This window comes from Acanthochromis polyacanthus, chromosome 14 (genome assembly GCF_021347895.1).
Source record: "Acanthochromis polyacanthus isolate Apoly-LR-REF ecotype Palm Island chromosome 14, KAUST_Apoly_ChrSc, whole genome shotgun sequence".
Classification (NCBI taxonomy): domain Eukaryota; kingdom Metazoa; phylum Chordata; class Actinopteri; family Pomacentridae; genus Acanthochromis; species Acanthochromis polyacanthus.
In genome coordinates this window covers 11960292-13113724 of record NC_067126.1, presented here as the reverse complement: position 1 = coordinate 13113724, position 1153433 = coordinate 11960292, and the positions used below count along the sequence as shown (strand labels likewise).

Genomic DNA, 1153433 nt, shown 5'->3' with positions numbered 1-1153433 from the left:
AATCTCACAAAGGAGAAATTTAACATTACAGGGCTCTACAGGGCAAGGTTTGTTTACTCCCGTTTGCTCCCGTTCCAAGATGGCAGCGCACTGACGCATCGCTCATTGGCCGGCGAGGCATCTAGTATATCTATGACTGTTACTATGACAAGTGAACGCTACGTCAGCTACCTGCCGACAATCACATGATTGTGATCCTACTACAAATCCACCGCTGCAGACAAATCCATCGGAAATCATATAGCAGCCTTTGCAGAGTACTGCAGTCTCTGAGTGCTTTTTTCGTTTCTGTTTTTTCACAGTTTCTGGCTCTCATAAATTGTGAAATTTTGACGATTTTTTTAAAGCACAATATGCTTTTCAAACTTCCTGGTAAGTTTTGGAATTCAGATGGTTAAATACTACTACTTTACCACACTTTAGTATAATACTATTATTCTAATATTATTACTACAGATTCATGAAAATCTAGTCCAATGTACATGCATGTGTGTTCACAGGCTAAACACTGATTAGATCAAATGTACTGAAACAAAGACACTTTCTCAAACTTTTTTTTAGTACAACACAACAATAAATCCTACAGTCTCATCTTGAAATGCTGCTTCTGTGACAAGATAACTGGATCGACCATTTAGCTGCAGCTTCCTCAATTACTTTTCATACTAAAAATGACACTTTCTAGTTAAAGTGTGAGGCAAAATTTGTGCCTAATACAAATCTGATAAATGTGGCTAAAGTGGAGTTTAGCATGCAACAGGTTTAAATAAATCTACATTAAGGCTGTTCTGTGCTACAAAATGCAGAAACAGAATCTGCTTCAGATTTGCACAAAAAAAAAAACAAAACAACAACACGAGAAGCCAAATGTGTCTGCTTTCTGCTTGTCTGCTGGTGTTTACTCACACGTTGGTAGTGAAGATGCCGTAGATCAGGTCTTGTTCGGGCAGGTAGAAAGTGCTCTGCAGCTCGTTGTAATAAAACGGGATCTCTCCGGATCGAGAGCAGTTGAGTCGGGCCTTCATGAACGTGGTCCAGGTGTCCTCCAGCAGAAATCGCCCTCCAATGTCATTCTTGCAGACTCTTGCCACCCGGGAATAAACCGTCTTGCCACAGTCGTGCTCCACCGCGTTCTCCCTCAGGAAAAAGAAGGTGAAGAGGCCGATGTCATAGGCCGAGATGAAGTGAGGCTCTATGGGGAGGAGCAGGGATGAGAGATGATCAGTAATCTGACTCGAGGGAAACGGAGATCTTTGCAGCATTCATCTTCTTGATGCTGCTGCTTTGACCTGTGCGCTTCTTATTGACTACAGTCGGGTGGGGGGGTGACTGAATAACAGGGACAGTACTGTTATCTGTTATTCATTCTAAACACGACTCATCTGATACTAATTCATTGCTGTGAGCATTCAGAGAAAGAAGCTTGAACGTGTATGTCTGTTGTTCAGCCTTCACAGCTGATTTAACCTCCACATGGAGCTTTCGCATAGCAGAAAAGGATCTACATTCCTCATAAATTCATTATGACCTTATACTAGTGTCTAGTCATGCAGATTGCTGTGGCTCCTTGCGCTGCCATGCTGACTTATTTGTATCCGACATTCCTGCAGACACTTCAATCGATGCTCATTTAAAAATGCATGAAAAAAAGCAACAACAGTAACGACTGACATTTAACCCATTTAACCCTCTGAACCCTAAACGGCTTCTGGGCGTTTTTTGCTTCTGTGATATTTTTACTCTTTGAGAGCTCTTTTTTCACTGCAACATAAAGTCCTGCCCCTCTATGGAAACAACAGAACCATGGCTGGAAGTAGAGCAAATCCATGGTATGACAGAAATAGAATGCCATAAATCTAAACTCTGAAAAACTAAAATCAAAAATTGATTTTCTTTGATGAAAAATACCTAGAATCAACATGTACAACGCTCTTCCAGTTGCCGACATGTGGTACGAATAATATAAAAAACATAGCAGCTTTACATGCAACAGATATTTTACTCCTTTTCACTATTTTTTGATTCCTTACTTGTTTCCTACCTGTTCTGTAAACATGGGCTGCACTTCATTGCATTTCAGCCAAAAAGTCACTGAATTTTTGTCACGTTTGCTAATCACAGCTGAGTCATTCATGTCTTTATAGTTGTGCAAAGGACTGCAGAATTTTTGTTTTTTGACAAAATCTAATTACTGCAAATAGATTATTTTTTAGTGAATTTTTAAAAGAGATGTGCAAAATAAAGTGATATTCATTAAATATCCAGATTTGTTTGTCCTGTTTAGAACAAGAAGGGTTTTTTTTCCATAATTTTTGGAATGAGGCATGTAGAATCAAGAGATTTTGGTTAAATATCAAAACTTTAAGGTTAGAGTTGGTTACATTTGTTGACAGAATGGCTGATAATATGATTACAGGTTTAAGGACTGTTGCTGTTGGAAAGACGAACATCTAATGCGTCTCTCTGTTTTTATAATTTCTGGTTCTGATAAATTATGTAATTTTATTGTTTTGTTTTTTTTAAAGATATTAGGCCTTCCAAACCCACCAACAGATTTGATTTCAGAGGGTTGATATGTAAAAATGCTCCTTTACGGTTTGACCTAATTTCGCCTAAAAATCAAACCATCCATCCATTCTCTATACACCGCTTTATCCTCACTAGTGTCGCGGGGGGTGCTGGAGCCTATCCCAGCTGACTCTGGCAAAGGCAGGGGACACCCTGGACAGGTCGCCAGTCTGTCGCAGGGCTACATATACAGACAAACAATCATTCTCACATTCACACCTACGGGCAATTTAGAGTTATCAATTAACCTCAGCATATTTTTGGACTGTGGGAGGAAGCCGGAGTGCCCACAGAAAACCCACGCATGCTCAGGGAGAACATGCAACTCTATGCAGAAAGATCCCAGGCCCACTCCGGGATCTTCTTGCTGCAAGGTGAAAGTGCTAGCCACTACTTCACTGTGCAGCCCAAAATCAAACCAACTGAAGTATTTTTTAAAAAAAAAAAAGCATGGTTACTAACCAGATTGTAGCAGCTCATGAAAACATGAAAATTCAGCCTGCGCTGAGTTTCAGCCAGCAAGTCCTCTGTTGAAACATCATTGAGAAAGAAATTGAACCTGTGAATACTATGCTAACATACAATACTGAATTTGAAACTATTTATTGATAAGAATAAAATAACTGAGGCCAACAATAGTAACAACGTAAAGCTATGTTAACCTCTAGTTTCTTCTTGTGACATTTCTGACTTCAAATATGTAGAAAGACACTGAAAATATTAAATTAAAAAAAATCAAAACAACCCCCCCAGCCCTACAAATCACAAACAAAGTCACAAACAAATATTTAAAAAACACAGATACAGCAAAAATGATCTTTAACAGTCACCAATATGACAATATTTTTTTTAAACCAGCAGAAAGAGACCGAACTGCTTTCTGATTCCATTTTACATCCAGTAGTTTCATCCAAGCACAAACTTTGGCACTTATGGCATTAAAAGAAATAAAAGCGACAATCAGCAGAGGGAGGGATTTGAACTTTTGGAGGCCATAATCAAGTTTTAGTAAAAGGACAGCTGCTGCAGAAGAGTTCACACTCTGACAACTGCAGCTAATCTGCCAGAATAAGGAGCAAACATGAAAATGAAGCAGCTGCGGCTAATTCAGCAGGTGATCTAATCAGCTTATCCAGTATACATTTAATGAAGTGCAGGTCTTTGGAAGTTCATCCTGTTCAAATTTGAGGCACAAGGAGTAAAAAAATAAATAAAAAATGGCAGAATAAACCCGACATATTATCAATGTTATTACGAATGAAAGTCAAAGGTAAAGAAGGCAAAAAACTTCATCCAGATCTCATTATTGTGCTGGACGTCCCCATTGAGGCAGTTAATTAGTGTTAACAAGCATGCAGATGAACAAGTGAGAGGCGTCACGCCTGCTGGGTCACTGGTGATTACTGCAACTGATGCTGCAGATCTCCATCCGGACACGTTTTCCTGCAGCTAAAGACCACATGAAGGACCCACTTGTGTTTATGCATTTATGAGCTCCATAATGTTCGTGTGTTCAGCGTTCCTACCAGAGTTGTTCTGTGTTTACATACCTGTGTTTATGCGAACCATTCGTGTGTCAGCCAAAGGCCAGGTGGAGCCGACAGATTCTGCATAACATTACAGAAAACTGTGTGGGTGCAAATGTGATGAACAGAGTTTTCTTTCTTTCTATTTTTTATTTTATTTTTTTTGCAGAATCTTGCTGAGTGGTAAACAGATAGTTCAATCTGGCATGATGGTTGGGTGCTGCAGGATCAAACAGGATCAGAGGAGAAGGAGCAAAGTGATTTAATATTTACACTGAGAGATGCTGCAAGAATGCAGAAACGATCTGGTGAGGAAAGGGGGGGTGGTGTGATGATGTTTAAACAGGACAGATGGGGTGATGTGCACTTTTGTAAGCTGGTTAGATGACAACACCCAGATTCTTTTTACTTTTGTGTGTGCATGCGTGCGTGCGTGCGTGCGTGCGTATGGCGTCAGAATCGTGTCACAAAGCGTGCGCAGCTATCAACTGAACTTGTCACACGCGCGCGTACTTTGACGCGTGTGCGCCTGACGCGTAATGCAGTTTCCCCATTGACTTATAATGGCCTCCCGTTCACGCGTGCGTTCACGTGTGACCATTGCTGCGCACCGGCAATCACACAACGCGGAGCGGTCACGCGTAAAATTCATGCGTTTTTTTTACAAACGCACGCATTAACGCTCACATGAAGATAATAGAACATTTCGGTCACGCGCTCACACGTACGCGGAAATGACGTGCAGGAACTCTGTCACGCGTATCAAGAAGCTGCGAGTGTATGAAGCAGCGTGTACACGCCTGTCTGTCACTGTTTGACAAATACTTTTACGCGCTCACACACGCGTGCGGTCGCAATTTCTGATTGTACACAATAGTTGTTGATCTGCACCGTGCGCAGCATAACGCGTAACATGAGCGCGTCGTGTAGTTGTTCGGTTCCAGCTGGTGGCGCTATTGTTCCAAAACACGGGGATAAACTTACCCAGTTTTTATTATTATTTAAATTAGGTTCTCAGGCTGCAGTTCTTCTGACGTTTATTATTATTCCATAATTCATTTAGCTTAGCTACTTAGCCTCAAATACGTTTGCATCCATTAAGTAGCGGTTAAACTTCTTTTCCTTTCGGCTTTTCCCTTCAGGGGTCGCCACAGCGAATCAATTGCCTCCATCTAACCCTGTCTGCTGCATCCTTTTCTCTCACACCAACTACCTTCATGTCCTCTTTAACCACATCCATAAACCTCCTCTTTGGTTTTCCTCTAGGCCTCCTGCCTGGCAGTGGGAAACTCAGCATCCTTCTACCAATATATTCATTCTCTCGCCTCTGGACATGTCCGAACCATCTCAGTCTGGCCTCTCTGACTTTATCTCCAAAGCCTCTAACATGTGCTGTCTTTCTGATGTACTCATTCCTGATCCTATCCATCCTGGTCACTTCCAAAGAGAACCTCAGCATCTTCAGTTCTGCTACCTCCAGCTCTGCCTCCTGTCTTTTCCTCAGGGACACCGTCTCCAGACCAAACAACATGGCTGGTCTCACCACAGTTTTGTAAACCTTTCCTTTCATTTTAGTTGAAACTCTTCTATCACACCTGACACTTTTCTCCAGCCGTTCCAGCCTGCACGTACACGCTTCTTCACCTCTTTTCCACACTCTCCATTGCTCTGGACTGTTGACCCGAAGTACTTAAAATCCTCCACCTTCTTGATCTCTTCTCCCTGTAACCTCACTCTTCCACTTGGGTCCCTCTCATTCACACACAGATACTCCATCTTGCTGCGGCTAACCTATATAGCAGTTAAACAAACGCAATAAATTGATGATAGTATCTATATTTACCTTTATAGATGATCTTAATTACGACACAGAGGTCAGCTGTTGTCTGGGAACATCTGTGACCATGCTACTGGTGGGACACAACTGTACCGGATTTCAGCTGAAAGCTGCTGTTCTGTGCAAACTGTCATGAGACATTTTTATTGTGATATACCCTTCACTGCTGTTAGCTTTTGTTTTAATAAATTGTTTGAGATGAGGAAATCACTATTGCATGTTTCTACTTAAATGCCCTGCTTTCATGATTTAATATCACCATAGCATTAATTTTTACAATTTCCATAAATGTCACCTGAAAGTTGAGTAACTTTTTGTGAGTAGTGTATGTAGACATGTAATGTAAGCACACTTCAATAATATATCTGCTGCAGTAGTGCAGTTTATCTAGCTTGGTGTGACATATGTTGTAAGAAACAACATACTGGTATGTTGCTGATATGTTTCAGATTGAAATCTGCTTGAAAAGCACAACTGATTATCTGTCAAAATGTGTGTACGTAGAAGTGTGCACTTAACACTGAATAAAATCTCTGTAGATTACAGACAAAACACGCATCTTTCATCACAAATATATTTGTATTCACCCAAAGTGCAAGAGTAAAATACCAGTGTACTTAAATAGCTAAGAAGGAAAATAATTTATAAAAAATATGATTACTTTTTCTAAAAAAAGGCAGGAATAGTGGACAATGCAGTTTATTTCTGTGACAGTCGCTCCAGCACCGACACCATGCGTCCCATCAGTCCAGCCAAGGTGTTTGAATTTTCATCCGTCCTCTGGATGTTCTGGAGCATGGCAGTGGTCAGGTCTCGGTGTCTTCAGATCTGTTCCAAGAACCGTTCCTCTGACGTCCCCAGATACTGCAGCAGATCCACAGTAGCATCCTGGTTCCTTTATCCTGCATAAAAGCACCCAAGCAGCATTAGTTGTCAGTAATTATTTTCTATATTCATGAACACAGTTAACTTATTACCTCCGCCAGGAGGTTATGTAATCATCGGAGTTTGTTTGTCTGTTTGTCTGTTAACAGCATAACTCAAAAAGTTATGGACGGATTTTGGCGGCCATCTCTCAATTGTACAGAGTCCTTCAAAAAAATCCTGGATCCAGACGGTGATCCGGATCACCTCCAAAATCTAATCGATTGTTACTTTTGCTCTTCCGGACATTCTGTAAAAATTTGGTGAAAATCTGTCCCTAACTTTTTGAGTTATGCTGTTAAACAGCATAACTCAGACAGATGACCTGGCGGAAGTCTGCGCTCTCTGCGTGCTTTTCTAGTTATTTCTGTTGTAGAAGTGTGTGTGTGTGTGTGTGTGTGTGTGTGCGTGGCTGTATGACTGTCTGCGTGTGTATATGTGTGTGTGTTGATAGGGAGCATGATGGGAGTTGAGTTGGGAGGGATGTGGGGCATTGTCTTTTTATTGTTTGTTTTTAACTTGTTAAGCACTTAGTGCTACTTTATGTAAGAAAAGTGATATAGAAATAAACTTTGATTGATTGATTGATTGATTAAAATAAATGTTGTACTTTGTGATTTTAGGATGGGCCAAAAGATAACATATTGATCATGTTGATGTCTGCATAGTCTAAACAAATCTTACTTGATTTTTTTTTTATTGTAAATGTATGGTGTTTATTAATTAAATCAAAATCTTACTTGATTTGGTCTGTAGCGAGGAGGACAGCATGAAGGAGCTGCAGGACGGAACCAGTAAGCTGCAGAGTAGTGATCCTGGTAACTGGACCTCATCATCCTAGGCTGACAACTAAATAAAATTAACAAGAAATGTTGTTGATAGCATCTGTAATTTAAAACCATTTTCTCCATTAATTATTAATTTGTCCGTACGATGTTAGAAAATGTTACAAAAAATGCCTGTAATAATTTCCAGCAGTGCTAAATGCCTTGATATATTTGAGTAACAACTAAAAACCATCAAAGAAATCTGTGTATAAGTAATGAATGCATTGAATTTCTACATCTGCAAAGCTGGAAAATCACAGAACAATCAGCATTTTACCTTGAAATTATAAAAATAGCTGCACATTACCAGTATTCCTCACTTCATTGTGTTAATTTGATCTTTTGAATAAGTTTTAGACTCGTATTAATAATGTTAAACAGTTTATTGGTTCTTCAAGGGAAATTTCAATGATTATCATATAGTTCAGCAATATTAGTAATGGGCCATTGTGTAACAACATGGGAGGTTCTGAATACAGGTCTGGTAATGAAATATTGCTGCTGCTTTTCTCAGGTTTTATAAGACGGTTTTCATAGCTTGCTAGCTTAGCAGTGGCTAACTGGTTAGCAAATAGTCGACCTCTGATCCTGTGTCCGGACCACGTTCGCTGGCGTAACGTTCATAATATTGATGTGGATCTGTTGTAGCTGGCGTATTCATAGTCGACTAACAGCAGGGTGTTTAAGAAATAAAACTTACCTATCAGGATCGGTACTGCGGCCTGCATCAACTCCTGCTCAGCTGTTGCGTTCAGGGACCCGGTTGGAATCACGCAATGCTCAGCTGTTGCGTTCAGGGACCTGGTTGGAATCACGGAATGCAGCCGGAAAAAATTGGGGCTCTTTTTGGCCAAAAATTGCTGCATCCCGGCTGCCTTTTCTGGTTCTTGTCGTCATTTCTGAACTTTTTAGTTGTTGAGGAGTTAGTCTGGCTCCGTTCGTACAGCTGTAGCCGTCTCCCACTGGATTGTTTCGAACACTGGTGTGGTCCAAGAGGCTCCCTCTAACTTCCACTGAATTTAATATGAAGACCACAGTTCCAGGAAGCTTTGGGTCTCCTCCTCAGACCGTTGCTGCTTGGATTTTGCTTCTATATTTACCGGTTTTTAAAACACAAACATTGAACATTACTGCTGCTCGCTCGGCTGTTTAAAAACGGCGCTTCTGTGTTTCCGCTGTTGACGGTCGGACTGTAACCCCAGCCCCTGACGTACTGGGCTCTCACCTCGGGCCACCTCTGGCCCAGCAACAAGTTGGGGCCGGTGCGAGTCCCAGCTTTTGGAGCCCGGAGGCGGCCCACCGCCTGTTGAAAAACAAAAAACCGGAGCCGAATCGGCCACCGACTCCAACCTCGAACCGGAACTGCCTCGGTCGAAAAGGGGAGACTCTTCTTCGTCTTCTTCTTTTCCGCCAGTATGGCTCACTGCTGCCTCTCCTGGCTGACTAAAATGAAAAGGCCAATTACACGACACGCTCATGTGAGGCGGACTGGTACGCACGGTGCAGAAACGTTCTATTGTGTATGGCGACCGCACGCGTGTGTGAACGCGTAATAGTATTTGTCAAACAGTGACAGACAGGCGTGTACGCGCTACTTCATACGTACGCAGCTTCTTGTTACGCGTGAAATACAATCTGCACACGACAACGCACGCACACACGCATAAGAAAATAATCATGCGTGTACAGACACGTTGCTGCGAGTTGCTTTGATTGTTTTGACACGATTCTGACGCCATAGCGTGCGTGCGTGCGTGTACTTGTTTATCTATACCGGTGGGGACCCAGTGGGGACTTAAACCTGACTATTGCTCTATAGGTGGGGACTCGTATCACGTTGGGGACCTAAAATGAGGTCCCCACGGGTGGCAACAGCGTTTTCTTGGCCATGTTGTTGTTACTAAAAAATGTAAAAGTGCAAAAACGTTTCTTTAGGGTTACGCATTGTTTTGGTCTGGGTAAAGGTTAAGGTTAGGGTTAGGGTAAGGGTTAGGGGTTAGATATGAATGGGAGTCAATGGTATGTTCCCACCAGTATAAATACACAAACGTGTGTTTAGCTCGATCTCCTACAAAGCAACCGTGTATCCAAGTAAACTTAACTAAATGAAACTATTTGATGTTTTTAAAGAAACTTATTTTCTCCTGGATTATGTTGAGTGTCTCATCTCTTTGCAAGCAAAGAAAGCACATTCTGTGAAACCCTGTGAAAAAGAAAAAACAAAATAAAATTGCTACAAAGACACCATTTATCTGTGAAAACAATGAAAATCATTGGATTTTCAAATGGTTCCTGAACGATACCACTGATGGTCCCTTACATCGGAAAAATCTAAGCTTTTACTCTACTTGTCTCATTTAAAATAAAATAAAAAGTCAAAAATAAACAGTTGTTTCACTCGCAGTGCTGCTTGAAAGATGACGAACCCATTTCTGATTGGCTATGATTCTAAACATCATTAGATTTTCATATAAGTCCTAAAAGTAGACAAAGAAAACCTGATTTAACAACAGAGACATAACTACTAGGGTCTCATTAAAAAAAATGTCAAAACTTTCCTGTCATTTGACCAGATTCTGTAAAAAACACAAAATTCTGCTCTTCTCGGTGCAACCAAGAAGCCACGAATGATTCAGCTGTGACCGACAGTCATATGGCAAGAATTCAGGAAACACAGGCAGTGTTTACACAGAGCAGACAGTGTTTACACAGAGCAAAGAGTATGCAAAATATCTATAGCAGGTAGAGACATTTTCCCCCAGTATTGCTAACACCTCCGGACACTTGGAAAAATGTTGTGTATGTTGATTCCAACATATAGAGTGAATAATCAAAGAAATTCAACTGTCATTGTTCTTTTACAATTTATGACATTTTAATGGTAACATGTTTGATGTCTCTCATCTTCTAAGCATGGTTGTGGTGTTTTCATAGAGGTGTAGGGCTTTATATTACAGTGAAAAATGAGCAGTGACAAATTTGAGGTCTGATCTGAACTTGGAAACACTCCTTTTTAATTTTCATGCTTCTGACTCCTGGAACAAACTGCAGCTCTTCCTTAAAATTAATTTATTTACAGTGGACTTTGAAAGTTCATGAACTTTTTGGAATTTTTTACATTTCTGCTGGACTATGGCCTTAAACATCATCAGAATTTCATACAAGTCCTAAAAAGTAGATAAAGAAAAGTAGATCTAGGCCAATGCAGTAAAATATTTGGTTATTATTAATAAAATATCATTTTTTTAAAAAGTCAGCTTAAAACGTGTGTTGTATTTGAAAAGGAAAAAATAACAGAATTGCCATAATGACACCATTTATCTGTAAAAACAATAAGAATCATTTGATTTTCACTTTTCCAACGGTCCCTGAACTATACCTCTGATGTTCTCTTACATCGGAAAAATCTAAGCTTTTACTCCATGCGTCTCATTTAAAATTAAAAATTTGCCAAAAATAAACTGTTTCTTCACTTACAGTGGTGCCTCAAAGTTCATGAACCCTTTGGAATGTCAGCTTTAAACATTCTCAGATTTTCATACACGTGCTAAAACCTGATTTGAAAGCTTGAATTTTTTTTACATTTCTGCTCGAATATGACCCTTAATGTCATCAGTATGTCATACAAGCCCTAAAAGTAGATAAAGAATGTGAATATGTTTACAGTAAGTAATACGTAGATAAAAGTAGACAAAAGAAAACCTGATTTAACGGATGAGACAAAAACATCAGACTTAGTCGTTTATTCATAGTGGAAAATGATTTAATACTACATGTCTTAATGGCTAAATTATGTGAATCTCTTTGATTAGCAGCTAACTTAAAGTTAAAATTAGTTTTCAGGTATTTTCAGGATTTTTAGATTTCATAGCTCTACCATAGTCTGATGTTCACAACATGCCTGTCAAAATGTATCATGGCTTTTAGAGGACCTCAGAAAAGTAGTTGTTGATGCTCATCAAGCTGGAAAAGGTGGCAAAATCATCTTTGTAGAGTTTGGACTACACTAATCCACATTAGGACAGAAGACTGTATATGAATAGAGGAAATTTAAGACCATTGACTCTCCCTTGGAGTGACTGAACAAAGATCTCTCCAAGAACAAGGAGTGTAATATTCTAGGAGGTCTCAGAGGAACCAGGGGAACTTCTGACCAACTGAAGGCCTCTTACTGTTACGATCCCACTCCAGCTCCTGCCTTTCCTTCTCCTTTTCTCCTTTTCCATCTTCACTCCCCATTTTAACCTCCCTACTTGTCTTGTTCCTCTGGCTCCCTCTGTCTTTTGTCTTACCCTCCTGTTTTTCTCTCCCTGTCACTCGCCATGTCAACTGATCACTGTCAGCTGCAGTCAATTTGCTCAACACATTTCACCTGGTTCACCCCTCTGCTACTTAAGCTCTGCCCTGTCCCTCTGTCTTTGCTGGTTCATTGTTGGACATTCACGTCGTCACTGACTCTGCTAACTCGCTTCCCCTGCATTTCTGGATTACATCAGCTTATGGACTTTGATTCCCCCCCACACACACCCCCACCCCCCACCCCCACCCCCACCCCCTTTGTGAATTACACCTTTTGGATTCAGTTGGACTTCAGTTTGTTTTCACCTACAGTTTTAGTCTCCCTCATGTGTGAGTACCTTCCCTTAGCTCTGCCGTTTTTCAGTTATTTGGTTGTTTGCTTCGCCTCCACAGTCTAGTTTTCATTTTTTTGTAGTTTGATCCTTATTTAATAAAACTCCTTTTTCTTTAACCCCTGTTGTCTGCCTGTCGTGTCTGCGCTTGGGTTCTCCACCCCCACATCGTAACACTTACATGTTAGTTAATGTAAATTTTCCCTCAGAACAAGAACACTGAACGTTTGTGTGCATGGCAGGGCTGCAAGGAGAAAACCACTGCTTCATAAAAAAAATTACATGCACAAGCCAGAAGACTGCTGGAAATATGATGAGACCAAAATAGAACTTGTTGGTTTTAACAATAAGTTTGGGGAAAGCAAAACGCTGTACAACAGCATAAAAATCTTGGAAAACATGGTGGTAGTATCATAAACTTGAGCCTATTTTGCTGCATCTGGGCCAGGACAGCTTGATGGAACAATGAATTCCAAATTATAGCAGCAAAGTCTGAAGGAAAATGTTAGAACTCCTGTCAAGAACTGAATCTCAAGAGAAAACACACCAACCTTCTATCAAAGAATGTTTAAAGAAGAAGAAAGTTAACGTTTTTGAATTGCCAAATCAAAGTTTCAACCTTAATGTAATAGAAATGGGGTGGAAGCAGCTGAAATAAGCAGCTGATGTGAGGAAACCCAGAGTGGAAGTTGTGTGCGGAAGAATGAGCTAAATTCCTGCAAGCTGATGCATAGGATGCATCAGAAATGTTTATTTGCTGCAAAACAAAAGCAGCCATTGAAAGCAAAACTTCACTAATTGGTAATATTGGACAACTTTCCTGAATACTTACTTACTGACCAAGTATAACATCTCTGTCTTACTTGTAAATCAGATTCTCTTTATCTACTTTGTGTACTGTTTAGGTCACATATAAGCAGAAAATTCTATAGGTTCACAAACTTTAAAGCACCTTCAGTTTCCAACTCCCAGTCTCCACTTATATTTTCTTTCACATCTTTATTACTTAATTTTATCTATTCATTATTTCCCACATTTGCAGCTTTCATGGTTAATCATATTACTGTATTTTGACTTGTAGTCTCACTACTTTATCGAATAAATCCAACTCCTTGAAACAGAAATTTGAATGTATTTATGTAACCAGCTGTGTTAATACCTTTTCTGTTAGTGTGCCTCTCTCTTTGCTTTGAAATGTGACACGATGTAACTGAAAGAGGGTCACCTCGCAATGATCTTCGGAGTATAAATGAAGGTTGAACGACTGAATGAATCTGCTGAAGTATTAACCACTTATATTATAAAAGGGAGACGAATCTACAGTTAAAGTTAACAGAAAAATCTTTCAGTGTGGTGAAAAAGATTCTGCTGGGGAAATAATTCACCTTAGTAAACTCTTAGTTAAACTCATTCCATCTGAGTGAAGTTAACATGCAGCAGTAACATGAAAACCTGTGGAGGTATCAGCAGAGTAAGAAGTCCAGCAGCCTGCTTGTAAAGCCTGAAGTGTATGAAAATGACGGGATGCTATGAGTTGGTCGGCAGAGCAGCAGCTGGTGAATGAGTCACTGATGGTGAAGCACGAAAGAAGCACTTCATGCAAATCCATTAACACACCTGAGCTAATGCTGCACTCCGTTTGCCAGGAGGAGATATTGTAAGGAAACAAATTATGCTTCAACATTTGGGAGATATTCTCCATATTTAGCTTACAGAGGCAGTTTGATAACTATCCTGTATGAATATTTGTTAAATCAACCCCGACGAACCTAAGAACCTACTGGTGGGTTTGAAAAGGCAAGGTATCTTCAAAGAAATCACCAAAAATACACAATATATCAGGGCCATAAACTGACAAAATAACAAGAACTCTATCAGCAGTTTAATGTTCTCCTGTGTAACGGGCAGCTCTCGGCTTAAAAGCTGATCTGAAGTCAATCTTAGCTTATATTCCATGTGTCTCATTAAAAAAAATTGTCAACAATGTTTAGTTTTGAATAACCAGATTCTGTAAAAAAAAATAATCCAAAAAAATCTGCACTTTCAGCACAACTTGGAAGCCATTAGTGACTCAGCTTTATCTAATAGTCATGTGACAAAAATTCTAGGACTACTTCACTAAACTAGGCTGAACTGCAGGCTGTGTAGCAGACAAGTATGGAGGCAAATTAAGAATTTCAGTAATAAATTATCTTTAACATATAGAGCCACCATGTTTTTTATATGAAAATCTTAGCACCGCCTAATTTTCTACAAGAGTTGCTGATGCTAATTAAAAATAGTTTTTTATTTTCGACCCAAAAGTTTTAATATAGAAGTTGAAATATCACCTGTCTTTGCATGATTATATAATGCGGTTGAGACTGTTGTTGCCTTCATTTGATTTCTGTTCATATACACACACCAACAACACTGCTTTTTATGACAGCTGAGGCTGAATGTGAATAACGGAACTATAAATAAATATGGGCTTCATAAGAAGTCCAGGGGGGATTGTGTGAAGTATGCAGACATTCTGTAGATTATTTCTGTATAGCTCCTTGTGGCATTTGAATGCATGATGGAAAACAGTTAGTCACCACCTGGCAGACGACCAATCGAATAAGGGAACAGATTGATTAGATCCAAGACCTCCTCCCTGCCATCAATTCTCCTGAACTGGAGCTGGAAACGAGATTTTCATTCACACCCCAAATCCAGCAGGAACACAACTCGGTAGAGCTCCAAAATGGCCATGAAGCAGAGTGAGCTTTGAGTGGAGGGTAACATGTGTGCAGCCAGCTGTGATTATGCTGATGAGAACACTATCTGCGTTGTTACTCGTCTTTTTGGGACATATATGTGTGGTTTTATAAGCACACATGCATCTGGGACACGCGTGGATGCACATGCAACCTCTGTACAGTACAAAAACATATCCATACATGAGCACACACACAGGCAGAGTGCATGGTGGGAAGCATGCTGTGTGTTGTAATTTCACCCTCTCCCTGCAGTGAGGAATAATTACACCGCTCGCTGACTCCTCAGTCTATCTTCCCTGCTTCCCTCTCATCCTTATCCCCTTCCCTTCCCTACAACTCTCTCACCTCCCCTCCATCACAACCGCACACAAATACACAAAATCGCACACGCATACCTTCAGACTCCCACATTTGACTGCACTCCATCTCCCTTTTCTTACGTCTTCACTCCTCCCCCTCCTTTATTCTTTCCAACTCCTCAAAGTGCAAATCTTTCAAACCTTCTCCTTACTATAATGCAGACGTGTGAATATTTATTTCTTACACTAGAGACTAATTATTTGATTAATGCATTAGTCAAATAAAATGAATCGTAACTCAGAAACTCTAGTGATGGATTAATCCATTAAGTTATTCATCAAGCAGAAAATGTTGACTTCTTGCTTCTGGATTTTGTGGATTTGTTGTTTTTCTTTGTGTAGTGCCATTGTAAATTCTACAAATCTGCGTTTCATTTGGCTGCTCAGGCAAAAAAAGCCATTCATAGATGTCACCTTGGACTCCAGTATACTGTGATTGTTGAGCCTGTCCTCATAGAAAAAACGACCACATAGGTCGTCTGTACATGCCCGTATTACGACCGAGTGTTACGTTTTGACGTTAAGCGACCTCTAGCGGTTGAGTAAATATCGACACTCCGGTGTCGCAGCTCAAACGTCACCATGAACAAACTTTTACCTAACACTATCCCTAACCCTAACCCTAAACCCGTGTTGCGAAAGTGAGGAAAAAGCCGTTTCACGAGGGAAAAGCCGTTTTGAGAATTAAATCCCGTAATGTGTTCCTTTTCCCCATAGGGATGCTAATGTAAATACACTCTCATGGGTCGTATTCTGGTGCACGTTACATACGACCTGTGTGGTCGTATGAGTTGGAGGACTTGTTGTGATTGTTAAAGTTGTGATATTTTTGACATTTTGTAGACAAAACATTCAACAGAATAACTGTGAAAATAAAGGAATATAACTCTTTGTATCCCAAGCAGGGTATTTTTTTTTGCCCCTGTCATACTTTGTCACTGTGGGCTCATTTTTCACGACAATATGAAGTCCTGCATCTCCATAGAAAAAAACACAACCATGGCTAGACAGAGAGAGAACTCAGAAATGTCTCTTTGTTCAACAAAGTTTTAACACCAGAAATCATTACAAAAGAATAAACACGTTGAATTCCTTTGATTACTTGTTTTCCCCCCAAAATTAAAAATCTGGAATCAACATGTACAACATTGCTCAAGTGCTCACAGGTGATATGGACACAGGAAAAATATATGGACTCAATCTCTTAGATGTGACATGGAACATAAAGTGATTTTGATTTGGTTTTTTCTCGATTTTTAGCTTAAGGTTGGTTACATTTTCCAGTATATCTGCATTTTAGAGATGAGTAGTTCAAAGGCAGTCTGGAACTTATTAATCCAATGATTCTGTTTTTAGAGTTTCTTGCACTGATAAATGTTGTATTTTTGCCAATTTCTTTGTAAGACAACATGCCTGTGAAACCTATTGTTTTATTTTGTTGTTGTTTTTCGAGGTTGTACCCACTGATACTGAAAATAAACCTTAATTGCAGCATTAGCTATATTATCAGAGAACCAGCCATTTACTTACACAACTGCTCATGTTTTGTGGTGATAATTAAACCTGGAGCCTAATATATCCATCCAAGCTTTAAAAGTGCTCTAACATTTATGACACAGAAAATGGATCTGACCTGTACTTCTACAACCACAGGTGCTCAAGAAACTCCTCCCACTTCACTCCTCCATAAACCTTCATGAATCCAGCTATCTAAGTCTTTCTGCATATCAAAGGACCTCATGCCATCCTCAGTGGAGGGGCCGTCTCCATTTCTGATGGGGTCAGGATGTGTGCAAAAGGATTTCTGCTGCACTGTGTTCACGGGAAAAGGCACAGTGTCAGCAGCAGCGAGATTATTGACACCAACACTAGCAGGATTGACAGCATTTCATGTTGTCCGCCATTCCATAAATCCCACCAATTCCTATGCCTAACCTTTACTGCGTTCCACTCACAACTTAAAATAAAAACAGCCTTTGTAATCCTTTGAAGAAACCCCTGTCAGATTGATCTGTCTTGGCTGCAACAAAAGAGCTGATTGTGTTGGAAGCAAAAGTGCAGAGTTGGCCCAAACCGCTGCTCCAGACAGGCCTCAGAAATTGTTTGAAGAAACAACAGGAATTTTGAGAGGTTGTTTGACATGAGCCTCCGCAACTTAACCTTTGTGGATTATTTGGAAATCCAACAAAACTGCAGGCCGGATCAGGTTACTGCTCCTATTAGATAATATTACTCACACCTGATTTAAAAAAAAAAAAAAAAAAAAACAGTTCCAAAACACTGAAACTTGGAAACCCTAACAAGGATTAAACCACTCAATCTCCAGTTTATTTTTCATGCATTAAAAAAAAACAATTCAGAAATGTATGTTTCAAAAAGTCTAAGAGGAACTAATAATTAATTGCCAAGTTATCTGCTGCACATTAAATACAGATCAAATGGTGAAAAGTCAAAAAAAAAAAAAGCAAAAAGAGTCAGTGATTTTAATCCAATACACTTACTGTCGCATTCAGTGAATATCTCCTATTGGTCCACTAGTTGCCTCCTATGTCTATAAGTATGGGTTTTGGGGTTTCTGAACTAAAGAAAAAACACCAAAATTACACCATTTATTTGAGCCAGAAACTGTAAATATAGAGGGAATCTGATTTTCAACATTGCAAGAGTTATTGAACAACTCATCAGTTAGATGCAGTTCTGTCAGAAAATGGAATCAAGCCTAAGCTTAGAGTATTGCAATAGTTCATCAAAATCACATTAATATTCTACAAAAAATGAAACAAGAAATCTTCTTTGTGCAAGCCAGTAGGGACTCTGCTGCAACCAATGGCAGTGCATCACAGAGTAGATAGGAGACAATTATTGAAACATAATTAAAATCTAAGTAGCAAAACATCTAGAGTATGGTGATCCACTTTACCCCAGTGTTGGTAACAGCTGTGGGCACTTGTTGTACATGTTGATTCCAGGTTTATCCATCCATCCATCCATCCATAGATGATAGTATCTATACATAGCTTAATCCTCTGTAGGGGCAGGTTTTTACATTTTTTGTAAAATAAAGAATCGAAAAAACTGAACTTTTTACAGCACAGAGGCCTTTTTTGGTTCTCTCTACTTCTAACTATGGTTGGGCCATTTCTTTTAGAGGTGCAAGACTTTAGATTGCAGAGAAAAATGAACCCACAGTGAGTAAAAATGCAACAGGAGTAAATAAAAAAACAACCTAGAAAATGCAGAGGGTTCAGATGGTTAACCAACTAACTGGAGAAAAACTAATAATCATTGTTTAGTGATACAACATAGTTATTAGCTGCAGCATAGACTAGAAAAAAAGACACTTACATAAATAAGGCTCAAATTAAGTTTCAGTGTGATAGTTTGGTGCTACTTTACCGTTGAGCCACTTGGAGTTGTACTGGGCAGTCCGGAGTGGCGGCATCCCCCCCAGGCTACGGTAAATGACGGGATCACGGCCGGAAAAGTCGATGACAGTGGCAGCATACAGCTCTCCGCTCTCTGTCACCACTGCCGTAGAGTTGTGTCGAGGGTCATAGGGGCATCGAGCCACTCCGTTCACTCGCTCCAACATGCTGCTCATGTTTCCCACCTGAGATCGGACGGACACGGAGTGGAAACAGGACAGAGAAGGGTAGCAGGTTGAATCCACTGAGGTTTCACGGGAATTACATCAAATCACACAGCCAAACAAACACTTGACTGTACCTCTCTGGTAATACATAGCGGCTGGAAGGCATTAGTTCCACAGGTCATGACCTCAGTCTTGTTCACCAGCAGGACTCTGATGTAGTTCTGACATTCAATCTGCACAGATGCAGGAGGAAGAAGATAAGTTAGAGCAGAGAACAAGCTGAGGTAGCTGAGGAGCTAAATACTGAGAAGAAGAATAGACCAAATCTTCTGGTAACCGACTGTCGCACAATGAAAAGCAGAGTAATTCAGCGCCTGCAGCTTTCGCTTCTTAAGTATTGTTCAAATATATGAATGTTCGTTTACAGCTAAGTGGAGGCCTATTTGTGACATCACTCATTCTACAATAAGTGAAGTACATGTTTCTATAAAAATAAAATCTGTCTCAACAAAAACCTGAAATTGCTTTACTGGTCTCCGCAGAACTGAGGTAATTGTTGTGATGCAGGTTGCAAAGAGAATTGTCTGTTTTGTGTATTTGGTGTTACTGTTCACTCTATAGGAAGTGTGGCAGATAAAAACAACGTTCTCAAATCTGACCGCTACAGTTGTTATTGGAGATATTTGAAAGAAAGTCCTTCTGAGTGTCTCTCTTGTGCATAGTTTCCTTTCCTTTTTCTTTTGCCCTCTCGCTTCACTGCAAGAAAAACAAATCTTGATTGAAGGGTCTGAAATAGCTGTTCTGTACCGAGCCCTCCCCCGAGACCCACAAGGGCCACAACAGCCAGAAGATATCAAAATGGCCCCTGTGGAAGCCAGGCAGCGCCAACATGAAGTGTTGTAATTGGGGGCGTGATGGAGGTTACCTCTGTTTTGCCTTTGCTCTGACAGGACCTCCTGGTTTCCTCGTCCGGTGCCCATTCTGTCGCCTAGGAGACAAAAACAAGAGAAAAGTTCAGGGATGACACAGAGGGTCGAGGCAGTCAGTTGAGGCCTTCAACAACAGTTACACAACAACTGACTGTTGCTAATACTGTAGGCATGCTCAAAAAGATGCATGAAAAGACTTTAACCTCATTGCTGTTTGTTTATTGTGTAAACATGGTGACTGGCTCGTCAGCCAAGAGCTTACTGGAGGGTAGCGGGTGAGGAACGCAATGAGGCAGCTGAAGGACTGAGGACAGCATTAGCATGTAAATGGCTTCTGCCCTATCTTCTCCCCCCTTTTCTTATGCTCTCTATCTGGAAGTTTGCGACGTTCACCTCCACTCCACCACCCCGCCATCACTCTTACCGGCCAATTATATTACTGTTGATGGATATGCTGCTGGCTTAATTATGGATGCAGGCGGCGCTGCAAACACACTAATGCACACACACAAGCTGCTTGACCACCAGAGCTGCACTGGCTCTTGTTAAGAGGGTCGGGAGATGTCCCTCACTTGGCATGAAGAGCATATGAGCAGGTGCCAGAGGACCCCCTGTTGTGTGTCACTGACCTCGTTTTACTCATCCTCCCACTATCTCTGCCTCCTCTCTGATCTCCTTGCCCAAGAAGAAAGATTAGCTAAATGTCTTAAAGTAAGAAAAGACAGCCATTGTACGGTGTCAACCCATCTCCAGCTTTCTGTTTGGGTTTATTTCTTCCCCTCCTACAGAGATTATTATCAAGAGATAATTATCCAGATCTTATGGATTCCCAGGACGATCGGCCAAATTGTGACCAAAATCTTGCCAGTGGAGGCCAGACAAGAGTCAACACGAAACTGGGTCAAACTCCAGAGTGAAGAAACAAATATGATCCATCAATTTCTGTGCTCTTTTGTCCTCATGTTCTTTATCTGGATCTTTATTTTGCTTTAATTAAAATACACAAAAAATTGGATATTTCTGCAGGGAAAGTAGAATTGTGAGTTTTTTGCCCTGATCCTCAGTGCAGAGAATGAAGCTATTTAAGAATTTAAATAAAACATTATAAGCACCTTTAATGAGAACTTAAGAGAACTGCCAAGACTTCTCTGCTTAAACTCACCGAGTGTATTAATATATCTCTTACTCCACAGATCATGGAGTCTGTAAACTGGGCTTGCAGGAGTGGATGCTCATAATTTTGGATGATTAGCCTCTGCATAAATTCTTGCTAATGAGTGAAAACACCAGACTGAACCGTGCTACCCACAGCCTAATGAGCTAGTCAAACAGCTGCACATTGTCCTGGGATTTCTTTTTCTTGTTTTAATACTAATCTGATATTCATGGGCAATTCATGACTGTCTGATTGTGTTTTGATTGCGCTGCCAGAACCATTTCTACTGCCAAAACAATGCGGAGGAAACTGTTCCTCCACATTTTAAATGCCTGTCTCAATTGTTTTAGATGCAAATTAAAGCACATCTTGTCAATATTGCTTGTATATTACCGTTGAATCAAAATACTACATCAAATTTAGGATATTTCCTGTTGTGCAGATTCAGATCCATCTGCTTGAGTTCACTGTACTGGAAATAAATGCTGGATTTTTGTGGTTGTGGACATTTTTATGTATGGAATGTGGGCAGGTTTTACATTTACCGTCTTTGAGTTTCTTGGTGTCATGTCACGGACTAATAACAGTATCAGTGTCATCAGCATCATTTCCAACAGCAGCAGACAGTTGTGTTCACCAAACACGCTCTGATAAATCCACTATATACTACCAACATTAAGGTTTACATGCAGTTTTTTTTTCAGAAAATTTAACCAAATCTAAGCTTGAGTTTGTAATATTTCATCAAAAACAATTTTTGCTACAGGTTACTGAAAAAATTGCCAAAAATAAAAGTAAATTAAACATCTGTGCTCCTTGGTTGACAACATAAAGCAACTAACTAGTAACTCGTGTGACAAACATTCAGGGACTTTTCAGTTGAACTGCAGGCAATGTTTACGCAGCACAGATAAAATACAAGTAAAAAAACTCATTAAAAATTTAAGTAGTAAAATATCAATAGTTTGGAGAGTCATTTTTCAGTTGTGGCAACACCTGTATGCACTTAGAAAAAAGTTGCATATATTGATTGCATGCTTTTTATTTTATTGTAAACTAAAATTTAAGACATTCAACTTTTTTGTTCTGTTTTTATTGATTTATGGGATTCTAACTGTCCTACTACACAAAACACAAATTTGAAAAACAAAGTTTAGAAACTAGCTGATGAAAAAAGTGAAACTTTAGCAGCTAAGGAGCGGAGTTCACTGTTTTTTGAGATATGGCATAAGAATTTCCTTCAAGATAAATAGAGATTTATCTTATCTTATATTTCTTTTTATCAAGATCTGTAGGTGATAAAGTCAGAGCTGAAACCTGGACTTCCATTTATCCTGCAGACACAACAAATTTGCAAACTTATTTCTCAAACAATTTGTTAGCTGAAAATATAAAATAATGCACCTTTCAATCTATATAAAATCAATGGTGGCCCTTGGGCATAGTACAGATGGTATGTACATGCTTTCATTATTAACCCTGACAACTGAATTTCCCTTCAGGGATGAATAAAGTAATTCTATTCTATTCTATTCTATTCTATTCTATTCTATTCTATTCTATTCTATTCTATTCTATTCTATTCTATTCATCAACACTGAGGAACATTATTATACATGTTGAAACTTGTTAACTATCACCTCATGGTGGATTTTTGCTTATATATTTTTTTCATCTGAACCAACTAATAAGACAAATATTGGTTTCTTTAACTGCTAGATGCTCCACTGTGATTCACACCGACTCCCACTGCACGTGCCATTCGTCTTAATTGTAAAATCAAAGCTGCTACTGTTGCTATTGAATGCAGGTAGAATGTCAAAAACCACAATTTCTCCTCTTGGGAAGCAATGGCCCTTCAGAGCAATAAAATGATGGATTGACACTCAAATTCAGCAAGTTTTGTCACCTTTGGCACGACGTCAGTGATAAAATCTAAATGCACACTATGGTGAACCAATTGCTCGATGGTGTCCTACGTACTCCAGAATGGTTGGTTAAATATTAACTTAAAAGTTGCAGAAAAGTATTGCAAAAGCAAAAGAAAAGAAAAACGATTAAAATAAAACTCATTTCACATTCTATTTGTGTGTGAATAGTTTTGGTACATTGCAATGAGAGATGTAATGTCGTTTGAGTTGTTCTTTGTGCTGCATGCAGTAAACTAGGTTATAGAAAAAGGAAATATGAAACAAAACAAAGGCACTAAAACACTCCACATAGCAGAAGGAAACTGCAGCAGAGTCCACTGACAATCTGTGAAGATGTCACCGCAAGCAAATCATCAAAAACTGTCACTTTCTAATATAAAAATACAGAATAAAGCAGCTTCAACTGTTAAGCTGAGCAGAAAAAAGCCTCTGCGACAACATGTAAGTGCAGGTGAGATGCAAGATGGAGACAAATTCATTAGAGTTATGAAGCTATATAAAGCCGCTGCAGTCGCTAGAACACCGGTAAGTGGGCTCTGGCCCATATTTATAGTTACAGCTCATCTCTCTGTCTCCCACAGCTGCTCCCTTCAATTAACCTGCTTCAGACTGCACTGGAGAAAGAGACGGCAGGGGATAGCTATATAAAGTAAACTGTGATTAAAATGAAATTTGAGGTCCAGACGCTGAACATGAAGCTGAAGCTGAAATAAAAAAAATGTGAAAAATAGAGAAAGTACCTAATGTGCTCTGCAGGAAGCTCTACTTTCCAGTCACACTGCCACAAGCTAAAAAAAATCCCCCAAGCCCAGCAAACAGCGAGGCACCTGCCAGTTACATCTAGCCCCGTCACCTCACTGGGGACGTGAAATGCACTGACGTCAAAAAAACATCACACATTTGTGTCACTAGTTACTGAAATTTAAATTGTCAACTAGATGTTTTCGGCTCAGCTTAGTGGTCGAAACTGCTTTATTCAGGATTTTTACCTGAGAAACTGATAGTTTTTGATGAGTTGCTTGAGGTGACATCTTCACAGATTATCAGTGGTCTCTGCTGCAGTTTCCCTCTGCTATGTGGAGTGTTTTAGTGCCTTTGTTTTGATCCGTATCTCCATTTTCATCAAGCTAGTTTTCTATGGCAGCAAAAAAGTTATGGTCTGCCCTGACTGTATGCATCACAAAGAACAACCCAAACGACATTACATCTCACGTTACGATGTTCCAAAACTATTCACACAGAAATATAATGAAAAACGTGTTTTTTCTTTCCAATTGTTTTTTGCTTTTACAACCTTTTTCTGCAACTGGAATGATTGTACTAAAAATTACATGGCATAATTTGAATTTGGAGCTGCACAGTGGCTCGGTGGTTAGCACCGTCGTATTGCAGCTGGAAGATCTCTGATTCTCCGTGGGCCTGGCATCTTTCTGTGTCGAATTTGCATGTTCTCCCTGTGCATGCATGGGTTTTCTCTGGGTTCTCCAGCTTTCTCCCACAGTCCAAAAACATGCTCAGGTTAATTGGTGATTCTAAATTGTCAGTTGGTGTGAATGTGAATGGGATTGTTTGTCTCCATGTGTAGCTCTGTGATAGACTGGTGACCTGTCCAGGGTCCTGCCTTCACCCTAAGTCAGCTGGGATAGGCTCCAGGCTCTCCGCAACCCTAATGAAGATTAAGTATATGTATGCATAATGGATGGATGGATATTTTGAATTTGTCAACTGAGCAGCTGTAATATACTGAATTTGAATCACATAATTTGGATTCATGAACTTGAAAAATTGTATTAGGAAACTGATTTCGAATCACATAATTTCAGTATATCAACTTGAATACTGTATAAATCTGTTTAAATCACAATTTGAATTCAGAAACTCGAATATGTGTATTTAAAAAAAAACTGGATTTGAATAAATTTATTTGAAATTGTCAGATAGCATTCAATTTGAATTCAAATTCCAAAATCCAAATTCAGTTCACTGCAGCAAACTACTTGATCAACGGAGCTCTACTTTCCAGTCACGCTGCCGTCGAAGAGACAGTCAACAAGCTAAACCCCACCCCCTGAGGCCAGCGAACACCGAGGCACCTGCCAGTCACAGCTAGCCCCGCCCCCTCAGCAGTAGTCCATCACTCTGAGCGCTGAAATGAAAACGCAGCTCCTCCACAACCCTGCCTGACAGCCTGTGATAGCCGGGGGACTGATGGGGTGACGTCATTGTAAACAAACACACATCAATGGACGTACACACATACACACAGAGATGGATGCCTTTGCAATGAATCATGCCTCTAAACATTACCATATTTTCGGCAGGGCCTCATCTCCAAGGATTCCCACTGGCTTAACCTGTTGACCTTCACCACAAACCCTCCTCCCTCCTTTGCTCTCTGTCCATCTCTTCTTCTTCACACCACTCAGGAACAAAGCCATACTAAGACAGAGCCTGTGAGAATACCAATTCTGCCTCAACATGCTCTCCCCTGAAATTCCTTCTCCTCTGTACCAAATCATGAATGGCTCCGGCCGCCATTGACTGAATGAATAAAAGCTGCACACTATGTGGACAACAGAGGGAAAGAGATACATTCCCTGCTGCTGCGGAGAGTTCTCATTTTTTGCTGGATAATTCTTTATATGTGATGCGGACGAACACCTCGACATGCTCCGTTGCTGTAACAGTCAAATCTTCATTTGTTAGTGAGAAAGCTCAAACTCATTTTAACCCTACTCATACTTTCAAGCTCTCATTTTGGTCACTATAAATACAAGCTAAACATGCTGCATCTTATTATTCAGACTATGCAGATTTTGCATCACTTGATCTTATAAAACTTGCTGATTTTTAATATTAGCCTTGTAAGCAAGGGAAAATAGATTATGTCTTATTAAATTGTTGTGTTTTTACATGTATCTCACCATAAAATGCTGGCAGGAGAGATATATTTTCATAACTGTGCAGCAGAGATTGACTGGAACCATGACAGTCAGATCCTGTATGACTTAGAAAATGGATAGAAATGGAAATAACTGATATTATGTTACTTAAATACAGCAGCCTATTTGCAGACATAGTAAATCAGGCAAATGTTCAGCCCAAACAAGGTTTCTCCGAAGCAACTTTGCCCGGGACCCCCCCCCAGATTCTTGGATTATCACTGCACAGATGACCTATGTTCGTCTTTTGAATCATTACAATGCAAAGCAAGTCCATTATTATTTGTGCTTATTTTATATACAAAGGGAGATGTATTGTCAGCTCTGTAATGCAGAAATCTGATGCAAATTCAAAAGCTGATTACTCTTTGGTCACAAAGAAACAACTACATTATTACCATGATGTCAGGCCAGCTGCATCTGTTTCTAGTTAGCGTCACTCTCTGCGCTCTCCCCCTCTCTCTCTCTACCCTCTTCCTAGGTTGGCTTGGCAGGCAGGAGTGTCAACAGGTGTTTTGCATTCGTGATCATGATCAATTGGCGCAGGAGCAGCTGGGGACAACCAATCACACCTTCGTCTCTTTCTTTATAAGCAGATGCCACCCACCTCTCTGTGTCGGATTGTAACATCGCCTGTAAATTCACTCAGTCGGTCACTCTTGCTACCACCACCATCTGCACTTGCATTAACTCCGTTCTCTGCTCTTTTGTCTCAGTTCCGGTCCAGCCGTTCCTGTCCGCATCTCGTCCAGAACCGCCTAGTCACTCCGTCTGTCGTCAACTCGAAGATACTCAGCTGTGCTGTTCCAGTCACCCGGCGTCCTTCCCAATCACCTGTGGCCGCTTTCCACCACCAGCCACCCAGTCCGAGCATCCTAGTTCGTTATTGTTGATTAACTGAGAAAAATCCATTCATTTGTCTAAGTTGAAACTAGTACTAAGCAGTTAGTAACTAACTATCGACATCTGTTTAAGTTTTGCCTCGCTTTAGCGTATTTTCGAGACTGAGGTTCTACAGTAGTGCTTCGTATTTGCTTCGTTATGATTCGTAGATTGTGTATATGAGAAACCACTCAGATTTGCAGGCTTAGTGTAATTGAGAATTAGAGCGCCGACCCTCTACTCGGCGCTATTTCTGTTTTGGGCTGTTTAGCCAAGTTCTGTTCTCGCTAACTTCCGGTTGTGATTCCCTGCATGGGATTTGTAGTTTTCGTTTGTGATATGCAATGAATCTCCTTAACATCTAAACCCCTGTCTGTCATTTTCTGCGCTTAAGCTCCCTTAACAAATCCTAACATTACAATCCGGCCAAAACATGAGCTCAGCAGGAGATGTTACAGATGTAAAATTGGATTCTGAAACAGCTCTCCAAAACACGTCAGTTCCGAACCTTGGCGGCAGAGGTCGACTGGAATGAGTCAGCCCTAAGATACACCTTCTACAGTGGTTTGAACGAGGACATGAAGGATGAACTGACTAGCCGCGACGAACCGGCCTCCCTGGAGGCTTGGATTACTTTAGCCATTAAGTTAGACAATCGCTGGAGAGAGAGAAAACGTGAGAAGAAGGGTCGCACTGCTGGGGGCACTGTTCGTCGTTTTTCCAACCACAAGACCAGCTCCTCTGAGGCGCCAGCTGAGGAATCTGAGCCAATGCAGTTGGGCCACTCCAACTCCCCAGGAAAAGGAGCGCCGGAAAACAGCCAGGCTTCGCCTATACTGTGGAGAACTCGGTCACTTCATCGCGACCTGTCCACAGCTAGCGGCAAAAGGGAAGGCTCACCAGTAGGAAGGGAGCTACTGGTGATTCCTCTCCCCTGCACCGGCTCCAGCTGAAAACCACACTTTGCTGGGAGGCTGTGTCTTTGCCTGTCTTTGCCCTGGTGGATTCCGGGGCAAAGGAATGTTTTCTGGATGATAATTTGGTAAGACAACTGAATATTCCTACTGTTCCCCTGAGCCGACCATTAGTAGCTCGTTCATTGAATGGTTTAAACCTAGCTAACGTCTCCTGAAAGACTGTTCCTGTAGAAGTTCTAACGGCTGGCAATCATAGGGAGAAATTAGCATTTTGTGTGTTAGTGCATTCCACACCTCCCATGGTACTGGGTTACCCTTGGCTAACTGCACACAACCCACAGATAGACTGGCAACATGGAGAAGTCCCCTCTTGGAGTCCGGCTTGTCACCAAAGTTGCCTTTCCTCAGCTCTCTCGCCACCAAGCTCAGCCACCCCGTCACCTCCTGAACCCGTTAATCTTGAATCCATCCCTTCCCAGTATTATGACTTAGCTGCAGTTTTCAGTAAAGTTAAGGCCTTATCTCTCCCACCACATCGTCCTTATGATTGTGCAATAGAACTATTACAGGGTGCTACGTTACCTACAAGCAGGCTGTATAGTCTATCAAAGCCAGAGCAAATGGCCATGGAAAACTATATACGAGACTCTTTAGCAGCAGGCATCATCAGGCCATCTTCTTCCCCTGTAGATGCTGGTTTCTTTTTGTTGAAAAGAAGGATGCATCTCCTCGACCCTGTATAGACTTCCAGAGGTTAAACAGCATCACAGTAAAAAACTCATACCCTCTGCCCCTTATGGACTCTGCTTTTACTCCGCTCCAAGGAGCAAATGTTTTTACTAAACTGGACTTACGAAACGCGTATCATCTGATTCGCATAAGAGAAGGTGATGAGTGGAAAACGGCGTTTAACACCCCTTTGGGACACTTTGAGTATTTAGTTATGCCATTCGGACTTACAAACGCTCCAGCCGTATTCCCAAACCTCATAAATGATGTTCTCCGGGATATGACCAATCGATTTGTTTTCGTATATTTAGACGACATCCTGATTTATTCTCGAAACCTGGAGGAACATGTCACCCACGTACGCAAAGTTTTAGAAAGAGTCCTCCAGAACCGACTTTACGTTAAGGCTGAGAAATGTGAATTCCATGCCACTTCTGTCACTTTTCTTGGTTATGTTATTTCCCCAGGTCAGATTCAGATGGAGCCGGGAAAGTTGTCAGCGGTTCAGGAATGGCCTGTTCCGGAGAACCGAAAGCAGCTTCAGCGATTCCTCGGTTTCGCAAACTTTTACTGCAGGTTCATCCGCAATTACAGTAAAATAGCTGCCCCCCTTACAGCCTTAACATCCACCCTCTGGAGGTTCCAGTGGACTTCAGAGGCCGAACAGGCATTTCAGGAACTGAAGAACCGATTCAGCACCGCACCGGTTCTCACCCAACCAGATTCCTCCCTTCAATTTATTGTTGAAAGGACGCATCAGATACGGGGGTAGGGGCAGTCCTGTCGCAACGATCACCTGTAGATAAGAAACTTCACCCTTGTGCTTCCTTTTCCAGACGCCTCTCAGCTGTGGAAAGAAACTACGACATTGGCAATAGAGAACTGCTCGCCGTTAAATTGGCGCTTGAAGAATGGAGACACTGGTTGGAAGGAACAGAAAAGCCTTTTATTGTGTGGACTGATCATAAGAATTTAGAATACGTGAAGTCAGCTAAGAGAATGAACTCCCGCCAAGCATGGTGGAACTTATTTTTTGAATGTTTTAATTTCTCCCTTTCCTATCGCCTGGGGTCTAGAAATGTGAAGCCGGATGCCCTCTCACGTCAGTTCTCCGCAGCTGAAGAGCCTGGAGAACCGGAGCCCATTCTGCCTAAATCCTGCCTAGTGGCATCACTGACATGGCCCGTGGAGGCAGCGGTTCGTCAGGCTCAGGAGCAGGAACCAGACCCAGGTAACGGCCCTCCTGGAAAACTGTTCGTCCCCTTTGCTGTACGTTCCCAGGTTCTGCAGTGGGGAAACGCCTCGTGCATCGCTTGCCATCCCGGAACTCGCCGGACTATGGAGGTCCTCCGTTCCCGGTTTTGGTGGCCAACTATGGAGGGACCAGGGAATTCGTCGCTGCATGCACCACCTGTGCAAGAAGCAAGACCTCAAACCAGGCGAGCCCGGGTCTTCTACAACCTCTCCCAGTCTCCAGACGCCCTTGGTCCCACATAGCAGTGGACTTTGTTACAGGTCTACTGATATCCAAAGGTAACTCTGCAATTTTGACTATAGTTGACCGTTTCTCGAAGGCTGCTCACTTTGTTCCGCTACCTAAGCTTCCCACAGCCAAGGAAACAGCAGAAACACTGGTGCAGAACATCTTCCGCCTCCATGGAATCCCTATGGACATAGTGTCTGATCGTGGACCACAATTTACATCAGAAGTATGGAGAACGTTCTGCAAAGCTCTGGGAGCTAAGGTCAGCCTTACTTCTGGGTTTCACCCCCAATCTAACGGCCAAACCACAAATCAGTCATTACAGGTTTTTCTTCGTGGTGTGGCTTCTGAAAACCCGACTTCCTGGTGTGAGAGACTCCCGTTAATCGAATATGCTCACAACTCTCTGTCTAATTCCTCTTCTGGTTTGTCTCTGTTCCAATGTTCTCTGGGCTACCATCCTCCCTTGTTTCCCTCCCAGGAGATGGACATAAATATCCCCTCAGTCCAGGCTCTGATCCGAAGGATGCAAGGCACCTGGAGGAAAGCGCAGCAGGCTCTTCTACGGGCAGGCCGACGGATGGAGACGCAGGCCAATCGCCACCGTAGGCCGAGCCCCATCTATTGACCTGGGCAGAAAGTCTGGCTCCGAGCAAAAGACATTCCCTTTCGTGTGGAGTCTAAAAAATTGGCACCCCGATTCATTGGACTTCTTGAAGTAGATAGGTAATAAACCCAAGCTCTGTACGTCTCCACTTGCCTTCGTCCCTCAAGGTTCATCCCACGTTCCATGTCTCCCAGCTAAAACCTGTGGTGAACAGCGCTCTGGCCCTCCCTGTCCGTCCCCGTCCTCCACCCAGGCTCATCGATGGGGCACCTGCCTATACAGTTAAGCGACTGCTAGATGCCCGTCGACGTGGCCAGGGGGCTCCAGTTCTTAGTTGATTGGGAGGGTTATGGCCCTGGGGAACGGAGCTGGGTTCCTCGGGGTAGGATTGTAGATAGGACTTTGATCGCCGATTTCTTTCGGCGCCATCCAGGCCACCCTGTTCGGGCACCTGGGGTTGCCCGTACAGGGGGGTGGGGGGGTGGTACTGTCAGGCCAGCTGCAGCTGGTCCTAGTTAGCGTCACTCTCTGCACTCTCCCTCTCTCTCTCTCTACCCTCTTCCTAGGTTGGCTCGGCAGGCAGGAGTGGCAGCAGGTGTTTTGCATTCGTGATCATGATCAATTGGTGCGGGAGCAGCTGGGGACAACCAATCACACCTTCGTCTCTTTCTTTATAAGCAGATGCCACCCACCTCTCAGTGCCAGATTGTAACATCGCCTGTAAATTCACTCAGTCGGTCACTCTTGCTACCACCACCATCTGCACTTGCATTAACTCCGTTCTCTGCTCTTTCATCTCAGTTCCGGTCCAGCCGTTCCTGTCCGCATCTCGTCCAGAACCGCCTAGTCACTCCGTCTGTCGTCAACTCGAAGATACTCAGCTGTGCCGTTCCAGTCACCCGGCGTCCTTCCCAATCACCTGTGGCCGCTTTCCACCACCAGCCACCCGGACGGCCAGCCGGCTGCAACCCGCTCCATCTCACTGGAACCCAGTCCGAGCATCCCAGTTTGTTGTTGTTGAGTAACTGAGAAAAACTCATTCGTTTGTCTAAGTTGAAATTAGTACTGAGCAGTTAGTAACTAACTATCGACATCTGTTTAAGTTTTGCCTCGCTTTAGCGTATTTTCGAGACTCAGGTTCTACAGTAGTGCTTCGTATTTGCTTCGTTATGATTCGTGGAGTGTGTATATGAGAAACCACTCAGATTTGCAGGCTTAGTGTAATTGAGAATTAGAGCGCCGAACCTCTAGTCAGCGCTATTTCTGTTTTGGGCTGTTTAGCCAAGTTCTGTTCTCGCTAACTTCCGGTTGTGATTCCCTGCATGGGATTTGTAGTTTTCGTTTGTGATATGCAATAAATCTCCTTAACATCTAAATCCCTGTCTGTCACTTCCAGCGCTTGAGCTCTCTTAACAAATCCTAACACATAAAGTTATTTTTGATATGCTTCAGGCCAATGTTATGAAAGGATAAGGATATTGTGACTTATTCAGATGAGAAGTATGAAAATATGTGAAGGAATGAGTAAAGATATCACTTCATAGATGTTTGATCTGTCTTCATAATATGAGATTTTCAGTACGTACATGTAATTTAAACAAAAATAAGGTGAACACAGCTCTATGCAGGTTGTAACTTTGATTAAATCTGATGTAAATTCAAATTATTCTTCCTCATTGACACTTATTTGCACACACAGCTCCTAGCATTCTTGAAAAGGTCAAGATATGTGGCTTCATTTGACATTTACTACACCAAATTCAAGATCCTTTCATCGTGAAGAAAGGGCATAAATTTGGAAGCAATGTGTGTCCTAAGGGTTAAAAAGAGAAGTCGGTTTAAATATTGTACAACAGAAAATACATGCAACAAGTCCTACTTTTTGCGTTGCCCACCAAATTCATCCATTTTGACACATCACTTGTTGTTATATTGTTATCCGTGCTTGTATTTGTATCATACTTTATTGCTTTTGTGCAAAGCATTGCATTTTTAATTGAGTTTTCCTAGCAACATCTGGCTTTACAATTTTCTCTGAATTATTAAAAACTTGCATTTTATCTTATGCATTGGGTAGGCACATAAACTCTGTGCAAGATTTTGGAAAATAAACTTACTGGCTTTCTTTCTGATTAGATACAACTCAAAATATGATGCCACTCCCAGCAGCTGGTGCAGAATAAAGAGGAAAACTGGCTCCGTCCAAATGAACCGGTGTAGCCCAGCCTAAAAAACCCTTTAGACTAAGTTGTGTATATAATTAAAAAGAATAAATAGTCAAACTGTGTTAAAATGTTTATTTTAAATGGTTGATATGTATTTAAGAGCAATGGAGATCATTTATTGTGTTATGTTCCTTTAAGATGGATGCAGTTTGTTTGTAACACACATTGGGATAGCGTGGTCTGCGCTCAATCTAGTTTGGTTTTTCTCAAGTCTTGTCAATCATTCCTGTTCTGTTATTGTTGTTGGTTGGCATGACCTGGGCAGTGAATCACAATAGATGTGGGTGGGATGAGCAACGGAAACCCCGTAAAGTACGAAGCACGGGCACGGTAGATGAAGAAACAGTGAGGAGCTGTATACACGTCGGGAAAAACACTTATGGTGGAGTATTGTTCATTTTGGATGAATGCAGAGTTTATCCGCTGGATTTGGACTTACTGTAACCTGTCAAAGGTCAATAACCCCCGTGTGTATGTTTCATGACGAGTGTATTATATATAAAAGTGTGCGAACTTCGGTAGCCTGCTTAGTGACGTTAGCTCCTGCTATCATGTAGTAGCAGACTATGCTACTACGTTAATTGTTGCTAACTGTAGCACCACTGTTAGTTTTCCACCAGCTTTGTTTGGTTTATGACGGAGACGATCAGACATTTTAGTAGACTGAGGACCAGGAAGCTCTCCTTGGACCCGGTAGAAGTGGGTAGCTGTCGTCACAGTCCTGCTATCGTTCCTGCTCGTCTGAGATGTTGCCGCTGCTGGGAATCTGCCAGTGACCTCGCTCGTTTCCCTCACTTTTCATTGCTGGTTTGCCTGTTTCGCCCGCTCATCCCGGTGACTGTGAGTACTGAACTGAAAGTGCACTGTTTTGTTTTCTGCTTGTGTAGCAAGTGAAACGGCCAATTGTTTTGGGCCTCACCGCTCCCAAGCATCGATACAAGCCTGCAACAGTTTTCCATTTCTTTTGATTTTAAGGACATTTCTTGTTTATTTGCAGCCTGAGTGTGTGGTGTTTATAACCACTGAACAGAGTATTCAAACCATTCGTTGGGACATTACAAATTCTCTTTATTGAATTTTATTTTACATATTATTTCTAGTATTTTTCTACTTTTTACTAAATGAGATTTTGAATTTAAAGTATTGTGTGTGTGTGTCATACTTTACTTAGAATTAGAGGTAACTTGAGTTTAGTAAAGTTTAGTGGTAGAAATTAGTAACTCAATTTCAGTATTTCATTACCACTTGGAGGCACCGTCATTTATTCTTTGTTGTTAACTGAGTGTGAATTGATAACGTTTGTTAGCTCTTCATTCATGTTATGTTAGTCAAGTACCCAGGACCCCGCCCATAGTACTACCATCCCTACAATTTCATTAGAAATATACTTAGCTACATGGGACGGGTGTTACACCGCTGGGATCTTTATTTTAAATGGGGTTTTATAGACCCATTTACTGTTGGTAAATAAAGAGGGCTGCGCGCGCACCCTGGAGCCAGAAGTGTGGCGCCTCGCAGTGGCTTGTCAAGCCATGCAGGTGCATTATCAGTAAAAGATCACGAAAAATACTTTAAAAAACTCACTTTAACAAATGGCAAGAGGCTCCCACATCCCTGTACACTTACCAAATGGGACTATGACTTTAGTAAGTGGCCCAATATTCAGTGGCCTGATATTTATTTATATTTAGTTGAAAAACCTAGCATGTACACTAGAGAGAAGCTGCGAGCATACAAATCTATAGAGGCCTATGATTATGCAATTTATACAAGGACACTGACTAAGAGTTTTGTGTTTTGATGTCTGAAATCTTACCCAGCCAAAGGCAAGGGCAGAAGACTACGATGTATGAGGCATGGGTGATCATCAACAAAGTGGAGAACTACATACACACAGCAAACTGTACCTGTATGGCGGCGACTCCAGCCACATTATTGTTTATGTCCCCCTGTCACAACAGTCGACAAGGCTTTTATTAGTGGCTCTAATCGTGTGGGAACCGACAACTCGTCAGTATATTTTGCACTGATTTCGCTTTATTTGCCACAACAGAGCACACACGTGCATTGTTGATGGTATCCTCCGTCCAATCCACTCGCTTGATAGGCTGGAGCCACAGCCGCCTTCAGTTGCTCTGAAACGGCTGAGAGTAGGGCTGTCAACTGTCCCGTATTAGCCGGGACATCCCGTAAATTGGACTAAATTGATTTGTCTCATACGGGATCTCAAATGTCCCGTATTTGTGGGCGCCGCCATTACTGTGGTGTAACAGCGCGTCTACTCCTAAATGCTGCCTGCTGAGACAGCGGCAGATATGCTTGTAATCAAAACGTTACAGAACCACAAGAGTACTGTCAAATATATAGGTCTAGAGCTCACGCTACACTCTGGCAGCTGACCACACTCCAGAATTCAGTCAATAACAACTACCGGGCATAATCAACAGCAACAAAACAGAAACAGGAACACTGATCCAGCATCATGTCTTACAAAAACAAGGCTGGAGCCACATATTTTAGTTTACCAGAGTTTAAGACGATAACAAACCAAACCTCAGTCTGAGCTGACCGTCCTGTTTCTACAGCCCGTCTGTGAACACAGAGCACACACAAACACAACTCCAAAATGACTGGAAAAGTCATAATTCCATCTATTTGCTTCCAAGTTGGATAGAATAGATCATTCAGCATGACAATCTGCTTCATATCGGTCTTTGGTTTCATTTCACACATTAAGTAACCAAGCCTGAGTAAACTCCCAGTTAGCCCGTAGCCTTTAAACTCTGATTAGCAGCTCACAGCCACATATCCTCCAAACAAAACACCAACACAAACTCTGCATTTCAAATGAACTGTGTCGCTCACCCATTGACGATCTTACGATCTTCTTAAGCCAATGAATTTAGCTGCAGCCGCTGTTCATCTTAAACTTAAACATCCAGCCATGAAAAATGGCTCCTCCGGTCCAGTAATACTTAGGTGTTGTCCTCTGGTCCAGTAATAGTTAGGTGTTGTCCTCCGTTTGTTGGTAGTTTTGTGCTGTCCCTATGTTTTTTATCCCTCCATCAGCTTTACGTCTTCACCGCTGCTAGCCTGGATAGCCTTTAGAATGATAACCGGCTCCACCGTGCTTATCTCATGAATATTCAATTAGCCATGTGCTGCTTATGCAGATCAATAACTTTAGCACTGAACAGGAAGGAGTATCGCTACCTGATAGTTACGATAGAGAGTTGAGAGGATGTTTTTGAGTGGCACTGTGCACCTGTCCCTTATTTAGTTGTGAGAAAGTTGGCAACCCTAGCCGAGAGCCCCTTGGTATGCGGTAGAACTTAAGTCCTTCTTGAGTATTTCGGTTCATACAACCAAAAACACAACAACCTAACATTATGATGCCGATAGTTCAGTGTTAGCTTTTAGTTTTGCTACTTCATGTGGTGCGAACAATGCCGGGTAAATGATATGAAGCAGTACTTCTGGCTCCATGATGCGCACGCAGCTTGTTGATAACGTAGGCTCTGATGGGGTCTATTTTTTGCAGAAATGTGTATTTTGTAACTGTGTGACTGTTCTTTTGTGAAACCAGACTTTGCATGTCTTCTGGATTTTTGGAGCATTTCAAACTGTGTAGATTATGAGTAATCCTTTGTTACCCGAGTCGACTAACTGGTGTAGAGGTGAAGGAATGGACCTTGCTCATGCGTTTATGGTACATGGAATTCCAGAAGATGAAGACATTTCTAGTATTGAAGAAACGTTAGAAACTGTGAAAGCTTTTGGCAAAGTTAAAATGAGGGGAAAGATGTTTGATGCTAGACATGAAACCTTAACAGTGCTATGCGAGTGTCGAGAGGTGCTGGATCTGACAACAGTTCCACCTGAGATTGTTCCACCCAAGGGAGGTGATAGATGGAAAACAGTGATAGCTCAGCTTAATGCAAGTTCAGACAGTTTTTCAGAGAAGTTGGCCAAATTTCTTGTGGATGAGGGAAAGACTATAGATGACATCAAAAAGCTGTGTGTCCCCAGTCAGTCATGGAGCGATAGACCAGAGTCCATCATTCGTGCTATGGGTGATGTATTATACAGAGCCCCAAAACCCACTGACACCAATGTGTATAGGCGTCTGCGTACGTTTTCAGGAATCAGCCCCACTCCGCTAGGTGAAGAAAGCCTAGATAACTGGCTTCAACAGGCAAAGCTCATGGTAGAGGAGTGTGAGTGTTCAGACAGAGAGAAGCGAAGGAGAATCGTGGAAAGTCTTAAAGGTCCTGCATTAGAGATATGGCAAGCAGTTCGTATGTCTGATCCTGAAGCTAGCCATATAGAGTACTTACGGGCAATGGAAAGTGCTTTTGGAACATTAGAGTCAGGAGAAGATCTTTATCTTTCTTTCAGATCCCTTCATCAGAAACCAGGAGAGCGTTTATCAGAGTTTTTGCACAGACTCGAAAGACTGCTCGTTAAAGCTGTACAAAGAGGTGGTCTCCCCAGTAATACAGCTAATAAGGCTAGGCTAGAACAGCTCATTAAAGGTGCAACAGTCAGATCTCATGTTATTGCAGTTAAACTTGAGGGACAGAAGAGACAATCCTCCAGCATTCTTGGATTTGCTGAAAGACATTCGAGAAGAAGAAGAGCATGAAGCAGTTAGACGTAGATTTAGAAAACCTTCAAGCCGTCAACAAGTACATACAGTGCAAGTTGCAAAAGACTCAGAATTAGACAAATGTCATGTTTCTGAACTCAGAGCAGAAGTCCAAGAGTTAAAAGCAAAGTTAAGTGAACAGATGACTAAGTCGTCGCAGACAGTAAGTGATGACTGCTATGAGAAACAGTCCAAGAAAGACAGAACAAAAACTGATGTGAGTAGTGAAGTACAAACACTTCAGAATGAAGTAAAAGTCCTACAAAAGCAGATAAACGTAATGGCAGTGAAGTCAAAACTCAACCCGAGAGACATAGCTAGCCATCCCAAATCTTCAGCAGTTTTAGGCCATAAACCTGCTCAGTTTAAAAGTCAGTCTACCAAAGAGCCTACTGAATTTTTCTGCTATAGATGTGGTGAAAATGGGCACATTGCACCCAAATGTACCGCACCAGAAAATACCCAAAAAGTAATCAAGAAACTCATACGACAAGTTCGAGGAAACACTGTAGAAACTAAACAACAGACAGAAGATAGAGATGAGCACGTAGCTCGGATTCATAAAGTAGAAACTTCCGATGCAGATGTTGGCTTGCCCGAAGGACTTGTAGGTCCGCCTTCAATTGCTACCATCAAAGTTAACGACCTTCCTTGTGACGCCGTTATGGATTCCGGTTCTACTGTAACCATTATCTTTGAGCACTGGTACAAAACACATCTGTATCATGTTCCCGTTTGCCCGATTTCTCGTCTTGCTATTTGGGGATTAGCAGATTCAGAATATCCTTACAGGCGTTACGTCACTGTGAACATGGAGTTTCCAGAGGACATAGCTGGTGTTAAGGGACCTGTCGTCGTGCTTGCTCTGATCTGTCCAGAGTTACAACACGGTCACCAAGCCCCTGTCATCGTAGGTACGAATGCAAATGCTTTCTTGCTTCGCAGACTGTTCAACCTCTCCAGAGAGAATGGGCATGAACACAAGGCATACATTTCAGTATTTCATTACCACTTGGAGGCACCGTCATTTATTCTTTGTTGTTAACTGAGTGTGAATTGATAACGTTTGTTAGCTCATCATTCATGTTATGTTAGTCAAGTACCCAGGACCCCGCCCACAGTACTACCATCCCTATGATTTCATTAGAAATATACTTAGCTACATGGGACGAGTGTTACACCAGTATCTCCAAAGCTCACTATTGACATATCTTGTTTGTCTAATCTGTACAAAAACTGAGGTTGAGCAGAAGCAATTTCTGCATTTTCACAGTTTGTCTTTACTCTAACCAGATTAATGTGTTAACACGTTCATTAGGGAGCTACAATGAGCTAAAAAAAAAAAAAAAAAAAATCAATATCCTCGCTACATGAAGCATCAGACAATTAAAGTCTCATCTACTTACTAACTCACTGCTATTTTTCATACTCAAATACAGTTTGTGGCACCGAGGTTTTATTATTGGTGCCTGTAGTCTCAGATGCACACCAGAGTTCATTTCCATCTGTTAGTAAGGCCAATCAATTCCGCCTCCAAAACCTGAGCCTGACACACCATTTCTCCCAATTTCAACACTCTTTAGACACAATAAGAATATCTTGCCCATGGCATCTTTCTTAAAGGCACAGAGACGATGGGGTAAACATGAATTTGTTATGGGCAAATAAAATTGTAGAAAATACAATTAGTGGCAGGATAGAATATTCATCACTTTTACGGCATAAAGATGGTGTCCAGGCTTGAAAATGAATTCTATTTTTACGAGAAAGAAGAAGCGAGAAGGCGAGAGGAGAGCGCTAATGAAGTAAAGTGAGTCTGCGAGCGGCGGCAGCTGCAAATGTGGTTGGTCCTGAAATGTGCTGCTGTGGGGATAAGGCCGCCTCTCACAGACACACTGCTAACATCATGCATGACGATTAATTATAACTCATGAATATTGTAAATAAGTGTGTCAGGAGAGTAATGGATGTTTGAATAGGGGCTGTCTGACACTTGTTACAGTCAAGATAGATTTGTGTACCGCTGCGGCTCAGCCCAACTGGCTTAGTCTGGGAAAACACTAAAAATCCACCGGACTGTTTCTTTACCATGGAGCCTAATAATTTAAACATCTGGATGAGAGCCTATAATAAGAAATGGCTAAATTATTACTCCAAATGTAAAGCTTAAATAACGGCTTGAAATGCAGAATAGCCCATTCAGGCTAATGAGTGTGACAAAATATTAGCCTGAGATTTCTTTGAAGTGAAACCTGAGAACATTTTTAGCAGAAACATTCATTAAATCAACCACTGGGGCTTAAAAGCTAATAGAAACTTGTATTTATCAGTCGTCTAAGCGGGTTGTTTGCAATCGCTGGATTCAGAGATATTCATACGATGGAGAAAATGCCCTGCATGTTGTCTCAAAGTGGCTGCACAGTGACGTAGTGGTTAGCACTTTCGCCTTGAAGCAAGAAGATCCCTGGTTCATATCCAGGCCTGAGCCTGGGATCTTTCTGCATGGAGTTTCCACGTTCTCCCTGTGCATGTGCATTTCTCCGGGCACTCCAGCTTCCTCCCACAGTCCAAACTAGAAAAGCACTCAGAGAGTGCAGACCTCCGCCAAAGATAGAGAGGAAAACAGGAAACCCATGCAGTAAAAAATCATGAGCTGGAATTGAACCTGTGTCTCTGACACAGTTCTGTTTATGAATCACCTTCTTAACCAGTTGAGTTAATTTGTTGGATGACATACTAACCTATGATGTTTTTGTCATATTTTGGACCACATACTAAACATACTAAAAAATTCGAAGTGATCCAGAATCCAGGATCCTTTCCAGATTGCCACCAAAATTAAATCAGCTCTTCCTCTTACCATAGTCTACACCCCATCAAAATTTCATGTGACTCTGCCCAGGCGTTTTTGAGTTATCTTGCTAACAGACAGACAGACAGACAGACAGACGCCGGGTGTCACATAACCTCCTTGGCGGAGGTAAAAATATGCTGAGCTTAATTGGTTACTCTGAATTGCCCATAGGTGTGAATGTTTGTGTGATTGTGTGTCTGTATACAGTGGGTACTGAAAGTATTCAGACCCCTTGAAATTTTTCACTCTCTGTGTCATTGCAGCCATTTGCCAAAATCAAAAAAGTTCATTTTATTTCTCAATGTACACTCAGCACCCCATCTTGACAGAAAAAAACTGAAATGTAGAAATTTTTGCAAATTTATTTAAAAAGAAAAACTGAAATATCACATGGTCATAAGTATTCAGATCCTGTGCTCAGTATTGAGTAGAAGCACCCTTTTCAGCTAGTACAGCCATGAGTCTTCTTGGAAATTACGCAACAAAGTGTTTCACACCTGGATTTGGGGATCCTCTGCCATTCTTCCTTGCAGATCCTCTCCAGTTCTGTCAGGTTGGATGGTGAACGTTGGTGGACAGCCATTTTGAAGTCTCTCCAGAGATACTCAATTGGGTTTAGGTCAGGGCTCTGGCTGGGTCAGTCAAGAACGGTCACAGAGTTGTTCTGAAGCCACTCCTTTGTTATTTTAGCTGTGTGCTTAGGGTCATTGTCCTGTTGAAAGGTGAACCTTCGTCCCAGTCTGAGGTCCTGAGCACTCTGGAAGAGGTTTTCCTCCAGGATATCTCTGTACTCGGCCGCATTCATCCTTCCTTCAATTGCAACCAGTCGTCCTGTCCCTGCAGCTGAAAAACACCCCCACAACATGATGCTCCCACCACCATGTTTCACTGTAGGGATTGTATTGGGCAGGTGATGAGCAGTGCCTGGTTTTTTCCACACATACCGCTTAGAATTAACACCAAAAAGTGCAATCTTGGTCTCATCAGACCAGAGAATCTTATTTCTCATAGTCTGGGAGTCCTTCATGTGTTTTTTGGCAAACTCGATGAGGGCTTTCATGTGTCTTGCACTGAGGAGAGGCTTCCGTCGGGCCACTCTGCCATGAAGCCTCGACTGGTGGAGGGCTGCAGTGATAGTTGACTTTGTGGAACTTTCTCCTATCTCCCGACTGCATCTCTGGAGCTCAGCCACTGTGATCTTTGGGTTCTTCTTTACCTCTCTCACCAAGGCTCTTCTCCCACTGTGCTCTTAGGAACCTTGAGTACTGCAGAAATTCTTTTGTAACCTTGGCCAGATCTGTGCCTTGCCACAATTCTGTCTCTGAGCTCCTTGGGCATTTCCTTCGACCTCATGATTCTCATTTGCTTTGACATGCACTGTGAGCTGTAAGGTCTTATATAGACAGTTGTGTGCCTTTCCTAATCAAGTCCAATCAGCTTAATTAAACACAGCTGGACTCCAATAAAGAAGCAGAACCATCTCTCGGAGGATCAGAAGAAATGGACAGCATGTGAGTTAAATATGAATGTCGCTGCAAAGGGTTGAATACTTATGACCATGTAATATTTCAGTTTTGCTTTTTTAATACATTTGCAAAAAATTCTACATTTCTGTTTTTTTCTGTCAAGATGGGGTGCTGAGTGTACATTAATGAGAAATAAAATGAACTTTTTTGATTTTGGCAAATGGATGCAATGACAGAGTGAAAAATTTCAGGGGCTCTGATTACTTTCCGTACCCACTCTATATAGTGAACACAAAGTTATTTTTGTTTCTATCCATGGTCCTTTTCCTGTAATTTCAAATGCTTTGCACAGAACATTGCATGTATTTACACATACACTGCACGGCCAAAAAAAAAAAAAGTCACACTAATATTTTATTGGACTGCCTTTAGCTTTGAGTATGGCACTCATTCGCTGTGGCATCGTTTCGATAAGCTTCTGCAATGTCACAGCATTTATTTCTGTCCAGAGATGCATTAATTTTTCACCAAAATCTTGTATTGATGATGGGAGAGTTGGACGATTTCAAAGTCGCAAAGTCTTCTCTAGCACACCTCAAAGATTCTCAGTGGGACTGAGGTGTGAACTCTGTGGAGGGCAATCCATGTGTGAAAATTATGTCTCATGCTCCCTGAACTACTCATTCACAATGTGAGCCCCATGAATCCTGGCATTGTCATCTCAGAACATGCCCGTGCCATCAGGGAAGAAAAACTCCATTGATGGAAAGACTTGGGCCACGGTTACATGGAGTTTTTCATTCGGAATTAACTCATTCAGAATCAACTCTTTCGGAATTAAAGTTTTGTTCTTCGAGTATACATGGAAATATTAATTCTGAATTACGGTTTACATGGACCACACGTTTTTTCCCCTTCCTTAATTCCGCTGTAATGCTTGGGGGTTGGAAAGGATTCTGATTGGACAGTGAGTATCCTTGTTTACCAAAAGAAAACAAATTCCATTTGCCATGGCATTTCTTTTCCCTAACAACATGGAGGAACAACTAATAAGCATGCTTTTCTTTTTTTGTTTAAAGTTATTTTTTTGGCTTTATTTGGTAGGTGAAGCAAGAGACTGACAGGAAACGGGAGAGAAGAGTAGGGGGAAGACATGCAGCAAAAGGCCGCAAGTGGGAATCAAACCCAGGCTGCTGCATCAGGGACCGGCCCCTGTACATGGTTCACCTACTTAAACAATTGAGCTATACAAGGGCTCTTCGCTTTGCTTTTTATTGTAGTTTTGAAACAGCAACTCGACAAAGGTCGCAGAACGTGTACATCGCTACGTGAGGAGTCAAGCATGCGCAGAATAACCGGAATTAACTAAAGCGGAATTAACTGTATACATGCATAGAACGTACACAGGAATTAGTTTATTCGGAATTCACATCGGAATAAACCAGGTAGTTTGTTCGGAATGAAGTTTATTTGGAATGAAGTTTTAAATTCGGAATTAATTGTTTACAAGGACATTTTAAAGCAGAATTAACTTTTATTCAGAATGAAAGAGGAATAACAGGTCCCATGTAAACGGGCTGAAAGTCATTCAGTATGTTCAGGTAGACAGCTGATCTCATTCTTTGGGAACATAACATTGCTGAATCTGACCAACCCCAGATCATAACCTTAACATCTACAGGCTTGTAGGCACTAGGCATGACGAGTACATCACTTCATCAGCCTCTCTTCTTACCCTGATGCGCTCATCCCTTTGGAACAGGGTAAATCTGGACTCATCAGACCACATGACCGACCACATTTGTTCCTCAAAGATGATGGTTCACCACTATCCTTCCAGGTTTTAATAATGCATTGGACAGTTCTTAACCTGACTTTAGTAGTTTACGAAATCTCCTTAGCTGTTTTTTTTTTTTTTTTTGCTTGATGCAGGCCAATAATTTGATCCTTCTAAAACAGATTAATGTCCTTTTCAAGACCACAGGATATGTCTTCCGACATGGTTGTTTAAGAAGCTCCTTACTGCATCAGCTAGAGTTAAATAAGTCATTGTGCCAGCTGAAATGTATCCATCACTGCAGTAATTATCCTATTTGCTTAGGTAAATCCAGGTGGCAACTTTTTTTTTTGGGCCAGGGAGTGCATGAGAAGAGTGAGGTCGAGTTTTCTTCCCTCCAGATGAATCTATTGTCTGACAAGTGAAACACAGCTGCTGTCAAAAACTGTAGTCTTCCAGAAATAAGGATTTGGTCAAAATGATCTTTTGCCATTGGTTTGAAGGCTGTTGCTGCACAAACAAAACACTGAAATTTTCAAGTAGCTGACAGTGATGCAATCCAACAGGTCACATATCTGTTCTGCTGTTAATTCATTCTGTTCATTTGTTTTCTGTCAAATTTAAGTGGACTGAAAGAAACTATTCATATCAGACTTACCGCGATAGAACCAGGTTTAAAAACAACCTGTATTGATCTTGATCTCAACTCTGTGGAGCAACTTCATTTACTTTTTGTTTATAGGTTTTTGCAATGTTAAAATCTTTTCTTACTAAATATATTTTTATTTGATAATGCTCCAGATTTGGCATTGAGCAGTTTTCAAGTGATTTCTGCCACTGTATGGGGACCTCATCTTTCAATGGCAAAATGCAAATACGTGAAGGCGTGACAGAATAAATATATATGAAGAGTTCATTTGCAAAAACAGGTAACTCCGTTTTCAGAAAACTCATTTTTTTATTGTTTACTTGAGATAATAATAATAACACTAATAATTTATTTTTTCTCTATTTTGTCATGTATTTTTCTACTGAGTCAAATCCGCTCAACTTCAGTTTGATTGATATTATCTCAAGTAAACAATAATTTTAAAAAAAAGTTTTCTGAAAATTTATCAAAAAGGAGTTATCTGTTTTTGCAAATGAACTCTTCATATGTATTTCCATAAAAACACCCACAGGTTTACACACACTTTCATAAACACACGGATATAATGTTTCCGAAGCCACAGTACCACAGATGGATGAAACACAATTTTCAGCAACCCTTTGTCTCGCGGCTCATTGTCTCCAAACACTGATCTGTGGACACACCCACATCCTCTTCTTTGTCTTTTGTTCCCACATTTGCAACAACAGTGTCCATTCACTATCTTCAGACACACACAAAGACACACACACCTGTCAGCCACCAGCTCATGTGTTCATACCTCCTTCTATCAAGCAGCACCTTCTGACAGGCTCAATCAGTGCAGCTGGAGGTCATTAACCTGCAGCTTTGTCTGCATGCTGCAGCAGGGGAGCAGTTTTACAGAATGGGGAGCCACATGCGACACACTGTTTTTAAAACATGCACAATATTGCTTGTGCTGCTAAGAAAAACATTAAGGTGTAGACATCGGCAAATAGCAGTGGGAGACGAGATAAACAGATAGCAGTCAGTCAGCCATGAATACGAAGCTACAAACACATCCAACAACTTGTACTGTTTCAGGCTGACTTCAAGCGTGAAAAGCAGCATTTAGACAAATGTATTCATCCTAAAGCACTACACATCCAGTGTAGCTTAAATTACAGATTTAAGTTCAACAGATATGGCTGACTACTCTCTTCAGAATGATTCAATTTCACAGAAAGACAATATATGATGAGGAACAGTGACACAGCTGGATACTGAACAGTGTGTGTGATACTTTTCAGATGTAACTAAAAGTATGTGTCGACAGCAACAATTAAGTAAATGCAAAATGCTTTGCCAGATTTTTGTCTTGAGCCCCGAGCCCCAAAGCCTACCAGCAGGATTTTCCTTTACTTCTATAAATCACAGCTAATCTTAGTTAAAGCTCTTCTGTGAATGTTTGTTTTACCTGTTGCTGTGAGATGTTTGGAGCATCTGGTTTAACTTTCTGAACCCCCAAACCCAACCCGGTCTCACGGGGATTCGTGAAACTGTCACGTAAGTTTTAGTTTCGGTTTCGTGTGCACCAACACGATTTCGTCATGTTTTTCGTGCCGCTCACCACGAAATGTTTTTCGCTGTGGTAATCACATCTGAAAGTGGTTTATACCGGCGGATTCATGACGATCTAAGCTGTCCATCGGCGTATACTGCTTGTGTGATCGCGTTTGCGGCCGCCGGCCGCCGGACATTCTTGAAATTCCTATGCAAATTGGTAAGTGTACCACCGGCTTATGGTTAGGTTATGGTTATGGTTATGGTTAGGATTATGGTTAGGGTTATGTTTAGGAACGATGTCATGCAAAATATAGCGTTGGATTCGCCACGGTTTTACATTAAAAATATAATATACACATTCTTTTGAAATACGTTCTGAGTGGCACGAAAAGTCCGCCGTTTAAAATACATTGGTGCGCATTTCGTGGTGAGCGGCACGAAAAACATGACGAAATCGTGTTGGTGCGCACGAAACCGAAACTAAAACTTACGTGACAGTTTCACGAATCCTCGTGAGATCGGGCTGTCAAAACAACTGGCATGTTTATAAGGCATGTTGTCTTTAGAAAAAAAAAAAATCACCAAAATAATACCATATACCAGAGCTAAAAAATTGTAACAAGAGATACTATTGTTGGAATTTGAACTTTTATAACAGTCCTTGAATTACTCATCTATGACATGCCACTCACTGGGAAACTTAACCAAATCTGAGCTTGAAATCGTGATTTCAACAAAATCATTGTTTTTCTGCAGGCCTCGTTAAAATTTCGCCAAAAAATGAATATTTGCTCCAACCAGCATCTGTAAAAAAGCTACATTTTGCCTTCCTTGGTGCAACTGAACAATCATTACTGACTTTGCAGCAACCAACAGTCACATTGCAAAAAGTTGGTGATATTTTAGTTTTTACTGCGCAAGACCAGGAAGAGCAAAGAGGACCCACATGCAGATAGGCAAATCCCTTTGAATCAAATGTACTTTCTGTCAATAAACAGGCTTACAGCCAAATCTAGCTATAGATACAAACTACCAGCAGGTTTTCTCAAATAAGAATAGGACACATACATGCAGTACTACTGCTTTGCAACATGCAATGTGGCAAATGGTAATGAGAAAATGGCCAGCAAATATTTACTGGAGATTAAAGGACAGACAGATGTGCAGAGAGGAGCTGAATCAGGTGACTGGCAAACAGTGGGAGACTCTGAGGTCACCTGGTGGACAGGTGAGGAGTGGCAGTGAAATCCAGTAGAACAGAAGAATGGGGGCAAATCTTGGGTATGTTTTCTGTTGCTACATATCTTGAAATACTTGAACATCTTGAACAGTTTGTTCCATATTGAAAACATTCTGAAGGTGCAATACAGAGCCATAACTGAGCACAACCTCCTCCCCAAGAAACTCTTAAGTGCACATACAGTCCTCAGTTCAATATGAAAACAAATCTTGAAGATAGTAAACATGTTATGGCTGCCATATAAAGGATTGTAGATATAAAGGAAATGAAAAGCTCAATATGTCCCCAAGTTAAATATTATTTTTCGGCTGGAGAATGTGGGCGCAAAAAAGAAACATGCTGCGAGTGATGATATTCTTACACCATTAAAATGTAAATGGAGCCGTTTTGTAGTCATAGTAGTGGATGCTTAACAAGAAAAAATATTCAAGTAACTAACTGTTGTTTTATCCTCCCTTTGATGTTAAAGTGTTGAGCTGAATTCATTGTTTGGTTCAGTGTATGCTAACAGCCTGTAGGTTGCCCACTCACCATGATGCTGCCTCCTACTTACTGTAAGTCCACATTACTGAGGCTGGCAGGTGAAGGCAGACAGTCTCTCAATGACTGACCGAAACCAACCAGCACAGTGCAGTTTGCAGCTTTTCTCGTCTTCCCCAAATATTTACTGTACTGTGTGCTCCCACACATATACAAAGAAAAATGCAGGTAAAGCAGGTGAATGTGAACACCAACACAGTACTAAAGCACCTAGAATAGAAACAGGACACCAATGTTTTTGCAAATTTATTAAAAAAAGAAAAACTGAAATATCACATGGTGCAATCTTGGTCTCATCAGACCAGAGAATCTTATTTCTCATAGTCTGGGAGTCCTTCATGTGTTTTTTGGCAAAGTCTATGCGGGCTTTCATGTGTCTTGCACTGAGGAGAGGCTTCAGTCGGGCCACTCTGCCATAAAGCCCCGACTGGTGGAGGACTGCAGTGATAGTTGACTTTGTGGAACTTTCTCCTATCTCCCGACTGCATCTCTGGAGCTCTGACCAGCCAGTCATGCACCAACAACCAAACCAACCCAATCAACTTTTTGTCCCTCATTCTGATGCTCGGTTTGAACTTCGGCAGGCCATCTTGACAATGCTTAACAAGCCTAAACGCATGAAGTTGTTACTATTTGTATGGCTGATTAGATAATGAGAAGTTGAACAGGTATGCCTAATAAAGTGGCCGTTGAGTGTAAAGCAACAGTGTACCAAGTATCTATCTCTCTTGGAAGTTTCCAAATTGAAATTTGTGGTTGAAGAAGAATGGGGTATAATTGCAGTGTCCAGATGTGCAAACCTGAATACAAAAATTGCGGTAATTCCCTCTACTAGTTACTGACTCTAAGGCGGTAAATACTTATGCAATCACTTACGTTTTGTCTAACATTTTTGAATAACTGATGGTACTGTGCATACATAATTTTTCACTTTTTTTTTGGTAATTTCTTGTCAAAAAAGAACAAACATACTAACCATGATTCAGTGCTGAAAAACAACAAAAACCTTTCCCTCTTCAAAGACACCGTGCATGCAGGTACCATTGCATCCTGCACTGATGCCAGTACAATGGTTTCCCAGCTGGCTGCAGCACATTACATGGTGACAAGCAGCACCCTTTTGCACTCAGCTCTGTAGCTCAAATTATTCCTTCATTCTGACAAAGGCAGCATCAATAATTAAATCTCCAGCCAAAACACAGAAATGAATGAAGTGTGTGAATGAAGTAAGCCATGACTCATTGAGCGCTGGGCACGAGAGGAGCTTGATACGGTGAGCAAAACGAGGGGTATGAATATCAGATGGTCACCTTAATGTCCATCCCGTGACCTTTTGTGTATTTTGATACCCTGCTCCCTGTGACTGTAACAGAATGTGATGTGCATAATGTACATGGGAACGTACCCCGCTTCAAACCACCTGCATGAAAAATGTCAGTGTGTCTTCTGCATAGCCACGTCATTTCCTCCCATCCCAAAGGAATCCAAGCATCCTACAAAAACACCTACAATAACACGGGGATTTATTTTTCTTTTAATGTGCTGAGATTTCCCAGCCATCTCTGTTGACAAGGGAGATTTCAAAAGACATTTCCTGTGAAGAAGGAGCCAGCTGACCTCTTCAGATCAGCTCGGCTCTCTTGACCTCGATCAGCCGCAGGGAAACCCTTTACGCTGGGACCAAACAACAGTAAACAGTGAAACCAGCTGTATTCCACAATAGTAAATCTTCTGACGAACCCACTGTTTCTGTCATCAGACGAGTCCATTTTCTAAATGGCACCGTTGCTGTGGTTAACCCTCTGAACACATAAACTAACAAAATTACACCGTTTAACAAAAAACACTTTCTGAGAGTCATCAGACTAATCATGTGAGACGTTCAGCTCCATTGAGCGAAATCTGCGCTTACAATCATGTTTCATTACAGTCATTTTGTTCTACGCGTCTCGTTAAAAGATAGCAAAACCTAGATTCTGTAAAAAAAAAATTCAATTCTGTAATTCTGTGGGCAGCTATTAATGGCTCAGTACAATTAACATTCAAGTGACAGCGATGTAAAACTACCAACATTTTCAATGTTAACAGAACCATCTTTTGTAAAATGTATATATACGTGTGTGTGTGTGTGTGTGTGTGTGTGTGTGTGTGTGTGTGTGTGTGTGTGTGTGTATGTGTGTGTGTTAATCATCAATTAGCTAACACAATGTACCATTACAACACAGGAGTAATTATTGCTGGAAATGTTCCTCTGTAGCCCTATGTAGATATTCCATGAAAAATCAGCTAGAATAGTCATTTACCCCATTAACAATGTCTAGACTGTATTTCTGATTAATTCAATGTTGTCTTCATTAAAAAAAAAAATCTTTTCTTTCAAACATAAGGACATTTCTACGTGACCCCAAACTTTTGAACAGTAGTGTATATATACCAAGGCATACAATAATAGAATGGCTAATTTAGATTTTTTTTAAAGTTAGTTCATTATAAAACACCTAATAAACATCACACTATTGCTGAAAAAACGTTGTTCTAAAAGTCATTCTAGTTTGCTGTAAGATGTTTAATTAAATGTAGTAGAAGAAAAAGAAAAGCTGCAAATATTCACAACTGAGAGGTTACAATCAATAATGAGTTTAATTAGTTCTTTCTTTAAAAACTAACATCTTATCAAAATTGTTAAATTGTCTTTCAATAGACTAATTGATTGACTGTTTCAGATCTGTTTCTATTTTTGTTTGAGCAACAGATTTGAAACAACAAAATCACATTCTTTCAATTCCATTGAAGCTAACATATGACAGTTCTGTGTTATTATCGGAAGCAGCGTTTTATGCAAACACAAGTACACAAGTCTGTGCACTAACAGAACATGATGTCCACAACAAAGTCATGAATAAGTAAAATTTCTGACCTAACAGAGCAACAAAAAGAAATGTATTATAAAACTCTGACTTCAGATTTTCTCAAAATTAAAAACACATATTACAGTGTGGCACCACAGTGCAGTTTCTCTTGAATGCCGGTGTCAGCGTGTATCTGAAGAGACAGACCATCATGTCACGCAGTGGGATGACCACTTGGGAGATGCTCATCATCAGCTGGCTATGGGAGCAGGAGACCACAGCTCACTCCAACAACCACAAACACAAACATCATGTCAAGGTGTTTGTGTTTGCCTGGGAGCCTGGGATTTGTCCCAGGCCCCAAACACACAGGGGAGCCACTCCTGATGCAGAAATTCTAACAATTTCCAGCAAGGAAAGTATGAAAAAACTAAAATTCTGCCACATGGAAAATAAGGGCAAACATAGAGGTGACCTGAAGTCTGGAAAAAGGCAATAAAAAAGTGGGGCAAAAAAAGACCCGAAATTCACGTCAGGAAGAATGGCTAGTGGATCTCAAAAGGCTGCAACTTGGAATTTAAGGACATTAAAAATAGAGGTGACCAGAAGCTGTGAAAAAAGAGGTAAAAAAAAAGACCCCACTTTCAAATCAGGAGTAATGACTGGTAGATATCAAGAAAGGAATAACCAAGAAGCATTTCTGGAAAGTGTGAAATCACCAAAAAAAAATTACACCATTGTTCTTTTTAACAACCCCATTACCCCTCTATCATTTACAGAAAGGGCAAACCAATCAGAGGGAAATTCTGCTGTACTCAGCCACATGGAAGACTGCAGTTCAACAGCAGAGCGCCTACGGGATTAAACAAAAACACCAAGAGTCAAGCTATACTATTTTCACTCTGGTGACGTGAGACACCGGTTTGCATGAATGAGTAGCTTTCACGTTGCATGGACGTCCACACTTTTGTATGTGAAGCAACTGTGTACAATATGGAGTAAAAGCCTGCTTACTGATGTACAACCAGATTATTCAATACAATAGAAAACCAACAGAGCAACATAATGAAGAAAGATTCTAAGGAACCTGATAGAAATGCCACAGCAGTTCCACATCAGGAGCAAATATAATGTCCTCCTGAGAGGAAATGTCAGAGGGAGAGGCCTGGTGTTTTCTTCAGGGGCTTGGATTTAGAAAACGGAGTGATATACAAGTGATAGAGGACAGAGTGGATGGCAGAGGGTTAAGACTGCTGGATGGATAGATGGATACGTGGAGATCCAGACAGTTATATGGTGTTTACATTCCACCTTCGTGTTGCTGCGGTCTTGTCTATGCAGGGATTATCTGATGGACTGCCAAAAACCTCTGCTTCTCCTCCCGTCACCTCTAACACTCGCAGGTATTGCCGAAGGAAGAACATGCAAAACATATTTTTTCCTGTTGTTGCCATTAACAAGCCGGTTGGCTCAAGTGGACTTCTAGCTCAATCGTCCACATAGTGAAAATAAATTATTTCTCTGAACATTTCTTGCTTGTGGAGCCTCTTCTTCACCTTTTTTCTTACATGTATGCTTTATTTTAGAGTGGGTTTATGGCTATATTTTCTAACAGAGATCCACTAAAGCTTGGGTCCGGAGTTTCCGTTTGTTTTTAATTTATGTATCATTGTTTAACAAAGCTTAAATGTGTTAGTCTAGTTCGATACTATAATATAATGTTAGTATGACGCGATATGAAAATTTATTCTTGAGGTCCGCCTTCCTCTCATAGACCCCCATGTTATTCCAAAAAGCGCCGGTCGCTGCCGACCAATCAAGTTCGAGCCTCCACTTTGTCATGCTGTCAATCAACGGTTACGCGCACAGCAAGCAAGCCCATGCAGAGGTGGGCGAGCTACGCACTACGCAACCGCGCGCACATTTGTTTTGCTTGTGGAGGAGAGAGCATTGGGGATCAGCAACTTCCAGAAAAGTTGCCAATCCCACGGCTTGTCAGGCCAAGAGACTGCAGGACGTTTTTTGGCTCGGGGTGCTCGCGTCGCTCCCCGACCACGGCCTCCATAGCCCGCCTGACGGCTTCGTTTAGATGCCCGACCTCTGGAGGAAGATGTTGGGGCGTCTGGGACATACTCTTCGTCAGAGGAGTCATGCAATTCTGAACTCTAGATAGAAATAAATAAACAATGTAACACATATACACGCGTAAATGCACTAAGTTTGATAAACAACGTCATCGAGAGGAATACACGAGTGTAATCACATATTGAAACTTTACTCGTTCGTCCTAGCAGATTCATGTTATTTTGGTATTAGGACAAGTTAGACTCAATACAGAATTCTAACGTAATTCCTTTATTATTTACTAAATGTACTAAATGTAGAAGAGTGGAAAACAGCAAAACAGGCAAGATGCTGCAGCACTCCGGGCACTCCTGTCAGGTACTGCGCACGTGCACAAATAAAGGGGCGAAATCAGAGGGTGGGTGGGACCAACAGTGTTTTGGGAGACGCTGCGATTCAAACTCTGGACACGAGCTTTAATATTACTCACGTTACATATTTAATGCTGCTGTGTTAAAAGGGACATATTATACTTATATAATACATATTTTATACATATTTTCCAGCGCTATATTTTTATTTTGTGACTCAACCAGAGTAGTTCTGCATGATTAACAGTTGTAAAAAAGTTTCAACTTATCTCATACTGGATGTTATGCAGCATAATCTAAGATATTAGGTCTGGGTTCTTTAACCCCTCCTCCCTAAAAATCCACTCTCTTCTGATTGATTGGCTTGAGGAAGCTTTTGCTTGTGAGCACTGCCTCGTCCTCTAATTAAACTGTAAACTTAATAGGATAATTTCATCTTAAATCATCCAGTTTTTTTATAACAATTTCTGTTTGATCATCTCTGATTTGCCTCATATTTTAAAGAATAAAATATGTATATTTATATTCCTAATTTTAGATTGATATGTCAGTTACTTTCTGAGAGGGTTTTTTTTTGTGAAATTCCCCATCAACTTATGAAAATTTAACAAAAATTACTTTTTTCCCCCATTTTAGTGACTAGGTTTTGTATTGTTAAAAGTATTCTACATGTTTTGTTTTCTATTATAATGACATTCAGTTTTATATAGTTCAGAAAATAACACGATTTAGCTTGTACATTACCTTTTTTTGTTGCTGTTGTTAATACATGCTCGAAGATGAGACTTTTCATGACTCCTTCAATAGCATTTTCCATATTTCAACTCACCCATAATCAAAGACTATTTGATCTACTTGTCCAAAATTGTAGATTCTGAATGATAAGAAATAACAGTAAACCTTCAGGCTTTTATCTTTAATAGTTGTTGAGATATTGTCATCTTCCTGCACTGTCTGTTACTTGCATGCTAGAGTACATCAAATATATACACTATATTGCCAAAAGTATTCGCTCACTCATCCAAATAATCAGAATCAGGTGTACCAATCACTTCCATGGCCACAGGTGTATAAAATCAAGCATCTAGACATGCAGACTGCTTTTACAAACATTTGTGAAAGAATGGCTCGCTCTCAGGAGCTCAGTGAATTCCAGTGTGGAACTGTGATAGGATGCCACCTGTGCAACAAATCCAGTTGTGACAATTCCTCGCTCCTAAATATTCCATAGTCAGCTGTATTATAAGAAAGTGGAAGTGTGTGGGAATGACAGCAACTCAGCTACCAAGTGGTAGGCCACGTAAACTGACAGAGCGGGGTCAGCAGATGCTGAAGCGCATAGTGCCAAGAGTTTGTCAACTTTCTGCAGAGTCAATTGCTACAGACCTTCAAACTTCATTTGGCCTTCAGATTAGCTTAAGAACAGTGCGCAGAGAGCTTCATGGAATGGGTTTCCATGGCCGAGCATCTGCATCCAAGTCATACATCACCAAGTGCAATGCAAAGCGTCGGATGCAGTGGTGTAAAGCACGCTGCCACCGGACTCTACAGTAGTGGAGACGCGTTCTCTGGAGTGACCAATCGCGCTTCTCCATCTGGCAATGTGATGGACAATTTTTTGATTTATTTTATTTCATTCATTTGTAAAATAAATAAAAAAATGTTTCATGTAAATACAAACAGGCTCCAAACAAGAATGAAAGGGAGCAGAAAGAAGACAAGTCTTATTACTATGTCTGCCCCTTTATCCCTAGAAATCAATTACAAAAAGTGAACTTAAAAACAACAACAAAAAACATAATATACACACACATATATACAGTCTGGGTTTGGTGCTTGCCAGGAGAACGATACTTGTCGGACTGCATTGTGCCAAGTGTAAAGTATGGTAAATGGACTTGCTCTTATATAGCCTTTTTCTACTCTTCAGAGTACTCAAGGCGCTTTTACAACAATTGCTCCCATTCACCCAGACACACACTAATGTGCAGGTTGCTAATCAACCTGCAACATCAGTCAGTATACATTCATACACCAGTGGAAGAGTCACTGGTAGGCAATTCGGGGTTCAGAATCTTGCCCAAGGAAACTTCGGCATGCAGCACATGACTAGGCGAGAGCGGGAATCGAACCGCTGACCCTTCGATCATTGGATGACCTGCTCTACCACCTGAGCCACCCCCCGAGGGGGGATTATGGTGTGGGGTTGTTTTTCAGGAGCTGGGCATGGGCCCTTAGTTCCAGTGAAAGGAATTCTGAATGCTTCAGCATACCAAGACATTTTGGACAATTCCATGCACCCAACTTTGTGGGAACAGTTTGGAGCTGGCCCCTTCCTCTTTCAACATGACTGTGCACCAGTGCACAAAGCAAGGTCCATAGAGACATGGATGACAGAGTCTGGTGTGGATCAACTTGACTGGCCTGCACAGAGTCCTGACCGCAACCCGATAGAAAACCTTTGGAATGAATTAGAGCAGGTACTGAGAGCAAGGCCTTCTTGTCCAACATCAGTGTGTGACCTCACAAATGTGCTTCTGGAAGAATGGTCAAAAATTCCCATAAACACACTCCTAAACCTTGTGGACAGCCTTCCCAGAAGAATTGAAGCTGTTACAGCTGTAAAGGGTAGACTGACGTCATATTGAACCCTATGGATTAGGAATGGGATGTCACTTGCATTCATATGCAAGTCAAGGCAGGTGAGCGAATACTTTTGGCAATATAGAGTATTACTACTTCAGTATATTGTACATCTGACTTTGATTTTGACAAAAACTTGTAAATTAGGTGTTTGAAGCTTTCTGAAATTTGAAAGTTTTTCCTAACAGAGCTTACCTTTACATTCATTTGTGATATTATTTCAAACTCTGGCTACATTTAGTGCAAACACTTAACACTGCACCTTTATATGCTAGACAGAAAAAATGAAAAGCACAATATGTCCAACTTTTTATTATTGACCAGTAAAATCTGAAGGTTTGTTTGCTCTGTCTAAGCATTCCTGGAGGTCTAGGAAGAAGATACTTGACGTATAATTAATTGGATGGCCTCAGAATCTTGACCACAGGTAGAAAGACACAATACCAAAGTTGCTCTTTCTTTTTATAATTTACATTATCTGTAATTGGTTAGAAAATTCAATTTTTGAACGAATGCCAGTCAAAAGCAGAATATTCTTTCCCTTAGTGCATATTTCTACCTACACTCACGTCCTTCTTATTCCTTCTCCTCTCCCTATATCCATACAATACATCCTCTATCTCTAGCTATGTCAAAGCTGGTTCTTGGTAAAACAACAGGTTAGTACATGCATGACCTCGTACCAGCTGAGCGCCTGATACTAGGAGCTTCAATCTTTGCCATCTTCTCACAGAAGGTTAATGCAGGAGGCTTTGATACTTTGACCCTGTCAGATAACTGCACACCTGTAAGTGCATGTGGAAAAAAGAAAAAGTTAAGTGGAAACACATCAAGGATGTGATTATGTGACGATATATGTGTGTGCATTGCTTGGCATGCCAGAAACTACAAACCATCTGACACAAACTGACAAAGGAAACTCTGGAAGCTGGAAAAAAATTATAGAAAAAAATAAACCTATCCAAAGACAAGGATATTTAGTACAATCGTGCAACTTTGTACAAATATGTTAGCGGGACACAAATCAATATTCTATCTCCTGTTAGTACCTTGCAACACGTGGAAGAAAGAAAGATCCTTTTAAACAGGGCTCTGCTTGTGTTATTTTCTATTATTTTGAAGCCACTAAAGGAGGTGAGAGAAAAAGGGAAGCAGGCGAAAGAAGAATGGAGACCGGTGAGACATGAAAAGTTTGCCCATCAAAACTTGCTGTTATTTCTTAGATTTTTTTCCCCGTGACAGTACCAGAATTGCTCATAGGCAGATCTACATCCTGCAATACAAAGAAAAGTAAACAATGAGAGAAACGGATGACAGGCAACAGAGCTCTGGCTTCAGCTCTCCTTTTCCCACCCATCAAACACTTGAGCTTTTCTATACCTCTGCTGTTTTCGCCACTCTCCCACTCCTCCGTTTTATCACCCACCACTCACACACAACTACCTCCCACCACATTCCCCCTGCTGCTCTGATTGCGTCGGAGATCAGGCCAACCAGCATATCAGAGAAAAGCGAAGTGAGAGAGAGGGCTCAGTCAGTGGGTGCTGCTTGGACAGAACATGTGGGTGGACTGCAATCAGGCCCACCACCAGCACTAAAACGAGCACTATATCCCATAAGCAGAGACAGAGGGAAGATCTGAAATAAAGAAGAGAGAAGGAGGGTTGAGAATGGAGATGCCAGACTCCAAGAATATACTGCAGAATAGGCAGCAGCCTATTCATTTGATGTTCAGAGTTCTTCCTGAGTTGGACGCCCAAGTAGTCCCATTGTGAGGGAGCTGGCGTTGGTGTCAAATGTAGCAAAAGAGTATTAACGTCCTATTGTGTGTTTTCAAACATGTTCAGATTTCAAGACAATAATAGAAGATGGTACCGATGGGGATTATTGGTGCGCAAGAAAGGCTGACTATTTGGAGCCAACATACACCAATCAGGCATAATATTATGACCACCTGCCTAATATTGTGTTGTTTCCCTTTGTGTGGTCAAAAATACTCTGAAACATTGGGCATGGACCAGATAACCTCTGAGGGTGTCCTATGGGGTCTGGCACCAGGACATTGGCAATGGATCCTTTGGGTTCTCTGGGTTGAGTATTGGGGCCTCCATGAATGTAACTTGTTCCACTGCATCCTGTTGATGCTTGATCAGAATGGGGTCTAGGAAGTTTTGAGGTCAAATCAACATCTTGGTCAACTGTCATGTTCCTCAAGATGTTCCTGATTATTTGATGTTTTTGCAATGTGGGGGAGTGCATTTTCCTGTGGGGGTATTCCAGTGACTTTAGGGATTGTCATTTGCATGAGGGAGTGTGCTTGTTCTGGGACGATGTCTATTTAAGTGTCTAGGTCTCATCAACATGGATGCCAAAATCAAAGGTGTTCCAGCAGAATGCCACATAATACCAACATGATCAATGTTATTTACTTCACCTGTGGCTGATTGGTGTACTAATAATATTTTATAATGTTTTAACAGTATGTGATACCAGAGAACCTGTCATTCGTTGCTAGACATCTTCATTAATATGGGTGACTATACCTGAATATGTAAAACAGAAATAGGAGTGATTAAAATGTTACCTCTGTTTATGTGGGATCGACTCAGATTGATCAGTTTGTCTGTTCTTCTGAGTGTTTTTTGGCTGTAAAGTGTCTTTTAAGGTCAGTCACCACCAAGGAAGGTCTGAAGGTGTGGACGGTGGTGATGAGAAGTCCAGGTAACAGGTGTGCTTCGGGATTCCAGCAGGGAAGCCAAAAGGGAAACCAATGGCGTGCAAAGGGGCCTCATCATCAAGGGATATGATCATAAATGAACTTAGTGGTTTTTTATATGCTTTGACGGCAATTAGCACCTAATGCATTGAAGTCAAATTAACATTCTCCAAGACAGTTTTCTTACTGCTACTGTTGAAGTATTGCTATAATGTCATCGCTCAGCCTCATGTTGCCACCCAAACACAAATCTCAACAATTAACAATGGACAGTGTAACAATGGTCCAATATTATAGATGACTGAGCCAATGACACATACCTAAAGGAAGCGACTTTTCATAGTAAATTGTTCAGTTAAAACTGAATATAACAGACTCAAACTCATATCAGAAGTCATCACTAAAACAGCACATAAGGCCTTACCATCAATATATAGACACTACTCTGTGTTGAGAAGAATCACGATATGAAGGTCACTGTGTAGACCTGTATAGCTATGATTGGATGTAAAAGGTTGGTTGGTGCTAAAATTCATGACAATTGACAGTGAAGCAGCCAATCAATTCTTTAAATGATTGACAAAACAACAAAAATAAGATCTAAATAAACTCTACGTATGCGAACTGAAGGATATATATGCAATGCTGTGTCACCACATAAATATAATTATAATTATATTTCAATATTTTTACGCAAGCAGGCAACAAATCCAAAACGTATGTGTCTATGGGCATTATCTAACTTATATTTCAATTTTTATAAAAATTCAAGAAAATGTCATCCATTCTGTAAGACGTACCCAAAAGAGAGGCTCTACTCAGTCGGTTGAATTTAGTTGTCAAATTATCTTTTTTTTTTTAATTTTTCTTGTCAGGCAGTAGGAAAATATTCTGCAAACTTATTCATCTGTTGAAAATATCAAGGGAATTTGCCAAAGTCTGCTTCCTGCTACAAAAACATAACGGGGGGGGGGGGGGGGGGGGGGGTCGTCTCAGAGAAATCATCTCTCCGTGGACACACCTGTGGGTACTGTACACTGAGGAAACTATTTTGTACGAGTCTCACTGGAGAAAACATCCAGAGATAAAAAGCTGGACAAGAGCACAATGTGAGGTTGTCACCTCGATAATACCCTCTCTCATATTCACTCCTCCTTTTCTTCATTTGTCTTCATCTTGGCACTACGTGTGCGATTGTCAGAGTTGTTCCTTTGCTCTCCATTTCTTTTTTCTCTTTTCTGCTATCTCTGCTGTCTTTCATTCTCCTGCCCACCTCTTTATCCCCAGCTCTGCTCGTCTGTCTCCTCTCCCTCACTCTTCCTCTCTCCGCTGATTGCCTACGCATTCATTCTTCTACGCTTGCCTGCTCACTAATGGCCGTGGCAGGTGTTCTCCCTGGTGTCTGAGCAGAACGGCCGGGGCTGAGCCTTTAAAAGCCCTGGCATCAGCACCTCGGCGGCAGCCACCCCCCATTCCCCTCTCAACCTCTTGTGGCATCTTCAAACACCCTGTGCTGCTGAAAGACTGCAAAGCTGGCATGTGTACTCTGTTCTGTCTCCACACACATAAATATACAGTGAGGAAATGTCAAATCCTCTCGCCTCTGCTGCTTGAACTCGGTAGATGTGTCGGCTCCAGATGTGTCTGGGCTACAATTTGGTGCAGCCCATTTGAGGACAAGCAAAAAAAAAGAAAACTATGACAACTACTGACAACTACAATCTCTAATAGGACAGCATTGAAGAGGAAAGCCGACACTGGAAGGGTGGTGTGTGGCTACAGGCTGTGATAATGAAGAACCAGTCCATGCAGATGAATGCAGCATTGTGATCAGGCAACCCTCTTTGGTTTGCTTTTCAACCAATCAGCAAGTTCAGGGCTCCAGACTGCGACTAAATGGTCGCATTTTGTGACTAAAATTTGAGACAGTGCGAGTAAATTTTTCATCTACTTCCGCATGTGTGACCAGTAAATGTCCTTTTTTAAAAAATTATTATTGAATATATTTTTGCTGCTGACAAATTTCTGCTCCACACTTCAGTTCAGTAGTTGACAGTAATGCGCAAATGAGCTGGTTTACCAACCGACAACTCCAAAAGAAGTAGTAAGGAGATGAACACGGCGAAGAAGAAGGCAGGCCAATGTGTGTGAGAGCGGGGGTCGAATGATGATGATGGTGAAGCTCCTGATGTTTCACAAAGCCTTTATTTACGTTAAGCTGTCAGCCTTATTTTGAACACAAATTCACCTTTCTGTCCTTTACTCATTTTTTCACCGTAAGAGCTTGTCCCCATTCCAGCTAGGTGCTTCTAAGTTTAGACACATCCTTTGCTAGACAGCAACAGTGTGGAACCATTTTCTTTCATCTTTACGTGAATGTTCAAACTTTTCGGCAGCATCTTCATCATGTCAAGAAACCGCTTCTTAGATAAATACTTTTTGTGCCGCTGGAATGGTGACAAAATAAAAGGCAGTAGCATTAAAAATATGCCTTCACAATAAAAGCCTGGAGGGAACGGTTATTTTAACACTAGCAAAACAAAGGCTTGCCAAAAATGATGAACTGATCAACAGACCTTTATAAGAGCAATTTAAACGCAATTCAGTATCCATACATAACATGCACATTCATAACACATGCCTGTGCTAGGCACAAGGTTATTTTTTATTAAAGATTTCATCCATCAGAAATGATACGTCAACTGAGCAGCCTTGGCAGAGTACTGCACTCTCTAAGTGCTTTTTTTGCTATATTGTGTACTGCTGCACAATAAAATGTGGATTGAAAACATTATAGTTGCTGCATTTATTGTTCAAGCGTTTATCAGTAATACAATGAAAATGAGAGGAAATATGAATATTTACTTTGCAAGTCGATTTTACTGTGTGCCCCTAAATTTTCTGCTTGTGCTCCTAAAATTTTAAGTTAGGGGCCACTGTGCTCCTAGGAAAAAACGTTAGTCTGGAGCCCTGAAGTTATTTCTAAATAGTGTCGGTATGACTTTCACCTTCTCTCAATGGACGACCTTTATTTTAAGGTACAGCCAGTGATGCTTGCATCCCTCGGGGGTTAGCTCCATTTCTGCAGGTCAATTCGGTTTCTGAGCGGAACGGCTGCAACTTTCAGACGAGGCAGCTGTCAAATAAGGTCACATCTTTAACTTCAGAAATTGGGGTACGCCTAGCATCAAAGCGGTTTGAGTTGCAGAAATCATTGCAGAGTGGTTGGCAAACAAACCTCACCTTGGTAACTTTATAGAGGTGGTTTGTTCTTTATGTTTGAATGACAAGAAAATTGTAGAAAACAATCAAATGAAAGTGGCATGTGTGGAACAAATTATTTGTCCCAGACAAGCAGACATGCACATTAAGAACTCTCATAGGAAAGTTCATTGATGTGACTTTAATTTTAACTTTAATTTTTGGACTTTAGCTCCCTGTAGCAAACACTAGAACCTACACAGACAGACTGAGGTGTGATAATGGCAGATATCCCACAGTCTAGAGTCAAAGCAGGTGGATTCTGGGATTCATTACAGAGGTTAATTAAGCAGCAACAGTGGTGGAGACACTTGCAGGGGAGTGAAGCAGCTGCAGCCCTGGAAGAGCAGAGGGAGAGCAGTGACTTATTAGAGTTTAAATTAACTGCTAAATTGTAAGAGTGCAATGTGAAGGTGTTGCTGAGAATGAAGCATGTCACAAATGACAAACCTGACTCCCAGAAACTTCTTTTCTTTCTTTTTACACAATGAAACTCCATTTTCAGACACGTTTTGAGGGAAATATATCTTTGTTTTTCGTCAACGCACTTTTTGGCATGTATTTTATTGCTTTACTTTCTTCTTTTCAAGCAACTGATCATGCATTAGATGGTCTGGGACTTCACTTTTCTGGTAACCCGGAAAAGGAAGGAGAAGCGACAAACATGTAGTGAAAGAGTCATACTTTAACTAAAACCGAGGTGTTTTCCTAATCCTAGCCCTGTAGTTTGGGTGCCCAAACCTAATCAAGTTTCTAACAAGTAGTTATTTTGGCAAAAGTATCAACTAAAGAGTGATATCCCCCCTGTGTCCTTTCTCTGAATGTCTCTGGTCCCAGAGCGGGATGCTTCAGATCTGTGGTTGCTGTTCCACCAACTGACCTAGTTTCCATCATGTCCACTGTGGGATGCTGCTGCTGACCTTACTCCCGCACACTGCTTCTAGCTGTCCATTTCCACCAGTCTACTCTGCATTGCCCTCACTATACTTGATATGCTCATCTACATACTGTTTGGTTCTTCTACCAGCTATATATGTAGTATATTTAATGCCAGAGCCTTACACCATAATAGCAAACTTATAAATCAATTTCAATGTTAGCTTGTACTTTGTACGTATCATCTATCTTCTCATGAATGTATCCAATTGTGTTATATGTTCCTTGTTCCCCATCCTCCTCTTCTCATATCCCTCCCCCTTTCCATCTCTCTACCCTTCTACTTCTACCTCTTTACCCCTCTATCTCTCTACCTCTCCACCACTTCTGTCCCTCTCAACCTGCCGGCCAGCAGGCAGATGAGTCCCCCTACATAAAGAGCCAGGTTCTGCTCAAGTTTTCTTACCTATGAAAAGGGTGTTTTTCCTGCCACTGTCGCCTTAGGGCTTACTCTGGGGGTCAGGCATATGAGTTCCGTAAAGCATCTTGAGACAATTTGACCTGTAATTGTCGCTATACAAAATTTAATTGAAAATATTTTCTTAAATGCAGCCATGTAGTTTCTGTGCCTAAACCAGAACAGCAAGTAAAAAAGAAAATTAAATGAGAATGACACACAAATCCCAGCAACCTGGGTGAAGGTATGGATGCTGACTTTCAAACTGGAAGTCTTTCCAATGACATCACAGGTGCAAAAGTGTCTTTACAAAATAGGCTAAATCACACCATTTATCACAGAAAGAAAATGTAAAAGCAGAGAGAATTGTCAGATTCTAAAGATTGATTAGACTAATCATGCTGTCTTTTCAGAAAAATTAAATTAATCAAACCCAAGATTTAAAATTGGTATTTTATTCTACATATCTCATTTAAAAACCTACCAAAATTAAACTGCTGCAACCCCAAAATTTTGCCTTTCTCTCCCCAATCATGAAGCCATCAGTGACTCAGCTGTGACCAGCTGTCACATGACAAAAAATCGGAATGTTTCTGTTCAAATAATTCCTTTCAAAACATAAATGACAAGGCTGTTTCGTGGTATAAGAACGTAATTTTGTACAGACAGGGATGCAAATGTGCATAGTGGTGAAACTCTAGTTGTCTGTTCTTTAGTACTAATATTCTATTGAGAAATACGATAATAAAATGCCTTATTGACAAGCAGCATAAATACTCTTTCTCTATATCATAATGTCAAAAGGTCTTGTCCTTATTATGGTATAAACCTGAACAGAATTTTTCTAGGAGTGTCGTGGAGTCCAGGTATTGAGTAAATGAACAAATAAATCTTTATTACCACATTCTAAAGATGAACTCTGTGCACTGAGTTCTAATCACTGATGACTAAAATATCAGACACTTAGCTGTCACCTCAGTCATAGTTCACAGTACCTGCATACAAGCTTACAGAAGGAGCATAAAATCCACATACCAATCCAGATATAGCAGAAAAACTTGCTGAGCTACAGATGGACTCTTGCATTGTCCTTATTTTGTACTGAACTGCATGAGGAATCCAAGGCCAAATTGAGGATAATCACCTTAATATCATGCCATTATGAGCAATGCAGTGTAGCTTTGACATTGCTGCTGCCATTTTTCTGTTTGTAATTGTAAAACTAATAAAACATGAAAATGAACTTCGAAAGATAAACAGTTACATAGTCAATAAATATGCATTTTTTACACCAAAATGAGTAAAAAGAACCTGTCAATTCACCTCTACCGCACATTTGACATTGGGATGCCTGAGGGTCCTGGGCCTGGGATCTTTCTGCATGGAGTCTGCATGTTCTCCCTGTGCATGCGTGGGTTTTCTCCGGATCCTCCGGCTTCCTCCCACAGTCCAAAAATATGCTGAGGTTAATTGATGACTCTAAATTGCCCGTAGGTGTGAATGTGATTGTTTGTCTGTATATGTAGCCCTGCGACAGGCTGGCAACCTGTCCAGGGTGTCCCCTGCCTTCGCCCAAGTCAGCTGGGATAGGCTCCAGCACCCCCCATGACCCTAGTGAGGATAAAGCGGTGTATAGAGAATGGATGGATGGATGGATGCCTGAGGGTCATATAGGAGTGCAGACAACTGAACTCATGTTTCAAATGGGAAACACACAAACCCAGTGTGCACAATTTAATAGTCTCTGATAGGTAGTTTTGATATTCATGCTGTATATCGCCACTTTTGGAATTCAAACTAAATGCCTTTTCAGCTGCAGCAGAGTCTCCAACTGGCAGGTGAGACATTTGTTTTTTAGTGGCTCACACAACAAAATATATGGGAGTATTTAAGGATGCCGCCCTCCTCTGTCTTTTTGGACAGGTTTCGTTTACTGGCAAATGAGCGCCGGGGTACAGACCCTCCTCTCTGCTTCAATGGGCAGTTTGTATAATTTTCTCATTGATTTCAGCTTTGGCATCCTTAATGACACCTCCACATTGGCCAGAGTGAAGAAGGATCTACCTCATTTAGCCCTATATAGCTCACAATAAGCTGAGGAAGTGTATGTAGGAGTGTGCGTGTGTGCAAAGGAGAGGGAAAATTTAGAGAATTTAGTATGTTACAGTGTGGGTATTTCTGTGTACTTGCATGTGTGTTTGTGTGCTTGGAAATGTCTTAAGGGTGTTAAGATGCCAGATGCCTTTTTTGGACAAAGAGAACAGCTTCATGGAGCTGCAGAGAACAACACAAGCAGGGTGAAAATAAATGAAACCCCACACAAGTCAACTTCTCCCCTCCAGAACGCGACAACTAGTACATGCAGACAAAGCGCGCATTGATATCTGAAGTGACACATGGGTGGCAGCTGTACACATCATGTCATTCTGTCATGGCTGCCGTGAAAGGAGACTTTGTTTGACAAAGTAGAGTGTGCTGACATGATTTCACGTCAACACACTGTGTGGAAACATAGTGTAAAATAATGCAAGGGAAATAATAACTGATTCTATAAGCTGTTCTTGTTTGTTTTAGATTAAGAAATTAATGCTACACAAAACTGTCGACAAAAGACCAATGATGGTGCCTCACTTAGGATAGAATCAGTAGATCTAAGCTGCATACTGTTCTTGAGAGCACCGTTTACATCTTTAGACTGATATTGGATATCAGTACCTTTATTTCAGTACACAATCGTCATACACCATCGCATTGACCATTATGTCTCTTCCTGTCTCTTCTTTAACTTCTGCAACTTTTAAAGTGGTCAGTGACTCAGCTGTGACCAACAATAACAAGACAAAAATTCAGAGACTTTTTGGGAAAACTATGCTGAACTGCAGGCAGTGTAGCAGATAAGAGACAAGTAATTAACAAAACAAGGGAAACCCTAAAACAGTCATCTCCTGCTACTGTCCATATAACAACCTCCGAGTAGAAGGTTTAAAATTGAACCAGAGACCTAAACCTGATTACAGCTCATTTGAAAATCTCACTCTTAGTCTCTCTTATCCAAATTTGAAAGCTCAGGAACCAGTTTTATTTGTTGTTATATATCGTCCTCCTGCTCCTTATTCTGAGTTTTTATCTCAATTCTCAGACTTTTTATCTGAATTAGTGCTCAGTTCAGACAAAGTTATTATTGCGGGTGACTGTAACATTCATGTTTGACATAGACAGTGACAGCCTTACAACAGCTTTTAATTCAATATTAGACTCAATTGGGTTTTCTCAACATGTAAATAAACCAACTCATAGTTTTAATCACACTCTTGACCTTGTCCTGACTTATGGCATAGAAATTGAAGAGTTAACAGTATTTCCCCAGAACCCTCTTCTTTCTGACCATTTTATGATAACATTTCAATTTAAAGTAAAGGATTGTATAGCAGCTGAGAACAAATATCATTACAGTAGGTGTTTGTCTGACAATTCAGTAACTAAATTTAAGGAAATAATACCCTCTGTTTACTTCAGCAACATTTACTGATAAATCAGAAGGCAAATATTATAATTTTACCCCCACAGAAGTGGATTATTATGTTACTAATGCTTCAGCCTCACTGCGTACAACTCTTGATAGTGTTGCACCTGTAAAAAAGAAAGTTATATCTCAGAGAAGACTTGCTCCTTGGTACAATTCCCAGCTGCGGACTTTAAAGCAGGCATCCCGAAAGCTGGAAAGAAAGTGGTATTCCACTAATTCAGAGGAAGTGTATGTGGCTTGGAAAAACAGTCTAGTAATCTATAAAAAAAAAGCTCTTCGTAATGCTAGGACAACATACTATTCATCTTTAATAGAGGAGAACAAGAACAACCCTAGGTTTCTCTTTAGCACTGTAGCCAGGCTGACAAAGAGTCAGAGCTCTGTTGAACCTTGCATTCCTTTACCTCTAACCAGTAACGACTTCATGAGCTTCTTTACACATAAAATAGTTATGATTAGAGATAAAATTAATCTGGCCCTTCCTACAAATGTCACAGATGCTTTTGAATTGGCTGTTAGACTTGATGAATCTTCAGAATTCTTCACTCCTATATGTCTCTCTGAACTAATTTCAACAGTTTCTACATCCAAACCATCAACATGTCTTTTAGATCCTATCCCAACTAGACTTTTCAAGGAGATTTTACCTTTAATTAATTCTTCAATGTTAGATCTGATTAATCTCCCTCTAGTAACAGGCTATGTACCACAGGCTTTTAAGGTTGCTGTCATCAAACCTTTGCTTAAAAAGACCACTTTAGATCCAGATGTGTTAGCTAACTATAGACCAATATCCAACCTACCATTTCTCTTTAAAATTCTGGAAAGATCAGTTACAAATCAATTATGTGGACACTTACAAAGGAATAATTTGTTTGAAGTGTTTCAGTCAGGCTTTAGAGTGCATCATAGCACAGAAACGGCGCTGGTGAAAGTTACTAATGATCTTCTCATAGCATCAGATAATGAACTAGTCTCTATACTTGTTTTGTTAGATCTTAGTGCAGCGTTTGACACAATCGACCACAAAATTTTATTACAGCGTCTAGAACATTCAATTGGCATTAAAGGGACAGCACTGGACTGGTTTAAATCCTACTTATCAGATAGGTTCCAGTTTGTGCATGTCAACAATGAGCATACTAAAGTTAATCATGGAGTTCCTCAGGGTTCTGTCTTAGGACCGATACTTTTCACATTATACATGCTTCCTTTAGGCAATATTATTAGGAAGCACTGTATTAACTTCCATTGTTATGCAGATGACACACAATTGTATTTATCTATGAAGCCAGATAAAACTGATCAGCTAGCTAGACTGCAAGATTGTCTTAAGGACATTAAAACCTGGATGACTTTTAACTTCCTACTGCTAAATTCAGACAAGTCATTATATTTGGCCCCAAACATCTTAGAAACCCGCTTTCAAAGCAAATAGTTATTCTGGATGGCATCACATTGGCCTCCAGTACTACTGTGAGGAATCTTGGAGTTATTTTTGACCAGGACATGTCCTTTAACTCACACATAAAGCAAGTCTGTAGGACTTCCTTTTTTCACCTGCGTAATATTGTAAAAATCAGGAACATTCTGCCTCAGAGTGATGCAGAAAAACTAGTTCATGCTTTTGTTACTTCCAGGCTTGACTATTGCAATTCCTTATTATCGGGTTGTCCAAATAGCTCTCTCAAACATCTACAGTTGATCCAAAACGCTGCTGCGAGAGTACTGACAGGAGTTAGCAAAAGAGATCATATTTCCCCTATACTTGCTTCTCTTCACTGGCTTCCTGTTAAATCCAGAATAGAATTTAAAATCCTTCTTCTGACATATAAAGCTCTTAATAACCAATCTCCATCATATCTTAAAGATCTGATAGTACCATATTATCCTAGTAGAACTCTTCTCTCTCAAACTGCAGGCTTACTTGTTGTTTTTAGAATTTCTAAAAGTAGAATGGGAGGCAGAGCCTTCAGTTATCAGGCGCCTCTCCTGTGGAACCTGCTCCCAGTTTGGGTTCGGGAGGCAGATACCCTCTCTATTTTTAAGACCAGGCTTAAAACGTTCCTTTTTGACAAATTTTATAGTTAGGGTTGACTGGGTGAACCAGAAGGGTTCGGCCTGTGTCTTCATTTCCACAGCTGACTCCCTCTTGGACGTCCCTTCGTTCTGCCCCTAGTCATGCTGCTATAGGCCTATAGGCTGCTGGGGGACTTCTCTTGATGCACTGAGCCCTTCTCTATCTACCTTTACATTTAATATGTATACCGTTATTGCATTACATTCACTCTGTTTGCCCCTGTGTTATTTCTCCGAGTGTCCCTGGTCCCAGAGCTGGATGCTTCAGATCTGCGGTCGATGTTCCACCAACTGGTCTAGTCTCCACCATATCCACTGTGGGATGCTGCTGCTGACCTTCCTCCAGCCCTCCGCTTCCAGCTCCCCTTTTCCACCAGTCAACTCTGCATCGCCTTCACTATACTTGTTATGCTAATCTACATACTGTTTGAATTTTACTGCTAGCTATATATGTAGTATATTTAATGTCAGAGCCGTACACCATAAGAGTAAACTGTGAGTCAGTTTTCAATGTTAGCTTATACTTTGTTTGTGTCACATATCTTGTCATACATGTATCCAAATGTGTGTTGTACTTTCCTTGCTTTCCCACTCCTCCCTCTCCTCCCATCCCTCCTCCTTGCCCTCCTCTGTCCCGCTCAACCCGCCCGGCCAGATGGGTCCCCCCTATATAGAGCCGGGTTCTGCTCGAGGATTTTTCCCTGTTAAAAGGGTGTTTCCTTGCCACTGTCGCCTTTGGGCTTGCTCTGGGGGTCAGGCATATGGGTTCTGTAAAGTGTCTTGAGACAATTTGACTGTAATTGATGCTATATAAATAAAATTGAATTGAATTGAATTGAATTGAATTGAAGAAGTAGAGGAGTTTACCAACAGTTGAGTGATACAGTCGGAACAATACCACCGCATACCATGCTCTTAGTTGGAGGAGACTTCAATGCTAAAATTAGAGAAAAATTCTCATATCACCAGTCAACAAACAGAAAGGGCACCATGTTAGAGGACTTCCTACAGCAACATAATCTCATCGCTGGAAACCCAGTGTTTCAGAAACCTTCTCACAGGCTATGGACCTAGAGACACCCAGCTGGCCATCTGTCACAGATCGATTTCATCCTGTACAGGAAATGCTGGAGAAATAGTATTCCTGCTACTGTCCAACTGAGCCTCTGTACACAAAAGAAACTTAGGTTGAATAATCTCAACTGGCAGGCTTTGAAAGAAGACGACAAGCTAGCAAATACAATTGATTATTTAGTATCAGAGAAACTGAATTCCATCCCTGAGGCTGAAAGATCATACACTTCTTTTGTGTCCATATGCAATGAGGTTGGGAAGGAGCACGTACCAAAGAATGCCATGTGCAACACGTATTGTGGATATTTCACTGATGAGAAAAACAAGAGAAGAAACTCTCAAAGCAGCTTCTTCAAATATAATAAAGCAGCAAAACAGGCAACAATCAACTTTTGACAAGCTTGAGAATGACCGTATTAACAAAACTCTTGCTGAATTTGAGGTCAACAGATCTGGCAATCCTAGAACGGCCTGGCGATTAGTGAAAGAATTATATGAAAAAAGGAAGAACGTAATCTTCGTTCAGGGAAATGACAAGTTGGCTACATAGAATAATCACTTCCAGAAATTATTCAATGCGGATCATCCCAGCCACCCTAATATTCACATAAACCCTATCTTTGACATCAACCCTGAAACAAGCACAGATGCATTTTCCCAAAGTGAAGTGGACAAAGCTTTTGGTGCTATGAAACCAGGGAAGACTCCAGGACTGGATGGTTTGACTTTGGAGCTCTGGAAACATCCAAAAGGAAGAACGATCTTAAGGATATTCTGCATCCAGATGTTTGTGGGAAAAAGACCAGATGAGTGGCGAGTGTCAGTGATTGTTCCAGTTCCAAAGAAAGGCAACCTTACTATATGTGACAGCTACAAGGGTATCAGGCTCACCCGGGTTGCTGAAAAGATCTATAATCAGATGACCCTCAACAGAATTAGACCAGTCATTGATGATCTCCTCCGCTCTGTATAAAATGGATTTAGGCAGTCTCACTCAACCACTGCTCACATCCTAGCTCTGAGAAGAATTGTTGAGGAGGTATTAAAGCACAAGAAAAAAGAAATACTGGTTTTCATTGATTTCAAGAAGGCTTTTGACTCAGTTGACAGAAACAAAACATTCCAAATTCTACAGGCATATGGAATCCCTCCTCCTATTGTTGAAGCAATAAAAGTTATATATATGAACACTTCTGCGGTAGTCAAGACTTCTAAGGGCAACACAGATCTCTTCTCCATAGACACTGGAGATGATTTCCTATATATTGGAGGCTACACCAACACAACACACAATATAGAAACAAAAATTGGTAAAGCTTGAGGAGCATTAAACTCTCTATCAAACGTATGGTTATCTCCTATTAAAACAACCAAAATGAGAGTATTCAAGACATCAGTGGAATCCATCTTACTCTATGGATCTGATTCCTGGTCACTAACGAAGATTCTCTCAAAAAGAATTGATGGGACTTATACTAGAATGCTACGGAAGGTACAAAACATTTTCTGGAAATCGCATCTCACCAACAAGTTGCTATACGGTCCACATACATGCTTGTCAGCTATCATTAGGCAATGTAGACTAGCTCTGGCTGGACATGTGGTGAGACACAGCAAAGTAACTGGTCGAGTACTGCTATGGAAACCTGATGCAGTCAAAAGGGTTGGCAGGCCTAACACAACATTAGGGAAGGTACTAGAAGAAGACACTGGTCTGGAAGGCAAAGAATTTTTGACTGCAATGATGGACAGAGGAAACTGGATGAAGAACTTTATTCACGTCACTGATACCGTCGGATGCAACTGACTGACTGATATTAACAAACTAAAAATAATACTAAGATATCTATAGTATGTAGAGTCACCCTTTATTGTCCCCTGCCTGTGGGCACATAGAACAAATGTTGTCATTCCAGGTTTTATCATTATTGGTAAATAAATAACTCAACTTTTTTTTTTTCATTTTTCTGATTTATGGCATTCTAACGTTCGTATAAGGGACACAAGAGTTCTATTTCTAACCATGGATTTGTGTCCATAGAGGTGCGGGACTTTATATTGCAGTGAAAAATGAGCCCACATGTTTAGAAACTGCTCAGAGTTCAAATGGTTAAAACAGACGTTTCTGTGCTGGTTCACCTGCAGCAAATCTGGCATTAGATATTTTCTAAGTCTAATATTGAACAGTAGTATTTTTAATGAAAGAACCTACCAAATTCCCATTACCCAAGCTGTTTGCCATCCAATCTTTAATATCTAATGCAGTTTTTCATATGTATCAGCAAGTAATTGTGTTACGGTGGTACACCAAGGCTCAAGTGCAGGAAACAGAGATCGTAGACCAGGGAAATTTAGAAAGCTTTTATTTACAATATGCAGAATATCATACAAGAACTACAATAGGAAACCGGAAGTATACGTGAACCCGGAACTAACTCTAACCGCCAAAGGCGGACTGAATGAGACTCCCTCTAAGGGACAGGAAGACTAACTACACTAAACCAACTGAGAAGCGTAAACCTCGGCTTGGTACTACCAAGAGAGAAATACTATCAGAATACAAAACCCAAATGAAAACAAAACCCTGACTAACAGTAATCCTAACAGAATCCCCAAAACCTGATAATACTAACAGAGCAAACAGCTGATGGAAAAAAGACCCAAATCATTACCTTAGCTGGTAACTACAACCTACACAGAAAATAAAAATAAACAATGAAGGAACATTAGTTCATCATAAATAACTATAGTCTGGTAGTGTTCGGTACTGAGACTTAGCTGACTGGGCAGGGGAATGGAGTTCGTGGTGAGGTACAAGCTCCAACCATTCCGGTAGGGAGACGCCCACCGAGGAGAAAGGAAAAGCTTGGACCGGAGGAGGGACAGAACTGTCACTGATCACAGCCTGAGGCTTGTCAAATCTCAAATGGCAGAGCTTCTCATTAAAAGCTCTTAGAAACAGATAACAGGCACAATATGTTCACAGAACAAGAAAAAGTTTGCGATCTTGGGACATTTTCACTAGCATCAATTACAGCAAATTTTTGCAAGGAACGTGGAGAATCTGTGTTGTTACACGGCATGTGCTTTAGAAAATGTATACAAGAACAAAAGCACACATCATTAGTAGTCTAAAACATTCAAAAACAGCACAATGGTAAAAAAGACCAAACATGAATCACTGCTTTTTAACTGGCTAAGGATATAGAGCATGTCGTTATATTTAACACCTGTGTCCCTTTCACTTACGTACACTTAAAAGGAATTTCAGTAGCTTTAACGAAATCAGAATATGTAATTAAATTTACCTTGCAACAGTGGAAAACTGGCAAAAAGAAGATATCCTGCAGTCACTTGAAGCACAGAAGCTATGCACTATCTGGGTTAAACAAAGGCTGCTTCTCTTTACTCTGTGACAGTGATATACCGGTTTAGATTACACAGTCCCATGGAGAATATGGAGCCTGTCATTTCTGATGTGTGATGCAATTGTGCGGCAACCCTGTGCCCCAGAGCTAACGTTTCTGACTACGGCAAAGTTCCGTTACCACACAAAGCACACAATACACTCACAGGTGGAGGACACAAACAAGTGCATGTGTCTGAAAGCAACATTAAATTTTCTGCAACACAGAGGATGATTAAAAAAAGATTTATGTTGATTTTTTTATTTCGGCATAAGCACTGGAGATAGTTTAACCTCGTAAATAAATATCACTATCATTGAGTTTTACAACACAACAGTGGTTTTGCCCTGTCCCCAATCCGGTAATATTTGAGTCCTACTGAAAAGCAGTTTCAATTAGCAACTGCAGATAAATGGTTGTTGTGAATCAACAGACAAGAAGTGTCGATGGCAGAAAAAAAAAAAGAAATGAGATTCCGCATTACTGCCAATTATGTTCAATTTGAAATGTGATGTCTTTATTTTTTAAAGAAAAACTACAAACAAAACTACTCAAAAATTATGAAATTGTATCAAAACATATTTATGTTACATTTCTCATTTTAAAAAATCCACTAAAAATAAACCATTTGCAGTAAACAGGTTCTGTAATTATATATATATATATATATATATATATATATATATATATATATATATATATATATATATATATATATATAAAATTTTATTTTTTCTTCGTTTCTTGGCACAACTAATAAATCATTTTTGTTTCATCCGCTACTTACAGTCATGTAACAAAAATTCTGAGACTTTTTGGCTAAACTGGAGCAATTATGAACAAAATATGAAAACATTAAAAAATGTCTTATGGCTTATTTAGTCAACCTTTTTCCAGCATTAGTAACAACTGTTGGAAAAATGTTGCATTTCTCCAATTTTTGTAAAATAAATAATCAAAGAAATCCAACTTTGGTAAATTCTTATTAATGATTTTTTCAATATATTTCTTTTTCTACAGCATCAAATATATTTCTATTTTTTAAGGCTTCAAACCTTTGCTGTGTTGTTTCCATATACACACATGAACAAACTTGTTGGTACCCCTTGGTTAATGAAAGAAAAACCCACAATGGTCACAGAAATAATTTGAATCTGACAAAAGTAATAATAAATTAAAAAATCTATGAAAATTAAAGAATGAAAATCTGACATTGCCTTTGAACCGTAGTTCAACAGAATTATTTTAAAAAATAAACTCATGAAACAGGCCTGGACAAAAATGATGGTACCCCTAGAAAAGACTGAAAATAATGTGACCATAGGGACATGTTCAATCAAGGGATGTCCTCTAATTAGCATCACAGGAGTCTACAAACTTGCAATCAGTCAGTGGGCCTATTTATAGGGTTACAAGTAGTCACTGTGCTGCTTGGTGACATGGTGTGTACCACACTAAACATAGACCAGAGGAAGCAACAGGAAAGAGTTGTCTCAGGAGATAAGAAAGAAAATTATAGACAAGCATGTTAAAGGTAAAGGCTATAAGACCATCTCCAAGCAGCTTGATGTTCCTGTGACTACATTTGAACATATTATTCAGAAATTTAAGATCAATGGGACTGTAGCCAACCTCCCTGGACATGGCCGCAGGAGGAAAACTGATGACAAATCAAAGATACGGATAACACAAATGGTAACAAAAGAGCTCCAAGGTCAAGCTACATCAGTGTCAGATCACACTATCCGTCGTTGTTGGAGCCAAAGTGGACTTCATGAGAGATGAACAAGAAGGACACCATTGTTGAAAACAAATCATAAAAACGTCAGATTGCAATTTGCCAAACTGCATGTTGACAAGCCACAAAGCTTCTAGGAGAATGTCCTATGGACAGATGAGACAAAACTAGAACTTTTTGGCAAGGCACATCAGCTCTATGTTCACAGATGGAAAAATGAAACATATCAATAAAAGAACACTGTCCCTACTGTGAAACAGGCTTTGAGGAGGCTTTGATATGTTCTGGGGTTGCTTTGCTGCATCTGACACAGGGTGTCGTGAATCTGTGCAGGGTACACTGAAATTTAATGACTATCAAGGTATTCTAGGGAGAAATGTGCTGCCCAGTGTCAGAAAGCTTGGTCTCAGCTGCAGGTCATGGGTCTTTCAGGATTATAACCCAAAACACACAGCAAAAAACATGCAAGAATGGCAAAGAGGAAAACATTAGACTATTCTGAAGTGGCCTTCTATGAGCTCTGATCTAAATCCTATTGAACATCTGTGGAAGGAGCTGAAACATACTGTCTAGACAAGGCACCCTTCAAACCTTAGACAACTGGAGCAGTCTGCTCATGAGGAGTGGGCCAAAATACCTGCTGAAATGTGCAGAAGTCTCATTGACAGTTACAGAAATTATTTGATTGCAGTGATTGCCTCAAAAGGTTGTGCAACAAAATATTAAGTTGAGGATACCATCATTTTTGTCCAGGCCTTTTTCATGAGTTTATTTTTTAAAATAATTCTGTTGAACCACAATTCAAAAGCAATGCCTGATTTTCAATGGTTAATTTTCATAGAATTTTTATTTATTATTACTTTTGTCAGATTCAAATTATTTATGTGACCATTGTGGGTTTTACTTTCATTAACCGAGGGGTACCAACAATTTTGTCCACGTGTGTAGCAGCAAGACTTTACATTGCTGGGAAAATGAGCTCACAGTAAGTAAAAATGTGACAGCAATAAAAAAAAATGCCCAGAAACTGCTCAGAGTTTCAGAGGATTAATGTGACAAGCCACTGCAGTAAGTGTTTCTGGCATAACTGTCAATTAATTTAGCAAACAAGATTCTCAAAATGTTCAACTTTCAACTAATCCAGCCAGCACATACAGTATGCTTCTGTTGTCAGGTAAATTTTCACATTTCAAAATTGTAAATTTCATTTTAAAGAACTGTTTTATGGTAACGTCACATTTATATGGCTGACGAATAAACCGTACTAAAATTTTCAATTGGCCTCATTGAGATATCGGATCTGACTGACAGGATGGTCATGGAAAAGCTTTTTGTAAATTCTGGGAACCTGATAAAAGCAAAAGAGGAAAGGACCGCTATCGTGCTGCTATGCTGCTCCCAATGTTTGTCTCATTATCAGAAAGTCTTTGTAGTGTCAGTAAACATGTTGGGTTTTAAAAGTTAATCAAAGCCATGACACAGAACTGTCTGCAGAGGGTTCAGGTTGAGGCTCTTTTAATTCTTTCTACTAGATTTCTGGGATGAACTGTTCCCAATGCATCTAATCAGATAATGTTGGGCTCACCAGAACTCATCCAGAATAACAAACTTGTAATGAATGAATGAGATTTGCTGCTCTTTTCGACAGACACAGTATGGCACGCTTCAGTCCTTTATGGGCTTCTCCTGAGTACATTCAGACTTTTAGCCAAAACTTGACTTTTACATCCTAAAAATACACTTAGATACAAACCTATAACAGGCTAAAGAATTGTATTTATTCACTCATTATTGTAAAAGTAAGTTGACTTTCTGGTTAACGTCTATTGTACAATGGAAGTTAAAGCTAAAATACTGAATTATGACTTAAAAATGATATTATTACAGGCATATTGCTGGATTAGAAGTTACTCTTGATACTAAACTTGGGTCAAATAAAATAAATAGTGTAGTGTAATATCCAATAAAGAGCCCATACTGTGATTATTGGGATTTTCCCTTTCTTTTAGTGCTTTTTTTATGCATGTGAAAAGTCTGCAAACTTACAAAGCTGAAGTCCATGACAAAGAGAGCTGTTCTCTCCTACAGAAAACACTTCATTTCCTCCGAAACACCTCGTTTAAAGTTCAGGCTTTTCTTCTGTTACTTATCTACATCACTGTGTCATACATTTGCATAACGTTTTCCCGTTTAGCTAGTTTAACTCATCCTAACACAAAGAATGAGCAATTGCCTTGCAGTTCGAAATTATTTTCTCAATAAGATACTTGTGCTCATCTTTCTGTCTTTCTATCTAACCAACCAACTGTGTTTCACTTTTGTTGGGGCAGCTGACCAATCAGAGCAGGCTCACGGTTTCTTAAAGAGACAGGAGTGTACAATAATGTACAAAATGAGCAAAACAATGTGCTATCTGAATATGGCAAATAAATCTATGCTAATAGATCCTAAAAATGAAATGAAGGACCTATAAATGTGCATAAAGTGTGCTCTATAACAGACGGTAGGACAACAAGTGGCTTGTGTAAAGCAAAAGAGAGAAGATACTTCAATATTCCAGCATTTCAATGAAATTCTGGACCTCAAAACACGCATGCAAAGAAGATTTTTTTTTTAGCAAAATAGCTGCATGTGACTGCAGGCAGTGAACAACACAGATCAGCACTACGAAAAACAGAATAAGATTTACCAGAGAACCATTCAGGCACAGTAAGACTGGTTGTTCTGAAACCTAATACAATACAATACAATACAATAACTTTATTCATCCCTGAAGAGAAATTGAATTGTCTGGGGTCTCATCTGTTTACTTTTGAATTAAACAGTCTAATTACTGATGGTAGAAAAGATGCTCTGAATCATTCTGTCCTGCAGCGCAGGGATAGGAGCCGCCCACCACCGATGTTTCGTTGTTAATAATCATAATAATCAGTTAATAATGACTTTCACAGTATTACCTTCATCCTTTTAATCGTCATTCTGTTATTTAAACGGTTATAATCGAATAATCTGACAATGTGAGAATAAATTTAGTCAAGAAAAGAAGAGAGAGAGAGAGAGAGAGAGAGAGAGAGTATAGACACAAGAGAGAGCTCCTGAAAAAATTACTAGAAAAGCTATAAATTAATACTAATTTGGATTAAAACTGGATAATTTTGCAAGGAACTAAAAAGGATTACAACTTTTTTACAATTTTCACCAACTATCAGGATTTTCACACACTTTTTGGACAAAATCACCTGAGGACTCTGAACCAAGGACCACACAAAGGATCTCACCCTACCAATTCGGATTAAAACTGGATAATTTTGCAAGGAACCAAAAAGGATTACAACATTTTTACAACTTTCATCAAGTTTTCACCAACTATCAGGATTTTCACACACTTTTTGGACAAAATCATCTGAAGATTCTGAACCAAGGACCACACAAAGGATCTCACCCAAAGACTGTTTTTCTACAGGAGAAACAGAACTAACATCTGGGAATAACACAGAACCTGAGTGAGTACTGCTGGTTTTGAGGCACAACTGAATAATACCCAAACTATCCAGCCATCCATAGTTTGAAAACAGTCACTAGTTTTATGCCTAAACTGGAAAAAAAAAGACTTGTATAAAGAGCCTACAGTATATCAGACTGAGACCTCTAACCCAGAAGTGTTGAGAGAAGAACAACGGAAGATGAGCACCACAACCCCCACAACCCCCCATCCACACATGCTAATGGCCCAACAGACTCCAAACACCTCCACACAGAAGCCATCAAGATAGAGTACCCAGGCAAATGCACAACTGACGCTGCAAGAAAGAAATTCAAAGAGGATCTCCTGAAGAGCAGCCCAGAAACACTCTTTGCAGACTGTGCCAAAACCGGGAGCATAACAAACTTTATCTTCCACACCGACCAGCCCCAGGCCTGGCATGCAGCCTTCAAAAACCACTACCCCTCTGTTCTTAACAGTGGTTTCAGTGTGTGAAAATAAATCCCAATGACAAACAGACCAACATACACTTTTACAAGGAGGGCAAGGTAATGATTCAGGGCAGCCTGAGCATTATTGAAGAGGACTTCTCCAAAATTAGAGAGAAGGCACAGGAGAAGACATCTCACACCTCCACCACAGACCAAACGACCATCCCTTTGTCTGCTGATAACCAAACGACCATCCCTTTGTCTGCTGATAACATTCCAGAAGCATCTGAAGACCAGCCCCCCACCACAGAGCCCAACTTGCTCCTGGAGCTAAGGGAGAAGTTCACACAGCTGGAGGTCAGACAACTGGAGCTGGAGCACATCATCATCTCACTCCAGACTGGGCAGACAACAGCCACAAACACAAACACATCCTCACCCAGAATAAGTGACACAGAGGAAGAGAGGGGCACATCTGCACTCTGGGCTGAGATAAAAAGAATGAAAGAGAAAGAAGAGTCCTTGAAGCAAGAGATGCAGCAGCTCTGGGCTGAAGTTAACCGGCTCAAGATCAACGGGGAAGCACTAAAACAGGAGAAGACGCATCTCAGAGATGAGCTGGAGAAGCTCCAAGAAGAAGTGAGGAAGAACAGCGAAAAACCTGAGAGCGCACACCCCACAGCTCCACAGGAGACACCTGAACAGCAGGACATGCACAACAGCCAGACCCAACCGACAGCACAACAAGACCAAGAAACGCAAACCCAACAGCCTCTTCCTCAACCAGACACCACTGCCACACCTACACACAGCAACCCAACACAACATCCACAAATCGTCCTTCTCATGGAAGGTACGTTGAGGAGAACAAACTGTTCCCAAACCACAGAGTCTCAAAAATTAAATGCCGGAACACAAGACATGCCATGGAGCTGCTGACAGAGGACCACCTGGGATCCCCCAGCCACATAATTATTCACACCGGCACAAACGACCTGAGGACACAGGGAGAAGAGGTGGCTAAGTCCATGAAAAGAGTGATAGAAAAAGCCACCTCCTCATTCCCAGACACAAAAGTGGTCATCGCCACCTTGCTTCCAAGGAGAGACTTCCACCCTACCCTCATCCACACAATAAACACACAAATTTCCAGAGACTGTGCAACAAAACCCAATGTCTATGTGGTACCCCACCCCACCCTGGACCTGCACAGCCTGTACGACCAAGTGCACATCCTTAAAGCAACAGTCCCAATCTTCGCAAGAACCCTGAAGGATGTCGCACTCAACCGGAGACCAAACACATCCCACAGAAGCCCACCATTGAGGCCAACACCCAGAGGACCTGCCCCCCTCAGAGGTTTCCCGGCTGCATTCAGAGGACCTGCTCCAGCCAGAAGTTTTCCCGCTGCTCCCAGAGGACCTGTCTCACCCAGAGGTTACCCTGTTACACCCTTGCCCAGCCCCACCCCCCTCCTGCCAACCTCACACCAAGCCAGCCCCACCCCCCTCCTGCCAACCCCACACCACACATATGCGCAGGCTGTTAGCAAAGCAAGCCCCAACCTTCCACCTAACAGAGCCCCACCCTGCGAGCTGAGCATACACCAGATGCTGAGTGAGCTCTACACAATCATGGTTAAGGCCTGAAACCCCACACACCTCACAAGAAAATGGAAAGTACATCTCTCACGATTTCATCCTGGAACATACAAGGCCTCAGGTCATATGCCTTTGGCCTTAAAAGCAAGAACCCAGACTTCATCAAGGAGATCACAAACACAGATATAATCATCTTACAGGAAACATGGCAAAGAGGAGAAACCCAAACTGGCTGCCCTGCTAGCTACAGAGAGCTTGTGGTACCATTCACCAAGCTAACAGGAGTAAAACAGGGAAGAGACTCTGGAGGTATACTAATATGGCTCAAATCCAAGCTGTCCCCCTCCATCAAACTAGTCAAGACAGGAACTTTTTTCATCTGGCTGGAAATAAGCAAAGACCTCACCTCCACTGAGAAAAACGTCTTCCTATGTGCCACCTACATCCCCCCAGCTGAATCTCCATACTTTGAAGAGGACATGTTCTCCATCCTAGAAGAGGAAATCAACAACTTCCAGGCTCAAGGACACATTGTAGTTTGTGGGGACCTCAATGCCAGGACAGGACGAGAACCAGACACTCTGAGCACCCAGGGGGACAAACACCTGCCAGGAGGCAGACACATCCTTTCCCCAACATGCCCCTCCAGACACAACTACGACAGAACAACCAGCAGACACGGATTACAACTCCTGCAGGTTTGTTGCTCGCTGGGCCTCTACATAGTCAACAGTCGAGTAAGAGGGGACTCCTACACGGTCTCACGGGGATTCGTGAAACTGTCACGTCAGTTTTTGTTTCGGTTTCGTGCGCACCAACACGATGTCGTCATGTTTTTCGTGCCGCTCACCATGAGCGAAACCCGCTGTGGTAATCACATCTGAAAGTGGTTTATACCGGCGGATTCATGACGATCTAAGGTGTCCATCGGCGTTTGTGGCCGCCGCTGCGGCCGCCACTGCGGCCGCCACTGCGGCCGCCGGACATTCTTTAAATTCCTATGCAAATTCGGCGGATTCATGACGATCTAAGCTGTCCATCGGTGTTTGCGGCCGCCACCCCAGCCGCCATTGCGGCCGCCGGACATCCGGCCGCAACAGCGGCCGGATCACATCTGAAAGTGGTTTATACTGGCGGATTCATGACGATTTAAGCTGTCCATCGGCGTTTGCGGCCGCTATTGCGGCCGGATGTCTGGCGGCCGCAAACGCTGATGGACAGCTTAAATCGTCATGAATCCGCCAAATTTGCATAGGAATTTAAAGAATGTCCGGCGGCCGAAGCGGCGGCCGCAGCGGCGGCCGCAAACGCCAATGGACAGCTTAGATCGTCATGAATCCGCCGGTATAAACCACTTTCAGATGTGATTACCACAGCGGGTTTCGCTCGTGGTGAGCGGCACGAAAAACATGACGACATCGTGTTGGTGCGCACGAAACCGAAACAAAAACTGACGTGACAGTTTCACGAATCCCCGTGAGACCGGGCTGGTATACATACAGCTCATCTCTGGGTGACAGCACAGTAGATTATTTCATCACAGACCTCAGCCTAATGTCCATTAGAGCGTTCACAGTAAGCAGACTAACCCCCCTTTCAGACCACAGCAAAACTACACTATACCTCAAAAGACCAAAATCTAACCTAGAGGAACCACAGCAATCCAAACTACACCCAATAAAAACCTGTTATAAATGGAGGGAGAACAGTGCAGAAACATACCAAAATGCCATTAGTCAACAAACCGTACAAACTCTCCTAGACCAGTATCTCAGTACATCATTTCAACTTAGCCGTGAAGGCATAAACGAGGCAGTAGAAAGCCTGAATAATATTTTTGACCTTTCAGCTTCCTTATCAAACCTCAAGGTCTCAAACAGAAAACCTGCAAACAATAAAAAAACATGACAAATGGTTTGATAATGAATGCAAAAATCTGAGAAAACAATTAAGGAACCTGTCAAACCAAAAACACAGAGAACCAGACAACCCAAACACACGCCGGCAATATAATGAAACATTAAAACAGTATAAAAACACAGTAAGAAAAAAGAGAGCCCAACCTGTTAAAGACCAGCTCCATGCCATCGAGGTGTCCATAAATAAAAATAAATTCTGGGATAATTGGAACACACTAAATAAACAGAAACAAGATGATCTACCCATTCAAAATGGTGGCGTGTGGGTAAATCATTTCACAAATCTATTTGGACCAATAGAAACAAATGAAGACCAAAAACACATTCTCAATAAACTGCACAGTTTAGAATCAGCTATAAAGGATTGCCAAAACCCATTAGACTCCCCCATCACACTAAAAGAGCTACAAGACAAGATAAATTCTCTAGAAACCAAGAAGGCATGTGGCACTGATGGCATCCTAAACGAAATGATTAAATTCACAGACCACAAATTCCAGCTCGCCATACTGAAACTTTTCAACACTGTCCTCAACGCCGGGATCTTCCCGGACGTTTGGAACAAAGGACTAATAACACCACTTCACAAGAGCGGAGACAAACTGGACCCCAACAACTACCGTGGAATCTGTGTCAACAGCAACCTCGGTAAAATCCTCTGCATGATTATAAACCACCGGTTCCTTCACCTCCTCACACAAAATAATGTCCTGAGCAAATCTCACATTGACTTTTTACCAAATTACCGCACAACTGATCACATTTTTACCCTCAGCACCCTGATAGAAAAACAAACAAGTAAAAAGAAAGGCAAACTATTCTCCTGTTTCGTAGACTTCAAAAAAGCATTCGATTCAATCTGGCACCAGGGTCTGCTGTACAAATTACTACAAAGTGGAATATGAGGGAAAACTTATGACATTATAAAGTCAATGTACACACACAACAAGTGTGCCGTTAAGATCGGCAACAAACACACAGGCTTCTTCCCTCAGAGAAGGGGGGTCAGACAGGGATGCAGTCTGAGCTCAACCCTCTTCAACATTTACATCAATGAACTGGCAGAAGCTCTGGAGCAATCTGCAGCAATCTGCAGCACCGGGCATCACACTGGCAGACACAGAGGTCAAATGCCTGCTGTTTGCAGATGACCTGGTGCTGCTGTCACCAACTTAAGAAAGGTTACACATATCTTGGCCTAAACATCAATTACACTGGAAATTTAAACAAAGCTGTGAACGATCTGAGGGATAAGGCGAGAAGAGCTTTCTATGCCATCAAAAAGAACATTAAATTAGACATCCCAATTCTAATCTGGCTCAAAATTCTGAATTCAGTTATAGAACCAATTTCTCTCTATGGTTGTGAAATCTGGGGACCAATCGCCAACCAAGATTATACAAAATGGGACAAACACCAAATTGAGACTCTGCATGCAGAACTCTGCAAATCTATTCTTCACATTCAGCGCAAAACACCAAACAATGCATGCAGAGCAGAATTAGGACAATACCCTCTAATTATTAAAATCCAGAAGAGAGCTCTAAAATTCTATGAGCACCTTCAGGAGAGTGAGCCCAGCACTCTCCACTACAAAGCCCTCACCCACAGATGGGCTGTGAACACATGCCCCCTCAGCCAGCTGCTTCTAGGACTCTGCCCACAAACACAAGCAAAGCCACCAAACAGACAGCCAATCAGACCCAACCAAATTATAAAGAAACAGAAAGAGAAATACCTGAACCACTGGACAGAATCCATTAAACACCAGAGCAAACTGGAAACATATTCGGCCCTAAACAGAAAATACATGGTGGCAGAATACCTGAGCACCGTAACCGACCCACAGCTCGGGAGATCCTTGACCAGGTACAGGCTCAGCGAGCACAACCTGGCCATCGAGAGAGGCCGGCACAGACAGACCTGGACCCCCCGAGAGGACAGACTGTGCCTCCACTGCAAACAGGGTCAGCTGGAGACCGAACTGCACTTCCTGACCGCCTGCCCCCTGTACCAGGACCTCAGGGACACCTACTTCCCCCTCATCACACACACACACACCGACTTTCAGAGCATACCTAACATGCTCAAACTGCCATACCTGCTCGGGGAAGTACGGCAGTGTGCAAACACGGCAGCCAGGTTCGTACACGGCTGTGACAGAAAAAGAACAGAAAAACTAAAACCCCCATGAACACTTTACAGCCCTACTGCACACTTGTACTTTCAGCACTTAGAAAGTACAAAGAGACTATATATTTTTATTCTTTTTAATTTTATTCTTATTTTATAGTATTTGCACTACTGTCTTGCACTCCAGTGAAGTGTGTTAAACTGTTTATTTTGTGTGCTTTTTTTATGTAATGCTTTGGCAATGCGAATGTGTGTTTGTCATGCCAATAAAGCCTCTTTGAATTGAATTGAATTGAATTGAGAGATTTACAAAAAATGATAAGTTTAAAGTCAGTGGAATAAAAACAAACTTTGCACTTACCTGTATGAGCGACATGTTACTGAGGTGCAGTCTGAACAGGTAGTTCCTGGATTGATTAGAGAGGAAACGTACATGTGTGAGTAACTGGCCTCCACACAGGAAAATGTGTTTAGCAATGCAGATTAAGAGTTACAGAACAGCTGTTGTCAGCTTAACATGTAGTCCATTAATGGACCATTAGTCTTAAGTTATTGTTTTTACTTTTATGCAAGTCTGTAGTTTTACATGTTCGTGCAATATTTGTTGTATTCTCATGCCAGGTCAAACCAGGCAAAAGTTTAACTTCTATATTCTTTTGAGAATGTGAACACACAATCGCACACACTATTGCGGCATGACATATCTTCCAAATTCATCCCTCCTGCCAAATCCAAAGCTTAGCGAGGCCTCAGCAGAGCACTTTCGAAGCGTCATTATCCGAAAACCGCATTGTATGAGTGAGTCAGAAAGGATATCACATTCTCAGTAATGTGCTCTGTGGGGTGAAAAGCTGAGTGGATTTACAGTTTCTTACCTGGCACCCACAATAAGCTCATTCCTAGTCAGGTCAAGGGTGAGCTGGGAGTAGTCTCTCACGCCAGGGTGGAAGAAAGTGGAAATCCACGGGCTGAGAGCTGCATGAACGGAGGAGAGAAAAAAGATTACAAGAAGCTACATCATGTCAGAAGATGAGAGTAGCAACATTTAGAGATGAGAGTTTGCTACCTGCATACAAAATCTTTATCTGTTGGTATTTTCATGCCTTGCTGATAGGTAAAATTCATAATTGAAGTCATTTATTGAGCAAAAAATTGAAGGTATCTTATTGTATCTCTTAAGGTTCTGGATTGTTGGTCAGAATACACAAGCAAACTGACGTTGTCACACTAGAAACATAATATAATGGGACATTTTTCAGTTAATTTTTGATATTTTTCAGACTAAATGGTTAACTGATTATCTACAAGAATGACTAATGAACAAGTCATCAATGAGAAATATTGCTATTTGGCAGCTGCAGCGGTGAAAAGTGCAAAACCATTCCTGCTCTGTGATAGCATTTCCTACCGAGAGGGACAAAGCTGTCCAGGGTCACATCTGGCACAAAAGTCCAGATCCAACCTGTCATTCGGACAAACAAAGCTCTGCATGGTGCACAAGGTGGAGACCTCAGCGCTATTTGACACTGGCATTTACAAATCAAAATTTCAAAGCAGCGGAGCTGAGAGGTCGCCCAGCAGGGCATTCAATGTCACATTGAAAACTGCTGGAAAAGAGCATTTTCTCTTGAATCTCCGTGTGACCCAAAGTGCAGACCTTTAAACGGATTTTGCCACATGGAAGCTTGTGCAGCATAAAGGGATTTGCTGCATTTCTTGTGCTGTACACAGCATCACAGTAGTTAGCTCAGACTGAGATTCCTTTAACAAAACTTGAAAAGCTGAGTCGAGTAAAACAGATAAAAACTTTGCAAAGGGGGAAACAATGATGATTCCGATACCTGGCACCGCTGTGAATTAATATTAAACAGCATTAATTAACTTTATGATTGTATTGTAGTTTCCTGTACTGTTAGATTATCAGAATGTAGAAAATCCAAACCAAAAATCTCATCCCAACGACCACATGACAGATTTTGCCTCACCGCTAATAACTATTCATTAGGGAAGCAGTCATCAAACATTTAAAACCTTAAACCTTCATTTTCTTGAAACATTAAAGTAGATGGAAAAATTTTGAGGCTACGGGCCCAAAATTACATCAAAGCGTTGAGGAAAAAGTCAGAGCGAACAGTAAAATTTCTTACGGCGGCGGTGATTGAACCCAAAAGCAGGCACTCAGACAGGTGGATGATTACTGTAATATGGATTTAATAATGAACTCAACACAAAAACACTCCACATGGGAGGCACAAAAATAAACAGGGCGGGGTACAAACTGAACTAAGGGGACTGGCCGTGGTGAGGGCAAAAACTAAACTGAAACAGAGGGTGACTCACGTCAGAAGTCCGGGGGTCGGGAGACGAGGCAGGGACAGAGCTGATGAGAACTGGTGGCGGGGTTGTGGCAGGGACAGCGGGGTAGGGAGAACCAGAACAGACGGGGGAGTCCAGAGCGGAAGGGGAGACTGGAGCGGACGAGGGATTCCAGGGCAGGAGGGGAGACGGAGCAGACGAGGGAGTCCAGGACCGGTGGGGAGACAGAGCCTTGAGCAGACCGGTGTGACTCTTGCAGGGGAACCGCAGGCAATGACCCAGCAGAGAGTCATTGGCAGTGCCAGGCTTTATCTGCAGCTGATTGCAGATTCGGGGCAGCTGCGCTCCTCCGCAGCCGCTCTTAATCAGCCAGAGCGCAGCACAGGAGAGGGAGGGGCCATGACAAAATTAGTCTCCATCATGTACAGGGATGGATTTGAGGATTGATAGGGCCCATATGGCTCCATCATCTGGAAGCATAGCTGCATATATGCATGATAGAAAGACAGAAGGCCGCAGCTACAATACAGTATGCTTCTCCTTATTTAAGATACAGATGCAACACACACAGTTAGAGGAGAGACGCAAAAACACACACATTATTGTGAAGGTATTGACAGGAAACTTGAGTGAAGTGAGTTTTCTGCCAGATGTGGATCTAAATAGAGGAGCTGTTGTCAGACTGAACTTTTGTAGTTGAGAGGCGATCAAGGCTGAATGAGTGGATTATTTTCAGAGTAAATTAAATGGAATTAATAAGAAGAAATGAAAGGAACTGTATTACAGTTGTAATGAGACCTCTGTTAATCTATGCTTGTCAAATTGTCAAATTGCTTGTCAAAATAATGTGCTTCTTTCAACCATACAAGCCCTGGGTCATTGTCAGGGTAATTTTATGACCTTTACTTTCAATTTAGACATTGTAAGAGTTAGCCACACATGCTGCATCTTGTTTTCACCTTTTTTGGTCCCTTAATACATTTTGTTTGTGCTATTTTTGCAGTCCTTCATGCCCAAATAATGCAACAACTGATTGGATTTGCATTGGTAATAAACCCGAACAACTTCACACAGCAGTGAATGTGGATTATACTGCCTCTGTCACTAATGACGACGGTGTGACACTGAGCCCGGAACAGCCTGCGTTTCCCCTAGCCGTCCTCCAGAGCAAGGATGTGGACCCTCCCAGATTGTCCTAAAAAGTAGGACTGGGACCCAGTCGTCCTCTTGGAGAGAGGACGTGGACTGGGATGTAATAGCAGACATACAGTTGTGGTCAAAAGTTTACATACACTTGTAAAGAACATAATGTCATAGCTCTCTTGAGTTTCCAGTTATTTCTACAACTCTGATTTTTCTCTGATAGAATGATTGGAACAGATACTTCTTTGTCACAAAAAACATTCATGAAGTTTGGTTCTTTTATGACTTTATTATGGGTTAACAGAAAAAGTGACCAAATCTGCTGGGTCAAAAAAATACATACAGAAACATTAATTAGCAATTTTGGTGACTTAGAAAGTTGTGTCAATGAAATGAGCTTCATAGCATGGCCTCTTAACTTCTTGTGAGTGATTATGAGTGACTACAGCTGGTGACTTCTGAGTTCATTTAAATAGGGCTTATTGGATACAAACGCCCACAAATGATATAATGGGAAAGTCAAAGGAGCTCAGCATGGATCTGAAAAAGCGAATCATTGATTTGAATAAGTCAGGAAAATCCCTTGGAGCCATTTCAAAGCAGCTGCATGTCCCAAGAGCAGCAGTGCAACCAATTGTTTGTAACTAAAAGGTGCATGGCACTGTTTTTGTCACTGTCACGATCAGGGAGAAAATGTAAGCTATCACCTGCTGCTGAGAGAAGACTGGTCAGCAGTGTGAAGAGTCAACCGAGAACCACCAAAAAGCAGATCTGCCAAGAATTAGAAGCTGCTGGAGCACAGGTGTCAGTGTCCACAGTCAAGCGTGTTTTGCATTGCCATGGACTGAGAGGTTGCCTTGCAAAAAGGAAGCCCTTGCTCCAAAAAGTGGCACCTTAAGGCTCGACTTAAGTTTGCTGCTGATCACATGGACAAAGATAGGACCTTCTGGAGGAAAGTTCTGTGGACAGACGAAACAAAAATCGAGCTGTTGGGCCACAATGCCCAGCAATATGTTTGGAGGAGAAAAGGTGAGGCCTTTAACCTCAAGAACACCATGCCTACCATCAAGCACGGTGGTGGTAGTATTATGCTGTGGGGCTGTTTTGCTGCCAATGGAACTGGTGCTTTACAGAGAGTAAATGAGATCATGAAGAAGGAGGATTACCTTTAAATTCTTCAAGATAACCTAAAATAATCAGCCTGAAAGTTGGGTCTTGGGCACACTTGGGTGTTCCAAAAGGACAATGACCCCAAACACACATCAAAAGTTGTAATGGAATGTCTAAATCAGGCTCGAATTAAGGTTTTAGAATGGCTTTCCCAAAGTCCTGACTTAAATCCCATTGAGAACATGTGGACAATGCTGAAGAAACAAGTCCATGTCAGAAAGCCAACAGGTTTAACTGAACTGCGCCAATTTTGTCAAGAGGAGTGGTTAAAGATTCAACTAGAAGCTTGCCAGAAGCCCCCTCCAGGCCCATTGCCAGAAGCTCCCCTCCAGCATTACTGTCTAGCTTTAAAGTCCAGCAGTAGTCCCATGTTGCTGGATTTGAGCTGGTTTTAACTCCTTTTTTTACCTGTAGTGGTGCAAGTACAACTTATCGGTGCTGGACAGAGGACACAAGTTTAGAATAACAAGTAAAATATGTCCACCACACTCAAATGACTAGATCCATGTTTGTGTTCCTCGTGGTTTGCAAAGAAGACTGAGCTACCGGTCTATTTAGTCACTGTTCTGGTGCTTAATATCTCCAGAATTCATACTTGTGAGAATTATATAGTGCATACTGTAGTTATTTGTAGACAGCTCACACACTCATTCAAAATAATCAATGTGGCCCAAAATGGCTACCAAAAGCGCCTAATTGAAGTGAAAATGGCCAATGGACGTGTAACCAAATACGAGCATTCCTGCATGTATATTTTTGACCGAGCAGATTTGGTCACTTTTTCTGTTAACTCCCAATAAAGTCATAAAAGAACCAAACTTCATGAATGTTTTTTGTGACAAAGAAGTATCTGTACCAATCACTCTATCAGAGAAAAATCAGAGTTGTAGAAATAACTGGAAACTCAAGAGAGCTATGACATTATGTTCTTTACAAGTGTATGTAAACTTTTGACCACAACTGTATGTCTGCTATTACATCCCAGTCCACGTCCTCTCTCCAAGAGGACGACTGGGTCCCAGTCCTACTTTTTAGGACAATCTGGGAGGGTCCACATCCTTGCTCTGGAGGACGGCTAGGGGAAATGCAGGCTGTTCCAGACTCAGTGTCACACCGCCGTCATTAGTGACAGAGGCAGTGTAATCCAACATAGTGTAATCCAACATCCACTGCCGTCTGAAGTTGGTCTTTATTGCAGGTGATGGGATGAGCTACAGGTGTGAGGCTCTCACAGCGGTACCTAATCTGCTGAACTTTTGACCACAACTGTATGTTGGAGATGATGCAGAAATTTCTGGTAATTTCGAGAGCAGCTTTCTGTCTGCTGCACAGAACAAGTATCATCAGAGGACTAACTTTGGCTGTTCACTTTCATATGCAGTAGGCCAACATTATGAAATATTAGACTTTGTGACTTATTCATCAGAGAAGCTGAAGTGTGAACATGTTCAAAGATGATTACTTTATATAAATGCAATCCATCTCCATACCGTTATTACCTCAGTATGTACAAATATGTAACAAGCATAATTACAAAGCTCTAGTTTTGTTCTTTCTTATGATGCGATAATAACATATGATTACAGAGGTCTGCACTGCATAGATACTAACACTTCTATTTAAGTTCAGGAGTTACTCAGACAAATAATAATGGGTGTGCAGATGGAAGTAAACTCAAAAGGATTTTTTCTCGCTGACACTGTCGCAAAGATGAGCAAATAGCAGGTCAAGCTGATACACGCTGCACATCGCTGCAGTAAATACTTGGAGAGTAATTCAACCAAGAAGAAGAGAGGTGGATGCAAAGTGCATCTATCAAGCTTTAAGGGTTAATACTTTCTCAATTCTCTACTCTGTCTGTGGCAAGAAAAAGCTCTGTAGTTCCTGAAAACAGTAGCACAGTGCAGTTTTGACCCAGTGTTACACAAATAGGAGAAAATCAGTTTTATTAGTCGACACACTGAACACCTGCTCAGTAAGATCTGGTGTTCTGACTGCAGATGACCCAATAAATCCTGATAAAATGCACTGTTACATGTTCTTGCACCTTGTGCACTGCCAATAGTGCAGTCAGACATGGTTAATTATATTACCAGGTCCAGCCTCATTAAGAACACAGGAGGAGAAACATGAGCAGTGGATTACTGTGAGGTACAAATTTATCAAGCAGCCAGTATAGAGAAATAATATAGTCTTTAACATTTAACAACAGACTGAAAAACATTTCTATTGGCACAGGACAAATCTCAGATAATCACACAATAAATCATTGCATGTCCCCATGTTGTTCTAATACGATGCAAATTCTGCAAGAGGCCACCTCTTACTCTCACTATAAATATTTATACTACAGATATGCACATAGATTATTTCCATTTCTCACATTCAAGCATGCATTGATGCTTCGACCCTCTTTGACATACAGGGCAGGTGCAGAAACCATACAAGGCCAGTGCAAAGAGACGAGCAGGACCATCTGTGCATCGGCTGTCTGATGAATGGCTGCAGAGGCCAAAATTGGAAGAGCAGAGGGGAGTGAAGGTCCAACTTTAACCTCACAATCTTATGTAGACAGACCTGAAGTTGATTTAAAGAGTCCAGGATTCGCATAAAGATGCAGCATGTGTGAACAGAACGAGGATGTGTATGTACAGTGTAGCCCACAGTAGACTCCTAGAAAAAGAAAGAAAGAAACTACAATACATAAAATCTGACCCTTGAAACTCTAGCAAAATAAATAATTATTATACACAAAAACAGTTAAAATCTTTAAATAGTTAGAACTATGTACATTGAAGATAAAATTGCATTACAACAGATGGTAAATTTGATTTGTCAGGAGTGTGTGCTTTGAGTAAAAGCGTGAGTGCACAACCAATTGTTGATGTGAACGTACTTAACATTGTCCAATTAGATTGTTTGTCCCACCCATGTTTGGTTGCTCCGAAATAAAGTTCTGTTGCCAGTGTTGCCAACTTAGCGACTTTCTCGCTAAAATCTAGTGACTTTTCAAAGCTCCTAGCGACTTTTTTTTTTCGTCAAAAGCGACTAGCGACAAATCTAGCGACTTTTTCTGCCGTTTTGGAGACTCTGATATGAAAACTCAGCTCATTCTGCAGTTACTGTTTTCAACAAGCAGCAGGTGCTGCTGTGAGCTTCTCCCCCTCCCAGAGCACAGGCTGTCAGTCCAGTAACCCCGCAGCAGACCCAGTGAGGGGAGGGGGAGACCCACATCACTCCGCGGCCAGACGACAGATGAATCGTGCATACGCAAGGTCACTACAGATCCCATCAAGACTTACGGAGCCATATAAACGAAAATGTTTCTTCACTGTCATGCTAAAATAAACCACAGAATTTAGCCTCTAGTGAAAAAACATATTTTTTATATAAAACATATTATTTATTGATACTCACTTTTTGCTCTCTTCCACAACATTATTCCTCTCTCCTACAATGCTGATTACAATTACATGCAAACTGGGAAATATGCAAAATAGGCGATGATGTCATTTAGCGACTTCTAGCGACTTTTAGGACGGCTAATAGCGACTTTCCTTACTGAGGAGTTGGCAACAGTGTCTGTTGCATGCAAAAATGGCACGCGGCAAGAGGGAGAGCCACCACTGTGGGAGAGATACACTGTTCTTGTTTGGTACAAACGTTAAAAATAAGAAAGCAATATATCCATGTTCCAGAGTGAAACATAAGAGCTGGAGGAGACTATTTCATCAATTATTGTCTGACGCTTTGCTTTGATGAGCTGAAATCGCCCTACACAATAGCCGCTATGCTAATTTTTAAACCACTGTAAGTTACATTCACTTATGCTAAACATGTTACCATTCTAACACGTGTTCATTTGGTAGTTAAAAGAAGATGGAACGCGGTGTATTCATGTTTTATACATTCATATTTTAAGGTGAACAATTATGATTGTGTGTTTGTGTGTTGTGTAATGTTGCACAAGGTTACTCACTTTTCTTTAAGTGTGTAAGTTAAATATGTCAACCTTTAACTTGAAAAACTAAAACTGGTAATGATATTTTCGAATTGAATGTGTGAAATAGTAGTATGTTTGACAAGATGAGAAATGAAATGGCAGATAAATTGCAATTATTTTGTTTTAAACACAAATGTAATTGAATTCTGACCTTGCCCATGGGTCAAGTTTTTGAGTTGAATTCCAATTAGGGTTGCCACCTTTCAGAAATGAAAATAAAGGACGCCTTTCACAGCTCCTCGAACCCACAGTTCAGTAAAGTTGGAAAGATATTCACAGATTCAGACTTCCAACTTCAATAACTCATTAGATATACATTGTCAAAACACAAATAATGCCTCTTTTCCATTATTGTAAGGTAGACAATCTGCTACAAGCCCAGTTTTTTTTTTTTAAAGTAGCTGTCTTTCAAATTGCAGGAATAACATTGGTGTCAACAGGAGCCAGCTGAAAGCTGCAGTGATTTTGGTGACACTACAGGGTATAAGAGTTAAGTTATTGCTAAAGTTTGATATGTTGAGGGTGCACCTGCTCTGCTGTTTGAATCATCACTACACAATCATCACTACTTACAGCTGGTAAACCAAAGTGTTCCTGCTGTTAGTTTGCTTATTCTCATTTTTTTCCCCCACTTACATCTCCACTACTTTGCAAAAATCCTGGTTGGATGTACTGCCAAATTCTGTGAAACGCCTTTGGAGACAGCTTATGGTAGAGAAATGAACATTCAATACACGAGCAACAACTCTGGTTGACATTCCTGCTGTCAGCATGCCAATTGCACGCTCCCTCAAATCTTGCGACATCTGTGACATTGTGCTGTGTGATAAAACTGCACATTTCAGAGTGGCCTTTTATTGTGGGCAGTCTAAGGCACACCTGTGCACTAATCATGGTGTCTAATCAGCATCTTGATATGGCACACCAGTGAGGTGGGATGGATTATCTCAGCAAAGGAGAAGTGCTCACTATCACAGATTTAGACATATTTGTGAACAATATTTGAGAGAAATGGTGATATTGTGTATGTGGAAAAAGTTTTAGATCTTTGAGTTCATCTCATAAAAAATGGGAGCAAAAATAAAAGTGTTGTGTTTATATTTTTGTTGAGTGTAGCTAAAGAACCTACGCAGAATGCAGTGTAGTTGCACAGGAGCATAATTTTATGAAAATAGTTGCTTTTTTATTTCCACACATTACTCCTGTCACTTTGTCTGTGGACACAAGAGCATCAAACACCTCGAAGGAGAGACTGTCTGAGAGGCTGCATCATTACTCCCATCTGAGCAATTACTGTGTCTTAGCCCTCTCTCTCTGATAGCAGACTTTTTGCTCTGTCTTTGTAAGCAGCCAGAGAGAGCTGGTTGCATCATAGGAATGTGTTCAGTTCAAGCGAACCCTGGTATGAAAATCCATTGAGCTTGTAACAACATTAGATATAATAGGTTATAAAGAAAATGTACCATCTGATGTTATAACTGTAAAACATTTATGGAAAACATAGATATCATAATTGGTAACAAACTTTGCTAACTTTGTCTGGAGACAATACCTCTTTAGCAGCAGAAGTGTTAACACCCAGAATGTGTGTTTGGAAATCCAATCAACAGCAATAACAGTGGACCAATTAAATAGCTCTGTCAGAGGTCTCCATTACTACTGCATGCAGGTAGAAGTGATGTCTCAAGGCTTTTCTCCTCGTCTTCCAAAGTTGTATTACCATGCAGCTTGAGGTGAAAGCACATAGGATATACAACTGGAGAAATCTCATGGCACAAATTGAGAACAGACACAGAACTATTGCTTATAAAAAGTCGTCTGTAGGGGTAAAATACAGCAACCATCACTCCAGAATCAAGACCAGCCTCCTACATTCCAAACTAAATATATTCTGGATGTAGAGAATTATGCCATATTTTTAAAAAGTGACAGACTGTTAAAAATGTGACTTATTCTGCCTATAAAATAAGAGCATATGACATGAACCATAAAATACGAATGTGCAGTGGAGACGCTGATAACGAGAATAATTTCCACAGGAGCATTATGCACGTAACAGTAAAAAACAGGAGCTGTTAGTGTTCAGTTCAAAGAGTTTAATGTGGGGCATAAATAACTTGGAATTCGTACTGTGAAACACTATGTGCATATAAACATTTCTCCACATCCTGAATATATCTTCAAAAACTTGAAAAAATAATGTGATTCAGTAGGAGAGCTCATGAACCATGAGCTTGTTTACTCTCTTAGAAGGGGCTCACAGCAGTGAGGAGTCTTTCATTGACTGACATTTATCCTCCTGCTTGCAAGTGGTTTCATATGCACCGGTCACTCCTCTCATAACTGTCTGATCGGATGGTGGAGCAACGAAGGGACAGTAATTCAGAATGAATATGAAAGCATCCTCCCTCATGGTTGACTCAGGAGCCCCCAAGATGGACATGATGAATGGTCATTGTGATCGTTATTTCCCCCCATTTGTGCAATTAGTAGGCAGATGGATTAATGCATTAGTTTGTAACTGCCACAGGGATGAGAATGACGGCTGGGACACACACATAAATCATAACCTTTCCGTCTTCTTCCATCTCACAGTTTAAAATTCAGCTTCTTCCCACACAAAGCAGTATGTGGAAAGAGCGAAGTGGCACTCCATCTGATTTGACTCACTACTAGGGCGAGTCTGGGTGAGGAGCAGTCGAATTTGGAAAATGGCAACATATTAGCGACAGCCATGGAAATGAAAGCACAACAAACAGTGGATCCAAAAATCTCCTGTGTCTGCACAAACTAACTTAGACACACATAAAACCTCACAGCTTAAACCCAGTTCGATACATTTATCGTTTAAAACCTGATGGAATGTGAGATTCATCGAAGTCAGAGCTCAGAGAAATAGCTATTTGATAAAGATCCAATCTTACTTCCATCTAATCCCTCTAAATTTGAGCCACTGGGCTCGTCTTCTAGGTGGCTCATCAAACTTTATCAGTCTCTGAGCTGGGCGAATGGTGTCCATTTTTAAGGGCACGGTGCAAACTCAGATAGAGGAATGATTGCAAAAAAGTGCATTTCACATAACGGGCATGTAATGAGGCCTCTCAAGACCAAATTTGTCATAAAATGGTACAAAGCAGAACCTGACAGTTGGGAGAACAAACTTGTACCAATTTGGGCTGAAGTGAAGGAACACTTAGTGGTGTCTGATAGCGACATTCAGTCAGCAGAGCAGAAATATAGATGCAACCAGACTTAATACAGTAAAAGTTGCTCGCTGGAAACTTGACAAATCATTTGCCAAGCTTCCTCAGACTTCTATGTTTTTGTGACAGGAAGTTCTCAAATTTTATTATTCCAAGACACCTTGGAGAAGAGAAACCTTTTAAAACAAACCCCTTCTAGTTGCTTACACCAAGCACAACATGAATATACTACAAAATATATTTTCCAAAGCACCTAGATCACATTTCACATTTCTTTTGTCCTTCACGATGACGACACCTAAGATCAGTGAGTTGTGTCAGCTCCTGTAGTTCAAGCTGACAAGCAGACTCCAGGACTCCTAGCGTCATTTTCCACATGCAAACTTGCCCTGTTCTTATGAAATTGATGATGGTTCATGCAGGTACATCATTGGGAAGGGGAAAAAATTCCATAACCAGAAGTGAGTTCTGGATCGTCCTGCAACAAGCTGTGCCAAAACTCTGCATGAAACATCTGCTGGAATTTCACCTTCAGCGTCTGGTCACACTTAATGTGTCCAGCAGCTGCTGCTTCTCTGACTGACCAGTGAGGCGACTTGAAGCTGCTGCAGTTGGGACAAAAGCCTCAAACATCCAAATCAGAGACATTAGTGGACTCTTCTCCTCTGATTGCCTTGTTTGGGGTGGTTCCTGTAAATACCCCCTTAGACAGGTATCAAAGAGATATGATTGCTTTTTGCTCATTGTTAGCACGAAGACTCATTTTGTTTAAATGGAAAGATTCATGTCCACCAACCTATGGTCACTGGATGAAGGAGGTGATGAGCCATTTACATTTAGAAAAGATTAGATACACGACAAAGGGTTCAATTGGAAAATGTTATGATTAGTGGCTGCCATTTTTGTCCTACTTTGAAAATGTGTCTGCTGACAGGCTAACATGATTTTATAAGTGTAATATATATTGGGGCTGAAACAATTAATCAATTATTCGAGATTGACTGATTGTTGAAATGACCGTCAGCTAATTCGATGGTCGGTGATCGGTTGTTGGTGGAGACACCCACTCTGGGGCAAGTTTGCAGTTCTGAAGGGGTTTTATATGAGTGGCAATCAGAAAAAAGCGGTTTGGGAGTCATGCATGAACTGAGTGTCCCAAGGGAGGGGTGTTTATTTGTAAATTTACCCCATCCACGGGGCCTGTAATGGCATATTTGGGGCTTCATGCAGTTCAAATTTCGTCAGAGGTGTCATATTTACACACTTTATGTAATTGACCGATTACTCGATTGATCAACCAGTATTCAACGAATTGATCAATTACCAACATAATCGTTAGCTGCAGCCCTAATGTATATTTTATTTTTTTATATTTTCAATTGTGTAGTTTTTCTCTAGATCCGGTATAGCAGGGTGGGGTTTTGTTTGTATGTTTGTTTATTTGTTCCTTTAATTGTTGAAAAAAAAGAAAAGACATTGATCAAAAAAACATCAAAATCAGAGAAGTATGACCAGGGACAGTGAATCAGTGCAGAGAGGCAGCTTCTGCTTTCAAAACATGAGAAGAAAAATTGACAGCTGGGAAAACCTGCCCTTGACTCCCTCATCTGTTTCTCCAGAGGTCTTTTTTCCAATAATTCAGCAACTTTGGAGCTGAATTCCAGGATTGATGCTACCTTTGTGAATTGTATGAGTTAATGCTAACCTCCCTCAGCTTTGCACCTTCATATCTTTTGTCTGGTTTGTTTGTATTTCGTTAAACTAATCACACTCTATAGGAGGAGCTAAGCGAAGAATGTGGATTCGGTGTTGCCTCAAAATACTGACGAGTGGAACAACAAGTCCTCCAATTCATACGACCGCATCGGTCGTTTGCACCGTGCACCGGAATACGACCTATGCGGTCGTATGAACGTTTGCGCCCCTACGGGGAAAACGAACGCATTACGGGATTTAATTCGCGAAACGGCTTTTCCGTCGCAAAACGGCTTTTTTCTCACTTTCCCAACACGTTTTTAGGGTTATGGTTAAGGTTAGGGTTAGGGATAGGGACAGGGATAGTGTTAGATAAAAGTTTGTTCATGGTGACGTTTCACCTGCGACTCCAGAGTGTCGATATTTACTCAACCGCCAGAGGTCGCATAGTCAAAACGTAACACTGGGTCGTAATACGGGCGTGTACAGACGACCTATGTGGTCGTTTTTGGTTTGAGGACAGGCTCAGTGGAACATTTACATGCAGACAGACAAGTACTTCGATTCTAATGGACATTCCACAGAAAAACACTAGCAGACTGCCTGATTGCAAGATCCAAATCTTCTGCAAAAACTTGGAATTTTTACTGTGGTTGGCTGCTGCCAGGACGTGGCTGTTGTTTCCTGTAGTGAAGTAGATTTTGAAAACAGTAACATGCAGATAGCAGAAAAGAACTCCAAAACCACCTGCTATAAGCGAAAAAAAAAGGCCGATTTATACCTGCATCCTGCATCATAAGTCAAACTAGGGTCAAAACTGATGAATGAGTTGAATAAATCTGATAAATACAACATGGAGCAAATAAGCCATGAGATCTTGTTGCATAACTCCAGCATCTGCACTAAACCAACCTTCCCTTCAGACCACTACAGACTGACTTGTAAATGGGTCTCAGCCTTATTAAGTTTTATAGTCTGGTAAAGTTGTATTTTTGACAGGCCCTCAAGTTTTGACAGGCCCTAAAGTTGTAATTTTGACAAGCCCTCTGCCCCTGGAGCCAGGTAGTGGCAGCTTGTTTTCCCCTCTTTCCCTCCTCCCTCTATCCTTCTCGCAGGTGCCGTGTGTGCTCAGGATTACGGGTGGGTGCTGCCATTCCAATCAGCCATAACTGGCAAGCAGGTGGGAGCAATCGGCCGTCTCCTCCTGCATTTAAGCAGACGCTCAATTCTCAGTCGACGTTGGACCATTGAACTAGCCTTGTCATGTGCTCATGTGTGGCTCACTTATCTTTACCTGTATTCACTGAATTAACTTGTATAACAGTTTGGACTCCCAGCTGCCTGTCATTACCTGAATCCACCATCTCGGAACTGAGTGGAACTCTGGCCTTATTTTACTTGCCTAGAACTTGGTGTCGTGTCTCTTTACCCTGCTTTTGGGCCTCTGTACTGGGGATTTGTAACAATTTTGTCATTTTCAGGTTTAAGTCCCTAAAATGTAAATTACTCGGGTAAAATCACACCATAAATAACAATATAGAGTCTTGATTATTTTATCTGTCCTTGGTCTTATGAGTTGTCATATTTTAAAGATCCAAACTCACTTAATTTAAGAAAAAAACCTCACCAAAACATGGTAAATATGCCAAATCTGAAATTTTAGGTAGAGACCAAAAAAGTACTTAAAGTGATTTGCTATTAAAAAAACCAAAGGTTACTTGGCTTGACTAGATCAGGCAAATGTGACTGCAATGTTCGAAGCTGCTATGGCATACTGTGTTACATGTGTTACATTCCAAAAGCCACAGAAAATAGTTGAAAGCTAAAGTGTAAAATAAATCAAGACTTAAAAAATAGACTAACTATTCCATGTGGAGTGAACGTGCACAATAATGTAGATGTAGTTAAGCAAAATGAGAGATACCATTAAATGGATGGCAATGGGGAATATAATGAGTTTGAGAGTAAAAAAAAAAAAAAAAGAATTCTGGTTTTATATTGAATCTGTTCACTGGAAGAAATCTTATGAGGAAACAGGAAAAGAAAGATGTTCACATGACCTTTAACACCAAACTGTGTATCAGAAAAAAGTTTGCATTTTTGCACTTTATTTTTGCATTTCAGTGTGAGAAACTGTTCACCTGACATGTGTCATATTTTTTTTTTGTCATTAATATTATAATCAGGCATCTAGTTTTCTTCCCTCAAGTGCTGCACTCCTTAATGAGCTGTGAATGAAAAATATTATACTAAAGGTGGACATCTGTCGTCTTCCTTCAGGGTGGAACACAACGCAATGTCTCGCTAATGGAAATGAGGCCTCGCTGAAAAGAGGCAATATTAAAAATGGTCCTCTTCCAGGCAATGTGGTTGATCCAATACCATTAACAAACCAGGTCACACCTAGACTCGCCTCCTACTGACAGATGATTCTGTGAATAAAGGATCACCTCCAGTGTTAATTACCTCATATGATTGTATACATTTATGGTCCAGGAATGGCATAGGAATCAATCAGTCCTGCAATGTGCAAATTTACATACAATATCCATATACAGAAAGGACATTTTGTTGTAAATAGAGCCACATTTACTCACATTTTCTAGTCTTGCCAAGTAAAACTTTCCCGCAGTTTCACTCCTTGGCCTTATCTGGCTCAAATCCCTTGAAATATGTTTTGTTTGGTCTTGTTCATATCGTTCTTCCTTGCACGCTAGTCTCCACCCCTTGTTGGTCCCATTCTTCACTATCTCTCCTATTATAAGTTTCGATTTTCACTGCAGCTGACTTGATAGTTTGAGAGAAGCTGCTGTGCCTCAGTGGAGCACGACTCCCCTCTATCCCTGCGAGCTCCTTCCTTCCCTCCTCCTGCTCCCACTTGACTGAATTCAGAGGGGTCTGCAGATTACGGGCAGAGCAGGGAAGGCACCTGGAGAGAACCGGGGACTGAGCAGCCATGGCAGGAATGGGGCCGGGGCAACGAGGCTAATAGCCTCTCAGTTAGTGACCAGTAAAGATGTCTGTGTACCTTTCACAAAGCCAGCGGTGAAGCAACATCCAAAGCTACTGACAAGTCTGCTGCACTTTGGTTGTGTTAGAAATCTGACTTTAATATTCTCAGAAAGAGGCAAAGGTAGGGGAGACGGCCAGCAAAAGAGACACTGTGTACATTTGCTGCACTATATTTAAGACAGGTGCAAGACAAGGGAGGCATTAACCCCATTTTTCAGATGCGAGTTACGCTTCATCAATCTTTTAAAATAACAGTGATTCAGACACTGGTCACAACTATTGTTCCTCACGGCTTCATTCAGACATAACACCACAGTTACTGACAAAGCTATGGAACGCATGCAGTATTTGTCATACACAGATTCAACAGAATTACGTTTAATAAATATTATTGCACTAACAACCAAAAAAACTACATCTAAGCAAAGAGCAAGCTTAGCAACTTGCACAAATATCTGAAAGTTTACCGTACTTTCCAGACTGTAAGCCGCTACTTTTTTCTCACGCTTTGAACCCTGTGGCTTATACAAAAATGCGGCTAATGTATAGATTTTTACGGGCGCATTTCATGCCGTCAATACGTTTAGCCTTGTCACATCAGAATGAAATTACCAAACAGGTCACAGTGAACTGATGAAACTGTTTGAATTAAATCAAATGCACTGACACTAAATTCTTCAAATCAGTCATTTTGCGCTTCATGTACACACCCTTATCATGGAAAACGCATGAAGAAATGCATATGATGCAACTTTTAAGTTAAAGACAATCGATCTGCCTGTTGAAAAAGGAAATAGAGATGCTGCACATTAGCTTGGCATCAATGAATTGATGGTGAGACGTTGGAGTCGCCAGCGTGAAGTGACTCAATGCATGTTACTGCTGTGTTACAGGCACTGTTCGAGGAGGGGGAAAAAAGCAGTTATTTAATTCAAAGTAAAAATAAAAACTTTCTGTGTAAATATCTCACTACACGTGGACAAAACTTTTTTCTTTTTAAATTTAGTGGGCGCAGCTTATATTCTGGTACGCTCAATAGTCCGGAAATTACGTTATTTTTGATTTCCTAAGCAGTGAATAATTTGCTTAATTGTGACAATATTCTAACTACTAGAGTGAAATAAACTCAATCTGAGGAAGACCGGTTAACAACAAGTACAGTAACTGCAGCTGATTAACTCTGACTGTATGAAACAGTTCACCTGTCTGGAGGAAGAAATGTACTAGTGAAGTGTACTAGTCCTGTCTCCATGTCAGGGATTATTTATAAACTAATTAAGCTGCTCTGTTCTGCAGAAACTCTTGCTTTCAAAAACACTCCCGCAGATTTTGATGCTGCAGGTATTTAGCTCAGAGGAAATACTCCCACAGACAGCTGGAACCAAAAAATAAACTTTAACTTATTATTGGTGAGGCTCAGCAATCAGGCCTGTCTGTTTTGTAATAAAGTTTTAATTTTTACACATTTTAGTTTCTAAAAGATTTTGTACAGCAAAGTCAACAAAAATTGATTTTTTTGTGTGATTTTGGCACCTTTGCGCTCTCTTGTAGGTTTCTGGACTCATTTTGGTGCTGCAAGGTGGGAAAAAACATCCAGTTTTGCTTTATACCACTTCAAGTACACTGCTTGAGATGGCCTATCTGGAAATTTTATTAAGTCCAACCTGGTCATGACTTTAATGGCGACATGAAGACGATACACTCAGAAGCTCCCATCTTAATAGAAAGTCTAAAAGGGGCTAATAAAAGAATAAAGGAACAGTGACCCCACAAAATTACAGGTGCTGAATATTTATTTGACCTCAAGGGGCAATGTCTTAACCCTACTTAGTCCTCATCAGTCAAGAATTATCAATTTCCTTAACAGTGCATTTTTGTGAGCTGTAATTTGAGTTCATTCAAGTTTTTCCTTAGAAGTAGGAACATCATTAATAGAATCAGTAAAAAAGTGTATATATTAAGCTGCTGGCTTCATCTATCCATTAAAGAAATATTTTTGATATTAAAACACAGCTATCTGTTTTGTAAATGTGCAGCATTAGTTTTACTCAAACAAGACAGAATTACATATTTAAACATTTGGCCGCACGTATAAAAGACTGTCTAGTAGCAGAACAGCTGCAAGTTGGGAAATAACATCAGTGATGAAGACTGTGCTCATTTCTCAAACAAGCTGCATCAGTGATGGATTTTGAAACCCATTTTGTAGGTTGATGAATGCGTATGCCTGTAACTTAATTTATGACGATCATGCAAGGAATGGACGCTCTCACATGATTCTTATCAGCCATTTACATGAAACTCTAATGGGGGCACTTGTTGAAATGTCAGTGAACAAAATAAAATTTGGGCCACATTCTTAAACACTGCTTCTCTCACAGCAAGTTTAAGTTTTCAACCCTGTGGTTTTTGCTTGTGATAATACATTATATTATATAGTCATGTTAATGGTGTCGAAAAATGGCCAAAATGAACATGATGCTTTGTTGTAGGAAGCCCAATGAATGAGCAGTTTTCGCTTCACTGCTCAGAAATTGCAGCAATTTGGAAATGTTTAAAGACAACCACTTTAAAAATCATATTCACACAGGTCTTGAGTTATTTTTGAGCAGATAAGCTCCACAAGTTGAACTGATTCCAGTAATATCTCGTGGTGTGAGAAAGGCTAAATCACTGCTGTGCTACTGTAGCTTTAACATGAAAAGACAGAATTCAGTTCAGACATTATCTATCCTAAGGAAATATCACCAGGCAGGACCGAGCCATGTTGTAGGCTGGGCTTTTGTGGAAATATAACTGAAAGTTAAAAATGCATTCACACAATAAGATGCATGCCTGAAAGGGTCTAAATTATCTGAAAGGGAGCAGACACAGCATGGGCACAGGAAAACGTAAAAAGAAGAATTTTCCTGCTGCTTTCCACTTTTTGAAGTGGCAATAAAGCCTTTAAATGTTTTCCATTTTCTGATCCTCTTTGCTATCTCTTGGGCCTGCATCACATATTCTGACACGCCATCAGTGGAGGCCGCCATGTCTGACTTAGCTCCATTCAGCTGCCTGATTGATGGCTGCAAACGCACCACATCTCTCATATCACAGTTCCAATTACGCCTACCACTGTAATCATGAATGAGTTGAGAAACAAGAGATAGGTGCCGGTAAAAACAAGAATGCCGAGAGAAAAGATCAGAAATTCACAGCGAATACCTTAAGTGAACCATTATGTCTCGAAGTAACATCATTCGAGCTCCTCAAGAGCTTCTTCAAATGGCAACACGACAGCATCGTTACTCAAACAATGAAAGAGATGGAAGGATTCAGACAAAATGTGCAATACATTTTTGTCTGCCTATTACAGAGCAAAAAGAAAAAGGGAAAAGAGCAGGCTGTGGGAGGAAAAAGTGATGGATAGTGATGAAGAGAAAGTGAAGGAGAATGACGAGAAAGAAAATATAAGAGGATGAATGGATAGTACAGCAGGCACAATTTATTAGGAATAAAAAGCTATAACACAGTTAAAGAAATTAGGGTGTCAAGCTAATTTAATCTACTTTAATGTACCTGGATCTCAGGAATACAATGGCATTTGGAAGCTAAATAAAGTGGCACCAGCTCATTTATAAGCTTATAAAATGGCAATAACATCTAAAAATGAGTCCTGAAGCAGATTGAAAACCAGTGTTTCTTGTTAAACTTCTTGAAAATAGAAATTTGGAAGGGATTTCACATTAATTTAGCAACAACATTGACTGTTTATCTTCATAGGAGCAAGAATTGAGCCAAAACTCAAGCACAAAATCTCCTTGCGGTGGAAAAACAGGTGTCGCATAGGTCTAATTATTAACCATCATTTTTCTCCACATCTTCCCATGTGTAGCTTTGATACATATTTCAGCTCTGGGTGTGATGAAGGTGCAGTCTGTTGCTTTGACAAACCAGCCTGACCCACCTAAACAAGATCTTTGGGCCTCATAACATAATCCATAACATCTAAATTCTTTAAAAAAAAAAAAAAACAAGCTCCGTATCTCGATTCAGAGAATTCCAGCTGCTGCCCTCATGCCACGCTCGTATCAGACCTGTAGTCTTCTGCTGTGAGTCGCTATCATCCATCTAAATCATGAGCTGGCAGTTCATACAGTCTGTGGGCGGAGTTTACGTGATGCCAATGCTGTATTCCTGCAGTAATGTGTGGTGGGGTTGACATGAAAACCCATCTAGAGGAAACGCAGTGATGCAAACATAGGGGCTGCAGTGTTCATGGTGGGTCCTAGCAGGAGGGAAAACACGATGCTGCTGATGCCAAAGTAAACTGTACAAAGCTTAACAGAAGTTGGATTGAATGTTGACATTTTTTTCAAATTTATCTGATCAGCTGAGTGGTCAAAACTTGATTTTTTTTCAAGCAAGAATTTTATCACAAAGTCTTGAGTCTCTCCTAAAAACTTGCAGTTCTTTGCATGTGGGCGTAGAGCTGTCGTCTCTTTTTAGCAACCAGTACAAAATTCAGAAAAAATAAAGCATGAACACACCACACCAGTATTGTTCTCCCTTCACTGATTTCAAGTCAGCTTCAGGATTGATTTTATTGCTTGTTTTAAATGAGTTAGTGACTGACCAGAACTCTTCTATCATCACATTCAAGTTGGAGCATTGAGGTCAACAAACCAGATGCTGTTGGGATTCCAGAGATCCAGGTGCAAAAATAATGTAAAAATGTTGCTAATCTCTGGAACAGTTCACCTCTTTGTCACTTTAGGTCACTGCTGAAGATGCACCCAATCTAGTTTTTATGTAACTCGTATAGAACTTGACTCCATGATTTCATCTGCTACTGTATTTAGTCATAGTGTTTTAAAACCTACTACTTTAATTGTTGGTTCACCTCTTTGTACTCAAATGTGCTGTACAAATTTGAAAAATTGACTTTCAGAATTTTATAATTATGTATATATATATATATATATATATATATATATATATATATATATATATATATAATAATATAATATATATATATATATATATATATATATATATATATATATATAAATAAATTTTATATATATATATATATATATATATATATATATACACATGTGGACAAAATTGTTGGTACCCCTCGGTTAAAGAAGGAAAAACCCACAATTCTCACTGAAATCACTTGAAACTCACAAAAGTAACAATAAATAAAAATTGATTGAAAATTAAATAATCAAAAACAGCCATTACTTTTGAATTGTTGATTAACATAATTATTTAAAAAAACAAACTAATGAAACAGGCCTGGACAAAAATGATGGTACCCCTATAAAAGATTGAAAACTATTTGACCAGAGTGACATGATTAACTCAGGTGTGTCATTTAATTGACATCACAGGTGTTTCCAAACTCATAATCAGTCAGTCTGCCTATTTAAAGGGAGACAAGTAGTCACCCTGCTGTTTGGTGAAAAGGTGTGTACCACACTGAACATGGACAACAGAAAGCGAAGGAGAGAATTGTCCCAGGACATCCGAAAAAAAATTATAGACAAACATCTTAAAGGTAAAGGCTATAAGACCATCTCTAAACAGCTTGAAGTTCCTGTGACAACAGTGGCTCATATTATTCAGAAGTTCAAGACCCACGGGACAGTAGCCAACCTCCCTGGACGTGGCCGCAAGAGGAAAATTGATGACAAATTGAAGAGACGGATCGTTGGAATTGTATCCAAAGAGCCCAGAGCAACCTCCAAAGAAATTAAAGGTGAACTCCAAGGCCAAGGTACATCAGTGTCAGATCGCACCATTCGTCGTTGTTTGAGCCAAAGTGGACTTCATGGGAGACGACCAAGGAGGACACCACTGCTGAAAAAAACTCATAAAAAAGCGAGACTGGAATTTGCAAAAATACATGTTGACAAGCCACAAAGCTTCTGGGAGAATGTCCTTTGGACAGATGAGACCAAACTGGAGCTTTTTGGTAAGGCACATCAACTCTATGTTCATAGACTCAAAAACCAAGCATACGAAGAAAAGAACACTGTCCCTACGGTGAAACATGGAGGAGGCTCAGTAATGTTTTGGGGCTGCTTTGCTGCATCTGCCACAGGGTGTCTTGAAAGTGTGCAAGGTACGATGAAATCTGAAGACTATCAAGGCATTCTGGAGAGAAATGTGCTGCCTAGTGTCAGAAAGCTTGGTCTCAGTCGCAGGTCATGGGTCTTCCAACAGGACAACGATCCAAAACACACAGCCAAAAACACTCAAGAATGGCTGAGAGAAAAGCGTTGGACTATTCTAAAGTGGCCTTCTATGAGCCCAGATCTGAATCCCATTGAACATATGTGGAAGGAACTGAAACATGCCATTTGGAGAAGACACCCATCAAACCTGAGACAACTGGAGCTGTTTGCTCATGAGGAGTGGGCCAAAATACCTGTTGACAGCTGCAGAACGCTCATTGACAAATACAGAAATCGTTTAATTGCAGTGATTGCCTCAAAAGGTTGTGCAACAAAATATTAAGTTATGGGTACCATCATTTTTGTCCAGCCCTATTTCATTAGTTAGTTTTTTTAAATAATTATGTTAATCAACAATTCAAAAGTGATGGCTGATTTTGATTATTTAATTTTCAATAAATTTTTATTTATTGTTACTTTTGTGAGTTTCAAGTGATTTCAGTGAGAATTGTGGGTTTTTCCTTCTTTAACTGAGGGGTACCAACAATTTTGTCCACGTGTGTAATTTATTTTTTGGTATGTTTTGCTTTTATTGTCAATGCTGGTGTTTTTTGTTATTTCTAATTTTTTTTCCCTTCTATATGTATGTTAGGGGGAGGAGTTGTTTTGTGTGAGATGTTTTTGTATTCGGGGAAAAAACACATAACTTGGTTGTATATCCCTTGAAAAGACTGTAAAAAAATGCAACTGCTGAAAACCCAATAAATACATGGGGAAAAAAATACTTATGTCGTATGCCTAATAATCATTTGCTTTTCTTTTAATACTATAATTCTTCCTCTTAAAACCAAGTTTCTTATTTATCTGGCAAATCAGAAACTTTTCTTGGACCTTGGCACCGTATTTCTGTCATTTTGGTTTCACTGTACTCGTTGCCGTTTCTACATCATAACTGTTGCTAAACAGCTCTTTCACTCTGATGAGTCTGATGAGTCACTCTGATGAAGCCTCAATGACTGGAAGATATTAGTAGTATTAGTTCTTGACCAAGCTATATATGCCAAAGCTCAACAAATCCGCTGGAAAAATGACGATTTCATGAAGCGGCTAGTGATTCGACTAGTTGAGTTTCATACATGCATGTCTTTCCTAGGTATTTTTTGGAAAAAGGTTTGGTGATGCAGGATTGCAAGATATACTCATTGAGTCAGAAGTTGTTGCCCCAGGATCCATCAATGGGGTGATCAGTGGTCATCAGTACAACCGCAGCATGAGGGCACACAAACTTATGTATGAGAGTCCACAACGTATTTGTATTTGTATTAATCTATATTTTCATATTCAGAGACACTGTCGTATTTGAATAAATGTTTTATACCATACTCAGGGCTTAAAGTGAGAAAAAATCCTGAGCCTGAACTTCTAAGATCCAATTTATAGTGTCAATAAACGTATTTAAATGTGTTTTAAAACTCACTAAAACACAATATATATGAGATTCTATTAATTCAGAGCAAATATGAGGTCATCTGGTGGAAATAATGCCCATTATGATCCCACTATTTTATTGATGCTCAAATGTAAAACCTTACTTGGCCAAAACTCAAGGCATTTTAGAAAGTGCCCCAAGTCAGATTTTTTTGTGTGTTGATGTTTCAATACCACATCACTGTAATTGCAAAGATTTGTTTTAGTCTTAAGGGGAAAAAATCATGAAAATCAAGTACATGTACTATCAATAACTTTTAATATTTTTTATCTCTTCAGTAGATTTAACAAGAACTCAAAACAACACCAACCACAACAAAACTGCTACAAAACTAACTCAATTTAAATGTTTCCATTTTTTATCTATATTTTGGGAAGAAAAAACGGTGAAAAGCAGGCTAAGAACACTCTTATTTAACTATCTATCCATTATTCATTTCACACAACCCATACGTTCGTTCTGTTCTTACTAATAATATTTGCTTAAGATTGGAGATCTTTTGTTTGTGGCTAGACATCATTCGGATGCATAAGGTCACAAAATCTGCTGAGAGCTATTTAACTCATTATTACAAACATCCTATATGTCCTCAAATAAAAAAGGTTCATATCACCTAAGCTACATTCAGTTTGTGCATATTTAACTAAGCAGATGTTCTGAGTAGAATAATGGGACAAATCCGTATGGCTTGATCTTTGATTTTTTTTCCTTTCAAAATAAAATCCAGCAAACTAAATAGCTGTTTCCTTTTTTCCTTTTGCCGTGGTAAAACATAGAAAATGTTTAAAGATTAAGAAATCAAACAAAATCAACACCTTCTGTTTTTGTTACTTTTTTTTAAATTCAATACCTAAGCCCGTTTGTTTTTATTTTGTGGTGAAACCATGGGGACTGTGGGGCGTGCACACGCATCGCCACTACCTGCAGTTCTCCACGGCACGCACTTACACCAGTGGGGCGAGTCAACACACCGCGGCTCAGGGATCGCGGCAGCGGCTGCTCTCTTTGTTAATCAGCAGAGACACATCCTCTCTCATCTGTCACACAAAGTCTGAGCAAACTTTAGTATCTGCGTCTTTGGGCTAAACACGAGCTCCAACGCTATTGACCAGTGATCAGCTGCTCGATTCTTCACCGCACCACTCACAGATTGGAGCTCCGTGCGCTCTGGAGAGACCAGGCAGCCACAGGGCTGGGACACATGTGGAATGGGTATACAGTCCAAGCAGAAATAGAATAAATAATATGCAATATATATCAATGTGTTTCCAGTAATTCCCTTTAAATATAGTTACAAAAAACACCAACAAATATTGCAAATTTGGATTTTGTTTGTGGGATACTGTTATTTCTTATCAGCGGCTCAGCAGCACTGACGATGCCGAACCAAGAGGGCGCAGCCTATCGTGCGCCCAGCAGTCGATGCGCACTCGCAGTTAGAAAACTGTAATTGGATAAAAGTTCTATCAGAAAGTCGCATGCCTGGACAGAAGGTGTATATTTTTTAATGTAGGATTTGGAGTTTGATTGATTAAAGCGGAGCAACTGAATGCACAATGACGCACATGCTTGGAGCCTTCAGGACGGAGATCATTTTTTAAAAATGGTACACTTCCATGCGCCGGAAATCCGGCGCGGCGCCGGAAAACTTTAAGCCCTGCATACTTGTGAATGACTCTGACCTTTTGTGCATTTATTTTTTTGTCTTATTCCATTTTTGCCATTATTCCGATTTAGGAGGGCGTGGTAGCAATTCGGTTGATTTTCAGCCATTTATGGCCATGGTGTGCATTTTTTATTTTATATCTTTCATTGTGATTCGTTGTGATATTTTTGATATATGACACATAAGCTTTTAGCTAAATGTACTATATATTTCATTGTGCTAGGTGCAAATCACTTAAGTTGAAGCGTTTCCTTCAAGAAATTAGCTACATTTCTCACTCTGAATTCACCTATATGTACACTAAGGCACCAATACTTGTTTCAAATGTTTGGTAGATGTGTTTATGACATTTGATAAAGATTTTGTGTTGCCAGAATTAACATAGCACTTAAAACAAGCAAAAACAGCAGCACCAGATTTTCGTTTTTTGGGTATTCTCATAAAGATACATTTCTGGCTGGTGACAAAGTTCGGACAAATATTCTGAGTAGAACTTTTAACCCAGAGTCTAGAAGGGTATTGCCTATGAAAAAATGCATTGAACAAGCAAAATTCACTTTCTAGGCACTTTTTCCATGGTCCCAATACAGCCTAAATGCAGGTTCTGTGAGTTTCCCACTGTTTCCGTGTAAAGTCCTGCACGTCTTCGCCCTGGACATCTGTGAGATGCATATAGCATCGTTTCGATCCTTTTTTAGTAACTTTTGAAGGCGGTTTCCTTGTCTTTTCGTCATCTTTGCTCGTATCTGTGGTAGATCCAGTCGATGCCATGTTGTTTTGATCTGATACCACAGCAACAGAACTCGGCTCCTATTGGTCCACGTGACCAAAAACCGCTGCATGCACTGCAAATCCTAGTCTGCCCGTCTAAATATCACTACGCCACAGTAAAAAAAGACAGACACAAAAACGCTAATTATTAAAAAATGACTGGAAACGGTGAGTAGAAACTTTTTTGGGTACTAATTAGCAATAGATATATCTCATAAAGCAGAGTTCATGTAGATCCACGTGAGTGGAACGAACCAACACAATCATGTTCGGCCAATACAGCCTATCTGGAAGCAGCACAACCAGAGGAAAAGCTATGAAGGGAAGCGGACAGACTATTTGGAATTATTTAACAAGTATTTATGGACAAAATATAATAAACATCAGTCTGTGATTGAGATAGTTTTTTAGGCCAGCAGAGAAGGCCTTGCAGGCCCTGACGGCCCACCACTGATGGGATGTTATTTATGTTCATATGTGAGTCAAGGCAGGTGAGCGAATACTTTTGGCAATATAGTGTATGTCTAAATACTGTACTTTAAAATAAGTGAGTTTGTTTCAAATACATGGTGGACTTGTTTTTTTGATGATCGGATTTAGCTGATTTAATTTTAACATTAAACTTTTATTATAGTTTATTGTAAAGTATTGTTGAAGCTTTATTTGGTGACTATGTTAAGAAAAATGCTATTAAGAAGAGAAAAAAAAGTTTAAAAAGTTATCAACAAGTGGATGGACATTGTATATGATTTGGAAGCTATCAAGGCGGACATGGCACTAAGGAGTTGGTACAGATCAAAACAGCTAAACTAAGCTAAAATGAAATAAATAAAACATTCACTGAGTGGCCAAAAATATGACCCCAAACCACATCAATCAATCAAATGCTAATGTTGTTCTGTATCTGCTGGATGTAGATGTGTGACTCTTTGCCAAGGACCTCATCATATATCAACCTAAAAACTGATGATACATCAGTTCAGTGTTTTTTCTACGCTCTCCAGTGGCCAAAGACTCACTTATTCCAGGTTTAATAAAAAATGAAGCTGATTGGTGGCATTTTTGTCCAAACAATCAGTGGTAATCATCCATCATGATGAACTAGAACTGTCAAAAAAACTAATCTGTAAAGTTGTTAAGAAGTTTTCTTTTTAATACATCTTTATTTAAAAGCCTTGAAAAGGTTCACTAGGGATTTTCTGTTCGCCAACTTACATTAGTTTTATCAGTCATGGATGTATAAATACATTTCTCCCATTGCATGACACATTCAGGTGGGTTAAAATTGCTTAAAAAGTCCTCAAAGCCAAAGTGGAAATACTTAAAGCCGGATAATACAGCTGGGCTTTAATGTGGATAACATGCTCCAGTGGAGAGACTGACTCAGGGCCAGAGGACTGCGATCCCTTCACCCTGCGCAGACACACAGAGACCAGATAAAATCTCACTGCAGCACACAGATTCAATAACTGCGAGTTAGGAAGCTAAACATATTTATTTAACATTGTAGGTGCATACTCTTGTGTCGCATCGATACACTTGCATATATAAAAACCTTCTTAGCTGACTCCCCGGTCTCCTCTAGGTGACTGAGGTAGCGCTTCAGTAGGCTCCTACAAAATGCTCATCAATCACAAAAGCTAATCTCAGGTTCTCACTGGCACTTTCATTGTGCAGGCCTTCTCCATAAGGCTGCCCCCACATAAAGCCCTATGCTGGCTGCTTTGACAGGCCAGCAGCCCTGCAGCTCCCTGCTATGCGAGCCATTTGAGTGGCACACTTTTGAAGTGAAGCAGCGACCAGGCTTGGGCTGATCTGGACATCTGGAGACCCGGTGGGTTGAAGTAGGACAGGGGGCAAAGACCCAGCATATATGTGACATCAGCTGGGCTTTGTGGGGAATGAAAACGACCATTTCACTGCTTCCATGGATTGGAAATCCAAAAGAAAGAGGCTCCAGTTTTTAAACTTGAAACTGCTTCTACGCAGAAAGTTGAACTAGAAAGGACCAAATGGCACAGGTACTTTATGTCAATCTTCAGTTACATTAGGCAGAGTTCAGACCTGCAGCATGGATAAGGTGACTTCAGGGCACAAAGGGAGAACAACACTGCATTCTTAAAAAAAAGAAAAAGAAGGAAACATCTGCTGTATGGAATAGAGGGGCAGAATGTATTTCAAAAAAACGTCCAGTCCAATTTTTGTGTTTCTGTACTCGATATTTTCTTTTTCCAATCTTCGTCACCACTCGTGGCAGATAAAACACAAACAAACCTATTCAAAAATAAACACAGCAATTTTGCAGGTGTTTACCTTTCATTCTGCCATATTTATTGCTTATTCTGTGCTGCAAACTGTTCTTTTCCATTTCATGCCGTGAGGAAGACTCTGTTTCTTGGCCCACTGTGCAGATGAACGGGTCAGATAGGGAGCACCGTTATTATACAACATCATTTCAATCCTGTCTCCACTGGCTTGCTGTTGTTCTTTTATGAATGCACGCTGACCCGACTGTAAGGTTTTATCAGAGCTGGTATGAGGATGCGTTTATGAAAACAGTTTATTTGGATGCTGTGAAAAGCGGCGTATATATTTCTACTTGTATACAGACACACAGCATCACATCCAACTATCTACAAGTCTGCCAGGCTCATATTCAGAGATCTGTGCCCCTTGAGATACATGATAGCAATAATTTACTGCATTGAACCTCATTTAAATCAGCTCACACAAATGGTTTCATTGATTCTTGAGAGGGATTAAAGGTAAATTTGCTCTCACTTGTCTTTATTTTTTTGCATTAGTCTGCAGCGCTGAATGCATTAAGTGTTTGATTTCATAATAAACTCTGTAATGTCTGCTTCTATGTCAGTTACTGTTTCCAAAAAAATGTATCTGCCTCAGAATTTACTGTGTAATAATGAACAAGTAAAAAAGCCAATCATTACTATTTTTCACACAAATAGTGTTAATAGAGCCTTTCTTTTCCCCTATACAATTGTAAAATATGGGTTCCATAGATCCAGAGAGAAGTCCTGAGACTAAATTGTGATGCATTGTTTAATTTTTTTTGAATTGTTGAAAACTATATATTAACCATCTGAAACGCGAAACTTACCAGTGGGTTTGAAAGGCATTTCATTGAAGGAAAAACAATGTTTATCACAACAAAAAAAATGCAAAAACAGGGAGCATTGTTAGTTTTACTACTTTCTGTCAGTCATTAAACTAATTGTGTGAGTTGTGGCTTTTATTGAAAAAATAACCATAAGTAAGCTTGAAAAATGGATTGTTATCTACTTTATATACACGTCAAATTTAGTTTGTTTTATGTACTTCATTTTAAAAATAGCCAAAAATATCTGTAAAAACAAAAAACAAACAAACAAAAAATTCTGCACAATTCAGTGCAACCAAGAAGCCATTAGTGACTCAGCTGGAAAGAATAGTTACTGAAGGAAAATTCAGGGACTTTTTGCTGAACTGCAGGCTGTGTGAACACAGAACGCAATGAAGATCCAGATGTAACAAATTAAAAATCTAGTGGTAAAACATCTACAGTATGTAGTGTTGCAACTTTTTTCCAGCGTTGGTAACACCTTGATTTTATTTATTTATTTATTTTCATTTGTATGTATCTCTTCTATTTTGATTAATGACAATTTAACTGTGTTACACAGCACACATTACATTTTTGAGTTCACTCTACTTCTATTCATGGTTCTGCTGTTTCCATAGATGTGCAGGACTTTATATAATGCAGTGAAAAATGAGCCCAAAGTACACTACTCACAACAAGTTAGGGATATTGATATTTACATGAGTGCTTTTCCTATTTGGTCTGAATTTTAATGAAACAAGTAATAGTTCCCTTTGATATTAAGCAGCACCATTTTGTAATAGTGCAATATTTATTAACCCAACAATTTAGACAATAACAAAGATAGCCCCAAATAACCCAAACTGACAAAGTCAGTAGCAGGTGTTTCCACCATTTGCTGCAATAACAGCTTGACAGCGACGTCTCATGCTCCTAACTAGCCTCATGATGTTGTTCTGAGGCAATGCGTTCCACTCCTCCACAAGTGCTACATGTAGTTCTGCCAGGTCACGTGGGGGTTGGGTACGAGCATCCAGTTGCTGCTTCAGCTGGTCCCAGATGTCTTCTATGTGGTTCGGGTCAGGGGAAATTGCTGGCCATACCACATGAGGCACTCTGACTTCCTGAAGTGGAGCTGTGACACTTCTGGCACCATGTGGTGGAGCATTATCATCCATGAACAGTTGGGGGTGTGCTGGTGGAATTGAGGGATGATGATGAGTTCTACAATGTCTCTGAGGTAAGAACGTGCGATGACTGAGCCCCAAATCTGTTTTGCGCTGACTGGTGATGCTTGCCCAGACTGTTGTATCTCCTCCACCAAAGCCAACCCTGAGGACCATGTTGACCTCGGCGTATCGCTCACCTTGTCTTCTCCAGCAACCATCATTTCTGTGCAAGGAGACCCAACACTCATCAGTGAACAGGATGGTAGACCACCGCTGCATTGTCCAGGTCACATGGTCTTGTGCCCCCAGCAAACGGTCACGGCGGTGTCTTGGTGTCAGTGGAGTCACCTGCAACGGTTGTCTGGTATTCAAGCCAAAGCAGTGGAGTTGGTTGTGAATGGTTTGTCTGGAAACCCTAGTACCCCTCACTTCTTGTAAACAGGCCTGCAGCTGTGTGGCAGTTGCATAACGGTGTCTGAGTGCATAGGTCCTTAGGTACTGGTCATCATTGCTGCTCGTCCGTTAAGTGACATTGTGTGTTCATGGCTGCTTGAATGATGAACTGAAGAATGTTGAAATTATGCCACATTGAAAAGGGGTTGTCTTTTGTATTTTTTGGTATTGGCCCCAATATGTAAGGCACACTGTACACAGTGAGACCATTATGTGAAAAACATAAAATGAGGTGTGTCTGACACCCTGATACAATTGCCTCCCTATCCCCAAAATCACTGAAGTGAAACAAACACCTTATGTATGAAATCCACTGAGGACCTCATAATATTCCTAACTTATTGATGAAAGTATGGGCAGCAGTGGAACTTTTCCAGAAATGGTGTATTTTCTGGAAAAATCCCAGGGGTGCCAATACTTTTGTCCATGACTATGTGCATCTCAGTAATGAAAAGGTGAACTCAGAAATGCAGTGGCATGCACCTACGTCACCAAGTTAAACATCAGTTTTCCACATTAGAAATCCAGACTGTAACAGAAGTTATGAATTATAGAAACTCTGCTAGATTTCAGCTGGAGATGCTCAATTTCTCCACCATGGGTACATTTAATCCAAGTGAATATACATTACAAACAACTATGTTGGCAGCAAAGCAAAGGGATGAAAATCAGTGTCCCTCTATAAAATTATTAAACAAGAAGTCTGACTAAAGCTGAAACCTACACCAGAATAAAGAGTAGCTGCTTCTGTTAGTCTAAATAAATCAGCAGCTACAGCCGAAGTCACACACATTTCTCACTACAAAGTCTGTCTTGTCACTTTGCTGTCATTCCAAATGCTTTGGTACAAAATAAATGGTGATAAATGTAAAATTTAAACCAAACTGCCTGTAGTCCAGGAGAACAGAAAGAATTTTCTTTCATCTGTGTATATAAAACACAGTTATAGAAGATGCCTGACCTTGGATGGAAACCTTTGGATGCTCTTTCTTTGTGCACTCCGGTTGGGTCAGCAGGTCAAACAAGGATGGGCTTGGGGTCGTTGGGACCGCAGAGTTCTGCGTTACAACAGCTGGGGGGAGGATGAGGAGGAGGAGGAGGAAGAGGCCAGCCATAGTCATGGTGATGACTTCTCCTCTAACTGCCAAGGTGGGCCTCTGGGATACAGCTGCAGGAGAGGAGAGACAACTTCAGCACCTCAATGCAACATTTTTACACTTGACTTCAAAGAAAAGAAATTCTCCCTGAGTCACTTCAAAATCATTTCTTTTCCCTTTCAAACTTTGAATTCCTCTGGGTTTCCTGCTCTGAATCCAGCACAGAACAGAGAGAGAATGAAAAAAGTGATGCAAAAGAATAAAATTTTGGTAGAAAGGACATCACCATGGGATGGAGAAGAAAAAAATAACGGATGTTAGATAACTGGAGGGGGGCTGAAGAGACGAGATACAAAGCTGTGTAAACTAAAATACAGGAAATAAAGGGAGAGAATAGAGAGACGGAGGGGTGTGAAGGACACAGAAAAGTAGAAAAAATGTCCAAAAGAGTTTTACACTTCAAGCAACGAGGCATCTCAAAGATGTACCTAACCTCTGACCTTGGGATAATCGCTTCAAATGTGCAGATAAATTCTAACAGTTAATTTAATGGCTGATTAAAATTGAAAAAAAAATATGCAATCTTGGACTGTTCAATGAGGCGGAAGTTTGTACAAGTCAATGAAGCAGAAATTAGTTCACATAAAATGTGAATAAAATGTGGCTCTTAAGAGGTGGGCTGAAAAAATGTTTGCACAACTTCAGACGCTGCAAATTCTTGGATCTTCACTGCATGTGTGATGCATCTCAATACACCAATGACCTCCAATCAATCTTTCCCTTCCATATTCAAACATTATGTAAGAAGACTGAGGCAGCAGAGCAGGACATACACACAAAACACACTGTCACATTTCCAGCGTAAATATAATCTCCTCCACTTGTAGCATATGAGCCTACAGTGCAGAGCTGAAATCAGCAGTTCATCATCTCCCGCACTGCACTCCTTACGATGTTAGCTTAGCGAGGTGTAATATCATCAAAGTAGATTAAAAACTGAGCGCATCAACTTTCTGCAGCAGTTTGGCTGGGTTACATCTCTCTTTAGTATTTTCCTCACTAATGCTTCAATCAATAACAAATTATTAGCTTGGTTGAGTTGCAAATCAACCATATTGCCCTGCAATCAATTATCCCTCTCTCTACAGCTGGTAACTAATTAGGCAAATGCACACAGTGCCCATGTTTGTCATTGCAATATAGTAGAGTCAACAGGCCCCACAGCTTATGCCAACTAAAATACTGTTGATAAAGCAGGTGGAAGTGTTCAATGTACTCAGCACTCCATTTGACTCACTCTCATTCTGGATGTGTTTCAAGTTTAAGTGCTCACTGTTCAGACTGCAAAGAGCAAAAAACACTAAAGATGATCCTAAAGATGCAAGTGACATGATGATTTTGATCCAGTTTGAGTAATAAGTCTGCACGCTTCAGGTTTCATGGTTGGCTCTGAAAATGCTGTTTTGGTGCCTCACAGCAAAACAAAAAAACTTGAATCTCATCTATGAGGTGCATATAGTCCACTTCAGTTGGCAGATTTATGCCACTCTTGTCAGAGAGATGTTTGGTTTTTGTTGAATATTGGAGTGCATCATCAAGTCGAGACTCTCAGAAGTGCATCACAGCGTTGTCTCATCTACACCATCTCTCCCTCTCCTCTACCTTTGTTTCTTTCCCCTTCTGAGTTTTTGTATGTTTCCTGTCACTGTTTTCACGACTGAGTGCTTCTACTCTGAGACCTCCAGCGCTGCAGAGTTTCCAGCTTCGTCTTGCTCGGCCCATATTTGTATTCTACGTGAAATATCATGTGTTGAAAGAAGATGAGAGTTAGTCCAACGTACCATCATCACCTGTCCACATATATGACCTGCTACCTGAATGCATGACTGTTTGCTTCATTAGTTTTTGGCTTAAATTTGCAGCTTAACATCAGAGTAAACTGCCTTTTAGTGGTAACTGCTGCATTTGGATCCTTTTACCTGCAACCGAAACCCTGGCAAGATCACGCTGCCCTTCCAAATGATCCCCTTTCTTTTAACCAGAAGGTCAATTACAATGATAAACATCTCCTTACCTTCTTTTCTATGAAGAAATAAGCGGGCTAGGCTGAAGCTTACTGTACTGCAACGCCCACTCGAGGAAGGGGGGATGGCTGTGCCTGACATCAAACATTATCAAATTGCCTGTCTGTCTAGCTACCTGTGGCATCGGTTTAGGGAGGACCCAGAATCTACCTGGCTTAGCCTGGAGGCCAATTCGGTGGCCCCTATTCCTCTTCGTAACATTTTATATGCCTCTAAAAATTGGGTCAGTAGTAAGGTAAATGGTAATCTCATATTGCAAAACACCTTGAAAGTATGGAGACTGACTAGGAAATTAGAAAACCAGGAAGGCCAGGTCTCAGTTCTCACACCCCTCTACTTAAATCCTGATTTTCCACCTGGCTTTACAGACCATACCTTCTTTCTATGGCATGAAGGAGGGATACGGACTGTGGGCGATTTAATACTGGATGGCAATATCATGTCTTTTGAACTGCTCAGAGAAAAACATAATCTCCCTCAAAATAACTTTTTCAGGTACTTGCAAATACGTAGTGTCATTACCTCCATTACTAGGTTGTATCCCGGGGGGTTCTCTCTTTCGGCTGTGGAGAGGGTTATTCAGAATCCCGTCCCCAGGAGAATTATCACGAGGTTCTACTGTGCCTTATCACTCTCTGACAATGACTGTACAGCCAGGGTCAAATCTCTGTGGGAATCTGATTTTGGGAAACCTATCATGGATGATGATTGGAAGAAGGTGTGGTTGTGTTCTACAGGTTGTTTATTCACTAACAAAGCTAGGGAACAGCAATTTAGGATTATACACAGACTTCAAATGACTCCAGCAAAGTGGCACAGGTTTAACCCTTCACTCTCAAAATACTGTGTTAAATGTAAGACTGCTGAGGGTATATATTTTCACTGTATTTTTGATTGCCCTGTAATCAATGATTTCTGGGTTAAGGTATGTAATGAAATCAATAATGCTTTTGAGCAAAGTTTAGACATTGATCCTGCCCTATGTATTCTTGGCATACAATCTGCAGCTCTTAATCTCAGCCCTGCTTCGCTGAAACTGCTCAAGGTGCTAGGAGATGTGTCCTCCTTCAGTGGATTTCAGATGCAGCCCCTACAGTGATGCAATGAACTCGGAGTGTTATGGAGCTCATCCCTTTAGAAGCTATAAGCTTTTGGCTCAAGGAAAACCTTTTGAGTTCTTCCATATCTGGGACCCCTTTCTGAACTACATTGGAGATGATGGGCCCAGGCCCTGAGGTCTGGACTCTGTGGTCTAGTGTGGACTGAGATTTCAAGAGACACCGCCTTATAGGCTTTAATATTTATATTAATTGCTCTGACGCTTATCTGATTCCCTATCAAATACAATCTAGCTGTACCACTCCTCTTGTTTATTATTGTTATAAGTTGTTTTTTTTCCCCCTGATATGTTTTGTGTCGAGGGGAAGTTGTTTTAGGGCTGGTGAAAATGGGTGTAGTTATAATGTGTATTTGCATGCGAATGTTAAATGGCAAAACTAATAAATATATGTTCAAAAAAAAAAAAAAAAAGATCACCCTGCAGTGTTAACTATGCACTGGGGCAAAGAGGAGTCTTCCTGCTTTACACAACAAAAGGGAGACTAGAGGGTTTTTTTCTACACTATCTTCATTATCAGATGTTAGTAGGTTGTAACTCATTTCATATATACATATATATATATATATATATATATATATATATATATATATATATATATATATATATATATATATATACATATATAACAGTTAAGTAAATAATATAGAAATGAAGAATTTTAAAGTAAGTAAATAATTAGAATCATAATATCAAAATGGAACATATAAAATACAAGTCAACAAAAGTAAATGTCACTAAATACAATGCCAGATAATGCTAGATAAATACATTACTTTAAGCAAGTCTCATGTTCCCCTCTGTCAACATGGCCATGTACAGTTCCCAGAGTTTATTGAAGTCTTTGCTTTGCCCTTGGTGATATATGTCAACCATTCTAGTCCAATGCAACTCAGCAGTTCTTATGTCCATATTTCCAATGTAGGAGCATCAATACTTTTCCAACAGAATGCAATGGCTCTCCTGGCCTGCAGGAGTCCAAAGTCCAGCATTTGTGTCTGATTTGATGGAAAAGGAAAGTCCATTGGGCATATTCCAAGTATGGGAAAACTATTTCCTCCTGCATGTCTATTTTCCAGGTATTTAGCTTATCTATAGTTGTTTCAGTACTATGCGCAACTAATAAATTATAATATTTAGAAATATAACCCTTCCCTACTATGTCAGAAATTGTTGTTTCATCCAGTTCTGATGATGGTGGTGGACTCATTATTTGTTTATTCCTTGATAATATGTAACTTTTAAATTGGAAATATTTGAAAAAGTGTTTTTTTGGAAGTTGATATTTCTGACATAATACATCAAAAGAAAGCAGAACCCCATCTTGATAACGGTCTACTATTTTCTGCACTCCTTTCTTGTTCCATAATCTGAATCCTCCATCTTTAATACCAGGAGTAAACTGTTCATTGCCCCAGATAGGAGTGAACTGAGAGATTATTAGTATGCAGTTTAAATGTTTACATGTTGAGTGCCACACCAAGATAGTATGCCTGAGGAAGAGGTTTTTTGTGCGTTTTCTTCATTCCCCAATGTCTGAAGAGTACAAATACAAATTACAAATTAAGTGGTCACCCTGAGGTGGAGTCTTGCTCAATGCTTACCCTGGCTGGAGGTTTTGTTGTACAGAAATAGTATGATGCTGAGGCTAGTTGGGCAGCCATATAGTACAAACCGAGGTTAGGAAGTTCCAGCACTCCCTCTCATAAGGCAAGTATAATAGTTTAAGATGGAGTCAGGCTCTTCTTCCAAATGAATCTGCAAAATAATTTGTTGAGTTTGTCATATACACATGTGGACAAAATTGTTGGTACCCCGCAGTTAAAGAAGGAAAAACCCACAATTCTCACTGAAATCACTTGAAACTCACAAAAGTAACAATAAATAAAAATTTATTGAAAATTAAATAATCAAAATCAGCCATCACTTTTGAATTGTTGATTAACACAATTATTTAAAAAAACAAACTAATGAAATAGGGCTGGACAAAAATGATGGTACCCATAACTTAATATTTTGTTGCACAACCTTTTGAGGCAATCACTGCAATTAAACGATTTCTGTATTTGTCAATGAGCGTTCTGCAGCTGTCAACAGGTATTCTGGCCCACTCCTCATGAGCAAACAGCTCCAGTTGTCTCAGGTTTGATGGGTGTCTTCTCCAAATGGCATGTTTCAGCTCCTTCCACATATGTTCAATGGGATTCAGATCTGGGCTCATAGAAGGCCACTTTAGAATAGTCCAACGCTTTTCTCTCAGCCATTCTTGGGTGTTTTTGGCTGTGTGTTTTGGATCGTTGTCCTGTTGGAAGACCCATGACCTGCGACTGAGACCAAGCTTTCTGACACTAGGCAGCACATTTCTCTCCAGAATGCCTTGATAGTCTTCAGATTTCATCGTACCTTGCACACTTTCAAGACACCCTGTGCCAGATGCAGCAAAGCAGCCCCAAAACATTACTGAGCCTCCTCCATGTTTCACCGTAGGGACAGTGTTCTTTTCTTCGTATGCTTGGTTTTTGAGTCTATGAACATAGAGTTGATGTGCCTTACCAAAAAGCTCCAGTTTGGTCTCATCTGTCCAAAGGACATTCTCCCAGAAGCTTTGTGGCTTGTCAACAGGCATTTTTGCAAATTCCAGTCTCGCTTTTTTATGAGTTTTTTTCAGCAGTGGTCGTCTCCCATGAAGTCCACTTTGGCTCAAACAACGACGAATGGTGCGATCTGACACTGATGTACCTTGGCCTTGGAGTTCACCTTTAATTTCTTTGGAGGTTGCTCTGGGCTCTTTGGATACAATTCGAACGATCCGTCTCTTCAATTTGTCATCAATTTTCCTCTTGCGGCCACGTCCAGGGAGGTTGGCTACTGTCCCGTGGGTCTTGAACTTCTGAATAATATGAGCCACTGTTGTCACAGGAACTTCAAGCTGTTTAGAGATGGTCTTATAGCCTTTACCTTTAAGATGTTTGTCTATAATTTTTTTCGGATGTCCTGGGACAATTCTCTCCTTCGCTTTCTGTTGTCCATGTTCAGTGTGGTACACACCTTTTCACCAAACAGCAGGGTGACTACTTGTCTCCCTTTAAATAGGCAGACTGACTGATTATGAGTTTGGAAACACCTGTGATGTCAATTAAATGACACACCTGAGTTAATCATGTCACTCTGGTCAAATAGTTTTCAATCTTTTATAGAGGTACCATCATTTTTGTCCAGGCCTGTTTCATTAGTTTGTTTTTTTAAATAATTATGTTAATCAACAATTCAAAAGTAATGGCTGTTTTTGATTATTTAATTTTCAATAAATTTTTATTTATTGTTACTTTTGTGAGTTTCAAGTGATTTCAGTGAGAATTGTGGGTTTTTCCTTCTTTAACTGAGGGGTACCAACAATTTTGTCCACGTGTGTAATGTTATTGGTAGTGGCAAAGGAAGTGTTTGAAAGTAGTATAAGCATTATGGTAAAACTGTAATTTTTATTAAATTTATTCGTCCAATCATTGATATTGGTAATGTACACCATCAGTCCAGTATTTCTGCTGTTCTTTCTATCAGGGGGTCGTAGTTTTTTGGGATTATGTCCTTCAGTTCAAAGGTGACTTTAACACCAAGGTATTTAAATCCTTCAGTAGTTGTCACAAATGGAGTGTTTATTTTGGGGCTATGTGTTTCTTCTTTGTTAAGGAACATTAATACTGATTTTGTGTTGGTAATTTTCTACCCAGAAAATTCTCCAAAATTCTCAGTTAACCTAATTAAATTGGGAATACTGATTTTTGAATTTGTCATGAAAAATATAATATCGTCGGCGAATAATGAAATGCTATGGTTCCTCCTACCAATGATCACAGGTGGGTAGAGTAGCCAGAAATTGTACTGAGGTAAGAGTAATGTTACTTCAAAATAATATCACTCAAGTAGAAGTAAAAAGTAGTCATCCAAAAAAGTACTCAAGTAAGTAAAAAAGTATTTGGTGAAAAGACTACTCAACTACCGAGTAATTGTTTGTGTTTCTGATTGTAATATCCGATTTAATTTTTAAAAATGATGTGATCAGACAGACAAAAATGTAAAATAATGTACAAATTCTGGTATTTCCAAATAATGAAATTGACAAAAATAGCAAAAACAAACAACATCTTTACAAAATGACAAGTTATGGCACAAGAAACAAATTTCCAATTCTCAGTTTTCCACAACATAAAGCTTTTGAAACAAATACCTGAAGTAAGGTAACATTTTATATTTGAACAGTGCAAACTACTTCCAGTGACAAGATAGACTGCATGCTCATAGAGTCCATGACAGTGCTATTCAATTAATTTGGAATCAGGGCCAGTTCATGAAACTGAGGAAAAATAAGGGGCAGGACACTGTGAGTAATCGCGATATGAAATAAAGAAATCACAACAACATACTGAAGAACTCAATACAATGTTTTCTTTAAATGCTAAACAATGGACATTGTGATACAGCGGCACAAATACTCCCAAAGCATTGTTGCATATAAATTTTCAACAATGGTCAAAATCAGACCAGGGGCCTATTTCACGAAGCAGGTTTTACAAACTCTGACTTTCTGCCACAACTCTGAGTTGATCTACTCTGAGATAGAAAACTCTGAGTTTTCGGTTTCACAACAGCTGATTTGACTTGGGTTAATCAACTCGGAGTAGTTTGACCCGGAGTTACGCGCGTGCACCGCAAGTCTGAAAAGAAAGCATCAATGGAACCCCGATTCGACGAGTCACCATGGAAACGGGGAAAAGAAAGGCTGCGTTTTTGAACTGGAAATTTTTAACGCGCTCATATGGCGAGTTTGAACACGTTTTTAGAAAGAAGTGCAACACCGCTGCAGCTGCAAAAGAGAGGGAGACGGCGTGGAGAACACTGCTGCCCGGATCAATGCGTAAGTTTAAATGTAGTCCTTTGTAATTGTAATAATATTACAGGGAATAACTGTCTGAATGGCAGCCTAGTAAGTTATTTCATTTCGGTGAAATCCCGACGGGGCAGCAGCTTAAGATGAAATATAAAAACATTGTTCAAACAGGTCAGACCTCGGCATTATTTCATGGAGGTACTTCATGTTGATCATGTTTTACATTGTAAAGTAGCCTAAATATTAAGTGCAATAAGTGTTGTACTTGAGAGTACCCCATGTATTCGCAGATTTTTGTGACAAAAACGGCAGTAATCATTCACTGTGACGCTTTCTCGGCTGCATGCCATTGTTGTTTGGACTACATGGACTTCAAGGTCGATTTGTTTGTGCGTCACATCCGTGTTACGCTGATTGGTTCTTTCTCGTTCAAGCTGCATTCGTTAGCCCCTCTTTTTTGAAATCGTCTCTTATCATCACAATGCCAGACTGCCTTTATTTGTATTTATATTAATACATAAATAAAGTCAGTCTGGATTTTCCAGGCAAGCATTTCTCCATCTGAAGTGCTTTCCCTTTCCATCCATCCATTATCTATACATCAGTTTATTCTCACTAGGGTCGCGAGGGGTGCTGGAGCCTATCCCAACTGACTCGGGCGAAGGCAGGGGACACCCTGGACAGGTCGCCAGTCTGTCGCAGGACTACATATACAGACAAACAATCACACTCACATTCACATCTACGGGCAATTTGGAATAATTAATTAACCTCAGCATATTTTTGGACTGTGGGAGGAAGCCGGAGTGCCCGGAGAGAACCCACGCATGCACAGGGAGAACATGCAGACTCCATGCAAAAAGATCCCAGGCCCAGGCATGAACCAGGGATCTACTTGCTGCAAGGCAAAAGTGCTAACCACTACTCCACTGTGCAGCCCAGTACTGAACATGTGAACAAAAAAAACAACCCACTTATAATTGTTTTTTTTACATTATATTGAACATTATGGTGGTCTGTAACCGATCATTTATTTCTCCATCGGAGTTCAGTATATCACGGCAGTAAAGATGTCTCCAGCGGTGTGGCGTCCACATCACTGGCATACATATATCTGTTGAGTTTACTTCAATGGCTGGATGCTGTTGTAGAAAAAGCCTCTTGTGATGCAGAGAAGAGGGGTTGTGTTGGAATCCACAGAAAGCCTTTATTTTGACAAACAATGTGGTGACAGAGTTGAATTCACAGCAAATCCGGACCATCTCTGCAGAGAGATCCTGTACAAATATAATCTTGACCCCATTGTGTGTGATGTCCTGCCACCTTGATTCCCGATAGACAAACTCTTTCTCCGGAAACTTGAGGAAACGAATGAGAACCGCTCTGTTTTGGTTGCCCAGAGGAAAAGAAAATTCAAAAAGAGATCTCAAAAATGTTTCATTTACTTCTCCTAGACAACTTTGAGATCTGTGTGACACCAAACTGAGACTAAGATTTATTTCTCCTGTGTCTCATTTTTTTTCTCCAGAGCAATAAGATGCACTAAATCTCAGTTTAGTCTCCTTTAAAGTTTCAGAAGAGATCTCAACAAGCTCTCATATAATTCTCAGAGTTTCTCAACTTTTGTGTCTCTTTGTGATCTCAGGCAGAGAAATCAGAGAGCTCTCTCTAAGAACTCCACATGATATTTTTTTTTAAATTATGTATTACTGTATGTAGAATGAATTGATTGAAAATTTATGCTTGTAGGCTGCAAAGACCTTCTGCATTTATAGTAATTACATTTTCTATGAATAATCTTAACTATTCCACTACACGTAATTCTTTTTTTTTTCATGAACCACATAAAACACATTGTAAAATAAAAACAACAGCAATTTACTGGTAACTTGAGAGTAATAAAGTTACTATTTCAACAAAGCACAATATCAGAATAAAGCCCTGTTTATTTGTCACTTAAAAATACTACTACCCCTACCATTGCCTCCAATAGCCGACACATTTGTGAATATAGTTAGGACAATAACTATCAAAAAAAGCAAACAGAATGCCACACTTTTGACATTTGCATTGCGGAAATTTCATTTAACAAAATTCCAACAAAAAACATTTTAACAATCTGTTTCACTGGACATCTCAAAATCAATAATCTAACAATATTAACACACGTATCGCCATGGTGGGCGGCATGGCTCAGTGGGTAGAGTGGCCGTCTTGCAACCGGAGGGTTGCCGGTTTGATCCTCAGCCTGTTGTGCTCATGTCAAGGTGTCCCTGAGCAAGACACCTAACCCCTAATTGCTCCTGATGGGTCGTGGTTAGCGGTGTGTGTCAGTGAGTGAGTCTACGTATTGCTCATTTTCTTTTCCAGAGGAGAAATAAAGGAGCCATTAAAAACACTGTATTGAGATTAGCAAGGTATCTCCCAGAAGTCTCAAGTATGACTCCCTCTAATTATCCTGTCTCACCTATTTCTCCTAGTGAATTTCAGGAGAAACATATGAGAAACATTTTAGACAAAATAGAAACTAAAATGAGGCTGACATGAGAATCTCAAATTTGTCTCCTGAGCTGTAGAAGAGCAAGCTTTGAGCAGTAAAATTTTCCTCTGGGTGGGCTTCCCAGATGCCAGCTGGCGGTGCACCTACTCCAGTGTGAATGATGTGTTGGGGTGTCCCAGCCATCGTGGTAACGTGTCTTTAATGAAATCAAAGAGTGAGTTTTGCCCCTCGTCTCCCTCTCGTATACTGAACAGTCATAGGTTCTTTCTTCTGCCCCTGCTCTCCAGGTCATCAGTCTTATTTTCAAGATAAGCGATGCGCTTGGAGGCAGAGTTGAGGGCAGCCTGAGACTTTTCGAGTTATTTACTTTTTCGGTTATCTGTTTGTTTCTTGACTAATCTGAACATTTTTTTTACTGATCTTTGAGCACCAGTGTTGGTGCTGATCTCCACAGTGGCAGACAAGGACTCCATGTTTGAAGTGATCTATTTGGACTCGGCTGGGTAGATGTGCCAATTTTTCTTTTCAAACTTTCAGTATAAACACTCTTATTTCTTATATTCTGTTTTAGGTTTTTTATTCTGAGGTAGAAGAAGAATTGATGCAAAAAACCCACCAGTTTTGTCATAAAGGCAGCGAAGTACAACCAGATATATTCACGAAAGAGCTACTACAGCTACACACGTGGACAAAATTGTTGGTACCCCTCAGTTAAAGAAGGAAAAATCCACAATTCTCACTGAAATCACTTGAAACTCACAAAAGTAACAATAAATAAAAATTTATTGAAAATTAAATAATCAAAAACAGCCATTACTTTTGAATTGTTGATTAACATAATTATTTAAAAAAACAAACTAATGAAACAGGCCTGGACAAAAATGATGGTACCTCTATAAAAGATTGAAAACTATTTGACCAGAGTGACATGATTAACTCAGGTGTGTCATTTAATTGACATCACAGGTGTTTTCAAACTCATAATCAGTCAGTCTGCCTATTTAAAGGGAGACAAGTAGTCACCCTGCTGTTTGGTGAAAAGGTGTGTACCACACTGAACATGGACAACAGAAAGCGAAGAAGAGAATTGTCCCAGGACATCCAAAAAAAAATTATAGACAAACATCTTAAAGGTAAAGGCTATAAGACCATCTCTAAACAGCTTGAAGTTCCTGTGACAACAGTGGCTCATATTATTCAGAAGTTCAAGACCCACGGGACAGTAGCCAACCTCCCTGGCCGTGGCCGCAAGAGGAAAATTGATGACAAATTGAAGAGACGGATCGTTCGAATTGTATCCAAAGAGCCCAGAGCAACCTCCAAAGAAATTAAAGGTGAACTCCAAGGCCAAGGTACATCAGTGTCAGATCGCACCATTCGTTGTTGTTTGAGCCAAAGTGGACTTCATGGGAGACGACCAAGGAGGACACCACTGCTGAAAAAAACTCATAAAAAAGCGAGACTGGAATTTGCAAAAATGCCTGTTGACAAGCCACAAAGCTTCTGGGAGAATGTCCTTTGGACAGATGAGACCAAACTGGAGCTTTTTGGTAAGGCACATCAACTCTATGTTCATAGACTCAAAAACCAAGCATACGAAGAAAAGAACACTGTCCCTACGGTGAAACATGGAGGAGGCTCAGTAATGTTTTGGGGCTGCTTTGCTGCATCTGGCACAGGGTGTCTTGAAAGTGTGCAAGGTACGATGAAATCTGAAGACTATCAAGGCATTCTGGAGAGAAATGTGCTGCCTAGTGTCAGAAAGCTTGGTCTCAGTCGCAGGTCATGGGTCTTCCAACAGGACAACGATCCAAAACACACAGCCAAAAACACCCAAGAATGGCTGAGAGAAAAGCGTTGGACTATTCTAAAGTGGCCTTCTATGAGCCCAGATCTGAATCCCATTGAACATATGTGGAAGGAGCTGAAACATGCCATTTGGAGAAGACACCCATCAAACCTGAGACAACTGGAGCTGTTTGCTCATGAGGAGTGGGCCAAAATACCTGTTGACAGCTGCAGAACGCTCATTGACAAATACAGAAATCGTTTAATTGCAGTGATTGCCTCAAAAGGTTGTGCAACAAAATATTAAGTTATGGGTACCATCATTTTTGTCCAGCCCTATTTCATTAGTTTGTTTTTTTAAATAATTATGTTAATCAACAATTCAAAAGTGATGGCTGATTTTGATTATTTAATTTTCAATAAATTTTTATTTATTGTTACTTTTGTGAGTTTCAAGTGATTTCAGTGAGAATTGTGGGTTTTTCCTTCTTTAACTGAGGGGTACCAACAATTTTGTCCACGTGTGTATGTGGTGTAGAAACTATTCTTTCAGCAAACTCTACATTCATTTTTATTTTTGTGACATTTTCAATTTTTTTGGACATCTGATAGCAGAGTAACTGCCAGTCTGTGCAGGATGACATATAATTAAAGTCTCATGGTGAAATAAAACCACGAACATCATATTTTACGGGCATCAACCTTAATTCACAAGACCACCCTGATTTTTTGTTATTTCTATTATGTGCAGGAGAAATGTTGGCAGGTGCTTAATTCACATTAAATCACTGAGTCCTGAAAGTCAAAGGCTGACTCTACAAATCCTCTCATTAGTTTAAAAGCTGGACCGAGAGCCGGCAGGGCAGAGATCATGACAGATGAGCAGGACTCTGCTGCAAGTTCAGAAGTTTGGTGGATGACTTATCCTGGCTTAGAAACACTCAGAGGGAACAGTGTTGTCAGCAGCATGGCAATGTTCATGTGTGGATGTCAAAAAAATTCTGTACAAAGTCATGTCATACAACAAAGCAAACATAGATGCGCCCAAATCTCAGCTCCAAAAACTGGCAAAATCCAGCTATGGACAGCTGGTCGCACTCTATATTGGGTCACAGCATGTGGGCAGAACTGATGCTTGCTGTGTGCCAACATCAACTCTGGAGTGTGTGTGCATGTGTGTGCAGTTGCATGCCGAAGTGGGCCGCTCCAAAGAGCCCTGTAGAGTCCATCCAATTTCCTGTCCTGGTGTGTTCGGGATTAGCAACAGTTTGTCAGTAAGGAACCAGGACTATCTACTATAGCATTAAGGAAACTCTCTCTGCAAACACACACATTCATATACACACTTTTAAAACACAGAGTCACTGTTTGCCTGTCTGTCGGACATTCAGTCGGATACAAAGAGTCGATTAAAGGTACACTATTTGTAGAGAACTTACAGGGTACCTGTGTGGATTGGCCTGATAAAAGCCGGAGCACGTCTCTATCTATTACTTTGTGATCAGTGCAGAGACTTCCGTACTGCATTAAACTGTGAAAATGGTATTTGTAGAGAAAGGATACATAGTAGATGCTATGACAATGCAAGTAGTTTATTTCCTTGTTCTTAAAGTAAACACCCTACAGCTAAATGTATGAGCTGTAAATCTAGTCAAGAACAAATTTCCAGCCTCTGCACCGGTGGTTTGTTGTGAAGAGGCAGCACTGTCTCATATACTGAGGGAAATACAAGACAACATTGTTATCAAAGAACTGCAGACCTCAATTAAGGTCCATCTACATGATTCCACAATAAGGAAGACACTGGGCAAAAATGACGTCTGCACTGTACACACAATTACGGTTCTATAAATCACATCTTACATGTTCTCCTTTGTAAAAAAAAAAAAAAATAAATAAATAATAATAATCTGTTTTAATTTTTCATATGAACAACAGAGTGCAATGCTATGAATGTCTTCCAGGAGGGTCATTCCATGTGGTTTCACCAGATGGTGGTTGCCGCACCATTTTCAAATTAGTCCTAAATTTGCATGCCATTAGATAGTCACAAAAGTACTTTCTATGCAAAGTTGTAGGCCTGTAGCTCAAATAGTTTCTGAGTTGTGGGGGTCTGAAATTTTCAGAATTTGGACTATAAAAAGTCTCGCCAGCATTTTTTGCATCTTTAAGTGGTTATTTCTCAGCCTCTAGACATACCAGAGAGCTGTGAGTTGGTAAACAAGGCCTCTGCATGTAGCTAGTGCTACACAAACATCCCCAGGTGTTTCCCTACACTCTGCAGGCCATGGGGGCTTGCTAAAAATGCTAAAAATTAAGAGATACTTACTCACCAGTGGGGTTTGGGACCTTAAAAGTACTAGAAATACTGCACAGAAGTGTTCTAACACCCCTGGGTTCCATTCTACACAGACTTGTGTGATAACTTAGCAAACTGGAGCTTTCTAGGTACCTCAGTTTGGAAAATATGAGCTCCCAAAGTTGGACGAGATTTATAATTGGCTATTTTTGGTGTCAAAAATCTCAGTGTGGGACAGGTACCAGAGACCCCAAATTTTTCTACAAGACAGTTCCATCTGTCTTCTATCACTGTACAAAAAAGCAGCAGGGTTATATTTGTAGTTACTGAGATATTCTTACTCAAAATGGCATGGGTAATGTCAAAATCGTTTTTTGCTTTTCAGTACTTTAAATTGGGATACAAGTATTAGTAGTCATTCCAATGGTAGTAGTATGTATGTTTTGTTCTTTTTGAAATGTTAGTTGTTAAAGGTGACTACCTTCAAAAAGTGTAATGTATAACTTAGGTATACCTAAGTTATAACATAGGTATGGGTTCTTTTGCTTGTAACATGACATTGTACAATTAAATTTAACATGTTTAATCCCACTGCACCGATACTGTAAAATTCAACATTATTGCTGTTATTTTTTAAATTCATCAACCATAAATTACTACAGAGCTCCCTGAATTCAAGTTAGTCCATGTAATTTGTATGTATATGTTATAATTACATGTGTGCATTACAAATGGGTGTCCCCCACAACTCAAACTATTTGAGCTACAGGCCTACAATTTTGCATAGAAAGTACTTTTGTGACTACCTAATGGCATGCAAATTTAGGACTAATTTGAAAATGGTGCAGCAACACCCCCAAGGAATATCTGGTCATTTCACCTGGAATGACCCAGGAGTAAATTGATATCTACTGCTATCCCTATACTCAAACCCTGTGAGGTCTCCTTGGAGCGTGGCTGCTTAGTTCAGGCCTGATCTTTTGATTTCCAATGGCACAAACTACGGTACTCTTTTTCTTATATAACTCACTTATTATGATCTGATATGGAAATCCTGATTCCACTGTTGTGGTGGAGTCACTGGAAGGAGGTTCTAAATCTTTTTAACCATCCAACAGAGTATACAGGCACCATGACTTTGCATATAAAGAATTATGATTCCCAATATGTTCTGACAACATTTGTGTATGACCTGGAAAATGTTCCAAATGGTCACTCCAAGATCCGAATATTCGGATCTCAAAATTAATATTTGAATACCGTCGTCACGACCGAATATTCGGTTATTCAGGTTTTCGGGTCCAGCCCTAGGAGATATGTGTGTATATTTCATATTTATATATATTTAGATTCAGATTTGGGATAACAAAGACTCTGTTCACTTGTATTTTCTCCTTCATATCATGCTGTTGTAAATTTCTTCTGCACAGGACAAGCGAATCACCTGAGAGTCCTTTCACCTCAGGTTAACCTGATCTCACCAGATTTCCATCACTAGGGGTAATCGACCGTATCATTATAAAGCGATAGCATCACCGTTTCATCATCAGTAGACATCTCCCCGATGATTGAGTGGTGCCTTGTACTTTAACCAACAACACATTAACCTTCTAAAGTCTCCTTTTACCTGCACAAGGGATCAACCAAACACTCGCCAAGGAGAAGTGAACTGCTAATATCAGTTTGCACACTCGATAGTCAATTAGCAGCACATTGAACAGCATGTAAATGTAGCTTCAAGCGAAAGTTAAGTCTTTTTATGCGCTACTATGATCCTTATTTTTCTGCACCACTTCTAAGAATGCCCCTTATAAGCTCCAGTGGAAGTTTGCTTACTTTGTCTTTTGCCGTGTTCAGCCTGCCAATCAAACCAACCTCCAGCTCCTCAAGCAAAAAAAGTCAATCTGATATTTCCCTCGAGACCTTTTATTCTCCTGAAATTCTCTCTGAATAGTATAAAACTATTAACAAGACATTATAAAAGATGCTGACATCATTGATGACTGCAGGATGCCTGGCTAAAGGTAGTTTCAGGTCAAATGGGGCCTTAATAAGTCATTTTTGTTGCTGTATTGCCAGAATGAAAAGAAAAGCTTTTTCCAGTCAAGTAAAAATCTATTTTCGCTCGTTTCATAATGCCAACAGCTAAAACAAAGAAAAAATGTCTGAATCCACTGTAAATCATCTTAGCCCTCTGATCCCCAAAACCCAGAGGAAGGATTGAAGGGCATGTTTTCTTTTGAAACATTGCCAAAAACACATGAGTATCTATATACTTTCTACTATATATATGTACTATAACTTTCTCACGATCCTTGAACTTATCACAGAGAACCAAATCTGAGTTTAAACTAGAGATTTTTACTTAAAACAATTTTATTGTTCATGTCTCATTTAAGAAATCACCAAAAAAGCCCTACATAAACTGCAACTGGGGAGCTAAGGAACCTTTTGGCCGAATTGGGATGAACTGTAGGCTGTGCTTAAACAGAGCGACAAGGGTCATTCCATGAAATCGGTGCCTTTTGCGTCCCCAAGAAATAATCAGTCATACAATTATGATAACAACAAATTAATATTTCATTTAAAAATATAACATTACCGTCTTCTCTCCTTAATATAACATCAAATTAACCTCTTAAGCCCAGTCGGCCCATGGGTGGGCCGAAGAAATCCCGGCATTTTTTTCTGAAAATATGGCCAGGGCTTAAGAGGTTAAAGTCAGTGAAATGTTATTTTAATCAATTTAAATTACTTTCATGCTGAAGAGGGTGAGGTTTTTGGCCTGTCCCTCACTGTTATTGTTGTATGTGAACAGGACTTTTCATTTGTAAAATGTAGGCAAAATGTTAAAATTTTTACATTTACATGTAGTTTAAAGTATGATCTTATTGTAAAACAGTGTTTTTGGTAATAATAATCTATATTAACCATTATAAATTACCAATTTATCAGCGTCCCCTGATTTCGTGTCAACCCTGTTACCCTAACTAAAAAACCCTATAAAAATAATGGTACATTCCAGATTTGACAGGATTTAAAGGAGGTTGCATCATCTTGGAACCAGGATGCTAACAGCTCATTGACAAGTAAGTTTCTCTCATCTCTGATTTGGTATTTTGAAGTTTTTTCAAGGTTTAACCAGGGGGACAAGCATACAACGTCAATCCTGTTACCAGTTTTTAACATATAAACATCATCAATTTTCTATTTTTCAAAATATAATCAATATCTACAAGTAATTATCTTTCAAAGTACATAGCTTGCACTTTAACTAGCATTTATTTTAGCTAGCTACAAGCAAATTAGTTTAAAATGGTCAACCCTGTTACTGTCAACCCTGTTACCTTTCCACAGTAACAGGATTTGACATAATTAACAAATATTAAATAACACAGCCTGAGATGGCACAATATAGTTTCCTGTCATTTTAGACCTTCTGTGATTCCTGGCTATTTAAAAAAATAAAAATTAAATATAGTTTAAATTTTACATTTTCAAAGTTGAAAAGGCACCGGTTTCGTGGAATGACTCAAGTATTTCAGACAAGTACGTTTAAGTTGTACAATATAACAGAATGTAGAGTCATAATTTTTTCCCCCAAGTTTTGATAACACCTGTGGGCACTTGGAAAAATATTGTATTTGTATTTCAAACTTTTTTATAACTTGTAGTTTTTAATTATTGCTTGGATTTTAGAATCAGTAGATCAACATACAAACCATCAACACACAAACACCCACATCCCACCCACAACCAAGAAGGGTCCGTCACTCTCAGAAGCATCTCAGTACTCAGCATCTCCTCTAAGTGAGGAGATATCGCCATCTCTTCCATATTTCATCAAAATCATATAGTATTTAGCTGTTTCATGACCTTTACCCATTATCATAAGAATTCTATTTAATTCATCCGATGACCTTGGGGAGTGTAGCCCAAAAGTCTGTCCCACTAAACGACGTAATTGTAGATACCTCCAGAATTGGGTTTTAGGTAAGTCATATTTATGCTTTAGGTCATCAAATGAATGAAGTGAGTTACCATTATATAGATTTTCCAATACCACAATTCTTTTGTCTACCCACTCTTTTCACCGAGTTATCCCATCCCCTGCTTGGGCTATCTGAATCCACCAGCCTGGAAAAATGTAGTGGAGCAAAAAATTTAAGGGCAGAGCCTCTGATTTATCCCAATTTACCTTGTATCCGGAGAACTTCAAAAAGTTGTTGACTGCATTTAGCAATGATTATTGCTGTGGCATTGAAATCACAGGGTCCAACACTAGTAAAAGAATATCTTCCGCATACATAAATAATTTGTACCCGTTGCTTTGTACTGCTGCTTCTGTCCACTTATATACTGTAATACACAAACCCACTTAATGTAAGTTTCTCCAAAGCCACATACTCCTAAATAAATAGCCCCATTCCACCCTATCAAAGGGCTTTTTGACATCAAGTGAAACAGCAGCAACTGGCGAATTGGAATTTGACAGTGCCCACATAATTTCAATAAACCATCTTATGCTATCTGCCGAACTACGTTTGCAAATGAAAACCACCTGATCTTCATGCACTAAAGAGATCATGACATTTTTAGCAAACCTTGGACAAAATCTTGGTATCCACTGGAATAAGAGAGATTGGGCAATAATTTTTACAATCACAGGGGTCTTTGTCTTTTTTAAGAATAAGCGTAATTAAAGCTTTTAATAAGATATCTGGTAATTGCCCCTTTTCAAATGCCTCATGGTACATACTCAGGAGTAAAGATGTCAGCTCAGAGGCGTAGCATTTAAAAAATTTGGCTGTGAATTCATCTGGCCCTGGGGCTTTTCCACTCGGCAACTCTTTAATCACCCAAATAAATTCTTCCCTGGTTATTGGGCAATCAAGGTTGGCTCTTTGGGAGTCGGACAACTTGGAAAGATTTAATCCCTGCAGAAATGTCTCCATACATTCCCCATTTTGTTGGTTATCAGCTTTATACAAATTTATGTAGAACTCCCTAAACTTCCCTAAACGATTCCTGGCATTATAACTTTGCTACACTGCACAGAAGTCATATTTGAGATGTATCTAGATGCTGTTTTCATAGAGATGTGGGAATTTATATTGTAGTGAAAAATGAGCAAGCGGTGAGTAAAAATGGGATAGGTGCAAAAACATACAGAAACTACTTAGACTTCAGTGAGTTAAAGTTTGTGGGGAAACATGATAATTAGCTGCTCATCTTAAGTTTGTCTATCAACTAAAACTGTCAGAGCACAAAGTACAAAAAAATTTCCAGACAAACAAGTCTGGAAAACTTGATTACAAAAAGTATTGCAGTACACTATTTGAGTAAATGCATTCTCTAACCGTTGGCTGTGTACTTTGACAATGTATTGCAGGAATGCAGTTTGACCTAAATGTTTGAAAGCTAGAGGTGGTGTATTTCCCGTTTGGGTGTACTGCATTAATATATCACTGGGATTCTTCAGCATGGTGCAGCTTGTTGTAAACAACCCAGAGCAACTACTCGGCGCTTTCTCCCAGCAACGTACAATACCAACAAAAAAAAAAAAAAAAAAAAGCAACCACAGTGACTCGATGTTAGGACAATTTTGGAAAACTTAACCTAGATAAACAAGGTAACCAAAAATCCTTTCCCTATCTCGATCCAGATGGTAGAACCTTTTCCTGCGCAGCCTCTCGTAAGTCCCTGCCAATGCCAACATGTATCTATGGCAACTGAGCGGAAAGTTGGTAGTCAAGCAGTGGGAATCAGGTTGAGTGTGTTTAGGCACAGACCTCAACAGGCTCCTCGAGGGGGAGCTGGATGGCGGATTGCCCGCTGATGCAACACAGTGTGAGGAGGCGAAGTGCTTAAAACAAACAAAAATGTCAAGTAGGTGAACACCAGAAATGTGCATTAAATTTTGTAACAATTCTGCATGCTTTTACTGTAAATAGCGACAAGTGGCAAAAAAAAAAATTGTAAGTGGAGAAGAGGTTGAAGACAAAATGAAGAAATTATCTCTTCATTTAGTTGAATCTATGGTGTGAAAAGATGGTTCAGCTTCTGGGAGTTTTCACACTGTCACATCTGGGGTCACTTTTTAGCGCAATATAAAGTTCTGCACCCCCATCTCCATGGTAACAACAGCTGGATGTAAACAGAACTCAAAAATATCTTTGGTGCAGTGTGGCGAAGTTAAAATATTGTATTAAATATTGGATGAAAAAATAAGAGTTGAGTTTCTTTGATTATTTGTTTTACAAAAATGGAAAAAAAAAACAGCATCTACAGCACAATACTTGGCATCTCTACTCATTTTAGATACTTTACTTCTTGTATTTTCATTTTGTTTCTATACTTGTCTCCTCTCTGCTCTGTGTAAACACAACCTGCAGTTCAGCCTAGTTATGAAATGCCCTTCAATTTCTGTTGGTCAAATTTTAAGTTTCTTAATGGAAGAGATTACAACAGTATTTTAGGTAAATTTTTAAACGAGTTAAAATGTTTTATTAAATATCATGGTTTTAAGCTTAGATGTGATTCATTTTCTCAACAACATTATTAGGACCATCACAAAGTTCAGCTTTGTCATTTTCTTTCTGTGTTTTAAAGGACCAATGCAGTTTATTGGTGATTAGGAAAGGCCAATAACCCATATTTGGAGCAGATACAATGTGCCATGTTTTAACAGTATGTGATAGCAGAGAACCTGTCATTCATATTAAGACTTTTTTGTTAATTAGGATGACGAGAACTTATTATGTAAAATAGAAATAGGAGTGTTTAAATTAGAACATTCTCCTCTGTTTATGTTTATCGACTAAGGTTGATCAGTGTATCTCCTGCAGTTACGTCTGATGTTCTTCTTCATTTCCTTAATATTTCACTGTTTTATCACTTTTATTGCCCACTAAGGTTCAGATCTTAAATCATTATTAATCGTTGTTTTCCAGACCCTGTTTTTAGCTTAATCTGTGGCTGCCTTCTAACTTAGCAGCTAGCCACTAGCATGGCATTAGCTACTGTGACAGAAGCTAATTTGTTGGTTTGTGTTCTTTGTTCAGTTTCTGCAGTCTCTGATTGAGAGGTATTTCTGAGTCCAGTCAGAGAGAGGAGGCTGCATCAGACCTAAATAGATAAATATTTAATTTATCGACAATCAAGCAATAAAAACAATGATAACTGGAAAAAATGTCAACTATCAGTCATAATAATTGGCCTATCCCTACTCCAAATGCTCCCATTCACTTTCAGCTAAAAGAAAAGAAGCCGGGCAGGGGGCCATAACTTTTGTTTTTTCCAAAAATGGGTTTGTCAGACCACATAACATTTTTTTCAGACAGCCGGTCTCTCAGGAGGTGAGCACTGATCTTGACCATACCGACCTTAAATCACTCTCCCCAATCTCACTCCTAGCCTTCCCCTCCTCTTCCTCTTATCGCTTCTGTTTTGCTTCGCGCTGTTTTGACCGTAATAGAGCAGGAGCTGTCAGAGTCCACTGCACCTTTGCTGGCCGTTTGCCTCTTAATTTCAACCTTGCTTGCAAAGAGGGATACTCTAATTACAACTCAATCCAAACTCCACCGAGCACAATCTCATCAGAGTCTGTTACGACTGACTAAATTGCTTCTGGCCCATTGGGAAGCCGCCTGTATAAAAAGAACTGCCTATTTTGTGTCATATTGTAGCAAGATGAGGAAGGAAGTCTGTGTTGCCAGAGGGGAGGATAAAAACTGGAAGAAAAAAAAAATCAATGTTTGTTGCTTTTCGAGATATTTGTCATCACAGATAGGAGATAAGAAATGTAATAGGTAATTTTTTGCAGCCAGGCTCCCTCAGGGGGGGATCATTTTCCCTTTTTCTCTGATTCGTTAGAAGTGATTAGACATCATTGTTAAGCTTCTTTTAGCAGCATTTCAAGTTAAGCCCGTCCAGAGCTTTAAGTGCCTGAAAAATGGTACTGCTTCTACAGAGCCTGCTTTGATTCTCCCAATGCTCATCATTAGCTTTTATGGCAAAGGAATACCAATACCTCCTCATCCAGCAGCTCACAGGAATTCTCTCCTTTGCACAAAAATGAATTACAACAGAAGGAAATAACACCTGTTTCCTCAAGGAACTAAACACAAGATTGATGTCTCCAACTCTTGAGTGTAAATCAAGCAGATTTTTCAAACAGAACAGAACGCAGCAGAGCTCAGTTCACACTTGTCATTTTACCTCACTATCATTTCTGCTCACTTGAAGAAGAAAAAAAACACTACATATGCAGCATGTTTACTCTCTGTTAAATCAAACCACACAGACAGGAACACCACGGATGCATATTGCTACCACATTCCCATTGTATTATTCCTTTTTCAGTCTTGCCCACGGGGGTTTCGGTCCAGTCAAAGCTACATTAGCCATGTCGAATTCAACTCAATAGCTCAACCCCACCAATCTCTCTAATGTCGGCATTGTGATGGAGGGGGGTGAGTCGGGTCTCAAGGAAACTGGGAAGAACATGCAGACAACAGCGAAGATGGGGTGAGATGGGGGTTTTTTTCCCTTTCTTTTCACAGAAAGAAAAGGGTGACGGAGGGGTCACGACGAGCGTCTCTGGTTATTGAGTCGCTTCAATCATGCTTGAGAAGGCAAGAGAAGGGATCCTCTATAGGAGTGAGAGCAGGCTGTCCACAGACAAACACCCAGTGTCCAGTGTGCGTGTGCGTGTGCGTGTGCGTGTGTGTGTGTGTGTGTGTGTGTATGTGTGTGTGTGCGTCTTTGTGGTGGACATTTCGGGGTAAAATTGAGTGACAGCACTGATGAGGTGGAAGTTGGCAGGATTGTGTCCGATATCAAATCAGAAGGCTGCCAGTGTCTTTGTGCTACCTGAAGGAAGGTAGCATCTGAAATACTCATAGCTGTGGGACTGTCAGCAGAGGTGGAAGAACACAGTGTAAAAGAATATGTGCACACACTTGTGCAAACCTCCTGGAGAATTTGTGTCTCTGGGTTAGTGACAGATAAACAGGGTCTGTAGAAGACCTCACTGCTGCCTTTAGTGCATTATTTCCAATATTTCTCAGGGAACTTTCTTCATTTTCTTCTCTTTTGTCATCAAAATGCATTTTTTAAAATGATATATGTGTAATCAATTTAGTTTGATGAAATACCACAATTTAAATGTAAATTTTATTCCTTTTCACAACAGAATTGCACATCATAGTTCAAGGACTGTTGTAAATTTGAAAATTCAACGACTCTGTTTTCACAGTTTCTTGCTTTAATAAATGGCGTAATTTTGGCAAATGGTGAAACCCTTTCAGACTTGCCTGCCAATTTTTTGGTTCAGAGGGTAAAATGGGCTCATTTGCAGTGTTTCATTAGTTTATTAAAGTGACTTTCTGTATAATAGATTGAAAATTATCTAAGAAGACAGTAGAAGACATGCATTTTTCTCTGTCTTGATACATGTTTTTGCTGCTACAGGTTTCATTTTTCTTTGATGACGTTCGGATCCGACTTGTGCCATGCTGAAGCTCTTGTGAGAAAGTTATTAGGTGACCTGAGACTGTGTTGGGACTTTTATTCAAACACGACCAATACACTATTTTTTGGTGTTGCTTGAGAACAACTGAGAGCTCTACATAGTCGGATTTGGAGGCCAAAAACACAGTACCAAGTACTTAAAGTGCACTGTGAAGCCTTCTGAAATCATGGGCTGCGGTTTTCATCACTTTTTTGCTGATGAAAACTGAGAGACGCAGTCAAAAGCACCCAAACAAACAAATAAGTAGAGATTGTTTTGAAAACAAAGCCTGGAAGGGACCAAGGTCGACTTGTTTATCAGTTTGGTGCATAAACTATTAATTTGTATGTTCAAATTAAGATTTGGCGTACGCTAATTAGCAATTTGTTCCATTTATTTAATAAATTGTGCCCTTGACTCACTAAATCATGCTTTTACATTACATAATTCACACTCAAATTAGGCTAATGGTGTTAAGTTCAACCCGGTCTCACGGGGATTCGTGAAACTGTCACGTAAGTTTTAGTTTCGGTTTCGTGCGCACCAACACGATTTCGTCATGTTTTTCGTGCCGCTCACCACGAAATGTTTTTCGCTGTGGTAATCACATCTGAAAGTGGTTTATACCAGCGGATTCATGACAATCTAAGCTGTCCATCGGCGTATACTGCTTGTGTGATCGCGTTTGCGGCCGCCGGCCGCCGGACATTCTTGAAATTCCTATGCAAATTGGTAAGTGTACCACCGGCTTATGGTTAGGTTATGGTTATGGTTATGGTTAGGGTTATGTTTAGGAACGATGTCATGCAAAATATAGCGTTGGATTCGCCACGGTTTTACATTAAAAATATAATATACACATTCTTTTGAAATACGTTCTGAGTGGCACGAAAAGTCCGCCGTTTAAAATACATTGGTGCGCATTTCGTGGTGAGGGGCACGAAAAACATGACGAAATCGTGTTGGTGCGCACGAAACCGAAACTAAAACTTACGTGACAGTTTCACGAATCCTCGTGAGATCGGGCTGTTAAGTTAGTGCAGCAGTAGGAACTGAATCAGCCTGCTGATCAATTAAAGAAGGAGCAGACTCAGTAGAAGATTAATAGAGTTTAAATGTAGCGGTGTCCTGAAACTGCTGAAAACATTCCCTAAGATGTACCATAAGTCAAATTAGTCAGAGGTTTGATGAGATGGGCTGAAAAAAATATGTGCTATTTCAATTCAATTCAATTCAATTCAATTCAATCTTTTATTGTCATTGTCAATAAAACAATGAAATTTTGTTCAGAGCATTCATACACTGCATAGCAATGATATAAAGTGCAAAGATGGTGGAAGTCCCTTCTCCTAGTCCCATAAACACCCACTGTGTAAAATTAACACACAATAACATAGAAATTAATTATTTAGTGCAGGCACAAATGTATAAATATGAACAGTAACAGTGGTACTGCAGCACACAGAGGGAACATACAGTTTTTTGAGTAATGTTTGATTAATGCAACAATGCAGTCCAGTTCACAGCTATTGTAACAGTGGGGTATGGTGAGAGTCTCTGGATGGGGCAGAGAGAGGCAGGGGTAACAGTTTAGCAGCCTCACTGCCTAAGGATACAGGCTATGGGCTAGTCTGGTGGTTTAGGCTCTTATGGACCTGTACCTTCTACCTGAAGGCAGCAGGTGGACCAGGTGATGCGCCGTGGGGTGTTGATCACACATGATCTTATGCACTCTCCTCAGACAGCAGGTGGTATAGATGGTACTGGTCTCTGGGAGAGTAATCCCAATGATCTTTCCTGCTGTTTTTACCACCTGCTGGAGTGCCTGTTGGTCAGCCTTAGCACAGCCGGAAAACCACACTAAAAATCCGTATGTTAAAACACTGCTGATGGCACAGTTGTAGAAGATCACCATCAGCTGCTTTGGGATTTGGGCACAATTAAAGTTCCGCCCCCTGCTTTCCCCACAACTGAGGAGGTGTTAATGCTCCAGGACAGGTCCTCCGATATGACTACTCCCAGGTATTTGAAATTTGTCACTCTCTCCACCACCTCACTGCCAATGGAGAGTGGAGATTAGCTTTGTTGTGTGTTCCTACGGAAATCAACAATAATTTCCTTGGTCTTTCTGATGTTCAAAGCTAAGTTATTGTTCTCACATCATGACAGTAGATGTTGTACGTACATCAGTTTTGTATGGTGTCTCATTGTTATTATTGATGAGGCCAAGCACCGTGGTGTCATCGGTGAATTTGACAATGAGATTTGATGGAGAGGTGATGTAACAATCATGTGTGAACAAGGTGTAGAGCAGTGGACTGAGCACACATCCTTGGGTAGCTCTGGTGTTAATGAGGAGTGAAGAGGAGGTGTGCCTATCAACTCTCACACTCTGTGAGCGGTTTGTTAAAAAGCCCACAATCCAATTGCACAGGGTGGTTTAATCCCAGGCTAAGGAGTTTGGCTTGGAGTTTAAAGGGCTGGATTGTATTGAAGGCCAAGCTGTAGTCAACAAAGAGCAGCCTCGCATAGGTGTTTTGATGCTCTAGATGTTCCAGCAGTGTTTGGAACACAATAGCAATGTTATGATACCTGCTTCAGCCTCTGCCTTTCTTCCTCTTTTTCCTTCTTTCTCCCATTGTTCCTCATCTGTTTGTGTTTTGTCTTTCTTTGGCTCCCTCTGTCTGTCATCTCTCCCTCCTGTCTCTTTCTCCCAATTCACTCGCCCTCTTGCTGTTCCCCCTCTCACTGCTGGCACTGCTGATTGCTGGGATGAAAATCAGCTGCAACAATCAGCTCACCCAACTCACCTGTTCACTATCACACTTCCCGGTATATAAACTCTGTTCATTCAGTCACTCCCCGGTGGACCATACAACTTGGATCCCCACATGGACTTCTGCATCCTGTGTCAACTTCCAACCTCCACAGTTTCATGGACTTTATTCTGCCCCTTCAGTCTAGTTTGTTCTTGTAGTGAGTATTCAGTTTTGTTGGTTTGGTCTTAGTTTATCCTTCTGCGAGTTTCTAGGTTTTCCCCTCTGTAGTTAGTTTAGAGTATTGTAGATTTTATGGTCTTATCTGCTTTCTGAGATATGTCTGGTTTGTCAGATTGCAGCCCAGTCGTTCCCCGTTTCTAGTTCCACCTTAGTTTGTACCCTAGTTTTATGCTGTTAAATAAAGATTCCTTTTCTTGCCACAACCAGTTTGTCTGTTTCTGTGCCTGTGCCTGGGTTCTACAAGGTGGGGAAGAGCCCAGGCCTAATATGCATCTGCTACATTGGTATGCATTGGCCCAACACCATCAGCAATGCAGACCTGTAGCAGCGTACCAACCAGCTGCCAGTGGAGGACGAGATCCAGCGCATAAGATGGGGATGGATTGGGTACGCCCAGAGGAAGCCAGCCGGTAACAGCACAAGGCAAGCACTCCCCCAAGAGAAGTGGAAGAGAGGAAGGCCAAAAAACATCTGGCGATGAGACCTTGATGCTTACATCAAGAAGATGAGAGAGCAGTCCAGGACAGAGCACTCTGGCAGACTGTTGTGGGCGGCCTGTGCTCCAGGAGGAGCGATGGGCCTAACTAACATTGGTATACACCTGATCCAGCGTCTTATCTCCTCTAGTAGCAGACTTCACGTTTCGATGGAATTCGTGAGGAACTGTTTTCAAGTCAGCATAACTAAAGTCCCCAGCTGCAATAAAAACACTGTCCTGATGTGCAGAGGTGGGTAGTAACGAGTTACATTTACTTAAGTAACTTTTTGAAAAAAATGTACTTCTGAGAGTAGTTTTTCTCTGCCATACTTTTTACTTCTACTGGAGTAGATTTATGATGAAGAAACACTACTCTCACTATGTTACACTGGGCTTACACTCCACTCATTTCTTTTTATTTACCACATTAGATCTGCTTTATTTTGCCAGAGAGATGTCCCCAGTGAATTTACCACATGACTGTGCTTCACAAATCAGATGAAGCAACAATAATCGTGTGACTCCGTTTCACAAGACGTCGCTCGGCAGTCACATTAGCGGTGTAGCGGCACAAACTCTTCACACGCAGCAGACAGGGAATGAGAAAACTGAGGCATTTTCGAGAAATTTGATCTTGCTTCGGAGTCCAAAAACATTAGCATATCATTAGCATGGATATCTCCGTCTTTTGTCTTCTGTTTGCTAACAAAGGCAAAGTGAAGAGTGATGTCAGGCTTGACAGGTCTGCATGATATGGGGGGGATACAGCATTCACATATAGTCTATGTCATAGACTATGAGTATGCTGTACATCTTGTCACTGGAAGTAGTTTGCACTGTTCACCTCCGGAACCTGCACTTGTGAACGTGGCTGCAAAGTTTGGTGTCTCTTAAATGTTTTCAGTTTTTGCTGTATTTTTGCTATATTTTTTAAATATTTTGTCGTGTTTGATCGACTGCTGATGGAGGTTTCTGCTGGGAGAAGAATCTATTCAAGAGAGGAGCTTTTTTCATTGAGACAGAACAAATCTGGACTGCAACATCCAATTCCAGTGGACATCTTGAGGTGTTTTCGTGGTTGCCGTGCTGGTGCAAAGGTGAAGGCTAGGAAATGGAGATACAAGCCCTTTCTTCCATCAATCATCATGGGAAACGTGAACTCTTTGCCAAACAAATGTGACGAGCTGGAGACATTGGTGAAGATGAACAAAGCATACTGTGAATGCAGTCTCCTGTGTTTTACTGAGACCTGGTTGAATCAAAACAACTCAGACTCAACTGTGGATCTACCTGGCTTCACCCTCATAAGGTCAGACAGAGATGCTAAAGCTAGTGGTAAGAAGAAAGGAGGAAGTCTGGCTTTTTTTGTTGACCAGAGATGGTGTAACTCCTCACACATAACGGTTAAGGAGAAATTGTGTTGTCCAGATATTGAACTGTTGGCATTTGGACTTCGGCCATATTATGTCCGTATGTATATTGGTCTATGAAACTCATCAGGACTGGACTCTGACCAATCATGTAAAGTTTGAGGCAGATTGCAGCATGTACAGGGGATTTACACAAGACGGCCTGCTTCGTGGCGTAACATTAAAGCTCGTGTCCGGAGTTTCCGTTTGTTTTCAATTTATGTATAATTGTTTAACAAAGCTTAAATGTGTTAGTCTAGTTCAATACTATAATATAATGTTAGTATGACGCGATATGAAAATGTATTCATGAGCTCTGCCTTCCTCTCATAGATCCCCATGTTATTCCAAAAAGCGCCGGTCGGCAGCTAGCCAATCAAGTTCGAGCTTCCGCTTTGTCATGCTGTCAATCAACGGTTACGCGCACAGCAAGCATGCCCATGCAGAGGTGCGCGAGCTACGCACTTCGCAACCGCGCGCACATTTGTTTTGCTTGTGGAGGAGAGAGCATCAGGGATCAGCAACTTCCAGAAAAGTTACCAGTCCCACGACTTGTCAGGCCAAGAGACTGTAGGACGTTTTTTGGCTCGGGGTGCTCGCATCGCTCCCCGACCACGGCCTCAGGGTGCTCGCGTCGCTCCCCGACCACTGCCTCCATAGCCCGCCTGACGGCTTCGTTTAGATGCCCGACCTCTGGAGGAAGATGTTGGGGCGTCTGGGACATACTCTTCGTCAGAGGAGTCATGCAATTCTGAACTCTAGATAGAAATAAATAAACAATGTAACACATATACACGCGTAAATGCACTAAGTTTGATAAACGTCATCCAGAGGGATACACGAGTGTAATCACATATTGAAACTTTACTCGTTTGTCCTAGCAGATTCATGTTATTTTGGTATTAGGACAAGTTAGACTCAATACAGAATTCTAACGTAATTCCTTCATTATTTACTAAATGTACTAAATGTAGAAGAGTGGAAAACTGCAAAACAGGCAAGATGCTGCAGCACTCCGAGCACTCCTCTCAGGTACTGCGCGCGTGCACAAATAAAGGGGCAAAATCAGAGGGAGGGTGGGACTAACAGTGTTTTGGGAGACGCTGCGATTCAAACTCCGGACACGAGCTTTAAAGTTCAGTTGGCCGCCATGGCCACGCCCTTTGAGTTTTGTGAACAATTTTCACAAATATTCAACCTGAAGGCATGTTGTATTGTCCCAATTTGAGGTATTTTGGAGTTATTGCCTGTGAGAAATCAACTGTTGAAAATGACCAAAAACACCAAAAATCTGACATTTAATTCAAAATGGCTGACTTCCTGTTGGGTTTAGAGAATGACTCCAAGAGACTTTTTTGTTTGCACTGACGTGCTACATATGCATGCCAAATTTCATAGTCATAGGTGAAAGTCTCTGTAGAGGCTATTTTATTAAATGCTGTCGGGGGCGCTATGGCACATGCTGTGAATGTATTTTGGTCTATAAATGTGATCAGGACAGGACTGTATTTAATCATGTAAATGGTAAATGGTTGTACTTATATAGCGCTTTTATCCAAAGCGCTTCACATGATACATCACATTCACCCATTCACACACTGATGGCAGAAGCTGCCATGCAAGGCGCTAACCAGGACCCACCAGGAGCAATTAGGGGTTCAGTGTCTTGCTCAGGGACACCTCGACATGAGTTCGACGGGCCGAGGCTCGAACCAGCAACCTTCCAGTTACAAGATGGAACTGGAAGGTTGCCGGTGGAACATCAGTCACTTTTCTGATGTGCTCTATATGCCTCCCAAATTTTGTGAATGTAGCTGAAGTGTGCTGGGGGGGGTTATTAAACATACTGCAGGGGGCGCTATAGCACATGCTTTGCTGTGATGCATACAGTGTCATTCCTTTGACCGACTGTGATGTGTGTGGTAGTTTTGGTGAAGTTTTTAGCATTCTGAACCTGTCAAAAAGCACTCAGTTTATCACATCAACAATGTATTGCCACGACAACAGCGTTGCATGAAACGTCAAAATCTTCACATTGTAGCACAGTCATGGTGTGAAGACTTAGCTCACCATTTTTCAGAATGATATGACAAAATTTAGGGCAATGGGACATGCAAATATAATGGCAAAACGTCATGTTGCCAGTTGGTGAAACTATGATGACTTCCAAATTTTTAAGTGTGGATATATTAAGACCCATAATCTTGTCCAGCACACGAAGTTTGGGGCAGACAGAATTTTGTTCAGCTGGGATATAAGCACTTCAGTTTTCATGAGGAAACATCAAAATTCGATGCGCCATCACAAACACGCCTTTTGATGACCAGTCACCATTTTCGCTGTGATTTATCATCAACATGTTTAGGGTTTCATCATCACATTTGAGATGAATCTGGCCAATGGGCTGACAATAGCATATCAAACTGTAAAAAATGTCAAATTTCGTGATACCACAAGGTGGCGCTATGACTGTGATTGAATATTAGCATATAGATGTGCTCAGGGTAGGACTCTAATCATACATGTAAAGTTTCAGGCAGATTGGAGCATGTTCATGAGACTTAGAAAGCATTTCCTGTTTCATGGCGAAGGATCAAAGTTTAGGAGGCCGCCATGACCACACTTTTTAGCTTTGGAGGAAGCTTTTGATAACTTTTCATCCTCCAGGGCCCTTTTATGTACTGAGCAAATTTCAGTTCTCTTGGATTTACCCTGTAGGAGGAGTTCGTCACCAAAAATTGACAGTAATTTACAGTTAACGCAAGACAGTGCACTTCCTGTTGGGTTTAGAGAGTAGCTGTCACTTGACTTTTTTATGCATCCTGATGTGCTGCATATGCCTTCCAAATATTGTAGCTGTAGATGAAACATCCTTCCAGTTGGTCTAGTGACCAATTTTTGCACTTTTGTACGGGGCGCTCTGGAGCCATTTTGCCATAGACCTCCATAATTCCTTTAAAAAATAAAATTTTTCGCCGGTTCTGGCACATCTGGAAATTTGCACGCGAATTGGAGCACGTTTAGGCCCTCAAAAAGGCACTTCTTTTCGGAGGAGAAGAATAATAAAAAACCCTAGGGTTTCAATAGGGTCCGAGGCACCGCTGGTGCCTTGGACAGTCAGTGCCCTTGCACCGCCTTTCCTCGACACCCTCAGTGCTTGGACCCTAATAATAAACCGTAGGGTTTCAATAGGGTCCTAGGCACCGCTGGTGCCTTGGACAGTCGGTGCCCTTGCACACCTGTCCTCGGCACCCTCGGTGCTCGGATCATAAAAACTCTAGCATTTCAATAGGGTCCAAGGCACCACTGTCCGAGGCACCCCCTAATAAGTCAGTAAATACATGCATACACACATAAATAAGTAAATACATTAACCATGTAAACACAGGATTGAGATGGGAAAAATATCTTTAGAGAATTTCTTTGTACAGTATTCTGCATTCAGTTGTTTATGTTTTTTGCAGAATCCAGTATGACACACTGGCTGGCCATTACATTTTATTAGTATGGTTTCACTGTTTAAAATGATGCCACATCTTTTTAGACAGAACCTGTGATCATAAAACAATACCAAACTCTTAGTTTTGTGTTAATAAAGCACTTAAAGCTTTAAGTATAACTAAATGTTAGCGTCCGGTTGCAGAAATAATGTTGGTGTCTATGGAGGGAACAGGCAGGGTCTGCAAATTGCAAAACGGCTGCAACATCGAAGAGAGACACAAATAGTCAATAACCTCACTCTAATACACTGTACTGTCACCAGAATAACTGCAGCCTTCAACTGTCTCCAGTTGACACCAGTGTTATTCCTGCAGCTTGAAAGACAGCTACTTTTGATAAAAATGGGCTTGTAAGCACATTGTCTGCCTTACAACGATGGGAAAGAGGCATTGTTTATGTTTTAACAATGTATATCTAATGAGTTATTGATGCGGGAAGTCTGAATCTGTGAATGTCTTTTCAATTTTACTGAACTGTGGACCCGATGAGTTGTGGTGGGCATCCTTCATTTTCGTTTCTGAAAGGTGGCAACCCTAGTCATAGACCTGTGCTAGCGCTAACTTGCCGTTAGCGTCCGGTGGAATATACACAGCACAAACGTAAACAGCAGTAAACTCCCTTGGGAGATAAGATGGCCGACATTTCAGCAGCGTGATTTCCGCGTCTGGACTGCACACCTTATCCAATAATGTGATGTCCGTGCACCAGGAGTTGTTAATATGGATGCATAGTCCCCCGCCAGTATTCTTGCCGGAATCCCTGCTCAGTAGGTGGTGCATCCCGCTAACTCAATCCCTGCGTCCGGAGTGGTTCTGCCCAGTTAGGTCTCAGTGAAAATCATGCAGCAGCAGTTGTAGATAGCCCTCTGCGTGATGATCTGTAGTCGTATTTCATCCATCTTGTTGCGAATTGGGCGTTTAAGAGGAAGATGGTAGGAAGTGGAGGCTTGAAAGGGTAAGCCTTTAGCTTGGTCCAGATACCAGCACGCTTGCCTCTCCAGCGTTCACTCCCTCCTCTGGCCTGCTGCGGGGGCTCCCGGGAGATGGTTTGGTGATCTCAGAAGGGATAAAATACTCCAGTGACAGGTGGAATACTACGACTGTACTGTAGTGCCACAGCACTACTGTACTGTAGTGCCACAGCACGGTGTGAAATTATACACAGTGCCACCATTGCAGTGCAAAAACTATGCCAGTTGTTAGAGCTCCGAGTCGCTGTGTCTGTGCACATCAACATTTTACAATCTTTGCAGTTTTTTGGAGGATATGCAGAGGAAGTGATGGTAAAAGAACATGGAAATATATTTATTTTGATCTTATAGTAGAAAAAATATTTAAAATCTAAGTGACAAAAAAACACCATGACCTGCAACTGTCCTAGCTGGTTATTGTGAAGGAATTTAAGTCAATTTTAAAAACATCAACAAAACAACTCTTTGTTAGTATGATTGCTGCTAAATTCGCACTGAAATTATTATGGGAATTACACCCGTTTTGATTTTTTATTGCAAGTAAAGTGGATATTGTGCTCATTTGTTTGTCTATATTGTTGTTTGCTGCTTTCTTTAACAGGTCGCTCTAGGAAGAGAGATTGATTTAAATCAAAAAGAGGTTTTTACCCGATTAAGCACAAGCTAGAATGAAAAAAATATTTAAAAAAATGAGAATAACTGTGTAATAGCTGCACATATTTCAACATACTGCAACAAATGGCATCACTTCAGTGAAACAAAACCAAGTGGCCCCAGCTCAGATAAAAAAAACAAAACAAAAACAAAACCCTGAGATACAGCACCAATGTCTGGTCTCAAGTGCTGTCTGAATATGTTATATTATTTTTCAATGAATTTTAAATAGCCAAGCAGTAACATTCAGAAGAGGAATATGGTTGGAGCCGGAGTGATTGGAGAAGAGTTTGATTGAAGGATAAGGATCAGAGGCCGGGGAGACAGCTATTCATGCATGCTAAATGGCAAATCAGGCTCAAGTATTTTTAAATAATTTGATTGACAGACTCTGCTGAGCAGAGGAGAGGTTCAGTATTTCACTTTTCTTTCCCGTCTTGCGCTCATCAACACATGTACAATTACATGTACTTTCTATGAAATACTCTGGGAAATCCTGAGCCTTGCGCACACAAACACTGACCCGAGCCCCCTGTTTCATACACAAACCTGTATCAGTCAGCCATTTCATACCTCTGTACAAGCCTGCTATGTAACAATACACTGTGTCTAGCCCTCAGAAACTCTATTATGATTTCACTTGGCACTGTCATCCGCAGTCTCACACCTTCATTCACACACGCAGACACCATAATGTGATATTATCGACTGCATTTCTTTCCACCTCTACCTGATACTGTTTCATTGTGTGAACTGGGCGCCCCTGGGCCTGTGTTGATTTGAACTCACCCAACTAGTTCAGAGAAGCTCGGGGAATAAGAAACTGTTCAATTCTGGCTACCAGCTTCACATTAGAGAATTACTACAGAGGCAGTGAGCTCAGGTGCAATACAGATAACAAGTTGCAGCGAGTCTCAAACTGGGTTCAAGACATAAAGTACATGGTAAAGGTTAAGCATGAGACGCTGCTGGACGGTGTTCCTCAGAGTGAGGAATATAGAAAAGCAATTTGCTGGTTAAAAAGTGAACCTAATTGCCATAGATCTCTAGGTCCTGAAGCACTTTTCATCCAATTTGTGAAAAGAGGCAGAGCTATAAAATTAGTAGTTTCATGAATGCTAAGTATCTTTCTCTGTCCATTTTCTCCAATTTAATTCATACTGTTTTAACTTGATGTTTAACTGTTTTAGTTTTTCAGTGTGCCCTCCAGAAATATTAACTTTTTCCAGTCAAAATAAAGCAACAGATGGTTTTCCTTCACTGGAAAATGTTAGTTTTTGTATTTGTTTTGTTAGTTTTTTCCTCACAAAAGTACAACATAAAATGGCAAACATCCCACTCGAGGATCTGTGACTGAACCAGCCATAAAAAAAATTTGTCTTTGTAAAGTGTCTATAATAAATCAGTTCAAATAAAAGAAATGTTAAAATCATACATTTATAAACAGGGATGTATTATTATATAACTGTACACATATATATTCTTTAATTTCAAATCAGGTAAAATGGTGTTAACTGATCCAAAACATTACACAAGTAATATTTATATATATCACATTGGACTGAATTGGAGAATAGACCAGAAAATGTTCAGACCAACATAACTACCAATTAATAGAAAACGAACAAGACCAAAATGTTTGTTTAAAAAATTACATAGTTATGTCCTTTCTTCCCCAACCAAAACCCTAAAACCCACAGATATTAAGTTCATATTGACGTAAAAAAGTAAACATGGCATATTCTCAAATATGAGCTGGAACTGCTGAATGTTTGCTTGATGAAAGATTTAACGGATCAAAATAATAAGTTTTAATTAAATGTTAATCTTTGATTATTTCTTGTGGACAAGTAAACAACTGTACCAAATCTGAAGAAGGTAAAAATAATTTTTTGGTAGAAATAATTAAAATTCAATGCCACATGGTGTTGTACGCTAGAGCTATAACATTAAGTTGATTGATTAGTCCACTACTATTATATTAAACATCATCAATCAGTTTGAGTATTCCTTTAAGAAAATAAAGTACAAAACCTTTGATTCTAGTAAGTTAAATTTCATTTTTGGTCTGGTCTTCTTCCTCCTAAATGACTACAATCTCAATTTATTTAGACTGTGGACAAAAAAAGGCATTTAAGATGATATTTTAGACTTTTTCTGATATTTTATAGACTAAAAGCTTGGTGATTAATATAGAAAATGATCAACAGATTAATTGACAACGAAAATAATCATCAGTTGCTGCTCTATTAAACATATTCTAATGGAACCACAGGACCAATTAGTCAATCAGTTAAAATCAAGTCCATCAAACTAATATTTCCACATTTGTTAATTAAATTCAGCTTGACTGCTGCAGCCTATGGTGCATTTAATATCCCATCAGAACACACTGATGTGATTTTTGCTAGGTTTCCAGCCTTCCAGAGTCACATCCTTTTCCTTGTTTCGCAGAGTGACACGTCAGCAGGTCAGAGGGACGGCGCACACATGATGGGCAATTAGGGGAACAAAAAGGCAGGAACATGAGTAAACCACTCAAACAAAAGGTTTGTTCCACATATTTCTGCCTTGACGCCGCCACAAAGGACGGGAGTCAGATGCTCTGAGCAGAGGTTGTTAACTGAAGAACCAAAGGTCACGGAGAAAAGAAGGATTTTCACTTGTTTTTCACTTTCACTTTCACTACACATTTCTGAACATGATGGAATGCTTTTGCCTGTTTTAATGAATTATCTGTCAAAATTTGTCAAATGTTCTCATGAAGTGCCACAAAAATAGGATCAATCAATCAATCCATCAATCAATCAATCAATCAATCCTTTATTGTCATTGCACACTTTCATACACACGTGGACAAAATTTTGGTACCCCTCAGTTAAAGAAGGAAAAACCCACAATTCTCACTGAAATCACTTGAAACTCACAAAAGTAACAATAAATAAAAATTTATTGAAAATTAAATAATCAAAACCAGCCATCACTTTTGAATTGTTGATTAACATAATTATTAAAAAAAACAAACTAATGAAATAGGGCTGGACAAAAATGATGGTACCCATAACTTAATATTTTGTTGCACAACCTTTTGAGGCAATCACTGCAATTAAACGATTTCTGTATTTGTCAATGAGCGTTCTGCAGCTGTCAACAGGTATTTTGGCCCACTCCTCATGAGCAAACAGCTCCAGTTGTCTCAGGTTTGATGGGTGTCTTCTCCAAATGGCATGTTTCAGCTCCTTCCACATATGTTCAATGGGATTCAGATCTGGGCTCATAGAAGGCCACTTTAGAATAGTCCAACGCTTTTCTCTCAGCCATTCTTGGGTGTTTTTGGCTGTGTGTTTTGGATCGTTGTCCTGTTGGAAGACCCATGACCTGCGACTGAGACCAAGCTTTCTGACACTAGGCAGCACATTTCTCTCCAGAATGCCTTGATAGTCTTCAGATTTCATCGTACCTTGCACACTTTCAAGACACCCTGTGCCAGATGCAGCAAAGCAGCCCCAAAACATTACTGAGCCTCCTCCATGTTTCACCGTAGGGACAGTGTTCTTTTCTTCGTATGCTTGGTTTTTGAGTCTATGAACATAGAGTTGATGTGCCTTACCAAAAAACTCCAGTTTGGTCTCATCTGTCCAAAGGACATTCTCCCAGAAGCTTTGTGGCTTGTCAACATGCATTTTTGCAAATTCCAGTCTCGCTTTTTTATGAGTTTTTTTCAGCAGTGGTGTCCTCCTTGGTCGTCTCCCATGAAGTCCACTTTGGCTCAAACAACGACGAATGGTGCGATCTGACACTGATGTACCTTGGCCTTGGAGTTCACCTTTAATTTCTTTGGAGGTTGCTCTGGGCTCTTTGGATACAATTCGAACGATCCGTCTCTTCAATTTGTCATCAATTTTCCTCTTGCGGCCACGTCCAGGGAGGTTGGCTACTGTCCCGTGGGTCTTGAACTTCTGAATAATATGAGCCACTGTTGTCACAGGAACTTCAAGCTGTTTAGAGATGGTCTTATAGCCTTTACCTTTAAGATGTTTGTCTATCATTTTTTTTTCGGATGTCCTGGGACAATTCTCTCCTTCGCTTTCTGTTGTCCATGTTCAGTGTGGTACACACCTTTTCACCAAACAGCAGGGTGACTACTTGTCTCCCTTTAAATAGGCAGACTGACTGATTATGAGTTTGGAAACACCTGTGATGTCAATTAAATGACACACCTGAGTTAATCATGTCACTCTGGTCAAATAGTTTTCAATCTTTTATAGAGGTACCATCATTTTTGTCCAGGCCTGTTTCATTAGTTTGTTTTTTTAAATAATTATGTTAATCAACAATTCAAAAGTAATGGCTGTTTTTGATGATTTAATTTTCAATAAATTTTTATTTACTGTTACTTTTGTGAGTTTCAAGTGATTTCAGTGAGAATTGTGGGTTTTTCCTTCTTTAACTGAGGGGTACCAACAATTTTGTCCACGTGTGTATATAATGAAATTTCATTTGAGCTGCCCTGCCAATGGCAGCTCGGGCCAGGCTCGTCCTAGTCATGTTTCTGTAAACACACTCTTAGGTCAGGCCTTCTAACTTTACTAGAACATTTTCAACATGGCACAAGTTCATGTTTGAATGTCATAAAACAATGCAATGACAAAAGGACAAAACACATCTTGTATTGCCTTGTAAGATCACCTCTGATCTGTTGTACAAAAAGTCAGTTTAATAAAAAAAAGGGGAAAAATACGAATGAGGAAATTTTAAGCCTCTGAAAGGTGCATCATTTCTAAAAAAAAAAAAAAAAAAAAAAAAAAAAAAGAAAGACCAAAATGACACTATTATTCAGAAACATCCATCCATTCATTCTCTATACACCGCTTTATCCTCACTAGGGTCGCGGGGGGTGCTGGAGCCTATCCCAGCTGACTCGGGCGAAGGCAGGGGACACCCTGGACAGTTCATTATTCAGAAACAGACACTGTAAAATCATAAAGAATCATCAGATTTCCTACAGTCCATGAACCACATTCCAATGAAAAACTTACCTATACCGAAGCTTAGAATCACAATATCTCATCAAAATCCCTTTATTCTGCATGTCTCATTTTAAAAGTCTTTTATGAATTAAAAAAACTGTAGGAAAACAATCAAATCCGCCCTGCATACTCATATGAGGACATTGCATTTTTGCTGTTCAACACCATGATACTACATTTGTAAGAATGCTGACCCATTATCCTCATCCAGGGGCATTACCTGTACCGTCTACTGGTCTCATAATGAAATTACACTCATTTGGGAAAAAACAAGAGGGTGGGAATTCTCGCCAAAGTTTTCTACAGCAGCTCTTGACAGAAATAAGAACAAGGTAAAAATCCTACTTGAATATTATGACTGAAAGTAGTATATTTATGAACAATAACGTCTGCAGCATCACTTGGCATGCTTATTTAATAAATTTGAGTAATATTAGCAAGCAACAATGTCTGTAAACATAACGTACTTGTTTGAGGACATCAGGTCTAGCTTTACTGCAAAAACATAAAATCTTACCAAGAACATTTATTGTATTTTATTTATTTTCAGTCAAATTTTTTAGTCAAAAGGTCTAATTTCTAGTCAAAAAATTGATATAATAATTATTATATGTATATAAATACATATATATGTGTATATATATTTATATTAGGGCTGCAACAACGAATCGATAAAATCGATAATAATCGATTATCAAAAGCATTGGCAACGAATTCCATTATTATTAATATTATTATTATTTGTGTCACTTGATTCATACGCCACTCGCCATGTCGCGGAGTCGTCTACTTCACCTGCATTGCGAGTTGAACAGAGCGAGGTGGAGGCAGAGCAGAGGCGGTGTTTTCAAAGGAAGAGTAAATTCAACAAATGAAACATGACTGACATGGAGAAAACAGTTTTTCAAAACAAAAAAACATGCCACTTGTCCACGACGTGATCTTCCCGCACGGTAACGCACGCATCTGAAAATCGCACGGATGGTGGACGGTCACAAGCGGACCATCACGTAGTCACATGACCGCGCTTTCAGCTTGACCGTCCAACAGATGAGTGTGATAAACACAGCGGCTTGGCAGCAAACTTTCTGTATTATTTCCTTCGTGTGATGGCGCCGACGCAAGTGGCAGCCTCTCCAGCAGCAGCTCAGTGCACTCTTATACTTTATTTGTATTTTCTCTTTCTGGTTCTCCTGGAACGTATTATTCTACCTATGGATATCGTCTATTCTATGCCGAGACTCGTTTATTCGAGGAACTTTTTACTCGCTCTGAGAACAAAGTCTTGCATTGGCGCGGGCGGTTCCCTGCTTACCTGTGGACGTAAGGAAGCCGTACCAGGGCTGCAGAGCCGGCGCAATGCTAAAAGCTAAGCGGCTAGCAAAGAAGTGGAGATTCAAGCCTACGGTGCCTTCAATGATCAAGGGAAACGTCAACTCACTACCAAATAAGATCGACGAACTGGCTGCACTGACAAAGAACCTAAAGACCTTCAGGGAGTGCAGAAAATAGAAGAAAGGATGCAGACCAACAACATGAGGGAGGTGTGGGAGGGGATGAAGACCATCACTGGCTGCAGCTCCAAGAGAAGTGCTTCCACTGAGGGGGGTGTGGGAAGGGCAAACCAGTTTAACCACTTCTTCAACAGGTTTGACCACCCCAACCCATCCACACCTCTGAACACAGCAGCCCCCACTCCCCCACAAGTCAACACCAACACAGATGAGGACACCACCCCTCCCCCCATAACACCTCCTATACAATCACAGCAGCTCAGGTCTGTGGAGAGCTGAAGAGGCTGCGCCCCAACAAAACAGCAGGACCTGATGGAGTATCCCCTAGACTACTGAAGGCCTGCGTGAGGGAGCTGGGACACCCCCTCCAATGCATATTCAATCTGAGCTTAGGACAGGGGCGGGTTCCCAGCTGTGGAAGACCTCCTGCATCATTCCAGTCCCAAAGAAACCACATCCTGGTGAGCTGAACGACTTCAGACCAGTCGCCCTGACGTCCCATGTGATGAAGACCATGGAACGGCTGCTGCTACACCACCTGAGGCCACAGACCCACTACGCCCTGGACCCTCTGCAGTTTGCTTATCGGGAGAAGACCGGAGTGGAGGACGCTATCACCTTTCTGCTCCACCAATCTCTCTCTCACCTGGATAGAGGCAATGGTGCTGTGAGGATTACATTTTTGGACTTCTCCAGTGCCTTTAATACAATCCAGCCACTGCTCCTCAGGGACAAACTGACAGATATGGGAGTGGAAACACACCTGGTGGCGTGGATTACTGACTCTCTGGAGAGTCCTCAGAACAGACCTCAGTATGTGAGGCTGGGGGACAGCAGGTCTGACACTGTGGCCAGCAGCACAGGAGCACCGCAGGGAACTGTACTCTCTCCGGTCCTGTTCACCCTGTACACGTCCGACTTTCAGTCCAACACGGAGCTCTGCCATGTGCAGAAGTTCGCAGATGACACAGCCATCGTAGGGTGTATCAGGAGTGGACAGGAGGATGAGTACAGGAAACTGATCCAGGACTTCGTCAAATGGTGTGACTCCAACCACCTGCTACTCAACACCACCAAGACCAGGGAGATGGTGGTGGACTTTAGGAGACCCAGGCCGCATCCAGAACCGGTCATGATCAAAGGGGACCGTGTGGAGGTGGTCCACACCTACAAATACGTGGGAGTGCAGTTGGATGACAAACTGGACTGGTCTGCCAACACGGATGCTCTGTGTAGGAAGGGACAGAGCCGCATGTACTTCCTCAGAAGGCTGGCATCCTTCAACATCTGCAAGAAGCTGCTACAGATCTTTTATCAGTCTGTAGTAGTGAGCGCCCTCATGTAAGCAGTAGTGTGCTGGGGAAGCAGCTTGAAAAAGAAGGATGCTGCACGCTTGGACAAACTGGTGAGGAAGGCGGGCTCTGTTGTTGGCACAGAGCTGGACAGTCTAACATCAGTGGCAGAGCGACGGACATTGAACAGGCTCCTGTCCATCACAGACAATCCAAGTCATCCTCTGCACAGCAGCATCTCCAGACAGAAGAGCAGCTTTAGTGACAGACTGCTGTCATTGTCCTGTTCCACAGACAGACTTCTCATCTCTAGTATGTTGTGGGACACTCGTTGAGACTATCCGAGCCAGTCAGTGTGGGAACAAAAGCACGTTGGGGCAGACTTTGACGCGGGGGGGCAAGTTGCCCCATACTTTTCGCTAGCTGAGCTGCTAGCTGAGCTGCGAAGCTGCCTGCCTGGTTAAATACTGGAGCTATGTCGAAAATTCATTTCTCCATCACTCACATGTATGAAAAGACATATGAAAACAGACCCCAGGTTGAAAAAAAACGAAGTTCCCTTTTAAGCATGGTTTGGATATGTATTATAAATAAACGTAACTTGCACACGGGGTGGTAATAATTTAAAGATTGAGCCTCAAGTTTTAAATTTTCTGACAAAGTCAGAGTGAAGACACTGGTCTCTGTTGGAGTGAGGCAGGATGAATTGCACTGACAAGCTTCATGATGAGAAAGACATCATGTACACCACAGCAAGCAGCTGTCTGACTGAGAGCATCCTCAACATGAACATCACTGACATGACGCCTCTGTCGATGGTTGAAGACAAAGGCTTCCCTACAATGATCTTATTTGCTCTGTCATTCCAAATCTTCGATTTCTGAATAAAGAAGCAGAAATTAAAAATGTATTTTTTCCCGATTCATCGATTAATCGAAAAAATAATCGACCGATTAATCGATTATTAAAAGTAGTTGTTAGTTGCAGCCCTAATTTATACTAAAATATATATATATATATATATATATATATATATATATACTACTTTTAAGCAAACAATATATGAAGCATTTTCAGTGCAAAATGAGACTTTAAATAAGAATAAATGATAAATAATAGTAAAATAAAATTTGCCCAAGAATTTCAAATTTACGAAGTGCTAACTGAAAAAAAATGTGCTATTCAAAGTGCAATCACAAAGTGCAACTCAATGGAAACAGTTACACTTTGGAGAAATAATTGCGCGAGGGGATTCCTGTGTTTTGATTATTTTTCTGAAGCGAGTGAAGTGAGCAACGACTCACTGTATTTATTGGACACATTTCTTTGGCCAAATGAAACGATATTGTGTCTGTTAACTCTGTGTGTATTTGGGAGGTAGCTGGATACGGTGTTGCCCGATGCAGGGTCGCTGTAATGGTAGTCTGGGTTGCCGCTGGACACGAACGGGGATTTTGTGAATCAACGTTAGCTTTAGCCTTCATGCATTCCTCGTATTTGTGTTTGCGATGTTTTTTCAGATGGTTAAACAGATTAGTTGTGTTACTGTGCGGGGCAGACACAACTCTGCTACACTCTTTACATATGACTTGTTCTTGTTTAACATGACTTGCCCTGAATCCAAAACAAGTCCAGACGATGGATGTTGATCCGTTTCGAGGCACGAGCTCCTCACCATGATGCTCCTCATCTCCAACTGCTGCTGTACTTTCTTCTCTTGACATGACTCGCCATCATCAATTTGAGGTTGCCGCTCCAGGGTGTGGCAGTGCCCTAGAGATAGTAAGAGTTGCGACACTCATGCTCTCGCAGCGGGGCGGTCACATGGTTCATGTAAGCCTGAGTAGTTCCAAACAGGCAGCGCTGTCATTTCCTTCTATGGGACTGAGAGCGGAGATTATATTTCACGGTAAAAAAGGAATAAAATCACACCTCGAAGTACTTGTTTGATTATTAATTCAGTGGAGTATGTATGTAAATGTCAGTTTTACATTTTGAGCCGTAAGGTGACAAATTAACCCTTCTCACCCGAAAAACGCTCTGGAGCGTTTTCTTGTTGCGCCGCTGTAATCAAAACAAAGCAGGAAAATGAAGCGTCGGCAAGTCTCCCGTTAAATGTGTGCTGAAAGTGCAGATTTTGAACTTTCTACCATTTTTTGAATCATTTTGATCGGCCAAGTAAAACCAGAGATATGATCAATAATTAACGCCACATTTTTTACCGAACTTCACCGGAGCTATTTCCAGCGTCTTTTATGCACAGCAAAACTTTGAACTTTGGACTCAGCGGAGAGTCCTCTCTGCTGAAAGCATCTGGCGAGAAAGACAGACCTTTGGAGTTATGCTTGGTGTAGGAAGGAAAATGTGGACCAGATTTTCACAAACCTGGCGTTCTCTGGAGCAAAAACGCGAACTGGATTTCCCCAAAGGTGACTGAGAAACTTGGAGCGGAGTGACAGAAACGCTCTGACAGGGAGCGGCCATACAGACACGCCCCCAGTCTCTGTGTTCATAGTAAGAGAGTGGAATGTTCTAAAAATACACAGAGGAGAGATGGCCAAAGTGCAGATTTGGAACTTTCTATCATTTTATTATTATTTTTTTTAGTCAGGTGATAGTTATCGCTCTTTGGGAGAGCAGCACGTCCTTCACTGGCTTTGGCCACAGATCACTCTCTCTGCTCGACACCAAAGATGCACAGAAAATGAAGATTTTATTTCAGATGTAGTATATTACTACTACTACTACTACTACTAATAAAAAAATAATAATAATAACAATAATTATAATAAAAATAAAATAATAATAATAAAACAACAACAATAATAATATTCATAATAAACATATTCTGGCAATGGAGAACACCAGGACTCTGGATTCTCCCTGTGGTCCTAAAGCCTGTTTCCATTGTTTTTGTCATTGTATAGATTGTGGCGGACAGAAAAAGCTTTTTGGAATGGTACAAATTCATTTACGTAAAATTTTATTGTGACTCCTCATGATTTTGTAAATACTTGTGCAAAAATGCCTAAAAAAATCCTGCATTTTAGTGCAAATAGTGGTATATAACTGTGTTAACTGCTAAATTTGTACATTATTTTATAACAAACAATTTATATTTACATTATAAGTTATGAAAAAGATTCATTACACATGTTTATGGTGTCAACAGCAAAAAAAAAATCTAACTTTTTTCTACTCAGACTTTGTATTTTTTCTGCTATTTTAGGTCGTGTGTCCATACATTATATCAAAATGTCTAAATAATTATAGAATCACACAGATGAGGTTGTGCTGAAAAAAGATACCAAGCAAAGCAAGATCAACAGCTTTTAAGGTGAAATATAAAGGTAAAATCAGAATTTGTCAAAAACGGACCTAAACCCCCCTAGGGCCCTAAGGGTTAAAGACACTTTTGGGGTTTTGGGGGGAATGTTTCACATTCGTGTTAGCATGGAAAATCGACTTTTACACAGAAATGTAAGATGATTGAAGATGTTAATTTTTGCCCAGCTGGATTATTGTATTTCCAGACAATGTCTATATTTCTCTGATTCACTTACCCGTAGTCTGGGAGTTATTGAAAAGCAGAGTAACAACAGTCCATTCAGCAGATAGTGTCCAGCCACTTCTGATGAGGTAGGAGTTGACTCACTATAACCATTTTAAGACATACACAAAATATATATTCAAGAATAACAACTCATTATGCTTTGATGAATGAAATAGTATGTTTTATTGACAATGGGAGAAACAACATGTTATTTTTTACAATTATTTTTGAAATAATAAAAAAAATAATCAAATGACTTGTGTGTGGGGAGACATCCTCTTCATGTGTGTCCTGGACACTAAAAAGCAGATGAAGTAAAATAGGGAGAGAACAGATTAAGATAAAGGGTCTCATATAAAGGACGTAGTCTTGACAATTAAAAAGAGGTAGCGATGTAGCTAGGTAGCTTTCAAAGAAGAACTAACAAGCACATGGCGATGCCTGAAAGTCGGTCATCTGCCAATATTCACAAATACAGATAAATGTATGCACCACAAAGGGCTTCTGATATAATATAAAGACGTTAAAATTAAAAAGAGGTAGCGACTCATCAACAATTAATCCATCAATATATCCCTGGAGATAACTTCACAGCTAACAGCAGAGTCGAGCTAAAAAAAAGTAGCAGAAATTCGGTCGTCTACCAAGATAAAAAATATATATAATTACGCTGCCCAAATACAAATAAAGCTCAGCATATGCATCATAAAGAGCCTCTGATAAAATATAGGCAGTTGACAATTCAAAAAAGGTAGGCATTTCATCAACTTACCTCCACATATACTCAACGACCTGCAGTGCAAATGAACGGTGGCTATCACTGTCGAAGTGGTGCTAGGAACTAAACAAGCCTCCACAACCCGGAAGAAGACCGGAAAAAAGCGTACAACGGCACCCTATGGGAGTGTCGCAACTCTTACTATCTCTAGGGCTCTGGGGTGCGCTTGCTTGTTATTTAGGTAGTTTAATGAAGCCTTAACCATGTGTTCGCCTCCTTGTGGTTGGCTGACTACTGGTTGACAAGGCGCTTGATAAGATATGCATTTTAAATGTAAATATCGACAACAATCAGGTTAATTTTTAATTGTGGCAGCCAAAATCGTGATCGCGATCAAAATTTGATTAATTGTGCAGCCCTATATATATATATATATATATATATATATATATATATGTATATATGTGTATATATATATATATATTATTATTATTATTATTATTATTATTATTATATAATAATTGAGTAATATATGCAAAGACAGACCCATTGTCCTCATATGAGGGCATTGGTTTTGACATGGTTCAAGAGCACATAGAAAGCTAAAATTTAATTTCAATTAAAATTAGGTCCTACTAATCCCAAAAAGTAAGGAGACAAAAAATGCACATCAAACAAAAACCCGGGTCTCAGGAGGTTAAAATCGGGTAACCTCGTCAAAATCTATGAATATTACATGTCTCATTTTTTATCACTAAAAATCAACCGTTTGCTGTAATCAGATTCTATATAAAATAAAAATAAAAAAATTCTGCGCTCTTTGGTGCAACCAGGAGGCCATGACTGACGCAGCTGCTACTAAGTGTCAAATGACAAAAATTCAGGGACTTTTAGGCTAAACAGCAGGCAGTGTTTACACAGAGTAGACAGCGGACAAGTGTGGAAATGTAAATAATAATAATATAATATGTAGAGCTACTGGTTATTCCAGTTTTTTTGTTTTTTCAAATATTGGTGGCACATATGGGCACTTGGAAAAATGTTTCACATGTTAATTCCAAGTTTTGCCATTTTTTGTAAAATAAGAATGCAAAGAAATATTTTTTTTCAAAATGTGAAAAATGTGTCCACGGTGAGAAAATATGTGACAAGAGTAAAAAATGTGTCAGTAATAATGATGTTTCTTGAGTTAACTAATATTGCTTCACCAAAACTGTGTTGACAATAGAAAAATACTCTGATCAAAACATTTCCTTTTTCTCTTCACATTGTTGACATTGCAAATATAATGCTATCTGTCCACAACAAGAAGTACACAGTTCTCAGTTATTGTTTCTAGTCCCAGAAATTACACATTTTTGCATCAGTGGCAAACACACTAAAGCTCATCTTGCTTGAGCCTTTCCTCAGTCTCCTCCAAGGACATTGGTGGTCTTTGGACTTTTTTCCAGGACCCAGCATGCTTTCAGATATTTCATTGTTTGGGCTGCTAAACTCCTTAAACATGTCTCTGTGATGAGTTACAGACACACGACTGTAATGGAGGCTGGGCTGATAACAGGCGATAATATGAGATAGTGGCATGATCTCTTTGCTGCAAACATCAAGGAGCTGTAACACCACAAAACATTTGAGGAATCCCAACTAGCTGACACACCAACATAGCAAAGAGTTCATGTGAGGTCTAAGAAGAGAGTAAAAACACAGGACCGACTCTTGTGTCTCTCGATGCAGAAATGACCTACTGCCTGTATGTTATTCGCACCACAAACCGAATTATCTTTTCCATCCTGCACACTATTCCTTTCTGCTAAGAGAGCAAAGCCAGCATTAGGAGGAAGGGATTCCAACAGCTCACACTTATTAGCAGCTATCTCAAGGACGACACAACACGTTCTGTTCTAATTAACTGGTGCGGACACCAAACAAAACACATATAGAGGGCCGAGCCAGACGCTGTAATTGATGAGCAAATTTAATACATCCGACTTCAAAGAGAGCTCGGATCAAAACATATCACTCGATGAGCAAAAAGCAGCACGGTGTGGAAAGCATGAAAAACAAACACGAAAGCAAACACGAAACTGTGCTGCAGTTAATAATCAGGGTGCAGCTGCTAATATGTGTTTGTTAATACTGTTTCCATGACTTTTGTAATGATTATTACAGTCTTATCTGGATATTCATGTGTGATAAAAGTGACACGAGTATTTGAAATGCTTAAACAACAAATATGTTAATGAAAATTTGTGTAATGTTTATGTAGTCATAATACAAGCCAGGCCTGGCGAGGAGCTCGTCAGAGCACGTCTTGTGGCCGAGCCTTGGGGCCCCGTGTGGCTCGGTTGGGCACAGCCCAAAGAACAAACACAGGGCCATCGCGCAGTAGGCCCACCACCTGCAGGGAAGTTTATCGGGGTCGGGTGCTAGTAGTTTGGCTCACCTCCACACACAGCAAGGATTCCAGACCAAAATCCTTGTGAGGGGTCGAACTCTCTCCATTTCCGGAGTTACACAGCGTGAGAGGCGCCAGGCGGGTGTGGGGATACTCACGAGCCTCCGGCTGAGCGCTGCTTTGTTGAAGTTCTCCCTGGACAATGAAAGCGTTGCCTCTCTGCGACTTTGTGTTACAGAAGGGAGAACTCTAACTGTTGTTTGTGTTTGTGTGTGTGTGTGTGTGTGTGTGTGGGGGGGGTGATTGGGAGGAACAGCTTGCCCGATCTGAACGTGAGTGGTGTTTTTTTATAGGACTTCTGTGCTAGTCATAGATTGTCCATAACAAACACCATGTTCGAGCATGAGGTTGCTCATAAGTGTACTTGGTACCAGAGCCCCTTAGGCCAAAGGTCGATGATCGACTTCATAGTCGTATCATCAGACCTGTGACTGTATGTTTTGGACACTCCAAAATGAAGAGAGGTGCAGAGCTGTCAACTGATCACCACCTGGTGGTGAGTTAGATCCGATGGCTGGAAAGACTGTCAGATTGACCTGGTAAACCCAAATGTGTAGTGAGGGTAGGGTTGCCACCCGTCCCTTAAAATACGGAATCGTTCTTTATTTGACAATTAATTGTAGCGTCCCGTATTGATTCAATACGGGACGCAAATTGTTCCATATTTTCATAAATGTCCCATACATGTCTGTCACACACGCATCAAAACTGCATAATAAACAAAATAAAACAGGAAATATTAAGGGGAGCCAGTTTTATCTTCCTTAGACCTATGTAGCGAGGACCCGATGCGAGGTCCAGCGGATACACTTCTCTGTTTGCTAGTCCTGTCACGGGTTTCCTGGTTACAGACGCTGCTGCTCCCGTGTGTTTAAAAATGTCTACACCCGAAACTCCACCACATCTAAAGAAGCAAAAACGTTTTCAAATGCACAGACTGGAAGACTGAAACCCCTGGCAATAGGTACAGGGCAAACTGTGTTTTCTGTTGCTCATAGACTAGCTGAAGTAAGGCAGCATCAGGAGACCAACATGTAAGAAACATGAGAACAGAGAGAACCCAAACAGCAGGTCACGGTTTATCATCATCTAATCATCTCCTGAAGTCTCTTTGGTAAGAGACATCAGTACATGGTTGTGAATTTACCAGAGGATGAGTATAGGCAGACTAATGTGGCCGTAGACTCTACATTTTTTAGTGACTCAATAAATGCCTAAGTTGTTTAATAGTATTTTAAATGCTTTTTACTTTTTAAATATTATTTATTTAATAGCCTATATGTGATCAATAAATGGCCTTTGCCTATCTAAAGAAAAACTCACTCAGAACTCTATGTTAACGGTACTAAATAAATAAGTCAGTAAATACATGCATACACACATAAATAAGTTAATACATTAACCATTTAAAGATAAGATTTAGATGGGAAAAATATATTTAGAGAATTTCTTTGTACAGTATTCTGCATTCTGTTGTTTGTTTTTGTAGAATCCAGTATTACACACTGGTTGGCCATTACATTTTATTAGTATGGTTTCACTGTTTAAAATGATGCCACATCTTTTTAGACAGAACCTGTGATCATAAAGCAATACCAAACTCTTAGTTTTGTGTTAATAAAGCACTTAAAGCTTTAAGTATGACTAAATGTTTTTTTCAAAATTAAATATACCACTCCTTGGGTGGTTGTGGCCCCGCGTTTGGTAAAGTTGGAAAGATATTCACAGATTCAAACTTCCAGCATCAATAGCACATTAGATGTAGGTTGTCATAACATAAACAATGCCTCTTTCCCTTCATTGTAAGGCAGATGATGTGCTACAAGCCCTGTTTTGTTCAAAAGTAGCTGTCTTTCAAGTTGAAGAAATAACGTTGGTGTCTATGGAGGGAACCGGTACGGTCTGCAAATTGCAAAACTGCTGCAACAGCGAAGAGAGACACAAATATTCAGTAACCTCACTCTGATACACTGTACTGTCACCAGAATCACTGCAGCCTTCAACTGGCTCCAGTTGACACCAATGTTATTCCTGCAGCTTGAAAGACAGCTATTTTGATAAAACTGGGCTTGTAGCACATTGTCACCTTACAACGATGGGAAAGAGGCATCGTTTATGTTTTAACAATGTGTATCTAATGAGTTATTGATGCCAGAAGTCTGAATCTGTGAATGTCAATTTTCAAATTCAATTTTACTGGCCCTGAGGAGCTATGGTGGGCGTCCTTTATTTTCGTTTCTGAAAAGTGGAAACCCTAAATGAGGGCAAACTGGGAACGTCTGGTGGAGGACCCTGGATTTTCAATTCCCACCTCCATAAGAGTTATTCCTGCATCCCGGGGGAGGTAATTACATGGAGTCTCAGTGGGCCATGTTCAAAGTCTCCATTGCAGAAGCAGACATTAGGAGCTGTGGCTTGAAGGTCACTGGTGCCTGCTGCACCGGCAACCCAAAAATCTGCTGGTGGACACCAGCGGTGAGGGAAGCCGTCAGGCTGAAAAAGGAGGCTTTTCAGGCCTGACTGGCTTGGGGGTCTCCTGAAGCAGCTGACAGGTACCGTTCGGCCAAAAGGGCTGCAGCTAGGCTTGGGCGGTATTACAGTAATACCGTATACTGCCGGTGTTTAACAATAGCAGCAGTATCAGTTCCAATACCGTCATGAAAAAAAATGCAATGTTCTTATACAGGAGATAAGTGTTATGAGAGTGTGTGGCTCCGTTATGAGGCTCCTAGGAGAATGAGATGTCCGAGCGACCCTGAATGCAGTGCGAGTGAGGAAGATGGCAGTCGATTCGGGGAGTAAGAGAGAAGAGGTGTGTAGCTGCTGGGTTAGCGCAACTGTATGGTTCAGCCGCTGTTAATTTACAATAAAGGCTGCAGTATTCTTAAATAAGGCCGGGATTCCTGTGTCGTTGCCTTCTACGACTGCTGAGGAAGTGAAGGGGGTTAACCCCGAAGTAACAACAGTAACTTCGGCCCTGGAGAACTGTCCTCCCCCTGCTCCTGACCGTGCTCAGCTCCTGACCACGGTCGGGAGCTGAGCAGGAAAGGTTAACATAAGGATTAAATATTAAATAAAAGTAATTTAATTCCTAAAATTGATTCTCTGTCCAGTAGCACTTAAACAGTTATGTTTTAGCCTACTTTTGGAGACTTTCCATAAAGTGTATGAACGTGACGTCATCACGTGACAGCGCAGAGGAGAGAGAGGGGGGAAGATGGCAGATCCCGCACGGACTGACTTGGTGTCAAAAAAGAACACAACTTCTGCAGTTTGGGAGTATTTCGGGTTCCAGGCAAACAAGAAAAGAGAGCCGGTAAATACTGATGAAGCAATTTGTAAATTGTGCAATCAAAAGGTGATCATGAGAGATGGAAACGCCTCTAACCTAAGGAGGCATCTCCGAATCAACCACCCACTCACTGCTGCGAGTATTCAATTTCCGAACATGAAGGCACAAGCCAGTAACAGTAATAGTCACGGTAATACGGTATACCCCGGTAAAATGTGAAGGAAGTTTGACGGTATCAAAATCTGGATACCACCCAAGTCTAGCTGCAGCTGCCGCAGTTGTGGAAGCTAAAACTCGGTTGTGGGAGGAGTTTGGGGAGGCTATGGAGAAAGACTTTCAGTTGGCCTCGAGGAAGTTCTGGCAAACCATTCGATGCCTCAGGAAAGACAAACAAGGTTCTGCTCAGGCTGTGTACAGTCGGGGTGGAGAACTGCTGACCTGTACTGGGGACATTGTTGAGCGGTGGAAAGAGCACTTCCAGGAATTCCTGAATATGGTAAACATGTCCTCCGTGGAAGAGGCAGAGCCTGAAGACTCAGAGGGATCTTCGTCCATACCTGTGGCAGAGGTCGCCGAGGTAGTTACTAAGCTCCTTGCTGGCAAGGCGCCAGGTGTGGACGAGATCCGCCCTGAGACGGTGAAGGCTCTGGACATTGTGGGACTGTCTTGGTTGACTCGTCTCTACAATGTCGCATGGGCATCCAGTACAGTGTCTGTGGAGTGGCAGATCGGGGTGGTGGTTACCATTTTTAAAAAGGGGGAATGGAGAGTGCGTGCCAACTACCGGGATATCACACTTCTCAGCCTTCCTGGGAAAGTTTACTCTAGGGTGCTGGAAGGGAGGTAGCGATCGACTGTCAAACCTCAGATTCAGGAGGAGCAATGTCCCAGTCGTGGAACAGTAGACCAGCTTTTTACCCTTTGTGGAGCTGCTGAGGAGGTCATGGGAGTTCAACCTGCCAGTCTACGTGTGCTTTGTGGATCTGGAGAAGGCCTATGACAGAGTCCACTAAGCGGCCCTATAGGGAGTACTATGGGAGTATGGGGCACCGGGCTCGTTGATATGAGCCATTCAGTACCTGAACAACCAAAGGGAAAGCTGTGTCCGCATACTCGGCACAAAGTCAGATGTTTCCAGTGGGTGTTGGACTCCGCCTGGGCTGCCCCTTGTCTGTGATTCTTTTTGTGGTGTTCATGGACAGGATCTCAAGGTGCAACCAGGGTGAGGAGGGTGTTAGGTTTGGGGGCCTCAGGATCGCATCTCTGCTTTTTGAAGATGATGTGGTTCTGTTGGCTTCATCAGACCGTGATCTTCAGCAAGCACTGGAGTGGTTTGCAGCCAAGTGTGAAGCGGTAGGGATCAACACCTCCAAGTCTGAAGCCATGGCTCTCTGCCGGAAACCGGTGGACTATTCCCTCTGGGTTGGGGAGGAAAGTTCTTCCCCAAGCAAAGGAGTTCAAGTATCTTGGGATCTTGTTCATGAGTGTTGGGAAAATGGAGCGAGAGATGGACAGGCGGATTGGTGCGACATCAGCAGTAATGCGGGCGTTGTACCGAACCATCGTAGTGAAGAGGGAGCTGAGTCGCAAGTCAATGCTCTTAATTCACCAGTTCAATTACGTTCCAAACCCTCACCTATGGTCATGAGCTCTGGGTAATGACCAAAAGAACAAGATCATGGATACAAGCGGCCGAAATGAGCTTCCTCCATAGGGTGACTGGGCTGAGTCTTAGAGATAGGGTGAGAAGTTCAGCCATCCAGAGGTAGCTTGGAGTAGAGAAACTGCTCCTTCGCATCGAAAGGAGCCAGTTGAGGTGGCTTGGGCATTTAATTCGGAGGCCTCCGGGGAGACTTCTTTTGGAGGCTTTCCACACACGTCTGCCTGGAAGGACACCCCGGGGCAGACCCAGAACCCAGTGGAGGGATTATATATCTCATCTGGCCTGGGAATGCCTTGAGATCCCCCAGGAAGAGCTGGAAAGCATTGCTGGGAGGAGAGATGTCTGGAACAACCTGTTTCGCCTGCCTCGGATAAGTGGAGGAAATTGGATGGATGGATAGAGTCATTTCTGCGCCCTTGTTGAATGGGATTTCTTTCAGTCTTGTAAAGAATATCTCTTTCTTACATCTTTTACACCAGCCAGGTTCTAACTTCACCTGTGTGTTTAGTGAGTGAGTTTATTAGAGCATTATTTTAATTTGAAAATAGCTGCTGGAAGCGAGGTTGGTACGAGTGCCAAGACCTAAATGCTCCATAAAAAAATAAAAAAATATGAGCTTAAAGGAGCTGAAAAGCTCTATTGTGCTACAGCGTTGGCAGAAGAAGGCAGATTTTGTCAAAACAATAACCACTTTCATGTTGCATGTGAGTATTTGTTTCACTGATACTAGAAAGATCTGAGCTTTATGTAAAGTATGTGTGGCAATATATCAAAGATGAGTGACAAATTAAAGGAAAACCCAAAATGAAGTGTCTTAAAATAGGATAAAATAAAATTTTAATGATCTGAAAGGAAATTCTTGTGCCAGATATTACTCAGAAAATGTATAATAACATGAGTATAAACCAAGAGCAGCACAAATAAAGTGTAGTACAATACATATACAATAAATGAGGATGTTAAATGAAACTAAAATAGGAAAATAAGCAGTACTCAGGCAATTATACTGAAGTAATAAATAGGGCTGGACCCGAATATCTGAATATTCGTTCGCTATGGCGGTATCTGGATATTAATTTTGGTATCCGAATATTTATGCATTTTCACTATCAGTCGATTTACTGTTTGCTCTGTCTGACCAACAGTCCACAGTCAATATGTTTTCCATTCTAAAAGCAGCAAATCCTCACATTCGAGAAGAATTATTGAGCCAGGATTTTTGCTTTGTAAATGACTGTAAATATTGATCTACTACTTGTTTCTGTGCAAGAATAAAGCAAAATCTGTACAAAAGATGGAAAAAAAGACTCCAAGAAGCTGCACTTTCCTGTTGGATCTTCTCAGATCATGATGGTTCCCGCCTCTGCTGACATGACAACTAAGTGCTGTGTTTGTGAGAGCGAGGCAAGTTGCATCCCATAGCAATTAAAGGGAGGAAGGACATCGAGTGTTATCAGTGGTGGTGAGCTGCAGCCATGATCCCATCAGCAGCAGTCATGCTCGGGGACGGACAGCAGGGCGATGAATGCTGCAGAAGCCTGGTGTTGGAGCAGAACCTGGTTGGATTCAATCCCAAAGACTGCCCCCAATCGCTCACCCTGCTCGACAGGCAACGGCACATTAACAAGCATCCTATATTGCCAAAATAATAAGCATTGCAATGCTGACATGGAGGTGCACAAACACACACATACCTGAAGGTGTAATTACTGCTGCTGTCAGTCCCTTTGAGAACCACAACAATTTTCACAGCTGACACACAGCTCATGACATCAGTAATGGCAGGAAAATCTCCAAACATCTCACGGCGGTCGTGAAAATTTTGTAATATCTTCGAAATACTGTCATTGAATAAAACAGAGTGCATGCATGCAAGCAGCAATAGTAGAAGACATACTGTAAACCCTTTCTCAGGAAGCACGCTTAATTGAAATACATTCAAAACCACAGATTGGCAGTTTGGAGTGAACGTGTTGCTACTGTCCCGGAGTACAACTGTTCTCAGTGTAAGAATAAAAAAAAACAAACATTTTATGTGCAACGGAAAAGAACTGCTGCTGCAATAAAGACAATAAAAACGGAGCAGAACCATGATACATGACAGTACAGTAAAACTATTTGAACTACTGGTGAACACAGCTGTAAGTCTTTGCTAACAAAATCCAACATTTCAATTCAGATAAGATATCTTTGGAAGTATTGCACATCCTATAGTTCATTCCAGTAATTTAAATTGTAGAATAAATGTAAATATTGTACTCGTGTAAAGTTTTCTTTAAATTTCATACATGCTGGTTTATTCTTAAACTACAGTTTTTAGAAATAAAACAATGGCTGCTGATGCATGTAAGAAAAAGAAATTTGACTGAAAGAGTATTTACATTGCAATTTTTAATCTCGTGGATGTGGTGTCAAAGGTTTAAGGTCATGATTCATATGACATTTTCATCCGATTTGAGTTGTGACTTGAATTTTAATTATCAGGGCTCCAGTCTAACTTCTGTGTCTCTATTTTTTTTCCATTTAGGTGTACCAGTGCATTATCTAGGTGCATACACATGATCGCTGCAAATAATTTCTGGTTTGCAGCTGCCTGGTTCTTAAACACTGCAGGGAGACAGTCTGTTGTCAGCTACATGGCTGTCACGGCACATTTTCTTGGCGAGATTGACAGATTTTTTACTCTGTCAATCCATAATGTTGATACAGCAACACCAAAAGCAGTGTTCCCAGTCATGTGTTGGCTGCAGTTTTTGCAACACATGCAGCGCATATTATTGGCCACTTCATAGCTGAGGGTTTCCCATAGGTTGAGAATTTAGTTGCAACAGTGAGTGGCATGGTATTCTTAATGTGCAAGCAGAGACTTCTCGTTGAGGAGGAAATAGTGTAACTCAGTTGGTTTTCTGAAGCTACACTTCACAAATGTTCCTTAAATGCCTGAAATGCAGAGTATCGGTACATGCTATGATTTATTAATGGTTCCTAAATGCCTCACATGTGAAGGTAGATGCTATTAAGAGGCTGTGCACAGAGAAGCTTCTAGTCTCCACCCATTCACTGAAGCTGAGACATGTGTTGGACATCTAGTAGCAGAACAGAACATCAAACGTTCTTCAGGATCAGTCCAATCCTGGACACCTTCTGTTTGACCCAATAGACCCATCAGGTCCACATTACAGACAGAGTGAAAAACAGCTTCTACCTCAGAACTGGCTCAGTGGGTAGAGTGGCTGTCTTGTAACTGGAAGGTTGCCGGTTTGATCCTCGGCCCGTCGTGCTCATGTTGAGGTGTCCCTGAGCAAGACACCTAACCCCTAATTGCTCCTGGTGGGTCGTGGTTAGCACCTTGCATGGCAGCTTCCGCCATCGGTGTGTGTGAATGGGTGAATGTGATGTATCATGTAAAGCGCTATATAAATACAACCATTTACCATTTTTTAACTATGTATCACAACTGCCTTCACAAAGTGCAGACTGATTCATGTAGTATGTATACTACAGGGACATACATCTTCATTGTAATATTTCATCCATAACTTTGACTGTCACAGTTTCTAGTCTGAAATGAGCCATCATCTGTCTTTTACCATGACAAACTATTCAAAGGATTGTAGGTAAGAATGTCTAGAAAATCATGCTGACCTACAAACAGCAAGTTCCAACCGGACGTAGGCGACATCCTGGTATTTCTGGCATGCTATATTTTAGGACATATGAAATCTTTTCTGGAATACTGTTGCTAATTGTTATGTTAATTTGGTTATTAAAATGCATTCTAAATGTCAAGCACACCATACCGTTTGTACTTGACAGATTTTTCAGTTGCACAACCAACCATAATGGTCACATTCTGGAGGCCTGATTATAGATTTATTAATATGCACACCTTTCCTCTGTCTTTTCTGTAAAGGGCCTTTGAGATTTCTTCATATAATAGCCACAGTGATAGACAATGACCCTTCATTTACGCCAAAAAACTGTCACTATCACTGGAAAAAATAAACCCCTCATTCAAACTTCTCCTTGTCATCAGGTGCTTTGAGTTGTTCATTTATTTTCATCATTCAAGTTACATCCATTTCATGAAAATGTCTTATATTTACAAGGATATTTCTGTATCTCTTTTGAGGTTGTTGGAAAGCAAGCAGACTTTCTCTTCTGCAGCAGTGTCGCACCGCTTCTTTACGTTCTATTTCTGTGACACTGAGCAGAAAGAAGAGCACTAATGAACTCGCTCCTTGCTCCTTGCAAGTTCCCTTCCCTTTCTTTGCTGATTGATGTGAATTGTAACTTCAGAACACCACACTTCCTCTTCTCTGCAGAAACACACCCTAGCCGCTTTAATCACTAGGAAGCAGGGCAGGATTGGAATTCATTGGAATTTAATGCACCATGAACAGTTTTACGGCCGGGCTGGAGGTTTTTTGTCCAGTTTTCGGTCTAATGTTTTATTTCTGAAAGCAAGAGGACCTGCGGATGAGATAGTGAAGATAACCGAGCTTGCTTTTTTTTCTGACTGTATCTCATTATTAATTCTATTATGGATCACCTGCTTGCATGGAGCCCCATTAGGCAGAGTTTGTCTGCTAGAGCACAGCAGACCTTAGGTTTAATGACACCATGGCACACACGGGACCGTTGAAGAAGGAATGATCTGAGTGCATGACTGATCAACGCAAATCCCAGCCTTCTCTCGCCGGAGTATGAATTTCAAGGAGGAATGAAGCAAATGTTTAAATTAGTATTCCGACAGGAAGAATACAAAATTAAAGGTTAAAAAAAACCACAATATCTTAGCAACTTTAAATGCCACAAAGCCGCAACGACACAAATTTGGCATCCTTTTACGAGCATAAATCAGAAGCTTCAACTGAATTGCGCTACTCCTTAATAACATTTCATTCGGAATGATGGCTGACATAAAAAAGAGCCACATTCAAGAGGTCTATCATAATAATGACACACTATTGAACTGTGTCAAAGTGATCAAACACAGGCAGGCTGATGACAAGCTTGTGCCAAATGTTTAAAGAGCCCTTTGTGCTACAAATGAGCTCAGAGCTTTGGTCATCCAGATGCAACACAGACCACTTGTCTACCGCTTTACATGCTGTTCTGTTATTAACAAGCTCTCCGTGCTGGATGGAAACAAAAAAATAAATATGCAAAAACAAACTATTTGCATGGACACTGTGTTGTGCACCTAGATTGGATATTTTGCTTGTTTACAACCCTGGGTGGCAGCACTTGAAAAAAATAACAGTCAAACAAACCAGCAGTAACTAGAAGAGTCAGGGCACCAATCATTGGAAATACAGCACGAGAAGGCCAGAAAAGATTTGCTCATCATAGCATGCACATCAAGACACGTGGAGTTAAACCAAACACACCACATTTATTCTCATTCTGACTCAACATAAAAGTACAACATGAACCCTTCCAGGAAATCATAAGGATTATTCAACATCTTAGAAAAAGCCGAAAATCTCACGACTGATGGGGGGAAAGAGCAGATGGTACAATAAATGCAATGACAACCTTTTAGACTCTTACATGAACATGAACCCTGCAGAACATTAAAGGGCAGCAAGCAGCCAAAGAAGCAAGAATCCACAAGAGGAATCCAGCATTACAGAGCAAAAACTAAAAACAACTCTCCTCCCTGATTCAGTTTTATCTCATGGTAGTGTCTTTACAGCACAGCACAGCACAACACTAATGAAATTTCACTTTTTTTTTAACAAGTACAGGATAATATTGAACAACGATGCTGCAATCATGAGTTTCTCTGTTGTTTTTTGTGTACCTTAGTCTCAATTATTTTCCAATTTACCAAGAAAATCTCAAAAGCATAACACTGTATAAGCACAATCTTAGATAGAAAACTAGGCAAGTACAGCAGCTTAAAATTGACTGTTGAATATTGGAAATCTGACCAGATATATTGCCCAGAAATAGCAAAAATCAACCTGAGAACATTCACAAATTACAGATGAACTACTTTCATGGCTGGAGCCTGAATAATAGAACAGAGAAAATGAAAGAAATAATTGATTTCCAAAAACTCTCCTCTTAATTTGTAAATGTTAAAACAACTGACCGTGCTCAAAAGTATGGAATTATGATTGATGGTAAGCTCAATTTAAATGCCAGCATTAACGCTAAAACCGCAGATACAACACTCCTCTATTGTTCCTTATAGAGAAACATAATGTTTTTAAAGATTGACGACAAATATCACACCACATCGATCTTTGGAGTATCCCAGCCAGGACAATCAAATCAGGTAATCATATTACAATAAATTATTTTAGTGTTTGAACTGAAATGAGATGTCAGATTGGGTAGTAAGGTAACTGTACCATTGGAATGACGTTTTTTTTTATATGTTTGGTCATAAGATTGAAGCAGATCCTTTAAAACCTTTGCTGTCTTTAACACTTTATTGTCACGCCTGCTACTGCAGGCTCTGGATAGGGCCCCTCCTTCCTCCCGCCTTTCTGTTTTCCTTTTTAGGTATGCCTGGCAAAGAGGCTGCGACGGTAGTAATCCACAATCAGCAATCAGCAGAAGCGTGAGCAGGTGGATTGAAGCCAATCAGGATTGGACCTTACTTCATTATAACCAGACCTTTCATCATTTGATGCCGGACCATGAATGACACTAGTCAGTCTTTGACTCATTCTATCCAGCCTGTGTTTTTGAAGAACCTTTGTAACCTGTGTTTCTATTTCTCCCTAGTCTGGACTGCCATCCGCTTGTGCTGTGCACAATTTGTTGCTGGCTTCTTGGACTTCACAACTCGCCGGTCTATGATTCTCAAACCAGTTTCCCCTTCCGGACTATCAACTCGTTCATCTAGCGCTCCCTTCTGCCATCTCTCACAACTTCCCCCTTCCTCTCGGCTGCCGTCGCAGCCTCCGACTATCAGCCACCCTCGTAGTATCCCTCGCTCTCCTGTCCATCTAAACCCCTTGCTGCCAGCTGAGTCTCAGTCTGTGCATGTTCTGACTAGGATTAGTCTTGTATTGTAGTTTTCTGTAAGTTTGTATAGCTCAAGTTCTCCTGTGAGTGTTTGCACTCTTTAGTCTTTGCCTGGTATGCCAGATTTGTTTGCTGTTTTCTATTCTTGTTCAGGTTAGTATTATGGTCTTAGTAATAATTGGTCCTCTGTATTTCTCGGTGAGTGTAATCACTGTTTGGTTTTCACGTATCTCATAGGTCTAGCTGTTCCTGTTTCCGTTACCCATGTTTTATACTTAGTATTACTTAGAGTGTATAGTTCAGCTTTCCTGCCCAGGTTATACCTGCAGTGGGTTAGTTATCTTGTTTCGTTAATATCTCTTCGTATAGTCTGCCAGCCACGAGAGCAGGGATTGTTACGATTCGGGGGTAGAGAACCCAAGCGCAGATACAAACAGGCATTAAAATAACTGGTGACACTGAAAAAGGGTTTTATTTTAGGAAAATTCCAAAAACGCAAATACTGTGACCAGAACTGGGGAAGCAGGGCAGAAACTAAATTAACCAATGCTATGACACCAAAAAGCTCAATATGACAAAACTAAGGGAAAGTACTCACACCTAGGGAAAACTGAAAATCCAGAGAGCAAAACGGCTGAGGTCAGAATTCACACAACAGGGTCCAAGGGGGGTAATCCAAACAGAGGGAGAGCAGCAGAGTCCAGAAACTGATGTAATCCAAAAGGAGGTGGTGTGGGGAACAGCATGTGGGTCTGTGCAGTAATACTCCCGCAACAACTGAGGGGAGCAGGTGAATGAAGTTGGCTGATTAATCCCAGCTGAAGCCCATGCAGCACTCAGCTGACAGCCAGAGGGCGAGCGGCCAGGAGAGAGAGAGACAGGAAGGGAAAAACAGGGCAGGAGCTGGAGTGAGACCATGACAGGGGTGTCCAAACTTTTTTCAAAGAGGGCCAGATTTGATGAGATCAACATGCGTGAGGGCCAACCATTCTGACCGACATTCTTTGAACCATTAAAATCAAAAGCAACTTGGCTATTTTATGGAAATTTCATGGCAAAAGATACATTTTTCATTTTGTACATGTACAAAATGAAATATTTCCATAAACTTTAAGAGGAGGGATGAGAGAGTACAGTGGACAGATCAGCACTTCTCTCTGCATAAAGAGACATCCCATCATTAAAGGTGACCAAAGCACTGGGCGTGCAAGGTCAAAGCATGTTGATGAAGAGAGGTTTTTTCCTGAAAAGTTTTTGACTTTTTATTAACAAATGCAGTTTATGTATTGCAAATCTAAATGGGTCTGACCAAAATCACTCTGTTTTTAATATCTAAATGCCAAATAAAATTAAATGAGCTGAACTGAGGAAATAAAAAAAAAACAGGATTCAGCTTCATTTTTAACATTAAATGTTATTGGTAATTAATGTTGCCTAAGACATATGAACAGGAACAAAACACCAACATTCAACTTATGAAGTGCAAATTTCATGTGTTCATATATATTTTTAACTGGTTTTGACCAACACAAAACAAATTAACTGCAATTTTACAATATATTCTTCTCAGATTACCAAAAGAAATAATTTTCTTGCATTAATGTTTTGTCAGTGAAAAGAAATGTAATTCAGTCACAAGAACACAGAGTGCAAAAGGTGCAGAAATACATCAGGAGCAAAGAGAAAAGGAGCAGAAGGAGAACAGAGGAACAACTTTACATCATCCCCACACACAGTAAGCATCTGACAGCTTCATACAACACCATTCAGACTACTAAGCTCTGAAGTGCCACATATACACAATCAAAATAAAGAGTGAGATGAAGGGCTTTACTTAGCTGGGACAGGAGAGGAGAGATTTAGAACCAAATCTCTGCTTCAATGTGAAGGATGATACTGAGCTCTGGACTGCAGCACATGGGCCAGGTTTGGTTCAAAGGCTGTGGTTTTGATGCACAAAATGTCACGCAAGTGAGAGTCAGTCAGTCTTGTTCTAATGCGGTTCTTATTAAAGTTCATCACAGAGAAGGTTTTCGAGCCCAGATATGTTGAGCCAAATAAGATCAGCATTTTCTTCGCAAACGTTTAAATACCTTGAAATCGGCCTTTTTCAAGTTGACGGTAAAAGTTGACAAGCAAGAGCTGTTGGTGACTACTGCATAATTCGCTGTCACACTGCAGCTCAATAAGTTAGAACAATAATAATAACAATGATAATAAGCACTTTCTAGTTTTAATATATTGTTAAACAGCTCAATAAGCTCCAGCTGCAGGTAATCTGGAGCATCATCGGGGTCAGTGGAGAATGGAGAGGAGAAAATCCTGATCTCCTTTTCAATACCTGCAAAATCTTGAAAGTGCAGTTGAAACTCCCCAGCCAGAGATGTCTGCTGCATTCTTCCTCGTTTGTGCACTGATACTGTCCAGAGGAAAACTGTTCATTATTTCCCGCAGCGGTGAAAAATGTGCGGTATTAGGCTGTGTTTGTGACAAGTGATATATTATATGACAGAGGCCGCGGGCCATATAAAATTCGACAGCAGGCCACATTTGGCCAGTGGGCCGGAGTTTGGACATGCCTGCTCTTGAGGCACTATTGAGTGATCCGTATTTGTTTACATCAGTAATCTGATTGTGCTTCTGGTTGTGTCTTCCAGTTTAGTCTTGTAGTTCCTGTAATTACTTTCCTTGTAAATAAACTGTTGTTTCTGCATTTGCTCGTCTCATCTCTTTCCTGCGCCTGAGCCTCACAGAAATTTTAACACCATCACATGCAGCATCCACCTGCTTTAATTCTGTAACTGATTTAATGCCTAAAAACTAATTTCTTTTTTTTTAAAGTTACATATCCAGAAGTTTTACTCCATGAAAACATCTCCTTCCTGCCTTAAAATGGCTTAGATGTCACTATATACATCCATTTAATCCTTGCTGTAGCTCGAGCACACCAGCTCTTTGCACTACAATTGTGTAATACTGCTGTACAGCTGTACAAGCTGTAATACTGCTGTACAGAAATACATGTACAGAAAGTCACATCTAACGTCCAACCCTGCAAGTTGACAGCATTGTTTTCTTAGGTTTGTTGTGTGTGAAACTGCAAAAGTCTGTGTTACTGATTCAAGGTGGAGATGCTCAGCAATTATGTGCACTGCTTTTTATCATTTATGTCTTCTAGCATTAAAAAAACAACTAGAAAAACACTCAGAGCGCAGTACTCCATCAAGGTTGCTCAGTTGACGTATCATTTTTGATTGACAAAATCTTTAACAAAAAATTAACTTGTGCTGAGCACAGGCATGTGTTATGCATGTTATGGATACAGAATTGCATGTAAATTACTCTTATAAAAGTCAGTTAGTCAGTTCATCACTTTTGGCAAGCCTTTATTTTGCTCGTGTTAAAATATTTGTTCCCTCCATGCTTTTATTTTGAAGACATATTTTTAATGTTGCAGGCTTTTATTTTGTCACTGTTCCAGCAGTACAGGAAGTGTTCATCTAAGAAGAGGTTTCTTGACATAATGAAGACGTTGCTGAAAAGTTCCATTCACATAAAGATGAAAGAAAACAGTTCCATGCTGTTGCTGTCTAGGAAAAATAAACTTCTAAACACCTAGCTGGGATGGGGACAAGCTCTTATGGTGAAGAAATGAGTGAAGGAAAGGTGAATTTGTGTTCAAAATAAGGCTGAACTTAACGTGTCTGGCTGGGGTTTACTGCATTGCGTGACCTAAATATGTAATTGGGCGGCACTAATTGATAGGACTCAGAAACACTCCACAGTTTAATCAGTTGTTCCTTGTATGATTTTCAACTGACAAATCATGGTCATTTTGCAATCATGTGATCGTCAGTGGGTAACTGACACTGTTCATGTCATGGTTACAGCGACACCGTGCCAGCCACTGTATCTGGCAAGGGGAAATCCTTAACAAAGCCATGGATCCAGACTATAAGCCGCATCAATGCCCAAATCTAATCACTTGGTCCTTGTGTCATTTCTGACCTTCCCTGAAAATTTCATCCAAATCCAAATCCGTTTTTTTGAGTAATGTTTCGCACAGACAGACAGACAGACAGACAGACAGACAGATGCCGTTCCTTGGCAGAGTAACAACATATGGACAGGGTAACACAGTTAGGAACATGAGCTGTGTTGTTGTTGTGTCTAACTTGAGTGGCATCAGAAGAGTCTTTGTATTGCTTCTCAAAGCCAGCCTTTTTGCATTTTGTATCCATGTTGCTTCTCTTTAGTACAATGGCTACTGCAGATATAAAGTGGGTTAAATTTTTATATACATGCTGTGGAAGACAATTTCCCTCAAGGAAACAGGAAGATTTAATGAAGTTTCTTAGATGAGAGCAGAAACGTCTTTTAAGAACCAAAAAGAGAAGTCCTGCTGCATTTTACTGAAGCTCTTAAGATTCCCTTAAGGGCAACTGAGCATTCATCCATTCATTCATTTATGCTTTCATAATTCTTCCACTTAAACTTTAAACACCATTCGGCACATACTTAAATGTACAATCACTGCCAGCAACACGGGAATCCAATATAAATCTTGTGTGAAAGTAATTAAGTCCGGGCTTATTGCATTCACGCTGCTGTTTCTCAAAGCCTTTGCAGCAGGTTGCAATCTCTCAGCCTTCTATGGACCTACACAAAGGAGACAACAGACAACTGATGTGTCTGTCGCTGTGCCTTACTCTGTTGATTACTGAGCACTGATCCAATGTGAACAAACAACTGATTTGGAGCATAGGCAGATCATGCGGGGGCGGCATAGCTCAGTGGGTAGAGTGGCCGTCTTGTAACTGGAGGGTTGCTGGTTCGATCCTCGGCCTGTTGTGCTCATGTCGAAGTGTCCCTGAGCAAGACACCTAACCCCTAATTGCTCCTGATGGGGTTGTGGTTAGCGCCTTGCATGGCAGCTTCCGCCATCAGTGTGTGTGAATGGGTGAATGTGATGTATTCTGTAAAGCGCTTTGGGTACCTTGCAGGTATAGTAAAGCGCTATATAAATACAGACCATTTACCATTTTACCAAAAGAAGTAAACGTAGCCACTGTGATGTGAACCATTGGTTTGTGAATTAATATTAAAAGGGCACTGACTTTGGCATTTTCTGTTGGTTCTTTGGAGCCACAAGTGACCATACTCTGGTGAGAAGGTGGAGGTTTGCTAAAGCATACACTTCTTTATTGTCTGTTTTACTCTCAATTGGATAATATTTTATGAACTTAACATTTAATTGTGCTGCAAAAGACTTCAAACTATGAATTGGGGCCATAAGCCTAATATAAAAATCTTCACGAAAGGTAACAAATCAACTGAGAAGTAGGGTCATTTTCCTGTACATGCCTGAAATCAGATAATTGGATTCACCCCCTGTGGGACATTGGAAAGACTGTATGCTTAAAGCCACTTCCACACTGACTTCACATTTCACTGTATTTCGCAGCCACTGTGATGCGAGTTGAGTTTGACATTTTTGCCATCGCCTTCTTGGAGCAAGAAGTGACCACATTTTGAAGAAAATATAGTGGCACGTTAAACATACACTGCTTTATTGTCTGTTTTAGTCTCACTGGGACAATTTATAAAATATACATATTTTGCTGAGGAGGACTTGAACCTAGCAATTGAGAATATGAACTCAATAGGAAAATGTTTCTTGAAGTAATAAATCAAGTGAGAGTAGGTGCATTTTCCCACAGACTCCTATACAATCGGACAATTGGATTCACCCCCTGGTAGTCATTGGAAAGATAACAGGTTTGAGACACTTCAACAGTGACTTCACATTTCACTGTATTTCATAGCCACTATAATGTATTTTGTTGGTTTGTGAATCACTATTAAAAGAACATCAAGCTTCCCATTTTATATTGGTTTTTGGGAGCCAGAAGTGATCATATTCTGATGAGAGGGTGAAGCCACCCTAAAACATACACTGCTTTATTGTTTATTTTACTCTCAATGGGACAATACCTTATGAAATTAAGAACACATTGTGGTGAAAAGGACTTCAAACTAGCAATTGGGACCATAAACTCAATATGAAAATGTTAAGTAAGGTAATAAACCAAGTCAGAAAAAGGGTAACCTTCTTATAGAACTCTATTTAATTGGACAATTAGACTCTCCCCCTGTTGGTTATAGGAAAAATTGCAAATTTAAGGCACTTCTGCATTAGCTTCACTTTTGAGACCAGGAGGCTACTTTTATTCAGTTATTTGGAAGCATCCCGGGGGTTAAGCGACTGAGTGTGTAATAGAGGGAGGTAGAGGCAGCATTAGACAGGAAGCAGAGAGTGAGCGAGTGAGCGAATGCTTCTATTCCTACCAAATCCATCTTATTGGATTTTTGCTGTGGGCATTCATCACTCTCTACCTTTGTGCTACTTTGGGGATTTGCTACAAAACTTTAATAAAAAACTCACACACCAACTACACACATAAACAGACCATCTGTTGAGGGCACCTTTGTGAGTCCAAAATGAGGAATTGTAGCAGTGGCATTAATTTTGTTGTTGGCGGTTATATAACAATCAGGCAAACAATTGCTTTCAAAAAGCCTCCAATTACACACACACATACACACTGTGTTCAGGACAACACAACAATGCAGGCACTATGTGACACTGAACAGGCCATCACTGGTAGCTCAGTGAATGTCTGAGGAAGTACAGTGTTTGTGTGCAGGTCCCTTCACTCTCCGGAGAAAAATCAATTGCCAATGATGCAGCACCTTGAAAGAGCAGCTCTTTGCTTTTTAACAAGTCTCCAGTCGCTGCTCTGCAGGCAAAATGGATGCAACAAGTCAGCTGCAGCACTGCCTCGGGAAAATCCAAACAGTGTCACCATCTCGTTAATTGGTCTGATCTGTGATATAGGCATCCGTGTTGTTTTTAGCCGCCAGCTGTAGCAATACTGACACAGAGACTGTATAAACCAACACAGCTCTTTTGTCGGACATTTCACATTAAACATAAATACAAAAACAGGTGAAACAGATTCAAAAAGCACTTTTAGCTGCACAAACAGTGAATTCTGCTTTGGTAGAAGGGGCTTGCTTCATAACTAGCTCATTTGGGCTCTCTCACCATGTTTCTCATTGGTAGTGTCTACAGATACGGACCCGTACCCGTAGCCTGTGGCCTACGGATACGGAACTTTCCCTTATCATAAATAATAATGAGCCGTACATAAATATTAATGAGCCGGCTGATGAACGCGCTTCGTGATTGGCTGGTAATCCGACGGACATAAATATTAATGAGCCGGCTACGCTGACGAAGGCGCTTCCTGATTCGAGGTGAATCTGCGTGCGGAGCCTGTCATGTCAGTCTTTTTCACGGACATTTGGGGGTTGAAATCAGCACTACTATTAAAAATAGCAAAACTTTTTATTCACGTGACCCTGTTCTAATAAAGCACAAACAGCAAACAAAACAAATGGCGCAACTAACAGCCAGCAAACTACAAGTATTTTTTTACCTTCAAAAGTAGCGACAGACTATTACATATTAACAACCTAAACAAAACCCTGACGTATTTTCTGCGTCTGTCAACACAGACACTGTCACAGTCACTTTAATGTTAGTGGACTCTGTTGAATGGCTAATTTACATCACCACTAACAAATCTCACAATATCACAGTAAATCGAGTTTGTGGTTTTTTTAATTCATGCCGAATTAAAGAGCTGCTCCTCACCATTCACGAGTGTTTGTTTCATATTCGACATCCTTAATTTTATCTTGTAAATTAGCGTCCGAAATTAAATGGGAACATTTGCAATGGAGTTCGTCAGCCGCTTCCACCACTGAACGCGGTAAACTAATTAATAGGAACTGGACTTCAAACACTTTAGACACGGCGTCTAAAAGCGTAAAAACTACATTGTCTAAAGTGTGAGAGGAGACGGTGTATTTTTGGTTAAATTATACAATGTTCACCGTCAAAGTCATTCATATAAACTGCCTGTAATGTGCAGCAAATAGTAGTTAACCGGCGCCAGCTCTTCAGTGACCTTAACGGGTCCGTATCTCTAGTACAGATGCTACGGGTACGGGTCCGTACCTCTAGCATCAACCTTTCTCATTGCCTTCTATAGGCAGATGCATTTTTGAGCTCCAGGGAAGAACTAATCGGCTGCACAACCACAGTCAATAGTCTCTTCACTCTGGAACAGATAAAACTATCGAATGTATGAAGACAAAAATCCCCCCAAAAAAATCACTTTTAAGAAGTCTCCTTTAGAAAATATTGCATTTTTTTCAGTGGAATTGATAATAAAGAATGAGTATTAGATACAAATTGTGTTGATTAAAAAAAAACAGTTCTTTCCATTTAATATATATATAAGTCTATAAGATGGAGAAAATCGTTATTGTGGCTCAAGAATACCAGTAGTTAACTTGTACTTGTTTGGTTCAGAACTTTTCTTGTAAGTTTAAATTTAAACTTTTTGATCTGAGTTTGTGAGAAAGGTGTTTTGCTGCATTGATCTGTCCTCAGTTCCTCATTCAGACTGTTCTTTAGTTGAATATACTTCAGATTTCTTCTCTTCACATACACCTGACACACTCAAACACTGAAAGTCACATTTAAGGGAGACATCTCTTTTATCTTTTATCTTTGTAAATAATTGTCTTGCAGCATCCATTGCATGAAGTAGCATCCTTCTATCTGCTTCTTCACACCTGCATGAGGCAATCAGAACAGAACATTAGGTTTGGAAGTGGAAACTAGTGGTACTAATGGTTGGTCAACATTTGGACTACAAAGACACAATTTGGACCGATGGAAAGGAGAAAGTGGATGAATAAAAAAATACACTACTCTTACTTTCTGGCCTGTAACCTTGTGAAAATGTTGGCTACCAAACATGTTCAGTGATTGGAGACCATCATGGCCAACTCTTCCACAGGCAAACCAGTTCATCCTTACACTTTAAAGATGTGGCTGCATGGAACACTGCTAGAGGCTTTGCAAATGAAAGTGCATAGCTCTGTGTCAATATAGAGTAGACTGTGAAGAAGACAGTAAAGAATAGATTCAACAATAACAATCAAACATGTCTCTGAAATGCAGTTTTTGGACAGCAAAGTGGCCAAAATTATAACCGGGAACACAGTGAAGACTAAGAATGCAATCAGCCAAATTGTATCAGGATGGTTTAGATTGCATGTAATTGAGTATTCAGTGTTCAGAGTCAAGACGTGCAGTTAGTCTGATCACACTGGACAATCTTCTTATCTTTAGACTATCAAAACTGTCTCACCTGTGGAACTCAGAGGTGGCTATAATAGGTTACACTGTGACAAAAGAGCCCATTTATCCATAAAGGAAGAATACTCCACTTGTCTTCTATCCAGTTGAATGCTCAGCATGTTTCAAAAAGCATGATGCAACAAAAAGCACATCTTTGGCAGGACTTCAGAGATTCAGGGGAAACAACAGCATGACACAGAAGCAGTGTATTTGTCCCAGTATACAGAGACTACAGAAATATATGCTGGGTAGTGGAGAAGTGGATTATGTCTTAGAAGTGATCAGATAATTTTCTATGGAAACAGACGTTTTTTCCAATTATGTAAACCATTTTGCAAGGGAAGAGTTGATACCTCAAAATTGCATTTTATGTTCATGCTTTTATCAAACAATGCAGCTTAGCTTGCAGCAAAGACTAAAGAACTGTAGTAGCATGTAACAAAAGAGCGAAATTACCAGACTTCATTGAATAAATGTGCATGGTTGTAGGACATGGCTATGGCCACTTTAAGCTATTTTTTTTTCTCTCCAGTGCCGCTTACAAGTGATTTTTCTTGCCGATTTGGAGGGTTTTCTGAGTGTTTCCTTACGTTTAGACTTGTCTAAATTTAAATGTCTGTTTATAACTGAGCGGGAAACAAGTCGTTTGGAACATCCTTAGTGGACAAGACATTGCTCCAAAATCTCCCGTACAGTCATTGTTCAGTGAAGTTTAGGTTTGGTAACTTTGCTGGTTGTACCATACGATTCACATCTTTTTTAATGATATCAGAAAGCGATAGCCCAGATACATCTACATTTGTTCCTCCAATCCTAAGTTTTTCTTTAACACCTTTGGAAGGTTTCAGAGAGTGATCTTGCTATTTTGGCTACTGCAAAATAGCTGCTATAATGAATGCTCCAGGAAAAAAAAAAAAAAACACATTTGTCTGCTGTAACAATGGCTCATGACCTGCCCTGTCCTACGAGGGAAAATGTTGCTGCTTGCACAGAAACATTGTGAAAGTGATCTTGTTTATTTGTACACGGGGCAGGAAAGCAAAATCTGATCACCAGTTGTCAGAGGAGATGGATTTTCAGACAAAAGCATTCCGTCTCACAATCTGGACACATCCAGCTACATCTGAACAATGTCTCAGACACGTACAGACACAAATACACACACACCGGGAGATAACATGGTCAGACGTTTAGAAGGAACTGCAAAGCTATTTCCATTTCACAAACTTCACACCATTTGGCTCGGGGCTGTCACACCCTGCTGTTCTCAAAGAGACAGAAAAGCAAAGAAGGAAGATGAAGTGTTTGGGAGAGGGATTTAAGATATAAGTAGTAAGAAAGCAATGGTTTTCAACTGACAGAGACTTGGCTTTGAAGACATAAAACTCCCATTGTGCACAGGCTTATTGATGTCTTGAAGATTGTTGTGGATGGGTAAAAGAGCTCTTTGTGAAGCATCAACCTCAGAGGTCATCACTGTTTACTGGTCATTAAGGTATCATTTAAAAGATCATTAAATATTTTAGATGTCTGATAATGACATTTTTTGCCAAAAACCGATATGCTGATATTGTCCAACTCTCAATTTCCGATTCCAATGTCAACTGATACCGATACCGATATATGTATACTTGAAAAAAAATTCCAAACCACTGACATCGTTACCTCAGCGGTGGTTGTTGCTCCTGGTAAACCAGTTGTGAGTTTTCAGAGGACAGCAGCTGCAGGTCTGACTCATGACGTCACGGCACTTTTTGCTGCTAGATGTGGCATGAGTTTTTTGAGCACATAGTACAGAAGCAAGCACCAGGCTCCTTCAGCTTTTTTGCACCAGCAACCGAAGGGCTTCATGTCTCTGTTTAACTCTTCCAACTTTGGAAAGCGGCATTTATTTTTATTTACTCTGCCAAGGAACGCGGCGGAGTTAAGTGACGATTGGCTTACATTTGTTTTTCCATCTATTTGTCTGTGCACAGCATTACTCAAACAAAAGACGAATTTGGATGAAATTTTCAGGAAAGGTCAGTAATGACACATGGGCCAAGTGATTCGATTTTAGCAGTGATGCGGCTTATAGTCTGAATCCACGAATTTGTTAAAGATTCCTGTATCACTGCGAGATCGCATCACAGCATCACTATAACCATGACAACAATGGACTCATCCGCAGCTGGATCTCAACGTCTTTTTAAGACCCGCCCCCACTCCAGATCCCATTGGCTCGTGACACTAGTTTGGTTGAGAGCAAAAACTGCTTCCCTCTCATTCCATTGGTAGACGAACTCGACTGGCAATGTAGTCCTATCTTTTTTTTTAGCCAAACGCCAGCGCAGCACACCAGAAATCCGGCGTGGTTGTTTACACACTTCAGAAAGCAGTTTCATGATGTGATCATGAAATGCCAATGAAATCAAGGCATTATGTTATTGGTTTTCACGATGGGCAAAAAAACGACAACAATATTGACTGATAATGCATTTTTATACTAATATCGGGCCAATAATATTGGTGAGCCGATATTATCGGACATCCCTACTTACAATTTAACACTGACGTACAGAAAAAAGGCTGTAGTGGATTATTTGTTCCCCGTAATAGTACCAGTATTCGGTTTCAATATCACAGCATCTTTTCAAACACTGATAACAGTCCAGTGAGTGACAAGACACCCTGCCACAGACAAAAGACACACAAGTGAGCCCCGATGTTATTTGCATCACTGTTGCTTTGCAAAACATGTGGCTATAATTAAATCCATTGTGATGTAATTAGAAAAAAAACATCTTGTATCCTATTGTAATTGCTATGTGGTCTCACAACACAATTTCTCATTATGGTCTTCTTGATGCATGACCCAGGCATTATGCCAGGAAATTTGATGATGAAAATGAAAACAAGACTGATCGCTGGTGGCATTGTTTACCGCCTTGACACACAAATACGCTCTGATGCTCCATTTGTAATTCCAAAGGGAGCCATGGCACCCAACAAGTGCCTGAAGGGGACATTGTGTTGAGATTATGATCTAATCGCATCCGGCCGAAAAAAAAAAAAAAGGAATGTCTTCTCTTGATGGAATACAACAACCAAATTATTCCTTAATTTTTGTTAATTTTCTCATTAGTTTTGTAAATGAGCTGTTTGATCAAACTGAGTTCTAAACTGTGAGCTGCAGGACCAAATGTCTTCATCAAAAGAGTGGATGCGGACGGTTTTATAATGTGCCAGAATCTAAGCATCTGAGATATCTTCTGGGGAACATGAAAAATTCTTCCAGCGCAACAATCAATCACCTGTAGGCTACAAAGAAGATTTTTCAAAGATATAATTAGCAGTAGGGCTGCAACTAATGATTATTTTAATAATCTATTAATTGGTCGATTTTTTTTTTGATTAATTGATTAATCGGATTTAAAAAACAACAAATTTTTAATATCCGCCTCTTTATTCAGAAATAGAAGATTTGGACTGACAGAGTAAATCATTGTAGATCATTGTAGTGAAGCCTTCCTCTTCAAGCATCGACAGAGGCCTCATGTTAGTGACGGTCATGTTGAGGATGCTCTCAGTCAAGACAGCTGCTTGCTGTGGCGTACATAATGTCTTTCTCATCATGAAGCCTGTCATTGTTTGCTGTTGATGAAATTAGAAAGATAGTATAGTATGATTATGTATTATAGCATAATTTACAGCAACTCAATAATTATCTTGTTTTATTTGCAGTATAAATCCCAGCCTGGGCCTGGGATCTTTCTACATGGAGTTTGCATGTTCTCCCTGTGAGTGTGTGAACGTGAGTGTGATTGTTTGTCTGTATATGTAGCCCTGTGACAGACTGGTGACCTGTCCAGGATGTCCCCTGCCTTCACCCGAGTCAGCTGAGATAGGCTCCAGCCCCACAAATCCGCGACCCTAGTGAGGATAAATCGGTGTATAGAGAATGGATTTATTTGCAGTATTAGGTTAAGGCAAGTGAGTAGTCCAAAGAGCAAAACACAAAGCACACTATGTTTTTCTATCATTGTGGGGACATACCATTGACTCCCATTCATATCTAACCCCTAACCTTTACCCTAACCCTAACCTTCACCAAAACAATGCGTAACCCTAAAGAAAAGTGTTTGCACTTTTATTTTTTTCAGTAACAACAACATGGCCAAGAAAACACTGTTGCCACCTCTGGGGACCTCATTTTAGGTCCCCACCATGAGACGAGTCCCCACCTATATAGCAATAGTCAGGTTTAAGTCCCCACCGGTATAGATAAACAAGTACACACACACACACACACACACACACACACACACACACACACACACACACACACACACACACACACACACACATATAAGTAGACATTATTGAGTAGACATAATAACTTACTTTAACCCTGTCTAAATGCAATGGGGTGTCTTCACTCAGACTTTGTCAGAAAATTAAAACTTGAGGCTTAGACTTTAAATTATTACCATTGTGTGCAAGTTATGTTTTTTTTATAAAGCACATTCAAACCCTGCTTAATTTTTATGTCATAAACTGATGTGTAGAACCCAAGCAGCAGGCACAGACAGGCAGGTGAATTTAGTGATGATTTAATAAAGAACAATATATATTTAAACCAGAAAATACTTAATCAGGGAAGTAAGGGGAAAATAACAGAATGGAGAAACTAACTGAATTGAACTAAGGGCGGACCGAGGTAAAAACTAAACATAAATCTAACCTAACCAAGGAGGGAAACTCACTGAGAAGTCCGGAGAACAGGAGACGAGGTCGGGGGGAGTGGAGCAGAGGGAGACAGAGATGAGGGGCGCAGCGATGGCTGAGGAGCTGATTGTCCAAGAGCAAACGGAGGTGGGAAACGGAGCTGGCAAGGTAATCTAACTAAATGAAGCAAAATCCAGGTAATGGTGAACATAGGGAGAGAAGCATGAAACAGAGTCCAAACAGCAAAGTGTATATGGCGGAATGGTAGGCTCCGGTGTGCAGAGTACAGAGTCCAGGATATGGCAGAGTGCGTCATGGGCATGGAAGGTGAGGCAATGAACCAGCAGAGAACTGTGCCGAGAGTCAGGCTTAAATGCTGCACTGATTGTTTATTTCTGCCGGCTGAGCTCTCCGCACAGCCGCTCGTCATTACGCTGATGAGCCAGCGCACCAGTGCCGGAGGGTGTGACACTTTAAAAGATTAAAGTGAAATAAGATTAAGATAAAAGATTAAAGTGAAATAAAAAGTATCTCTCTCACACACACACATGCCCTATCACTGTCAATAATCAGCTAACAAGCAAATGCTAGCATCAGGCGAGCTACCAGAGAGGCTAACGTTACGTTTCCTCACTTTAAAATGGAACAAATGTAGGATATTGTAGTGACTTATCCTGCTGTTGCGGTCCCTTCACCCTCAACGGTGAGTCCAACATGTTTCTGTTTCAAGGTCTGTATTATCATCATGGTGCTCCCATGCCATCTCATATTACTTTTGCAAAGCTTGCATGTTACGCATGTTTTTTGTATTTTGTATCTGAGGACTGCTGTCAAACAGTCTTCTCCATGTTGGTCATGTTTCATTTGTTGAATTTACTTTTCCTTTGAAAATACTGCTTCTGATCTGCCTCCACCTTGCTCTGTTCAAGTTGCTCTGCAGGTGGAGTTTTTTTTTGTTTTTTGTTTTGTTTTGTTTTTTATTTATTTTATTTTATTTCAGTCAGCCAGCATTGACAAAGCTCTGCAGGTGAAGTAAACGGCTCCGTGACATGGCGAGTGATGCATGAATCGTGCAACACAATGAATAATAATAATGAAGTTTGTTGCCAACGCTTTTAATAATCGATTTTAATTGATTTAATTGATTTGCTGTTGCAGCCCTAATTAGCAGTCTAATTATGAGCTAATTAATGTAGGATGTTTAGTTTGACATATTCACACTTTTCATTTAAGACTCTTGTGTGTTTCTTTGACTCATTCTTTACCTCATTCTTTACCTCAATATTCACAGGAAGCAGCACTAATAACACCTTTGGCTGTTGATACTTCTCCCTAATGTTGGTGTGAGGGGACACAATCAACCCAGATATTGGATATACAAAGAAATCCTCAGCCCCAAAAGCTATTAATTAATTCTGAAAAGACACCAAAAAGAGGGGGTCACCCTGTACAAGAACGAAGATTACATGTAAACCCACTTTGATATGTTGAAGTGAATGTAACTGCAGAAAGTCGTCAAAAAAAAGAAGAAAATGGTTGAAATAAAATTCAGATGCCCTTTGTACTCATACAAGAACACAAAGTCACTTGAAAAACACATGGGCAAGAAAGAAAGTGGGGCTTGAGGTGCATGCTGTGAAATAAAGAGGAGATGCGGAAATGTGACTTAATACACAAATGAAAAGGAGAAAAACTGGAGGTTCTAAATGTTAGCTCCCTGCTGAATAACACTACAAAGTCTTGCTGGCTAACTGGGACTAGCCTAGCCGCGCTAGACAACCCACGGCAACGAATTTAATTCTCTGCCAGGGTGGGTCTAGTTACCCTCCATAAGGCTTGAGGCTGGATTCTCCTAAAACTGGCCGGACCAATCACCATGAAGTGTAGAGTCAGAAGGCGGGCGTAACGAAGGGACGACAGAGGCGTGACGATTCTGACAGAAACAACCAGCGCACAATAAACAGTTATCTTTCGACTTGGCTTTGGCCACAGCCCTTAAAGATTTGAAGCTAAAATTCAACTTGAAAGATAAACAAAGGACGGCACTTAAGTGTTTCATTGAGAAGAAAGACGTATTTGGACTTATGCCGACGGGATATGGCAAATCCTTAATATACCAATTGGCTCCGCGGCTCTGCTGGTTGGGAAGCTAATGGGACTTAGCCACAATCCGCCGGTGCTCTCGGAACTACGTCAGCTTATTCGTTGTGTTGATTGGTTGTATACCTACCCAATTGCTGCAGAGGGATTTGATAGACAACCTTTTAGCCCGCCTCCCTCCCTGTCGAGCTTCCCTAGACCCTTGTGCCGTCAGAAACATGGGTCTAGCATGGCTAGGCAAAACTGGGACCTTTCTGGAGTGTAAATGTTTATCGGGTTTCTGTGTTAGTTTCTCCCAAGTGATTCTGCTTCCTCGAGGTGAGATTAAATTTGAAACTCGCTTGTAGTTGTGAATGGTTGCGTGTCCACCCAGTTTGGATGTTATCACACCAATAAATGGCTGATATGACTGAATATCATTCCCATACATATGGCCCAGTGTGGACCTCGAGTAGGTTCAGTAGTTTTTCATGATCCATTCTGATCACTGATAACAGAAAATAACCGTGATAACATAGTCAGCCTATCGCGGTTGTGTGAATGAGCGCATGTAAAATCTCAGGTGGAGTTATCACAATGGAAATGTGGGGGAAAAAAATATCCCAATAGTTTTGATGCTTAAAATTAATCAAATGTACTTAACAAATGCATAAACACAACTTCTATCCATTCTTTTTAACATAGGGGAAAAAGTATTTGTCGTTTCAGCATATGACATGTCTACAACCCAACCGACATCATGAAACAACCAAATATGCTCTATACTGGAAGTGATAATGGGCTGATTCAGATTGAGGTTGCAGATCAGAAATCACAAGTCAGTAACGAGTCACACACTAGTTAAGCCTCATTAGAGTTAATGACATTGTCAGTGTTGCTTGGGGAATGTTGGTGTGTATTTTGAGGAAGTGTCACTATGATCCATCCAGAGCATCACGTGTCATATCATGATTTCTTTAAAGACAAATGGTGGAGTTGCCTGACTATGGCTCCAACTGAAATCTGTCATCTCTGTAGGGCTGCAACTAACGATTATTTTAATAATCAATTAATCAGTCGATTATGTTTTCGATTAATAAATGAATCGGATAAAAAAATTTCCGCCTCTTTATTCAAAAATAGAAGATTTAGACTAACAGAGCAAATAAGATCAATGTAGTGAAGCCTTCATCTTCAACCATTGAAAGAGGCCTCATGTCAGTGGCAATCACGTTGAGGATGCCCTCAGACAGCTTCTTGCTGTGGTAAACATGATGTCTTTCTCATCATGAAACCTGTCAATGCAATTCATTCTGCCTCACTCCAACACAGACCAGTATCTTCACTCAGACTGTCAGAAAATTAAAACTTAAGGGTTAATCTTCAAATTAAAGCTGCAAGCAGCATTCGACGGGTCCTCGCATCCTTGCTGGTCGGCGAATCCACGCATGTTCACCAGGTGTCGCTGCGACAGAGTGTGTATGTAGACCTGTGGATGTGATGAGGGCTGGCCTCTGATCACACATTTAAAATTTTGGCCAGATTGGAGCATGTTCAGACTAGTTATAGACCATTTCCTTACCATCCACCAGGTGGCGCTGTGACTGAGAGTGTATTTCAAACAGTGGATGAGGGTTGGACTCTGATCACACATGGAAAGTTTGAGGCAGATTAGAACATGTACAGGCTAGTTATACAGCATTTTCTGTCCATCCAACAGGTGGCACTGCCACTGAGAGTGTATGTTGGCCTATGGATGTGATCAGGATTGGACTGTGATTAAATATGTAAAGTTTGAGTCATATTGGAGCATGCAGAGGATAGTTATACAGCAGGTGATGTTTCATGGCGAAGCATCATAACTCTGATGGCCGCCATGGCCACGCCATTTGGCTTCTGGGTAACATTTTGATAACTTTTCATCACTACGTCCTGCTGTGTGGACTGACAAAATTTCAGGTCTCCTGGAGTTACCTCCGAGGAGGAGTTCGCTGTCAAAAATGACAAAAATCATCAAAAATCTCACAACTAATCCAAGATGGCCGACTTCCTGCGACTTCACCGCGCTGCCACAGACATGCCTTTTGATGACACGACAGCATTTTCACTGTGAATCATCATCAATGTGTTTAGGCTTATGTCACCACATTTGAGGTCAATCTGAGCAACAGGCTAAGAATAGTACATCAAAGTATAAAAAGTGACATGTCCTGTTGCCAGCAGGTGGCGCTCTGACTGTGAATGTATTTCATCATATGGATGTGATCAGGACAGGACTCTGATCATACATGTAAAGTTTCAGGCAGATTGGAGCATGTTCAGGGCATTTACACAGCACCTGATGTGTCATGGCGAAGGATCAAAATTCCAAAGGCTGCCACAGCCACGCCTTTTGGCTTCTGCAAAACATTTTAATAACTTTTGTTCATTAAGGCCTGCTGTATGTACTGACTGAATTTGAGGGGAATTGGAGTTATCCCCAAGGAGGAGTTCGGTCTAGAAAAAAGTCAAAAATAGGCAAAATCTGACATTCAAAGCCAAATAGCTCACTTCCTGTTGGGTTTGTGTTCACTATAAAAATTTAGCGTCTTATTTAAGTGAATAATTTTATTGATAAATTAAAATAAAAGTGTCCATTCCTGAATATGTCCGTGAACACACCTTTCACATGACTTACGCACACATGCACAAGCAAGCCTGATTCAGCCAATCATGAGCCTTGTACCTTCCTATACAAGCTACTGCCGCGCTGCTTACTACAGACTCGGGAGGAAGGCAACACGAATGGCTGCAACAGGTTTGTCTCGCTAACTCCACTAATCGTGCTTATTTTAAATCGTGTGTTTCTAATTGAATGTACAATTTATAGAGGTCGGACACCACCGCGGATAGGACGCTGGGTACTCGCTGGGTGACTCATTGTGGAAATTGGTGAGTCTGTTGTCCTGCTATCAGTCATGCTATTAGCATTAGCCACACTCATTTACCTTAGTGCAAATCTGCTGCTATTGTGATGCTAATGCCAGTAGGCCTTGGGTTGTTTATAAGCCGCATCGGCAATGTTTTTACTGATCCCTTTTTGATTTCAACACTGTAACCTAGAAGCACTTTAAGCAATGAGCTACAGTAAATGGATTGATTTATTTATGAACGTTTTTGAGTGTTTTGAACTGTTATTTGAATGTGTATGCACTGAAATAAAATAACTAGCTAGTGTTAATAGAATTGAGTGAACTTAAGAATTAATAGTCGGCCCTGTTTTGCAAACAGGCCAGGTGTGCCTGGTTGGCACAGAACCACATGAGGCGAGCTGACCCAAAAAGGAGCCTGAACCAAAGTCACCATCTCAACTCAGTCCTGCGGTCTGGTAGGGGCTGTTGCAGCCAGTCCTCCCCTGTTCTCTCTGTCCCCCGCTGTTCGTATATGAACTGTTTTGTGCGCTATGGACTCTGTCTCTCATATCCCAACCCGTGCGTTCCTCTATGGACAATAATACAAAACTCTCTCAACCTTATTGCGGACAGTAAACATTTCCACCAACAAGTGGAAAAATTGTGGAGGAGAAAAAGAGAGTATTATACTCTGGTTGGTTGACTGTGTTGTCTATTGTGTTTGATCTATGTTTTTGTGAACTGTAACAAAAAGGGGAAATACTTTTTTTTTTTGGTTACTCAAGCTTGAGAATATTCTTAAATCTCTGCAGATTGTAAATATGTACCATTTCAACTCACTGTAAATAATAATACACGAGCTACTTTAAAATCTATTCAATTGTCTGTTTTTATTATACTGATGCACGTACCTCCCTAGTGACGAATTCTTACATCTTCTGAACTAGTCCATATTCATAACTTCAGCAACACAACTCGTACTTGGTACATTTGGAGTGTAGTTGTCACTGACTTTTTTGTTCAGCCTGATATGCTGCATGTGTGTACCAAATTTGGTAGCTGTAGCTGAAACGTGCTGCCTGTGGGAAAGTGTAGGGGGCGCTATGGAGGCATTTTGCCACACACATGCGCAACTCCCATAAAATATCAAATTTTTCGCCAGTCCTGATGTGCATGCCAACTTTCACACGTTTTGGAGCATGATAAGGCCGCCAAAAGTGCAACTTTAAATACGGTAAAATAAAAAACCCTAGGGGTTTCAATAGGGTCTTAGGCACCACTGGTGCCTTTGACATTCGGTGCCCTTGCACCGCCTGTCCTCGGCACCCTCGGTGCTCGGACCCTAATTATGACCACCATTGTGTGCAAGTTACGTTTATTTATAATGCATATCCAAACCACGCTTAAGCTGATTAAAGTGAAATAAAATGTCCTGTCACTGTCATTAATCAGCTAACAAGCAAACACTAGCATCAGGCAAGCTACTAGAGATGCCAACGTTACACTTCCTCACTTTAAAACGGAACAAATGTAGGATAATGTAGTGACTTAACGTGCGTGTCCACATCACATGTGACATGCTGGTCCGGTTGGTGCATTTCCAGTTGCAATCTGGTGTGTTTACCTGGAACTCATTTGCATAAAGTAGACTCGACTTCTACTGTCCTCAAACATGTAAGGTAGCTGTTGGTGACCTAAAACAAGGACAGATTCAGCTGCTGTGCAGCTTATTTCTCGCCTCAAATGCTTTCAGAAATACTTTTCGCTGAAGTGTTTTAGACATAAACGAGAAAGTTTGCCGCTGAGCCGCTGTATTTATCAGACTCATCTACCGGACTGTCAAGCTGAAAGTGCTGTCACGTGACTACGTAGTGGTCCGCTAGTGATCATCCACCGTCCGTGCGATTTTCAGATGCCTGTGCTGCCGTGCGGCCAAATCGTAAGTAGTGGACACGCGGCATGTTTTTTGTTTTGTGAAGCATGAAATGCTCCCACATTTTCGAGGACTTCGATCAAACTGTTTTCTCCGTGTCAGATATGTTTCATTTGTTAAATTTACTCTTCCTTTGAAAATATTGCCTCTGTTCTGCCTCCACCTCGCTCTGTTCAACTCACTCTGTCGGTGAAGTAGACGCCTCTGCGTCATGGTGAGTGACACATGAATCGCGCGACACAACGAATCAATAATGAAATTCGCTGCCAACGCTTTTCATAATCGATTATTGTCGATTTTGTCGATTCATTGTTGCAGCCCTAGATCTGTGGGACTGTGTCTTGTGAAAAAGCTGCATTTTAAGGTGAACTTTTGCAGTCACTGCTTAAAGGAGTGTTTGTGTGCTGGTCAGAATCTGATCATTGTCCTTTAAAGCAACTCTGGACCAGTGAATGACATAATTTAATGGTTGAGAATTTGTTACCAATTAAACAGTTCAAAAAAATTTGATGCACAAGTTTCTATATTTAATGCTTTTCTAACCGCAACAGTAGAAATGAGATTTAACATTTTCTTTAAGTCCGAAGACAAAAAAGCAAAGAGTTAATATGCATATTTCATTTTAGTGTAGTTTTAGTATCAAATCTTCACCATAAAACAACTGAAAACAGAAGTATACAATGAGTGAAAAACAGCAAATATCAAGGGAAAGGCAAAACAGCACTTAATGCAAAAACATATTAATGATTAAGGACAGTATTTTAACTGAAGTCTCCTGGCAGAAAGTTCATCAACTTATGCTTTTCATCTCATTTGATGGGCACCGATGGTTATAAAAACAATCCAACTCATGAGCTGAAAACACAGTTAATCAAATACTGAGTTCTATGTATGGATTTGTTGTTTAATGCTTTAATTCTTGGGGCTAAACTGAGCTAAAGGCCACCCGGGCTGATGTCTGGACACAAAGATAATGCTAGTATCAGTCGTCTCACCTGGCTCTGGGTAAAGCTCAAATTACATCATGTTCACGTAGCTGCGAGGGTTTCCTAACATTAATTTTCATCTAAACACGTCTTCAGGATATGTGGAGCTACAAAGCATGAAAATGTACACAAATGGAGATGCTCAGTTTAGTATAAAAACCACAACAGCCAGCTGTGTCCACATAAAAATATCCTTCAGACGGAAGACGGCATTTGTCAGAGGGTTCATTAAAGCTTCTACATCACAACATATTTTATGCTAAAGAAATTATTTTGAGTTTTTTTTCACTGCCAAAAACGTGGTTCTGCATTACCGACTGACACACGACTCTGAACTTTAACTTTATAAAAAGCTTTGATTAAAAGTGAATTGAATTATTTCCTCAAATGATTGATTTTAAAGGACTTTGATAGTAAAAATAAACTCATCTAATTCAAGTCCTACCATTCCAGCTCATTTCATCCTTGCAGAGTGGCAGAATAAAGCAGTTTTAATGTGAGTGGGTGTCATTAGAGACAATAGCAGAGAAAAATAAAGAATATACTTAATACATTTCTGCAACTGCTACCGAAAACACTTCAAGTGTTTCAGTTCGGACACAAATCATGATCAAAAACACATCGCTGATGTCTACAAAGCAGGATGCACATTTGGCCTGTTGTTGAATCAGATGCAGAAGATGAGACTGGCAGCCATCATTTTTCTATTATTGTCTTTCAGAGCTCAATATATTCCTTTGATGTGTGTTTTTTTGCTCAGGCGTTTCAAATCTAAAGTGTCTTACAAACACCTTTGTAATGGAAATGGATAATGAGGTTTCCCAGAGGGGTTAATCAAACCCATTGTTCGCCAAGAATGAAAAGATGTGAAAGGGAACTGATTGATTGTGTAGGAGAAGAGAGAATTGCTGTCCATTTCTCTCAGGCAATCCCTTGTTTCCTCCTTGATATGGGAAGTGATTTATTTTGACAGCTACCTCATTGAGTTTTATTTTATCCAAATGAAAAGTCTTTCTTGTGAACGCAAGAAAGAGAGAGAGGGGAGGGGGTTGGAGAGGCAGACAGACAGAAAGGAGAGTGGTAAAAAGAAAAATAAAGGATTAAAAAATGGCAGGTTGGGAATCCACAGTTGAACAGTAGCAGTTGAGAGTTGCAGTAAGCTGCTGGCTGAGAGCCTGGTGGGCTCGATGTGACCCCACAAAGGAGGAGAGAGCACAGTCCAGGTCTATAATTAGAAAACACACAGTGCCACTAATCCTTACTGAATGATTAAACAGCAAACGGTAAGTTTAAAGCTAGGAAACCCATAACCGACTAGTTGTGGAAAGTGGTTCTTCCCCACAGAGTGAAAAATTCGACAGTGGAGATGGTTGAGTTCCGCTTGTAGTTCTGATTCAGGTAAGGCTGATTCAGCTTAAAATAAATCAATGGTTTCTAATAGGATTTCAGAGATGTGAACACACTAAAGCTGTATTTATGGTTGTGCAATGGTGGGCTACAAGCTGCGTTTGTAACCACAAGTCAGGGTGGCACAATGGCAGGACACAAAGACCGACAGGTGCTGCGAGTGATAATCTCCAACAGTTTCTGCTTTTTCGAAGATATTTTTGAATCATGTAAAGGTTTTTAAAGTAAAAATAAGAGCAACTAGTTCAAGACAGACACAGTAACCTTCCTTTCAGTGACACCAGTGTCTCTAGGAATTAGGTTTGTTTCCACTGTTTAGTGCCGGTGCAGGAAGCAGTCTGCACCCCAGAGATAAAATGTTGAAGTTGGTTGGCCAAACTCAACACCAAACGCTAGAATTTGCATCAAATCGCAGACCAAAATCTCTTTATGTCTATACAAGCCAAAATTACAACTTTTCTTTAAATTTATATAGCATATAGCCTGAAATGTCTTTTTCAATGTCTGTTAGTACATAGTTGTTGTAGTAGTTCCACTCAACAATGCAAACCCTCTGCCATTTCTGGACGTTTCTTTGCTCACATCACATTTTTACTCACTTTTCACTGCATTATAAAGTCCTGCACTTCTATGAAAACAGCACAAACATTGCTAGAAGTGGAGAGAACTCAAAAAATGTTTTTGGTGAAATGTAACAAGTGCAATGTTGGTTGTAACCAAGTCACTAATGGTCTCACAGTTACATAGAGGAGGTTTTTCATAGAATCTACTTTAGGCAAACAGTTTAATTTGGCAAATTTCAAAGTGAGACATGCAGACAAAAGAGATGTTTACTACATATCTGAAATTCTTTTCAAGTACCCTGCTAATGTAAATGCAATTAATTGGGTAATTAATGTTTGCACAGCAATCTCCAGTGTTTCCCCTACCATTATATTAGGGGGGGCGCCCCGCCCCCCCAACGGCACCCCCCGCCCCCCAGAAGGTCAAGTTAAATTAAAATAATTGTTACTTTTTTACACACAAACTTTAGTTTTCCTGCATAAAGGCCGCTCCACATGCTGTCCTTACAGCACTCGCTGCAGCACTCCACTGTGTCTACTCCCCCCTCCCTCCGTCTTGTAAACAGTCATACTGCCCCCCACCCCACAGTCACCACACACACAAACACTAGTTTGCAGTGGCGCGTCTCGTGTTTTACTTTCTACAACAAACTACGGCCAAAATATAGAGTTATTTCAGCCATAAAATAAAGAAGCAGAAGAAAAGCCACCTCTGATGACAGTGACGCGCGCCATGAGGTAATTACGACCGTATAGCGGGGCCATGTGTTGTTGTTCTCAATCGTGTAGGAGTGTTAAAAATGAAAAGAGAACGAAGGGAAGTGGGACCCGTGATGAAACTTCAGAGAGATAAAAAAAAATAAAATGAAGACGCTCTTTTAAACAGCATGACTTCTTATGATGCAAAATTGGTCCTTTGAGACGACGTCTGTCGTAATATTGGGCCTAAAATAAAAAAGTATTATTATTATTATTATTATAAAATCATAAGATGAAGCCTTTCAACACCGTAACGTAAAAATGGGCTAAAAATGATTCACACGCTCAATAAGTGGTACAAAATGGTGAAAATTATATATTTTAATATCGGCGTGCGCGCACACACACAAGCGTGAGCGCACATGTGAGCAGACTCCCGCCAGCGACTGTCGGAAAATGGCACATGAAAAACAAAGCAAAATCTCAGCGTTTTTTTAAACGCTCACAGTCACAGGGTGATAATGGCAACACCAGCCGCCCCTCTGGCTCTTCAAGCAGTAGCACCCAGAGCAGCTCTGCCTCTCCCGGGCCAAGTGACAGCAGCCAAAGTTCTGCACGGCAAGCCCCCCCACCTGCCCCGCAGCAAAAGTCATCATCTCACCACCGCATGTCGGGCTTTGAGCCATAGACTGTATATATAGTGGACGTAGCATCTGGCTCCTGAATTGAAGCCAACCCGGAAGTGTCAAAAACTTGCAATATCACGCCGTCCGCTAGGGTTGGCTCCAAAAAGCTTTTGCTCCATAGACCCCAGTTCATTTTTGGAAAAAATAAAATTTGATAGACTGATTTTCTACAGCTCAGGATTTTTTTCCCGTTAGTTTTCATGGTCAAAATGAGAGATCAGGTGGCCGATCTTAAAATAAATCAATACTGAATTTTAAATAAATCGTTAAAGTTGGCGGAACCAGGGGGCGTGGCTATACTTGATAAAACATATTATGACTCAAATTCCTTATTTCGACTTTTTGTACGACGGCGACAACAACCGACGCGAAAACACCCCCCCCCCCCCCCCCCCCCCAAAGGCACCAATCCTAGGGGAAACACTGATCTCCTTTTGAAGAATTGACACAAAGTCATGTGCAGTCATCCAGAAAAAAAGAAAATTCAAATTAGAATTTCTTCTTTGGTCAGCCTATTTCTCCAATCCCATAAATAAGCTCAACTTCACATCAGTATGAGATTTTGACGATTTTCTCATACTCCTCTAGTGAATAATGGTGTTTTTTTTATGCTTGAAGACAATAACATGAGCGAAACAAGCACTCAAATCCATGACTGTGCAATTCCACTTTTAAACTGCATTGAACTGTCAACAGTCTGAAAAACACAGATTCAGACTTCCAGGATTTGATATGTCACAAACCTCAGGAACCAATTCTGTCAACTTCTAGGGTGGAGCTTCTTGTATCATTATTGTTCTTCTAAATCAACATCTGGTTTTGACATGTGGCTGAATTACTCCAGTATTAAAACTTGCAACTTGCCATTGTGTAGCATCGAGTAGTAGGCCCACGAGATGCTGTGAGATCACGAGATTCTGCGAGAGAGACGAAATTCAACATGGCGGCCCCCAGCTGCTAGATTAGAAGTAAATAAATCGACGTTTTCTCGACTAATTTATATTAAAAAAACAACCTAAGTAGCCTGCTCAAGATCGCAGAAGTAGTGCTAAAAGTGGAGGACCTTGAGAGATTTATCGACGACTACTTTGTCCGGTGCACGATGGAAGAACCAGTCACCCAGAACCCAAACCCAAACAAGAGGAAGAAAGCCGACTCCGCGACTGACACACAAGACCTGCAGACCACGGATATCCAGGTAAGTGTCCTCGAATCTATTAATAAAAAACTCGATATCCTTGGTCTGCTTCACCAGGAGATTAAGGACCTGAAGGCAACCCTGGAGTTCACTCACCAGCAGATAGAGGACCTGCAGAGAGACAACTCAGAACTCCGTTCCATGCTGACATCCGTCACTTCAGAGGTGACCACACTTAAAAAAGAAAACAAAACCCTGAAGGAGACCGTTCTGGACATTCAGTCGAGGAGTATGCGGGAAAACCTGATCTTCTCTGGCATCGCTGAATCCACACCGGATAATCCAGAGTTCCTTGTTAAAAACTTCATGGTGTCAGCACTTAAAATCCCTGCGGATACAGTTAAAAACATTACTTTCCACCGCGTCCACCGGCTCGGACCGCGAGGACGAAACCGTCCCCGTCCTATCATCGCAAAGTTCGAGCACTTCCAACAGAAAGTGCTCGTAAGGAGCAAAGGACGCGAGCTGAAAGGTATGTCTTACGGGATGAATGATCAGTTTCCCAGAGATATAAAAGAGAGGTGCAAAGTTTAGGTAAACGGACTGCACTAGTTGTGGACAAACTATACATAGATGGGCAGCTATTTCGGGAATCTTCCATTACCCCCTGGCACTTCTAATAACAATAATAATTAAAGCTGCAAGCAGCGTTGAACGGGTCCTCGCATCCTTGCTGTTCGGCAACCCCAAGCATTTCCACCAGGCAATGCTGCGACTGAGAGTGTATTTAGGCCCACGAATGTCACGAGGGCTGGATTCTGAGCACACAGGTCAAATTTTCAGGCAGATTGGAGCATGTACAGGCTATTTATGCAGCACTTTCTGTCCATCCACCAGGTGGCGCTATCTGTGTGACTGTATATTGGTGTATGAAACTCATCAGGACCGGTCTCTGATCAAGCATGTAAAGTTTGAGGCAGATTGCAGCATGTAAAGGGGAGTTACACAAAACGTCCTGCTTCATGGCGTAACATTAAAGTTCAGTTGGCCATAGGGCTGGACCCGAATATCCCGAATATTCGAATATTTGTTCGCTACGGCACTACCCGGATATTAATTTTGATATCAGAATACCCCCCCCACGTCGGACGTCACCGGGCAGAAAGAATATGCAGCCTTACTGTTTTCCATCCGCTTTCGGCCCACATCGGCTCATCTCGTCCTGTGATCACATAAACACATACACATATGTCTATAACATATACACACGTGGACAAAATTGTTGGTACCCCTCAGTTAAAGAAGGAAAAACCCACAATTCTCACTGAAATCACTTGAAACTCACAAAAGTAACAATAAATAAAAATTTATTGAAAATTAAATCATCAAAAACAGCCATCACTTTTGAATTGTTGATTAACATAATTATTTAAAAAAACAAACTAATGAAACAGGCCTGGACAAAAATGATGGTACCTCTATAAAAGATTGAAAACTATTTGACCAGAGTGACATGATTAACTCAGGTGTGTCATTTAATTGACATCACAGGTGTTTCCAAACTCATAATCAGTCAGTCTGCCTATTTAAAGGGAGACAAGTAGTCACCCTGCTGTTTGGTGAAAAGGTGTGTACCACACTGAACATGGACAACAGAAAGCGAAGGAGAGAATTGTCCCAGGACATCCGAAAAAAAATGATAGACAAACATCTTAAAGGTAAAGGCTATAAGACCATCTCTAAACAGCTTGAAGTTCCTGTGACAACAGTGGCTCATATTATTCAGAAGTTCAAGACCCACGGGACAGTAGCCAACCTCCCTGGACGTGGCCGCAAGAGGAAAATTGATGACAAATTGAAGAGACGGATCGTTCGAATTGTATCCAAAGAGCCCAGAGCAACCTCCAAAGAAATTAAAGGTGAACTCCAAGGCCAAGGTACATCAGTGTCAGATCGCACCATTCGTCGTTGTTTGAGCCAAAGTGGACTTCATGGGAGACGGCCAAGGAGGACACCACTGCTGAAAAAAACTCATAAAAAAGCGAGACTGGAATTTGCAAAAATGCATGTTGACAAGCCACAAAGCTTCTGGGAGAATGTCCTTTGGACAGATGAGACCAAACTGGAGCTTTTTGGTAAGGCACATCAACTCTATGTCCATAGACTCAAAAACCAAGCATACGAAGAAAAGAACACTGTCCCTACGGTGAAACATGGAGGAGGCTCAGTAATGTTTTGGGGGTGCTTTGCTGCATCTGGCACAGGGTGTCTTGAAAGTGTGCAAGGTACGATGAAATCTGAAGACTATCAAGGCATTCTGGAGAGAAATGTGCTGCCTAGTGTCAGAAAGCTCGGTCTCAGTCGCAGGTCATGGGTCTTCCAACAGGACAACGATCCAAAACACACAGCCAAAAACACCCAAGAATGGCTGAGAGAAAAGCGTTGGACTATTCTAAAGTGGCCTTCTATGAGCCCAGATCTGAATCCCATTGAACATATGTGGAAGGAGCTGAAACATGCCATTTGGAGAAGACACCCATCAAACCTGAGACAACTGGAGCTGTTTGCTCATGAGGAGTGGGCCAAAATACCTGTTGACAGCTGCAGAACGCTCATTGACAAATACAGAAATCGTTTAATTGCAGTGATTGCCTCAAAAGGTTGTGCAACAAAATATTAAGTTATGGGTACCATCATTTTTGTCCAGCCCTATTTCATTAGTTTGTTTTTTTAAATAATTATGTTAATCAACAATTCAAAAGTGATGGCTGATTTTGATTATTTAATTTTCACTAAATTTTTATTTATTGTTACTTTTGTGAGTTTCAAGTGATTTCAGTGAGAATTGTGGGTTTTTCCTTCTTTAACTGAGGGGTACCAACAATTTTGTCCACGTGTGTACACATATGTCAATGTGATCAGCCCCTCCTCCCCCCAGACGAAAATATTCGAAGCTCGTCTCTTCCCTGCGCCTTCGGCCCATTTCAGCTCATCCCACCGTGTTCTTCGGCTCATTTCGGCTCCTCCATTCGTGTTTGTAAACACCACCCGAATGACCGGGTGGCTGCCGACTCTGACGTCACGCTTCACTTCGTTGCATAAACACAAGACAAGATGCTGAAGACCGGTGTTTGGGAATTCTTCAGTTTAACTAAAGACTAAACAAGGGCAAAATGTGGACCCGGGAGACCAGACGAATGGATCCGACTATTCGGGCCGTATCCGCCGCCGCCGCTGCCGCGCCGCCGCACGAACCACACAAACGGATCCAAATATTCGGGCCTTCTCCGCCTTCTGCACCCCCCCCCCCCCCCCCGCACACCCACCCCACCCCCACCCCACCCCATTAGGCTTATGTCACCACATTTGAGGTGAATCTGAGCAACAGGCTAAGAATAGTACATGAAAGTGTAAAAAATGTCAAATTGACTTTTTCCTCTCAAATAACTCTAGTGTACACAAAGCTACTACTAAAATTCACCCAATCATTATCAGCAAACATGCACCAATGTCTCTCAGCCTGCAAACAGATTCCATCCCAAAACTTCCTCAGACTTGGCGCCTAAACATCTCTCTACTCGAAGACCAGGAATTTGATCGAATAATAAGAAGTGAGTGGGCAGACTTTCTAATAAACAATGACTCTAATGATGTATCTCCATCTTTACTTTGGGAAACTGGAAAAGCTGTAATCAGAGGCAAAATAATATTGTACTCCTCGCACAAGAAAAAAAAGGATCAACAACTACAGGAAGAAACTGAGGAAAAAAATAAAAGAACTTACAGAGAACTATGCAATAAATCCAAGTGATCAATTATGGTCTGAACTACAAAATGTTAAACTAAAACTCGATAATATCTTCTCAAAGAAAACGGAGTTCTTACTACAACAGCTGAGATATAATGATTTTGAACACAACAATAAATCAGGAAAATTTCTTGCGAACCAACTCCAGCGCAATAAAGAAAAATCCTTCATAACAGCAATTCAGGATCCCTCAGGGACATATACTCAGTCACCACAGGAAATTAATCAGACTTTCTATAATTATTACCGAAGTTTATATTCATCAACAGTTAACCCAAAGGAAGAAGATATTCATAACTTTCTTGACAATCTAAACTTGCCCGAATTAACGTCAGATTACAGAGACACAGGGATCAGGGGTCGGCAACCTTTAACACTTAAAGAGCCATTTCGACCAGTTTCCCACAGAAAAGAAAACACCGGGAGCCACAAAATCATTTTGGCATTAAAAATGAAGACAACACTGCATATATCGCTTTTTTTTTACCTCTGTACCTTTGTTAATCAGTCGTGATTGATTAATTAATTACAAAGCCTCCAATTAGATTCATTTTTTAAATTGTGTCCTTCCGTTAATATTTATCTTACTTGGTTAATGTCATTTTTGCTCCTGGACCTCATATGTTACGTAATGTTAGCTGGAAATCAATATTTTGCGAATGTCTATTGAACTTGTAAAATCTATTTATCTATTTATCTTAAGCTAATAACTTTTCTCCGGTAAGTCGCTGCCCTATTTTCCAAGACGACATTCCTCTGACTCTCTGACCTGCTGCCTGGACATCGAGCTGTGTGAGCGAGTAACGTGTATTACCCTATCATGAGTACTTTTGTCTCAAAGACAAGATGTGTCTTTCTTGGAGTGGAGCTTTAATATACAGGCTTGCCATTCTTGAGTACAAAACGATGTGAAACTACAGGCGTTGCTTCTCCATCTTCCCTGCATCAACTTTCCACTCTCATGTCCCAGCCAGGGGAAAACCCCAGCATCACATCCGGTGGAGTGACACGTCAAAATAAGAGTGGTAATTCCACAATAAAACTCTCTATATTAAAATGCATTGAAACACGCCTGAAAGGCAGAACAATTTATTTTCCAAAGTTACAGGGCGCCACAACAGAGGGCTGAAAGAGCCGCATGTGGCTCCGGAGCCGCGGGTTGCCGACCCCTGCACTAGATGCTCCATTGTGTATCAAAGAATTACAGTGTGCATTAGACAGTATGCCATCAGGCAAGGCACCTGGTCCTGATGGCTTCCCTGCTGAATTTCTTCAACATTTCTGGTCAATGTTAGCACCCCTTTTCTTCAGGACAGTGACAGAGATAAAAAAAATAATGGTTATATAAGTTCGCACATGAATACAGCTGCAATTAAATTATTATTGAAACCAGACAAAGATCCTACACTTCCCTCCAGCTATCGACCTCTGTCACTAATCAACACTGACATCAAAATTATCTCAAAAGCACTCGCCTCTTGGTTGGAGAAAATGATCCTGTCAATAATCCACTATGACCAAACAGGTTTTATAAAAGGCTGACACTCCACCAACAATATCAGAAGACTTCTTAATCTAATCTCTTTGATGCAACACCACAGCAAAGAAGCTATCGTTATGTCACTGGATGCAGAAAAAGCCTTTGACAAAGTTAATTGGTTTTCTCGACTTTTCGCTGTTCTCCACAAATTTGGCTTCGGAGAGTTGTTTTCGAGAGTGGATATCGGCTCTGTACAACTCACCCAAGGCTACAGTAACCACTAATGGAATCACTTCACAAAGTTTCAGTTTGCAAAGGGGAACGAGACAAGGATGCCCACTCTCTCTTTCATTGTTTGCGATCTTTAGCGAACCATTAGCAACAGCTGTACGTCAGAGCACTGATATCAAAGGTATCTGCGCTTTGGAGTCTGAACACAAAATTAATCTATACGCAGATGACATTTTACTTTACCTACAAGAACCAAAAACCTCAGTGAAGGAAGTATTTAACCTCATTACAACCTTCTCATGTCTTTCAGACTACTCCATCAACTGGTCAAAATCAATCATATTACCTTTAACAGAAAACTCATGGAATCCCACAGTCCAAAACTCGAATTATTCTATTTCTACTGGCAACATCAGATATCTGGGCATAAATATTTCCTCCAAACTCTCAGAGCTAGTTCACCTGAACTACACCCCACTTTTGGACAAAGTCTGTAAAGATCTAAGGCGATGGAATAACCTCCCCATCTCCCTTTAGGGACGAATAGCTACAGTCAAAATGAAAATATTACCTAAAATCAACTATCTCTTTTCCATGATTCCGTTTAAATCTACATCAAAGTGGTTTCAATCGTTAGACTCTGCCATTGGTAAATTCTATTCAAAGAACAAAAAGGCTAAAGTCAGTCTTGCCATCCTCCAGAGGAACAAACTCGAAGGGGGACTGGGAGCCCCCAACTTCATGTACTATTATTTAGCCAACCAACTACAGTATCTCACCAAATGGATTCACCCACATGAAGAATATGACTCCTGACTGGAACTAGAACAGTTAGATTGTAACCAGATCAAAATCTCTGACCTGCCCTTTATCACTTCTGCCCTTAAACATCACTCCTGCTTCAAGAACCCAATGATCGCTTCCACCTTGTCTGCTTGGTGGAAAACGTTGGAGGTCACAGGCTCCCAATTAAAACTCAGTATACTGTCCCCAATCTGGCACAATCCTGATTTTGCAAACAATAAAATAGCTTTTTATTTCAGGACATGGGTAGAGAGAGGAGTCACCCACCTCCATCACCTTTTTGATATTAACATATTTAGGACATATATAAACTTATTCCAAACATTTGAAATAAGAAATGGAAACTTCCTCCACTACCTACAGGTAAAGATGACGCTTACAAGTAGCATTCCATCGCTTCAGTCTACTTCACAGCGAACTGATTTACAGCCACCTGAATTTGTCAAATACATTACGAAACTGTCTCCAAGAAACAAAAAGAACCTCTCAAAAATTTATACTTTACTTTCAAAGACAGACTCTATTCACCTACCAACTCACAAATGGGAAAAAGACTTATCCAAATCCTTTGACTCCGATTTTTGGACCCATATCTGTGAAAACACATTTAAAATGACAAAAAACACCAACTTAAAACTGATCCAATTTAAGGTTCTTCATAGAACACATATAACCCAATATAAATTATATAAAATGGGCTTCTCACACTCAGACACATGTACTCAATGCACCCAAAACATGGCTGACACATACTTTCACGCTCTTTGGCTATGTACGCCCGTCTATCAATTCTGGGCACTAACTGTCAGGATTCTGCCCCAGCCTCCCCTTTTGTTGTTTGTCCCTTTGGTTCCCTCTGTCTGCTGTTCCCTGCCTATTCTGCACCTGGCCTCTGATTGTTGTCACCTGATGCAATCAAGCTCAGACTCATTTCACCTGGTCCTCCCCTCTGTATTTAAGCCCTGCCATTTCACTCAGTTGTTGCTGGCTCATCGTAGTGGATTCACTTTGTTTCAGACTCCGCTCCCTCCTTGCCTCTGGATTACACTTGCTTACTGGACTACTCTGCCCCCCCCCACACACACACACACACAAATGGAAAAATGGTCTCCATTTATTAATTCATTAAATATTAATCTATAGCTTTTGCTTGTATGTGGGCGTATGCCACTGCCCTCATAAAAAAAAAAAAAATTGTACCTGTCCTGTCTGTGCGTACGGTTTAACTTTCCTCTGCTCTATTTCAATTTATTAACCCTCCAACTCTCAAAGATTGATAGCACCATGGACTTCAAGGCCATGTGCATGCACTGGTGGTGTCCTTTCCCTATGGTTACTGGGGTTGCTCTCTGGCTCTGCGTGCCCGGGGTGGCTCAGGCCCCTCTCCCTGGGGTGGGTGTCTCCGGCATCTCCCCTTTTGAGCTCTGGGCCTGCTGGGTCTGCACGCTCTCCCGGGGCCTCGGGGGTGTCGGCGGCTGATCTCTTCTGGGGCATCTGGCTGGTCCTGGGGTTTGGGGTGGGTCGGTCCCTCCATTGCTCCCCTGTCCCTTCCTGCTCCGCTTCCCTCCTCCTCCCTCCTCTCCTGCCTGCCCGCTCCTCCTCGCTCCTCTCCCTCCCCTGCAGGGGGCCTGGGGCCCTCTGCGGCCGGGGGATCTGGCATGGGGGCTGGGCGGTCTCTCTGGAGGGGTGGCTCTGGCTCATCTGGGCACAGGCCTTGATCCTGGCCTGCGTGCCGCCACTGGAGTCCAGTTTCTGCTGGCTGGAGGCCTCCGTCTGGGCCTGGTGCTGTCCTGGGGTGCGGTGGGGTGGGTGGGGTCTTGGGGGCGTTGCGGGGTGGGCGCCCCGCGTCCTTGTCGTGCCTGCTCCTTGGTGGGCATGGCAGAATGTGGCTCTCGCTTCCTTGTGGCGCGGCCTGGTCCCCCCTTCAGGGTGGGGTGCTGCATGCGGCTGGCCCGTGTTGGGGCTATGGTGTCTGTCGGGGCGCTGCTCTGATCTGCAGCTTCCGGGGGTTGTTGTGCTGGCTGGGCCAGTTGGTTCGTGTGGGCCCTCCCTGGCCCTTGCCTCTTGGCTCTGGGGCCCCTCTGCATCAGTACCGGTGGTCTTACTACCTGTCTCCCCCACTGCTCTGTCCTCTTGGACCGGATCCACACCAGACTGCCTCTTATTGTGCACTTCACATTTTTCACACCTCACTGTAAATAGCAACCTCTAGGCACATATAGGGACACAACAGTTAGGGCCCCAAGGGCAGGTGGAGGCGGGAACGATGGGCACTGTGTTGGGGCGGGTGGCAGGGCTATACGGCCCTGTCTCCCCCTCATCACCCTTTTACCTGCCTCCCCTGCTCGCCAATCTTTTTTTTTTTAATGCACCACACACACTTACCTTGGGAGTAGGTCTGGGATGGTTGACGCCTCGCCCAGCCTCCCCACTTTTAATGCACCACATGACACTCAGGGTTACACTATCACGGTGCTGGGATAATGTTTCCCGTCAGGGATCGGGAAACGTATTAATAGGGGAGTAATGGGTGGGTTTCACAGCTATGGCCTCTCTGGTGGGATCCAGCCCCCTTACGGCCATGGGGCGGCAGGGTGTACCATCATCCATGTCGCTGTGGCGGGTGGGTCCTCCTGCCCTGGGCTGCCTGGGTTGGTTCTGGCGTGCTGGGGGTGTTGGTAGCTGCTCCCTCTTGTCTTCGGGGTCCGTGTGGTACACGGTGGCCCCGGTTGCTCTCTGGGGGTGCCGCCCCGTGGCTCCTGCGGCCTAGGGGGGAGGGCACCCTGTCAGCCTGGCCCTGCCTTGCCTTGATAGCTGTTCTGGGCTTCGGGGTCCTTCACACTTGCATGTGCATGTTTGTTCAGGTCCCACCAGCTCCTGTCGAGTTCCACTGTTGAGCAGTGATGGGACCCGCCAGAATATGCTGAGACTCTCTCCAGAGTCTAAACTCACACTAAACCCACTCTCCTTTTCTCTAGTATCTTCTTTTGGCCTATTCCACTCTATACTGACATGACACCCACAACTATGGTGTTCAGTACCACTGGTTATTTATTAATTTGTTTATCTTTTTTGTTTGTTTGGTTTTTCTGTTTTTTGTGTGTGTGTTTTTTTGTTTGTCTTATTGATGGGTAATTAATAGTCGGGAATAACACAGCACCTCTTATTCTTCAGATGTAATAGCATCGCTTGCTAGTTCCTGTCCCTGTCCATCCTATCTCGTCCTGTCCACCTTTTGTTTCCCTGCACGTCACCACTGAGGTGTAGCACTGCCCTCCCTGGCTCTTAACAGGGAATTGTAATAAAGAGTGTCAGCTTAGCTTTCAGGGAGGGCTGGTGATGGTCACACGCATGCACTAAATAATAAAATATTTGGCTGCAAGACTAAAATATGCATTAATCTCATAAAGTGTTGACACCCCTTCTGTGGAATTAAACAATGAGAAAAAATGCAGACAAAAAAAGAAAAGCATCGAGTAGTTTTACAACGTGCGAACACAGATCTGCACATTTAGAGAAGCCAAGGGTGCAGAGTTGCATCAAAACCATTTCACAGCATGAAAGGATTATATTATTGAAACAAACAAAAAAAATCTTAATATATAACTGATAACCGTAAGATGAGTTTTCAGGGGTTAACAACAACAACCAGAGAACGGCTTTGAGTTCTGATAAACAGCTTTCCTCTCATCACAGCCTGATCTCAATTGGGTTTTTTCTTACTCCCAGTTCTTACTTTATTGATCTTTATTTGTTTGAAATAATCACCTCTTGAGAAAACACTAGGATTCAAAGGAGAAAACCTTGACTGGCTTATAAATGAGCCTGCGCAAAATCAGAAATTTGTTTCAGTGATCAAATTCAAATTTTCATCCAGCTTTTTCTTCAGCTTCTCCTGTTGCTCTCAAACTGGACGGCATAAGTCATCTTGGATTTATTTTTTGTTTTGATTTTTATTTCTCTTCAGGAGGGTCTCAGAGAGAAACAAGTCATAATTCAGTAAATCTCTAAACATGAAGCTGATTTATTTCTAAGTCAAAGAAAAGACTACTGTGGACGGCAAAATGTTCCCTCTGAGGTGCCATGATCTACAAATAAAACTCTGCATTGGACTGTAGATCAATTCCTCTGCTAAATGAGAGTATAGAGCTGCTGTAACATCTGACAGAAAACTATAATTCTGCAGCTTATCTTACAAGCTCTCCTTTCAAAACTCGTCAGTTCACAATCAACTTTGCAAGACTATGATCATTACTTCCCATTTTTACTTCAAAGCCCAGAGATGCATCACACTTAGGTGCATGCAAAGTTCTTGAATAATAAAACATAAACAAGGATTTTTGATAGAAGAAAAGACGATCATTAGCCAAAACACTGCTACTCTGTCTTTCATGGAAGCCAATCTTCCTGTTCTCAGTGCCGTCGAGCTTGTTTAAAGACAATCTGTTCAGCAAAGAGGAGCTAAAATGCTGTTTGTCAAATTAACAACCGCATTTACACAACCCAATCTAACATCTATTCAGAAGTTGCAGCTTAGAACACACGAATCAACAGCAGCTTGAATCAACATAACTTCAGAAAAAACATGAAACATTAACAATTAACCCTGGGCTGTGTAGACAATAGCTTAAGATATTAAGAGTCAGATTAAAAAGAGGAAGTATTTCAATGTTTTCCTCCCATCAGACTGGCAGCAGCTGCAGAAGACAGCTAATCATTAGCCAGTTAGCCTCTATTATGGCCTGGGATCCGGGCCTGGTGATAAAGAACCAAAGGACTCAGGGCTCACAGCTTAATGATCCAAAGATCAGTGCAGGATTTACAGGCTCGGGGTTGGTGCCACGGCCCCCTGGACAAAAACCTCCTCCCTTCTTTCATCTACTTCGGTGGAGGGATTGAGTTCATAAAGCTGGGAAACAATGTAGGAAAATAATGCAATCTTCCACCGATCGTGGAAATAAAAATAAAATGAAGGAGACATCCATCGCTGGGGTAAAGCCTGCAGTTGATTAGATGATAAATAAAAGCAAAGTGCCAGGAACAAATATTTCACACACTAGGAGTTTTACTGTGCCTTCAGCTGTCCTCTTATTTAGTTTTCTTTGAACAAGTTATAGCTCTTGGTGCACTCAGAATTTATGGGCATTTGGGAAAAAAATTTGGTTCAACTGTTTCAGGCCCAGAGGATCAACTGTGATCAGTCTGAGCTACCTGCTGATGTTTGAATTAAAGCATGAACTTCAACTAAAGCTTCTCGTGGAAGCCATTCCTAACAGAGCAGACATTTATATGTTGCAAGTACTTTGCAACAGATTCTGAAGTGTCTGACCTTCCTTCTCATCTCAGATCAACTCCTACAACTCTCTCTTCTTCTCAGTGGTATAAACAAGACACCAGCATTCACAAAGTCATCTTAACATTAAAGCAACGTCAATGCATCTCCAGTTCTTTCTTCTTTACTGCATCTGCTCATTTCTTTACATCCTAAAGCAAGACCAGTTTTCTCATGTTTTTGAATTATGGATTGACCAATATTGGCTTTATGAGGGCTGATGCAGATTACTGATGATCAAAAAAGGACAATAACCGATATTTGGAACCGATATACATTGAATTTAATGTTTGAACAGCATGTGATAGCAGAAAACCTGTCATTCATAACTAGACTTCTTCATTAATAAGGATGACTATAACTGAATATGTTCCATAGAAATAGGAGTGATTAAATTAGGACGTTCTCCTCTGTTTATGTGGGATTGATCAGTTTGTCTCCTGCAGTTATGTCTGCTGTTCTTCTCCATTTTTTTAATATTTCACTGTGAGAGAAGCTAATTTCCTGGTTTGTGTTTCTTGTTCAGTTTTTTAGTTTCTGCTTGAGAGACATTTCTGAGACCACAGAGTGACGAAAGACAGAGAGAGGAGGCTGCATCAGAGCTGACGCAGAGCTTTTAATTTGTCAATAATCGGTCAAATAAATTAAAGACACCGATAATTTGAAAAATGTCAACCACGATAATTAGCCAGACTGATGATTGGTCTATCCCTAATCTGAACCAACTGAGGAAATAAATCAGTAAAAGGGATCGAAGGTTGTCCAAGAACATTTTTGACAGTAACAACCAGTTTGGCTCTTTCTACAAAATGTGGATTTGGTGTTCTATTATCGTCTGTCACAGCATCAATATTTTATAAATCAGCAATTCACAAAATTATTATTGGACATTTGTCTTGTCAAATATGTGCTTTTTAGGTCTCCAGTCAGGTAAATGTCAGACTAAAGCCCAAGTTTTTAAATTTATTACAGATAATTTTTCCCAGTTAACTGCAAGTTTATCTAAATACTGAAATAAGTTCCATGAAATTAAGAAAAACTGTAGCATGACATAGTACCTGAAATGATATATTCAGCTGAAAAAGAGGTTTATTAAATCAGATTATGTACTACGAGTTTCAATGAAGGTTGAATGGATGAATTAAGAAAGAAAGGTCACTAGAGTGCAACTAACTGTTAGATTTATCATAAATTAATTTATTATTTCTGCATTGAATAATTAAAAATCTACAAGACCACAGAAAAAGGGTTAAAATGCTCAGACCAAAACTCAAGGTGAGGCTTAAGATTTTTAGTTTACAATGACATAAAATAGAAAATCTTCTCATTTCAAAAGGTGCAACCGAAGAAAATTTTTGCTCAAGAGTTGTTTAAATCATTATCAAATCAAATTTCACGTTTTTCTGTTGACTGTAATTGTTTAATCACTCGACTGCAGTCAAACGTCATTGATGGCATCAAGAGGAAACAAAATGCTCACTGTGTTTAAAAAAAACATACAAAAAAGCAGTTGCAAGAACAAACCAGGCTGTTTTACATTAATTTAACTACTTCTGTTGGTTTGTCATAAATTTGACATCTATAATAAACCAATAATATAACCCGAACTCTTCTTTTCCTTTCCTTCTTCCTTGAGTAATATACAGAAAATTTTGTCCAGTATTATACTTTACCAGATAAGACAAAGATCTGACAGCAGCTGCAGCCTTTTTTTAAGGTTAAGACTTAAAAAAAAAAAAAAAAGATTTGTTTATTCTTCATTTGCTGCAAGCTAATGTTTCATTGCTACACAGTTAATTAGAAATTAGCGGACTGAAAGAAATCCTGGTTCAGGTAATGGATGAACACATGCAGGTCTGACAAAGTACGCTAATTGGCGTGGAAATGGTCATGAGTCTCCATCACATCCAGCTGATCAAACTCTGAAAGAGGCCAAATGATGACATCATGAGCTGGCAGCGTGTTGTAAGATGGTCAGAGCGGCGTTGGCCCGAGTGAGTTTTTACTCATCTCAGGAGAAGCCCTCCATCAGCGTCACCATCCCCCCGATGGTGTGAATGCCTCTTCTGTGAGTCGGGCCAAGGATCTGCCAGCGGCCCCTCTTTTTGTGAGCTGAATGGGCACGGCTCGGCCACGTTTTAACACACCCTAATGTACCATGGCTGGACCACAAAGGGAGCGTGGTAATTTGCCAGGGATAATGACGCTCCCTTAATTCGGCCCGAGGGGCCACAAACAGAATCCTTTAAAGAGAATCCCCATCCAGGGATGAGTCCCCTGTCCCCCACTAGATAGGTCTCTCACTCTCTCTCATTGGCCTGAAAGGATCTTGTTTTCTTCCGGCCTTATTGTCATTCTGAACTAAATATCAGCAAACAGCAGTGGGACTGGAGGAGACGACATGCCAACCTCGACTACAGCCCCTGATCTCGAGGAGCTCCGGGACCAAAAACAAACCCAGCGGAGCTTCTTCACTGCTGCTCTACTCCAATGACACATATCTGGGAAACATATCAAGGCCACAAATTGAAGTGAGCAGAGTAGGTGAGAAGGAGGCGATTTGTGAGCAAAAGGGAGAACAGAACACAAGCAAATGCCAGGGCAAGCCTTCAGGGATATTAAACACAGAGAAAGAAGTGGGGGAAGATTGGAGTAAAAGTGGTCTGTATTTTTCTTGATGAATTGGTTTGAGGTCTGGAAGGTCTTTAGTTTAGTTTTTTGCAGTCTAAGTTTATTGGTTGAGCTAAATGTTGCAGCTCAGACAGAAGAAGAAAACAGTCGGTGTTTATTCATGATCAGGTGACAAGGCTGAAGATTTACTCTATTTGTGATAAAGTTGATCTTCATCTCATCAGATTTGAAATAAACCTAATAGGAGATGGCATATGGCAACCAGTGATCTGCAGCAGATAAATCTAAAGGTTATTTGAAGGTATAATAACATTTCATTGCCTTGTTTTGTGAGGTTTATGGGTTGGGTAACTTGGCTTCAAAATGTTTAAAATGCAGTGTACGCTTGGCAAAGGTTACTCAACTGATCAGTATACAGCTGAAAAGGTAAAAAAAAATTAAAGTGAAACAACATATCCCAGATAGCAAACTATGGGTGAATCTATGTTGAGACCTAACGTAGAAATTATACAGAAAGTGCAAGGTTGATAAAATGTTGAGTCAACGTTTGCTTACATAGATTACATGTTTGCAAACATAGATTCAACATTAATTAAAAATTGACCTGTCAAACATTTTAATTAAACCAAAATACAATGTAGATTCAATGGCATCTTTTAAACACAAACTTCAATGTTGACAAAATGTTGTTGAATCAACGTTGATCCATCCATCAATCTTCAACCATAACCACAATTCAACCTTCTTAACCCTAATTCAACATTGATTTAACATCTTTTGCTATCTGGGTAAAGTGTGATTTATGGTTGAAAAGCAAACGTTGACTCAACATTTTATCAACCTTGCGCTTTCTGTATAATTTCTATGTTAGGTCTCAACATAGATTCAACATTGATTCACCCATAGTTTGCTATCTGGGATGACAATGGATTCAGAAATTATGTTTGATCATGGCTATAAACATAATCTCCTAAAGGAAGATAATAATGTGGGTGATCTATCAATCTGCATAAAGTCTTAAGAATGGCATTTCAGTATAAGATCCTTGATAAATGAATGCTTAAATCACAGACCGATGACACTGATGACTGATTTCATGAGTTGTTTGGCTTATATTTATTGGTGAAAAGAAGAAAAGCACTTCCCTTAAAAATTCTCAAATTTGTTAGTGTTTGTCACCTATCACAAACTTCCCAGCAACTATTAACATAACAAGACAAAATAAAAAGGAAGCTAATTTCCTGTAAAACTGTTTCTGGAAAAAAAAATCATTATTACTTCCGACCTCTTCTTGTAGTAGAAGGTATAAACTTAAAATCTGACCAATAAAGTCCTCAAAACCATAATCACGGGGAGACAACTAGGTTAACCAAACAAGTGTTCACTCCCTAACTATTAGTATTAACCATTATAACCCAAAAGTTCTGAAAATATCTGATTCCTTCCACAACAAAACAAAGCAAAAGAATTTGTAATATAGTAATTTATTTGGTTACCACAACACACCAAACAAACATACAGTATAGCTATGGCTCAGCTTTTGAAGTTTCTATTTAAAAAAACAAACATTCACTTTTTGAATATAGAAAAATAATTCAGTGATATAAAAAAATTAAGTTTTAGGAGTACAGTATCGTCATTGTATGTGCCAATGCAATTAAACTGTATTCTTGCTGACGTTTTGAGGGTTTGAACCTATTTTCTGCTGGATTTGTTTATGATGTCACACAAATGTGTCGGCGGACAAAGCAGGGTCATGAGTGCAAAAAAAGAAAAATTGATGCTTTGTAGGGAAAATCTGAGAAAATTAAGGATTCGTTGTTAATTTCAGAGGGAGATTAAGATTTGTGCGCATAGAATAAGGTGATTTATTTTTTTATTTTTTCGGGGGGGAGAAGGCTGATAACTTTCATCATCACCCTGAATGGACTTTTGAATTACTATCTTTGACCAGCCAAAGGTCTGAGGATGTGTTCAGTTTTTACAGAACCTGCACGCAGCCTGCAAACCGGCCACTGACTGACCCCTTTTTTTGTTTTCCTACTCGTGTGGATGAACTTTACAATACATTTTTAATGATTCGAGATCTGAATCATAAAAAATGTGTTTCAAAATAAGCATAACTTTGCCATTTATTTTACAACTTTACTATCACTCCTTGTCATTCAATCAATCATATATCAGATGGGACGGTACTCACCACCAACGACATTTTCCTAAACTTGATCACAAAGTTTTGTTACCTAAAATTAATCCTCTGAACCTCAAAATGTGCCAACAGGTTTACCAAGAAGCCATGAACTGCAAATAACAATCACGTGACAAAAATTCAGAGATTTCTCAGCTGACTAGCAGGCAGTATTTACACAGAGCAGACAGGAGATAAGTAGGAAATAAACTGTAAAACTGTGACAGGAACTAAAAACTGCTTTGAATTCAGAGGGTTAAGGTGCTACATGCGATTCCCTGAATATTCCTCACTCTTGCATTTTCTCCAAGTTTGCTAGAAAACCTTTCAACCAATGTGAAAAAATACAGAGAAAACCCTTCAAACCTTAAGTGTTGAAGGACGTAATAATGAGTATTTTCCTTTCTCTTGCTACAGTCAAACTAATAACGAGCATGCAAACGGTCTGACTGAGGCTCCCGTCTGCTCTGGTTGGAGGTAATTTCACAAGGTGATTGTTCGCTCGCATCACACGTATAATGATTTCACTGGCGTAAATTAGGCTCAAGGCTGTCTGCGACAGGAGAGATTCATGATTTGCTTTCACACAGCAAGTGAAAGAGACGGGGGTGGAGGTGGAGGGGGATGCAGAGGTAAACCTCATCTATTAGCAGCTTGTATGAAGCCCCCTCCACCCGATCAACCACCTCTCCTGCTTATCCTTTGCCTCCACTACCATACTGCTTTTCAAATCAGCCAGAATAAAGGGCTTTCACCAAAAAAAAAGACTTACTTTTACTACAAAGGCCACAAAAACGTGGGGGGTGTGAGGAAGAAATACACTGAATAGAGAGAATAGAAAATAATTGCTATCCACACCACCAGAGAGAGAAGAGGGAAAAAGTGATATGAACTGCGCAACAAATACAAAGTAGAAACTTAGGTAAAAGATGTGGAAGGAGCCAACTGAAGAAGTGCATGAAAAGTGGCACAAAAGTTCTGCAAAACATTAAATTGTACTCACCAGCTAAGCATCACTGAGGTGGAGGGATGGGGCTTAGAGGGCCATCTGTCCTTTTCAAATTGGTTCTAGACGAAGATAGAGAAATGGGGGAAGGGTGAGTCTTTCACTAGCTGCTCGCCTCCTTCTCATAAGCAAAGCGCCGAGTCACAAAGGACTGCCGGCGCTCCCGTAAACAAACCGCCGACTTTTCAATGAAGTGGGAAGGCAGAGCAGGAATAGCATTTAAACTCAGATTTCACTGGGTTTTTTGGGGGGTGAGATGGAGGAAAATAAGGACCTGTGAGGTGCCTTTACATCAACCAGAGGCCTAACTGGACAATAACAAACCACAGAGTTCAACGTAGTTCAAACATATTAAACCCTAAACCCCACATAACATTTTAAAAAGACTTGAATCGCACAGAAAACATGTTTGACTGTAAATGAACAATATCGATGTAAATGAGGCGAGTGGATGCCTCGCAGTGTTGAATCAAACATGGATGCTAATATGCAGAGAGCACGTTTGATTCCAAGCTTTTTGATCTCAATGCCACAGAGCAAATTGGAACAAATAGCCCTAGTTGGTTTCTACGGCAACCTGAAGGAGCAGCTCAGACTTCCCTCTTGTGGCGTCAACTGCCGTAATATGGCTGCTGTTTCCTTCACGTTCACGCAGAGCAGCAAAAATGAATAAAAGGGGGATTGATTATTATTCTGCAGTGAGACTGATCACATCTGCTCATATATACAGAAATACCAACCAACTATAAATTCATGCAGGGTGCTGCTGTTGATTAAAATGCAGACCTCAACAAACATCCATCCAGCAGATGTGTTTTACAGTATTTAGGGCTAAAACTGAAAGCCATTTGCCAGATTGTTTATAAAATATCTGAAAACACTGAAAAAATACCCATCATCACATAAGGAAACATCCAGTTCAAAGCTTTTGAATTTACTCTACTTCTTGCCATGCTTGTTCTGTGTCCACAGAGGTGCAGGCCTTTATATTTCAGTGAAAATGGGCCTACAGTGAGCAAAAATGTGACAGGAGCAAAGAAAAGCACTGAAACTACTGATGCTAGCCCATGTAACTGCAGTTTTCCTAAATCTCTGAGGTGTCATCTCCCTCCCTCTTGCTTGCATTTTCTCCCTGTTTGCTGGTACAGCCCGATCTCACGAGGATTCGTGAAACTGTCACGTAATTTTTTGTTTCCAACACGATTTCGTCATGTTTTTCGTGCCACTCACCACGAAATGCACACCAATGTATTTTAAACGGCGGACTTTTCGTGCCACTCAGAACGTATTTCAAACGAATGGGTATATTATATTTTTAAAGTAAAACTGTGGCGAATCCAACGCTATATTTTGCATGACATCGTCATTAACCATAACCCTAACCATAACCTAATCATAATCTAACCATAACCTAACCATAACCCTAACCATAACCCGGTGGTACACTTACCAATTTGCATAGGAATTTAAAGAATGTCCGACGGCCGCAAACGCGAACACACAAGCAGTATACGCCGATGGACAGCTTAGATCGTCATGAATCCGCCAGTATAAACCACTTTCAGATGTGATTACCACAGCGGGTTTCGTTGTGAGCAACACGAAAAACATTTCGTGGTGAGCGGCACGAAAAACATGACGAAATCGTGTTGGTGCGCACGAAACCGAAACAAAAATTTACGTGACAGTTTCACGAATCCCCGTGAGACCGGGTTGGCTGGTAAAGACAAACAAAATGAACAAAAATTAAACAAGAGGGAATGATTATTCACTTGAAAGACTGATCACATCTCCTTATATATACAGAAAAAACATGCTGATTAAAATGCAGAACTTGACAAACATGCATGTATTTTATAGTATTTAGGGCATAAAGTAAAAACTTATTTTCCAGGTAGTCCATAAAACCTAAGAAAATATTGAAATATGCACCGTTAATTAAAGATCCTAAACCCCTATACACACACACACACATACACATATATTTGAACATGCTCATCTGAAGACGCTGTCAGCAGCTACATCATGGAGCGTAGATATTAGCTTAATTTTATCAATAGTTTACTCATGTGCGACACTGAGTGGGCACCGGGTCCAATTAACTGAAGGTACTGACATTTTATGTAATGTTAGCTGGCTATCAATATTTTGTGAATGTGGTTGTGTGCAAATTGTGCTACAAAGACTTTTCTTATCACAGCAGCACTTCAAGCTGACAGCATCATCTCATTGCAAAACATGCTGCTGTTAGCACCAGACCAAATGTTAGCTACGATGGTCCTGCTAATGGCTAGCGGTGTAGCCATTCCATATAATAGTCGACCACATTAGAAGACACTGAAAGTGCTTGAGTTTACAAAAAGTCTCAAAATGTTGAATATAATGGCTATAATTGTACTTTGAGTGTGCAGTAATCTGTGAATATAGCAGACAGATGAAAAACGCAGATAAGTATAAATGAAACAGACATTTTTGTGGTTTAAATTATTACTCCTCCAAGTAATAACTTAAACCACAAAAATGTCTGTCTTTTAATAGCTTAATTATAAACTTTTAGTTTATGGAAAAAATACTTTTGTTTATAAATAAAAATGTATATTCCTAAAAAAATAAAGAACAATCAAAATGACGCCATTTATCAGACCCAGAAAAGATGAAAACAGAATGAATATATGGATTTTCAACTTTTTGAAGGTCCTTGAACTACTTAGGTTTATGTTATTTGCCATACAATGGAAAAACTTAACTAAATCTAGGTCTCTAATAATTAGAATCACTTTTTTCTATATGCCCCATTTTATTCGTCTCATTTTTATTGCTCTTATAAATTTTAAATTATAAGCATGTATATGTCTATTCATTGATTCAGCTGTCAACCAAAATTTATTTGAATTGAAAAACTTTACCTATTGTGTCAAATATTGCTATTTGACAAAAATGTAAATTGTGATTAATTAATTGCAAAGCCTGTAATTAATTCAATTAATTTTTTTAATCGCATCCCACCACTAATACTAATACTAAAACTAACACTATGTGTTTATGCAGGATGTTACTGCTGATTAAAGTCAAATGCAGAAATTGACAAACATCATCCAACAGATGTATTTTATGGTATTTAGAATTAAAAGTAAAATTTATTTACCAGATAGTCTCCAAAATATCAGATAATACTGAAAAATGTCCATCAGAAGATGCCAGAGTCCATAGTGACAAAGACAAAATATGGATTTAAGCTGGAACCAAAGACTAAAAGGCATTTTATTTCATAAACAGCAGTTATAAATGCTTATCAGAGCCAGTGTCACTTCAAACAACATCAGGTTCAAAATTGTTTTAATTTTCTTTACTTCCTGCCACCTGCCATGGCCTTCTGTTTCCATAGAGGAGCAGAACTTTGTAGTTTCAAGAAAAATGAGCCCACAGTGAGTAAAAATGTAACAGGAGCAAAAAAAAAGGCCAGAAACTACTGTTGTGAGAAGATACAATTGCAGTTTCTCAACATCTTTGTTGACTAAAATACCTGAAATAATCAACCAAAAAATAATAAAATTGGACAGACTGATCACAGGGTGGGCTGCACAGTGGTATAGTGGTTAGCACTTTTGCCTTGCAGCAAGAAGATCCCCGGTTCAAATCCCGGGGTGGGCTCTTTCTGCATGGAGTTTCCATGTTCTCCCTGTGCATGCGTGGGTTTTCTCCGGGTACTCCGGCTTCCTCCCACAGTCCAAAAATATGCTGAGGTTAACTGATTACTCTAAACTGCCCATAGGTGTGAATGTGAGCGTGATTCTTTGTATGTGTAGCCCTGCGACAGACTGGCGACCTGTCCAGGGTGTCCCCTGCCTTCGCCCAAGTCAGCTGGGATAGGCTCCAGCCCACATCGCGACCCTACTGAGGATAAAGCGGTGTATAGAGAATGGATGGAAGGAGACTGATCACATCTGATTATCTTTACAGTATAATCAACTGTGCATGCATGGAGGATGCTGCTGCCAATTAAATAAAGAACCCGATATACACCTAGCAGATATATTTTACAGTATTTAGGGCTAAAGCTTAAACTTATTTACCAGAGAGTCTATACAGTAAAACATCAGAAAATAATGAAAAATGCCCACTGTCCCTTAATTAAACTAGAATTGTTTGAGTTGTCTCTTCTTCCTTCCGGAGTTGCGAAGTTTACATAGAGGACCAGGCCTTTACATTTTTGAGGAAATTGAGCCCACAGTATGTAAAAAAACACCCAAACTACTGGTTCCAACCATGTAACTGCAGTTTCCTCTCCTTTGTACTATCTTGTAGTTTCTCAGTGTTTACTCGTCAAGACTAAAATACCTGGAACAATACTAAAAAATGATTAAAAATAAATAAGACGGATTGATTTTTGTCCGATATCTCCAGTGAGACTGATTTCTCAGATTTACTGTATAATCAACTGTGCATTCATGTAGGATTCAGTTACAGACAAATGTGCAACCAGCAGATGTCTTTTCCAGTATTTAGACCTAAAACTAAAACTTATTTGCCAGATAGTAGATAAAATATCAAAAAACTGTCCATCAGAAGATGCCAGATTCCAAAATAGCGAAGTAAAAATATGCATTTAAGCTGGAACCAAAGACTAAAAGGCATTTTTGTTCCATAGACAACCGTTATAAATGCTTATCAGAATCGGTGTCACTTAATTAAACATCCAGTTCAAAGTTGTCCTCCACCAAATTCTCCGGCTTGACGCTCAGACACTTAACAGCCAGAGAGACAGGTAGACAAATGCAGTAAAGAGGATTTTCTATGGAGCTGAGCTGAGAATTTAGACCTGAGCAGCGGGAAATGTCCGCTCAAACAAAAAACTCTCCATAATCTGCAGTGTGAGTGTGGGATCAGGCTTTATTCACTGCAACAAGTGAGGAGGAAGAATTCTCATAAACTGCTTAGTCTGTGACCTTTCTCTGGTCGTACTCTCCCTTTCAGACGCAATCACCTCCTCCTTCAACGTCCTGCAGGAAAACCTCAACAGACACTCAGACAGTCGGTGTCTGGAAAAACTAGGCCCTCTTTCCATCCATCCATCCATTCTCTATACACCGCTTTATCCTCACTAGGGTCGCGGCGGGTGCTGGAGCCTATCTCAGCTGACTCGGGCGAAGGCAGGGGACACCCTGGACAGGCCGCCAGTCTGTCGCAGTGGGCCCTCTTTAAATTCACTAAAACTTTATTGAACATAACTGGCAGGGATGTGAAATTCAGCATGAACCAAATCACACTGCAATCTGATGAACACACATGACAAAAGGTAACATCAGAACTCAGAATTAGTGCCCACATCTCACTTTCTGACAGTTGATATTGGCCTGGTGTTGCATTCACTGACAGCTGCAGTTGGAAAAAATGTCAGTCTGTCAGAGCTTTGTAAGCACCATTAAGAAAATTTATATCATCATCCTCCTCAAAAAAGAGGGACAGAAAAAAAGAGCAACTGGTAGCAAATTTGAATATTTCTTGTATTTTAGCAAAAATTGGTTTTGTCAGAAGAGTATTTTATTCAAGGTAGGAAGCACATTGAAATGACAACCTCTCACCAACACAAACTGTCTGCAGATTGCATCAATAAAGTGAAAACTAAACAGTTATTTAGCCTAATTATTAGGCCAACGCAATAAAACAGCTGTTCTATAGCTACGCTGGCACATCTGGGAGGTTGTTTAGGAGGAAATATCCTGCTGGTTAGAATACATGTTTACCACATTAACCAGGAATGTAACAATCCATCGATTTTCAATCATCAACAATCCAGTATTATAGATACGTGAAAGCATGAATCTATAACACCATGTTTAACTGAACTGACAAAGAACATTTGAACTTAAATGTGGAACTTAGAGTAAACTACAGAAATGTTATTTTTGTTAAATAGGTTCCTGCATAGTTTTCCATTTACAGTTTTTTTTCAATTGCTAACACGCATTGGTCCAAACTGAAGTCACATGTTCAAAACTCTTAACATAGCCTGCATTTCCACCATGTATCTCAGCTAAACAGTAAATCTTGTCCCCAAAACTGTTTCTCACCAACAAAACACTTCATACATGTCTTAAATAAGCTCATTCAACCACAACACTAGCAAATAGTCTCACTTTGGAAACAAATGCTGTCAGTCTTAGGACACTGAACTGCAAAATACTAACAACAGAGAGCATTACATGAAATAAATTGTAATCTTTCAAGTTTGAATGATTTCTTTTTAGATAAATCAGTATTTTATTATAAAATAAGATCTTTGTACTTTGAGTTTTCTAAATTATTGTAATATATTGCAACAAGAATGAATCGGGAATGCAGCAGTTTACTTCAACAACATTGACGTATTTTCTCTGTGCCTTTGCATAGGTACTTTGGGACCTTACAAAAATAGAAAGTTTACTGCAAACAAAAAAAAAAAAAGCAGAATCTCAGAATTCAGGGGGCAGAATAGAAATCAAGAGATAAAAGTCAAAAAACAACATGTACATGTATACTGTAAGATTCACACCTGTCGTCTGCATTTGGCCACGTTTCCATCCACGACACATCTGATGTCTTCTCTCATGATGCACTGTGGGTAGAACCTTTTTGAGTGTCTGCTTTCATATGATTTCTGATGAGGCCAAACACAGATCACCTGAATCGGTTTTCAGCTGACAACTACACTCAGCTGTGTTTGGAATTAGATAATCTTTTTATTTATTTTTATTGTCAATATTTTGATATGACTTTCTATAGATTTCAATGTGGCTGCAGCAGAAATCCCCCCCCCCATCATTCTGTTTTGATTGTGGTTTTAACTGTTTTGAACACAGTGTGTTAGCATTTGAAAAATGTGCTGTAAAAGTCTAGTGTTTTGCAGGTGGTGAACTAGTAGCTGAGAAAAGAGTTCATGAATTTTGGTGACTGGTCACTGAATGCATTGTGTGTGATAGCAATGGAAAGTGATTCACAGTTCAGTCCACACGGACTGCTGTTTTGCAGACTGTGTTAAGAGTTTTGAACATGTGACTTCAGTTTCGACCAATGCGTGTTAGCAATGGAAAAAAATTGTAACTTTCTTGTAGGGAAACTATGTTTTGCACTCGTTAGATAAAAGGAGCACGACCCTGGATTATCCAGGGAAATTAATAATTTGTGCAGAATCTCAGGGAGATTCCTGTCGAAATACAGTCGATTAGTAGCCTAGCCGTGCTAGACAACTCACGGCAACGAATTTAATTCTCTGCCAGGGTGGGTCTAGTTACCCTCCATCAGGCTCAAGGTTGGATGCTCCTAAAACTGGCCGGACGAATCACCATGAAGTGTAGAGTCAGAAGGCGGGCGTAACTAAGTGACGACAGAGGCGCGATAATTCTGACAGAAACAACTAGCCTAGCCGCGCTAGACAACCCACGGCAACGAATTTAATTCTCTGCCAGGGTCGACAACAAAAACGACAACAGTCGTTGAGCTCCATTAGCACCGACTCTGAATAATCTTTCTGTTAACATGTCTGTAATATACTTGAGCTTCACCCATTGACTGTATAAATAAGGCTTTACCGAACTACCGCATCCTCTGATTGCTGCAGAGTGATTTGATAGACAACCTTTAAGCCCGCCTCCCTCCCTGTCGAGCGCGCCTAGACCCTTGTGTCTTCAGAGCATGGGTCTAGCGCGGCAAGGCTAGTTGATCAGTCTAACATCTGACAGTCCAGAATTCTCGGTTGAAATTGACCTCATTTCTCACACCCAGAAAACGCACAAGACGGTGGATTGGTCTTAAGTGAAAACATTTATTTACTATTCTACCAAAACAATACAGTAAGCTATGTACAGTGAGAAATATGACGTGTGCACGTGCGTGAATACAAGTATGTGAATATGAGTGTGTGTGTGTGTGTGCGTGCGTGTGTATGTGGGATTGTGTGTGTGGGTGTGGGTGTATGTGGGATTGTGTGTGTGGGTGTGTGTGTATGTGGGATTGTGTGTGTGGGTGTGTGTGTATGTGGGATTGTGTGTGTGGGTGCGTGTGTATGTGGGATTGTGTGTGTGTGGGTGTGTGTGTGTGTATGTGGGATTGTGTGTGTGGGTGTGTGTAGATCAGATTCAAATCGGCATATTAAAAGATGAGGATTATGGTGACAGAAGCCAGATAGCGGACGACCTGACTCAATGAAACGGTAATTTGGACTACGATCGATACGTAAAAGAATAAACGGAGTGGCTGAATTTAGGTAATCAAGTGGTTAGTGACATAAACCCTAATCAGAAAGGAGAAAGCTCAGCTGGTCTGTTACTGTCAGTAGAAATGTCACTCAGAGTCTCCTCCTGGCTGGGACGTGCGGGCCGGTGACGTCTTTACAACACCTGGACTTCGCTGGTTCCGGAGCGTGGTATCGTCTTTATGGCAACACATTGACGTCCTGCCGTGGGAGTTCGGTTCGGCACAAGTGGATCTGGGCCAGCAGATCTCTGGGGTTATCAGCTGAGGGAGCCGGTGTACCAATCTTCTTCTTGGGTTGATGAAAGAGTCACTTGATTAAAAATGATGGCTCCTGTTCTAATTTAGCAGGCGTTGGCCAAGTAAAAAGAACGGATGTTGACTGGAGCCACCGCAATACTTAGAAAAAATTGAAAACTGGTTCTTAATCAGTTCTTGTCAAAATCACGGCTCAAGGAAAATAAATAAGTTCAGGCTTATGTTAAAAGTGAGCAAAAATGTCTAACTTAAATTACAAAAATGGATAACTAGTTACCAGAGACCAAACTCTGGAACAAAGAAACTTCAGGAGCTAGAGAAAAGAACGCATCTTAGACAAGAATATGAGAGGCTCCGCCGTGGAGCACCTCAGAGAGAGAGGACAAAAGGAAGAGAGCGAGCAGGGGCGCTGTCCGGCCTTTATCTGGCCAGGAGGCCCGTAGGCGGAGGAAAGAACTTTCACGCGATTTTTCCTAGTAATCTGATCCCTTCTTTGTCTTCAGGGGAGAGGGATGAGAGATGATCAAGAATGGATTGAAATATGATATTAAACGCGCAAACGTGATCTGTTTATTCCTCACCATAATCCCGTTAAGCAAAAGTGCACACATGCCCGATTATACAAACTAACAAATATGTTAGTTATTTAATTCAATAAAACTATATGTGAATGTGCTCTATATACTAAAAATACATGTCTCACTGAAGATATGATAACATGTCATACATATGGTAATGAATAACACAGTTTTCACCTTTTCCAACCTGAATAACACAAGAATTCACAATTAATATCAGGAATTCATTCTGACATTACTGTGTTCTCTGCTGTCGGTAGGGGGCACTGTGGGACTGTGGAAGAAATTGGATTAAACAAGAAATTTCATTAACTTGGGTTCTATTCTATATAAAAGCACAATTTTTGAATATGTTATAGGTGAAGTCCTTTCTGTAACTTTGGTAAACCTGAAACCATAAAATACATCTTAGAAATACGAATTTTGAGGATGTTCTGTTTCAGTTAAGTTCCTTAAGTTGGTATCAGTCTCCAGGAGTGGTTGTAAAATGTTACGACCTGTCTTATCTGATCCTACTAAGAGGAGGCAGAGATGACATTCCTGAGGGGGGAAGTAAGATTTTAGCACGAGAGTTGATTAAAAAAACAAAAAACATTCACAGCATAAAGTGAGAGTCATTGTCTTTCAAGGTGTCAAAGTTCTGCAGGGAACTCCATCCCTCTGCAGGAGGTCTGAATGTCCTTTACTGTAAATGAAAGCACACAAAGAAATGCATGTATTCCAATTTTCCTCCAGAAACTGGGGTGTTTTTCTGTGGAAGGAGGAGAGAGTTCTGGGCCTGTCCAAAATGACAGTTTGATGTGGGTCCTAGACCCCCATCCTAAGAGAGTGAGTTCTTATCTGAGTGTGTCATCTCCTCTGGAATTCCAAAGACCAAGCGATGTTCCTACATTCTCAATAATCATCAGGTGCTTTACTCATTGTGTTCCTGCTTGACAGAAACTTCCACATGCACACGCACCTATTGACGGATAGTTCAATATATATAGCAGCAATTAGAAGAGCTTCTTTCCATCTAATCTTGAATTAGTCCTTGAAAGTCATCTGTCTGCTTGGCGATTAGTCTATGTGGTGAACTGGAGATGCTCTAAAACCAGAACTCCCTCTGATAACAGCAGGAGGCATAAAAAGAAGTCAGAAGTGGAGATCACAGTCTAGTCCTCCAATACTTTCCTTTGGTCTGCTGAAACTTTCTGCAGCTAACTGCAGAGCACCTCGCTCCTCTCTGTCCATAAGAAGTGCTCACCGACGGCTGCCATTACACCCAACTGTGAAAATCTAATTCTGCTAATTAAGCTCCAGTTATTGGTAACCAAATCAGATAGTTTAATGAAGACTTAGCGGGAAGTAAATGAAGAGGCGGAGGGTCGCAACTCGACAACTCCTGATGTTTATCTCTCTCACACACATACGGACGCATTGTACTTAAGGGTGCTTTCACACCTGTTAGTCCGTTAGAGTGGTTCGTTTGGACCCAAAAGTTGTTACAATGTTGCTAATTTCAACTGGTTCGGTTCGCATTCACACCAGTGTTTTCGCAGTTGAACCAATTACGATGAATGTTATATCTCCCCCCAGTCGTTTGGCGGTTCACAAAAATAATGACGTAGGTGAACGCTGATTGGCACAGCATGTGAAGAGGGAAAAATCCCAGAAGAAAACAACAGGCTGTGTTTATTCCATGGATCGAGGTTTATTCGTAAACAATGAACTATGTTCTCCTGTTCCTTCTTGTTGCCATATATTCGTATCACTGCTTTATGCAGCAAGCACAAATACTGCTGTTGTTCCAGCATGAAGCTCGCATTCGGTACGAGAACATTACACAGTTGTTTTTGGCACGGAGAAGATGCATTGCAAGACGTTATTGTTATCCCAAAATTCCCCGTGCAGGTTGCTACGGAAGCTCCCGTAGACCAAAACGTCTGCTGCGCCATCAAGCCGGTCCGAATGGAGACAGGTTTGTGTTCTCACCAGGAGCGAACCGAACTGGAGTTCACATAGAAGCGGACCGAGACCACCTCTCGAAGGTGGTCTCGGTCCGGTTCTTTACTCCGCACCAAAAACATCTGGTCTGCTTTCACACCAGCCCAAACGAACCGTACTTGCTGGCGTTGCGGACTCCAGTCCGCTTTAAGCGGACCAAAATGCGTATGTGTGAAAGCACCCTAAGTAAAGCAGTTCAACGTTCAGCAGGGCAGTAAAGAAAACACATCTAATTAGGTGCAAATTACTGCCTGTGGATTTTCTACTGAACATCAGACTGTAGCGGTGTGCTGCTGCTAATCAAACTTTTTCGTGAAGGCAGCAGATCATAGTTGTTAACTTCAACAAGAACAAACTACGTGAGATGAACTGCGTAAGTGGCACGTCAAAGTCATAACTGCCAAAGACCTCCAGTGCTGTTGTAATATCATCTGATGTTACCGACAACAAAAAGAATGCCTGCCGCTGATTTTTCTTCCCAATAACCACAAACAAAATTGGTGTGACTGCTACTTCTAAATTTAAAATGTCTATAGCTTAGTTTTAAAAACAGTTCTTGGGTAGTATTACATGTTTACTGCACAAACTGACAAAGTTCACCAGAAAACAAAACCTGCCAGCAGATTGAAAAAAGTGTTATATTTACAGAAACAAAGAGTAAATGGCATCATTTATCAGAGGCAGAAACTATAAATTTGAAAGAATTGTCAGATTTTCCACTTTCCAGCAGTTTTTGAACTACTCATTGTCATGGACTGGCGTGTGAACCCAAGCAACATGCATAGACAGGGTGGTGAAATTAATAATGATTTAATGAACATAAGAATATTTTTGAACAGGGGAAAAAAAACTCTTAATAAAGAAAACCGGAGGGAAATAACGGGGAGGAAAAAAACTAAACTAAACTAAACAAAGGGCGGACCCGAAGGCCGAGGTAAGCTAAACATAAACTAAACTAAATTGCGGGGAAGGTGACTCACAGAATGTCCAGTCCAGTGTCTGACGGTCAGAAGAGGGGGAGAACCGACAGAGCCGATGGAGGAAGTGAGCCGATGACAGGGAAACAGGCAAGTAATCCGAAGGAGAAAACAAAGTCCGGGAAGCAATGTGCAGGAGATGGTGAACGGAGAAACGGAGTGCGTCATTTGGCATGAACATGAGGCAACGAACCGGCACTGGAACTGTCGGCGCATCCAGGCTTTATATGGCATTGATCGTTTATTCCTTCCGGCTGCGCTCTCAGCACAGCCGCTCGTCATTACTCTGATGAACCAGCGCATCTGAGCAGGCGGGGCGTGACACTCATCTGTGACTTACTGTCCTATCAGAAAAGCTAACTACATTTAAGCTTAGAAGTTGTGATATTTAGTCTAAATCACTTCATTCTACATGTTTAAACTTTTAAAAAGCCAAAAACGAGCCATTTGTTTTCACCACCGTCTGTGTAAAAAAAAAAAAAAAAAATGCATCCTCTAACACTACCCCCAAAGCCATCAGTGATTCAGCTACTACCAACAGTCACATTATTAAAATTCAGGGATGTTTTGGCTTAACTGGATTGAATTGCAGGCAGTGTTTACTTGAGCAGATTATAAAATATGAGAGCACATTAAAAATTTAAGTAAGAAAATCGGGTCCCTATTTATTTTCCATGCATTGTTAACACATATGGGCACTTGGAAAAATGTTTTATATGTTGATCTAAGTTTTCATTTTTTTCATTTTTGTTTTAAAAATAAATATTGAAAGAAATTAAGAGGAAAAAATTAATTCACATATATTTTTTTTCTCTTAAACACATTTTTTCAGTTCTGTCTACTTCAAGCCATAGTTGTGCTTTTCCTCAGAGGTGCAGGATTTTATATTGGAGTAAATAAAAATGAACCACAGTGAGGAAAAAAATGTGACAGGGGCTAAAAAGAAAAAAAAAAACACCAAAAATTGCTTGAAATTCTAAGGGTCAAATATATGCTGTTTTTTTTCTCCATATTCTACACTCAAGCATATAGTTCAATTAAAACAGCTGCCAATTCCAGTCACATTAGTTGTGCGCCTGTGAAGGGCTGCAAATTCTAAATAAACATGCAGAAAAATCCAAATCTAATCTGTGTATTTTTTGTCACCAACTGATAATGCTGTGCACTCGAGAGAATGCTACATTGCATAATTAACCAACGAGTCGTGACGTTTCACCACGGCTATCTTCCTATCAAAGTGTGTGAGGTTTCTGACAGGGTTTAGAGGCAGAGATGACATGCAAGCGGGGCTAACTTCTCAAGAATGATCCAGATTTTTAGACACAATGTGCAATGAAAATGTACACAGAAGCACCAGTTTTGAACCTTACCACACACAGAATAAACTCCAGAGATACACAATGCATTACAACTAAATACAGAATTTTCTATGGTGTTTCATTTGTGTTCACATTTGTATCGTCTGTCATCACAACAGGATAAAACGACAATATTTTCAATCATGTTTAGCGTTGGGGAAAAAAAGGCAGATTTTTGATGCTCACTCAGATGTGTGTGCCAATGTAGTTTATGTGCTCAAAAGATACCAGTGATGATAAAACACACTTCTCTGCCTATTCACATGCAGAACAACAAACAATAGGTCTACCAGGCTAGACTTTACAACCTTGATAAACTAAAACGCCTGACAACGTTTCCCCTCCGATACACATTTGCTTGTACTTTCTGAATGCAGCGAGAAAGTTAAAAAAATATAAATGCAAGGAAAGACATTGGCCATTATCCAGTCTAAGCAGAAAATAGAAAAGAGCAACGACATTTTATCAACAAATCTACAAAACAATGACCTCTGCCTAAATTACTATCAGCATATAAGCATGAAGGGAAAAACAAAACTCCTCGAACACTTAAACCGAACCTTTACAATTTATAGCCATGGGACGAATTTAAAGCAAACAGAAAAGATTACGCTCAATAGCAGCTACAGGGAGGACAGGAGGGACAAAGGCTGGAAGAAAACCATTAAAGGATGAGGATTTATTCTTATGAAAAAGAGCTTCTTCACTGTTCTTCTCCATTTCCACTAAACAGACTCAGATATGATAAGTCTCTGAAACTTTTCACCCAGTAATGACCATCTCTACACTGATAAGATAAGGTGGGCTCACAAGTGTTCCAAATCTGTTAAGTCTAAGTCTGCTTCTGCAAACATTCAAACAGTTTTTGAACCTTTTACACACGTGGACAAAATTGTTGGTACCCCTCAGTTAAAGAAGGAAAAACCCACAATTCTCACTGAAATCACTTGAAACTCACAAAAGTAACAGTAAATAAAAATTTATTGAAAATTAAATCATCAAAAACAGCCATTACTTTTGAATTGTTGATTAACATAATTATTTAAAAAAACAAACTAATGAAACAGGCCTGGACAAAAATGATGGTACCTCTATAAAAGATTGAAAACTATTTGACCAGAGTGACATGATTAACTCAGGTGTGTCATTTAATTGACATCACAGGTGTTTCCAAACTCATAATCAGTCAGTCTGCCTATTTAAAGGGAGACAAGTAGTCACCCTGCTGTTTGGTGAAAAGGTGTGTACCACACTGAACATGGACAACAGAAAGCGAAGGAGAGAATTGTCCCAGGACATCCGAAAAAAAAATTATAGACAAACATCTTAAAGGTAAAGGCTATAAGACCATCTCTAAACAGCTTGAAGTTCCTGTGACAACAGTGGCTCATATTATTCAGAAGTTCAAGACCCACGGGACAGTAGCCAACCTCCCTGGACGTGGCCGCAAGAGGAAAATTGATGACAAATTGAAGAGACGGATCGTTGGAATTGTATCCAAAGAGCCCAGAGCAACCTCCAAAGAAATTAAAGGTGAACTCCAAGGCCAAGGTACATCAGTGTCAGATCGCACCATTCGTCGTTGTTTGAGCCAAAGTGGACTTCATGGGAGACGACCAAGGAGGACACCACTGCTGAAAAAACTCATAAAAAGCCAGACTGGAATTTGCAAAAATGCATGTTGACAAGCCACAAAGCTTCTGGGAGAATGTCCTTTGGACAGATGAGACCAAACTGAAGCTTTTTGGTAAGGCACATCAACTCTATGTTCATAGACTCAAAAACCAAGCATACGAAGAAAAGAACACTGTCCCTACGGTGAAACATGGAGGAGGCTCAGTAATGTTTTGGGGCTGCTTTGCTGCATCTGGCACAGGGTGTCTTGAAAGTGTGCAAGGTACGATGAAATCTGAAGACTATCAAGGCATTCTGGAGAGAAATGTGCTGCCTAGTGTCAGAAAGCTTGGTCTCAGTCGCAGGTCATGGGTCTTCCAACAGGACAACGATCCAAAACACACAGCCAAAAGCACCCAAGAATGGCTGAGAGAAAAGTGTTGGACTATTCTAAAGTGGCCTTCTATGAGCCCAGATCTGAATCCCATTGAACATATGTGGAAGGAGCTGAAACATGCCATTTGGAGAAGACACCCATCAAACCTGAGACAACTGGAGCTGTTTGCTCATGAGGAGTGGGCCAAAATACCTGTTGACAGCTGCAGAACGCTCATTGACAAATACAGAAATCGTTTAATTGCAGTGATTGCCTCAAAAGGTTGTGCAACAAAATATTAAGTTATGGGTACCATCATTTTTGTCCAGCCCTATTTCATTAGTTTGTTTTTTAAATAATTATGTTAATCAACAATTCAAAAGTGATGGCTGATTTTGATTATTTAATTTTCAATAAATTTTATTTATTGTTACTTTTGTGAGTTTCAAGTGATTTCAGTGAGAATTGTGGGTTTTCCTTCTTTAACTGAGGGGTACCAACAATTTTGTCCACGTGTGTATAATCATGTCTCCTGCTGCTCATCCCTGTCTGAGGCTAATATGAGGTTTCCAGAGTCAGAAATAGACAATTCAAGAAGCGTTTTTTCCACAGGTCTTTGTAGGTAAATTCCCTCCAGCATTGCTGTCCTTTTATCCAAGAAAACGCTGTCTAAAAGAAAGATTAAGGGGGAAAAATTGCATAGAAAACTCAACTCTAAAAGATATCCCTCTGATTTATCTCAACTTAACCTCAGACAAAAGTTGATTTTGTCTCAAATCACTGTAGAAAGAGATCTTTTAATCTTGTTTTGACCAAAAGACTAAAGCAAAACATGCTTTAGCGTTCAAATAGGCACCTGGTTATAAAGAACCCAAATCTTCAGTTAATTCATTTAACTAACTAGCGAATACTCTGCTTTGTTTTAGCTTTTTCACAAGTCATGCACAAACAGAACTATAAGCTTGTGCTAATTCTCTTTGCCACACAAGCTATTAATTGACATTTTAACTGAAAAAAAGATTGAAAATTTTTACTGTTTAGAAGTTAAACTCTGGCAACAGACTGGCGATCTGTCCAGGGTGTCCTCTGCCTTCTCTCCAAGTCAGCTGGGATAGCTCCAGCTCCCCCGCGACCCTAGTGAGAATTAAGCGGTGTATAGAGAATGGATGGATGGATGGAAATTAAGCTGAAACGATTACTCAATCAGTTGTCAGCCATTCAAATAATCGACAATGATATGGATGAATCAATTGGTTAGTGTACATTTTCCATGAGAAAAGCTCTCAAAATTCTCTAATTCCAGCTTCTTAAAGGGGGATATTTCTGGTTTCTTTCTTCCCTCTATGATAATAAACTGAACATCTTTACATTTTGACTAACATGACATTTAAAGACATCATCTTGGGCTTTGGGAAACACTGATTGACATTTTCACCATTTTCTAACAGTTTATAGACTTAACAACCAACTCATTAAGAAACTAATCAACAGATTACTCTACAATGAATAGAATTATTATTTGCAGCCTGATTTTAAGGTGACTACTCTTTTTTCTGGCAGTTTTTCTGACTATCAGTGGCCTTTTTATTGCCATAGAACGGATGTAACCATAAACAAGGACGTGACATTGCTTACATCTAAATCTAATTATCATGTCAGGTCAGATCATGTCAGTTAGGTGTATGTAGCACAGAATCGGCTGATTGTCTTGGAGGGGCTTCACTTTCTGAACAACAGCACTGTCAGATGCTGAGTCAAAAAGGAACACCAGCAAAAAGCAAAACAAAAAGGGAAAAATCAGCTTAAAAATTCTCAAATGTCATTATAAAATCTAATAATTAGACAAGAAAAGACAGAAAATAGCTGCAATTGTTCTGGGTCAATAATGAAATGCATCCCAAAAGAGAGCGGCCATGGTGACATGACTAATACGTCTGCCTCCTGAAAGGTTGCATGGTACATACAAGGCAGTTTAATTTGCACAACCTGAAACCATGGCATCACGTTGACGGTCAAAAGTCATCTGTTACCCTTTTTATTCCTCCTACGTCTCCACAGCAGTGTCTCAGGCAGCCCGGCTGGGTTTCCATCCCCGGTTCATGTGTCCTTGGCTTTTCATCATAGCACTTGACACCTGTTTATACGCTGCCACCTCCGACCCTGGCTCCTACTCTCAGAGTTGGTCAGTGGAAAAAAGGTTGCTCGTGTTTTCCTGGACAATTGCTAAAAATGGTCAATGTTGAGGATGCAAACAAAAGACAACAGGGGGATGAGAGCATCATTAACATTCTCGCACCACCACATCCACTCCTCCGTGTACATGCTGGCTAGATAAATATGTGCACTTCCGAGCTTCTATCTTCCTGAAAACCAATTCAGATCTGCGAGTCTCCATCTGATTGCTCGCCATGCCGAGAGTGGGCCTTTGGAGTAATTAAGTGCCACCTCCATTAAAGGAGATGTTAATACGTCAGTGTTACCTTTAATGCTACAAACTGCATAGCTGACCACATCGCTTAGAGAAGTGATGGAGAGCTAACAAACGTGATTTAATCCTCAGAAATGTGTCATACAGACTGTAGTCTAACTGGAGCACGGTGAAATACTGACGGCGTGAGGATGTATTTGCAAGACTTTATTAGCTTAATTTGGTTGTAACATCTATTACTAAAATCTATCATATACAATCTCTACTAAGCTTGACTAAACAGGTGCATCACAGTCGGGATGCATAATTGTTAACAATGCAGGAGGTGCGATTTTTCAATGCAAAAGGTAAAATTTGTCAGAACATACCATTAAAAATGAAGCATTATGATGTTACAGAGATGCCCTGTCCTACAAATCACATACTTCAGACATTGCAATCATGTCTCCAGTCCTTGGGCCAGGTTTTTCACTAAGCACTGAGAATTATTTCTGGCTGTAGTTGTCTCACTCATCATTGTGAATTGTATTTCAAATCGAACTTGCCTTCTTTGAATGCACACAGAAACACACATTGACTGAGTCTAGCTCTTTTAGGCCTAATTCCTCCCAATTTGTGCACTTTTTCCCCCCTTGTCTGCATTATCTTTCCAGCTGGCCACTGTATCCGATGTATCCAATTTGTGCACTTTATTACAAAGAACAAACAGTTGCTATGGCTGACGCTCCTGCACTACTATTGTTTTATCTTTTCCTTGTGTAAGGACTGAATTTGGAAAAACAGCTTTCAGCTTTGCTGCCCCTTGGCATGAAATACTTTGCAGACTGAAATGAAACTGTCTGAATTTATTCCACTTGGAGCGTTCTGTTCTATCCTGAGGGATAGGCAGCGGGAGACCATTGAACAGTGTTTGTGTTTTTAAATCTTAAATTGTGGTTTGTTGTCTGTGCTACAGCTCCCACACTTTTTACTGAAAAACACTTTTGCACATTTAAAATTGTATGTTTTAACTTATACTGTCACCTCCTTGTAATTGTTTTTATGATGTGTGCTGATAACCTCTTCATTCTTGTAAAAGAGATCCTGATCTCACTGGGTTTTTATCTGGTTAAATAAAGGTTAAGAATGTAAACAACCTCATTTCCAAAAAATAACCTAAATAATCTCAGTTAGAACAAAAGCACTTGTACAGGCTGTCAAATTTATCATATCCACCCACAGAAGCTACCTGCAGCTGCATTTGACACTAGATGTTTGATGTTTCAGTTTTGTTTCTGTCTTTGTGGCGGTTGGAAATGTGTTATTACATTCAGATGCTGGATAATAATTCCAGGAAATGCAATGCAATGCAAACCTCATAATGCAGGTGTGCACAATTTCCCTACTGAAGCCTGCAAAGACCACTCCACCAAGAGGCCATATTCGGTTGAGGTAATCACCAAATTAGGGTTAGTTTAAGAGTACAAAAACGTGAAATTTACTGCACTTTCAGCCAGCATTAGTGAATCCAAAATCGGTTTGTTTCCACCGCAGTGAATGATAACTAGGCACTGAGTAACATCGATGCAATGAAGTATCCGGTTCAAGTCAACCTTAAAGAAATATGTTTGTTTCATACAATCCACAGGAAAATCCACAAGTCAAGTAACTGTAACATTTTCTTCATCTTTAGAGGAAAAGATATGCCAAAACGACGACTTCTACTGAAACCACGACCCAAATTGCAACTGCAATATCTGTCAAAATGATAAGTCTAATTTTTGGCACATAATTCAAACAAAGCATGAGTTATCCAGTATTTAATTCAACCATTTAACTGGTTGAACAAAATTAACAGCTTAAAAACTAACAAATTTGATCTTTTTTTTAAATTTTATTTTCACTTAAACATGTGTCCTGTGACATCTACTGTCTATAAATTTAACTCATATTCCGCCAGGTGCAAAATGCAGATTATTTGACATTCAGGAGAAAACTCCCAGGTGGAATCAATATATGAATAAATTATAATTATAAGTGTATTTTGAGACAAAATTAAAATCTGTAGTTCTGTAGTCCAACAAAGTAAATCTTAGTCAAAACTGCGGGAAAAAACATTTTCTCTGAATTAATTAAACTGAGTTGTACATGAGAGCACTGTATTCATCTAAATTGGTACTAAATACTTATAAAAAGTGAGTAGATTGAAGGATATTTAATTATTTCACCCTCGTTAATAAAGCTGACCAACGTGCACCTGCGCATATTGATATGTTTCATCCAGTGATTTCAGCACCAGAACTACAAGGAATAAAACAAAGAGAAGTTTCATTACAGCGTATACTTCACATGCCATGCTGGTTGTTGTTGTGAAACAGAAACGCTGTTTACAAATTTTACTCTTCACTGATTGATGAGGGGCTGCACAGTGGATAGTGGTTAGCACTTTCGCCGTGCAGGAAGAAGATCCCTGGTTCGAGTCCCGGCCTGAGCCTAGGATCTTTCTGCGTGGAGTTTGCATGTTCTCCTGTGCATGCGTGGGTTTTCTCCAGGCACTGCCGGCTTCCTCCCCACATCCAAAAATATGCTGAGGTTAATTGATTATTCTAAATTGGTCCGTAGGTGTGAATGTGAGTGTCATTGTTTGTCTGTATATGTAGCTCTGTGACAGACCTGGCAACCTGTCCAGGGTGTCCCCTGCCTTCGCCTGAGTCAGCTGGGATAGGCTCCAGCACCGCCCACGACCCTAGTGAGGATAAAGTGGTGTATAGAGAATAGATGGATTCTCCGGGATTTAACCGGGGATCTTCTTGCTGCAAGGCGAAAGTGCTAACCACTATACCACTGTGCAGGCATCAATGAATCAATGATCAATAAAAAATGTACTTCAAAATACACAACTTTACACTTCTTAACGTATTAACTTTATAACATGAGGTGTGGACTGGGTCTGGATGGACTTGCTTGGTCCAATGGGGACCTTTGAGAGGTCCTGGAGGCTTTTCTAATTATGAAAGTAATACCAGCAATGAGAATTTGGTTGGATGAGAAGCTATAAACCAACAAGTCAACCTGGTGAGTGCAATCCTACAAATGCTGGCTTTGAAAAAGTTCATTCAGTTTATCTTTTTGATAAAAAAAGAATTTCTGGACTTGCATATTGTAAATGTTTATCCACAAGATTAAAAAAAAAACAACTTGCAACAGTAATGATAAACCATTTGTATTTGCAGAACTTTATGTAAATCTTAGAACAACTTCTTTTCTTCTTCGTTTCTTCACAGGGGATCCAAACCAAAGCAAAAGAGAACACCTGGATCCTTCACTGTCACCTGTCTGTATTTAAGCACTAAATCTGCTTTTCTCTGCTCTCAGTGATGTATTGATCTTCTGAGTGGTCACTTTTCATCTGCCTCATCCTGCTTTGGTTACATCTTCATTCCACACAGTGGTGTCATGCATCACCTCCCTTTATAAACCATCAGTCTAAGTATGATCTGATGCTGAGAAAGCAGCTCTTTGCTTGGAAAAATAATTTAACTTGTGACTTACATGAAAATATAACAGATTTGGACCCTGCTTTACTGTTCCATTGAGAAATATCTACATTAAATCAGTTAATATGAATGATACACTATACATATATATATGAACAGAAATTAAGTTTTCTCAGCCTTAAATATACTTATTTTACTCCATTATATCAATTAAACTGATTTCAGAGGTGCACTTAGACTTTAGTTGCAACAAAGAACTGAAATTGGAGAAAATAGACCATGAACGCAGCAAGATTGGATTCAAAAAAAGAACACAGAAAAGAGCTGCAGCACGGTGGAGATTCCACTTTATGTATTTTACACCCGTTGTGTAAATCCTGGCGGGGGCACAGCTTGACCGAGTCCCTTCACTCCCCTGGAGCAGGTGGTTTTCTGTGAAATAAAGTCCTTCCAACAGCTTCTTCACAGGGTCCCGTTGATTAGTCTGCTGCTGGAGAAAATGTGGTTCCTCTTTTCTGAGTTTACACGAGTGCTTCAGGTGTGCACTTCTCCCCTCCACCCTAATTCTCTGCTCCTGTGTCCTTGAGTGCTTATTTGTGGGAAAAAGCGGCTCACATGCTTGAGTCTGTAAGTGAACTCCAGATGCAGCTTGCCGTGATGGTTGTGGAGTGAGGAGAGGGATGAATAGTCTGCAAGCAACCAGCAGCAGCAACCTCACCTTCAGACCGGTGTTCTGCTCATTGAGCCAAATATTGATCCACATGTCCAAAGTGTGCAGCAGCCAAATGGCCTTGCTGGTTCTTGCCAAGTCGGTGAAACGAGACCTGGATCCTTTTTTTGTTTTACCGCATTTGACACAAACATGAGCAATTCTCACATGATAAATTTAGCCAAAATGCCAGAATCATCAGTTATTTTTGCAGTAATTGTTTCCCCACATTCTGCCTGTGCAATTAGTAAAAACAGCAAATATGATGTGACTCTTTATCGTAGCCTCAAATGCATTTAAACTGACTTTTTTTTTTTTGCTTGACATTCAAACAGCATTTTCAAATTTGCACAAAAGCATAGATGAGCCTGGTCATGAATGGGAGGAGAATGACAAAAAATCCAAGAACTGAACATCAAGGGAACAGGAGCTTTCAGAATGTTTAAAAGAGTCTAATCCTCACACTCGCAGGAGGAAAATTAATCCTTTTCTTTATTTAAACAATCCAGGCAACACAACAGCTGAAGCAGGATAGAGCTGCATTCAGATAACCAGAACCGGTGCTTGGTAAGCCTTGAATTAGCACATTTATCCTTTCTTTCTGTTTTATTGGTAAAAATGTAGCTCAGAATATTAGGTAATATAGCTGAAACATGTACTCCAGCTAGAAAACTGATCTCTGCAGAATGCTCAGTGTTTTTTTTAGCAATCAGCTTACTATGAGTGATGACAACAGTTGGAGAGATTTCATGACAGATTTTTTGTGTTTATGCATTTCATTGACCTTTTGCATATGTTGCCAACTCACTGCCAGTCAATTGAGCAGCAGAGCTGAAGTTCTGAGGGCAAAATTTGTTGGAAAAACACCTGAAGGTGTTTTTTTTCCCCAATGTCTGAACCCTTTTTTTTTTTAAGCTTGTTTAGTCGTGGATATTTAAAATAAATAGAGACATACTTGAGTTTTCAAGCGCTTTAGACAATTTATAGAACATTTGTTGCTCAAAAGCAACAATATTTGCTAAGGTTTCAGTTGCCATTTTTCCTGTTGTCTCAGGTGAAAAGCTTTGAGATCCACAAATACCTTAAAGGATCTTTAACTGTCTTTTTGTCCCCCACTATCAAACAGAAAAGTGCAGGTAATGTTCTAATTTTCAGCAAATTGTAGTTTTTCCCAGTTGAAATGACAAATACACCATCTGTAATCAATGTTAATTCTGTAAGTTTCTTCAAAAACCAAAAACAAACACGGATTTTTCTGCTTTATGTGCTTTTGTGGATCTTACAAAATGTTTCTTGAAACACCTAAACCCTGCAATTGTGATGATTTTATAGCATATTGTGTGCAACTCATCTCATTTTGAGGTTATTTTTACAGGTTGTGCAGCTTTTGCTATGCAAATTCATAGAAATCTCAAAGAGTCAAAAAAAGAGCTTGAACAGAATCTTTAACATTTCTTCTCCATTTTATATGTCATGACTTTTTGTTGCTTTAAATGTTTCTTAATCCCTTAAACTTTATTATATGGTAAATGGGACGGCATGGCTCAGTGGGTAGAGTGGCCATCTTGTAACCGGAGGGTTGCCGGTTTGATCCAGGTCTGAAGAGCTCATGTTGAGTTGTCCCTGAGCAAGACACCAAACCTCTCGCTGCTATTGAGGGGTCGTGGTTAGTGCCTTGCATGGCAACTTCTGCCATCAGTATGTGAATGGGTTAATGTGATGTATAATGTAAAGTGCTCTGGGTATTGTTTCAGATATAGAAGAGCACTATATAAATACAGACCATTTACCATTCTTATTATACACATGAAAATATAACAGATTTGTACCCTTCTAAACTGCCTTATGGAGAAATATCTATATTGAATTACATAATATGTATGGTACATAAATTAAGATCCTGCTTTGTGGATCCCTGTGTGCCACAAAATGTTTGTTGAATCACCCAAACGGTGCAATTGTGATGATAACATTTTGTCTGCAGCTCATCTCATTTTCAGGTTGTAGCAGGTTGTGTACATTATGCAGCTTTTGCTATAAACGCTCCTGAAGCTTTTAGCCTCTCAGCTGCCACACAACAAATAACTTGTTCAGTCAGAATATGTGATTTTATGTTATTCTTTTAGCTCTAGTAACTTGAAAACGCTTAATTAAGTCTTGATAAACTCCATTTCTACCCCAAGCTTAGCAAAATCCAAATAGATAGTGTAATTTGTTACAGACTCAATTAAAAGCTGCTCTTACACCAAAGTAGTCAGTAAACTATCCACACAGGAGTCTAACTTGGCTGCCTCACAGTGTGCAGCTTTTGCTATCTATCCCTGATCCTGAAACCTGGATCTTTCTAATGGGAGCTTTGTAAAAATATCCCCAACAGCGCAAACCGAAACCCCTTGACCCTCATTATCCAAAAGACTTAACATCTGTTTCCCCTCCCACTTTTCCTTCTACCTAACATCTCAATAGAAGGAAAAAACTCTGACAGTAGTTGTATCATTAAAAAAAATGCTGCAATAAATTCCTGCTTAAACCCCCCCCCCCAAACTTTGTGGGTGGAGAGCAGCTAAAAAAAAAAAAACACAGAAATGATTCTTTCATGAAGTTTCTCTTAGGAGGTATGTGGCACTGAAAGGAGAAAAAAGCCTTTTCCACCTGCCACTCACATGCATATTTATTGCAACAGACTCTAAACTCTGAAGCTAAGGTCCCTGAGGATAAAGAACCTAAGGACTGGGGTAAAGAATTATTCATCAAGCAGAGGGACACTGGCTTCTTGAGGGATGAGGGGAACGGAAACTCCGTTTTCCCTGATGGTCAGATGCCATCAAGGAAAGAAGTGAATTGAGCCGAGCAGAGCAGTAGTAAGCATCAACCAAACGGAGGAGGGTAGGAAGAAAGCCAGTGGGCGATGAGAAGGAGGAAATGAGAGGGATGAGAGGGGGATTGCAGCATTGCAGCATCCATGCAAATTCAGAGGGAAAAAACAGCATATTTTTGGGAAGAAGTTGCTGGCAGAAGTCTTACACAGAGCTAAAAACTAAATTATCTGCTGTGTGCAACTGCATTCAATGCAAGTCCTTCACAGAGAGGGAATCAGCTGTATTATGGCAATCAGCAGGCCTTTCAGCTGCCAGAGCCGCACAGCTCATATGCTTTTATATCCTCCACTATGTAAATTACAAACAGAAAATTGAGTGAAATGTCCCCATCAGCCTAATGTAATATGTGCATTAAGCTAAAACAGTTTCCAGTCTACAGTGGTAAAACACAGTCCCTGTCGTAATGTGACAAAGAAACTCAGAACCAAGTATATGTAGGAAAAATGACAACTGCAAATCCTGGGCAAAGGATGAAGCAACATGAGGTGGTCTGACCTTTCACACAACCTCTGATGTCTTTGTGACTTTTAATAACTCCCCTGAATCTGGCATTACAATGCTCAAAAGTAATGCAAACAATTACAAACACTAAATCTCCGATATCATGGGAGTTAATTTGCTGCTGTAACACTTGTGAGGTCCAACACAGATACTTAGAGAGTTTTTTCCAACTACTCCAATGTTGGCTGGTTTTGAGGTCAGAGCCTAATGTTTTGCAGCATTTAAAATGTTCTTCAAACTGTGGCCACAAAGCTGGAATAACCAATAATATCTTCCTCATTACAAATGCAGAGTCTTGGGCCAAACCCTGAAAAAACAGACTGGAAGTGCACTTTCTATTAGTTTTTTTTTCTTTCCTTTGGTACATCAAAACACATGCATCCTGTAGGCTGAAAGGTGTCTAACATGTTCCTGGCTCACTTCTTTGTGAAGGATGTAACTGTGAATTAAAATAACACAGCTCAGAGTCAAGACAAACTAGAGTCAAGACAAAACTTCTCAAAGCACATGCATCATAGTGCACTTTGATGCTATTGATTGACATGTTCTGCATTTTCCAGATAATCACTGCCTCAACAAATTAATTAGAAATTGACTTAACAGACGAGCATTAAGGCAGTAAAAGCTCAAGAATGAACTCTAAAAGATCAAGAGGCAATTCAGAAAATCTATTCCCTCTATTTGATTAAATGCATGACTGCAACATGACCAATTTCGTTGCAAACCACAATGACATAAAAGATATTCAATACTATGTTCAAATATTAATGTCACTAGTTGCATCAACTCAGTATCATGCAATTTGAACTCCATTACATGCATTACTTGTCAGAAACTAGGAGGGCGAACCCAAGCAGCAGGCAAAACAGGCAGGGGGGTGAATTAATATGAGTTTAATATAAATATAATATAAACAGAAAACCCTCCATGAGGAGGCACAGGGAAATAACAGAACGGGGAAACTACACTGAACTAAAGACGACGGCTCACGGCCGCGGTGGGGCTAAACTAAACGGGGAAAGGTGACTCACGAATGTCTGGGAGGGTTGGAGACGAGATAGGAAGCAGAGCTGATGAAGCCAGTGGCGGGATGTGGCGGTGATAACGGAGCAGGCAGAACCGAGCAGACTGGGAGGGGGAGTGCAGAGCGGAGGAGGAGAGGCGAGCAGGCAAAGGTTCTTGGGATGAGGGAGGAAGACAGAGCGGGCGAGGAAATCCAAGGGTAGACAGAGTCCAAACGGAGATGTGTGCATGACAGGGAATCACAGACAATGACCCAGCGTCGGAGGTGCGGGAGAGCCAGGCTTTATACTGCCGTGACTGCTGATTATGGGCAGCTGTTCTTCTCTGCATCACTTGAGGCAGAGCACAGGAGTGGGAGGGGGCGTGACATTACTTGATATTAAACTACATTCACATTGAAGGTAATTTTAAAAAATTAACAAAAAAACATTTCTTCGCTTTGAGGTCAAGATCTCAAGTTTGTTCTTCTACCTATTTAACACTGGAACAACTTAATTTCTTAATTTGACAACTTAAAAACTTGTGTTAATCATGGTAATTATTAGGAAAATTCAATATCACACAAGTCTTTTAAATAACATGGAAATACTACTTGGAACAATTAAACTTCTATAGTTAATAAACTTAACATGTGTGTTTACATTAGTAAGTGGTAATTCAAAATGTCTTTAATTGCATAGAAAAAGCTATTTCCCTTAAGTCACTATAGTTTGTTGCTTAAACATAATTTCATTGGAAGGTGTCATAAGTCAAAAAGATTGATGCACACAGTTAATTTTTCTTGTTAAACATTATTTTTTTTAGAGCGTTGCAACAGAGAGGTAATGTTTTAATTATGCTGTGTAGAAACTATCAATATGTTCAGCATCTTCCAAATGAATTACCAATTTCAATACTTGTTCTATCTGACAAAAAGTAGCCAAAGACTATATATGTGCAGAAGTGCCATAAACCTGGAATTTTTTTGCCAATGTCCAGCAGGGACAACTCACTGACTGCAAAAGAGGTCCAATTGTAGAGAAGTCAGTGAGAAAATGGTCCAACTTCTCTCTTCATTTGTTACATCAGTTAACATTTTAAGAATGAGTATATGTATTTATCATTAGTTTCAAGTCTCCTTTAAAACCCTTACACTGTAGTCAATTTTCGCCTGAAATTTCTACTGAAGATGTACGGAAAGTAAATTGAATGTTTGTTCTTGAACTGTTTTGGAATACAGGCATGGTTGGGGTCTCCTTTGAAAGCTGACAACCTGAAGTTTCACCCAGTGCAGCAGAATTACTCTAGGTGCTACTGGCACAGAGTATTTTATGTTGGAACACACTGAATTAGGATGAATTTTATTTTCGCCTAATTTTTCTCCCTAATAAAAACACCTGAAAATAAGTGTGGCAGCACTGTGACAGCTTGAAAACACAAAAAGGCAACAGCCTGGGGTCTTACATAGTTCAGGTCAAAATTTCAGAGCAATACTACAAGAAATGAGTGTTTCACACATGTATTTGTACTGCTATGGCCAGGCGCTGTCAATTTTGGACACCCTCTGTACACCCTCTGCACACCCTGGGCAAAAACGGTAATATGTTTGTTTTTCAGCCCATTATCACATTATTTTCACTCCAAAAACTCAAAGAACTCAAAAAAGGCACTTCAGAGCAGCTCCAGTGTGGATCAGACAGAGAGGCTCCTGCTGCAGCCAGAGCCGAGGAGTGAAAAGTCACAGAACCCTGCTGGCAGAGGCTCTATTTATATCCTGCTATTCAGCACGCGCATTGGCTCATTGGCTACAATCCCTGTCAGTCAAACGTTTCCTCCGACGTGATTTCTCAGAATTTACTGACGAAATGAGGTAGGTCCAGATCGGTCAGTCTCGGCTACGGTTGGCCGTTTAGGCCTTGGAAGCAGGCCAGAGTCACTTGATTGGTTGAAATGCAGTGTAAACCAAAAGGATAGCGTTCAATCGCCATTTTAAGTGCAAGACCGCGTGGATTTGTGCATGCTGTATAAAAATATGGACAGAAATACAATGAATATGAAACGCGCAGCGCCACCATGCGCTGCGTGTGCGCGCACGGAAGCCGAGCTATTGTGATTATTTACTTATTTCAAGACATGTTTTGGACAAAATATTATGCGTGGTAGTTTTGTCTGGATGCCGAAGCTTGAATTCTGACCGGTTTTTGTGGATTATTTTCATCTTTGACCAGTAAAAGAGCGTCCAAAGGTGAGTTGTGCCCTTTAAATGTTTTGTTGTTGTTGGAGAAATGTGTTTATATTACCCGCTGTGGTAATCACATCTGAAAGTGGTTTATACCGGCGGATTCATGAGAATCTAAGCTTTCCATGGGTGTATAGTGTTTGTATAATCGCGTTTGCAGCTTCAGACATTTAGTGAAATGCTTATGCAGATCTCAAAGTGTCCTGCGGGCGGAACACTGAAGCGCAACGGGTTTAAAGCATGTTGATGGTCAATTGTGACCCCATATAGACTAAAATATACTGTAGAAGCTATGAATTAATTGTTGTTTTATTATAAGGTTGGGGCTATTAATTGTTGTTTGTGTTTGTTTGGTATGATATTATTTTGTGATCATGTTGAATAGAGAGATAGCCAGTTACTTGGATATGGGTGGGCATAATTAGTGAATATATTCACCTGTTCACCATTTTCAGTCAGAGACAAAAGATCAAGGTGGTCAAACTTGAAACTTTGAACACTATTCCACAAACAAGAGTTACATCAAAGTCGCTACATCTATGATTTATATAAAATCGATGGGAGCACATTAGTGTTTTACTGGCAAAGCTAGGTTTCTGTTACATGGATTCCAGTGATACAGAATGCTACAGAAGTGGACTGATAAGAGTTTCCGGGCCAATGTGGAAGCCCATTGTGAATCAAAGCTCATTGCCACAGTGGTCCTGAGTTCAACACAAGTAAAAAACACATGCAACAGACAGCACAGAAGCAAAATCTGAAAACATCTTCACCAATCAGACAAGCATTCAGGAAAAAGAAATGCTGATAAGTGAAAATGCAAAACCAAATGACAAATGAGCTGCAAAAACAGGAAGCAATAAGATACTGAAAAGAGGCTAAATACAGAAATGCGCAGGATTAACAGCAGATATGTGTGGAATACTTTCCTGAATCAAGCTTTTCGAGTCCCATCACTTACACTTGCAGCATTTTCTGTATAGTTTTTAAGTATTTGAAGCACGTTTCAGTATGTGGTTGCCATTTTGGTGCATGTATTCCTTCTGTTTCCTCTATTTTTCTGTGTTTTCTTAATGCACAGAGACCTCAGAGCCACTATAGACTGCAGCTGCTATATCCTGCGAAGGCCCAAATTTTTGAACCCTGCAGGCTGTAGGCTTTAAAGGGGATTGTTTTTTTAAATTTGTTTAAATTTTTATGTCTTGAGACTCAAGCCAAAGAAATGCACCGACCCCGAACTGAGAAAACCACAAGCACCAACTAGTTGCCTGGACTAAACCCCGCGTGCACACACTAAACCACCTTAATGTTCCTAAACGTGCACACGATCAGTCTGAGCCTCATTTAATTTTGAAGCTGACAGCCAGGAGACTAAAGGGATGATATGGAAGCAGCGTGGATGCATAGAAACGGGCTGTGGGTGATTCATCTTATGAGCCGGACTTGGTCAGTCGGACACAAAAGAGCAGGCCACGTCTGGTTTTAATCAATACAAATTCAACCTGGAGAGTGAAAGAGAAAAAATAAAAAATAAAAAATGGGGAGAGGAGCTAAAAAATTTGTAAGAGAGAGACATCAGCGAAGGAGTAGAAAGAGTGCCATGGGAGGGAAAATAAGAGATGTTAGGAATTACAAAGCAGTTGCTGAACGATAAGGACGGTACACAGCAAAGAGGGGGAATAAAATGACAGAGATAAATGCTGAAAGTGTGACAGGAAGAAGGGCAGAAGACAACAGGAATTAAACCATTTAACATGCGAGGGTTGGGCTTGGAATCAAGCTCCCAATCCATCTTTTAAAGTGCAGGAGTGAAACCCCCATTCATCATAGTGGTGTGAGGATATAACTGAAGAAAGAAAGTGGCAGGTAACCAATGCCCTGGCCTTTTATCGAATTCCTCTCAGCAGAGAGTTCCTGACTTTGTGAAAGGCAGCAGGGAGATAGAAGAAGCGCCTGATGAAGTAATTCGCTGTTTACTGCAACACACTCATCCGTCATATGCGCCGTTTGCTTAACAACTCTTGAAATGGAAGCACTTAGCAATTAAGATTGAATTGTGGAACAGAGAGACAGGTTCAAATTATATGTGACGCAGTAAAAGAGGCTATTAATTTGGGTTCCAAGAGATCACGGCCTGTGGGGGGAATAAAAGGAGGCACTATAGCGTGTCACATCGTCTGAATGTGTATCATGCTCAATCAACATAATTAACTTACTCGGGATAACACATTAAATAAACTTCAGGTGCCCTCAGCACAACCTGCGCTGGTCAGCACAAGGTGGTTCTGCAAGCGATACATTATTAACTTAGACTTCATCAGCCCAGTGAGAAAAGAAAGAACATTTCTGATCACAACTCCGCGAAGCAATCAGAGTTGCGATTCAAGCCTTCCTCTTCTGCCAGCAGCAGATCAAAGCTTACTGGGATACAATCTGGCGTGAACGAGACCAACGCTGTCGCTGCCAACCTTAACGCCATCTTTATTATATTTCTGCTTCATTTCACTCTACAGCATCCATGAGAAGAAAAAAAGGATAAATCAATCTGGGTTTTTGAGGACACAAGGAAGAAATTCATTCAGAAGTGCCTGAAAGCTCCATTTGTTATTGACTACAAATAATGTAAAACCAAGTCTAAAAGTACAGATTCTTGTATTGTTCTGAAGGGAAGTTCATCTCTTTCCAACAGAGTTCTTTGAAAAAATATTGATAAACAGAAATTCCAGCTTTGAAACAGCAAGTACACCTCTAACTTTGACACGATAAATGAAGAAATGAGCTGTCGCTATAAATGGAGAAGCTCTTAAAATGTTAGAAAGTGGAGCTCGGGTCAAAGATTTTTAGTCCAATTTTTTTATTACAACAGTATCAATTTTAATACAAAATCTGATTTCTGCATTGATTTTACATTTATTTGGTTCTTCATTCTTTCAACCATATGCCACACAGAAGCAGCCTTATCTTATTTTAAATAAAAAGCTTTAAATTGTTTAAACCCTGATTTAAAATTGCAATTTTCTGATCATGAAGACTGTAAATACATATTACTGATCTCAATAGTTTGTGCATTATCAGCTTCCGAAGTATAAGATCTCATTTTTATGTGCAAGATTTCTCAATCATGTACAACACTGTCAATGTAATGTGCAATATTTCATTTTCATCATTTTCATCTCATTTTGAGGTGCAATATTTCATTTCATCTATTTTTTCATGTGCAATATTTCATTTTCATATCATCTTTCTGGTGCAATATTTTCCTTCAACAAAATATTCAAGTGCATTACATCATTTTCAGATTCAATATTTCATTTTCATCTCTTTTTCCAGTTCCAATATTTATATTATACGTGCAGTATTCCATGTACATGAACAAAATGGTCAATGTAATGTGCAATATTTCAATTTCAGCTCATTCTTCAGGTGAATTATTTAATTTTCTTGTGCAATAATATTTTTAATATAATTTTCATGTGTAACATTCAATTTTCATACCTTTTTTCAGGTACAATATTTTATTTTCATATCATTTTGAGGTGCTTCATGTTTCATTATCAAGTGTGATACATAATAATACCTCAGTATACAGTGGGTACGGAAATATTCAGACCCCTTGAAATTTTTTCACTCTCTGTGTCATTGCAGCCATTTGCCAAAATCAAAAAAGTTCATTTTGTTTCTCATTAAACCATCTCGAGGAGGATCAAAAGAAATGGACAGCATGAGAGTTAAATATGAATGTCGCTGCAAAGGGTCTGAATACTTCTGACCATGTGATATTTCAGTTTTTCTTTTTTTAATAAATTTGCAAAAATTTCTACATTTCTGTTTTTTTCTGTCAAGATGGGGTGCTGAGTGTACATTAATGAGAAATAAAATGAACTTTTTTTGATTTTGGCAAATGACTGTAATGACACAGAGAGTGAAAAATTTCAAGGGGTCTGAATACTTTCCGTACCCACTGTAATTGCCAAGATTTTTCGTTTTACTCTAGCCTTATTATAGCTTATTTATTCTATGTCAGTAATGTATCATGCTTATATCTTTTTGGATTTCTTCTTCTTATATTACGCAATTTTATTTTTTCCTGGACAATATCTGGCACAAAAACACCCTTCAGGATTAATAAAGATTAATCTTACCTTATCTTAAACAAGTTTACAAGTCTCACTAAATGTTTGATTTCAGCTCTTGGTTTCTGAAATTCTTCCACTTTTGTTGCTCTGACACATTTCTTTCAGTGCCAAAACATACCGGTAATTTCTCCCTCATTAACTTAACATCAAGCCCTGAAAAGATGATAAACAAAATCATTTTAAATGAAGAAATAACATAGACACAGCGGAATCAAGTGCCACTGTGATTCATGTAACTAAACCGGCAAGCAACTGTGGAGGCTGGATGATGTGCTCTGACAGATGCACCGCAATTAATTCACTGTTATGAGTCACTTATGGACAGAACAGCAAGCCTGGAATGGGATTGACTCAGTTAGCGAGAGAGCCCGTGAAAAAGCAGGAAGAATCTGCTCGTTGAGACATTAAAAACCCCAAACAAGATATATTAAATCTTCACAGCCAAAAGCATTCATCACAAAATACGAGCTCCAGAGTGCATATTCTGCATGAATCCACTCAGTGGTGCTTACAAACACTTCTGATCGAACGGAAAGTAATGCCTTTTTCATCCGCCAAAAAAATTCCCCTTTCACTCTTGTCAGTTTTACACTTCTTTAGATTTGTTTCTGCATAGCCTTGGGTTTACAGTCGGCTTTGAAATCGTCCACCTGTAGTGCATTTGAAAAGAGAAAAAATTTGAACAGTGATGGCACCAGAGAAAAAGGAGGATGGCTTGGGGTGGCTTAAGTCTTTTTAGTCTTCATCACATTCCTGTGCCAGCAAGCTGTCTCGGAGTCCCTGGAGGCTACAGCCACCACACTAGATCACAGGGAGTATAAGAAACACACAAACACACAGCAGAAGAGCCTCCTGTCCGCCGCCCTTACTATCAAATGGCTGTTGTCAGCAGATGCAGGGCCATTACGCTGGATCCAAGCCAGGTCTTCTCATTTCACAAAATTTTACAGCAGCCGAGGTCATTCTGCCACATCTGAGAGTTGAGCTGCCTCAGTCATCACAAAGTCGCCATTATGGTTTTTTAAAACTGATCCAGAACTACGATGCAGAGAAATTATGAAGCCGTGCCTGCTCGACGAGGTACTAGTATTTTTAATTTTCAAAGGTGGCCTTCCTTCACTTTTTCTGCCTAGCTGAAAGCATGATACTGGTGATTTGAGTCTTTATTTCAAGGTAAAAGGGATATCTGCTACTGGACTGCACAGTTGTTAGCATTCAACAACTATTTTTTAACAGTACCTACCGAAGCAAAATGTTGTTGAAAGCTAAATAAAATTATTGTTGTTGTACCATTTCAAAATTCAATACGTATTATTTCATACAGAGACAGAAAATCAGAAAATATCATGTTGGTGCACTTAAAGTGACAACACAGCATGTGGAGCTCCTCTAAAAAGAGATCTTATCTATTTTAATCTCAGCCTATTTGACAAAAAGTAGCCAAAGACTGTACATGTGCAAAAGTGCCGTAAACTTGGAATTTTTTTCCTCCTAATTTCCAGCAGGAGACGACTCCACTGGCTGCAAAAAAGGTCCGATTGTACAGAAGTCAATGACAAAAGAGTCCAACTTCTCACTTGGTTTGTAACATCAGCTAACATTTTAATAGTAAGTTTATGGTATATATCATAAGTTTCAAGTCTCCTTTCATACAGCATGTTGTTGATTTTGGTAAATTGTGGCCCCACTTAGAGTAAAATACACACTAAAGTAAGGTGTGCACTAGGTTGTGGCTACCTTGGGATTGACAAATTGCTACTGTTTTCAGTCAGAGTCACTTTTTGTTCATCACGTCCCATTTCATAAGATGAAGATGGCCAAACTTGAGAATTCAAAACACTAGTCCACATTGCAAGAGTTAAGTCACAGTCACTACATCTATGATTTATATACAGTCAATGGAAACAGCATATAGTTAGCAGAAAAACTAGGGTTCTGTCATATGGATTCCTGTGGTACAGAATGCTAAAGAAGTGGACTGATAAGAGTTTCTGGGCCATTATTGAAGTCCATTGTGAATCAAAGCTCATTACCTAACTGAGTTTTTCTGCAAGCCTAAATCATGATACTGGTGATTTCAGTAAGCTAAACAGGTATCTGATGCTGGACTGCACAGCTGTTAGCATTGAAATTTATTTTTCATGAAGTTTTAACAGCAACGAGGCTAATATGGGATATGTTGTTGTTGTTGATGTCTAAATAAAATTACTGTTGTTGCAGCATTTCAGAATTTAATAGTTATTATTTCATATAAACAGGGACAGAAAAGATTCAAGACCTTTTTTAATCACAAACACAATTATACATAGTATAATGAGCAGTGAAATGCATTGTGCACCTGTTCCAGACCGAAACAATAAGAATAATAAGAATAAAGAATAAAAACACACACACACGACAGACAGACAGACAGACAGACAGATAGATAGAAATAAATAAGGAAATATATATAAATGAAAGTGAAGTGTCACATAGTGCAAAATAACATATATATATATACAAGGCAAAGTGTAAACATTATTGTGGATAGGATTTGCAGATTGATTGTCTATTGAGTCTACTGTTTCAGGTTCAGCAGGTGGACAGCCTGTGGGAAGAAGCTTCTCCTCATCCTCTCTATGTCTGCCTTCAGACAGCGGTAACACCGCTCTGATGGCAGCAGAGAAAACAGTCTGTGGCTTTGGTTGGTCGTTCTGATGTTGTGCTTAGCCGAGTGGGTCACCCTTATTAGGGCCAAGAAGTTCTGCTGGGTGCTGTTGCCCATCCAGGTGGTGATACTTCCAGCCAAAACATTCTCAATGGTGCAGGTGTAGAAATTCCTGTGCACCTTGAGAGGGAGCTTAAAGTCCCTCAGGCGTCTTAAGTGGTAGAGACGCTGTCAAGCCTTCTTCACCAGGGTGTTGATGTGATGGGACCATGTCAGGTCCTGTGTGATGTTAACATCCAGGTACCTGAAGCTTTCTGGTCTTTCCACCTCTGTCCCACTCATCCTGAGTGGATGGTATGCCCTCTGCTGCTTCTTGCTGTAGTCAACATTCAGCTCCTTGGTCTTGCTGATGTTCAGCAAGACCAAGGCTGTTGTCTCTACACCAGTCCTCCAGGTGGGTGATTTCCATCAAATAGTCTTCCTCATTGTTGTTGGAGATCAGACCCACCAGAAAACCAGAAAATATCATGCTGGCACACTTGATGTGAAAACAAACAACACAGCATGTGGAGTTCCTCTGATAAAAAGATATCATCCATGCAATTCTTTTTTTTTTTCTTATTTTAAGATACTTTTTCTTGTGTTACTGCTTATATAAAAAGGCTCAAAGAATAAATGTTAGGAAGTAGGATTTAATGTAAAACTTACATATGTTTGTGTGAAAAATTAAATAGAAAAAGTTAAAATTATACCAACTAAACAACATTCTGATATACTGTATAGCTCTGTTCAATACAGAGTGGAATAAAGCAATTTTTCATTTACTCAGATACTGTATTTAAGTAGAATTTTTTTGTGTTTATACTTGACTATTTCCATTTTCTGCAGAGCTATATTTATTTTTACTTGTTTTATACCTTACACTATTCTGGAAATATTGAACATTTTAATAAATTACATTGATCTGATAACTCTACGTACTATTTATTGCACATATTTGCAATTAATAGACATTATGATGTAGTATTATTGGAAAGCCCCACAGTGATGCCTTAGTATTAGATTCAGATAAAATGTTATTGATCCCCAGAGTGACATTTATAACTAATATAGTCATAAAAATCAGCTTCACCAGCTGCAACATTAAAGTGACAAAACACATTAGGCCATAGTTAAACCAATTCATGAAAATTATAAAATAACGTACGGAAAATAACCAACAAACTTTGTAGCTTTTTCTGTTTTTTTGACATATCTATTAAATGTCTTTGTTACCCAATCCACTCTGTTTCGAAATGCTGGGTTTATTTTTGCAACAGGTGGAGTGATGCTGTCGACGGCACCTTCCCTGAAAACCTTCTCTGAAATTCTCAGAAAACCACCAACACTATACATGGCCATATAAGTTCTTTTTAAAAAAGCGAGTCGCTGCGTAAACAAAATACTCCAATATAATAGCTGTCATATTGTGTCTGCAACACCTACAGAGCAGCGTGACTTCATGGAAATTACAAGACAAAATAAACCGTTAAAATGTCAGACTCCTCAGATCTTACAGAGTTCCAAGATTCCAAACACATTACCTGCTGGAAGGTTGTGAAAATCACTTTGGGTGAGACTAAAATAAAACTAATACAAGGCACGCACCTCATGAAAGAACAAAGAATTGGAGACTCACCAGGAGCTTGCTGCTAAAACAGATCTCTTGCAGAAAAATGCAGCCACAACAAAACACTCACATCACCTGCACCTTAGTTCTTTGTTAATACAAAATCACAACAAAAAGGAAAGACACAGTCAGAGAGAAGGGGAGAAAACTAAAGGGACAGACAGAGGACACCTTAAGTTAAATGCTGTCTAACTGCCACAAATTGGCTATCCCCCCCTAGACCAACAGGGCCGTATTTTATGTCTTTGTTATCCCTCTCATCGCAGCACACAAGCAACCCTCTGTTGTTTGTGCAGCCTTACTGAATAGGAGCACGTCTTCAGCAAAGTCAAAGACACGTGGGCACAACTGCCATCACTGGTGGTTTGTAAATCGCTGAGGGTGCCTGGGCATCGTGCCAGCAGTGGCATGCTGTCGAAGCAGCAGGGGGCATCCAGGGTGGCGGGACCAGACTACTGGGCTCAGAACTAAATCTAAGAGGAACTAGTTTCCAATCCCACTGTAACTTGCAAATTCTCAAGTATAATGGACATTATCATGTTGTGACCATCAGTCACAACATTAAAACCACTGGCAGGTGAAATGAATGACAATGATCATATTGGCACGATGTGGTGTTATGCTGGAAAACCTTGGATTTTGGCATCCCATGTTGATAGATTAGACACCCGTTGTCCCAGAACAAGAACCCTCCCTCATGCAAATGGAAATCCCAAATGTCAGTGGCCTCCCCCCCACAGAAACATGCACCACATCACAAAAACATCAAATACAACTTGAGGGACATGACAATCGCCCAAGATGTTGATTTGACCTCCAAACTTCCAAGACAACATTCTGACCAACATCAACAGGATACAGTGGAACAAGTCTGATTCACAGACACTCCACTGCACAACCCAGAGCACCCAAAGGATCCACTGCCAACGTCCTGGTACCAGACCCCATAGGACCATAGGACCCATAGGACTTCTGCCCTAATGGTTCACAGCATTTTTGAATACATAAGGGAGACCAACACAATATTAATAAGCAGGTGGTCATACTGTTATGCCTGATTGGTGTATACACTGTATACAAGGGTACTTCAAAAAGTTCTCTTCCTCACAACAAAACATCATAGGAAAAAGATTGTTCTTACATTGTTTTTCAACATAATCTTTTTTTTAACTTCAGTGCACTGATGTTCAAGCTTCAGGTCAACATGACATCTTGAGCCTCAAACAGCATACATGACCTTTTCGTCAATATGAAAATGGCGACCACACCAGAGGGATTTCAGTTTGGGAAGCAGAAGTCAGACAGTGCAGGTCAGGTAGGTAAGGTGAAAAATACAAAGACAAAAATGTCAAGAATGCTTAGTGTCGCTACTGTCTTTTCATGTGCTGTTTGTCTTACTTTTATTGCTTCTCTTACTGTTTCTCACAAACTGACTTTGAGAAATGCACAAAGAATTCCAATGTACTTATACTGTAATGTACCTGTGCAAATGGCAATAAATCCTACTCAGTTCTATTTCATTTGGCTGCTTCTGCCACCTGATGCTGTGTTGACGGACGCATTGTCCTGTAGCAACAGCAACCAGCTCAAAGCTTTACTCTCCTTTATTCTCTGATTGCTTTAAACAATTGAGTTTTTGTAGACAGTGATATAGGACTTTACAGCATACATGTATGCCCCATAATCTGACTTCCACCTCTTGCTTCCAGGTAAGGCCCACAACCTTTTGAAGTACCCTTGTAGATTAAAGTATGTGGACACTGCAGTCTACTTACAAAACTTTTGCCCCCATTATGGGCTGTTCTCAATCACTAGGGCTTGGTCTCCTGATTCCAAATCTTGCAAATCTTCAAAATATTAGCATTCTAGGTTTTCCCACCAGCCATATCCATATGTTTATTAACATCTGAACCCTTGAGTCTGGCCAACATTAATTTTACTTTCAGATGACACATCCAAAGAAGTCTCAGTTGAACATGCTATGAAGCCGACGTCAACCTGCTGCAGCCCACAGATTACAAGCCAACATCTCATACATATTGCAAACACCAAGTCCTAAATCAATCTGTTCTCTTAAGGTAAGGTGATGTAGACATCTTCAGCCCTTCCATACATAAACTGACATCTGCATGTAATAACAGCTTTGGAGTTTTGCCAGTCTGCTGCTGGAACTCCAGCCCTTTAGTCAAAAGGCCCAATTTTTATGACCAGTGGAAGCAGCTTGACAGTTTGACACCAGGCTGCAGAACAACCAGACACACCTCAGACTGATTGGTTATAACCTGGTCTTCTGTTGTTTATGTTGGACACTTAGGATTCGAGCAGCTCATAAATCCACAGCCTCCTTTCAAATTTTTCTGGCAATATTCTTGAAATGCATTATGATGAAAATGCTGCCAAGTCACATTTTACGATAATGTGGCCATTTACCCTATGAGATGCAGGGCTTATAAAAAGGCACACTTTTTTCATCCTTTGAACATGTCTGTATGGTGGTTTTTATATCCTGGAACACAAATCATAAGAGAAATAAGCAGTCAGCACCATTGCTGAGCACTTCCACCTTCAGGCTGCAGTGCACTAATGACTCAAAACCACAAAAACAAGAAATCAAAGACTTTTCATAGGGTACCAGGATGGTACTTGTATCATTTTTTGGTTTATACAAAAGAAAAGAATCAGTTTTCACTTCAAAGATGTCTGGTTGAGCTACTCCAGTTTTATAACTAGCCATTGTATGCTCTGTAAAAAGTACATTTGAGCTGTCGCTGAAGCACAGCACTGTTTCATATAAATCTCACTTAATTTTCTGCTTTGGCAAAGGAAGTTTAAGATTTCAGCAAAGTCTAAAGTTAGTCCACATTTCTGCTCTTTTTTTCTGTTGCAACTCACCTCCTGTTTACTTCTAGGTTGCAGAGTAAAGAGAAGGTTGGTCTAATGACAACATCATGTTTTGCATTTTACATTGGGGTAAAGTGAATAGTTAGGTTGGAAAATTCCAGTAAATCTAACTCCATTGCATGTTATGAACTGAAGCAATTTCTTTAAGATGGTCCAACAATTCTCTTCGTCCCACAGTGTTTGAGCAGTCATAGGTGAGCAGGTGTGCCTGAGCTGCAACAGGTGGTGAGAAAGAATTTGATATATCTGCACATTCTAATGGAAGCAAAAGCCAAACTTACATCTGAGCCATTTTAAGCAATGATTTTTAAGGGTTCAATCAATGACCACAGAAGAATTTAATCATTTTCTGTTATTTAATTCTACTATCATCGTCATACGTCACTCTGACTGCCACAGCTATTCCAGAGCTATGAGACTAGTATTTGCTAATCACCACAACTTCAATATTGCATTTTGTGAGGGTGCATATAGAAAGTCTGCTTGGAAACCCTGAAAAGCTTCTGTGCCCCAAACATGACTACAATCCGGTCCATAGTCTTACAACCTCCAATACTCTAAGGTGCCACATCTGCAACCTAGAAGTTGTCTGAGAGAGGAGTATTTCTCTCCTGTTGTCTTCTCACTGTTCCCTGAGGGCATCATAATTCACTGGAGTCGAAATAAGAAGCGAAACCACAGCGCTGGATTAAATGAGAGAGCAGCGTGTGTCTAAATAACCCACAGACCCGTCTGACCTCGACGTAATTGCAAGTGCTGCTGCAATGAAGTGACGTAAGTATTCAGCTGTCCACCTCCATCATCCAGTCAGGTGTTGGTGAACGGACCAAAACACTGTAATGTAATCAAAAAAAGAAAGCCTGGTGGGTTAGATGTAAATTGGATTTAGTTCTGCTGAGAAGAGGTGAAGAAATAAGGTCGTATCTGTGGACGCTGAAGCAGTTCAAGAGACTACAAGAACATATTGGAATGAGAAGGGACAGACAGGGCGTCGGGAATATATTCATACCTGAATATTGACCTAAATACAAAAACAACATCCCTATGTTACTGTATTCGCAAGAAAACAAGTCTTTTCTTCTTCTGAAGGATAAAAAACTTTTTAAAGCTGCTCTAATCAATATTGTTTACTCTAATTATGTTGATATTTGATGTATTTTGTGTATGCTTTGCCGGTTTTCGTCTCGGTGAATAATTCCTCAGTTCTGTCTCAGATATAAAACAAATCTCTTCTTGTTATTTTCTGATGGAATTACATAGAACCTGTGAAATGTGGATGACAAATCCACATGCTTACATTTTGTACCCTCCCTCGTGCAGGACGCTGACAACACATGTAATTAAATAAGGCTTTCATAAACATATTAATAAATGACACATTATACACACGACTTCTGAACAATAATTTAACATAGTAGTTCCCAGTGTACCACATCTGTTGAACTGTCTGTTCAACTATAAATCTGCCTTTTAGAGATGCAATATACATTCAAGCCACCATTGGGACCTCAGCCATAGCTTTAAAAAGGGCTTCACTAAAGCCGCTCGTGGTGGGGGATGAATGGGGCAGCTGGCCAAGACTAGCAAGAGTAATCTGCTGTGAGCAGGACTAGACGTTTACTCTGTCATCCAGCTTCCAGCAGCTGATTTACACATAACTAGAAACCGGTCCCCTTGCTTCCTGCTGAAATGTACCTGTGGTCCCTTCACATTTTGTAAATAGACGTGTGAAAACAGCTCCCATTTATTCCACTGAAGTGAGGTGAAGAAGCCAGATGAGGTGCAGAAAAATGGCAAAGTAATGTTACCTCCTGTAGTTGGACTGAATACACAAAGAAATGCCTGGAGGCCATTTATCATGCCTTTACGAAGTCCTAACATTCAGGATTGCATATTTTTTGTACTGGGGACTCCTCTATGCAGCTATCGATATATGACGGCAGGGGCAGGGAGTCGGATCATGAAAGTAGAAAAGTGTTTGGACAAGGGTTACAGGTACAGATGTGAGGGAAAAGGAGGAAGAAAAAGCTCCTTTCTTCCCCCCTGAGCTTTAACCACAGTACAGGGCGCTCACCCACTGTGCAGTATAGCAACCCAACAGAGGCTCCTTTCAGCTGGAGGAGTGGAGGAGTGGTGGAGCGATGCAGCGATGTGCGAAAACCCACCCAGAGACCGAGATCCTCAAAAGGCAGCTTTAATGGACCTTGAGATCCAGGTTGGGAGGACATGAAAGGGGAACAATGCTTTCAGGTTGCTTCTTTATACAAGAATAAAGTGCAATTGTGTGTGCGGTATCCAAATAATGCAACAGCTTTATAAGGCCCACAATACACTCCTGCCATCCTCATTAAATATCAAGACACAGTGTTTCTAAAGTGTTTTTCGGGGGAATGGTGGAATGAGGTTGGCTGCTTATCTCTATCATGCAGACGTTTGGCCCTGCAGTCTTCCATCACTTCCCTTCCTTGTTAACAGGCTGCATGGTAGCCGAAGCGCCACGTGACTCTCAACAGTCGACTACTTCCCCCTCCAATGCCACCTGGGAAAAGGCCACTTGCTTAATGTTTCAGAACGAAACATTTCTTTTATTCCTTCGTCCATTAATCAGTAGCACGGAGGGTTTGATTTTTTTAGCACAACACAAAGGTGAATCTCATTTCCTTCTTGCTTAATCCAACGTTTCAATTTATTTTCATCCGCCAGATTTTTGTACTATAAATAATTCACGTGATTGTGATTAAACTTGCGACCCACAAGATGAGGTGTCGGGGCGTGGTGGTGCCTTCTAATGCTCTCTGAGAGTTGACTGTCTCCGTGTCTGCCAGGACATTAATCACTGTCACACTCCTCTCTTTCTACGTCTTGAAACAGACCCTCCTGCCCCCGCCAAGAGCCACTTCCATCGCCATAGTAACCACAGATGACCGCAAAAACCAAACTCAGCAGTGCCGGAGAGGTAGTGGGTCACGAAAAGTGTGTTTACGATTTGAACACTTGAAGCTTGAGAGGGCAAAACTTTCTGTTCCAGTTTGTTGACTCACTTGTCAGGCTGGCAAAAGACAGAGCAACCTTTGTATGGAGCACTGCAGCCGATCCTCATGCCAAACATCAGACGAGGACAAAAGGGTCATACTCTAAAGGCTCAAGCACTTCACTGTTATGCTCATTTCAGGGACATGTAGGCACACATATTCTCCAGTTCAGGTCCTAATGAGCTCTTAATTACAACTACTTTTGCAGCTCCAGAACTGAGCATGCAGCTCTCATGCAACCTGAATCACAAACCAGCTGCTATAGTTGAGAAAAGGGAAACAGCAAAACAAAAAGGTCAAAAGACGTGGCGGAATCATTCTTCCTGAATGCCTGTCAGGTTAAGCTGGAGTGCAGCTAGGTGATCATTGCTACAGGTCAAATAGAAAGAAAAAAATAACTGCCAATGAATCACAGCTTCCATGAGAATGTCATGCTGCATCTTGGGCAACTACAAAGTCTTTATGCTGATTATCCAGGGAGAAAATTAGCAGCAGGCTTTGATTATTTTGGATTGAGAACAATGAACAACATAGCAGTGAACATCAGGTAATGAAAGGCTGTTCAGATTTCAGTGATGCTTCCTAGGAGTACGTGATTATCCAACACATGCGCTTTGTATTGTCAGGTCAGGCCAGTAATAATGCATGCAGCATAAAACATTTAGAGGCTCCGGATTTTAAAAGGGAAAGAAGAACTTGTGACAGAAAAGGAAATAAGACAAAACAGAGGGTCAACATAATGAGAAAGAAGCCGTCAAAAAGCATGAAAACAGCACAAGCTTTGTGTGTGTATTGCAGTGTATTTTTGGGCCTCCAGGTGTTCTGGACTTGTCAATATTGTGTTATCCTTTATGTATCTAAAAGGTTGTTTCTGATGCTCAGCAGTTTACTGTAGGGCGACATCTATAGTAAATGGGAAGGCAGTCATCCACTATGAAGTGAATAAGTAATTTTGTAGTGGTTTAAGTTCTCAGTTGGAAATAGTATCTATTATATTACAAGCTTTATGATTTAAACCACCTGCCTAATACTGTGTGGGCTGCCCTTGGACCATCAAACCAGCTCTGATCTATCAGGCCATGGATACAGGAGCTCTGGGGATGTCCTTTGGTGTCTGGTACCGGAACTTTAGCAATAGATTCTTTGTGTTCTGTGGGCTGCAGGATGGTGTTGTGGATCTGCTCAACCATATAGATACACAATTGGATTAGTATGTGGGATGTCAGACTCAACAGACGTAATATTGTCCTCTCATTTCTGGCGACTTTGTCCTTCCCTTCCACTATCTGTGTGTTACCATTTTCTTCCCCACAGGAAATCACTACATCAATCTCCGTGCAGCAAACTATCCCACTCAAAATTTCAAGTTTTCCCAAATTATTTCCCCTATAGCAAAATGATACTGCAGTGCTGCTAGACCAGTATGTTCTACAGAATGGGCTGTCAAAACAAGACTGTTCTGGGAAGCTTGAAAGTTGGTTTTAACACCTTAGGCCCTTTGTCATGTTCCTGAAACCATTCCTGAGCAGTTTTTTGGTTACATTGGGAAGCTGCAGCTGCTAAGGAGTGTCATTTCCAAGTAGGGGTGTGTGCTTGGCCTACAAAGTCCACACGAATGCCAAGACTATGGCATATGGCAGATTGTGGCATTGTAAGCACATGATCAATGTTACACATTTCCCCTGGTTTCAGTGTTTTGGCTGATCGGTTTATGGTGCACTGCAAAATCATCATGAGGCAGGCTAAACTGTCTGCAGATGCTGTACTACCTAACAATCAATGTAAACCATCTTGCATTATTATCTGTCTCTCTGTAGTCAGAAAAAGTAGAAGAAGAAGAAGGTTGGGTGCTAATGTTACCTGTTTGATGGTCCTGGTGAGCACCATACTCCTCATATGTCTAAATCGTGCAGTGGTTCATTTCCTCCTCTGCCTGAGCAGCAGGATTTCAAGCACTGTCATTGAAACACTCATATATGGAATTTACTACCTGAAAATATGAAAAGAATTAAAAGCAAATACTTATTTAAACAATCTATTAAAAAAGTATTTATGAGTGAGACCACACAATTAGTACAATTAGAATAATCAATCCTTGTATGTTTGTATTTTGTTGTTTGTTTGTTTGTTTTTGAATTTTAACAGAGATAGGTATATTAATATAATGTAGTTTTTATCCTGACGACATCAGTTTTTATTTGTATGATTAGTGTATGTATATGTTGTGATGTTTTATGTGGACCCCAGGAAGATTAGCGACCACGACAGTGGTAGCTAATGGGGATCCGAATAAAGAATAAGAATAAGAATAAGAATATATAGAAGATAAGTATATAGAAGATAAGTATATAATGGCATAGTTATTGGCGCAGTCCCCTTCATGCTTGTGTAGATGGACATGTTACAACCAAAGCATGACTTACATACAGTTACGTGTGCTCAGATATATCTCAGTGTTGTGATGAGATATGTCAATAACAACATCCAAAAATAACAACACTGTTGCATCCGTGGCTTGAAATATGGTGCAGATGTTGGCGTTTGTTTTAAATTATTATCCGGCACATTATTACGTAGCACCATCCAAATAGTGTCTGACATGTATCAACAGCTTTCTGCATTTCTTCTATGTAGGAAACAGCATATAGTGAGTCAGTGAGCTGACAATCCGAATGGCTTGTGTCAGAAGGAAATTGCACTCAAAGTCCGCAGAGAATAGCTTCCTTTTGGTGAAGTTCTGTTCTGCTGAAGTTCTTATTACTGCCTTTCCACTATGGTAACTTAGAGAACTGAATTCGTATTTATTGTCCTGGGTCCTGCCATTGTTTCCACTGTTTTCCACCTGCTTTAGAGAAAAGTTCAGGAGGTTGTAGCGAAAGTTTCGGGCAATTGTAGAGGAAGGCAGTTAGTGCTTGCAAGGCTGTCACTTGGGATTCTTAACTTTAACCACCTTTTCAATTTTTTTCCTACCAACAAGTGCTTTTTATATTATATTGTTGAAAAAAAGCACACTTTGGATGCCTAAAAATGATGATGCATGTCCCACATTTCCTTTTCAGGTTTCCAATTGAGCTTAAAAACAAAGACTCTTCTCTGTCAGCTGCTACTCTCCAGTTGCATTACATCTCTAGCCATCATCTGGCTGTGGGAAAACTGACTCTGAATCATATTTTGTGCTACCGAATCATTAGCCTCATCCTGAAAATCGTAGCCTGACATGTGGTTGTCCAATTATGTATGCTATCACAACTTTGGGGCTGTGGGTAACGAAAGTGGAGACCAGCTGCCTGCTTTTTGCTAACTGCGGATTTCCCAGCCATTACTACAAATACACACAAAAAAAAACAAGCAAAGTAGACACACATATGCACGGGTGCACACACATGGATATTCAAGCAAACAACCAGGCGTATTTGCAAACACCAGATTGCTGACTGGCAGAGATGCATGCGCTGTGCTCTCTCTAATGAGCCAGTTTTACGACCTATCAGAGGCAGTTAATCAAAGTCTCATACCGAAAACCAACCAGCGCTAATAAAACCTTAGGTAAACACATCAGAAACTCTGATCTGCTGTAGCTAATGGCTTCCAAACACAGTGGTGCTGTTGCAGCTGAATCATGAGAGCCTGTTACAAAGACAGGAAATCTCAACACATAGGTAAACTCATATAAAGATATTGTAAAGTCATTCCATTTCCCATCACTGTGTCAGTAGGTAGCAAGATAAACATCCCGAAGGTTACCAATGTCTCCTAATCCAAGCCTTGTTTGGGGGGCTTCCTGCAAACCTATTACTTCACTGAGCACAGACTCAAGAAAGGACTTTAGCTCTCACCATGTGACTCCATTTGGAAGAGATATAACCATTTTAAAGGGTATGCTGGAGTAAAGAAAAAGGAGCCTTATTCCATTAGGAGAGTTTCAAAAAGCAGCTCACAATGGGTCTTTTCAAAGTAAAATACCTGAAGCCCAGAGATCCTTGAGAGGAATGCAGTGGATTCAAAGCAAAACTGAGGGTTTGATGTAGCCACTTAACAGCACCTGCACATTTTACACAGCCAAGTATAGTTTTTATAAACTATTATCAGGTGAATTCCACCTTTGTAGTGTATATGATAGAAGCAAAGCATGCATTTATGTTAAAACAGGGCTCCTGTTACCCCAAACATGATTATTGTTTCTGACTTGTGCAATCAAACTATTTATTGGTAAAGGAATGTGCACAGTTTATATATTAACTACCCATCTATTCCATTATAAAGATATGAAATTTTCATCTGTATTTCTATATGACAAAGTGACAAACTAGAAATCTGCATAAATGAGTGGAGAAACCAAAAACATGATGGCTCACAGAAATTATATCAATCATACTTGTGCTTTTGCCTTCACAGATCTCGCTTTGACAAGACCCCTACAGAAAAATTTTGCTGCAACCTTTCAGACAGTGCTCTTACTGGTTATATAAAAACCAAATGAGGGGATACATTTTTCAAAAAATACTGATGTCCATCCCTCCAGTACAGTGGAGACTCAGAAAATATGTTGCAGTGAATATTATAGCTTTACATTACACAATTTGGAGATCCTTTAAATTTTTGTTGATTTGATGTAACAACATGAGTTTTGAGGATTTGGGATTATATTGCTACTTCAAAACCACTTTGTCTGCTTTGTACTTAAAGACTTATGTTAATTAAAACCACTTATTTGTGTCTTAAGGGAAATGTTGTATTCACAGATAAAATAAATCATTGTAGACCAATTTGGTGTAAAAGAATAAGCAGGTTTTCTTACTGAATGAAAGATAAGGATAAAGGGTGTGTGATTTGTGATTTCTGACATGAATTATTTAAATACAGTTGACTTAACTGTTGGTAAAGACACAAAGACCTGGGGCCTCATTTATAAAACATTGCGTAGGATCCATACTAAAGTTTGCGTACGCCGAAAATACGAAAAGGGCGTATGCCCCTCGCCCCTGATTTATAAAACTTTGCGTAAGCACAGCTGCATGCAATTTCTTGATAAATCACACACCAGCTGGAAGATTGCACAGGTGGATCCACCTCACATTCCGCCCACAACACACCCACATTTTACCATGAATGGTCAATGCAAAGTAACTCATGAATGTATCTGTATATAAATAAGCTGCTGATCCACGGCATTTCACGCAGCGCCGGCCGGCAGTGTTTTCACTGCTGTGCGTCAGGATGAATGAATCATGTGTTGACCCAGGCCACCCTGCCACTAAATTTGCTATGACCATGTCTGATGTACAAATAATTTGTAAACTGATTGAATGTGCATTTTTTTCGGTTCACATAGACAAATTAATTTTCACTTGGAGGTTGTGGTGTGAAGCATGCGTGCCTGTACAGGACTGATTAATGGTTGGACGCTCAACCCATTCGGCCGCATATGGATAAATAAACAAAATTCTTTACTTTTTTTTGCCTTTTTACTGTGATAGTTGCAGTGAAGAGTGACAGGAAATGGGGAGAAGAGTAGGAAAACATGCATAAAAGTGCCACGGGCAGGAATTGAACCCGGGACACTGCGTCAGAGACCACCCCTGCAAATGGGTCTTCTGCTTTCCCCGATGAGCCATACGGGCGCCGGGTGATCAGTAAACAATATTATTTAATAAAGATTACCGCACCTGCCCCAGCTGTGGACCAGCCCTTCGGTCAAACGACCGAATGGAATAACGTTCAATCCGCTCCTGTTAATATATGAACATAGTTCTGCAAATACAGTCGTCGGCCAAATGACGCACTATATGAACATCTACAACAATGAGGGTTTATGATTATCCGGCTCTACAAGTCTAATATATGATAACAATAAAGGTTTGAGATCAATCTGGTTTCAATTCGCCGCTTCACCCTCCGGCATTGCCGTTCCCTCTGTCTCCAAAATGTGCTTAAGCAAGCATCAAAGTTGGCGCACCGGTGCGCACATTCTCACGCCAAGTTTGTTTTAGAAATCACAACGAACACAGCGTACGCCACTTTCTACGCAAAGTTTGTGATTTACGCCCTGTTTTGTGCGTAAGGAAGCATCAAGAATCAAGGTTGGTGCACTGGTGCGCACATTGTCACGCCAAGTTTGTTTTTATAAATCACAACCTTTGCGTAGAAAGTGGCGTACGCCACTTTCTAGCCCTGTTTTGTGCGTACGCAAGCTTTATAAATGAGGCCCCTGGACATTAACCTAATCTTTAAGAATTTCTGCATTGCTATAGCAACATCACTCTTTCTTCTCTTTTGACAATGACAAGAGGTTCAATGTAAACTTGAGTGTGAAATGATTAGAATGAATTACCAGTTCTGCTACTATAATGAACTATTTCAGTCTTTTTTTTTAAACCAAAGAAACCACTTATTAGAACATTTTTTCATATTACAACATTTGAGTCTCAGGATACTGGTTTTATATTGTGAAAAAGCTCAGCTCTATTCTTTACTATATAATTTAATACATTAGACTAAGAATCGCAAAATAATCTCTCATGTGAATTTATGGAATATGTTCCCCAGATCTCTTTAATAACTGTGGGGCCTCTATCATAAAAGACCACTCCAATGCCTTTAGAGCAAAACCAGATAACCTGAGAATCCATCCAGCTCACAGAGGCAGCAGTTCACAGTGATGTTAAAGCAGTCGAACAGGAACAATGTTCCCACCTTCCCCACAATGGGCTCAACACCCATCTTCCAACCCAGTCCTCCGGGTCACATCAAGCCTTGAATAAGCTCCCTTCCTAAAGCTTCTGGGGGTCTCAGCCATGCATCCACAGCATCAATGGAAATAGTGTTCCTCCCCTCTACAATGGCCAAATCAACTGTGGGAGTACTTTCTTCTCCTCTCGTTCCCCTTTTATTCTCGCCCTGCTCAGACCTTGCCGGGGCTGAACAGAGGAGGGATGGGAGAGAAAAGGCACATGCCTTCACGTCCGCTTCGCATGCACACAAAGAGAAAAATCAAATTGCTTAGACATGCACGCATGCGCACATGCGTGTATGAGCGCATGCTTGCACACAGCACACACACACTCTCACACACCTCATCCAGTAGCAAGAGGGATAACAATGGGAATGTGTGAAAAGACATAAATCACTGAATGGTTTCACGTCTAAAAGCCTCCAGTCTAAAAAGCCGTCTTTCAAATTAGGAACACTGTATCCTCTCAGGATGATTTTCAAGCAGCTGGTGCAAGTTTAGGAATTAGCAGAGCTGCCACTCATAAGTATTTTTATTAAAGATTAATCTTTTCCCTACTTGTTTTTTGTTAAATGATTAATTGCCCAGTCTGTAAAACATCAGAAAATAGTCAAGACTGCCCATGACAAGTTTTTAGTGACCAAATTGGCATCTGCAGATTACAAAATCCAATTATGATTCCAACAATACTAAATTTCCGACTCAGAAATTATTTGCAAAACCTCACATGATCAACAAATTGCTTAATCAAATCATCATTTTAAGGCTAAATAAATCCTCTTGAGTTCAATTTTCTTGACACTCTGCTTGCTATTTTCCATTTTTCTGTAAAGATACAGCAACAACAACACAGGGAAATGGAGAGTAAACAATGCTGATAACTTTCCAGACACAATTGAGACTGTTGGGTCGCATCAAGCATCAAGCAGGGCTGGAGACAGAGTGCAGAGACGCTGCAGCCATATCAGATTTCACAGACAGCAAGGATGCATGTTGAGGCAGAGAAAGGCCAGGTTACAAGCAGAAAGACACAGCGAGCGAAGGCCACACCAAGTGCACTCTGCATTCAGAAACAATGAGATCCTGGGGGGATGAGGGGACCCAGACAGACACTGTGGAATTATTCATTTCCACCAACAGACTGCTAGCTTTCCTCTGCTGACAGCTCAAACTGTCTGGTTATCATAAGTGCACATTTTCCCTCAAACCCAGTCTGTCATTAGCAAAAAAAATAAATAAAAATTAAAATTAAAACCAAAGTCAGATTCTCATCAGGATGCTGTTGTGTTGAGCCTAAGTGTATCTGTCAAGCTGCAGTTTGTTGCAGTTGACAGTAAAATTGGCCACAGAGGCTACAAAAAAAAGGAATCAAGCCTGAGCTGAAATATGCATGTTTCCACAAAAGTTGTCAAATAGCTAAGGAATGATTTCATTTCAAATAAAATGAGATATACTCAGGCACAGGACCTCAATCAGGCTTCGGAGTCAGAGTGAATGGGAAATGGCAACATTTATGTCAGCACTGTGGGACAACATAATCACAATCATGTGACAAGGTTGTGCAGCTCTGTATTCTCAGTATAAAGACCACAGTGAAGATGGAGGCGAGGGCTGCCACCTCAAGTCACAGCGTCTGGAGCTGTGATTTCAAATCTGGCACTGTATTTATACAGCAGAGCAACAGACACTCCAATGTGGCCGCAGTATACAGAAACACTTTAGGGAAGCATCTCTTTCTGCATGTATCTTCGCTTTCCTTGAAACGTCTCCACAAAAACGCAGTATGTTTCCTGCTCTCGCTGCATGTGGAAAGCTTTGTTTTTCCTCAGCGCGCCCTGACCTAATTACCATGTGAATCCTGCTCAAGAAGGCCACTTTAAAAGTCTAAAATCTCTCTGCTTCACTCTCACATACCAAGCTTGGGCTTTGTGGAAAAAGGGAGCAAAATCAAGATCAACAGTTGACAGGGTGCACTCGCTACCTCATAGCAGTTAGAGCATCCTGTGATGGATTTCTTAAAATGTCAAAATACTATTTTGCTGTGAGTTAGGATTGAAAGATATGTAGTTGAGATGAGTGGCACCAGATGTCCTGGAGAGCTTGTTTGACATGCATGAAAAGTCAAAATGCTGAATGACAGACAGGCAGAGCTATCATTGTCAGTTTTCACTTTCTGGATTTTGGCTGGTGTAAAGCTGCACCTTGAAATGGCAAAACACTTTGTTAACAATGGAAAAAGCATTATTTTTCCTTCAAACTTGTTTCTCAGCCTTACAGAACCGAACTAGGTGAAGGGTAGCTGCATGAAGAGTGTAACATCAGACCAGCCTAAATCCTACTTCTTATCTGTTTGTGCCTGTTATCTATTTAGACAGCCACAGCAACACACTTGTGGAGGTCAGACCATATTGGACATGCCATCCTTTGCTCAAAGAGGTAATATCAGATGGAGGAGAGAACAGATCAAGTTCTCCAAACATTAAACTTTCATATCCATTTGTCCCCTCTCAAATGATGCCCCGACAACAGACACAAAATTTTCATGACACAGTTTAAATATGCATCATTAAAAATTTGATGAAGAGGCCTCTGGTTCATCTACTCCACACTGATCATATTTGTTCATAGAAATTAATAATTCAAGTCAACATCCAATGACATAAAAATACTGACCTCTGTACATCATTGAAAGCAAAATACTTTCACACACTACACCTATAAGGAGAAAAAGGTTAACTAAAATTAGGAGGAACATAGAGGTGGTCTGATGGGATATGGGAAAGGAAAGTGGGGTTGACTCCTTTTTTTTGTTTGTTTGTTTCCGATCTCTTTTACTCTGCTGCTCTGGTTCTCGCCTCACCAGGATCTGTCAAGAGCCCTCATAAGTTCTTCAAAGATGAAAACCTGTTTTCCATTTGAAAGGACTGACCCTGGATACTAAAACAGCTCTTCAAATGACAAAAGCATTAATCATCCATAAGACAAGCATGTGGGCCTGACAAAACCTGCAAGAATATATGAATATCAATCAAACGATGGAGGAGAGGGGGAAGAGTTATGACACTTTCACACGTGTTGATGGATGATGAAAACAAAAACAAGAGTTCTTCCAAGAAGCGAAGAATTGGCTGAATAAAACTAGATGATGGTTGTTTGCAGTCTATGAAGCGAGATATTAGAAATTAACAAAGCGAATATTTCTTTTTTTTTGGATCACTAGCTACCCAATAACACTAAAAAGTGGTTTAAAACAGCAGAACAAACTTATTGTGTCATCTGATATGGTTTCCTAAACTTACACCAACCGCACTCAGTTGCATTTGAGAGCCATTTGAGTGTTAATGAATAATACATTAATTGATGATGTTGAAGACACGGAGGCTCAGTAAAAAAAGAGTGCAGCTCTAAAATAGCTTCTAAAAGCCCAGTGTTGAGGGGTGAGTAGTGGTGGAGAATAGCTTTCAAGTGAATAACTTGTTTGATTAATTTAGTCAAGTGAAAGTAATATTTTAGGCCTTGAAAATTGGCAGCTATGGGCTAAATTTATCTGAAAGCTGTTTCCAGCAAAACTGCCTGCAGATAAAAGCTTGTTCAAAAGTGCTTGACATTTAATAACCTGAAACGGGGGCGGGGGAGGGGGGGGAGTAATACTCCATTAAAGGGACGTCCTTATGTTGTTTCATGTGCCCAAACTTGAATGAGCGCTGCACTTCTGCGCACAGACACGAAGCTCGTCTGCAACACTGTTTTCTGCTCTCCCTCTCCACAGCTGTTCCAGCACATGATGCAGCAAACTTCACCTGGTGAGGTGTTATCACAACTGTGCAAAGTGCTGCTCAACACTGCCCTCTGTTGCTAAACTGCAGCACATCCCGCTCTAACAATTCATTTCTAGAATAATCAACGTAAAACACAGGAAAGAAGGAAATGTCCTATTTTAGAATGCAGCATTTTCTTGCTCGACAGTTAGGAAGGCTTCCTGCTGAACATTTATCCCTCTGAAGAATTTAGAATAAAGCAAATCTGCAGTGTCTGTATGTCAGAGAAATGGAGAAGCAATTCACCCATGCTCATGAATAATGAGTTGCTGAGCTAATTTCGAATGTTTTCTAGCAGAATTAGTACCACAAACGTTTGCTGAGGTTTGGAGACAATAAAAGAACGCTCGTAATGCCGTGCGTAAAGCTGCACATTCCGTGCGTAAAGCTGTTAGTCTATTTGGAAGTAATGAGCAAAGAGGTGATTGTTGGCTGTGTGAAGTCGGACAACAAAATTCATTTGCACAGTTGGAAAGAGGACAAAAAGATACTCGAGCTTGCGCCGCATGTTTGAGCCCTAAATTAGGTAACAACAATTTGGAAGCAAAACATGCAATTGTGGCGCACAGCACTCACACAAAGCACCTCAAGTACCACATCAGGAAAGTCCCCTTCCAAAGATTTTTTTTTTTCCCCCTATAAACTTCATATCTTTCCAATATGCGACTACAGGGCAGCACAAAGTAAGTTTAAGACGGTGCTAATGTGGCAGGAACAGGCAGCTCCTGCAGCCCACAAATGCGCCTCTGATCCTGGGATGAAACGTGAGTGGAAAGTAAAACTGGCGAGACATAAAGGACCTGAAAAACACGCTATATCAAAGGGCAAAATCACACTCGTCCCCAAGCAAGGACAAAGTTGGCAAAAAGGGGGGTTTGAGAAGTGTTTGGCATTTAGAACGAAAAGACGCCACATTGCTCAAAACCCTGAAAAACGGACCACAGAGAGAAACGGATCCCACAGCATGGCTGAAAAAAGCTTTCGAGTAACCCATCCATTAGTGATGGAGGGTGTTTTTCTTTAATCATTTAATTTATATAAGCAGGTTACTCAACCCAAAAGCAGGCAAATTGCCCAAAGTATGAGAAAAATCGCATTTAAACTTCAATCCGTTACGCTCGTAGCAGCAAATCTGAAGCGAGATACGAGCTGGAAACTGGTGCACAACACACCCAAAAAGTGCTTTGTATTAGTCATTCCAGGTATTTTGTGAGAAGAAAAGCAAGAAAAAAGTAATTTTTCTTTTACCTTCAAAGATGTTTGTATTCCTCCAAGTTGAAGAAAATGCCAGGTAGAAGAGAATCAGACTCGCACTTACAGCAGTGGAGAAAGAATAGAGACGTTTTCTAGTGTTTCCTCCGCGGCTGTGCGTTCCTCTCCGAGCAACCTGCAGCCGACAACTGTGCTCTTGCTCTCACCGTCGGACGATACCACCGGACCGAGGTTGGGAGGGGGTGGTGGAGGGGCGATTTTGCAAGTGCAATAGAGGAAGGAAGTATGCACGGACACCCTAGAGAAAGAGCTGGAGGAGTGTCGCAACTGCGCATACGCGTCTGTCCAGAGAGCAGGGACCAATGACGTACATCGTCATTGGCAGGGACAGCCAGACAGAATCACGGCGAGGACCTGAGAGAGTCACGGAGAGGCTGCTGTTGTGGTGTGGGACACCACAGAAACCTAATGTGTGTGTGTGTGTGTGTGTGTGTGTGTGTGTGTGTGTGTGTGTGTGTGTGTGTGTGTGTGTGTGTGTGTGTGTGTGTGTGTGTGTGTGTGTGTGTGTGCGTGCAGGGTGTAACCTGGCAATAACTCCACTGGGCATCTCAGTGTTTTCCTGCTCTGCTGGTTGGTCCAAAGTGAAGCTCAAACAGTGAACACAAGTCATGGTTATATTCTGAGCCAAAGTTATTCTATTCTATTGCTAATATGACTTATATTGGAAGATGAAGAAACTCTGTTGTATTCTATGCTCTGTTAATTTCTATTCAGATAACTTCATTGTGCTTCTTTCCTTCTTTCTTTCTTTTTTGAATCTGATAGATCAGGTATTGCAGGTATGGTATCTCACTTTAAACCAGATACCAGAAACTGAAAGATCATTTTATGTCTTCTTCTTAATCATTCTGCTTAATCATTCTATTGTATTTGTTTCATGTTTCATTTCCCTGCAAAAATCCTTTACTTATGCCTGTCTTTGTTTTTTTCTTTCTACTTTAATTTGATATAGTCTACAATTGGATCTAATAGAATCCATTGTATGGTATTGTATTGTATTCTCTCTCTCTCTCTCTCTCTCTCTCTCTCTCTCTCTCTCTCTCTCTCTCTCTCTCTCTCTCTGTATATATGTGTATGTGTGTATATATATATATATATATATATATATATATATGTACATATATGTATATATGCATAATGAGGATGAGGAAACACTCAGCTTAAACCAAGCCCATTTGGAAGATCCCCTATTTATGCTTTTTTCTCTAGTTTAAGCAAACTTAATGTTCCCCATCTGTTCTGTGCTATTCAGTGCTATGCTATGCTATGCTATGCTATGCTAACATGAATATGAGTGACACCAGTCAAACCAAAGTCCATTCAGAAAATCTCTTATTCAAGCTTTATTCATTTTTTAGTTTTATTTAAGGAAACAACAGCTGGCGGGCGTACCAAAACTGAAAAATGAGGTATATTTAAGTTAAAGTCCTCTATATTATGCCATGCTATGGTAACAGGTGAGTGTGAGTGATATGAGTACAGACCAAAAGTCCATCCTCGTGTTTTGTTCATTCTCTGAGTTTGCTATAGTAAAACTATACCTAGTAGCATACTAAAACTGATAGAATTGGTAATTTTACATTAAACTTCTTTATGCTATGCTATGCTATGCTAACAGGTGAGTAATGTGATACCAGCTCAAATTATAGCTTATGGATAAAATCTCTTGTTTATGCTTTGTATGTTCTTAACTTTGATGTAACAATGCAACTGCACCTTTAACTGAACTGAAAAATATAGTTTTAAAAAGATTTTAAATGAGTCTATTGCTCATCCTCATTGTTCATCCTTTTTCTACAGCACAAACACTATTCTGTTAATAAAAATTTGTACTGTACTTCCACTATTTGTAATATTTTATATTCTCAGTCCTGCAACACTTGACCACTTTACTTTGTATATTGTACTTTGTTTGAGTCTTTTTTTTATTTTAAGAGTTTTTTTTAAAATCTATTTTTAATTCTTATTTGCATTTCTGCTAATTGTGGTGTTCTTCCATATAAACGACAATAAAGTCTCTTTATCTTTATCTCTATTATTCTTTTCTATTTAAGCCTTTAGTATTGCATTTATTTCTCTGCATCTACTTTGTCTGAGGCTATTGGACCAAGGCGATATCTCAATCGGATGCTGAGGAGCATATTTCATCAAGCCAAGTTTCCCAGACGAAAAGAAGTCGAATTGATAAACAGCTAATTACGAGCCATTCAGTCACAAGCCAATTTACTAATTACTCTCTGTTGTAATTAGTTGTCTTGCGATGTGGCTGAATTATGCTGATAAAAGCTAAATCGTGTGGACCGTAGTGCTTCTACACCCTGCTGCTCAGATAACACGGAGGGGAAAGAATATCTGGGAGCTTGGAGGTTGCAGGTGCATTGACTAATTCCTGGAACTACTTTTCCCGGGATGCTTTGCACCGCGCCGGAGAATCCGTAGAAAACTCAGTGCGCATGCGTATCCAGACGTGGCAGCGGCATCATGGCCTCCTGGAACCGCTACGGGAGTCGGATGAGAGAGGCGAAAATGTTCGTGTTGCTGGTGAGTGAAATTAACCTGTTCTGTGTTTAAATTGAAACGGGGCTCCGTGACATCCCGGCAGGTAGTGTTCGCGTTCGTTACCGAATAGAAGAGGTGTAATTTAAAATAAACAATCGTAAAGCCCTCCGCTCTCCTCACCGCGTCTCCTAGCCTGTCCGTACTGGAGCTGCAGGAGGGAAGTTGACAGCCCTTGACTGAACTTGGTGGCCGGATTTAATGAGCTGCTAGGAGCATGGAGGCACCGCGGAGGGAACCGGACGGAGTTTATTCGTGTAAACCGCCGGTACCGAGCGGTTTTCCGGCCAACGGTCGTCCGTGTCAGCTTCCCGGGGTCCCTCCCCTCTTAAGTCTGAACCGCAACTACCGTCCAGTGTGGAGCCAGGACAGGCTCACCTGAGGAGGGACGTTACCTTCCTGTCAAACCTGCCTCCTTTCTATGCCTGAAAGGTGTTGTGCTAAAAAGTGATCGTCTGCCAAAACAGATTTTAGTCCACAAAAAATCCCTGCATAATTTTACCACCTCTGTTTTCGACATGAACCAATTCAGTATTTTTTAAACCAGTTCAGGTAGCTTTACAGAACAAGTTAAACTTATTTAATGCTATCTTCCACTTGTCAAAAAGTGATTTGAACAACTTGATTTTGACAAGCATCAAAATGACTTGATTTCATTCATTATTTTTTTCACTGTTATGATTATTTTCTGGATCATTCATTAGTCCTTTGGTTTGTAAAATCTCAGAAAGTGGTGAAAAATATCCAGAGTCTCTCAAAGCTCCTGATGATGTCCTCATATGTCTTCATAAGAGATTCAATTTTTTTTCATGAAGAATGAAAGAAACTGTAGAATATTCCGTTTTAAAGAGGTGCAATCAGTAAACTTTTCAAAACATGACTCAAACCAAGTAATCAATTATCAAAATGTTGACAAATTTGTCATTTTATTTATAATTATATATGTGTGTATCCATATATATATATATATATATATATATATATATATATATATATACATGTGTATATATATTTTCTATCGATCTGTTCTTTTTTATAATTCTCTTTTCCTTATTCCTAGAGTGACACCAAAAGCCAAAACCAAATTTCTTGTATATTGTGTAAGTACTTGGCCATTGTAGCTGATTCTGATCATCCTTAACATCAGGCTTGATTATAACTTTAAACATTTCTTTGGCCACAATTATTCAGTTGAAGAAACAAGTGTTGCAAGAACAACATTTCACTGTCACCACAGATGCAGGCATGTGTGTTTGCATGTTAAGGCTGTTTACACACAACACACAAGTAGCTTTACATGAATGTCAACTGGGTGGTTATCAGTTTTTGGCAAAGGATCAACTCTGGTTTCATTTTTGCAGCTGCTCATCTGCATTGTCATCTGTCAAGGGGAACTGAAAGTTAAGCAAATCTAAAATAACTTGTTCAAAGGTGTTGGCCACTTATTGTTTGATGTGGTCCTGGTATTGTCTGTCTGAAGGGACCTTTGGAGGCAATACAGGAGGTTTATTCTGCTTTCTTGTGTGACTTTCACAGCTGGATTCTTTAAGCAGAATAATAGATAGCCCTTTATTAATCCCAAAGTGGGGTAATGTGCAATGTTACAGCAGCAAAGATAGTGCAAACATTTCAGGAATGTAGTATAAAAATCAAAATAAACCCAAATATTAGCGCTGGGACTTTAACATGTTAATTTTGATTAATTAATTCCAGAAAAAAAGCGTTAAAAAATGCGCGCATTTAATCGCACCTTTCTCAGTTCCCTTATTTCTGGCACACAAGTAACTCTGATGAACACTCCAGCACAGTAGGTGGCGGTAATGAACCTGAAGTCTGTTTGTAGCCTTGAAGAAGATACGCAGGAGTGATGTCAGCACAGAAGAAAGTTTTGGTGAACAGTGAAGCAAGATAAGATCACATTGAGCTTGCTGGGCAAAAAGTTTTCTTTTCAAAATCCTTCCACTGGCAACTTGGATAAAAGCGTGCTTGTGTGCAAATTGTGCAACAGAGTATACTTATCACCGCAGCACTTCAAGCCGACACAATCGCCATGCAAAACATGGTGCTGTTCGCACCAGAGGTAACGTTAGCTACGGCAATCCTGCTGCTGACTAACGGTGTAGCCATCCCATAATAGACCACTTTAGAAGACATCGAAAGTGCTTGAGTTTGCAAAAAACTTTAAATGCAGAATATAATAACGATAATTGCAGATATATATAAATGAAGCAAACAATCACTTAAACCACAATAATGTCTGTCTTGTAATAACTTAATTATAAGCTTTTAATTTATGAAAAAATATTTTGTTCATAAATAAAAATAAAAACAGAACAATCAAAATTACATCATTTATCAGACCCAGAAACTATGAAAACAGAATGAATCTATGGATTTTCAATGTTTTGAAGGTCATTGAACTACTTATGCCTGTGTTATGTGCCATACAATGGAAAAACTTAACTAAATCCAGGCTTTTAATTATCAATATAATTTTTTTTCTATATGTCCCATTTTAAAATTGTATTAATTTTAATAATTTAAATTTAAAATGATAAACATGTATATGTCTATTCATTGATTCAACTGTCAACCAAAAGTTATTTGAATTGAAAAACTTTACTTATTGTGACAAATATTGCTATTTGACAAAAATGTTATTGCAATTAATTAATTACAAAACCTGTAATTAATTAGATTATTTTTAATCGCATCCCACCACTACAAAATATACATTATTACTAATGTTAAAATAACATTGTTGCACATTTTAGTGGCATTGCATGGATTTGATGCATAGAAATACTGATGGCGTAGTATTATTGCACAGATTGTAGAAAACCAAGGAAATACCATGTTTTTAAGTGTATGTAGAAAGAGATGTTGCGCAAGGTTTTCAAAGTGAAAAATATTCGTAATTCACAGAATGAAATAATAGTTGTCTGGCACAGTATATTTTATTTACAAACTGCAATTAACAACTGATTTTACCTGCATCTGCATAAAACAGGAGCCTAGTTCAGCTGTCACATTAAAGTGTGAAGATGATCTTGTCAGAGCTTATTACCAGAATAAAAACTAACTACTGAGGCGAAGTAAATTCATTCAGCTTCCAACTGTGACTGCATGGAAAAACCAAACAGCTATAGGCAGTAAAACTTGTTTCAAAGGTTGCAAAGTACAAAGTATAGCAGTCAGTAAACAGTTAAAGTATAAACTGAAATTAGGGCATCTTAAAAGCTACAATTTAGGATTATTAAATAATCAAGCCCAACCCTATCCGCTTTTATGGACACTTTATGTTGCAGAATATGGATGTTAAACAGCACTCACAGGACTCTTGTTATTGATGATTTGTTTTTAAAAAACAGACTTTAATGGCATTTGCTGGTATCGACAGCTGTTTCAGACATAATGCACGCAGACACTGTCATAATCATACTTTAACAGATGTCCACCAGTGTCACAAGTCCAGTCTTGTTCTTGTTGTTAATAGCCACATCTCATACATTTTATCTGATCCAGGGTTTAAAATGTCATTTTAATAGTTGTACAAATTGTGTGACAGTCACACCATTGATGGTATCTCATGTTGTAATGCATCACCGTGTACACGGTGAATATTATACTATACTTATATACTTGTATATGAAAAATATTTATTTCAAATCAAATTGCAGTATCAATCTGAAAGATGCGATATTTGCCTCCAATTTTTCAGCCCTCGTTTTCCCCCAATAAAAACTCTAAAATGTACAACTTGCAAAGCAAATGTTTGGTGTTTTAATTTGATAAATGACGATGCATGAATGAACTCTGCTGGAAGGATGAATACTATTCTACCAAAAGATGTGTTTTGATGATATGATTTCCATAATTTTCATACTCATCAAATAATTTAGTGACTCCTCATGGCCTGTGGAAGAGGTTGTCATCCTTGAAGAGATAGTCCCATCAGCATATTAATGTTTAATTACAGGATAAAACCGATCACTCGGAACGACTGTATTGATTTGCGGTGACCCATATCATGCCAGCAAAATGTCCCCCACAGCATAACAGAGCCACCAGATCTCCTTACTGTAGAGGTGAAGAGTTCAGGCTCTTCTTTTAATCTTCTACCCATCTGTATGCAGCATTTCACACAACTTTCATCTGCATCTTTCAGCCTTTTTTCCCCAAGAAGAACGCTTGAACTTTGTGTTTGGGCTTATTTGTATAACACAGTTTCTTGCAAGAGAATGTCAGCATTCTAGTTATGGCCCAAAAAGAGCCGAAATGTACACAGCTGAAGCACTGTTAATTAAATGCAAGACTAAACAAAAAATGTCTTTGGCTATTCTTTAGGGAAGATAGTGATAGATATTCTGTGCAGATAAGTGCCCTGCTGTCTGTGTTCACTTTTATCAGTTATATTATTGTTTTTAATCATTTCACTGCAAGTTCTAAAAGGCTTACAGTTAATTTTCATACTGTACTATGTAAATGGAAGATAATGTACGTGAAACTATAACGAAAATACTATCAAAAAACAAAAATAACATAAAACAAAAATGGCGATATTTTGTAATGCAGGAGCTAACATCTGCAAACACATCCTTGTAACAATTAATCAAACATTTCAGCCCTATTAGTGAGCTAGCTTTAATATGCATAGTGACATTCACGCCACTTTAGGTACTGTTTGATACTGATGCAGACCTTTTCTTGCTCCGCTTCCTGTTAAACAGCAGCCTTTACAAACAAGGGTGGTGTTAGGGTGTGTATGTGCAGTGTATACATTTGAACTGTGACACTAGCTGGAAGTAAATCAGGACTTTGAGGTTTAAGTGTTCACTCTCAGCAGCAATTTGACTGTAGAAATTGTAGCCGTTTTTCAAATAGTAACACAATTTTAATGGGTTGCACGTGATGAACATGATAATATAACCTGTTTAAGTAAAGGCAAGATAAGGCAAGTTTATTTGTATGGCACAATTCATACACAAGGTGCTTTACAATGGCAAAGAAATACATTCACAGAATTGATTATGAATATGATTTAGAAGTAGACATCAAGATATTAATATATTAAAATCATGGAATAAAACATAAAAGTGCATTAAAAGTCAAGATTAAAAGTCAATAAAATAGATTTGGCATCTAAGAGAATACCATAGTAAACAATATGCTTTTAAGGCCTCATTTAATTTTGTTTTTTTGCTCCAAGACTAAAATATGCATTAGTCTCATAAACTGTTGACACCACTTCTGTGGAGTTAAACAGTGAGAATAAATGCAGACCTAAAAAAAATAAGGCCTCATTTAAAAGAGCTGACAGATTGAGCAGACCTCAGGTGTTCAGACAGTTTATTCCAAAGGTGATATATCCTGGACTTATGTCCAGGATATATTTTGCCAGGGCTCCAGACTAACTTTTTTCCTAGGAGCACAGTGGCCCCTAACTTAAATTTTAGGAGCGCAAGCAGAAAATTTAGGGCCGCACACCAAAATCGACATGCAAATTAAATATTCACATTTCCTCTCATTTTCACCGTATTACTGATAAATACTTGAACAATAGATGCAGAAACTATAATGTTTTTACTTCACATTTTATTGTGCAACAGTTGACACAACATAAGAAAAGCACTTAGAGAGTGCAGTACTCTTCCTCAGTCGACGTATAATTTCCAACGGATGAAATCTTTAATAAAAAATGACCTTGTGCACAGGCATGTGTTATGCATGTGCATGTTATGTATTTATACCAACTCGTGTAAATTACTCTTATAAAGGTTTGGTGATCAGTTCATCACTTTTGGCAAGCCTTTGTTTTGCTAGTGTTAAAATAACCGCTCCCTGCAGGCTTTTATTTTGAAGGCGTATAGTACGGGCTTTTATTTTGTAACCATCCCAGTAGCACAGGAAGTGTATATATAAAAAGCGGTTTCTTAACGTGACAAAGGCGCTGCCGAAAAGTCCAAAAATTCACGTAAAGATGACAGAAAATGGTTCCACGCTGTTGCTGTCTAGCAAAGGATGTGTTTAAACTTAGAAACACCTAGCTGGAATGGGGACAAGCTCTTACAGTGTTTCCTGAAGAAAGGAGTGAAGGACAGAAAGTTGAATTTATGTTCAAAATAAGGCTGAAGGTGGAATGTAATTAAAGGCTTTGTGAAACATCAGGAGCTTCATCGTCATTTGACCCCAGCTCTCACAGACATTGGCCTGCCTTCTTCTTTGGTGTTTGTCTCCTTTCTTCTTCTATTGGAGTTAATGTCGGTTGGCAAACCAGCTCATTTGCGCATTACTGTCAGCTACTGGGCTGAAGTGTGGAGCAGAAGTTTGTCAGCAACAAAAAATATTCAATATTAATTTTTAGAAATCGGCAAATTTACTGGTCACACATGCGTGAGTAGATGAAAAATTTACTTGCACTGTCTCAAATTTTAGTCGCAAAATGCGACCATTTAGTCACAATCTGGAGCCCTGTTTGGTCCAAGACCATTCCATGCTTTGTAGACCAAGAGTAAGATTTTGAACTCTATCCTTTGACTAGTAGGACGCCAAATAAACTCATCATCTGTAATTTTTGATTATCAGTTCTTTACGTGTAGTCACTGTTTTAAGTCTCTGATCCACTCGTTGGTTGTAATAGATTATTATTAACAGTTTGAACTCCAAGCAGTTTATGAACATACTTTACCTCACACTGATATGAAGTCCTGCACTTCTATGGAGACATAACAACTATATGTAGAAGTACAGGGAATGCAAAAATGTCTGGTACAGTGTGATAAAATTATATTGCCATGAATCACAAAAGCAAAGCATTAAGCAAAATTTGAATATCTTTGATTCTTTTGTTTACAAAAAATAAAAAATCTGGAATCAAATGCCTATAGATGTAACCAATAGTATGAAAAAATGGCAGCTCCACGTGCTGTAGTTATTTTACTACTTATCTCCTATCTGCTCTGTGTAAACACTGCCTGCAACTCAGCCCCTTGTCGCTACAAAAGTCGCTTTTGTCATGTGGTTGTTGATCACAACTAAGTCACTAACAGCTTCTCAGTTGTGCCAAGAGGCGCAGACTTTTTTTTGTTTGTTTTTTACACATTCTGCTCAATGCAAATGGTTCATTCATGTCAAGTGTTTCAATGAGATTAGCGGAATAAAGAGATTTTTATGAAACGTCATGATTTGTAGCTTAAACTTTTATTTTTCAACAGAAATGGAAGTCAAACATGTTGAAATAGAATTTGTCACTGTTTTTAAACATTTTATATTTCAAATTAGGGCTGAAAAGTCATATTCTGATTAGTTTGATAGATCTGACTACGATATGAGTAATTATTTGACTATTTTAGTGGGAATTGGCAACTTTTGCTTTTCTTTCCCACTGAAGAAAAAAGATGATGTGATTCTTTTTCTTAAAACTATAATTTCGTTTCAGCTGGAACATCTCTGTAGCACCACGATGCTTCATTTAAAATGGTACGGTGTGACACATTTTAACTTTATCAAAAAAAATGCAGCTCCTGCAATTAGGCTACTGCACTTGTCCATTTTGTGGCTCTGATAATATTTTAATTGTCCAGCCCTACATTTTAATTTAAAAAAAAAAACAAAAACAAAAAAACAGATGACTGAAAATAACCTTCAGCTGCAGCTCTAATCGGCACATCATTACTGTTACCAATTTTATCCTTGCTTTTAACCTGTGTTGTGTGGATGCATATTTGTCAGGTGTGTTTAGTAGCATTGTCGCCTGGATATAGGTGATTCTGCATGGAGGGTGATAAACCACTGCAGCACTGTTAGAGGGCAGCTGTCTGAATGGTAGAGACTTGCCTGTCAAAACAATTTAATCCTAACTTCCTCCTCCGCAGACACACACAAACACACACACTTGCCTATGGCTGGTAACCTCAAAATGCTGTCTCCTTGTCAATGATACATATATTTTCTGGCCAGAATTATCAGCACGTCCGACACTACCTGCTTTCAGTGACATTTTCGTTTACAGATGTACAGAATGAGCAAGATGAGCAGCAGCCATGGAACTAAGGGGCCCTTATTGATGATGTGTTCCCCAACAACAGATTTCTGTGATATTTGCTGTATTGGCAGGTGTTTTAGATAATATGGACACACAAACTGTCGTGTTAACACTTAAATAAAGGTCTACCGATATTTGCTTTATTAATGAATATAAATATTAATACATCTAGGAGTTGGTGTCAGTTTATCTGAGGAAGATGGTTTGATTTTGGGGAAATTTCCTTGTTTTTTGTTACTTACGCACAGGCTGGCAAACTGGCATATCATTCATGTCTGTTTGCATTTTACATGTGTGTTACTATTACTATGCCTATCTCTTCAGCATTGACTGTTCATTTTGTTTTGTTTTTAAATAAAATGTGTTGAAGGTAAAGCAGTTCAAAATTCAGTGTTTTTTTAATTACATTAAACAGAAAAATCAACAGCATGGTCTTCTAGCAAACTATGCAAGTGAATGTGCACCATTTTCTATGTAATAAATGGCTTAAATGATTAATTGGCACGATTCCTGAGTTTTCTGAAAAATAACCTTTTATTAAACAAATGATAGCACAAGGAGCTCTTAAGTGGTCCTTTAACAATAAAACTTTTATTTAAACCAGTACATTTAAAGAATCTAACAAGACATTCAGAGCCATTTTTCAGCGCTTGGATCTGTGGTCATGCTCCGTTTCCACTGAGACATTCTGATCGGTACCAGAAAAGCATTTAGGTTCCATAATGAGTCTTGTTCAACAACAGGAGCTTGGTTGTGTGTTAGTAGGCTAAGCCTCTCCTATGACTTCCATAGCTGATAGCTGAAATGTGATAGTTGCAAAAGCCTCTAATTGATTGCCCCTCTGCTTATTTGAGAGCTAAGAAGTTTTTAAATCAGCATTGTGTGTGTGTTATCGCTTGCTGCGTAGCTTCCTTTGCAATCAGCCAGTCCACATGCACCTGACTGGCTCATTAGTCAGAGGAAAGTCAAGGCAAGTGCTTGACAAACACTGTTGTTTTTTTTTTTTTCTTTTTTTTTTGCTGATTCAGTTCTGGCCTCAGAACTGGATGCCATTTATTAAGCAGATTTGTCACAGGAGATGGAGGGTGTGGGCTCGCAGGCAGGGGCCAGGCACCTGCTGCTAACTAAGCGCCACATTCTTTACAGTGATGTTATGGGACATACCTTTATGGCAGACATAGGAAGATTGATGTATAAAGCGGTAATGGATTTCATCAGGGTTCGCCCTGCACCGACTTACTCATGTGGTCATCAAATGCCGTTTTGGCGGAGGAGATCACGGGCAGGGTCGCATGATAAAAGAATTTCAGGTAGATTACAATTATGAGAGTGAATTTCATTGAACTTGGTACGTGTCAGTTGACATTTAAGCTGTTGTCTCATTATGACCGTTAGCAGTAAGAGCTGGCAGCTTTTGTGGTATTTGAACAAAGCCCAGGTTTTGAACTCAGTTGCAACTCTGTGGATTTGAAAGGGTATTTTTTTTAGTTTTCTCTTGCTTTTAATGTAATGGAGCTGACCATTGGCTGATATTGCTTTAGCACAGAAATATCAGTCATGCACATTCTGCTGAGAGATTCTAACAACCCTTCAATGAATGCTGTCTTTTTTATGCTTCTGAGTGTTCAGTGGTCTTCGAGATTGTCTCAGAGATCTTTTTAGAAACTGATTGTGGTGTTGCCAAATTGTCCCCAGATTGTGTATGCCAAAATCAAAGTGGTGAAGAAAAATAAAACTTTCTGAATTGCAGCTACGCCAGTAAATCACAGCATTAATATGCAGACGTGCAAAAACCCCTGCCTTTTTCCCTGTTTCTCATTCGTGATGGAGCCGGACACCTGTTTAACTGTGTGAGAAATGAGTTTGTGTGTCTTTAGTGGAGTACATCTAAGTACCAATTGGTATATTCAGATTTGTCTTTTAGCAATAATATTATTTCATGGTTACTAGCTGAATTTTGCTTTAAGATGCACAGAGAACCTAGCCTAGCCGCGCTAGACAACCCACGGCAACGAATTTAATTCTCTGCCAGGGTGGGTCTAGTTACCCTCCATAAGGCTCGAGGTTGGATGCTCCTAAAACTGGCCGGACGAATCACCATGAAGTGTTGAGTCAGAAGGCGGGCGTAACTAAGTGACGACAGAGGCGCGACGATTCTGACAGAAACACAATAAACAGTTATCTTTCGACTTGGCTTTGGCCACAGCCCTTAAAGATTTGAAGCTAAAATTCAACTTGAAAGATAAACAAAGGACGGCACTGCAGTGTTTCATTGAGAAGAAAGACGTGTTTGGACTTATGCCGACGGGATATGGCAAATCCTTAATATACCAGTTGGCTCCGCTGGTTGGGAAGCTAATGGGACTTAGCCACAATCCGGCGCTCTAGTAACTAAGTCAGCCTATTCGTTGCGCTGATTGGTTATATACCTACCCAATTGCTGCAGAGTGATTTGAAAGACAACCTTTTAGCCCACCTCCCTCCCTGTCAAGCGTTCCTAGACCCTTGTGTCTTAAGAGCTGGGTCTAGCGCGGCTAGGCTACAGAGAACCCTGTTTCTACCTGATGGTACATATTCCTAGCATTGTATCGCCTAAGCCTAATATTACCTTTCATTTGTGACACTTTTGATTATCTGTGAAATCTGTGAAGTCCTTAGACTGTCACGCTCATTGATAGTATGAATAGGTTATTTTTTTTCATTACAGTCTGTACATTTTTTTGACTGAATGTCCTGGCAATGTGATTCTTGCATTGCTGACATTCTACTCCAGTCATTCACATACAGATCTTGCAAATTTATCCACATGCTTTGCTAGGACATGCTGTGATTTTGCTAAAAGCCTGTAAACAAGCCAATAAAAAACACCCTAAGGTGCAGCAATTAGTCAAGTAATGGGTTCAAACTGTGTGTCTCATCTATTAGGATTGTTTTTTTTCCTGTTTGACATCATTGGAACATTTCCTTTGTGCGTTTCACCTGTAATTAGACAATAGATAGATAATACTTTGGAACTCTAAATGAGCGCTTGTTTGTATTTTTGACTTTGTACAGCCAAACAATAAACTGAAAAATGATAAGAAATTAATGCATCGAACAATAGAAAATGATAATTTGTTTAAACTAATTGTAAAATATTAATTTCAGTGCATGTCTTTCTTACAGCAGCATCTTGTTTGTGTTCCATTTAAGGCAGGTTCTAGTTGTGCCTGTTTACCCATGAGGTTTTTTTAATGGATCACAGCAGACTGATTGCACGATGGATTTGGTGTCAGAAACATGGACACACAGTGGATTTGCATCCCACTTAATGATGGTAATGAGGGTCAGTTATGAGAAATTTAAGGAAAAAATAAATCAACATGCTCTTGTGCTTATTAAGTATATAAATCTGCATATTGGCTTTTCACGCACCAACCCAGATTGTGCTGTGAAAGTCAGTGGGGTCTTAGATGTGAGAAAGTGCACCATTTGATAATTATTTTTCATAAAGCAATAAATTGTTTTGCTTTTATTTAACAGAAACAGACTTTCATTATGATCCTTGAGACTAGAGCCATGAATATGCTAATTTCTTTCTGGTACTGATACTGAATCATGATGCACACTCAACTCCATTTTGACCTACTTGGGCTTTTTATAATAATAATAATAATAATAATAATAATAATAATGTATTAGATTTATATAGCGCTTTTCAAGGCACTCAAAGCGTTTTACAATAAATCCATTATTCATTCACTCACACATTATCTGGCGGTGGTAAACTCCATTTATAGCCACAGCTGCCCTGGGGCAGACTGATGGAAGCGTGGCTGCCAATTCACGCCAACAGCCCCTCTGACCACCACCAACATTCATACACCAGTGTGAGTAGCTGCACTGGAGGCAAGGTGGGTAAAATGTCTTGCCCAAGGACACAACAGCACATGACTAGGACAGAGCAGGAATTGAACCTCCAACCCTTCGATTATTGGACACCCCGCTTTACTACCTGAGCCACAGCCACCCCAATTGTGAATTGCAAGAGTTTTATGTGGAACATATAAAGGACTCTGAGCTGCAACTTTTCAACAACCTTGAAAGAGTAAATTAGTAAATATTCTTTCGTGACAATTTTTTTGTCAAATGGGATGTTTTGAAAATATATAAATGTGGGACAGAGAATCTAGAATTTACATTTTTACATTATTTTACTGCACACAAAATCGTTATCTGTCAGGCTCAAAGTTACAAATCTTCTTGTCTCCATACAAAACGAAAAAAATTCCAAATGATGAAACTGCTTGTGAGCTGTGCTAGCGAGATAGCCAGACAAGTGTTTTGATTAATACTTCTGTTATCGGATAAAAATGGAGTCATGCTCTCTAGTCGTGTCATCGCTGACTGACATTTATCATTTGAAGTTTATTGCATGATCCTGGAAACTCCAAAAAGGAGGGCAACACCAATGTTTAACAGATATTCCCAAGGCCATGAAAATACATCAGAATCTCAATGCAGCTGTTTTTTTATTATTTAACTTTTGTAACTATCACCGTTCATATCATTGGAATGCGCCCTGAATCACAATGCTCCGCTGCTCATGTTTTCTGCGCATGTACTTCATCAGTAATAAAACTCCAGCTTAAATTGTCAGCAGTGCAATGATACTGCTTCTGAAAGGGCCTGTAACTTAGGATGCTTTGTGGGGGAAAATGTCAGCACAGTCTAGTTATTTCTATTATTGTACATCTGTCACGGGGAGATGACACACACTTCAGCTGGTGGAAGACACATTTTATCACAGCTATCTGCACTGTTGGATTGATGACGGCATCGGTGTCTCTATCTGCTGCCTCAGCTGCAGAAGAAGGTACCAGTCTAATTATTTCATGCTACTAGAAGAATTTCGACAGGTGTCTGTTTTCGCATTCATGTAACAAAGCAATTTTAAGGTGTGTTCGCACTTGGCAGGTTTGATTCAATTAAACCAAACTCGGGTCCAAATTCTGTTCGATTTCATGTGAGTAAGTCTGAAAGCGCCCATCTACTAAGCCTTGAGGCACACAAACTTAATCTTTTAAACAAACTGTAGTGTGATTTGAATAAAATATGAATCACAAAGAAAAGCATCTAAACAAACCAAAAACAAGACCAAATATTCAGGCTTATGTGGCTCTTGTCATCATAGGAGCTGTGTCAAACAGCGCATCTCTGTTTGTGTTTGCAATGGAGCAATACTTGACTGTATTTTGACTCAATACATTTTGCAAGTTCTTTGTGAGTCAAAAAAAAAAACCTATACTTTTTTTAAAAACAAAATAAGTTACAAATGTGTGAAACTCTGGCAGCACAGGTGCTAGAAATAATAGATCAAAAGGTGCAATACTATAATGTTCCAAAACTGTAAAAACAGCACAATAATGGCAAATATCTGTAAAATAATTTTATTCTTGGCTGATTTAAATTTAGTAAAACACTTGATGGTCACATGTTGTAAAAGAATATATTGTTTCTAAGAACAGAGATTCTTGTTATGTAGTGATTTTTTTTTAGTTTATAACTTTTTTGAAATCAAGTAAATTTATATTTTTTTCTTAGTTGTAATTTAATGAAATCTGTAAAGTAACAGTAAAGTAGTTTAAAACTGTTACAACACTCCTTTTTTCCAGTGTAGGGCAGAGAAGGTTTGCAGAAGAGGAACGATGGCTGTGGGAGGGAGTGTGGCGATGAAGCAGGTCTCTGAGGTATGGGAGGGCTTAGTTATGGAGGGCTTTGTGGGTCAGCAGAAGGACTTTGAACTGGATGCGTTGTGGGATAGGAAGCCAATGGAGGTTTTGGAGGACAGGAGTGATGTGTTCACAGGTTGGGGAGTGGGTGAGGAGGCGAGCAGCAGAGATATACTGAAGTTTATTGGAGTTTTGAAGAATAACCATAAAGAATGATGATGCAGTAATTCGGGATGTGATGAATGCATTGTTGAGGGTTTCAGCAGCAAGGAAGGAGAGTGACTTGTGGAGGTGTGCAATGTTCTGGAGGCGGTCCTGGTGATCTAGTTGTGGTTATGTGATGTGTTGTTGGAAGGTGAGGTTGCTGTCAAGAATGATTCCCAGATTATGGATGTGAGGTGATGGGGACAGAGTGGGGTTGTTGATGGTCAGGGTGAAACTGTCAGTATGCCAATGATTATTATGTCTGATTTGTCACAGTTTAGCTGTAGTTATTTTGCATCCATGTTTTTATTTCACTGAGGCAATTGGTAAAGGTGGGGCAGGTTGATGGGGTGATGGATTTGGTTGAAATGTAAATCTGTATGTCGTCGGCATAGCAGTGGCAATGGAGACCATGTTTGCGGATGATATTGCCAAGATGGATCATATAGGATGAACAGGAGAGAATGAACAAGCACTGAACCCTGGCGTATGCCTTGCAGCAGAGGAGCAATGGGGGAGGAGCAGTTATTGATGCTGATGAATTGCTGCAGTGTGGGACCTTTGCGCTCGTCCGCTCGTCCGTAGCGACCTGAAACTCGGCCGAACGACTCGTCATTACGATATCTACATTCTTGCTCGTCCGCCCGGACAACCGCCGCTCAGAAAGACATATTAAACTAGAAAAGCACTCGGAGAGTGCAGACCTCCGCCAGGCCATCACTCAATTGTACAGATGACCAATCGGAGTTTGTTTGTCTGTCTGTTTGTCTGTTAACAGCATAACCCAAAACGTAATGGACGGATTTAATTTAGTTTTAACAGTTTGTGCACAAAGCATAACATGCATGTACAGTGTAACAGCACAGTGTTTTGACGCACGCACATAACGGTAGCGTTGCGCGCGCGTGTGACGGTACCGTACGCGTCGCCGCCGCTTCGTTTCGTCGGTCCTGACTTGCTAGGGCAGCCCGAACCGGCCGCGCAGAATTCGGCCGTCGCCCGGGATCTTTGTGCACAAAGCATAACATTCATGTACAGTGCAACAGCACAGTGTTTTGACGGCGCCGTCGCCGCACGCACGTAACGATAGCGTTGCGCGCGCACGTAACGGTACCATACGCGTCGCCGCCGCTTCGTTCCGTCGGTCCCGACTCGCTCGGGCAGGCTGAACCGGCCGCGCCTCGAATCGATCCGGCGACCTCTGTCTGTACAATTGAGAGATGGCCTGGCGGCCATCCCTGCAATTGTCCTTCGACCTTCAAAAAATCCTGGATCCAGTCGGTGATCCGGATCACCTCCAAAATCTAATCGATTGTTACTTTTGCTCTTCCGGACATCCTGTAAAAATTTGGTGAAAATCCGTCCATGACTTTATGAGTTATGCTGTTAACAGACAAACAGACACACACACACACACACACACACACACACACACACACACACACACACACACACACACACACACACGTTTGTTTTTCTATACCGGTGGGGACTTACCATTGACTCCCATTCATATCTAACTCCTAACCCTAACCCTAACCTTAACCATCACCAAATCAATGCCTAACCCTAAACAAACGTTTTTGCACTTTTACATTTTTTATTAACAACAATATGGCCAAGAAAACGGTGTTGCCACCCGTGGGGACCTCATTTTAGGTCCCCACCGTAAGACAAGTCCCCACCTTTATAGCAAATAGTCAGGTCAAAGTCCCCACCGGTATAGCAGAAACAAGTACACACACACATACACACACACACACACACACACACACACACACACACACACACACACACACACACACACACACACACACACACACACACACAAACTCCGGTGATTACATAACCTCCTCTCAATTGTCCTTCGACCTTCAAAAAATTCCTGGATCCAGACGGTGATTCAGATCACCTCCAAAATCTAATCGATTCTTACTCTTGCTCTTCCGGACATTCTGTAAAAATTTGGTGAAAATCCGTCCATGACTTCTTAAGTTATGCTGTTAACAGACAAACAGATACGCACACACACGCACACACACGCACACACACACACACACACACACACACACACAGACAAACGGCATGGCGGAGGTATGCGCTCTCCGAGTGCTTTTCTAGTTCTTATTGTTCGATGTTTGGAGGTTCGATTCCCACGTCTCCACACAGGTCTCAGTTTGGATCACACAGGTTATTAGGGCAGACGCTTGGGTTTTGTTATCAAGGAATATTCTCAGGGATGATGTGGTCTTAGGACTTTTTTGGTATGACATTTTTGTGATATTTTTGTACTAACTAAGAGACTTTGTGCTAACTTGTCTGTCATATTTGTTCTTGTTGGTCAGAGAGACTATTTAATGATAATATGAAGATATTAGTATTGGATATGAAGATATATAGACTTGGTATGATGATGATGATATTATAATATCTCATATTTGCTTATCAGAGATAAGTTTATTTCAATGTTAGATAGATGATACTAGTAATAATGTACATCGTTGTTATGTTAAAAATTATCTCAGGATGATGATCTCAGGATGATGATCTCAGGATGATGATCTCAGTGCTACTGGAGGACTTGATGCTACATTTAAATTTTCAATGTTATTTCTGTAGAGTTGCCATATTAAAAGTGATCATAATGATCTCAGGATGATGATCTAAGTCTTACTGGAGTGTAGTATTAAAGTTACACAAGATATAATTAAAGATTTTTAAAAAAGTGACTTTTTAATCAATTTTATTTTTTGCTTCAACTAAAAAAAAAAAACGCCGCAAATTATGGATGACCAGAAATTTGTACGGACTACCAAAAATTTGGATTTGGCAGGAGTTGGTCGTCCGTAATTTGCTGTACGGACGACCAAGGATTTTGACGAAAGTCCCACACTGTTGTTTTCTGGTTGAAAGATACAACCTGAGCCAGGAGAGAGCGGAACCGGTGATGTGGAGGGGTGATTCCGGGTGGGAGAGGAGGATGGAGTGGCTGATGGTATCGAAGGCTATATTAGTTTTACAGTGTTTGTCATAGGTGAGCTGGTGTGCTCCAGGTGCATCCAAATTCACAAACTTTCTTATCGGCTTTGATGCTCTCAAAGTATTTATTGAGTTGTAGCGCGTGCCAAATCAAACTTAGCCTTTCCAGAAATACCAGCTGCTTAAATTTCCGTCTTCTACTTGTATTTCTTAGCTTTAACAGGTCAGAAATAGACAGTAGGGTGTTACAATGCACGGCGGTTTTGAACCCAAAAAGCAGGCACAACAGGCAGGATAAGTAAACAGGGATTTAATAATAATTCAAACATAAACTCTCCACATGGGAGGCATGGGAATAAACAGAACGGGGATAAAACTAGAACTAAGGGCGACGGCACAGCGGCCGTGGTGGGGGTTTAACTAAACTAAATGAGGAGAGGTGACTCACGTAGTCCAGGGGGTCGGGAGACAAGGCGGGGACGGAGCTGATGGAAGCCGGTGGTGGAGTTGCGGCAGGGACAGCGGGATAGGGAGAACCAGAGCAGACGTCCAGAGCGGAGGGGCAACGGAGCAGATGGGGGATTCCAGGCAGACGGGCCGACGGGGCAGATGAGGAATTCCAGGCAGACGAGGCAACGGGGCAGATGAGGGATTCCAGGCAGACGAGGCAACGAGGCTGATGAGGAATACCAGGCAGACGAGGTGACGGGGCAGATGAGGGACTCCAGGCCGACGAGGCAACGGAGCAGATGTGGGATTCCAGGCAGACGAGGCGACGGGGCAGATGAGGGATTCCAGGCAGACGAGGCAATGAGGCTGATGAGGAATACCAGGCAGACGAGGTGACGGGGCAGATGAGGGACTCCAGGCAGACGAGGCAACGGAGCAGATGTGGGATTCCAGGCAGACGAGGCGACGGGGCAGATGAGGAATTCCAGGCAGACGAGGCAACGGGGCAGATGAGGGATACCAGGCAGACGAGGCGACGGGGCAGATGAGGGACTCCAGGCAGACGAGGCGATGGAGCAGATGTGGGATTCCAGGCAGAGGTGGAGCTGAGCAGGTTGGTTTGGTCGTTACCGGGGAACCGCGAGCAATGACCCAGCACGGTGTAGTGGGAGAGCCAGGCTTTATTTGATGGTGATTGCAGATTCCAAGCAGCTGCGCTCCGTCACAGCCGCTCGCAATCAGCCGGAGCGCAGAGCAGGAGAGGGAGGGGCCATGACATAGGGCTGGCCCGAATAGCGGTTTCTGGTCTCCGGATATTCGGGCCCTATTAAAGACGAATATCCGAATATTTGTTCCACCCGGTAAAGTCCGACGGGGGGTGGGGGCGGAGACGGCCCGAATATTTGGATCCATTCAACTGGTCTCCCGGAACAAAGGAGACCCGCCTGAGTATTTGGATCCATTCGCAAATTTTGCGCACTGCCTTCGTTTTGTCTGTTAAACTGAAGAATTCCCAAACAGCAGAAGTCTTCGACATCTTGTCTTGCGTTTATGCAACGAAGTGAAGCGTGACGTCAGAGTCGACAGCCACACAGCCATTTGGGTATTGGTAACAAACACGAATGGATGAGCCGAAGTGGGCCGAAGGCAAAGGGATGAGACGAGCTCCAAATAGTCCTATTTTTGTGTGGGGGGAGGAGGGGGTGATCACCTAGACCTACACCTACTGTATATGTCATAGACATATATGTGTGTGTGTGTGTGTGTGTGTGTGTGTGTGTGTGTGTGTGTGTGTGTGTGTGTGTGTCGGGGAGCGAATATTCGGATACCAAAATTAATATCCAGATACCGCCGTAGCAAACGAATATTCGGATATTCGAGTCCAGCCCTATTAGACAGAAAAGAGTTTTTAGTGTTTAAGTTTTTTAGTGTTTAACCCTTTAAGCTTCAGTCAATTCCAGCCGTTTTCAGTAGAAAAAATTGCTAATATTCTATTTTTAATAAAAAAAAAATGACGAAAAATACAGGGAATATTGGACGCACATCGCGAGGTGCATTTCCTTGAAAACGACCGATTCGTGGATTTTATACCGACTTCAGGACATGTTTTGGACAAAATAGTTTACTGGCTTGTGTTGTCTGGATGTAAAAGGTTGGATTATGGCCGTTTTTTGTGGAATCTTTTTTTCTGTGTGTGATAATGAACCCGGAAATGTGAGTCGCGCTGTGTGCGTTGAAGCCGTGTATAGAGAACGGATGGATGAATATTTGTTTTTGTCGGACAAATGTGTTTTTCTCACCCGCTGTGGTAATCACATCTGAAAGTGGTTTATACCGGTGGATTCATGAGAATCTAAGCTTTCCATCGGCGTATAGTGTTTGTATAATCGGGTTTGCAGCCGTCGGACATTCTTGAAATTCCTATGCAAATTAGTAGGTGTACCACCGGCGGTACACCTACTACGCACTGAAGCGTAAAGGGTTAAATCAATGGTTAGAGAGGGAATTTAAAAATGCCAGTGTGAATTCAAAGCACACCAAAACTATAATGCATCATTTCTGCTTTGGTCTGGACCCAAAAAACTGAACTGAACTCTGAGAGACCTTTATAGTGGACTTAGACTGTTTATCTCTCCATAGCTAGAATTTGTACAAAAGCAGCATTTGCAAGCAGATTTTTGTCAATGTTCAATAATCCCCAGATGAAAATACCTTAAATATCTGAGCTGGCTTGGACTAACATTTACTAATCGCTTAGTTGCCTGCAACATCCACATTAGCAAATGTCCCTTGGAAATCTGTCACAGCAATATCTTAAAGTTTGAAAGGCATCTACAGTATGTAAAGTTAGTAACTTTCTTCACAGAAAGCGGCAGCTGCATGCATGTTGGACTATCAGAAGTTATAATGGATTGTAAAGGTGAGCCAGAGTTCAATCAGAGACTGTCAGAACATCCATAAAGCCTTTTTAAACCACCCCCATTTCCGCTGGTTGAAGCACATAGTATTCACTAAATTAGAGGGGGAAATAAGTATTCCCTGGAACCTACTGAACCCTTTCCAGCTGTATAATCCACTGACAAGTGGATTATACAGCTAGAGTGGTTTGAAACACTTTTTTATTTTTTTTGCCGTGACTCTTGATCATCATTTGGTTCCTTTCTAACTCAAATGTGAATTAGAAGGCTGTACACTTGTCAGAGCCACTTTTCCAGCCAGCAGGAGGTCAGTAATTGTTAAAAGAAAGAACTCAGAAAAACTGACTGTCCTTAAATGATATTTGTAGTCCAGAATAAGGATATGTAATTGTACCATCTTTTATGTAAGGCATGGCACCAATGTAACTTGTTTTGATTTATATTGTAATTTATGTTTTAACTCAATTATGCATCTTATTACTTTTCATTATTGTACCAAGAAGAAAGAAAACTGCAGTAACCGTTTCATTATTCAGGGAGAAAGTCAGTGTTTAAGAAAGAATCCTGTTTAGTTTGCATAATTTTAATCCTTCTGGGCCTGTGCTTGTGCTAGCCATTCGCCACTCCACCATAGGCGAAGCCTTCCTCAGGATGGTAAAGCCATTTTTAGCATGTTTACCCACGGTGGCGAAGCTAATTTTGCCTAATAAATGTGAAAAAAGGGTTAACTTACAACTTTTTCGTAATTTGCCGAGCGATAATCGAAGAAAATAACAAACCGCGTCTCCTTTGAAGAGCGCTACCGAGTACAACCGGAACGACCCGAATGCTTCCGATCATTAATAGATGCACACTGTCACGTGTCTCGTCTCAGCCAATCAGAAAAAAGGATTCGGACTACAGCTCTCGCTCTCTGCACCTGGCTTACTCCATTTCCACCAACACTCCTCCCCCTTTGCTACACACACACACACATATACACACACACACACACACACGTGCACATACACTTCCCTCATCCCCAATCCCCCGGTCCTTGTGCATCCCAACTTGTTAACCCATGCTTTTTTTTCTTGCTGTATTATTGCTATTCAGGCCTTCAGCTGCTATTTGGCTGGCAATTAATTGGTCATTTCATTATTTTTGAATCTGTCCATTACTTTCTCAATTGAGTGATTAATTATTTGTTCTATAAACTGTCAGAAAAGGGTGAAAAATATATTCTATCAGTATTTCCCAAAGCCCAAGATGATGCCTTCAACTGTCTTGTCTTTTGTCAACAACTTCGCGCGCCGCAGTACAGATACTGAAAAAGTGTGGCTAAATGTGGCTGAACAAAATTCTAGCACTTTAGCCACAGTGGCTAGAGACAAATTTTCTCTAGTGCAAGCACAGTGGGTGTCCATCAAGCATCACATTTCCTGCCTCACTTGGACAACTAAGACAACCTGCCACCTTTTCTTACGTCGCCCTAATTTTTGCCTCGACCTTTTCACTCTCATAACCACTGAATGGCCACATTGACAGATTAGTGTCACCTAGCCAGCCTCTAATTAGCCCACCCATGTGTCTCCTATGGGCCTCAAACAAATACCGACAGAGCTTGTATTTATTGCATCAACCTAATCAGACTCATGCACAGGTGACAAAACACCAGCACCCCGACTCAGCACAAACAGTACTTATCAAGAATGACAATATGCCTCACATATAATATACATAACTGTGCAGTGTCTCAGTCTTTTGACTTGTCTGTGTTAATATTAAAATTTACCAGTGTGCAAAGTGCAACGTCTCCCAATCCGGATCAGTCTCACCTCAGATGAACATCAAGTCGGGAATTAGAATTAGAATATGAGTCTGACAGGTGCTTGTTTTCATTCCAGGTGATATCACTCATCAGGCTGGATCCATTGAGCGAGCAGACAATGTTTGGTGTCTAATTTAGTTCTCTGTAGGCAGAAATGAAGAGCTTTTTAATGAATGGTGATGGCACAGAGAGAATTAAAATTCATGGAAATAGCTTTATATGGCTGGAGTGTAATCAGTCTTGTTTTTGTTTTGTTTTTTTACCCCCCTTTTGTCGCCTTTGATTAAAGTGCAAGCCTCTCAATGTGGGCTTTGTTTGCCATATTAGGCATTTCACAGTATTAGCTGAACAACTCATGTTTACAGAGTCGAAGGGGACGTTTGGAGTAATGGTGCAGATGTTGCTGTCTTTGAAAACACTTAAAGTACAGGTTGATAATTGAAGTTTCAGCTTGTCTTGTTTGTACCATGAAGAATCTGCAATTACATCAGTGCAGCACTGAAGAACGCATATACAAGTTCAGTCAGAGGAATACACTTAGTAAATATTAAAGCAATCCATTCAGATTTTTATATTTCTTGTGTACTAGTAGAAGTTAACTCACCCTGCGGTTTCTGTAAATACATATAAATAACAATCTAGCCATAAATATTTGTTGGAATAACATCACCTGAATGAAATTGACATAATATTGGTTTCAGTCTGGAACTGAGTCTTCAAAGTATAATTTAAAGATGGCATTCAATAGCAGCTTCTGATACTTGACCTTTTTCTGCACTATTCGGTGGTAAATGGTAAATGGTCTGTATTTACATAGCGCTTTACTATACCTGCAAGGTACCCAAAGCGCTTTACATGATACATCACATTCACCCATTCACACACACATTCACACACTGATGGCGGAAGCTGCCATGCAAGGCGCTAACCACGACCCCATCAGGAGCAATTCGGGGTTAGGTGTCTTGCTCAGGGACACCTCGAACACGACGGGGCGAGGATCGAACCGGCAACCCTTCGGTTGCAAGACGGCCACTCTACCCACTGAGCCATGCCGCCCCAGTGTGGAAACTACACCATGACTTTCAGTGGAGCTCACTTTATTAATTTTATTGTGGCTAGACACAACAGATACAAGATTTATAAAGCATTTATTTGATCTTTTTAAATAATTATTCCTATAAATAAGGATATGAATAATAATCAATTTATTACATTCAGCACCACAGAAGGTTTGGCTTCTTCGGTCAAGAAAGTTAGTTTTTTTTCTGACCTTTGAGTTAAAATGAGTGAAGTTGAAGACATTTCACTTCCATGCTTCGATAGTGAAGAGCAACATGCGTGCCGGTATCTTTATTATAAAGTGAATCAGTAATGAATCACCCTCATCTCTGAATCATACGTCAATAATCGCTTAAATTTGTGCATGGTCCATGATGGAGTGAAGATACAGAAAAGACGAAGTGCATATCGTAAATGGCATACTGCCAATATTTTAGAGACAACACTTCACAAATCATTTTTTCAATTCAATTTTATTTATATAGCGTCAATTACAGTCAAATTGTCTCAAGACGCTTTACAGAACCCATATGCCTGACCCCCAGAGCAAGCCCAATGGCAAGGAAAACACCCTTTTTACAGGGAAAAAACCTCGAGCAGAACCCGGCTCTAAATAGGGGGGACCCATCTGCCTGCTGGCCGGGCGGGTTGAGAGGGACAGAGGAGGGCAAGGGGGAGAGATGGGAGGAGAGGGAGGGGTGGGAAAGCAAGGAAAGTACAACACACATTTGGATACATGTATGACAGGATATGTGACACAAAGTATAAGCTAACATTGAAAACTGACTCATAGTTTACTCTTATGATGTATGGCTCTCACATTAAATATACTGCATATATAGCTAGCAGTAAAATTCAAACAGTATGTAGATTAGCATAACAAGTATAGTGAGGGCAATGCAGAGTTGACTGGTGGAAAAGGGGAGCTGGAAGCGGAGGGCTGTAGGAAGGTCAGCAGCAGCATCCCACAGTGGACATGGTGGGGACTGGACCAGTTGGTGGAACATCGACCGCAGATCTAAAGCATCCAGCTCTGGGACCAGGGACACTCGGAGAAATAACACGGGGAAACAGAGTGAATGTAATGCAATAACGGTATACATATTAAATGTAAAGGTAGATAGAGAAGGGCTCAGTGCGTCAAGAGAAGTCCCCCAGCAGCCTATAGGCCTATAGCAGCATGATTAGGGGCAGAACGAAGGGACGTCCAAGAGGGAGTCAGCTGTGGAAATGAAGACACAGGCCGAACCCCTCCGGGTCACCCAGTCAACCCTAACTATAAGATTTGTCAAAAAGGAACGTTTTAAGCCTGGTCTTAAAAATAGAGAGGGTGTCTGCCTCCCGAACCCAAACTGGGAGCAGGTTCCACAGGAGAGGCGCCTGATAACTGAAGGCTCTGCCTCCCATTCTACTTTTAGAAATTCTAGGAACAGCAAGTAAGCCTGCAGTTTGAGAGTGAAGAGTTCTACCTGGATAATATGGTACTATCAGATCTTTAAGATATGATGGAGATTGGTTATTAAGAGCTTTATATGTCAAAGGGGGAAGCCTTGGTAATAACTGTATGTGTTTTTGTTTCACCAGTTGTGGCTTCTGTCGGTTCTGGAGGCAGTGAAGGTATCTCCTCTCATAGAGAAAGTCAGTGACCACAAAGACTTCAAGAAGCTGCTCAGGACGAGAACCAATGTTCTGGTGCTTTACACCAAAACAGGTCAGTGAAAACACTCTGAATGCATATTTATTGGATGATGTTGTAGATTTTACCACAACATATGCTTGGTTGAAGGGTATGATATTTAAAAACGAACATTTGTTTCGTTGTTTAGGGACATTTGCTGTTGGAAGTGTTACATTCTGCTACGACAGCATCAATTTCTGAATGAACATTCATTGTTTGTCACAGCAGGAGGCAGGGACAGCAGTCCAGTCTGACAATCATAGTAATTCTTCAGAGATAATGCTGGTATTATCTCAATAACTCTCAAACAGCTTGTCATTTTAGAGGTCGTTGTGGAGTGATGGAAACCCAAATAACATTATTGTTATAATGTCACTGATTTATCATAGGCATACAATATGTCAGCCAATATGGCCAATTACTAGAAAAATGCCACCTTTACCAATAGACATAAAGGTTAATTCATAGTTTAATCATCACTGTTGTACTATTTTCGTAAGAGTAAAGTGCTGCTGTGACAATATGCTTATACAAGGGCATGATTATGGACAATTTCAATCACTTAAGTCAGAAATTCCCATTTTCAAATGGCTCAGTAAATAGCAGTCAGCACTAAAATATTTAATTGTGAATGACAGCACAATTGCAGTCAGAGCTGAACTTGCAATTTGATTTCTTACACCGTTCTGAAGAACTTCAGTTCAGTATTCACTGTACAATAGATTTAGTACATAATGGACAATTATGACATGAAATTGCACCAAAAGTGCTGCAAAATGTGCATGGTGTGGCCATTAAGTAACATGACTGGGCTTCTGTTAATCAAACCACAGTGTGCATGCCTTAACCATGTAGTATACACTGATCGATGTGCGAGCATAAGCAAACCCTAAAAGTTTCAATCTGCTCCAATTAAATAAACTAGAGCTAGTCTCATTACTTAAAAACCACCGCTCGTTTATTCCCTAAATTGCAGTTTTTGCAGTTTCCTAATTACATTGTTTCAAATTTAGATTTGAAATTGATAAGCTGCTCAGCGCTAATTGTAGCTAAGTTCTTTTTTAAAGCTGCAATCTTTAAACCACATTTTTTTAGCCGCTATCTATTTATCTTGATTTAGAGATTTATAGAATACAGATTTAAGATGCCATTTCCCTCAATTGTGTGTGAATAAGTACAGTACATGAACAAATATACAGGAAACCAAAATTATGGACACATTCCAGGGTTTCCTCTACATGTAATTGATTGTGGTGCACCGCCACAGCAAAATAAAAGCCGCCACACCTTCAGAATAATGTTTTTTTTTTACCTTGTTTTTATGTTGTTTTATGTTTATATTATTGACGATTACTGTATTAAATGTGATTTCGGCACAAAACGCGGTGTTTATCGTGAAATGTGAGGCTACGCTGCAAATACCCTACCCTTATTTTGAAAAACCAACACCGGAACACCGGAGACACTGCCTGGCACTGCCTGTCTAACTGCTGTGCGCGAAATGCGAAGAGAGTAGAGACAACAGTCCGACATGGAGGGAGAGAAAAGGGTGAAAGAAAGGTACCTAAACTAGATTGTATTTGATACAGTTTTTTTCAAAACGGTGAAAACGAAATATAGATGGATTAGGCTACAGAAAAAAATCCTGAGTCGTGATAAATGTGTTATTCATTGTTTAATACAGGATATGCATTATCATTATTTCAGAGAGATTCTTATTTTTATTTTATTTTTGTACCATTGACACTTGTTAAAGAGAGATTAATCTAGGCCTAATAAAGCATGTCGAGTCTTTGGTTATACAGTAGAGAGATAATATTTTGTTGTCGATTATTTTTTAACTGTAAAATTAAATTTCCTGTTGATAGAGGAAACCCGTTACGTTTCAGATAGACGTTTTGAACAGCACGACATAACGTTAGCTTAGGTCATGCCCAGGTAATTTCCTGCCATGACTCTTTTCTGGTCACATTTTCAGATGAGTATATTAAACTATTTTCTCAAGAAGAGAAAGGTTCCAGAGGAAGAGACTCAGGTAACCTTACAAGCTCAATGTTCTTGAGACTTTTGTCGTGATGTATTTCCCTCAAGTCAATAGAAATGATAATGAGGAGACAGAAGGGCACAGTTGTACTGGCAGATTGACGCCTCTTCTAGATGCTGCTTTAATTTGTTGTTGTGTTCGTTGTTACTGCAAGATAGTCTTTTCAGTTATTATTTTCAATTAATGTACTGGAAACCTGATAATAAATAATGTATTTAGAAAAACGTTCAGTTTGAAATAGTCATATTTTCACATTTCAAAATTTGTCGTCCCCCCCCCCCCCCCCCCCCCCCCCTCCCCCGTCTTCCACTCGGGCAGACCTCCCCCACAGTTTAAAAAAATCCTGGAGGAAACCCTGCATTCTCATGACTAATGTTAGTTTGCCATGAGCATGTGCTTATAAAATGCATGTAAAGTTAATCGTTGCTTTGATTACTGGAAATTGTACAATTTTGAGGAACTAAATGTTTGATTGTCCTCTGTTAGAACAAAGTGCCAATATGCAGTGCTTAAATCAGATAAAATCCATAACAGAACATTCTGCCACTGTATCTGAAAATGTATTTAGAATTAATGTTTTGTGCAGCTTTAGCCTACAGCATGCTCTCAAGGCATGATCGCAGTGGGCTGTCTCAGTAAATAACTTGGAAATACTTATCTTATAGAATTAGAGAGTAGCTGTTAAGTGGACAGTAAAATAGTCAAACATTGTTATACACTGCGACTCGTGTTTCCTTCCACCTAGTTTAAAACCCCTAATGCATCCCAGTACATTTTCATTCCACTTTCATTTGCATATATCGGTGAAGGAGAGGAATATACTCTGCAGTCTCACAGAAGGAGCTGCTTTATATTACTAATGTATCCATTCAGAAAACCCTTACAGGAGGTTAGAAGCTGCGCAGGACTATCAGAGCCACACAGCCACAGATTTGTTCCATGATTCATGACCCATATCTTTCACATTACCTCGCTGGATATCGAGCTGTGGCTCCGATTGATCACCGACTGTAGCTTCACACAGGTCTTCGTTCTTTAAGGACACCAAAGGTTGCTCTAATGCAGGTTTTCTGCCAAGCTGGTTTGATGTCGTCCTCTCCAACCAATTATCTGACTACCTCTATAGCTGCTTAACTTTCGTTCTCCCTCTCAAGTAAACACAGTCTGTTCCTTACTCATCGCCAGCCTCTGAAGCCCTGCAGTCAATCACATCCCTATTAAGTTTTCTCCTGGTTATTGTCCATCAGACCGTAACGATGAACAAACCAGTCAGTGTCTGGTTACCTCCTGCTTCATACAAGGTAATAAACTGATACTGAACTGCCAGATGTTTATGTTGCCAACCCTGTATGAGGCAGGACCCTGGGGAGTCATGGCAGTACCCCTACATCTAAATATAGACTTGGCCTGAAGCATTGAGAGGAATTGTTGTCTTTACGCAGTGAATAAAACACGTAGTTTCGGAAGGCATATAACAATGATGTACGATGTTACACAAGGACTGGAATATTACAAATTGTTTACTTTACTCAAAGGAATCTGCTTTGGTTGCCATATCTGATGAAAATCAGTGATGTTACAATGAGTATTGCTGTAGCTGGTACATAGTAGATGGCACTAATTTCTCTTTCCTGACACACTAACAGCTCAGCTATATTTTGTCTCTGACACAGGAGGTTGTGAAAGTCACCAGTGGTCATGAACTCGTGATATCGTCCTTGAATGAGCTCACACATGATGTCTTTATAACAGCTCTGAATATGGTAGTTAGCAGTGTACAGCAGGTGGAAACTGTAGTTTCTCCAAACGTACCTGCTGTGCTTCCCCGTTTTCAGAGGAATTGGTGTGCTTCAGCAGTCGCAGAGTCTTTGTGTCACCGTATAATCCCCCCATCTCCTGCTTAGTCACACCATTGTAAGGTGTTGAAAGCTGATGTAACTTAAGCACCCCCTCTGAAGCCAACCTCTGAGAGGTATTAGAAAACGCTCTTCCATCACCCCTCTGACCCAAACTCAGTGATCTCTTTCTTCGTTATTTGGTTCTTCGGTAAGACACTGAGCTCCACTGTAACTCAATTCCTGCTCACTGTGTTTGTCATGACAGTGTCTTCAGTGTCTGGGTTGTCCTGAGCGATGGGGGCGGTTTTGGTAACAAGGCTAACCGTGCTTTATTCTCGGTTTGCAGCTACATCAGGGGACTCCCACCTGAAACTGCTGTCTGATGTTGCCCAGACAGTAAAGGGCCAAGGGACTATTGCCTGGGTCAACTGTGGGTAAGTAATGGGATGATTTTAAAAAAATGATACATATTCTGAGACTTCTTCACCCTCCATCATTCCAAGACTCCCTGCCTTTTTTGACATTATGGCCTCTTTTGTCCAAGGAATTCTCTGACAGCAGTTACAAAGGCAGAGCAATTTACTCCTCCCAAGAATGTCTCTGTTGCCATCAATCTGCACAATTTATGGCTTTTCCACTGGGGTGTAAATGGACTTGTACCACTGGTTCTATTGTACGGCCACAATCTGACAGGAGGCCACTCACTTAGTAGAGCTATTTGAAGCTCTGAGTCTAATGTGTTACATCTCTTTATGCCATTTTTATTCTCCTTTTTAGTTTTAGGGTTTTTAGTTGAAAGGTCTTTCTGAAATGGGTAAATGATAATGTAATGATAGAAACTGATTCAGTGGTGAAGCAGCTAAAGGATGAAAGATCATATTTTAGAATTTCTGAATTTTTGAGGTTTGTCTTTTTTTTTACCTAGATTTATTCACTTCCAAGAAACTAGTTTTTTGAGTCATGCTTTGCAAAACCTTTTCTCCTGCTCTGAGTTGGCTCAGACCGTCATGTACACCAGTGTGTGATGAGCCATTGTGAGAATAAATAATTCAAATTAGTAGTCATTTAATCTATTAGTCAATTCCATTTCTTCATTTAACATATGAGACATTTCTCTTGTTCAACCATCTGACCCTCAAGCTGTTTCTGGCCATTTTTTTTTGTTCCTGTCTCATTTGTATTTGCTGTTGGCTTGTTTTTCACTGCATTATAAAGTCCTGCACATCTATGGAAACAAAACAACCATAGCTAGAAGGAGAGGGAAATCAAAAAAGTCTTCTGTGCAGTATAACGAAGTTATAATGTGTATATAAAATTTATAATTTAAGAAAAAACGAAAGTTTATTTTCCTTAACTGTTCATTTTACAAAAAAAAAAAATCTAACAACCTGGTGACAGCTGAATCTCGAATGACTTAATAGTTCTGCTGAGGAGCGCAGAATTTTGGGATTTTAACATAATCTTGTTATTGCACATTGTTTATTCTTGGCAAATTTTTAAATGTAGCTTATAGATAAGAGTGGTTTTAATGGAATAATACAATTTTAACCCTCGTGTTCTCCTTGGGTCATTTTGACCTCAAATAAAATCTTTTGCCATTGTATATTTTTATGTAAACAAGGTCTATTTGTTCCTAAATTGCCACAAATTTTTGGAAAATTTGTTGCAGTGAGTTGGACTGAAGTCAGACTAAAGGTGTAACACAGATTTGATTTACAACTGTATGCTTTATACTATATGCTTTAACCCTTTAAGCTTCAGTGTACCGCCGGCGGTACACCTACTAATTTGCATAGGAATTTCAAGAATGTCCGACGGGTGCAAACGCGATTATACAAACACTATACACCGATGGAAAGCTTAGATTCTCATGAATCCGCCGGTATAAACCACTTTCAGATGCGATTACCACAGCGGGTGAGAAAAACACATTTGTCCGACAAAAACAAATATTCATCCATCCGTTCTCTATACACGGCTTCAAAGCACACAGCGCGACTCACATTTCCGGGTTTATTATTACACACAAAAAAAAAGATTCCACAAAAAACGGCCATAATCCAACCTTTTACATCAGATGACACAAGCCAGTAAACTATTTTGTCCAAAACATGTCCTGAAGTCGGTATAAAATCCCCGAATCGGTCGTTTTCAAGGAAATGCACCTCCCGATGCGCGTCCAATATTCCCCGTATTTTTCGTAATTTTTTTATTTAAAAATAGAATATTAGCGATTTTTTGTACTGAAAACGGCTGGAATTGACTGAAGCTTAAAGGGTTAAAGAACGGTCAAAGCAGGCGGTGTCATTTAAACCCCAGAGGACAAGGTTTTGGCGTTCATAGGTTTAGTTATCTAAAGACAGAAATTGGACCAGTTTCCAGTGGAAATTTAATGTCAGTTTAGGTGTGAGACGAAAAAGTACCATAGATGAGAAATCATTCAAGTTACTTTTTTCAAGGATAAATGCCACACATTCTGTAGGTACAGCTTCTAAATTCTAAAAATAGTTTCATCTCTGTGTTTGAAGTGACAATAACCACAATCAGCAACCACATGTAAACCTCCGACACCTTAAGTGAATACCATTGATTGTTTCCTTGCAGTGACACATGTCAAGGGTGAGATATTTTAGACAGCAAATCAACAGTCAGTTCTTGAAGTTAATGTGTTAAAAGCAAGAAAATTGGCAAGTAGCACATTGGCAATGGCACATGTGCAATCACAGAGGTCTTGTGGAGTCCATGTCTCGACAGGTCATAGCTGTTTGGCATAGCCGTTCAGAAAGTATTCAGTGTCCTCTATTACAATTCTAAAATTGAAATATCTAATTCCTGTAAGTAATCAGAGTGCTAACTCTGACTTTTGTTTTGCAGAAATCTATTTGACAGCAATTATAGCTTTGTGCAGTTTTTCATTCTTCCTGGCAGATCTGTAGCTCAAGCTTTCATCAGATTGGATAAGAAGTGTCTGTGAACTCCCATTTCTCTCCACCGATGTTCTATGAGGTGTAAGTCTGGGGTTTGGCTGGACTGCTCAAGGACCATCAAGAGAATTTTCTGGAAGTCGCTCCAGTGTTGTCTTGGTTGCGGGCGACTTGAGAGTTGTAAAATACTCATGTTGCGTACAGAGTTTTTTCATGAACCTCTTTGTATTTGGCTGCATTTTTCACTCATTTCTGACTGTTCTCTGACTGAGACTGGGATGGCAGAACCAGAACATGAGTAATGCCTGTTGTTTTTGGGGTTTCGATGTTTTGACTCAACAATAGCTTGATCAAATCAAGACATCCATCCATCCATCCTTTAGCTATACCCACTTGATCGTGCTGAGTTCTGGGGCAGGTTACATCCTGGACAGGCACCAATCCGTCGCTATCACAAAAGAGCTACCACAAACAGACAGGCAACCATGGACACTTAGACTCATGCTTATGGCCAATTTATATAACCAATTAGCCATCCATGCATGTCTTTGAACTGTGGTAGGAAGCTGGAGCACCCATGCAGGCACCGGGAGGCTGAATTTTCTCGCAATGAAAGTTCTAACCACTGCCTACCAAGCCTCTCAAGTAATAACCAACATATATTCAGCAAAATATAACTATAAATATAATTTAACTCTAAGACCTAACTGTGGCCTTAGTCATACAGAATGTTTTTGTTCTCATTCTTCACTCACACTTTTCCCTGAAAAGCAGACTTTCTAATTCCTGCCCACACTGTGGAAGAACTAAATGCTACATTCTAGATAACAACAGGAGTGTTTTCTCCAAGCACAACTTACTTCTCTCCCCAGTGTTCTTACTTTGACATGTTCCCCTTGCCCTTCTGGTGTTCAGATCCTCTCTTTTTTTTTATACCTGTCAACCCATCAACTGCATGAACTGTTTTCCTCAACAGAGAGGAAAGACTGTATCATAAAACAGGAAACAATGAGGAAGAGAGTAAGTCCCCTTTGATACCTAGTGCACATTTCAGCATTCACAATCTTTCTCAAGCTTGTCCAGGATTGAAAACCGTGTGGATTGAAAGGAAAAGATACCAAATTCACAACAGTTTGAATGAATTATCAGAAATATTTGACATCCATGTTTCTCTACAAGGACGCTCCATGATGCATGTCCTTTTTCAGTGTTTACTTTTTGACTCACTTACTGTTTTTTTGTCTGTGAGACTATGGTATTATCTGTCTTTTCCTTCTCCAACAACTCTCAGCATTCTAGAGAGTGTGCTAATACGAGGCAGAGATTTATACTGGGCCAGAGTCCCGCCAGGGGAGCTAGAGCAAGCAGGGTTCATCACTACAGGACACACGGATCTGGTGCCAGGCTCTGTAGTGAAACATTGTGCTATTTGGCATATTTCTCCATCGTCTCAAATGGACCGGGTCCAAATTGAAGCTCCAGCTGAGAGCTCATGGTGGACAGAGGGAGAGAGAGAGTTGAGTGAATATCACAGCGTGAGAATGGTCATCTCTGCCAAGGAAGAGAGCCACCAGGACCAGAATGACACACTTTGAACAGATGACAGGGACCTGAGTGTTGGCCAACTGGGATCTACTAGTGGGATGCATGATCTCATACAGGAAGGGACAACAGGACTGGGCTGCCCCTCCTTCGTTCCTCTGGAAATGTAAAAGAGAGAGAACATAGTAAGACATATGGTCTTGTGTGGGGCAGAAGGAATAGTGGAGCACAAACAAGCACAGCACAGATTAGGATTTGTGTTTTAGAGGAGTCATAATTAAGTGGCATGCAGGGCTTCATCCTCTTTGCATGATGAATCCATCATTAATCCATTACACACTGGTTCTGTTGACTTTGGCCTCATGCAAAGTTTTGGCTCTTCCTTGTTTCTGTCAGTCTTAAGTCTTAAAGGTGTAACTTGCATAGCCACCTTGTTGCATCAGGTATTTTGAGTTGGACATGTTGAACCAAATAATTTAGCATATTATTTTTCAGTATGCCAAAGTAAAAAAGGTAACATAATATTATATAACATATAAAATAATATGTTATATTATTATTATATATATTATTATTATTATATATGCATATGTCAGTGATGTCAATGATTGTTCTGTTTCCATTTATTCTTTCATTTTTTCCATATTTCAGCTCACCCATAACCAAAAACTATTTGTTCTGCTTTTATCTTTAATAGTTAATTGAGGTATTGTAATCCAAACATTGCACAAAATTTTAATGTGCAAAAAAAACATTTTGATAATTGGTCGATGGGTAATTAATGTGACTGTTATCTGTTAAAGTACTTGACATATCGATCAAAAATTCACTGGTCTAAATTTCAATATCTCTAGTTTATCATTAAAAAGTTTAATGCAAATTAGAGATGGTCAAGCTCCTGATGATTTTAGTTAAAATTTCCCAATTATACATATTTTGGTTACATGTACAATGGAGTTATATGAAACCTGTCTAAATCTGTGGCTGCTTTTTGGCAGTTACAGTTTCCCTGAACTACCCTTATAAGTGCAGTGTTATCATGACTGATAACAGCAGCCAGAGCTACAGAAATAGGACCCAAGTTCTGTTAGGTGAAGCTGTCATTCACATAGCAGTTTGTATTCATGTGGTCAACCACAAAATCCTCTTCAGTCAAATCATAATGTTCGTTTACTCAGTCAAACAGCATGTGAGTTTCAATGCTGACAAACGTGATGCTGCATAAATCCAAAGCATTCAAGTCTAGATAAAACATGGACCATCTCACCACACCAACCATAGACTTCCTTCTCACTACAATGTTAAACCGCTGACGCACTGATTGACATTATCCTAGGGATGAATAAATGCAAAACATTGATGCTCATCCAGTGGACAAATTCTCTGATGAACTGCCATTCGCTGTCTTTGTTCTCTCTGTATGAAACATTAGCTAGTGAGTCATTCTTTAGTAACTTCTCCAGGCTTGCATTTTTTTTTCCAGCCGTTGACAGACACTGTAATTCAGAAACATAATAGCATGCTGCCTTTTTTTCTTCTCTGAGTCATTATTACTTTGAATGTTGACCAAATGAGTAATAAGATGAAAGCCCCTGTTCATTGTTCCCTTGGCACATACCCAGATGTGTAGCCTATACACAGTCTTCCAAAAAGTGCCATTTTAACAATACCCGATGTTATATTATTCCTACAGTTCAGCTCAGTTTTCAACTCTTTAAAAATACGCCGTGTATTAGCAGAGTTTGAAAAAATTAATTGAATGTTTATCTATGTCTAGAAATAAGTAAATGTTGCGACATTCTTTTGTTGTTACTACACAACCTCAGTGTTCTTTTGTTGGCAGCAGTGTGTGGTTAGAGAACATACAAGTAAATCCAATGCCACAAAAAGAAACCAAAGTTCATAAAGCAGGAGACTGAATGTTTTCAAGGTCAGCACATTGTATTTCAAAAGAAAAAAAACAAGTGTTTTCATTAAACTGTGTACAGCTATGTGCACAAGTACACTGAGGTAAAGTGTTTGTGCAAGCTCTCAATGGATAAAATGCCACATAATACTCTTGTGATTCATCTGAAGCCAGTCCAGGTATTTTAGTTTTTCATAATGGATTAGTATTGGTTGTCCAGTGGGGATTTTGTATTAATTTGCTCCGGGAACTTCATCTTCTCTAAAACAGTTCCATTGCACACATTTTAAAGCATTGCAATCATCAGTATAAAGTCTGTCTCCTGTTATTGAAGAAAACTCTATATACTCATTTTTGTGTGTCAGAGTTACATATTTAGAAGTTTTTTTTCCAGGAAAATATTCCCCTCTTGTCTTAAAATGGCTTATATGTAATCCTGCAGCTACACTAAACCTGTACTGAGCCCAATCCCTATATCAGCGCTGACAACAGCAAATTTTAATTGATTTATTTCCACAGGAAGCTTTGCCTGATTCACTGATATTTGTGATCATTTGACGCAGCCTGCAAAATATGGCTGATTCATCTACCCCTGGAATAAAGGAGCTTTGTCTTAGTGTATTCCCGAGATTAAACATTTGTGCACTACCTAGAGGTCATTAAGCCTCAGAAAGAACTTCATCTTGATGCCCTCTTACTTGCTAAACTCCCGCAATGCTCTTTGCTTGTCAACACATAAGTTGTTTGCTCTGGTCGCTCCACTATTAAACATTATGAGGCTCCAGATGGTGGCGCAACCAGGTACTACAGCCTATGTACAATACAAGACACAAAAGATTGAATAACTTGGATTGGATATAAAGTAAAAGAAAAGCTTGATCAGGGCATCCCTAGCCACAGTGCATCTTTTAGTAACTTTCATTTCACATTGTTGTGTTTTCAGTTCCCAACACAGCACTATGAAACAAACTTTTTGACCATTTTTATGTAATAAGTTGACATAGATTACAGTAGACTCTTTAAACTTAAAAAGCCACCATCTGCTGGTACTGGCAAATAAATGCAGATAGGGTGATTATGACTTTGAAGTGGAAGCCCTGTTTGATACAAAGCAGTCATATTCTGTATAGCATGTAGTTTAACAAAATATGGACACTTTAGGACGTGTTTTTGCACCTCTGACAGGTTGTTTTCATGTCCGATGCAGCCACTGTCTTTGATTATCATGAAAGTGTTGAGTTGCAGCATCTATCCCCATTACACTGTTGCTTTCTCAAGAATGTATGTATCTATGAATTTCTCTCCTCTCTCATCCCCTACGTCACCATTACTAGCAGCAGCCTGAACACACCAGCTCCCCTACGACTCAAACAACTAATATACGTAATGCAATGGCAAGTTGTAATATTATGTTCGAACCACACACCTATTCTAAGCAACAATAATGATACGAAAGTTCTAGCCTGCAAGTTGACAGGATTGGGTCTTTTGGTTTGTTACATATGAAACCCAAAAAACCTGACTCAAAGTTTTTAAGACTGTCATTAGTACACTGCAATATCAGGTTGGTTCATTTAAGGTGTTGAATGTGTATTTTCTCATGATATATCTTCCAGCATATAAAAAAAAACACCATATGGTTATGTTAACAAGGCATAAAAAATAGATTTTGACAGATGGGGCTCTTCAAATTAACAACCTGTGGCATGACATGAGAAAACCAAGCAGAGCTGTGATTGGTTAAAATAAAAATGTTTTTCATATATGGTTTTGAGTATGTATGAACTGCATTTGCATTATTTTAACACACTCTTTAAAAACGACCTCTGCATTGTTACCTCTATACTGTTATTAAGTTGTGAGTATGTGAGGTTGACTCTCTTTGCGTAAACATTTTATTAAAACATTGTAATACATCCCACAACAAAAATATCTTGGGTAGATTTCAATCTACATGAATGATCGTCCCTTCTCTACTTTTTCCAGGTTTGGGATTTCTTTGACGTGACATAGATTTTAGGACCCCTTTTGAGAGGCTTTGTGGTCACATTACTGCCTTTCAGCATTTGTCACTTGTGGCAATTTTTCAAAAAGTTGAAAGCAGCAGACTGGTTTTGAATCAGGTGACTGCCTGTCATCTCCAAATACGTGTCGAGGTCACATCTGCTCCTGGTGTGCCCTGAGTGGTACCATCTGCCACCATGAGTCAGCCGAACGTGGGATTAAGCACACAATCATCACCTGAAATACTGCTGAGCAACACATACACAGACACACACAGATTTATCTTATTATATTGAAAAACTACACTCAACATAGACTGCATTGAGCTTGTTGTGGGTCTGGCAGATAATTGAATTCCACCTCTTTGAATTGGCGTACATCGGACCTTCTCCCAGCAAATACTTTCATCCATCTCTCTCTCAATTAATACATATTTTCCGTGCTTTTTATTAGAAGAGGAAGAGCACTCCATGCCTACTGATAGCGTTCCATTGTAGCAAGTGTGAAATATGTGTAGGTGGCTAGATGCATATTTATTTCCTTTCCAACTAGTCTTATTTCAATTACAGAAACAAGACTCACAACAGAAAATCTGTTTGCTGACGCATTGCACAATATGAACATTCTTTCCACACTGCAGATCTATGTGTTTGTGTATGCACACCTATAAAAGACAAACTAATAATGGAGCGAGGAGCCTCGCTTATACAACACCATATATTAGATAAGATTGATCTGAAGGCAATGCCGACATGTCTTCATGCAGAATCTTCTGTTCACCTTCTCCTAATTTCAGTTCAGTGAAGTTACAGTTGCAAAAAACATGCTAGCAAAACATATTATGAAGAGAAATACCGTAAATACAAAATACAAGCAATGAAAATATAAACAATGGCAGCAGTACAATGAACTTCATGAGCATCTATAGCATGGGGGGAAAATGTGTATATTTTTGTATGTAAAGAAGACATAAAAGTAACGCCTTATTTGAAAGCATACTTGCACATAATTGGTTTCTCAAAGAATTCAAACAAGCTTTTTTGTCCGAAGAAACAGATAAAATTGGGGGAATATTCAAAATGTTTCACTGACGACATATTAAAATTGATCTTTTGTGATTGAAGTCTGTATTTAATTAGGATTTCTTTGCGAATGTAGTAGAAAGTTTTAATTGAATATGGTTGTAGTTATATTTGTATAGATGGGTTTTATTCCAAGAATAAAATACTTGTTTTATACAGGGTGACACAAAAAAACGGGAACTTTTTAACAATCCATTAAAACCAAGAGTGATGGAAGAAAATATTTTATTCATAGTAACTGAAACATTAAAACATGCCATTTAAGAAACAATGATGGAATTTTCATTTTTTAAAAATTACTTCCTGTAGATGGCGTCCTCCTGTACGAATGCATTCTTGAAATCTTCCTGGGGCTATCTCAAGAGTAAAGTGTACACGACTCGACCAAAAACTCTGGATGAGTTAAAACAGAGAATTCAGGATGAAATTCACAGTATCCCAGCTGTGAGATGTTGCAGAGGTCAATGAGGAATCTCAACAGCAGATTTCAAGAATGCATTCATAGAGGAGGACGCAATCTACAGGAAGTAATTTTTAAAAAATGAAAATTCCATCATTGTTTCTTAAATGGCATGTTTTAAGGTTTCAATTACTGCGAATAAAATATTTTTCTTCCATCACTCTTGGTTTTATTGGATTGTTAAAAAGTTCCCGTTTTTTTGTGTCACCCTGTATATTTTGATAAATGTAATCTTTGTTGCAGTTTATATGAATGTTTAAATGAGGAACGCATTGAAAAGCGATTTTAAGCCTAATTTTTTTTTTTTAAATGGTGCTATATAAGTGTTTGGACTATTGTGCCAATCTCTATACAGTTTTTTGTGATTAACGAATCTGAGTTTGCTTGAGATTCCAAAATCTGACTGTTCCTCCTGTGTCTTTTAATCTTTCAGAGATTCAGAGGGCCGTAAACTGTGCAAGAAAGTGAAGGTAGACCCGAGCCCCAAACGTGGAGGAGCAGAGCTGCTGCATTACAAGTGAATAACCAGAAATTCAACACGCTGTCAGGAAATTTTTCCACACCTCAGTGCTTTTTGGAAAGTAATGCTATACTGCAGTTTAAGAAGTATGTTATTCACCATTTACTCCCGGTGTTGTGTGCATTGTGCCTGGTGTGTCTTGCAGAGATGGGACGTTTCACACCGAGTACAACAGGCCCGCTACCTTCAAGGTGAGTGATCTTCTGAATGCCTGCATTGTGTAACACAGTTGTCTGCTGTTTAGTATGTACTAATGACTCTTCATATTCATAATGTTAATTATTTTGCCAATGATTAACAAATATTATCTCCTGTGGAGAACAGTGTGTCTGTGTTCATTTAATTTATTCTTTTACTGAGATAACTGTTGCTTCACTCTGTTTATTAAGAATATGGAGGAAATGTATAAATGGGATTTCTCTGACTAATACTTTAATGAAGTTTAATCATATCTTCTTTCTGCATTGAAAGAGGTAAGATACAGTGTTAAGGCCCTCTTTGATTCTCCTATTCATACCAGTCATTTAATGAGAGAAGTGAAAGTATGCTAGCTAGATTTCTGTATAAATAAAGTTAGCATCAACTTAGGTTGCAGTGTACGGCACATCAAATAACAGTGTGAAAACAATGATGCAATGAGAAAATGTGAATCATTTGTAGTGATAAACTTGCAGAGAGTCATTAGGTGAACCTGCAGCTTCTTACTGAGTTTCAGCTCATTGTTTATCTGTCCAGAGTGCAACTGTACTCTGCTGGTGCGCTCTTACTGCACTCATGCTGTTGTTTCTGGTCACAGCAGGCAGCTGTTTCCAAAAGAAAAACTTATAAAAACTGACTCTACTCTACTCTACCGACAGACAGACCCAGTTGGAGACTTGTTTGCAGAGTCAGAACCAGATATTTCCCTCGAGATTTGGAATAGACACGTAAAAACCAAGGGAAATAAGCGGGAATTTATCAGGTAGCCATAAACATGATTTCAAAGGTTTGCCATATCAGCTTAGAGTCTGTCGCTGGTTTTTTATTAAACCCCTAAAACTCATCTCTGTGTGCCCCATTTGCACATTCAGAAGTATTTATTCGGGAAAATACTCCCTCCTTACTTTAAAATAACTTTGATGTTATTCCACATGTTCAAACCTGAAACCAACTCTGATGAATAATGATACAGAAAGACCCACCTAACAAGTTGAGAGAACTGGCTCTTTTGATTATGTATTAAACCACAGAAGTGTGAATCTGTGTTTTTGAGACTGTCATTAGTATACTGCATTTTCAAGATGGAAATTCTCAGAAATGCCATTGACTGCTTATTTCACTCATGATGTGTTTTTAGCATTAAAAAAGACATGTTAACAAGGTAAAATAAAACCTAGTTTTCACTGGAGGAGCGTGTCAGTCATATCAATTGAAAATAAGATCACTACATATTTTTAATAGTGAAAAACTGTGGTGAGCCACATCTGACAAGTTTAAGATTTGATGCGTGTTTGACAACCTCTAATTATATTATTGACAGAAGAGCGCGTCTGCTAATGTTGACATCCTAGACTGAGGCTGCATCTACAGTAATATGTTTTAATTGTAAAATGAAAATTCAAAAAGAAAACAATCTATATCCAGACAAGCATTTTCAGAAATTACAGCTATGGTCATAAATGCCTATTTTCCTGACGATCCATGTTCACAGGACATATGGATGCCAGTTATACGAGAGGTTGGTAGCTTAGTTGAGGAAAATACTTGCAATTGCCATAAGTCAGACCACAGATTTCATACTGCACAGCAGCTGCTTGCTTGCAGAAGAATGTAATTCACACCTGTAAGTCATTACCCATGTTGCATTAACCATAGGGATAGATCGATTAACCCCTGACCGATTACTGTGGCTAATATTTGGCATTTTCCAGTTATGAGTATGACCAAATATTGATATAGATGTGCTACACTGGGTCTGATACAACCTTCTTTCTCTGTCTGGAGTCACTCTATAATATCAGAAATGTCTCTCAAGCAGCAAAAACTGAAGAAGAAACTCAAGCTGTTGACACAAACCAAGAAATTAGCTTCTTTCACAATGGGTGAGGCAGATTAACAGCTAGTGACTAAGTTAGAAGACAGCCGTAGATCACAGAGTCTGGAAAACAGTAACTACTAATGCTTTAAGATATGGATCTTGGTGGACAATAAAAGTGGCATAACCTTGAAAGATTAAGAAAATAGAGACTGCATGATCAATCTCAGTTGATCCCTAATCAACAGAGCAGAGCATCCTAATTTTGTCACTCCTATTTCTGTCTTACATTAATCCATCCATCCATCCATCCATCATCGATATGCCACTTCATCCTCACTAGGGTAGTGGGGGGGCAGGAGCCTATCTCAGCTGACTCGGGCGAAAGTAGGGGACACCATGGACAGGTCGCCAGTCTGTCGCAGGGCTACATATACAGACGAACAGTCACTCGCATTCACACCGACAGGCAATTTAGAATAATCAATTAACGTGTCAATGTGTGTGTGATTCTGTCTGTATATGTAGCCCTGCGACAGACTGGCGACCTGTCCAGGGTGTCCCCTGCCTTCGCCCGAGTCAACTGGGATAGGCTCCAGCGACCCCGCGACCCTAGTGAGGATAAAGCGGTGTATAGAGAATGGATGGATGGATATTTTTGGACTGTGGGAGGAAGCTGGAGTACCTGGAGAAAACCCAAGCATGCACAGGGAAAACATGCAAACTCCATGCAGAAAGATCCCAGGCCCAGGCCAGGATGTGAACCGGGGATCTTCTTGCTGCAAGGCTAAAGTGCTAACCACTACTCCACTGTGCAGCCCACTCTATCTTACATGTTCAATTATAATCACACTTATTAATGAAGAAATCTAGTTATGAATGACAGGTTCTGTGCTATCAAATGCTGTTAAAGTATTAAATTTGTTGTACATCGGTATATGTAGATCAAATATAATAAAATAAAATATGTTATTGGTCTTTACTGATAACCAATAATCTCCATTGGTACCAGGCTATATCCTATACTGGTCGATCATTAACCAGTGGCAAATTCAGCCAATGTCTGGATTTCTTGATAACTAAATGGTTACACAATAGTAACTTGTCTAATCAGGGAGCAGTACATAGAGACAGAAGCAAGACTGTATGTCTACGTCCTTGACGAAAAGTCTCCATTTTCTTGCTTAGCTTAAAACCCAAACTATAATTATAACAGGGTCAGCAGTGTTCCATATTAGAGGTCGTAAAAGTGTAAGCTTGGCAGAAGTTAAAGTCTTTAAAATACAAATGTGTTAGTGCAGATGTAGCCTGATTATAACTCTATAGCCCTCAGACCCATTTTAATGTAATAGCTCCATCTGTCACTCCATAACTCTGTAGCAAAACTAACCTTAAAAAACACATTTATTTTCATAACCCATTTCCCAGCATTGTGTGACATCTATAGGTACTGTCATGATTTCACAGATCTCTCTAGTCTGCTAGGAATGTTCTGTTTCAACATACAGTTTAGTTAACTGACATAATCAGTCCCCAACTTCGTCCATTTACAATTTACTGAGCTACAGCTAAGTGATACAGTTGGTTTCCCACTAACTATAAGGTTGGTGGTTTGATTCCTGGCCACTTCACTTGCCAAAGTGCCCTTGGCCGTGACACTGATGGTGATTTAGGTGTAAAAATGAGCTCTAATTAAGATCCTCTTAGGATTGGAAAACTAATGTCATCGCTTGTTTTGTTTTCCAACAAGTTGCAAGAGAAACTCAGTATCAGTGCTTGGTGGTTGATATCACATTGGTGCAAATGCCCTGAGTAGCAACTCCCTGATTTGATTCCCAGCTGTGGACTATTTGCTGCATGTTATTCCCCTTATCTCCTTCCACACAGTTCCTGTCTCTGTCTGCTATCTCTGTGACATAAAGCCTTAAGAATTGCCCAAAAAACGGTTTTATAAACTGTCATAAAGAAATGTGGTAACCATCACTCTTTTGTATTTCCTTGCCATGATTATATTATTCTGTTTACCAGCGTTTGTCTTTCCCTGACAGATGGAAAAGCAGTCGCAACAATAAAACACCAAAAGTCTCCCTTTATACTATTACAAAGTAGTAACATCAAGATCATTAAATATTCCACCCATGTCCACGCATCATTGTTATAGCACTGCACAATGAAATATTTCCTGCTGTTGCTTCCACAGACATATGGTTCATTATATTTATCGAAAACTTTACCAATCCCATTACTAGACACTTAAAGGTACTGAAATAGCTTTGACACATCTTGGATGCATGAACATGCTAATCTATATGAGCTTCCATCTGGCATTGCCTACTTCACTGCCTGAACTAAATTTAGGAACAACTTCACAGTGCTCTTGTAAATCATCATCAGTCATCCTGTAGTTCATGGGATGATTCTCTGTCAGTAACAAGTTACTGCATGATTTAAGTGTTGCCTTTGTTTTGACAGACTGTCACTGATGCATCACTCTGACTTCTTTTTCTTTTCTTTTTTTACTCCATTCAGTCGATGGTAACATTTTTGAAAGACCCATCAGGGCCCCCACTGTGGGAGGAGAACCCTGAGGCGAAAGATGTCATCCACATAGAGACAGAAAAAGTAAGTAGTTAAACAATGTTTTGAGCCCTGGATGATTTATAAAGAAGCCTCTGCTGCACTACTAATTGAAGCCAGAAGATTAATGTTGACATACAGTTGCTGTGATTGCAAGACCACGACAATCTGAGGGTACATCTCTGCTCTCGTTCCCTGTTGAGGGTTTGATTATCTTTTGAAGCTGACACAGCAGCATGTCCATCTCTGCAACACAAAGCCTGGCACATAAAAGCAAAAAATATCAGAGATTGGTCATCAAAGAGCTGCTCAGTATATTTCATTAGACCAAAAAACCCACAGACCCATCCTTGCAGCCTGGAGATGTTTCCAGACAACTTTCGTGCAGTCAGGTCAGTTATCACCCCCAACGTGTTGACCCACAGCCTAACTACCTTGTAGATACAGTGCTTCGAATGCCCTTTAACTTAATGAACTACAGATCTGACAGTTTATGCCCATTCTTGCCTGGGGGCTTGGTGAAGGTGTCAACAAAAGATTGTGCTGATGTGCTGTTTTTGGAAGCCGCTGAGCTCATGAGGGTGTTTATGAAGAAGAGAAACTGTGTGGGAGCTGATCTACCTGCTGTCCACAGAAGAAAGTCCCTCTAAGAAATGGCTGAAAAAGCAGAGATGGTGTTTTGTTACTCTAAACCTTTGTATGCTGAGCAGAGTAATACTACACTAGAGCAAGCTGTTGTATGTGATGATACCACACTAGGGATGTCACCGTAACAGAAATTTGACAGTTGGTATTAAGATCACCAAATTTCTACAATTTTTGATGCCAATTTTAATATAGCAGCAAAAAACAACCAAGAAATTTCTTTTATGACAGCACAGTATTTGTACTACAGAGCTCTGCTAAAGGATACATGAAATAATAGGTGTGATAATTATGTGAGAAAAATTTCCCAAATACTACAAAACCAGTGGAATGTAGCCTTCAAGTATTTGAAACTAACAATACTGTGTTATGAAATTCACTCATCTAGTCTCCTTGTACGAACTTTGATTGGATTTTTTCTCACAGCTATAGTTGGTGTGAGTGTGAGTAGGTCTACTTTGTCTTTATTTCTTGGCATCCTCTTCATGCTGATGTTGTGAAAAGACCATTAGAAAAACCACAGAAATTGCTGCACACAAACACTCACATTGCTTTGTGTTAATAGGCTGAAAGGTAATGTTGATGGCCTCCTGAAAGGCACTTTTCTACTGGAAGCCCGTTTACAGGAACTGCCCCCTTTTAGCCTTTCTAATTTAATAGCAGTCTCAGTTCCAGCTTTGATCGTGATGTTAACTTTGACCGTGAGGGTGTCAAAACAACAACAAATTATGATTAAAAGCCCTAAGTCAATTTGTGCATATTTAGGAGACAGAACAGTGAATTATTAATTTTCCATGGAAATATTCAAGAGAAGACCGCTACTTGATTTCAAGAGCACAGAAAATAATGACGCTTGTTGTGTCTTGATCAGAGTCAATAAGAAGATTTCCATTGTGCAGAGCACACAGAAAAGTTTCAGGCTGCATTAAAACCACCTACAAATTCCTCCAGTAGAGAACAGCCATAAGTTATCAGTAACACCCAGCTCACATTATAAGCTACGTTAGCTTAAACAAGATAATGTATGCCTTTGTGAGCATTGTGTGTGGAGCAGTGCGAACACAGATATAGTTCACAAATAGTAACATTGCAGCATGTAAACATTGTAATGCAATGTTGAGAAATACAAAGAAACAGCTGAAACTGTGTGTGAAATCTGTGTACAGATCCAGATCTTTAAAATGCTTAGATAAGGTTTAGGGGTTTCCCATGTTATATCCAAATGTGACACAGTTTGCAATCTCGCTTTTGGGCATCTGATCATTGCCTGAAACATTAAAAATCTCCATAAACTACTTTTTAGATGTTTTTTTTTCCTCCAGCATGTCATAGCTGACTTGTTGCTCCACCTGTTTCAAAGAAATTACAAGGACTTCAGTATGAATGATGTTCTTTGTCTCTTTGCTTTTTACATACTTCCTGCAGCTGCCCTCATAAAGTATGGAATATTTCATGCAGTGTACATGAAATTGGGACATACTACTAGCATAATAATGCACCTAAAATTTTGACTGTTGCAGTCTGTAGTGCAAAATGAGCTGCCATCTGTCTGTGATCTTAGCGGCTCAAGTTTGTTCATACTTGCACAAGACACTGCTAAAAGCATGCTGGCTTGCATTCTGCAAGATTCAATTGGATGTAGTAGAATATCTGAATATTTTCTCATACTGTGTTTAATGTAGCATGTATCAGAACATATAGAAAACATTCACTGTGTGCTGTATTGTATAGCAATATGGATATTGGAATGCACCCAGTGTTTAGTAGACTGCTGTAACATAAAATTAATATCATGACAGTTTCAGAAATATGGTTTTGACCTGGTACTGAAGTATCTGTATGTCTCACAACATCCCAAATTTCATCAAAATTTGTGATATTTTTCTTGTGTATGTTTAGCTTTTTCACTTTATCTGAGCCATTTTATTTACTGTACACATGTTTATGCAAATTACAAACCTCCTTAACTTTGTCTTCATCTGCTCTCTTACTCTTGAAGGACTTCAGGAAGCTGTTGAAGAAGGAGGAGAGGCCAGTCCTCATGATGTTTTATGCTCCCTGTGAGTCTCCGAGTCTCCTCATTATTACAGCTTGACTGCTAGTAGACTGCTTGAACATGTTGTAGTCAGTACATAGTATTCCACAGTCTGTCAGTGGCTTTTATTGTCATCATGAAAATATCAAATTAACTCGCGTCATGATGTGCTTCATTTGAAGAGAGAGATGTCTGCTGTGTCAATCAATAAAATAGAGCTTACCAGGTAACACTGCACCGTTAAAATCAATAATGTGATGAGATTTTTGACATCCATCATACATGACGTGCTTTTTAAAATTACAAATAATGTTTGAACTTAGGAGTGCTTTCTTCTTACTGATGAACATCTCAATTATTTTTTGTAATTAATTCTAAAATATCAGAAATTTGCTCCTCACTTTTTCATACATCTCAATGTGGCATCTTCAGATTGATTGTTTTGTTAGAGCAGCAGTCCAAACACAAGGATGTTTATTTCCAATAGTGTAAAACAGAATAAAGCAGCAGACTGTCACAATACTTAACTGTCCAACAAAACTGTTGTCAATTAATCTCTGTTGAATGACTGAAGGATAAACCTACTGATCATTTTCCCATCTTGAGACATTACTTTTGTTCAGTCAATGAGCAATTCATTATCCACTGCTATTGTTGCTCAACAGTAAATACTTTACAAGGGTTTTTCCATGTGTTGTGCTCAATTATTATGGTCAGTGGTTTTCAGAAAGTCATATCTTTTACAGCATGCTTCAAGCTGCTATTTACACCGTAATAATAACTCTCCTCTAAGATGATGGGAAACAGTCCTATTGATTATTGTATACTTGTCAGACTTCCCATTGAGTTCCCTGTAATAACCTCTGGGGTTCTGTTTTGTGTTTTGGTTGCAGGGTGTGGTGTTTGCAAGAGAATGCAACCCATTTTTCAGCAAGCAGCCACGGAGACAAAGGGAAAATATGTAAGTCTGCTAAACCGACCTCCCGCACACTTTCTTATTGCATTAACCATCTCCAATCTGCTGCTGTTCGTCTCTCATGTTTGCAGATGAAATGAGTTGTGTGAGCGATGAATGTCTGCATAGTTAGCTTGGCAATCCACAAAAGTGCAGACATCCAGTCTAGATGAAAGATTCTCTTTGTTGTATTTCCAGTAAAAACATCTCCCAAGTATAGCACCTCGTCAACTTTTGCACCATAGGGTTTGATTTAGTACAATAATAACCCAGATGGCCTTTAAAGCTCTGCTCTTCTCACTGTTGGACTTAATTTATATTTTACCTGTGTCTGGGTTCACATCGACCCACCACAGCAATTACAATAGTTCATTCAGAAGTCTGGCTTAGCAGTCTGTTTTAATGATTTTATTGCTTTACAATACTGCACAGTTATATAGTCATAGACAGTATTAAATATGTCACTTGTATGGGTTTTATCTGGTACCTTCAGCCACTATTAAGGGCTGAAGTCCCTCCAGCTGAAATTTACAACATCTACACAGTGTAAATGTCAGTTTAACCTTCCCAGAGTTTGTGTTCACTTCCTAACTTTCCTTTTCCTCTCATTTTTCTGGGGCGCTGTGTGATGTCTGGGTCTGTTTTTAACTGCACTGGAGAGCTCATCCGCAAAAACAACCGGAGGCCTGTATTATTACCTGGGGAAACAAATGCTTTGTGCTCACACAGTCTTCTCCTCAGTCACCAGAGGGAGAAATAAGGAAATGAACGAAAAGATAATTAGTTAAATTTGTTTCAATGTCAAGCGAGTAGTGAATGTTTAAGCCTTTTAACTGGAAACTGTGGCATGCGTTACAAGCTTTCTGTGTTTGTGTGAGAGGCTGAGATAGATGCTTGGGAGTGTGCCTGCTATTCCAAGAGGCCAATAGTGCAGCTTAGAAGTGAATACTGAATTGGTGGTCAGCCAAGTTGTGTAACACATGTCTCGCCTCAGTATCATGGACACAGGAAGGTGTAAAGGTCTCATCAGGCTGCAGTAGCTGGAGGCAAGTTTTTTAAACACATCGTCGCTGTTTTTTAGGTTTACTGTGTTATCTCTTAATACCAATGTCGGCGCATGATGCACAGCAGAGATCCTGTTGAAGAACGGTGTCTTAAAATAGGTGGAGAAGGCACAGAGCCTGTTATGACTCATGGACCTTCTTCCAGCTATTTTTGTCATGAACAGTGTGGTGTGGTGTGAATTATTTGCTCAGAGGGAACTTGAAAAGTTGTTGGATTTGTATCAAAGAAATTTATGTATTGGAGGAATGTTTTCACACATTCATCATTTATTACCAACAAACAGAACAGCGGTGCAGGTATTGAACCTCTGCCTGCTAACTGAGTTAAGGTTCCTCGGTATAAACTTTGTCAAGGGGATGATTCTTACTCAGGAGATCACTTATTTTTGATAAACACAATATTGTCTCATATTTCCACATACAGAGATGTTCCAGCATTTTCAACTTTTTACTTATCTGTCCTCTCATAGTCCAATCCGTTGCTCTGCATTGGGTTAGATGTGAAAAATTTATTGTTTTTAGATCAAAATTGCAATTTGAAGTAATGCATTTACTTAGGATATACCTTGTGCAACACGTTTGACTCAAGAGTTTATTGATTTTTTTAAATGATTATTATTATTTAATTGAACTTGATTGCAGAATGTTTAATTTTTCAGTGCTTCCTCTTAGCTATGGATGACCAATGATTATTTACAGAAAGATCCTGATATTTTCTTATTGGAATTAGTTTTTCTTTTTATTATTATTATTACTTTATTTACAATAATTGCTCAGTCTTATTTCCCCTTTACAAAATGTAATACATACAAATTGGAAGCAATTTATACCTTTTAGTTCTCATCTTTGCACTAGAATATAGAGTAGTTAATATGTTGATCGTATCACAAGTTGAACTGCTTTATCACACGTTTTAAATCATAACATAGTGTTGAATTAATGTTTGATATGTGTCAGTAAAATCAGGAATATATAAATGCACACGTCATATTTTGTAGCTGCACACAAGTTAATATGTTAATGTTTCTAAAAACTGCTCAAAATGTTTTTTTAAGAAAAAGTTCTAACAGCCAATAAAAGATGGTTTTTGTGATTTATTTGTTGTTGTTTTTAAATCTGGTGTTAGGCTATTTCAATATGACTAAGTCAAATATCTTAATTATTTAACCCAAAATTTAAACTGAAAAGTTGCTAACATAAAGTTAATCCAGCTCCTCTAATCAACATTCATACATTTTACCTGACGTGATACCTAGTTTCACAGTGCAGAGTCCTTTCTTACTTGGAATTCACCAATCTTTTTTTCTGGATCCCTCTGATGGTGTCTAACCTGTATTTGATGTTTGATGTCCTTTCTCTTCCTTGTCTGCCTGCCTTCACTTCACTCCCTGATGACCTATATCTAATTTTCTATTTTATTTCATTTTTTTTCAGGTTCTGGCAGGGATGAATGTGCATCCGGCAGAGTTTGATGGCCTCAAGCAGGAGTTCAACGTCAAAGGCTACCCGACCTTCTGCTACTTTGAGTGAGTTGAGTCCTCTTATCCGTCTCACTTCAGGCTCAGTCTGCACTTCCAAGGCTCAGAACATCAGAGTACGGCCACTTCACATGGAAGTCTGGGCCTCTTAAACACCAACGGACATGATGGCAGCAGAGCTGCAGCTTGCAAAGGTGGCCCTCAAGGTTTAGAGTTGCTTCTACCTGGTGTGAAGGAGAAAGTTTTTTGGGCAAACTTTGGGATGATCTGCTATTCTCTTTGAAAAATGTTAACTCACAGAAGGGCGTCGAGGATGCTGGGTGCAGCTAAGTGCCACTGTCAGGCAACAAGGAGAACAAACGGTTGGTGCTGTACGATTACCAATGAAGGGGAGCTAAAATGATTAGTCAGGTAACTGATTAGTCGATAGATTAAAAAAAAAAGATCCTATTTCTTTATTACTGATTCCTCATTCAAGTCATTGTTTAGACCAAATTACCAAACGTGACTGTGTTCCTGCTTCTCAGTTTTGAGGATTTACTGGTTTTCTTACTCTCACAGAAGAATGAACTGCACGCTTTTATGCCTTATTTCCACATAGCTCAATGTATGTTTGTGAGTCTACAGGAAGGCCATTCATTCTTTCATTCCTATGGGACCCTCAAAGATCACAGATGTGTTTGTGAAGCTTCTCCTTTTGTTTTTGGGTATTTTGGGGGGGGTTTCTAGAATACATCAAAAACTTCAAACTTTTGCCGTGGGGTTTCAAGAGACCACGCTGTATGACAGGAAAGAACGAATGAGCTAACACAATATTCCGTTTCTTGACATATGACAGTCAAATTGTGTAAATGTATGATTAAAATGAAAATGGTTTGACACATGCCAGCCATTAGAGTCAGTTTTATTGTCAAGTAGGTTTTCATATAGAAGGAGTTTGACTTAGTGTTTTGCAAGTCAAATAGCAAATCGAAGGTGCTGTAAAATTAATTAAAGTAATATTTACAAAAAGTGATGAAAGTATTTACAAAGTGTGTGAATGATGGGTTTTATGTCTTGTAACAAAAATAATTCATGAAACTGGCTCTACATCTTGCAGGACAAGCTACTCATTTATTTTTCACCATGCATCATTGGACCATTGTTTGTTATAGTAATGCTCCATGTGCATATTCTATTAAAGAAACACAAAAAAGCAAAACAAAAACAATGAAATTAGTCTCTCTGCCATGGCTGCAATGTAGTTCCCATCCTACCATTAAGAAATGCATTTACTTCGGTTGAACGCTAGAGATGTAATTTACACATTATGTGGAATTACAAACGCCAAACAATGCTCTGTGGGAAAGAGGCGTCAGGCTGTGGAGTCCTGGTCAAACAAATGAGCTATTTAGACTAGGCTGATTTTGTTGGTGTTCAAGATCTCCTGCTGTGAAAATTAAGTGTTTTTTCCCCTTATTAATACGCTCCAGTGCAGTTTTTTATATGCTACATCATGGCCCTTAATCATCACATGTGCCAATGACAGTCTCCAAAATACAGATTTAGACACATCAAGGAATTATCCACCCATCCATTCTCTATACACCGCTTTATCCTCACTAGGATCGCGGGGGGTGCTGGAGCCTATCTCGGCTGACTCGGGCGAAGGCAGGGGATGGGATTTGAACCGGGGATCTTCTTGCTGCAAGGCGAAAGTGCTAACCACTACGTCAAGGCATTATATGTAACCAAAAAAGAAACCGAACAAAAAATAATCATGTCAACTTATGGGGTACAGGTCACCATTGTGCAGTGCAGAGTAGTTTTGCAGTGTTTGAACAGGGTCATTGGTGAGCTGATGTGCTTGAGCTATTTAGAAGTGAAGTTGGATCAAAAGGTAGAGACTTCGGCACAATCTAGGCAAAGCAATGGTGTAAACTTACATCTAGTCCCTTTTAAGGCAGGAAGATAATATTTTCATTTGGAAATAAAGTTTGAATATGCATCTTTGAATTGATATACAGATATGAGTTAGCAGAGGCTAAATCAATGACCGAAGTGGTACTTCAATTCATAGTCAAAGATTGTTGTAAATATGTTTGTATGAGATTTATAACTTGGAGGACTGGAAATTCTGACAGAAAAATACACTGTTCAAACAAAACAAGAAGGCTGCATTGGCGGAATGTGTTTCCTCAAGTACTAATGATCCAGGAACACTAGTTTATATATAGAAGATGATATCTGAGTTTCAAGGCTCATTAGGCACTTATAACTGCGTAGGGGTTCAAAGTATTATGACGCAGGATTGTAAAACAGAAAGTTTTCACAGCAAGATAGATTCCATTTTTTGTAACAACATCAGGAACATTTCTTTGATCAGATTTCATTGTCTAATATATCTAATCTGGATGGATGTGATGGTGTTATTGGCATTTTTGCTGGACAACCTTTAGAGCTTGTTCAAGAGCCACACACTCATGAAATTCGTTGAGTGGGTAAATTTTCCCACACAATGATGTTGTCTATGGGAAGACTGTCGTAAGCTACAAAAAAAGAGTGTTTTTAATGATTAACACGCTTGGCTAAGTAAAGGCATTTAATATACTCTCCCAAAGGTCTGTCATCTTCAAAAGCACCTTAAGGCCACATGTGACATTGATTTAGCGCTTTACCTCCACATTTCTTCAGTGCCGGGAAGAATTTTAATGCTGTTGATAATAATAATAGTAATAGCCTGCATTTATATAGCACATTTTAAGCTACCCAAGGATGCTTTACATGTTTAAAGAAAAAAAATATATATATATATATAATGGTGGCGGTGTATGCCAGGTAGGCAGCAAGACCTTGGTGAACAGGTGGATTTTAAGGGAGTTTTCTGAAGATCACAGTAGAAGTAGCTTTGTGAATTTCTGTCAGGAGAGACTTCAAAATGGTTGGAGGGGCTGCAACACTGAAAGCTGTGTGGGGTGGTGATTTCACAGTCGAGCATAGGGATGGATAAGGTTTGATAGATATTGAGGACCAAGGACATGAAAGGAATCTAAATGAGGAGGAGGATTTTGCTTGAGATACAGAACCTGACAAGGAGCCAGTAAAGGTGAATGAGGGTGAAGGTGGTGTGTTGCTAGTTTGGTGCAAGTGAGAGCCCTGGCAGCTGAGTTCTGCCCATACTGGAGCCTTTCTATGGCTTTTCTAGGTGGGACTTCATTGCAGTAGTCCAGATGTGAGGTGATGGGGATGTACAGTGGGTACGGAAAGTATTCAGACCCCTTGAAATTTTTCACTCTGTGTCATTGCAGCCATTTGCCAAAATCAAAAAAGTTCATTTTATTTCTCATTAATGTACACTCAGCACCCCATCTTGACAGAAAAAAAACAGAAATGTAGAAATTTTTGCAAATTTATTAAAAAAAGAAAAACTGAAATATCACATGGTCAGAAGTATTCAGACCCTTTGCAGCGACATTCATATTTAACTCACATGCTGTCCATTTCTTCTGATCCTCCTCTAGATGGTTCTGCTTCTTTATTGGAGTCCAGCTGTGTTTAAGTAAACTGATTGGACTTGATTAGGAAAGGCACTCACCTGTCTATATAAGACCTTACAGCTCACAGTGCATGTCAGAGCAAATGAGAATCATGAGGTGGAAGGAACTGCCCAAGGAGCTCAGAGACAGAATTGTGGCAAGGCACAGATCTGGCCAAGGTTACAAAAGAATTTCTGCAGCACTCAAGGTTCCTAAGAGCGCAGTGGCCTCCATAATCCTCAAATGGAAGAAGTTTGGGACGACCACAACTCTTCCTAGACCTGGCCGTCCAGCCAAACTGAGCAATGGTGGAAGAAGAGCCTTGGTGAGAGAGGTAAAGAAGAACCCAAAGATCACTGTGGCTGAGCTCCAGAGATGCAGTCGGGAGATAGGTAGGGCCCTATAAAATCTGTTTTATTTTTTCCCAAATTCCGTTTTTTTCCATTTTAATTTTTGGAAATTCCATTTTTTTTCCATTTTAATTCTACTGCATTTTGCTCTTTTTTTTCACGACCAAAAACAGTGTGTTATTAATGTAAATGACTAAAATGTATGCAAATTAAATATAAATTAACTTACATTTATTGAGGTGACAGACAACACATTTCCTCAATATGGCAAAATTAAAGTGCATCAAAAACAAGCAGCAAGTAAAAAAAAAACATTTGTTGACTTGTAATAAAACAACAACCAAACATTTGAAACTTCTTTTAAAGTGACTTAAACAAGCTATTTAAGCTGTAGGACTAGTTAGTCCTTGTGAGCTACTCTCTTCAAGTTTCCCACCTATCAGAGACATCACCATTGAAATACCATTGTGTTGAGTTCAGTGAGTGTCTCTCTCTTGTCTGTGAGAAGAATTTTGTATTTGCTGAAGCTCAAACACTCGCGGCAGGTGAATTTGGCGAAGGCTGCTAACATTTTCAGGTAGGGCTCCTCCCTGTTTGCAGTGCTTCAGTAGAAACGGACGCATCTTTTCCAAGTGGATGTCAGCCTCAGCACACATAGCCACAAAATCTCCAATAAAATCTTTTCTTGAGTCCGATGAATTGAATGTAGACGCAGTAATGCACGTTTGTGGGGACTTGGTTTTGCTAGCATTACTATAGAACTTTTCCTTGTTTCTCACATGGCTTTTGGACAGTATGTGGTCACTGCACGTATTTTTACGTTTCCAGTCAATGGAATGTTGACAAAATCTGCAAAACAACTGTTCACCTGACACAAAAGTCGTTCAGGAACTGCTCAGCTCCGTGCTGGGGGGGTTAGCGTCGAGTTTCGCAGTTTTTTCACCGACTAAGACAGAACCACAGGGAGCCACTTTGCCATGCTTACAATGTTTTGAAGGGGGAGGGGCTCAGTCTTTGGAAGGGACCAGGCGTGAACTAACCGTGACGTCACCCGTTGGTTTCAACACAGAAAAAATGAAGTCCGGATTTTGCTACTTCCTGGTCGCCATTTTGGATTTTTTGGAGCCAGTGACGTAAAAAGCGTCATCAAACAGGCTGGACCGGAGAGCAACTCGGGGCAGGACCAGTCAATGGGACTGTCTATCAAGTATAGCTACGCCCCCTGGCTCTGCCAACTTTAACGATTTATTTAAAATTCAGTATTTATTTTAAGATCGGCCACCTGATCTCTCATTTTGACCATGAAAACTAACGGGAAAAAAATCCTGAGCTGTAGAAAATCAGGCTATCAAATTTTATTTTTTCCAAAAATGAATTGGGGTCTATGGAGCAAAAGCTTGTTGAAGCCAACCCTAGCGGACGGCGTGATATTGCAAGTTTTGACACTTGTGGGTGGGCTTCAATTTTGGAGCCAGATGCTACGTCCATCTTTATATACAGTCTATGGAAGGGACTTGCTGTGTCACCCAGATTTGCTTCCCTCCATGCTGTTTTCCCAAGACTTACATTCCTGTTCCACATGAAAACAGCATTGTAGTGAAATTATGTCAAATTCCGTGATATTCCACATTTAAACATAGATTCCGTTTTTAACGGCGAATTCCGCGATTCCGTCCGCGATTCCGTGATCGCGGAAATCATAGGGCCCTAGATAGGAGAAAGTTCCACAAAGTCAACTATTACTGCAGCCCTCCACCAGTCTGGGCTTTATGGCAGAGTGGCCCGACGGAAGCCTCAGTGCAAGACACATGAAAGCCCGCATAAAGTTTGCCAAAAAACACATGAAGGAATCCCAGACGATGAGAAATAAGATTCTCTGGTCTGATGAGACCAAGATTGAACTTTTTGGTGTTAATTCTAAGTGGTATGTGTGGAGAAAACCAGGCACTGCTCATCACCTGCCCAATACAATCCCTACAGTGAAACATGGTGGTGGGAGCATCATGTTGTGGGGGTGTTTTTCAGCTGCAGGGACAGGACGACTGGTTGCAATTAAAGGAAGGATGAATGCGTTCAAGTACAGAGATATCCTGGAGGAAAACCTCTTCCAGAGTGCTCAGGACCTCAGACTGGGCCGAAGGTTCACCTTTCAACAGGACAATGACCCTAAGCACACAGCCAAAATAACAAAGGAGTGGCTTCAGAACAACTCTGTGACCGTTCTTGACTGGCCCAGCCAGAGCCCTGACCTAAACCCAATTGAGCATCTCTGGAGAGACCTCAAAATGGCTGTCCACCAACATTCACCATCCAACCTGACAGAACTGGAGAGGATCTGCAAGGAAGAATGGCAGAGGATCCCCAAATCCAGGTGTGAAAAACTTATTGCGTAATTCCCAAGAAGACTCATGGATGTGCTGGCTGAAAAGGGTGCTTCTACTCAATACTGAGCACAAGGTCTGAATACTTCTGACCATGTGATATTTCAGTTTTTCTTTTTTAATAAATTTGCCAAAATTTCTACATTTCAGTTTTTTTCTGTCAAGATGGGGTGCTGAGTGTACATTAATGAGAAATAAAATGAACTTTTTTGATTTTTGGCAAATGGCTGCAATGACACAGAGAGTGAAAAATTTCAAGGGGTCTGAATACTTTCCGTATCCACTGTAAGCGATGATCAAGTCTCATAATTTTAGTTCGTCCCCAACGTCGAAATATGCATAAAAACTCACGCATACAAACACTCCTAGTTTGTATCCACAAACCCAGTCAAGGCTGAGAGTGTGACTGATTGTGTTTGCAGACCCCCCTCCACGCTGGAGCGTCTCCGTGCTGTCCTCATATTTACAGTGCTGTTAAGTGCTTGCGCTCTGTAGCTTCCGCTCTGTTCTCTGCTTCTTTGTGTTGTTGTTTTTCTTGTCTGTAGAAGTAATGGAGATGCAGATATAAAGATGAGACAGAGAAAAAGGGCTATGACATGCAGCAAGGGGTCAAATATGGACATTGCGATTTTGTGGTATGCACCCTAACCATTAGGCTGCTGAATTGCCACTGTGCTCTGCATCTTATTTCTCCTTCACCGCTTTATAAATCCCCATTTCCACATTAAACACTCTCTCATTCTAGCCTGGCCTTTTAATTAGACCGGGACTGATTAAGTGCCTCTGTGGTTAGTCAGTGTGTGTGCGCTCTTGCCCTCTTCCTGTACGTGTGGACTTCTTTCTTGGTTGTGTAGTGTATGTGCAGGTACACGTGCATGCCTGTGCACTGTGTGCAGCTGAGCCGGAGTCAGTCTGTTAGCTGGAAGTGCATTAGTGTCAGTGTGAGGCTAGCTAACGACCATTCAAGACCATTGGCTTCAGTAATGAGCCCCTCACTGATAAACAGCAGCTAATCACAGCAGGGTAAATCAGCATCGACACCGCCGGAGTTATCTCGCCATTGCACCCGCTGTAGGACTAAGTTTTCAAGATCTTTTTACATTTTCATTCCTGCAGATTCAAAAAGCTTTATGATCCAACAATATGGCACACCTCAGGTTTGTATCAAAACAACAAGCAAAACTGAAACTATTTCAGCTTCTTTGTCCTTGCAAGGTCCTTAACTAAGAAAAACACCGACGACTGTCGGCTAAATGATATTTATTTAAATTTTTTTCAACGTGATTCTACAAGGTTTTGGTGTACTTTATAGCACCAGAGATAAAGCAAGTGAATGTAGGCTTGATCATAAATCTCACTGAGTGAATTCCGAGCAGCCACTCTTGGCTACAGAAGTCAGTTCACTTAAGATGCAAGTGTTGAGCTTCAAATCCAGTGTGTGTAATCATGTATCACCTTTAATAGTGTCCGCTCTGTGTCTCTGGAGCTGTTACTGCAGTCGTCACCACCCTCTGTGTTTGCAGAATCACTCTGCCCACAGCCAGTAACTACTGACACTGATCCTTCAGCACTGGGCTGAGACACCATGTCCGCTTTTCAGCCTTCACTTAGTTACAGTGGATGGAGTAGATTAACTCATTCCTACGAGGAAAATCTGCTCAAATTTTGAATCTTTTCAGACTGTGGAGCTGTGAGAATGCTCCTAGCTCATTCCAAATGCATTACAACAGGCCACTCACATTCTCTGTATGCACTTTTAAGCTTAACATATAAAATACAAGACAGAGGGAAGCATATAAATCATTGTCAAACTTTTGGTCGAAGCCTTTTCCAGATTTACAAAACACTTCCTTTTGGCTTTGAACTGTTGTTTCTAAGAGGTCTGACCCAGCTGTTTTTTAAAGCAACTGGACTATTTTAGGTTTGTTCTGAATTGTTGAAGAATCTATCTTTGTGTTCCTTACACATGACCTGCATTACTGGGTCTCTACAGTGTCAATACAGTAGGAATATCAAACCTCACCGCTTTTGAGTTCTGAGATGTGTCCTCAGCATCACATATTAAAAATAGTTGAGAATCCAAAGTTGTCCTTACAAAGCTTACTTATGAATATTTTGACCAGACACATTGTGATTTAAGTAAACAATTTAATTTGCAAAACAAAAATAACACTTATCTAGAAACCATCAGTTGCTCCAGAAACATTGTTTTTTCCTTAAATTCCCTGCCCTTTTGACTGTATATACAGACTGATAGGATTTTTGGGACCGATGCCAAATATTAGTAATTAAGGATGCCAGTGTACATCAAAATTTAGAATAAAAGCATTCAACAAAAATTTGCTTTAAAAAACAAAAGTATTTTGTGTAGCAGACTGTAAACATGTATTTCTGAATTAAAGTTGGACATTTTTATATGGGTTTTGGAGCCTGACTCAAGTGATCATTAGAGGAACTGCAGTTTTTGACGCTTCTACATTAGTTTATTTATTTTTTTGCCCCAGAGGTTGCTGTCCTTATGAGTCCATCCATCCATCCATTCTCTATACACCGCTTTATCCTCACTAGGGTCGCGGGGGGTGCTGGACCCTATCCCAGCTGACTCGGGCGAAGGCAGGGGACACCCTGGACAGGTCGCCAGTCTGTCGCAGGGCTACATATATAGACAAACAATCACACTCACATTCACACCTATGGAGAATTTAGAATAGCCAATTAACCTCAGCAAATTTTTGGACTGTGGGACGAAGCCGGAGTACCTGGAGAAAACCCACGCATGCACAGGGAGAACATGCAAACTCCATGCAGAAAGATCCCAGGCCCAGGCCGGGACTTGAACTGGGGACCTTCTTGCTGCAAGGCCAAAGTGCTAACCACTACGCCCCTTCCTTATAAGTCATTGCTTCTTATTTTGCATCTTTAATGTTCTGTCGACTGGTCTTAGAGTACTGAAGCCCTTTTGCTACCTGTTGCCACTTCCTAGTGTGTATGTCACCTAGCAAAGGGATGGTTGAGGTGGAATTTGCCAACCTTCTCTGATTTATACAGTAATGGCCTATAAATTGTCAGCGTCCTTATGTTCAGTATTCGTTCATTTTAAAACAAGAAACCTATCAGAATATATTGTTTTGTAAGCTGATTTCATGTTGAAATTTATTTGATAGTAGTGTAACATACTGAACATACAATATTAAATAGTGCAAAAGTATTGTGCTGTAGGGAAAGCTTGAGAAATGCTGGTGAAGATGTTGATGATTAATCATTAACTTGATTACATTTCGTTCAAAATGTGACCAATTAGAAAAATGGTAACCAATAAGGCAGAATGTAACATGAAGAAAATGTATAGGAGATTATATGTAGTATCTGGTTATACCACCACGTGGAGCCTTCAGTCATTTAACAATGGAATGACTTGAGGTGGTTATTCAGTCTGTTGGCGGTTTCGTATTGGTGAGCTAATAAGCTAGCTCATAAAGTGCCACTATGAGCAAATCTACTGTGATGCTTAATTAATACCTGTCAGATAAGACAGGCAATTATCTATGTATAAAACATGAGTTGTTGATAAAAGAAAAAAAATTATTTGAACGTATAAAGTTTTGCAAATAGCATTGTTCTGTTGCACATGAATGATATCATATTGGAAGTGCTTTCAAAACTCTGTGAGCAGTACTCAGCCATAACTCTATCTTTTACTGATGGGTAGAGACAGTTTAGAGATCATCTTGTTCTTTTGCTCTTTTCTCATTCTTAGGAAGGGGAAGTTCCTTCACCACTATGAGAATTACGGAGCCACAGCCAAGGATATCACGGACTGGATGAAGAAGTAAGTATACTCCTAGCCATGCCACTGTTTTTCAGAGGGTGATGCTGGAACAAAATGTGTTAGTGAAGGCTTCCAGATGTTTGTGTCCAAAACAGTTTAAGTGAAAAATTAAGACAAAACTGGGCCTCTGAACTAAATGCTTCCCACCTTAAATGTTGGGCATCACCTTTTCCTGCTACCGTGGTCTTCATCACACCTCTTCTTGCCTCCCCTCACCTCGCCTCACCTTGCCACAGTGTCATCAATCTACACCTGCTCTGTCCGTGTCTCATTTTTCCCTTCTCACCTTGGCTCACTCTGTCTGCCCGAAACCCCCTGTCTCTTGCTGGCAGAAAAGCCACAACTGTCCACAGGGCTGCAGCCAGAGGGCACAGAGCGAGATTTTCACAGCTATCGGGAAGCGAAGCGAGACAGGCGGAGGATGTATTCCAGCTTTTTCGCCCAGAGGCATAACAACTCCTTCCCCAGTCCTAAGCTTTTACTGCTCTGCTTATTTTAAGACCCAGCCGTATTATTTAAAAGAAGTTGCCAGGTTTGTTATCTGGTAGCCAAGTTGACAGAATAGTTAAAACTGAATGATAACCCTGAGTGTAATTACATCTCATATTTTAGTAAAAGAAAGTGATAAACAGGGTTTAACAAACACACATTTCAGTTTTATATTTCACCTCCCAATGTCTGGCAAGAAACCATGTAATTTCCCATCAGTGGACTAGCTATTGACCACTAAATTTAGATTGGTCTCGCACAGGAATCGTTCCAAATGGCAAAAAAGGTGAATGACTGGCCTCCTGCAAGCCTCATCACATTTTCAGTTTGTCGTGTCAGAGCCTTTTTTCCCCCCATCTGCAGATGCTGCCGATGAGGAAAAGCTGAAAAGGGTTTTTGAAGTAAACGGTGCTGAAAGGTTTTTTGAGAATAGTCCATTGTGCTCTTTTCGCAGCACTTTCTACCTCTGATTTTTTTTATCTCATCTCCCCCATTTATCACCCCAACTTCGCTTACCAAGTTTTGATGAAGTTTCTCTTATGTTCTGAATCAGCTGTCTCAGTTTTTTTTCTTTATACCCTCCTCAGTTTCACTTGTTCCACCCTTTTTACCCGACTAAATCATTGCCCTTTTCTGTTTACAATGACAGGAAGTTATATACCAAAGGCAAAGAATACAGTTATTTTCACTTTTTTTGCCAACAGGAGTAGTAGCAGTCAGAAACTGTACTGTACTATTGAAATAGTGATACTCTTGCTTTTGTACACTGCACATCATAGCATCTCTTCACATCTACCAAGTCCTGCATTAATTATTCTAGAGTCTACTGACATCGGCAGTACTTGGACACAGAGTAAGAGTTAGTATCCTTGGTGATTATATCTCAGCAGAAAGATTAAATCTGATAAGGTCTAAGTGTTGCTTCACTCACTGATATACCCTGATCCTGAGCTTTTTACATATATCACCCTTGCATATTGGACTGGTGACATTCTGGTTACATATGTGAAGACTTCTTAGCTTTCCAGTTCTGCAATTCTGGTGTTTTTAAAAGCTTTCCAACCTCATGCGGCTTCAGGGCATTAGTTTAAGCCACAGTGTGTGATGGGGAGAAAAGATTACAAAGACGAGAGTGATTGTGTCTTTTTAAATGACTTATGTGCACAGGGAGTGTGCACTTGTTTATATCTTTGTCGACTCGTTCTTGGCAGTGCAGTGCTGTGCTCTGTCATCAAGGTGGAGCTGCTTCAGTCCAGATGTGTGTGTGTGTTGTGTGTGACATATTGGGTGGAGTGTGGGATACAGCTGTGTCAGATTTTTCCTTGTTTCCATACAGATTACACACCAGCTGCAATGTGTCTGCTTTTTAAAATATTTCTCACCTCTGCTGACCTTCCCGTCTTCCTTTTTCCTTTTTCAGTCCCCAGCCCCCACAGCCGAAGACCCCCGAGGTGCCGTGGTCGGAGACGGACTCACCAGTCTTTCACCTGACCGATGAGTCCTTTGACAGCTTCCTGGAGGAACATCCTACAGCGCTGGTCATGTTCTACGCCCCCTGTGAGTAGGAAAGCACAATGAAAAAGAGCTGGGTCTTTTATCAAACTGCAAAAAGCAACGTTTTGGATGTACGTGTAGGATTAAAGTACAAGTCTTTCAGTCATAATTTGACTTAAGAATGCTCTTACATTTACTACAGAGAACTCCAGAAGTGTGTTCTCTTGGTTATAAGCAAACGTGATTAATTCTGTTCTCACTTGAAAGCTGTTCAGCTGTTTATGTTCATGAGTATGTTCAGTCACAAACTTTTGTCCTCTTAAGATGATACCTACTTTCTGATGCTTGCTTCTTTGATGTTTGATATACACTGCTCAAAAAAATTAAAGGAACACTTTTTAATCTAAGTATTGCATCAAATCAGTCAAACATGTGGGATACTGATCTGGTCAAGTAAGTAAAAGAGGGGGTTTTTAGTCAGCTTCAGCTGCTTTGGTGTTCATAAAATTAACAACAGGTGCACTAGAGGGGTAACAATGAGACACCCCTCAAAACAGGATTGGTTTCACACATGAAGGCCACTGACATTGTATTCCCTTCTTCTGTTTTCTGACTGTTTTTCAATAGTTTTGCATTTGGCTAGGGTCACTTGTCACTACTAGTAGCATGAGGCGATACCTGGACCCTACAGAGGTTGAAGAGGCAGTCCAACTCCTCCACGATGGCACATCAATACGTGCCATTACCAGAAGGTTTGCTGTGTTGCCCAGCACAGTCTCAAGAGCATGGAGGAGGTTCCAGAAGAGAGGCAGTTTCTAGAGGAGAGCTGGACAGGGCTGCAGAAGGTCCTCAACCCATCAGCAGGACAGCTATCTGCTCCTTTGTGCAATGAGGAACAGGATGAGCACTGCCAGAGCTCTACAAAATGGCCTCTAGCAGGCAACTGGTGTGAATGTCTCTGACCAAACAATCAGAAAGAGATGTAATGAGAGTGGTCTGAGGGCCTGACATCCTCTAGTGGGTCCTGTGCTCACTGCCTGACACCGTGGAGCTTGATTAGCATTTGCCATAGAACACAGGAGTTGGCAGGTCTGTCAGTGGTGCCCTTTGCTTTTCACACATAAGAGCAGGCTCATCGTGAGCACACGTGACAGACATGGAAAGGTCTGGAGAAGCCATGGAGAACGTTATGCTGCCTGTAACATGGTTTAGCATGACCAGTTTGGTGGTGAGTCAGTGATGGTCTGAGGAGGCATATCCATGGAGGGATGCACAGACCTCCACAGGCTGGACAATGGCATTCTGACTGCCATTAGGTATCAGGATTAAATCCTTGGATCCATTGTCAGACCCTACACTGGTGCAATGGTCCTGGATTCCTTGTGATACATGACAATGCCTGGCCTCATGTGGCAAGAGGATACAGGCACTTCCTGGAGGATGAAGGAATTGACAGCATTGACTGGCCCCAATACTCACCTGACCTAAATCCAATAGAACACTTTTGGAACATTATGTTTTGTTCCGTCCAACACCACCAGGTTGCTCCTCAGACTGTCCAGGAGCTCAGTGATGCCCTGGTTCAGATCTGGGAGGAGATACCCCAGGACACCATCCATTGTCTCATTCGGAGCTTGTCCCGATATTGTCAGGCTGCATACAAGCATATGGAGGTCATGCAAACTACTGAGTACCGTTCTGAGTTGCTGCCAACGAATTTCAGAAAAAGGACCAGTCTGCCACATCAGTTTTTCACTTTGATTTTGGAATGACTTGAATTTAGCCCTCCTGTGGGTTGATAATTTTAATTTCCATCAAACAATGTGGCATCTTTTCATTCCTAACACATTATCCAGTCCATATCAATGCTAATATCCAGTTTGTTTTTCCCCCCTCATTGAAATATGATGTGTTTTCAAAGTGTTCCTTTAATTTTTTTGAGCAGTGTATATTGGCTTAGGGCTACAATATTTTCAGACAATTGTATGTTTAGACTCAGGAGTCTCCGTCCTTTTTTGGGATGAGAGCTACTTTCAAACAATAAAACAAATCGCGAGTTGCTTGTAGTCCCCCATTTATTTATTTATTTATTTGTTTATTTATTTATTTACACCGGGTACATATTTAGCACATTATTATATGCATACCTTCACTAAGATGTTTGACACTGCATGCTGTCAACCAGGGCCTTGTAATTTAGTGTGTATCCTGAGAGGTTCACTCTGATGCAGTCATCCAGGTGGGCATCAGTGAGACAAGTTCAGAACTTCAACTTGATAAAGTCAAAAAAGGAAGATTCATAAAAGATATGTTGAGCCAAACGGGGTAACACATTTCAGGACTCCTGAGAAGATGTTGGAGAACTTCTGTGCATCCTCAAGCTTCCAGAAATCAGCAGCAGACTTGAGTGACCTCAACTGGATGTCATTTTGGAGGATGAGAATTTCCATCTCCAAATTGACAGTACTGAGTCACCACCTAACCCATCTGTTCATAAATCTCAGAAATGTCCATATCCATGAAGGGGTTTGAACATAGACTGTATATAAAGATGGACGTAGCATCTGGCTCCAAAAATGAAGCCCACCCGGAAGTGTCAAAAACTTGTAATATCACGCTATCCGCTAGGGTTGGCTCCAAAAAGCTTTTGCTCCATAGACCCCAATTCATCACCGGAAAAAATAAAATTTGATAGACTGATTTTCTACAGCTCAGGATTTTTTCCCGTTAGTTTTCATGGTCAAAATGAGAGATCAGGGGGGTATTCCATGAAGCTGGCTTAGGTCTAAGCCTGGCTTATTTCGGTCAACTTCGCTAACTTTAGTGAGAGTTTAGTTCCACCAACAAGGCTTAGGGCTAGCCTGGCTTGGTAACCATGGTAACTCAGCCAGAGCGACAAGCCTGGTCCGGGGCAGGCTAACAGTCAAGCTTACTTTAGCTCCATGTCAGAGAAGGTTCTGACGAGCTTCAGAAAGATGCATGTGAACCGCATGTTACACATTAAATTCATCTTGATCTGTAATCAATGATGTTCTTGTTCGGTGACATACATTGAGACCTTTTTTAAATTTTCTTATTTAAATAACGCCGGAATAACCGTGAATCAAACTATATCATATTACACTACACATTTTGTCACAGTGCGCAACTGTAGCTCAGTGGTTAAAGTGTAGTTAAGTGGATTAAATGTGGTTTCACTTTTCATTGCACCATGGGTTCGAATCCACCAGCGGTAAATACTTGGAAATATCTGATTTTCTTTCTTCTTTCACCCTCAAAGTGCAGTCAACACGTAACAGGAATAGGCACAGATTGTCTTAAAATAAGCAGGACACAACAGCCACAGTTTTCCATAAAGAATACCTTCGTTTTACCAGCGGTCCAATGTGATCATGATGATAATCCAAAGGTGATGCCAAATGATGAGATAACTATTTTGTGTACAAGCTCATTTGTGTCTTCTCCCTTATTTAAATGTAGGGCACAGTAGCACTATCACCTCTAATAAAAATGACATCTCCTCTATAGGCCTACATGTTTTTTTCTGCTTTTTCATTCAAAGTTTGAGTGTTTGATGAAACATCTCCACATGAAGTTGTCCCTTTTTTCCAAAGTATTCCTACTTTGGTTTTAGGTGTTACCTGCTGCTTTATTCATCTATGGTGGATATATATTTGTCCAATCAAGAACATGAATTAGGCTACCAGAGTAAAAAGTGAAAACCACCATCACATTATACAAAACCAGACTATGTTGTAGCCTCTTTCTCTCATATACACACGTGGACAAAATTGTTGGTACCCCTCAGTTAAAGAAGGAAAAACCCACAATTCTCACTGAAATCACTTGAAACTCACAAAAGTAACAATAAATAAAAATTTATTGAAAATTAAATAATCAAAATCAGCCATCACTTTTGAATTGTTGATTAACATAATTATTTAAAAAAAACAAACTAATGAAATAGGGCTGGACAAAAATGATGGTACCCATAACTTAATATTTTGTTGCACAACCTTTTGAGGCAATCACTGCAATTAAACGATTTCTGTATTTGTCAATGAGCGTTCTGCAGCTGTCAACAGGTATTTTGGCCCACTCCTCATGAGCAAACAGCTCCAGTTGTCTCAGGTTTGATGGGTGTCTTCTCCAAATGGCATGTTTCAGCTCCTTCCACATATGTTCAATGGGATTCAGATCTGGGCTCATAGAAGGCCACTTTAGAATAGTCCAACGCTTTTCTCTCAGCCATTCTTGGGTGTTTTTGGCTGTGTGTTTTGGATGGTTGTCCTGTTGGAAGACCCATGACCTGCGACTGAGACCAAGCTTTCTGACACTAGGCAGCACATTTCTCTCCAGAATGCCTTGATAGTCTTCAGATTTCATCGTACCTTGCACACTTTCAAGACACCCTGTGCCAGATGCAGCAAAGCAGCCCCAAAACATTACTGAGCCTCCTCCATGTTTCACCGTAGGGACAGTGTTCTTTTCTTCGTATGCTTGGTTTTTGAGTCTATGAACATAGAGTTGATGTGCCTTACCAAAAAGCTCCAGTTTGGTCTCATCTGTCCAAAGGACATTCTCCCAGAAGCTTTGTGGCTTGTCAACATGCATTTTTGCAAATTCCAGTCTGGCTTTTTTATGAGTTTTTTTCAGCAGTGGTGTCCTCCTTGGTCGTCTCCCATGAAGTCCACTTTGGCTCAAACAACGACGAATGGTGCGATCTGACACTGATGTACCTTGGCCTTGGAGTTCACCTTTAATTTCTTTGGAGGTTGCTCTGGGCTCTTTGGATACAATTCCAACGATCCGTCTCTTCAATTTGTCATCAATTTTCCTCTTGCGGCCACGTCCAGGGAGGTTGGCTACTGTCCCGTGGGTCTTGAACTTCTGAATAATATGAGCCACTGTTGTCACAGGAACTTCAAGCTGTTTAGAGATGGTCTTATAGCCTTTACCTTTAAGATGTTTGTCTATCATTTTTTTTCGGATGTCCTGGGACAATTCTCTCCTTCGCTTTCTGTTGTCCATGTTCAGTGTGGTACACAGCTTTTCACCAAACAGCAGGGTGACTACTTGTCTCCCTTTAAATAGGCAGACTGACTGATTATGAGTTTGGAAACACCTGTGATGTCAATTAAATGACACACCTGAGTTAATCATGTCACTCTGGTCAAATAGTTTTCAATCTTTTATAGAGGTACCATCATTTTTGTCCAGGCCTGTTTCATTAGTTTGTTTTTTTAAATAATTATGTCAATCAACAATTCAAAAGTAATGGCTGTTTTTGATTATTTAATTTTCAATAAATTTTTATTTATTGTTACTTTTGTGAGTTTCAAGTGATTTCAGTGAGAATTGTGGGTTTTTCCTTCTTTAACTGAGGGGTACCAACAATTTTGTCCACATGTGTGTGTATATATATATATATATATATATATATATATGCATATATATGTTCATACACATAAAAAAATGTCTTCAATGGGTTTTGAAAAGCTTTATTTCATCAAGATTGATCTCCTCTGGGCCACAGTAGTGTGACAAACTTCAGAGTGAGGAAAAAAAGTCATCAACCACTGCAGTTGTGGGTTATCCCTAATCGGTGTCAAAAACTTGCCCTCTGAAAATTAAATTTTCAGACGTGTGCGTGTGTACGCTCAGACTAAGTGCTTCATTAAAAAGAAAATAAACACGCATTTAAACGGTCGGCAATGCTTTGCCAGGCAGCGTCTCGAGCTTTATTTATCGCAACCGTGTTGCCTTTTCTTGTGATAATCTCCCTGTAGTCCTCGTACAACTCCGTGAGAAGTTTCTGCTCCGCCGAAGAGAAAGTCTCCGCTCTGTTTTTGGACATAATATCATCATTTCGACGATTGACACGTCTAGGCTTTTTATCTCCCCCGGACGCGCGCTCAGCCTGGCTTGGATCAGCCTGGCTTGAATAAGCGTCTCTGAAAAACAGCTGAGCCTCGTTTGTGGAACTACTTGCAGCTGAGATTAAAGTTGTCGCTTGTTCAAGCCACGCTTACCGGCGTAAGCCCAGCCTGTTTTAGCCAGCTTCGTGGAATACCCCCCAGGTGGCCGATCTTAAAATAAATCAATACTGAATTTTAAATAAATCATGAAAGTTGGCGGAGCCAGGGGGCATGGCTATACTTGATAGACAGTCTTGTCTGGAATGATTGACAAATCCTTTAGGGCGAGGTTTTCAGCAGTCTGGCTTCAGTCTGGCCCGCCCATAGACTGGTCCTGCCCGTAGTTGCTCTCCGGTCCAGCCTGTTTGATGACCTTTTTACGTAACTGGCTCCAAAAAATCCAAAATGGCGACCAGGAAGTAGAAATATCCGGGCTTCATTTTCTCAGCATTGAAACCAACGGGTGACGTCATGGTTAGTTCACGCCTGGGTTTAAAATAAATGCGGTTAGTGTGTTTGACTATTTTCTATGTTGTCAAATTTAGACAATGTAGAAAATAGTCAAACATCACTATTACAAAGTACCTATAACCCAAGTAAACCCTTGAAAGTGCTTGTTTTGTTGACTAACAGCGACAAATTGAAAAAGAGTTCATCTATAATTATAGTAAACAAAAGAAAAGTGGCAAATTGATTAGAGGGGAAATTTTCTAAAATCATTTGTCAAAATTGCTCATTAACCCCCTGAATCCTAAAGCCTGCTGTCAATGTTGGAAAGTATTTTAATGGATCGTTTTTTGAAATATTCTCAAAAATTGTAGTAATAATCATAGGTGGTACACCACAATTTTTATAAAATAATAGGATAAATTCAACTTCTGTTATTTGTATTTTGCGATTAATGGCATTATAACTTTGTTATAAAAAACTGCATGAAAGATGTGTTCGAGTTTTCTGTACTTCTTATCACAGTTGTGCTGTTTCCATAGACATCCAGAACATTATATTGTAGTTAATAATGAGTTCACAGTGAGGAAAAATGTTCAAGGGGTACAAGATGCATAGAAACAGAGGTTCAGAGGGTTAACATTTAGTTGATTAAATACTGGATTATTCATCAAATCATCTCTGTGCTATAAGAAGAGTTGTAGAATCCACTTGACAGTGTTTTTTGAAGACAATAAAGACTATATTTTTTGTGATTGTCAGCAATCCCGTGTGCGTGTGAAAGTGAATCAAAATGAACCACAGTGCCCATGTTCATCATCATAATGAAGAAACATGTCATCAAGTGGAACAGTATGGCTCACTGATGTGCCTTTTAGACAACAGTAAAGCACAGAGGAATGAAATACGAGGCTGTAACACACACAGTGCTCGTTAGTAGGATCAGGTCATTTTTTTGTCTTTTAATGAAACGTATTTACAATTTAAAACTAGATGAGCCCTCAGTAGAGGGCAGAACCACGCCCTCTGCTGGCGAAAAGCCTGTCCTCCCTATACAACTGATGCAATATGTATCAATTTTGATCATCGTACGTATCTCCCTCCCTACTTGATTTGCTGACCTGTAACTCCACAACTGAGCAGGGGACCTTAGACTGATCTTCAGTGCCAAGTTTGATTATCCTGACTTCAGCGGTTGCAGAGATATCGGACCGGACATAGCCACATACATACATACATACATACATACATACATACATGCATACTTACCCAGCCAGATATCACACCGAATGCAATAACTCCGCCGACGTACCCGTCGGGCGTGGTTAAAATACAGCATTTCTCTGGTTCTGCCCATTAAAAGTCCTCTTCACCATCAAATACATCATAGTGCAAAGACAATAGTTTTGGTTGTAAAACGTGCAGCAGCGTGTCAGAGGTGCATCTTATTCCTTTGTGTCGATGAAAACACTTTTGGAGATTCTCTTGGCTTGAACTGTTATTTAGTCACACAAATAACATCACTTTTTTACAATCGGGCATTAACAGTAAGCTGACAAAAGTAACCATAGGAAAACTGGAAATGGAAAACAAACCCAGAGACAAGCTGGCTGCAGTAACTTCAGCTTTTGGTGTCACACGCTCACACGAAAGCTCATCCTCACAAAGAACACTTCATTGTTGCCATATGCTTCACATAAGCCTGCTTGTCATTTTTATTCACGCACCATACTGCTGTTGTTACGCAGAACTTTGTAAACATGCCAGAGTTTGTCAGTGGATTAGATTCTCTTTTTTCCGCTTTCAGATTGCTTTACTTAAATCAACCCCTGCATGTAAAGAAACTGTCAAAAGGAGATTTTGCAAGTTGATAAATGTGAAATGAAGCTGAAACACCATGCAAATTGATTCACTACATTCTGAATCACGCTGAACCACTGTTTGGACATAGTTCCCTCTGTACTTCACCTCTTTCTGCTTTTTTTCTTCTCTTTACCTGCTTCTTTCCCCTCTGTTCTTGTTTCAACCTCAACCCTGTAAATTAATGAATAAATAAAAACAGGAGAATTTTTCTCTGGCTTTTCCCATAATGATGACACATTATTTTCAACATTTTATCACATACTTGCTGCAAAGTTTCATACCTCCAGGTTGCTGAAAGCATTGCATCCTAAACACACACCACAGCTATTGAAGTGGCCAAAACATTCTTAACATTCACACTGCAGTAGGACCTGCTGCGTTCACTGTCCCATTATTCACTGCTTTTTGGCAGAAGTGAGTAACATAATTTAATTCATCAGATCAGTCTGTTTGGAATGTAAAACATCCCAAACAGAACAGATTGATTTTGCAAGCACTGGCTGACACAAGCTAAAACTTTATGTATTGTTTTTACTGCTGCACATTTAAATCTGAACATATAACATGTATGGCAGCATAGGACTTGACACAGATGGACACAGACAGACAAGCATCATTAATGATGTAAAATGAGGTCATTCGTGAGCCCGAAAATTAACCTTGTTAGGATGGATTGCTGTAATTTGTATATATTCTTCTAAGTCAGGGGTCGGCAACCTTTAACACTCAAAGAGCCATTTCGACCCATTTCCCACAGAAAAGAAAACACCGGGAGCCACAAAAACCTTTTGGCATTTAAAATGAAGACAACACTGCATATATCGCTTTTTTACCTCTATGCCCTTGTTAATCAGTCGTGATTAATTAATTACAAAGCCTCTAATTAGATAGATTCATTTTTTTAATTGTGTCCTTCCACTAATATTTATCTTACTTGGTTAATGTCATTTTTGCTCCTGGACCTCATATGTTACGTAATGTTAGCTGGAAATCAATATTTTGCGAATGTCTATTTAACTTGTAAAATCTAGTTATCTATTTATCTTAAGCTAATAACTTTTCTCCGGCAAGTCGCTGCCCTATTTTCCAAGACGACACTCCTCTGACTCTGTGACCTGCTGCCTGGACATCGAGCCGTGTTCTTGCGAGTATCGTGTATTACCCTATCATGAGTACTTTTGACTCAAAGACAAGACGTGTCTTTCTTGGAGTGGAGCTTTAATATACAGGCTTGCCATTCTTGAGTACAAAACGATGTGAAACTACAGGCGTTGCTTCTCCAGGAGTAAAACCAAAAAAAGGCATGAAACGTGTGGGAATCGGAAGCTCCGTGTTGTCTCTCTGCATCAACTTTGCATGCTCTCTGTCACAGGGGAAATCCCTGGCAGCACATCCGGTGGAGTGACACGTCAAAACAAGAGCGGTAATTTCACAATAAACTCTCTATATTAAAATGCATTGAAACACGCATGAAAGGCAGAACAATTTATTTTCCAAAGTTACAGGGAGTCACAACAGAGGGCTGAAAGAGCCGCATGCGGCTCCGGAACCGCGGGTTGCCGACCCCTGTTCTAAGTTATGCACAATGTTACTAAATGTTTGAACCATGTAATGTGTTTTACCTGATGCAATATGGTTTAAGACATGCAATATTAGGCTTTGGAGTTGAAGTACAATATATTGTTTTAATTTTCAATAATGGCAAAGTAAGTAACATTGTTTAATTCATCAGACAAATCTGTTTAGAATAAAAAACATCCTGAACAGAACAGATGGATCTTTTGCAATCACTGGCTGAAACAAGCTAAAACGTTGTTTTTTTCTTCTTCTAGGCATTTAAATATGAACATGTAACATGTAAATCAGGCAGAGTAGGACTTTGAATTAAGCCATGATAGAATGTATATATTATAGAGAAATGCAGATTCAAGCAGAACATCATTAATGATGTCAAATAAGGTCATTCTTTAGCCCGTAAATGAGAATTGTTAGGATGGATCACTGTGATGTATTGTCCTAAGTCAGCAAAATGTTGCTGAATGCTTGAGTCATGTAATGTGTTTTACCTGATGCAAGATGGTTTAAGACATGGAATATTAGGTCTTGCACTTTAAGTACAATATATTGTTTCAGTTTTCAGTAATGGCACACAAATGTGTGTATGTGCCCTGCTCTGTGTTTAAAACATATGGTAAATGCAGCTGCTCTAACCTATGAACAATTTTTTTTAAGAGAGACTAAAGTATATTGTTTCTGACATGGTTTCTGTATGTTTAACTTCCAATAATGGGCCTTATTTGATTTTTCAGTGAGAAAAAGTTGATAATACAGCTTTTTTGTCACTCATTGATAGACTCTTTCCTATGAGAATCAAATTTTTCTACCTTGCTTACTCGTACAGATGGTGTTTTTTTTAATGCTGTATGTGTCATGGCCCCTCCCTCTCCTGCTCTGTGCTCTGCCTGATTAGGAGTTGCTGTGCTGGAGCACAGCTGGCTCAAATCTCCAATCAGCGGCTGATAAAAGCCTGACTCTGCCACAGCTCCGACGCTGGGCCATTACATGCAGTACTCCGTCACGCACACATCGCCGTCTGGACTCGGTCACACTGTGGATTATCTCGCCTGCTCCGTCTTCCTCTCCTCACCCCAGAAACCCTCATCTGCTCGTCACCCCTCCTCTGCTCTGCACCCCTCCTTCGCCTGCTCCTGGTCTGCCTGCTCCTTTGTCCTCGCCACATCCCCGCCACCGGCTCCCTCAGCTCTGCCTCTGCCCCGTCTCCCGACCCCCGAACATTACGTGAGTCACCTCTCCCCGTTTTTGAGTTTAGTTAGCCCCCACCACAGCCCCGCGCTGTCGCCCTTAGTTTAGTTTAGTTCCCATTCAGTCCCTGCTCTGTTTATTCCCCGCGCCTTCCTTATGGAGTGCTTTTCTGTTTGAGTGTCTGTTTAATAAATTCTATATTAAATCACCCACCTTCCTGTCGCCTGCTGCTTGGGTTCTCTCCGCCTGTTCATAACAGTATGATACATCATGGGTGAAATAAGCCGTCGGTGCCTTTTTCTGAGCATTTCCCCCTTTAAAACTGCAGCAAGCTCGGTCTCAAAAAAGATAGACTTCTCCGGTTTCCATACATAATAACCATAAGGAACCACTTGCGGTGTACTGATTTCCATCATTATTCCTTTTCAGAATCATGTTCAGTTTTGAATACATATGACTGAAATCCCCAGTATCACACCTTGCCATTCTGTTACATAGAGTAGATTTAGAGTGTTTTGGAAGAGTTGTAGGCGAACTGGTGTGCTGAAACTGCAGCAGAAGAGTGAGTTTAAATAGAGATGGGAATGTTATAGTTCTGTATTCTAAAGGAGGCAATGATGTAGAGTTCCATCTTAGCCATTTTAACACATTAAAGGACCATTTTCATGGAAAAATATGCCTACATATTGTGGTGAATTTCTCATATGATTACCATTTTCGCTGCATTTCTATAACACAAAATAATCGTACCACATTTAAGAAAAGGAAAAATGGAACAACGTCTGTGATCTTCAGCTCACTTAGATTGATTCTACATTACACAGAATAGTGAGCTGGTCTCAAGTTCAACTGAAGTAGTTGCAGAACTTTAATAAGATTTTTTACCTGCCAAGCATGCATCATCTCTCTCGCCAATGTCTGATTATCACCTGGTTCTCACCTTCTGTCACATTGTGTGTGATCATCTTCACAGGCTTTTACTTGCATTTAAATCCCTGGAATCTTTATTTCCATGATATTTTGTGATTTGAATGTTGAGGTCGTCAGAATGGCTCCTGTCAGTGAGCTCACAAAACATCCTTATCGAAGCATCTTTTCAGATTTCAGCTACTGACCATCTATTTTATGAGTCACAAAATCTTACCCATATGGCCTTGTCTTTTCTTCTGCACAGATCATCAGAACATTTGATCTGTATGATTTTCATTCAGCTTAATTTCCAACATTAAAATTTGGTTTATAATTACATATTTAGAATAGAATAGTCAAAATAGCCTGCATGGAATTTGCAGACAATGTGTAGCTTGAATACACATATGTATGTTTAGGGGTTTAATCAAATAGGGATAGTAGCTTCTGGAAACAAAATCTTCACTCATTGGAATTAGTTGCTAATCATGTATAAAACAAACTTATGTGTAATTTCCCAAAAGGTGAAATTTATAGTATCAAAACAGCTCACTTTTGTAAATTTTGTAGGTTTTAACTGCTACAAATACTCATAATTTTACTTCTGAAGCACCATCTACTCCAGCATTAACAGACATTACACTTCACTGAGAAAACTTGTTAAGATTATTTTGTCATTAGTCAGTGATGTTTTGTAGAGAGGAAAACTTGACTGAACAACTTGGGATAAAATTTGTGTCACCATTTTTATCCTGAATGTGCAGAAAAAATGTTGGCGTCATCTCTTTGAACAATGCAGGAAACGGACTAGTCCTCACTCTCTCGATGTGGTGTCACAGCTTCACAGATGCTTGTGCTGCACTCAACTCACCCTGCGGACAGACACTCAAATCAAGGGCAGTCAGCTGAAACAAGCTGCATCAAACATTTCCAGCTCTCACACACACAAATATCTGCAAACCCGTGACACATCAAACGCATACTTCACACCATGACAAAACATTTATTGCACACAATTCCACTGCATATCTGTCTCCATGCACACACACACACACACCGATGCCTAGCCTTGCTGCTTCAGTGCAGTTTCTTAATGGCCCTGCTGTCAGAGTGAGATTAATGGTCTCCCAACAGCCACCATCAGCTTGCATTTCTGTCCACCTCTCAGCTAGGCCGTTCTCGCCGTCCTCTGAGCAGCACACAGCGGGGGGAGTTTTGCATACAATTCCTTACGGTGGCAAAACCTCCAACTGAATGCTCAGTTTCTAAAAGGGAGCCTGATGACGTCCAAGAAAGTTCTTCTAACCTGTGTTGTTTGAAGAAAAAGCAATGTGGACGACAGAGTTGGTCCACCAGAAATGGCCTTAAATAATGCGATAATGCTTGCTCCCGACAAATTTGTGCTTCGGCTGGTGCATCGGGCCGTCATTAGACCTTCTTGTTAAATCTCATCTGACTGGCCACTTTGCAACTAGCCACAGGCTCACTTTGCAGCTGCAGTGGACACAGACAAGATGACCTTACAGCGTCCTAACAGCTAACTCACCTCTTCCCTTTTAAGTGTAAATCAGTTTTTATTACAGCTACAGTGGGCTGTAGCCAGTTTGCTCATTCTCTTCACACTGAGCTCTTCTCCCCCACAGTCAGTCTGAGTCAGCAATATTTCAGTGTTTTCCTGTAAGCCCCCTCCACACATACTGACCAGGCCTCTAGAGACCACGTGTTTCAAATACGGAGCAGGACTGATTCAGAGCACAGGATGGACATTTGGTTTTCCTCTCCTACTCATCACTTTGAGGGGTCACACAAAGTCCTTTTGGTCACTGCTTCTCTGCTAAGCCTCAACACAATCTGCACGATCACACAGTACAGTGACTCAGTTGAAAGAGAGGCAGCTTTTCTTTCCCATAAGGCATATTGCTATTGGCTCTTGATTTATAGCCTGTGTCAGCGCTGCATTGTGTGTTGACGAAAGGAATTCCTGAACTGTTATGACAAGGGCAATTTACCAGGTTTGGAAAAGTACCAAGTTTGTTTCATGCATCTGTGCACAACAGTGCTGTTAGCACATCCGCCCACTGCTCATCCCTGATCAAACAGCATATTCATCACATCTTCAGACAAAACATCTTGTACGTTGTGTAAGACAAAGATTGTGTTATGTATTTTTAAAGAAAAGACAAAAATTGTACCTTGCTTTTTAATTAAAGAGGCTGATAAAAACAGAAGTACAGTATTCAGCTGATGGTGAAACACTGGTATTCTTTTTTTTTTTTTAATTTTTGCCCTTAATTTGAGAAAACCCCAACAAGCTATATATTTTAAAAATATATAAATAATGTTTGTATGTATATACACTACCATTCAAAAGTTTGCAGTCACCCAGACAATTTCATGTTTTCCATAAAAACTTACTTTTATTCATCTGCAAGCATAATTGCACAAGGGTTTTGTAATCATCAATCAGCCTTTCAACACAATTAGCTAACACAATGTACCGTTAGATCACACAAGTGATGGTTGCTGGAAATGTTCCTCTGTACCTCTAGATTTTGCATAAAAACTCAGCTGTTTCCAGCTAGAATAAGCATTCACCACATGAACATCGTCGACACTGTATTACTGATTAATTCAATGTTGTCTTCATTGAAAAACAACTACTTTTCTTTCAAAAATAAGGACATTTCTAAGTGACCCCAAACTTTTGAACAGTTGTGTACAATGCCTCTAAAAAGTATTCAAACGCATTCAGAGTTTCCCTTTTTATTAATTTTCAATGCTGAATCATGTTAAAATTTTCTTTTTTTTTTTTTTTACTGACTACAAAAAGTCAACCTCTCCACCCAAGAAAGGAAGGCAGTGACGACACTGAGCAAGGACTGGAACATCACCATTCTTCCAGCAGATAAAAGAAGCTGCACTGTGATCTTGAACACAACGGATTACCATACCAAGATAATGTCTTTGCTTAGTGACAACAGCACTTATGAGACCAACCAGCAGCTCCAAAAAGAAGGTTGTGGATTGCCTACAGAAGGAAGAAATAATAAACCGCTTGAAATATCATCGACTGTACCCTGGGGGTGCCATTCCATGCATATATGGCCTCCCCAAAATTCATAAAGAAGGAGCCCCCCTCAGACCTATCATCAACAGCATAAACTCTGTCACCTCTATCATCGCCAAACATGTAGCCACCATCTTGGCCCCATTGGTAGGGAAGAATCCTCACCATGTACAGAACTCCATGGACTTTGTGGAAAAGGTGAGAGGACTGAGACTGAATACAGATGAGACCATGGTAGCCTACGATGTCACCTCCCTATTCACATGTGTTCCCACAATGGAGGCGGTGGAAACAGTGAGACAACGGCTTCAACAAGACAACACCCTCAGCGACAGAACAAACCTCAACCCAGACCAGATTTGCCAACTTTTGGACCTCTGCCTGAACACCACCTATTTCCGGTACAGAGGGAGCTTCTATAGGCAGAAACATGGATGTGCCATGGGCTCGCCAGTATCTCCTATTGTGGCCAATCTATACATGGAAAAAGTGGAACACAGGGCCCTGACCTCGTTCAATGGAGTAACGCCGAGCCACTGGTTCCGATACGTGGACGACACATGGGTCAAGATCAGAATTCATGAGGTACAAACTTTCACTGAACACATCAACTCTGTGGACAGCAACATCAAGTTCACCAGAGAGGATGTACAGGACAACATTTGGCCCTTTTTGGATTGTGAGGTCCGCATAGAAGAGGACAGAAGTCTGAGTGTTGGGGTATACAGGAAACCAACACACACGGACCAGTACCTGATTTTTGACTCTCACCATCTCCTGGAGCACAAGCTCGGAGTCATCAGGACCCTGCAACACAGGGCTGACAAGTTACCCACAAGCACCCAAGGCCAGGAAAAAGAACACAAACACCTGAAAGGGGCACTGAAAACTTGTGGATACCCTGACTGGGCCTTTGTGAAGGCTCACACAAGATCCAGAAAGGAGAACAACCCAGTGAAGACGGAAGAGAAGAAGAGCAGGCGCAACAATATAGTGATCCCATATGCGTCTGGTGTGTCTGAAAAACTGTGGAGGATTTTCAACAAACACCAGATCTCTGTCTTTTTTTAAGCCAAATAACACCCTCAGGCAAAGACTGGTCCACCCAAAAGACCCCACACCACACAGCCAGAAGTGCAACCTGGTGTATGCAGTTAAATGCAGCGAGGAATGCTCAGATCTCTACATAGGGGAAACCAAACAGCAACTTAACAAGCGCATGGCTCAACACAGGAGAATTCCTCAGAACAGGATTCGGCAGTCTCCTCTACCTTAAGGAAGAAGGACACTCGTTTCAGGACACCAATGTTCAGATTTTGGACAGGGAGGACAGGCGGTTTGAGAGAGGAGTGAAAGAAGCCATCCATGTCAAAATAGAGAAGCCATCTCTGAACGGGGGGGTGGTCTACGACATCATCTTTCGCTGATTTACAATCAGGTCCTTTCAAAACTCCCCAAAAGAACTACTCAGCAGACTCGTGCTAATGACCACCACTAGTACACGAGGGCTCAGTGACATCTGTGCATTTCAATGACCCCCACCGATACTCACAACGAGTCTGTCAGACGAGTCTTGGTATTGGTCGTTGGAATAATAGCCCTGAACACACCTCAAAGAGGTTTAAATGCTGAGGCAACACCAACCACCACCAGAACTGAAGAAGCCTCTTGGATGAGAGGTGAAACATCTTCAAGGAACTTTCTTAAAAGTCCAGTGGATTGATTTAAACAACTTTGGATTTATAAAAATGACCTTTTCATGTCAAGGTTAAAACAGATTTCTACAAAGTAAAGTAAATTAGTTAAATATATAAAAGATGAAATAAGTAATTGTGGAAGTATTCACATTCTTCAGTGTTTAGTAAATTAACATTTGGCTACAATTTTGCATCATTCTTCTTGCATAACTGCTGAAGCTCTGTTAGGTTACAAGGATCATGAGTAAACAGCCACAAACTCTCATGTATTGAGCTCTGGAGTCTGACTCGGCCACTGCAGAACATTCAACTTGTCTTTAAACCCATTTTTGAGTATCTTTGGCTGTATGCTTCGGGTCATTGTCTTGCTGAGGGAAAAAAAGTCTTCCAACAAGTTGCAGTGCTCTTGCAGACTGTTGTACTTTGCTGCATTTACTTTACCTCCATATTTACAAGCCTTTCAGGGCCTGCTGCCGATTTTGTGATGACTGGCAGTGTTTGGTGTCTCTTCCGATTACCCAAAAGCTCAAATCTAATCTCATAAGACCAAAGAACCTTCTTTCACTGATTTTAGAGTCTCCCTCGGATCTTCTGGTGAAGTATAGCTGAGATTTAACTTCTTCACAGTGGTTTTCTCTTTGCTGCTTTGAGCCGCTAGAGTCAACTTATACATGTGCCATATTACTTCCATTCTCAATGACAGAATTAATTGTACTCTAAAACGGTAAATCATCTTGCATATTCCACCAGACTCATGATTTTCAATAACCTTTTTGAAGAGTCACTTGGAGTTGACTTTGCTTTTGTAGTGTAGTCATTCACCAATGACTAGACCTTCCAAATGCAGCTCTTTATTGTACAATCACTTGAAAACTCATTCGCTTCACTCAGATTAACTCTATTCACAAATTTTGTGACTTTTACCACCAATTACCTGCACCCGTGTTGAATTAGGTGACTTGCTTAAAAGGAGGGGACGGTTATTCAATCACTTGTCTTAGATTTTATATTTTATTTAATTGACAGTACTTTCCAGAAATCTGTTTTCACTTTGGCATAAGTCTGTTTTTTTGTAAATTCCTTTCAAAACAGCCAAACTTTATACAGTGGTCCCTTGTATATCGCGGGGCCCGAAAAGCCGCGATATGGGGACATATTGTAACCCTTAAATATTGGTCGTCTCACCCATCTCCAAGGCTGTAGGTCAGGTCGGTTACAATTAGTTTGTGTTTTTATGCTCATGTCTTTTGCTGTCTTTCATGCTAAACATCCCCAGCATAACAGGACAGTTTTCTGCAGGTTTTATTCACCACTCAGCACAACAACACAGACCGCTCTTACCGGCACAACATAAATAAAAACAAAATAATAAACAAAATAAAGTAAATGCAAATGAACACAATAATTAACAAATCCGATGCTAGAATGTTTACTTGATGATATACTACCTAAAGTGTGAAAAGATCAGACTTGATGTTTGTGGTGGTCAGGACAATTTGCTAGAATGTGGAATCCCTTCCTAAATTACGTTCAGAAGATGACAGTGTAGAATGTTTGTGTTTATTTGGAGAATTATATTAATGTACGCTCTCCCCTTTTTCTTTTTTTTCTTTTTTTTCTTCCCAGTCAGTTGTGCAGAATTTAGCATGTACAGAGTTTCAGGGCAGTGGCTTAAGCTTTTTTTTTTGTTTTTTATTTTATTTTTTTTGTTGCTGTTTTGTTTTTGTTTTGTTATTTTTTTGGGAAAATATTATGTCACTCTTGTTATGACTGTATTTTTTAAAATGGGATAAAGCTTTAATAAAAAAAAAAAAAAAATACATTTTATGATAACTCCACCAAGGAATGTGGTGGAATTATATGACGATCAGTGTATGTTTCTCTGTGAATCTTGGTCTGTCCCTGGCTCATTATACTCAAACGGCCAACGGATTTGGATGAAATTTTCAGGGAAGGTCAGTAATGAACACAAGACCAAAGTGGTTAGCATTTTGCATGGATTGTGGCGTATAGTCCTGGATCCCGGGTTTGTTAAAGATTTCCCATTACGAGGATATTGTGGCTGGCACACGGCATTTACTGTAACCATGACAAGAAATAAACGTGGCCCAGCCCTTGCTGACACTCATGTGCTCCTTCTACCAAATCTGCCGTTGACGACTTGTCGGAATTGATACAAGGAACAATTGACTGATTTTTTTAAATTGTGGGGGTGTTTCTGATTCTCATCACATACACTATATTGCCGAAAGTATTTGCTCACCTGCCTTGACTCGCATATGAACGTAAATGACGTCCCATTCCTAATCCATAGGGTTCAATATGATGTCGGTCCACCTTTTGCAGCTATAACAGCTTCAGCTCTTCTCGGAAGGCTGTCCACAAGGTTTAGGAGTGTGCTTATGGGAATTTTGACCATTCTTCCACAAGCGCATTTGTGAGGTCACACACTGATGTTGGACGAGAAGGCCTGGCTCATCAGTCTCTGCTCTAATTCATCCAAAGGTGTTCTATCGGATTGAGGTCAGGACTCTGTGCAGGTCAGTCAAGTTCATCCACACCAGACTGTCATCCATGTCTTTATGGACCTTGCTTTGTGCAATGGTGCACAGTCATGTTGGAAGAGGAAGGGGTCATCTCCAAACTGTTTCCACAAAGTTGGAGCATGGAATTGTCCAAAATGTCTCAGTATGCTGAAGCATTCAGAGTTCCTGTCACTGAACTAAGTGGCCAAGCCCAGCTTCTGAAAACCACCCCACACCATAATCCCCCCTCCACCAAAACTTTACACTGGCACTTTACACTTTTGGCAAGCACCAAACCCAGACTCGATCCATCAGATTGCCAGATGAAGTGCGATTGGTCACTGCAGAGAACACGTCTCCACTACTCTAGAGTCCGGTGGCAGCATGCTTTGCACCACTGCATCCGACGCTTTGCATTGCACTTGGTGATGTATAGCTTGGAATGCAGCTGCTTGGCCATGGAAACTCATTCCATTAAGCTCTCTGTGCACTGTTCCTGAGCTAATCTGAAGGCCACATGAAATTTGAAAGTCTGTAGCAATTGACTCTGCAGAAAGTTGGCAGCCTCTTGGCGCTATGCGCCTCAGCATCCGCTGACCCCGCTCTGTCAGTTTATGTGGCCTACCACTTGGTGGCTGAGTTGCCGTCGTTTCCACACACTTCCACTTTCTTATAATAACAGCTGACAGTTGACCATGGAATATTTAGGAGCGAGGAAATGTCACGACTGAATTTGTTGCACAGGTGGCATCCTATCACAGTTCCACGCTGGAATTCACTGAGCCCCTGAGAGCGACCCATTCTTTCACAAATGTTTGTAAAAGCAGCATGCATGCCTAGGTGCTTGATTTTATATGCCTGTGGAAGTGCCCCATGGAAGGATTGGAACACCTGATTCTGATTATTTGGATTGAGTGAGCGAATGCTTTTGGCAATATAGCGTATATCCCGCTACATATCTAGGTCACGCGATTCACGCACACATGCATAACACACGACTGAGTTCAGCACATTTCAGAGAATGAACAGTCTTGGCAGACTATTGCGCTCTCTTAGTGTTTTTCTTGTTGATACCATTTTTAAGGCTTTATAAACCCTACCCACACACCTCACATCACCGCAGAACAACACTATGCAGCGATCAGACGTCTGTGTGAAATGGACAGGGCCAGAACTGAATGGCTCTATACCGTATGTGCTATTACTCAGGGCGGACAGAGGAAACTGGTTGCTGAGCCAATCAGAAGCCCAGCACTGTACGCTGGTCACTATGCACCGTGGGAGTTCGGGGTGTTGGGGATTTAAATGCCATTATTGTGGTTAATGTTAGTGTTCTAGTGTTATTAGTAATTTATGTTTATTGTGTTTTTGTGGTGTAGTCAGCCTAGGTAGTTTGATTAAATGCTGTGTTGTCAGGACTGTGAGTGTGAAGTGTAGTGTGTTTGATGACTTCCTGCCACATGTATATCATAGTCTGTGTCAAAATGAAAGCACCAGGCACCCAGGCAATTATAATGTATCTAAAGAGTAGGTACGTGTTGTCTAGTGTTACTTTTGAATGCAGCTTGCCACAGTAACTACTGTAGAAAAAACATCTGTACTGAAAAATTCTGCGATATAGTGAAATGTCTGTGGAACCAAACACAATCCATTAATCGGCAATATAGTGAGATTGTGAGAAGTGAACAGCGATAGAGTGAGGGACCACTGTATATATTTCGGTATACGTATATGCAGCTGTACACACACCTTGTTTTTATCTTTCATTGCAGTACTTATCCATAGTCACTCGCACTGAGCTCTGAGTCTTAACTCAGTTTGTCAGTAGCATGCTTCTCAGACACAAACATACACCCATGCCCCATGCAACATGTAGTAAATAATCAGACAGGACTTACCTCTCCTTGTAAACATGAGAGACTCTTGCTGTCTCATTTACTGTTTCACCCTCAGCATGCCAGCAAAAAACCCTCTGACAAACCAGGGTGAAACGGCAAGACACCAGAGATTACAGATGTTGACACATTGATTCAACGAGACAGCTCTGAGGATGTAATACTGTGCAAAAATTGCACCATTAAACCTCCTAGCGTTGGCTCTATAGAAGTCGGCTCTTCAGATATATGATTATTCTTAGCGTGTGTGTTTTGCAAAAACTTGGAGGTAATTCTGAATCGAGAAAATCTCTGTATTGGCTGTGAGTATTTTACATAATGGGCTCCTTGACTGGAGCTGGCTGATACTTTTTACAGATTCACTGGTTTAGATTTGTTAGTTGAACTGAAATTAAAGTACATACAATACACATTTTATACAGAACATTTTTAATTAAGTTTTGCTCCCATTCTGTTGTGTTTTTATTTTGTAATTCTATATATAATGCATTCAGTTTGAACTTTGAATGTAATTTGATCCTTATATAGGTTTACATTTACTTGCATGTTTTCTGTAGGACATCCTGCCTCACTGCATATCTATACTTCCAGCGTTTAATACAAAATTCTGTGGCATTACTACGCAAAAGTGTTTGTTTAGTGCTGAGCTGAAAACTGTCAGATATGTTGTTATGAAATATTTTTTACTCTCAGCACCAAATATTATATCAGCCTCAGAAGTGCCTCATACGGTCTGGCTCTAATGTGTGATTTGTATTCTTAGGGTGTGGCCACTGCAAGAAATGAAGCCAGAGTATAGATGAAGCTGCCTGAAATACTCACAAGGGCGCAGATGTAAGTTTCACGACCTTTGCTTGTGTTTACATGTGTACAGGATTCATGTCTCCGTGTATTTTCTATCACAGCTCTAATGAACACTCAACATTACACTAGCGGTGCTGCATTAGCAGATCCTAATAATCCTCCTCTTGGCTGAAGGTTGTTGGCTGTCGCCACTGAAATGCTGGTCAATCTTTCCAAAAGCCCAGCTTTTGATGTGTTTCTGATTAGTTGGGTGTGCTCCTCACCCTCCCCTGTTCATCAGTTTGTCCTCTGTGGTATCTAACACTCCTCAGCCAGGGGCAGGGTCTATAAACTCCAGCCTGGTGACTGTCACAATTATCTCATCCATGAGCGTCCCCAGCCCGATGCTTGGACCTTGTCCTTGTGGCTTTCTGCCCAGTGCTGGAGGTCAGTGGGAAGAGCCTGGCCATTATCTAATATGGGATGGACGGGAGCCACTCTAACCCTAATCTCTTAAGACCCAGCATATCATTTGTTTTCTTTCCGTGCTCCTCTACTACTGTTACTGATGCACTGCTTTTATATCACAAACGGTGCTCACTTGCTACTAAAGTAGTCAGTGTCATGTATCAGATTTCTTCTCAGGAAACTTTAATTGTCTAGTTGGAGAGATACCTCTGTAGCTATTATTTGACTGAAGTCCTATGTGACCTAAAGTTTGCCATTATTTCTCAGCAGAGTCCTGGCGTGTTGGCAGCAGTGGATGCCACAGTGCACAAAGCTGTAGGAGATCGTTCAAGATCTCCGGTTTCCCAACTGTTAAGTTATTTTGAGGAGTGGCGAGGAGAAGTACAGCACCTGCCACAGCCCGAAGCCAAAGAGAAGATCATCGAGTTCCATGCACAGTGAGTCACTCACCTACAGGCAGCTCAATCTGTGCTAATACAAACCTTTCATGTGCAAGGTTAACATATTAACACAGGCTCAAGTCCTGACCTTAAACATTTCAACTGTGCTCTCTTTTTTCCTGCAACCAACTATCTCTCAGTTGTTATATTTGAAAACAGTTTAGTGAAGCAGTGATTAGCTGCAAGCACTGTTTTTCTAAGACTTCATCCACTGTCATGGAGTAATTCTTCGAAACAGTAACTGAGAAAGTAATGAGCTGCAATGGCACAAGTCCAGCTGTGGCAATTACAGGTTCTATAAAGGCATCGTCTGCGATCAAAGGTCAATGGACATTAATTTTTTAGTAGGCTGACATCAGTCTCACTCAATAGAGTGTGATTATGTCATAGTAGTCACATGTTACTCTTGTTTCTCTTTAGAAAAAACAGTATATAATGCTATATATGCCTACTCCATACCTCTATTTATGCACTTTAATACAATTAATGTAAAGCAATGTTTTTGCCTCTTTGTATTGTACATAATAGTTTTTCTCTATTTCTCATCTGCAGTCCTCAGGCACCTCCTCCACCTGAGCAGTCTTGGAGGACAAGCCCTCAAAGTGTCAGCCATCTTGGATCAGAGGACTTCGAGAGCTCTGAAGAAGAAGAAACACGCTTTGGTGTGTTTTACGCTCCGTGTAAGAACCTCCAATAATCTATATGCACTCTACTTAACCTCTGTTCACAGAACGGTTTGAAAAGTACTCCACTATCACAAAGATCTGCTCCTGAAGTTCTCGTTTGTAATTGGCAGCTTTTACAAACCGCTGAATTTCATATGCTTGGCTGTTTAGATCAAAATTCTAAGTGTGAACGAAGTTGTTGCAACCAGGATGATCACAGCTCCACTCTGTTGGACTTGGTGCGATCATAGCCGGGATTTAAATTCAGTGTGCATACGTCACTCTGAGGTTTTGCCCAAACTCCTTATTGCACAGTATATACACCCCACCCAAGCCACAGGGAGTGTGAGGAATGATTCATATAGCTGAGAATAGATTTAACAGGTTTAAAAAAGAGAACAGATCACTTTTCCACTTCTTCTAGAAAGGGCATTATATTCAGACCTGAGAAATATCAGAATTGACCAAAATGTCCCTGTAAAATTCTTATGTGCAAGGGGAATTTGAACCAAAGTGAGAGCGACACAGACCAATGGCAGGCAGACTGAAACCAAACAGGGCTTTATTAACAAAATACAACAACAATATGCCAACGTTGGCCAGAACTCACAGCGGGTGAGGGAGGGGAGAAGCAGGCTCCCAGGGGCGGTAGTCGAGGGGAGGCACGCATCTTCGCTTCCAGCAGCTGGTGGAGCGCGGCAGCAGCGGCTTGAACGACCCGCAGGTCCTCTTCAGGAAACGGGTAGACAGGAGCAGGGGGGCAGGCCAGGCTCCTGCGAATCCAGGGGTCCGGAGGGCGCGCGTTTGTGCCGCAGGATGCGCCGCAGCATGCAGCGGCAGACCTGGGAGGGGCAGGAATGGAGCTGCTTCCGAGGGGGAGTTCCTCATCCTCTTGAGGAGGACGGCTTGCAAGACCTCAAACCAGAGGTTTGCTGGGGGATTCAAGTCCTCTTCTGGAGGACCTCTGGCAGGGAAGGCGGTTGCTCCGGCATCTACAGTCACACCGCGTCTCAGAGACAGAGAAAAAAATGATGAGCCGACACCACATGCCATGTGGGGCCGGTCTATATAGCAAGGTAATTGGATGAGCTTCAGCTGAGTTGGTCTGGCACCTGCTCTGCATCCTCTCATCATATATATTTCTAAACCTGAATTAATTTGTGAACATGCAAACTTTTAAGCTAGTAGTATACACTGAGTCCTATCTTTGCCACCAATTAGCTCAGCTGTTTAACTTTTTAATGAGACTTCTCTAAGGGAAATGCTGTAGTATCTGTCATTAAACTCTAAAAATGATTGATTTAACCTTTAGAACTGCCAAAACTGCAATAGTTACAAGAGCAAGGAACTGTGAAACAAAAAGAATTGTTGGATTTTTAACCTTCCACCTGAAGTACTCATCAATGACCTGCAGTTCAATCAAGAAAATTAAATGAATTTAGCTAAGAATCATTGTCGTACAATCAATTTATCCTACATGTCTCAATTATAATTTGCCAGAATTATATAGTTTGCTCAAAGAATTAGGAATTCTTGAAAAATTCTGTATTTCTTTATGCAACCACAAAGCCTTAGTGACTCAGCTGCAACTAGCAAACAAGTAACACAAATTCAGGTATTTCTCAGCAAACCTACAGGCTGTGCTTACAGAGTAGAGCCCACAGAGTCGATAGGATAATAGGAGATAATTAAAAATGTAAGGAGTTAAATATCTATGTCACATTTTTTTCAGTTGTTGGTATCACCTCTGGACACTTGGAAACATGTTGTGCATGTTGATTCCAGTTTATTCTTCGGTTTTTGTGAAGCAAGTAGTCAAAGCAATCCTACTTTCTGTTTTTTTTCTGCTTTATGACTTGAAAACTGTGTTATTCTGCAGACATTTTGAAGGTCTCTGTCCTTCTAGTCTCAAATTTTTTCACTTTTTGTAGAATAGGTAATCAAAGAATTCTTACTTTGCTTTTTCCTTTTTGCTATGATTTTGGCATTAAAACTTCGCTAGACTGCACAAACACGTTCTGAGTTCTCTGCTTCGAGTCACGGTTGTGCTGTTTCCATAGAGATGCAGAACTTTATATTGCAGAATGAGCCCACAGTGAAGAAAAATGTGATTGGAGCAAAAAACACACCCAGAAACTGCTTGGAGGGTTAAAAGGTTGGGGTCCAGTGTCCATAAAACTAATCATCTGCATTCATCATAAACAATACCAAAAGGCAGTGGGAATGCAGTGCCATGAGCCTGCCTAATTATCAATGCACATGTAGACACAAACGCATTCACCTCTGTCCCTGTTTTTTTGCCCTTTGTATGGTGCCATAATTGGGTCAAAAGTCACGAGCACGTAACTCTCTCTCGCATGAGAGAGTGTTACGCGCGCGCGAACACATACCCCACGCGAGCGGGAAAAAGTCTCCATGGGTGCAAAAAACGTAGCAATGTCTCCGCAGCGCGTAGGAGGCTCCTCGCGCGTGGAGACATTGCTACGTTTTTTGCACCCGTGGAGACCTTTTTCCACTCACGTGGGGTACGTGTTTCACGCGCGCGTAAGACATTCCTACGCGTGTGCAGACCAAGCTCCGTGCGCCCAGTGTCTCACGAAACTGTCCTCCTGCGTGGGTGAAGCTCTGATCTACGCGCGTGGGGAGAAGACTTTTGAACCTTTGTGGGCGGATACCAGTGCTCGCCACAACCTCCCTATGATTGGCTGTCTGCGACAGCAAGAACTCACCCCCCACATGGATGCCACTGTATACCAGACGGGAAATGGTTGTGGAGCAGGAATAACACGGGCATCAAGTCTCGTAACACATCTCAACATACACTCAGGAAACGAGCTAACACCATGAAAGGAGCTAAGCGTGGTTAGTAACTAACACCACAATCTCACTATTCTCTGGACGCACACATCTCCGAACACCACACGAACGCGATGATCTCCGCCTCTATGTCTCTCCGCGACGCAGTCTGCCGTCAACATCGGAAGTCAAGCTTGTTGGTGCCAGCATAGACAGGGATGAGAATTTTCCGCGGATCCGCGGAATTCCGCGGATTTTATCATTGCCAGGGTCATTCTTGTGAATCGTCTAAATTCGAGGAGAAAATTTTTTGGGGGTGAGGTATGTTTATGGTCGCGAGTCGTAATATCGAACGGCTGCTAATATCCACCGCGCTGAATGCTAGCTGCCACTCAGTGAGAGCAGTCATGTACAGTACTGTAATCAAATCACCATGAAGTGTAGAGTCCAGGGATGGGAATTTTCCGCGATCCGCCGATTTCATTTGAAGTTTGAACACTTTATTGTCGCTGATACTCCCGTGAGATGGTAACGACATTAACGATAGCTTGTTAACGACGTTTGTAAACGGCCCAGCAATTGGAAGTCGCTGCGCCGCCGCCGCACACAGTAAAGTGGAATTTCCTTTAAGTTTAAAAGGTCTAATATTGATTAATATTCTGTTGGACCATTAATCTTCTTTATAACAAGCACATATATTGTCATTTATGGGTCATCTTAATGCTGCAGCATACAGTTATATTTACATTGTACTTGGGCAGTCTGAGGAATGTTCTTTTCATTTTCAACATGCCCAAATGCATAAATTGAGGTCCATAAAGAAGGAATTCTCCCAGTTTATTGTGAAAGAACACCTTATCCTCATCCAGCACCTCTGGGACAAACGTCAACACCAACTGTGACACAGGTCTTATCTCCCAACGACAGTGTTGAACCTCACTAAAGCTCTCATAGCTGAATGGGAGCAAATCCTTGAGGTCGGGGTCCAAAATCTGGTGGAAAAGCTGAACCCAGAAAGAGTGGAGGCTGTTGTAGCAGCAGATTTATGATTTCAGAATTACATGTTCAAAAATGACAGGAGGGTTTAATATTTTCCATATGTACACTACCATTCAAAAGTTTTGGGGTCACTTATAAATGTCCTTATTTTTGAAAGAAAAGCATTTTTTTTCATGAAGACAATATTAAATAATCAGATAGACAGCCTAGACATTGTAAATATGGTAAATGACTGTTCTAGCAGGAAATGACTGATTTTTAATGGAATATCTACATAGGGATGCAGAGGCCCATTTGCAACGACCATCACTCCTGTGTTCTAATGCTACATTGTGTTAGCTAATCGTGTTGAAAGGCTAATTGATGGTTAGAAAACCCTTGTGGTGACCTCAAGCTTTTGAACAGTATTGTATGTGAGAGGAGTTTTATTGCTAAAATGAAATAAAACAGGATTCTGCTCAATACAACTCCTCAAGTTTCAGTCTGGGTCAGCCAGAACTCTGTACCATCCAGTCGATCAAGACAGAGCCTAAATTTATCCCACAATATATTTTCCAAACTCACCAGCAGACGTTACATTAGTGTTGAAAAGCTACCACAGACAGCTTTTGAGAAAAAGAGATATCAAAGCAATAATCTACATACTTTCTTTTAAATATTATTTATTAATGATCGTTTTTGGAGGGCTGATTTTCCTGTAATTTAACCTACTTCAGTAAAGTTTTTATCCAGTCACTCTCAGATAAGCTGCTTTCCTCTTGAGAGGCCTATTTGTCATCACAAGAGTGTTTTCTGCCTTTTCACTTTTCTCATTTCATATCCGGTTGCAACAACTGTTTGATTGCAGTGAACAGTAGAAGAAGAACCGAGCACTTAACATTAGCAGCAAGAGAACAAAACAAATGAGCGGCGCCTGCCAAAGTTGAATGTCAACAGATGTGTGTGTAGAAAAAGATGTCATAACAGCAATCATGCTGTTTGATTGCCGTGTAGTTCAGAAACATCACTCTCTGATGAACAAGATGTAGCCAGAATCAGAAAATATTCCCCCTCTCACATTTATAGTTGTGATGCAGCCTGGTCAACTCTGCATATTGTTTGTCATCTTGTGGAAGTTATCTGTTAATGTGATCTATAGGTACTGGCTTACTGTATATGGATGGAAGTTACAGTAGAGCCAGAGAGAATGTGTTTTACGTCAGCACAAAAGACTGACAATGTCTTAAAACATACGAGTGACCTTGGTAATAACTGCCTGTTTGTAAGATTGTGACTTGACCACCAGCTTTATGTATACATTGGAGAAATTATTTACATAGAAATGATTTTATTTCTATTCTGTACATGTTTGTGACATGAATACCTGTATGAGCTTTTTTTTAGGGACATGAAGATACATATTGTGGTGTAAATGTATAATGAAGAGCTGTAATAACGTCCCATCTGCGTTTCCTCTTCCAGGGTGTCCACACTGTAAAAATGCCGTCCCCCACTTCACCACAGCAGCAGAGCTCTTCAAAGAGGACCGCAAGGTTAGTGGTGCTTTTTCACATATTCAGTTACATATACTTGTGTAACGAACAGTAAACCGCATTGCAAACATCTGTCAAAATTATGACTCTGCGCTGGTGAGAGTCCAGAATTGGAGGAATTATGTTTTCAGTTAGCATCCATAGATAAATACAAATCTCAGTAGCACTTTGAGGAATTTCTTAATATTTTATTCACTGAATTAATTGGATTTCGGTGGTTAAAGGTCACTGTGACATCCCCAGACATGTTTTTCGCTTTACTTCAAAGAACTAGTGCGCTAATTATGGCAAAATTTTTACGCAAATTTCTAAAAGGATAAATACGATAAAATGGTGACATTTATTCCACAAGAGCAAAGTTCAGCTTCATTTTGTCATCATAATGTTCTGCAAAACACTTTATTGGCCATTAATTTTTCATTTGTTATATTCTGTTCTTTGATTTAGCACTCAGCAGTCTTGTGTTCATTGCTGTTACTTTTATGTTTCCTTTTCCACTAAGCAATAAATCCCTTCACCTCAACCAACAACATCCTGGTTATTTTTGTTACATCCAGCCCACCCCTAAAGGTTGGATCCTAACACTATATATTTTACATTTAAAACTGTATTGATGACAATTCATTGATGGGTATCATTAAGATTTTATATTGCTTATCAATCCAGTACTTAAACCGCAACTCTTATTGATTCCTTTTGTTATTTTTTTCAGAGAGAAATGAAACACATTAAGATCAGAATAAATTTCCTCTTTCACTCTTCATTTTTAAATGAAAAATTGAATGCAGGACTTTCTCCATGACAGCATTTTATGGTATGGTATTAATAGTTATAATTAAGAGGTGCTTTTTCTACCACTGAGTGTAAAACATCTCTCTCTGAATTCAGAGTAGCAAAAATATATAATAGAAGAATTAAAAACTGACTTGGTGAGATACAATGTGCAGGACAACATTTGTGTAGCGGGTAATAAATAGGACTAATTAATCGTCCAGTCTTGAATGTTTTGTTTATACCAGGTTTCAGTACCCTCCCCGAAACACAAATCTTGGGTACTCACCTTGTAACTGTGGCACTTGTGTAGATCTTCTGTGCTGCTCGGTTGAATATATGTGCAAGCATCTACTTTTTAGAATTTGTAGAGTTTTTTGCAGCAACCAACTATATTTAAAGCATCGTCTGCTGTCAGGGCTACATCTTTGTCCTCACTTACATGTATGAGTCTGGACAAACATGGATGTAAACCACTTGACTGGTTGGCAGAGGCAAACAACTGTGAGGCGGTAATTCTAGTTTTCTGTCATGACCCACACCCAGAAAGAAAGATCGATATTGATCTCATCTCTGTGTGTGTTTGATGCACTGCTCAGCCTAGAATATATTTAGTTTGGGTTAACATAAGACTGGAAGACCGTTACCCTCTGTTACAGGTAAAATAAACATCACAATTTTAAGATATCTTACTTGTGTGTTTTATTTATTTTTTACAGCTAGCAGGTCTTTGATAGGATTTGATATACTTCTGCATAAACAAAAACACAAATTCATACAAGGAAAGGGACCTCGTCATGCAGGAACAAAGCATGAAATATATAATGAAATAACATTTCTATACTGTTACTGGCAGAATTCAAATCAATGAAAGCAACAAAGTCCACTGTGCATCTGCTATAAGACATTATTGCATCAGTCAGAGTCTGTAGTGCAGCTCAACCATTAATATCTCTCAAATCTGTTATAATTTCTTCAGTTACAGCCACAGTCAAACCTAATAGCCATCTGAAACCGTTCAGATGCTGCATGTTTTCAATTTGCCCCTGCAGTTGTTGCTTCATGAAATATTTTTAATTATAAGCCAAATGTGCCTAAAGCAAGGTCCTGTTCTCCATTACTATGTTACATGTAAAGGGTTGTGAGAACACTGCAAAGCTTGTTTCACTGTGCACAATATTACTCGAGCAATTTTCCGCTTTTAACAGCATTTATGCAAAGTTATACCAACGCACCCTGGACGCACATCTGACCAGCAGTGCGTGTAGTGTAAAAAATTTTTGGGTATGATGTGCTAAAAGTAAGAGATGGTATAATTATGGCAAATGCTATTAGACTGAAGACCAGAAGTAAAACATATGCACTCAAAACATAATGATGTAAATGTACGGTATTATAACTTCTAACATTAGAATAATATACATAAATCTATCACGAAATAATGAGGGTAAGATGTGAAGCAAAATTTGACCCTGTCTGAGCATGTTCTCTGTAAAAGATGACCTAATGATAACTTAATGCACATGTCTTCTGTAAAATTACATGTAATAACCTGACGTCATGATACGACCCATAGATTTACAAAGGTATAATGGTGTCAAAACTGTCACTCCTATCACACGCCTATAGGCTTGGAAAAATGACCATCTCTCACGAAATAAAGACGGTGCAAGCTCAGTATCTTCAGTTCTTCTTGGGGTGTTATCGGTGCTAAGAATTCCTCCTGGATTTTTTGTCGGCAAATAAATCCTGCTGCCTCTGAATGCTGACTTCTCTTGGTGAATTTTTTAAAGGTCAGAACACGCTCAAGTCATAGACCCCGGACCTCGATTTGTAACTTAATTTACACTTCAGGGGACAGTTTCTATCCATATTTTCACACGACTCTGACGTGACTGATAAAACTACTCGAGTGTCTGAGCATTCCTGAAACTTGGATCCATGGAGTTTGGTGTCATCAAATAATCATTATTTGCAACATGGACCACACATTTTATTCTGTATGTAGTGGGCAGTCAGATCTGAACTGGACTTAGATTAGGAGTCGACTGATATGGGTTTGGTTCTTTGTTTGTTTTTTTGTTTTGTTTTTAGGGCTGATAAAGGTCCATAACTGAATATTTGGAAATGATGCTGTAATGTTTTACCAGCATGTGACAACACAAAATCTAATTTATATCGAGGCCTTTTCATTATGAAGTGTGACTATAACTGAATATGTAAATATAAACAGGAGTGATTAAATTAGGACACTGCTCCACCAGTCAACTCTGCATTGCTTCACTATAACTGTTATGCTAACTTACATACTGTTTGAATTTTACTGCTAGCTATATATGGAGTATGTTTAATGTCAGAGCCGTACATCATAAGAGTAAATTATGAGTCAGTTTTTATGTTAGCTTATACTTTGTCTGTGTCACATATCCTATCATGCATGTATCCAAATGTGTGTTGTGTTTTCCTTGCTTTCCCACCCTCCCTCTTCTCCCATCCCTCCCCTTGCCTCTTCTGTCCCTCTCAACCCGCCCGGCCAGCAGGCAGATGGGTCCTATATAGAGCCAGGTTCTGCTCGAGGTTTCTTCCCTGTTAAAGGGTGTTTTTCCTTGCCACTGTCGCCTTTGGGCTTGCTCTGGGGGTCAGGCATTTGGGTTCTGTAAAGCGTCTTGAGACGAGTTGACTGTAATTGACGCTATATAAATAAAAATTGAATTGAATTGAATTGAATTGCTCTGCTTATGTCAATCAACTGCAGTTCTAATGTTGTTCTTCTTTTTTCCCTTCATCTTTCACTGTTCTGTTACTTTTATTCCCCACTAAGGTCCCAATCTAAAGTTTTATTGTTGTTTTCCAAGCTCTGTTTCAGGTTAATCTGTGGCTGAATTCTAACTTAGCTGCTAGCTGTTAGCATAGCCTCAGCCACTGTGTGAAAGGATAATTTCTGGTTTGTGTTTCTTGTTCAGTATTTGCAGTTTCTGTATGAGAGACATTTTTGAGACCACAAAGTGACGGCAGACACAGAGAAGAGGCTGTGTCAAACCAGAAGTAGAGCATTTAATTTAGCACTAAATCGGTCGATAAATATCCAGATACAGATTTGGGATAAATATCAAATATCGCCATGATAATTGGCCAGGCCGATTATTAATCTGTCCCTAATTTAACTGCTCAAATGTCATCAAAGTTCATATTATTCTTTCATTCTTTGTACTCTGCGCACATGCTCTTCAGATTTTTCTGACAGCTCTAAAGGTGTTGTAATAAATCTAAAATAGAAATAAGTACCGGCTTTCTGCAGAGTAATTACAAATGTCTTTAAACAGAGAATAACTTGCAATCTAAACTTTTCCCACATTGTTCCTAATATTTGTCTCCACGTGCCCGGTGAGGAGTTTGACCAAGAGTCTTTTCTAATCTTCTGCTTATTTGTGGGGTGTTGAGGTTACTGGAGGTTCATGTAGTCCACAACAGGACACACTCATCCTTATCCTCCCATCATCCCAACTCCAGCTCATTACTTTCCCTCAGGGACTCGTGTCCTGACACGCTTCCACTCCTGCTTCTCCTAGTTAATACCCTCTGACTGCAAGGCTTATTTCCAAACTTCTCTAACTGAGTGTGAGTCACTTTCTCTCAAACACACATTGAGAGACTTTGGGCACTTGCTGGCAATACTCACAGCTACTATTTCTTCTCACAAAGTTTCAAAAATCCAACAAATTGCTGTCTTTTGATTGGAAAGTCTCATGAAGATGTTGACTGTGAATTGTTTCAAGAATGCTCAGGCATATTGTTCTCTCATTTGTTAGAATTTTTTCAAAATCAATATCAGATGGTGAGAAAGTGTGACATAGTCTTAACACTTAGTCATCCTTTTTCTGAGGCAGTCTTTTGTAACATTTCTCATAATATTAAATCACAACAGATGAGACTGAAAGTGGGGTTTTTTTGTTCTTGAGTGTTGCTTATCAGCTGAACTACAGAAACTCTTACATACCTACGTAGATTCTTTCATTTGTGATGTAAACACTGAAGTATATCTATGCAGTATAATAACTTATTTCAGTTATATACGTTGTTTTTACATCAGAAGTATTAACATGCATAAGCCTTAAAATTTCCTTAAGGGATGAATAATTCTCACAATGCCCACCAAGAAACACAAACTATTGAGAATCTAACCACATATTCAAATGTTGACTTTGTATTGAAGTAGAAAAGTTGAGACTATCATAACAGTCAGAAATGTTTTTTGAGACTCTGTATGTAGGGGGCCACAACAGCTTTCAGGCACTTTGGCATTGCTGCACTGTTCAGCTGTAGGGTTTGGATCAGTATCCTTGTGATAAACCTCCACAAGCTGCCAAACCAGGGGACTTTCATATCAGTAAAAAAATAAATAAATAAAAATGTAAAATGCACAAATTTAATACTTCTTCCCTCTTGCCGCTTTTGCAGTGACAAGAGGAGGTTTTTCAGTTTTTGAAATGGAGTAGGAGGGACATGTGTTTACTTGGGCAGTCCTCTCTATTTATAAAAGCCGAGCCCTAGTGTATTGTACCAAGCCGGTGTGATCACAGTCTATTAGCTGCCCTTGCCTCATTTACCAAAGGCAAACACGAGCTTAGCTGCAGCTTTGAGGATGCAAACAATTAAAACCCGGCATTGTGTTGTATGACAGCGTGGGAGCTGTGTTCAGGTTTTGTTTGTCTTTTTCCCCGAATTCCAATCAGTAACAGCATTAAGGTGCATGGTGGCTCAAACAGCCTGTTTCCAAAAGCTGTCTGTTGTCACTGCTTTGAGAACACAGTTTCAGGAGAGAAGGCTTTGCCAAACAGGCCTGAAATGCTGCTGCTGCTGTGCAAGTAAAGTCAGTGTACTGAACAGACCCATCATGACCCAGCGCTGTGAAATATCATGATCAGTTTCTTCTCTCCCCGATCCTGTTTAAATCACTCTAATCCACTGAATGTGTTCACAAAGAAGAGTAAACCGCTTAGGTACACCAGCGGAGGCTTTAAACTTTCTGGAATATTGTCATCCTCGGAAAACAACCCTTATTTAAAGATTCCCCGTGGAGCTTTTGAACTCTAGCAGCACTATGCTAGTCTGTGTGTGAGTTTCTGTTTTTTTTTTCCTGTGCACATGGAAAACTGAGCGCATACGTCTGCACACTGTTGATGAAATATTACTGATTGAGCGTTTAATCGGCCTCACCGATTATCGTGACTGATATTTGCCATTTTAGCGATTATTAGCATTGTTATTTTTATTGATTTGTTACTGATACATTTAATCTCTACTTCAGGTCTGATGCAGCCCTTCTCTATCTGTCATCACTGTGGTCTCAGAAAGCTCTCTCAAGTAACACAAACTGAACAAGAAACAGAAGTTGTTGCCACAAACCAGTAAACTCTCACAGTTGCTAAGGCTTTGTCTACGGCTAGCTGCTGAGTTGAAAGGCAGCCACAGATTAACCTGAAACAGAGTCCAGAAAACAATAATTTAAATAATGCCTTTAACATATGAACCTTAGTGAACAGAAAAGTGAGAGATTTATCAATAGACAAGAATGCAGATGTAGCTGCAGAAGACAAACTGATTCAAGCTCAGTCGATCCCAGAAACAGAGGAGAGCATCCTAATTCTATCACTCCTATTTCTATTTTACATATTCAGTCATAGTCACCCATATTGCTGCAAAAGCCTAGTTATGAATGACAGGTTCTGTTCTATCACGTGCTGTTAAAACATTACATGCACCATATATAGGTTCCAATATTGTTTTTTGGCCTTTCTCGATCACCAATAATCCACATCATTATCGACCTAAAAACATGCATGCACTCTAGTGATGAAATCCACAGACCTTCCAATGGTGTCATCCTGTTCCTCTGATCAACAGGTTTGTAATGAAGCCAAGGTGCTGCAATGCTTCAGCAAGAGCTGGAACGAATATTTGATTTTGTGTGTTGCTTCATTTATCTGCAGGAAATTTCAGTTTTCATTTAAAAGTACATTTTAGTTCCTTGCCATAGTCACTTGTTGTGTTAATTTACTGTGTTTTTGTGTTAATTAAGCAGTGTTTTGGCCCTATATGGTATCTTCAATAAGTGCTTAAAATCAAAGGCAGAGTGTGTTACAGAACCTCTTGTCTCTCTTTAATATAACTGATCCTGCCTGACCAGCTTGTAACACATTAATATTCAGTGCTCTAAGAATAGAGTCTTGTATTGTGAACTGCCTCCGAGTGCATCAGTGCAGTTTGATCACTGCTCTACTCTTCAGTGTGACGCCAGCAAGATTGAAATCGGTCCAGCTGGTAATATGCTGGCTCTCTAAAATTTTACCATCCGATCAATAATATGATGTGGGGCCCCCTGTCACTTGAAGATGAATCAATAACAGAATTGGCCATGGATCTTTTAAGAACAACAACTCCACAAGTTCATTTCTTCTGTCATTCACAGCAATCCTGATTGATTACACAGGAAAGAGCAATTGGATGGCACCTGTAGTTACATTATGTTGCAGCTACTGTCCTTACTGCAGCTTAAAGTACTCGCTGTGTGTTTTCTCAGGCTGTCCTAACTTAGAGCTTCTCAAATATACTAAGACTTTGCATTGTAAGCTTTTCTCTGGATAAATCTGCAGATGTATGGATGATATAGGAGGATTTCACAGTGCTGTCTACTAAATTTCTGTTGACTATTTGCCTTTTTAAAGGTGAATCACCTCAGTCTTGCTGAATATGCACCGCTTGCTGCAAGTCTGTGAAATTCTTTTGTACTGGGAGCACAACGAGGCCTAGTTTAAGACACGTTGGTTAACAGACCATAGAATAAGAATATCCCTTTATAGGCTCTCTGTTCTTCCCCTGAACGTGCACTCTTTTTCATCTCCCTTTATGCTCATATATGTCTGTGGCTGCTGATGCAGATGAAGCCAAGTCTCAAAAGCAGCGTATTCATTTAATTACATTTGGTGTTTATGCAAATTCAGACAATAGAGTTTTTTACATTTGCATAAGAAAAAAACAAGGTGGATGTATTTTGTAATTAGGACAAGAAGTTTTTCGAGTCACTTCATACTTGGATGCATAGAGAAAGTGTCAAATATTTCTTCCTTCCCCAACATATCTGTCAGTTCCGCATTCATTCTCAAGCAGACAGATAGACAGGGAGCGATGATTTGTAGGTGACAAATTCAATGTGCAGCGCTCAGCACCCTGAGAGAGGGTGACATTTCGGCTGTCCAAAAGGACATGCTGAGTGAGCCATGGATCAGTGAGTCGCATTACGCATCATTGGGACGGCTTGTCACTAATCGATGCAATAGCCACGCAACATAAATCTCCTTGCTACGGGTACGGGTCCGTACCTGTAGCATCAACCTTGTTTTTATGTAGGACTTACTGTTGTGGGGAGGGTTTTTTTCTTCACCACCCACTCTAAGTGGCCTCGCTGAAGAGCAATATATCAGTCATTTTTGTAATCTGAGCAGAGAAAATGGGGGTCTAAATTCGAAGAAGGAAAATGTGTCGAGGCTGCTCATTAGCAAAGCAGTTGACTACATGAGAGCATGTAAATGACAGTTTCACAGTTGTGCTCTTTGTGCGATTAGCCACAACATTAATACCAATGACAGGTGAAGTGAATAATATTGATTATCTTGTCAGCAACTCCTGTCAAGTGTGGGATACATTAGGCAGTAAGTGAACAGTCAGTTGACTGACTACTTGATGTGTTGGAAGCAGAAAAATTGTAAGAGCCTGAGCGACTTTCACAAGTTTATCATGAATAGATGACTCTGTCAGAGAATCTCCAATATGTCAAGTCTTGTGGGGTGTTTTTGGTATGCAGTAGTTACCAAAAGTGGTTCAAGGAGCGACAACTAGTGAACTGACGACAGGATCGTGGCCACCCAAGGTTTACTGATATGTGTGGGAAGCTAAGGCTGGTGTGTGGGGTTTGATCCAACACAGTACCTACTGTAGCATAGTTTCCTAAAAACCTTCATGCTGGTTGTGATTGAAAGGTGTCAAAACACACGACACATTGCATTTGTTACATATACGTAGTTTTCTTCAGAGTGCTATACTCACTCTCTTCCGTGGCCATGAGTGTCAGAATTGGATCATGGTGCAATAGAAGAAGATGGCCTGGTCTGAGGAATCAAGTTTTCTTGTACACCATGTGATTGATAGGGTACATGTGTGTTTTTTACTTAGAAAAAGATGCCACAATGGGCAAGAAGTAGGCCAGTACAGACAGTATGTGATGCTCTGGCCAATGTTCTTCTGGGAAGTCTGGTCTTGGCATCCTGAATGTACTTAACACGTATGACCTACATAAGTATTGTTGCAGACCATGTACACCCTGTCATAGCTCTCCAGCGTCTTTCAGCTGGGTAGTGCTCCCTGCCACACTGCAAACATTGTTAGAATAGTTTGAGGAACACATTTAAGTATTGTCTGGCGTCCAATTCTTAGATCTCAGTTGATCAAGTATCTATGATTATGCTGAGGAAAACAAGTCCGAATTATGATCCATCTCGGTGTCTGATGCCACAGGACACCTTTAGAGGTCTGTGGAGCCCAGATCTCGACTGGTCAGAGTGTTTTGCGCATGAAGACCTGCGTGAGCATTTGCCCATGTTCATGTATATGACCGAGATCTTTAGATCAATAAAACAAAAAAATAATTAAACCTAAATAATAAATATTGGTCTGAATAAAACAGTTGAAACAAAATAACAAAGAATGTGAAACGTTAATGAATAAAACATGAACATATATACGTATAAGCTGCTGTCAAAGGGTTTTAAGATATAAACGTCGCAGATCGCCAGCTTTAATATCCGCAGCACTGCAAATGAGTACCTAAATTAAACTTCACATGGATAAAACTGTTTTCATTATCACAGACAATGACTTGCAGTTTTCCTACACGTATAAATATGATCTTATTACAGTCTGTGATGAATATGCACATAAATTTTCTTTAACTTTCTCCATATAGATTTTTTAAAAAACAAGCTTCTTAGGAAGTTTAGCACACAAACAATTTATGCCATAAAGTATGCTATATGCTAACTACATTTTATTAAAAAAATAATGTAATGATCAGAGAATCATTTATTTTACTACTAAAATTCTTTAGGCACTCAGCAGGAACTGAAGGTGTGATCTGACATTGCAGTTTGTCAAACACCTCTCAAATTAGGTGAATCTGCAATATGCTGTGTTATACTTTGTATATTAACACACTTAAAATGAATACGGTGCTCCTTTTCAGATTGTGTATGCTGCCCTGGACTGCACAAAAGGACAGAACAATGAACTTTGTAAGCAAGAAGGTGTGGAAGGATACCCGACGTTCAACTACTACAACTATGGCAAGTTTGTGGAAAAATATAACGGAGATCGTGGGGTAAGTGGTGTTACATTATCTCACCTGCTCTCATATTTATTTCTGTAACTCGCTGCCTCTAAATCTGCACACTCGCATATACAGAAAACCAACCCCTTATTACTCTGGAAAAAAGAGGATGCTGAACTTAATTTGTCTCTTGTACTTGAACTCAGGACTAGTATATGCTTTAGAAAAGTAATAACAAACACTTGCTAATGCTACAGAAACAGCACAGGTACAGTATAAATAAAATATATTTATACTTTAATACGATGTTATTATACTGTAATACTATAATACGAGCTGGAACCACTTTAAACTCCACAAAAATATCAACTTGCCCACAAAGAAAAAAAAATAGAAAAAAACATACATATACATATATATGTATCTACTGTATGTATGTATGTATGTATGTGTATATACTGTATATATATATATATATATATATATACACACACACACACACACACACACACGTGTGTATATGTATATATATGTATACGTGTGTGTGTGTGTGTGTGTGTGTGTATGTATATGTATATGCATATACATATATGTATGTATATATGTGTATGTATATATATATATATATATAGTACACAACGTGACAAAATTGTACCCCTCGGAGTTAAAAGAAGGAAAAACCACAATTCTCACTGAAATCACTTGAAACTCACAAAAGTAACATAAATAAAAATTATTGGAAAATTAAATAATCAAAAACAGCCATTCACTTTTAATTGTTGATTAACATAATTATTTAAAAAAACAAACTAATGGAAACAGGCCTGGACCAAAAATGATGGTACCTCTATAAAAGAATTTGAAAACTATTTTGGAACCAGGAGTGAACATTGATTAACTCAGGTGTGTTCCATTTAATTGAATCACACGGTTTTTCCAAACTCATAATCAGTTCAGTCTGCCCTATTTAAGGGAGACAAGTAGTCACCCTGGCTGTTTGGGTGAAAAGGTGTGTACCCACACCTGAAACTATGGAAACAACAGAAAGCGAAAGGAGGAGAATTGTCCCCAGGGAATCCGAAAAAAAATGATAGACAAACATCTTAAGAGTAAAGGCTATAAGACCATCTCTAACAGCCTTGAAGTTCCTGTGACAACAGTGGCTCATATTATTCAGAAGTTCAAGACCCACGGGACAGTAGCCAACCTCCCTGGACGTGCCCGCAAGAGGAAAATTGATGACAAATTGAAGAGACGGATCGTTGGAATTGTATCCAAAGAGCCCAGAGCAACCTCCAAAGAAATTAAAAGTGAACTCCAAGGCCAAGGTACATCAGTGTCAGATCGCACCATTCGTCGTTGTTTGAGCCAAAGTGGACTTCATGGGAGACGACCAAGGAGGACACCAACTGCTGAAAAAACTCATAAAAAAGCCAGACTGGAATTTGCAAAAATGCATGTTGACAAGCCACAAAGCTCTGGGGAGAATGTCCTTTGGACAGATGAGACCAAACTGGAGCTTTTTGGTAAGGCACATCAACTCTATGTTCATAGACTCAAAAACCAAGCATACGAAGAAAAGAACACTGTCCCTACGGTGAAACATGGAGGAGGCTCAGTAATGTTTTGGGGCTGCTTTGCTGCATCTGGCACAGGGTGTCTTGAAAGTGTGCAAGGTACGATGAAATCTGAAGACTATCAAGGCATTCTGGAGAGAAATGTGCTGCTAGTGTCAGAAAGCTTGGGTCTCAGTCGCAGGTCATGGGTCTTCCAACAGGACAACGATCCAAACACACAGCCAAAACACCCCAGAATGGCTGAGAGAAAAGCGTTGGACATTCTAAAGTGGCCTTCTATGAGCCCAGATCTGAATCCCATTGAACATATGTGGAAGGAGCTGAAACATGCCATTTGGAGAAGACACCCATCAAACCTGAGACAACTGGAGCTGTTTGCTCATGAGGAGTGGCCAAAATACCTGTTGACAGCTGCAGAACGCTCATTGACAAATACAGAAATCGTTTAATTGCAGTGATGTGCCTCAAAAAGGTTGTGCAACAAAATATTAAGTTATGGGTACCATCATTTTGTCCAGCCCTATTTCATTAGTTTGTTTTTTAATAATTATGTTAATGCAACAACTTCAAAAGTGATGGCTGATTTTGATTATTTAATTTTCAATAAAATTTTTATTTATTGTTACTTTTGTGAGGTTTCAAGTGTTTCAGTGAGAATTGTGGGTTGTTTTCCTTCTTAAATGAGGGGTACCAACAATTTTGTCCACGTGTGTATATATATAATATATATATGTGTGTGTGTGTGTGTGTGTGGTGTGTTTGTGTGTGTGTGTACGTACGTACATATATTTGTGTGGGTTCACGGTGAATCTCCTTAGTTTCTGGTAAAAGCAAATAATCACGTTCAGTCAGTCAGCAGATGTTTACCTGCAGTATAGATGACATCTGGTGACTGACTGCGTGTCTGTATACGGAATTTAAATGTATGTCCTTCCGGCAGAGCCACAAGAGTCCAGTTATGTTAATCTAGACGATACATAGAACTAATTGTAATTGTGTGATGCCACAGCTGGAAGGAATTTTCAATAGTGGCGTTTCTCTAAGTGCATTCCAAATGGTTGGACCATGAATCAGTCTTGATTGTAGTTTAAGGTGTGAAACTGCTCATCTACGCAAGAGAATCCATTCTAGTTTGGTGCTGGAGCAGGAAGTTACACCAATAAATGCTTGTGAGGCAACACTCCTGTGCACCCTATTTGAGTGATGCTGCAACGGATGTTATTGTCAGTTGGATACATTTGTTTTTCTTTTGTAGAGGAGGTATCAGACGTTAGAATAACTTGTTCAGGGTAATTTTGGCATTTGTGTCTGTCTGACCTCCTGCTTATGATCAAGTTTTTAGAGATCTCTGTGCATATAAACTCATGTCCTTGTTTAGAAATTGAACAAGCACTTATCTTGCACCACTTATTTGGAACAAACAAATTGATGCCTTTTTTATATTATTTTTTATATTGCCTTGCTTTTTTATATTGTGTCCTTTCTGTCTTATGTAAGCACTTTGCCTTTGTGTGATGCTAAAATATGCTATAGTTACAAGTTTGCCTTGCCTAATTTGATTTTGTGAAGCTCATATTTGCTGCACAGAGGAAACTGAAATTTCAATACTGAACTGCAAATCCAAATGAAAGGGCAGGAGAATCCACAAAGTAGAAAATCACGTATTTACCTGAACTATTGAGAGAAACCAGCTGGTAGAGAAATAAGACAGAGAAAGAATTTAGACTCAAAAAAGTACAGACAGCACAACCTTGATGTTGTTAAAGCATATATACGGGATTATGACGGTTTCTCTACCTTCCATGGGAGTGTCATATCGTGAAACTAAATCAGATGTGGGATGCTGGAGTGCTGTTGGCTTCACTGTCTGTGTAAACCTATAATGGTGCATTTTTTTCTCTCAGAGCCATTTTCTTTTTCCTTTTGTCAGAGGTGCTGTCCATCATTTTGTTCATTCAAAGAGAGTGCATGTTGTTGCAACAAGACTGTTTTTCCTGTGCAGAGGTGGTGACAACTGGACGAACATAGTATTTTGTCATCCTTCAGGGTGGATTCTGCAATTATGCAGAAGGATTTTTGATATTTAGCTAGTTTGCTACTTTACAAAAAATAGATGTAGTTCTGGGTCTGTGCAGTGAAGCATTAAGCCTGCATCCTCTCTAAGAGCCAGCAGGAAGTGTCTTCTCATTTGCAAAAAAAAGAAGTCTTATTGTATAGAAGTCAAGGAGAAAATTACCCTACTTATTGCTTGATTTGTTACCTCAGTATACATTTTCCTAATGAGTTCATGATCTAAATTGCTACTTTTGAGTCTTTTCCAATGCAGCATGGTGTTCATTTTGTTAATCATTGTCCCATTTATCATGAAATAGAGGATAGAGTAAGGTATTTTTAGGGTGGAGCTACCTTGCAATTGACTGTTCACTACATTATCACCTCAAGTTTACAGTCAGATAACGCTGTGCTTGTCTGGTTTCAAAAGAACACCAGACCAACACATTTTAAAAATGAGGCTTGAAAATGGTTATCGACAATGGGTGATGTTACGATGCTTATGCTCATTTTTTATGTACCGTCTATGATTTAGGTAGTTAAGCACAAACTGTACAGGACAAGCTAAAATAGTGTTTTGTGGATCGGTCCAAATCTCTTTGTTTCCCATTTGCAGAGCTGACGTTGAATACAAACACTAGGATAGACAGCTAGAGGACCATACGCATGTATTTACTGAATTTAACAGCAAATGTATTGGAATACAATCGCTGACTCCACCTTTACTCCATTATTGTACAAGTGGCAGCAGAGAATAACACAAGCAGTTCTTAATATTTTGAATGAGGCCAAACAGATTGACTTTGAACTTCTAAACAATATTTAGATTCAGTGTTTGCTTCTCTCTATCGGTGCTGCCAGGCTGAGTTGAGATAATTAATGACAGGTCTCTGTTGTGAATGTGCCTTCTGTCCATCCCTATCTTCACAGGAGGCTGGATTCACGGGTTTCATGCGCAGTCTGAGAGGACGTGACCAGGAGAAGGTGGTGAAGAAGAAGGAGGAGCTCTGAGGGCGGCTTGCACGGACGACGAGGGGAGCAATGCACTGTGACCCTTCAGCCTTGCAAAGGGCCCTATCAGCACTGACATGGGAGACTCGATGACCTCAGTGAAAGGCTATTTTTTATACCGTGTTGATCCCATTTCTAATAATACCAACAGAGTACATTTGAGATTTTTGGTTTTCACGGATGTTCTGATGGGCAGAAAACACACTAAAAAGGTGATTGTTTTTATTTTTATTTTTTAATTTTTGCCCAATCACTGTGACTGAATATTTGAAAAGCTACACCCTATACTGTATCTATGCAATACTGACCCCTACTTAGCCCTGTGAGAGGGTCTGTGTGACTGACTGATGGTGGTTAGTTAAAGTCCATTGCTCCACAAGGGTCCTCATCCAGTCCCATCAGCTGCACTCTGCCTCGAGATGAGACTCACACTGTTCATTCACGATGTGGTTCCGATTTCTATGTACAGAACCTTTATGTCTTTAGAGCCATCAAGAGTACTGCTGTTATTCTCACAGATCATTTGGAAAATAGTTGCATTTAACACCAACATCATCAGAAAAAAGTTGTTGTACAGTAAAATGTGAAGTGCTGCAGTAGGTAATAAGTAACTGTAGCGATGTGAAGTAGGTAAAATTGTGAGTCTGCACTATCATGATTGGTTTTGCTTTTAGAAAGGACTTGAACAAAGGTTTTGTTTGCTCAAAACTGTGGCCTTAAAGATAAGACATATAATAATGAGTGGAAGGAAATCAGAGGCCTAGAGCCCTTGGAAAGTCTCTCATGATGCAAACCAGTCCACATATAAGGAAAAAATATAACATGAAATGCCAAATATTACTGCAAATTGCCCTTCATGTGTTCATGCTTTGTACATTTCCAAGGATGACTAACAGCGGTAGTGATGTTTTACCTGTTGTACTGCCTCTGTTGTTTCTTCAGACTGGAATTGCATTAATGTTTTACCAAGGATAGGGCTCATTTGCATAAGCATGGGAGATGCTCAGGCGTGGCGGTTAAATATTGCATGTTGATCATAAAATGTCCAAATCATGAATCTTACTTCCATTTACTGAAGCAATCACGGATTCTGCTGAACATCCCGCAATCCCCCCTCTGCATTCACGCATTGCTGGAATATTTCAGACCTCTGGTTTACTCTTCTTTGGCATTCAGGAATTTTTTGTTTGTTTGTTTGTTTGAGGCTGCCCAATCTGTTTTCTGCCACTTTCTCCTGAACCGATGCAACACCAAGGAGTGAAGTGCGAAGTAACAGCTCTCTGGACATTTTTCGCCTCAGTCTGCATCCACCAGCCTTGCCTTCGGCCTGGAATTACTCTGCTTCAATTAGTCCAAACAGTGCTCTCCCATGCCTTCCATCATATTTAAAATGGATGACTTCAACATACATCCAAGGAGTAATTAACTATTAAGTGAAGTCTCCTCCAGGCCCTCTTCCATTCCTCGCAGCATAACACCATCAATTTGGGGCCATAATCATCATTACCTTTTTTTTGACAATTATTCTTTTCTTTTTTTTTTTAATTTTGTGTTTTCAGCTCCCATGCTTCAGCCTCAATGAATATTTAAAGGCTTATCTGTAGCTGAACTTGTCTTTTATTATTCATGACTTTGGTTTCTTTCATTATGAATAAGGTTCTCAGGGATAGCGAAACACAGTTAAAGGGAACTCGTTTGTTTGTAATTTTGCATTCCAGCTAAATAATTTTTGAGTCCTAAGATCACCAAATTGAATATTGTTTACATTTACATCCCAAGGAATAAAAAAAAAATATTGAATTGTCCTTTCTCTGTGCTACATCATGACAACATGTATTGAATAATACTGTCAGAACACATAACTGAAGCATTTCAAATTGACGTTGTGATTCTTGATGAATTCATTCCAAGTGAAACCATCTTAAATGTTCTGGCTGGCACCAAGCACAACCTCTGTGTTCAGTGTTCAGTGTGGTTATTATCATTTCATGATATGCAAGAGCATTTTTGCAGAGTGCTTTCTATAGTTAGGTGTTTGGTGACATATCGCTGTAATTACGTGTCCACTCTCCTCTCTTGGAGCAACAATTACCTTTGATTACTTTGTTTTTGTTCAGGAGCATCCGCAATGGCATCATACATTTGGTGAATAATAGAAAGACTTTATCCCTTATCCCAAAGGTATCCATGCTGTGTGGGAATTTTTCACACTTATGCCAAGAAGTCATTGTTGCCTTTGTTGATTTTTTTTTTTTTAGTTTAGTTTTGTTTATTTGTTTCTGTGCCCAGCCATATGTACAGTTTTGCCCCTTGCAGTAAGGAAAAATAATAAAGCCAAACATTTCCAAAAGGGTTTTCCACTTACTTTTATATAATATACAAATATCTGGTGTGTTTCTATTATTTTACAACCAGTTTTCATTGAATAATTTGTGAGCCATATTAGAAGTGTGACAACAACATGTTCAACTGAATTTGTTTGAAATTGTGTGCGGGCATTCATGATTCCTTGAAGAATTATCCTTCTCTATGTAACCTATACCATGATGGTGACAATTATGGTTTTATGGTAAATGACTTAGCAACTCATGAAGTAATTATCATTAAATTTGGATGTTAATATCCATGTTCAGAGTTAAAAGCAAAACAGAGTTAACACAGCAAAACGGAAACAAAATCTATATACAAACATAACATCCTCATTGAGAGGAATATATGAGGACCTATTTTAAGTTCATTTGAAATAGATCAGCAGGACCAGCTTTTGCAGGTGGAACCATAAAATAAATTGCAGTTGACCTTGTCCATTTGCTGCACTAATGGACAGTCCTTTCGGAAGCAGTTTTTGTGCTTGTTTGTTTTGACTGCTTTTTTTCAGGTCTGCATTTCAGAAGGGAAACAAAATGGAGCACGAGCAGCTCTCAGCACATCTGACTCTGATGGCTTTATTATGAGAAATGGCTGGAAAGCAGCACTGAACCTAAATGTGACTGAACCTAAATGTGACCCTGCTAGGAGTCACCTCAGTGGAAATCTGCTTCACTGCCTGAACTTCTGCATTTCAAAGATAACATTATAAAGCATTAGTTCTAGACTCAAGGTCTTAAAAGTAACGTGCAGTTCAGTCTAACGCCTCAAGACTCGGTCTAAACTGAGGCGTGACTTTGAAGTTTCTTGTGTTGGTGGTCTATGGGTCATGCAGGTCTGCTTCAATAAAGTGCTGTTGTTGGGATGCATGCAGCGTTTAGCCTTAGCAGGCTGATTAATGTCTTTGAGGACAGGCAGAAATGCCATCTCAATCGCAATTTGACTTCCGAGGATTTTCAAAGGGGCGGAGCGCCTTTTCATGCCTGGGAGGATTGCTTCATTGCCTCTTTGTGAGTTTACATGGAGGGGAGGGACGAACATTTAAACCTGGGGAAATGAGCATAGGAAATGGAGAGCGTGGGGTAATAATCAGAAAGTCAAGGTCTGCTCGGATTCAGGTTCAGTCTGCAGACGCCATTTTGCCTTTATGGATAATTGTGTTTGGGTTGTTGAGTATTTTATCTCTGTGACGTCAGTCTGCATTTTGCCTTTATCCACCCACTCATCCGCCAACTCACCTCTCCTTCTTTGTCTTCATTTTTCCATTTAAGCCCTCATATGCCCCTTTCCTTTTTCAGATGTGTCACCTAAAAGCCACCACGTTGATTTTGTTGATCTTTTCTGTATATATTTTGTTTCTCTTTTTCCTTTTCAGTTTGCCAATGTTGTGACGAATTAGTCTTAGCAGCAAAAGTCAATAAAATAAATATCTGCCAAGGGGAGATAAAACAATTTTCTGTTTCTTGTTTCTCATGACATGGTAATCAAACTAATTTGCATCAACTGATACTGAGAAGAACAACATCCCTTCAGTAATATTGTTGACAGAAACTAATAAATTATAGTTCAGGAAATCCATATGAAAAATGTTATGAAAATACAACTTACACCCATGACTAAGGTGAAACTATCATGAGACAATGAATTAATACATTCCATGATTATTGACTAAAAATACTGATGTTTCTGCAATTTAATGTGAGTTGGATTTACACAAAATCCATATTCCATGTCACTATGACTGCTGACTGCTGTCTGAGAATTACAGACGAAAATGACCTTTCAGTTAAAGATCAAATGCTTTCCAGGTATTTACTCTTATTTGGCAGCAGCCCATGAGCTTTATGCAATTTTAATTTGGTTGTTAATCATTTAGAAGGTAGACTCAAGACATTTACTGTCAGTTATTTATAATCAATCCTGTTCAAGACCCTCACTATCCCCATACTGAACATTCTGACCCATTTGTCATTTTTGTCAACACCGACACATCAAATAGACTAAACTTTTTTTTTTACATGTGTAACAGTTGAAGGTGTTTAAAATCTCAGACATCCTCATGATTGTCTTGAGTAAGTCTCCACAAACTGTCACTGAAGGACAAGAGCAGATTATGTTTAAGAATCTTTCTGTATATGTTTACATTAATCCTTCTGTCACTTCTGTCCACTTACCCCCTAAGCATGATGCTGCCACCACCATGTCTTGCTGTAGGTGTTTTAAAAGTTGGAGTTTTGCCCAATGTGTTTAATTTTTGCTTCATTAGAACAGATAATTATTTCATTTTGCTGTCAAGGTCCTGTAAGTGTTGTCTGGCAAACTCCAAGCAGGTTATCATATACCATTTGTTCGAGAGCGGCTTCCATTTAGCCACTTCAGCATAAAAAGCTGAATTGATGGGATGCAACTTAACTTTCCTGCAGGTTCTCCCTCCTCTGCAGGACTCCTTAAATTCTGTCAGTGACTGGCTGGATGCATGGTCTCCTACCTACCAAGGCCCTTTTTACTTTGTCACTCAGTTTACCAAGCATATTTATGGTCGTTCCAAATGTATTTCATTTCACAGGTATTGAAGTCATTGTCCTCTTGGCAACACTCTAAGGACCTTTCAGAACAGGGTTTGTAACGTACAAGGCATGGGTTAGAAAATGACCAGAAAATCATGAATCAAGTACAAAGAAAAAATAAATTATAGTAGAATGATTAATTTAATTTATTTGAACAAAATTGTAAAAGCCTGTTTTCATTTCGTTTGCCTTTGTGGGTGATTGGGTGCAAATGAATAGGCAGAAATCAAAATTTATCCATTTCAAATTAAATCTGTTATGCAGTAAAGTGTTCGAAAACCAAAGGGGTCAGAAAACTTTGTGAACCTACTGTACTTGTAGTGCAAGATTAGAAAAACAACATCTGAAAGCACTCCAGACCAGTACTGTTGTAGTTCCAGAAATTCTCAAGACATAAATTGAAGAAAAAATATGAAATTTAATGCCACAGAGCAGGACAGTGTTTCTCATAATGTAGTTTGTTGGAGTAAAACCCAACAAACTACATTTGTTTAAATGTGTATGTCATTGAGTCCAAACTCCAGGCTTGTAATACAGATTCTGTGAGGTACATAGTCACCAAGTCAAAATTATATGGACACCTCACCATTAAACTTAGAATACTGAACACATTTCCCCAAAACTGTAAACTCTACTGTTCTTCCTACTGACTCTTCCTGCTCTAACTGCAGGTATTTGCACGCAATTAGCCACAAGAGTATTAGCAACATTTTCTTTATGGATCTGAATTTGATGCAATTTCCCTGCTTCAACAATGCCTCAGTGCACAAAGTTGGAAGCCCACTAGTGTCTAAAATATTACTGTATGCTGTTGCGTTGAGATTTTGCCTCAACCAAACTAGGAGATGTAGCCCAAATCATGAAAAACTGCACCAGACAAAAAGTAACTGGGTTTTTCACAGATGAGCAGTATTAAAATCTAATGTTTAGCACCATCCTCAGGGCAAATGCTACTTTTAGAAACAGTGTTTGCATGTTGTTCAGTCTCCTGCAGTGTAATTGCAAGGTGTAATGAACTATAGCTTCTTAGAAGCATCTATGAGGCCTTGTCATAATTTTTTGCCCGCAAGACAATTCTATGAGAAAAGCTAATTTCCTAAATTTCCTAGAAAGATGTCAAATGAAGCCAGAAGCTGTTCCATGGATATATTTTTAGATGTGCCATAGTATCAAGATATTTCTCAGTTGAAATGTATAATGACGACATCTTGGGAAAGAGACAATTGGCACTGATGCATTTAAATGCAGCGAATGTGTTTGCACTTCTGTTAGGACGGTGTCACCATGAATGATGACACTGTCTTCCACCAACTTGACATCTGCTGCACTAAACACTCACTGAGACCCGTGGCTATTTATCAAGCTGTCAGCAGCAGCAGACATCCATCATCCCACTTTCTCAGTGTTTCTGTCTTACACACACATACACACACTGAGGGCTGTGAAGGTACAGAGGAGATTCTTTCACTGACACACTGCCTTAGCTCTGTGGTGATTACATGTGATGTGTGAGGGATGAAGCCACTAACCGTTTCTGTATTGCTGTTTTTATTTCCCTTAGCCACAGTTGTGTTTTCTTATAAATTCTAACAGGAAATGTATGACATCTGAGGAAAATGCTGAAGTCAGTGAATGGCCTGTTTCTGGTCTGAGTGGGACAGTAAAGCTCAGCAGGCTCCGGGTACACGTTATTCATTTTTCATGTTTTAATTTCAACATTAAAAGAAATTTTAAAAAAATCAGCATCAGATGCTGGGGAGCAGAGCTAATTTGTCACTGGTCTTCTGTGGGAAAGTAACAACTGAAGCAAGAAGAGATCAGAGTCAAATGTGGTGAAACTTTAAATTATGAAACAGTATCTATTACAACGATAATGAACTCGTGAATAATAGCAATCTCAACTGAAGAGAAATTAAAGAATATTCTGCAGGAGCACCATATTTATTCAACCTTATTGAACTGCATTATTTAGTAGTAATTTTTTGTATATTATTATCAACGCTTACATAGCCCTTTTGATTACGTTTTCTTTTATTTTGTCCAGTTCGTGATTTCTTTCTATTTCATTGTGTAATTTTGCTTAGGAAAGTGCTATAAACAATGTCCTAATGGCCATGTCACTTCAATGCCCCAATATGAGATCTCACCAAAAACTCCAGAAGAAACCTTTAAAATTGATCTTCCTAGTATCTTTATTAAAATGTAATGTCATGTATTTCTCATTAAGAAATGGCAGTAAAATGGAACTATAGGAGTCAATAGAAGTACTGTAAGACCAAGAAAACTTACAAATAAAACAACACACCTTCTGTCAAAGAAAAACTTTCATATGACTGTACAGGAGCTGCAGGAAGGTTTAATTGATGTGCCCTATTGTTGGTGCTCAAATAAGTCTTACATTAAAGATTCATCAAAAGGAAATCTTCCCGGCAATTTTTTTTTTTTTTAACAAAAGTCAAAGTCTAAAGTCCGCAAAGCAACACATGAGCAAGCCAGATGATACAAAGAAATATAAGCCACAGTACACTAACATTTGAAGAAATGTAAATTTTTAATGTGTCTTTGAGTTACAATTCTAATTTATATTTAGGATTGCTCAAAGAACATTGTTTGGATTTCTTGGGTTTTTCACTTTATAATATAATGTAAGGTCTTGACCTTACTGTGTTAAGTGCCGTGAGATGACCTATGTTGTGAACTGGTGCTGTGTGGATAAAACTGAATTGAACTAAACAGAAATATGAAGAAAAGCAACAACATAGAATTTGCATACAACTGTATTTCAAATATACACATAAACAAACAATTATTATTATTATTAAAGAGCTGCATAATAATAATACTACTAATAATAACAATAATAATAATCAAAATAATAATAAGAAGAACAACAACAACAATGGGCTGCACAGTGGAGTAGTGGTTAGCACTTTTGCCTTGCAGCAAGAAGATACCTGGTTTGAGTCCCGACTTGCCCGTGATTTTTCTGCATGGAGTTTGCATGTTCTCCCTGTGCATGCGTGAGTTTTCTCCTGGTACTCTGGCTTCCTCCCACAGTCCAAAAATATGCTGAGGTTAATTGATTACTCTAAATTGCTTGTAGGTGTGAATGTGAGTGTGATTGTTTGTCTGTATATGTAGCCCTGCGACAGACTGGCGACCTGTCCAGGGTGTCCCCTGCCCTCGCCTGAGTCAGCTGTCAGCTGGGATAGCCCCCCCATTATTATGGATAATAATAATAATTGAATTCATATGGATTCACAATTAGGATCATTCATTGTTGTTTGTAGAACAGAATTACATAGAATTACAGAGAGACAAAGTAGTAAAAACCCTCAAATTGTAAATGCTACTAATGTTTTTTTTAAAAATTAATGCAAAGTAGCAGCGATAAAAAGTAAATGAGACATTAATTACTTTTTGTATTTAAAATTTTAATACGAATTTCTCTAGGGTTTTAGTATAGACTGTATATACAGTCTATGGGTTTTAGGTAAACAAAAATTTGTAAAATTCTGTCCAGATGTTAATCTGGACAGACAAAATCGGGACAGAATCAGGACAGAATACAACAGTGATGCATGTTTTATTTATTTCAAAACAGTCTGAAATTTGTGTTTAACTTAATTTATTTTAAATGTATTTTATTTTCTTTTATGTTATTTTATATTTTATTACATTTTGTGTGTGGAACCAATGAAAGCTGTCTTTACCCACAATGCACAGCGAAACAGCCACGTAAACGTGAAGAATCTGCTTCCTACCATAGAGTCTACGCTTTCTACACAGCTCCAGAGCTTCATATCACGGATGTCCACATGATGCCACACTTGTTTACCAGGTATTGAACGTCCACTTTAGTGGAGTTTGTCAGATATGTAACTTTTGTTCAGGTTTCTTTATAGTTTTGCTTTAAGCTGTAGTTATCCAGGCTAAGTCGCTAGCTGTTAGCTTCACAGTGTGATTATGCCAACGTTAGCTTGAAGGAAATGTTGCCGATTAAGCTAGTATAGCTAGCTGCTAACAGTGGCTAGCAAGCTAACATGTTCTGTAGCGAGTGTCTAAACTGGTGTTTAATGTCACAGGAAAACTTTTAGTAGCGCTACCTAATGTACCAATCAGTCTGCTGACAGAGTTTTAGCCTCACTGATATTAACAAAGCTACTCCTTCCCTAGTGACAAGCAGCTACTCAAGTTAGCATTAGCTAGCTGACTTAAACGTCTTAGTCCTGTCAATTGTCGCAACGTCTTGTCGGTGTTGTTATGTTCAGTTCCAGAGCTGCTTCTGAAGCATTGACATTTTTTTTTTAGGTTTTGCCACTAGTGCAGTGAAGACACGTCGAGACAGAACCTCCAAACACCTTCCTTAGACAGTGTTTGGAGCTGTCCATGGTTCTCAGGTGTTGGTCATCAATTAGAGCAGGTTCTCAAAAGCTTTAATTTGGGGATCATAGTTTAAAGAAACCGAAGCTCATTAATGCACAGTTAACCACTACTAAATCTAAATTAGCTTGCAACCAGTGAAAGAAGATGCATGACCTAAACTGGTATTTTAATTGGCTTTTCCCAAATAAATGAAATTATTGGAGTTTTAGTAAATCATTTCGCTTGTCATGAACCTTGTTTGACGCCTTTAGCATGTCTCACTGCAAAAGAGCAAAACATCTCTCTTTAGACATTACATTTTTTTATTCATTTATTTTTACAGAAAACCTCACCTAACATATATTCTTACTGTATTTTGAAGGTTTCTGCTAATTTCTCTCACCTCTCCGGTCTACTATTGTCATGCCATGCACAGATGTGAAATGCTTAATTGCTTTAGATTGTTTCAAAACTTGTCTCCTATGGTGATAAGAACATGATTTGATAGTGTGTCTGTCTTCTACTATGTATATTAGGGGTGTAACGGTACACATATTCGTATCAAACTGTTTGGTACAGAGGTGTACCGTGGTACGAAAATTTTAAGACTATAAATATGTACCGAACCGTGATATTTATATACCATTACACCACTAATGTATACAGATAATGAAAACACAAACTTCAGGTGCATGAACAAACCCCATGTTTGCGCCTGTCTCTGGCACATAAACACCCTTCTATACCCTAATAGCGGAGTTCCTTTGCCTTCCTTTGCTCTCCATGTGGCTGCTGTGCGGGTCTCCTAAGGTGTGCTAGTCTGGGGGGGGGCCCTATCTGCACCCACAAACCTCTCTTTTTTTCGGTTGTGGCTGGCGAAGACCTTTGATTGCCCATGTGAGATGGACTTCACAACCAAAAAAAGACCCATGACATTGGGTTGCAAGAATTATAAAACACATATATATCAACTCATAATAAATATTATAAGAAACTTTTCAAGTATATGGTCCAGCCCTAGTATCTCCTCATAAAACCCTGTTGCACTTGTTGTCTTTTCTCAGTGACAAGACAATGAGAAAGCTATTCTATGTTTATGTTTGAATTTGGCTTTGGTTTGGATTTGAAGATGATGCTTGATCGTGGAGAGCCTAAATCTGACTCCCACTGACCGTGCAAAGATGTCACTCGCATCACAGCACGGTCTCTAAGGGATCTTGAGGACCTGTCAGTCAAGCACCAAAGAAGTTGGCAGGCATTCGAAGCACATGAAGGGGACAAATGATGAAAATGTGCTGCTGAGGCAAATAAGAAGCAATATCAGTAGATGGCGATAATTAGTAGAGTCACTACAGGAGCAGTTTGAATTTGAATACATGCTTAGATCTCGTGTCAATACCATCCAAAAATGTGTCTGAACCCACAGTGGAATTGCGCTTTAGTCGTGAGTTTGAGAGCACCTGAATGTTGCACATTTGTTGCTTGGATGCTAATATAAACTGTTCAGTTTTTCACATTGGTTAGTGGGAGAATTAGCAGTACATGAGTATGCAGGCATTTTCCAGTAACCTTAATACAATAATTTAGATTATTCAGACAGCAGAAGAAACGGTATGTAAAGTCCAGTTGAGTTTTACTTGACTTGTGTAGTATGTCCTCTTGAGGGTGAAAAACAGAACACTAATGGCAAGTTGGGTCAGATTAATATGAGTATAATATCTGTTTTTAAGTGGGATTGGAATGAGAACTTAGATGACAACTTTGGATAGATTTTTTTTTTGGTCTTACTAAAAATGTAGCATCTGCAATTATTTATTAAATTGTGATTTAAAGCAGAGAAAAATATTTAGTTGCTCCATTCGGAGGTTAGAGGTGTCTCTTGACAGAATTTATTCCTTGTTTTATGTCTGTCTGCAGGCCTTCAGTGAGACTGCCACAGCTGTAAGATGTCAATGGTGTTGTTTGCCTCTGTGGTTCGGGTCGAAGACGGCCTGCCTCTCTCTGCATCCACCGACTATGAGCAGGACAAGGAGCTTCAGGAAACAAAGCGGCATCTCAAAGGTCTCTCCAAGAAACTCAGCCAGTTCCCCGACCGCTGCACTCTTAAAACTGGTCCATACAATGTCAAGTAGGTCCTCTTTTATACAGATTTGAATTACAAATGCCATTTTAAAGGAATCGGTCACAATAATTAAACAGGCATGAATGAGAATAACTGTCACGTTGGACAAATAACATTATATCCGGCATGGACTTACGGTGACGTCACGCTGAAGCCACCACACTAAAGAAAACGCTCCGTCCGTAAATATTTTATATCCTAACAAAAACAACAGAAATTGTTGGCAAAACGGCATACTTGGTATGGCATCATCTACAAGAAGCAAAGGTGCAAACAAAGGAAAAGGCACAATGGAAAAAAGCGACAATTTGAAACAGCTGACACTACCGGAGACTATGGCTAGCAGTGTCGAAGCTAACGCGACTAACAGCATGAGCAACTCCGAGAGCCAAATACTGTCCGAATTGGAGAAACTAAGACAGGAAAACAGAGATGGGCACACTCAAACCATGGTGTCATTAAGTAAGCTGGAGACAACAATGCAAGAACTGAAAAGTGACATGGTTCGGCTTGAGAAGAGAACTACGGAGGCCGAAGACCGCATTAGCAGTACCGAAGACACAACACTGAGACACGAGAGAGCCATCAGATATCTGCTGCACAGGGAGATGGACTTAACAGCCAGACAGGAGGACTTGCAAAACCGATCTCGTCGGAACAACTTAAGAATATATCGTGTTCCTGAGAACAGCGAGGGAACTGATATGATAGCCTTTGTTAAAGACCTTCTTTGAACAACCCTGCAGCTTGGCCCTGAAGTCAACTTGAAAATTGAGCGCGCCCATAGAGCGCTAGCAGCTAAACCAAAGAGCCAGGCGGCTGCCCCGCGGTCAATAATAGTCAAATTTTTGGACTTCACGGTTAAAGACATGGTTCTGCGACAAGCCTGGGGACAGAGACAGGTCCTCTACAAAGGCAATCCTATCTTTTTTGACCACGATTATTCCCCAGAGCTTCAGAAGAGGCGCTCCCAGGTGTGAGAAGCGATTAAACAACTAAAGCAAAAAAACATCAGGGCCAAATGAATCTACCCAGCGCAACTAAAAGTACTTACTGAGGAAGGAGATAAGACCTACTCCTCGCTAGCAGAGGCAACGCCGATGTTGATGGAGTTGGGAATCCATGTGCGAGTGGATGAGAGGGAGCAGATAGAGCATGAGCTTGCCTGATTCAGATGGAGCACGGTAGGAGGAAAGCGCACGAACACCGCCAGACTATCCAGCGCTGATGCCAGAGTCCTCTTTGAAGACAACGCGTAATTACTGCCTACGCCAACTACAAGCGACAAAGTTTAACCTTTAAATGTTAGGACAACATCATGATGTTCTTGTATGCTGGACGGAAGTGAAGAACTAGCGACTAAGTGAGCGTTAAAGGTACATTGGAGCCACAGCACCCGCTCTACGAGATGGATGCCTGCAGCCACACACGAACTGTGATACCTGCGGAGGACTCGTCGCCACCCGTTGTTGAGACTATCGGATTCTTTTTCTGCAAAAATGCAAGGAAATATAATCTGCTTATTTGGAAGTCCGCAGATGTTGGTACGTTCTATCTTATTCGATTTTGTATTCAGTTCTTGTTGAGATTGGCTCTTATTTACTATAATTTTGTGCATAAGATAATTTGTTTTGGGTTTGTGCTATATGCAGAGAGGAGGTTAAAATATCACAAAATGTTTGTTAATAGATGGGTAGCTTAAGTTGTATTAGTTATAATGTTAAAGGGGAACTTCGTTTTTTTTTCAACCTGGGGTCTGTTTTCATATGTCATTTCATACATGTGAGTGATGGAGAAATGAATTTTCGACATAGCTCCAGTATTTAGCCAGGCAGGCAGCTTAGCAGCTCAGCTAGCAGCTCAGCTAGCGAAAAGTATGGGGCAACTTGCTCCCCCCCGCGTCAAAGTCCGCCCGAACGTACTTTTTTCCCCACACTGACCGGCTCGGATAGTCTCAGAGTGTCCAACAACATACTAGAGATGAGAAGTGAACGAAACCCTCCGCATTACCTGGCGATCGCTCCTTGTTGTGGTCTGTATCCAAATCTCAGGACATTATAAAGCAAATTGTTCTGAAATCGCGCGCGAGCTCGCGCCATTTTGCAGACACTTAAGACCTAGAATTGTATTCAAAAACAAACTAGAGGGATGTCGGGGCTTTCTCGTGCTATGCCTATTGTAGGAAATATAGAGTTTTTGCCATCAATGTCAGATGGAGCTTTTAAAAGATGGGCAGAGGAGGGCCTGATTGTCATTAATCATTTATTTTGTGGGCAGACAATTAAGTCATTTGCACAATTACAGGAACAATTCTCTCTATCCCAGCAGCAGCTGTATAGATATTTACAGATAAGAGATTTTCTGACAAAGCATGTACAATGGGAGATGGTTAAGAGAGAACCTACAAGTATTGAAGAATATTTTGTTAGGTTGTCTGACAAACAAGTAACAACAGAAAAAATAATATCTGTAATGTATAAAAATTTGATACAGGACATGTAGGATGACACTAGTCATATTAAACACCAGTGGGAACTTGAGATGAATGTAATTATTACAGATGAGTTATGGCGAAAAATGTGTTCTCAGTGTCATAAAGGGATTAATAGCCAAAATTGGAGAGAATTTGACTGGAAAACAAAAATTTGCTTTTTTCAGACACCATTAAAGACTCATATATTTAAAAGTACCACCACAGATAAATGTTGGAGGAAATGTGGCACAGTCGGTAATCATACCCATATCTTCTGGGACTGCCCTAAAATTAAGATATTTTGGGAAAACGGAAGATAATTGAGGATATTGTAAGAACAGGTCTCCCATGGGATCCCCTTGTGTTTGTCCTTGACATTTATCCCAGTGATATACTGTGATATACAGTGATGACAGCGTAACGACCCGTTATGCTGTCATAACGGCCCGTTACACTGTCTAACGGCCCGTTACGCTCAGTTTAAAAGATTACGCTGTGATTAGGGCCGCTACGCCAGTGCATTTCAAAGATTACGCTGTTGTTATGAGAGTGTGTGGCTCCATCATGAGAGTGGGAGAGAGAGCAGCGTGTGTGTGGGAGGGAGGGGGAGAGCGAGTGAGAGAGACGGGCAGTCGGAGGAGGAGAGAAGGTGTGTAGTTGCTGAGTTGGCGGTACTGTGCGGTTCAGCCACTGTTTATAGACAATAAAGGCTGCAGTGTTCTTCGATACGGCTGGGCTCCTGTCTTTGCCTCTACGGCTGCTGAGGAAGTGAAGGGGGTTAACCCCGGGCTTCCTGACCACGGTCGGGGGCCGAACAGGAAGGGTTAACACTGTGATTAGGGCCGCTGCGCTGTTATTTTGACAGATAACGCCATGTGCGTTTGTTTTTATCAACTGGGTGCCTATCTAGGTTAATTTATGTCTCTCCACCTCAGCCGTACTTTCCTGTCGATTGACCCGTTCCCGTCTATTGCACATGTGCGCACGCGCGTTCTCGTCTATTGCGCACGCCCGTGCAGGAGGACCTGCCGTTACGCTGAAAAAAAAATCCTGGCGAGAACCCTGCTTACTGCGGATCAATGCTACATGCTCCATATCCTGTTGATGGTGGCACGGAAGATGATTACATTAAACTGGCTTAAGCCCTGCCCACCCACTGTAGCCCAATGGATACAAAAACTACAACATGTTTATTTGATGGAATGTCTAACTGCCCAACTACAACTCAAAATGGACATTTTCTCAAGATGATGGTCAGGTGTATTAAAATTTCTTAATTGAAGTGCAAGTGTATGTATGTGAATGTGTATATATGTGTGTATATATATATTTTTTTCTTTTTTCAATTTTCTTTTTTCTACTATGCTTATACCTCCTCTCTGTATTCAACTAGACATGTACCTTCAATTTGAGCCAATCTCTACATTATTTGTTGTAATATGAATTGCCTGTTGTGTTTGTTTTAAGGCAATAAAGTAAAAAAAAAACATTATATCCATGTGAAGATGATTCAAAACATTTTGCTTTCCTGTTTGCATTTCATTAATACATCTTCAATTCCATTCATTCTTTATGAACCATGGGTGCTCAGATAGTCTGCCGCTGTTTTCCTGCTTTCTTCTTGACCTTCTAACCTCTACCTTGACCTTCGTGACACAGAAAACTCCGGTTTTATGATCAACATACCTCGCTAAGTAGTATGCCTACACCTCTCAGCTGTTCTTGAAAAGTGTCCTGATATGTGTGCTAGGGCTGGACCCGAATATCTGAATATTCCTTCGCTACAGCGGTATCCAGATATTAATTTTGGTATCCGAATATTCGCCCCCCCGGGCAGAATGAATATTAGGCGTTACTGTCTTCCCTCCGCCTTCGGCCCACATCGGCTCATATTGGCTCATCCTGTCGTGTGATCACATAAACATGTACACATATGTCTATGTGATCACTCCCTCCTCCCCCCAGACGAAAATATTCGGAGCTCATCTCTTCCCTTCGCCTTCTTCCCACTTTGGCTCATCCCGCCGTGTTCGGCTCATCCATTCATGTTTGTTACCACCACCTGAATGGCCGGGTGGCTGCCGACTCTGACGTCACGCTTCACTTCGTTGCATAAACACAAGACAAGATGCTGAAGACCTCCGCTGTTTGGGAATTCTTCAGTTTAACTGAAGACAAAATGAAGGCAAAATTTGGACCCGGGAGACCAGATGAATGGATCCGAATATTCGGGCTGTCTCCGCCACAAGCCCCACCCCCCGCCCCCCGTTGGACGTTATGGAGCGGAACGAATATTCGGATATTCGTCTTTAATAGGGCCCGAATATCCGGAGGCCGGAAGCCACTATTCGGGCCAGCCCTAATGTGTGCAGGACTGCAGCTCCTACAGACACAAATGAGTTTATGGCTACATATTGGCACAACAAAACAACCTATGTGTAGTAACAGGATGAGGATAAAAAGTTTGTAAATCGGGTGACACGTCAGCAGATAGGCTACCCGTTGCATCAAAGTATCAAACATAGGCCTAAATAAATAGCTGCCTAAATGCAGGATAACAAGATATGGACTAGAACAGCTAAGAAAAGACACTCATCTTAGAAACATCACGTAGGTATGGGTACCCGTAGACAGATTATTGCATGTTGTAGAGACTGCGCTCGATTTGTTTACCCAGCTGTCCAGGAATGATATTAATAGTATTGGTTAGTATTTCGTGCGCACGTTATCAGTCTGCACGAATGGGCACAATTTATTACTGGACCGTGGACCAGTAAACAGTATTTTTTTACTGGACCGAAACAGTTTTTACTGGACTGAATATTTTATGCACAAATGTACCAAAAGTTGATGTATAATTTAATTTTAATAATTGTTATACAAATTTACTACTTTATTAATTATGTCCCAGATACAACACGATGCCATGGGCGAAGAGAAATTACCATTTTTATATAGCATAAACCATACATAATTAACTATTGGATAAAGAAAACCACTCATTTGAGATCAAAACATAAATCGTGTACTCAACCATGCTAGAAGTACTATAAATCACAGAGCAATGTGGCTGGGTCAAGCAGAGCGACCTTGTAGAAGCGAAATGAGGTGTGGTTTATTTATTTTCTGTTTATATCATGCGTTTTTATCGCGTGATATCGCTGTTCACACGAGAGCCTCTCTGAGGAGCAGCCCTCCCCATCCGGACGGCGTGCCGCTGTGCTGCGCTTGCTGTGTGCTTTGACTTTCGGAGCAAGACAGTTGCGCGGCGCGATCGCATTATGTGGAACTTCGGGGTTACAGGAAAAAAATTACACCGGACATGAGACCGGTAATGTAGTAAGTTTTACCGGACTTTTGGTACACAAATCGGATTGACCGATGGTCCAACGTCATTGGCGCACACTGCGTTATACCTATTTTGTAGCCACAAATTTGTATTTCATGTGCATGTTGTACCTAATTTTGTGCGAACAAATGAGTATTTTGTGCGAACGAATTAGTGTTTCATGCGAACAAATTAGTGTTTCGTGCAAATGAATTAGTATTTCGTGCGCACGTTATAGCTATATCGTGGCCACAATTTATTTTTTTACTATGTCAGCAGAGGGGCTCCGTATTTTTCAACTCAGATTTGGGGGGAAAAAAATCCTTCTTAATTTGAGTGATTTGACAGCTTGGTCTTCATTTGAGGTGTCCAACTGTTTTGAAAAGCACAGCTGCTGAAAAGCCTTTGAAACCCTCCCCAGCAGTGTTTATTAAGAGCTAATTAGTCTTATTACGACAGAGGGCATGCCCTTAAAAGAAACTCGACATTAGTCATCAGTGATCCGGCTATACCTTTCAACATCTTGAGCCTGCTTTTGATAAGAGTTTCTTTAATCCGTGAGAGCCTGAAGCATCTGAAGAGTGTCAATGTCAGAAGGCAGTGAAGCTCAGATGAAGCAGCAACTGTTTAAAGTCACAGGTTAATGTGTTCTGTGATATTCTTCAGTTGGCTGATGTATTAGTGTGTCATGAAAGCAAGAGGAAATTATTAAAATCATTCTGTGGGAGAATTACGGTACTCAATACGAACAAACCTGTTGGCAGATTTCATTTTTGGAACAGTTTCACATGCTTTAAAATCCCAAGTGACTTTTATCTGGGGTTTTAGGAAATACCACATCTGATAAAATTTATGGACTTTGCAGTGACCTTGGACAGACTTTACATTTTAGAATTTTTTTAACAGACACAGGCATAAACTCATTTGTGCACCATCAGGGATAACAGTTGGAACTTATCCAACTTTATTTGAGCTTTTACTCACAGTGAGATTATGATTTATTTCCTAAAAGGTTATCAGGACAGTTGGTCTGTGCATCCTGTACGGAGACTTTGAAGATAACAGGAAACAGATTTGTCCCCATGTAGGAAGTCAGACATGGTGATACAGGAGTTGAAACATTCTGAAAACTGTCATGACACCAATTTTGATTATTGTGATTAAGTTCATTGCTGTGCATGATTGCACACTTTCCTGTGTCGGAGCGATAGTACAGCCTTCGGTGTCAGATTTTTTTCTGATTATGGCTTGTTTGTTGTTTTTCTCTCCAGGCTGAAATCTAAAGCAGACAGGCTTTGAGTTAGGAATCCAAACTTTGGCATTAGTTCCTTTTAGATGCTTTGAATTTTCCATTTTCTGTGTGTTTCATTGTAAAGCACATTGTGGACTTTATATAATTTAGCTTCACTTACCTACTATAGGTATAGTATTCATTATGGATTTATGCAAAATTGACTGAGATTGATAGGCTTGTCTCCTGCATTTGCATCTGGTCTTCTCTGTTTTCTAAATACTTCACTGTTCTGTCACTTTTATTTTCCACTAAGCTCCAGATCTTAAACCATTTATTCATTATTGTTTCCCAAACACTGGTCAGGTAATTTACAATTGCCTTCTAACTTCACCGTTAGCATAGCCTTAGCCACCTCGAGAGGAGCTAATTTTCTGGTTTGTGGCAACAGCTTTTGTTTCTTGTTCAGTTTTTGCTGCATGAGAGACATTTCTGAGACCACAGAGTAACAACAGAGAGAGGAGGCTTCATCAGGCCTGAAGTAGCACATTTAATGTATCAATAATCAGTCAGCGAAATTAACGATACCCATAATTGGAAACATGCCAAATCTGAGCTATGATAATCGTCCAGGCTGATAGTCATTCTATCCCTAGTACTCATAACACTCACATCAGTAATAATTCAACCAACTTGTGAAAAAGAAGGATGTAATATTAACTGTCTTTGAACTTTCTGAGAATAATCAGCCACCACCTCTATCTGATATTTGTAAATGAGCCAATTGTTTGAATTTCTGAAGCTCCACAGCTGGTGTGACATGCTGGTATCAGATTCCCTCTCATTCCTTAGATATCATCATCACAGGATTTTTCTTTTTGTCTAGCTCCATAATAATCATCATGCCAGTCTGTTCTGTTTGTTGACATTTATGCTCCACATCCATTTAGATGTCGTCATGATAACTGGCTTTTCCCTCAGTTGTGCTCTGAGCTATTCAGATAATGTAAAAGTCTTTGTAGGCGGGGAATTTAATTTCTGCTCAGTGCATCAATTAACACCGTGAGAGCAATAGATGGTGCGTCTGCAGAAGTACACTTGAATGTGAATGTAGTTACTGTGTTTAATTAAGTGTGACAGTGTGATTTTTAAAGCAGAGATGTGCTGAAATCTTGTCTGCACTGTGTTTTGAGCAGCAAGCAGAAGAATCAGAAATGCCGTTGTGCCCCTGTGTATAGCTTGGTGTCCTAATTACACTGTACCAATGTTTCTGTCAGCAAAAATGATGTACATTAAAAGCAGTATGTGTTTCAGTTTCACAAGCTCACTGGGTGTTGGATACCTGATGGTCTGCACTGCGAACTACCCCAGTGTGCTGGCCTTCTGCTTCCTGGATGAGCTACAGAAGGAGTTTATCGTCACCTATGACACCAAACGAATCAGGAGCGCCGTGCGGCCGTACTCCTTCATTGAATTTGGTAAGCTCCCAGAGTTTTCATCAGCAAGCTATCACACAGTAAACCCTATGATGTTAGCTGTTCAGATTCAAAGGGCAGGAATGTCTTTGTTCATCAGTAAGATGGAATTAGTTTCAAAATTAGGAGACATACCAATTTCTGCTCCATCATTAAGCCCCAAAATGAATCGTATTTTAAACTTTAGACTCAGGATACGTTGCCGTGGGTTCTGCAGTTCAACAAAGTTTTGATACACCAGAGAAAACTTAACCCTTTAGGCGCCAGAGTTTTTTCAATCAAATATTCAGTTTTGATACCATTTTTTCTAAAGATTGTAACTTAAAAATGGTTGGAGATAAAGGCAAACTGTAAATGAGAAAAATCATCAGTATGACCCAAAGTTTATGATGGGAGTAAATTCACTCATCTAATATTATGACGTCACCAGGCGACGGACATATGGATTACATAACTTTATTGATGTTTATCGATCAAAATGGCATTGTTTGGCTCAGAATTTGTCAGATCCCTGTCTCTATGGAGTAAGATTACTGTCAAAAGTATTCATCCACGATTCTAACCATTCGTATTCGTAATGTTAAACATTTGTATGTTAATAAAAAATTTGTACACAAAATTCTGCTGTCATATGCATGAGTTTGATAAATTAAGGGTTAGGATTGTTTTTACGAGTATGAACCTAAAAGTTGTGAGTGCAACTCTAATTTCTACGACTACGAAGTCTTCCCTGTGAGGACGAATTCAAGTTTATGGGTACGAGTAGAAAAATACTGGAATGACGTCACATAAGTCACAGGGGAAGGTAATCGAACACCGATTGCTCCAAACGCGCATGCGCCATTTATAAAGAGTAGACGCCGAGTGGACCCGGTGGACCTACCGGGGCAGGTGACGCCTCACAGGTCAAGTAAATAACACATCCAACTTCTTGTAATTTATTTATTTCATGAAACTGTACTGTTTTAATTGATATACAGTTTATGGACGAAAGACGGTACTGCTTAGCTTGCACGCTAACGAGCCGGGCCGGTGACACATTAGCCGCCTTCTAATGCTAGGAGGCTAATGAGAAGGCTAAGGAGGCTTAATAACAAAACAAACATAATTTGAGATTATGAATCGTGGCAATTGGCATATGAATCAGCCCATTGTACAGCCTAAATTGCTGTAAATTAAGTCCAGTTTTAGTTCTTTGCAAACTCAGACACGTGCATTAGTTTAGTTTACAATGAATCTGGCGGAGTTCGGTAAAGTTGGAAAGATATTCACAGATTCGGACTTCCGGCATCAATAACTCATGAGATATATGTTGTCAAAACATGAACGATGCCTCTTTCAAATTGTTGTAAGGTAGACAATGTAACAGCGAAACGAGACACTACATATTTATTGTATAACTTTACTCTTGTACCCTGTAGAGCCACTAAAATCACTGGAGCCATGAATCGGCTGCGGCTGGTCATACTACAACTCTTTGTTTGGTGCTAAATGAAAAATTGAATTTTAAGGATTTTTTATGATTATTTTATGAGTATTAAAATTCAGTAACTTCACTCTTACACACTGTACAGTCACCAAAATCACTGGAGCCATCAATTGTCTCCTGCTGGTCATACTACAACTCTTGCTTTGGCGCTACATGAAAAATCTGAATTTTAAGGAATTTGTATATTTGTATGCCATTTTTCCTGTGTGTTATATAAAATATACCACATACATGAAGAAAAGTGCCATTTTAATACTCATAAAATAATCATACAAAACATAAAAATTTCTTAAAATTCAGATTTTTAATTTAGCGCCAAAGCAAGAGTTGTAGTTTGACCAGCAAGAGCCGATTCATGGCTCCAGTGATTCTGGTGGCTCTACAGTGAAGTTATTGAATATATGTGTAGTGTCTCTTTTCGCTGTTGCAGCGGTTTTGCTATTTGCAGACGGTCCCTGTTCACTCGTTGCACCACCGGCTGCTCATAGACGCCAATGTTATTTCTGTAGCTTGAAAGACAGCGACTTTTGATAAAATTAGCCTTGTAGCACATTGTCTACCTTACAACAATTTGAAAGAGGCATCGTTCATGTTTTGACAACATATATCTCATGAGTTATTGATGCCGGAAGTCCGAATCTGTGAATATCTTTCCAACTTTACCGAACTCCGCCACGATTCATAATCTCAAATTATGTTTGTTTTGTTATTAAGCCTCCTTAGCCTTCTCATTAGCCTCCTTGCATTTGAAGGCTAATGTGTCACCGGCCCGGCTCGTTAGCGTGCAAGCTAAGCAGTACTGTCTTTCGTCCATAAACTGTATATCAATTAAAACAGTACAGTTTCATGAAATAAATAAATTACAAGAAGTTGGATGTGTTATTTACTTGACCTGTGAGGCGTCACCTGCCCCGGTAGGTCCACCGGGTCCACCCGGCGTCTACTCTTTATAAATGGCGCATGCGCGTTTGGAGCAATCGGTGTTCGATTACCTTCCCCTGTGACCTGTGTGACGTCATTCCAGTATTTTTCTACTCGTACCCATAAACTTGAATTCGTCCTCACAGGGAAGACTTCGTTGTCGTAGAAATTAGAGTTGCACTCACAACTTTTAGGTTCATACTCGAAAAAACAATCCTAACCCTTAATTTATCAAACTCATGCATATGACAGCAGAATTTTGTGTACAAGTTTTTTATTAACATACAAATGTTTAACATTACGAATATGAATGGTTAGAATTGTGGATGAATACTTTTGACAGTAATCTTACTCCATATGTCTCCACGATACCCAACAGGCTTATCAAAATGTCTGATCCACTTGTGATACTCTTCCTCATCTGTCAAGCAAACCCAGCCATCATCATCATCGTCATTTACGATGGGGCCGTGAACGCTACTGCAGCCTCCACCATTATTATCAGTGCGTTTTCTCCCATGTCTGCTGCTATTTCCGCAGTTTTTTTTAAACCCCCGCTATCCCCCTCATCATTAGCGGTGTTTTGACCACTCCAGCTACACCCACCACGTCCCCTCCTGCCACTCCGGACCCCGTGAAGCAAAGCATCGGCTCCACTATGTGCTGCTTGTGGACTGTCATGGCGCACCGACCCGTTGCCATTACGCACAGACGCAGCGTCACTTTCGCTCTCACTGGACGACTGAACATCTTTATCGGAGGGTGAATATTATGGAGTAAGATTACTGTCAAAAGTATTCATCCACGATTCTAACCATTCGTATTCGTAATGTTAAACATTTGTATGTTAATAAAAAACTTGTACACAAAATTCTGCTGTCATATGCATGAGTTTGATAAATTAAGGGTTAGGATTGTTTTTACGAGTATGAACCTAAAAGTTGTGAGTGCAACTCTAATTTCTACGACTACGAAGTCTTCCCTGTGAGGACGAATTCAAGTTTATGGGTACGAGTAGAAAAATACTGGAATGACGTCACACAGGTCACAGGGGAAGGTAATCGAACACCGATTGCTCCAAACGCGCATGCGCCATTTTTAAAGAGTAGACGCCGGGTGGACCCGGTGGATTTACCGGGGCAGGTGACGCCTCACAGGTCAAGTAAATAGCACATCCAACTTCTTGTAATTTATTTATTTCATGAAACTGTACTGTTTTAATTGATATACAGTTTATGGACGAAAGACGGTACTGCTTAGCTTGCACGCTAACGAGCCGGGCCGGTGACACATTAGCCTTCTAATACAAGGAGGCTAATGAGGAGGCTAAGGAGGCTTAATAACAAAACAAACATAATTTGAGATTATGAATCGTGGCAATTGGCGGATGAATCAGCCTAAATTACTGTAAATTAAGTCCAATTTTAGTTCTTTGCAAACTCAGACACGTGCATTAGTTTAGTTTACAATGAATCTGGCGGAGTTCGGTAAAGTTGGAAAGATATTCACAGATTCGGACTTCCGACATCAATAACTCATGAGATATATGTTGTCAAAACATGAACGATGCCTCTTTCAAATCGTTGTAAGGTAGACAATGTGCTACAAGGCCAGTTTTATCAAAAGTCGCTGTATTTCAAGCTACAGAAATAACATTGGCGTCTATGAGCAGCCGGCGGTGGTGCAACGAGTGAACAGGGACCGTCTGCAAATAGCAAAACCGCTGCAACAGCGAAAAGAGACACTACACATATATTCAATAACTTCACTGTAGAGCCACCAAAATCACTGGAGCCATGAATGGGCTCTTGCTGGTCAAACTACAACTCTTGCTTTGGCGCTAAATTAAAAATCTGAATTTTAAGGAATTTTAATGTTTTGTATGACTATTTTATGAGTATTAAAATGGCATTTTTCTTCATGTATGTGGTATATTTTATATAACACACAGGAAAAATGGCATAAGGGCATAGTGTACTTGCTGTGACCTGTGCTGGTCAGACCGTCAGGTTTATTACCTCCAAGTATTGTCTGTACAGTCCTTAACTAGAAAAATATTACTCTCAGTTTAACATTATGGTATAAATGAATCAATTGACACTGAAACCTTGCAATAAAGTGTCTTATCGTCTTTCTTCTCAATCATCAGTACTTGAGGTGACAGTCTAAACAGTTTGTTTGGTATATTGGCGTTATCTGATACTCTCTTTGGTAAGGATTGTAAATTCCATTACTATACAGAATTATGTGTTTGGACAAACAAGTACATTATGCCCTTATGCCATTTTTCCTGTGTGTTATATAAAATATACCACATACATGAAGAAAAGTGCCTTTTTAATACTCATAAAATAATCATACAAAACATAAAAATTCCTTAAAATTCAGATTTTTAATTTAGCACCAAACAAAGAGTTGTAGTATGACCAGCAGGAGACAATTGATGGCTCCAGTGATTTTGGTGATTGTACAGTGTGTAAGAGTGAAGTTATTGAATTTTATTACTAATAAAATGATAATTATAAAAAAATACAAATTCCTTAAAATTCAGATTTTTCATTTAGCGCCAAAGCAAGAGTTGTAGTATGACCAGCAGGAGACAATTGATGGCTCCAGTGATTTTGGTGACTGTACAGTGTGTAAGAGTGAAGTTACTGAATTTTAATACTCATAAAATAATCATAAAAAATCCTTAAAATTCAATTTTTCATTTAGCACCAAACAAAGAGTTGTAGTATGACCAGCCGCAGCCGATTCATGGCTCCAGTGATTTTAGTGGCTCTACAGGGTACAAGAGTAAAGTTATTGAATAAATGTGTAGTGTCTCTTTTCGCTGTTGCAGCGGTTTTGCTATTTGCAGACGGTCCCTGTTCACTCGTTGCACCGCCGGCTGCTCATAGACGCCAGTGTTATTTCTGTAGCTTGAAAGACAGCGACTTTTGATAAAATTGGCCTTGTAGCACATTGTCTACCTTACAACGATTTGAAAGAGGCATCGTTCATGTTTTGACAACATATATCTCATGAGTTATTGATGCCGGAAGTCCGAATCTGTGAATATCTTTCCAACTTTACCGAACTCCGCCAGATTCATTGTAAACTAAACTAATGCACGTGTCTGAGTTTGCAAAGAACTAAAACTGGACTTAATTTACAGCAATTTAGGCTGTACAATGGGCTGATTCATATGCCAATTGCCACGATTCATAATCTCAAATTATGTTTGTTTTGTTATTAAGCCTCCTTAGCCTCCTCATTAGCCTCCTTGTATTAGAAGGCTAATGTGTCACCGGCCCGGCTCGTTAGCGTGCAAGCTAAGCAGTACCGTCTTTCGTCCATAAACTGTACATCAATTAAAACAGTACAGTTTCATGAAATAAATAAATTACAAGAAGTTGGATGTGTTATTTACTTGACCTGTGAGGCGTCCCTGCCCCGGTAGGTCCACCGGGTCCACCCGGCGTCTACGCTTTATAAATGGCGCATGCGCGTTTGGAGCAATCGGTGTTCGATTACCTTCTCCTGTGACCTGTGTGACGTCATTCCAGTGTTTTTCTACTCGTACCCATAAACTTGAATTCGCCCTCACAGGGAAGACTTCGTAGTCGTAGAAATTAGAGTTGCACTCACAACTTTTAGGTTCATACTCGTAAAAACAATCCTAACCCTTAATTTATCAAACTCATGCATATGACAGCAGAATTTTGTGTACAAGTTTTTTATTAACATACAAATGTTTAACATTACGAATACGAATGGTTAGAATCGTGGATGAATACTTTTGACAGTAATCTTACTCCATAGAATATTCCTCTTCAGAATCTGAATAAGCCATTATTTGACAAAGTACTTTGTCAGCGTTGACCAGACCTCTCGTTATGGTGAGTTTTCTCGCTCTAAAATGCGCCGTCTTGCGCTGTTACGCTCCGACGAAGAGTCTCGTCTCCTCGGTTTTACTCCTAAACTTTGAATGAAAATGCCCACAAATGATGCTCAGGTTGAAGTTCCAGGTGTCCGCCATCTCCTGGTATAAAGTAGTAACTGCATGAGGCACTACATTTGAAGCTGTGGCTTGTTATGTTCAGCAATGTTGCTTGGCGCAATATTGCGACTTTGGCGCTTAAAGGGTTAAGTATCAAATGAAATGTCCATTAAGGCAACTACAACACAATTGTGATTAAATTAACTGTCAGATCAATTAGTGTAATTTAATCTTTAGAGCTATGCAAAGTAGTGCTGCCTTACTGGTTGCATAACTTTAATGAAACTGCTGCAACACGGAGAGTGGACGTTTGATATTTACTTTCAGTGTTATTTCCACATATAGTGGCTGCCTGATTGACCCTTACAGTGTAAAGAGAGAAGTCAAAGGTTCTGGCTGTAGTGATAGGTTTAATTGCGTATTCTGACCACCAGAGAGCAACGATATATGTTGAGCTACGTATGTGCAGAGCGTAGAAGAAGATGACTAACCGTGAGTGCATGTATATTTTTAGTGAGAGCGGCTGAATAAAGTTTAACTTCGTGAACCCAGTTTCTTCATTATAGTCGAAACAACCCGCTGGCTACTCAGGAAAACTATTTAAACATGTAGTATGAGTTAAGATTAGATTCAATTAGAAAATCTTTATTGTCCCAATTTGGGCAATTTGATTTGCAACAGCAGTCAGCAACCAAATTCATACCATAAAAAATAGTGCAGTACAATACACAGAAACATAGAGATAAATAATAAATATCATCAGGTAAGTTATCATGGCTATATATGTTGCCTACAGTGCAAGGACACAAGCATAAAGCTTATTTAGAAGCCCTACAGCTGATGGAACAAATGATCTGAGGTATCTGTTTGACTTAGCCCTCTTAGGGAAGGTATACCTTTTTCCAGATGGCAAAAGTCGAACTCAGCATACAGAGGGTGACGTGAGTTGGCTAAGAGGAAGTTAACACACTGTACAGGATTAATAGAAATTACACAGTGGCACTCAAGCTTGCTATCATTGAGAGGCAACAATTGCTGTTCTGCCAAAAGGTACCAGGTGGAACTTGCATTCTAGACTTTCTTTTCCAGGAGTACGTAGATGTAAATAGACTTCTGACTGTCACTGTTTGGACCAACAGAAGTCTTGTACAAACAAAACAACCACATACCGTTGCACACACTTTGGATATTCTGGGAAATGCAAAAAATAAAACTAGAAGGTGCAGGGCTCCAGAGTGCAACCGTTTTGCTCATACATGCAACCAAAAATCTGCCAACTTTCTTCATTGGTTGCACCGGTGCGTTCGACATTTAGCAGCTCTGTTTCTGTTTGTGTAGATTTTTTTTTTTTTTTTTTTTCCCCCCACCCGCACTCTGTGTTACATCACAGATTGGCAATTGTTTGCTCTTTGAGTTGCTTCACCTGAGTCCTCCTCTGCTGCTCTGGGTGCTGTTAAACTGCTGCTGTGCCCTGTGCTTTGACTCACAGTTGTTTTTATAGCTTGTGACTTGCCTCTTAGAGTGAGTCACGACAGCTTGGTGTTCTACTTTAACTCATATTGTACTGCATATATTGGTGACATTTGAGTAATTTTCACCTTATTAGAGACAATAATGAATCACAGTGTGCGCCTTTCTTCATGCTTTAATGCCCTTTGTGCACTTTCTTGCTGTTATTCCATTCTGGTGATGGGGTTTATTTTTTATTTGCCAACTTCTGGTGCTCCTGCTGTTTCCTGCTGTCACACAAGATTATTTAATTTGATTTGATTTGCCAGTTGTAAACACTGTCGATGTTCCATGTTTGGGATAACTCATGTGGGGCTTTAGGTTACCCTGGGGTTGGGGTGAGGTCAACAGATTGTTTAATCTGGGAGGGGTTGGCCGTCTGGCCCTAGTAATTATGAATGCACTGTTACTCAGTCATAAACCTAGAACCGGTCTCTGCTAAGCTACTCTACGCTACTCTGCACCCATTGTCTGTGCACATTCTCAGCCCTTTGGTACTAGCTGATGTATGCAGCTTATTAAAAAGTGTTTTTTTCTTTATCATTTGTTAAGAAATCACAGCACAACACAATAGACCACCTTTTTCACTTGTTATTACAGCATCAAAAGATGTAGTTAAAAAAAAAAAAGGGCAAACCTAAATTCCTTACACTCTCATCATGATGACAGTACTCCTGGTTCTGGATTACAGCGACATCATTTTACAAAATGACCCCAGCTCAAAAAATTGGACACTCTTTCGGGGTTCTCACCAGGATTTTTTTACAGCGTAACGGCAGGGACGGCCCAACACTATGCGCATGCGCAATAGCCTTCATTAAATCTTGCAAGCGGCCGGCCCAGATGTCAGCCAATGAGCGTCACGCAGATGCTCCAGTTGCTCGTGATTTAGGTCACTGTTCACCATACATTGCATCACGGAAACAACCGAGACATGCTAATTGTAACCCTGAGATTGGAAACGACTCTTAATTTTAGACTGGAACGGGTCAATTGACAGGAAAATACGGCTGAGGTGGGGAGACATAAATGAACCTAGATAGGCACCCAGTCGATAAAAACAAACGCACATGGCGTTATCTGTGAAAATAACTCTCTTTCACAGCGCCAACTGCCGCAATAAAGAAGTTTTCTCACATAAATATGTAAATATTACGCATGCAAATGTGCTCAAAACACAATACCACAACTTGAAAGGCAGCTTAGCGGCCCTAATCACAGCATAATCTTTTGAACTGACAGAGTAACGGCCTGTTACGCTGAAATGCGCTGGCGAGAACCCTGTCTTTATCACTCAGCCATCTACTTTGCCACCATGACACCCTTCACACTCACCACTGCGATCTTTATAAATTGGCACGGTGGCCCTCCCATCATACCTGGCAGCTTCACCAATTGTTTCATTTTGTTTATGTTAATTCTGGAGAAAACACCTCCATACCTTTCTTCTCTTCTGCACCTTGCCAACAATTCATATGATAATAATAATAATAAAAATACATAGAGCTAAAAAAACCATACATAATGAAAGAGGCAATCACACTAGGTCTAGTTAATACATCAAACTCATCATCCCCAGTACGTCTATTTTTGGCCATAACTCCTTTCACTTTGCAGCAGCTAACAACTGGAATACCGTACAAAACACCCTCAAACTTGCAACTTTGACTCCACTCACCACCTTCAAGCTTGAAGTCCAACAGATTGTAGTTGAATGTTGTTCTTGCTGATCACTTCAGACCTTACTTACATGGATACATATATATATTCTTGTTGCATTTTGGACATGAGTGTCAATTACAGTTTTGTGTGTCTTGACGAGTTACATATGTGTGTTAAATTTCATAAGTCTAGGTAACACCTACTGCCCGTGGTTCCTGTTTAAAATTTTCTGGGTGGTGTTGTGGAGTCATTTTGCCACACACATGTGCAATTCTCCAAAAATGTCAAATGTTTCACCGGTCCTGATGCGTGTGGCAATTGTGTTGAGCTTTTGAGCATTCCAAACCTGTCAAAAAGTACTTTGCTTGTTATAGCAGCAATGCGTTGCCATGGCAACCACATTTTATGAATAGTCAAAACACAGTGGCATTGCCAAAGTGTGAACACTGAGCTGACCAATTTCCAGAATTACATGACAAAGTTTAGGGCCATGGCAAGTGCAAATGTACTGCCTCAAAAGCAAATCCTCGCATTTGACAACTTCTTCTGTATATAAACTTTAGAAATAACTCAATGACTAATAATTTTAACTTCTGTTTATTAACAAATCATTTCAGAATTAAACCAGAGTTTGAAAGATTGAAATCTTGCCCTGTCAGTGACGTTGTCTCTGATACAGAGGAACTTTTCATCTCCCTTTATTTCCTCCCTGTATTACTGTGGGATTGTTGTCCTGACTGTTATCCCTCAGACACCTTCATCCAGAAGACCAAGCAGCGCTACAACAGCCCTCGTTCCCTGTCAACCAAAATCAACCTGTCTGATATGCAGACGGAGATCAAGCTGCGGCCGCCCTACCAGCTTTCCCCTGAGGACCTACAGGCTATCAATGGATTCTCAGTGCACACAACCTCCAAGTACAAGGGCATCGGTAGGACATGAGCCGACACTGCACACACATACACACCAAATACAAGATAGATTCCCTATGTAATGGACTACTTAATTAATTTCATGTCCGTCCGGGGGTCAATAATGTTATCTCATTTAATCTTTTCATCTACCTCTCATTACTTGGCACTATTGACACTGGTACTATTGGCTTTGCAGCACTGTGACATAGAAGGGTCACTGGTGGTTTTCCTCAAAATATCTCTTTAAAAGTATGATATTGAACGCACCCGTCTTTGTTCGTATTGCTTTTGAGCTGCAGAGTTTTAGAGACACTCCCACCTGCAGATTCTATCATCAGCTTAAATAAAAATATTTAAGCACTCTACCAAATGAATTCCCATCTGTGCAGCCTATTTAATTACACTTTTTGATTTATCGACCACTTACAGTATCATTTTTTAAAAAATTTTTAAATAAACAGTTATCTTACTGAAGGATATTATAGGCTCATTGTTTTTAATATGAAATAAATTATAACATTCCAATGTAGTAACTGTGTAATTTTAAACTGGAGATAGACCGATTTTCGACCTGGCTGATTATCACGGCCCATAATTTACATTTTTCTGATTATCTGTACTTTTATTGGCCAATTACAGATCCATTAAATGCGCTACTTCAGGTCTGATGCAGCTTCCTCACTGTCTGTCACCACTCTATGGTCTCACAAATCTCTCTCAAACAGAAACTGCAAAAACTGAACAAAAAAGACAAACTAGGAAACTGGCTTCTGTCACAATGGCTAAGGCTATGCTAACAGCTAGCAGTTAAGTCCGAAGACAGCCACAGATTAACCTGAAACAGAGTCTGGAGAATAATAATTATTAATGCTTTAATATCTGGAGCTTAGTGGACAATAAAAGTGAAAGATTAAGAAAATAAAAGAGCAGGAGACAAACTGATCGATCTCAGTCGATTCCACATAAACAGAGGAGAGCTAATTTAATCACTACTATTGCTATTTTACATTTTCCTTATTAATTACGAAGCCTAGTTATCAATGTCAGTTTCTCTGCTATCACATGCTGTTAAAACATTACATGTAATGTATATTGGTCCCAAATATCAGTTATCAGCCTTTTCCAAAAAACAATTATCAACGTTGGGCCTAAAATTTGCATGTTGGTTGATCCCTGTTTTAGACACTACAAAACTGAAAGTCTCATAAGTTAAGTTTAATTCAGAAATGCAGTATGAAACACAGCTGTTTCTTGTTTTCATCATTGCTTTATTGAGGATAATACAGGAAAAACGGTGAAACTGGTAATCAGATATCCCTTTCCTCAGTCAAAAATTTCCACTTGTTGTTCTATGGCTCAGACCCCGTACTCTTTAGATGCTCCAGAAAACAACCTTTTAGTACACACTCTGTCACACCTCAGTTGCCCCTAGCTAAATGATGCCACCTCAGGTCACTTAGTGCTTTTGTGTTTTCCTGTCATATTCAGAGCAGCTCTCCACGCTTTGTTCGCTCTCGGTGGACCTTGCCAGTCTCTGTTTTCTCAGAACATAAATCATTTTGTCCTGAGGGCTGAAGTATGCTAATCTGATAATGGTCGCTCATCCTTTTCTGTCAATGCGCCACAATGCTTTTTGAAATTCAGAGGATTTAAAAAAAAAAAAACAGTATATGCTTGGCTTATGTCTGCTTTTTAGGGATTTATCCCTTTTTATGCTGCATTCAGACTTTTCTCTGGGGTTTGAGGTGCTATCTAGCTTTGGGAGGTGGTGGTTAAGGAGGTGTGATTGCAAAAGACTCTGTTTTGATAAATTTTCAGCAAACTTTTTTTATTGTTTACTTGAGATAATATCAGTCAAACTGAGGTTGAGTGGATTTGACTCAGTAGAAAAATACATGACAAAATAGAGAAAAAATAAATTATTAGTGTTATTATTATCTCAAGTAAACAATAAAAAAAATGAGTTTTCTGAAAATGTATAAAACGGAGTTACCTGTGTTTGCAAATGAAGAGTTTTGGCCTGTTTTTTTTTTTTTTATTACACTAGATATTGTCTAAAACTGAAATAAAATCTGTAAATGAACTACTTAAATATTCGCTATTATTCAAATCTTAATATACATAATTTTATTTGAATATTGATATTTTTATTGCTTTAAATACTATAACAACAATTTATTGTCTTGGTAAAACCTACAAAAAAAGAACGTGTAAAAATGTTGATTTTAGATGTGGACATTATTTACAGTTTTTGTGTGTTCTTTTATGGGTCACATGCAGTTATTTTTTTTAATTAATATTTATATATTTTACTTCCCCCCCCCCCCCCCTGTGATTTTACTGGGTGTTATCATTAATTTGACAAATAGAGAAAATCAGCAAAATAACATTTGAAGAAATTATATTTTTCAATTCAGAGCACAAATTTTATGAAGAGATAAAATGTATTGATTTATTTCATTTGCAAATATTACAGCTTTCATTTGACCACGTCACTTTCATAGCTTTGTTTGCCCTTTAAAATCTTCTAATTAATCTTTTGTAGTCCATCATCCTGAGGTTTTTTGTATCGACCACCTGACAACACTTTGACCGTCAGTTTCACTGACTTATTTAATTCAGTGCTATAAATCTAGTTTTTTAATTTCTTTACTTGTGAAAAGGGCTACATTTGTTATATCTCCTGTCATCTAGCTCTACTGTTTACATCCACAAGAATTATTCCCTAACCAAAATTAGTTGATGGTTTCAGTCAAATATCCATTGAGCTGTTTGATTAGTTTGACAATGAACACACCAACTACACTAGCATTTGTCCAAACACTGATTGCTGATTGGCAGGTCAGGTCATTCCTGTTGTGAGCTTACATTTGCATTTTAGATCAAGCCAGTCTCTCAGCTTCTGCATTATGTGTCAGCACATAGAAATCTCGCTGTTGTTTTTACTTTTATTCTGATATGCTGCTTTATATGTCTTAAAGAGCTCTGAAAACATGTAGGTGCCATGCTTAAGCGTTTCTATGGGAAGGCCCTGGTATACAGCAGATTTTTTAAAGAAATAAATAGTTATTTTTCATAAAATGCAGATGATTTTTTTTTACACTGTATACTTTGGGGAGCAGAATTTGCAGAGTCTGTAACACTTTATCCTTGTGCTCTTCCAGCTCCCACACAGATGCTGGAACCAGTGACTCTCCCAGGCATTGTGTCCTGTGTGCTCAGTGTTCTCTGTGGAGGCCTGAACCTGCTGCGAGGAGTCCACGCTATAGAGAGCATACTACAGGTACAGATGACTTTCAGGCAGATTCAGATTCTCTTTAAGGGAAATTTGACACAGGGCTGGTTTTTATAGAATTCACTGTCCGTTATATTGCTAATAACATTAAAGTTCATTAATTTATTCCTGGAATGTGTTGCCGAACAGAAACAATCAGAGGATCCACCCGATCAGACAAACTTTCAAGTTAGTTAACTTATTTGTTAGAGGAGATGAAGGCAAACGTGTCATTATAAACATTCATCTAAGCTTAATATTCCACTTTCTTGCTCAGGTTGGACATCCTGTATCAGTGTTGTTGAGTCTGCAATCTGCAGTAAAAAGGAAAAAAGTGTTTGACACTTAGCCAGGCTGTTTTCTCCTGACTAGATTCTTGCTTCTGTTGTATCTACTCTCAGATGTATGTTGCTTTGGATAAAAGCATTTGCTAAGTGAAATTGTAGAACTGTAGTAGTAAGAGGTGATAACCAACATCATGCGTGTGCTATTTCCAGTTTACCTACAAATGAAGAAGTTTACATTACCTGACCAATTCTCTGAATCCTCAAGTTTCGTGTTCCTTCCTTGTTATATGATATAGATTATCATTATTGATTAAAATAATGGTTAATACTGCTAAAAAATGACTGAAATTGTCATTGACTGTGTTTTTCCATTAATTAAAAATTGCAGAATTGATTGTGCTTTGGTGCAAGAACATAGCTTAGTTGTATACCTACAATTCTATTCCTTAAAATCATAAATGTCAGATCATATCCCATTTATGGGATTTAGGCTATTTCAGACTAAATGGGTAAAAAAAATAAATCTAGGAACCTCTGAATGTTCTTGTCATATTGGTTTTATGATGAGTTCTTTAGACTTGAAAAATTAGCTATTTCTCTGTTCTCTTTTCTTCTTACATGCAGAATGACGATGAGGACTTTAATTATGTGATTGCCTTCTTCCTCGGCACAGCAGCCTGTCTGTATCAGGTAAGTGAAAGTGCGGTAAGGGCAGCCAATCACTGGCTGTCTAACAGACCTGCACTTTACAGCTCAGCAACTTGTCACCTAGACTAACATTAGCAAAAGCTCAGTGCCTTTCAGCCCACTGCCTCCTCTGAAACATTTTCATCAGGTCCTTTTTTGCAGCTCCTTATTCTAAATGGAGAACTGCGAGTTGGTGGGAAACAGATTCATCAAATGGGATTTCTTTTCAAAAAAGCTATTGACCAATTTGCAGTCATGCAGTGTTCATATTCTCCTTTGCCATTCTCTTTTCAGTGCTACCTGTTTGCCTACTTCTCTGTCTGGAGGAACAGTAAATCCTTCCTGGCGTTTGCGTTGATCTGTCTGTCCAACATGTATCTGTATGAACTGAGGAACATGTGGCAGATCCTCTTCCATGTTGCAGTCGGGGCCTTCATGACCCTACAAATCAGACTGAGGCAACCGCTGGGCAAAGCGCCGGACTACAATGTCTGACAAAGACCTTAAACACAACAGACAAGTGGACCTTTTATTCAGATATCCTGGAAATACTGGAGATGCTACTGGGGACAAAGTGGACATGAAAAACAAGCAGAGTACAGGAAGAAGAAGAAAAATTTAAAAATGCAACATCACATTAGTCCTGTGTACTAAATCCTAGCACTAATGGACAGATCTCACTTTGGATTTTTAATAAAACTCTGGTACAGCCTGAACCATATGAGGACATTATTGGATTGATTTTGGAAGTTATCTCCCCGTCTGATAATGATTTTTACTTTCTTTGAGTGCAGCCATTATTTTGGTCAGAGTCCTGCTTGCAGGTAATCCAGTCTTGCAAACTCCCTGTACATCCAACATTAAGTATTGGAACTAGCCTGTTACGAATAACCCATGACCCTTCTCACAGCAAAATGCAACTGTTTTAAAGTTATTTTTTTTACTTAGGAATGTATCAAACAATATTTGCATTCCAGTTCTAAAAATGATAGTTTTGCAGTACCTTACTACGAGGACTGTAAAAAAAAAAAGTCTTTAAAGAAATTAACTGAAGCTTAATACATACACACCTGATCAAAGTATCAAAAACAAGCATCATTCACCCTAGACAGTAGTCAAAATATGCTAATGTAGTATGAATATGATCAAATCTGCTCAATGCTGATGCACGTCAGAGCTGGAAAATGAGCAGTAGTGCGATTCAGTGGGTCACCAGAGCATGAATTTACATAGAAAAGAGAATTTGACCAGATGTTTGATTAGAGCTTGTGGTTATTTGAGATTTAATGTTTGAGCTAAAAAGACATTTCTGCTCGTACACATGCATCATTTATGTTTGATATTCAGCGACATCAGTTCCTTGAGCTCCGTCAACAACACTTGAAGTCCAAAGATACCCTGTGGAGTTTTCTTGTAAACAAACACAAGAGATGTTTCCATTCAGTTTATTCTTTACAGCCTGTAAGAAAACACAGGAGGTGCATTTCATTCCTAACAAAACACCTTACACAATTTAATTATTTTGAATCCAGGATTCGTGAAGTCACTGTTTACTAGCTTGCATTCTTCTTCCCTGGTGCACATCTTGGCATATTAGTGCCACCATTAGACAAATGGTATGGAGTCACAACACTGGCAGTGCTGTATGTTGCATCACCTGTATGACTGCATTTAATGCATGTGTGCTCTTGTGAGTACACAATGTAAACACAACAGGGACACATTTAGAAAAATCCCTTTTTAGGGCTACCAGAGATTTAATAAAAATTCCACAGGGAACCTTTAACTGTGAAGTGTAAAAACATACAACAGAAAATAAACAATCGCAAATTTAAGAAAAGTTTAACAAACTCTAAACATTTACATAAATTCTTAGACTTCATCTATGTCCTCACATACAGTTATTCTTTTTTCTTCTTTTTTGCATGTGTACCCATGGATACCTGACCTCGTGCACTACTCTGGTTTAGGTTTTGGTTATGGTTATAACTATGCAATGCTGCCTTGTGTGTGTGTGTGTGTGTGTGTGTGTGTGTGTGTGTGTGTGTGTGTGTGTGTGTGTGTGTGTGTGTGTGTGTGTGTGTGTGTGAGACCCTCCTTGAATTATGATGTTCTGTAGCATCAACAGACAACAGTCATATCTTACTAAGGGTTTGTCATTATGTACAAGTTTCATTTTGCTATTTATTTACATGACTGATTGTTCTGAGACACATGGTCACTGAAGATTTATACAGATTTTATGAATTTTGTTTGTTTTGTGATTGCTCCATGTTTATGCTGACCTAAGTTTTTACTAAATAGCTCCTGCTTCATTTGCAACAAATGGCCTGTTAGCATTCATACCCAACTTCCTAGCCTACACAGCCTCGAGCATATGCCATTGTGAAGTGACTATATTAATAAACAGGTCTGTGTTGGCAGCAGCAAAGATGCATAGTTGAGTTGTGGAGGCCAGATGCAGGCTTCCTTTTCCTCCCTCTAAACCCCTCACTTTAGACGTGGCTACATCTGCCATTTATGACAACAAAATTTCAATCTCTCCTTTTCCCCTGTGTTGTGGATATTTTCACAGCATAATTACTATCAGGAGATATGGTGTGAGATTGTTCAGGGAATTATAGCATGATTTCTTGGCTTCCTGCACCATCAATTGCAAACAAATGAGAAGGGTAGAGAATTAAGTCATGCCTTTATTGTTCATAAAAACAACTGTGCCAAGATTGTCATGTCTTTTTTTTTTTTTATAATCCACTCATTAAAAGAAGTTAAAGAGTAAAGTCACACAGCTATACTCTATGTCCATCTGGTATCAGCACTACAGTTCTGTCAGGAGACTACTTCATTCTTGTATGATTCATCGTCGCCCTGTGAATGTTTTTCTGCTTTCCAACAGCAGTGCCACACCTATATGACCTAATAGTTTTTTTCCCCCACAATATGGTTCAGTCTTGATTGGGGCTGAATTGTGCTTCACTGACTCAGATTGCAAACTTTCTCCTTTCTATTAGCAGTTACCTTTAATTTGTCATGTGAGTGTGCTGTATAAAAATGGGAAAATTGAAATCTAAGTCTTTTGTACTGATTTTCCAGGTATGCAAAAAGAATGTGATAGTTTTTCATTTTCTCTGAAACTTTTTTGACAACACAGCTGAAAACATTTTTAGATTTTGTTTCACGTTACACTAGCAAAACTGAATTCCTTTGTCATTACAATACAAAAATACTATGGAAAAACTATATCTGATGTTAAATGGAAGAAATTAAAATCTGCTGAAAATGGGTTAAAACGCTGCTTTTAAAGCAAATCTGAATACTTACATTTTGTGCAGTTTCTGTTGCAAACAGTAGTAAGAATTCATTATGATGCAACCTGGTCCTCTTCAGTGTATTCGAATCATGTCTACCATCTGTAGAGGAACTTATTTTCTCTGTCAGCCATGAAACACTGAACATTAAAAAAAAGACCATACTATTACAATGATATTGATATCTTTTTGTCATAGTACTGTCTGGGCTTAATCTGGTATTTGATTGTGTCTGACTAAGTGATTCACAGATTCCAATGAATCAATGAAAAAGGAGCTGCAGAACTTCGCCTGGAGGAAGGGAAATGAGGTTTCTACGGGAGCAAGAAAGGAGCTTCGGGTGGCTGAACCTTGACCCATGGTGCATTTTTTAACATACCGAATGCAGATTCCGGGAATAGGACTCCCACTGGCTCTCTCCATCCCTTTTGCTTTGCATGTGTTAGTTTTCAAAATCCCCATACAACTACTGAGGATTTGGATTACATAGTATTAAATTTGACAGTTTAATGACAGTCCTTGCCTCTCTGTGTCCAAATGTTCCACCAAAACAATGCCCTCTGTCACTATTTTGATGGGACACTTGCTGCATCCTGGGCTTAGCTTTGTAAAATGCGACTGTGATTGGTTTAAAGAACTTTAACCAAACATAAGTTATATAATGTATTGTCACTTATGATAATGAGGTGCAGCCAAACTATTGACCGAGCATGGTCCCCAAATAGCAACGTGAAGCTGCTGTCATGTGGGGTCAGGTCAAATGTACGTAGTCACATTGGCATGCTGACCGATGGTATCCCAGACTAGTCCAAGGACTGTCACCTCTCTGACAAGGAAAGAATGGGAAGGAGCAAGAGGTGGAGCAGTACCAATTACAGTAGATATAGTTGCGCTCACCTCAACACATAACCATGTATGAGTCGCTGGTCAGGTGTAGTGGTACTTACAAACCCCCTGCTTAGTGCTGCCATGTTGGAGTTTAGGGACCCCACAATTCAACTGAGATAAGAGAGGGGGAGATTGTGCGAGTTGTGTGTTCTTATGGTAATGAGCAGCAGTTCAGAATACCCAGCCTTCTTGGAGTTTTGGGGAGGCAGTCGGGAACAGATTCTGTCTTCTGACTGTATAGTTCTACTAGGAACATTTTAGTGCTTATGTGGGCAATAATGGAGAATCTTGGAGCAGGGTGATTAGGAGGAACAACCTGCCAAATCTAAACCAGAGTAGGTTTGTTTTTGGAAATCTTTGCTTGGCTTCAGTTGGCCTCAAACATCCCAGACAAGCATAAAGTAGCTCAAAAATGTACTTGTTTAAAGAGCAAGAGTGTCTTGGACACTGTTAGGTAGAGGAACAGAACTGTCAATTGATATGTTTCTTGAGTTTGATCACGTATCGGTGAAGCAGAGGTTTCAGAGGAAGTCAAGATAAATCCTCGTGGTAATGTACCAAAAGTGGATGAGATTCACCCTGAGATGCTGAAGGTTCTTGACATTGGTGGGCTGTTTTGGCTGACATATCTTTACTGTTTTGTGAACGTTTGGGACAGTACCTGTTAAGTTACAGACGGGTGATGGTTTCCATTTTCCAGAGGGTTTGCTCCAGTTATTGGGGTATCACTCTGCTCAGCCTCACTGGAAAAGTTTATCCCAGGGTGCCAAGAAAGGAGGCAAGGAGAAATGTGGATTCTATCCTGGCTGTGGAACAATTTACCAGCTCCTTACCCCTTTGGTGTTTCTAAAGCAGTCATGGTAATCAGATCATCCAGTCTATGTGTGTTTTGTGGACCGGGAGAAAGCCTACAACTATGTCCCCCAATGAACCCTAGGGATCCTTGGGGGCATCTTGTCTCTGATTCCATTTGTGATATGTACAGACAGGACCTAGACATCCAGTGGGAGTTGAGAGTAGCGATGCTGCTCTTTCACATCAAATGGAGGCAATAAACGTGATTTGGGTATCTGATTACGATCCCTTGGTGCCTTCTTTTGGACATTTAATAAGCACATCCACCTGGGAGGAACTGCAATGATAAACCCTAAACTTGCTGGAAAGATTTTTTTAAAATTTCATTCGTCCGGCGCTGCATGGAAGGACACGACAAACCAAAGGAATAAACACTGTTTTCGTCGGCTGCTGCTCTTAATTCATTTACTTTGACTTTGGGCCTCCCACGATGAACTGGAAAAAGTTGCTAAATAAAGGGATGTCTGCAATATCTGCTTAGTGTGCTGCTCCTGCAGCCAGCTGTGGATAGGCAAAAGATGGATGATATCTGATGTATGTTATTGTAAAAAACAAAAAAACTTGAATTGTGGTATAATGATTTGATAAATGCAAGTATCATGTAATAGACAGGAGAACAGGTACAAGTTCTTATAATTTAAAGATTATATCCACTTAATCTTGGATCTTGAAGCATCGAGAACAGTGTATCTTACTGTAAATGAGCACTGGGGTTTTAGTTTCGAAACATAGTGAGACTGATGAGTTTAACACCGCTTTGAAAGATTATTATATTCTCTTTGGAGCAACAGAAATCAAACAGAAATCAAAGGTGTGATGTTCAATGTTGTTAGTGGGTATGTTCCACAGGTAGGATGTGAGCTGGAGGAGAAGGAGAAATTCTGGTTGGACCTTGATGAAGTGATGCAGAGCATCCCTAGAAGTGAGAGAGTTGTCATTGGTGCAGACTTCAATGGACATGTTGGTGCAGGAAACAGAGATGATGATGAGGTCATGGGCAGGTTTGGTATCCAGGAGAGGAATGCAGAAGGACAGATGGTGGTTGACTTTGCAAAAAGGATGGAAATGACTGTAGTGAATACTTTCTTCCAGAAGAGGCAGGAACATTGGGTGACCTATAAGAGTGGAGGGAGGAGCACACAGGTAAACTACATCCTGTGTAGACGGTGTAATCTGAAGGAGATCAGTGACTGCAAAGTAGTGGTAGGTGAGAGTGTAGCCAGACAGCATAGGATGGTGGTGTGTAGGATGACCCTGGTGGTGAAGAAGATGAAGAGGGCAAAGGCAGAGCAGAGGACCAAATGGTGGAAGCTGAAAAAGGAAGAGTGTTGTATGACTTTCAGGAAAGAGTTGAGACAGGCTTTGGATGGTCAGGAGGTGCTTCCAGATGACTGGACAGCTACAGCAAATGTGATCAGGGAGACAGGTCAGAGAGTACTTGGTGTGTCATCTGGAAGGAAAGGAGATAAGGAGACTTGGTGGTGGAATGAGGAGGTGCAGGAGTGGATCCAGAGAAAGAGGTTAGCTAAGAAGAAGTGGGACACTGTGAAGACTGAAGCGTGTAGACAGGAGTACAGGGAGATGCAGCGTAAGGTGAAAGTAGAGGTGGCAAAGGCCAAACAAGGGGCTTACGATGACTTGTATGCTAGGTTGGATAGTAAAGAGGGAGAGACTGATCTGTAAAGGTTGGCAAGCCAGAGAGAGAGATGGGAAGGACGTGCAGCAGGTTAGGGTGATAAAGGATAAGGATGGAAGTGTGTTGACAGGTGCCAATAGTGTGATGGGAAGATGGAAAGAGTACTTTGAAGAGTTGATGAATGAGGAAAATGAGAGAGAACGAAGAGTAGAAGAGGTGACTGTTGTGGACCAGGAAGTAGCAAAGATTAGTAAGGATGAAGTGAGAAGGGCATTGAAGAGGATGAAGAGTGGAAAGGCACTTGGTCCTGACCTGTGGAGGTATGGAAGTGTCTCGGAGAGGTAGCAGTAGAGTTTCTGACTGGGTTGTTCAACAGGATCTTAGATAGTGAGAAGATGCCCGAGGAATGAAGAAGTGTGCTGGTGCCCATCTTTAAGAACAAGGGAGATGTGCAGAGTTGTGGCAACTACAGAGGAATAAAGCTGATGAGCCACACGATGAAGTTATGGGAAAGAGTAGATGAAGCTAGACTAAGGGCAGAGGTGAACATCTGTGAGCAGCAGTATGGTTTCATGCCAAGAAAGAGTACAACAGATGCAATATTTGCTTTGAGGATGTTGATAGAGAAGTACAGAGAAGGTCAGAAGGAGATGCATTGTGTCTTTGTAGAGCTGGAGAAAGCTTATGACAGGGTGCCCAGAGAGGAACTGTGGTTTTGTATGAGGAAGTCTGGAGTGGCAGAGAAGTATGTTAGAGTGGTGCAGGACATGTATGAGGACTGTAAGACAGTGGTGAGGTGTGCGGTAGGTGTGACAGAGGAGTTCAAGGTGGAGGTGGGACTACATCAGGGATCAGCTTCTTGTTTGCTATGGTGATGGACAAGATGACAGACGAGGTTAGGCAGGAGTCTCCATGGACTATGATGTTTGCAGATGACATTGTGATCTGTAGTGAGAGCAGGGAACAGGTGGAGCAGAAGCTAGAGGCGTGGAGGTTTGCCCTGGAAAGGAGAGGAATGAAGGTTAGCTGCAGCAAGACGGAGTATCTGTGTGTGAATGAGAGGGACCCAAGTGGAAGAGTGAGGTTACAGGGAGAAGAGATCAAGAAGGTGGAGGATTTTAAGTACTTAGGATCAACAGTCCACAGCAATGGAGAGTGTGGAAAAGAGGTGAAGAAACGTGTACAGGCAGGCTGGAACGGCTGGAGAAAAGTGTCAGGTGTGAGGTGTGATAGAGGAGTTTCAGCTAAAATGAAAGGAAAGGTTTACGAAACTGTGGTGAGACCAGCCATGTTGTTTGGTCTGGAGACAGTGTCCCTGAGGAAAAGACAGGAGGCAGAGCTAGAGGTAGCAGAACTGAAGATGCTGAGGTTCTATTTGGGAGTGACCAGGATGGATAGGATCAGGAATGAGTACATCAGAGGGACAGCACATGTTAGAGGCTTTGGAGATAAAGTCAGAGAGGCCAGACTGAGATGGTTCGGACATGTCCAGAGGAGAGAGAGTGAATATATTGGTAGAAGGATGCTGAGTTTCCCACTGACAGGCAGGAGGCCTAGAGGGAGACCAAAGAGGAGGTTTATGGATGTGGTTAAAGAGGACATGAAGGTTGTTGGTGTGAGAGAAGAGGATGCAGAAGACAGGGTTAGATGGAGGCAATTGATTCGCTGTGGCGACCCCTGAAGGGAAAAGCCGAAAGGAAAAGAAGAAGAAGAAGAAGTAGACATTAATGCCGTAATGGACTAAGTGGCAGGCCGGGTGCTTGTTGGCACTTTAGCATTTAATTTCAATATCTTCCATCATATATAAACTGTAATCATGATGAAAAGAAGACAAAGGTCCTGCCTAGCATCAAGTGAGGAATGTAGTGCTCCTGCCCTCTGTTGGTGAGCTACATGAACATGTAATATGAATGTCAGTTTAAACACAAGACACTCGTGCAGCACAAAGCTGGCTCATACTCAGAGGTTTTAAACAGTATTGCACAACAACGTTTCTCATTTGGAGCAACCTGCTTCTAGTAAACAAAACTGTAAATGGCCAAAAGTATGTGGACACCTTATCTTAACACATTTGTTTATGGACTTGGCTGTGCTGTGTACACAGAAGAGTCTTTATATTGAAACAAGAAAAGTGATGTTAGGGCTTTTTTAGATGATGTTGAGCCTCATTAGAAAGATCTACTAGATCAGACCCAGTAGCACTGCCTAAACCAGGGGTGTCAAACACACCGACTGCGGTTCAAAATGGCTGGATGACTTTGCAAAAGACAAAAATTACACAGAAGACATTCACTGCAAACAGTAAATTTGTTAAACAATAAATTTCAAGTAATTTCTAGATCTTGACAAATTGTTTTGGTCATGAAGCAAAATATATTGTCGAGTTCTAGATACAATGTGATCTGTAAGTTGTGATACACACATCTCAATAAAATGAGGCATAATATTGTCAAAATTGGGCTTACCTTTCTTAAGAAATTTCAGGTTGTTCATAATGTTTTATAAAACAATTTTTCATTAAGTGTGAGCATTTTCAGAATGTACTTTTTTTTGCACTAAAACAAAGGATAAAGTTTGGTGTTATCCATTATTTATTGGTTACTGTGCTATGTTTTTATGGTCCGGCCCACTTGACATCAAATTGGCCTGCATGTGGCCCCTGAACTAAAATGAATTTGACACCCCTGACCTAAACTATAGCATTGCCACAAAGTTTTGGACACTTCTTGTATGTCTTGTCTATAGCTATATGAGTATGCTGAGATAACAGCTTTCACCAATAAATAGGCACCAGTCTGAATCCATCCAATATAGGCAGAATATGCAAGAAAAAAAATAATCTGAAATCATGTAATACCTGTGAAACATCTCAGCAGTTTATTTTACTGTAAAAAAAAAAAGGAGCATAGTGTTTAGCATGACAACAAAAAACAACCCATGGTTTTGTCTCTGAAGCTGTTTTTGTCAGACACTGCTTCACCTTCATCATGTCATTATGAGCATCCTCAGCTGCAGAAATAAAAAGCATGTGATCTTCCCCTAATCTTCCAGAAAGTACAAACTCATCCCATCATCTCTGATTTGTGCCTTCTCTCCAACACCTCACGTTCTCCAGTGGCACATTCATGCACAGCAAACAGTACAACAGAAAGGGGCTCACATGGGCGCAGAAGGGCACTGCAATCAATGGGTCAAATGGGGTGAATTTTTAAATAATGCGTGTAAAGATAATGGTGGCAACAGTACAGTATATTAACAAGACAAAAAACCACCAGAGCAGACCAGTGCAGAGTTTTCCTCATTCCACAGGCTCAAAACAAACATTGTGGACAAATGCCATCCTTCTTTAGTCCTTTTTTAATAAAGGAAAGTAAAAGAAAAGCCACCAGGATTTTAAAGATAAGTGTAATTGATAGCTTCTTCTTTTTTTTTTTTTTTTTACTGTCAACAAAATCCCATGAAAAGACCAAACTGTAAAGATCTTTTAAATAAGTATTGTCAGTGGAGTAATATACACTGCTCAAAAAAATTAAGGGAACACTTTTAAAAAACATCATATTTCAATGTGGGGGAAAACTGATAGACTGTATATAAAGATGGACGTAGCATCTGGCTCCAAAAATGACGCCCACCCGGAAGTGTCAAAAACTCGCAATATCACGCCGTCCGCTAGGGTTGGCTCCAACAAGCTTTTGCTCCATAGACCCCAATTCATCACCGGAAAAAATAAAATTTGATAGACTGACTTTCTACAGCTCAGGATTTTTTTCCCGTTAGTTTTCATGGTCAAAATGAGAGATCAGATGGCCGATCTTAAAATAAAAAAATACTGAATTCTAAATAAATCGTTAAAGTTGGTGGAGGCAGGGGGCGTGGCTATCTTCAGCTCTCAGTCTGGCCCGCCCATAGACTGGTCCTGCCCCGAGTTGCTCTCCGGTCCAACCTGTTTGATAACGCTTTTTACGTCACTAGCTCCAAAAAAATCCAAAATGGCGACCAGGAAGTAGTAAAATCCGGGCTTCATTTTCTCGGCGTTGAAACCAATGGGTGACGTCATGGTTAGTTCACGCCTGGGAAAAACGAAATGGATATTTACATTGATATGGACTGGATAATGTGTTAGGAATGAAAAGATGCCACATTGTTTGATGTAAAATGAAAATTATCAACCCCCAAGAGGGCTAAATTCAAGACACCCCAAAATCAAACTGAAAAACTGATGTGGCAGGCTTTTTCAACTTTCTGATATTCCTTGGCAGCAACTCAAAATGGTATTCAGTAGTTTGTATGGCCTCCATGTGCTTGTATCCATGTCTGACAATGTTGGGACAAGCTCTGAATGAGACAACAGATGGTGTCCTGGGGTATCTCCTCCCAGAACTGGACCAGGGCATCACTGAGCTCCTGGACAGTCTGAGGAGCAACCTGATGGTGTTGGATGGAACAGAACATAATGTTCCAAAGGTGTTCTATTGGATTCAGGTCAGGTGAGCATGGGGGCCAGCTAATGGTATCAGTTCCTTTATCCTCCAGGAACTGCATGAGTTCTCCTACCTACCACATAAGGCCGGGCATTGTCGTGCACCAGAAGGAATCCAGAACCACTGCACCAATGTAGGGTCTAAAAATGGGTCCAAGTATTTCATCCTGATGCCTAATGACAGTCAGGGTGCCATTGTCCAGCCTGTAGAGGTCTGTGCGTCCCTCCATGGATATGCCTCCCCAGACCATCACTGACTCACCACCAAACCGGTCACAGTGAACAATGTTACAGGCAGCATAACGTTCTCCACGGCTTCTCCAGATCCTTTCATGTCTGTCACATGTGCTCAGGGTCAACCTGCTCTCATCTGTGAAAAGCACAGGGCGCTAGTGGTGGACCTACCAGTTCCTGTGTTTTATGGCAAATGCCAACCGAGCTCCACGGTGCCGATCAGTGAGCACAGGGCCCACTATAGGACGTCGGGCCCTCAGACTACCCTCATTAAATCTCTTTCTGAGTGTTTGGTCAGAGACATTCACACCAGTGGTCTGCTAGAGCTCATTTTGTAGGGCTATAGCAGTGTTCATCCTGTTCCTTACTGCACAAAGGAGCAGATACCTGTCCTGCTGATGGGTTAAGGACCTTCTACAGCCCTGTCCAGCTCCCCTAGACAAACTGCCTGTCTCCTGGAATCTCCTCTATGCTCTTGAGACTGTGCTGGGAGACACAGCAAACCTTCTGGCAATGGCACACACTGATGTGCCATCCTGGAGGAGTTGGACTGTATGTGGAACCTCTGTAGGGTCCAGGTATCGCCCCATGCTACCAGAAGTGACTCTGACCCTAGCCAAATGCAAAACTAGTGAAAAACAGTCAGAAAACATTAGGAAGGAAAAAAATGTCAGTGGCCTTCACCTGTAAACTCATTCTTGTTTTGGGGGTTGTCTCATTGTTACCCCTCTAGTGCACCCGTTGTTAATTTCATGAACACCAAAGCAGCTGAAACTGACTAAAAACCTCCTCTGTTACTTACTTGACCAGATCAGTATTCCACATGTTTGACTGACTTGATGCAGTACTTAGATTAAAAAGTGTTCCTTCAATTTTTTTGAGCAGTGTACTAATATATCTTACGCCTCTGTACTACAAAATGTCTTTGTTCTGAAAAAATACATTAAAATTCATTAGTGAGCATTATACAGTTTTGACAATGACACAGAAAGCATGGAGTGTGTCACTGAAAAAAACTTGAATAAAAATACATTGATGAGTCTTTAAAAGCTAACTTTTTGGATTATATTTGCATTAATATTATCCAAATCTAACCTCAAAAAGATCAAATATTTTAATTTTCTAACTTCTATTTATTAATTATTCGCAAATTCTGCCTTTAAGCAGTTTCACAAAATATTTTTTAAAATGCTTCTAAATTGTTTGTGATTCCATTTATCAGTACATGGTAAAATGTTTGCTTCTTGTTTAAATATGTACTGTGTTCATTAAAAATAGTCAATATATTATATAAAAATACACTGAAATCCAACCGACTGAGCAGCAGCCGGGGTCTGACTGGCCTGACTCCTGTCAACACACTGCTGCTGGCAAATCAGAGCATAAGCTGCTCCTCTTTGCATTCTAATTACCTTTTAATTATTGCCTCTGCCAAGGAGGTAACATTTTCATTGTCAGTCAGCAGCATTATGCAAAAACTAACATCCCAATTTTCATGAAATTTGATGGAAAAGTGGAAGAAACAACCCGTTAAATTTAGGTGTGGAAGCAGTTTGGGTTGTGAAATCGCACAGAAGAGTGGACTAATGGCTTTGGCGGAGGTCTGCGCTCTCTGAGTGCTCTCCTAGTCTTTTATTATTGCATATGCATCATTTCAATTCAAATTTAATTAATTTCTGGCAAGTGTGTAAAAATTCACTTTATTTATAGGCAGCATTTAAACAGAACTAAGCCTAATTATTACAATGGCACTGCAGTTCATTCTGAGTCACAAATAACATCCCAGTGCAGTAAATAATTACCAGCCTGACACACCAATATGGATTTTATAGCTACAGTCCTAATTAATATGCACAAATCCAGTGTGAGCAATGTTTGTTTTCACAGGAAATGCAGCATATGAAAATGCATAAGGGATATCAGAAAGCATTGAAGATTTTGCATGTAGATTTTGGTCTTTTCATGAGATCCTTTGAAGCTTTGATTGAATTATTTTTGAAAACCTGGCATGAGATAAACTAAGATAGCCAAGACAAACTAAACCAGATGCAGCATCTGGTCATAACATTGCTAAAATTGCTCAAGTCTATACAACAGGTCAGTTTGTCTGATGACATGCTGAGAAATGATGTAATACTGGAGAAAACTGCTTGGATGAGAAAAGAAAACAGCAGATGAAAGGGCACATTTCCACACGAGCTCATCTGTCCACAGGAAGAGAATCTTCACCATTGTCAGAACAGAGTCCATATTAAAGGCCTCATCGGAGATCATTGGACATTCATTGGGTCGTACCATCTGATTGAGCAAGCAAGAGTGGGTCGGTGGACAGGTGGACGGCTGAAAGCACTGCAGTGCAAAATGGCTTTTTTGGGCACCAGAAACTGATGCATTTCCATCCTCCAGTCTGTCATTCAAAGCACACCTTTGCTCAATTTGACACTTTCTTCTTACCGTGAGATTGAAACACATCAACGATAGGAAATCATCATGAATGGCGTCTAATCAACAAACGGCGGGCTTCCTGTCGATCGAACATGCTCAATTTCGCTGAAAAGAGCAAGACAAAAAAAAAGGGCATTCAGGAGTGTCGATCTGCTAAAGCTAAATGGCACATTAGCTGTGGCTGTGATCAGGCAACACCAGTGAGCACTACTGAAATCCCAACATGAGAGTTATACAGTATGTACATCTGAATACACACTGGTGTTAATAGATAGCTCTCTAATGTATTAAGGTACAAAATATAGAATCTTAAAATATCTCATAGGGTTGGTGTTCCGAAGTCAAAATATAAAAATTTTGAAGATTAGAAAAAGCTCTTCGCTGACATCCTCTTAGTGTGTTTATATGCTGTTGATACTATCATAGCAGGTTGTGATTTCACACGTCTGATCGGAAGCTTTCTGTAAACACTGGGTAGCATCTTCTCTCTGTACAGTCGAAGAGGGATCTCCTCATTTGCACTCTTCAGCAAGAAGACATAACTTGCTGCGACTCCATCAATCTGTTAATTACTTGATGTGATTAGATATCGATAGCAGGACGGATAGTGCTGCAGTGCTGGCTTAGTGTCCACATTTTCGAGATTTGTACCTGGATCACAACAACATGGACAAAGTGTTTTACAAACAGTATATGAAATCAAATACATACACATAAAACCTTCTGCGTTTTACATGTACATACTATATATACTTCACCAGGTGAAAGGCAGAAAGAAAGAGAGGAGGTGATGTAGCTTATGTCCTCCTGCAAGGTTTGTCCAAAAACCCTTCGGTAGATTGAAGTGAATCAAATTTCTAATAGAACGTTATTCCTTCGTGACCGAAATTTGTCTTTGCGCTCTGATTGGACATCTTTGGTCTCAACGGCAGATTCAAGCTAGCAAGGCCTCTGCCACCCGTAAGCTCTTCCGCAAGCTGAGCTTTGGGATGAAGGCTCTCATCCATTGTGGGCTTGAGAAGGGTTCGGTGCTGCGAGAAGAGAGTAAGTCTCCGTCCGCCGAAAGTTATCAGAAGTCTGTGAGCCTGCTTGTTTTGTCATAAGGCGCTTAACCTGTTATGTGTCTGTCACTCAATGTGGGTTAACTGCTGGAGGGTCCATTGGTGAGGAAGTAGGTCATCATCTCCCCTTTGCCCTTGACTGTGACCACGCCTCTGTATTCCAGTGTGTAATTATAGGAGCTCAGTACCTGGTACAGATCGGTGGTCACCTGAGGGCAGACAGCAGATAGGATACTTAGTGGACAGATTTGTATTCTCAATTTTATAAGACTGCAAGATATGATCAAAAAGTTTCAGAACTCATCCTGTTTTGCATTAATGTAGTACAGTACGGTCATGCACATGCAACTGATGCTAGCAGCAACTCTAGTAAATCAGGATTCTATGTCATGTCACGTGATTAACATTGTGTTAGATGCATTTTTATGGTTGCAGAATATCTGCAGAAGAAGCACCATGTTAAAGTCTGCAAAGATCTTCATTAGCAAGTGCAGGATGACTCAGTTTTCATATCAAGCATTATCATCGGTGATGAGTTTGATTTATGGCTACAATCCAGAGATCCAAAAGCAGTCTGCACAGTGGAAGAGTGTACAGTGTTTTAGAAAGCAAATCATGTCAGGAAGGAACCAAGAACATGTTTTCTTTAACATTCACAGAGTTGTGCACCTTGAATTTATCCTCCAAGGTCTAATCATCAGTACAGAGTTCTACTGCATGTCCTGATCTGTGTGATAGAGACCATTTTATTCAAATTATCAGAGATGTGTGTGATAGTAAGTGGGTGCTCCATCATGACAACACATTAATTCACAGTGTGAGTTTTTTGGTCGCACAACACATACAGTGCCTTGTGAAAGTATTCGGCCCCCTTGAACTTTTCAACCTTTCGCCACATTTCAGGCTTCAAACATAAAGATATAAAATTTTAATTTTTTGTCAAGAATCAACAACAATTGGGACACAATCGTGAAGTGGAATGAAATTTATTGGATATTTTATACTTTTTTAACAAATAAAAAACTGAAAAGTGGGGTGTGCAATATTATTCAGCCCCTTTACTTTCAGTGCAGCAAACTCACTGCAGAAGTTCAGTGAGGATCTCTGAATGATCCGATGTTGTCCTAAATGACTGATGATGATAAATAGAATCCTCCTGTGTGTAATCAAGTCTCCGTATAAATGCACCTGCTCTGTGATAGTCTCAGGCATAGGCGTCAGTTTAGGGGGGGACAGTGGGGACGTGTCCCTCCCACTTTTTGTCAGGGGTCATTTTGTCTCCAACACATTCAAATTCTTCACATGTAAGCCGTTGTAAACCCAGTTATTTTCAGCAGTATAGAAAATTCCGACGCTCCTGAACGCACCATCCGCACTCGGCCGAGAGTTGCACAGACACGCAGCACACCTTCGTGAGGTTAAAAAAAAACTGTGCAGATGCTAAATTTGCGCCCGTGCCAAGTGGAAGCTCCGACCAGAGGCGTGCAGGGGCAAAATTTCGGCCCGGGAGAATTAGTACTATAGCGGCCCACAGACCCCTCTACCTGTATGTACCGATAGCTCAAAACGTTAAGCCTCCGCCTTTGGTGTGGTGGTTGTGAGTTCGAACCCAGCTTGTGGCACTTTGCCGCCGTTCTTCGACATTTTCTCAAAGTGCTGTGGTCTCCACCCCCCCACTTTTAAAAACAAACTGACGCCCTTGGTCTCAGGGTTCTGTTTAAAGTGCAGAGAGCATCATGAAGACCAAGGAACACACCAGGCAGGTCCCAGATACTGTTGTGGAGAAGTTTAAAGCCGGATTTGGATACAAAAAGATTTCCCAAGCTTTAAACATCTCAAGGAGCACTGTGCAAGCAATCATATTGAAATGGAAGGAGTATCAGACCACTGCAAATCTACCAAGACCCGGCCGTCCCTCTAAACTTTCACCTCGAACAAGGAGAAGACTGATCAGAGATGCAGCCAAGAGGCCCATGATCACTCTGGATGAACTGCAGAGATCTACAGCTGAGGTGGGAGAGTCTGTCCTTAGGACAACAATCAGTCGTACACTGCACAAATTTGGCCTTTATGGAAGAGTGGCAAGAAGAAAGCCATTTCTCAAAGATATCCATAAAAAGTCTGGTTTGAAGTTTGCCACAAGCCACCTGGGAGACACACCAAACATGTGGAAGAAGGTGCTCTGGTCAGATGAAACCAAAATCGAACTTTTTGGCCACAATGCAAAACGATATGTTTGGCGTAAAAGCAACACTGCTCATCACCCTGAACACACCATCCCCACTGTCAAACATGGTGGTGGCAGCCTCATGGTTTGGGCCTGCTTTTCTTCAGCAGGGACAGGGAAGATGGTTAAAAATGATGGGAAGATGAATGGAGCCAAATACAGGACCATTCTGGAAGAAAACCTGTTGGAGTCTGCAAAAGACCTGAGACTGGGACGGAGATTTATCTTCCAACAGGACAATGATCCAAAACATAAAGCCAAATCTACAATGGAATGGTTCACAAATAAATGTATCCAGGTGTTAGAATGGCCAAGTCAAAGTCCAGACCTGAATCCAATCCAGAATCTGTGGGCAGAGCTGAAGACTGCTGTTCACAAACGCTCTCCATCCAACCTCACTGAGCTCGAGCTGTTTTGCAAGGAAGAATGGGCAAGAATTTCAGTCTCTCGATGTGCAAAACTGATAGAGACATACCCCAAGTGACTTGCAGCTGTAATTGCAGCAAAAGGTGGCGCTACAAAGTATTAATGCAAGGGGGCCGAATAATATTGCACGCCCCACTTTTCAGGTTTTTATTTGTTAAAAAAGTTTAAAATATCCAATAAATTTCGTTTCACTTCACGATTGTGTCCCACTTGTTGTTGATTCTTGACAAAAAATTAAAATTTTATATCTTTATGTTTGAAGCCTGAAATGTGGCGAAAGGTTGAAAAGTTCAAGGGGGCCGAATACTTTCACAAGGCACTGTATTCTTGCTCTCCATCCAACCCACTTGCCAGATTTGGCTTCTTGAACCAATTTCCTTTTCCACAAACTGAAATTCAAGTTGAAGGCTTGCCGTTTTGACACACACACAGAACAGTACTTTCAGAGAGTATTGCAAGCATGGCAGGAGCAATGACAGCAGTGTATAGCTACACAAGGTATAGTAGATACTTTGAAGGGGATGGGTGAGCAAATTTAAATCAGGTACGATTTTTGTCTCTTAACAGTGCACACTCAGGTTTCTGATCACACCTAATATGTTGTAATTGTTTAGTACCCAGTAATTATAAGTGACCACTGATTTGGTGACTTGAAGTTAAAAGATTGGCCAGTAATCAGCCACTCCAAGCGATCTTGTAACACTTGTAATACTCCAAGAAATTTAGGTATGATAACACGATCAGCACCAAATGCCATTTGTGCTGAATCTATGTCAGCTGTGTCAAAATACCGAGTCTTCAACTTGAATTTAATTTTGGGAGAAAAAAAAAGTTGCTGTTTTTGAGTAATGTTGTGAACAGATAGACAAAAAGACAAACTAATGTCGATCATTACATAACTCGGCCATGTTCCTTGGCGGAGTAAGTATATTCTTTTTTTTTTTCTAAAGATGCAGTGGAGACATTAAATTAAATCAAAGGGTACAGCTCTGAGTAAGCAAGTTTTAATGTTCTGGATCAGATAGAACAAAACCAAAATGGCAATTTGACTGATAATTTTTCGTAAGTTTAATAGACTTTTTCCCAATTTAGCTATCAGCTATGTGTGACATGGTTTTACACAACTTAGGAACGCTCTCAGTTCCATTTGTCTTTATTGTATTTTGACAAGGGAGCTTTAAACTATTTAATATTGACCTAATGCAAATTTTATTCATAGTAAACAATTAAAATGTTTAATCAGATTTATCACATGGTTGCTGTGGATTATTTTTTATTAATCACAATTAAATATTATTCATTTTTAATCTATATTAATCGCGTTTCATTCTGCATGCGCAAACAGACTCAAGAAAGAAGAGAATATATATGCACTTAAGGTGTTTATTAAACACCTTTAAAGGTTTATAGTAGAATCCCTGACTAACGCATGCTTTGCATTAATGTGGTACAGTGATCCCTCATGATATCACTGTTCACTTCTCGTAGTCTTACTGTATCGCGGATTTTTAAGTTGTGTTTGGTTCAACAGATGTTTTGCTATGTCATGGAATTTTATGGTACAGATATTTTTTCTATATTTACTATTGCAGTGAGTTGCATCGTTAGCTAGCACTGGAGAATAGTTTAGTGTTTACTTGTATGCATTATGTCAATTCTAGACGCTTTTACTTTGACACAGAGAATACGGTACAAATGTAGCAGGAAGTCATCAACACTTCACACTCACGGTCCTGACAACATAACACTTAACCCAACTAACTAGGCTGACTAAATCACAAAAACACAATAAAACACAGACACTAATAACACTATAACACAAACATAAACCACAGTAATGACATTAAAAGTTGACAACAGTGGATTTGTAGTAGGATCACATGATCGTCAGCAGGGAACTGACACACTGTATATTTGTAAATAGACTGTTTGCACTATGTTTAAGATTTCTTTGCACTGAAAAGGAGAAGCTCTCCAATCTCGTTCTACACTGTACAATGATGATAAAGCATATTCTATTTTATTCTATTCAGATGCATTAAAATTTTTAATCAGATTATTCATGATGCAGGATTAATCCATGTTAACACATTAATTTTGACAGCCCTAGTTTTTAGTATTGATTTGTTGTTTGGACTGTCCTGTCATCAAGCTGATGGGGCTCTGTTTAAAATGATCAGTGTAAATTTGGCTGTTGGGATATGTAAAAGTACAGCACTCAACTTTACCTGGATCCTCTCCGGTACACCTGTGCTGTCCATGCGACTCGCCACATTTACAGTGTTCCCCCAGATGTCGTACTGAGGCTTCCTGGCTCCAATTACCCCAGCAACTACCGGACCAATGTTAAGACCTAAGAAAGACATGAATGTAAAATGACACAAAGGACTTAATTACTGCCAAACAGTGATATAAAAATAAAGATGTGGCAGAACAATTAATCGTACTGTGTTACAACGCTTGGATTAAAAAAATGATATTCTTTGTATAGGGTTGTTTAGATCAGGTTTTCTCTTCTAAATCAGACACTCTGTACAGTACATCAGTCTGGTAATTGACTCTTCAGTTTCAATAAGACAACTGAGCATTAGTCTCTTTTCCGACCGCTACCAGCCGCTTTCATTTCAGTCTCAGTCAGTAACAATCTCACAACCTCTGTTCTCTTGGTTGGATTAACAAACCAGCAGTGCCTTTCTTTTCTGTTCTGCTGCTCACCTATTTTCATCTTGAAGTTGTTAAAGGAGTGTTCATTGATGTATTTCATCTGGTCCATCAGCCTCATGGCGTAGTCAGCCAGTGCTCGGATGTGCGAGCGCCCGGCCTTGTCGTACGTGGAGTCGTTGAGGCCGGACGCTGCCATATAGGTAGAGCCGATGGTCTTGATCTTCTCCAGCTGGCGGAACTGATCCTCGCTGATGATCTGGTGATAGCAGGAAGAGAGGTTTAATCGTTTTATTTTATCAGTGGCTATATTTAGCAGGGTGCAGGCTCACTGAACCCAATTCCAAGTTAAAATGGCTCTTTGTCCTTTCTATTTTTTAATGGCAAAAGCAATTTACAAAATATTTAATAGTCTTAAAGTTTTGGATCAGAAAACAGCATTTAAGGAGGATTTTTCTTTTTTTTCAAAGTTTGTTGATGAAACTGCAGGAAAGCAGGACACAATGTGGTGAATGTAGTAAAGGAGCATCTAATGGCAAAAGAATCAGATGTTTTTCCTATTAGTGGTGGAGACCAAACCAGAGTGACTATTGGACTTTTTCATCATCAGGCTGTGTCAAACATGACTCCAAATGAATTCCAAAATTGCTCCATGTGAACTTGGAAGCATAAATAAACTTTTTTTTTTTTTTTTGGCGATATTTGCCCTTACACAGCATTACAAACTACAACTCCAATGCAGTCCAATTAGATCCTCCTAGATCCTATATCTCCTCCCATAGCCGTGCATTCTCTGTGAGCTGCAAAAAAATAAGTTTTTCGTACGCAGCAATGTTTCTGTAAATAGGAAACTTGCTTCGATCCACACAATGGTTGTCCTGTGCACATTTGTGCACATTTGTGCTTGTGCACAGGACTGGAGAAATGAGAAGGGAAGGAGAGATGATGTAAAACGGAGGCAGCAGAACTCAGAGAGTCAGTTAATCTGTCACATCCTTATTATCAAAATCTGCAGTCTTTCTCCAGAATTGCAGATTTCACCTTTAAGTGTGTAAAATCAGATAGAAATGTCTACTTAAGTAACTGAGAAACCACAGCCTCTAAAAGCACCACTGACACCAGTAGATCCCACAGAAAAAGCCACAGATTCACATCCTCCCACATCCATCCTTCAGTTGGAATAGTTCCCATCTTACTTCATCAAAGTCGGCAATGATTTCATTGAGCAGCCGAAGACACTCGACCCCCTCGTTGTTGGCTTCCAGCTCCACGTAGAACTCAGAGAAGTTACTGATGGAGGCGAACATGACAGCGACACACTCACAGGACTGGTAGTAGAGCTCGTCGTTTCGCCGCTCACGCTGCAGGAAGTGAGCGGCCACGTCTTTGGGCAGGATGTTGTGGAGGAGACGCCGGTTGTAGGCCTGAAGTTCCTCCATCTCCTCCTTCTCCTCTGTGGCCTGATGAAGAGTTTGATGATCAAAGAATAAACTAGAAAAGCACTCGGAGAGCGCATACCTCCGCCATGCCGTTTGTCTGTCTGTCCGTCTGCGTGTCCGTGTGTGTGTGTGTGTGTGTGTCTGTCTGTATGTCTGTTAACAGCATAACTCAAAAAGTTGTGGACGGATTTTCACCAATTTACTCGATTGGAGTCTCTACCAGTAGAAACTCCAATCCTACCGGTAGAGATTTGTCAGGGCTAAGGTCAGGCTTTTAAGGTTAGGGTCAGGGGTCAGGGCAGGGGTCAGATTTAAAGTTCCATCTCTACTGGTAGGATTGGAGTTTCTACTGGTAGAGACTCCAATCGCAATCTCTACTGGTAGAAACTCCAATTCTACCAAATCGCAGTCTCTACCCTGACACACATATATATATATATATATATATATATATATATATATATACAGTGGGTACGGAAAGTATTCAGACCCCTTGAAATTTTTCACTCTCTATGTCATTGCAATCATTTGCCAAAATCAAAAAAGTTCATTTTATTTCTCATTAATGTACACTCAGCACCCCATCTTGACAGAAAAAAACTGAAATGTAGAATTTTTTTGCAAATTTATTAAAAAAGAAAAACTAAAATATCACATGGTCATAAGTATTCAGACCCTGTTCTCAGTACTGAGTGGAAGCACCCTTTTCAGCTAGTACAGCCATGAGTCTTCTTGGGAATGACGCAACAAGTTTTTCACACCTGGATTTGGGGATCCTCTGCCATTCTTCCTTGCAGATCCTCCAGTTCTGCCAGGTTGGACGGTGAACGTTGGTGGACAGCCATTCTGAGGTCCCTCCAGAGATGCTCAATTGGGTTTAGGTCAGGGCTCTGGCTGGGCCAGTCAAGAACGGTCACCAGAGTTGTTCTGAAGCCACTCCTTTGTTATTTTAGCTGTGTGCTTAGGGTCATTGTCCTGTTGAAAGGTGAACCTTCGGCCCAGTCTGAGGTCCTGAGCACTCTGGAAGAGTTTTTCCTCCAGGATATCTCTGTACTTGGCCGCATTCATCCTTCCTTCAATTGCAACCAGTCGTCCTGTCCCAGCAGCTGAAAAACACCCCCACAACATGATGCTCCCACCACCATGTTTCACTGTAGGGATTGTATTGGGCAGATGATGAGCAGTGCCTGGTTTTCTCCACACATACCACTTAGAATTAACACCAAAAAGTTCAATCTTGGTCTCATCAGACCAGAGAATCTTATTTCTCATAGTCTGGGAGTCCTTCATGTGTTTTTTGGCAAATGTTTCTTGCACTGAGGAGAGGCTTCCGTCGGGCCACTCTGCCATAAATCCCCGACTGGTGGAGGGCTGCAGTGATAGTGGACTTTGTGGAACTTTCTCCTATCTCCCGACTGCATCTCTGGAGCTCAGCCACAGTGATCTTTGGGTTCTTCTTTACCTCTCTCACCAAGGCTCTTCTCCCACCATTGCTCAGTTTGGCTGGACGGCCAGGTCTAGGAAGAGTTGTGGTCGTCCCAAACTTCGTCCATTTGAGGATTATGGAGGCCACTGTGCTCTTAGGAACCTTGAGCGCTGCAGAAATTCTTTTGTAACCTTGGTCAGATCTGTGCCTTGCCACAATTCTGTCTCTGAGCTCCTTGGGCAGTTCCTTCCACCTCATGATTCTCATTTGCTCTGACATGCACTGTGAGCTGTAAGGTCTTATATAGACAGGTGTGTGCCTTTCCTAATCAAGTCCAATCAGTTTAATTAAACACAGCTGGACTTCAATAAAGAAGCAGAACTATCTCGAGGAAGATCAGAAGAAATGGACAGCATGTGAGTTAAATATGAATGTCGCTGCAAAGGGTCTGAATACTTATCATCATGTGATATTTCAGGTTTTCTTTTTTTAATAAATTTGCAAAAATTTCTACATTCCTGTTTTTTTCTGTCAAGATGGGGTGCTGAGTGTACACTAATGAGAAATAAAATGAACTTTTTTGATTTTGGCAAATGGCTGCAATGACACAGAGAGTGAAAAATTTCAAGGAGTCTGAATACTTTCCGTACCCACTGTATATACATATATATATACATATATATATATATATATATATATATATATAAACATATAACGTATACATATATATATATATATATATATATATATATATATATATATATATATATATATACACGTGGACAAAATTGTTGGTACCCCTCAGTTAAAGAAGGAAAAACCCACAATTCTCACTGAAATCACTTGAAACTCACAAAAGTAACAATAAATAAAAATTTATTGAAAATCAAATAATCAAAAACAGCCATCACTTTTGAATTGTTGATTAACATAATTATTTAAAAAAACAAACTAATGAAACAGGCCTGGACAAAAATGATGGTACCTCTATAAAAGATTGAAAACTATTTGACCAGAGTGACATGATTAACTCAGGTGTGTCATTTAATTGACATCACAGGTGTTTCCAAACTCATAATCAGTCAGTCTGCCTATTTAAAGGGAGACAAGTAGTCACCCTGCTGTTTGGTGAAAAGCTGTGTACCACACTGAACATGGACAACAGAAAGCGAAGGAGAGAATTGTCCCAGGACATCCGAAAAAAAATGATAGACAAACATCTTAAAGGTAAAGGCTATAAGACCATCTCTAAACAGCTTGAAGTTCCTGTGACAACAGTGGCTCATATTATTCAGAAGTTCAAGACCCACGGGACAGTAGCCAACCTCCCTGGACGTGGCCGCAAGAGGAAAATTGATGACAAATTGAAGAGACGGATCGTTGGAATTGTATCCAAAGAGCCCAGAGCAACCTCCAAAGAAATTAAAGGTGAACTCCAAGGCCAAGGTACATCAGTGTCAGATCGCACCATTCGTCGTTGTTTGAGCCAAAGTGGACTTCATGGGAGACGACCAAGGAGGACACCACTGCTGAAAAAAACTCATAAAAAAGCCAGACTGGAATTTGCAAAAATGCATGTTGACAAGCCACAAAGCTTCTGGGAGAATGTCCTTTGGACAGATGAGACCAAACTGGAGCTTTTTGGTAAGGCACATCAACTCTATGTTCATAGACTCAAAAACCAAGCATACGAAGAAAAGAACACTGTCCCTACGGTGAAACATGGAGGAGGCTCAGTAATGTTTTGGGGCTGCTTTGCTGCATCTGGCACAGGGTGTCTTGAAAGTGTGCAAGGTACGATGAAATCTGAAGACTATCAAGGCATTCTGGAGAGAAATGTGCTGCCTAGTGTCAGAAAGCTTGGTCTCAGTCGCAGGTCATGGGTCTTCCAACAGGACAACGATCCAAAACACGCAGCCAAAAACACCCAAGAATGGCTGAGAGAAAAGCGTTGGACTATTCTAAAGTGGCCTTCTATGAGCCCAGATCTGAATCCCATTGAACATATGTGGAAGGAGCTGAAACATGCCATTTGGAGAAGACACCCATCAAACCTGAGACAACTGGAGCCGTTTGCTCATGAGGAGTGGGCCAAAATACCTGTTGACAGCTGCAGAACGCTCATTGACAAATACAGAAATCGTTTAATTGCAGTGATTGCCTCAAAAGGTTGTGCAACAAAATATTAAGTTATGGGTACCATCATTTTTGTCCAGCCCTATTTCATTAGTTTGTTTTTTTAAATAATTATGTTAATCAACAATTCAAAAGTGATGGCTGATTTTGATTATTTAATTTTCAATAAATTTTTATTTATTGTTACTTTTGTGAGTTTCAAGTGATTTCAGTGAGAATTGTGGGTTTTTCCTTCTTTAACTGAGGGGTACCAACAATTTTGTCCACGTGTGTATATAACAATGCAAATATCGATGTCACCCCACCTTTTAAAGAAAAATTGAACTCAAAAAATGATGATACCTTTGACCCCAGATATTACGCATGGTTGACTCAATCAATATTCACCACTTTACAAAAATCTGTCAAACTGAAGATAGTCTGGCATTTAGTGAATTGATGCAGAATTACGCTTATATAGATTGTCATTCAGTTTGGTGCATATTCAAGATCCCTACAAGACTAATAATAATCTCCTTTGCTTTCCTCTAGTGTCACCAGCAGGTCAGTCATGCAGGAATACATCACTATCCTGACACCTTCAAAATGGGCTGGCTTGATATTTGGTTCAGACACTTGAGGTTTTCATTTGGGTGCACAATTACTGCTGCAGATATTATTTTTATAGACTGTTAATGTGACACCACCCAGCTTTTACACTTACTTGACCTTCAAAATCAAATGAATTTTTGTATTTCTTCTTAAATATATTGTACTTTCTTTTTGGTTCCATTTGAGTCTCACACAGCTGCTAGTGTGGTTTGAGAGTCTTCATCTTGTTATCTACCAACCATCTGTGACAGCAGCAGGCTGCAAAATAATAAATACCTCCAGCAGCAGTTTTTTTCTTTAGATAAATCTAACTTGTTTATCCACTTGACTGGATGACAAACGACACGCAGCGCAGCCTCCTTTACTACCTCCATTAACGTCAAAGAAATGTCCCTGAAGAGACGCTATTATTAAATTAATACTTCACTGGAAATCACTTGATTATTTAACACACTCAGCCAATAGGACTCTGAAAGGTTTCTGTTTCTCCTTCTGTGAGGACCAACTAAACAAAGCTGGACACATTCTTCAGTGTTATGCTATTTAGTGTCACATTGGTGAAGCAGTCATGCATGAAGGAAGAAGATACAAACTTTTCAAAGCCACATTTTGAGCGCATAGATCAGTATGTGATGCTGATAAACATGGATTGGAATAAAAAGTAGAATCAATCTTCACATGAATGACTGAATTTAGTATTACACATCAAACAAATACTGTTTTATCTATTTAAATCTCTACAGAAATAGTAGTTACCTGTGTGTCTTTGAACATGGACAGAAAACCACATGAATTTGATTCAATTTTTCAGAAATATTAATGAAAAATATCAGAAACAAGAGGCATTTGGATTGTTTTGAGCAACAGCAAAGCACCTGAAAATCTAATCAGATTTTCTGTTCTAAAAGAGGTACTTGTTGTGATCTAAGTGTGAAGTTTCTATTATGTATTGTTATTAAGGTTTTCTGTCCACAAGAAAACTCAATTTTATGCTATTTAAGATGTTTAACACATTAGTAATCACTTTTTAAGAATCTGAGCACGTTTGTTTTTGCATGCTAAGTACCTTGTATCAATTTTAAACTGTTTAGGTGTGAACAGCAATTTTTGGGTAATTAGTGTTTAATCAGCACAACAAAACTCTGTAACAGAAAACTAGCATGGCGATAAAATATCACATATTCTGTCTACCAGGATCTCTGAGCATGAAAACAATGTACAACACATGAAAAGATGCAACACATCTGGTTACTTTTCAACAAACACCTGAAAGAATTCTTGGATCTTAAAACCTCTAAAAACAGACCTGCAGCTTCCAGAGGAAGTCCAGCCTGGCTGTGGACTCCACCTGCTGGGCATGAAGGTAGAGAGCCAGAACGAACACTGTGATCACCACTGGAGTCATGATCTTCAGAGGAACTTTGGTGTCGATCACGCAGCTGGAAATAAACACACACATTGACCAGGGTTTCAGATGTTTTATGCTGAATACTGAACTAGCAGAATAATTCAGAGGTGTTTGTAGGAACGTTGTAACAAAAAAACCCCCAAAAAACAAGGTGCCCTCTAAATCTTGGCTCATTAGTGTTAACATCTGTTAGCAGCAGGTCATTATAGTTGCATTTGTGCCAGCACAGTGATAATGATGCTGTTAGCTTAAACAGATTACAGAGATGATGCTCTCTGTCTCTGTGGTAATAGAAGCTGCCATCAGGCTCACCTTGTTCCATTCAGTTGCTCGCTGTGAGGGGAGGAGAAGAGCTGATCAGCATTTCCAACATCTACACATGGTTACAGATTTAAGCCTTACAAGTGGAAAAACACACACACAGACGACGGTAATGAGAAGACTCACACAGGGTTGATGGCATTGGCCATAACCAGTAGGTCCTGGTTGTCGAAAAGGCTCACTTTGGGCACCTCCATGATGAGCAGGTAGAGCAGCTCAATGAAGAGCATGAGGAAGAGTTTACCAATGCTGCTGACCTGCAGGAACACTGAGCAGGCCAGCAGGCTGAGCAGCACACAGGACGAGAAGTACTGAGGAAAGAAACACATGCAGACATTATGGATGGAAATGTGTGTTTGTTTTATGTTTCAGGATTTATATTCTGCATCAGGTCTGGCTGAATCTGGAGGAGTTCAGCCCACTATTTGACTACCTAACTGATAATTCCAACATCAGCAAGCCAAATTTTAAGATTCACAACTGCAATTACCCTCACTTCATACCATTTCCCTGAGAGTTGACTTTTTTCTCAGATTTCTGACTTTAATTTTGACCCTTTCCCCTAAAAATTCTGACTTTTTTCTCTGACTTCTGAGTTTAATTTTGACATTTTTCTAACTCACTCATATGCAGACTTCAAACTATAATTTGGAGTTTTTGTTTTTCTGAGCAGTTGAATTGTGGCTCTTTTTTTTAGAATTCAAAATGAGCTTTTGAATTTTTTATTGTTTTATAAATCTTTTTTAATGTATTCTTTAAAAAAACAATCTCAGATATTTATTTTTTCACTTTTTTCATAATTCACATTTTTATCTCTATTTTTTCCTGAATTCTGAGTTTAACTCTGATTTTTTTCTCACTCACTCACATTCAGATTTTAGAGTTTAACCTCAGATTTTGAACATTTTTCAAAATAGTTTTTAATGGTAGAATTCTGTAGAATTTTTTTTTATCGCAACTCGTATAAATTTTAACTTCAAACTCAAAAAAATCTGAATTAAACCCAGAAGTCTGAGTTTTAAGTCAGAATTCAATGGTTTTATAGAACCTCTAATCCCCTCTGTATTTGTGCATTAAAAAAGATGCCTTAGTTGGATATTTTTAGTCTAGTGTGTAATATTCCATAGATAAAGTGCATATTAGTAGCAGAAAGTTCAATAGACACCCTTCTGCAAATGTTCCCATCCAGAGGAGTTATAAAACAACTGCTGAACCCACTATTTGACCATATGACTGTTAATTCCAACATTATTGTGAAAAATAAATGTGGACATTCGCAGCTGCAATTAACTTCACTTAGCACCCATTTGATTCTGCTAGAAAAAATTATATCACTTGTTTGAGGTCTGACATTGAAATCGTGCAATTGCATTATAAGCACTTCACTAATATCCGGTTTTGATTCTTTCTTTTTTTTGTTGCAAGAGCATGTTGCTCTAAAAGCAATAAAGCTCTTTGCAGACACAATTTCGAGAGAAAAAAATAACATTTTACTCATTAATTAGAAAAGCTTAGAATGAATCGGCTGGAGTGTTTCAGAAAAACGTTGCTCATCTCAGTTAAAGATTTTAAAAGCTTCACTTTGAAATCCATTTGATTTATATGCTTCATTACTTCAACATTTATTGTCAACATAAATCAAAAACAATAATCGGTGCATTTTTTTGCTTCCAAACACGTCCATGGAGGGTATTTTGAGTCAGAAATGACACTGGAAAGCTAAAAAGCTCACACACACATTGAGAACAGAGCACACCAGCACCTCAGGAAAGCTGCAGATGAGAGCATCGTCTTCACAGGGGCTGTTTGAAGCGTCCAGGCTGTAGTTGAGGAGGTGAGCATGGCAGGCGTTCACACTGTCCAGGCTGATGTTCAGCTCCGCTTTGATGCAGCTCCGCAGGTCGTTGCTGCTGCAGGTGAACTGAGGAGGGTACAAGGTTACAGAGAAGCACGTCACAGTAGAAACGGGTAACTTAGAATCAGAATATTTCATGTTTCTACAAAATGAGAAGATTAAAAATTACTCAGAGCTTTAAACATTAAGTTATGGGTGAGAAAATGATTCTCAGGTCATTCCACCTCAATTCACCAATAATTTGGCTGATTGCTTTTTCAAGTGTTAAATATTGATTGAGTTGACCATGTGTAAAATCTGAGGTCAGTAGTTAGTTTCTGAGTTAAAAATTCTTCAAGAAGATGGCTCATGTCAATTTTTTTGCATTGTTTTTTTTTTGTGCCAACCTGTGGATCAGTGTTTCAAGTGCCATAACTTGAGAAATAATGTAGACAGAGCCCTGAAATTTTCTCATTTATACGTACATCTGATCTTCAATGGCACAACTCTACTTTAATAGAACAATACAAGCCAGTTGCTGGTCTATGCACTAATTGAACATGGACCAAATGGCTTATGGTGTTCTTTTTGCCCAGTTACAATCTTGCAAAACTCTTCCTCTATTGAAATGATTTCACCATAATACTTGCTCAATGCATGTTAAAATATTAGCCATAGATGGATAAATTTTTTTTTGACATAATCTACATTTTTAAAGCTCCCATTGGTGCCAGTCACAGGGGAAAAAAACTCTAATGTCAAAGAATAAGGATTTATGGTTCGATTTAATATCACAGTTTACAGAAACATTAACATTGTTGTAACACCAAATTTGGACCATCACATCCTCGGTTGTTTTTGGAAAATTTTGAATCATTTTGTTTCAAAGCATTTTAGACCAATTTGTGCAAGTTTTAAATCACTTAAACAGATTTGGGTTCTTCTGGACAATTCATCTTGGACAAGTTTCAAAGCATTTTGGAAACTATGTTGAGTCAATTTAGAGAAGTTTCAGATCGTTTTCAACTCATTCTCGACATATAATCTGCCTCTTAGGAGTGAAAATACAGGTTTGTGAAATATCGGAATTGAAAAAAAGCATGGACATTTTTTTGACCAAATTTGCACCATCATATAACTGGTTGGTATTATTCTGTCAAAGCAAGGTTAGCCATTGAAGACCATCTGTTCAATAAACCTGCAAAATTTCAGGACTTAAGCTACATTATTTCTAAAGTTATGGCACTTCAAACACTGATCTACAGACTGGCGCAAGGGAAACAACGCAAAGATCAACATGAACCCACCATCTTTAAGAATTTTTGACTCAAAATGTTACCTGTGAGCCCAGATTTTACACGTTTTACTCAATAACATGCACAAAAAAGAAAAAATCGAGAAATGTGAAACGGGTAGGTGTGAATTTTTCTTCCAATTTGGTGAATTAAGGTGGGAGTTTTTTAATGAGAACTTACAATGTTAATGAAAGCAGAAAGAAAAACGACGATGATGGTGAAGACGCCGACCAACGTGCTGTTGAGTCTGGACTGGACAATCCTTTTCGAAAGAGTCTGCAGAGGAACCGGAAAGATCTGGGTGGATGGAAAAAACAGGAAATCATGGAGAGTTGAAGGGTACAGAAGATAAAAGAGAAATCAGTCAATGAATATATATTTATTGCAAACGTTATGTATCCCTAAATGCGTCCAACAAAGCTAAAATATGCAGGTCAGCTTGAGCAGATGGAAGACTGACAACACAGAAAGTTCACCAGATGTAAATAAGTGTTTTTGTCTAAGCAGAACCATGACTCATTGTACAATAAAACTCAAACAGCAGCTCAGTTTTTCCTTTTTCAATCTTTCCTCTTCCTCATGACTCATTAGCAGCAGTGAGACAATAGATGGACCAAACTTTTATGGTTTGGCTGCAAAACGTATTTGATTAGAACAACGTTTTCTTCACAGAAAGTTGTGGGAAAAGTTGCTACATTAGTGACTTTTTCAAAGCAGGAAAGAGAAAATAATATATTTTTTGGAGACAGCACAAAAAAATGCAATAAGTGAGATACACCAGTGTTTTCTCACATTAAGCTTCTGCTATAGATGCCTCTCTATAGATGCATTTAAGTACTTGGAAGATCCTCCATGATAGCAAAGAAGGATGATCACAGGAGGTCACAGGAGGTGAGAGGATGCAAGGGAGCCTAAGTTATCATAATAAAAAGCACCATCGCTTCTGATCTATTTATCAAATAAATAACAATCAGAAAGTGGCAGAAAGCTAAGTAACCATAGAAAAAAATGTCACAGAGATGATATTTTACTACATTTGTCTTAAGAGGTACAGTAAATCATAAAAAGTACTTTAGGTTATGCTGAAATCACATCATAAACAAGCTGTTTATAGAACCTACTGTACCCACTGTTGACTTAAGATGAAAATTGCACCTCATTTGACCAAGACAACCCCAAGAATTGTTCTCATAAAAATCTGTTTAAAAGATTTTACATTAAGGTGCCAAAGAGAGCTAAGACCACAGTCAAAAACAAAACAAGACAAAACAAGACAACACGAAAATTATATCAAAGGTCCTAGGTATTAATATTTGCATGACATTCGTAGCCCTATAAGGTACAGTCAATTCCAGCCATTTTCAGTACAAAAAAATCGCTAATATTTTATTTGTAAATAAAAATATGACGAGAAATACAGGGAATATTGGACGCGCATCACGAGGTGCATTTCCTCGAAAACGACCTATTCGTGGATTATATACCGACTTCAAGACATGTTTTGGACAAAATATTTTACTGGCTTGTTTCGTCTGGATGTCCAAGGTTGGATTATGGCCGTTTTTTGTGGAATATTTTCATCTGTGTGTAATAATGAACCCGCAAATGTGAGTCGCGCTGTGTACGTTAAGATTTTGCTGGCAGTAAGTAAAAAAACTATCACAAAACACTGGCTCCAGAAAAACTGCCCACCACAGCCCTCTTTGTCAACATTGTTAAACAGCTGCATACTCTTGAGCAAATGACCTTCTCGATAAGACTCCAAAAAGACCAAGGAAAAAAACGATGGAGAAAATGGTCTGTGTATTTGGCCACTGAAACAGATAAACATTAACTACTATTGTCATTGTGATACCCTGTTATTGTGAAGCAAAGACTTGCAATTCATTCCGAGACCCTCCCCCATGTTTTTATTTTTCTAATTTACTTCATAATTGTTTTGTTTAGATTTGTTTTCCATTATTATTTTATTAATTTTAATTATCTTTTTTGTCATTATTAATCTTGTTGATGTTGGGGATATGGTTCCTGGTTCCTGTTCCTTATTCTGTAAATGTTCTTTTAAATAATGTTATAAATAAAAAGATTTTTAAAAAAAACTAGAGTGAACTGAAGAGGTTTGTAATTGACTGCTCAGTCACAAAACCCCAAATACAAGAAACACAATCTCATATATCAGCTCATTTCGCATCATCAGACTCACAAAAATATCAGAATGAGATATAAAGCACCTGCCAGGAGGTCAAGAGCAGCGTATGTGTAATATTTCAGATCGCTGATATAATCTGACTATTATTCATGGCAACCACAGCCTGATAAAATATTAACAGATTCGCCTCTGTGATGTCTGCCTTTATATGGAATAAAGGAATCAGTAAGTTAAAGTCCTTGTCCGTTCCTGACGTTTGAGATAAATATAATGCAAGTCTATCTGCAGGTGTAGATCCTGCAGATAGACTTCTTCTATCTGCAGGATCTACACCATCAGAAGCATTGGAGCTTCTATGGCAGCTTCATTCATCACAGGTGGCGACTTCTCACCCCGAAACAGCAGTAAACAGCCGAGACGAACATGACGGCCGTCAGGATAATGAGGCAGGTGATGAAGAAGCCGATCATCAGCCTGGAACTGAAAAAGAGACAAGAAGCGTTTATGGACGTGTTATTTCTGTCTTTATTTAATGCTTTACTCTCCAGTCTGTTTTGTTGGAGAGGGTGCAACACCGGAAGCATCATCTGCTCGTATCAATGTAAATACTATACATGTGTGGGTGTGATAGAGAGGATAATGTACAGTAAACGGAGGACAGAAGGTGTGAAGAGGGTTAAAGAAGTGATGAGGGAAAACAGATTAAAGAAAGAGAAGGAGGTGGTGTTTTAAAACATTTTAGACCAATTTAAAATAATTTTGTGCAAGTTTCAAGTCAATTTGGAAAGCTTTGGATCCTTTTGGACAATTTCCAAGTCATTTGGGATGGATTTCAAAGCATTTTGGATTATTGTTCAAGACATTTTATACAAATTTCTAAGCATTCAGGCAGTTTTCAACTCATTTTGGACACACCTAAAGTAATCAGCCTCTTAGTGTGAACCATAAAAGTTTTATGGTTGGTGAAATATGGGAATAAAAAAACACATGGACATTTTTGGACCAAATCTGCATCATCATATAACTGGTTTGTATTATTCTATCAAAGTAGTGCTGGTCTATTGAAGACCATTTGTTCATATCAATGAACCTGCAAAATTTTAGGACTCTGTGTTTCTTCTCAAATATTCTTCAAACATTATACCACAGAAAACAGGGGAGAGAAAGTGTGAAGACAGTTAAAAATGTGATGAAGGAATACTAAATAAAGAGAAGAAGGAGGCGGTGAGGACCCGAGGGTCTCTGAGGAGTTGTCTGTGGGAAATTTGGAGTCATTTTGTACATGTTTCAAAGCATTTTAGACTAAATTAAACCAATTTTTTACAAGTTTCAAGTCAATTCGGTCATGTTTGGGTCCTGTTGGATAATTTCTCAGTCGTGGATCGGTTTCAGTGCAAAGACCATTTGTGCACATCAATAAACCTGCAAAATTTCAGGACTTTAGCGATGCTATTTTTCAAATTATGTACTTCATTCATTAATCCATCAGTTGGACTGAAGAAAACGCAAAGATCAACATTAAACCCATACCTTTTCAAAAATTTCAACTCAAAAACTAACATGATCTATGGATTTCATACATCCATCCATTCTCTATACACCGCTTTATCCTCATGAGGGTCGCAGGTAGTGCTGGAGCCTATCCCAGCTGACTTGGGCGAAGGCAGGGGACACCCTGGACAGGTCGCCAGTCTGTCACAGGGCTACATATACAGACACACAATCACACTCACATTCACACCTACGGACAATTTAGAGTAATCAATTAACCTCAGCATGTTTTTGGACTGTGGGAGGAAGCCCACGCATGCACAGGGAGAACATGCAAACTCCATGCAGAATGATCCTAGGCCCAGGCTGGGATTTGAACAAAGTATCCTCTCACTGCAAGGCGAAAGCGCTAACCACTACTCCACTGTGCAGCCCCTGTGGAGATCAATGAACCTAAAAAAAATCAGGACTCTAGCTATGTTATTTCTCAAACATTCTTCAAACATTATTCCACAGTAAACAAAGAAGAGAAGGTGTGAAGAGGGCTAAAAAAAGTGATGAAGGAAAACTGATTAAACAAAGAGAAGAAGGAGGTGGCTAGGTCATGGCGTGTGTGTGTGTGTGTGTGGGGGGGGGGGTACTCTGAGAAGACTGAAATGGGAATAAAACACAAAAGGGGAGTGGAGAAATGAGAAGGATCAAGGAGAAAGGTTAATAAAGAGGCCGGCTAAAGAAGATCAATACTAAGAGATGAGCAGGGAGAGAAGTCTGAGAGCAGGAGGGGAAGAAAAAATAAATGAAGAGGGATCGCTTTGAGACCAAACCTTCCAAAGCTGTTTGAATCTGGTAACTGCTCGCCTGCAATTACAGCTATTTTGATTTGATATTCTCTTTTATGACTCATCTTTTATTACTCGTCTATTCAGCTATTCATCATTATAATTCTGGTTTTAGGGCAAAAGATAGGAGAACTTGCAGGAGACATTGAAGAAATGTGGAGGGTTTGAGAGGCTGCAGAGATTAAAGACCAGACTTCAGAGACAAAATATAGTTTAAATGTTTGTTCAACTGTAGGATTTTTTAATATACTGTATATTGATGTACTCGATGTTAGTAGATTAGATGTATGGTATTAACAGGGAAAAGTTTGGGGTTATTGGATTGTAAAAAAAAGTCAATTTGACTTTGAGTTTGTTGTCTATCAGAGTAACTTGCTTTATCATCTGAGTGGACCTTTAAAAGGACAATACTAATTTACTGCATCTTTGGACTTACTGGTCCTTCAAAATATAAAAATATCATACTCACAAAGCTAGATGGTAAAAAAAAAGAATGAACTCAAGTTTTAATTATGAGCCTTTTCTTGTATTAAAGGACCCAGTGTGTAGGATTCAGGGGGATCATCTAACAGAAATGCAATATAATATCCAGAACTGTGTTTTTAATCACATATCACCTGGAAATTAGACTTGTTGCTTCTTCTTTTTTTGCAGAGAAATTATTCAAAATTCAAATCTGAATTTTCAGAAAATGCAGAGAACAGGTTAAAAAAGTCTGGTTAAAAGCATTTTTCTGTTGTACCTTTTATGTTTGGATGTTCTTTAGTTATTTGTGCTTCAGAGATAAATGTGGGATTGTATTCAACATTACAAAGTAACTGCGCAAAAAAATTACTGTAAAAATGCATCTTTAAAGATATTTTCCTATTTCAGTGTACAAATAGTGACTTAACAGTCAAAATGAACTGTTTAAGAGGTTATCCTGTCATTGTGATGTCACTGGTAAACTAATAATAATGTAAGGTGAAGGTAAGATATCGCTAAAAATAATAAAGAGGCTGTAAATCTGAAATGACAGAAAGAGAACTGTAAAATGACAATAATCAAAGTATCTGGGAGAAGCCAAACATCTGTCATTGAATATTTTTATAAAATGTGATGTATTTCATTGGATGACTGGTTTCAAATTTGCTGCATTATTTCAAACTCACAATGGCATGATGATGATCTGGATGAAGCAGATGAAGAGAAAGACGAGGGAGGCGCAGGCGACGTAAGCTCCAAACCTGGAGTCCACCTGTTTAGAATACTGCAGGAAGAAACCAGAAGAGGAGAAAAGAAAGAAACAGCAGTTCAGCATTTGACAAGAGACTTTTCTTAGATCCTGCCCCATTGAGCACAAGATGCAAAAATCAATCAATTAAAACAGGTGAAAAATCTGACTTATTTTTGTCTCTGCAGGTGTCAAAGCTCGTATTTTGGCATCAGTACATGAATGCAACACAAGCATGTAGCAGAACTGTTCTCTTGACACTCAAGACAAGTCATAAAATGGAAAAAAGCACTTTGAGACCTGAATTTTTATTATTTTTATATTTAAAATCTCATTAAATCTTTATTCTCGTCACCCTCAGTGTTTGAGTCTTTTCAGTTCTGGTTTCATATTTGAAATTACAAAGAAAATACTTCAAAATCTCAAGTTTTGAGCTGATGAATAATTAATATAAAACAAGATGTAAATAAAACAAGATGAGAACTTCAACATTTGAGTGTCTGCACTGAAAGGCCTTGGACTCAACACAGTAGGCAGAGCTGCTTTAAAAGGAAAATATTTGAAGGCTGGCTGTCACTTTATTAGTCAGCATTCCAACTTGAAGGACTCGTTCTTGACTTCAAATTTATTTGTGAAGACTTGATGTGGATTCGGGAACTTGTAGCTGCAGCCTGAATGACGAGGCCAATATTGATATTTAGGAGTTTAAAAGTATGCCGGATGAAAATTGTTGCCTGACTTTGGTGAAGATCTGTTACTAAAAACTACGACAAAGACATGCACCAAGGTTAAGAGACTGTCAAGTGTTCTCAACTGATGGAGAGACTTGTTAGAAACTTCAGAAAAATGATAAAATATTTAGTCATTTCTGTATGAAAACTGGGGCTGCACAACAGCGTAGTGGTTAGCACTTTCGCCTTGCACTGAGAAGATACCTTGTTTGAATCCCGGCTTTCCCAGGATCTTTCTGCATGGAGTTTGCATGTTCTCCCTGTGCATGCGTGGGTTTTCTCTGGGTCCTCCGTCTTCCTCCCACAGTCCAAAAATATGTCGAGGTTAATTGATTATTCTAAATTGCTCATAGGTGTGAATGTGAGTGTGATTGTTTGTCTGCATATGTAGCCCTGCTATAGACTGGCGACCTGTCCAGGGTGTCCCCTGCCTTCGCCCGAGTCAGCTGGGATAGGCTCCAGTCCCCCCACGACCCTAATGAGGATTAAGCGGTGTATAGAGGATGGATGGATGTATGTATGTATGTATGAAAACTTCTTATTACCAAATGACAAACTGACAGACACTGATACAATTTACTGCTGCAGTTGCTAGAAAACATGTATTTCTATATCTCTATATAATAGACCCCTTGCAGTGTTTACTAACACAAGGTATGCGCACGCAGACCCGGTGCAGGAGCTCCTCCACATTCCACTTTAATTTAATGGGTGAGCCAGTGTCTGACGACTGGGGTGTCTCGGAGTTCCCTGAGCAAGAACAGAAAGATAGCGTTTAGGAAATTGCATGTCTCGGCTTTGGCCGCATCAATGGGCTCGCTTTGAGAAGGCGGTGGCGGCTGTTGTTTGGGGCTGCCGCCGCTGACAGCCGCCTCCTGCTGCCTGCCGGACATGGATGCAGCAGATGGTGTGCTGTCCTGTTGCTGCTGGCCTGGTTCGGCATGTTAGGTATTAAAGTAATCCTTCAATGCGTTATCAGGCACTACTTTGACATACTGCACTGTCCTGCTAACGGGCTCAGGGCTTCTCCGGTATATCAGCAGGAACTGTAATATCAACATAACGACTACTCCGGAGAACGCGGAAATCAGTATTAAGTAAACCAAACGTTTAGCCGCGGTAACAAAGCAAGTTCCACCTGGTCGCTCTCACAGCTGCCATATCATCTGCTTTACTATGATTCTGACAGCCGACAGCACAACAAGAAGCCATATTTAGCGTAATATGTGCTTGCAATATCATGCCATGGCCAGGTAAACAGGCTTTGTTTTGAACCGGGTCTGCGCGCGCAGCTGCCTAATTAAGTATGCATACGTTATGTGAAAGGGGTCTATAGGGCTGGGACTTGAATGCGTTAATTCTGATTATTAATTGCAACAAAAATAACGCATTAAATAAATTAACGCATTTAATCGCACTTTTTTCAGTTCCCTGTGGCACACCAGTGATTCTGATGAATACTCTAGCCCAGTAGGTGGCAGTAATGAACCTAAAGTCTGTTTGCAGCCTTGATGAAGATGCAGAGGAAGAATTTAGTGACGTGAGCGCACTGGTGAACAGAGAAGGAAGACGAGATTGAGCTTGTTGGGCAAAAAGTTTTCTTTTAAAAATCTTCCTGATGGCAGCATGGATAAAAGCGTGGCTGTGTGCAAATTGTGCTACAAAGAGATTTCTGATCACTGCAGCACTTCAAGCTGACGGTACCACCTCAAGAGCTAACATTAGCTACGACAGTCTTGCTAACGGCTAACGGTGTAGCCATCCCATAATAGACCACTTTAGAAGACACCGAAAGTGCTTTAGTTGACAAAAAGTCTTAAAATGTTGAATATAATCACTATAATTGCACTTTGATTTTGCAGTAATCTGTGAATGTAAGAGATGGATGAAAAATACAGAAAAAAAAGAAATTAAACAATTTTGTTGTTTAAGTTACACTGTTGAGGCTCTGACTCCTTGGAGGAGGAATAACTTAAGCAACAAAAATATCTGTTTTTTAATAACTTAATTATGAACTTTTTGTTTATAAAAAATTACATAAATAAACATTTAGTTTCCTAACAAAAAGAACCATCAAATTGACACCATTTGTCAGACCCAGAATCAATGAAAACAGAATGAATCTCTGTATTTTCAACTTTTTGAACATCCTTGAACTACTTATGCTTAGGTTATATGCCATACAGTGGAAAAAAACAACTAAATCCAGGCTTTAAATCATCAAAATTTGTTTTTTTCTATATGTCCCATTTTAAAATGTTTAAAAATTTTAAATTATAACAAGTATATGTCTATTCATTGATTCAACTGTCAACTACAAATTTGTTTGAATTCAAAAATATGTCAAATATTGGCTGTTTGACAAAGGTGCAATTAATTGGGATTAATTAATTACAAAATCTCTAATTAATCCAATTAATTTTTTTAAAATTGCATCCCACTACTATATATATACACTGCTCAAAAAATTAAAGGAACACTTTTTAATCTAAGTATTGCATCAAATCAGTGAAACTTGTGGGATACTGATCTGGTCAAGTAAGTAACTGAGGGGGTTTTTAGTCAGTTTCAGCTGCTTTGGTGTTCATAAAATTAACAACAGATGCACTAGAGGGATAACAATGAGACAACCCCCAAAACAGGAATGAGTTTACAGGTGAAGGCCACTGACATTTTTTTCCTTCCTAATATTTTCTGACTTTTTTTCACTAGTTTTGCATTTGGCTAAGGTAAGTGTCACTTCTGGTAGCATGAGGCGATACCTGGACCCTACAGAGGTTCCACAGACAGTCCAACTCCTCCAGGATGGCACATCAATGCATGTCATTGCCAGAAGGTTTGATGTGTGTGTTTTTTTTTTTTTCAGGATTTGGTTAGTAGAATAAAGCAACACTGTAATGAAATATCACAAGTTATATTTAACCATGGTTGACGTACATCAGTGGGGTAACTGCATTCGCTTCGGTATCTGGCTGGGTAAGTATGTATATGTGTGTGTGTGTGTGTGTGTGTGTGTGTGTGTGTGTGTGTGTGTGTGTGTGTGTGTGTGTGTGTGTGTGTGTGTGTGTGTGTGTGTGTGTCCGGTCAGATATCTCTGCAAGTGCTGAAGTCAGGATAATCAAACTTGGCACTGAAGCTCAGTCCAAGGTCCCCTGCTCAGTTGTGGAGTTAGAGGTCAGCAGATCAAGTAGGAAGGGATATACGTAGGATGATCAAAATTGATACAGAGTATCATGCATGGGCGTGGTTCTGCCCTCTACTGAGGGCTGGTCTAGTTGGTTTTGATTTCGTAGAGATGAAAATCCAAGCTCTGTTTTTACAGTTTCCGAGTGTAATAAATGGTGTAGTTTTGGAATTTCTTTTAAAGGTGACATGCCTTTGTGACTCACTGGTGGATTTAGGGTTCAGATTATTAACAGAAGGTAACATTTTACAGCTCTGCATGTTGTTGCTGGATTGATGGCTGCTGGATGCCGTGTATCAAAACTGTCTTATCAGAGAGGAAAAAAGAATGAACTAAGGTGTGAATCAATAGTGTGATGAGGCTATACATGAGTCAGGAGGCAGAATCTGACATACAGAACCAGAACTGATCTGCTCCAAGTTTCCACTTTCACCACAACAGAAAGAGAAAAGTGATGGAAACTTGAAAACAGGCTTCAACTCTTTTACCCCCTCCGCCCCAAATTCTTCTGTAACAACACAAACTTTAAGCGCTTTTCTCAACCCATCCTTCACTGTCTGAAGCGGTTTACTTGTTCTTTCCTTCAGGAGCTGTCTTCCCCATTTAAAGCCCACTTCCTGCATTTCTCTGTTACACTTCCCTTTGACTGACTTCCTCCAGGGACAGAAAAGAGAGGAGCTTTTTGCACGGCGAAGATTGCTTGTCACGGACAATTATTTGCTGCTATATTGGCAGTGTGTGTGTGTGTGTTTTTGTGTGTGTGTGTGTGTGTGTGTGTGTGTGTGTGTGTGTGTGTGTGTGTGTGTGTGTGTGTGTGTGTGTGTGTGTGTGTGTGTGTCCTGCCGTAACCTTCTTCTCCAAGTCAGGCTCTCTGAAGGTGAGCAGGAACTTCTTGACGTGCTCCGATCGCAGCCGGTCGATGCTCCGGGCGTCGATGGCTCGGCCCAGGAACTCGTCCACCTCATCCTCTGGGTTCAGGTTTTCCTGTGTGTTTCTGAAAATGAAATGCCTGAATAAAACAAAATGAGACCAATTGACGTTTGCATCTCCTGAAAAAAGGCTGTTTTAGCTTGAACTGTTTGTTTAGTTGTTTTCCCAACTATAAATAAAGCACAAGTCCATGATTGCTACACAGTCACCTTGACAATCTCCTTAACCCGGAGGTGCTTTCACATTTAGGTAATCATATGCAAACCAAGAAGGAGCAATTGACCAAAAAGACCCTTTCTACCCTCAAACCCAAAGATTGAATCTGCAAAGTGGCACTTGTGCTGATTTGAATTGTGCGACCTTGTTGACGAGCACTAATCAGCGGATGGAGACGCCGTTCTGCCCTAATCACAGTGATTACTCTGAGGATGTTTTACTACCTCAGAATTAACAGGATCTTAAAGAAGATACTCACTGAGGAAAATAAAAAGTGAGTGAAAAAATGCACATAGATTAAATGCACATGATTCAATGAGAAGTTGACTGGGACAGATTGAAAGTTGAAGCAGGATTTTCTGTATTTAGTAAGTCTGGAAGTGAATTGTGGTGAAATATGCGACATGATTTGAACTTTAAAACCAGACAGGTGAAGTGAACGACACTGAAAAAAATGCTCAGGAACAGATTGAGGAACACAACCAAGAGCTCAAAGTGTTGATCCAACTTACAAATTGCCCAGGGGCCTCATTTATAAAACATTGCGTAGGATCCATACTAAAGTTTGCGTACGCCGAAAATACGAAAAGGACGTATGCCCCTCGCCCCTGATTTATAAAACTTTGCGTAAGCACAGCTGCATGCAATTTCTTGATAAATCACACACCAGCTGGAAGATTGCACAGGTGGATCCACCTCACATTCCGCCCACAACACACCCACATTTTACCATGAATGGTCAATGCAAAGTAACTCATGAATGTATCTGTATATAAATAAGCTGCGGGATCCACGGCATTTCACGCAGCGCCGGCCGGCAGTCTTTTCACTGCTGTGCGTCAGGATGAATGAATCATGTGTTGACCCAGGCCACCCTGCCACTAAATTTGTTATGATCATGTCCGATGTACAAATAACTTGCACACTGATTGAATGTGCATTTTTTCGGTTCACAAAGAGAAATTCATTTTCACTCGGGAGTTGTGGTGTGAAGCATGTGTGCCTGCGTGCCTGTACAGGGCTGATTAATGGTTGGACGCTCATCCCATTCGGCCGCATATAAATAAACAAAATTCTTTACTTTTTTTTGCCTTTTTACTGTGATAGTTGCACTGAAGAGTGACAGGAAATGGGGAGAAGAGTCTGGGGAAGACATGCATAAAAGTGCCGCGGGCAGGAACCGAACCCGAGCCACTGCGTCAGAGACCACCCCTACAAATGGATGAGCCATACAGGCGCCGGGTGATCAGTAAACAAAATTATTTAATAAAGATCACCGCACCGGCCCCAGATACCGGCCCTTCGGTCAAACGACCGGCGTTCAATCCGCCCCTGTTAATATATGAACATAGTTCTGCAAATACAGGTTGGCCGAATGGCGCACTATATGAACATCTACAACAATGAGGGTTTATGATTATCCAGCTCTACAAGTCTAATATGTGATAACAATAAAGGTTTGAGATCAATCTGGTTTCAATTCACCACTTCACCCTCCGGCACTGCCGTTCCCTCTGTCTCCAAAATGTGCTTAAGCAAGCATCAAAGTTGGCGCACCGGTGCGCACATTCTCACGCCAAGTTTTTTTTAGAAATCACAACAAACACAGCGTACGCCACTTTCTACGCAAAGTTTGTGATTTACGCCCTGTTTTGTGCGTAAGGAAGCATCAAGAATCAAGGTTGGTGCGCCGGTGCGCACATTCTCACGCCAAGTTTGTTTTTATAAATCACAACCTTTGCGTAGAAAGTGGCGTACGCCACTTTCTAGCCCTGTTTTGTGCGTATGCAAGCTTTATAAATGAGGCCCCTGGTCTTTATCTGGGATACAGGATGAACCAGAACAAGTCCAATCCCAGAGGACCCAAAGGATCTGCTGCAGATGTTTTGGAGCAAAATACCACTGCACATGCCCAGATGTGCTGCATGTCCCAAATGATTCACGTCTGTTTTGACAGATTTTAAAGTTGTGCGCTGAATTTGTTGGGTTTTCAATGTATAATTCAAGCCTAATATTTAATTTGATCAGGCAAATTTCAATTTCATTTAATACTGGAAGGTCTTAACCTTAATGTTTAACTCATTCAGGCAAATTTGCATTTTAAATTGTATCTATATAAACCTTAATACTAATTTTAGCCATGTAAATTGCTTCAATATTTAAATTGGTCAGGTGAATTTGTATTTCATATTAGATTTATATTGACCTTATTATTTAATTTAACAAGATAATTTGTACTTTATAAAATATTGGATATTCCTAACCTTAGTATTTCAATTATTCAGATCTAATTTTATATTATATTTATATTACCATAATATTTGGACAAATTTGTATTATATATTACATTATATAATTTATATATTGTATATTTATATAATATATATCATGTAATATATATAATATATATTTATATAACATATATAATGTATATTTATATAATATTGCAGGGTCTTAACCCTAATAATTCAACTTGTCAGGCAAATTTGTATTTTATATTTATATTATATTTATATTAATCTTAATATTGTATTTTGGCATGGAAATTTCTATAATAAATAATATTGTAGGTTCTTAACCTAATTATTGTATTTGGTCAGGTAAATCTGCATTTTATATAATATTAACAATTCAATATTAAAAAATATTCAGATTAGTTAGTTAAATAAAGTTAAGTAAACACATAAAATACATAATAATACAAAATAAAATTATATAATAAATAGCATGGTAGGGATTTAATCCTAATATCTAATTTTGTCAGAAAAGTTTGTATTTAATATTATATTAATTTTAATCTTAATATTTAATTTAGTCAGATAAACTGTAATTATAATATTGTAGTACCTGTATCTTTTTTATTTAAATCTGTTCTACCTAATAATAGTTGAAGTTTTGAAGATGTAATTTTGTTAAGTGAAGTATTTTTAGTCCGGGAGCCTGGATGGTCTACCATGTATCCTCCCACAACAATATACTACTTGATTTTTTTTTCACCTTTGTGATGTCCTAAATGAGACTTTGAGTGGTAACAGTAAAATAACTCATTCCCACTATAATTTTTGATGCTATTTTTATTACTTTATTATATATATATATATATATATATATATATATATATATATATATATATATATATATCTTGAGATGTGTCCGGATTTATGTTCAGACAAACAGAAAAACATAAAAGTCCTCAACATAATATAGAAGAAAAAAGAAATGGTTGTTTACAGTATAAGTATAACATTTTTCTCTCCCTAACTGTGTCCCTGATGTCCTGCTTTACATTCAAAGTGTGATGTTGGTCCAAACTGTGTCTAGAGGTGATGTTTTCTAGCTGAATATGACGAAAACCGCAGCATAAACTTCCTCTCAGTTCTGCAAACTGTTAGCGAGTCTGAGCACCGAGATCTGTGCTGCAGCCCGAAGAAGAGTCTGTCAGCATGGATGGTTCGGCTGAGCGTGTTGTCAGAACAAACCCACAGATACTGAACGGTTGGAAGGATGAGAGGAGGACAAGTTCTCTGCAAATGAAGGCAGTACTTTGATCAGTGACAAGTGCAAGGTTAAACATCCCCTCCGCTGAATTCTTAATATTCGGCCTGGAACGCTTGTTACTGTAGCACATTATGAACATCTCTGTCTGAGGGGGAGACCTCAACAGAGACGGAAAAGGAATGTAAATGAGCTCGCTGTGCAGGTGGGTCATACCAAATTCAACGGCAATTAGAGGTATTTATCAGCAATAAAACTGAGCCCGAAAATAATTTTTGTGTGTTTTTCAGAGCGGCATAGATGACTAATAGCAAACAAAAAAGGGACAGAAGCAAATTTGTTGTTGCATAAGCTACAAGATTTTCTTATATTGTCAACAAAAGTGGACTCAAAAATCAAGGAAAATCTAAATTATGAATATTGCAAGTTTTTGGTTTCAGGTTCAGACCAGAGACAAGAGCACAGAAAAATCAGCACAGGCAGAAATATTAAAAACTGTTGCAAATTTGCCTTTTGTGTAAATATAAATCTGCAAAATGTTGAAAATTTTTACTAAAATAAATAAACTTCAGGTATTTTGTGTCACTAAATCTGCTTGGTAACCAACTCCACAAATTTTAATGTTAATATAAGAGTTTTTTAAGTTTTGCAAGTAAATTAATATGAGTTCAGTGAATGTTTGATCCTGAAATTATTCTATCAACATAAATCTACAAAATGTTTAAAATTTTAGTAAAATCAGTAGATTTCAGGTATTTAGTGTAGCTGAATTTGATTGATGACCAACTTCACAGTATTTAATAATAATATAAGAGCTTTTTTGTGCTTGTGGGCAAATAAGTAATAGTCTAATGAGTGTTTGCATTTAAATTTTATAAAGCTGATTTTATTTCTTGTGTTTAAGCCAAGAAAGAATACAAACTGTTCTAAATTTACCGTTTGCGTTAATATAAATCTGTAAAATGCTGAAAATTTTACTAAATCAATAGATTTCAGGTATTTTGTGTCATTAAACCTGCTTGATAACTAACTTCACAGTATTTCATATTAAGATAAGAAAGATTCTACTGAGTGTTTGCTCCTAAAATTAATACAACTGATATTAATTGTAGTGCTTTTTTTATATCCACAGAATGGACATTAGTATGTGTTCACACTGTAATCTGTTAGTAAAAGTAAAAGAAAACAGAGGTGTCGTTAGATCCCATAGATTTGTTTGGACAATTTAAATAGTCCTAAAATTGATCTAAATATTGATCTCTTACTTGAATCCTGATTCATAAACATTCCAGTGTTCTTGCATAGTAGCAGCTTGTGACTCAAAGGTCTTATTTAACTCACACTTACAGTGCTGATCACACTGACTCTCACTGATTCTTCCTTTTCGGTTTCTTTGTTCGAGATCACTGCTTAATGAATGTAAGAACAAGTCCTGATTCATAGCACACAAAGAAAAGACACAACACAGTGAAGACACAATAGCGTTGAGGTGCTACTCACTTGTCCTTGGGGTCCTCAAAGCCCTGAAGAGAGAAAAGACAACATAAAAAGTAGGGAGAAAAAAAACACCTGATTAGTAGCAAAACTGGCTTCAACATTTCAACCAATTGACAGAATATGACATTTTTTTTCAATTAAATAAATCATAAAGCAAAAATCTTTTCAAAATTTTATAGCATTTTTCTCAGTTTTATATAATTTAAAAAATAACTATCTTCAATTTTCTACTACTGCTTGGGAAAAACAATCAGTTTTAAAATTTTAGTAAACATCCCCTCTGCTGTATTCTTAATATTCAGCCTGTGGATGCTAGTGATGAGTACTTTTTAAAGAATTGTATAAGTAGAACTGCTCAGCTTTAATCTACATTTGAGTAATTGCTAGCTGCAGCTCAAGAAAGCATGTAAATGAATTATTTAACTACAATACATACATTCACTTTATTTAAATCACACACTGGTGCATGATTGATATAGTATTTACAATTCTGAGTTACGAAAACTTCTGTTTAACCTTGCAACAACTGATCTTTTTTCATAAAGTTTTTCTTTTTTCTTTTTAAATTGCATTATGGAGCTTCAGCCTACCAATCATCTTGTGATTGTAGCTTGTTCAACTTAATATCAATGATCGACCACAGTTCTGCCATTGTAATTTTGGAAAATAACAAGTTATCGAGGGCCTGAAGACATAAAGATTAGTCCAAACCAAAGAAAAAGTATGACTGAAAGAAAAAGTTCCCTGTAGCTCGAAGCAGCTGAGTAGAAACTCCTGCAGGTTTTGGCTAAATTAAAGATATTTGTGTCAAACTGGGCCCCAGATTTGCGCTGCTCCGCCGATCTCAGCTCTGCACAGCAGGAAACGTAGGATGAATTAAAAGTTTACTGCACAGTTTTCGAGTTTAGATAAAGGGATGGAAGAGGACATGAAAATTCAAGGTTATGCCAGTGGCGAGAAGAGGCAGAAAGGATGTTATTTTTATATTTTCAGCACTCAAAAGACCACTGAAAATATTCATAAGCAAACAGATGAAAAATAAACTTATGTATATGAAATTCCCTGCAAAAACCTTAAACTTCTATTTCAGCACAATATTAACTGTGCAACTTTCATTTCCTTGAATTTCATATTCCCTCCCAAATTACTCCATGATCCACTGATCCATATTAAAATATAATCATCTGCTGTCACACAGAGCCTCAGAAACTGTTATCTACTTACTCCTCAATATTGTCATTAGATTTCAATTCACATTGTTCTTCTGAACATAATTTCAAGTGAGCTAATGCACCTCCAGCTCCCTCTTGTGGACAAATCTATAAATGTCAACACAAAAGGCAGCTCAGCTAACTTTCAGCTTTCCTTCTCGTTCCTTTCCGCAAAAGCAAGCAGCTAAATCAAAAGCAGAAAATTAAACCACATGTAGAAAATCTCAGATGCTGCACAAGTGATTCACTGCTCAGAATATAAAGTCACAAAAAAATTCTCTGTGCACATCTTCATCTCCTCTCTCTGTTTCTTGCTTAATCTTCAGCTGTGTGATCAATGAACAGTGCAGCGATAGGGACGGAGACGATGACAGGCAGCTGGAAAATAGAGACCTAGGATGAAGAAAACCTGCTGCACATGAAGCTGATGGGAAAATCCTTAAAACTCTGAATGTGAGCCAGGATGTACCAAAAACATATTTACATCTGATATTTAGAAAATTAAAGGAAGAAGTGCACCAAAGTCACTGATGTGATGTCAGAAAGAAATAATTGTACCCGCTCATCCAAGACAGAAACAGATAAGCCTTATTTAATTTTGATTAGTGTTTCTTTAAGGGCCAAAAAAAGTCAATTCTAAACCAGTCTGGCATCACTTTGTTGTTGTTTTTTTATTGTATAGTGTTAGTGTGGTTTAAGTTTCAGCAGGTGGTGCTCTAATAAAGCCACTTGGCCACTCGTTTTATTTATTCTAATCACAATTGTAAAGCAGCTCCAGAGCTCCCAGTGGATCACATAAAAATTAATGATGTAGAAATCTATGCTCATGGATTGCTTAACGACGCACACAGTTTAAAAAAGAAAAGTGTTAACTATTTTAAAGACAGGCACCTTGAGCCTTCAGAATAAAAGCACACAATGATAAATACCATTTGTAAAGTAGTGTTTGCAGAATTTAACCCTCTGAAAGGCAAAACTTGTCAAGCAGTTTGAAATGTACGTTTTCTTTTCTTTCTTTTTTTTAATGCATCAAAAATATACAAGTTGTCAGAGCTGGAAACTGTAAAAACAGAAAGAATGGCTGAATTTTCCAACAGTTCTGGAAGTAATCATCTGTGGCATGATGCTCTGTCAGAAAATCACTTTCTGTCACGTGTCATTTAAAATTTTGCTTAAAAATAAATGGTTTGCTCTGCACAGATTCTGTAAAAAATAAAAAAACTCTTTGTTTCTCGGTACAACTGAGAAGTCGGCTACAATAAGGTCATGTGACAAAAATTCAAGGAACTTTTCAGGTGAACTGCAGGTTTTGTGTACACAGGACAGATGTTATGAAACAAATGAAAATATGCAAGTAGTAAAATATCTAGAGGACATAGAGCTACCTGATATTTTTATTAGTCCTAATAACATGTGAGGGCACTTGGAAAAACGTTGTACATGTTGATTCATATTTTTTTTCCTACAATAAATAATCAAAAAAATAAACTGTTTCTTCTTTTCTTGTATAATTTATGGCGTTACAATTGTGTCATATTGCATGTAAGTTCCGCTACTCACATTATTCTTCTGTTTGTTTAATTAAATTAGTTGGTCCTATAAGCCGACCTGTCCAGGGTGTCCCCTGCCTTCGCCCGAGTCAGCTGGGATAGGCTCCAGCACCCCCCGCGACCCTAGTGAGGATAAAGCGGTGTATAGAGAATGGATGGATGGATGGATGGATGGTCCTATAAGCTCTTGGCTATCTTTATTTAACTTTTAGTTTAAGCTCTTCTCTTGGTCATTTTAAGGACTTGTCTCTTATCTTGGTCATTTTAAGACTGATCTGAAAAAAAAACAAAACAAGATACAGCATGTATGCTGTATGCTGTACCTTGTTGTTGTTTTTTTTTTTCCCAGATCAGTCTTGGATATCCAGATATTCCATTATTTGACACGATGATCCTTGTAGAATCTCTATATTAACACTTACTTACACAGACTTGTAAGTTATGACCACAAGAACAAAATAATCAAATAAAAGATAATTAAAATATTAAATCCATATTTAATGGCTGCAATATTCAAATAGTAAAGCTGATTCTAATTATACTGTATATATTGAGACTTTTGATGATTAAAAATGTTCTAGTATGAAACTGTTACATTTTGACATGTATCTCACTATAAAATGCTGGCAATAGAGCATTTTTATATGTGTAATGAGAAGATTGTCTGGAATCTGGTAATATTAGAACCATGATGGCGGGAAACTATATGGCTTAGAAATTGGGGAAAATGTGCTTAGTACCCAACAGAAATAACTGTCTTTAATTTATTCATGGGTTCACTCTCTATGACATGCTTGCACAGCTTTTACACTGTTCAGTGGTTGCACTGCATAGAATATATCTAAGCAACTATGAGTTTTTGAGTAATTCAAAAGAGAAAAATTGGGGTGGAGCTGCATGCAGGTTGCAACTATGATTATATTTAGTAAAAAATTTAACAATTTTTTCCTTGCTATCACAGAAAAACAACTGTGATTGCTGGAAAGGTCAATTCAGACAGTTTCATTCAATATGTGCTATACCTCACTGCAATAAATACTTTGAGAGCAACTCAACTGAGAAGAAGGGATACAAATTTGGATGCTAAGTGCTCTTCTCTAAGGGCTAAAGGTTCCAGTTCACACACAGTGAATAGTTTAACAATCAAACTGAACTTGCATAGTTTGACATTTAAACTCTGCTCTTCCTGTATTTATAATATTGTATTTCACTGATTTGCACATGTTTATCCAAACTAAGTAAGCTTAAATGATCTAAAAACAAGCACTAGTGTGTCTATTATAAATCATTTGCATCTCCAAGTCCCTAATTTATTTTTTTTACAAAATTTCTAAAAGCAAGTATTAAAGGGGGACTGCAGTTATTTTTAGTCGTGTATATTAGTTGTGTTATATATAATTTTTAGTGATATTTTAACTCCTTTATTGCCCTTCTATGGAAAATTTCCACATCTTGAAGGCTAAATAAAGGGTTTCTCTTACAATATGTAGCATTAGAGCCAAGCTGAGGTAACCCACAGAAAACATGTTACTCCCCAGAATAGGACAACATAATGAAGTTCCCCTCTAACCTGTGTATCCATGAGTGTTACCAGTATCGATATAGAGCGAGTAGAAAAACAATAGAATACTTATTTTTCTCCCCTGTAATAGATTCACAGAGAAGTAGGTGGTTCGGTGATTTGAGAAAAAATATTTTGTGTCTTTGTGTGGTATGACAGCAACCATTCACTGAGTGAGTCACTGCATGCAGGGAGAGCTACAGTATGTAAAAAAAACTTAATCTTGATTCAGTCACATCATCAGTGCTGCAGCTGGATTTCTCACTTCATGACGGCCGCCTACATGTAGCTATTATCCTCCTGAGAGCTCCTGAGAGCCTCTCAGAGCCCGGTCGAGGTGTGAGGCCATTGCTGCTGCTTATCAGGACTGCAGATCAAAGGACTACGGGTATTATGTGCTGGCTTCATCATGAAATGAGAGCTAAGATGAGATACTGGCATTAGAGTCACCTGGCTGTGGGGCTCTAATAACACAGACTGGCAGAGTAGCAGCAGAGCAGCAGGTCAGGAGAGTTTGAAAGCAACAATATTCAGCTTTGACTTGTCCTCACCATCCTCTTCATCTCCTTCGAGACTTGGTTTCCGCCCAGATGGTTGTAGAAGGGACGGTCGGTCCAGTGGCCACTGTTGTGGGTGACAGAATTGGTCCTCTGTCGGTTCATTTTGGCAATCATTGCCTTTTCCTCTTTCTATAAGAGATCAAGATACAAAAATGGGTTTTAGAAACACATGCTCATGAAAATGAAATGTATTTACAGACACAAAATCTCTTTGTTTTGTTTATTCAGAGTAGTTCAGGAGACAGGTTTACCTCTAAAAGATGACAATGTTTTTATTTTTACACCATTTATGCACCCCAAGGACTAAAGTTTACTCCACTATATTTAGGAGGTACTTTGTACCAAAGCTCAACAGATGAAATATTTTTACAAACATGAAAACTCTTTTTTGTGATTATTGTGAGTGGTTCAGTTGAAAGTTCTGCCTTTGAGTTACTTTAATCACATTATCCATGCTCCCGAGACTAGAATTTTTATATTTTATTTTTTATATTCTATTCTAAGACATTTAGGAGGAACTTTTTACTGGAGTTCAACTGATGCTGCTCCCAGCTTTTAGGGCGTAAAGAAATTCAGATATTGATTTACTAGCTGATTTTCTCGATATAGTACACAAATGTACATAGAGTATAGAATTTAGATTTTAGAATGATGTTGGAAAAAGGAAACTGCTAGGGTCATTGTTTATCAAATTCAAAGCTGATGAGAAGACACCGTTTGACTCTGTACCATTATTTGCACTGCTACATGTGCTGCAGTCAGTTCTGAGATTATTGCAAAGAATGGAGTTGAAGCTGCTCTGCAGAATGAACTATGTGATGACACCATTTCTAAATTATCCTAAGCAACTTTTCTTCATTATATCACTTGATAAAATTGTTTTGCTATTGAGACATATCACTAATTCCAATATAGCTATGATCGTCCAGTATCAGTCTATGTACTTTTGACCTGTCAGCATTTATTAGACAGCTATTTTATTATTTTCAAAGCTTTTTAAAAAAAAATTTCTTTACAGTTGATGCTTTTATGACACTGAGGAGACCTTCAGTCTTCAATGCACAATATATTTATTTATAGACAACAATATACAGTCCTTGTTATTTGGAATAATCTTCTGACTTCATTGTTAAACCTGCTAAACGTTCTAACATCTTATTAGATTGTATTTATTTGCTGAGGTGTAGTGAACAAGTTGTTTAGGTTTAAATGGAGCTTTTCTTTGAAGGAAACCTCCTTGGAAACAAAGAAACTACCGTAAAACGGGGCTATAAGGGACAGCGGGGTAATAAGGGACACTTTTCTGGAAAATGTTTTAAATGTAATTCTGCGGTTTTTATGTTGAGCAGGATGCGGTTTTGTGTTGTTTTTATCAATTATCCATGAATTCTTAAAGAAATCTAGGTAAAAACCGCAGAATTACATTTAAAACATTTTCCGGAAAAGTGTCCCTTATTACCCCGCTGTCCCTTATAGCCCCGTTTTACGGTACCTCCATTTTCTGTATAATTAGGAGAAAAAATGCATGTTTTTGTTGCAGAAAACCCTATTGGAAACTATTAACTAGTGAAAATAAATGGCATGAAGTTGCACCTGAAGGAATCTTTTTCCTGCAAAACAACATGACCAGAAGAAGCAGCAATCAAAATCAAATCAACAGCAGCAGAAAGCAAAGACTCTTACTGCACACATTCAACATTCAGAATGGTTTGATTGGAACAGCAGCAACATCATGGTGTTGTACAAAATTCAAAGACCAGAAAACAGTCTCCTCCACCAGTGATAAACATTTGTTTACTCCTCAAACTGTAAGTAAATAAAAGCATCCATCGACTGTAATTCTGTTGTTCATTAAAAATAATAAATTTCTGCTCCTGGTGTTGTGTTGAAAGATGGTTTCCTTAGGTGGTAACTATTTTATTTCTTTCATATCTGATAATGCAATAGGCTCCTGGCTCTAGCATGGATTTGTCAGAAATGAAAATATGAAAAGTAACCGAGATAATTAGATCGCACAATCTTCCTTCTGTCTCTTGGCAAAATGAGAGTTATATATCACTTCACATGACAAGCTATCTATAGTCGCAGCTTGTGATCCTGCTGCAGGACAGACAGCTGATTAAGAAAACAGTGCAGTCATAAACAAACTGAAGCAGAAATCTTTCCTCTCCAAAATCCAGTTCGCATGGGACAGAAGCAAAGTTTACAAACAACGATAAGTGCGACATGGACTGTTTGTGTGTCTTTTTTTTTCCCCAAAGACGGTGCCACAAAAAGCTGCATGTAGTTGCTATGATTTTCCAAAAATGTCAGATTCTAATAATTCAATGCCCAGACGAGGAGGGTCTCAGGGGAGTCGTGGAAAGTTAAGTGATATTTTTTAGCTGTAATACACACGTAATAGTATCCCTGTGTTTTATATCAACATACTGTCTAGATAATGGAGTTGTAGATGTGTTTGCAACATGGTTAAAGCTCTACTTTTTCAGTTTTCAAGGATGTTTACTAAAAACATGTGACAGGTTTTACTGATTATTTATGTTCCTAAACTTCAACAAGTTGAATAGTCATAGATGCTGTTTTCTGAGCACATTCTATAGCAAACAGTAAGTAAGTTATAAAAGCTTATAATTGCTTGAACTAACATTAAGAGAGGAGATAAAAATGAGGAAAAATAAAGCCTGTTGTTAATGCTGCAGATTTTTTCTTCCAAACCAATAAATGGTGAAATGACAAAAGTCTGCACTGCAAATGACATTTAAGGAAGAAAATTCACCCACATTTTTTGAAATATTGTATTGATTTCCTCTCCGATTTTTAAATTGTGTGATGTGTAATGTGAGACCATAGAGCATTTTCCCTCAAATTCTACAACTCTTTGAAGCTTTTTAGCTTTTTTACACTCTGAAAACAAATATTTGGGCTCAAAACTTTACTTTACAACCTGTAATTTACAGCTACAGTATGTCATATGTCACTTATGGGGTTTATCTGCTTCTTGGTGTTTACAAATTAGCTGTCACAGTGTTAAAAAAACTACAACAGTGTGTTCTAAATTCACTAGTAGTGACTCTTTTTTACAGTACCCTTTTTTGACTGCAGCCAACAATGAGGTAGGTTTCTATGCTGTTCTTCTTCAGGTAGGTGTTTCTTTCTCCTCCTGCTCCTGGTTCCACATCGTAGTCGCCGTTCAGGTAATTCAAAGTAGCTTTAGTGATGTGGATACGCCTGAAATAACAGAAAAAAACACATTAAAGTTCATTATTTAGATACAGTATATTCAAATCTACAAACTTTCAGGCAGCTCATACAGTTTTAGCAAAACTAACTTTTTCGTAGGTGGTTTAACTTGAGCATAACCAGACAAACATACCCAGCTTGGCCTCCAGCTTCCATCTGGTTTGCTAGTGTGACATCGTTGGACCAAACATCAAACTGCCACTTCCTGAGTCCCAGAACCCCACAGTGAACTCTGCCACTGTGGATGCCCACTCGCATGTTCACATTCACCCCCGTCACCTCCCGTACCAGCCTGCAAAACACACAAGACAAGCTTTTCAATCATAATCTGCAAAGTTATATCTAATTTCACCAACATCTTTTCTGATTGACGCTGGTGTTAAGGTTGCCTACAGAACACTGGTCCATGATTGTGATTTCTTTCTAGCTGGATCTCTTATCAAAGTTTCCATAAGTGCCACTTTCATAATTTAGTTATTTTTTCTTATCGCTGTAATCATTTCCCATGGCACAGAAATACAGGAGAAGATAAATCCAGATTCTGGAAAAGGTCTGTTAATTCATTACTTTCCCAGAACCTGTAGTATAGTTAATATATTAACAAGTAATTGTTACATTTTAGAAAGAAAAGGATATTTTATAGTTCCATTTCATCCATAAAACTGAAACTATCTGCCTGTTTATACACCACTAAGACTCAGAAACTGTGTGATTTAGGTAAAAATACCCTTTAACCCTCAAGCGACCGAGTGGGGTCATTTATAACCCCAGCCATATAATTACATTTGCCATTTCCATATCTTTCATGCGAAAAATGTTTCCTACCATGAATTTGTCAATCTACTTGTCCTACAGCTGCTCATAGTTTTTTGTAGAGATCGGCCAACTGGTGTGACAAGGATAATGGAAACTTGTCTGGGGTCACTTATGACCCCAGAAAGATGTATAGGTTTTTCACTCTTGTCAGCCTTAGTTTTATTTATTTATTTTTACCTCTAATCGCTATATTTCAGTGTTTTGCAGTGCACTATAGCTGGCAGACCTATATTTTTAGCCACAGCTGCCCTGGGGCAGACTGACTGGCTGCCAATCCACTCCTACAACCCCTCTGACCACCACCAACATTACACAGCATACACATTCATACACCAGCGTAAGTGGCAGCACTGGAGGTAAGGTGGGTAAACTGTCTTGCATTGGACGAACGGCTCTGCCACCTGAGTCACAGCCGCCCCTAATCTAAATACTTCTCTGCATGTTACATTGCACACATACAGACAAGATGTTTGTGTAGATTTTGTTTTTATGTACTTTTGATTTACTATTGAGGAAACAAAAGGAATAAACTTTTAAAAGAAGTGGCAGACAAAGTGTGTCTAAATAAATACTATTGCATTCTTACAATGCATCATATTGTTCATATGGTTTTACTTTATCTCTGAGTCAAAAATGATTAAAATCCATGAATAATTACAGAAAGTTATTTTAGAATATCCATCTTAAACTGCAGTGGAGTGGAATAGGTAAGAAAGCACAAAAAGAGGCACTAAAGTAGACATATTCCTGTGTAAAATATAGTGGGGTCATAAATGACCCCAGTCGGTCATTTTAGTCGCTAAAATAGCTTGGTCGCTTGAGGGTTAATGACAAATCCAGAAAATTTAACTGAACAGATCCCTTATGATATCTATCAGTAACAGACACTTACTTGTTCTAAAACAGGTTGCAGATTATTAATCTTACCCAAATAATCAATCAGCTTTAAAACATACAGTGAATTTTTTCAGCTATTTTCTGACTGAAGTGGGTCACATCCACTGATGAGAACTGGCATAGCGGTCACAGACTGTAGATTCAAAGATAAAGACTGACAGAAATGGTTTTGCTGCTTGTCTTGTGCAATAAAAAACAAATGTACTGTGATCCAGTGGTCTGAATGAAGACTTTCTTAGAGTTCATTTCTGCTTTGGCACTGTCATCTTTCCAACTTCTAAGAGGTTTGTGGTGCAATAATAAAAAGATGGATATTGTTCATGTAAAATAGAGGGGGAAAAGGCAGCAAATCACTTGTAGCTTCCAGCTTGTCCGATGTGACAAGCTGAAAGCTACAAATGTTTGACATTTTTGTTCCATAAATGACTTAACAACTTGCTCTTTTTAGGGGAAAGTTCAACAATTTGGGAAATGCTGACTGCTGGCAGTAGCTTCATATTTACTGCAAAGACATGACAGTGGTATTGATTTTCTCATCTAACTCTTGGCAAGAAAGGGAGTACATTTATATTGTGTAAAATATCACACTGATCCCTTGAGTAACGGCCCAGTACATGCAGGGATAAAGGACAGATGGATAGATGAAGTGATAGTGGAGATAATGCTAACAGCAGAGGAAGGCTGATCAGAACTTTAAAGCTCTTTTGGGAAATAACAAGCACTGAAGAGTGGCCAACCCCTTTAAAAAGTTAGTCTCTACAATCGTGTCAGCCTTGAACTTCAACCCCAGAGAACAAAAAAAAAAAGATATCAGTTTTAATCTCTGATACTTTACAGGAGATAACAGATATGAAAAAAGTCTGAAAACACCATTAATATTTGGATATGTAACAAAGAACAAGTGATATTATTTATTACCACTCACATTCATGGGAATTTACATTTAAAATAACTTAAACTGCGTCTGTAAATCATTATTCATTCATCTAATGGGTGTCCCACTGACTGTCCTGCTACTGTGCAGCACTTATTCATCCATTTTCTTCCACTTATTCAAAGTGTGTTCACAGTGGCAGCAGGACAAGCAAGTTATTTCTGATGTCCCTCTCCGCAGCAGCATTTTCCAGCTCTTCCAGGGAAATATAAAGTTGTTTCCAGGCCAGATAAGATATGTAATCCCTCCAGAGAGATCTGGGTTACCCCATGGTCTCCTTCGAGTTGCCCAGAAAACCTCCAAAAGAAGATGCTCAGGGGGAATCCCAATCAGATGCCTGAACCGGCTTAGCTCCTTTAGATGTAAAGGAGTGTAGCGATTCTTTTCCAAGCTTCCTTCCCAATGTATGAACTCCTCACCCTATCTCTAAGGTTGAGCCTCTAAGGTTGACCCTACCTCTAAGGTTCAGCCTTAGAAATAGGGTCAAACTTAAAGGTGTCAACAAGTAGATTGAATCATTCTGAACAGAAAACAACCTTTTGAAGGGGAAAATGGCAATTTGAGCTACAACTTAATTTTCTGGCAATGAAGAAATGGCACAGGGAACAGATAAAAAGAAAAAGTAAAAGTCAATTTTGGCTTTTGCACTTTAACTGGATGAGGTTTGGTAGAGAATTAACTGAGGAGAAACACAAAAACACAGCTGATAAGCCCGAGGATTAAAAGAACTAAGCAGTGCAAGGTGGCAACAAGATTATGAAAAGGTTAAAAACAAAGGGCAGGTACCAAATAATACCAGTTAGTCTTTTCTTGCACACATTTGACAGGATCTGAACACAGACCAGTCTGTTTTGCGGTAGATATACTTATACTTCAGTATATTATTCAGCATTTCTGTTGGAGACATGTACCCATAATCCTCAAGCAAAGCTTGCTATAGTGCAGTGTTTATGAGTATTCGGGTGTATGGTGGGCTTACCAACACAGAGCATGAGTCTGTGAAAGTAAGTCCACCCAGAACATTTAGTACAACATTTTACACAGCTGGTCAGACAGTTGGGAGGGGACAGCATGACAATACCGAAGGGAAAGTGGCTCATTTTCATATAGTTGTTAATTAATGGTGATGAAAACAAGTGGTCTGCTCAACAACAAAAAATTATCAATATCAATGGGTAATGGAATAAAGGAGTGACACTAGGGGGTGTTTCTAGCAAAGGACCAGGCGTGAACTAACCGTGACGTCACCCGTTGGTTTTAACGCTGAGAAAATGAAGCCCGGATTTTGCTACTGTGACATTGTCACCTAAGTAATAAAATTAAAAGAAACATTAAAAGAAATAAAGAACCATAAATAACATGATGAAAACAAAATGAAAGTTTTCTGGTCTTTGTGCATGATGTTCCCTGTGCTAAAAATGTATTTAGGTAGGTGGGATAATAAACAATTCCAAAATAGTAATTAGAAAATGTGGTAAACAAAGGTTATATAAGGAGGATGTGGCGTAGAGGAACGGGGGAGACACGGCGTGAGCGGGAGTGACAGGAGGCTGCTGAAAGGAAAGGAGTGTGTAAAGTTAAAAAAAGAATGAACGAAGGCCTAAGACATTTTAATAAGGTTGGAAAAAGACTATTGAACCTGTAAAGAGCCCAGATCCTACCGGAGCCGACCAGACGTACACTCCCGGCCGTCAACATCTTGACGCGGACGCCACCCCAAGAGACAAAGGGATCCTTCACTTAAGGATTATCTCCTCTGCACCCGGGATATTGGTGAGATCCACCCTGTTTGAAACTCTTTTTTTTTTGGTATACCAGTATTTTCTTTAACGATCGATCGCTTCTTTTTTTTGTTAGCGGAACTTTCTTTTTTGGGTCGGATTACCGTGTTGTTGTTGTTTTTTGCATCGAACGGACGGAGGAAAAGCCGCCGGCGTGAGGACCTTTCGGGATAGAAACTTTCTTAAAAGAGTATCTGAAGTGGACCATTTGACTGAAAACTTTGTATTTCGTTAGGGAAGGACTCTTACTTAATTTAGAAAGCATAAAGGTTTAGTTTCTATTTGTAATCTTGTGGCAATGTATTTTTTTGTATGGGGAAACAGCGGGTTTTTTTGGAGTAAAAGATGGAAGTAAAGAAACTTAAGAAATTTTAAAAGAGAATCCGATTGTGTTTATCAGCTGCATTACTACTGATAGTGACAATTAACTTTTATTTTTTTCTGAGATGAACCCCTTGGTGAAGTGACCTCTGCTTGGAAAAGTTGGAGTGTTACAGATGGTGGCCCGTACGGGGAACAGAAAAAGGAAGTAGACTAAATAAAAGTTTACCCGAACTGTAAAAATTGCTGTTTAAATTCTAAGCAAAACGAACATATTTTTTTTTCGTTGGACTGAATATTGTTGACAACTTGTGCACAACTTGTCCTTCAGAAATTTGAGTGGGTTTGACACAAGACATTTTGGAAAAATAAAAATAAATAAAATAAATCAACATATAGGTAGATATAAATATATTTATTCATATATATACATAAACAAAGAAGGAAAAAAGAACAAACATGGATAATGAAGAAGCCCTGATAGTACTTGATAATGCATCTAGTCCTATAAATGTTGACAGGAATATAGACAATGACACCAGAGTTTCTACTCCAAATGCTGGGCTTGAGGACAGGGAGGAGTCTCTGAAGAGAGCTTCTGATGCTTGGGTGACTAGACGGAATCCTGTAGGTGAAGTCACATCTTTAATAAGTTCTCTGTATTTATCTGACCAGGATGAGCGAGATGAGAGGGATGAACAGGAGATAGAGGCAGATGTTTCTGCTTATTTAAATCTCCCAGTTTTGACATCCATCAGCACAGACTTAGGAGTAGTCATTGATAAAGTAAAGTCCCTGGAGGTTGATTTCAGAGATTCTGTTAGCAGTGCCATTAACAGGGAAGAGAACATCAGAGGTTATATAGACAGGAGCTTGGAAGCGCTTGAACATCGCATGATGACCACCCTGAGGAACTTTGAGGAGCAGCTGGTGGAGTGTCTGCAACGACGGGATGAGAAGTGGAAAATGGATCTTGAAAGGCTGAAGCGCGCCAGTCTCAATACAATCCAAAGATCTTTTTACAGCACAGGATTGCGTTTCCAACCAGGTAATGTGCGTTCCTCCTCATGCCAAACAGCTCCTGATGACCCTGTCTCAAAAGCAAACAAATACACGGGATACTCACCAGCAGTAGTTAGTCCAAGCATGGCCTCTGTGGATACTCCAAACCCCATCTCTCTGCATGGAGGTTTAGCTGCAGGACCTACAACTCCCTGTTCTGCTGTAACACAGCCTAGCACCAGGCCTACATGTGCTACTGATCAGATGCAATCTCAGACTGCCTCTCATTCCATCAGCACCAGTCCCGTTATTCCTTCAACCAGCCAAGCTACTAGGGTAGTTTATTCAAAGCCTGCTGTACATATGGATTTTCCATCTTTCAGTGGCAGCAAAGAAGTGGCAGATATCCTAAATTTTATTGATCAATGCGAAACTTTTCTTGCTGTTAGACCTCTGAGTGATGCTGAACTGGTTGGAGCTTTATCAAGTGTTCTTAAAGGCCCAGCACACAGTTGGTGGACTGTTGCTAAGTGCACTGTTCACAATTGGGCTGATTTCAAACAGGCCTTCAATGCTGCTTTCCTGCCACCAGATTACCTCACAGAAGTAGAGGAGAAGCTCAGAGACATGATTCAACTACCTGATCAGTGTGTAAGGGATTTTGCTTACGATTATCGGGCTCTCTGTCTAAGGTGGAAGCCTGATATAACAGAGGCAGAATTAGTGAGGAAAATTCTCAATAATTGTAACCCCAGAATAGCAGGTTGCCTGAGAGGCACTGTCACCAACGTGGAGCAGCTAGTCTCCATTGGTACTTTGGTGGAAAAAGACTGTACAGCTGCCAAGGAGTATTGGGGCAAGGTGGATCAACAAAAAGCAAAAGTGAAGATGTCAAAGAAACCCCAAGAGAAATGGTCCACAAAGAAACAGGCTGATGTTGTAACCATCGTACAGCGGGGAAAGAAACAGCCTCCAACTCTCCTGCATGTCCCCATAGAAGTGAGGGGTGTACAGTGTAAGGCCGTTTTTGACACTGCTTGTACATTCTCGCTCATGCGACACAGTCAGTGGCTGGAGCTGGCCCGGGAGGATGAACAACTCAAGCCAAGTGATAATCAAAGCTTTGCCTTTGCAGATGGGAAAACGTCCCATGAGGCCATGGGAAAGGTTCAACTTCTTTACAGTTGGCATGATGTGATGTGGTCATTAGAAACGTACATCATTGCCGACAAACACCTGGCCTTACCCATCATTTTAGGCTTAGATTTCTTGATCAAGACCTCAACTATTATTAATTTGGGCGACAACACCTATGGAGTGAAAGGACCTCGAGGCTATACCTTTTACCCCTTCCTTACTCAGCCTACAGAGAGCCATGACACCCGTCCCAGTGTAAGTCTCATTATGGCCCTTCCAAGAACTGAGACAGCTGTCAGTCATGCTGAGACAGTCCCAGAATTTATAGACCATCCCCCAGAGGTTAGGGAACTCTTGAAGGCTTGGCCGAAGGTGTGCTCTGGTAAATTAGGTAAAACCACCGTGGAGGAGCACAAGATCTTTACCACAGATGAGGTACCGATCCGCTGTAAAGCATATCGCGTATCTCCTTTCAAACGTCAGATCATCATTGAACAGGTAGAGCAAATGCTCAAGGATGGCATAATTGAGCCTTCCCAATCACCCTGGGCCTCTCCTGTGGTCTTAGTCCCAAAACCTGATAAGACACCTCGGTTTTGTGTAGATTTCAGGCCTCTGAATGCTAAAACTCTTCAGGATGCGTATCCCATGCCCATTATCCACGATCTTTTGGAATCTATGCATGGAGCAGCTGTCTTTAGTACCCTTGATCTAAAATCTGGGTACTGGCAAGTGGCGATGGCTGAAGACAGCAAGGCTAAGACGGCAGTTATCACACCAATCGGGCTCTACCAATTCAGATCAATGCCTTTTGGCTTAAAAAATGCTGGCGCCTCATTTCAGAGACTTATGGAGAAGGTTTTGGGTGAGCTGAGAGGGAAAATCTGCTTTGTGTACATTGACGATGTGATCGTGTTTTCACCCACTCCAGATCAGCATCTAAAGGATTTAAATGCAGTGATGGAAAAGCTCCACAAGGCCAACCTTACACTAAATCTTAAGAAATGTCACTTTTTTCGTCAAGAACTGAAATTCCTAGGACATGTGGTGTCAGGAAAAGGGGTCCAGGTGGATCCGGAAAAGACACTGGCAGTGACGGCATACCCCACACCAACCAATATCAAAACATTGCAGCGATTTCTTGGTCTGGTGGGGTGGTATCATAAATTTATAGCACATTTTGCTAATATCGCTTCACCCTTGCATCGGCTGACAAGAAAGGAGGTGGAATGGTCCTGGACAGAGGAATCTCAACATAGCTTTGACCAGCTAAAACAAGCTCTGGCCGAGGCTCCCATTCTTATACAGCCTAACCACTCACTTCCATTTGAAGTACACACAGATGCTAGTGAGGTAGGCTTGGGAGCAGTCCTGGTGCAAAGGGACGAGGAAGGTGAAAAGGTGATAGCTTTTGCCTCAAGGGGGTTACGAGGAGCTGAGTGTAATTACTCTACCTCAGAGAAGGAGTGTCTGGCTGTGGTCTGGGCAGTTGAAAAGTGGCATCATTACCTTGAAGGGAAAGAGTTTACAGTGTACTCAGACCATGCTGCACTGACGTGGGCCTTCAATTGTCCCAAAACAACATCACGCTTGACACGTTGGATCCTGCGTCTCCAACGATTCCAGTTTAAGGTCTGCTACAGAAAAGGTCTGCAAAACATTGTGCCAGATGCACTGTCGAGGGCAGTCTCTCCTCACGACAACTCTCCTGCTTATGTAGCCGTTAACATCTCCAAAAATTCCTCTGATCTCCCAACATCGTTGGCGGAGATTCACAAAGCTCAGGAAAAGGATCCTGATATCATGGACATGGTTAAAGATCTCACCAATGTCAACAGACCTGGAAGGGTAGTCTTCACTACTTGTCAGGGACTTCTGTACAGAAAGTCCCCATTGAGAGATGGAGGTGATAAATATCAGCTGGTGGTTCCAAAGGATCTGGTACCTTGTTTCCTTGATTATTTTCATGATCACCCTTTAAGTGGACATCTGGGCAGACTAAAGACTCTGCTGCGCATTCTTGAGGTGGCTTGGTGGCCAACGATCAGAAAGGATGTCTGGGCTCATGTCAAATGCTGTCGTACATGCCAGTCCTACAAAGCTGAAAACCAAAAACCAGTTGGTTTCATGCAATCAACCAAGGTTGAGGCACCTTGGGAGAAGCTTGGGATGGACCTCATGGGACCTTTTCCCCGGAGTAAAAAGGGAAATCGGTTTCTTCTGGTCATTGTGGATTATTTTACAAAGTGGGTTGAAATGTTTCCCCTAAAAGACAGCAAGGCTCATCGCATTACAACTATTCTGAAGGATGAGATCTTCACCCGCTTTGGTGTCCCACAGGAGCTAGTGTCAGATCGTGGACCTCAGTTCACTGGCCATGAGATGGCTAACCTATGCAGGTCCTGGGGAGTGACCCAAAAGTTCACCACAAGTTACCACCCCCAAGCCAATCTCACAGAACGGTCCAACCGCACCATCAAGACCATGATAGCCTCTTATGTGGGAGACCAGCATAACAACTGGGATAAGTGGATTAGAGAATTTCGTTTTGCCATTAATGCTGCACAACATGAAACTACTGGTAGAACTCCTGCAGAATTGGCACTTGGAAGGACGCTTAAAGGGCCCCTGGAACGGATGATCTGTACATCCCCTTCTCCTCACCAGTCTCCTTACAAATTGCTAGAGAGGCAAAAAGAAATGACAGAACAAGTCAGAAAGAGAGTGGGAGTGTGTCAGGCCAGACAAGCCAGGTACTATAATACCCGAAGGAGAGGTGCACAACTCTTTCCGGGAGACCAGGTCTGGGTCCGCATGCACCCGCTATCTAAAGCATCCGATAGTTTCTCAGCTAAACTTGCGCCTAAATGGTCAGGCCCAGCTACAATAGTGAGAAAGCTAGGCCCAGTCAACTACCAAGTACAGTGGAATGACCTAAACAAGAGGTTAGACACAATCAACACGGTCAATCTGAAACCCTACTTTGGGGTTCAGCCTCCCTCAACCTCGGCTGGGGGGGGGGGATCTGTGACATTGTCACCTAAGTAATAAAATTAAAAGAAACATTAAAAGAAATAAAGAACCATAAATAACATGATGAAAACAAAATGAAAGTTTTCTGGTCTTTGTGCATGATGTTCCCTGTGCTAAAAATGTATTTAGGTAGGTGGGATAATAAACAATTCCAAAATAGTAATTAGAAAATGTGGTAAACAAAGGTTATATAAGGAGGATGTGGCGTAGAGGAACGGGGGAGACACGGCGTGAGCGGGAGTGACAGGAGGCTGCTGAAAGGAAAGGAGTGTGTAAAGTTAAAAAAAGAATGAACGAAGGCCTAAGACATTTTAATAAGGTTGGAAAAAGACTATTGAACCTGTAAAGAGCCCAGATCCTACCGGAGCCGACCAGACGTACACTCCCGGCCGTCAACATCTTGACGCGGACGCCACCCCAAGAGACAAAGGGATCCTTCACTTAAGGATTATCTCCTCTGCACCCGGGATATTGGTGAGATCCACCCTGTTTGAAACTCTTTTTTTTTGGTATACCAGTATTTTCTTTAACGATCGATCGCTTCTTTTTTTTGTTAGCGGAACTTTCTTTTTTGGGTCGGATTACCGTGTTGTTGTTGTTTTTTGCATCGAACGGACGGAGGAAAAGCCGCCGGCGTGAGGACCTTTCGGGATAGAAACTTTCTTAAAAGAGTATCTGAAGTGGACCATTTGACTGAAAACTTTGTATTTCGTTAGGGAAGGACTCTTACTTAATTTAGAAAGCATAAAGGTTTAGTTTCTATTTGTAATCTTGTGGCAATGTATTTTTTTGTATGGGGAAACAGCGGGTTTTTTTGGAGTAAAAGATGGAAGTAAAGAAACTTAAGAAATTTTAAAAGAGAATCCGATTGTGTTTATCAGCTGCATTACTACTGATAGTGACAATTAACTTTTATTTTTTTCTGAGATGAACCCCTTGGTGAAGTGACCTCTGCTTGGAAAAGTTGGAGTGTTACACTACTTCCTGGTCGCCATTTTGGATTTTTTGGAGCCAGTGACGTAAAAAGCGTCATCAAACAGGCTGGACCGGAGAGCAACTAGGGGCAGGACCAGTCTATGGGTGGGCCAGACTTAAGCCGGACTGCTGAAAGCCTCGCCCTAAAGGATCTGTCAATCATTCCAGACATGACTGTCTATCAAGTATAGCCACGCCCCCTGGCTCTGCCAACTTTAACGAATTATTTAAAATTCAGTATTGATATATTTTAAGATCGGCCACCTGATCTCTCATTTTGACCATGAAAACTAACAGGAAAAAAATCCTGAGCTGTAGAAAATCAGTCTATCAAATTTTATTTTTTCCGGTGATGAATTGGGGTCTATGGAGCAAAAGCTTTTTGGAGCCAACCCTAGCAGACGGCGTGATATTGCAAGTTTTTGACACTTCCGGGTGGGCTTCATTTTTGGAGCCAGATGCTACGTCCATCTTTATATACAGTCTATGCAAAGGACGTGGTATTTTCTTCATCATCACCCAACAGAGGACATTAGTTTCAGCTGCTAGCATCCACAGTTGCAATCTCTTGGTCACTAGCCAGAACTCATGACTATAAGTAAATGTTGGAACAGAGAGCGACTTGTAAATCGAGAGTTTTTCGTTCTGGTTACCCCAGAGGTCTGGCTCAACACCCATGTTACTGCAACAATAATCCATTTTTCCAACTCATGCTCCATTTCCTGTCACTTTTAATCCATATGTGATGACATATTTGTCATTTAACATGACTGTTTGCTGTCTACTGCACATACTTGCTGACTATTGCACATACAGGTGATTTTGCACTACTGTTTATTTTGTATAGTCCATTCCCTCTATTTATGTTGTTTTTTTGTTTTCTATGTTGTCTATTTTATACTTAGATTTATATTGTTTGGCATTCGTTGTGGATAGCAAAGAAAGAATTTCATAGTACAGGGAAACATGTTTCCTTATTGTGCATATGACAAACACTTGGAACTGAATTTGAATTGAATATTTTAATTTCTTCGTTTGAGGCACCAACTCACCCCACCACAAAGGGAGCAATCCTCCAGTTCCTGGATGAAACAATAGCCGCTTACTGCTCGCCACTGCAAACCAACTCAGTGCACAATATAGCTCATCGTCTACTAAAGCCAACAGAACCACATCATCTGCATAAAGCAGAGACACAATTCTGGGGTTCCTACACCAGACAGAGATTCTATCCAAGATGTCGAAAACAAGATCGAAGATGAGGACCAATCCTGAAGGAGTGTGACATCCACCTGAAAACGAGTTTCCTCCAAGAATATGAACACTTACATTTCCATATTTACAAATTGTATTCCAGTCACATGCTAAGCAGGGACAAGTTTTTAACTCGGTGGACAACTTACGAGATGGCCTCTATCATGTCCAGTCCCATCTCCACACAGCAGTGGGCATGGTCGGCTCTGGCCTCTGGCAGCCCTGATACACAGTAGTAGCAGTCACCCAGGATCTTGATCCGCAGACAGTGGTTCTCCTGTCACAGGAAACAGGAAGCAGAAGAAAGAACAACTTACTGGTGGGTATTAATTTAACGTAACTTCTTCTGAGGTTGTGGGACGTGTGTGCAGTGAGGACAACAGGATACACCGAAACCAAAGTATCTCCTATAAACAAGGACTGTACAACTCTTGAATTCCCACCTTGAAATACTTGATATAAACAAATCTCAAATGTTGAAAGTGCAGACAGACAGGAAAACATGAGGAGAAAAGTGGGGGAAGGACATGCTGCATATGGGAATATAGATACTGTTTATGAGTCGGCATGTTCAACCAATTGAGCTACTGGGGCACCCAGTATCAGTATTTTAAATATTGATATTGTCCGCTTAAGGAGCAATCTGAGCAATATTAATGTTTTAAAAAACAATGTCTGCTTAAGGATCAATTTGAGGATTATGAGTGTTTTTGAATCAAAGAAAGACCTGTGCAATGTCAGTGTTTTTGTGAAATACCGTTATTTTCTACATTAAGAGACATCTAAATTTTCCGCCATTGCATAATTGGTACATTATAAACAGCACTTATGTAGATTTCATGTTTATTTTTTATTGTTTTGCTGGGACTTCGACATCGGAGTGGCATCGTCTGGAGAAAGGCATCATGACCGGCTGCATGATCTTTGTGTCCCTGTTCGCCCTGGCCATGAACATGCTCGTAAAGTCTGCAGAAGTGGAGTGCAGAGGCCCTTTATCAAAATCGGGCACCTGACAACCACCCATTAGAGCATTCATGGACGACCTCACGGTAACCACAACATCAGTGCCTGGATGTAGATGGTTCCTGCAAGGTCTCGATCGGCTCGTTACTTGCCCACGAATGAGCTTTAAGCCTGCGAAGTCCAGGTCCTTGGTCCTGCGTAAAGAAAAGGTAACCGATCGTTTCCGCTTCACTCTGGAAGACACAGAAATCCCGTCGGTGTCTGATAAACGAGTGAAGAGCCTAGGCAAGCCCTTCACCTGTGACCTGAAGGACACCGCTGCACGTCACGCTACCAGCAGTGACCTGACACATGGCTCACAGCTGTGGATAAGTCGGGGCTTCCAGGGAGGTATAAGGCCTAGATATACCAGCACAGCATCCTGCCCCGTCTCCTTTGGCCTTTGCTAATCTATGAAATCCCAATTACCATTGTGGAAGGCTTTGAGAGGAAGATCAGCCAGTCCCTGCGCAGGTGGTTGGGCCTGCCACAGAGCCTAAACAGTATTGCTTTGTTTGGGCACAACACCAAGCTGCAGCTCTCCTTCAGCAGCCTGACAGAGGAGTTCAAGGTTTCGAGAGCCAGAGAGGTCCTGCTCTACAGAGATTCTGCGGACAAAAAGGTCTCCTCAGCGGGTGTAGAGGTTAGAACAGGAAGGAAGTGGCGTGCCTATTATGCAGTGGAGCGGGCAGAGGCGAGGCTGCGGCACAGCATCCTTGTGGGCAACGTGGCTAGTGGTCGAGCTGGGCTGGGTAAGCAACCCAAGACCATGCATCAGCCAAGCCCTGAGCTCTCGTAGGAGGCGGTCACATTTTTCCTCTCTCCATCTCTATCTCTGTTCTTCTCACCACACCCTCATGTTTTCTGCTTGCTGCACTTTTTGTCTTGTCTCGTCTGACTTGGAGTGACTTGGAGGCACTGGACCTTCGAAACACCAATCATGGAATTGATTAGCTGGTCTCTCAACGCAATTGACAAGATTGTCGCCACAAAGAGCACAGGCTTAGGGGAGCCTACCTGCCCGGATGGGAGTTTCGCCTCTGGTTACGTGATCGACACCTGGGGGAAGTGGAAGGGGATCATGTGCCTGGCACCCCTATCCGTGGAGGATGTGGAAGATGTTTATATATTTGGATTTATGATGACAGGTCTGCTGATAATTGGCTTGATTGCGCGCCTGAGCTTCTGGAAAATTAGGATGACCGCAGATAGAAACGATGTCCAAACTCTGCTGGTCTTTGCAAACGATCGGATCAAGGCTGCTGGTGACCGGAATGATGAACTCAAACGTAAGATGGACAATTTGCTTGGTGTGACTGTTGATTTGAGTCACATAGTGGATGCCATCAAGGTGAGGATTACCACAGCTGAGGTCTAAAAAAGTTGAGAGCAGCTAAACAAGAAGGCGCCCCTGGAACAATAACAAACTCCTCTGGAAGTTTTTCTTGGCCAAGAGATAGCTCTCCTAAACCCTCCCCACTTTCCCAAGGACACCTGTTGACTTCTGGTCTGGTCCATCCGTGGACGTCTTCATGGCAACTTGCTATGTTATCGCGCTTCCACCCTTGCGAACTGAGACACCAGGGTCTGGGACGGAAGGAGATTGGCTACATGCATACACACACACTTGGACTCATGAACTGAGGACTGAGCTCACATTCACACACACATGCCCATCCCCCCCTCCAAACCGCCTCCACCAGCTTCCCACTCGTGATGCACACTGGGCAGGAATTACGTGCGCAGCGCGTCACCGATGACGCAGCAGCGGCATAGGAGACCGACTATTGTGCTGAGCAACCCTCCCATTACCCCCCATCCTTATCCCATCTGACCTTGTCTAATATCATGCTTTGCCTGTTGCGGGTTTTTTTTTTTTTTCAGGTTCCTTCTCAAATTGAATTTCCCAACTTGGAGGTTTCATTTGGTATATTGAACTTTTTTTCATTTTACCCTCTGCTATCCCTACCCCGATTCCAAATGTCTTTGTTTTTCCTTTTCCTCAAGACAGGCGCGCTCCTAATGGTGCTGCAGCCCGAGCTGCCATCGGCAGGGCAGCTCAAATGAAATTTCATTGTATATGAAAGTGTGCAATGACAATAAAGGCCTGATTGATTGATTGGTTGATTGGTTGATTGAAGCCAGAGGGAAGGAAAGGTGTAAGCTTATCCAGGAGGAGGTTCGTGCTGAGATGGAGGAGGCCCGCTTTAGCAGAGTGGTGGGCATGAGCAAACAGGGGATCTGGACCAAGTGGGAGCATTTAGCCAGCCTTAAGATCACCAGGGCCGAACTTTGGAAGGCAGAGCCACACAATTTGAAGTTCTTAGTGCAGTCAGTGCATGATGTCCTCCCAAGCCCTGCCAACCTGTTCACCTGGGGCTTGACAGACTCACCTTCGTGCCTGCTGTGCCAGAAGAGAGGATCATTAGAACACATCCTCAGCTGTTGCTCAAAGGCCCTGGGAGAGGGCAGGTATCGGTGGCGCCATGACCAGGTCCTGCGGGCAATAGCAGACACCATCTGCACTGGCATTAGCAACAGCAAACTGCAACAGCCAACTAAGGGCAGGATTGCCTTTGTTCGAGAAGGAGAGAAGCCTCAACCCTCCAAGAAGACCCAGGGGGGCCTTCTTACAACATCAAGGGACTGGCAGCTCCTGGTCGACCTGGGGAGACAGTTGAGGTTCCCGGACATCATTGCATCTACAACACTCCGGCCGGACATGGTCTTGATGTCCTTGGCCAGTAAGTAGGTGGTGCTCCTCAAGCTAACTGTACCCTGGGAGGACAGAATGGAAGAAGCACAAAAGAGGAAGAGGGCAAAGTATGCTGACCTTGTTTCTGAGTGCCGGAGGAATGGGTGGAAGGCCCGCTGTGAGCCTATTGAGGTGGGCTGCAGGGGCTTTGCAGGCAAGTCCTTGCACCGGGTCCTGGGGCTCCTTGGCATTGGTGGACTGTACAGACGAAGAGCCATCAAAAACATCTTGGAAGCGGCAGAAAAGGCTTCTCGGTGGCTCTGGTTGAGGAGAGGGGACACATGGCGTAGTGCACTACCTGGACACAAGGCGGGGGCCTCATCACCCCTGGCTGGGTCGCCTGGGCGAGGGTGTCTGATGTAAGACCTGAAACACCCATTGACCCCAGGTACATCACTGACGATGTGTCCAGGTTGCACCATAAGGTGTATAATAGCGCTGCTGAAGCTCCCTTTGTTTGCTTTGTTGTACTGTCCCCCTTTGCTACTGTAACACTGCAAATGCCAGTGCTGGGGGAATAATGTAAGGATTATCTTGTCTCATAGCTTTCATCAATATGAACTAAAAAATATTCTTAGACGTGAGCAGGCATTTCAGCACATTTATTTCTCCTAGAGCAGTGAAGTTACTTTATTCAGTATATTTAACCCTTTAAGCTGCAGTCAATTCCAGCCGTTTTCAGTACAAAAAATCGCCAATATTCTATTTTTAAATAAAAAAAATTACGAAAAATACAGGGAATATTGGACGCGCATCGCGAGGTGCATTTCCTTGAAAACGACCGATTCGTGGATTTTATACCGACTTCAGGACATGTTTTGGACAAAATAGTTTACTGGCTTGTGTTGTCTGGATGTAAAAGGTTGGATTAAGGCCATTTTTTGTGGAATCTTTTTTTCTGTGTGTAATAATGAACCCGGAAATGTGAGTCGCGCTGTGTGCGTTGAAGCCGTGTATAGAGAACGGATGGATGAATATTTGTTTTTGTCGGACAAATGTGTTTTTCTCACCCGCTGTGGTAATCGCATCTGAAAGTGGTTTATACCGGCGGATTCATGAGAATCTAAGCTTTCCATCGGCATATAGTGTTTGTATTGTCGCGTTTGCAGCCGTCGGACATTCTTGAAATTCCTATGCAAATTAGTAGGTGTACCGCCGGCGGTACACCAACTACGCACTGAAGCGCAAAGGGTTAATTTGAACATTTATCAAATATCAACATATAGTTCAATCAATCAATCAATCAAAGTTTATTTCTATAGCACTTTTCATACAAAAGTAACACAAAGTGCTCAACAACTTAAAAACAAACAATAAAAAACAATAAAAAGACAATGCCCCACATCCCTCCCAAATCCTGCCGCACAACATACTTCCTAAGAACACACAGACATACACACATAGACAGTCACACAGCCACGCACACACACACACACACACACACACACACACACACACACACACACACACACACACACACACACACACACACACACACACACACACACACACACACTTTTGTAACAGAAATAATAGTGTCTGTTGGCTGACAGCAGAAGCACCAGAAAGAAGAAACACCATCAATGAGAGCCGCCCGCACCCGGGGCAGCAGCAGGCCCCGTCAGGCCCAACAGCCCAGCTTGCTCCAGGGCCATTAGGCCAAGGCCCTGCCAAAGCCCCAGATGCAGATGGCTCCCCACCGAGGAAACACTGGAATCTAAAATAGACGTGTTAAAAATAACAGGTAAAACTAAAAACTGAAGAATAAAATAGCTACTAAAAGATAAAGAATAGTAAAATAGTAAATAAATAGTAAAATAAATGGTAAAACAGATAGTAAAATAAATACTAAAATAGTGAAATAATAATATAGTATACAAAATAATAAAATAAATGTATAAATAAAAGCAAAACCAGGGAATAAACAGTATAAATCAAGGCATTAAGATAAAATAAAAGCATTATGTAAAAACCAGTTTAAAAAGGTGAGTCTTGAGCCTGCGTTTAAAAGTCTTTACGTTCTCTACAGCCCTCAGGTCCTCTGGCAAGCTGTTCCACAGGCGAGGGCCATAATGTTGAAAAGCTGCCGTGCCATGTGTCACTGTATTCGCCTTGGGAATTGTTAAAAGGCCAGTGCCAGAGGACCTGAGGGTCCGTGAGGGTTCATAAGGTAAAAGTAGATCAGACAAATATGAAGGCCCAAGACCATTAATACATTTAAAAACTGTTAGAATAATTTTAAAATCTACCCTGAAGCACACAGGGAGCCAATGCAGTGATTTTAAAACTGGTGTAATGTGGTCCCGCTTTCTGGTCTTCGTCAGGACTCGTGCAGCTGAGTTCTGCAATAATTGGAGGTGAGAGATAGTTTTTTTGGGAAGACCAGAAAGCAGGGCATTACAGTAGTCCATTCTACTAGAAATAAAAGCATGCATTAACATGTCTGTGTTTGCTAGAGAGAGAAATGGGCGGACTCTGGCTATATTCTTTAAATGGTAAAAACCTGTTTTAGTTACTTGTTTAATGTGAGGTATAAAATTAAGGTCAGAGTCAAAAATGACGCCCAGATTTTTTTTTACAGAAACAGCGGGTTTAAAAGATAGCAAAGACAGTTTTGATAAATGTTTCTCTCTCTTGGCTTCAGGGCCGATAACTAAAACCTCAGTCTTGTCCTGGTTGAGCTGCAAGAAATTCTCTGCCATCCAAGATTTGATGTCTAAAATACAGTTAAAAAGGACATTGACTGGCCCTGTGTCATCAGGAGACACGGCAATGTAAAGTTGAGTGTCATCAGCGTAATTGTGAAAACTGATTCCGTGTCTCCTGATGACATCTCCAAGTGGGAGCATGTATAAGTTAAAAAGAATGGGACCTAAAATTGAGCCTTGAGGCACGCCATATTTCATTTTGTGGACATCTGATGAGCATGTATCCAAACTTACCAGAAAACTTCTGTCAGAGAGATAGGAGTAAAACCATTTAAAAACAGTCCCAGAGAGGCCGACCAGGTGTTTAAGTCTAGATAAAAGAGTTGGGTGATCTACTGTGTCAAAAGGCTGCACTTAAGTCCAGTAGCACCAGAACAGAAAGTTTATGGGAGTCTAAATCACTCCTGAGGTCGTTAACAATTTTTAACAAAGCTGTCTCTGTGCTGTGGTTCGTCCTAAAACCTGACTGAAATTTTTCTAAAATATTGTGTCTTTTTAAAAAAGCATTCAGCTGAGTAAAAACAATTTTCTCTAAAACTTTGCTTAAAAATGGTAAGTTGGATACTGGTCTGTAATTATTAAAAACAGCAGGATCCAGATTAGTCTTCTTCAGAAGGGGTCTCACCACTGCTGTTTTAAAAGCAGCAGGGAAGACCCCTGTCTGAAGGGAGCAATTCGTGATGTTTAAAAACTCATCTTCAAGATGCCCACAAAATGCCTTAAAAAATGAAGTGGGGATGGGATCTAAAAGACAGGTTATTGGGTTCATTTGGGATAAAATTCTACCAAATGTGCTTGCATCAACCAGGTCAAAACTGTCCAGTGTTTCCTCAGTTAAAGACAGAGTCGCGGAAGCAGTAAAAGTAGAGGCAGTTTTCAGATTTGATAAAATGCTAGATCTAATCGACTGTCTTCCTTCCGAAGTGGACTGCAAATTCCTCACAGAGTGTGTTACTTATGATGCCCTTATAATTATTGGAAGTGGGGTTGAGTAGTTTGTCGATGGTTGAGAAAAGAAATTTTGTATTGTTTTTGTGGCTGGCAATCAGTTTTGAGAAGTAGTTGTTTTGGGCTTGCTTAAGTGCACTGTTGTATGTATTTATGAGATCACGAAATATTTGATAGTTTACTGTCAATTTGTTTTTCCTCCATTTTCTCTCCGCTGCTCTGCATTTCCTCTTCAGTGTTTTTGTTTCCTCAGTCCTCCATGGTGGTATGTTTTATATATATATCTGTTTTGTTACAAAGGGAGCAGCTGAGTCGAGGCTTGACTTGAGTTTACAGTTAAAATAGTCAACAATAAAATTGCAGGGAGCTGGTAGAAAAGCAGGAGGATAGTTCTCTAAAATGCCTAAAAAATTTGCAGCCACTTCAGAAGTCAAATAGCACTTCCTCACAGTTCTCACAGGGGCCTCCTGTTGGATAAAACCAGTGACTCCAGAAAACACACAGAAATGGTCGGACACAGCCAAGTCAACAACAGAGGACACACTGATGGACAGAGGACCGTGACAAATGACCAGGTCCAGAGTGTGTCCCCTGTTGTGAGTCGGCTGTGTGACGTGTTGTCTAAGTTATGTTCATAATAATAGCAGTGTGTTTAAAAAGGTGAGTAAACCTCAATTTTCTTCAAATAAATTGTTTTAATAAAATACAAATGCATTGGGGACACTGCACATTCTATTTCAAAGCAAGAAAATTGGAAAAAATAATTGAATTTGATAATCTTTTACAGAAAGTCAAGAAATATGTTTAAAAAAATAGCAGTTTTGTCATCTTTCTTTACAAACTCAAAAATGTACTGCATAAACTAAGAAATGCTTGAAGATTCAACTTTCCTGAAAATCATAAACTAATATTTAGTTGCATAACCACGGTTTCTAATAACTGCTTCACATTTGTGGTGCATGGAGTCGACCAACTTCTGGCACCGGTCAACAGGTATTGCAGCCTAGGACAATTGTACTACGTTCCACAGTTCCTCTGCATTTCTTGGTTTTGCCTCATGAACAGCATTTTTTATGTCAGCCCACAAGTTTTCTATGGGATTAAGGTCCGAGGATTGTGTTGACCACTCCACTACTTGAATTCTGTTTGTCTGGAACCATGATTTTGCTTTCTTGCTGGTGTGTTGGGGTCATTGTCTTGTTGAAACACCCATTTCAAGGGCATATTCTCTTCAGCATACGGCAACATGACTTCTTCCAGTATTCTGATGTACTCAAACTGATCCATGATCCCTGGTATGCGATAAATAGGCACAATACCATAGTACAAGAAACATCCCCATATCATGATGCTTGCACCACCATGCTTCACTGTCTTCAATGTGTACTGTGGCTTGAATTCAGCATTTGCAGGACGTCTGACAAACTCTCTGTGGCCCTTAGACCCAAAAGAACAATCTTACTCTCATCAGTCCAAAAATATTACGCCATTTCTTTTTAGGCCAGTCAAGGTGTTCTTTGGCAAATTATAAGCGCTTCAGCACGTCTTTTTTTTTTTAACAATGGGACTTCGGGGAGGCTTCTTGCTGGTAGCTTGGCTTCACGTAGACGTCGTCTGATTATTACCAGTACTCACAGACAACCTTAGATCTTCTTTGATGCTCCTGGAGCTGATCATTGGCTGAACCTTTGTCATTTTGGTTATTCTCCGATCCAATCGAATAGTCGTTTTTGTTTTTCTTCCTCCCCTTTCTGGTTTTGGCTGCCATTTTAACTTGTTTGATATCATTTTAACTGAACGGCCTATCATTTTCTGCACTTCTTTACAGGTTTTCCCCTCTTTTACGAATGTCTTAATCAACGAACGCTCTTCTTCTTAACAGTGTCTTGAACGACCCATTTTACTCTGTTTTTCAAGGACACAGCCAGCATATGCAGCATCAGTTGCCTTGATCCTTAAATAAGAACCACCTGTTTAACACCTATTTTTTTCACATAATCAATGACCTCAGTAACTGAACTCAGCACTGCTATTTTTTTGAACACGCCCCTTTCAGTTAATGATTCAGTTTCACAGAATCAGCAGCAAGCATGACAAGCCTGTTGGGTCTGTTGGTTTTCTATACCTTTACTAAACCTTGTAGAAACTTACTTGCATTGTAGAAGCTGAAATTCTAACAAAAACAGTGATTTATCTTGCTATTGATGTGGGACTGCTATTATTTTGAACACAACTGTACAGTAAAGGTACTGCTCACAGTGACAAATTCGCTCAAATCTGCAGTTGCTCTTGAGCGTTTTCATAATCTTCAACTGCATTGTTTTCCTTTTATGCTCATAAAAATGTCCTGAAAACTACGTGAGATATCTTTTTAATCAATTAACCTTCAAACCGTTGAGACAAGATTCTATATTTGCACCTACAAAACCGTTATTTGTATACAGATTGCAGGATTTCTACAAAAACTGTATCTGATTGTAGATTTTTACACATTTGTCTTAGATTTCAGATATCTCCTAGCATCGTGTGGGACAACCATAATATGCTCTGTGTGTGTTAACATCAGGGATGAAAGTAAGCCGGTACAGTCTGGTACTGCGTACCGGCAAAAGATCTGGTGGCGGTACGCAGCACTGGTAAAAGATCCGGTGGAGGAACGCTGCTCTTCCACCGGTACGCCGCCCGGCATTTACGATCGACCGTTCACTCAGCATTACGTGAGAGCCCATGCGTGACTACTTTCCATAACACAGCGACTGCTATGGCCAATAGCAGCCAACAGCAAATTGGTATGTTTGATTTATTGCACTGGGACATTTTCCACAACTAGTCAATAGACATCAACAAGCGCCGCTTGCGCCGGGATGGGGTGAGAAACAAATTACACCTGAAATTCAGCACTTTCTTGTGATTGGCTGAAAACGATTAACAGGATTTACAATGTTATCATCGACAGACAGATTTTTATTTTTTTTTTAAAAACGGAGAGAAGCACTACAAAACAGTCAAGATTTTTTTTGTCAAAGTAATAATGCAGAGGAAAATAACCTGTTTGTTTAAAAGAAAAGGCAGGGACACTGAAGATGGGTTACCACAGAAAATCTGAAACTTATGGAACCCCTCTGATGACATGGTAAAAAAAATAAATTGTGGCCACAACATAGCTGTAACGTGCGCACGAAATACTACTTCATTCCCACGAAATACTACTTTATTCCCACGAAATGCTACTTCGTTCCCACGAAGTAGGTACAATGTGCGCACGAAATACTAATTTGTGGCTACAAAATAGGTATGACGTGCGCACGAAATTCTAATACTATTAATATCATTCCTGGACAGCTGGGTAAGCAAATCGAGCGCACCCTCTCTATAACCTGCAATAATCTGTGTATGGGCTGTACCGACGTGATTTTCCTAAAATGAGTGTCTTTTCTTAGCTGTTCTTAGCTGTTCTAGTCCATATCTTATCTCGCATGTTATCCCGCATTGAGGAAGTTATTTATTTAGGCCTCTGTTTAATACTTTGTTGCAATGGGTAGCCTATCTGCTGATGTGTCACCCAATTTACAAACTTTTTATCCTCATCCTGTTACTACACGTTGTTTTGTTGTGCTAATATGCAGTCATAAACTCATTTGTGTCTGTAGGAGCTGCAGCCCTGCACACATATCAGGACACTTTTCAAGAACAGCTCAGAGGTGTAGGCATACTACTAAGTGAGGTATGTTGAACATAAAACCGGAGTTTTGTGTGTCACGAAGGCGCCTCTGTGTTAAATTCTGATCACTGATAGGCTGCGGGTTCCCTTGGCAACGTATAACAGAGAGCGGTACCGTAACTGCACGGCTTCGTCCGGTAGCATCATTAAACGCTGCGGTTCATATAGCCTATTTATTTCCTCAGCTGAGAGTCTGACACACATAATGTCACGCAACAGAGTAGAACCCAAGAGGCAGGCACAGACGGGAGGGTGAATTAATAAAGATTTAATTGAATGCTGGAACCGGCAGCAGGCCCGACGGGAACCCTCTGGAGGCCGGGCTGGGAACCGGCAGCTGGCCCGACGGGGCCCCTCCGGAGGCCGGACTGGGAATCGGCAGCTGGACCGACGAGGACCCTCCGAAACCGGCGACGATGGAACCCCTCCGGGGGTCGGGCCGGTGGCTGGACTGGAAACCGGCGACGGTGGGACCCCTCTGGGGGTCGGGCCGGTGGCTGGACTGGAAACCAGCGACGGTGGGACCCCTCTGGGGGTCGGGCCGGTGGCCGGACTGGAAACCGGCGACGGTGGGACCCCTCCGGGGGTGGAGCTGGAACCGGTGGCCCCTCCAGGGGCGTAGCAGGAATCGGCGGCCCCTCCGGGGGCGGAGCCGGAACCGGTGGCCCCTCCGGGGGCGGAGCTGGAACCGGTGGCCCCTCCAGGGGCGGAGCCGGAACTGGTGGCCCTTCCGGGGGTGGAACCAGAACCGGTGGCACCTCTGGGGGCTGAGCCGGAACCGGTGACACCTACGGGGGCGGAGCCGGAACAGGTAGCCTTACTGGGGGCGGAGCCGAAACCAGTGGCCCCACCGGGGGCTGAGCTGGAGCCGAGGGCCCCTCCGGGGGCTGGACTGGGTTCAGGATTGGGGACCCCTCAGGGGACAGGACAGGAGGCAGAACGAGATAAAAGACAGGAGTGACTGAAAAGACCGGAGGGACAGGAGGGATTGAAAGGACAGGAGGGACTGAAGGGACAGGAGGGACTGAAAGAACTGGAGGGACAAGAGGAACTGGAGGGACTGGAGGGACAGGAGGGACCCCAGATAGCAAACTATGGGTGAATCAATGTTGAATCTATGTTGAGACCTAACGTAGAAATTATACAGAAAGTACAAGGTTGATAAAATGTTGAGTCAACGTTTGCTTACATAGATTACATGTTTGCAAACATAGATTCAACATTAATTAAACATTGACCTGTCAAACATTTTAATTAAATCAAAATACAATGTAGATTCAATGGCATCTTTTAAACACAAACTTCAATGTTGACAAAATGTTGTTGAATCAACGTTGATCCATCCATCAATCTTCAACCATAACCACAATTCAACCTTCTTAACCCTAATTCAACATTGATTTAACATCTTTTGCTATCTGGGTAAAGTGTGATTTATGGTTGAAAAGCAAACGTTGACTCAACATTTTATCAACCTTGCGCTTTCTGTATAATTTCTATGTTAGGTCTCAACATAGATTCAACATTGATTCACCCATAGTTTGCTATCTGGGACTGGAGGGACAGAAAGGACAGGAGGGAATGAGGCGGTGTTGACCTGCTCGGGGATAGTGGCAGCGTCAACCCGCTCAAAAGGTGAGGCGGCATCAGGCCCCTCTGACACTGCAGGCGAGGTGGCACAGGGCCCCTCCAGCACCGCAGGTGAGGTGGCGCAGAGCTCCTCAGGGACAGGAGTATGGAGGCTACATCGTCTATGAGAGCCGCGCCTACGGCGACCAGCCTTTATGGTGGCAGGCTCTGCGGCTAGCGGGGAACCAGGAACAGGTGGGCTGTCAGACTGGGGATTAATGTGGTGAGAGGCGGGGGCTGGAAGGGTGACGTGTGGCACAGGTGTGTTTATGAAATCTCTGATGTAATCAGGCAGGTGGTAAATGAGCCAGGGTTTCTGAGCTGCCAGTCTTCGACCCTGAGTGACCAGAATGTTTCTACTGTCCCCCCACCAATCCCAGTACAAGTCACTCAAAGCATAGAAATACTCCCTATTTTCCTTGCAGGAAAAAAATATCTCTAGGGAGGTAGTTGGGGACCCAGTCGGAATGCCTGCTGGGTTTGGGGTTGGCAGGGAACCCTTTCTTTGGGAATCACGTTTTCCCCTGGATGGTGGCTTAATCGCCAGCCGGGTTCCTCAAAAGGGAGAGTTCAAATCTTAATTAGCCATGGCGTCTGGGGGGAAAAGAGTAAGGGAGAAAAAAAAAAGAAATCAGGGGGGCCTGCTGGGTTCTTGGGGTGGCTGCATCATTCTGTCACGCAACAGAGTAGAACCCAAGCAGCAGGCACAGACGGGAGGGTGAATTAATAAAGATATTGAATTAACCAAGGAGACAAACAGACAAACTCTTAATAAATGAAGCAGGAGGGGAAAAGCAGAAAGGAGAACTAAACTGAACTAAACCAAGGGCGGACCCGAAGGACGAGGTAAAACCAAACATAAAACTAAACTAGATGGAAGGGAAAGATGGCTTACTGCTAGTCCGGAGTATGGAGGACAGAAGAGGGCAGAGATGACAGAGCCGGTGGAGGATGTGGCGATGGCTGGGAAAACTGGCAAGATTGTCCAGAGGGGTGACAGGGTCCGAGAAGCGGAGATGTAGCAAAGGTAATCCAGGGGAAAAAACAGAGTCCAGGGAGAGGACGATGTGCAGGAGACGGTGAACAGCCAGTGTCAGGGTGCGTAGTGTAGCGGGGAAGACTGTTAATGATGCAGCGCTGGACTGTGCCGAGAGTCAGGCTTAAATGCCACACTGATTGTTCATTTGTGCCGGCTGTGCACTCAGCACAGCTGCTCATCATTGCGCTGATAAGGCAGCTCATTGGCGCAAAAGCGGGGCATGACACTTAATGCTACTTTCAGATTAGATGATCAGTGAAAAAGGCACTTTTGAAGACGATTTCAAGCTGAAACTCTGAACAGAATGTGGTCCGGACCAGGTTTGGTCTGCAGCATAAGTTAGCATGGTGATCTAGTCAGGTTAAAACAGAGACGCCTTCATGACACAGAAAATTCCGGTTTTATGCTCAACATACCTCGCTTAATAGTATGCCTACACCCCTGAGCTGTTCTTGAAAAGTGTCCTGATATGTGTGCAGGGCTGCAGCTCCTACAGACACAAATGAGTTTACGGCTACATATTAGCACAACAAAACAACGTGTAGTAACAGGATGAGGATAAAAAGTTTGTAAATCAGGTGACACGTCAGCAGATAGGCTACCCATTGCAACAAAGTATTAAACAGAGGCTTAAATAAATAACTTTCTAAATGTGGGATAACAAGATATGGACTAGAACAGCTAAGAAAAGACACTCATTTTAGGAACATCACGAAGGTATGGCACGTACACATACTATTGCAGGTTGTAGAGAAGGTGCGCTCGATTTGCTTACCCAGCTGTCCAAGAATGATATTAATAGTATTAGTCAGTATTTTGTGTGCACGTTATACCTATTTCGTAGCCACAAATTAGTATTTTGTGCGCACGTTGTACCTACTTCGTGGGAACGAAGTAGCATTTCGTGTGAACGAATTAGTATTTCGTGGGACCGAAATAGTATTTCGTGGGAACAAAGTCGTATTTCATGCACATGTTATAGCAATATCGTGGCCACAATTTTTTTTTTTTTTACCATGTCATCAGAGGGGCTCCGTAGAAACTAACTACTACTACTATAACTACTTTAGGGCTCTGTGGAAAATATTTTAGGTGATGTGTTTTGATGTTCAGTTCCATTTTGAGTGTTTGCTCTTGACCTCATGTCTGTTCTTAGAGCCTTGTATTCTGGATTTTTATCAGTGTTTCAATTAAAACAAAAAGTTCACCATATTTTCAAGTGTTTTTAATTCCTACCTATTCCATTGGCCAACAGTAAAATATTAATATGTTTTTATTTGTTTGCGTTTTGACTTTGCTATTTTAAAATGCATGAAGTTAGAGCGAGATGAGGGTTTTGGTATTAGTACCAGCAAGAATTTAAATCTACTTTCACCCCTGGTTATAGTGTATGATTGTGTGGATCCTCAGTGCTCGGGAGAATATTGTGTCTCATGATAACCACCTGAGTGTCTCTCCAGCACATGTCTCTGGGGAAATACAGCCGCTGTGTTCGGAGCTCAGTGTGTGTGTGTGTCTAAACACACTAATACAAGGTACATTTGGCACAGACATAAAAGTGTCAGTTGCAATGTTGCTGGTTTTATAACGCCATTATGGCCCGATTCACTCATAAATATTGATCAGCGTATCATTTCATCTTTCATAAACAAATGACATATATCGAGCATTAGCTGGACAAACAATGACACTTTCTGGAGAAGACAATTATCAATATTCATGAAAGTGCTGCTGATGAAGCTCAGATATTAGAAATGTGCTATAATCGGATGTGTGGCTGCAGGACACTAATGACAGATGTAAAAATGATATTTTAAAGGTGCTCTAAGAAAACTGAACTTCTGTGTACATGTCTAACTCTGAATTTTATGTTTTAACTGCATATTAGCTGCCTGTAAATTAGAATTAAATCTGTATTTTTCAAATAAATTAGTAAATAGATTGAACTAAGAACCAAAAAAAAAAACAAAAAACAATAGTATGTCCATGTAGAAAGATAAATTGTGTTAAAAATACGTATTTTCTGCTTCCTAATCTTATTGTCTTGTGACCCCTAAAAAATGTATCCTCTTGCTTACCAGTGTATAAAGCCTTTGGTTCACCCAAAGTATGATTATTTCTTCTTAAATTGTCTATAAAAGCCTAAAGGGATTCTTCTACAGTAATTCATTAAGATGCAATCAAAAAGTACAATTTGCATGTATACATCAAAGGCTGACATGTCAATTTTTTTCCTCCAAGGCAAGACTTGTCTAGTTTTTGAAGTGGCTCCTTGATTAGACCTCAAACTGTGACCTGAGGAGGTCTCATATGAAATATTCCACAACTCTGGCTGAATTTTAACAAACAGGACAATGACATTTGTCATAGATCCAGTGTAGTAGATTATCTCTATTCATTCTCAGGTCTGCATTGTCCAAACGCTTTGCTCTGAAAGTTACATTCATTTTAATGGAACACTCTAATGCCTGGTGTCAGCTGCCTTGGATTTGTTCTTCATGATTTGTCTGATGATTGTCTCAGCACCTCCTCAGTCAACATATACTTAAAATATTTGGCTTACACTCCTGCAAGATAAGAAGAACTAAGTCAGATTATTCAGCACTACAGCAGCAGCAGCAGCATTTCAATAATACAGTATAATCCTCATCAACTGAGTTATTCACCTTTTTCATCATCACCAGGTGGAATAAGAAAAAAACAACAAATGGAATCAGGCACATCTGACCTCACACTAATGTTGCACATAATATAGCTGTGGATGCTTTCCTAAGTAACACCCAGAGGAACACAGGATCCTGACTGAACACGTCAGGATCTGATAGTATTGCACTTAAAAATTGAATAGCACATTTCACATCTGTGCAGTGTTTCTATCATAATAAGATCATAATTTTTTGTACCTGCACCAATTAAATTGCAGTTGCTCTCAAAACTAAATATTATCACAATTTTCTTTTCAATTAGAAAAACATATCAAAATGAAAATATGTAAATGAAAATCTGACTAAACTAATAATATGGCTTTGTAGATCCTCAGTCACCCGGGTAATCCATGGGAGTCTTAAGAGTCTCAGTAGAAGGCCAGTCCATTGACTGGACAGAGAAGGAAATCGGCAACACCAATCATCAGGTACTTATAATGTAGTCTTGAGCTTCCTCCGCAGACAGTTTCACCACCATTAAAGTCTTGAGTCATCCCTGACCTTGCAGTTTCACCATAATTCTTTGAAGAGGCCACCGGTCATTGGTTTTGTAAAGATGATCTACATCTGGGACTATCCATCAATCACTTAGAGCTAAAAAAAAAAAAAAAAAAAAAAAAACCCTTTTGGACGACAAGTTAAACGTTTCAAAGAACAAAAGAGAAGTCCAGTTGCTTTCTACCGAGGCTTTTCAGATTAAAATATTTGGACACCTTGTAGATGTTACAGTTTTTCTCAATTGATAAGGCACTAAATTCCATTCACTGCACATAGCCACCAACTGACTGCATGCATTTCTCAAAAACAGGACTCTGCTGTCCAAATTTTGGACACTGTTCATGGTTTGCACAGTTTTGAAAACTCTTGCACTCTTTTTGCAAAAGACTGAACACCTTTTTTTTGCTCATTTGAATACACTTTTTTCACTCATTGCACACATTTTTCAAAAAGTGAACACTAGGAAGCAGAACTGGGACACTGTTCCAACACTGCTGTCACAATTAAGACACAACAGGTCAAAACTGAAAACACTTTTGCCAGTGAACTGCACATTATAAAACCTGCTGGGAAACAGCATTATCTCTTCAGAATGCAATCTGTTGTTGAGGTCAGCAGATGGTAAGGATGGTGCATAAAGTAAATGGTTTCAGGTTTATTGTGGTTTACTTTACATGGTATGTAAATGTTGTTTGTCACTTCAATGACATGTCTTTACTGGAACAATACAAGCAGTCAGAAATGTTCTGAGAATACTGTAAAAAATCTAATGCATCATTCTGGTTCACAAGTGCTAGTAAAATTACAGAAAGTGTACATGACTGACTTTTTCTCTGTTTTGTGTGCGTTTGTTCCAGAGAGTTTTTCAGTTGGATTCTGATGATATACATGAATACATCTGGGGCAATGTTAGTTTTCATAGAGGACTATTGACTTGGGAATGGTTCAATACGAACCCCCAAGTTATTGTGGTTTTTCTACTCTCCCTTTCTGAAACCTGTGGAAGAATTCTTCTCTACATGGAGGTGGAAGGTATATGAGCGGCAGCCATACTTTGGGAAAATCTCCTGCAATCAATGGTCTTGGCATCTTCTGCTGATGCATGTCAGGGCTGGATTGGACACACTAGGTCCTTGTTTCCACAGAAAACATAGCTTGTGATGTTGATGAGGTCCTGTGGCCTGACCAGGCTGAAAGAATTGATGCAGATATGGTGTAAATATCGGCATACTGTACTGTGTACAATACAGTGCTGTATTTTTTTTTGTCTAACATTATTTTTATTTTGAAATGTACAGTCAACCACTGCAGTGGCCCCCTCTGATTTATTTATAGGATGCATTTGTGTTTCACTTGTCATTTTTGAGGACTGTATCATTTTTTTATACTTCTTGTGAAAACACAGTGAGAGCAGTGTTTTGTTTTTAGCAGTGCAGTGTCCTAGTTTTGCTAGTGTGTCTTAAATTTGAAAACAAAGTTCACATTTTGACAGTAAAGTGCGCAGTTGACACAAGTGTGCAGTGCTTTGTGAATTGTGTTCAAATAAAAAAAATAGTGTGCAGTGTGTTGGGCAATGTGTGCTATTTTAAAGTAACAATGTCTTATCAATTGAGAAAAATTGCATGTATGCATCCTTACCGCTGCCAGCTTGTCAAACCGGGCGAAAAGTTCATTGAGAGTCATCACCAACTCCTGTGCTGTGCACTGGGAGGCCAGACTGGTGAAACCCTCGATGTCTGCAAAAAGGATGCTGCAGAAACACAGACAAGAGAGACAGACTTCAGCATTCTTTATTTAGAACTTTTTCCTAATTTTATTCCACTGTGAAAATCTCATTTTGCTCCATACTGCAGTCCGTTTCCTTTCAAACTTTGTTTTTTACCTGGTGCTTACAAAGGCAGTACAGGGCAGCTTTTCACATGCTGGAATTATGTTTCTTTAAAAATACACAGCAGTGAAGATTGTGGGTGATTATAGTTTGCTGATACTCACAAAGGAGCCCAAAGCAATTCTCAAATAGCATCCTGCAAGTTCATTGGTTGATTCAAGCCTGTTCACTTCTTTTGTCTCAAAGAAAGCCTCAAAAGTCGAGGCAACCCGGTGTACATCCGCCAACGTCAATTTACTACAACTTTTTTGCAGGTTTCCAGTTCTGCAACAACAAAAGGATCCCTCCCTGCCTCCCCACATGTGAACTCAATCAGTTATGTTTGATGGAACACACAGCCAGAGTCTGTGTGTAGGAAGCAAGTCAATGCATAACTCTGGACTGCAGAAGAGACCAAAACCAAAAAAGTGCAATAATGTTGAATTGAGTGACGTAGTCCAACACTCTGAGAATAGTTTATCCTGAAATAAGTCTGCAGCTGTCATTGTGACTTGAGTTTCGATTTTTCACATTGCACCCTGTACCTTATAATACTCTGCTTTACTGTGTCCTGTACTCTCATAATATTCTATTTATTTTAAACATTTTTAAAAAAATAAATAGAATTGCACATTATTGTAAATACCAAGCATCTTAGGCACCTTATTGCTGTTTCTTCAACCAGCTATCTATCCATCTGTCTACCGTTCAAAATATTGGGGTCACACTGGCAAACTCATGTTTTCCATGAAAACTCATACTTTTAGTTATGTGCCAACACAATTGCACAAGCGTTTTTTAATCATCAATTAGCCTTTCAACACAATTAACTAACAAAATGTACTATCAGAACACAGGAGTGATGGTTTCTGGAAATGGGCTCCTGTTAGCCTAGCCGCGCTAGACAACCCACGGCAACGAATTTAATTCTCTGCAAGGGTGGGTCTAGTTACCCTCCATAAGGCTCGAGGTTGGATGCTCCTAAAATTGGCCGGACGAATCACCATGAAGTGTAGAGTCAGAAGGCGGGAGTAACTAAGTGACGACAGAGGCGCGACGATTCTGACAGAAACAACTGATGCACAATAAACAGTTATCTTTCGATTCGGCTTTGGCCACAGCCCTTAAAGATTTGAAGCTAAAATTCAACTTGAAAGATAGACAAAGGACGGCACTGAAGTGTTTCATTGAGAAGAAAGACGTATTTGGACTTATGCCGACGGGATATGGAAAATCCTTAATATACCAGTTGGCTCCGCTGGCTGGGAAGCTAATGGGACTTAGCCACAATCCGGCGCTCTAGGAACTACGTCAGCCTATTCGTTGCGCTGATTGGTTGTATACCTACCCAATTGCTGCAGAGTTATTTGAAAGACCTTTTAGCCCGCCTCCCTCCCTGTCGAGCGTTCCTAGACCCTTGTGTCTAAAGAGCTGGGTCTAGCGCGGCTAGGCTAGGCTCCTGTAGAAATTCCTTTAAAAATCAGTTGTTTCCAGCTAGAATTGTCATTTACGACATTTGTAGTGTCTAGACTAGTGGTTCCCAACCTTTTTTTCAGTGATGTGCCCCCTGTGAACTATTTTTTCATTCAAGTACCCTCTAACCAGGGCAAAGCATTTTTGGTACAAAAAAGAGAGACATAAAATACAGCACTATGTCATCAGTTTCTTATTTATTACAATTTAGAACGGCAAAAAAATTGATCATTTGTAGTTGTCTTTCTTGAACAATTTGTGAAAAAGATTTTGCATGTAAAGACTTCTGCGATGAACAAATGCCTAAATGCTGTGGGGTGTGCTGTCTTTAAAGTTAAGTGAACAAGTTAAATAAGATAAAAGTTTTTTTTTTTCAAGTCAAGTCACAAGTCATTAAAACAGCGACTCGAGTAGACTCGAGTCCAAGTCATCAAGTCTCAAGTCCCCATCTCTGCAGTTATTGCAGAGTAGTATGTCAGTGAACACTTTGCAGTCGGTTTCAATATGTGTGTAATACGTACTGATTTATTTTATTTTCTCTGTAATGCTTCAGTTTTACAATATTGGTACAAGTCAAGCTCAATGTTTGCTAGCTGTCGAGTTCTGTGCTAGAGCACGCGCTGCAAGAGCAACATTGGGGGCGTGAGACTATTCAACAGAGACCCATTATGATACATTATGATCAATATGACAGAAAACATTCTCTGCTGTAGAAAACAGCAGAGAATTGTACAGAATCATTTGCATGGATGCACCAAAGCATTTGCAATTTGTTCAAAGAAATGAGAAACTGTGTTTTTGATGTGCATAAGTGACACAATGATATGAAGATTGAACAAGTAGTTTTGAGAATTTCAATTCTGACCTGAGAAATCTACCAAAGCGACTGAGAAAAACTGTAATAGAGATCTGCCCTCCATCTGGATTCATGAACTTAATTATAAACATTTCCTCACACAAAAAGAAACCTTCAAAATTAATATTTGTGGAAAATGCTCATAAAAAATCTAACCGTCAACACTGAATATTGCATTGTTGCATTTAACGGAGTTCTTTTTCATAGACATTATGAGAAACCTGAGCTTGCTTCACTCAAGACCTTTGTCTTGGTGGCAGGGAGGCAACTGCTGTGATCAAGCTCTTCTCCAGGCACTGTTTCTTTGCTTTGATTTGATCACAGTCATTGTAGGGAAAGAAGTCTCACATAAATATATGGGAGCAAAGGTTAATAGCTGCTCCAAAACTTTCTGTCCCAGTAGGCTGTGTTGGCTGAACGAGATTGTGTTGGTTCGTTCCACTCAAGCGGATCTACATGAACTCTGCTTTATAAGAAATATCTATTGCTAATTAGTACCCAAAAAAAGTTTCTACTCACCGTTTCCAGTCATTTTTTAATAATTAGCGTTTTTGTGTCTGTCTTTTTTTACTGTGGCGTAGTGATATTTACACAGGCGGACTAGGATTTGCAGTGCGTGCAGCGGTTTTTGGTCACGTGGACCAATAGGAGCCGAGTCCTGTTGCCGTGGTTTAAGATAAACACACAACATGGCGTCGACTGTATCTAGCACAGATACCGGCGAAGATGACGAAAAGAAAGACAAGGAAACCGCCTTCAAAAGTTACTAAAAAAGGATCGAAACGATGCTATATGCATCTCACAGATGTCCAGGGCGAAGATGTGCAGGACTTTACACGGAAACGGTGGGAAACTTACAGAACCTGCGTTTAGGCTGTATTGGGACCATGGAAAAAGTGCCTAGAAAGTGAATTTCGCTCCAGTACGCTGGATCTATGTGTTCAATGCATTTTTTCATAGACAATACCCTTTTAGACTCTGGGTTAAAAGTTCTACTCAGAATATTTGTCCGAACTGTGTCACCAGCCAGAAATGTATCTTTATGAGAATACCCAAAAAACAAAAATCTGGTGCTGCTGTTTTTGCTTGTTTTAAGTGCTATGTTAATTCTGGCAACACAAAATCTTTATCAAATGTCATAAACACATCTACCAAACATTTGAAACAAGTATTGGTGCCTTAGTGTACACATAGGTAAATTCAGAGTGAGAAATGTAGCTAATTTCTTGAAGGAAATGCTTCAACTTAAGTGATTTGCACCCAGCGCAATGAAATATATAGTAAATTTAGCTAAAAGCTTATGTGTCATATATCAAAAATATCACAACCTACTGTGTAATGAAAGATATAAAATAAAAAATGCACACCATGGCCATAAATGGCTGAAAATCAACTGAATTGCTACCACGCCCTCCTAAATCGGAATAATGGCAAAAATGGAATAAGACAAAAAAATAAATGCACAAAAGGTCAGAGTCATTCACAAGTATGGTATAAAACATTTATTCAAATATGACAGTGTCTCTGAATATGAAAATATAAATTAATACACATACAAATATAGAAAAAAATGAAGAAAGAAAAAGAAAAACTGTACATGGTGACATGGTGCGTATATTACTCATCAATATCACTTTCATCAAAGTCATCATCCCATACAGCTCTGTCCTCTGTTTCTTTTGAAACATTCTCGCATGCTTGGCACCGACATAAATCTGTACAAGACAGTCGCGCAGACATACAAGAACATCTTTCAGTTTCACATTTGGTTGTCTTGCAACTACAATGGACTACCTGCAAAACACTATCAGGGGCAGGATTTTTAGTCATCCAGATGTTGTGCTAGCCATGTGTTCCCTGTCACTTTCAGTTTGGCTTTCAGCTTGGCTTACCTCAGTGGACTCAGTAGATGTAGCTGACTGTGGAGGTATCTTTTGTAATAGCACTGGTCTACAATTTTTTAAAAGTTGCCAGCTTCTGAAATAAATTGTATCAATTCTTATGTATTTTGACGTGCTGAATTCAAATATGAAGACCGTTTTTTAAGATTAGCTACCATTGTTGAGATATCTGACACGTGTTTTTTTTTAACCTTTTTTAATGTGCAAACAGTGAAATTTCCCAACAAAATTGTTACTTACGGCTTTCTGAAATCTGAAGCCATGATGCTTATGGGGGAATGGCCTCCTCAATTAGATGATCTGGTCTCTTTTAGACAAACAAAGCAAGGATTTCGATATCTTGGTGTCACTCTCACACCTAAAACGACACAATTGTTCTCCTCTATGACAACTTGATTACAGAAATTAAAAAGGACCTAAATAGATGGAATATGCTTCCCCTGTCGCTGTTTGGCAGAATAGAATCTGTGAGAATGAATATTTTGCCAAGGTTATTGTTTCTATTTCAGTCACTTCCGTTCTAAGCCCGTCTGGGCTACCTGGTTGATCCTGCCAGTAGCATATGCTTGTCTCAAAGATTAAGCCATGCAAGTCTAAGTACACATGGCCGGTACAGTGAAACTGCGAATGGCTCATTAAATCAGTTATGGTTCTTCAAGCTACTGAATAAACTAATATCAAAATTCATATGACAAAACCGAAGAACAAGAATACAACTGAAAGTATTAATGTTGGCAAAGGAGAAAGGAGGTTTAGGCTTACCGAATCTAAAACTTTATTACTGGGCAGCACAGCCCAGCAGTGGTGTCATGGGTTGTCAAAGATACAGAGACTGGATGGGTTTCTATTGAACAGAACTCTCTACCTGGGATACCTTTGTCTACACTCCCATTTCTGAGCCATCACGTACAGAAAAAAATCTAAATTGACAATTTATGGATCAAACACACACTGAGAATTTGGACTTCGATACAGAAGCAACTAAAAGGAGTGATAGCTTTGTCACAGGCCATGCCCATAGTAGGTAACCTAGAGTTTTTACCACCCATTTCTGATTGGACCTACAAAAGATTAGCAGAGAAGGGTCTGACTATAATAAATCAACTCCTCGACGGACAGGCATTTAAATCTTTCTCCCAGCTTAAAAAAAGAATTTACTATACCTTCAAGTGATCATTATAGATTTCTACAGTTCAGACACTATGTTACAAAACATTTAGACTGGGAGAACATTAGGAAAGAGCCGACAAGTATAAAAAGTTATTTTATACATTTGATTAAAAACCATTTATCTACAAAAAAAACAAGTATCCCACATGTACAGGAGACATGTCAGATGACACATTATATATTAAACAACAGTGGGAAATGGAGTTGAATACAATACTGGATGAAGATCTATGGGAGGACATATGCTCCAAATGCCATACAGGGATTGGAAGCCAACACTGGAAAGAGTTTGACTGGAAAGTCAAAACAAGATTCTTCAGGACCCCACTGAAGACTTTCATATCCAAATCCAGCCCAAATGTTAAGTGCTGGAGAAATTGTGGAATGGTAGGCAATCAGACTCATATATTTTGGGATTGTCCAAAAATACAGATATTTTGGAAAAACATCAAAGAAGAACTGGAAAAAATTCTGGGAAGAGACCTACCCATGGACCCTTTATTGTTTTTACTAGATGTGCCCCCAACCACTTGTTTATGACAGAACAATGTTATATATTGCATATTCTGCTGGTGATTGCAAGAAAATTGATTACTATTAATTGGCTGAAGCCTGAACCTCCTATGATAATTCATTGGTTGCAGAAAACAAAGCATGTATATATGATGGAATACATGACTGCTCAGTTACAGCTAAAGGTACCTATCTTTCTGAACAGGTGGACTTTAGTCACTGAATATTTGGGTTAAGACTCTACCTTTGTTGTTTAAGTTTTATTTAAAATATCTGTATAATGGTGGAAACCCATGTATGTGTGATTTTTTTTTCTCTTTCCATGTATACAGCCTTTATATAGCTGGAGATTTATGTTTATAATATGTGTGTTTTATCTCTAATTTATTCTCTGTTAATGATGGATGAGGCCCAATCTCAAGATTTATTTTATTTTTCTATATCTTTTTTTATTAAAAGTTTTATTTCTATACTTTTTCTTTTCTTATTCATAAATGGTGTTAATTGCCTGTTATGGAAAAAGTGGCAATAAAGTTTAAAAAAAAAGGATTTTTAGTTTTAATGTTTTTTTTTTTTAATCTTATGTATCCCCTGGCATACCTTGAAGTATCCCCAGGGGTAGGCGAACCCCATTTGAGAACCACTGGTCTAGACTGTATTTCGGAATAATTAAATGTTATCTTCACTGAAAAAAAAAATGCTTTTCTTTCAAAAATAAGGACATTTCTAAGTCACCCAAAACCTTTGAACTGTAGTGTTCCATCTATCTATCCATCTATCTATCTATCTGATAGAGGTGAGAGATTTAATGACTCTGGTCAAGATGTACCTCGGAGTGAGAGGTGTGAGATTGTGATTGAGGCAGCTTTGTACAGTCATGTGTACATGTAATACAACACCTGCAATCTGCTGGTTAAAACCTCTTGATATAGCATTTTGTTCTAATGAGGTCTGGGCAAAGAGAGTGTGAGAGTGTGTGTAATACATTTGCAGCTATTGTGCGCTTGTAAAAAAAAAAAAAAAAAAGTTAGCTGGGAACACAGTAAACTGATATAGCAAAGGCCTTTTTTGTGACTGAGGCATTTTCATTACAATACTGACACTTGCACAACAGCAGGGGCGGTGATCTCACCAGGCTGAATCATTTCTCTCTGAAAGAAACAATGACAAAGGGGCCGGGCTGGCAGATAAAGGTGGTAATAGACTCAGCATCAGTGGTGGAAGACAGTCGCTTTGGCCTCACGTACACTTGCAGATTAAAAAAAAAAAACATGAGAAAGATCGTCCTGAAAGGCTCAAGTTGTTCTGAGAATCATCATAACTTGCTACCACACAAAGTCACATCTCACGCTTGACATTTGTTTCTTCAATGAGCATATTTATTCTCTGGCCACTGATTTGCCTCCTGGGATTGAACATGTGAAGAAGTTCATTAGTCAAAGTCTGAAGGCTATAACAGGCCTCGTGTGTAAACTCTATACTGTTCATCTTTTCTTGCAGCAGCTTGAATAATCACTCACCTGAGCTTGGCTCCCTGTGGGACCCCGTTTTTATTTATTCAGTCTTGATAAGTTTGCACTGTTAAACTGATGTTCACATTTGCTGAGGGAAGTTTCATTGCTCAAAAGCACTACCGGAACTTTGAATCATCGAAAGATGGTAAGATGTGTGCTAGAGGTGTTAATGATATCGTTTTAACATATTTTCCATTTAAACTAAAAATGCCATGACTAAAATTATTCACAGTAATCAGTGATGAACCCTTGATTTGTCACTACAACAATCAAATGTTTCCTATATTTGCAAAAACATTTTCTGCATGTCTCCACTGGGATTTTGAGTTTTTGTGACAATCTCCTGGTCTCTGAGTTTAAAAGGTTTCCTCACCATCGCTCTAGTCTTCAGTTTCCTACCCAGATTCTTGATGGGACTCAGATCTGGAATCCAACATGATGATATAAGCTCCAATGCTGTTCAATCCAAGTTGTTACGCAGACTGCTTGCTGTTTACCTTTATAATCTTAACATTTTCCTCTTTTCTCATGATGCTGTTTGTTTTGACAAGGCTGCTCGACCCATCAGCTGAAAACTACCCCCTAAGTGCTCCCACATCAGTGCTTGACTATGGGGATGGCGTTCTTGGGGTTGATTGCTTTTCCTTTCTTTTGTTTAAAGAGAGCCATGTCCCTATGTTCAAATAACTACTGTTTCAGCTCATCTGACCAAACATCTTTTTCTTTCCTCGGCTTTGTTTTCTTGTCTTGGGGAAGTGGATTGTGGTTGTGTCCAAGACCACTATCCTTGTGCAGTGTCTGCTAGATGGCCAATTACTACTAAGACTAGTATTACGACAATTGTTTACATTCTTTAGGATGGTCTTGGTGGTGAACCTTGGACTCTTCTTGGCCTCTAACTATATCTTTCTTGGAAAAAGCAGGCCTTACCTTTGCTTTTGAGATTCTTCACAGTGTGGAACTCTTTGAACTTCTTCATTATGCTTTGCACTGCAGCCACAGTACTTCAAAAACGCTTTGCTTTATACACTTTCCCATCTTCTTGTGAGCAACCACAGTGTGCAGCTGTCTTAATCATGGACCCTCACAGCAGTTTATTAAGTGCTTTGGTTTTTGCCAGGACTTGCAATTGACTAACAATTGATTACAGAACCTCTGCATTGGTGGTTCTTATAGCACAAACTACAAGGACCATTTGTTGTGGGATGGAAGCTGCACTGTCTAAAAATTTTGCAACAATTTAAATTGGTATGAAGAATTTTGGACATGGCATTATTATGTAAAAATATACATAGAAATAGTTACAATTTGAAATTTACATCTCTAATACAATGTCATACCATCTTTTGTCTTTTGCTTAAGTCATTTTTAGCCAGAAAACAAACTATTAGTCTCAAAAAAAGTCAAAATTGGCATCAGTATCAATAATTTTGCGCTCAGCTGTACACTGTACAACACATTTCAAAATATATAGATGCAATATACTGTACATCCTATTTGTTAGAGTGTAGTTGTCATTGTATTGAAAGTTCTTTTTGTATTGCTTTCGCCTTACTTTCACATATAATGTCAGATAAGTGGAGCAACCTGATGTCAAGCTACATAAGAACACCTCAGTCAGTCAGCGTCATCATTGTTTGAATTTGTGAAGCAGATATTTCAGTTTCCCAACTATGTAGAAGTGCCATTCTGAGTCAGACCCCAGAGGAGAAGAGAACACTATAAATAAGCAAATGTTTCAGTCCAAACAACCTCACATGAATCTCACAGTGTAGGAGCCTGTTACACATCCAAGAGAACATGGATGTGTAACAGTGAGTGTTTAGAGGTTTGTCTGCTGGATATGTGACATTCATTTTATTTAAGTGTTGCTGCAGGTTTATTTTTTTTCATGGTTCCTCTTCTCTTGGCTCCTCACATGTCAAGAGCATTAACATGTTCTAATGAATCCAGGCATCAAAATGCCTAAATTTACTCAATTTGGTTCTGGGGCTGAAGAGGATTAAGAGTCCCCACACTGGGGTACACATTTCTGAGAATAATTGATTGCTTTCTGTGAGCTGCTGCTTGGGAGGTCGAGTGAAACCAGACACTTTTGACTGATGTCTGAGCTCAGAAACAGGTTTGTCTTGCTGGGTGGAAGCAGTGATGGTCTAAGATGGAGGAGGGAAGAATGGCATGCTCTAGGGACTAGAAAGGATAAGAATGCTTCAGTTCGCTTGTTTTTAGTTCCTAGAGTTTTAAAGTTTTAAAACTGCCTCTTTGAACTATCAATTTTATCCTTTCGGTACAATAAAAATGTGAATGTTTAAGTATGTACCATTTTTACATGCTTAGATTCAACTAACTTAGCTAGAAAGGGAACATTAATCACTATTTTTATGGACTTAAAAATGTTTAAATCCAATGAAAAGGACATATACTGTAAACCTTGTGATGGCATTTCATTGGGGTGTCATTGCAGCATTGCACTGAGTTTTGCTCACACATCAATATGCGTTGTAAACCTAGATGCTGAATGGCATCCATTTAACAGTCTTACTATTGTGTCCTTTACAACATTGGTCAAGGGTTAAATACAACCAAACTATCAAATTTAGTGAGCCCATGGGCAAAGCAGGAAATTAAAAAGGTGCTCTCAGTCCTGTTCACACTTGACACTAAAATGTGTTTTGGGGGGCGTGGCCATGCCACTGAACTGAGTAGACGTGTCTCTGAGAGCTCCCGGTGAAATTCGGCTAAAATCCTTCATTACTTTGTAAAAAACACAAACTCAACAGTTAACCAACACCGACAAGATTGCAGACTACGCCACGTTGAGAATGCCGTCGAGAAAAAATAAGAGTAAAAACGCAGCAGACTTTGCCGTGGACGACGACAAGTGGGATGCTAACAACATGACTAGCCCGACAGAAAATGCTAACCCTTCGTCCCAGCCAGCTACAGCACCTACCGATATGAACCCAAACCTGGATGTGATTCAAAGACTGGACCTGATGAGTAACGACTTTGCCACGAAACTGGACGGTGTCTTGAAAGCAATCCAGGATGTTAAGAGAGATGTGAGAGACTTTTCTGGTCACATGGACGAGGCAGAAGAGCGGATCAGCAAAGTCGAGGACGCCATTTACTAGGGGAAAGGCAAGACCGACGAGCTCATTAAACAAGTGGAGCAACTCACTTATAAGGTGGACGATCTTGAAAACCGCTCGAGGAGTACAAGCCTCAGGTTGGTTAACCTACCCGAAAAAGCTGAAAATCCTGATGCAATCGCTTTTCTCGAGAGATGGCTACCGGAGGTTCTGGATCCGTCGGCGTTTCCCTCGCCTCCCGTCATTGAGAGAGCACACAGGATTCCGACGAGAACACAAGGCGCCGGATCCCCCCGACCGAGACTTCTCATCATTAAATTCTTAAACTTCCAGGACAAAGTCAGAGTAATGCGTGCTGCCAGGTCCAAAGGAAAAGGTACTTTACGGCGAGCAAGAGGTCATGTTTTTTCCAGACCTATCTGCAGAGTTACTGCGGTGGAGTAGCGCAGGGCCCCGACCGCCCACCTGATTGCCAGGCACTCCTTCTCCACTGTGCTGTAGCGAGCCTCCCTCTCAGACAACTTACGGCTGATGTACACTACCGGGCGGTCGACACCCCGCACCTGCTGGGACAAAACGGCCCCCAGCTCTCTGTTTGACACATCAGTCTGCAGGGTAAAAGGGAGAGGGAAGTTAGGTGTGTAGAGGAGAGGCTCCCCACAGAGGGCTTGCTTTATCCTCTGAAACGCCCACTGGCACTGCTCCGTCCACTGGACCGGATCTGAGGCACTCTTCCGAGTCAAGTCGGTCAAGGGGCTGGCCAGGTCCGAGAATTTAGGGATGAACCGCTGATAGTAGCCCGCCAGCCCCAAGAACCACCATACCTCTTTTTTGGACTTGGGCCGCGGACAGGCTGCGATTGCTGCTGTCTTGTCCACCTGTGGGCGCACCTGCCCGCCGCCCAAGTGGTGACCCAGATACCGTACCTCCCTCCGTCCAACCGCGCACTTCTTCGGGTTGGCCGTCAGCCCCACCTGTCTCAAGGACTCCAGCACCGCGGCCACCTGCTGCACATGCTCCGCCCAGCTATTACTATGGATGATAACATCATCCAGGTATGCGGCCGCATATGCTGCATGCAGCCACAGCACCTTGTTCATGAGACGTTGGAAGGTGGCTGGGGCTCCGAACAACCCAAATGGAAGTGTCACAAATTGGTACAAACCGTACGGCGTGGAGAAGGCCGTTTTTTCCCTGGACTCCGGTGACAGGGGAATCTGCCAGTAGCCCTTGGTCAAATCCAGTGTCATGAAAAAACGCGCAGTGCCCAGCCGATCCAAGAGCTCGTCGACCCTGGGCATTGGATAGGCATCAAATCGTGACACGTCATTCACCCTGCGGTAGTCCACACAGAACCGTATAGACCCATCCTTCTTGACAACCACAACAATGGGGCTACACCAGGCACTGTTGGACTCTTCTATCACTCCCATCTCTAGCATTGCTTTCAATTCCTTCTGAACTAGTTTTCTCTTATGTTCAGGCAGCCTGTAAGGTCGGGAAAAAACACTCACGCCTCAGGGGGTCTCAATGTGGTGCTGTATGAGGTCGGTACCTCATACAGCACCACATACAAACTGCTCCTGCAACATGGCAATGTCGGCTTTTTGGGACTGTGAGAGGTGGTTTTCAAAGAGGAGTGAGGTGGAACTGCCCGGCTTTGGAACTTCAGGCCCTAACTCGTCTTTCTCTTCAACCACAGTCACCAAAGAAACCGACTCCGCCTCTCTCCATACTTTTAGGAGGTTGAGGTGGTAAATCTGTGGTGCTTCTCCCCTGTCAGAGCGTGCCACCTCATAATCCACCTCCCCTACTCATCGTGTGACCACGAAGGGTCCTTGCCACTTGGCGAGTAATTTCGAGCTAGAAGACGGGAGTAATACAAGCACTTTGTCTCCCGGTGAAAATTGTCTGAGCTTTGCCCCTCTGTTGTACAGGCGTTGTTGCCGTTCCTGGGCCTTGAGCAAATTCTCCCATGAAAGTTGCCCCAGTGATTGGAGTTTTGCTCTAAGGTCCAGGACGTACTGAATTTCATTCTTACTTAGGCTTGGACCTTCCTCCCAGCTTTCTTTAACCAGGTCCAAAACCCCACGTGGCTTCCTGCCAAACAACAGTTCAAAGGGAGAAAATCCCGTGGAGGCCTGGGGCACCTCCCGCACTGCAAACAACAGAGGGTCCAGCCATTTATCGCAATTGCTACTATCCTCGTGAATGAACTTACGAATCATGTTCTTCAAGGTCTTATTCAGACGCTCCACCAGACCATCAGTCTGTGGGTGGTACACACTAGTCCGAATAGACTTGATGCCCAATAATTTGTAGAGTTCCTGGAGTGTTCGTGACATAAACGAGGTGCCCTGGTCAATCAGAATCTCTTTGGGGATTCCAACTCGGGAGATGACCTGAAACAGTGCTTGAGCAACACTCCTTGCGGAGATGGTGCGCAACGGCACTGCTTCGGGATATCGGGTTGCGTAATCCACTAGGACCAGCACAAACCGATATCCTCGTGCGCTTCGGTAAAATGGCCCGATGAGGTCCATGCCAATTCTTTCAAATGGAGCCTCCATCAGTGGTAATGGGCGCAAAGGTGCCCGTGGGATGGCCGGTTGGTTAACCAACTGGCATTCGGGACAAGAAGCACACCACCGGCGTATGTCTCCCCGAATGCCAGGCCAATAGAATCGGGCCATGATCCAGTCGAGTGATTTTTCATACCCCATGTGACCAGCCATTGGGTTGTAATGTGCTGCCTGGAAAACAGTTTCCCGGCGGCACCTTGGTACCAACAATTGGGTGGTTATATTCTGTGTCTGAGTATCACGAGTCACTCTGTATAATCTGTCTCTGATCAATGCAAAATGTGGATATGTAAGTGCTGTGCCCGGGTGCACCAGCTGACCATCAATCCTTATCACTTGGTCGAAAGCTGAGCGCAGAGTATCATCTCGAGACTGTTCCAGAGGAAAATCTTCCATGGGGTGGAGCACAGGAACCCGTGGAGCCTCCTGCCAAGGCCCCCCAGATTCCCCCTCCCCTTCTGCAGTGTCGGACAACCTCGCGTCACCACTGAGCACAGCACACATATCACACGTCCCTACCTCTCGTGAACGCACTCCCACACACTTCGCCACTGCTCCATGGAACCCAGGCCAATCCGTGCCCAAAATAAGGGAGTGCGCAAGGCGGGAGCTAACCGCGGCCTTTATAATATGCTTTTAACCCTTAAATCTAATTTCCACCGGTACAATAGGGTATTCGTGAACATCCCCGTGCACACATCTTATCCTCACCCAGGATGCCTCCACCAATGCCCCGGGCCGAACCAGGTTTTGGTGAATCAGGGACTGTTCACAGCCCGAATCTACCATAGCCCAGTGTACACCCCCCTGGATCCTTACAGGAACGCTGTATGTCCCTCCTGGACCGGGAGAGGGTGCTGGCGTGCCGGCAACCCGAACCACCTGCCCGACCTCCATGAGCGGGCACTCTCGGCGGAAGTGGCCAGGCTGCCCACACCTCCAGCACTCCTGTCCTGGCGTTTGAGGCTCCCTCTGTGGGTTGGAAGCAGCGTCCGTAGCGGCTGGAGCCTGGTGGGGAGAGGGAGCAAAGGGAGAGTTAGTGCGGGGAGCCGGAACAGGAGATGCCAGCGCGCGAGGCGCCGCCTTCAGCTGGGCCAGGGACTTCCTGCGTGGCGCCGGAGTTGGTCGAGTCGCTGGCGACGTCCACTCTTGGCCCCCCGAATGAACCGCCAGATGGTCCTCAGCCAGCGTCACAGCCTCGCTCAGGTCCCCCGGACGATGGCATCTCACCCAGTTGCCTGTCTCCGTTGGAAGCCCCTCCATGAATGGCACCACTACTACTTTCTCCAGCAGCTGCCTCTCCCCCACGGTCTCTCCCGGCTGCAGCCACCTGATCGCCGCATCCTTCAGCTGCTGTGTGTATACAAACGGGCGGTCGCCCGTCCCCAGCCGAGCACCCCGGAATCGGCGGCGGTGGTCCTCCGGCGAGAAGCCCATCCGATTAAGGACCGCCTTCCAGATGTCGGCGAACCTCCCTCGGGACGCCGCTGGCAGGCTGAGTGCAGCGGTCTGGGCTTCCCCCGTCAGCAACGGAAGTAACTGCACCGCCCACTCCGCCGCCGGCCATCCGCAAGCCTCCGCCGTCGCCTGAAACATGTCCAGGAAGGACTGTCGCCGTCATTTTCTGCATGGCCACCCCGGAGATGGAGGAGGAGGAGGGGGCCGAGGAGCCAGGCAATCCCCCTGGCCAAGACAGCAGCTGCTCCAGGACGCGGGTCTTCCTTTCCGACTGCCGGTGTAGAGCATCGAGGTGCTGTCTATGCGCCGCCGCCTGCTCGGAATGCATCGCCGCCAGTTCTCTCAGCATTGACAAAGGCGAAAGTGATGAATTGATCAACAGACTCTTATAAGAGTAATTTACACACAATTTGGTATCCATAATAACATGCACATGCATAACACATGCCTGCGCTCAGCACAAGGTCATTTTTCATTACAGATTTCATCCATCGGAAGTGGTACATCAACTGAGCAGCCTTGGCGGAGTACTGCGCTCTTTGAGTGCTTTTCTAGTTGAGAATGCAACACATTCACAGGTGGTCTGGCCAGCATATGGCCACATATTTTTTGAGCAGCGTGTAACCAAATGTGTTGTGGCCCACAGCAAAGTAGCACCTACTCAACTGGCATCTTCTTCGTAAAAGGAAGTATGTATTAATGCACACGTCAACACATATTAAAGTTCAGAAACAGACAACAAAGATATGACAGTGACTCTTCTATTTTTTCTTTTAAATTCGGGCACAGTGGGCATGAAAAATGCACTGCTGCCTCCCACCAGCTGAAACAAAGATTTCTTGTCTTAACTGTCAAAAATTGTCCGTGTGACATGTTAAGACAGAAAAAGGGACTAAAATAATGAACTCAGGGTGAAGAAAAATTTATGTCAAGCCAATTTCATTATATTATCTTAACTTGAATTTTGAGTTTTGAATCAACCAAACATTTGACTTTAAATTACACATAATAATAAGTTGATGCAAATTCCAACATTGTTTTGTCAATCCAACCAATCAAAATAATGTTTGTAACCTAAAAAATGATCTAAACTTGTAAATCAGACATTTTTAACATGCTATCAAGCATTGAATTAAATGGGGGTGTGTTTCTTAAATCCTTTTTTTTGAGCGCTCAAGTAGAAAAGAGTCCCAAAGTCAAGGAATCAATTAATCAATCAATAATGTCATGTGCACACAATTTAAAAAAAACAAAGACTAATGAGATAAAACATGTTAGTGGGCTGAACTTTTATGGATGCATCCACTCAAAAAATTACATAGGCCTTTGAAATTTAAGGTTTTGCATGTTTCAGCAGCAAGGCAGCATGACGGAGGAGGGTGGAACTGAGGAAAAACTCCCTGACAAAAATCTAGTTGCTTTGCAAAGCTTCGGATAACTGATTCAACTTCAGATTAAACAATTTAGAATGAACACAGATTAGCAACAACATTGAAACCACATACTGGGAAAACTTGCATCCTGACATTCATATGGATGTCACGATGATTCAGAGCTATTATGGTTGCACAAAGGGGACCTATACAACATTATTCAGGTTGTTTTAATGTTGTGGCAGACTGGTATATCTCATCGCAGCAACAAGATGCACTCTTCATTATGGGAGCTGAGGCAATTTCTAGGTAAATCCAAAATGTACAGATATGCTGACGGATTATCAGTTCACTCCCCACTGACCCAGAGAAGCAGACAGCGAGGCCACTTCCGAAAGCCTGGTCTGACGTCAGAGGCCACAGTGGGTGGTAAGCTACAAGAGCAGTGGAGGGAGAGAGAGAGTATGAGAAAGAGATCTGGGGTCTTTAAGTCGCACTTAATCGTTAACGTGGTGATGAGTAACTCGTTAGTACGCAACATTAACTCCCAGAGATCCTTAATTTTGTAACTCACAGATGCTGGACAGAGAGACCCTATAGTCTTACATATAAATTTTTTTAGACATTTTAGCTAAATAAAATTGTCTAAAGCTTTGTTGAGGTTAACTTCTCACAAGCTTTTGATGTAGTGATTAAACAAGTGATTAAAAACAATAATTTTACCCTCTGATAAGAACACAGAGATGAAAGAGTTTGAAATAATAACCACACAGTAAGTTTTGTGAAAGAATGAATGCCTGAAATCTGTATTTGGTCTTAGATCAGTTTGTACTTTGGGTTAGAGATAAACAGAGTCAAGAGTAACTAAGGAGGACTGAAGAATTAAAGATGAATGCACAGAGTCCTAAAACCCACAACTGCTCTCAGTTGTTTATGGTTAAGTCCACAAAATTTGAAAGTTTAGCTGTGTAGACTGCACAGAAAAACATCCACAGAACCTACATAAAACATGTGCTTACATGACTGGATTAACCCTCTGAACCTTTGGGGACAATATTGTAGCAAAACTATTTAACCACGCCTGACGTACACGTCAGCAGGGTTACTGCATTCGTTATCTGGCTGGCTGGGTAAGTATGTATGTGTGTATGTCCGTTCAGATATCTCTGCAAGTGCTGAAGTCAGGATAATAAAACTTGGCACTGAAGATCGGTCTAAAGTCCCCTCCTCAGTTGTGGAGTTAGAGGTCAGCAGATCAAGGTCAAGGTCACAAGGGTCACTTAGCCCATTTCTTGCATATTGTATCAGTAATCACGCCTGACGTACACGTCAGCGGGGTTACTGCATTCGCTTCGGTATCTGGCTGGCTGGGTAAGTATGTATGTGTGTATGTCTGTTCAGATATCTGGGCGTGGTTCTGCCATCTACTGAGGGCTGGTCTAGTTGTCAATGCGAATGGAGAAGTGTGTCTGTATTTCAATCTGTATGTCTGAAATGAGATTTGTCAATGTGTAAAAGAATTTGTCTATGCAAACTGAGATTTGTCAATGTGAACCAGAATTTGAAAAGTCGCCTCAAACTTTGTCTGTCTGTAACTAGGTGTAAAAAATCTGCTAATCTGTATTAAAATTTGTACATGTAATAAGATTCGTCCATGCGTACAAAGAATTTTCCAAGTGTAAAATAATATTCATAGTTAAAAAGTTTACATATTCGGCTACGCAACTGCTGGAAATACAGACAAATCATCAATTATGAGTCAAGCGGCTTCACAATTGACTGTTTTTTTACACGACTTTTGCTACACTTCTGCCATGAGAGAGATTCATATCTGAAACGTCAGGGTTTCTGTTCCCTGAGTTCAGACTCACAAGCTTGTTCATACTGGCTGCGTTCCGCTCTGCTGTCCTGTACCTCAGTAGTTATGCCGAGGACTCTGTAGTGTTTTTACAGCAAGAACCTCTGTTGTCACTACTTATCTCACACTCATGGAAAAGAAAGCTATTGATTTCCAGTAGGGCTGTATTGTTAACTATTTACCACCCAGTGAACCATCTGCAGGACACTAGAACAACAGAGCAGAATTTTTCTATCTGAAAAACTGAAAAAAAAAATCTTGAATTTGAAAACTGCATATTTTGTTCTTCCAACACATTAAACAACGACTTTTTAAGATTCCGGTTCGCACTGACAAATCTCAGTTCACATAGACAAATTCTTTTACACATTGACAAATCTCACTTCGGACACATGGATTGAAATACAGACAACTCCCGATTCGCATTGACAAATAGTTTTACTACAATAATACCCCCATACCAGAGGGCCTCCTTGAAGTACTCCAGTGTCTATGGAGGAGAGATCTGTGTTGCCCTCAGGGGTCTTGACTACCACAGAAGTGTTTATATATACATAACCTTTATTGCTTCAACAATAGCTGTAATCTGAATTCATCATGAATTTCTAGTAGCAGAAATACTGTGACAACTTGCCAAGACTATCACAGGAGCAGTTCCGCACTGAAGGGGCAGAGTTTCCTGACCGTTGACTCTTTACAGTTCGTCCACTTAGCAAACAGGCATCAGTGACAGAAACAGCTGTCTATCAATGTTCACCCACCAATGCTATCACCAATGTTCATTGAGGCAGATATGAAGTGGATGATCCACGTCTGTCAGAATGGCCTCCATCTTGCTCAGTGTACATCTCACCACCTCATCCTCCAATGTATTCAATCTGATTTCAACCAAAGAGCCAGCTTTTTTAATCAGTTTGTTCAGACAACTTGCATCCTTGTTTTTTTATACTGCTTCCCCAGCAAACTGTAGCATAAAAGAGGATACTTGCTACCACAGACTGATAAAACATCTGCCGCATCTTACTGCAGAGGTCTAATGATCAAAGTCTTCTGAGGCAAAACACTCGGCTCTGGCTCTTTTTGTAGATGAAGTCTACGTTTTTTGACCAGTCCAATTTTTTATCAAGGTGGATAATTATAGGATGCCACCACCTCGATGTCCACGCCACAAGGGTTGACTGGCTGAAGAGGGGGTTTGGATCTGCGGAAAGTCTATGATCATTTCCTTTGCCTTTGAGGGGTTGAGTAGCAGGCAGTTTTTGTGACTCCAGTCACTGAAGGCATTTATCAGATCCCTGCATTCGCCTTCATGTCCATTTCTGATACATGCCACAATAGCAGTGTCATCAGAGTCTTTCTGAATGTGGTAGGACTCAGTGCTGTATTTGAAGTCAGATGTATATAGTGTGAACAGGCTAAAATAACAGGCTACTAGGCTAAAAATTGTTTATAAAGGCTAAAAATCTTTTAACTTTGCATGATTTTTGTTGTTAGATGAGTGATGATAGCGCAACTTGAGCAAAAATGGAGGAGAAGGTTCAAACATGTTGTGGTTGTATTTAACTGAAAGCATCTCATTTTCCTAAAACTCACTATGCAGTTTTGGTGCCTAAACTTAACCAAGCTTCTAATAAGGTATCATTTCATAAGCATCGACCAAAGCGTGACATTTTCGTAAACCTAATCACATAGTGTTGGTGCCTAAACCTAACCAAACATCAAATGAAAACCAGAGTCAAATGAGTGAAAACATAACCTAACTCACAAAAATTAAGGATCCACACAGGACATGAATCTCAGTATCTTGACTGAAAGTCATAAAGATTCTTCAAGCCGAGTTCAATCTTCTAAGTACAGAACTTAACCCTCAAGCGACCGAGTGGGGTGACCCCACTCGGTCGGCCATATAATTATATTTGCCGTTTTCATATATTTTATCCGAAAAATGTTTCCTACCATGAATTTGTCAATCTACTTGTCCTACAGCTGCTCATAGTTTTTTGTAGAGATCGGCCAACTGGTGTGACAAGGATAATGGAAACTTGTCTGGGGTCACTTATGACCCCAGAAAGATGTATAGGTTTTTCACTATTGTAGGACTTAGTTTTATTTATTTATTTCTACCTCTAATCGCTATATTTCAGTGTTTTGCAGTGCACTATAGCTGGCAGACCTATATTTTTAGCCACAGCTGCCCTGGGGCAGACTGACTGACTGACTGCCAATCCACTCCTACAACCCCTCTGACCACCACCAACATTACACAGCATACACATTCATACACCAGTGTAAGTGGCAGCACTGGAGGTAAGGTGGGTAAAGTGTCTTGCATTGGACGAACGGCTCTGCCACCTGAGCCACAGCCGCCCCTAATCTAAATACTTCTCTGCATGTTACATTGCACACATACAGACAAGATGTTTGTGTAGATTTTATTTTTATGTACTTTTGATTTACTATTGAGGAAACAAAAGGAATAAACTTTTAAAAGAAGTGGCAGACAATGTGTGTCTAAATAAATGCTATTGCATTCTTACAATGCATCATATTGTTCATATGGTTTTACTTTATCTCTGAGTCAAAAATGATTAAAATCCATGAATAATTACAGAAGGTTATTTTAGAATATCCATCTTAAACTACAGTGGAGTGGAATAGGTAAGAAAGCACAAAAAGAGGCACTAAAGTAGACATATTCCTGTGTAAAATATAGTGGGGTCATAAATGACCCCAGTCGGTCATTTTAGTCGCTAAAATAGCTTGGTAGCTTGAGGGTTAATAGGCTTCAAATCTCTTAAATCTGCATATGTTTTGTTGATAGATGAGTGATCATAGAACAACTTGTGCATAAAGTCACATCAGCATAGTAAACAGCAAACATCAGCTGATTTTTATGTTGTATGCTACATGCATGTGTGTTGTTGTCTGCTCACCAAGGACAGACTACCAGGTCAGACTGAGCCCCAGCAGCATCAACCTTATGTAAGACATGTAAGACGTGTGCATAATAACTGCACCGATCACACTAAAAGCATGTGTGTTTGCTTTGTGTTCGGCTTCAGTTCTTGTTCTTGCGTCAACTGGAACACAAAGAACAAAGATAGCGTCAGTTCCTCTAATTTATGCAATGTCCGTTTCACGTCTTTCTCTTCGGGGTGTCGCTGGCCTACATAACAGCAACAGCAGCCACAGTTATGATGTTCTGCTTCAGAATGTTTCTCTTACATTTACAGGGCAACCTAGGACAGGGCAGCATCAAAACTTCCACCCCAGAGCCCTCTTTCATAATCCCTTCATCAGCTCACATTTTGGCCTCATTGCTAAAACCACAGGACATAACTTTGTTCCGCACAAGAATCACTTATTGAAAGTCTTCAGTGCCCTTAATTGTACCGGCTACGCCGTCAAAACTAAGGTCATGTACGTACCTTCCTTAAGGGATACAGATTTAACTTCAAGCAATGCAGTAGACATTCATTAATATGAAGCAATCCAGAGTGATGTCTTTTTTGTTCAGTTGCGAAATCACTCCAGGCATTGGAGACCTTCTTGTTGCTAAATCCCATTCTTGCCCAAGAAACAGTGTAGACAGACGGAGGCAGTGAAGCAGAGCTGGTGCAATCAAAACTAAAGCAAAATGATGGTTTGAGAGTAGGGTAGGAAGCTAATAAAATACCTGCAGATTGCTCAATAACTCAACATTCTAACATATTCACGACAGTGTTAATGGAGATGTCACAAGAAACGATACTTTAGTTCCAAGTCGATGCCAAAAATTTAGAAAATGTGACATATTTTTCTGTGGTACCACGTTAACTTCCTGTGCATGGTAATGCATTACCGCGGGAGTCTGCGAGATCTCGTGGTTGTTGTTTTACCCGGCGGGGAACATGGCGGAGGAATAGAGTTGGTCGGAAACCATGAACGTCGTGTTTTTGGCATTTTCATGGTAGCAGAGGATGGTTTCCAACTACAGAGTACCGCCGAAGTTTGACAAAGCCAGGCCTTACGAGTGTTGGAAAAATGGAAGTCAGCATTTGGTGACTTGTTACGGACTTGGACAAAAAGAAGCAGGCACTCGCGGTGGCACTGGGGCTCGAGGGGAGAGCCAGGGAGACTGCTTTGGAAATACCCGCGGACGATCTGAACAAAGATAATGGTATGGAAATCTTGCTTGCTAAGCTGGAAGCGGTATTCTTAAGAGAAGAAAACGACCGCATTTATGAAGCATATTCCTCTTTCGACTCGATATCGAAAGACGGAGCGGTGTCCATGGCGGACTACATAATAGACTTCGAGCAAAGATATAACCACATGAAGAAGTACAACATGACCCTGCCTGACGCTGTGTTAGCGTTTAAACTCCTGGACACAGCTTGTCTTGAGGAGAAGAGTTGGCAGCTAGCGCTCACAGCGTGCACGGATTTAACATTCGCCTCTATGAAGTCAGGCTTGAAGCGGATTTTCGGAGGAAAAACTACCGGAATAAGCAACGGCAGTGAGACTCAAGATGCGGCTTTTTTCACGGAGCAAAGACCACCGGGCAAATTCAGGCGGAGCCCGCCACAAAGTGGACAGCTGCAGCCACTGAAAGGTACTAATCCACTCGACAAATATGGTAAGCAAACAAGATGCGTCATTTGCCAGAGCACGTACCATTGGGCTAAAGACTGTCCTCATCAGATGAATGACGTTAAATTGACAGAAGACGAAAATGTAGAGGAATGTAATATTACACCATTTACCAAAGCAGGAATTACAGACTCCGAGGTCTTCCTAGCTGAATCACTGGGATCAGCTATCATTGACACCGCATGCACGCGTACAGTTTGTGGTGAAAAGTGGCTGGATAGTTACATAAAGGACCTGAGCCGAAGCCAAATTACCAAACTACTACAAACAGAATCTCCAAGCTGCAGACCTTTTAGATTTGGAGATGGTCAAGTGATTCACTCTAACAGAAGAGTGACGCTTCCTGCCAAGATCGGGCAAACAAAGTGCCACATCAAAACTGAAGTTGTTCCTGCTGATATTCCCTTATTGCTGAGCAAACTGTCTCTGAAGAGAGCAGGAACTGTTTTAGACATGGAGAATAACAGTGTTGTCATGTTCAAGCAACCAGTGCCTCTTGAGCTCACTCGTTCGGGACACTATTGTGTGGACATTAGAGATGCAAATGCAGAAGTTAGCTGTAATGAAAGTGAAGTTCTCATAGTCACAGCAGAGATGTCAACAAAAGAAAAGCGCAACATTCTCCTCAAACTTCACAAGCAGTTTGGCCACGCCTCTGCAGACCAGCTGCAGAGGCTCATCCAAAGCTCTGGAAATACTGACAAAGACTGTCCAGTCATTCTGCAGGAAATCATTCGTGACTGTGAGATATGTCAGAGGTACAGCAGGACCAAGCCCAAACCTGCAGTTGGTCTGCCCTTAGCCTCAGAATACAGTGAAACTGTGGCAATGGATCTACATGAACTGGAACCCAGCGTATGGTACCTCCACATCATCGACCACTTCACACACTTCAGCGCTGGAAACATTGTGAGGACCAAGAAACCCTCAGAGATCGTCAACTCCTTCATTCACTCATGGATTAGTGTCCACGGTGCCCCCAAATGAATCTACACGGACAACGGTGGAGAGTTCAACAATGAGGAGATTAGAGACATGGCAGAGAAATTCAACATTGAGGTAAAGACTACAGCGGGATACAGTCCTTGGAGCAATGGGCTGCTGGAGAGACACAACTTGACATTGACTGAAATCCTCCTGAAGGTGAAAAAGGAAAACAGCTGTGGTTGGCCAACTGCTCTAGACTGGGCTCTTATGGCTAAAAACAGTATGATCAATGTACATGGTTATAGCCCACACCAGCTTGTGTTTGGTCAAAGTCCTAATCTCCCTTCTGTTTTGGTTGATAAACTACCTGCTCTAGAAGGCACTACTATGAGTACTAGAGTAGGGCACCATTTAGCAGTATTACATGCTTCCAGGAGAGCTTTCACAGAGATGGAGTGCTCAGAAAGAATAAGGAGAGCACTACGCAAGCAGCTCAGGCCTACAGATGAAAAGTATGAGACAGGAGACAGAGCGTACTACAAGCAAGCAGACAATACAGAGTGGAAAGGTCCTGGTGTAGTTATTGGTCAGGACGGTGTTGTAGTGTTCATAAGACATGGTGGGATTCTTGTCAGAGTACACCAGTCCAGGCTGAGCAAAGTAAATACACAGGATGAAGTTAAACCTGTACTGCCCAGTATTCCTGAAAATGGTACAGAACATGAAAGCATGGTACACACTGATGTGTCAGAGGAAGAGAGTGTTAATGGAGAAGAGCAAATCCCTGAAAACACAGAGACAGATGAGGGAGAAAACGTGAGACAAACTAATGAGACGTGCACTGAAACAGAGAGTGATACAGCTAATACAGTGGGTTCTACTAATGTCAAACTGAGAACAGGTCAGACAGTCACATTCACAAACAGAGATGATGGTGTTCAGCACACTGCCAGAGTTTTAGGCAGAGCAGGAAAAGCCAAAGGGCAATACAAAAATTGGTACAATGTGCAGTATCTCGAACCTGATGGTAGTGTGGGACAAAAACAAGCATTAGACATGTCACATGTTGAAAACCTTCACACTGAATGTGAAAACACTGATGCTGATGTACTCATTACCATAGACATCTCTTTTGATGCTGCTAAACAGCAAAAGATTGAAAACTGGAAAAATAACAATGTTTACGAAGAAGTCACGGATAAAGGTCAAAAATGTGTTTCAACTAGATGGAACACATTGGATGGAACACTGAAAGAAACTTCTAATGGTATTGTTCCCAAAGCACGCCTTGTGGCGAGAGGTTTTGAAGACGTCAATATTCATGAGTTACAGAAAGATTCTCCAACATGTGCATCAGAGTCACTCAGGCTGTTGTTAGCTGTGATATGTCAAAACAAATGGAAAGTTAATTCTATGGACATTAAATCTGCCTTTTTGCAGGGCATGGAGCTGTCAAGAGACATTTACATTCGTCCCCCACTTGAAGCAGGCGTGGACAATGTTCTGTGGAAACTAAAGAAATGTGTGTATGGACTTGCGGACGCTTCCCTCTACTGGTACAACAAGGTTAAAGAATTCATGCTAAACACTGGTGGTAAAGTGTCACAAGTTGATCCTGCAGTGTTCTATTGGCAGGATGAGCAGTCTGAGGTCACAGGAGTACTGGCATGCCATGTTGATGATTTTCTTTGGGCAGGATCAGAGTACTTTGTAACCAATGTCATCTCTGTGCTCAAGTCTGCTTTTCATGTGGGTCGTGAAGAACATGAGATTTTTTCATATGTGGGAATGGACATTGCTACTGTTGATGGTGAAGTGCAGGTACATCAGCACAGTTACATCGACAACCTACAGCCAGTTCGTTTACAGACAGCATGTGCTGTACAGAGAGATGCTCTGTTGAACGAGCCAGAGAGAGAACAACTCAGGTCCAAAACAGGACAGATTTTGTGGGTTGCTAAACAAACAAGATCAGATGTTATGTTTGATGCATGTAGCCTGGCATCCAACATTAAAAATGTTACTGTTCAGTCCATACATGAAGTGAACAAAGTGATCCATAAACTTAAGTCAGAGAAGGTCACACTTAAGTTTCAACACTTGGGCAACAGTGATGACTTGAGTTTAGTTGTCTTCAGTGATGCTTCACTGGGCAATCTTCCAGATGGAGGCACACAAGGAGGAGCTTTGATTGCCCTCATGGGAAAAACAGGAAAGTTCTCCCCTTTGTTTTGGCAGTCTAAAAGAATTAGACGTGTGGTAAGAAGTACAATGGCAGGAGAAACCCTTGCCATGTCAGATGGTATTGACAACGCCATGTTCTTAGCTACGCTCTACTCTGAACTCACCACTGGTGAAGCTGGTCTCAACACTCTTCCCCTTATCTGTGTTACCGACAATCATTCCCTGTTTGACGTTCTTAAGTCCACAAAACAGGTCACAGAGAAGAGACTCAGATTAGAAATAAGCAGCATTAAAGAACTACTGCAGGCTAACAGCATCAAAGAGATGTGTTGGTCAGAGGCTAAGTCACAACTCGCAAGAAAGGTGCTTCCCCACTTGTGCTTCTTAGAGCACTGGATGAGGGTGTCTGGCTGCTGTGATGTTATTTGCACTGTTAAGCATTTGTTTGGGTACAGTTTTTGTTTATTATGAAATCTACTTACCTAAGCATACTTGAAATATTGCTGTGTTCTGATAAGCATTTGTTTATGGTTACTGAATGTTTGTCAGTCAAGGTAAACCTTTTGTTCATTAGCAATTTCTTTTTATTTTTTATTTTTAAGAAAGAGGGAGATTGTTAACTTCCTGTGCATGGTAATGTGTTACCGCGGGAGTCTGCGAGATCTCGTGGTTGTTGTTTTACCCAGCGGGGAACATGGCGGAGGAATAAAGTTGGTTGGAAACCCTGAACGTCGTGTTTTTGGCATTTTCACAACAGTTACTCTAGATGCTGCAGGTACTTTCTATAAAGCTAAACAGCATTTTTAATTACATTTGGATTGAAACATGCTTTCTGGATTATGTTGATTTGTAAAGTATCACAGACACTTTTGAAATCAATATTTCATTGCCGTTTATTTTATTCCTTCACTGTTGCTTCTTTTCAACAAACCAAGCCAACCAATACATTAGATGAGGTGGAACTCATTCCCCTGGTAAACCATAAACCTTACCATGTAGTTTTGGTGCCTAAACTTAACCAACCGTCTAATAAGTTATCGTTTAGAAAGAGTCAACCAAAGCGTGACATTTTCCAAAATCTAACCACATAGTGTTGGTGACTAAACCTAACCAAACACTGAGTAAAAATCAGAATGAAATGAGTGAAAGTGGAACTTAACTCACAAAAATTAAGAATCCACATAGGACATGAATCCCAGTATTCTGGCTGAATGACAAGTTGTTGGTTTATGCCTTCCTCCTCGTGTGGACTTCAAACTGGAAGCCTTTCTAAGACGTCATGTTTTCAAGCTTTAGTGAGAAAATCCATTGGTTAAAAATATGATAATACAGTTTAGTTGTATAGGAACATAATTTGAGCTAGGCTTACTAGACAATAGTAACGTGGAGCGGCAACAAGTCGGCACAACTTGTAGAAAACAAAAATACACACCTTTGTGCATAGAAATATTTCACATCAGAGTCAACTCTCACTTTTCTCCAGATTCTTTTTGCAAACAAACTGCCTGCACATGGGCTATTTTCTTGGATGGTAGATCCTGGACAAACTGGCAGTTATTTGAACTCTATGCCACATTCAGATGACTTTCCCAGCGGTGGAATAGTTTAAGTGATTCAGGGATCTTTTGAAATCTCTTATAAAGACTCATAAGCATCCACGATCTATTAATTCTGACAGTGTCAGAATGCTCTTTAGATCTGGGCATATTGACACCACATACTTCAATAGGAAATAGAATACAAGAACCTAGATGTCAAAAGTTTAAGTTAAACAAGTTCCACATGGGCCTTCGAGTCACTGGCCCCTAATCTGACTCTAATATTATTGATGTGAAGATGGGATAAATGTTCTTACTCTTCTGTGTGATTTGTTTGGGTTTTTTTTTCAAAATGAATTTAAATAGTAATAAAAATTACCATCAAATGCCAATTTTATATAATTTGTTTGGATGTTTCACCTTCAGGGACTAATTCAAAGAGGATCAAATGCTTGCTTGTTCACACATTTTTTAAAAAGTAAACAAGTTCCTTTGGCCTTTTCCACATGACTGCACTTGCATCTGGACTTGAAACTTGCTTCTGAAGACCTCCTTATGTGGCCTGACTTGCCCTCAAGAATTACAGCACCTGTCAAATACAAGATTTGTCTTTAACTTGGCTCTGAAGCTTAAAATGTTTTTAAGCTCTGCATTGTAAAAAGACAATCAGTAGTAGCACCACAAGGACCTGACATTATTAATCCCCAAAGGGATATTCAATTGTCTGGGGTCTCATCTATTTACTTTAGAATTAAATAGTCTAATTGCTGATGGCAAGAAAGATTTCCTTAATCTTTCAGTCCTGCAGCGCAGGGATAGGAGCCGTCCACTGATGTTTTGTTGTTCACTGAGACAGATGTGAAGTGGATGATCCATGTATGTCAGAATGGCCTCCATCTTGCTCAATGCCCATCTCTCCACTTCATCCTCCAATGTGTTCAATCTGATTCCAGCCACAGAGCCAGCCTTTAAATCAGTTCGTTCAGACGCCTTGCATCCTTGTTTGGATCTGCGGAAATCTATGCTCATTTCCTTTGTCTTTGAGGCGTTGAGCAGCAGGCAGTTTTTGTGGCTCCAGTCACTGAAGGCTCTTATCAGATCCCAGTTAAATAACTGTCTGAATTGGTACAAATGTGTACCCTTAGCCATCAGAATCAATTGTGAACCTGTGCGTTGGATCAAAGGATTTAATTAAGTGCCTTTCATGGTTCATTTGCTTCTCTGTTACTTCTGTTTTTGAGGGCTCACGATCCTGAATAAAGAACATGCAGATGAGTAGAAACACGCTAATACATTTCTACAGCAGTAACGAGCTCCGAACCCTGAGCGATTCCTTCTCGACCTCTCTGCCTCCTTCTGTTTCCCTCCTGCTCTTTAGTTGTAGCAGTGGGAGCTGTCACTTCTCTTCCTGTTGCTACTCGGCCTCTCAGCGGAGCCCCAATTACTGAAAAGCCACCGGCCTGCTCCCCCCCGATCAGCCCGGTCACACCTGGTTAGCGAGCCACTAACCACACACTCATCACCACAGACAGAACTCAGTCGAGCTTAGCGGATGCTGATCATGTGCTGCCTGCTGCCCTGCAAGTCACACAGAAAACTTTCAGTAGGACACCAAATCTCCACCTTCAGTTTCTTCTGTTTTTGTTTGCTCCAGCTGAATCTGCACACGTCTGTCAGTTTCTCTCTTCTGATTATGTAAAGCATTACTTCTGCAGAGGGTTACAGGTTACTGAATATAGTTTAATCTTGACCACTGCAGTAATGAACACATGTACTGTGAACTGCTGTGAGGTTTGTCTCTTAACATCCTGAACTTCAAGCAACTTCTGGGCACTTCCTGACATTTTCACTCCCTGTGGGCTCATTTTTCACTGCAATATAAGGTCCTGCACCTCTACAGAAACAGCACAACCATGACTAGAACAACAAAAAACCAAAACATTTATTTTGGACAATATGACAAAGCTATGATGCCATCAATCATAAATAAAAGAAGTTGAATTTCTTTCTTAATTTTATTTTTTTAAAGGGAAACAACTGGAAGAAACATGTAAAATATTTTCTAAGTTTCCACATTTGAAACTAACACTGGAAAAAAAAATTGTGTCGACATACTCCAGGTATTTTAGTACTTTGTACATTTGTACTTCGTTTCCATGCTTTTCTACCATATGCTCTGTCCAAAAAAAAAAAACAGCCTGCAGATGAGCCAAAATGGCCTGATTTTTTGTCAAGTGAATCAGTGTCGGTCACAGCTGAGTCACTCATGGCTTTTTGTTTGAATTGAGAATCTCAAAATTTTTAGTTTTTTACAAAATCAGATTAGGGTAAATGGTGTATTTTTGGCAGAATTTTAAATGAAACAGATAGAAAAAAGCAATTGTGATAAAAAATAACTATTTTAGCTAACATTTGTCCAATATTTGTGTCAAATAGTTAAAAGTCTGAGTTTTATTTCTGTTTCTGTACTGTTTGGTTCTGATTAATGGTACCATTTTGGTGTGCAGAGGGTTAATTGCAGCCATAATTTTATTATAATGACTAAACTAAATCAATTGCTGCAGTCTGCTGGGGAGGCAATATAAAAAAAAAAACGAGGATGCAAGACGTCTGAACAAACTGATTAAAAAAGCTGGCTCTGTGGTTGGAATCAAATTGAACTCATTGGAGGATGAGGTGGAGAGACGTGCACTGAGCAAGATGGAGGCCATTCTGACATACATGGATCATCCACTTCATATCTGCCTCAATGAGCAACGACACATTGGTGGTGCACAGCTCCTATCCCTGCGATGCAGGACAGAAAGATTCAGAAAATCTTTTTTACCATCAGCAATTAGACTATTTAATTCTAAAGTAAATAGATGAGACCCCAGACAATTGAATATCCCTTTGGGGATTAATAAAGTTATTGTATTGTATTGTAAACATCCATGTTTATTCATAAGTGCTCATGTGGCTTCATGTACATCAGATCCCTTAGCAGTAACATCCATCACATGCTCTGAACATTGTCTAAATGTTTATCCCCTTACATATAAAAAAAAACCCACACTGTTTCTTAAACTGAACTATTAAAGTCAAGCAACATAAAAAAAGGATAATTTCTGATAATGATCACATTAAGAGTGATGAAAACACCTTTGTGCACAAGAGCACAACTAGCCTACGTGACCTCATGCTCTAACCCGTGAGGTTTCAAAGGGACACATCAAAGTGATAAAGGCCTTTAATAGCACCTATTATGTATTGAAGTTTGGGCTTCCACCTGACTGCAACAGCTACAGGCCATGAAAGTCTGACCGCACAGTTTGAGACTCAGGCTGCTGCAGTTGCTACACACAAACACACTCACACAGTGTGTTCAGAGGGAATTAGACTGATGTGCATTATTTTCCCGGAAACTTACCCCAATCATAGCTACTGCTTGTCTTAACCTTAATGTCAACACCGGGTCTTTGTACTAAGATTTAAAGATTTACGTTAGGGTGACTTGTTTTTTGTGTGCCTGTGATCACAGGAGAAACAAGACGACATGGTCATCAATATCCCCCGCCACATGTGATGTCTATGAGTCTACATCCAAAATAGTGATCAAGGGCCATAACTCTTAAATATTATCGCACAGGTCTCATTTTCGAACTTGATCAAGGTGTCCATGGTGTGAAGCTACACACTAAATTTCGTAATCCTAGCTGTAATAGTTTCCGAGAAAAGCTGTCCCCTTCATGTCGGACGTACGTACGGACGCACGGAAGCACGAAAGCACGGAAGCACGGACAGACAGAAGGGCGGAGGCCAAACCTATATCCCCTTTTCCACTTCGTGGAGGCAGGGGATAATAAAACTACTCAAAGCACACCTTAATACAGTGTTTTCTAACTCCACAAGGCGGTGCCAAACCAAACCTCTGCTGTCCAGCTGCATCTGTCCTGCAGGGTTTACACAGTTTATAGCGATTTCCTATTATGAGCTGAATTTAATGCTCTGTGTTCACAGTTATAAGAGCAACACACAATTAAAGCTAAGGTAAACCAATGGTTCAAAACTGCATCACTGAAACTGAAAGACACAAAACAAATTGCATCTACTGAATGTAAACAGGGCTGCACAGTGGGGTAAGTGGTCAGCACTTTCGCCTTGCAACAAAAAGATCCCCAGTTCAAATCCCGGGGTTGGCCTGGGATCTTTCTGCATAGAGTTTGCATATTCTCCCTGTGCATGCGTGGGTTTTCTCCGGGCACCCTGGCTTCCTCTCACAGTCCAAAAATATGCTGAGGCTAACTGGTGATTCTAAATTGCCTGTAGGTGTGAATGTGTGTGTGATTGTCTGTATATGTAGCCCTGCGACAGACTGGTGACCTGTCCAGGGTGTCCCCTGCCTTCGCCCGAGTCAGCTAGGATAGGCTCCAGCACCCCCCGCGACCCTAGTGAGGATAAAGCGGTGTATAGAGAATGAATGGACGGATGGATGAATGTAAACATCAAGAACAAAACTGGTCAAAGCATAGATTAGAAAAAGGTCAAACTTTAGATCAGAAGAAGACCAATTCATGTCTGATATCTGTTGTTCACATGATATGAAGTCCAGATACACTGGGATTCTATATAAAGAGACAGAATAGTGATGTGTAGAAACTACTCACTTTGCGCATTAATTTAATTCACATTAACTCGGATTGTAAAGGCCCTTAATGAAAATTTGTTCTTTATGATATTTAGCTAAATGAGCCAAACTGACTGGGCCATCAATGAGAACAGCAGTCAGAAAGTTACAGATGAAAAATGTTTTCCATTTAATCTTGATTATAGGATCTTTTATTGATTTTAATTATTGCGTCATCTAACTACCCAAATTCCAATTTAGTGCACAGAGGAAAAAAAAGAGTGCAACAAAGTGAACACCTTAATGGATCTCTATAATTACTGTTACTAAGTTCACAGAACCCAAGCAAGATGAAATCTGTGGGAAGTGAGCAGATTCCTATCACGAGTTGAAAATAAAGACTCAAATTATGGCTGAATAAATAATGAAAATATCAAAATCACAGGAGGTTTTCAGTTCTTAAGCCAAACAATTATTACAGTTTTTCTCAATTGTTAAAACACTAAACTCTATTGTCTGAACCAAATTCTCAGTTGCCTGAACCCACTTATTGAATCAGTCACTCTTTTGGCAAAACCATAAGCCATTTTCACCTGTTTAGTCACATCTTGTCAACACATTGTCATTGTGATGCACCTGTGTTGCAAAATGGTGAGCACTGGTGAGCAAAAGTCAAACACAGTTAAAGCTCAGGCGTCACCGGTTGAACACAACAACTCAAAATTGATCACACTTGTGGCTAATGATGTGAGGGTACATATAAGCCAAAGCACTGGTTTATGAGGCACTACAATGGATAGAAATCTAAGAAGAGGAGCATGGATACGGCATGCCAGGGTTTTTTTTCCCCTGTTCCCTGGCCAGAGAAAATTCTGCTTCACAAGTGCTGGTAAAAATACAGAAAGTGTACATGACTGACTTTTCCCTCTGTTTTGTGTGTGTTTGTTCCAGAGAGTTTTTCAGTTGGATTTTGATGATACACATAAATACACCTGGGACAATGTTAGTTTTCATAGAGGACTATTGATTTGGGAATGGTTCGATATGAACCCTCAAGTCATTGTGATTTTTCTGCCTCCATATTCTCCCTTTCTGAATCCTATAGAAGAATTCTTCTCTACATGGAGGTGGAAGGTTTATGAGCAGCAACCATAGTTTGGGAAAGTCTTTTGCCATCAGTAGTCTTGACATGTGGAGATGTTTCTGTTGATGCATGTTAGGGCTGCATCAGACACACTAGGTCCTTCTTTCCAGAGAAAATGTGGCCTGTGATGTAGATGAAGTCCTGTGGCCTGACCCAGTATGGAGAAATGATGCTGTGGCAGAGTAATGCACTTCTTTTCTTTGTACTTCATTTGTAATTTTTTGTGCTTTATTTTTACGTACAAGTGCTACATGTAAATGCACAGGCTTTCTTTTTTTTGCAAATTCTTTTTTCTATCTACAAATGTTACAAATGCTCAGGTATTTTGTTTTGCAACATGCATTTAGCCTAAATAACCATTTATTTCTACCGCTTCATGTCCTGAGCATTGTGTTTTCCTTTTTTCTATGTAGTGTTTAGTGACTGCTCAGTAGAGTATTTAATTTTGATTGACTTGAGGCATGATTTGACAGAAAAGTTCAGTTTTGAGCACAGATTGAACTGTTTTGGGGTGAAAGTTTGGTTTTGCAACAAGAGTCAGAGGTTTTGTGAATGTAGCTTAAAAATTGTGTTTTGTGTTCACAGTTTAGGGAAAAGGAGAACAGCTTTCCAGAAATGTGTCTTAACAATCAAGAAAAACTGTAATGAATCTGTGTAGATTCTCAGTCATCCAGGTCGTGATAATCCTTAGAGTTTCAGTAAAAGCAAGTGGATTTTCTTAAAGCTTTGTGAAGATGTTTCAGCGCACATCCAAGAGGTTTCTTCAGTTCAGAGGTTTTAGTTTTCTTTTAGTTGTCTTTTAACTGAACCTCCTGGGATTATAAATGAATCTCTGTGATGCTATAGAGTTTCCCAGTCTACAAGTGATATGAGGGAACGTGCCTGTTTCACACAAAAAACAATACAGTGGTCCCTCGTGATATTGCGCTTCACTTTTCGTGGTCTCACTGTATCACAGAGTTTTTGGTATGTATTTATTTATATACATATATATATATATATATATATATATATATATATATATATATAGTGGTGAGCTGTGTTGAAGATTGATACTGGAGAAAGAATATCTGTCCTTTAGGCTCTCTGCAACTGACAGATGCTTTTATTTTGACACGCACAAAGTGATACCATTGAAAATGTGTCAGGAAATAATCATGCACACTACACTTCACACAAACATAAACCACTATAATGACATTTAAACCCCCAACACCCCAAACTCCCATGGTGCATAGCAAAACAGTTAAGTCATAGACCGGCTCTGCGATCGCTACATTATTTTAATTATTTTTGCGGTATTTTCTTGCCTAAAAGACTGAAAATAATATTAAAAAATAATAATTAAAACATATTTAAAGAATATTCAATCGAAACAAAATGCGTAGCGTACAGCACTGGGTGCATCAGTCTCCTCTGTCTCCCCTGTGTAGCAGCATTCAACATCTCGTCTTTTCCATTTCACATAGACGTCTGACTGCTTCGCATAGTGTTGCTCTGCGGTGTTGTGCGGTGAGTGGGGAGCGTTTAAAAAGCCTTAAAATGCATATAAATAATAAAACATGGTCCCTACTTCACGGATTTTTTTCTGTTGCAGGGAAGAGGGGGGGTCTGGAACGTAACTCCCACAATAGATGAGGGATCACTGTATAAAAAAAACAGTGGGGGGAAAAAAAACGCAAAAAATTACAATTCCCACTAAGATTGTTCCTTATATCACAATATCTGCCAAACTAATTGCATTTTTTCTGCATCTCATTCAGCCCAAACTCAAATTCAACAGCAAACATTAGTAAAATGTATGAAATCCCACGGTGCATGCCAGTACCTGCACCACAACACCACATAGTCCTCCAGAAAAAGATTTTGCGTTGTATGTTGAATGCAGAATGCCAAAAACATCTGGTTACATTTTTGTACTGTGCCTTTGTTGCCATAATCTTTACTACAGTGAAACATACAGTTTCTGCACACATAGAAGCAAGTTTACATGACAGATAACAGTTCATTTACAGATGTGACAGATGTGTGAGTGACATAATCAAAGCTTCAGGGGTAATATTATCACTAAATGCCAGCTGTGTGCAAGCACGACAGACTTTGTAAAGGCAGCTGTAGTTCATATTGAAGTAAAAAGAAAGCGATTTGGAGTCCCAATGTATTTGCTATTTGATCAAAATAGCTCTCCGTATTTGCTGCTTTGTAGAACACATGTTAAGAACTGAACCATCTCTGTGACAACTGATCAAACTCCTCCAATGAAAGCATTAAGATGTGGCTCATAACTCTGCAAAATTTCCATTAAGTGCTGCTTGTGATGAGAGGGTCGATGTCAAACTACTATTAGATAATGAGCCTACAATTACTTAATGGATATTCAGCAGATACATGCTTCATCACAGGAGTGAAGTTTCCACTAGAAAGAATAAAGTTATGATTTATGTTTCAAGCTTAATATACAAATTAGCATCAGGATTTTTTGGAAAATGACTAGTTCAGGGGCGTCAAATATGTGACACACGTGCCAAAATGACAGCTAGCTTTGCAAAGTGTAAAAATTACAGAGATGACAAAACTGCAAATTGTACATTTGTGAAACTGCAAATTTGAAATAATTTCCAGATCTTCACAAGTTGTTCATCATAAAGTAAAATACTACATAGTTCAGATCCAGATACTTGTGATCTGTAAGTTGTAATGCACATATGTAAATGATAAATTGAGGCATCATATTGTTGAAATTGAACTTATTTTTTTGAAGAAATTTGAGGTTGTTCATAATGTTTTGTAAAAAGATAGTACAGTTGTGAACATTTTCAGAATTGTACTTTTTGTACCAAAACAAAGGGGAAATATTGGGGTTGTGGTAATTTATAGGTTATTATGCTCCGATTTGAGTGGTCCTGCTGTATGTGGCCCCTGAGTTTGATATCTCTAGATTAGTCAATTGCTCGACTCAAGTCAACAGTGGTAGTTTGTAAAGGTGAACACCAACACCTCAGCTTTCTGAAAGCCTTTGGGTCGCTTTTCAAAAATCTTTTGCATCCAGAAATGGCAAATGATTGTAAAACTGCACAATTCTTAATTCCAAGAATAAGAAACGACTCAAAATGGCCCAAATTTTCTTACAAAAGGAATCAAATCATTAAGAATATATCTTAACAATTTGGGCTTATAATATGGAACAATCTTTGCAAACACTGAAGAAATACAGGAAAACTGGATATTCACAAATAATCACTGTATCTTGAAATGTGTAACTACTGTATATAGACTTTTTGGTTCACATTTAATATTTCTACAGATATTAAAAGAAGAAGTTTTTTGTTTATAGTATTGTAGAGCATGTTTTTTAGAGTATATGCTAGCCTTTAATGTCGGTGTTAATCTTGTTACTAACCAGCCTTTTTGTCGTATGTAAGCTGCTAAACACTTGAATTTCCTTTGGGATTAATAAAGTATCTACCTATCTATCTATCTATCTATCTATCTATCTATCTATCTATCTATCACAAGTCCTCATCTTTGAAATACATTGTACACACTTTTTAGGTTTAAAAATGGGCTATAAAGTGACAAATCCACTGTATTTGCTCTACAAATTCCTGATTACATCGCATTATAAGCTACATTACTCTCTACATGCATACTGTATGTAGAGACAGAGTTGACAGTATGAAAAATATTCTGGGAAAATACCATGCAGCCTGTTGTCATGGCAACATCTGCACTTATCCCTCCTCCTCTGCCTCTGTCTGTGGGTGGGCTGCACCATTCAGGATTAACCTGAATTAAATCATCATGTATTAAACAATTCTGCTGCCACAGAAGTTCAAACTTAGTCACAGTCTACACATGTGTAAAATACACATCTTATATGTACCTCTACCTCCGTCTTAGGATCATTTAAAGGGTATGAATTTGACATGAATGAGCTTGAAACAGCAGATGTAGTTATGTTAAGTGGTGAGCTTACTTAGAGGCTGCTTATAATGAAGTGCTCAGATTTAGTCAAAGCTGTGTTGCACACTTTCAATAAGCCCCTGATGTGATTTATTGACTTAAACTATGATAATGAATGTTGTACATATCAGAATAGCAAATAAAAATATTAATTTCTTATTAAAAATGGCTATAATTTGGTTGTTTTTAAACTTTTCACAACAATTAACGCAGAAGAAAGCTTGCATTTAATAATTATAAAGATATTCCACCTCATATTACTCTCATTTCCATGTGTATTATTACATAAGGTCCAAATTTCATGAGTGATCTGCATAATAATTAACAGTTGTGACTTTCATGAGTGAAAAAGTGACTATTTCTTATTGCTACTCTATTCAAAGACTTACGTTTTAATCCAATTTATCTGGTTCAAATTCGACAAAAGCTGCCTCAGACAAGTGGAAAAGAGTAGAAAAACTAAAGTTAGCATTGAATATTCATTTTCAGATCATGCCTCATAACAAAAATATACACCAGTACGTATTTTCATGAGCCTGTGAGTCGTTTTTAACGCGTAGCCTGACCGGATCTGTACAGTGTGGAGGTGTTGAGAAAGCGTGTTGTTTACACCAGCTTCAACCTGCTTCCCCTCATCGTCACACTCCAGCTCCCCCTGCCAAGCTGCAGCATCTGATGTTACCTGACATTGTCGTGCTTCTGGATGTAGATCTTGTGAAACATCATGTCTTCCTGCTTGGCGTTTATGTCGGCCTTCATCTCCATGGCAACATGGCGGGGAAGTACTGAGAGCAGGAGACGCTCCTGCAGGAAAGAAGATGGAGGGGAATGAGTTCAATGAAAAGATGGGAGGAGACTTGTAGTTATGTGTGATGAGGCAGAGCGACTAATGCACTTGAGTAGCGGTGATGCATAATGATGTACTTTAAACCATTGTGTTTATACAAATTACATAGTGCTAGTCTTAGAATCATGAAAGTCCTGCATAAAATGAAGGAGGAAGGAAAAAAGAAGCAAAAAGGTGTAAAATGTATAATTTGAAAATATAATAATCTGTTAATGTGTATGGAGAATATTGGTGTGATGTGTGATTTCCTGGTGGCGTTGCCAAATTTTCTGAACTCCAAAACCCATCCACATCTTTGAAATCCATGACATCTACAAAATCACCAAAATGACAATTTATCTGTGACAGTACCTGTAAAAACACAGAAAATTGTTTACAACCTTCTGTTCGGTCAGAAAATTTAACCAAATAAAGCTAAATATGATAATATTTCAACAAAACTGCCTTATCCTACATCTCTTTTAAAAAACTGGTCAAAAATAAAACCTAATCACTAATCAGTTACTGAAAAAAAAATTAAATCCTGCTTGGCACAACAGAAAAGCTGTTGGTGGCAGGCTGTGTTTACAAAGCCAACTTAAGAAAATATAGAAGATAAATAAATGTAAAATCAGTGATATATCTATACTAGATAAAGTCCCCATTTTTCCACTGTTGGTAACACCTGTGGGCACTTGGAAAAATGTTGATTCCAGATTTTTTTTTTTTGCAATTTTGTAAAATAAATAAGCAAACATCTTCAGCTTCATTATTTTTTCCCTTTTTATGAATTATGGCATTATACCTGGGTCATAGTGCATAAAACACATTTTAACTTCTCTCTACCTCTAGCCATGGTTGTGCTGTTTCCATACAGATGCAGGACTTTTTTAGTACAGTTCAAAACAAGCACACGCCGTGAAAAAGAAACCGCCTATGGCTAACCTGCAAAGTAAAATGTGGATCTCAACTTGTTCTGCTTATTGAAAGAAAACAATGCCAGGGTTGAAATATTCTTTTTCTACACTACCATATGATAGCCAGGGCTCCAGACTCACTTTATTTCCTAGGAGCACAGTGGCCCCTAACTTAAAATTTTGGGAACGCAAGCAGAAAATTTAGGTGCGCACACCAAAATCGACTTGCAGAGTAAATATTAAGGCTGGACCCGAATATCCGAATAGTTGAATATTCAGTAGTGATGGTGGTATCTGGATATTTATTTTGAGATCTGAATATTTTCTTACTTTGTTACGGCCTGTTAAAAATAGCAGTTCTATTGTACAGTACACGTACCAGTCTTACTTTTCATTGAATTCTAACATACCTGTTATAGACTTGGTGGCTTACGATCCTGACGGACGCCTAAATTGTTTGTATTTGCTTGTTACTCACACAGCAATGTACTGAGTGCATTTTTGTTGTTTTCCTCTTAGTTTCACTCCAATTTAATTTTGTTGAAGATAAAAGGGGAGCAAGACGCTCATTTTTCTGGCTCTTCAAAAAGGAGTTTGGCTGGCTGTTTACCCATGTTAATGCTTACCTAGTATAACACATAGCGAGAACAGTACAAACAGGCTTGCCTCGGGTATGATGCAAATTCTGGGCAAAATTGTTGTTTTGCACTACCGTGCGTATATATTCTTTTCTAGATGTGTATATATCAATATACACTACTGTTCAAAAGTTTGGGGTCACCAAGGCAATTTCATGTTTTCCATGAAAACTCACACTTATTCATGCACTAACATAATTGCACAAGGGTTTTCTAATCATGAATTAGCCTGAGCTAACACAACCCTCTGAACTGAAGTATCTGCCTCTGAAACCCTATGTAGATATTCCATTAAAAATTATGTTTCAAGCTAGAATAGCCATTTACCACATTAACAATGTCTACACTGTATTTCTTTTTTAAAGCATTATTAGAGAGAGAGAGAGAGAGAGAGAGAGAGAGAGAGAGAGAGAGAGAGAGAGAGAGAGAGAGAGAGAGAACATGGGTAGAAGAATGGGGGAATGACATGCAGTAAATTGCCATGAGCTGGACTGAAACCCATGACTGCTGCATTGGGGACTATAGCCCCTGTTAATGGGTCCCCCTCCCAGCCAGCTGAGCTATCTGGGTGCTCTCTACACCATATTTATGATTGATTTAACCTGCTCTTCAATGAAAAATTTCTTTTCTTTCAAAATAAAGGATATTTCTAAGTGACGCCAAACTTTTGAACGGCAGTGAATATATATATTATTTTTGTCTGTAGTTATTTTATTATTCTCTTATCCTTTGGCTGTTAGTAACTCAAACAGCCGAAACCAAATTCCTTGTATGCTGTGTATGTATTTGGCAATTGAAGCTGATTCTGATTCTGACAACAGTGTGGTAGGTCGTTCAAAATTGTAACAGCTGAAGAGGATAAAACTGCATTAAATGTGCAACATAAATGGCACTTTTAGTCTCAAAGTCTGCATTTGGTCAGTAAACTATTATGTAAGTGTTGGATTATTTAGAACCATTTCCTATTATAAAATGCTCAGATGTTCAAAACTAATGACGTCAACTATAGAAACCTGCAGTATGATTCCCTCCAGAAAAATGCGGCCAAGAATCCTTGATTATGCAGGCTAAAATCCTTGATTATGCGAATAAATATGCGGGGTTTTTATGCCATTTTATGCGGGGAAATTGTGGAAAGTTGCAAAGTATGCGAATAGTTGTGAAATATGCAAAAATATGCGTGATTAACCTGCCGTCTGGCCGCGGAGGGATGTGTCCTCTAATCAGACACTGGGACTGCTGCAGGGTTACTGGACTGACAGCCTGTGCATTGGAAGGGGGAGAAGCTCACAGCAGCATCTGCTGCTTGTTGAAAACAGTAACTGCAGAATGATCCGAGTTTTCCTGTCAGTCTCCAAAACGGCAGAAAAAGTCGCGAGATTTGTGGGTAGTCGCTTTTGACAAAAAAAAGTCGCTAGGACGCTTCGGAAAGTCTCTAGATTTGGCAAGAAAGTCGCTAAGTTGGCAACACTGGCGCCGCGCTCCGCATCAGCTCGTGCTTCTGGTGTGTGTGTGTGTGAATGCGCGAACTGATGACGTCAGGCTGGGCGTCACATAAAAACTCACTCACAACTCCATTTATATTGGTTATAGTTTTCTCATTTTATGCGGAAATTGTGAAATCAAGCGGGACCCGCATATTTCTCTCTTTTTTCGTGGAAATGTGAGATTCTTGTGGGAATTATGCGTTGTTTTGTGGAATAAAGTGTACATCTAAAACTCTACTGCACTGGCTGAGAGGAGTTCATGCAAAGATGTGCAATAAAATTATGGAAAATGTTCATTTCCAAACTAGAGTACAAGCTTTTCAGTAAAACACACATTTGAAACTGAGTCGTCACAAACTGTTTCTCTCTGGTTTTGGAAGTATTAAGAACAAAAAAGAAACCAGAATGATTCAGTGATGTCTCAGCTGTGGCACATAAATCAGATCAGAATGTTAATAAGCTGGTAGATTCTTCAGATGTTAATCTGGTGTGAAGAAACACATGGTATATTGTAAGACAGCTCGTTCTTTTATTGCATATTAATGCTGAAAAGTGTAACAGTTTGTAGGACTAATCATCACTTTGCTGATATTTGGATTCATGTTGAGTGTGGACAATCCATGTCCACATCTGTGTGAAACTTAGGTGCCACTTTGTTGTAATTCAGGTTTGACGGAAGAGAAATTAGATTGGAAATGCATCATTTTTAAACAGATGTATGGTCTAGCAGGTGAGTGCACACTGCATTCAGCTGCTCAAATGTTTTACTTATAGCTCCTGAATGGAGATTTCAGATGTTCGTATGTGCATATACACATTGCTGCACATTCATTCTATTCTCTATTGTGTGTGTGTGTGTGTGTGTGTGTGTGTGTGTGTGTGTGTGTGTGTGTGTGTGTGTGTGTGTGTGTGTGTGTGTGTGTGTGTGTGTGTGTGTGTGTGTGTGTGTGTGTAAGGGGGGCAGGGGCAGGCTGCATATTATGCTGTGATACTATTTTACAGCTTCTCCCCTCCACTGTACAAGCTTACAGAGCCATCTTTTAAGCTTGAGTCTGATATTTGGGTTATCTGTGAGGTATTCAACACAATATTAATTCTTCTCCAGTATTCATGCATCCAAATCTCTCTCCTACCTGCTGCTGGTTTTCCCTCTGCGAGTGCAGGCGAGCCTGGATGCACTCTCTGGTCTCCTGGAAGGCCTGCCTCTGGGAGCCCTCAGCAGGGTAATGGGTGCAAACTCCCACAATGTTGGTGCAGGAGAAGATCAAGACATTGGACACTATCTGTGGAGGAAGAAAGAAGGAGCATCTTTGTGATTCAGAGGGTAAAAACTTCTGTACTGTACAAATGCAAACACAGGCATATTTCAAATCCTACAAGAGACATTTGTTACATTTTTCATTTCACTTTCTCTCTTGTCCTGTTTATCTTGGTCAGCATAAATTTCAAGCTTGCATTTGGTCAATTTTGACTCAAAAAAGTCACATGCGATTAGCTCAAGAACCATTAGAAGGCTAAAAAAACAAGCACTTTTTTTGTTTTTGCAGAATGTACTTATTGCAGATGGTTATTTTTTGAAGATATGTAAAAATAAATAAATCAAGACCAAATCAGTCAAAATCAGGATTTCAAGCTTAGATTTGGTCAATATTGATTCAATTTTTTGTTTTTTTGTTTTTGCAGAATCTACTTAATGCAGATGGTTAATTTTTAAGGACATGTTTTTAAAAAGTGATTTTAATGAAAAATTATGATTTCAAGCTTTGATTTGGTGATTAGCTCAAGAACCATTGTAAGGCTGACAAACAATTGCAGATTCTTTTTGCATTTGTATAATCTACTTATTGCAAATGGTAAATTTTTGGAGACATGTTAAAAAAAAGTGGTTTTGACGAAATGACAATTTCAAGCTTAGATTCGGTTTGTTCTGACTCAAAATAGATATGTGTGATTATCTCAAGAACCATTAGAAGGCTGAAAAAGAAGTGCAGATTTTTTTGGTTTTTGCTGAATCTACTTATTGTAGATGGTTATTTTTTGGAGACGTAAAAAAAGTGGTATTGATGAAATTTCATTACTTTAAGCTTCAATTTTGATTCAAAAAAGTCACATGATTAGCTGAAGAGCCAGAAACTGACTTTTGACAAATCAATCAATACAGAAAACAAGTAAATGTTCAGTTTTGCCACGCCCCCTTCTGCTCCTGTGAGCTGGCTCGTTTGACTAATGACGAGCGGTTGTGCTTTCCAGCACAGCCAGCCGTGATTAACAATCAGTGCTGCTTAAAAGCCTGGCTCTTTCCACTACACCTTGCTGGGCCATTGACTGAGAAACCCCATTTGGATTACACTGCTGTCTGGACTTCTCATACCCTGGATATTCTTCGCCTGCTCCGTCTTCCCCCTCACCCCGGAACCCTCATCTGTTCGTCTCCCATCCTCCGCTTCGGCTCTGCCCATGGTTTACTCGCTCCTCAGTCTCCACCATATTCTCGTCTTCAGCTCCCTCAACTCTGTCCCACCTCGTCTCTTGGACATTCAGTAAGCCACCTCTCCCCGTTTAGTTTTAGTTTAGTTTTCAATGCAGCCCTCGGCCATCGCCTTTTGTTAGTTTAGCTTACTTGTTTAGTAGTTATTGCTCAGTTTATTTCCCGTGCCTCCTGTTAAATATTCTCTGTTCATTTATTATTATAACCTCTCCATATATCATCCACCTGTCTGTCTGCCTGCTGCTTGGGTTCTACACGCCAGTTTCCTAACAAGTTTACTTCTATTTCTGTAAGAACAATCAGAATATAGTTAGATAAATTAATTACTGATTATTCTACAGTTGTAAAAATTAACAAATTTTGTCCTATTTTTTGGCAACTACTAAATTCATTTATTAACCTTTACTTAACCAGGAGAAATCCCATTGGTGTTAAGAACCTGTTTTTCAGGGGAAACATAGTCAAGACAGGTAGGAGCAAATACAAAACACAGTCAGAAAATTACATAGTTAAAACACATTTAAACCACGAGCAAAAAACTAATAAAATGGATGAAATTTAGTAGACTCAAGAACTTGGGAGTTTGGATTTAAAAGCACTCAGTGAGATTAACTCAGTTAGTTTCCAGCCTTTCTGCAACGTATTCCATGCAAAAGGTGTAGCGTAAGCAAATAAAATATCACTTCATCATTTCAGTCATTTTAAAGAGCAAAAAATTCTCTGAATGCAGCATCTTAAATTTAAAAAAAATAGTTTATTTACTCTTCTGTAACAGTAAAGTATATATTTTTGAGTTGTGGAGAAAAATAGACATTTGAGGACATAATCTTCATGCATCATTGATCCACATTTTTTTGTTAAATTTTCTAACATTTTACAGACCAAAAAAAAGAAATCAAATAATTGAGAAAAAAATACAATAATCATCAGTAGAGTGCACATGGAAAAGAAGGCATGCAGAGATGAATATTTTTTTGAGAATACATGCAGCTTTACTGTTTTTTTTTTTTGAATGTGTCTCACTTTGAGGGAGTTGTGGACTAGAACATCACAGAGGGTATCTGGTCAACATTTTTTTCCAAGTATTTAAAAACAAAATGTCTCAATATTTAAGCCCTAAATATGCATCAGTGCACATATCCAATCAAGACCATCCTGCAGTAATGTGAGAACAGAACACATTGTAAAACACATCTAAATTTCATCTATTAATGTGTCATCGGTGAGTAGCCTGTTAATGACGTGCAGCTCACTGTACAGCGCAGATGGAACAGAACAGGCAGAACAAGTTTATTAATTTGTTTATTAATGCAGGACAAGACTGTGAATGTGGATTTTGCTTTCAGTCTACTCAGAAGTTTTGCATTTCAGCGGTAATAGCTGGAGAACAAAGCACAAAAGGAAAGTTATCCACACTAACTCAACCCTTACCTACTGTAAACTGAAGCTGCAACTGGAATATTAAAGGAAAATATGCTAAAATATGTTTAGAACTTCAGCTGCTAAGTGTTCAGTGAAGAAAATGACAGCGAGCACTTAACATTTGAAGACAGACTCATAACTTACTGAAAAAAAAATATCAACATCTAAGAGACTCAAGAGATTAGAGTAGTTTTATGACTCTGGTGTGTTTAGTCTGTAGGTGCACAGATGCATTAGGTGACTGTCTTTTCTGTGGAATAGAGAAGACAGAACTTCTGCACACTGTCCTTTTACTTACTAAATAAGTGCTGGGTTCTGGACCACCTGACTTATTCTACCCCTAAGGTGGAGTCGGATTAAGTGCCTAGGTGTTCTCTTAACAATTGAGTCTTCCATTGTCTCTTAAAAGTAGAAAGGGACTCAGCAGAACGCACAGAGTTTGGTAGTTTGTTCCACCATTTGGGAACAACAGAGGAGAAGAGTCTGGCTAGAGATTTCGAGCCGTGCTGGGCTGGAAGCACCAGGCGTCTCTCACATGCAGAGCGACGTGGGCGTGAAGGGGAGTAGACCTGGATCAGGAAATCCAGGTAGGCTGAGGCCATTCTTGTAAATGTTTTGTAAGCCAGGAGGAGAATTTTGAATTTGATTCTGGCTGCAAAGGGAAGCCAGTGAAGGGAGATGAACAGGGGAGTGACATGAGCTCTTTTGGGCTGGTTGAAGACCAGACGTGCTGCTGCATTCTGGATCATCTGTAGAGGTTTGACTGTACATGCAGGGAGACCTGCCAGAAGAGAGTTGCAGTAGTCAATGCATGACATCACAAGAGCCTGAATCAGAAGTTGTGTGGCCTGTTGGGTCAGGAAGGGTCTGATCTTCCTGATGTTGTAGAGGGCATAACGACAAGATCGAGAAACTGAGGCCACGTGAACCTTAAAGCTCAGCTGGTCATCAATCATGAGACCCAGGTTTCTGGCTGAGTTTGGGGGCACAAGTAGGCTCGAGTGAAGTTGTACACTGATCTGAGGCTGAACAGATGGACAAGCTGGAAAGACCATGAGTTCAGGCTTAGACAGATTTAGCTGAAGGTGCCGTTCCTTCATCCATGTGGAGATATCAGCCAGACATGCTGATATCCAAGCTGAAACTGTTGTGTCGTCCGGTGGAAAAGAGAGGAAAAGCTGAGTGTCATCAGCATAACAGTAGTAGGAGAAGCCATGGGAGCGGATCACTGCACCAAGTGAGGTGGTGTACAGAGAGAAGAGCAAGGGACCAAGCACCGACCCCTGAGGGACCCCTGTTGATAGGCCATGTGATCTTGACACCTCCCCTCGCCATGACACTCTGAAGGATCTGCCTGTGAGGTAGGACTTGAACCACAAAAAGACAGAACCTGAGATGCCGAGCTCAGAGAGTGTGGAGAGGAGGATTTGATGGTTCACGGTGACAAAGGCAGCAGACAAGTCCAGCAGCAGTAGGACAGAGGACTGACCAGCAGCTCTCGCCAGCCGCAGAGATTCTGTGACTGATAGGAGTGCAGTCTCAATGGAGTGGTCGCACCTGAAGCCTGACTGAAAAGAGTCAAGTGGGTTGTTGTTCCGCAGATGTTCAGAGACCTGGTTAAATACTGAGCGCTCCACTATTTTTGACAGGAATGGTAGAAGTGAGACTGGCCTGTAGTTTTCAACCTGGGCTGGGTTGAGATGAGGCTTTTTGAGCAGTGGGGTGACGCGGGCTTGGTTAAAAGTAGCAGGAAAAATGCCAGTTTCCAGGGAGGAGTTGACAATGTGTGTGACTGCAGGTTTGATTGTGGGCAAGATGGTCTGCAGGATATTGGTGGGTATTGGATCGAGAGGGCAAGTTGTAGGTTTTGAGCTCAGAAGAAGTCTGGAAACCTCATCCTTGCTCAGAGGAGCAAAAGAGCAGAGTGAAGGAGCAGTAGTGGGTTTGAGCTGACTGGACTGATCAGGCTCAGAGAACTAGTTGCTGATTGCAGGCACCTTTTCAGTGAAAAAGGAGGCAAACATGTCTGGAGTCAGCTCAGTGGACGGCTGAGCAGCTGGAGGAGAAAGCAAGGAGTTGAACGCCATAAACAGTTTTCTGGAATCAGAGGGTGCCAGAGAGGAACAGAGTGTTTCAGTAGCCTCATTATCAGCAAGTGAGGAGAAGTGTGAGTGGTCAGGCATGACAGAGCTCACCTCCTCAGACAGCTGAGCTGCTGTGAGGGACTTCAGGTTTCTGTGAAAGGAGACCATCTGTGCTGGTGTCTGCAATTGCAGAAAGGCAGCCACAAATTTTACCAAGAAATGGTCTGGCAGGTGTAGTGGAATAACTGTCACCTCTGCTATGGAGCAGTTTGTCACGCAACAGAGGTGTGAACCCAAGCAGCAGGCATAGACAGGGTGGTGAAATTAATAATGATTTAATGAAAAAATAAGGATATATATGAACAGAAAACACTGAATAAAGAAAACCAGAGGGAAATAACGGGGGGGAGAAAAATACACTAAACTAAAGGCGGACCCGAAGGCCGAGTTAAACTAAACATAAAACAAAACTGAATTACGGGGAAGGGAGACTCACGGAAAGTCCACGGTTTGAAAGGCGGAAGCGGGCAGAACGGATGGAGCCGATGGAGAGAATGTGGCGAGGGTAGGGAAACAGGCAAATAGTCCAAAGGGGAGACAGAGTCCAGGAAGCGGCGTGCAGGAGACAATGAACGGAGCGCAGGGTAAAGCAGAGTGTGACGAGTGGCATGGAGGATGAAGCAATGAACCGGCACTGGAGCTGTCGGCAGATCCAGGCTTTATACTGTGTTGATTGGTTATTTGCGCCGGCTGTGTTTCTCCACACAGCCGCTCGTGATTGCGCTGATGAGCCGGCTCGTTAGAGCAAGAGGGGCGTGACAGTACCCCCCACAAGGTGCGCCTCCTGGCACACACTGGACCGGTTGGGGTGCCGGCGGGTGATTCCAGGACCAGCAGGGATCTGGCAGGAGGGGCCGCTCCTGGGGGAGGCCCGAGGAATGGGTGGGCTGGGACAGAGCGGGTGGGAGGGACAACGTCGGAGGACGGTCCAGGGGCTGGACAGGCTGGAGTCGAACAGGCTCAAGGGACCGGTCTGGAGGACGGCCCGGGTGCAGGACAGGCTGGGGCTGGACCGGGAACTAATAGCCAGGCCAACGGAGGTCCTCCGGCAGCTCGACTGGGAACCGGCAGCTGCGTCGGTTGGGGCCTTCTGGAGGCAGCTGGCCCAACGGGAACCTTCTGGAGGCTGGGCTGGGAATCGGCAGCTGGCCCGACGGGAACCTTCTGGAGGCCAGGCTGGGAACTGGTAATAGCTCCAATGGGAACCTTCTGGAGGCCGGGCTTGGAACCAGTAACAGGACTGACGGGAACCCTCTGGAGGCCGGGCTGGAAACCGACAGCAGGCCCAACAGGAACCCTCTGGAGGCCGGGCTGGGAACCGGCAGCTGGCCCGACGAGGACCCTCTGGGGGCCGGGCTGGGAACCGGCAGCTGGCCCGACGAGGACCCTCTGGGGGCCGGACTGGGAACCGGCAGCTGGACCGACGAGGACCCTCCGGGGGCCGGACTTGGAACCGGCAGCTGGACCGACGAGGACCCTCCGGGGGCCGGACTGGGAACCGGCAGCTGGACCGACGAGGACCCTCCGGGGGCCGGACTGGGAACCGGCAACTAGACCGACTGGGTCCCTCCGGGGGCCGGACTGGGAACCAGCAACTAGACCGACTGGGTCCCTCCGGGGGCCAGACTGGGAACCGGCAACGGTGGGACCCCTCCGAGGGTCAGGTCGGTGGCCAGACTGGAAACCGGCGATGGTGGGACCCCTCCGGGGGTCGGGCCGGTGGCCGGACTGGAAACCGGTGACGGTGGGATCCCCCGGAGGTGGATCAGGAGCCGGTGGCCCCTCCGGGGGCAGAACTGGAGCCGACGGCCCCTCCGGGGGCAGAACTGGAACCGACGGGCCCTCCGGGGGTGGAGCTCGCGCCAAAACTCTCGCGCGATTTCGGAACAAGATTTGGTTTCTAGCATCCTGAGATTTGGATACAGACCACAACAAAGAGCGATCGCCAGATCGCTGCTAGCTGAGCTGCTAAGCTGCCTGCCTGGCTAAATACTGGAGCTATGTCGAAAATTCATTTCTCCATCACTCACATGTATGAAATTACATATGGAAACAGACCCCAGGTTGAAAAAAAACGAAGTTCCCCTTTAACTGCGGACTGACAGTTCCAAAGACCAAAGGTAACTGAGTGTGGGCTGGGACCACTTTCAGAGAGAGCGGACAAGTTGTGTGGATTGCATTTGTGGAGGACTACGCGTCTTTTCCGGTTGCCGACAATGACTGGGATGCGTGTGAGACACATTGTGCATTAGACTGTGACAGACAGAGCTTAGTGGTAGCCGGTGTTCGGTGTCCTTGCTCGGTGGACTCATGCAGGTAGACTCGTCGCAGGTCTTTACCCTATGTGGGCTGACACTCAAGCGCAGTCTGTGCCGTTAAGTACCTGACAGAGTCACAGCTGAAAGAAATAAAAGATGCCAGAAAGATAGAAGAAATAGATTTTTTTAAAAAAGATTCAGCTTATTAGCTCTTGTAGCACCCTAAATGTTTTTTTTAATTGAACTGAACTGTAGTTGTCGGTAGTAAAGTGTATTTACTTTCTATTTTCTTATTTATTTCTGATTATTTAAGTTACCGGTTCTTAGAGTACTTTGTTTTTTGATGTTATTTAATCTGAGCTATAGTTTGCTGTTCTAAACTATATTTATTGATTTTGTTTTTTGTTTTTTTGCATTGTAACTGTTTACATAGTTGTATTTCAGAATAAATAGCGCAAATGGTGCACATATTGTTGAAAGGTGAATCAATGTCCTTTTTCCATGTCTTTGACTGATTGGTTGCTAAACAAAATATTTGCACTATGTTGTAGTCAGATGGAGTACCTACCATGATTTTGCTCATTTGTTCTGGCAGCCTCTGTACTGAAAAAAGGTTGTTCACATCAGACTTTTAAGACTGCTTGAAGAATCTTTCTTGAGAACTTTTTGAAGACTCCAATTTTTGATCCAAAATTTATTTTTGAATACATGTTTGACAGAGCTGCCTGATCATTACTGGCCTTTGGTGGGCAGGCTGAGTCACAACAGTTGCTTGTTGACCCACTTTCAGCATGTGTTTTTCGCACATTGAAATTTGAGGCTATGTTTAGCCGAGAATATTCCATTAAAGACAAAAGCATGACATTTTTCATTTCTATTGGAGAACACTTTTGAACTTCCAGGACTTTCAGTAGTTCTACCAGTATCTACCAGAACTTTTGTTGTTGCTGTACATCTTGTTATACTTGCTCGATCAGTTATGAAATTTTGACAAAAACAACTTTCTTTTCATGTGTATGACCAAGTATTTCAGATTAATAACTATATTCGGTATGTTTTGTGTTGTAAATTTGTGGCACGCAACTACATATGGTTCAGACATAAAGATCAAACTTCTGCATTGTCATTTTTCTAGTTAATGTATTCTCAAAGATGGGATAATTCATGATGGCTTCAGTTTATTCATATTTCAACTCACCTATAGTCTACTGCAAATTTTTAATTAATGACATGGTGAGAAATAACAGTGAAAATATCAAGCTTTTATCTTTAATACTCCCTCAGATATTGTTGTTCAAACATATCCTCAAATTTTGATGTGCAAAAAAAATACTGAAAGTGGGTCGACAAACTATCTCAAAAAGCATTTGATATATCAAGGTAAAATTTCACTGTTTTATTTTACAGAAAATAAATAAGGCAAGTCAGAGATGTTTTAAAAATTAGATGATTTTGGATAGAATAACCCAAATGTTAGCTACTTTCACAATCTACCAATAATTAAAATCCTTTGGAGGCAAAAAAATTCTAAACTTTACCCAGTCCCAGCCTCTCAGTTGTGCAAATTTGCAGCTTTACAATTTCTCTTGTGATAGTAGTCTGATCTTAAACTGTTGATTGAACAAAAAAAAGACATTTAAATGCATCAACTTGCATTATGGCAGTTAAACTGTTGATTATTTAACAAAATTTATTTAGTCCACAACAGGAAATAAAAACACATGAAAAGTTACTATGGTTATTAAACATTTAGTTCAGAATGCACTTTTCAGAGGACTATTATGGTGTGTGAGTCTGAATGAAAATGGAAAGTGCTGTATATTTAAAACTAAAACAAGCAGAACAAAGATATGAATGGCTGGACAAAGGAGGTGTGACAGAGACAAAATGTTTTCGATACATGTTTTCCAGGCCTGCAGTTGTTTTTCCTCAAACTAAGAGTAAAGTGCTCTTTGGTTCAGCTCCCTGCCTGCAGATGGGACAGAGTATATCAACCCTCTCTATGATTTTTACACAGCAGACACCAGAATGTCCCTGAAAAGAAAGTGGCTTTCTTACTAAAAGCCTCTGCAGAGGTACAGCCGGCTAACATGCTTCAAGAGAGCCATTGTTCTTATCAGCAAAACTGAACAAACTTAAAAAAGCCCAAGAAAAATGAAAGCAACCTGGTTTGTTTTTGACTTTTTGCACAATTATATTTAACAGGTGTTTGCTGTGTTTCTACAGTTACTGAGCATTATAGCACACTTTTTGGATGTTTTGTTTGTTTTTTTGGGCGCACTTCCTTCTCCTTTTATGGTATTTTTTTGTTTGTTTACAGTGCAAAATTTCTTAAATATTTTTCAATTTGTGGTCTTAGTATTTTTGTGTTCCTCTCTTTTTCTTATTTTTATTGTGTATATTTAGTGTGTATACCTCACCTCTTTAATTTATAGTTGTGTTTTCTTGTTTTTCTTGATGTCGTGACATTGCAAAATTTCTCTTTGTGGGACTAATAAAGGATATTCTATTCTATTCCATTCTGTTCCATTCTATTCTATTCTATTAACTCAGTTTCCCTGATATGACTGTTTTTAAAATTGCAAGGAGGTAGAGGAGGATACACCTGATTGAGACAAAATAACCATCGACCAGTGGCAGTGTCTTTTTTGGTTACCTGTACAGTCAGTACAGTTACCCAAAAAAGGCTCTTGATTCCCAAAGGAATAAAACCAGCCATCCATTCAGAATTGCAGTAAGGAAAATCGGGATATCATGCGTAGAAGATGGGTATACTACTCCAAACACTGTGGGGTTGGAACGTATCAGTGTACATTGCTGCAAACAATACAACATGTAGGGCACAAAGGGGATATATTCTGTAATTTTGTGTTCACTACTGTTGTTTTCGCTATTACTTCAGGCCTCTAACGTACACAGCTCAGGAAGCAGCATATTATATCTGAACCGCAGCTAAAACAAGTGAGTAATGCTTCCAAAATAAGGTGAAGGGTGAAGAGAAAACTGATGACCGACCTGCTGCATGAGCACACACATTTATTACCATAACAGACCATCCAATTTCCTGAGTATCCTGCTTTCTTGTGTGCATGTAAACATACTGATTACATAAGTCGGAGCAGAGGGGGCGGCTATCTGTGGGAAACCCAGTGCTGGGGAACGCTCGCTTTCAAAAAAGCTGAATTTTTAATGTGCAGCGACGAGGTTTCACAGGCCTCATCCAAGTTTCCACCTATCAAACAATTTGTGAGTTGTCGTGTGCCCAATGCAGCAGTGCTAACAGATTTTGTTTCTGTTCAATCCCAGCCGTACAGTGAAGCGCTGGGACTAGTAGCCAGCAGCGAGCCAAAAATCGTCAGCACCATTCTTTTCACAGAGCAGCTTAATGGTCTGAATCAGCCGGCTGAATCACATTACCACAACGGGCCTCTCTGTTGCCGGAACAAACTGAACAAATACAGCAAGTCTTTATCAAGTCAAAAACCCCTCAGCAGGTCTCCAAGCACACTCGGGACGTTTGGCGACTGGCGAAGGATTAACCTGGAAGTGAGGCATGACCGATGAACAAAAAGAAATGAGGTGTGAGACAGAGAGAAGTTGGAGGTTTTAGAAAAGGTCACTCTATTGTTTCGGCTTTATATCTGTCTGAAACACTGTTTTGTGTCCAGTCTTGTGAACTGGACACAAGACAAGTGAAGATAAATAAAGATCAGTCATGCCAAACTATCTTTCTCAAAGAGGTTTAGTTCCCATGATATTCTTTATTTTGGCTGCTTCAGTATTAACTTAAGCAGTGTTGTTCTTATGCAAGAGCATTTCCATCAGAAATACCTTCTCAGTAACAAACATTTACCTGTAAATGATGGGAAAAAAAGTACCAAATTTTGAGATATATCTTTAAAAATGCAAATATTTTGATAATCCTTCCTTATGCACACACAAATTATCAGCAATCTTGACAAAGTTAACAAAAAGAAAAGCACTCAGAGAGCACAGTACTCTGCCAAGGCTGCTCAGTCGTGTGATTTCCGCTGGATAAGCCCCAATAAGTCTGCAGTGCTGGATTTGTAGTAGGATCAAAATCATGTGATCATCAGTAGACAGCTGACGTAGTGTTCACTTGTGGTCATAGTTACAGTGACGCTGTGCCGCTATCTCACAATGATACAGAAATCTTCAACAAATACGTGGACCAAGACTACAAGCCATATTATTGCCAAAATCTACTGAGGTGCTCCTTATGTCATTTCTGACCTTCCCTTAAAATGTCATCCAAGTCCGGATTTTGAGTAATGTTGTACACAGACAGAAAGACAGACAGGAAGACAAACGTACGCCAATCATCTCATAACAAAAGCTTTAACACAGATATCACTCTAGGGATCAATTAATTAGTGGTAAGGCTTATAGTTAGGGCTATGTTCTTTATTTATTGTTATTTTAAAGCTTGTAATAGCATAATTAAATCTAAAATACTTTAATGTGATATATATCGATTAGAATAAAGCTAGGATGAAAACAAAAGAAGAAATATTCCATCAAAGTGTCAGACTCACATCAAGTACAAGAATTTTTGCAATAATGTCCCTTTTAAGAGGCTACATTGTTCCAAATTTGTTAATCTCTTAACTAATAGTATTTTAGCTGCTTCAGCATTTACTTTGACAGTGTTGTTCTTATGTAATTTCCATCAGAAAATCTTTCAAGTTACTGACATTTATGGTAATTGGCGGAAAAATTCCAGGTGTTTGTGGTAGATCTTGAGAAAAGCAAGTATTTTGCTAATCCCTTGCAAAAAACACACAAACTATCAGCTGACTGTGAATATTATTTTGACAAATTCAACACTTACAAAGGCTTTAACACAGACATCACTTTAGGGATCAGTTGATTACTGGATCTCAATTTTTAGACTTTTTCCGATTATTGGAACTATAATTTAAGTAGCAGCCTATTAGCAAGCACCATAGAGTAAATGTGACAAAGTTTTCTTTTTAGCTAAACATATTACTGTATAAAACACGAATAAACAAATGCAATTTAATGATATTTTGTGTTGTTATTCAAACTTTTGACACCAGAAATTTCATTTTTCCTGCAAAGGTAAAACTGTTCTATTATCAGTTTTATGTCTCTTTGATTACTAATAATCAGCATCAGCCCTGAAAAAAATAAACAATTTGACACCCAGTTTGACTGTTAAAAGACAGCAGTTAGGCAATAAATTCAACTAACAATGAGCCTCTGATGGTTAAGCATGAATGAAACGCTGATGCCTCATCAGCTGATGCACAAGAACGAAGGCAAAATTCCTTGAAAAAAATGTATTGCTTGCTTCCACACAATAAAAATTTAATGAGGTACAAAATTAGAGAACGAATGCTGAATTAAAAAAATATTTTAAATATTTTTTTATTAAAAAAACACCAAAGCCCACAAAAAGACAATCTATGCACAACAAATTACCAGAAATAACCCACAGAGCTCTGGATGCTCTGGAGAGTCACGGATAATATTTATTGAAGCCATCCATGGCTCAAAAATCCAAATATATTTTACACTGTGAAGAACAAATTTTAATATTTTTGACAGTAAACAATTTAAAGACAGTTGGAAAACCAGCAAAGCTACATTATATCTGGAAAAAAAAAACTGTCCACACAAAACATCAGTATTTTTGCAGATAATGTGTGTTTTTGTATTGTACAATAAATGAACAATTCCATAATTTTAATATGATTAATTCAGCTCAAGTTATTGTTAGTTTACAACCTTAAGATCATAAACAGCATAATTCAATTTAAAAACTGTTCAAAATTGATATATGCAGATTAGAAAAAAGCAAGATAGAAAAAAATAAAAGGAAGTCTAAATAAGAAACTCTAAATCCACACAGAACATCAGTTGTGTTTTTCTTTTCTTTTCCACAGATGATGTGTTTTTATTTTGCAATATATGTAAAATTCTATTAATTTAATATGATTAAATAAGCCCAAGTTACTGTTATTTTACAGATATTTGCTGCTATTTAAAAAAAATCTATAGTATTTTAAAGTTATTAACAGCATAATTAAATTTAAACATAGTTTAATATATGTTGATTAGAATAAAGTTAGGTTGAAAAAGAGAAGAGGAAATATTCCATCAAAGCATCAGACTCAAATCAATTGTAAGAGTTTCTAAGAAACTCTTACAATTCATCGTTTGTCCTTTTTAAGAGGTCATATTGTTCCAAATTTGTTAATCTCTTAACTAATATCATAATATTACTGCACATATTTTGAATCTCGTGCTAGTTCAACGGTACTCTATCCATTAAAAAACACAATAAAACTCTAAATTTGTAGATATTTTTTGATCGTTAAATTATATGAATTTAACATAATTGAATGAGACGAAGAGACAATTACCGATATTTGCTGGTACAAAAAAATGCATTTTAAATTATATTTTTATTAACAACATCACATCAAATGCAAGGATTTCCAATGAAAAGACATTTTGCATAAATTTAGTCAATTAAACGTCCTTTATCACACTCCACATTGTCCCAAACATGTTTTCAACTAACATTGTTATATTATTGCACACATTTTAATCTTGTGCTAGTTAAACTACAGTTCAGCTACACTACATCCATGAAATACAATATCTTTTTACCTGTAAAATTGTATGATTTTAATGTAAATAAACAAGCCCAAATTATTTTAGCGATATTTGCTGGTAACATAAAGAAAACAATTCTATTCAAGACTATAAAATGTTATTTTTTAAATTATTAATTTACAGTCATTAACAATGTGACTGCACTTACACTATTCACAATAAGTTAGGGATATTGGGAGGTCCTCAGTGGATTTCATACATAAGGTGTTTGGTTCACTTCAGTTATTTTGGGGATAGGGAGACAATTGTATTAATGTGCTAGACATGCCTCATTGTGTGCTTTCCATGTAATGATCTCACTGTGTACAGTACCCCGTACATATTGGGGCCAATATCAAAAAATAAAAGTAGACAATCCTTTTCAATGTGGCATCAATTTCAACATTCTGGGGGTATATAAAGCTGGTATTGTCAGTAAGTCATTTCCAGTTCATCATTCAAGCAGCCACGAACACACGTCAGCTTGGTAGCAGGCAGTCAGATGTTGCTCCTGAACTTGGTGTGTCTCAAAGTGTCATCAGCAGACTTGCAGCAAGACACAGAACCACTGGCAGTGTTGGTGACAGACCCAGGAGTGGAGCCACATGAGTGATGGACCGCAATGATGACCAGTACCTAAGGACCTATGCACTCAGACACCGTTATGCAACTGCCACACAGCTGCAGGCCTGTTTATGAGAAGTGAGGGGTACTAGGGTTTCCAGACATACCATTCACAACCAAATCCACTGCTTTGGCTTGAATGCCAGACAACTGTTGCAGGTGACTCCACTGACACCAAGACATCGCCGTGACACTTTGCAGTGGGCACAAGACCATGTGACCGGGACAATGCAGCGGTGGTCTACCGTCTTGTTCACTGATGAGTGTCGGGTCACCTTGCACAGAAATGATGGTCGTCTGTGTTGCTGGAGAAGGCAAGGTGAGCGATACGCCAAGGTCAACATGGTCCCCAGGGTTGGCTTTGGTGGAGGAGATGCAACAGTCTGGGCAGGTATCACCAGTCAGCACAAAACAGATTTGGTGATTGTAGATGGCTCAATCATTGCATGTTCTTACCTCAGAGACATCATAGAACCCATCATCTTCCCCTTAGTCTGCCAGCACACCCCTAACTTTCTGGTCATGGATGATAATGCTCCACCACATGGTGCTAGAATTGTCACAGCTGGAAGTCAGGAAGTCGGAGTGTCTCATATGGTATGGCCAGCAATGTCCCCTGACCTGAACCCCATACAGCACGTCTGGGACCAGCTGAAGCAGCGACTGGATGCTCGTGCCCAACCCCCACATGACCTGGCAGAACTGCATGTAGCACTTGTGGAGGAGTGGAACGCATTGCCTCAGAATAATATCATGAGGCTAGTTAGGAGCATGAGACGTCGCTGTCAAGCTGTCATTGTGGAAAATGGTGGAACTACCCGCTACTGACTTTGTCAATTTTGGTTAGTTGGGGCTGCCTTCGTTGTTGTCTCAATTGTTGGGGTAACAAATATTGCACAATTACAAAATGGTTCTTCTTCTCATTCATTGACAGTAATATCAAATGGAACTACTACTTATTTCAATAAAATTCAGACCAAATAGTAAAAGCACTCATGTAAATAACAGTATCCCTAAATTATTGTGATTACTGTAATTATTTCAATGTAAAGTGAGGTAGCAAAAGAAAAGAAGATGTATTAGTATGCATTAGTATAATCAACAGTAGTTAATGTAGCCGCAAGGGGACACAGGCCAGTGTCTTATTGTGCCGGTCCCAAGCCCGGATAAATACAGAGGGATGTGTCAGGAAGGGCATCCGACGTAAAACTTTGGCCAAATCAAACATGCGAATCAAATGTATGACTTCCATAACGGATCGATCGAGGCCCGGGTTAACAACGACCGCCATCGGTGCTGTTGACCTACAGGGTGCCGGTGGAAAATGGACGACTGTTAGTCGAAGAAGGAGGGGAGGAAGGTGTGTTTGTAGGAAGAGAGAGAAGAGGAACACCAAGAATCTAGGACTGAGAGTAGGGACTTTGAATGTTGGAACTACGACAGGAAAAGGAAGAGAGCTGGTTGACATGATGCAGAGGTGGAAGGTGGACATACTGTGTGTCCAGGAGACCAGGTGGAAAGGTAGTAAAGCTAGAAGTTTAGGAGCAGGGTTCAAATTGTTCTACCATGGTGTAGATAGGAAGAGAAATGGAGAAGGAGTTATCTTGAAGGAGGAGTTTGTTAGGAATCTCCTGGAAGTAAAAAGAGTGTCAGATCGAGTGATGAGCCTGAAGCTAGAAATCGAAGGTGTGATGTTCAATGTTGTTAGTGGGTATGCTCCACAGGTAGGATGTGAGTTGGAGGAGAAGGAGAAATTCTGGTTGGACCTTGATGAAGTGATGCAGAGCATCCCGAGAAGTGAGAGAGTTGTCATTGGTGCAGACTTCAATGGACATGTTGGTGCAGGAAACAGAGATGATGAGGAGGTCACGGGCAGGTTTGGTATCCAGGAGAGGAATGCAGAAGGACAGATTGTGGTTGACTTTGCATAAAGGATGGAAATGGCTGTAGTGAATACTTTCTTCCAGAAGAGGCAGGAACATAGGGTGACCTATAAGAGTGGAGGGAGGAGCACACAGGTAGATCACATCTTGTGTAGACGGTGTAATCTGAAGGAGATCAGTGACTGCAAAGTAGTGGTAGGTGAGAGTGTAGCCAGACAGCATAGGATGGTGGTGTGTTGGATGACCCTGATGGTGAAGAAGATCAAGAGGGCAAGGGCGGAGCAGAGGACCAAATGGTGGAAGCTGATAAAGAAGAAAGAGTTGAGGCAGGTTTTGGATGGTCAGGAGGTGCTTCCAGATGACTGGACAACTACTGCAAATGTGATCAGGGAGACAGGTCGGAGAGTACTTGGTGTGTCATCTGGAAGGAAAGGAGATAAGGAGACTTGGTGGTGGAATGAGGAGGTGCAGGAGTGGATCCAGAGAAAGAGGTTAGCTAAGAAGAAGTGGGACACTGAGAGGACTGAAGAGAGTAGACAGGAGTACAGGGAGATGCAGCGTAAGGTGAAAGTAGAGGTGGCAAAGGCCAAACAAGGGGCTTTCGATGACTTGTATGCTAGGTTGGACAGTAAGGAGGGAGAGACTGATCTCTACAGGTTGGCAAGGCAGAGAGACAGAGATGGGAAGGACGTGCAGCAGGTTAGGGTGATAAAGGATAAGGATGGAAGTGTGTTGACAGGTGCCAATAGTGTGATGGGAAGACGGAAAGGGTACTTTGAAGAGTTGATGAATGAGGAAAATGAGAGAGAACAAAGAGTAGAAGAGGTGACTGTTGTGGACCAGGAAGTAGCAAAGATTAGTAAGGATGAAGTGAGGAGGGCATTGAAGAGGATGAAGAGTGGAGAGGCACTTGGTCCTGATGATATACCTGTGGAGGTATGGAAGTGTCTCGGAGAGGTAGCAGTAGAGTTTCTGATTTGGTTGTTCAACAGGATCTTAGATAGTGAGAAGATGCCCGAGGAATGGAGTAGAAGTGTGCTGGTGCTCATCTTTAAGAACAAGGGAGATGTGCAGAGTTGTGGCAACTACAGAGGAATAAAGCTGATGAGCCACACGATGAAGCTATGGGAAAGAGTAGTTGAAGCTGGACTAAGGGCAGAGGTGAACATCTGTGAGCAGCAGTATGGTTTCATGCCAAGAAAGAGTACAACAGATGCAATATTTGCTTTGAGGATGTTGATAGAGAAGTACAGAGAAGGTCAGAAGGAGATGCATTGTGTCTTTGTAGATCTGGAGAAAGCTTATGACAGGGTGCCCAGAGAGGAACTGTGGTTTTGTATGAGGAAGTCTGGAGTGGCAGAGAAGTATGTTAGAGTGGTGCAGGACATGTATGAGGACTGTAAGACAGTGGTGAGGTGTGCTGTAGGTGTGACAGAGGAGTTCAAGGTGGAGGTGGGACTACATCAGGGATCAGCTCTGAGCCCCTTCTTGTTTGCTATGGTGATGGACAGGATGACAGACGAGGTTAGGCAGGAGTCTCCATGGACTATGATGTTTGCAGATGACATTGTGATCTGTAGTGAGAGCAGGGAACAGGTGGAGGAGAAGCTAGAGGCGTGGAGGTTTGCCCTGGAAAGGAGAGGAATGAAGGTTAGCCGCAGCAAGACGGAGTATCTGTGTGTGAATGAGAGGGACCCAAGTGGAAGAGTGAGGTTACAGGGAGAAGAGATCAAGAAGGTGGAGGATTTTAAGTACTTAGGATCAACAGTCCAGAGCAATGGAGAGTGTGGAAAAGAGGTGAAGAAGCGTGTACAGGCAGGCTGGAACAGCTGGAGAAAAGTGTCAGGTGTGAGGTGTGATAGAAGAGTTTCAGCTAAAACGAAAGGAAAAGTTTACAAAACTGTGGTGAGACCAGCCATGTTGTCTGGTCTGGAGACAGTGTCCCTGAGGAAAAGACAGGAGGCAGAGCTGGAGGTAGCAGAACTGAAGATGCTGAGGTTCTATTTGGGAGTGACCAGGATGGATAGGATCAGGAATGAGTACATCAGAGGGACAACGCATGTTAGAGGCTTTGGAGATGAAGTCAGAGAGGCCAGACTGAGATGGTTCGGACATGTCCAGAGGAGAGAGAGTGAATATATTGGGAGAAGGATGCTGAGTTTCCCACTGCCAGGCAGGAGGCCAAGAGGAAAACCAAAGAGGAGGTTAATGGATGTGGTTAAAGAGGACAAGAAGGTAGTTGGTGTGAGTGAAGAAGATGTAGCAGACAGGGTTAGATGGAGGCAATTGATTCGCGTGGCGACCCCTGAAGGGAAAAGCCGAAAGGAAAAGAAGAAGAAGAGTATAATCAACAGTAGTTAAAAGAGCAATAAAAGAACAAAATAAATAGAGACTGCCTGAAGAAAACATTCAAATACAACAGTGGAGCAGTGTAGTAGTTGTAAATAGCGACAGAGACTGAGTTATGTTTGGGTTGATTTAGCACCGATCCACTAGTAATGCCTTAAATAATGGCCGCCTGGGATACAAGTGCTGTTAGAGTTGAAATGTGCACCGATCCACTAGTAATGCCTTGGGGCTCCAGCAGGGTGAGAGCGCGGAGTTTTTCCCTCACTCAATACAGACGAGTGAGCGGATGAACAGCGTGCTGTGTGTGTTGTCTAACAATTTCCCTCGCTACACCCCTGTTTAAGGTAACTGCTTTCGTGTGACGGTGCAAAACTAAAAACTGAAATGTTTCTGACATATGTTCTGTAACTGAATTGTGGTAGGAGTTTGTGTTTTGTGGTTTGCATTACCTTGAGGAGTTGAACGCGAATCAGTCGAAATGTAAGCTAGATGCTAGCATCCTCGTGGTCCTGGGTTAAAGTATTACTGTCTACTCAGTGGTTAATAATGTTTAGATAATTCATGTTTAAAGTAATATCTGTTATGGAATGTTAATGTGTAGTTTTGGTCTGCATTCGTTTAGTACAGAAGTGTTTTCTGTGTATTTGAATGAAATCACTCAATACAGACGAGCGAGCGGATGAACAGCGTGCTGTGTGTGTTGTCTAACAATTTCCCTCGCTACACCCCTGTTTAAGGGCGCAACAGCAGCACAAACAAAATTGTCAATCTCTTAACCAATACTGTAATCACACTCATTTTTAATGTCCAAACTTTTAAATCATCCTGACAGGTTGTGAAAAACCCCACAACTCTCAATGAACAAGAATTTTCTTTAGGGGGTTAAACGGCTCTTGAAAGAATTACAGAGAAACCATTATGTTTTTGTGAGGTCTCATGAGCATAACAAACATGTCAGAATTAACAGTGAAAGACGCAGTAGTAGTTTGTTTTGTTTTGTTTTTTGCTGTGGGAAGAATTGTTTCATGCTACAAAACTCCCAAGAGGCAGCAGGAGGCTATTGTGTGAAGCTCTGAGTATTTCCCATGACTCTGAGTATAAACATGGAGGATTAAAAAAAACAGAGTCTTGGTGTAAATCTGACATTTAAATGTGGGCTCCAGCTACCTACAGTGGAGAAAACAGAACAGCATCCCTCCCCCACACTGCCATAGAAACACCATTCATCTGATAAAGTCTTTCAGCAGGTCAATACAAATATTCCACAGTAGCAGCCTTATTCTATTAATACTGCCGCCACTCACCCAGGCCTTATTTGGAAACCTATGGGGCTTTTCCTCAACACAGGCCAGACTCTTCTCCTCTGTTGTTTCCAAATGGTGGAGCAAATTACCAAACTCTGTGCATTCTGCTGAGTCCCTTTCTACTTTTAAAGACAATTGAAGACTCAATTGTTTAGAGAACACCTAGGCACTTAATCTGACTCCACCTTAGGGGTAGAATAAGTCAGGTGGTCCAAAACCCAGCATTTATTTAGCGCTGACAAAGATTTAAAAAAAAAAGGGGTGGGGGGTTGGTTGGCAATTCTTCTGCAACCTTTGACCAATCGCACTTGAAGCACTTTTTGCACTTACTACAGGTTTTTCCTTATGTCTGAATTCTTGCTTGTGTTGTACGTCGCTTTGGACAAAAGCGTCTGCCAACTGAAATTGGAGAATTGTTGTAGAATTGTAGACAGGCAGAGAGTGAGAGCAGAAAAAAAACAGAGCTCTCATGTTTAATATCATCACAAAGCTGCAGAGAGGGAAAACTGATGAGGGCCAATTATGTGCAGCTACATCAGCGTGTTCTGACACTTATACATAATCAGGGAGCATCATTTGCAGCAACTTCCCTTCAGTGATTCATGCATATTGTTTTGCTCACCTTGTACCTGCTGACTCATTTTTATACTTTTCAGAGCCTGCAGTCAAGAGCACGGATGATTTTTTTTTTTTTTTTAAAGCGGTTAAAACACAGAGCGGAGATCAACTCTAAAGACTGAGCTGCTGCAGAAAACAGCCTCATGCACAAACAGGTGAATTCCAGCTGAGGAAAGAAATGGTGAAATCCATTTGCCTGAAGACAGTCTCACAGGTATGTTGAATTTACTCCTGTAATTCCTTGTTTCTGTTATCATTTGACTAATGGAGGCCACTACAGCCATCAGCAGCTGTAAGCAAACATCTGGACATGGAAGAGCGAGAACACACATCGCAATATGTGTCTCTGCACTGTGACCACACCAACACCAGATTTAGACATTTATGGAGAGAAGGGAGCACGTGATATGGGATTTTTAGAATTTTATTAATACATTATATACATTAAATTTTTTTTACACATTCATTTTCAGTTTAACAGATTTATCTTTTACTTATTTATATTTTTATTCATTTATTTTTTATTTTTTTAAAACTATTTTACTTATTTATGTTTTTTACTCATTTTTTTAACATATTTATATTTCTAATCATTTAATTTTTGACTGTTTTGGACTTCCTTTCTTTCTACTTTTTCTTTTTTTAAGCTTTTTTATTCATTAATTTTTTGACATTTCTTCTAAATTATTGTTTGACTTTTTTGACGTCTTTTTAAAAACGTTTTATTTAACTTTTTTCACATTTCTATTTTTATTAATTTATTTTTTCACTTTTTTAAAACTTCTTTGTTTTTGTTTATTTACTTTTGAAACTTTTTTTTTACTTTTTAATGTTTTAACAGCATGTGGCAGCAGAGAACCTGTCATTCATAACTAGACTTCTTCATTAATAAGGGCATCTATAACTGAATATGTAGAACAGAAATAGGAGTGATTTAATTAGCATGCTCTCCTCTGTTTATATGGGATCAACTGAGATTTATCAGTTTGTTTCCTGCAGTTACGTCAGCTTTTCTTCTCTACTTTCTTAATATTTCTCTGTTCTGTCACTTCTATTGTTCACAAAGGTTCAGATCTTAAAGCTTTTTTAATTACTGTTTTCCAGACTCTTTTTTACGTATATCTGTGGCTGCCTTCTAATTCAGCCACTCGCTGTTAGCTGCTAGCACAGCCTTAGCCACTTTAAGAGAAGCTTATTTCCTGGTATCTGTTTTTTGTTCAGGTTGTGCTGCTTGAGAGATAATTCTGAGACCACAGAGTGATGACAGACAAAGGGAGGAGGCTGCATTAGACCTGAAGTAGAGCATTTAATTTATCAACAATTGGTCGATAAAAATGCTGATAATCTTAAAAATGCCAAATATCTGTCATGATAACTGGCCAGGCTGATAATCGGTCTATCACTAATGGTAAGACAAGACGTAATGAAGTCACATTTTTGCAGTGTTGTATGCATGTGATTTGCCAAAAAAATGCATCACTTCCTCAGCATTGATACCATATTTCAATCTTTAGAAACCATTTCCAATTTTGAAACCTCAACATTTTCAAAAAAATCTTTAGGAATTAAACTCAGAGCCTTCAGTTTCTTAACAAGAGGTTTTTTCCCCCACTTAAAGATGCAGCTTAGATGGATCTTCTTCACATGACATAGTGGACATCATGAGATGCAGATGACACACATCACAGCTTCCCTTCAGCTATAACTGATCATCAGGAGGTTACACAACAGAACACAAGTTTTTCATTACTTCTAAGCACTAAAGTGCTGCCTGTCTTGGCTTCTTGTTAAAGGAATTCTTAACCACAAAGAGATTTTTCCTTTAACAAAATGTAAACATTTGCACTCAAGAAGCCATAAGTTAGTTATTGTCCTAAGTATGTGTGTATATGTATATATATATGTGTGTGTGTAAATGGTAAATGGTAAATAGTCTGTATTTATATAGCGCTTTACTATACCTGCAAGGTACCCAAAGCGCTTTACATGATACATCACATTCACCTATTCACACACACATTCACACACTGATGGCGGAAGCTGCCATGCAAGGCGCTAACCACAACCCCATCAGGGGCAATTCGGGGTTAGGTGTCTTGCTCAGGGACACCTCGAACACGACGGGGCGAGGATCGACGGGCCACTCTACCCACTGAGCCATGCCACCCCGTGTGTGTGTGTGTGTGTGTGTGTGTGTGTGTGTGTGTGTGTGTGTGTGTGTGTGTGTGTGTGTGTGTGTGTGTGTGTGTGTGTGTGTGTGTGTGTGTGTGTGTGTGTGTCCATGTTTTTGCTATATTGTGGGGACCAAATGTCCCCACAACTGTAGGAAAACCAAAAACTATGTCACTTGTGGGTTCCTCATTTTGGTCCCCACAAGTTTAAAGTGTTTTCTTGGCCATGTTGTTGTTACTGAAAAAAGTAAAAGTGCAAAAACGTTTCTTTAGGGTTAACCATTGTTTTGGTTAGGGTTAGGTTAAGGTTAGGGTAAGGGTTAAGGGTTAGATATGAATGGGAGTCAATGGTATGTCCCCACAATGATAGCAAGACACACACACGTGTGTGTGTGTGTGTGTGTGTGTGTGTGTGTGTGTGTGTGTGTGTGTGTGTATATATATACATACACACACACACATATGTGTATATAGCATGTGTGCGTGTGTGTGTGTTATATATATATATATATATATATATATATATATATATATATATATATACATATAATTGTCAATTGACTTTAATGCAATTTGTTTTCCAGGTCTAGAACAGCAGGTACCTAATGAATCAACCTGGAGAACTCAAAGTCTACAGCTTCTGCCAAACGTCAGAGGCTGTGCTTGCGCTAGTCATTCGCCACTTCGCCATAGGCGAAGTGGCGAATGGGGTTACTTCGCCATAGGCCATCCTCAGGATGGCGAAGCCATTTTTAGCATATTTAGCCACAGTGGTGAAGCTAATTTTGCCTAATAAATATGATGTGTCATTCGCGAATGAAACGGCTCTTAGAGTCGGATCTTTCAAGTGACCGACGGGAGCTGGCTCCTTATTGGGAGCCGTGTTGTTGTTTTTCTCTCTCTCACCCTCGCTCTCTCACTTTTTTTTTTCTCTTCAAGCCAGACGTGATTGGTCAATATGTGTTTGCGCTGAGCAGAGGGGGGAGGGGCAGCAGTTACACTCAGACGCAGCAGAGGTAGAACCATAGACTGTATATAAAGATGGACGTAGCATCTGGCTTGATAATACAAAGTCAGAGTGTAGAGTCTGCAAGAAAAGAATATCCTACTGAGCCGGCTCCACAAACAACCTTCACAGGCACCTGAGAACTGTCCACCCATCACTGCAATGGGTTGAATGTGGTATTAATGAAGGTGCCAGTGTGTCTACTACAACTATTGTTGCTGCTGCTGCAGTATCTACAGCATCATGTAGTATGCCACCACAACCACCTCAACCTCCGACCCAGAGCTCTATGACACAGTTTTTGCAGAAGTCTGTGACCACAGCAAGACAGAACTCAATTGATGAAGAACTGGCAAAAATGATTGCCCTTGATTTTCAACCATTTTGAGTTGTGGATGATAAAGGATTCAGGAAGTTTGTTCATGCACTAAATCCAATGTATGCAATTCCAAGCAGGAAAACACTTTGGGGTTCAAGTCATCTACCTCCGCGTGGTGAACCCCGGTAACTGGATCCAGTCGAACTGACTATGTCAGTTCTATGTCCAGGCTAAAGATGATAACCAGGAGAGGCTTTCGGGGTGGTAAAAGGATAGACCCTCGGCCCCGAAAGCAAAGAGGTGATAAACCGAAGGATGCTGCTTGTGGGCCATTACTGCCCACAACCTTACAGCTTAATGCCGAGGGCCTTCACGCAAGTAAGATCTGCGTGATAAGCCAACTGGCTACAAGACACAAAGCTCTCGTCATCCTGCTCCAGGAGACCCACTGCACCAACGCAGACCACCTAGTCATTCCACATTTCACACGAGCTGGAGCGGTTCTCAGCAGGAAGCATGGCCTTGCTATGTTTGTCCACGAAAAGTTGAAATGGACCCTTATTGACCAGTCTTGTGCTGGTTCAGCAATTGAGTGGCTCTCTGTAGACATCGACGGTGTCAAGATTGTCAATGTTTACAAGCCACCACCCTCTCGACTGATACCATCAGCCATCCCGGTGCTCCCACACCCCAGCCTCTATGCTGGTGACTTAAATTGCCAGCATACCGAATGGGGTTACAACTCTATCAGCCCAGATGGAGAATGCTTGGTTGACTGGGCAACCAAGAGTGACCTTGTGCTGCTGCACAATCCAAAGGATGCTCCTAGCTTCTTCTCTGGTCGCTGGAACACCGGAACCAATCCAGACTTGGCGTTCGTGAGCACTGGTCCAAACAGCTGGCACCTGGACAGACGTGTCCTTGAAAAGTTTCCGAGGTCCCAACACCGACCCTCGCTTATCACGGCCTCAAGAATGATGGTCCCAGTACCAAGTGAGCCATATAAGCATTGGAACTTTCGCAAGGCCAACTGGAAACTGTATCACCTCATCACAAACAAGCTGGCTCAGGACCTTCCCTCTCCTGATACCAGCCATGCTGATGAGGCATACCAGGACTTTTGTGAATCCATCTTCACAGCAGCCAGACAATCGATCCCACGCGGTCGTAGAAACAACTACAGACCATGTTGGGATGCAGAGTGCGAAGACCTCTATCAGGCTTTTCTACAGGCACCACAGGGCGAGGAATCAAGTAATGCTGCCTCTGCTCTGCACGCTCGTCTGGATGAAAAGCGGAAAGAACGCTGGTCAGAGGCTGTCAACTCCATCGACTTCACACACTCTAGCCGGCTGGCATGGAATATCATTAATAACCTAACGGGCAGATCCAGACAATCGCAACGTGTTTGCCCCATCTCTTCTAATTCCATTGCTTCGCAACTGGTAAAGAACGGGGTGTACACATAGACTGTATATATAGTGGACATAGCATCTGGCTCCAGAATTGAAGCCAACCCGGAAGTGTCAAAAACTTGCAATATCACACCGTCCGCTTGGGTTGGCTCCAAAAAGCTTTTTCTCCATAGACCCCAATTCATTTTTAGAAAAAATAAAAATTGATAGACTTTTTTTCTACAGCTCAGGATTTTTTCCCCGTTAGTTTTCATGGTCAAAATGAGAGATCAAGTGGCCGATCTTAAAATAAATCAATACTGAATTTTAAATAAATCGTTAAAGTTGGCGGAGCCAGGGGGCGTGGCTATACTTGATAGACAGCAACAGAAGCCTCTGAGGTAAAATGTAGGCGGGATAAGAGAGTCCTCAGCCAATCCTGCCCCTAGTTGCTCTCCGGTCCAGCCTGTTTGATGACGTTTTTTACGTCACTGGCTCCAAAAAATCCAAAACGGCGACCAGGAAGTAGCAAAATCCGGGCTTCATTTTCTCAGCGTTGAAACCAACTGGTGACGTCACGGTTAGTTTACGCCTGGGTGTACAGGACAAAAGATCGCGAATCGGCCTATCTTGTGAACAAAGAGGTGACTGAACTCTGGAAAATTCCTACGCCCCCTGGTGAAACTATCTCCGAAGACTTCACTCTGGAGGAGTTTACCAATGCTCTCCAGCTACTGAAGCCTGGAAAAGCCCCGGGGCCTGATTCCATCTGCCCAGAGCTGATTATCCATGCCAGAGCTGCTCTAAAGTACTGGTTGAACAAGTTTCTGTCTTCCTGCCTGCACACACTCAAAATTCCCAAAATCTGGAGAAAAGCGTTAGTAGTCGCCATTCCAAAGCCGACGAAGCCACTAGGGGATCCAAAGAGTTATAGACCAATCTCTCTTTTGTGTATCCCCTTTAACCTTCAGTGTACCGCCGGCGGTACACCTACTAATTTGCATAGGAATTTCAAGAATGTCCGACGGCCGCAAACGCGCTTATATAAACACTATACACCGATGGAAAGCTTAGATTCTCATGAATCTGCCGGTATAAACCACTTTCAGATGCGATTACCACAGCGGGTGAGAAAAACACATTTGTCCGACAAAAACAAATATTCATCCATCCGTTCTCTATACACGGCTTCAACGCACACAGCGCGACTCACATTTCCGGGTTCATTATTATACACAAAAAAAAGATTCCACAAAAAACGGTCATAATCCAACCTTTTACATCAGATGACACAAGCCAGGAAACTATTTTGTCCAAAACATGTCCTGAAGTCGGTATAAAATCCCCGAATCGGTCCTTTTCAAGAAAATGCACCTCGCGATGCCCGTCCAATATTCCCCGTATTTTTCGTAATTTTTTTTATTTAAAAATAGAATATTAGCGATTTTTTGTACTGAAAACGGCTGGAATTGACTGAAGCTTAAAGGGTTAAGATCATGGAAAGACTTATCTATGCCCGTATGGAACCCATCATCGATCCACTTCTCCCTCAGGAGCAAGCTGGATTTCGACACGGTAGATCAACCGTAGACCAAGTCACTCTTTTGACTCAAGAATTTGAGGACAGCTTCTCGACAAAGAAAAAAGCAGGTGCTGCGTTTGTTGATCTCACAGCAGCCTACGATACCGTATGGCATCGTGGCCTCACCTGCAAGCTTTTGCGCCTTCTGCCTGACAGGCACATGGTCTTTATGATCATGGAACTTGTCCGAAACCACAGTTTCACCCTCACTACCGGTGATGGCACAAGAAGCAGGTTGCGACGTCTCCGAAATGGCGTTCCGCAAGGATCAGTCCTTGCCCCTCTCTTGTTCAACAACTACACTCACGACCTGCCAGCACTTACTGCTAAGAAATTTGCTTACTCAGATGACTTGGTAATTGTGCACTCAACTGGGGACTGGCAGGCGTTAGAGGGGGCACTCACACAGGACATGGCGTCACTATCGAACTACCTCCAGAAATGGAAGTTGAAGCTCAGTGTAACAAAAACAGTAACGGTAGCCTTCCACCTGTACAACAGGGAGGCAAAACGTAAGCTTAACGTAACTGTTGATGGACGCTCTTTTCCGCTGAGCCTACATATCTCGGCATTAAATTGGACAGAGCACTCACGTACCGTCAACATTTAGAGTCACTGCGCAAAAAGCTTACAACACGCGTCAGGCTTTTGAGGCGATTGGCTGGCTCAAGCTGGGGCGCTGGCAGTAAGACACTCCGCACAGCCACCCCAGCACTGGTCCATTCTGCCGCTGAGTACTGCCCACCAGCTTGGTGCCGCAGTGCTCACACTCGTTTCGTAGATAAGCCGATCAACGATGCTTTGCGTTTAGTGACTGGATGCCTTCGCCCCACACCAACGGACGACTTATATATACTTTCCGGCATCCATCCATCTGAGCTTCGCCGCAAGAGAGCCACATTGTCTCTGGCTCGCCGAGCGCTGGAACCTGGTCATCTTTTGCATGACCGTCTCCATTCTCCTCCATCTAGAGGACACCGGCAGCTCAAGTCGAGACACCCATTTGTCCCTGCTGCACTGGAACTGCTGAACAATGCAAATCAGTTAGGCAGTAACGCAGCTAGCTGGGCGGACGGCAAATGGAACACAAAATGGAAAGAAAGTTCTTCCAGACTTTGTGGATTCATTGCAGAGGCCAGCACATCACCACCTGGAATATCTTTTCCTAGACCCGCCTGGGTCAGGCTTAACCGCCTTCGAACTGGTGTTGGCCTCTTCCACTCAACTATGCATAAATGGGGTATGGCCTCCACTGCGGCATGTGAGTGTGGTGCAGAGGAGCAGACTGCAGACCATGTGATAACATCTTGCCCCATATACCACCATCCAAATGGGGTTCATGGTCTGACTAGTGCAGATGAGACCTTAGTCAGTTGGCTGACTAACATCTGCCCAGAGACATAACGGTTCACACCTTCTGCTGCAAGATCTTTCTCCAAACGAAGAAGAAGAAGAACACTTTCCCAAAAAATCATCCCAGGCCTGTATGACACAGAACATACATTACTGCAAGAGAGGGTTAAAAAAGCCACAGGAGTCTGTCTAACAACTGACAGCTGGACATCCCAAACCAATACATTCTTCTTGTCAGTTACGTGTCACTTTATTGAAAATTTTAAAATGGTGTCCTGTCTTCTGGATTGCTTTGAGTTCAGCGACAGACACACAGCTGAGAACTTAGCAGTGAATAAAAAAAAGCATATTTATATAATAAACATATATAAATAAAAAAACACAATCTTTTACATTTGTAATTTATTTTGTGCATAATTTTATATTGTTGTTGATAATAAATTAATTAAAGCAACAAAACAACCCGAAGAGCCGCTTGGGAGCCGAAAGAGCCGGGTCTTTTTACTGAGCCGAGCCAAAAGAGCCGGCTCTCTAAAAAGAGCCGGATTTCACATCACTAGAAAAAAGGGTTAACTTACAACTTTTTCGTAATTTGCTGAGTGATAATCAACGAAAATAACAAACCATGTTTCCTTTACTGAAGAGCGCTACCGAGTATAACCGGAATGACCCGAATGCTTCCGATCATTAATAGATGCACACTGTCACGTGTCTCGTCTCAGCCAATCAGAAAAAAGGATTCGGACTAACCCCGGGAAGGCCTACAACAAGGAGGACAAGGAAAGGGCGATCAAAGAGTTGAAAAATCATTTTAAATAGAAAGATACAGAATTTTTTAAAATAAAAATGTCATATGTACAACAAATGGTGAATGCTGGGGAACTGTACAACAAATGAGAGGTAAGATTATCAGGAAAATATTGTTTAAATAGTCTAAGACTCCTGATCCTGCACATATCTGGATACGAGGACATGCCTTCAAACCCCCCATCCCACCCCCCCACCCCACCCCGAATTATTACTATTTTTAAAATATGGCATTTTTGCTTCTCTTGGCTATCACATGGGGGGGGGGGGGGGGGTAACTTTCCTTTTAGTAGCATTTATATTCGCTCTAAATTTAATATAACTGTGTGTGAGTAACTTTTTTAATTAAAATGTTGAAATAAACTGAAACAATATTGAACATAACTTTTGGCCCCAAAATGTACCAGAATGCAGGAAAAGGACTCCATTTTTTCAAAATTTCGCGCACCACAGTACAGATACTGAAAAAGTGTGGCTAAATGTAGCTAAACAAAATTCTAGCACTTTAGCCACAGTGGCTAGAGACAAATTTTCCCTAGTGCAAGCACAGAGAGGTCTTTTTCATAGTATATTTCTAAACAGACAGCTTCATAGGATACAAAAAGAATGCAAATAGAAAGCTGCATTTTCCTTGCAGACACCTCATCAAGTACTCTTTGTGAACAGTGTGCAGGACTGGACAAACATTTTAATAAAGCTGGGGAAACATGTTACTCTTCATTTCTATAAATAGTACTTATGTATATGTTCGTATTTTATTTTATTTTTGTATGACATTCCTTAAATGTTTGCACTATATTTGCTGATATAACACTGCAAATTTCCCCACTGCAGGATTAATAAAGGCTCATCCTATCTTATCTTGGGTGTGCATCGCATCAACAGCAACAAAGTTTTATAAATCCAAAATTGCTTGATTAATTGATTTCCAACTGAGAGTCAGAGAGTAAGACCACCATAAATGCAAATGGGAATATGCAATGGCAACTGCTGAAATGCTGCATTTTCTTAGCAAAGAGGGATTGCAAGAGCACAAAGAAAGTGAGAGATCAAGAAATTGAAGAAGCTGAGAGTGAAAAAAAGAGCACTCGGCAGCAACAGAAACTACCGATGCTCACAATGCCAAAGCACAACATCAGACACGAGTACATTAAGGTACAACAGAGATTTATTCATCAAACTGAACAACAAATGTGGCTGAATTTAAAAATCAGATTCCAGCAAGATCAGAAAACCTCCATAAATTATATCTTGAGCAGAAACAAAAAAAACAGGCCTTTGGTCACAGAGACATTTTGCTAGTTAGATTTTTATTTTTACTTTTGATTAGATTATCAAATTGATTACAAGTGAACACCTCCTTTAGCACACTGAGGCACATTGTGTGCTGTAAGGATAAATGCAGGTCATGTGCTGCATGCTGATTACTGCAAGCAACCCACTGCCTGCCGTACTATGCAGGCCAATGTACAAGAGAAAGTCTCTCACATGAGAGCCTGCAGCCATTTGTTGCTGTATTTCACCTCAAAAGCTGTCAGCTGGTTTATTAATGCCTCTGGAACTAGGAACAAACCTTAGAATCAAACTGCATGAGCCAAAGGTGGAGTCTGCTGTTTGAGGCTTGTGCAGAGAAAATGACTTATATCACTATAACAATCACATATAATTGTGCTTAGAGTTATGTCTGCTTTAGGAAGTTTGGAAGAATTTCAGCATTCTACGTTGAATTAAAACTATATAATAAAAGCTGAAATATTTTCATTACACAAGAATCACAACTGTATCACTTTCATTTACTTAGATTATGTTTGCTATATTTTAACAGGAGTGAATCTACACAGTCTGTATTATTGTGACCGATATTTGGCATTTTTCCAAATATCAGTATTTTTATTGGCCGATTATTTATCAATTAAATGCAGCCTCCTCTTGATGTCTGTCATCACTGTAGTCTCAGGAGAGAACTGAACAAGAAACATAAGCTGTCGCCACAAACTAGTAAATTAGCTTCTCTCACAGTCGTTAAAGCTATGCTAATAGCTAGCAGTTAAGTTAGAAGGCAGCCACAGATGAACCTGAAACAGAGTCTGAAAAAGAATTATTAATATTGCTTTTAGATCTTGACCTTAGTGCACAATGAAAGTGACAGAACAGTGAAATCTAAGAAATTAGAGAAAAACCGCAGACATGACTGCAGGAGACAAACTGATCAATCTCAGTCGATTCCACATAAACAGAGCAGACTGTTTCATCCCTATTTTTCATATTCAGTTATAGTCGCCCTCATTAATGAAGAAGTCTCGTTATGAATGAGTTTTCTGTTATCACAAGCTGTTCAAACATTACATATTACGTATATCAGCTCCAAATATTGTTTATCAGCCTTTCTTGATTACCAAGCATCAGCAATAAAATGCCCTCATATCAGTCAATCCCCAGTCTGAACTCGTACGTTCATCCATCAGCCATCAAAAAGTGCAAATAAATGAGGCGCCTGCAGTAGTCCTAGACAAGGTGTTGCTTCTCTAAAAAAAAAAAACAGATTTGTTTGTTGAAAAGTCACTCATCTATTTAATCCTCAAAACCCCAAATCCATCAGCAGGGTTGAAAGGCATGAATCTTTATTAAAAAAAAAAAAAAAAGGCAAAATATTGCAACTCATCAAAACCAGAAACTTCAAAACAGATACAATTGTCATATTTCTGACAATCATTAAACTGTGACATACTATTTTAATCTGCAAAATAATCAAATTTAAGCTCAAAATCATGAAAAAGTCATGGTTTCTATATGTCTTCTTTATTTATTTATTTTTTAATTTGTCAAAAATAAAGCATACAAACCAACTAGATTGTGTAAAAAGCAAAAAATTCTCACTAAACTGCACAACAATGAAGTCATTAGTGACTTGTGACAAAAATTCAGGGACTTTGTAGACTGAACTGCAGGCAGTGTATGCTCAGATAATTATCTACAGTATGTACAGTCCCCATTTTTCTGTATTGGTAACACTTTTGAACACGTGAAAACGTTGTACATGCTGAATCCAGATTTTTGTATTTTTTGGTAAAATAAATAATCAAAGAAATTCAACTTTTTAAACGATTTCTGTCATAACTGTCATGCTGCATGAAAGACATTTTTAAGTTCACTGTAAGTAAAAAGGCAACAGGAGCAATCAACTCAGACAGACTGCATAGGGTTTAATTCAAAAGAAGTATTTCATATGCACGCAACCATACAGTGAATATACTCACATATATGTAAATTTGCTTGTCAGTACTTATTAAAATAATCAATCTGAATAATATCAACTTTACAAATGTTATTAGGAGACCCAAAGATTACTAGAGATTATTTTCGCAGTAGACTGTACCTTTAATTTACTTTAAATAAACAAGTAAACTTCATTTGTAAAGCATGCAAGATAGTTTTTCTGTTTATGTGATCTCCTAAAGGATCACTTTAAGGGTATTTCCAGTTCAGACCACACCAAGCATTCCTCCTTGTGATGGGGAGTCCAGAAGACCAGACATGAACTACGAGTCATCACAAATTATGCAAGTCAAATTGATTGCTGTACATTTTAAAACTGTCAGTCATTAAATATAAAATGAACTGTGGCGGCCAACAAGACATCAAACAAACAAAAACATCAACACTAGAATGTGACCGAAGTAAATATAAAACGCCAAATTCTTAATTTGTGATCATTCTGAAATCTTTAACTTTATTTTTAACCATTTGAGGTCACAATACTGACAAATGAAAACATTTTCCTTTTCATAAATCCAGCAACATTAGCATTTAACAGGAGTCATGTGAGCCGTTTTGATATCTGCATAAGCATTTTTCGAAATAGAACGACACTGCCAACTCGATGATAGAAACATTATACACCGATGGAAAGCTTAGATTCTCATGAATCCGCCGGTATAAGCCACTTTCAGATATGATTACCACAGCAGGTAATATAAACACATTTGTCCGACAAACAACGAATATCCATCCATCCGTTCTCTATACATGGCTTTAACGTACACAGCGCGACTCACATTTGCGGGTTCATTATTACACACAGATGAAAATATTCCACAAAAAAAAGGCCCTAATCCAACCTTGGACATCCAGACAAAACAAGCCAGTAAAACATTTTGTCCAAAACATGTCTTGAAGTCGGTATATAATCCACGAATAGGTCGTTTTCGAGGAAATGCACCTCGCGATGCGCGTCCAATATTCCCTGTATTTCTCGTCATATTTTTATTTACAAATAAAATATTAGTGAATTTTTGTACTGAAAATGGCTGGAATTGACTGTACCTTATAGGGCTACTAAGACAGCAGAGAAACAACATGGAGAAAGAGAGCAGCCAAAACACTCATCTGGTGAAAGTCTGTATTGATTGGAACCTTTTCAGAAAAGAAAAACAGCTTGTTTGGAGGTGTGGTTGTATCACCACAAGCCAAACACTTGATTTTTATATATTTTACTCTTTTTTCCAACAAACCAGACTGGTTTAAGAAGCCCTAAATCATGCCCCTGCACATCCTCTGACCTCCATCGTCTTGACATCTCAAGAGCATAAAGACCAGTCAGAATATATTCCCAGAGTTTGTCTTTTGACCACCAAAATTTATGGATTTCTACTTCAACACAGTGTCACCAAACTGCTTTCAAGCAGCCTCACCGGAAATGCTGAACTCCTGGTAATGCAAAGGTCATTCGGTGAGTCATGCCTTTGAAGAAGAAAGACAAGCCCACCGACGAACAGAAGAAAAAGCATGTTTAATTTTTCATCCCTGTGCTTCAAAAAGAGACAAGGCAAAGAGGGGACACTGACTGATGAACTGGAGATTCTTCCAAATATAGAGGCCTGCTTTTTCACACAGGTCATATGGAAGACAAAGCTGCTTTGATGTCAACACCTCCACTCAAATCTATTTCCCCCTCCCTTGATGCTTTGAAAAGTCTCACAGGAAACAAATCCATTTTTAATAGCAAGGTCAAGTCAGCCTTTGCAAGCGCCAACATCCACCTTGACAAAAGGAAGAAATGACAACTGGGATGGAATTCTCTTAAAGCCGGGTAGCAAAAGATTTCAGTCTGGAAACAAAACAGAGTTATGGAAATGCTCTAAAACAACAACACAAATATCCTGCAACATACAATCCATGTTACTGGAGGGGTCCGGAGCTTATGAAGAGAAAAGACAAGACGGCGTCCTCTAGTCTGCCTGAATTATGAAACAAGATGAGAAATGCGTGTCCTGGGACAGGTTGTTCTGTCTTTATACATCTACTGCATCCTCCAGGCTGTAAACATACCTTTTAATGGCAAAAAATTTCAATTTGGACAGTGTTAACATAATTATATAATAAAATGCGAGATATGCTCCGGAAACGAAATGTGGACGTAAGTACGGACGGACGGACGGATGGACATACGGACGGACGTGCCCACGCCAATATCCCCCTCTGTGCCTACGGTCGGCGGGGGATAAAAACACATCAGAAATTGTTTCTATAGAGATGTAGCTTTAGAATTAGTTCAGCTTTAAAGGATAATTTGTCAAGCACAATCTCATGTCTTTAGGTTTGTCTCAAAGGTACAGGCAGCACATGGTTAGCTTAGGTTAGCATAAAGACTGGAAGGAAGTAGGAACAGGAACAGTAGCTCTAATGTTTAACTTTTTTTCTGTGATCAGACATGTAATTTTGTCAAAAACGCACCTGACATGTTTCAACAGAGCCTCCATCGAAACATGTCAGGTATGTTTTTGACAAAATTACGTGTCTGATCACAGAAAAAAGGTTAAACATTGTAGTAACTTTAGACACTGAACTTCATTGGATCAGCAGCAGCTCTAATCAAAAGCTAAAATCCTTATAACTTCTCTTAACATGATATAACATCTATTATCTATACACCGCTTAATCCTCATTAGGGTCTCAGGGGCTGCTGGATCTATCCCAGCTGACTTGGGGCGAAGGCAGGAGATACCCTGGACAGGTCACCAGTTTATCACAGAGATACATTTACAGACGAACAATCACACTCGCATTCACAACTACGGGCAATTTAGAATAATCAATTAATCTCAGCACCAGGGGCCTCATTTATAAAACATTGCGTAGGATCCATACGAAAGTTTGCGTATGCCGAAAATCCGAAATGGGCGTATGCGATTCGCCCCTGATTTATAAAACTGTGCGTAACCACAGCTGCACGCAATTTCCCCTTTATAATCACACACCAGCTGGAAGATTGCGCAGGTGGATCCACCTCACATCCCGCCCACAACACACCCACATTTTACCATGAATGGTCAATGCAAAGTAACTCATGAATGTATCTGCTGGATCCACGGCATTTTACGCAGCGCCGACCGGCAGTCTTTTCCCTACACTGAGCGTGGTTGTGGTGTGACACATGTGGGCCTGCGTGCCTGTACAGGGCTGACTAATGGTTGGACGCTCATCCCATTCGGCCACATATGGATAAATAAACAAAATAATTTACTTTTTTTTGCCTTTTTACTGTGATAGTTGCAGTGAAGAGTGACAGAAAATGGGGAGAAGAGTAGGGGGAAGACATGCATAAAAGGGCCACAGGCAGGAATCGAGCCCGGGCCGCTGCATCAGAGACCAGTCTCTGCAAATGGGTCATCTGCATAACCCGATGAGCTATACGGGCGACGGGTGCTTGGTAAACAAAGCTATTTAATGAAGACCAGCACACCGTCCCAGATATAGACCGGCCCTTCGGTCAAACGACCGAATGAAATAACGTTCAATCCGCCCCTGTTAATATATGAACATAGTTCTGCAAATACAGGTTGGCCGAATGGCGCACTATATGAACATCTACAACAATGAGGGTTTATGATTATCCGGCTCTACAAGTCTAATATGTGATAACAATAAAGGTTTGAGATCAATCTGGTTTCAATTCACCACTTCACCCTCCGGCACTGCCGTTCCCTCTGTCTCCAAAATGTGCTTAAGGAAGCATCAAAGTTGGCGCACCGGTGCGCACATTCTCACGCCAAGTTTGTTTTTAGAAATCACAACGTACACAGCGTACGCCACTTTCTACGCAAAGGTTGTGATTTACGCCACTTTTTAGCCCTGTTTTGTGCCTACCCAAGCTTTATAAATGAGGCCCCAGGACTGTGGGAGGAAGCCAGAGTACCCGCAGAAAACCCATGCATGTACAGGGAGAACATGCAGACTCCATGCAGAAAGATCCTGTTAAGGCCGAGACGTGAACCAGGGATCTTCTAGCTAAAGTGCTAACCACTATTCCACTGTGCAGCCCACACTCACACACGATATACCTTGTTTTTAATCAACACACAAGCAAAAGTGCAAATATGACAAGTTGGTTGAGTTGTTTACTTACTTATATGGGACCAAAAAATATGTTCTGTTGCATATTTTAGCTGAATTTTAACAATTTCATATGTTTTCAAACCTGGAATTTTTAATTTTCACCCTCAAAATACATTTTGCCTTAGAAGCCATTGCAAAGGTTCAATATCTACAGAGATTACCACTACCACAGCCATAAAATTTGGTGAGGACACACAAGTAGGTACAGCAGATTTTATGGTTTCAGCAGTGGCCAAAATTCTCATCATTGGCCCTTGAAAACACAATATAAAAAAAGTTCCACATTTTCCAAACAAGCCTGGTGCTTTGGCACCAAAAAGTTCCTGTAATTGTATACTGACAGTCAATAGAAACTTTGAGGTAGAAACGTACGCAGAATTCTACTTGTAGGGGGGTTGTAATTATTATTCATTGTGGATTTACTGATGATCTAGTGCCCTGGTAGTTGAGATAATGATGAGTTGTCATTTTGTCATGATTCATTGCACATGGGTTGGTCACTTTGCAAAAGTGAACCAAATACACACAAAGCAATACTCAGTGAGTATCTGCACAATTTGAGAATTGGTTTTGAAGGCCTATATAAAGGCCCAAAAAAGGCCACCAATGTTAGTTCAGTGAACAGCATCATGGCGCGTCTATCACATGAACAACGTCTCCGGGCACTGGGTATGGTGGAGGCCGGTTTGAGCTACAGTGATGTAGCCAGGCGTATGGGCTGTTCCCAACCCACAATCAGAAGCCTGGTCCAAAGCATGCGCCGACGGATTGCTGCCTGCATCGAAGCAAATGGAGGCCATACTCGGTATTGACTGTTATGACTTTGTGTTTGGCAGGTGCCGTTTTCTTTTGTGAAATTCTTTATTTTGAAATCATTCTTGAAACTTTAGATTTTTGTTTCTGTATGCCAATATGCTAAACAAATGATTCATATGAAGAAAATCCAGTTTCGGGCTTCAAAATAAAAATTATGTTGAAAAATATGGTCTCAAAGTTTTTAATGACTGTCAGTGTATATATGTACGTATAGGGATGCATCCACATTTCCTGCTAAAAAAATACAGTCTTTGGTTGACATTTCACCAACTTTTGAGGCTTACAAACACCAGCAAAATTTGATATGTGGAAAGTTTGGGAAGCCAAGGTTCAAGTTTTTGCTATTTTGAGATGCCAAAATGAAGATGTGGACTCATTCGTAGAACCAGAAAAACTGGTGTTCAGCGGGGTCTACATACTGTCATCCTGTGTGCAAAGTTACAGGTTGCTTTCATGATGTCTTAAAATTGATGTGTTAAAATTTCAGAAAAACCGGTGATAGTTTTACACACATCGCAATAAATCTCATGTTTACTGAAACACATCAAACTAAAAGATGTAACAAGGCAAGTGAAAATAATGCATTTTTTCCCATTTTCAATGCCCAATAATTAAAATTTTGGCCTGTGATAGAGCCATTCAGTTATTTGAATCCTGCAGAAACAATTCCATCTGTGTTCTCACCAAATTTCAAGGCTGTGGGGGTTATACTTCTGGAGATATTGAACCCTTAAAATAGCAAAATACATCTTTTTTTCCCATTTTCAAAAGCCAATAATTAAAAATTTGGCCTTTGCTGAAGCCATTCAGTCACCTGGATGAGCTATAAAGAATTTTCTCTGTGTCTTCATCATATTTCATGGCTGTGGGAGTTACATTTCTGGAGATATTGAATGGTGAAAGAGGCAATGGAGCCTTGGCTTAGCCTTGGCTGAAGATCAACTCTCATTTCATTTGACATCCTGAATTAATTTATTGATTTGTAACTTTTAATTCTTATTACTTTATTGTCTCTTTTTTCTCACATTTGTCCTTTAGTCACAGTGCTGTATGACCTGTTGTTTCGCTACAACAATTTGGGTAAGACTGTTGTTGTTCCGAAATATACTTTCTAAATACATTTGACAGTTTTAATCCTAGTTTTCCACCCTAAAAGCTCTATTTAGCTGCTACGAGAAGAAATAGTCATTCTTCCATCAGTTAATTAGAGCATACTATGCCTGAAAATTAAATAAATATTCCAATGTAATACAACATAATTGGGTTATGAGGATTGACAACTATTGTGCTGTTTTGTGTTATTTTTTGCAATTTACAAGTTAAAGAAGTTAAAATTATTATCTCATGAGCAGTTGTCTTATTTATGCAACTGTATTATTCATGTCAGAAAATAGCCAAAAAAGCACCACAAAAAATCATACATAAATTATGACACCTGTTGACAGTTATAAGTTTGTTTATGTCCAATATGAGAACAGACAGCTGCAGTGTATTTAATAGAAAACACTAGAAGTACTTGAAATATAAAGAGTAGTTTTACGTGCAATTGTATGAATCTGCTTATCATATGTAGTAGCGTTTCCTAAATAACTCTGTAAACAACGAAGCCACTCAGATGCCAGAGACATGTCAGAAATTAAACAGCAGCTGAGCTTCTCAAAAAATATTCAATGAACTGCAGTGAAATTTACAGAAAATCATATCAAACACTGAATCCTGCTGACATTGATGACCCTTTGGCCCAGCTTTTTAGAAGTAATCTTATTGGTTTTCTGTGATTGAATTGGTTAAGCTCTTGAAAATAAGCTGTTAAAAAGAAAGAAAATGACTGGAATTGGACTAAATAACATAATGGAAGCTTTCTAAATTATTCAGTAGAATCCCTACTAGAAGTTTGGATCTTGGTATCCACATTTCCTGCTAAAAACACAGTCTTTGGTCGACTATTCACCAATTTTTGAGGCCTCGAACATCAATAGATTTTCTTATTTTGCAAGTTTGGCAAGCCAAAGTTCAGTTTTTGATATTTTGAGATGATGATTTTGTCCCCTTAAAAAAAACTCCCAAACAGTCAGTATCAAAAAAAAATAAAAATTTTAATCTTAACTGTCATTCATCATTACATATTAATTAAAATGGCACAACCATCAGAATAATGCTTCCTAAAATCAAAGTCTGAAAAGCAATTTTTTTGGTTCTTTTTTTGCACAAAAGAACACAGAGTGTTCTTAATTTTGCAAACATATTGGATGTTATATCCTTGTCTATGATTTAAAGCACATGTTCAGCATATCATAATTGTGAATGAGGTCTATTGTTGGCATGTATATATTTGCTTTGGGCCAGAGGAGAAGTTTGATGTTTGATTGTTTAAAAGGCAACAGAAGGGGATGTTTGCATTATTTTACTGTGCCCTTTTCTCCCTTTATAAACCCATAAAATGGTCGCATGCTGGATGTTATACGTGTGTGTGTGTGTGTGTGTGTGTGTGTGTGTGTGTGTGTGTGTGTGTGTGTGTGTGTGTGTGTGTGTGTGTGTGTGTGTGTGTGTGTGTGTGTGTGTGTGTGTTTTAACACATCTAATAGCCTACAGTGTGATATTTGCATTACATTAGGCTGATACAATCCAACATTGCTTTGAATATTGGGCACAAAAGTAAAGTGGATCACCTGATTCTGAATAGCAAAACATGAGATTTTAAGGTTTTTGTATAACTGGAGTTTATTATTTTGGTTTCAAATAAAGTATTTCATTAACAAAACAAAAGATTGTAATAAAATGTGGCTAAAAAATCTCCATAGTGGCATGAGGATGAAGCCTAGCTACTTCTGTGATCCTGTTACTGTTCATTTTCACTTTCTTTTAATTATCTGGTAAAATATCTCAAAATCTACAGGATGGACTGGCACAAACTTTGGCAAACTTTCCAGATGAAGAAACCTTTAGACATCAATGATTTCTTGACACTGTGGTGGAAAAAAGTTTTGGATACCCCCAAAATTTTACACAGTCTTAAATATTATCATGAAATATTTGTGGCAAAATCTTTTTTGTGTTTCAAAAGGTGTGGATGCATTAGACAGACAAAAACAAATACAAATTCTATATTTTTTTAATGCTTACAAGAAAAACAAACAAAACTAAATTTTACCAAAATTACCCAATACTCAAATGTTTTTTTATTTTTATGGAATTAATCAATTTTATATTTTTATGGCTTTTTAAGGATTTGCTTAGAAATATGACTGCAATTGTACTTAAAGAAACTGCACTTAAAAGAGTACACCTAAGTGATTTTTAATGCATGTATGGGGTGTCAGAAAAGTTTTTTTCTACCACTGTATTTGCTGCAGACATTCATGTTCCCCTCAGGATATACTGCCGAGCTTTTGTGATCCATTGCAAGGTCAAATCTTTAATTTAGTTTACGTCATAACCAAATTGCTGCAAAAATAGCATGATGTTTGTAATGCAGAAAAAGCACAGAATTTTTTTCAAAATGTCATTCAAAGCTTCTAAAATCACTTTTCCACATAATCTCCTCTTTGCATCTTGCTAATACTGAGCCTGTACTTGCTGTTTAGCAACCACTTTGCATGACTGAGACAAGCATTTAGTTTAGTTTAGTTTAGTTTAGTTTAGTTTAGTTTATTTAAAAAAGGACAGCGTGCAGTTACATTAAAAAGATGGCTGCACCAGATTTAGCATCATGCTAATTTCCATCTGTAGTCCTTGGTCCATAAAAAACAAACATTCATATTTAAAACAATGCATATACAACACATTTAAGAGCAAATGAGAGAGAATTAACTTGAGCTACAGCAAACAGCTGCTTATTTCTGATGGTTTGTTTACACAGAAACCAGGTCTTTGAATGACATGCCTGAGATCGGCCAATTGCAAGAGGAATTCAGACCAGCTAGTCTGCGTTTTCTCATAGAAGTCCTGGACCAAGATGTGAAAGAAGAGGGGTGAGAGCTTCCTGGTCAAAAGATGAGAAGGTTTTCAGTGTTAACTGCATTAAATATTGGCATTAAACTGTGTGATACAGTGAATTTAGAGATTGTTATTGAGAAAGTATGAAGTCTACAGCAGCACAAGCCCATTAAAGAGTCTTAAGAAATAAATATAAATGTGGCTGCAGCCTCAGAGATGATGATGTACAGTATATTTAGTCTGGATGTCTATTTTTAAGTACATCCATGGAGTAAGGAACATTTGTTCTTCTGTTTCTGTCTCTTGTCCAAATAAGAGCCAAATGCAACTTCCAATTCAACAGAGCAGAAAGCAGAAAACAGATCAAATCAAAAGTCTGTCATTTCTCTGAGAGAAAGAAAGAGTTGAATAAAATTACAAAATGAGAAAGCCTGCAGTGGATCAACGGAACCAGTGTGTCCAGCTAAGTCCTGTTCAGACATAAACTGTGTGTGATACATAATAACAGGATGCTCAAGTCCTTCAGGTTACTGCAATTCCAACAGTCTCAGGAGCTGAATGAATCAATAACTCCTGCTTAAAGAAAACAAACGATGAAAGTGTGCAGCAGAGGAGGAAAAAAATGTCTGCATGTGTGTGAGTCAGAGAGAAGGAAGCTTAGTGGGAGAAAGTAGCTCCAACATACCAAGCATGCCATCCCTGACCCAGCACAGGATAAATACTAATACTCAGCTGCAGTTTACCATCTCCTGTGTATTTATGTGACACCATTTTGATAAACAAGGCCAAAAAAGGTGGTCTGGGATGTCAATTTGACTAATGATAGATTTAGAGGCAAAAAAGAAAAGTAGCAAGAGAGCAGCACTGTAGCAATTAAAAACCTGAATGAAGATAACATATATCCAAGTATGCAGTAAAGATGGATTAAGTGACATCGTTGTATTCAATTTGTTCATATATTCTGGAAAGTTAAAAATATTCAGAGGAACAAACACAACTGACAAGAATGCCATGAGAAAACACTGTTAAAAAATAGTTTTTAACTATAATTTTTTTTTGAACAAAGTACTGTTTTTCCCTGTTTTGTTAAACTACAGAAAATAATTAGTCAAATCACAAGGAGAAATTTTTATTTTTTTTTACATGTTTAGCCTAAAATTGGAACTGTAAAATCAGGCCTAAACCTTTTGAATTTTTTTTGCTATTATTTAAAAGAAAAATATATATATTTTAAGGCTTGAAAAATAATAAACAGTTTTTAAACTGTTATTTATATATTCTTCCTGTTTAGTTAAAATATGGATATTTAACCCAATGTTAACCATAAAACCGTAACTGAAAAAAAATAGGCCAAAACTAATAAATATAAATAGTTCTTTTACAATGTTTGAACATGAAATTGTCCTCTGTATATACATCAGCAAAAATATAAATTTTTACAGATGTTTGCTGCTAAAAATTTATTAATTATTTAATTAAACATATTAATTTACATGTTAGCAGTTTTAAAAAAATGCCAACGTTATAAATAATGTCCACATCAAAAATTTGTCCTTGTAAAAATTTGTTCTTTTAAGTTTGAATGTATTTTTTTTTAATTTAGAAAGAAAAATTACATCTATTAAGAATTTTAAAAATGGTAAATAATTTTTATTAAGTTTACATATTTTCACTGTTTTTGTAAATTACAGATAATATCGAGGAACAATCACAGAAAAAAAACTGGTATAAACTGTACAAAATATCTACATCAAAAGTCTTCAGGGTATTTTTTTTCTGCAACTGGGACTGTAAAATTTGCACTGTTTGACTGTATTTATGATCAGCTAAAATATAACAATTTTACAGATATTAGCCATTATTTTAACGTTGCAGTACTCCACCCTTGCTGCCAGATGTTCAGGGTGTGTTTTTTTTTTTGCTTTTGTTTGTTTTGTTGTTTTTTTACAGAATTTCTTTTACAGTTCATTGAATGTTAAAAAAAAAAGACTGTTGACCTTGCAAGAATTTTATTGAAATAGCAGTGAATATAACATTTTATCAACTATGAAAACAGATATTTTGCAAAAATATTCTCAACTCACAAAATTTCTGTTTCAAGAATCAAAGCCATGCGTCACTGTGGGCAACAATGAACAAAAAAGTACTAAGTCCTTGTTTTTCCACCTTTTTCTGATATGTTCAACAATGAAAATAACCATTACTTGAAGCAATACAGTCAAGTTAGCTGCTGAAATATAATAAAATTGTATTTCACTGTAATGTTTGCATGTTTTTTTTAAATTATTTATAATCTCATCTTCTTATAGAGGTTTCATCCGGTCAGTGGCAGTGCAGGTAGGATTAGAGTGTCTACTAGAGGTGATTGCAGGTCAGAAAGACAACCTTTGGTCAATCTGCTTACTCAGTTAAACCAGTGAGGAAGTGGAATTCCAAACCTGCAAACATTAGAGACTAAGGAAGCTTTGCAGGGTTTAAAACCAGCCTCAAGTTTTTGGCCAAAGTCAGCAGTAAAACATCAAGTGTGACTGTCTCATTTTTATTGTATTTAATGCATAAATTCTGACATATTGTCCTGTTTCATGCTGTGCCGCTGTCCAGGGACAACAGATGTTAATTACCTGATAACTCTGCTGCTATTACATTTAACTGTGCCTTGTCCCAGCATAAATAAGCAATAAAAAAAACAGATAAAAAGCAGGATCGCCTCTGGCAGTGTGGGCAAAGTTCAGCCTGAATTTTCCATTTGCTCACCAGGAGGTTTCGACAAACGCAACAACAAAAGTACTGCTGATGTAATTTCAACTGGATGCAAATTTTTTGGGCCATTAGTTTGTTTTTGTTGACTAATAACAATACAAAAAATTGAGATATCTGGAGAGGTGGCTGTGGAAGTGGTGCAGTTTGTGAACAGTGGAATCAGAGGAAGTCACTAATTAATAAGAATTTCAGAGATCCAAGACACTTAAAGCAAAAAAAAAAAAAAAAAAAAAAAAAAAAAACAAAGAACACACAGGAGAAGAAGGAAAACAGACTACAAAGACATTAAGTCCAGCTCCGTGTTTGCTTGAAATGGGGATGTGTCTCGGTGTCAGATGTCCCCTGCTCGGCTGCACTGCCTCTGCTCACTTCACAGTTTTATCCACACGGCCCTTGTGATGTTCTGCGTCTGGCCGTCTGTTGTGTTTGGGTGTCTGATAGCCATCCGTCTGGGGGCCAGTGAACAGTTCTGTCTGAGTGATCAAACACGCCTACGCTGTGATTTCCACAACGCCGAGTCAAAACAGACTGGAGGCCCTCGGAGGCTGTTGGACTGAGTCTCAGTTACAACTGGCCTGTTCAGTGACAGTTTACACCATGACACCTTTCAAAATATGCCAACTGCACTGCTGAGCCTGCCAAAACCCTTCAGACTGTTGTTTGCTAGTGTCAACATTCCCCTAACAACAAATCTGCACATATCTACAACACAGTATCAGCAGGATGAAGAGCAAGCCGGTGTAGAGGAGAAGCTTTATAACAACCTACTGGTTTTAATAAGATATTGTTCTCTGATGTCATCATCTGAACAACTGTTTTGTAAGGACACCAGCTACAAAATTTCATTACATACAATACTGGTCAAAAGTTAGGGGTCACTTAGAAATCTCCTTATTTTTTAAAGAAAAGCAGTTGTTTGAATGAAGATAACATCAAATTAATCAGAAATTTAGTGTAGACATTGTTAATGTGGTAAATGACTGTTCTAGCTGAAAAGGACTGATTTTTAATGGAATATCTACATAGGGGTACAGAGGTCCAGCAACCATCATTCCTGTGTTCTAACAGTACATTGTGTTAGCTAATCATGCTGAAAGGCTAACTGATGATTAGAAAACTCTTGTGCAATTATGTTAGCACATGAATAAAAGAGTGAGTTTTCATGGAAAACATGTAAATGTCTGGTTGACCTCCAACTTTTTGAACAGTAGTATATGATTGCGAATACATCTCAACACCATTTGCACGGCCATATTGATGGGAGACACTAGATTTAAAATTGGAAATGCTTTTTGGTTTTGTAACTGAAACATAATTGTAGTTTTATGTATCTGTTTATGAGTTGTTCATGTCAAAAATTGAGTCCTCAACCAGTTCCCAGCAGAAATCAAGTTGTCTAAAAAAAATCCCAGGAGCCCTGTTAAGCTTTTGAACCCCAACATTTTGAAGACGTTTTTGCTACGGTTACATTTTTCCTCACTGTATGCTCATATTTTAACTGCAATATTAAGTCCTGCACTTCTACTGAAATAGCACAACCATGACTAGAAATAGAGAGAATTCAAAATTGTCTTTTGTGCAGTATAACGTGCTTTTAATGCCAAAAATCACAAATAAGATAAAAACAAAACTTGGCTCTCTTTGATTTTTTTGCATTTAAAAAATGCTTAAAATAGTTGGAATCAATATATAAACTCAAAAGTGTGAACAAGTTTTAAAAAAAATAGAGGCTCCACATACACTAGATACACACGTGGACAAAATTGGTGGTACCCCTCAGTTAAAGAAGGAAAAACCCACAATTCTCACTGAAATCACTTGAAACTCACAAAAGTAACAATAAATAAAAATTTATTGAAAATTAAATAATCAAAATCAGCCATCAATTTTGAATTGTTGGTTAACATAATTATTTAAAAAAACAAACTAATGAAACAGGCCTGGACAAAAATGATGGTACCCATAACTTAATATTTTGTTGCACAACCTTTTGAGGCAATCACTGCAATTAAACGATTTCTGTATTTGTCAATGAGCGTTCTGCAGCTGTTAACAGGTATTTTGGCCCACTCCTCATGAGCAAACAGCTCCAGTTGTCTCAGGTTTGATGGGTGTCTTCTCCAAATGGCATGTTTCAGCTCCTTCCACATATGTTCAATGGGATTCAGATCTGGGCTCATAGAAGGCCACTTTAGAATAGTCCAACGCTTTTCTCTCAGCCATTCTTGGGTGTTTTTGGCTGTGTGTTTTGGATCGTTGTCCTGTTGGAAGACCCATGACCTGCGACTGAGACCAAGCTTTCTGACACTAGGCAGCACATTTCTCTCCAGAATGCCTTGATAGTCTTCACATTTCATCGTACCTTGCACACTTTCAAGACACCCTATGCCAGATGCAGCAAAGCAGCCCCAAAACATTACTGAGCCTCCTCCATGTTTCACCGTAGGGACAGTGTTCTTTTCTTCGTATGCTTGGTTTTTGAGTCTATGAACATAGAGTTGATGTGCCTTACCAAAAAGCTCCAGTTTGGTCTCATCTGTCCAAAGGACATTCTCCCAGAAGCTTTGTGGCTTGTCAGCATGCATTTTTGCAAATTCCAGTCTCGCTTTTTTATGAGTTTTTTTCCAGCAGTGGTGTCCTCCTTGGTCGTCTCCCATGAAGTCCACTTTGGCTGAAATAACGACGAATGGTGCGATCTGACACTGATGTACCTTGGCCTTGGAGTTCACCTTTAATTTCTTTGGAGGTTGCTCTGGGCTCTTTGGATACAATTCCAACGATCCGTCTCTTCAATTTGTCATCAATTTTCCTCTTGCGGCCACGTCCAGGGAGGTTGGCTACTGTCCCGTGGGTCTTGAACTTCTGAATAATATGAGCCACTGTTGTCACAGGAACTTCAAGCTGTTTAGAGATGGTCTTATAGCCTTTACCTTTAAGATGTTTGTCTATCATTTTTTTTCGGATGTCCTGGGACAATTCTCTCCTTCGCTTTCTGTTGTCCATGTTCAGTGTGGTACACACCTTTTCACCAAACAGCAGGGTGACTACTTGTCTCCCTTTAAATAGGCAGACTGACTGATTATGAGTTTGGAAACACCTGTGATGTCAATTAAATGACACACCTGAGTTAATCATGTCACTCTGGTCAAATAGTTTTCAATCTTTTATAGAGGTACCATCATTTTTGTCCAGGCCTGTTTCATTAGTTTGTTTTTTTAAATAATTATGTTAATCAACAATTCAAAAGTAATGGCTGTTTTTGATTATTTAATTTTCAATAAATTTTTATTTATTGTTACTTTTGTGAGTTTCAAGTGATTTCAGTGAGAATTGTGGGTTTTTCCTTCTTTAACTGAGGGGTACCAACAATTTTGTCCACGTGTGTAGGCTTCACTATGCCTGTTTACATCTTTACAATATCTACAAACTAGCCAGTTTTCACATTACTCTGTATATCAACTATATAAACATGTATCTCCATGCTGATTGTATCTTCCAACAAATTACTGCACTGTTTCTGAGCCATGTTGCATATATTTTATTGCTCAAGTACTTTGATTTTCCTCTTGTTTCTGCATTCTGCACTCAAATGTCTTGAGTGAAGAGCTCAAGACATTTTAAGATGTCTTCGCTTGACATCTTCAAATGTCAAGTGAAGAGCTTGACATTTGATTCTGTAAAAGCCTTGCTGCTTTGTTTCTGCACTGACGGATTACAGAGGTTCCATCCATTCTCGATACACCGCTTTATCCTCACTAGGGTCGTGGGGGGTGCTGGAGCCTATCCCAGCTGACTCGGGCGAAGGCAGGGGACACCCTGGACAGGTCACCAGTCTGTCACAGGGCTACATATACAGACAAACAATCCCACACACATTCACACCTATGGGCAATTTAGAGTAACCAATTAACCTCAGCATATTTTTGGACTGTGGAAGGAAGCCGGTGTACCCGGAGAAAACCCACGCATGCACAGGGAGAACATGCAAACTCCATGCAGAAAGATGCCAGGCCCTCCCCGGGATTTGAACCGGGGATCTTCTTGCTGCAAGGCAAAAGTGCTAACCACTACCCCACTGAGCAGCCCTGATTACAGAGGTTCATGTTCAAATTTACAGTTTGAACACTTTTTCAAATGCTGTATAATGCTATTTTTCTTCAGTTCAACCAAGAAAGTGTTTTTTTCTGTATGCAGAATTTTTGGATTTTTTCCACAGGATTTCATATAAATTTCAGACATGTGGAATAAAAGGATTTTAATGGAAATACTACATTTCTAACAGACCACTGAAAGCTGAAAATCTGATTCTTAAGACTTTTTTGTGGCTCTGACAAAAAGTATAATATTGGAGCTGTTTTAAAAAAAAGAAAACCACCTGCCAGCAAGTTTTATGGTTCAAACAATTAACTGATCTGATTGCCAAAAGGACACAAAATGAACTTACCCTTGACTTTTTTTTTCTGTAGTCTTCTTTTTGGTGTCCTACTGTATTTTGCTGACTCTATGTTGTATTATTTTTTATGTCTTTTGCATTTAAAAAAAGACACAAAAAAAATACAACATAGAGTCAGCAAAAAAGGCTAAACTAGTGTCTGTGAGTTAAGAAGCAACACATTAGCTGCATTTCAATCAAGATGAGTGGCACAAAAATTCATGTTTTTTGGTTGAAATCTCAGTTACAGACCAAATCAGTTTGGTAAAAAAAATGAACAGACTCATACTCAACATGCATCAACATAAAACTAAATCTTATCTAAACAGACTGGAGCAGGAGTCTGAGCTTTTAAAGCTCATAATTCAGGTGAGGATCCGGTTTCTGTTTTCTCCTTCAGTTGGAGTCTTTGATCCAGCACCTGTAAAAGCTTTTCATCTGTGTGTACGAATACCCTTGATAGACCACTTGATATGAAATTCTAGATATAAATCTTTATAGTTACGACTCAAGAAGACATTTATGCAGCAGGTTTTATTATCAGGCCTGTTTCTCAGTTTTATCCTCAATAAATGTCTTTTAAAACCTTGCCTTAAAAGCACACTTGTGGTGTTTTTCTTTAAAATAAACACCATCTGCTTTGACATTTTCCTGTCTTCAATTGAGTACATATATTTTAAAGCAAAAAAAAATCCAATATTTTGGCACCTCTGAGCCATAACAAAAGGATGCGTTCCTAAAAAGTACAACAAGGCGACTAGAAATATTAAACTATTCCTACCTGAGTCAAACAAATCTACGTATCAAGATTAAATATGCTTTTTAAAAGATATGCAGGCTGTGTGTGGATCATGTTTGAGCAAGGTTGAAGAATTTTTTCGTAAAAAAAAAATGCAGAGAAACTTTCAATAACAACTGACTTAAAATTGAATAACTGGTGCAACACTTTCGAGGTTATTCATTTTTTTCATATAAAAGTTAATCTGCTTGTGTCACTACAGGTAAATATATGAATGATTTTAAATTAACTGGTATATTTACCTGATTGTCTACATATGTTGATGCATTTCTGAGACTGTAAATGGAGAATATCTCAACTTTATCAACCGAATTCAATGAATTACAGCTCATTCTAATAGACACAACTTACTGAAAAATAATGCGATGAAATTCTACATATTTTGATGCATTTCTAAGACTGTAAATGGAGAAAATCTCAATTTATTAACCAAATTCAGCGAACGACAGCTTACTCTAATAGATGTAATACACTGGAAAGCAATGAGATGATACTTTTGCTGAAGTTTATGCCTTTTTTCTTATAAAAATTGATCTGCTTGTGTCACATAAAGTAAATATATAAATGGTATTAAATTAAGTCCTACATTTAGCTAATTGTCTACATATTTATATGCATTTTTGAGATGGTAAATGGAAAATATAGCAATTTTGTGAACCAAATTCAGTGAATTACAGCTCATTCTAATAGACATAACTCACTGGATGGACATGTAATGCACTGGAAAGCAATGGGATGATATTCTTACTGAAGTTTTTTCCTTTTTGAGACCTTTCAAACATGGAATCTTGTGAGTAAAATCCTTCACCAAATCTACTGCATCAAAGTCAGAATCCATAAAGTTATCCACAGATAGACTCTAGTCTGTGAATGCTGTCATTTAGCCTGAGACTCTTTAATTTACATGCCCACCATTATGGTTTCTGGTTTGAATCTTCCCAAACATGCTATGCAAACTCAAAGCGTGTGTGCGAGTTCTCCCCTTTGCAGACAATACCTAACCCAAGCCCCAAAGGATTAATTATGCTACACTTATTTATAAGCTCCTCTTCATTCATTTCATAAATAACGTCAGCCTTTCTTTACCTATGAGGAAAAGCTTTTCACCTTCTCCCCTCCTGAGTGAGACCTACAGCGAGGCACTGACCGCTTATACATTATGTAATCGTTACATGATATACTGTACATACTCGCATCCCCATATTTAAGCTCTGAAAGCCTTTCTCAACCTCCCCGAGGCAGTTTCATTTGTCTCTCTTGCAAAACGTTTCATTTCCTGGAACTTTTAAGTCCGAGAGTTTCTTAAATACCTATTTTTTGTATCCAAATAGAGCTAAAGACTCACTCTAATACATTCCTAAAGGTATGTTTATACATTACAAACCGATCTGTGTGAAGGTAAAGCACTGCAGCTCCATTCCACACAATTAAAACAACTAACAAGACCACTTTTGTTGTAACAGTTTGTGTAAATTCTGACATGTCAGGCTGAAAATGCCATTAACTAGATGCAGGCCATGAAGGACATGATAATATGAAGTCTTGAGATTTCATGGCAACAGCTGTCTGAGGACACAACCGCTGGATCAAGAAAGCGAAGGTGCATTTTTAGATGTAATAATTGCTTAATTTACTCTCATAACGCACATCTCACACCTTTCAATGACCACTGAATTAGAATTGCAATGTGAAAAGGAACATTATGCTTCATTGTTCAAAACTTCCACTAATGAGCTGTTAGAATGAGGTCTGCAACAAAGAAGAGCTTCTAGTAGAAGTCGCAAAGCAGGACATTTAGCTGTGGAACTTTTAGCAGTGAATGAATTCTCAGTTTACATCAAAAGGTGCACGTCGGTGTAAAGAGTTTCCACAGAGCTTCCACACAATAGATCCCATTTCTAAACACATAGTGTGTTTACAAGAGCTCAGGGGCCCAGAGTCTGTTCTTGCAAGAGTATACAGGAAATTAAACTTCATGTGTCGGGAAAACTATTAAAGTTAGTCATCGAATTTTCTCATTTCACTTCTATGAGCGGAAAATATAAAAGTATATGCAATCGATCCAGCAAGGGGCCGTAGTCCTAAACACTGCCAGCCATTCAGCTTTGGAGCTTCACAAATCTGGAGTTTGCACCAACAAACTGAACAAAGTACTCAGAAAACACCTTTTCTTCTTCAACTATGTCATAAATTTAACATGCAAACACCATTCTGGCAAGAATTTTCTCACAAATATGTAAAATTTATATCTTGTATCAATTTAAAAAATGTCTGTGGTGCAGAAAAACAACTTTAAAGTGACCTAATGATGATAATAATATATGTTTTATTCCCTAATCTCTTCATCTTAACAGTTGTACAAAACAGTTACTAGTTCAACTATTGGATATTGTCTCAAATACACTATTCTGACTAATGTGCCTTTAATTTAGCCATTTATTTGCATAATATGGACTCCAGATGGTTCTTGGTCTTGATTTTGTCTATATTACACATGTATGTTGCAAAACGCTGAATCTAATCAAGTTGTTCCTGGCTGTAATTAGATTATAAAAATTATTATTAAACCGTCTCTGCATTAGAAGAGTCGCTTTCACTGCTTTCTATAGAATCTGCAAATCTTCTGCAACTAAAATTGCACATAAACACTGTTCAAATTACAAACATTGATTATTGTTCATCCTTTTAGTTGCAGACCTGGATCTACTTCGCTTGAGACCACACAAGATCAATGAACATAATTTTAAAATAGATAACGCTACTAGTAATCATGAGGTTGTATTTCACTGCTGCTGAATGAAGCTCTTCTACTTTGAACCATGTAAGTGTCACTACTGAGACTCTCCTGTTGTCTGTAGCTGTTGCCTTCACCACAAATCCACTGATACATTTACAAGCATGAGTTTACAAGCAGACACAGGGATGAGGGAAGTTCCACAAGGATGACAGCTACAAACTAATCCCTGACCTACAGCTCGTGAGCAGTCATATCCAGCTCGGCTTACAAAGCGTCTGAGATTCAAACTCCTTCCATATAAGGACCGTTGGGGAGACTGCAAGCCTTATCACACCCTGCGTTACTTTACCGCTCCGCCTTGCAGTCATAACACATGTGGGATGCATCGCTGGAAAGGGATCTTAGCACCGAGGCTTCTCTTTGACAACCAGCCACAGAATAATGATAACCTCAGAGTTGAGAGACGGCTCTTCTCACCCAATTTGGACCATCTGTAATTTTCAGAGCCAGTTTTAGCTCAACGTAACCAGTCCTCTCTAAATAAAAAAAAGAATAAATAAATGTGCAGACACATTTCTCTTTCTCTAGTGAGAATAAATACACTTGGACGACAGTTTGTTTCTCTCGTGGAAACTAGTCCGTTTGTATAATGTGAGGATGCTGCAGTTTGAGTCATCACACTTTAACCAGCAATTTAAACACACACTGATGACATAAATAGAAGAGTTTCTATTTTTAGATTTACGCACTAATTAAATCTCTAAACTGCAAGCAGTTCCTGTCCGCTTTTTGTTTCTGTCACTTTTTTTTTGCTTATTCTGGCCTCATTTTTCACTGCAATATAAAGTTCAGAACCTCTAGAAGCAGCAAAACCATTGATTAGAAGTAGAGAAAACTCAGAAAAATATTTTGTTTTACAAAAATAGGAATGAAGATGTCCAACGTTTTCCCAAGCTTCTACCGATGTTATACTGTAAAACACTGTAAAAAAAGACATCTTACTTTTTTCAATCATATTCTGAATCTGAATACCTACCTGCAGGTTTTGGGGTTCAACAAACAACAATCTGAGAATCAACTAATATTTAATAAAGGTTCAGCATTCCTGTTTTCAGCTGTCATGTAAAAATGTGCTGTTTTGCTCTGTTTTCTATCAAAATAGGTAAATCAATTACCTTTGGGTTACCTTGTGCTCTGGGAAGTTGTGATTAGCATTTTTGTATATTCCCTGACATTTTGTAGACCAAAATTATAGATTATACATTTAAAACACACAAATCTACACAAAAAAAAACCTATTGTGAGTCCTAACAGTAAAGAGCAGGCAGATTCTTGCATGCCTGTTTTCCATATGGGACATATGTGTCCCAAATGGTCGAGCTTCAAGTGCAGGAGGAGTAATTGACGATGGGCATGTTGCCCCACATCCAGCCTCTGTCATGCACTCTCGCTCCAGAGCAGCCTGCCTTTATGTGTCTCTCACAATGGTGCCTCTATAAAACTATGAGAGGGTCTGTGGGAGCCAGAATGAAACTTGGAGCCAAGTAGACTAAATCTGTTGCTCCAGGAAGCTGAAACAATTCCCTTTAGCAAGATCTGTGGCAAAATGAAACAAAAAGACCTTTGCCTATACATGAAGTTTCACAGTACTGATCTGTAAATAGGCTGCGTGATCAGTCCTATAATTATCCTTTTTTACAGTCACATTTTATCGGTGAGTCATCTGTAAATGTGCAAGGGAAGATCTTGTATAAGACCCAGAAAAACATCCTATTTTTCTATTTCTATCCATCAGCCACCTGAAGACATTCTGCATTCATTACCAAAGATGAGGAAATTACTTTCCACAATTAGTGTAATGGCTCATAATGGGCTCAATGGACGCTCCGTGCCACCTTGACAATGGCAGCCTGTGAATAACACAACGTAACTGTGCGTGCAAACACACTGTGTGCACCGCATACATGTTTCAGATGAAATTGTCAAAAAAAAGTTAGATTTTAGAATACTTTAACCTGAATATGCTTTATGTATATGTCCTTGCATTTGAAATCACAGAGTTGTGCAAGAGAGATGACTGTCTTGTTCTTTACAAATGATTTTATTTCAGGGCTGAAACTTAAAGCAAATGTTAGTGTCTCAAGTTGCAGTTCCTCAAATGACCACTAGAGGCTGCAAACGTAAGTCAATTCCCAGAGCCCCATGTTAAAATATGCAACTATATAACTGAAATAAACAGGTTTACATCCTGGGGCAAACAACTATTTCGGTCTCTTCTGCTAATTCCTTTCTTATCTATGTGCATGTAACATGTATGAGCTACCAGATATCTTGAATTTCCTCAAGGGTATGAACAAGGAAACTATCAATCTCTCCCTCCATCTATCTATCTTCCCTATTCATGACAATTGTACAGATGGTGAATTTTCATTTAAATCACACATATAAATTGTATAAAGACTCAAAGACATGCATAATTAAGGGCATAATCACTCTGAGTGACAGGTGGGTACCATCATAGGACAGTCAAGGCCCTGCTTCAGCTTGACTTACACTCCACCTTCTTGGTTATGATTATTCCGCCAAGGAACGGCGCAGTTATGTGACGATTGGCGTCTGTCTGTCTGTCTGCTGGCACGGCGTCGCTGTAACCATGACGTGAACACTGTGTCAGTTACCTGCCGACGATCACATGATTGCGATCCGACAACAAAATGACTGATTTATCAATTGGAAATCATACAAGGAACAAATGATTAAACTGTGGGGTGTTTCTGAGTCCCGTCAATTCCTTCCGTCCTCATTTAAAACATACAGGCAGTGAGTGTTACATAACCACATGACAGATTTTGGGTGGAGCATCACTTTTCAACTGTAATACACAGTATTTCTATATTAATAATATGATCTGCACTTATACAAAGCGCTTTTTAACCTTAGTTTGGTTCTGCAACGTGCCTTACAATGTGTTTCTTGTGTTTTTCTCCAGTGTTGGCAAAGCTGCGATGCATGTGATTCAGTTTCTTTCACATTTTGACACATAAAGAAGTCAACGGTCAAACCACCAACCTTGCATTTTAACAAGCTGTTCTACCACCTGAGCCCAAGTAGTATCAATAGATAATAAGTCAAACAACTGAAATGTGAGTGTTCCTAGCAATTAATCTACAGAATATTATTACCAGTATTGTGTTTATGGTATTATGTTATATGTTGTACCTAAGCATCTTGGTTTTACTGTAAAATTCACTCACTGCTCTGATCAAACCACATTTCAATCAGCAGCAAGCAAAAAGTTCTGATTATCAAACTGTACCTGTAGGGCCACACTCACAGAATTTACAACTAGCAGGTAAAAATAGTAGAGCACTTACCAGAAGAGCCAGATATTTGGGACTTGCATTCACAAATATGATTTCAAATGCATGATAGTGTTGCCACGTAACTGCTGCATGTGTAAATAGTTCAACAAGCTGACTATCTTTATGCATATATTGTGTTTACAACTTGTTCTGACATCTACAAGAGACAAAAATACAATTAATGCTATTTTTGTGGACCTCAGCATTGGCGTAAACATTGAAAACAGGGTAAAAGAGCAAAAACAGCAAAACAAAATCACCAAATTAACCACAAATGTGAGTCTTGAAGGGCCCAAATGACCCTCAGTACATCTCCTAAGTTGTTTCTAAAGAAAAAAACACAGACGCAGATCTACTGTGTCTAATCTACTGTGTCTAATCAAGGGCTCTGGTTACACTGGGAAACACAAGGGCAGGTGGAAGGTAAAAAAAACACAGTAAATCCAGCCAGATGAACCGTTTCCCTGGATATCATGTCCTCTGATGGTTTAAACCACAAAGCCGGAGACACACACATCACAATTCAAGTCATATTCATGATTTTTAAGCCAGGATCTGATTCCTCCTCCAGCTGCAGCTGTGACCGACGCAGAGATTTACTGTCTCTGTTCATGGAGTGGCTCTGATTCATTGACTATGAGGCAAGCCTGCGAGACGGGAGAGGAAAACATCCCCTACAGCGGCCACCAGAAAGAGGGAGTCATCTAATAAAAATGGATGTGGCACTAAACACAGCAGAAAAAAAAACAATACATAATGTCCTGGTTTTGTGCCGGATCACATTAAAACACATCAGCTGTTGCTATTTTTAAACTGCCGCTCTTTGTTTGCACTCACCACAAAATTTCTCTCCAGCTAAAATTTTACAGGTCAAGAATTCTACTGTGGACTAAAGTGTTGATCTGTTAGGTCACTCCTGCACTTGACAAAAATGGCAAAAAAAATAATATCAAAAATAGTCATATTTCCTCTGGCTGGCAGGTCAATGCATGTAATCTTCCTCTCAGAATGCAAAAACAGTTGTGGAATAGTATCTGCTTACACATGAAGACCCTAGGAAAAAAGAAAACACTCCTCTAGGAAACAGCTATTCAAATAGTTTTTCAAATCCCTCGATGGTCACTAAACGAAAAAACTCAATTCTGTGTATCAGAGTTACATATTGAGAAGATTTTTCCATGAAAATAGTCCTGTCCTGCCGTAAAATGGCTTAGATACCAAACTACACAATGGTAAGTTGTATTTCTGGAGTATTTCAGTCGTACATGATTGACCAGGAAGCTGATTCTGAAGAATAATAATGATATAGAAAGTCCAACTTGCCAGGCACCACTAAAGGTTTATTATCTGCAGAATACAATGAACACAACAAAAATGCAGCTGATTACATAATAATACTTGCAAAGGCCTGGGGTGGTTTCCTGCTTACATTCAAGCCGTAACACAACTCAGAAATTATCAGCTCTCACATAATGCCTAAAACAAAAGAATTATGTGAAGCCACAAAGGCCATCTTGGTACTGCTGGAAATTGGCATGAGTGAAAGACAGGTAGTGAAAAAACTGAAGATCTCCAAGACAGCCTGTCATTACACCGAGAAAGAACAACCTGAACATGGTACTACCAAATGGCTAGCTGGTCCTGACAGGAAAGGTCTTTCTACCCCATGAGATGGCTGTGCACTCATCCGTTCCTGTGTCAGAAATCGTCATCAGACCTCCAGGGACCTTAAAAATGAGTGGGCACTGTGTGTGTGTGAGTTGTTCAGCAAGGACAGTTCGAAACCAAGTTCTTGAAGCTGGTCTGAAGTCACACAGAGCACGGAGAAGCCCTTCATCAACGGAAGGCAGAAATATATGTACACATGTATACAGAAATAAGTAAGTAAAGTTTATTTATATAGCACCTTTCACAGACAGAAAAAAATCAAAGTCCTTTACAGTAAAAGAAAACGTAAATAAGAAATAAAAGTACAGTAAAATAAGGCCCCACAATATAGAGTCACATTGCTCATAAATTCACACATAAAAATCACACACGTAAAATTCCACACATAAAAGTCCTTGCTTAACCCTTAGGGCGCTGGGGGGTTTAGGTCCATTTTTGACTAATTCTGATTTTACCTCTATATTTCACCTTAAAAGCTGTTGATCTTGCTTTGCTTGGTATCTTTTTTTTCAGCACAACCTCATCTGTGTGATTCTACAATTATTTATACATTTTGATATAATGTATGAACACACTTGACCTAAAATAGCAGAAAAAATACAAAGTCCGAGTAGAAAAAAGTTTGATTTTTTTGCTGTGGACACCATAAACATGTGTAATAAATCCTTTTCAGAACTTATAATGTAAATATAAATTGTTTGTCATAAAATAATGTACAAATTTAGCAGTTAACACAGTTATATACCACTATTTGCACTAAAATGCAGGAATTTTTTTAGGTGTTTTTGCACAACTATTTACAAAATCATGAGGAGTCACAATAAAATTTTACATAAATGAATTTGTACCATTCCAAAAACCTTTTTCTGTCCACCACAATCTCTACAATGACAAAAACAATAGAAACAGTCTCTAGGACCATAGGGAGAATCCAGAGTCCTGGTGTTCTCCATTGCTAGAATATGTTATTATGAATATTATTATTATTATTGTTGTTGTTTTATTATTATTTTATTTTATTATAATTATTGTTATGATTATTGTTTTATTATTATTATTATTAGTAGTAGTAGTAGTAGTAGTAGTAGTAGTAGTAGTAGTAGTAGTAGTATATTACATCTGAAACAAAATCTTCATTTTCTGTGCATCTTTGGTGTCTCGCAGACAGTGATCTGTGGCCAAAGCCAGTGAAGGACGTGCTGCTCTCCCAAAGAGTTATAACTATCCCTTGACTAAAAAAAAAAGTTCCAAATTCGCACTTTGGCCTTCTCTCCTCTGTGTATTTCTAGAACATTCCACTCTCTTACTATGAACACAGAGACTGGGGGCGTGTCTGTGTGGCCGCTCCCCGTCAGAGCGTCTCTGTCACCCAGCTCCAAGTTTCTCAGTCACCTTTGGGGAAATCCAGTTCACGTTTTTACTCCAGAGAACGCCAGGTTTGTGAAAATATGGTCCACATTTTCCTTCCTACACCAAGCATCACTCCAAGGGCCTGTGTTTTTAGGCAGGCTCTCAGCAGAGAGGACTCTCCGCTGAGTCCAAAGTCCAAAGTTTCGCCGTGCATAAAAGACGCTGGAAATACGCTCAGGTGAAGTTCGGTTAAAAAAAAAAAAAAAGTGGCATTAATTACTGATCATATCTCTGATTTTACTTGGCCGATCAAAATGATTCAAAAACTGGTAGAAAGTTCAAAATCTGCACTTTCAGCACAAGTTTATGGAGAGCTCTAAAAGTAAGAACCAAAATTATAAAATGAATTCTAAAATGAATGGGTAACCAGTAGAGGGATGCCAAGACGGGAGTGATGTGCGCTCTTTTGTGAGTGCGAGTTGAAAATCGAGCAGCAGCATTCTGTACAGACTCAAGACGCCCAAGCTCCTTTTTATTGAAACAGGTAAAAAGGCTGCTGCAAAAATCCAACCTAGAAGAAATAAAATCATGTATAATCATTTCTAGTTCAACTTTTGACACTAGAGCTCTCAATTTGGCAAGTTCCTGAGGTGAAAGAAACAATTCTTAGTTATTTGCTCCTAAATTATTATCGACTCCTAAATTCCTGAGACTAGGTTGAACAAATGAGCCAAAGTCTCCAATATGCCTCTTTATTTCTAGAGCTTTTCCTTCAGGTGCAACTATTAAAATTTCTGTTTAAGCAGAATTTAGCTGCAAGTAATTGTCCGTCAATCACTGCTTGATGCTAGTCAAGCAGTCGGTCAATGAGGACAGTTTATAAAGCTCAATAGGTTTAAAAGAACAGTAAAGCTGGATATCATCTGCATAAAAATGGTAGGAGACTTCTCTGAACTGCCTGATTATGTCACCAAGAGGGAGAATATACAAAAGGAACAGACTAGGTCCTAGGACTGAGCCCTCGTGATAAGGCTGTGGTGTCAGACATAATCTGGTTCACGCAAACACTAAAAGTTCTGTTTGACAGAAACGAAGAAAACCACTTTAAAACCAAACCAGACAACCCAACCCGATCACAGAGTCTGTTGTTAAGAATAGAATAATCTACAGTGTCAAAAGCAGATGACAGACCCAATAAGGCCAGGACTGTACAATCTCCTGAGTCAGCTGACATCATAATGTCATTCGAGACTTTCAGCAATGCTGTTTCAGTAGAATGTTTTTTGCGGAAACCAGACTGAAATTTGTCAAAGATGTCATGATCTTGCAGAAAATCTGTCAGTTGCTCTGCTACAGCCTTTTCTAAACTTTTTGCCAAGAACAGAAGCTTAGAGACAGGCCTATAATTCTTAGGAAGTGATGGGTCCAAACTGGGCTTCTTAAAGCTGCTGTCCGGAGTTTGAATCGCAGCGTCTCCCAAAACACTGGTGGTCCCACCCTCCCTCCCTCTGATTTCGCCCCTTTATTTGTGCACGCGCGCAGTACATGAGAGAAGTGCCCGGAGTGCTGCAGCATCTCGCCTGTTTTGCTGTTTTCCCCTCTTCTACATTTAGTACATTTAGTAAATAATAAAGGAATTACGTTAGAATGCCGCATTGAGTCTAACTTGTCCTAATACCAAAATAACATGAATCTGCTAGGACGAACTAGGAAAGTTTCAATATGTGATTACACTCGTGTATCCCTCTGGATGACGTTGTTTATCAAACTTAGTGCATTTACGCGTGTATATGTGTTACATTGTTTATTTATTTCTATCTAGAGTTCAGAATTGCATGACTCCTCTGACGAAGAGTATGTCCCAGACGCCCCAACATCTTCCTCCAGAGGTCGGGCATCTAAACGAAGCCGTCAGGCGGGCTATGGAGGCCGTGGTCGGGGAGCGAGGCGAGCACCCCGACCACGGCATCTAAACGAAGCCGTCAGGCGGGCTATGGAGGCCGTGGTCGGGGAGCGACGCGAGCACCCCGAGCCAAAAAACGTCCTGCAGTCTCTTGGCCTGACAAGCCGTGGGATTGGTAACTTTTCTGGAAGTTGCTGATCCCTGATGCTCTCTCCTCCACAAGCAAAACAAGTGTGCGCACGGTTGCGTAGTGCGTAGCTCGCCCACCTCTGCACGGGCTTGCTTGCTGTGCGCGTAACCGTTGATTGACAGCATGACAAAGCTGAAGCTCGAACTTGATTGGTCGGCAGCAACCGGCGCTTTTTGGAATAACATGGGGGTCTATGAGAGGAAGGCGGAGCTCAGGAATAAATTTTCATATCGCGTTATACTAACTTTATATTATAGTATCGAACTAGACTAACACATTTAAGCTTTGTTAAAAAATGATACATAAATTGAAAACAAACGGAAACTCCGGACAGCAGCTTTAAGTATAGGTTCAACAACAGCATGTTTAAAAAAAATGTATGTATACGTAGATGCAGACACATAGCTACGTCTGCATCTACATATACATACATTTCTATCTACGTACATCATACGTAGATACATATATTAGGGCTGCAACAACGAATCGATTAAATCGACAATAATTGATTACTAAAAGCATTGGCAACAAATTTCATTATCAATTCGTTGTGTCACATGATTCATGCATCACTTGCCATGTCACGGAGCTGTCTACTTCACCTGCAGAGCTTTGTCAATACTGGTTGACTGAAATGAAGTTTAAAAAAAAAAAAAACTCCACCTGCAGAGCGAGTTGAACAGAGCAAGGTGGAGGTAGAGCAGCGGTGATATTTTTAAAGGAAAAGGAAGTTCAACAAATGAAACATCACAGGCATGTAGAAAACAGTTTGACCTTAGTCCTCAAAAGTGTGGGAGTATTTCACGCCTCACAAAACAAAAAACATGCCGCGTGTCCACTAGATGCAATTTTCCCGCAGGGCAACGCACGCATCTGAAAATCGCACGGACGGCGGACGGTCACTAGTGGACCACTACGTGGTCACGTGACAGCACTTTCAGCTTGACGGTCCGGCAGGCAAGTCAGATTAACACAGCGGCTCAGCTGCAAATTTTCTCTTTTATTTCGAAAACACTTCACTGAAAATATTTCTGAAAGCATTTGAGGCGAGAAATAAGCTGTGCAGCAGCTGAATCTGTCCTTGTTTAAGTTTACTGACAGCTAGTTTAGATGTTATGCAAATGAGCTGCAGGTAAACACAACAGATCACAGCTGGAAACACACGACAACCGGAAAAGCATGCCACATGCGGTGTGTCGCATCTAGTGGACACAAGCCTTAAGTCAATACATTATCCTACGTTTGTTCGGTTTTAAAGTGAGGAAACGTCACATTAGTCTTTCTGGTTGCTCGTCTGATGCAAACATTTGCTTGTTAGCTGATTAATGACAGTTTATTTCACTTTAATCAGCTTAAGCAGGGTTTGAGTATGCATTACAAATAAACGTAACTTGCACACAATGGTGGTAATAATTTGAAGATTAAGCCTCAAGTTTTAATTTTCGGACAAAGTCTGAGTGAAGACACTGGTCTGTGTTGGAGTGAGGCAGGATGAATAGCACTGACAGGCTTCATGATGAGAAAGACATCATGTACACCACAGCAAGTAGCTGTCTTGACTGAGAGCGTCTTTCGATGGCTGAAGACAAAGGCTTCACTACAGTGATCTTATTTGTTCTGTCAGTCCAAATCTTCTATTTCTGAATAAAGAGGTGGAAATTAAAAATGTGTTTTTTATCCAATTCATTGATTAATTGAAATAATAATCGACCGATTAATCGATTATTAAAATAATCGTTAGTTGCAGCCCTAACTTTTTTTTTTCTTGTTAACCTGATTTTATATACATATTGTATATAAAATATGTATATAAAATCAGGGCAACAATTTCATACAGCACTACAATTAATAACTGAGGAGGAATAAACTTGAAAAGCACATACATTACATGTGGCTTCTTGGTGGTGTTAACAATAAGACATACGAAAAATCCCCCAACAGCAGCAGCAAGATGTCTTTTTTTTTTAGGAAGTATCATTTCCCAGGGGAGAAACAAATTGGAACGACAAGTCTAAACTACAACAGAGGATTCAGAGAGGAGGAACAGTATGTTGCACCGACAGTTCTGATTGAACTTTCCCTTCTTTGAAAGATGCAGTATTTCTCTAAAACTGCCCACAAATGACTTTACTGTTTCCAGAACGACTCAGTTTTACCTTTGTTTTTGTATAACCCTCAAACCCTCATCCATGCATTCATCACATCCCGAAATGATTACTGCAACAGCATTCTCTATGGTTCACCTTCAAAAGTCTTCAATAAACTTCTGTAAAACTCTGCTGCCCGCCTCCTCACCCACTCACGTGAACACACCACCCCTGTCCTTCAAAACCTCCACTGGATCCCTATCCCACAATGCATCCAGTTCAAAGTCCTCCTTCGGACTCACAAAGCACTCCACAACCAATCTCTCCCGCACCTCAGAGACCTGCTCCACCACCACATTCCCTCCTGCAGCCTTCGTTCCTCTACTGCAAATTCCCCCCTGCTCAGAACCAAGCACCGAACCTGAGGGGACAGAGCATTCTCGGTATCTGACCCCACACTCTGGAACTCCCTGACCCAACACATCTGCGACTGCACAAACCTGACTACCTTCAAATCACTCCTCAAGACCCACCTGTTCACAACTGCTTTGAATACATAATACCAATTTATTTTTATGATGTATTTTATCACTTGTTTAATGATGCTCCCCTATTTTAGTGTTTGTTGATTGATTTGTTGACTTTATATGATGAAGTGTCTGAGAGTGTTTTGAAAAACACTATACAAATAAAATGTGTTATTTATAATAATAATAATAATTATTATTATTATAATTATTATTATTAGTAGTAGTAGTAGTAGTAGTTAGTGGTAGTAGTACAAATTTTCAGGAAAGACCACCAGTCAGGCTGAGTCAATCAGTCACTACTGCATTTTCTCTCTAATTCATATGAAGTTCATCGTCACCTTCTCCTTGAGGGCAATATCAAGAGGAAACAATCTCATGTCTAATAAATGTTTCAGATGTCAGCACCGTCATATGGGGGACATTTCAGAGATCACTTTCCCTGATTAAAGCAGTGATTCATTCATGAAGGTAAAAAATCATGGGAGAAAACATCAGCTACCATCTTCTTATTTCCTTATATGAAAGGCTGAGCTGTCAGCAGCAGGCAATACAGCAGCCACCAGTTGTTATCATGAGAAATGACTGTTTGCTTCCTGACAGTCACTCACGATAACAAATAAACTGAGTCAATACTGAGGTCATGAGACGGTGCTAATGTAGTCAGCTTAAAGGTGTCTTTAGCAGTAACTAAATCAACATCACATAAATTGAAATACAGAATAATGAAGCAGAAATGTTCTGATAAAAAGTAGCGTGTCAAAGTTTTAGGCACGTAAACTATCAGGGAGTCATCTGAAAATATTCTGCAGATTTTATGTATCATTTTAACATTGATGAATGTACAGATGTGCAATAGTTATATCACAGAAAGTGCGATGTGACATCACCCTACATTTTTAGCTGCTCGATGCAAAACAAAAACTCACATTATTCTCATTTTCGGTGACTAATCTTTAAAAGAAAAGTTTATCTGATAGAAAATCATCTTAACTTACAACTTAAGTTCATAATCTTAACTAATCTTTAATTATTAATACAGTTAGTCTCTGTGTATTATTGCTGTAGGGTCTTAGCCTAAATAATTAAAATTAGGTAATAATGCTTCAGAATTAATATAATTGTAGTGACTCAGTCTTAATTTTCATTTCATTTTATCATTTATTTCATCCACCAAAAAATAAGCAACAACAAAAAAAAAAAATATATATATATATATATATATATATACATATATATATATATATATACACACACACACACATACATACATACATACAGTGGGTACGGAAAGTATTCAGAGCCCTTGACATTTTCACTCTCTGTGTCATTGCAGCCATTTGCCAAAATCAAAAAAGTTAATTTTATTTCTCATTAATTTACACTCAGCACCCCATCTTGACAGAAAAAAACAGAAATGTAGAATTTTTTGCAATTTTTTTAAAAAAGAAAAAACTAAAATATCACCCAGGTGGGCCTGGGATCTTTCTGCATGGAATTTGCATGTTCTCTCTGTGCATGCGTGGGTTTTCTCCGGGCACTCCGGCTTCCTCCCACAGTCCGAAAACATGCTGAGGTTAATTGATAACTCTAAATTGTCCGTAGGTGTGAATGTGAGTGTGAGTGTGATTGTTTGTCTGTATATGTGGCCCTGTGACAGACTGGCGACCTGTCCAGGGTGTCCCCCGACTTCGCCCGAGTCAGTTGACAGAGGCTCCAGCACCCCCTGCGACCCTAGTGAGGATAAAGCGGTGTATAGAGAATGGATGGATGTATCAAAACAAACGTCTGTACTCAGTTTGATTCATGCACAGCAAAATAAGTGAGGAATGGGTAAAAAAAAACAGCAAAAAGAAAGATCTGGCTGCACTGCGAAATACATCATCAGTTGCATGAAAACATTTCAGCAATAGAAACGATGATGTGGAGCAAAAACGGATTCTCTCTTGGCAGAATCTTGCACCATGTGAGGCAATACAACTAATTTGTTTGACCATTTGCATGGACACTACTAAACAAACACAATTTTGGATGTATTTGCAAGTAAACTTTTGACCTCATGAAAGACATGGTACCAGTTAACACAGTTACCAAAGAGAGTTTAAAAACGTGATCCAGTCGCCTGCCAAGCGGTTTGTAACACCATCTTATTCTGCCTCAAGTTACCAGCCCAGAGCTGTGTGAAAAACAGAGGTGGACACAAGTGGAATAACAGACAAACTTGATAGACTTGTGGTTCATCTGGACAATGGAGCTTTACATTCTGTCCACTTTATTAATGAGGACTTCCAACTGAAAATCTCCATGAAACATCTGTACAAACAGAGAAAGCAGTGAACACGGTGAAGGCTGCCAGACTGCATCTTTCATTTGGGAAATGTTATATTTGCAAAATATTTTTTCCATATTGAAATATATACATATTGCAGAAAAATCACAATATTGTCATAACCCAGCTCAATGGCCATGACAAAAGGAAGGGAGGAGTGTGCTTTCCAAGATAACCAAATAATTTATTACAAATGAAAGTAAGACAAACAAAGAATAACTGCAGGTATGGAGTGTGTCTTGTCTGAAATATCAGCAGTGTATATGTGAGTGTGTGAAAATGATGGGGTGCGAGGTGTTGAGAGGTGCACTAACAAAGAAAACTAAATAAATTGTGCGTGTGGATCAGGCGACGGGAGCAGGGAACAGAGAGCGATGACAGGTCACTGGAAGCCAGCATATATCGAGGAAGTGGAGCAGCGGACCCAGGTGCTCCACATCTAAATGATTTCTCATAACCTATCAGCCATGAAATTTTCTGTCCCTTTATTATGCAAAATGGTGAGGTCATAGGCCTGCAAGAAGAAAGACTACCTAACCAATCTCTGATTTGGTCACCTAATAGACTTCAAGAATGTAAGGGGTTGTGATCGGTATATACCACTAGGGGTGCCTCACTCACATATACATCAAAATGTTGCAATGCCCAGATCAAAGCCAGTGATTCCTTCTCGATCACAGAATAATTGCTCTGATAACAGTTGAATTTTTTTGAGAAGAAGCTAGCTGGTCTCACCACCCCATGGTCATCCCCACAGCATAAACGGCCGGTCAAAACACGGAGCTGCTAAAACAGGAGAAGAGCAGAGCAGGCGCTTCCATTTTCAAATGCTTGTTGGTATGCTGAAGACCAGATAAATTTTCCTTTGCCTTCTGCAGCTCGGTTAATGGAAAAATGACAGATGGAAAATTTTTGCAAAAACTCCTATAATAACCAACCCCAATAAACACACTCCGCTTAAAACATCCCCCCGCCTTATATATAGTGCCTCTAAGTGCAAGAAATAATAATATATACTGGACGATATACCTACAAAATGATACATCTTCACTACAATAAAAACAATCAGGTCAAGGTCATACACCAAAAAAGGCAGATCTACATTATGCACAGGTGGCGTTGGTGCAATATGCATGAAATCCTTCAGGTAGTTTCTGACATATGCTCCAGAAACGGAATCAAAAAATATTTGAAGTGCCTCACAATGACCTTGAAAATAAGGTCAAGGTCCTGCACCCGAAAAAGCACATCTACATTACTAACAGGCTTAGTGTGTGCAGTATGAAGGAAAACCTTCAACTGGTTTCTCAGATATGCTCCGGAAACAAAAAAAAATATTTGAAGTGCCTCACAATGACCTTGAAAATCAGGTCAAGGTCATGCACTCCAAAAGGCACATCTACATTACCAACAGGCTTAGTGTGCGCAATATGACTGAAATCCCTCAACTAGTTTCTGAGATATGCTCCAGAAACCAAAAAATATTTGAAGTGCCTCACAATGACCTTGAAAATGAGGTCAAGGTCATGCACCCCAAAAGGCACATCTATACTATATAGAGATGGCCTGGGTGCAATATGACTGAAACTTTTGCCTCAACTGGAGCAACGCAACCTTGACCCACCACACAGCCAAGATACGTTACCTTCGCCATCACAAATTCACATTTGGCTCTGTACACCAAGAATTTTGACAATTCTTGGTGTACAGAGTGGCAATCATATAGTTTTTTCAGAGGTGTAACGACGGTATAACGACATCATCTCCACTGTTCGTCACAGCCTTGTAACAAACATGAGCCTTACTCATGGTACATGTAACCACACAAGCTGGAACTGTCTCATGTAACTCAAGAGAACCCTTCATGGACAAAATATCAACAAAACCAAGTGTCAAACGTGAAGGAGCTGACTTTGACCAAACTCTGCTACGAGCCAACCCATTACCCTATATAAAGTGAATTCCTTCTACGGGCGAACTCCAACAGATACCTCACCCTGCATCAGTTTGCAATCAAGTACCACCTTACGTAACGACATGGGCAACACCGTCAAACCCATCCCACGACTGAGAATACTGTCCCCCGCATCAATCTTATCAGAAAATAACAGTACAGAATCCACAATACAGGAATCATAAGCTCCCGTATCCCTCAGAATTTTAACTGGAACCCTTGACTCACTACCTACCAGAGACACAAAACCATCCTGAATGGACAGCACATACACAGCCAAAACATCAGGTTCACAAACATTGGAAACAAGAGTTTCAGAAACTCTGCAGGTAACAACGGGCGCTGCTGCAGCTGCAGGCTTTACATTTGATTTTACAACTTCATTTCTGGCTTGTAAAACATGACAGTCAGCCTTCCAATGCCCTATTTTATGACAGTAGTTACAAACCTTACCTTTATCAAAGACGCGTCGTGTTCTAGCCTCTGATTTAAATGAACTGACCGTCCCTGAACGCATCTGCTTCACTGGAACGCACGGATGCTTTCCCCGCCAGCCAAAAATCATCTCGTGCAGGACCGCGCTCCCCAAAGTTTTTCTTGTGACGCAGCTCAAACTCATCTGCTGTCATAGTAGCCTGGGATGCAGTCTTTATGTTTCTTTCCTTAACAAATGCGGCAATGCGCGTTTAAACTGTTCTAAAATCAACTCACACAAATCTTCAAAAGTTGTGACATCAACAGCAGTTAACCAATGTTTAAAATGCAAGGATAAATCTCTGGCAAATTCTACAAACGTCGGGCCAGGACATCTTTCCCACAACCTAAATCGCTGTCTGTACACCTCCAGAACAAGTTCTTAAGCCTTCAGGACAGCCGCTTTAACCTTCTCATAGCTACAGCTATCCTCAGCACTCAATGAAGAATACACCTCCTGCACTTTCCCTATCAGAACGCACTGTACCATTAAATCACAGTCTGCATCAGGCCAGCCTCTTGCTTTTGCCACCCAGTCAACACAAAAAATAAATCTGGGTCTCTGTCATTAAACATAGCAGTAATCGAAAATCATATATATCAAAAGGACGCCTAGGATCCTGCTTACCCTTTCCATCACCATATTGCTCACCTGTTTTACTCCGAGACAGACGACTCACCTCAAACTCCAACCAAACTCTCGATTTTTGTCTCCTCCCGGATGCGCTCAATTTGAAACTGTTGTATAACTTGTAATTCATGTTTTCACTGATCGTTCTTAACAAGAGAAGCTCCTTCTGTTGCTCAAATGTTAAGCCCTGTGTTTGCACAGAAAACGACGAAACAGCAGGACACTCTTCCTGATCTATAGCCATTTCCACTAATTTTGCTTTTAATGTCACCTTAGCATTTTCTTTTAACCGTTTATCCGCTAAACTAATACTGTAATACTCAGCAAGTCTCACCAACTGCTCTTTCGTGCACTTTTCTATGTTCTCCTCGGATGGAGCAACAATAAATGACAACTTCTGACATTTTGACAATTTATTCAAAAACAACTACAGCATAGGACAACGTCACACTCGATCAGGACGTGTCAGGCATCACAAGGCCATCGTGTGCACTCAGAGGATCACCCCGAGCCGGTCTGGAGTTCTTCCGCTATCTAATGGACAAAACCCCTCCCTAGTCTTCACGTAACGACTAGCTGCAGGTTCCTATGGGCTGTTGGCCGCTGGCCCAGTTGGGCGACTAGCATGCTAGCTATCCTCCCGAAACCCCGGACATGCTCACAAGCAAAGCTTCAACCGCACATGTCACAGCACTACCAACCCCTACGCAACCAACCCAAAGGGGAACGCTGCTACAGCCTGCAGGGGAAAACTCCACACCACCATAATGACAAAGCACACGAGGATACCTTACTTGACTCTCCTGCTACACGCGTAACCAAAAGCTGCAGCCGAGGATCAACGCCTAGTCCACAGGGTGGGTAAACAACTAAACATAAATATGGTTTAGAATCTAAATTAACAATATACCAACTAACTTACCCCGATCACCAGCCAAAATAAGCTGTGCTCTTCTCCTATGTACCCACAAACGCATGTAAAAAAAAAAAAAAAAAGTTTACTGTCAATGTAAACACGGAAACAAAAGGAAACGTGCACCAAACAATTTTATCGATGTGAGGTCTCGCCGGCACAAAGCATCAGTTAACAAACATCTAATCTGAATGCAACAACAAACAGGCAAACAAATCACAGATTTATAAAAAGCGGACACCCCTAACAAATATCTTACAATGTACAATGTAGAGCTGGTCAGTTGTGTACTATGGTGAAAAGATGACGGCAATGAGTTACTATTCTTGTTTTATCAAGTCAAGAATAGTTGATGATTAATACTTAGGTATTAATCATCAACTCAAGTCCTGACCGAAAAAGAAACAAACTGCGCAACAAATTATCCAAATGTTGCAAGTAATCAACTCTTCAAACAAGGCAATTTACTCACTTGCGCAGCCAAAACGGGACCAAAACGGCTGGTCGAGCGCCCTTTAATAGAGGATCTAATGATCCTCTATTAAATATATACACAGGGGCTGTCACAATATCGATGTCATTTTTTGCCAACAACGTGCAGAAATAAGATAAAAACACTGCAGAAGTTCTATGTAAAGACCTAGTGTTTCAGCAGATACTGCAACTCAGTCTTATTTTCAGCATTTACAGTCACGGAAAAAAAATATTACACCACCCTTGTTTTCTTCAATTTCTTGTTCATTTTGATGCCTGGTAAAAGGTAAAGGTACATTTGTTTGACCAAATATAATGATAAAAAGTGCACGGCCATCTCATGGGGTAGAAAGACGTTTCTTGTCGCTACCAGCTAGCCACTGGGTAGTACCATTTTCAGCTTGTTCTTTCTTGGTTTAATGACCGGCTGTCTTGGAGATCTTCAGTTTTTTTACTACCTTTCTCTCACTCATGCCAATATCCAGCATTACCAAAATGGCTGCCTTTGTGGCTTCACATATTTTTGTTTTAGACATTATGTGAGAGCTGATCATTTCTGAGTTGTGCTACGACTTGAATGTAAGCAGGTAACCATTCTAAGCCTTTGCATGTGTAGTGCTGCTTATGACATGAAATGGCGTCTTATATACTCTAAGAATACAATTGCGTGTAAACATGTAAAATAGGACATAGGACACTGTCATGTAATCAGCTGCATTTTTTGTCATGTTCATTGTATTCTTCAGGTAATATATCTTTTGCGTTACCAGGAATTGAAATGAATAAGAAATTGAAGAAAACACAGGTGATCTAATAATTTTTTCAATGACTGCATTTTGAAAGCATCTTCCTTTTTCTGCTAAATGTTTTGCACAGCACCGCACATATGGAGAACATGTTTGTCCAGTGCATTATCACTCTTCAACCACAGCTGATGTCATATCCTAGAAAAGAATTTTCTATTAACAAAGCCATCTTAAGTTGGTCAGAAATGAAATGATGAAACATGACAGCAAGAGGCTACACTGAATATTATTATGATTAATATTCAATTGGACAAAATTGTTGGTACCCCTCAGTTAAAGAAGGAAAAACCCACAATTCTCACTGAAATCACTTGAAACTCACAAAAGTAACAATAAATAAAAATGTATTGAAAATTAAATAATCAAAAACAGCCATCACTTTTGAATTGTTGATTAACATAATTATTTAAAAAAACAAACTAATGAAACAGGCCTGGACAAAAATGATGGTACCTCTATAAAAGATTGAAAACTATTTGACCAGAGTGACATGATTAACTCAGGTGTGTCATTTAATTGACATCACAGGTGTTTCCAAACTCATAATCAGTCAGTCTGCCTATTTAAAGGGAGACAAGTAGTCACCCTGCTGTTTGGTGAAAAGGTGTGTACCACACTGAACATGGACAACAGAAAGCGAAGGAGAGAATTGTCCCAGGACATCTGAAAAAAAATGATAGACAAACATCTTAAAGGTAAAGGCTATAAGACCATCTCTAAACAGCTTGAAGTTCCTGTGACAACAGTGGCTCATATTATTCAGAAGTTCAAGACCCACGGGACAGTAGCCAACCTCCCTGGACGTGGCCGCAAGAGGAAAATTGATGACAAATTGAAGAGACGGATCGTTGGAATTGTATCCAAAGAGCCCAGAGCAACCTCCAAAGAAATTAAAGGTGAACTCCAAGGCCAAGGTACATCAGTGTCAGATCGCACCATTCGTCGTTGTTTGAGCCAAAGTGGACTTCATGGGAGATGACCAAGGAGGACACCACTGCTGAAAAAAACTCATAAAAAAGCCAGACTGGAATTTGCAAAAATGCATGTTGACAAGCCACAAAGCTTCTGGGAGAATGTCCTTTGGACAGATGAGACCAAACTGGAGCTTTTTGGTAAGACACATCAACTCTATGTTCATAGACTCAAAAACCAAGCATACGAAGAAAAGAACACTGTCCCTACGGTGAAACATGGAGGAGGCTCAGTAATGTTTTGGGGCTGCTTTGCTGCATCTGGCACAGGGTGTCTTGAAAGTGTGCAAGGTACCATGAAATCTGAAGACTATCAAGGCATTCTGGAGAGAAATGTGCTGCCTAGTGTCAGAAAGCTTGGTCTCAGTCGCAGGTCATGGGTCTTCCAACAGGACAACGATCCAAAACACACAGCCAAAAACACCCAAGAATGGCTGAGAGAAAAGCGTTGGACTATTCTAAAGTGGCCTTCTATGAGCCCAGATCTGAATCCCATTGAACATATGTGGAAGGAGCTGAAACATGCCATTTGGAGAAGACACCCATCAAACCTGAGACAACTGGAGCTGTTTGCTCATGAGGAGTGGGCCAAAATACCTGTTGACAGCTGCAGAATGCTCATTGACAAATACAGAAATCGTTTAATTGCAGTGATTGCCTCAAAAGGTTGTGCAACAAAATATTAAGTTATGGGTACCATCATTTTTGTCCAGCCCTATTTCATTAGTTTGTTTTTTTAAATAATTATGTTAATCAACAATTCAAAAGTGATGGCTGATTTTGATTATTTAATTTTCAATAAATTTTTATTTATTGTTACTTTTGTGAGTTTCAAGTGATTTCAGTGAGAATTGTGGGTTTTTCCTTCTTTAACTGAGGGGTACCAACAATTTTGTCCACGTGTGTACAGTGTTATGAAGCTATTTATCATGAAGGTGAATTATTTCTGATCAAAATGCAGCTGAGCCCTGAGCTTTCAAGTAAAATTTAAAAGTGAAAGTTACAGTCAGAGTTTTCCTAAATGCATTTTGTGCATCTATGAAGTCAAAAAGATATGTTAAAGGCATTTCAGTCATCAAACATTTACAATGCTGAGTTTTCTGAAAAATTTGAAATGTTTGCGTTTTCTTTGCCATCACATTGCTGTTTGTTGGGTCATCTCCAGCATTTATAGATGAGTGTGAACAGCATGAATATAGGTCAGAATGTGTGTCGTGTCACCCCCTGCTAAGTGCATGTGTGTCCTTGTGTGTGCGAACAAGCAAAACAGGGACCTAGTTATGGAAACAATGCTTTATAGCAGCACCGGTTAACTGCTACTGGTGCTTTTGTTCTGGTCACAGCAATGTGGAAGCAGAATTTCTTTTCCATACTGGAGTACAGCTGAGATGGTCACTCCATCCTCCCTAACAGAGGACTGATGAAGAAGAGGCTGTCAAGTACGTTTTGATCCATGAGTGTGAACAAAAACTGCAACTTTAGCCTTAGTAATTATGAAAAATAGTTCGGCTTATATCAGAGTATATATCGTAGTATATCAGAGGGATATACTACGAAGCAAGTTCAACATAACTAGGCTTTCTTTGTGTAATTTGGCACATCAAAAACTAAAACCCCACTCAGAGTTGACAGGTATGACAAAGGTGATTATCAACTTTCTTTGTCAACTCAGGCTTTCTATTTCAAACGCTCTGCGCATTCACCTAAAAGAAGGCGTGAAACGTGTCATGTGGCCCTTTGGGTAGTTGTCACCCAAATAGTCGCTATCACATACACCAAAGCTTGTTTCATTCCAACCAGGTTTGTGGTGTATCTATGTTTGCGGTCAGTCAGACCACAGCCGGACTGTGCATCTTTTATTCATGTATGTTTGTGTTATGTTGCTCTTGTGATGACTGCTTCCATTGCACTGTGTTTCATTTCAGTTCAGGAGTTCTCACACTAATATTGTAAGCAATACACGTCAGTAATCATCAATAGAAATTTCATTGTTTCTTTCATATTTTTTGTCTATAGATGACACATGTTTTAGGGAAATGTATATTGAGAGGATATGGACAGGTACAGAAATGTGAAACAGCTGAGATACTACTGTACTTATACAAGTGCACAGAATAATAGGTTTTGCCACGTGTACTGATGAGGGTTAATGACTTAAGGTATTGAAACTTTCTTTAACTGCATCAGAGGCATTTCTGAGTCCTTTCTACTTCTTGTCATGGTTGTGCCGTTTCCATAGAGGTGCAGGACTTTTTACTGCAGTAAGAAAAACAGCCCACAGTGACTAAAAATGGGACAGCAACAAAAAAAAAAAACACAAAGAAACTGGTTGGGGTTCAACTTCTGCGGGCTGAAAAGCTTGGCCAAAAAGCCCAAACCTTTTTTAGTTATCTCTCTAATCCTGCTCTGTGAGGCATGTTTACTAAACTGGACAATCAAATGGTAGAAATACGGTAAACTGAGAGACCAGAAAAAATTAATCTGGTTGAGTTTTAACATTTTATACAGCATTAAATTCCAACACAACATTGAAAAGGGACCTGTAGTTGAAGTAAACCGTTTCAAAAACAATGCTCTTTTGTATGTGGCCTTTAAAGTATTTTCAGTACACAGTCTTGAATTCATCTTGATGGCATGCTGCAGTTTATGTTGATTATTCAGTTGGCTATAAATGCTGCTGCATTAACCGTAAAAGCTTTCACATGAAGCTTATTAGAGGCCACATATTTTTATATGTAGTATTTATTTTATTTAGTATTTATTTATTTATTCAGATGCATAGTTTTAAAAGCACAACAGCCATATGAAAGATATTTTCAGTATGGGCCTTGTGTTGGGCCAGATATTCTATGATATGAGAGGAGTTTTTTATTTTAAAAAAAAAAAAAACATTCTCTGGAACAAAATTCATGTCACTTCCTTTAAAATGGGATATTTATCCACCAAAGTTATCTAGACAGCTAAATTTTACTAGCATTTTAGGTGAGCTGAAAATTATTCTTTTTTTTTTTTTATTCCAGAGCATGATTAATTTGCTGACACTTCACTAAGAATAACGGGTTTCCCCTCCCTTAGAGAGCATATCAAAGAACTGGTGGAGCTTTGTGAACCTCGCACAATGAACCTTCAGTGCAACAGTCCCATGTTAAGAGCCCTGAAGGGGAAACTAAAAGGCCACTGCACATGACAGGCTTATTTTTAAAGAGCCTATATTGCGCTTTTGGGGTTTTTCTCTTTCCCTTTAATGTGTTATAGCTTTTTAGTGCATGTAAAAGGTCTACGAAAGCCTGAACTTGAGATCAAGGCTTTTCTTCTTCTACTAATTATTGATTTCATCAGGTCATTTGCAAACTAGCACCTAGTTTAACATCTCTACCATTATTTCCTCATTAGAGCTCTTCTGTTGGAGCTAACAAATATTACTTTGTTGTTATTGGGCTAACTGACCAATCAGACCAGTAGTCATGCATCAGCAGCGTGAACAGTAGTGGGCTCAGAACACGTCCCTGTGGGGATCCGATGGAGACAGAGATGGAGCTGGTGATGGTGTTTCTCACTCTCGCTGACTGGCCTGTTAGTAAGGAAGTTGAGCAGCCAGTTACACTTGGAGGTGCTGATACCCAGTGGCCTCAATTTGCTTACCAGCTGCTGGGGGATGATCGATTTGAAAAGTGTAACTGTGACATTTGTAGAAAACACGCCAAAGTCCCAAAGAGCTTATTAGGGGAGATTTTTGTGAAAAAACTGCTTTTGCAGTGTAGGCTGGAAAGACTCTCATAAGAGGTGGAAAATGCTAAATATCCCAAGAAGAAGACTTTGCTTTCAGTTCCAAGTGCAGAATTAGCTATATATTAACTACATAATGTCAGGGGAGATTGCTGTGTTAAACAGTGTCATGTGGTGTGCTCTGTTGCCATAGAAGCCTGTTTCAATGTGCAGCCATTAAAAAGGCTTATTAGGGAGAGTGAGAGGTGTGAAAAGGAAAGGGAAGTAAGCATGTTGCCATGTGCCATCTTTTCATATGCTAACTACTGGCACTCTTCTTCCACTTATTATACAACTACTCTTCTTTTGTCTGTTTGATGGCAGAATTTGTCTCCCTCTCCCTATATATATATATATATATATATATATATATATCCCCCTCTCTCTCTCTCTCCCTATATATATATATATATATATATATATTTTTTTTTTTTTTTCCAATGATAGCTGGAAACAGCTGATTTTTCATGGAATATCTACATAGAGAGACAGAGGTCCAATTCCATCAACCATCACTCCTGTGTTCTAATGGTACACTGTGTTAGCTAGTTAGTTAAGGCTAATTGATGATGAGAAAATCCTTGTGCAATGATGTCAGCACATGAATAAAAGTGAGTTTTCAAGGAAAACATGACATTGTCTGGGTGACCCCTAGAGCACACTTGACGACAGTATAAAACATCTGTCGTCATATCCTCCTCTTTTACATCCATTTTTCTACATGACTATGACGACTTTCAATCGATCACCCTTCAGAGGTATAAACTGGGTAAATATACAAAAACATGAGAGAACTAGACACGTGAGGACAGAATGAAGAGGTCAAGGTTAAAACAAAGCTGGATTAACGTCGTTGAGATGAACATGCCGAAGTCAGTCCACAGTCTACTTTCAATTCACACACCTGGGAATCGCTTGTCAAGCTGTCAATTTCTAAAACGTATTAAAATTGCAGAACCAAATCCCCACTTGTGAACTTTCCATTTCACAATCTGTTTAACCGCTTTCTGTGAAATCAACAATGGAACACGCAAATTTAGAACCTGTAAATACATTTTCTAAAATTACAGCAACAAGACCTGTGCTGTCTTTAAAGTTAAAGTTAAAGTTGAAAATTGAAATCAGTTGGGTTTTGAAAAACAGAGTTAGAGTGAGCACTCTTTGTTTTGGTTTGGTGTCAGAAATGATGGCGGTGTGAGCGCTCTCACCGCTCTGACCTATCTTTGCAGTTGCTACGTGCCTCATGCTCGTCTCTAGTAGAGAGCCAACAGCCGCAACGAACACAGCTAACTTTTGCTGCAAATGTTTTGTCACGCTTCTGCCTTGGAGATTATTTGTCTGTGAGTACAATGTGTACATAAGCACCAAATAAGACTGCCATGTTAGAAGTTAGAAACCGTGTCATACAGTGCAGAGTTAGCAATCGGCTTCAGCATGTGTAATACGTGTGTGTTCATGAATATGTCGGCGCTCATATATTGATTTATTTTCTTTTCTCTGTTGTTGTCTGTTTCAGTTTTACAAAAAGGAAAAAAGAGAAAACTGTCGCTCAAGTAAAGCACAGAAAAGCAAGCCCTGTGTTGTTATTTGAAGACTTTAAAATGTTAGCTAGCTGTCTAGTTGCGCAGTAGAACACGCGCTGCAAGGGCAGCATAAGACCCAACTTTCAAACTGTCAAAATTTTCTCTAAACACTCCAATAATAAAAAAACTGTCACTAATTTATGTGCTTAGAAAAAGCCAAAGTCAGAAAATATCATAAAATATTTTAAAAAATTAGAAAATGCCTTTGATCAGAATAATGAAGACGAACAGGATCATTTACTCAAATAGTGAGAAGAGGAAGAAGAACAAGAAAAAAATAATCACCACAACCTGGTCTGGTCAGCACACAGCAGTATCCGCTACTTCATCGCAATCCAGAAACTCTCAAAGGAATTATCTCTCAAGACAAATAACTGCATGCAAGAGATGCATATTGTAATTATTATTTATAATTTCCCCTGAAAATAATATCACTATGAGTCTGAATTTCTACATGGCAAACAAACTAATTAAAACTAATGAATGTCAGATGAGGAGAGTGAAGTAATCAGGCCTCCAGCGCAGTCCAAGTGTTGCTCATCTCGCCACAGTGGAAACAAAGTGGAAACTATCCATCAGTTTTAGATTTAACTGTCAAATAGAGTTTCTGTAATTACAGCAACACGCTGGCATCAAAAAGGAGAGGACATTTCCACTTTATTACAATCCCTAAAGGGAGAGCTGAAGTGTCTGTGCAGCATTTAATCCATATTTGTCAGCCTGGATTCAATTCAATCAGGAATGCATTCAAAAATTAATTACATATCATTCCTTTTTGTACTTTTTTGGGGAGTTTTATGCATTTTTATGCACACCAGTTTTCACTATTTTAGTTCTTAAGCGCCCCCTTTCTCACTTGTCTTTGTTAGAGTGCAACAAGTTGTTTGACAAGAAAAAATAACTGAGGTTTTACGAGCTTTTTTCAAATCTTTCATCCATATCTCTTCATCTTGCTCAGCAGAAGCAGTTTTCTCGGTTGCACATTCATTTCAAACTGACAGACACAGTGCAACTAAGGATAAAACTGTCAAATTACTGAAGCAGAAAATCTTAAATCATCCTGCTTAGCTTATTTTTGGGGGGGTGGGGGGTGTCAATCACTTTAAATTGTTTGGAATGTCTTCTATGTCTTTTAGATGTCAAATAGTTGGAGATATCCTCAGTGCTGTTCAGATTTTAAAACTACCTGCATCCTGACAACTGTGTAAACTCTGTCAACTGAAATATATAATATATAATTGTTATTAATGACAGAAGTGGATGAAAATCAAGTAAGATGAGAGCTAAGGTTTTATCTGCTGTTACATTTATGTAACTTAGATGTTAATTTATGCAGAATTATCAAGCTTTTCTCTCATTTAAATTAGTTATGGACATAAAAGCATACAAATGAGGTGAAAGTCAGGTATGCTAAAAGTTCAGTCAGATGGTTCAGTTACACTGTGTGTTGCTATGAAGCTGCAGAGTATAAATTTAACCTTCACATTTGTCAAGGCATTGGATTTGAGAAACAAAAACATAATTACATGTGGCCGATTCCTTCTGTGGTGCAGTTTTGATTTAAAACATTGCTTTGCATCTTTAACAGACTGTGCAGTGTGCATATTCATAATTTTTTGCCAGTTGAACATCACGTTTTGTAAATTTTTTTTAAATAAAGTTGTAATATTTAATATGTTTTGCTGGCATTTCGGGAACTTTTGGGTTTTCTATGGATTTGCACTTATTTTTTCCATTAAATGACAACAGTGTGCCTCCAAATGGTCCAATATGAATAAAATGAATGAAAAAAAAAAGAGTCTGTTAATAAATCTGCTCCTTCACCAGGTGACTTTTCTTTACAGTCTAAGCTACATCAGCTCCGACATACAAAACACTGAAATGCTGAGTTTAGAGGACACTGGAACTAGAAAATCACCTAAAGGTGGAACGATTCTCCAAAAACTCCACATTAAACTACAGTCTGGTGAAGGTTACAGTAGAACTCTGGGTACAGCAAGAATATGGTTACAATTCGTCATCTAAAGCATTTAGCTTGGTTTGTTGTAGTTTAGGAATATCTCTTTGAGTCTGTGGCAACTCTCAGATAATTGCACCAGACAATTATTGACAGACATTTACCAACAAAGCGCTCCAGAAGACAACAAAATACACTCACTCTTCTGGGTCATACTGGAGGACATGAAGCACTTTTTGGCATTGAGGCAGTTCCCTGTATCACCATGCTGGTGGTAACAACTCATACACCAAAGAAAGGGTGTGAGCCATCACCAAGGATTTCCCCTACTTTCCTCACCACTTGACTCAGTATGAGAAATTATTGTGGTTTTGGTTAAGAGCAAAACAAATATTAATTGGTGGTCTGAGACTCCTGCACGAAAGCCAGACATACACACCCATCCATGGTCCCGACCTCCACTCTTTCTATAAGTCTGACTGCAAAAAGACCAAACTGCTTCCTGGACTTATGCAGTGTGAGTGTAACTGTCAGTAACACGGGGCTGAATGAGAACATCTGCTGGAATACAATATTAATCAGAATCAGAAGAAAGTTTGTCTTTGGGGCATTTGGTGTTTCTGCCACTGTGAACATGATTAGAGGTTCTGCTTAATATGTTTTCTTTTATTCTACATTGAGGCAAATTTTCTCCAGATTTGTCCTTTGGTTTGATTTCAGGCAGTTCAGTGCAATACAGAAGGGGGAAAAAACACTGCAGACAACATAAAAACAAAGTTTGAGTCATGAGGGATGTCATGATATTTCTATTAAATTAGAGTTTGTTGCTATTTTCTTTGTATTATTATCACTGATGCCATTATTGCTTATGCTATTTCACATAACACTTACCAATCAACACTGGATGTTTGGAAGATGGACTGACTACATGTTGCATCAATTCTGAGTTGCTGTTTTTTTTCCATCATATACATATAAAGACTGAAAACATAATGAGATTTTCTGCCCAGTATATTCTCTTTCTTCTACATTGAGACAAATTATTTCCAGATTTGTCCTTTGGTTTGATCTCTTCAGTACAGTATATGTAGTACAACAGTACAACACAGAAGTTAAAAAAAAACCACTGCAAATACAAAACTAAGTTTGTGTCATGAGGGATGTCATGATTTTTCTGTTAAATTAGCATGTGCTGCTGTTTTCTTTGTATCATTGTTAACATCACTGATGCAGTTACTGCTCACGGTATTTCACGTTAGACTGCAACACTGGAAGATAAACTGAGCACAAGTAGAATCACAACTGTGTCTTTTTTATATATCATACTCAGAAACAAAGAGAATTTTTTATATATTAAAATATGATTAGATAACATATTTTAAGATGAACACTGGAACATTTGGGGCTGTATGAATGGATGTAGGGAAGCAAAACAGTGCACAGGGGCAAGAATGAAAACATGATCAGAGGTTCTGCTTAATATGCTTTTTGCCCACTACAATCCGGGTGAATTTTCTTCAGATTGATCCTCTAGTTTGATCTCTGCCATGGTTTGAGAGGTAAATGCAATGCAGGCAGAAAAAAAAAAACATAAAAACACATTTTGAGTCATGAGGGATGTCATGATTTTTCTGTTAAGTCAAAGTTTGCTGCTGTTTTTATTTTTTCTTATTATCACTGTTCACACTGTTTCACATAACAGTAACCAACACTGGATGTTTAGAAGACTGACCGAGCACAAATTGCATCATTAATGTGTAATTAAAAATAAATAAAGTCATATACAGGAACAGCGATAAAATCATCAGTAGCATCACTGTTATGTTCTGTTTTTAAGTAGTATACACTAACAAAGAGAAAAACATATCTGTGTAAAGACTGAAAATATGATTAGAGGTTTTTGCTTAACTTGCTTTTGTCGGCACTGAGGTTAATTTTCTCCACAATGATCCTTTGGTTTAATCTTTGACGGTTCAGTACATTGTAGAAGAGTGAAAAAAACACTGCAAAATACACACAAACTAAATTTGAGTCAGGAGGGATGTCATGATTTTTCTGTTAAGTTGGAGTTCGTTGCTCTTTTCTGTTTCTTATCACTGATGTTTCCACTGATCACACTATTTAACGTGGCATCAACCAATACTGGATGCTTGCAAGACAAAACTGAGAATAAATTGCATCACTAATGTGTAATTTAAAGAAAAATCCTATACAGGAACTGAGACAAAATCATTTTGTTTTGTAGAAAGGCTGAAATTCGAGAAATTGGACAACCAGAGTTTCTGCTTAATGTATATTTTGTACTCCACTTGTGAAATTTCTTCAGATTTATCATTTGGTTTGATGTCTGTGATGCTTTATGATTAAACAGAATGCAGAAGGAAGAAAAAAAACAATAAAAAGAGAAAAACTGGATGTCTGGCACGAGTTGCATCACAATAGTTTTATTTTTTATATATCATATTCAACAAAGAAAAATCTATTTGCATAAAAACTGAAAATATGATTAGAGGTTCTGCTGAATATGTTTTTTTTTTCTTCAGCTACAGTACTGATCCTTTGGTTTGATCTCTGGCAGTTTAGTGCAATGCAGAAGAATAAAAAACACTGCAACACACAAAAAATAAGTCATGAGGGATGTCATGATTTTTCTGTTAAATTAGAATTTGCTGCAGTTTTCTTTTTCTTATTATCCACTGATCACACTATTTCACGCAACACTTACCAACACTGAAGATAAAGTGAGCAAGGAGCAACATTATAGTGTCATTTTTAAAATCATACTCAGGAACAGTGAGGAAAAAAAATATGCCTTTTTGTATAAGACTGAAAATATCATTAGAAGTACTGCAAAATACATTTTCCTTCTTCTACATTGAAGCAAATTTTCTGCAGATCGATCCTTTGGTTTGATCTCTGGTGTAATGCAGAAGAAGAAAAAAAACACGGCAAAAGACAAACTAAATTTGAGCCCCGAGGGATGTTATGATTTTTCTGTTAAGTTAGAGTTTGCTGCTGTTTTCTTTTTCTTTCTTTTTCAGGAACAAAGACAAAAAACATCATTTTTTTATGAAGAGTTGAAATATGATTAGAGGTTCTGCTTAATATGTTTTTCATCCAGTGTATGATCTGGCAGTTAAGTCCAGTGCAGAGTCATGAGGGATGTCATGATTTTTTTGTTAACTTTTCTGCTGTTTTCTTTTTATCACTGATGTTGCTACTGCTGATGCTATAAAGACTAACCAACACTGGATGTTTGGAAGATGGACTGAGAAGAAGTTTCATCACTACTGTTATTGTTCTATTCATTTACAGGAAAAAACATCCTTTCTGTATAAAATGATGAGTACCATGTGTAGGAACATTTGGGCCTGTATCTGGGGATTAAGGTAAACAAAACGGTGCACAGGGACCATGATAGAAGCTTTCTACAGAAGCTGTGCATCCCAGGTTGACCCAGTGCACACAATGATGTCTGCGGCTGCCAGTAAAAATACACAGGTGCTCCCAGGAAAGCACTGAGAGAAGTTGGTGTTTGTGAAATAGAATCTGTTGCTAAGTTACGGGAGTACTGAGCACCGTTTTGTGGACTCACAAGAGAATGCGTCAGCAGTGGTCTCTAGAAGCTACTCTGGTCTGCCCTGCATCAATGTGTGGTTCAAATAAAATCTCCCAAACAGCAGCATCCTCTTTCCTCAGCCTCTGCACAATCTAAAACACAATATAATCGAGCAAACAGCTGAAACCATACATGTGGATGTTGTCTCAGGGGACGACAGACAAAGCAGTGAAGCTTATGATGTGAAAGCTGATGTGTAGATTCTGATTTAGACGGTTTCCCCCGAGGACCACTTCTATCTCATCGGCCTGCAGCTCATTCTGAGAGAGGAAAGCGGTTAAAAGCCCGTCCACAGGGGTCGAGTCTCACAGGGAAATTAAAAGCATGTCCAGAAACAAGTCAGGGATGAGTGTAACAACAGCCAGGTAAAGAGGAGGAGAGATGATGCAGACATCTGTTTTGAATTTCCACACACTGCAAGCAACAGGCAATTAAATTAGACAGGCAGAAAACCCTGTTACCACTGGAATCCTGCCAACTGGGACTGGTCTGCTTACATGCCCTCCTCAGTGAATATGGAGAGGGAGGGCAGAGAAGAATGGAAACAAAGTCTTTCAACCCCACAGTCCCAGAAACAAGCTCAGGAAACAAACCCAGGAAGTAACTTATCTCAAGAATGGTGCAGACAAGTTAAAGCAGTACCAGATCAGATGGGAAATAATTCTTCTACAACACAGTCAGAAGTGATTTGTAGAGGTGATGTAAGAAGTAATGTTTTATGCCTTTTGTGGCTCCAGAGGGAGCTGTGTGAAGTCTAATAAATCACCCGAAGTGGCGTCGGCTAGGACGGCTGGGACGAAAAAACTGCACGTTTTAAAAATGGAAAAAAAACTTGAAGGAGCGTAATTAGACAGAAATGAGCTCATTGAACGTCTGTGGCCTGTTTCACTTCTCTGTGGGAGGTGATCGGCTCAAGGCTACATTAGTTACTACTAAGGCAATACATCCCAATCTCTGACCAAACTGTGGGTAGCCAAGCTGCAATGGTGGGTAATGGTGGCACCAAGATTTTGACAAGGAGTAAGTGAAAAGTACTGCTCCACCTATTTTAACACTTCTTTAAAAAAAAATCTTGCAATCATAAATCCAACAATTAATACCAATCCCTAACACTGACAGCAGCACCAACCACTGTCCTGTGGACAAAGATTTTTGAGGAAACTAAAACTGGAAGTATAAATGATGAGTTGCAAGTTAGAAGCCACCAAGATATGTTTTAAAACTGGGATGAACTTGTGTGAAAAGGTCAAAGATTTTTAATTGTCCAATCTAAACCTTCACTTTATGCTTGTAAAAAGCAAAAAGTGGACTGATTTAAAATTAACTGACATCCTCTTTGAAGTAGTAGCAGTCTCCTTGCACAGCGACACACTGGTCCCATTGCTCCTGCAACACCTGAAATACTCTGTAGAAGTCTTGTTTTTTAAGTGTGTCAACACCAGGCGTAAACTAACCGTGACGTCACCCGTTGGTTTCAACGCCGAGAAAATGAAGCCCGGATTTTGCTACTTCCTGGTCGCCGTTTTGGATTTTTTGGAGCCAGTGACATAAAAAGCGTCATCAAACAGGCTGGACCGGAGAGCAACTAGGGGCAGGATTGGCTGAAGACTCTCTTATCCCGCCCACATTTTATCGCAGAGGCTTCTGTTGCTGTCTATCAAGTATAGCCACGCCCCCTGGCTCCGCCAACTTTAACGATTTATTTAAAATTCAGTATTGATTTATTTTAAGATCGGCCACCTGATCTCTCATTTTGACCATGAAAACTAACGGGAAAAAAAATCCTGAGCTGTAGAAAATCAGCCTATCAAATTTTATTTTTTCCAAAAATGAATTGGGGGGGTCTATGGAGCAAAAGCTTTTTGGAGCCAACCCTAGCAGACGGCGTGATATTGCAAGTTTTTGACACTTCCGGGTGGGTTTCAAATTTGGAGCCAGATGCTACGTCCATCTTTATATACAGTCTATGGTCAACACCATCTGCAATGCATGCTGGATCTCGTGTACTAAATAAAACAGTGACACTTTAACTTGTAGAAGAGAAAGAAGTTGCAAAGAGTTGATCAGGTGGTGAAAGCCAAAAAACTTTTCAAAGCTTTCATTGAATTTGCAAAGTTCCACAAAGGCACACCAGTGTGGAGTGAGAAAAACATGTGCAACACCAGGGGATCAATGTGTGTAAAGGCTGTCTAAGCTACACATACATGGTGCAATCAAAACTTTTGCACTTATAAAAAGCAAAAATCTGACTGATTTAAATTTAACTGATATCCTCTTTGAAGTGGTCGCCTCATGCAGTGACACACTGCTCCTGCAACACTTGGAACACTCGCTCAAAGTCCGGTTCTGTAAGCATAAAAAAAAAAAAAACATCTATGACACATGCTAGATCCTCTGTCCCATGTCAGAATAGTGACACTTCAACTTGAATTTCATTTTGTGGGCGAGTAAGAAGTCTTAGGGAGCTAAATCTGGGTAGTCGGACATGTGGTGGGGCCCAAAAAAAAAAAACTTCTCAAAGATTGAAAAACTGAATTTGCAAATGCACACCAGCCACCAGGTGATCAATATGAGTGTTAACATCAAAGATTTTTATTTGTCTAAGCTACATAAACAAGGTGCAATCAAAACATTTAGTGTGCCGTGGTAAAAAGCAAAAATTGGACTGATCTAAATTTAAATTTAGCGATACACTGCTCCCATTGCTCTGGCAACACTTTGAATAATCCCTGGTAGGTCCATTCCTGAAGTGTGTCAAAAACCCTCTGTGATGCACTTCAACTAGAATTTCATTTTGTGGGGGAGGAAAAAGTTGCAAGGAGCTAAATCTGGAGAGAGGAATCGGCTTGTATGGAAAAGGTCAAAGATTTCTACAAAGTGCAATGAAAAAGTTCAGTTAAGAAGCAAAAACTGTACCAATTTAAATTTCGCCAACATATACTGTAGCAACATGTACTGCTCCTGGTGCTCCTGCAACACTTGAAATACTCCCAAAAAGTCCAATTCTGTGAGTGTCTGCAATGCATGCTGGCTGTCCTGCATTACATCAAAACAGCGACACTTCAACTTGAAATTTCATTCAAGAGGAGGAAGTTTGAAGGGGCCAAAACTTTTCAATGACCGAACCACTGATTTAATTTGCAAATGAACACCTGCATGTGGTGACAAAATTGTGTGCAAAACTCGTCCTGATGCTGATCACCTAACATCACACAGAATCCTGACTCTGAAAAGTTACTGTTCGCATCTGTTGCGTGTGCATGACGGTGCCACCATTCATTTGTACATAACAAGGACATAGTCAGCAGTTAGTTCCTGCATTACAATAAAACATAGACTTTAAAATACACACAGCTGTTCTCTTTAACCAAATTACATACAAAGTTTACAAAAATTTCAGATTTCAACCAAATTCAACCTCTTGGGTTCCTGGAACACTTCCAATGGACAAAAACAGCCTTCTATGTCCTAACAAGATTTATCTGCTCACCCACATCAAACCAGTTACATTATGCTGTAAGGTTGCTTCCTCTTCAGGTTTCAGTCCTGAACTTATCAAAAGTACCGCAACACACATCCATCCAGTGCTATTATCTGGCCTGAGTATGAAGAGCACTATTTTCAAGCCACATTAACACACCACAATCCAGTGGAGAGCTGTCCTGTGGATGCTCTGAAATGCTTGAAGGTTCAAAGTCAAAGTGTAAAAATCATCCGAATTTTGCACTGTTTTCCGGTACACGCCAATATGATCAAGAGCATGGGGAAAATAAAAATGTTGTGGTTGACTGATTCAAAGACTTAAAGAAACCCAATACATCCCTGGGAGAACCTGTACAAGAAACGGCAATATCATGGGATCTTACACAAACAGCAGTTGTCTAACTCAGCAACAAGCCGGGTCCTATGTAAACAGGGGAGACGAGATATGCTAAAAACAACAGCGGAGTGAGGAAAGAACAACAAATACATCAGCTCGTTCCCACACACTCGCATCAGCACATCAAATGACAATGTAGCTTTTGCAGAAAATATAAACAGATGCGGGGTCACATGCCATTCACGCAAAAGAAAAACCAAACTATCAGTCCGGCTTTTTGGTTATATAACCAAACATTAAATTCCAAAGAGAAACAAAAGGGATGAAGGATTCTACGTCCTCTTCCGGTGTTTGACACATTCTTTGCACATTTTCACTCCTGATGTACTTGCAAGATGACTAAAGGAATTGACATGTTACAAGGCTGTTCCTGCAACATCAGTGTTTTTAAAATGGTGTTCAGATAAAATATTCTCTTTTAAAAGTCGGATGCACTGCTGATGACCAAAGATATAATATAGGACATTTGCTTCTTTAAATTTCTAGAGAAAATAGCTAAATAGCTCATATTCAACAGCTTCAGACATATATTTACTTACAATTTATGGCCAAAAGTAAGCGGACACCAGAACTTTCCGGAATGTGAAATTGAAATTATGGGCATAATTCTGCGGCTATTCCGCTCCAGTTTCAATGTGTACCACAGGATTTTAGACCCTAACCACCGGTATCTGCACCTATTGAGCCACCAACGATGTGACTGTATTGCATTGTGCTTCATTAACAGCCAACAGATGTAAAACACTGCCCATCTAACCAGTGTGGCTATCCATTTCTCCCTCTTTTCTCGCTCTGCTTTCTGGGTATTGTCACAACAGCATCTCGGAAGTGCACATTTCATTTGCTGCATGCAGCCAAATAAGTTCCTCTTCTTTCTTCATTGGACTTCTCCTAAATCTGAATTCAGACAAAGAATGTTGTGATGATTTTTCTGCCAATAGATCACAACTTATGCTATACAGATCCAAAATACATACAAAACTGTGTAAGTTTCTCTTCCATGGCCACACTGACTACATATGAAATTGTGCACTTCATAGCTTTGTTGACAAACATAAAAATACCAGTAACTTTTTTCAGGGCTTATGCTGATCAGGGGTAATCAAGGAGAAGGAACTGGTATTTATTTGCAGCAAATCTGAAAATCATGGGGTAAAAATTTTGAATAACAAAACACAGCTCTGAACTTTATTTGAAGTTGTTGCATGTTTATACTAAAAAAAAAATAACTTTTCAATGTTGTTCCTGAGTGCTGACAGGCTAATGCTAAAGAGAGTGCTATGGGTGAGAGACTGCCACATATGGAGACAAAAGCAGCTTCATCAGAGCCAGTGGAGAACATTTGCAATTAATTTATTTCATTGACAATCAGCAAAGAAAAATTACAATACCAACAATATGAAAAATGCTAAGTATCAATTGACTGATTCAAGATTCATAATTTCTTAACAGCTTCAGGTGAACAACCTCAGCAGAGACAACAGAGCTGTAGTTCTCAGTGCAATAAGATGGAGCAGATGTGATGGGTGAAAGCAGATTTATAGTCAACACAAACTGTAGCCAACTGTGAATCAAAATCTTTAAGGAGCTCTCAGGACTTCTGCTTCTTATATGCATGTAATCATTCATATAGAAGAATATCGGTGTTGTGGGAGCAGGTTTGCAGAATAATCTCTTTTTTTCAATGTGTAACTGAAAAGGACAGTCTTTCAGTAACCTTAATTTAGTTTTTTCACTCCCAAGAAACTCCACCATCATCACACAAGCAGTTAATCACACTTTGTCCTTACAGGGCATCAGCGCTGTGGCCAATACATGTAGCTCCATCTTTCAGGAGGTACAAATTTCCTACAGTATAGCCCATGACATGACTTCAGGGCCTAAACACAGATGCAGCAGAGCCATGACAGTGCAGAAATATAAATCCAGCCTCATGTTGGGCGTTAAGTCTGGAATCACACAGGGTCAGTGGTCCAAAATTTCTTCAGACAAAGGGCCTTCCACAAACTGTTGCCACAATCTTGGAGGTGCAAAACAGTCTAAAACATCCCTTTATCACTAAGAAATCCATCATCTGGAGCCACTAACATCCTCAGGAAAAACTACTCAACTAATTTTGGCCAGGGCTGCACAGTGGAGTAGTGGTTATCACTTTCACCTTGCAGCAAGAAGATCCCTGGTTTGAGTCCCAGCCTGGCCCTGGGATCTTTCTGCATGGAGTTTGCATGTTCTCCCTGTGCATGCATGGGTTTTCAACGGGCACTCCGGCTTCCTCCCACAGTCCAAAAATATGCTGAGGTTAATTGATAACTCTAAATTGTCCATAGGTGTGAATGGGAGTGTGATTGTCTGTCTGTATATGTAGACCTGCGACAGACTGGCGACCTGTCCAGGGTGTCCCCTGCCTTTGTCCGAGTCAGCTGGGATAGGCTCCAGCACCCCCCGCGACCCTAGTGAGGATAAAGCGGTGTATAGAGAATGAATGGATGGATAATTTTGGCCATATGGTGCAGTTCATAAGTATTTTCAAGGAGGTCCTGATGCATAAAAGACATTACCAGGCAGCTCTCTCCATACTCACTCTTTGTAAAGGCACCTACTGTATAAGAGCTACACTGTTAAAGAACATGTTTATGGGCAGCACAGGGCCTGATTAACTCAGCAAATTGGGTTAACAGCCAAAACCCTTCAGTGGGATAGAGCAGCTACCATGTTAGAAGCATTATAAACACGGAGAACATGTCAGGGTTAACAACTCCAAGTTGAAGAACTCAGCAGACGATGCAATTAAATGCACCTTTAAATAAAGGTGGAAAATTAAACCCATTTGTGCAAGCACCTTTATTGCAGATAAAGTCCAGCAGCCCTGGAGAAATTTTTGGGCGCAATATTGATGCTGTAAAAATACTACCAGAGGCAATTTGGATGTTATGAGGAACATGAAGGCTCAGCAGCACATTAAAACAATATCCCCTGAAAGCATCGACGGTGAGCTTATTACACGTCCCAATAAAGTTAAACAGATGACCTGAAATAAGTCTTTCGAAAGCCATGAATGTGTTTTTGTTTTGTTTGTTTTTTGCCTCCTGTAAACTAGCTGTGAATTCAAGCATTTAACCAGCACTTTACAGTGGAATAATTAGTGGTAAATATGATATACATCTGTGGTTAGGAATGTGCTGTAAGCTACAGTAAGAGGATGCAAAGTTAAATAAGCTGCATGACGAAGCTGTTGATCGACTGGATACACTTGTAAAAAAAAAAAAAAAGTCAGATAGACATCCTCTGCATTGAAATGCATTCTCAGCAAGTAATTTTGTGGAAGCATTTGTTACAGGATCTCCATAATAAACAATAAATAGACAAAATTCCATCTTAACAGGAGTCATCTGGTTTTTCTTCAGAAATACAATCAATTCTGTGGCAATTACTATTCATTTTGAATGATGGAAGCTCTAAAATGTGTTGCTACACTGAAATATTTCATTTGCAGGTGTGTGTCATGACGTATTTTGACAAACAATGAGATGTTGCAGAAAAATTAAATGGTATACAATTGATTGCATGACAGAAAATCATGTGCTATTTGTTTTTCCAACTTGTGGTCATTATAAAAGTTCCAGATTGCAGTTCTACACATGTAATCAAATTCTTTTCTTATATTATTTCTGTGTATAAATTAAGTCTGCTGGATTTTGTTGAACAAATTGCAATTGTTAAAAAGAAAACATGACTGGTCTGTGTTTAGCACAAGTGCAGCTGGTACTTGTGCTAAACTTACTGCTGTTGGCACACCTGAGGTGCAAACAAACCAGCTGTGGTCTCCATGCCAACCAGCAGGTGCATGTCACAGTCGAAGTGTATCTACAAATCGCAGCCTCAAGTTGTCAATTAAGAGCCTGATGCCACAACAAAGAACTTATGAACAGAAAGCTTTGTTTGTTACATCTCAGTTCCCTCCGGTGTTTCTGTTTCCAAAAAACTTCACTCATTCAGGAGTTTTTAAGACTGGATAAGGCTCTTAAAGCATCGTTTTTACCCGTTTCCCCCCCCAGAATGCACCTCTGGCTCAGGTCAGTTATTTCTCCAGTCATTTAACTCTGATCAGTCTACATGCTGTTTGGTTAGCACAATAAACTTCGTCCAAAAATTACGCTTAAATTCCTTCAAGTAATCCATTTCAGACCACATCTGAAAGTGTTTATACTTTTAAAGGCGTGGTGCAATACTTGAGTACTTGTCATTATAACCTCCTTTTCCTTGTGGCTGCATTACACTGTTTCCCTGATCTCTCTCCAAAACGTTCTTTTCTTTTTTGTGTGTTTTTGTTCGTTTTGATAGAACTGAACAGATGAATCACACACTTTTGGACCTCAAGAGCACAGAAAAGGTGATTCAAGCAGCTGTGGTGCCACTTTCTGGTTTTCTTTCTGCGCAGGCCTCTGCTGGGGGGTTGAGAGCCAATAGATCCACTAATCCAATACAGACCACTCACTTACTAGCATAATCTCACTGCTGTTAACTAATTTCAGCATGTGGGAAAATAAATCGAGTGACAAGAAACTCGAAAGGAAACGCTTCGCTGTGCATTTTTGCGCACCGCGAATGCGTAAAATCCCAAGTTTACGCACATTGGTATGGAACTTTATAAACAAAGTAGGTTCTTCCACGTACCTGTTTCCACAGAAAGCTGTCCATTCCGTTTAACATCCAAGAAATAGCCACGTGGACGGCAGAAAGTATAACTCCAGTGATGACTGCGGCGCGCATCCTGACGGGCAGCAGAGTGTAGATGACATGGATGAAGAACACGGTCCACCAGATCCCCTCCGAGGCACTTCTGGGCTGAACGAGCAGTACTCCGATCACCTGGATCACCAGTACCACCAGGATGACCACATAGCACACCACCCACATATGGTCCTGGTGGAAGCCGTTCCTGTTGCACACCACCATAAGTACGAGCATAAGGAAGATGGCCACGGAAAACACCACAACGAAAGTGACGCTCGGCCCCGCGGTCCCACCGGAGCAGTGAAAGCCCAGCATGACTGTGAAGACCAGCACGAGTACTGCCATGAGCATAGTCAAGCTGCTCTGGTTGAGGCGGAAAAAGTAGCGCTGGTAGAGTCGCTCCAGCTTCTCCGACTGGAATTTCTTGGATTTGAAAATGTGCATGACACTGGTGCAGCAGGCCACCAGAGAAAAGTTAACTTCAGGCATGACCTCCTCCTCGTCGGTCCTCGGCTTGGCTCTGCGCTCTTCTAGACCCAGCTCCACGGACTTGGGTCTCACCTCGCCGTCTGGACGCTTGCTGGATGCGCGGTTGTTGTCTCGGCTCTCCTCGCCATGGTCCTGCCAAGCCGATCTAGACCTGAAGCTGACCCTGCTGACTGCGGTGGAGGTTCGCCCGCCCGGCCGGTTCTCCAGATCATCCTCCTCCCTCCACCGGCTGTTGGTCCGGGTGAGCTTCTTGCGCGGGGATCTGGCCGAGTATGGGCACCCGTTGGCCACAGACTCAGATTCTCCCCAAGCTGATCTGTGTTCGGTCCCTCCCCTCAGCCCGGGCGCACCGACTCCGGGTGGGCTGACACTGTTTGATCTGGACATGTGGAGAGCAGAAGCACAGGGCTGCGCCTGAGGAATTAAACTCTATGGGAAAAGTTTTTGTTCCACTGAGAAATAAAGTCAGGGAACTATTTGGTGCCAAGGATGAGGCACATTAAACATCTTTTATGAACAGAATTTCCCATGTTTTGCGCATGTGAAGCCAGTACAGTTAAATCTCCACTTTTTGAGGCAAATTCTACAATATCTGGAATGGAATAATCCAAAGCAACAACCTCGAGAGAAGCTCTGGGGACAAAAACAATTGAACATGCGCAAAAGTCACGGGGGAGCCAGTTTCGCCACAGGAGGAGGGAACATGAGATCCAGGTGGATTTGACTCTACATCATTGGGCCCAATTAAGCATTACCCGTGGAGAGATTGTTGTAGATGGAATAAAAATCATTACACAACTCAGATAGTCCCCAGAGATCATAGCGCAGCACCATCAATTACGAATCCGTTATACATCTGCTGACATGTTTCCTGTATTTATTGTACCCAGAAAAGACGAAGGTGGATTGAAATACTAAAAAGAAAAAAGGAATCTCATGTTGACAAGTCTTCATGCACCTGTCTCGGCCAAACATTTGAGGCTGGACGGCAGCGGGAGCCTCACGTTTTGACCAAAAAGCATCATCACGAATCCTCTTCACACTTGTGCTGATCGGAGCAGAGAGGAGAAGTCAGCCGCTCCTCCTCCACCTCCTCGTCCACTTCACGCAGCCAGAGAACACAGCCCCTCGGTCCATGGTGTGATCCTGAACTACCGCACCTTTAATTCATCCCTCAATCGATGTCCAACAGCTGTCCATCATTGCTCAAACCCCCAGAGAGCGACCACTGATCTGATTTTCAGCCTCCTCCGCGGCGGTTACGCACAGCAGTAGCAACAGATGCGGCATTTCGTGAAGCGCCTACCCGGTGCAGAAGCGCTCTCCCTCGGCAGCCCCGGACAATCCTCTCGGTGTCTGTTTGGAGCGTGGCATCATAACACATTTACCGCTGATTGCTGCTTTAATGGTCTTTCAACCAAGTGTGCTTCCTGTGGCCCGCCTCTCAAGAGCACCGCCATTGGACAGAGAGAAGGGGTGAGTCACGCCGGGACGCGCGTTCATTGGATGACGCGCTGGTCAATTCGTAACCAAAGAGGCTAGGCGACCCCTGGGCGCTTTCGATGAATGGGCGGGTCCGTGCGCACAGCTGGACACACACACACACACACACACACACACACACACACACACACACACACACACACACACACACACACACACTCACACACACACACACACTCTCTCTCTCTCTCTCTCTCTCTCTCTCTCTCTCCAAAGGGTGAATCTTCCCTCACTGGACCCCTATTTCTCTACTGGTTCCCATTTCCAAACTGAGTACCAGTATTCCAGGACTTTGAGTTTTTGCTGCATTTATTCTCCTCTTCATACAACATCTGTCACTTTGTTAGACAGATATATTTGCTCATTTGTTTACGGAAATCATATTGTATTTTTTGGTTTCTATCATTTTTCTGCCATGTTTGATTTTATTTAATTGCTTATTTGTGAAGATTTTTGTATGTCCACATTTTGTAGATGGTGATGGTTTCTTTACTTTATGATTTGTTGAAGTTTTAACAACTTGTAATGGATTTTTTTTTTTGCTGCATTCTGCTGATTTCTTGTCATTACTCACATCCCCTCATAAATAATATATATACTTTTAATCTACTCATATTTTAAACTGGGTCGCAGTAGTCCAGGACTTTGGGTACTTTACACAATCATTCTCCTCCTTCAACACTATATTTTTAATATTATTTTGTCCAAATTGAAGCTTTACATCCCTCAAAAAAAAAGACATTTTACAACTTACTTTTCTAGACAGATGAATTTGGTCATTTGTTTCACAAAATTATATTTCATTTTTTTTGTTTTTTATTACTTCTCTGCAATGCTTTATTTATTTATCTATCTGTTTGTTTGTTTGTTTGTTTGTTTGTTGTGAAGCATTCTTTACATATTTTGTTTAGGATAAACATTTAGTAAGATGAAGTTAATGACGGTTTCTTAAATTCATGAGTTCTGAAATATTGGAAGCTTGAAATTGAATTTTTTTCTCCATTCTTCTGCATTCATATCATTACTCTCATCCCCATATATATAAAATAACATAAAATAACATCTATGCATACTTTTCTACTTTTGGTCATGTTTTTTTGGATATATTTTACATCTGCCTTTTACACAATCATTCTCCTGTTCCAGCATTATATTTTCTGAATTGTTTTGTCCAAATTATAGCTTTGTCCTTAAAAAGACCTCTTATGCTTTTCTAGATGGATAAATTTGCTCATTTTTAACATAAATTATGTACTATTCTTTTGTTTTCATCAGTTTTCTGCGATGCTTTATTTTGCAGTTTAATTGTGCAGCATTCTCTATAAACATATACATTTTGTCTTGAATAAACATTTTGTTGATATAAAGGTGATGATTTATTCTCAAATTTAATATTTTTTGAAGTTTTAAAATGTTGCATTCTTCTGATTTTTTTTGTTTTTTTTTTTTTTTTGATTACTCACATCCCCTTATTTTTTACTATAATACGTATACTTTTACATCTACTCATGTTTTAAACTGGGTCCTTTGACTTTGGGTCCTTTACACAGTATTTCTTTCACCTTCACCTCAAACCCTAACCCTAACCCTTAAAACTATTTTCTCCAAATTGCTGCTTCAGAACATTCAAAAACACCCTTTAAGGTTCACTTTTCTATACAGATGAATTTGTTCATTTTTAGCATAAATATATTCTTTTGTTTCTATCACTTTTCTACCATGCATGATTTTGCTAGTTAATTGTTAAATCATGATCCCTTCTTTGCATTTGTATAAATTTAGTTTTGGACAAACATTTTATTAGACAGAAAGTTGATGATAGTTTCTCCAATGTATGATTTTTAAAGATTTTTTTTTTAAATGCTGGGAACTTGTAATGTATCTTTTTTTTTTTTTTTTTGCATTCTGCATTTGTTATCATTACTCATATCCCCCTTATAGTATGTAATATAATAGATATACTTGTCTGCATTTTTAAAATCTATTTGTTGTACTGATTAAATTTCTTGTTTGAATGGGAGCAGTTTTAACGTAAGCAGTATCTCCTCAAGGACCAGTGAAGTATTTCTGATTCTTTTCCTGCTTTCCTTTAAGTTGCACGATTGAGTCCAACGTTTCAGTCAACTTGTTGCCCCGCTGCAGGCAAAAACACGGCGTTTGTCCCACTTTAGAGCACGTTGTGTGCTAATGAATGTAAATTGGGAGGCATGTGACCGCAGCCTCCTGTGTTTTTGCTGTGACCGGCTCACCTCCAGCTGAATTTTCTGATGCCCTTTTTGGAATTCATCAGGGGTGAAACATTGTTAGCGGAGAGAACAGGGGATTCTATTCAGTGCTGTCCTTTAAATCAGATACAAAATTATCTCAACTCCAGTAGTGCAACTTATTTTCTCTGCTCGTCTCATGACTGCTTGTTTGTGTGTTCTCTTTTAGTCTTTCTCTCGCACACATCTGACACTGTTTAGTCATGTTTAACGTAGGAAGACAGAGATCTAATCATTGTAAATTCCCCATTTTTGATATTCTAACTGCTCTTTTCCTTGTCTGCTTTTACAGAAGTGCTGTATTTGTGTTTGTCAGTTTGACAACATACAAAATTCATTCAAACTACACTTTTCGTTCCTTTACACTTACTCTACATAGCCAAAAGATAGATAGATAGATAGATAGATAGATAGATAGATAGATAGATAGATAGATAGATAGATAGATAGATAGATAGATAGATAGATAGATAGATGTCTAAAAGAAATGTAAAAAAGAAGCAAAAGCCAATAAAAATACATAAATAAATAAATATATAGTGCTCATTGTCTTATTTTATTAAAGTATAAAAGTTATAAAAGTATGTGTGCACTCAAACTGTACTACTATATGTGAGTGTTAATCGTCTTATTCCAAAACAGTGGACATTAATCTGATGCCATTTAGCAGCAGCAGCCTTTCAGTTTCAGGCTTGATATCAGGTTTTGGAAAACCGGCCAGCAGGATTTGCAAAAGGCCCTTCTCTGATGTTGCTGATAAGACTTGTAGCAAGGCCAGTCAAATTCTTTCACTTCAAACAAAACCATTTCTTTACCGGTCGCACTTTCTGCAGAGTGGCTTTACCAAACTGTTGGCACTAACCTTGAAGAACATTATTGTCTAAAATACATGTCATGACTTTTAGATTTTACTTAACAGGAAGAAAGAAGACAAGCCTAAACCTATAAAACGGCCCCTGACAAAATACGTCTGTAGAGGTGTCCACATACTGTAATGTACATACACCACCACCGTATGAACATCGTCTTAGAATATAAGCACACAAAACGTCTGAAAACAGTTCAAACACTATTAAATGAGCCTTTTTCCATAACAATGGTTTAACATCTGACTATATGTTGGTATTAAAGCTCTAAAATATAATCACTTTTAGGTAACATACAGTACTTTCATAGTACTTCTAGACAGGCAGTGCTGCTTTAACTTGACTAAATAATTAAAGTCTGTCTTCCTCTCTTGCCACTGTTAATCCTGTGCAGCACAGAAGTCACCATATGTATCATAATTCAATTAAATACTGAAAAGACCAATAACTTTTCTCACTCATCTTGCAAGGAGCAGAACCTGAGCTCACAGTGGAATCTAAAATTAAAACTTAATGTAAATTGCTTTTTTATATATACCAATAACATTTATGCAAAACACTTAAGCTATTTTACATATCTTCACAGTCTGGTGGAGAATATATGTGTATATAAATGCTTCCACTCACCAATGTGGACATTAATTAATTTAATATATTAAGTAATTGTATAATCTCTATAGTGAACATGAGCTACAGTTAAGAAGATGCAGATGTCACTGATGAATATCTGTAGAAATCAGCACTGGGTGATTAAATACAGTTCAAATTAAAATATACACATGTAAACAATGTTTCACTGTAATTAAAGTCACACACATTTGCATTTCAGAAAGTCTGATGCTCGTGTTGCCAGAAGATTTATATAGAACACTACTGCCATCATCTGAGTGTGAAATGAACAGTTTATCGTCCTGTACATAAGAAAATAGAGTACGAGACATTCCTAATCTCATCACTGTCCTCTAATTTGCTTCTATTATATAAACTATCGTTATTTAAGGGCCTTTTTTCCTCATAAATCTCCATGCATTTAGTCATCTAAGACCTCTGATCATCACCTTTAACAAAATCTCACCTCATTGTCTGTTTACTGGCCTTTCTGCAGCTGATGCCACATGATCTTCAGTCAGCAGATGAGCTTCAAGTTCAGACTGCAAGTGATTTTAGTTTGTTTGCTTATTGGTAAATAATGTTCTATATTTTGTTCATGATAGTTTTTTTAAAGGCTGTACCCACAGGAATATGAAACCTCAAATCTAAAGCAACAAAAAGTCTTTGAAGTACTCACACTGAAAAAAGTAAAAACAAAAAACAAAAAAACAAACAAACAGTGAAAATCAGGCAGCAAGGACAACAGAAAAAATATGAAAAACAATGGAATACTATAACATTCGAAAACAGTAAATAAATAAATACACAGTAAGAGGAATGACAAATATTTGTAAAATAATGAGCTGTACTAAATATAGTTTCACCTGTATTTCTTTTCTATTACATATTATTTAGCATTCTTCAATTGTAGATTAAAACATTTTTTCTGTGATTTTTCTATGTTTAATTTAACAAAACTGGTGAAATCTGTAAAGTAGTTTTGTTGTTGTTGTTGTTTTCTTTTTTCTTTAATCATTTTCCAGTTTTTAATATGTTTATTTTTATGTTAAATAACAGTGACTATCTGTAAAATAATTCGATTTTTATTTTTATTTATTTTTGTTTTGTTGATTTGAATATAGCAACAAAAAATAGGGTAATTTTACATGTAAACATTATAAAAGAATAAATTCCCAATTCTGACCTGATTTTATGGTTAATTAGTACAATAAATAAGTAAATAACATTTAAAAATTATGTTATTTTACTAGATATCATTTGTAATTTAACAAAGCAGGAAAAATCTTTAAAATAAATATAAATTGTTCAAGAAAGCACCGATAATGATAATGATAATGATAATTTCTAACAGTGCAGAAAAAAATGACAAATTGAGAAATTCAGTCTGCTTATGAGTTTTCTTTATACAATTGAAACCTCAGGCACCATAATAATATAAAATATGCGGCTCATTATGAAAATCCCACCTGGAGCAGCAGAAAATGATCCACTGATACATTTACTTATTATGTGTGTTGGTCGGATGTTTAACTGAACATCGTGACAAACACATAAACGCTCAGACACTCACTGCATTTGTGATGAATTCATTGAAGCTGCAGAACAATGAACGAGAGGTGAACGTTACGACACCTGCATGATGAAGACAATGAAGAACCAGAGCAGCCTGAAATAAAACACAGAATGAAACGCAGGAGGGAAATTCAGTCTGCATCAGAGCAGCTTTATTCTCTCCTTCATAAAAAGGAGAAAATGACGAGGCTTGCAGTGCCGTGTGTGAGTCATCCTGTTGGGGAGCAATTTTTACAGCCAAACACACACACACAAACACACACACACACACACACACACACAAGCCATGGACAATCTGCTATTGTGCTCAATAAATGAATAAATGGGACTCACGATCAATCACTAATGTATCTTAGATGATGTATTTTGTTTGAGTCACAGCTTGAGCCTGTGCCTGACACACTTCTTCAAAAAGTGTTGTGTAACAAAGAATCATATAGACTATCATGAGGTATATTTAGTCAATTTCTAGTTGTCACTAACGTTTTTTAATTGGGTCGCAATGAAAATTTAGCCAATTTATACCATTTTATAGGCACAATTTTATTTTATCTATTTTATATTTTGTCCATATATCTATATATTCATATATTAATGTGTTCACAGTCCATACTGTTGTGTATTGTTTATACTGTAACATACTGTACATACCATACTACAGATTGAACTTTGTTGCCTCTTTTGCACCTCTGGTTCGATGCTAAACTGCAGTTCAGTGTCTTATGGGCTATGGCAGCTTGTGTAAACAATATTTATCACAAGGCTGTTGATTAAAAAAGTTTTTTTTTTTTTTTTAAAAAGACATTTAACTCATATAATTAAGTTTTTGGGTTCTATGTTTGTTATGGTTTTGTTTTCTAATGTTGTTTGGCAAAATCACCTCTCGTGTGTTTCTGTTTGTCTATGTATACTTGCACTTGTAGTTGGCAGTTTGTCTGTTTAGCTGCCTGTGTTTCCCATGAGTTCTTTCCAATTGTGTTTTCTGTATTTCTCTTTGTAGAAAAACCCCCATATTCATAAAGTGACTAAATATATTTTGCTTTCAGCACTAAAACTCTAATACTGTATTGTACTGTGTAGTCCTATATTGTAAGATCAACTCCTGTGTAATTGTATTTGTCTGAGTATACATACTATATCCCTTTTTAGTTATTTACTTTGTGTGTTCGATGCGTGGGCTTCCTGCCTTTGTGTGTTTTCCTACCTTTTTAATTGCTGATCTGTCTTGGCTGTTATATCTCCTAGTCAGCCCCTGTGTATGTATATCAAGTCAGTCTTGAATTTCAAAGGACTCCTATAACTCTGAAGTTTCTGTGACAGAATCATGCATCTTGGCTTCTTTAATAGATTATTATTTATCTTCTGGAAACATGGCAAAATATGCTGGGTCAGAAATATACATACAGCAATGCTAAGATTTAGTTTAATGTCCTTTGGTCATTTTCACCTTAACTAGGTGCTCTTGGTAGCCATCTCCAAGCTGTCTATGTAAACCTTTATTCATAACTGTAGATGTATTCTTCTTTTTTCTTGTGATAGATAGGTAGATAGGTAGATAGATAGATAGATAGATAGATAGATAGATAGATAGATAGATAGATAGATAGATAGATAGATAGATAGATAGATAGATAGATAGATAGATAGATAGATAGATAGATAGATAGATAGATAGATAGATAGATAGATAGATAGATAAAACCTTTGTTATCCCACAGCAGGGAAATTTACAGGGTACAGCAGCAAATAGAACATTTGAATCAAAAAAAGAGTGCAGCACACAATGCACACAGTGAAAATAAATATTTTCTTCTTCAGAAGAAAAGAAAGCAGTATTTACAGCAAAGTTTTTATGAAATTACACAGCATCATTATTTACATTTTTATTGCACAGTTTGTAAGTGGGTGAACTGAACTACTGGGAGCAGGCTTGATTGTAAAGTCTGACTGCAGCAGGAAGGAAAGACCTGCGGTATCTCTCCTTCAGACACCGCGGGTGAAGCAGTCTGTCACTGAAGGAGCTGCCCAGTGATCTTACTGTTTCCTGCAGGGGGTGGGAGGTGTCCTCCATGATAGACAACAGCTTTGTCATCATCCTCCTGTCTCCCACCACCTCCACAGGATCAAGGGGGCAGCCTAGGACAGAACTGGCTTTCTTTACCAGTTTGTTTAGTCTCTTCCTGTCTGCAGCCATGCTGCTGCTGCTCCAGCAGACCACTCCATACATGATAGCTGATGCCACCACAGAGTCATAAAAGGTCTTCAGAAGGGCTCCCTGCACCCCGAAGGACCTCAGTTTTCTGAGTAGGTGGAGTCTGCTCTGACCTTTCTTGTTAAGTGTGCTGGTGTTAGTAGTCCAGTCCAAGTGAACACCCAGGTACCTGTAGGAGTCCACAATCTCAATGTCCGTTCCTTGGATGTTCACTGGTGTAGGAGAGGTGCGTCTGTTCCTGCTAAAGTCCACCATCAGTTACTTGGTTTTCACCACATTGATCTGGAGGCAGTTCAGCAGGCACCAGTCCACAAAGTCCTGGTTAAGTTCTCTGTACTCCTCCTCATCTCCGTCCATGATGAGGCCCACGATGGTCACTGCATCATCAACCCCGATGGTGGGCTGGTAGGCAAACTGCAGCAGGTCCAATGATGAGCTCACCAGGGGTCGCAGATGGCAGAGGACCAACCTCTCCAAGGTCTTCATCAGGTGGGATGTTAGTGCCACCGGCCTGTAGTGGTTGAGGTCCTTGGGGTGCGATATCTTCAGCACCGGTACCACGCAGGACGTCTTTCACAGCTGTGGTACTCTCCCCAGCTTCAAGCTCAAGTTGAAAATATGTTCCACAATGTTGCTCAGCTGATCTGCACAGGACTTGAGGAGCCTGGAGCTGATGCCATCTGGACCCGTAGCCTTCCTGATCTTTAGTCTGCTCAGTTCTCTCTTCACCCAAGATGTTGATAGGGACAAGCAGCGGCAGGGGGCTGTTTGCTGGTTGTGTGTGGGGCCCTGTGGAGGAGGGGGAGGAGAACTGTGGTGGAGCTGTAAGGAGGGGGGATGCAGCGGGGGTGGTACAGTCAGCAGGGGGTGCAGACAGATGCAGTGGTGGCTGCTGCAGGATGGAGTGGTCCGGGGGAGGGGTGGCTGACTGTTCAAACCTGTTAAAGAAGGTGTTCAGATCATTCACCCACTCCTGGTCCCGTTAGTTTGTCTGTTTACCTGCCTAATTTCTTCCTTTGTTCTTCTGACTTGCACAGTTTTTTTTAACCAGCTTTGTGTTGCTTGGGTTCTTTCTTCAGTTTGTACAACATTCTTTGTTGCTTTTTGGATTTCTGGCTAATCTTTGTCTGTCGCCTATGGTTTTTGGAATTTTTTTTAGGCTTTTCTGGTTTTTAATCACCTTCAGTAATTAAAACTTGGCTTTTGCTTTTGTAACTTGTCCACTGTGTTTTGTATTTTAGCCCTACGTCCCATATAGCATATTTTAGACTTGAGACAAAACTCTTTTATCATTTATTTGTGATCATATTCACAATGGCTGTATATCAATTCAAATAGCTGGATGTAGCCTTTACTGTTGCAAACAGCTGCTAAAAGACTTTAATAAAACAGATTTACATGCAAATTCTGCTTGTTAGGGCTGGATTGGGGGGAAAAAACCTCCCTGACCAGCCCAAAACATTCTATCACATTCAATTTTTTTGGACTCCCTTTCATATGTACACCAACTGTGTAATGAGAAAAGGTGACTGAAAGAAGATAAAGAGAGGAGAAAACATGACATCCATCCATCCTCTATACACCGCTTTATCCTCATTAGGGTCGCGGGGGGTGCTGGAGCCTATCCCAGCTGACTCGGGCGAAGGCAGGGGACACCCAGGACAGGTCTCCAGTCTGTCGCAGGGCTACACACTCGCATTCACACCTACGGGCAATTTAGAGTACTCAATTAACCTCAGCATATTTTTGGACGTGGGAGGAACCCGGAGTGCCCGGAGAAAACCCACGCATGCACAGGGAGAACATGCAAACTCCATGCAGAAAGATCCCAGGCCCACCCCGGGATTCGAACCAGGAATCTTCTTGCTACAAGACGAAAGTGCTAACCACTACCCCACTGAGCAGCCCGAAAACATGACATATACCTTTTAAAAAAGTGGAATTGTGATCCTGTAATCTGTATTGGAGTGAACTTAAAAACAACCAATGTTATCCTGCGAGATAGATAGGTAGAGAGAGAGAGAGAGAGAGAGAGAGAGAGGGGAAATACACATGATAAGTTATTGATCAGATGATTAATGTTGAATAAATTATAAACTCATAATATCAAAATGACAACTGTGAGCTTCTTGCATGATTCCTTAATAAATCAAGTGAGGGCATCCTGTAAATGTGAGAGAGAAATGGCTGATTGGATGATCAGCGTCTTGCAGATATAAAAGGAGCATTGCATAAACTGTTAAGTCACACTAAAGCTGGCGTCCAAACATGTTTATTTCCAGGTCCTGAGAGACCACTGCTCACCCTACAGCTTGATAAATAAGTGAAAAAAAGGCCCACAAGGCATGTCGGCCCACCAGAAAGTACTGATCAGCCAGATGGCCGGTTCAGCTCTGCATTCTGTTAAAACACTCGTATATATTCTTTTTTTAAAATCAGAAATACCTTTTTTTTTCTTCTACAGAAAGTCTTTTACAAACTGGAGCTGGAACTGTAGGTTCCAGCATATTTGAGCTTCAGTAAAAGTCAAGCTATTGCGACTCTCTAGTTAGATTTTGTATGCTCATTAGAAATCAGTTTTTCCTCAGAGCTCAAATATATAGAACTGTCCTTCCCCAATCATTTTAAAGCACAAAAATTTTATTTCTATCAGAGTTACATATATAGAAGTTTTTTTCCTTGGTCTTCATGATGCTCTCTGCACTTTAAACAGAACCCTGAGACTATCACAGAGCAGGTGCATTTATACGGAGACTTGATTACACACAGGTGGATTCTATTTATCATCATCAGTCATTTAGGACAACATTGGATCATTCAGAAATCCTCACTGAACTTCTGGAGTGAGTTTGCTGCACTGAAAGTAAAGGGGCCGAATAATATTGCACACTCCACTTTTCAGTTTTTTATTTGTTAAAAAAGTTTAAAATATCCAATAAATTTCATTCCACTTCACGATTGTGTCCCAATTGTTGTTGATTCTTGACAAAAAATTACAATTTTATATCTTTATGTTTGAAGCCTGAAATGTGGCGAAAGGTTGAAAAGTTCAAGGGGGCCGAATACTTTCACAAGGCACTGTACCTCTCCAAGACACTTCCATACCTCCACAGGTATATCTTCAGGACCAAGTGCCTTTCCACTCTTCATCCTCTTCAATTGCCTGGAAAATCCAGACTGATTTTATTTATGTATTAATATAAATACAAATAAAGGCAGTCTGGCATTGTGATGACAGGAGACGATTTCAAAAAGGAGGGGCTAACGAATGCAGCTTGAACGAGAAAGAACCAATCAGCGTAACACGGATGTGACGCACAAACAAATCGACCTTGTTAGTCCATGTAGTCCAAACAATGGCAAGCAGCCGACAAAGCGTTGCGGTGAATGATTACTGCCGTTTTTGTCACAAAAATCTGCGAATACATGGGGTACTCTCAAGTACAACACTTATTTTTGAAAAGTCTACGCAACAAAAGACTCCTTCCGGACGATTAGCGGTGTTAGGAATAACTTTAAATCGGAGCCAAACCAAGTCGGTGCGTATGTGTAAAAGTTGCTTAAATTTACTCACACGTTTGGAACGGGATTTTCCTCTGTACAAACAATGGCAAGAAACCGAAAGTAACGAGCCATCCACTGCCTCCTCATCGTCGGAAACGTCAAGTGAAAAGAGGCAACGACTAACGCCATCCAAAACGCCAAGAGACCACAAAAAGATTCGCTTTGGCCCCCCTCCTCCTCTTCCAGCGCTGAATCCAGGTGCTGAAGATGACACAGCATTAACTCCTGCCTCCCGTGCTATGATTGGTCGTACCAAACTGTCCCGGGAGAGAAACGCGATTCAATTTGCCCAATACCAAACTGACTCTCCTGTATCTCCGAACATGGAGATAGGAGATTACATGGAGATTCAGTTTGGATTTTCCAAGCTACCTCTTCAATGCCCTCCTCACTTCATCCTTACTAATCTTTGCTACTTCCTGGTCCACAACAGTCACCTCTTCTACTCTTTGTTCTCTCTCATTTTCTTCATTCATCAACTCTTCCCATCTTCCCATCACACTATTGGCACCTGTCAACACTTCCATCCTTATCCTTTATCACCCTAACCTGCTGCACGTCCTTCCCATCTCTGTCTCTCTGCCTTGCCAACCTGTAGAGATCAGTCTCTCCCTCCTTACTGTCCAACCGAGCATACAAGTCACCGTAAGCCCCTTGTTTGGCCTTTGCCACCTCTACTTTCACCTTACGCTGCATCTCCCTGTACTCCTGTCTGCTCTCTTCAGTCCTCTCAGTGTCCCACTTCTTCTTAGCTAACCTCTTTCTCTGGATCCACTCCTGCACCTCCTCATTCCACCACCAAGTCTCCTTATCTCCTTTCCTTCCAGATGACACACCAAGTACTCTCCGACCCGTCTCCCTGATCACATTTGCTGTAGTTGTCCAGTCATCTGGAAGCACCTCCTGGCCATCCAAAGCGTGTCTCAACTCTTTCCTGAAAGTCATTACAACACTCTTCCTTTTTCAGCTTCCACCATTTGGTCCTCTGCTCTGCCTTTGCCCTCTTCATCTTCTTCACCACCAGGGTCATCCTACACACCACCATCCTATGCTATCTGGCTACACTCTCACCTACCACTACTTCGCAGTCACTGGTCTCCTTCAGATTACACCATCTACACAAGATGTAGTCTACCTGTGTGCTCCTCCCTCCACTCTTATAGGTCACCCTATGTTCCTGCCTCTTCTGGAAGAAAGTATTCACTATAGCCATTTCCATCCTTTTTGCAAAGTCAACCACCATCTGTCCTTCTGCATTCCTCTCCTGGATACCAAACCTGCCCATGACCTCCTCATCATCTCTGTTTCCTGCACCAACATGTCCATTGACGTCTGCACCAATGACAACTCTCTCACTTCTAGCGATGCTCTGCATCACTTCATCAAGGTCCATATATATATATATATGTATATATTCCCTTCAAAATAATTAGTTTTGTGCTTGAAGTACAGAACATGCATTACCAGTCAAACGTTTAGATACACTTTTTCATTCAATGTGTGTTCAAACTTTTGACTGATAGTCTATTTAGGACTGCATGTCATAAATGCCATAAACGAGAGTGACAGTGCTGTACATTGCCAGACGTTCTTGAATGTCTTGAATGCACCTCAAGCATTTGCACTCTGGACTTAAAGCTGTTTTACATCAAAGGCCTGGATGAAATCTCAGAACTCAGACATCTGTGAAGTGCAAAGCCTGACCTGCTACATGCATCAAATTCATTTTCATTAAAGCCTGAAGCAGTGCGACTAATGGCCTTTCAGATATCTGGAGTCATATTTGGCTGGTGAAGCCTTCCAGTGCTGTTAAACTGTACAGCTGACAGCATTCCCACCTACATAGTACACCACCGAATGACTCACTAGTACATTAAGGCATGCATAAAAATTAGACATTGCTCCCCCAGAATTATCAGGAAGGTGTTATAATTCACAGGATTCATCAGTCTTCCATGAACTGTATTTGTGCACCAGTGCATGCCAGTAAATATATGAAAAAAAGCAAATTTGCTTCCCATATTATAGTTTATTGTAAATATATATTCATTATTCATACCTGTACAAAGTCTGCTGGCCCCATGCAAAACAATTGTATCAAAACTTTACTCACTGGAACCAGTTCTGGAGTAACATATACCATGCTTGTGCACTTTTTTTTGTTTGTTAACTTAGGTTATAACACAGATCGTCATTCCAGATATCCAGATCTCCTCTTTCATGCAGTTTTCTAATGAGGTGCACTTGTGCTCCTGCAACACATTTCCAACAAGAATCCCGGATCATGCTCAACCATTTATGAGGAAAAAGGGGAGAAAGAGGAGCACAGAGGTCTGGAATTGGCCACTTGGTGCTCATTTTGCGAGAATAAAGGCGTGTTATGATCGTGGCAGCAAGCAGGACTTCAACAACGCAATTTGTTATTTGTGTGTTATCGATGATACTGAGTTTAAAAGATACAAGCTAAAGGAGGTTCTGCTTCTGAGGTCACATTTTAAAGACCACAACAGTAGCAGTGGGGCTTGGAAAACATTAAAGGGTCTAAATTGCAGCAAAACCTGCAAGTTACTTCAGCGGTGGTCACATTAGAGCAAAGAGGCTATTGCTGGAATTCACTTCACGTCCCATTTACGGGTTTGGAGGAAAAAAATCGAAGAAATGAGACTGAATATTTTAAAATTTTTCCAAATATTAATACATCTTTGCAGGTAGATAGAGGTGTGAGAAACAACATTATATTGGGTGAAAAGACCATTTAAAAGACAACTTCAGCTGCAAATCTTATTTTTGCTGAACTCCAGTGATGTAAAAATGTATGCAGAAGGGTGGTGTTGCAGCAAGCATCAACTAAAAATGTTCAATAAAGGAGCAGCTGCAGCTCATTCTAACACAATATCAAGCATTCAGGATTAGAACTCCAAAATGTATAAATGTAAAATGGCCCCAAAAAACCCTACTAATCCTACATGACAGATGCACATCACTTGGGAATAGTATTTCAGCTCACACACTTCTAGATAAACCATGTTATGCATCAAACAAATGATTTCACTTTCTATTTTTCAAAATAAAAGTCCTCAAACATTCGACACGTATTTGGGCTACAATGCAGTTTTTGTTGGTTACATATCAAAGCTTATTTCATCTGAAAACACTGTTGCTACTACATGTTGTGCTATCTGTTCTTTTTTTTGCTAAAGTGTCCCACAACTTATGTTGTTCTTTTGTAATAAATGCTTTTGTAACATCCCATTTAAATGACACGCTGTTTCTTTCGTTAATTAGAGATGTGAAGAAGTAAAAGTGTGCATGTTTTTAATCGAGATGGTTAAATTATCACTTCAGTGGAGCTAAAAATGCTAAAAATTAGTTACTTTCGATAGATTAAAGTAAGAAAATGCAGTCATGTTAAGAGAAAAGGGATACTAAAAGAAAAACACGACTTGTCTCGCTATTACTGTTAATGTGTACCTGAACATCAAACAGTGAGGAAATCAAAAGACACAACTCAATCACCACTGGGGGAAAGTCAAGAAATTGAAGCTTCTAAGGAGTAAATATAATCAGTGGAAATTCTTTAAAAAAAAGCAACTGAGACAGATATCACAACCACAGCGAAGCAAACACCAAACAAACAAGATAAAGGATAGAAAACCAAGCATGCAGGCGTGGAATGAGAAAGGTTTATTGAACTAAATGAGGAATGTAACCAAATCTCTGAATTAAAAAAAAAGAAAACAAGAATCTGAACCACAGTTTGCACTGACAAACACACTGTAGATGTCTACAAACCTACTTCCAGTACTAGACTTCACATTATTCTTTCTACTTGCTTCCTATAAAGAGACCAAAAGACAAGTCACAGGGAGGTGAGGAATCTATTCTATTCTTCTCCATAGTGTCATTTAAAAGGAGGTCATTGGTTCTACCAGTGTATCAATCACTTCAAGTTTTTTGCTCAACCTGCTCAAACAGCAGCTCAACTGTACCCGAGTCAAAATACAGTTTGTTTACAGCTGCAAACTAAACTAAAAATACCTGCAGTTTGTTCATAAATAAAAAATAAAACAAAAAAACATGACGCCAGTTCGTTCGTGATTGGTGAGCAACCTACAACCTACACGAGGGCTGTAATAAAGAGTAAAAGTTGTTTAATGATTGGATTGTCTGCCAGGTCAGCTCTGGCAGCTTGAAAACTGGTTGGGCTTTGTGTGTGTTTCATTTAGCAGACGTTGATTTTTGTTCCCCATTTGTTGGATGTTTTGGTTTCTTCTCTCTCGCTTGGATCTTTTCCAAACCCTGCTGGGATCACTCCACTTTGCTGTAGTCTTCTATGTGGCCCAACACCTTCTTCCTCTGTCGGATCATGTGGAAGTAAAGCTGAGGAAAGACTGAACACCCACAGGAAGATAAGGAGAATAATCAATGCAGTGCAGTTAAACAACACATTTAGCTAAGATCTCACCGTTACAGTGTCAAGAAAAGATATTGCATTTTAAAACTTAATACATTATTATTATGAAGAATTTTTCAACAAATAAATAATGATACAGGATTTTAAAAAGGCTTAAAATGAACCAAATGATTGGTGATCTGTATCAGTATCAACTAATGTCGTTTCGGTGATTAAACCAAAAAAATAAAAAATCTGATCAGAGAATCCCGAAGAACAAACTTTGTAAAAGCAGAGACACGCACACTAACATTCAAAGGTTTGGGGTCACTTCGAAATGTCCATATTTTTGAAAGAAAACTTTTTTTTTTCCAGTGAAGATAACATTAAATGATTTAGAAATCCAAACTAGACATTGTTAATGTGGTAAATGACTATTCTAGGTGGAAATGGCTGACTTTTAATGGAATATCTACATAGGGGTACAGAGGAACATTTCCAGCAGCCATCACTCCTGTGTAATGGTATATTGTGTTAGCTAATTGTTGTGAAAGACTAATTGATGATGGGAAAATCCTTGTGCAATCATGTTAGCACATGAATAAAAGTGTGAGTTTTCATTAAAAAACATGAAACTGTCTGGGTGACCCCAAACTTTTGAATGGTAGTGCATTTTTGAAGCAAAGTTAGGCAAAGGCCTTTTCGTGAGAACTCTAAATATTTCAGTTACATGAAAAAATTAATTGCTCTCCAGAGGAATTATGACAAAAAGAGAGAGACTGGATCAACATAAAAAAGTCCCTGCAAATATTTAATGTGTAATATAGAATACAAAGATATTGTAATAATGAGAGATCTTCAGACATGGCTCAGAAAGGGTGAGTAACATTAGCATGCTGGCGGATACAGCAGGGTATTTTCAGCAGTATCCTTGTTATTGTGCACATAGATGCATTCCATAACTATAAATACAAATTGATCTTGCTAATGATTAAATAACTACAAAAAAAACATGCTGCTTGTCGAATCTGTACACCTATCTACTAACATGACGACATACAGTTCAGCGCTGTTTTGGGGTGAAATGAAAACATCCCTCTTACTACTGTATTGTAAGACTCTCATTACACAACAAGCTAATGAAGCCATTATATTCAGATGTTGTCAGACTAATGAAGAAAAGAAACACATTAAATCATAACTGCAAGATTTGGAAGTCAGAATTACAAAACATGTCCTCTAGATTCAATTTCCCAAATGCTCCCGATCCGATTCGTCATTATTTACCGATACCTGATACCATTTTTAGAGATAATACACTCTTCAAGTAATGCATATTAGCTGCAGCATTTATTTGAGTCGTACTGTTTAACACGGTATACCACAGGAGACTGGCACTCCCGTACTGGAAAGCAGAGAGCATTATGTGACTTAAGCTAGTAAAGGAACACCGCGACAGACGTTTACTGAGATCAGGCCAACGAATGAGTGTTAAAATAAGCCGGGATAGCATCCCAACCTCAAAAAAATCAGTCGTCAATAAATGACGACTGATTTTTTTGTATTTCTGTGTGACAACAGATGTGAACAAAATAAGTTTTTGCCAGTACAGATCAAAATGCCTACATCATCCCTCAAGACATCTTTACTAAATGCTCTTCGGTATATTTCAGATATAAGCAAATTCTTACTCAAAGTACAGTTTTGTTGATGTGTGTTTACTGTCACTACAAAACGGACACACAAATAGGGGGTGCCCTAGGATTCACAGCTTCTGGAAGATGATCAGAGATAGAATGGAGAAGGTTTTAAAGATGAAGATTGCTCTTCATTTTCAGGTCTTGTACTTTGTAAGATGCCACCACAACTTATCGGTTACCCTAAGACATACTTGTCTAGAATTCTACCACTACCAAAAAAAATGCCTGTGTCAGGACCCACCTTCGATTGTTGGATTGAAACTGGTACAATGTGGTGCACGATATTTTTATAATGGAGAAAATAACATTTGCTCCGAGACGTAAAACATATATGTTTGACAAATGTTGGAATGGTTGGATTGAGTTCATCAGCCCATATAGATCAGACTTTAAATGACATAGGTTCTACTACGACACCCTTGGTTCTCTGCCACATAGTTACTCGGCTAAAGAACACAGTGGAGTTGGGTGACAATTGGCGTATGTTTGTCCTTCTGTGAATCTGTCTGTGCACAACATTATTCAAAAAGGGACTAATGGATTTGGAGATTTTCAGGGAAGGTCAGAAATGACAAAAGGACCAGCTGATTAGATTTTGGTAGTTATGCGGCCAATAGTCTGGATCCATGGATTTGTTAAAGATTTCCAGATCATTGCGAGACAGCGGCACGGTGTCACCAAGACTGAATGCTATGTCAGCTTCGTGCTGACGATCACATGATTGCGATCCTACTACCAATCCAATACTGCAGACTTTATTGGGGCTTATCCACCAGGAATAATACAAAGAACTATTGATTAAATTGTGGGGGTGTTACTGAGTCCCGTCAATTCACGCCGCCCGCTACATATTTAGGTCACGTGACTTGGCATCTGCACATAAAGTACACATGCATAACACACATCTGTACTCAGCGCAAGGTCACTTTGTTTGTGGGTACATCTATATTAAATGGCCACATTCTATGTTGTCGTGCTTTTTCTTTTTTGTTTTGTTTTGTTTTTTCTTTTTCCGGTGTGTATGAGTGTGTTTTATTTTTTTCCTCTTGTTATGTGCTTGTTCCGTATGTCTGTTTGTTCGCAAAATTAAAAAACAGTTTGTAAGTTACTGTGTATCTGCTAATTTTTTATGGAATAAAAACAGAATTTCAAAAAAAAAAATTTAATGGACACAAACACTCAAATCTGACCATCAACTTACGGGGAATGTAGGAGATCATGACGAGGATGAGGAATGTGTAGTAGTCGAAGGAGAAGTTGTACTTGTTCGGTAGAGTGACGGAATACAAGCCCGTCTTCTGCACATATGGCAGCGCTGCATAGATAGTCAGCAGTTCTCCAGTCACTCCCATGGGATAGAGCACGATGAAGAAGGTGTACCTGCAGCATAGAGGTTTGTAAAGGAAATTGTAAATCACTTTATTATTCACTGTCTCTGCAAAGAGGGAGAGGAGGTGTGTATGGCATGTATAAACAGCAAAACATTGAGGGGAAATATGCATGATATAGGATATATTTTTAGAAAAAGGATCAGCGCAGATAGGGTTTTTTTGTTTTTTTTTTAAAGTGGGTGGACAAAGCTACGGAGGCAATGGAAACAAGAGGTCTATAAAAAAGCCACTTCATCCATAGTTTGGGTTGGCTAAAAACGCATACAGAGCAGAGGAGAATAAAAATGTCTTTTGCCAGCGGCAGCAACACCAGAAACAGTTTTATCTCCACAAAGAGGAAAACAGAGTCTGAGAATGTGCTCACACAGGCAATGATTCAAGCAAAACAAAATAGTGAAAAGGTTCCAATCATGGCACTAAATCTTTGAAATATTCACCATGATGTACATTACTGCATGAAATTCTGAATTTATTAGATGACAGAATCTGCTGCTTGACAAGGAAATGTGAAATATAAAGGAAGAATCTTGACACTGTTAAATTCTTAATCACTGAACAATCGAGGGGAAACAGGCGAAAGCTCACATAAAAATCTGATTCTGAACTCCTTTTCTTCAACATGAAAGACAGAAAAAAAACATCTGTCATGTCTTTAACCAGCACTCCAAACACAACGACTGTCTCTTCAGATCCCTCGCTGCGTTTTCCACAGATGCACGACCAATTTTTCTGTCTCTCAGGGTGCAAACTGAAAGTCAAATACCAATATAGCAGTGGTCTCATTTGCTACCTAGCAACAAAGGCCGCGGGGAGGGATCCACTTAACAACTGTTGCCGTGGTTGGAGATGCAGAAAAATCCTATTAGGCAGATAGAGAGATGACAATTTTTTGTGGCGATTGCACAAGATTTTCTGCAGATCTGATGGTTCTGTCTTTGAAATCAACATTTGGAGTCTTTAAGGAGAAATTATTCACCGACAGTGGTGCTTTTTATCTAAAGTGTCACACTTATCATCTAATTTAATCTTTTCATAATCATTATATCTACAACAGCTGTTTAAGGATTTAAACAAGGTGACAAAAACAGCATAATAACAAACTATGTTTTGCATAAAGTAATAAAGTAATTAATTGAGCAATTTACTACTGTTGCGGCGATCTGCCTCGAGGTGTGTGTGGACGCACTGCAGCCGACTGCGGAGCCGACGTGTCACTCTGTGCCGCGCCTCAATAGGTGGGCTCAATTTGAGGAAATCGGCTGCACACGTCGAAGCCAAGCAACATAAACGCCAGACCAGTCGTTCTGGCTGGCAGACGGAGCAACAGCAACAGCACGGTGGCAAAGAAAGCATTAACTAAACGCAAGGGAAAAGGACTGAGACCAAAAGAGGCCACTGGTAAGCATGTGTCTCTCACATGGAATTTTCATTCAGGAGGGTTGTTTTGAATGCCTTTTTGTAAATGCTGGTGAAGTGCTCAATGCCTGCGTAAATTATGTTAGAAAATGGCAGTGTAATTTATGTCAAGTGCATGTAAAAATTAATTCAGGTGAAATTGGTTGATTTAAATGACCTAAAATGTAGAACTCAATTTGTTTACTTAAAACCTGATGGTATATTTACTTAAGGTGTTTATTTGCTCATTTTTGTGTTTAAGGTTTTTCACCTACAGCCATGGCCATAAGTTTGGACACAAGTACCATGACGCTTGTGAATCTTAGAAAATACCACAAAATTGTCACTTACAATATATAGTCATGGTCATAAGTTTGGACACAGCATGACTTATGTCTGTTTTGATGTCTGTTACAGAACATAAGTATATTGTAAGTGACAATTTTGTGGTATTTTCTAAGATTCACAAGCGTCATGGTACTTGTGTCCAAACTTATGGCCATGGCTGTACCTCACTGCTGTATCACTACTGCCATCATTTCATGGAATTAAATAAAAGTGAAAAGAGTGGAATCCTGTTGCAAAGACCAGTCCTTCCTTTTCAAGTGTGGGAAGCCATGCATTAAAGACATTTCACAGTGAAAAACTGTGACGGTGAAAGACACTTGACAACTACTAGTAAACAAGAAGTAAGTAATGTGTGATTTCTTTTTGTTCTGTGAAAAGCCATGAAAATACACATTTTAATGTTCCAATAGGAAATGAGGAATAATACTTTTCAGAATTTCCGTCGTCTTTCATCACCCAGTGCTTTAACCATATTAACTTGCTTACTATTTTATGTGGCAAAAATGGTAAAAAGGAAAAAAAAATACAAAGTTAAGAGTATAAAATAAAGTCTTTACATTTCTTGTTTTTTTTGTTTTGTTGCTTTTTTTTACAATCAACATTTCAAACAATAGCATAGAAACATGGCAGAAGTTTATTTAATTTGAAATATGAATGGAAAACAATGCAAATGCTCACATGGGAGTGTCTGGAGCCACTGAATGTTTGGTATGTTTATTTTAAAAGTGACTTCTACAATCAAGTAAATTAATTTCTGGCAACAAACTAATGACTTAATATAAAGAACAGAGCATAAACAAAAATAGCTGTGTCACGTAAAAAAGTAATCAATCATCTAAAATTGATCAGAGATTAAACGATTTCTGTATTTGTCAGTGAGCGTTCTGCAGCTGTCAACAGGTATTTTGGCCCACTCCTCATGAGCAAACAGCTCCAGTTGTCTCAGGTTTGATGGGTGTCTTCTCCAAATGGCATGTTTCAGCTCCTTCCACATATGTTCAATGGGATTCCGATCTGGGCTCATAGAAGGCCACTTTAGAATAGTCCAACGCTTTTCTCTCAGCCATTCTTGGGTGTTTTTGGCTGTGTGTTTTGGATCGTTGTCCTGTTGGAAGACCCATGACCTGCGACTGAGACCAAGCTTTCTGACACTAGGCAGCACATTTCTCTCCAGAATGCCTTGATAGTCTTCAGATTTCATGGTACCTTGCACACTTTCAAGACACCCTGTGCCAGATGCAGCAAAGCAGCCCCAAAACATTACTGAGCCTCCTCCATGTTTCACCGTAGGGACAGTGTTCTTTTCTTCATATGCTTGGTTTTTGAGTCTATGAACATAGAGTTGATGTGCCTTACCAAAAAGCTCCAGTTTGGTCTCATCTGTCCAAAGGACATTCTCCCAGAAGCTTTGTGGCTTGTCAACATGCATTTTTGCAAATTCCACTCTCGCTTTTTTATGAGTTTTTTTCAGCAGTGGTGTCCTCCTTGGTCGTCTCCCATGAAGTCCACTTTGGCTCAAACAACGACGAATGGTGCGATCTGACACTGATGTACCTTGGCCTTGGAGTTCACCTTTAATTTCTTTGGAGGTTGCTCTGGGCTCTTTGGATACAATTCCAACGATCCGTCTCTTCAATTTGTCATCAATTTTCCTCTTGCGGCCACGTCCAGGGAGGTTGGCTACTGTCCCGTGGGTCTTGAACTTCTGAATAATATGAGCCACTGTTGTCACAGGAACTTCAAGCTGTTTAGAGATGGTCTTATAGCCTTTACCTTTAAGATGTTTGTCTATCATTTTTTTTCGGATGTCCTGGGACAATTCTCTCCTTCGCTTTCTGTTGTCCATGTTCAGTGTGGTACACACCTTTTCACCAAACAGCAGGGTGACTACTTGTCTCCCTTTAAATAGGCAGACTGACTGATTATGAGTTTGGAAACACCTGTGATGTCAATTAAATGACACACCTGAGTTAATCATGTCACTCTGGTCAAATAGTTTTCAATCTTTTATAGAGGTACCATCATTTTTGTCCAGGCCTGTTTCATTAGTTTGTTTTTTTAAATAATTATGTTAATCAACAATTCAAAAGTAATGGCTGCTTTTGATTATTTAATTTTCAATAAATTTTTATTTATTGTTACTTTTGTGAGTTTCAAGTGATTTCAGTGAGAATTGTGGGTTTTTCCTTCTTTAACTGAGGGGTACCAACAATTTTGTCCACGTGTGTATATTGCGAGAAAAGCTGCAAAACACACTAAAGGAAATGCATAATATGAACACTTTAAGTATGGAGATCTTGTATTCCGATACCACTCTGAGGTCGGTATTCCTACCTTGCCCATTTGATGAGGTATGGCAGGTGATTGAGCAGACTGAAGGTGTAGAAAGAGTAGCGGATGATCTCTGTGATGGTCCAGGCTGTGACAAACAGCAGCACACTGTCTTCACTCTGAACCTGCAAAAACAAGCACAAAGCATGATGGGAGGCGGATGGAGGACCAGTCAGGCTTGCATCATGCTGTCATAGCTACCCAGCCATAAAATAGTCCCAACATTTCATCACATGCTGTTTGTTTCAAATGCTCACACTGCAGGCCGATGGTCACGAGCCTCAGATATTAGATCAAAACAATACAAATAAGATGTTATAAAGAAAAGAACGCTAATTAGCAGCTCAAAATCTACAATGCACGAGACAGGAGAATGCTTGAGAAAAAAATGTGAGTTTCATCCAACAAACACACAGAGGAAATAAAACAAGTTAAATTCAGATTATGTGCAGGAATAAAACTGAGCAGATTCATTCCTGCAACCCTTCAGCAAGACTGTCCACTGTTACTTACACTGTTATTGCTCTCCAATCTATAAACAGGGCAAACGGTACATTAACTCCTGAACATGAATACATATTTACATGTCTGTCCATTAGAAAGACTGTGTAAGATTGATGTATATTTTAGGGTGTGTAGAAAGTGAAAACTAACTCAGCGTACCTCCCTGATGCTGTGTGTGACGGCCCAGGTGAGGAAGACCCGTGACATGACCTGGAATCCAGTCAGTACCACCGAGGACGGTACGATTCCTGGAATCAAACACAAACACTGAAAATATAAAGATGCAAGACACTGAACACGTGTCTGAATGTTTGTTCATATATAGTTTCAATACATTTCAAGGATATTTTCAAGAACCTACAGACTAGAAAGTTGCTTTTATCAGAAGTCTTATTTAATATTATTTAACAGATTTTTATACTCTAACAATTCAACCAGTCCTTATATGTTCTGAATCCAATCCAGTCCTTAGAGTCTCAATTCAATCCACAGGAAACTTTGGCTTTGTGGGTTTCTCTGTTGAAGATTTGTACAGTGCATTTCACATTGTAGGACTATGTGAAATACCATGAGATGACATGTTGTGAATTGGCACTATATATACAAAATTCAATTTAATTCAACTGAAGATTGCCATAATGGTTGATTAGTTGCTGGAAATAGAGTCCAACTGGTCTTGAAAAGTGTATATTAAGCTAAAACGCAGAACATCTTTGGTTCAAGCTTCTCAAATGTGAGGAACCTGAGAAGCTAGAATTAAATCTTCACATCTGAACCACTTAAAGATATCCAGAAGTCTGTGTAATGGAAATGTCAGAAAGTAACTATTAAACTATGTAGGACCAGATCATGGAGTTATACCCATTAAGCACTTTTTCTTCATGTTTGTCTCAGGATTTTTATTGGGCGGGCCAGATATCATGGCATGGGGATGCACTGGATTCCTACTTTGCATAACCTTTCGCATAATGTTATAAAATCCACACTATGGTAACATCAGTGGGTGTCCTGCCTGACTGTAAGTTACTACACCTGCTACAGTCCAAAATATATTTGCTAGCACTGTCTTCATCCAACAAATCCACCTTACCTGAGTGACAGAATTTGCAAAACAGTAGGGCTGGACCCGAATATCCGATCGTTACAGTGGTACCCGAATATTCATTTTGAGGTCTCAGACCCTGACATTTATGACTAGTTGAAGCACATTTGAATTGTTTCTTTACTATTTTCCAGTATTTTCTAAATTGGAAAAATGCACAAAAACATTTAAAGCTTTACGAGAAGTGAGTAGACACAAGAAAGTACAGCAAACCCCAAGGCCCTCATTTAATTCCAAGAATGAAAGTTTTATATCAGCAGTGGTGTTGAGGAGAAAATTAGATCGATGCATCCCCATAACTGGGTTGCTGAGCCCAAATTCATATTCACAGCCAAATTTTGCTATAACAACTAGAAAAGCACTCAGAGAGTGCAGACCTCTGCCAAGGATAGAAAGGAAAACAGGAAACCCATGCAGTAAAGGATCATGAGCTGGAATCAAACCTGCGTCTCTGACACAGTTCTGTTTACGAATCACCTTCTTAAGCAGTTGAGCTATCTGGACACCTTGCTCCAATTTGTTGGACGACATACTAACCTATGATGTTTTTGTCATATTTTGGACCACATACTAAAAAATTCAACGTGATCCAGAAACCAGAATCCTTTCTGGATTGCCACCAAAATTAAATCAGCTCTTCCTCTTACCATAGTCTACATCCCCTCAAAATTTCATCTGAATCTGCCCAGGCGTTTTTGAGTTATCTTGCTAACAGACAGACAGACACACACACAAACGCCGGGTGTCATATAACATCCTTGGCGGAGGTAATAAATGCTAAGTTAGTCAACACAGTATACAGGGTGTTTACAGCAAATAGCTCTCAGACAGATCCAGACGAATAACGATGTAGTGTTTTCCCCAGCCAGTAGAAGGAACCTCGAGCTCAGTGTGTGTATTCTACTGTGTTTTAGTGTGTGTACTCTGAGCAGACAGCAGCTGCAGGAAGCCTGTTTACAGTGGGGAAAGGTCAGCAAGCTTTAGCTAGAAATCCCAGATAATGAAGACAATGGACTGTGCAACGTAGCGAGGCAGCCAGACGAGAGCTGCTTGCTCCTCATCGCGTTAACACCACGAGAGCCAGCAGCTTCTGGGCTTTGTCTCTTTGACAAACACTTGAAATATAAAAAGCCTTTGTTTGACTGCACATATTTACATCTATGCTACACCCACAAGAGTTGCAAGTTGTAATCATAGCGTTAGCAGTCAGAATCACTATTTGAGATATTAACCACTGATTTGTCACAATGAGTTCAGATACTCTGCAAACACAGTTGACTGCTACTACTAATACTTTTAAGATAGTTGTAAGAACATTACCGGTTCTTTTAGGTTCTGGAGTTTCTGTTTGAAGGGACTGAAAAAAGGTCGTTCTGAGGAGATGCTTTAGTGTCATCAATAGGAAGCTGTTATGCCTATATACAGAACAATATGATAAGGTTTGAACTTGACTTTTCTCCCACACATAATAAAATAATATAAACAGATGGATGACAGAGTTCTTCTAAATGATCACTTTATCTAGTAATGAAACAATTCTATCCTGATGGGCGCTGTCTCTTCTATGATTAAAACACTCCCATTAATAAAGCGAACGCATGATTGGTGAAAAACAGTCCCCATATCTCAAGTGAGCATCTATATATGGCCACGAAATGCTTTCAGAGCCCATGTGTGCACGTCGATAAGGCAGACTCTTCATACTACAAGGTGACATGCCGGTCTGCCAACAACCAGTTGCATTTTGAATCATACTTTACACCGAAAAACACACAAGAAAACAGCAGCTTGTACACCACATCAGTGATTATCCCTGAGGTGAAGACTTCCTGCTGTATATTCACTTGTTCATCCAAAGACTGGCAGCAACAGCTTAAATTACAACTCCTTTATAATAAATTATAAAAACATGGATGACAGAAAATCTTCATGCGGATCCTTGTGGACTTGGATGAACTTTACATAACACAACCCTTAAGGACATGGAAAGCATGAACTGGCCTTTAGGCAACACTCTCCATCATCATCAAAATACCAAATGAAGGAATATCTTTTGGAAGAATCATGTTCATCCTTCCAGTGGAGCTCCAGGGATTTGAAGAATTAATGCCAACCTTGATAAGACACTTTAATTATTTTTTCCTTTAATTTGTCATCTTATTTTACAACTGCTATTTGGTTTCTTCAGCTACATTGGAATCAAAGTGGCAGATTAAGATAAATTTCAATATGAGACTATGGTAACCCAAAGGCAAGTATTTGCAAAATGTAATAAATGTGAACCCCTGCAGGAGTTCAAATGCATAAAATCTTCAGGTTTGCAGAACTATATTACAGGGATAAACACCATTCTCCCAGAAGATGTGTAGGGATTTGATAAGATTGCTGTCTGAAGTACATGAAATAGTCCAACAAATGCTGTTTATATTATACACCAAGTGACTGTCTCTCAGATATAGAAATTTACATAACGCCGACCTCAATGGCTGCATATGTGGGGAGTGTAATTCGACTTTAATGTGCAGGAAGCTTGCGCAGGTGTTTGTTTAGGGTGAGATCTGGTGACAGTAAAGGCAAAATCATATGACTCACAACATTCAGATCATCATTTAAACATTCAGCGAACCTTCCTGCACAGCACAGACTCCACAATTCCAGGTTTTTCCTTTAAACTGTCACCCATCTGTACTTAAATGTAAAATTAATCAATTCCAGCTCAAACAGCTTCACTTAAAACTGTACCTGAAGTGAAGCTATTTTGAATCTAATAACCACAGATGTATAAACGGACTATTTTGACAATTTAAAGTGCTTTAACAGTTTCACTGTCACTCAAATAAATAGCAAAATGATTTCTGATCCTGTCCCTGAAGCAATCTGTGCTCGACAGAAAGGAGTGGAGGTAAAGGTGGAGCCTGAAGGAAACTCACCGACAGCACAGTGCAGTATCTGTGAAAGGAAGAGACAAGAGAAAAATAATCAATATGGCTCTGGAATAGTTTATTGTAACTCATAAAGCAAAGTTCCGTTGCCTCTTAAATTTATTTTTTTACCTGTATACCCAGAAACTATTCTACATTTGGATTAATGCTGCAAAATCCAATTAACTGTCACTATTTTTCCAGTAATATTGTCTACTTCTTTGAACTGCACAGCTCTGGAATACAAAATCTGTCTCAGAATCTCTACATAATGCATCACTGAGCTGTAACTGAGCACACATTACTTGACAAATTGAATATACTGACATTAAAATTGAGTCTCGGATCCCTGAGCTGCAGTTTGTCTGGACAGAATCACTTAACACTTCCTGCTGCTCAACTTCTGCACTGAACATGTGTGAAGAAAACAAAATTACGCCCTTTCACCGAGTTTTGCAATTCTCATTCAGAAAAACATCACAGAGTTTTGTTTATCTGCAGTGTCCATCAAAATATATTTTCAGGATCTTAAAATCCTATAAAAAGTGATGGTAAAAGCCTGAGTATTTTTGGCTCGGTGCCATTAGCACAGTGCAGTGAGGCATGTTGGGTTATCGTGCTGATATTTTACAGAGGACATACCGAACGCCATACAGATAACAAAGACAAACTCTATTAGTTCGATAGTTTTTTTTTGCTCTTGCAGCATATTGGATTGATAAAAATATAACTAATTGCTGCATCCCTAATACCTGTGAATAAAAAAATGGGTACTGTGAGTTTTCTCTGTCTCTCTCTTTGCCATTATTGAGTGTTTCTCTCACCTCCAGAATAGCTCCAGTCTGAAAGAACTTCAAAGGCTTCTCTATGGAGTAGTACAGCCCATGGTAGCTTCCTCTGGCCAAGTACGCTCGGACCAGACCCACAGCTATCACCAGCCACCTGGAGAGCAGAAAAATATACAAAATCACAGTGGAATTATTTTAAAAACTACCAACAGGAAACAGAAATCTGTGACTTGAGGTTTTTGTGGACGGAGGTCCAGCGTGTCAGATAGTTTCAGGCCACGATTCGATGATGACAAAATGAGCCTAAAACTTCTTTCTGCCAGCTTTAATATTGAGCTATAGGGGAATTATGATGCAAAACTGACACACATCTCTGACACTCCACATAGAAAAGAGTTTACCTAAAAATTTAAGAAGAAACGCATGTGGAAAAAATTGATCTCTTTAACAAAAATAAATCAGGTTTTCTGCTGCATTGTAGAAAAACTACTTTTGGATAGATTATAATGACATTTTATACATGCATGAATGTTGATCTTAAGCCCCAGAATACTGTATATCACTCTGCATTAATGTACTACTGGTCTTGTGAGCTATATGTTAAAGTTGTGATGCCTCCCTCTGTAAGGTAGGACACATACTAGTCCTAATTTATGTTTAAGGCCCTTACTGATTTTGTACGCCCTTTTACTGAGCTTGGAAAATCCAGTTTAACTCCCTGTAGACCTACAACCTGGAAAAACCTGAAATAACCTGCAGTACAATCGACAGCTTGCCTAATGTTCATCCAAAGGGCAACTGAGCACTTTAATTTCATCTTATTTGACTTCCAGTTGTTCATGTTTTAGTTGATTTATCTGTTTTTAAATCTTAAATACTCTAAGTATTGTTGTACTATCTTTTTAACTTTGCTGTTTAGTAATTTGTAATGATATTGCTATTCAAGTTTCTTATGTATGCACCTATGTTTTTTTAATTTTCTTACTTGGCTACTTAGCAAATGAGGCCTCCATGCTCGATGCTCCACAAGTTAAAATAAAGGTTGAGGATGAACTCAATTTTAAAGAGCTGTAATTGAAATATTCAAAGGCTGACAGAAAAAGGAAAGAAAATAAACAAATAAATAAACAGAAGTAAACATCACTTCAAATTTAATCATTTCAAATATAGATTTTAAAGAAACAATCGATATATCACATTAAACATATATTAAGACAAAAGAAGTCCAGGTATAAAATGCAGTAAAAGCAGCCTTTCACACATTTGTTGCTATAATTATGGTTTGCAAGGCAACTTCATTTTGCATATTTTGACAAATACAAATGGAGGCAAACATTTAATAAACTAATATTGGTCAAGTGTAATCAATACAGTGAATTATTAGCCGCTGCCAATCATCTGGTAGAAACTATTCTCATTATTTTGCTGAAAAATAATAAAATTGGGTGTAAAGATCATATTTAACCAGACGAACCTTTTGTAACAGACTGAGGATTGCCACATGTTGAAAAATTATTAGAATGATGTAATGTCTTTCTCAAAACAGAGGTCAAAGGTCAGCTGCAAGTATGAGCTGTTTCTAAAGATTTTCAGTTCACACTCTGGTTTGACTTCTATCTATTTGGCCTCGAGCTCACACTGCAGCAGTGATGAAAATCAAGATCAGAACCAGTTGGCCAGAAACTAAGCAGCTCTGCTCTTCAGCTAAGGCAGCATTTACAGAAGTGTGCGTGTTCGACACTCTAATTTGTGCTCAGTACAAAGCAACCACTGTATATCCCATCAATACCGAGCGAACCTAACTGGTTGGAACGGCGAGTAAACAACGCCCACATTTCAATTGTGCAACAGTCTCACAATCAGAGCAATAAAAGAGGTGCTGAGAGATTTCATAGTTCACAGCTCAAGATAACTGCTCGTCTGAGATTGCTAAATAATGCACATCGGATTGTAATTACTCAGAAAGCAGAATGCAATATAATTAAAAAGCCATCAGGTATGGTTTTATCCAAACATGAGCTTTTAGAGAGGAAAATGCCTCTTCTTCAAAACAAATGCACTCTCAAAATGCCCAAACTCTCACCGGCAGAGGTCAGTTTTGAAAGCAATTAATCCAATAATTTTTATTATTGCTATTTTCACTTAATTGGTTAAAGGGAAAAATTCAGCTCATGATCATAACCACACAAATAAATGCAGTTGCATGTGGGGAACTACAGATCATATTTACCATTTACTTTATTATAATTAACAGCTGGTTTAAATTTAATGTATAAATTCAGTCTTCAACAAATTTTTGAGCATTTTTTAGATTAAATTACAGTTCAATCAAAGTCTACGTCTAAAAACATAGGCACAGATTTTGAAAGCATTTGAGCCTTTTTTAAACATGAATACTTAGCTCATACAACAACTTAATCTACTGTGGCTAACAATTATTTCCAGATATATTCCACAATATTTTGAATTATCACCCGGTTCCTGTATTTTGTGCTTGTCTTGACATAAATAAACTACATTGCAACTGATGATGAAGTGACAAATTGGTGCAAAAATTCACTAAAATGCATTAGATGATGCGTTCAAGCGCTGCAAATTGCCTTCAAATTATGGTATCACGTTCTATTGGTGTAATTTTACTTTGTGCAAACAAATAAAAACCCAATTATAGTCATTGCCCTGCAAAACCACATGACAATGCACGATGAAGACGAGCACTTGGTGGCACAAACGTGCAGACAATGAACCATCTGTCTAATATTAGTGCATTGTATGCAGTTCATGTGGACGCCAGGTGGTTTGTCTGTTGCTCATCTAATCTCTGTAAAGCCACTGGGTGCCGAGATTCAAAGTTATTCCACTGCACGGCATCTCAGCTGCGTTCACACTGATAACTGCATCAAACTAGCAGATTAGAACTGAATAATATCCTCCTTCATTTCAGTTTTGCTCCCACACAAACACACAAACACGCTCCAGCAGCACAGCAGCGCTAGCACGAGGAGACACGCTACATACCCCGCTGTCATAACTACGTTATAGATGACCAGGTAGGCCGTAGCCAGGGCCCCGGGGCCCTTCTTCTTCTTCGGCCCCACTTCGCTGTGGGCCGCCTTGCTGGCCCCCGGAGCAGCTGCCGACATAACTGCAACCCTAAACGCTCTTCGGTGCTGGACGACAGCGGCTGTCGGGCTGAAGCGAGCAGGAGCCACACCGGGAAGTGTCGCGCTGAAACAAGAGAGGTAACTCCTTCCTACTTCCGGCTTCGCTTCAAGACGCCGTGAAACAAAAATCAACTTTAAAGCTATTATAATACCCTGTTACTTTAGTTATTCATTTTATTAACTTATTTAGGCAACAAACTATATATTCACATATAGTAAATTCCTTCACACACTTTAACTGGACTAGTAGAACCATATGAATAGAGCATATTTTCTCTTGATATGACACTACAATCTTTGTCACTTCCCCTGACGGTATCCTGAGCAGTGCCCCCTGCTGGCAGCTGCCATACACGATTTTCTTACATATTTTTCTTGCTTTTTTTTTAAACTAGAGAAAAAAAGTTAAAAATCACCGAAAAAATATATTATTACTTTACAGAGGATAAAGCAGTGTACAGAAAAGGAATGGATTTTACAGAGTTTCATTTTTTTCTTGAGATTTGTTCAAACATCTGACAATATTTGAAAGAAGCATTGTGCGTATTAGGGATCTAACTTTTTTCCCTCGAGATTTTCCCTTTAATGAAAAAGAATCAAATTGCAGATAATAATTAGCAAAATCATGACCAAAAAAGATATTTGTGTGCTTTTATCCTTAGAAAAACAGGCCAATAGTGTAAAGAAAAAAATATCCAATAGGTATTTTTACAGATACAGTGCCTATCATAAGTATTCACCCCTTTGATGTTTTACACTTTTATTGCTTTCATAAATCAATCATGGTCAATAAAATTTAGCTTTTTTTACAAAAAAATTTATTGGAAAAAACTCTTTAATGTCAACATGAAAACAGATTTCTATAAAGTAATGTTAATGAAAGAAAATTATATAAATGAAAATAATTGTTTGCATAATTATTCACCCCCTTCAAGTCAGTATTTAGTAGATGCACCTTTGGCTGCAATCACAGCAGTGACTCTGTGTGGACAGGTCTCAATCAGTCTTGCACATCTGCCCACTGAAATTTTGCTCCATTCTTCTTTGCAAAACTGCTCAAGCTCTGTCAGGTTGCGTGGGTATCGGGCATGAACAGCCCTTTTCAAGTCCAGCCCCAAATTCTCTATAGGATTGAGGTCTGGGCTTTGACTCGGCCACTCCAGAACATTTAACTGGTTCTTTTTAACCATTCCTGTGTAGCTTTTGCAGTATGTTTTGGATCATTGTCTTGCTGGAAAATAAATCTTCTCCCAAGAAGTAGTTCTCTTGCAGACTGAAAAAGATTGTCCCCCAGGATTTCAGTGTATTTTGCAGCATTTATTCTGTCCTCTATCTTTACAAGCCTTCCAGGTCCAGTTGCTGAGAAACATCCCCACAGCATGATGCTGCCACCACCATGCTTCACAGTGGGGATGGTGTGTTTTTGGTGATGTGCAGTGTTTGGTTTCCGCCAAACATGACGTCTTGTCTGATGGCCAAAAAGCTCCATTTTGGTCTCATCAGACCAAAGAATCTTCTTCCACTTGACCAAGGAGTCTTCCACATGCTTTTTGGCAAACTCTAGTCGAGATCTAATATGACTTTTCTTCAACAGTGGCCACTCTCCCATAAAGCTTTGACCGGTGAAGAACCCGGGCAGCAGTTGCTACATGCACAGTCTCTCCCATCTCAGCAGCTGAAGCTTGTAACTCCTTCAGAGTAGTTGTAGGGATCTTGGTGGCTTCTCTGACTAGTCTCCTACTTGCACGGTCACTCAGTTTACGAGGGCGGCCTGATCTAGGCAGATTCACACAAGTGCCACATTCCTTCCATTTCTTGATAATTGATTTCACTAGTTGCAAATGCTTTGGTAAATACTTTTGTAAGAATTGATTTGGGAAATGTACTTACTGTTTTGCAAATGTCAAGAATGATTCGAGAAAGGTACCAAAGCAACTGAGAAAAACTGTAAAGATGCTCTTAGGATGACAATCTGGAATGACTGAAAATCTACACAGACACATGAGTATTACAGTTTTTCTCAGTTGGTTTAGTACATTTCTTGAATCATCCTCGACATTTGCAAAACAGTAAGTTCATTTCTCAGAACAATTTGTACAAATAGCAAAACACCGTGGATTACCCACAAAAGCCAGTCTCTTGTTCAGAATCATTAATTCATCTCTCAAAAGTAAATATCCGTGTCAATGAACATGTCAATGCCATCAGAATGACAAATCCTTGTGTCATTGTGTATGAATAGTACAGTCAAAGTGAAGACTTCCAACATGACTGCATTATAGGGTTACAGGGACTTTGTTGTTAGCCAAAAAATAATGATTTTTTTTTCAATCTAATGTCGTGTCTCTGTAATCACAATCACAGAAACAGAATTATTTGTTTTTTGCCAAGTATATGTTCACACAAAGACTCACTGGACTCAGCTTTATCAGTTTCTCTCTGTTTTACAACCAGATCCAAGAACAACTTCAAATAGATGAACCAAAATAGACACACAGTTAAAAACAAAAACAAAAAGTTTAACAAAATAGGCTGCCATGTGGAGGAGCCATGCTGTCACAGTGTAGCTACAATATCTTTAATATTTCTATTGTTTTTGCTTCTATTGTGCACATTCCTAAACAAATGCAATTATATTTCTTCTAAACACTGAAAACCTGGTGTAGGATAGTGTTCTATAAAAGTATGACTGGTTGATTCCTAAGACTTTGGGAAAAATATTACAAAGCCGCAGTTTGCACTTTGCATTATCTATTTGCTGCATCTGTAGGGGCTGCACAGTGACGTAGTGGTTAGCACTTTTGCCTTGCTGCAAGAAGATCCCCGGTTCGCGTCCCGGCTTTCCTGGAATCTTTCTGCATGGAGTTTGCATGTTCTTCCTGTGCAGGCGTGGGTTTTCTTCACCTACATTTAAATGTAGGTGAAGGTTCAGTTCTGTCGTAAACTACTTTGTGACTGCTTTTGACATTAAGATGACCAACATTTAGAAGTTCTTGTTTTGTCCACTAGATGACAGTATTTTATTAGCGTGCAAAATAGGTTTTAAAATTATGTACCAAATATTGTATGGAATATTTTTAAGACTTTATATCCACGTGCTGTATTCTAAATAACAATGATAATAATAAATATGATATATATTTTCTAAAAACCCAAACAAACAAACAAACAAACAAAACGGGCACACGCGGTAAAAACATACTCCGGTATTTTGAATTCTGTTCAGGCATTATCGAAGACAGCCCAGTTTCCGGAAGAGCAACTGGTGCAAGTTTAATGGACAAGGAAGCGATATTTGTTTAGGTTTAGTCCGGAGAACACGCAAACCTTTCTTTTCTCACATAGTCTGGCTCTTTTTTAAAAAAAAAATCGTTAGGATGCCTTTATTTGCCCAAAATCCTTTTGACCAAGATGTCGGTAAGTGAAATGCGGGTTTTCTAGCCTTTTCAGTGAGTCACAGCTAACAACACTTGATGCTAACGCTAGCTTTAGCATGAGCTTCAGTTCACTTCAAGTTATTTCGACGCTGCCAGTTTTTCACCAACAACATACGAAAGTCTTAGACGCTTTCTGAATGTTCAATGTTGTTGTTGATAAGCTTAAAGGATGTCAATAAGTTTATCGATATATTTGTTCCCCAGGATAAGCGACAGCTTGGCAACTAACTTTGAGTCTGATTCATGTAAACACACAGAACAACGTCATTTACAAGCTAACCTGACCCCATTTCAGGTCATATTGGCTCAACAGTGCGATTATGTTCGATTGGAAATATTTTAAATATGTCTTAATTTGATATGAATTAATTAATTAACCGGCCACTTTTTAAAGTTAACGTTAAGCAGTCAAAGTGCCCACTTCAGTTACCTTTAACAGAGTTAATAAGCGGAGATCACTGATCGTCATTAGGTTCGTTAATGGGAAATACATCTGTGACTAATTTGATAAATCGTAATAGTAGATAATAGAAGCAAAAGTGCCAGACAATTCCAGTTAGTTTTGCCTGATTTTACTTTGTTTTTCTGTATGTCCTAGTTTTGAAAGTCGAATCAGTATGTTACGATTTGATATACTTGTTAGACAATAGAGTTGCAATGATTGATCTATTAATAATTTTTAAAATATGTCAATTAGTCAGTTAATTCTTTGTTTAGATAACTGTTTAATTGGTTAAAGTCATTATGAAAAGAAAGAAATTCTAATTTTAGAATCAGCTTCAACTTTATTTAATCTGAATAATTTCTCTTCGCACCCCACCCCCTGGAGATTAATGGATGCTAATTTAATAGTTAATTTATTTATTTGAGCCTTTTGTGTCATCTAGTTATGTCGTTTGTCATACTCAGCTATGTAAATTTTCATGCAAACTTTCCAGGCCACCAACTTTATCAGCCCCTGCAACACTGTAATTCTGGTATGACTAGACAATAGTTCACTGTTGCACTTAACTGACTCAGTCATGTGGGTCATGACACTATGAATTGGAAATGCTCACTGGAATGATTTCCTGCTAACACATTACTAAGCAGTAATGTGCTTGGTCAGTTAACATGAAGTCAAAAAGACCTCCTCTATTACCATCATAAAAACTCATACACTTAAATGAAATGTCTTATAACTAAGTATGAACTTTTAATGGCAAAAAAGGCACATGTAATTTTACACAATAGAGTTCATGCCATTTTGTAAATTAATGTGACGATTGTTTAGCCTGTCACATACTAAGCTGATCACGATTTACAACATTTACGCTGGGATGGTCTCAACAGTTCACTGAGGTGACTCTTCGCATTTAACTAAAACTGGAAAATTTAGTGGATTGTAGGACTCTCTCAAGACTTTTTTCAACTTTAATCCTACATTAATCATTTCTAATATGTGGCAGTTCAGTGATAGCTAATCATTACTTCCCATTGTGACTGGCATGCCTTCTCATGAGTATATAATGTTGTAAGACAAGCAAGCAGCCATGATGCCATAAGATATTTTTTCACTGTTTCTCACTTACTGTATCTTATGTTTCATATATTTCCAGAGAAGGCAACCAATGAAACCAACACGACAGATGACTGGGGGCTAATTATGGACATTTGTGATAAGATTGGAACAACATCCAATGGGTAAGCTGAAAAAAAGCTTTTCCTTTCATTAGTAAGAGCACATTAGTATTTCGCTGACATTGTTATTCAAATGATCCTGAAGTAGAGTATATTTGTTTGAAACTTTGAGATGTTATCAGGGTCATCTTAAATGCATAGACACTGTTATTGGACTCACAGTTTATTGGCTCTCTTTCCTTCTATTTCAGACCAAAGGACAGCTTGAGATCCATTATGAAGAGAGTCAACCACAAAGTGCCTCATGTTGCCATGCAGGCCCTCAATGTAAGTTTCTTGCTCCACCATATGAATAAAAATGTCTGAAAATATCATCAAAAAGTAACTTGTAATTGAGATGGGAAGAAATTCTCCTTAGATTTGGACCGAAGACCCAGTAACTAGTATTATTTAGTTTATACTGAACATGCGTCATATACTGGGATCCCAGTATATGACGCATCACAGAATAAATTGATCTGAAAGTGTTTCCCAAAGCAGATAGATAAAGATAACAAAAATCTCAACATGTTGCTCTCTCAGTGTTAATGTTTTTTGTAGACGCAATATTGCCCAAAACATAAAATGACTGTGGCAGTAGGTACTGGATTTAAACATACTTTGTGCATTTTTCTTAGACTTAGACTGACTTTATTAGTTCTCACAGACAAATTTAGTTGTTACAGTGGCTGGATATTCAACAAAAGGGCAAACAATAAGACAACACAGAATATTAGGGTCGGATATAAAGTGAAGGTACACTAAAATAAGATAAAATTAAATAAGATAAAAATATAGAAAATAGAAAGAAAAATCAATAAAGTATACAAGAATATACATGAGTGATACAGAAATGTGCAAATGAGAATGTGCTTAGATGTGAAAATGAAATAAATAGGTGCAGGTAAGTTTACAACAGTTCTGTCACCAACAGCTGTTCAAAATAGCATTTCAATTCTAAAATTTAAAACCTACAACACAAAAAAACATCATAAAGGTGATTAGATTTTTGATAGGTCAAACTCTTAAGTCACATTTATGTGTAACAAGTGCAGTGTTGCTGTAGTCAATCTGTAACTGATGTAGTATGTCCATTTTTAAAGCAAGAAAGTGCAAGATTTTTCCACTGGGGGCTTTATCTCCATTGAGCAGTGTGAGAGCTCTTTCTCTGTCTGAGTCATCATGAGCAAATACTGTCACATGGCCTGTTCTATTTTTAGATGTCTGTATTCAGTCATTCTGGCAATTAAAGCCCTATTGTCACAAAAACCATTCATAATTTCAAAAGCTTCACCTGCTATTAATATATGCTTTAAATAATTCAGTAATGTGAGTGGTGGGGGAAAAAACACCGATCACATTCAAAGAATCTCTTTTTAGCCTGACTATAATTTCCACTTCTTTTTATACAGTTGCTTGGTGCTTGTGTATCAAACTGTGGCAAAATATTCCACTTGGAAATCTGTTCGAGAGAGTTTGCCAGTGAAGTACGAGGAGTGCTGAGCAAGGTATGTAAACTCGTCCGTTTTTACCCTCACTTCACATCTGTCTGTGACCATTTTGTGCACTCCCAACCACTATAATTCTCTCTCCAGTGCAACACATGAAAATGTGCTGAAACATCACAAAGAGATTCCTAAATAGTTTTTCTACTGCTTAAACTGAGTTAGAGCCCTTGTTATTGGGCAGTCATTTTAACCTCCTTATGGCATAAAAACACAAGAGGGAGCAACACAGCTGTCTGTTTCTGTGTCCTATGTAGGCTCATCCCAAAGTGTCTGAAAAACTAAAAGCTCTGATGGTGGAGTGGGCAGAAGACTTCCAGAAGGATCCACAGCTCAGCCTCATCGGTGCTACGATCAAGTCTTTGAAAGAGGAAGGGGTCACCTTTCCCTCTGCATCCTCACAGGTATGTTAACAGCATTAACACAGACTTTGAGATGGTACGCAAAGCAAAGTGCACATCAAACACTATTTTACCTGTGTGGTATTTGAGTTCTAATTTCTTCATATATAAACTCTTATTTATTGTATGACTTTATCAGACAAACATGCATACATGACAAAACTTAGAAGACCGTAGTAAAGTCACAGCTTCAAAATATCAGATTTACTGTGGGTACAGTAAGTATTTGAACACTCTGCAATTTTGCAAGTTCTCCCACTTAGAAATCATGGAGGGGTCTGAAATTTTCATCGTAGGTGCATGTCCACTGTGAGAGACATAATCTAAAAAAAACATCCAGAAATCACAGTGTATGATTATTTAACAATTTATTTGTATGATACTGCTGCAAATAAGTATTTGAACACCTGAGAAAATCAGTGTTAATATTTGATACAGTAGCCTTTGTTTGCAATCACAGAGGTCAAACGTTTCCTGTAATCTTTCACCAGGTTTGCACACACTGCAGCAGGGATTTTGCCCCACTCCTCCACACAGATCTTCTCTAGATCAGTCAGGTTGCTGGGCTGTCGCTGAGAAACACGTTTGAGCTCCCTCCAAAGATTTTCTATTGGGTTTAGGTCTGGAGACTAGCTAGGCCACTCCAGAACCTTGATATGCTTCTTACGAAGCCACTCCTTGGTTATCCTGGCTGTGTGCTTCGGGTCATTGTCATGTTGGAAGACCCAGCCACGACCCGTCATCAATTCTCTAACTGAGGGAAGGAGGTTGTTCCCCAAAATCTGGCAATACATGGCCCCGGTCATCCTCTCCTTAATACAGTGCAGTCGTCCAGTCCCATGTGCAGAAAAACACCCCCAAAGCACGATGTTACTACCCCCATGCTTCACAGTAGGGATGGTGTTCTTGGGATGGTACTCATCATTCTGCTTCCTCCAAACATGACGAGTGGAATTAAAGTTCCATTTTGGTCTCATCTGACCACATGACTTTCAAACTTAAGATGGGCCTGGACATGTGCTGGTTTAAGCAGGGGAACCTTCATGCCCTGCATGATTTTAAACCATGACGTCTTAGTGTATTACCAACAGTAACCTTGGAAACGGTGGTCCCAGCTCTTTTCAGGTCATTGACCAGCTCCTCCCGTGTAGTTCTTGGCTGATTCCTCATCTTTCTTAGGATCATTGAGACCCCACGAGGTGAGATCTTGCATGGAGGCCCAGTCCAAGGGAGATTGACAGTCATGTTTAGCCTCTTCCATTTTCTAATAATTGCTCCAACAGTGGATCTTTTTCACCAAGCTGTTTGACAATTGTCCCGTAAGCCTTTCCAGCCTTGTGGAGGTCTACAATTCTGTCTCTGATGTCTTTGGCTCTTTGGTCTTGGCCATGTTAGTATTTGGAGTCTTACTGATTGTATGGGGTGGACAGGTGTTTTTTATGCAGCTAATGACCTCAAACAGGTGCTTCTAATTTAGGAGGATAAGTGGAGTGGAGGTGGACTTTTTGAAGGCGACTAACAGGTCTTTGAGGCTCACAATTCTAGCTAATAGACAGGTGTTCAAATACTTATTTGCAGCAGTATTATACAAATAAATTGTTAAAAAATCATACACTGTGATTTCTGGATTTTTTTTGATTATGTCTCTCACAGTGGACATGCACCTACGATGAAAATTTCAGACCTCTCCATGATTTCTAAGTGGGAGAACTTGCAAAATCGCAGGGTGTTCAAATACTTATTGAACCCACTGTATATAGTATAGTAATTTACAGCAAGACAGTCAATGGGCAAAAATAGGCAGTCTCATAACACAGTCTCTTAGCTTTTATTGATTGCGCTAAATTATTTCTAAGTAAATCAACAATGTCAGCTCCGAAAAATACATTATTTTTAAAAATTCACAGAAATTTATGCTGCTGTCTTCAGATCAGGTTCCTCATTTAACCCTCAAAGCCTTAAAGAGCCCAGTTTCAAAATCCAAGGTGTCTCACATGTTTGCAAACAAATTGGGACATAATTTCCAACTTGACAACAGCATAGTAAGCCTCTACGGACTTCCAATTTGGTGAAACAAATTAGTAATAACTGTAAGCCATTACTGTTAGTCCACCTCCTCAACAAACATATTGTGTCTGCCACTTTCAGTACTATCCCAGCCTGCTTTTATTTTTTATTTTTACAGACAGGAACAAACACTTTGCTTGCCAGAGTGGCTGTTTGCATGGAAAACATCTCACCCACAGCCAGATTTAGCAGTTGGATCCTAACGCTAGAATGTTGAATGAAGCACTGTTTGTAGTATCATTAACTATCACTCCTTGTGATAGTACACTCCTTGTACTTTGTCACATTTCTTTGTTTTGTTGGCTCTCTTATCCCGATTACAGCATGTCTGCAGACCACAGTAACAAAATATCTTTGTGTGTGGGATGTTTTTTTGCCTAGTATGAGGACATCATTATGGCTGCGGTTTCAGTGCGGACCAGTGTGGAGGTTTGACTTGGGTGGAGCTCTTCTGTCAGAGTTTTTATGGCAAATTCTCACTGTGGAATTTCCTTTTTGCATTTTTCTCATAATTCTGTGGACATGTGTGGGTCCCAGGAACTGCCTATGTAGTGGACAGAGCAGTTGTCTGGTTGGGTTTTATTATATAAAGCCTGTGTGATTTGTTATGCAACAACCCTTTTTGTGTCGCAATTTGAAGTGAACTTTGTTCTCAGGTTGTTGTAAAGCAACTGACCTACAATTGTGTAACCTAGGAATATTGTTGTCTCTGTAAAGATAGAATTTATTGCTGACCTGATTTCACTCATATCTAACAAAGTGGGACTGAGTATATAACAATCTAGACTTTACTTTACAACACCAGACACAAATGTAGGCCACAACAAACAGTTTGACCCATTTCCACCTGTTTGGATTATAAACTGACAGTTTAGAATATGGATTCATAAACAGCATTGTGGCTTTAGGCAGGAAATTAATTACCTTATATTTGCTTTCTCATCCTTGCGTTGTCCCTGTGTGCTGTATATTGTGTTGTGGGAGGGTGAAGGAAACCTACTTCAATTGAGAGCAGGTGGCACAAGAGGCAGCAGGTATGACATTTAATCTCTATCAGCTGATGAGCAAACAGCAGCAGGTTGTGTGACTCAAGCTGTGACAGTTTTTACCTTTTACGATCATTCACTCTGAACTTTAATGTCATTGCTTAGACAGGATGCAGGCTAGGCTTAGGCGGTATCCAAATTTTCATACCGTCAAACTTCCTTCACATTTTACCGGGGTATACGGTATTACCATGACTATTACTGTTACTGGCTTGCGCCTTCACATTCGGAAATTGAATACCAAACACTATTACTGAATAATAACATAACATGCATATTATAAACAACTCTTATTAATACAAAAATGCAGATTAGAAAAAAGTGCAAAATACAACAGGACCTGCGGTGCTGAAAACCCGCTCTGATGATGAGCTTGTGGCACAGACGCACAGGTACTTTCAGGCCAGTCGCGACATCTTGGGAAAATGACTGGCAGCATATTTCCACCAGAGAAATGGGTCCTCGTCTCTTTGAATGACAGGCTCCAAACAATAGGCTGTTAATTCAGCGCTGGCTCGCTCGTCTGCAGTGCCGACTGGACCGGCTGCTGCAGGTCGTTTTTGCAGGAGGGTTCCCAGAGACATCTTTTTCGTGGGGGTCTGGGTTGTGCCTCTTCCTCTTCCATTCTGATGGCCACTGCTGCTGGTGCTGCTTGCCCCTCTAAGCTCATGATGCCTGTAATTCAGCCTTGATTTCACTCAGTGCGTTATCATCAGTCTCATATCCTCCACGGTAACGAGGGTCGAGGAAAGTGCACTTTCGGATTAATTTGCGCACTGAATCAGTTTCTTACTTGGTCTCCAGCTTTTTAAGAATTGCAGTTTTTATTGACTTTGTTAGCTTTCTAATGTAGCCAACACATTCTCCCAAAATGCAGAAGTTGTCTTCTTTTTTGACAGCAAGTCAACCCGTGCGGGATCTGCCACCCCCACCCCCACCCCCCCACCCCCTCTCTCTCCTCCGCGCTGTCACGTGACGACATCACGTTCATAAACTTTATGGAAAGTCTCCAAAAGTAGGCTAAAACATAACTGTTTAAGTAAAACTGAAAATTCAACCACACATAAGTGCTACTGGACATAGAATCAATTTTAGGCATTAAATGACTTTTATTTAATATTTAATCCTTATCTCCTGTATAAGAGCATTGCATTTTTTTCATGACGGTATTGGAACTGATACCGCTGCTATTTTTAAACACCGGCAGTATACGGTATTACCATAATACCGCCCAAGCCTAATGCAGGCATTTATTCCCTGTCTTAATTCAGCTTTGCACTATAAAGCTGTTTTTATTAAAACTGGTTTTCCTTGTCATATTGTTGACCTCTCAGTTGGTACATGTTGGGTTTGGCTTTCTTATGGCACAGTCAACTGGTTTAAATTTGCACAAGCAGCAATTTTAGGTGGTAGTTTTGGATGAAATCGATCGATTAGGAACAAACTTAAATCTGCCACTGGATGTTAGATTTACACGGTGTGATATTTTCTGTCTCACTAACAGACAATATTAGCATTTACCAGCTGTTAATACAAAGGTGTGGTGAATAGTAGCTGTTTAGCACAGACAACAAGGTCCAGTTGATCTTTCAATTGCACTTTTACCTTGAACGGAAAACAGTTTTCATCTGTAGTCTTTGTGCTACACCTTCACTCAGTTCCTTACACACACACACACACACACACACACACACACACACACACACACACACACACACACACACACACACACACACACACACACACCTGCATACACGCACACATGCACAGAGTTGTGACCTTATCTTTCTATCCTCACTACAGGGGTCCAGCACAAAGGGCAGCACACCTGCAGCAAGCAAAGCATCAGATGATGATGACCTGGCCAAAGGTAAAGTTAGGTGCTGTCATTCAGACTTCTTGGCTTCTTGTTAAAGTCAATGTTTTTCCATCACATAAATATGTTTTATACTACATTCAAATAGAGCTGCAGCTTTTTTTAAGTAGTAGAACAATTTAAATTGGTTGCCAGTGAGATTTTCTGTGCTTCAAAAGGTGATTTTGCTGCCTTTAAGCACTCCTCTGAGAGCTGTGTGTTCTGAAAATAAGAAAGATGAATCCTATGTCTGTGCCAGGCCCATATGTGCTGGATATTTGACAAGCCTCCTCTTCTCCTTTCCATGTCTCTTCTGGACTCTCTATTTTCCATCCAAATCTTTTGGCCTTCTCCCAGCCATCGAGCTGTCCTTGCAGGAGCAGAAGCAGCAGGCAGAGACGCGACCCGTGGCCGTAACTTCCGACCCCCCAAGCTACGCTAACGGAAGTGGTGGGCAGGAGGCCCGGAAGGTGCGAGCGCTGTATGACTTCGAGGCTGCCGAGGACAATGAGCTGACCTTCAAAGCTGGAGAAGTTATTCTCGTTTTGGATGACAGGTAATGTTTCATAACACATGCAATCGTAAGATAAGACAAGAGCAGCTTTTATTAGTTCTACAGTGGGGGAATTAGCAGTGTTAGCGCAGCAAAAGGGATAGTGCAGACATGGAAGGAGTATCAGTAGAAAAATAAAATAAACCAAAAATATACATAAGCACTGATTCTTCCGTATGTGGATATTTACATGTTACACTGAGTCTTATGTATGTGGAAAATAACAAGCTTGCACATATTGTGCTATATATTGCACAAATTCTTCCATGAGTAGAAATACTAATCTCAGAAAAATTGGCATTATTTAGTTTTGTTTCCAAAGACCAATAGACGGGTCTCTATGTGATGTCCCTGCAGGTGTGGGCTGAAAATGACAATAAGTTTAATGTTGATGAGGCAATTGACATGAAGAGATGTTTTTGTAGCTAAAATGGCTTGTATCTCAAAAGTAATGTGGAAACTATTCATTATTCCAAGGATACCTACCTGTTAGGTCAGACTGCATAATTAACGATTAGTTTCAGTAATCTGGTCAGAACAACAAATCTATAAAGACATTCATAGTTTAGTGCTGAAATTGCATTAATGGAATAGCTGATAGTGGTTTATGTAGTCATGGCTGCTAACATTTGTTTGGCTCTAATTTGACATTTAGAGTTTCAGGGTGGGATTCGCTTGTTCACAGTTTAAACTGGTGTGCAGAGTCTCTGTATATGAGCTTTGGTGGTTGAATGATAATATTGTGTAGCCCTGTGTTGACACATTTTATTAGAAGAGAGACCTCCACCCTGTGCAATGAGCAAACCCTGTGAAAACAATGCTTTTTTTATGCTAACGTGGCTTGTTTGATGGAGATTCTATGCTTTCAGTAAATGACTTTGACTGTTAGGACCATTACTGAGACGCTGAGTGTAAATGAGCTAATTCTCAGAAGCTTATGCATTGATATTTATTCATATTTCATACTTTTGTTTGCAGTGATCCAAACTGGTGGAAAGGAGAGAACCACAGAGGAGTTGGGCTTTTCCCCTCCAACTTTGTCACAACCAATCTGAATGCAGAGCCAGAGCCAGGTTTGCATTATTATTCCGTCTGAAACTTAATGCTGTAGCCCTTCAGTATATCCTGTTTTGTCACATTATAAAGCATGCCAGCCTCTCTACTAAAGTCATTTGATTTGACTTGGAACAGCTTGGTTCAGAAAGTTTTAATTCAACTTAACTTTTTCCTGCACAGTGGCTTATGTTGAGAAGACAGCCAGTCCTGAAGAGACAAGCCTGGAAACCAAAGTTGAGCCCGAGCCTGTCTTCATTGATGAGGTGCGACCTTTTCATCGGTGCACTTTCATTTATAGACCACATCACCTCTCAGTCAAATTGTCAACCCAGGTCTGCTCTCTCCTTTGTGCAGGGGAAAATGGACAGAACGCTGGCAATGCTGCAGAATGCAGATCCTGCAGATCCATCCCCCGACTCCCCAGAGCTGATCCAGCTGGAGGGTATAAACTCTAATTCTGGTGTAAATGAAGTCACACTGTTTGTGACAAATGCAGTCCCTCTGAGCCACATTTTTGTTGTCTGACTCTGTTTGTGTTTTCCTTCCCATCTGTCAATATCTGACTGAACAGGTGCATGTGAGCAGATGAACCCGATGATTGATGAGAAGTTGCAGGAGATTGACAGGTAATATGTTAAATATACAACCTCTTTGTGGTAAATTCTGATCATAGAAAGCAGTGTAGTGTAAGATCTAATCAAATCAATATATTGGTCCAACAAGACCCTTCTAGGTAATGTGAAATTTACGATATGAACAGCAATGATTGAGTCTTGGCTTCCTTGAAATTTCTACAAATAGAAAGGATTCTTCATCCAGTGTATTCAACAAGTGTCTCTCTCTATGTTGCAGGAATCACTCAGAGTTGTCAGAGTTGAATGTGAAGGTTTTGGAGGCCCTGGAGCTTTACAACAAGCTCATGAATGAGGCTCCATTCTACTCAGCGTACAACAAGATGCAGTCGCAGTACGCACCAGCCGGCTCAGCTGTGGCCATGCAGGTCAGAAAAAATACATTAAAGTTGACCTGTATGCTATCTAAAATCTCTGAGCTGAACAACCTTTTACAAAAATCTAGAGCTACTTACACACGTGGACAAAATTGTTGGTACCCCTCTGTTAAAGAAGGAAAAACCCACAATTCTCACTGAAATCACTTGAAACTCACAAAAGTAACAATAAATAAAAATTTATTGAAAATTAAATAATCAAAAACAGCCATTACTTTTGAATTGTTGATTAACATAATTATTTTAAAAAACAAACTAATGAAACAGGCCTGGACAAAAATGATGGTACCTCTATAAAAGATTGAAAACTATTTGACCAGAGTGACATGATTAACTCAGGTGTGTCATTTAATTGACATCACAGGTGTTTCCAAACTCATAATCAGTCAGTCTGCCTATTTAAAGGGAGACAAGTAGTCACCCTGCTGTTTGGTGAAAAGGTGTGTACCACACTGAACATGGACAACAGAAAGCGAAGGAGAGAATTGTCCCAGGACATCCGAAAAAAAATGATAGACAAACATCTTAAAGGTAAAGGCTATAAGACCATCTCTAAACAGCTTGAAGTTCCTGTGACAACAGTGGCTCATATTATTCAGAAGTTCAAGACCCACGGGACAGTAGCCAACCTCCCTGGACGTGGCCGCAAGAGGAAAATTGATGACAAATTGAAGAGACGGATCGTTGGAATTGTATCCAAAGAGCCCAGAGCAACCTCCAAAGAAATTAAAGGTGAACTCCAAGGCCAAGGTACATCAGTGTCAGATCGCACCATTCGTCGTTGTTTGAGCCAAAGTGGACTTCATGGGAGACGACCAAGGAGGACACCACTGCTGAAAAAACTCATAAAAAAGCGAGAGTGGAATTTGCAAAAATGCATGTTGACAAGCCACAAAGCTTCTGGGAGAATGTCCTTTGGACAGATGAGACCAAACTGGAGCTTTTTGGTAAGGCACATCAACTCTATGTTCATAGACTCAAAAACCAAGCATACGAAGAAAAGAACACTGTCCCTACGGTGAAACATGGAGGAGGCTCAGTAATGTTTTGGGGCTGCTTTGCTGCATCTGGCACAGGGTGTCTTGAAAGTGTGCAAGGTACGATGAAATCTGAAGACGATCAAGGCATTCTGGAGAGAAATGTGCTGCCGAGTGTCAGAAAGCTTGGTCTCAGTCGCAGGTCATGGGTCTTCCAACAGGACAACGATCCAAAACACACAGCCAAAAACACCCAAGAATGGCTGAGAGAAAAGCGTTGGACTATTCTAAAGTGGCCTTCTATGAGCCCAGATCGGAATCCCATTGAACATATGTGGAAGGAGCTGAAACATGCCATTTGGAGAAGACACCCATCAAACCTGAGACAACTGGAGCTGTTTGCTCATGAGGAGTGGGCCAAAATACCTGTTGACAGCTGCAGAACGCTCATTGACAAATACAGAAATCGTTTAATTGCAGTGATTGCCTCAAAAGGTTGTGCAACAAAATATTAAGTTATGGGTACCATCATTTTTGTCCAGCCCTATTTCATTAGTTTGTTTTTTTAAATAATTATGTGAATCAACAATTCAAAAGTGATGGCTGATTTTGATTATTTAATTTTCAATAAATTTTTATTTACTGTTACTTTTGTGAGTTTCAAGTGATTTCAGTGAGAATTGTGGGTTTTTCCTTCTTTAACTGAGGGGTACCAACAATTTTGTCCACGTGTGTAATTGTCTTTCTTAAATGACATTTGAACAACAAGGCTGTCCGTTAAATAATCACTTGAAAGTTGCAAATGATAGGAAGCACATTGGACAAAACACAGTTACAACTTCATAACCCTGCTTTATTAGATTCGGTTTCTACTGTATTTTTCATCAGGGAAATAATGCAATCTGCACTCCCATTGTTCAAAAATTAAGGGTTGGTTTAGGGTTGAAGAAGCTATTTGGTTTGAATAGCTTATTCAACAGCAGGATAAAAATAGCTCGAGGTAATGACACTGCTCTTTGGAATCTGATCAAATGATGAATACTGATCAAAATGGCAAAAAGCTGAAGATATATATAGAATTCAGGTTTGCTTTTAAATACCTTGAAATGTAATCATCTACTGCTATTGTTGGTGTACTGCAGCTCTGTTTTCTCAGTCTTGTCACATGCACTCAATCAATAGACAGCAGAGCGAAGTCATACATAATTTAATGATGGATTCAGTCAGAGGTTTGGTTCACAGTTCAGTCAAGACTGAAGAGGTTTATTTTTGACAGAATGTGTTTTTGCTACCAGTGTTTCCACTTGAATACACCTTGTGCAATTGGATAGTTGAATTTCAGCACTAACACAGGATTGATATAAAAGCATTTGTAGCAGCAACAAAAATGTGCTTACACTGCTGTTAGATTTAGGTGACTTTCTCCTCCCAGACCTGTCCTGGTAGCTTGACATTCCATCAGCCTTTTTTATTCCCTGGAGAGTTTGTAGCTGCCCGAATTTTCTTGGCAGTGGCTGTTTTCTTTGCAATGATTGATGTCACTGTCTCTCCCTGAAGATTTCGAAAAACTGTCCACTTCACCGGGCAGGCCCACACCAGCATGCTGCTCAACCTATTATTCACCCTTCATGTTTTTTGCAGAGCTCAGTTAAACTCGCTACCAGGTTGTTTTTGCACCTGCAGGAACAAGAATTTAGTTTTGCGTTTGAGATTACAAAATAAAATCTTTGTAATAAATTAGTATTTTATAGTCACTTCTAAATGTGTGAAAAATAGTGTAGCAACACTTCCTGATTGACTGGAACAGCATGAATATTTTATATGTCGAGTTCTGTGTCTAGCTCCCAGCAGAAAGGCATTTTCTGGAGATCAAGCATTCATTGGTGAACCTCTCTGTTGTTAAAGTGTTTCTGTGTTTAACCAGGGCCAGACAGAATATTAACTTTTTGCGGAAGTGGACGAAAACTTTTAACTTAATTTTATTTAAAAAAGCTTAATTACTTCAAATTTTGTAGTTTTGTACCAATATTCTGTGTGTGTGTTGGGGGGGGGGGGGGGGGGGGGGGTAAATATGAGACATGGCTAAATATACCATGTCTCATATTTAGCTATAGCTAATTGCTATTAGCTAATTTTTGCATCAACAGTGTGTGAAATGTGAAGCTAGTCCTTTAGTTGCTGTTTAATTAATTTACTGTGTTGTGTGACAGTTTACCGGGCTTTGCAAAAGTTCTGTTACACTCGGTTTCATGATCTTTAGAGACGTTTACATGTCAGAGTGAAAAATTCCATTAAATAAACTGAAAGTTCTACCTTATAGGCAGGTGTCCTTAATACAAATTTTTTCTCCGGTGAAGTTGTATCAAGATGGAAGTCAAAAGAGTTGAGATATCTGCTCTCCTTTGTGCTGAACATCAGCCGGATGACCGTCCACAGAGTCGTGGAGAGGCTAAAGAATGGTGAAGATCTTTCAGGTCTTCACCATTCTTGGAAGATCACTGAAAGATCTTCACCATTCTTGAGCCTCTCCGCGACTCTGTGGACGGTCATCCGGCTGATGTTCAGCTGCTTGGCTCTGTCAGACTTGTTGTGGCCAGCATGAAGGAGAGCAGATATCTCAACTCTTTTGACTTGCATCTTGATACAACTTCACCAGAGAAAAAAATTTGTATTAAGGACACCTGCCTATAAGGTAGAACTTTCAGTTTATTTAATGGAATTTTTCACTCCGACATGTAAACGTCTCTAAAGATCATGAAACCGTGTAACAGAACTTTTGCAAAGCCCGGTATGTGTGTTGGAGGTGCAGCATCCTCTACAAGCTGGTTGTTTACATGTCTGGTTCTCTATAAATAATTGCTGTGTTGTGTGTATATGTACTGTATATTCTGTGTTTTTATGTTTTCCTCAAAACACCATGACGAATTCTTCAGCAGGTCAGTTAGGGTCAATAAGCTTTTTTTCACTCTTGACTTTCAATTTATACATGAAGAGTTGGCTGGTGACGCTTTCTCTACATCATTTAAATTAAGAAGAATTGCGCGATCAGTCATGTTTCTAGCACTTGCTAAAGCTGGCTTGCTTCTCTCTTGATCTTCTGCTCCATTCAGGGCTACCTCGGACCATCTGCTGGACCTTACATGCCTCCAGCGATGCCCCAGGTTCCCCCTGCTCAGCCCTACACTTTACCCAGTGACCAGCCCGGACCGCTGCATTCACTCCCGCCCAATGTCTCAGCACCACCCAACACCCAAGCTGCTCAGCCTCCCTACATGACGTAAGAAAACAAAATTTAAAGGCAGTTTCTGTGGAAACTCTGCAGAGACTTCCTCTTTAATTGCTTTATAACATTGATTTACAGTCAATTGAATTTAGGTTTTCTGATAAGAATTTATGAATAAAGATTCTTTCATGTCAAAGTGAAAACAGGTATCCACAAATAATGTCATTTAATGAAAAATTTAACAGGTAAAATACGTGATTGAAGAAGTGTTTAGCTCTGTCAAGTCAGTGTGTAGTAGATGTACTGCTATTATATCATTTAGCCTGTGGGGTTAAACCTTCTGTGGATGAATATTTTTATAGGTACTGCAATTAGAAAACTACTTGTTTTCAGTATTGGATAGTTAACAGAACAGGTAGGGTTTTGGTAATGTCAGTTGTATATAAAAGCGAGCACTAGGTGGCACTAGGGCTGGACCTGAATATCCAAATATTTGGTTGTTACAGTGGTATCCGAATATTAATTTTGAGATCCGAGTATTCGGACATCCCTCCCCCCATTGGACACTCAGATTATTGGGCTCGTCCGTTCGTCTCCACCGTCGGCTGATGTTGGACAATCTGAATATTCAGCTTCACTGTTTGTCTCCATCTCACCACCACACCACTGCCCCCCATCCCTCCCACCGCCATTATCGGACCATCCAGAAATTTGGATATTTGTCGTTAATTGGGGCCGAATATCTGAAGCCCAGAGATTGCTATTCGGGCCAGTCCTAATTAGCACTGAGAAGGACCTAACTTTGTCATTTTCAAAGATTGAAATTATGGCAAATGTGTGTAAACATTTGAAATTTATCCATTACAGAATCAGACTTAGAAATACTTTATTGATCCCTGAGGGGAAGTTGCTCATGTTACATTTGCTCTCATTCAAAGTCTCAGAAATTTATGCAGTAGAAAAATATAAGATGAACATGAGTTGTTTTTTTTTTTGAAAAACTATGTTGTAAAAATGTAAACTTGCGTGGAAATGTATTGGCATGAAGTATGAAAATGCACATTGTTACATTATATCAGAGGACAATTTGTCACAAGAAAAGCAAAAACATTTAGTAATTTATTCAGTTTTAATAACAGTTATATTTACATCATTAATTAGGGGCAACAGAATTTTTCAAGTATTAAGATATTATCGTATTGCAACAAAAAAAGTGCACTAAATGAGAATTTTGTTGAGGAACTTCTCAGCTGAGGATCTTTGTGACGCTAACTTTACATATATGTTGTTGTTTCTAAATGTCACATCCGTATTTCCTTCACAGCAGCACTCAGTACATCAACCAAGCCGCCGGAGCTCCTTACCCCCACCAGGCGGGTGTGGCCATGGACATGTCAGCCTATCACAACTCCAGCATGCCTCCTGTGTCATATCCTGTAGCTGTTCCACCTCACCAGGCTCCCCAACAGCAGCAGGCAACGTATTATCAGCAGCCTCTGCTGTAGGACTGACTAATGGCAGACCTGACATGAATACATACTTGAGATATTTCAGTTGTTAGCTGTGTATTCAGTTGACTTACCTTGTGTGCGTGTGTGTGAGAGAGTGAGATTCTTGCTTTCAGGTAGTACCTTCGGCTTTATTGTGCCTGTCAAGCAGGACTGAACACACCCAGGAAGGTTGAAATAACTGAAGCGTGTCCATTACGCAGGTCTGCTGTGCTTCTGAGTCAGGAGTCATCAGCTACTGTATGTGAGGCGAAGTTTTCTCCTGTCCTTGAGCTCTTTTTCTATAGAAGACTGAAAGCAACGCTGGTTTTCACACGTCACAGGTCAACACAAAAGAAGAGTTGGGTGCAGTGTAATGTGCAGCGATTGTCTGATTTATGGAAATGAGCATTTTACAATCCATAGTCTATCATAGCCTCTCCCAAACAGTGCTGGCCTCTTTTAAAGAATCCACACAACATCCTCCTATTCTAAGGTGGATAAAGAGGGTTAGGTTACATTAGTGTAGGTAAATTTGAGGAAACAAAAGAAGCTTATTTTCCTTCTATTCACACATCCTGGTCATGTAGCAGCAACTGCAGTCTCCTGTCACTGTCTATTTGATACATTCAGTCACTATACTTATATTACTATTATTATTATACGGCACTTACAGTATTTTGGCAGCGCTACCAGCAAAAGATAAGATAAACTTAGTTACAAAGTGAAGTAAAATAGACTAAAATACTCCTTGCAGCTCTTCAAGTGCAATTGCGCGAGTAATCAAAACTGAAGCATATCTTTTCCCTCAAATTACAGCTAAACTGTGTCTTCTACTGGCAGCCTGCAAGACAATGTGTTGTGCAGAGTAAACAGAACTGAAAACACCAGTTGCATGTCATAACGTGGGCAGTGGAAACACTCCTAGAAGGCTGTTAGCTTTGCACGATGAGCTAGTGTGAAATTGACCTCATTTGTTTCAAGTTTATCTACAATAATGGCCTCACTGTTTTTGTTTTTGATTGTAATCACCATCCATGTTTTTAAGTCCCTGAGTGAGTTTTATTCAGATCGTCTCTTTGTTCTGTAGTGCTGAAAACACTCATCTTTCTGCAACGCCAGCCAGCTTGTGTTAAATCTGGGACACCCTTCAGGGCGAAGTGTACAGTTTCTCAAAAGGCAGAAGCCTTCCCCTTTTCTTTTTCTTTTTTTGTCACCACCAGCATCCATCACTATAGCTGATCTTGAGCAGAATGACTGAAGTGCAAACTCTTATATTTCACCTGTATGTTAACAGTTAGTACAAATGGTTCAAATATGACTTCTTTTCCATAAACCCACTGCCTTGTTATACATTTTGTGGCTGCATTTGAGATTTTCAAGTGAACTGTCCATGTGTGGGGTTTTATCACGTCTGCGTGTGCATGTTTGTGGACTTTCACAGAAAATCATTATTGTGAAAAAAGAAGAAAAGACACTGATTTTCAAAGGATTATCAAACTTTAGGGTGAAATCCTTTTGTGTGCTTGTTACTAATCTGACGAAATGCTGCATCTCCTCATGACGTCTTTTCTGCCTCTGTTTATGTCTGGGATCTCTTCCATTTAGTGGAAACCTGCTAGGAATCCATGTTTTATGCAAATGAAAAATACTGAGATGTTTCACGTCTGTATACTTTCAAATCTCAAATCTTGTCGATGACTTTGCCTGTACTTTGATTTATATATATTGAGACATTATACATGTGTAATTTACAAGGTTGGAGAAAATGTGTAATTATTATCATTCATACGTTGCTTCTGCTTTTACTTTAATTTGTCTTGGTAAAATGTAAATGGAGCAAAAAATGTAGTAAATCTTTAGTTGTTATAAATGAAGAAGGAGAAGTGAGGCATCGTGTTTTAAACCTACTGTTGTTTTTCTTCAGCTACACTTAAAGTAGCCCTCATACAGTCCTGTTGCAGTAACTCCATAGTTATGATTTTAGCCAGAGCTGTTTATGCTTCCGTTGAGCACCTCGTGTTTAAAGGCATTGTATATTAGATGTAAAATACCTGGATTTGTCAGTGACTTTGGCATCGCACCTTAGCTTTGTAAACATTTATTTACCACTGAATGCCTTGTTTTTCTGTAGGAATAAAAAGAAGCAAAGAATGACATAGACTCAACTTTGGCAAGTAACTTCTGTCTCAGAAATCCTCTGGATATGTATAATTCTGTATATTTAAAATATTCCCGGAGAAGTTCATTTATCCAGGATTTTAAAATGGCTTTTGTAACAGAGCAGACTTATAAATATTCTTTGAAATAAAAAATTACTTGTACTGAGGATGATCTTTTGATTCCCCCCCCGAGTGATCTGTTGAAATAATTACATTTCTACAATTAAGTAGAACATGATTAAAATAGTCCACTCTTCGTAATTACCCTCCTCTAGTCCCTTGCACATATCAGCGGCAGCATGAGACGTACAAGCCAATAATATGATCAACCCAGAAGACGTGATTTATTTATTGAACTCTGCCTTTTTATACTTTCTGCTCTTTTCAAATGGACACACTGGGGAATCTTTAAATGCCAGTGCTGTTCTGATGCAGATAAAGACATTCTTTTTTTGTAAATGTACAAGGTCGAATGATTGCCAGGAAACCTACAGAGTATAAAGGTTTTCCTTGGACCTGCTGTGAGGTTTTCTGAAAACGACACAGCCGGTAGCTCGGTCTGCTGAGCAAGACAGAGGAGATTTTATCATCTGCTGTTTGTCCTGGTAAAATGTGGCAGAGATAAAACTGGCCTGAATACAACCCTGAATGAGCCAGAAGTAGCTGTGTAGAACTAAAAAAAAATGTGTGTGTATATGTATGTGTATATATATATATACACACTGACAGTCATTAAAAACTTTGAGACCACATTTTTCAACAATTTTTATTTTGAAGCCCGAAACTGGATTTTGTTCACATGAATCATTTGTTTAGCATATTGGCATACAGAAAAAAAATCTAAAGTTTCAAGAATGATTTCAAAATAAAGAATTTCACAAAAGAAAACGGCACCTGCCAAACACAAAGTCACAACAGTCAATACCGAGTATGGCCTCCATTTGCTTCGACGCAGGCAGCAATCCGTCGGCGCATGCTTTGGACCAGGCTTCTGATTGTGGGTTGGGAACAGCCCATACGCCTGGCTACATCACTGTAGCTCAAACCGGCCTCCACCATACCCAGTGCCCGGAGACGTTGTTCATGTGATAGACGCGGCATGATGCTGTTCACTGGACTAACAATGGTGGCCTTTTTTGGACCTTTATATAGGCCTTCAAAACCCATTCTCAAATTGTGCAGATACTCACTGAGTATTGCTTTGTGTGTATTTGGTTCACTTTTGCAAAGTGACCAACCCATGTGCAATGAATGATGACAAAATGACAACTCCTCATTATCTCAACTACCAGGGCACTAGATCATCAGTAAATCCACAATGAATAATTACAACCCCCCTACAAGTAGAATTCTGCGTACATTTCTACCTCAAAGTTTCTATTGACTTTCAGTATATACACACGTGGACAAAATTGTTGGTACCCCTCAGTTAAAGAAGGAAAAACCCACAATTCTCACTGAAATCACTTGAAACTCACAAAAGTAACAATAAAAATTTATTGAAAATTAAATAATCAAAATCAGCCATCACTTTTGAATTGTTGATTAACATAATTATTTAAAAAAAAACAAACTAATGAAATAGGGCTGGACAAAAATGATGGTACCCATAACTTAATATTTTGTTGCACAACCTTTTGAGGCAATCACTGCAATTAAACGATTTCTGTATTTGTCAATGAGCGTTCTGCAGCTGTCAACAGGTATTTTGGCCCACTCCTCATGAGGAAACAGCTCCAGTTGTCTCAGGTTTGATGGGTGTCTTCTCCAAATGGCATGTTTCAGCTCCTTCCACATATGTTCAATGGGATTCAGATCTGGGCTCATAGAAGGCCACTTTAGAATAGTCCAACGCTTTTCTCTCAGTCATTCTTGGGTGTTTTTGGCTGTGTGTTTTGGATCGTTGTCCTGTTGGAAGACCCATGACCTGCGACTGAGACCAAGCTTTCTGACACTAGGCAGCACATTTCTCTCCAGAATGCCTTGATAGTCTTCAGATTTCATCGTACCTTGCACACTTTCAAGACACCCTGTGCCAGATGCAGCAAAGCAGCCCCAAAACATTACTGAGCCTCCTCCATGTTTCACCGTAGGGACAGTGTTCTTTTCTTCGTATGCTTGGTTTTTGAGTCTATGAACATAGAGTTGATGTGCCTTACCAAAAAGCTCCAGTTTGGTCTCATCTGTCCACAGGACATTCTCCCAGAAGCTTTGTGGCTTGTCAACATGCATTTTTGCAAATTCCAGTCTGGCTTTTTTATGAGTTTTTTTCAGCAGTGGTGTCCTCCTTGGTCGTCTCCCATGAAGTCCACTTTGGCTCAAACAACGACGAATGGTGCGATCTGACACTGATGTACCTTGGCCTTGGAGTTCACCTTTAATTTCTTTGGAGGTTGCTCTGGGCTCTTTGGATACAATTCCAACGATCCGTCTCTTCAATTTGTCATCAATTTTCCTCTTGCGGCCACGTCCAGGGAGGTTGGCTACTGTCCCGTGGGTCTTGAACTTCTGAATAATATGAGCCGCTGTTGTCACAGGAACTTCAAGCTGTTTAGAGATGGTCTTATAGCCTTTACCTTTAAGATGTTTGTCTATCATTTTTTTTCTGATGTCCTGGGACAATTCTCTCCTTCGCTTTCTGTTGTCCATGTTCAGTGTGGTACACACCTTTTCACCAAACAGCAGGGTGACTACTTGTCTCCCTTTAAATAGGCAGACTGACTGATTATGAGTTTGGAAACACCTGTGATGTCAATTAAATGACACACCTGAGTTAATCATGTCACTCTGGTCAAATAGTTTTCAATCTTTTATAGAGGTACCATCATTTTTGTCCAGGCCTGTTTCATTAGTTTGTTTTTTTTAAATAATTATGTTAATCAACAATTCAAAAGTAATGGCTGTTTTTGATGATTTAATTTTCAATAAATTTTTATTTATTGTTACTTTTGTGAGTTTCAAGTGATTTCAGTGAGAATTGTGGGTTTTTCCTTCTTTAACTGAGGGGTACCAACAATTTTGTCCACGTGTGTATATGCAAGATAATCAGAAATATAGTCTAGACATTGTTAATGTGGTAAATGACTAGGTGGAAGCGGCTGATTTTTAATGGAATATCTACATAGAGGTACAGAGGAGCATTTCCAGCAGCCACCACTCTTGTGTTCTAATTGCCTGGAAAATCCAGACTGACTTTATTTATGTATTAATATAACATGGAGATAGGAGATTACATGGAGATTCAGTTTGGATTTTAAAAAGCTAGTGTTCTAATGCTACATTGTGTTAGTAATGGTGTTGAATAACTAATTGATGATTAGAAAACCCTTGTGTAATTATGTTAGCACATGTATAAAAGTCTGAGTTTTCATGGAAAACATGAAATTTCCTGGGTGACCCCAAACCTTTGAACGGTAGTGTTTATGTTCTATTTACAATATTGTATATTGTATAATATTACTAAATTATATTATTAATAAAAATTACAACTCTTTAAAGATATCACTCCTCAACATGAAAACAATATGTAAAAGAGAGCATACTTGAATTACTCAGTGTACCATAATATGCAGTATCTGTAATGGGACAGCATTCACTTATTGAAAATGTTGCTGTGATTCTACATTATAATGGTAATGAGCTGCCATACTTTTCTGTTATTTTATGGATTTATTTAACATTTGCAGTTTTTATACTGTTGATATACGATAACAGATAGATAACAGAAAATGACCTGTAGTTCACAATTAAATCATTGAACGTGTGAATTCCTGTTACTGATTTACTATAAGAAGCTTTTCTTTTCTTTGTTTTTAAACTTTTTGTACCCCATTGATTAATCGACAATGTCCTGTTTTTTTTGTTTTGGACAGATTGTTAGCATAAATCATTAGTATTTAAATAATGGCACTAAGTCTGGGAAAAGTACAGCTCCCTGCACAATACCACAGATTATATATTAACGAAAAAGTGTTTTATTTACAATATAATTTATCTGTTTAAAACTACCACAATTATCATGTGATTTTTTTGGAAAAAAACCCCACTGGAATATTTATACTTCAATCATTCTAAGAGTGTGGACAGAACCTGTAATCAGCATTATTGAATTTTTATGAGTGTTGTAGCATTTGTAATGTAGATATACTGTTAAATGATGGAATATGTCCTGTTTTTCACTATGGACACATAATTAAATGGCAGGAAAAAGACAAATAAAATCTGTAGATTTACCAATAAAAGACAGAAAATGCTTTTTTATTTTTATTGTATTTTACTGTGAACAGATCATTTCAGTGTTTCTAGTTATCATCATGACAAATGTTTGAAAAACGGCGCTGCATTATTTATGCTGCCTAACATAATATATACAGTATTTGTAATGGGACAACATTCAGTTCTTATGAGGGCTGCAGTGGTTTTATATATACTATCAGGAGGATTAATTGGCTGAACTCACTGGATGTGAGGGAGAGTTTATGTTGCCTTCAAATGCTCCTTGTAAATTCTATCTTCAAAGATATGAGACATTTATATACATTCATATTGCTTTGTCTAATTGATTCACCCCTTTTACTCTTCTTGTTTTTATCAGTACATGATTACAATGTTCTGGTGGTTTAAATTAATAATTAAAAATCTTTGATAAGTCTATTTTGAACCTATGTGGAGAGGTCTCACATATAGACCCTGCAATTCCAAAACTGCTCAAGCTCTGTCGGCGCTTGAGACTGTGACTGAAGAGCATTTTTCAGATTTAACCACAAATTCTTAATTGGATTACAGTAAATGTCAGCATTTTAGCCGTGATATAGAATTAATCCTAAGTCAAAGTGTGCATCCTCAATTAGTTCTTTGAAGAGATGCAGACTTAGACATTATACAGCAGGGGTCACCAACTATATTTGCCAGAGGGCCAGAATTTTACCGGACAGTCACTTTGGGGGCCGGACCCTCAAACAAAAATTAAATAAAAATCGAATTTTGGCATAACATTATTATTTGATGTTTATTTTTTATATTTTTTCCATTTCATTACAAAACTGAAGACATTTTTAGCCTTTATGAGTCAGTGCTCCTATCATCTGTACCACAGTCAACCACTAGGAGTGATAGAGATATTTTGCCTCATCTCAAGTCAACTTTATTCACAGAGCACTTGAAAAAGAAGCACCACAGAAGTGACAGGAAAAGGCCTCTTAACACGGGTAAAATGGCACTCTCTAAGGCCACGAAACGAAAAGTTGATGTGGAAAACAGATCCTTTAATAATGACTGGACTGACTGCTTTAATAGTGTGGACCACATGATATTTTCTCTTTGATCCTCACAATTTTGGAATCCAGTCGCGGGCCGGATTGGACGGTTCGGCGGACCGTATTCGGCCCGCGGGCCGCCAGTTGATGATCACTGTTATACAGGGTGGCCCAAAAGTTTGGAAACAAATGAAAAGTCTATAATCCAAATAATATAATGTTATTTCAATAAATTAGTACCACAGATATATTCAGAAGAGTAACAGATTAGTGTAAAACAAACATATTTTTGACATGTTCATGTTTGTTTCTTATACAAAGTTGTGAACGTTTCCACCAACTGGTTACACTGGTATCTTGTGGAATGTATCTTCATTCGTGCTTATGAAGGTTCCTCAAACTGGCCAGTAAATGTTGCCTCATAGTACTTTTGGATGTTTAAAAAAATTAAAATTGTCAGATACTTTACCATCAAGAGTTTTGAAATCTGACACTGATGGCCTGCATTTTGAAGTTATGTTCCAGCATACCTGTACCTTATGGTTATATGAATTTTCTTCCGTGTTATTGCACTCGGCAAATACTATGCTTTTAAGTTATTTTATTATGCTATCACAAAAATGGGGAAAATAAGAGTGAATTCATGCACCCCCAACTCAAATAGACACTGCAGTTAAACTTTGTTTCCAAACTTTTGGGTCACCCTGTACATTCCATTCTCTATTTGTATTATTTTTTTGTCCAAAAAGAAGGGTTAGTAGACAGCTCTGGCTAAAAAATTAAATCGACAATGATTTGATGCTGAAAAGAAATAAAAGGATAAAACTTCCAAAGGGATGAATGCTTTTTTTGAATACTAGGTAAAGACTGATCAAATTACTGCACAAAACTGGTTCTCATAGTGTCCCTATCATTGTGTCCATTATCTGTTGTCTTTTTCTTGCTTTCTCTCAACAGGAAATGTTATGTTTTTCATGAATCAAAAAATATTTTATCAAAATCTGTTGCCATTTTGGCATGAAAGAGTCTTTATTTGGACATTTTTGTCCGAAAAAGGCAAATTGGTTTGAACATGATTCAATGTTGAAAAGCAATAAATATAAATACTTTCAACAGGTACTGCATGTTTAAATATAGCAACAATTAGCTTGCACAAATTAGTCCAACATCTGATTTGAGCATCCTGCGCAGCTGCAGAGCCGAGATGCAGAAGTTCACAGTTGTCCTTGAATGCAGCACCACTGAGGGGGAGGGTTGGTATCAGATAGCTACTCGGGCATCTTCCGTCCAGATTCGCAGCAGAGTAGGACAGCATCACTTCTTCTTTCTCCCTCTGATCTGTTTCTGAGAACCGAAGTCAAGCTGGAGCCGGCGGTCCATTGTCCGCCACCGGAGCAGCAGTTCCAGTGGAGCGGCACCGAGCGGCAGCCTCCGCCCTGGACCGACGAACTGGCCGAGATGTCCCGGCACATCTACACCCGACACGGGATAGGTGACGGGCTGCAGAAGCCAGTGTTTCAGGTAGGAGGAAACTCTTCACATTAAACAAATCCAATGCAAATCTTATTAATAACACTGATGGGGATAATAATGCATCCCTAATATTTTTCAGCTTCTCACTAAAAATGAACACAACACATTAAAAGTCATTATCCTGCCCTCTGAAAAAGACGATGCATTTTTCATCATCTCTAACTACTCCCCGAGGTGTCATTAGTCAAACCAGAGTCTCAGGTCCTGCACAGTGCTGAGAATTTGATTTATGCAAAAGAGAAATGAAACTGAGTGCTCAATTATTCAGCATTTTCTGATTGAGCTGCACCCGTTGATGCATGAGGTGGCTCCAGTCACTTTTCGACACAAGAAAATTGAGTTTTTTGCCAGAGTCAGTTTGTAGTTGTATTTTTTTTCTTTCTGTTGCAGATTTTTAATGTTATTTTCCATAAGGTATTGGTTAATGCGAAAAGCTGAAGCGATGAAGTGATTAACAGAAAATCAGTCAGTATGTTGATTAAAGTGTAATTGTAGTTACTGCCTTGTTCCTGTGAGAATTTCCTGTTTGTCTTAGAGTATCTCTGCAATCTACATGTAGCTCAATGGCAACTGAACTAATTCAACCTGCTCCTGATAATTAAACACTCCAGAAGTATCAAATATGTAACGCTCAAGCTGTGGGTGGTTTACCAGTTGAATATCTTTGGCTTTGGGACTAAATTAACAATTTACAGGTGTGACATCGGGTGTTCAGACACTGTGATAGCTTATAATTAATGAATTGATCAAGAAAATAATTGTCAATTTATACCTAATTAGGATGATATAATTATTGAGCACATTCCTAGATGGATGTAAATACATAACTGAGTAAGCTATCCAAGAAAAATCCAAGTTTTCACCCACATAATAGCTGCAGTTTTGGCACAAAGCTGCATTGTAAACATTGTAATGACACATTTTGTGCTCATCTGAGATCTCAGAGCAACTTAGAGAGAAGATTATTGTGAAATTCAACTATTAAATTAATCAGACAATCTTGAGTATATTTTTAATTGAATAAAAGTACCAATTCTGAGTCCAGCTTCTGAAATGTGCTTTTCTTTTCTGGTTTCTGTGTTCTTTTATTACACTAAACTGAATAACTTTGTGTTGTGGACAAAACACAACACTTGAGGATGTCATCTTGGGCTTTGGGAAACACCTTTTCACCATTTTCATACATTTTATTGCCCAAGTAATAAATCGATTAACCAAGAAAAGCATCATCCATCCATCCATCCATCCTCTATACACCGCTTTATCCTCATTAGGGTCGCGGGGGGTGCTGGAGCCTATCCCAGCTGACTCGGGCGAAGGCAGGGGACACCCTGGACAGGTTGCCAGTCTGTCACAGGGCTACATATACAGACAAACAATCACACTCACATTCAGAAAAGCATCAGCAGAATGAAAATAGTAATTATCCGCAGCCCTGATCCACTTCGCCCCAGAAAATCTCTTCAGATTCCCAGGATGCCACACTTGCAACGTTAGCAGAGTCAAGACGTCAAGCCATTTATCATAATTAATTCCTCCTCCTGTGTCTCAGGTGAGATGTTACCTCAATGCACCCAAAATAGGTCGGCGGCGTTCATGCAAGAATAAATCCATTATGGATTTTTTTTTTGTCTCGGAAGGCAACAAACGATGGACTTGATGTAATCAGGTCATCACAGAGGACAAGAGACAGCTAGATGGAGGGATAGAGCGTCGACCCCAGGGCCCGAGATGTTGGTGTGAGTGGGGGCCGCTGAGAGGAAGGTGCCCTCTAGTTTGTGTAGGAGGAGAGGAACAGGGGCAACCACAGGGAGGAGGCAACACAAATACATAAAATGAAAGAGAGGATTTGATTTCTGTGTTTGTTTCTGCCTCAGCAGGCAAACAGAGGGACGTACTCAAGACGCAGTCGACTGAAGAGGTCCGATGGCAGCACAACATCTACCAGCTTCATCCTCAGACAGGTAGGACTGGTCATTTATCAGCATTAGTCAATATGTACAATTATTATTCGAACTTATAATGTTTTTGAACATTCAGTGTTGAAATACTCTGTAGCCGCAGTGTTTAATGTGTGTTGTTGATTGGGACACGTCACCCTGGTGACCTCAATATGGTATCTTTTATTTACAGTCCATGACTGACACCAATAGTGATCTAAGAATTTTAAAAATCTGGTAGCAATAAATTAGCCAATGTTCATGTGTACCAAAAAAATATTTTCTGTGTATCAATTTAATTCAGTTATCAGAACATGCTGCCGAGAAATGTACAAAGCAGGAGTTCTTATGGTTGAATAATATACTTGCTTTTTGTTAGACGAACCAGAAGGAGTTATCTGAAAAACACTCAGCTTAATTTATATTCAGAAAATATGGCTGTTTATGCAAAAAAAAAGTACACTGGCTAATTTACTGATCAAACCAAGGTTACCAATGACTTACAATGTTTTTAATGACTGCAGTTCACTTCATTTGTATTGCTTTTTGGCTGAAATACAGTAAATTCCATAAATATCTGCAGTAAATAGAGTGGTATTTAATATTGTGTGCTGTACATAAAAGATTCGCATTCAGGTGTGAAAAATGAAACCAATCTAGAAGTGCCTTAAACCTGCATTCTCTCAAATATCCAGCAGGGGGCCACTCTTGTGGTCACTACTGTATAGAAGTCTTTCAGAAAAAGACCCAACTTCTCACTTGATTTATTCCCTCAGTAAACATTTTCTCATTGTTTTTTTGGTTTCTAGTTTCAGCTCTCTTTCAATACCACGTGATGTTAATTCTCTAAATTAGAATCCCATTAAGAGTAAAATGGAAACTAAAGTAGGGTGTAAGTGTGAAAAGTATCCTCGGGTTCTTCATATATGTCAACCCCAGTAACCCCCTGATAAATACCTGCATCACCCAGTTGAAGAATTTATAAAACCCTGATAAAAAGGGTTGAGGCTGTCCCTAAAGTGGCATCTGCACAGGGTATAAACATTTTTGATTTGGACAAAAACATGTCATCAGCCACAGGTCAGCCTCAATTTATTCAATATCTGAAGAAATAGTTGTAAAAAATCTGTCTGTGGCACCTGAAAAAAACCCTAATTCAGTAACAAAGGGATCTACAACTGTTCCAAAATGAACAACCCTGGGCTCTTTGGGTAAGAGACACTTGGAAAAAGTATCATCTCCACCTCCATTAGCAAACCAAAATGAGATGAGAAAAACTCTAAATAAGCTAAAATGTGAATTATTGTGAAGAATAGCTTTGTAGACATTTGACAGGAAACAGTGATGCCGTTGAACATTTCCTAAAACCTGTCAGCTGCATCTTTATTAAAGGGGAACTTCAGTTTTTTTCAACCTGGTCTGTTTTCATATGTCATTTCATACATGTGAGTGATGGAGACATGAATTTTCGGCATAGCTCCAGTATTTAGCCAGGCAGGCAGCTTTGCAGCTCAGCTAGCAGCTCAGCTAGCGAAAAGTATGGGGCAACTGGCCCCCCCGCGTCAAAGTCCACCCTAACGTGCTTTTTTCCCACACTGACTGGCTCGGATAGTCTCAACAAGTGTCCCACAACATACTAGAGATGAGAAGTGAACAGATTACCTAAGTTTTTATGTCGAAGTGCATCAACTGGAGTTTCAGGGTCCATTTGTAAAACGTTTAGCCACAACTTTAGCGTTTCCTTATCTGAGTATGGTAGTCCGTGAAAGCTGCGCGAAGTGTAGCGCACCATTCTGTTGCCACAACTCGGAAATGCGCACTGGCGACCCATTAGTTTTACCAAGTTTAGAAAAAACTAACTGTTCTGTAATCTGAAACAAAATCGCTCCACTCGTCTCTCTTCACCTGAAGCAAACAGCTGTTTCCCCCACTAGTGTTTTGGCGCGAGCTATCGCGCAATTTCGGAACGAGATTTGTTTTCTAGCGTCCCGAGATTTGGATACAGACCACAACAAATAGCGATCGCCAAGTAATGTGGAGGTTTTCGTTCACTTCTCATCTCTAGTACGTTGTGGGACACTCGTTGAGACTATCCGAGTCGGTCAGTGTGGGAAAAAAAGCACGTTAGGGCGGACTTTGACGCGGGGGGGCCAGTTGCCCCATACTTTTTGCTATCTGAGCTGCGAAGCTGCCTGCCTGGCTAAATACTGGAGCAATGTCGAAAATTCATCTCTCCATCACTCACATGTATGAAATGACATATGAAAACAGACCTCAGGTTGAAAAAAAATGAAATTCCCCTTTAAATTTGATGCAGCAGCAGTGAAGCACAACAAATCTTACATCACTTTTTAATTACAGTCAAACCAGAAACCTCCTAAAAATGGGAACAGGTTGCGTTTTAATACCAGATCCTGCCTGGTGCTTCGGCACATGAAGCTCCAGGATAGAAGGAATTAAGGAGCTGTAAAATATTCTGAGCTGAACGAAGCAACTTTTGCATTTCAGCATGACAATCTGTGCAAACTCCTGTTAGAGCTTGTAATGAGCCGTATACATTAGACTAATGTGAATTTTGGTTCTGACAGTGAATGACGGAGCACATGTGGGGATTTATTGTTTGAAGAAAATGCTGGAAATCTTATTTTATTCGTGACTCGAGAACGAGGCTCTGCTGCTTCACTGCTGGTATCTGACCTCAATCCTTCACTTCAACTTTCAGTTTGACTCAGAAAAGTGAATGTCAAGCGAGAAGCGAACAAAAGCATCGTGACATCCGATGACGTGTTGCAGCGAACGGAAGCTCCTTGGCCTCGGCTGTAGTTTAGGGGAATCAGTGAATGGCCTTGATTAGTGTTAGCCGGGGAGTTTAGCGTGCCGAACTGCTCATGAGGCGTCCAGTAGCCATGTATAATTCATTAAGGCAGGCCTGTTTGAGCGCCGCCTGCTTTATACATGCCACTGTAAAACAAATTCAAATCGATTCTCTGTGTTAAGTCCTTTCTGTACTTCACAACACAGAAGGGACTTAACATGGACTTTGACATCCCGCTAACAAGTTACCAAGGGAACTGAGGCTGTAGAGGCCATTCAGCGACACAAGGACAGTTTGTCATTGGTTACCTTTGTCCCAAACACCCCCTCTTTTTTCCTTTTCACTGCCTACTTGATTTTTTCTCCGTACCTGACCTCAGAGTCCTCCATCACCATCATCATCATCCTCATCATCATCGTCATTATCACGCCTCTCTCTGGAGACACAGTAAATCAGAACAAATCTGACTTTTTTCTGCGAACACAAGCACATGACAGCTTGTCAAATCCAATAGCCAGATGTGAATTACGAAAGTGCCGTTGCTCTGGCCTGCTGCTGGTTGTGTTTTCCACTACATGTAGGTCAAGGCTGTGACTAGATGGAGGGTCTGGGTCACAGAAACCTTGCATCTGAAATCAATGTTCCCTTTAATTTTGTGCCTCTTTGAGCTGATTCGGCTCGATGGATGCTCACACTTCTTTTGCGCTTTAATTATAGCAAATGCACTGTATGTTCCAACTGTTGACACAGTTGGTTAATTATTGCTGCATGAACTCAGCCTGGAGTTATTATGGCTTGCAGGAATGAGGAAAAAACAAGATGTAGTCGACTATTATCTAAAGAAACTGCAAAAAAAAAAAAAAAAAGTAATGTAGAAGGACGGAAAGAGAACGTAAAAGCACTTGCCCACTCCTTTTTCCTTATTAGACGCTCACAGATTTCTGTAACACCCCCGCTGTGATTTGTGTCATCCCCGGTGTGATCGTCATCAGGTGAGAAGAGGAGCAATAGGCTCTCTTTGATTCCCTCATGTATCCATAGTAACAGCCGCCCTTCAACAACAGGGGTCAAGCCCGGAAGGTTGATTAGCAGGAAACGACACCTCCTCCTCCTTTTCAGCTTTTTTTTCTTTTCTTTTTACTGAAACTGCTAAAATGAAAGAAAAGAAAGCAGAGATGGAAGCAGTTTGTACAGAAAGTTATGGAGTCTGAATTTATGTTCACCTTTTTACTCTTTTTGCACATCATTTCCTGTCCTTCATGTGGATTTTATACTGAAAAATCATGTCTCAATCCTCATTTTGTGCTCTTAAGGAGGACTGGCACTTTTTCTCTTTATTCTCTTTATTTGTTTCGGAGGGACACTGCACATTAATAAACATTTTATATACATAAAAAAAAATGTAAATGCACCCGAATTAGCCAAAAGGCTAGTTTGCATCGGCTGATTTGCTCTTTCATCTCCTAAATATCTCTGTGTTGGGAGCCACCATTCAAGCCCCTAAAAACAGTCATTTTCGTCATGAAGTAAAGGAGCACAAATCAAAACTACTTTTTCTTCCATCAGGACTGTGTAGGTGAGGTTTCTTGAGATATGACTGACTGTTCTGGCAGCAGCATAAGCAAAACAGCAATTGTCATCAGATTGGGATTTAAATACTGGCCTTTTATTCGCTTCACACCAGACGAAAGCACAAAAATCCTGAAACTCTCTTCTGTGAAATGAGCAAAACTGCTTACTTTGGCAGAGAATAGTGCGTTTGTGTCGAAACCCACCACGAATACAGATTCTGATTGGAAAAATTGTGTTGTTTCAATGGAGTTTTGCACCTCAGATTAGCTGTAAGTATTAAGGTTAAAGGAGGATGAGCGTGGCAACTTGTCAGACTTGTGAATGAAAAGAAAGTTTAAAAAAAAGACGGGAATCTTCAAAGCACAAATAATTGTTTTTAAATGCCAGCATGGTCCCTATTTCTGACTGATTCCTCTATAAAAGGACAGTATATTCCAGGAGAGGAGTCTGAATCACTGCATGAGATGCTGTTACAGGGAGGTGGTGGCAGAAAGCTGATTCTGCCAGATGGTGCGGTGAACATTTACATGCAGCGGACAGATGTTTCTCTGCGTGGTTGGCGATCAGTTTTCGGAGGCCAACCTATGAGATAAGAGGATGCAAAATGTCGGCAAATGTTTGCTGGGGAATAATCCAGAACTGTAGTGCTGAAAAGGCACCAGGGAACCTTTGCTCTGTTCCTCCAGTACTTGTGTTTGTTGATTTAATGAGCTCATATGCATTTTTTTTATTTTGTGCATTTGCATGTGACTCACAAGTTATCTCTATGCATCTGCAAGATGACAGTAAGCCTCCTACTAACTGTGGGTGGCAGTATATCAATACTTAAGTGAACTGATAGATTCTGAGGTAATGGCAAGACAAACAGTGGGAAATTTTGAAGATGCTTTCAAAGACTGACAACATCCTTGAAAGTGATCACATTTACTTTGCAAAGTTAGACCCAGAGGAAAGTCTTATTGCTAAAAGTTGTTTTAGTGTCAATCTTGTCTAATGGCTCCATTCTTTCTCAGTTGACCTACATATGGGCTGCATTTAGTCTCGAATGTCAAGTGCTCCTATCTCACATATTTCGCCTTGTTAATTTCAGAGAAAAATATGACAAACATATCAGGCAAATTAAAATGAAGCTGAAATGAGAATCACAACTTTATCTCTAGTTATAGAAGAGCAAGTTTTGAGCAGTAAGATTTTCCTCTTGGGAGTTTCTGTTGGTCTTACCTGACACCTAATTTCATTATTTTGAATCCTATTGATGAACATAGAAGCAGACTGTCAGGATTCTGCATGTGTTACTGCCTTTTGGTACCTTTTCCTGTTTTTTTCCTCCTGTGTTGTCTGGTCTCTCGGTCTCCCTCTGTCTGCTGCTCCCTGCTTACTCTGCACCTGGCCCCTGATTGTTGTCACCTGATGCAATCAGCTCAGACTCATTTCACCTGGTCCTCCCCTCTGTATTTAAGCCCTGCCATTTCTCTCAGTTGTCGCTGGCTCATCGTCTCAGATACCCACCTCGCTTCTGGCTCCGTTTCCCAGTTTTTGGATGTCTCTGCTTGCTTCCCTCTTGGATTATCTCTTTTGAACTCTATAGTTGGACTCTAGCTTGTTTTTGGCTTGCCCTTTGTTTCTCTGTATATGTGAGTATTCCTCTGTAGCCCTGCTGTTCACCACCATTAGTTTTCGCCTTACCAATTCAGTCTCGTTTTCTGTTGGTTGAAGCTTTATTTAATAAACACCTTTTTCATTATGCTCGGTTGTTTTTCAGTCTTGTCTGCTTTTGGGTTCCTCACTGCCGCCTCCCTGACACGGACTTGACAACAACACAGCTCATATCACAGCTGCTTGTTCATCATATGTATTTCAGTATAAAGGAACCTAAAAAGCATCTTTTGGGATTTTTGGCCAGTAGTATGGCCAGTTAAATTCATAATGTGAATAACAATAGGAGTCATTTAATACTTCCATTGACTGCACAGAGTGGTGTCATTTGGTGAAGATGTTATAAATAATATAATAAACTCATGGGGTGATCTAGAGTTTTGCGGTCCATTTATTTAGCAGTACTTACTCCTTCCACCTATCGGAGGTCTTCCTTCCCACCACACCTACCTCACCTGCTCCCACTTCATCAATCACAACCCTGCATCCACTTCCCTGATTCCTGCAGCAATGTTACTGTTCACAATTTACTGGTTTGACTTTGTGTTCTTGTTTTCAAACATATCAGCTTGTACTTTGTATAGCTCTTGTACCTAAACCCTGTATTTTTACTCAGTCTGACGCCTCTACTACAAGGAAAGTTCAACATACTCTGGATATCTTTTTGGTAAACAGCCACATTCAGGTCGGTTTAATGAAGCTGGTTATTATCTGGTAAGTAAAACCAGCATTTCTGAACCTGGATATTAGTGTGTTTACCTGAAAGAGGTAGAACTGGCATCGGATGACCAATCAGGTCTATTTCTTGCAAATGAGAGCAAACTGTAATGTTAGAGAAATACAGCCTTTTAAAAGTAACACAGCTGTAAGAGGGAAAGCTGCAAACTACTACATCATTACCTAGCTATTTGGGCACGAGTAGATCAATGAAGAAGCAGAACCATCTCGAGGAGGATCTGAAGAAATGGACAGCATGTGAGTTAAATATGAATGTCGCTGCAAAGGGTCTGAATACTTCTGACCATGTGATGTTTCAGATTTTCTTTTTAATAAATTTGCAAAAAATTCAACATTTCTGTTTTTTTTTTCTGTCAAGATGGGGTGCTGAGTGTACATTAATGAGAAAATAAATGAACTTTTTTGATTTTGGTAAATGGCAGCCATGACACAGAGTGAAAAACTTCAAGGGGTCTGAGTACTTTCCGTACCCACTTTATGTTCTTTCATCTGCTTGGCAATGGTCAATGGAACAGATACAAAAACATTATACAAGTAGATTTACTGCCAAGATTATAGGGTTAACATATGGTCTATAAGGATTCAGTGTTTGTCAGTTTCAGTTTTAAGATTAAATTGCTATACAAAGGAATATAGGACAATGAAGTGGTTTGAAATCGGTGCAGATCTTAAAACTCTGTTTCCCTTTTACTGTCTGCTCACTGAGCTTTATAGCATCTTCAAGGAATGCTAATGATATTTTCTAAGACAACTGAATGGTCAGTGGATCGTGTTTTAGTACATATTGATCTGTTATCTGGAACCTGACTCTGAGCAGCGTAGAAGTTCAGCTTAAGTTACCATGGTAAGAAATTAACCACTGTCGTAGAGTTAAACCTAAATTAACCTTGCTAACCTCAAATCCTGCTTCATAGTACCAGTCTTAGCTCTCCATATCTTTGTAACCTTCACCAGCTTAGTGTTTATGAAGCTTGCTGTTTGCCTTTGCACCCTGCCTTTGTTATGTGCTTAGGTTCTCTTTCTGAACTTTGACAATATCAGCTAAAGTTTAGTGAAGTAGATGTCTTCCAAAGCAGAGGAATAGTCAGGTGGCAAACCCAGACAAGAACTTGTTGAAACCAATCTCCTCTGCTTTCATGGAAGCAAATGCACTAAACATTTTGTGCAATCAAATCAAACAGTTTGTCCTTATCAAAGTTCAAAAGTGAATTCATTCATTAATTCTTTGAGACTTGATTGAAGTCTCAAGGAATCACTGAGGCCAAGCCCTCATTTACGATGATGTCGAGAGTACACTCAACAGGTGTAAAAAGGTGACATTCAATAAAACAACAAAGAAAGAAGCACAGTTAAATACAGTCACACTGTCAAAAAAATTTCCGTTAAAAAACGGAAAAAGTACTGGTAATTAATTGCCATTACTTTTTCCGTTATTCTACGGACACTGCCGTAAACCCTTATAACGGATATTTCCGTATATTTACCTGACTTCTTCTGTATCATTTACGGACACTTCCGTCAATCGTAATATGGATAATTCTGTACTTTTGCAGTAGTTTCTCCGTTTTTCAACGGACACTTCCGTAAACCTTTATAACGGATATTTCCGTATATTTACCTGACTTCTTCTGTACAATATACGGACACTTCCGTCAATCGTAATATGGATAATTCCGTACTTTTGCAGTAGATTTTCCGTTTTTCAACGGATGCTTCCTTAAACCTTATAACTGATATTTCCGTAGATTTACCCTACTTCTTCTGTACCATATATGGACACTTCCGTCAATTTTAAAATTGTGTACAGTTCAAGGCCTTTCCCTTCAACATCCCCCAATCTGAATAAACCAAAGATATTGAAAGAGAACAGTTATTTATTTTGTTTTGTTCAAACAGTTGTATGTATTTGCTCCAATTTCTTAAATAAACATAAACATTAACGTTCCAACAACATACAACTTCTCTATTAAAAAAAAAAAAAAAGTGCAACAAGTTTTCTATAAAACATTAGTGCAGCAATACATATCCATGAAATTGAGGTTATGGTGCCAATCGTCCATAGTTAAAGACATTTCAGGAAAACGATAAAACACTGCATTTGCCATTGCTGTTGCTGGTTTGCCTCTCAGTGGAAAATGAGGAACCCCCTCCAGGAGGAAGTAGAAATCTACCCCTCCAACTCCACATTCCACACTGACAGACTCAGTTCTACCAGTTGTTTAGCAGTGACAAATATCACTCAACTTCCCTCCACTTGAACATGGGGGATTGGAACCCATAGAATTTATGCTGTGCTTATTTTTACATAACCCCTCCACCACCTGTATATCATACAAACTGAATGGAGACATTTGCACAAAAACATAAAATACAATAGAAAATAATGGAGCTCCCACTTTGAAGTTTATCAAGCATTGTCATTATGTTCAGTTGCCTTATTTAAAACTTTTTCACAATGGAAAATATTTTCCGGACTATTGAGCGCCTTCACAAACATCCCACTAGGGATGTCCTGATTCAATCACATGGCTCCAAGTTCGTCCTCAATCAAACCTTTAAATTTTCTGTAAAATATACATATATTCAGATATAATATTTAGTTATTTACAGAATTTGGACCTAAATGTTAACATTTCCTACATTTTTATTATGGTTCAGTGTAATCAAATTTATATTAGTTATTTCTTCAAAAGTACTTTAAAAAGTACTTCTTAAAGTTTAAATTTACAGAAAAACTTCCTGTATCTTTATTACAGAAAATATCAAATACTTGACATAAATACTTGATGCTTGAAAATATCAAATACTTGACATAAATACTTGATGCTTGAAAATATCAAATACTTCATATTCATTCAAATACTTCATATTTATATTTTCAAGTATCTGATTGGGACTCACTATGGTTTCAAAAATCGAATGACTGACTCGGGGACAACAAAAAACAAAAAAAACAACGGGCCATCCCTGGCACCATCACCATTTGCCACTGTTGATGTCGGCTCACCTGTCACGTGCAAAATGAGAAGCCCCCCCGGGGAGACGCAGAAACTGTCCTACAACTCCCCACTCCCCATTCTCCACATTGACAAACTCAGCCCAATTTTAAACCCTGCTGTGGCAAAGATCAATCTCCTCACCCAAGTCCCTCCACTGAACTTAGGGACACAACTGATTTGTTTAGGACATACAGTATTCACAAAATAATGACCCTGCAGAAGAAGAAAGTCACCCTCTCGACTCACAAAGTGTGTGGTGAGCTCTAGAGGTTCAAGTGCAATCAATATTGAGGACAGTCATGTAAAAGAACATTTATATTATGGTAAAAGACTGTTTTACTTCAGAACTCCATTTTTTTGGATTCACCTATTCAAACAAATATTGTGTATGCATGTGTGTGTTACTTTCAGTCCACAAAGTTCTGTTTTGCGCTTCGAAAAAAGCTCAAATCGCCCATTCAGATTCCTTCTGCTTGCATTCGAACTCCTTAAGCTGAGTCACCAGCCTGGACACCTTTGGAGGAATGCCGGTCTGTTTCTTCCCGGTCACCTCAGCCTTGGAGCCTCGCTCAGGATTGATCCCAAAGAAAACCCTGAGAATCAATAGAAATATATTAGCCACATATGTAACTACTGTACTTGAATGGCAAAGATGTGGGGGAAAAAAAGTATCTGAACCCTTTGAACTTTTTGCCATATTTCAGGCTTTAAACGTAAAGATATAAAATTGGAATTTTTTTTGTTAGGAGTCAACACAACAATTGTGAAACAACTGAAGTGGAAGAAAATGTTAACCTTGTATGCAATCTGAATTCTCGCGGTATTTGTGAGTTCACAAATGACGAGAATCCATCTTGCCATGGTAATCTCACAGAATGCTGCATTATTTAAACATTTGATGTTGCAATGTTGATCTTCAATCATGCTAACTAATTCTATGTGTGATAAAGAGTCAGTGAGTGACTTGAAATGTCGCTGAACTAAAATCTGTGTGCAGTTGCCTTTATTAAACCTTTTTCACTATGGAAGACATTTCATGGACTAATGAGATCATTCATAAATAAGTATCAGTTTTATATTATTCAATGATAGAATACGTGATTTGGTCAGTATTCGTATCTGAATACTGAATTATAAGTACCCATACTCTTACCAGTTTTGAAAAAACTTGTGTCTGTGCAACCCTATCAGCAGCGCAAAGTGGGTCAAATATGATGGTTCATTTACATTATCTATACTTCAATCTGTACTGAGTACTGTATGGAGTGTTTAGTCTATCACACTGTTAAATTTACCTCTTTCTTGGTGAAAAGTTGTTCAGGGTCTTCCTTGAAGTATTTTGCAATGCCACAGACCAGCTGTATTGGACCTTCACCAGTCTTCATTCCTTTTGAGTCAAGGAAGTCAGTAATGCCCTTTTCCTTTTTGGAAAGTTCCTGTTGAAGATTGAAGATGTTACTTTATTGTGTGCAGGTATACAAGAATATAAATTATTTTGGTTTTGCTTCCTCAAGACAGTGCAGCCGCATAAAACAATAATGACAGTGATAACACACCTGTGCCAGCTTGTCTTGTACGGAGAAGCCAAGGAGTTTGGATGCATGGTCAAAAAGGTACGGAACATCAAACAGGAACGGCCACTCGTCCTTCATGACACGAACATCTGTTTCATTGTTGATGGTTTCACGCTGGAGGGGATATGTCTCACTCATCAATTTTCGAACCGATGACTCCTAAAAATATAAGACAACAGAATATTAATGCAAATACATTTCTGTGAGAAGTCAAAAAAAACAACAAAAAAAAACAACATTTAATAGCTGATCTGCAAGTTCACAGTGCGTCCAATTGTACTTTTACTTCTATATTACTCAATCAAAAAGTTCTCCATAAAACACAAGTAAATAATGTTAACAGACCCACCTGAAGATCACTGGTTTCGAAGGCACGTTTCAATTCTTCTTGTTTAGACAGCAGGTCTTCCCTCGACACTGTCTCCTCAATGACAGGATCCCACTCCACACATCCATACCGCGCTGAACTTCTGGACTTTCTCTTTGTTGGACCTTCATCTGCTGCTCGTGTCTTCTGTGAGCCCTGTGGCCTTGCCATATTTTCAACTCTGTGTTCCAGCTGGCGAAAGAGAGTTTCTGAACCATCTTTTGCAAATGGTTTATTTCCAAATGGCTCTGTCAGCTTGAAGGAGGCAGGATATTGCCCTACAATCATACTTGCGATTTCCCTCAGCTTTTGTCTACCAGGTCTTCCAGGGTGTTTATGGAGGTAATCATCAGCAATTATGCGAACTATTTCTCTCCTGTGTTTCCCCATTATGTACTTCTTTTTATGCAGGTAATCCATGACTTTAGAGGAAATTTTGTGCCATGGTACAGAATAAGTCTCATGGGTTGGGGAGTCTGCCGTTTCAAGTGATGTTGGGGGCAGATGAAAATGCTTTCGCTGAGGTGTAGATGAGCATCCAGGTGAAGAGGGGCCAGGTGAAGAGGGGCCAGGTGAAGAGGGGCCAGGTGAAGAGGGGCCAGGTGTAGAGCGTCCAGGTGTAGAGCGTCCAGGTGTAGAGCGTCCAGGTGTAGAGCGTCCAGGTGTAGAGTGTCCAGGGCTTGTGAACTGTGGTGCAGCTTGTGAATCTATAAATACACATATCTCCATAAATGAACCACATCAACAATGTTGCCAATTAATTTATAAGAAAAAAAATTATTAGGCAAGTTACTGTACATTGAATAAATTACATATTTCTAAATCAAATGTGTTTTTAAATCAAATTTGTCAAAAATTCAAATAGTATTTTTGGGGTTACTATTTGGATGTTAACTTGAGTGTAATATGTCACAATGTGAGCTTATGTGCCATTTTATCTATTTCACAACAAAAACATTGATTGACTGTTTCCGCAGTCAATCAAATAGGATGAACCATTTATGCCATAGTATGTAAAATAAATAACCCAATAACCCTAAAAAATATAAATTATATTTACACACTGCCAATGGCAGTTTGCTGTCTGCCAAGACCCTTAGGGAATGAGTAACCTACAAGTGGAATCAAATGGATCCGCAATTGTCTATTTGGATTTATTTGTACACTAAAGTGCAATTCAGAAGTTGAAGTATGAAATTCAGTACTGTGCAGAATTGGGGAGTGTGAGTAAAAAAAACCCACAAAAATCTTACCTTCTTGTAAACCTTGGATAGCTCTGACGAATCGTTTGCACTGAATGAGTGGCAGAGTGTCTTTAATCTCCACAGCATCCACAAGGGCCAGGTCATCTACCGATAGAACTCCTAATTCCTCCAGTCTAGCCATGAGGGCATCCATCTGGTCGCTACCGAGTGATGGCATGGCTTTCTTAACTACATCTTTTACAAATTCCATGTTGGTGTGTGTTTAAGTGGAATCAGCCACCTTGCACCTCTCTGGTAAGAAGAAAGTGGATAATAATCATCAAGTGTGCTCAGATTACGGCAGGTGAACTGGTCAGAATCTTTTTCATGAACTCCATAGAGTCCAAGCTCAGGTATCCAGCTGGCAGTTTTCCCTCGAAGCAAAAGTAGGACAGTAGTTTCATTTTTTACAAAAATGCTTGCTATTTGTCCTAACTGTAGTTGTCCTTTGGTATATCTCAGTAAGACAAGCATACCATTTGCATATGTAGTGCCTTTAACCTGGACCTTCTCTGTGACAACTGAGTTACTTGAGTTCAAATCAAATTCTTCAACCACTGTCTTTATGTTCTGCTGATAGAGCTCTGGGTAGAACCGTGTAGAGTCCGAGACATGAACCTGGGGCCCAAACAAAGTACCAGTAGACTGATAAGCCTGAAACAACTGGTGTCGATCAGCCAGAGACTTTGTTACATTTATGAAGTTTTTGCTTGCCCTGATGCACCTTTTAAAATAAGAATGCTTTGATTCAAAGCGCATAGTCCATGTATGTATGAGTGGACCAAATTGTAAAGTCAAGTCTGCATAGTGCAGCAGATAGTGATGTTTCGGTCTAAGTGGAATTCTTGGGAATAGCTCTTGCCTCAACTCCACATAAAGTTCAATCAGTCCCTTCATAAAAGCAATCTGTGACTCTGAGAGCCGAGGTGCACACACAAATTCAACAAGCTCTCTAAGAAGTAGTACCAGTTCCCATACTGCATTGTCAGCATCTTTAATTCTGTCATGCACTAAAATAGGCAAGAATCTCAAAAGCCACCTGTTTTGGGCTGCATGCCCTCCAAGCCTTGCTCCTGTAGTGGGAATCATATTGAGCTTGTCACTGGTTTCACTGGGGAATGAGTGGAGTCTTTCATTAAGAAGCTCATAGCTGAACCACTTTTCTGTTTTGATTAAGAACTTCAAGCAAATTGCTAAATCATAATCAACAACCCCTTCGAACGTGTCATGTGCCAGACACGGAGGTAGCCCTGGTTGACAGACATGGAAGTTAGACAGTTTGTTGAAAACACTGTTACGTTTCACACCATGATGAGTGACTATATCATCGTTACTTTCCAGAAGCTGCACAGTCTCTTTGTAATCAGCTGGATTTCTATGAGTGAAAACTGTGAGAGGATTAGACTGAAATTCCTTTTTTGTTGCTAAACAGTATCTACAGAAATATTCTGCTGAGCTGAAATTTTCTGTGAAGCCACCAATCATGTGGGAACCCAGATTGTCTCCCATTATGCATGCAACAGTGCCCTTATATATCTTTCCACCAAAAGATATGCCCTTTTCCTCCAGCATACACAAGTCTGACACAAGCTTATTGAAAACCTTATCAATTCCAAAATATTTACAATCTTTCTCTGCACAGAGTAATGCCAACTGTATTTGATCAACAGTTGATCGCTGATGTGGATGAAAATTTCCTAGAGTGAAGTAGACACCTAAAACTTTATGCTTTGTCTTGGCAGACCCCAACGGATTAGCGACTTCAAACGCATCCTGAAAAAGCATGACCTTTAAACAATCTGGGTCTGAGGAAAACATGGCATTATTTTTGATAGCCCACCCATCATTGACATCAGAGAGGACATCATCTTCAACATTAGTACTAGAACTGTGCGGCTCTATACCTCGCTGTTTAAGAATTACTCTGAGGGTTTCCAGCACTGGAATGTAATGATAATGTCTCTTCTCCCCATTGCTATTGCGACCGAGATAGACCTCAACAGGCTCAACATAGTCATAGTGTGCCTTGTAATATTTCAGTCTTCTGTGCTGTGTAGTTAAAGGACCGTTTTCATGTAAAGCCTTGTGCATAGGGCTCTGCTCATATAATCTATTCCCAAGACATGTTAATGTCTCCTTTGGAACACCATACTGCTCAAGTTCACGAGCTAGCACATCCATTGTATATTCCTGTTGAATATCACTGAGAGTTCTCATTTCATTTACCATTTCTGTTATTGTTGAGGCTGGGACCAAATATTTAGCCTGCAAACCCAAGTAAAACTGAGCAAGACTCTCTGTGTAATTGTCTTTCTGTTGATCACTTTCAAAATTATCACTGTGTCCTGTATCTACATTAAAACTTTCAGGTTCTTCAGGTTCTATGTGTGATCCTTCACCTTGCAAAGACTGTTCTGTGACTTCACATAAATGTACAGGGGCTATCTTGGTAACATCCCACCCTTTATGGTATCTGGACAGATGTGATAAAAAAGATGACTTAACATTAAATGTCTTAGAGCATCTATCAAAGGGACACATTACAGTCAGACCCTCTTCTATATGACCACTCATATGACACCTAAGACTTTTCAGATCACCATATTCACTGCTGCAAAAAATGAATGAGCACTTTAACTGTACAGACACATTGCGGTTCCATGTTTGAGTGCTCCTTCTGTCTACATGTGTTCGTGCCATATGCACAGCAAGGCTATTGTATGTGCTAAGCTTCCTTCCACAATCTCTGTGGCCACATAAAAAAAACACATTACTATTATTTCTGTGTGCTCTGCAGTGTTTCAAGTAATCCGTCGAAGATTTGGCATTAAAGCCACAAATGTTACAAGCCAACATGTTTAAGAAGAGATAGACATCTAGCCTTCAAAATAGCATAAGCACGCCAGGTATTATGACGCGTTTCGCCGACGATCAAGCAAAATGACACACACGCACCTCCAAATGCAAACAAAGCCACCACAGAGTGATCCGTGAACCCAACATAGCTTCAGACTGGATGAAACACACTGAGCCCCTGACTAAAGTAGACAACCACACGAAGCTAACAAATGCAAAAATGTTTACTCTGCCGTATGACATTGATTTCTTGCACGGCTCGGCGCACGCGGGCGGTGCAGCTACACCGGAAAGATATGGGAAGTCTGGGGAGACCGCGCGCCCATTAGCGGGCTAACACGGACTAATGACTCATTAATGACCCACGTTTAACAATACCGCACACATTCAAGACACGATACTTACTAGACTACCAACTGACCAACAAAACCAGTTTAGTGTGTGAGGGGGCCAGGGGGGACACAATGGTCTTGTTGGTCCTAAATCGCGCCAGCTAATGCTAACGAAGCGAGCGGCTACTGGCTGCTACTACTACTACATAGCATGCTAACTGCTCGGCTCGGATGCCACTAAGCTATCATTTTAACATTAACACTCTTCCATATACTTTATATATTTTTTAAAAAATAACTCATTGCACTAACCCCTAAAATAAAATGAACCAACGATAAATTATCTTACTTTTCACCGAGGGAACGGGGGCTGTCTGACTAGCAAGGGGAGCTAGGACAGAAAGCCCGCCAGCCAGCCAGACACATCCATCCATCCTCTATACACCGCTTTATCCTCATTAGGGTCGCGGGGGGTGCTGGAGCCTATCCCAGCTGACTTGAGCGAAGGCAGGGGACACCCTGGACAGGTCGCTGGTCTGTCACAGGGCTACATATACAGACTAACAATCACACTCACACCTACGGGCAATTTAGAGTAACCAATGAACCTCAGCATATTTTTGGACTGTGGGAGGAAGCCGGAGTACCCGGAGAAAACCCACGCATGCACAGGGAGAACATGCAAACTCCATGCAGAAAGATCCCAGGCCCAACCTGGGATTCGAACCGGGATCTTCTTGCTGCAAGGCGAAAGTGCTAACCACTACACCGCTGTGCAGCCCACCAGCCAGACACAAATAAATGGAAAATTAACTCAACATTTATATTTTGTTTGAGAAATTGGACTCGATTCCAGTTCATTAAACACACAACCAACCTTTCTCCTCCAATGTGACGCTAAAAGCCAGGGTGTGTGAGCAGGCGGGCAAACAGGCAGACGAGCCGAGGCGAGTAATGGCCGACGCTGAGCAGGTGCTGAGGGAAAAACTACCCATGATGCTTTGCGAAACGGAAAATGTTCTGTATTGTATTTAACAGACCGGTTCCGTCACAATTTCACATGAAATATGTCCGTTATTTTACGGATTTTTTTTACAGTGCACATTCAGAAGCAGTATCGTCAACAATCATGGAATTGAACTAGTCACGAGATATGGCTGCACCAAGCTTTAATGTTCCAACTATGTATGTCTGAAAAGCTAAAAGCAGTATTAGCACCTGCAGTGTAGGTACTGTGTGTGACTTCAAGTGTTAGCCAACTGCTTGAGTGAGTTGAATAGTTATTTTGAGATAAATTAAAGGGAAGTGATGTATTGTGGCTTTTTGACAATCAGTGTTTTCTAGATACACAGAAGCCAATGCCTGTTTCAGCTGCTAGAAGTGGCCAGCCAACCTTTTTATACAATAAGGTGTTGGGTTTTGTTTTCCTTGTCTTGGACAAAAGTGCATCCACATAGGTTGGAGACATTTCCATTGTGGATTTGGAAGCATTTATTTTGAGATAGCCCATGGTTTCCCAACAAAATTAATTGATGTAGGTTCAAAAATCAACTTAAAAAAACCTGCCTCATTTTGCGAAGGTCCCTCTAGTGCCACGGGACTTTGGACATGGCATCTCTTGAGGTGTTCTGTGGTGTCTTGAACTGGGATTTTGGCCATTGATCCTGTGGTTTCTGTGAGTTGCACTGTGGTGTCTGTGGATCAGGTTTGTTCTGGTACATTATGAGGATGAGACTGGAGAGTTTGGAGGCTGAATAAACATCATGGGGTTGTGAGCTGATCCTGAGAAGTTTTTGGGGTACGGTGGGTCACATTGCTACTGAAAGAGGCCATCAGATAGTGCTGTTGGGTAGTCAATGTCAAAGTAACATCCATAGTAGTGTCAGGACCCAAGATTTCTCAACACAGCTTTGTTTTTTAACAACATGATCAATGTTACACAGTCAACTTGCCAGTGGTTTTAATGCTGTGGCTGATTGGTGTTTTGTTAGAATCCTACAGTGTATTCTCATGGGAAACTTTGTTTGTGATGGAAGTTACACACTGAACACTGCACAGTAATGAAATCTGGAGGGCTGTTAAGTGTTTCACTGGTCGCAGCCTCAAACGACCTTGTAGTCGTTTTCCTATTCCTATTTCAACTGAAATAGTGTTGAACCAAAGACCTTCTTTTTAACGAACAGTCTGAATTAAAGTCTTAGCCCATATTTCCATCCAGGGTCAGTTTAAGTTTAATTCCCTGCTGTCTGAAATGTAAATCTGGAACTTCTCCTATTGGGATGGTAAAACCTACAATGCCACCCCAGAAATGTAATTTAATTTACATTTCTGAATCGCAGTACATCAGAGGCATCACTTTAATATATTTCTTCAGCTTGCAGGCTGCAAAGTGATAAGGAGGCGACTTCACACTGCTAATCCTCCTTATGTAGGTCACATGGCTCAACTCGGCAGCCGTTAATTCGTGAATTACTTGGTGGGGTTTGGCCACTGCTGTCATAACTCATTGCTGGTGGCACACACTGGTCGTCTGAGTAAATCTGTAACCCATGGAGACCAGCTAAAAAATTACACATGAACAGCACAATTATGGAGGGAACAAAACACTGTTAGATTGTGAATTTCTGTCTGTTCTGGGCCTGATTTTGTTGGTGAATCCCAAGTTTAAGCACTAAAAGTGACAATGTACACATAAATCTGTACATAACATTAAGGTGTGATAGTATAAATTACTTTATTTAATCATTGGATAAAAATAATCAATAGATTATATTAAGGTGTCAGCTATTACCTGCAGTGCTGTTTGTATCTTGGATTGGGATATTTGTTAAATTTTATTCCTCTGTTTGTCTTTCTTTGCAATGTTATCTGTCATATCTTCACTGAGCGTTGTCTAGTAATGACATAAAATGCTTGGAAAATATTTTAAGTGATCATAAAAAGTGAAAATTTAGTTTCTAAAAAGCTTGTTTTGTCCAGCAATAGGTTGAAAATTCAAATATATTTAGTCATAAAAGCAGCAAATATTTAACCTTTTATGGTGTTTTTTTATGCTTTTTGTTATTAAATGAGTCATCAAGTATCCAAATTGTATTAAATTAATTATTCCATTATTTTATCTCTGATGTATTCAATTAATGAATAGTTTTAGCTCGACCTCTGGTAACAAATTTGTTATGGTAGACATTCATCTCCTTGTGGATTGCCCAAAGCTTAACGGTAACTACTTTCTGCAGAACTCTAACCCTAATCATAACAATAAATCTAGTCATAATTCTAACCTTGGTCGATATAGCAGGTCTTAAGCCTAAAATTGTTTCTTAACTTGTAGAGAGTGAATGTTTGTCCCCACAAAATGACAGCTTTCAAGTATGCAATCTTCTCCATTATTGTGGTTGAATGTACTGAATGGCACTGGGAAATTTACAGTATTAATACAGTTTGGACAGAAATTTACTCAAATTCTAATATTTTAAGATCTGGAATTCTGATTTTCATGAGCTACAAGCCATACTAAGCAAAAGGAAAACAAAAAAGAGACATGCATATATTCTATTTTCATTATATGTAAAGTGAAATATTTCATGTCTCTTTTTGTTTACCTTTTTGAAATAAATTATGTATAAAAATGAGCTTTTTCAGAATATTCTAATTATTTGGGATGTACCTGTTTAGAACTCTGGATAGAATCACTCACAGTTCTCTATAGAATTATTCCAGATTGTACACATCTTTAAACTGTATACCTGATCTTGTTGTGAACCCATTTATTTTACTCTCCAAAGCCATAGTGCTTTGAAACATGTTTCAGATTGTTAACCTTTCTACCGAGTGCTCAATTTAGACTTTTGTTTCCGGTAATTTACATCACTTTGATAATTGTCACAATGGATTTTCTAGTTCCCAAATGGTAATTAAAGAGAGGTTGTTGTTTTTTTGTTTCCTTTTTAAATATGTGTTTAGGACATTTTGTGGTTTTATTGAAGGACAAATGGGAGATACATGGAAAGAATCAGGGGAGTGATTTGCTCTTGGGTGTTTAAACCAATGTTGCTATTCAGCGCATCAGCGCTGTGTGATATACACCCAAATCACTTAGATATCAGATTTTCACAAGTAAAGAGCTCTAGTTGCAACCTTAATTGATGCTTTCCAGATCACAAAAACTCACCTGAGCTCCACTGTGCCTGCTCAAGATCGGACTAAAAGCACATTTACCCTGTTACCGTTCCCTGAGGTGTGAGCTGAATCTATGTCAACTAAGTGCTGAGTGGTTTGTTCTTGATTTACTTTGGTGCGATGCTTGTGGTTGCGATTGTGTGTTTATATGCTATAAATAATTCCAACACTATAGCTATGTGGTACGGAATTCTCCAAAAATCTCCTAAATACCTCCTTAGAAAGTTTCTACTCACCTTCTGTGCTCTTCTCTTTAGCCCTTCATCTTTCTTTATCTCTCCCCAAAATACATCCCCTATGTATGATTTCATGCACCTGCAACCTGAATGAAACAGAGTGCAGTATTTTATTCTTAAAGGCATCTCTTTGATCCACTGTTGCACACCTTAATAGGCTGAAGGAGGCTGTGTTCTGTCTCAAGACTTACTGTAGATCAGAATCAGAGTAAATGATGGCAAAGTAACACTCAGCTCTGGTGTGTTACATCTGTTTCTTCACTAAAGCATCTGCTATATAGTAATGCAGCCATTGAGTGTTTGGAGAATTGCTTGTTAAATGGAAGGAAAAAATAGGAAAACTGTGGTGGGTTTGATGAAAATGCATCATTTGGTAACAGCAGTAGCATCTTTTGTAACATGTTTTTCCAGGAGAGGGTGCTGGTACTCTACTTTATTCACAAAACAGCAACAAAGCAGAGTTGATTTCACTTAAATTAGATCCAACAGGTTCAGTTCTTATAAATTTTGGTGGATGTATGTTTAATAGAAATAATGTGGACTTTTTAGATCTTTTCTGCATTAAAGATGTAAAGTAATAGTAGAAGAAAGATGCAATAATACTGACAATTAAGCTTTTACTTAGTATTTTACATGCATTTTACCTGTATTTCTTTACCTATTAATTATATTTTTGACTGCCAGTCTGAATAAATAACATTTTTATTGCAGTGAAATCAAACATTTTGATCTTCTCTGCAACTTCTCTGCAGAGATATTTAACTCTTGATAATTTGTATAAATGATCAATATTGCAGGAGAACAGAGCACAGAAAGCACTTTGTCCAGAATGCTTGAAATGTCAGAATGCAGAGTGAAAGATATAAAGTAATAGCAACAAATGCAAAGAGACTGATAATTCAGCTTTTATTTAGTGTTTTGCATGTGCTTAACCTACATGTTCTTTACTTATTTATTTTTGACTGCCGGATCCCTAAATCTGGACGAATAACATTTCTATTGCAGTGAAATCAAAGACCTTTATCTCTTAACTCGTTATAATTGACATAAATAATCAGTATTGCAGGAGAATGGAACACAGAAAGAGCTTTGTCCAGAATGCCTGAAATGTCAGAATGCAGAGTTTTTGGGTGGGTCTTCAGGAAAGATGTAAAGTAATAGCAACAAATGCAAGAACGCTGATAATTCAGCTTTTACTTAGTGTTTTGCATGTCTTTAACCTACGTTTCTTTACTTGCTCGCCCTATTTTCGACTGGCCAATCCCAAAATCTAATGAATAACATTTGTATTGCAGTGAAATCAAAGATTTCATTATATTTGACATAAATGATCAATATTGCAGGAGAACGGAACACAGAGATTTTTCCTGAATGCATGAAATGTCAGAGTGCAGATGATTTTTTTAATGCTCCGGACAGTTAAAACAGCAGCAGGTTTACCGTTCCTCCATCCTCCTGTGATTTCATTTACCATATGTGCTCCATAAAAGGTGTCAGACCTCATACTTCTACATTTCTTCTCCACTGATTTTCGTACGTGATCAGTTTCCCCGTGACAGACGTTTATGGATTGATTTTATGGCCCCAGTGTGTTCATGAAGCTATAGAGACATGAGCATTGTAGCAGCTCAGCGGCTCGATAGCAAACACCCGGCTCTGCCTCCCATTTAAAGCATCATCACTCTGTTGCTCACCTTTTGCTGTGGTTCTGTAAATCAAATGTCACTCTTTTGCAAATGGGTGTTTAGTGTAAGAGAACACCTCACACTCATATCCACACAGCCTGCTGGTTAATGATGCTTTCAGGCTGCCGACTCCCCCACCTCCATCCCTCCCTCTCCCTCTCTCTCTTCCTTCTTTCTTCCTTATTCACATCCAGCCAGGCTGACTGGAGCCTCCACCGGCCAATCGGCAGCCTGCATCCCACCCCTGTCATCAGCCAGTGCTGGAGGAAGGGATTGGCTCGTGCGATCTGAGCTTGGAAGGCAGATGAAATGCCAGGTTTGCTCTGCCTCTGGGGATAGCCAGGCTGCCTTATAATGGGATCCAACACTTGCTCGACTTTTGGGCAATAACAATTCATCATCAGGAAAACTCACCAGGATTTCCACCTGTGTCTTTTTTCTTTTCTTTTTTTTCTTTTTCTTCCCCAAAAATCTGTTGCTCTGGTGTGGTTCTTTGTGGTCTACCTTCATGTGGAGACTGGGCTCAGTCACTCCCCTGTCCTCCTCATCCTCCATCCTCCCCAGAACAGGTTGATCGATTTCTGCCCCAAAGAGCTGCTTTTTGGAACCTCACACCTCCATGTACGATAACTTGTACCTGCATGGATTCGAAGACTCGGAGGCGGTGAGTTGGAGGGGTGTCTGACACTTGTGAACCGTGCGATTGTGTGTCGTGTCGTGGCTTGCTCGCTTGATACCTCCCCCCCCTCCAACACACACACACACGCACACTGCATAAACACCCACGGAAAACGCCGAGACTCGAGTGGGCTGCACTTTTCTCGGGGGAGTTACGAGAGGTTGGGGGAAGGGTGTGCATGAGTGTGTGTTTGAGTCATGAAGCTTCTCAATCAGGCAACTGTACAGTTTTCTCACAGCCAGATGACTGTTTCTCCTCCTGTCTGGGCTGCACAAGTGTTTCTTTACTGTCTCAACATCCAGTATTCCTGCTGCTCAGCTCTGTTGGTGAGCATTGTGTTCCCAGCATCACTATCTTCTGCCTCTCCCTTTATCACTTCCCACTGAACATCATCAAGGTTTACTGAGGAGATCAACAAATACAATCATTATCATTCATCACAGCCGTCTGTGTGATGTGCTGTTTCATCTGCGGAGAAACATTCCCTTGTTGCTAAGTATGAATTTTCATCTTTACTACATACAGGTGCTGGTACACAGACCTTTTGATATAAACATTAATATTGATAGAGAGAATGGGCATCCATGGCAAGAAAATGTGTTGAAGCAGCAGAAAAATGCTTAGAAAGGCAATAATTGTGACAGCTGCTGCCGGGTGGAGGGGATGAGGGAATCCCACTGAGGCAGAATCTGTCAAGACCTTTCTGTAACTCCACCTAACACACTGGCTGCCTCCCGGAGATGAAAAGTGGAGCAAATTTTTGTGCACATTGAGTTCAATCCAGAGTAAATTTCATGGGCATGTTCTGTCATTGCAAGAAAGAGGAAAAATAGTACTTTTGTTGGTTGTGTTTTGGAAAAATTAGCAGATTCTTGTCTGGTTTGGTCCTGTCAATGTGATGTTATTATTCTTCAATTTCATTTAGCAGACTCTTTTATCCAGAGCCACTCAGGTCTGAGAGTAGATACAACACAAGCAAGGATCTAGTCAGGAGAAAACAACCATGATAAGTGCTGTAAAACAAGTTCAAGTATGATAATAGGACCTTGGATTATAGAGATGTTTGTCTTGCATCTATACTCTATGCAACCATTCAGCATCTCAGTCCAACACAACAGGCTGTGATTTGCAGCTTTATCGCCCTCAATGTTTAGTTTCAGGGATTTGTTCTCATTCAGTCTCAAGAACTTTTTAGTGGCTGATGGTAACATTTCCTGGTTCAGAATTGGGTTTTCAGTTCTTCTCTACGATTTTGGATGAAGGTTAAGGTCTGTCGAGGTGATGTCTAGTCAAGTCCTTCCACTTTATACTGAGAAAGTTGTTTCTTTAAGGGTCTTATGTTATCTAGATATTGTTGTGTCCATCATGAAGTTAAAGCCACAAAACAGAAGTATACATGATGGCGAAAGTGTCACATACTTTTGGTCATCTGAGTTCGAGTTTAATGCACAGCAACCATTGATTTGACAGTTCATTATGGCCATTTGGAGAAAAGAAAAACAGCTGAATTTATGTGAAATTGACCTTATATCTGAACCTAATTTGATTTAAACATCTGAAACTTTCATACTGAGCTTCTGTTTGCCATCTGAACAATCTGAACAATTGTGAAGTGTGAAATTCAGTTATTTTGCACATTGAGAGTGAACTTGGCTCAAACTTTAATCATACTTTCTACTTTTATTAAAGAATCTGACATTTTCTCACAGTTTTACGATGTTCTGGACTCATGATCCATACCTGTCCAGGCCATCCAAGCTGTTCTCTGAGTCCTGGATGCCCAAAATAACTCAAACCTCAAATTTGCTTCTCTATATGTGTCTGATGGTAAAGCACAATCCAGACATTCTTTCTGTTTCCTGTTGATTCAGCTGTTGTTTTAAGTGCAATTGTTCTATTATGAGTCTGAATAACTGATTAGCCTCTATAGATTGTCTGTAAAATCCCTGTTTTGTAGAAAACTGTCTTATTGAACCTACCAAGATGTTACACAACTGAAATAATTCATAACTACTAACTTAACTGCCGGTTTCATTTATGTTTTTGGTTTCAATCAGTCAGTGCCTCCAGTCACGTTTCTTCCAGTAAAGTGGGCATATTAATCTGTTTTTGGTGCACTTTCTTGTCACTTATTGGCTTCAAACTGAGACAACCATTGTTCCACATTGTTCCATATTTAGAGCCATTCTGGTAGCGCTACAGGAGACATCTGAGCCTCTTACTCTCCTCGTGGTTTGCTATCAGCACTTGTCATTAGCTTGTGGGTGTCTGGTTTTTTTCGGAAGTGAGACTTTTATCCAGGAACTTCTGAGGCAGCAGGCAAAGAAGCTAATGCGTTTGTGGCATCCTTAACCGATAATGACCCGTAGGCTCATTGTGACTCATTTCCAGTTGATTTTCTGGTAATGTGTTAGAAGATAAAGCCACATGAGAACATTGTTTTGTGCACTGACCATCTGTAAGATCTGTGTGTTTTTAACACAGTCTTGTAGTGCAGTTTAGGACTTTCTCACCTTTGTAAGTTTGGTTTTGCAGTAAAAATTTATTGCCAAGCTGCCTGTGAAAATGATTTTTTCCTTGCTTTATACAGCTGCACATTTTCATCACCAGTGTCAGTCAAGTCATACTGTAGTTGTAGAGAAAAGTCCAAAAGAACAAGTGTACTGCTTAAAATCAGCTAGAAATGAGCTATTTAAGTGCTATTTCATCACTTTATTTACTTTAATAATTGCCTCACAGAATGAGAACTTTCATTTAAGGGGGCTTTATCCAGTTTTTGGAATAGAATATCCTTTATTAGTCCCTCAAGGGGAAATTTGCAGGATTTGATTGATATAATACTTGTAACATGAATTGCAGTTCTCCTTAATATTATCAAGAGGAAAGTTAAACATAGATGTTAGTGGTAGACATTTCCATATTAATATCTTAAATGCAAAGCAGGTCTCCTTCCCCGACTTGCAGCAGTGATGTAAACCACTTACTACAGCTCTGCATATAAACAGTGTTGTTTAATGTGTGACTCACCTTTACAACAGCTATTATGTAAAATAAGTCTAGTAAACCTGTTGCACCAGCTTATAGTAATTGTGCTACTGCAACTGCAAGAGTTTGTGTATTTCTAAAGTCTGAAGTTTTAGAATGAAATAGTAACTGGTGTTTTGTGAGTTGAAGCCCCATGTTTGAAGATGTTTAAACTTCAACCTTCAGGCTGCTGGTTGCACTGATGGCTGCTGCAGAGAGACTGAATGCTTTTAGTCTCACAGGTCTGATAGGCTCAGAGGTCAGGGGAGGAAAAAGGATGGAGATGGGAGAGCAGACCGAGCTTTGGCGTCTGAGCAGATAAGCTTTGAGTGTCGCACGATGGACTCAAGACTGGCCACTTGACACTGTTAGATAATGACCCACAAACAGCTCATTGTCGGTGTGTGTTTGTGTGTTGTTACAGAAAAGAAGGGGAGGCTAGTTGGCAGAGTTGTTGCGAGTGTCTGTGCACATGATAGTAACTCTGGGAATATTTTTAAATGCCTTGCGCTCTGAATGACATCATCTTTGCTATTTGTGCATTCATAGTTTTAGTGATGTAAAAGTCAGATTTGCAAATTTTTGTTGTTGTTGTTTTTTAGATATTGTCTACCTCATGGTTGTAAAGATGTGAGTAGATAATAATAATCATGTTTTTTTTTGTAGTCTATAGCCAAATTTTCTTCAATTTTTGCGAAAATCTGCTTTTGGTTACTGCTGAGATGATTGCTGCTACATTTGTTAAGAAACAAACATTTATCAAAACACACTTTACCCTGTAAGACAATCTCTAATTTTACAATATGTCTTTCTTTTTATTTGACAAAATTTACATTTGCAAATGCCTGTTTTTTTTATTTTTTATTTAATACGTTATTGAAAATATTAAATTCAAGTTCAATGCTGTACATATATTATACAATTATATGCAATTAGTGACAGCAGAAAATTAAGTATTGGCTATGTAATTTTAGTTTCACCATGGCATCAAACATCTTGTATGATTAGTTCAGAAGTTTTCATGACAATGTTAAATGAATGCGTATAATAACTATAAGCATCAACAATCTGTCATTTATGCATGTAAATATCCTTCAGTAACTTTAAAGCCCCATAAATACTGAGATCTCATGTAAAATTAAGTCTGGAAAATATATTTTATTATGAAAATTACTATGTTTTTACAAGATGGTTAATTTTTGTTATTTTAAAATATTTTTTGACACCACAACTGCTAGAAAATTCCATTATCCCAGTGTAGTTGCTCCTCTCAGCTTCTTAAATGTGAGCTCATGCTGCATTTTTTATTTTATTTCATTATAAGTTCAGTTGTTTTGCTGTTTGTCAGACAAAATAGTCAATTTAAAGAGTAACCTAGGGCTTCTGATACTGTTTCCACATTTTCTAATTTACACTATTAACTGAGAAAAATAGCCATTATAATAATTGGCTACATTCCTAACTCTGATATCCTTTTTTAGACAGGACTATAAACCAGTCTCTATGATGAATGTAAAACTGTACTTGCTGTTTCTGAACAGTTAAACATTAAGCAGGTGTTCATCTATAGTGGCTGGTGGTTTGGTGCTTTAATTTTCCTTTTCTCTCTCTAGCCCTCAAGTTATAGATTTCATTTGTAATGAGACAGTAAATAACAGTAATTTGTATCAAGGAAAGACTCCCCTGGCTCTGAATGGATCATTAGCAGAGACGCCTGGAAGCCCTGGACAAAGGTATTAATCCTCACTGTCCGGCCTGGCAGGTTGATTTCAGAGACTTACTGCAGTACAAATCCTCTGGTACACATTTTGGCATTTATTTTCATTAAATTATTGATACGTAGTGGTGTCGCTATGATATTTCACCCAGTACATGGAACAGGTTGTCAAAAATGCTTCCAGTTTCAGGACTAGAACATGCTTCTTCTTATTTGATTCAATTTGTCAGAGTAGTTTTCACTTTGGATAGTTGGAATTTTGACCAAAAAATGAATTGTATATATGCTTTTCTTACTCTCTTGTTTGGTGAAAAAGTTTAGAAAGATGCCACTGTAATACATTATGTGTCACTGCCATTAGTCAAGCATGTAATTGATTCAGTATTGACAGACTTACAGGACACACATACATTGTCATACATATACAGTGGGTACAGAAAGTATTCAGAGCCCTTGAAATTTTTCACTCTCTGTGTCATTGCAGCCATTTGCCAAAATCAAAAAAGTTCATTTTATTTCTCATTAATGTACACTCAGCACCCCATCTTGACAGAAAAAACAGAAATGTAGAAATTTTTGCTAATTTATTGAAAAAGAAAAACCGAAATATCACATGGTCAGAAGTATTCAGACCCTGTGCTCAGTATTGAGTAGAAGCACCCTTTTCAGCTAGTACAGCCATGAGTCTTCTTGGGAATGACGCAACAAGTTTTTCACACCTGGATTTGGGGATCCTCTGCCATTCTTCCTTGCAGATCCTCCAGTTCTGTCAGGTTGGATGGTGAACGTTGGTGGGCAGCCATTTTGAGGTCTCTCCGGAGATGCTCAATTGGGTTCAGGTCAGGGCTCTGGCTGGGCCAGTCAAGAACGGTCACAGAGTTGTTGTGAAGCCACTCCTTTGTTATTTTAGCTGTGTGCTTAGGGTCATTGTCCTGTTGAAAGGTGAACCTTCGTCCCAGTCTGAGGTCCTGAGCACTGTGGAAGAGGTTTTCCTCCAGGATATCTCTGTACTTGGCCGCATTCATCCTTCCTTCAATTGCAACCAGTCGTCCTGTCCCTGCAGCTGAAAAACACCCCCACAACATGATGCTCCCACCACCATGTTTCACTGTAGGGATTGTATTGGGCAGGTGATGAGCAGTGCCTGGTTTTCTCTACACATACCGCTTAGAATTAATACCAAAAAGTTCAATCTTGGTCTCATCAGACCAGAGAATCTTATTTCTTATAGTCTGGGAGTCCTTCATGTGTTTTTTGGCAAACTCTATGCGGGCTTTCATGTGACTTGCACTGAGGAGAGGCTTCCGTCGGGCCACTCTGCCATAAAGCCCTGACTGGTGGAGGGCTGCAGTGATAGTTGACTTTGTGGAACTTTCTCCTATCTCTTGACTGCATCTCTGGAGCTCAGCCACAGTGATCTTTGGGTTCTTCTTTACCTCTCTCACCAAGGCTCTTCTCCCACCATTGCTCAGTGTGGCTGGACGGCCAGGTCTAGGAAGAGTTGTGGTCGTCCCAAACTTCTTCCATTTGAGGATTATGGAGGCCACTGTGCTCTTAGGAACCTTGAGTGCTGCAGAATTTCTTTTGTAGCCTTGGCCAGATCTGTGCCTTGCCACAATTCTGTCTCTGAGCTCCTTGGGCAGTTCCTTCCACCTCATGATTCTCATTTGCTCTGACATGCACTGTGAGCTGTAAGGTCTTATGTAGACAGGTGTGTGCCTTTCCTAATCAAGTCCAATCAGTTTAATTAAACACAGCTGGACTCCAATAAGAAGCAGAACCATCTTGAGGAGGATCAGAAGAAATGGACAGCATGTGAGTTAAATATGAATGTCGCTGCAAAGGGTCTGAATACTTCTGACCATGTGATATTTCAGTTTTTCTTTTTTAATAAATTTGCAAAAAATTTCTACATTTCTGTTTTTTCTGTCAAGATGGGGTGCTGAGTGTACATTAATTAGAAAATGAACTTTTTTGATTTTGGCAAATGGCAGCAATGACACAGAGAGTGAAAAATTTCAAGGAGTCTGAATACTTTCCGTACCCACTGTATATATAAATATATACACACACAATGAAATTACAATTTGCAATTTGCCATGTTCTAATTATAATACAGAGAAAGAACACAGCGCACCTCTGTCTCTTTCTTTGTCGCATGTAAACATCAGATTGTGAAAGAATATGCGAACATGCGAAACATGTGTTCTGCTGTGGATGATAATTGGATGAGATGGAGACCCAGAAGAAAGGAGAAGAAACTGATGAATGGGGCGGAATTTGAAGCAATACATCATGCCTTAGTCGTGATGTCAAACAAGCCTTTGCAAGCATGTTTCCTGCTCCCATGAGCTTTTACCCCACTGTTTGTGTGTATGTGGGTGTGAACGTGAACCACAGATTGGACGTTTTATGTATAAGATCATGGAAAAATGGTAAAATAAAGCAGAAACTGTTGGCATGAAGTCACAAACACCCTCTTATTCAAAGTATCATTGTGCTGTTGTGTTTAATTCAGTTGGAACCAATGAAACTTTGACGAAATCATGAAAAAGCTCACCAGCACCAAAGTATGAATACATTGTATCTGCATAGATTTGCCCATTCAGTACATAAAACAGAGAATATTAGAGGTACAAAAGTGTCAAAAGTTTTAGGACACTTTCCCATTCAAATAAAGTAGAACCTGTCGTACAACTTTTGACAGGGGGTGTATCTACCAAATTTGGTACACATATGCAGCACATCAGGCTGAACAAAAAAGTCAGTGACAGCCACATTCCAAACCCAACAGGAAGTGAGCTATTTTTGCGTTGAATGTCAGATTTTGTCCATTTTTCCTTTTTTTCTAGAGCGAACTCCTCCTAGGGGGAAACTCCAATTCACCTCAAATTCGGCCAGTACATACAGGAGGCCTTAATGATCCAAAGTTATTAAAATCTTTTTCCAAAGTCAAAGGGCGTGTCCGTGGCGGCCTCTGGAATTTTGATCCTTTGCCATGAAATTTCAAATGCTGTGTAAATGCCCTGAACATGCTCCAATCTGCCTGAAACTTTACATGTATGATCAGAGTCCTGCCCTGATCACGTCCATATGATGAAATACACCCCCTGTCAAAAGTTGTAGGACAGATTCTACTTTATTTGAATGAGACAGTGTCCTAAAACTTTTGACAGGGGGTGTATATGAAATGTTCCTCCGATGTGATGAATGAAGTTGGCGTATCTGTGTGTCCTTTATGGATGGATGCTGTTAATGGCTTGTGTTAAACAGTATGTGGGGAGCATCCATTGGGGCAACAGAGTGTGCTGTCATCTGCTCGGTAAACATTTGTGCTGAAGTCCAGTTTATCACCCCATTTGGCTGAGTTCGCAGGACTACCAACATCCACCAGCTGGCTTTCTGGGCCAAATTGAAAGCAGAGGCCACCTGAATTGATGAGCTGGTGTGGCTGCACAAAGCAGCTCCACAGTGTAATCAATCACATAGCACATAGGAATTTAAAGAGACTGTCATGTTAAGCAAGATCTAGTTGAAAATCAAAAGCCAAAATTAACTTTGAGTTATCAGTGCAAGGATCTGCCTTTTCAGACTGAGATTTTGTTGTGTTTTCTCACTATGATCGGTTGTTATAAGGAAGTTAACAGGCTAAACTAACAAACACAGGGTTAAGATAATGTACATCAATCAGCCAGCATTAAAACGACCCTCCTGTTATTATCTAGTTCCCACTCGTGTCTTTAAAACCGCTGTGACCCGTTGGGGCATGGGCATGAGATCTCTAGTGATGTTTGGCACTGGCAATGTATCCTTTCTGTTCTGTTCTGTTTTCATTCTATTTCTTGCTAGATGGGAGCTCTGTGGCTCATGCTTGTTCCAGTGCATGCCATGGACATTCGATTGGATTGGGATCTGGAAAGTTTCAGCCCTATCTTCCAAAAAAATGGGGTTTATGTACAATTTAAGTGACCTTTCAATTATATTTTGAGGGAAACGTATTTTCTGCATGATTACATTTGTTAGTGACTGTGACAGGTTCGCTGTCCGTGGGTCCACTTAATACACACACGCCCTGGTTGTCGAGGGAATATTGTTTATTACTGTACTACTTAAAGTTCTCCGCAGCCCGGTGCGCAGCCTCCGCTGCCTCTCAGTCCCCGCGGTCTCCGCTGTCCCACAGTTATGCAGCCTCCGCTGTCTCTCCGCTGCTCCTCAGTCCATGCAGCCTCTGCTGTCTCTCCGCTGCTCCTCAGTCCATGCAGCCTCTGCTGTCTCTCCGCTGCTCCTCAGTCCATGCAGCCTCTGCTGTCTCTCTGTCCGCCCGGCTTTTATCCTCCGCTCCGGCTGCTACTGCAGGGATAATTAGGTCAGCCAATTACCATCACCTGTGCCAATTACCTTGACGCTGCTTCCATGCTCTCCTCCACACCTCTCTCCCCTGCAGCTGAGCTCTCCCACGCCCGTCGCCACATATCCCCACCGCCCGACTTAGGCCGGGGAGCCATCCGGCCTAACCAACTCCCCCCCCGGCTCCAAGGAGCGGGAGAGGAAGTCAGCCACAGCCATCTGCGCCCCCGGCCTATGAATCACTGTGAACTTAAAAGGCTGTAGGGCCAGATACCACCGTGTGATTCGGGCGTTGGTATCCTTCATGCGATGGAGCCATTGGAGAGGGGCGTGGTCCGAACAGAGGGTGAATGGGCGTCCCAGGAGGTAGTAGCGCAGGGCCCCGACTGCCCACCTGGTTGCCAGGCACTCTTTCTCCACCGTGCTGTAGCGAGCCTCCCTCTCAGACAACTTGCGGCTGATGTAAACTACAGGGCGGTCGACGCCCCGCACCTGCTGGGACAAAACAGCCCCCAGCCCCCTGTTCGACGCATCAGTCTGCAGGAAAAAAGGGAGAGAGAAGTTAGGTGTGTAGAGGAGTGGCTCCCCACAGAGGGCCTGCTTTATTCTCTCAAACGCCCGCTGGCACTGCTCCGTCCACTGGACCGGATCTGAGGCACTCTTCCGGGTCAGGTCGGTCAAGGGGCTGGCCAGGTCCGAGAATTTAGGTATGAACCGCTGATAGTAGCCTGCCAGCCCCAGGAACCGCCGTACCTCTTTTTTGGACTTGGGCTGCGGACAGGCTGCGATTGCTGCTGTCTTATCCACCTGTGGGCGCACCTGCCCGCCGCCCAAGTGGTGACCCAGATACCGTACCTCCCTCCGTCCAACCGCGCACTTCTTTGGGTTGGCCGTCAGCCCCGCCTGTCTCAAGGACTCCAGCACCGCGGCCACCTGCCGCACATGCGCCGCCCAGCTGTTACTATGGATGATAACATCATCCAGGTAGGCGGCCGCATATGCTGCGTGCGGCCGCAGCACCTTGTCCATGAGACGCTGGAACGTGGCTGGGGCTCCGAACAACCCGAACGGAAGCGTCGTGAATTGGTACAAACCGTACGGAGTGGAGAAGGCCGTTTTTTCCTTGGACTCCGGTGACAGGGGAATCTGCCAGTAGCCCTTGGTCAAATCCAGTGTGGTGAAGAAACACGCAGTGCCCAGCCGATCCAGGAGCTCGTCGACCCTGGGCATGGGATAGGCATCAAATCGTGACACGTCATTCACCCTGCGGTAGTCCACACAGAACCGTATAGACCCATTCTTCTTGACGACAAGAACAATGGGGCTACACCAGGCACTGTTTGACTCTTCTATCACTCCCATCTCTAGCATTGCTTTCAATTCCTTCTGAACTAATTTTCTCTTATGTTCAGGCAGTCTGTAAGGTCGTGAAAAAACCCTCACGCCTCGGGGGGTCTCGATGTGGTGCTGTATGAGGTCTGTACGCCCTGGCAGGGGGGAAAACACATCAGCAAACCGCTCCTGCAACATGGCAATGTCGGCTTTTTGGGACTGCGAGAGGTGGTTTTCAACAGGGAGTGAGGTGGAATTGCCCGGCTTTGGAACCTCAGGCCCTAACTCGTCTCTCTCTTCAACTACAGTCACCAAAGAAGCCGACTCCGCCTCTCTCCATGCTTTTAGGAGGTTGAGGTGGTAAATCTGTGTTGCTTCTCCCCTGTCAGAGCGTGCCACCTCATAATCCACCTCCCCTACTCGTCGTGTGACCACGAAGGGCCCTTGCCACTTGGCGAGTAATTTCGAGCTAGAAGATGGGAGTAATACAAGTACTTTGTCTCCCGGTGAAAATTGTCTGAGCTTGGCCCCTCTGTTGTACAGGCGTTGTTGTCGTTCCTGGGCCTTGAGCAAATTCTCACGTGAAAGCTGTCCCAGTGATTGGAGTTTTGCTCTAAGGTCCAGGACGTACTGTATTTCATTCTTACTTGGGCTTGGACCTTCCTCCCAGTTTTCTTTAACCAGGTCCAAAACCCCACGTGGCTTCCTGCCAAACAACAGTTCAAAGGGAGAAAATCCCGTGGAGGCCTGGGGCACCTCCCGCACTGCAAACAACAGAGGGTCCAGCCATTTATCCCAATTGCTGCTCTCCTCGTGAATGAACTTACGAATCATGTTCTTCAAGGTCTTATTCAGACGCTCCACCAGACCATCGGTCTGTGGGTGGTACACACTTGTCCGAATCGACTTGATGCCCAATAATTCGTAAAGTTCCCGAAGTGTTCGTGACATAAACGAGGTGCCCTGGTCAGTCAGAATCTCTTTGGGGATTCCAACTCGGGAGATGACCTGAAACAGTGCTTGTGCAACACTCTTTGCAGAGATGGTGCGCAACGGCACTGCTTCGGGATATCGTGTTGCGTAATCCACTAGGACTAACACAAACCGATATCCTCGTGCGCTCCGGTGAAATGGCCCGATGAGGTCCATGCCAATTCTTTCAAACGGAACCTCTATCAGTGGTAATGGGTGCAAAGGCGCCCGCGGGATGGCCGGTTGGTTCACCAACTGGCATTCAGGACAAGACGCACACCACCGGCGTACGTCCTCCCGAATGCCAGGCCAATAGAATCGGGCCATGACCCGGTTGAGTGTTTTTTCATATCCCATGTGACCAGCCATTGGGTTGAAATGTGCCGCCTGGAAAACAGTTTCCCGGCGGCCCCCCGGCACCAACAATTGGGTGACTATACTCTGTGTCTGAGTGTCACGAGTCACTCTGTATAATCTGTCTCTGATCAATGAAAAGTGTGGATATGTAGGTGCTGTGCCCGGGTGTACAAACTGACCATCAATCTTTATCACTTGGTCGAAAGCTGAGCGCAGAGTATCATCTCGAGACTGTTCCAGAGGAAAATCTTCCATGGGGTGTAGGACAGGAACCCGCGGAGCCTCCTGACGAGGTCCCACGGGGTCCCCCTCCCCGTCTGCAGTGTCGGACAACCTTGCGTCACCGCTGAGCACAGCACACATGTCACACGTCCCTACCTCTCGTGAACGCACTCCCCCACACTTCGCCACTGCTCCATGGAACCCAGGCCAATCCGTGCCCAAAACAAGGGGGTGCGTAAGGCGGGAGCTAACCGCGGCCTTTATCATATGCTTTTTTCCCCTGAATCTAATCTCCACTGGTACAATAGGATATTCGTGAACATCCCCATGCACACACCTTATCTTCACCCAAGATGCCTCCACCAATGCCCCGGGTCGAACCAGGTTTTGGTGGATCAGGGACTGTTCACAGCCCGAATCCACCATAGCCCGGTGTACACCCCCCTGGATCCTTACCGGAACGCTGTATGTCCCACCTGGACCGGGAGAGGGTGCTGGCGTGCCGGCAACCCGGACCACCTGGCCGACCACCGTGCGGGGGCATTCTCGGCGGGTGTGGCCAGGCCGCCCGCACCTCCAGCACTCCTGTCCTGACGTTTGAGGAGCCCTCTGTGGGTTGGAAGCAGCGTCTGCGGCAGCCGGAGCCTGGTGGGGAGGGGAAGCAAAGGAGAGGTTAGTACGGGGCGCCGGAGCTGGAGGCGTCGGTATACGTGACGCCATCGTCGGCGGGGCCAGGGTTTTCCTGCGTGGCACTGGTGTCGGTCGCGTCACTGGAGGTGCCCGTCCTTGGCCCCCCGACTGGACCGCCAGATGATCCTCGGCCAGCATCACTGCTGCCCCCAGATCCGCCGGGCGATGACACCTCACCCAGTTACTCGTCTCCCCTGGCAGCCCCTTGATGAACTGTTCCACCACCATCTTCTCCACCAGCCGAATCTCCCCCGCAGACTCTCCCGGCAGCAGCCACCTGGTTGCCGCATCCTTTACCTGCTGGGCAAATACAAACGGGCGCTCACCCGTCCCCAGCCGAGCGCCTCGGAAACGGCACCGATGGTCCTCAGGCGAGTGGCCCGTCCTGTCCAACACCGCCTTCCTGACATCCGCGAAGTTCCTCCGGGCGGCCGCTGGCAGGCTGACCGCTGCCGTCTGAGCCTCCCCCGTCAGTAGGGGAAGCAGCTGCACCGCCCACTCCACCTGCGGCCATCCGCACACCGCCGCCGTGGCCTGAAACATGTCCAAAAACGACTGTGGGTCATCCGCCGCCGTCATCTTCTGCAAGGCCAGCCTGGAGACGGAGGAGGAGGAGGAGGAGGAGGAGGGGGAGGCAGACCGTCCTCCCGCCCGGGACAACAGCCGTTCGAGGACGCGGGATTGCCTCACCGCCTGCTGGTGCAGCGCCTCCAGGTGCTGCCGAGTCGCCGCCGCCTGGTCGGCGTGCATCGCCGCCAAGTCCCGGAGCATCTGGGCCAGCGCAGCCACAGGCTGCACCGGTTCCGCCGGAGGCGCCGACATCCCCGTGTATCAAGTGCCGGTTGGGTGCCAATGTGACAGGTTCGCTGTCCGTGGGTCCACTTAATACACACACGCCCTGGTTGTCGAGGGAATATTGTTTATTACTGTACTACTTAAAGTTCTCCGCAGCCCGGTGCGCAGCCTCCGCTGCCTCTCAGTCCCCGCGGTCTCCGCTGTCCCACAGTTATGCAGCCTCCGCTGTCTCTCCGCTGCTCCTCAGTCCATGCAGCCTCTGCTGTCTCTCCGCTGCTCCTCAGTCCATGCAGCCTCTGCTGTCTCTCCGCTGCTCCTCAGTCCATGCAGCCTCTGCTGTCTCTCTGTCCGCCCGGCTTTTATCCTCCGCTCCGGCTGCTACTGCAGGGATAATTAGGTCAGCCAATTACCATCACCTGTGCCAATTACCTTGACGCTGCTTCCATGCTCTCCTCCACACCTCTCTCCCCTGCAGCTGAGCTCTCCCACGCCCGTCGCCACAGTGACATATTCGACTCAGCATATATTTTCCATTTATTGTATTCCCTTCCAAATATTGCTTCATTTCAGCTTCATTAGATGGAATCAGATTTATTTTCCGGCTAACCAAGAAAATGGAGGAGAAGCTTCAAATATGTTGTGAAAGGATTGTATTTAACTCAAATTGTGCATTTTCCCAAACTTATCCCTGTATTTTTGGTGCCTAAACTTAACCAGGTACCTACAACTAAAAGTAAACAAGTGAAAACACAACTTAAATCTAAGAATGTTGGTTCCTCGTGGGTTGTGAATGCTGGTCTTCGGGGTGAAAGTCCTGCTGCTGTTTGTCACCATCCTTCAGCCTCATGCTGAACTTTGTTGCACCTTCAGAGCGGAAACATCAAACTTTCCTTTCGAGGAGAAATTATGTTTCTTGCAGGTTTTGTATAGCTGTATTGGAACGTAAATTTTTTGAGACATGGTTGGAAGTTTGGAGGCTGGACCAACATATTGAGCTCTTGGTCGTGCTCCTCAAGCTGTTACTAAATAGCTTTTGCAGCTGTTACCGTGTGGGGCAGTGCTAGATTTGCAAAAATGTTTTGGTTGATGCTACATGTCTAAGTAACATCCAAATTAATGCCAGATTTAAGGATTCCCAGCAGAGTATTGCTTTGTAACAAGATGGTCATTGTTATTCACTTACCTGTCAGTGGTTTGATTGAGAAATTGTTCTCCTATTTAGTGAATAAACTTTAAAACTACCAAAACAAACCCATTTTCTTTGCCCGTTAAAAGTCTACACATCAGAAATACAAGTTTTCTATTTTACGGCTATCAGCTGAAGTACAAAAATCGGAGCAACAGCAACATAGAAGTCGGCATCCACTTATTCTCTGAGCTGTCAGTGACACTTAATGCTATTTGTTTGATTATCACTAGCTTTACAATTGTAGCATGAAGGTCCTGATTCAAGCACATGAGTGTAGTCAGAGACTGAGCATTTCCATGATTTCTAGCTTCAGCAGCTGAGTGGTGGCACAATGCAGCCACAGCCGCCATTTGGACTCTGGTCAGTGAAGATCACGACTGTAAAAAAAAAGCTGAATTCGACAACTGGCGTGACTAAAGTTAGATTTTTTTTTTGTTAATGTTTAAAACTAGACATATCTGTATTTTATTGTACATAGTTTGTTTATCTAGCATCTAGTCAGTACCGTAATAGACAGAGCTGCTTCTTCAGGGCTCATATTTTTTGTCATTGTGTTTAAACCCTTGCAGCTCTTGACTTTCTGTCATTTTGCCAGAATTTGTGTAATAGTTGCTTTGCACAAGCATAAATTCATGGCGATCCAAGTGTTGGAAACAGTCCAAAGCCACTCAGCTAATGTTCAATTGCTACAGCAACTCTTTATATCATCATAATTCACCATATATATCATAGTAAGATGAAAACCTTAGAAGATGTATACAGGGAAACCCAACAAATCCAAAATTTCAGTGGCATTTTGGTGGTATTTAGGGATTTAAGTAAATCAGACTTACCTTTTTTTTTATCAAAACTTACTGTTTGCATTGTATGTGTAACTTTAAAATAGCATAACAATCTCACAAATCCTTCTCCAGCTTCAGCCCTACTCTCAGATTGTTCTAAATCCTTCTTGTATACTTTATTCAATATGACTCATGCAATATCTCAAAGCATCTGCTAACAGTTCTCATAATGCACGTCAGCTGCTGATTATGTTAATGGGTCCTATAGAAAAGAGTTGGAACATCAATGTTTACATAGAAAATTGATCTCTTGTACACACAGAAACATGATATCCAGAATTCTGTACTGTACTGTTTGGTAGATATAAGTCAGAGAGGACACAGCATCACCTGCTCTACTGTCAACATGATGTTGTTATATTATTATGCGTGAGTGTTAAGGATTTGCACATTAGGTTATTTACATGCATAGACTGTGGATTAGGATTGTGAGAATGCAGCAAAGGGTAGAATGTGAAGAAGTTCACATGACAGAAAAATGTAATATTTGTTGGACATTTCACATTTGTTAAAGGGAAAATAAAGAATTTATTCTAAAGAAGAAACTAAACAGTTTTCTTATTCGAAGAAAAAAAATCTGTTTTAGTCTTTCTGCTGTTGAGATTTGATTGGAACACAATATTTGTTTACAGGAATATACTTTAATTACTTCTATGTTATAATTTAGTTGTTCATCTGTTTTCGATCTCAGTGCAGGACCCGTGTTGTTCAGTCTGTGTGCAATAAACCGCTTTGCTTATATGACATGAAAGGAAAGAAGTCATTAAAATTCAAGAGCACATTCTTGTAGTATTATGTCATGCTGCATGTCACGGTCGTTGCGTTATATAGTGTACAGCATTATGTCATGCCATATGGTTCGATAGCACAACCATTTGAACATGTTATATAGTATTTATGCACTAATTGCTGCATGCCTGAGTGTTACCTTCATTTCTGCACTGCCTATATTGTATCTCTATAAATTTAAAGTGAGGAAAAAATGGCAAAGACATGCTAAATGACATTTAGAGGTAGCAGACAGACGGGCAAACAGAGAGGATTACAAATATCTGTCGACAGGTGGGTCACAGACGCCGTGGAGGCCAATGAATCATAAAGGATATTGATATCAGTGCTGGTAACTGTTGTAGCAGCCGTGCTCCTTCGCATCATTCAGCCCTTCCTCTCATTTGATGGCAGTGATGAGGGGAATAACCGGCTGCTGACCCCAGAGAGGCTGCTGTGTACAGTCAGCCTGCAGGCCACAGTGCATTCCCGTTACCTGTACTAGAAAACAATGATGAGCAGTAATTAGCTTTGGGACCCCTGAGACCGAGCACCAAGCACTGAGCTAGTCGTTGCTTGCCTGTGAGGCAGACGTCCAGTGTTTATGCTAATGTAGTAATTAGCTGTGGTGTGGCATGAAGTGCAGACTGGAGAATAACTGTCAACTGGACTGCAAAGAGAGCGACGGAGAGAAAAATGCTGCTATGATGTGAATTCATGTCAATCCATGAGTTATAATGATACAGATCAGTCAGGCCCAACATTAAAACCATCTGAATAATATTGTGTAAGTTCCTGTTGGTACATTGTTTCAGTCCAGTTTGGATAAGATAAGATAAGTCTTTATTAATCCCACAGTGGGGAAGTTTGCGATGTTACAGCAGCAAAGATAGCGCAAACATTTAAGGAATGAAGTATAAAATAAACCTCGCTTAACCTCTAAAGACATTAACATTATTGCACATATCAGTGGTATTGCATGGATTTTTTTGATGAATAGATTCAAAATTCGAGATTCAAAACTTTTATTTGTCACAAGCACAATTATACACAGTATAACGCACAGTGAAGTACATTGAGCACCTGTTCCAGACCAAAACAATAAGAAGAAGAAAAAATAATAAAAACATGATAGATAGATAGATAGATAGATAGATAGATAGATAGATAGGAATAAGAATATTAAATAAAAGTGTCAAATAGTGCAAAAAAATATATACATACAAGGGGAAACAAGGATAGTGAACACCGTTTGCAAGTTGATTGTCTATTTAATCTCTGCTGTATATGTATGTATGTCTATATGTATTTCTACATTTAGTCTTTAGAATAGAAATACTGACACTACTATTGTACAGATTGTGCTTGGGTAGAATACTAAATAGCATGTGTTCTGGTGTACGTAGAAAATAGTGCTGCACAGGGGTTTTAAAGGGCAAACTATTCATAATCCACATGATATTGTACCAAAGAGTTGCAGGGTGAGGTCTTTGCAGATCAGAGCTACTCTGGTGTTGAGTTTGGAGGCCATGTGAATGCTTACAACTCTTGGTCGTGTTCTTCGAGCAGATTCTGAGAAGTATGCCAGGACCCAAGGTTCATCAGCAGTCATTTAACGTGACTATATTAGTCTATAATACTGGTCTGTGTTTACACTCTAAAACACATGGATAGCATCTATTTTAGAGTTAAATTGTTGGATTGGCTTCTTTAAAATCACTGCTCACTGCAAAATACAAATGCTTAAAATTAGTTTGACCTTCTCCAAAGAATTTCAGTAAGTAGTATTATTGTTATATTGTTGTTTCTTCTGATTACTGTCTGACTTTTTGAGCTGGATATCTATAGAGACTCTAAGGCTGCTGATGTCCAGGAGCGTAATGTTTACAATATGGCCGTTATGGATTATATATTACCTGTTAACCTTTTATGCTGTATTTACTGATGCATATAGCTGAGATTGTTAAAAACAAACCAAAGAAACAAATGTTGGCACCCATGAATTTTATTTTTCCAGTTTTTTGTCACAGATTTTTCTTTTTTTTACTCTTTCTTCCCTTTCATCGTTATGTATAAAGTTACATAAACTGCTTGGACGACAGTCTTTTTGTGTGAAGTTTTAAGTGTCCCTGAAAAGCAAAAGCTGTTTTTCTGAGCTCCAAGCAAACAGTGCGTCACCAACACTGACATTTTTTTTAACTGTGCATTAATTTGCTGAGAAAGAAAAGCGTAGCAGCTGTGGGCCGCCACCACACTGTACTATATTTCTCTCAGTGGCCAAACACACAGAGCAGCTCTTCTTCCCTGTTGCAGTTGTAACAGATTGGACCCGAGGCCAGCTCTCCCACATGGCAACACAAACAGCTACAGGACCGGTCAGCCAAAGGTGAAGTCCTCTGAGCCAAGACATGCATTATAACCGCGTGTGTGCAAACTATAAGTCAGCACTGTTTGACAGTAGCAGAACTGCGCACTGTAAATCAACACATCTGTGATGATTGATGGGTTTATGGTACAAGTTCACTCGACAGGCTCCTTTTGATTTCATGCTCCAGAGCCAGTTACATTAAAGTGATGTATTCGTTTTGCTACTGTGCTCGGAGAATGTTGGCAAAATCAAATATTACTAATAATTAGTGGGAGAGTTGCAGGAATGAGGATCCAAGTGCAGAACACCCAGACAGGCAGGAACATTTTTAGGCGATTTATTTTCAGAATAATAGAGGCTGACTGGCAGATTGGACAACAAGCAGGCAGGCAGGTAACAGGAACAAACAGGAACCACAAGAATAAAAAACAAGATCAAATATGGGGATGAGTAAGCAAAATCTGCCAGAGAACAATGGATAGATGGCAGGTATAAATACACTCTGAGGCTGATTGGTGGACGGGAGCAGGTGAGGTTTGTGAAAAAAATCAGGTCTGGTGACAATAGGTGGAATGAGCTGCGACAAATGGGGACAACAAAACAGGATCCAGACCAAAACTGTTATCAGAGTTTAACTAAATGCCTGAATAATATCATTGGGAGGACATTTTATTTGCTAGAACTGCTTCATTCTGCAATTTTGCACTACATTTATGAAGGATGTGATGTCAAGTTTATATTTACAGAGAAACCACAGATGTTATAAGGAAGAGACTCGTCTCCTAAACAGTCTTGAATAGGATAATAACCAGGAAACATCCCTTAAATAGAGCTGTTGCACTGATGCACCCACAATGTTGTGAAACTGTGTGCATGTGTAGTAGTAGAAGAAAAACCTGCAGGAAAAAAGCACTTTATGAGCCTTTGGGGCAAAATAACTAAAATTTTAAGTAGTTATAGCTCCTTTTCGATTAATTTAGATGTATAGCTGGTCTTGTTTGCCTGAAATAACTACTTGTGTGTCCCCCCGTCGAATCACCACCTTATCGCGGTGGAGGGGTTTGAGTGTCTTGGTGATCCTGGGAGCTATGTTGTCCGGGGCATAAGCCCCTGGTAGGGTCTCCCAAGGCAAATTGGTCCTGGGAGAGAGACCAGACTAAGAGCGATTCAGAAAACCTTAATGAAAGCACAACAACGTGAAGCCGCAACCTCGCCCAGGTTAGGGATACTGGGGCCTTCCCCTGGAGCCCAAAAGCATCTGGCTGCAGACCTCCACTGTGAGGTCGCTTCCGGTGCAGGCTCCACTGTCAGGACGCCTCCACCATAGATATATACAAACACTAGATGTCTCAAGACGGAGTCGGCGGCGTCGTCACTTGGCGGCCATCTTAGGACAGGGGACTGCTCTGGCGCACTGTACTGTAGTCAATGGTAAGGTGGATGATTTCCTCACTTTAACACTCATAACTCGCTCAATTCTTGATTGATTTACAAACGGTTTAGTTTATTACAAGCCTTATTAATGTGGCTATGATTCAGGCTCAATTCCGAAATCGCAGCTTTTCGTTTTGAAAAATGTGGCATAGTTGTGTGTCTTTTCTGCCTGGCTACTCACATTGAAGATGGTGTTACTCACAATCTGATTTTCAATTATTAGGTTTTCCTGAGACCAACGTTTTTTGAGAACCGAATCTTTAGGTGAAATTACATTCTTTGTGGTTGTGGTTGTATTTATTTGCTTGTTAAAAGACTTTGATTGAGACCTTAGACTTATTGTTTGTATACATCTATGCCTGGATTAGTTAGCCTGCAGCCGAAATGCATTGTGGGTAATGTAGGCACCAGGTTCATGAAAAGAAAAGACAACATCTCTGTTTGTTGTGTATTGATTTTGGTTGAGCTTTGTTTTTATCTGTGCATTAGAAAGCTGATAGTAATAAAGAAGTGCAATGCTAAATAATAAAATTACATTTACATCCATTTATGCTGAAAAAAGATGATATCTGTGTTCATTATTATATGAATTCAATGGTTTTAATTATTCTTATGTAAGAGTAAAAGAAGTACATCTCTGACGTTTATAACAAACCAAGCTGTTCTAAAATCGGTTGAAAATTGAGCAATCTACAGTGATTTTAAAATCCATGCTCCATTGACTTTAATGTTATGAGTGATCGAGCAGCCCTGTCCCAAGATGGCCGCCATGTGGCGACGTCGCTCCCCATAGGCTGACAGCGCTCATGAGCCATCTAGTGTTTGTATGGGGATGGCTAGTGTGACGTCATGGACCACTTCCGTGTCCAAGCCGCGGGGTACCGAATGAAAACACAATGGCAGTAGCGAAAGAACCGGTCACCTTTTTCACTGTGACATCTTATTTTGCGGATTTTCCGAAGTCGGTAAAGCGAGGTCTTAACTCTTACAACTCAAACAGAGTTGTAAGAGTTAGTGTGCTGGCAGGTGGTTTTAAAGGGAAAGTGCAGGCGTCAATGAAAAGGAAAACGTACAGTGTTGAGGTGAGTAGCTAAGTAGTGTAAGCTAACAAACACAGGATGTCAGAAATAAAGCTAGCTTTATCATCTGTGTGAGGTTAAATGTCGTTTACTTGGCTTTGTTAGAGTTGTTATGTTAGATTTGAAAAGTATACTCTAAAGATTCCCAGCAGCACACTCTAGCGCTAACTTCTGCCGGGAGCACATGGCTAATTTGCATATGTAAATAACTACGCATCTCTTTACACTAATCATGAATCCATAACAGTTAAAACAATCTTAGTCAAACATTTTTAGCAAGTCAGTCCAAGTATTGGACTCAATTAAATCCAAGTCACATAGACCCATATCCTAGTCAAGTCGAGTATTTTGGGCAGATTGGTCAAGCAAGTCCAAGTCCCCAAAACTGGGACAAAAGTCTCCCTCGGCAGACTTTATTCTTATAAATTAAAAGTATAAACTTATTATCAGAGACTTTAATCTCGACCACTTTTAGTTTCTTTTGTAATGTGGCCCAAACACTCCTCATAACACAAAAAGATAACATGATTCAAGCGGCTAATACTAGCTAGCGCACGTTAGCTCCCGGCGCTAAATGTATTTTCTAAGATTAGAAATCCGACTTACCTTATCAGTGTCAGCCATCTTCTCTTCTCCTTTTCGTCCAGAGGAAAGTGGTTGAAAGATATCGTTGTATTTACATCATTTCTATTGTTGCAACACAGGACACAACACAGCACCATTATATCGTTGGTTTGGTAGGACACGGAAGTGACGTTTTTGGACACGATGACGTAGTTACTAGCCATCCCCATATGTCTATGGCCTCCACTGTCAGGACGGGAAATGCACGGGATGCATTACAAAATAAAATCGAAATAAAATCGTGTAGGGACTTCCGGTGGAATTGATTTTCGTGCTAATGCATTAATTAGTTAATAATAGAACATAAAATCTATTAATCCCTTGTCTATATTATATATCGTTTTTATTTATATATTAAACTTCTTTTTTGTCGTTTTTGTTCTGTGTTTTCCTTTTATGTTACGCATGAGCCCCACCATACAGCGAATACAAGCGGCCGAAATGAGTTTCCTCCGCAGGCAGGCTGGGCTCAGCCTTGGAGATAGGGTGAGGAGCTACCCTGGCTGCGGACCTCCACTGTGAGGTTGCTCTCACAGTGGAGGTCTAAAGCCGACCCGACTCCGGATAAGCGGAAGAAAATTAATGGATGGATGAGCCCCACCGTGACTTTTTATGCCTGTGAAGCACACATTTACATTCTGCCAATAACCGTATCAAGAGTATATTGAGAATTTATAATTACTCCGCCGAGGAACGCGGTGGAGTTATGTGACGATCGGCGTACGCTTGTCCTTCTGTGAATCCGGCTGTTGGCAACACTACTCAAAAAGGCAATAACAGATATGGATGAAATGTTCGGGGAAGGTCAGAAATGACACAAGGACCACCTCATTAGATTTTGCCAGTAATGCGGCTTATAGTCTGGATCCACGGATTTGTTAAACATTTCCCATAGAGATAGCGGCTGGCACGGCGTCGCTGTAACTATGATAACAAGCAAACGCTTAGTCAGTTGCCTGCATCAATTCATGCCGCCCGCTGCATATTTAATGAAATAAATTATTAGTTAATAAACAAATGCTGCATTTATATAAAAAACGCTACATTTCTGACAATGCCATGTAGGGGAATGAACAGCCTTGAAGGAGTACTGCGCTGTCTGAGTGCTTTTCTGGTTCTTTTTATTTGGACAAGTGAAGCATTAGCATTTGACTTTTTCAAAACACTTCTCATTAATGATTGCCATGTACATAGAGCAATATACACCGTTTTGTGTAATATTACAGCTTAGGTCATTGCGGAAAACATAAACGTGGGTGACTTGGGGCTCAAGTGTCTATTTGTAGCCTATAAAGCCGAGGAACTTTTGTCTATGCTAATTATGTTCTTGTGCTGCTGGAGCACCTAAATACCACCAACTACTACCCAAACTCTTGAGATCTACAGTGTAGTTCAAGTGAATTATTAAGTGCTCAATGAGAAAACAAAACATGAACACACAAAGTCACAACATGATCAAATGTTCTGTTATCCTTCAATTATTCATCTTTGTGACATTCACAATATGCCAGATAATTGTTTTCGTCCACTACTATGTCACAAAATTTCAACATGTCCTCAATGTTGTAGAATGTGAATTTGAAGACCTCCAGGATTTCTTCCCTTTCCTGCTCATCCATGTCTTTTATACTGCAGAGCAGCCTCAGCCTGTTCCTCCTCCCCCATGTATAGAACATCAGGCAGGTCCACTCTGGCAGAGAAGAGTGTCTTATTGGCCTCAACCCACTCGGCTGCATGTCTGCAATCATGCAGAATACGCACTTCAACCGAGTCCTATAGAAAAGACAGAAATTTTAAAAAATGTCTTTCTGTACCATAACTGCTGCACCAACAGTATCTGACCAATAGATACTGTGAGAATAGCCTACCCCTTCCACTGGTGTGCTCACATCAGCAGGTCTGACTGAAACCTCAGCTTGCTGCTTTTCTTCCTGAAAATATATAGATAAGTAAAAAGATCAGTTGTAATATTCAAGCCTAACCTCCAAAAAGAAGAAAAAGAAAAGATCCCATCAGGACCTGTTCAAGTAGTCCACCTTGACATATTAGTCAGCTCAACAAATGTTAATTTTCAATCCAATCATGCATTATCTAGACACTGTTTATTTTTAGAGACAGCAGGTGTGACCTTAACTCATGAATGGCATATTCTTTAAAGACAGTCCACAATTGGAGTACAATTTGGAAAAAAGACTGTTGAAAAAATAGGGAAATAGAAATGCTGGTTTCCAACCTGAAACAAAAGAAAAACTCAAATGGGACTAAAACAAAATTAAAATCTTACCGTAGTAATGTCATCCACCCTTCTTTTCTTCAGCCTAAACACTGGTGACACCTCACCTCGCAGGAGGGCTTTTGATGTATCTGTCCAGTGAGCGAACAGCTTTCCATGGCTTAAAAAAAGATTAAACAATAAAAAATTGAATGACAGTGCTGTGCAACAACTTAAAGTCTATCAAATATAAAAGTCTTTTTAGTATCACCTTCCAAGGTCAAAGTTTTCCATCAGGACGATACACCACCACTGCTGCAAAAATGGCATGTCCATCTGAAAAATGAAGACCAACAAAAAAACAAAAACTTGAATTATATGTCAGAATAAGTGTTTTGTTGATGTAATTTTGAGCTTACTTTGATTGAATGAATCAACTTACAATGGTAAAGTCATAGGGAGCATCCAATATGGTGTAAAGGGCATTCTAGGAATAAAACATAGTAAATTTAATTTAATGCTGATTTCTGCACACAAAATTTCACTAAATGTTTAGGAGTTTTTAAGTCCTTAGCTTTTCAGTCACTGTGATTATATGGGTTCTGAAGTGGTGTTTTACTACCATCTCCATGTGTTCTCTCTGTTATTTATGTTTATCCATGGAGATGAGAAAATACAAACCTTTTCATACAGCTTTTCCCTCAACTAACGTTACTTGTCACCATTGTCTGCCTCTCAGGTGAAAAGCTCACTACTGTCACTACTACTTCCACTGTGTGACTGGATATGCAGCATTTTCTTTTTGCATTTCTTTTCATTTATGCAGCACGTCTGTATATGGTGCATTTTTCTTTTGCAGCGCGTTTCTGTGTTTGCAGCGTTTTCTTTTTGCAGTGCGTTTCAGTTTATGCAACGCATTCATGTATTTCAGCCCGATCTCACGGGGATTCGTGAAACTGTCACGTAAGTTTTAGTTTCGGTTTCGTGTGCACCAACACGATTTCGTCATGTTTTTCGTGCCGCTCACCACGAAATGCGCACCAATGTATTTTAAACGGCGGACTTTTCGTGCCACTCAGAACGTATTTCAAAAGAATGTGTATATTATATTTTTAATGTAAAACCGTGGCGAATCCAACGCTATATTTTGCATGACATCGTCCCTAAACATAACCCTAACCATAACCCTAACCATAACCTAACCATAACCTAACCATAAGCCGGTGGTACACTTACCAATTTGCATAGGAATTTCAAGAATGTCCGGCGGCCGGCGGCCGCAAACCCGATCACACAAGCAGTATACGCCGATGGACAGCTTAGATCGTCATGAATCCGCCGGTATAAACCACTTTCAGATGTGATTACCACAGCGAAAAACATTTCGTGGTGAGCGGCACGAAAAACATGACGAAATCGTGTTGGTGCGCACGAAACCGAAACTAAAACTTACGTGACAGTTTCACGAATCCCCGTGAGACCGGGTTGTGTATTTGCAGCTCGTTTGTGTATATGCACGTCATTTTCCCCTGTCAGCCACCGTAAGTTACACTTTCTGTGGATAATAAAAATCAACAACTCACCGTAAACGCCAAACGATACAGACGATCACTCGCGTGAAATGGCTTCTTCTTTTGATTTATTTAGCGGTTAGTAAACCAACTTCAGGTGCGTTACAGCCACCTACCGGACGCTTATGGTTACTTCCCGTCCTGACAGTGGAGGCGTCCTGACAGTGGAGGTCTGCACCGGAAGCGACCTCACAGTGGAGGTCTGCAGCCAGATGCCTCTCCTGGAGCCAGGCCTGGCGAAATAAGAAATAGTCGAACCTCGGATTCAGGAGGAGCAATGCGGATTCCGTCCCGGTCGTGGAACAGCGGGCCAGCTCTTTACCCTTGCGGAGCTGCTGAGGGGCTCATAGGAGTTTGACCTGCCAGTCTACATGTGTTTTGTGGATCTGGAGAAGGCCTATGACCGTGTCCCCCAAGGGGCGCTGTGGGGGGTTCTACGGGAGTATGGGGTACCGGGCTCGTTGCTGCGAGCCGTTCGGTCCCTGTGCGACCAAAGTGAGAGCTGTTTCCAGTGGGTGTTGGACTCCGCCAGGGCTGCCCCTTGTCTCCAGTACTGTTTGTGGTCTTCATGGACAGGATCTCAAGGCGCAATCGTGGTGGGGAGGGTGTCCGCTTTGGGGGTCTCAGGATCGCATCTCTGCTTTTTGCAGATCATGTGGTTTTGTTGGCGTCCTCAGACCGTGACCTTCAGCACGCACTGGAGCGGTTTGCAGCCGAGCGTGAAGCGGCAGGGATGCGGATCAGCACCTCCAAGTCCGAGGCCATGGTTCTCTCCCGGAAAACCGGTGGATTGCTCCCTCTGGATTGGGGGGGAGTTGCTTCCCCAAGCGAAGGAGTTCAAGTATCTTGAGATCTTGTTCACGAGTGATGGGAAAATGGAGCGAGAGATGGACAGGCCAATTGGTACAGCGTCAGCTGTAATGCAGGCATTGTACCGAACCGTCGTGGTAAAGAGGGAGCTGAGCCGTAAAGTGAAGCTCTCGATTTACCAGTCCATCTACGTTCCAACCCTCACCTATGGTCATGAGCTTTGGGGAGTGATCGAAAGAACAAGATCGCGGATACAAGCGGCCGAAATGAGCTTCCTCCGTAGGGTGGCTGGGCTCAGCCTTAGAGATAGGGTGAGGAGCTCAGACATCCGGAGGGAGCTCGGAGTAGAGCCACTGCGCCTTCGCATCGAAAGGAGCCAGTTGAGGTGGTTTGGCCATCTGATTCGGATGCCTCCAGGGAGACTTCCTTTGGAGGTTTTCCGAGCACGTCTGTCTGGGAGGAGACCTCAGGGTAGACTCAGAACTCGCTGGAGGGATTCTATATCTCGTCTGGCCTGGGAACGCCTCGGGATCCCCCAGGAAGAGCTGAAAAGCGTTGCTGGGGGGAGGGACGTCTGGAATGACCTGCTTTGCCTGCTACCTCTGCGACGCGGCCCCGGATAAGCGGAAGAAAATGGATGGATGGATGGAACTACTTGTGTGTGTTATCAAGATGGCTGCTGAGTGGTAAAATTTGCCTATGATGATGACCATGCGAATGAACCAGGTCGTGTACAGGGCTGCTCTTGAAAACAGTCTTTTTCTATAGCTGGAAAACTTTCCTGCCTTCAATGACTGGATTTTCCAACAAGACAATGCCCCTTGCCACACGGCAAGGTCAGTTAAAGCCTAGATGGAGAACCAGAACATTCAAACCATACCTTGTCCTGCTCAATCACCAGATCTAAATCCAATTGAAAATCATTAATTGCAAAATGGAGAACCACAAGCCCAATAACAAAGCAAATTTGTTTGAATTTCTGTAACAGGAATGGGCCGCTGTGACAGCAGAACAATGTCAGAAGCTGGGGGAGAGCATGGCTAGACACATCGCTGCAGCCACCAAAAACAATGGTTTTGCAATCAAGTACTAACTCCTGTGTGTATCATGTGACTAAAACAGACAGAAAAGAAAACATGGAGTGCCTAAAAGCATTGTTTTTGGCAGTATAATGCCATAGCTATTGATGCAAGAAGAAAACCATGGAATATGGCTAGATATCAGCTCCTAAATTAAACTCTTATGAGCTATTATTGTTGGTATCGTTATATTTGTCCAAATAAATGTACCTGTAGTTGTACCAGGCATCAAAATGAACAAGAAATTGAAGAAAACAAAGGTGGTCTAATAATTTTTTCCATGACTGTTCATCCTGTTCCCAATGTAGTTTTTTATATTCCAGGTGTGTCACACCTCTTTTATGTCGAGGATGCAGCAAAGGCTTTATCGAGGATAAACTAAAGATTCACCTGTGCATCATAGCTCATAGCTCCTCTAGTCAACCTTTACTTTTTTGGGCTTTTTTTAGGTCTAGCCAAACTTTACTTTGCATTGAGCATGGAGGCTATGTCGAGGACGATAAAATTAATGAAATGAGATGAGCTTTTAGGTTCTGTTCTTCAACTATATGCGGTTGAGTGTTTTTAACATTTTAGGTTGGTTCAGGTACTCAATATGAATGGCTACAGGGTAGTTTTTTTGTGTTAATGTGGGGAATGTTTTTGATTCTGGCAACAGTGTATCTTTAGCAGAAGTTGAAGGACATCACTATCAGAAGTGCTATCAGCATTCACATCCAGGACAAAATACAGTTACAACACCCTAAAAGAGATGAGAAAACCTAATTAAATCAACAAATTGAAGTCAGCATTCCATCCCTGTAAATAGTAGAAAGGGATATAAGAAAAATAAGATATTGGATAATAAAAAGATATATGGTAAATGATAAATGTATGTATACTGACAATCAATAGAAACTTTGAGGTAGAAATGTACGCAGAATTCTACTTGTAGGGGGGTTGTAATTATTCATTGTGGATTTACTGATGATCTAGTGCCCTGGTAGTTGAGATAATGATGAGTTGTCATTTTGTCATGATTCATTGCACATGGGTTGGTCACTTTGCAAAAGTGAACCAAATACACACCAAGCAATACTCAGTGAGCATCTGCACAATTTGAGAATGGGTTTTGAAGGCCTATATAAAGGCCCAAAAAAGGCCACCATTGTTAGTCCAGTGAACAGCATCATGCCGCATGTATCACATGAACAGCGTCTCCGGGCACTGGGTATGGTGGAGGCCGGTTTGAGCTACAGTGATGTAGCCAGGCGTATGGGCTGTTCCCAACCCACAATCAGAAGCCTGGTCCAAAGCATGCACCGACGGATTGCTGCCTGCATCGAAGCAAATGGAGGCCATACTCGGTATTGACTGTTGTGACTGTGTTTGGCAGGTGCCGTTTTCTTTTGTGAAATTCTTTATTTTGAAATCATTCTTGAAACTAGATTTTTGTTTCTGTATGCCAATATGCTAAACAAATGATTCATATGAACAAAATCCCGTTTCGGGCTTCAAAATAAAAATTATGTTGAAAAATATGGGCTCAAAGTTTTTAATGACTGTCAGTGTACAAAGATTGGAGTACAGTTAAGGCCATTATGAAGGAATCTTTGCATGTCTTTAAAGCATGGTGGCCTTGGCTCCAGCTCTGTTTCTCCTGCACGCTTTGTATGCAGCTTGATCACCGCTGCTGATGCCTTCATAGGGAGGTCTGAAATGGTCTCCTCAGTGATGCCCTTCTGTTATGGCAGTATGGTGTCTCGCTGCATATAAAGCTAGAGCTTGATGAGCACATTGATGTTGTAAGAACTTCGCTCCCTTGCCACTCATCCACCGTTCCTTCTGTTTCCGTTTGCACATTTTGCTTAGCTAGTCGATCATGGCCTCGCTGTCATCCCAGTTTCCAATCTCCCTGTCGTGAATAAGTGGGTGGGCGTTTTTACTGCTCCTCCAACCCAGCAGCTGCTGACAAATAAGGACAAGAACTGAGGGAGCGGGTGAGTTAGGAGTGCGATGACTCTGCTAATAGTGATGGTATGAGACTGATCTCCAGCCAGAGGCAGACTTGGGTGAGTGGTGGTGTCACACCATCAACAGAGTCCCAGAAGAACACACACATAGACATATGCAGGTACATGAAGTCCAGAGTAAATCTAAGGACGAGTCAGAAAGTGTCCTCATAAATCCCAAAATTTATAGATGAGTGATAAATATGAGGTAAGGAAATGTTTGCATAGAGGTGCAGGGCATTTTCCTGCTGTGATTTAGCTCCATTTGTCCCCTTTGCGAAAAGGCTGATGTAACATATGAATACAAATGATGTGTGCAGATGGATTACCTTAATCATGAGCTGTTGGCTCCACAGTAACCAGATCTGAACCCCAGCAGGAGATTTTAACAAGTACTCTCCACCTACATCATTAAATCACTAAATGAGGGAATATCTTTGGAACAATGGTGTTTATTCCTCTTAAGACACTTGGAGGACAAATGCTGCTGCTAACAAGTAGTGGCACAAAATGTAATTAAGTTGTCACTTAAATTAATTATTTATGATGGTTTTTCCTTTAAGTTGTCACCCACCTGTATTTGTATTAAACCAAGGTGATTATTTCACTCGGCTGTTTTACGTGGAAGACCATATTATTAGAAATAGCAAGGGTTGGGAGACGTAAACATGGAGAGCTACCTTTGTGATTAGCTCTGAATCTCTTAAACTGTGTCAAAATGGTGACATTTCAACTTGAATTTCATTGCTGCACTGTAATGGAGCACTTTCATGCCACAGTTCGGGTCAGTAGCACCAAATATTCTCCCTCGGACACCTCAGGACATTATACTAGAAACCTGCCTTGACAGTGCACAGCCACATGAAAGTTGAATAAAACCACAAGCATGCTCCTGGTGCCCTCCTGACCTGACACAACTTGTCTGGTTTTGAAACTGCAAGTTCTTCCACTGTGAAAACTGTTGTTTCTTTCCTTGGTGGTAACTCCAAACCGTCATCTTGTCACCAGTGAAGATCCTCGACATGAATTTTGAATCATCCTGGCTGTAGAATTATATAGAATGTGATGATTTTTTTCTCCACTTTGAAATCCATGGAGAAATCCCAATCACAAATTTGCATGTGCTAGTGGTCATAAGAACATGTGTGGCACAGATATCATGATGTTAGCCTGACTCATGATAGCTACTGCTTGCACATGTTCCATATTGACGAGCACGATGTGCTTCGTGCATACACACCAGAAACGGTATCAGAACTTTTACATCAACACTTGTATAAGTCACAACAAGTCATCTCAGGGCAAAACAAAACAATATTTTATGATGGAGATAAATCCAACAAATTTAAATAATTGTCTTTGAACAGCACTTTGGCAACAGAAGAAGAAAAAACTTCCAGTAGCAGAACCAGGTCCGCAGAGGGCGGCTATCTACCTGGACTGGTTGGGATAAAAGTAAAGGGATATCAGAAACAAACAACATGCAAGGGAACGCTAAGCTTTGTAGAAGTTGGTGAGATGAATAACCTCAGATCAGAAATGTAGCTCCACAGCTAGAAATACCTGCAGAAAGAATCAAACACAACCAACAGGAGCTACAGGAGCGAAAAGGCTCAAAGTTAATGACATGCAGTGGAATCATATGGCCAGTGTCAAGTCTTTATTATACTCCTGTGTGGACACCTATAGATGCAAAGAATAGAATGTATAGCAGGTGAAAGAGAGGGCAATAAAGGAGAGATGAGATGCAGGACAGCTAAGGGTCATTTGAGACTTTAGCTATAAGTTTTATTAAAAAGGAAACTTTCAATCCTCATCTTACAAGTAGAGAGAAGCTCCTGAACCCAAACTGGGAGCTGGTTCTTCAACAGAGGAGCCTGACAGCTGAAGGATCTTCGTCCCATTGTGCTTTTGCAAACTGTAGGAACCACAAATAGGTCTGCTGTCTGAAAGCGGAGTGTTCTGTTGGGATAAGATGGTATTATGAGATCTTTAGGATGAGATAGAGCTTGGTCGTTAGGGGCTTTGTTTGTGAGGACAAGGATTTTGTGTGCAAATGCAGTATGATCACAACCAATAGTTGATATTAAGCTTCCACCTATGTGATTTCTATTTTTTGTAATGTCTGTACATCAAATACATGACATAGGACATTTAAAGTTACAGGGGAAAAAAGAAAACAGAAAAAATGGCAGAAGACAAAATCAACTTGAACTAGTTCGATGAAACTTATAAATATACACTTTTATTAGATGAGAAATTTGACCCCATTCTCATGTTTGTTAAATACAAAGATAAAGCAAGCTAATTTAGACAGGAGGAAACCGCATAGCGTGAAATTGGAAAAAAACTGCCCACAAACAGCTATAAATTTAACAAATTTTTCCCCATAACTAAATCTTTTATCTCTGAACAGTATGAATCTTCAGTCAGACAATTAGTAGAAAGACATGAGAGTTCCTTCAGTTTTCTCCATTAACTCAGTAAGAACAGCTTGTGATTTCCCAATATTTTAGATTGTGCCTTTAAAACAAGACTTAGCAAGACAATTTAAACAGTCCAAGGAACAAGATGCAGGTATTTACATGACAGCAAGTCAATTAAAAGTTAGAATTGAGGGTGTTTTCCTCAGTGCAACAGCCTGTCAGCCTATAGAGGTCAGTACAGCAATTCATTTCCATCACTCAGGGTTCAGTATTAGAGTCTGTCTTTGTGATTTCATATAACACTTTCATGCTCATATTTACTCCAACCTACTTTGCTGTTTCTGATTTTTATCTCTATAAATAAAAACACTGTCTGTCGGAAGGTTCCCTCCAAGCCAGTTCATCATCTTTAATCTGTCAGCCTTTGATCTCGTATGTAAACTAATACAACTGGTCATGTAACAGAGCAACACACCTGGGTTTCTGTCACCTCCCACTCATTCATTTGTAAAGTCTGTAATTTTAAGAAACAGGAAGCTCTTCTTTGGTTCTGCATCTATTTGCACTGTTTTGCATTTTAACTGTGGTTTATGCAGGACAAAGGAAGTGATGCAACACAAACAGTTTATTATAGTGTCTCCTGGATGTCAGGTTTAATCTGTAATACATAAAATTGTCGTTTTGCAGTTGGCTGATGATAGCCAACTTGTATACTTTCTGGCAACAGGTTGTTTTCATCTTCTGTGTCCTCTTGTCCTCCAGGGCTCAGCTGATTCCTACACAAGCCGACCATCTGACTCGGATGTTTCCCTGGAGGAGGAGAAGGAGGGTGGCCGGCAGGAGAGGGAGCAGCAGGCCACCGTTCAGCTTGAAAGGGCAAAGGTTGGTTCAACTGGGAATTTTTTTACAGAATAAAGAATGACATACTGTACTTTAAGTCACATTAAAACCAGCCTGCAACCTCCAGAGCTGCAAAATGAGCATACGTGCCATAAACTACAGTTCCCCAATTGGCCACAAGATGCTGACCACAAAAACGAGTCAATCCCCATTGAACCCCATATTAAAGTGTCCAACTTTACAGAAGAAACTAGACAAGCCCTCAGTAGATGGCAGAACCACGCCATCTACTGGCTACCACTGTGCAGCTCCTACCGTCACACATGTGGCTTTCAATTTTGATCATCCTACGTATATTCCTTCCTACTTGATCTGCTGACCTGTAACTCCACAAGTGAGCAGGGGACCTTAGACCGATCGTCAGTGCCAAGTTTGATCATCCTGACTTCAGCACTTGCAGAGATATCTGACCGGACATACACACACACCCACATACATACATACTTACCCAGCCAGCCAGCCAGCCAGATACCGAAGCGAATGCAGTAACCCCGCTGACGTGTACGTCAGGCGTGGTTAATAAATGTTGTACCCTGGCACAAGAAACCATTTTGGTCTATATAGCTATTTTCCCTAATGACTGTGTGGTGTTAGCATTTTATTTAGGTATTTAAATTGTATTGAGGCTTGAAGTTAAGATTTAAGATTTCTTTATTGTCATTTTTCTTGGTATCTTTATACATAGTAAAACAAAAACCATTCCTCACCAGTGTGCGCCCTTCAAAATAAAAAAATAAGGAAAACATTCAGATATATAAAAACAGTGACAGCTAAAATGATGTAGTGGATATCTAAAAATAGCAGCAGGTTAAAATTAAACAGGCAAGAAGGATGCAAACAAATTCATGTACTGTAAATGATGGAGATCATTTTAGATAAAGTTCTGCATAATTAAGAAAGTGACCACTTTGAATTTTGCTCCTTTTTTTTTTTTTTGCAAATTTTTGGCAAAGTGGGAGTGAGACAGATTTAGGCACTGCCAAAGATAGAAACACTGAGCTTGAAAACTGCTCTGCAGGAAACCAAGGAAACCAAGAAAGGTGACTTCATGGAGGATTCCTCCATCATTCTCTACAGTCAATGATTAAAACACGTAAAATCTGAGCTCACAAAAAAAACCACTCATGATTCAGTTTCATTTTAGTGCACCAGTGGTCTGCAAAAATGAATGTCTAAAAGCTGTCAAATTGTAGATGTCTCAATTTATTCTGATCCTGTTCCTATCACATTTTCTCTTGTTTGAGGACGAATTTCTTACTTTTCGTAAGCCTGCGTTAAGCACTAAATGACTGGAAAAAATATGATGTTGAAATTACAATGAGCTCAGCAGTTCATAGTAGAATTATCTCTTTAAACCACCACTGCTAAGCCTCTGGTTTAGGTTTTATTTCTGCAGAGGTTCCAGCTTCCTCACTGACATTAACCTCAGTAGACCACAATGCAATGCTGCTGTAAGATATAAAATATGTAAATGTAAATAACTTTAAAATGGGAAAATCTTTTCTTAGTTGTTTTTTTATTGGGTTAATTCTTGTAGCAGCATCTCTGATTGTATTTTAATTGCATGTCCTGTCTAACAAATAACATTATTAATGCTATGTGTGACAGTGAGTCAGAAAGCACAATACCTGGTCATTGAAACTAAGACAGCTACATGAAATAAATACAGCCTTTAAGACACAGTTTCATATGCTGTAGAATAATTATTTCATTGTTGATTTTTTCCCAAATCAATCGATTAGTTATTTCGTCTATAAAATATAAGAAAATGGTGAACAAAAAAGTCAGCCGGTGTTTCCCAAAGTCCAAGATAACGTTGTCAAATGTATTGTTTTCTCCGCAACCAAAAGATATTAACTTTCCTGTCAAAGTGGAGGAAAGAAACCAGAAAATATTCACATCTAAGCGACTCAAATAAGAGAATTTAGACTTTTTTCTCAACAAATTGTGTAAACCGATTGATAGGTTAACAGAAAAGTTATTGATTAATGTAATAGTTGACCACTAATCAGCTGTGTTGCTTATTTATATCTTATCCAGGTCTATCAAAGAATCAGCTTAAGAAATACAATGGTTAAATATCAAAGAGGCCTGTATAATAAAGGGGCAGAAAATCATTATTTAGTTACTCAGTTCAGTCTATTACACGGTTTACAGTCTATTATTAGACCTGTAGTCCCTAGTAGAAAAAGATAATATGAAAAAGAAGACGAACATATGAAACGGAGCATTTGCAGAAGCCATCTCTGTATATTAGCTTTATCACCTTGCAGTGAGATCTGCTGCTTTCCCTGCTATGTGCTGTTATCACAACTGCTGCTGTCTTGTTTCCGCCGTCGTCAGGTCTGAAATAGCTTCTTTTCAGCAGCGCCCACCGCTTACTGCAGGCCAGGCTGGATTCAAGTGTGATGCTGGAGCCTGATGAGCACACTGATGCTGCAATAATCTACTCCACTGAGAGGAAACTTGCAGTCTTTGTCCTCCTTCCACTGTTGATTTAAAATTTTACAGATCTCCATGTCATCTGTCACTATGGTTACTCTCCATTCCTTCTGTTTTACAGACTAAAGCGGTGGCATTCGCTGTGAGGACCAATGTCAGCTACTGCGGTGCGTTGGATGAGGATGTTCCTGTGGCTGGCACTGCCGTCTCTTTTGATGCCAAGGACTTTCTCCACATCAAAGAGGTAGAATGGCATCGCTATTCGGTACAGCTAAAACTGTGGGACTGTATAGATGATTGAACTGAGAATGCAGAAGGTCTTTTTTTTATATAAGCACATAATTTTATTCTAGTTATTCTACTGCTTTTTCATCAAGTGACTCACTACTCATAAGAGTTAGAGGAACATGTTGCAAGCAAACTCACAAACATGATGAACTGTATGATGAGAAAATTTGATCATTTATTCTTTACCTGGTGTTTGCCTATTTATCACTCAGTTGTAGATACACACATTTCACAAGTCCTCAAATGCCTTGTTTTGTTTCTAACCCAAAGATATTCAGTTTATTGTCAGAGTGGAAGAAAGAAACCAGAAAATATTTGCATTTATGAAGCTGGAATAACAAAATTTAGAATTTATTTTCTTAACATATTGCTTAAATCAAATATTAGAAAAGTTGCTGATAAAAATAATGGTTGACAACTAATCAAATATTAAAATAATTGTTGCCACTTGTTGATATCTCATCCAGATCTATCAATTAACCAGTTTAAGAAAAAGCAATGGTTAAATAAAAGGACTTTCTCCTCATTAAAGAGGTACAATTCAGTCACTATTCAACAAAGTTACACCTGTGGGACTATGTAGATGATTGATCCTGCAGAAGGTCTTTTTAAAAAAAATATAAACGCACAATTTTATTGCTATTATTCTCCTACTGTCTCTCAAATGTAATACTCAGCTATCAGGTAACTTACTGGTCAGTTAACTTGTAAACCACTGCTTACCACCAGAAAATGTGATCCTACAATCTTCACCTGGTGGTTGTAGAAACACAAATTCATTTTCGGCACTTTAAACATGTTTGATTCGTACTGGCTTAAAAACTGAATCAAAGTTCACTCCTGTCCTTGCAGACATCAGTTAAACAAACCACCGAACCCGTGTAGTAGCTGTTCTGGGCCTCGTTCATCCCACTTTGTCCTTTTTGAACAGCTGGTATGGAGTACCATTCACCAATTTGTCCCCACAGAGAACATGATCATTCAGAAATGGCTCTCTGCATTGGGTCACGGTGATCTTTGTGTCTCTTTATAAACTTTGGCTTGGAATCCAACTGTTTTTTATCAGGAAACAAAATACATTTTAGCAGTGCCAAGTCTAATTTGAACTCTGCACTGTTCAGCTTTAAACATCTAGATTGTGGTGTTATAACTCTGCCAAGGAATGTCGCAGAGGTATGTACTTTTGTCTGTTTGTCTGTGCGCAACATTACTCAAAAACGGAACAACAGATTTAGATGAAATTTTCAGGGAAGGTCAGTGAAACAATGAAACAAGGACCAAGTGATTAGATTTTGGCAGTGATGCGGCTCATTGTCTGGGTCCACGGATTTGATAAAGATTTCTGTATCATTGCAAGATTGCGGCACAGTGTAACTGTCACTATGACTACAAGTGAACACTACGTCAGCTGCCTGCTGACGATCGCATGATTGCGATCACACTGCAAATCCGCCACTGCGAACTTATCGGGACTTGTCCGTCGGAAATCAAACACCAACTGAGCAGCCTTGGTGGCAGTACTGCGCTCTCTGTGTGCTTTTCTTGTTAGATCATGTGTCCAAATTTATAACGTTTCAGCATACTTGACGCTGTTGTGGGTGTATTTTTGCATCAAGATATTAGAAATTGCAGTGCTAAAAGAAAATTATGTTATGCTAATCTTAACAGGGAATTACTGAGTATGAATATTAATAGTAATAATACATAATACTTATTTACCACTTTTCAAGACACTTAAAGATGCAGAGTTGAAAAGAGCACGAAAAATATATAGTGGAAAGGAACATATAGAAAAGGGGAGTTATAAGTTATTGGCAATATTGAAAAGATGTGTCTTTATGGATTTCTTGAATATGGAGAATGAGGACAATTAAATCCATTAAGCATTCAGTGCAGCAGATCATGTTGATCTTTTCAATAGCAATTCTTTTGATTGATGTGATGAAGTCTACTTATTACTCTGTCTAGGATTTTTTTTAATAGATTTTTAAAAATTTATTCAGTTATTTGTGTATTTTATTAATTGTATTGCATTGTTGGTTATTTTCTTACTCTGTTTCTATGAATTTTTGTTTTTATTTTGTCCTTTACCTTGCTATGTTAGAAAATGCACATTTTACATTTATACTTATACTGTTTCTACTTCTTTTCATATTTTTAGGACATACTTTCCTACTTTAATTCGTGTACTTTTTACTGTTTATATTTCTAAGACTTTGAATGGGAAAAACTGCAACATAAGCAATATCCCCTCCAATCAATAAAATATTTCTGAATAGGTTTTTCTACCGGTATATTTGTTATTTACAGTGGGTACAGAAAGTATTCAGACCCCTTGGTCTGAATACTTATGACCATGTGATATTTCAGTTTTTGTTTTTCAATAAATTTGCAAAAATTTCTACATTTCTGTTTTTTTCTGTCAAGATGACACAGAGAGTGAAAAATTTCAAGGGGTCTGAATACTTTCCGTACCCACTGTAAATGACAATACATTCCATTTTATTTTATTGCATGTGTTATTTAGGATAGTGTTTCTTCAGTTCCTCAATTCCTGTGTTTTTGAGTGCTTCATAAATTAATATAACATGATGTTTGTAGCATTGCTTGTATTGAATAGTTGCATTTTTATTCCTTTTAGCTGTAGAGCACTTTTTGTTAATTTCATTTATATGAAATTAAATAAATATAAATAAAGTCCAATCGATGGATCTTAATGGATAATTTGAAATTCTGTTGTTTCCATGCTGATTTTTAATTCCCCCCCGCCCTTTTTCTTTTTCTTTTTACAGAAATACAACAACGACTGGTGGATCGGCCGCCTGGTGAAGGAGGGCTGTGACATTGGCTTCATCCCAAGTCCTCTGAAGCTGGAAAACATCCGACTTCAGCAGGAGCAGAAGAGAGGTCGCTTCCATGGGTGAGAACAGGGATGAGAACGGGGATTAGCGAGTGAAGGAAGAATAAGCAGCAGTCGATATTGCCGAGAAGACAGGTGGATCAAAAGGGATAAAGGGAGACTCAGAGGGTTTGGGTCTGTGCTGAGGAGAGAGCCACTTTAGGGATGAGTAGAGGCTGATGCTTGAGCCAGCAGATAAGCAGGAAGTAAGGTGGATGAAAGCCAAGTTGTGTTGTGTGGTCCAGCCTCTCGGAGGTGTGCCTGGACCACGGCCACCGCAGAATTTTCCATCAGATGGGGCGTTGGGTTTTCAGCCGCCAAAGGCGACTGATGATGCTCAGTACTGTCATCTCTTCTCAGTTCCAATAGTGAGAGGAAGACGGGAAAAAACGACTTGTCAACTTGAGTCATTTTTATTTCTCGTGTTTAGTTTATATTCCAGAAAGCAATTTTGTTTGGAGCCTCAGTAACAGACTGAAACAAAAATGTTTGTCTTTTAGGATATGATTTGTGTTTTACAGTTAAAGAACAGTGAACACAATGTATATCAGTTGACGTATATGATTTAGTCACAGCCAACATATCCTATTTCTGTTCTATATTTCTACAAGATTTGACATGAGAACATACATGATACAAAGCCACATAAATAATACATGTAGTAGTACATAAAGAAATGTTTTTTTCTATATATGTACTAGTATAGTGCTATAGTTTTTCATTACTATCTTTTTTCTTATAGCCTCAACGGTTTTCCAAAGATTCATATTAATTTAGCTTAAAACACATCACTGATACACCATTTCTGTGATGTTTTTCACATCCAAGAAATATTATCCTACTACCAAGCTGCTTATTTTTTGTCTTTAGCCTGTTATCTTTCTATTCTGAAAATAGTCTATATCTCAGGGGACTAGTGGTGTTTGACATGTGATATGTTGCTTGATTTCACATTAAAGCTTTTCTCTTTTTATTCCCATTTATCAATGCAGCAGTAAATCCAGCGGAAATTCCTCTTCAAGTCTGGGAGAAATGGTGTCCGGTACATTCAAACCAAACCCAAACTCTGTAGGTTGGTATCACCGATATGAGTCTGTTTAGGTCTGAGATGAAACATTATTGTCACATTCACAAAGGGAAGGATCTGTGTATTTTTGTCTGTATATCAGTATTTATCCAGCCCCTGTAGTAGTGTGATGCTTCTTCCTGATATGGTTGTATAAGTATACTCCCATTCCAGTTTTGCACACACTCACCAGATATTTCTTTGCTTTTTCAGGAAAACAGAAACAGAAAGTGGTGAGTAAGACAACTTATTTATTCCTGTACTTTACAGGGGAAAACTACACTTCAGCTGCATCCAATAATGATAAGTACTGCACAGAGTCAGAAAATGTTAGGCACATTTAAATAATAATAATACATTTAAATGCTGAAAATAAATGACTATTAAAAATAATAAAGTTAATAAAATTTTAAATCTAGAAGACTTAATACAACAAGTCTGCATGTACACTGATCAGCCACACCACAAGTCACCCTCACACTGCCAAAACAACTTGAACCGGTGGGGGCTTGAACTTGGGACCGCTGGAGTGTCTGGGATGTTGGCAGCGGAGCATTTGGGTTCAAGGGTTTTCAGGGTGGGACCTCCATCGACTGGGCTTGTTTTGGTGCATCACCTAGATGCTTGATCATGAGAACCCTTAAATACGGTGGCCGACAGGTGCAAACGCGCTGCAAACGGCAAAAGCGCTGCAAATGATCCAAAACCAAAACCAAAACCAAAAAACTCACAAACACATAAAACACATGCAAGAAAAAAATGCTGCAAGAGAAACATGCAGCAATCAGAGAAATGATACAGAAGTCTTTAACGTCAGGGGTGCTAATAATTTTGGCATACATGATTTGATGTAAAGTCATTATTTCTTAATGTGTGTTTTTTCCCCACTGAATAAATGCACTTGAATTAAAGATTGGATTTTCCTCTTTTTTTCATTGTGGTCCTATATTATTTAGAAAAAAAAATGAATTATTAGAAGCTAAAGAACACATCTTAACCATGGGTGTCAATAATTATGTAGGGCGCTGTACTTACTGGACATTGTTTTATTTATTTTTTTTGCAAGATCCCTGCAGATACAAAGGACCAGAGTTTCATTGAACTTCAAGAGACGTATCCTGTTAGATTTCAGTCCAGCTCTGTCCATGTCCACTTAAAGGGTTAATCTATTAAAGTAATCCAGCACATCCTCAGTCACTTAGTGATACTTATTGAATTGCTGAATTTGGTCAACTGCGATCAACCACTTGCATCAGAGAATGAATGACATGACTCAAGTTCAGCTCTGTTGTAGGACCAGTATGTTATAACTTTTTGAACTTTTTTTCCAAAGTCTTGCATCATGATTGGATGAACTTTTTGGTATAATTGAAGAAACCAAACTCCATTTTCAACACTTTAAAAAAAAAGTCCTCCTGAAACAAAAAAAGTATGAAATACACATTACAGCCAATGATATGAAATGCAAAACCGTGCTAAGTTATCACAAGGGCCATTACAAGTCAATATGACTGATAATGGATCAATAATAAGTTGTACTGCCATCGTAATATACTGGAGTATCAGTTTCTATTCTTGCTTTCACTTTATAAGCCATGTCATTGGCTGTAATGTGTCTTTAATACTTTTTTGTTTCAGGGGGACTTTTTTAAAAGAGTGTTGAAAATGAAATTTGGTTTCTTCAATTATACCAAAAAGTTCATCCAATCATGATGCAGGACTTTGATTTTGGAAAAAAAAAAGTTAAAAAGTTATAACCCTACACTGCCGTATAAAAGTTTGGGGTCACCAAGACAATTTCATGTTTTCCATGAAACTTACATTCATGTGCTAGCATAATTGCACAAGGGTTTTCTAATCATCAGTTAGCCTTTCAACACGATTAACTAACACAATGTACCATTAGAACACAGGAGTGATGGTTTCTGGAATTAGACCTCTGTGTGTGGCCCCCTATGTAAATATTCCATTAAAAATCAGCCATTTCCAGCTAGAATTGTCATTTACCACATTAACAATGTCTAGATTAATTTGATATTATCTTCATTGAAGAAAACTGCATTTCTTTCAAAAATAAGGACATTTCTAAGTGACCCCAAATTTTTGAATGGTAGTGTAGCTGTAACTCAAACACAACCTGCCACCATTTTTAAAAGGATAGATACTGAGTTTATTGAAGTGGAAGCCTGATACTACTATAATTTAAATAAATGCACTACTGTTGTACATTATTGCTGTTGCATCAAGTTGGAAATTTTATTCTGGCCTGGTGATGGGGACAAGAAAGCTTACTATAACACAAAAATCTTTCTTGTGACTCTTATTATAGGTTGTTCATTTTGGCCTCAATTTAATGGTGATTATTCAGGTGGAAATTTTACAAAATAGCCTAAAGCTTAAGGGGTTAATTAATTCAAGTTTTTTCTAAACTGATTGATTTATCAGTGGACAAAAATTGTCATGGAACATTACTTAGTTTATCTTAATGTTCATCGAGATAAATGGCCGTGACTTGAAGACGTTAGGACACTTGCTAATAATATTAAAGCCTGAGTGTATCTGTGTGATCCAACCCTCCAGGCCGAACACGTGCCTCCGTATGACGTGGTTCCCTCCATGAGGCCGGTTGTCCTGGTGGGACCATCGCTGAAAGGTTATGAGGTAGGACGAACTGCTGCTCCTGAAGCCATCTGACTCAGCCTTTTTCCTCACAACCACCAATAAAATGTCCTCTTATTATCCTCATGTTACTTAGCCAGTTTTCTATCATTGCTGTATGTGGTTTTATAGTAAAAATCTTAACCTAAAGATTGTTGCCATGTTGAAAAATAGCTGATATTTAACAAAAAATAAGGCTGTTGAAACACACTTTCATTTTGGCAAATAAATCCTTAATTCAGCACTGCTGTAGGTGCAGTAACTGTCACGTTCTGTGACATGACTTCTTCTCAGTGATAATGCATTCATTGTCCGAGCTGACTCATGCTTACATTACGTCGTGTTGTAGAGTCTTGAATTTGTCATCAAGGTCAATTCCATTTGAAATGAAGTCCCCAGAGATATATCACAAAAATCAAAGCTGCTCATTGCTTATCAGTCGGAAACCACAGTGCAAACAATAAAGGAGGTGGTGGGAGGTGGGAGCGATCAAGTCAGTTGTCATGGAATCGCAATCCTCACCTCCCATTCTGGTGTTGCCGTGGTAACAACCTTCTGGGTAAACTGCATCAGTCTGAAAAAAAAAAGTGGACCATGGTTTGAAATTAGAAACACAGAATTATGTACTGCACTAAAGGTTACAGATTTAGATTAAAGAATGGCATTTTCAGAGTTTTGGGATGTTAATTATGTCACAGAACTTCTGGGTTTGTTGTTTCTTTGTGTTGAATCAGCACTAATAATGAAACTCATGTGAGAGGATGCAAGATTTTTTTTATTGAAAGTTGTTTTTTTTTTAAGAGAAAAAACACAATTTACATTAACAGGAATCTGTACAGACTGAAAAATAGCATAATTTTTGTAGTATTCACTGTATCACTATGTCAGAAATCTTCTAGCACATTAGGCTACCGGTCTTTGAAGGAGTCACTCAGCACCCCATCTTGACAGAAAAAAAAGAAATGTAGAAATTTTTGAAAATTTATTAAAAAATAAGGACTGAAATATCACATGGTCAGAAGTATTCAGACCCTGTGCTCAGTATTGAGTAGAAGCACTCTTTTCAGCGAGTACAGCCATGAGTCTTCTTGGAAAATGACGCAACAAGTTTTTCACACCTGGATTTGGGGATCTTCTGCCATTCTTCCTTGCAGATCCTCCAGTTCTGTCAGGTTGGATGGTGAACGTTGGTGGACAGCCATTTTGAGGTCTCTCCGGAGATGCTCAATTGGGTTCAGGTCAGGGCTCTGGCTGGGCCAGTCAAGAACGGTCACAGAGTTGTTGTGAAGCCACTCCTTTGTTATTTTAGCTGTGTGCTTAGGGTCATTGTACTGTTGAAAGGTGAACCTTCGGCCCAGTCTGAGGTCCTGAGCACTGTGGAAGAGGTTTTCCTCCAGGATATCTCTGTACTTGGCCGCATTCATCCTTCCTTCAATTGCAACCAGTCGTCCTGTCCCTGCAGCTGAAAAACACCCCCACAACATGATGCTCCCACCACCATGTTTCACTGTAGGGATTGTATTGGGCAGGTGATGAGCAGTGCCTGGTTTTCTCCACACATACCGCTTAGAATTAACACCAAAAAGTTCAATCTTGGTCTCATCAGACCAGAGAATTTTATTTCTCATAGTCTGGGAGTCCTTCATGTGTTTTTTTTGGCAAACTCTATGCAGTCTTTCATGTGTCTTAAACTGAGGAGAGGCTTCCATCGGGCCACTCTGCCATAAAGCTCCGACTGGTGGAGGGCTGCAGTGATAGTTGACTTTGTGGAACTTTCTCCTATCTCCCGACTGCATCTCTGGAGCTCAGCCACAGTGATCTTTGGGTTCTTCTTTACCTCTCTCACCAAGGCTCTTCTCCCACCATTGCTCAGTTTGGCTGGACGGCCAGGTCTAGGAAGAGTTGTGGTCGTCCAAACTTCTTCCATTTGAGGATTATGGAGGCCACTGTGCTCTTAGGAACCTTGAGTGCTGCAGAAATTCTTTTGTAACCTTGGCCAGATCTGTGCCTTGCCACAATTCTGTCTCTGAGCTCCTTGGGCAGTTCCTTCCACCTCATGATTCTCATTTGCGCTGACATGCACTGTGAGCTGTAAGGTCTTATATAGACAGATGTGTGCCTTTCCTAATCAAGTCCAATCAGTTTAATTAAACTCAGCTGGACTCCAATAAGAAGCAGAACCATCTGGAGGAGGATCAGAAGAAATGGACAGCCTGTGAGTTAAATATGAATGTCGCTGCAAAGGGTCTGAATACTTCTGACCATGTGATATTTCAGTTTTTCTTTTTTAATAAATTTGCAAAAATTTCTGCATTTCTGTTTTTTTCTGTCAAGATGGGTTTCTGAGTGTACATTAATGAGAAATAAAATGAACTTTTTTTGATTTTGGCAAATGCCAGCAATGACACAGAGAGTGAAAAATTTCAAGGAGTCTGAATACTTTCTGTACCTACTGTAGCAGAGTACGTACACACGTGGACAAAATTGTTGGTACCCCTCAGTTAAAGAAGGAAAAACCCACAATTCTCACTGAAATCACTTGAAACTCACAAAAGTAACAATAAATAAAAATTTATTGAAAATTAAATAATCAAAAACAGCCATTACTTTTGAATTGTTGATTAACATAATTATTTAAAAAAACAAACTAATGAAACAGGCCTGGACAAAAATGATGGTACCTCTATAAAAGATTGAAAACTATTTGACCAGAGTGACATGATTAACTCAGGTGTGTCATTTAATTGACATCACAGGTGTTTCCAAACTCATAATCAGTCAGTCTGCCTATTTAAAGGGAGACAAGTAGTCACCCTGCTGTTTGGTGAAAAGGTGTGTACCACACTGAACATGGACAACAGAAAGCGAAGGAGAGAATTGTCCCAGGACATCCGAAAAAAAATGATAGACAAACATCTTAAAGGTAAAGGCTATAAGACCATCTCTAAACAGCTTGAAGTTCCTGTGACAACAGTGGCTCATATTATTCAGAAGTTCAAGACCCACGGGACAGTAGCCAACCTCCCTGGACGTGGCCGCAAGAGGAAAATTGATGACAAATTGAAGAGACGGATCGTTGGAATTGTATCCAAAGAGCCCAGAGCAACCTCCAAAGAAATTAAAGGTGAACTCCAAGGCCAAGGTACATCAGTGTCAGATGGCACCATTCGTCGTTGTTTGAGCCAAAGTGGACTTCATGGGAGACGACCAAGGAGGACACCACTGCTGAAAAAAACTCATAAAAAAGCCAGACTGGAATTTGCAAAAATGCATGTTGACAAGCCACAAAGCTTCTGGGAGAATGTCCTTTGGACAGATGAGACCAAACTGGAGCTTTTTGGTAAGGCACATCAACTCTATGTTCATAGACTCAAAAACCAAGCATACGAAGAAAAGAACACTGTCCCTACGGTGAAACATGGAGGAGGCTCAGTAATGTTTTGGGGCTGCTTTGCTGCATCTGGCACAGGGTGTCTTGAAAGTGTGCAAGGTACCATGAAATCTGAAGACTATCAAGGCATTCTGGAGAGAAATGTGCTGCCTAGTGTCAGAAAGCTTGGTCTCAGTCGCAGGTCGTGGGTCTTCCAACAGGACAACGATCCAAAACACACAGCCAAAAACACCCAAGAATGGCTGAGAGAAAAGCGTTGGACTATTCTAAAGTGGCCTTCTATGATCCCAGATCTAAATCCCATTGAACATATGTGGAAGGAGCTGAAACATGCCATTTGGAGAAGACACCCATCAAACCTGAGACAACTGGAGCTGTTTGCTCATGAGGAGTGGGCCAAAATACCTGTTGACAGCTGCAGAACGCTCATTGACAAATACAGAAACCGTTTAATTGCAGTGATTGCCTCAAAAGGTTGTGCAACAAAATATTAAGTTATGGGTACCATCATTTTTGTCCAGCCCTATTTCATTAGTTTGTTTTTTTAAATAATTATGTTAATCAACAATTCAAAAGTGATGGCTGATTTTGATTATTTAATTTTCAATAAATTTTTATTTATTGTTACTTTTGTGAGTTTCAAGTGATTTCAGTGAGAATTGTGGGTTTTTCCTTCTTTAATTGAGGGGTACCAACAATTTTGTCCACGTGTGTATGACAGCTGAGCAGATGGTGGTGCGAAGTCAAGTGGTGTCTTCATTTTTAGTTGATAACTACTTTGTGATATACATTGCTGGAAAGTAAAAAGTAAAGATATAATAGAATAGAATATTCTTTATTGTCATTATACAATACAATGTATAACGAGATTGCAGAGCTTGTCCTTGTCAGAACCAGGAAATCTTAACGATAGTGCAAAAACAGTCTATTTACATATATACAGTATAAATAACGGATTGTGTATTATGATTTGTAAAGAAAGTTTTCATATTGGCATATATTAGGCAAAGCCAATGTCATTTAGCTGTGACAGGCCGATATCATCTGATATAATCAACTTGGAAACAAAACTGGTACAGCCAAAAAAACCTCCTTTTAATTGTATGTTATTATGTTGAGAAAGAAAAAAATCATGATATGAACATATAGTATATCATGAAACATGAGACATAAATATCTAACAGTAAAATAAATGTCTCCAGAAGTAACTAACTCTAACTCCTATCAAACATCCTCTACTTTTATGAAAGACAAAAACTATTTAAATGTGGTTATTTACGATTATACAAGTTGGCTACTAATAACTCATATGATGTGTTCTTTCACATTTACTTAACCCACTCTTTGTACTCAGGCCGAACCAGTTACACCCAGCTAGAGTAAATGCTGATGTGGAAGTCTTGAGTAAACATGAGCTTTTCCTCAAGAGACAAAGTTGAACTGATTTTATACAGAGGTATACCTGGTAACTTCTCTGTCTATCTCCAGTGAGGTAGAACTCTTGGCAGGCTATTTTTTCATTGATAGGTGCTTTTATGCCTTACGTCTGCAAGATTTTGTGTTAGCAGTGCTATTCTTTCTGCTAGTGGTACAGAGTTAACATGTATGTACTTTGATTAATTATATAGTGATACTATTCATGTGCAAGATTCAGGTTCTAAGAGGGGTTTTTAAGTAGCAAAAACACAATTATACCATTCTGTAAATGTGTACTTTTACAAGTAAAAGTACAAGCACATTTTCATCAGAATTTGCTTAATTAAAAATAGATTCAAGTGCCTCCATTTTTTAAATTGTTGAAGATGTTAAAAGTACTGTTTTTCATCTGCAAACAGTTCCATGTTTCAGCTCAAAGGACAAGACACCCCTGTCAACCCTCACTGTCGCTGTCAAGCTCACTTGAACAAATCAGAGTGACAACTGGCCCCACCAAACACAAGGCTTTCGCCTGCTTTTGATTCATGTGTCTGTGTGTTCATTGCCTCAAGTCAAAGCAACAGGATGACTGAGCATCTTTAAGGATGACTTTCTCATTAGAAGCTCTTCATTTTTGGTCTCTGCTTTGATTCAAAGCCTCATGTTCATCAGCCGAGGCCATATATGACAGGCTGCACTTGGCAATTGCCCCAATTCATCACCTGTGCATTGGTCTCTGCGACGCCTCTCATTGTTGCTGTTAATCACTTTATTTAATGTGGCCCACGTTCAGCAGCCAGCAAGAGGGCAAAACAATATGCAGACAATTGCTCAGTCAAGTGTATACCTCAGACCTGGCTCAGCAGCAGCATCATAATAAGTCCAGTTCCATATATTTTCTGCTCTATAGCATACTTATTCAATAAATGTGCAAATATATTCATTTTATGTCGCTTTATAGGCTTCAATGTCTTATCTTCTTCTGTTCTTTTTAAGTTGTCTTTTTATTCCCTCATGCAGGTGACAGATATGATGCAGAAAGCACTGTTCGACTTTCTGAAACACAGATTTGATGGGAGGTGAGCAGTAAATGTGAAGCAGTATTTCTTATTGTGCGTCATCCCGCTGCCAGTGTGATCTTTATATATGGCGTGTGTCCTGTGTTGTTGCAGGATATCCATCACAAGGGTAACAGCTGACATATCGTTGGCCAAGAGGTCAGTACTAAACAACCCCAGTAAGAGGGCCATCATTGAGAGATCCAACACCCGCTCCAGCCTTGGTAAAGCTATAGGAACTGTCTCACTCAATGATGTGCATGTGTTGTTGTAGGTGTGGAACCAGTGGATGTTTTTTTGCAATTGCCTTCTTATTCACAGTTGTGCGTTTGTGTTTGTCCTCTGTAGCGGAGGTCCAGAGTGAGATAGAAAGAATTTTTGAGCTGGCCAGGTCTCTCCAGCTGGTGGTTTTGGATGCAGACACCATAAACCACCCGGCGCAGCTTATCAAGACATCATTAGCACCCATTATCGTCCATGTTAAAGTGTCCTCTCCCAAGGTAAGATCAGAAGGCTCAGATAGTGGATAGCTATCAGAGTTTCACATTTTCTGCCCTCTTTCAGCGCTGGGTAGTCTTAAAGCTTGCAATTGGCAATATTTACTGCACTTGGCTCCTCGAACAAGCAGAATAATATGTCAGGTTAATTTACATTTCAAAGTAAAATATGAGGAAAGTCAACCAGTCAGTGAGGGAAACTCTGAAGCAAGAGGCATGACTGTTACACTGAGTTGGGCTTATAGGAAGAGTGACAGGCGTGTTATTACTTGTGCTGGTTTGATTTTCTGGAAATGTGATTTGCATGTATGAAACTGCACATTTTCATGTAGTAGAATTAATGTTGAGACCAGTTTAGTGTTTCAAGGCTACAGATGGAGATAAAGATGCCAGTCAAGTTAATGGGGCAGCTTGTTTAAGTAGGTGTATGCCTTTGTAGTCGGCGGTTATTCCCCTTTTGGAGACGTCTCCTTGTGTTTTTTTCAACTGTGCTTTCCACAGGTCCTGCAACGGCTGATCAAATCAAGAGGCAAATCTCAAAGCAAGCACTTGAACGTGCAGCTCGTTGCGGCAGAAAAACTCGCACAGTGTCCTTCTGTGAGTAAAACCTTCTTATAAATCCAGCACTTAGTTTTATTCCGCAGCCGCCGGTGGGGAAACTTTGAAAAGAACTCCATATGCAGCAAAAGCAGCTACACTTTCGTCTCTTCTGTTCCCACATCAGGAGATGTTTGATATTATTTTGGATGAGAACCAGCTGGAAGATGCGTGTGAACACCTGGCAGAGTACCTGGAGGCATACTGGCGGGCGACACACACCTCACTTAGTACGCCGCTCAACCCCCTGCTGGGACGCAATCTGGGCTCTACTGCTCTCTCACCATATCCTGCTGCCATTCAGGTGAACTTGTCAAGCTGAAGGGAGAAAAAAACATTGTCTTATGTAATCCTCCTAAAGTGGTTGATTTGAAATTTGAACTCCAAAATTATTTATCTGAGCATTTGTATTTCTTTTCTGTAAAATTCGGTCATACTTAACTAGAACTTCACAAACATTGATCTCCTGGACAGAAATATACAAAGTGACAGCTGTGCTTCTGATAGATGTATGACACCCTGAAGTCATAGCTGAGATGAATGAATTATTACCATAGTGAGAATTTACAGAAACAAACTGAAAATAACGCTCAGGTCTTTGGAGTAACAAATGCTCTTCTTCAATTTAAATTTGTTCCTTTTTGCTGGGAATAGCACCTTGAATGTCTTCAGTTATTTACAGTGTATTCTAATACCCATTTTCACTGCTGTAAAAAATATTATCCTTAGTATATTCCTGAGACCTTTTTTGCTAGAATATAGTGCAATAGTACTAATCTTCTCTATGGTGCTTCTACTCTCCTGAAGACTCTGCAGCTCTACAGATTGTGTTTTTAGGAAAATACCCCCAGAATTATCTATGTATTGTTAGTGGACAAGTCATTTTTAAAGAACCATATTTAAAAGTTTAATACTTCATCCATAGAATCTAATATAACTAACTTAACTTAAGCAGGCAGAGGGTGTTGATCTTTATTTGTATTTTGCTTATTGATGTCAATGCGGGAAATAGGGCTGCACAATATTTAAAAAATAAAAACTGATGTTATAGCTTACGATATATACATCGCTATTTTAAAAAAAAATTACTCCAAGATTTCAGTAACTCGATTTGAAAAGAATTAATCATTATAGAAAGATTGTGAGTAATTTTATAACATTAGTACATTATCAAAAAAAGCCATTTAGACCCTTTCTTATAGAGTTTTACGCTGGCAAAAGGCACCCAAAATAATGCTTTTGCTTTGTGTGACATTCAGATCTAGCTTTGCACTTACCATACAGAGCTTTGTAGTGTAAATAATCAAACATTTGACTTTGTGATTCTATTTGCACCTAAACCTTCCTTTTCAGTGTCTCTCTTCTGTTCCTCATTCATTTTGCTGTGCAAATGTGGAGCCTGCATGTCAACAACCTCTAAGTTTATAAATTAAGTTAAAAAAACACACAAAAAGAAGCATATCCGAGAACCATTAAATCAAAGCTAGTGATATTACATCAGACTGACTTTTCTTGTGGATTTGTTCAGGAAAGTAAGAAGCAAGGGAGTTAATTTTGTGTCAGACTGTTGCAGCATGTACAGTGGGTACGGAAGGTATTCAGACTCCTTGAAATTTTTCACTCTCTGTGTCATTGCAGCCATTTGCCAAAATCAAAAAAGTTCATTTTATTTCTCATTAATGTACACTCAGCACCCCATCTTGACAGAAAAAAGCAGAAATGTAGAATTTTTTGCAAATTTATTAAAAAAGAAAAACTGAAATATCACATGGTCAGAAGTATTCAGACCCTTTGCAGCGACATTCATATTTAACTCACATGCTGTCCATTTCTTCTGATCCTCCTCCAGATGGTTCTGCTTCTTTATTGGAGTCCAGCTGTGTTTAATTAAACTGATTGGACTTGATTAGGAAAGGCACACACCTGTCTATATAAGACCTTACAGCTCACAGTGCATGTCAGAGCAAATGAGAATCATGAGGTTGAAGGAACTGCCCAAGGAGCTCAGAGACAGAATTGTGGCAAGGCACAGATCTGGCCAAGGTTACAAAAGAATTTCTGCAGCACTCAAGGTTCCTAAGAGCACAGTGGCCTCCATAATCCTCAAATGGAAGAAGTTTGGGACGACCACAACTCTTCCTAGACCTGGCCGTCCAGCCAAACTGAGCAATGGTGGGAGAAGAGCCTTGGTGAGAGAGGTAAAGAAGAACCCAAAGATCACTGTGGCTGAGCTCCAGAGATGCAGTCGGGAGATAGGAGAAAGTTCCACAAAGTCAACTATCACTGCAGCCCTCCACCAGTCAGGGCTTTATGGCAGAGTGGCCCGACAGAAGCCTCTCCTCAGTGCAAGACACATGAAAGCCCACATAGTTTGCCAAAAACACATGAAGGACTCCCAGACTATGAGAAATAAAATTCTCTGATCTGATGAGACCAAGATTGAATTTTTGGTGTTAATTCTAAGCGGTATGTGTGCAGAAAACCAGGCACTGCTCATCACCTGCCCAATACAATCCCTACAGTGAAACATGGTGGTGGGAGCATCATGTTGTGGGGGTGTTTTTCAGCTGCAGGGACAGGACGACTGGTTGCAATTGAAGGAAGGATGAATGCGGCCAAGTACAGAGATATCCTGGAGGAAAACCTCTTCCACAGTGCTCAGGACCTCAGACTGGGCCGAAGGTTCACCTTTCAACAGGACAATGACCCTTAGCACACAGCTAAAATAACAAAGGAGTGGCTTCACAACAACTCTGTGACCGTTCTTGACTGGCCCAGCCAGAGCCCTGACCTGAACCCAATTGATCATCTCCGGAGAGACCTCAAAATGTCTGTCCACCAACGTTCACCATCCAACCTGACAGAACTGGAGAGGATCTGCAAGGAAGAATGGCAGAGGATCCCCAAATCCAGGTGTGAAAAACTTGTTGCGTCATTCCCAAGAAGACTCATGGCTGTACTAGCTGAAAAGGGTGCTTCTACTCTATACTGAGCACAGGGTCTGAATACTTCTGACCATGTGACATTTCAGTTTTTCTTTTATAATTTGCAAAAAATTCTACATTTCTGTTTTTTTTTTCTGTCAAGATAGGGTGCTGAGTGTACATTAATGAGAAATAAAATGAACTTTTTTGATTTTGGCAAATGGCTGCAATGACACAGAGAGTGAAAAATTTCAAGGGGTCTGAATACTTTCCGTACCCACTGTATGTAACTTCCAATTGCACCTCCTGCGATGTGATTACACATGTATACATTGCAGTGTCAATACTAAAATGTTATATTTGTACAACCACAGAGAAAGCTATTTTTGTATCACCTTCAATGCCTACATGAGACAGAGTTCTATTTAAAGTAAAATTTGACTTTTAGGTTCCTGATACACAGTATTGTGAGAAAAGGTTTTTAGTAAACAATGCTGCCTTTTGAACCTCTCCCAGCTATATTTTTTTTCAAGATACTTGGTGGGCATATTGTTCCGAATATCTCTGAAAACGTGCCTCACTTCTGTGTAATCGAGCTGTTTTAGTTCCTTGTCATGGAATTACAGGCTGAAGGATCAGGGCTTTCAGGATTTCTTGCTCTTTTTTATTTTGAGGTCATTGCTGCAGAATGACTTTGGCACTGATCAGATGCCTAAATGACAGATAAGAATCTTATTGTGCTTCTCAGCACTGAGGAAATCATAATTTCTGACCAAACTTCATCTGCAGAATCTCTTCTATTCTTCATTGCTAGGCAGAAACTCATCCTTGCATCTTTTTCTCTACCTTCAGTAAACAAACTGCTTTCTGTTGAAGCCAAATATCTCCAATTTTGACTCATGAGTCCAGAGCACCTGGTGCCTTTTTTTTCTGTCCCCCTCTGTTCTTGTGTTTTCACACAAAAGTGAGTCACTTAGCTATGTTTCTGCCAATTCTGAGTTTACGGCGCTGCTGGACATCATCCGATTTTGAAGAGGGACTCAGCTTGATGTTCAGTCATCTTGTGTGCTCGGCCAACCGCTGTGTCACTGGTACTCAACCTTCTTGCCCGTTGCTTTTGTTCATGAAATGGCACATTTGGACACATCTACTGTGGAATTGCTGCCTAGTTTAGTTAATTTTTTATCGAAAGTAGTGTTTTCTTAAATATGCAAAACGCGTATCAGCCATCGAAGACAAATATTTTAATGAAACATATACAGTGCTGTAATGTCTTAAATTTTTGAATATTAGTCACACTTATGTTTCAGGTCATGAAACTAATGTTAATATAAGACAAAGCTAGTTTTTTCACAGTAATGTATACATTTCATTAAAACATTTGTCTTGTATGTCTGTTTTCTATTTTTTTTTGCATTTTTAAGAAAACTACTTTGAATGAATAACTAAAACTGGCAGGGTTTTCTCAGTCTAATGTCAAATAAATATAAATATTAATTGGATGATCTGGAACATTAAAGTATGAGAAATCTGTAAAAATAGAAGACACGCTGTAAAGTGTCTAAAACTTTTGCATGGTGCAGTAAACCCTCTTCTAATATAATTAGATATGATGCTTATATCAAAAGGAGTTTGCATTAGACACAACTGACTCATTCAGTTTCATTTTGGATCATTGCACTAACCTTTTTCCACTTTATTATCATGTCAAACATTATGATTATGCATAGCTGCTGTTGTATAGTCTAAGTGTTGTGTCAGATGTCTAATGAAGCAAAACACCATTTGGAATCAGTATTTCCTTCCTCAAACAGGCCCAAAGAAACCGGAACAGCAACCACACAACAACAGACCACTCGCCAGTCGAACGTCACAGCCTGATGCCGGCCGACGAGAACTACCACAACGAACGGGCACGCAAGAATCACAACCGTCTGTCCTCAGGCTCACAGCAAAGCAGGGACCACTCTCCTCTGGTGGAGGAGGACTACCAGGACCCCTACCAGGACTCATACAAGCCTCATCGCAACCGAGGCTCCCCGGGAGGCTACAGCCAGGACTCCAGGCATCGGCTCTGAGCCATGAGCCGCTGTTAAAGACGTCTCTGAACAAACCACCATGAACACAAGAGCTGAGGTAGCTTTTCTGTAATGTGATCAATCTACTACACTCATATGGACTGTACCAACCTCTTATTTCTGTGTAGTACCTCATATCCCCTTTGGCCTCGCCTCCTGCCAAATGGGCATTTGAACCTAATAAAAAAATGAAAAAAAGAATCCTGCTCTTGCTTTGATGTGAACAAGGGACTGGATACGAAAGTAGCACAAGAGCAGAAAAGTTTTAAAAGGGAAGCTAAATCTGGACCTAATTTGAATATATCCCATATGTGGCTTGTGAGTGAAACACACTAGCAAGAAAAATGTGGGATGTAATCTTCTCTAGACCTTTCCCGCTATTTCAGCTGTTACTGTAGCATGCAGGTAGGGCTGTAATTACAGTTGGACTCAAGCCAGATAGCATCCAGTGGTGATGATCAGCACAGAACTTGTTTGCACGGAGCTGGTAGAAGCAGAGTGTAATGCATCTTTAATACTCCTCAAGTTTGTGTGCCACTGTCCTTGATGTGAGTGTAATAAATTCTGTGAAAACTTGTTCCCAAATCCAGAGTTTTACAATTTTGTTTTTACATGTTTTTGTTTTGAAAGTGACATGGTGGTGTGTTGTTCTCTTCAGGGTTCATGCAAGTAGCTTCATGTGGCCCCCTTTTGTTTCCTCTATTTTTATTTTTTTTTTGTCATTAATTATATCACGACAGAAACATGTAAATCATGCAGATGCTAATAAAATTTCAAAGCTCCAAACCTCAGGAATGAGAGGTCAGTTAGACCTAGAAGTGTAGCGTTTATGTTCTCACCCATGTGATGGGGAATTTAAATTCTGAGCGATGAGTTAAATTGTTCAGAGATTTTATGGTTTAGTTGTTAAAACAAAGGCTATTAAAATAAGGAAGGAACTCTTCCAGCACAGGAGTCACAAGGATGGTCATGTGCCAGCATGTTTTTCACATGCCATGCGTTTATCAACTGCTGTCGTCTTTCATGTGTTTAGCAGGACATCATATGGAACTGATGAAATTGGGTTTTAGAGAATGACTTTTTATTGAGGGCTTCCATGTGTATACACAAAGATAATTAACACAAAGAATAATTTATGTAAAGCTCCACTTTCAATTAATTAAATTGCATTCCATTTATTTGATTTCTTTCAGAGCCTTGCATTCAAATTCAAAAAAGAGAATCCTTTATTATTTAAGGTTTTATGAAGTAAAGTGATACTGAAATACTATCATTGAGTAGCATTTAAAATGCCAGCTTGTTTTCAGCTTTTTACTCTTTTATTTGAGCTACATTAAATGCTCCTGTTGAGTGAGAAACTTTCTAAAAGCACTTGGGCCGGACTCTGCTGCGTCACAGCGTCTTTTACATGCTACTTTCATGGAAATGTAGGGCAGTTCCCTGCATCTTTGGATTTCTGTGTATTCTGCCAGCTACTACAGAATAAATATACCATTACCTTTTAATGATGTATCCTCGTATCTTGTAATTTAATATTTAGGTATTGAAAATAAATTCCTTTTGTTTTCAGTTTTTAGACCAGAGATCTCATTGTACAGTGATTCTGGGGGGAAAAGAACAAAAACAAAGTAGATTGACAAGGAGACTTCTGTTCTTACCTGCCAGCTTTTATTGTTGTCGTTTCAAAACGGTGGAGCATAAGCAACAATTTAAAACATTTGTATACTGCCTGTGAGAGAATGATGCATTGATTAGAAAGTTTGTGTGCACTGTCATTTTACAATTGTAATGAAATAAACTGCCCTTATGCTGTTGTATGGCTAGCACTGTAGTTTCTGTTCAAAAACACATGCAACAGTTTTTTTCTTTATTTTGTCACCTATATTGATAGTTTTAACGCAAGAGGACTACTGCAAACTGTAAGCATAAAAATGAAAACATGCTATTTTTCAACACTATGAATCCAAACCTCTTTCATTTAGTTTCAGTAAATAAAATAAAATACATTTTATTGATCCCTCACAGTGGAAATGTTCATGTCACAGCAACAACATAAGTGAGGGATGAAAGAAGCAAGACAAGGAAACAACAGTACAATGAGGTCAAAAATATACACATATAATAAAGAATATGTACACCTTTTTGGGCATGATAATTTTATGCTATGATGAATAATGTGCCTAGCTAAAGGAGTGTTTTGAAGTGTATTTACAGAATAGCGGGGATATAGTAGCGTTATTCTCTTACATTATTGTATATATTATAGAAGCAAAAATGAATCATTAGAACAGAACAGAATAGATCTTTAGTATCACTGCTAAACAACAAAGAAAGGCAATTTAGCAGCTCTTTGGGCTAGCAGCATGCAACAGAAGAGCACAAATTCATTGCAATAAATATTTGTTTAAAAAAGTTGTTTATAATATAATACAATATAATATAATATAATATAATATAATATAATATAATATAATATAATATAATATAATATAATATAATATAATATGAGCCCTGCGACAGACTGGCGACCTGTCCAGGGTGTTCCCTGCCTTTGCCCCAAGTCAGCTAGGATAGGCTATAGCACCCCAGCGACCCTCATGATGATTAAGCGGCGTATAGATAATGGATGGATGGATAATGTAATATGTGTACATCAATTTGGACCAAGTCTGGAAGTACGCATGCGCAAGATTGACAGCGCAACGCACTTCACAACAGCAGCTGATACCAACCAGCTAGCCACAGCGATTAGCGTTTTGGTTTAGTTTCCGGCAATAACCTAATCGTCATACATACAGTTTCACCTCGTTTGAGAGAGCCATAGTTGGATTTAGTTCACACGAATATGGCAGTTGTACGTAAATGCTTTGAGAGCTCTTCGTCGGTGTAGTTAGCGAGCTAGCTAGCTAGGTAAAGTTGATAGCACTGGATGTCACCGAGGCTAGCTGGCTAAGTTACAGCGATTCGTTACAAGCTGGCATCGGAAAAACTTCACCGTCAGCCATGGGGATATTATTTACGAAGCTATGGAGGCTTTTTAATCATCAAGGTAAGCAGGGGCTGTGTTTTTTTTAATCCAGAAATTGCTAAAGATGTATGCGGGTTCGGTGGTTAGAGAAGGCCCATTGGACTGCTCCCTTCTGAGAAACTGGCTTTCTCTTCATTACGGTGTACATCACTGTACGTGGTTTTAGGTTTTATTATTGCTCATACATCACTTACATAACGTATTGTTAATGTGTCGCCTTTTGTCTGGGGTTGAATGTAGTTTTTCCACCAGTTCCCAGTACCGTCTCTGGGTTAACTGTGTGTTAGATTATTTATAAAGTGCAGGTTCATGAAGCCAAGCAGATCCCCGGTTAGTGATCTTGAAACTGTAAACAGTCATTGCGAAACCTGTGTAACATGAAGCCCGACGTATGGACCAGTGGTGGCCGGTATTGTGTGTGGAGATGGCTACACAAACATCACAGTGGAGGCAGCTACATCAGCACAATACTCGGGCCAGTAAGGATCAATGAATGATTGTAGAGTGAATCACACTGACTGTGTACCGCCTGTGTGGTCATATCATCCTATCAGTGTTAGAGCAACAATACAGATAACCCGGAATCCATTCATATCTGGCTTAATTAAATTAGATAGTCACCATTTGAGATGGCACATGCATGTCAGCTTTAAAATAGAGACACCAACAACAAAAAGGTTTTATTTCAGTCAACATTGATCTCTTGTTAAGCACCATATTTTTCAATGTACACAGGTAGTATTTTAGTGTTGACAGTAATGAATGATGTACACAAATGCATTATTATGCACATTAACAGGGATGAAGAGATGGTCTCACCTTGATCTACATAAAATTAAGGAAGCAATTAAATCTCAGAGACTCTTTAAGGGCGACTGGGGTGAAGTGGTTGCACCACAGTGAGGTTAAGGTTTTTAGTGACTGGCCAGGACTTGGTATCACTGCATCAACCACCACATGCATCTCAACATCAAACTCAGAGCTGGGAGTGCATTGCTGAGGTAAAGTGGGACACAGAATCATGGGTGTTTTTAGACTAAGAAGCACATCTTGCATGGGCAATCGCTGGTCCCTGCAGGGATGGATGAGGATGAAGAGAGGCCCAAGTGGATAAGTGGACCAAAACGCCCCAGAAAACCTGCACAGAAGCCACGGAGAGAGTGTCAGAGGGCAAATGGGCATACTGAGGGTTGTTCATAAAACCCATCTTTGTGTTTTAATCATGAGTTTGCATGATGGTTGGTGGATTTAAGTGAAACCGTTTTTCCTGTTGCTATTTCTAACATGTCTACTGCCGATAGGAATCGTTTTATTGCCCAGAACAACTGTTAACGATTCCTCTTACACCTCTTCTTGCAAAGTTTCTGGGGCACTGATTTTTGCCACTAAACGTTACAGTCATAATGAAAGTACCAGACAGAAGATTTTATAGCTGCTTGATTACCTGTGAACTTTGCTCTATTTTACTTGTACCCATCTGTCTGTAAAGCTTTTATTGTAACCCCTGAATCTAACCCCAGCTGCACTTTAAAGTCCCTGGAAAAGTTACCATGACTGTACCCACCTGATTCATTCAACCCAGAGGAACAGCAGAACTTCATTTACAAAGATGAGAGCATGTGATGAGACATTACAAACCTGATAGTCTTGATGGTCTTTTTTTTTAAATGCTTGAGGGTAATGGTAGAAATTAAGCAACATATCATGTTATTATCTCGCGTCCACGTGATCTTAGGTTTGGTCTGAAGTGTTTGCATTTCTGTCCATTAATAAAAAAGGAGGCTAACTAAGCTATCTAACAAACTGAGCAACAAATGAAGTACACGCTGTAGATATAGAGAAGCTAACACGTTCATATTTACAGTATAGGGACAGAGAGTTTTTGGTTTTTGCTAACCTTTTCAGTTTAGATAATTTATTATTGTTTTAATGTTTTTTTTTCTGATCAAAAATGCACCCAGTTTGTTAGTTCCACTCAAAAATTGCCTTGTTTGATAGTAAATCCACTATCAAAACAAGCAATTGTAAGACATCTCCGTGAAGTTTGGGAGTTAACAGTAAATAGACAAAATATCTGTCCGAATAGGTTTTAAAAAATAGTTTGAAAACTTACTTGTGATAATTGGGGGCAAACCAATGCAACCTTTGTGCAGTGTGTGTAGTTAAAATGTATGCGAACAGTTTTGCTCACACCTGCATGACCTTTTTATTCTACACACTACACTGGTTTTATGCTCCCGCTTCTTCCAGTTGCACTGAAGTAGGCAATGTAGTGAGCTTTGTGTTACATCTAAGCATGCAGTCTGTTGTGTTTGCAAAAGCTACAGTTTTGCAGAAGTAAGGTTAGTCCTTGTCTTCACAGCTGTTCTATTATGTTTAGGTTCAGCATTGTCGAGTGGCATTAAGTCCCACATTTTGCCCTTGTGCAAATCTGTTTGTGTCTGCTTTCACATCCTCATTTTTGTAAGGTTTTAGTTGCTGCAGGCGAACTGTATGTGATAATTCTGTATATGCAGATGAATTTTTACCTTGCCAAAAATAGAATTTAAAGGGTTTTTTATTTTATGGTATGTTGCAGACAGTTTAGCGGAGAGATCCTTGTAATTAATTCCTTGTGTGTATTATTCTAGCTACATGCATATTCTCTAACTAGAGACGTCATGTCACTCTGTTGAGTGTGTGTGTGTGTGTGTGTGTGTGTGTGTGTGTGTGTGTGTGTGTGTGTGTGTGTGTGTGTGTGTGTGTGTGTGTGTGTGTGTGTGTGTGTGTGTGTGTGTGTGTGTGTGTGTGTGTTTATACGCAAAGTTCTAAAACCTAGCAGTTTTTAAAATTAAAAAAAAAGCAGTAGTTGAAACACCCTGCTGATGCTGTGATTTATTTAGAAATATCCCCTCATTCAGATTCAAGGTGAAAGCTACGTTGTGTGTGATAACCAACCCTACTTCACTATTATGAGTTGGTTGAAAAAAATTGAAAATAGCTTTGTCATCTCCAAATTTCCTTACACATTTTGGGAATTACATGCTAATTTTACAGATATTACTCTAGTTGTAAATTAAATTATTTGTTTTGATGTGTGGATTGTATGGCTGCGTAAAAGTCCATTTTTAAATGCATCTATTTTTTTAGTCTTGAAAGCAGTAATTTGATGTATTTTCAACTCAAAGATTGCAAACTGAAAGAGTTTAAAAACAATACCTAAAAAGCACTGGGAGCCTTTGCCCTCTACTCTCATATCAGCAGAAGACCAAATACATGCGTAGTTTGCATGCCTTTGTGTGTTTGTTGTGTGATGCTCAGTTTTTCCGTAGACCAAACATAAAGCTTTTTCTGATAAGCTGTACTTAAATACATGTATACAAGCAGAACAGTGTGACCAGAGTGTAGATTTGATGTCATTCTGTCATGCTCTAGTTTCTCTCGATTACCCATTTGGCCATATCTAATAACACCAACCAGTTTTTGTTCCTCTTCTGTCTTCAAGTCTCTCTTTCTTGTCGTGAAAGCTGAAACATGGCAATATCATTAAGTCCTAGATAATAAAAGAGCCATTAGTGTTTTTGTTGCCTGAAGCAGGGTATTATATCAGGAAAAAAAAGATTTATAGACAAGCAAGCAGCACTTTTATCCCCCATGCTGCATCGTCTTTTCCTTCTGTCCTATTCTTGTGCTTACTATAGGACATCTTAGTATTGTCGTGTCACTTCAGTGTAACAACAGCAAGATAGCAATCGATCCACTTGTCACATCTTGTTGGTCTTTTTCACAGGTAAAGCCGCTTTGTGTTAGAAAGACACTCTATGTGCAATCTCCGCCGCTGCTGCTACTTTCAGCCTGATTGTACAAGCTAGCTTAAGACCACCCACTAACTCATCTGTAGCTGTGAAAGTACACCGTTCACAGCACCACAATGTTCCAGTGATGCTCGATGTGTGAAGCTACTCGATTTGGTACCAAAGGGTAGTGCTGCACACAAAAAAGACTGTTGTTTCGATCTGTCAGTGCCGTTCCGCATCAAAAGACATCTTTTAAACTGATTACTTGGCTGGGTTTACATAAGAGTGATACATCAGTCAGTCCTTAGCAGTTAACCCACATATTAATGTCACTGTTGATCTGTGAATTCTTTGTATTGCCTTTCAGAGCACAAAGTTATTATTGTGGGCCTGGATAATGCTGGCAAGACCACAATTCTTTACCAGTTGTAAGTAATTTCAGTAAGCTACTGTATATATCCTCACAGTTTTCTCAATCCATGTAGTGCGCAAACAAATGTTAATTTTGTGAATGTTACTTGTATTACCCATAACATAAAGATACTGTTTTCTATTTTGTATGTTTTAGTTCAATGAATGAGGTGGTACACACTTCCCCTACAATTGGGAGCAACGTGGAGGAGATCGTTGTCAACAACACTCATTTTCTTATGTGGGACATTGGGGGCCAGGAATCTCTTAGGTCATCGTGGAATACATACTACACAAACACAGAGGTAATAGCAGGTTATCCTGGTTCACTGCTAGTAATTAAAATAAACAGAAGTGTTTGAACTATTAACAAGGGTGATAAAATGGCAAGACTGAATTATCTGCCAATATTGACTAAATTTACCGCGCGAACATGCTGGCCAACAAATAATGAGACTTTGCAGCATATAAGCACATAAATCTGACGATAACACTGACAATTCAATTTTTCAACTGTAAAACATCCTGCTTAACAAGTGTCCAAAAAGGAATCTTTGGAGCTTTGAAGTTTTTTTTGTTTTTGTTTTGTTTTTTCACATTAAGTGTTTGTTTTTTTTTTAAATGCTATTTGCCAATGTATTGTTACTGCATTTTTAAAATACCTACACCTTGTACATATTTATACTGGACGATGTCGCTTGATCGGTATTCGACCCGTGAATTTGTCTGTAACCATGTCGGATGTTACGATCCAAACAGATCTGAAGTATTCAGCTCGCTCCTCCGTATAACCATCTATCACTTTATTAAATCTCACTTTCCGTGACTGAAAATACAATTTGTTTTTGACCCAAATGTAGAGGAAATGTTTATTTTGAAAAATATCTACCGGTATATTCATGTTGACAATGCTGAAATACCGGTCGGACCATAGTTAAACTGTCCCTACAAATATATTTCATCTGTAAAAGCTATGTACTATTAATTTGCAACAATTTCTAAATAACTGGGAGTGTCTGCAGAAACTACATAAACACATTATAATATAGTTGTGTGGCTAACCATATAGTGCTGTGCATAAGGTTTAAGTGTACGGTAAAGTTTAAATGCAGAGTCAGCAATTTAATAACTAGCCTTTATTTCTCCCCATCTTCCCTCTTTAGTTTGTAATTGTGGTGGTTGATAGTACAGACAGAGAAAGGATCTCTGTGACCAAAGAAGAACTCTACAGAATGCTAGCACATGAAGTGAGTATCATACAAACTGATAATGATGATTATAATTATGTCATTTTATTATTTTGTTACATGTATTCATAGAATTATCTGCGGTTTATGTCACTCATTGGTCATTTCGATATAAATATTGAGTTCTGGGCAGAGACAAACGTCTATTAACATGGACATATAATGAAAAAATTGTTTATCTGAATGAATGAACTTTGTGTGGCAAACAACTCTTGATTCAGAAAATAAATGTTTATTTAAAGGACTCGCATGTAGGATTTAGTTGTATTTAGTGGTGAGGTTCTGGGTGGTGTCAACCAACTGACTATCCCTCACTCTCCAAGTGAGTAGGAGAAGCTATGGTGTTTAGGTAAAAACAGGAAATGCCCTCTCTTGCCACAGTTTGGTTTGTGTGTTCTGGCCTACTGTAGAAACATGGTTGCGGTACATGACAGAGTCCATGGAAGAGAACCTGCTCCCTATATTCATTCAATTCATGCTAATACACTAATGACAGCTTAATTGTGAATGCTATGCGCCATGTCTGCTATAATATCCCCCAAAATACTGCACACTAGTTCTTTGTTAAGGAGAATGTTGAAATATTGTTTTTGATACTGAAAGCAAAACACAGTCAATTTTCCCACGAAAATAGAAGTGAAATCATTGTGCTCAGTAGATGACGAACAAAAGGGAACCACAAAGTGTGCAGCAGTTCATTTATTACATTTGTTTTGTCAGTTTACTAAAAAAAATCAGCAATTTTCCTCCTTGGCTCATATTTGGCAATTTAAACTAAATAAAAAGCGATATATATATATATATATATATATATATATATATATATATATATATATATATAATTAATTTGGTCATGTGTGCGCCCTGTTTTTATTTAGAATTTGCATATAAATTACACATATCAACAGACACAAGTAATACTAACTGCTGTGTAATTTATACTATCCTACTTTGAATCAGTTTTTGGGATGAAGATTTATTTATTACTCAAGCTTATATAAAAATGTAGGGCAAAACCCATCGTAGAAACGTAAAAACAACTGACCAAGTTGAGCAATTCCACTGCCTGACAATCTCAGATGGATCAACAGGTCTTTTTAGCTTTAGTGATGGAGCACCTCAACTCAAACTCTTCAATTATATGTGTGATTCTACTTTACATTTTCAGACAAAGCTATCAGAGTCATTAAAATGAAATGTTTTTGCAGTTTTGTCTGCAAGGGTTACCATATGTCTTTCAAAAAATAAAACATATCTACATTTTCTCACACTTTTTCTTTGTGATGCCTCTGCTCTGCCCTCCAGGATTTGAGAAAGGCAGGACTGCTGATCTTTGCCAACAAGCAGGATGTGAAAGGTTGCATGTCTGTGGCTGAGATCTCCCAGAGCCTCCAGCTTACCTCTGTTAAAGACCACCAGTGGCACATCCAAGCCTGTTGCGCCCTCACTGGAGAGGGGTAAGAACTGCAGTTACTTCTCAGTCTTGTCTGATGAAAAAATTAAATTTCCATGTATGCACAATTAGGCTTAGATATAAGAAAAGTGTGGCTTTATCCTTTGTTGTATTACAGTGAACATACAGAATTTTGGTTTTAATGCTTGTCTATCTGCATTCCTACCCCTCTCTCTTCCATATCCCTGTTCCTCTCTGACATTCCCAACTTCTTGTTCACCTCCAGGTTGTGCCAGGGTCTTGAGTGGATGATGTCACGGCTGCGTGTGAGATGATGACCTCAGTGGCTTTGATTAGGAGTGTGCCCTTTCTGTCATTTTTGTATTTTTTTTCTGCCTCCAGACTTGAGAAAGGGGCTGAGGTCAGTGATGGACAGCCCCCCTCCTCTTTCCTGTGGAGCCGATACGGGCAGAAGCTGCCAGGATGTTATATTCTTCTGTAATAATTTATTTTACAAAAGACGTCTGAACTGAGAACAACAAAAAAACTTGACCTTTTTCACAAGGACAACAAAGAGACTTGAATTATTTAAACTGAAATTTCTGCACGGTTTTCCTTTCAGCAAAACACAGAGGTCAGCAAAGTGTCTGACATGGAACTGTACATGGACTTATTAATCAGCTGTGTGTGAGTCTAGCCCACGGTGGCCTTGCAGTATTGCCGGACTGGCTGTGGTGGTTTTTATTGCCCCCTGTGTGTACAGTCCAGTATTCTCTTTTAACTTGGTGCCTGCAGCAGAATGTTCAAACGGTGACTGAAAAATGCAGACAGGAGGGTAAAAAATCACAATGTACCCTCTTCCTTTCAGTCCCTATGAATAATCACTGAAATAAAGTGTTTTTATCTGTTTCAGGTGAATTTGCATTGTGTCATAAATGAGTGGTTCTTTCAGGTGACTTGCTAGATTTCTCTTTTATCATTGACTTTTATAGCACAACTATATTGAGTTTTGTGTATGTAACATTCTTTTTTTAGTCCTTTAGGGAGCAGAATGTGTCACATGAGCTCGCGGTCCCTGGTGCTTTTCAGGGAGCATGATGAGCAGCTACAGAAGTAGAGAGGACAGAGTAAGACAGCAGAGGGATTCAGGAAGAGGAGAAGAAGTCAGGCTCCAATGTAAGCAGCACAAAGTAAGTGTTTAGTGCAGAGTAGCAAGGACTTGCCTAGCAGCGTTTAAAAAGTTTAAAGGAATGAGAACGAACAGAAACCAAAGTCAAAGCCAAAGTGTAATTGGTATTCTGATGCCTCCACTGCCTCACTTTACTCGTAGGCATGACGACTCCTCAGCTGATCTGTTATGGTGAGGCAGTTTCTTTATACAAAGTCAGCAAACAGCCTTACCATTAAGCACAATACTTTGACTTGTGATTATCCTTTTGTGACATCTTGGCTTCCCTTCATTTTGCTTTATGTAATAACAGGCCTATGGATACCTTTAACAGCATGCCTCTTTCAAATGTTTTTAATATTGGGCTTCCTGTTCTGGTGTGAAATGAAGCATTCATGAGTATTTTCTACTTCAGCATTAAATCAAATTCCTCTCCATGATATATAAAAGGATCACCAGAAGCAACAAGCCCAGCGTTGTAGCGCTTCACAGCTTTTTCAGGCTAAAGCTCATAGTTGGGGCTTTTATTTCAGAGATATTTCATAAGTTGTTTCTTTGAATACAACATGACCTCCAGTGGAACTTATTTACAAAGGTGGGACCAAATGAAACTCTTAACAGTTTAATACAAACCCTGTGCATTAACAAGACAACTGAGCTGAGGAAAAGACCATACGATATATGTGGAAGCACTAGGAAATTTCAAGGAATAGGTCCTCCTGGTGGCACTTTCATGGTTTCATGGTTTTGTGTAGTCTTTCATTTCTGTCTCACCCCGTCACAATCGGTTCTGTTTTTTTTATGTGCATGTTTGAAAAGATGTGTTGACTGTGTCATTGTTCCTAAAGCTGGCAAGTCTGACAAGGTTTCATCTTCAATTGAAACCCTGTCAGACTTTAAAAGTTGGCTTTACTGTTGTGTTGTTTTGTAAGGTAAGTCAAACCCAAAAAACTCCGTTACCAAAATGCCAAAACCTAGAATAAATAAATCTTCACAATCATTTTTTGATATACTATATATGTGTGTCCATTTGCAAAGAATCCACAGTGAAGAATTGAAGACTTGTGTGTCACCACAAATGTGTTTAGAAAGCCATGTCCTTTGGCATCGTGTCTGGCATCTGCTTTGCAGCACTGACCAACCCAGGACATTACTTGCTTCTTTTAGATCTAGAAAGGTTAGGGCAGATGCCCATCTTTATCCCTTTATCTTAAACCCATTTAATTGTAAACAACATATCCTGTGCTTGCAAAGTCACTCCATGACGGACCAGTTAGTTTTAATTTTAGGCGTCTTACCTCACTGAAATCCATCATTTTTTTTGGTACTGATGGGCCAATATTTATAGGTGGCTGTGTTGGTGTTGTGGTTGTGTTCCCTGCAGCTGTTGTGTTCTGATCTCTCTGGTCATCAGTAATTTTTTTCCAGTGACTAAGCATCATGTACCCCTCTCTAGGTGCTCATCAACTGAAATAATGAATGTAATGTTTCCGTAGCCTAAAAAAATATTTCACCTATTAGCAATTAAATCAACTGGAAACACTTTTTTTTTTTGCTTGTTTTGTTTTGTTTGAAGTGCATTTATCGACAGTGGCCTTTTGGACCTTTGTACCTTGGGGAATGTGTTGTCGTTTCACTTTTTGAATGTCTTTTAGTCAATGTGGTCACAACCAGAACATTCCAGTTATCTCTAAAATGGAGAACTAAAAACTTGAGAACATAAAACCAAAACCTGAATGTCAGATCTTGAAAATTTGTGCTGATTGTGTCTAATGCTAAAAAGTCTGACAATTATGTAAATATGTTTAAACTATTGCCACAAACCACTGTGTAAGTGATAAAATGTGATTACTAAAGAATATTTTGGAATCTAGGTCAACTCACCCTTCGAAACTAGCCTTTTTTTTTTTTTTTTAGTTTTGTAGATTAGATGAGATCAGGACTGCGGTGATGTTGCTAATGAGAACCAGCAGTTATCCAGTGCATCACTGAATGGAGGGCTGTTACAGCTCTCAGGAGGAGGACAGACAGAGGGAGACATTCAGCTGCTGCTGTCCATCTTGGTTCTGGGTAGCACCCTGCTCCTGGCAAAGAGTGAATAAAGATGTACCACACCAGAGAGATAGAGGTACATCATTTGAAGAGGAATGTGCCTGTCACATTCTCCGACTTCTACATGTTCACAGTTGCACTCAGATTGTGTGAAAGTTGACTAGCTCTCCGCTCTGCCAAATAAAAATTTGACATTTTGCTTTATTTTTGACCTGAGTGCCAATTACTTGTGATACAAAAGCATGCAGTGGTCTGCCTACTGGAGACTTGTGCAGTACATCCAAACCTAGTTGAAAATTGGGGAATTTTATCTAACATTATGCCAATGCTTTAGATGCTGTGATATTGAACATGAATATGAACATATCACTAAATGGAAAAATTCTAGATACTAAGACATCTAAAATATTTTCATTATTTTCCAAGACTTAAAATAAAAACGGTTTGGTGACGTTTGCAAGCAATTAAATGCAACTAGTAGTGCTCCACGGGGCAATATGGTCACTTTTAAAATGCAAGTACAGTTCTTCAACTGGTTAAAATAAAGTTTATAAAGCAACATAGCCACAGACATCTAAAATATTTCCTTTTAATTGTAAAGCTGAATTTTGGATTTCAACCCAAACATAGCATGTTACTGCTCCTTAGAGAAAGTGTGTGCTCAGGTGCAACAGTATGAATCAGAAAATGCTGCCACTTAGTAAATGCTTTTGTTTGAGTGAATTTAGTTTTAATAAAGAGTTAGAACAAGACAATGCTTTCAGAAAGTAAGGTTTAAGCTGATTTTACTAACCTTAAATGTACTTAAAGGGGAAAAAAACAAAAGAAAAAAGAAATCTGTATTTTATGTTTTTTCTTTCAAGAAGGGAATACAACATGAATATCCACAGTACTTTATCTATCTGTGATCTGAAAGGAAACATGTCAGGTCTTCAATCTTCATTCTTGTCATGACTTGCTTAGAATGACTAAAGATTTGTTTACAGGCTCGTCCTCATTCCAGGGCGCATCAGTGATTTATGAGCATTTATCTTTTTTCAGATACAGTCAAATTGAGTAGCTATTCATTTGTGGTTCATATTCATGGTAGCATATTATTTCTTGTCTGTCTTCAGTTTGATGTTGACCTGATTCTTGACAGGATGTCGCTCACTCAGAATCAGCTGACAGATGACCTCAACAGATCTGACACTCACGGCCATCATGGCCCTGAAGCTGGGCTTCTCCTCATACTCATGTTCTCAGCTGTGGTCAGACCTATTTCCAAATCCATGGCAGAAAAAACAACATTTGCTTTTGTCAGCATCACAACTGCCGCTAAAACATCCACACGGGGCGTTACTGTTCTAGTGTGGGTTTGTGTTCTTGAGACCCCACTGCTCACCCCACTGCCTTCCTCATAACTGTACCGCTGATGCATTAGCCTCAACAGGTGCTCTTAGGTATATTTAGAATTTGAAACCTGAGAGCACTGGCCTGTGATTGGCTGCGTCAGCCACATGATAACCTGGGTAGAAACCGCAGCTGTGTGCTGTCGCCCAGCGTTTCTCTGGAGGGAAGCTGGGAAGGCTTTGGCGGCTTGGGAGACCATTGAACTTTAACATTACTGGTAAGCAAAGGAAAGGATAAAAACCCAGAAATATCCATGTTTTCTACCACCTGCATGGTTTTCCATCTTTTTGGACATCCGTTGTTTCTATCCCTTGCTGCCATCTGGATTCAGGAGGAGCTGATTGAGAAACAAGGAGTTGTGAACACTCTGTTGCACATCGATGGAGTAACTAAATAATCCAGAATTGCAAGACTCAAGCAAGATAATGCCAGTCCCACCTTTGGATGTATCTGAAATTTCTACAGCAGCAACCTGTCCATTTTGTCTTCTTTCCAAAATCTCAGCACCTGGCTGGCTATTGTGTCCTTCTACCTGAACTGTTCTGCCTCTTTCACTTATTATTAAATAGAGAAATGTATGTTTTAATTCAAAGATAGGGCAATCAAGTGCTAAAAAAGGTAGTTAGTATGCCATCCTATATTTAACCTGCAGCCTCAGAAGGCATTGCATCTCCATTTGCTAAACAGAGTCAACCAATCAGGCTGTGGCATTAGCTTACATGTCAAATAGCTAAAGCACTGTTGGGCAGCTGTCACCAAACTTCAGCCAGGAGGCACAGTTCTTTGAGCCGTGTTGTGGCATGCAAGGGAGGAGGGGCGGCTGTAACAAATTCAGAGGCCTATTATAGTGCCTCACCTTCCTGATCTGCTCTTCTCCCAGTGTGATTACTTACAAAACATTTTTGTGAGGTGTTTCATACATTTTATTATCTTGTTTAGGATTGGGGCAAATCACAAAGTCGGAGTCAGTTTGAGACCCTAGTGGATGTGAGGCTTCCTTATTGTCAGGAAATACTGCAAGAATCTTTTGCTGGTATGGCAAGAATATTGGTTGAACAATAATATGCTGGTGTTTGCTGTTTAATATCCTTTTTTTTTAATAGGGGAATTTGGTTCAGCAGGGAGATGACTTGGATAATCCTTATATAGCCCTGCTGCAGCTGTCCTTTGATTCTCTTGTTTAAGTCCCAGTTTATTCTGTATGAAACTTTGCCTTGATGCTACTGACAGAATATGCAGAACATTGTATGCTTTCCCTTTAGATATGTCCAATATTACCCAATCAGAGCTGAAATAATGAGTGCCTAATAATGCAATCTGTGTTTTGTGTAGAGCTTCTACAACCGACCCAAAAATGGCGGATAATGAAGATTTTGATGATCAGGAGGAGGAGGAGGAGTATGAATTCAGCGAGGTTGGTGGACATCTTCTCACCTGGTCGTGTGTATTGTAAAATGCAAGACTGCTTTTCTTCATTTTCCTTGCTATGCTCAATTCTTTTTTCTCTTTTTTTAGCCTAAATATGATTAAGAGTTGATTTCATTTAATCTCGTAGCGAGAGACTGTCCACTGGATCTGTTGGTCCAGTGAAGGGCCCTATGAATAGTTAGTGACGATACCCCTTGCAGTCAGCAGTTCATGGAACGGGGCATCCATGTCTGTTGGTGTTATGTTTCAGATGGACACCTTCTGGTGGGTTTTAAGTCCTATATTGCACCATAAATCAAATTATAATGTCCTGGTGTCCTGTTAAATGCCTTTACCTGAGCCACATAGCATGAAAAATGGAGTCTTGTGATGTATTCATTGCACAGTTGTCAGATAAAGTAATTTTTATTCCACATGCATTTGTATATGGCTGTACAGCATTCATTTAATTAGAATACTGTTGAAAGCATACAACTATCTCCAACATACCTAACTTATGGTGAATAACTTTTGTCATCATGTAATGGTACCCAAATTACGATAGTATCCTTCCCATGTAGCTTAGGTGGTGCTATAATAGGATTAGATACATTCTGAGAGTGTTCCAGTTTCTGGAAGTAACCATTTTGTATTTTGCCCTCAGTGACCTTATTGCATTTTATACCGATCATGCCATTTGGTGTTCATCATAGTCATATTTTCCTCCAGCTTATACTATCAGATCTTAAAGAGTTTTTTATTTTTCTTGTTGCATTGAGAGCCTATTTTGTGTGTGAAATATTGTCTTGTTCAAGGTCTCCGTTCCAGTGTCTGATGGAAGAGTGAAAACAGAAGGCTAACACTTAATCTCATATTTCCTGGTGAAATAGGATTAAAGTTGGCCTCGTATATGTTTGTGCGTAATATTCCTGATATCTTATAGGGGAGTCTGAATGATTGTTCTTGGCTGTCACAATATTATCTCATCATATCGAGCAATCTTTTTTTTTCCATCATTCAACTCCCATATAACATATCAAGATTTACCATCTTTATTACAAAGATGTAAATCGTTTGGGAGGTGGGACAAGTGGATTAAAACCAATACACTCTGATTTCACTACCACTTTCATCTATACTGTGGAGAGAAGTTGCATTGTTTGCAGTAAGAAGTAAGATGACTTCTTATTTGATCTATAGAATGGGGAGAAACATAGTGCTGTCCAGGTTACACAAAGCAATAAATATATAGTTTATAGCACAGTCGCAAGAACTTAGAAAGTCTTTGTTAGAAAGTGTAGTTTTTTTTAAGTTTTTGTTTTAATGTACCTTGTAAATTGTTAGAATTTCCAGGATTTTCTTTCTCTTAATGTAAAAAAATCTTAACTTGTGGGGCCATTGAGAGGTGGAGTGTAGAGTTCTCTGTCTGGCATTCAGACAAATTTAGAAATGGACGTCTCCAGTACAGTGGCAGGGAGATGGAGAGGAGGAAGGAGTAAAAGGAGAGAAACTGAGCAAGGGAGAGAGGGAGGAGAGAAAATGATACGAGCCACTGTCCTGTAAATCACACTGTTAACGTCACACTACAAGAAATGTAGTTCTGGGAGGTGGTTGCATGAAAAAACATGGTGCGAGAGAGGCGTTGTTTCTGCTTTGCATTGTAGAGATTATTGAAGTTAGTTGTAGGATTTCATATACACTTATGGTTCTCTCCTGTCTGATAGATTCAGATAATTGAAGCCTCTTACAGATTTTGTTAAAATGATTGAGATGTTCTTTCTCTCAGCTCTGGTTATTCGTACATTCAGGTAGATTTGAAGGAGTGGTTAGCGTATAAAGACTCTTAGCTTGTGTGAGCTTTCACTGTGCTGCTTCTTTTGAAAGGGGAAGTGTATTTCAGACAGACTGCAAATTAGAAGTGCTATTCATGGAACAGTATATATGTCAGAGTGCTTTCGGCTACTGTAATATGAGTTGCTTCTCTAGAAAAGAATGTTTTGCCCTTAAAAATGTGGTTAATCTAAAGAACAAAACCTGCCTAATAGTGTCTATCCATGCAACTATTTTTTTTATTTACAAGCTTAAGTTAAATTTTAAGATAATCATCTCCATTCTAATATAAAGGGGATGAGATATGCTTGTTTTGAACAGTTTTCAAAAACTATTTCTTATGATAGAAAATACTTCCAATACAAACAGACTGTGGGTTATTCAGAGTAGGGGTCAGATGATTTGTTTTTTTAGGACTAATACTGATATAGTTTATTACTACGAAATTTTTGAATACCACAAACTCCAACACAAAACTTAAATAAAATGTCTTGTTTATTCATGTTTTAAGTGAATCATGATGTGTAACCATTCAGATAGTACTATGGGTGGGATATTCCTTGAGGACATAGACTTCAGACAGGGAGAAATTAGTGCATCAGAGCCAAAGAAGTGTATTTTTAAACTAGTTTGTTGTTGAAGTAAAAATCATAAAAATACTGATAATTGAAAAAATGGTGAATATTAACTGGATAAAAGGCCAGACCAATATTTGGTCAACACCTCATTCATAGTAGGGCAGGGACTATTTCTAGAAAGATAAATTGCTGTTCATTTTAGATGGGAGCGCGGTAAACTAATTTCCCTCTATTTGGGGTGAAGGCAAAACTCTCTAAGACAGCAAATAAAACCAAAAACTACATGCATGGATAGATGCCAATAGAGACCTGAGAGGGAAAATCAGATTTGGATACTTAGGTGAACCAATTCTTTAAACCCATGAGAGATGTGTGTGAACAGATGTGGAGATTATAAAGCCGTCGAAATAGTTTGTGTACTGCTTTGTGCTGTGGCAACTGATAATAGCAACAATGATGTTTGAAATGACAAATAAGAATAGAATTACTGTCATGTGAAAGCCAGGTGTTTTTAGACTTGGTTAGAGGATCAAAGATTTGGAGCGATCAAGCTCACATAGCACTGAGAATAATTATGACTCTTCATCCTTTGTATAATACTATCTTAATTAGACTGCAGTCACAATTACATCACACTATATTCACCGCTGGGGATCTGAGCATTTTTTCTGTGACACTAATTGAGTTGAGTGTTAATCAGTTTACTGCAAGTTCCTACAAAAATCCCAGATGACAACATTCTGATTTGATGGAGTCGATGGACCGTTTAGGGGCATTTGATAGAACAGCTACTAATGTGATGCATTGTTGAAGGATTTCCTACTGGAGGTGCCAGTGACAGTCTTTGATGAATACCAGAGCTTTAGAAAAATCACCCTCAATCCAAAAAGTACTGTGCTGTTTCTCCCATAACGTGTTCTGGTTTTGAAAACCCAGAGTGAGTCCTATATGACAACGACTACCACTGGCAAGAGTCAGTTCTTTCAGGTAAAGCACCTTTTCCCCAGGCACAGTGGTTAATGCAGGGCAGGATAGCCCTGTCACCCATTGCCTCCCATGTCTTATGATGCATTCCCTCCTTGTCTGCATGCCTGTATGGGTAATTTTATTACACTGAGTGCATAGTGTCTTTAGTATTGATGGGTTTATAGAATACTAGAGATGTGAGTATAACCCTGTACAATATCACTTACATGTTAAATAATTCTCAGTTGTATCTCCTCTCAATAACTGCATTAAATCTGAGTTGGAAAGTCAAGTATTTCCCACCTATTAACAATCAAAACCAAATGCTTTAGAAGAACTGTACTAAAAATGCAGAACCCAAAGTAAAAATTCAGTGCAACCAAAGTATACATACATGTGATCACTGATGCTTAAGTTAGAAAACCTGTGATCACTAACACTAAAATGAGTGTACTTGTGATCTCCAATGAGTTTAAATGTATTAACAGGGTATGAAAAAAATCAATAGACACCTGGACAGTTTTGATTTTGTCAAGTTAATCACCAGAATTGGTCATGTTGTAGGATCTTAGCTATAGCATCTTATCCATAATATTTGTATTAGTTACATTAGGTTCTATAATTTATAAAACAATGGGGTCTTAGCTATACTTTAGTTAGGTTATTCTCCATACTGTAAGGTCTTAGCTTTAATATATGTTATACTAAAGTAAAGTAGTGTTTTAGATGTGTTATGTATGGTTTTAATTCCTAAAATGTTAAATTACTCTGGTAAAATTACACCATAAATCCCACTGCAGGGTCTTGACCCCATTTTTGAACTTGACAATTTTTTTTTAACTGTAAAGCACATTGGTGCCATGGCTGTTGTTTTTAATGTACTACATAAAAAAAATGTGACTTGACTTCGGACTGTGTCTATCTGCATGTTTATATTATGGCTCCACACAGAAAAGAATTGCCCAAGAATGTTAAAAATGTGATAGTTAGGCTTTAAAAAGATGAACAGGATATAGGACAATTGATGACCCATTAAAAATCTGTGAATACGTAGTGGTAGCAGCAATTAGGAGGCATAGAACAAGCCATGGTGGCACTAATCAGACCTACAACTGTCCTCCTATAACAACACCATGGACAATATTTTTCTTTCACAATCTGGCTTTGATAAACAGAGTGGCAAGTTAGGCACAGAGGTTTTAATTGGAAATCAGATTTTTTGTGAAGAATTGTGCATAACCAATAAAACCAATAAACTTTACCGTCCATGAAAAAAACTCATGGTTGCTCTTTGGTACAAAATTGCAAGATGAAACTTTGCTACAGACCATGAATATTTGAAGTACATTCTTTGATCAGATGAGACTAAGATAAATTTGTTTGGCTCAAATGGAGTCCACTGTGGTTGGTTTAAACCCTAGCCAGACTACCACAGTGAATACATGGTCCTGACAGTGAAGCACGGAACAGAGAGTGTGTTAAAATGGGGGTCACTAATTGGGAAGCCTGTTAGGAGATATGACAGTTATAAAGGGTACCATGAATACCTGTGGATATACTAAAGTACTGGCTGACAAGATGACTCCCGATCAGCTGAAGCTTGGCAGAAAAGGTGTGTTCTAATATGATGATGATCTGAAGTACACGACCAAAGTCACACAAAAGTCTCTAGAAACAAGAATAAGGTTGTTCTGGCCATGATGTATCCTCACTTAAAACAGTCTTTTTTATGAACAAATACCCAACTGTTCAACTTAGATGTTATGCAATTATTGTATGGTGATACACTTTGAATCATGTGACCTTTAAATGATATTGCACAGAGGTGCACTCACAAGCTGTGTAAGATTAGTTTAAGCGATTAGAAATCAGGTAAACTCTACAAACTTTTGACGTAATGATGTGACCTCCAAGAAGAAATGGCTACTTTTTTGGGGCAGTTGATCGGTTTTTGTATACACGTGGACAAAATTGTTGGTACCGCTCAGTTAAAGAAGGAAAAACCCACAATTCTCACTGAAATCACTTGAAACTCACAAAAGTAACAATAAATAAAAATTTATTGAAAATTAAATAATCAAAAACAGCCATTACTTTTGAATTGTTGATTAACATAATTATTTAAAAAAACAAACTAATGAAACAGGCCTGGACAAAAATGATGGTACCTCTATAAAAGATTGAAAACTATTTGACCAGAGTGACATGATTAACTCAGGTGTGTCATTTAATTGACATCACAGGTGTTTCCAAACTCATAATCAGTCAGTTTGCCTATTTAAAGGGAGACAAGTAGTCACCCTGCTGTTTGGTGAAAAGGTGTGTACCACATTGAACATGGACAACAGAAAGCGAAGGAGAGAATTGTCCCAGGACATCCGAAAAAAAATTATAGACAAACATCTTAAAGGTAAAGGCTATAAGACCATCTCTAAACAGCTTGAAGTTCCTGTGACAACAGTGGCTCATATTATTCAGAAGTTCAAGACCCACGGGACAGTAGCCAACCTCCCTGGACGTGGCCGCAAGAGGAAAATTGATGACAAATTGAAGAGACGGATCGTTGGAATTGTATCCAAAGAGCCCAGAGCAACCTCCAAAGAAATGAAAGGTGAACTCCAAGGCCAAGGTACATCAGTGTCAGATCGCACCATTCGTCGTTGTTTGAGCCAAAGTGGACTTCATGGGAGACGACCAAGGAGGACACCACTGCTGAAAAAAACTCATAAAAAAGCCAGACTGGAATTTGCAAAAATGCATGTTGACAAGCCACAAAGCTTCTGGGAGAATGTCCTTTGGACAGATGAGACCAAACTGGAGCTTTTTGGTAAGGCACATCAACTCTATGTTCATAGACTCAAAAACCAAGCATACGAAGAAAAGAACACTGTCCCTACGGTGAAACATGGAGGAGGCTCAGTAATGTTTTGGGGCTGCTTTGCTGCATCTGGCACAGGGTGTCTTGAAAGTGTGCGAGGTACGATGAAATCTGGAGAGAAATGTGCTGCCTAGTGTCAGAAAGCTTGGTCTCAGTCGCAGGTCATGGGTCTTCCAACAGGACAACGATCCAAAACACACAGCCAAAAACACCCAAGAATGGCTGAGAGAAAAGCGTTGGGCTATTCTAAAGTGGCCTTCTATGAGCCCAGATCTGAATCCCATTGAACATATGTGGAAGGAGCTGAAACATGCCATTTGGAGAAGACACCCATCAAACCTGAGACAACTGGAGCTGTTTGCTCATGAGGAGTGGGCCAAAATACCTGTTGACAGCTGCAGAACGCTCATTGACAAATACAGAAATGGTTTAATTGCAGTGATTGCCTCAAAAGGTTGTGCAACAAAATATTAAGTTATGGGTACCATCATTTTTGTCCAGCCCTATTTCATTAGTTTGTTTTTTTAAATAATTATGTTAATCAACAATTCAAAAGTGATGGCTGATTTTGATTATTTAATTTTCAATAAATTTTTATTTATTGTTACTTTTGTGAGTTTCAAGTGATTTCAGTGAGAATTGTGGGTTTTTCCTTCTTTAACTGAGGGGTACCAACAATTTTGTCCACGTGTGTATTTTGCTTCTTTGTAATTTTACTGGGCAGAACTTGAGATACAATGGTTTAAACCTTATGCATACATGCTGCTGAGCCTGACACTGCATGCGCCACATGGCACTCATGGATAATAGGTGCTACTGTGTATTCAGTGCTTCTCTTTTGCTTGTCTTGTTCTGTCCTTCAGTCACCCTTCATCCAGCATGATCTTAGCACATAATAATAATTACATTATTCTGACTCACTGACTTTCGTGTAGAATATATTAGTGCTGAATAAATACTGACTTGAAACACTTCAGTTATTGAAGGTGAGTAATTAGAGCAATGACTGTTTTGCAGACTCAGACAAATCAAATTGGTAAGAGCTTGTCTCTTCAGTTAAACATTGTCAAAGCATTATTCAAACAGCAATTTTCCATTACACTTATAATATGTCTTAAATTATCTGTTTCGACAAAGTATCAGTAAGCCTGTTCCCTTTGTGGATATAGTTTTGCTTTTTGTCCAGTATGTTTTTTGTAATTAATACATGTACAAGTCTGTTTGTCAGTTGGATAGTAACTTGTATTCTCGTCTGTCCTCCTCTCAGTCTGGGTTGCCCACCAGGAAAGTCAGGAAGAAGGTCAAGGTGGATACTTCCAAGTTCATGACTCCATACCTGGCCCACAGCCAGAAGATGCTGGAGCAGTTCAGCCATGTAAGACACAAGTTTAAGACCAAGAATCAATATGCTAGTGATTATGAGACCTAAATTATCTAAAAAAAAAAAAAAAACTTTAAAAACATTTTGGTTGACATGATTTTCACTTTCACTTAATATGTGAACTTGTCCTGCTTTATATGTCATGACTGTTATATTGTATTCACTCCTCATTGTCTTTGACAGAACAAGTACCGCCAGGCGTATGACATGTCCAGAGGAGCACCTCCTGCCTTCATCTCTGACACCCCTGAAATGATTCGCATCAGGAAGGCCCAGGAGCAGCTTAGTGAGGTACTGCTTAAGGATGGGAGCAAGAAGGTTATTGGAATGGAAGATTGCTGGTCAGAATCCCCTCTGGTGAAAATGATGTCATTTAACTTCTGAACATGTCCATATGGTGTTTTTATATGCTGGAAGACATATAATGAGAGAAACAAGTTTTCAACACCATGGTTGATTGTTTCCACCTTTAAGCTACAGTGTGCCAATGACTGAGTTTTAAAAACCCAGATTCAGACTTCCAAGGTTTCATATGTAACAAAACTAAAGAACCAAACCTGTTAACTTGCACGGTGGGACTTTCTGTATCATTATTTGACTTTAGAATTATATGCTGCTCGAGCATATGTACCTAAATTACTCCAATATTACAACCTGAGTAGTTTTACAAAGTTAGAGCACCAAATATGTAGCATCTCATCTCCCCAGTTTTATGATAAATGTAGTTGATTATCATGGAAAATACTAAATATGTAACTTTCACACACAGAATTGAGCTTAAATAGCTCATTTGAGCTTTAAATAAAAATTTATTCTGTAGCCAATCAATAAGCTAAGTAGTAGGAATGTGGAGGAGAGATTCTGAATGCTTGTAAGCAAATGTAAAAGTAAAGCCCAGTTCCTTAAACTTGATTTGATCTTGCTGTAGTCGTACATAATGTGAATTTGCTCACCTTGTGATCAGGTTAAATACCGCATGGAGGGAATGAAGGCTCGCACAACTAGCTTGTATGATGGTGAGGCCAAAGAGGTCACCCACGTCAAGCGTGTATCTGAACTGATGAGCAAGGTAAGTTAGCTGACTTTATATAAGCATAGAGATGTTTGAAAATAGACATTTGGAATTCTATTAATAATTAAATGTTTGTCTGTTGTAGGTTTTGTACAGGCAGAAATGGGACGAGGCTAAGGACAAGTATCTGCTGCCACCTGATGCTCCTGAGCTGGTCTTGGCTGTGAAGAATGCGGCTAACTACAGCAAAGTAATGTGGCAATCAAGCAATGAATTTGAACACCATCTAATTTTATAATTAAATTTAAAGAGTGTCCGTTGAAATATTTTGCATGCGTGGAGTAGTAATGACTTTACATCGTGTTCAGAAACTTTACACGGAGGCCTGGGACGAAGAGAAGACCATGTACTACCCTTACAGCGACAGCCCCGAGCTGCGCAGGGTGGCCAAGGCTCAGGAAGTCCTCAGTGATGTAAGTCAAGTTTTCTATCAATAAAACGGTGTTCCATCAGTCAGGCCTTGAATAAGTATGGTTTAAATACCTGCAAAAGACACAGTATTGTGACAGACATGACTTTACATATTATAGTAATATAGAATATAAAAATTAATAGTAATAAATCATAAGGATGTTGTCATTTGCTTATTAGACACTTTATACTTTAACTCCTCCAAATTTTGTAAGATGACATTAAAATCAGTGATGCAAATTGCATTTGCAACATTAAGACACTATTCACTGGGCATACATTCTCACTTGGCTAAGTCATTTCTAGGCAGTTTTTAAATAGACTTTCTATTACAATATATGTAACTATACTTGTACACGATTTTTTTTTTGTCATTTGAAGCTATTTTTCGGAGAACAAAAATTAGGTACTGTTTGACTTAAGTCACTTTTCCAGAGTCAATCATTAGCGTGCTCTTTTATTTTTTAATCCACCAGAGCTGTTATTTCTCACCAGCTTTGCTGGCAGATTGCAATTCAGCATCATTCACTCAGGCAAGCAACTTTTTTTCAGGGTCCATTTGTTTGTGCTGAGTCAGATGTATCATACACAGCAGTTTCCTCTCTCTATGAAGGCAATTAAAATTGTCTTTCGTGTTTCTCCTTCTTCTAGTGTTCAATTGTTTAACCTTTTCTGCTGATGCTGGGAAACTGCCAGCCAATTTAGAGGCAGAATTGTGTGCGAAGGTCAGATATCAATGTTGAAGAATTAACCACCTTCATGAATTTCAACTCCTGCTTTGTGTGACCCTGCAGGTTCACTATAAGAAGGGTCATGACCAGCGCAAGGCCAAGTACACCTCCTTGGCTGATCCTCCTGAGGTGGAGCTGGCCAAGAGAGTGGCCCATCAGCGCAGTGATGTAAGTACAACAATACTGAACTGTATCACAGTTTGTAAATGTAAAATCCTCAGAAACACAGGAGGATTGAGGAAGAGAAGGTGATAAATTTAACAATTTTCTTCATCTTGCTTCCTGTAATTCAATTGCCAGGGTGTTAAACCCACAAACACATACCTTTTGAAGGCAAAAATCACTGTAACGCTTTAAAAAAATGAGAATTTGTGTTTGTTTTCATGCACTCTCAGTGTTATTTCCCATTCATAAGTGCACAAGTCACCATGGACAGATAATAATGATTTTGACAGTATTTTTGTGGCTGTACATATATAGTATACCCACTCCACTCTTGAAAACTATAATTACAAAGAATCCATTGTCAGACATTTTCTGTGCCTTTTCTATAGAATTGATTAGGATCAGTATCTGCACTTAAAGTCATTTCCTCCCCATCATTATGACTGCCATTTAGGTTATAGAGACACAGTCCATTGACGCTTCTTTTAAAGGTCAGCTAATATTCTTTCTCACAGGACATGCCATTACAATGTCAAATGGGCACAGGAGAGCAATAAACCTAAATGTGGTGCCGGAAAAATGTATTTTAGATGCTGAAACTTGTGTCTTGTACAGTGCACTCATAAAAATAGGGCCACCAACTAGGTCTAGCCACTGCTAGGGATAAGTGGCCACCTGTTCTGTGATATTAGTGGCCACACTTAAATAAAAGCAAGAAGCTAAAAATAGTTTGAATTTATAGTGATGCCAGTCATTCCTAATCTGTTTTATTTAATATATAGAGATATTAGTACAGCTAGTATGATGAATCTGTTCTTTACTCAACAGAAACATTACTGTTTTAGAAAAAATACATGCCCTCATGTTGATTCTTATTTATTTCCCACAGCTTAAGTACAAGGAAGATTACAATAAAAAAGTGAAGGGTCAATGGTGTGAGACGCCCTACTTCGACGTGGCCATTGCCAGGGTGGCGATGGACAATCTCAGCGATGTAAGATCCCACAGAGCAAAAAGACCTCCAGAATTCTACTTTTTTTTCTGTATTTAACTTGTCGTCTTTTGTTGTTTTAACTTCCAGAGAAAATACACACAAACCTACGAGAATGAAAAAGACCAAATTTATTTCATGCAAACAGACACGCCTGTATACGAGACAAACAAGAAGGCTCGTATTGCTGCTAGTGAGGTGAGTACACAAACACGCACAAACACAAAGGTATCGGGATATTTTTATAGGTCCTATCTCATGTGGAAGACACGACAGTGAGTTGACCCATGTCTCAGAGCAGAGTGTGAGTCAACAGGCTGAGGCCACTCTGACGCAGAGACACAGTGTATTGTGTCCACATTGCATGACTGAGAGAGCTACATTTGGTTCATTGTCGCTGCACAGATTCAGTGTGTAGTTTCACTGGTATGCAGTAACAATATATGAGACTGTGTGAGGAGGCTTTTCAGTTCCTGTATATCTCATAGCCACCCACACACACACACACACACACACACACACACACACAGTCACACATAGTCAGACACAATGCAAACACGCATCAGTTTAAGAAATGATGAAGACACACTAACATAACTGTACCACTGTTACGCGAGCACACCCCATTAGCACACTTTCATCTCCTTTTACTCATACTAATCTGTTTCTGTCCTTAGGTCCAATACAAGAAGGATTATGAGAAGACAAAAGCACAGTGTGACTACAACACCCTCCCCGCCACAGAGAATCCTCTTCTGAGACAGCTCAGATATGCTGGCACCATCCTCAGTGATGTAGGTGTCAAGGAAAGACTTTTTGCACAAGAAATCCCAGCTGTTTTTTTCTCATAGAAAATACAAATGTCTTTTATTTGGAGAAAAACAAGCTATGAAACCTTAGAAATTAGTACAGCCATGTTAAATTAGCATAGCTGGTCTCCTTGTGTGTTTATTATCTAGACAGAGACGTTTGCATAAATTTGACAGCTACTCTTATTAGACACTTAAACCAAAGTATAAAGTGACTGCTTAAATGGCTGAGGTGGTTGTGGGCGCAATATATGGTCTCTGACATGCAGTTCCTCTAAGTGGATTGTAATATTGTGGTTCTAATTAAACCCTCTGGAAGACAGTTGCAGTGCTCTCTTGCATACAGTGAGTTAACTGATGTCAAAAAAGATCCAATTAATGCAGGTTATCAGTCTTATTTGTTTTTTTTACAATTAGTCCGCTTCATGTACATACAAACTGATTATTTCTGTTGCTGCTCATGTTTTTTTTTTAGCTTTTGCCTATTTGAGTTACTAACCAAGAGTTAATTGTGTTTTTCCTACTCATCATTTATTTTTAAACTTTGTATCTTCTTTGCAGAAAGTATATAAGGCCAGCTATGAGAAGTCAAGGGGGTTCAGCATCAACTATTGTGATACACCCAAGTTTCAGATGGACTCCGTACTTAAAAAGTTCACTGACGTAAGAATCCTCTATGAGTTCAAAGACTTTACTTTATCCCGAACCAGAAGTTTTACAAAGTAATTATATGTTTCTTAATATTTTTAGGCACGCTACACAGAAAAGTATGACAATGAGGTGAAGGGCCACTACATCGGCAGCTATGAGGACCTCTATATGCTTCACTGCCAGAAAGTGGAGGAAATGAAGAATGAAGTAAATCCTTGTGCCTTTTTTCTTTCAATTTTCAAATCAATTTAATGAAGTAACAATTTTAATACACTTCACTGTATCTTTTCTCACATTTTTCATATTTTACCTTACAGCAATTATATAAAGCTGAGTATGACGACATAAAAACTAGATGCTTCTTCCCTCAAACAATTACGCCTGAATATGAAGCCACAAAGAAACTTCAGCAGTGTAATGATGTGAGTGCTCACAGTTAATAAAACACTTCTTTGCAAAAAGTAATAGATTCATATTAATTTCCTTTAGTGTACTTAAATGTATGACACATTCTTTTTCAATCTTCTGCTTTTCAGAAAGCTTACCGCCAACATCCAGACACGGTGAAATTTACGCAAGTGACGGATTCGCCTGTTATGGTTCAAGCCGCCATTAACGCCAAGCAGCTAAGTGACGTAAGTACCCCTTTAGGTCCTTCCTGGTGCTGACACAAAAGGCATTAAAATGAAAACTGACAGTTTTTATCATCAACAACCTACCAATATCTTTCTAATATGATGACAGTGATTCATTCAGTCATTTTTATTGACTATGTTGGCTGTTTTTTGACTGAAGTTGCTACATTCATGAGTTATGCTTTTGATCAAATTCTCCTGGATATGCAGATCACCTTTAAATGTGCCCAATCTTCCATGTTGCCCAGCTGTCTTTCTATGGGCACCATGGAAACTGGAGAGCCATTTCTCTGGAGTATAAATAGAAACAAGCATTCAGTTGGCCCAGAATAAACCCTGTGATCAGAGAGAGGCTGAGGAGGCAGGGAAAGGAACAGTGAATATCTCTAAAATAGAGTCTAACTAATGCACTACTGCCCTCCAGTGACAAAAAACCAAATAACACATCCCCTAGCACCTGTCTTAAAATGGCCAATGAAGGTAGAACTAAGTATTTTAAATAAAGCATTGTGTTTGCAGTTGAACTACAAGGCAAAGCACGAGGAAACCAAGTTCAAGTGTTATGTGCCGCCAGACTCTCCCTTCTTCATCCAGTCCAGAGTAAATGCTTTTAACCTCAGTGATGTAAGTAATTTCTATCGATCTCTACAATTCGATTCCTGTCAGCTTTACTATTGTATAAATCTTCACTTTCCTGATTTTTAAATGGTTTTCTCCTTGCAGAGCTGTTATAAGTATGATTGGGAGAAATCTAAAGCAAAAAAGTTTGAGGTCAGGGGCGATGCCATCTCAATCCTTGCTGCCCGTGCTCACACAAACATTGCCAGTGATGTAAGTGTGCTACAGTGTCAACCTTTTTTGTATTTTATGCATTATCTGTAAAATTCAAATGAGTTATAGTTCTTTTTATTAATCTTGTCTTTCATAATGTGTTAATCTGTACAGGTTAAATATAAAAAGGAGTATGAGAAGAACAAGGGACAGATGGTTGGAGCCCTGAGCATTAATGATGATCCCAAAATCTTGCACTCCGTTCATGTGGCCAAAATCCAGAGTGATGTAAGTCATTCATTCACCTAATGACAAAATCTGTTACATCTCCCTTAATTTAAATTTATTCTCATTCTTATAACTGAGAAAAGAGTGCACACTTGACCAATCTCTTACCTATTTCTCCACAGCGTGAATATAAAAAGGACTATGAAAAGATAAAGACCAAGTACCACACTCCACTGGATATGATGTCAGTCACCTTGGCCAAGAAATCCCAGGCCATTGCCAGCATGGCTAAGTACAGGAGCATCAACCCCAACTACTTCCTTCCGTACGATAGTATTCTGCTGCAACTGGCCAAGCAAGCCAACACCATACAGAGTAATGTGAGTACAGACAAACTTTATGCTGAAAATTGAGTTGCTGGTTTCAGTCAGAATGTAAAAACTTGTACTTGGATGCTTTTTAATGTGATTATGTATTCTCTGACAGTTTTTTGTCTTTTTTATTTGTTTTTACTTTTTGTTTGCCTTTCTTCTTCATAGAATGAGTACAAGTCTGACTACAACAACTTTACCAAGGGTACCCCGTGGGTCCCCTTTGGCTCCATGGAGGTGGAAAAGGCGAAGAAAGCTGGTGAGATCCTTAATGAGGTATGTCTCCAACAGACTTGCATTACTTTTCCTGTATATACACCTGTCTTTAAAACTGCATTCTTGACATTCAAAAACAATACATTTAATACTTGGAGGGATATTTTAAATAATGTGCACATCTACTTGTTTCCTTCAGAAAAAATACAGGCAACACCCGGACACCATCCCCTTCACTGCTATTGATGACCACCCCATCATGATGCAGGCCAAAGTCAATCAGCTTCAGAGGAGTGATGTGAGTCAACTGTTAATTCTGGAGAGAGCAATCCCTTAGTGCTTTTTCCAAGACAACGTTGAAGAAGATTTTTTTTTTAACTTTGATCAAAGTGCAGCACTTGTGATTTCTGTCCTCACAACCTTCTTTCCTTCTTTACAGCGGTTCTACAAGAGAGGTCTTGAGGAAATCCATCAGAAGTACTCTCTGCCTCCTGACGTCCCGGAGTTCATTCAGGCCAAGTGCAATGCCTACAACATCAGCAAGGTAGTGCATAAATACAGAGACTGACAGATTGCATGTTTTTAATTATGTAAACCAAAGCTCACTTTTGAAGCAGTAATTTTTGGTACATACATGAATGTGCTCGTAAATGTCTTGTTACATACAAATATACTGAATACGGCTGTGTATGTTATACATTGACATATCCTACAAAAACCTGTGTGTGTAAATATTTAATGACCTATGTCTTAATCAGTGTTCATACATTTTAATACAGTTATATTTGTAATCTATCATTTCAGAACTACTACAAGTATGCCTGGGAGGAGTTGATTGCTAAGGGATATGACTTGAAGCCCGATGCCATCTCTGTTGTTGCTGCCAAAGCAGCCAGACATGCTGCAAGTAATGTAAGTTTTTAGAAATGCTCTAACTACAATTTGACATGCCATGTTTGAAATGTACTGTACAATATTTTAGCTGCAAGTATTAACATTCTAAATAATTAGAGATGCTATATGCTCTTTAACTTCTAGGTCCAATATAAAAAGGCCTATGAGAAGGCCAGAGGCCACCATGTTGGTTTCCGCAGCCTCCAGGATGATCCTCTGCTGGTTCACTACATGGAGGTGGCTAAGATGCAGAGTGACAAGAACTACAAGAAGGACTACCACAAAGTCAAGCTGAAGTATCACTCCCCAGTGGATATGATGAGTTTAGCTCATGCTAAACATGCCTCTGCAGTGCAGACATTTGCTGGCTACAAGAAGCTCCACCATAATTACTGTCTTCTGCCTGACTCCATGGGTCTGGAACTTGCTCGCAGCATGAACTACAATTCCAGTGATGTATGTTTAAATTGTTCCCTTTTAGGAATATTTATGACACATTGGAAGCTAAGTACTTAATGGTTTATCTAAAAGATGTTTTTTGGTCTAGTAATGCTTCCTTGGTATCTATTATTTTCCAGTTCAACTATAAACTGGATTATGAGAGCTCAGTTAAGGGAACTGGCTGGGTTCCAATCGGTTCCCTGGAGGTGGAAAAAGCCAAGGCAGCAGCAGCAGCTATGGATGAGAAAAAATACAGACAGCACCCTGACACCCTTAAATTCACCAGTACCACTGACTCCATGAGCATGGAGCTGGCCAAGGCCAACGCCAAGATCATGAATGTGGTGAGCAGGAGGAAACAGAACAATTTCTTGATTTGTTCTGACATTTCTTTCATTATTTTGACCAATGAATTGTGTTAAAATAGACAAAAAATCTTTCTCTTCTTTGTGTTTTTACAGAAAGAGTACAAAGCCAGTGGAGAGAAATTCATGCACACCTACCATCTCCCTCCTGATGCCCCTGAACTGTTGCAAGCCAAATATAATGCTGTCAGCATCAGCCAGGTTAGTTGCAAATTCTTCAATAAAATTTTCCAGCCTTTGTGCACATAAAAACAAATACATAAATGGTATGGTTGCTATATTTGTAACATAACTGATGTTCCTTTATTTAGAATTATTATACTTATGCTCATCGTCAAGACCTGCTCAAAGGACATCATGTGAAGGAAGATGCTATTCCCATTGTTGCAGCCAAGTCTTCAAGAGACATTGCCAGTAATGTAAGTTATGCTAATTATATTAAACAAATGTTACAGAACTCAGTAATGCTATTCCTAATACATTTCTGTCATACAGTACAAGTACAAGCTGGCTTATGAGAAGGCCAAAGGCCACCATGTTGGCTTCCGCAGCCTCCAAGACGACCCTCTGCTGGTCCACTACATGGAGGTGGCTAAGATGCAGAGTGACAAGAACTACAAGAAGGACTACCACAAGGTCAAGCTGAAGTATCACTCCCCAGTGGATATGATGAGTGTGGTTCATGCCAAGCAGGCCTCTCGTGCTCAGACCATGGTTGGATACAGGAAGATCCCTCACAGCTTCTTCCTTCTACCGGACAACATGCACCTGCAGCTGTGTCGCACCATGATGGAGATTCAGAGTGATGTGTGTTTTCACTTTTCACTTTTATATTACTGTGTTGTAATGCTAGTATAATATATAGGACAATGTACATATCCTTTAAACACTTTTACAAGTTTGTTTTTCTCTGCATACCCATAGAATGTCTACAAGTCCGATTACTCCAACTACTGCAAAGGTCTTGGGTGGGTTCCTATTGGTTCTCTGGATGTTGAGAAAGCCAAAGCAGCCAAATCTGCACTAGATGAAAGAGGCTACCGCCAGCATCCCAGCAATTTCAAATTTACAAGCAAGACTGATGCCATGAACATGACTCTGGCTATGACCAACACAAAGCAGCTGGACCAAGTAGGAGTTCCTTCTTTCTATAGAAGATACAATGTTTTTTCCTCTCTCTTAACATATTTTGAATATTAATGTGTATCAGACCAAACATTCTTCTACATGTTCCCTTTTAAAAATTACTGTTCTTTTTTCTCCCCAATAGGCTGCCTACAAGGCCTCTGGTGAGAAGTTCATGCACACCTATAATCTGCCAGCTGACTCTCCAGAGTTCCTCCAGGCTAAATTCAATGCCCAGACGCTTAGCGAGGTTAGAGCACAGAAGATTTTATTGAATATCAAACATATGTAAACAGTGTTTAATCAGCCAAATAGCTAAGTCAACACACTCTGACTTGCCTGAAATTTCAAGTGTATATCAGCATCATCTGTGTACCAAACATTGTTCAAACATTTTTCTCTTTATTTGCAGAGTCACTACAAGCACAAGTGGTTAGAAGACATTGCCAAGGGATATGACATGAAGCCTGATGCTATTCCTATCTTGCACGCCAAGCAAGGCAGGCATATTGCCAGCAATGTATGTCATAAATGCATATAATGAATCTAACTTGCTTATAATGTATCCAGAACTTTTTTAATGTAACTGATTTCACATATCGTGTCCACATGACTATTTCTTATCTCTGTGTCTTTTAGGTGCAATATAAGAAAGACTATGAGAAGGCCAGAGGCCACCATGTTGGCTTCCGCAGCATCCAGGATGATCCTCTGCTGGTCCACTACATGGAGGTGGCTAAGATGCAGAGCGACAAGAACTACAAGAAGGACTACCACAAAGTCAAGCTGAAGTATCACTCACCAGTGGACATGATGAGTGTGGTCCACGCCAAACAGGCCTCTCGTGCTCAGACTTTTGCTGGTTACAGAAAGATCCCTCATAACTACCTGCTTCTTCCTGACAACATGCACCTGCAGCTGTGTCGAACCATGAATGTGCAGTCAAGTGATGTGAGTAGAAGTGACGGTTGAATTTATAAGCTGTTTGTTTTATGATCAAAACCATCCCTGAAGAGCAACCATGTTAATTCTATATAGTGTGCTTTATTTACATTCAGGGAAATGATGGTTATGTATCTTAATTTTCAGGCAAATGTATATCATAACCTCATTGTCTCGTTTTTTTTCAGTGTGATTACAAATCTGACTGGAACAACTTTGTCAGAGGTATTGGATGGGTCCCTATTGGCTCCCTTGCAGTTGAAACTGCTAAAGTTGGTGGTGACATTCAGAGTGAGAAGAAGTACCGCACTCATCCATCAAACTTCAAGTTCAGCAAACTGATGGACTCCATGGATGTGGTGTTGGCTACTGCCAACAACCAGATTATGAACAAGGTGCAGCATTTTCAATTGTATAGTACAGATATACAAAATCTAAACAGTAATGTTTTTCATAAGTGTCATGATTCATTTGTTTTTCTTGATTTCTTTATTACAGAAAGCGTACACTGCAGCGTGGGAAAAGGACAAACTGACCGTCCACGTTATGCCAGATTCTCCTGAGATTGTACTGGCCAAGGCTAATGCTCTAACCATGAGCAATGTAAGGCATTCAATTACGTTACTAAATTAAGATTTAATAAATCCACAGCTTATCCTGTCAGTGAATGCACATATATGGTAGATATTGTTTATACAGTGACCTTTTTGGAAATGTAATAACATGAAAATGCATGTTTTTCACAGAAACTTTACAAAGCCGGCGTTGTGGAGATGGCCAACAAAGGCTACAACCTCAAAGCAGATGCCATCTCTATTCAAGCTGCCAAGTCTGGTACCACTATTGCCAGTAACGTAAGTTGGAAACAAATCAATGGACCAACTCAAGAAGTTTATTTTCCACCATCCACCGTACATGGTTGACAAAATGTATTCGTGATTACAGTACAAGTACAAGCTGGCTTATGAGAAGGCCAGAGGCCACCATGTTGGCTTCCGCAGCCTTCAGGATGACCCCCTGCTGGTTCACTACATGGAGGTGGCTAAGATGCAGAGTGACAAGAACTACAAGAAGGACTACAACAAGTCCAAGCTAAAGTATCACACCCCAGTGGACATGATGAGTGTGATCCATGCCAAGCAGGCCTCTGCTGCTCAGACCATGACTGGATACAGGAAGATCCAGCACAGTTACGCTCTCCTCCCTGATGCTATGAACCTAGTGCTTGCTCGTACCGTGAACTCCCAGTCTAGTGATGTAAGTTTGAAATGTTAACATAGCTGTTGTAATACATTCAAAACAATTACATGCATTTCAAACATCAGATGACAAATATTAATCATTGTTTGCTTCTTTTCAGTGGGAATACAAGTCTGATTGGAATAACTTTGTCAGAGGTATTGGATGGGTCCCTATTGGTTCACTGGGAGTTGAGACTGCTAAAGTTGGTGGTCAAATTCTGAGTGACCATAAGTACCGCACCCATCCCTCTAACTTCAAGTTCAGCAAACTGATGGACTCCATGGACGTGACTTTGGCTACTGCCAACAACCAGATCATGAACAAGGTGCAACCTTTTAACTGTAGTCTGAAATGCAGGGTCACAAATCTTTTGCTAACAATATTATTCATACCTATCATCATTTATTTGTTTTTTTTATGTCTTCATTTATAGAAAGCGTACACTGCAGCATGGGAAAAGGACAAACTGACCGTCCATGTCATGCCAGATTCTCCCGAGATCGTCCTTGCTAAGGCTAATGCTATCAACATGAGCAATGTAAGAGGAATCCATGAAACTGACAGCTAAAACTGTACTTTGATAATGATGATCAATTTGTGAATGTAAATAAAGTTTTTTTTCATCCCACATCTTATTTAATTATATAATTTACAGAAACTTTACAAAGCTGGTGTTGTTGAGATGGCTAATAAGGGCTACAACCTCAAAGCAGATGCCATCCCCATTCTGGCTGCCAAGTCCGGTACCACCATTGCCAGTAATGTAAGTCATAAAAAAAAGTTCCCTTTTTGCTAAATATCAAATTGAATAAGAGAATAGACTCTGTGAATGACTAAATATGGGTTTGCTGTCACAGTACAAGTACAAGTTGGCTTATGAGAAGGCCAGAGGCCACCATGTTGGCTTCCGTAGCATCCAGGATGATCCTCTGCTGGTCCACTACATGGAGGTGGCTAAGTTGCAGAGCGACAAGAACTACAAGAAGGACTACCACAAGTCTAAGCTGAAGTATCACTCCCCAGTGGACATGATGAGTGTGGTTCATGCCAAGCAGGCCTCTCGTGCTCAGACCATGACTGGATACAAGCAGATCATCTCCCACTACACCGTGATGCCTGATGCCATGAATCTGGAACTGGCTCGTAACATGCAGTTCATTGCCAGTGATGTATGTTGAAAATACCAAAATTTCACACTAATGTTGCCATTATTCCATGTAACTTTGTGGCGCTGGTAAAAATTTTGATATTCTCCCTTAGAACCAGTACAAGAGTGAGTATGATCACTACTTTAAAGGAATTGGATGGGTTCCTATTGGATCGCTGGATGTAGAGAAAGCAAAAATGGCTGGACAGGCCTTGAATGAAAAACAATACCGTCAACATCCTAGCAACTTTAAATTCACCAAAGACATGAACTCTATGGACCTGGTGCTCGCCACTACCAACAACCAGATTATGGATAAGGTACTGGATGGGACTTGTCACCAATTTGACAGACATTGTGACAGATATTATTTGTTTTAGTTATGGCGGTAACATCCAACCAACAACTACGTTTTGGTTTTTTAGAAATCCTACCTGAAAAACTGGGAAAAAGACAAGACTACTATCCACATCATGCCTGATGCAATGGACATTGTTCTGGCCAGAGGAAACAAGAAAATCTACAGTGAGGTACAGTGTAATGCTTTAATTTTAATGCACAGATGTTTTTCCAATCAGGAATAGGGTAAGTTGTTGTATTTGTTTGAAAGTAGTAAAACTCTACATTCTCTCCCTCTTCAGAAACAGTACAAATTGGATAATGAGCTGTCCAAGAAGAAGGGTCACAATCTTCGTGGTGACGCCATTCCAGTCCAGGCTGCTAAAGCCTCTACTGCCATTGCTAGTGATGTAAGTGTATATTTCTATATTGGATCACCTTCTGTAGACATCTTATCCTATGTTTTGTCCCCTCATCACAGGTTGGTGATCAAAACTCTCACTAGTACCTTCCTTAGTTCAACAATATTCATAGTGATGTTATTGCTTTCCTGAAACCATAATATTCTGAGACGTTGTTATGTGCTTAATTTGTAGTTCAAGTACAAAACAGGATACCGTAAGCAGGTCGGCCACCACATTGGTGCTCGTAGCATCCAGGACGATCCTCTGCTCATGCTGGCTCTGAACTCAGCCAAGATTGCCAGTGATGCTCTGTACAAGAAGGACTTCAACAAATCAAAGACCAAGTTCCACCTTCCAGTGGACATGATGGCCTTTGAGCTGGCCAAGAAAAACCAGATTCAGGTCAACCACGCCAACTACATCACCCGTCTGCACAATTGGACTTGTCTGCCAGACTCCAATGATGTGGTCCAAGCCAGACATGCATATGACCTGCAGAGTGATGTGAGTATAAATCTTTGTATTGATAATTAATCTTGTTTTTCTTATTAAGAATTTCTGTTTTTAAGGTTTTGGAAGATATTACACCATAATAAACCATTTTTGTTTTGTCTAGGCTGTTTACAAGGAGGAGCTGAAGGTGCTGCAGGGCATTGGATGGGTGCCTATAGGTTCACTGGATGTTGAGAAGGTGAAGAAAGCTGGTGAGATCCTGAGTGACAACAAGTATCGGCAACACCCAAGCAACTTCAAGTTCAAAAGCACTACTGAGGACATGCCTATGGTGTTAGCGAAGGCCAATGCCCAGGTTATGAACAAGGTAAGAAATCATCATTTCATCAGTTGTCTGTGTAAAGAACAACCTTGGTTTGTGTGCCTGCTTAAAGAAACAAGAACTGAAAATGACCCCGTTGTGACTGCTACAGACCTGGGGCCTCATTTATAAATCATTGCGTAGGATCCATACTAAAGTTTGCGTACGCCGAAAATACGAAAAGGGCGTATGCCCCTCGCCCCTGATTTATAAAACTTTGCGTAAGCACAGCTGCATGCAATTTCTTGATAAATCACACACCAGCTGGAAGATTGCACAGGTGGATCCACCTCACATTCCGCCCACAACACACCCACATTTTACCATGAATGGTCAATGCAAAGTAACTCATGAATGTATCTGTATATAAATAAGCTGCGGGATCCACGGCATTTCACGCAGCGCCGGCCGGCAGTCTTTTCACTGCTGTGCGTCAGGATGAATGAATCATGTGTGACCCAGGCCACCCTGCCACTAAATTTGTTATGATCATGTCCGATGTACAAATAATTTGCACACTGATTGAATGTGCATTTTTTCGGTTCACATAGAGAAATTCATCTTCACTCGGGAGTTGTGGTGTGAAGCATGTGTGCCTGCGTGCCTGTACAGGGCTGATTAATGGTTGGACGCTCATCCCATTCGGCCGCATATAAATAAACAAAATTCTTTACTTTTTTTTTTTGCCTTTTTACTGTGATAGTTGCAGTGAAGAGTGACAGGAAATGGGGAGAAGAGTCTGGGGAAGACATGCATAAAAGTGCCGCGGGCAGGAACCGAACCCGAGCCACTGCGTCAGAGACCACCCCTACAAATGGATGAGCCATACAGGCGCCGGGTGATCAGTAAACAAAATTATTTAATAAAGATCACCGCACCGGCCCCAGATACCGGCCCTTCGGTCAAACGACCGAATGAAATAACGTTCAATCCGCTCCTGTTAATATATGAACATAGTTCTGCAAATACAGTCGTCGGCCGAATGACGCACTATATGAACATCTACAACAATGAGGGTTTATGATTATCCGGCTCTACAAGTCTAATATGTGATAACAATAAAAGTTTGAGATCAATCTGGTTTCAATTCGCCACTTCATCCTCCGGCACTGCCGTTCCCTCTGTCTCCAAAATGTGCTTAAGCAAGCATCAAAGTTGGCGCACCGGTGCGCACATTCTCACGCCAAGTTTTTTTTAGAAATCACAATGAACACAGCGTACGCCACTTTCTACGCAAAGTGTGTGATTTACGCCTTGTTTTGTGCGTAAAGAAGCATCAAGAATCAAGGTTGGTGCGCCGGTGCGCACATTCTCACGCCAAGTTTGTTTTTATAAATCACAACCTTTGCGTAGAAAGTGGCGTACGCCACTTTCTAGCCCTGTTTTGTGCGTACGCAAGCTTTATAAATGAGGCCCCTGGGCTTTTTGTACTGTTTAGTTTTAATTTGTTCAATACAACTGCGATGCTAACTGCACATTTACAAAAACTGAGATAAAATGCAAAACCTCCGCTGCTTGATCATATTCAGTAATATAAATCATATACTGCAGTTATATAATCAGTAGAAATATTAATTTAAGATCAGAATTGGTTTAATTATAAATGGAAGTCAATGAAACCCTCTACATATTTAACTTTTATGGCAACTTAATTTAAAAAAATTAACTTCACAGAAAACTTACATAGATGCCTGGGAGAAAGACAAGACTACCATCCATGTCATGCCCGATGCCATGGAAATTTTGCTGGCCAAAGCAAACAAAGTCAACTACAGTGTGGTGAGTCTTTGTCCTCAAAAGGTTGTTGCCACAGCCTTTTACACAGCATACTTTATAACACATTTTATGTAAGATGCTTAAAGTTTTATTTCCCTTTTTTGCAGAAAGCGTACAAACAGGCAAATGAAGAGGCTAAGAAGAAGGGATACGACCTGCGTAACGATGCCATTTCCATAATTGCAGCAAGAGCCTCCAGGGATATCGCCAGTGATGTAAAACAGTATTTTTGTACTCTTTGCAATTATCATTAATAAAATTTATATAAAATTATCCTATATACCGAAACTGATTAGAACTAAATCTAAAAACAATATTCAGAATGATATTATTGCTTTCCCGTAACCATAATATTCTGATCAGTTGTTTTGTGCTTAATTTGTAGTTCAAGTACAAGACAGGTTACCGTAAGCAGGTCGGCCACCACATTGGCGCTCGCAGCATCCAGGACGATCCTCTGCTCATGCTGGCTTTGAACTCAGCCAAGATTGCCAGTGATGCTCTGTACAAGAAGGACTTCAACCAGTCCAAGACCAAGTTCCACCTGCCAGTGGACATGCTGGCCTTTGAGCTGGCCAAGAAGAACCAGATTCAGGTCAACCACGCCAACTACATCACCCGTCTGCACAATTGGACTTGTCTGCCAGACTCCAATGATGTGGTCCAGGCCAGACATGCATATGACCTGCAGAGTGATGTGAGTATATATTTTTTGAAATTCTAGAAATTTAAAGCTACACATTGTGCCAGTGACTGGCTGACTTTATCAAGAATAAACCATTTTTGTTTTGTCCAGGCTGTTTACAAGGAGGAGCTGAAGGTGCTACAGGGCATTGGATGGGTGCCTATAGGTTCATTGGATGTTGAGAAGGTGAAGAAAGCTGGTGAGATCCTGAGTGACAACAAGTATCGGCAACACCCAAGCAACTTCAAGTTCAAAAGCACTACTGAGGACATGCCTATGGTGTTAGCGAAGGCCAATGCCCAGGTTATGAACAAGGTAGGAGTTCGTCAGTTCTCAAAGTGCTGTTGGGTTTGACTAATACAAAATTTGTAACCGAACTCCCATGTTGTTGGTTTTTGGTGCTTACAGAAAGCTTACGTTGAAGCCTGGGACAATGAGAAATCAAAGATCCACATCATGCCTGATGCTATGGATGTCCTTCTGGCCAAAGCAAACAATGTCAACTACAGCTTGGTGAGAATTATGACATTCATAATGTTTAGGCAACTCTTGTATTTGGATAATGGTTGATTAGAGCTAAATGGTATGTTATTATTTGATATGTTATGTATTGCTACAAGGATATTTATTATTATTTCGACGCATATGTCAGGGAATGACCAGCGTTTATAACATCATATAAAATAATCAAAGTATTCAGTGAAGTGAGCTCTGCCACACTACATAGAACAAACTCTTAATGTGTAACACAAGAACCTCAAAAATCTTTTATATCTTTTGTTTTTAGTATCTTTTACTTTGAATCATGAATTTAGATAACTTAATTTGTTGTGATATAACAATAACATCAAACTTTATGTCAAAAAAATTATTCCATAAGGTTTACATATTTAACATCTATGTAATGTGTGTTATCATTTTCAGAAAAAGTACAAGCAGGCAAATGAAGATGCCAAGAAGAAGGGCTACGATCTCCGTAATGATGCCATTTCCATCATTGCAGCCAGGGCCTCCAGGGACATTGCCAGTGATGTAAATTGCTGGATTTCATCACTTACAAGCAGTTTCTACGAGTTTTTTAACGTACATGTAAAGAAGACATTTTAACTTGATGTTTTTTTGTTTCCTCTCTCAGTTCAAGTACAAAACAGGATACCGTAAGCAGGTCGGCCACCACATTGGTGCTCGTAGCATCCAGGACGATCCTCTGCTCATGCTGGCTTTGAACTCAGCCAAGATTGCTAGTGATGCTCTGTACAAGAAGGACTTCAACAAATCAAAGACCAGGTTCCACCTGCCAGTGGACATGCTGAGTCTTGAACTGGCCAAGAAATGCCAGATTCAGGTCAACCACGCCAACTACATCACCCGGCTGCACCAATGGACTTGTCTGCCAGACTCCAATGATGTGGTCCAGGCCAGAGTTGCATATGACCTGCAGAGTGATGTGAGTATGAATCCTGATATTAATAATATGGATTGTTTACCTGTTTTGATAAATGTGTATGTTTGAAGATGTGGAAGATAATTTGAATGTTAACCTTTTATTTTGTTTGTGTCCAGGCTGTTTACAAAGAGGAGCTGAAGGTGCTGCAGGGCATTGGATGGGTGCCTATAGGTTCATTGGATGTTGAGAAGGTGAAGAAAGCTGGTGAGATCCTGAGTGACAACAAGTATCGTCAGCACCCAAGCAACTTCAAGTTCAAAAGCACTACTGAGGACATGCCTATGGTGTTAGCGAAGGCCAATGCCCAGGTTATGAACAAGGTAAGAAATCATATTCAAAGAACTGTATTGACAGCATATGGACATCATATAAAAATCATTTTGTTATAAAAGACATACTCAGGTGATAATGTAAGTAAATTCTCATATTGTTGGTTTCTGTGCCTGCAGAAATCTTACATTGAAGCCTGGGACAATGAGAAAACAAAGATCCACATCATGCCTGATGCTATGGATGTTCTTCTGGCCAAAGCAAACAATGTCAACTACAGCTTGGTATGTGACAAATTAACAGATGTGTACAAATGTATGCATTTATTTCAATTGTAAATCCATATACTTCATGTATGGACATGATTGTGATTGTGTTTACAGAAAGCATACAAACAGGCAAATGAAGATGCCAAGAAGAAGGGCTATGATCTCCGTAATGATGCCATTTCCATCATTGCAGCCAGGGCCTCCAGGGACATTGCCAGTGATGTAAGTCATGTTGGCTATTGTAACTGAAATGTGACATTCAGTTGTAATATATTTTATTTTGTACCACACAGAGGGATTTTAGGTTTCAATTTACCATTTGGCATTCTCTCTCTTTTTTTCCTTTTTAGACAGATGTCTTGTGTACTGTAGGCAATAAATTATTATCATCAAAACCAAACAAAACAATCCATTTTCATTTTTTTGTCCAATGTAGTGTGTGTGTGTGTAACTGCTACCAATGATATTATTTAATGTTTCTTCTAGTTCAAGTACAAGACAGGATACCGTAAGCAGGTCGGCCATCACATTGGTGCTCGTAGCGTCCAGGACGATCCTCTGCTAATGTTGGCTCTGAACTCAGCCAAGATTGCCAGTGATGCTCTGTACAAGAAGGACTTCAACAAGTCCAAGACCAAGTTCCACCTTCCAGTGGACATGATGGCCTTTGAGCTGGCCAAAAAGAACCAGATTCAGGTCAACCACGCCAACTACATCACCCGACTGCACAACTGGACTTGTCTGCCAGACTCCAATGATGTGGTCCAGGCCAGACATGCATATGACCTGCAGAGTGATGTGAGTGCTTCTTTAATGTTAGTTTTTATATGTTCCTGCAGCAAAGTATTTATCAGAATTTAAAATATATGCTACTGTGCTTCACAGGCTGTCTACAAAGCTGACCTGAAGTGGCTCCAGGGCCTGGGCTGGGTCCCCATTGGCTCACTTGATGTAGAAAAAACCAAGAAGGCCGGAGAGATTTTGAGTGATATGAAATACCGCCAGCACCCCAGCACTGTTCCATTCACTAGCCCCATCGATGCCATGAATATTGTGCTGGCAAAGAATAATGCTCAGACCATGAACAAGGTAGAATTGATCATTATTGTGCTTTGCAAACCCATGTCACTGTGGTCATCTGTTTAGTCAATAGCATCAATTAACGTTGTGATTGTTTTGCTCGGTTGCAGCGTCTCTATATTGAGGCATGGGAGAAGGACAAGACCCAGCTCCATATTAAACCCGACACTCCTGAGATCGTCCTCTCGCAGCAAAATGCGATCAACATGAGCAGGGTTAGTGTACTTACTTTTCCAAATGATCAGAAGGTGAAGCTTGCTTTCTTTAACATATGATCTTAGCCATATCTATGTCAGCAAAACAGGTTCTTGTCTTGTGGGATAACAATCTTTTGGCTGTTTACAGTAATTTCCATAGAATTTCAAGACTCTCTTTGTCAGTTGTGTTTGTTTATGAACCACATTAAGAAATCATTCAGACTGCGTTGCTTTAAAATACAAGCCAAGTGATTGTAGTCCTTACTAAAGGCCTTACTGGCAGGCTATACAGCAGTTAAAATGACAGTAGATTTCTATTTGTCATTACAGTTAAAGTATTCAGACATGTCTCATTTTCTAGAAACTATACAGACAAGGTTTTGAGGAGACCATCAGCAAAGGCTATTTCCTACCTTCAGATGCAATCTCTGTGAAGAGTGCTAAGGCCTCCAGGGACATCGTCAGTGATGTGAGTGACCCATGCTGCACCATTTTTCTGCTGATATGATCACTGCCATGATGTGAGTGGTGTTGTAGTTGTAACATTGAACATTTTCTGCTTATTTCATTAGTATAAGTACAAGACAGGATACCGTAAGCAGGTCGGCCACCACATTGGTGCTCGCAGCGTCCAGGATGATCCTCTCATCATGCTGGCTCTGAACTCAGCCAAGATTGCCAGTGATGCTCTGTACAAGAAGGACTTCAACAAGTCCAAGACCAAGTTCCACCTTCCAGTGGACATGCTGAGTCTTGAGCTGGCCAAGAAATGCCAGATTCAGGTCAACCACGCCAACTACATCACCCGGCTGCACCAATGGACTTGTCTGCCAGACTCCAATGATGTGGTCCAGGCCAGGAAAGCCTATGACCTTCAGAGTGATGTGAGTTCTTTTGTAATATGTCCTGTTTATAATGCCATAGGAAGGTGCGTATGTATTTTGATGTGGCATGTATGTGCTTTTCCCACTAGGCCGTGTATAAAGCTGACTTGGATGAGATTGTCGGTGTAGGATGGGTCCCCATAGGTTCGCTTGATGTGGTAAAAGCCAAGAATGCTTCGAAAATTCTCAGCGATCGTCTCTATAAGCAGAAACCAGACACTCTGAAGTATACGACTGATATGACTTCCATGCCTATGGTCTTAGCCAAATCAAATGCTGAGATCATCAACAAGGTAAAGAACATAATATGCCTCTTAATTTTTTGCTCATCTCTCCAATCTTTCCTGTTTATTTAATTTTCCCTTTTTTTCCCTTGTTTCTTACGACAGAAAAACTACATTGCTGCTTGGGAAGCTGATAAAATCAAGACTCATGTGACCCCTGACCTGCCCGAGCTGTTGCTTTCCAAAGCTAATGCGTATAATATCAGCATTGTATGTTTGGTATTTTTTTTTAAACTTCAAATAGTTTTCTGTATTCCTATTTTATTTTATAAATCACCTATTTTCTTTTTTTCCCAGAAACAATACAGGGAAGAGGTTGAGAAGATCTTCAGAAAGGGTTACGATCTTAAGGCCGATGCCGTCTCTGTTGTTGCTGCCAAGCATGCAAGAAACATAATCAGTGATGTATGTAACATATAACTAAATATTTTTCTCTCTTATATCCAGAGTTACTATAGGTTTATCACTGTACACGTGAAGAAGACATTTTATGAACATTGTTTTTCTGTTTTCTCCCCCAGTACAAATATAAGACAGGATATCGTAAGCAGGTTGGTCACCACATTGGAGCCCTCAGTGTCAATGATGACCCTCTGATTGTGTTGGCTCTGAATTCAGCCAAGATTGCTAGTGATGCTTTGTACAAGAAGGACTTCAACAAGTCCAAGACCAAGTTCCACCTTCCAGTGGACATGCTGAACCTTGAGCTGGCCAAGAAATGCCAGATCCAAGTCAATGATTTCAACTACAGAACTCATCTGCACAACTGGACCTGTCTGCCGGACTCCAACGATGTGGTGCAAGCCAGAAAGGCATATGACCTGCAGAGTGATGTAAGTATTAAGAATTTCTCTTAACATGTTTGCTTAACACTGCGTTTGTATGTTTTTCTTCTAAGAACTAAATGTGACTCCTGTTTTCCATCTCTTTGTAGGCTGTGTACAAGGCTGACATGGAATGGGTCAAAGGAATGGGATGGGTGCCAATTGGTTCGCTTGACGTGGAGAAAGCCAAGAAAGCAGCGGAGATTCTGAGTGAGCGGAAGTACCGTCAGCATCCCAGCAAGTTCAAGTTCACTGCCAAGACAAGTGACATGCCATATGCCCTCGCTCAGGCCAATGCCCAGATCATGGACAAGGTACAGATAGTACATCTTATTGTACCAAACTTCTGGCAAAACACAACTTAAAAAGCTCATTTTGTTTTAAAATGATGTTCCAAGACTCATATAAAGTTCCTTATCAATAAATTAAATAATGTTAATCTTCTCTTTACAGAAAGCATACATTTCTGCCTGGGAGAAGGATAAGGTCAACCTCCACATCATGCCTGATACCCCAGAGATTCTCCTGGCCCAGCAGAATAAACTCAACACCAGTCTGGTAGTGCACTGTTAATAAGTACATTGTCCTGTCAGTCATTGTTACTCCTCCTTAATAAATTCTCCTTTGAAGAGAACTGTCTCCATACTGTGGGTACTCTTTTTTGGGTTATGGTCTGTAGCATTTTTTTTTTTGTAGATGACATGCTAACAATATCACTCTTGTTTCCCTAGAAATATTATCGTGAAGGTTTTGTGGACACCATCAACAAGGGCTATTTCCTTCCCAAAGATGCAATTTCTGTTTTGTCAGCCAAGGCCTCCAGAGACATCGTCAGTGATGTAAGTTTGTGTCCAGCCTTTCAACATTTTCAAATTTCCTTCACTGTTTACTTTGCAAGCTGAATTCCTTTGATCATTTTGCTCATTTGTTGGAAAGATGTAGTATTATTAAGCTAACTGAAATATCTCTATCCCAATTTTCAGTACAAATACAAGGCAGGTTTCCGCAAGCAATGTGGCCATCACATCGGTGCCCTCAGTGTCAATGATGACCCACTAATCATGCTGGCTGCTAATGCAGCCAAGATCTCCAGCGACAACATCTACAAGAAGGACTTCAACAAGACCAAGACCAAGTACAACCTACCAGTAGACATGCTGACAATTGAACTGGCCAAGAAATGCCAGCAGCAAGTGAATGACTTCAACTACAGGACTCACTTGCACCAATGGACGTGCCTGCCAGACTCCAGTGATGTGGTTCAGGCTAGAAAGGTGTACGACTTGCAGAGTGATGTAAGTACACGTGAAGTTTACTGGCTGAAGTAAGGGAAAGTCTTTTTGAAGCTTCTTGTTCTCTTCTGGGTCTTACTGGTAAAACAGGCTTCATGCAATTTATATGTATAGATCACTCCCAACATTCTGAACCTACATCTGTGAATGCACCTTAATAGAGCTATCTTAATCCAAATTAAGACATCTTGCTGTCAGACAAATCCAAAACTACAAGAACAAGGACTGTATTTAATGGGGTTAAAACTGATGTATGCATTTTCAGGCTGTGTACAAAGCTGATCTGGAGTGGCTGAAGGGATGCGGCTGGTCACCTCATGACTCTGTGGATGTCGTCAAAGCTAAAAATGCCATGACCATTCTCAATGATAGGCTCTACCGCCAGCACCCGAGCACTGTCAAGTTCACCAGCGTTGTCGACCTACCGGCTATTGTTTTGTCCAAGCAGAATGCTGAAAACATCAGTGATGTGAGTAATAACTAAACTGTGAATTCTTTCCATTGGTAAATTAACATTAAATGTGTTGTACAGATATCAGTGCTACTGACGGCATCAAAATAAAGAAGCTAATGTTGTTGTTTTTCTTCTGACAGAGGAAATATAGGGAGGTCTGGGATAAAGACAAGCTCATCATCCACCTGCCATCTGACACCCCCACCTTTACACTGTCCAAGGCCAATGCTGTTGCTATCAGCAACGTAAGTTTGTATTATTGCAAGCACTGCTCCAATTGCGTCCATGACTGTAAATGAATATCTTATTTGTCGAAATGTATTTATCTAATCCTGTTTCTTGTACTGTGCAGAAACTGTACACAAAGGCATGGGATGACCAAAAGGCCAAAGGTTACCATATCAAGGAGGATGCTATCTCTGTGCTAAAGGCCAGAGCTTCCAGAGATATCATCAGCGATGTAAGGGAAAAAAATTGCATGTTAATAATTTGTCTACTTGTTGAATTGCTGAATTTTCATAAATTTTTTACCTCTTCTCTTTCAGTACAAGTACAAAGCAGGATACCGTAAGCAGGTCGGTCATCACATTGGTGCCCGTAACGTCGAGGAAGACCCTCTCATCATGCTGGCTCTGAACTCAGCCAAGATTGCCAGTGATGCTCTATACAAGAAGGACTTCAACAAGTCCAAGACCAAGTTCCACCTTCCAGTGGACATGCTGAACCTTGAGCTGGCCAAGAAATGCCAGATCCAAGTCAATGATTTCAACTACAGAACTCATCTGCATCAGTGGACTTGTCTGCCAGATTCTAATGATGTAGTGCAAGCCAGAAAGGCCTACGATCTCCAGAGCGACGTAGGTTTACGTTGGTGCTCATGGATAGTATTCATTCACATACACTATTGTATCTGTAGATTACATGCCTTGTAAAAAGATGGCTAACTTTGCCTGCTTTGTTTCCTCAGGCTGTGTACAAAGCTGATTTGGAGTGGTTACGGGGATGTGGATGGATACCACATGAGTGTGTGGACGTTGTAAAGGTGAAGAATGCACAGAAGGTCCTGGCTGACGTAAGTTTGACACCCGACAAACCTCACACTACCACACACACTTGAAAATATTAGAAAAACTTAGCAAATGTCTAAATTATTTTTCTTACACATCTTTCTTGCTGTTTTTTAGAGAGGTTACCGCGTAAAGTTGGATGAACAGAAATACACAGTTCCAACTGACAGAGTTGACTTGGTCTGTGCCAAGAATGCTGCTGAGGTCCTGAATGAGGTGAGCATGATCTTCTGTTATCAAGATGCTGTTTGGATGTTGTATGTTCCTTCCTCAGGTGAACCACTTGACAGGATAGAGTAAATTTTAGTTGTTATCAGTAGCTCAGTTTTGTTCTCTCTTTCTGTTTAGGCTAAATATCGCGAGGTCTGGCACCGGGAGAAGACCAATTACACACTGACCGACACTCCAACTCTTGCCACAGCCAGGGAGGTGGCTAAGAACATTCACCCGGTAAGACTGGCTCCTAATGGGTGGTATTTGCTGCATATTTAAATTCAAAAATATTTTGTCAGTTTTATCCTTTCTTAGTATGAGTTAGACATCTGATATATTATGATAAACCTGTAACAACTATCTTCTTCTCCTATAGAAACTGTACACCAAAGACTGGGACAAAGTCAAAGCTACAGGATACTTTATGCCTGGAGATGCTGTGCCAATTAAACAATGCATCCTTACAAGTAAAGTGCAAAGTCAGGTAAGTAGCAGGACAAACTTGCATCTGTTTTTGTAATAATAATAAGACGATCTAATACAGTTAATTTTTAGTTATTTTTATTTAACAAAACAGTATGGAGATATTTGTTTTTGTCTGTTCTGTAGCATAAGTACCTGGAGTCATACCGCAAGCAGGTTGGCCATCACATTGGTGCCCGCAACGTTGAGGAAGACCCTCTGATTATGTTGGCTCTGAACTCAGCCAAGATTGCCAGTGACGCTCTGTACAAGAAGGACTTCAACAAGTCCAAGACCAAGTTCAACCTGCCAGTGGACATGCTGCAGTTTGAGCTGGCCAAGAAATGCCAGAAGCAAGTCAATGATGACCTCTATAGAACTCGCCTGCACCAGTGGACTTGTTTACCAGACCAGAATGATGTAATCCAGGCTCGCAAAGCCTATGATCTGCAAAGCAGTGTGAGCAAACAAACAAGGACTTAATTATCACATTCACACAATAAACTGGTAGAAACTTCTGCCATAATTTTGTAACTAATATCTATCTTGGTTTCTGTGTACAGGTCGTGTATAAGGCTGACCTGGAATGGCTTCGGGGCTGCGGCTGGGTGGCAGCCGACTCTGTTGACCACGTCAAGGTCAAGAAGGCCCAGGAGATTCTCAATGATGTGCGTTTACTGTACTGCATTCTCTCATTGGATTTTGTAGTTTCTTTTACCATATTTTGCTAATTTTGGTATCAACACACTGTGTCCTACCTTGATACTGTAATTTTATTCACAGAGATTCTACAAAAAGGGTGCCAAAGAAGCCTTCGCAAACTTCACCCTGATTGTGGACCGCCCTGAGATCCTTTTGGCTAAGACTAATGCTGCCAACCTCAGTGATGTATGTACAATCTAACATTTACAAAGGCTGACCTTTAAAAAACATGCTAATAAGCAATAATCAAATCTAAACTCTGTTATTTTCTTTTTATTCTAGCTGAAGTACAAAGAGACTTTCAATGCAGAAAAGGGTCATTACATTGGTTCAGAAGATACTCCTCAGCTGGCCCACAGCAGGGAGGCGGCTAAGATCATCAGTGAGGTGAAGTAAAATAATTAACTGATTAATACTTGTTTTTCATTGCATATCATACATTCTTCTTAACCTCTGTCCCTACTTTGTACAATTTCAGAAACTTTACAAATTTGATTGGGACAAGACTAAGGCTACAAGCTACCAGCTGAACCATCAATACATCCCACTGTTGAGTGGCAAGAAGGGCAGGGAGATTGCTAGTGATGTGAGTGTCTTACACTTTGCACATATGGCATCAGATGTTTTTTTCTTACCATATGTAAACAAAACTAAGACATTCATAATTTTGGATTGAACTAGGTCAAGTACCATGAACATCATGAGAAGGCTAAGGGTCACTACATGGCTGGAACCCTTGTGGACTTCCCTGAGGTGGTGCGCTGTGGACAGCAAGAGAAGAACAAGGGACTGGTGAGATATTGATAAAAGCTTTCCACATTATTCAACAGTATTAACACATTAAAATGCTTGATTGTTAATAAAATACTTTAAACAGATGCTATCAATGCTGCAAAATACCTAGAATTATAGTCAATGTTAACAAATAATACTTTTAAAGTCTGGATGTAAGAGAATGATAATTTGCAGTAAAAGTCATGTTTACTTGCAAAGAGCAGAGGCTGCAGACTGGAATACTAAGGAAGGTCATTGCACTAATTTTGCTGATTTTTGACGATTTGCATTGCTTTTATGATGAAGATTAAGATTTATAATCCTCTCTTCATGAACTTTATTTCCTCTTGATCCGTTTCATTTTGTTAATCGTTAGCTTTCTATAATTTAAATGTCTTCTACAGAGACTGTACCAGAAGGACTATCATCAGAGCAAGACCAAGTGCCACCTCCCACCCGACATCATTGCTAACCAGGTTGCTAAGCGTTGCCAGGACATGCTGAGCGATGTCCTCTACCGCACCTACCTGCACCAGTGGACCTGCCATCCTGACCAGGAGGACGCCATTCGTGCCCGCAAGACTAATGAGATCCTCAGTGATGTAGGTCCCTTTTCTGTTCACATTCTGCTCCAGGCAATCGATTGAACAAACTCCACTTACCTGCTTTGAAATTTGAAGTAATGTACTCAGTTCGACTAGCTTTACATATGTGACATTTGGTTGGTTTCTGTTTTGTAGAGGTTTTTCCTATTTAAGGCCTTTAAAAAATTACAGCTGTTGTAAGAGCAATTCAAAATTCAAGACTAAAGATTTCTTTATATGTCATTTCTCTGTACATCTGTGCACATAAAAAAAACTAAATGTCATTTCCCCCCAGTACCACAGATAAGAAAACAATCAAGAGTAGGTTAAATAATTAGAGGAACAAATATAATAACTAGAGATTGCTAAAAGACAAATAACATTAAAACATGAAAATATAATAGTGGAGGAAGAGCTTAAGCATAATATGTTAAAGTGCTATGCAGGTCTGCCCAGAGGCAGCACAGTATGTTATGGTGCTATAGAAAATACAGATTCATCCAAAATTATTTTTTACATCCTAAAGTTGCTGTCATTGGCTGAGAATGTTTTTGTCAATACAGTTTTTATGACGAGCAAATCTTTACCAAGACAAAAGTTCATTATCAGTTTAGCATACAATATGTGCAGTAACAGATTAATCTGTCTTTTAGCAAGATGTTATACAAAATTAAAATGTTTTCTTCATTACTGGAAATGTAATTTTAGTTTTTTTTACTGTTATCATTTGATAGGTGTTCTACAAGGATGACCTGAACTGGATGAAGGGTATCGGTTGCTATGCCTGGGACACACCAGAGATTGTGCGTGCCAAGAAATCCTACGAGCTACAGAGTGATGTGAGTAACAACATTAAAGATCACAGAAATGTTATACATGATGCATTGTTTATTGAAGGTTAATTTATTAAATTTACCTGTGTTTATGTTCCCATGTAGCTCAAATACAGAGTTGAAGCCAAGAAAGAGTTCAGCAACTTCTCCATTGTGACAGACACTCCAGTTTATGTGACTGCTGTCCTGGGCCACACTTGGGCCAGTGATGTGAGTCATCTGCATTTTCAAAAGAACTGAGATAGTGTTAACGTTTAAAAACAGTTACTGAGTGCATTAATTAAACAATTCTCTTTGACAGCTCAATTACAGGGAGGCATATCATAAGGATAAGCACATGTACACCACCGTTCTGGACACCTACGATTACGCCAGATGCCACAACTTCAAATACTTCTTCAGCAACGTACGTTAAAATAAATATTGCTTTATTTAAGTGAGTGACAAGATTTGTGAAAGGCATTTTTGTACCCCACAACATGTTAATGATAATATTTTGGCTTTTCAGAAAAACTACACTGCTGCCTGGGACAAGATCAAAGCAAAGAGCTACCAGATTCCACATGACTCTCATGCATTGCAGCACGCTAAATACCAAAAAACTGTTCTCAGTGGTGTAAGTTCAAGACTTCTGTTCATTTTATTCCATGTTTTTACTCTGCTGAAGTTTTTTTCAAATAAGTTTGATTCATGTGTTTTAAGAAACAAGATGAATCCTCTTGCTCCTTCAGGTGAAGTACAAGGAGGATTATGAGAAGTTCAAATCCCTCTACAGTCTTCCCAAGTCGCTTGAGGACGATCCTGCCACTGCTCGTTGTGTCAAAGCTGGAAAGCTGGTCCTTGATGTAAGTTAAATATGTTTTACTATTTCATTTTCCACATAAAAGCATTTCTTCTCATGGGAAATACAGAGGTTGCACTGTAGCATGCATTGGATTTATTGTGCATACATGATGCGAAAACTGAAAGAACATCTGTTGTCCATCTTTACAGCGTCTGTACAGGGAAAACTATGAAAAGACCAAAGCCAAGAACCACATCCCTCCTGACATGCTGGAGATCCTGTCTGCACGTAACACCCAGTCCACCGTCAGTGGTATCAACTACCGCAAGTATCTGCACCAGTGGATCTGCTTGCCTGACATGCAGGTGTACGTCCAAGCTCGCAAAGTCAATGAGCAGCTCAGCGATGTGAGTAATGCTCTTCACCTACATATTCTGTCACTGTGTAAATACAGTAGCTGCAGATACAAAGCTAAAGCAACATTTATCCTTATATTTTGTCAGCTTTGTTATGTTTAAAAATCTCATATTGATGCATTTATTATTTTTTATGTTACACAGAGTGAGATCATTTCATATTCTAAAAGAAAGACTTATGCTTTATCTGCAATATAACAAGTGTATTTTTTAATGAAACTGAGGAAAGTCAGACTGTCTTAATGTGTTTTTTTCTTCTATCTCATAAAATATCCATACTTTTTCATGCCCTAAAAGTAAAGCAATCATGTTTCAACCATTTCTAACATAAACACCAAAATCAATTGGCTTGTGTGACTTCTCCCCAGATCTTCTACAAGGACGATCTGAACTGGCTGAAGGGTATTGGCTGCTATGCCTGGGACACACCAGAGATCCTGCGTGTCAAGCATGCTGGTAACCTCCAGAGTGAGGTTAGTCCCCTGAACATATTCCTCTCCACCTTTTTTAGCATTTTGGTTCATACATTCTGTTCTTTATGCACATTTTCTTCATATTCATATTTACAAGCAATGCTGTCTGCCTTGTTTTTATTTCAGTTCAAGTACAGAGCCAAAGGTATCGAGGCTTTCAAGGAGTATTCTGTGGTGACAGACACTCCAGTGTATGAGACAGCCAAGCAGAACGCTCAGAACCTCAGTGATGTAAGTGTATTCATTTCTGCCTGTATTGCCTCATTATTATTTATAACCTTTCACAAAGAAAATGAACACCATACATGTCATCTTTTTTCTTCTGTTTTCCAGCTTCATTACCGCTATGACTACAACGCCAATGTCAAGGGCACCAGCACTTCTCCTGCTGTTACCATTGAAACCGAAAGAGCCCGCCTTGCCAACTACATCCAGAGTGATGTAAGATAACATTCCTTAGCATTCAGTGTACTTGTTTAGAAATTTCTGCCATACATATATACGGTATCGATGTTGTAAAAAAAACAAATCAAGTAGCATCACAATGTGTTATTTATGCTTCACTGATTTCCAAACTATGGATTTATGTCTTTATCACGTGGCACAGGTGTAATATGTCATGAATAAAATTTTTAGAGGGATTACAGAATAGCATTTTTTTTAGTTGTAGTGAGAATTTGCTACAACACAGTACTCAAATTCTGCAGCAAATGATTTTTGAAAAAGTAATCTTGCATTGTCTAAAAATGACAATAATCTAAAAGTTTTTGATGATTCAAATTCCTGCTTGTCACTTTGTGACTAGTTTTTTAACAATTATTTTTATATAGGCATGGCAGTGATTAAAAAATATATTCCAAATTGCATAAAAGTCAAATATGAGGAAAAATCTGTCTAAAACTGAGCTGCGTTACAGTATATTCATAAAGAATCTCAATCTGTTTTTTACGAGTGACTGTTTGACCTAATTTTGTTCATTCCATAAGTTTATTACTGTATATCTTTTGGTTTATATGTTTCTCGAGCTGTGAAGCCCATCATCTTACTCTGTTCCATTGGCTTCTCTCAGAACTGGTACAAGGAGGCCAACAAGCAGAACATGCCCACCGGTTACTCGCTGCCCAGTGACACCCCGCTCATCAAGCAGGTTAAGCTGAACAGTGTTGTTGCCAGCAACGTAAGTCATTCACGGTCTTAAATCCTCAAAATATGCTATTCTTGGGACAGCAATTGTTACTGAATCACATTTTATTGCTTTTTTGTGTAGGTGAAATACAAGGAGGCCTATGAGATGATGAAGGCTAAGGCCTACACTCTTCATCCAGAGGGTGTCCACTTTGTCAATATCAGGAACGCTAACAAGATCACCAATGAGGTAAGAAATCACACTGATATTAGTGCTAATGAAGATTTACATTAACTTGTGATGCTTTTACTGGCTACAACAATCTCATATATCTTCGCCAGCGTCTGTATCGTGAGGACTACCAGAAACAAAAGGACAAGATCCACACAACCTATGACACCCCTGATATCAGACAAGTCAAGATGAACCAGGAGCACCTCAGTGATGTACGGAACAATTTACGCACTATTTATGTCCTTCATGTTCCTATTTTTCTTTATACTGCTTCACGAAGTTAAAAACTGTGCTATTTATCCCACTTTTTGATTTCCTTCTTATCCTAGTTGTGGTACAAAGAGAAATACAACAACACCAAGGGCCAGCTGATTTCTATGCCCATAACTCCCGAGCTCATGCACTGCTACCACGTCAATGAGATCACCAGCGACGTATGGGGAAAAGATACACAACTTTGAAGAAAATCTCCACAACTTCTTTTTGTTAAAAAATGTCAGTTAAAATCATTTTGTGTTTTCAGCTGAGATACAAAGAAGATCTGATGTGGCTGAGAGGCGTCGGCTGCTTCCTGTATGACACTCCAGAGATGGTCCATGTCCGCAACATTACCAAGCAGAGGGTACAGAATATCCCTTTTTTTCTGTGTCCTTTGCTTTAATTGCATTTTGATCCAGAGGCATTTGTTCGACATGTTATATTCACTTTTATGGTGAAGGTGAACTACCCAGTGGAGGCTAAGAAGAACCTCGCTAACTTCTCCGTGGTCCTGGACACACCAGAGTATAATCGGGTGACTGAGCTGAAGACACACATGAGCGGTGTGAGTTGGTTTCTGCCATACTTCATCATTTTATACAAGTAGCTTGACAGGATTTTATCTCTAAACAAAAGTACATGTGCTATAGCTTGCAAAAAACCAATGTTGCAACAGGCTTGATTTAGCTTTTGACACGTATTTTGACTTCTGCTCCTCCTCCTTTTTGGTAGCGCATCTACAAAGCCCAGAGTAAGCAGGACATGGCTAAAGTTACCACCACTGTGGACTCTGTGGAGATTCAGAGAGCCAAGTGGGCCCAGCAGCTCACCAACAAGGCAAGCTAAAACACAGCACTGATCACTGGATGCATTATTTGCATAAATCTCTACTGGTGATGTAATCATTGTAATTTCTCTGCAGTACCTGTACACAGATCTGGCTGCTAAAGAGAGAGCTCATTTCACGCCAGAATTGGAAACTCCAGGCATTGGCCATGCCAGAAAAATGAAAGTGGTCTGCAGTGATGTAAGTCACCCCCTTTCTCATTTCTCCTTTATTTTATTTTTTTTTTTTTGCTGGTTTAGGTTCAGATTAAAATAATAGCTTGTATTTTTATTGAGAATGTTTTACATAAATTCAATATTCACCATATTACTGGAATTATCTAAATTTATTCTGTAACAAGTTCCTGATCTGTTGCATAAATTATTTCTTCCCCTAGAACAAATACAAAGAGCAATATGAGAAGATGAAGCACAGGTACACCGCCATTGCCGACACACCTCACCTGATCCGTGCCAAAAAAGCCTACCTACAGTCAAGTGATGTGAGTATGTTCATTGAATAATCACTAAACCAGTTTGAGGCTATGTAATGCCATTTTAGGACTTTAAATGGAATATTGGTATTACCTGATCACTGTTGCTCAACAGATTTTGAAGCTGTATTCTAGAAATTGACTACTTTTAAAGAATTTCATTAGCTTATGGTGAATTTGTGTTGCCTTTAATAATCTTTTTGCTTGTTTAATTTCAACTTTTTAGCTTTTATTTCTTTACAAGCCAGTGCAAAAATGTGACTTTTTGCCTTTAAATAATTATGACTAATAGGAATAAGATACTATAAATTCAGCTGCTTGTGTTTGAGTTTGACAAACATCTGAAATATTTTGTATTTCATGTCTTCAGCTGCGCTATAAGGAAACCTTTGAGCTTTCCAAGGGCCACTACCGTACAGTCAAGGATGCTCTGGACATCATCTACCACCGCAGAGTGACTGATGACATCAGCGAGGTCAGCAGTCGCTCATCTTTACACTTAACTTATACACAATTTTCATTTGAGCTTTTTTCTCTCTCTTACCATTTCTCTCTGCCTCTGTTTACCTCAGGTTAAATACAGGGAGAAGTATATTAACAGTCTGGGTACATGGAAGTCCATCCCTGACCGTCCTGAGTTGTTCTTCAGCAGAATTGTCAACGATAACGTCAGCAACGTGAGTACTCATAACTTCAATTATTATTATTATTTTCAAATCTTAACAGTAGATAGAAGGATGTGCAATATCATAAATAATTTTATATCATGTCAGCTAAATCCCTTTTTCTTTAATAGGGCTGGCCCGAATAGTGGTTTCTGGTCTGCGGATATTCGGGCCCTATTAAAGATGAACATCCGAATATTCGTTCTGTCCCTTTAACACCCCACCACCACCCCCACCACCCCCTTTAACGGGGGTGGGTGGGGTGGGGGAGACGGCCCGAATATTTGGATCCATTCGTCTGGTCTCGAGGGGCAAGGGGCGAATATTCGGATACCAAAATTAATATCCCGATACCGCCGTAGCAAACGAATATTCGGAATATTCGGGTCCAGCCTTACTCTTTAATAATCTCAGTGGGCAAGTTCACAGTGTTACAGCAGCAAAATGGGCCGTCCAAATGTGTAGGAAACATCAGCAGAAAGTAGGAATAAACAAGAAATGTACATACTGATTCTTCATACATGTTACTTAGTTATACCTCTGGATGTCGAAGAAATACCATTGCTCATATTTCTACAATTCTACAATTTTATTTAGCAGACACTTTTATCCAAAGAGGTGTACATCTGAGAATAGATACAACACAAGCAAGGATCTAGTTAGGCGAAAACAACCTGGATAAGTGCCATAAAACAAGTTCAAGAGTCATAATAGGACTGTTTTTTTTTTTTTTGTCAGTGCAATGGTGTTCAATGAAAAGCTGAGTTTTTAGGATTTTCTTCAAGACTGAGAGAGACTCTGCAGATTGAATAGAGTTTGGCAACTCGTTCCACCAGCGGGGAACCACAGAAGAGAAGAGTCCAGCTATCGACCAACCCTGTTGTGGTAGTTGTATCAACCGCCTTTTGTTGGCCGAGCGTAGTGAGCAGTTTTCATTGTAGTTTTGAATGCAAGTGTTAGAGTTTTGAATTTTATCCTGGCAGCAACTGGAAGCCAGTGAAGCGATCTAAACATCGGTGTAACGTGCTGTTTTTGGCTGGTTGAAAACCAGATGTGCTGCTGCATTCTGGATCATCTGCAGAGGTTTGACTGTGCATGCGAGGAGACCTGCCAGTAAGAAGTTACAGTAGTCGATCTTTGATATTACGAGGGCCTGGACCAGGAGTTGTAGTGCATGTTTGGACAGGAAGGGTCTGATTTTCCTGATGTTGTACAGGATGGACCGACATGACCGGGCAACAGAGGCCACATGGTTACTTGGTTATCTATCATGACACCCAGGTTTCTGGCAGATGTTGTGGATTTGAGTTTGGTTGATTCAAGCTGGATGTTGATTTCTTGTTGAATAGAGAGACTGGCTGGGATGACAAGGAGCTTGGAGGGGTTAAGTTGAAAGTGGCATTTTTTCATCCATGCCAAGATATCTGCAAGACATGATGAGATTGGGCAGAGACCTTATGGTCAAAAGAGCTGAGTATCATCAGCATAGCAATGATATGAGAAACCATGGATTAGTGCATCAAATGAAGTTGTATATATTGAGAAGAGGAGGGGACCGAGCACTGACCCTTGAGGAGCCCCTGTGGATAGACTTTGCAGCTCAGACACTTTTCCCCTCCAAGATACTCTGAAGTATCTCACTGAGAGGTAGGACATGAACCAGCGGAGGACTGATCCTGAGATGCCAAGCTCAGTGAGTGTGGAGAGGAGTATTTGGTGGATAACCATGTGAAAAGCAGCTGACAGATCTAATAGCAGTAGAGTTGAAAACTGTCCAGCAGCTCTAGCAGAACACAGTGATTCTGTTACTAATAGGAGTGCAGTCTCAGTGGAGTAACTGTGTTTAAAACCAGACTGATTTGGGTCATATAGGTTGTTTTTCAAGAGGAAAGCAGAGACTTGGTTGAAGATAGTTCACTCAAGTATTTTAAGCAGGAAGGGTAGGAGCGAAACTGGTCTGTAGTTTTCAACCTGGGCTGGATTGAGTGTAGGGTTTTTGAGCATTGAAGTGACTTGAACCTGCTTAAATGCAGCAGGGAAAACACCCGTAGCAAGTGAGGAGTTGATGGTGTGTGTTACTGCAGGGTTAAGTGCTGGGGAAATGGTTTGTAAGAGGTCGGATGTTATTGGGTCCAGTGGACAGGTAGTGGGACGAGAGTCGAGCAGTAGTTTAGAGATTTCCTCCTCATTTAGAGGGGAGAATGAGGAGAGTGTGGCTTTGTAAGCTGGCAGGTGGACGGTGAGTTGGTCAGGCGCAGAGAACGGCTTAGTGATTGCAAAGACTTTGTCCGTGAAAAATGAGGCAAGCATGTCTGCAGTGAGCAGAGTAGATGGTGGGGGAGGAGGTGGGAGGAGGAGCAAGTTAAAAGCCGAGAATATTTTTTGAGCATCTGATGTGCCACAGATCTTGTTCAGATAGTACTTGGTCTTAATACTTTTTAAGCTGGAGGATATTATTATTAGTCTTTTTGATAGTCACTGAGGTCAGTGGACTCTCTGGATTTGCATCATTTTTTCTCTCTGCCGCTCTGAGCCCCGCCTTTTGTTTCCTGGAGACTTCAGTGAGCCATGGACAAGGGAAGGTATGAGCAAATTTTGATGTTAGAGGTCAGAGATTGTTCAAAGAGAAGGCTAGTGAGAAACAGAGAGTGTCTGTGGCCTCGTCAACTGGGAGTAAGTAGAATATGTTATGAGGAGGCATCGAGGCCAAGACCTCATCAGAAAGCTGGGAAGGTGAGTGGGACCGAAAATTGCGGCAGAAGGAAACCATTGGTGATGAAAGACAAATTTCATTGCACAGATCGTTCCAGTAGCACCGATTCTTGCAAATACTTACTTAAGAAATGCTGATATTGCACAAATTATATTTATATTGCACTGATTTTTTTCCAGAGTAGATAAATACTGATATTACACAGATTTTATTTATGTTGCACATATTCTTCCATAAGTGCAAAAATAGTGACATTGCACACATTCTTGTATTTGTAGAGAAACTGATGCTGAGTCTTTAATGTAAAAAATAATCATAATGCACAGGTTGATGTATTGATTGTGCACCAGAGTCAAATATGTGTCTATTTGTCTTTTTGTAGGTCAAGTACAAGGAGGACCTGGAGTGGCTGAGGGGTATTGGCTGCTTTGTGTGGGACACACCTGACCTGGTACAGGCTGAGAGGAACAAGCAGCTGTACAGTGAGGTGAGCTATCAATTTAGTTCATAACTTACTATTTATAATGTCTAAAAATATTGTTAAAATCCTTCTTTGTTTATTTTTTTACTAAATAAATACCACAAACTGATTGTGATATCTCAGATTTATATTACAAGTATGTTTTTTATTGAAGTGTGTGTGAGTGTTTTTTAATCTTTAATGATATGTTATTTAATTTTGATAACAGAGACTGTACAAAACCTCCTATGAGAAGAACAGAGGCAACTTCAAGTATACCTGTGACACTCCGTTCTTCCAGGCCGCCAAGAATGCCTCCATTCTCATCAATGATGTGAGTCCTTTTATTGCTTATCCAAATACAGTAATTGAAAATATGATTTAATTAAATTCCATTTGAAAAGGAGAAATTGTTAACAACATTTCTGTCTTTGTGCATCTTTATTGGACTCTCAGCGTGAAGGTAAACTAGAATGGATTCTCTGTATAATTTAGCATTATTATGGATATTTTTGGCTCTTTTTCTGTTTTTAGTGTGTCATTTTCTTCATATTAGCTTGTTTAAACTTCCTTTCTTCCCCAAGAATTATAATCACATGAGAAGGGCACTGTATTTTCTGGACATTTGTTTTTAACCACCTTGTGACATTCTGAGCAGAGGGCCTACAGATCTAGTTATGAGAAGACCAAGGATAAGTTCACCATTACGACAGATGATCCTAGATACCAGCTGGCCAGGGAGAACAGGAAGATGAGCCAGGTAAACGCCCTGGTTGTGTTGATCGACCCGCCTGTTTCGTCCGCTGCTGCCTCCAGTTCAGTCCTTCCAGACCTCTGACTCTGGTGCATGAGGTCCTGCTGATGGTGGTCGTCGCATGGCTGTAGTAGTTCTCTCAATACACAAAAAATACCTCCATTTTTTCATCTATTTTCCTTTCATCTCTTATAGGTTCATTTGAATAGCGCCACTCAAATAGCAGATGCTATTTTGAGTGAGCATGATTCTTCTTTATCTGCTCCATCGGAAAGACATATTTAGGATTATAATAATAATATTTTTCAAATTTAGCTGTACTGAAGAGGTTAATTTCTGTCACTGTGGGGCACTGATAAAGACAAACAGCTCCATCGTCGCACTTGGATCTCCGGAGTTCATCCTCCAGTCCTCCCAGTGTTACTGCTGTTTTACAATCATATCCTCAACTTTGGCATGCTGTGTGTGTTTGTTGTTGTTGTTGTTGTGTGTGGACAGGGAATGTATAAATCCAGAGCAAAGGATCTACTCCGGAGTGGCTGCAATGAGCTACTCCGCCCTGACATCCTCACAGCCCTTTACCAGTCCACTATGGGCAGTAAGGTAAACAGCCAGAGAGCAGTGAACTGTAGTGATTCTGATCCTTGTTCACAAGCAGACAAGAAAATAAGCTCTTATGTAGAATTAAATCATAATTAGAGGTTATTTTCTTCCTCCTCTTTACTGTTTTTGAACAAGATCGTATCACATCAGATACTCATGCCGTAGAAACCTTTTCCATTCATTAAATCCACTTGAAAGTGGTTTTAACTTCCATGTATTCCATGCGCTAATCTCTCAATCACTTCTTCATTCGCTTCCTTTCATGATTCATTGATTACTGAAACTGTAACTCATCTTGAAATGCAGTGAATTATTTGCCCAATTGCATACAGATATATCTAGTGTCAGAAATGCAGGAAATTGCAAGAACTGACCCCATTTACCCAGCTAGACATTTCTTAAAGCCTAAAAGAAGATTTTAATTGTCGTTAGTTTGTTTTGAGAGAAATTTGGTTTATTTCGCAGCTAAATTACCAATTTTTGAGTTACTTGTATGATTTCCTCTTGTGTAAACATCGTCTTTATTGAGGCTGCACTTCTGTTATATCAGCTGCAGATTAAATATTCAGTAAATAGCAGAACACGGATTGCTGGTCTCCACGAACCACCTGGGCACTGCAGACTTTCATCACCATGTAGCGGTAACATGTGTCCTTGTCTTCATTTTCATCTGGAAAATCACTCTCTATGTTTGCATGTGTTTCATGAAGCATGTTTTTCTAATCTTTTCCATGACACCACTTCGCCCATAAGACATATGAGATCATTTATAAGTAATGATAGGTCACACACTGCATGCTAGTTCACTGTTTCTGACTTTGCTCTGATTCTGTTTGAGAACTATCCAAGAAAAACAAGAACAAAAACAAAGGATTTAAAACACATTAGCTTTATTTTGTAATAGGAGATTCTAATTACTTAAAGTTAATTGATGTTATCATCTAAATTGACTCTGAAAATGACATAATTTGATGCTAAATGTTACTTTTTTTTCTTTTACTATGCTCACCATCAGAACAAATTTGGTCCTTCAATACTCTAGTGTGTCTTTTCTAGAATTTATTCATGTCTTTTCTTGGATGTTTTTTCATATTTACTTTAGCTGTATAGATTAGAAGAAAGGCAAGCTGTCAGAATGCACATTAAAAAATTCACCACCGTGCCAAATTCATTGTGGGGAATTCTAACTTTCCTATGTTTACACGCTATCCTCCATCAGTGGAGGTACAGGGAGCAGTATGAACGTGCCAAAGACAAATTTACTTCTGTTCTGGAGACCCCCGAGTATGAGGCCCACAAACGCAGCAAGAAGATCAGTGATGTAAGTTTTGTTTTTTGTCTTACTCTGTTTTTAATAAGTCATTTATTCCTTCATGATCTCTTTATTCATTTTGGAATTTCCTCTCACTATGTGATGATGATTTTTCCTCAGATCATCTACAAGATGGAGTACAACAAGACCAAGGCTAAGGGATACACTCTGCCTTATGATACTCCACACCAAAACCACATGAAGAAAGTCAAGGAGATCACCAGCAATGTAAGTCGTGCTCTGACTGGCTGACTTTTAACACTTCTTTTTCTTTGCAGAGGCATAGGAAGCCAAAATGTGACACACATGTTTGTATTTGATGGTGTTTTTTTAATGCATCTTGCAGCTGAAGTACAAAGAGGTATATGAGAAGAGCAAGGCCCAGATCAACATGGACCCTGAGGCTCATGAGATTCGCGCTGCCAAGGAGGCCTACAGGAACATCAGCAATGTAAGCATTTTCAGTGACACTATCAGGAAATGTTCTTTTTTTTTTCTTGAGCTGAGCTCCAAATACCTGAAATTTTGATATAAAACTGATAAAAAAAATGTTCTTCGTTTAGCTTGACTACAAGAAGAAATATGAAGAAACCAAAAACAAGTGGATCTGGACTTCGGACAGACCTGATTTTGTCAACGCTGCCAAAAACACTATGCAACAGAGTGATGTGAGTATGTTTTTAATTATGCCATTTAAATTTTCTGTTTGTACAACATTCAGCAGTATTGCTCAGATTTCTCTCCTATTTCATCCCACAGGTTGAGTACAAGTATGACAAAGAGATAATGAAGGGCTGTGTGATACCTGTGGCTGATGACAAGTACACAATCCTGTACAAGAAGAACACTGAGATGGCCAGTGATGTAAGTTTTCTCCTTTTGTATTAACAACTTTATCATGTTTCTGAAGGATTATTTAGTATGTGTCAAAAACTACTATATAAATTTTCACTCCAGGTGAAGTACAAAGAGAAGTATGAAAAATCAAAGGGCCAGTACGTCCCTGTTTTGGATACTCCTCAGATTCTCCATGCCAAGGCTGTGCGTACTTTGGCATCAGAGGTAAGAACCAGACAGTGGAAAATCAGTACTTCTACACTCTTGCGTAAACCTTTAACAGGTATAGAATTTGAAAAAACAACAACATATGTAACTGCAACAATATTTCTGCTCTTTATTTTCTTTCTCAGAGCAAATACAAAGAGGCCAGTAAGAAGGTCATGCAGTCAGGCTCATTCACCACCCTGTCTGAGACTCGTGACACTGCCCACAGCAAGGAGATCAACAAGCTTGTCAGCGGGGTACAACTGTCACACGTGTTTACAAAATGAGATCTAATACTCTGAGAGTATTTTCTGTGCAGCCTGACTTGACGTTCTATTCTCTCTTAACAGAAACTGTACAAAGCCAAGTTTGAGAAGGAAAAGGGCAAGTCAGTGTATAACAACATGATTGTGCCACCTGATGTTCAGCACGCCATGGACGTGGCCAAGTCCCAGAGCAGCGTGAGTCATCTACACAGTTGTTGGAAGGGTTTCACAGCTTCTCTTGTGTATCTTTTGATGTTGGGGTCAGTTTTGGCACAAACTATCTGTATTTCTGCCCAACCCTACAGGTCGCCTATAAGAAAGATGCCAAAGCCAACCTCCACTACACCACTGTAGTCGACCGTCCTGACATCAAGAAGGCCACCCAGGCTGCCAGACTTATCAGTGAGGTAAACATCAAGTGCAAGTTTAAAACTCTTCGCAGGTTACAGATTAAAAACTACCGGCACATGTAAGTTTTTTGCTCGAAAAATATCAACCTGTACACAAACAAGGCTGCATTTTACAAACGTGTGTACACAAGCCTCATTTACAAGTTACACAGCTGTAAATGTAGACTCATCCTTTAAGTAGTAATCTCACATATTTTCATTTAAATTGTGTGTTAAATTAATTTATCATCAAATGAGGTAACACACAAGTGATTGAGCCTGTGAGGGACTGATGAAATTATGCAAGTTGGTCGTCTGTTGCAAAATTACTGCACAAAATCACAAGCCATACACAATTAGTGACATATATTTTTCCATCCAGCAGTTATCTTTCTGCTAGAGAGAGAAGGCAGAACTAACGCAACAGACTCACTCTTAAACCCACCTGTGTCTGAAGCATGTACTATTTCTTAGAATGCCCAACCCAGCTGTCTTAGGGTGAGCTAGGAAAAACAAAATAATGCAGATGGATGTGGGTTACCAGAGTGGACAGAGGTGTTTTATCACAACACAGAAGCGAGGAACTAAGGGCTGATGCTGAAATAAAAGAAATACCGAGAACCAAAAGAAGACTTCCTGTTGTAGCTAGATTAAGCCTTAATTACCTAACAACAAAAATACCAAGAAAAGCACAAAGAGAACGCAGTACTCCACCAAGGTTGCTTAGTTAGTGTATCATTTCCGACGGTTGAAATCTTGAAAACATTTTGAAGCAGAAATCATGGCACTATAGAATGTGGCCAATTAATATAGATGTACCCACAAACAAAATGACCTTGAGCTGAACACAGGTGTGTGATATGCATGTGTACATTATGTTTGGATACTGAATCGCATGACCTAAATATGTAGCGGGTGGTGGGAATTGATGGGACTCAGAAACACTCCGACAATTTAATCAATTGTTCCTTGTATCATTTCCCATGGATAAGCCCCAATAAGTCCACAACGGTTGATTTGTAGTAGGACCACAATCATGTGATCGTCAGCAGGCAGCTGACGTAGCGTTCACTTGTTGTCATAGTTACATTGATGCCATGCCGCTATCTATGAGGGGCCGTACAAGACTTAATTCATTCTCGTCCTCTCACACACATATATTTTCTCTCATACTCACATACATTCTCCTGTGACACACATACATTCTCCTTTCACATACATACATTCTCCTTTCACACACATATATTTTCACTCTCTCACACGCATACATTCTCCTTTCACACACATATATTTTCCTTGCACACACATACATTTTAATATTCACGCACACACACATTCTGCTTTCACATACATACATTTTCACTCATGCACACACATACATTCTCCTCTCACATGCATATATTGTCACACTTGCACGTACATACATTCTCCTTTCACATTCATGCATTCTCCGAAATAAATAGACATATATGTATATGTACAAAGAAAATATATGCATGAAAGAGAAGAATGTATGTATGTAAGAGGAGAATGTAGGTGTGTGAGAGGAGAATGTATGTATGTGCGAGAGAGAATAGTGGAAAAGGAAGTAAGTATAGTGGAAAAGGAAGTCCATCGTTTTTTGCGCTGTGATTGGCTGAAAAGCTCAAGTGGGCGGTGATGTTCAGGTAACGGTTACCATGGCAGGTGGAGAGGAGTCTCGAGCGCTTCTGCAAGCCATTGGGGTTTTAAGAAACATTTTGTCATGGTTGATGCTACAGGTACGGACCCGTACCTGTAGCATCTGTACTAGAGGTACGGACCCGTTAAGGTCAGTGAAGAGCTGGCGCCGGTTAACTACTATTTGCTGCACATTACAGGCAGTTTATATGAATGACTTTGACGGCGAACATTGTATAATTTAACCAAAAATACACCGTCTCCTCTCACACTTTAGACATTGCAGTTTTTACGCTTTTAGACGCCGTGTATAAATTGTTTGAAGTCCAGTTCCTATTAATTAGTTTACCGCGTTCAGTGGTGGAAGTGGCTGACGAACTCCATTGCAAATGTTCCCATTTAATTTCGGACACTAATTTACAAGATAAAGTTAAAGATGTCGAATATGAAACAAACACTCGTGAATGGTGAGGAGCAGCTCTTTAATTCGGCATTAATTAAAAAACCCCACAAACTCGATTTACTGTGATATTGTGAGATTTGTTTGTGGTTATGTAACTTAGCCATTCAACAGAGTCCGCTAACATTAAAGTGACTGACGTGCAGTGTCTGTGTTGACAGACGTAGAAAATACATCAGGGTTTTGTTTAGGTTGTTAATATGTAATAGTCTGTCGCTACTTTTGAAGGTAAAAAATACTTTTCGTTTGCTGGCTGTTAGTTCTGCCATTTGTTTTGTTTGCTGTTTGTGCTTTATTAGAACAGGGTCACGTGAATAAAAAGTTTTGCTATTTTTAATAGTAGTGCCGATTTCAACCCCCAAATCGCTGTCCGTGAAAAAGTCAGATAATGATATTTATAAGACATTATGCATGATAGAAAAGAGAACAGCAGATGACTGACATGACAGGCTCGGCACGCAGATTCACCTCGAATCACGGAAGCGCCTTCATCACTCGGATTACCAAGCCGGCTCATTAATATTTATGTCGTCGGATTACCAGCCAATCACAAAGCGCGTTCATCAGCCGACTCATTAATATTCATGTCCGTCTCATTAATATTTATGATAAGGTAAAGTGCCGTATCCGTAGGCCACAGGCTACGGGTACGGGTCCGTATCTGTCGACACTACGTTTTGTCATCCCCAGAAACGGTCACATATTATCGTCATCGCTTGAGCAGCAGGCGACAGGTTTATCTGCACCAAACTTTACTCACAGCACTGTGGAAAGTGAGATGAGACAACTTTTCAGACCTGCAAACTTCCAAGTCGCTGCAGCGGGACAAGCAGCTAACGCTAACGCTACACGTAATCCTCCAGTTCGGCCTTGTGTAGCGTTAGCGTTAGCTGCTTGTCCCGCTGCAGCGACTTGGAAGTTTGCAGGTCTGAAAAGTTGTCTCATCTCACTTTCCACAGTGCTGTGAGTAAAGTTTGGTGCAGATAAACCTGTCGCCTGCTGCTCAAGCGGTGACGATAATATGTGACCGTTTCTGGGGATGACAAAATGTTTCTTAAAACCCCAATGGCTTGCAGAAGCGCTCGGGACTCTTCTCCACCTGCCATGGTAACCGTTACCTGAACATCACCGCTCACTTGAGCTTTTCAGCCAATCACAGCGCAAAAAACGATGGACTTCCTTTTCCACTATACTTACTTCCTTTTCCACTATTCTCTCTCGCACATACATACATTCTCCTCTCACACACCTACATTCTCCTCTTACATACATACATTCTTCTCTTTCATGCATATATTTTCTTTGTACATATACATATATGTCTATTTATTTCGGAGAATGCATGAATGTGAAAGGAGAATGTATGTACGTGCAAGTGTGACAATATATGCATGTGAGAGGAGAATGTATGTGTGTGCATGAGTGAAAATGTATGTATGTGAAAGCAGAATGTGTGTGTGCGTGAATATTAAAATGTATGTGTGTGCAAGGAAAATATATGTGTGTGAAAGGAGAATGTATGTGTGTGAGAGGAGAATGTATGCGTGTGAGAGAGTGAAAATATATGTGTGTGAAAGGAGAATGTATGTATGTGAAAGGAGAATGTATGTGTGTCACAGGAGAATGTATGTGAGTATGAGAGAAAATATATGTGTGTGAGAGGACGAGAATGAATTAAGTCTTGTACGGTCCCTCATAGGGCTATCTCGCACTGATACAGAAATATTTAACAACTTCCTGGATCCAGACTGTAAACTGCATCACTGCCAAAATCTAATCACTTGGTCTTTGTGTCATTTCTGACCTTCCCTGAAAATTTTATCCAAATCCATTGATCTGTTTTTGAGTAATGTTGCTACACTAGCCAAATAGAAATACAGATAAAGAAGCACCCCTATCTAAAGCTAACAATGGTGTATAAACAAAAGGTTCTGCAGTCAGACTTTCCTTTACTAAGCCCATAACCCTCAAATGAAAGAAGCCCGATACAAGTTTGAGACAGACACACTGCAACATAGAGTTAAGACAACAGGTCACATAGATCGAACAAAGCAATGAATACCTGTGTGACACTTTTTGGATCTCAAGGAAGCGAGGATCAAAAACACACCTGCAATTAGTGCCTATCACCAAAAATAAACCTTAACTAGAAGGGAAACTACAAAATCAGGGATAGAAATTAAAGGTAAATCCACTCTGAAATGCTTACATCAAAAGTGGAGTCTATAAACCTTGGGGCTGCCAGGAAGAGGAATGAATCTTTTAGATTGCCACTTTGAGCAGATATTTGCATATGAATATATCGGAATGCTCAAATGCTCACTGCAAAGAAGAAGAGAAAATATGATGCACTGGTGCAATCACCAGTACAGGTCCACTATCGATGATGGCAATTTTTTCTTTATAAGACATTTTCAAAAAATTGTTGTACAAACCTGTAATACAAAAGCTTCAGAAAACAACAAAAACAGTCAAGACTACATCCTCACCAGTGTAGTTTTTGCATGGTCCTCTGATTCTTGTTTGGTCTTTTGTCCGTCAGGTCGGCTACCGTGAGAAGGCGCGTGAAGAGGCCAGCCGTGGAGGTTCTCTGGTCCACCGCCCAGACATCGCTTTGGCAACTAAGGTGTCCAAGCTGACCAGCCAGGTACAACAAACTAAATGAACCATCTATTTCATGAAGTCCTGTGCCAGCCACATTGTTTCCCCTTGGTTCCCTGTAAATATGATCTCCTACAAAAAATGTCTGTAATTTATTTATTTACTTCTACGACTGCTGGATTTTAATCAATGGCAGCCATTTTCCACCAGCACCAGGATTTCGTTAATATTTGCGGGCTAGTGTCGCTGTTAGATGCTTAGCAGCAGTCCTGTTGGCCTAATGATAGAACTAGCAGCTCTTCCATAGCGCTGCCTCTGCCATCCTGCACTATAAGCCATGTCTTCATCTGTCATTGTGATTCCATTACAGTAGATGTATATGTTTAACTGCTCATATTGTACTTGTCCCACCCCTTTCCTTAAACCTGTCCTCCTACACTTTTCCTACATCCTTCTGTACTTACCTAATCTCTCTCTCCTCTCCTCTCCTCTCCTCTCCACTTATATAATGTCCTAGTCAGTGTGTTCTCATCCCTCCATCTCACTGCGCTTTGTAGGTGGAGGCCAAGTCCTCCCTCCATGGAGCTGCTTCCTATGATACCCTCCAGATGCGCCACATTAAGAAAATGAGTGCGGTGACTAGCGATGTAAGGAGGTTCACACCCTAAAACTGAAGGGCTGCTGCTACATGTTTGGCTCATTTGTCTTTCTGCTCTCGCCCTATCAACTCATAGCTTGACTGAATAATTGATTTTGATTTTACTACGGTTTCTCTGAACCTTGAATACAAACCATAAGGAACTTTTTCCAAAATAAATTAAAGATTAAGATCTCTAAATCTTACAAAATGATTTGCTTTGGAATTTGCTTTTGCAGTTTAGCATTGTGTGCGCCCTCTGCTGTTTTTTCGTTCCTTGGCAAGCTGTTGCTCATTGCTAAGCATAGACAAGAGCATTATTACATTACTGGTGCTAATACTGTATGTTTATTTATGTATGTGTTATTTTCCCACTTTCCTCCCCCAAGTCTCTCAGTCAGAGTGTTTGTTTTTAAATGTTAAAAGGAAGGATTTGATGAAAAAAGAAACATGCTACTGCACCTGAATTCTTCTCTAAACATGTGTAAATCTAGCAGTCAACTACACTCTGCTTTGTTTTGATCTGAACACTGGAGGGCAGTAAGGACTCTTTCACGTCATGGTGCAAGTTTACAAATGTGGTGAAAGTGAGGATTAATTCATCATTTTTGCTAGATTTACACATGTTTTTGTGTTGTTGTTGTTTTCCGGTCTCTCACCTTCTTTCTAAAGCTGTTTGATCTGCAGATTGAAGGAACAATCACCTCCCTCTCTGAATATGACCACAAACATTCTGCCCTACCTCTTCCATATATACTTTATTATATATGAAGTCCATGTTTGTGTTTATGTGGATCGCAGAATGTTAAATTCAGCTCTGTTTACACTAAAATGCATCTTGTATGATCAGATCAATTTAGGTATATATTAAAACAGGACATAAATGCTGCAGAGAAACATCAATAAGTTAACACGCCAAGTTCTCAAATTGCGGAGTGTCAACTTTAACAAAATATTTCTGAGTTGCTTTCCAGGACTAGGAAAAAATAGCCACTGCATTCACAGGTTCGAAGCAATTTCAAACAGGTAAAATCAGATGCTCACCTTAAATGAATTGAGGCACAACAGGTCAGAATAGGGCCAATAGTTTGGTTTGATTGAGAAGAACCTTGATGTGACTGTTTCATTAGTTTTGTTAGTAGAATAACTTTGACTACTGCTTGGCAAACAGCAGTTAATGCCGAACAAATCACGTCTGAGCAAAGTCTGGAGCAGTTGATTTGCTTATATCTTAGATAATAATCTGACACATTTGATATGTTGTTTCCAAGACGGTAGGATGATCTTAAAGACAAGGAACAAAAACAAAACAGCACTGTAATGTTTTCTTCTCAACCATGGAACCAAACTGCAGGTGTTGACACACCCTTTCTTGACATTTAGGCCTAAATTTAGGACTAAATAGCATCATGACTGCTAAAAGGTGATGGTAAAGTGATGCATGGAAACAATCATATTCAGGAGAACTATAGGTTGAACACAAGTGTTATTTTTGCAAAGCAATGACTAGAAACTAAAGTTGCACTTTCATACTTCTCATATACCACATGGCATGTCCAAAGCTCTTATGTTAAACTATTTGTGAATGACTAATCCCACTGTCATGATGTTGTCCTTTAGCTGTTTCCACTGTGATGGAATCTGTACATCCTCAGCTGGTGTTGGTCTCCTCAAAGTAAATCCTGTGATAATAACTAACTGCTAAACCCCAACAGGTGAAGTACAAGGAAAAGTTTGATAAGGAGGTGAAAGGAAAGAAACCACAATATGACCTGAAGGAGAGTAAGATTTACAAGACTTTGAAGGATGCCAATGTACTGGCTAGTGAGGTAAGTGATCACAACACTGTCATTCTGTCTACCAGATTCCAAGAAACATGTTAGATCCTACAGATTATATTCTTACACAAATAATTGACTGATTGGGGATTGTTTGTTTGACTTTGTGACAGTTTGTTAAATTCACACAGTAACATAGTTTTCTAAAGATCCAATAAAGTAAGATAGAAGCGGCTAATCTTACATTTCATAGTAAAACACTTTCAAAGTCTATGTTGCTTTGTTTCACTCTGGGTTAGCATAAAATGTGCAGATACACTTCCTCAAAATTGCAGAATTTTATTATTTATTACTTATTATTATTTACATTCAGAATCATTTGGTATAATGTTAATGGGCAGCTTTATTATTTATTTTTTCTATTTATTGATGTTTCTTAATTGTTTTATCTATTAGAATATGGGTCAGTGTGTCAGTGTTCTTTTCAATTTTTATGTAAAATTATAAATCAACAAAATAAATATTCTTCACAAACCTAACCAACCCTTTACGCTAGTGTACTTATGCATAGTCTGTGAAAAATAAAATAGAAGTTACAGCAAAAATAAAATTTAATAATTACATTAGATCAATCAAAAACAGTATAGAAAAATGCGCACACAATTTTTATTGAATAATTAAAACAGTTTTTATGGCCAAACTGAATCTTTAACTAACTAAAGTTTTTTTCAGGTTGCAAGGCTATTTTTTTGCCCAAATCTATCATAAATCTACATTAGTAATTCAAGGAAGTCAGATTTCACATCCAAATAGAACCTGCTTTAAGTTGTGAAAGTATATGATTACAAAGACATCTATTGATGCAACCAACAGGTGAAGTACAAGGGTGACTTGAAGAAGATCCACAAACCTGTGACCGACATGGCTGAGTCTCTGTCCATGCAGCACAGCCTGAGCACCAGCAAACTGTCCAGCCAAGTAAGCGTCCATCAGCCTTTAACTCTCTGACATCCCCACCCAGGAAACTGCTGCTAGTCAGCCCAGCTTCAGTGACACCTTCACTGAAATGTGTCTGATCTCAGTGTTTCCATCACCTCATAGTAACATGGTGAAGTAATTCATGGATTTATTCACTAAGCTCCATCATTCAAACCTCCATCATCCTATCCTGACCTCATCTGGTAGTGATCCTTACCCTTCTTACCTGTACTATCACCTTCTATAACCTCTATCACTTCACTTTTTCCTCCTGTAGTTCAGAGAAAACTTTATTGATGACCACTTAACATACAAAACCCCTTCTCCTCCACTGATTTAAATCATTCTTCACATGATTCGTAACTACCCCCTTTTTAATCATCACTTAAGTTGATATTTTTTGCCATCACAAAATATGAGACTTGTTGTGCTCTGAAGAAACACCCTTCTTCTCATTTGCTGTACTGAGCTGCTTTACTTTACTGGGAACTCCCCGTAGTACCGCTACAAGAAGAAATTTGAGGAGAGTAAGGGTCACTACCACATGATTCCTGACACACCAGAACAGCTCCATCTCAAGGAGGCCTCTGAGCTTCAGAGTAACGTAAGTGGTCCAAACTCTGGGGGTCAACAAACACTTCACCCACCTAAAAACATAGCTGTGGATTTCACCTGTTGACCACTTTCTTGTCAAAGCGATAAATGTACAATATATGCCTCTCAGGTCTTTATTTCCTGCACTTTAATAGGAATAGGGCCACATTTGTTAAGTTGGAGGCATTAGAGCCTACCAATGGGTCATAAATAGGCATTAAGCTAACTCTGACACACTACATTACATGATAGCATAATAATTATGTGCTGACCATCATTACCCTTCAGTATTTTTTAGAAATCGGACAAATTTGCAATCAAAAAGAAGAATACATTATTTGAAGGACCACAGTGGGGATTTTGCCCATTCACTTACAATTGTGTAACCATAAAATTGCTGTTAATCATTTAGCTTTTTATGACATAATGTCTGAAATTTTGTAATTTTCTATCATCATACGAAAAAATTGTAAAATATTTTGTCGTGAAACATGTCTAGGTCCACTGAAAGGGCAGTTCAGGTTTTTAAGCTCTGCTTGCATTTACATCAGTAATTTAAAGACCCTATCTAAAAAAAATCTAGTTTATATGTTGCTGTCATGTCCAAGTCATGTTTTTTCTATGCTATAGAAGATAGCATGAGCAAAATCGGCAGACATTCAGCTCCTTTCCTTTTCAGATTTGGCTTTTGCTTCTGATATGTGCACATTCTGACAAAAGCAAATTACATTTAAGTTGTTTGAATGGATTAGGGGATTATTTTGATGGTTAAAAAAAAAAAACATAACATTTTGAGACACACTTTACCTTTGGCATATGTGAACTGATTTGCATATCATCTTGAACTTTGCTGTGATAGGCACACAATGAAGCACATCTCAGAATTCCCCTAAAAATTCAATGTAAACAGCATAGTATTTTTTTTTAAATAGCACAACTTTTGAATAGGATATTATCATCCTTTGCACAGTTCAAATTATTTACATTACATACTACGTAATCTTGTACAATCTCTGGTGAATAATTTACACAATCCTGTACACTTACATATTTCTGCTCCTTTTTATTGCTTTTATAATTCCCTAGAATTTGTCTTGTGACACTTCTTTGTCTGTTTTTTAAATATTTCTACTTGTCAGTGTTAACTGATATGCACCAACATGTAAAATTCCTCAAATGTAAAAACCTACTTGGCAAAAAAAAAAAAAAAAAGATTTATATGAGGATATCACAGGGTTTCCATTGAAAACAGTTGACAATACATTTTTGTGGGACATTTCAGGTGAAATACAAGGAGAAGTATGAGAGGGAGAAGGGCAAACCCATGCTGGACTTTGAGACACCCACATATGTGACTGCTAAAGAGGCCCAGCACATGCAGAGCCAGGTAAATACATCTGTCATTAAAGTGTCTACAGATATAACATATTTTCTATTACAGGTCTTTCTCTCAACACACTCCAGTGTCTCCTTATACTGTATATTAACCTTTATAGTATTGCCTCTTGTTGAATGTCAAGTTATTGTTTCTGTTACACTTACAGAATGTTTCTGAAGTTTGGAAGAGTATTTTACAGTGCCTTTAGTACTAGTTTATTCAGTTCAAGATTCATTTTTTGACAATTTATATCAAAGCTGTATACATCATTCACCACTTTCTAATAAAAACTAGTAGAAGGCATTGTAAAATGTGCTGAAATTAAACTTACCGAGCAGCTTGTGTATTGTTCGCTAATATTGTGGCAGCTGAATTTTCCCCCCATGATGTAGGGAAGACAAAGGTAAAGTATCCGTCTGTTGCAGTCTCTGGATGGATTGTAGATTTTCACTGTCGCTAATCACAGTCAGTTAATACTTTTACTTTGATTCTCAAATATTCTGATGGGCTCCAACCCTCACACTGTTCCATTCTTGCAGTAAACACCTCCTACACGCCACACATGCACTCAAATACTCGTATTTAAAGACTGCAGATACAGGAATAAGCAAAATGGTGTGAACAAGGACAAGATAACTGCATTGTGAACCAACATTTACTTGCATGTGTTTGTCTGAGCTCTGTCTGTCCCCTGTTTTATCTTTGCGGCAAATAGAAAGACTATAAGAAGGACTTTGAGGAGTCCATGAGGGGAAAGAACCTCTCAGGCTTGGAGGTCACCCCTGCCATGATTCATGTCAGACATGCCACCAAAATAGCCAGTGAGGTAACTAAAGGACAACTTATCCTCAATCAATCTTCCCTATCTACCTCACCCATGTTTTATAATCATACTAAGACATTACAATCAATCCCTTTTTCACCACAAGTGTTTCCTTCTTTCTTCTCCTTTTGTAGGTCCACTTATGAGATTTAGTTTTTGTCCCTTTGCATGATTCACATCCCACTAATAATGATCCAACATTTATCCATCCTTTCCTTACAGTGAAGATGTCACTAAATGTTGCTGAACTTCTCTGTATTTTTGTCCATTGACACCTTGAACTTTTCATTTCAAGCCTTTATTTAATAGGAGACTACCAACAACCTGGTGTAACAACAACTTGCATGCATGCATGTCATCATCTGAATGATGTTTTTAAGGTGAAACTGACTTGTTTCTTGTTGATTTCTTTGTTCTTCTGCTGTTGTTTTTCCTGCTCTATCTGATAAAAATGTTGTTCATCTTGTTCTTTACTCTGATTCTTGCCAAAGTCACTGATATCTCCAGTTTCTCTCTAACTACAGCACTTATTTGAACAATCTTTATTTAGAAAAATGCTCATTTCTTGTATTTGGGAGGCTTGGTGACTTTGAGCTTTACCGGCAAGCAGCAGATCTTGCTTTGTTTTGTCTGTATGCCTTGGCCTGGCCTGCCTGTTTGCCCTTCTCTGGAGTCTCTCTGTTCTTCTTCCGTCCTGTAGAGAGAGTACAGGAAGGATCTAGAGGAGGGAGTGAAGGGTAAAGGGCTAACCTTACTGGAGGAAACTCCGGAGCTTTTGAGAGCAAGGAATGCCACTCAAATCCTGTGTGAGGTACGACTGACTGAGAGGTGATGGAAGTGGCATCACACTCTAATCTGAGTGGCTCCCCACCATCCTGCAAGTGACGAATACTATCCCCTTTTAACTCAACCTCATCATCACACTAAAAGGATGACTGCTGGGTTTGACTCTTGTGCTTCTTCCTGCTTCGTGACATCACTAATATTCCAGCACTTTCCTTTTTCTGATGTTCATAAAATGTTCTCATAAGCAGAACTTAACCTTCATTGTCACCCTGCTTAATTTCCCCATGATTATCTCACTTTCAGTCTGAAAAATGCACCAAAAATCTGATAGAACATGTAAAGTTGGGTTTTTAAAGGCTTTTATTTTGTAGTGTAAGTTTACAGAGCAAGTTATTTAATATACCCATGACTTTAATTTAACGATAATTTCACATTACTTCAATTTCGACAAGATACACTCTGGGTGCTTTTGGGGTTGATTTTTTAGAACTCAAGCTAGATGTAGAAGTGTAAAACGAAAGAAAGAGGACCTAAAAAATGTAGGTGTAATGAAAATGGCTAATTGTGCTTTAATCCACTCTCTTTAACTGTTTAGGTTTCCAGTTTTGCTTTACACACAATCTGCTGTTCAATTTGAACACCATATCTGTTCCCTAATTTCTGCTAACCTGCTCTATTCACTGTTCCCGTAGGTGTTTTGCAGCCCTCCTCAATATGAATGAGTTGAAATCCTGCTGTCTATAATATTCTGCCAGTCATTCCTGCTACTAACAGACACAGCGATTGAATGTGATGATTTGTAACGTCTCATACTTACAGAGAGAGTACAAAAAGGCGCTGGAGCAGGAGATCAAGGGCAAGGGAATGTTGGCTTTGGCTACAGACACTCCAGACTTCATGAGAGCCAGAAACGCTACTGACATCCTCAGCCAGGTCTGCACTGTATTTTGTTATTATATTGTCTGCATGGAGCTGGGCAAAAACTGGTTCTTTGATATTTTCCTCTGAGCTGACTGACAGTTTTTTTCCCCTTAGACTAAGTACAAGCAGACCGCTGAGATGGACAGAGCTAGCTACACAACCGTCATCGACACCCCTGACATCATCCACGCTCAGCAGATGAGGAACATCGTCAGCCAGGTAGATTATTGAATTTATCTTCTTATCTTCACTCCTATAAAATCTTTTACATATGATGTCTCCTTTACAGATAGACCAGTTATCGATCTGGCGGATTATCGTGGCCGATATTTAGCATTTGTCACATTATCAGTATTATTACTGACTGATCATTGATCAATTAAATTCGCTTTTTCAGGTTTGATACAGCCTCCTCTCTGTAACTAGTCACTCTGTGGTCTCAGAAATGTCTCTCAAGCAGCAAAAACTGAACAACAAACAGAAACCAGGAAATTAGCTTCTCTCACAGTTGCTAAGGCTAGGCTCACAGGTAGCTGCAAAGTTATAAGGCAGCTACAGAATAACCTGAAAGAGTCTAGAAAACAATAATTTATAATGATTTAAAATCTGAACCTTAGTGGATATTAAAAGTGATAGAACAGTGCAAGATTAAGAAAATAGAGTAAAACAGCAGACGTAACAAACTGATTAATCTCAGTTGATTACACATAAAAAGAAGAGAGCATCTTAATTTTATCACTCCTGATTCTATCTTACATATTTACTTGTAGTCACCCTTATTAATTAAGAAGTGTAGTTGTGAATTACCGGTTCTCTGCTATCACACGCTGTTAAAACATTGCATTCAATGCATATCGACCCCCCAAATGTCAGTCATTGGTCTTGCTTGATCGCCAACCGTCATATCGGTATTGGCCCTTTAAAAACTATTTTAAAAAAATCATATCGATCAATCCCTAATCTCTTTCCATGTAAGCTACTCGTAGACACATTCCAAATTTATTAGCAGAAGCTCTGTTTTTGTCAATGTCCTGATAGTTCTATTTTTCCCAAACAGAAAAAGTACAAAGAGGAGGCTGAGAAGACCATGTCTCACTATGTACCAGTCCTGGACACTCCAGAGATGCAGAGAGTTCGTGAGAACCAGAAGAACTTCAGCACTGTAAGTACTAAAAGGATGAATTGTGCTGGTTCTTTCCTGATCAGCATGTTTTGACTGTTGTAGGTCTTACAATATGAATTCTTCCAGTGTCTGGTGGCTCTGTGTATGTGTATGTCTTGGTGTAAAATATTATCTTGAATACTTTACACTTTTGTTTTGTCCATGTTATGATGTTCTATACTCATGCTACATATGTTTGGTGTTATTTTTGCACTCAAAACAGTACCATATGTTTTAGTCAGTATTGCTAATTCTGAGCATAAAATTAGATAATTTTTTTCTTGTAGTTTCTCGTCCAACTCTGTTGCATTTTGTTTATCTCTTCATCACTGTGCAACATTTTAACTGCACTTTTGTTTTTCTCCCTGTAGCATCTATACCAGGTTGACCTTAAAAACATAAAGGGCAAAGTGTCTACTATAAAGGACACTCCTGAAATGCTCCGTGTTAAAGAGAATACAAAGAATTTCAGCTTGGTATCTACTCTATAATTTATATATATATATATTGTTTTCTAATAACCCTTTTTGTTTTGTTTTTTTTAAACTTTTTTCTTTTTGCTCTGTTTTTCCTCATTTTTAACAATCCCTGATATGCAGCCCTCATTTCTTTGGAGAAAACTGATTTTTTTTACATATATATCTTAGTAATACACGCAGCATTTTAATTCACGCAACTAACCCTGGATATTCTGTTCTATAGTGTAACATCTGTACTTCTTGTGCAGCTTGTGTGTTGTTAAATGCTTTGCTCATTGTAGTCTGTTGTCCAAGTGTTCAGGAAAAATGTCTTCCTTTAAATGTTTGTCTGTATATTTGTCTTTTTCTGTGTTCACAAAGTCAAATACAGCTCATTTAAGTATAGTTTAGGAATTTAATCAAGCACCTAGTCTTATTTTCCAAGAGTAAACCACCGGTTGATGCTTTCATTCCTCACCCATACAAAGATTCAGTACAAAGAGGATTTGGGAAGTGGAACAGCTTTGCCCGAGACCCCTGAGATGGAGAGGGCTAAACGTAACCAGCGCAACATTAGCACGGTACTCTACATAGTGACCTGTCCTCATTCATTACCTCCCTTCATATTCCCTCCATGAGAGAATTAAACCTGATCTGATATGGCATGTAATCTCTTCAAATGACCATTTTCAGTTCAACCTTCACAGATATCTTTTTTTTCTTATCATTATTTTATCTTTGAGATATTTTTTATTTTATGGAGCCCTGTTTTTTGTTAACTGTGGAACCTTTTTGTTGTAGTTGCTTCTTTGCCCAATGTCACCTGTATGAGATAAAAACGTGTTGTCACAAGACACTAGATGGCCAAAAGTATGTGGAAACTGCTGACAATGTTTATTGTTTTTCATTTTGAGTTGTTTTCCATGGTTTTAGTAGGTCTCTTATTTCCACGTAAGAGAAATCTTGATACGTGGTGATAAGTGACCAGAGTGTCAGAGACCCATTCTCCATGTTTAGCTCCTCTGTAAAGTAGTTTGTCAACCATTTATACCTTGAGTATAAAGGCAGATCCACCACCATTATCACCTTTAGTAATCTGAGTTTTGGGTTATGCACAAGCTTTGAGTCATTTTAGTATAGAGTGAGAGTAAATACGTGGCACTCTCCACCAGTCACTTTGAACAGGGGGAGGTGAAATGTCTTCAAGAACCAAAAAGACGTCCAGTTGCCCTCTCGTGAAACACTGAGGATTAACCCTCATCAGTACACCACTTATCTTAAATTTTTTTGTTTGTAAGTTGGATGTTTCAATCTCTTTAGGTAGTTGTCACCCACATAGTTACCATCACATACACCAAAGCTTTCTTGATTCCAACCAGGTTTGTGGTGTATACAAGGGCGTCAGTTTGTTTTTAAAAGTGGGGGGGATGGAGACCACAGCACTTTGAGAAAATGTCGAAGAACGGCGGCTAAATGCCACAAGCTGGGCTCGAACTCACAACCACCGCACCAAAGGCAGAGGGTCAAGCTGTTGAGCTATTGGTACAGGTGGGTAGAAGGGTCTGTGGGCCGCTATAGTACTAATTCTCCCGGGCCGAAATTTTGCCCCTGCACGCCTCTGGTCGGAGCTTCCACTTGGCACAGGCGCAAATTTAGCATCTGCGCATTTTTTTTTTTTTTTAACCTCACGAAGGTGTGCTGCGTGTCTGTACAACTCTCGGCCAAGTGCGGATGGTGCGTTCAGGAGCGTCGGAATTTTCTATACTACTGAAAATAACTGGGTTTACAACGGCTTACATTTGAAGAATTTGAATGTGTTGGAGACAAAATGACCCCTGACAAAAAGTAGGGGGGGCACGTCCCCACCGTCCCCCCCTAAACTGACGCCTATGGGTGTATATATATATATATAAAAAAGCATTTGGGGTCCATGCAGACCCCAGCCAGACCCAAGCCGGACTGTGCATCTTTTATTCATGTATGTTTGTGTTATGTTGCTCTTGTGATGACTGCTTCAGTTGCATTGTGTTTCATTTCAATTCAGGAGTTTTTACACTAATATTGTAAGCAATACACATCAGTAATCATCAACAGTAATTTAATTCTTTCTTTCATATTTGTATCTATAGATGACACATGTTTTAGGAACATATATATTGAGAGGATATGAACAAGTACAGAAATGTGAAACAGATTAAATACTACTGGGGTCCAGCTGTACCCTAAGTGTACTAATGAGGGTTAATCACCATTGGTGGAAATTACGTTCTTAACAATATATGGGAATATTGTTTGGGTATCCATATATTTTCGGCCATCTAGTTTAAAGGATCTTGTTTCCACTATAAAATAATAATAACATCTGATCCCTGGAGTAATAACCTAAGTCATCCATTTCGAAAACAACCACCGACATGCCAACATACCGACCTACCACTGAAAATCAAGATGAGTAATAGCCTGTTATTGTGGATGGTTCTGAGGTGAATGCTGTTGCAATGATTGGAGCAACATGTGTTTGTCTACAGTACTGTACTTTTGTTTGTCCTTGTCTTATTTTGTGTAACTTATGCAATGGACAGATTCAGTACAAGGATTCTGTGGGTCAAGGTACAGCCATCCCAGATCTCCCTGAGGTGAAGCGAGTCCGAGAAACCCAGAAGAATATCAGCCTGGTAGAGGAACAGCACTGCAGTGACCCTTATCTTGTCCCTTTATAGTTACTACCCAAACCACCCTCTTTCCCACTTATCTAGAAAACCTTCCTGTTTTTCGTGCTGGTTTTCCCTCCTCCATCCTAACTACATGACATAAGTCATTCCTTTTTAAAACCCCCGGTTGATTTTTTCATTCCTTTTCCATACAAAGATTCAGTACAAAGAGGATTTGGGAGGTGGAACAGCTTTGCCCGAGACCCCTGAGATGGAGAGGGCTAAACGTAACCAGCGCAACATTAGCACGGTATTCCACAGATTGACTTTCCCTCATTCATATCCCCAACCAGTCCTCCTCCATACTCCATGTCTAGTATGAGAGAATTAAATCAGAGCTGACCTGACATGTAATCTCTTCAGATGATCATTTTCCATCAAACTTTCTATGGAGATCTTCATTCATGCTTACTAAATTAGTTTGTTTCCATTTTATATATAATTATAGGATTTTATGGAGCCCCTAATGGCCCCAATGTTTTTTTTTTGTTTGGGTACTTCTTTGATGTGAACACTTTGTTTTTACAAGATGGCCAGAAGTATGTGGAGATTTCTGTCCATGTACAGTACTTTAAAAAGACTAAGAATCGGGAATGTTTCTTATTGTTTTAGTAGATCTCATATTTCTAAGTAAGGGGAAATCTCAATTTTACACTGTAACTATTTCCAGTTTGGGGGACATCACAGCGTTAATGAGCGCAGATCCAGGTCTATGATGGACTTGACTGGCTTTCAGGACTCAGAGAGCCCTGACCTCAACATGATACAGCATCTTTTGGATGAAGCATAACCCTGCAAGCCAGGACTCAATTCCCAGCATCAGTGGTTAACTTTGTTACATTGAGAACAAATCCCTGCAACCAGAGAAGTACAGGCAGCAGATTCATGCCTACATCTGAGCAGAATCTCAGTCATCCAGATCATTGTAAACAACTCGAGACTCGCAAGATGTGAATGGTGGTGAAACTGTCTGGAAAGGTATCTTAGCACTGCATTATAAATGGGTGGTAAGAGGTGTGTTAAACCCCCATCCCAGTTTAACCTAGTTTATCAGCAGTTTGTGCAATTCGGAGTGACCGCCAAACGGACCATGTACACCATGAATCATCCATTCCCAGGCAGTTTTACCACCATTTACACCTTGGACTATGTGAGTGTGGATTGTTAACGAGCTCTGAATCATGTGATTTGGGGACATCAATAAATGCCTGGGACCCTCCACCAGTCAGTAACACCTGAGGAAGATTCCTAAATGAGAGACAAAACTCTTAAAGAACCAAAAACAAATCTTATTGTCTTCTCCAGAAGTTCGTAAGATTAATGCCAATGGTTTTAATAGTACAACAATGGTTGTGTTAATTGGGTAGCCATTTATTTTTGGCCATCTTATTTAATTGATTTTGTTTTGACTATAAAATAATTGTTTACATGTGTTAACACTTCCATTATGTACTAGGAACTTGAGGGCTGTCATGATAATTCATACTTAATGATACCTGAACTCTAAAGTATTAACCTATATCATTTCATTTCGAAAGCATCCATCAACGTGCCAACAGCCAACAAACCCGTCTACTACTCGAAATCAATATGAGTAACAACCTGTTATTGTCTGTTGTTTTCAAGTGAATGCTGTTGTAATGAATGGATTGACGTGTGTTTGTTTACAGTACTGTACTTTTGTTTGTCCTTGTCTTATTTTGTGTAACTTATGCAATGGACAGATTCAGTACAAGGATTCTGTGGGTCAAGGTACAGCCATCCCAGATCTCCCTGAGGTGAAGCGAGTCCGAGAAACCCAGAAGAATATCAGCTTGGTAGAGCAAAAGGACTGCAGTGACCTTAATAATCATTCCCCAAACCACCTTCTTCCCTCATTTCCCACTTATCTAGAAAACCTTCTTGTTTTTCGTGCTGGTTTTCTCTCCTCCCTCCTAACTACACTACATAAATCATTCCTTTCTTCTTTATTTTTACCATCCCTGGTTTACAACTTGGTTTTTAATTCATTTTCTGCAAATACATAATCCCCTCTTTTGTTATTTCCTCTAGTTAGTCTGCATCTCTCTGGATTTTTTTTCCTTTCTGGCATTTCCTTCCCTCCTAAATTGAAAACTAATCTAGTGTGTTACCGTCATATGTGACTTTATTGTATTATCTCATTCAAAGCGTCAATACAAAGAAGGAGTGGGACAAGGCACATCAGTATCAGAGACCCCAGAGATGGAGAGAGTTAAACGCAATCAGCATAATATTAGCACGGTACTCCACTGCAGTTATCTCCGTATCCTCCTTTACATCCTCAACATTCATTTGCATTTATCTGCTTCCTTCTCTATTTCCCTCCAACACACTGTCATAACAACTCTCCTGAGCCTTCACCAGCTGTTTCGACCTGTTACGCTTCTCACTTCAAACCCACCATGTAGTTATAACACCAGTAAGCCTTATGGGTTCGGCTAAACTCCATCGTGTCTCTAACAAAACCTGCTTCTTCATTTCTCAGGAAAAAAAACTGTGTTTAATTCCATGTTTCCACGTCTGCTGTGATTTTCATGCTGTCAATTTCTGTCTTCCTGTAATTGTGTATTATTGATCTGCTCTTTGCTTCTTTCTTCGTTTTCTCTCCATGGAAACCCCAAATTTTTCTTGGGTAGATAAAATACAAGGACTCTATGGGTCGAGGTACGGCCATACCGGATCTCCCCGAGGTGCAGCGGGTTAAACAAACCCAGAAACACATCAGCTCGGTAGTGGAACGAAACTGAAAACACGTGTGAACCCTAACTGTTGAGAGTAGTGACCATCAGTAATGCCCATCCTGAGCCCCCTTTGCTACCTTTCCTTCCTCTTTCTATCATCTCATCGTCTCCTGCTCGACTCATCCATCTGCATTGAAGACTGCAGTTTTCTGAGCTCCACCCCTGCCATAATGTTGAATTAATTTCCATCCACGCTCTTTTGACTTTTTCAAACCATCTTTAATCCTCCATCATCAATCCCTCCAAACTGAGTGAAACCCTCCTCTTTGCCTAAGAGTATTTTCTAACCCACAAACCAGCTTTCTTCACATAAAGCTGCTGCTAAGTTAACATCCACTTCACAGCAAATTACAAGCTAAATCTCCTGCTGAGGCGCGAGGAGTGTTTGTGCCTGCAACAAAGATCCTGGCTATTCAACAGGATAATTCACTCTATAGGACCAATTTCTCAGACTCTGCTTTAAAGACATCCCAAAAAACCACCAACTGTAAAAGATGAATTATCTTCCTGAAAGCTGCTCTTTTTGTGTCTTCTGGATAACCTTCCAGAGTCTGGTCTATGAAAGCAGTCCTATAAGTGTGTGGTCTGTGATTGGTTTGAGTGTCTGACTGTGCTTCTGTCCTGTAGGTCTTGTATAAAGACAGTTCAGCCAAGGGAACTCCTGTGGTGTTCACTCCAGAGATGGAGCGAGTCAAAAGGAACCAAGAAAACATTAGCTCGGTACCTCCAGAACCACTACAAGAACATGTTCTACTCAAGAAATGTTCTTCTTCTACCCCTATGTTAACCCTTTTCCTAACTGATTGTCCCCCGGCTATAGTTAATCTTATTAATTCTCCTGACTGTGCTCTTTTTTTTTTAAATTTATGTGTTTAATACGTCCAGCTGTGGTGTGCCTGTGTGCATCATCACTGCTAACCTCTCCTATCCCAAATTCTTCCTGTTCCCCTGTCGTTCTCCCACTGAAGGTTGGAACATAACTTTCTTTAAATTCTTCAACCCTCTTAATAATAAAAGAAATACCTCCCAGCTAATTCATCTTTCTGAAATCCCAGGAATGCATTAGCTCATTGTGTCAGCAGCTGTGTGTGTCCTCTTAGCATTAAGGCTGTCTGCCACACCCTTTGTGCTCTGGATGCTAACAGCTACTGAATGATGCCTTCAGGTTCACACATTTTAGACGCCCATTTAATGTCGTCTGTTCTTCCACCAGGTGCTGTACTCTGACAGTTTCCGTAAGCAGGTCCAGGGCAAAGCCGCCTTCGTTCTGGACACACCTGAGATGAGGCGCGTCAGGGAGACCCAGCGCATCATTTCTGGAGTAAGATTTTGTGGTTATTCGCTTAATTTATTTTTACTTTAGATAAAAAGGCACATCAATAATTTACTACCACCTAAACACTAAAGCTGATGCTATGTTTCTCATTACTACAAAATCACAATTAAACGCCTTATATTGTTCCCATGCTTTTGCAGGATTTCAGGTCTGACCCAGTTTCTTCCTGCTATTGATTAAAAAATAGGTCACAAATGTACATCTTTATTTGTAATGAAAGCTCAATAATTTTGTAAACCACTGTAGGCAACCAATTGTAGAAAACACTATTCAGGCAGAATAGTGCCTCTGTTGGGGACTAATTTCAGCAAAGAATTAAATGCAGCCTAATATACTTCATGTCTAACAGGATTGTGTACATACTGTAGATAAAGTGTATTGGTAGCACTTTATAATAACTATACACTATTAAGCATTAGTTAAGCATTGGTTAAGCATAATTTCAGCATTAGTTAATCCTTAAATCCTCATGAACTCATCATGAATTCACCATTAGTAATGCATTACAAAGCATTAGTAAAGACAGTTTTAAATGTTCAACCAACACATTATTAAGCATTAGTTAAACATTAGTAAAGTGCTTAATTCATCGTTAACTCATCATTTGTAACTAATTAGTTATACGTGCATAATTAATCATGAATTCATGATCTGTATGACATTTATTATGCATTACTAAGCACTTAATAAATCCGGTTAAAAATGTTTTGTTGCTCATTGATAATCTCAGATGTTAATACTTTATAAAGGGTTAGCAACTGTGTTAGTATATGATTTACAAACACATATTCATCCTCAATGAATAACTTATTAATGCGGTTACTACTCATTAGTTCAGTATATTCCGTGAGCCCATCTAAAGTGAGGACAATCTATGCTTTATAAAGCATTTATAAAGGACACAGAAGCAAAGATATACAAAGTGTCAGTTTTATTGGTCCCAAACAATACAAGCTCTTTTAAATACACACTTTAAACAAATACAATCTATAAAATTTCAAGTAAACTTGACAAACATCTTCAAATAACAACAGTCTGTGATCGTATAAAATAGAAAAATAAAATACAAGCTCTTTTAAATACACACTTTGCAATCCTTAACATTTCAAGTAAACTGGTGAACTATCTCTTCAGGGCACACACACACCAGAGGTAAGTGGCTGCCTGATTCTGGGATTCCGCCAGTGCATTTCAATGGTGTGCCCTTGAAGTGCACAAAGTGCTTTACAGTAAAACAAATATACCGTTTTCAAATATTGCAAGATAACACTAGATAATTTCTGCAACCTGTTTGCCTCTACGATCAGCTGCCATCTCCCCAGCGTGATATGGTTCTCTCTCCGACTTCCGCATTTCAGAAAAATTTTTTTAAAAAAAACGCGCGGTCTCGCTCTCCAGAACCGCGGAGGAGGCTGGGACTTGTAGGACTCTGGGACATGTAGGACGCTACTGCGCATGCTCTTACCGTCAAAAATGCTAGTGCGCATGCTCCAAAATCCCAGCGTCCCAGAGTCCTACAAGTCCCAGCCTCCTCCGCGGTTCTGGAGAGCGAGACCGCGCGTTTTTTTTTTTTAAATTTTTCTGCAATGCGGAAGTCGGAGAGAGAACCATATCACGCTGGGGAGATGGCAGCTGATCGTAGAGGCAAACAGGTTGCAGAAATTATCTAGTGTTATCTTGCAATATTTGAAAACGGTATATTTGTTTTACTGTAAAGCACTTTGTGCACTTCAAGGGCACACCATTGAAATGCACTGGCGGAATCCCAGAATCAGGCAGCCACTTACCTCTGGTGTGTGTGTGCCCTGAAGAGATAGTTCACCAGTTTACTTGAAATGTTAAGGATTGCAAAGTGTGTATTTAAAAGAGCTTGTATTTTATTTTTCTATTTTATACGATCACAGACTGTTGTTATTTGAAGATGTTTGTCAAGTTTACTTGAAATTTTATAGATTGTATTTGTTTAAAGTGTGTATTTAAAAGAGCTTGTATTGTTTGGGACCAATAAAACTGACACTTTGTATATCTTTGCTTCTGTGTCCTTTATAAATGCTTTATAAAGCATAGATTGTCCTCACTTTAGATGGGCTCACAGAATATACTGAACTAATGAGTAGTAACCGCATTAATAAGTTATTCATTGAGGATGAATATGTGTTTGTAAATCATATACTAACACAGTTGCTAACCCTTTATAAAGTATTAACATCTGAGATTATCAATGAGCAACAAAACATTTTTAACCGGATTTATTAAGTGCTTAGTAATGCATAATAAATGTCATACAGATCATGAATTCATGATTAATTATGCACGTATAACTAATTAGTTACAAATGATGAGTTAACGATGAATTAAGCACTTTACTAATGTTTAACTAATGCTTAATAATGTGTTGGTTGAACATTTAAAACTGTCTTTACTAATGCTTTGTAATGCATTACTAATGGTGAATTCATGATGAGTTCATGAGGATTTAAGGATTAACTAATGCTGAAATTATGCTTAACCAATGCTTAACTAATGCTTAATAGTGTATAGTTATTATAAAGTGCTACCAGTGTATTTTATTTAGTACAAACATTGTTTTTTTGAATAGAAAATTTGTACTAGAATGTGGCTTTCATTTTCACTGTTTATATTGCTTTCCTGTAGTGTAAAAACATGAGACATTTTAAAAGCTTTAACAGCAAAGATATATCTATAAGATTCACTGTTATTCAGGTCAAAGTGTATCTAAGTGCTGAAGCAAATGGGAATGGGAGTTACTTGAGTTTGTTGAAGGCATTTCTCATTGAAAAAGCGTCTGAACTGAAGATGCCTTTTCAGATGAGAGGAGAAACATAAACTCGAGCAAGTCCAGTTGCCCTTATTTTGACAACAGCTGAATTCTGAAAACAACAACATCACTTGTGCAATGAGGGACATAACAGGGACATAACATGCTCATGTTCTAGATAATCAGGATAAATTCTTGGCTGCTTGTATAAACTGTAGTTTTGCTTACGGTGGTTGTGACTCGTGCTCTCCAGGTGAGATACCACGAGGACTTTGAGAAGAGCAAGGGCAGCTTCACCCCCACCACCTCTGATCCGGTGACAGACCGCGTGAAGAAGAACACTCAGGACTTCAGCGACATCAGCTACCGCGGCATCCAGAGGCGCGTGGTGGAGATGGAGAGGAGACGCGCAATGGAGCACGACCAGGAGACCATCACCGGTACAGTTACAAGCATGCTCATCAATCATCTTTTGGAGTTGTTGGTGTGTTTGCAAATAACAATATGAACATGAAAGTGAAAAGTCTTCAACAGGAAATTTTAAGTTGTAAATAAATTGACCAATATTTACTTGTCCACAGCCTTTGAAGACTTTGTAGATTAAATTCAGAGAGAAATACTACACATTGTTAGAGACAAAGTAAATATCTTAATTAGTATGACATGAACCAAAATTTAACTGTTTCATTTGTAATTTATGTTTTTTATCCTCATGCATAGCATGCATATTTAGCCCTATGCTTATGGTCTGTACAGAATTTAGAGTCACAATTTTGTAAACAAATCCAGAAGCCCTTTTGTTGTGTAGTAGATCAAATATGGAAAAGGAAATGCCTTTTAGCATCCTGGAAATATATCCAACAGTGCAGTGAAACTTGAAACAGACTGAGATGAATTATTTTCAGTTAGTACCTCTTTGCCTGAACCACTAAATCCTCCTCAGATCTGCGTGTCTGGCGCACAAACCCTGGCTCTGTGTTCGACTACGATCCTGCTGAGGACAACATCCAGTCCAGGAGTCTGCACATGATGTCAGGTGAGATGAAAACTCACTTCAGCGATCTAAAGTTTTAGTTTTGTTCTAGATAAATAGGTGTGATTTAAGTCCATCCCCACACAATTTGCGAATATGACAGTAATTGATAAGTTCCTGAAGGGATATCGGATACTGCATCTTATGTGCAAAGCTGACATTTTGGTCTGAGGGTGGACATTATGCTCAGCATGCTTTACAGTGTATAGTCATTGGATTCTGATATTTAAATTTAAAAAAGAAAATATACATTAGTTTTTAGGTTGTGGTTCATATTTAATGTTCTTCATATGTAAATCCAACATGCCATTTGTCATGCCTCATCCGTACATGTGAAAGGTGTTCATAGTTTTTATCATATCTTTCTTTTAAGCCTTATTGCACTTTTGTATTTCATGTTTTGCTTCTTCCATGTCCTCACTTGTATCCAGCTACTGTAACGTGTAAATTTACACAGTGAGGGATCAGTAAAAGCTTATCTTATCTTATCTTCGCTTACCTTACCTGAGCCTATCTTAAACCAATCCATAAACACTTGATTTGATAAGATGTCTTTCCTGAATCATTTGGAATATTCATCTTAGGAATATAAAAGCAAATTCACATAAGCTTTCTGGCCACTATCTGCTGCGATATCTTGCTCTGAGCCAAAGTGCTGTATAAAACACTTACAGAAATAGAAAAATCGAAATTGTTTATTATCATTGCATGGTGTATAATGGCATTAAGCAGCAACCCTGCCAGTGCATTCACACAATCATATATTTTTAAAAGTACAATAAGAAATGTGCAATCTAAAATATAGACATCGAGTAGAGACAGTAGTATGTGCAGTTGTATCTCTGAAAACAGTGGGATAGATTATTATTTTAAAGATAGATCATTTGATATATTAACAATTATAAAACAGTAGTGTAAGTAATGTTGCACTTCTGGATATGGCACATGACTGAACATACACTACCGTTCAAAAGTTTAGGGTCACCAAGTCAATTTCGTGTTTTCCATGAAAACTCACACTTTTATTCATGTGCTAACATAATTGCACAGAGGCTTTCTAATCATCAATTAGCCTTTCAACATGAGGAGCTAACACAATGTAGCATTAGAACCCAGGAGTGATGGTTGCTGGAAATGAGCCTCTGTACCCCTATGGAGATATTCCATTTAAAATCAGCTGTTTCCATCTCAAATAGGCATTTGTCAGTCATAAAGAAGCTTTTCCTTCTTACATGATTCTGCTGTAACAGTCCAAGCTCAGCGTCGCAGCAAGGAGCACTCCCGCTCCACCAGCGCCCTGAGCGGTATGGCTGATGAGAAGTCTGAGGTGTCCCAGGATGCCGACCACCACATGTCCCTCTACAGCAACGGCTTCATGGCCTCCTCCATCAGTAATGATCCAGAACCACCCCAACAAACATTGAGAAATACAGCATATTGTCTTTGACTGCTATATTAACACCTCAGATGAATAATGTGCCTTATCTGTGCTTTTTTAAATCATCTACAGACTACCAACATGCTAAAACTGTGGAGCTGCAGCAGAGGTCATCATCAGTGGCTACCCAGCAGACCACAGTGTCCTCCATCCCCTCTCACCCCTCCACCACCGGGGTCAGTAACACAGAAATAGCATAGAAATCTTTAAGGGTATTACAACAACAACTCATGAATTTTTGCTTACCACGAGTGGGTTTAATGTCTCAGCTGGCTGCAGTGATGCTCAGGTTTGCTCCATGATCCTGTTTTATTACTGTGGGAAACTTTTAACTGAAGAAGGCAGCAAAACACTTCTCAGCCTGCTGTTGAGTTTTTAGTTTAGCATTTCCTTCTCATTTTGCTATTTGGGATGCTTTACTCACCATTTACTCATGTTGTGTCCTAAAATTTGAATATTTTGTTCAGTGATATATACAGATTAGAAATCCCTTCTTAGCAGTAGTTATCAAGGATGTGGGGTGAACAATTTGGGAATAATATTTATTATTTGTAATATAATTTATATAAGGTTAAGTTCAATGTTCACTGTTTAATAGTTTTAATTACCATGAGACACCTTTAAAATATTAACTTCTCTATATTCTAATGCAAGAATGTACATAGAACAGCATAAAAACTGTGACTGTGTTAAAGTTAAATAAAGTAATACATTTCTCTTTTAAGTCACTTCTTAAGATTTACTTTCATTGGAGAGGCCTTTCAGATTTTATTTAAGTTTAATTTCCTTTTAAATGTCTTTTATTCCATTTAATAATGGTCCTACTTTTTTGACAGTGTCACCTTTTATCTGTCTCTAAATTCTGATGATCCGATGACATCTACCCTAAACTGCATCCTTTAGGATTTGCTAATTGCACTGTTCCAATCTGAAATCAATAAATTGCTGCAATTCTGTTTTATCTGAGTGTAACAGAATCATCTGGCATTGTAAGACTCTGCAAGGCTCTCTTACAGTTTAGTAAAAGGTTAAGTAGTTTTACTATTTTATAGACTGGACTGAGAAAAAGACATGTAGAAACATTACATCTGACTTGTCCTCAGAGTTTGAATCATCTCAGTCTCTTCTTTTGGCTTGTTTGTGAAATTCTTTAAAGGCAGCCTAACTCAGGAACTCTCCCTTAGATGGATTTCAGTGTAACGTCAGTGTTTTGTGGGTTTTGTTGACAGTAACAGAAATACCACCAACGTCAGTCAGCTCTCTGACTCATTCCTCTTTCACACACTGACTCTTTCTTCCTCACCTTCTTTTAGAAAACTGTGCGCGCCATGTACGACTACGCTGCTGCCGACAATGACGAGGTGTCCTTTAAGGACGGAGACGTCATCGTTAATGTGCAGTCCATTGACGAGGGCTGGATGTACGGCACCGTGCAGCGCACCGGCAAGACCGGCATGCTGCCTGCCAACTACGTTGAAGCAATTTAAAGACACAACCCGCTCATTGTCCCTCCGGAGTGGGCGAGACGCATCCACCGGGCAAAACTGATTGGCCTTCTTGTGATCACACCTGTGGCTTTGTGCAATGTGTAGCTTTTAGTTTCTGTGACTGTATTTAAATTGTGCTGTTTTTCTCGTCGGCAAGTCTGTAGTCATTCATACGCTGCTACCCCACCGGTGCCTGTGGAAGTGACATAAGCTACATGACACGACACATATAAATATTTCTGATTATTATACATAATGTGCCCACTCTGAATGACAGACTGTTCTGAGATCTGAGACACACAAGACTCACCAACATACAGCCTGGCCCATTATTTTGTACATTGCAAAAATATTTAATATCCATTATTTAATAGAACGGAGGATTTTCTCCTAAACACAAAAAAGGGCTCAAGTAGCTCCATTTATGCCTTTAATGGAGGTTCAGTGGAGAGAAAAGAAATAATGAAACTTATAAGGAGTCAGTCACCATCTACCTCCTTTATGATTAAACCACTCCTAAAGAGTTGTACGAGACAAGCCTCAGTCTTCCCTCCGATGTAACGAAGGCTGTCCATTAGTAGAATGTGTGTTTTGTTTCTTCCGATTATTTAGGTCCTGGCTAAGGCGTGTCCTCTACCTTTAATCAGTAGTTAATAAAGCACACCAAGCTCCTGCAGCACTCTGACTCCTTCTTTTCATTCTGAACTCTGACTTCTGGCATCTTCTTTCTGACAGCTTCCTTCTCCATAGACTTTACTAGGTAGCTGTGGAATGTGTCTTAAACTGCACAGAATTTCCCCCAGTCACATGCAAACAAGTTCATTTTAGAGACAGAACTGGAGTTATGAGGCTAATATCTAAATTTCAGTAGCAAAGTAGGATTTAATTTTAATGTAAATTAACTATATACTAAGCAAAACTTAACTTGCCAGCTCTCTCAGGTGGAAAAAATTGTGTAATTTTTAACAAGTTTATCACCTCTGAATGCTTCAAATGTAGGTTCATATAGCAGATGTTTGCAATACTGGTATAGCAGAGATTTACAAAACGAGTACTTTTTGCTCTACAAATGTATGGAACAGATTGTTTTCTGTACTCTACACCTTCATATTGAACCTCACAAAATTAATATTTACTATGCAGCTATTGGCACTTCAGGTAATAATGACTGTCTATATCACTTGGTTTCTAGAAATATTTCTGTAAATGGGAGTCCACATTTGAACATTTTTGCACCACTGTATTTAGCGACTTGGCCTTCAATTATCATATTATGTTTATTTTCTCTAGTGGCCTTGTTTTTGATGTCTCAGCTGCATCCCCAGTGGAAATTAATCCCAGTAATAAAAAAAAGCTTAAAAACCACATTATGAGGCCGAATAAGACAAAGTCAGTTTGATTTCTGCAGTGAATTTTATTTAAAGGACACTTCCAACGATGTATTAGTTTTTTCCTGCTTTCTCTAACTGTTCAACATCACTGTCAATTATTTCCCAGTAATTTGAAAAAGGCTGAAAAATATCGATAATCAAAGAGCGTGCTTTGAAAACATTTAATATTAAAGAAACAGAAGTAATAAAATTAGCAAAAATAATTTAAAAAAAGAACACTCATTACATGCTAGATTTGTCCCTAATGCTGTGCCGTTGTCCATAAGTCCAGTGATAAAACTTCTAATAAGGCAGCCTTTGGGAAAAGTGAGAGAAAACTGATGAGGGCTAATAGCTGATCTATAAAGTATTAATAATGTAATCAGTCACAGCCTGTAAACACTTTATAAAGGGTGCCTTATTAGAAAGCAGTGACCCCAGTTTAACTGCAGACATCCTCGTGGTGACATAAGAAGGCAATAATTGTAATTTCTCAAGGCTTGTAGCCCTAAATGACAAATAGAATCTGACATTACTAATGTCTGATACCAGTGAGTCGACCATTTAATGGGCTGCTGCAGAGGTTTGGAGTGTCAGAACTGTTTTTGGCTCAAAGTGTTCTGCAAAAAGCTTGTTTGTGTTGGTAATTACATACCAAAGAAGGTCTAAGAGTCTTCGTGAGGCTGCAACGTCTGCAGTCATATTGTAGCTGTCACAGATAAAGTTAAGGCTCTACAGTTTCCTGCTCAAGCTGCTACGTTCTTCTGTCAAATGATACTGTAGTTTTCTTCAGGACATTTGGTTTGTTGTTGTAACTTGGAGTCTGCATTTCAGTCAGCTGGTCCCTTGTTGCAGAGTGAGCAAACCCGCCCGCTGGTGATACTGGCTCTCCTTGGCTTCTGCGATTTTCGCCGTCAGATCCACCGGCTTCTCGAAAAAGTTCACCAGCGCCTGTTCAGTGAGCAGTGAGGCCAGGATCTGAGCATAGCTGACCGTCCACTCGCTCTCCGAGCACCCGTCACCGCTGGTGTCCTCAGCCTGAGGGGGTGCCGCCGCTTTCGCCTTCTCTTGGCTGATGACCTCCGACCCCGATGTTTGTCCTTTGTGGCCAGCCTCGCCGATCTGCAGCACCAGACTGGTTACCGTGGCGATAGCCTGAAAGAGGTCATTCTCCTCAGGGTCACTGTGGAACATGCTGTAGAGCGTTTTACAGAACTGGATGAACTCCCGCTGTGGAGGAAACAAGGTGATGAGGAATTTAGGAACAGTGACCCAACAACATTAGTGTAATCTTGAGTCAGACAGAAGAGGGACCAGGTCTGGCCTTGAAATGTAATTTTAATGGTAATTTTAATAAATAAGAAACATACTGACAGCTATAGTGTAATGTTTTTGGGTACAATATGCTAAAAGTAAAAGATGATATTATGCCAAATGCTATTAAACTGAATGAGTATTCTAGCAATGACTGACATTTTCATGGTATTGTGTGACACACACACACACACACACACACACACACACACACACACACACACACACACACACACACACACACACACACACACACACACACACACACACACACACACACACACACACACACACACACACACACACACACACACACACACACACACACACACACACACACTCTCTCTCTTCTGGTGTGAAGACAAATTATATGCTTTGTAGAAAAAGGTGCACAAAACATATTGGTGGAAACTTAAAGCAATATAACTTTTAAAAAAGATGTATCAGAAACATAACACATAATGGTGTAAAATGCATGAAGACTTTAAAAAAATAGTAGGAGAAAGACAGAAGATTTTTGGACAATACAACACGGTTAAGTCTTAGATTCTGGCCCATGATTTGTGACTTGGTTTCCACTTCACAGCTCTGATGAAGAGTTCCAACATATAAATCTGATATGTAATATGTATGGAAGAATATCAAACATTATTAACCCCTGATCAATCCAGTATTCATGGAGTAATTACTGCTGTGTCACATCACTGTCAGATTAAAGAAGGATATATGTTTTATCATTTATTCTGCTGTGTGAGGCTTCAGGTATGTATTAAAGCCAGAGTAAAGAATCTAGTAGAAGTAGTAATGTTTCTGCAACACCTAAATAGTGTTACTGTAAGATTCACACCTATGATATCTGCCGGAGTCACATTAAGAGCTGTATTTTGAAACACTTGACAATATGTTGTCTAACAGATACCCGAGAGTGGCGTAGCTCTAACTTGACAGGGCAGGGTCGCCTGGGTGACAATATCTGAGGACAAAAGACCTGAAACACCTGATGACCCCTTAGATCACTAATGATGTGTACAGGTACATCGACATATGTTATTAAAAGACACATTATAAGGGTCGCAACATATGCCACTATAACACAAGACCAATGTTTTAGCTGCCCTTAACTTGATTTTATATGTCTGAGCTGGCAAGAGGTCATTAAGCATCACAGAAGACTTTGTCATCATGCCCCTTTACTGGCAAAACCCCCACAATGCTCTCTGCATGCCAACATGGAGCTGCCCTCCTCCTCTGGTCACTACAGAATTAAACTATAAGAGGAAAACAGTACTACAGCTAATCTACAATACATGGAAGTGTGTATTTTCTGAGGAAACGGTATTGTTAATCTGCAAATACTATCCATCCATTCTCTATACACCGCTTTATCCTCACTAGGGTCACAGGGAGTGCTGGAGCCTATCCCAGTTAACTCGGGCGAAGGCAGGGGACACCCTGGACAGGTCGCCAGTCTGTCACAGGGCTACATATACAGATAAACAATTCAATTCAATTCAATTCAATTTTATTTATATAGCGTCAATTACAGTCAAATCGTCTCAAGACGCTTTACAGAACCCAAATGCCTGACCCCCAGAGCAAGCCCAAAGGCGACAGTGGCAAGGAAAAACACCCTTTTAACAGGGAAGAAACCTCGAGCAGAACCCGGCTCTATATAGGGGGGACCCATCTGCCTGCTGGCCGGGCGGGTTGAGAAGGACAGAAGAGGGCAAGGGGGAGGGATGGGAGAAGAGGGAGGGGTGGGAAAGCAAGGAAAACACAACACACATTTGGATACATGCATGACAATCACACTCACATTCACACCTATGGGCAATTTAGAGTAATCAATTAACCTCAACATATTTGTTGGACTGTGGGAGGAAGCCGGAGCACCCGGAGAAAACCCACGCATGCAGGAAGAACATGCAAACTCCATACAGAAAGATCCCAGGCCCACCCCGGGATTTGAACCGGGGATCTTCTTGCTGCAAGGCAAACATGCTAACCACTACCCCATTGTGCAGCCCTCTGCAAATATTAAATCGTAAAAAAAAATAATAATAAAAAACTTAATCAGGAAATCACTGTGGCGTTTACCGTTGCATAGTGTAAAATTGGTAGGGGGTGTCACATGCTCGTGTTTTAAATAATAAACAGGAAAAATAATAAATATGAAATAACATATTAAAACAGAATAGCTTTATTTTTTATCATACATGGGGCATGATAAAAATATAAATAGCTGCCACTGGATGGTGCATTGACAATAGGCTAAATGAAATAGTACAGAATAAATATGGCCCGCAGATGGCACGGAAGCAGTATTTGAACCATTAAAAGTGACACTATGTGTTATTGTTTTGAGTTCAGAAGTCTGATGGAACATCATTGACAGAGTTCACAAAAGGACAATATTTAATATGTATTTGGGCATTCAACATTTATTGTAATAGTATTACCTCTGTTTTAGGAGAACATAACCTCCCCGGAAGAATGCCCGCTGACTTGCTTACATTAGTGATTTGAGAGAAGCCAGCTGATACAAATCAAGTGGACTAGTACAAGTTTGCAGTACCTGGTTCATGAGTGGCAAAGGCTTCTCTACGTCTTTCTCCTTTTCTTTCATCAGATCCTGCAGCATCTGCTTCAGCTGCTCCTGGTAGTCTTTAACTTCATCTTCATCACCTGGAAGCAGAGAGTCAGATTTTCTTCAACTGCTCTGAATTGTTTCATGCATTTGATCAACATATTAAAAGATGCTGTATTCATAATCAACAGTAGATGATAAATCACAGTGTGTTTGCACCAACCAGAGGACAGATTAACATAAAGTGGTCTGTTTGTGGACAGCAGGGGGCTTTTCATCAGGGAGGGGTCGGCCTCACATTCAGTCAAAGCTGCAGGAACACAGTTTAACAATCAGTTCCTGGTCTGACTGCAACTTAAAAATCCCTGTCACTGTTAACAGGATGACTAACCTGGAGGGATGTGAAGCCGATACAGCAGCCGAATTTTCTCATTCAGCTCTTCACAGTACAAAGTGTCTGAAACAACAAGGCGACAGAGTAAGTCCTTGGTTCTTCTTACTGTTTTTTTTTAGAAATATCTACAGCTTTAAACACTCTCTTTTTAAAAATAAACAGTCTACCATTCTGTCTTGCCTCCACCTACCCAGCCAGCTGGCAAACTCTCTAAAGGTGACCAGGTTGTCTCGGTCTTGGTCCAGCAAGGTGAAGGTTCGGTTGGCCAGAGTGTCAGTGTGCTGGTTTGAGCCTCCAGGCCACGGGACCAGCAGTCCGTACAGGCTTTTAAACTGGGGTCGGTCCAGCCGATACTGACGCTCCACGTAGGAGCGACCAGAGTCTCCGTAACGCCAAGCTGCTGCCTCGGCTGCTGCTGCAGAGCTGCTGTCGCCCCAATATAAACTGATGAAGTGCTCCGTCTGGTGAGAGAGCAAGGAAAAGAAAAAGATGGGCAGAAAGGTTATTAAATACTCCTTTTACACATCAATTTCTCTGAAAACAAGGACGATAATTTAGAGATACCTTGAAGAGATCATAAACATCAGCCAGGTTCTCTGGAGAGATGGAAACATCTGGAGTCACCAGCCTTAACTGCACACACAAATGACACAAATGTTAAGAATATGGAATGAAATGTAGGTAAATATTACTTAAAGCAGCTTTAAATATGTTTATATTCTCTGTCTGCTCACAGCATTTTCTTTGGTGGTGTCTTCATGAGCCTGCAGTACTCGGATTCTGTGTCGACAGCGAAGTCTCTCGATCTGCCGCACTGTCAGATCTCCAAATTTCTGTCGTACAAAAACACAAATAAGGAATATTATGAAATTGAAGGCAAAAGCAACATGTGGTTCATGCATTATAAAGACTTTATGGAAATTATAGACTATAGACACTTTTTTTTTTACATTTGCAATACAGGCCTCTTGGCCAAATGGACACTACCTCATAGTACAATTTTTGCACATATGCCTATTTATCTATTTACCACTGGTACACACTTGTATATATTGTTTTTATTGCTCTGTACTTTCCCATACTTTTCATTCATTCGACAACCAGGACCTGAGTACTAATTTTATGTCACCTCATATGAATACATATGCTGGTATGGCAATAAATACTTTTGAATCCTTGAATCCTTGAAATTAAAGCTGCAGTACGTGAAAAATCTGGAAAAAATAAACATAGTATTGGAAAATACAGCTGTAGTCAAGCTAAAAGTCATATTCATAATTGGTTTTCCACAGGGATTCAAACTTCAGTCTGAATGAATATCATCTGCTCAAAACACCAGCAAATAGAGCCTAAAACAAACAGCAACAACAAAACTACAGCGATATGATTCAGGATTGCAGTGGCCAGTTTTGCATTTCCTTTCAAATTAAACAAATGTAAAAGAAAAAAAAAAAGATTTGCAGTAGTATTTTTGCAGCAACTTATACCAAACATGTTTCTTTATCTCTAGAATAACAGGAATCTAAGAATGCTTTAAAAATGAGTAAATGCTTTGCTGTATTAACTGTGAAAACTATGACTTTAAGGGCGTATAGTATTTGAGAGTCTCACCTCATAGGACTCGTTGATGAGGTCAGTGATGTTTGTGTGTCTCACAGCTGGAACATCAGCATCGCTGCAGCTGCTTTCATCTGCAGCAGGCGGACAGGACGGGACAGAAGACGAATCCTCACCTCCAACCTGATCCAGGAAACTGCAAAGTGGAGAGCAGACTGCTCATATTCTCTCATCTCATGCATTTCAGATGTGATACTTTTAACCATTCGCTAATAAAAAAGCAGCAAAACTCATTCCATTTATAAATCTTGAACATAAATAAAAATTCCATTCATGAATTTTGCACCAATTTAGCATCAATTTTGGCATCACAGGCTTGTCAAAATTGATACTGATTAAAAAAAAACTTGGAATAATGTCTGATTCACTTTATTCAAGTTAATAATTAATCGATTCATAATCGCTAATGCTTCTGACTATCAGTTATGACAGTCAAGTGTTAAAAATGTGTTTCTTTATCCCAAATAGTTCAGCTGGAGCTCTGGCAGGTAAAGTTCTACAAATCAATTAACAGATTAACTGGAAATCACCATAACCCTAATTAAATAATTTATAACATAAGAATAATTTAGACACAGACTTTGCTGAAGAGTTCTAATTTGGAAACAACGTAAAGTGCAGTCTGGCAGTGGCTCTTACAATAAATCAATAGGAGAGGTCACCTATGTCAGTCTGAGCAAACAACACACAAATTTAAGGACAAAAAACAAATTGCAAACTCATGGCTACAGCCATTTTCTACATAGCTGATACAAAAGCAAACAAACTCATGTAAATAATCTGCCTGCAGAATTTTTGCTCAAGATCTTGTGTTACGTGTGCTCATAAATCTACCTTGTGAGAATCATCAGTGCCTGTCCATCGTCTGTGCTTGCTGAGAGCTGAGCAGCGTTGGCATCCAGAACAGCCAAACCCAGCTGGAAGATGGCTTTGATTCCGTGGAAGAAGAAGCAGTCGACCACGCAGACGGCGCTCTGGAAGGGCAGGACACTGAGGAAGAGGGTGAGGAACCAGGAGAGGGAGACGGAGGAGAGAGTCGAGAGGTCTGGAACCTGTTCGGCCAACTCTGGTAAACGTTCCCTGATCAGCTCCTCAAACACCGACTGATCCACCTGAGCTCCTGCAGCAGGAAAACATGGAGTTAAACAGGCTTCAAAGCATGGAGAGGTGACTATATGTGTAAATGTTAGACCAAAATGATGCTTTCTGTGTTGCAGAAAAGGTTTTCAGATTTTAAAAAGTGACATTTTCAATCTTGCAAACACAAATGCAGCCTAAAATTATTTATGATTACAATCAAAGAATAAGAAGCTTTTTTTAAAAAAAAAAAAAAAAAAGATCTGATCTGACATGATTCTTCATCTAACAGTTTTTGGTACTTTCTTGTTTCGCTTTGACAATTTTCAGATGAGCATATTTATTTTAAACAAATGACCTAATAAGGATTAAGCCATATAGATGATGGATGGATGAATGGACGGAATCCCTGACGGTAAATTTGGTTGTTACAGCAGAAAGAGTACAGTTCCCACCACCGATAAGATACAGATAAATAAGCAAAAATGAAAATAAAATAAACAATATAAAAGATATAAAATACAAAATGTCCTAAGTAAAGAATGTACAAATGTTAGTGTTAAATAATTGAATTTACATTGGGTACGGAAAGTATTCAGACCCCATGAAATGTTTCACTCTCTGTGTCATTGCAGCCATTTGCCAAAAATCAAAAAAGTTCATTGTATTTCTCATTAATGTACACTCAGCACCCCATCTTGACAGAAAAAAAACAGAAAAGTAGAAATTTTTGCAAATTTATTAAAAAAGAAAAACTGAAATATCACATGGTCATAAGTATTCAGACCCTGTGCTCAGTATTGAGTAGAAGCACCCTTTTCAGCGAGTACAGCCATGAGTCTTCTTGGGAATGACGCAACAAGTTTTTCACACCTGGATTTGAGGATCCTCTGCCATTCTTCCTTGCAGATCCTCTCCAGTTCTGTCAGGTTGGATGGTGAACGTTGGTGGACAGCCATTTTGAAGTCTCTCCAGACCCATATAAACAGCTTGCGAATCTATGTTTTGCATTATGTGAATCATTATATGAATTGAATTTTGTTGATATATCTTTTTTTCTTTTGCAGAAAACTGAGCTGAAGATACAGTAAAAGTCCTGTCCATATGATGGCGTTGGTGCCTGACATGTTGTAGTATAACTGTAGTGTAGCACTACACTACACTGCACTATATGGGTCCACTTAATTGTATGATTAAGCATGAAGGAGGAGAGAAACCAAACTGGAATTTTGCAGGCTTCTAGCAGCATGACAGAAGATAATTTATTCAGGGTTACAGATCTCTACCACCTGTGCCACACCATTCCACCATCATTCAGTTCATATAAGGGAAAACATAGGCTCGCAAGCAGGTTATAGGGATTCACTTCAAATGTATGGTTGACCATGAAAGAGGAGATATGCCAAACCGAAATTTTGTAGGCTTGTAGTACCATGATGGAAGATATTTTATACAAATTTATAGAGCTCTACCACATCGCCTTCCGGCCTCACCAAAATTGGTCACTTTTTGTGGGGTACATACTTTAGCAGCTCATATCTTTCTATATGATACCCCCAGAAGTCTCCAACTTTGCAAGTTATCATACAATGTTAACATTTCTAGTTATTTTAGACCCCTAAAACCTACTCGTGACTGTGTTTTTCTTAATTTTTAGCATTTTTAGAAGGCTCCTGTAGTCTGTAGAGAGTAGCTAGGAGGCTGTGAGGCTACATGTGATGTCAGATGGTTGCTGTGAGCTTGCCTGCCAAATTCTAGCCATCAATTATGTCTAGAAGCTGAGAAATAAGCAGTTAAATAGTGTAAAATCCTAGGTGAGGATTTAGGGGGTGGGTTTAAGCCCAAATTCCAGAAATTTGAAGAGGTCATAACTTTCGAACTAGTAGAGATAGAGACCTATAATTTTGCATGGAAAGTTCTATTGTAACTATCTTTCAGCATATAAAACCCTGAGAAAATTGTCAATGGTGCAGCAACCACTTTTCTGGAAGTTGTGTGTTTTCACATGAAATGACCCAACTGCATCTCTGGAGCTCAGCCACAGTGATCTTTGGGTTCTTCTTTACCTCTCTCACCAAGGCTCTTCTCCCACCATTGCTCAGTTTGGCTGGACGGCCAGGTCTAGGAAGAGTTGTGGTCGTCCCAAACTTCTTCCATTTGAGGATTATGGAGGCCACTGTGCTCTTAGGAACCTTGAGTGCTGCAGAAATTCTTTTGTAGCCTTGGCCAGATCTGTGCCTTGCCACAATTCTGTCTCTGAGCTCCTTGGGCAGTTCCTTCCACCTCATGATTCTCATTTGCTCTGACATGCACTGTGAGCTGTAAGGTCTTATATAGACAGGTGTGTGCCTTTCTTAATCAAATCCAATCAGTTTAATTAAACACAGCTGGACTCCAATAAAGAAGCAGAACCATCTCGAGGAGGATCAGAAGAAATGGACAGCATGTGAGTTAAATATGAATGTCGCTGCAAAGGGTCTGAATACTTCTGACCATGTGATATTTCAGTTTTTCTTTTTTTAATAAATTTGCAAAAATTTCTACATTTCTGTTTTTTCTGTCAAGATGGGGTGCTGAGTGTACATTAATGAGAAATAAAATTAACTTTTTTGATTTTGGCAAATGGCTGCAATGACACAGAGAGTGAAAAATTTCAAGGAGTCTGAATACTTTCCGTACCCACTGTAATAATTCAAAAGGTCCAATATATTCTTTTTAAGAAAATCACCAAAATTACACCAATTACCACCAAGAAATTGTAAAATGAGAGAGAATCAGCAATTTTTCAGCTTTTGAAAGGTACTCGGTGTGGTGTTCCTTCAGGAAAATTGAGCATATTATAAAGTAAAATTATAATATTTCATCAAGATCACTTTATTCTATATGTCTGATTTAAAAATTCACTCAAAAATAAAGAGTGCAGCTGAGTCAAGCTATCATTGACTCAGCTGCAACCAAACAGTCATTTGACATAAATTCTGGGACTCTTTAGCTTTAAATGCAGGTTCAGCTTGGAAACAAAATAAAAATCTAAGTAGTTACTAAATATCAAAGTAACAGTAACACCTAAGTAACAGTAACACCTGTGGGTGCGTGATATCCACTGGCCAGATTTGACCCTCTGGCGGGCCATTTTTGGCCCATGGGCCGTATGTTTGACACCCCTGATCCTGCACAAAAGAAATGTTTCATTTCTCCCTACTCCTAGCCAGGTTTGTGTTGTTTCCATAGATGTTTAGGACTTTATAGTGCAGTAAAAAATGAGCCCACAGTGAGCAAAACTGTGACAGGCTCACTCAGAAACTGCTTAGGATTCTTCTCTTTTGACTCGCTGTTTTTTGTTTCATCCCACTAGATGGCAGCAAAAGGTTCAGTCAGAGTGCTGCTCTTAACCTACATATGGATGACTGTAATATGTGTTTGTTTGTCTTTGGTGAACAGCTGCAAAACAGGAAATGTTGATGTAATTTTATCATTTTATATCATCAACAAATAAAGGACAAAATCAAGCAGTGACACCGTGATGTTTACATGCCGGGCTGTAGAACTATTATATAATCCAGAATGCATTAACTCTAATGCACGCAAGCAGGTTATTGACAGGAGACATTTATTCGTTGTTTTGGTCTTTGTTGTGTTTAGGATGAGGAGATTGTGAATACTAAGAAACATCGAAGCAGCACATACAGATTCTCAGAAGACAATCACCGTAAAGACGCCTCTAAACATCTGGACAATATGAGGAAGAGGAAATTGTTTCAAAGGCACCTTGCACGTCCAAAATAAACAGACAAACAAACACAGGAAATAAGACCTTATTTCAGGAGCCAGAAGCAAGCCTTTGGGGTTGTTTTGGTTGAAGTTTAGACGATAAAACACCGACACATGAGCAACCTGCAAGGGTGTAAAGGGTGTCATTGTTTCTTCTCACCTATGACCCTGCGGTTGAAGTAGTCAGGCAGCATCCTCTCACAAACAGCCACCAGCAGCCAAAACGCTTCTTCTTCTTTGGCGTAAAGCAGCAACACCGATGCCAGGATGTTCATAGACTGAACAGAGGAAGGTGTGAAATTCACATTAAGATCAGAAGCTACAGTACAGAAATGTGTTATAGATACACTGTCACTGCTTTAAGACACGATGAGCAGTGTGGAGGTGATTCTGTGAAGCCTGGAGCAGATTTTTAAAGTGATTAATTATAAATGGGTTAACTGCAATCATATTTAAATGATGCACCAAATGAAGATAATCAAATTTGCCAATAAGTAGTGTACTACTACTCTTTATCTACTCTAGTACTGTACTTAAGTGCAATTTTGGGGTACTTTACTTGAATATTTGCATTCTATACAACTTCCTACTTCCACTCCACTACATTTCAGAAGGAAATATTGTGTTTCCTACACCACTCCATTTATCTGACAGCTTTAGTTATATTTAGGATGAAAATTTTGCAGTGAATAATATATAATATACAAGCTTTTAAAATACAACACAATGGTAAAGTTAAACGTGTTTTCCAAAATTGTTGCCTTCTTACAAAAAGCAGGGTGTAGTTGGACTCACATTTCAGATGTCAAATAGTGATTTCAAAAAATAATTTCAACAAATATTGCATTAATTCTATATCTCAGCAGAACTCAATAATGAAAGAACACATTTATATAAACAGATTTGTGGATCTAAACATAGCTTTTCCATCTTTTTTCCTTCAATTTATTTATCAGACAACCCCTAGATTTATCAAATTACAGGATTATTTAATTCAAACTAACTCCATCTGCAGCAGCTACTACATTAACATGCTGCTGACACACTTTTGCTTCACTATTAATAATGTAAAATGTAATACATAAATACTTTAATTTAATACTTTAACTGCAAATTGCTGCTAATACTTTTATTTAAGTAAGATGTTTCATGCAGGAGATTTGCTGGTAAATGGAGTATCTTTACATGACTGTATTGGTGCTTTCACTCAAGTAAAGGATCGTCTTCCACTATTGTTTATTTCGTTTTGCTTTTAACACTGACATTTAATGACTCCTTTAATTTGAAGATGTGTGAGCTATTAAAAATGTTATTGTGCAACCTACAATATAGTAACAGGAGCTAATTTCTACCATTACAACTACTGACTACTAGTTGTACTACTGCTGCCAGGTCTACTTATGTGACCACTCTTACCAGTCCGCTATTTTTCCTGAGCAATATCTGGCACAAGAACTTCCTTCAGGATCAATAAAGTTTATCTGATCTTATCTTAATCCTCCACGACCAGTGCAGCTGCTACTAAAACTTCTATTGCTTGTATTTCTATTGCTGCTGTATTATTTACAAAATCTTTTACCTGACAGTATCCAATCTTTGGGTTGCGGTGAGCGTAGGCGGTCAGGACACGCCTGAGTGCAGCAATGCCGGTCGGGTTCTGGAAGGCCGGATGGTCCGGCAGCGAGCGGTGAAGGTCCCTCTCTATCTCCTCTGTGGCCAGACTGCTGTGGCCCATCGATTTCTGCACCAGGCTGGTGTAGTAGCCCTGATGAGACTCCAGCTCTGAGGATGCATCTGCACAAAACACAGGTGAACATACTTTAAACTAGAAAAGCACTCAGAGAGTGCAGACCTCCGCCAAGGATATTGACATTCCCACAGAGAGGAAAACAGGAAACCCATGCAGTAAAGGATCATGAGCTGGAATCAAACTTGCGTCTCTGACACAGTTCTGTTTACAAATCACCTTCTTAACCAGTTGAGCTATCTGGACACCTTGTTCCAATTTGTTGGACAACATACTAACCTATAATGTTTTTGTCCTATTTTGGACCACATGCTAAAACATACTAAAAAATTCAAAGTGATCCAGAATCCAGGATCCTTTCCGGATTGCCACCAAAATTAAATCAGCTCTTCCTCTTACCATAGTCTACATCCCCTCAAAATTTCATGTGAATCTACCCAGGCGTTTTTGAGTTATCTTGCTAACAGACAGACAGACAGACAGACAGACAGACAGACAGACAGACAGACAGACACACAAACGCCGCGTGTCACATAACCTCCTTGGTGGAGGTAATAATTAGCAGCTATCCACTTATTACACAATCAAAACAGTCCATGCTCTCATCCTCTTTGCTTCATTGTGGCACGGGTAGAGGGAAAACTAAAGAAAAGGTGTTATTTAGCATTTTTACGCTTTTTAAAAGCAGATTTTAACATTGAACTAGCATAAAAGAGAAGAACCACAGGATGTGTAGGAGGTAAAACAACCAAATTCTTAACAGTTATGCTCAAAGTTCATTCAAACATAAGATGATCTATAGCTTATTTCACTTTGTATCCAAAAACAGAATCCACATTATAGTCTGCCACAGGCACTAATCTAATCTTCGACCCCTGGTGAGCTCATCAATTGACCCAATGCATTTCGCTTACCAGCCCGGCATCGGGGTTTATGATGCAGTGATCTACCTCCTGCACAGATGCCTCTCTCACTTGGAGAAGACAAAGAGCACTGTGAGAATCATGTTTTCTGATTTCTCCAATGCCTTCAACGCCATCAAGCCTGCGCTTCTGAGGGAGAAGTGTTAGCAGACAGGAGTCGACTCCCACCTCACAATGTGGCTGCTGGACTACCTCACCAACTGGCCACAGTTTGTGACAGTGTCGGACTGTGTGTCCGATCCTGTGGTCTGCAGAGAACTATCCTTGCACTCTTTCTTTTCACCCTCTACACTGCATTTTTTTCCCATCACACCACAAACTTCCATCTTCAGAAGTTCCTTGATGACTCATCACGGACGGAGATGAGGAGTACAGAGAACTCAACTGGAACTTTGTGGACTGGTGCCTGCTGAACTATCTCGGTGAAAAACAAGGAACTGGTGATGGATTTTAGCAGGAACAGACACACTTCTCCTACACCAGTGAACATTCAGGGAACAGACATTGAGATTGTGGACTCCTACAGGTACCTGGGTGTTCACTTGCAAACAATAAACTGGACTGCTAACACCAACACACTCTATAAGAAGGGTCAGAACAGGCTCCACCTGCTCAGAAAACTAAGGTCCTTCAGGGTGCAGGGAGCACTTCTGAGGACCATTTATGATTCTGTGGTGGCATCAGCTATCCTGTATGGAGTGGTCTGCTGGAGCAGCAGCATCACGGTTGCAGACAGGAAGAGACTCAAAAAACTGGTTAAGAAAGAAAGAAAAAAAATTCTGTGTCCCCCAAGTGTTTAACTTGCTATTAAACACTTAGTTGATTTATGTTTTTTGTCATTCATCTGGATAATTAGACTGAAACATGCTCCTTAATACATCACAAACATATACTGACAGATCTGGCAAACTATTGCAACAACTTGCCGCATCAGTTGTCAAAAAAGTTGAACACCTGACTAGGCAGAGATTGTTCCCTACTTACAGAAAAGATGTCCAACTGACTTCTACAGAGAGCTGAGCTGAGTGAGACGAGACGAGACAATATGATAATCCTTTATTGATCCACACGTATAAAAAAAGCTGATGCATGATTCAAATGAGGGACTGATAATTTTGAATAGATGAACACATTCAAGTTAAGGGTCGACCGATTAGTTTTTTCCAGTATAAATAGTAATTATCAATAACCTTAGAGAGCAATAACAAATGTTTGTAGTCCTAGAATGTAAATTGTGGTAAAGAGATGTAGAATTACACAATTTCAGCTCTACGCTTGGCGTGCGCTGCACGCTCGTCCCGTCTGGGCTACCTGGTTGATCCTGCCAGTAGCATATGCTTGTCTCACAGATTAAGCCATGCAAGTCTAAGTACACATGGCCGGTACAGTGAAACTGCGAATGGCTCATTAAATCAGTTATGGTTCCTTTGATCTTTCCATTAAAATCATTAAAAATCCTTTTCATTAAAATCCTTTTTTGTTGTCAATTTATCCTCCAGTAATTGACTGGCTATCGCTCATGATGTGCGACCAATCAGATAGCACTGTGGGTGGGATATTAGTAAAAACCACAGAGTAATGACTACACATAGAGAGAGGCTGCATCAAATGAAACAGCACATTGTTATTCTATTTATTATTCTGTCCAAAATTTGTTTCAGAAAAGTGCTGAATATCAGATCCAATAAGAGGTCAGACGGTCATGAATCTAAAATTAAAAAATGCCCTAACCGACATAAACCGCCTTCTCTATAGTGACAAAACCACAAGAAGAAGCTCTGATATTTGCAACAAGCCACCATCAGGATGTCTTCAAATAATTCATAAGTACAGTGACACACATGATCGGCCCTGAGGGAGATTACTGCTCTCACATGTGGGAAAATCCAGCCAGTTTATTATTCTGCTCTTTGCTGGTCGTTTTTTTCCATGTGGGGATGAGATCATTGTCTATTTAGAAATCCTGACACTCCGGTTTTATACCATGTCAATGATCCCTCTTAAAAATATGAGCAGCAAAAGAAAAGTAAAAGAGAAAGGGGTGAATATAATGAGGACAGTAGCTTATAGATGATTATATGAAGACAACATGAGAAACATAATTCATCATTTCCTTTTTCTGAATGTGAATTGGTATTGCTCTACAGCTTTAAACTAGTTTTTATTCAAGCACAGCAGGTATTTTCAGTCAGTTTTAGATTTACTTCCAACAACCTGCTTCTGCTTCATTGCAGACAGTCGATGCAGGAAGTGAGACTGAGCAGCGGAACCGACCAAAATAAAACCTGGCAGCGACTGAAAAGGTGCCGGTGTAGGAGGCTCAGCAGATGGAGAGACGAGGATCAGAAGCCCGAACCGCCTTCAAACACATAAACATGCCTGTACTTCTGTCTTTGTGAGGACCCTCCAGTGATAGCAGGCATTTGAAGGCCTGAAGACCACTGAAGCTGGCCTCACTTCTTACATCCGTTTTGGTTTATTGTCCACACCAAGAGGTTTTACTTTTGAGACAGCTTTTCAACCTACTACTACATAAGTGTATCAGTGAAATACTGACATCATTTTACAGAATAAAACAGTAATTCAGCTGAATTGTTTCATTCAATACTCCAATAAATTACTATTCGCATTGTTGAGCAGGTGGAATTTAACCAATCAAATCAGTGTTTGTGCATTTCTAATATTTTATCCACCCAATTTGTATTAGTGAAGGTTGATTAAATACCACATAACTATAAAATGCATAACTAAAGAGCTATAAAATACAGATTACACACTATACAGGACCAGTTGGTCTACATGATTCCTAAAGGAAGTGAACACACACACACACACACACACATATATATATATATATATATATATATATATACAGTGCCTTGTGAAAGTATTCGGCCCCCTTGAACTTTTCAACCTTTCGCCACATTTCAGGCTTCAAACATAAAGATATAAAATTTTAATTTTTTGTCAAGAATCAACAACAAGTGGGACACAATTGTGAAGTGGAATGAAATTTATTGGATGTTTTATACTTTTTTAACAAATAAAAACCTGAAAAGTGGGGCATGCAATATTATTCGGCCCCCTTGTATTAATACTTTGTAGCACCACCTTTTGCTGCAATTACAGCTGCAAGTCGCTTGGGGTATGTCTCTATCAGTTTTGCACATCGAGAGACTGAAATTCTTGCCCATTCTTCATTGCAAAACAGCTCGAGCTCAGTGAGGTTGGATGGAGAGCGTTTGTGAACAGCAGTCTTCAGCTCTGCCCACAGATTCTCGATTGGATTCAGGTCTGGACTTTGACTTGGCCATTCTAACACCTGGATACGTTTATTTGTGAACCATTCCATTGTAGATTTGGCTTTATGTTTTGGATCATCGTCCTGTTGGAAAATAAATCTCCGTCCCAGTCTCAGGTCTTTTGCAGACTCCAACAGGTTTTCTTCCAGAATGGTCCTGTATTTGGCTCCATTCATCTTCCCATCAATTTTAACCATCTTCCCTGTCCCTGCTGAAGAAAAGCAGGCCCAAACCATTAGGCTGCCACCACCATGTTTGACAGTGGGGATGGTGTGTTCAGGGTGATGAGCTGTGTTGCTTTTATGCCAAACATATCGTTTTGCATTGTGGCCAAAAAGTTCGATTTTGGTTTCATCTGACCAGAGCACCTTCTTCCACATGTTTGGCGTGTCTCCCAGGTGGCTTGTGGCAAACTTCAAACGAGACTTTTTGTGGATATCTTTGAGAAATGGCTTTCTTCTTGCCACTCTTCCATAAAGGCCAAATTTGTGCAGTGTACGACTGATTGTTGTCCTATGGACAGACTCTCCCACCTCAGCTGTAGATCTCTGCAGTTCATCCAGAGTGATCATGGGCCTCTTGGCTGCATCTCTGATCAGTCTTCTCCTTGTTTGAGGTGAAAGTTTAGAGGGACGGCCGGGTCTTGGTAGATTTGCAGTGGTCTGATACTCCTTCCATTTCAATATGATTGCTTGCACAGTGCTCCTTGAGATGTTTAAAGCTTGGGAAATCTTTTTGTATCCAAATCCGGCTTTAAACTTCTCCACAACAGTATCTGGGACCTGCCTGGTGTGTTCCTTGGTCTTCATGATGCTCTCTGTACTTTAAACAGAATCCTGAGACTATCACAGAGCAGGTGCATTTATACGGAGACTTGATTACACACAGGTGGATTCTATTTATCATCATCAGTCATTTAGGACAACATTGGATCATTCAGAGATCCTCACTGAACTTCTGGAGTGAGTTTGCTGCACTGAAAGTAAAGGGGTCGAATAATATTGCACACCCCACTTTTCAGTTTTTTATTTGTTAAAAAAGTATAAAATATCCAATAAATTTCATTCCACTGCACGATTGTGTCCCAATTGTTGTTGATTCTTGACAAAAAATTACAATTTTATATCTTTATGTTTGAAGCCTGAAATGTGGCAAAAGGTTGAAAAGTTCAAGGGGGCCGAATACTTTCACAAGGCACTGTATATATATATATATATATACAGACACATACATACAGAACTCTCCATAATTATTGGCACCCCTGGTAAAGATATGTTGAAAGCCTTAAAGTAAATTCTTTTTTTTTTTTATTGCAGAAGCATACTCTCACACTGAAAATTGTACAAAAACGAATTACGGTATAAGAGAAGATTAGGTGCTGTTTTGTTGGCAAAAAGGGGTTTGTACAAAGTATTAACATCAGGGGTGCTAATAATTGTGGCACACATGATTTGATGTAAAAGAATAATTTCTTAATTTGTGATTTTTTTTCCCCCAATGAATAAATGCACTTTAATTAAATGTTGGATTTTGCTGTTTTTTCATTGTGATCCTATATTATTTAGAAAAAAATGAATTTTTTTAGAAGCTAAAGAATACATCTTAATAGCTTGATATTTCATTTTTAATAACTCCGTTTAGTCACTTACCATCCGGTCATATTCCAAATTATTAATTATCTCGTCATATCTTCAGCGGTCTGATTACTCAGCTCATAATCCGAGATTAGAAATGAAAATTTGAATCACTGTCACACACACGCACCCACACACACACCTATTATCTCACACACAAACACCCACACATCACTTTTATTCATGCACACACGTACACATTATACTTATTACTGTATCAATCACTGTATTGTCATTAGATTAGTCAATAAATGTCCTTCATTTAGACCAAAATTACAGTCTCTTTTGCGTTCTGTGTGTAAGACTTGGGTCAATTTTTCCGAGGATTCTCGACTTCAGATATTAGACTGATCAACTGATCAAAATTTTAACTTAATAAATTTTTAATCAATATTAATTAATTAATTCTTCTAAAGAGGTGGCCCTAAGAAACGAGTGCATAAATTACCTTTAATAAGCAATTATCCCTACAGTATATAAATATGAAAAGCTGTATTATACATGTATGGAGTCTAGATGGGATATAGAACTATTTCTAAAAAGTGTGCATCTTCAGTTATGGTCATATTACTGCATAAAAACAGGTTCTTATACTGTGCATACAAAAGACCTAAGTTCTATCCATTATTCATTATAGTTTTCTTGAGTCTCTCACCAGAAAGTGCCATCCACAGCTCCCCTCGCAGCGACTCTGGTATGCCCATAGCAACCAGCCTTTGGATTTTCTCGGTGCGAAACATGTGGACGCCACGACCGAACTCGGTGAAGTGATCCTCCCATAACCGCTCCTTCACCTCCTCAGCACTCTGATATAAAAACGCAAAGATCTTTAGATTTTAATGATTAAGGCTCATGAGCTACATCTTACGGCTGGTTCTCATCTTTTTTGTCATTTTAATGGTGACTTTGGGGTTTAAGCTGACTGTCAATCAATTAAATAATCCTTCAAATGTATGTTTGAGACTTCACTGACCTTCTTGCCGTTGGTTCCTGGTTGGTTTTGGTGAAAAGCTGTCATCAGAGCTTCGCTGTTGACGGTGTTACGTAGAACCTGCTCCTCTATCTCTTCTTCATCAGAGAATCCAGTGTCATAGTAGAAAGTGTAGTAGGGTGTTGGAGAGCTCTATGGAAAAAGTGAGGTAAAGAAATGTGGATACTGAGCACGGTTATTATTGTAACATTAAAAAACGTCTCTTTTAATAATAATAATAATAATAATAATCAGGTTCACATTTAAATGAAATAGATGGTACAAGAACACTGGCAAAACTTGATTTGACAAGTACAGTTGTGAAATATTTTTCCATTTACAGTGCATGTAAAAACTACTCCCCCTCCTTGGAAAGCATAGAATCATGGCAAATTTAATTTGGCTTTTTATAATTTACCAAAAAGACTCTTTCATGTCAAAATCAGAACAGAATTATACAAAGTAATGGCAATTAACAAAAAATAAAGAACATGATTGCACCACCTACTTCAACATAGGTGCAGCTAATCGGTGCTAGATTACTTTGTAGAAATCTGTTTTCAGTTTGACACGAAAGAGTTTTGTTTTTAGTTTACTTTTTTTCCATAACGTCTTCTCCAAAAAAAACAAAATAAACTGACCATGATTTAATGCTGAAAAGCAACAAAAGGGCTAAACTTCCAAGAAGGATGACTATAAAAATGAATGGACAGAAAATTAAGCGATACATAATAATCCACTAATAAACAAAAGAATACTATTAAGCTTATCAAGCTGTCTAAATGACTAATGGTCAGCTATATTTATGATCTTACACACTAAAAATTCTGTTCATGTATGATGTTCAAGATGTTTGAACATCTTGAACATCATTGGCTCATTACTGTCTTTTGCATTTTTGGACCAATATTGGTGCTGAAATGTGGAAAATGCATTCTGTTAATGCAACAGCGTGCAGTTTAGATTTGTACCATATGGAAAATGATACAGAAATGTTACGAGGTCCAACCTAGTAACACATCTGCACATCCACATGAAGTGGACATGTTCAATTGCCATCAGATTAATGGACAGAAAAGAATATCTAAAAGGTGCTTTAAACCCAACCAGCAGCAAGTCATCTTTCACTCTCAGTGACGGGCCAGCTTTATATTTTGATGATTTTAAGTCAGTTTCTCATCATATTCAGACTTTATTAAACTATCTCTTAGAGCACAAATGAGATTAACATCACACTTACCACGCTCCTCTTGCTGTCCTTCCTGCTGCGGAACATAGACTGTTTCCACTGCATAGATCGAAGTCTGGAGTTCAGACTTTCCACCAGCTCATCTCTGTCCTGCAGCTCGATCAGCTGGAAGGCCTTTTTAGTCCGAATGCTCACAATGACCGGGTTGGGAAGGAGGCTGGTGCTCTCTGCTTTTTCTATGGACAACACCTGAGGAGAAAATGGCAGAAACAGGCATCAAAAAACAGTCATTGATTGGTCAGATAGAACAAAACAGGAATCCTTATGATAAGTTGGAATCAGAGAAAAGGAAAAACACTGTAATTAAGAGGAGCATGAACTCAATCCTGCTCTAATATTAAACTATATAGGAATATTTGAGAATTTAGTTCATCATTTCATCAGCATAATTAACTTTAAAAGCAGTGGCTGTAACTGTATCATAGTAACTCATCTTTGAATTTTTTTTTAAAATGACACATGTTAAGCAGGAAAGTCCCAGACAGTATGTGGTTTTGTATCACTACAAAAGCCAGTTTCCAGTTGTGCAGGAAATGTGCCAGAACAAAAGAGACAATAGTAATTAAAGAGAATCAAGAGCAGCAAAATTAGAACTATTCATTATTCACAGTGACGGATTAAGTGGGTGGAAGTGATTAGACTTTTCAGGAGACAATGCTTCAATAGAAATCAGAGGAAACAGAGGATAAGAGGAAGGACTCCTCACATGGTTCAGGGACAGACTGAACAGCTGGCTGATAATCTGCTGTTTACGATAAACTGAACCAGCACGTGCCGAGAAAAACACTAAAATAGAATATATCTGTAAAGAATTATGACAGTCTAGAAGCTGCAAGATTGAATTCTCTTAAAATTGTGTAAATATGGTGTTAGTTTCATGATTTTTACTTTAAATGTTTGCATTTGTCTTGTCACAGCTTCTGTTTAGACAAATGACACTAAATAAACCAAAACTCATCAGCCATATGATAATTAATATTTTGAATTTAATGGTATTGGAATATGGAATATGTAGGTATGGAATTAAACGCAACACAACAAAAATATTTTTGTACATTTTTAAGAGTTTAATATTTGGTTCTGTATGTAAACTACTACGTGGGTCCGTCCATCTCATATTTATCAAATTTTTGGTTCAATTCTGCTTGATAATGCCCGGTTTGCCTGAATTTTTTATAGCACAAAATATAGATATTTATAAAGATATTTGTAAAATTTTACCTTGATATATCAAGTATTTTTTTCATTAATTTTTTTAAGAATGTCCATCAACCAACTTTTTTCATGCACTGAAATTTGAGGCCATTTGAACAACAATATCACTGGAACTGTTAAAGATAAAAGCCTAATATCTCACTGTTATTTCTCATAATGAAATTTATTCTGCAAGAATCTGCAATACTAGACAAATAGATCAAATAGGCTAATTATGGGTGAGTTGAAATATTAAAAAAAAAAAGCAAAAACACCATGAAATGTCCCATTTTTAAGAAAAAATAGAAAATCATAGCTCAATGCAGATACGTTTTTTTTGTTTGTTTTAGTTTTGTGATCACGTATTTCACAAGCACCAATCAATCTCCACCTGTCATCAGCTTTAGCACGGCCAAACTGTCAGTTTTTTTGTGAGTGAAACACTAGTTTGGACACTGAAGACTGGAACGGGTTATAGCATTTGGTGTCTCATTTTCAACACACTGTAGTTTAAAATACAAATATCTAGTGCCACAAGGTGTATTCAGAAAATGTAAGAAAGTCTTTGCCGGATTCAATTTTGAGTTAACTTTTGAGTTCACTTATGTTGTTAACACACGGCTGCACAGTGGATTGGTGGCTAGCACTTTCACCTTGCAGCTAGAAGATCCCCAGTTAGCGTCCCGGCCTTCTTTTGCATGGAGTTTATACACACGTGGACAAAATTGTTGGTACCCCTCAGTTAAAGAAGGAAAAACCCACAATTCTCACTGAAATCACTTGAAACTCACAAAAGTAACAATAAATAAAAATGTATTGAAAATTAAATAATCAAAATCAGCCATCACTTTTGAATTGTTGATTAACATAATTATTTAAAAAAACAAACTAATGAAATAGGGCTGGACAAAAATGATGGTACCCATAACTTAATATTTTGTTGCACAACCTTTTGAGGCAATCACTGCAATTAAACGATTTCTGTATTTGTCAATGAGCGTTCTGCAGCTGTCAACAGGTATTTTGGCCCACTCCTCATGAGCAAACAGCTCCAGTTGTCTCAGGTTTGATGGGTGTCTTCTCCAAATGGCATGTTTCAGCTCCTTCCACATATGTTCAATGGGATTCAGATCTGGGCTCATAGAAGGCCACTTTAGAATAGTCCAACGTTTTTCTCTCAGCCATTCTTGGGTGTTTTTGGCTGTGTGTTTTGGATCGTTGTCCTGTTGGAAGACCCATGACCTGCGACTGAGACCAAGCTTTCTGACACTAGGCAGCACATTTCTCTCCAGAATGCCTTGATAGTCTTCAGATTTCATCGTACCTTGCACACTTTCAAGACACCCTGTGCCAGATGCAGCAAAGCAGCCCCAAAACATTACTGAGCCTCTTCCATGTTTCACCGTAGGGACAGTGTTCTTTTCTTCGTATGCTTGGTTTTTGAGTCTATGAACATAGAGTTGATGTGCCTTACCAAAAAGCTCCAGTTTGGTCTCATCTGTCCAAAGGACATTCTCCCAGAAGCTTTGTGGCTTGTCAACATGCATTTTTGCTCAACTTCAAGCTGTTTAGAGATGGTCTTATAGCCTTTACCTTTAAGATGTTTGTCTATCATTTTTTTTCGGATGTCCTGGGACAATTCTCTCCTTCGCTTTCTGTTGTCCATGTTCAGTGTGGTACACACCTTTTCACCAAACAGCAGGGTGACTACTTGTCTCCCTTTAAATAGGCAGACTGACTGATTATGAGTTTGGAAACACCTGTGATGTCAATTAAATGACACACCTGAGTTAATCATGTCACTCTGGTCAAATAGTTTTCAATCTTTTATAGAGGTACCATCATTTTTGTCCAGGCCTGTTTCATTAGTTTGTTTTTTTAAATAATTATGTTAATCAACAATTCAAAAGTAATGGCTGTTTTTGATTATTTAATTTTCAATAAATTTTTATTTATTGTTACTTTTGTGAGTTTCAAGTGATTTCAGTGAGAATTGTGGGTTTTTCCTTCTTTAACTGAGGGGTACCAACAATTTTGTCCACGTGTGTATGTTCTCCCTGTCCATGCATGGGTTTTCTCTGGGTACTCTGGATTCCTCCCACAGTCCAAAAACATGCTGAGATTAATTGCTAACTCTAAATTGTCCGGAGGTATGAATGTGACTGTGATTGTTTGTCTCTATACGTAGTACTGTGACTGATTGGTTACCTGTCCAGGGTGTCCAGTTTGCCTTCCCTCTAACTCAGCTGGGAAAGACTCCCCCAACCCCTGCGACCCAAATGAGGTGTATAGATAACGGATGGAGGGATGTTGTTAAGACAGCTAAGAGTGGTGAAAAACTTGTAGAAGAACAATTAGAAGTCCTCTTTGTGCTTATATTCTTAACTTTACTGTGAGTGTCATATCTTCCAGTACCATTATTCCCTTTGTGTCCTGTATCTACTTATGTTGTTCTTCAAAAGCCGGCAGCTTTTTATATTTCACATCCAACTCAATGACTTTGACAGCATCACTGTGAGCTTTATAATCTGGTTTCTTTGCCTTCACTCAGCCTGAGCAGACATCAGCCCTGGTTTATTTTTATGTAAAAAGCAATACCTAATAAACTTCCTTCCTGTTAACTTCTATCACTGACCAGCAGCTGTTATGACTCTCTCTTGTCTCATTAGCAGCTATACAGGTTGCTTATTCTCCTATTTTGCACACTGATCTTCTAATAAACTCCAAAAAACAGCTTCATGATTTTGTCTCAGTGGGAGAGTTCACTGGGTTGTTTTATTGAGCTTCCCCTTTGTCCTAGATCAGCTGTTATCATGCTCTATTTTATAATCTATTTTACAATGGTGTCACTTATTGGCCTGGTTTGTCTGATTGTTTACGTCTTACTTCTCTTTCCTCTAGAGAGCTGCAAGTTACTTATAATTCAATTTCTTTTTTTAAAAAATCAACAGAAGCTGAGCCTCACCCGCATTCCTGTAGCAAATAACTTGCCCCCTCAGCATGGTAATGTGTCAGTGAGTAAACATTACAAACCACGTGAAACCAGTCTGTGTTACTCTTTAACCAGCAGCTGGCAGAATAAACACAGGCTTTGCTAAACTCTCCAAAAAATACAAGTCAGTTAAAGAAAACAGTGACGTCAAGGGTGTTGAGGAGAACGGTGAAGTATAGTTGTTAATGAAAATAATAATAGTTAAAAACAGATTAATCTAATGCAGAGAACATAGAGGACAAATATATGGACTAAAATGATAAAATAAACTCTTCAAATGTTCTTTATGAATTCTGGGAGATGCTTCTTCTGTGCCAAACTTCTCATGCTCCAGAAACCAATTAAACAAATTGCAAATGCACAATAAAACTAAAGACAAAACTCTGTTAAGGGGTAAAATGCACATTTATACTGATCATATAGTGGCAGCCAATGTAAAAGTCTCCCCATAAAACTAAGTAGGGTAAACAACACAAGAAAAGCACTCAGAGAGCGCAATACTCCGCTAAGGCTGCTCAGTTGATGTATTATTTCCGATGAAATCTTTAATAAAAAATGACCTTGCACTGAGAACAGGCACGAGTTATGCATGTTATGTATGGATACCAAATTGCGTGTAAATTGCTCTTATAAAAGTCTGTTGATCAGTTCATCACTTTTGCCAAGCCTTTGTTTTGCTAGTGTTAAAATAATCGTTCCCTCCATGCTTTTATTTTGAAGGCGCATTTGTAATGTTATAGGCATATTTTGTCACCATTTAGATAGATAGATAGATAGATAGATAGATAGATAGATAGATAGATAGATAGATAGATAGATAGATAGATAGATAGATAGATAGATAGGATAGATAGATAGATTGATCACAACTTTAAAGATAAGCTGATTTTTGACAAAGAAGAACAAAAATCACATTACTGCACGTAGAGAAAAACTTAACCTGGATTATTATGTATCATTATTCATCTTTTTGGAGCCATTTAAAATGAAGATTCCAGGATGTAATCTTACAGCTTCTTCACCTGATGAAAATGAGCAATTGACTGCTATTTTTTTTTGTTTTATTTTATTTTCCACTGTCGATACCAATCTCTATTATTGATAGCCCAATCGTGAAAGACCGATAACTGATATTCAGAACCAAAATACATTAAACATACAGTTTTAGCAGCATGTGATAGCAGAGAACCCGTCATTCATAATGAGAATCCTTCATAAATAAGAGTGACTATAACTGAATATGCACAATAGAAATAGGAGTGATTAAATTATCTCCTCTGTTTATGTGCAATTGACCAGTTTGTCTCCTGCAGTTATGTCTGCTGTTCTCCTCTATTGTCTTAATCTTTCACTGTTCTGTCATTTTTATTGCCCACTAAAGTCCAGATCTTGAAGCTTTAATAGTTATTGTTTTCCAGACTCTGTTTCAGGTTAATCTGTGGCTGCCTTCTCGCTGTTAGCTTAGCCTTAGCCACTGTGAGAGAAGGTAATTTCATGGTTTGTGATATCAACTTGTGTTTCTTGTTCAGTTTCTGCTGAGTCATGCAGACAGAGAGAGGAGACTGCATCACACCTGAAGTAGAGTATTTAATCTATCAATAATCAGTCAATAAAAATATGGCTGCCAAATATCAACCATGATAATCTGCCAGGCTGATAATCGGTCTGTCCCTGATGAAAACCACCTAAATGCATCAGTAGATTTCCTGTTAGGTGGATAAAGGAAAATGAAATATTTACAATAATGCATGACAGGTCTTCAGTCTTTCTAAGGCTACAGCTTCATTGTTTCTTGTAGACTTTTTGTCCACAAATATATTGATTATTGAGTGTGAGGCTGTAATGTCGGTGGATTCTGTACCTCTGACAGCGGTATGAGCAGGATACAGTTTCCTTCCTCTCTGCTGGAGAAACACAGGTAGCTGTCGGTGGTGTACAGACTTCCAGCCGTATGGCATCGAGCGTGAGGCGTCCACACCGAGCAGGACGCCACTTCGTAGAGTTTCTCGGCACGAGGAAGTCGAAACAGAGCGAGAACGTATTCCCTTATGGCCTGCTCCTCCAGAATCCTGGAGAGAAGACGATGGGAGAAAGAGTCAGACAGAAGCAGCTTGTAGAGGAGATGTCAAGGGAATTTATGTTATTAGGAAGCAGAAGCAGAACTTGATCCCTTCTGTGAGACTTCAGGTTCAGCCAGACTGTATATTCTTCTCGCTTACTGTCACTAAAACTACACATGTGGGAAAATAGAGCATGAAACTGCTGGTTGAGAACCAATTGTAGCTTTTTGTGACTGACACACAGGCGAAGTTGGTGGAAGATCGGCAATGATTAGTTCATTTTTAAATTAGTTATGAACTATTAAACTGATCATTACCTACTTTGCTAATTGATTAATTTTTTTAAGACTGAAAAAAGTCTAAATTTGAACAAAATCGAGCTTGTTCAAATTTGAATATTAGATTTGATGTATGGTTGTTAGAGGTGGAGATCAGAAAAAAACTCCCAGAAACTGAGTTCAGCATTTTAAACTGTTCAGTTGGAATTTTTCATGCTAAAAGGTCTGATTTTGCATATCAATTTAAGACAAAAAAAAAAACATTAAAAAAAAAAGTCTAAATCCAGCTTCCTAAATGTGAGTATTTTCTGGTTTCTATCATCCATTGTGACAATAGAATATTTTTGCATTGTGGACAAAATAAGACAATTAAGGGAAATACTAATCAATATTCTTGACCATTTTCAGACATTTTTTAGATCAAACAAGAAAATAATCTACAAACTGATGAAAATATCCATTAGTTCCATCTCTAGTTGAGGTTTGTGAAGGATTTATGACAAAAAACAGCGATGTTAAGAGCACACCAGCAGAATAACAGTGAGAAGTGTCTGGTTTTAAGTGAAAAATACAGACGAATCTGCTCATATAAGCATGTTTGGAGTGGAAGGTCTGAACTGCACAAAAATAATGACATCTGAAATTAAATCCAGTTTGCAAGGATGCATCAATGTCACAGTGAATAAGAGGAAAGAGGAGATGTAACATGGTCCTGTTCGCCTGTAGCTGTGCACAATAATCTGCAGTAGTGAAGGTTAGAAGTGGCAGATAGGTCTAGTACTGCTTGACAGGATTTATTGCACAGCTGTAGATTCTTCTCTAAAGCTTTTATTTTGAAGGATCAAGATGTGAGAAGCAGATTCAGGCTGCTAAATACTACATACTAAATATATATATATACACGCACACTAACTAAGCTAGCCTTATTTATTCTCTCCTGGAATCGGCTGTTTTTATGTACTATGAATTTTTCAAGTGTGTGCTTTAAATCTAGTTATCTTCTACTGTTCATGTCTAAACTAGATCATGAAACAAACCTGCATTATAAACAAGTCTTGTTTTTTTATTTACTCTTGTCAAAGATATTTATGACTTAATTCTTTGCCAACTCTGAAAAATTAGGTCAGCATTCTTACAGAATGTGACTCATATGGATGGATATGAGGCAGATTTCCAGTTTGCCTTTAGGCTGTAATGAGAAGAAGCCAAAGTCTGGTTTGAGCCCTGAAAAAATTAATTCAAATTTCAACAGCTACTTATTGGATTTTTTTTCTACTCTGTGACCCAATTGTTCTACTTTAACTTAAAAGGAAACTTAACCAACACAACTGAAATCTTGCATACAAGTGTCAATTTGCTGTATATGCAGTATAATGTATATACAACACAGTAAAAACTGAAAGGGCAGATCATGAGAAAAATATTAGAAAATCACAAAAATTCACTCAAAAAGGCAAGAAAGACCAAAACAAAATCCAGAGTTAGAAATAGTGCATTGTCCGTGACAGTTACCAAAAGGCAGCAAAAATACCAGCATAAAGCTTTTTAATCATTTGTCATAACCTGCCACTTGGTTTGAAACTGTTTTTTTAAATGGTCAAAATTACCATCCACACAATGAAAACAATAATAATAATAATAATTTATTGTATTAACAACTTTCTTGTGGAGCATGAACTGCTCATCTGCCACGTGCCATTCTGTTGGGAAAATAAACCAAAGCTGACTTTACAATTGTGATATTTCATTAAAATGACATTATTCTATGCCTCATTTAAAAACTTGCCAAAAATTAACCTCATGCACTAATCAGATTCTGTTAAAAAAAAAAAGAGAGATGCGCTTCATATTGTAACTGTGAAGCAACTGCAACAAACAGTCACATCACAAAAAAGTCCCTGCATTTTGGCAGCACTGGTTTGAACTGCAGGCAGTGTTTACATCATCATCTCAGACCATAACAAAATCTGCACAGCAATTTTTGCGCTGCTGCATCTTGAACTTTTTATATTATTTGCAAGCCACTTTGTATTGTTATTGCCTACAGCATATTAATGCTGTATTCTTCGTTTTCCTTTCATCCTTGTACATAGTATCATGATCATTATTATAATCCATATGATTATTGCTGCTGTAACAAGGCAAATTTCCCTGGCATGGGAGCAATAAAGAATTATCATATCCTATTTTATCCTACACAGAGCAAATGGGAGTCAAGTATGAAAACAAACAAAAATGTAAAAGTAGAGAGTAACTAAAAAAAAGTTTTAAATATCTAGTATGAGGAGAAATATTTTTCAAGAATTTTAACAACCATGAGCACTTGGGAAAAGGTTGCATATGTTGAATAATTGTTTTGAATTTTAGTAAAAGAAATAATCAAATAATTGTTTTGTTGTGTGTCTGTTTTTATGATTTATGTCATTAAAATGATTAGAATTCAAAAAAGACATTTGAGGACTCTCTCCTTGTCGTCATGGTTGTGCGTTTTGTAGAGGTGCAGGACTTTATATTGCAAAAAAAAATGAGCCATGTGACAGGGAGAAAAAAACACAGAGAAATGTTTGAAGTTTAAATAAGTCTTATTTAAAACAGTTTAAATCCACTGAGTTGGAATTTTGGATGCTAAATTTTCTCATTTTGCACATTAACATGCACCATGAGCTGGTTTCACATAAAGAAATAAAACAGCATATCTGCTGCTACTATGCCAATAATAGATGTTCTAACGTCGGGTTACAGATGAAGAATCTAAGAGGAAGTGTTATTTCTTCATCTCACTATTTCTATATTTTACTGCCTCTATTTGTTGCTTTTGATTTCACTTCCAGCGCTCATTTCACACGTTCCTTATTTGTTCCTTTTACCCCACTCTGGACTCTCTGGTTTCTGAGTCTCGCCTGTTTCATTTCTTCTTTGTTTTTTCAGTTTGCTTCATGCATGCTGAAACCAAACCTACTGTAAGTACAAAACAGACGTTTGCTGTTCACACATGAAAAAATAACGTCTGCTCTGTGGTGTGGTTTGTTGCTTAGTCACACATCTGCAGTTCAAGCCGTTTACTTTTAGCTCCTTTTTGTGTTATGGTTTCAAGGCTCATACATAGACAGAAATATTTAACTGTGTGCATGACAGTGACTTCTGAGGAGGAGGGCTGTGAGTTGAAGTAGTTTGTGATGTTTGTGCAATGAAGGCAAGTCAGGTTTGGTCACACACAACAAAATGCATCCCTGTCTTATCTCATCTGTTGAGGTTTATGGAAATACTTTCACTCAAAAACAAAAACAATCTTCTTGTCTCTTGTATGGAAAAGCCTTTTATGTCCATCTAGTATAATACACAACACACAAATAACATGAATGGAGAAGAAGTATTCACGTCTTTAACTAAAAGTAAAAATACTGCATTGCAAATGTCCTGCACTGAAAATGTTACTTAAACTATGTACGTAAAATCACAAAAAATGTACTTAAAGTAAAGTAAAATTCCTCAGTGCAGAATACTGTCTCCTTTCACTCATAGATAGGTTATTATTATTCATACATTTACATATTTATTCAGGATTTTGTAGCTATAGTCAGCTGATGTGGAGATCAGCTGTTTTGTATCCAACATCAACTAATGTGTTTTTTTCAACATGAATTAATCTGCTTATTATTTTCTGATTATTCGTTTTGTAAAAATAATGAGAAATGCCAACATAAGTGTTCAAAACAGTTAGTAAATCAACTAGTTGGCTAATCAACCACTAAGGCTATTGGGTATTGAATGGAGCTTCATGCTAGTTCATAGAGACAAAGAGCCAGGGCGTCATAAGGCCCTTTTCTGTCCAGCCCTCCCACTCTGCTTTATAACTGAGGCAGAGTTCATTCATTCTGCCCGCTCCACACTTACCACATTGCTACTACACCATCCTCTAAGGATCCGAAAATCTCCCCACCCTCCTCCTTTTTAAAGGTTCAGTGTCATAACTTTGATAATTTCATAAAGAGGGCTGCAGCACACCTGTGCATCTACTCAGCCGGCTGCACATCTTTTCTTGTCATCTCAACAAGCTGCAAACCTGAGCTGCTCATTCAGAGACACACTTTCTAATCGGCAGAGGAAGAAAGAATTTAGAGATGGTTGTTTCTCATATTTTGTGGGACACAGATTGTTTATAACTGTACATTAACACTATGTAAACTGGATTTTAACGACGACCATTCAATTTGGTCTCCTTGGTTTCTGTGTTCACACTCGATTCATTTAAAGGTTATGAATCACAGGCTCTGATGGAGGGTTTGTGATCTCAGCAACTCTCTGGGTCATGCTTGCTCAGATTGTTCCAAAGCATCACTAGAGCAGAGGCACCACCAAACACAAACGCATGTCATTCCAAAATACACTACCGTTCAAAAGTTTTATTCATGTGCTAACATAACTTAACATGGGTTTTCTAATCATCAATTAGCCTTGCAACACAGTTAGCTAACACAATGTAGCATTAGAACACAGGAGTGACGGTTGCTGGAAATGGGCCTCTGTTCCCCTATGCAGGTATTCCATTAAAAATCAGTCGTTTCCAGCTGCAATAGTCATTTACCACATTAACAAAGTATTTACTGTATTTCTGATTAATATAATGTTATCTTCACTGAAAAAAAAAATGCTTTTTTTTCAAAAATAAAGACATTTGTAAGTGATGCCAAACATCTGAACGGTAGTGTAAATGGTTAAATCTGACAAAATGTCCCGTCTGCAATAGCAGGTTTGTTGGAGTAAACAACTACCAGAAACAGCACTGACCTCTTGGTGATCCTTGTGGGCTGCTGCAGGACTCGGTCCAGCTCCAGGCCTTCGCTGTCCAGCAGCCGCCTCAGAGCAATGTCAGCCAGCTGACTGACGACCCCGAACGCCTCGTCCATGTTCAAGAACATGGAGAACTCTCTTTGTCGCTGCCGCGTGTTCACCCGGATCGCCTCGGTCATGAGGCCGGTGGAGACCCGCTCCAACCGCATCACCTCTGCCCATGGAATCACAAACTTAACTGGGGAAGAAAAAAAAAAAGAAAAAAAGTAGTTTTTTTTAAAGATTAATTGTATATCACAGAAAGTGCTAGAACTAAGAACCACTTTGTCATCAGCTGTTTAGAAAAAGAATCCTCTAAACCCCAAAGGTCCTTGTTTTAGCAGAGAACCCATGAGTGATTCATTTGTTACCAAGAGTAATGTAATAAAATTTGGGCAATTTTTGGATGTCCTGGGCTGAACTGCAGGCAGTGTTTGAACAGAGCAAATGTGCTGAACTGCAAGTATGGAGGACTTTTTTTTTATTTATCAGAGTCAGAATTTGTAAAAGGAAAAAGAACCATTGGATTTTAAACTTTACATCCTTTCCTTGAATTCATCATGTGTGATGTGCTGTTTAGCTGGAAAAATGACCAAATATAAGATTAAGATCATGGCATTTCATCAAAATCGCTTTATTCCAAAAAATTTGCTAAATCAAACAGTTCATTGGAGCCAGATGCTGTAAAAACAGAAAAATTCTGCGATCCTGGTCACAGCCAAGAGCCCATGCTGTAACTAACGGTCACGTAATAAAAATTTTGGACATTTTTGGATGCACTGTGATGGGGCAGAAACTATTAAAACATTTTCAACTGTACAGGAGTCTTTGAACTAATCATGTGTGATGCACTTTTCTGTTGGGAAATACCGTATGATCAAAGCTAAGCTTAAAATCGCGATATTGCATCAAATTCACATTATTCTACGTGCCAAAAGATACATTTTCAGTTGACTAATGGTATTTTTAACTTGGCCAACAAGTGAAACACAAGGTTGGACTTGTAAATTTTGATAAAAACACATACTGACAGCATACAATGATAACCTGTGTTGAATGACTCCCTAACTCAGTCTTTTGCTTTGAAAATCAGAGCCTCACTTTGGTGTACAGACCTTCCTTCCCCAGCAGGAAGGAGTAGAAGGCCATATGGTTGATGCTGAGGTAGAGGAAGCCCTGTCGAGGCACCCGGCCCTTCCAGCAGCAGCAGGAGAAGTATGTCACCAGCTTCTCCGATGACGGGAGGCCGAAGTGCAGCTCAAACTTCAGCAGCGCCTCCCTGAACTTCTCCGGATCGTCCTCCTGGGCGGCCTGGCGACCCCGAACCTCCTCTGCGATGAGGCCCTGCAGACGACACAACTATTACATGCACCAGCATCATCCAAGTGCAAGAATTTAGATTTCATCCTCTTTAAAAAAAACACACAGTGATGCCTTATTTTGATTCTACAGCCATTTAGAAATCAAAAATCCTCCTATGAGAGCATCTGCAGGTTTCCCACCTTCACTTTTCCTTTGACAAAGCTGGCAACATCCTCTTTGTTCTCAAACACCGACAGCGAGTGAAGCAGGTTGTGGACCAGCCAGTCCCAGTGCTTGTTCACCTCCTCGATGACGGCTCCTAACCAATAAAGAGGTTGAATTTAACAGCAGCACAGACTAACAACACAGATGTAGGTGGAAGAAATGACAGCTCAGCTCACCGCTAGCGATGACCCAGCTGATCTGGGAACCAGGAACCTGGAGCAGGATTCGGAACGGGGTGACCCTGGCATTGGAGTCCAGCACTGAGTCCAGAGCCCCCACCAGGAGCCCTGCAGAGATAAACAGAATAGAATAGAATAGAATAGTCTTTATTGTCATTGTACACAAAAATTGTACAATGAAATTGGTGGGAGCATCTTCCCATAGTGCACTTAGGAAATACAAATATGCAATATGCATGACCTATTAAAGGTAATAAATAGAAAGCACAATAAAGTCCATACTCATGTAGCACAGCCCCAAGTTTGACCAAAAAACCCCAGAGAATCAAAGTAATGCAATAATATGTCAGAAATAGAGCTCAGAAGGGAATGATGCTTTCTCTGGCTTCGTCCAAAATAATGGTATTTTAGGTGTTAATGTTTGTAGCTGCATTTGAATTCTCTTGTGAAATTATTACAAGTTACTGCAGGTATTTTGGACTCAAAATTAGCCAATAATGCAAAATAAAACCCAGTGAACCAGCAAAATATTGTCTACATTTGTGATAAGGGCCAATAATGAGGCACTTCAATTCCTGCAGCAGTGAAAGAGCAATTAGATTGATACATAGAAGTAGGTGTCAAATTAAAAACTAAAATGTCTCAGTAAGCACATGAACGTCATTCTTGTCCCTCTGTGACCTTCGACTACAACAGAGAGGTGAACAGTTCACACACAGACGGCAATATTTCACATCTGCATAACAGAAATACCACAGCCGGCCTGAAGCAGACAGAAAGAACTCAGCTGGAAACACATAGAGACAAGAAGGAAAGACAAATTTTGGGGTTTGCAGTGATATTTATGATCATACTCGAGTATGATGTCATTTCTACAACCACAGGATTCAAGAATTCAAGGATTCAAGGAAATTTATTGTCATTGCATTTCTGCAACGAAACTTTGTTGGCACATCAAAAAAACAAGAACAACAGCAAAAACAGCAAACAGCTGTATAAAACAAGTATTAAAAATATATATACAAGTAAATAGAAACAGCATTTTAAAAAGTGTAGAAGCATGATAGTGCAATGAGGTGCAACATCTTTAAAGTGTCTGAAAAAAGCAGACGTTGCTTTTATATATATATATATATATATAGTCATTTATTTATTTAATACTTGTTTTATGCAGCTGTTCGTTATTTGTATATACTATGTAGTTCAGGATTTACTGAATTCATTTTCATTTGTGTTTGTTATTTGCTAATTATACTGTAGATGATTGTACATTCTGACAGGAAAATGATGCAAATAGGTACAGATTCACAAGAGATCAGAATCAGCTGTAGCCTCAGTAGCTGCACATTTTCAGCCTATGATGGTCAAAGTTTGGCATTAGCCTGATTCAAGAACTGGACGCTGGTGTAATTATTGCCAACATTAAACTGACTTTTTTGTAAACTATGCCTCAAATGAAGATGAAACAATGGTTGGCTGGATGTTGGCCACATAAAAAGCATTGCAACATGTGCAAACTCGCAGCAAAATCTTACTCCAAGAGCCAGATTTTCCTCATTCAAAGGATTAAAGCAGTAAAAACAGGTACTTTATGAGTCTTATTTGGAAAAATAAAGGACCTCAGTATGTATTCAGGCTAGTAATAAACTCCTTTTCTTCATTTGACAACTATAACAGTCCAACGGTTGACTTTTAAAACTAAAATTCAGCAGGAAATCTGATCTGATCTGATGAAACTCAGTGTCAGTTTCTGCAACAGGAATCAGCTCTACAGACGTTCAGGAAACTAAAATTCACCACTTGGTACCAATGAAGTTGACTGAATTCATGCTCTTCAAACATCAAGTGAATAGAAACACATATCGATGCCTGCTGAGCAGCCTGAAGCTCTAACAAGATCTCAAAAGGATGACTGTCATCAGGTTTTCATCTTCCTAAACCACAGCTAATCTGCATCACACTTTTCCAATAACTACTGTCTGGGTGGTGCTTTCACAATATACCTCCTCAGAGGTAGTGGCCAATATATTCACTAAAAAACTACAAATGATTATAAAGTACACAATGAAACTTTGACTCCCTCAGCCCATTTTTAATATTAATTTTATGACACATTTTTGAAGGCAAAAAATAAACTAGAACATAATTTTTTTAAAGTTATGGGTAATTTCTGAACTAATTGAATTAGTGCTTCTGTTGCACACTCTTTTGTTCTGTATATTAGACAGGAAACGTGTGACCATGTGGTAGCACATGACTGTCAATAGAAGTTTTATTGTTTGCAAGTTTGATTTTATTCTTGCACAACTCACCATTATCATGTACTGTCCCTGAACTTAACTAGAATAAAGAATTGGACCAGTATGCACATTCTAACCACAACACTGACGGTAAAATTACTGTATAATAAATGCATATTAAGTCCTCTCAAATAAGTCTCAGACAGACGTGTCCAGCTGTGGCAGTGGCCACACACTTTCATTATTCTGAAATGTATTTAAAAATTGTGAAAAGCATACTACTACTACTAGCTGTATACCATGAAAACATGCATCAAGTTATTGATGGAATTATAATGTAAGCTAAATTACCTGTCCACCATCCAAAATTAATGCTAAGATTCGTTTAGGATGTTTGCCCACAGGTCAGAGCTCTGTAGAAATTGTACAGCTGATAGACGATGGCGGAAACCTCAGAGAGTGAGTTGAAACCAATAGACAAGGACTATATGTGGGTTACTGTGTTTCTTGTTGCTTGTTGCGCAAACTAAGCCGGTTTTTACATCTGTTAGCTTCTCTCTTGCTCTCTGTGCTCACACAAACATAATTTTAACAGCCAAATTCACAATAAGTGTGTTCTTATTGACATATTCTTTTATTTCTGCTGTCAGACAATGAAACAAATATAAAATAGTGACTTGAATACAGTCCGTTAACACTACATGTTAACCAGCAGTCACTTCATTGCTATTTCCCAAACTGCGGCTCTGCATCACTAAAATATTGACCAACTTACCGCATAGATGAGTTAAAAACAATGGCTATGTTGTGAATTTGACCATATTTTCATGCAAGATGAGGAAAATGTGAAGTGGTACATAATTCTGGCTAGCTGTTTTGCTCCACACTGTCAACCACTCAAGCAGAGGGTTTTCTTCTTGAAGTGGGCGGGGACAGTAGCAAATATTTTGTTTTCAGAGCAAAACAACCCATTCAGAACAACCCTATGATCAGGTTTTACACAGTCATGGTCAAATGAACCATCTTTGAAGTATTTTCAGGTTAAAAAAAAATAGAAAGAAACAATGCGGAAGCATGAGAAACTTACATTAAGTTGCTGAAAATGGCTCAATATGGGGACTTTATAACATATTTGAAGTTGTACATTAATTTAAGATTCTGTCCTTTCTACTGTAGCATTATCCTCCATATCAGCAGCATAATAACACAGTCAGGTATAAATATGCATTTCAAAGTTATGACTTGATTTTAGAGACAGTTTTCTTCTTGAAGGGGACGGGGACAGTAGCAAATATTTTGTTTTCAGAGCAAAACAACCCCTTCAGAACTCTAAGACCGGGTTTTCACAGTCAGAGTCAAATGAACCATCTCTAAAGTATATTGAGGCAGAAACAAATAACTAAATAAAATGGGGAAAAACACTGTTGAGACATGTGAAACTTGCATTAATTTAATAGAAATTAGCACAATATGGGACTTTATGGCATATCTGAAATTTAGAACCAAGTTTTATGTTAATCTGATATAAGATTTTGTCTGTCGTAAGGCTCATTATCAGCCAGATCAGCAACCTTCCACCACAGCTGTGTACAAACATGCATTTCAAAGTTATGACTTGACATCAGAGAGAGTTTATTCCTGAAGAGGGTGGGACAACAGCAAGTCCAATATTTTCAGAACAAAGCAGTATGCTTGAAACAGCCCTAAAACCAGAGGTTATACAGTTATGTTAAAATAAACCGTGTTCACAGTGATTTCAGCTCCAAAATTGAAAGAAACATGGCGGAAATATGTGAAATTAATTTGCTGAAAATGGGCACAATGAGGGCCCTTTACAGTAAATTTAAAGTTTATAACCCAGTTCTATGTTAATCTGATATAGGATATTGTCCCTTTAAGGCAGCATTATCAGCCAGATCAGCACCCTACTAACACAGCCATGTACAAACCTGTACTTCAAAGTCATGACTCAAAGTTATGAGGGCCGTCAGATCATTATCTGTGTGCTCAGCTGTCCATTCTTTGGTTTGGAACAAACAGAAGGAAAAATCTAAAGCAAGTGATACATAAAAAGAAAAGGAGCAGTAAGTTAGCATATTGAAGGTGGAGTTCATGATTTAACTCACCGGTTTCAGGGTTGTCAGTCTATAAAACCTGCTGCGAAACTGACTTTGTTTGCCAACAAGAGCTTCTAACTCTATAATATTTAATTTAGAGCGGTGCCATACACAGTCTTGTGAGTGTCATAATGCACTTTTAGAGGCATTGTCACTCATGGAAATGTTGTTTTCATCTTTTAAATTTATCAAAATCAGAATAAGTCTTTAATCCAACTACATCAGCCCAGTTCAGGCTCGTATTTGTGGAACTTTCAGCAGGTGGAGATGTATATAGATGAGTCTTTTGGATCTCAGCCAAACACAAACCACATCTTAGGAGACAAATCCGACCCGCCTGAAGCTGCAAACCCGGATGCCTGGCAACACAAAACCATCTGTCTGACACCGCAAAACCCAGAAGGGGTTTACACTGGTAAACTTTCCAAAAATGGAGAGTCGGAGTGAATCATCGCCTGGGTTACATTGTTGGGGAATGCAAAGCTACAGTCGACCTTTACGAGGCGCCAAGAGACAGAAAAAAAGAGACCTGCTTTCACAGTTGCAAGACTGAAATGTCCATTTGTTCTCAGGATTAATTATCTGCCAGTCTCGGGTTATTAGTCTGGGAGTTAAATAAGGAGTATAAAAGGCAAGACAAGACTGCTTTAAGGAGAAAAGTGTTGGTTAGAAGTAAAAACAAACAGTGGTATGAACACAATGATGAGCTGCAGATGTTAAGTCGCCCATCCCTGCTCAGAAATCCAACTCAAAGTATGTCATCACGAATAAGATAAGGACCTCACACTGGATATCTGCTTCCGCTTTATTTCTAACTTGCAGGCAAAAAATCCAATCTGAGCCACTATATAAGCCACTCTGCTGTTCTGTCCACCAGGGAGGCAGAAATACAAAGCAAAGGTCTTTTAATTAGGATTATTTATGCTATATCAGGATTTTACAAAACACAAAAAAGTAAATTCTTTTGTAAACAATCACAAAAAAATCTAGGTTTTAAATGGTATAATTAAAAGTTGGAACAAATATCTCCTAAAATAAAATAAAATACAATACAATAAAATAACAATTATTTTGTGAAACTGATTTATCCTAAGACTACCAAAAATGACACAAAAATCTATGTTCTGAAGACCTCTACATTTAAAATTTAGCAAAGATATCTCCTATATTCATCTAAAATTAAAATTAAAATTAAACATTTAATTTAATTTAATGTGTTTTATTCCGACACAAACATTTCCCAGAATTATCAAATCGTTGTTGTTTTTTTTTTTGCACAAACTTATCCCACAATAGCACAGCAGTTAATACAATGAATACTTACACTTTATTTTCTACATTTATACTTAAACTATTTCTACTTATGTTTATATTCTTAGGAGATATTTTTCGACTTATGTTGATATTTTTAGGTCATACATTTCTTCTTATGTTTGTATGATTCTGATTCAGAAATGATTAAAAAGCCTATGTTTTATTATTCATTTAATTTTGTTTCATTGAATCACCAATAATGTCAAGCAGAGAAAAGGGAGGATTTTATTTATTTCTTTATATTTTATTTATCTTGACGGAAATATCATCCATAATCATCAATAATCACAAAAAAAATAAGTTTGTGTATTATTTTTTTATTTTGGCACAAGCATTTTAAAGAATTGTTTTCGTCTGTGTGGCAGAGATATGAGCGCAAAGGTCATTAAATTAGGATTACTAATACTGTATTAGAATTTCACAAAATAAAAATAAGTCAACTATTCTTCAAAATTGTTTGATCTATGAACCACCAGTAATCACACAGAAAAAATGTAGGTTTTATTGGGTATATTTAAAAATTTGGAACAAATATCTCCTAGAAAAATCTAAAATTAAATTTGATTAAATTTAATTAAGTTTAAAAATAAATTAAAGACAGTAAATTAAACGAAAAAAATATTAAATTAAATTAATTGGCTGTGTTTTTACTGGGACACAAACATCTCCAAGAATTATCAATAACAACCAAACATCTAGGTTTCATATTCTATATTTTTGGAACAATCATTGTTTGCTTGTTTGAATCACAATTAATCTCAAGCAAAGAAAAGAGAAGGTTTCATTATTCTATTTTTTATTTTGGCACAAACATCTCCCAGAATTATCAGTTGTCTCTGCCTGTGTGCCAGAAATACCAAAGCGAAGGTCATTTAATTAGTTAATGTTGAACACGGTGACAACAGGACTTGACCCTTCGACCCCGCTCGCTATGGGAACAGTGGGAACAAACACAAACACAAAGTAAAACACGGCCAGGAAGTTCCTACTATTCTATTTTATGAGAGGAGCTCTGGCTGGGTTTCTCTATGGGGGGGAAGAAGGAAGAACATAAAGACGACTCTGTACCGACTGTTAGCTGAGTTTTAATGAAATTAGACGTCACTCGTCGTTGCCAAACAGTCGACTGAGACTGAAGTCTGTCGTACAGATTCAGAGAGGAAACTAGAGAGAGGAAACACAAACAGGCCACAGCGGTGGGAAGAAGTCAGACGAGCTGCAGCTGCAACAAGCTCCAACACAAAACAAAGTCCTGAAGAGCCAAAACGAGATAAATCATGACGCATCGATGGCAGAGACTTTAACCACCTTCAACTGAATTCCACAACCCTGTTATTCTCCTGCAGGAAATTACAGTTTGTCAAACAAAAAGTGCAGATTTAACTCAAAAAACATACTTGAGTCCGACAAAAGTCACAATAAAGCGCGTCTGAACAGAGTTCTTGTGTTGTTTGTGCCATTATTGTCACTTCAAGTGGTTTTTCCTCTTATCTTTCCTCTTGAATATGATCCTCACCATGGTTTTTAAATCTTTTTTCGTCAGAGTTTCAACAGTTATTCAATTAATCCATCAGTTGTCAACGTTCACATTAGGAAACCAACTTTTTTTCAAATAATCAGTTTGAGCAATTTTTCATGACAATGCGACAAAATTCTGGGATTTTAGTTTCTAATATTTTAACATTTTCTGGTTTCTTTACGCCTCTAATACACTTCATATCTTTGGGATTTCTGTCAGTTTTCCACACAAAAGTGCAGATTCAGATCACAAAAACAGACAAAAGTCCAACAAAAGACAATAAAGTGAGTCTGAACAGGGATCTTGTGATGTTTGTGGTGGTGTCTGCTAAAGAGGATTTTCCTCTTGTTTTTTCTCCAATTTTCCTCTTGAATACGATTCTTGCTATTGTTTTTAAACCTTTTCTTCATTAGAGTTGCAGCAGTTATTCAATTAATTCATCAGTTGTCAACCGTCAAATTAAGAAACCAACTTTTTTGATAATCAAATAATTAGTTTGACCACATTTTTAAAGATAAAAAGTCAAAATTTTCATTTTTTAGCCTATTTGAATATTTTCTTGTTTCTTTATTCCTTTATGACAATACATTTCATATCTTTTGTACTTCTGTCAGTTTTCCAGACAAAGGTACAGATTTAACTCACAAAAACAGACAAAAGTCCAACAAAAGCCATAAGAAAGTAAGACTGAACGGGGCATTACTGGCACCTAAAGAGTTTTTTTCCTCTTGAATATCATCCTTCCTATAGTTTTAAAACCTTTTTTTAATTAGAGTTGCAAAAATTAATTAATTAATCAATTTATAAATTATCAACCTTCAAAATAAAGTACATATGGATTATGTAACTGTAATATATAAGAAAAATTAAATGATATGCTTGTTTTGTATGATCAACAGGGCAAAATCCAAATTTACAAAGATAAAACGCGAATGGCAGTTAGCAGAGCTCTTGTAAACTGTTTTCCAGTCAGTTGAACAAAAGACAAGCCCAAGTAAATAAACAGAACTCTGCTTGTTGTTTTCCTTTTCTTTCAGTTTTGGCTAGAAGTGGTGTAAGAGTTATGACCATTTCTCTGTACATGTTTCAAGTAAATAATGACACAAATTTAAACTTACGGTAACTTCTCATTATGACTATGAGACCAGTATTGGAAGAAAAAAAGCTAAAATTATAAATGATCGGTGCAGATTTTATGGAAACTGATGTGATATTAGCTTTGTCGCAAAGACACCGTAGGTTTATCTCCTTTGTTAGTAGTTGGAGTCTGAAAACCAGCAAGTTACCTGACTCATAGTTTTAGGGTTTACTTCAGGCCATCTGTTACCATAGTAAAGCAGCCAGTCTGCAGGCCAGGTATGTAAATCAGGGGTTTTCCTCTGAACATGTGACTGTAATAAACCAGGTTAAACTGTGATTTGACAGCAAACTGTGTGATTCCAGGACACAGTTTGTGGACAAATGTTCTTCTGGGCACCTGTTTGTTTGTTTGTTTGTTTGTTTGTTTGTTTGTTTGTTTGTTTTACTGCTACCTGCTGCTTGTTTTTCCAGAGTTTCTCCTGTTTTTTAGTAGTTTTTCTACCAGCTGGCCTCCCCTCTGTTGTTACCTGTGTTCCTGCCTACACGTCCCCTCTTCTGCTTGTTGTTGTTGTTGTTGTTGTTTACCTGTGATCCTGCTGGTGGGCTCTCCGTGGCCTCTCCTCCGCTGCAGCAGGAAGAAGTCGTTGCTCCTCTCGGTTACCCAGAGCTTCAGAGCGTTTTTCAGCAGAACTTCCTCCGGGTTCAGCCACATTTCTTCCAGCAGGGAGGGACGGCAGGATCCCTCCGCCGTGTGGGTCTCTGCGGCGGCGCTACACCGACTCCCTCCGTCCGTCCTCCGGCTCGGCGGCGGCACCGGTCCGTCCTACAGCGGCCGGTTCTCGGGCTGATCCATGTCGACTCTCCTGAGCTCCAGACAGCTGCAGGCTTCGGACTTGGTTCGCCTCCGTCTGTCTGCAGCTCACACCCGATCTGCAGCAGCTGTACACACCGACCAGAGATCCTGGATGCAGAGGAGCTCTCACTCTGGAGCTGAATGCAGGTCCAGCTGCTCTACAGAATGGAGTTTTTAAGAATAAAATAAAAACATTTAGCAAAATAGCTTTATGGTTGATCCTCGAACCCTCAACAATCCCAGGAAAATCTGTTTTTTTGGGCTATTTTTAACATTTGTGTACAACTGCAAATGATAAAGGACTGAATAAATGAAAACCTTCCTTGTATATATGTTTAAAAAAGATTTTGACACCAAAATCACAGCAAGTAATGTTGTTGTTATTGGTGGTGTTTTTATTTTAAAGTTCAGGCATATGGGTTCCGTAAAGCTTCTTGAGACAATGTGAATTCATAAACCAGCTGGTTTCTTTACTGAGAAAATGAAGCCTGCTTCCATGTTGACATTTTGGATTTCTGGAGCCAGGCACGAAAAAAGATTTATTCTTTATCTTACAGTCTATGTTTGAAATGTAATTATCGCAAAATAAATAAAATTTAATTTACTTGAATTAATCTTGGCGCAAGCATCACCCAGAAATATCTATGATAAAAATAAATAAATAAAAATAAATAAATCTATCTAGATTATACTTTAAAAAAATTACAAAATGTGACACAAACATCACCCATAATCATCAATTACTGTCAAAAGTTGTGATTTTATATTCTTTAATTTTGTATCAATATTTGGAATTTGTAAAAAAAAAAAAAATCATAATAATTTGCTTGTTTGTTTATTTTTTTGTTTGGTTGGTTTAGTTATTTTGGCACAAATATATCCCAAGATCATAAATAATTGTTAAACAAGCAGGTTTTAATATTTTTGGTTTATTTTATTTCCCAGAGTAATCAATAGTCTTAAACAAAAAGAGAAGATTTTATTTGTCTTTGTTTGTTTATTATTATTTTTATAATTCTTGTTGTTATTATATTTTTAAAAAAATAGGAAAGTAACTCTTAGAGTATAATTAAATCTCACTGTGGTGTGCAAATAGAAAAAAATGCCTCTTTAATGTAGATTTTAAAAAGATAATAGTAATAGCTTGGTTATTACTAACATTATTATTGTTTTATTGTTGTTATTTTATTGTTGTTATAGTATTGTTGTTATTTTCAGTACAACTTACTCCAACACCGAAAATTTAGTTTAGACAATTTTTGGCAAAGAAGAGTGGCTTCACTTCACTGTAAAATCTTCAGTTTGAACTACAAATAATTCTTGTTTTGTTTTTACAACATTTTTTTTAAATTAGCCTACACCTTCAATCTGAAAACAAAATAATCTGTTAATACTTAGCAAATCAAGAATTTAAAGTTTACAAAACATCTGAAAAATTATATATATAAGTTAATATAAGGAATATGAATAAAGACCTTTTATTAAACAATTCTGAACTAAAGCGTGATGTGTGTGGTGCTTGAAAAACAGGTCAAAGTGAGACCTCTTCTTTACTTTCTTCATGTCCGCATTTGAGCTACTTTCGCTTCCTCTTCCGGTAGAGCCCAAATTTCTTCTGTGATTGGACGATCAACTGACACACAGTTCAGGTGCTCGGTACACAATTATCACACAAAGGCTTATTGTCTGAACTCAGTCCATCAATCACTAAAACATATCTATAAATAAAGACCAGTGGTCTTAATGAGACAATTCATGAACAAGGCAGCTCCACAGACTGAATAGATGCAGAGACAATGCTTTCTCCAAACTGTTTAGGTTCTTGACCATTTGATTTATGTTTATGCACTTTATAGTGTTATGGTTCCTTAGAAAAACTTAATGAAAATTTCAAATAAAGAACATGCCGATATGGGATTTATTGCTATGACTACTGATGCAAATATCAGTATTTTCATAGCTAAGTCTGGCCTGAAACAGCAGCTGTGTGACCATATGAACACTGAAACAAGCTCTGCCAGGTGTTCTCCATCGTCCTTGTAGAGATCTATCATCAAATAGACTTCAACATTGCTCAAACATACATTTTACAGTTTACTTGAAGCTAGTATGAAGCTTCAGTTACGTCTCAGTTTGACAAATCAAATGGATATCCTTTCGGGTTTTACTATTTTTATTCCTAAAAGTCCCCTTTGAATCATTAAGTCAGCAAGGATGGACTGTAGAGGAATGCAAAGGACGTTTGTATTAAAAATTGTAAGTTGGGGAGATATCTGATTTGTTAAACACAAAACTGCTGAAGCTTCATATTAACTTCAGATAAACTAAATGTATTTCTTCTCAGCAGGATTAGAACAAGCTAATCCTCCTGAATAACTGTTTCAGAAGCTTCCATCAATATCTCTGCTCGGATAGCACTACCTAGTCTAATACTAAATTCATTAAACACAAAATTATTCAAAGAGTAAGAATTTGGGATATTAAATTAAATTAAAACCATTTAATTTAATTTTATTCTATTTTATTCAATTGTAAGGCATTAAAACCTGTATTTGCTGCAGAGCCCTTGGAAATAACAGGGTCATTCATATTGTAATCAAATACTTTAAATTCAATTCAATTCAATTACAAACATTTCATTTCATTTAATTCAGTTGTATTTTATTTTATTTTACTTTTTCCTACATTTCTATCAGCTGTTTATGTTTTCAAGTGGTGACAATTTCCTGATTTGCCGATGATGACACGTCCCCCCGACTATTTATTGTCTGCTTTAGTAATCCATCTTTGATTTCGTCCAGCAAGAAGTTTCACCAAATTTTAATTTGATGTGTTTGGTCAGACTCGAGTGATAGTGAGCAAAACGAGAAAGAAGAAAAAGAGGAAGTTAAGGTAGAAAAATTGATTGGGGCTAAAATTAGACAAGAAAAAAACATCTCACCACAGTGTACTATCCTGGTAGCTTCACTGCAGAAGTATAATTTCCAAATATCTCACTTTAAGTTAGTGTTATACTCCAAATGTCAGTAATGTTGTGTGTTTCATGTGTACATTTACTTTAAAAGAACTGCTAATATTTAGTTCATTTATGGCTGATTGTAATTAATGACTGCAGTTCTCTTATATTACCTTTAAAACTTAAAAGCATTGTTTGCTACAGTTCAGGAGTATTTATTGCATTTTTTGATTACTCCATTACAGTTGTGTGACCGTTCTTTTGTGGCATATTCAGGCACAAAATCCAAAATATCACTTCTTAAAGAAATGTGCAGAGTTCACACAAGTCAACATTTGATGAAGTGGCAGAAACTTACATTTATTTTTATAGGGTAATCATAAGAAAAGGTATATTTCATTCTATATTTCTAAGCTTTCAGCACACATTGCGTATTTCCACTATGTACGCTCAAAGGAATTTAATCAATGAAGATTGTTATGTTTTCTCTTTTTTGCTTTTACATGATTGGACCAGGTAAAATTAAAAAAAAAAAAAAAACAGCTTACAAAAGGTGTGTGTGTCTAGTATATATTATGTTAACAAATGGACTAAACACCATCAAATGTAAAGCTGATCACAAACTAAAACAGAAAAAGGTTAATAGCTACCAATTCAATGTAACCTTTTAAAAATTCAGTTTTATAGTCTTCATTTGATAAATAATCATAAATTACATGAGCAATACATAAATGTATAGTTAACAAAATCCACAAAATAAATAACTCAATTTATAATTGCACAAGAGCATACTGGAAGCCTTCTGTTGTCATCTTTCTGATTTTTTTAGAGGAGATCTTACTCAGCAACACAATCTGTGGCTGGTTCAGCTATAATGTGTTTTAATATTGACATACTGTCTACAGAAGATGAGATAGCAATTAAGAAATTTATATCTCATTTTATATTTCTAAACTTCCAGGGCACACTGCTTATATCCATGAAGAGGTTAATGTTATTTTCTGTCTTTTCTTGATTGAATAGACCAGATAAAATTTTAAAGGCCTTATAAATAGTGTGTGTGAGCTGCACCTGTTTGGTTCCAGCAGCCACAAATGGAATGCTGCGCTCTAACTCCTTATATGGCCATATTGTGCCTCAAAGGGAAGTTGGTGTCACTTTTATTATTGTCCTACCTATGAAATATCAGTTCCTAGTATTTTAAAATTAGAAATTACCAATGTACGCAGCAATATAAAAATTAAAACCTTTTATATGTGTTTTTATGAAGATACACTTATTTTAGCAGGATTTATCTTAACGTATAACGAATCGCGTGCTAATTTACAACCGTCCTGAGTTTCTGTTTTCTGCCGGAGTCAGACCGTCTGCGGTCTTTCTGTTTCCGTGTCTGAGAGGAGACCAGCGGTGTGATTTCAGAGACTTGTTCATCTGTCAAAATGCAGGTTTGTAAAAGTTTGTTGCTGTATTAAAAGCTGTGGTTTAAGATTGGTAAATGAGACGATTTAGCGTTTGTTGGTGTCCTTGTAGGGCGTCGACGTGATTTTAAGACAGGCTTTTGACACTTAGCTAGGTGTTCGCTGGGCGTAGCATTGTTAGGCAGCTAGGCGTTTAAAACTGAAAAACTCTTAAACTTGGTATTGGAGTCGAAACTGTTTGTGATATATGGAATGACTAATTGCTAGATAAAAAAAAAAAGTTTTGACAGTTTTGATAAGACAGATATTCAGGCAGACGTTCAACAAGGGCTACTAAGAAATTATATAAAAGTGGTGTTTGTAAAAAATATGCTTGTCTCTTTCTGATTTTATTGAATAAAGTAAGAAAGCTTCAATTCTAAATTTACACAAACAGTAAACCTTTTAAGTTTCTAAAATCAGTAACGTTTCAACATTGGTTCTTCCTGTTGCCTCCTCAACGTTACAGAAGTAGTTGGTTCAGGCTGAATTTTGTGCTTTACCACTATTTGCAAAGTTGTTCGACTACAGATGAGAGATTAGATTGGAAATACAGAAATTCAGTTTTTATGAGCTAGTGTTGTCAGTCTAATGTTGTCTCTGTCCAGTGGCTGGTTCACCAGCAACATGTTTTTAATAACGACATCCCATCTACAGATGAAGTATCACCATCCCTCCACTGCTAATCTTACTCAGTGTTGCTTTAATTGGCGAAGCACTCATTCTTTCTCAGCACCTTTTGTGTCCTAGAGCAGATTGAGACACAGTGCCATGTTTATTTTATTGTCTGTCTGTGTTCAATCTAGTTTTTAACGTGCGGCATTCAGACCCACAAAAGTTACTTTCATATATTTGGGGCTTTAAACAAGGACAAAACTCATCCAGGTCTGCATTGTTCACAACTTATCTTAGACAATGGCCTGTTCACAGATGATGTTTCAAACTGTGTAAACTTGTGAAAAGAACTTATTTTCATAAAAACCTGGCTAGTTAAACTGTGGCCTTAGTAATCTGATATTGATCTTCAAAGCCAGTTTTAGTTTGAAGAGTTATATTTTGCTCTTTCAAATAAAAACCGAAAGTGCTTCGCATACCAAAGCTCAAAGAAAGCCAGAGTAACAAAACTTGTACATGTCCTTTGTTTTCTCACTAGGATCCAAATGAAGACACAGAGTGGAATGATATCCTGAGGAAGAAAGGAATTCTTCCTCCCAAAGAGGTTCCTAAAGATGACGAAGAGGAGGAGCTGGCACTTCAACAACAGTCTGTCGGTAAGGGAGGCAAGCTGCAATAAATAACAGTACAGTGAACCCTCGTTTATCACGGGGGTTATGTTCCAAAAAGAACCCGTGATAGGTGAAATCTGTGAAGTAGTCAGCTTTATTTTTTACAGTTATTATACAATACTGCACTTGGGGGAGCGCTGCAGCTGCAGCCAGGTGGACGCCGCAGCGGTACTCTTGCCTCAGAGAGCGGGCCGGCTGAATCAATTGGAGCAGTCGGGGGTGGGGAAGGCTCACGCCAGTGCTCTTCTGGGGAGCGCGGCTGCGGTAGCCAGAGACGGCTGGGGACCACGTCCACTGTCCGGTTGATGGCAGGGGAAAAGAAGGCTGCTCTGTCGGCTCCGTCTTTCAGGGTGTCTCACTACATGGAGACCAAGGAGAGAAATGATCCAGCGCTCCACAGCAGGCAGCGCTGGCCTGTATGGCAGAGGAGACCAGGCGCGGAGACTGTTCATGTTGGTCAGTCCCTTAGCCAATCAGGATGCAGAACACAATGCACTGTTTAAAAAAAGCATAAAAAAACTGCCCTAAAAAAATCCGTGAAACAGCGAAGCCGTGAAAGGTGAACTGCGTTTTAGCGAGGGTTCACTGTATTTCTTTGTGGTTTAGTCTGAGGGATATAAATGTATTTGTTTGTAGACCATAGTTTAACTTGTCACCTAGTTTAGTCCATCATACTTTTTTTGTTCCTTTTTTATGTTTCATATGTATCAATGAAATGCATGTACATTATTTGATTATTATATTTCAAATTTTAGGACTCAGTGTAGGTTAATATGACTGTTCAGTAGTTCACTGAGTATTAGATTGTTTGCTGTGCATGTAAAGTGCTGTTAACTGTTGTTGATTCTTGGAACAGTAAAAACATATGAGAGCATGACGCTGGAAGAACTGGAGGAGAATGAGGATGAGTTCAGTGAGGAAGATGAGGCTGCCATTGAGATGTACAGGTAAGTGGAGAGCTGTATCCTGTGTGAAGAACGTTTGAACAACTTACATTTGTCCTTAAGGTCACTGCAGTGGATTGTATATTTCAGAAACTCTCTCTTTGGATCGGTGGCTAAAGCTTTTGTTGTCGATGGAGACTTTCAGTTCAGTCTGTCAGTAAACTGATGTGTCTCCTTCCAGACAGAAACGTCTTGCAGAGTGGAAGGCCACTCAGATGAAGAATGTTTTTGGGGAGATGGGTGAAATCTCTGGTCAGGACTACATCAAAGAGGTCAACAAGGCTGGAGACGGCATCTGGGTGGTGCTGCATCTCTACAAACAGGGGTAGGTCAACCAGCTGCATGCACTATCTTCAATTAGACAAAAATGCTTATTGAAACATTTCCCCAAAACAGAGAATAGTTGTTTGTATGTTGTTTTTTAATGTGTATATTAATCTTATTCAGTAAATACATACACATATGCTCTCTTAGAATGTATAGTTTTTGTCAAGTACTTTGGATGTGTAAAATGTTCAACAGATTGCAATGATCTATTCAAACAGTTTCATTTGTTGCAGCTATTTAAATGTTATTGGACAAAACTCAAACAGGTCTGCTCTTAAACAGGATGAGAATTTAAAAGAAAATAATTGAAAAGAAAATCATTATTTTTAAAAATGGTAGTTTGTAAGCTCATTCATGTTAAGCAGGTCAGTTGCAATGCCTGTCAATTTGAATACTGCTGTTTGTAGTGCTCAAAAGTCAATTTGTGAATGAGGTAAACAACAGAAAATTATTCTGTATCTGTTATTTGTTTCAAGAATTTTCAAAGAAAAATATCAGTGTTCTCTGGTTCCAGCTGCTTTTTTTGTTTATTTCATTTTGGTGAATCATTACTTAAATATAGTGTTTTGGAGTTTTTGTCAGATAAAATAAGCAATTTGAAGAGATTGGCCTCTGGTAAATAGTTTAAGTCACAATCTTGTCTTTCTGTGTGAAATTATGTTTTCTTCAAAATGTAGATGAGTATGCACTTTGTAAAAGACCGTATTTTTGGAGACCATGTTGGATCGTTATGCTTTTCAAGCAGAATCGATAGCAGTTCAGTCACATTTCTGTCGTTCATCTCCTTTGCAGCATCCCTCTCTGTACCCTCATCAACCAGCATCTGAGCACACTGGCCAGAAAGTTCCCTCAGACCAAATTCCTCAAGTCCATCTCCACCACCTGCATCCCCAACTACCCCGACCGCAACTTGCCCACGATCTTCGTCTACTTTGAGGGAGAGATGAAGGCCCAGTTCATCGGCCCGCTGGTCTTTGGAGGCATGAACCTCAAAGTTGAAGGTAGGGAGCAAATTGCTGTCTTTAAAAATTGCATGACGAGGTGATATGAAACTGGGAGCCTTTTATAACTTGCACGAAATGGCTAAATGTCTGACTTTAAAACTAATACAAAGATGTTGCAGGATTATTTTTGGCATTTGATCTCAATTTAGTGTCACATTTTGATCTTTCAGTGGTTGCAATTTAAGTCAGGTTAGTTAAAGTAATCAATTTTGGTTGCAATTTTAATCAAATTTAAATCATAGTCTCAAATATTGACATTTAGACCATGTTCGTGTTATTAAATCTTTACAGGGACAAATCTTTCAAATGGTTAATTTTTTGCTGGCAGTGTTTCAGAGACGTGTTGATTCTAAATCTGTACATTTTCATCATATTTTATAGGTAAAATATTGTACTTTGCCTTATGTTTGTCCCTCCAGAGCTGGAATGGAGGTTATCAGAAACTGGTGCAGTGAAAACAGACCTGGAGGAAAACCCCAAGAAACAAATCGAAGACAAGCTAATGTCATCGATCAGAAGTACACTTCCTACACGGAAGGACAGTGACTCTGAGGACGAGGACTATTAATTAGAAACGGCACCAAAACACCTGTTACTCCAAACAGAAAGACCATGTGGCCGCTACACGGGAAACAAACACTGAGAAGACCTTAAAACATCTGTATAGGTACAGAGAGGGGACAGACTCTCCTTTATCAACATGTGCATTTTGTATTTTAACCATGTAGGTGGCACTCAGGGCTCTGACTTGCTTAAGGGCACAAGGGCAGGCTGCTGGGCTGGAGAGAATCAAACCAACCAGCCTCCTGTACTTTTCCGTAGGAAAGTGGGGAAGAACAGCAGAGCACTCACTGTTTTCTAATTTAAATTCACCTACATTGACTTTACAGAAGCATCAAAGACAAATTTGAATGTTTTTTATTATGTTTTCTGAGAATTATGTCACAAAATGTACATGTACATTTAATTGTGTTGAATTAAATGTGAGTTCGCCTCTTTGCCACAGTGACTGGTGCCAATTTTCTCTTTCTTAAAAATTTGTGTTGGAGGTGTGTGTCACTGCTGATTATAAAAATGATTATTTTGAGTGTTTTTTGATGTCTTGTGACACACATCTTGTGTAACAGTGCAACATGCCAAATTTGTGCTCAGAAACAGTTCAGTGACATTTGGAAGCAACAAGACACGTGGCAGCCATGGCAGTGCAGTGTAGTTTTTTGTTTTTTTTTCCATCGATACAATAATTTATTTTCTGTTAACAAATCTGGAGAGTCGTGTCGCAGACGCCTGTGCGTTACTCAGTCACTTGATGTTGATGGTGACGTCCAGAGGCAGAGCTCCCAGCTTCTCTTCTTCTGCTGGGTGTAGTTTTCTCTGTTTTATTTTTTTCAGGTTTTTCTTTTACAACAGCCCCTCCGGCAGACTTCGAATCTTCTGTTTAATTAGCGAGAAGAGACAAGGAGAAAAGTCAGTGTTGACAGTAAATCGAACCTGAACAGTGATGTGATTATAAGTGATTTACGTCGGCTCGTCCTTTATCACTACTTCTTTGCTACCTGAAACAGAAGCTTCGTGAAAAGGTTAAGTCCTTTAAGGTGAAAGACAAATACAGGAAAGTAACTTTTTTCTGACTCTTCTTCAACCTTTGCAAGAATTCTTTTCGGTTCAGAGTGGGCCTTCCATGATTTCCAAAGCACAACAGTAAACATGATCGGTGGATGTACAGTAAACACGGAGAGTCTGTGTTTCTTTATTTGACTTCAACCTGCCCATTTTCCTCTCATTTCTGACAATTTGATAAACAAAAATGTATTTTTATGATTCAGCAAATCTGCTTAAGTTCTCATTCTCAATTCTTATCATTTTGGCGCTGCTGATTTGTCTTTCTTGCTGATTAAAACTGCTTTGTACATGTCAAAAATTCACTTCTGCAAGAAAAACTTAAATCCTATGCGTTTATATGATGATTGGCGAAAGAGAAATCAATCCTGTTACAATAATAAATCTAGATTTTAAGGGGAAAAACTGAATAGACCCCCAAAATTAGACCCTTTTTCCCTTTTAGATGATGTATGGATTAGAAATTAATATTAGAGGTGCTGGATGATGCATTTGGTTACCTTTAGACAAAATCAGGCTAAAAGTAAAAGCTACCTTTGTCATATTTAAATAACAATTACGTATTTCCTAAAATGTTGAATTGTCCTTTTAAATGCTGGATCATTTTAACTCCTCAGGCATCTAACAGATATTTAAACAAACCAAACTGAGAAAACAGTAAGTAATTCTGGATCGACTCATTCAAACTTCACAGACAAATTCATCCTGTGAGTTACAAGCTGATGCAGCTTCATGTTAAAGTTGCACCAACCCCAACATTTTGCAGCCAATCTTGTAAAACCTGCAAAAACAAGAATCTTGCAGCTTAAATAAGAGCTGCCTGCAGTAGTTTCTCTGTGTTTATTTTCTGACAGTAAACTACCGTCTCTCTCCCTGATGTATTTTCACATCCATGTGGGCGTCATAATCCCATAAAAACTCCAGCCGTACATCCTGGTCTTCTAAGAATACACAGAGACTTAATGAGTTTATGTTTCTAGGTTTTTCTCACCAAAAGCACCACCTTCTTCTTTCTCCTCTGTGAGAGTTTTGGTGAAAGTCGCATCAGAGGGTGAACTGAGTGAGACTACAGGAGGAAAAGAGAAGATGTGTTACTGAAGATCTGCAATTCTGAAGTCGCTTTCAGAATAAGAAGGGCACTGATAAACTTAGGTACTATTAAAGCTGTCGTCACAAAAATCAAAACTAGTTTTTCATGATTCAGCTCAACTCAGAAGCTGCAGAATACACAGAAAGTAAAATATTTGAACTTCACTCTATAATTCATCTTTTAATTCCGTCCCTTAACCTCCTGCTGTATTGCAGTGAACTAGCAGCACTCAAGTCACTCCTCTAACACTGACAGAACTGATTCCAAAGTTCACACATCAAATAGTCTGGCGTACATTTGTTGTCCATTTTCAGAAAACTTGATCTCGTCAGCTCAATTTCTCAAATCAGCATTTTAAAAAACAAAACTTTAATCTTTACAAATGTGCTTCTTCCAGCAGATGTTACATGTTCTCCTTTTACACATACTTGGTGGAATCAGTGACTTTAAATGAAAGCAGTAAATCTTGAAAATGACATTTTAAGAAGGTTTGTTTTTGTCTTTGTCTCACCTCTTGCTGTACGGCTCCGACAGAGTTGCGAGCTTTGGAGTAATGAAATAAGAACTGAAAAACAAAGAACAATACTAAAATCAATGAGCTGCGGCTGAACCAAGACCTGAAGTAAATAAAGGAACACAACTGGGGAGGAAAACTTACTCTTTTGAAAACATTCTGGACTTGCTCCTGCAGAAAAACACACAATTTCACATTAATTCATTTCGGGCATGAATAAAGTGATTCTCTTCTATTAATGAATCAATTAAACGGCAATATTCAGGTCCACTCACTCTCACTAGCTAACTTGTACGTTATTTTTGTAGATAGACACAACAACAGCAATTATCACAAATTCTAGGACGCCAGTTACTGATTTTGTTTAATTTCTGAAGAACTGGTTATAGTTGTGTTGTCTTGTATTGTGTTCCTGCACACCAGGATTTCCAAAAGAGCTTTAAAACTGCTTCCAAAACCCAAACAGACTCCAGTTTTTCACCCACAAACACATTGATGATTTTTGTGATTTTTTATTTTTCCCCTTTTTGTCACTGCACATGCTACCGCTACAACACTGAAAAGGAAAATAACTATTTAATTTGTTGGATTTTCTAAGATATATGCTTTACATTTTAGTTTTAAGTCGTGGGTGAATTGGGTGAGAATTTGTTTTGATATCTATAAGTTTATCATTTAGTTAAATGCTGCACTGAAATCCTTTTTTAAAAAGACAAAAAGGATATTGCATTACATTATTATATTTCATACAGGGAAAACTTAGTGTTATTATGATGCCCAGTCCGAGACCTTGTAGACAAATCAACTCCTGAAAATACTCTGTGTGACATTAGATTATCACCACATTGTCCTCATGTTAGAGTCATAAACAAAACAGTCCAACAATCATCAGACACTGAGGATGATGGGAAATGTAGTACTTCATTTTTAAAGCTAAGTTTAGAAAAAAGTTAAACAACTTTTAAAAAGATATTTTCATCCATCTTAGTCTTGTGTTACAGTAATTATATTAAGATGTCACTACGATGTATCGTATTAAATCTTTTTTTAAATAAACAGCTATAACAATGTAATATACAGTGTTGTGGAAGTTCAGCGAGGTCCAGTGAGGATGAGGAGGAAAACACAGAGAGACACACTGGAGACTCAGATGACTTGAATGACTTGACTGCTATCAGAAGAAATGACACCGACAGAGCAGCAGTTCATGCAATCAGTGCCAGCATCAGTTCTGAGGATTCTCTCTGATCTTCAAATATACTATATATATAATATACTATACTTTGTAGTGTTTTCTTACCTCGTTCTGGTCTCTCCACAACACGCCACTCAAATCATCGTTTTGGACGCCTCGCACCTGCAGACAAGCGACATTCTTATGAATTAATTGGCAATGAACAATGAAAACTGACCAGTGATTCTGTTTTTACATGTTCATTTCCAAATGTACTGATCCATACACTTTTGCGTATTCTTCTGTAAACTTGACTGCAGCTGCTGATGATTAGATAAAACTGTGTAGTCAAAAGATTTTATTTAGCAGCTGAGTAATGAAGCTAATTAAAGCTGCACTAACGGTGTCATTAATAAAGATTTAGGTGACTGACACATTGAGGACTAATACCATTTCTTCCTCAAATACCACATGTGGAAATGGGATGAAGGAAGGGAGACTTTGCAGGTAACTGAAGAAATGTCCTACCTTTCGTAACGCCATGGCATCTTCCCACTGATCATAAGGACTGGCATCTGGACAAAGAGCACACGTGAGGAAGGAAATGTAAATGTGTTCTGATTTTCATATTCTGTTGTTTCTTTCAACTTAACACTGCCGTCACTCTAATTAAGGGAAATCACAGTAACAATATAGAGTAATAATGTAATTCAATGTGTCTTTTTGGTCCAAAACACCGATTTTATGGTGATTTTATTACACAGTCTTGTATTTTTTTACGTGCTATCATTACAAAACTTTTATAAAACAGGCTCTTTAGAGTCTACTTAAGGTTATATTTGATGCAATACTACATTTGTCTGTATGATTCTGACTACATGCAATATGTTATGTCAACTAGACATAACATATTGCATGATGAAAACGCAACATCTTTCTTCAAAAAGTATCACTACAGTATCTTTTAAAACAACAGCCTGAAATCCAAAACTGACTCCTCCTTTGCAGGACCCTGATTTAATGTGCATGTGTGTGTAATTATTTCATCTTCACTGACTCTGTGAAGTTAAAAAATTATTAGGAAATTCTGAAAGACTGCAGAAATCTGAATTCTTCAGCCACTATTCACCCTTAATTTACTAAGGATTTTCCCTTTGGTGTAACCTCCATTAGTGGTCCAAATGCTCTGCAGAGCATCAATCAAGCTCTAAATTATACACTAAAATTCACACCTGCAGGCTTCATGACTTTTACTGTGAAGTAGGATACCCGCTGACCTTTGTCTACTGAGCTGCAGTAGCAGAAATAGTGGCATATAAGCAAGTCATTAATTAAGAAGAGTGAATGAGCTTCTTAAATGACAAGAAAGAAGTGTGAACGGCACCTTTAGCCCAGACAGGGAACTTAAGTTGCTTTGCCTATTATCACAATCCATTCATAATTCCCATAAATAACAAATCAGTTGTCGTCTATGTTGATAAGTTGTTGATAAATAATTTTCCATTGGATAGTCTAATAAATGAAAGACAAGTTATTGCATTCTACCAAACCATTTCAGACCCTGGATTTATCCTATTTATTATTTTTTTTGTGAGTATTTATGAAATATTTAATGAAGAATTAATCAAGAAGTTGTAAATTATAAAAATAGATGACGTTCTATTAGAACAGTTTTTATAGCTATGTTATGTTATGCTGAAAAATTTGGGTGCATTTATATATTTCTTGAATCTTGAATCTTCTAAAGATTTTTTTCAATACACTTTGAGAATTTCAGTATAACCTGAAGTGTAGCTTCTAAACGGCTTTTCCACTTTTCGTCTCCTGGCATCATTATGAGAGATTATAGGTGCCATTCGTTCTGAGTGAGTTGTGATTTATGCTTTCAACCTGAACACATTGGTACATCAAAGCCATGAAAACCTTCATTAAATGTCCATTTAATGATTATTTTCAGGATAAAATGTGCAGTTACTTCTGTATTTTTACAAATATTAATTTGTACTTTTAAAATATCAGACTGCAATGTGTTTACATAATTTTGCAGATTTTTAGTACCTTATATATATATATGTATAGATGTATAGATGTATAGATGTATAGATAGATAGATAGAGAGAGAGAGAGAGAATTTTAATTTTTTTTGTGTTACTTCCACATATAGCCAAGAAATTTCAATCACAACTGAGAATATTGCGCAATTTTACTGCATTTTAAGGTTTTATTATAGTAAAACATCTGGCTTAGATGCAGCTGAGTTATTGATACACCTACCTGTTGTGCTCCAACATCCAAAAAACCCCAATAGACATAAAAGAAAAAGTTGTCGCACAGTTGGCACCGTCATGTCTCCACAGTGTTTCCTCGCTCCTCTGGTTTGCGCGCTTTTTGGAGAGGACAGATCCGCTCTGGTCGCTTCAGCTCCTGGCGACTGTGTGATCTGATCGGTGCCCTCTGGCCGCAGCAGTTTAAAAGCTCACAACTTTGAGGCTGACCGGATCTTGTCAGGTGACCAATCACGCACCGACCCGGTCATCAGCGAACCCGCTTGCGTAAATCCAGCGCACCTCGTCCTGCCTCTCTCTCCATCTACACATTCATGACAGCGGCGAGGAACTGGGAATACGGAGCACTGGGAGCACTGGGATCGTTTTTTTTTCTTATGTGATGTGAAACTTGTGCTGACGTCAAATTATCCAATCTCCAATGATCTGCGCAATTACGCATCAGAAGTCCCCACTAGTTTAGAAAAAAGGCATTGCTGTGTGATTCAGGCGAAAAGATCAATGTTTTATTGCTCATCATGCAAAAATCTGTAAAAAAAAAAAAAAAAAAAAAAAAGAAAGTGACAGTGAAGTGCTATAATGTTCAAAACGGTATAAATAAGATACTAAAACATCATCAAACTTATGTAAAATATATTTTTAATCAAATTTAAATACAATAAAGCAATGTAATCTTTGCAGTCACACATTGCAAAAGTATAATTTAAAACTATAGATTTTTGATGTGGGCATATTATTTACAGTTTGGGTCTGTTTTTTTAGTGTTGACATAAAAATCGATATGTTATTCCTGTGATTTTTACTACTTCACTATTTCGTTTTTTAAGGTCAGTGTGTAAATTAAAAACACACACACAAAGAACTTCTGTAAAAAAAAAATGTTACAACATAATTTATCATTTTTCAGTACTTGATATTCATAATATTTAATTCTTTTTTTAAATTTCCTTGAAATAATGGCAAAAATAATATTTTTGCTGATTTAAATAAAAATAGTTCAAAGTGCAATTTTGGTTAAAATGCTGTAGAAGATCAAATATTGTTGACAGTCTTGACCTTTTGGGTTGGTTGGTTTGTTTTTACTGTCAACATGCAAAATGTATCTGTTTCTTCTATGATTTTACAAGATATTATGTAGCGCTTGATAGAAAAGGCAACGCTTTAACCTGCTGTAGTTAACAAACTATTTTAAGCTTCATTCTGATGGATGCTTCAGGATGTTATGAGAACCAGACCTCTCCGTCCACCATTTATAACCCCAACACCAGAATTGTTGTTTCTAAGTGCTGGCATTTTACAAGAGGTTCCAGAGGACGTTTTCTACCAGCAACCCAGTGATTAGAAGAAAGAGAAAGAAAAAACATGACAGGATTGTCAAGACAACAAGCAAGAAGCAAAAGGGGAATAATTTATTCCCCTTGGATGTCAGTGTAGTTTAACTGGTTTTAAGATATTTTGTGATTTATTTAAATATTATAAATATGATTTTACTGCTGTTTGGATCATTTTGGTCTCTATAATTTGGTTGGAGATGTCGCCTGCTTATAGCTCTGGCCATCTGTGAATCTAGATCTCATTGGATTAGGGTTTAATGTCACTGTGGAGCACATGAAAAATGTATATTTTGCATTTTCTCATGCAAAAACACATAGATGAAATTGGTGTTTCTCCAAACTTGTGTATAAATGCATGATAGATTCAATTTTTTCTGCCCTTATGTTAATATTTTGTAGTGATGCCCTGCAAATCAAAGAAGAAGCAATTTATCATAGTTTAAAATGTATGTGCTCCTCCAGATTTATGTTAAATGTCAAACTATATCAGTGAATATACCTAAACTGTGTGCTATTCAAATAGTCTGGATGTGAAGGTTGGGCTTGATTTAGAGGCTGTGAGGGAGACAATGTGCAATATTTCAAGTGAAAGATGGACTTCTTGTGAAATTTAGTTTGATTTTTGGTGGTTCTAGTATTTTTGGAAACAAGCCGTTGTTTTTCATGTCATGAGTGGACAACCTGATTTAATTTTTAGATGATAAAATAACTAATACATATCACTCAGTGCCCTATTTTTGCCCTTTCAGTATGTTAGTCACAGAAAATTGCTAGGACCTGTACATGACACTAAAGAAGGGGGTCATCCACATCAGTCCATCAATACAATGCTTTTAGCATCTCAGTGTGAATCTCATCTTCCTCTCTGGCACCTTGCCACAATGGAATTTTTTAACACCCTCTCAGTTATTTGTGGCGGAGACATTCGTAAGGAAAGCTTCACCAAATTCAGCTTCATCTTTGCTCCAGTGTTTGTGTGTGTCAGGTTTGCAAGTGCTACTTTTGCTACTGTAAACTGTACACACAATGATGAACAGCAGTGCTCTGTTATTCCCTTGGTAAGATCCTGTCTCTCCTTTCTGCGTCAGCTGATAGTTTACCAGAATTACTTTGAAGTTTCTCTCTTTTAAATAACCATTTCACAGAGCGGCTTTGGCTATTCTTCTGGGTTAATGAGTTATATCCAGGAGTACTAATCAGCTAGTGATTGGACCTTCCAGATACAAATGTTTTCATACTACAGTCATTTAAGATATGTTTACTACACTCAGATGATTTACATTTAACTATATCTGTAACTTCCACTACCATTGTATGTTGGAGTTTATTTGTAATTGGAATAAAATGGCTAAATCTGGAACATCTGCATTAAAATGAGGCCAGTAAAAATGGCTAAATCTGGAATATCTGCATTAAAATGAGGTCAGTACATGTATATTATCCTTCATACATGTTTAAATGTAAAGGAGACAGATACCAATTATATAATGAGATTAAAGATAGGTTCTTTCTGCTGTGAATCAGGCAGATCAACGCTAATCCTTTATCTTGTTGTTTTATTCAACAGATCAGACTTTTTGCTGGGTTGTGCTCTGATGTGAACACTGTATGTTGTTCTGTTCAGGGATTAACTGCTCTGATCAGGTAGACTGGAGGCCGACTCACTGCTCACATTCCCCCCTAACACTGATACCTGAGATTAAAGGCGACTCTATATAGAGAAGATGTGATGACTGGACGACATAATTTGTCAGCGCCTTCAAACACATTACATGCAAATTTTGAAATATAAAAAAGCTTCATATGGAAAATCTACATAGAGAAGACTCAAAGCTTTACCAAAAACCCATTTTCTTGATATACATTTTGATATTTCTTGTCTATTTGTACCACTACTTTTATTTAATTAAATTTTGCATGACTATGAGTAACAGCACATTCAGATCAACTGCATCCGTAAACTAAAAAAACACTTTTCAGCAGCCCAACTGAACCAGCCTCCTGGTCAGGTGGCAGAGATAAAAAACAATATCCTCAACCACTGTTGACTCTTGAATCCTCCTAGTGTGCAGATCATCTGAAGATCTGGTAATCACAGCCCATCAAGTGTGATTGCCCTGTACAAAAACAGAGGAAATAGGAAACATTGAATCACAGAGAAGCAGCTGAAGAACTTATTATTCACTTTCTCATTTTGAAAAATGGACATGCTCCATTCCGCGGCACTTAAACAAAAACAAGACTTCAGTGTGTAAAATAAAACAACGGCCGTTACCAGACAGTGCCATTGGTTGTGCTTTCAAATGTCTTCTCTGGCAGTTGTATATCTCCTGTCCAGTTATGTTCCTTTCTTGTTATGCTATGTTTCCTGACAATATTGTGCATTTTTGTTTTTTGTGGCAGACAAATCAGTGAATCTAAGGATTCCTCAGCAGTCAATTGATGTGGAGTTAAATTCATCATTAAGAAATGTACGTTATACAGCACAACTGCCTGGAGCAGGTGAAGCTCAAAAACTGAGTGAATGTGCAAGAAAGAGACTAGGGAGGGAGGCCACCAAGACAGCTATGACTCCTCCTGACTTCTTGTTTTTGTTTTCACACACTATTGTAGATTTGCTGTTTTCTTTTGTTGCACAACTACATTTTTCAGTCAAAGGATCTAAGGATCCTTCACAAGTCAGAAGTCTCTTAATATCCCTTGAGGTGGAGTTAAATGCATCCTTAAGAAATGTAAGGAATACAGCACATGACCATGTAAGAAAGACACTAGTGAAGTAAGCCACCAAGATACCTATGAGTCCTCCTCTGTTTTTGTTTCAAGTTTTCATACACTATTGCACGAATCCAACATCTTTCAATCAAAGAATCTAAGGATTCTTCAGAAGTCACTCAACATCTCTTGGGGTAGAGTTAAATCCATCATTAAGAATTGTAAAGAATGCAGCACACAACTGCGCAAGACAGAGACTAGTGAGGTAGGCCACTAAGACAGCTGAGAGCTCTCTTAGTTTGTTTTTTTGTTTTCACACACTATTGTAATTTACTTTCTTCTTTTGTTGTACGACTACAATTTTCAGCCAAAGAATCTAAGGATTCTTCAGAAGTCACCCAACATCTCTTGGGGTAGAGTTAAATCCATCATTCAGAAATGTACGGAATACAGTACATGACTGTGCAAGACAGAGAGTAGTGAGGTAGGCCACCAAGACACCTATGACTCCTCCTCTTCTTGTTATTTCATGTTTTCACACACTATTGTAATTTACTTTTTTCTTTTATTGCACAAATCCAACATTTTTCTTTCAAATAGTCCAAGGATTCTGGAAATACCCTAAAAAATAGTGATATTAATTGTTAAACAACATTCTGAACTTTAGTCGTGGCTGTCTGTGTCGGTCTGTTGGATAATCGATCAACCATTTTGAATCAGATATCTGAAAAACAACTGGATGCATTTCCGTGACATTTTGCACAGACATTCGTGGTTCCCAGATGATAAATCTTAATGATTTTGGTGGTTCCCTGACATTTGTGGTTTGTTTAGAGAAATGTCTCAACAGTTGCAAGAAGGCTTGCCATCAAATTTACTTAAGATGACCCTTTCTCATAAAGAACTTAATAAAATGTAACCTAGGATGTCCTATATCCTGACCTTTCGGAGGCCCAAATATATGACATATAGCTTCAGAAACAAAGAAGACTGTCGTGGATGAGTGCAGTCAGGTGTTGGGGTACGAGGTCCTGCATTACAGTCTTAATGAGCATTATCTTTCATGTAGGGCTTCAGTTTCACTGGTGCCCAACAGAATGAGCCAAAGAGATAAATTGATTTTAAAGCACAAGAGGCTGAAACTAGAGCTACTTCTGCTGTACTATGAGCTACAGTTAAGCTTCAGATCTTAATGTGTCACAGACAGGAAGAAGCCACCTAATTAGCATCGTAAACAATCCTGTCCAGAGCTTTGTCGGTAATGAGTAGCAAAGGTCTGCTGGCTTGATTAACTGTATGGCTTTATGCAACTTTTGTGAGTGGTAACATAGCAACAATAAACCCTCCTGAGACTGCTCTTTTCCTGCATTAATGACGCGATAGTAGAATGTAACTTTCATTTGCACTTGTGTTTCTTTAACATAAAGAATGCCAGGTTCCCTCACAGTGGCCACTTAGTGCCTGGTGATGGCTCTCAGGTTCGGTTCTCACAGCTTTTACTGTAACACCTGTCTTTGTGTGAAGGGGGGAAGTGTTTCATTAAATCTTACAGACCTACTCATAGGTTTCCCCCTGTCAACGAGTCTCTGGTCATTTTCAGTTTATCTGCATGTATATTTTAGAGATAGGACACATATTGTTGGCTGTTTTCTGTTTGGCAAATGGGTTGTGTTGCCATAAACAGTGAGTAAGGATGGATAGATCATGATATATTAGGTCCCAGTGGTTACAAAGCTGTGAACGCATCAGCCAGATTGTCCAATCCCAGATCTATTCCAGTGAAAGAAAAATAATTGATGTCACCAGTGAGTCAGAGGTGTGGGAAATGATTCGTTAGTGCAGCATGATGTCATCACTGAAGATCAATTAGTCTTTACCTGCAAGTACAAGTGAACTTCAGGGGATCTTTAAAGCTGCAGCCGTATTTTTTTATATTAAAGGTACTATATGGAGCTTCCACTAATCCTCTGAGCCCCAAAATGCACTGGTAGCTTTGAAATGCATGTTATAGTTTCAAAAATCACCTCAAATTCACAGTTTATCAGAGCAAAAATCTTTGAAAAATTAATAGATTGTTGTGTTTTCCAGTGATCCTGCAGTGTTCATTTATGATTTGCAGTTTTGTGGGTAAATCTAAGCTAAAAATTGTGATAATTAGTCCAAATCGCTTCGGTATACAGGTCTTATTAGAAAGATCACCAAACACTAAGTATCTGCTTTAATCTGTTGTGTGAAACACAGACGTTATTCACTCCTTGGGACAACTGTGAAACCATTTGTCATTCAGCTGCAACCAGTAGTCACATGACAAGAACTGAGGAATTTTTCGATTGAACTACAGGGAGTGTTTAAACAGACCAGAGAAAAGCATAAAACACAGATTATTGGAACCGCAGGATTTGGTCTCAGCTCTCTTCATCAGATGCAGAAAATTATATCTTGTGTCAACTCTTTAAATCCTGGTGAAGCACCTCAGGGGCTTCAGGCGCTGGCTTAGACTCTGCAAGACCATTAATATCATTAGAAAAACTGTAACTGAAGTAACAAATCAAGTGAGAAATAATGAGATTTTATCATTGACTCCTATACTGTCCGAATTCATTTTTCTGGTTTGATGCACTTCCACATTGACACACTTTACATATTCGGGATAAATGCAGCTTTTCAATACAACTACAGATATGCTTATTTGTGAATCTGACAAACATAAACAGAGAACAAATGGTGTTGCTTCAGAATCAGAAAGTCTACTGTATATTTTAAAAGTCATCACTTGCAAAGTTAGAACATTTACATCAATGGAGTAAATCTAAAATTCACATAGACAAATTGTCCATTTTTCCATGTTGTTTTCCTTTTGACAACAGGAACAAAAGAACTCGACCACTTTAACTTACATAATATAGTGTCTACTGCATTAAAGGGGAACTTCGTTTTTTTTCAACCTGGGGTCTGTTTCCATATGTAATTTCATACATGTGAGTGATGGAGAAATGAATTTTCGACATAGCTCCAGGATTTAGCCAGGCAGGCAGCTTAGCAGCTCAGCTAGCAGCTCGGCTAGCGAAAAGTATGGGGCAGCTGGCCCCCCCGCGTCAAAGTCCGCCCTAACGTGCTTTTGCCCCACACTGACCGGCTCAGATAGTCTCAATGAGTGTCCCACAACATACTAGAGATGAGAAGTGAACGAAAACCTCCACATTACCTGGCGATCGCTCTTTGTTGTGGTCTGTATCCAAATCTCAGGACGCTAGGACGCAAATCTCGTTCCGAAATCGCGCGAGAGCTCGCGCCAAAACCAGTGTCTCGCTCTCGCTCTCGCTCTCGCTCTCGCTCTCGCTCTCGCGCGATTTCGTGAGCTCTTGCGCGATTTCAGAACGAGATTTCCGTTCTAGCGTCCTGAGATTTGGATACAGACCACAACAAAGAGCGATCGCCAGGTAATGTGGAGGTTTTCGTTCACTTCTCATCTCTAGTATGTTGTGGGACACTCATTGAGACTATCTGAGCCGGTCAGTGTGGGGCAAAAGCACATTAGGGCGGACTTTGACGCGGGGGAGCCAGCTGCCCCATACTTTTCGCTAGCCGAGCTGCTAGCTGAGCTGCTAAGCTGCCTGCCTGGCTAAATACTGGAGCTATGTCGAAAATTCATTTCTCCATCACTCACATGTATGAAATTACATATGGAAACAGACCCCAGGTTGAAAAAAAACCGAAGTTCCCCTTTAAGCATATGACACAAAATGGTCCGTTTCTGTCAGAGGGATGTCATCTCTGACTTTTTACTCTTTCTACTCCTACTCTTCCATATTCTTCAACCCACCATCATTAAGAAACAAGATTTGAACCGATATGACTCCGAACACTTCCTACTGCTTGCTCTCTCCCCCTCAGTATGACATCCTAGTAGCATGTGTGACATTAGTGTTTCGAAGCAATATGGTGAACCATGCATTACTCAAAAAAACTGCCCCTTAGCTTCCAAAACACCCCCGAGCTGTCTCCCTGTGGTCACATAAGTGCATAGGTTGACATATGCGCCCTGCCAGTACAGCTGCTACTGGTGGGATGCGCTCACCAGTATTAAAGGGTGATGGGAAAACGTCCTGCAGTCTGGTGGTTTCCTGTACAGCCTTTAAGACTGATTGGTTTGTTCCTGCTGCTGCCTCATCAGTATGAATGTGTTGATATGTTCTTGATGGTGGATAGTCCCTGATTGCTGCCACTGCTTGTGTTTATGTATGTTTGATTTGATGTCCTCCTAAAGAGTAGAAGTGTTGCCATTTGATTAATTGTGTGGGTAAACACAATGTTCTCATGGAATATGTTATTTGGAGGCTAGAAAGAGCAAAATCGAAAACAGACGGAGTTAGTTTCAGCTGGTTCAGGACGTGGTCAAAATTGTATTAATTTATTATTTTGTATTACCCCCAAATCAAAAATTTATTTACTCTAACTTTTTTTTTTTTACACAAAAATACCGAAAAAAATACATTAGTGTTGCACTAATGTTGCACCTTTCAGAGTGTCCTTTTATTGTGGGCAGTCTAAGGCACACCTGTGCACTAATCATGGTGTCTAATCAGCATCTTGATATGGCACACCTGTGAGGTGGGATGGATTATCTCAGCAAAGGAGAAGTGCTCACTATCACAGATTTGTGTACAATATTTGAGAGAAATGGTGATATTGTGTATGTGGAAAAAGTTTTAGATCTTTGAGTTCATCTTATTAAAATGGGAGCAAAAACAAAAGTGTTGCGTTTATATTTTGTTGAGTGTATGCATTTTCTGCATAACCAGTTGAAATACAGGTTTCAATGCCAACATGATGCATACAGTTTTTCTACTGTCTGCATGACTTCTTATTTATATTTTTAATTAAAGCAGAGACTTACATTTTCAGCAGTAAAAAGAACTTTCTTGAGGCTTTGTCCCACAAACAGAATGGAGAGGTCTGAAACTAGACAGATACTTTTCATGGGATTTTTTTATGGACAATTCCAGATAATGCCAGCTTTGTCCTATAAGCATCCACTGTCATTCTTTGAATGTTAAAAAAAAAAAAGAGAACCAATGGAGAGAAAAGATAAGATAAGCCTTTGTAACTCAGCTCATCTCCAGAGTTCCTGATGTTTTGTTGTTTTTTTTTGCTCAGGTGTTTATCAAGCTCTGGCATTAATGAGCAAGTCCTTATCACTTTGTTGTTGAGGCACATCAATGCTGGTCCCCTTATTAACCCCATAACTCAGCTAGTCCTCACCTTTACAATGACCCACTGTGTCGCATCTCACAGGGTCGATGCAGCTCAAGTGCTGCTCAGGGAGAGGGAAGACACATTCAATCCAAAGGGCATAGCTCAACGCCTTTCAGTGACCGTGATTTGTGATCAAATTACATTTTCTTCTCTTTATTTCTTCACAGAGGAAGTGCCCAGCTGCTAAGCTCGATTGGTAGTTGGTATGTCACATTTTTTATTTTCAATTCACTTCTTGAAGACAGAAGTTGTGACTAAAGATCAGGTAAAGCAATTGTAATGAAACAAAAGCATATAATGTGCTGCAAACAACAAGCATGTTTGGAAGCACATTGCAGATGTTGAACGCTGTAAAATTCAAGATCCGAAACTTTGAAAAGTGTTTTTTTCTTTAGCTTGAAAGTGGAACTCGTAAAGGCTTGTGTTATTCTAATGCTTATATAACCTCTGCTGAATTTAGGTGACATTAGAATTTGTGAACATAGAAAATCATTTACTTTAATTTGTACAATCTGAAGTAAACCTGAAGTGCATTACAAAACTCTGCAGCCACTAACAGAAATGTGTGGGAAATGTAACTTGTTAGGTTACATCCTGTGAGTCATAGAACCAATGATGCAAAGTGTTAGGAAAAAGGAAAAGGAAAAAGTTCTTACAATGAATTACCTGTTGCTACAAAAACATATTTGAAAAGAAAATGAAATGTAGTGGAGTGTAATTTAGCATAATTTAGCATAAAATGGCAATTCTTTCTTGACATGCCACAGAATTAATTTGGTCAAATTGCTTAGTTCCTCTCTTCTGAAGAAAGTATTGCAGTCTAAGAGTTGTTGCGTTTAGAGCTTTGGTTCAACCACAGGCCTGTCTGATTAAAGTTTCACACATATGTGCTTTTACGCCACAAAGCAGCAGATGTTTTTGTTTATTTTATGCGAGCACCTAATTAGAGCAAAACCAATCCAATTATCCTCCTTTACCAAGAGACTGAGCTTCTACATATGAATACGTGTTTCATGCTATTACATGACTTTGGTGTGTCTCTGGGTGCATTGAATCATCACCATCATCATCGTCAGATCCAACAGGCAGCAGCATCGAGTCGACTCTGAGCCGAGACACAGATGCTTCTTTATTAATGCACAGTGACCGATGCAGCTCAGTCAGCATGAGTCACAGGACAGCAACACCCTCCGCTGGTGAGGGGAAGGAATAAACGAGACAAGTGATAACCAGGGTTTCCATGCAGCAGCAGCAGCAGCTGGCTAAAAGGACTCAACCACTCTAAAGAAAATTTGTTATTTTCTGTTTCTGATGAGGCTATTTCCCATCCAGTAATGTCACTGTATGTGTGGACTGGAATGTAAAGCTGATCAAAGTGTAACTGTGCGGTTAAACATATTCCCAAACTTTAATAAGTTAAGAATGGTTCTTACAAACAGCTTGATACAACCAAAACTCACTGTTTATAGTTTAAAAAGAGAGATTTATCTACTGTAAATGGCATATTCTTGCATAATTATATGTGTTCACTGGTTTTACCTTTTAACACGTCCAGTTCATCCAACAACTCAAGTGTAATTCATAAGTATTTGGACAGTATTTGCTTCAATATGCGACTTAAAGGTCTCATGTTAAACCCCTTTTCAGTGAATTAATAAAAAATTTAGATCCCCCCAGAATGAGTGCCAGTTTTCAGCTCAAAATACTGCAATATTTCAGTCTGTCTGTATAACTCCTGGTATTAGTCCTGTCCTAAATAAGCTGTTAAAGTGTCTGTAGCTTTAAATGCAGCTGATGTGCTACTGACCACATCCCCATCAGGAAGAAGACTCTCTGCATGTATGCTTGAAGATAAATAGCAGTGTCATTGACCACAAGGCAGCTGACAAGGACTTTCTGTTGCTTCTAACTTGCTCTCTGAGCAATTATTATGCATAGATATATTAACAAATTCACACAACACAGATGTTTTTTAATTCGAGTGTTTGATGACTTTGTCAGAAACATTGTTAAGAAAAATCTGTATTTTTTTGTGCAGAGCAGCAACTTGCTGATGAAGTGACTGCTGGCTAACATCTAGTTTTAATGTTTCAGCCACTATTTCATGCACGTTCTGTTGGCTGACAAGAGAAACAGAAAATATGTGAATGAGAACAGCTTTATTACTTATCCAAAGCTTTGGAACAGCCTTCAATCAAATATTCCTCCATTGACATGTTTAAGAAAAACCTTAATGTTTTGAAGATTTTGTGTTCTCTTAAATGTTTGAATATTTAAAAATATTTTTTTCATTAGATTTATTAAAACATCATCCTAAGTTTTTATCCCGTATGCCTGTTTTAAATATTTTCATTTTATTCTTTTTTGTTTTATAATTAGAATTTATTTGTTTTTTCCTGTCATGAAAAAACAAGTAAATTACTTGATGTTTAGCACTTCATTTTGAGGGATCTCGAGAAATGGTGCCATAAGTATCTTTATATCTCAACAGTTTATACTTTACATCTCCAAGTTTATAGCAACCACAAAACACAATAAAAATGGATTCACATGCTGTGGAACCTTAAATACAGACTGTGTTTTAATCCAAAGCTACTGCATTGATCATTTAGGGATTACAAGAGTTCTTTCCATTTTCACAGGCTGAAAAATCAGTTGGCATAAAACCGATTTTTAGCCCGTAAATGCCTGCAGGAAATACAGTAATAAATAAATAAACCGAAAACATCCTTTAATACAGGGGTGTCAAACTCAGTTCCTGGAGGGCCACTATCCTGCATGTTTTAGATGTTTCCCTCTTCCAACACACCTGAATCAAATGATCAGCTTATCATCAAGCTCAGCAGAAGCCTGATAACGAGCCTGATCATTTGAATCAGGTGTGTTGGAAGAGGGAAACATCTAAAACATGCAGGATAGTGGCCCTCCAGGAACGGAGTTCGACCCCCTGCTTTAATAAATCTTTGTGCAAAATGTCATACAAACTTAAGCCACCATAGCTGTTTAGAAGCAACTACAATTCTGTGGACTGTGCATTTATGAAGGGCAGAAGAGGAAGTGTTTTCTAACAATTAATGCATGTTACAAGGGTAAAGCAAACAGGGATAAGCAGGCACACTCCAAATTAAAAAGATGAAGCACGTACATTGTCCAATTGTCCAGTTCAAGGACCTGACAGTAAACTGCATGTTCTTAAAGCAATATTCCACCTAAATCCCATACTTTGATGGATTTTGATTATGCACTATTTCCATCGTCCCACCAAACCTGATCTAGGTTGAGATTTATTCTTCTTTTAGTTGTTTCTGAGCTTAAATAATAAAATTGGCAAATTCCATTTTTCAACAAGAGCAAAAACATTAGTGATTTTCCTACATGTTTTGCATGTATGATTCTGATCATCTGTATAAGTGGAAATTCTGTGTGTCTTGTATATGTCTGCGGAGAGCGTCTTTTCATTATCCCAGCATTCAGGGCAAAATGGAAGGTGAGCAGTCTCCCACCTGCTGCATGATTTGTACTTTCAATAAACAAATCTGTGAAACCCGGTGAGATGAGCAGTAAAAGTTAACATATAAACACAATATTGGCCCTGGCTGATGAAGCACCTCATTCACAGCTTCAATAAAAACACTTTTTTAAATAGGAAAGCAAAACTAAACTCTGAAGGATCATCCACGAAATACAGAAAATCCCTAAACTCAGTGTGACATTAATGCAGCTCTGTTTGACAGAAACAGAAAGGTACTGCAGGCTGTTTGGTGATGTATCAATGAGCCAAACATTTAAACTAACTGCTTGGCATCTGGATTGGTCTCCCTTTTGCACATCAAATTGGATTCTTTGAGTTGCATACTGGAGTTTCTATGAATCGTCTAGTCTCAGGGAGCTCGATCGGATTGGGATCTGGCAAGGGTTGAGGCTGGAGCAACAACTTGAGCTCTTGGTTGTGTTCCTCGAGTAGTTCTTGTGTTGTTGCATTGCACAGGTAGGGGGGAAATAGCTGCTTTCAGGTAGTGCCATTGCCTCAAGAGGGAATGGAACAAGGTATAGGTTGATGGTAATGACGGAAAAAGCATCCTGTTGCTGTTTTATTCCAGAGTATACATACCAATTTGGTAATCAAATACTGTCCTACCTGCTGGTGTCACTTTCTGGTTCCATCGTTCTTTTATCATTAATAGCTGTCTCCTGGATCCCTCATTCTCTTACCTTTCTGTCATAGCCCCTCCCTCCCCTGTGCGGCTCTCCTGGCCATCTGTCAGCTGTGACTGATTGGTAGCGGCTGCGGAGGAGCACAGCCGCTCCTAATCTACAATACACCTGTCCGGTTTGCTCCGTCTCAACTACCCCAGAGCCCTAGAGATAGTAAGAGTAGCGACACTCATGCTCTCGCAGCGGGGCGGTCACGTGGTTCATGTAAGCCTGAGTAGTTCCAAACAGGCAGCGCTGTCATTTCCTTCTATGGGACTGAGAGCGGCGATTTCACGGTAAAAAAGGAATAAAATCACACCTCCAAGTACTTTTTTGATTATTAATTCATTGGAGTATGTATGTAAATGTCAGTTTTACATTTTGAGCCGTAAGGTGACTTATTAAAGACACTTTTGGGGTTTTGGAGGGAATGTTTCACATTCGTGTTAGCATGGAAAATCGACTTTTACACAGAAATGTAAGATGATTGAAGATGTTAATTTTTGCCCAGCTGGATTATTGTATTTCCAGACAATGTCTATATTTCTCTGATTCACTTCCCCGTAGTCTGGGAGTTATTGAAAAGCAGAGTAACAACAGTCCATTCAGCAGATAGTGTCCAGCCACTTCTGATGAGGCAGGAGTTGACTCACTATAACCATTTTAAGACATACACAAAATATATATTCAAGAATAACAACTCATTATGCTTTGATGAATGAAATAGTATGTTTTATTGACAATGGGAGAAACAACAACATGTTATTTTTTACAATTATTTTTGAAATAATAAAAAAATAATCAAATGACTTGTGTGTGGGGAGACATCCTCTTCATGTGTGTCCTGGATACTAAAAAGTAGATGAAGTAAAATAGGGAAAGAACAGATTCAACACTTTGCACACCGGGTAGCGTAATATAATGTTATCATGTTATAATGTTATAACCCTAACCCAATATTCACAAATACAGATAAATGTATGCACCACAAAGGGCTTCTGATATAATATAAAGACATTAAAATTAAAAAGAGGTAGCGACTCATCAACAATTAATCCATCAATATATCCCTGGAGATAACTTCACAGCTAACAGCAGAGTCGAGCTAAAAAAAAAGTAGCAGAAATTCGGTCGTCTACCAAGATAAAAAATATATACAATTACGCTGCGCAAATACAAATAAAGCTCAGCATATGCATCATAAAGAGCCTCTGATAAAATATAGGCAGTTGACAATTCAAAAGAGGTAGGCATTTCATCAATTTACCTCCACATATACTCAGCGACCTGTAGTGCAAATGAATGGTGGCTATCACTGTCGAAGCGGTGCTAGGAACTAAACAAGCCTCCACAACCCAGAAGTAGACCGGAAGAAAGCGTACAACGGCACCCTATGGGAATGTCGCAACTCTTACTATCTCTAGGGCTCTGGACTACCCCTCCCACTCTGGACTTCCCCGTCTGCTCCGGTCTCCCCTTCCCCCCCGCTCTGGATTCCCCCGTCTGCCCCGTCCTAGCTCCAGAGCTCTGTCCCCGACTCGGCTTCCTATCCCTGGACTTTAGTTGTGAGTTTTTCTGTTGGTTTTTAGCCTAGCCCATGTCATGGCCAGGGTTAGGGTTAGGATTTTTGTTCATTGATCACGTTTTAGTTTGAGCCCCGTTTTATTTTGAATACCTTCTGTCCGGAGTTTTTGTTGCTTTAATCTTGGTTTATTAAATCTGTGGTTATTTACCTGCCTGCCTCTGAGTGCCTGCTTTTGGGTTCAAAAACCCCGGCCCCGAAACACTTTCATCATTTATTAGCACCTATCTGCAAACCAATCAGTACTTTATTTATATAAAGACCCCTTCATACCTGTTGGCGAGCTGTATAAAATGCAACGGGTTGGTTTACCTTCCATACAGTTGGTAACGCCGGAATACCAACAAAATACCCTACTAGGGCACACTTCTCATGAAGATGATGGAGTTTCTTCAACAATGGTAATGGATGTTAGAGTAACATCCACATGAATGCCAGAACACTATTTGTCGTGGCAGATTCAAGTCTATGAATTACATAGGCAAGTTCAAAATACACAATAAACAAGTCTAGGAACACTTTACTACTTTGCTATTTGCTAGAAAATCTTCTAACTTCTTCGTCTTGTGGATTCCCCAAGATGTTGAAAATGCTCTTTTGAGACTCTGGTCCATGTTGACACGGTTGCATCATATTTCTGCTAATTTTCACATTCATGCTCCTTGTAAACCCTACAGGTTGTTGAGCATAAAAATCCCATAAGATGTCTAGTTCTAGAAATACTCCAACCAGCGCCTTCTGGCACCGACAATCACACTGAGATCACATTTTCGATCTATTCTGGCATTTAATGTGAACATTAACTGGAGCGTCTGGTTTGTGTTTGTGTTTTTGTTCACTGTACTGCAGTTACACAATTGGCTAATGGGAGAATAAAAGAGTCAGACTACAAAAATGCACAGTTGGAATATTTCACTGTAGAAATTTGTAGAATGCTGTTTTTGTCAGTATGAGAAGAATGACCCGACTGACAGTTTTGCTGCAGGGTTTAAATATATCATGGACAGGGCAAAATAAGATACGACTAAAGGTATATTGTGGATTTTTTGACTTCTGCTTTGAAGCAATATGTTTGTCAAGTTGTTTCTCTTACCGGCTGCCTCTCCGGACTTTCAGCAGGCTTAGCAGGCTACACGACTCTGAGTGCTGTTCCTTTGTATTTGTGCGCCGCTAATCAACGTGCATGATATAGTTCAAAATGATGTCACAGTATTTGACTCATCTACAGTCGACAATAACAAAGGAAAGTCTGCTCACTTCTGAAATAGGTAGTGTCTACAGATACGGACCCGTACCGTAGCCTGTGGCCTACGGATACGACACTTTCCCTTATCATAAATATTAATGAGACGTACATGAATATTAATGAGCCGGCTGATGAACGCGCTTTGTGATTGGCTGGTTATCCGACGTACATAAATATTAATGAGCCGGCTTGGTAATCCGAGTGATCCAAGTGGTCTGGGCCGGTACCTGGCCGCTGCCCGGGGATCTGGGGTGCAGGGGTGTTGGGGTAAGTGGGGGGTGGGTGTGGGTTGTGGGGGGGGGGGGGGGGGGCTTGGGTGTGTGTGTATGTGTGTGTGTGTGTGTGTGTGTGTGTAAGGGGTCTTGTGCCCTTGGCTCGTCCTGCGCTGGAGGGCACCTGGGAAACGGGGGTGCCTATTGCCCTTAGTGGCTCGCCCTCTGGGGGGAAGTTTTCTTCCCTACAGACCTCATCCCCGGACCCCTCACTTCCTCTGCTCACATTCACACACATGTAGGGCTATGGGAGGTGTGCTCATTGTGCTGGGTGTCGTGGTGGGGGCCATCTAAGTGGCCCCATCCACTGCACCCTCTGATGGCTCACCTCTCAAGTTTTAATTGCACTTAGTCACTAAAGACAGCAAAATACTGATAACACACACTGCATCTGGGGGACACAGCATGCCGTGTAAGGTGGGCGGGGTTGCTTGGGTAGGCGGGACCTCCCGTTGACCCCGATCCCGGCACGGCTTAGCTACTACCCCCCAATTTTAAGGGTGGTGGGTGGGTGGTGGGGTGCCCTGGATCTTGGGCTGCGGCGGGGGCGCCGGCCCATGCCGGGTGGCCGTCTGGGGTGGCTGGTTCCCCTGGCGATGTTGACCCTCTGCCTGGGGGGGCCGGGGGTTGCCTCTTTGGCGCCTGGGGCCCGGGGTCCTGTGCTGGGTCCGCCCTGGGCCTCCGGCCCCTGGCGGGGTCGACGGCCGCCGATCTTGGTCGCCTGGGGCCCGGCCCTGCTGGGCACTGGAGGTCCTGGCCGGGTTCTCCCTCTGCCCCCTTCCGGGCTGGTCCGTGGTCGTCCTCGTGGTTTGGTGGCTCGGATCTCTGCTCTGGGATTGCTGCCGGCTCGCCTGGGTCTTGTGGGCTCTCGGGCCCGCTTCTGGCCTTCACGGAGGTCAGAGGTCATAGTTGCATGATCACAGTCACAATTGCACCGTACTCTGCATGTGAACATAGCAACCATGTTGTCTTGGGGGGTGTTAAGTTTGTCCTGGTGCCAAAATATCAAAAGACATGTTTCCTCAGTTTGTGTGTTTCACATAGATGATTTGAATAATTACTAGCTGTGTTTCGTAACAAAACCCGTAGGATGCGTTCCGGTGTGTCTTTGTTAAGGTGTACTAGCTTGTTATCTGTTGTGTTGGTTTCAATTGAAAGATAATTGTATTCTTGCACTTTTCCTTTTCTCTTCACTATCCCCTCTTGTTGTTGTTTTTTTTCTCCTTGTCTCATTTCTTTCTTCCTGCCTTTCCCCTGTCAGGTCCGGCAAATTTATGTATATTTAACTAATCAACAAGTATTCAAGCTAAATAAATTACTGTACAGTATCAAGGGGAGTCTTATACTTACGAACTCCCCTTGGAAAAGCAAACTTGTATGGCACAATGCAGCAGCCAGATCCTCATTCTGCCTGCTCTGTTGCCGGACAGGACACACACACAAAAAAAAAAAGGTAATCCGAGTGATGAAGGCGCTTCCGTGATTCGAGGTGAATCTGCGTGCCGAGCCTGTCATGTCAGTCATCTGCTGTTCTCTTTTCTATCATGCATAGTGTCTTATAAATATCATTATCTGACTTTTTCACGGACAGCGATTTGGGGGTTGAAATCAGCACTACTATTAAAAATAGCAAAACTTTTTATTCACGTGACCCTGTTCTAATAAAGCACAAACAGCAAACAAAACAAATGGCGGAACTAACAGCCAGCAAACTACAAGTATTTTTTTACCTTCAAAAGTAGCGACAGACTATTACATATTAACAACCTGAACAAAACCCTGACGTATTTTCTGCGTCTGTCAACACAGACACTGTCACAGTCACTTTAATGTTAGCGGACTCTGTTGAATGGCTAAGTTACATAACCACAAACAAATCTCACAATATCACAGTAAATCGAGTTTGTGGTTTTTTTTAATTCATGCCGAATTAAAGAGCTGCTCCTCACCATTCACGAGTGTTTGTTTCATATGTGACATCCTTAACTTTATCTTGTAAATTAGCGTCCGAAATTAAATGGGAACATTTGCAATGGAGTTCGTCAGCCGCTTCCACCACTGAACGCGGTAAACTAATTAATAGGAACTGGACTTCAAACAATTTATACACGGCATCGAAAAGCGTAAAAACTGCAATGTCTAAAGTGTGAGAGGAGACGGTGTATTTTTGGTTAAATTACACAATGTTCGCCGTCAAAGTAATTCATATAAACTGCCTGTAATGTGCAGCAAATAGTAGTTAACTGGCGCCAGCTCTTCAGTGACCTTAACGGGTCCATACCTCTAGTACAGATGCTACAGGTACAGGTCCGTACCTGTAGCATCAACCTCTGAAATATGCTTCAATCTTTAAAAATGGGATTTTTTTCATTGATATGGAAATACATTCATTATATTTGTTAAACAATAGACATTTGTTTCGTAAAAATGATGAATTCTGATTCCATCCATCCATTATCTATACACCACTTGATCCTCATTAGGGTCCCAGTTGACTTGGGGCGAAGGAAGGGGACACCCTGGACAGGTCACCAGTCCATCGCAGGGCTACATATACAGACAAGCAATCACACTCACACCTATGGACAATTTAGAATCAATTAACTTCAGCAAGTTTTTGGACGGGCTGCACAGTGTGGTAGTGGTTAGCACTTTTGCCTTGCGGAAAGAAGATCCCCGATTCAAACCCCGGCCAGGGCCTGGGATCTTTCTGCATGGAGTTTGCATATTTTCCCTGTGCATGTCTAGGTTTTCCCCGGGTACTCCGGCTTCTTCCCACAGTCCAAAAATATATTGAGGTTAATTGATTACTCTAAATTGCCTGTAGGTGTGAATGTGAGTTTGATTGTGTGTCTGTATATGTAGTCCTGTGACAGACTGGTGACCTGTCCAGGGTGTTCTCTGCCTTCACCCGAGTCAGCTGGGATAGGCTCCAGCACCCCCCGCAACCCTCCTTCCATCCTGGTAGATTCTTCAATGAAATTCTTCTTTTTGACATTTTTCCTTCCTTAGGTTTGTTACTTATAAAATCCTAGAATCTGTGTTTTATGCATTAACATTGGTCCACAATGCAGTTTCAAGGTCAAGATACTCCGCCATTGCATTGAGTACTTGCTTTGCTCATGCAAATAAAATAACTTACTGATGCACACATTTACAAGGTTAAAAACTTGACTTAACATGTGGCTGTATAAGCATCATTTTTTAAAACTAGTTTAAAGTCAATTGTGTTCCAACATACGTTTGATGAGGAATCTTGAAATATCCGGTGCATACTAAGAATAGACCTTTTTGGTGAAAAAAATGCTTTGTGTCTAATATTTCAATAAGTCAATGAAACTCTAGTTTTTGACAGTTCTGGTTCCTTGGGTTTGTTCCTTATGAAATCCAAGAATCTGTGTTTACTGCAATAACATTGAAGGTGACGATACTCGGCTGTGGTACTGACTGCTGGTTTTGCTCATGATGTCTTCTAGCACATATGAAAACAAAATAGATGGACATGTTTACAATGGGCTGCACAGTGGAGTAGTGGTTAGCACTTTTGCCTTGCAGCAAGAACATCCCTGGTTCAAATCCTGGCCTGAGCCTAGGATCTTTCTGCATGGAGTTTGCATGTTCTCCCTGTGCATGCGTGGGTTTTCTCCGACTTCCTCCCGCAGTCCAAAAATATGCTGAGGTTAACTGGTTACTCTAGCCCTGCGACAGACTGGCGACCTGACCAGGGTGTCCCCTGTCAGCTGAGATAGGCTCCAGCACCCCCTGCGACCCTATTGAGGGTAAAGCGTGAATGGATGGATGTTTCTCGTCAATGACATTGATACTGAGACATTTGCATTTCATCTCAACACCACAGTAAACCTTCACAGACAGATAATAAGTTCTAAACTCATTTTAATGATGTCTGGTTGTCTTGTAGAGCTGCTTTTAACAGCTACAGCTGAGCGTCTACTATTCGTTGCAATCCTGAGTGAGCTCCACTAATGCACACAGTCACAGTGACTCACAGCAGAACAGAACAAAGTCTTCACATCCCGATTAGTAACAGCACTTTCCCAGAAGCAGCAGCATGGTGAGTGAGCGTCTGGTAAGAATCGATCTGTGAGCAATCCCTGTCGATCAATAATGCAAAACACAAGTGACCATCAAACTCTAGCAGTTTTATTGTTACGAGATCTTATTGGCAGCTTGATGGCTCCATCAGCTATTGACACATGTTCAGAGACAACACGAGCATTTTAAACTTTTGTCAGCAAGTACACTTTGAAAAGCAGAGTAAAAATTCTATTAATTATAGACTGATGTCAATCGTATTGTAAAATATAGGGAAAATATAAACATACTGGCTTCCTAAGATCATTTGGTAAATTCCATGGAGTATGATTACTTTATAATAAAAAAGGAGTAAATTCTGTATGAGTTTATTTAGTGTCTAACGGGTAAAGTAGTTTCCCAAAGTTTCGGCCCCATCAAACAAATGTAACATGAACATGAAACCTCTGTGAAAAAAGATGCATTTTAGGTAAGGTAAACAAATAATGTGTCATTTTTACTTGTCTCAGAAAAAGCTACTTTAATGTACTACAAAAACGGGGCTGATTTTGTCTGTTGATGTGACCAAATGATTGTCAAAGGTTGGAGGTCTCAATACCAATACAATATGAGGGAGAGAAAATCTGGAAGGGTTGAAGAAGAAGGAAAAAATCAAATATATTAAAAAAATTTGCCCCCCCCAATTTACCATGAGGTTAACAAGGAAATGAACCGAATCGAATTTGATAAATTGAGGAAACAATTGCTGCTTTGCTGATGATTTAATTTATTTGAATCTATTAGATGAAAACTAAAAAGGCTCATACAGAAAAGTGCTCTCTATAGATTATTTAGCAGACAAAGATAAAGTAAAACTGTGTTTCTTTACATGTGTGAAAATGATAATGTCCAAATTCAGAGAACAGTAATGAGGATTGTAAAGTTTTAATGTGTGACAAAATCCCAATCTCAAATTTACATTAAGTAGAAGCAACATCAGCATAATCCAGCCTCAAGTACAGAGAGATAATTTAGTAGACACTTTAATTTGACAAACCACATGTAGCTCACTAATCCTGACATCTAACAGAATGACTGTCTCCAGAAGTCAGACTGCCATCTTGTGGTTCACTCAGTTGCGCACATGATGCTTCAAGTGTTAGTTTAATCACATATTCACTGTTGTCAGCTCTCTCTCTCTCTCTCTCTCTCTCTCTCTCTCTAAACACAGAACAAAGTGAACCACGTTAGCATGACACCATAATTAAAGCAAGTTTTATCATTTGAGCTCATTGATCTACAGCTTTACTATTTTTTAAGAAGGACACAGTTCATAGTACAACAAATAAATTGGGTGCAAACAAAATACAGTAAATTCCAAGTGGCTTTTTATATGTAATATTTTTTTTCTTTCTCATGTAACTAAAACAAACTTCTAAAATACATGAGATATAAAGTAATGTGCAAAATATTTCTTCATGGTGAAAAATTTATTCAGAATTATTGAAAGCAGATTCCTCAAGAGTCTGAGATTACATAAATATACAGAAAACTCTGAGACAATTTAAATCCACAAAGGAGCTGTAGGAGTTTCGGCAAAAGTACTTGAAAATGTACCTTCCAAATACACTGAAAAACTGCACTCAAGCATGTTATTTTCAGTAGCACTTTACATTGATATCTTAAACTATTTCTTATTTCTTATTTTTCTACTCATATTTCATAGTGCTTTTCTATATATTTTTAAGAAGTTGTTTTTAAGGCTGGTTTTTGACTTTATTTGACAGGGAGAAGACTTGCAGTAAAGGGCTGTGAGCCGGAATCTAACCTAAGCTGCTGTGTTGGGGACTACAGCCCCTGTTTATGGGTTGCCCTGCAGCTGAGCTGTCTGGGCACCCACCTTCTATCATATTGTATTTTTTTCTTGCATTAGGTGGAGTCTTCTTTTGAGTATGAACTATAAAGATAAAGCTGCAATTTCGTTCCATTTTCTGAGGTTTCAAATTATGCAGGGTTGTGTTTAAAAATGTGGTCCAAGTACAACTGAAATGACTTGTGACCTGAAATTAGAATTACTGTTTAGAAATTGTGCTGCACAGTGGGTGGTGGTTAGCACTTTCGCCTTGCAGCAAGAAGATCCCCCGTTCGAATCCCGGCCTGGGCCTGGGATCTTTCTGCATGGAGTTTGAATGTTCTCCCATGCGTGGGTTTTCTCCAGCCACTCCGCCTTCCTCCCACAGTCCAAAAATATGCTGAGGTGAATTAGTTACTCTAAATTGCCCGTAGGTGTGAATGTGAGTGTCATTGTCTGTCTGTATATGTAGTCCTGTGACAGACTGGTGACCTGTCCAGGGTGTCCCCTGCCTTCGCCCGAGTCAGCTGGGATAGGCTCCAGCTCCCCCTGCGACCCTAGTGAGGATAAAGCGGTGTATAGAGAATGGATGGATGTTTAGAAATTTTAATCACACTGCAGAAGTAAACTTTAAAAAAGACATTTATGCATGAATCTACATGTACAGTGCAGCATTGACCAGATGCATGTAAAATCACTGTAATGAAATGCATTTGTAAAGTCAGCTAAAAAACTGATGCTTGTATAAAATTAACTGCATAAGTCTACAAACCTCTTTTAGAAAAGGCATCCTCAGTGTATTAAATAGATTATATAACCATTCTTTATTGACTCCAGCTGCCAATTACTCCACCAAGCTGACTAGAAATGGTGGAAACTGAGCGTATTGAGTCAACAGTTCATTAGGCAAACTGACAATTATTGCAAGAAACTAAACGCTGGTGGTGTTTGATAGAAATGAAAGGTCAGCGGTCGAGTTGGAAATTGTGATGCTGAGAGGTAGTAACAGAGCTCATCACAGTTTAATGTTTACTGACAGAGGTGCACAGTTCAGCAGTTGTTTGATAAAAGCCAGCGGTGCTTTTTACATAATAACAATTTTGGCATTATTTCTGTATAATACAGTATAGCACAGCTCTAAAGAGTGTTCTTATATTTTACTTTTTTTGTTTGAAGGAAAACCCTGACTGTATCTTTATTGTTTAAAAAAGCAATAACTACTCAGGTGCAGTGCAGACAGTCTTACTTAGAAATGGAATTACTTAAATTACTGAGATCAATGGAATATAAAGTAAAATAAATAGAATTTAGGATAAAACTTTTTTTGCTTTTAATTTCCTCATTTCACTGTATGTACTCTGGCATATTTGTGCATTTGACACTTTATTTTTCACAGCAGTACATTTTTACTTACAGCATAGTTTACACTTTATTTTTTTTTACTTTACTCAGATATTTCTGCTCATTTATTTATATTTATGGTCTCTCTTTTAATATATTTGTGCATTTACTATATTTTTCTCTCTAGAACATTTAGACTTTTGCCCATAGTATAGTATTAAACTTTATTGCGCATACTTTAGTATAGTTTTTAAATTTTATTTTATTTTATTTCTTTGTTGGGTTTGGGGTAAATTTTTTTGTTAGCTTTTTTACCTAATCGGATATTTCTCCATAATAATTAGTAACATATTTTTGCATTTGACAGTTTTATTTTTCACTTTATTGCATTTTTGATACAGTATATTTCACACTTTGGTTTGCATTTTTGTACTGTTTTTCTTTTCTACTGACTTTACAGGATATTTCTGCCTATTTATTTTACAGTTTTTTTCGATTGCTAACACGCATTGGTCGAAACTGAAGTCACACGTTCAAAACTCTTAACACAGTCTGCAAAACAGAAGTTCGTGTGGACTGAACTGTGAATCACTTTCCGTTGCTTTCACACAAAATGGATTCAGTGACCACATTTCCCCCGTTGCCTGGCCAGAGAAATTGTGACCTGTGATGTAGAGGAAGTCCTGTGGCCTGACCCAGTACAGAGAAATGATGCTGTGGCAGAGTAATGCACTTCTTTTCTTTGTACTTCATTTGTATATTTTTGTGCTTTATTTTTACGTACAAGTGCTACATGTAAATGCACAGGATTTCTGTTTTGGTTTTTTTTCAAATTCTTTTTTCTATGTACAAGTGTTACAAATGCCCAGGTATTTTGTTTTGCAACATGCATTTAGCCTATAAAATTTATTTCTACCGCTTCATGTCCTGAGCATTGTGTTTTCCTTTTTTCTATGTAGTGTTTAGTGACTACTCAGTAGAGGATTTATAGTTTTTCACAATTGCTAAAACACTAAACCCATAGGCGTCAGTTTAGGGGGGGGCGGTGGGGACGTGTCCCCCCCCCCCCCCCCCCACACACACACACACACACTTTTTGTCAGGGGTCATTTTGTCTCCAACACATTCAAATTCTTCACATGTAAGCCGTTGTAAACCCAGTTATTTTCAGCAGTAAAGAAAATTCCGATGCTCCTGAATGCACCATCCGCACTCGGCCGAGAGTTGCACAGACATGCAGCACACCTCCGTGAGGTTAAAAAAAACCGTGCAGATGCAAAATTTGCGCCCGTGCCAAGTGGAAGCTCCGACCAGAGGTGTGCAGGGGCAAAATTTCGGCCCTGGAGAATTAGTACTATAGCGGCCCACAGACCCATCTACCCGTATGTATCGATGGCGCAAGAGGATGAGCCTCCGCCTGTGGTGCGATGGTTGTGAGTTCGAACCTAGCTTGTGGCATTTTGCCGCCGTTCTTCGACATTTTCTCAAAATGCTGTGGTCTCCGTCCCCCCTACTTTTAAAAACAAGCTGACGCCTTTGACTAAACCCCATTCTCTGAACCAAATTCTCAGTGGCCTAAACTCATTTTTCGAATCAAATACTCTTGGCGAAAACTTAAACACTGTTCAGGTCCTATGCTCAATTTGCAAAACTCATCTGCTCTTTTTTGCAAAACCTTAGACACATTCTCAGTCACTAAACACATTTCACAACATTTTTGCAAAATTGTAATCACTGGCAGCAAAATGTGAACACAACTCCAACACAGCTGTCATCTTTTACACACAACAACTCAAAATGTAACACACATGTCTCTAATGATGTGATCAGACCAAGTGGGAAGGATAAAAGCCAGTTCAGAGTGCACCGGTGGCACATGTGCTTCCATGGACAATGGATGGAAACATACAGAGAGGCAGAGGAGTTCGCGTGAGAGGTGGTGGACGAGGAAGAGGAAGGGGAAGGGGAAGGGGAAGGGGAAGGGGAAGGGAAAGGGGAAGACCTAGAACAGTCATCACGGATGAAATTCGGGCAACTATTGTCCACCACGTCCTTGTTCATGGGATGACAATGAGAGAGGCAGGACAAAGAGTCCAACCCAATTTGAGCAGGTTCTCTGTCAGGACATTCAGAGAAGACAACAGGTAGTTGTGTCTTCGATATACATGTATTTACTGTATATGTTTTTGACATCAAGAATACTACTGTACTTTACTGTAAGTACTGTAATGCTCATTACAATACTGTTTTTACTGGCTGGATATGTTTGTAAGTGCATTTTCCTCTTTGTAGAATTGAAAGACGACCACATGAGGGAGGAAGACCTTCTATGTTCTCCCAACAGCAAGAATGACTCATTGTTGACATGGTCCTTCAACATAATGCCATCCAACTCCGGGATATCCAGCAGAGAGTGATTGAAGACCATGTCAACTTTGATGGAATCAACAGTGTGTGTCTGTCAACTATTGATCGTGTCCTCCAACGAAACAGACTCGGCATGAAACAAGTGTACAGGGTACCCTTTGAGCGCAACTCTGCAAGAGTCAAAGATCTAAGATATCAGTATGTGCAGGTAAGTGTAACCTACACACACTTTCTGCACTGATGCTTTCAGTACAACTCTCTGCTCAGAGGCCGACTGTTACTGTAGGCTTGTAGTTGCAGTTGTTCCTTTTACAGTACTGTAAACTATGTTGTATGTAAATCTGGAGTGCATACTGCAGGGGTGTCAAGATCCGTTCCTGGAGGGCCACTATCCTGCATGTTTTAGATGTTTCCCTCTTCCAACACAGCTGATTCAAATGATCAGGTTCGTTATCAGGCTTCTGCTGAGCTTGATGATAAGCTGATCATTTGAATCAGGTGTATTGGAAGAGGGAAACATCTAAAACATGCAGGATAGTGGCCCTCCAGGAACTGAGTTTGACACCCCTGGCATACTGTAAATACACTATTGAAGTAGTCTGTCTTTCTGTATTACTTACTGTACTAAACTACTTTTTTATCTGTTTTCATAGAGAGTGTTTGAACTGGATTATATGGAAAGGCCCCATGAATACATTTTCATAGATGAAGCAGGGTTCAATCTGGCAAAAAGGGGACAGAGAGGCAGGAACATAATTGGTCAACGTGCCATTGTGGAAGTCCCTGGCCAGCGTGGTGGCAATGTCACCCTTTGTGCAGCCATAAGTAACAGGGGGGTTCTCCACTGTCATGCAAACCTGGGGCCATACAACACTGAACATCTCCTGGCATTTCTAGATAGTGTACATAATGTTATGACTGAACGTGAGCAGCAGAATCAGCAAGAAGTGTATCCTATATATGTCATAGTTTGGGACAATGTGAGGTTTCCCCATGTTGTCCTGATTCGTGAGTGCTTCACTAACAACCAGCGCTTCATCAAGATTTTCCTTCCACCCTACAGCCCCTTCCTGAATCCAACAGAGGAGTTTTTCTCTGCATGGTGGTGGAAGGTCTATGACCAACAGCCCTACACCAGGGAAATTTTTTTTCGAGGCAATGGAACAGGCCTGTGATGAGATAACTGCAGAGTCTTGTCAAGGCTGGGTTCGGCCCACCAGAGGGTTCTTCCCTCGTTGTCTGGCAAGGGAAAAAATTGCCTGCGATGTAGATGAAGTCCTCTGGCCAGACCCCGCACAAAGAAAAGATGTTGGAGACTGAATCTCAATGACCGTGACTATGCAGTAGTGTGCTTTTGTTTAGTTTGTTTTGTATTTATTTTTTGTTATGAAAGTGAATTTATATATCACTTTGACTTCAATGATTTTTTTTTTCTGCTAAATGCATTTACAGTAAAATAAACCTTTTCTGTTCACTACATGGACTGCATGCTGTGTCCTAAGTTATTTCATGTAGTGTCTAATGAATGAGCTGAGGTGAACATGTTTTTATTTGCTGTGTGTAAGATCTGAACGCATAGTTTGGTTTTGAACACAGGAAAACTGGTTTTGAGGTGATAGTTTGATTTTGACAGAAAAGTCTGAGGTTTTGTCAATGTAGTTTGAATTTTTGGATTTGTGTTTAAGGTTTTGAGAAAATGGGTGGAGGTTTCAAGAAATGTGTTTGAGCAATTGTGAAAAACTGTCATTTAGATTGACTTGAGACATGATTTGACAGCATAGTTCAGTTTTGAGCACAGATTGAACTGTTTTGGTGTGAAAGTTTGGTTTTGCAAGAAGAGTCAGAGGGTTTTGTGAATGTAGCTTGAAAATTGTGTTTTGTGTTCATAGTTTAGGGAAAAGGAGAACAGCTTTCCAGGAATGTGTCTTAGCAATTGAGAAATACTGTGAGCTCAGGGTGAAGTTAGATGAAGATTAAGGTTCGAATGCTTGTAGTTATGGTGAAGTCTCCATGAAATGAATAGTGAAAAACATGGCTGTGTGTGCGTGTCTGTGTGTTGGGGAGGGGGACGATCAGTTGGCCTCGGCGTCATGGCAACCAGCCCCCTTTCCTCAGGTGCATGTGTGAGGGCAGCAGGAGAAGCTTCACGTGTTGCCGCTGACCGCCCTGCTCTCATTATTTACTCCCACTGACTCCAAACACATTGACTGGAACACATCGGAGCTGCAGGACAAGTGCTGCGGGAGGTGTGTGAGTGTGAGAGAGAGACGCGTGCGCCTTGCCAGCAGCAGCCTGGGCCCGTGGTGTGTTTTTACTGAATGGTGTATTTGAGCCACGTGCTCCTGATATGGAACATGGTGCACTTGGCAGAGATGGATGATCAGAGTTTCTGTTATACAACCGTTTGAGCTGCTTGATATCAATGGCCTAAGAGGAGCGTTCAGAGGACACTATGAAAAACAAACAAAAAAACTGTGGCAATGTGGCTGCAAAGATGCCAAAAAAGATATGCACATTCAAAAACTGTAAAAGTAAAAATACAAATAACAAATTTCTGTAAAACAATAGCATTTTTTTGGCTCATATTCAGTAAAATGTTTTAATTTTATGGCCACACACACAACTGATTGTAAATAAAATGCCTGGACATGCAAATATTTATTGATTTATTTGCAATTTTTCTAAATATTATGTGTAATTTGAAAAAAAGAAAAAGTAAAATGGCTTTAACTTTACTGTAAAACTGTTTTGATGTGGACAGTATTTACAATTTTTTCTTTTTTTACAGTCATCATGTAAATTAGCACTTTTTGACACAAAACATTAGACTTAGCCTTATTTCATATTTTAAAAAATGTTTTGAAACATTCTTTTCTACGATTTTTTTTTTCAATTTGGTCTTAGGACAAGAAAATTTACACAACTGTACTATTTTGTACATGGATTATTTGAAATTTGATGGGAAGTAAAATGTCCTCCAGTTCTGAGATGGCCCATCTAATGTCCATGTTGGGTTTTCTTTGTTCAAATAGTAATTTTACAATGTGAAGGAAAAATTACTTTTCCCCCTTTCTAAGGTATTTTCTTGCGGCTGTTAGCTGACATTGTCCTAAATTATCTTCAGACAGCAGACACTATAGGACAAAGATATGCCAGGACTCTCTGCTCTGGTGGAGGTTAGATATTGTCTTTTCTGATGTGACTATAAGCAGACTAGTTGTCTCCATATTGGTCTGTAATCTAAATCTGACCTTCTCCCAACTACAATTTATACTCAAAGATCAGAAAGAATTCTCAGAATGATACTGACACTGCTTGCATACACTGCTGCTCTGTTGGTGTCACTTCTTCTGATATCAGAAAATCTTACTCTTAACCTAAAACAACTGAGTCTCCAGTGTGTCTCTCTATATCTGCCTCTGCATCCTCTCTCAGCATAGCTGAACTTCCACAGCATACAATGTCATAAAATGGCCAAAAAATTGCACCATTTTTCTGTATTACAAACAGCCAAAACAATCCAGTTATTCTCCAGATATTTTATTTTATATTAATAGTTTCAAAGTTGTTTTTACTTGATTCTTGACATGGTTAATTGCTTTTTAAAATCAAAGCACCATTTTTTGCTACCTTATGTTCTGTAAAATGTGCTTTGGTTTAGGTAATTTCTAAAATTTTACTGTCTTAGTTCTGTAAAATGTGTTTTTCTCCAGCTTTTATCATTTCCTTCTGTTTCACATCTCCAATGGGACTCCTAAACCAGCTAGAATTAACTTTGAGTATTAAATTATCCATTTAAACAAAACTGATCATTTCATTCAGTTGGAACATTTCCATCTCCTGTTGTGTTTGTCGAAGCCTTTCTTCCTTCTGTGTCCTGCTGTTATTGTGTGACTCTGGCAGGACAAAGAAGCTTGGAAAATTTCATGGACATTGTGATTTCTGTGTTTATTGAGACTTGCTGGCTTCTTGTGAGAGGCTGCAGGTCATCTGACGGTAGAGCAGCTTTCACGTGTGGCATTACAGAAACACAACCAACTACATTCTTCACACCACTCCATCACTACTTCTGCTCTGTTAACTTCAAAGCAGTTGACTTAATCAATAAATCACATTTTTCTGTTCCCTGCAGCATCTGTCATCTCACTTTTTCCTCATTTTAAATGTCAGTTTTAAGTATTTTAATTTCTAGAAGCAGTTTTGTAATAAGTCATGTCTGTGAGTGTGGCTTATTTTTGTATGCAAGAGCCATAAAAGGAACACAAAACACATTAAAACTGCAGCTATAGTGAGAGAAATCTGCTTTATTTTTAAATCAATCTTTCAATAAACCCAATTCTAATCTAAGTGATGTCAATGTAAGCGTAGTTAAACAAAGAAGTCCATCCAGAGCTTTAAATGTACAGTGGGTACGGAAAGTATTCAGACCCCTTGAAATTTTTCGCTCTGTCATTGCAGCCATTTGCCAAAATCAAAAAAGTCCATTTTATTTCTCATTAATGTATACTCAGCACCCCATCTTGACAGAAAAAAAACAGAAATGTAGAAATCTTTGCAAATTTATTTAAAAAGAAAAACTGAAATATCACATGGTCATAAGTATTCAGACCCTGTGCTCAGTATTGAGTAGAAGCACCCTTTTCAGCTAGTACAGCCATGAGTCAGAATCAGAATCAGAATCACTTTTATTTGCCAAGTATGTGAGCACATACAAGGAATGCTGGATGTGATGCTCCCCAATCTCACCTGCTGCCTCCTGTCTGTGATCCACTCACAGGTGGAGGTTGGTACAGTGAGCTGGAGGAGTTTGGAGTGGAGGATGTCCGAGATGATGGTATTAAACGCCGAACTGAAGTCCACAAACAGGATCCTTGCATAAGTCCCTGGGGAGTCAAGGTGATGCAGGATGTAGTGTAGTCCCATGTTAAGCATCATCCACTGACCTGTTTGCCCGGTAGGGAAACTGCAGGGGGTCCAGCAGGGGGCCTGTGATGTCCTTTAGGTGGGCCAACACCAGTCTCTCAAAAGATTTCATGACCACAGACATCAGGGCGACTGGCCTGTAGTCATTTAGTCCTGTGATTGAGGATTTCTTGGGGACTGGGATGATGGTAGAGTGTTTGAAGCAGGAGGGGACTTCACACAGCTCCAGAGACCTGTTGAAGCTCTGTGTGAAGATGGGTGTCAGCTGGTCAGCGCAGACTTTCAGGCAGGAGGGAGACACACCGTCTGGTCCTGGTGACTTCCTGATCTTCTGTCTCTGGAAGAGCCGACACACGTCCTCCTCACAGATCCTGAGTGCGGGTGAGGGGTCAGCAGGGTGCAGGGAAGGGGTGGCAGGAGGTGTGAACAGTTGTGAGGTGGTGTTGTTGGGGTGGGTAAGAGGTGAGAAAGATGGCCTTTCAAACCTGCAATAAAACCCATTGAGCTCCTCGGCTAGGTGATGGCTCCCTGCAGTGTGGGGGGAGGGTCTCGTGTAGTTTGTGAAGGTCTCCAGGCTCCTCCACACTGATGCTGGGTTGTTTGCTGAAAAGTCGTTTTTCAGCTTCTCAGTGTAGCTCCTCTTAGCTACTCTGATCTCCTTAGTCAGTGTGTTCCTGGCCTGGTTATACAGGATCCTGTCCCCACTTCTGTAGGCCTCTTCCTTTGCTCGACGAAGCTGCCTGAGCTTTGGTGAAAACCAGGGTTTGTTGTTATTGTAAGTGAGGAAGGCTTTGGTAGGTACACACATCTCCTCACAGAAACTGATGTAGGATGTCACAGTGTCGGTCAGTTTGTGCAGGTCAGTGGTTGCAGCATCAAAAATACTCTAATCAGTGCAGTCAAAGCAGGCCTGTAGCTCCAGCTTTGCCTCAGTGGTCCATCTCCTCACAGTCTTTACCACAGGTTTGGCAGATTTTAGTTTCTGCCTGTAGGTCGGGATGAGATCAACCAGGCAGTGATCAGAGAGTCCCAATGCTGCCCAGGGAACAGAGCGATAGGCGTCCTTTAAAATTGTGTAGCAGTGGTCCAGTATATTTGTGTCCCTGGTATCTTGGGAATGACACAGCAAGTTTTTCACACCTGGATTTCGGGATCCTCTGCCATTCTTCCTTGCAGATCCTCTCCAGTTCTGTCAGGTTGGATGGTGAACGTTGGTGGACAGCCATCTTGAGGTCTCTCCGGAGATGCTCAATTGGGTTTAGGTCAGGGCTCTGGCTGGGGCAGTCAAGAACGGTCGCAGAGTTGTTCTGAAGCCACTCCTTTGTTATTTTAGCTGTGTGCTTAGGGTCATTGTCCGGTTGAAAGGTGAACCTTCGGCCCAGTCTGAGGTCCTGAGCACTCTGGAAGAGGTTTTCCTCCAGGATATCTCTGTACTTGGCCACATTCATCCTTCCTTCAATTGCAACCAGTCGTCCTGTCCCTGCAGCTGAAAAACACCCCCACAACATGATGCTCCCACCACCATGTTTCACTGTAGGGATTGTATTGGGCAGGTGATGAGCAGTGCCTGGTTTTCTCAACACATACCGCTTAGAATTAACACCAAAAAGTTCAATCTTGGTCTCATCAGACCAGAGAATCTTATTTCTCATAGTCTGGGAGTCCTTCATGTGTTTTTGGCAAACTCTATGGAGGCTTTCATGTGTCTTGCACTGAGGAGAGGCTTCCGTCGGGCCACTCTGCCATAAATCCCCGACTGGTGGAGGGCTGCAGTGATATTTGACTTTGTGGAACTTTCTCCTATCTCCCGACTGCATCTCTGGAGCTCAGCCACAGTGATCTTTGGGTTCTTCTTTACCTCTCTCACCAAGGCTCTTCTCCCACCATTGCTCAGTTTGGCTGGACGGCCAGGTCTAGGAAGAGTTGTGATCGTCCCAAACTTCTTCCATTTGAGGATTATGGAGGCCACTGTGCTCTTAGGAACCTTGAGTGCTGCAGAAATTCTTTTGTAACCTTGGCCAGATCTGTGCCTTGCCACCATTCTGTCTCTGAGCTCCTTGGGCAGTTCCTTCCACCTCATGATTCTCATTTGCTCTGACATGCACTGTGAGCTGTAAGGTCTTATATAGACAGGTGTGTGCCTTTCCTAATCAAATCCAATCAGTTTAATTAAACACAGCTGGACTCCAATAAGAAGCAGAACCATCTGGAGGAGGATCAGAAGAAATGGACAGCATGTGAGTTAAATATGAATGTTGCTGCAAAGGGTCTGAATACTTCTGACCATGTGATATTTCAGTTTTTCTTTTTTTAATAAATTTGCAAAAATTTCTACATTTCTGTTTTTTTCTGTCAAGATGGGGTGCTGAGTGTACATTAATGAGAAATAAAATGGACTTTTTGATTTTGGCAAATGGCTGCAATGACACAGAGAGTGAAAAATTTCAAGGGGTCTGAATACTTTCTGTACCCACTGTAGATCAGATTTTGGGAATAAAGTCCACTCAGGCTTTGGGTTTGTCATCCTCTAATGAACAGAAGTAAAAACAAACAAAGAAACAAAAAACAGCTCCATTGTGATAACTGTCTGCTATTGAGAAGCGGCTCATTATTCCTCGAAATAATTCGCTGAGTGTTTTGAGTCAGAGCCAGTGAGGGCTTCTCTGTTGGCAGCCACTGATGGGAAAATCCTGAAGATTAGCATCCTGCAGATGAACCTCAGGTGAGCAGTGGGATTAGTCCTGGGATTAAGACACGTGGTGGTGACCAAAGCAACTTAGAACTGCCGTGTAGATATCTGATCAGTCTAAAATGGAAAAATAAATAGGTCACAACCAAAAAAATGTTGATCTTAAATGTGGTGGTTGCCATGACATAGTTTTTCTTTCTGCAGACAGTCCTGAAGCAGGAAGTGGGTGGAAATTGATATTTTTATATTAGACTTCAGATTGTTTGTATGTGACAAATACATTAAAATAAGAAAGATTTTATCTGTTTGCTTACACTTCCGAAAACAGCATGATAGTGACAATCGACAACACAAACCAGACAAAGAAACAGCTTTGAAAAATACCATTTTCATTAAATTATAAACAGTTTTTCAATTTACTCATAATGATTATGCAGTATACATTTACATAGATTAAATATATGCAAAATTAGTCTTTATTTTATTTTAAATGCATTTAAATAATTAAAAATAAATGAATTTTATAGATATTTGCTAGCATTTGATGATAACCAAAATCACTTAAGTTTTTACAACAATAGCTATAGCACTGTACTGACAAAAACAGTGCTTTAAGGAATTCCGTGTTTTCTGTTCTGTCTGTTATAGTCACAATACACACAGAAGTTAGTACTTGAATAACATTGGTTACCTGTGTAACCATTGTTTCTGATGACTGCAGCCATGTGTTATGCTCTCCACCAGCTTCTGACATTGTTCTGCTGTCACAGCCTATTCCTATTGCACCAATTCAAACAAATTTGCATTGCTTTTTGGGCTTGTGGTTTTCCATTTTGCATTTGATTATTTTCTACATTTTTTCAATGGGATTTAGATCTGATGATTGAACAGGACAAGGCATGGTTTGAATGTTCTTTTTCTCCATCCAGGCTTGAACTAACCTTGCCATGGGCCAAGGGGCATTGTCTTGTTGGAAAATCCAGTCATTGAAGGCAGGAAAGAGTTTACCAGCTGATGGAAGAAGACTGTTTTTCAGGAGTCCACCCATACTGAAACAACCCCAGATGGTCACTGATCCATCCCCAGGTTTTACTGTATGGGCAAAGTAGTCTGGTTTGTAGGCTTCTCCAGGCTTCCTCTTAACCAGTAAGTTGGCTGGAGTGGGCATCAACTCAAAATTGGATTCACTGAAGAGAACTTTAGCCCAATAATCAACAGTCCAATTCTTGAGATCCACAGCAACGAGTAACCGGGCTTTCCTCTGCCTTTCATTGAAGGACTGTGAAGGGTTGAATGTGACTTCAGACCAGCTTCAAGAAGCTGGTTTCGACCTGTCCTTGCCAAACAAGTCACATTTCTGGACAGTACCTACTCATTTTAAGGTCCCTGGAAGTCTGGCACAGGATCGGATGAGTGCACGGTCATCTCGTGGGGTAGAAAGACATTTCCTGTCACAACCAGCTAGTAATTCGGTAGTACCGTGTTCAGCTTGTTTTTTTGTTTTTGTTTTGGTATAATGAACGGCTGTCTTGGAGATCTTTAACTTTTTTGCTACCTGTCTCTCACACATGTCAATTTCCAGCAGTGCCACAATGGCTGCCTTTGTAGCATCACATAATTACTCTGCCAAGGAATGCAGCAGAGAGTTGTGATTATCACCGTACATTTGTCTGTGAATCTGTCTGTCCGTGTGTAACATTACTCAAAAGCGGACAAACGGATTTGGATGAAATTTTCAGGGAAGGTCAGAAATGACACAAGGACTAAGTGATTGGATTTTGGCAGTAATGCTTTCCCATTGCAAGATACAGCCACCAGCATGGCATCACTGTAACCATGACAACAAATGTACACTGTATCAACTGCCTGCATACGATCACATTATTGTGATCCTACTACAAATACACTGGGAAATTAGAAAAGGAACAATTGAGTAAATTGTGGGGGTGTTTCCAAGTCCCAGCAATTTCCGCTGCCCGCTACATATTTAGTTGACGCGACTGGGTATCCGTACATAACGTACACATGCATACCACACGCCTGTGTTCAGCGCAAGGTCATTTTGTTTGTGGGTACATCATATTAAATGGCCACATTCTATGTTGCAGTGATTTCTGATAATAACTAATTGTTAAGGGATTAATTTCGGCTTTTTCACGGAACAGATATAACCGCCACATCTTTATTAGAAACTTCATCAACATAGACCGACAAATAACAATTTCTCGACACTCATAGTATACTTCACTTCCGTGTATCAGTGCACACATCCTTTTGAATAAAAGTATGGCTCAAAACACAACTTCATGTTCCTTAACACTAATAAAAAAATCATGCATTTCTACAAAAATATGCTGCATTTCTGACAATATGGGGGAATGAGCAGACTTGGCGGAGTATGACACTCTCTAAATGCTTTTCTTGTTCTTTTGTTTGAGGCATTATGTGAGCGCTGACAACTCTTGAGTTGTGATGTGGCTTGAATGTAAGCAGGAAACAACTCTAGGCCTAATTTGCATGTGCAGTGCTGCTTATGACATAAAATGGCCTCTTATATACCCTGGGAATACAATTAAGCTTAAGCATGTCAAATAGGACATAAAGTATTATGTAATCAGCTGCATTTTTTGTCGTGTTCATTGTATTCTTCAAGTAATTTACCTTTAGAGGTACCAGGCATTAAAATGAACAAGAAATTGAAGAAAACACAGGTGGTCTAATAATTCTTTCCATAACTGTATGCTAAAAATTGAAAAATTGTAAATCCATTTTAACTTATTTCCCAGATTTTCCTGTTTTTTTTAATTACAGATAATATATCATAGGAAAAAAGTGTTTATTTATATGTTGACTGCAGTAAAAAAAAAAAAAAAAAAAACTGTACATATTGTCCACATCAAGGTTTGTGTGAAAGCTTTTTGTCAAAAAAATCTTTTTTTCTATTATGCTTCAGCCAAACTATCATTGTTTTTCAGATTTTGACTGTTTGAGCCAAAAAATATCATTATCTTACAGATATTTGCTTTTGTTTAAATTGTGTACTTTAAAGATCAAAAAATGCTGCATATTTAATTTGTTGTTATTTTACAGATTGTTCCTGTTTTGTTATATTACAGAGATTATCTAATTAAATGATAAAAAGTATTAGTTTGCATGTTGCCTGAAAAAATGCTGAAACATGCATAGTGTCCACATCAAAAATCTATTTTTCCAAATAGTTTTGCAATATATGACAATATAATTATGCAGCTTTCTGTATTTGAAACAGATTTTCAAAACATAAAATTATTTTCTAGATATTTATTATTATTGCAGTTTTTCCACTTTCCACACTTCATGTTCCACCACTGTCTTTATGCTTTAGCAGAAAAATGCAGCAATTTATCCCCCCCAAAAAAGAATCGGATTTCCCTGTGAACTCCCTCTGAATCATTCTGCAGCACAACCTGGCTGTAGCTATTCTACCCATCAATAAATAATATTGTTTTATCTTAACATCGATGTTTAAAACACTCTGGTAAATCTACATTATGAATTCAATTGAAGGGTTTTAACCTCAGTTGTCAGCAGCTTATTCTGCATTTCTCCCTGATTTTACTCCTCCTCTCTTAGTGTGTATGTCACTTTTTATTCAGAATGTTCAGGTCAAATGCTTTAATGCACAGATAGTGTGACGCAGCTCTGTAGGACTTCTGACTGAATGTGGTGGATTTTAGACTGACTGTTCACACATCAGTGTGGACTTCTAGAATTCTTGTGTAATTTATAATTATTGAAATAAGTTTTATTAACAATAGTTTGAACATTTAAATCATAATTTCTGAATACAGTTGTCGTCCAATCAACCAGTGTCACCATCTAGTGGATGTAATCTGACACAGGAAACTGTAACCTGTTGCCTGCAGGTTTCATTTTCTAACTTAATCACTAACCGACCTGCTTTAGCCGAAGCACAAAATATACATTGAATTTCTGAACTTGTCCTCTTGAACTCAATTAAACTGAACTACAAGTCTGAGGCATGTGTATGTTTTTAACTGTTAAAATAATATCCATGACAGAGGAAGTACTGATCTAGTTTCCTGCTAATCAGTGGGGGAAAAAAAGAAGTACTTTATAACCAGTCTGTGGAAGCTGTTAACAGTTTTTATCTGGAAATACACAAATATATTTGTAGATGTTTTAATTAAGCCAACACACTACAGGCATAAATTAAAAATCTAAATAAATTCATTGTTTCTTCCTACACTCCTCAGTTTTGACCTGTCGAAATATTTTGGTTCCGTAACATTTCTTCATTCAGTTTAGTGGAAAGAAAACATCCAAAATACACACTGAGGTGTTTATTTCACTGCACTTTGTCTGCTGGGCGTTTACTCAGATTACTATATTTATAATAACATGAGACATCATTTGAATATATAAAAAATGTTCAGAAAACTTAAAAAATAATTCTTAATACAGTTAATACTCAGAGGAGTTTGATCAGGATCACATTTTTACCTACAAGCAATGATTCTCATTAAAATTGTGTGGAACTTATGAAAATTAATACATGTCTGAAAAGTCAGTGACTTTGTCTACCACTCTTAGTCAGAAATCATTTTTCAGTAGTACTTATGTGCCCCAGACTTTCTAATTTTCTTCATACAGGACTGCCATTCAAAAGTTGGGGGTCACTTCAAAATATGTTCTTATGTTTGAAAGAATTTTTTTTTTTCAATGAAGATGCCATTAAATTCATCAGAAATACAGTGCAGACATTGTTAATGTGGTAAATTACTATTCTAGCTACAAGCAGCAGATATTTAATGGAATATCTCCATAGGGAAACAGAAGTGCATTTCCAGCAGCAATCACCCCTGTTCTGCTGTGTTCTAATGCTACATTGTGTTAGCTAATCATGTTGAAATGCTAATTGATGATCGGAAAACCCTTGTGCAATTATGCTAGCACATGAATAAAAGTGTGAGTTTTCATAGAAAAAAAGAAATTGTCTGGGTGACCCCTGTCAAGTAAGATGAAGATGTTGAGGTCTCAGAGAGGACTCAGGCTCATTATGGCCCTAAGGTAACAAAGGTTTTGAAGCAGACAAATAAAGATCTTAAGAAGAAACACTATAAGTTAACCATATGATTATGCTTGCTGAAATAAATATACATTTTTGAAGTGTTGATTTGATTAAAGTAATGATTCAGATGATTTATTATGTTCAGATTGAGAGGAATGATTTAAGAAGTGATTCTGTGTGAAGTAATCCTTGTTTAGGCTCTGTGTGTGCGTACAGGCCTCATAGGCTTTGTGTGTCCAGGCCTTAAGAAAGCAGAAGTGCAGAAAACAACAATCACCATGACTCGGGAGCCACAGTGACACAGCAACCTCCTCAGAAAAAGGGAAAGTTTGGGAAAACCCAGAAGGATCTGTTGAAATGTGTGTGTGTTAGATGTATTTGCTGTAAAACACATGATTCTATGCAACTGTTGTGTGTGTAACAGGAAAAAGGTTGTGTCTTAAACCTATGAGTCAATGATATGGGCGTACCAAAAGGTAGAATTGTGTGTGGAACGGTGTATGTGTTAGTAGAAGTGGAGAGAGAGTATAAAAACAGGAGCGCAGAGACATTATACGGGAGATGTTCGCCGGAGCTGCAAGAAGAGCTGCAAAGGGAATTTGGCCGGAGTTCTGAAGAATCTTCACCTTCCTCTATTGCCCTAGAGACGGGAAGACTACGCGGGACTTAGGCTCCAGAGATCGCTGAGGACATCGTTGGAAGCAAAGTCTTTTTCTGACTTTGTCCAACAAGCGAAGACCACACTCTGCCAAACGGAGAGTCCTAAGAGGTTCTGCAGTTGTCCAGAAGAAACCAATAGAGGGAAGAACTGACTACACCCGAAGAGGCAAAGGAGGCAACAGCACTGGGCTGTTCCCCTCCCCGGGGCTGGGAGACCCAGTGACCCACTACAGCCTGAACAGACGAGGGTTTTCCATCACCACCATACCACAGAGAAGACAGTTGGGGCGTAAGCACTAACGTTCCAGCCGATTCCAGAGATAACTGCCAGACCACGATTGGCTTACAGGACTCCTCCGCTCCCCCCTGCCGAGGGATAAGATCCTTTTGTCCACATAGAAGACATCGTAACGAGTCCTCTGGACAACTGAGGGCTTTTCCCAGACGCAAGTCAAGACTGAGTGATACGGTAGTGGCCACGCTGTTCGCTCTCTCTCCTAAATTTAATAATTAGAGAAGATTGTCAGGTACGCTCAATTTAGATATTTTTAGTGTCATTTTTAATCAGAAATAATTAATTGTTTTAATCATGAATTGATGCTGTGCCCTTGCTAAACTTGCTTAATAAAACGCTTTATTGCATTTAAAGAGAAGCCTAATGAAATGATTATAAACCACTAAAAATCTGCATAGTGGTAAAAAGTTAAGTTGATTGTGTGCATTCAAACCAATGGTTCTTAAAGGTTATTTAGTCCAAAGTGAGAGTGTTTAAACATTACCCTTGAGGTTAGTTCTTTCCAAACCTCTAAAACGAACCCAGGAATAGCACCAAGTGCATGCAAGTCCTTAGAGAGAAGCTGACCGATAACGAATGTGAATGATAGATCAATTCTACTACTTAGAAAGGCTGCTTGGTGGGATAGCATTTATCAGATAAGAGGGGTGAGACATTCGGAAGCAAGGCAGTCAGAACCTGGGCGAGTGTCTCTCGACTCCAGCTTAATTTATTCTGCTGAAACCTGTTAGGTGGAATACTAATAGGCAGATAGAATGTAACCCTTTAAACGGAGAGCTGGTCCTGATTTAACCTGAGGTAAGGGTTCAAAAAGGCTAGACTGGCGAACACCCCAAACTTCTGAACGGTAGTGTGCCAATAAAGAATTTTAAAGAGGAGTTTTTTCATTGTGTCATTCATAGTCTAATTTATAGAACATTTTATTTCTTAATAAACTGAAACAAAATTGAAAAAAGTTTTATTGCCAAGTAGGTTTTCACAAAGACTTTGACTTGGTGCTTTCATGCATAACAGTAAAATGCAGGAAAAAAAAGAAAAAAAAAAGCTTTACGTCAGTGCACAGTAACGGCTAAAAGGCAAATACAAAGCAGGAGTTACAAGTCAGATTAGCAAAAAGTGTACTCAAGGGACTACGGGTCACAGAACATGATAAAATAAATATAGATCTTTGTTGCTGTTGACAGCATTTGCTGATTTATGGAGCGAAAAGAGATATACAGAATCTAGAAACTGGAAATGAATGCAAATTAGTGCAGATTTAGACAGAGAATACCTCATTAAAATATTTACACATACACAAATTTTGGAAAACTTGTTAGAAAAACATAATAGTCCTATTGTAAGTGAGCAACACAGGACGTTTCATGATGATAAGTTTTAGTTACATTTTGCAAAAAATATTTCAATGAGACTTAATGGAAAGATGAAGCTGCACTTAACATATTTGATTATATAAACTGAAATTCACAATGGTGGTGACTCATGTTTGGAAGCTTCATATTTACTCTCTGTTAGAACTGAAAATTCTGGGTCATCAGATTGTCTGAATAATAGTCTGATGCTGCTGTTAACAGGAAGCTCTTTTTCAACAGAACGCTCGGTCACCTCTGAATGCTGCTACAAAACACATTTTGGTAAACAAAAAACAGGGAAAATGTAATACTATGTGTAATCAACATAATTACAGAACATTAAGAGCAGGACAGCAAACAGTACTTTATGTGGTGCAGCTTTTAGCAAATATTTCATTTAACCTGATGAGTAAAACCTGCAATTACAGATGAGGAGAGCTGGTTGTTTCCTGTTTTCTGTTCTTACTAAAGCAGAGAATTGAAGTTTAACGTATGCTGCATCTTTCCAGATTGTTACTGAAAAGCCAGTGTCTAATTAAAAATGCTCCACTGGTTTAATGTCACCCTCAGCTTGGCTGCACAATGGAAGGGAAGTGATTCACCGGCGACACCTCATGTGCTGACACAGTTTACTGACAGGAAGCATTTCTATTTTAAATGAGATGGAGTAAATTACAAATACCAAGAATAAATGTTTAAGGGTCATTCCAGAATTGGAGGACATTAGGGCTTCAAAAGTTTGAAAAATTCACCTTCTCTTTTACAGTTTTCTGCTCCGTATTTATCAGTAATAGGTAATAAATAGTAATTGATTGGTTCATCTTACACATCAATGGTACCATTTTTATTTGTTGTTTGCTAACCTTACTCTTATCACAGTAACAGGGTTGCTAATGCTAGCTTTTTCTCAGCACTAGAAGCTAGATATTTAGCTAGCTGTTACTGCTGACCAAGGAGACAAACTAACTGATGTAAAAAAAAAAAAAAGTAAAAAGAATTTTTCTTATCCTGATGATATGCATGACAGAGTGGCACGAGGTAGAGTGAGACATTCAATCAAGGCTGACAATATTATAAAAAATAGAAGAGAGGACATACCCATTTAAAAAAAAAACTGGTTGATGATGTTAATTCGAACGTATCATGTGATTCGTTGTTTTCTTTTGCTTCTACAAGCTCAAAAGGTTATACTAGGGTTGTTGTGGGACTCACATCCCATGCATGATAATTATTATTTAAAATATTATGTTGATTTAAAAAATGCTCCCACAATTACCAGAGACATGAATGAAAAAATATAACCAAAAAAAAGAGATTCAAACTTTTAATTTAAACTGTTTTATTTGAGATTCAATTTGATTATCATCGGTGTGGGAGTGGGACAAGAGAAAAATGGCATTTTAGGAGGAACTGTAGACTTATTTGGTATTTTTAAAAGTATTTTTAAACATTCTTTTCTATATATTTTTTTTTTGATTTGGTCTCAGGACAAGAGCATTTACCCTACTGCATGTTTTAGTATTTTATATATGGATTATTTGAAATTTGATGGGTGGGACGTAAAATGTGCACCATTTCTGGAATGTGGGTCACTGGAGCCTGTTTCATAATGAAGGTGTATGTTGCCATGAGAAACGCTCACTGTCACCACTTCCAGATCTTCCATGTGGAAAGTATTTGCATATTAATACAGATGTGTTCATCTGTCTGGACTGACCATTCAGGTCAACAATAAAATCGTTCCACGGCTTATTAAGGCATCCCCCTTATTAGAGCGGCCTCTCTTTCATGACATCTGCAGAGTGTTGAACACAGAACAATCCTGCTTTTATGATTCTTCAGGGATTTAAAGAACAGAAGCCCCAGTGATCCTTATACAGGTTTGCAATTATTGGAATTCTCAAAGGAGGAACTTTATTTTGTGGGAAATGCTGACAGTATTTCCTGCTTCACATTTCATTAAACTTCAGAGCTTACTGGTGATGCATTTCTTCTTTTTCTACTTTATTTTATTTTAGCATCTATTTTCATCATATATTTTTTAACTTCATTGTTCCTTTTATCTGGTCCTGGGATCTTTCTGCATGGAGTTTGCATGTTCTCCCTGTGCATGTGTGGGTTTTCTCCGGGTACTCCGGCTTCCTCCCACAGTCCAAAAATATGCTGAGGTTAACTGATTACTCTAAATTGTCCATAGGTGTGAATGTGAGTGTGATTGTCTGTCTGTATATGTAGCCCTGCGACAGACTGGCGACCTGTCCAGGGTGTCCCCTGCCTTCGCCCGAGTCAGCTGGGATAGGCTCAAGCTCCCCCTGCGACCCTAGTGAGGATAAAGCGGTGTATAGAGAATGGATGGATGCTCCTTTTATTCTGTTTACCTTATATTTATTTATATATGCATCTATTTTAATTATTTTAATTGCTACTATTACAGTCATTTTTTACTGTTTATGGTTTTACTCTCTATTTTCTTTTATTCCATTTGCTCTTTCCCTTATTTGGATGTGGGTTTTTTTTTCTGGTGCCATTGTACTAATTTATTTTGAAAATCTTTAGCTTTGTTTGAAATAATCAGCCTTCTCAATGTTCCTCCTGAGTTTCCTTGTTTTCTTTTCTTCTTTGCTTTCTTGTCCTTGTCCTTGTTCTTATTCTTGTTCTGATGATGATAATTTTTTTTTAAATGGATACATTTAAAATTGACCAGTTCACCAGAATTCCAGGACATGTCTTATTGTTTATTTCTATAAGTACTTCACAAGACAAACAGTTTGATTCCTTTAGAGTTTGAGATATTAATGTGTTTGCCTCATCTGAAACAGAAGAACAGAGAATAGAATTCCATTTGTGCTACTCACAACATTTTAATAAATCACAATCAATGAAATTCTACAGCAGCACATTTCCACAAAGAGCATAGAGGTTTTACTGGATAATCCACGCTTTACTTATAAAAGTTTTCTATTACATCCTACCAACAAAGCTATTTAAATTACGCAATTTAATATAAATGATCCAGGATACTGTTTCTGGAAAGAGAAGCTCAGCAAGCTAACATTATCTTAGGGTGAAGGCAGAAAGTTTAGAAAGCATATCTCAAATTAAATGTCTGCATTGGTACCACTAGTGGTATTTTGTAACTTGGATGTGCCAGCCGGTTAAAGATGACTAAGGAGCTTAAACATTTTTCATAATTTTATTAAGTATTGACCATGAAGGTTACTCACAGAATGATTGTAGTGCAATGGCCAGACTAACCAGTTTGTAGTTATTTGATCAAACATTATTATTAAATACATAAAAATGAATATTTTTAAAACAAGCATCACTGTTAGGCTAAAAAAAAAATCCAGTTGTTGGACCAAATGAAATAAATTGTTGAAGTATGGGAATATGCAATTGAAATAAGTTTACAAGTAGCAATAATACAGCTGGTTTAAGTCAGATCTACTTACATTATGTGACTCCTCTCAAATAAAGCAGCTTAATTCAAGGGAAGTCAACTTGAAATTTCTGAATTTTCCAACTGAAGTTACATAAAATCTAAAACACAATTTATTTTATAATTTTTATTTTTAACCTCCTAAGACCCGAGCTTTGATTGGGTTTGTATTTTAGATTTCTTCTAGTTATTTGGGACAAGGAGTAACCAATAAATATCATGATTGGATTATTAGATTTTATTTGAGTTGTCGCAGAAAGATTTGAAGAAATGTAGAAGTAATGAAATCAAATGCACAATGCTAAAGGAGCAGTAAACCATCCCACCACCCACCCATGTTTTTGTAGAAATCTGGATACAAGTATAAAGGAACAAAATATAATTTCAAGTTGATAAAATCTACAAAATGAACTGTTATTACCAAAGCAGAAAGATACATGAGATTTACTTCAGCTACACCTCAAATACTCTAGGTTTGTATTTTAATTACCGTGGTAGCTTCTAGTCAGCTCTATCAGTTGATTCAGTCTCACAAGTATTTAGCAGCGTCAATTAAATCAAATTATTAAAACAAGTCAATATCCTGGACTCTAAACCTCAGTCCCGGAATTTCTGTTTTCATAATCCTCAGAAATCTATAGTATGTTAGATATTAGGCCAATTATTGATCAGTCTGCTGAATTCGACGTGTTTACTTTGTTTATTATCCAACGTCTGGTTACATGTAATACGTCAAACTTAAAAGTTGAGTAGTTTTATTGGACTCCAAGGTTAATTAGAAGCAACATAGATCTGTTGTCTGGCTTTGGAGACTTAAATAATAATGATAAAGTGATTGGATTTTATAAGACATCACATATCAATCTTAGAGAGATGTCAGAGTTCATTCTCCCTCTGATATTGTGGGGTCCTGATGTAACCGACTGCTCTTTGTTCCACTGATTCCAGGCTGGATGACCCTTTGACCATAAAGTCTGAGCTGCAATTCAGAACAGAAATACCGCTGTTAATTTCATTTCTACTGAGCTGTCCTGCAAGGTGTTCAATTGTTGATTTAGCTACCTAATGATGGGAGAAATATCAAATAATTCAAAAATAGTTTTAGCTCAGGACCCGTATCCAGCAGAACAGATGCAACTCAAGATTAGAGTGGTTTCATATTGATTGAAGCCTCTGTATAAGTCTTTCCACACTTGCATGACTGCAATTTTTTTTACAGAAACTGCACAACTTCAATTCATTTCACAGGTATGTTTCTATTTATTTACACTTTTGGATAGTATTATGTGTTTTTTCTCTGTCATTGGCATAGGCAACAATGCAGAAAGTTTTATCCAACTTTGCATGTCAGCAGTAAGTATTTTAATGGATAAATTACAAATTGACTGTTTTTTTGGCAGCATTATTTGTTTTTTAATGTTAGATTATGCATTCTCCATGTGTTGCATACAGTTATGCACTTTAATGGCACATCACTGATGCCATTTTTTTTTGACATTTTACCAAAATTAAAAGAGCATCATTTTATAAGCATATGCTGTTAGTTTAAAGAGGGCAACATTTAACATGACTAAACATAACGGAAAAAAGATTACATCAATTGTTTAGTTGGACGCAGACAAACTAAAGAAACTCTCAGGAGAAGTTGAGTCGTCTTCATGTAGACAGCACATTCAGAACAGCAGGCGTTGAGCAGTGGTGCTTCACAACAGACAAATAAGGTTGGATTGAATTTTTCTATGAAGTTAAAGAAAATTAAGGTTGAAGCCTTACAATATCATATAAAATATACATTTACCTGCTTTTAACAGTAAGGTCAAGGCCCTACAATATTAATTACAATATAAATGTATCTAAGTACTTCAAAAATGATGCTTGAGACCTACGATATCATACAAAATTACAAATTTACCTGACTTAAATAATACATATGGGGTTAGGATCTTACAGTATTTTTTACTATGTAACTTATGGAATTTAAAGAATTATGGTTAAAACTATACAATATTATACCAATTGGAAATGTACCTGACTGAATACACACACACACACACACACACACACACACACACACACACACACACACACACACGTGTGTATGTATATATATATATATATATATATATACATATACACACACACACACACCTCATTATTTATTATACAGGTTTATCTGACTAAACTAAATATTAAGATTTAGATTAAGAAAGACCCACAATTTTCTTTTAAAAATTTTAAAAATACACATTTGCCTGACTAATTTAAACATGGTTAAGATGTTATATATATTAAGAACTATTAGGTATAAAAATGAATTTGCCTACCCTGTCCCTGAGGTCAAGATCTCTTTTGTAAGCAAGACAAGAACAAAATAAACACAAAATCACAACAATGAAAGTCATCCACTTAAGCAATTATCACACACGCTGGTTTTATGGACAGATAAGTCTCAAATATCACTGGAGATATAAACGAATAAAGATTTACGATCTCCCAGAAGAATTGGAGTCTCTAACTTCCTGAAGTACTAAAGTTCATGCAGGAAACTGCAAACCTCTGGCCAATTGTACATGTTATAAATATTGAATACTCTGCATCTAGCTTTGAATCTATTCCTATATGAAGATAGTCTCATAAACCACTATATACAGACTATTTGGACTTAGTATGATTAAATTGTTGTTCCTAGAATTTCTAAAAGTAGAATGGGAGGCAGAGCCTTCAGTTATCAGGCGCCTCTCCTGTGGAACCTGCTCCCAGTTTGGGTTCGGGAGGCAGACACCCTCTCTATTTTTAAGACCAGGCTTAAAACGTTCCTTTTTGACAAATCTTATAGTTGGGGCTGACTGGGTGACCCACAGGGGTTCGGCTTGTGTCTTCATTTGCACAGCTGACTCCCTCTTGGACGTCTCTTCGTTCTGCCTCTAGTCATGCTGCTATAGGCCGAGGCTGCTGGGGGACTTCTCTTGATGCACTGAGTCCTTCTCTATCTACCTTTACATTTAATATGTATACCGTTATTGCAGTACATTCACTCTGTTTCCCCCTGTGCTATTTCTCCGAGTGTCCCTGGTCCCAGAGCTGGATGCTTCAGATCTGCGGTTGATGTTCCACCAGCTGGTCCAGTCTCCATCGTGTCCACTGTGGGATGCTGCTGCTGACCTTCCTCCAGCCCTCTGCTTCCAACTCCCTTTTTCCACCAGTCAACTCTGCATTGCCTTCACTATACTGTTATGCTAACTTACATACTGTTTGAATTTTACTGCTAGCTATATACGGAGTATGTTTAATGTTAGAGCCGTACATCATAAGAGTAAATTATGAGTCAGTTTTCAATGTTAGCTTATACTTTGTCTGTGTCACATATCCTGTCATGCATGTATCCAAATGTGTGTTGTGTTTTCCTTGCTTTCCCACCCCTCCCTCTTCTCCCATCCCTCCCCCTTGCTCTCTTCTGTCCTTCTCAACCCGCCCGGCCAGCAGGCAGATGGGTCCCCCCTATATAGAGCCGGGTTCTGCTCGAGGTTTCTTCCCTGTTAAAAGGGTGTTTTTCCTTGCCACTGTCGCCTTTGGGCTTGCTCTGGGGGTCAGGCATTTGGGTTCTGTAAAGCGTCTTGAGACGAGTTGACTGTAATTGACGCTATATAAATAAAATTGAATTGAATTGAATTGAATTAAATAAATACATATACTCAATGGAAATCAGATTTATTTTACATCTGCAGTCATGTTAATTTGCAGTAATTTGAAACATTGCTGAGTTAAAAAAAATATTTCTAGTCTAATATACTTTGCAGGTAATTTATGCTTCCATAATCTGTGCTAATATAAGTATAAGTAGTTTACTAGTAAACTAAATATAAAGTAATATAAAAATGAATATGCACAACAACTGGTTTTGCAGGTAGTATGCAATATATGAGTACAAGATTAAACAAAACATGCTTTAAAATCCCTCACACATAGCCTTTATTTAACATTTACAAACATACAGTTTTTTTTTATCATCTGAGATGATGCTCCAGGTATCTCCCTCTGTCCACAACAAAGATCAGCTCCTCCAGCTAAACAGTGTGTTGCCTTCGATTGTCCATTAACAACACATTTAAAAACTAGAAAAGCACTCGGAGAGCGCAGACGTCCGCCAGGCCATCTGTCTGTCTGTCTGTCTGTCTGTCTGTCTGTCTGTTAACAGCATAACTCAAAAAGTCATGGACGGATTGTACTGAGTTTCAACAGTTTATGCAGAAAGCATAACATGCATGTACAGTGTAACAGCACAGTGTTTTGCACGCGCCGCCGCCCCACGCACGTACCGTTGCGCGCGTGTGTGACGGTACCGCACGCGTCGCCGCCGCTTCGTTTCGTCGGTCCCGACTCGCCCGGGAAGCCCGAACCTGCCGCGGGGGATTCGGCCGTCGCCTGGGATCGTTGCAGCGACCTCTGTCTGTACAATTGAGAGATGGCCTCAATTGTCCTTCGACCTTCAAAAAAATCCTTGATCCAGACGGTGATCCGGATCACCTCCAAAATCTAATCGATTGTTACTTGTGCTCTTCCGGACATCCTGTAAAAATTTGGTGAAAATCCGTCCATGACTTTTTGAGTTATGCTGTTAACAGACAAACAGACACACACAGACACACAGACACACACACACACACACACACACACACACACACACACACACACACACACACACACACACACACACAGATGGACAGACAAACAAACTCCGGTGACTACATATCCTCCTGGCGGAGGTAATTAAGCAAACTGGGCATTCTGCATTTTGTTTACTGAGGGTAACTGGGACACATGTCCTGCAACTAGGCCGCTTGATTGTGGTAGGTGGAGCAAAGGGGGTGGCTTATTAATTCTGGAAGCCCCAGGCAAACCCAGATGGAAGACCTCATCCAGATTCCCTCCCATTTTCAAATTGGTATCATTTACTTTGTTTAATTTCGATATTTTGCCTGCATTTTGTGAGTGTGGTGCCATATAAATAGCAGCAAACACAAAATGATATTGCCCGTTTGTTAATTTTATACATCAATGCATTTATGAGCTGGTGTTAGCCTTGAAAGAATCCATTTCTGTGTGGATTCCCAGTTTGAAAAAGTGGGTCATGGCACTTATTTTATTGGCAACACACAACAAAATTAAATATACCCAAAAAGCGAAGTCTGAAAACTGGCTGCTTTTTTATGACTGAAAAAGTAAATCAGGATATATTGTCCGCATTTTAACTCGAAAAGCAGACCTGAGACGCTGCTTATATAAAGCATTACATAAAGCAATGAATCAATTCCATAACAGCGGCTGAGAGTTAAACAGGGACACATTTAAAAAAAGAGAGATTTCAGCAACAAAAACAAATGCAGCGATTGCTCTCATTTTAGCTGAGGGTGTGTTTTGGATGTATAATGTGTGAAAGATCGTTAAAATTAATAACAGTTAACTTGTTTTTGGTGGATCTCTGTGTTGTCTGTGAAAGGTTATACAATATCAGTGCGTTATATAAGTGAGCCAGATAAACAGCCAATAGGAGGAAGGCTCGGATGTCACGTGTTGCGCTGTGCTCGCCTCAACGAATTGTATATGAAATCCAAAGAAGGAACAACCTTTAGCTACTGGAAGCTAGTTGGCTAACAACCGACATGGATTCCCACGGCGGCTGTCTTGTTTTTTATCGGAGATTTCTCGTTTGTTAACCGGTCGATGCTACACAAAGATTCGCTCGAGTGTGTTGCCTGTGGGATACCGGCTCGAAAGGAGGTTCGTGTTCGTGGACGTTCAACGGAGCGGCTAGCGAAGTTAGCTTGTCAACCTGACGTTAAGCTAGCCGTCTGGGCTTCGGTGCTCCCGGGGTCTCTTATATAAAAACAACGGATGATCAGCTGCGGTTTCCCGGAGCAAACGCGACCATATAGGCTCGTAGCCGAGATATACCGCATTTAATCGTGAGCTTTTAACTACTTCAAACCTTAAACTTGGTATCTGTTGAGTTTATTTACTATTTTAACTACGAGTTAGCACGAAATGCAAGTTAAGCTTCTTACTTGCTAAGCTCGAAAGATTCTACCGAGTAGCTCACGACTCGACAAAATGCCGTAGTGTCATTTTCATATGATTTCGGAGTGAGTTTGTGTATTTTAAACGATTGCCAGACTAATTCCTGGCTGTGAAACGAGGAGGAGGGAGGACTTTTGGTGAGCTGTGGGTTGAGTTGGTAAATAACGCCGACTATCAACCTTCGGGAAGATAAGAGTCGATGTTTAGCCGGGAAACGGGATCACGTGCCAACTTTTATTGCCAGATAAACAACAGTTAACTGTATCACAAACCAGCAATGTTGCACAGAAGTCCTGTTTTGTCAGGGTTGAGGTGGATCGCATCGGGATAGGTCCTAACCTACTTCCAATGGCCATCACTGAGCGGCAATCAGAGGTCTGGTTTGATGTTAAGACTTTCAAATATAGTTAGCAATACTTTAAGGACATGATTTCTGACTGTGTGGAGTTTTGTCTGCTTTTGCCAGACTACCACTGAACCCTTTAGTCGTCACAAGTATCTGGGAGTAGACGATGGAGACCGGGGTGATGTCTCACCAGGGCGAGCTGTTCGTCCACCCGCTCTCCAACCCTGGGGCTCCGGGAATCTGCCCCGAAATGTTGGAGGTGGCGGAGGAAGCCAACCGAGCCAAAGACTTCAACCTGGCCGTGGAGATCTACAGCTCCCAACTCGCAGATCTTCAGCAACCGGACCGAGGATTGTGTCTACGGAAGGCCGACTCTCTAGCCCGTGCCGGACGCATATCTGAGGCACTGGATTCCTACTGCACAGCGGCCAGCCTCGGCAAACTGCGTCCGGAGGAGCTTCCCCTCCTGGTGGAAAACATCGCCCGGGCTCTGCGTGAGAAAGAGCCAGGCCTCACCGTGGCTGTGAACGGGCATTGCAAAAGCAGTAACGGGGATGATGGGGTGCAAATGAATGGGGACTGTGAGGAGGATGAAGCCCTGGACTTGTTTTCATGTCGCCTCTGCAAGTGTCTGCTCCATGAGCCCACCACCGTGGACTGTGGACACACTTTCTGCAAACGCTGCCTGGAGGACGACTCTGTTAAAGATTGTATACACTGCAAACAGAAGCTGAGCAAAAAAGAAAAACTGCCCAACGGCCTGAGATTAAATGTTGTTCTCAGCGGCCTGTTGGATAAACTTTTTGCAACTGAGAGTAGAGCCAGGAAATACTGGATCGAAGGAGAGAATTTATGGAAAAAACAGAACCTGTCGGATGCCTTGGAGAAGTACAACGCAGCAGTGGATTTAGGTAAGAATACGCTGCCTCCTTATGTGGAATATTTCATGTACCTTTCTCTGTTTTAAACGTGACAGGTTGCCATTAAAACAGTGGTGTTTGGTGCAGGTGACCTACTTTCTGCAGTGTAGCTTCCCGGTGTCACCGATAAGTGGCGCCACCCCTACTTTTCTAGATTGCACCGTAGTCCTGCGTTATATGACTCACTGTCCTTCATTACCTAAGTAGCACACATCTGAACTTTTGTTCTCCAGTGCCACATTAATACCATATTAACTATTTATACCTTGCAGTGTAGTAATAATATATGTGCAGTTCTCTGCACAGTTTAAGTATTCCACTATTTTATCCCCATTATATGAGGAAAATATTGAATTGTGGTGAATGTGGTGACACGAGGCTGTACAACAGTTCTACTCCTCCCATCACTGGTGGGTGTTTCATAAGCTGTGTTGGATAACATTTAGGGGAAAAATAATGATCCTAAAGTGTACTGTCTACATTCGCAAAAACACCCAACTTGCTTTAACACTTCATTTGCTTTATGTTTAGCTTGTAATTGTTTTGAGCATCAGTTTTCCCGAACCTGCTGAACCAAAATACAGAATGTTCTTTTATGCTGGCACATTACATAAAGAGCACCAGTGTGCTTCATTAATCGTGCACCAGGGCACGTCTCATGTTGCACGTTTTGAATCCTCAGAGAAAGTTGAACTGACCCCCCCCCACATCTGTCCTACATACTGGAGTCACATTAAAATTCACTCCTTATCTCACATGTTCAGAATCATTTTGCTGAAAGAAATTGATCATTTGGAGATCAAGCAAATGGAAGGAATATCCCCCTGGGATTCCTATGGCAGGATTACAGATATTTCCTCTTCCAGATCAATATTGATTCATGCCTTCTGTCTTGTGAGGGACTCGGGGTGACAGGAGGACAGAGTGCTCTCACAGCTTTGCCACTGCCAGTCGGTGTTTTCCCAACAAAGACAGCAGGAGGCCTTCTGGTATCTGTGATGTAGGATGAGTGTAATGGATTCACGTCAGCAGAAACAGTGCTCTTATCTGAACTATGCCTTTTTAGGAAATTTTCTTCTATGGTGGTAATCTGCCTCGTACTCTGATATGTGTAGTGTGTCGGGAGCTACATTGTGAATTATGCAATCTTAAGTTGTATGTAAATTGGTTCAGTTGATTTAAAAGCAAAAACAGAGAAATATTTCAGTAATCGATCATTAATACCCCCAAATCAAAGTTAAATAAATAAATTCATCTTTCTAAGAAGGAGCAAACGGAAGCAAAGTCATGGTGAAAGCCAGTGTGATATCCTATTTCATATTTTTTTTTGACCACTGTTTTTGGATTTTTACATTTTCTTCTCTTTTCCTGATGTCTTTTTTGTGTTTCTGTGATAAGAAGTTAGAGGTATGATATAGGTCATGTTAAGTCCCTGCAGAAGCACATCCAGCTCGATAAGCCGTATATATTCCCTTTCCATCCTAGCTGACCTGCTGTTTTCTTACAGTCATGCAGTGAATGCAATACAGGAAGTGATAATTCTTACTAGTATGGTCATGCTTCAGTGAGTCACGTGTCCTTAACTTAACAGATCAGATTTCCCACAGCAGTGTACCTTCATGGCAGAAATTCCAGGGACACACCTGAACGTCATCTTCTTGTTTGGTTTTGCTCCGCCTTTGAGTTTTGAGATTACATCTTAGCCTCAGATGTTTTGAAAAATATAAAAACACCTTGCAACATCACCGTCTTCTTCACAGTAGTCCTTTGTGTGATTTTTTTTTTTTCTAGTAACTTACAATTTAACAGATTACTGTTTATTAAAATACATTCTAGTGAATATCTGACACTTTCCCACTCCAGCAAATAGTTGCAATAAATTTTAACAAAAATCTTTGAGCAGATTCAGTAGCAAAATGCAGTAAACCAAGTAAAACAGGAATATACAGCCCGGAACCACAGGCAAATCTGAAAGACAGAGTACATTTGTGTCTTTTGCGTTATTTAAATTTTTTTTTTGAATACCATGGGAACATCCAGAAAGGTTAGATAAACCAACGATAGAACACACAGTTGGAGTCTCTGAGCTTCAGCAAATACATGGGTGGTTCAGATTTCGTTTAGTGATAGCAATGATTGTATTTGTTGTCAGGAAAGTCATCTAAGTATATGTGGGCAAGCATCACAAGTATAACTGGCTCATTACATGAACCAGTTACACTTGTGACATCTAAAACTCTGACATCCTAAGATTTCAGGGCTGTTTCCAGACAACATGGGCCCAGCTGATCTACTGAATATGTAGGACAAACAAACCTTAATGCTTTCCACTTATTTTATGTGTTGTATGCTCATTAGTATTCTATCAGCTGTTTAAAATGTCCTCGTAGCCTAAATTCAAACACTGCAACTGCTACACTTATCACTTCCACCTAGAGCCAGTTGTCTATACGCTAGGAGTTGGTCTTGAACGGTGAGCAGTGATGTGCCAAGTCACACTACATGTTTTAATCGGCTTCCTGCAAATCCTGAGCCTTCAGGTCTGTCAGTGTACAGAACACTGGACTGGCTTTATACTGAATGTAGCAAAGCATGAAGGTCCTTGGTCAGTTTTGTTCGGTTCAGCTATTGAGGCAACACGGCTCTGTTCTCAAAGTTGGCAAAAAGAGACAGACGTAGTGTTATATACTGGTTGTGATGTTAATAATAGACTGCAACGGGTAATTTGATTAGAAACATGGTAAGAAAATCGTGAAGGTGCTCACAAAAATGTTATTTTGATGCATTTCTTTATTTTTCTCACTTCTAAGCGTAGTGCACCAAACTATGACTCCACAACTGAAGTACACGTACATACCAAATAAAATATTGTATATTGTTATATCCCAGTAAAGTAATACTCATAAAACATAAATCAGGTGTTGACTTAACTTTTCAGATCAAAGCTACTGTTCTCCTGGTATTTCCACAGATTTTCAGATTGTCTGTTACAGCTCAGTATATTGGGGACATAAATATTTTCTGTTGGTCCTCCTTGTTGGTGTTTGCGCACGTCTTGGCTGACTCAACCAGCCAGCCTCTTCACCTTCTGTTCAGTTTCTAGGATTATGAGACATCCAGCCTTTGGGAGATGGTTTCTCAAATAACTACCCAGTGGGTTCAGAATCCAAAGTTCCACCCACAAATTGCCGGAGGCGAAGGCCAAAAGCATTTTTTTGTCGGTAAATTACCAAAGGTCATCAACTTATTGAGCTGCAAGGAAACTGTAGAAGCACTGTCGATGTGTGCGGTTCAGTTTACAACACTGTTGCTGTTGTATGAACACATGTCCATTTAGTCTTGACCACAAGAAAAACAAAAACAGCGATAGCATCCAAACTTCTGCAGAACTTTTCTTCCGTTTTTTGGCAGCCTCGTACCATTTTTAATCGTCTTCCATGATCTTGTTTGTTTATCTATTCACTGTTTTGCATATGTTTTTTGTTTACCGAGTTTACAGTCAGATGGGTTTTGTTTTATAACATGACCTAGAAATAGTTTCTAAAAAAAGGATACCATCCATAGGTGTTTAAAGTGACACCTTGTCATGCAACATGAACAATAGCGCAAAATCAAAACTTCAAAGTGGTTTAAATACTCATAAGATTGGAATTTATTGATTATTCCGGGAAGTACAGAATGGTGACGCGACAAATATGTTAGGAAAGTTCATAATGTGATGATAAATAAAGCTTATAATTAATATATCCAGGCACTGAAAGGAGACTAATTGTAGTTGTCTGCTGGAATGACTAAGGTCAGAGTTTTTAGAGTGACTACATAACTTACAAGCATTATAACACGTGAAACTGCTCTCATTCCACATGTTATATTATTGCCCTACTTCTGACAGACCTAGAAAAACTCGTCCATCCACTGGAGACCTGTCCACTCATATTGATGTGTTTTCTTGTGGTCTACAGTGCCCTCTTCAGGCAGACTGCTGCATCAGCGGGCTGAGTTGCACATGGAGATGAGGAGTTTTAGCCAGGCAGTGCAGGATGCCAGCAGCCTCTGTAAACTAAAACCTCTGTGGACAAAGGTGAGACTTCGACATGTTTTACAATGACTAGAACAACATACTGGAAGTTGTAAATGTAACATATCGTTGCAGGGATGTGGCTATTCTGTCAAAATAACAGTAAAGTTTTATCAGATAGCTTTCGTCAGAGTTTGTAACCGCTCTACACGCATTACTGTGTGGATAAATTTCTGCCTGTCATTTGGAAGCAGTGAAATTACTTCAGAATTAGTCAAGTAATTGAATAACTGATTATGCATTTACTGCAAACATTTGACAATATTGACAGTTATTTTCTTGCACATAGAAGACAATAATGGATTGCCTTAATGACACTGTTACACATACAATTCTTGCTCTTTTTCAGGCTCACTGTCTGAAAGCCACGGCGCTGAGCAAAGCAGGCCGGAACGATGAGGCCTTGCAGGAGTACTTCCTATGTGTGGCGTTGAAGCCCGACTGGACCAAAGTGAAACTGGAAGCTCAGAAGGTAAGACATGGTCTTTTCTTTACATGAAAGGTCTCATTGACCCATGGACCTTGGAAGAAATCCTCCTGAGGTAATGAAATATTTTGAAAAGCCAATTTCAGTGAGATAACAAGTTTGTGAAACTTTCTTTAGTTTAAGTATACAGCATTATTATTTTGCTTACACCTCCTGTTCCATCGCTTCACTCTCAACAAAAATCACAGTTAGAAATAAAATTAATTCATTAGTCTAAGTATACATGCTGTCTGACACTACAGTGTTAAAGCTTCATGGATTTTCTGTTTTTTTGTTACTCTTTTAACCTCTTTTGGGCTATTTGCATATTGAGGTCACATGTTGGTAGGTCACATTGCAGTGTTACATGAAGAGGTTGTGAATTGGTGTCAACCTGTCTGCCACAAAATTGTGAGTAGCTGATAGTCTGCAGTGCATTGCTGTGCTTACAGGACCACAGCTCTTTTGATGGCAGCTGAAGATAAACTGAGTGTAGAAAAATGCTCTGTTTATTCTACGTTTGGCATAAAATGTGCAAACACCGTTCATCATTTCAAAAGTCTGATCAGAAGAGACTTTGTTCATATCAAAAATAACCTGACAGAAGTGTCTATATTTTATTAATTCTGTGTTACATACGTCCAATACCATGTTACCGAATCACTGTGATTAAAAACATCCTGAAATTTCATGCTGTCATGAAGCAGTATACCTCAGTATGTCCCACAATGCCATATTGCAAAGAAGGTCTTAAAAGGAGAGATAGCTTTGTGTCAGTGTCAAAGAATAATTAGATCATTGTCTTGCATTTATTATGGTGGCCCTTTTTTTCCAAAAATATAATTATTGCTAATAATAACAACTTTATGAGTCACAATCCATTTTCCAATTTTGATTTGAAGAAGAACACAGTCTAGCATGAGCAGGTCTCTCAACTCATCCCTGACAGTACAAAAAGAAGAAGATCACTGTTATTTATCGATACAGGAAGGAAACTAATGTCTGTGTTGCTGCTTCTTATCTCTTTGTGAATTGTGAACTTTAATCAGGTGTTATGTTTCGTTCTTCAGGTCCTTAGTGAGCTTTTCTCCTCCGTCTTTGAGAATGAGGACCTGCCAACGCCGGTGCACCCTCTGCAGGGAGGGTTGGCCACTCGTCTCATCAAACCACCTGCCTTGCTGAGGTCCCTGAGGCCGCTCACACAGAAACCAGGCTCCTCCTCACAGGTTACTGCACACCAACAGGCCCTCTAACCACCAACAGAAACATCTGTGAGAAAGGACAAAAATACAGGAGCTAAAGCTATGAAATTTACATTCTTCATTTGGGTTCTTTTTCCTGCAACCCTGTGTCTTTCATTTATCAAATTACATTTAATTTAAAACATTTATTGGCTTCTTGGTAAAGTCAGTTACACAAAGGAAAAATGATATTTGAGGACATGCTTCTGGGTGTATTTTCATCGCTGTTGTCAGGACTGCTTTACCTGTTTGTATATTTATGGATATTCTAAGTTTTTTTTTTTATCTGCAGTGATCTGAAAATACTTTAGCGTCACAGAAGCAGATTGAAGGACGTTTGCCACATTAGTGTAATTAGGAGGATCAGTGGAAACATGGCCTTATGCAAAGTATGTTTCCTGAGGTGTGGGTGCTTCTTATGTAAGCTGATTCTTATCAGGGTAATCGTATTCTGACACATGAACAAATACTTCTCAAGAGATAATACACTTCCAACTGGCCAATACAGAAACTACTGTAGCAATGCTATGGTGGCATGCAATTCTAATAACAAAGCTTGAAAAAAAAAAGACTACAACAAGGGCAATTAAATACATTCTGTTTTGAATTCAGCTAGCTGGGCTATACATTTACTCAGAAAACTATATTTTTCAGTTGTCCTGTCAACATGCTGAATAAATACTGTCAAAATTACCTTTATTTAAAATCCTACCTCCTGATATACTCACAATCTATTTGTCTGTGTCCAGGATTCAGAGTTCAGCGTGACTAAAAGTGCTCCAGTGGACGACTCGTCCTCCATCCTACCTATTGTATCTCCTGGTAAATCGGACCCTGCTGCAGGGGAGGGCAGCTCCAAGAACCTGGCCAATGTTTTAGCTGCACTGCCAGCACCCCCCGGTGGCCTTAAGAGGAAACACAGCAGCGATGGACCTTCAGAAGCCTTCAACCCCCCTTCCAAACTCCTCAGATCTGGTATGAAAGTCTTGAGTTTTCATTAAAAATACACTTTATCGTAACTGAAAGTAGTCCATCAAGAAACATCATTACTTTATAGTGTTCAATTAGTCTTAACTGAGGTTGTTTTACTTATCAATTGATGCATGCAGCTGCAGTCCTGTGAGCTAAAAAAATATTTAACCCTTTAAGCTTCAGTCAATTCCAGCCGTTTTCAGTACAAAAAATCGCTAATATTCTATTTTTAAATAAAAAAAATTACGAAAAATACGGGGAATATTGGACGCGCATCGGGAGGTGCATTTCCTTGAAAACGACTGATTCGGGGATTTTATACCGACTTCAGGACATGTTTTGGACAAAATAGTTTCCTGGCTTGTGTCATCTGATGTAAAAGGTTGGATTATAGCTGTTTTTTGTGGAATCTTTTTTTTTGTGTGTAATAATAAACCCGGAAATGTGAGTCGCGCTGTGTGCTTTGAAGCCGTGTATAGAGAACGGATGGATGAATATTTGTTTTTGTCGGACAAATGTGTTTTTCTCACCCGCTGTGGTAATCGCATCTGAAAGTGGTTTATACCGGCGGATTCATGAGACTCTAAGCTTTCCATCGGTGTATAGTGTTTGTATAATCGCGTTTGCACCCGTCGGACATTCCTGAAATTCCTATGCAAATTAGTAGGTGTACCGCCGGCGGTACACTGAAGCTTAAAGGGTTAAAAGACGCAGACAACTTTTAGTAGTGAATGCAAGAAGCCCTGGCACAGTTATTTTATGAATTCATAGGGCATAAACAGAACAAGTGGATGACCTTATTCACTGCGTAATATCTGTATCATTGTATTCATGGAAGCATCCTCCTTCACCCTTCAAGTTTTTGAAGGGTGAAGGAGTTATTGCTGTGTCTATGTTTTGAATGTACATGAATCCACCATGTGATTCTGCTTCGATATGGTTCAAGAAAGAGGATAAGACACTTTTTATGGTGTTGAGTGAAACAGGAACCGTGGTCTGAAGATGATCACAGATTCTCCTTACAGACCGCACAGTTTGCTAATGTGATGACTTTTTTTTGCAGATGAGGCGAGCGTGTTTAAGAAGGCTGCAGTTTGGGGAGGAAGGATGGTTCCTGCTGAGCTGTTGGACTGTGGAGACATGGAGTGTTCACTTTGCATGAGGTGACAACGCACAGTCCAGTGTTTAGCAAACACACTGAAACTGCAGTTGTAATTTTGACAGCGATTAGGAGCAAACACAATAACTCAAGAACATTTAACACTGTACTAGTTAAATCGCTCCAATGCATTATTCGCAGAATATCAATGGGATGTGTTAACCGATGCAGTGGGATAATATTGGGTTGTTTCTCCAGATTGTTCTATGAGCCTGTGGCCACGCCATGCGGACACACCTTCTGCCTCAAATGCCTGGAGCGATGTCTGGACCACAACCCCAACTGCCCTCTTTGCAAGGAGAATCTTTCTGAGGTACACATCCAAGTTTTGTATCCTCAAATACGCAATTACATGTTGTTCAAAACAAGACAAACAACATACTAGGGCTGCAACTAATGATGAATCGAATCATTGTCTAAGCATGATACGTCATCAAAAGTGTAAGTGAGCGCAATGCAACAGACATCACCATCCGTGCGGAGTGCTGACCATGGACGAATATCCGTGTTGCATCATACATATACAGTATTTGTATGATGCAACGCAGACATCCACGCTGTCTCATCCAATGCACCATGAACGCAGATGTCCACGCTGTATCGTGCATATGTAATATATGCATATATTATATATGCACGATACAGCACGGATGTCTGCCTGTGTTCTGTGCTCTGCCTAGACGGTGATTTGTTGCATCGCGCACTCGCTTCTGCTTTTGATGACGCATCGTGCTCAGACGATCCATCGATTCATTGTTAGTTGCAGCCCTACAACAGATTGTCGGTGTGACACCTGTGTAGTTTAGTGAAGCATTGGTTAAGGTCATTTATCCACAAAGAAGACCAGCATTTTCTGATTCCAGACTCTTAAATAGAGGATTCTGCTGTTCTTTGTTTTATTCCATTGTACATGTAGTATATAAGAGATTACGGACTGTCGATTGGACTAAAACCATATTGCTTTTATTTGAATTAAACAAGGCTCTCAACTGTCGTACAGACTGTTTTTTGTAGTATGTAATGAGTAGAATACTTACAGTGTTGATGTGTTGTTATCACAGTATCTAGCCACCCGGGGTTACAACAAGACCTTGCTGATGGAGGAAGTCCTGCAGCGTTACCTAGGAGACGAGCTGGCGGAGAGAAAGAAAATCCATGAAGAGGAGATGAAGGAGCTGTCGAAGTCAGTTTTATTAACACACAAATTGGTTTTGAGAAATCTTAGACTTATTGAAAATTGAGTAAAAATTTTAGACACACACAGAACACAGCTGACAATAATCCTTTCACTGTGTGTCTTGTAGCTTGAACCAGGAAGTGCCCATCTTTGTGTGCACTATGGCCTTCCCCACCATCCCCTGCCCACTGCACGTATTTGAGCCACGCTACCGCCTCATGATTCGCCGTTCTATGGAGACCGGAACCAAGCAGTTTGGCATGTGCATAGCTGATGAGCTCAAAGGGTTTGCTGACTATGGCTGCATGCTGCAGGTGAGTGTGTTTTCAGAGCCCGTACAATTTTGTTCTTAGTTTCCTTCTTGACAGATTTGATCTCTCTCTGCAATGTGGAAAAAACAGTTTCATCTTTGTAAATGTGATATTATTTGACGTTTCAGGTCCGAGATGTGAAGTTCTTTCCTGACGGTCGTTCGGTGGTCGACACTATCGGTGTGTCTCGGTTTAAAGTTCTCAGTCATGGTCAGAGAGACGGCTACAACACTGCCAAGATAGAGTACCTGGAAGACAAGAAGGTGAGCTATGAGAAGGGATATATGGGTGTGCTGTCTGTCAGAGGATGTCATTTCAGACACTTTCCAACATGTTGCTGTCAAGCTAATGTCACAAAGAGCATATCTGATTATTTTTTTTCCCTGTGGCTGTTTAGCAGTGGAAAGAACAGCAGGTTTACTTTTCCTCCTCTGTGCCAAGGGCATATTCAGTCCTGCCACAGGGAGAGCAACTTATTTTTCACACAACACTGCTGGTGTTTGTTACTGTGCACTTAAATTATTCTCTTTCCAGCCAAGTGAAAGCTTTTGTAAATGGAAATTATACAAGCTATGTCATCTCTCATTTAACCACTTTTTTACAAACACAAAATCTGTCCGTCTCACCAGGTGGAAGGGGAGGAGTTGGTGGAGCTTCTGAAGCTGCATGACTCTGTTTATGAGCAGGCCAACAGCTGGTTCACCTCCCTGAAGGACAACATGAAGAGTCAGATACTCAGCCACTTTGGAAATCTTCCCAGCAGAGACCCGGACCCACAGGTCGGAAAATGCCTGTTTTACACAGTTTCACAGATATTTTTTTTAACTCCAGTTGCTACAGATTTAAGGATTGACATCATGAAACAAGGTGCACATTCGCTGATGTCTCCTAGAAGTGCTTTGAAACCTTGATTGCAGCCTTTGCTGCAAAGATTATGTTGTATAAGACATCAGATTTAGATTCATTTTGGATGGTTCCTGTCTGTGACGAGATACATGTCAATAAAAAGTAGACTTGATTTTCTTTAAAAAAAAATAAAATATATATATATATATATATATATATATATATATGTATTTTGGAGTGTAACCAAGAAGATGTTATCGGTGCACCATTTGCTTAAAAGCTGCCTTATCCAGCCAGTTTGCTTTTAAAAGCTTTCAGTCTAAGCAGCGTGTTTTTCCTGAAGCGGTAAGCGGACGTATCATGGCAGCTGTTTCCATCCATCGCTTAGACTGTCTGAGCTGCTCCAGGTTTTCCGTTTACTGCTGTTAGCTCACATTGAGATCAGTTCCATGTTGCTTTGTGGCAAATGCAGTAACTATCGCCCAGTAATGACAAATGAAATCTGAAAAGAGATGTGAACAGACCGACATTTGTCCTGTATTTGACAGATTTAAAATGCACAAATGTAAGTGGTTTGAAGGAAAATTGCACTTAAGACAGACAGGAGCAGTTTCTGTAGCAAAATCCTGCTACGTTAGGAATATATGCTCACAAACAGTTGATGCGTGTTTAAGCAAATAACTGTACAGTCAGCTAATGTACTTGACGACTTGTTTGTGTCAAACAAAACTAAGAGAAATGTGTGAGCCAAATTTACTTTGGGAAAGCAGACTTCTGGGATTGAGTAGGAAACAGGAAGTAGAGAAAAATGTTCACCACAAACTTCTACCTCAGCTGTTCATTTTCATTACTAAAGGTGATTTATCCAGTGATCTCTGTGGTCTTTGATGGTAAAATATGGTATGCAGTTGGCTCAGACGTTTTCTCGACTTAAACCTGAATTGCTATAATGAGAAGTTCTCAATATGTTTTAGTGACCCCTTAATATAAAGAAATATGCAATTTGTGCCTTTGTCACAGGTTACTAAAGAGAGATTTGCATGAATGGAAAATTATCTACTCACGTAATCATTCTGCTGCTCCTGTGGTGTCCTGACATCAAGTAGCCACAAATAAAAAGCTGACAATTCAAAAGAAAACATGGTTGTTACGTGTTTAAAGCCACAGAATTTTTTTTTTTTTTTGAGATAAATGCTCCTTTTCTAAGGCCTTATAAACGGTGACACCTTGCACAGAGATAAATGTGTGTTATTTGTATTGATCAAAAATCCATATTCTTCCCTTTCAGGCCAGTCCCAGTGGTCCTGCCTGGTGCTGGTGGCTGCTCGCTGTCCTTCCTCTGGAGAACCGAGCCCAGCTCACCATCCTGGCCATGACCTCCCTCAAGGACCGCCTCATCGCCATCCGAAGGGTCCTCATCTTCGTCACTCGCAAGAGGCCGCGGTGATAAACCGATTGGGAGAACCGCTCCGGCATCTATGCACTTCAGAAATTAGTTCATTCTTCCGTTTGAATCATTCATGTACTCATCGGGTCACGCTTCGGCCGATTCATTCACTAATTTCTACATGTGTTTACTCGTTCTTTCATCCATCTGTTCCTGCATCAGTTTGCTCTCGGATGCTAGTGAACTCCTTCCTGTGTCATGCAGCTTTTTCTCGAGCACGTGTCGGTTCTGTTGAGCAGCAAGTGGGACGGGATGGTGGCATGAGGGGCATTCCTCTCTTCTGTGTGTTCATCCAGAAATCCCCCCACCAGCACCATCATCACTGAATGAATAAAGCTGCAGGGCGTCTCTGAGTGACTGCGCACCTCTTGCTGCCAGTCGAATATGAGGTAAAGCCAGTCATGCCAAGCTGGGACACTTTGGTTAAGGTCTCTTTTGGGTGTTTTTGATTCTTTGTTATGAAGGAACAAATAAATGGATCAGGTTCAAGAGGAATTCATTTTTCAACATATATTTAACAGCGTTTTAACAGAAGGGGGAATAGAAGTTGGTCTGCGTGGCCTCTCACATTCTGTCCGTCCAGGTACAGATTGAAAACAAAAACTCACCCACTGAAATATGAAGCAAAAACAACACTTGGCATGATGACAACACATAAGTGAATGTACTGGCCTGGCTGTAGTATGTGAATATTTTTTCTGTCCCCTTCCCCTCATGACAGAATTGTTACAGAATCTGTCAGTGAGGTGCACATGAGGTCAGATTCCTGTTTGTGCTTCACGATTGAGCCAAAATTTGTCCGCAAAAATCCGCAGCTTTCGATCTCCTGCCTTGGTGGACATCACGTACTTTAGATTATCTGGGAGAACATAACGAGAACCATCGTGTTGAGATTGTCATTTTCCCATGCTAACACTAAAAAAAAACAAAAAACAGACTACACTGTATGAGAACAATTACAACTCGAGGACAACATGCTCCACTTGTTGTGAAAAGAGATTCAATGTAGGAATGGAGATGAAACATAAGCCAGGCTTTCACAAAAATGCATCCTCTCAGATATGGCTGATCTGGATCTTTTATGTCCTATTGTAGCATATCTCTGGGACTTCAAATACAGACTTAGTTTTAGGGGTTGATTATGTATGTTTATTTGTTTCGCTCTCTATCTGCTATGCCCTTAGGTGTATGTGTACGGTGAAATCTTAATTTGGGTGATTTATATGTATATCAATGTAACTCTGAGGCCTTTTTAATGTTTTGATTAAGAAACGTTTCAACCTCGCTCTCTCTTTCTCTTTCTATCCCTTTCTCTTTACATGCACACTGTAATGCAATTCGAAAGCTTAAAGTTGCTCTATGGAGTTTTCTTGTAAACAATTACGCATTTATATTAGATTTTTCATGCCAAAGCACTTTGTGTTTCCTCGAGGCCTGACAAAAGCGTTGAATAGATTTGCTTTCAAATAGAACATTTGCAGAAGCTTATTTTCCCACTTTGACTGCTGAAAACCAGCTGTTGATTTGGAAAAAGCTTAAAACTAGTGCACAGTAATGACCCCATCAACCAAATTTATTTATTTTTTTAGTTAAAGGTTCCATGTGGACTTTAGAGTAACACTCTAGAGTCTTTGTATTTGCAGAAAGATGATTGGTAGTGACATATTAAACATGTTAGGGGAAAAAAAAGGAAGACGGTTCCATGTGATTTAACCAAGTTAGGTTTCAAGTTATTTTTTGGATTAGAATCTGAATGTAAACTAGTGCTTGCTTACAAGAAACTCCACTGTACCTTTATGTCTGAAAGTAGTCTCAAGAGGCAATAAATGGAAATAATGATGACCTAAATCTAACCATCTCTACAAATCGTAAAATGAAATCTAGTGTGTACAAACTGAAGAAGAGCATTCTACGTTCCTTCGTGCTCGACTTTAAGCTGTTTCGGTTGTTCTCGTTGGACAGCTAACGGTTGCATTATTAACGTGTGTGTAAATTGTGTCGTTTCTCTGTAAAATTCTGTCCTTCCAAATGTTTGTGACTCCACTGCAGTCTCTCGCTCTCCACATGGGAGCAGTGTTCACAACGTGCTGCATTTCCCTGGTATATTTGTAAAGGGAGCTCTTATACCTATTTTTTATTGCAAATAAAGAAAAACACCTTAAGTGCTGTGTACCTGGTTTTCCATGTTGTGTTTAAGAGGAAAGGAATGCAATACGGGTGATGTTGATTTATTGATATTTAAAAGTGTGGTAGATGAATATGGAAGATTTAGGAGCAGAGTGGTGTAACTATGGTGGAATATTTCCTTTATTTTATATTATACGTGGAATTTAAGGCAAGAAATTAGGAGGAGAGAGGAGGTATGATGTGCAACAAGGATCCAAACATCCAGCAATCGAATCATGATTGCTGCAGTTGTGTGGTTTGTGCTTTTTGTGTTAGACTCCCGTATTTGTAGTCAGCAAAGGAAGACAACCACAGGGAATTAAAAAAAAAAAAAAGATTGTATTCAACATTACAAAAGTAACTTTGTGCAAAAATTCAATATAAAAATGCATCTTAATCGAGCTTTTCCTATTTCAGTGACAGAAGTATTGCATATATATTGACCTATATTGAACTGTCAAAAATAAATACTGTTTAAGGAGGTTATCCCTCACATTGTGATTGCATTGGCAGCCCAGATTCTTCCTTGTCTCATCTTGAAGGCCTGAAACATCTGATTTAAGTTTTGCTAACCGACCCCCACCTTGCACGGTGGTAGAGCAGAGCAGGAGGCCATTGAGATGCTCATTTTTGCACAAAGTCTGGATCTGCAAACAACCATCTCCCTGTTTTGTTCGGCTCTGCAGCTGAACGTGTTTTATATAGTCTTCACTGTGTCACTGTTGCCGGGCAACATGAATTTGGATGTTTTTTTGTTTTTTTGAAGTCCTTCTTCCTGCTTGTCAGTGAGATGCAGTCGCAGCTTTTAATCTGAGGGGGGCAGTGTTTGTCAGAGAAGCAGCAGGTGAGATGATTCATGGGGGCATTGAGTTCATTCTGGAGCTCCTGCTGAGAGACGAGATAAGGCTGAGAAATACAGCATCCACACTTTCATGTACAGCATCCATCATGTTTTGACACCAATTTGACGTTATGTAAAGCACATTATGTAAACCGAACATTAGGGAACATCCTCACGACATTATCAACAATACAACACCATTGTTTATCTACAACAATGCAAAAATTACGTAAAGAAAAATACTCCATCACTGTTTTTGTGGGAAGGATAGTTCTTTTCTTGATGTTCAGAATATGAAGGACTTGTAGGGAACATGAGGAGGGAGTGTGATTTTTTTTTTTCTTTTTAGCAGCAGTGTTACATCCTAATTTTAGCCTGACTGTAAGGATCTGTGAAATGCCTAAGCATGAAGAATGTTTCTGAGTGTGTTTAGATACTGAAATGGAATTTTATTTATCTGGATGAAAATTCAATTTATTTTAGGAGCTTTAAACTAAATCAACTGACAGACAACCAGCAGTACTCGGAAACTAATGAGATTTGTGTAACTGCTTCTGAGATGCAACTGTTCCCTTGGAGACTAAATTAAACACAATAAGCTGACTTTATAAACAAAAGACCATCTGTCTGACTATCGGGACATTGATCCAAACTCAAGATCCAAAATATCTCAACAACAGGCCAGACTAGCCTGAAAATTAGTGTAATAATAATAATAATGACTTTATTTATGACATCCTTAAGAACAACGCTCACAAGATGCTTTGACAGTCAAAACATGCAACACAGACAATCAAGCAAGATGTAAGAAGACAAGGCAAAGGACTCAATTAAAATAAATAGTAAAAACATGATCAATGAATAATTATCGAGATTAGCATGCATATCAAACAAGGAAAATAGGCAGTTTAAAAATTAAAGAAAAAGAATTAATTAGAGATGGCATCACACCAAAGAACCAGGCAGCTAAAATTAAAATAAAACAAGAGAGAACATATAAAAAATCAAGAAAAGCATTCAGAGAGCGCAGTACTCTGGCAAGGCTGTTCAGTCGTATCATTTCCGATGGCTGAAATATTGAAAAAAATTGTAGTAGAAATCACAGCAACATAGAATGTAACAATTTAATGTAGATGTACCCACAAACCAAATTACCTTGCACTAAGCACAGGTGTGTGTAATGCATGTGTATGTTATGTATGGATACTGTATCACCTGATCGACATATGTAGCGGGCGGCGGGAATTGATGGGACTCAGAAACACCCCCACAATTTAATCAATTGTTCCTTGTATGATTTCCAACAGATAAGTCCCGACAAGTCCGGTGGATTTTTAGTTGGATCGCAATTGCGATCATCAGCAGGCAGCTGATGTAATGTTCACTTGTTGTCATAGTTACAGTGGCGCTGTGCTGCTATCTCGCAATGAACAGAAACCTTTACGAAATCCGTGGATCCAGACTATAACCCACATCACTGTCAAAATCTAATCAGTTGGTCCTTGTGGCATTTCAGACCTTCCCTGAAAATTTCATCCCAATCCATTAGGCCATTTTTGAGTAATGTTGCTAATAAATAGACTGACAAACAGACAAACCAACGCTGATCATCACATAACTCCACCGAGGCTCCGCCTCCTTGGTGGGGTAATAAACAGGACATAATACAAAATAGAACACTAAAACTGATTTAAGTTATAAGTAAACGTCATATAAAAGTAAGTCTACAAAAATGGGTTTTAAGAAGTGATTTAAAAGAAGTTACCGACTCTGCAAGCCTCATCTCTTCAATTCCAAAGTCATGGGGCCCTGATGTAGAAAGCTTGATCACCCTTAGATTTAAGCCTTGCCTTTAAAATCATTTCTAAAATGAGCCCGTGGAGGGAACCCAGGATAGGTGTGATGTGATGTCATCTGTTAAAACTAGTAAGAAGCCTAGCTGCTGTGTTTTGGACAAGTTGGAGGCGACAGGAGATTTGCAGGAATGCCAGAAAGGAGGGAATTACAATAATTGAGAAGGGAGAAGATGGGTTTATGTACAAGTTTTTGCATGTCCGGGTATGAGAGCATCGGCTTAGTCTTAGAGATTGTCCTTATTTAGAGGAAGTGAGACTGGATTAATTTGATGGAGAGCAAAAACTGAGGTTTGGGTTAAATAAAACAGAGGTTTCGGGCAACAAGCTTTACGTTTTGGTGGATGATGGACCGAGGTTGCTGGTTGCGAGACTGCTGTGTAAGGTTGGAGGATTAAAAAGTAATACTGAAGATTTTGATATGTTTAGTTGAAAAAGGTTTTGAGCCACTCAACGGTTAACATCATTGAGACAGTTAAGAACAGCAGCTGAGCCTCCTGGATCAGCAGCTCTCAGTGGAAGGTATATCTGTGTGTCATCAGCATAAAAATAAAATAAGTCAAAATTCACTTTGTTTTTCCACTAGAACAAAATGCAAATTCCCCATTCATTCCCATTCAATCTTATTAGAAATGGAATGGTGAATGACTTATTAAGTGGAGACACCACTGGATGAGTTTTTGCCTGATTTCTTCCCAAAGTCTGTAGCCACATGTACACAAGAAATATCAGCCTTTAATGAGCAGAAATTGTCACGGTTTTGTCAGTTTTCTGTTTGCTGACAAAATGTATTTGATGAAAACAAAGACCTCAAATCAAATTTTAAGCAACAACATGTGTTACATTGAATAGAGTTGTTCATTTTGCCCCTTTACAATATTTTCTACCTCTCAAGAGGGGAAAAGTGTAACGTGGTAACAGCAGTGTTATTATTTAAGGCTGCTGCTCCGGTTTCATCTACGTGTCTGTTTGAAATTCAGCAGTTTCCGAGCACCACCCTGCCTTTCCTTCCTTCATTCATTCTATAACACACCTGTACTCCTGACAAGCCCTACCGGTGATCAAACAATTATGGTGGAAGAACTGGTTCATCTTAATCCTGTTTTAATATGAACTGTGATGAGATGATAGATCCCATAAAAACAAAACTCATAATCATCATGACACAGTTGTTACTCACCTTCTTCTCTCTGCTGGCAAACAAATACAACGCAAAAATAAAAGAAGAAGCAGCTGCAAAAAGAATCATGAATATACATGATGGAGTCATACATGTAAGAAAAAGCAAACACAACATTTTGAGCCATTTTCCGTAGATTTCTGTGTAAACAAGGTGCAACAATGATGTTTCAGCAAGTACTGGACAGTTTTTCAGTGTCGCTTATGCTTTGACAATACCATATTACCCCAAAATATATGAATATTTCAATTTTAAACATTTTTTAAAAATTTTGGTTTGTCAAATCAAATAGCTGAAAATGTAGTTTTAAATGTGGTTATATTTTTGGCAAAAAGAAGAAACACCATTAAAAATGTTGCAATGAAAAATCACACATTTCAATGACAAATAGTTAAAGATGTACCATATATGTATGAAAAGAGATAAAATAAAACATATAAACATGTTGGGAGATAATGGAATGTTTAACCTTCAGAGTTGCTTAAAACCCTCTTTAATCATTCATTGAACTCCTAAAAACTCATCTCTCTACATCAAATTTACATATTTAGAGCATTTTTGCATGAAAGTAGTCCCTCCCTGTTTTAAAATCACCTTAAAAAGTGCAGATCTATGAATTCTCGACCTCTTTCTCCACATATCTCTGCTGGAGCACCTGCTTAACCGCTGTAAAACTACTCTAAAATTATATCTGAAGAAGAAGACAAAGTTCCACCCTGCAGGTTGACACAATTGGTTCTTGCATGTGATTAGCTAAATTTTTTTGTCATTTCTTCATTTATTGGGCGGGATAGTGCATATTAATGAACATATAGTTTCATAAAGTTTACACAAGGTTGCTGTAAAGAAGCTGAATTTAGCTCAAGGCTAATTTCCATCCGCTGCAGGTGAAATGAAACCCTTGAAGCCCAAATGTGTATTTTTGAGACTTTACACTGTGCTTTAATGGTGGAAATGCTCCAGCAACGGTGTTGACTGCTTGTTTTGTTTATAATATGTTTTCTAGTAGATAATAAAAAACACTGCGAACACGTTAGCAAGGTAAAAGATTTGATTTTCACTAGAGGGGTATATTTAAGTGTCTTCCTTTTAAACATTCCCTCAATTTAACTGAAAATGGTCATCATAAAGATACAAATGCAATAACACGAGGACATTTGTGCTATAACTGTCTCTCTAGTCAACCTGTTTGGTCCCAGTTAGACCTGATTTATGTATTATGTATTTTTGCAGTCCGTTAAAATTACAAAAAAGTGAAATTAAATGCCTGTCATGCTGACACCTGACATAAATACATCCGCCACTTCAAATGTGTAGATTAGTGGCAGTGGGTGTGTTTGTAAAAGAGATTAAACTGCATTGTTTCTACTTACATTGTTAGAAATTTCTCCTCTGCAGCACTATTTGAAATATATTTTATCATGCTGTTCTCCAAAACAAGACTCAGATGATGCTGGGCAAAAGATAAAATGAGCTTGTAGTGGGAGAATACCTCAACATTTACACTCAGTGAGAAATATGCATAAAGTTGAAGATAAAAGTCAGTTGATGCTTCCTCAATGAAGAAGCACCTGAAATTATGACCAGCATTAATATGTGTGGTAAAAAAAAAATTTTTTAAAAATCTGTGTGCAAAAGAGGCTGCTCAGCGGCGTAGTGGTTAGCACTTTCACCTTGCAGCAAGAAGATCCCTGGTTCAAATCCCGGGGTGGGCCTGGGATCTTTCTGCATGGAGTTTGCATGTTCTCCCTGTGCATGCGTGGGTTTCCTCCAGGTACTCCGGCTTCCTCCCACAGTCCAAAAATATGCTGAGGTTAATTGATTATTCTAAATTGCCTGTAGGTGTGAATGCGAGTGTGATTGTCTGTCTGTAAATGTAGCCCTGCGACAGACTGGTGACCTGTCAGCTGGGATAGGCTCCAGCACCCCCGCGACCCTAGTGAGGATAAAGCGGTGTATAGAGAATGGATGGATGGATGTGTGCAAAAGTAAAATAGCTGGCATGCAAGAAATAAAGAGGATCTGAGATTTATTCCCCGAGCCTCTCTGCAGGCCAACAAGGAGTCTGAGTGTAGTTTCCAGGAGGAAACTCAGTAATTTATATGTTCCATACAGGCTGAAATCCTTGAAATATCCTTACTATAGATAACACATGAAAGCAGGGCACACCCAGTGGGCGATACTTTGATGTCTTTGGGTCACCCTCCTCCATCACCTTCAAAGGAAAGACTCACTCAAGTGGATAAACCAAAGCACAAGTTTTAGGGCAGAGCACCAAAATCTTCTCTTTTTTCCCCTCCTTAACTTGACATGATGCAGCAGTTCTTAGAATAAAGCACATTAATGTTTCCTGTCTTCTGATGTCTTCATATTTTACGTTCTGCTATTTATTGCTGTTGTTAATAATTTGCTTAACCTGTGAGCCACATTTTCCTTAAAGGAAATACGACTTCAATAAAAGTGATCACAAAAGGATTTAAAGTTAAACAGTTCCTGCCCTTTTGCAAAGAATTACAATAATATATCTGCTGATTTTAACATTTGCTTTATGTGCTGATAATCAGAGTATGTGTGCTCTGCTCTGTCCCAGTTTAATGACTCTGAAGTCCTGTGGTTTGTGTTCCATGTGCACCAACAGATGTTCATTTTTTTTGCCGTTGTTGGATGCAGAATTAAAGTGAGTGAGGCAGTGGAATAAACCCGAACATCTGGATAACCAGCATCATTAACAGGGAATAGTAAAAAATGTTAGAAAGGAGCAAACATTCCTGTGGAAAAGAAAAGATAAAGCAATGAAGTTACAGCAGCAGACTGTTCATGTTCCCATTTTCGCGTCTGAATCTGATGTTTTGCATTTTAACACTAGCAGCTCTGTGAGTTTATACTTAGTCACTGCAATACTTTGAAATAGACATTAACAACAATGTGCTAACCTGCTCATAACAACGTTAAAGCTGATGTTTGATGGGTGCCATGACCACCATGTTTATCAGCTTAGTTTAGCCTAGCATGAAAGTGTTAGATAATTAGAGTAAAATACAGAGCACAACTCAGAATAGTGGGGTTTTTATTAGCTTTGCAGCTGTTTGACAATCAACCAAACTACAGGGCCAGTTGAAATTCTGATCGTTTGAAGGAAAGTTAAGAGACAACCAAATGTGTTGAACTTCGGTTGCAAAAATCACAGCAATAAACCAAAAAGGTGTTGAGGTGGCATTATGTTGGTGGAAGACGCCAGGAATCACCAGTGAAAGCTGTATTCAGGCCAAAAGAAAAAAAAAGATATGACTGCAGCAAATAGTTTTTGAGATTATCTGTTCATCTCTGGACCACAGTTATAAATAACATAATCAGAGCAAAATGCACAGCTCATAGGGTGGGATTTAATTTGTTTTGCAGGAATTTATCAATAAAGTAAAGTATTGGTCAAGTTGAAATTTTGACCTGATGAAGAAAAGTTAAGGGATAATGAAATGTGTTGAATGTTTGTTGCAAATTTCATAGCGATAAATCAAAAAAAGTGTCAGAATATTTACTTTAAATCCAAATTAATCAACCTTATTATGGTGGTGCAAGATGCCAGGAATCAACAGTACAAGTTGCATTAATGCCAATAGAAAATTGATGCCTACAGCAAATCTTATAGTTGTTAAAAATGACCAGTTTTACTCTGGATCAATGTGGTAATTAAAACAGCTATTTAGAACAAAATACAGAACAATAAAGTTGGACTCCAAATGATGGGATTTCTATTAGTTTTGCAGGTATTTAAGCTCAGTTGAAATTACGACTTGATGAAGGAAAGTTAAGGAATAGTGAAATGTGTTGACTATTTGTTGCAAATTTCTTTGGAATTAACCAAAGACGTGTCCAGATATGTAACTTGAATGTACACTCAACAAAAATATAAATGCAACACTTTTGTTTTTGCTCCCATTTTTTATGAGATGAACTCAAAGATCTAAAACTTTTTCCACATACACAATATCACCATTTCTCTCAAATATTGTTCATAAATCTGTCTGAATCTGATAGTGAGTACTTCTCCTTTGCTGAGATAATCCATCCCACCTCACAGGTGTGCCATATCAAGATGCTGATTAGACACCATGATTAGTGCACAGGTGTGCCTTAGACTGCCCACAATAAAAGGCCACTCTGAAAGGTGCAGTTTTATCACACAGAGCAAAAATTAGAACAAAATTCAAAGCACAGCTCAGAATGGTGGGATTTTTATTAGTTTTACAAGTATTTTTAAACATGATTCAAAGAATTGGGCAAATTGCAATTTTGCTATGATGAAGGAATCATTTAGTTAAAGGTATTTTATTAAATGCAAAATAATCAATCTATGGAAAATGCCAGGAATCACCAGTGAAAGTTGTAATGAGCCCAAGAAGAAAATGTCTAAAATAGTTGTTGAGATAACCTGTCCGTGGCAATTAAAACTCTGGATTTTTATAAGTTTTTCAGGCATTTAACCATCAACTTTGACCTGATGACTAAAGTTGTGTTATTATGAAACCTGCTGAATGTCCGTAGGAAATTAAACATCACTTAACCATAAAGATATTTCATTAAAATGAAACCTTGGTGGAGAATGCCAGAAGTCACCAGCCCAGTTGTATTCAGCCCAAGAAGAAAATTGATGTCTGTGGAAAATTTCACAACAGGTAAATGGTCATAGCAACAGAAAAACCTTCAGACTAAAATGACGGACGGACAAAATCTGGCGATCTTCATTCCAAACAGTATCAACACTCTCAAGCATCTGTCATCTGGAGTGAATCCTTGTGTTTACATTTCTGGATGACACAAACATCCATCCATCCATTCTCTATATACCACTTTATCCTCACTAGGGTCGTGGGGGGTGCTGGAGCCTATCTCAGCTGACTCGGACAAAGGCAGGGGACATCCAGGTCGCCAGTCTGTCGCAGGGCTACATACATAGACGAACAAGCACACTCATATTCACACCTACGGGCAATTAATAGTAATCAATTAACCTCAGCATATTTTTGGACTGTGGGAGGAAGCCGGAGCACCTGGAGAAAACCCACGCATGCACATGGAGAACATGCAAACTCCATGCAGAAAGATCCCAGGCCCACCCCGGGATTTGAACCGGGGATCTTCTTGATGCAAGGCGAAAGTGCTAACCACTACGTCACTGTGCAGCCCTGACACAAACAGCAGCAATCAGAAATCAAATCATTCAACAGCTTGACTTGGAAATGAGGATGAACACGCTTTTTATTAGTGCAAAATCAGACATTGGGCAGATGACAGGTAGAGCAGCAGGACATAATGCAGCTTCTAGATAGCACTGATGGCAGCACTGAAATATTTATCACTGTTTCCATTTCACATGCTCTAATTGCCCTGTATCCATCTCTGATAGAGAGACTCAAATAGAGGCTGGAGACATGGAGAAGAAAGGGGGAATGTAAATACAATAAAACATAAAAGTAACAAGAGAAAGGTGCAAACCTGCTGGACACATATTTACATGTTTGCACCACTGCATTTATCTGACAACTGTAGTTAGATGCTATATTTTGGATAAAGATTGAACTTATTTCATGTTTCAAATGAGACAGTTTGCCCCTAAACATTGGTTTCATTTCAGTTGCTGTTTGAATTATCCAATATTTCATCCTGAAGACAGAAGACATGAGAAGAATCTTAATAGAAATCGCAGATTTGATGTATACGAACTTTGTTTTTCATCTCACAACTCCTGGAATTACCTTGTGACCACTCAGAAGCGCTCGAACAGCTGCACCACTGATTGAATCATCAGTAAATTGGCTTCTGTGATTGATTTATTATACATAAATGTGTGTGTGTGTGTGTGTGTGTGTGTGTGTGTGTGTGTGTGTGTGTGTGTGTGTGTGTGTGTGTGCGTGTGTGTGTGTGTGTATATAATCACAGGAGACAATCTACCGCACAAATTGTATCCAAGATCATCAAAATTAAGACTAAGACTGGAGCTGCTCAAGCTGACCATTGAGTTTATACAGTTTCTGTTTGGTATCAATGTATTTCCAATGTGTAGTTCTATTTTAAAGGTAAGAAAGCAGGTATATAGGATCCTAAACATGGGCTGGTATTCAGAAACTTAATGAAGAACAATGGTGCACTAAACATCACATGTTTTATCCAGTAAATAAGTTGAAATAGGAGCCCCTATTTGCTCATTTTCAGCTCAGTGCCTGCCCTGGGTTTTGGCCTGGATGTGCCCACACATTCCTGAATAGTAAGTAGACGACTACCTGGAACAGCTCTGCGTTGTTGACTGCATCCACCATTCCTCAGAGTGCAAACAACACCCACGTTCATTAAGGGGGTGTGGTGGCCAAAACTTTTTTTTTAATGCCGGCTCTGAAAATACCCAGCTGGGAGTGGAGATATCCATGGAGAGCAATGTGCTGCAAGTGCTATAGACTGTGTATAAAAGATGAATGTGGTGAGTCAAGTTTTAAGTTTGCCCATTTCACCATGAGTTTTTTGAAAGCCAACATACAAACATAGCCTGTTTTATCATCTATTTTACTCCAAAAGGACCATAATTTTACAAAACAAACATCATATTGTGTTGAAGGAGACTTGACATTTGAAATTCAGACCCTAAAGTCATTGAGAAAATGTTTACTGAGTTAACAAATCAAGGGAGAAGTTGAGTATTTTTTTGATAGCCTTCTACACTGTCAGGCTTGTTTTTCCAATCAGATGTGTCGCCCTCTGCTGGCTGTGGGAAAAAAATGGAGGTTAAGCCACTTCGATGACTTTAATAATGCCTGGTGGGAAATGAAATTGTTACAGTAGCATGGATATTCAATAAAGATGCAAACAATAAGACAAAACTGAATATTAAGGTGTAAAGTAAAAGTTAAATAAAGTAAAATAAAATATATAAAAAAAATCAAAAGAATGTTCAAGAGCGACAGAATGTGAACATGACAAAAGAAGGTGCAGATAAGTTTGCAGACTGGCTTCACTTCTCAATCCTTGAGGCTACATACATTTTCTGTATTGACTTCTCTGTGGACTTATTTACATGTTTTTGTCCATTTAATGAACACTATATTACCTCATTTCTCTTATCATTTTCTTCATTTTATTATTCTTTTAAAAATATGTCTATCTCTGTTTTATAATAGACATTGTATTTAATTTTTTACATTCTATTTGTCTATCTTTTATTGTATTATTATATCATTTCATTTTTTATCTCATCTGGTGTTTCCTCTTTGCATGTGCTTTTTCAGGTCCTGCATGTTGCAAACATGCTTAGGTACTTGACCATTGAAGCAGATACTGCTCATTGTTTTATTGACTGTTTTGTTGATAATTTGCCTGTAGGTGTGGGGTGGGGCTTGTTTGCATCGTCTATAAAGCACTTTGTGTTGCATTTCACTTGTATTCAATGTGCAACATAGATAAAGTCTGACTGATCAATTGATTGATTTGACTGACTTGGGTAGATGATAAAATTCCTCCTCCTGGTGAACAGGCCTGAACAATTTCTTTCTTTGGGTCTGAGGGGAAAAGCATTGAGCTTAAGGCCTCATAAAGTCTCATTCCGTCCATGTCAGGACTGGGAAAAGGGGCGGAGAGTGAAGAGAGAGAGAAAAGGAGAGACATTTGGAGAGACTGGGAGGGAGAGAGGGCGGAGAGTCCAGGCAGAGAGACATTAACAGAGACACAGAGAGAGAGAGGGGCGGAGGGAGGTGGAGGCAGCGCGGCGGAGCTCCGGCAGTCGGTCGGTATGTAGCAGTGGCGGAGCGTCTGTCTGGGAATACAAAGAGGGAAAAACGCGCCTTGGATAGAGAATATCAGCAGCGGGATTTTAACTCAAACCAGCCGAGGATGAGACACATTCAGTCCGAGTGAAGGAGACTAAAAAACGCACCGTTATTCCACCGATTTATCACCGTTTTCCACGAAAATGGCGAACGACTCTCCTGCCAAAAGTCTGGTGGACATAGACCTGGCATCCCTCCGGGTGAGTGTGCGCCACTCTGACATCCGCATACACCGGTTTATTTGGTAATAATAACGAATAAAGTGACCCATGGAGCAGATATGTGGGTGACACAGCCCTGCGGTGGCTTTTCTTTGTCTAATATCCGCTGGCAGGAGAGGGCCAGCCGGGCGCAGCCGGCTCCTACAACGAGCGAATCTGATTGTAATTACAGGGAATCAATGAACCTGATCCAGCGTTTTTAAAACAAGTTTTAAATGTATGTTTTTCCTCTTTTGCATCCAGGATCCTGCTGGGATTTTCGAGCTGGTGGAAGTGGTCGGAAATGGCACCTATGGACAAGTCTACAAGGTTGGTTTGATCCACCATCTGTGCGTCTGTGTGCGTGTTTGAGCTCCACAAACTGGAGGAAACTGGAGCATAAACACGCATTTGTGTGTTTTTTCCTCCTCTCTCGCGGCCTCAGGTTTATTCTAACGTGTCCCCTCCCCTGCTTCACTTGGGACCGGTGCAGTCTGGACTGGATTATCTCCCTGATACTCTCCTCACATCCATTAATCTATTTTTTTTGTCCATCATCCCACCTATTTTTGCTCCTTTAAACAGATCCCTCCTCCTCCTCTTCTTCCTCCCATCCACACCCTAGAAAATATATTCCTTGCACTATGCACACTGAACCTCAATCCGTGCAATGACAGGCTTCACCACGCTGACCGACTTGTGCGCCATTAGGTGGGCGGTGTTTCATTGCGCATTTGTGCACACCATTGCCCAGCAGGCCTTTCACTGGAGTGACTGTGTGCTGCATTAATGGGGATAGGCCTGTTCAGAATACAACACACACTCACACACACACACACACACACACACACACACACACACACACACACACACACACACACACACACACACACACACACACACACACACACACACACACACACATATATAGTGGAAAAGGCCTGACTTGATGGGGTCCTGGTGCTTCTGCAGCCCACAATTTCACCTCCATCAAGGATGAGCAAGCGAGCGACATCATCCTGCTGTTGCTTGGTAGAAATGAGAGCAGAAGGAATAAGAAGAGGAGGAAGAAGACTGGGTCAGAGCTACTACTGAGCTGCTTTAATGTGGAAGCAGCTACTGACATCACTGTGCTGTGAGGCGTTTTGCAGTGTTTCTGTGCTTTTCTGAATGGCTTTGTTACGTGAGGCAGGAAGCAGGTGATCCTCCCTGCATTCACACCATTGTGTAGCTGAACCACAAACTGCAAGTCAAAGCTGTGTCCAGCTGTGATTGACTCTTATTTGCTTGTGGTTGGAATATAGTCCCATGTGCTTCGTTTTTTCCTGTCTTCCCTGCTGCGTTGTACCGATGGATGCAGCCAAATTCAAGCCCTTTTAGATCAAAACCAAGTGAATTTCACTGAACAACGAACCTCTTGAGAGAGATTTGTGGTGCAAATGTTGGTAGATTGAATACTATAGCTTTCTGACTTTGGGTTTTCTAGCACTGAGCTCTGGCTGTCTGTTTAGTCATGTAAGGGTTGAAACTAGCCAGCGTTTACAGAATATGGATGAACCATTTGGACACCAAAACCAGTTGGCAGGTTTGAAAGCTGTTATCTTAAAATGAACTGCCAAAATTATACCATTTATCAATGCAAGAAACTGTAAAAACAGAACACATATCAGAGTTTTGGTTTTCAGAATTAAATAGATCATGTCACATATAGGTCTGTGTGGGGAAAAAAAACAATTATGATGTTAACGTCACTTTAATTATTATTTCTCTTTTAACATGTTGTCTTAAACAGACTATTTGCATCAGATTCTGTGAAAGACAAAAAATTCCGTGCTACTCAACGCACTTGAGAAACCATAACTGACTCAGCTGTGACCAACACTCACGCAACAAAAATTCAGAAAATATCAAGTGACCTGCATGTTGTGTTTACAGAAAGCAGAGAGGAGATGGCAAGAGTGACTGAAGAGGAAATATAAAGTCCTAGAGCAGTAAAATAAATGCAGCTTGGTTAAAAAAAATGGTGTACAAAGTTGCAAGTTGTGATGTTGTCACAGATCTGCACAGTGAAAATGAGTCCACAGTGAGGAAAAATGAGAAAAAAATGCCCAGGAACTGCATAGGATTCAGAGCGTTTTATAATTTAGGTCTGTTTTTCACATTTTTCTCGCATCTTGGATCAAAGGAGCAAACAACAAAAAACACAGAAACAGCTTGGAGTTCAGAGGGTTAAATGCTATAGAACTGAAATTTTGGACTTCACTTTCACTAAAACGAGGTTATTGGTTGTGCTGTGCTACTACTTTAATGTTGATGCTAGCTGCACATTAATACAGTAAATGCAACTCCTGCTTGGTGGCACCAAAGATGGGTTTTGTGAAGCAGAGCTGGAGGGGATTTTGTTGTTTTATGCTGATAAGTCACAGTCGTAGACATGTTGGTGGTGGTTGAAGTAGATAGCAGCAACTAAACTCCATTCTCAAGCTTTATTTCTACCTTAAATAACGTTTTTATAAAGGTCACATGAGCTGCACAATGTGAATTTTGATAATATGCTGAATTCTAATTCAGAAAATGTTGATATGATCGACTTATATTCTTATTTTACTTATTTGTGTGCAGAATTTTGGCTTAGCATTGGCAGAATATTAGCATTATCATGTCATGCTGTTAAAGCCCTGCTGGAGTCAGAAATAGAGTTGTGTTGTTGTTGATTCTGGTCATGCTACATCTACTAGCGTTCACATGGATCCTTGCACACATTGGCACATGATATATACACGTATATGTAGAGCTTGTGTGACGTAAAACAGACACTACTGTTCAGTTTATAGGCTGAGGCTGATGGTGAACACAGTACAACGGACGTAACAAAGTATGGTGTCTCCAGGAATGATGAACTATATATAAAGCTATTTTGGGTAGCTGAACCTGAACTAATGCAAGAAAATGAGTCTTTGTTGAATATGATTATCAGAGTTACTCAGCATGAAACATACGAGGAGTCTGAGCAGGAATTTGTTGACTTATAACAATGTTCAGTTTGGCATCAGTGTCTGTACTTCTACTGTATCTATGCCTCTGAGGATTATTACACAAGTGACCAGCAGCATTGAGTGATTCCACTGCTGAGACGGGTGTCACTTTGAATTAGATTTTGAAGTCCTGGACAATGAGGCCGGCCCCGAGGCGAGCCTCAGTGAATCCTCTGTTACACCACAACCAAATGTCTCCTCATGATTAACCACAGTGGCCGCATTTGGTTGTGCTTTTCCATTTTTTTGGCACTGGAGGAAAACAATAGCACCAAAATCACATCTTGATTTGCTTTGTTTGTGTATTTTTCTTGTGCGTGTCTTGAGGCGAGATGTAAACGTTTCATTAAAGCAAGGAGACAAGTGGTTGTGGAAACGCTCAGATGCACTGGGACACAAATTAACCTTGACATTTTGAGTTTAGTTCCTCAGGATCCAGTGAATCATAACCACGTGTGCCATGTGGGTCTGAACGAAGATGAACCTTTTCCTTTTCCTCACAAAACGTCTGACCCAAAAACGTGTGTGTGTGTGTGTGTGTGTTTGGATCTGCACATGTGCACTTGATCCTCAACACTCTGGTGATTGGTTGGGTTTCCCATGCCGACGAATCGCTGTGGAGTGTGACGGACCGAGGCGTGTTGCAGCTGTGTGCGCCGACGACAGCTGTTGGGATAGAAAAAAATAAAATAGAAGGAGGTGGTTAAAGGGAGGGGAGAGGTAGAAAAAAAAGAGGAAGTAGAAAACAGAGAGAAGATGTGACCAAAAGGTTTTGATTAGTTGCTGAAAATATGCTAAAGGAACTAAATGCTCATTCATATAGCTTGTGAAGGTGCATATTAGACTGTAGATATTGAGCTGGTGTTTGTACATGGAGGTTACGTTTGGATTTTTAATTCATATTTGAGTATGTAATATTATTTGAGGGTTTTTTCCCCTGTGAAATAGTTTCATACATATGTTGTCTATAATGTGGTAAAATGGCAGTATTTCTTTAAAATGCTGTCCTCCGACCTTAATTTCCCCTTATGTGGAGATTTTTGAGCTTTTTTGGACTTCACAACAAAGCATAAATTCAAAATCTGTAATAAATGAGGAATATACAGCAAAAACAGACCCCACACATGTAAAGATACACTAGAGCGAGGTTACCAGTGGTGCTTTACACTGGGATGTTGATGTTAGCTGCACATTAATACAGGAAATGCAGCTCTTCTCCACTGGCAAATAATAAAATGACAACTTTTCTTTAAAATTCTATTTTCTGATCTCAAAATATGCAGCAAAAACAGACCCCACACATGTATAGATAAACTAAATGAACATAAACATAATAACTTTTTATTATAGCATATGGATGTTTCTATAGAGGTTCAGGACTTTATGTTGCAATGAAAAATGAGCCTACAGTGAGCAAAAATGCAGTGGGAGCAAAGAAAACATGAAGAAACAGCTCGGCGTTCAGGGATGCTGAATGCTGTAACTGGAATTTTGGATTTCGCTTTCACTAAAGTGACACTTGGATGTTGATGCTAGCTTCACATTAGCACAGTAAATTCAGCTCTTCTCCACTGGCAAATAATAAAATAGGACAGTTTATCTTTAAAATACTATCGTCTGACCTCAATTTTTCTTTATTTTAAGCTTTGTCTGACCTTTTAAGCTATCGTCTGACCTCAATTTTTCTTTATTTTAAGCTTTGGGTGGTCTTGCACCTTCTGTTTTTGGTTCAACAACAAAACATAATTCAAAATCTGTAATCATAATGGCTGGAAAAAGCAGCTAAAACGGAGCCCACACTTGCATCGATGCGCTAAATGAACCTAAACATAATTACAAGCAACCAGGAGTAAAGATGTCAGAGGTCACAGTGTTTCTGTTTCCATTAAACGGTGGGAGGTTGAAGGGAAAAATTAAATCAGAGCCGAAGAAAGCAGCAGAAGGAATTCTTAAAACTCTGGGGTAAGACCACACTCCGCATGTGGGACTGGGAATCCCCCCTCTCTAAGGAAATGGTTTAACCCGTTTATGACTTGCTGAGTTTTAAAGAGCCGCTGAGCTGCTTCTTCCCTTCAAACCGCAGTTCTAATTGTTTCAAGCTCACCGAGACAAGCTGCTTTCAAGTTTACAAAATGTCTCAGAGGAGTAAACAAGTTGAGCTCAGTTTTTTGGGTTTTATCCCTTTAAAATTACAAAACAATGGAGCAGAGATGGTGTTTGTCGCCTGTCCTGGGCGTCGGCAGAGCTAATGTGTTTGTGAGGAAGCAGATAGATGGCCGAAGTCATCAGTGCAGCGAGGAGAAGTCGGTGGCTCTGCTGTGATGGCGAGATCAGAAAACCACAGGCCTGTTCCTGTTGCTGTGCTGGAAATCCGAAAGAAATGTCTGTGATTTGAAAAATGTTAGACACTGAGGAACTGTTGATGTAATACAGGATTTAGAAACACAGTGCAAACAGTAATACAATTCTACAATTTGTGTGGATGCTTGCATTATTTTCACTGCATGCACACACAAAAATACTAAAGTATCAGCTGAAACTGTTGATATAAACATCTGCAAATAGTGAAAAATATCCACCACCATTTTAAAGAATCCAGGGTTTAAGCTAAGCTAACAAATAGTCCAAAATAAACAAATTACAGCGATATGAAACAGAGAAAATCACTTGTGAAGCCGAAACTAGAGCCACAACAGTTAACTGAGTTAGATGTGAACTACTGATTAAAAAGAAAATGATTGATAATTAGGAATTAGTGTGAATAGAAGAAAAGAATAACCAGATTTGGTCTTTCCAGCTTTTTCAGATTTTTAATTTCTGGTGTCTTTCATTCTAAATGCTACTAAACTGAATATCTTTGTGCTGTGGACAAACCAAGACTTTTGAGGAGATCATTTGGGGCTTTTGGAAGCACTGATTGACATTTTCCACAATTTTCTCACAATTTATTAATTAAACTACTAATCTAATCAAGAAAATGATTAACAGATTAATCAACAATTAAAAAAAATCGTCAGCTGCATGAATTATTTGCAAACATTGATGGAAATGTATTTTCTGACAATCAGTCATAACTTCATGTAGTTTTGTGCCGCTTATATCCACCGATTGTGTCACAAATAGAAAATATATGTGAATATTTTCATGTGAAAATGAGCAAAATCCAAGATGTATTTCACGACATAAAAATCGAAAAATCCACTCTATCACTAAGTGAATAAATACGATAAATGGAGATGAATAGAGTGAGATGGTCAGACTTCATAGCAGATGATTTATTCTTGGTACCTGATTAGTGAGATGCTCCATCACATTAGTGATAGAATATGCATCATCTCACTGCATAGTAATCACAGCTCTTTAATCTGCTGTTTATCGTGGTTTGTGAGGATTTCTGTGGAGCTTTCTGCAGTTTCACTAAAGAAAGTGGAGGCTGAAGGCTCACTGAGGAGTTTTCTGTAAAGCAAACAGTAGCTCAGTTCTTTTAGATCGAAGACGTCAAAATCTCACTTTCTGCCATATTTTTAACTTAAGTCCAATCTGTATATTCTGAATCATTCCATGTTTGAGCTGATATTGGGATTTATCCATCAATAACCAGCAATATGAACACACTATTTTATGCTTTTTCTGGCTTACAAGCTAACAAGTAAGTGAGCAGAAGTAAGGGTATGTAATATAACACTTTTTTATATCTGATTAACAGTCAGGAAGCAGCATTTTTTTATCAGCTGCATGCAGGAAATGTTTACATTTAAGAGATTGCTGCTAATGATTATTTGCATTTTCAATTACTAAACTTATCTGGAACTCAAGATGTTGCAAGTGTGTATTTTACCGTGATTAAAAACAGTAAATCATCACATTTAAAGAGAAAGAAACAAGCAAAAAAAGTGAGAATGTTATTTGCATATCAGTATAGATGGAACGGATACAGATTAAGAAACGGCGCTTCAAAGCAGTTTCGCTTCCTCCCCGCGTCTTCATCCTGACTTGATAACAGGAAAGATGCTTGTTTTTTTTCTGTGCTGCTGACAAAGTGGAGCTGGGTGTGGCTCTCCAGCAGCAGCAGCAGCAGTCTGTCATCAGCCGGCCAGAGCAGCATCACAGACGGTCCCTGAGTGGGAACAAGCTCCACAGCGATTCCGTGAACGCATCGCAGACCTGTCAGATGCGAGTCTGAGTGTGCCTTTTATCCTCCTGTGGATCCAAACATGCAGCTGAAAATACACAACCTGAAAGATGTTTCACACATGTGCAGATTAACTGTCCACAAAACCTGATTTTACAGGAACAATACTGAGGCTTGTATTAAAATAGGTGAATATTGACTGATGGTATTTCTGTTAAATGGATTTTCTTGGCTTGTTTTATTCATCAATGGAGAAGTCATGACAATACGTGATTGAAGCCTCTGAACTCTGAACAGTTTATGGGTGTTTCTTTGCTCTTGTCACATTTTTACCCACTGTGGTCTCAGTTTTCACTGCATTATAAAGTCATACACCTCTATGGAAACAGCACAACCATAGCTACAAAGAGAAATAACTCAAAAGTGTCTTTTGTGCCGTATGACTGTTATGTGATAAATAATAAAAATCTGCACCACGACAGACTCATATTGCTATAAATCATGAAAAAACGTTGAATATCTTTGATTATGTGTAATACAAAGGTTGAATAATAGCTTAAATACATGAAAACACATTTCTTTTCAACTGGTCACAGGTGTTATGGATAGGGGTGTAACGAAATGGTCAACTCACGAAACGATCCGAAACAGGGCTCAGGATACAAAATACTCACGATAGGAAATAAAGATTAAAGAAAATCCCCAACAGTAGGAAGTTATGAAAAAATCTCATTTTCTTTATTTTCTTCCTTATGCAGACATACAAAAAATAACTTTCGGTGTAGCTTCCAGTAGCTTCTCTTTGTGGTGGTACATCATTGTAGTTGTACTTGCCGCAGTATACGGCGAACTGTAGCGGCATATTTTGCACACAGTTTTTGTTTTATGCACAATCTTCTCACCGTTCTCTCGTCGTTTACATAGGAAGCCAAAATAGGTTCACACAACCGATTTATTTGACGAAGGAGTGTCAGCTAATTCCTCAATCTCGTCTTCCTCCATTTTGAAGCGAGTGTTTTGCTACTATAGGTGAGGATGGTCAAAAATCCTCAGTCTCAGTGGTGCGCAGCGCCCCTTCGCGTTTTTTATTTCGTGCGTCTTTCAATTTTATTTTGTCATTTTTTATTTTGAGAAATTTTGTTACACCTCTAGTTACGGACACTTGAGGTACAAATGGAACACTACATGTTATAGATATTTTACTATTTGCATTTTTAATTTGTTTCCACGCTTGTTTTCTTTCTGCCTAGTGTGTAAACACAGCCTGCAGTTCAGCCGAGTAGTCGCGGAATTTTTGCCATGTGGCTTTTGGTTGCAGCTCAGTTAGTTATGGCTTTTCAGTTGCATTAAGGAGCACAAAATTTTTCCTTTTTTGTAGATGCTGGTTATTAGAAATGGCAAATTTTTTGTTGATTTTTGAAAAACAAGGAAAAATAGTGATTTAAAGCAAAAATACGAAGTGAAATATCACAATTTTATGGTTAAATTTGGTTAATTTTCCCAACAAAACTGAAAGTCACACGAGCTGTTTCAGGACTGTCGGGAAGTTTAAAATCCAACAATTTTTCCTGTTTTTACAGTTTTTTGCTTTGATAAATGATGAAAGTTTGATTTTTTTTTTTTTTTTTTTTTTTTAAGATGACAAACCTTTCAAACTCACCTGCATGTTGTGGGGTTCAGAGGGTTAAATTACTATTCATGTAGACACAAGACTGGCACATTCAGAACTTCAAAAATTATCATCAATCTTCAGTTTTAAAATGCCACAGTGTTCTTCTTCTGTTGGGCTGTGACTAATGATTATAATAAACCACTAAATATTACATTTCTTGTGATATAATGCAGAGAAAGCAGCAAAGCCTTAAATTTAATAGATCTGAACTAAAATTTATGCTTGATAAATGGTGATTAATGAAGTACTAAACTCTAAATGTGATGATTCCTGACTGAGTGAGGAGTTCATCACTGCAACATCTTCTCTTTTAACAACTTTTTGGGGAGATTTAAAGATGCTGGGATGTGAATTGCTATGTTTTAGTGAATTTATAGTCATAGTATCTATGCAAATAATTCTTTATCCACTGTTCACACTCAAATGTACCAGAAAACAAAATATATCAGTCAGTAGGTGCATATGGTTCCCCACCTTTTTAAATTTCTATACTTTTCCAAGTTATTGCAGCTCTATGTGCAGTTATTTATAGTGCGGCTCTATAAAAGTGTAGGAACTACAAAGCTGTCAGAAGGAATAGACTCATGCAAAGCTGCCTCACCGGCCTTCCGGCTATTCAGACTGGAATGTGAGTCGTGTCTGCTGTGACCTTTCGCAGCACAGGAAGTGAAGCCGCGTTCGCAAACAGCAACAACAAACGGCAGCAGCAGCAGAACTGAGTCAAATCCACCACCGGGAACTTTTTGTTTTAAAAACCTCCGTTATCTGCTGTGACCTTTTGCGAACTGAAGAAGTGGAAGCTGATAGCAGCAACAGGAACATCTGATGATTTGTGATGGAGAAGTTGTGCTACATTGTTCTCCTGCAAATCACTAATCAAACACACCAGAACCCAAAGGAATTTCATCATTTTTTTGGTGTAGAAGTTCGAACAGTATCGGGTTTTTATGGTTATTTACTCCTTAATTCAACTCTGAGGACTAACTGTCAGAAGTAGATTTAATTTTTTTTAAATTTTACACAAAGGCGACATTCTTTGTGCTGCTGTTAATGAGCCTGTTAGCGGTGACCAACTCTGCCTGTTAGCTATAGTTAAGCTAAAAATAAGGCAGCGAACCTCAGACGGTATCTGGGTCATGTTCTTTGATGCTCACTGGTTGGACTGATGCTGCTGCCGAGTCTCATAGGATAGTTTCATACATCAGCTGCAGGATTTCCAACTTTTCACTCATATATTTGCAGGCATTTTTGACACTTTTCTGTCACACATGACATTTTACTGGCATTTACTGCAGCAGTTTTTTTTACACAGTCGCCTCAAGAAGAAGAGAAACACCTTTAGCTCCGGTACAGATTGAACCTCTAATCGCAGTTTAGCTGTCCTGATGTTCCTCTGAGCGCTGCACTGATTAACTCCTCGTTAAGTCTATAAAACATCCATAAAATTACCAGAAATTACTTCAGTATGATCATAATTTTCAAGTGGTTTTATAGTTATTGGACTTAACATAATGAGAGAGAAACTGCATGTTTGTTAAAATGGAACCAGTTGGAAAAAAACATTATTATAGTTGTTGTTAATTAATCACTGATCTGGTCATTTCATTTCTGCATTGATCATAAACTCTTAGCATTTAAAAGTTGATGGATTTATAAGTGATGCAGTATCAATGGAGGACTATGTATGATTCATATAAAATCAACTAAATATCCAAATATCCCAAATGACCCTATTAGAATCAACAAGTATTTCCTATAATAACTTTATTATATCTATTGAAGCCTTGAAAAACCACTCATCAACCCATACTCAGGACTGTCATGGGGTTATTTTATTATCTGGTTTTAATTGTTTGAGTAAAAATAATCTTAAATTTGACATTTGGCAAGTGTTAAGATATGACGAAAAGTTGCTTTAGCGCCGAAAGAATTGTGGTTAAAAGATGAAAATGAGACCTTTCATCGGCTGTAACTTGATTTGACCCTTGAAAACTGACCCAAAAGGCAATTTTTAACATTTTGTCTGACAAGTTATCACAAAATAGATAATACACGCAGGGTACTAATGCTCGTTTAGAATCTTCTGTGTCAAAACATTGAGTTTTTATCCAGTTTTGCTAGTTTTGCCGGCCCAGTTCTGGTCCAACAAAGATGGAAAAAGCCCCTCACAGCCCAACCTCAGTGTGGAATTCAGGCATCAGACTCATCTATCAGAGTGGAGAGTCAGGATTAAACAGAGCAGGGAAAAGTTTTGAGATGAGGAATGGATTCAGGAGAGGAAAAGAGCAACATAGGAGGTCAGCAGCTCCTGAGAATCTTCCTCCTCCTCCTCTTATTCGGTCACATGACTCCGTGGGAGGAGGAGGACCGGGGGTTTGATGGAGGGCGCCATGGTGACGGTAATCCTTCAGCATGAGATGCTCCATGCTGGGAGGAAAAGGAAGGAATTAACGTTAGAGGTGATCAGGATAAAGAGGAAAAGATGTTCGAAATAACAACTGGCTTCTGCTCAGTTTTTCCGCTCATAAAAAGCCTAACAGATTTGATCTGTTTGTGTGCAACTGATTTGTTACATGTGTGAAATTATATTTAAACTCTTTCAAAGTGTTATTGCCCATCCATCCATCCTCTATACACCGCTTTATCCTCACTAGGGTCGCGGGGGTGCTGGAGCCTATCCCAGCTGACTCGGGCGAAGGCAGGGGACACCCTGGACAGGTCACCAGTCTGTCACATGGCTACATATACAGACACACAATCACTCTCACATTCACACCTACGGGCAATTTAGAGTAATCAATTAACCTCAGCATATTTCTGGACTGTGGGAGGAAGCCGGAGTACCCGGAGAAAACCCACACATGCACAGGGAGAACATGCAAACTTCATGCAGAAATGGATTTGAACCGGGGATCTTCTTGCTGCAAGGCGAAAGTGCTAACCACTACGCCACTGTGCAGCCCAAGTGTTATTGTAAACTTGATAAACTTATTTTGCTGCATTATTTCAAGGTGGCTTATGGAAATGAAGCTTAAATTAGCTATTATAATAATTTCATACTGTTATATAATGTTCATTTACTAGTTTAAACATGTTTTATTTTAGTTAGGTAAAAGTACACTGTAAAAAAATCTTTTAGTTTCGTAATTTAACAGTTTACTGTATTTTTTTTTTTTTTACAGATTTCCCCAGTTTAGTTAAATCACCAGTAATATGCAGTAAAATCAGATCAACTAAGTATTCATTCATATTTTAATCATAAAAAACAAAACATAACATTTGTCGAATATACTAAAGTAAATAATGTCCACATTAAGAAAATATTGTTTTTTCCACAAAAGGTAATTTCTTCTTTTAAAGTTTGATCATCAAATTACTATTTACTGTCATTTTACAGATTTCCCTAGGTTTGTTAAATTACAGATAAAATCAAGTACCGTAAGAAAAACTAAGTATTTATTCACATTTTAATCATAAAAAATAAAGTAAATAATGTCCACATTGAAAAAAGCTGTTTGTTTTTTTTAAAAAAGGTAATTTCTTCTTTAACAATGTATGATCATGTAATTATTATTAATTAAATCAAGTAAAAATCGCAATATTAAAGACATTTTCAATTATGTAAAAGAAAAATATATATTATGAGTTGAAAAAATAGAAAATCATTTATTCAACTGTTATTTTAAAGAGTTTGGTTAAATTACAGATATCAATATAAATATCTGCTCTTAAAAAAAAAAAAGGACTACCAAACAGGATTATAACGTATGTCCATGTCAGTATCTGTATTTTTACAAAAAGTAGTTTGTTGTTTTATAGTGTGTGGGTTTTTGACTGTTAAACTTTTTCTTGAATTTTTTTGTTAAAGTGTAAAGTTCCAAATAATAATTTATATAATTTATAACTTGTCAATTATTAAATTATTCACCAAACATTTGATGACTGATTTACCATTTTGAGTAATTTTTTGAGAAAATTCTGTTCTTCTAACGTCTTAAATTTGGATATTTTCTAGTTTCTTTCCATCCTCTGTGTCCATAAACTGAACATCTTTGCATTGTGAACAAAACAAGACATCTGAGAACGTCATCTCTCACTATCTTCTGATGTTTTTTAGATGAATTAGCTAAAACAATGGACAGAATAGTCATAATTTGCAGCCCTGATTGAATGGATTATATTCATTTATTTCACATCATGGTGACTTTGCAGCCATTTTAGCACCCATTTGTTGATTTGTTGACACTTTAGCAGTTTTTTTGTCTGCAAAGTGTGAGTTTCTTCACAGACATTTACTGCACTGAGTGTACTGTTAATAATTGCAAAAAATGTCACACATCCACTGAAAGATTTGCTGCTTTTCTCTGCTCATCATTGTAAACTGAATATCTTTTGTAGACTTTATACTGTTGATTTGAACAAAAACACTAAATTCATAGATGTCACCTCTGTTAAATTGTGATAATCTGATTGAAAATAATGATTTGATATCAACCTTTCTTCTCTTTTCTCTTCATGTCACTTGCAAATATTAAAAAATAAGCACAGCCTTCTATTTTTAGCTTTATTTCTCACATTATCTGGTGGGATTTTGAAAAGGCTTTACACCCCTTGGAGATTTTAAGGAGCATGTTCCGTCTTGATTATGACGTCCATTTAGAGTTTTTTTTTTTAAACTGTAAAAGCCTCAGAGGCACCATGAGAATCTTGACGGTAGCATCAGCTGTGTTTGTCCCTCTGACTCGCCTCCATAAAAGCCCATCATAATTGAAAAATTACTCCTTTTTAACGTTTTGGTTTCGTGTCTGCTGGCTCCTGTAAAGGTTGTTATATAACACACTCAGTATGTGTTAACGTGGTGGAAGGAAGGATGCAGACAGCGCTAACAGATGGCTTGTTCAGAGTATTAGCTGCGTCTTTCTGTCTGCTGTGTCGAGTTAAGATGCTAATATTATTATTTTGTATGAAACAGAATGTGTCTGTAGCACTGAATATTCAAATCTGTCGAGTACGTAAGTCCAACATTGGAATTTTTGGTCAAATTTATACTTGTAATGTACTTTTTCTGCAATCAAATACTTAAATTTGCCAAGAACAATAATCCTGTTTTTCCAAAAAAGCATAGTTTTCTTGTTTAAACTCATCTGGAAGGTTTTCATGCACTAATGACCGCAACATAGTCCCCAGTTTTTATTATTCTATTTACTGACAAAGATCATCTTCATGTTTGTTTGCATCTGCTGGAGCTAAATGTGCTTTAAATATTTTAAAATAGAAACTTCTCTTTTCTATATGAGTGTCCTGAAACCAATCTGCAGGTTTCATTTAAATATGTAAACCTGCACAGCTCTTTGTTTTTCTTCCTCTTCCTTATAGTTTTCCTCTTTTACTTCCTCTTCTCTTCTCTCTTGGTCTTTATCTAGTTCCTTTTGTCATGTTTTTTTAATATTAAAAACAAACCCCACACTTTTAAACAGTAGTGTACAAAAATGTTTTTAACTATAATTTCACAATTTACTGTTATTTTCTATATTTTCAGATAAAATCCAGTATAATTTAAAAAAAGTGTTCATTTGCATGCAACAAACAAACAAAAAACAGGGCAAAGCCATAAATAACATTATTTAAAAAGAAAAACTGTATGTTAATTTGTTCAAGTGTTCATTTACATGCTAAGTATAGTAAAAAAACAAAGTGTGTGTGCGTGCGTGCGTGCGCCTGCGCCTGCGCCTGCGCCTGCGTCTGCTATACCGGTGGGGACTTTGACCTGACTATTTGCTATAAAGGTGGGGACTTGTCTTACGGTGGGGACCTAAAATGAGGTCCCCACGGGTGGCAACACCGTTTTCTTGGCCATATTGTTGTTAATAAAAAAATGTAAAAGTGCAAAAATGTTTGTTTAGGGTTAGGCATTGATTTGGTGATGGTTAGGGTAAGGGTTAGGAGTTAGATATGAATGGGAGTCAATGGTAAGTCCCCACCGGTATAGAAAAACAAACATGTGTGTGTGTGTTGTGAACTGTTTTACAGGACATTTTCAGTTAAATTAGACTTTTTCGAAGAACAGTAGGACCTTAAAACATCCATCTAGTCTGCCTCTCTTTGTTGACACTGCATTGTTCCTCCTGGCAGCATTTGGTGAATGTTTGTTTCGTGTCAACTAAATATTGAAATGTAATTTGGAGGCTGAAGCTACGTGGTTGTTTCTGTGGTCATTTATAGTTTATCAGGCTGAATCTGTCTGCAGTTATAAACCGACATCTCTTTGTGTTTTCTCCTCAGTCCTTGGCTGCAGTCACGATGATGATGTACATAATAATCTATGTTTCTAAGAAAACCAGCCTGTTAACCAAATCTTTCATGGACGGCTGAACTGATGAGCGTTAAGAAGCTGCTGAAGTTAGAGATGTCCTTGCTCGTTTTCCTTTCAGTTTGCTTAATATTTCCTGTGTGTTTTATCAATCATGTTTCCATAACTGCACATGACCCACAACCTCCAAAACACCCAAGTGACCAAAACTGAAATCCAGATGGAGAAACTGCAGGAAAACTTCAGTCAGTCAGTCAGGAAAATGGGTCATTCAGCAAAATATAAAGGAAAGGCTCCAAATACATCTTTCTTTTTACTGTGTAGGTTTTGAATCAACCCTCTGAATCCCAAAACCCATTAGCAGGTTTGAAAATGCATGCTCTCTTTAAAAAACATTGCCAGACTCAGACAATTTATCATATCTACAAATTGTAAAAGCAGAATATTCTGGTTTCCTACTTTAACTACTCATTTGTGCAATGGCATTTTTCAGGAAACGCGTCCAAATCTAAGTTTAAAATTTAATTTATTTTTAATTTTGTTAAAATCGCTAAATCCTACATGCCTCTTATAAAAACTGCTACAGATAAACTGTTTTTCTGATCAAGATTCTGGAAAAAAAAAAAAGACCTCACTGTGCATCTGTGAAGCCATAAGTGACTCAGCTGCAACCAACAGTCAAGTGACAACAATTCAGTGAGATTTCAGTTGAACTGCAGGCAGTGTTTACACAGAGCTGATAGAAGACAAGTGTGGAAGCAAAATAAAGTCAGTAGCAAAATATCTATATTCTATAGAGGCACCATTTTTTCCAATCACGCATGTGGGAACATGTCCTTTTTGAATCCGTGCTTTTTCTCTTTTTGTAAAACAGGAAATTGAACAGTTTCTGATGATTTTCACAGTGATTTTCAGCTGCATGGTTTAAAGCAAATGCGAGAATTGTGGAGCCATTATACAATATGGTTGTTTCTATGTCCCGTATTTGACTGTACACCGACAGGTAAAGAGGAACCACCAGAGAAGCTGCTTCCTACACAAAGTAACCCAAAGCGAAAGAAACCAGTTTTGTTGTTGTGAAACAGCACCACTAGCGACCGCCATTTTGACTCCGAACAGAGAGTCTTTCAGTGTTTATCAGGCAGGAGCAGGTCAAAGATATTCGAACGAAGGAGCCGTTGGTTACTGCTGAGGAAAATCAATAAGGGTGGAGTCCTGGGAAGATAGAGGAAGGCATGAAACTGTGAAGCCTCGCGTGACGGATGCTCTGACCTTGGAAACACCACTGACTATGTTTAGACTCATGACCAAGAAAACTGCAGAACTCTTCAGAGAGGAAACTGCTATGAAAATGACTCCAACTGCTGAGAGTTCTCTGCAAAGAGACATTTTACAGATTGTAACGTAAAATTATAGCTAACATGTTTTCAACTCAGACTGTGAGTGTGTCCCTCCTGCAGCAGCTGCAAAGTCTTACTGTAACTGTGCTGCTGTTTTACCCTTAGTTAGCTGATTCCAATAGATCCTATTTCTCACTTATATATCACCTGGAAGATGAGATGCACTAAAAGCACCTGGTTTTCAGTACAAGTACCTTCAGGTAACAGCCACATTTATTTAAAAATATACAATTTTCTCTTGTTTCTAATGCTGTACTGCCAAGATGGCCCAGGCCACAACTTGTTTTAGAGTTGGTTTGATATAACCTGAGATGAGAGTAACTATTTATCTTTTTTTTTTAAGAGTAAGCATTAGATATTAGAAAAAAAGGGATGACTAAAAAATCTTATTTGGGATCCAGTCAAAATTGTAATTTTGCTGCTATAAAGGAAATAAACTGGACACTCTTTATCACTCAGCCATCCGCTTTCCCACTGCTATACCCTACCATACTCACCACTGCAATCTCTATAAATTGGTGAGGTGGCTTTCCCTTCATTCCCAGCAGCTTCACCGCTAATTTCCTATTGTTTACAAGTCAGTTCTGGGGAAAACATTTCCCTACCTGTCTTCTCCTCTTCATCTCGCCCATAATTCATATTGCACTAGGTCCAGTGAATACATCAAGCTCATCATCCCCAGTGCTTCTATTTTTTTCTACTATTGCTTTGCAGCTGCTCATGACTAGAACACCTTACAAAACATCCTCAAACTTACAACTCTGACTCCACTCACCACCTTTAAGCTTAAACTCCAACAGATTGTAGTTGGCTATTACTCCTGCTAATCACTTCAGACTTTACTTACATGCATGCATACATATACACACACGCTTTCTGACACCTCATGCACATTTTTTTCCCCTCACATGCATGTATTCCCATGCTTCTTACTTGTTTACTTTTGTTCTATGTTATGTTTATATGTCTATTTGTGTCTGTAGTTTACATGTGTATTTGTTCCTGCTGGCGCCTCTTTGCCAGGTTATGTTTGCAGCAACAGAAATGGTTTTCAAGCATTTTTGCCTGGTAAAATAAAGGTAAAATAAATGGAAAAAATCTCCAGATGGGGGGGAAATTGATCAGACTTTAGAACTGACCACTACATCAATTCTCATAACACAAATGGTTGGAGGTGTTTCAGTGAAGGAAAATCAATATAAAGGTACATTGATGTAAACTGTAGTTTGTGGCAATAATGGCTCAACTACATGAGCATCTAACAGCAGGACTTTGTTGGTGGAAAATGGTTGATTCGGCTATAGCAGCAACAACTTCATCTAGCTCTGTTTTTTTTGCTCCTGTTACATTTTCAGTCACTCATCTTTAACTCTAATAAAGTCCAACAAGTCCATGGACAGAACCATGGCTAGAAGTAGAACAAGATCAGAAATATTCTTTGTCCAGTATGATGCTACATGCAATAGATATTTTATCACTTAGGTTTTTAATTCATTTCGATGCTTGTCTCCTCTCTCCTGTGAATACACAGCCTTTAAGCAGAAAACTCCCTGATTTTTTTTGTCATGTGACTGTTTATTGCAGCTGAATCTTCACTGACTTCTCAGTTGCAGTAAGGAATCCAGGATGTCTTGTTTTTGTAGAGAATGCAGTTAATAGGAACAGTTTTTTTCACCAAATTTCTAAACCAGACATTTTGAATAAACCAAAAACAAATCATTATTATCCCCTGCCTCCACGAAGTGGAAAAGGGGGATATAGGTTTGGCCTCCGTCCGTCCGTCCGTCCATGCGTCCGAGATGAAGGGGACAGCTTTTCTCAGAAACTATTACAGCTAGGATTACGAAATTTAGTGTGCAGCTTCACACCATGGACACCTTGATCGAGTTCGAAAATGAGACCTGTGCGATAATATTTAACAGAGTTATGGCCCTTTATCACTATTTTGGATATAGACTCATAGACATCACATGTGGCGGGGGATATTGATGACCATGTCATGCACTGTTTTCCAAACACTACTCCTTCACCATACTTTCACCTACAGACTTCATTTTAGTCTTAAAAAAAGCCTCAACTCTCTTCTTTTCAGGCATGTACATATTGTGACGGTGGGATTTATGGTTTTCCATACAGGAGCCTCCAAAAACCCCTAGGTTGAGCAAAAAATCCCATGTTAGAGCATGTTTTACTCTGGTGCTAGTGTGGAGAGGGACAAAATCTGTCCGTTTTTTTAACTTAAATCGCCATCCTGGCCAAACGGTACATACTACAAGGACAATCCTTTCACAGACTATAGTAAAGACTCTCTACATTCATATGAGTCCGACATTGTTCACCTGGCACATTGTTACGTCATGCGCCAGCCCTTAATTGACATGGGAACCTGAATCGCCCTCCATAAGGCTCAATGCAAATTTATGCCTCGTGCTGCTTCACACACAGCGATTTTAAAACTGCCGTTTCTCGGTCATTTTTCACTCTACAGCAACATTAAACATACCAACCTCTTCCGTGACTCATCCTGTCACTCACCATCCGGTTACTTTTGAGCTGGCATTCACGGTTAGCCCGTAATTAGCGACAGAACGCGACTGCAGCTGACAAGCTGTAAACTGCTGCAGGGGCGACACTAGGTTTTCAGGACAGGTGGGGCTTAGCCCCCAGGAGATGCACACAATGTGAGTGAACATTTAATTTTACAGCTAACAATTTAGTGTGTAGCTTCACACCATGGACACCTTGATCAAGTTCGAAAGTGAGACCTTGCGATAATATATAACAGAGTTATGGCCTTTTTCACTATTTTGGATATAGACTCATATACATCACATGTGGCGGGGGATATTGATGACCATGTCATCTTGTTTTAGGCTTAGCTTTGTTTCAGTGTGTCAGTGATGAGTAGTTGAATGACTGTTGGAAAGTTGAAAATCTGGTGTTTTTTTTTTTTTTACAGGTTGTAGTTAAGATAAATGATATGATTTGGCAAAGTTATCATGTCTTTCAAACCTGCCAATGGGTTATAAGGTTCCCATTATACAATTTCTCATGGTATAATAAGACTTTATGTAGTTCAGCTCCTGCTTATTAATCTTCCCATATCTGCTTTTTGACGCACAGCCCTCATCGTTACATGAGTTATTTACACTGCTCATGTGTCTGGTTTGACACCAATGTACTCCCAAGACTTAGTTAAAGAATATGTGTTATCCAAAAATCATTTCTTACTGTTTAATTCTTGCTCCAAAGTGGGAAATCTGACCAAATATTCCCAATCTTTGAACAACAAACATTATGTAGTAGTGTTCTGGCTTTTCTCAATCTGTGTTGAGAGTGTGCGGACCGTGAAATTCATGCTTCTAACTCTGTGCTAAAAATGGATTATTGAATTCGCCACAGTATGGTAAAGAAGATTAATGGCCACGCTGATGCTATGGTTCGAGGATGAATGATGAGCTTCAGCGGGCAGATTCCAGATGTTTTATAGATCTTGTTTGGAGAAGAATGGATTTCTTTTAAAGCAGGTGAGTCTTTCTGCAATGACTTTGGCTGCATGCTGAGATACTGGGACTGAATAAGAAGCAGGCTAACTAAAAAGCACAACCCTCCTGTTGGCTTATCGCGGCCCCTCCCCCTGGAAGCACCGCTAACTGTGGGCGTCTGGTTGAGGCTCTTAATGACAGTTGTTGGCCTGTCTGAGCCTCTGTGGTTTAAACGCTGGACTTGCTGGACCCTGTGTGGATGTGTGTGGATGTGTGTGGTGCTGGAGGGTGGAGGGGGGTTGCTTACTGTATGGGTGGCCATCTGGAGAGGAAAAAACAAAGCTGCCATTGGGTGGGGGACTGTTTGTCCTGGGTACAAGCTTAAGAAGTCTTGGACAGCAGCTTGGAGAGGGAGAAGTTTGGGTAAAAAGCTGCGACTAGAAACTTGCTTCATTCAGGGCAGAAGTGGGTTTGATCAATGACGGTAGTGTTGTCTTTCCAGAATGTATTTCTGTGTGCATTTTGAATAGTCATATTGGGAAGAACTTCATGGCAAAATGCAAAAAAATCTCCAAAACAAAACAATTTTGCTTGTTTAATTTGATTTTTGACTTTTTAAATAACTAATTAATGGGACGTCTTTTTTCAATACTTCAAAAAAATTGTTGACCCTACCAGGAAAGAAGGAGTGTAACTCCCATTTTGGGGCATAACTGTCTACTATGAAGCTTTATATTGCTGTCCACAAAGACTCAATCAAAGAAAAAAGGGGAGGAAAGCTTGGAGCTGTTGTTGTGTTGCTCCAGGACAGCGCGTTCGTCCACACAGCAGCCAAATAGGGCTTTGAACTGTAGCCACATGAACCTTATTCACCCAACTCCATCCAACTTCCACCTTTGCTGACTGCCAAAATGTTGTTTGTTTCTTTGTCTTCATGGCATTTTTTTTCTAGTTTTGTTTCTTTTAACACTTGGCAAACAACCGGGTTGCATTCCAAATGCACACTTTTTCTTTTTACTTTAAGTACGAACTACAGCTGCTCTCAAAAGTTCTTAATGTTTCATGCAGTATGTGTACAAATGGAACATTACTACTACTTTGTCATGATGTTGCACCTCAAGATTTGACTATCGCAGTCTGTAGTGTCCAATGAGCTAAAATATTTACACTCACAGCAGCTCAAATTTGTTTATACTTGTACAAGACATGGTGATATACACTACCGTTCAAAAGTTTTGGGGTCACCCAGGCAGTTTCATGTTTTCCATGAAAATACACACTTTTATTCATGTGCTAACATAACTGCACAAGGGTTTTCTAACCATTAATTAGCCTTTCAACACCATTATCTAACACAATGTCGCATTAGAGCACATGAGCGATGGTTGGTGGAAATGCTCCTCTGCACCCCTATTTAGGTATTCCATGAAACAGCCGTTTCCAGCTAGAATAGTCATTTACCACATTAACAATGTGTAGATTGTATTTCTGATTAATTTAATGCTATCTTCATTGAAAAAAAAACTGCTTTTCTTTCAAAAATAAGGACATTTCTAAGCGACCACAAACCTTTGAATGGTAGTGTTTGTGATGTAACTATGTAGAAATTAAGCAAACTGCAAAATCCAATTGGATGAAGTAGGACGTCTGGATATTTTTGGTATACTGCTTTTGATGCACTATGTATTGGGACATACTAAATCTTTTTGTTGTTCATACTATATAATACTGAAGAATGGATATTTGAACGTAGCCTTGTTTTATTTCCAACTTCTTCTATGCTTTTTTCCCCTTGTAAACCCCTCCCATACATCACAGACATCCAGGCACTAAGCCTGTTTAGATTCAATCTATCTGTACTTTAAATTCTTTATTTGTTGATTCAACTGCTCTGCATACTTCAGATTGCCCGCAGGGGATAAATACAACTTTTTTGAATGTGAAATTTTATTATAGCCATGTGTAATGTTGTCTAGTGTGTTTGCCCCAAAGCAATTACCTGAGACAAGCCCAATTTGCATTTCAAATGGTAAAATTTTTGGTGACATTTCAAAAAATTTGCTTTAAAATTGCTTGACAATTATGAGTAAATTCTTCAGTCAGACATTGCTCAGAAAGAAGACAATAACACGAGAATAAATTCAATTGTTATCAAAATATCAGTTAGACATGAGTACAAAAAATAGATACAAGTAAGCTAGAATAAATGTAAGAAGCAGTGCAGTGGAAACAGACCTTGTAATACAACTGACATGCTCACTTGAAAGTATCTCCAGTGTTTTTAACCTGGCAGCTGATCTGGAAATGTTGCTGAATGTGTTCTAGCAATCAGCCAAGATCAATATCTGTAGATTTATAGCTGAAAGCAGTTTGTGCAGGGCCATCATGCCAAGTTAAAATACTTCCATCCTGGCTGACAGGTATGTTAAAGGGTTGGAGCCTGTAAACCTGCACATGTAGCTTGTTGTAACACGATTAGTAAACAGTGTGGTGTGTAATGGTTTTAGAACTGTTTATGACTGTGAATAGACTGATGACTGATGGAACAGTTTCTTTCTCAAAATGTTTCTCTCATCATTTACCTTTTTTTCATTATACCACCCCACACACACACACACACACACACACGCACACACTCACTCTGGTGTCGGTGGTTCTAATAAATCCTGTTTTTGTGTCGTGGAGCTCTGTGGCTTCTTTCAGCTCTCAGTGAGGCAGCTGGCTGAACCGACTGACAGCCTCATTAGCTTTTGTTTTCATCTGCTTCAAAACACTGGGAGCCCCGGCCTGAGCCCGTCACCTGACCGCGAACCCTGCCACTCGATTGGACCGCGGTGCTGAGCCCGGGCCAGCTGACCGTAACCGAGGCATCTGATTGGGCCAGAGGTTCTCAAAGCACTTCCTCCTGTAGCCGGGCAGAATGTGCAAAAACTCTCTGGAGGACTGAGGGGCTTCAAAACACATGTAGGCTGCAGTCAGGAGAGAGACGATTACAGAGATGTTGGATTCTGCACAGGAAGTCTGTGATAATGTTATGCAACCATGTACATATCTATAGTGTGTGTGTATGTACATACGTACATATGTATGTAAATATGTATGTGTATATATATATATATATACACACACACACACACACACACACACACACACACACACACACACACACACACACACACACACACACATATATATATATATATATATATATATATATATATATATATATATATATATATATATATATATGAGTATATATAGAGAGAGCATCAGGAACAACAAATACATCTGTTATTTTGTGAGATTTACAGTGACAGTGTTGTTTTTGGAGATTGTTAATAGGCTGGAAATGTTCTGTGAGTGTAGCACAAGTGAAAACCTGAAAATGCGGTGAACTGAGGATACAAAACCTCCCGAATGCAGCCGATGTTGTCGTGACTCCGTCAGTGTTACCAGGCAGATAGGAGGAAATCAAACACATTTCTGAAGTTGCAGAGAAGCACAGAAAAGGAGAAGCTGCTGGAGTTTGAGTTGTTAAAGAGACAGTCTGACATTTCAGACAAAAAAATCCTTTTGTTTGCTCACACAGACTGAATCCCAGTAGAAAATCAATATTAATTTCATACAGTGGGGAAAATAAGTATTGAACACGTCACCTTTTTTCTCAAGACTCCATTCCTCAGCAAAAGACATGTTGAAGCTCGTTTAAAGTTTGCTAAACAGCATCTTGACAAGCCTGTAGAATACTGGGAGAATGTGTCTGGTCAGATGAGACCAAAATTGAACTTTTCGGCTGTCATACTACATACCATGTTTGGAGGAGAAATGGCACTGCACATCACCCGAAAAACACTATACCAACAGTGAAGTTTGGAGGTGGAAGCATCATGGCATGGGGTTGTTTCTCATCTCATGGTACTGGCAAACTTCATATAATTGACGGAGCAATGAATGGAGCCATGTATCGGGAAATTCTTGATATGACTCTGCTGCCATGAACCAGGATGATGAAGATGAGATGTGGCTGGACCTTCCAGCAGGACAACGATCCAAAGCACACGGCAAAGTTGACTCTCAAATGGTTTCAAAAAAGAAAATCAATCTGTTAGAATGGCCTTGTCAATCACCTGACTTAAATCCAATTGAACATTTGTGGAAAGAACTCAAGAAAAGGGTTCACCAGAGGGCACCAAAGAATATTCAAGATTTAAAGACCATCTGTGCAGAGGAATGGGCTAAAATCACACCTGAGCAGTGTGGGCGATTAGTTAAAACATACAAGAAGCGTCTGGAAGCTGTCATTGCAAACAAAGGCTTCTCCACCAAGTATTAGATGAGTCTCAGTTAGCGTGTTCAATACTTTTTTTCCTGTGTTATCTCACTTAATTCCACATAATCATTATTTATGGACCTGAATGTTGTGATTTCTTTTCATGTGTGGATTATTTGAGTTAATATCAATGTCTGGTAGAAATTTTGTTTGAATTGCATCTTTGGAAATAAATGTGATGAGAAAAAAGTTGACGCGTTCAATACTTATTTTCCCCACTGTATCTATACATCCAGTCCAAAGATACTATTGGTTCAGTGTAGCATAGCTTCTTTACAGTGACTAAAAACGGGCACAACAGTGAAAAAAAAATCGAAAAAAATACACTGTTCAACTAGTCAACTTAGCCCTGTGACAGACTGGCGACCTGTCCAGGGTGTCCCCTGCCTTCGCCCGAGTCAGCTGGGATAGGCTCCAGCACCCTCCGCGACCCAAGTGAGGATAAAACGGTGTATAGAGAATAGATGGAACTAGTCAACTGACCAAATTGTATCTTTTTCTGTTTTCTATTTTTTTACCATCCTGCCTTTATTGGACACGTTAGCATGGCTTGCTAGTATTTCCCAGAACTGCTCCTATTTCTAGTTTTATTGATATCACAAACAACTTTCTATCATTCTGTGCTTATTCCTAGGATAAGTATGAATAAATAAATGAGTAACGGATTGATTGATCCAAAAGAAATATTGGGGAAAAGGAAAAACTACTCACACAAAGTGATGAGTTTAAACTTAACTGTCGTCTTTCTGAAAGTTTTAGACGTTTTTATGATTATTTGTCATACAAAAAGGTGGAATCAATGATTTAATTGTCTTTTTCTGTTAGTTTTATGCCTCTATTAGTTTTATATTAGTGATATTAACACCACTGACTGCATCTTTTTACTGTAAATCCCACAACTCACATCCTCCAAGTTATTGGATCTTCCCTTTTCATTTGGTTTAAAACCAAAATATGCTCACAATAGTGTTGTGGTGTTTGATTTTACAGCAAAATCTATGATGTTAACTTTAATCGATGCTCATTGAAATGCTGTCAGTCGAAAATTAGAAGTTAGACTGTGGTGCGATTAAACCGCAGGGATCTAAACCGATGAAATAGTGACTGAAATATGGGTTTTCTGTTAGTTTCAACCAAATAAATGGAAACTGTTGTAATTATTATACGAAAATGATCACAGTTACCATAAATATTTGTGCTACTGTGATTTTGCAATAACTCTGACAGATCTAGTGGAGAGAAAGTGGAAACAAACAGGTACTGAAAGTTTGCAGTAACATAATTTCGTACTTGGTTTTCTGAATATTTCATACAGTAAATAACCATGCATGCATTTTTACACTCAACTCTGTCACCAGCTTTTTCTGTCTGTATTTCTGTGTCTTTCTGGTATCTCACCACTGGACACAAACACGTACGTCATCTCTCACGGTTTGACACACCCTCATCTGTGAGGAAGCGTGCTTTGTTGTTGTTGTTGTTGTGGGCGTCCAGCTCGTTGGCTGCTTTTTTGCTCTGCCCTGAGCATGTTGACAGCAGCTGGCACTCGGGTCACTGCCGGGTTGGATCTCGCAGCGATGCCGCCCACCGCTGTTTCCCAACCAGCCTAAATACCCCTCAGCCCCCCGACAGACGTCTTCTGTTCACCAGGTTGCCGTGGAGACGGTAGTTTGGAAACGGAGATGAGGAGGCTGTTTGGTAAAATGAACTGCAGAGATGTGATTTGTGCTGGTTGAGGATGTTGTTAGGTGGATGAACAGATAGAAATGGCAGTAATGAGGAAAGTTTTTGACTTGTATGAAACATTTTGGTGGTTTGTGGGCTTCTCAAAAAGGAGTTAATGCACATGATAGGAAACAGAAACATCTTTTTCCTTTTTTTGTCAACATAGCATCAAGAATGGATTATTTCATCTCAAATTATGACATTTTTAGCACATTTTCTGCTCTACCAACTCTGATTTGCCTGATTTTCATAATATTGAAATGCAAATATTCATAAAGATAATTATGATGTCTGAGCTTGATATATCAAATCCTAAAAATTGCCCTTTAACCCAGTGGTTCTCAACCCTGTTCCTCAGGACCCACTGTCCTGCATGTTTTAGATGCTTCCCTGCTCCAACACACCTGACTCAAATGATCAGCTCGTTATCAGGCTTCTGCAGAAGCTTGATAACGAGCTGATCATTTGAATCAGGTGTGTTGGAGCAGGGAAGCATCTAAAACATGCAGGACATGGGGTCCTGAGGAACAGGGTTGAGAACCACTGCTTTAACCCACCTTCAGGACATTTTTTTTGCACATTAAAATTTGAGGCTGTTTGAACTATAATAACCCAGGAACTATTATAAATAAAAGCCTAAAATTTTCAGTCTTATTTCTCATTATGTCATTGATACAGAATCTGAAATATTAGACAGTTAGATGACATAATCTCTGAATATAGAGAAGTTTAAATATTGAATATACCACGACCAATCTTTGTAATCATTGATTAATCTGCAAAGAAACTTTATTTCGCTTAGCAGTAGTGCATAAATCCTATTGTAGACTTATAGAAGAGTAACTGAAGCAATATATTTATGCAGAATTGATTAGATTTAATAATATTTTTTATAGTTTCCTGTCGTATTTTCTATACATGTGTTGTATTTTGTGAACTATTTATAGGAGAGAGAGGAGTTTTGTGGTCAGATGGGATCTTAACAGCCACTCTTCAATGTCAGAAATCTAAATCCTGAGGTTTAAATGCAATTTTGGAACCCCAACAGCAGCATTTTTGGAAGGAAGAGTGTCACATAAACAACATAGTATTGTTTTTCATTCTTCTATATGTGGGAACTACTGGCTGCTGCCACATTGTTTTCTGCACTCTGGCATTGTAACTTGTGCGGTCACAAGGGCATTTTTGTTGGCTGAAGTACCAAAACCCAACGAACACAGCACTGGAAGTGGATCTGGTTTCATTAACTGGTTCCTCAAAAATGCCACAATTGGAATCAATCTCAATCCAAATCCTTCCAATGTCCCTAGCATGATGTCTAGGGCATGGTTGCCAGGTTGCAGTTTGCTGACTGTCTACGTATGTACATGCTGGTCCAGTTTAGCATGATTTGGATATAAGTCACTTAGTTTCATTTAAAATCTGTACTTTTTATAGATGTTATTAATGTAATTTGCATGCAAAATAAATCTACTCAACTGTCTGATAAAGAAAATTCAACCTGCGGTTCTAAAAGTATCCCAGTTTCATGGGGATGCTGTGGGTCTGGCAATCCTAGTCCAGTTTAGCTTCTAAAAGAACTTTTTATTATCCCCCGCCACCACGAAGTGGAAAGGGGGATATAGGTTTGGCCTCCGTCCGTGCTTCCGTCCGTCCGTGCTTCCGTCCGTCCATCCGTGCTTCCGAGATGAAGGGGGCAGCTTTTCTTGGAAACTATTACAGCTAGGATTATGAAATTTAGTGTGTAGCTTCACACCATGGACACCTTGATCAAGTTCGAAAATGAGATCTGTGTGATATTTAACAGAGTTATGGCCCTTGATCACTATTTTGGATGTAGACTCATAGACATCACATGTGGCGGGGGATATTGATGACCATGTCATCTTGTTAAATGTAAGGAATTTCATGTCTGTGCTTTCTGTTAGATTTTTTTTTATTCTAAGATTTGATTGCTGTAGTTTCAAAGGCTTTTTAAGTTCTTTTCTGCTGAGCTGTTGAACTTATCACGTTGACTGTGTTCAAGCAAAAAATGCATCAGTTAGCTGAATATATGAACTTCTGACACTTTATTAAACCCCTTTTTAATCTTTTTACATCATATACACACACAGTTTGGTACCTAAAAGTAGGTCTGCTGCTACTTCATTTTTAGCTGCATATACATAATAATCTGGAATAAACTTCTCTAAAATGCTCTTCTGCCATCAAATACTTCCTCACATTATATCTAGACAAGTGGAACTTCCATTTTATGGCATCAGAGCATCACCTGTGCGACTGCAACTTCAAACAAAAGAAGTCTGGATATTCAGTGGACCGGAGAAAGAGTGGGCTCAGGCCTCTTGGAAACACCTGATCCAGAACTAACTCTTCTGTCTCTTTAAAGCCTCCCTTACACCCGGCCAACTTTCAGAACAAGCCTCAACATGTTTGAGGATAAAACCTGACTTCTGCACCTGCATGTGAAGCTGCATCTACAAGCTGCACATTTAATTGTATGTTTGCTCTGGAAATATTTTACATTCTGCTTTTCCAAATAGACTCAGCATTAGGATGAGGTACATATGTGCACATAGTTTGAAAGAGGAAGCAGATGGTTTCTTGTATTTTCCCACTAGCATGATTCAAACATATTTTAAAAGGATAATCTTGTTCAATTATGCCCTTTTATTTCTGTTTTGTTAATTTTTTATGTTTTATGGCCACTCATTAATATAATGAAACATCTTTTTTTTTAGTAGAATCTGGTGCACATGATTTGTTTCTGATTACATTTCAATGAGACTTGTGCCATTTAATGCATATTTTTCATGCATTTACATTATTTTCTTCAAAACTTCTGAACTTATTTACTCAATCAACACTTCTCATTTGCTGATATTGTTTTTAGACTTTATGCATTATTTTGCACCAGTACAACCAGTATCATGCATATTTGAATGTGAAACATGAAAGAAGATTGATTTTGATTATTTTTCGATGAGACTTGTGGAACAAAGCAATTTATTGTATATTCTTAGTGGATTTCCATTAAGATGTTCTTCAAAATCTAGGAAAACTTCAAATATTTTCAGGATATTCAACATTTTTCACGTGCTTCTAATGTTTTTATACTTTGCCATAGCCATCTTTTTACACCAGTACAACCAATATCATGCATATTTGAATGTGAGACATGGAAAAGGAGGTTACATGAAGCATAAAATGAGAAAATCTGAGAAACTCTGCAGGAGAATGTCACCTCTTCAGGGGAGTGTATATGTGTGTGTGTGTTCTAGTTTATTCTGCTTTAAATCCTTTGGAAATAGCTTCGACCGCCCCTTGATCCGTCTTGATGAATTGCCCATTTTCTGCAGTGCAACCTATTTGGGAGATTCTTTGGTTTGAAGTTGGAAAGTATTTTTACCTTTTTGTTGCTATGCTGCTATTCTGGTTCAAAACATTTGTCTCTTGTGCACTTGGATTTCTTATATTTCTTCTCTCACTGAGACGATTTCTGGACTGATTCACAGAGGTGTATATAATAATAATAATGATGATGATGATAATAATAATACATTTTCTTCTAAAAGAAGATGTGCATTGTAAGCTGCTCTCTTTTCTTTTTATTCAAAATGCTCTTCTATTGGCTGCTGTTACACTGTAAATTTCCTCACTGAGGGATTAATAAAGGTTTAATCTATCTGTCTGTCTATCCATCATCTATCTATCTCTATTATTGGCCCGTTAAATGTATTAAAATAAGATTAGAAAGTCCTTATACACTATAAATTGTGTATTATAATAGAAAAATTTAAATTCTTATGATTGCACAGTTTATCATATATTAACAACGATTTTGTCTTCCATAATTAAATGAATATAATCGACTACAATGTCGACGCCTCAAACACAGCATGCATATTTAATATCTTGATTTCAGCTTGGATAAACCTATCATTTTAACGGCTTATTTCACGTTTTTCCAATAAATTTTTAACAGCACACCTGTCTGGGTTGCACTGCATGAACTAAATGGAGACTAGAAGCTTGTCTGTGCACAGCTGCCTAGCTAGCATCCACTGCATGAGAGGCGTTTAGGGAACATCGGTAAATTGTAGTGTTTATGGATAAGCAAATGTTTAGCAAGTGACGGTAGGAGATGCACTGAATTCGGGCGAAAAAGAACCTTATTTTACATCTTAATTTGACAAAGAATTGCATGTTACCTGGAAAATAGCATAACATGGAAGTAAAAGCAGAAATTTGACAACAAAAATGTGAAACTGCATTTCCAAATAAAAATAGTTCAGTCTTTTACACTGCAGTATTTTATTTTATTGCATTTAAATCAGCAGAAAGCTTTTTTTAAAAGATATTTGCCAAAATGATAAATATTTTTAACTGTTATGGTACACCTGCCTGTTTTTACAATTACAGATAATGACTCGTAAAAAAACTGTAAAAAACTGTCAATAAAATCCTCATCAAAGGCTATATTATAAAATAATTCATTCTTTTACATTGTTTGTAAAATACATCCCTTTTTTGTTGTATTTCATAGTGACAATTAAAATGAAGTTAAAATAAAAATCAATGAAGAATTCTGATTAAAGATTGTGATCTCAATAATGATTATTATTTTAGCTAGAATTGCTCAGAGCTGTATTTTCATATTCTAACTATCCACATCTGCTTTAAGAAGGAAAAATGCATTTAAATTGAACAATCAAAATTCAACTTAAACATAATACAACATTTTGTGAACTATGAAAACATAAAACATCTTTTCCACATTGAATGACGCTAAGTTACCCATCTAATATGCTCTTTTTGTCTCTCTTGTGTTTAAAGGTGATCCTGATAACACTTTAAACTTCTAATTATTACCACTTGAAATCATTCACTGCTTGGACATTTTGTTCTTGTGTGTCTGTGATGCGTCTGTTTCTTCTTAGAAAAGAGAACGACACTGTTGGAAGGTGCTGATGAGCGTTGAGGATTGTGGCCTACATAGTTTGCACAGAGTTCAAGGCTGCTTCACATTTCAGAGTCATAAAAACTCAAATAAACACTCACTGAAACAACCTGCTGTTCAGATTGTGTTACTGATATGTGCTAAACAGGAAAAACAAGACGGCTCACAACTTTTGATATGTTGATACTTGATCATTTATCTTATTGTGTTTCCTCTTATTTAGGAGGAAAAAACCACCACAGCAGATTTCACAGTTTGCTATTGCTTGCTGAGTTGTCTTATCTTATGCGTATGAGGATTTAGGCTGCAGCATTTTGCACAGATTGTGACTTTTTGCTCTATAAATAAGCTTGACTTGACTCCAAAGGGAAAGGCTACAAGTGTGCGTGTACATCTGTGTGTCTTTTATTGTGTGTGTTTGTGCAAATTTCCAAACGTCTGTGGAAGTCTGGCACTTTTTTAAGAGTATAAAGGACAAAATGAGAGATGAGCTGAAGATCAGCCGAGCTGTAAAACACACACGTCGCAGTCGCACACTGTAAATCTGAGAGTCAAGCTGAAGGCCTCATTGTTTGCCTTTTATCATCATGGCTGTTCTCAGTTAAGTCACACTATAATCACCCTCCTCGTCTTCCCCGTCTTCCTCCTCCAGCATGTGATTAAAACAAACCCTCGGCGTCCAGCCTCCTCCCCTGTTGTTTGGTCCCATGGTAACTTGTGAGGCATGCTGGGATTGCTGGTTATTTTTGGACATTCAGCTGATGAGCTCTGCAAGGCCTCAGACAGGACGAACGTCTGTGGAGTGTCAACAGAAAAATGATGCCGTCATGTTTAGTTTGTCTGGTTTTGATCAACAGATTTTAATGAAATGATCCATAGTTGATGGTGGTAAAAGTTAAAGCTTCAGGTCTAATCAGTACGTGAGCTTTTGTCTGTACCTGATATCTAAAAAAAATCCCTTTATTTTTTGGTTTTACACTGTAAACATGGTGTTTTTACCCATGTTTTATCTATACATATATATGTTCTGAATTTACTGTATTTTTTAATTTTCCATGTTTTGCTAATAATTGGTAGAATAACAGAAAAAAAATATAAATTTACATGTTAACTAAAAAAAGTAGCAAATAATATGTATTTATTTTACAAGTAGTAATTTGTTCTTTTACAGTTTTTGCCTGTAAAATTAACCATTTTTAGTGTATTTAAATCTGCAAAGATATCATTGTTTTGTAGATATGTATTTAAAAGAAAAAAATGTAAATGTAAAAGTCATGCTGTCCTAATTTACACCTGGAACAAGACCAATCACTCGCTGTTTGCTGGACAAAGATATTGAATCCTTATACTTCAGAACAGCAGGGATATGATGTGTTTGTTTTGAGCCAGAAAACAATTTTGGGCACAAACGGTGACGTTTGACTGGAGATGTAACAAGAACCCTGCAGCCATGGTGATGGATTGTGATAGACTTCATTCAAGCCAACAAGCCAGAAATAAACTGCACACAATTGCCTCAAGTGACTTCATTTCATCCTGCATTAATTTTCGAGCATGAACATCTCTTACCCACAATCCCCTGCGTTAGTTTCTGGGATTGTTTCCCAGGAGACGGAGCTGGTCGGGTAGCTTCTGCTTAACTAGTGTCTTTTTCACCTGGAAAATGATTAGAGTTTGTTGTTAAGCTGAACTTCTATGGTGTTTACGCTGATTTTAGGTATTGTTTTTGTGTTTTGCATATTCACTCTAAGTGCTTCCTTCAAAACAGCATTTCTGGATGTGCTTGCTTCTGTTCACACTCATAATGACTCAGCCTGTCTGGGGTTCACTGTCTGCATGAAAGGCCCTTCGGCGGCAAGTTGGTCTGTTGTTGGATGGTTGTCTTGCTGCCAGCCAGGACGTCCTGCTGTCACGCCATGCGGGTCGATGTGGGAGTGTTTAAATGAAGCGCATGACTTCATACCTGAGGCTAAAAATGAACAGATGAAGAGTTGGGTGATGCAAGTAGGCTGTAAAACCCACCTGAGTGAAAACCTGGAGACCCCAAGAGAATCTATTGTCGCTCTGTCAGGCTGATGATTCAGGCTCTCGCTCTCTGTTGTAATCCCAACTCTCCTCCTGCTTGCTAAATAAATCATACGAGGCTTTCCAGCGGTGGAGGGTTTGTGTTGTCAGATGAGAGCAGCCAGGCTGTGGGGATTATCAGCCGGAGCAGAACGGAGGACTTAACAGTTTTTGCTGCTCTCCGACTGTGTTCACGCTGCAGCCCCTAAATCTTGTGTTTGATTTGTCTTTACACTGAAGCGTTGGATGTTGTTTGGCTGCTTTTCAATTTGGTTGCCTTTAAATGTGATGTAGGAGTTTGGGTTATGTGTGTGTCCGGTGCAGGAAGTCTGGAGCTGATGTGACTCAACAGATGAACACCAATTTGGTCATCAGTTGTTAGGAATGCCTGATAAATAGCAATGCTGTGTTTGATCCACAGCAGTGGAGAATGGTCTGACTATGCCTCATTATCATTCTGCCATAGGAAGATTTTTTTGTATTTCTACAACCCAGTCACAACTGTCTTAGATGGAGCTTAGCCCAGGAAGCAGTGATGGTGTCCCTGTAAAATTACACTACCATCCAAAAGTTTGGGGTCACCCAGGCAATTTCATATTTTCCATGAAAACTCACACTTTCATTCATGTGCTAACATAATTGCACAAGGGTTTTCTAATGATCAATTAGCCTTTCAACACGATTAGCTACACAATGTAGCATTAGAACACAGGAGTGATGGTTGCTGGAAATGTTCCTCTATACCCCTATGGAGATTTTCCATTAAAACTCAGCTGTTTCCAGCTAGAATAATCATTTACCATATTAACATTGTCTAAACTGTATTTCTGATTAATTCAGTGTTATCTTCATTGAAAAAAAATACTTTTCTTTCAAAAATAAGGACATTTCTAAGTGACCCCAAACTTTTGAATGGTAGTGTGTGCTGTTTGCATTTGCAGCACTTTCATTCAAATAGCCAACCTAATTGCATGATCCAGGTTTTTGTCAAAACTTGCCATTTTCAGTATGTAAGTTGCTCCTCTGAGGCTGTTGTTTTTTTTTTCTTTTGCAAAGTAGATTTTGAAAACAGTAACATGCAGAAAATGAAAGAGAAGCATAATGTTGTGTAAAATATACAACCAGTCGCCAGCTTATACCCACAATCTGCCTTCAGTCTATCAGAATACCAAGAATCAAACTGTAAAGCCCCAAGTATAAACATCTGATCAGGTGTGATGTCTTGTTCACTTGTTCTTCTAATATTTCTTGTGTGTTGAGACAATGTTTTGGTTTTAAAAGTACCCAAACGTAAATCAAACTTATGAATTGGTGATTTAAGTTGTTAGTCAGAAAGCAATAAAGCACAAGTCTTTTACTTTATGAAATCAATGCTGGGGATGTGTGTCTGACTAGTTGGCAGCAGAAATACTAATTGATTAAATAAAAGATTCATATTTCATCAATTTACTGTACAGTGGTGGTTCACTGTAGTGTCTATGATGTTATGCTTTTGGAACAGTCAGAATTTCAGTTTAAAATCATTGTGAATGCATGCTGTCTTTTGTCATCATTACAATTGTTAAAATTGAAATAAAAGATCAGATTTTCAACTTTTCACTGGTCCTTGAACCACTCATCTATGACACGTCATTGTGTTAAATTGTGAACTTTATTTTACATGTCAAATTTCAAAATTTTGTAAGAAATAAACTGCTTACCAGATTCTGACGGAACTCAAAGTGTTGTGCTCCTCAACAGCCATTAATATGTTAGCTATGGCCATCAGTCATGTAACAAAAATTTAAGCTGAACTGAGTTCAACTGCAGGCTGTGTTTATGGAGAGCGGATAAGAGACGAGTGTGGAAACAAATTAAAAATGCAAGCAGGAAAATATCGATAACTTGCAGTCACCATTTATTTTTCCAGAAGTGGTAACATCTGTGGACACTTGGAAAAAGGTTTCACATGTTGATTTCATTTTTTTTCAGTATTTGTGAGTTTCTTCTCATGTCTATGTTTGTGCTTTCTTTCATAGAGTTGCAGGACTTTATACTGGCGTAAAATATTGAAGCCACATTGAATAAAAATGTCACAGTAACAAAAAAAAAGTCCAGAGACTGCTTCGCATTCAGAGGATATAATTATGTTGTGAAAAACATCCCCTTAGGGACAATTCCGACAATAAAATGAAATAGGATTTTAAAATTACAACTCAACATATTGATGTTTTAATGGATATGAGATGTTATTCGAGCATTTATAGTATAAATCAATTAATGACACTGATCATTTAATAGATCAGTGAGTAATGAGAATGTTTAACTAGTTGCAGCAGCAGCCTTGTGCCTCTCTGCTTTATGTGTCATTTAACCTTGCTGTGTCACTGTGCTTTGCATTGTTCTAGTTTTACTGTTTCTTAGTGAAAGGACATTTACTGATGTTTTCACAAGACTTTTCCTTTGTAATAGCTGTGCATCTTTATTCACCGAAGTGTAATTAAACAAAAAAGCTGCTTTGCAACTAATTTGTCTGGAGGACGGATTGACATCCTGTTGGGCCCTGATTACTTCATGTTATTGTCCGAGTTATATCTGCAGGAATGAGATCTCTGAGCTCCTGTTTGTCTCTGCCTTCATCCCTCTTTATCTTCCTGTGCTGCCCTTTCATTCCCTCTCTCCTTCCCTCCCTTGCTGTAGGTTAAATCTCCGGCTATTTATAGAGTGCAGCAGCAGAGCTGAATTGTGGGTCAGTATGTTGAGAGGAAGGAGGAGCTGCTGCTGTGCAGTGCATCACAATTCACACGGCTTCATTCCTTAAAAAGAGGGAAAAAAAACATGACTATGGTATATTATGGCCATAAAAAGAAAAGTTCTTTGGGGATTTGCGAGTACAGATACATAGAACTTCTAGCACATATGTTAAAAAAGGGACAAATGAGCCGTTTAAGTGTTTTTCTTAGGTTTTTGCAAACATGACAATGCTGCATGACGAATCGCTGTTCGCACACACTTAGCCGACTGTATCTGTCAAATAGCCTGTTGCAGTGTGTTGACAGAAGGAAGAGGTTGAGTGGAGCTGAATCCAGGTCAGCAGGCGATGCTCTATTATTAGCACAACCGCCCTCCAAATATTAGCCACCTGAAAACAAAAGGCTGCTCAGTGCGGATTTCAGAATTTCTCAGTTAAATGTTAATGTATCAAACTTTTCTCTACGTTTGTGCCAGATTTTATCAGTTATATTAAGACTGGGACTATTTTTTCATTTTATTCTGGTCCAAAAGTGTAGTTTTTTTTTTTTTTTTTTGGGGGGGGGGGGTTATTTTTGAGGGCTGGTTTTCACACCCCATTTGGTGTTTTGGACTTGTGGATCTTCATCCACCGGCAGCTAATCTGAGCCAAATCAGCCTCCCTCCCTCATCCAGGAACTGAGCCAACACTTGTAAAATTTCTGTTGACTTTAGGCTGTGACTGAATTACTCTTTATTCCTCATAGTCCTACAGTTCTGTGCATAGACATTGGCTTTAAAGGGACATTTTTGCCCCAAAATCTGAACCCTAGATTTGTTTTTGCAACGTTTTGAGTCGCTTGATTTTTTTCAAAGGTCTCATTAGTCTGTTATGTGCTTGTATTAGGAGTGTAAAAAAATGGTCAACTCACGAAACGAAATGCGAAACAGGGCTCTCAATACGAAATACTCACGATATGAAATAAAGACTAAAGAAAATCCCCAACAGAGGAAGTTATGCAAAAATCTAATTTTCTTAATTTTCTTCCTTATGCAGACATACAAAAAAAATAATGCTCCATCAGTACAAAATAAATGCTCTTTACACACTGTTTTTTTTTATCCGCAATCTTCTCACCGTTCTCTCGTCGTTTACATAGGAAGCCAAAATAGGTTCACACAACCGATTTATTTGACGAAAGAGCGTCGGCTAATTTCTCAACCTCGTCTTCCTCCGTTTTGAAGCGAGTGTTTTGCTACAGTAGGCGAGGAGGGTCAAAAATCCTCAGTCTCAGTGGTGCGCGGCGCCGCTTCGCGTTTTTTATTTCGTGCGTCTTTGAATTTTATGTCATCATTTTTTATTTTTGCCCCCTAGCTTGTATGTCTTTGTTTTTCTAACTGTAACTGAGAGGATTTCCACTGCAAATATAGTAATAATGTTTGAATGCAGTCTGAATGAGAACAAAGAAATGAGATTGATGGAAATTGATGGTAAAAGCCACTTTTAAATTAAAACAATATCAGTGATTAGTTGTATTTTCAGGGCACTCACTTGCAGGTAAATTAGAGGTTTGGAGATCGGTGAGATCTTCTTTATTTAAATCCATCTGTGTTGACAAGTTGGTATGTGGGGCCACTTTGAAGAGAAATTACACACCATTATTACCGTGACCTTTGGCATCTGTATGGCGACCTTTTCGCAATGGTTGTCACAGAGGCCGCCGTACAGAAAACGCTCTTTGTTTTGCTTCATTTAGAGCCCCAACACAGAAAGCACTGTCTTCTACATTTGAAAAGTAAAGTAAAGAGACTATTTACAGGTAGAAAAATTTGACTAATTTTTTAGACCGATAATCTCGTGTTTTTTGAGATCAAGTGGTGAAACAGTGACACCAGATTTCCCTTGATTGTGTGATAGTGCATCAGATATCCTGACTAGTACTGAGAGAGATAATGGACAATGCAGTGAAGGAGAGAGAGAATATATCTTCTTGCTTCCTTAATATGTCATTATGTAGTTTATTTTCCTATTCTTGCAAGTTTCAATAACATTTGTCTCAGACTCTAGCAAAAGCTGATATAAATTCAACTGTGACTGTGGTACTCCGTCTTTTCTCGAGGTGTTTACAAGGGAAGCTCATCAACAAAGTGCTCCAGTGTCGGCTCCAGATATCTGAAGGGATTTATGTTATTTGTCAAGATTTTGATGTCAGCAGTTGACATTTTAAATTGAATTTCTTCGCTTTGCTTTTGAGGTACGCTTTTTCTGTGAGGTCTTTGAGGATTTTTGCATCTTTTGTGCTTGTTTGTGAATATTTTGTCGTTTGTGTAATAACAGAGCTAAAAAAAACCCCAGAGCAGAGACAGAGACCCAGTGTTAACAACCCCTCAGTCTGAAATTCCCCTCGATGCCCCTCACTTTTCTTTTTTCGGCTGCGTGTTTTGGCTGGTGGTTAAAACATCTCTGTCTTAATTAAGCGCACCTCACCCTTCCTCGTGCTGAAAAAAGAGCCGCTGTCTTTTATTATGCACCGCTGTGAATGTGAAACCTCCTTCAGACCTCACTCCTCGACATTGCAGGGCCCTACATTTACCAGAGCCGGAGCCTCCCCCCCTCAAAACCCATTCATTACCCTTGCAGGCCTTTGAAGAGGTGATAAAAATGCCATAGTTGAAAGTTCCAGTGGTTTGGATATCGCCCTGCCCCTATGTCTGAAAACACAGGGTGTATTTAGCAACAACCTTGTAGGAATCACAGCAAGAAACACCAAATCATCAGACTGTGCAAAAAAATGTCCCCATGACAGCTTTATTTGCCAAATCACGGAGTTCCTGTGACTTTGTTCATCTGGCAATAGCCTTGTGTTTGTCGGGAGGTGGAGATGAAGCTGAGTGTGATGAGGAATTGACTGCAGGGAAGCTGCAGAAGGGAACTCGGTCCAGAGTTTTGCCTTAAATGACAGAGCAGGAAAAGGAGAGGACGATTCGTGGAGGAGAGAGATCGGTTTCCTTGGCCCTGCTCTGAAAAGCTTGGCACAGTTCTGAAATCTTTGAAGATATCCTCCTTCCCTCCTTCCTTTCTTCCCTCCCTTCCTTCCGTTTGTACGTTCAGAGGATTTTGTTGATCTGCCAGCTCTTCCAGCACACTAAACACTGCGGTACCCTATGCACTATCTATCAAAGGGCCGAATCATCAAGAGAGCCAGGGTTTGGGTTGGAACTGGGCCTAGCAGTTTTGCTCAGTCAGATGCATCTATATATTACCCACTGCAGGGCCATCGCCCTCTATTGCTGTTTTTTCCTGTGTCTTTGTATCTCTTCTTGTGCTGTTTGGTATTATTAGTTTCTGTCCCTATGGGTTGTTTGAGTCAGGAGTTTTGCCAGTTTGACTCATTTTATCTACATACTATTTGCGAGGCTGCACAGAAGTAGACTGGTGTGACTGGGAAACTTCTAAATTCATGAAACAGTGAATGTTAGGAGGAGAAAGAGTATGTATGTCTGGACGGGCTGCGGTCACTGCTGCATTTGCTGCCCTGTGAGGTCAGAGTTATGTATTGTGAATAGGAAGCAGGATGCAACTTCCTGTCGGTTGCTATTACAACTACGTCCGATCATCCAACAACCTGCACCCATAGACTTACTGCAGTCTAATCATTATGTAGCTAAATACAAAGCTTTTCAAAGTAAAGGCAGTGTTTAGCAGTTTTGACACAAACACAGCAAATTTAGCAGTATTTTCATAAACATTGGCTCAAACTCAATAATAACACCTCATGGTCAATGTTCTTCCTGCGCAGTTTTTGTATTCTGATATATTTGTTTGGTGAGAAAGTTTATAATCCAGTGAACTCCAAAAAAAACTAAAACCAAACTCAACTGCTCAAAAATATAGTTAACGCTTGAATCAAACGGCCACTAGATGCTGCCTCCAAAAGTGAGTCAGCTCTAATAGACCTCCTTGTTAAAATGCTCACTTTTACAGCAGAAATAAACATCTCTACAGCTAATTTTATGTTCATGAAAATTGTATGAGGTTTGAATTTTTATATAATTCACTAGTTTATATTGTGTTAAGGCTTAAAATTAGGCATAATTAAGGGCGTGGCATCACAGGACAGTCCATATCTCCCAGCAATAATAGCATGGCTCATCTCAGCTCCATCTCATTGCTTGTTTTTGTGTTATCCAAGAGTTAAAAGAAACCTATACGATGTCATAGAGAGTTCACCTCTCTTTATGTAGTTTTAGATGAAAACAACATTAATCTCCCTTTCAGAAAACCGAGCATCTTTCATGGTGATTTTATGCTCATAGTGCGTTTTTTTTCTTCTTGTTCGGAACTTTGATATTCTAAAATAAATGATATAGATTCAGAGAACAGCGCTGCTGACTTTTGACCCTTGTTTCAATTGCATCGTTTGCTCTTCAACGTCGCAGTTTGCACTGTTTCCATGGTGATGCAGTGGTGCGGCACTGCAACTACTGGAGAAGCTGATGCATCATGGGAATGAGCACATTAGTTCCCTGCCACACACAGAGGTACTTTAAATGCCCTACAGCGTTTTCCATATCGGTAAAGATAAAGGCAGAGCGATAGACTGAAAGCACTCTGCTGTTGCTGTTCAATACAAAATGCCAAGAATTATGAGGAATACTATACCACTCATGGCCTCTGTCCAATAATAATACAGTGAACTTTTACTGTAGTCCACATGACAGCTTTACATTTTACCTGTAAGAAAAAAGTAAAGTGATGCCAACACACAACCAACAAAAGTGACATCTTTATATGTAAAAGAGCATTGAACCTGATTTAAACATACAAAAGCTGCAGATTCTCACACAATCTGATGCTGTTTTGTGTTTTGCTGCCAAATTACTAACATGATAATCACATAATTATTCATCATGAGTGTGGTCAGTGTAGTATTTGATGGCGGTGTGCAGGTCTCTGTGGCTGCAGAGCTGGACTGTGTCTGTATTAGTGGCCATCTTGCATCAGCGGCTGGAGAAACTAGGCCACCGGCCTCTTTCACACAGCGCAGACAAACAGGGACAAGCGAACACGCAGCTGATCACCAGAGCACACGCATGTCATCAAAACGAGCCGTGTCTGGCATGGCCGATCGCACACACATGCTACACTTCCACCCGCCACCCGTTTCCCCTCAGATTGCGCTGAGAGAATGAAACTGTGTGATGATGAGTTTCCTGTTTGATCCTCAGAACAGAAGCTTTGGGATTGATTGATATGCTAACAGTTCAGTTGTTTTGATCTGTTTTTAAACAGAGAACAGCCCTGATTGAATAACAGATCTTCTTTAAAATCACTTTTCAATTTACAAAAATCCAGGTAGTCTTTTAAAATAGCATTATCAGCAGCAGTATAGTTTTTGTGCTGTTTTGAGAAATGTTATCACAATGAACAGTAAAAAGTACGGTATACCGGCGGAATACTTGTCGCCTCCTTCTGGCAGTGAGAGGAATTACACAACACCGTTGATAAATGCTTATGTTGTATATGTCACTATTAATTGTTAGGGTTTTTTTGTTAGACTATATTCGTTGCTTATAATGGTGAATTTCTTCTTTTTTTTTTTTTAAATCTGGAGCATCTAAAACTTTTTTAGTCACTCTATATTTTTCCTCCATAGCATCCAACATACTCCTAGTTCCTGTAGCCAACATCATCTTTGTTGCTTCCCTCTGCAGCTTTGTCCAACCAATCATCGTGAGTTAATGACAAACCAGTTGGGGAATATTTCTACAGACGCCAGGTTTAAAACTCAACTACTCAGTCAAGTACAAAATAATTTACATTATGCTAATGAGTTCAATTAGTGTTGTGTGCGCTCATCTAGCAAGAGCTGGATGTAATGGATATTCATTAAATGTAAAGATCCTACATTCCAGCATTAATGTAGACTGAATGAACAGTAAAATGGTGAATGGAAGACCTAGTAAAATAGTGGAATAATGCTGAAACAGAACTCAAATTCCCCGAAAAATAACAAAAGGAGCACATAGTTTTGTTTCAGGGTTGACCATGATTGATTGGTAGCAATATGTGTCTCCTGCTTCCTCCCATATTTGAAAACATTCCCACCTGCACAATATAGAGTTCTATTGATTTTGTACCTTCTCCTGTCCGGCAGGGAAAACACATTATTTTCCTGTATGGTGCATGATGAAATGCTTTATCCTTAAAGGAGAGCTTAATTGGATCCAGAAGATTGAAACAGGTGTTACCTCAACTCAAAGGTAGCAGATTTGTGCCAGTTGTAGATCATTGCTTTGCATATTTTTCACAGTGAAGTCCATTTTTTTTTCACATAAGGGAAATTTGTCTATTTGTCAGACTTGCCTTACTGTGCTTTTACATTGTAAAAAGCTGCTTTTATAACAACTTTTCAGCTTTATTTATGATTTCATTCTTCTAATATGATAAATCTTGTGACCCTCAGTCAATTTTTTGATTAGTTAAAACCACCTACTGAGTTACCTATTGGTTAAGATTCAAAGTAAATCCTGGACAGGTTATCTGGAACATAATGTTTTACTAACTAATAGTACTACTAGATGAAGTATGAGCAGTACTACTTTGATCAACCACCTTATATACATTGTAGATGAGGGTTCTTGAGTGCAGAAGAACGTTATTATGTATTTTAATCCCTCAGGTAAAGAATATCTGTCTGTCACTAAGAGCATTAGTGTATAATTCTGACTGATCTCTAGTAAATAAAGACTTGGGTGTTAGCGTAGCCGTTAGCGCATCCCAGTCATTTCAGATGATAGAGAGGCTAAAATCACTGTCAGCTAACAGGCTAATTGAGTTAACACTTTAGCCTGATTTGGCCTGGCTCTGATTAAGCCTAGCATTGGTTTCCAGGTTGAATTTAAGCAGTGTCTGGCCCTGGAGGATTACTTGGCCTCACTTCATAGCTGTTCAGAGTCAGTTATTTTCCTCTTGTTTCATAGCTAATTTTCACTCCCATCATTTGCATTTTGGATAAGTGTTTTTCAGAAATTAGGCTGGGAGCCCACGATGGGACACGAGGGGATTTAAATCCCAGAACTATGCTAAAGAAATTAATAGCTTAAGCTGCTGATGCCCACACAGAGAAGAAGGAGGATGAGCTTTTTGAGTTTTAGCAGCCCTCAGATACAGAATCTGTGGAGATTTCTGTTGGTTTTAGACATGGCATGAATCAGATTGTTATCAGGCTAGATTGATTCCCCCCCTTCCCCCCGTGCAAGTGAAAACCTTCTCAATAGTCCTGCTAACTAAAGCTGTGTCAAATTTTGACACAGCTTTAGGAGTCAGTAGTTGTGAGCGTCCCTTCGGTGAACTCCAGCTGCTGTTTCTCAGCCAGACGTAAACAATCACAGTCTGATCTGATGTTCAGTTTGGTGCGTGGAGGTTTAGTTAAACCAGGTAGGAGATAAGATGGACTGTGGGAGTTCTGGGTCATTGAAGGAGCTGCAGAGGGCAGCGAGCCAGCAAAGTAATAAAATCAGATACTGTAGTTTACATTACCTGAGTCTGACTCGGTTCCTGAATGTTCTCCATATATATATGACACCATCATTACTATTTTTCAGTTGTGCCTGACTCTAATAACCAAGTAAAGTCAGTGTGTTTGGGAAATTATGCTGAAAGAGATTTAAAAAGTAGAGTTTTAGTATTTTTTAAGACTTTTATACATTGACCACAATGGCTAGTTTCTCATAGTAACTATAAGGAAGAGTGACCTACAAAAAATTGAATATGACTTGAGATTGACAGGAAGTAACACAGGGGCTACCAATCTGTATTTATTAAGTCAGTCCAAAGTCAAAAAGTATAAAAGACACACAGACCTGATGGATACAGAATCATTTGTACCCCAGAACCCAACAGTGGGTTTGAATGGCATGTTATAGTTTTAATAAATCTCAGAAATTGCAACTGTAAAAACTGAAGGAATTGTTGGATTGAACTACTCATACGTTTCTTTTACACACCTTCACAAGGTCAATTAGCCTAGCCGCGCTAGACAACCCACGGCAACAAATTTAATTCTCTGCCAGGGTGGGTCTAGTTACCCTCCATAAGGCTCGAGGCTGGATTCTCCTAAAACTGGCCGGACCAATCACCATCAAGTGTATAGTCAGGAGGCGGGCGTAACTAAGTTACGACAGAGGCGCGACGATTCTGACAGAAACAACCGGAAACAACCAGGCTAGCCGCGCTAGACAACCCACGGCAACGAATTTAATTCTCTGCCAGGGTCGACAACAGTCGTTGAGCTCCATTAGCACCGACTCTGAATAATCTTTCTGTTAACATGTCTGTAATATACTTGAGCTTCACCCATTGACTGTATAAATAAGGCTTCACCGAACTACCGCATCCTCCGATTTCCGGCGCTCTAGGAGCCTATTCATTGCGCTGATTGGTTGTATACCTACCCAATTGCTACAGAGTGATTTGATCTGTCGAGCGTGCCTAGACCCTTGTGCCTTCAGAACATGGGTCTAGCAGGGCTAGGCTAAAGGTCAATCACAGTTTGGTTAAAATTGATTTGTAAAACAACTAACTATATGTTGATGTTGCTAATATTAGGCATTAAAAATGGCTTTGAACTATGTTTCCACAAACATTTTTGTGATATCAGGAATCACTGCTGCAATCTACAAGCAACATGTGAGAAGGTTCTTCAGTGGAGCTGTAGCCAAAGGTGATACGTGACAGTTATGAGAGAGAAATAAGCATTTTTCCTGGCAATATTTTATTTTCAGAAATATTTTATATTCAGAAAACCCAAAGAGCCAAACATGAATAACGGTCTGCAGCTCTCCAAAGCACAGCACTTATTTGAGCTAAAACTACATACTATTATACATGATGATGTTTTTAGGTAGGTTTTCAGCTAGGCTTATTTGAGTAACATGGTATCATTTGTTTAGTAGTACTAAAAACAAGCTAAAGTTAGTGTAGATTTAAACATTGTTGGGTTTGCAAGTATTTTTGTCATTTATCAAATACAATTTTGACAGTACTCAGAGTTTTCCCAAGAAGTATTAGTAGCCTGCACTAGAAATAAAGTAGCCTGCACCACTTATGTGTAACGGCGGCGTGCAGCATGACGAAGTGTGCCAAAGGCACGCAAAATGTAGGGGGGTCAAAAAATTTTGATTTTTTTTTTAGTGCTATTTGGTGGCCTCTGGTGCATTTTATTTGTGTAATTTAACATTTTTCTAGCACTTGGTTTTGTCATGTGATTTGTGTATTTAAGTACATTTCATCAAAATGTGAGTTTTAAGTACACAATTTTCATGCAAACTGCTACAGGCTAACTCTGAAAACAAAAAGTCATTGATTATTATACAGCAGATCAGAACATAAATTAAAAAGTCAAAATGCCCAGAATATTTTTCCAGATGTAGAAAAAAAATTGGCCAGGACTTCCCCTGTATTTTATCATTTCACTCATCTTACAAAATATTTACAATCATTTAGAGCATTAATGAAAAAGGCTAAATTAGATCTATATGGGTAGCACGAAGAATATTTTCTAAGTCCAGACATGGAAAAAAAAAAATTGGGCGTTGGGTATTCTGTCATTTCACTCATTCATAAAAGTTAATTGAACAAATCTATGAAATCTATGAAATGTTTACATTCATGGGATTTGTTTCAGTAAATGTTAGTAATGTCAAATCATACTTTGCAAGCAAAAAAAAGTGGTAAATACCTGTTCTCTGTTTTTTTTAGGAAGCCCAACATAGTCTGCTGGCCCTTGCCAATCTCCTGCTTCCTCTTTGAGGACATTCTCATTCATAAATCAAACAATAAACAGCTATATCTACCGTAATTTCCGGACTAATGAGCTCACCTGTATATATGCCGCGCCAAACTAACGTGCAGCAGTTCTATTTCCTTCTTCGACAGGCAGATCAATTAATTGCCTTTAACTTAAAATCTGTGTTACCGACCCGATTCTGCTGGCCGCCGAACCGTGGTTGGGCAGCCTCGGGTAGCGCTGGCGCGCTTAGCTTAGCGCACTAGCACTAAAACTTATCTTTAAGTTTTTTATTGTATTGTATATCATCGTGGTGCATTCCGCTCTGCCCCCGTTTTCACACTCGTGTCTGCAACACACACACACAGCTGCAGCGCTCCTCCTCACGTCACACTCAGACACGCACACACACACTCTCTCTCACACACACACACACACACACACACACACACACACACACACACACACACACACACACACACACACACACACACACACACACACACACACACCGTAACCTGCCTTGATTAAAGGAGAGCAGGCCTGCAACAGCTGCATCATACGCATTTTTTTTCGTGTTTTCCTTGATGAGGATGTATGCATGAAGTGCAGAATGATTGATCTGAAGAATTTAGTGTGTGTTTGATTTAATTCGAACAGTGTCAATGGTCCACTGTGACCTGTTTGGTAATTTTATTGGTCTGATGTGACGAGAGCAATCTGCGGACAGATGAGCGCTAATCTGCGATCCTGCAGGCCTCGGTCGGTCTCGGAACACTCTGACAGTACTGGATGTAAAACCAGAGGATACATCGTTTGGGGACCATGAATACTTCTATTAAAGTGCATGACAATCAGTTGAGAAGTTCTTGAGATACTTTAGTCTCAAAAGTGATCCATCATCCAATATCGCTACCCGAGTTGAATCAAATCAGTGAAAGATAATTGATGCTACTTTAGGATGCGCAACTGGTTATACATCTTGTGAATTGTGATTTTCCACGGCAAAAACTTGGAGTGGGTGCGAATATTTACCGGATTGGTGTCATAATTAGTCACTTCTACTTTTCTGCTTTCATTTTTATGTAGGATCTAATGAATTTTACTGTTACGTTGCCTCCAAGTGCACCAAAACAGTGACTAATATAGTTACTAATACTGGATGCTTCTATCTAATACTGGATGCTTCTATGAGCTCATAGGAAATTGAGCAATGGAGGCTTTGTTGTTTTTGCCCTTATAGTGAATTTTATGTTGAAGATGGAGGCAGCAAAATGATTCTTATTGTCCTTTCAAAGTTAGTTTGAATCATGAAGAATAAATACCCCGGAGTAGATTCTTTTTTCTACTTCGAAAACAGTCCTGAAAGAGGTTCTCCAGGGACAGTTCCTGCATCCAAAACATGCTTAAAGGTATTTACTGCCCTAAGATGACTTGCAAGCTGCTGCAGTGGAGAATGATTAAATATAAATAGCTGCTGTTTTAAAGGCAATTTAACCAAACTGGATTCAAATCAAAAACCCAAAGAAGTTTTCACCCACATCACTGTTTACTTTTTCTTCTCTGTTGAATTTAATTACCTCCTATTGAGATCCACGTTATCTCCGTTCCTGCAAAAAAACATTGTTCTATCAGTTTATGAAGCTTGGTCCCGAGCCTCTCTAACAGGCTTTGTTTAATAGTGTACAATTCCCCGATTTATATCTCTGCAACCCCCAGTCAGCCAAGATCAACACTAATGAGCCGCTGAGAGAGAATAATGAGCTTCCAGCAGCCGCTCAACTGTGTCTTCTTTGGACGAGGGAGGACGGCATGTGCAGACCGAATCTCAGTAACAACAGGGGTAATGCTGTCCGACACTGAGCTAATTCCTGCAGTGTACTCAGCCGCTTCATCTGGGCTCCGTCCAGAGGCCTTGGACCTCCAGACACAGTGAGATAAAGTAAGCAGGAGGTGGCATCTTTAAACTGAATGCAGAGGATTAACTTTTGAGTGTTAAAACAAGATGCCAGCTCCTAGAACTGTTTTTTGTTGAGATGTCATGAGTTTGAAAAACATTTTTACTAGTATGAAGACATATCGTTGTGGAAAAGGCTGCAACAATGAAAATGGTCTAAACTCCCTTTGACATTGCTTTTCTACAGAATTATTATGTCTTTAAAAGGTAGGAGCCTGAAGACTTTGTAAACTGAAGGGTCTTCTCTTTGTACATGCCCAAACCACTCATGTGCAGAGAAGCTCTTTGTGATTGCAGTAGTTTTTGTCCTTGAATCATATCTCAACCAAATCTTGATCTTCTTCTCAACAAAACACTCCAGGCGTTAACGAGACCTTTTTTCCTTTCAGTTTGTGAAACACAATGTTGCAAATCCAGCCAAGCTACAGGAACTCAAGCTTGGATGAGTTAGCCTGTTTTTAATGCTGATATCTGAAGTTTAACCTTAAAAAACACTTTTCTGGCCATCATAAGGACTCATTTGAAGTCAAAACTGTGGTTTGATGTTGATAAAAATGAGCAAACAAAGCCAGAACTCATCACCTGATTATGACTGAATAATCGTTCATCTGCTCGTCTTTTTGTCTCTTTAATGTCTTCATCCTGAATCCTCATCTCTTCAATCCTCCATGCGTCTCTTTCTGTCTTTGTTTCAATGTTTTTTCTGCTGATCCTGGAGGCTCAGAGGGCTAATGGAGGAATGTCCCAATGAAAGAAGCAGTGAGAGGATGTCTAGTCGTCTTGTGTCTGTACATCCTCGAACTTTACAATCACTGAACGCACCAGAAAACCTCCTCTGGACTGTGTACTTTAACTTCAGGCACTCATATGCTCAGTAAAGCTTCTTTCTTTGTGTTTTTTAAAAAATGTTATCATAGCATTTAGCACTAGCATGCTAGGCTTTGAGAACTTTCTAGTAAAGGTCTGTTAGAATCTGAATGTGCCGAAATTCATGAGCTATAGGTCAATAAATTTCATTTATTTACTTATTCATTTAAACCATGTTTCTGTAATATTATGTGCATTTTGAAGTATTACATTAGAAATACTTGTGTTTGAAGAAGGAAAATTGGAAAAACCTTCAGCAAAAAAAGATTTTTTGCTTGTTTTAGGTGGTTTTTGACATTCTAAAAAAAAGAGTTAGTATGCATAATTGGCAATAGAACCAATTTTTCTGAATAAGTTCTAATATAATGAAAATTTGACTCATGACTGATCAACTGTTTCTACTTTTTTTAAATTTATTTTTTCCTCTATATGGCATTAGGCATGGCTGACATCAGATGACATGAAAAGATAATTACAATTCCTGAAGACTTTCTTCCTTTTTCTCACAAATTGGGCAAAATTGTATTTTTCTTCCACTTCTTTGTGTTTCTTAGCAGTTGGCAAAAGTCTAATTTTGTTTCTGGCTTCTTCTACTCTGTTTTTGCAGCTATGCGTAATGTACAATCTACCGCCACCTTCTGATGGCACCAAGCAGCCTAGTTTATTCGATATTTGTTCATTTTGTGTGACATTTCAGAAGTTCACTCCCGATTTGCTTGACAGTTACATAAAAAATGGGTTTAGATGTGAAGGAAGTATTTTGATTTGTGTTATTTGTAACTGACAAGAGGAAACTTCTGCTCATAGAAGTTTCAACTCTTGAATATTGACCTCCGCTGGTCTTTAGGTGTAGTCGTACTTCTAGTAGGTCTTTCAAGGGACTCAGCGTTTTCCCAGCTGCCTCTACATGACTGTGGAAAAGCCCTGATGTTGTGGTTTGTCGGCCTGGTTATGAGCAATATCCATTTCAGTGACGGTCAGTCCTCGCCTCGCGTCTAAAAATGGTTGATAGCCGATTACGTTATGGAAAGTTGCACCGGTGCCCAGAATGTAACCCCCTTACTACTACTAGATCTAATTACAGCTATTCAATGCTGCCTGTCTCTCTCTAGAACTATCTGTCTCCCTCTCTCTCTCTTCTCATGTCTGTCTCTATAACTTCCTGACCTGGCATATTTCCTGAAAAGCACTGCATCATCTGTAAATAAAATCCCTAAAGAACAAACACAAATGAACCAAATCAGTCTGCAGATGCAGTTTGTCATTATTGTGAATTCTGCATTGATTTTTCTTAGGTGTGTGTGCATCTTATCAGTGTAGCAAAGAGACAGATACTCCTCTAATAATCTAGCTGCAGCACAGTGATCAATAGAGATTTATAATTGACCAGAGTTTCTTTTTTCTGTCTGTCTCCTTGTCCTTCCCCAGAGGGAGGCTGTTTCTTGGCCTACTTACACAGAGCTCCCTGTTTGAACACTGAGGCTGAGCAAAGCTGCAGCAGAAACTGAGCTTAACATCCTATTAACTCTTTTTTCCCCCTTTTTCTTCATTTTGCTTCTCACAGTAACTCATGACTTTACAAAAACACAAGAAATTCATTCAATTGAAACAAGTTTCAAGTAACTCATTCAATTTCTGGACTCAGTGGTAATTGTTATTTTTTTAAGTTTGAAGGCTTTGCAGCAGATTTGTACACTTTTGACTAAAGTTATTGCACATTTCCTTCAGATCATGAAGGCCTAAGGTTAAAAAAATCAATCTGAAATCCAATTTAATGTCACTGTAAGCTCTCTGAACACACCTCATTGTTCCACTGTAAATACCATAAAGCTCCTACAGCTAGTCCAGCATCTTCTAAAAGATATTCTGCCCTGTGCGCGTTGCTGTTCTGTCACAGTTCTTGTTTTGTTCTATTAAAAACAGCAGCTGTGCTCTCCCTCGGGGAATGCTGTTAAATATGACTCAACACTGCAAGTTAACTGTGTATTTGTTCATGCGTTGTCACGAAGCAGTACATCAGTGTCGTGGTGCCTCGTCATGTCGTGCAGGAAGTGATTCATCAGTGACGAATGAGCAGATGAGCAGGAGCTACAAGATGGAATTAAAATTTGGATTGTTCAGTGAAAGTGTTGTAGCTGGAGTTCATATTGTAGCTTGTTTCTTGATCGTTTTCTTTTGGTTATGAACTAGAATCATGCACATTTAATAATTAGTAGATGATGATGAAATATCTAGATAAATATAATAGCTTTGGCTTCAATCACAAAACCAAGAAGAAATATTTTAGATTGAATGTTGTTGTATGTGCCTTTCTGTATTTTTGTGTTCTTGCATTGTGCATAATAAGTTAATGCACAGACTTTAAACACTGTGAATTCAGAACAAAGGTTAGATGCTGTATCTGATCCAGATTTGGAAGGAAGATGTGGCTGTAAATGCTCACAGGGTTTAAGAATCACACAATTTCCTGGGTAGGTTCTCTGTGGGTCAGACGAGGAAAATCTGGGTTGCCAATTAAATCCCAGTGTGATGCTCTTTTAAGAAGCATTTTTACATTGAATTTTTTGCACAAAGTTACTTTTGTAATGTTGAAAACAGTCTTTGTGGTTTTTTTCCCCTTAAGGTTATTGGCTTAAACAGGCACTAAATAGCATACAAAAATCTGTATAAGAGAAAACTTAAAATGCATTAAAACCTTAAAATGCTGTTAAAGCTACATTTTGAACACACTGTGACATTGGTAAGTCTTACCTTATTAAAATATAATTTACTGTCCTCATGTTTAGATGTGAGCTGCTTGGACAGATTTCAGAATAGCTCAACGGGTTAAGCAGGTGACCCATGTACAGGATTGGTCCCAGACGCGGCGGCCAGGGTTCGATTCCCTTTTGCGGCCCTTTGCTGCATGTCTTCCCCCAATTCTTCTCCTTTGTTTCCTGTCTGTCTTCACTGTGCCTGTCCAATAAAAAAAACAAAAAAAAACAAACTTTAAACAATAACAAAATGAACATAATCAAACTAGGGGGCTGCACAGTGATGTAGTGGTTAGCACTTTCGTCTAGCAGCAAGAAGATCCCCGGTTCAAATCCCAGCCTGGGCCTGGGATCTTTCTGCATGGAGTTTGCATGTTCTCCCTGTGCATGCGTGGGTTTTCTCCGGGTACTCCGGCTTCTTCCCACAGTCCAAAAATATGCTGAGGTTAATTGATTACTCTAAATTGTCTGTAGGTGTGAATGTGAGTGTGATTGTCTGTCTGTATATGTAGCCCTGTGACAGACTGGTGACCTGTCCAGGGTGTCCCCTGCCTTCGCCCGAGTCAGCTGGGATAGGCTCCAGCACCCCCTGCGACCCTAGTGAGAATAAAGCGGTGTATGTGCCTTTCTGATGGATGGACATAATTCAACTAAATGAAAAAGTTCTCTCTCCTTCTAGTTGTGGTTGCTGTTTCCATAGGGGTGCAGAACTTTATATTTCAGTAAAAAATGAGACTACAGTGAGTAAAAATGAGAAAAAAGAAAGTGCCTTAAGTTCAGAGAATTATGTAATTTTTGGCATTTTTGGTTTATTTTTGACTCATTCGTCCAACTTAATAGGATGTTGTGTTTGCAGACTGACCACATAGCCAGCCTTTGTATGAGACAAAAACTAAAATTTTAATCCTACCTCAAGGCTACTTTGAAAAGAAAGAATTTATATGTGTGTTGCCCAACAATAAAGTTAAGTCTGTTTTTTTGTGCATGTTAGACAAAATTGCAAAACTAGTTGCAACCACTGCAGCTTCTTTGTTGTTGATGCTAATAAGAGGAGAATCTAAGAGCAGCTTTGGTGTGGATCCATCCAGAAATATTTTAATTCCTCCTCTGGACCTCTTCTTGTTTTTTCCCCCCTCCTCTCTGTGAGTCTTTATGTTGTGTGTTGAGCCTGTCTTGACTCGAGCTGCTGCTCAGTATGCAAAAAACAGCCCGAGGTGTGGAAACCCGTCATTATGACGATGATTAGCGTTTTCATAACTGCACGCTTCACTGGTTTGATCAATGAAGACTTGCTAGCATCAGAGCTGCAGGAATATGAGGTGTGTTTGTGTTGTTTTGTGCGTTTCTGAAAGTGTTTGCTTGCACCTGGTTCCTTGTCTTTCCCCCCAAAGCCCAGAGGGGAGCAATAAAGAACGCCTTGTCTCAACAAAAAAAACAAAAAAAACACCAACGATGCACAAACATACACCACTGATGCTGCACAGAATTAGGAGTCCGGATTTGACCTAAACACAAACTCTGTGGATGTGTCGACAGCAGATTATTATGTGAGTGTTGGTGTAGAATGACTCCACTCTGCTGGCATTTCCTTGGGGGGGAAGTCGCTCAGTTCCTCGTCTTAATTCTATCTGGCTTCCATCGACTACTCACACACTGGTAATGTCGTTCCGGCTTCTTCTGTCTCCCCTTTAAACCCTCCAACACTCGATCATTTGTCTTCCTCCTCTTGTTGCTCGTCTTCTTTCTCTCTCCAGACTTCCCCTGATTTCAGGCAGCCAACAGAAAAAGTACAGAAAACAGGTTTTGAAAGAAAATAAGCAGCAAAAGTGTTGTTGAAAAGCAGAAATGTTTGTGAAATGGTAGCTAATATATATTTTTTATATTTAAAGATTCTGCGTGAGAAAGCAGAGCAGGACAGTGGAAATATGAATGTAGAAATACAAATTTACATGGTGTCAGATGACAAACATCCTACTTTTGGATCTAAAACTGCACATGCCACAACAATCCTCCAATAAAAAGCCTACAATATATTAGCTCAAAGAAAAGAAATGTTAAAACATTAATTTATTAAGGAAAAGAAAAAACATATATAACTGTTGAGATACACATTCTTAAATTTAAATCAGATAAAACAGCTTTAATTGACTCAAAACATTCTAAAACACATACAGAAAAACAAAAATATCACACTGGAATTGTATAATAAACCCAAAATGTCAGAGCTAACATAACTAGCAATTAACACACTGAAGCAAGGCTAGTTAAAAGAATATACTACTGGAAATACTGCTAGTAATTAAAAAATAAATGGAATATTTAATAGAAGAAATGTCTTCTGTGTTTTACAACAAAGTTATGCCATAAATTAAAAAAGACAGAGAAAAATTAAAATTGAATTTCTGATTATTTTACAAAAATTGTGGAAAATAAACAAAAATATTAACATGTACATGCTCACTGGTTTTAGCAATACTGGAAAAATATTTTGATTTTAAATTAGTTTCTGTCTCCTGCCTTTTTAGTTTTTTGCAGAATCTGTAAAAATTAAATGTAAAATTAAATTATTTTGATCACATATCGCAACTTTAAGCTCAGAGTCATTTGAGGATCGCCAGAAACTAGAAAAAGCGACAATTCTTTCTGTTTTTACGGTTTCTAGCTCTATTAAATGGTGTCATTTGGTGGTGTCATTTTTTAAAGTAGATAACACATCCTCGACTGTTCCTGAACGCATCCTCTGTAGACAACCTATTCTACTAACCTCGAGACTCATCTGTAGCCATGGCTTTCTTACTTTAATGAGAACCTTGGGTCCCTTCCCCCTTGGAGCTGAAGCTGGAGGTCAGAGGTCCCAGCAGCTGATGGATCATGGAGGGTTTTACCTTCTGAACCCAGAGGTCAAGTCCCACCAATCCCAGCAGAGAAGCTCATTACAGCTGCTGTCTGAGGCCTTCATGATCAAGATTGGAGACTGAAGGAATCACAGTGGTGGAAGCGTTAAAGGCCACGACCGAGCGTTTCTAAATGTCTGTCGCGGGGCTCGTTTGTACTCGATGATTGTCGTTTTAATTACCTGCTTTTATTTTTTTTGAACTGCTGTCAGGTCAGGTAAACAGAAGGTCCCAAATGTTGCAGCAGGTTAGAGGTCGATCCTGAGATGATGTAAAACCAAGACTGAGCAGCTTTTATGTATGTTTTATCCATGAATGTGGAGGAAAATGTCAAGACTTACTTTACGAAACATACAATTATAGAGGAAGATCTGTGATTTTGGGTAAACAGAATTAATAGTTTTTTATGTTTTGGTGAAAGGTGGTGGAAAAATTTATATTTCACAAGAAAAACCTACATTTCAAAGCACAATATTTATTTCTTTGGCTTAGAAATAGTTGAGTCATTGATGCCCTGAAAACTAAAGCGGAAAAAAAAAACGAGCTCCAGAATGAATGAGTTCATCAGCACCTCCACATGTGACCTTTTGACCTCATCAGGCCGCTGACTGACTGTTTCCTCTGAGTCCTACAGCTGACTAACGTCTGCTGAACACGCTTCAAGTCACAGCCATATGGTAGTTTTGCTAATATATTTCTCTCTGATCCAGTTCTGACAGGATAAAGACAGAAGCAGGAAACTTGTAAAATGAAAGAACAGCAAATAAGCACAACTCTACAACTGTTTTCGTATCACAAACATATTCTATAAATGCATGTTCAAAGCTGCAATTGAACTTCATGGACGTGCAAGATATGACTTTAATGAGTAATTTAAAAAAGCAATATTCAACATGTTTTTCCACAACTTTTAATTAAATAAAATATTAAATCTCTGATGGCTGTTTGTGTTTAGACATTTTTCAACAATGAAACATTTCAGACATCAGAAATGTTTTGTTAAAACCTTCTGAAACAGTTTCTAGGCGTCTTCTGCTCCTTTCACATTTTTACTTACTGTGGGTTCATTTTTCTAAGCAATATAGTGTTGCACCTGTACGGAAACAGAACAACCATGACTAGAAGCAAACTAAACTCACAAACCTCTTCTGTACAGTGTGACAAAGTTAAAAGCCATAAATCATGAAAAAAAGCTGAATTTCTTTAATAATTTATTTTTACAAACGTTGCACATACCTAGAATCTACATGTAAGACATTTTTACAAGTGCCCACCAATGTTACTATTGAGGGGGGGATAAAAGATGATTCTAAGCACAATACATATTTTACTGCATACATTTTAATTTGTTTAGTTTCCATACTTGTTTCCTGTCTTGTTTCCTGTCATGTAAGCACTGCCTGTAGTTCAGCCGAGTTCAGTGAAAAACTTGTAGAATTTTTGTCAGGTGACTCAAAGTCAAAGCTGAGTCACAAATAGTTTAACAGTTACGCATGGAAGCACAGCACTTTAATTTTTTATTAATTAATTAATTAATTAATTAATCTATTTTTACAAAATCTGTCAAAATTAATTACTTTTGGCAAATTTTCAGACCCTTTCAGACCTGTTGATTTTTATGAAATTTCATGATTTTAGGTTAAACTTGGTGAAGTTTCCCTAAACGAAAAGAACATTACAGATCAGTAGTTTAAGGACCGTTGGGATCTTAAAAATTCAACAGGTTTTTTTTCAGTTTTTGCAATTTCTGGTTCTGATAAATGCTGTCATTTTGCCAAGTTGCCAAAAACAACTTGCATTTTGAACCCACTTAGGCTTCAGACAGTTGATACAAATTTCCTTCAAATTCATGCAGACCTGATCTAGTTTATTTATTAAGTCTGTACAAAAAAATCTTGTTTTTGTTGACCTCCAGTGGTTGTTTTTCATTTTGTTGCAGTATTACGGAAATAAATGTCAGTGCTGGTTGTAAGTAAAGATGCTCCACCATCAGCTACACAATGTAATGACGCTAATGTGCAGCTTTACATTTTATATAGTTGATAACAGTGATATAATTTATCTTTTACCAATGCGGGTGTTTAGTCTCAAGATATAGAAAGAAAGATATTGAAACTAGTGTTTCTGGTGGGACACATTAGACACACATAGTATTGTTGTAGGAGAATTATAGAATCTTTGTGAAATTTCAAGATAATAAACGGTGCGTTTATGACCAAAAAGTCCCCAAAACCAGCAACACATTATTTCAAATACAAACCGGCCTCGAGGCTGCCTGAAGAAAAAAAAATTGTGTGGACAAAATGTGAGTCTCAGATTGTGAAAGCAACACGGATCTCCTCCAACTTCCTGAGGCCTGCAGGCTTTTCCATGAAAGAGGAAACTCTGGTCCAAACATCCCACACAGAGTCATGGGAGAGTCGGATGACAGAAGGATTATATCACATTTTAACAGAGCTCAGAGTCAGCTGGGACTGTTCATAAAGAGCCTCAATGACTGTATTATAGACGACTGCAGTCTGAAAGGTAAAACAGCAGTCATACAGGGCTTTAAATATTTTTTAGTTGTTTTTAATTCCCAGAAGTCACGTTACTGTAGCTGGCTGCATCTTATGAACTTAATTCCTTTTTGAATAATGTCTCATTAAGTGTCTAGTTTTTGGACTAAGGGCTCATTTGTGTGAAGATTTAAGCATCAAAACCAGAAAAAATGGGGGAAAACAGACTATTCACTATTATTCACTAATTTTTCAATTATTTTCTCAATAAATCAATGAATTGTTTTTGAACAATTTACTGATATTTTCCAGATTTTACCTCTTTTATTAAATTACAGATAATAAACCAGTAGAATGAATTTACATCTGAACCGTAATAAACGAAAACAGGCCAAAACTATAAATAAAATAAAATGAATCTATATTTTTACATTTTTTCCTGTATTTTTTTTATCTTGTGTGACTGTGAAATTAAGTTTTATTGTACTTTAATCAGCTAAAAATATTGAATTATTTTACAGATATTTACCATTAGTTTTATATTTTTTTGTGATTCCAGATAATAAACCAATCAAATCCCATAAAAAAATATGAATTTGCTTTGTAACCATAAAAAAACAAAAACAGGCAGAAGCTGTAAATAATGTACATATGAAAAATCTGTTTTTGCTTTTTTTTACTGTATTTTTTTTTACTTTGTGTGACCATGCAATTAAAAATCTTGCTGTACTTATATCAGCTAAAATATATAATTATTTTACAGATATCTGACAAAGCCAAAAGAAAGTTACAGTATGTCACTGTTTCATGTACATAAACTATAAGTATATACAATTTTTGTGGCACCCTTGCTACCAAATTTTCATTTTTGTAGCAGATTTTTGTCATTTGAAATGTCAGAAAATTGTGGAAAAAAGTCCAAAATTATCTCCTCAAAGGTTTTATTTTGTCCACAACCCAGAGATATTCAGTTTCCTATCAAAGAGAAGGAAAGACGTCAAAAAATATTCGCCTTTAAAAAGTTTGGATCAGAAAAATACCTTTTTTATTGAAAAAAAGAATACTAAAACTGATTTCTAACTCTATCAAATTGTTGGCTATTTATGTAATAGTTGATAACTAATCAAGGATCCCTGATATATATATATATATATATATATATATATATATATATATATATATATATATATATATATATATATATATAAAAAATCTAGTGTAGTCACCATTGCAGTTATAACGGAACAGGCAAACTACTGGTCAGACTGCAGAATTAACAAACACTGAAAATTGGATTTTTACCTGGCTATAAATGCCACAGTTGTGTTTATACAGTTATTCTATGCAGTGAGTCATTTATATCAGTGCTAAAAAGGCACCTGATGTCCATTTTAGCTTCAAACAAGCTGTTTAGATCAGTAAATTTGGGGGTTTTTTCACTTGTGAATCTCTAAAACTAAACAAAAAATGACAAACAAAAAAGCTCACATTACCCTAAAAAATGTCATCAGCTCAACTAAATAGTACTTTCCCCCCCATTGTTTTATTTAAATCATCATACATATAGCTATAAACTGACACATTTGGATATTTTGTGCTGCAGAAATCACCATATGTTAAGCTTTCTTTTCCTTTCTTCCCAGCAATCATCTTCAACAGTGAAACTAAAACCTCAGATTATGAAAAATGACCCAACGTTTATTATTAGAATCCGTCCTGTTGTTCTGATGGACAGATGGACCGTCCGTCTGTCTTTTATTGGTCCAGGTGTGTCGAATGTCTGAGTCTCGTTTGTGAACAAAGGAAGCAGAGCAGCAGATGATGTCATCCTCCAACCGCTGAGTTACCGTCTGAGAGTCGGCCGTTGTTGTCGGTTGAATCAGTGATTATTACCGTCTGTGTGCTGAGGTCACCTTCCCTCACAAAGACACTGATTTGTTAATAATTCAGACTGAATCTTCATTATTTCTCTTAAAATGCAGCTTCAGCACAATATCTTGTATTGTTTTTACACATATTTTCTGTTTCTTCTGGAGTTTCACTTCAGAGATTCTTATGAAACTACTTCTGTAGGCTCATTAATTAAAGTCTATCATGAAGTCACCGATGTCCAGCAGCTGCTCCTGTTGGCTGAAGGAGCTTTGCATTAAAACGGCAAAATATGTTTGGCTAATCTGACTCAACACAGTGAAGTCAAAAATCAAAACATGCAAACAAATGTCGAGCTCACATCAGATGTGGATTTGTGTCAAACAAATATGAGGTTTTTATGTAGTTTTGGCAGGTTTGAGACTTTAATAGCTACCTTCAAAAGAACTAAAGCACACATATTAATTCGGAATGTGTTTGCCAACAGAGTCAAGCCTTTTGAGATTGAATAGAAACAACCGTGTTCCTATTCAGAAACATATTTTACAATAAAATAGATTTTTATTGCCATTTGTACAGGTTCATTACAGCACAGGCACACTGGAGTTCTTTGTGGGTTTTCCAAGTATATACGAAAAATAAACCATGAAGAAAGTAAGAGCAGCAGCATAATAAGAAAAAAATACAAATATACATTTTAAAAATAAAATTAAGCTTGTTTTATTTAAATTTTTTGCAATGTGTGACCATATAATTAGTTTTAAATAATTTTACAGAGTCTGGTCTGCTTCTCCATGAAGCTGTACTGTTAACGTTAGTCTGTTTATCTTTTCCGGGGCTGCACAGTGACGTAGTGCTTAGCACTTTCGCCTGGCAGCAAGTAGATCACTGGTTCAAATCCCGGGGTGGGCCTGGGATCTTTCTGCATGGAGTTTGCATGTTCTCCCTGTGCATGCGTGGGTTTTCTCCGGGTACTTCGGCTTCCTCCCACAGTCCAAAAATATGCTGAGGTTAATTGGTTACTCTAGCTGTAGGTGTGAATGTGATTGTTTGTCTGTATATGTAGCCCTGTGACAGACTGGTGACCTGTCCAGGGTGTCCCCTGCCTTCGCCCGAGTCAGCTGGGATAGGCTCCAGCACCCCCCGTGACCCTAGTGAGGATAAAGCGGTGTATAGAGAATGGATGGATGTTTGTCCTCTACTGTCACTCTGTTTTATGGCTGATATGGTTTAAACCTGCACCCTGTTTGCTATCTGCTCCTCTTCAGAATGATTCGTCCTGGAAACAGAATTATCACTTTTCCACCATTAAAGTCTTTGTTTAAAAATGTACTTTTACGTCGTCCAGCACACATGCTGTTGTTTCATCCCGTTTCCTGCATTGTTTGCTCTTCACCGTTATCTTTCAGTTCCCAACCTGTCGGTCTGCAGTTCCCACAGCACAGATTTGTTCTTTTTTTTTTTTTTTTGTTTGTTCTCCATCAGCCTCGACCTTTACACCGCCTCCACGCACACATATACACACTTGTCCCCTTCGGCTAAAACCAAAATGGGTTAATCTCTCATCACTCAGACTGCGGACTGCGCCAACTTCATTCAGAGACGGGGGCCGCTGGCTCAGGTGTCACCGTCCCTTCTTCTCACAAAGGAAACCCGATCTAGTGGCCGTTCAGACACACATGGACAGAAACTGGCTGCAGGCTTTAAGGACTGCTCTGACTTTTTACACTTTCTCTATATTTGTCTTCGGTTTTCCATCTGTGAAAACATTTGATCGTTGTGCAGCATTAACCCTCGAAGGTAATTCCACCGCAGAGGGATTTCAGGATACTGTTGCACTTTCCACATCTGCCAGAAGAAGCCCAATGGGGTCGCTTTTGTCCAACCAGCTGCATATCTGTTAGAATATATAGACACTGATCTACTTTTTGTTTCCTAAGCGAATAGAAAGTAGCATACTTAGATCAGAACACATCTGTAGTGTCTGCAGCTGTTTGGATATCGGAAAGGTAGTATAACCAGCAGCATCTGAGCCAAATGACCAGAAAAACTATGTTAAGAGGTCAAATAAAAACTCAAATAAAAGTGGAGGTTGTCACATTATATGGGACTGGACAATTACATCTTTAGTTATTGTTTTTCACTGGAAATTAGGATTTTTCTGTGACTCACAATGGGCTTTTTCTGGTCCATGTCAAAGTCTCTAAGCAGGGTCAATCTGGGTACAGTTGTGCACATTATTCAACAGAATAGACCATTCCCTCACCAAAAATCTTCATTGTGTTGGAGTAAATGTACTCCAAAGTAACAAAACTGATTAAGAAATGTAACTTCTGCAGGTGAGTTTCCTTTGTTGCTGTTTTACACCTTCTCCAAAGGGGTGCCAAAAGTCCTCTATTCAAGAAAAAGCCTAGAATTAGCAATAATAAAAGATCAATTATTATTATTTTTTCAATCAAATGCCCCAGTTTATACATTGTTTTTTAGTCCATTTAAAGCGAGTCAGAGTTAATCATCACTAATTGTCCAGTTTAACCTGCAGGAGGCTGTGAAGGACTTTTTAACTTCTACTTAGGTGCAGAACTTCAACTGAATAAGCAGAAAAAACATGTTTAGAGTTCAAATAAAAGTTCAAATAAAAAAGAAAGTTCTCACTAGACAAATACGTGTTTAATTATTGTTTTTGAATGGAAACTAGGGTTTTTCTTTTGCTTAGAATGGGAGTTTTTGGTGCATGTGCATGACAATAAACATGATTAGTTCATGCACAATTAAGGTAAGGAATTGGCTTTTGACAGAAATCTGCACTTTTGTATTATTTCTGACCATTTCCTGACCAAAAAAAAATCCATTATGTTTGACTAAATTAACCTCAATTTAACAAAAGTAGATGAAAAATGAAACTTCTTCGGGTGATTTTTCCCTTGTTGCTTGCTTAAACCTCCTTGGAGAAGGTGCTAAAAATTCCTCTATGCAGGAAAAACCCTGTAGAATTTGCAAAGTCTTCTTTTTTTAAACCTTAAAGTTGCCAGTCTCAAGATTCTTTTGAGTCTGTTCACAGTGACTCAGAATCAAGCAGCACTAATAGTCTGGTTTAACCTGCAGGGCATCATCAAGGCTCCTGTGATGTATTTTACTGTCACAGAAGTCCAAATAAAGTGGAAGTCATTGTATTTTAGGGGAATTTGACAATGACATGATAAATTATTTGTTTAAAATGGAAATCAAGGTTTTTCTGTGGCTCAAAATGTCTTTTTGAGGTGACCGTGTATGACAGTAAACATAATTAATCTGTGTATGTGTATTTTTTTTTTGTCCCTGGTTCAACAGATAATCTGCATTTTTATATTTTTTTATGATCATTTCCTGAGCAAAAATGTCTATTACACTTGAGTAAATGAACCCCAAATTAACAAAACTGTCTAAAAAACTACTTTTTATTCATATCATTGTAGGTTTTGGAGAAGATGCAAAATATTCCTGTCAAAATTGCAAATTATTCCTGTTTTCAACTTTAAAATTGCCACGTTAGAGATTGTTTCTGGTCTGTATACGGAGTTAACGGCACTAATAGTGTTTCATCAGCACAGTTTTACCTGCAGGAGGTCGTGATGCTCCTCTTTACTGTCACACATAAAACAAATTTATGATTAGCAGGAAAGAAATCAGCTGTTACACATGAGTGAAAAAAAAACTTTACCCCCGTTCATGCAAAATGTCTGAACCTTTATGAAACCTCAAGAAAGCTGTTATTTTAGTCCGGTTGTGGTAAAAAGGGCTTTAACCAAAGCTGTACTGTACCTTAGTGATTTATTTACACTATTTTGTCAGACTGGTATTTAGAGAAACACAGAAACTTTTTAACACCCATGTACTGGTTCTGTTACTGGATGTTCTGTTAGAAAGAGGAAGAGGATAATTATGTCCCACATGCTGTTCTCTCTCTACCTGCTGATATTATTCTGTTCTCGGATGATCCTGGTTCTACTGTTTAAGTTCTGAAACATCATATTATCTTTAAGAGGTGAGGAGCTAATGCTAGTCTGCATGTAATACTAGACTTCTGGACTATATTTAGGTCAGTATTCTAGTCTGTAGGTGTTGTACTGTTATGGCTGGTTGGAAATACTTGAATTAAGTAATGTAGATGCTGTTTGACTGAATGGTGGTTAACTGCTGTCACTATTTTTAAGGAAAGTTTGTCTTGTTTGGCAAATTTTATTGATTTTTTTTTTTACAAAATAATGAAAATTACAAATTTAAATGTAGTTTGCTACATTTTGGTCCTCCTTAAATTTGCATTTAGGACTTTTTGGGTTAATGCAAACTATGCATATGCATTTCAAAAATTAGATTGTGCTGCCTGAACTCTGGCTTGAAGTTCTTTCATTCATCACCAATTTCTTCGTATTTAAGGCCTCCTTTATTTTGTTTTTGGATCGTTTGGGGGTAAATTCTGCAAAATATGGATCTCAAGAATGAGATTGTGCTGCCTGAACATGGGAATGTGGTTAAGTTTTATATTTGCTATTTGTTAACGTTCTTATAAAATAAGAAGAAAATCACTAATTCACACAAACACACAATACTTCAACTGTTAATATTATTCAGCCTTTTATGCATACTTTCTACAAAAAAGACTAGCAGACTAGCTATGCACATGTATTAGTGCTTCTTGTTTACATACTATTTGACACTATTCCTGTCATTTAATTTTGGAGAAGATGCCTGAAAACTGTTGGGTTTTTACTTCTTGCTTCTGTCCACATCATGTTCAGTGTGTTCAGGAATGCTGAGGCTTTGGATGTGATTTTCTTCGTAATTGTTGAGGCAAATGACATGTTCTGAAAGTGTTTTTTGTTTTTTTTTGAACAACTGAATCATCCTGAATGTTTACTCAGTTCATGAAACTGCCAGCTGGGACGCTCTTTGACTCATAGCATCAATCTGCACATCCATGTCATCGCGCTTGCTGGAAATTGGTCACTTTCTGGCTTCTTTCATCAAAACAGAAACCACATCTATTGTTGTTGTTTTAATAATAATAATAATAATAATAATTTTACTATTATTGTCATCATTACAGTGTGTGCTTTAGCTGTCCTATAACTTAAATATTCACTTTTTCCTGATCTGTCTTCTGTTTTCTTTTCCAGGGCCGACATGTTAAGACAGGACAACTGGCGGCCATCAAGGTCATGGACGTCACCGAGGTCAGTATCACCAAATGAGTGTTTATTTGAGTCTTTTACTTTAATAATCAGGTTTCCATTCAAAACAGGTGCAAAATGTAACCAAAGCTTGCTGAAAAACTAAGAGAAAGCCATTTTATGTATGTTTGAGCTCAGGATTGGTGGCACTAATAGATCTTTTTTACTACAGACATTTTGATATATCCGAGGTGTATTAATGATCATTTTGGGGCGTGTTGATTCACTTTCATTTAGCTTATTTAAACATCTAATGGAATAGACCTGGATTGGATGTTACCTGGACTTTTTCTGCTGTGAGAAGTCCAAATGTCTGCCATAAAAACTTCATATATTCTGCTTGAGTGCCATAAAACTCTTGCAGAAGATGTGGAAAAGTGCAACAAAAAGATGCAGAAAACATGAAGGAAATGAGTAATTTATGCTTGCACATTTTATGCACATACTGTATTTGGGAAAGATGATTTTAGTTGTGCTTTGGTGCATTTTTCTTTTATTGAAACACCAACTTCCCCACAAACACATTTCAAATACATTTTTTCTTTAAATGTATGGTATTTCCACTCCAGTTTGTTCGTGTATGAAACAGAAACATGTGATTATTGTCAAAAGTCACATTTTTAACTACATTCTGGCTAAACTGCTACTATTGAAAACTATTTTCTGTCATAAGAGGAAGTGAATGAAGCAAACTTGGTCTCCTGTTGACTTCACATTTTGGTTTTTCGTATGTTGCTGTGAGATTAGTACAGAGCTACACTGATCTCCAATAGCAGACAAAAAAAAAAGCTTTTTGCAGATTTACAAGTAAAAAATATTGTGTTTAAAATAGTCAGTCAATCCCCAAAGCTAAACCTTGCCATACATATTTATTGATGACTTTTTGGTTGGTCAACTTGTGGGATATGGTGTTTAAAAGTGGCCTTGTGAGGCTTTTAGTGAGGCACATTTGAGGACAGCTCAAGGCGATTAGGACCCAGCACTGAAACTGGAGAATTACTGCAAACTGAAGCATCTGTGCTGTTTTAAACTACATAAAAAGTGAATATCTCCTTGATTTAGATGTGCAAACCCTTTCTTGTACTTTGAATATTTAGAATTGATGACACATTTGGTTTTGTTGCATTTCACATCATAAAATGGTGGTAATTCTTTACTGAAGCTTTCAATTTAACACCAATAACAGTTTCCCCGACTTCCCTCCTGCTCTCCATCCTGCACCCAAATGTCAATATTTCCTCTCCAAAAATAGCCGGGCTTATTATCACAAGGCTTCCAAAACTTTTAAATGCTCAACAGATTTTCTCTCCCCTGAATCAGGACAGTTTAGCCAATAAGTCTGCCGATAGTCATAAGAGTTTCTTACTGTGTATGCACTCAGAAATGTCCTGCTAGTCTATTTAAAGTCACTTTTCATGTTAACAATCAACGACTAGATGAGACAATAAGAAAAATCCTTCATAAACACATATTTACGGTCACTCTACCGCTTCCTGCAGACATCTTAAAGAGTAACAAGAGTATCAGCGGCCCTTTAATCGGGGTTAACAGATACACTGAAGAGGATTGGACTGTCTGTCTTTTAGGGTTTTATCTCAAAACTTATAATACCTTAAATAAAGTCCCTCTTTTTTTTAGGACGGGGGCTGTGAAATAATCAAATAGGTAATCTGCAATATTAGCAGCTAATTAATTCAAAGTAGATGTTGCTGTAATGTGTGTCTGGATCATAATTTAATTCTGGGATACAAAAAAGGGATTTTTCCTGTCCACACTATTGCATTGGAGGATTTTTGGAGACCTAAAGAGGTGAAAAATTCTGTATTTTGTAGATAATTAAAAAAATATCAGAAAAAATTGTCCATACATATCCTTTAAATAATTATTGAACTTCCTGGACTTCCTGAAGTCTGCAAAATCTATATGTAAGGGTTTCTGATGCATAGTTCTTCCCAGAATTTACTGGAAAAACTTTTGATATACATAATTTTGGTACCATATTCGAATATTTTGCGGAGCTGTTGGTTTATTCTTGAAGCTTAACCCACCTCAAGAATCCTAACGTAGTTCTGCTGTTGTTAGAGACTAATGGACCATGTTATTGAAGGGGATTCCAGATATTGGCTGCATATGTTGAGCAGTACTTTGCATTCTCTGTCTGGCAGCATTTATTTTTCGATTGTCGCATATTTACCTCCTCTGCAGTCTTTTCCCCGTTCGTCACCCCTTCATGGTTTAACTGTGGCTGCAGTCCGACACACCAGTAAAGGAAAGAATGACCACAGCAGTTTGGGCTTGTCGGGGAAATCAATCCAGCATTAACATTTTGTAACTCAAGTAGAAGAATGAGCATGAGAAAGAATAGCTGGTGTACAGATTTTGACATCCATTCATGTGTGTGTGAAGCAATTTATATTTGGACTCCCCAACACTGATATCTTGTGTTTGCTAGACTAATATTTTTTCAGATTACTCGAGTCTTGTCATTCACAGTGAACTTGGTGGTGGTATAGATATTACGATAGAATAAAGCTTTATTACACCCACAGTGCAAACATTTAAAAAACATAAGTGGAAAAATAAAACCAAAGATTTACATATGTACCTGTTCAGTTTGTCCAAATTCCTCTGGATGGACAAAGAACAATATCACATATATCAGTAATATTGTAGATTCTTTCATAAGTAGAAATACTAACAGAAAAGTAGTACTATTGCACAGATTTGTATATAAGTAGAAAAATACAGATGTTGCACAGATTCTTGTACAGTGTATATATGACTAACTGTGCCTCTAAAAATAAAGAATACCTGATTTCTATTTGGCTGTAGTCACCGTGTGCAGTTACACTCGGCTCCCAGTGCTCCTGCCACATCCTGAACACTACCTTATGCACCGTAAGTGTCAAAACAGCCTTCCTCCAACTTTGATTTCATTATGGGGAGGAGGAATATGTCACAGGTAGTCAAATCTGGTGGATACAGTCAAGATTGTGTTGGTGTGGTCAAAATTTAGTTGGTTTTCAAAGCACTGTGAGTGGACATCCATTAGCATGACGGCACAGGAAACAGTTCAGGGTATTTATATTGATCGTTGTCCCTCAAAAGCCTCGGGATGTTACAGGAGAACTTACTTTGATGGTTTGAACTCTAAGGAGCAAATTCATAATGCAGAACCCTGTGAATGTCTAACAAAACGAGCATGCTGTTGGTTTTGCTGCTGACCAGATGTTCTCACTCTTGGAAACTTTGGCCCGTCCAACGAAAACTGCTGTTTGGTCTCTGGATGGTAGTCGCAGACCCTACTCTCATCACCACTGGTGATCCTTGAATGGTTGGGTCACTTTAACAGAATTTCATGGTTTTATTCAAGCTGCACAGTGAAATCACAAATATGGACAGAACAGGACTTCTAGAGAGCGTTTTAAGTATGGCAGAAGCACTGGGAGCAGTTCATCGCTGCACAACAAGCCATGTTCAAATTAGAAACGTTTCTTTGCTTTTTGTAGTCTCAGAACTACTTCTTCTGTGTGGATTAGTTGCTTATCAGTAATGTATTTTCCCAAACAATCACATAATTCTGTTCTTTGTTTGACAATCTCTTACTCTGAGGGACAAAGAGGAAGAAAGAAGTGGCAGCTGGGAAATTACCCATCAGTCTGTGTGTGGCCAGATAGTAGACTGTGTGTAAATACTGGATATTGATTAGACATGTTGTTCACCTTCCTGTCTGTAAAACACGACAATGCTGAGAGAATTTGGTCAGTGTTGACCACACAGGAAGTTTTAGAGAGCTCTCTTGAAATTCAGGCATTCATTTGGAAAAAAAAACAAAAAAAAAACACAAAACAAAATTTTGATCCACAGTGCGTTAGTGAACTAGTTTACTTCATGGTCCAGCAGAAGATATTATTCACAACTGCTTGTCTTGCCGTGTGTACTATTGACCAGCAATTAATCAGTGGACTAAAAGTTAAAAATGCCACAAGCTAAGTTGCACTTATTGGATAGTCTTGACACAACATCTCAAAAAAGCAGTATATAGAAGTAGTTTGTGTTATAAAGCACAGATGGTCTACCAATTAAACTAAGGTTCATTACAGACTTGTAGAAAGCAACTGACTAACTTTACAGCGCCAAGAACTCAACCTGCACTGTAAAAGAACAGTTCGGTAAAAAAATAAATATAAAAAGAAGGTAAAAATCTGGCAGCAAAGGTGCAAAAAATATGTAAACAAAATAGTGGAATAATGTATTGCTAAGCTATTGTAAAATAGTGTAAATTTCAGACAAATGAATAATTATAACCCCCCTACAAGTAGAATTCTGCGTACATTTCTACCTCAAAGTTTCTATTGACTGTCAGTATACATTAGTACATTTTTCTGTGGTTTTACTAGATATTATCTGTAATGTTACCTGTAAAATAGTAAATTGTTATAAAAATTACAGTTAAATCTGTTTAAAATTTTTGCAATGTGTCACAGTTTAAGTTTTAAGTACTGCTGAAAAATCTAGTTGACGGTCAAATATTGAAAACTTACATCAAAAGTTGTGGATGGTACCTCTGACTGTGGCCTGCAGGAACAAATCTACATTTCCAACTGTGGAGATCAAAGAGGAGAGATGAAGGAGGCACAGCAGCATTTGATGGGAAATGTTTATGTATTCGTATGAGCTGAATCACTGAAGAGAAATACACGTGTTGGGAACTTGAGCTGTGGCGGTTGCTTCATTTTTTTTGTTTTTTTTCTTCAGTTCCACCAAAATGTTTAGAGTCGTCCCGTTTCCACACGGTTCAGCCGTTTTCTAAAATAAACAGTTTGTCTGGACGCCGGCCAAGAATGACAGTCGAGCAGAGGAAGTTGTTTGCATTGGAAAAGATTGGGGTTTTTACATGCACGCACACACACACACACACATATTCCATGTAACATTTACTTGTGTGTGTGAGGCCTGTGAAGGAAAAATCACAGGAGCTTTCATACACTCACATGTCACGAATGCAAAACAACAGTTATACGTCCGTGTGTGTGTGTGTGTGTGTGAGTAAGTGAGTGTGTCCACTCTCAGCATATGTGCTCTGACCCACATACCACTTCCTGTTCTATATACAGAGTGGGAGGGAGCGACGGACAGGAGATAAAACTCAGTGCAGGACTTTAAAACAACCTTCATTCATATCACTCCATACTGATAAAAGCACATCATGATATTAATAAATGAAGAATTTCTACTGAGATTAAGTATTCTGCTTAAAATTTCACAGTAGGAGATTCGGAATGAAACAAAGAATATGCTGCTAATAGACAAATCGCGCAAACACAAATGAATAAATCCTTCCAAATGTTATACTGTGAAGGGATCAGGGGAGCTGAATTGCCTTCTTCACTCCTTACTTTCATCAGCTCCATGTTCTGAACGGCAATAGAACGGCAAGAGCATGTGTGACATCTTAACGATTCAGTGTATAGGATTTAGGAGGATCTGTTGGCAGAAATGGGGTTTAGTATTCATAATTGTTAGTGTATAAGGATTCGAAAATAAGCATTGGTGTGTTTTTGTTGACATACAACAGCGCTGTTAAACTCATTGTGGTTCAGGGGCCACATTCAGCCCAGCTTGATCTCAGAGATCATAGAAATGGCATGAACAATAAGGAAGAAAAGAATTACAAGGAGGAAGAAGAGGGGGTTGAGGAGGATACAGCTGGTTGAGACAAGGGAATCAACCATAGGGCAGAAATGTAGGACGGGCATGAATATTGGCCAGTTGCAGTGCCTTTTTTTGCTGCCTGTAGAGCCAGCCTGGTCTTTCTTTCTCTCGATTCCCACAGGAATAAAACCAGCCATCCATTCAGAATTCCAGTTAGGAGAATCAGGATATCATCCTTTAAAGATGGCGATGCTATTCCAAACACTGTGGGGTTGGAACAGATCAGCTTACACTGTGGAAAAGGCCGCGACTTGGGGAGCGCAAAGGGGATAAATGTATATATTTTTCAAAAGCCTTTGACCTTTTTTGAATATATATTTTAAAGTTCTTTCAAAACTGTAAAAACAAAAAAATCCTTTCATGCCAGGCTTGGACATCAAATAGCAAAATATTGGACTGAACCAGTAAAATCAGAGTAGAATGATCTATAAATCACAACAATGCCATTTTTTTTTCTTTATTTCAGTGCAAAAAAGTACAAGTACATTATGAAAATGTTCACATTTACTGAACTATCTTTCTTACAAACAAAATATTTCAGCCTAAAATTTCTTCAGAAAAAAACTGCAATTTCAAAAATATTTTGCCACAGTTTACAACGATGAAGTTCCACCAAACCAAACTCTTTTGTACTGAAGCTGGAGATTGACATTATATTATACAATGTTCATGGTAACTATTCATTTTCACTCAGTTAGTTTTAACACTTGGCAAAGTCATCCTGCAGACTGGATTGAACCACCTGGTGGGACGGTTCTGGCCTGCAGACCCTGTTTGACACCCCTGACACAGAATGAGGGTTTAATATCGACAGAGGGAGTCGGTCCTCTTTCACTCCGTGTTGGACTGCCATCTTTCTACTGTAGCTTTCAATGGACAAACCAAACCCTGACTCTAGAGAGAGCCTTTTGTATGTTGTGGGTTTCCAGCAGCCACCATAGGTTCCCCTTCACGTAATCTATAACCTCACCATCAGATGTCATTAAATTCTACAAACGCACAGTTTGTAGGAATCTCTCAGATAAGGAGAAGAAATCAGCTGCGGAGTGTTTTTTTTTTTTCAGTGAAGGTTCAGCTGGAGTGCAGTAGGATTATAGGAGGAGCTACTGCTGCTGCCTGCTTCTCTCTTCATCTCTCATGCATTTCCCAGCTTCTCTCTATCCTGTCATACATTGATCCTTTTTTGTCACATTTGCTTGTGTTTTTTCCTCTTCGCTTCTCTTTCTAGCACAAATCCTGTCTTTAGTCTTCCATCTGTCGCCATCTTTCTTTTCAGCCTATCAGCTCTTGTTTTTTTTTTTTTTTTGCAAAATGAGAACAAAAATGAGAGAAATGACAGACCGAGTGAAGTCATCTTCCGCCTTAATAGGAAATTGGAAGGAAAAGGCGGAGATGTAGAGAAAAACTTGTAGCTGCAGCAGTTTTCTGTGTCTTGTCTTGATAAAAGGCAGCAAGATTCAGGACTCAATGGGGAAGAAATCAATCGTGAGAAGTGGGGAAACTCCACAGCAAGCATGTTTTTTTTCTATCTTGCTTGGCAAATCAATTGCTTCTCTTGCCATATTTTCCCCCTTGGTTTCTTGGACTGAAATAGAAACATTAATATATGTCATTTCTGCATCTTTCTGTCTGTCTCACCTCCCACTGATCTCAGCCCAGTCAGAAGTGTGAATGAAAAAGCGGGACAGTGTTGAAGGTTCAGGTTTGTCTTGAAGAACGAAGGAAGATAAGGTTTTTTTAAAATGTCTGGACATGTTGAACCAAATTACCCTACATGCTACACATTCAAACACTGGTTGTATCTTCCAAAATGCTGTGTTTCTATATTTAAAATCAACTACCAGGTTATATAAATGACATTATCACTCAGTTTGTTGGTTTGCCAGTGAAACTTCTTCATTGGGTGGATCAGCATGACAACTGATCCATATAATCACTGTCCCCAGAATTGGATTGTAATAACTTTTTTTTCTTCACCCAAGTCTCAGACATGTACAAGGATCTGAAAATAATGCTGCATCACACACTGCAGGTATCAAGGAGCAGCACACCACATTGTGGGGAGACAGATGGAAACACAGAGACCGTGGTGCAACAACTTGCTTAAAAATACTTTGCAATGAGGAAAATCCAAAGCAGGAGGCTAAATGAGGCTGGATGAGAGAATAGTTGGGGAGAAGTGGTCAATATGGGCAGTCTGTTGTTCAGAAAGAACTGGAGATAATATCTGTAGCTAATGTTAGCCTCAGAGGCTGCAAATGTAGAATGTGGCCAACAGTGTTCGCTGCTCTTGGTGCCATTATGGTAGCCATCCTGATTTTAACTTTGATTAATCGAGGCAACCCTGAAAAGTTTTTGAGTTAGTTCTGGGGGTTTAAAACTCGATCTGTAAACATCTAACATTACCAAATATTTGGAGCCAAACTAGATTTCTGCTCCGATTGTTGAAGGGAATGAAACCAGGATAAAACAGCTCAACATTCTTTTAATGTGAGTCCAGTTACAACAAATTTAACAAGGATCTTACAAAGTTACAGCTTTTTTAGTACGAAATTCTCTTTTTGTGTTTCCTTGCTCAGCCACAGTGAAACAATATTAACAAAACAGGCTCTCCAACTTTGGAAAATCTCTGCTTGATTTGTCTGATTCACAAAACTGAAGCCCCATATTAGCTTCAACTGTAATTTACAGGTTATTTTTGCAAATGTGGACTTCGCTCTGCTTCTTGTCCAAAGTAGACATATGAGGCAGATGACAGGAACACAGTGAGTGTCTAAAATAACGCCTGTAATGAGTCCCTCCAGGTCCCTGGTCGCCTGTCAGAGACATGTCAACCTCTGCTGGCCTCCGTAGAAGCCAAAGCCTCCCTCCTACTCAGCTTCCATTTTCCATTATGCTCCCATTTTGCGGCCGTCCGCTCCCCTGGGATCGCGGTTCTGTTTGCTCCGCTCACATTGTGCGCTGTAATACTTTAACAGCAACATGGCCGCCACCGAGTCTCCCCACCATTTCATGCCCAGGAATGATAATGAGTAGCTTCAGGACGCCTTGTTTTGAAGGACTGGGAGGGAGGAAGAGGTGTAATGATGGGATACATGGACACGGGACTGAAGTCATTACGGGAGACAATAATGGAAAGTGATGTTTCAGCGACGGGAGTGTCCGAGATAAATGTGCAGTGTACAAATAAGATGGAGAGAGGGTGATGTCATGTTGTAGTTGAAGCAGCTGTATCCTGACATCCAGGTCACCTTCTGCTGCCTCCTCCATCATATCTGTTTCTCTACTGTGTGCGTCTGTGGTCTATCTGTTGAATCCAAATTATGCTTCCTGACAGGCCGAAGCTTAAGCTGATTGTAGAGCTCAGTATAGAAACCTGCCAACAACCCCAGGGTCAGACGTGTTTCACAAGTCAGAGTTGTGATGATTTGAATATTAAATGCAGGCAAAGATCTCAGATGGCTGTTTGTGTTTAGACATTCTTCAACAATGATGCATTTCAGAGGTCTGACTTGTGTTGCTAACTTCCTAAACCCCAAAGCAGTTTCTGGATATGTTGTTGCTCCTGTCATATTTTTACTCAATGTGGGATCTTTTTATTTACTGCAATATCAAGTCCTGTATCTCTATGGAACTAGCATAACTGTGGCTAGAAGCAGAAAGAATTAATTCTTTTTTGTGCAGTATGACAAAATTAGAATGCCACAAATCATAACCAAGAAAACAAAGCATGAATATATTTGAATATTTACCTTACAAAAAATGAAAAAAACCTGCAATCAACATCTACGACCTTTTTCCAAGTGCCCACAGGTGTTACGAATACTGGAAAAAAACAAGCTTCATTAAGATATAGATATATACACCCCCGTCAAAAGTTTTAGGACACCGTCTCATTCAAATAAAGTAGAACCTGTCCTAAAATTTTTGACAGGGGGTGTAGATATTTCATTTACATTTTTAATTGGACTCCATACTTATGTCCTGTCTACTGTCAAACACTGCATGCAGTTCAACCTATTTAACCACAAAGTTTGGGCACATCTTAGTCCCAACTGGCTTTCCGGTTAGAGTATTTTGTTTTTGGCAAATCTTTAAAGGAGACATGTAACATATTTACAATTTTAAGACTAAATTTGGTTAAGCTTCCAAACTGAACTTTACACAGCCTGCTGTTCAGCCCAGTTTAGCTGAAAAGTATTTACATTTTTGTTACATGACTGTTGGTCACAGCGGAGTCATACAAGACTCCCTGGTTATGCTAAAAGATGCTTAATTTTTTATTTATATATTTATTTTACAGAATCTGCATAGTTCAAATGGTTTATGACAAATACTTAAATGTGACTTGTAGAATAAAGCGATTTTGATAAAATATCAAAATTTTAAGCTCAGATTTGGTTCCATTTTCTGTTCCAGGACAGACGAAAGTTGAAAGTCTGGCAATTATTTCTATTTTTACAGTTTCTGGTTCTGATAAATGGTGTGATTTTGACACAGGTTTTTAAGATAACATGCCTTTGAAACATGCTGGTAGGTTTTGGAGTTTAGAGGGTTAAATTAATAAAGTTACAAATAAACAACAGAGTTTAAGTACAGTATCAAAAAAATGTAAGTTTACATTTGGTATTTATAGTCATTTTGCTTTAAGAGGCAAAACAGTGACTTCTTGTCTTTTCTCACACCTTTTTCAGGACATCCCTGGTTTAGTTTCTACAGGATCCATTTTTAAATTTTTATCCTTTGAGTTTGACATTTTATTGAGGTGTATGTTTTCTTTTGACCATCTGTGCAGCCCAGAACATACAGAAATGCGACGGCTCTTCTGTTTTGCCAGCTGAGGTGCTTCTTCTGTTTGTCTTTTTTAGCTGTTTGTTCGTGTCCTGCGGTGACGTTGTGTAAGAATGTTCCTCCTCCTTCACTCTGGCCTCGGCGTCTGTAATTATTCCAAAGATGTTCACATGACTGACATTTTGTGGTGCTCCTTTGACCACAGAAGGTGCTGCTGTCGACTCTCTGTCCATCTTTTAGTTTCCAGTAGGGTCTCGGTTTGATTTCCAGCTAAACATAATTTACATTTGTAGCTGACCGACTGCCTGGATGACTGATAGGTCGGCTGGCTCACCTGCTGGGCGGCTGGCTGGATGACTGCTGGGTTTACTGATGGTCTGCTGCTGATGAGTGGATTAACAGAAAGACTTGCTGGCCAGGACTCTAGTTTGCTGGCTTCCTGACTGATTGGTTGGCCGGCTGCCTAGCTGAATGACTCGCTGCCTGGCTGGAGCAGTGACCAACTGGCTGGCTGACTGACAGTGACTCAAGGGATTGGCTTGACTGTCCGTCTGACCGACTGACCCCATCATCTTTACATCAGACGAAGCTTCTGCTTAAGTCTTTTAAACAGCCGCAGTAAATTGAAGCAAAAGTAAATGACAGACAAACAAAACTGGTGATGTCTCCTCATGGAAACCTGCTGCTTAGTTTATGAAAAGAATAAACGTAGAATGAATAAGCTGCCGAACTGTCTGAAATAGATGGGGAGCCAAGTCGCTTTCTGTTTTAGCTGCAGGAAACGGCAGAAAACATAGAACAGTTTACTTTAATAACAGTTTGAAGTGCAGAAATAGTTATAATCTAACAAGAACACAGGCATAGTTTTGCTCCAAAATCGCACCTTGACTGAAAATACTCCCTAAATAACTGATGGCATTAAAAAACTGCATCTTTTAATATGATTCTGTACAAGTTCAGCTTTCTGTTGACCAACTGGCTGTTCTGTATTTTGCAGATAGTGAAACTGAGCTGCAGTCTTTTATAGACCCCAAGAGGTTTACTGTGAATCCATCTTTCATCTTTAAATACTGAAGTTTGGCAGAATTGCCCTTTAACCTCTGGGCCCGACTTAGAAATGTCAGCGGAGTCATTGGCTGCTGTTACTTCTGCAACTGCAGCGCTCGATAAGACGAGTGTGTTTTAGTTTCTTCCAGCGCCAACGTTTAACACCAATCCTGTAAAGAAAAAAAAACACACAACTCTTATCCGTTTTGACAACCAAACTGACTTTGACAGCCATCAGAGTGAGGCAGCTACCTGCAGAGATAAATATAAAGGTTGGATAATGTGTTGGCAGTCATCAAGTAGCATTAACTCACCAGTTGGATGAAGCGTTTATTACAGATGCATTAAAACCAATGGTTAATGTGCCTCCTACAGTTAAGGCTGCTCTTATGTAAGTAACGTTCTACAGTCTGATGTCATTTTGCTCCACATTGGATCCTGTTGACAGCAATTTTATCTAACTGTTTGTAGCCCTGCTGCGTGATACAGTATCTTGGTTTCAGGATAAAGCTTAAAGTGAGGATTTTTTGTTGAACATAGAGCTGTGTTTCTGGTGGGGCTATGCATTTGCTTGGTTAACTGCGGTGCAAGGTACAAGCAATATATCACTCCCAGTGTTGCTGCATTGCTTGTAACGCTCCCTGCAAGTTCTGTTCTGTAAACATGTCAAGCACCATGTCAAAGCCCTTCAACTTGAATTTCTTTTTGGGGATGTGGAAGAAGTCACAAGGAGCCAAGTCTAGTGACAGTCCAGTAATACCCACAATGTGGGATTGTTATTCCAATGCAATCCAAAATTGTTGGGTAAAACTTCTTCCACAATGACATGGGAAAACTATTTCTTTGTAAACATTCACCTAACTGTTCCCACAAAGTTGGAAGCACACTGTTGTCTAAAATACCATTGTAAGCAGTAACTTTAAATTCCAACTTCAGTCACTACTTAAACATTAATATTTAGAAGGTCTAATATTGGAGCATCTTATATTTCATATTGGTAACCAGTTCTAAATGATACCGAAAGCTCCACCACGCAAATTCGTTAGTTTTCAAGGTGGAAATGCTCATCCATGGCACTGACTGCCCATTTTTTCCCAAGATATGTCTTCTAGCATTCTGAAAATAGCATATGGACATAAAAACAGGTAAAAAACTTATTCTAAATGTGTATGTGTACAAGGTTGTCCGTATCATTTTTAACTTTACTATGTATTTTTCTAGAAAAGTCAGGGTTGTTTCTTATAAATTTGAGCAAGTCCTGATTGAATGGAGCCAAAAGTGCATGGGGGGACAAGGATGAAAGTGTTGTTAGTGGAGCTGCAACATCAGAACTACAAAGTGCTTAAATGTCAGCAGCTTTGACATGAGAAGCCAAACAGTTTCCCTTTCGGTTCCTCAGAGCTTTAACTTTGTGGATATAAGATGTTGCTGCAGTTTGCTCAGGAGTCCAGGCTGCAGCTGCTGCTTATCGACCAGCCGTAATAACAGAGAAAATGTCCTGTCACGCCGGCCCTCGGTCGGGTTCTGAGATCAAACACTCTGCTGAAGCGAGGTGCTCGCAAATAAATGTCACACAGCTTCAGAGATGTGGCGGCGAGTGAGAAATAATCGCTGGATCTTGTTCCGTGTCTGTCTGGTTTGTACTGTAATATCCTGACAGCCAGAGATGCTGGATTGTTTGGCTCCGTTATCGTTTCAGTTTCAGGCTGGATCTGCATGTTTGTTTGGACTGATATCCGTTTGTTGGACCGGCTTGGACACCGTTTGTTTCCTTGCTTGGCCCCAACTCTCATAAACAGAACGAAAGCCAACAAACAGGGAAAAATCCACAGTTGTGGCTTTGCTGGGTTCCTGCTTTTCTTTTAATGCAGCAACCTGGTTTCTTTATTTTTATATTTTTCTGTGTCCCACTGAGAGCAGAACCAGATCTTTAAAGCTCAGAGTGAAAATCCGAGACTGATTTTTACTAAACACAGTGGAAGAAGCCTAAATAATATGCTAATGTGTTTTCTGTTACTGCTGTGAAATACGAGTCAACAAAATTTCCCTCTGCACACTTTGTACAGGGTTCCTTAATATCCAACAGTAAAAACTAATTTTGGTTTGCTATTTGTAGTAAAACAACAAAAGGTCACGCTTTAAAGGGTTCAGCACAGTTCTGTACGTTGATAGATTTAAGTTTTGCCTAATCTACGTAAAAACAGACATAGCAATTTCCAGGAGCTCAGTGTGCTATCTTCACATTGTTCTGTTGTTTGATACTGGAAGGTATTTGGCCGTTTGACTCCTCAGTAAAATTGTGATGATCGTGATCTTTAGTTGATGATTAACCCTCTGGAGCAGTTTCTGGTGTCACATTTTTTCTTCACTGTGGTTCATTTTTTTATTGCAACATAAATTCCTGCACCTCTATGGAAACAACACAACCATGACTAGAAGGAGAGAGAACACAAAAATATTTTTTGCGGAGTATAGCAAAGTCATAATGACTTAAATCATAAGAAAAAGTAAAGTTGAATTTCTCTGAATGGTAGTTGTTTCCATACTTACCTGCCTGTATAAACACTGTCTGCAGATCAGCCCAGTTAAGACGAAGAGTCCCTGAATTTTTTATGATATGACTTTAGAGCTCAGTCAGTCGTTGTTTCTCAACTGTGGCAGAGAAAGAAAAGAATCTGGTTACTGCAAACAACTCTTAAGTAAGACATACTCTATAATATAATAGGAGAGTGATTTGATGAGATATCTCAGTTTTTAACTTAGATTTGACTGGTTTTCCCAATGAAAACAAAATAAAGTTCCACATGCTTAGTTCAAGGACCACTACTGGTGGGTTTTGGGCTTTGTAGGGTTAATAGTCATACAAATAATTGCAATGAATGATTTTGTTGTCTTTTTGGTTTATTTTATGCCTCTGTTAGTTTCAGATTAGTGGTATTTGTGCATATGAACACATTTTGGCTTAAAACCAAAATGTGTCAACAGCTGTGCAACCATTGTGTTCATGTCAGTAGATTCTTATCAAAATGAAAAAGGGGCCTTATTATGAAAAAAACAGACAGGTTTTCAGTGTTTTTAATATAATTTTCCCTAATGTGTCTAAAAGACCTATAAAATGTGGAAAAGAGACCATCCACTTGTTCTTTCTTTTCTACATAGATTAGAAAATGTGTCTCTGGATGAACTGCTTGGGTTTACGCCCTGTTGCGATGTCGAAACAGGATAAAAAGCCTCTGAGCGCCTGTCTCTTACCAGAATAGATGCAGAAAAAGGTGTACCTGAGCGCCTTTTCCTGATACAGATGTAGGCAGCAGCAGCTCAGTGAGATTTAAAGCTGCAGACACTGAAACAAGATGTCTAGAATCATTATAAAACCAGAAGTGTACAGGAATAGTATGATGAACAATCTGTAAGACAATGTGAGCTTAAACTTGAAATCTATATTCTGGGGACATGTTAAATGTGCATAAACTTGTTCAAACTGGGTATAGTCAGAGCCCTAGAGATAGTAAGAGTTGCGACACTCATGCTCTCGCAGCGGGGCGGTCACGTGGTTCATGTAAGCCTGAATAGTTCCAAACAGGCAGCGCTGTCATTTCTTTCTATGGGACTGAGAGCGGCGATTTCACGGTAAAAAGGAAGAAAATCACACCTCCAAGTACTTTTTTGATTATTAATTCATTGGAGTATGTATGTAAATGTCAGTTTTACATTTTGAGCCGTAAGGTGACATATTAAAGACACTTTTGGGGTTTTGGAGGGAATGTTTCACATTCGTGTTAGCATGGAAAATCGACTTTTACACAGAAATGTAAGATGATTGAAGATGTTAATTTTTGCCCAGCTGGATTATTGTATTTCCAGACAATGTCTATATTTCTCTGATTCACTTCCCCGTAGTCTGGGAGTTATTGAAAAGCAGAGTAACAACAGTCCATTCAGCAGATAGTGTCCAGCCACTTCTGATGAGGCAGGAGTTGACTCACTATAACCATTTTAAGACATACACAAAATATATATTCAAGAATAACAACTCATTATGCTTTGATGAATGAAATAGTATGTTTTATTGACAATGGGAGAAAGAATGAGGGTCTTCGTGTCTTCAGTGAGGGCTCTCGGGATACTGGCAGATAGATAGATACGATAGATATTAATAATATATTTGTTAAATACTTACAAGTATAAGTTTATGCATTATAAAGGGTCTCATATAAAGGACGTAGCCTTGACAATTAAAAAGAGGTAGCGATGTAGCTAGGTATCTTTCAAAGAAGAGCTAACAAGCACATGGCGATGCCTGAAAGTCGGTCATCTGCCAATATTCACAAATACAGATAAATGTATGCACCACAAAGGGCTTCTGATATAATATAAAGACGTTAAAATAAAAAGAGGTAGCGACTCATCAACAATTAATCCGTCAATATATCCCTGGAGATAACTTCACAGCTAACAGCAGAGTCGAGCTAAAAAAAGTAGCAGAAATTCGGTCGTCTACCAAGATAAAAAATATATATAATTATGCTGCGCAAATACAAATAAAGCTCAGCATATGCATCATAAAGAGCCTCTGATAAAATATAGGCAGTTGACAATTCAAAAAAGGGAGGCATTTCATCAAATTACCTCCACATATTCTCAACGACCTGCAGTGCAAATGAACGGTGGCTATCACTGTCGAAGCGGTGCTTGGAACTAAACAAGCCTCCACAACCCGGAAGTAGACTGGAAGAAAGCGTACAATGGCACCCTATGGGAATGTCGCAACTCTTACTATCTCTAGGGCTCTGGGTATAGTATATGACTTTTAAGTGTACATTTGGTTCCATTAAACAATAGCAGCAGAAGGAGACATACTGGGCTTTGCAAAAGTTCTGTTACACGGTTTCATGATTTTTAGAGACATTTACATGTTGGAGTGAAAAATTCCATTAAATAAACTGAAAGTTCTACCTTATAGGCAGGTGTCCTTAATACAATTTTTTTCTCCGGTGAAGTTGTATCAAGATAGAAGTCAAAAGAGTTGAGATATCTGCTCTCCTTCATGCTGGCCACAACAAGTCTGACAGAGCCAAGCAGCTGAACATCAGCCGGATGACCGTCCACAGAGTTGCGGAGAGGCTCAAGAATGGTGAAGATCTTTCAGTGATCTTTCAAGAATGGTGAAGACCTGAAAGATCTTCACCATTCTTTAGCCTCTCCGCAACTCTGTGGACGGTCATCCGGCTGATGTTCAGCACAAAGGAGAGCAGATATCTCAACTCTTTTGACTTCCATCTTGATACAACTTCACCAGAGAAAAAAAATTGTATTAAGGACACCTGCCTATAAGGTAGAACTTTCAGTTTATTTAATGGAATTTTTCACTCCGACATGTAAATGTCTCTAAAGATCATGAAACCGAGTGTAACAGAACGTTTGCAAAGCACGGTACATAGCTTCATTTAGCCATTAATGGAAACTTTTCTGTGCAAAGTGATCATGGTCAGCTTGAATAATTATGATCAGGAGAGTATGTAATAATTCATACAGGCCTACTGCTCCACTGAGAGTTTGTAAATAATGCACAGTAAGATATTACAGCAATAGGGTTTAATAAAAACACACAGTAAAATCATATGGCCACATATTACCTAAATTTTGTGTCTTTTATCGAGGTTTACAAGCACTTACAAGATTTGTGCAAGAGTTAAACATCATTAATAAATAGCTAAAAAAAATGACCAAAAGTGAATATATTTGGAAATCTGATCCTGATACTCTATATTGGCAGTTTTTTTTTCACCTGTCAGAGTGACTTAGTGCTAATTTTCCCATCCTTCCTGACAGCCTCCTGCTTCACCAACCTGAAGAAGAAAATAGACTCATATTGTTTGTTTTGATCCACATCATTAGTTCATATAATGCTTTCCAGTTGTCTTACAGGCAATAACAGTGTGTTAACTCCACAATGATGGGCCTCCCTTCTCTCTCTCTCTCTCTCAGGATGAAGAGGAGGAAATTAAGCTGGAAATCAACATGCTGAAGAAATACTCCCACCACAGAAACATAGCGACTTACTACGGAGCCTTCATCAAGAAAAGCCCACCAGGACACGATGACCAACTCTGGGTGAGTTAAACAATCCATGAATAATAAGAAATGTCATGACAGCAAGTTAAAGTAGGTTGAACTAAATGTAAGTCATTCTTTAGTTACAGTGGGTACGGAAAGTATTCAGACCCTTGACATTTTTCACTCTCTGTGTCATTGCAGCCATTTGCCAAAAAAGTTCAAAAGTTCATTTTTATTCTCATTAATGTACACTCAGCACCTCATCTTGACAGAAAAAACAGAAATGTAGAATTTTTTGCAAATTTATTAAAAAAGAACAGCTGAAATATCACATGGTCAGAAGTATTCAGACCCTGTGCTCAGTATTGAGTAGAAGCACCCTTTCAGCGAGTACAGCCATGAGTCTTCTTGGGAATGACGCAACAAGTTTTTCACACCTGGATTTGGGGATCCTCTGCCATTCTTCCTTGCAGATCCTCCAGTTCTGTCAGGTTGGATGGTGAATGTTGGTGGACAGTCATTTTGAGGTCTCTCCGGAGATGATCAATTGGGTTTAGGTCAGGGCTCTGGCTGGGCCAGTCAAGAACGGTCCACAGAGTTGTTCTGAAAGCCACTCCTTTGTTATTTTAACTGTGTGCTTAGGGTCATTGTCCTGTTGAAAGGTGAACTTCGGCCCAGTCTGAGGTCCTGAGCACTCTGGAAGAGGTTTTCTCCAGGATATCTCTGTACTTGGCCGCATTCATCCTTCCTTCAATTGCAACCAGTCGTCCTGTCCTGCAGCTGAAAAACACCCCCACAACATGATGCTCCACCACCATGTTTACTGTAGGGATTGTATTGGGGCAGGTGATGAGCAGTGCCTTGGTTTTCTTCCACAACTACCGCTTAGAATTAACACCAAAAAGTTCAATCTTGGTCTCATCAGACCAGAAATCTTATTTCTCATAGTCTGGGAGTCCTTCATGTGTTTTCTGGCAAACTCTGTGCAGGCTTTCATGTGTCTTGCACTGAGGAGAGGCTTCCGTCGGGCCACTCTGCCATAAAGCCCAGACTGGTGGAGAGAGTGCAGTGATAGTTGACTTTGTGGAACTTTCTCCTATCTCTTTGACTGCATCTCTGGAGCTCAGCCACAGTGATCTTTGGTTCTTCTTTACCTTCTCTCACCAAGGCTCTTCTCCCACCATTGCTCAGTTTGGCTGGACGGCCAGGTCTAGGAAGAGTTTGTGATCGTCCCAAACTTCTTCCATTGAGGATTTGGAGGCCACTGTGCTCTTAGGAACCCTTGAGTGCTGCAGAAATTCTTTTGTAACCTTGGCCAGATCTGTGCCTTGCCACAATTCTGGTCTCTGAGCTCCTTGGGCAGTTTCCTTCGATCTCCATGATTCTCATTTGCTCTGGACATGCACTGTGAGCTGTAAGGTCTTATATAGACAGGTGTGTGCCTTTCCTAATCAAGTCCAATCAGTTTAATTAAACACAGCTGGACTCCAATAAAGAAGCAGAACCGTCTCGAGGAGGATCAGAAGAAACGGACAGCATGTGAGTTAAATATGAAATGTCGCTGCAAAGGGTCTGAATACTTCTGACCATGTGATATTTCAGTTTTTCTTTTTTAATAAATTTGCAAAAATTTCTAACATTTCTGTTTTTTCTGTCAAGATGGGGTTGCTGAGTGTACATTAATGAGAAATAAAATGAACTTTTTGATTTGGCAAATGGCTGCAATGACAAAGTGAAAAATTTCCAAGGGGCTTGAATACTTTCCTGTACCCACTGTAGTCTTGACTTTCACAACCACTGAATTTCCACAAATAAAAGGCCAGTAATCAGTAAACTTAATTCAGTTTTCCTTTAGTAGCACAAATTCACGACATATTGTCATCTTAGTGCTTCATATAGTAAGGTGTAAAGTTTATTTAGAGGAAACCAACAAAAACAGTTTAATTGGGGTCTCTTTAAGCAAAATCTGGGGAGAAAAAACAAAGGTGAATAAACTCCTGGTGCTTTCATATAATGTGCAGGCCGAATAAGAGTATTCTACATTTCCATCACTTTGATGGCCTTTGATTAAAAAGGTTAATCCCATTTTAGTTCTGGATGAACTCATCTAAAACATTATAATTCGTCTTTTAATCCTGTCCAGCCTGTTGTTTCTTATGATGTGTTTTTTTTCCACAATAAAAGCCCTATTAAGAAAATTTTTTGTCCACTGAAATGCAAAAGGGCTTTTAATTTTACACCGTTATAGAAAATGTTGCATTTGTATTAATGGTGTTAATGCAGTAATTTTAACATGACAAATGGTGGCAGATCAAAACGCATATGACAAATATACATATCGAACAGATTGATTAGAGGTAAAGGCCTTTATAAAGGATAATAAAAGGTTTTGGCACTATTTGAGGAATACGGTGAATAAACTAAACCTAAGATGAAAATATGTTAATGAGAACATTTGTAGAGAAATTGAGCAATGAGCAAAAGAACAAAGTTGGGCTGATTTTACATTAGAGTTGGGACTGTTCCATTTGTACTGAAGTTTAAATCATCAAAAAACCTGTCTTCCCTCTAATTAGAGCTGCAAATTATGTTATTTGAATTTACATTTACTAGTACAGTTCTGTCAGAATAGATGTTTCAATAGTTGTATTGCTAAAAGAAAAAGGATTTGTTGTGTGGAAAAACATAATTCATTATTAGCTGTTTTGCTACGACACACAAAACATGTAATGGGTTTTCTTAAAAAGCAACTTGGCTTTGTCAGTAGTGATAACGGACTAGAAAGATATTACACGTGCAATTAACATCTATTTCCATTGCCAATGTGTTGTGTTATGTTGTGTTAATCTGATAGTTGATTAGTTGTTTGGGTTAAAAATTGTCAGGAAAATGGGGAAGAATGTTCAATGTCGTTTTGCCTAAAACTCAAGTTGACATCCTCAGATGTCTTATTTTATCCACAGCCCAAAGATATTCAGGTTACTGTCAGAGAGGGGAAAGGAACAGGAAATGTTCAAATTTCAGAAGCTCTCTTGAATTTAATATACTTGTCAATATCATCAGAAAATGTTCAAAGTTGTAATCAGAGAAATTTAGGCTTTTTTGTGAGCAAAATTACTCAAAAACTTCAACATAATTGGTAATTAATTAGTATTTGACAACTACTGATCATTCATAGCAGTTCTAGTCCAGATGGAGGCTTGCTGTTGGGTTTATACAGAGGTAAATATTTGCACACACCCCGTCTGTTTCACAAACAATGCAAAGTTTCCCTGAATATTACACCTATACAGACGCTCACATTATAGAGTAATAAAGCAGAGAGCAATATCATACAATCACACAACAATCAAAGAAAGGAGAAACAAGGTGGTGCAGAGGAATGAATAAAACAAATGAAACTAACGGCAGAGGCAGAGAAAGAACCAGAAGGTGGAGAAGAGCAGCAGCAGAGATTTACAGCAGCTCGTTTGTTAAAGGCAGAATTAGTTGGTTTTATGAGGCTGCAGCTCTGCTGTTCCTCGACAGGACGACTCTCACTGCTCATCTCAGCCTCTGTTTGTTGTTACAGCTGCTTCCACCAGCCGTTTTTTACACGCCTTCACTGTTACGGCTTCATGCTGGCTGCTTTGTGTTTGTGTCATTTTTATATTCATGTTCACTTCAGTCTGCTGGAGAAGACCTCTCAGTGCGTTTGTAAAGTGGCAACACATAGGAAACAAACCACCAGCAGCTCAGAGATCATTAAAAAAATATGCAAATTAGGGGAGGAGCTGCTTGTGTTAAAGTCATATTAGAGTGTAGAGTGTCCTCCTGATGTCATGATTGCTAGCTGGTAATTACAATCTCAAAATTGCTTGTTCATATTTTGGTATCCTCTTTAACTCTCTATACCACAAAACTCACCAGGCAGTGTGAAAGGTGTATAATTATTTTAAAAAAATCACAAAAATGACCACATTTATTCGAGCCAGAAACTGTAAAAGCAGGAAGAATATTTACATTTTTAACTTTCTAACGGTCCTTGACTATATCAGGTGTGATGTGCAGCCCTGTTTAGCAAATTATCCAAATCAAACCTTAAAATTGAGATATTTTATCACTTTACATTTTACATTCAAAATATTGCCAAAAACAAATCTTTTGTTCAAACCAGGTTCTGCAAAAACCAAAAAATTCTGTGCTATTCGGCATAACCAAGAAACCATCAGTGGCACAGCTCCAACCAACAGATGACAAAAACTCACTACGTTTTGTCTAAACTGCAGGCAGTGTTTTACTCAAGGCAGATGGGTGACAAGTATGAATTACACGAAGAAAATAAAAATATAAGGCGTAAACTATCTATAGTAAGTAGAGACACTGTTCTATCCTGCAGCTTTGAAAAGACTTGAACAAATTGTGTACATGTTGATTCCAGGTTTGTTCAATTTTTAAAAAAAAAATCCTTTTTTTATAATTCGTGGCATTATAACTTACAATACATTTTTGAGATCTCCCTACTTTTATTTATGGTTGATTGTCTTTCTATAGAGGTGCGGGACTTTACATTAATACATTTAAAAGAAGAGCCCACAGAGAGAAAAAAAAAACGTGACAGGAGCAGAAACCGCTTGGGAGTTCAGAGGGTTAAATATAAACTATATTTGTTATAAAAATAATTAGTACCCAACGTTTGAAAATAACGTTGCTTGATTTTAGAGCTAGTACATAGTTCAGTATTGTTTACTAGAATTAGATTAGAATCATATTCTGTTGTGATATATTGTTATACTATACAGAAAGGCAGATGTCCGAATTCATTAACAACATACGCATTGAAGTTTCTGTTTGAAAATTTTAATCTGATGTGCAGAATCACTAGTCAGATATTTTATGACATGAAATTATCTGAACCCAAACTACTCAGTGTCAGTCACATATTAGGCTGTATTTGCTTCATTCAAATAAAATTCTATAAATGTTGGTGGAAGACAGTGATAAGAAACTCCCTTCACATTTGTTAACTCTTTTATTTTTCACATTAAGACCCACATTTCCCAGCAGCCACGTTGTTTCCTGACTCAATCACATCTCACTCCTGCTGCCATCTCACCAGATGCTCTTAAAGTGCTCCAGCAGATTTGCATTCAGACAGAGACTCACAAATGGAAAATGCAAAGTCCAGGCTAATACATTCTATGATTCTGTTTGTTTGGGATAGTGACATTACAGAAACTATGTGGTAAGCGTAAGTTGATGGTAAAGGTGATGGTGACTATTTCTGACCTCTGAATGTGTCTTCTTTTCTCCTCCAGCTGGTGATGGAGTTCTGTGGTGCCGGTTCTATCACAGATCTGGTGAAAGAACACCAAATGGAAACTCGCTGAAGGAGGACTGGATCGCCTACATCTCCAGAGAGATCCTCAGGGTCGGTGACAGATATTTGTTGTTCTGCATGCTGCCAGAAGTACAGATATTAGTGTTCCAATGACTACTTTGGCAGATACCATCAAAAACTGTCAACTTCTAATTCAATTTAACTGTTATACACATCAAAATGTTAAAATATGGCACAAAGCGTACAGAAAACACTTCTATCTTGTGATCCTGTTTCCAATTTCTACTTTTATTTTTCCTCCAGTTGCCAAAGCAGCTCTGCGAAACCGCAAACATAGAATATACTGTTTTTAATTTTCCCTTTTTCTCCACAGGGATTAGCTCACTTGCACGCTCATCACGTCATCCATCGTGACATCAAGGGACAAAACGTGCTGCTGACTGAAAATGCTGAGGTTAAACTGGGTAGGAGTTGGTTTGATTTTGCTTTGAGTTGTGGCTTCAGACTGTAAACGGTGAGGTTTGGACGACTGCAGCACCAGATTTGACTCAGCACTCTGCCAGTTTGCCAGCTCGAGCTTTTGCATTTCCAGCGTTGTATTCTAATGTTTCACATGACTGCACAGCTGCAGGGCTGCACACAAAGTTTTCACAGTCATTTGCAGGCACATGAAAACACACATTCATCTAATTTTATTAACTGATCGCGATACAGATCCTCTTTCATGCAGTTATAGACGAGCAGGTTTTGTTGTGGAAGTCGCAGTTGATATTTTAACTTGCAAAATATGAAAAATATAAATCTTCCTGTGTTCTCCAAACATTTGTATGAATCGTCCACTGATCAATCTAAATTCTATGTATTTAATTATCTACAATTAGATTAGTATTTGTAACCAAGGTACTCTTTATGACCTTGTTTATTGCTGTCCTGTGACACACACTATGAGCCACACGTCGCCATGGTGGAGACATGAAAAACACTCCAGGATTCAGCTAAAAGAGGCGAAACAGAGACTTTCAACGGAGCAGCAGCTTGACCTTTAACACTCACAGTCTGGAGTCAACAGCGACTGTGGTGAAGTTGGAGGGAGAGAAAATGTGTAAAAATGTAATTAACATGGGTTAAAGAGCAAGTGACTCTTATTTAGCTTTGTAGGTGAAATGCTGGAATTCTTTGACAAAATTTGTTTGCTTTCAAACAGGATCTGGATTGTTGTCTGTGAGCTAATTTTAATTCTTAGAGGTCTTGGCCAGATGTTTTCGAATGCTCTTAATTTTGCCTTTATGTAGCACATAAAAACATGTCTACCATGCCCATCTTTTTACAGCACATAACCTATATGATCTGACTATTATTTTTTTCATGACCATGTAAACCTATTGGGCCCGAAAACACAACAAATATCAATCCTGTTCAAAACATATTTGTATTGGCAACAAAAAACACAAACATGCTAAATGCAGCTTTCTGAATGTTGAAAATGTAAACATAGGTTGTGGATATGAACATTAACAGGGTAAAAATTAATAGAAAATAAAATTATATACAAATGTTTCCCTTAAAAGCATATGTTTCTATAGGTGTCTTCAAAACAGCTTGCATAGAAAATAATGCAGAGAGCGACGTCACTGCTTTGAATTTGCAGTGTAAATAGTGCAACATGTAACATAAAAAGGTAAAACTGATAGAAAATCAAACTATACCACAAATTCTTTCTTTAAGCGTCTCCTGTATAGTGTCTGTACGTGGACTTTACCTAACTTACATGAGCCTAAATGCTTAAACACATGACTGGACGCTGTTTAGAACCACTAATGATGGGTTTTACTTGTGTTTTTTTTCAGTGGACTTCGGTGTGAGTGCTCAGCTCGACCGGACGGTGGGTCGGAGGAACACCTTCATCGGCACGCCATATTGGATGGCTCCGGAGGTCATAGCTTGTGATGAGAACCCTGATGCCACCTACGACTACAGGGTGAGGACAGAAGCTGGATCTGTTTTCATTTATTAGTAGGTTACATGTCACAGAATGAATTTGGGACCAACTGGAACCAAGTGTTGTATTATGAATACCAAAAACCAAACATATTTTTGCTTTGAAATGCAATAGGTCAAAAATTATTTGTTTTAATTGTCTGCAAGTTTGTGGTTCCAAAAACTGGCATCACCTAAATTTAGGGGGTTTGCAGGAATGTGAAAGCTTAAGAAACCACTGTTCACACTACTCCTTGATTCAAATAGACACAGACAAATAAGAGAAACATTCACTTAAACAAGCCGTAACTAATCTCATCTTCCGTTCTCCAGAGTGACCTGTGGTCTTGTGGGATCACGGCTATAGAGATGGCTGAGGGAGCACCTCGTAAGTACTTACAAAACATAAAAGCATTGAAATAATAAGTTTAAGAAACTGGTATAAGTATTGTGGAATCATAATATGACAACTTCTGCATTGTCTGGTGTATTTTTGACACTGGTTTCCTCAAATATGGAGTCAAATCTAGTGTTTTACAGCACAATTTTTTTTTTAAAAAGGTGCATTTTTCTGCAGCTTCTGCAAATAAAATTAAAACTTATACAGTTCATGATGATGGCAGATGTAGAAAAGTACAAGACATGCAAATAGATGCTGGACAAGTGGTGTAAAACAGAGGAAATTAGTCAAAGTAACTAAAGCAAAATATGTAAAAAAAATATTTTTTTTATCTTAACATGAAATTCCAGCATCACTATTGACTTTCCATTGAACCCTTGTAAGGTATGATAAATGCACAAAATAATCTGTTTCAAATGTATGATTTGTCATGTTTTTAGTCTCACTGATCTCTTCTCTGTCTTCTTGTTTCCTCACTACAGCTCTGTGTGACATGCATCCAATGAGAGCCCTCTTCCTTATTCCTAGAAATCCCCCTCCTCGACTCAAGTCCAAAAAATGGTGAGACACATTTTCCACTATTATCCTCTCTTTCAAAATGATCTCTTATAATCATAAACTGGCTTGTGGTTGAATGTGTAAAGTAACTCACATTTACCTGCCCTACTAGGTCGAAGAAGTTCTTCAGCTTCATCGAGGGCTGCCTGGTGAAGAACTACACCCAGCGTCCTCCCACCGAGCAGCTGCTCAAACACCCCTTCATCAGGGACCAACCCAACGAGAGGCAGGTCCGCATCCAGCTCAAAGACCACATCGACCGAACCAAGAAGAAGAGGGGAGAGAAGGGTGAGTCCAAGAGGGAGATCTGTCAGTTTGAAAAGAAAACTCGAACGCAGCTTCATCCTATGAAAAGAAACTGAAGAATCCAACATTTATTTACCATGAAAGCATTGTTTAATCAGTCTCCTTGAAACTTGAAACTTTCCAAGATTAAAACTTTTGTTGATTTATGTTGAGTTTAATATTTCAATGATGGCTGTAAAATATTTTTTCTTTAATATCCACAGATGAGACGGAGTATGAATACAGTGGCAGCGAAGAAGAGGAGGAAGAAGCATCTGAGCAAGAAGGAGAACCGAGGTAACGACAAAGTGTTATTACCGCCCGGCAAAACTGCGTTTTCCGGAAGGTATTGTTTTCACCTGCATGGTCTTGCTTGCTTGCTTGTTTGTCTGTAACAATTTGGTTTCCGCGTGATAACTCCATAAATATTGATGTAGCCTCACCATATTTGGTACACAGGTGTACCATAATAAGACACAGGTCAAGTTCGAATTTGGTGACCGTGACCTCATTTTCAAGGTCACAGGGGTCATCTTTGTTGCCGGGCGGTCCAAGTTTGGTCAAACCTCTTGTTATTTTTTAAGTTTTTTGCACCTTAAAAGGAGAGCCATCTGATTTTATTGCACTTGTGTAATGGTAATAAATGCACTTATTTTCATATAACAATGCTTTAGTGATCTTAGTGATGACTTCTTGTCAACATGTTGACGTCCTGCCTCATGTTTACTCAGTATTAATTACTACATTATTACTTTAATACTCATAGGTTGAACCACACCCATCTTCAGATTCATTCTGCATTTTTATCTCAGCTACACACCTGTAAAGTTTTATGAGTCTGGCTTGTAAAGTTGTGACGTTATCGTGTTGACAAACTCTGTCCACAGACACACATTTAACACCTGCTAAGGTAATCCAAACAGCTTTTGTATCAGTTCCTGTAACAGGTGTCTCCTGGATCACATTTTCCCCAATGACACACAATTAGTCAGACTCACGAGGTGAAAATAAGTGTGTATGGTAATAAAATATTGCATTCATGCGCGATTTATTGAAATAGTTTAGAAAAAGAAAGAAAATGGGTAAAGAGATGAAATGAAAAAATACCATGGATATGTACTTGAGTGTTAGTTTTTCTCACTGTATTTTTGTCTCAGGCTTCAAAACGTGGCATTATGATTTTTGCTTAAATGACAACAAACAAACTCACTGTCTCAAATTGGGAAGTCACTAAGAAAACGTCAAACAATTTATGCGTTAGTTTCTTCAGACTTAAACAAAAGGAACTCTTCACACATTTATTACTTTAGGCAGGTGTGCAGGAGCCAAAAGATTCTTCTTCACACTGTCTTAACTTGCAAAAATACATTTACTAGCGTGACGTTTTGGAGTGAGACATTCTGACTGAATCTTATGAATTTATCCTGGGTGACACACCAGCTTTAACCTCTCTCTGTTTCCTCCATACAGCTCCATTGTTAATGTCCTGTCACCATTATCATATATTTTCTATACAAATTACTGCACATTTTAGAGGCTTTCTTTGAGGTTTGCAGATGGTGCAGACATTGTGAGTTTCCTGGGAAATATGAAACGTGTCACGGCCCTCTTATTGATGATTTTTAACAATGGTGTGATGAGACCTTTTTGCAGTTGGATTTATTCAAAACAAACAACATGATTATTGATTTTAGAACTGAAGCTCAAACACATTAAGGGCCAGAAGGAGAAGTGTGTGATTGATAGCAGATTGGGCTTTGTGTTGTGTAAAAAAAAGAATGAAAGCATCTAAACTGTGCAAGTCAATTGACATAATTTTAACTTCTATAGAGCCTCGATGAAACGAAACACACACCTGCAGAAACACAGTCAGCAGCATTGTCAGAAACAATGAGAAAATAATAGGAAACCAATGAAGAAGCCTTCAATATTGGATTCAAACTGTCACTGATCACCTTCATGTGTGTTTCTTCTCAGTGTTATCAGATTAATAAACCGTCATCAAAGAGCCTTTTAAAGTTCTGAAATCTGGCTCCTATGCCAGATGAGTCATCTGAACTGAACTGAATGTATTGATGCAAAGCTGCAATTATTTTTTGAACCTTTTGAGTTCCTCCAGGGTGACACAGCAGCTTGAACCTCTTATTATTTCCTCCATACAGCTCCATAGTCAACGTGCCCGGTGAGTCGACTCTGCGCCGCGACTTCATCCGGCTGCAGCAGGAGAACAAGGAGCGTTCAGAGGCTCTGCGCCGCCAGCAGCTCCTGCAGGAACAGCAGCTCCGCGAGCAGGAGGAGTACAAGCGCCAACTACTGGCTGAGAGGCAGAAACGAATTGAGCAGCAGAAGGAGCAGAGGAGGCGGCTGGAAGAGGTGAGCAGCACAGAGTCATAAATTACCTGTCAGGCTTTTTATAGCTTATGATAACTTTTTATTCTCCCAGTTAACTGCTGAGATCTGAGGGTGTGGTGATATTACTGCAACACAATCCTGCAGGGCAACGCAACAAAACAGCAATATTTAAACACTTGAGAAATTAAATAGAGTTGGTCATTAAAGTTATTGCCCAATTATTGTGATAGTCTGTCAGACAGGAGTATTCACATTAGAGTCCACAAATGCAGAGGATATTTTTAATGTTTGCTTTTATTTAAGCTTTCATACATTCATTTAGTTAGGATTTTACACTAAAAAGTTAAAGTAGACTTGCTGAACCATCTAAACTTCAAGCAGATTCTGGGCCTTTTTTTTTTTTTTTTGCTCCTGTCACATTTTTACTCCTGTAGGTTCATTTTCACTGCAGTCCTGCATCTCTATGGAAACAGCAGAAACATTCCTAGAAGTTAAGGGAGTTCAAAAATGTAATCTGTTAGGTATGACAATTTTATTTGACATAATTTCTAAAAGAATGAAAAAAACTAAAGTTGATTTTCTTGGATTATTTTACAAAAATGTAATTAAAGCATTTATTTTTCCAAGTACCCACAGATGATACCAAAATGAACAAAAAACATGACTCAACATACTGTAGATATTTTACTGCTTTTCGTTTGTTTCCGTACTTGTCTCCTATCTGCTCTGTATAAATACAGCCGACAGTTTATTACAGTTCAGCTGAAAAATGCCTAATTTTTTGTCATGCCACTGCTGGACACCCACAGCTTCACATTTGCATTGAGGAGCACAGAATTTTATTTAATATTTTTTTACAGAATCTGGTTGGAGCAAACGGTTCATTTTTGGACAATTTTTTAAAAGTTATTTTTCGGCTTTATTTAACAGATTAAGTTGAGAGACAGACAGGAAATTAGGGGAGAAGATCTGTGGCCAAGGGCTGTGAGCTGGAATCGAACAGACCACCGTTGGGGAATCTAGATCCTGTTTATGAGTTGCTTGCTCAACCACTTGAGCTATCTGGGTGCCCAATTGTTGGATCAGTTTAAATGAGACTCCTAGAATAAAGTTATTTTGATGAAATATCATAATTTGTCAATTTTACCAACAGAACAGCATGTCACAGATGAGCAGGTTAGGTAGAAGGTTAGAAATCCATACATTCTGTTTAAACAGTTTTTGCTTCTGATAAATGCTTCAATTTTTGTTCCCTTTTAAACCTACCATGTCTTTCAAACCCACCAGTTTGTTTTGGGCCTCTTTTGGGTTCAAATTTCTCATAAAGTTGCCTTTAGAGCTGCCTTGTCTCATCTCTGCAGTTAGAATGACTAAATATTTGTAAAATCTGTTTTCAGTAAAGCCTTAAACTGCTAAATTAAAATCAGGTTGCCTCTTAAACTACCAAGACAGACATCTGTTTAACAGAGAACCATGTCTTCATTTTGCTTATAGAACCAGAAAACACTGCAACCTTAATTAACATGGCACTGAAGCATCTGGAATGTAGTAGCACACGTGCTGTGCTGCTATTCATAGATTATTCATCTGCATTTAATACCACACAACCCTATTTATTAGAAGATGAATTAATTACAAATTCTGGCCTTGATCCAGGGTTTTCTGGCTCTGAATGGGCCTTTTGGGGATGAATACACACAACAGTAGACATGATCAGTCTGTATACAGTGAAGGCAATGAATCTGTGGTGACTTACTTGACAGAAATATATGCATTTTCTTTCTGTTTGTGCCCATTTGTTAAACAAAAATATCTATTATGCTTGAGTAAATGAAGCCCAAGTTAACAAGACTTGTTTAACAGTTGAATCGCTATTTTTATTCCTAATTCTTAGCATCTGACGCTGATGATTTTCCTTTGGTATGGCACCAAAAATTCCTTCACGCATGAAAAAAAATCCTGATCTTAACTTAATACGCTGCATTTTAGACTTTTTAAGTAAATGAACTCTCTCAGCTCCCACTGACAGCATCCACAGGCTCAAGTTAAGTCTCCTGTCTCCATTATTATACAGTTCATATACAAATTACTGCACAAGAAAACATAAGAAGTTTGCAGATGATGCAGACACTTTGAGTGTCCTGGAAATTAATAAAACGTGTCATTGCTCAGTATTTGATGAATTTCGAAAAGTTATATGATGTGAAGCCTGTTTGCAGCTGAAGGTATCGAAAAACAAAAGACATAACTATTGATGTCTGGGCTGAAGCTCAAACACATTAAGAGCCAGAAGGTGGAGTGTGTGATTGATATCAGATAGAGCTTTTTGTTGTGCAAAAAGAGATGGCTGCGTCATCATTTTAATGTAGACAGGAACTCAATCCTACAACAACGCACTCAGCAGCTTTGTCAGAAACAGTGAGAATTTAGTAGAACGCCATCTAAGAAAGCTGTCTGATCTATTTCACAGAAATGTTCAATATTGAGTTTAAACTGTCAGTGACCATCTTCAAATATGTGTTTTCTTTCCAGTTTAATCAGATTATTAAATGGTCACATTGGAACCTTTTAAAGTTTTAAAATCTGCCTGTTTTGCAGAAACCAAATCATTCGTATGAGATCTTAATAAAGCCTGAACTGAACTAAAGAGTAAATGTATTATTCATTATTTAGGCATCACAGGATCCCTCCCAGCAATTACACTTAATGTTTGAATAGCACTAAAAATAAGCCTATTGCAGCGAAAGTCTTGAGTTATTAATGAAGTTTTGTACACACATCCTCAACAAGCAGAAGAGATTCTCCTTTGAGACTGAATGTCACCATTTCTACAATACTGAGAAGCGTAACGTGAAATTCAATTGTGTTTTGTAGTTTTTTAGTTGTTATCTTTTGTATTAGTTGTATCTTTTGAAATGCTAACAGGCTGAAATAAGTGGTAGGAAAAAGGAAATGCATCACTGTGGATAGATGTGTGACTTAGCTACTGTACAGCTGTTGTACTCTGATAAAGTGAGGAAAAAGCCTTTAAATCTGTGTTTGTAATACAAACTGGTTGTCTCCACGTGTGTAAAAAATGCTTCAAATGGTATCAGATGTTAAACCATACCATGGCAATCGTGTCCAAACTATCGCTCAATGGATTAGTGGAGTAATTAATCATTTGATTGACAAAGCATTAATCAGCAACAGTTGAAAGTTTCTTTAAATAATTCCAAGTCATTTGCCATGCACAAGTGCAAACTGTTTATTAGTTTCAGTTCTTTAAATGTGACAGTATTCAGTTTTGCTGAATATTCTCATATGTATCATAGTGAGTGCTTTCTTCATGGTTTTGGGGCAGTTTTTTTTAGTCTGTGAATTTTGGCTTTGGATCAAACAGTTAATTGGTAAATTACAACACAAACCTCCACAAATTACGGATTTATGAATTTTGGCATCAACTGCAGCTCCAGCATCCACGACTGTAGATACAGATGAATGTAGCCTCTGGGCCTGAAAAGTGAAGCCTGTGCAGAACTGCCTCAGCTATGAATTTGAAAACCAGTGGGCCTGAAAAGCATGTTGTCTTTACAAAAATGCCAAAGTTACACCATTTCTCAGAGCGAAAAATAGTAAAAACAGGGAATCGTGAAATTTTCCTCTTTGTGATGATCCTTAAACTATTTATTGGTGATGTGTCGTATAGTTGGGAAAAATCTAAGCTTGTTTCATTTAAAAATTTGCTAAAAAAAATATATATATATGTTTTTTAATACCAGATACAGTAAAAAGCAAAAAAATGTTGCTGTTTGGCACAACCAGGAAGCGAAAAGGGACTCAGCTGTGACCAACAATGGTGGGACTTCGATTCTATGAATTTCATGCCTGGATTGGGCTGAAATGCACCAGACTGAGGGCTATTATTACACAGAGCAGAGAGGTGACAAATGTGGAAGAACTGTATTAGTGACACCTTTGGACACTTGAAAAAATGTTGAAATTTCAGTTTCAGGCTTTTTGATTTTTTTGTAAAATAATTAACCAAAGAAATGCAAATCTTCAGGCATTTTTCTTATTAATGATTTATGGAATTATAACTTTGTTATACTGCAAAAAAGATATGTTTGAATTCTCATTTTTTATAGACATGGTTGTGCTGTTTCCATGTAGATGTAGGACTTTATATTGCAGTGAAAATGAGCCTATAGGAGCGCAAAACACAGAGGAACTAATGGATGTTTAGATAGTTAGAACTGCATTCTCTCCAACAACCATCAGGGGGCAACTCCTCTGGTTACAAAAAGAGGTCTGATTGTATGAAAGTCCATGAGAAAATGACTCTACTTCCCACTTGATCTGTTACCTCAATAAACGTTTTGGTAATCAGTTCATCGTCCTAATCAGTCCCTTTTAATAAAGCATGATGTTCATTCTGCAAATTATAATGCCATATAGTGTGAAAAAGATAATAAAGCTTCACATTCAGTTCAGCAAAAATGCAGCTTTAATACATTAGTAGCAGTAATACTAAGACATAACAATTTATAGCCATGTTAGGTTAAGTTTGGTTTAGTTTGTTGAGGTTATAAAATTTACTTCTGAGATTTGTGTCTTCACCCAAATGCAACATTAAAATTTCACCAGCAACATCTCCAGAGACAATCAGTATCTCTGTCTATTGTCTTGTTATTGAGAGTATTTCTTAAGTAGAAAAGTGTCTGTCAAAGTAGGACGTCCTCATTTTATGGACACACTGTGTTTTCAGCTCAGCTCCACTCTGGTCTCAACTCGTTTGTGTAATGATGAAACAGTGAGAGCCTGAGGGGGAACTGAGCTAGTTTGTCAGGTGCAGTTCATATATGTGCACGTTATGTCGGTGTAATAAGATTAGAAAGTTTTAACTTGAGGGGGGGGTTGGTGGTTAGATTTTTAGCTTGATAATTTCATATAATACACAAAATCAATTTAAGGCTGCTGTGAAGAAAAAAAACACGTTAATTGGTGTCCCCCAGAGAATGAGTTTGAAAGCCCTTTTTGTAATTATCCTTTATCTCTCTGAGCTGTGGTCCTTTTATATTAGCGTCTGAATGAGCCGGGCTGCATTTCCTCCTCACCTCCTTCAGGGAAGAGAGAGAAAACTGTAGAGATGGAGGGGGAAGAGGGAGAGAGCTGCAGAGAGATGATTATAAATGTGGACAGGAGGAGAGCAAACTAAATTCTGTGGAGGCAAAGAAAAAGAGGCAGATCTAAATACTATAAGAGGGGCTGACAAACAAAGAAATTCAATTGTATGCAGTGACTTTCAGAGAATTTAAACATGCTCTAACAGCCACTGGGCAGATGTAAATTCATTACACCTTACAAGTGTCAGGTCTCCGTGGCAGGAGAGGAGAAAAAGTTTTATTTTTGCTCATGTTTTCCCACAGCAGTTACAGCTCAAGGCTCTGTTTTTGATTCATGACGGTGCTTGTAGATGAATCACACAGTGGAAGCCACAGTTGAACGCAGGCCATGTCGGATAAATACCACTGTACATGTGCTCTCCTGTTTAGATAGGTCACCTCCTTCAGAGCTCTAAATGCTGAGCAGAGAATCTGTACAAACACGATGCTTCACGACACTGAATCCGCCGCTGACATCCTGCAGCTTTCTCTGCACCTTTTCATAACACAGGACTCAGTGTAGTTCCTTCATCTGTCATCTTAGAGAGACGTGTTTTAGCCAGACACTCTGCCTGTCAGACTTAAACTTCTACTCTGATTAAGTGATCAAGTCATAATGCTGCTCCTAAAATGTTGACATTAACTTCCTCCTTGTCACTTCAGCTCATCTGCTCACTGTAGTATTTATATTTTCTCTACTCAGATTGGTAAATACTCACATTTAGACCCTAAACTGTAACATGTATCTTTGTACATCCAAAAAAACGTGTGTAAATAGAGTTTAGAAAGGGCAAATACCAGACGAAGGATATTTAGGCCACATGAAGATAGCCTTGTAAATCCTTGACAGCCTGTGGATTTGAATGAAACAGCAAACGACATGAAGCAAAAGGTTAGCTATTAATGGACGTAAGCATCAGTAGCACCCAAGACTGTATATAAAATAGATGTAGCCTCTGGGTCTGAAGAGTGAAGCCAGTACAGAGCAGTCTCAACCTTCTTAACCCAAAAAACCTGCTGGGGCGCTTAAAAGGCACGCTGTCTTTACAAAGCTGCCAAACTTACATACACTGTTCGATCGTCAGATTTTCAACTTTCCCACGATCCTTGAAATGCTCATTTGTGATGTGCAGAAAGCTCAGAATCTAAGCCTAAAGTCATAGTATGTCATCAAATTTCACTTTATTCTACTTTTTTCATTTGTAAGTTTGCTAAAAGTGAGTTGATTGCTGTAACTCGTTTCTGTGATGTTCAATAGATGACCTTAAATGTGTTGCATTTCTAAAAATTTGGAAATTGCACTCATATAAAATCTATAGTCTCTAAAAATCAGCGTTGGACTCCACTTAAAAAAATGTGCCTCATCATATTAAGAAACCCATATTAACATCTTCAGGTTGCCCATTTTGTCCGACCAACAACTCAAAATTCTTTTGGGGGTTTTCCAGTATATGTAAGAGTAGCAGGTGTCCTTTGTATCACACTGAGGACAAATACATTTAAAAGTGCAGAATAATATATGTTATCGAGCCCATATTATGCTTTTGGGTTTGTTTGTTTCTTTTTAGAGCATTTGGTGCATGTAAAAGGTCAACAACTTTACAAAGCCTAAATTGTGTGGCGTTTTTTTTCCCCACATAAAAAATACTATGACTGGGGCCAGGCTTTTCTTTCTGTTACTTGTTTACATCACTGTGTTACTCATTTACATAATGCCTAAATAGCAGCTAGTTTGGCCACACCCTAAGAACGAACAACTTATTTTCAATCTGTTATGTCCTCCCAAGAGTCACATCATGGATCTGCATTTAAAGTGGATACCCAGTGTTGTCCTGCTTTTGCCTGCCCAGTTGACCAATCAGAGCAGACTGGGGAATTCAGTAGGGAGGCTTTAAAGGAGCATTTATGACAAAGAGTGAAAAGCAGCAGAAAAATAATGCGTTTTTGAACATTAAAGTCTGTAAATATTCTAGGAGACCCTCAAACTAAAAATATAAACCTCTAAATTTGCACAATCGGGACTCTCTAATCAAACATCAAGATGTTGTTCACCTCATTAATTGATTCACTAATCAACTGTTGGTTGTAGACTGGAAAATATCTTGTCAAAATCACAAGAAAAAACTGAGACCGTTTTTGACCGTTTTCCTTGGAAACGGCTACATTTCAGTGTAGTTTGATTTTAATCCGTGACGTCTACCATCTACAAACACAATCAGTAATTAAAACCATTTGTCTCCACGGTCTGATGAAACAAATGCACTTCAAATGACATTTAAGCTTGTTTGACTCATTTGGTTTGCTGGCAGCTAAGACTGATTTTTTTTTCCCTAAACTGCTCTAAAGAAGCTGATGGATTCATTTAGATGAATGCAGGCCTGTCCCTGCAGCAGACTCTTTTCTCTGTTGACTTTCTTTTCTTTGCAATTGTCAAAATGCCTGAAAATCAAGTTAACCTTCAGGGCCTTAGTCTTGTCATCTATACCTGTGATGCTCAGCCAAGCTTTAGTGTCACCAAAGACAACCATTTTGGTTTATATGATGGAAGATTTTCAGCAACAATAAAGTACAGTTTGAGTCTTCTAAGATATTCCATGTAGGCCGCACACCGAGGGGTCTGATATCCATGTAGGTCAAATTAGAATAATACTGTTCAGTCATACAGCTTCTGGTTTCACTCTCAGTAGAAAACATGAGCTCTGCGTCTCATATGACTTGACAAAAATCTGAAGTAGGACGCTGAGCAGGTTTCTCTTTTAACTCACCTCCTGTGTCCACCTGCAGCAACAACGGCGCGAACGCGAGATGAGGAGGCAGCAGGAGCGCGAGCAGCGCCGGCGTGAACAAGAGGAGAAACGCCGCATTGAGGAGATGGAGCGACGTCGTAAAGAGGAGGAAGAACGACGGAGGGCCGAGGAGGAGAAGAGAAGGGCCGATCGAGAACAGGTATGAACTGAAATCACAGAGAAGGGAGATGAAGACGGAGCAAAAATGCGATGCATGTAAGAGTTTTTTCAAAGTAGTTCAACATGTAAACATGCAGCTAAACTGAAAGTTTATATCATACCACTGATATGCAAATTGCGGCAAAGTACAAGTAAATTGATGTCTTAAGAAAGCTCATTTGTTTGCTTATTTTATTTGTTTGTTTGCAAATAAGAGCTTTTCAGGAATCAGTCATTCCATCTCAAATAATCCAATTTTTACGACAGTTTTGGCTCGACCGTCTCTGGTTAGCCCGAAATTTTTATGCTATAACATATGAATATTTACAAAAGTATTTGTGAATTTTTAGATTTATATATCATGTATTGCCTAGCAAATATTTTGTAAAAAATTGCCCATCTACCCACTGTAATGTGTGCTCAAAGATGGGACTTGTCATATTTTAACTCAGCCATAATCAGGAACTATTTGATCTATATTTCCAATATTACAGATTATGAATCAATGGTATGATGGGAAATAACACTGAAAATGTCCGGCATTTGTCTTTCATAGTTGCTGAGATGTTGTTGTTCAAATCTCAAATTTCATGTGCGAAAAAACTGGCAATTAAAAACTCCGGATATATCTTAGAAAATACTTCATATGTCAATTTAAAACATTACAGATCCCATTTTAATTATTTATGATTTTAAAACGCTTTAAAGCAAACCAAAGATGGTTGAACTAAAGACGCCTGATGATTAATCGGGGGGGTTAGAAAAAAATCTAAAGATTTAAAATGTACCGGTACAGTAAAATATTTTTGAAAAAATCTAAAATATTATGTCAAATTGTAGCTCTTGGGTTAATTCTTGTGCTTACATGACGCTTGAAGTTCCGCTTACTGTTCTCACATTTGCACATTGATAGATATGCCTCATAATAAATACTGTGTGGTTTTCTGATTTTCAATTAATTGTGGATATGTTTGATGGACAGGAGTACATCCGTCGCCAGCTGGAGGAGGAGCAGCGGCACCTGGAGATCCTGCAACAGCAGCTGCTTCATGAACAGGCCATGCTGCTGGTGAGTGTTTAAACCACCAACATCACTTCTGCATTTTAGTTCATTTCTTCCTATAATATTACAAACAGTTTTTATGTGTTCTTAGAGTACTGGCCCCATTATTTTATTTCCTTTGCCTGTATGTTTCCATGTGTTTTATGTCCCATGTGGTTCTGTTGTAATGTTTTCACAACTACAGCCCAGGTTGTTAAATTTCATATTGCAGGTGCTTATTATTCCACCGTTACAAAAGCTCTCCTGATTCTGTTTACCTTTCCTTCTAAACCAAATCAAGTTTTTGGGAATAGCTTGTGATTTTTGTAGATCTGAGGGGAGCCTTTAACAGCTGAGGTCTAAACATAATAAACATTCTCAGGTTTTTCTGGGGAAGTTGGGATGTTTACAGGCCCAGCAGTGTTGGCAAAGTCGTCGCGAGGAAACCAGTCTTGAAACAGGAAAGGGGGCTTCCCATGTTTTTATTCCAGATGTTACAGGTTTCATGCACAGACATTGGGTTATTTAGGGGGTTTGTATGACTTAATGTTGTTCATTTTAAAGGATTCTGTTCCTCTTGGGGTTATAGAGGATATTCACATAATAAAAGGATATGACCAACCACATCCCCACTTCCAGTTTCACACCATCACTTCGTCATTGGCTCCTTCACAGTCACCATTCATAAACTTCAGTTTGAAAAAACGTGTCCAAGTCTGGCTTTCACCCTTTGGTGTTGCTGATTTAAATTTTAAGTATTAAAACATTTGAAGATTTCAGAGAATACATTTTATACATCATATTTAACAACCTCTTGCTATATATAGATGTAGCTTCTGGCAATGGGCACAACTATCCCAATGCATTAGACTGTAAAACTGTATTAATGGTTCAGTGGTTTTAATAATCATGACCACAGTTAAGTGGTGTAACAGGCGTGCAGTTGGACGCATTACATGTTTTCCCACCAGTTTGCTTTTGCTGGAGTTGCTTTAGATATTTTTTAGGGACTGTATGAAATTTATTGATGTTAAGAGAGAGACTAAAAGTGTTTAATATTAAAGAAAAGTAACACCTTCCCCAAGTAATAAATATTTGGCAGCACTCTCAACTGCTACTTTCCTGCCTCCTATTTCTTCACAAAAGCCTGATTTCAAGTTGAGTATTTTAATGGGCTACAAATATTTACGTAGACCAAATTGCACACACTGTCCTGTTTTTGAACCAAGAACTGCTAAATGAACAGCGTTACTACCGATGATACTGAGCAAACAAAAGGGGGGAAATCTGTGGTTTCTGAGGCTCTTCAGCAGCATAACATTTGCTCTTCATCCCTTTGTAGAACAGATTAAGTTGCTCAACATGAATTACAAGAGTTGATCAAAAATTTTCGAGACTGCGCCTTCAAAAAATAAACACCTGATTTAAATTTAGCTGCCATCGCCATTTAAGTAGTTTCCATGTGCAACAATTAAGTGCTCCCAGAGCTTCTGCAATCATTGTAATGTTCCCTAAAGGTAAATATGTTGAACAACATCTGCAATGGGATCCTTCAATTTGAATTTCATTATGGAGAAGAAGCTGTCGTCACAGGAAACCAAATCTAGCAAATAGGGTGGATAGATGATGACGATTGTTTTGCCTTGGCCAAATAGAAAAAAAATGTAATCACCATGTTGTAACTCTGGAGGATTAATTTCTGCAGAAAAACCATATGACTTTCTAAGAAAACAACGGATATGCCCTTGGTGTGTACCTGACCGGACACGTTGTTCAGTTTAGAAACTGCATGCTTTTTTGCTGTAAATGCTGCTGTTTCTTCTCTGGATGGTATCACCAGTAGTGATCCTCAACATGAAGGTCAGATCATCCCGGCTGCTGACTGACAAAAAATGTCAAGTTATTTGTCTGCATCCATTTCAGATCAATGCAGAAATTGGCAAGGCAAACCTGTCAGTGGTCATTCATGTAAAACAGAAATTCTGCTGTTAAAAGCATAGTGACATCCAAACACTACTGTTACTGTTTGCACACATTGCCCATGCACCACAGTCTCTGAATTTTTTGACCACCCTTATAATTCTTTACCTCTGTATGATGCATTGAGGTTCTGTTGTCTAGTGAAACAACTTCAGAGAGATGATCTTCACTTTCTACTAACGATAAAAATCCACATCTTCCATTTCTCTGATGCACTCATTCTACAAGCAACTACAAAATAAAAAGCACAATTCAATCTTTGTAAGCAAATATTATTGGGTAAGAAGAAATGAAATAGAAATTGAGTGCAAGGAAAAACACATCACCATCCATCTCTTCTCAATAATTTTCATACAGTCCCATAGGTCCAGTTAGGCCTGCGTCTCACCATTACCATGTTACAGTGACGCACAGTTGTGTGCCACATCAAAGGTGTTGAAAGTGAGTTGTAAGTAATGAGCAGTTTTAATTCTGAGAACATGTTTTCTTGAATCTCTCCAAAGGAATATGGTTTGTCGTCATGCACATTAGTTGAATTTGACATTTGATTCTAAATTGCTGGTAGGAATAAATGTTTTATGGATCCCAGAAGGTACTGAGGCGTCATCTAAATGGGTCCCTAAACATCAAAGTACAGTGTTGTGGAAACCTTGACCAGCTTCTTTCTGTCAGTGGTTTTGGTTCAACTTGACCCTCCCTGTACTCAGGAGTACAAATGGCGGGAACTTGAGGAGCAGCGACAAGCCCAGAAGCTCCAGAAACAGCTGCAGCAGGAGCAGGCCTACCTGCTGTCGCTACAGCAAAACCAGAACCTGGATAGTAGCAAAGCAGCCCCACAACAAAGCACCAAACCTCCACAGAACCTTGAATCCGATGTGGTCAAGCCCAAACAGATCCCTGAGACAGATACAACGAAGCAGTCACAGAGCATTGAGAAGACACAGTCCAGTCCGGCCTCCAGTCTGGAAAAAACTACAAAACTGAATCCACCGGTTGCTGACCTTCAAGGCAATGCCCCTGACTGTGAGCCGGTCAGAGAGGTGAACCTCGAAACTCGACGCCGTTAAACTGACTGCTGTAGAACGCTTCCTTTGCTTGTGTGTACTCACTCCCACTGCTTTGGGTGTGCTGTGTACATGGTGGTGGAGCGCTGGTGGTGTGGGGTGAATGGATGCTTCGTAGACAAGCTGTGTCACTAGAATTCATCATCTTTTTCTAAACTCACAAGTCTAATAATTAAACAGGTCCATGATGCAAATATACTAAAGTGACTCTGGACCAACAACAAAGTCGGGGAAGACTCTTCTCATGTGAATATTAAAACAGGGTAGATGCTAGAGTTCAAGGGAATCTTGAGGGAATCTATGTGTCCTGGACGTACCATCATATACAAACAAGCAGCACACTCACATTTTAGTGCCCTGCAGCTCTTTAATTGGCACTATTCTGGGGTGAAAGACCAAAATTGTTTGACAGTTTATTTCTTCCCACCATGACCACTAAGTTCTCAGTGAAACACTTACCTAAACAGCTCCTCCTTCTCAACGAGGGCCCCACTGCTCTTCTAATTAGCCTCACTGTTGTCTTTGTCGCCATATTAGGAAGCTTCTGTAATAACGAGCCACCCCATTAGTCCTCAGTGCGACTCCCTGTCTCTTCCTTTTTGGCGTCTCAGTGTTCCCATTTAGTGCCTGGTAGGGGAGAAAGAGAAGAGAGACACAAACCCAAAAGATACCCACCGTCTAAATCATCCATGCAGTCTTTCTTTTTTAGGTTAGTTGTTTTTTTTCCAAAGGAATGGATAGGCTTTTCCATTCACAGGGCAGCACAAGAACTGCCAGAAATGTTTTCAGAAGTTCACCTTGCTCAGGGGATTTAAAACAAACACTGGCAGCCATGTTGGAAGATGAACACTGAAAGAGAACAGCAGGTGATTGTAATGTTCAATTTGGCCATTTTAGCAGAAGGCTAGAGATACTAAGAATAGCCTAGTTTAACTAGGGTCTGATTGTCAAAGTTCAGTCGTCATTCCAGTCAATAAAAACCTAAAATAGTCTTGCTTGCAGTCAAAAAGAATACTCTTTCACCCGCAACACGAAGCATCCACGAATCAGTGAATCAGTGTCCTGGACCTCAGTGTGTGGCCTAACCTTTCTGTTTTTACTCCACATGAAAAATGCATGACACTCTTGCTCTTGTCCTTCTAGCAGGGATGTGGGAATATTGTGGCGACAATAACACTTCTGCCCTTGAGGAGGTGCTCTGTTGTTCCTGCTGCTGTGCCTGTATCAGCGGATGACTTTCTGACATGTTTGTACCACTGCTAGTACAAATCATCTCTTCTCTGTGGGAGAAACTAACATACTGTAGTGTGTCATAGCTTCTGTCTTTTATGTCTTCTTTATGTACTGACACACACTGGCCTGTATTGTATTTTCGCTAATGCTGCTGCTGGTTTGTGTTCTCCGTAGGCTGATGAGCGATATCGGAAGAACATCCAGGGTTCTCCTCAGGCAGCTCAGACCAAACAACAGCAGCCTCCAGTGCCACCACGCTCCGAGTCTTCATACCCCAATGGGAACTCAGCATCTGAGGCGCCTGCCATGCACCGGCCTGTGGAGCCACAGGTATCAAAGATAACCTAATACCCTTCTCTTAAATGATTCCTTCATTTTTAGTTCACTTCTGCTGAATACAGGGAGCACTCCGAGTTGCTGTACAATGGATTGTTTGTCACGACTTGAAGTGTGCTGGTGCTTTTCCTCTCCAAACCATAAAGTACATGTACATGGAGTCATATGACATGACTGTATGTCATATGATGACTACCTTTCTCTCACTTTGATCCGACAATAGCAATCTAGCTGTTTTCCTAACTCTCCTTCCCATACGACTGAAACCGCAGTGACTCTTGTGTTATTATTTCACACCTAAGACTTTCATGTGTGGTTTCCCACTGTCAGGTTGTATTGGGAAGTGGCTGCAGGGAATGCTGACGCAAGTGCTGAGAATAAAGCCTGATTCTTAGCTCGTTTTTCAGTGTACACAGAGTCATAGTTACCATGCCAGCTTAAGTGAAATTTTGACTGATAGGGTTATAGGAATGTCCCCATGTTCCTTAAGTGTTTCAGTCTCCAATTCAATCCAAGTCATTTAATATTTAATGATTCTCTACTCGCATTATAGAAAATTTATTGTCCTCCAGCCAGACCTTGTATGTTTAAAACAAACTAGGACCAACTGGAACATTTAATAAGTCCAGCAAAAAAAAACAAAACAGGACAAACATCCACAGTGCTCAATTTGTGTTGTAAGTGAATCATTTCATATTATTATTGTCATTATCGTTCAAGAAATTATTCAAATTTGCATCTCAATCGTCTTGCCAAACATTGTACTCGCTCTTTAAGATACCTGTGTGACCGCAAATGTTAAAGGAATGGACTTCGGTTCAATTGGAGACCAATCGGTTAAGAAATGGCTTTGTTGGGACATCCCTAGTTTAAAACATTTAGCACTTCTGTCTTTATATGCTTGTTTCCCGATGAATCAGCACCTAACTGGAGTAGCAAATGCACTTTTCTTAATGGAGACAAATCAAGTTTGGCATGTGCTATGACAATCAGCCTCATCAATCCACAAACCTTTACTTTTTGGTCATAAACCTACCCTTTAAATTATGTGGACACTCCGAGTTAGATTTTTTTAGATGATGCTGTCAGCCTTACTCTGCCGACACTGGCCATGTTAATACTGAATAGATTTATGATGCTGTCACTTTACAGCTTCCACTTCATGGGGGGAAGTGGATTTAAAAACTTGGCTCTCCTAAATGCTGGTTCACTGGCAAAGAACATTTCTTCTGCTTGTTCTTGTTCCTTGCTATACTTTTGTGAGTAACTCTCATGTATTTCACTTTCTACTTTTTTCTGTCAGAGTCATTCCTTAAGTTTCTCTCTTTCAGGTGATTTCCAAAACACGTCAGTCTTCAATGTGAAAGAGTTTTTAGTGCTTTATTAATTAGTTGTGCTGCTTTCTGTGGTTTCACTCCTTTTTGCATTGTGTCTTTAGCTAAATTATTTTAGGTGGTTTCATCTGGATATTGGATCCACCTTTCAACTGAACTTGAAGAATCTTTTTTTTTTAATTTCAGGGTTGTCATCACTTCTATTTCAATCGAGTAATTTAAATAACTAAATTGTGGAACTGCATTAAATATCGAAGCTAATGACAGATTTATGATTTTCAGACTGAAGAACTTTTTTGTATCAACACAAAGCCAACAGTTGTCTCCCTTGTTATGAAACTTTTCTGTGGCAATGATAAAGAAGTGATTACAACCCCCCACTGTCATAATTAACTCTTTAGTTGACAGAGCATTCACCCACAAAGCAAAAGTACTTTCACCAAATGTGCAATTATTACAGTCGCTTTATTTCCCTCAGTGTGCGAATGTGTGTTTCTATGTGAACATTTCTGTCTGGTGGTATGTTGGGGTTTTGTGCTTCTCTGCTCTACATACTGTACCTCCACGTTGTGTACTGGTGATGAAAAACATCCATAATTCATGGGCAGCTAGATTTACAGCACAGTGACTCAGACAGCATTAGTCATTTTTCCAGCGAAGGATTGAATCCACTTAGCATGAATAATCAACAGTTCATTGAAGTCAATCTGTTATGAATATGTCACACAGATTAAATTATACAGAACTGATGCTGTAACGGGGTAAAATGGGGGTGATGATGTAATTCACTGGTGTGTTATTAAAGCATAATGTTAAAAGAGGATCCATCAGTTTTCTCTCGTTAGCAGCAACTCATCAGACTCAGATGTGCTGTTGTGTTTTATCACTGTTACACGCAAAGACTTCTAGCTGTACTGAGGAACTCGTCTGATTAGAGTTAATTAAATACAGATCCTAATTTCCAAGTGGCAAGAAACTCTTGAAGCACTTGGTAAGGTGCTGGAGCCAGTTTGCAGCCCTTGAATTCATCTATGAACATTTTACTGGAATATCTTCATACCTAAACGACAATTTATACTGTTTGTGTCGTGACATATATAGACTTAAACTTAAACCTCTGTGGCTGATGTCTGGTTTGATTTAACAGCCGAAACGGCTGAGTTACGGTTAGGAGAAGATTGTGGTCATGCTGCAGATGGATACACTGTTGAAGTCACACGCTTCCTTGCCCCAACCATGAATGTGTGCATGCTGTTAAGCGTGTTGTGTTTCTCCCTATATGTATGTTTGCATGCCAGCCTGTTTTCAGTCCTTAATACAGTTTATCTTCATACTTGGTTTTGGTGTTGAGTCCTTTTGAGGCCTTAAACAGGTGAAATTGAGTTTTTATCACCTTGACCAGAAATAAAACGGCAAGAATTGAGTGTTAATGTGGACAAAACAGCTGGGGGACTAAATTCAAAGCTGAAAAGTTTCGTTTGGAATGAAATTTTACCTAACTCAGGCAAAAAAAAAGGTTGGAGATGTGTTGAAATTGTGTAGTAACTGTTTTAAATTGCATCTAATATTGTTATTGATACATTATTTTTGAAATAATTCCCTAGAGGTAATTAAAATGACCATACAGTCAATTAAACAGACTAAAATGACTCAATATTATGTCAGAATGCATTCAGCTTCATATCTTCACTCATTGCTTGTGCATTTTTTTGCTGCTGTCCATTTTCCACTGTCACTCTCACAAATCAAAAGCATTACATGATACCTTTTAAGACTCAGGCTGCATTTTTTTTAAATCAATTTATTAAAGTTGTAACTGGATTAAAAGCTTTTACAGTGGAGTTTCTGCAGCCTGAGTGACAAAGGGTTTAACATGTATGTATTTTATCTTCTGTGTTCTGTCCTTCTGTTGTGCTCTGAAAACCGTGGTTCTTTAGGGGATTTGCAAAGATTTGGAGCCAAATCGTAGCCACTAAAGCTAAAATATCTGTAGGTTTTATCTTGAAACATGTACTGCGGCTGCTAATTTCACAGATAAGTTCTTTTCTTTGTAGTTGGAGTCAAACGTACAACTAAAATCTGCTGCTGCGCTGTTGATTCGGTATTTTACAGCAGTAGTTTCTAATTTTGATGCTTGTATTTTAGAACACTGATGGGTCTATACTGTCAGGTTGTCAGTTAGTGTTCCAGGTTTTAAGTGTCTAGATTATAAATTAGAAGAGCTCTGGGCACTGATGACCAAAATTAGAGCTGAAAGATCGTTTTGAATCCCTTTCGCCTCTAACAGACAGACTGAATTTAATGCCACCAGTTTAACGTGAAGGCTGCAGCAGCAAAAGGTTAAATACCCTGAGTGAGATTACATGTGTGTCTTCTTCTTCCTTCTACTCAAGGGGTCTTTAATAATCATTTAATTATAGTCTCTTTATTTTCATCCATGTCAACTGCAGAGCTGAAATTATGAATATAGAGCAAAATCCTTTAGATGAAACATGTCAGCAAGTAGGAGGTAAATGTTTCTTGTCATCCTATTTATTTATAAAAAGGCAGCAGAATATGCTGTCTGCTAAATGAGAAAATGTGTTTTTTGGCATCATTAGTGAAAGCAGGGAAAGCTGTTGTAATTAATTAAGACTACTGTAGCAAATTAAGTTGATCACTAAAGCAGACTGTGAAAAGACACAGTTCCTCCTAGATATCATCACTTGGAATAAACACTCCCTTTGGTGCACACTTATCATTGAAGCTGTAGTGTCATCTTAGAATAAGAAACATGACAAAGACTGAAATGTAAATAAAACCCTTCAAAAAAATGCCAGTAATGGTATGTATTCTACAACTGAGAAGGGTTTGCGTTAAAGCTTTACATCAGTCTTTCTGGAGCTTTTAGAAAACGATTTATTCAAACTCAAATCATCAAAATAATAATAATAATAATAATTAAATAAAACCATTGAATGAAAAGGTGTGTCCAAACTTTTGACTGGTAGTGTATATTAACTCAGCCATAATCAGAGACTATTTAATCATTCAATATTGCTGAATTTCAATCAATGTCATGATGAGAAATAACAGTAAAAAACTTCAGGCTTTTGTCTTTAGTAGTTCCTGAAATATTGTCATCCAAACACAGCCTTATCTAAATTTCAGTGTAAGAAAAAATGTGCTAAAAGTGACAATTTAAAGTAAGAAAAATTTCGCAGAAACTATTTAAACATCAACACTTTATTGTATAAAAGTTTGAAGCAAATCAGAGATGGAGTAGCAGAAGAACCCCAAAGATTTGAGATGGAATAATCCAAAAATGCTCCTCGAGTACCGTTTTAAATTTCCTTGTTGCTCCCATCTTGACATACCCCTAAAGACACTCTGAAGCCCCTGTCCCTTTTCGTACGCTGCATGCAGACTGACCCGTGCTCCCCAATGTGTTCTGTTTTTGTTGTCTGGAAGGTTCGTTCCCATCTGGCTGCCTTAAAGAGCAGCAACAGCGTGGCCTCGTCACACTCCTCCATTTCCGCCCCACCTGTTGTGTCGCGGTCGCACTCCTTCAGTGAGCCGCTTGTCCCTAGCTTTGACAGTCTGCACCTTCACAACAGCCACGAATCTCACCATCACTCTCCATCATCATCATCACCATCACCATCACCATCATCAACGGCTGCACGCACTGACCCACAACCCATTTCCCAGAGTAGGCCCTCGCCCTACGAACCGGCCCGTTCAGAGGATGTCCCGCCCCGGGTAAGGATAGGAAGAAAGTCCCCCTGCTGTAGTCTGGTAGCTGTAGTTAAAGACTAGACACAATTTATTTCATAACTGATCAAACAGAACTGATTCCCAAAGTGTTATCTTCAATACTTTAATAGCCACTTGCTTGCTGCCTGAATATGCAATACCGGCATCAATAATTTACTCTCTATTGCTTTTTCTTTTCTTGTTGGAGAAACATATGACTTTATTCAACCCACATTAAATTAGAAGAAAAATTTTGTTAATAAGCTAGCTGGCTGGCCATGAATCTCTGAAGAGTCAAAGCAAGACATTCTTTATTATTCTTTATTTAGACTACTTTTATATTACCTTGCGATACATCAAGCAGTCCCTGTGAAACATGTACAGTTGGTATATTGGTCCAGTCCACTTCTAACACATCGCCAGTTTAAAAAGACACTCTGCAGATTCAATGGAAAAGAAAGATGATGAGACACTTCACATGATGCATTTAGTACTCATTCCTCATTTTAAAATTCTGGTCTCCTCTGACAGGTGAAGCTGTGGCTGGAAAAAGTAACTGTTCTGCTGCTTTTGTGGGTTAATCTGAAGTTGTATGGAATGTCGAGCTGCAGGATGGACAGATGTGTTGACAACACACAAGAAAGTGCTCAGAAATACAGTAGCTTCAAAGCAAACACTCAAAGACTCACAAGTGTCAGCATTACATCGGTTTAAAACAGTCATAGCCATAATCAAACAACCAAAGCACAGGCACGACCACACTGACAGCTCTGTCACCTCAGCTGTACAGTCATAATGTCCAGTACAGCAGTCAGTGAGAGAGCTGGTGAACCGTGATGCCTATTTTATTGAGCTCAGACTTTCTGTAAGTGTTCAGGGAAAAGGTTATTACAAGGTAACTAAAAGTATTGCAAGGCAGCACAAAACTTTTCATGAGGTAATACAAAAATAATCCTCAAAAAATACTCACTGTGACCTTTCATTGCCTCCGCAGCTGGCAGCATCAAATCACTTCTTTACACAAATTCAGTGTCTGCCTCAGGTTATGTGAGAAAATCAGATATTCCCGAAGAATTTATTTCATTTGATGCACAGAGTGTAAGAAAGAGGAAACTAAAATCACGCTGGAATCAGTATTGGCACAAAGAGACTTAGCTGTTGTTAATATGAATCACAATAATCAGTGTGGGCCAATACTTAACAGTAGGACAGGTCAAGACAATCTGTCTGTCTGTCTCATGTTGCTTTTTCTTCTCTTACCACACCAATTTAGACTTTTACTATGTGACCACAAAAGAGATAAAAATAACTGACAAACAAGAAAAACACAAGTAAAGAGTTGTGTGCTTTCTACAGGAATGTACAGGGTGTTGGACGCTATGGCTAAGTATAGGAGAGACAGGAAAGTTATGTGGCGGTGCCCACATGTGTGGGTAGTCACAATCCAAATAAGTCAAAAGATCTACATTCAGTCAACAGAGCCAAAATTAGCTCCCCATGAGACAAAGGAACCTTCTGTCATGAAGAGCTGCGGCTAAGACATATCACAACCCTGTCAAGAATTGTTTGAATACAGTGTAAACATCTAAATAATCAGGTTTACAATGACAGACCTCACAGGAGCCATTTGAGTCTTGAAATAAACAAGAATGCTACTAAAGAAGAATTGACATATCATTAACATCAGTTTCCATTTTGTCCCAAACTTCAACCTCTAAACAAAACAGAGTAGCAGCTGGATATTCTGTTCTGCACTGCTTTGTTGTTCTGCTCTTTGGATGCTACTGAATGTTGTGCATTGGCTTTACTGAATTAACATGCGAGTCATTGAGGGGAAAATGTGACTACTGGTGTTAAATATGGCTATTGGTGTGACAGTTTTGCTTCACAGTGGTGCTCTGGGTGTGTGAGGACGAAATGAGGTTTGGCTTGTCCAGAAAATTATTTTGTGGTGTGGAATTAAACTATATGTTTTTCACACATGAGATAAGAAAGGGCAGTAATACTGGAGATGCAAACCCTATGAGCAACAATGACTGTGGCGTACAGTTTATTTCATTACTGACTTTGTTTGAAATGCGAGCTTGTCTTAAAACAAACCTGACTTTTGTCTAGTTTTCTTAACGAAGTCTGATGAGCTATGAATACAGTTATAATTTGTTTACAATCATGAGGTAGAAAGCATACGGCTATTTATTTGGCTACTGTTTAGAACATTTTGCCATTTAGAGCTGCTGTGATGTTGAATTCTAATGGGTTGAAATATGGTTTTTGTTTTGTTATTAATTGTTCAATGGTCTCTGAAGCAACTTCATGCTTACAGAGTGTGTATGTATAAGCTGGTCACTGTTTTTATCATACAAGGTTCCTGTTAGGACGACATCAAGGTCGCCCGTGTTGTCAAGGCGAGATTCGCCTCATCACCACAGCAACGCCTCACAGGGTGGCCATGCTGTGCACCGCAACGCTGCCAGGTAAATTCTCAAGACATAACCCTGGTCTTTGTTTTTGTCCCTTTACTTTTAACCACTATTGTTCCTGCTCTTCTTCTGTTCTGTCTTTGTTATTAAAAAGTTTCCTCTTTTCTAATATGTCCTGTGGTTTGGAAGCTTTGTTTAGTTTTGTTTATTAGGATCCCAATTAGCTACGGGATGCAGCAGCTCCTCTTCCTGGGGTCCACAAAAATTTAAGAGGACTAGAGAATGTTGTTTGAATGGACTAACTGATTTTTAGGTGCTTTACGTCTAAAAAAAATACATATATTTGTGGGATTATGTAAAAAATAATCTGAATAAAACTTATAAACAAAAGTCATGCAACTATTTCATAAAAATGAATATGATTTGGCATATGAATCATATTTGAAGTATAAAAAATTTAGGAGAAACGCATCAAAAAGGTCCAAAAAGCTCTGAATGCAGTATCTGTAAAGTATAGAAATTCATTAATAGTTGAAAATTAACAAAAAACCTGAAAATTTCTGAATGTTCTTATATTAGAAGAGCACTAAAACATACATAAACATAACATTAACATTACATTACAGATGTCTAGGTAGAACTGGGCCCAGAATAGTGCTCTGTAGGACTCCACTGGTTATATCTGTATTGGAGAATATATCTGGGAATTTTCTGTATGTTTAAATGGAAAAGTTCTGACACAAATGAGATCTTTCAGTACTTAAACTCCTCTTCGTTAGTTTGAAGCCTGCAGGAGATGTTTTGTGCAGCAGAATAAATCCAGGCTGCTGTTCTCAGCTATCAATTAAAAAGACATGGAAAAAGAACGGCTTTCTCAAAGACTGTGGGAGAAACTCTCGCCTTGTTTGGATCTGACATCATTTTCGGTGCACTCGCTGTCTTCACTGTCTGTCTGAGCAGCTACAGTCTTTGTCTGTGGAGTTGAGTGGGAGGGTTTATGTAACAGTGTGAGCTGTCGAGCTTTGTCTCTTATTCTTAATTTGTGTGTAAATGTATGTGTTCTCAGATAGATGCAGTTTTCTGTTTCCAAACCACAAGCATTTTCATGTGATTCTTTGTGTGTCACCTCTCACCCTTCACCTATTGAGGTCTATTTTTTCCTAACATCTAGAACTTATACTCTATGTGTGTACTGTAAAATTGCTTATTTCACAAATTTACATTCATCAACATGGACTTTATATACAATCTAATGGTCAATTAACCGCTATAATTATATGTTCCACAAAATACTTTTAGATAGAAAACTATGCCATATTATATTTTTTGGAGTCTAACGCATCCCTTGTGTTTCTTTCTCTGTATTTCTGAACACCTAAAGGCATAATTAGTTTTTATCTAAGCAAAAGAGATGAGGAATTCACATAATTTTTTTAGATTTGGAATACAAAAAAAATATTCAGAAATCATGCATTATGCAAAATTCTGATAACTGTAACAGCACATTTACCGTTTCACAGTTTATTGTTTTCTGTTCAGAATCTTTGTGCTTTCTTCTCACCCCACAAAAAAAGTATATTGATGTTGTGTGTCAGAATATCAAACCCACCCAGTGTTTTTAAATCAAATCACACAGTACAGTGCCTGCAGCATCCCTACCATTTAAAAGTTGCTGTCTGTGTAATAGTTCCTCTGACTTTCTTGACTCTGCTGTCTATTGCCTCTGCAGTGCAGCGGAGCCTCGGCTGCTGTGGGAACGAGTGGAGAAACTGGTTCCCAGACCTACCAGTAATAGTGGCAGTGGAGGCTCGAGTTCCTCCAGCAGCTCCAGTAACTCCAGCTCTCAGCCCGGTTCTCACTGCGGCTCTGGAGAGAGGTTCAGGGCCCGCTGTGAGTCCACGCACACTTTAACAAATCAGCACTAAGAAAACATGCCGGAGGTGGACAACATAACTGAAACAACACCTTAAAATACAGCTGTGTTAAAGTACACAACACCTTGTTACACATATTCAGGCGGAATTGTGCATACACATTTGTAGATTTGTTCCAACTATTTTTTAGGATACACTGACCTTATCACCTCCACCTCCTTCAGCCTCTTCCAAATCGGAGGGTTCGCCCCTCCAGCGGCCAGAGAATGCTGGGAAAAAACCAGAGGAGAGGAGGGACTTGGTCAGGCCAAACAAACCGGCGGTGAGAGTCGACTCAAAGCTGACTAGCCAGCAGCTCACAAGCTGGGATAGTTTTAGATGTAGAACTCTGTGTGTGTGGTGATAATTACATGATGGCGTGAGCCTTTTAGGCTGGAGTGTGTGTGATGATTTGGCGAGACCTGACTGGATTGTGTCATGTGATCTCGCCATCGAAAAGAATGGCGCAACCAGATTTTGTGAAATGGTTGTTTTATCTTTGGACTGAGCTCAGTGGCTGATGGGTTTTCTGCACTTATTGTTTGCTTTCTCTCCACTGGTCTCTCTGCCTGGGCAGTGGCCATTTCAATTCATGCCTTTTCTAACTTCAATATTAATAATTTTGTTTTTCTTCTGTAGTGTTATACTTTTTCATCTTTGCAGCTCTAATAGTTGTTATCAGAATTAATCCACTAACCTTACCTGCAGTAGCTTGGGGATCATCGGCTGTACAGTCATCTCTTTTCTCGTTTCATCTCTTGGCTTTGCTGCTCTAATGTTGGCTTCTCACTGGCTGGCATACATCTAACCACTTTTCCTTTTCAGCAGTGCTCTGTTTCCTGCTTTACGAAAGAAAGATTAACAGAAAATCTTATGAGGCATCCCAGCTAAAGACTTGCAGAATGGACAAAGCTCCAACAGAGGAAGAAATTGGAATTTAATGACAGAAAATGACAGGTTTTCCCTTTCACCTCCTGACATTTAGGACCTGACAGCTCTGGCGAAGGAACTGCGTGCAGTGGACGATGTTCGCCCTCCGAATAAGGTGACGGATTATTCATCCTCCAGCGAAGAATCAGACACCACAGATGAAGATGATGATGAAGAAGTGGACCAGGAGGCCGGCGAGGAGTCAACCTCTGGCCCAGAGGACTCCAGAGCTGTGTATGTACACAACTTTACCTCAGATGTCAAACACACTTTCTGTGTACTTTGCATTATGTCAGTAACAGCAGAATGCCTCAGTTAACCCTCTAAACCAATGGACTTGAAAGGCATGTCTTTGTTTTATTTTTCACCAAAATGACACCAGTCTTTAAAGCCACAAGCTATAAAAACAGATTTTAAACTACCTGAAGGTTCTTGAACTTGTGTCATTCATCAGAAAATTGAACCAAGTCTAAGTTTAAATTTATAATATTTCATCAAGATCACTTTATTCTACATGGTTCATTTAAAAATAAGTTGTTTGCACTAACCAGACCCACTAAAAACCAAAAAAAATTCCACACAATTGAGAAATATTTAGTGGCTCAGTTATGATCAGCATCATATGACAAAAATTCTGGGACTTCTCTGCTGAACTGGGTTGAATTGCAGACCGTGCTTGTATAAAGCAGGAAGGAGACACATATGGAAGCTAAATAAAATGCAGCAATGAACAACAGGTAATATATGTGGGCACTAAGAAAATAATTCAACTTTCAGTTCTCTTTTTTTATGATTTATAACTTTATTATTATTATTATTATTATTACTATCTATTTATGGCTTTTTCAAAAGTAAACAGATGAAACCAGACAGTTGAATTTCCCTTCGGGGATTATTAAAGTCATTGTATTGTATTGTATAACTGGAGTATACTGCACAAAATACATTTTTTGAGTTCTCTTTACTTGTAGCCATTGCTGTGTTGTTTCCATAGAGGTGTGGGACTTTGTATTGCTGTGAATAATGAGCCCAGAGACTGCCTGGGGTTCAGAGGTTTAAGTTTAATTAATAAGATCAGATTGTTTGTAAACAACCTGCACGTTGGTTCACATAAATGTTAGTGCAGAAGACTATATAATATTTTCTAAATAGCAATTTTTGAATACTTGTTCTCTCCTGCAGCTCTTCTAGGCTGAGTAACGGAGAGACAGAGTCAGTGAAAACCATGATTGTCCACGATGAAGGCGAGAGCGACGCCGGCTCGACTCCCTGCAAAGACAGCACGCTGATTGTCAGACAGGTACTGGGTTAAAACAAAGAGGAAAAACCAGACCAATGCATCCATCATTTACCACATATTTTCAGTTATTCCATTATTGTGCACTTTGTTTGTTTCAACCCCAAGTGTTTATCCCTTTTGTTTGTATGCTGTGTTGATCATGTTCTGTTTCTGCATACTTTGCAGCCAGTGGAGAGCAGCTAAGTGTAATACAAAACTAAAAGAGTGTAACGTAGGTGGGGTATAAAGGCTAACAGAATTTATTTATGCATACACAAGTCAACAGTGAATTCATATTTTCATAGATTTATCACTTTACTAAACATTTATTCAGGTTTTGCTAGATATTCAACCCATTTCTTCCATTTAAATTTTAAGGTTATTTCCTCAAAACAACTTTAAAAAGACATGAACAGTTATCAAATACAGTTAGCACCAACACACACCACAAAAGCTCAACTTTATAGTGCCAGAAAATAACTTACAGTGTCATCTAACCATATAATTGACTGCTAACAAGAGTTCTTTCCGCCTGTAGAATAGCCACTGTAGCTTACCCTTGGCTCTAGCTAACACCTTCCCTTCCCCTGAACTCATCAGGAACGCATCTAGACCCAAAGTGTTGTACCCCTCTTTCTACTTCCAGAGTGCAGGTGACAACAGAAAGCGTACGGGTCCCGGCCCGGGCCAAACACAGACTCCTGTTCTGCTCACAGGCTTCGCCCCGAGTCCCGGCTCGGTGTCGGGCCCGGCCCTTGCCCACCACACACCCAGCCCCCACCACCACCACCATCATCACCACCACCACCATCACCCCACACAGCACTCGGACAGGAACGGCTTTGCTGGTCGCATCCACCACCTCCCAGACCTGATCCAGCAGAGCCACCATTCCTCCCCTTCCTCCACTGCATCCAACTCCCCTTCTTCCTCCAGCCTTGCCAGTCCCTCCTCCATGTCCCCCCAGAGCCCCTTGGACAAGCTCGGCATCCTCACAGAGGTATGTCACCCAGCCGAGATCCCAACGCCCGTTGAGGCGCATCGTTTCTTTTGTAATCTTGAACAGGAGGAGCAAAGAGAGGTTGAAGTCATCTTGATCATTGCAGCTGAATAACAAATGTTTGAGTTCACAGCCTCTCAAACAGCAGCCAGAATACCATAAATTACTAAAATCTTACAAAAACAAAAACTCTCCTCAAATTGATGCGCTTTTTACACCACTGACGGGCCTTGCTGACATTTTTTTCTATCCTCAATGTGGTATAGCGCCCTCTACTGGCCACTGTGATTCTTCTCCAGTGTTAGATGGTCCTCTTCACCATGCCTTTTTGTTTCTCTTTACTGGTACAAGTCTTCTGCAGAGAAATGGTACTCGTGAAGAGTGCCATTTATGCATCATTTGGAAGTAAAAGACAATTCACATGTCCATTTAAAAAAAAAAAAAAAAGTTTTCTTGCCTTCTAAAAATCCTGTTCAGTTTATTGTGCAAAGGTTTAATGTGCAGGTTTCAAATCCAAGTAATGCTTTTGCTCCCCAATGTTTTTTAGATTTATGATCACAACAGATCTGTGAGCTCTGGTTTGAAGAGTTTTGGCTGAGAGTATCTGTGGTTTTACAAGTATTCTCCCAAACGTTTTAAATCTCATCTTATTCCTTGATGTTGCCTATTTTCAGCAAACCAGTCACATTCTCACATTCCCCCAGACAATAGATCATAACACACAGGGCAGTTAGGAGTGCAGCGGCAAGTATGTTTCCCATGGAAAAACTTTTTTTAAAATTGCATTTTCCCTCTTTTGTGTTGTTTTTTGTCAACAACATTTGTGTTTTTTAATCCTTCACCGCTGTATTTGCCTTTTGTCCTCTCTGTATTTATGATTTTACCCTTTGATTGTAATTGCATGCAAAAGAAATACCTCAGTTTGCCTGCTTGTTTGATTGCCTTTTTAATTGTTTACATGGATTTTTCTCAGTTCATGTTTCTAGTCTACACATTCAGAGATCAAATGTTCTGTTACCATTAAATCGTCTGTTATCTCTCTGTAGAGCCAGTCTAGTAACAACATGCAGAAACACAAGTCTTCTTCCTCCTTCACTCCGTTCATTGACCCACGCCTCCTCCAAGTCTCTCCATCCACCGGCAGCGCCCTCAACAATGTCGGTAGGTCACTTTCTGTTTTGTTTTTTTTAACTCATATAGCTGAGTGAGATGAAAGTCTCTGCACAACAACCTCCCTTCTTTGTTTTAGCTATTACTTACTTTAATCACAGCCAAAGGAAACAGTAGTGGCTAGTATACTTGGTCAAATGAGGATATCTGACACTTCAATCAGCATGAGAACATGAGGGACTGAACTCAAAACAGCTGACAAGACTAAATCAACAATTCTCCTCAGGCAAAAGTAAAACCCAAAGAACAATTCTGGAATGAGTTAAGTGCTGAAAAGAGACTCTGAACTGGAGAGTTGACAAAACTGGGGCATATCATGTGTTGTGTGATTTCTCCCTGGTTTAGAGGGAAAGAACCCTTGTTTATACCTACAAAGAGAAAGTCCAAATGTGTCTCTGACCTGGTGAACCACCTAACTGGCATCATAGCCACACACTGTATTGGACATTTTAAACAATTCAAGCCTCTTGGATTATAATTAGAAAATTGTTTTGTTGTACAAATTTAGACTAAAAGCTTTCTATGAGCTCCTCCTAATACATTTAAATATTCTCCCCAGGTATCTGAATGACTACAAATAGTTTGCTTGACCTGATTTACAAAAAGAAGTGTATTTTTTATATTTTCCTATTATTGTAATTATCAATTAAAATGATACTAAGCAAGTTAAGAATTGATTGGTTAACTTTGTAATTGACACTGCTCAGAGGTGAGCTCTTCTCTTTACATTAATGATGCAGCATGTATAAGGTTAACTGCAATCAATCTGCTTGATAAAAGTGGACTAATGCAGAAAATTATGCTTCGATTCAAGTAATATACAATAATTATTACATATAATAGACACAAAACAGCAATTGTTCCCATACCGTTCTGTCTGTGGATTCTAAAAAAAACTGTTACCAAGGTGGAGTGGCAGGCTTTATGGCTAGTTAACAATTGCATGGGCTTTTAAAAGCCATTTCTTGATATGATGAATATCCTTAAGATCAGGAGTTGCCAAACTTTTCAGTCCTCTAACCCTAAATTAAGGGCACCAGAGACTTGCAACCCCCACCAGCCACGTCTACGTGCACTCACTGAAAGGTCTATCCAAAAAACAGGCAGAATGACAACAAAGAAGAACAACATAATAACAATGATATTATTTTACAGTGATTTGGTATAGACTTGTAGCAGAATACAGCAGTGCAAATCTCCATTTCTAAACTGTTATACTGAGTAAACATACAGTATGTAGGAGCAGCCAATTCTTATTTTTTTGTTACAATTATGGCTAAAATATCCTTTTTCTAATCATTTTAAAATATGATTTAATTTCTAAAATCCTCTTGGGACATCCCCTCATGGTCTTGTGATCCCACATGCTTTCCACTGCTTCAGTTTAAATGGAAGAGGTCAAAGACAGGGCTTTTTAATCGCATAATATCACAAAGATTTACATTTATCTTGTATCTTGTGCTGCAAACTCCAACCACTTCAACTGTGAAGCTGTGGACAGTGAACAAAACTTAAGCACAAGCTCCTGTTCCTTAAAGAATAAAGAGGCTCAGTGTGTGAAAAGTTTAACAGCAAACCAAAAGCAGTTTGTTAGCATGCTAGCAAGGCCACAGGAGGCTGCTAGCTGCCAGAGTTAATGAATAAAGCTTTTTTTTTAATCACAGCAGTCCATTATCAAGGCCACATCTTAAAGGCTCTGGTCTACTAAAGCATTACCTCACCTGATGCAGCTGGTGATCAGCAAATGACCCCATATACAAGATTGTTTAGTCTGCATTTCATCATTTGATGACTTAAGATTTACCCTGAGATGTCTGGAGTCCAGATTTGACAAATTAAGAGAAACAGTGAAAACTTTGGTGCGCTTTCTAACACAGATACCATGAAATACTATGATGGTATGTATCCAAGTCTATTTAACAAAACCTCTGCTGTACCATAAAGGAAAATTCACATCAACCTTCTTTTTCAGATTTGAGTGGATCTGTTGATCAGTAATGGTCAACTCAAGCTTGTTTTCCAGATGCTATTCTAAAGCAAACTTCCCAGCCTTCCATTTCATACCATTATGATTTTCAATTCTGTATTTACGATTAAGAAAATCCAATGAAGGAGATTCACGCATCTTTCTAATGCTGACCATGTAACTGACCCTTACCCTGCCCGGAAAACTCTACATCCTACACCGTCCTACACCGTCCTACCTAAGCCCTTCCCTTTGACCTTTTAGGCTACGCCAACGACGCCAGACTAGCGGAGGCACTGAGAGCAGATCCATCTCGGAAGGGCTCCGTGGTCAACGTTAACCCGGTGAACACTCGTCCTCAGAGCGACACACCGGAGATCCGCAAATACAAAAAGAGGTTCAACTCTGAGATCCTGTGTGCTGCACTCTGGGGTAAGAATGAGGACGCAAACCAAGGAAGCAGGAAGTAAGAGGAATAATAGGCAACATGGCTTCAATTTTTAGAAACACAAGCAATGGCTGTGTTTAAACAGTTATACTTCATACGGTATAGTATGTTAGAAAAGGATTTAATAATTCCAAATACACTGTATGTCCAAAGTAGTATGCCAACAATACTCAGACATCTGGTCAGATTTTGCAGTATGTGAACCAGCATCTTTTCCTTTCCGTTCTAACCCACAATGATGACAAAGTTTAATGCGCATTATTATAACAAAATAGTACTTCCCTGTTGTGTGGGTAGCTGTAATACATGCTCAAAGAAAAAAATTGTGATTTGGAACAGAGCCAGTAATAGCAAAACCATCACCTGTCAACTCAAACACAATCTTATTGGTTTAGGAGACAAATACTACTTATGTATTGTAGAATTGTTTAGATTCAGCGTATTATTTAAGGTTATGACATTTTTTTAGGTTTGAAATCCTTAAATTATGACCCTCTGTAGTACACTAGATGAAAGTGTTCAATTTGTCAAAACATTCTGTGTCCATCAGAAAAGCTTGTTTTCCTGAATGTGGTGCAGCTGTAATAGTCTTGACCACATGGTGGCAGTAAAGCCAACATAAACCTCTGTATCCCATCTGTCTGACTGCAGGTTGTATTTGTAACTGAGGTCTGTGGTGTTGGTGTTCTCCTGAGTGTATATTTGTGCGTGTCTGTGTAGGCGTGAACCTCTTGGTGGGAACCGAGAGCGGCCTGATGCTGTTGGATCGCAGCGGTCAGGGGAAAGTTTATCCTCTGATCAATCGACGGCGCTTTCAGCAGATGGACGTCCTGGAGGGACTCAACGTCCTGGTCACTATATCAGGTACACACACATTTTAGACGTGTTTGCAGCCAAATCAGTCCCACGTAGATGAAGAACTGATCAATGAGATGTACTGAAACAAACTTGTAACCTCACTCGATGACAGTGAGAATGCAAATAAGAGAGATAGAGAAAGATAAAAATCATGCATACAAATGGGGTATTAGCGATTGTAGATTGTATTATAGATACTAAAATGATTTATTTTAGTCAATACAGATCATTTCTGGACATTTTAATGACATATTCAGTAAAGATCAGGAGGATTAAAGGTTCAATTTGAATTTAACCACTTCAACTTATCTATAACGGTACAAAGGCAATACTTTTAATGTTGACGCACATATCAATACATTTACACAAATAAATGTAAATAAATAAGGTTAAAGGAAGGATTTTGCAGTGACAGATATTAAATAAAGGAAGAAAGAAAAACCCAGAGTCACATGGACGGTGACCAGGTCCCAATGCAGATGCTTGTCAATAGAATTAAGTCCACAAACAGAGTTTTGTCTCAATAAATACATTTTTAGACTGAAAACTGTTTCACTTCTGCTTATCCTGCTGTGCTCATAGTGCTCAAGTATGTGTCTGTTTCTTATGGGGTTTTGTCTACTCTACTTCTGTTCCCGGCTTGTGCACAAACCCAGATACACACCTGCAAGTACAAATGAAAAACCTCAACATAAAACATATTTTGAGACAAAATGCATGGTGCATAAATATTCTTATTTCAACACAATGCCTGACTGAGTTCTAAGATTTCTCAGACTGAAAGTGCATCCACATACTTCTCCTCTTTCTCAATTTCACACACATAGAAGCAGCACAGTCTTAAATGTCACAACGGATATTTTGAGCTAACCGGATGTTGAGCAAATCCGTGCTGAGTGAGACCACGTCATGTGTGTGTATACTATGTACACTGACACACTCTTGAGCTTTCCATGATGGAAGGAAATACTAGGATGCAAGGAGTTGCACACGCGTCAGTTTCCTTCTATGAAATCATTTGCATTGCCGGCATGTAAAGAAACGCGTCACGGACACTCTGCCTGTGTTGTGACGAATAATTTCAAAGACCACATCCTCACAGAATCTCATCTTATGTAAACAGATTACTAGGAAACAGTACAAACAAAAGCCTTACACATTAAACTTAACGTAGATAGTGTGTGAATGTATCCGCAGCTTGGCTTCTTAAAAAAAAAAATCATGGTTTCTTACTACATTCATGAAAATGGTTCGCAGGGACGGCATGTCTCAGTTATAAACAGCTACACAGAAAACACTCTGTTTATGAACCTATCCTGCTTGTATCCACTGTTGCTTTTTCTTTATATCTTGTACAACACATACAACATGAAGGTGGACTTCATTAGAGACTCCAGACTGTTTTCTACTGAAAGTCTTTTTAGGGCATTTTGAAACTGTTCATGTTTCCACTGCAGAAACTTGCCCTGTAGAATCTCTTTGAGGGCTGTTTTCAGGGGGGGAAATACTACATACTGCAGGGTGGGTTCCTCTGACCTTCCTTGAAGAACTACTGTGCTGGGTCTCAACACTAACTGATGAAACTTGGAGAAGAGAAATTCTGTTAGGTCAAAGTAGAAAAGAAGCACCAGTTTGTGCCCTCTTGATGTCCTCGTAGTAGCAGGCAGGTCATCCCAAATATCCTCAACGATGTAAAATTTACCACATAAGCTAACATAAAAAACCTCCATTGTTAGATTTACTACATGCTTGTAAGACGTAACCACGATTTCTTGTTGTTTTTGCACACTGCGAGTTAAAATCCTGGTTACGGCTGTACGATTCTACCCTGTGATGAAACGGAAAGCCTTAAAGGGCTAATTAGGCAGCTGTTGCAAGTTCCAGTAGTAGAAAGCCAACTATTATGTGGATTAATCCCTGCTAGCCATTTCTATTGATCTTCTGTCTGCATCTCTTCACACATTGATACTGTTATTTCTCTGAGTAGGTTTTATCCCAATTTCATTTATGGTAAAACAGTGCAGATATGCAAGATGGAGGAGAAAATCTCACCACATGACCTTATAAAATATGAAATCTGTTAGTTCTTGATTGATTATTGCAGCAGTAAGGAATGCAATCATGTAGACGTATGTCAGATTAAAAACTGACAATCACTGCAGGCTAGAATGGAATCTCAGAAAATTGTAGGCAGTCAATTTCAAGGTTATTTTATGGGAACAGCTTCATTGTATTACACTTTGGCTTGTGGCCTTCCTCAGAGTCTGCACGTTCTTTAAACTGACTGATGCAAAGCGTCAGTAGGTTCAGCATAAGAGTAAACACATGATTTAGAGAATTTGCCTTTATTTCTGAATTTACAACAGCATTATTTGTGCCTGTTAACATATTCTAAAGAATTTTATGTGAAAGTTACATATGGATTTGGAGGAACGTTGATTTGGATAAAGTAGTCTCTCCTTCTATTATTTCTTGATCAACGACAGGTAAGAAGAACAAGCTCCGTGTCTACTACCTGTCCTGGCTAAGGAACAAGATCCTGCATAATGACCCAGAGGTGGAGAAGAAACAGGGTTGGACCACCGTAGGAGACCTGGAGGGCTGCGTCCACTACAAAGTTGGTAGGTCATAATGTAACAGGCTACTTTTCTATAAAAATGTTAATGGATTTTATCACATTTATGGACAAAAATGCTGCAAATGGGCTACCAAACAGGTAAACTGGAGATTAAATAACCTTGTTTTTACATTGTTAACATATCCACAAGATCTATTTTTATGTGCTTAAAGACATTTGAGTCACATGACAAAGGTAAGAATTGGATATTTGCACATTCTGGAGGAAACATCGGTGTAGACTCACAGATAAGCCATTTTAAAGCAGGAAGGGATTATTTTCATGGAAATAAAACTTCTAAACATCTAACTTAGATACACTGAATGAGTTTTTAGGGGTTTAGTTACCGACCAGACTTTAAGTATTATCACATTTGAGCTTTCCTGTGGCCTAATAGTCTAACAAGCATACCATGAAATTGCAGCCTCATGGGTCAGTTCAATTTTGGAATATTTGTTGCATTTCATTGCCACAGTCTCTCTTCACATTGAATGTTAATGGGTATGTTGAGTTTGAGATCAGTAAAGATTGGTATAATATAATAGCTAGGTGTGGTAAAGATGATGCATGTGATTAGCTCTTTACAATCTATAGGAGTGTGTCTAAACACTGAAATTTCAGCGCTTTCATGGTTGCTTTGTTACGAATCCTGGTTTCCCATCGGATGTGGTCAAATCTCGATTGAAGCGCGTCACTTCAAGTAACTTTACACTCACCCTGTGATACAGAGTGGATTCATGGGTACGTGACGAGCATGGCACTGATAAACGATAGAAGGAAAGGCCTTGATTGGGTAATAATGCGGTAAGGACATTCGGGTGAACGTTCAACGATACTGTCCTGTCTAAAACTCAGAATGTCCTTGGTGATTTTAGTGCCAGTTAACAAAGACAGACACTTCCTGTTGGAAAACCCTCTACCCTGACCAGAAGTGTCAGTCACAGAATTCTTTTCCTGTCAACGAGTTTTATTTGTGCATGTCCATTAGTGTCATGAAAGAACACTTGTGGAAAGTACAGGACTTTCTAAAGATGAAGATAAGACCAGTATTTGAAAAGCAAACTGTGCATGTCTTGATTCGATTTTACAAAGCAGAAATGGTGCATTAAGTATTAAACCCTTTCTAAAGCACAACGGATTTAAGTGAAGAGGGTAAAAACAAAAATGTCATCTGATCAGTATACAGTTTATCCCATAACTTCATCTCTTGAATGATTTCCTAAAAGTCATCTTGTTTTGAGGCCCAGTCAAGGAGGAAACATAATGGCTGCTGTTGAAACCAAATCCTTCCCTTTTCATTAATTCCTGCCATATTCACAATGTGTAGGAGATAATTTCCTTCTTACTCTGCATGAGATATTGCCATGCACAGGACATATGTGAGAGATCCAAAAGATTATGTGGCAAATTGATCTGTACAAAATGGCAGCATTCCACAAGAAAAATCACAATGACAAAATAAAAAAGGAGGGGAAAGAAGTGAAATTAATCACCACAGATCAGCATATTGGTACCATTTTAAATCAACAGATCTACTATCTACAGCTACAGTGTTCGACAACCTCCAAAACCAGCTGACTTAGTCAACAGCAGCAAAAAACTGCTGCATGCAGTGTGCCAGTTTAACATTCTGATGACAGTTATGCTTTTTCATGCTCTTTCAATATTTTCTTTTGATTTCTTTTTCCCCAGTGAAATATGAGAGGATCAAATTTCTGGTTCTCGCTCTGAAGAACTCAGTTGAGGTCTACGCCTGGGCACCTAAGCCGTACCACAAGTTCATGGCCTTCAAGGTGATAATCAACTAGCTTAGCTTGTTGGTTTGTCAGTGACAATGACTTTTACATATTTTGTTACAGATTTATTATTCAGAATGCATGTTGATGGCTAAGCTGTTAAGCAAGTCAAAGATTAAAATTTCTAGCAGAGAAGTACTTTTGAAGTTTGCTATCAATATCAATCATGTCTGTGTTATCAAACATATAGTGATCTCAAGATTGTGCAATAGGAGAAAACAAAAAAAAAAACCCACAAACTAAACTTTCTGATGCTTGTGCCATAGTCGTTTGGTGACCTGGTGCACAAGCCGCTGCTGGTTGACCTGACAGTGGAGGAAGGTCAGAGGTTAAAGGTCATCTATGGCTCATGCTCAGGCTTTCACGCTGTGGATGTCGACTCTGGAGCTGTATACGACATCTACCTGCCTACACACGTAAGACCACACATCATAACGAACATACATGTTTGCTGTGTGTGCTTAAGGATATTTCACTTCTTACATTCAATCTGTGCTAAGTTTACGCAGTGGATACTTGTCCTTATTGATTAGGTTTGGTCTGCAGGAAGCGTACTATGTCTACTTTGTGGAAATTTAGTTATTATCATGTGCACATAAAAGATATTTTAAGTTAGAATGCAAATTGGTTCATACTACAGCAGGGTTTATTGGCTGCTTTGAGTCACGACGATCCAGTAAACTGCAGCTAGTCAAAGTAACTATTCCCTCATGAGTCAAGATGGTTTACTGAAGTTCACAACTACAGAAATGATAGATTGAAAAACAAACGATTTGAGTTCAATTTGTGTTTGTTGTGAATGTTGAGTCAAGAGTGTGGTTTCTTCTTTATTCAGCCTGTCCCTGCCAGGTAGCTAATGCTAGCACACCGATTTTGAAATAAGCATCAAGAACTGCATCAGACTGAATAGAAATAAATCAATTCTCGATTTGGAAACTCAAAATTTATTCAAATAGGGGCTGTTGTGACAATACACAGCTTTATTAACTCCAAAGTAATTTGGCTTTCTGGTAAATTATCATAACTTCAGTAGTTTTAAGTAGTCTTTTCAATTAAAAACGAGCTTCTTCCAGCAAAATGCAGCTGTAATAGATGCTTCCTTCTTTAGGACAGCAACCTTCCAGGTGGTCTTACTGTACGTAGTGCTCAATGGCTGTACTTGATCATAAATGGTAAATCATTGTCTCTGACTGCCAGTACTAGTGTAGATAATGAATAAAACTAATCACAGGGGATAAAAGGTGTCAGAGTCATCAGACATTATGCTGCTCGTGTGTTGTTTCTCTCCAGATTCAGACCAACATCCAGTCTCACGCAATCATCATCCTGCCCAACACTGACGGGATTGAACTGCTGGTTTGCTACGAGGACGAGGGTGTTTATGTCAACACCTACGGACGTATAACCAAGGACGTGGTGCTGCAGTGGGGGGAGATGCCCACCTCAGTGGGTGAGTCACCAGGGCAAAGGCTGCACAAACATGACTTTCAGTTTTTCTTCATTCATGTATTTACACCGGAAACTCCCCAAATGAGCCTGTAAACATTCACCCACTGTTTTGTACTTTTGATTTAACCTACATATTATCTTCTATGGTATTGAGAAAGATGCCTACTCCATTTCATTATTCAAAGTGTGTTACTTTGTTGTTTGTGCTTGAAAAAATAAATAAATCTGAACTTTTCTACCTTTTTTCAGCCTACATTCGTTCCAACCAGATCATGGGTTGGGGGGAGAAGGCCATAGAGATCCGCTCAGTGGAAACTGGTCACCTGGACGGCGTCTTCATGCACAAGAGAGCCCAGAGACTCAAGTTTCTCTGTGAAAGAAACGACAAGGTGAGAGCTTCATGTCAGGTTTCAACAACACATCCTGATCTGATCTGTTAGGTTGAACAGCTATGTACGTCCAGCTAGCGGGGAAAGCTCCTACATAAGTACATACATACGTTAACTAAGGCAATGTTTAAACTGCAACATTCAGACAAATAAATTCTGAGGTAGTACTTGTACTAATGACGTTATGATTTGTGCAAACCTGAGCTCTTCCAGTCAGCTTGTGGCTTGCTCGGTAAAAATGACCAATAAATGAAGATAAGAAACCACAAAACAACAGAATAAACATTCGAACCATCTCCTACATAAAAAGGGTTTTCTTCTGTCTTATTTGTCTCAAACCCTTCAGCCATTTAAACCTGACTTGGATGATAAATTTTCAGCCAATGCTACTGAAAATGAAAATTACTTGACATGAAAATAGCTTTGTGCAAAAGCCAAGAAAAAAATGCTGAAAAATCACAACCAGCATTTTGCAAAGTCCAAGATAATGTCCTCAAATGTCTTGTTTTGCCCCCAACTCAATATATTCAGTTTACTGTTATAGAGGACTAAATAGACCTGAATGTAAGAAGCTGGAATTTTGACTTTTTTCTTAAGAAACTGCTCGAAAAAAATCGATCAATTGTCAAAATAGTGAATATTTGAATAGCTAACAATCCATCTCTGAATCATTGTAACACTTGTGCACATGAACACTGACATCCACAGAGCATCTAACATGTAAAGTAAAGCAGTACAAGTCTGTAAGATCCTCAAATGCCACTTTCAGCTTGCTCATCCTGTGTGGTTTACTAGTGGAAGTAACTTCTGACTGTTCTAGTTTCTCTTCTCTCTTCTGGATTTTGCTGGTTTGTTTGGACTACTGAGAAGTAAAGAAGATAGATTTTTTTTTTTTTTTTCCTTTTGTAGTTCTTTTGTGGACAACTTATACTGGAAATGATGTGAGCTGCTGAAGACTGTGAATTATGGGAAGATTAAGGATGCCAGTTAACTCACAAATGTTTGTTTTTGTTTTTTTTGCAGATTTTTAATTATATTGAGTGCTGTAATCTCTGTCTGTGTGTCGTCGTCAGGTGTTTTTCGCCTCTGTACGGTCCGGAGGCTCCAGCCAGGTCTACTTCATGACTCTGGGCCGAAGCAACCTCCTCAGCTGGTAGAGGTCCACGCCCTGCCCTCTTCCTCCTCCTTCTCCTCATCCTCCTCATTTCCTCCACCCTCGCTAACACTGGATCTCGGAACCCACCATCTTGTCAGCCCTCGGACAACCAAAAGAGAACAAACACAGTAACCTACCAGCCCTTTGGAGTGGTCGATGCCACAGACTTCAGCTTCCCTCTGGAGCTGCAGCAGCACTCTGGGCCTGCCTGTGACGCAGCGACAACCGGTCGAGTCGTCGCTTTGACCCCCGAAAAACCTGAAGTGACGGCCTGCGTACAAAATGAAATCAATGGTTAAATATATAAAAGGAAGTAGAAATAAATTAAATGTGAATTCAAGAAAAGGAGGCAAACAACTTTGTGTTTCCCTCTCGGTTTTCTTGGTGCTTATCAGATTGCGATGGGATAGATTTTGTACCTCTGCTTCATTTCCGTGCTCCTGGGCTGGTCAGTAAGCTTGAGGTCTTCTAACTACTAGTACTGCTACCGCTATTACTACTACTACTACTACCTTCTGCAGGTCTGTCTCTTGTAAGGGAGTTCCCCTCTGCCCCATGTTCCCACCCTCTGTCCTTTCTTATGAGTGTGGGGCTGATGGGGTCAAAGTTTGTTGTATTAATGCTACAGTAGTGTGTGTAAATGTACTTCTGTTTGGTCCAATTACTGCTGACATGCTGGTTGGAGACTGGTCAGAGTCAGCCAGGGGTAAAGTGTACAAACCCCAGAGCCAGAGGGAACTCGTTAAGGTGGCAAGCAGGCGGAAGGGACCTAATAATTTAAGGTTTTACTGTAAGTCTAAATGATAGGACTCAACAAGAGGGTGTGTGTGATTGGAGTATTGTGTTGTTTTGGACAGGTGCTTTAAAAAGCGGGGTGGAGTGAGAAGGAGATGATGAAGCAGATGGATTTCAGAATAGTATTTTTTTGAATCATTACTATTATTATTATTCCTTGAAGATAAGTGTAACTATGTGGAGTTAAAACATGTCCTTTACCTTGTTTTTTTTTTTTTAAACATTTACGCACATCAACCCACAGTCCACAAATTTGCTTGCTTTTAATCAAAAACCACAAAAGTTTGAGGTGTGTTTGTGTAAGAAAAAAAAGTGATGTGGGTGTGATCCAAAAAATAAAGTAAAACAAAGGTGTCTATGTACAATAAAGTTCATTTAAGCTTTGGGATAGTGTCATTTGTCATGTTTTCCCCTCCAGCGGTCAAACATGACAACCTAAACTGAACTTAAGAAACTTCAACTGCTGTGAATAGACAAATATTACATGAAAAAATGTGATGGAGTGATGAAGCAGAGGAGGAAGTTTAGTATGTGTGTGTGCTATCGGAGTGTTCACTGATATTGATGAATTGGATTTATGTGGCAGAGAGGTAAGCGCGTGGTCAGCAGGTTTGTTTCAGTACAAGAGGTGGATTTCTATCTTCCATTTTGTTTTTTCAGCTCATTTCACCTTTCATTTATATCATTTGTATGTATTCAATGCACTAAGTGTCAAGAATGTAGAAAGACTTATTACTGTGTGGTGGTCCAAGGCATGAGATGATGTTTTTTGCTTTGTATCTTGTCACAAGTGATCAATCCTAGATGTTCAATTTCGAGTTCAAGCTGCAACAGCAGAGCCTCTACGTCAGGTGTTAATATTTTCAATTTCTGTATTTGTTTCGCTACCTTTTCTGCAGCTGTGGCAATCTGCACAGAAGCAAATGCCTAGAGTGTATAAGAGCTGAGGAGCATTTTTCTTGCATCCTGAGAGTCCTGCTTGTGTACGTCAAGCACGCCTTCCAATCCAATGAGGACACAGACTTCGTCAATTCAACACTCAGACTCTGGATTTCAGTGTTACTGTGATCTCAGAACAGGCAACATGGAGCAGAGCTTTTCCTCACTCGGCTGTTTGTGAAGAAACGACGAAAATCTACTTTTTGGGAAGGATTTGTTTTCTCTATTTTGGGTCCCCTCCCACATTTCCTGCTCCAGCTGTTATTTAAGTTGTCTGTATATGTGAATGACTGAGCAGCAACCTGCAGCACCGACATCCTCGGGGCCATCTGCCGAGCTGGATTTTCCTCCGTTTCCACAGCGGCTCTCAAAGATTGCACATTGTTCTCTCAAAACAGGGGCAAAGGAGGGTCCAAATCTGTGATCTGACTTCATGTCCAAACATTTTTTCGTCAGGTCACAATCAAGTTAACCTTGGATGTGTTTTCCCCCCTGACGATACCGATTACACACGAGCAGTGTTTAGCGATGTGAAAAGGTTACCTAGTTTGTCACAAATTTTTGCTTCCCTTGTATGGAGAAGCCATTTGGACCCCAATGCTGTTGTCTGAGGTCTGTGTGTGCAGTAGTACCCAGTGTGTGTCTCTTATTGCATCAAGGCCTTGATAAGTGGCTGTATTGATTTTAATGAAAAAATTGTGGTTATTATTGATATACTTAATGGGCTAAATAATGGACGAGACTTAGGTTGTTACCTGACAAGAAAAAGCAGTCGCTCGCCGGCTCGTGTTGGAAAAAGTGCCAAGAAGGCAGCATTTAAAATGTGTAAACCTATTGTTATGAAACCACTACTTGGAAATCCTTTTTAAAAAATCACTTGAAGCATTGTGTATTCTTAAGTTTTAGAGCTAGTTGAGAAGCTTAACAATAGTTTCTGTTGTTTCTGTAAGTCTATGTACACATAAGTATGCGACTGCGGTGGTTTAATATTATTACTCACCTTAGGTGGAGAAAATGTTTACAGAAGCAATGTTTTGTTACACTAATGTGCATCACGGTATTTATGTTTAATGCATATGCATCTTGGTTCTTTAATACTTTTTGTTTCTGCTTTTTGAGCCCAATTTTTATTGGATATTTTAAATTTTTTGTCATCTCCCCAACCCCACCAACTAACCTACTTACAAAACAATAAAGAACACACGTGTTGTTCATTTCAGGTATTCACATAACGCTGCTTCAACATGGAAACATTGCAGTGAGTTTCCCTGCAGGCTTGGACGTAAGGCGACGTGTTTTTCCTCTGCTGTTTCTGCCATGCTACTCTAACTTATGTCCTCTCTGTGTATGACAGGAAGTCGTGTATTTTCCTGAAGGTTTTTTTCTTTGAATAAACTTTAAAAGTAATTTTAAAAGAAGAGTTTGTCTCTTGCCTCTGCTGCTGTTTGTTCCCTAAACACACATGGGAATATGTTGAAAAAAGACATTTTGCAATATATGTTGACTAACTCAGATACTTTTAACACGTCAGTTGCACGTTTTGTTCTATTTCAACAGATATATTTTTGCTGATTGCTAATTCACATGTAATGGAAACTTAGTGATGTTTGCATATGAAACCTGCCAGCTACACTGAGCTAACCAATGGGAGCAATGGTCAAACTACACAACAGGCAAACTATTTGTTCATTCCCAATACAGCATTGTCAAATTAGCTATTCACATGAAGGATTACCTCAAAGAGGATGTTGTTTGTGGGTTGGAAATTTTCTTCTACTTTTTGTTGAGGCCATCCTGTGGTGTTTGTATGTCTGATCTCAGTCTGAGTGTGTGTCTGAGCTCTGCTGAAAAGAGAAGTAATGTTTCTCAGGATGTCTTATGCAAGGCGCCCTTTATTTGCATGAGTAGTTTTTTTGCATGAGGACTTTCATGAACAATTTCTGTGACAGTTTGGTGCATGGGAGTAGTTGTGTCAGTGTTTATTGCCGTCTTATCTGTCTTAACAAGGTCGAAATCTCTGATCACCTCAAAAGGCTAATTTAAGTGTTACATGTGTCTGCACAGGTACAAGTGACATAAATTTCATCTATCAAAGTCAAGGCAAGGGTATACCAGTTGGCCCTGCAAATATGAAATTTGTGACAATCCACACTTGCGAGCACACCAACTGCACATGTGGCAAGAAAGCAGCTTGTTATGAGAGTCTGTACAAGGAAGTTCTCAGTCATTTACACCTTTATAATTCATGAAATATTTCTAACTGGTGCTTTTATTTGTACATTCTTTCCATTGATGATGCCTATTCTTTCCACAGTGGGAAGTTCTAAATTCTCCAGGAATTCTGTGTTATATCTACCCACTGTGCTCAGCATACCTCAGGAATATTAGCTGACACAGTGCTACAGCCCAGTCTGTAACTAGATGTTACCAACGTACACCTATTGTAGCATAAATAGACGCACCTTACATGCACGTTCAAAGACTCACTCTTGCAAAAAACATGAACTGTTTATACAATGCATGTCTTCACTAACAGTTAAACTGAAATATTAAAAGGTATACAGTATTTGTAATTCATCCATCCATCCATCCATCCTCTATACACCGCTTTATCCTCATTAGGGTCGCTGGAGCCTATCCCAGCTGACTCGGGCGAAGGCAGGGGACACCCAGGACAGGTCGCCAGTCTGTCACAGGGCTACAGACACAGACGAACAATCACACTCACACCTATGGACAATTTAGAGTACTCAATTAACCTCAGCATGTTTTTGGACTGTGGGAGGAAGCCGGAGTACCCGGAGAAAACCCATGCATGCTCAGGGAGAACATGCAAACTCCATGCAGAAAGATCCCAGGCCCACCCCGGGATTCGAAGCAGGGATCTTCTAGCTGCAAGGCGAAGTGCTAATCACTACCCCACTGTGCAGCCCAGTTGTAATTCAGTGATCTGTAAATATCATTTAATGTTTTTGTGATAGAAAGATGTGCACTTTGGTGCTGCAAGTGGGAGGAAGACTGAATGGGATTTCTTTTTTATTATTTAAAAGTTGAACACAGTAGACTATTTGTCTGCTGAACTTTCAATTGGTGACTGATGTGGTTTTATACAGGGTGACAGAAAAATACAGAGCTTCAGAAACTTTACATGGACCCTTCATAGGTTTTTCTGCCATGTTCTTAGATATTGTACCCTTTTCTATGGCTTTGGTAGTTTTAAGCTCTGGCCAAGCAATCATTGCTAGTTAACATAAAGCATCTTGCTAAACTAGACTAGCACAGAAATGTCATGACAGCCATCAGTGTTTTGCACTAGTATACTGCAAAACATAGGTTGGCATAAAATGGGCATTACTGGCATTGCACCTCATAATTATAGAAATGAGGACCCACTAGCTTACCCATTCAAATCAAATGGAATACAGGGTGACACAAAATGGTCAAGAAAAAGGCTCCAGAAAAAAGCCTGTCATTGTTCAGAGGAAGGATAAGAGAGGAAGGAGACGGTAAAAGTCCTACTGCAGGTTTAAAACATGACCTTCTTTAAGAAAAAAACTTCATGACAACTTTTTAAAAAAGCCGCAATTTTTTTCTTTGGATCAGACGAGACATTATTACAGCAATCATTTCCAAGGTGATTCCCCAATTTGCATTTGAAAACCTTTAGCTTGGCTCATGTTACACAAAATGTGGTGATATTTAAAACAAAATGAGACGTTGCCACACCTTTCTAGATATCTTATCACAATTTCCAGTTGGGGTAAGAGGACAGTTCGGTTTAGATAGTTATATTACCTTTCTACAGATAAGAACTTGTGGCTGAGCTAATGCAGACATTTGTCACATTTGGTGACGAAACAACGGCAATAATTTTCTGTGTGGTTTTCTGTGAGGAACAGATGCTGTAGGATGCAAATTGTGATATCTTCCCCATTAAGACCTGCTGCATCCCTTCTACCAAATACGCAGATTTTAGGACTTGAAATGATTGCATCAGTAAGTTTCCCAGTGTAAAGATGGCAACACTGTAGATATACTACTGTTCAGCTTCATCCTTGCCTCTGCATTTGACTATGCCCCCAAAGGGACAACAAAATCATATCAACAATAACAATATCAGTCATTCAGAAAATTCTTACTTTAGTCTCAGTTCATTCATTTGCACTTAATGTGTGCCATACCAAAAAGCTGAGTCACAGAAGTTTAATTCCTCAATAAAAAAAACAAAGCAGGTCTGTCTAATTGCTTAGTCATCTGTCCAGTGTTATCAGGTATCAGGATATCACAGTTTATGAGGCGATCTTGAGAATTCCCAAAACACGCAACATCTTCTGCTTTCTCAATGACCCGTCATTAGAGTTAAGTGAACGGTATGTCCTTTATCCATCACCTTTTAACCTGTTTAGGACACAAGGTTGTGTGTGTACGTGAGTGAGTGAGTGAGTGAGTAAAAGGCTTGTTTAGTGCTTGCTTAATGCCCATTTTATACTGAGTGTCAATACTCCTATTCCTAACTTTTGAGGCCAAAGGTTTTTGGTGAAAAAAAATGACCGAAAAAGCTAATTTTCCTTGAGGTTGTGTTAATGCATATCAAATATAGCTGTAGACATCTAAAAAGACATCTAAAATATGTCAAAAAAGACAACAATTTGAACAAAGTTGAAAGTTTGAGTTAGGTTTTTGTGAAATCAATGTGAAAAAAATACTGTGTAATAAATGGGTACCTTACATGCAATGTCTTGTGTTTTTTATAGAAAAAATAGTGTAGTTTTAGAATATAGCCCCCAAAATTGTGTATCATTAGCCCTTTAGTGACCTTTTTCTTGATGTTTGCTGAAAAGTAGGTGAAAATGACCATATTTTCGTGACAAAATAATTTGAATACACACATTAATCCTGTTGCTGCTTGCAAGTTATTGGTTACTTGCTTATTATTAACCTTAGAATAAGAGCTCAATGTTGTGTTCTTTTGAATGAGTATCAGTTTCAGTGGTTGCAATTAGAAATGATGTCATACCAGCGAGTTCTTCCGAAGATGTCCGGTGACAATTTTGTTTGGAAATTTTGAGACTCTAGGTAAGAATTTGGCTTTTGATTCACCCTATAGAGTTGATTTAATTGTAAATCTGCATGTACTATACATCAATCTCTTTGTAATTTAGTTGGGAATAAAGCAGTACCCAACACATAAGTGTATTCCAACATTAGTTAAGTAAAATCATAACTTTTACTAACCCTACCCCCATCAATTTTCAGTTTGTGAAAAAAATACATGCTGTCGTAAAAAAAACTTGCATTCACTCAATTGTCAATGTCGAGCAACCAAAATTGAATCACTTATACCCATTTATATGGGCTATAAGCAGTTTACATTGTTTTAGCCTAATAACTTTAATAAATTGAGATCAAGTTTTTTTACGGCCAAGTTTTCATATTTGTTTTAGAAAATGTCCAGTTTTGCATGTATTCACGTACTTATTCAATGATAAAGTCAATATATCCAGTCAGAACAACTAAGGAAATGCTTTTATATTATTACAGAAGCTTCTGAAAGGAGAATGTTTGAAATACTGAGGCAGAAGTGTCCAGGATATACACTGCTCAAAAAAATTAAAGGAACACTTTTTAATCTAAGTATTGCATCAAGTCAGTGAAACATGTGGGATACTGATCTGGTCAAGTAAGTAACTGAGGGGCTTTTTAGTCAGTTTCAGCTGCTTTGGTGTTCATAAAATTAACAACAGATGCACTAGAGGGGTAACAATGAGACAACCCCCAAAACAGGAATGAGTTTACAGGTGAAGGTCAATGACATTTTTCTCCTTCCTCATTTTTTCTGACTGTTTTTCACTAGTTTTGCATTTGGCTAGGGTAAGTGTCACTACTGGTAGCATGAGGCGATACCTGGACCCTACAGAGGTTCCACACAATGGCGATTTTAGGGGGTGGCCTGGGGTGGCCGGGGCCACCCCTGAAATCTCATTGGCCACCCCTGCGGCCACCCCAAATCTGATAGGTAGTTGGTCACATGGGCGTAACGGACGCGGGGTACGCGTGGGACATGTCCCCCGCACTTTCCACATCTGTCCCCTCTGTCCCCCGCACTTTTTTCAGCCGTTACAACAGCTAAACCCGTTATTAGCATCCAGTAACGTGTTTTCCCGAGCCGTCTTTGAACGCACCATGAGCGCATGCTAACGCAGGTGTTCCACAGGAGACGTGCTGCTGTGCTGAGCAGTGCTGAACGTGCGTCTGGAGTAATGTTTAGCAAACCAGCCAGAGCTAGCAAGAAGCAAAAAACTTTACACAGTTCTTTCCAAACAAACCGTGTAAGTTGTGTGACTTTGTTGGATGCAAACAATGTTAGACTTGTTAGCTAAATGATGACAAGGTAAAATGTGGCAATATATCAATATGTTAAGCTAGTTAATAATTTAAATGTTGTTGCCTCTGTTACATTACTGCTAATTAGTTTATTCTTGGAATAAACCCAGTCCTCTTTCATTTCTGGGCAGAAGATGTGCTCACAATTGCTCTCCATGTATTTAAGTCTTTTGGTCCCAAAAGAGGAGAGTCAGGGAGGAGAAAAAAGAATAGGCTATCTATGGTATAAATTTACAACTATTTTTACTGCTTCTCTTTCAAATTCTATCTCAGAATTTTGATTTTCAGATTTTTTAATGATTATTTCCATAACAAAGAGCAGAGTCAGGCAGGAGATGGACCAGAGGCGGCGGCCAGCAGTAATGTGGACCATGCAGGGTCTGCAGAGGTGAAAAAATATATATAAGTGGCTGAGAAAAAAATATTTAACCCATATTCTATGGGTTAAAGTGATTTTGAGGTTAAATTCTACTGCAATTTTTACTCTTCCTAATGCTATTTCAGAATTTTTCTTACCACATTTTTTATGTTTATTGCCATAACAGAAAGAGCAGAGTCAGGGAGGAGATGGATCAGAGGCCAGCAGCAGGGACAAGGATGTAGGGTCTTTACAGGTAAGGAGAGATTATAACTTCCTGAAAATAAGATATCTATTGCAGGGAGAAACCAGGCAGTACTGATCATTTCATGTTCAGTGTTTGGCACCTTTGGCTACTCGTCCAGTAGATGTTCAAGGGACATTGTTGTCAACTCAACTAGAGTTTGGCCACTAAAACTTTAGATTTTATAGTTTAAAGTTTTATACTTAATAGTTTAAAGAACTAGTCTAGTTGGTCCCCTGGTATTGTACTGTGGCTGTTAGGGATTATGTGGTTCTTTAGCCACTAAGGACGGTGCAATTAAATGTAAAAGAATGATAAATCGCTCTGAAAAATTTGTCCCCCTCACTTCTGAGATGGTGGTTACGCCCATGTAATAATGGGAAATGGAATTTAAAAATAAATCAGAATAGACACCTTTATTCAACATTTATAAGACAGGAAATCATGGGAGAAAGAGGGGATGTCACATGCAGCAAAGTACTGGGATTTGAACTGTGGTCGGCTGCGTACATGGCATTAAACTCTGCTATGCCATAGCCACCCCACACTAGCTTTGTGTCCCATCAAGGCCACCCCGGTAAAAAAGTCCTGGATACGCCACTGGTTCCACAGACAGTCCAACTCCTCCAGGATGGCACATGAATGCGTGTCATTGTCAGAAGCTTTGCTGTGTCTCCCAGCACATTCTCAAGCGAATGGAGGAGATTCCAGGAGACAGGCAGTTAGTCTGGGAGAGCTGGACAGGGCTGCAGAAGGTCCTCAACCCATCAGCAGGACAGGTATCTGCTCCTTTGTGCAAGGAGGAACAGGATGAGCACTGCAATAGCTCTACAAAATGACCTCCAGCAGACCACTGGTGTTAATGTCTCTGATCAAACAATCCGAAAGAGATACGAGAGTGGTCTGAGGGCCCAGCGTCCTCTAGTGCCCGCTGTGCTCGCTGACTGGCACCGTGGAGCTTGGTTGTGGTGTTAGCATGGCTTCTGCTTCTTCCTTCCCTCTCCCTCTCTCTCTTTCTCCTGCTCAGTGTGCCACATGTTTAGTTATTCCTCTGCCTCCTTTAGTGATAACGATATATGTAATAAGTGCAGCCTTTTTGTAGTTCTGGAGGCGAGGCTCTCCGAATTGGAATCGCGGCTCCGCACCATGGAAAATAACCCGCTAGCAGCTAGCCAGGCCCCCTTAGCCGGTGCGGACCGCAATAGCTTAGCTTGTGTAGCATCTGTTAGCCGTCCCTTAGCAGCGCCCGAACAGCCGGGTGGATGGGTGACAGTTCGTAGGAAAAACAGTCCTAAACTCAAGCCTGCTGTCCCGGCTCACCACAAACCGCTTCATGTTTCTAATCGTTTTTCCCCGCTCAGCGACACACCCGCTGAGAAACCAACTCTGATCATTGGCAGCTCCATAGTCAGAAACGTGAAGCTAGCGACACCAGCGACCATAGTTAAATGCCTCCCAGGGGCCAGAGCGGGCGACATAGAAGCAAATTTGAAACTGCTGGCTAAAGATAATCGTAAATATAGTAAGATTGTTATTCACGTCGGCGGTAACGACACCCGGTTACGCCAATCGGAGGTCACCAAAATTAGCGTGGCATCGGTGTGTACTTTCGCCAAAACCATGTCGGACTCCGTAGTTTTCTCTGGACCCTTGCCTGATCTGACCAGCGATGACATGTTTAGCCGCATGTCGTCGTTTCGCCGCTGGTTGTCTATGTGGTGTCCATCAAACGACGTGGGCTTTATTGATAATTGGAGCTCTTTTTGGGGAAAACCTGGTCTGATTAGGAGAGACGGCATCCATCCCACTTTGGCTGGTGCAGCTCTCATTTCTAGGAATATGGCTGATTTTATTAGTACTCCTAAAGCATGACAACCCAGAGTTAAGACCAGGATGCAGAGCTGTAGTCTTACACACCTCTCTGCAGTTTCCTCACAGCTGTCACCCTCCAGTAATTCAGTTAATTCAGTTAATTTTATTGAGACTGTGTCTGTCCCCCGACCACCAAAATTCAATAAATTAATCAAATCAAAAATATACAAAAGAAATAGTAACCACAAAAATTTAATAAAAATTAATACCTCTATTTCAACAGAGCAAAGAGACAGGAAAATTAAATGTGGTCTGTTAAATATTAGATCTCTCTTGTCTAAATCTCTGCTAGTAAATGAGTTGATAACTGATCACCAGATTGATTTGTTCTGTTTGACTGAAACCTGGTTGCAGCAGGAAGAATTTGTTAGCCTAAACGAATCAACTCCCCCTAGTCATATTAACTGTCATATTCCTCGAATCACAGGCCGAGGAGGAGGAGTAGCAGCAATCTACCATTCTAGTTTAAAATTGAACCAGAGGCCTAAACCTGATTACAGCTCATTTGAAAATCTCACTCTTAGTCTCTCTCATCCAAATTTGAAAGCTCAGAAACCAGTTTTATTTGTTGTTATATATCGTCCTCCTGCTCCTTATTCTGAGTTTTTATCTCAATTCTCAGACTTTTTATCTGAATTAGTGCTCAGTTCAGACAAAGTTATTATTGTGGGTGACTTTAACATTCATGTTGACGTAGACAGCGACAGCCTTACAACAGCTTTTAATTCATTATTAGACTCAATTGGGTTTTCTCAACATGTAAATAAACCAACTCATAGTTTTAATCACACTCTTGACCTTGTCCTGACTTATGGCTTAGAAATTGAAGAGTTAACAGTATTTCCCCAGAACCCTCTTCTTTCTGACCATTTTATGATAACATTTCAATTTAAAGTAAAGGATTGTTTAGCAGCTGAGAACAAATATCATTACAGTAGGTGTTTGTCTGACAATTCAGTATCTAAATTTAAGGAAATAATACCCTCACTGTTTACTTCAGCAACATTTACTGATAAATCAGAAGGCAAATATTATTATTTTACCCCCACAGAAGTGGATTATTATGTTAATAATGCTTCAGCCTCACTGCGTACAACTCTTGATAGTGTTGCACCTGTAAAAAAGAAAGTTATATCTCAGAGAAGACTTGCTCCTTGGTATAATTCCCAGCTGCGGACTTTAAAGCAGGCATCCCGAAAGCTGGAAAGAAAGTGGTATTCCACTAATTCAGAGGTAGTGTATGTGGCTTGGAAAAATAGTCTAGTAATCTATAAAAAAGCTCTTCATAATGCCAGGACAACTTATTATTCATCTTTAATAGATGAGAACAAGAACAACCCTAGGTTTCTCTTTAGCACTGTAGCCAGGCTGACAAAGAGTCAGAGCTCTGTTGAACCTTGTATTCCTTTAGCTTTAACCAGTAACGACTTCATGAGCTTCTTTACACATAAAATAGTTATGATTAGAGATAAAATTAATCTGGCCCTTCCTACAAATGTCACAGATGCTTTTGAATTGGCTGTTAGACCTGATGAATCTTTAGAATTCTTCACTCCTATATGTCTCTCTGAACTAATTTCAACAGTTTCTACATCCAAACCATCAACATGTCTTTTAGATCCTATCCCAACTAGACTCTTCAAGGAGATTTTACCTTTAATTAATTCTTCAATGTTAGATCTGATTAATCTCTCTCTAGTAACAGGCTATGTACCACAGGCTTTTAAGGTTGCTGTCATCAAACCTTTGCTTAAAAAGCCCACTTTAGATCCAGATGTGTTAGCTAACTATAGACCGATATCCAACCTACCATTTCTCTCTAAAATTCTGGAAAGAACAGTTGCAAATCAATTGTGTGAACACCTACAAAGGAATAATTTGTTTGAAATGTTTCAGTCAGGCTTCAGAGTGCATCATAGCACAGAAACAGCTCTAGTGAAAGTTACTAATGACCTTCTCATAGCATCAGATAATGGACTAGTCTCTATACTTGTTTTGTTAGATCTTAGTGCAGCGTTTGACACAATCGACCACAAAATTTTATTACAGCGTCTAGAATATTCAATTGGCATTAAAGGGACAGCACTGGATTGGTTTAAATCCTACTTATCAGATAGGTTCCAGTTTGTGCATGTCAACAATAACTCTTCTGAGCAGACTAAAGTTAATCACGGAGTTCCTCAGGGTTCTGTCTTAGGACCGATACTTTTCACATTATACATGCTTCCTTTAGGCAATATTATTAGGAAGCATTGTATTAACTTCCATTGTTATGCAGATGACACACAATTGTATTTATCTATGAAGCCAGATGAAACTGATCAGTTAGCTAGACTGCAAGATTGTCTTAAGGACATTAAAACCTGGATGACTTTTAACTTCCTACTGCTAAATTCAGACAAAACTGAAGTCATTGTATTTGGCCCCAAACATCTTAGAAACTCGCTTTCAAAGCAAATAGTTACTCTGGATGGCATCACATTGGCCTCCAGTACTACTGTGAGGAATCTTGGAGTTATTTTTGACCAGGACATGTCCTTTAACTCACACATAAAGCAAGTCTGTAGGACTTCCTTTTTTCACCTGCGTAATATTGTAAAAATCAGGAACATTCTGTCTCAGAGTGATGCAGAAAAATTAGTTCATGCTTTTGTTACTTCCAGGCTTGACTATTGCAATTCCTTATTATCGGGTTGTCCAAATATCTCTCTCAAACATCTACAGTTGATCCAAAACGCTGCTGCGAGAGTACTGACAGGAGTTAGCAAAAGAGATCATATTTCCCCTATACTTGCTTCTCTTCACTGGCTTCCTGTTAAATCCAGAATAGAATTTAAAATCCTTCTTCTGACATATAAAGCTCTTAATAACCAATCTCCATCATATCTTAAAGATCTGATAGTACCTTATTATCCTAGTAGAACTCTTCGCTCTCAAACTGCAGGCTTACTTGTTGTTCCTAGAATTTCTAAAAGTAGAATGGGAGGCAGAGCCTTCAGTTATCAGGCGCCTCTCCTGTGGAACCTGCTCCCAGTTTGGGTTCGGGAGGCAGACACCCTCTCTATTTTTAAGACCAGGCTTAAAGCGTTCCTTTTTGACAAATCTTATAGTTGGGGCTGACTGGGTGACCCACAGAGGTTCGGCTTGTGTCTTCATTGTACAGCTGACTCCTCTTGGACGTCCCTTCGTTCTGCCCTAGTCATGCTGCTATAGGCCTAGGCTGCTGGGGGACTTTTCTTGACGCACTGAGCCCTTCTCTATCTACCTTTACATTTAATATGTATACCGTTATTGCAGTACATTCACTCTGTTTCCCCCTGTGCTATTTCTCCGAGTGTCCCTGGTCCCAGAGCTGGATGCTTCAGATCTGCGGTCGATGTTCCACCAGCTGGTCCAGTCTCCACCATGTCCACTGTGGGATGCTGCTACTGACCTTCCACCAGCCCTCTGCTTCCAATTCCCTTTTTCCACGAGTCAACTCTGCATCGCCTTCATATACTGTTATGCTAACTTACATACTGTTTGAATTTTACTGCTAGCTATATAAGGAGTATGTTTAATGTCAGAGCCGTACATCATAAGAGTAAACTATGAGTCAGTTTTCAATGTTAGCTTATACTTTGTCTGTGTCACATATCCTGTCATGCATGTATTCAAATGTGTGTTGTGTTTTCCTTGCTTTCACCCCTCCCTCTTCTCCCATCCCTCCCCCTTGCCCTCTTCTGTCCTTCTCAACCCGCCCGGCCAGCAGGCAGATGGGTCCCCCCTATTTAGAGCCGGGTTCTGCTCGAGGTTTCTTCCCTGTTAAAAGGGTGTTTTTCCTTGCCACTGTCGCCTTTGGGCTTGCTCTGGGGGTCAGGCATATGGGTTCTGTAAAGCGTCTTGAGACGATTTGACTGTAATTGACGCTATATAAATAAAATTGAATTGAATTGAATTGAATTTGAAAGAGATACGAGAGTGGTCTGAGGGCCCAGCGTCCTCTAGTGCCCGCTGTGCTCGCTGACTGGCACCGTGGAGCTTGGCTGGCATTTGCCATAAAACACAGGAATTTGCAAGTCCACCACTGGTGCCCTGTGCTTTTCACAGATGAGAGCAGGTTCACCCTGAGCGCATGTGACAGGCATGAAAGGGAGTTGACATTATAAAAAAGACAGATATAGTGGTTGCTACACCATCTGCTGGTTTGTGAAATCTCATTTCAAAGTGTCGAGTTTGAAATTTGGCTGTCATCATCTTGCCCTGTTAAAACCGGATGCAGGCAAGGGGTCAACACTATGCCCATCCTACTTCATTGTCTTTTTACTCTACATGGGACCATAATTTACAAAATTAACATCATCCTGTATTCAGAATGTCTCAAAACTAGTTATCGACACCATAAAGTCATAAGGAAAATGTTTAATGAGATAGCAGATCAAGGGAGAAGTAGGGTTCTTTGTTCATTAACTTCTATACAATCAGACTTCTCTATGAAACTGGAGTTGTCGCCCCCTGCTGGCTGTTAGAAGAATGCAGGGGCACTTCCACAATGGCTTCATTTTTGACGTTTGGATGCTATGTTTGTATTTCATATACAGTCTATGAGTCGGACTAATATAGACAGACGTGCTTCTCTATGATCATGTTTGCATTGTTCCAAAGTGTAGGCGAGTGGTTGTAAAGTGTGAATGCGAATCACAACTTGTTTTTGAAACAAGTCCAAAATGAACATAATAAAGGAGCTGTTTGCCTTAAATGAGACGTTGTTGTTTTGCAAGCAGCTGGGTAGTCGTGGGCTGAAGAAGGCAAAGGATCCTGCTTCTTATGTATGGTAATCTGTGCAGAACTTCCAGAGTCTGAACTGTAAATTGTGTTTAGGTCTTTAAAACA

General features: G+C 39.7%; 16 protein-coding genes and 2 long non-coding RNA genes across 33 annotated transcripts in view; 11 read left to right on the top strand and 7 right to left on the bottom strand.

Annotated features, from left to right (window-relative positions):
- The window catches only part of sema5ba (sema domain, seven thrombospondin repeats (type 1 and type 1-like), transmembrane domain (TM) and short cytoplasmic domain, (semaphorin) 5Ba), a 393180-nt gene extending 116944 nt beyond the window's left edge, over positions 1–276236 (bottom strand). The window contains 9 exon segments of the mRNA XM_051958892.1: positions 907–1192; positions 18813–19026; positions 19143–19241; positions 19934–19996; positions 84501–84546; positions 85015–85114; positions 116458–116664; positions 221142–221206; positions 275936–276236. Coding sequence (XP_051814852.1) covers positions 907–1192; positions 18813–19026; positions 19143–19241; positions 19934–19996; positions 84501–84546; positions 85015–85114; positions 116458–116617 — 968 coding nt within the window. The 5' untranslated portion in view covers positions 116618–116664; positions 221142–221206; positions 275936–276236.
- Positions 276237–278391: 2155 nt separating this feature from the next.
- pdia5 (protein disulfide isomerase family A, member 5) lies at positions 278392–387393 on the top strand. The gene is given in 17 exon segments (XM_051958999.1): positions 278392–278500; positions 302777–302903; positions 307099–307186; positions 317104–317187; positions 317336–317381; positions 321734–321826; positions 324426–324486; positions 325355–325422; positions 327915–328006; positions 337962–338033; positions 339943–340079; positions 361864–361934; positions 362622–362788; positions 363344–363471; positions 368713–368783; positions 378850–378984; positions 383493–387393. Coding segments are annotated over 17 exon segments (1581 nt in total). The 5' UTR covers positions 278392–278440; the 3' UTR covers positions 383574–387393.
- Positions 387394–392212: 4819 nt separating this feature from the next.
- On the top strand, positions 392213–421710 carry sec22a (SEC22 homolog A, vesicle trafficking protein). The gene is made up of 7 exons (XM_022209479.2): positions 392213–392348; positions 394790–395000; positions 403341–403504; positions 413816–413995; positions 417143–417261; positions 418164–418229; positions 418521–421710. The coding sequence occupies exons 2-7, from the start codon at positions 394819–394821 to the stop codon at positions 418719–418721; spliced, it is 912 nt and encodes a 303-aa protein (XP_022065171.1). The 5' UTR covers positions 392213–392348; positions 394790–394818; the 3' UTR covers positions 418722–421710.
- A 6057-nt stretch (positions 421711–427767) lies between these two features.
- On the bottom strand, positions 427768–638871 carry adcy5 (adenylate cyclase 5). Of its 6 annotated transcripts, none has more exons than XM_051958887.1 (21): positions 636798–638863; positions 545572–545721; positions 541253–541374; positions 503558–503669; positions 485064–485191; positions 472898–473056; positions 472611–472752; positions 469516–469653; positions 464646–464668; positions 459354–459498; positions 454528–454625; positions 451439–451526; positions 449078–449194; positions 447531–447689; positions 445895–446079; positions 445760–445780; positions 445346–445478; positions 439644–439907; positions 438502–438706; positions 438015–438139; positions 427768–433342 (listed from the first exon to the last, which is right to left on the bottom strand). In XM_051958887.1, exons 1-21 carry the CDS (start codon positions 637731–637733, stop codon positions 433214–433216), a joined length of 3579 nt encoding a protein of 1192 aa, XP_051814847.1. In that variant the 5' UTR covers positions 637734–638863; the 3' UTR covers positions 427768–433213. The 6 variants fall into 6 exon arrangements, with proteins under 6 accessions (XP_051814847.1, XP_051814846.1, XP_051814849.1 ...); XM_051958886.1 differs by having other exon boundaries at positions 459354–459513; positions 636798–638861; XM_051958890.1 differs by having other exon boundaries at positions 433218–433342; positions 438010–438139; positions 459354–459513; positions 636798–638869.
- A 14737-nt stretch (positions 638872–653608) lies between these two features.
- On the bottom strand, positions 653609–670049 carry hacd2 (3-hydroxyacyl-CoA dehydratase 2). The gene is made up of 7 exons (XM_022219725.2): positions 669831–670049; positions 666849–666966; positions 666034–666052; positions 662161–662249; positions 661501–661622; positions 657234–657412; positions 653609–654330 (listed from the first exon to the last, which is right to left on the bottom strand). The coding sequence occupies exons 1-7, from the start codon at positions 669953–669955 to the stop codon at positions 654248–654250; spliced, it is 735 nt and encodes a 244-aa protein (XP_022075417.2). The 5' UTR covers positions 669956–670049; the 3' UTR covers positions 653609–654247.
- Positions 670050–673215: 3166 nt separating this feature from the next.
- stam2 (signal transducing adaptor molecule (SH3 domain and ITAM motif) 2) lies at positions 673216–692580 on the top strand. Of its 2 annotated transcripts, none has more exons than XM_022219724.2 (14): positions 673216–673393; positions 675012–675096; positions 675285–675360; positions 676485–676580; positions 676835–676981; positions 681895–681961; positions 682304–682502; positions 683478–683572; positions 683736–683818; positions 683910–683997; positions 684127–684181; positions 684408–684555; positions 688652–688818; positions 690092–692580. In XM_022219724.2, the coding sequence occupies exons 1-14, from the start codon at positions 673354–673356 to the stop codon at positions 690267–690269; spliced, it is 1524 nt and encodes a 507-aa protein (XP_022075416.1). In that variant the 5' UTR covers positions 673216–673353; the 3' UTR covers positions 690270–692580. The 2 variants fall into 2 exon arrangements, with proteins under 2 accessions (XP_022075416.1, XP_022075414.1); XM_022219722.2 differs by having other exon boundaries at positions 690089–692580.
- A 6322-nt stretch (positions 692581–698902) lies between these two features.
- On the top strand, positions 698903–779951 carry cacnb4a (calcium channel, voltage-dependent, beta 4a subunit). 6 transcript variants are annotated; one of them, XM_051958939.1, is made up of 14 exons: positions 698904–699189; positions 701082–701165; positions 756685–756804; positions 759386–759508; positions 762345–762472; positions 763447–763523; positions 763731–763750; positions 766098–766178; positions 772003–772061; positions 772155–772264; positions 772389–772540; positions 773039–773134; positions 773262–773438; positions 777873–779951. In XM_051958939.1, exons 1-14 carry the CDS (start codon positions 699127–699129, stop codon positions 778134–778136), a joined length of 1554 nt encoding a protein of 517 aa, XP_051814899.1. In that variant the 5' UTR covers positions 698904–699126; the 3' UTR covers positions 778137–779951. The 6 variants fall into 6 exon arrangements, with proteins under 6 accessions (XP_051814901.1, XP_051814899.1, XP_051814898.1 ...); XM_051958938.1 differs by having other exon boundaries at positions 701079–701165; XM_051958937.1 differs by having other exon boundaries at positions 698905–699189; positions 763444–763523.
- LOC110971352 (uncharacterized) lies at positions 709779–718359 on the bottom strand. Of its 2 annotated transcripts, none has more exons than XM_051958973.1 (6): positions 717644–718359; positions 714116–714358; positions 712845–713569; positions 712478–712654; positions 712217–712357; positions 709779–711514 (listed from the first exon to the last, which is right to left on the bottom strand). In XM_051958973.1, exons 2-6 carry the CDS (start codon positions 714315–714317, stop codon positions 711491–711493), a joined length of 1269 nt encoding a protein of 422 aa, XP_051814933.1. In that variant the 5' UTR covers positions 714318–714358; positions 717644–718359; the 3' UTR covers positions 709779–711490. The 2 variants fall into 2 exon arrangements, with proteins under 2 accessions (XP_051814933.1, XP_051814932.1); XM_051958972.1 differs by having other exon boundaries at positions 718172–718359.
- Positions 746938–749687, bottom strand: LOC127537135 (uncharacterized). Its single transcript, XR_007946630.1, has 6 exons — positions 749629–749687; positions 748488–748532; positions 748317–748381; positions 748118–748226; positions 747702–747764; positions 746938–747606 (listed from the first exon to the last, which is right to left on the bottom strand). It is a non-coding gene; the product is annotated as an uncharacterized LOC127537135 (long non-coding RNA).
- An 853-nt stretch (positions 779952–780804) lies between the features above and the next one.
- On the top strand, positions 780805–788913 carry arl5a (ADP-ribosylation factor-like 5A). The gene is made up of 6 exons (XM_022201466.2): positions 780805–781185; positions 785308–785368; positions 785509–785656; positions 786515–786598; positions 787904–788055; positions 788278–788913. The coding sequence occupies exons 1-6, from the start codon at positions 781140–781142 to the stop codon at positions 788324–788326; spliced, it is 540 nt and encodes a 179-aa protein (XP_022057158.1). The 5' UTR covers positions 780805–781139; the 3' UTR covers positions 788327–788913.
- Positions 788914–789029: 116 nt separating this feature from the next.
- On the top strand, positions 789030–860039 carry neb (nebulin). 2 transcript variants are annotated; one of them, XM_051958882.1, is made up of 128 exons: positions 789030–789181; positions 793936–794017; positions 797355–797405; positions 801530–801637; positions 801827–801934; positions 802608–802712; positions 802801–802905; positions 803024–803128; positions 803921–804025; positions 804912–805016; positions 805104–805211; positions 805691–805807; positions 806384–806485; positions 806573–806680; positions 806791–806895; positions 807010–807108; positions 807628–807732; positions 807832–807939; positions 808054–808167; positions 808290–808487; positions 808647–808754; positions 808894–808992; positions 809134–809238; positions 809499–809606; positions 809733–810044; positions 810167–810373; positions 810491–810595; positions 810706–810813; positions 810890–811201; positions 811319–811525; positions 811665–811769; positions 811932–812039; positions 812159–812470; positions 812650–812856; positions 812960–813064; positions 813208–813315; positions 813407–813718; positions 813822–814028; positions 814137–814241; positions 814359–814466; positions 814561–814872; positions 814964–815170; positions 815276–815380; positions 815492–815599; positions 815786–816097; positions 816210–816413; positions 818082–818186; positions 818291–818398; positions 818569–818880; positions 818980–819183; positions 819277–819381; positions 819793–819900; positions 820004–820315; positions 820432–820635; positions 820765–820869; positions 820969–821076; positions 821341–821652; positions 821740–821943; positions 822045–822149; positions 822493–822600; positions 822704–823015; positions 823105–823308; positions 823405–823509; positions 823597–823704; positions 823821–824132; positions 824234–824437; positions 824577–824681; positions 824855–824962; positions 825107–825418; positions 825681–825884; positions 826010–826114; positions 826222–826329; positions 826415–826726; positions 826837–826941; positions 827054–827152; positions 827285–827386; positions 827526–827633; positions 827759–828070; positions 828175–828279; positions 828395–828499; positions 828596–828700; positions 828792–828899; positions 828995–829105; positions 829492–829689; positions 830406–830510; positions 830610–830714; positions 830806–830910; positions 831013–831120; positions 831236–831349; positions 831498–831695; positions 832073–832177; positions 832304–832408; positions 832511–832618; positions 833247–833354; positions 833445–833552; positions 833645–833749; positions 833867–833971; positions 834061–834159; positions 834256–834360; positions 834528–834632; positions 834718–834822; positions 835019–835123; positions 835485–835589; positions 835687–835791; positions 838875–838979; positions 839182–839286; positions 840205–840309; positions 841529–841630; positions 841742–841849; positions 841968–842072; positions 842185–842289; positions 842381–842485; positions 842579–842683; positions 842812–842922; positions 843016–843126; positions 843237–843338; positions 847982–848086; positions 848598–848687; positions 850393–850506; positions 851329–851433; positions 851933–852037; positions 853310–853414; positions 854121–854231; positions 854929–855039; positions 855834–855947; positions 856050–856154; positions 856993–857097; positions 858044–860039. In XM_051958882.1, exons 2-128 carry the CDS (start codon positions 793958–793960, stop codon positions 858191–858193), a joined length of 17766 nt encoding a protein of 5921 aa, XP_051814842.1. In that variant the 5' UTR covers positions 789030–789181; positions 793936–793957; the 3' UTR covers positions 858194–860039. The 2 variants fall into 2 exon arrangements, with proteins under 2 accessions (XP_051814842.1, XP_051814843.1); XM_051958883.1 differs by lacking the exons at positions 840205–840309; positions 841529–841630; positions 841742–841849; ... (17 more) ...; positions 856993–857097; positions 858044–860039 and adding an exon at positions 839409–839706.
- Positions 860040–862930: 2891 nt separating this feature from the next.
- Positions 862931–871777, top strand: LOC110947117 (nebulin-like). The gene is made up of 8 exons (XM_051958982.1): positions 862931–863016; positions 863656–863748; positions 864242–864349; positions 867397–867583; positions 868087–868179; positions 869427–869567; positions 869687–869790; positions 870928–871777. The coding sequence occupies exons 1-8, from the start codon at positions 862942–862944 to the stop codon at positions 871099–871101; spliced, it is 975 nt and encodes a 324-aa protein (XP_051814942.1). The 5' UTR covers positions 862931–862941; the 3' UTR covers positions 871102–871777.
- Positions 871778–872495: 718 nt separating this feature from the next.
- LOC110956147 (TBC1 domain family member 8) lies at positions 872496–915365 on the bottom strand. 2 transcript variants are annotated; one of them, XM_022201464.2, is made up of 20 exons: positions 914972–915365; positions 906114–906224; positions 905913–906031; positions 905526–905754; positions 904369–904609; positions 899104–899311; positions 893048–893245; positions 891811–891960; positions 891493–891643; positions 884811–885025; positions 883392–883509; positions 879218–879503; positions 878378–878519; positions 877501–877599; positions 877331–877399; positions 876957–877227; positions 876764–876829; positions 876596–876682; positions 876361–876470; positions 872496–873701 (listed from the first exon to the last, which is right to left on the bottom strand). In XM_022201464.2, exons 1-20 carry the CDS (start codon positions 915096–915098, stop codon positions 873306–873308), a joined length of 3393 nt encoding a protein of 1130 aa, XP_022057156.1. In that variant the 5' UTR covers positions 915099–915365; the 3' UTR covers positions 872496–873305. The 2 variants fall into 2 exon arrangements, with proteins under 2 accessions (XP_022057156.1, XP_022057157.1); XM_022201465.2 differs by lacking the exons at positions 905913–906031; positions 906114–906224; positions 914972–915365 and having other exon boundaries at positions 905512–905636.
- A 4168-nt stretch (positions 915366–919533) lies between these two features.
- On the top strand, positions 919534–924222 carry pdcl3 (phosducin-like 3). Its single transcript, XM_051958989.1, has 6 exons — positions 919534–919640; positions 920806–920923; positions 921795–921885; positions 922064–922207; positions 923002–923210; positions 923633–924222. Exons 1-6 carry the CDS (start codon positions 919635–919637, stop codon positions 923779–923781), a joined length of 717 nt encoding a protein of 238 aa, XP_051814949.1. The 5' UTR covers positions 919534–919634; the 3' UTR covers positions 923782–924222.
- On the bottom strand, positions 924116–930072 carry nms (neuromedin S). The gene is made up of 7 exons (XM_022221897.2): positions 929886–930072; positions 928140–928186; positions 927738–927794; positions 926582–926608; positions 926435–926488; positions 925825–925899; positions 924116–924647 (listed from the first exon to the last, which is right to left on the bottom strand). Exons 1-7 carry the CDS (start codon positions 929956–929958, stop codon positions 924615–924617), a joined length of 366 nt encoding a protein of 121 aa, XP_022077589.1. The 5' UTR covers positions 929959–930072; the 3' UTR covers positions 924116–924614.
- Positions 930073–980092: 50020 nt separating this feature from the next.
- On the top strand, positions 980093–995713 carry lonrf2 (LON peptidase N-terminal domain and ring finger 2). Of its 2 annotated transcripts, XM_022212691.2 has the most exons (13): positions 980093–980963; positions 981055–981845; positions 985817–985935; positions 986282–986404; positions 987469–987624; positions 988389–988614; positions 989675–989774; positions 989969–990083; positions 990832–990953; positions 991075–991261; positions 991387–991521; positions 991888–992037; positions 993393–995713. In XM_022212691.2, the coding sequence occupies exons 2-13, from the start codon at positions 981101–981103 to the stop codon at positions 993549–993551; spliced, it is 2337 nt and encodes a 778-aa protein (XP_022068383.1). In that variant the 5' UTR covers positions 980093–980963; positions 981055–981100; the 3' UTR covers positions 993552–995713. The 2 variants fall into 2 exon arrangements, with proteins under 2 accessions (XP_022068383.1, XP_022068382.1); XM_022212690.2 differs by having other exon boundaries at positions 980093–981845.
- Positions 995714–1007310: 11597 nt separating this feature from the next.
- map4k4 (mitogen-activated protein kinase kinase kinase kinase 4) lies at positions 1007311–1141121 on the top strand. Its single transcript, XM_051958885.1, is given in 32 exon segments — positions 1007311–1007602; positions 1007867–1007932; positions 1071210–1071266; positions 1088805–1088930; positions 1094171–1094218; positions 1094221–1094283; positions 1094567–1094657; positions 1096041–1096171; positions 1096504–1096558; positions 1097053–1097131; positions 1097241–1097416; positions 1097638–1097710; positions 1099576–1099786; positions 1107694–1107855; positions 1108837–1108923; positions 1111584–1111916; positions 1113348–1113503; positions 1120943–1121052; positions 1122728–1122888; positions 1123097–1123194; positions 1123897–1124075; positions 1125024–1125141; positions 1125767–1126120; positions 1127167–1127281; positions 1129521–1129688; positions 1130425–1130568; positions 1133049–1133183; positions 1134872–1134972; positions 1135242–1135391; positions 1136266–1136425; positions 1136674–1136813; positions 1137887–1141121. Coding segments are annotated over 32 exon segments (4188 nt in total). The 5' UTR covers positions 1007311–1007545; the 3' UTR covers positions 1137971–1141121.
- A 4615-nt stretch (positions 1141122–1145736) lies between these two features.
- LOC127537150 (uncharacterized) lies at positions 1145737–1147575 on the top strand. The gene is made up of 3 exons (XR_007946647.1): positions 1145737–1146032; positions 1146633–1146701; positions 1147370–1147575. It is a non-coding gene; the product is annotated as an uncharacterized LOC127537150 (long non-coding RNA).
- The last annotated feature ends 5858 nt before the right edge of the window (positions 1147576–1153433 follow it).

What these genes read in the sequence shown, in the direction of transcription:
- sec22a (XM_022209479.2), top strand. Translation starts at nt 394,819, where the DNA reads ATGTCAATGGTGTTGTTTGCCTCTGTGGTTCGGGTCGAAGACGGCCTG. An exon ending in ACTGGTCCATACAATGTCAA is followed by an intron (nt 395,001 to 403,340) that starts GTAGGTCCTCTT and finishes TATGTGTTTCAG; the next exon opens with TTTCACAAGCTCACTGGGTG. An exon ending in CTATAGAGAGCATACTACAG is followed by an intron (nt 417,262 to 418,163) that starts GTACAGATGACT and finishes TCTTACATGCAG; the next exon opens with AATGACGATGAGGACTTTAA.
- adcy5 (XM_051958886.1), bottom strand. Translation starts at nt 637,733, where the DNA reads ATGTCCAGATCAAACAGTGTCAGCCCACCCGGAGTCGGTGCGCCCGGG. An exon ending in TTTGAGGACCCCAAGGACAA is followed by an intron (nt 459,514 to 464,645) that starts GTGAGTAGCACC and finishes TGTTTTATTCAG; the next exon opens with GCATTTCATTTTCAGAAACA. An exon ending in CAACTTCAAGATGAAAATAG is followed by an intron (nt 438,140 to 438,501) that starts GTGAGCAGCAGA and finishes TGTCTTTCTTAG; the next exon opens with GTCTTAACATTGGTCCGGTA.
- hacd2 (XM_022219725.2), bottom strand. Translation starts at nt 669,955, where the DNA reads ATGTCGGCAGCTGCTCCGGGGGCCAGCAAGGCGGCCCACAGCGAAGTG. An exon ending in TCACACACAGCATCAGGGAG is followed by an intron (nt 661,623 to 662,160) that starts GTACGCTGAGTT and finishes TTGTTTTTGCAG; the next exon opens with GTTCAGAGTGAAGACAGTGT. An exon ending in CATGATCTCCTACATTCCCC is followed by an intron (nt 654,331 to 657,233) that starts GTAAGTTGATGG and finishes GTGGGTGTTCAG; the next exon opens with TCTTTCCTCAGCTTTACTTC.
- stam2 (XM_022219722.2), top strand. Translation starts at nt 673,354, where the DNA reads ATGCCTTTATTTGCCCAAAATCCTTTTGACCAAGATGTCG. An exon ending in ATTGGAACAACATCCAATGG is followed by an intron (nt 675,097 to 675,284) that starts GTAAGCTGAAAA and finishes CTTCTATTTCAG; the next exon opens with ACCAAAGGACAGCTTGAGAT. An exon ending in TTGCCATGCAGGCCCTCAAT is followed by an intron (nt 675,361 to 676,484) that starts GTAAGTTTCTTG and finishes CTTTTTATACAG; the next exon opens with TTGCTTGGTGCTTGTGTATC.
- cacnb4a (XM_051958936.1), top strand. Translation starts at nt 699,127, where the DNA reads ATGTCCCGGCACATCTACACCCGACACGGGATAGGTGACGGGCTGCAG. An exon ending in TGCAGAAGCCAGTGTTTCAG is followed by an intron (nt 699,190 to 701,078) that starts GTAGGAGGAAAC and finishes TTTCTGCCTCAG; the next exon opens with CAGGCAAACAGAGGGACGTA. An exon ending in AAACACAGATTTGATGGGAG is followed by an intron (nt 772,062 to 772,154) that starts GTGAGCAGTAAA and finishes GTGTTGTTGCAG; the next exon opens with GATATCCATCACAAGGGTAA.
- LOC110971352 (XM_051958973.1), bottom strand. Translation starts at nt 714,317, where the DNA reads ATGGAATTTGTAAAAGATGTAGTTAAGAAAGCCATGCCATCACTCGGT. An exon ending in TCGAAACCAGTGATCTTCAG is followed by an intron (nt 712,655 to 712,844) that starts GTGGGTCTGTTA and finishes TTATATTTTTAG; the next exon opens with GAGTCATCGGTTCGAAAATT. An exon ending in TACAAGACAAGCTGGCACAG is followed by an intron (nt 712,358 to 712,477) that starts GTGTGTTATCAC and finishes AATCTTCAACAG; the next exon opens with GAACTTTCCAAAAAGGAAAA.
- arl5a (XM_022201466.2), top strand. Translation starts at nt 781,140, where the DNA reads ATGGGGATATTATTTACGAAGCTATGGAGGCTTTTTAATCATCAAG. An exon ending in ACCACAATTCTTTACCAGTT is followed by an intron (nt 785,369 to 785,508) that starts GTAAGTAATTTC and finishes TGTATGTTTTAG; the next exon opens with TTCAATGAATGAGGTGGTAC. An exon ending in TGCGCCCTCACTGGAGAGGG is followed by an intron (nt 788,056 to 788,277) that starts GTAAGAACTGCA and finishes GTTCACCTCCAG; the next exon opens with GTTGTGCCAGGGTCTTGAGT.
- neb (XM_051958882.1), top strand. Translation starts at nt 793,958, where the DNA reads ATGGCGGATAATGAAGATTTTGATGATCAGGAGGAGGAGGAGGAGTAT. An exon ending in TGCAGTTCATTGCCAGTGAT is followed by an intron (nt 814,873 to 814,963) that starts GTATGTTGAAAA and finishes ATTCTCCCTTAG; the next exon opens with AACCAGTACAAGAGTGAGTA. An exon ending in TGGCCAAGTCCCAGAGCAGC is followed by an intron (nt 843,127 to 843,236) that starts GTGAGTCATCTA and finishes CCAACCCTACAG; the next exon opens with GTCGCCTATAAGAAAGATGC.
- LOC110947117 (XM_051958982.1), top strand. Translation starts at nt 862,942, where the DNA reads ATGGGTCGAGGTACGGCCATACCGGATCTCCCCGAGGTGCAGCGGGTT. An exon ending in CCCAGAAACACATCAGCTCG is followed by an intron (nt 863,017 to 863,655) that starts GTAGTGGAACGA and finishes TCTGTCCTGTAG; the next exon opens with GTCTTGTATAAAGACAGTTC. An exon ending in CTCACCCCTCCACCACCGGG is followed by an intron (nt 869,791 to 870,927) that starts GTCAGTAACACA and finishes ACCTTCTTTTAG; the next exon opens with AAAACTGTGCGCGCCATGTA.
- LOC110956147 (XM_022201464.2), bottom strand. Translation starts at nt 915,098, where the DNA reads ATGTGGCTGAACCCGGAGGAAGTTCTGCTGAAAAACGCTCTGAAGCTC. An exon ending in AGGACAGCAAGAGGAGCGTG is followed by an intron (nt 891,961 to 893,047) that starts GTAAGTGTGATG and finishes CTTTTTCCATAG; the next exon opens with AGCTCTCCAACACCCTACTA. An exon ending in CAGGAACCAACGGCAAGAAG is followed by an intron (nt 891,644 to 891,810) that starts GTCAGTGAAGTC and finishes TTTTTATATCAG; the next exon opens with AGTGCTGAGGAGGTGAAGGA.
- pdcl3 (XM_051958989.1), top strand. An exon ending in ACTTCAACAACAGTCTGTCG is followed by an intron (nt 920,924 to 921,794) that starts GTAAGGGAGGCA and finishes TTCTTGGAACAG; the next exon opens with TAAAAACATATGAGAGCATG. An exon ending in GCTGCCATTGAGATGTACAG is followed by an intron (nt 921,886 to 922,063) that starts GTAAGTGGAGAG and finishes GTCTCCTTCCAG; the next exon opens with ACAGAAACGTCTTGCAGAGT.
- nms (XM_022221897.2), bottom strand. Translation starts at nt 929,958, where the DNA reads ATGACGGTGCCAACTGTGCGACAACTTTTTCTTTTATGTCTATTGGGG. An exon ending in TGTGGAGAGACCAGAACGAG is followed by an intron (nt 926,609 to 927,737) that starts GTAAGAAAACAC and finishes GTTTTTCTGCAG; the next exon opens with GAGCAAGTCCAGAATGTTTT. An exon ending in AGAAGAAGGTGGTGCTTTTG is followed by an intron (nt 924,648 to 925,824) that starts GTGAGAAAAACC and finishes CTAATTAAACAG; the next exon opens with AAGATTCGAAGTCTGCCGGA.
- lonrf2 (XM_022212691.2), top strand. Translation starts at nt 981,101, where the DNA reads ATGGAGACCGGGGTGATGTCTCACCAGGGCGAGCTGTTCGTCCACCCG. An exon ending in AGTACCTGGAAGACAAGAAG is followed by an intron (nt 991,522 to 991,887) that starts GTGAGCTATGAG and finishes CCGTCTCACCAG; the next exon opens with GTGGAAGGGGAGGAGTTGGT. An exon ending in GCAGAGACCCGGACCCACAG is followed by an intron (nt 992,038 to 993,392) that starts GTCGGAAAATGC and finishes CTTCCCTTTCAG; the next exon opens with GCCAGTCCCAGTGGTCCTGC.